This window comes from Panthera tigris, chromosome A1 (genome assembly GCF_018350195.1).
Source record: "Panthera tigris isolate Pti1 chromosome A1, P.tigris_Pti1_mat1.1, whole genome shotgun sequence".
Classification (NCBI taxonomy): domain Eukaryota; kingdom Metazoa; phylum Chordata; class Mammalia; order Carnivora; family Felidae; genus Panthera; species Panthera tigris.
In genome coordinates, this window is record NC_056660.1 from 228675064 (window position 1) to 229776500 (window position 1101437).

At 41.8% G+C, this 1101437-nt stretch overlaps 1 protein-coding gene and 3 long non-coding RNA genes across 7 annotated transcripts; all 4 read left to right on the forward strand.

Annotated features, from left to right (window-relative positions):
- The first annotated feature begins 10235 nt into the window (after positions 1 to 10235).
- Positions 10236 to 941995, forward strand: CTNND2 (catenin delta 2). 4 transcript variants are annotated; one of them, XM_042997513.1, is made up of 23 exons: positions 10236 to 10427; positions 175657 to 175793; positions 366639 to 366751; positions 522109 to 522143; positions 522534 to 522650; positions 537947 to 538119; positions 552523 to 553096; positions 575358 to 575552; positions 586824 to 587079; positions 695170 to 695302; positions 728977 to 729190; positions 776929 to 777112; positions 811046 to 811163; positions 816762 to 816947; positions 831911 to 832084; positions 845067 to 845141; positions 846405 to 846555; positions 891976 to 892186; positions 897358 to 897442; positions 922839 to 922965; positions 927137 to 927268; positions 933161 to 933234; positions 940823 to 941995. In XM_042997513.1, exons 1-23 carry the CDS (start codon positions 10391 to 10393, stop codon positions 941081 to 941083), a joined length of 3762 nt encoding a protein of 1253 aa, XP_042853447.1. In that variant the 5' UTR covers positions 10236 to 10390; the 3' UTR covers positions 941084 to 941995. The 4 variants fall into 4 exon arrangements, with proteins under 4 accessions (XP_042853447.1, XP_042853437.1, XP_042853454.1 ...); XM_042997503.1 differs by lacking the exon at positions 10236 to 10427 and having other exon boundaries at positions 175561 to 175793; XM_042997520.1 differs by lacking the exons at positions 10236 to 10427; positions 845067 to 845141 and having other exon boundaries at positions 175561 to 175793.
- LOC122241429 lies at positions 335389 to 338925 on the forward strand. Its single transcript, XR_006221568.1, has 2 exons — positions 335389 to 335709; positions 337901 to 338925. It is a non-coding gene; the product is annotated as an uncharacterized LOC122241429 (long non-coding RNA).
- A 24396-nt stretch (positions 941996 to 966391) lies between the features above and the next one.
- On the forward strand, positions 966392 to 986944 carry LOC122231896. The gene is made up of 5 exons (XR_006209183.1): positions 966392 to 966491; positions 969349 to 969404; positions 978612 to 978686; positions 981783 to 981890; positions 986816 to 986944. It is a non-coding gene; the product is annotated as an uncharacterized LOC122231896 (long non-coding RNA).
- Positions 986945 to 1015047: 28103 nt separating this feature from the next.
- Positions 1015048 to 1017669, forward strand: LOC122231897. The gene is made up of 3 exons (XR_006209184.1): positions 1015048 to 1015125; positions 1017002 to 1017076; positions 1017545 to 1017669. It is a non-coding gene; the product is annotated as an uncharacterized LOC122231897 (long non-coding RNA).
- The last annotated feature ends 83768 nt before the right edge of the window (positions 1017670 to 1101437 follow it).

The following is a 1101437-nucleotide window of genomic DNA, read 5'->3' on the forward strand; positions in this document are numbered from 1 at the left end:
ACCACATCCCAGAAAACGTTCCCAGGGAAAAAGCCTACATAAAAGTAGATACCCTTTGTATGCCTCCTCTCTCTCACGGATAGTGGCCTTACATTAGCTGCTGTCCAATGGCTGCAACTTGTTGTGTTTCATATATTTTGTACATGGCATCATAGATTTTATACATATTTTAAAAGCTAGTTTAGTTGCATGGCACAGGTTTTGGTATATATGTTGTTTACCATTTATGTGAAAATAATTCAACCCTCTTGAGTAGATTTATTTTGAAATAGCATTGATTAAGTTCCTAACAGGATGAACTTTCTATTTGCTATTTTTTTTTTTTAGTTATTGATTTCTGTTTTAATTCCACTGCTGTCTGAGAATATACTCTGAAGTGCTCAAATCATTTCAAACTTGCTATGGCTTGCTTTCTAACCCAGCATATGGTTGGTTTTGTCAAGTGTTACCTGCGCACTCAATATTTTGTGTATAATGGGTTACATGGAACTTACTACAAAAATTAATTTCATTTATATTTTTAAATTCTATAATTCCCAGTGGATTCTTTCCATTAGATTCTAATTCTCAGGTGAATTTCTCCATCCTCTCTAGTCTTTTTTTTTCTATCTCTTCCTACATCCTTATACTCTTTTGAACATATTATTATTACTTTGAATATGTTCAATATATGCTAATTCCCATATCTGGATTCCCTGTGGGTCTATTTCTATTATATATTTGTTGGTTGGCTATTGGTCATTTGGTCCTATCCCTGCATAACGACTTCTGTGTTGGAACCCGCACATTAAAGCATTGAGGAAGTTTTCCTGAAAGGGTTCACTTTTTCCTGGTAGGTACCTAGACGTTCTGCTCACCTCTGATCCAATCAAGGGCTGAGCTGAATTGAGCTGAGGCCACAGTATTGACAAGTGGCCATCTCCCTCTGTTTTCCCCGGATCTCAGGGAGCAGGCTTCTAGGAATTTTCACTGAGAACCTGATGGGTCTCCTAAGGTCACTACTCAGGAAGGTCCTGAATGCAAATGCTTTTTTTTCCCTCCTCTGGACAGCAAGACTGTTAAAACTATATTATGATCTTCAAGGACTTTTTGCTTAGCTTTTTAGCTTTGTGAGGCTTCAGAAGTTGCAAAATTTTGAAGGGAACACCAGCCATGTGTTGGGGTCAGTTCTCTGCTCCTCCCTTCCCACTGGGACCTTGCTCAAGTGTCAATATGAAGCCCTATGACACCAACAAAACCTCTACTCGTATCTGTGTGTCAAACAGTGGCCCCCTGCCCAGCTAGACTCAAAACTCAGCCTCTTTCACTGTATCCAAAATTGGCGAAGGTTCCATGGAAAGAGGAGATACACAGCATCAGTTCAGGCTCCGCATCATCTTCTGTCTGGAATCTTGGCTCCTCCAGTCCTTGCTTTAGAGAAATATTTTTGTTTTTATTCAAGAATTCTAATTATTTTCAGCAGAAGCATTGGGCTGCCACAAGCTATTCCATTCTGTCCAGAAATAGAAGTCTGGTCTATTTTTTAATTGGGATGTTTGTAATGTCAAATGATTTGAGAAAAACAATCTTCATTCAACCTCCATGTACCATGGGAGAGATTATGTAATAACAGCCAAAATGTATAAAATGGAAACTTGGCTGTATAAAGAATGATCTAACCTTAGAATAGGAAAGTGTGGTCATGAAAAACAGAATGGGGAAGTTACAGAAATATAATTTTAATTAAGAGGATGTATATTTGTGGATTATAATAAAAAACCAAACTGTTTTCATTCTGGGTGATGAGACTATAATTTTTTTTTCATAATTTTCATAATTTTCTAATTTATTTGTGATTCAGAATTTGTTACTTTTACAATAAGCAAAACTAAATGCTCACAAAAATATTTACACAAATATAATGTTCAATTATTCAGAAAATTCCTTCAGAAGTCCTCGTTCCTGACATTATTGAAAAAGATGAAAATAAAATAAATGTGAGGGGCACCTGGGTGGCTCAGTCGGTTGAGTGTCCGACTTCGGCTCAGGCCATGATCTCACAGCTCGTGAGTTGGAGCCCCGCGTTAGGCTCTGTGCTGACAGCTCAGAGCCTGGAGCCTGCTTCAGATTCTGTGTCTCCCTCTCTTTCTACCTCACCCCTGCTCACACTCTGTCTCTCTCTCTCTCTCTCTCTCTCAAAAATAAATAAACATTTAAAAAAATAACAATAGGGGCGCCTGGGTGGCTCAGTCGGTTAAGCGTCTGACTTCAGCTCCGGTCATGATCTCGCGGTTCGTGGGTTCGAGCCCCGCGTCGGGCTCTGTGCTGACAGCTCAGAGCCTGGAGCCCGCTTTGGATCCTGTGTCTCCCTCTCTCTCTGCCCCTCCCCTGCTCATGCTCTGTCTCTCTCTGTGTCAAAAATAAGTAAACATTAAAAATAATTAAAAAAAAATAACAATAAATAAATAAATAAATGTGATTGCTGGAAATACAAAATATAGCTAGTCATGTACATATTCCATGTATATGGAAAAAATATTAGAGAATATAGGAAATATTTGATAACATTATTATCAACAGATAAACCAAATGGGTAAATTGTATGGAACAGCCGTACAAGTTAAACAGCATACTTTATAGCAGGACACTTTACAAAGCCCATAAAGGAATATACCATCATGAAATACAAAAATAGGAAAGTCACTTGACCTGGTGTACATGCCATGCATCTGTGAATTCCTCGAAACTCAGTGAAAACAATAATCACAGCCAGTGTACAAAATGAAGATCAGTATAAACTCTCATCGTTAGCCTATAAGATATAATTATTTGCATATGAAAGTAATTTGTTGATGCTCATTAGGAAAAGAATGAATATGAAAAGTATCCATTGGCAATGTGGTGTTGCCTCTGTGTCTTGATGACAGAACAAGGTACGTGCAATCAGATAATACGTGTGCTTCGAGGTAGCAAGAAGCTAACACCGCAGAAGGAAGAGGGCGTTTTAATGTCATCACTAGTATTAACCGTTAAGTTGGGAACTGGTCACTAGGTGCCAGGGCAAGTTGCTATTTGTTTACTACGGATTGATTCACTATTTCTCCCAACAATCTGAGGGGAGGGTTTTGCTTATTTTATAGGTAAGAAGATGAGAGTTTTAAGAATTTTAATGAGTAGGGGGCGCCTGGATGGCTCAGTCGGTTAAGTGTCTGATTCTTGGTTTCTGCTCAGATTGTGATTTCACAGTTCATGAGTTGGAGCCCCCTGTCGAGCTCTGCGCTGACAGGGCAGAGCCTGCAAGGGATTCTCTGCCTTCCTCTCTCTCTCTCTCTCTCTCTCTCTCTCTCTCTCTGCCCCTCCCATACTCACACTGTCTCTCTCAAAAATAAATAACTATTTTTTTTTAAATTTTAGATAATTTTAATGAGCAAATTGATTTCAGAGTGTGCACTCTCTACAACCTTCAGAGTCAACATTAAAGTGAGTGGAAATGAGTTATTCCCTTTTGGAAACAGTGTAAAATCAGTTAGTTACATAGGGTGGACTCGAAGCTTGGAACTGACTTCATTTATGGCTCAAGGGAGATACAAATCTCATCTTACATCATTCCCTGATTTCTCTTCCAGTATATGTGATTTAGAGCACATTCATATACTCATTTCAATATATTTTTTAAAATTTTCATAGAATATATATTGGGAGGGAAATAAAGTGTCACAGCTGTAGGAAGCAGAGGGGGATGATTACAGACAACATAAGCATCAGAGATTGTGTTTGGCTGCACGTAATAGAATCGAGCTACCAAGGCTTGACCAAATAAAGGTTAATTTTTATCCGATAAGCTCAGGGAGCAGCAGTCTCAAGCTGTTGCAACGGCTTCAGGAAACTCTTAGTATCCTGGGCTTCATCTGTCTTAGGCTGGTCTTGGCCTGTGGCTCTCATTCTCAGGAACAATTCACAGGTCCAAGTGGCAAGGTCCACATCCAGCCTGCAGTCTGCATTTCAGAGTATAGGAAGGAGACAGGAACAGGCAGTACTGGAGAGCCTCCGTTTCACAAAAGCCAACCATTCTCTGAACACTTCATCAGCCGCTCCGGTTTGTCTGCCAGAATACACCTAGCAGCAAGAGAGGCCAGGAAGTGTTTTCTAGCTGGTCACGTGCTGCTTTGGACCAAATTCGGATCTTGTCCAAAAGGAAGATAGGGAGGATAGACATCAGACTGGCAATCAGCGGTGATTTGGGCTTTCATCAAAATGTTTCAGCTTAATCAGAAGAATGAATTGAGAAAGTAGCACATAAATGAATCTAAAAAGCCAAATCAAAGCTCTAAAGAGAAACAACACAATAAGACGGTGATGTGGACAAATATATTTTTTTAACGTTTGTTTATTTTTGAGAGAGAGAGAGAACGAGACAGCAAGCACGAGTGGGGGACGGGCAGAGAGAGAGGGAGACACAGAATCGCCAGGCTCTGAAACCCGAGGCAGGGCTTGAACCCACAAACCACGAGATCATGACCTGAGCTGAAGCCAGGCACTTAACTGACTGAGCTACTCAGGTGCCCCAGTGATGGGGACAAATATTAAGAATTAAGGGAAGAAGCTCAAGCTGAGTTTGTACGACTGAGCAAAAATCAGCATTAATTTTTGAATTCACCCTATGCGTGCAGATTTTGAGACCTGCCTATGTGACTAATTATTATTTTTTACAGACTACCCGACAATCAAGGATTGGTGATAGGATCCAAACTTTTGTTAATAAACCCAGTGTTTCTTCTTGGAGCTACAATACAAATGATCATAATATATGCCATTGACTTTTCTGAATCGAATCATTTAGGTTCTTCATTCTCAAGCCTATTGAAAGCCAATGCTCTACTTTTACAACAAGTGTTCTGAGATGCCCACTCAGCCATCCTGAGAAGAAGAGATCTTAACTGGTTTTTAAGGGCTTATAGTATGCCCAACAAAAATATAAAGATGAAATAATTATTTAAAATAGAAGATTATGTTCCTCTTTGTGTAAACGCTTGGTCACAACCAGGCCAGAAGAGCTAACCTTACCCCTGTACGTAGCATCACTGTGATAGTGATAACTACACAAATTGACTGATGCAGGGGCGTCTGGGTTGCTCAGACGGTTAAGTGTCTGACTCTTGATCTCAGCTCAGGTCTTGATCTCAGGGTCATGAGTTCAAGCCCCACATTGGGCTCCGTGCTGGGCATAGAGCCTACTTAAAAGAAAAAAAAAAAAGACGGATACAGGAGTGTTCTTTTGGTGAGTTGTTGTTCTTAATTTTGTGAACCAGCCTTGGTCAATTTCTGATCAAAACAAGGTTGAATCTTTCGGTAATTTATATCACCGTGGTTTTTCCAGGCAAAAATGCTTCTTGTCTACATGTCAAATGGAGCACTGTTACCAGCTTACATACTTCTGAACAGGTTCTTAACACCTGCGGATGACGGTGGCACCCTCGAAAGCCATGAAGGATACTGGCAATTCTTCCTCCTGTAGGATTGTCTCATATACCGCAGAATGTTTAGAATGTGTGGCTTGTGACCGCTGAATGTTAATGACAATAAAAAAAAAAAAAAACCTTTCACACATTTCTAAACTACCTCCTGAGGAGGCAGTAATGATTCCATTAAGAATCCTTAACCTAGATGTTTGGTCTAAGAACTGAAATTTTGTTGATGAAATTCAATACTAAATCAGTCTGCCTTAAAATTCATCTAGGAGGACTGCATACATTTGATAAGAATGCCCCCGTTCCATTCTTTGGGTCTTAATTTGCCATTGCTGCTTCCTGTTCCTGTCAATAGGCCCCAAGCCGGTCAATCTGGGGAGTCAATTTCTTCATTCAGTGGAAGAAGCTCATTAAATCTATAAGCATCGCTGACACGTTAAATCATAGCACAAAGTTTATTTCTCCTTGCTGCTAATATTTGTTATGAAGATTCTGTGCCCAGCTCTATAATTTGATGTCTTCTTCCTGTATATGCAATCCGTCAATTCCTGTCCACTTAGACTTCTGACCCACGGTCCAATTCTGATCAATGATGCTTGACCTTCTCTATGCCTGAGCAGCCTACATTGAATTTCGATGTTTTGGTACCAGGTTGTGACTTTTGATAATGTAGGGCTGCCACTGGACACCTCATTGGTCTCTGATGCCTTCATTTGGTCTGACTCCATTCAGAGTGAATGTATTCCACTCCACTGTAAATCCAAGAACCCAGGCTCTCTCCAAATACACCCTCTCTATCTCTCTCCTTCCTCTGCCTCAGCATTTAGGGCCTATCCCCTCACCATGCCACCTATGTCCTGGCATTAAAAAACAAAAACAAAACCAAAACAGATTCTCTTGAAGAGGCAAAAACAATGAGAAAACGTTGAAGAAAAGGATTGAATAAAGAATCGTCAATGCCCTAAACCATATAGACAGTCAGAAAGAAATGAAAATATTTGAGCGTTAAGTACCTCCTCTGTGTGTTTCCTCTTCTTCTCTCATCCCATAACCACAGATTATAAACTCTCTGAGGATCGGGATCTGTCATTTTGTCTATTGTTTGCTACTGATACCACAAATTTTGCTAGTGTCTGAACCACAGTAGACACTCAAACATCTGATAAATGAATGAATGAATGAATGAGCGAAAGCATCATATGAGGGACAGCAGTAGTCAAAAGAAGTCTGTGTGAAAGTGTGAAGTTGCCCATCAAATTCTGAAATGGCCCACACATTGATCTTAACTAAAATGGTTAATTCAAAACAGTTATAACTACTTTGAAAGTCTTTGAAAACAGAATAATGTTGCCCAGTAACAAATGCATATCTTTTATGGTCAACAACAAGCAGTGTTTACTATTCTCCTGAATGTGTGTATATAATATATATAATGATAGGACTTCTAAATTTAAATTGTAAATTGTGAATTTTAAAAGAGTGTCATTATTTCCCCATTTAAATGCTGGGCAGCAACAACAATCACTCACATAGTTTAATTTTACAACTTGAGAAATTTCCACTTGTTTATCAATGGGTAAATCATTTTAAAAAATACAAGAATATTATCTTTCTAGTTGAACCTCAACCAGAATCTATAGTGCTAGATTTAAATTGCTTTGAACCAAGCATTTCAGTCTCCTAAAATTGGCATATTTTGAACTATAAAATACATGCATTTGCAAAAATATTTTGAATTGTTGGGGTTTATGTCTAAAATGAAGTAAAAGTGGCATATAAAAACATACTTGTATCAAATTTTGAAAACTGATTGAAAAAATCAAGAGATACAGCATTTAGTATTTAGATGATTTCTGCACCTTAGAACTCTTTTGATACAGAAACAGAACGAACAACAAAAATTTTTATTTCGTGTCAAGTGCAGTAATTTGAAAACAATAAGCCAGTAATTTCCTGGTCTCCCAGTGAAATCAGGGAATTCAGAACATTCCTTTGTACAGGAACTTTCAGACGCAGGAGGCAAAAGATGGCAGCAGTGAGTTGTTCCAAGACCTACACTACATATGATCATTGGACTTCATTTTTCAATATTATCTAATTGTGCATTTAATAATATCTTAAATTATAAGTGATTTTAGATGAAGAGAAATCACAATTTACCAATGAAATTGGGCACAGAGCAAATCAAAACTGTTCAGGGCATCACTGCCCTTCTTAAATACCCACCTCACCTACCCTCTACATAAGTTTATAGGGACTGCCTCCGGGTCATTTCCAAGGATTACAATTAGCGAATAGGTTTTGCCACGGCTCAGTTAAAAAAATAACTCTAAAACACTTATAAAAAATTATTTTCTTAACTTAGATCTACATAGGCATAGAAGACACATGTTTCCCATGGATAATATTTATGCATGTACTTTAAATTTAATCCAAAGTGTAACTAACCTTTTCTTAACACCTCCCTCTCCACCCCACCATGACTTCCTGAATTAAAAGATGTGAAATACAGGTTAAAAAAAGTTTTTTCCCCTCCAAAATCCGACCAAAGCTAAGGTGAGAACAGAGCATCCTTTAAAATATAATGCAGCCTAATGGATACACTACTGCTAATTTGTCTTGTACCAAGTTCTCTGCAGTAATTGAATGCCTTTCTGAGGACTAAAACAAAAAATACAGTTCAACATGTGCTGAAATATGGCCCTGCAGTGTCCTCTCTCACAGGGATCGGGAGTATTTTAATATGGAGCTGGCTTTAAAACTTGAAGCCAGGCCAGGGCACTAATTTTGGAGGCGAGACCAAGCTTGTGTGGGCACCTGTAACCCTGGGTTGAGAGGATTAAAACCAAACATTTGCACTGTCGCCCGAAGTCCTTGTCTTAATACACTGCTCCTTGCGTTTATTTCTACCTATTTAACCTGTCTAAAACTTTTTTTTTTTCTCTTTGCATTTACTTCAAATGATAGTTTAGCATGCTCCAAAGTACAACAGAGAATAGCCCCGGATAAGTATTCAAGTCATTTAACTTTCTTGGATTATCTCTTTTGACACAAAAGAGAAGCACTTTGCCAGGCAGAATCATAAGCCCCCCAAATCCTTCTGATGACAATTTCCTGTATTCTTCCCTGCTTATCTGTGTCTCAGAAACCAGCTCTGGGGAGGGGAGGAATAGAGAAGATCACAGCCTCAGACAGTCTGGGATCTACAGGGTCAGGGACGGCGAGCTGTGGCATGATTAGGAGAAACGTTTGCCTCTGGCCCAGGGTGGGCTGCGGTCTGCGGTCTGCCCGCCCAAGTCCTTTGCAGGAGGGGCAAGCCCCGTCATGACACCTGAAACAGGGACACAGGTGAAGGCCCAGAGGACTTTCTTGGCACATAACTTGGGGCTTGTTTTCTAACAGTCCTTTCATCGTTCACGACGTTGATTGTACTTGCTGTATTTCACAGTAAGAGAGGCACAGAGAAGTCTCAATGGAGTCAATGAGTCAAACCATGGGGAGATACGGAAAACCAATCTCAAAGTGAAGAGAGCAATGCGGGATCCATTGGAAAACTATGCAGAAGGGACAGGTGGGGGGGGTTCCAGTTGAGCTTGGGGAAGGGGCGGAGGGGGGGGGTGGAGGGAGGAGGACGAGAAGAGAAGGTGCCGAGGTGTGGAAGTAGGAAGGCACAAGAGGGGGCTCAAGAGGAGGCGAACTCGTCATCGCGGTCTATTCAAGTTCCAGACTGGACAAAGGTCTTTCTCGCAGTTAAGTTCACATACGTTCCAGATTCAAAACCAGAGGGATTCTGTCGAGAAGAAAGTCTCTCCCATGTGCGGAAAACATGTTTTAATCTAAGTGCCGGGGGTGCCAAAAACAGGACTGGCGCTGTGGTGCGGCTCGCAGATGGATGTCCTGCGTTCTCTGCTCTAGAACAACAGGATTTCAGAACACCCACTTGCACCCAGTGGCTTGCACCTTCAGCCTGCCCCCTGCCCCCAAGGCGCACACCAGCTGCTCTAGACCCCCCTCCCGCCCCTGCCCCTTTGTTTGCAGGCCGGCATCTGCCCCGCCACAATAAAACTGTCGGCTTCTTGCACGTGAACCAAGGAACCGGCCCAACCCGGGGTTCCAGGCCTTCCCCGGGCCCCTTCCGGCTTTCGCCAGGTTGCGAACAGCCACCCGTCTCGAGGCCCGGCAGCGCGTTCGCCAAGGATGCTCGGCCCTCTCCCAACCCGCGGCCTCCTCCCCTCTCCCCTGCTGCTGCTGCTGCTGCTGCTGCTGCTGCTGCTGCCGCGAAAACCAGGAGAAGTGGAATGCGCGCGGCGAAGCGCCGCGCGGTCGCGGCGGCACTGGGCATGCTCGGCGCCCAGGGCAGGTTTGGGCGGCGGGGCGGACGCTTCCTCACTAGCCGGGCGCCCGAGCCGGCCGCCGAGGCATAGGTGGAGGCTGAGGCTGCCGCGCGCCGCGGGAGGAGCCTCGCCCTCGGCGGCGGCGGCGGCGGCGGCGGCGGCGGCGGCACAGGTGGCGCGGGCCGCGCGCGGGGCGCAGCACGGGAGCGCTCGGCGCCGGGCGCCGCGGCGGCCCCAGGCTCGCGCCCGCGGCGGCAGCCGGCCGAGCGGAGCGCCGGGCGCGGCGGCGGCGGCGCCCGGAGCCCCGAGGAGCCTGGAGGAGCCCGGAGCCCGCGCAGCCCGCGCAGCCCGCGGAGCCGGGCAGGGGGCGCTGCGCTCGCCGCGCTCGGAGGGGCCGCCGGGCCGGGCGCCGCGCACTCGCGTCGGGAGCCGCCTCTCCCCCGCGGCGCTCGCCCCTGCTCCCCGCCAGCCTCGCCTGTCCCGCGGCCGCGCTCAGACAACAAAAGCGGAAGATGCTGCACTTGGGCAAGGTCAGGACCTTGCCCTGAAGCCGGGCGGCGGCGCGCACGCCTTTTCCCGGACTGAGGAGCTGTCGCTGGTGGCGGGTGCATGTTCTCCAGGAAGCAGTCGGGCGCCGCGCCGTTCGGTGAGTTGCTTTCGCTGGGCTGCCGGGGCCAGGCGCATCCTCCTCCTGGGCGCCGTCCTCCTCCTCAACCTCCTCCTCCTCCTCCTCCTCCTCCTCCTCCTCCTCCTCCTCCTCCTCCTCGCCGCCGGTGGGGGGTTGGTCCTCTGCTCCCGGCCGGCTGGCGGCGGCGACTGCTGCGCGGTCCTGCCAGCCGGGGGAGGACCGCGATCGCGCCCGGTCCCCTCTCGGAAGACGGCTCTGCCTGGAATGGGGACCAGGGTTAGTGCCTTTCTCGGAGCGGTTAGCAAGTGGCTTCTTGCGTGCTCCCCCTCCCTGCCGCCCCTCTCCCCCGGAGGAGGCGTATATAGGGCAACATCAACAATACTGCTCCCCGCCACCCTCAAGAACATACCCGTTGCCTTCATGACGTCCCTAATATACGGAGAAGACGGGGTGGGGGTGGGGAGGACTTCCCTCTAGTCTTTTGCCCTTATGTTCAATGTCATTACGATGTTTGGCTAGAACAAAATGGAAATACTTAGTCATATGCGTCCATGGCCGTTTCTTCAGTCTCCCGCTGCTTGCCAGACCCAGAGCCCCTTTGGTCTATATTTAGCGGTTTCAGAGGAAGCCTTTTCAGCTCGATTCACAGGTTTCGGGGGCTTCTGCGTCCTGACAATAGATAGCGAGGCTCTGGAAAGCGCCGCCTGAAACCCAGGTTTGGAACGCTGTGCATGTGTGTGGGGAGACTGCGATGCGATATTTGGGGGATCGGTAATTAATGGCTGAAAAGCAACGCTGCTTTTCTTTTCGCCGACCTTCCTCTTATTCTGGTGTGTAATGTGTTCTCACCGATTGCTGCTCAGCTGGTTCGAGCCACTACGTTCAGAATTAAGTCACCGGAGAGGTGGTGCAGCCTCCCCGGTCGTGTGGTAGGAAAGCAGTCTTGGGGATTTTTGGGGTGTGTGTGTGTGTGTGTGTGTGTGTGTGTGTGTGTGTGAGATTCCAACAAAGGACAGCTACTTCCCAGATGCCTAAAGTTGTGTTTCCTTGTACGTGCAGGGGTAGGGAAGGGTGTGGAAATAAAGAAAAAGAAGGGCAGGTTGTGGTTCCAAGATGTTTGGTTCCCCTTGTGTGCTTGGGTTGAACTGATCTGATTTGCTTTGGCCCTGAAAGGTGTTGTTAACATGCATGCCTAATGTTATCGAGCAAATGTGTTGGTTTAGAAAAGGGATAGGGTACAAGCAGACTGTCGGGCCTGACATGCATAGATTTTCACTTTTCGGAACTATGTGACCAGTGTTTAAGATGCTTGCAATTTTCTGCAACGACTTCCATGAAAATAGGGAGGTGGTCCAACTACCCAAGAGTTCTCTCATTGTGCATCTTTCCATCAGTAGCTCAGGGTCCGGTGGTAGTCCTGTTCAGCTCTTTGCAGTTAGTAATTCACCTACAGGATTAAAAGGCTTTCAAGCCGCAGCACTTCTAAAATCCCATGGAGAAGTGTTTGATATGACTCATGTAGAATTACAAGGATGAACCTGTGCATGATTTTGGGGGCTCGTTCTGTGAGAAGCATGACACATAGGGGTGGGCATCCTCAGATGAGGACTGGGTGCTTTACACTGCCCTAAATTCTCTTTGCCACACGCAGAATCCATGTTTAATGCTTTTGGGGGAAAGGTTAAGTGGCATCCTTCCTGCTCTGTGGGCCACAGGATCTCAGGACTTGAATGAAGATGCTTGTATCGGGAGTTAGACGGTGAAATTTGGGAGGCCTGTAATTATACAGCTAGGAGGTGTCAGCGTTGTAGGAAGCCCTCTACGGCTTGAGTTAACTGAACGGTGTGATTAGCTTTACCTGTATCCTGTTAGTTTCACCTTCTACATGTTTAGAAAACTTTCCAAAAGCACTTTGAACACACCATTGTGTTCGTTGCATTGTTTTAATACAAGATTTCTTTCAAGAAGAAGCAGAAAGTGAGGGAGACAGATTTTTTTTTGTTTCCTTTGGAGTCTGCTGTTCAGTTTTAAACGTGATTCTTAAAGGACTAGTGGGTACTGTTCTGTGCTTATGTGTGTACGCAGACAGGTGCCGGTGAGCAGGAGTAAAACTACGTGTGTTGTACATGTGAGTTTCATGTTATATTGTAGATTGAAAACAATAGTACCTGATTGAATGGCAATTGTAGTACGTACATGAGGTTGTTGCTCTAATAAAATTGTCATAGTCTTGTGGAAAGGAGTTATTTAATTTCGCGAATGTTTGTGTAGTTGTACAACCTAATCATTATAGATGTCACTAATGTTTTCATTGTTTGTAATAAAAGTCATGCACTGTCGAATTACAATATTTCCATCAACTTCACATCTTCCACAGTAGAACACAAGCCAAGTCTTTCTCCCAGTGAAATGGTTCATTGGCGAGAAAATGAATTTCAAATGAAATTAGTTGGAAAATGCAATTTATAGTTTGTTAAATAATTTCTGAGGATAATATCACTTTCATAATGACCTTTAAAATTAAAAATGAAGATATCATATTCTCAAATATAACATTACTTTTGACATATAATTGAGAATGCAGTGCTCTCCTGAAAATATTGTAGAACGTGCTCCTTTCCACGGTGCTTAATCAGAATTCTCTTTTATACAGTACGCATTTATGTAGTACCGTTGGAGAGTTCTCTAGAGGGATTTCATCAGGCTTTCCTTATGTAAGAAAACAGCAAAACTGCATTTAAGCTAATTTATTGTAATTTGCTTGTCCATAAAGTCAGGTGTGCTTGGTATGGACTAGTGTATCTGGTTAATAAGACAGTTGAACCAAAATTAGAACTGTTGCGTTTTGGACATCCAAAAATGTTTTTCTTCCTTCTTTTTCTCATGACTGTCCACAGAAGATTTGAACATCCATTTATGATTGTTTCTCTATGTGAACATTATTTTTACTTCTGTAATGGGGAATGGGTGCTGTGAGTATTACTCTTCCTGAAAGTTTCTGCTTAATAAAGATTGTTATTTTTGAAAGATGCCATATAGTTGAGAGTATTTAAACCGGAACATCACATTCGGGGAATGAATTACCTCTGAATTACCATTCAGGGCACGAAATACCAAGAGAAGTCAGGCATATATTCTTAAACCCAGTAGTTCCGTTGAAGGCGTGGTACAGTGGGTCCTGGTGGGCGGATTCACAAGTCAGAAGTACATTTTCAAGCCAGATTCTTCAGTTGGCTTCCATGATGGTTTTCATCATCCATATTCCAAAGGTGTTCTCAGTACTCTGAAGGCTCTGTGAGAGGTGTTATGTGGGTGTGGGTGAAAAGTTAATTTGAGGGGGAGCAGTTCACGATATTTGTTGCTGGCTTCTGATTTTTTTTTTGTATTAATGTAAAATATTAAACATGTCATAAGTAAATCATTTCTATCACATTGTCTGCCAGTCTAGCCTACTGATTAATACACTGCCTGGTTGGGTTTAATGAATCTAATTATCTTCACAAACAGTACCTCTAACAGAGGAAACTCACAGAAATATTTGATCGTACTGTGCTTTTAGTCCATTAAAAATGTTAAAACTCATAGCAAAAATGTGTAGTTTTGACACTTCTCGTTGTTTGTCTTTTGGTCATGTAGCTGTTAAGTATGCTCTCAAGCTCTTTATCATGGTAATTGATTTGTAAGAAATGTCTTAGCTATATTAGGATATTGAAGCTATACTCTATATCAATTAGTTTTTGACAAATTGGAAATAATGACTAAATAAATGAAATAGTACTTCCTGGAAGCTTTCCATCTTAGACACATATTCACATGTGTCCCTTGGTGAGATTCCTCAAAAGTTATCTGTAAACTGAATTACATCTATTGAAACTTCTTATTCCCTTAATTGTCATTTCATATCAGAAATACATTTCTAGAGGAAAAAGTTGGGCTCTGACCTACAATGAATATTGTGTGTGTGTGTGTGTGTGTGTGTGTTTTATCTATTGTATGTATATATTATATATAAAATACATGTGTAAAATAATGAAATGTATTTATGTTATAGTGTAATGAATGCTATTTGGGATTCTGTTTTGTGCGGGTGCAGAGATGTGGAGAGAGTGTTGGCTTTGGGTGCGTCCCAGTCTGTCTCTTCTCAGCTGTGTCCTTGGCCATTTATGTGATACTCAGACTTTAGCTCAGTTTTTTTCCACTGTAAAATGGGCACAACAGGACAGAATATCTGAAAAGATTGATTTCAGGATCAAGTAAGTAAGAGCACAGGTGGCTTAGACATTATGAGCATTTGCATAAACATATGAGATATATATCTGCATATTAAGGTGGATAGTTGTGCTTCATTTATGTATTATTAAATATGTCCTATAGGCTACCACCCTCTCTAACAAAAGTGTTCAATGGATATATTCTCTCCCTACTCTTATTGTAATATTACTTTATTATGTAGCTTGGCATATAAAGTATATCAAGTTTTCTAGTCTACAGCATACCAGTCCTTTGAGTATTAAAATATATATTAGTTAAGCTAAAAGAGAAGTAAATTGTATCTACCAGCACTATTATTAATAAAAAATATTCTAATCAGAGTCAGAAATTATAAAACTTTGATACTCTCTATTAATGTTTATATTATTCACCTGATTAAGATCAAATTTTCTACAACGATTCACATTATACAAAGAATATCATAGACAGTTTAGGAAATACAACCTCACTTTCTGTGAAGTCAGATACTAAACACATGCTCTGTTTGGAACCACAGGGCATGAATCCCATAATAATGTCACTGTAACAAAGATAAAGAAACATTAAACAGCTAAATTTATTATGTAAATAAAAGACTCACTCACCCCCACCTCCTCATTCAAAGCAAGTTTTTTTTTTGAAGTTTATTTATTTATTTTGAGGGAGAGAGAGAGAGCGAGAGCGAGCATGCATGAGTGGGGGAGTGGGGCAGAGGGAGAGAGAGAGAGAATCCCAAGTAGCTTCCAAGTTTGGCACTGAGCCCTATTTGGGGCTCAATCTCATGACCATCAGATCACAACCTGAGCAGAAATTAAGAGTCAGTTGCTCAACCCACTGAACCACCCAGGCACCACTAAAATCAAATTTTTGAAAGTAAAATGTGTGTTGTGGTATCTTTTTGACACTAAAGGATAATTTTCACTTGCCATCTAATTCAGTAACTTTAGTAAAGTGTCCTACTCCTTTGGGTTTGGTTATAGGAGCTCCTGCAAGGGAGAACTGTGATCTTTAGCAACCTAATTTTACCATACTAAAGCTTGGATGTATCTTAGGATTTGTTACAGAATGTGACCTGTTTAACAGGAGACTAATTTATCTGAAGTCAGAAAAACATTTTGACAATAAATATAGTTATTTATATTCAAATTTATGTGTTATTGTGGGAACTGCCAATTATGTTACCAGAGTAAAATACACGTTATAATAACAGACCTTTCTGGTTTTTGGCTCAAAGTGAGTGGTAAGCCAATTATGTTTGGTTAAATAGATTTAAGTGTCAAGATGTCTACAAATTTCACATGATACAGAATGTACTATTAAAGGGTATATTTAATTTGTAGCATTAGATGATGAAGAAGAGATAGAATTTAATTCCACCGTGGAAATTAGCTAATACATTTATCCCGCATAGGTAAGGGCTAGAGTTTTCTCATTAAGAACATTTTGTGTGTGTGTAATAGATGTGATTATCACTACTGTCATTAGAAAGTTGATCCAATAGGTGTATATTAAGAAAAATGCATTTTGTATGCACGTTTTATTTAGTTTATTCTTTGGGTTTTTGTGGTTTTAAGTAATCTTACAATGTTTATTTTAATCTTTTTTCATTTAAATGTTCAACATCACAAATCACAAAAAGCTATACATTTACCTTAAATTATAACATGTGCCAAAATGTGGATTGTTGGGGGTCTTTAAGAAACCCAATAAATATCATCCCAGCACCCTTATAGTTTCTGAAAAAGTCGATATTTTGAAAGAAAAAGAAGTAAAGGAGTAGCCACCGTGGACGAAATAATCAGGTTTGATTAGAGGTAGTTTGATGTGATGCCAGATGACATCCCAGGGCCTTGGCCTTCTCCCCTCCTCCCTTCCCACAGGGACGGAGCTGTCTCTGAGCCCTGGAGCGTAGCCTTGACTCTCTGCAGGCAGGGGGTTCTTTAGAGGAAGAAGGAAGGAACTAGCCAAGCTGCTTCCTTTATTTTTCAGAAACAGAGGAAGTGAAGGTATGGAGAGAGGCCATAGTGTCACATGAATTAAGTTCCCTTTACCTGGAAGGAAATATCAGAAGTAGGAAAGAAGTGTTCCTCATTGACATGCTTTATAAAGAATTCTGGTTGTAGAATTCTGGATATAATAGCTTCCACAGTATTTTGCTTAGAAGTTGAGCTCTTTAAATATTTTATGGTATTTTGACACTATATCAGGAATTATCTAATGCCCTGGCTGATTTATAGAGAGTATGGTCCATGAAATTCAGCTGATTTATGTATTGCCAACTTTAAAATAACTCATTCTCAGTGTTTCTTCCCTACTCTCCATGTTAGACTTTGACTGCCAATACTTGGGTGGCCTTGTAAGTGGTGAGAATTGGGCATAAAAGGGACAGTGTCAAAATGTGACTTCCCAAACCATATATAAATGATGATCCATGCCAGCTGTTATCGACAGCACTTTCTACCTCAGTGTAGATAATTAGAATTTGGCTGGCATTTAATGTTTTAACTTTTAATAGAAGCAATAATGGACACCGTCAAGAAGAAAAAAGTGAATTTCTAAGGAAATGTGATGTTTTATTTGACTCCGAGCATGACTACTCAACCTTAAGAAAGCTCACTTCTTAAAATAAATTTTATTCTTCTCTCTCAAATAGTTTGTTTGGACTTTCAAACATTAGAGTAACCTAGCAGTCATTACCTTCAGCAATGCAATAATTTAATTCTCAGAAGAATAACTTCTTTGGCAGCAATCCAAGTCTCCCAAATACAAAAAAGCCAAGATTCAGTCTCTTGTCTCTAACACGGTCCTCACTGGTGGCTCTGGTGTTTGTTTGTTTGTTTGTTTGTTTGTTTGTTTTTTTGGGTTACTAGATAAGGAGGTGGGACGAAGATTTCCAGAAAGGCAGAAAGGTGAAATGGGCATCATCTGAAAAGTCTCAGAGACAGTAGAAATCATGTCATATGTACCCAGGTCATAGAAGGTGATGCAAGAAGCCTGGTGCTTGTAGTGTGTGGGTCAGACTGTTTGGCTTGAATTGGGTTGGAGAAAAGTAATAATGTTAAATCCACTGTAGATGCATAAATATATTATGGCACCTCTACCCAAAGGAACATTATACAGTTGAGAGTTATCTCTTCTAAGACAGCGGAGAGTGTCCATGACATTGAAGGTTAAGAAGAAGGTTAAGGTTAAGAAGCAAAGCAGAAACCTATATTGAATATGATACCCAGCACACATACCCATATACACACCCATACAAACACAAGAACATCGTGTTTATGACAGGTTTCAAGAGCTTTGTTCATTGTATATTGTCTTTCCACCAAAAATATAATAGTTTATTATGTATTACATCATTACACAGAACAAAAGTATGCCTTTAAATTTGAAAAGGATATTGTATTTTTGCTTTGGGATAAATTTCGTTAATTAGCTGAATGCCTGACTGAAATTAACAAGGCGCATCCTTCATTCAGTGTATATTACATATATTCTGTTCAGTTCTACACCTACATTTTCTGTTTTTAAAGTTAAGAGATGTTTTGAGTAGGTTTAGCAAGTTGGTGTCTTCTTGAGAGCTGTGCAGCGTATTAGTGAAATATTTTCTGTTTTTCGAATAATGTTTTATTATTTTTTTCTGTTTTCAAAAGTAATGTGGATTAATTAAAAATTTGAAAATATGGTAGTGATGAAACAAAGCTAAAGTTCATGCAAATATCTCAAGCTACAGAAATGACTATTTTTAGCAGAATGCAAATCCATGTACATTTTTAAATTTAGAAGATCCCTCATATTCTGTTTTGTTACTTTTTAACACATAAAGCTGCTTTTTTTCATATGATTTGTATTCATTTTTAGTGTCTGTTTTCCATACCTTTATGTAACATCATTTACTTAAATAACTTCCTATTTTTGGAGATTGATGGCATTTTTGTTTTTTGGTGGTTTGTGTAATGCTGTGATTAAAGCTACATAGTTTTCATCAGGCTATTTTCTGTAGATTACTTCCTAGAACTGGATGTTTTCAAGGCTGTTGATAGATGTTGTCAATTTGTCCTCCAGAAAGGTTATATAATTTACATTTCCTTCAGCGAGGCAGGAGTGTGCCAATTTCTCCATGATTTCAACAACTGGGTATTTTAATTAAAAAAAAAACAAAACGAAAACAAATTCCAATTAGGAGGAAAATTGTGTTTTTCCTGTGATTTAATTTGCCTCTCTGTGACTATGGCTGAGGTTAAATATTACATAAGTTGATGACGCCGTCCTAATTCTTTTGTAAATTGTCTTTTTGTATGTTTTGCGCATTTCTGAGTTGGTTTATCTGCCTCATTTCTCATTGTTTTATATTATTTGTCTATAATAGTTATATTACCTTTGCCAGGTTTTATCAATTTATTAACCATTTTATTTTATTTTTAAAGCATAATTCTAAAGCTTGTAGTTAAATGTATTCCTTTTTCCTGGGGGGAGGGAGTCCCTCTTTAAGGGAGCATTCTACCTTCCCTGATTTTGTTTGTCCCAGTAGTAAATATGGTAATGGAGCAGATGGTGGAGGGAGTATTTAATAGTTGTATTCTGACTTGACTGAGTTCATATCTCAACTGTTCCATTTTTCTATTAGCAAGTGGTAAGTTACTACTGAGTGCCACTGTTGATAGAGGGCAGGTAACTCCTGTGTCTTCAGGCTGTTGTGAAGGCAGATTAAGAGACTATGGACCTCACATACATAGCAGAGAGGCTAGTATATTTGTGAATCTCAAACACCTTAGTTATTTCTACTCTTCCTTTTTTTATTAAAAATTTTTTTAAGCTGATTTGTTTATTTTGAGAGAGAGAGAGCGAGCATGAGCAGGGTAGGGGCAGAGAGAGAAGGAGAGAGAGAATCCCAAGCAGGCTCCCCATTGTCAGTGCAGAGCCTGATGCGGGGCTCGAACTCATGAACTGGGAGAGCATGACCTGAGCTGAAATCAAGAGTCGGATGCTTCACTGACTGAGCCACGCAGGCGCCCCTCAACTGTTAAATAATAAAGATGACACATCTTTTTCTCTAATTCTGCCTTTTGCTTGCTCCACAGGAAGCATAATTAGGCACCTGCACAGGCTTAGGGACCTGTGTATGACGGGCCAGGTGTTTGCCACGGTCTGGGGCTCACAGGTGGAAGGTCTGTGTGTGTGCTCTTGTCATCCCCACTGTGGCCTCACTGAAATAGTGTTTCACGTTCTTCCGGAAGAGTAAGGGTGACATTCTTAGGCAAATATATGATTTTCTATTTCACAGATAATATAGATCCATATGTATATTTCCCTATCAAATCATATGTGTACCCTTTAGTACATGCACCTTTCTCTCTGGTCACATAGGACCTTGCTTCTTTCCACCCCCACTGCACACTGGTAATCTGTCTTTTTATCATTGATTCTCAAATCTTCGGATGATAATTGGCACATAGTAAACACTATGTGTTAATCATTGTGGGCTCTACATACATTTGTTTTCATTGTCAAAACTGGTTCATCAACTAGGGTCTGTTTGGTTTCTTTCAGTGCATTTTGGGCACTGGAATTCTGGAGGGAACGCTGAATTAGGATTCTGAGTTTGGGATCCAAATCATGAAATCATTTTTGTTCTGTCTTCTGACCTTGCATCTGAGACTATTTTGTCATTCGCTTATTAGGGTCAACACTTACCGTATTTTTGTGAATGTGATATTCTAATAAATGTGAAAATGCTTTGGGAAATGCTATCATAATAAGCATTTAAGTATAAAATACATTCCCTGAAATTGTTGATCTGCTTCAGGGTTTTTGATTTGTTTTGTTTTGTTTTGTTTTGTTTTGTTTTGTTTTTTTGATGAATTGGACCGGACCAAAAGATTTTCTTGTCTGTAAAACTAAATCTCTGACCTCCATTATGAACATGGTTATGAAATGGTCAGTCCCCTAATAGTTGTCAAGATGCTGTGACATTCCAAGCTTAGGCCTCACTTAGAGGAAGAATTCTCCTTTATCCACCACTGGAAATAATTCCTGTTGTTTCTTTATAGCACTTCAAAAATTATGTCACACCAAATTGGCTCAAAAAAAAAGTTCTATTTTTTTTCTCTCTGCACAGATATGTCCTGCTTAAAAGAGGAGGAGTGAAAATGAAGCCCTATTGTTCCTCAGGGATTGAAGTCTGTAGAAATGTCCCCAGAATATTATTTTCTCTCCTGGTGGGCTGCTGAGTCTGGCGCCTGGAAGGCTTTATCAGGACAGTTTTAGAGGTGTGAACTGAAGCTGGCTTCCATTTTTCTTTTTTTTTGAGCAGATTTCCTTAAATCCTTGGAACAAAATTTCAGAGGATTCTTATCACTCTAACTGTAGGTTGCCAATAGGAAGAAATCGTGTGTAAACTTATGAGAACAACAACAACAACAACGAAACTTTAATTTGTTCCCTGTTCTCAAAACTTGAAGGAAGTAAAGAAGGGAAGTTTATATCCCTTCAGTGAGTATGTTACTTAGTAGTAAAGGTTTAGGTACTCGAGGGGAGATGCTGGTCAATCATGGTTTTGCTTGTGCTTCTAGCAGTTTCAGAGACGGTTCTATTTTTTGTTTTTGTTTTTGTTTTGTTTTTTTTTAATTTAGCTTCGGGTAGGTTGTGTGATGAATTGTACAGTGATCCCGTACTTCTGGCTGTAGCAGTTGAGAGGTTCATGGTGCGCTCTTAGCTTGTACATGTGAACCCCAGAAAGAAACAGGGTGTAAGAAGATATGGGACAAGGGGACAGCTCGGGGAACCTGACCCTTGGGTGATATCCCTCCTTCATCTGCAAATACAGACTGTGGAGACAGAAGACTATGTTCTGGTGGCTTCTGATAGAGGGGTGGAGGGTTAGTAACACCTGAGAAGAAGTGTGGACATTTTAAGAAGTGAGAGGGAGCAGGAAGCTTCAACTAGTTTTTGGTAACAATGTTTTTCGATGGGCTGGTCAGTTGTTCGTGGACTAATCCATTCAGTCAACACACCTGGCCAAGTATAAGGTTCGAAGAAGCGATCTGATATGTTATACTTATATGTTACCCAGAGTAGCAAGTGACATACGTACACGTTAAACAGAGCAGCAAATGACCTGCTGCTCCAGGGTCAGATAACCTGCCGCCCGCCCCCCCAGTGGTTTAGCCTATTTCTCTAGTTGAAAAGTGACTGTATCTCTATCCTCTTCAGACTTGGACTTCAAGCTGAGCATGCCATCCCCGAGCACACCTTATTTCCTGTTACTTCTCTGAAATCCTTCCCTGCCTTCTGAGTGCCAGGTCTGCGAAAACGCATTATATAATTGCTCCCAGGACTCGCGATCTTTCCGTATGAAACATAAATGCTTTGCATTTGCACAGTGTAATAATCCGAGTTTTATGTGGCTTCCCGGCGGCTTGTCAAAGTACACATTTTATACCAGTGGTTGTATTCTCTCCAGGTTGGCAAGTGGGAGAGCGGGGTGATAACCTGATACAGTGCTGTCTCAGCCGAACAGGGTGTGGGAGGAAATACAAGCAAAGTTACTCCTTTGGCTTGTGTGGCTTGTTCGTCCCGGCAAAGTGCTCCCCTGTGTTTCAACTTTTGAACGCGAGGCTGAGAATTTTGAACACAATGTAACAGATTTTTGAACCAGTAGTAGGTTTTGTCATTTTTGCTTATTCTCAGAAGCTGCTTGGGTGATATTACGTCTGAGTTTGAATATACATGCTGTTCCTTGCAGTCAGTTCTCATTGGAGCTAATTGAGATGTAATGGATTCAGGATTTGGTGGCCAGATGAGTTTTGTGTTTCTTTGTTTTCATCTCTGACCCAAAGAAGCTGCTTTTGAACTTTGAGTTATTTTCAGTTTCTCTCACTGTCCTTTATGCTTACACAGAGGCATTGGGGGTCCTTGCTTTTTCTTCTTCTTACTTTTTCGAACGAATTGCTTTGTGGACTTTGAGGGATGATTCTGTTTCCTGTTTGTTGCACCTTATTAGTTTTCAATATGTATGCCCGTGACTTACATTAAGACGCTGCCTGTGTACCGTAGGAGTAATTTCAGATTTTCTGCTTCATAGTTTTCATGTAAGTAGAGCTTTGCTACCTGTGTGTTTGCTACTCATGCATCTTTGAAGACAGGTATCGTTAGGCATTTGGGACGAGGTAGGGCTGCTTCCACATCCACTGTAAGGCACTGAGAAGGACAGTGAAGGCAGGTGGGTCGTCCTGGTGTATGCGTGTGGTGCCCAACGCTTTGCGGTGACTCTGGAGGCACGTGGAAATGTTTGCCATCGTCACATTCAGAAGCTAGGCTGCACGTGCATATTAGGCTAGAAAGTATAGATGCAGGGTGAGAGGTCAAGTGTTGTGATATGCAGATGTACGCGATTATAGAGAATACTGTGATGTCAGAATTTGTGAAGCTGGTGTGTGTGGCTCACCAGAAGAAGACGGTAGAACATTTTGACAGTGGGTCTGTAGGCAGCTCTGTAGCACTGAGTAGATGCTGGGTGGCATCAATATCACTAAACCCAAAGGTAAGGACACACCATGTTTCCCTCAGCTGCAGAAGTTCAGGAAAATGTCCAGGGGCTTGTCTTTTGTGGTGGTGGAAGGACTTCACTAAATGAAAACATTATACCAGATAGTCTTAGCTCAGGCTGCCATAACCAAATACTGTGGACTGGGGGGCGTCAACAACAGACCTGTATTTCTCACAGCTCTGGAGGCTGGGGAGTCTGAGTTCGAGGTGCCTGCTGATTCGGTTCCTGGTGAGAGCTCTCTTCCTGGCTTGTAGATGACCGCCATCTTTCTGTGCCTTCACATGGCATTTCCTTGGTTCATGTATCTTTCTCTCTTCCTCTTCTTATAAGATCCTTTATCCCTTTATGAGGACCTCAGCTCATGACCTAAGCTAGCCCTAATTATCTCCAAAGCCCCAACTGTAAATACCATCACATTAGAGTAAGGCTTCGATATACACGTTTTGTGGGGATACAAGCTTCCTATCCGTGACAGAGAGCATAGCGAGGTCTCAATGCCCAGGAAGGCCCACATCTGATGGCAGATTTGGGGTGTTTGATATTGAATTGATCCCTAAATGAATGAGAATCACTGATTGATAATCTGGGTCATTACTCAAGGTATTTTTAATGATTTTTTAGTTCACTTTAAGTCTTTGGCTTTGATTTCTAAATTATAGAATGTGACACACAGAACAATTAGCTAGGTAGAATTCCTAGACATACATTTCTTTTCTTTTCTTTTCTTTTCTTTTCTTTTCTTTTCTTTTCTTTTCTTTTCTTTTCTTTTCTTTTCTTTTCAAGTTTGTTTAGGGACGCCTGGGTGGCTCAGTCGGTTAAGCCTCTCACTTCGGCTCATGTCATGATCTCGTGGTGTGTGGGTTCGAGCCCTATGTCAGGGACAGCTGACAGCTGACAACTCAGAGCCTGGAGCCTGCTTTGGATTCTGTGTCTCCCTCTCTCTCTCTGCCCCTCCCCTGCTCTCACTCTGTCAAAAATGAATGAATGGTAAAAAATGTAAAACAAATAAAGTTTGTGTATTTATTTTGAGAGAGAGAGACAGAGGGAGAGAGAGAATCCCACGCAGGCTCCGCGCCATCAGCACAGAGCCCAACGCAGGGCTCAGACTCACGAACCTTGAGATCGTGACCTGAGCCAAAATCAAGAGTCAGATGCTTCAACACCTGAGCCACCCAGGCGCCCCCTAGATACACATTTTTATATTTATTAACATATGCTATTCCGTAGTTTTTTAATAATATTTTTAAAAATTGCATGGATGCTCCTCGTCTTGGTTGACCCTTCCATCTCTTACCACCTTTACTCTTAAAGATGCGGATCCAAGCTCTCGTCACTTCTTACCAGGATTTGTGTAGCAAGCTGGCCCCCCTGCCTTTCCTGTGCTCCCTTGAAGGTTCCCTCCACAGTAGCCGGGCGTCTCCTTTTAAGTCTTCTCATATCTTGCCTTTGTTTAGAAGCCTCACAATGATGCCAAGGAAAAGGTTCAACTTCTTCCTGTCTTGTCTCACCTACATCTTCTCCCAGTGGTTTATTAGGCTGCAGTCCAGCCAATTTGGCCACCTCTCTGTCTCCCCTACTCATTTCCCTAAAGCTGATCCTCTCCTGGTTTCTCACCTAACACTTACCATTTTATTTTCTTCACGACATGTAAGAGAATTGGAAACCATCTCCTTTGTTTATTGGTTTGCAAGTTTATTTTCACGTCTTCTCCCATTAGAATACAACCTTTTGGAAGGTTGGTCATTAAAAGGACTTTAAAATTTGGGCACCTGGGTGGCTCAGTTGGTTAAGTGTCCAACTCTTGATCTTGGCTCAGGTCATGATCTCATGGTTTGTGGGTCTGAGCCCCGTGTCCAGATGTGTGCTGATGGCACGGGATTCTGTCTCTCCTTCTCTCTTTCCCTCGCCTGCTTGTGCTCTCTCTCTCTATCTCAAAATAAATAAACTTAAAAAAAAAAAAACTTTAAAATTCATCCTATACTGATGTAGTAGCAGGAGGAACTCACAAGGATTAATGTCTGCCTGGCTTCGAGTAGCGATCTTATGTAGGATAAATTTTTAATACGCAGTAATCATTGAATCATATCACAGATGTATGTTGAAATGGAAGACAAGATAGAAGACAGATCACCTATCACTGAATGAATGTCAGAGACCAATACGATGATTAGTTAGTAAGAGCTGATGCGTTTCCATGTGTGGATCTAATATAATGCTTTTGCCTAACAGGTCAGCTGTCATATGATTTCCTGGCATCCTCAAGCATGGTAGGCTGTTTTTCAAAGGCAGATTAGCTCATAGTAAATAGGATATAAATATGCCAGGAATTTTGCTGCAGGAGGACATTAAACTTACTTTTAGAACAAAAAAATAGAACTGTACAAAGTTTACTTTTTCATGGAACAGTATTCATCATCTTAAAGCAGTGGAGTATGAAATATGGAAATGTTGATTTAGATGAGAACTTCCAGGATATTCTTTTGTCAAGACATTATCTTAAAGTATTGATGAATGTAGGCAAAAATGGGAAAAATGATCATGTAGGATTATCAGAAGTAGATTTATTTTCGTAAGGTGAATTTATTTAATATTCCCTGTTATATTTAAATTGAAGATACTGTCTATGATTTGGAATATTGTCAACCGAAAGAAAAGTAAATTATTTTGAATTACTACAGCCTTATCTAAATGTTACTCTTGGCATAAGCCCTTGAATGATATATGTTGATAATTTTGTGACTTGTTTAATCAAGAATAAATGGCAATGTTTCAGGGATGTGGATTTTTTTAACTGCTACCTATTAAAATATCACAGGCCAATTTATGTGACTTCAAGACTGATATTTCATAATTGCGTATTTGCTTCTATTTCCTCTCATACAGGAAATGTCTACAACTTGGAGTTAATATTAACAGAAAAATAAGTATTTGCTTTTACACACTTTCATGTCTCATGTTAGGACTCTGCTGTCACAAAATCCCCTTTCTATTTAAATTAGCTATGCTTTTAGTCAGATTATTTGTCTTTGAAAAACAAAACCTCCACATAGCAAATTTGATTGAAGTTATTGAATTAGTGTCATTAGGTTGAGGAAGTTCCTTTTAAGTAACAGGAGTATTTTAGGGTGGTTTTCTTTTCTTTTTTTTTTTTTTTTTAAGTTTAAAGTTATTGCTACCCACTCGAGCAAAAATATGGATTAAATTGTTTCCTGTTGTCTTGGCTACATATTTCTGCACCTTTAGCTTATGAATTTCTCTGTAGATGATGTCTTAAAATAATTGACAGGTTAGTCATGGAGAGCAGTTTGGGAGTTTGTAACAGGAAAGGAAGGTGTCATCTGTGACCTTGTCTAGATGCTGGTCACCTCAGGAGCTCAGCGCAAGGTGGCAGGCTCCTTGCAGTGTTTACCTGTTGACATTCAGCATGCGAATAGTTTCAGCTTTTGGCATGGAGCCTTATTCAAAGAGAAGTGGGGCCCTCACCTGATTGTTTACCAAGGGCAGTACATGTCTTGAGAAGGTTTTTACTGAAGTCATCCTGGGAAATGCAGGCCTAGGCCTACATTGCTATATCATTGAGAGTATTAGGTACATCCATGTGAAATTGCTGACATGAAACTTTCTTTGACCTACAAAAATGGCAATTGAAGCCAAATCATTGATCTCATTAATCGAGGAGTTAATTAATAATTGCAAAATAACATCTATACTTTTTTCCTCTTCAGTTCACCATTTAGTAGGTTAATAACAAATAAGGGATTCAAATTCTCTTGTGTTTATGAGTACTGAGGGAGATGTGCCAACTTGTGGCTCGTGGGGGAAACCACTGATTGGATTAAGGTTGGCAGGACTGGAAAGAATTAACTTTAATCCCGGAGAAATTTAAGGAACTGTCAGCTGGTATGTTTGGCCCCAGGGAGTGGGATGCAGGCTGTCACTTTCTGCCCTAGATACTTACTCTTATCTTCATCAATGATTTTACTGGTGTGTGTGTGCGTGTGCATGCGTGCGTGTGTGTGTGTGTGTGTGTGTGTGTGTGTGTTTAGCCTAGCTATAAGCTTGTAATTTTGGTTTTTAAGCTACATAGGATTTATTTACTTATTTAAAGGACAAAAGAAATTAATGTTCTCATATTTTCATGAGACTCTTTTCTAAGTTTCAATGATTTTTGGTTCTTGCACTTTAAAATGTCATACGGTCATTCTAAATGATGTTCGAAGTCGTATAAAAATGCCATTGATTTATACAATTGAAGCTCCTCAGTCTTGTCCAAATGTTTACTTCAAACTGGATATGCTGGTAATACTAAATTGAGGACATTAAAATATACTTTAGTTCCCAAGAACACAAGTAAGCAATTTATAAAAATTATTATTTAAAAAAGTCCAGCTTAAAGCCTTGGTCTGATGGGTTGAAAATGGCACGTGACTTTTGTGGCTTCCTCCCTGAAACCTATAGGCCTCATCCAGTCATGAGAAAAACATCAGGCCAGTCCCAAATGAGGGACATTGTACAAAATATCTAGTTCAGTATTCCTTAGAACTTTCAAGGTCATCAAAAACAAGAACAACCTGAGACATGGTTAGAGCCAAGAGGAGCCCAAGTAGACATTAAGACTTAAAGTGCTATAGTGTCCTGGATGGGATCCTGGAATAGTAAAAGGACATTAAGAAAAAATTAAGTAAATCTGAATGAAGTATGGACTTTAGTTAATAATAATGTGTCAAAACTGGTTCATTAATCGTAACAAGTATACCAATGTAAGATGTTTATAATAGGGGAAGTTGGGTGCAGAGTACATGGGAATTCTGTCTACCGTCTTTGCAATTTTTCTATAAACCTAAAGTGGTCCTAAAACATAAAGTTATTTATCTTTTATATCTAATTTTTAACACTGTAAGTTTTTAAAATGCCCGCTAAAGGATTTCAGTAAAGGAAAGGATGTTTCTGTCTGATTTTAATAGGCTTGGATGTTGTCCTAATATTTTTAAATTGTTATTCAAATTGATTTATTAGCTACTTGTTAAATAGTAAATCAGCATAAAATATTTTTTATCATCTATGTTGTGGATTTATGGTTAAGGTGAGAGAAAGGACAGAATTTCTCAAAATTATAGAAAAAATAATGAAAAAGAAAATTTTTGTTTGATGATGTTTACAGTCATTAGATATGGATAACTCATAAGTGGCAAAATATCTCCCTTAATGTATTTTGTGTAGTGGCTTTTATAGAAGCAAAGGACATTGTCATCTTTTGTTTTGAAAATATTTTAACAAACAAAATATATACATACATGTTTTTTAAGTAGGCTCCACTCCTAGCATGGAGCCCAATGTGGGGCTTGAACTCACGATCCTGAGATCAAGACCTGAGCTGCCCTCAAGAGTTGGATGCTTAACTGACTGAGCCACCCAGGCAGCCCCAAATGAAAATATTTTAACAAATATTTTTATAGGGACTCTTTTCCTCCTCCCATTTACAAAACCAGAAACAAATATAGTTAGTTTTCATTTTATCATTTGTCTTACTGAAAACTTTGATGCCTTGTCTCTGACCTTCTTAGGCAACCTGCACAGTCCCCAGGATGTACCTAGAGTTAGAGTTACCAGATTTAGCAATGAAAATACAGGATCCCTAGTAAAGTACGAATTGCAGATAATCAATAGTTTTGCTTGTTTTGTTTTTTTTTTTTCCCCAGTGTAAGTATGTCCCGTAAATGTTGCATGGGGCACACTTACACTAAAAAATTGTTTTTCTGTAGTTCAGATTTAACTGGATGTCCCCATGTAGAATCTTATGGACATGATAAGATCTGAAATTCTGTTGCTTTAATAATATTAACAATAATAATTACAATAGTTGTTGAGCCTTTAGTGTATGTTTAAGACTCCAACACTTTCCTTGTAATAAGAGACTTTCTTTTGGGTTTATTAATTCTTCAACATCACTATCTTAAATGCCACTTTCTTATGCCAAACCTTTTAGTCTTAACCTTGGCCCAAAGTGGACTCTTACAGAGCTTTTGTTTTTCATTTACTGTGGAGTATTTCATATTTTCGCCTTTTATAGCAATCATCTGCTAACTTGCCAGACCGTGACTTTGAAGAGACAATCTGTGATGATCCTGTGGACACCTCAGACAAAGGAGTATAATATATTAAAATTAAAAAAAAAATTTTTATTGTTGATTTTTGAGAGAGAGAGAGTGAACAGGGGAGGGGCAGAGAGAGAGGGAGACACAGATTCAGAAGCAGGCTCCAGGCCCCAAGCTGTCAGCACAGAGCCTGATGTGGGGCTAGAACTCACAAACAGCGAGATCATGACCTGAGCCGAAGTCGGATGCTCAACTGACTGAGCCATCCAGGTGCCCTTGATATATTAAAATTTTTATGATTGAATGAGAAGATTGTGTATTCATTAGGATAAGCTCAGTTAAGTTGGTTTAACAAATGGCACCCAAATTTCAGCAGCTTAAAAGAGTAAAAGTTGGTACATCTTCAGCATGGTTGGTGAAAGGTGGGAATGGAGGCTTGGATAATCCTAGGCACCCCGGGCCCCAGGCCAGTGGATCTGGCTTCTTAGTGAATTTTTCCATGATCATTGAAGTAGGGAAAGGGGAGTGGAAAATTGAGTCATCTGTCACTCGGTCCTGTATCATCAGGTAGAGTGAGTTGTGTGGCCATGCTCAACCTTAAATGGTGAGAGAAGCCAGTCCTACCATATACCCTGGGTGGGGAGAATCTGGACACTGGTGAACAGCCCTAAATACAGCATGGACACAAATGTTGGTGGAGCCTTTGAATGAGAGTTGGACAGCTTAGAAATACTTTAACTGTAGGAGTTATTTGTGAGCCTACAGCTTTTATTGGTAAAACAAATATTGCTTTGGAATTCTTGTACATAAAATAAAAACTGAGGATTTTGTATAAAAATGAGAAAAAAGTAAATGTCAAAGTCTCATTGATGGCACAGAATAGGGCGTGAATCATGATTGGGAATAAATATTATGATAATGTGCTCAAATGAAATGGTAGCACACTCCAAAGTAGTCTTGCTGTTTTTCAATATTTCCATGAAAATTAACTTGTCTAGAAATACTGTTCCCAGATGTTAAGAGAAGGCAGATCAAACTTTTCCTGTATACACACACACACACACACACACACACACACACACACACAGTTTTTTAAAAATAAACTTGAAGACCTGATTTTTACATTTTATTTTGGTGGAAACAGTGCATCGTATCCAGAGACACTTGCCAGTTTTAAATGTCTCTCTTTGTCATATCCATTTGTTTTCTGTTCTATACTGACTCCCTGTCATTTCTCCCTGGCCCTCCTGTCCTTGCTTATGTGTCTGTCCCGAGGACCCCAGGGGTCGGTGATGCTTGGGTCAGGTTCTGCTGCTCCCCTTGGCATCCTTCTTGCGCTCCCTTCCATGCGGCCCTGTCTCCATGGAAACCACAGGCTACTGGGCGGGCAGCTCCTCGGTGCCCGGTGGCTGGAGCTGGCAGAGGCAATCAAAGAGAGAGGAGGCCTCGAAGAGCCCTGGAAAAAGCTTCCAGTGTAATTGCAGAGACAGGACCGAAAAATGTTATTAATTTGAGACATCCAGGCTTGTGGCGAAACTCCCGGGGGCCCCCATCTCTGCTCACGCCTTGCAGAAGTGTGCTTCTGCATCCACTGGCTTCCTGCTCCCGTGGGCCAGTGTTCTCCTTTGGGGTCTGAGGAAATTTGGGGAGGACCGAGGGAGTGTCAGTGCTGCGTAGCTGGTCACAAGCAGCAGACTGCCATGGCTCTTAAAATAATTTAGATGTAGACACTGAATTTCCTGGTCACTGGATCTCAAGGCTACAAGCTTCAGTTCAGGGTTTGGCCATAAGTTGTCACTTTTGCAGGTGTACAAGCATTAGAGGAGTTTTCTGATGGAATTGTACTATTTGAGATCTGGATGGCTGAACAATGACAAACATTTGCTTCTGCTTTCTTCTCTAAGCATTGATCTCTCCTGAAGGTGGGAGGTAAACAGAAGTACAGATTCCTTCTGTTTCTTGGGTTGCAGTGAATCCTGCCCTATTTGGACCTGATCTTTTCTCTGGGGATCTCATCCCAGAGACAAGTGAGCAACCTTTTACAAGAAATACACATACTGCTGAGGAGAGAGAGCAAAGAAGACAGAGAAGAAATTCTTTAGGGAACAGACCTGAGGAAAATATGTAATATTTATAACAGTTTTTTTTTTTATAACTCTGTTACACCATGCTTGTTAGTACACGCTGATGTAGTTTTTCAGGTATAAAATGAAAAACAATTCAGAAAGAATGGAATCACATTTTTGAGAGTCTCTTATTACTTCCAAAATTTCAGTTCCTTTGTGTATGCCCCTGTGTGTGTGTGTGTGTGTGTGTGTGTAACATTGTTAAGCTATTCTATAAAACAGTTTTAAAAAAGAGAGCATGAATAGAAGATAATTTTCTTCTGTGTTTCTTTTCTTATATGCAGGATTCATTTATTTGATTCCACTGCACGGAAGGTCTCAAGTTTGCATGCTACTCTTTGGTGCTTACATATTTTTAGATATTGGGTGGATTTATATGTAGTTTTATTCCAATTTGATGTCTTTAATTTGAAATTGTATTTTTTCTTGCCTTTTACTATAGCGCATTTTCCCAAATGCAATAGTGTTAGTCCTTCTCATTTGATTCTCTTATTATATCTTTGTCTCAAAGATCAGTGATACTCTCAAAAGAGAATATGATGACAAACGATGCAGATCATAATTATTATTATTGAAAATGAGGATTTTTCCCCCTAAACCTCTTATTTTCCAGCTGTGGATTGGGGGTTGATACGAAGCAAGAGCTTCTCAATAATAGATCCTTTAAATATTGGAGATGATCTACAAACATATTCAAATATTGGTGATCTGGTTTAAAAACTATTTCCTTATCTTTTGAAATCTGCTTCTTTTACAAATTAAAGATGGTTTATTTCTTAGATTCTCAGTTTATAATGATCATTCCAAATTATTTTGAAAAGTTAACTTTTGAGACATAATAATTAAATTTTAGAAAATTAACTGAATGCCAATTAAAACAGCAAATAGCAAAATTTGAAGAGTGTATCTAGGGTAGTACATAGAAACCAACTTTTAGCATTTAATGCATATATTTGAAAAGAAGAATAATTGATAATGAATTAGCTAAGTGTTCATGTTAAGATATTAGGGAGAAAAAGGAGATGGAGTAAAATGAAAGAAAGCAGTTAAAAGACAACTATTACAAAGATGCATACTACAGTCATTCCTAAGTATGATTTAGTAATAGGAATATGTTTTATCGGTCACAGACCACTTCAGTATTTACAACAGAGGGGATTTAATAGAGGAGATTGGTTACATAGTTGAGAGAAAAGCTGAGAAGTCAAACAAGGAGGCAGAGAAGTAACTCACAGACTTGCCTCAAAGCATGACTCCCATTAGCCTAGAGCAGTGTTTGTTGTTGTTCTTTTAAGTTTATTTATTTATTTTGAGAGAGAGAGAGAGAGACAGAGAGAGAGAAGAAAGGGGGGAGGGCAGAGAGAGAGAGAGAGAGAGAGACAGACAGACAGACAGACAGAATCCCAATTCCAAGAAAGCTCCTCACTGCCAGCGCAGAGCCCTGTGCGGGGCTCTAACTCACGAGCCATGAGATCATGACCTGAGCTGAAGTCAGATGCTTCACTGACTGCATCACCCAGGTGCCCCTAGATCAGTGTTTTCCAACCAGGCCCTGTGTGGTCCCTCTCCTCCACCAGAGGACGCTTCGCAATCTTTGGAGACATTTTGACGGTCATCACTGGGTGGGAGGTGCTGGTGGTATCTAGTGTATAGAGGCCAGGGATTCTACATGCACAGGACAGCCCCCTCTAACAAAGAATTATCTGGCCCCCAAATGTCAGTAGTACCGAGACTGAGAAACAATGACCCTGAGAGATAGGAAGAGGCAGTGCCACCAGTATCCTATGCCTGGATTTCCCAGGAGAGGACCATCCAGTGGGACATAGAGCCACGAAGGGGATGCGGTAGCTCTGAGAGGCTGCTGGACAAAAGGAAGGGAGAGTGATGTTCTGTCTCCTGCTCTCTTCCTTGCATCCAGCCTCTCATCAGGGCCTCCCATTGGCTAACCTCAGCTGGAAGCGTGCTGTTACTTATGCACAGAACACTGCCTGCAGGGTAACTCATGATGCTGGACGAGTCAGGAAGGTGGAGGGCTGGATCTGAGGGCACAAGGGAGGCACCAGCCAGCAACTACTGTAATTGCCAACATTAACAGATGGAGGAGAGACCAGTGATGATTTCAGTCAGTGTTTCAAAACTGATACATTTCAATAGTAGGTCGTAATTAATAATTCGTGGTAAACTAAGAATTGGAGAATACTCTTAACCTAAATAATACTGAAATCCTAGTTTTATAGTATCATTTTAATAAAAAACAATAATATCTGCCCCTACCACTTGTCAGCCCTCAGATGTCACAATAAGAAAAGACAAAAGCAAGGGATGCGAAAAAAGGAGGAAACATTTAAAAATTATTTGCAGATAATATGATTGTTTATATACACATCCCAAAGGAATCTGAAGGTAAACTATCAAAAACTACAATCTGTGTGTCTGTTTTTGTGCCAGTACCATACTGCCTTGATGACTACAGCTCTGTAATATAGCTTGAAATCTGGAATTGCCAGTTTTGTTTCTGTTTTTCAGTGTTGCTTTGGCTATTTGGTGTCTTTGGTGGTTCCACACAAATTGTAGGATTGTTTGTTGTAGGTCTGCAAAAAGTGCTGGTGGTATAGACAGATTTCAGCAAGTTTTCTGGGTTAAGTATCAGCATCTGAAATACAGCATATTTCTTTCAGGCTTGATTTATAATGATAATTCAGATTACTTTTGAAAGCAAACAGTGAAACATCATAATAAACTTTAGAAAACGTTTGTAACCCGATGCCAATTAAAATGGCAAAAGTGCGGAGTAAAATAATGCTGGCTTTGGTCACTTCTTCAATCCATAACATTGTTAAATGCATATGAATTTGCAGTATGTTTTTAAGATAACCTTTTATCCAAATCAGGCTTTTTGACTGTTTCTCAGCTTTACTCTCTATGAAAATTATCTTTCTACTTTGTTTAAATACGTATATGCATTTTAATATGTACCCATGTATATGTACATGCACATGTGTATGTGCACACATGGTTTGTTGAATGAATGTGATTATATTTGATATTAGCTCTGTGATTAAGTGTTAACCTTTTAGACTTTTAAATGGGATTCTTCCCTGTGAAATGCATTTGTAATCTGATTTACCAAGCTGAAATGTTATGTATGCTATCTATAAACTCATAAATCCATATATTTATAAATATATAATTAGACACATGACACAGACTTTCTGTTTTTTAAGGGAATAGAAATAGGAAACAGTTCTTGCCTGTTTCATCTTATGTTTCTTTGTATGAGGAGCAGCAAGTTAAATATTTTATATAATGTCATTCATGATATGGCTGTTAATAGAAATGGAGAATTTATATACCTTAAGATTTAGTCTACTGAATTTTTAATCAAATATCCTCCCTTAAGACTGCTGTGCAAGTAAAATCATACCCGATGGAGAGCCAACATTTGGCTTTGATGATCTTGATTGCTTTCTTGCTAATGTTCACAGATTGAAAACTCTACGTGCTGGTGATTCTAGTAAAATCCGGAGTCTGCTCAGTTCACTAATCCGAAGTGCCGAGATGCTTTGGCAGCACTTTTCCTTGCCAACATATTGAAGATTTTTGATTGAGTTATGTATTCTCAGAGTAACAACCATAAGAAGCAGTGCTCTTGCACGAGTTTAATAGTGAATGTGGGACTTCAAGTGAACATTGAGGCTTCAGGGTGAAGGGGATATTTGTGAAGCTGGAGAACTGGATACAACAATAGGTTAACACTCGTGTCTATCGAGTGTTTGAAACTCAGTAGAACATAGGTTTCTACCAGCATGATTTAGCAGTGCGGAGACCGTTGTTCCTAAATGGGTAAGAACTTAGCGGTTCTATAGGAAAATTATTTCCAAATTACTCACAAAAATGAAAGATACAGCCATGAAGAGTGTAAGAGGTTCAAAATATTTGTTTTCCACTTGTGCAAACCACTTTGGGATTAGGTCATTTATATATTTTTAAAAATTGTTTGAAAGCATCTACTTAATCATATATATATATAATATCCAACTTAATATATGTATAATATATATATAATGTATATAACATATGTATAAATATATATAATATATATAATATATATAATAATATATATATATAATCTAACTTATATATATATATAATCTAACTTAAAAGGTGTCTGGGTTATACTTTCCTTTGAAAATTAATGATGAGACTTACTTTGACTTATAGGTTATCTGGGTGAGGGATTGTGGTGCTAATTCCCTAAAATAAATGTTATTGTACTTTACCGGCTCAGTGACATTTGATATTAATACCATGTTTTTGTGTAGTGTGGAGGTTATGATAAGTTTTTCACAAGGAGGTCATAAGAATGAGATAATTTTATCATTAAAGGTTGCTGTTTTAACTTAGAAATAGGATAGGGCTTCAGTATGTGGTTAATAAATGGTAAAGTTTGTTTTTTCCTGCCATTTCTCCTTAAAGCAAGTCTATAAAAGTGCTCAACAGTCTATTCACCACTGACTAGTAGCACTTGAAGTCTGTGTCGGCCATCATATGGCTGTCATGAAAATGGAGAACTTATATATTTGTATGCAAACATGACAGTTTAACCAAACTTGTGATACTTTTCCCACAAGTAGGAAAACCAATACTAAAGTTGTTCTTTTTCAGACCCAGATATCTTCAGCAAAATGAAAATGCAAGAAGCATATTTTTTATATTTAGAAGAAAATAGCACTGTCAAATGAAATGAGAAATGTGTGATCTTCTATGTAGTTCTTACACATTGACTATGAAAAGTGTTTCCCCGCAAAGAGAAGAATCTTTACGTGGAAAACCGAAAAGACTCCACCAAAAAACTGCTAGAATTGGTACATGAATTCAGGAAAGTCAGAGGATATGAAATCAATGTACACAAATTGGTTGCATTTCTTATATGTCAATAATGAGGCAGCAGAAAGAGAAATCAAGGAATTGATCCCATTTATAGTTGCATCAAAAACCATAAAGTACCTAGGAATAAACCTAACCAAAGAGGTGAAAGATCTATACACTTAAAACTATAGATCACTTGTGAAAGAAATTGAAGAAGACACAAAGAAATAGAAAAACATTGCATGCTCATGGATTGGAAGAACAAATATTGTTAACATGTTGATAGTATCCAAAGCAGTCTACATATTCGATGCAGTCCTTACCAAGTTAACACCAGCATTCTTCACAGAGCAAGAACAAAAAATTCTAAATTTATGTGGAACCACAAAAGATCCTGAATGGCCAAAGTCCAAAGGTGGAGGCATCACAATTCCAGACTTCAAGGTGTATTACAGAGCTGTAATCATCATGGCAGTATGGTACTGGCACAAAAACAGACACTCCGATCAATGGAACAGAATAGAGAACCCAGAAATCGACCCACAAACATATGGGCAACTAATATTTGACAAAGCAAGAATTTTTTCCAACGGAAAACAATGGAGTCTCTTCAGCAAATGCTGCTGGGAAAACTGGACAGCAACATGCAGAAGAATGAACCTGGACCACTTTCTTACACCATACACAAAAATCAACTCAAAATGGATGAAAGACCTAAATGTAAGACAGGAAGCCATCAAAATCCTAGAGGAGAAAACAGGAAACAACCTCTTTGACCTCAGCTGCAGCAACTTCTTACTTGACATGTCTTCAGAGGCAAGGGAAACAAAAGCAAAAATGAACTATTGACACCACATCAAGATAAAGAGCTTCTGCACAGTGAAGTAAATAATCAGCAAAACTAAAAGGCAACGGACAAAATGGGAGAAGATATTTGCAAATAACATATCAGATAAAGGGTTAGTATCCAAAATCTATAAAGAACTTATCAAACTAAATACCCAAAAACAAATAATCCAGTGAAGAAATCTGTAAAAGACATGAAGAGACATTTTTCTAAGGAAGACATCTAGATGGCTAACAGACACATGAAAAGATGCTCAACATCACTCATCATCAGGAAAATACAAATCAAAACCACAATGAGATACCACCTCACACCTGTCAGAATGGCTAAAATTAACAACTCAGAAAACAACAGATGTTGGAGAGGATGTGGAGAAAGGGGGGGGACCCTTTGGAACTGCTGCTGGTAATGCAAATTGGTACAGCCACTCTGGAAAACAGTATGGAGGTTCCTCAATAAATAAAAAAAAAATTTCCCTACTACCCAGAAATTGCACTGCTAGTTATTTATCCAAAGGATACAAAAATGCTGATTCAAAAGGGCACATGCACCCCAGTGTTGATAGCAGCACTATTGACAATAGCCAAAGTATGAAAAGATCCCAAATATGTACTTACTGACTAATGGATAAAGAAGATGTGGGGTGTGTGTGTGTGTGTGTGTGTGTGTGTATGTGTATGTATGTATATAATGGAATATTACTTGGCAATCAAAAAGAATGAAATCTTGCCATTTGCAACAACATGGATGGAACTAGACTGTATTATGCTAAGTAAAATAAGTCAGACTTATGAAACACTGTATGATTTCACTCATACGTGGAATTTCAAAAACAAAACAGAAGGACATAGGGGAAGGGAAGCAAAAAGATGACAAAAACAGAGAGGGAGATAAACCATAAGAGACTCTTAAATACAGAGAAAAAAACTGAGGGTTGCTGGTGGGGTGTTGGGTGGGGGGGTGGGCTAAATGGGCGGTGATTCACTAACTTCTATTCCTGAAATCATTATTACACTATATGTTAACTAACTTGGATTTAAATTTTAAAAATGGTGGGGGGGGGGGCAGAGAAGACTGCCCAAAATAATGTCGTCACAAAATAATTGAGAGTGCAGAGGGAAGGGAAGATGTAAAATAACCAATCTGGATAACAGTATGAACCTTGGATGCGTAGTAAAAGTGAATCTAATAGCTTATAAAAAACAATTGAGATCTAGAAAATAAAATAATTTTCATGTACATCATAATTTAAAACAATGCAATCTGAATAACAAATTTCAGACTAGTTATCAAATTTAAGACTGTCAAATGAGACTAATTACTATTACCTGAATATCAAATTTAAGACCAGTTACTGTTACCATAGTTTTTTCCCCATATACAATACACACACATTATTAAAAATAGTAAAACACTTCCATATTCTTAAATCTAAATTATTTCTCTAGAAATCTTCCAAAAGAGTAGCTTTTAAAAAGAAAGGATTAGTTTAAGTCTACGTTAGTTTTCCCATCTCCTACACCTCTGTGGAGGTGTTACTAGTAGATGGTCTCATATGGACTCTGTTACGTATACTTCTTCTTGCTACGGGGCGGGGGGGTGGGGGGCGGGTCTCACCTGCTGGTGGATCTATGAGTGGAACCAGCATGTTAATCCTAAGTATTCCACACAAAGCTCCTGTCAAACTGCTCATGTCCTCCTTCTCTTCACCTTCTTCTTGAGCAGGTGTCCCACAGGGAGTCTTTGTTCCAGATCCTTGCCCAGTTGCTGGAAGGTGTGGAGTGGCTGGCTTTGGCCTTCAGTTCAACTCTGCCAGCAGTAAAGCAGGGGCTTTATTTCTCATTCCATCCAGTCTTTCTTCATTGGTTCAGAATGGAGAGGTGACTTATATGCAACATGTTTATATTGATTTGAACTTTTTGATAAAGTGGGAAATTCATAGATAGTCAATAAAATCTTCTGTGACTCAGTTTGCCTTGAAAGATAAATATATAGGGGTTAGAGAGGAAGCCTCAACCTTCCCAGGATACATCTCTTGTCTGTGCCTTGGTGGTGGGAGCAAACACACTGTAGATCACCTCCTGCTGGCTGCTGGATCATTTTGTTTGGAGAAGATGGCCACTTTGTACAGTAATTGTCTCCATCTTAAAGTGTCAATTCAGGGCATTTCAGGTGGTTATCGTGATATTGATTAGCTTTAAATAGTTGTGGTGAGTGTCCTCAGCTTTAAACACTGTAAACATCTTGGAGCTACTTTTTGCTTTTTTTGTTATTGCCTAGGAGTTTTGGACAGGTATGTGAGACTGTTGAATAACTATGTAAGAATGAATAGGTTTCTGCAGGAAATAGAAATGATCAAATCAGACCGTGCTGTTTCTTTACCCACCCTCCCCCAAAAGTGTTTAATCATTTCTCCTTCCTAATTAAAGAATGGGAAATTTGCCAGAGAAAATTCTTACTTAGCATAATTGAGTCTTATTTTTATCTAATCTTTTTTGCTCAAAATGAATGGTGAAGAGTTGCTTCGTTTTAAATTACTACAGTGTTAACAACATCACAAGGAGCAGCAACATATTCCATGGAGATCATGTGGAGACAGGAGTAAAGCCTCTAGAAGGTACCAGAAAGATAAACTGTCAGTGAAATTTCTGATAATGTCACCATCTTTTTCTTTTTCTTTTTCTTTTTCTTTTTCTTTTTCTTTTTCTTTTTCTTTTTCTTTTTCTTTTTCTTTTTCTTTTTCTTTTTCTTTTTCTTTTTCTTTTTAAATACAGGTTGTTATAAATCTGATAGTTCTGGAGGAAGTGAAACAGTGAAGAGAAAGAAGGGACTCCGTGAAATGAGCCATGTTGAATGCGTTTTGTAGGTTCTCTTCAAAGTGATAAAGGGAATGAGCTACTTGGAGGTTTTGGATATAAATGTCACAGTCATGAAACCAACACTACAATCCAAGGACTAACATAGTCTAGTCCTATTACTTTATTGTGTCACATCCACTTTAGTGTGGAGTTGAGAATAAAGACTCTTCTCTGGCCGTAAAACTTCAGAGACCTTTGTTTCACATTGACAAGTTTAGTTAATTATTTCAAATTACCGTGGGCTTAACTCTGCTTTTAATTACGTGTGATATTAATATAAAGTGAAGAACATTTTTAATGTTAAAATATCCGCCCCCCCCCCCCCCCCCGCCAAGTTTTCAAGTATTCTTTTTCTTCTTGGCAAGAACACTTTGATTGTGGTATTGAATGTTCAGTTTCTGGCTACCCAACATTTTCATTTTAATATTGGCTACAAATAATCTGTGGGAACTTGGGCATCACATTCAATTTTGGGGGGGCCTCAGATTCCTTCTCTCTAAAACGTGCAGTTGGCTGCCTCTAACATTAAGCGCTATTTACAGTCTTTATTAACACAAACATGGCACTTTTGATGTGCCAGGCATTATTCTGAGTCATTTATGTAATTAACTCCTTGACTCCATCTAACAACCTATGGGGTAGGTACCATTTTTATCCATTTTGCAGATGAGGAAACTGAGGCACAGAGCGATGCCTGCCTCTGTGTGATGTCTTCTACAGAAGAGCAATATAAACATGAGAGGTGGTGTCTTAGTTTGAGCTACTATAACCAACCACCATGGACAGGGTGGCCTCGCAGTTCTGGAGGCTGGGAAGTTTAAGATCAAGGTGCCAGTGCATCCCGCGTGTGATGAGAGCCAGTTTCCTGGCTCATAGATGGCTGTCTTTTAGCTGTGTCCTCATATGGCAGAAGGGACGAGAAAGATCTCTTGGGGTTTCTTTATCCATGAGGGTTCCGTTGTTTTGGCCTAATCACTTGTCCAAAGGCGCTACTTCCAAACACCATCATATTGAGAAACAGCGTTTCAACCTATGCATTTTGGGGGGGGGGACACAAACATTCAGTGCATTGTCAGTGATGTAGATAGAAATCTCATTCGTGAGTCTCCCCTGAAGGTTAATTTTCCACTAATTGATGTCCCAACGCTTTGTCTTGATCAGTCGGTCAATAGTAAGTTCAACCTCTATGCCTGACTCTGAACTTGGTTCCCCTCCTGGCACTGACTTCCGTGTTCCCACCAGTCCTTGCGGGAGCGTGCCCTGGGACTGGTTCTCCATGACTGGATTGGGTCAGCGCGGGGGTAGATGGCAACAGGCCGGAAGAACGTCCTCTGCGCCTCACAGAGATGTGGAGATGATGACAGATTTTCTTGCTCTGCCTGTAGAAAGCAAGCTTAGCACTTCATGCGCTTTTAGCACTTCCTTTTTACAAGGGATTGAGCTGAGGGAACTTTTTGTTTATCATCAGGTGTTTTTAAGTTAGGGACCTTTGCCAGAGCATTTCCGTGGTGAGCAGCTTTGGGTCTCCGTATGTCTGCCCGCATAGCTGGGTCAGGAGTGTGCCTGTGGCTCTGAAAGGAGAGACACGACTGCTGACGAGGGTCAGCTTTCACGTGGAGCAGGGTGTCTCCACCTCGGCACTGTTGTCATCGTGAGCCGGCTAACTTTCCATTGTGGTGACTGTCCTGTGTACTGTAGGGTTCTCAGCGGCAGTCCTGGCCTCTACCCGCTAGATGCCAGGAGTGCCCCACCTTCCATTTGTGACAGATAGCAATAGCTCTAGAGATTGTGGAATGTGTCCGGGGGTGGAGGCCACACCCATGGATGAGAACCAAGCTGTAGATTGAAAGAGGCTTCTGGTAGACCCAGTCCCCTTGGCAGCCCCCTGCTGTCCCGCTAGCCCTCTCCATGAGGGGTTACGGTGGGTGCCACAGATTCCAACGTGACCAGTGTTCTTATTACAGTCACCCTACATGTATTCGCCAGGTGGTTATCATGGCCCATCAAGGTCTGTCTCCCCAGTGTTCTTAAAGTGCAAGCATCTTGAGATTTTCACCCTGATGATGATTAGCTGCTCCGTTCAGGCTTTAGAAAAGGGAATATGCTTGTATTTGGCCCAGATTGCTTTGTCTCTGGTGCACGTCTTGGGCAAAATGCTTTTTAAAAATACTTTTTTATTATGGCAAAATATATGTAACATTTTAAACTATTTTTAAGTGTACAAAGTGGCATCATGTATATTCACGATGTTGTTACGATTACCATAACTATCCATTTCCAGAACTTTCCATCATTCCACATAGAAGTTATGTACCCATTAAACAATAACGCCACCTCCTTCCCTCTCCCTGCCAGGCATGGGCAACTATCATTCAACTTTCTGTCTCTATGAATTTGTTTATTCTAGATACATCATATAAGTGGAATCATACGGTGTTTGACCTATTGTGTCTGACTTATTTCATTTCACATGATGTTTCCAGAATCATCCATGCTGTGACATGCATCAGAAATCCATTTCTTTTTACAGGTGAATAATATTCCATTGCATATAGAGACCGTATTCGGTTTATACATTCATCTCTTGATGGAAACTTGTGTTCTTTGCACCTTTTGGCTGTTGGGAATAATGCTGCTGTGAACATGGGTGTATCTTTCTGTGTGCCTGCTTTCGGCTATTTTGTTATATGGTTCTTTGTTTTTGTTTGCTTTTCTTTTTTTTATATTTGGAGTGGAAATGGTGGATCACGTGGCATTTTTTTTTTAATTTTGAGGAACTGCTGTACTGTTTAACATAGTAGCTGTAGCACTTTACATTGCCATCAGCATTGCATGAGAGTCATAATTCTCATCAACACTGATATCCCATTTTTTAAAATTATAGCCATCCTAATGGATAGGAGAATATATTATGCTGTGTAAAATAAGTCGGTCAGAGAAAGACAAATACCATAGGATTTCACTCATATGTGGAATTTAAGACACAAAACATGAGCATAGGGGAAGGAAAGAAAAAGTAAAGTGACATAAAACCAGGAGACAAACCATAAGAGACTCTTAACTCTAGAGAACAAACTGAGGGTTGCTGGAGGCGGGGGGGGGGTTGGGGGGATGGGCTAAATGGCTGATGCACATTAAGGAGGGCCCTTGTTGGGATGAGGATGTGATGAATCACTGACTTCTCCTGAAACCAATATTATGCTATATGTCAACTTGAATTTCAAGAAAACTTGGAAAGGAAAACCAAACCAACCAAACAAAAAACAAAAACAAATGAAGTTGTATCTCATTTTGGTTGTGATTTGCATTTCCCTAATAACTAATGATGTCGACCATCTTTTCCGGTGCTTATTGGCCATTTGTCTGTCTTCTTTTGGTGAAATGTTTATTCAAGTCTGTGCCCATGTTTGATTTTGTTGTGTTATTATTATTAGATTGGATACTTTTAAAGAACAGATAAATTCCACGATCTGCTTGATTCTGAATATCCATCCAGTTGTTTAACATTAGAGGCCATTACTTCGCTTCATTTAGTTTGTATGGATTTCATCTCGTGTTTGAGGGCATCGTGACACTGAGACCAGTAGTTCTGTCCTGTCATTAGTGTTTCCCACGGGACTGCTCGAGGTGGGAATTTCCACCAAAACCAGATCACGGTGGAACATGGAGGGTCTGAGAGATGACAGTCCAGCTTCAGGTCTTAGTGGTGGCCAGTGTGGTCATAAACAGCACCGCAGAGACTGTGGCTGCAGTCCAGGAACACCTGCTGCCCATACTTCCCTTCTTTCTGTGGCTGTGACTGCAGTTGGCATCTGGCCTTTGTTCAGACCGGAGGGCTTATACTCCCCTCTTCACATGAACCCAGCTGTCCACGATGGTGTGCACGACAGCATGGCAAGTCTTGACACGAATCACACTTCCCATTTTGTGGCGAAGACCGTACTAAAATAGGAGTCATGCTAATCATTTCCCATAAATTAAGGGTGGCAGGGTTTCCCAATGTAATAACCCAGTAGAGCTGAGAATCATGGGAGAATGGAGGCACCCTTTATAATTCTGACGAGAAAAAAAGGATAAGAATGGTGAGAGAGGTCACATGTGATCATGAATGTCAGAGCCTGTCCCCACCTCGGGACTGTCTTCATGCGACTCCTTCTGCACAGCTGGGTTTTCTGGGTTGATTAAAGATGGCACGGACACCCTGCATGTGGCACCGGTTCCATGATGGTTGGGGAAGAGAATCTGATTGGGGTATGTCATGAAACAATACATTTTAGATGTCCAGCACTGCTTGGATTCAACCCCTGTTTTTAATACAGTCCTACAGTTTATGAAGAATAGATTATCTTCTGTAGTCACACCAGTTGGCATTTTAATAGGTATATTGGTTGATCTGTGAAAGTTCCTGTCTTAGGATCATAGCTCTGCCACTGATTTACTGTGTGATCCGGGGGTCCGTGTCTGATTCTTTGAGACCTGCACGGGCCTCATAGGGCACAGGTACTAATTGTTGAATGAGTGAATACGTGAAGAGTCTTTCTGTCTGTCACTAAGGGCAAAAGTGGTCTTTCAAATCAGTCTCAGCTCTGATACACAATAATTCTAAAGGGATCATTGTTCATCTCTGACAAAAGAACCTGTAGGTTTCTGCCAGCGTGCCAGAGCATCTTGTTAATGGACCAGAATTGCCATCTCCACAGAGGAGAGGGAGAAAATCTTCCACAACTCATTACAGTTCTGATTGGCTGATTATAATGATCTGAGATGTCCCTCTTCCTCTGCAATGCTGTCTGTGATTTTGTATTTTCTTTCCCCAAATAAAAACAAAAACAGCAATTATTGCTTGCCTCAAATAATTATTGGACTTTTTTCTGAAATCGGTACAAAGTCTGAGCAAAGGGCGATTTCCCTGGCTAGAATCAACATGATATAAAATTAGCACTGCAGCCTTGAGCAAGTTCGTTCTTCTCTGGAAGAACTCAACTTGTTGAAACTATCTCTGGCTTCACCATGTATTTTGCATGAGCCAGCCAGTATTCTAGGCGAGGTCATTAAGCCTTGGCACTCCAGCAGGCATTAAAAGGAAAGCTTGAATCAGAATCATGTGGTATTACATACAGACTTGGGATATTAAAAACGAAGCTGGGTGGAGAAAATATAATGCCACATCATGCATTTGTCACAATGATAGATGCGCTCATGGATATCCAGAAAAATTGTTACAGCTTATCTGCTGCTCCTGATAAGGTGTCAGGGAGGCGAGACTCAGAATGAGTTCATGATGACTGGAATCATGTATTGATCGGGACCACACAGAATAGCACACAGGTATTGATCATTCTAAAGATTCTAAGAGAGGCCTAAAGGCACGTGATTTCTCTCTCCCTGTGCATTTTTCATGAGTGGTAGTATAACTTGTCATTAGGCCAACCCGGGAAACACTATTCCACTGTGGCAAAAGTTTTTCTATTTGCCCACAGGGAAAATGCAGCAGCACATCCACAATAAACATGTGTTTAGCACTTAGGATGTGCCAAGTACTGTGCTGGGCACTTATATCAACATCTCCTTAAATTCTCCCAGTGGGTCTCTGAGATGATTTGGGTTTTAATTTCCTATGTCAGAGAGGTCAGCTCGGGCCTCCTGATTTTCATGTATGGTTGACTTTGTCCCATATCGCCATTTATATGGCCATTGAGATATGGGCATCTTCCACTGTAGGGTTTCTGTAAATTCCTAATAGGTCACTTGCTCAGGCTTCCCTGGAAGCCAAGCCCTGCGTCCTCCTGTGCTGTATCAGTTATAGCTGACCGAAGTTGCTGTAGCAATTTAGCATAACTTCAGTGGCTTAAAACAGCACAGATCTATTCTGTTACAGTCCTGGAGGTTGGACGTCCAACGTGGATCTCATGGGGCTAAAATGAAGGTATCAGCAGAACGTGGTTCCTTTCTGGAAGCTCTAGGGGAGAATCTGTTTCTTCCTGTTTTCGAGGCTGCCCGCCATCCGTGTCTCGTGGCCCCTTCCTCTGGCTTCGAAGCCAGTGACAGCAGGCTGAGCCATCCCATCCCATCCCATCCCATCCCATCCCATCCCATCCCATCCCATCCCATCCCATCCCATCACATCCCTCAGACTTCCTCTCCTGCTTCTTTGTTCACGTTTCAAGACCCTTCTGATCACACTTGGATCACAGCTGGAGATGATCCAGGATACTTTCCCTATTTCAAGATCACCTGGTTAGCAACCTTCATTCTGTCTTCACCCTAACTCCTTTGACATGTAACATAAAGTATTCACAGGTTCCAGCATTGAGGATGTAGACATCTCTGAGGGATATTGTTCTGTCTCCTACAGTGCTTTAACCTGGAAGTAAAAAATCTAACTCCTTTGCTGATCTTTAGTAATAAGCCGTGTATCTTAATCATATCAGCACTTTATTCAGTTTGATGAAGGCTAAAGAAGCTGACGATTATACCACTTTTCTTCTTCTTTCCTCTCTTTTCCCTTTCTCTGTGGTTTTATTGGTAAATGACCTTCCTTATTCAAACCAGATGGTTCTTCCTATCTCAGCCCCTGGAAGTCTCTTTCTCTCAGTAGCAGATGAGTCACTAATAAATAAATAAGTAAAAGGAATTTCAGAACAATGGAGTATCCATTTCCTGACAGAAATGTTATGATTATGCTTTTTTCCATCTCACATTAACCCATTTTACACATTAACAACAACAACTGACTAGGCAGGTGAGTGATGTCCCATAGGGCGTTGGTTCTCATCTGGGCTGATTTTGCCCCCCGGAGGATACTCGGCACTGATGGAGACATTTTGCTTGTCGCAACCAGGAGGGGAGGGGTAACGGTGCTACTGACACCTGGCTTGAAGAGTCACGGGGCTGCTAGATCCTTTCTCACACAGGAGAGCCCCTAAAACAAAGAGGCACCTGACCCATGGTGGTAGCAGTCCCGAGGTTGAGCAAGTCTGCTGGAGAATATACAGCCACCTGGTGGATGAGGGGCGGGGCCGGGGGAAGGCCCCCTGAGTGCCAGTCTCCGGTCGACCAGCCGTCTCTTCCAGAGAAGAAAGAGGACACTTTGGATAAACTTTTAACTTTTCTTAGTTGTAAGGTTATTGTATTTGTCGGAAATGAATCATGTTCAGGGGGTTTGTAAACATCGAGAATGTGGTGGGTTGCCTGTGTTTGGTGTGGTTTCCACATTTCTGGGTAGTACAGTGATGATTTCCAGCGAATAACTACAATAGACATTTCTTAGAAGAGCAGTGTCATTCGTCCGCCTTCAGAACTGAATGACTCTTTGCCTCTCTGAATTACACCTCTTTTCCTTGAATTAGAGGCCAGCGAAGGCCCTCGCTGGTGGTGTCCCTGGGTCAGGTCAGCTCATGGAGCCATGCCTCTCATCTGGGAGGAGTGTTTTTCTGTGAATGCTGAAGACACATGAAGTCAAGGAAGAATCAGGAAGCAGCAATGCTGGCCTGAGCAATGCAAAAAAAAAGTAGGCAGTATTCGTGATCCATTTGCACTGAACCTAGAGAGAAGGCCCAAGCCATTGAAAGAACTGAGAATCGTTTTAGGTGGACCGTAAATTAAACCTTAGATAAGTGGATGCTAGCCTCAGGTGTACTTCTGCTGATTTCAGACACCTTTCATTCTGATTTCGTAGAGAATGTTGAAGGGAATTCTAGAATTCAGAGGTGTAAAACCATCCATTTGTCTCAGACAACCATAAATCTGACCATCTCTGATTGTGTGTTATTTTTTATATACTCTGCTGCCTTCAAAGAGTGCGATGATAATATTCTCAGGTTTAGTTTGGACAGAAGAGGTGCTTTGATAGAAGCAGCAAAGTATGGGGGGGGGGCACCTGGGTAGCTCAGTTGGTTGAGCGTCCCACTTCAGCTCAGGTCATGATCTCATGGTCTGTGAGTTCGGCCCCCGTGTCGGGCTCTGGGCTGACAGCTCAGAGCCCGGAGCCTGTTTCTGATTCTGTGTCTCTCTCTCTCTGCGCCTCCTCCGCTCATGCTCTGTCTCTCTCTCAAAAATGAATAAATGTTAAAAAAAATTTAAAAAAAAGTATGGATGTTGATTTAGTTTTGTGCTGATTATGTACTTACAGCACGTTAGTATTTACCTAGAAATTGCTATGTTGAGCTTCCAGTGCTCAGGTTTTATTATTTTCCTACAAATCAGCACTAAACAGAAAGAACCTCTCTCCCCTCCTGCTTTGCCCATGTGACACATACACGAACACCTTTTGTCCTAATAATTGAATTACTGCTGGAAGTTATTAATAATTTCATTGTCCTCATAGCTTCCTTCCATGTAATGTTCTTACCAATCAAAAATAATTGGTTTGGAAGCTAGGGAAGCTATTGTGTGTGGGATCCCGTTGTGACATATCTGGCCCCATAATTTGATTTATTCCTATTGAGTAAAATCCTTTGAGATCTATAGCCCTCAAGTTGGGAAAGAGAATAATTTTCAAAGATATATCATTTATGCTAAGAAACACCGATTGTTTGGTGATCCAAGGTTTTATTGAGTATCTCTTTGCATAACAGTGTGTGGGGTTCTCTGGAGAATGTGCACATCAATATATGATTTGTTCTCTTTAAGAGAAAGCTTTCAACTTTATTAGGAAGACATGATTTAAACGTGTATGTTTTTGTAGAAGTTTATGGGTTCAATGAAATATGAGAAAATAGATGTGATCAGGAGGAGTGCTGGGCACTGTGGAGTCTTGTCATCAGAGCTGACCTGTCCCACTGAGCCTCAAGTCTCACTGGTCTTTAGACTGTATTTTAGCCCTGATCTTACTTTTTAAAAACATGTTTTTAATGTTTGTTTATTTTTGAGAGAGAGAGACAGACAGAGTATGAGTGGGAGAGGGTAAGAGAGAGGAGGAGACACAGAATCCGAAGCAGGCTCTAGGCTCTGAGCTGTCAGCACAGAGCCCGACGTGGGGCTCGAACCCACAAATTTTGAGATCATGACCTGAGTTGAAGTCGAATACTTAACTGACTGATCCACCAAGCCCTTATCTTTCTATTGATTGGATACAGAAGACTTTTATTTTTATATTATGCATATTCACTCTGTGTCATTCATATTTGATTTTGATATTTCATTTAATACCACCTTCATTAATAAATGTCACCTTATATTTATTCCAAAACGGATCAACGATAATTAGAAAGGAATTTGAGAATAGTCAGGAAGTGAAGAAGGGAAGAGTTGGCCATGTGTCAAAGGAAATAGTTGAAGTATAGCCAAGAAGCTGTGTTCCAATGGTCCTGTTAAAACAAAGTCTCCTTTTTAAGGGAAGCCTGGTGAGTGAGGAAGCAGGTGAAGTGGCAGCAAAATGATTATTCTTTTAGTGGCTCTTCAAAATGTCAACTTTTTAGGATTATGAGGTAGCACACTAAAACTTGTCTTTTGTACTAACGTTGAGAAACGTCTTCAGTTTCCTAATGCCCTACTCACCAATGCGCTTTCAGGGTGAGCTCTTTGAAGAGGTGGAATACAAGTTTCTTTCAAAACCATAGTGCCTTAGGGGCGCCTGGTGGCTCCGACTTCGACTCGGGTCATGATCTCACAGTTCGTGGGTTCGCGTCCCACATCGGGCTCTGTGCTGACAGCTCGGGGGGCTGGAGCCTGCTTCGGATTCTGTGTCTCCCTCTCTCTCTGCCTGTCCCCTGCTCATGCTCTGTCTCTCAAAAATAATAAATAAACATTAAAAAAATTAAAACAAACAAAAAAACAAAACCATAGTGCCTTCAAAGTAGGGAAAGGTCATGTTAGTGAATACTTGGACAAATTCCATCATTTGAAAGGAGACCTCTTCAAAATATAACTGACTGTCCTTAAAAGACCATAGCAAAAATGAATTACTGTAGCAAATACTGTCATATTTACTAGTTTATATTGGCTAGAATAGAGCATTCTTTGAGAAAGGTCTTATTAACAATTGGTTCATTGTTTTATGATATAAATGTGGATATTTGGTTCCATCAGTGGTTGGAAGAAGCCTTAATTGTTAGTTAACATTTAATCCCATTTCACCTAATTACAGAAGGTGATTAATGCTATTAAAAAAACATAGAACAGGGTTAAAGGGTTTGGGTATTAAAAGATAGGGTGCAGGGGCACCTGGGGGGCTCAGTCGGATAAGCATCTGATTCTTGGTTTCAGCTCAGGTTATGATCACACAGTTCATGAATTCAAGACCTATGTGTGGCTCTGTGCTGACAGCTCATAGTCTGCTTGGGATTCTCTCTTTCTCTCTCTCTCTGCCCCTCTCCCTCAGAATAAATAAATAAACTTAAAAAAAGGTAGGGTGCATTGTTTGAAATTCTGAATAGTGTGGTCAGGGTAGACTGCGTTGAGAGGTGTCATTTGACCTGAAGGTTCAGGAAGGTGGGGGCGTGTGGATCTTAGGGGGAATGAAAATCAAGGGGACAGCTGATGAGGTCCCTAGGTGTGAGAATACCTAATACTGTCAGAGAATAACAAGGAGGCCAGTTGTGGCTGCAGACAGGAAGGGTAGGTCATAGGAATTGTAGTCCTGACATCAGACTGGCTGTGAGAGGACAAACCCAACGATTTTATAGACCACCATGAGGGATCTTTGGCTTCCACTCTGCCGAGTTTTGAGAAGAGAACTGACACGATTTGATTCACATTTTAGAAGAATTCTCTGCTGACCTGCAACATTGTTGGGGGCGAGGGGCAGAGTGGAAGCAGGGAGCTCAGTTAGGAGGCTCTCGGTGGGATCCAGGTGAGATGTTGGTCAGGACAGTGGTGTGGAGATGGTGAGAGAAGTGATCATATTTTGGATATGTTCTGAGGGTCAGAGGATTTGCTGGCCAATTGGGAAGGGGTGTCAGAAACGGGGATAAAAGGTGACTCCAGGTTTTTTTGACACAGCAGTTGGAAGGACAGGTAAAATTGCCATCCAGTGAGAGGGGAGACAGTGAAACTGGCGGGGGGAGGGGCGGGGCGAGGTCAGTGGTTATTGTGTTATGTTATGTTATTATGTTACATTATGTTATTATGTTATGTTATGTTATGTTATGTTATGTTATGTTATGTTATGCTACGTTATGTGGCAGCAGTTTCTCAGACATCTAGGTGGAGGGGTCCAGTAGGCAGGAGATTATAGGAGTCTGGAGTGGAGCATAGAGGTCTCAGGTCACAGTGGGAACGTAAAGCATGAAAGCATAGAGTTGGCGATCGTATTCTGTAGACATAAAAGTGGACTGTGTATGTGTTGAGAATGGGTGTGTGTGTGTGTGTGTGTTTCTGTTCAAGTTATTTTCTATGGTTTGCAGCATAGAGGGCAGTACCAGTAAGAACGTTCCAGTACCTTTTAGCATACTGTAATAATGCTATTTAGATTGTGATTCGCAATGGAGAGGTTTCTGAAGGATTTTATTCTTTGGGCACAAAAAGAAACCTCATGGTTTTTTGGGAGAAAAATTCTGCTGTAGTAGTGAAATATAAGTGACAATATAGGCAGACTCTTTGCCATGCTCTATACAGTAGTACTTATTGAGAGGTCATGTTTTATGGTAGATCTTGGATTGGTGGGGGTTTGCCAGTTTTCTTCAAGAGCCATGTTTGTTTGTTTACTTATTTTTGAGAGAGGGGGAGAGAGAGAGAGAGAGAGAGAGAGAGAGAGAGAGAGGGAGAGAGAGAATCCCAAGAAGGTTCCACAGTGTCAGCACAGAGCCCAGCGCGGGACTGAAACTCACAAAGTGTGAGATCATGACCTGAGCTGAAATCAAGAGTCGGACGCTTACCCGACTGAGCCACCCAGGCGCCCCAAGAGAGCCGTGTATTTAAATGTTACGTCATAGTAGCTGAGGTCACTGCTCGAACTAAAATAAATTAAACGTTATAAGAGGTATCTAAATTACTTGGTTTAGCCTCTTTGTAAATGTGTAGTATAATAAATTATAGCACTTGTTAAAAAACAAACAAAAAACCAAGCAACCTCTGGCTTCCATAGGATGTAATTGTTATAAGCAGTAAAGTTATGTGTATGTTCTTTTGCCTTTTCCTATTTTGTAACTGTAACGCATCTTATGTGCATTATGGAATTTTTAGATGCAGTTATCAAATCCAATTAAGATGCTAGAACAGTAAAATTTACAGATGAGCTTAAAAGTCCTTAGCTCTAATAGGGAATTAGTTATAAACCTCTGTGTAAAACATTACTGATCATGTATCTTTTGAAATGTTACCAACTATAATATTAAAACCATAGCATTCACAATTGAGCTCTAAAATTTACTAAAAAAGGGATTACAGAATGGACTGGCAGTTGAAATGTTAGTATATCTGCAAAGAGTGGTTTCACAGCAGGAAGTGTGAGTGCTGTTTTGTTTAAAATATGTAACACTTCTTACCAGAAGAATCAAACATGAGAGTAAACTATTTGTGTAGCCAGTAAGTCTTGGTTACAAACCATTCTTAAAAAAAAAAAAAAAAACATGGGGCGCCTGGGTGGCTCAGTCGGTTGAGCGGCCGACTTCAGCTCAGGTCATGATCTCATGGTCCGTGAGTTCGAGCCCCGCGTCGGGCTCTGGGCTGACAGCTCAGAGCCTGGAGCCTGCTTCAGATTCTGTGTGTCCCTCTCTCTGACCCTCCCCCGTTCATGCTCTGTCTCTCTCTGTCTCAAAAATAAATAAACGTTAAAAAAAAATTAAAAAAAAAAACAAAAAGAAACTTTGTGTGTTATTACGAATACACCATGTATATGTTCCAAAACATCACATGCTCTAGGATACTTAATGAAATCACTCCTAGCTAACTCCACTGTGAGTGAGCAAGTATAATAAAGAACACTGCTTTAAAAAAAAAGTAGCTTGAGAGCCAGAATTGGAGGCGAGAAGTAGTAATTTTTTCATTCTCGGTACTGCAGTTTCTATTTTCATGGGAGATTGAAGTGGAAATACTGATACTGATTATACTGATAGAGTTAATGCTCCTCTGGCATTTCCTGGCAGATTAGACACCCAGGACGTACACAGCACAGTCCAGTTTTTGAACTTCAAATTTGTCACTAATACAACTGGTGAGGTTTTACAAAGTCTTTCATTGTAGTATCATCTGATTGAACCATAAGTATCTTTAGAGGTTTAACCTGGTTGTGATTTACATGGTGAACCAATGTATGGTTGACATTTGTGTAAAAATGGGGCAACAATTTACCCAGGTTGTTTTTTTCTTTATTGTGATAGTTCCTGGCATATATGGCAAATAAAGAACTCGGGGAAAATCTATTTGTCTGTTTCCGGTAGTCTGCGTGCTTCTACTGTGGTAAGAGGAGGTATTGAGGACAGAGGGCTTCATACAAAATACAGACCCTGCCTGGCCTCATGGTGCTTGGTCGTATGGGGAGGAAGATGTGCTGCTGAGAAGAAGTCTAAGTGGGAAAAAGGCAGGATGAAGATAATCATCAAGGGTGAGAGTCAGGGATGGAGAGTTCTGGACAGAGCATGTGCAAAGACCCTGAGACAAGAGAAAGCTCGGACCCTTCCCTGATTGGAAGCAGGCCAGTAAGAAAAGGGAAGGTGACCGACAGAGCCCTCCAGGGCCATGTAGAGGCTCCAGAGAGCCAGGTCATGCCGGACTTTGTTTTTCCCTAAGAACTGGGAATTTACTCTTCCTGCAGTATCTTCATGGTGATGGAAGGAAGGATGTTGTCATTATTATTGGCATTGCTGCTGTTGAGTGCTTGGTTTGTTCTGTGTTTCCAGCCTTCTTGCCCTATGAAGGTCTTCATCTGGAACTTGGCTGGTGTGGAGTAAGTGTGAATTGCAGCTCTAGGCACCGTGTTTTAAATATGACAGCTGTGGCACAGAAACGAACTGTGTCAGTCATTCCTGGAAAAGAGAAGGCAGCATTAAAGGAGAACGAAGATTCCATACAGGAAGGGAGCTGGGGCTGTGTCTTAGCAGACAGTCCTGAAGGAGATGTTATGGCAGTCGATTCACAGTCTGAGTCTAAGATCAGGTTGTATTCCTAACCTGTTAGCTTTGCAGCCTTGGAGGCACTCTTCACTGTGAAACGTCGCAGAGCCGAATTCATTAGGTTTTCCTAATAAATGAGGTAATACGTGTAAAGCACTTAACCCGGGGTGGCATACCTGAGTTTACTGAAATTATTAGCTATCATTGTTGCTCCTACTACTTTTATTATTTGATTAAGTTGGTAACAAGAAGGGTGGACAAGTAGAGAATAATTAATGCCTTGGAGCTAAGAATATACATCCATGATAAATAGATCCGTAAGCGGGGATGCAGGGTTCCTGTAGAGCAATGTTAGTAGATAAGATTAGAAAAAACAGGATGCATACTGATATTTTATTGCTTATGTCCTAACCTGCCGCTTGCAGACAGCAGTTCTGGGCTTATTCACTCAACAAACGCTTCATGTTCTCCATGTCACTCAACCTTCTGCCCCCTTACCCTACTCCTATCACCTGGGCATTTAACCACCTGTAAAATTGTAGGGGTTTCTTTGTGTGTGTCTGTAATGACATCCTTATCAGGCAGTATTTCATAAAAGCAGCTATGCCACTTGTTTATGTTGTTTCGAGAGTTGAGAGTTGTTCTGGAAAATGTCTGAGAAGGCTTTTGAGAAGTGTGTATTGGTCACCAGAAGATCGAATTAAACGTGGAAACAAGCATGAGAAACAACCATGAGCAATTCTAGTATAAAGCTGAATTTGAGCTACAGTGTCTGTGATTTTGTTCTACACAGTCATTTGGAGGGAGAAAGTCCAGCCACCAAGTACATGCTGTAAGAAGTCCCAGACGTGCTATGGGCCCCTAAAACAAGGGTTCCTGAAGAACCCGCAATGCGCGTGGCTCCAGCAGAAAAGCTCTCTCTGCCTTTCAGCATTGTGCTGACCATGAACAACAGGTCTTGTCAGCCTTTTGTGGAATCCTGGTTGGAAGGTTTGTGTTGAAATTGTAGTATGTTATGATGTGTATTCTTCCTTTTCCTGGATGCTCATGTAGGATCTCAAAACACATAAGAGAGCAGACAGGCATCATTTCTGTTATATGGAAATGATATTTTTTTTTCTTTAATAATACAGGTGGTGATTAAATATGCACATTTGTAGCTCAGCTCAAATTTATGAAATATGACACTAAGTAAGTTAACCCATACTTAATGTATATTAGCTCTCCTGCTTATTGACCCCAAAGATCAAAGATACCCTCATGAGTCAAGAGTTTTTTACATTATTCCAAGTCTAGATGACATGATTTGCATTACTCAGTAGAATATAAGTAGAAACTTGTGGGCAGAGGGTAGTCAGTCATATTATTCTCCTGCTTACCACCCTCTCTGCAAATCCTGTGTACCTGGGAAGAGTGTTTTTACCATGGTCTACAAGGACATGACCCCGTTGACAGCCGTATCCCAGCCACACTTGGAATTTCCTTGTTTCTCACAGACCGGGTGTGTTTCTGCCACAGTGCCTTTGCACCTGCCATAGGTTCCCCCCAAACATCTTTGACAGAACTCTACGTCTTGACCTGACTGGCTCGTCCTTATCATCTTGGGCTCTATTCCATTGGAGGGCTCATTTCTGTGTCTGTTTTATTGCACAAGATGTAATCATATGAGAGTAGAGGTCATTGACCTATGAAAACTGATGTTTTTAATATTTAAGATGCACTTTAGTATTTAGAAATTTAGCCCTGATGTCAGGAATGTTTTTAAAGTACAAATATCTAATGAAGGATGTGAAAATTTAAAAGTGCACGTTCTCCAATCAACTAATTTGGACATCGATGTTATCTTTACTCACTGATTTCCACTCTCTAAGCAGATTGTTTGAGAATTTGATAAATTTGAGAATAGTCTTATATAATATTAAGGGGATTTCTGTAATCAGTTTCCATTTTGGTTTGACCCTCTGAAGCGCTGTAATTCTGGTTTGGTTCCTTGTGCCAGTAACTTACGTCATAACGGTCGAGCGTATTGCCGTCCAGACGTAGCGTTCTGAACAGGTTCTGTAGCCCAGCGTCAGCCACGTTATCACTAAGTGTAGTATGTCCCATGCCACATACGTGTGAAAGGGAGATGTACTTTGGGGTGTACTTCCTTAAACCTGGGTCTATATTTGACTCCCCCTATATTTGACCCCCAGTCATTCATTCTGCAGATCTAACCATCGTTCTATCCTGACTGTGCTTTGCCATTTTCACTAACGTTTCCTGCGCCTCCCCTCTCTTTTCTGTACAGTTTGCTTGTTTTCTGAGACTCGGATTGCTGCTTACTGTCATCTAGACTCAGGTTTGGTGGATAGAGAGAAACATGGCCTTTCTCAAAACCTCATTCACTTTGTGCTGCGAACGTAATAAAGGCCACTTCCTCAGGGTGACACTCAAGTCCCAATTACATGTCCAGCCTCCTCTCCAGCAACATCGCTCGTTACCTCCTTTCCTCCTGCCGTGCCTGACCGACTGCTGCTATCATCCCTTGTTTGCTTATCTTCCTGGACACTTGTTCCTTATTTGTGACAGCGGGAGCTGCATTCGGCTTTGTATTCTTCTTAGTCTTTCTGGGTCTGAATACCTCATGATATTACAGACTCCCAAGGGCTGAGGTCCATGTTTCATCATCTCCGTGCCTCCTGGTTCATAGCATGCTGGCTGACACATAGTTATCGCTCGGTGGATCCTTGTGAGTTGAAGATTTTGTGTGCTGCCGAACCAAATACCGTTTCCAACTGAATATCGTCTTCAGTCTGTGTTTTCTAAATGTGTTTTCTTCAACCATATACTATCAATTCATCACTTAGATAAAGCATTTGAAGAGTCAAGGTCAGTTCTCCAGCAATATCTTTTCTCTCTCGGGAGTTGATGGCTGAAGGCAATGGTTCTCCGATTGGCTCATGCCCCCATCGTCTGGCTTGTTAGAATTGAGATTGCTGGGTTCCAGACCCATAGTTTCTGATCTGGTTGGTCTGGGCTGGGGCCCAAGAATGTGCATGTCTAACACGTTACCAGGTGATGTGGCCGCTGCTCTCCCAGAATCCCACTGAGAGAGCCTGTTTTAGGGTCACCTGGGATCACTGTGTATCTCTGTGCTAAAGCAGCTGAGTCAGAGAGTGCTAAGTCTGTGGAAAAATCTTCCCATCAGGGTTAAACATTAGCACTGAGTTGGGCATGTCTCATTCACCCCTTTGCGTGACGGTTTTGTTCCTCCACCTAATGAGAGAAGATGCTTTCCTACCTCCTCTCCACTGGCCTTCCCTTAACTGGCAGGGAAGATGCTTTCACCTGCGGGATGCGTATGTTGAACTCTGTTTAGTTTGTTGGCCCACGCTTGCTTTCCCTAAAGAATTCCTGGTGAACACGGGTTGTCTCGGTGCCCCCCAGGTAGCAGTTCACGTAATCCTCCCAGGAAGCCCGGGGATTGTCTTTGTTTTTCCCATGCGAGGAGGTTAGGCGCTTAGTGTGAGGCCATATGCACAGTAAAGGTGGGTGAACCAGGGGTTGAGCCCAGGAAGTCTGGCTCTGAGTCTGGACACCTCACCACTGTCGGCTGGTCTCTCTCTAGGTGGGAAAAACAAAACAAAACAAAACAAACAAAAAAACCAAAAAACAAAAAACTGCTGTTGTCCTCGTTGTGGCTTGATGGCTTCTCCACAAATCCTTTTGGCATCTCCAGTTAGTATCTGGTCTAAGACTGCCTTCTGGGCCTCAGAGGATTTTTACGCTTCAATGGGAAAACCTTAGTGACCATCACTCTTTAAGGGACTGTGTCTTAATCAGATTTATTTTGGTCAGTGAGTGCAGCTGCACGTTACGATTTCAGCGTATTTTCATCGCTTGCTTTATACAAAATGACAGCACAGGGAAAATGACCCAGTTCAGAGGGAAACAGGGGGTCCTCTTGTCGTATGATCTTGCACTTCTGATTTCATAGTTTTACATGCACCATCATAGTTGGCCTTACGCATAAAAGCAACAGCAAAAAAGCATGAAGCATTATCTGATTTCACAGAGAAGGAGCTGAGTCTTGGGGAGGCTGAAGAAGTTCTCCTTTACCAAACTGCAAGGATGGGATTCGGGCTCAGCTCCGGGTTTTCAATTCAGAGTTTGATATTGGTTTCACGACATATTAGGAATTTATATTCAATCGAGTTTCCATTAAAATTTGTAAATTTCCGGTGGGGCTTTGCAGATATTGAGTGCAATATTTAAATTAGATTTCTGAGTATTCGTTTATTCAACAGGTGTTTACTGAGCCTCTCCTTTGAGCTAGGCATTCTTCTAGGTGTGTAGAATATATTAGCAAACAAAACACTGAGACAGCTGTTACAACACCGTGCTGGTAGGAAAGGACAATGAGCAGTGAGCACAAATGAGTAAATTATATTGTATGTTGGAACCTGACAAGTGCTATGGAAAACAAAAGAAGAGTAGAGCAAGGCAGGGTAGAAAGAGCAGGAAGAGGATGTCGTTGAAATTTTCTGGGTAGTTAGGCAGAGGGACGGTTAAGCAAGACGTAGAGAAGGTGAGGGAGTTAACCGTGGACCTGGCCGGGAGAAGACCAGTCCAGGTGCAGAGAGCATTGCTGGCAGGGAAGGGCCACATATGGGAGCGGACTTCAGGAATGGCAGGTGGGACAATGTGGCCATGGAGAGAACAGCAGGGGACTAATTTAACAAAATGATGCTTACCCAGATTTTCTAGGGCCTTGTATGGCATCGAAAGTGTTGACCTAAGGTGTGGCCTGATCTGACATAGACCTAGGCTGGTGCTCTAGTAAGAATAGACTGTAGGGAAGCTATGGTGGAGACTGTAGACTTTTGACTTTTCCAAGACTTTTGACTTTTCCAAGACTTTTGACCTGAACAACTGAGAAGGATGGAGTGGGCACCGACCGAGAGGCAGAAGAAGGTGGGTGGAACAGGTTTGGGAGGTGGATAAGCTTAAGAGAGGAGTTGTGAGTTCCACAGCGTCTTGGCATCTAGATGTCGGTGCTGTGAAGACAGGGGAGAAGGGGGTGTGGTCCAGGCTGGATATAGTGACTTGAAGTTCATCAGCATCTGCCAGCAGGATGAGATCCCCCAGGAAGGGAGTGTAATACAGAAGATGAGAAAGACTGCTGAGCCCTGGTGCGGGTGTCTTTAGGGGGTCAGAGAGGAGGTAATGAATGCCAATGAAGTGGGAGGAAAACCAGCCGAGTATGATGTTTATGAAGCCAGGCAAGAAGATTAGTCAAGGCTTTGGAGATAAAGAATCCTGAAAATGCTGTAGGTAGCTAAAGAAGGCAGGCCTGAGAATTGCCATGAGTCACTGGGAATCCTACCAAAGCTGTTTTAGTGGGGTGACAGGAGCAGGAGCTGCATGGGGTACCTCCCGTAAAATGGGGAGACTCTGGAAGAGGTTGGGGACAAATGGATCCTTCGAGAAGTGTACTCCCTTCTCAGTTTTAAGATGCTTTGATTAGGTTTCCTAGGTTGGAATATTATTCAATCATGTTCAATAGAAAAAAAAGGTTCAAAAAGGAAAAGGTTCAAAAAGAAAAAAAAAAGGCATTGAGAGCAAGACACAGAAGCAGGCCAGACAAAGACACTCAGAGGAAAAAGACACGACAGTGGCTCCCAGAGAGATCACGGGAACTTTCATCTGTGAACGTGCACAAGGGAAGACACATTATCAAATCAGTTTCCTGTTGTTCTTTTCCAGCTGCCTCTTTTCTTATGAGTAATTAATTGGGTTTTCTGTGAACGAGTAATCGTAACATATGTCTTTTAGCTCTCTGTTAAATTTCTTACCTGCCTGTGTTTCAGAGGTAAACCATGAGCTATTTCCACAAAGGGTCAGTGTAATTCCAAGATCTAGGAAAGACTGGTTTCAAACTCCGTTGAAGCAAGAATGTTGAGGTTTTAAATTTTAAATATATAGGATCTTTTCACTAAGTGTGTATTTTTGAACTTGATACTGTTTGTGTCATCCCAGGATATGTAGAGGTTTTCCTGTAGCTTCTGTGACCTGTGATACTGATGCAGCCTCCTTTAGGACAGGGAGCTCTCTGCCATTACCTCTGCATGATGCTGTATACATGGAAATTGGAAATGCCCCATGTGAACTCAGATAAGTTTCTCTCACTGTCTTCCTCAGTTCTCTGCTGATTGATTTTTTTTAAGTTTTTTTTTGAGAGAGACAGAAAGAGTAAGTATAGGGGAGGGACAAAGAGAGAGGGAGAGAGAGAATCCCAAGCAGGTTCCGTGCTGACAACAGAGAGCCCAATCTGGGGCTCAAACTCACGAAACCATGAGATCATGACCAGAGCTGAGATCAAGAGTTGGTCGCTTAACTGACTGAGACACCCAAGTGCCCCGAATTCTCTCTTGATCCTTGTTATTGTTCTCTGTTGCTGTTAGACCATCGCTTAGTGTCAAGGGAGGAAAATAATGGTCCAGAATTGTACGGATCAAGTTTTGTGTATTACTGTGAAACAGGGATTCTGTTATTATTTTTTTCTAACTTGAAGAATGCGCTTTTCTTTTTAATCCTTTTGGACCTTCAGGAAATTTTTTTGTTGTTTTCGCATTTTTGAGAGTGAGAGAGACAGAGTGTGAGCGGGCGAGGGGTAGAGAGAAAGAGAGAGACACAGAATCTGAAGCAGGCTCCAGGCTCTGAGTTGTCAGCACAGAGCCCCACAAGGGGCTCAAACTCACAAACCACAAGATTGTGACCTTAGCTGAAGTCGGATGTTTAACTGACTGAGCCACCCAAGTAACCCCCCCCCCCCTTTTGGACTCTCATAATCATAATCACCTTTGATGATAATGAGTAGCTTTACAGGTAGCATATTGAGGTTAGTTGCTGGGTGACATTCTTGGGCTAAGCCCGGGGTAGTTGTCCGTGGTGGGCACTGCAAAATATGAAGCTAATAACTGAAAGCTAATGAATCAAAAAGGTAAAGGAAAGAGGGAGCAAACAATGGATAACATTGGATACAGTTAAGGAGGGAGCAAGGTCAAGGTTTGTAAGCTAATTCTTAATGTAGAGAGCGAGAACAGACAGAGAGGGGGAGGGAAAGAAAGCGTAGGGCTGACTTGAGGTGGGAGAAAGCATACTATGACTGTCTGACTAGAAACCATACTCAAAATATTTACTTGTCCTTTCTGGAAATCGTGGAATGGATTCAACTGCCCTCTGTCCTAACCAATTATATACCACTGATTAGAATATAAATAGCTTTTTCTGGCTAGGCTCTTGAGTATTAAGACTGAGATTTTTGAGATTACTTTTATGATCAGCACCCTATGAAACATACTGTGTTTACCAAAATCACAAATGGAATTGTCCATTGCCAAAATGAACACTTGGCATCAACACGTAGGCCAAGCAAACTCCCAGAAATATAAACACTATTGCTGGTTGAGTCAGTACTATAAGCCGAATACAGCGCTTCTGTGGGAAGGTCCTGGTTAGACTCTGTTGAATGACTTTAAAAGTGGGATCACCACACAGGCTCTGTGTTGATTAACAAGGAAGCAGAAAGCCAACTGGTCCTGTTGACTGTGGATGGATGAAACCAATTACCATCAGGCCCCCAGAGTCTAGTTAGGAAATTCCTTTAAGAAATAACTGGAACTGAGAAAACACAGCACCATTTCTCTCAATCACGCAAAGACTTCTTCTCCTGAAAGGTAGAGTTTAAGCCAAGATCTTGTTGATGGCATTTGAATATTCTAGCAAATCTGCTCCATGATAGACCATGTGTACAGATATTCATTATATATTACCTTAAAGAGGTACATTGTCATTGGTGAATGTATTAGTCAGGGTTCTCCTGAGAAACAGCGCGCGCATGTGCGCGCGCGCACACACACACACACACACACACACACACACACACATTGTCGACCCTTGAACAACATGGGGGTTAGGGGTGTTGACTCCCTTGCAGTCAAAAATTCACATAGTGTGATGGCATGGGTGGTAATTTATTTTGCTAAATAGAATCATGAAATTCACTGCATTGGTGCTATTAATTTGAATTTCGTTTATTTTATTACGCTTTATTTTATAATTTTAAAATTTATATTTGTATTTGCTGTAAATTGCTATAAATATAAACACTCTTAGGCTAGTTGTATATTCTCTGTGCTTAGGGAAGTTTACAATAAATGTACTTAAAAACTGGATGTCCTTTTTTTTTCTCTTAAAGTTGTATCATTTTAGACCACGGTGTGTGTTTACTCCTGTTGAACCTAACAGTGTTTGGACTCAGGGAAGCAATTTGGTGAATATTTTAGCATTCATTTTTGACCAAAGGAAATTAAAAGTAGAAAGAACAGAAGGGCAAGTTTGCCTTGCACAGGATGAAATCTGTGAAAATTATGTGTACAAGTATGAAAAAGTTCTCATCACCAAACGAATCTTGGATTCTCTTTGGTATCTTAAAATGTGTTAAAGGTAAGCCTTAAATAATGTTTCTACAGGGGCGCCTGAGTGGCTCAGTCGGTTGAGTGTCTGACTTCGGCTCAGGTCATGATCTCACGGTTCATGAATTGGAGCCCTGCGTTGGGCTCTGTGCTGACAGCTCGGAGCCTGGAGCCTCCTTCAGATTCTGTGTCTCCCTCTCTCTCTGCCCCTAACCCACTCGCATTCTGTCTCTGTCTTTCTCAAAAATAAATAAACATTAAAAAAAAATAATGTTTTTACAGAATTCTTAACAATGGCCCACTTGTAATATAATTAATATTGTTATTGAAAGTTTTTAAAAAAAATATACCCCTGGACAGTATAATGCGTAATTCATTAAGGAAGGTATCTATGGACATATTGGCATAGTTATGGTTTTCATTTAAAAACTTCAGTAACTATTTCCACATTGTTTATTTCTAATCACCCCTTAAAGACAGAGCAGCTTTGCCTTCTGTACAGCATGAGGCAAAAACTTGATAAATAGTTCTTTGAAATGTTAAAAATGTCATTGTACTTGTATTTTTCTCAAGCTGACAACATATGGCATATTTCTAATTTTTCTACTAGGATTTCCTTTTTAGTGACTGACATATACGTGATTTAAAAAGAAATCACAAAATTCTTCAAGTAGAAATTGTAAAGGAACAGTTGCTTTGTATATAAACCTATTTCCAGTTTCATTTTTTAGTTTTTAACATTTTATTAAGCATGATCACCTATTTGCTACTATATTTTGAGTTATAATTCTCTGTATTAGACATTCATTCATTCATTCAACAAATCATTATGGTTTATGGCCATAATGTTGCTAGGCTGTATTTTAGGTACTGAGGAATGTGTCAGTGTACAAACGAAGTTTCTTTTTTCGGAAGGCTTTATGTTTCAGATGTTCTGATTTAATTTAGTTGATCATCTGCTTATGCTTATCTAAATGTAGACTAGGTGTAATTTTGGGGGATCTAAACATTAAATATGGTGAAAAACAACCCTTGAAAATTTTTTCTTAGCTTTCATATTCTGTTTATTTTATTCACAATTAAATTTCCCATGTTTATTTATAAGTATCACGTCATAGGTTGGTTCCTGTATTCGTTTGTGTTAGTATTATAGGGCTGCTATAAGAAACTTACACAGATTGGGTGGCTTAAGTAACCAATTTATTTTTCTTATTTATTTTAAATTTTTTAATGTTTATTTTTGATACAGAGAGAAAGAGACAGAGTGCGAGTGGGGGAGGGGCAGGGAGAGGGAGACACAGAAGCCGAAGCAGGCTCCAGGCTCTGAGCTGTCAGCACAGAGCCCAATGAAGGGCTTGAACCCACAGACTGTGAGATCATGACCCGAGCCGAAGTCAGATGCTGAACCGCCTGAGCCACCCAGGTGCCCCGAAATAACAAATTTATTATCTCATATTTCTGGAAACTAGAAGTCCGAGATCAAGGTGTCCAGAGGGCTGTGAGGGAAAATCTATTCCACACTTCTCCTGTGGTTGTTGGCAGTCTTTGGTTTTCCTTTGCTTCTACTGCATCACCCCCATATCTGCCTTCACCATCATGTGACGGTCCCCCTATATGAATGCTTTTTCTAATGGCATTCCTTTTTGAAGGACAGCAGTCATATTGCATTAGAGGCCTACCCTACTTCAGTATGATTTTGTCTTAACTAATTACATCTGCAATGGCCGTATTTCCATATAAGGTCACATTCTGAGATACCAAAGGTTAGGATATCAACATGGGAATTTTGGGGCGAGATGCAATTCAGTCCCTAATAGCTACCATGGAGTGAATGAGAGCTTTTTACTTATTGAACAAATATTTATTATATACCTACTAAATTGTAGCATTGTGCTAAGGATAAGTGATACAGAAGGGTTTTGTTTTGTTTTGTTTTGTTTTGTTTTTTAAGACACGTTAAGGTCCTGATTTTGTAACGCTGACTGGCAGGTAGGTCATCCATATAATGTTGGTAAGACCAGTGTCAATGTCCCTGGTTGTTCCACGTACTAAATATTGGGACAGAAAACTGGTTTCCATCTTGGATATGCTCTCCTACCATAGCAGTGATTTCTCCGTCAATCCTTAGCCATTAAACCACTGGAGAGTCGGGTTTTAGCCATGTCACATTAGGTGACCCAGTTCTAGGTACATTCCAGCTCTTGTTTGCCAAGGCAACAGCTCCCTGGGCACTCAGTCATGTACAGGATAGTTCCCTCATTTTACCTTCCTGCTCTTACTTACAGGAAGCTTTGTGATAAGCAAATTTGACTCAGATACTTCCCGTGCAGCTTGAGTGAGACACTAGTAAGACTTACCATACATGAGGCTTAGGAGTGAAAAAGTAATCCCCAGAGGAATATAATGGTTAATAAGAAGACAAATTTAGTTCTTGAGGTTTTTTTTAATAAAAATCATCAAGCCATCAACAAACTGGAAACTGAATAAACATGGGATCTCTAAAATGGCTGAGATTAAAGTAAACAACAGGTGCTCTATGAATCCATCAGTTCCACAATTAAAAACAAAGTGATATAGACATTCTGGGTTATGCTACTTTACGCTAAAACAGATTTCCCAATTTTCAGGATGCGTGAAATAATTATAGCTGGGAGATTGCTTTCATTTTAATGGGAATTTGCAAATGCAAATCCCAGTTTGCTTTAGGAGTTGCATTATTAGATTTCAAAATCTGGCACGGAATGGTCTGTGTGTGTGTGTGTGTGTGTGTGTGTGTGTGTGTGTGTATTTCAATCTATCCATTCCTAACTTAGGAGGATTCATAATGCATTCAAGTTAGATGGCTTTATAAATTTTAAAAAGTCTTTGAGGAAATGTTGCACACCCTTAGAAATATGTATTAAAATATTTCTATAAAGATGTTCTTAAATATCACCTAGGTTTTCTTTGGATAAATGTGGGTTTTCTTTGGTTAAATAGGAAGTCTTGTTTTTTCCGTTCCATTTACTTAGAACATTGGAAAGTTGGAGCCAGGAGGAGAATGGTAGTACAACAACTAGTGTCTTCACTGAGCTCTGAGCAAGTGAAGATCTTAATAATTTGACTAGGACCCAAATGAGTTATCTTGATTCTAAGTCTAAATGAGATAGCAGTGCTTGAACCACTTTAGGTTACTGATATTTCATAATTTAAAGATACATCAAACTACTCTTCAGATTCTCTGTGTCATATCAGATGTCATATTCTTTGATTTTTCCTTTAAAACCCCGGTTCTCTTAAACCCAAACAAACAGCCCTTAAGAAAAATTTACTTTTTGAGATTTCATTGATCCACATTGGGTCAGAGTTCATCTCTTAGGAATGTAAATAATCGTCTGTGTTCTTTAGTGGGCATCACAAAGTGAACTACTTAGAACTAGTGAAATGTGAGCCCAAATTTTGTAGCTTTAGATTGGACTCAAGATCAGATCATTGTAGGGTTTTTTTTTTTTTGCTGTTATCCTCAATATCATAGTGATGAGACAGATGTATTTTTGGGGGCTAAAGTCTGTTGGCAGTCTTGATTATATGTTGCTGGGATCAGCATTATGGAAACAGAAGCTTGACTTATTTATTTTTTTCCTTCTGCAATACTGAAGCAGTCTGGCTGGATAGCTTAACAGTGTCAGTGTGGCAATATTCGTTCTAATAGATGATGTGTAATTTGTTCAGGAGGACATTTAACAAGGGTAAGTGGCATCTTCAGGAAAGTGTTCGTCTGCCATCAAGGATGTCACTTCCTCTGTTCATGTTATTGCCTGCCTAGACTTCCACCAATCATCCTCTAAAGCGAAAATGAAATGAATTGCTGTAATTTTTCTCTGGAGAAAAAGAGAGAGTGTGTTGGGAACTGCTCACGAGGCAACGTTTTTTGAGACGTAGTTAGGTTTTCTGGTTTCTTTTTCATGGCTGTATTTTCAGATTATTTTGTAAGACAAGAAATGCAACCTTTTCATGACTCTCTGGTTCCGTGATGAATCTGTGGGAGGACTGACATTCCCTACCGGGCATTTTGGAAAACGAGCAGATTCGTTGCCTGCCCTCGGTCATATAACAACATTAAGGCCTGGTTGTAATCCTTGGTTTCAGACTGAGCCAAGTTAATATTTCTTGCATATAGTGGTGCTCCACATGTTGGAAAAGAACTACCTACCTACTCTGGTTGTCTCTAAAAGCAGTACTGTCCCGTAGAAATAAAACGGGAGCCACACAGGCAATTTAAAAGTTTCTAGGGCCGCCTGGGTGGCTCAGTCGGTTAGGCGGCCGACTGCAGCTCAGGTCACGATCTCGCAGTCTGTGAGTTCGAGCCCCGCGTCAGGCTCTGGGCTGATGGCTCAGAGCCTGGAGCCTGCTTCTGATTCTGTGTCTCCCTCTCTCTCTGCCCCTCCCCCGTTCATGCTCTGTCTCTCTGTCTCAAAAATAAATAAAAACGTTAAAAAAAAAAGTTTCTAGTCGCCCTGTTAGAAAATGCAAATAGAAACAGCTGAAATTAAAGTTGAATTAAACCACCGCAGCCAACATATGATTGCAACATAGTCAATATAAATCACTATTAAAGAGATACTTCACATTGTTTTTTTTATGAAATTTTTGCCCTCGAGGTGTATTTTATACTTACAGAACATTTTAATTTAGAGTCACTTCATGTTAAGCGCTGAATCCTTACACGTCGCTGGCTAGTGGCTGCTGTGTACTGGCGAGCACATTCTGAGCTAAACATCCCCAGTGCCTTGGAAGAAGATCGATAGTTTTAGAGGTTTGAGCCTGTCCCCTGTCATGGCCTAACTGACCTACGTCTTATTAATGGTACTCTTACATTGCAGCTATAGTCTCTCTGAGCTAGAGGAGAGATTCACTTGGTCTGACCTGGTAAAGGGACTGGGGTGGTACATGCAGTCACCTGGGAATCTTTCTAACCTCCCGTCTGATTGTATACATCTGGAGTGGATTCCAAGATTCTGATTTCTAACCAGCAGCCAGGGGATACTGATACAGCTGGTCCAGAGAACACACCTGGGGCGATTGTTTGGAGGAACCTGTTATTATTGGTGATTCCAACTTCTACTTACTATAACTGCTAAAATTTCTAAGGAGATTTTCTTTATATATATTGCTGCAAGCCTCTTTATTGCCATTCTTGTTCGCCTGGTTTGCTAATCCTTCATATAGAATTTTGCATTTGTACCGGTCCATTTGTACTGGTGCATTTGATTCCGCCCATCAAACTGGGCTTAAGAGGTCCCTGAAGACCCTGCTCCTCAATTGTCACATTCAGAATCACCTCCTCCCTTTATGTAATTCCTGCCCCTGCTACCATTTACTCAATAGCATCCTTCTTGTCACACACACACACACACACACACACACACACACAACACACACAAGTCAGGGTTTTTGCATGAAATTGATTTCTTTGGTGTCTTTTTCAGGTTATGAGAACTTGGACAGTAAATATTTTACCAAATTAGATATCTCTGGTCAACAATATAAACCAATGTGGAATCCTGAAAATTCCTTAGTGTTGTTTGGAAATATTATGTCTATGGTATTATTTCAATAAATGGTGCTGGGAAAACTGGATAGTCACATGCAAAAGAATGAAACTAGACCGCTATCCTACACCATGCACAAAAATTATCTCAAAATGGATTGAAGACTAGAATGTAAGGGCAGAAAGAAGAAAACTCTTAGAGGAAAACACAGGTGGTAAGCTCCTTCATATCAGTCTTGACAATGATTGTTTGGATCCGACTCCAAAAGCAAAGGCAACAAAAACAGAAATAAACAAGTGGGACTATATCAAACTAAAAAGCTTCTACACAGGAAAGGAAATGGTGAACAAAATGAAAAAGGCAACCTACTGAATGGGAGAAAATATTTGCAAATTATATATCTGATAAGGGGTTAATATCCAAACTCTATAAGAACTCCTACAACTGTGGACAGAAGGTCTGAATAGACATTTTTCCAAATTAGAATACAAATGGCCAGCAGGTACGTGAAAGGATGCTCAGCATCACTAATCATCAGGGAAATGCAAATCAAAACTACACTGAGATATTGTCTCACACCTATTAGAATGGCTGTTATCAAGAAGACAAGAAATAACAAGTGTTCCTGAGGATGTGGAAAGAAGGGAATCCTGTGTACTGTGGGTGGGAATTTAAATTGGCTCAGCCACTGTCGAAAATATTGTGGAAGTTTTAATAGAACTACTATATGATCCAGTAATTCCACTTCTGGGTATTTGTCCAAATAAAACGAAAACACTAATTTGGAAAGAAAACTGCACCCCTGTGTTTATCACAACATTATTTACAATAGCCAAGATAGAAGCAACCTAAATGTCTGTTGATGGATGAATGGATAAAAAAGATGTATTTATACGTCTAGATATCTAAATATATAATGGAATATTATTGAGCCATAAAAATTTAAAAAAATGATATTTGTGACAATGTGGTTGGGCCTTGAAGGCATTATGCTAAGGGAAGTAAGTCAAACAGAGAAAGACAAATACTGTATGATCTCCTTGTAGTTGGACTCTGAAAAAAACAAAAACAAACCCCAAACCAAGTTTGGAGATCCAGAGAACAGATTGGTGGTTGTCAGAAGTAGGGCATAGGGCATAGGGCATAGTTAGAATAAGTGAAGGGGGTCAAAAGGTATAAACTTCCATTTATAAGATAAGTAGGTCATGGGATGTAAAAAAAGAAGTATTGTGTCTATTGTCTAGCAAATAGTTACTATTTAAACACCGTTTTTAGATTAAAAAGAAGAAAGCAGGCCTTGCCCGTAGAGGGGAAAGATTCATAAGGAAATGCAAGATGGTGATGGCTCAGTATCTTGGTTCCACTGGAATCAGAAGGTCTTCAGGTTGGCTGGTGGAGTCGCCTCTTCACTGTCAGGCTTTCCTCTGAATAGAAGGTCTCAGAGCCCTAGAACTTCAGAGTTTGGAGGTCCATTAAATGCCATTCTAGTCCAATCTAGTTTTACAGACCAGGAAACTTGGACATAAAAAGCTAATATGATTTGTCCAGGGAAAGCAGATAGTTTCACGTCAAGCTGTAATGTATAACGTCACGTCGGCTGAAATGTCACCACCCCCAAAGAGGCCTTTCCTGACAGGGTCACTCTTTCCACACCTTGCCCTGCTTCCTTTTCCTTTTGTAACCACTGCGACTTGACTTAGCTATTCCATCTACCTCCACCTCTAGAATGGAAGCTCCAAGAGAACAGGCATTTGTTGCTTTAGCTGTTTTGTCCTGGAGTCTGGTACACAGTGTGTGGTCAGTAAATATTGTTACCGATTTACTCAATTTGCGTCTTGACTTTGGTGATCCGTATTGCAAATTTAATTAGTTCTTTCACTGCAGTGAAATGGGGCTGGTGGCGATGGGTGTGCAATGATGTCTCATTACTTTGTTGTTGTTGTTGCTATTTTGTCTGGGATTGATTAATGCTGGTCTGGGGGTTAGATGTCTTCTAAGGCTGATGGCAATGCTGAGATTTGATAAAGAACTGGCACGAGAAAATAGGTTTCTAAAAAGACTAGCAAGAAATCAGTGGGTGAAGGTTGCATGTTGACAGGGGTTTTTTTTCTTTGCCTTTTCTTCATTGTTGTTTGTTCTAAGGAGCTGAAATGATTCTGTGAGAATTTGTAGAGAATTGGGTGATTTGCGGAGTGGGTTTCTCAAATCTGAAATGGAGAGGGTGTCATTGGCCTGATATGGATGTAGTGAGGGTTCAATGAAATCGTGTATTTCAGGCACTCAGGATGGTGCTTAAAATAAGGCTAGTAATAGGGGCGCCTGGGTGGCTCAGTCGGTTGAGCGTCCGACTTCAGCTCAGGTCATGATCTCCCGGATCGTGAATTGGAGCCCCGCGTTGGGCTCTGTGCTGACAGCTCAGAGCCTGGAGCCTGTTTCAGATTCTGTGTCTCCCTCTCTCTCTGCCCCATCCCCACTCATGCTCTGTCTCTCTCTGTCTTAAAAATAAATAAAACATTAAAAAAATAAGGTTAGTTATATTAATACCATTAATATAAAACTATCTTAATGTAAATATTTCTCCACTCCGGTGAAAGCATATTTTTAAAGTTTATCAGTGGCTGCCTGTTGGGATACATATGTACATTAAAATGTAAAGCTTCTAAATCACTTTAATCAATAGCACATGGACAAATAGATTTTGGGTGTTCCTTGTTTTAAAGGTGAAAACAGTTTTTACTGACATTACCTCCTGTGAATCCAGTCACTTCCCCTTGTGCCCACTTCCTATTGAAAATCAGGCTCACGGTACTGCTTCTGAAGACTCTTTACCCCAAACAGCATGGCCTCCCATGCACAGGCATCCATGAGTCTTTACTTTTCGCTTTTAATGTTTTATTTATTCTTGAGAGAGAGAGGGAGACAGAGCATGAGTGAGGGAGGGGCAGAGCGAGAAAGGGATACAGAATCCGAAGCAGGCTCCAGGCTCTGAGCCATCAGCACAGAGCCCGACGCGGGGCTCGAACTCACAAGCCATGAGATCATGACCGGACCCGAAGTCGGATGCTCAACCGACTGAGCCACCCAGGTCCCCCTTCGTGAGTCACCCAGGCCCCCCTTCGTGAGTCACCCAGGCCCCCCTTCGTGAGTCTTAAGTAACATGAAGTAACAGAGAATTATCGTGATGGATCCAGTGTGCAGTGTAGTTGAGTCCAAATCAGAGAATCATCTGCCCATTTAATGTTTGTTTCTTTGAAAAATGCCAAGCATGTAGGGCGTATTTATTGTTTTGATGATATTCAAGTTAAGCCTCATGTTTCTCAGGATGCAGTGCATAGATAAAACCATGCAGTAACTTGAGATAGTTAATTTTGAGGGATACACAGTCTTCCATAATGCATTTTAAAAATGTTTTTTGACACATGGTAGTAAACAATGAATATTTCATAAATACTGGTATTTTTTATGTTTATTTTTGAGAGAGAGAGATAGAGCATGAGTGGGGGAGGGGTATAGAGAGAGGTAGATTCAGAATTCGAAGCAGGCTCTAGGCTGTTAGCTGTCAGCACAGAGCCCGACCCTGGGCTCAAACACATGAGCCACGAGATCATGACCTGAGCCTAAGTCAGACGCTTAACCGACTGAGCCACCCAGGTGCCCCAACAATGAATATTTCATAAAAAAAACATTATTTATGACATTTTAAGCAACTTTATGGAGAGATTTTTGTATTGATCCAGTTTTTATTTAGGAAAGACATGCATTGTATATCCTTGGGTTGTTGGGTTTTATTTACTTTTTTTTTTAAGGTTGTTTAGAGTTCTGTTTGTTTCAGCAGAATACTTACATGTAGTTGTGATTTTTTCTACTTATCAAAAATATTGCAGTAACTCTTACAACTTTTTTTATGAAATACCAGATTTTTCAGTGATTAATTTTCCCAGTAGAGATTATTTAAAATAGAAGAGTTGACTTTAGTATTCAGAGAATGATAACATTTAAAAAATTCCTCTCTTTGTGGCAGTTTTAAAACATATCCACAAATTTAGTTATCTTCCTTTGAATGGAGACTGGCTTTAGGGACTCAGTTCTAACAAATATGTTGCCACAGACTCGTCAGTGCCTAGGTTAGGTCTTAAAGAGCTTAGTAGTTTCCGTAGGCTCTGTCTGTCTCTTTCTTTAACTTTCTCTCTCTGGAGACACCCACCTTTGGAGCCCTGAGCTTGCATGTGAGAAATCTGACTACCCTGTAGCATCTTGAGAGACCCCCTCCCAGCTGTCTGTGTCTTCCAGATTTGTGAGGGGGCTCTAGACACAGTCTAGACTCAAGATTTTACTGAAGATCTTTTATACTTCTAGGTGTAATATTCCAGACTGAATTAAGTCAATCATTGTAATATTGTACCATTCTACTACTTTATTTCTATAATATTAATTGACTTGTAACTTTTAACTTTGAGTTAGAGTAGGATTTTCTTACTTTTGAATTTTAATTGAAAGATACACTATTGTTACACAGTGCTGACCAGTGTTTTTAAGATGCAGATTTTAAGGCCTAATCCCATATCAAAGGCATTCAGATGTGGAAAAGTCTATCTCATAAATGGATGCAATATAATATTTAATATTGCTACTCTCATATTCTAGCAAAGAATCTTGAGAATAAACAAAATTTCAAAATAGGCTCAGCAAGTGGGGCATGAGTTGGGTCAGTTTGTTCTAGGGCCTGACTTTTATTCTACAACATAGAACTTAAGTCGTCATTTACGCAAAACTTTCTGAGGCAGCTGAATCATAGTACCCCATATCCATAGCGGTCTTTTTCAGACGTCCACATGTATCAGAATCTTTGCTGGGAGAGCTCCTAAGTCATAACGAAAGGCAGGTGTTCATTTAGGAGGCCTGGGCCTCTGTATTTTTACCAAATCTCCCCACAGACTTCACTACACACCTGTTTGGGAACTGTTACTCTTGAACATGCTTTCCTTCACATCTGGCAGAGAAAACGTAAAATAAATGTGCCTGCTGCTTTCAGAGTCCTTAAAGGACAGCTAGGGGAATCTAAAAATGTGGAGATGGCAGAAAAGGAATCCCAAGAAGCGTAAGTGAGTCCCAGGAATTGGGACTTTGGTGGAAGTGAAGGCCTGACTTGTGGAGAATTATGAAGCTTCTCCGTGGGGAGAGGAAAATATGTGAGATCTGAGGCTCCATCTGGCATGGTGGGAAGTGCAGTTTCTCTGAGAAGGGAACATGAGGATACAAGGGAGGGAAAGCATGAAGAATGGGAGTGGTGCTTTCGGAACAGAAGCTGTGTGTAAAATTGATTGTCCCCTCTTGGTGAGGGGGCCAGAGTCAGGAGGACAGTAACCGGGAGGTAGCCTGAGCTCAAGGCAGTGAGAGCTGATCATAGACAGCGGCTCTTGTGATGAACAAGAGGAAGGGGCCTGGAAATGTTAATAAAAGCGAAAGTGTTATACACTTGACGGTTTTCAGAATTGATTATGTCCCAAAACGTGACCCGAAATTCCAATAACTGGTTGGACTTTGACGATATCCATGAGCAGAAATTGTATACATTATTTTCTCACTCTAGAACATGTTGAGCCTTTGAGACAAAAAAGATTGAAGGAAAGATTAAGCATCCTTCAAGAAAAGCAGAAGCAAAAACCTCCTACTTCTCGTCCAAGGGATCTGATTGGTTCCGAAAGATCCCCATACTAAAAGAAGCCAAGGCAACACGGACGGAACCGGTTACTTAAAATCCAGCAGCTAGGCCAGTGGCATGACCATTCGGTTATGAATTGAGATTTCGCATTGCCACATGTCACAGTGACTAGTCTTTCCTGCCTTCTCCTATGCTGATTAAAACAAAAAATAAATAACCTAATTTGCTGAAGATTCCATAAAAGCACTAAGGTCAGGGGATGTTACCAGCTTTGTTCCTCAAATATTGATCACTGGAACTAATGTTCTAACTACATACTTACAATTTAAAAAGCATGTTAGACAGAAGCCAGTTTTAAAAGTTTAGCTCTTATTTCTTATTTGGCCCCATCTATGCGGTCTTTATGGGAGGGTAATGACTGCAAGTGACAGACAGCAGGTCATTGGGCGCCAGTGGTTAGGGTGAGAGGAGGGCGCCCAACAAAGGGAGGAGGGCATTTATTGGTGGAGGATCTGTTCTGTGTCTTTGTGGTGAAGGGTGGTGGCTATCTAAACTTATACATGTGTTACAGTTTATAGAACTGTACACAAAAAGTTAACGTTACTGCCTGTTAATAAATACATTTTTAAAAACATGAGACCTAAAAGTAAGGGAGAAGATGGTGTCCTGATAACAGTTATACGAAGGCTTATTCTACAGAGAGGCTGTGGATGCTTTGGGGGAAACCCACAACAGTGAATTTCCAAACTTCTCTGGGCTTGCAGAAACGTATCATATACGTGTGTATGTGTAGGATATGTACATATAGATATATGCATGTACGTATATACACAGATGTGTATATGTATTTCCAGTTGAATGACAGTCGATAAAAATGGTATGTGACTTCTGAAAGTGAGCATTTTACAGTCGGTATCAGCTAAAGAAACATCTCATGATCTTTCTGACATGGTCACGTGCTCCATGAATAGCTACGGTTTGCATGTTGTTTTCTAAGAATGAACATGTGGCATGACATCCACTGGATTCTATGATGAATAATCTTACGGAGATCCTTTACTAATTCGAGGGACAATACAAGGAGTGAGTGCTGCAGAAATTCTAGCATCTGGTTTCGATTTTACTTCTATGGAGGTACATAGGCTCTTTACTGGTTTCTATCTTAAATATTAGATTAACTTAATTTAATTTAAATGAGCTCCTATTAGATATTGTGTCAGAACAATTGGCTGGAAATGAATTCTTTTAAACAGGTAAATTAATTTATCTTCCAAAGGTGGTGTTGTCTTTTTATTATTATCAATTACTGATATTAAATTGCCATTTATCGTGTTTAGAGCCCACTACGTATTGAGTGGATTCCGGGAGTGTTACAGTCTCACTTGAGAGGGAGGAGGCCCAGTGCTGGGGGCCGTTAAGGTTGAGCGGACACCGTGCACAGGGCAGGATAAGCCCAGAGCCCAGCGCAGAGAAAGTGCTCAGCGCATTCTTCTTCTCTTCCCCTCCGTGTCCATCTATGTTCAAATGCTCTGTAGTTCTCCGTTTCCGACAAGGAATGTAGTGTGAAGAGGGGAGAAGCGGAAAGACCTGTGAAATGAGATTTGGAAGGTCTTGTCACCTGTGTTTGTACTTCGGGTTTGTTTGTTTGTTTTTATGTTTACTTTTAGAGAGAGAGAGAGAGAGAGAAGTGTGAGGAAGGGAGGGACAGAGAGAGAGGGAGACACAGAATCTGAAGCAGGCTCCAGGCTCCGAGCTGTCAGCACAGAGCCCGAAGCGGGGCTCGAACTCACAAACCATGACATCGTGACCTGAGCTGAAGTCGGGCGCTTAACCGACTGAGCCACCCAGGTGCCCCTGTCCTTCTGGTTTCCGGTGTGGGAATCAGAATTTATTTCTCTGTGATTTGATAAAAGACCACACACACTGGATCCAACTCAAGGCCCTGTAGGACACACGGGTATTCATGTATTCTGATTTAACTGAGGCCTTTCCGATTACTTTTTATCCTATTTTGGGAAACCAACCCTGGACGCTTTCTTGTTTGGGCTTCTCATGGTATCCAGGGAAGAAAAATTGGAATGCATAGGAAAAAGCTGTCGATTCCAGTGCTTGTGGGTGTCGTAGGTAAAAGTAAACATGGATGACCCGGGGGAGAGAGAAGCAGAGGGAGAGATCATGATGTTATTTTGTAAAGTATTTATTTTCAAATGCATAGGTTTACTAAGGGCCTGTCTTAATAGTTTTGCAAGGATTTTGATGGTGCAAATATTAAGATTGTTAGTTTTTCATCATTGTGCCTTATTTTATTCCCCAAGGTCCTCTTTTTCTTAGATTTTACCTCGGGCTGCTCCCTAGCTGCTCGGAGAGAGCAGACTACTCTCGTCCCTCCTTTTGGGCTTCTGTGCCTCTCCCACAAATGTTTAGTTTGTGCTGCCACGGTCCTGTAGATCTGCCGTGTGATTAATGTGTATTTTTAACTCAGGATTGTTTCCGGATACATTGAAGATTTGGTGTATAACATACATACAATAAAACTCATATTTTAAGTTGAAATCTAATGAGTTTTGGCAAACGTGTAGTGTTATAGTTGCCACCCAAAGTAAGATACGAAACAGTTATTGTTGCACAGAGCTTTGTCTTACCGCATCCCTGCTTTCTGTCCCCAGCCCTTGGCAACCCCATCTGATTTCTGTCCCGGTAATCTTGCCTTTTTCAGGGTCTCATGTGAGAGGTTCATATTATGTGTACATAACCCTTAATGTCTGGCTTCCTTTGCTCGGCAGAATGCATACGATTTTGTATCTTGCATCAATAGTGCAATAATAAATTGCTATTTGGTATCCTGTTTGGATGTATTCAGAATCTGTTTATTCATTCACTAGTTAAATGGACTTGTACACTGTTTCCGGTTATTAACTATTGTGAATAAATTTGCTATACGTTTTTGCATGCAGATACCAGACATATGTTCTCATTTCTCGAGTAGGTAGATGCCGGGGGTGTGTGGAGGGGTTGGTGGGTCATACGCGTAAGTGTGTTTTTTAATTTTTCAAAAATCACCAAACTCTTATAAAATTGCTGTGCACTTTTCCATTCCCACCATCAATGTTTAAGACTTCCCATTTCTTCACATCCTCGTCAGCACTTTCTTGTTTCAGTAGATTTCTACTTTATCCGTATCAGCGGGTAGGTAGTGGGGTTTCATTGTGCATTTGTTTTGCCTTTCCCTAATAGCTGCAGATGTTGCCCTTAGTATATCGATTGCTTTTTCGGCCAAGTGTCCGTTCAAAACTTTCGCCAGTTGTTTTAGCTGTGTTGTTCTACTTTCCAGAGCAGTAAGAGTTTTTTCTATCTGCTGGATACAAGTCTTTTATCAGTTACATACTTTGGAAATATCTTCTCCCAATCTATGGCCTGTCTTTTCACTTTCTGGATAGTATATCGCTCTCAAAGACTGGAACATTTATATTTTAATGAAATTCTATTTAAAATTTTTCTCTTTGATGACTCACATCTTTTGGGTCATTTGTTTGAAATCTTTGCCTAACTCAGGACTATAAAGACTTTCTCTTGCATTTTCTACTAGAGTTTTTAACACATTAAATTTTACATTAGGTTTGTGATCCTTTTAGTTCGGTATTTTATATATGGTGTGAGGCTCTTGTTATGCTTAAAAATACGTCGAGTTTCTGTTGTTAAGAGGATGATTTTCCTATCTCCAGTGAGTAACGTTGGCACATTTGTGAAAAAGCAGTTGACCCACGTATATGAGTGGGCGTATTTCTGAATTCTCTTCTATTCACTCCTTCTCTGTTTCCATTCTTATGTCAAAGAGACACATGGCCCTAATTATTGTAGCTTCCTATTAGGTCTTGAATGAGGTACTAGAAGTTCTTCAACTTTGCTCTTCTTTTAAAAAAATTTTTTTTAAGTTTTTTTAAAGTTTATTTATTTATTTTGAGAAAGAAAGAAAGAGAGTGAGTGAGCCAGCAGGGGAGGGGCAGAGAGCGAGAATCCCAAGAAGGCTTCTCACTGTCAGTGCATACCCCAACACAGGGCTCGAACTCGTGAACCTTGAGATCATGATGGGAGACAAAGTCAAGAGTCGGATGCTCAATGTACTGAGCCACTGAGGCACTCTTCAAAATATTTTTTTTTATTAATCTTGGTCCTTTCCTTCACCATGTAAAATTTAGTGTCACCCTGTCAATTTCTACAGCCAAGACTGCTGAAATTTTGATTAGGATTGCATTGAATTTAAAGATTAATTTGGAGACATATGATATTGTGTCTTCCAATCCATGAAAAAAATAACATTTAAAAAATTTCCTACTTCGTTGCTTTATAATTTTCACTGCATAAGTCTTGAAATTATCTTATGACTTTTACCCCTACATATTTCATAATGCTTTGATGCTATGAGTAGAATTTTTAATTTCAATTTCCAATTGTTCATTTTTTTTTTCTGTAGTAAGCAGAGTCCTGCAGTCTTGCTAAGGCAACTTACTCTGGGAACTTTTTTTAAAGTTTATTTATCTTGAGAGAGAGAGAGAGAGAGAGAGAGAGAGAGAGAGAGAGAGAGAATGCATGTGCAAGCATGAGCAGGGGAGGGGCAGAGAGAGAGGGAGAGAGAGAATCCCAAGCAGGCATGCTATCACCACAGAGCCCGACGTGCAGCTTGATTTCCAAACTGTGAGATCATGACCTGAGCCAAAATCAAGAGTCAGATGCTTTGCTGACTGAGCCACCCAGGCATCCCTAGTTCCAGTAACTTGTATGTAGTTTCTTTGGAAATCAGTGCATAGCCAGTTATGTTGTCTATGAGTATTTACTATTTCATTTCTGGCTTTGGAAACAATGTATCCTGTATTTATTTTTCTTATTTTATATCACTAGCTAGACTTTCAGTATAATGTTAAATAAAAGTGGTGGCTGTACATTCTTACTGTGCCTTCACTCTTAGGGGAAATCATCAAGTCTTTGATCATAAAGTGATTTTAGCTGTAAGTTTTTTTCTAGATCTTCTTTATCAAATTGAGATTGTTCCCCTCTCTGCTTAATGGGCAGCAGGTTTTTATTATGATGTGGAATTTGGTCTAGTGCTTTTTCTTCATCTGCTTCCTGCAGATGGTACGATGGAGGGTTACCTCTTCTCCTCCTCAAGGGAGACACATTTTTTCCCCCTACCGCTGCCAGCACCTCCCCTTCTGTCCACCCCGGAGTGAAAGCATTTGCTGACCTCCCTGCAATGCGTTTACTTCCTACGTGAACAGAGTGTGGCATGAGGGCTGTGTTGTATGCCTGTCGACTGAATTTGTGACTGTGGTACTAAGGACGCTTATGGAGTGACTTCCCATTGGCAGAAACAGCCATTTCTGTATAACTCATTTCTGTTCAAGTCTGGATGGATCCTGAGGGACCTGGCGACAAGGTGACATTATAATTGTGACATTATACATATTTCCTAAGACTGTTAGAACTCAGAGTGCAATGGTATCTATCGGCGGAGCACCCCTCTGTGCCTGTGTATCAGGATACGGGCGCTGTAACCACTTCCTTGCAATTACACTGCTTCTATCCCTTCTTTGTCTGTTCCAAACCTTCCGTCAAGCTCACCTGACATATTTTATACTTCTCAGATGTAGCAGCTTTAAACACCTTTCGTGTACTTCTCTATCAGTATAAGCACTGTTTTAAAAAGTTATCATTTTAAGAATTATTTAAGCCATGTAGTCCTACTTGCTGTACTTAGAGATAATAATTGTAACTCATCAGTTGACTGTCCAAAACAGGCCAACAGGCAAATGATACAAACAGACAAAACACTCACTAGTGCCTTTCTGTCCATGTGTCAGGTAGAGGGATGCTACGTTTGGCTTGTTTTGCTGAGTATCCAGGTTGCATACTGACGAGTGAGTATACATCAGGAATGCTTGATGGCTTAGTGATTTTCTTTCTGATGATATCAATTTTTTTTTAATATTGCCAGTACCGTTTTGTTAGTTTGCTATTGATGTTATTGTGAAAAGTGCTTAAGAGAGCAAAACTTTGTTTAACTTTATGCTCGTGTGTATCCATTTTAATGAAGAGATCTGTGATGAGGATGCTGGTGACAGAGCGTAGCTATATAATCTTTGGAACTTAGTGTTTAGAAATGCCTCAGATTGTGTATGACACTTCTCATGTAAGCGTTTCCCTGGATGTCATTCATAATTGCCACCAAGATACAATTTTAAAAATACTATAGTATAATATGGCACTGAAGAAGTACCAAATAGCCTAGAAACATTTATAGTTTATCATGAGTTATGCCTTCATCCAAACTTCTCACTGATATGAGTATATCCTTCTACCTTATGAAATTTTTATTTTGTATATATAACTTTAATTTGCTTAATGAAAATAAGCCATGTAGCAGCTAAAAAAATTGTTTTGTTTTGTTTTTTACTGGCTGACAGTTACACTTCGGTTTTTATTCTCTTCAGATATGAAAATATCCTCAGTGATTAATAAATTGGGTAGGCTACTAGTGTATTTCAGTAACCATGGCTGTAATGCTTTTAGAAATAAGCTAAAAAATAAATAATGAGATATTTTCTTTGCAAATATTTGAGAATAAAATTGAGTCAACAAATTGCTGATTGACTCTAATAATCTAATGTAACCCAGCCCAAACTCAAAAAGCGCAGTAATTGGGGAAAATTGCATGCTTCATTTGTGGTTTTCCTTAATTTGATCTTTTCATCTTCCTTTTGGAGGGCACTAAGCATCAAAGTTTGAAATATTCACCATGTGTAGCTCTTTAATTTATCTCCTATTAATCAGTGTTCTACTTTTGAATATAATCCTCATTAATTTAGTTCAATATACATGTCAATTGTTGATACAAGTATTAAAATTATGCACAAGATATGGATTGAAGGAAATTAGAATTTAATATAATCATCAGTAGTTAGAATAATTGAATTATTTCAACGGCGATATTGTATCTATCATTGCATTGTAATAAAAATGCAAATTTTACCAGTTATGGAAACGCACTGATCATCTTACAATTTCTGTGAGTAAGGAACTGGGCATGGACTGGATGGACCTCCTGTTTCATCGTCTTTCACAAGGACTGAATCATGATCTGTAGTCTTATCTGAAGGGTTGACTGGGGAAAGATACACATCCATTTTCAATCAGTAGTTCTTAGTAGACTCTGAGTTCCTGGCAGGTGCCAGCCTGAGGTCTTCGTATTCTCATTGGTTTTTAGCCAGTGACTTCCCTCAGCTCCTTGCCAGGTTGGTCTCTCCAGTATGACAGCTTGCTTCATCACTGTGTGCAAGCAAAGAAGCTATAGAGAGTCTACTAGAAGTACAAAGTCACAACCTTTAACCTATTCATGGAAATGACATTGTATCAGTGTCTCCTGTTGTTGGTTAGAGGGAAGTTATTCATGGAGAAGGGATTACACCGGCCATGAATACTAGGCTGTGGGGCCTATCAGAGAGGCTGCTTGCTATCCTGAAATAATCATTTGTGACACAAACCAGGTACCGTTTGAATCTTTGCTTAGACTGTGATTCTTTATCCTAGAATTCAGTTGCTTTGGCGAATTTGAAAGTCATACACCGTTCATCATTTTTTAATCGTGTCACCAGAATGTCTTCTCGGCTATATTTCTTCTCGATTCAAATTGTACCATAATTTATGACAACCTTCCAAAACATAGTGTTGGAAATACAGACCAAGACAGTTATTAAGGAACTGAATGGAAGACGTATAACATAGAGGGCAGGGTATGATTTAATACAAATTCTCTTTCTGCTACTTACTACACGTTGCTGAGGCCCATTTCTTCTCTTTCAAATGGAGATAACAGTGCAATCATATTGATAGTTTTTAAAGTTTACATAAGGTAATAAATGTAAAATACTTCTACAGCTACAGATTAGGTGCTACATAAATGGGCTTTATCAGTATTATATATCATTACTGGACAAATGAGGAATCTTCTCCTAATGAGGAAAAACTTTCAACACACCGTTACTAAGCTCAATTTTTTGTTTTCTTATTTTGGGTCACTTGGTTAATTTAAAGGTGTATTTCAATGAAAATAGAATTTAAATGGCTGACGGTTAATCAGTTACTGAATTGTGGTTTACAAAGGAGCCATGTTTTATCCGGAAGCTTCCATAGATCAATCACTGTGGTCATATATTTCAGTTTAATACTGTTAAAAAGTCCATACTGTCCAAAGTGCAGTTTCAGTGCAATCCCTATGAAAATTCCCAATGGCAAGGGAACCTGGGTGGTTCAGTCAGTTGAGTGTCTGACTTAGGCTCAGGTCATGATCTCACGGTTTGTGGGTTTGAGTCTCACATCAGATTCCCTGCTGTCAGTATGAAGCAAGCTTTGGATCCTCTGTCCCCCTCGCCCTGCCCCTTGCCCATGTGCGCTCTCTCCCTCTCTCTCTCTCTCTCTCAAAAGTAAACATTAAAAAAAAAAAAAAAGAATTGCCAATAGCATTTTTTGCAAACACAGAAAAAAAAATCCTGAAATTTGTGGGACCACAAAAGACTCTGAACAGCCAAAGCAATCTTGAGAAAGAGGAAAAAATGAGGGAGGCATCACAACACCTGATTTCAAACTATATTACAAAGCTATAATAAACAGAATAGTATGATACTGGCATAGAAACAGACAAATAGACCAAATGGCACAAAATAGCCCAGAAATAAAACTGCACTTATAAAGTCTCAACTCATCTTCAACAAAAGTGTCAAGAATACACAATGGGGAAAGGATAGTCTCTTCAATAAAAAGTCCATGGGGCGCCTGGGTGGCTCAGTTGGTTAAGTGGCCGACTTTGGCTCAGGTCATGATCTCACAGTCCGTGACTTCAAGCCCCACGTCGGGCTCTGTGCTGACAGCTCAGGGCCTGGAGCCTGTTTCGGATTCTGTGTCTCCCTCTCTCTGACCCTCCTTGGTTCATGCTCTGTCTCTCTCTGTCTCAAAAATAAATAAACGTTAAAATAAATAAATAAATAAAAAGTCTTGGGAAAACTGGATATCTAGATGCAAAAGAATGAAATTGGACCTTGTCTTATACCCAATGCAAAGACGAACTCAAAATGGATTAAAGATTTGAATTTAAGACCTGAAACTGTAAAACTCCTAGAAGAAAACATAGGGGAGATGTTTTTTGACATTGGCTTGATAACGAATTTTTTATGTGACACCAAAAACACAGGCAACAAAAGCAAAAGTAAATTAATGGGACTATTTCAGTCTAAAAACTTGGTGCACAGCAAAAGAGACCAGTGACAAAATGAAAACACAACCAAATATCTGATAGGGAGCTAAGAGCCAAAATATATAAGAAGCTCATCAACTCAATAGAAAATAAACCAACAAACACACACAAAAAAACCCAAACCTGATTAAAAAGTGGTAAAGGACCTGAATATAGATTATTGCCCCAGGTACTTGAAAAGATGCTTGATATACCGAATTATTGGGGGAATGCAAATCAAAGCCACAATGAGATATAACCTCACGTCTGTTCAGATTATATCTGCTAAGTTATCAGAAAGTCAAAAGAAAGCAAGTGTTGGTGAGAATATGGAGAAGGGGAACCTTTGTTCACAGTTGGTGGGATTATAATTTGGCATAGCCTGTATGGGAGCAGAATGAAGAGTTCCCGAGAAACTAAAAACAGAACCACCCTATGATCTGGCCGCTCTTCTGATTACATATGCAAAGGAAATGAAATGAGTACCTTGAAGAGATATCTTCACTCTCAGGTTCATTGCAACATTATTCAGTAACTAAGATGGAAATAATAAGCGTCCATCAACAGGTGAATCAAGAAAATGTGGATAAATGTATATACACACATAATTAGATATTATTAAATCTTGAAAGAAATAGGGAAATCTTGCCATTTGTAGCGATAGGGGTGAACCTTATAGAGGTACATTATGTTGCGTGAAAGAATCCAGGCACAGAAAGCCAAATACTGCACGATCTCACTTATATGTGGAATCTAAAAAAGTTGAACTCAAACTGAGAGTAGACATGGGGTTACCAGAGGCTGGATGGCAGGGAGAAATGGAGGGATATCGGTCAGAGGCTACCAACTTTTAGTTACAAGATGAGTAAGTGCTGGAGATGTGTGTGTATAGCATGGTGACCATAGTTAGTAAAAAATGTTGCTTGAAATTTGCAAGTGGATCATCTTATGTGCTTTTACCACACACACAAAAAGAGGCATATATGGAAAAAAGAGACAGTTTTAGAAAAAGGTTTATTTGTCCAAGGAGAGAGAGAGCAAGCAGGGAGGGGCAGAAAGGCAGGGATAGAGAGAATCTCTGTGCTGTTAGTGCGGAACCTGCCACGGGGCTCGATCTCACAAACTGTGAGGTCATTACCAGGGGCCGAAATCAAGAGCGGGACGCTTAACCAACTGAGCCCCCCGGGCACCCCAGAAGCAAGAGACAGTTTAATTTAGACATATTCTTTTCTTAAATTGTTGCTGTGAATGGAGACAAAGTGAAATAATAGGGTAACTTACAATAAAGAGAAGGTAAGTTGTGGGTGTTAAGTACTCTATATTCACTATATATTTAAATACTTATCAACTTATGAACACTATATATTTAAATACTTATCAATACTTTAATGCTGGTTGCATATCACCAAGTAGGACTTAGTATTTCTTTCTTAGGTAAAAGTTATGTAAAATGGCTCAAATAAACTTAAGTGTACCATTTAATAAGTTCTTTTTTAAAATTTTATGTTTAATCACTGCATCCAGTGTGGGGCTCGAACCCACAACTCCTGGTACAAGAGTCTTAAATGCTCCATTGGCTGAGCCAGACAAGCACCACTGCCCCGCGCCACCCCCCCCCCCCCGCTTAAATACCAAATTCTGACAAGTGAGTTTTAGGCCTTTAGTTTATATGTTACATATGTTTAAAAAAATCAATATGAAAATAACAGAGAACAGTGTTTTGACAACTGATCAAAGTTATATTATCCACAAAAAAATTCATATGAATTAAAGGTATACATAGATATTTTATTTTTATAATAACATTGTCAGAATATCATAGACATTAGTATTTTGCCCAATAAATGGTGGCTAATTTGTGAATTGTACAGCCCTCTGAAAGCTTAATTTACCATGGAGGACGATTTCTGTTGCCATGGTAATCCTGGGGCCGTCAGACTATTGCCAAATAGCCCATAAATGAACTGAACCTGGCATTTAGTGCAAGTATAGAGAGTGAGTATCCTTTAAAACCCACCTCATACAATGCCTGAAGTTTTGAGTGATTTACTCAAACTTGTTTTTTTTTTTAATTATTTTTTTTTTTATTTTTTATTTTTTATTTTTTAATATATGAAATTTACTGTCAAATTGGTTTCCATACAACACCCAGTGCTCATCCCAAAAGGTGCCCTCCTCAATACCCATCACCCACCCTGCCCTCCCTCCCACCCTGCCCTCCCTCCCACCCCCCATCAACCCTCAGTTTGTTCTCAGTTTTTAACAGTCTCTTATGCTTTGGCTCTCTCCCACTCTAACCTCTTTTTTTTTTTTTTTTTTCCCTCCCCCATGGGTTTCTGTTATGTTTCTCAGGATCCATTCACTTAGCATCACACTCTCCAGTTCCATCCATGTTGCTACAAAAGGCCATATTTCATTTTTTCTCATTGCCACGTAGTATTCCATTGTGTATATACACCACAATTTCTTTATCCATTCATCAGTTGATGGCCATTTAGGCTCTTTCCATAATTTGGCTATTGTTGAGAGTGCCGCTATAAACATTGGGGTACAGGTGCCCCTATGCATCAGTACTCCTGTATCCCTTGGATAAATTCCTAGCAGTGCTATTGCTGGGTCATAGGGTAGGTCTATTTTTAATTTTCTGAGGAACCTCCACACTGCTTTCCAGAGCGGCTGCACCAATTTGCATTCCCACCAACAGTGCAAGAGGGTTCCTGTTTCTCCACATCCTCTCCAGCATCTATAGTCTCCTGATTTCTTCATTTTGGCCACTCTGACTGGCGTGAGGTGGTATCTGAGTGTGGTTTTGATTTGTATTTCCCTGATAAGGAGCGACGTTGAACATCTTTTCATGTGCCTGTTGGCCATCCGGATGTCTTCTTTAGAGAAGTGTCTATTCATGTTTTCTGCCCATTTCTTCACTGGGTTATTTGTTTTTCGGGTGTGGAGTTTGATGAGCTCTTTATAGATTTTGGATACTAGCCCTTTGTCCGATGTGTCATTTGCAAATATCTTTTCCCATTCCGTTGGCTGCCTTTTAGTTTTGTTGGTTGTTTCCTTTGCTGTGCAGAAGCTTTTTATCTTCATAAGGTCCCAGTAATTCACTTTTGCTTTTAATTCCCTTGCCTTTGGGGATGTGCCGAGTAAGAGATTGCTACGGCTGAGGTCAGAGAGGTCTTTTCCTGCTTTCTCCTCTAAGGTTTTGATGGTTTCCTGTCTCACATTCAGGTCCTTTATCCATTTTGAGTTTATTTTTGTGAATGGTGTGAGAAAGTGGTCTAGTTTCAACCTTCTGCATGTTGCTGTCCAGTTCTCCCAGCACCATTTGTTAAAGAGACTGTCTTTTTTCCATTGTATGTTCTTTCCTGCTTTGTCAAAGATGAGTTGGCCATACGTTTGTGGGTCTAGTTCCGGGGTTTCTATTCTATTCCATTGGTCTATGTGTCTGTTTTTATGCCAATACCATGCTGTCTTGATGATGACAGCTTTGTAGTAGAGGCTAAAGTCTGGGATTGTGATGCCTCCTGCTTTGGTCTTCTTCTTCAAAATTACTTTGGCTATTCGGGGCCTTTTGTGGTTCCATATGAATTTTAGGATTGCTTGTTCTAGTTTCGAGAAGAATGCTGGTGCAATTTTGATTGGGATTGCATTGAATGTGTAGATAGCTTTGGGTAGTATTGACATTTTGACAATATTTATTCTTCCAATCCATGAGCAGGGAATGTCTTTCCATTTCTTTATATCTTCTTCAATTACCTGCATAAGCTTTCTATAGTTTTCAGCATACAGATCTTTTACATCTTTGGTTAGATTTATTCCTAGGTATTTTATGCTTCTTGGTGCAATTGTGAATGGGATCAGTTTCTTCATTTGTCTTTCTGTTGCTTCATTGTTAGTGTATAAGAATGCAACTGATTTCTGCACATTGATTTTGTATCCTGCAACTTTGCTGAATTCATGTATCAGTTCTAGCAGACTTTTGGTGGAGTCTATCGGATTTTCCATGTATAATATCATGTCATCTGCAAAAAGCGAAAGCTTGACTTCATCTTTGCCAATTTTGATGCCTTTGATTTCCTTTTGTTGTCTGATTGCTGATGCTAGAACTTCCAGCACTATATTGAACAACAGCGGTGACAGTGGGCATCCCTGTCGTGTTCCTGATCTCAGGGAAAAAGCTCTCAGTTTTTCCCAGTTGAGGATGATGTTAGCTGTGGGCTTTTCATAAATGGCCTTTATGATCTTTAAGTATGTTCCTTCTATCCCGACTTTCTCAAGGGATTTTATTAAGAAAGGGTGCTGGATTTTGTCAAAGGCCTTTTCTGCATCGATTGACAGGATCATATGGTTCTTCTCTTTTTTTTTGTTAATGTGATGTATCACGTTGATCGATTTGCGAATGTTGAACCAGCCCTGCATCCCAGGAATGAATCCCACTTGATCATGGTGAATAATTCTTTTTATATGCTGTTGAATTCGATTTGCTAGTATCTTATTAAGAATTTTTGCATCCATATTCATCAGGGATATTGGCCTGTAGTTCTCTTTTTTTACTGGGTCTCTGTCTGGTTTAGGAATCAAAGTAATACTGGCTTCATAGAATGAGTCTGGAAGTTTTCCTTCCCTTTCTATTTCTTGGAATAGCTTGAGAAGGATAGGTATGATCTCTGCTTTAAATGTCTGGTAGAACTCCCCTGGGAAGCCATCTGGTCCTGGACTCTTATTTGTTGGGAGATTTTTGATAACCGATTCAATTTCTTCGCTGGTTATGGGTCTGTTCAAGCTTTCTATTTCCTCCTGATTGAGTTTTGGAAGAGTGTGGGTGTTTAGAAATTTGTCCATTTCTTCCAGGTTGTCCAATTTGCTGGCATATAATTTTTCATAGTATTCCCTGATAATTGTTTGTATCTCTGAGGGATTGGTTGTAATCATTCCATTTTCATTCATGATTTTATCTATTTGGGTCATCTCCCTTTTCTTTTTGAGAAGCCTGGCTAGAGGTTTGTCAATTTTGTTTATTTTTTCAAAAAACCAACTCTTGGTTTCGTTGATCTGCTCTACAGTTTTTTTAGATTCTATATTGTTTATTTCTGCTCTGATCTTTATTATTTCTCTTCTTCTGCTGGGTTTAGGCTGCCTTTGCTGTTCTGCTTCTATTTCCTTTAGGTGTGCTGTTAGATTTTGTATTTGGGATTTTTCTTGTTTCTTGAGATAGGCCTGGATTGCAATGTATTTTCCTCTCAGGACTGCCTTCGCTGCATCCCAAAGCGTTTGGATTGTTGTATTTTCATTTTCGTTTGTTTCCATATATATTTTAATTTCTTCTCTAATTGCCTGGTTGACCCACTCATTCGTTAGTAGGGTGTTCTTTAACCTCCATGCTTTTGGAGGTTTTCCAGACTTTTTCCTGTGGTTGATTTCAAGCTTCATAGCATTGTGGTCTGAAAGTATGCATGGTATAATTTCAATTCTTGTAAACTTATGAAGGGCTGTTTTGTGACCCAGTATATGATCTATCTTGGAGAATGTTCCATGTGCACTCGAGAAGAAAGTATATTCTGTTGCTTTGGGGTGCAGAGTTCTAAATATATCTGTCAAGTCCATCTGATCCAATGTATCATTCAGGGCCCTTGTTTCTTTATTGACTGTGTGTCTAGATGATCTATGCATTTCTGTAAGTGGGGTGTTAAAGTCCCCTGCAATGACCACATTCTTATCAATAAGGTTGCTTATGTTTATGAGTAATTGTTTTATATATCTGGGGGCTCGGGTATTTGGCGCATAGACATTTATAATAGTTAGCTCTTCCTGGTGGATAGACCCTGTGATTATTATATAATGCCCTTCTTCATCTCTTGTTACAGCCTTTAATTTAAAGTCTAGTTTGTCTGATATAAGTATGGCTACTCCAGCTTTCTTTTGGCTTCCAGGAGCATGATAAATAGTTCTCCATCCCCTCACTCTCAATCTAAAGGTGTCCTCAGATCTAAAATGAGTCTCTTGTAGACAGCAAATAGATGGGTCTTGTTTTTTTATCCATTCTGATACCCTATGTCTTTTAGTTGGCGCATTTAATCCATTTACATTCAGTGTTATTATAGAAAGATATGGGTTTAGAGTCATTGTGATGTCTGTATGTTTTATGCTTGTAGTGATGTCTCTGGTACTTTGTCTCACAGGATCCCCCTTAGGATCTCTTGTAGGGCTGGTTTCGTGGTGACAAATTCCTTCAGTTTTTGTTTGTTTGGGAAGACCTTTATCTCTCCTTCTATTCTAAATGACAGACTTGCTGGATAAAGGATTCTCGGCTGCATATTTTTTCTGTTTAGCACATTGTAGATATCGTGCCAAGCCTTTCTGGCCTGCCAAGTTTCAAAGGAGAGATCAGTCACGAGTCTTATAGGTCTCCCTTTATATGTGAGGGCACGTTTATCCCTTGCTGCTTTCAGAATTCTCTCTTTATCCTTGTATTTTGCCAGTTTCACTATGATATGTCGTGCAGAAGATCGATTCAAGTTACGTCTGAAGGGAGTTCTCTGTGCCTCTTGGATTTCAATGCCTTTTTCCTTCCCCAGTTCAGGGAAGTTCTCAGCTATAATTTGTTCAAGTACCCCTTCAGCACCCTTCCCTCTCTCTTCCTCCTCTGGGATACCAATTATGCGTATATTATTTTTTTTTAGTGTATCACTTAGTTCTCTAATTTTCCCCTCATACTCCTGGATTTTTTTATCTCTCTTTCTTTCAGCTTCCTCTTTCTCCATAACTTTATCTTCTAGTTCACCTATTCTCTCCTCTGCCTCTTCAAGCCGAGCCATCGTGGATTCCATTTTGTTTTGCAATTCGTTTAAAGCGTTTTTCAACTCCTCGTGACTGTTCCTTAGTCCCTCGATCTTTGTGGCAAGAGATTCTCTGCTGTCCTGTATACTGTTTTCAAGCCCAGCGATTAATTTTATGACTATTATTCTAAATTCACTTTCTGTTATATTATTTAAATCCTTTTTGATCAGTTCATTAGCTGTTGTTATTTCCTGGAGATTCTTCTGAGGGGAATTCTTCCGTTTGGTCATTTTGGAGAGTCCCTGGCGTGGTGAGGACCTGCAGTGCACTTCCCCTGTGCTGTGGTGTATAACTGGAGTTAGTGGGCGGGGCCGCAGTCCGACCCGATGTCTGCCCCCAGCCCACCGCTGGGGCCACAGTCAGACTGGTGTGTGCCTTCTCTTCCCCTCTCCTAGGGGCGGGATTCACTGTGGGGTGGCGTGTCCCGTCTGGGCTACTTGCACACTGCCAGGCTTGTGTTGCTGGGGATCTGGCGTATTAGCTGGGGTGGGTAGGCAAGGTGCACGGGGGGTGGAGGGGCAGGCTTAGCTCGCTTCTCCTTAGGCGATCCACTTCAGGAGGGGCCCTGTGGCAGTGGGAGGGAGTCAGATCCGCTGCCGGAGGTTTGGCTCCGCAGAAGCGCAGAGTTGGGTGTTTGCGCGGAGCGAGCAAGTTCCCTGGCGGGAACCGGTTCCCTTTGGGATTTTGGCTGGGGGATGGGCGGGGGAGATGGAGCTGGCGAGCGCCTTTGTTCCCCGCCAAGCTGAGCTCTGCCGTCCGGGGGCTCAGCAGCTCTCCCTCCCTTTGTCCTCCAGCCTTCCCGCTTTCCGCGCAGAGCTGTTAACTTATGACCTCCCAGACGCTAAGTCGCGCTTGCTGTCGGAACACAGTCCGTCCGGCCCCTCCGCTTTTGCCAGCCCGACTCGGGGGCTCCGCTTGGCCGGCGAGCCGCCCCTCCGCCCCGGCTCCCTCCCGCCGGTCCGTGGAGCGCGCACCGCCTCGCCGCCCTTCCTACCCTCTTCCGTGGGCCTCTAGTCTGCGCTTGACTCTGGAGACTCCCTTCTGCTAATCCTCTGGCGGTTTTCTGGGTTCTTTAGGCAGGTGTAGGTGGAATCTAAGTGATCGGCAGGACGAGCTGTGAGCCCCGCGTCCTCCTACGCCGCCATCTTCCGGAACCTACTCAAACTTGTTTAGCAGAAAAACAACAACTGTCTTAGTGCCACATTCACAGAAGACTTTATATCAGAGTAAGCACATTAATTTACAGACCAAATAGGAAGAATCTAAATTGAAACAATTCTGTAAACCAAGAAAGTAAATCCTGTATGTAGGGTAGATGGCCAAGAGAATTTCATCTGAAAATCTGAAACCCTTCACGAGCACATCCTAGAGAGTTGGGACTGTTGTCACAATACGAATTTACCATGACATTTTGTAAATACAGGCAGTGCTATTAATTTCGGGACAGAAACTAATATCATATGGGTAATATTTTGCAAATATAAAGGTGATGCATTTTAACTTCCACCTGCAGACTTGTTCCATTCCACTATCTTCCTTCTGTTTGGGCTTTAAGGTTTCTAGTTCCAGGGAAGGAGATATTAGATACACCCAGCGTGGAGAATCAGCTTTGGCCCTCAAGTAGACTTTCTTCATCTTTTAGCATGACAGAATCATGAATGCCATGGGATGGATAGACATGAAAGGATTTTCCTTGTCTGTAATCCCCTGTACCATACTGATAACAAGGATGGGCAGATTAGACTGTAGAGTTTCATATCTGAGTCTGGATCGGATGAGAGGTTGGGAGCTCACATCTTCTGCATCGGTCAGTGTGGGAAAGGGGCCCTGTGTCCCCTCTTCCATCCAGAAGTTCTGAAGGGAGGCGCCATGTTAGATAAATATAAGAAAGAGAAAGAGAAAGCCAGTGGCTGAGGGCTATTGAGGGCTCTTTATTTAGCAGTAAGAGAAGAGCTGGCTTTGCTGTGAGAGACTGTAAGAACAGTCTCATCAAAGTAAATTGTGAAGAGTGAAGGCTTGTGTATAGCTCTCCCATGCCACCTTGAGATCCCCTTAGGGCGTGAAGTCATGAGCTGCCATGACAGGGCCCAGGAGTCTGCTGAGACTCTTCCTGGACAGTTTGCCGAAGGTGTCGCCAAAGCCGGGTAGAGGGGCCCTGAAATCCAGAATGCAGCAAAGATTGCTTTGGTCTGGATTCATCCAGCCCTCAAGAGGATTGAGAATACCTGTTGATTCATCTGAGTTGCAAGGAAGATAATCGAGCCTTCCTAACCAGAGACTGAGAAGAGATTGTGAAGTTTCCCCAGCCTCCAGCTTCTGTAGCAAAGCCTGACAGAATGCTGAGGGAGAGCACCAACAACCCTCAGCTCTCCAGCTGGTGAACAACACCCCAACAGGGGCTGTCAGAGTGTTCAGAGTCCATGTCCCCTAGCCTTGCACCCAGCTCATGTACCAACTGGGCACCATCTTGGGAAGGAAGAGGGGTAGGTCAGACTCTGAAATACCAAGTACTGATGATAGACATACAGGCAAAGACTTCATTCGACTATTTAAATTGTTTAATCTGGCCAGAGTCACCTCATCATAGTAAAATTCAATTTTCCGGCAACTGATCGACCAATGGCTTCAGCTCAGGAAAATAAAAATAGTTATGGGGAAAGAGGATATATATATATATATATATATATATATATATATATACACACACATACACACACATACACATATGTGTGTATATATAAATAGTCACTCTAGTATTTTTGTTATTCCTGTAGTTTGATTATTCAAAGTATATTTATTGTATTGTGATAAAAACTGTAGCCAGTAGGTTACATGGATACACCCATAGTCTGTGAGAAACAGGGCAAATCCTTTTGAAGTCTTTGCTTCACCTGCCTCCACTCCTCAGTGTGTCTCCAGTCAGGCCCAAATGGAGAAGAAAGTCGTAAAAAACTTACCAGTTGCTGCCTCATAGCTGCAGAGACTGGATCCGCTAGAATTCAGACAGTTCCCCACAAGTTATCAGGAGAGAAAACTACTTGAGGTTGTGCAGTTATTTTTCTCCCATTAAGAAGATAAAGACAGGCACTTGTTTCTTTTAGGTTCTGTATTCCTTCTTTTCTCTCACATTCACAAAGCCTAGCGTAATACTATTAATTTTTTTTAAATTTAAATTTCAGTTAACATGCAGTGCAATACTGGCTTCTGGAGTAGAATTCTGTGATTCCTCACTCACATAAACACCCAGTGCTCATCATAAGTGCCCTCCTGAGTGCCCATCACCCATCTAGGCCATCCCCCACCCACCTCCCTCCGTCAACCTTCCATTTGTCTCTCTTTGTGGGGGCACCTGGATACCTCAGTTGGTTAAGTGTCCAGCTTCAGCTCAGGTCGTGATCTCGCGGTCCGTAAGTTCAAGCCCCGCGTCGCGCTCTGTGCTGACAGCTCAGAGCCTGGAGCCTGCCTCATATTCTGTGTCTTCCTCTCTCTCTACTCCTCCCCCACATGTGCTCACTCCTCTCTCTCTCTCTCTCTCTCTCTCTCTCTCTCTCAAAAATAAAAAATAAACATAAGAAAGAGTCTCGTGGTTTGTTTGCCTCTCTCCTCTTTTTCTCCCACTTCTCATTTGTTCATCTGTTTTATTTCTTAAATTCCACAAATGAGTGAAATCATACGGTGTTTGTCTTTCTCCAACTGACTTATTTTGCTTAGCATAATACATTCCAGCTCCATCCAAGTCATTGTAAGTGGAAGATTTCATTCTTTTTGATGGCTGAATAATATTCCATCATATATATTTACCACATCTTATTTAGTTAACTATTTATTGAACTCCAACTCTACAGACATTGTTTGAAGTAGGGAGTCAGTAATGCACGTCCTTGCCCAACATTCTTGGAATAAGTCTTGGAAACAAATCCTATCTCCTGCCCTGTGCTCATTACCTCCTCATCTACAGTTACCTGCTAAGGAGAGAAAACATGCTATAACTAAATACCTGGCATTTTCATTTTTAAGTTGACCACGTATGTACTCAAGGCTTTGTTTTAGCTGACATATGAGGTTTCCCTTTTGGATGTGTGTATATCACACACACACACACACACACACACACACACACACACACACACATTCTTTGGTACACTCATTTTTTTTTTTTTTAACGTTTATTTGTTTTTGAGACAGAGAGAGACAGAGCATGAACCGGGGAGGGGCAGAGAGAGAGGGAGACACAGAATCGGAAGCAGGCTCCAGGCTCTGAGCTATCAGCCCAGAGCCCGATGCGGGGCTCGAACTCACATACTGTGCGATCGTGACCTGAGCTGAAGTCGGAGGCTTAACTGACTGAGCCACCCAGGCGCCCCTGGTACACTCATTTTATTGAACTTGCTTATTCTAGTATTTCCTTGCCACTTCAAACCAACAGAGCTTAGAGGTGAAGACTGTAGGTACTTTAGCCATTTGGCCTAGTTCAAATGAGATGCCCCCTCTCTTTCTAGCTGTGGGAACTAAACACTGGCTCATGGGGCTCATACACAGTTGGTGGAATTAATACTCTTAGCGAATTAATGAATTCATGGGCATCACTATGTTAATGCTAAAGCCCTCGCAATAATGTCTAGACACATCATAATCAGTACATTTCCTTATCTCCATCTATCTGTCCGTCCCTCCCTCCTACTTTTTCATTATCGTTAATAGATTTCCATGTTGTTTAATGAGTTGGCACGTGTTTAAGAACCATGATAACCTGCCAAATTTATGATGCTTCTGTCTTCTGAAACATAATATGCTTTGATAATGGATGGAGAAGTGCAAAAAAAGAAAGTCCTATAATATATATATTTCCTTAGTCAAATTTTGAAACTCTCCAGAGACTTTTTCTTTTTTGAGTGCAGTTATAGTTTAGTCTGTGTCCTCAATTTCTGTTTTCAGCTTATGTGCTTCTTCCCAAGCATTAATTTTCTTATTTTATAATAGTGGGGTTTTTTTAGGCGTAAAGAACGTGTCTATACTGCTGGTCTACATAATGCCCTAGACCTGCTTGAGCTGCATCATGGTACCCAACATAGTAAACGGGCCCAAATCCCCAAGGTCAGAGCCTGTGCCTCTCTGTAGCCTCTGCCTTCCAGCATGCCCCATGGAATCCCCTGACCTCTCTGTGGAGACATGGCGTGGAGACTCCCGGTCTTTTCAAAGAGAGAAGCTGTCTGATTTTAATAACCACACACAATTTTCATGTGTTCAGTCCAGCTTGATTCTGAATTTCCATCATAGATACCCGGCAAAGCGCTCTGCCCCCGACCAGTGGGATGGAGTTGTGCCGGTGAATCACCAGCCTAGCTGGCTGTCTGCTGTCTCCTCCCTTCTCACTTTTTGCTGCCCTCGGCTTCTGCAGTGCTGGGCCCCTGGGAGAAGGCCTTAGAGGCAGAGCAGTTGTACTGATGTCAGCCAGCTGCAGGCCTCCCGTAGGAGAGGCATCCCAGATGCTAGTTCTGCCTGAACCCCTGGTCCCGGTTCTTTTCATGTGTGACACATTCACGAACTGCTGGGATTCTCTCCCCTAAACTCTCCTGTGCACAAAAGACCCCCGAGCACATCTTATTTCTGTAGTCTCCTTGCCCCAGCATGCAGGCCTTTGGAGCAAGATCCCTCTGAAAGGCCCGGGCAACTTGTGTTTTCCCCAGGTAGCTGATGGGAAGTTCACACCTTTCTCACCAAAGAAAGGATGAACAGACTTCATCTATTCTTACCCGGCCCATGGTGAGTCTCCCACACTGTATATGTTTTCAGATTTCTCCAGGCATGAGACATGTGCCAGCCCCCAGGTGCATGTGCGGCCCCAGGCCCAGGGACACCTGCCAGGCCTTTGCAAGGGCACTCTGTGCACGCTCTATGTGGATACCAGGGTGGGCTCTTGGGCTCATGTGCTCAGCTGGCCAGCAGGGGGCAATGAGAAGCTGTGTCTCCTCCTTGCAGGTACCCCCTTATATCTCAGTGGGTACCTTGGAGATCTCATCAGTCACACGAGGGGTGGGAGGGAGACTTCCCCTCTGCTTTCCCGAAGTTAGGACCCCACCTCTTAACAAGTCTTGGAGGAGGCTGATGGCAGCTATTCAGCACTATTCAGCTGCTCTCATTAGAACCCCTGTTCTGGGCTTTTGCTGAAATGCTCAGAGGGCGTGAAGAGCTCCATACCTTGTCCCGTCGTATTAACAAATTGCTGGCACAAGTCTCGTTACCTGAATGGCATACTTGATTTGGTTTTAATTAGCATTTAATGTTAATTTTAATTCATTGGTACAGAAGCTTCATATTTTTCTATGGTTTTCAGTTAACTTAAATTTCTTTTTCATTTTCATTTCACTCATAGCAATGTTCACGTCATTTCCACATCTGGCTGTATATCACTCCTTAGTGATATCTGTCCTCTCTTTATGAACGTACATTTTGGAGGGATTTGGGTTCTTATATATAACTTGCAGGCATAATTCCTGCAGGTATAATTTCGCAAGTAGGATCCTGGCATCCACAAAATTCTCATTAACGAGAATCCTACAAAATGAGAGAAGGGCTTAAAAATAAGTTCATAAATAATGTTTACCTTTTACAGTAGAAGTCTGTACAATCCGCCCTGGTCAATCATAGCTTAGTGCCAGTTGATTATAAGAATGGAAACATCAACTCATTTATCTTGTTTAGAAATCTTAAATATAAGTCTACACTGTAATCTCACAACCAGAATTATAGTCTTACTGCTGCTATACTTTCATTTGATATTTTATTTTGATCAAAGGCAAAAACCTTGTTTGGGCTGCATTGCAGAGTCCTTTTTAGAATGAGATCTGAGAATTTCTAGCAAAATCCTTGACATTTGCCCATTAAAACTGCAGCTTGGATATGATTCAAAGTAGCTTAGCCTCACCCAACAGTAGCTCATCATTTCCTGTGTAGCGTTTCCTCTTTTCACCTGGCCGAGTGCCATTCACTTTCCTTTTCCACACATACTATGCTCCTCTCCATCCCATGAGCCTACCATGCTGTCACTACTGCTTGCAAACTTTAAATTTGAGACAGATTTGCCTTCCTGTCATAGAACTATTTAAATTAGCAGCCCATGATAGTGTGAGTACATCCAGCGGTGATATCCCACATACACGGACTAGAACTTCTGTCATCTACCACGTCTTTTAATTAAATGCAAGTCCACTGGGGACTCTGTTCTGCAAAGTCAAGATGTCTCTATGCTTATATGTGAGATTTCTAGTTGTGTAGGTACGCAAAAATGCATTCTGATTTAAAAATGCATTTAACACACATCTTAAAATCTGCATTGGCATGATTTTAAATGTTTTAGGCAGCAGCTAATTGAAGTTGGAAATGTTTCACTTTCATCAGTATTAAAAATGACATATGCTAGGGGGCACCTAGGTAGCTCAGTCGGTTGAGCGTCCGACTTGGTCTCAGGTCATGATCTCATGGTTCATGGGTTCGAGCCCCGTATCGGGCTCTGTGCTGACCGCTCAGAGCCTGGAGCCTGCTTTGGGATTCTGTGTCCCCCCCCGCCTCTCTGTCCCTCTCCTGCTCGTGCTCTATCTCTCTCTCTCTCTCAAAAATAAATAAACATTAAAAAAAGACTTTTTCAATGACATATGCTGGTAATCATAGATGTAGAAAATAAATACACAGATGATGAAAATACGTGTCAGATACATAAGCAAGCATAAACTAAAAAATCAAAAAAATTATAACAAAAGCATAATTCCATTAGCAATTTTATGGTAACTAATAGATTATACTTCTCAAATAATTATTGAGAGTATTAACAGCATTTACCTGGAGCAGTGAGTAAGTGTGCTTACAGTGACTTGTGGGAAAGCATGAAAATCATAGCCTCATTGTAAAGCCTTGTTAACATTTTGATTAAAACACTTATTTAAATGTTTGTTCTAAAACAGATGTGGACTCTTCTGGAAATTGGGTGCTGACATAAAATGAGGTATAGGTACCACCAAAAATATCAGTCGCTCGGGAAGTATTTGGATATGCGTGTCAGTGCATACAAGACCCAATTAACAGCAGAAATAGTTGAATATACTTCTGTAGTAAGTGGTGGAGGACGAGAGTTATTGCGGCTATTAAAATGATAAATTGAAGAGAATACTTCATGTTGTGAAGACGTTCCAGGGTGGCTAAAGCAGAAGTATGTTATTTCATCTTATTCTGGAAGACCGTAGTACTAATGAGATTTTTAAAAAGCCCAATTATGCGGCTTCATTAAGGTGTACATCTGCATATGTGTGTACTTTTTTGTGTGTGTTTGCACATGGCAGTTCATATTGCTTTGACCCTATAAAGCAGGGAAAAACTCACCCAGAATTAAATAATCATAGGAATTTATTGTTTAACATATCTGAAAAATCTACTGGGATTGTAGGTTTCAAGCATGGTTTGATCAGGGCTCCATAACATGCCTATGTAATTCACTTCTCCTCTCCTAAGAGGAAGCTTGATTCCAGGCTCTCTTCCATTATCAATAAAACAAAGGCTACAACAGTTCTGAATGTCGCATTGCCAAATACATCTGCTGGAGAAAGGAATCTTCCTTTTTCCCTTTTGTTTCTCACCAAAGGTACTCCACTTTGCTTTTATTTTCCTATCTTAGGTTTTGCCCACATCTGAGTTGTTCAGTGAGGTCAGTGAAATGACCTGTTTGGGTCTGGTTAGACCTGGGTTACAGACCAGTTACTATGCCAGGTTTTGTTACAGTGTGGTGATCAAGTCAATTCCACACGCAAGCCTTGGCCTCTGAAAAATGGACTAGGGAAGGGAACACGTGTTCGAGAGAACCCAACAGAGTCTGCTCTTGGGGAGAATATGAACAGGAGACTGGAAAGATACATAGGGGCCAGGATAGTTTCCAGGCTTGCAGTTAGAGAAGGACAGAAGGACTTTGGTATATTTCCAAAGTGACCTCTTTTCTAAAGAATATGTTTCCACAGAATTAAAAAAATGTTCAAATAGAGGGGCACCTGGGTGGCTCAGTCACTAAGCGTCCAACTTAAGCTCAGGTCATGATCTCGCAGTCTGTGGGTTTGAGCCTTTGTCAGGCTCTGTACTGACAGCTTGGAGCCTGGAGCCTGCTTTGGATTCTGTGTCTCCCTCTCTCTCTGCCCCTCCCCACTCACGTTCTGTCTCTCTCACTCTCAAAATGAATAAATGTTAAAAAAAAATGTTCAAATAGAATCTAAGAATAGAAATAGGGCTGCAATAGTAAGGATTGCAAACACAGAGTGATGATAATGACATGCAGTTCTAATTAATGTAATTAACTTGATTCCTGCCCTCAGGTGCCTTCTCATCTTCATTCAGATGTCAGTGATCTTAGGGAGGACATGTTGATCCACTCCATTTAAGAGAGCGATATCTCACCCCACAATTTCAATTCACTTTCTCTGCTTGGTTTCTCCTACTCAGGTGGACATCTGTATGGTACTAGCTCATTTCAGTATTTAGTGTTTATTTCTCCCTGGTAGAAGATATGCTCCACAAGGGCAGGGATATTGGACTTTTTGAACATTTGATTGTAACGGGGCTTCCATTGAATAGTGTCTAATAAATACTTGATAGATACATTACCCTGTGTGCTTTTATTATGTTTTAGTTAGCACTTCAAGTGTATGAGGATGGCCATTTCACTAAAGAATTTTTTTAAGTTTATTTTGTGTGTATGTGAGAGAGAGAGAACAGGAGTAGGGGAGGTGCAGAAAGAGAGGTAGAGAGAGAGTGTGGAGAGAGAGAGAAAGTGGGAGAGAGAGAGAGAATGAAAATCCTAAGCACTCCATGCTGTCAGCACAGACCCCAATGCAGGACTCAGTCTTACAAAACTGTGAGATCATGACCTGAGCTGAAATCAAGAGTCGAATGCTTAACCCACTGAGCCCCCCAGGTGCCCCCTTCTGAAGATTTTTAAAGAAGCTAATGGAACAGGAAATCAACCCACATAACTTTCTCAGGATGCCATGTTTGAGGCTGTTGCTAACCTAATACATTGCCAGCTTCTGCTGTTCATCCAAGAACAGTAAGTTAGTTGATTCTGGCTGCTGTAACAAAATACCACAGACTGGGTGGCTTAAACAACAGGAATTTATTTTGTCACAGTTCTGGAGGCTGGAAGTCCAAGACCAGGGTTCTGGTCGATTCAGTTCCTGGTGAGGACTCTTCCTGATGTGCAGATGGCCACCTTCTTGCTGTGTTGTCACATGGTCTTTCCTCCGTGCATGGGCACGGAGAGAGGAAGCAAGCACGTGTAAGCTAGTTGTCTGATGTCTCTTTCATTAAGGACACCGATCCTATCAGGTCAGGTCCTATGACTTCATTTAACCTTAATTACCTCTTCCTTCCCTCCAAATACAGCCACCCTGGGTTAGGGATCAACATCCAAATTTGGGGGAGGGGGAGGGAGGCACAAACAGCCCATAACAGCTTACTTGTGGATCCAGTGTCTACAAAGAAGCAGGGTTATTGAGCCTTAAATTATATGTGATTTTACTGATCTGATCTTCTCATCATTGAAATGGGGGGAATTCATGAATAGTTATTTCCCTTCATTTTTAAATGCCACAATGAAAATAGATCAGAAGCTTTGTTGACTTCTTAGCACTTAAGCAATGCATAATATAAAACCAGGACTCAATCAGACCCTGTGTAATATAAACTGAAATTTGGTCGATCTAGCTTTTAATGTTTATTTATTTTTGAGAAAGAGAGTGAGAGACAGAGCACAAGTGAGGAGGGGCAGAGAGAGAGAGAGGGAGATGCAGAATCTGAAGCAGGCTCCAGGCTTTGAGCTGTCAGCACAGAGCCTGATGTGGGGCTTGAACTCATGAACCTCGAGATCATGACCTGAGCTGAAGTTGGACTCTCAGCCAACCGCCTGAGCCATCCAAGTGACCCTGGATCTAGCTTTTAGATGCATGTGCCACCTTACATGTTGACTTATGCAAAGAGAACTTCTGGTAGCCCATTACATTTATTTGTGTTCATACATCATCTTATTTCACGACAGTCTTTAAAAGAAAAGTCTAGTCTAGAATCAGTCAGTTGTGCTACCTATGTGCACTCAGTCAGGAGACTCACGATGGCAATGAAATAGCCAAATCTTATCAGCAGTTGTACCGACCCATTAAACTGAGCACTGGAGATGGTAGTTTAAGTTCCCCAGGCAGTATTTAACTCCCTTCTCTGTAGTTAATACAAAGTAGTCAGTTCTCAATTAAGCAGACTCGTTGTGTGGTGGTGAGAGCATGGCATTTGCAGTTGGAAGGCCAAGGTCAGATTTCAGCTCAGCTGCAAACTGTGTGAGGAAGTCTGTTCCTGTGGTTCCATTTCCTCCCTGTCTCAGACCCCAAGAGTGGCTGGTTCCTACGGAATCCAAGTATTTGTTGGCTGAATGTAAAATCCTCATTTTTCTAGTAATGTTTTTTTTTTTTAAATGCAGACTTTTCATTTTTAAGGTGATTTCTTATGGCTTAAAGATTATAGTGAGTACATCTAACAACACGAACTATAGCAAAGCTCAGACGATCCATACAAAATATAGTAACATATGTAATATAATAATATAAAAACCATTTCACCACTGCATGTCACAGAGTATGTCTGTCTGTAAAAAAATAGGTCCTTGGGGCACCTGCGTGGCTCAGTCAGTTAAGTGTCTGACTTCAGCACAGGTCATGATCTCACGGCTGGTGAGTTCAAGCCCCACGTAGGGCTCTGTGCTGACAGCTCAGAGCCTGGAGCCTGCTTCGGATTCTGTGTCTGCCTCTCTCTCTGCCCCTCCCCAACTCACACTCTGTCTCTCTCTCCCTCAAGAGTAAACATTAGAGAAAAAAAAAAAAAAAAAAAGACTGGGTCCTTAAGTATGGACTCCAGGTGTTGGCTAATTTACCCGAGGATTTTAGAATCACATTGAAAGTGACATGACAGTACTTAATTAACTGATTTAAGAGGTTCATTGCTTTTCATTTTAATCAATAGCATACCTGTATATACTCATACACCCACATACACGAGTAATTTTGTTGCTCTCCAAATTACAATCATGCCTTATAATAAGCACTAGAAACAAAGTTTTTCACATTAATGATTTTCCTGATGCAACACAATTGATGTAATTGCAAATTATATTTTATAGTAAATGAAAAAAGTGCCCATTTTTAATTTAGAAATCAACATTTGTTAAAAGTAGTAATCCACATTTAAAAATTTAATGCAATGCACATTTTCAAAACATTGCTCTAGGCAGTGGTTTGACATTTCTTATGATTTACCAGATTGCTTTTTAAAATTAAGCTAAAAATTAATTTACTCTAGTAAATCCTTGAAAAAATTATGAATATTATCCCAAACTCCACAACCATCCTTAATGAAGGCCTTTCTTCTTTTCCATCATCAGTGTCATAGTTATTCTTAATTGCTTTTTAGCTTATGTCATAATCTTGGCAGTTTAACTCAAATTAACATGATGGCTCAGATGGCAACTTTAGCAAACGCTCAGGAAATGTACATAACACCATTTAAAACTACTGTGCTAGATACTAGATATGGATTTTCTGCGTAAAGCAGAACATATTACATACAAATATTTCATATGGTAAAGAATACGAAGTTCCACTTGGGGACATGTGGTGTTGCATTTAGTTCTTATATTTAGGATTCTGAGTATCTCTGGGCACTTGATTGTCCCAATATTTATAAAGTAGGGTACTGTCAGGTTCAGAGACTGATACTTTCTTTGTTTTTGTTTGTTTGTTTGTTTTTGCTTCAGAGACTGATACTTTGTTTGTTTGTTTGCTTCAGAGACTGATACTTTGTTTGTTTTTTTGCTTCAGCGACTGGTACTTTCTTTGATTCATTTGCTGCATCCTTAGTGCCAGTGTTTGTAGACCATACTGTTCCTTGAGTTCCACTCTTCCATTGGGAACTCGTACACGTTCTCCCCCCTGATGATAGTGACTTCTCTTATACCCTGTGCTCTTCAACCATCATCGATTGCTCCGTGCATTTGAAACAAAGACGCCTTTAATTGGTTCCAGTTGTTTCTGGTTGTCAGCCACTAAACTGTGAGCCTTCCGTGAACCATGACCTGTTCCTGTATGTTGGTATAGCACAGAACTTTTCTTTATCCTTGTGTACACATGGTGATAAATCAACATTTGGTGATGCTGAGGAAATATCATTTGAGCGTGGAGACCTGAGTCTACCCTGCCTCAGTTATGTGTGCCTCCTTTCCCTGGCATAAGGTACGCATTTCTACCATGGCTCACCCTTCATCATTTGTGAGATTCATGCTTGAAGGGTATCCAAAGGAGTTGACTAAATTCAATTGGGTAATGAAATTAGGAGCATTTTCTTGATTTTTGAAGTAACCTTGTCAATATAGAGTCTAAGAAAGATGACTCAGTTTGAATCCCACCAGTTTACTGTGACACACATATACTTTTAGAATTTAGAATGTCCTGAAAATTCATCTTTTTATGTTTTATTGTGTGATGTATGGCTTTACAACACTTTGAAAGTGATGTATTTCCAAAGAATGCTAGAATAAATGGATAGCCCATTTAGAAGAATTCACTTGTGTGAAGAGGCTTAAAATAAGGTTGCCGTAGTTAAAATCCTGATCATGAAAACATCCAGATTTCCCATCTTATCACAGAAAAGCTTGTGCTTTTACAGTTTGCTTAAGCATTTAGAAATTAGCTCCATGCTCAACCTGCATCATTTCCAGGGAGTTAAATTCCAGGAATCCGCCTTCCGTGATGACCACAGAGTGAAGTGTTCCTAAGTGGTCTCAGAGGTGATCATTCCGACCACTTTCTCCTCTTATTGGACTCGGGTCATTATTGGGCTCAAGTTAATTTCCTTTGTATCTTTTCAGATGTTTTAGTGGTAGTTGTCAATACTCTCATTTCCACTTTCGACATCTTTTGTAATAATGCATATGATGCAGTTTATAACCACTGAGCTTCTGGTCACGGACATGTTGTGATGAACGTGAACTTTGCATTTCAGTAAAATCAGTTCTGAAATGTTTGTCAACCGTGTTCCGATGGATACATGTTCTAATGGATTGGAATAAATAACTGAAGGAGGATGAAACCATTTTAAAGAAATCTCAGTATCAGATCTGGCATGTGTGGGTGATTGTTAAAGAGCCAAATAGACTTGATGAGTGCAAGTCCTCAATGACTTACCTGTAATTTGGAGATGCAAAATGCTCCAAAAACCAAAGTTTCTTTCAGGCGTTCATGGAAAAGTCGTTGGGGAACAACATCTAACCTGGACTGAGGCACAGTTATATGTAATCATCGTTTCTCTCACTTAATGTGAATATGCCTATCTTGGCTCAGAAATATCAGTAAGTATTGAAATTTCTCAGTACATTGCTTGGAGTTTTCTATAGAAACGGTAGATGCATCTTTCTAAATCCAAAAGAAATTGAATGTGGAAGCACATATAACTCCAAGGATACAGATAACCAACTGGGAAGCCTCTAAAAGGTGAAAGTTAATAATTGGTTCTGCTAAGAAAATGATGGGGTCATAATCAGGCATAGGAAACGGTGCTGTGGGTAGGGACATGCACAGATGTTGGTTCGTGTTGCTAACTCCACAGTGAATGGCTTTGATTTCTATTTTCCACAGTGTTAGTGCCTGTAATAGAGAGATGAAAGAAACCAGTGCAGGTGAATCCACGGGGGTGGACAGACCAGCTAGGAGGGGAAAACATTAAGGAAGAAATCAACTTCTGGTAGCTCTGAAAAGCTCCACAGAGCAGTTGGCATGAAACTGCCTGAAAGCCCAGAGCTGCAGAAAAGTCCTAAGAGGATCCAATTCTAAATGAAAGAATTCCCTGTGAAAGTTAGGGTTAGTTTAAGCAGTGATTGATCTCAGTACTTATTGGTCTGCATTGTTAGTGCCTGTTTATATCTCTGTGCCCCACTAGACCGCAGGCTCCGAGCGCGTAGCACTTTTCATCTCTGTTGTTGAGGGAGGGGTTCTCAGCTCCTGGCACATGGCCCGCCGGGTGGTGGGTGTTCAGTAGATACTTGGAAGTAAGTCAGTGAAATATGTTTAGCTGTGCTCCAATAGCTGTAAGTCTGCACCTTTTATTTGAAATCTATGATGTGTAATGTGGTACATTGGAGTAGGGCAAGGGAGAAAAGTGGCCACGTGTTTCTAGAATCCCTTCCTTTGGACAGAGACATGGGGCATATTTTCAGACTGCAGCACATATACTATCCCATCTGAATTCTAGGGCACCCCACATCTGATGAGAATTTCTATTGTAAGGAGCCTTTCTTACTAATGGAATATTTCCTGGTTTTCTTTTGTACTGAAGTGAAACATAAGGGTGAGAACCACCATAGAAAGCAGCATATAACCCACTCAAACACAACCATGAATAATATAAGTTAATTCATAGGCTTAACAGTTCTAATAATAATGGCTGTGTTAATATATATTTGATAGAAAAAACGTGGCACGCGTCTCCTTTTGGTTAAGCAAGCCCATGGGAATATGCAGACACTACTTACTGGTATGCTTGTGTTCATGGGTCTTGGTGCATGCAAATTGCAGACTGAGTCCCAAAGGGAAACATAACATGGTTTTCATTTGGCTTTTGCACACGCAAATCTATAACGATCACACGGTTAACAATTCTAAAGTTATATTAGAGATGAAGTCTGCGTTTTCCCGGATTTCCAGTCAATTCTATCGTGTAGATCACAACTCTGAGCTGTATGTTATATATCCTCATTCCTCTGGCTATGGTGGCCTCGGTGCCATATTTGTTGAAAGTAATACTGGGACAATTAATGGCAGTCAAGTTTTTGACACCTTCTTTATTTTCTGGCACCACAAGATTCTCCAGGTTCATCTCGTACAGTCCCAGCCATAGTCCTTAGACTCCACGTGTCTAAGTGTCTAAGTCTAAGTGTCCTTAGACTCCACGTGTCTAAGTCCTTAGACTCCTCCGTGTCTCCACGGAGCCCTGGTTTCTTTTATTGGAGAACAGTGTGTGTGCTCTTCACTACTGGGATACCCTTGTTTTAGGCCCTTTCTGCTGACTGGGAAAGGAAGCACATGTGTGTATACTGAACATATATACCTATCTATAAGTGTTTCTGTATGTGACAGTCTGTATCTACATGAAACTATACATGCGTTCCCTTTTTGTCTCCTTCCTTACAACATGGGTCATTCTACTTATTTCCTTGCTTGTGTATAACGGCCTCCTCCACATAAGAGAAATCCTTCAAACCATCTGCCATCCATTTACTTAATTACAGTTTACATTTAGAGCAGGAGCAGAATTGTTAACCTGTAGTCCTGTGGAAAATTACAACTGGATTGCAATGCTTCAGGACAACTGATCTTCCCTGTAGTCCTATAGCAGCAATGCTCTTCCACACTTGCTTAGGTCACCATGTCTTTACCCGACCGCCCACAGTGACATTACTCCACATTTGTGATGCCTGTAGGTTGCTTTCTCATATTCTGCATTCCACTCCAAGATGCCCTGATCTCCTCAGTGAGCTTTAAACTTTGTATACATTAAGCATCAGACTTGTGCTGTAATACTGCATTGAAAGATGCATATTGAAAATGAATTGAAAAATTAATATTATCATGTCTCCACCATTATAGTTTCATAGAGAATATTTTCACTGCCTTAAAATATCCCCTGTGCTATACTGTTCATTCCTCTTTTCCTCTCAAAACCCTTGGCAACCACCAGTCTTTTTTTTTTTTTTTTTTTTTTTACCATCCCTATAGTTTTGCCTTTTTCTGAATATCAGATCTTCCTCAACTTATGATAGGGTCACATCCTGATAAATGCATTGTAAGTTCAAAATATACTGAGTTGAAAATGCATTTAATATGCCTAATCTACCAAACACCATAGCTTAGCCTCGCCTACCTTAAATGTGCTCAGAATAGTTACCTTACCCTACAGTTGGACAACAGGTAGAACACAGAGCCTATTTTGTAACAAAGTTTTGGCGATCTCATGTAATTGACTGAATCCTGAAAGTGAAAAGGACAATGGTTGGTTGGGTACAGATGGCCATCAGTGTATCACTTGTTGGCCCTTGTGACCACCTGGCTGGCTCACTGCCACAGCCCAGCATCATGTTAGCTTGCAAAAAGATCAAAATTCCAAAGTATGGTTTCTATTGACCCCATGTTGCTGTTGTACCATTAAGTTGAACCGTAATGAGTCTGGACTGTCTGTGCTTAGAACATATAGTACGTAGCCTTTTCAAACTGGCATTTTTCCCTTGTAACAGTAGGCATTTAAGATTCATCCATGTCTTTTCATGGCTCGATAGCTCATTTCTTATTGCTGAATAATATTGCATTCTTCGGATACACCACAGTTTGTTTATTCACTCACCTACTGAGGGAGATCTTGGTTGCTTCTAGTTTAGGTAACAATGAATGAAGCTACTATACACATTCACATGCAGGTCCCCCCGCCCCCTGCTAATTTTACTGAGATATAGTTGACATACAACATCATATAAATTTGATGTCTACCATGTGAGGACTGGACACATTTTTAAATAATTTGTGTATGTAACTAGGAGTGTAATTGCTGGATAGCATAGTAAGACTGTATTTAGCTGCCAAATGGTCTTCCAGAACGGCTGAACTATTTTACAGTCACGTCAGTGATGAATGAGAGTTAGGTTGTTCTGTATCTTCAACATCAATTGGAATTGTCAGTGTTATTTATTTTTTAGTCAATTCTAATAACAGCATAGTCATCTCTCTCTTTTAAAAAATTTTTTTAAGTTATGAGAGAGAGAGAGAGAGAGAGAGAGCGAGCAAGCATGAGTGGGGGAGGGGCAGAGAAAGAAGGAGACACAGAATCCGAAGCAGGCTTCAGGCTCCAAGCTGTCAGCACAGAGCCCGACATGGGGCTCGAACCCACAAACCCCGAGATCATGACCTGAGCCGAAGTCAGACGCCTAACTGACTGAGCCACCCAGGCACCCCTCTCATTTTTGTTTTAATTTGTAACGTATCTGAAAAAAGGAACCATGGCTTTTATTTGAAATCGCGTCTACCTAGAAGTCCCTGAATCAGAGTCTTTGCCAAACTTACTCCAGAAAGTATGAAGACTTTGAAAAAGTGGAGAACTCCTATGAATCCTCAGAATAAAAGTTAGCAGTTAAAATTTAGTAAAACTGTTTTTACAGATTAGACTGGAGCAGAAAAAAAAAATGTGTGAGAGAAGAAAAAAACCAACAGCAATATAGCAGGACCAGATGGGGAAAGGTGGATACTGGCCAGAAAACATTGAATTCTAGGAGGGCTGGTATAAAATTGTATAAGTGCTGAGATCTCCCTTTGAAACAGTAACAGAAACAGGTTGTAGAATAAAAAATAAACTCATCTCATGTTGGAAGGACACTAGACAATGACAGCCAACAATGCCCTGAAAAATGGGCTGTGGGAGTCAGATGTGGCAGAAAAGGGTTGTTCTCTTCATGTTTCACTTGCCTTCAGTTGGGTGGCTCTTTCTCTCACCCCCTCAATCTCTGAGTCACCAAGGTGTCTGTTGGGCCCACCTCTGAAAGATCACTCAACACCAAGTCAGTAACTGGGTGATGGCTACAGACTGTTCCACTCAGTCTTGGACTTTTCAGGTCTGTTTTCCTGCTGGAACTGGAAATAAAATGGTCTTTCAAAAACACAAAGTTAAGTTGCTCAGTGGCTCTTTGTTCTGCGAATGTTAGAATGTCTTAATTGGGTTGAAAGCCTTGTGTGAACTCACAGCCTTCTTAATAAACCTTTTGTGTATCAGAATTCTGTCTTCCTTCTCTCTGTGTTCTCGGTATCTTGAAATGTGTCAAGGTCCCTGGTTTTTGGTGCTCCAGGGCAAATCTAGGCCACTACACTATAAGTTTTTGAGAACAAAGATTGTATTTATTGTGAAATTGCCCATACCAAGGACTCAAATGTTGCTAATTGAATGAATACATATTTGACAAAATGGTCTTCATTATAATGCAGTTAATAGTAAAAAAGTAATATTATCCAAATAATCACAGAAAGTTGTTAAATGCATTAGGATAGAGCTATATACTGGACTATTATGTAATATTAAAATCATATTTTGCTTGTACCCAACTTGGTAAAGTATGTGCACTTAAACAAACAATAAATAAAGGTGTTTTTACAGTATTTCAGCACCAGACACATAGGGACATAGAGATGAGTTTGGGAAAAAAGTGTTAAAACATCAACACATTAACATCTCATGAGTGTCGAGTATTTTCCTTTTTGTGCTTTTTCTGTCTTTTCCGAATATTCTATAATTACAGAAGGACATATTTTTCCAAAATTTGTTATAAAATATATTTTGTTATTTAGATCACAATGTTCAGCTCAGAATAACTGATTATTGTTTACTGATTTGATATTGTAGGATTGCTTTGACAATAGGAAAGTCCTAGTTTTATACTGACACACTTTAGGATAAAAGTTTCACTGCTAAATATATAATATAGTTAAGGGTATATAAGCAGATGTGAAAATTAAAAAAAAGCCCAAAACAATTGCTGCCTATGGAGATTCCCCAATTATATACCTGGCATGTGCCAGCCATTCTCATTTCAAACGCTTTTAGATACAATGTCCCCCCAGAAGCCTTGCAAAAATGGAAACTGTAATTGCCCGATTATCATAGGTGAGAAACAGCTAGCACTGAATTTAGACATCTCTGTACCTGCTCAAATTAGGCTGCTCATAAGTGAGCAAAAGCCCAGGTTTTGTTATTAAACACAGAGCCAAAAACAGATTTGAGATTTAAAAGAGATCCAAAAGCAACTGTATCACCGATTCAATGCTTTGTAGCTAGTCAATGCAGTTATCGCTGTTCCTCACCCTAGGTGTGTAAGAGTTTGCTCATTATTACATCTGTTCTGTACTGGCTCAGAAAATAAAACCACTGTGCAAACTTAGACAAAAGCTCTGTGCTTAACTGGAACCCGTCAGCTACCAAGACATTTTGCCAGTGTGCTGTTTAACTTGGGCAACAACAACAATGAAAGAATGTGTTCATTCTGGAAGATAAAATAGTAAAAGATAATTATGGAAGGACACCCTTGAAAGTGTCCAAACCATTTATTATGCCTGTAGGAAATTAGCTTCTTAAATACCTTCTTTCTTTTAGTTCTGGTAGATACAAAGAACACCCTCATGAAAAGCAGTCATGAAACACTGTATGTACTTCCTCATTAGGTAATTAGTGGGCTGATTACTAGTCAACAACTGAATTTTCTGAACGTCACGTAAGGACAAGAAGGGAATTCCAAAATGTATTTCATGCCAAGTGTCAGGGCACTGGGTGGCTCAGTCAGTTGAGTGTCTGACTTTTGATTTCGGCTCAGGTCATGATCCCAGGGTTGTGGGCACGAGCTCCATGTTGGGCTCTGCACTGAGCTTGGAGTCTGCTTGGGATTCTCTCTCTCTCCCTCTGCCCTTCCCCTGCCTATTGCTCTCTCTCTCTCTCTCTCTCTCTCTCTCTCTCTAAGAAAAAGTAAAACAAAACAAAACAAAACTAATAAAAAAATGCAAAGTGTCTGCCAGTTTATATTTGAACTTTAAATATAATACTAAATTTTGATTAATTATTTCTTCCAGGATTTTATTTAAATTCTAGTTAACATACGGTGTAGTATTGGTTTCAGGCATAGAATTTAGTGATTCATCCCTCACTTACAACACCCAGTGCTCATCCCCTCCTTAATGCTCTTCCCACACTTAGCCCATCGCCCACCCCCTGCCCCTCCAGCAGCCCTCACTTTATTCTTTCTGTTTTCCTTTTATTAAGTAAACTCCATGCTCAACATGGGGCTTCTACTCGTGACCCCACGATCAAGAGTCACATGCTCTACCAACTTAGCCAGCCAGGCACCCCATAATATTTAATTTTAAATGAGAATGATTGGGCTTCCTGTTAGCTGAAGGTATGCGGACAGTGTTATTCTGCTAAAATAAATTGTTTCTGCCTGATTATCTCAGTTTATTCCATTTTTAGCAATTGTTTCATATACTGAAGATGAGTCAAATTAAAATACTGTTCTAAAAGCTTCTTCGGTTGGCTGAAGAATATACCATTTTTTCCACTGTAACTCAGATGCCCAGCCGAGTGTCTGGCACACAGTAGGACCGCAGTAAGTGTCCGATGCATGGATGAATAAATTAAGGAATTTATGTTGGTCAGTTTCTTATTCTGCTAAATAAGGCTCAGTAATTTCCTTAATATGTACTGTGTGATTCCATGACTGCTTAGTATGTCCTATCTAGATGGAATTTTGAAATGTATATCCCCAGGTGCTTTATGTCATTAAGATTTTGAATCGCAGAGAGAGTTTCCGGTATTAGGAGCCCAGAGGCCATAACATATTGAATCATCTTTGCTTTCAGCTCCTCCCAAAAGTTCTATATTTGCTAACAGGTGGCTACGTAGGGAAAGCCCAGACTGATATGCTATAATGTGAGTAATTATTTGATGACTTAAATTCCATTTAACAACATTTACTCAACACCTAATATGTATCATGCTTTTTTTAGTGTTTATTTATTTTTGAGAGAGTGTGAGTGGGGGAGGGGCACAGAGAGAGGGGGACAGAGGATCAGAACTGGGCTGCGTGCTGACAGCAGTGAGCCTGATGTGGGGCTCGAACTCACCAACCACAAGATCATGACCTGAGCTGAAGTCAGATGCTCACTTACCTGAGACACCCAGGCGCCTCCCAGGCTTTTCTCATACATTTTATATCATTAAGTCACCTCAGAAGCCCATGAGGTTTATTTTATCATTCAGATGTGGGGGAAACATATTACTGAGGCCAAGAGACATTAATTCATTTGACTTACTAGGTAGCTGAATGGACAGCCAGTCCAAGATTCTGTTGTATCAAACTCTACCACGCTGGTCTGTCCCTCTTGGAAATGATTTAGTATGGAGTTTGTTGTAGTAAAAAATGTTTGCAGTGTTTGGACATGAGTCTGAATCCCTACTTTGCTGTTCATTCTATGACTTCGAGTAAATTACATAAACTTTTTCAGCCTCATTTTCTTTACCTTGACTGGCACAATTTAAGTGTCACGTAAATAGCATCTGTTACTATCTGTACTGTTAGGACCTTGTTTCATCATAAAGGATGGCTAACACATAAACAACATTGAAAAGCCTCCTCTCTATCCAAGTAGAGATTTGGACAGAGAGGGGGGATATTTCATAGTAGAGGTGTAATATAGCACCTTGTATCTTCTCCCATTAAATTCTGCATAAAAGTCTATAATTTGCCTGAAAGAAAGTAAGTGCATTGAAAATAATGTAAGTTAGCAGCACCGGAGTGGCTCAGTCAGTTAAGCAACTCATTTCAGCTCATGTCATGATCCTGCAGTCTGTGAGCCGTGTTGGGCTCCGTGCTGATGGCTCGGGGCCTGTAGCCTGCTTCTGATTCTGTGTCTCCCTCTCTCTCTCTGCCCCTCCACTGCTCATGCTCTCTCTCTCTCTCAAAAATAAATAAACATTAATTTTTTTAAAAAAGAAAATAATGTAACTTAAAATAGGGAGAAGTTCATAAAAATTAGTAGTTGATGATTTTATGTTCTGAAAACACGTACACGCTTCAAAGGGGGGAAAACAGTAAAAATGTACAGATTAAGTTATGAAATTCTACCACAAAACAAAGACATAGAAGCCAGCAAAGAATCTAGACCTTTACTCTAAGAGATAAAAACAAAAAAAAACAAACAAAAACAAAGAGGGGCATCTGGCTGGGTTAGCTGGAGGAACATATGATTCTTGATCTAGGGGTTGTGAGTTCTAGGCCCACATTGGGCATAGAGGTTACTTAAATAAATAAACTTAAAACAAAATGAAACAAAAGAAAATTAGCAAAGCAGGTGGTAAACAAAACCAATATGGGATTAAAAACATCACCAGTGAGATAAAACTGTAGAAATTAAAGGTAGAACCACAGAATGGGAAATTAAATCAAAGAAGTAGAAGATAAAGTCATGGCACACCTGAGAAATGTGAGCAAACATTAAAAAGATAGGACATATGATGCATGATGTAGGACGTAAAGGAAAAAGCACAGAAGTCTAAACTGGATATACTCGTTTCCAAAGCGACAGAATGTATGTCACATACTAAGTCGCTAAATACTTCCAAAGTGAAAAGAGGGATTGAGTTTCCAATTGGAGAGACATTATAGAGTGCCAATTTAAAAAATAATAATAATAAAAGCACAAACCAATACAAAGAGAATTATTCATAAAATTTACAAACATTAGGGGAATATTAGTATATGGCATATATTGACAAGTGTGCAGTGTATAGAAATCAACTATTTTAATTGTTTGCCCTATAGAATATAGTGTGAAATATATCACTAAGTAATATACACATATGTAAGTAATAGTATATATAAGATAAATATGTATACATATATGTGTATATATACATATTTACATACGCATACCCACACCAATATATTACTGAAATAAAATGATGTTATAGAAATGAAAAGTTCGCCTAAGTGTTTCTCCACAGATTCAGGACCACTTTCATTATTGAGTGGAAGGCTGCAGTATTGGTATGGAAACATGGAAATGATTACAATTAGTGATCTGGACTGCTTTTATAAACATGCCATTCATTATATAAGCACCTAGGGGAACAAGTGAAATACTTAACAAAGAAAAAGAAACTATAAATTAGGAATATCTTAAATATTAATGTTCAACAGGTCTGTGTCATCATAGGGAAAAGAAAGGTGAACATTCAACACACTACCCTTATGGACTGAATGTTTGTGTCTTCCCCAAATTCATGTGTTGGACCCCTGTTTCCCCAGAGCGATGGAATTAGGAGTTGGAACCTTGGGGGGTGGTTGGGATTAAATGGGATTGGTGCCTTTGTTAGGGTCAAGAGGGATCTTATTTTCTTTGTTCTCTGCCATGTGAAGAGATAGGGAGAAGATGGCCATCTGCATGCAAACGAGGAAGCAGGCTTTCTCCAGACACTGGATGTGCTGGCACCTGGTTCTGGGACTTGCAGCTTCCAGAACTGTGAGAAATAAATGTTTGTTTAAGCCACTCCATCTGTGGTATTTTGTTATAGCAGCCCACACTGACCGAGACAGCCACCAGAAGGAATCAGATACTGGCATCAAACAAGCCCACAACTTCTTCTGCCTGATCAACTATGAAGTCATGTAGTGACTTAGTAGAGGTGTTATCTGTGAAAGAAGAAAGACAACTCGTTTATAGTGACTAGAACATGAAGTAATTGGTAGCAACCTTTAATCCAGTGGGTCATGTGATCTACTTAAAGAAAACTAAGAAATTTTGAGTTTTGCTGGTGATCACACCATTTGTATTTATTTCTACCCAGATCTACTGTGCTTCTATCATATGCCTTGGAGAAAAGTTACAATGTCGTGCTTAGGAAATATTTTCTTGACTGCGTGAATGAAGGCTCCGAAGCAAGACCCATCTCTCCTGTGGATAACATTTCTGTTCCAAACTACATATGTTCATTCATCTTTGAATTCCTTGGAACACATTTACTTCTAGCACACGGTTAATTCAAGATCTAGTTATTGTAGTTGCATTGAAGTAGCCTCCTTAATAATAATGATATAATTATAAGTACCTTGTTTAGGAAAATGAAACAAAATGGAGATCTCACATATTTGAATTTTACAACATGAATTGTGTTGAAATCTAGGCTTGCTTCTTAGGGAAGAATTCCTTCTTTACTGTTAACGTAATCAACTTGAAATGTACAATAGTAGTTTCAACGTGTGTAGTGCTAAGTTCCTCAGGGAACAATGATAAAAATACAATACATGAGGGGAAGCTAACAAACTTAGATTTGAATGCTGCTATTAATATTTTAGGAGAAATTTTGTTTTCAATGGTTTAATAGCATATCAGTTTAAAAAAAAAACATTTTTGAGTTTAAGCTTATTTTTCTGTGGCAATGTGTTTCCAAAATATAAGCAAGTTTGAAAATATGTTGTCCCATTTTTCCAGAATATCTTTCATAAATTGAGGACTACTCCTGTTGGAAATATTGGATTTGAAGCATAATTTCCCACTTAATTGGATATTTTAGGATAATATATTTCATAATTTATATTACCTAGAAATGCTCCCTTAAATCTTATATTATTATTATTCAAGTTTACAAGTAAATGGTAGTACACTGAAGATTTTACAAATGAGTAAATTGAGGTTTGTCGAAGTTAACTTACTCAACACTCTTTAAGAATCAGCCTCAAAAATCCCAAAATTTGTGCAGAATCACAAGAGACCCTGGAATAGCCAAGGCAGTCTTGAAAAAGATGAGGAAAACGGAGGTGTTAGAATTCAGGACTCCAAGTTATATCACAAAAATGTAGTAATCGAGACAGTATGGAACTGCGAAAAATAGACACAAATTAATGGAACAGAATGGAAGGTAGAGATAAACTCACAGTTATATGGTCAATTAATCTTCAACGCAGGAGGCAAGAATATACAGTGGGACAAAGTCTTCAGCAAATGATGTTGGGTAAACTGGACAGCAACATACAGAAGAATCAGTAAATTGAGGCTTAACCTTCAACGTCGCTCCTTATCAGGGAAATATAAATCAAAACCACACTCAGATATCACCTCACACCAGTCAGAGTGGCCAAAATGAACAAATCAGGAGACTATAGATGCTGGAGAGGATGTGGAGAAACGGGAACCCTCTTGCACTGTTGGTGGGAATGCAAATTGGTGCAGCCGCTCTGGAAGACAGTGTGGAGGTTCCTCAAAAAATTAAAAATAGATCTACCCTATGACCCAGCAATAGCACTGCTAGGAATTTACCCAAGGGATGCAGGAGTTCTGATGCACAGGGTCACTTGTACCCCAATGTTTATAGCAGCACTCTCAACAATAGCCAAATTATGGAAAGAGCCTAAATGTCCATCAACTGACGAATGGATAAAGAAATTGTGGTTTATATACACAATGGAGTACTACATGGCAATGAGAAAGAATGAAATACAGCCCTTTGTAGCAACGTGGATGGAACTGGAGAGTGTGATGCTAAGTGAAATAAGCCATACTGAGAAAGACAGATACCATATGGTTTCACTCTTATGTGGATCCTGAGAAACGTAACAGAAACCCATGGGGTAGGGGAAGGAAGAAAAAAAAAAAGAGGTTAGAGTGGGAGAGAGCCAAAGCATAAGAGACTCTTAAAAACTGAGAACAGGGGCGCCTGGGTGGCTCAGTCGGTTGAGCATCCGGCTTCGGCTCAGGTCATGATCTCATGGTTTGTGAGTTCGAGCCCCGCGTCGGGCTCTGTGCTGACAGCTCAGAGCCTGGAGCCTGTTTCAGATTCTGTGTCTCCTTCTCTCTCTGCTCCTCCCCTGCTCGTGCTCTGTCTCTCTCTCTCTCAAAAATAGATAAACATTAAAAAAAAATTAAAAAAAAAAAAAACAAAAAAAAACTGAGAACAAACTGAGGGTTGATGGGGGGTGGGAGGGAGGAGAGGGTGGGTGATGGGTATTGAGGAGGGCACCTTTTGGGATGAGCACTGGGTGTTGTATGGAAACCAATTTGACAGTAAATTTCATATATTGAAAAAAACCTTGAGGCTTAACCAGGTTAACTTACTCAACTTTCAGCAGGGAAAAAATAATGGAAAAGCAGGAACCATTGTCAGATATTTCAGATTTTTGAGGTAGCATTCTCTTCTATGAATGAAAATGCTTGTTACCTTCTTTAAATTCTGCAGATTAAAATAATGATTATTTACACTGTAACATATATATATTTATGCTATTATATATACAGGTATGAACATTTTCTATGATTTATACTGTGTTTTATATGCTTCATTGAATGTATTCAGTATGTTTTAATGCAAAACCTCTTATTTCTGCTGAATACTTATTGGCCAAAGATGTTTACAACCATATAATTCCACCATATTTTTAGAAAATGTAATTAAAATATGTAATGTAAGCTTATACACACACACACACACGAACACACACTGGTTTTTACAGGAACAAAAGAATTCTAACACACAAGAAAATAGTTCCCAGTAAAAGAAAATAACATTTAAAATATTTAAAGAAGTATATTAATATCTGCATTATTTTCTGGAAGCTCTAGTGGGGAATGTGGTTCCTTGCTTTTTCCAGCTCCTAGATGCTGCCCACATTTTCAGTGGCTTCTCAATGCTCATAGGACAAAAATTTCATCTCTTTAAAGCCTGGTAAATCTTGTTTCTAGAATTTCATTCCTTCTGTGTGGTTTGTATCCTGACCTGTTAGTTTGGTGACTCCGTTGTTCTTTTCAGTGCTCAGCTTTAATGTCACTTCTTCTAGAGACCTTGTGTGACCTTCTAAATAAAGATGACCTTGGCATTTGTAACCTCTGTCTACTTTTCCAGAATGGCAGGCATCAAGTTTACTTGGCCTCCACAGGATCATAGCCTATAGGGCATTGTCTAGCACAGTAGGATCACTCTGTATTTGTTTCAAAACTGGGTGAGTTAATGAAAGAATAAGTGAACATTTATTCTCCTTCAAGAGTATTTTTTTTCACCGAGTTGAATAAGTTTGTCAAAAGAGAGAAGTCACAAATGCGTGAGAAAATATGAGACTGCTAAGTAGAAATACAATGTTTGGAAAGAGAATAATAGTGAGTTTCTTTCCTATGGGGCTAATGACATAAGTTTTCCTGTGTTGAGCCTCCTAATAATGAATACAGACGTTTAAACCATTATGGATGCCAAAGGGCACCCAACTAGATATTGCTTACCCAGAGAGCCTTGGGCCATGCAAATGGGGAAAATGGAAAACCCACCTGCTTGGGTCCTAACATTATATCCTTTCCTTTCAATCATGCATACACTGGAGAAAGATGGTATTAAAATCTCATTTTGTAAATGACTGGTATTTATAATTCTTGCTTTCCTTGCTGGTTTACAATTTATCATCTTCCCATCCTGTTGAAAAATCAGCATTTCGTGTGGACAAAGATGTTTAAGTATGCTTCCATGTTGTAAATTAATTCTAAATACTTGTAAGATATCCTGAACAGAGATGAGTCTACAGATGACAAAGCAAACCAAAGAGAGAAATGCATCCTCACACAGCAAGACTCCAGTCCTCTGACACACTCTCATTGATCTAAGCCTCCTCTGATCTATTTTAGCAAGTAACATCTGTGTGCACAATTTAGCACCTAATTACTCAGTGACTTGTATCTGTAGCTGTTGCGTTTCCGGTTCATAAACTATTTTTTTCCAAATTCAGCTCTGTTACTAAAATTTCAACAGACTGATTAAAAAAATACAAACCCAATGGATGTATTAAAAGACAGTGAGAAATGATAGTGCTTAATAACTTTGAGGACTTTATTTGACTTGCTTGATGATTCCTGTTTGAGAAGGAAAACTCTTTGGGGAACAATTAATATTGAAAACTTGGCTGTGAATAAAGAGGGCTAGAATCTCGGAGAGACTCAGGAAAGCACAGCCTTCTGAAGGTGTGATCACCTGGTATGTTGTCATGCAGCAGGTGGACAGGCTTCCCTGTGGTCCACCAGCAAGGATGGAGGAAACAAAACAACAAACTCACATCTTTTATTATATTTCTTATCAGTCAATTTAAAAGAAGTACTGGAGGGGCACCCGGTTGGCTCAGTTGGTTAAGCACTTGACTCTCGGTTCCGGCTCGGGTCATGATCTCATGGTTCATGGGGTAGAGCCCTGCATCCGGCTCTGCGCTGACAATGCGGAGCCTGCTTGGGATTCTCTCTTCATCTCTCTCTGCCCTTCCCTTGTTTACTCTCTCTCTCTCTCTCTTTCTCAAATAAATAATCTTTTAAATAAGCAGAGTCAAGGTAAAACTAACACTATTTCGTTGAAAACTTCCTCAAGGGAAGTAAAATCTAGGAATAACCCTAGTGTTTGAAGAAAAACATTTGCAAGTAATTTTATGGGTATGCGGAGCCAGTAGGTTTGGCTGATGGATTGACTATTCTTAGTTTGCCAGGCCACTGCCATAGAGTACTGCATACTAGGTGACTTCAAACACCAGAAACTTAATTTCTCATGGTTTTGGAAACTAGAAGTCTGAGATCAAGGTGTCGGTGGGGCTGTGCTCCCTCTGAAGTGCCAGGGAAGGATGTCTTCCAGGCCTCTTTTCCCAGCTGCTGGTAGTTCCTTGGCTGGCGGCAGAACGATTCCAGTGTTCACATGGCATTGTCCCCGTGTGTGTGTGTGTGTGTGTGTGTGTGTGTGTGTGTGTATGCCCAATTTCCCCTTTTTGTAAGGGTCCCAGTCATATTGCATTGGAGGCTCACCCTACTTCAGTATGACTTCATCTTAACTAATGACACCTCACTCGATTCTATTTTCAGAGAAGGCCGTATTCTGAGATATTGACGGGGACACAGTTTAACCCATAACCAATCCTGTGTGTGAAATAAGAGTCAAGAATGAGTCCAGAGTTTTCAGACTGGGCAAATAGAAGAACGGAATTGCCATTCATGGGAAATAGGTGACAGAGAGGAGCTGGTGTATGGGGAAAATCAGATATGGCGCCCCGGAAGGATGGATTTCGATGGGTCCTTGTGAAGGGTGTATGTTTAGAGTGAGGATCAAGGGTGTATGTTTAAAGTGAGGATCACCAATAAAACAAGAAATCACAAAATAGTTATCTAATTCTCCAGCTTTCAAAATTTATATCAATAGCTCAGCATGTGGAAAAATATATATTGATTGCATAAGATAATTTTTAACTACCCAAAGCATTTGTAGTTTTTCTTAAAATGCATCATGGGTTCATCACTGTATGTATTAAAGAGTCCTGCAAATGTGGACTTCTTTCCCCCTAAATAAATGTAGCTTAGGCATTTTATCCGAGTTAGTTTATCATTTCAAGTCTTTGTTGGCAAGAGTTTGCTGGCTGTGAATGGGATCTGGCCAGGAAGCTTTCCTTAGGGAATGAGGAAATGGAAGCACAATAGAAGCATTGTGCACTGCTAGAATATTCTTCTTTTAAGAGGACATTGCTGTTTTATTGGTGGAAGTAACCATGGAATTTGATAATTAAAAGAAAGAATAAGCAAAATTCCAGGCGACAAGAAGTGAGAATTTTATAAAAAGCCATGTCAAGCATGAATAATATCTTGAATACTCAATTCATTGGCCTTGATATGCTTCCTCTTAGACCCCTGCTGTAATTATATTTAAATTTATGAAAGCTTTCACGCTTGTACAAAAATATACAGGGAAGAAGTGTCTATGGACTTTTTCTTATAGTCGCATACCGTGTGATAATAAAATATTCATGTTTCCATTGAGTTAACCAATATTTTTGAATTGTTTAAAAATGGAAAGAAAAACACATGTCAGAACTAATTTGATAGTAACAAGTTTGTGCTAATAATCATTAATGATGGATTTTAATGGATACACATTTAGATAGTTAAAAAATATCTGCATATATGTTTTAAAGAAAATTGAATCTTGGTATTTAAACCAATCAGCATTGCCCTACAATTTTTGAGGGTAGAACTTGCAATAATTATCATCAGTCCTTCCTAACTATGCGATTAGAGCATTGAGGTTGGCAGGAGTCCTGTCATTTAAATTGATTATCATTGGAGAATAAAAACTTTGAGACCGCATGGTCTGGAGAAGAGAAAACTGATGGTGAGAAATTCTGGTTTCATTCCCAGATTTAGAATTGCTTCATCATATGACTTGGAGAGTAAGTCAATTAATTCTATTTGTAGAATGTTAAATGCAGCCACCCACTTCTTATCATTGCTGTTCACATCTTTGATCCCGTTTGACCAGAGTGAAACCAGCATGACTACATTTTGCTCATCTGGAGTTTCTGATCAGGGATAATCATGATCAGTTTAGCTCTTGTCATCAATTATAAAATAGAGAGTGATGAGGAAGATGCAGTTGTGAAAGTTGACACTGACACTATTAAGAAATTACATCTAAGAAAGTTTGGCAGTAATGAATGGATGAGACAAATGGGAGTTACAAGGCAAGGGAGTCCCAGTGCCCAGGATGCTTTTTCATGAACTGTTTTTGTGACAAAGGTAATTGGAGATTATGAACTGTTCGGGGTTACTATGCCCCAAGAAGTTGTGTTTCTTTGGCAACATTTGTTAAACCCATTATCAAATATATTCTAGCAGTTAAAATGGTACCCGTTACCTAGTGAGTTAATGAGCATCTGATAGAATTGTAGTTACTCTTGACCACGGTTCACCATTATGGCACAAATGGTTGTATTCTCTGCTCTCTTCTAGTTTTATTCTGCTGGATGCACAGTTCAGTTCATGTTCCTATTTTTGTCCCAGCTCAGATAGCATCCAACTTAAAAATCAACACTTTCTTCTTGCTGGCTCTGTGCCATCTTTCTCTTGGTTTATTCCATTGACAGCCTGAACCTCCAAGCCATTCCCTGCTTCTGATGCCCAGGGGGACCATTACAAAGTAACAGCAACTAGGTGGCTTAAACAGTGGAAATTTATTATCTTAGAGTTCCACAGGCTAGAAGTCTGTAATCAAGCTTTTGGCAAAGGCTCCTTCTGAAGTTCTGAAGAGAATCCTTTCTTATTTCTTCCAGCTTCTGGTAGCCCCAGGTGTTCCTTGGCTTGTAGATGCATCACTCTAGTCTCTGCCTCTGTCATCATGTGGTGTTCTCCCTGTGTGCCAGTGTGTTCACATCATCTTTCCTCTTTTTATAAGGACACTAGTCATATTGGATTAAGAGCCCCTGCTTACTCCAGTGTGACCTCATCTGAGCTAATTATATCTGAAAAGATCCTATTTTTAAATAAGGCCACATTCACAAGTACTGGAAGGAATAGGTTCCCAACATATTTTCAGTTGGGGGGGCACAACTCAACCCAGAACAATCACCTACTTGGGCTGTGGGCCCTACCACATGGTTTTCATTTCCTCCACTGCCTTAGGATCTGTATCTATTTTCTGACACCAATCTATTCTTATACGTCTACCAGTAAGCTTTCTTTTATGAATGATATTTGTGCATATCCTATGTCAACCCTAGGTATCACTCGACATGCAAAGATCAAGGCTGACATATTCCAAGAAAAATGTTCATGTTTACATTCATCAAAAAATCACGACCTTTGTTATTTATAGAAAACCTTGTATATATCAGATACTCTGTGAACATTAACTTATTCTTGTAACTGCATGCAGAATAGCTATATCCATCCACTTTACAGAGAAGAACATGGATCTCAGTTCACACAGTACTGGACCACATGGGGTCTGACTCATTCTGCAGTTGTGTGGCATTCCCACCCAAACCAGGGGGCTTCAGGACTGCACAGTAAAATGTTCTTTGAACAGGCAGTGATAAGCATATGGTTGGTACCAAGTGGGTGAAATGTAACCTGGGTGGGGGAGGATAGAAAGGCCGACAAGCCAGCAACAATGTAATTTGAGTTGCTTAACCAAAGAAAGATTATGTTAAAGAAATTTAATTTTATATAAACAATACGGGACCCCACTGCCTACGCCAGAAATGAAAGTATAGCTCAGCTTCACTTTTAAGCACTGGAGCAAAAATCATATGTCAAATTCAATCAGCTAAGTATAAAATAATCACAGAAAAGTGAGTTTTGTTTCAGATATGCAAGGATGGCTTAATGTTAAAAAACTTGTTAATGAAATCTGGTATATTAATATTAATCAGAAGAAAAGCCTATGGCCATCTCCACAGATGTCCAACATCTACTTGAAAAAGTACCCTATCATAATTAAAGGAGAATTCTCTTATAGCTTCCAATCATGGAATGAATAAGTTACAGGCGTAAAAGGCACAGCGTAGGGCATATAGTCAGTGGTATTGTAAAAGGGTTCTGTGATGTCGGACGGTAGCTACACTGAGATAAGCACAGCGTAACACATAGGCAAGTTGAATTACTATGTTGCACACCTGAAACCAACGTAGCATGGGGTGTCAACTATGCTCAAATTAAAAAAAAATAAAAATAAATAAATACAAGTTAAAAAATCTCTTAACAGAACACAGAAGGGGTGTTCTTCAATTTCTCAGGGAGTTACCAGTCAGGTATATCATATTTAGAAGCTTTATAAATATTAAAAACATTTCCAAAAAAAATGGAATTTTATGCATCATGTCATCTATAATATTTAAAATTATACTTGGGATACTAAGCAATGCTAAGCATCATAAAAGCGAAGGGAAAAGCAAGAGACATGCCATTATTTGTGGACTTCACAATTATATACCCAAAATACACAGGAGAATAACATCAAGCTGTTATAACTCATAAAATGAGTCCGTTATCCAGATATAATCTCAAAACACAAAATCCCATAGCTTTCCTTTATACCAGCCATAAATAACTAGAAAATGTAAAAAGAAATGCAATCCAACCTATAAAAACAATAAAATGATAAGATACATAGGGTAAAATCCTCACAGAAATATGCAAAATGTTTTGGGAGAAAAATACTAAATTTTATATAAGCTCAAAATGACCAGAGGAAAAAGAGACACGTGTCAAGCTCATGAATGAGAAGGTTCACTATAGAAGCCTTGAATTTGAAGGAGAGGACTCCTCCCAATAGGCTCATTTAATGATCTTGCATTCAAAGATTCCAATGAGATTTTTCAGGAGTGGCAAAAAATTGATTCAGTAAATCACATGTAAATGTAAATGACCAACACAGCACAAGACAATTAACAGGAAGATTACAAGAACAATAAGACAAAGCATGCACAGGCACTATGTTCTTTTTTAAATGCTGATTTAATTATTTTGAGAGAGAGGGAGAGTGGACACGCAGGGGAGGAGCAGAGAGAGAGGGAAAGAGAGAAGCCCAAGCAGGCTCCACTCCACACTCAGCACAGAGCCCGATGCAGGGCTTGATCCCCCATGACCGTGAGATCATGACATGGACCAAAATAAAGAGTTGGATGCTTAACTGACTGGGCTACCCAGATGTCCCTATGCTGTTTGGTTTTTTTTAAACATGAATTACCTTAAGTTCTTAAGACAATAATATAAGGACTAGAAGTAGACTCCTACTTGGATAAGAATTTCATATGTGGGAGGGATATATAGAACTTTTCAGTTCTAACTTTTCAGTCCGTGCAATTGTCTGAATGTTATATCCTTGGCTGTCTATATGGAAAATGAAGTAAAATTCGATTTCTGTCTATACACCACAAACAAATTCTGTGTTGAATAAGGGTCTACATGCTTTAAGAGTATAAAAATTAGGTAAAGTTATGGGAATGTTTATTCATGTTGCATATTTAATGTCTTTATGGACAACAAAATAAAGTATTGAGAAATTTGCCCATATTAATCCTTAAATCTTATGGAGAAAAAAAGTCTTCATAGCTAAGGTTAAAAGTCAAGGGATATGCAAAATAAAGTAACAGTGAGGTAGTACTGTACATCTATTAGAATGGCCAAAATCCAGAATATTGTAACACCAAATCGTGGTGAAGATGTAAAACTGGAAATCTTTTTTTATTGCCCATGGGAATGCAACACGGTACAGCCACTTTGGAAGACAGGTCGGTGGTTTCTTCCAAAAGTCAGCACTCTCTTACCCTGTGAACCAACAGCTGTTCTCCTTCACGCTCACACAAAGGAGTTGAAAATTTATCTCCACGGAAAAACCTGCACACAGTTGTTTGTAGCAATTTTGTTTATAATTGCCCAAACTTGGAAGCAACCAAGGTATCCACAGTAGGTGGATGCATAAACTATGGTCCATCCAGACAATGGAACAATATTCAGCACTAAACAGGAATGAGCTATCGAGCCATGAAAAGAGATGGGGTAAACGTAAAAGCACATTGCTAAGTGAAAGAAGCCAATCTGAGAAGGCAACGTGCTGAATGATTCCAGCTATATGAGAAGGCAAAAACTATGGGGACAGTAGAAAGATCAGGGATTGTCAGGGGCTTAACTGGGGGAGTAGGAATGAATCAGTGGAGCATTGAAGACTCAAAGGGCAGTGAAAATAGTCTGTATGAGATCATAATAATGGGTACATATAATTAAGTATTTGTCCAAACCCAGTGAATATACAACACCAAGGGTGAACTGTAAGGTTATCTGTGGACTTTGGGTGATTTTGATATGTTGATCTAGATTCAATCATTGTCACAAATGTACTACTTCGGTGGGGGATATGGATAAAGGGAGAATGTACTTGTGTAGAGCAGGGAGTATATGGGAAATCTCAATACCTTTCCCTCATTTTTACTGCAAATCTAATAAAACTGCTCTAAAAAAGTAAATTTTTAATTAAAAAAAAAAAGCTAAGGACGGATGGGAACACACACCTATAGAAGCAAACAGTAAATACCATGAATATGTAAAGAAGTCACATGAGTGAATTTTCAAAAGTCATATATACTAACATCCCAAATTTTGAAGAGGAAAGAAAACGGAAATGGACGATATATGTAAGACGAGATGTTCAACCTTGCTGACATTCATAAAGTACAAATTAGAAAGACATACTGTTTTCAGGCATCAGATTGGCAATAATTAATGTTGGATAATATAAGGATTAGCTGTACGTGTGGGAACCTTGGGATTCAAAGTGGAGAATAGCCATCTGGGAGGGCACTTTGGCAATATTATTTGAAATTTGACATCAGCATTACTCATCCTCCAGCAATTTCCTAGAGCAGATCAGTGATTCTAATAGTGCATCTCTATTCTGGTAGCATCATCATCACCTGGGACTATGTTAAAAATGCAAAGCAGGTCTCCCAGGTGATCCAAATGCCAAAATTTGACAATCACCATTATGACCATTGTTAGGTAACTAAGGGATGACAGAACCATGCGATGAAACACTGTGCTACAATTAAGAAAATATGGGATAGATCCATATGCCTCGCCACACCAAAATATATTGTCAATAAAGCAAGCTACAGAACAGGACGTGATAGAATAGCCATTTATGTAAGTGGTTCAGATAAGACTTGAGTCTTACCTGAAATGACTCCAGTTGTTACAAAGGAGAAAGTATTACATGCCATATGTACACATTGAAATGAACGATAACGAAAGGTCTTGCTAGAATGACCTGCAAGTGTAGACCAAATGGAGCCATCATTGCCAGGCGGGCCATGTCTGGTATGGTTTCCAAACTGGGGTATGCCTATGCCATTGAGTGCATGTTGGGCTCTCGGAGAATATATTAGCTCTACTATACTGCTTGTGTGTGCAGTTTTTACACCCCCAAACCAGAAAAAATAGAACTTTATTAGTTTTAGTTATGGATTGACATAGGAGCCTTCACTGTTTCTATACATCTGATGGCCATATGAGATTCATAGTGAGCATATAAACTGAAGAAGTTGGGATTCTGTAATGCAACCATGTGCCTCGGTCGTTGTCCATTGTCAGTCCATTGTCTTCAATGTATTCAGTTTAAATGGTGTCATAGAACATGTTCCTTTAACATTACTGAAACTTAATGATACTTTGTAATGGTGACTGAGATTAAAAAATTATATCTGATAAATGTGAACAGCTTAAACTATCACTAGTGGAAAAAAATGCACAACTTATGGACTAAAAAGGTTTCAAATTTTCCTCATTTTTTTCTGTGATGACAGGTGGCTCTCCACAATATGCTACATATTTGAAAATATATTTGAAACGAAAACACATTTTAAAAGGCGGATATTTAAAGGTGGCCTTTAAAAATCAAGAGTAAGTTAATTGCTTTTATAAATGAATTATGCGCTAGAAAGAACATTTTGAATGTTTGAAAGAGCTTGGAATATGTGATTAGTCATTATGTGACGTTGTTGCTAAAATCATGTAAGCCATTGTGTATTTTTTCATATTTGCTTACTTAACAAGTCCTGAAAAATCAATGTTGTAAACATTTTTGATTACTCGCACAGTTTCTTTCTTTCTTTCTTTTTTTTTAATTTGGGCCCGGTTTGCTCCAAAATATTAACATGAAACAACTGGACAATTGCACGACTGGAGTGGAAATAAAAATTACTACCTCAAGTTCAACAAAATATTCCTTAATAATAATTAACTTTGGTCAATTACAAATGTAATTTGTCAAGCATGTGCAAAAAGGAGCACCCCATCTGTGACTGTGGCATGGTTTCCTCCTTTGCTGTTCAGCTCTGTATCTGCTACCTATGAAATTCATCCCTATGATTCTCTATTTAGTTTTCCAAAAGCTGCCTTTTGCCTTCCTTGCCTGTCCTGCTCATGCTTCTCTCATTCTGGCTGACTTTGTGGAAGTTGTAAAAAGGGGATTGCTGTCCTGTGCATAAATCCAGTCCAAGGAGTTGTTTCACAGTGACCATGGTCACCTGTTAGGGCTTCTCAAGTGCTTGTTTCATGTGCATTTGTTACAGGGTGCAGTCATCATTTTTCACAAAGCTTATTTCATTCAGGTTTTCAACAAACACAAATACCTAAGGTGAACAAAATATAATTCCTCAAAGAACTGGTGAATTAGGGAGAAAACAGGTAAAACAAGTGATGCGGAGAGTCTCGGACCATATGGCTTATCTGAGCAGCCAGAAGGATAAAGGAATTAAAGAAAGGTTTCAGCAGGGGTAGTATTGGCCAGGAGGAGACAGAGGACATTCTAGGAACAAGTAAAGGCAGGAAAATGTAGAACAATATAGTTTTGAGGTAAAATTACTACAGTTTGCTTTGCTTTGGTAGAAAGCCTGTCAGCAGCTGATGGAATCTCTCCTAGGAAAATTTTTTATTACTAAATTATAGATTTATGGTTCTTAGCGTGGGCTATGCATCAAAGTTGTCTGGGACCTAACCCAAGACTACTGAAACAGGACTTCACGTTGGGACCTCAAGCACTGTATGTTTTTTTGTTTTTTTTTACAAGATCAGTTAATTTTGAGGGGCTGAGAAATTTGTGTACAACGTGTCAGTATTTAATATTCTTTTGATGTTGCAAGACCTTGCAACAGTGATGTTTATCTATTTCATTAGGTATCTGCTGCATCGAAAGCAATACTCTCATAGATTTAAGCAGAGTCCTTAGGGTTCTTAGCACTGCCTCAAACATAAAGTTATAAAGTAAGGGAATAACTTTAATAACAGATTGTGAAAATTCTGAATACCGTGCTAAATTATTTAACATTTTAATTGGTTAAAAAGGTGGATAATCATCGAGCAGAACTAACTACACGTAAAAATTAGTTGTGGCCAATGGAACATTCTCCATGATAGATCACGTTAGCTCACAAAACAAGCCTCAGTTCAAAAAGGTTGAAATCCTATCAAGCATGTTTTCTAATAACCACAATGTTTTGAAACTAGAAATCAATTACATGAAGAGAACTGGAAAAACCACAAATGCATGGACATTAAACAGCATGCTACTGAACAACAGTTCAGTAGGGTTGTTGAAAAACAGTTCAGCTGGGTTATTGAAAAAATCAAAAGGAAAAAACATACTTGGAAACAAAGTGGAAACAGAAAGCCAATGGTGGAATCTGTGGGATGCAGCAAAGGTGGTTCTGAGAGGGACATTCTTAGCAATACAAGCCTACCTCCAGAATGAAGAAGCATCTCAAAAACGCTAACTTTACACTTAAAGGAACTAAAAAAGAAGATCATAAACAAAGCTTAAAGTTAGTAGAAGGAAGGAAATAAGAAAGATCAGAATGGAAAGAAATGAAATAAAGACTAAAAACACAATAGAAAAGATCGATGAGACTAAGAGGTAGTTTCTTGAAAAGATAAACAAAATTGACACACTTTTAGCTAGACTCACCAAAGAAAAAGAAGTTTCAAAAGAATAAAATCCAAAATGAAGCTACAACTGATACCACAGAAATACAAAGGATTATAAGAGACTAGTGTCAACAATTGTATACTAACAGTTGGACAATTCTCGAAGAAATGGGTATATTCCTAAAAAATGGACTATCTATGTAAGACTGAATCATGAAGAAATAGGAAGTCTGAAAGGACTGATTACTACTAAGGAGATTGAATCAGCAATCAAAAGCCTCCCAACAAACAGAAGCCCAAGACCAGATGGCTTCATTGGTAAATTCTACCAAACATTCAAAAAAGATTTAACACCCATACTCAAATTATTCCAAAAAGTTGAAAAGGAAGGAATGCTTTTAAACTCATTTTACAAGTCCAGTCTTTATCCTGAAACCAAAAGCAGACAAAAACACCACACAAAAAGAAAGAAAATTATAAACAGTATCCTCGATTAGCATTGATATAAAAATGCACAATAAAATATTAGCAAACTGAATTCAACAATATATTAAAAGGATCATATGCCACCTTCAAGTGGGATTTATATCAGGGATGGAAGGATAGTTTATTTCTACAAATCAGTGTGATACACCACTTTAACAGAATGAAGGATTAAAGTCATATAATCATCTCAATAGATGCAGAAAAAGCATATGACAAAATTCAAAATCCATTTATCATAATAACTCTCAACAAAATAGGTATAGAGGGAATGTACCCTTAATATAATAAAAACCACATATGGCAAACCCACAGCTAAAACATACTCAAGGGTGAAAATCTGAAAGCTTTTTCTCTGAGATCAGAATAAGACAAGGATGCCCACTCTCTTCACTTTCTTACTGATGGGAATCCTAGGTACTGCAATTAGGCAAGGAAAGGAAATAAAAGGCACTCACATTGGAAAGAAAGAGGTGAAACTGTCACTGTTTACAGATGACATGTTACTGTATACAGAAAACCCTAAAGACCACCCAAAAACTGTTAGAGCTAATAAATGAATTCAATAAAGTGGCAGGATACAGAGTTAATATACAAAAAGCTGTTGTGTTCCTCTACACCAATAACAAAATATGACAAAGAGAAATCAAGGGAATAACAGCACATACAGTTGCATCAGAAAGAGTAAAATATCTAGAATAAATTTAACCAAGAAGGTGAAAGATTTGTACACTGAAAACTGTGAGACATTGATGAAAGGAACTGAAGAAGACACAAATAAGTGGAAAGATATTCCCTGTTCATGGACTGGAAAAATTAATATTGTGAAGATGTCGATACTACCCAAAGGAGTGTACAGATTCAAAGGAATCCTCATCCAACTTCCAATGGCATTTTTTTTGCAGAATAGAACAAATGATTCTAAAATTAGCATGAAACCACAAAGACACCAAATAGATAAAGCACTCTTGAGAAAGAGGGACAAAGTTAGAGGAACCACGCTCTCAGATTTCATACTATACTACAAAGATGTATTAATCAAAACAGTATGGTGTTGGTATAACAACAGACCCATAGATCAATGGAACAGAATAAAAGGCCAGAAATAAACCCATACATAGGTGCTCAATTAGTTATGATAAGGAAGCCAAGAATATGCAATGTGGAAGAGAAAATTTCTTCAATAAATGGTGTTGAGAAAACTGGGAAGCTACAAGGAAAATAATGAAATTGCACCAGGATCTTATACCACTCTGGATAACAGAATGGAGTTCCCCAGAAAGTTAAAAATAGAACTACCCTACAGTCCAGCATTGCACTACTCGGTATTTACCCAAAGAATGCAAAAATACTAATTCAGAGGGCTACATGCACCCCAATGTTTACAGCAACATTATCTATAATAGCCAAAATATGGGAACAGCCCAAGTGCCTGTCAACTGATGACTAGATAAGGAAGATGTGGTCTAGACATACAATGGAATTTTACTCAGCCATAAAATGAATGAAGTCTTGCCATTTACCAAGATGTGGATGGAGCTAGAGGGTATTATGCTAAGTGAAGTCAGAAAAAGCCAAATACCTTATGATTTCACTCATATGTGGAGTTTAAGAAACAAACAAGCAAAGGGATAAAAAAATAGAAATGGAGGCAAACCAAGGACAGACTCTTAACTATAGAGAGCAAACTGATGGTTACCGGGGGGGGGGGGGGTCGGGGGGAAGGGATAGGGTAAAATAGGGAATGGAGATTAAGTATTGCAATTGCTGTGATAAACTCTGGGTGTTGTATAGAAGTGTTGAATCACTGTATTGTACACCTGAAACTAATATTACACTGTATGTTAAGTAACTGGAATTTAAATAAAAACTTAAAACAAAAGGCAACTTACTGAATGGGAGAAGGTATTGGTAGGTCATATATCAATAGGGGGTTAATACTGAACATATATATGGAACACATACAACTCAATAAGAAAAACAACAAATAATTTGATTTAAAAATGGGCAGAGGATCTGAATAGGTGTTTTTCCAAAGAACACATACAGATAGCCAATATGCACATGAAAAGGTGCTCAACATCCTTAACCATAATTAGAGAAATGCAAGTCAAAACTACAAACGGATATCATCTTATACCTGTCCCAGTGGCTATTATCAGAAAGACAAGATATAACAAGTGTTACAACAAGTGATGAGGAGGTGGAGAAAAGGGAATCCTCATGTTCCATTGGTTAAGAATACAAGTTGGTGTAGCCACTAGTGAAAACAGTATGGAGGCTTCTCAGTCACTAAATTCTACATCTGAAACTAATATTATACTGTGTGTTAACTAACTGGCATTTAAATAAAAATGTAAAGAAAAATGAACAAAATGCCCCCTCAAAATAGAAGTATTATCTGATCAAGCAATTTCATTCCTGGATATCTATCAAGAAAAGGAAAATGCTAATTTAAAAAGACATATGCATGGCATTCATTCATTGCATTCATTCATTGCATTCATTGCAACATTATTTATTAGGCAAGATATGGAAACAATGTAAGTGTTCATGGATGGATATACACAATGGAATATTACTCAACCAAAAAAAGAATGAAATTTTGCCATTTGCAACAACATGGATGGATCTAGAGGGTATTATGTTAAGTGAAATAAGTCAGAGAAAGACAAATACTGCATGATTTCACTTGTATGTGGAATCTAAAAAATTAAAACAATTAAAACCCAGACATAGAGATAAAGAAAGCAAATTGTTAATAGCCAGAACAGAGGTGAACAGGGAAAGGGTGGGTAGTGGGTAAAGGAGATAAAAAAAATACAGACTTTCACTGGGCACCTGGGTGGCTCAGTCTCTTAAGCCTCTGACTTCAGTACAGGTCATGATCCCACGGTTTGTGGGTTTAAACCCCGTATTGGGCTCTGTGCTGACAGCTCAGAGCCTAGAGCCTGCTTCAGATTCTGTGTCTCCCTCTCTTTCTGTCCCTCCCCCATTCACACTCTGTTTCTCTCTCTCACTCTTCTCTCAAAAATAAATAAACAGCAAAGAAAAAAAATTTTAAAGTACAGACTTACACTTATATATTAAATAAGGCATAGGATGTAATGTATAGCATGGGGACTATAATCAATAATATTAATCTCGTGTGATGAGAGATGGTAATTAGACTTATACAAAGGTCAAATCACTGTTGTACCCCTAGAACTAATGTAATATTGTATCTCAACCATACTTCAATTAAAAAAAAAAAACTAGATGTGAGCGTCAGCTAATGATGACCTCAGCTTCGAAATCTTCTGAAAAATACTTTTAAATATGGTTTGAATAAGAGAAATATTAGATTTTCCGCATATCTTCTTCAAAAGCAGTAAACTTGAAGTTCTACAGATGAATATCTACTGTGTATTTGTTGGGAAATCAGTCATTAATTGATAGAATTCTTTGCAGTTTAGTGTAAAAGTACATTAAAGATGATTAAACACATTCTCAATAGGAATTGGAAGTAAAAATATTCCCCCAACAAAACTCAACTGTGTTTTAGGATTTGCTTTCACTTTTCTAATGGCAAGTCACAAGATATCTGCATAAAATAATCTTCCTATAAATAATCTTCCTGACTCATCTTAAAACTAGAGTCTATATTGTGTGGGCATGTGCACACATGCTTGCACACACACTTGCGCACACACACTGAGAGCCCTTTATTAAGTGATGGAAATTTGTGCTAAAATCCAATGATTTCTAATATAAACAGTCAAAAATGTTAAGTGGGGTTTCAATAATCCTTTATGTTAATTAAAAATCTTAAGACGCTCCAAATCCAGCCTCATAAGAAGGAAAAAGTAAACCTCACAAATACTCTGCATAATTAGATCGATTACAGATGAGATTAGAAATGTCATCACTGGGGAGCCTATTTCTTAGTGCGACTGTGGTGGCTAAGTAGTGGCATATAAACGAGTCCCTAGAAAAGTGGCTGAATTAAATGAATAAATAATGTGTAATAAGTCATGAGTTACTGGTTATTAGTATTGTTGCACTTATCTTACTTATGGTTTATGTTCATTCTCAAATCTTTTTCTGAGTTGGTATTACAGTTGGAAACGTTTAGCATGTCTAAACTCTCAACAGACTTTTTAAGCTAGGTGTACATACGCATAACAATTTTGCTTAGCTCTGTTTAACCAGAACAGTGTGTAAAGATATCATTGTCTAATTTAAGAAACATTATTAGTATTAATAAAGACTTGCATTTTGTTAAAAAAAAATCAAGGTCTTTAATAACTTGCCTACTGTTGCATAGTCCAAAAGTCCTATATAGGATCATGGGATCATTCCATCCATCACATTCCACAAATTGATATCTGATTTCACCTCTGGAGGATAACTATGTTATTGTTCTGATGTGACTTTATTGTTTTAGCTATTTTGCATCTCTGTGGTGGCTAAGCATTAGGAGGGTGAAAATTCTCTTCCTCTGGCATTTTCATGATCTGACTTCTGGCTCCTGATTTTATTCTGATACTTAGAGAGAATGAAATTATTGTGCAATAATAAATTAAATATGGGGATACACCCTAAAAATATCACTGAGAGTCTCAAGCTCATTATATTAGCACACTGTTAGAAAGTTGAACAATTGAAGATAAATGTTTATGCACAGAAGTTATTTAGGAAAATATACCCAACTTAGAAGGAGAGAGATTTTGAGGAATTCTTCATTTTTACTTTAGTGTAAACTACTTTTCCTTAATGGCCCCAGGATAGTATTATTTCATTTATTAAGCACTTAAAAATTATTTTCAGGGTGCCTGCGTGGCTCCCCTGGTAGAGAGACCAACTCTTGATTTTGGCTCAGGTCATGATCCCAGGATCGTGAGCTCGAGTCCCAGGTTGGGCTCTGCTTTGAACATGGAGCCTACTTAAGATATTCTCTCTCTCTCTCTCTCTCTCTCTCTCTCTCTCTGTCTCTCTCTCCTTCTGCCCTGTCCCCCCACCCACATGCTCTTTCTCTCTCTCCCAAATTAAAAAAAAAAATCACATTGTTTATTACGAAAATTTTTATTAGTGCACATTTTCCATTTCTCTGTTATTTTTCAATTGTCTCTGACTTCCATGAACATTTGTTTAATGTTCTGTATGTTTTCAGGTGTGTCAACTCTTTTTTTTTAATGTTTATTTCTAGTTAGTTAATAGTGTGATATTAGTTTCAGGTGTACAATATAGTAATTCAGGACTTCCATACATCACCCTGTGCTCATCTCAACAAGGACACTCCTTAATCCCCATCACCTATTTCACCCATCCCCCCCCCCACCTCGTCTGTGGTAACCATCAGTTTGTTCTCTGTATTTAAGAGTCTGTTTCTTTCTTTTTTTTAAGTGTATTTATTTTGAGAGAGTGTGCATAGGGGAGGGACAGAGCAAAAGGGACAGAGAGAATTTCAAGCAGGCTCCGTGCTGTCAGCACAGAGCCCAACATGGGGCTCCATCACCCGAATCATGAGATCACGACCTGAGCCAACATCAAGAATTGGATGCTTACCCTAGTGAGCCACCCAGGTGCCCCAAAAGTCTGTTTCATCACTTGTCTCTCTCTTATTTTTTTCCCTTTGCTCATTTGTTTTGTTTCTTAAATTCCACATGAGTGAAATAATACGGTATTTGTCTTTTCTCTGACTTGTCTCACTTAGCATTATCGTCTCTAGCTCTATCCATGTCATTGAAAATGGTGAGATTTCATTCTTTTTATGGTTGAATAATATTCCTTTGTATATTTATATACCACATCGTCTATGTCAACTGATGGACACTTGAGCTGTTTTCATATCTTGGCTATTGTAAATAATTCTTCTGTAAACATTGGGGTGCACGTCTCCCTTTGAATTAGTATTTTTGTATCCTGTGGGTAAATACCTAGTAGTGCAATCACTGGATCATAAGGTAGTTCTATTTTTAATTTTCTGAGGAGCTTCCATACTGTTCTCCAGAGTGGCTGCCTCGGTTTGCATTCCCGCCAACAGTGCACAAGAGTTCCTTTTCCTCCACATCCTCGCTGACACCTGTTATCTCTTGGGTTGTTGATTTTAGCCATTCCGATGGGTGCGAGGTGATAGCTCATTGTAGTTTTGATTTGTATTTCCCTGATGATAAGACATCTTGTGTCTGTGGGCCATCTGGCTGTCTTCTTTGGAGTAATGTCTGTTCATATCTTCTGCTCATTGTCGGCTCTTATCGTCATTTTGCCATAGGTTATGTCATTTTCAACAAGGCAACAATAAATGTTATAGTATCAACTCTGTATGTATCCACTGATCCCAAAAAGAAAGTCTACAGGATCCCCAGGGTTTTCTGTAAGCCATTGTCTTTTCTGTTCTGCTTGAAAGCAGCAGGTTTGTGGAAGTGGTATGCAGTCTGTCTACGGAACATGCCTGTGGCGCCCTGCTGAGGGGCTTCGCAAATCTCCTGTCTTACTCTTCCAGCTTCTCTGAGAGTTCCCTGTCTTGGGGGGGTGGGCAGGGAGAGCCATCACACAGGAAGTCCTGGTACCGGGACGGTAACACTGGCGTTCAGGGTCTTCCCTGTCTGTGGTGGCCCTGGGAAGGAAACGAAGAATCCTCTGAGCAATAGGGCAGGACAGTCATTTGTTAGAAATAGAACAGAAGACATAATTGAAGGTGGCAAATGAGAAGAGCCACCAAGACGAAATAATAGTGCATATTTGCCAGTTCCTAGTGGAGGTCATGACCGGATCTGCAGTATACTTGCTGTGTGCCTGTGGTGAGGGAGAAACTTCTTTCCCTGGACCTCTCTTGCCACAGGAAGGCACACCAACTAGAGAAATCTTGACTTCTCTCAGCTACCTCTCTCATGTCCCCTTGGGTGATTGGGGAGCCTAGGGAAGGGACTTGGCATGTGTTGATCCCCTTCTCCCTCCTCTTTGGGGTCTGCCTCTGTATTGCTCTGCTTTATAATACATTAAGGTGGCTAAAGCAGCCTCAGTTGGTCTGGCTGTGTATGTACTTCAGTATCCGCGTTCCTTCTGGCCCACAGCTATAAGCCACATTCTCCAAAGTCCACGAGACTAGCACTAAGAGTGAATTTTTTATGTCCATTTTTTCAGTCTTGCATCAGTCTCTTCCTTGGTTCTAAACTTAGGCTTTAAGCAGAGGTGTGATTTACTCAACTCCCTAAAATATTAACATCATAGATATTGGTGAATTGGGTGTAATCAGAAGAAAGATCAGCACATATATGGGAAATACATTCCTAATATCATAATGGAATATGGTAATGAAACGTGAAGATACTGAAGTTTTCATAGTAAACTTGGATAGTTCGTAAATGAGGGTTAAATTAGGCCCAAGCAAATGATTCTTTTTGAAATGTTGCTGTGGTATGTAAACACTTTTAAAATAGTCCAGCAGTATATAACAAAGCATGAAACTTTATATGAAAAACACACACATGTTTACACTTGATTTTATAGACATTGGATGTGCTTGATAGAGAGTTTAGATGACTACCAAAATCATTTTATTGTCCTGATGAGTGGTTAATTTAGGGTTGGTCTTCAGTCTTATTTCTTATAAAGGAAATTCTAAATATCATAAGGTTACACTTTTTTTTCTTATTTAGTTGAGCAGTTTTCTTTTTTTTTTTTTTTTAAAGTTTACCCATTTATGTTGTGAGAGAGCATGCATGTACCTGTGCATGTGGTAGAGGGGAAGAGAGAGGGAGAGGGAGGGAGGGAGGGAGAGAGAGAGAGAAAGAGAGGGAGAAGAGAGAATCCTAAGCAGGCTCCTTACTGTTAGCACGGAACCCTCCAACCCATAAGCCCTGGGATCATAACCTGAGCTGAAACCAAGAGTCAGATACTTAGCTGTCTAAGCCACACAGGCATCCCAGCAGTAGTTTTATGCTACATTGAAAATTGCTACGTTGCTACACTTTAAAATTACCATCCCCCAATCCAGTCCACGCTCCGGCCTAGTTTCTTCAGAATTTTCTGGGGACAGGAGCCCAGGTACAATAAGGTATTTGGAGAGAGAGAGACAGACAGAGACAGAGAAGAGAAGAGAGAGACCACATTCGCACAACTTGTATTACAGTATGTTATTATAATTGTTCTATTTTATTATTAGTTCTTTTGTTAATGTCACAGCTGTGCCTAATTTATAAATTCAGCTTTATTGTAAGTTCATATGTAGAGGAAAAAACATAGCGTGTGTAGGGTTCAGTACTGTTGTGGTTTCAGGCATGGAGGTCTTCAAACATATACCCCTCAAAGCGGGACTACAGTAGTACATTCTTTTTTTTTAATTTTTTTTAACATTTATTTATTATTGAGAGACAGAGCATGAGCAGGGGAGGGGCAGAGAGAGGAGGAGACAGAATCCGAAGCAGCCTCCAGGCTCTGAGCTGTCAGCACAGAGCCCGATGCGGGGCTCAAACCCACAAACCGCGAGGTCACGACCTGAGCCGCAGTCGGAGGCTTAACTGACAGGCGCCCCGTACAGTAATACATTCTTTAGGACAATAATCAGTTAGAAAGTAGAGAGAGATGTGAGTACCAGTTATATGCCCTGTGATCAAATGTGATCGTTGTGGCGCATTGTGAGTGTCATTCAGTGTGGACAAATTCAAAGGGAAAAAAAGCAAATAAAACTTTAAGTATAGATGATAAATCAGTTGTAAAGCTGATTTACAGGTGTTTACACAATTATCCCTTGTGTAAATTATCTGTTAAATAGATTTCAGAGAAAAGCAGATGTTTGCTCTTGTATGCTACTGTTTATTTCGGAACCCATCTTAATATAGGTTATAGTCAGAAAGTACCTTGTGCTTTTATCAGATAGTCCTCATATTGTAATATTTGCTGCAAAAAGATGAAGTGAAATAAAAAGCAAAAGTGAAACGGTGGGGATGAGAGGTTCTCAGCATTGGATTGTAGGCTGCCTGACTGCAGGGCCGGGTGTAGTTCATTTCTCCACATTCCTCGGGATCCTCAGGACTTGGTTGTGGCTTTGGTTAAATTGTCAGCGTTTGGTGAGTGATCACATTAGGGAATTTGTAGATTAGAATGACAGTGGAAAAGCCAGCCAGAAACTGGAAAGGCACGGACTTTAAAAATTTTTTTTTTTTAACGTTTATTTATTTTTGAGACAGAGAGAGACAGAGCATGAACGGGGGAGGGGCAGAGAGAGAGGGAGACCCAGAATCGGAAGCAGGCTCCAGGCTCTGAGCCATCAGCCCAGAGCCCGATGCGGGGCTCGAACTCACGGACCGCGAGATCGTGACCTGAGCTGAAGTCGGACGCTTAACCGACTGAGCCACCCAGGCGCCCCAAGGCACGGACTTTTTAAATTCAGCTGGGCTGGAGTTCAACAGTGTTTCTACTTAGTTCCCTCCCCTGTAAATGAGATTAGTGTTCTCTCTCTTACCTACTTGCTGGCAAAGTTGAAATGATGTTTGTAAAACACCTGGTGACTGTAATAACTGGTATGTGTTGAGGTACTTGTCCTCTTCTACACCTGTAGTGAAAACAGTTAATATGAGAGTTAATACAAGAAGTTGCTGCGGGCAAGATCAAAGAGGTTTTTGGCTGCTTTCTCCTCGAGGATTTTGATGGCTTCCTGTCTTACATTGAGGTCTTTCATCCGTTTTGAGTTTATTTTTGTGTATGGTGTAAGAAAGTGGTCCAGGTTCATTCTTATGTATGTCGCTGTCCAGTTTTCCCAGCACCACTTGCTGAAGAGACTGTCTTTATTCCATTGGATATTCTTTCCTGCTTTGTCAAAGATGAGTTGGCCATATGTGTGTGGGTCAATTTCTGGGTTCTCTATTCTGTTCCATTGATCTGAATGTTTGTTCTTGTGCCAGTCCCATACTGTCTTGATGATTACAACTTTATAGTATAGCTTGAAGTCCGGGATTGTGATGCTTCCTGCTTTGGTTTTCTTTTTCAAGATCGCTTTGGCTATTCGGGGTCTTTTCTGGTTCCATACAAATTTTAGGATTATTTGTTCTAGCTCTGTGAAGAATGCTGGTGTTACTTTGATAGGGATTGCATTGAATATGTAGATTGCTTTGGGTAGTATCGACATTTTAACAATATTTGTTCTTCCTATCCAGGAGCATGGAATTTTTTCCCATTTTTTTGTGTCTTCTTCAATTTCTTTCATAACCTTTTTATAGTTTCCAGTGTATAGATTTTTCACCTCTTTGGTTAGATTTATTCCTATGTATTTTATGGTTTTTTGTGCAACTGTAAATGGAATTGATTCCTTGATTTCTCTTTCTGTCGCTTCATTGTTGGTATATAGGAATGCAACCGATTTCTGTGCCTTGATTTTATATACTACAACTTTGCTGAATTCATGAATCAATTCTAGTAGTTTTCTGGTGGAATCTTTTGGGTTTTCCATATAGAGTATCATGTCACCTGTGAAGAGTGAAAGTTTGACCTCTCCCTGGCCAATTTGAATGTCTTTTATTTCTTTGTGTTGTCTGATTGCAGAGGCTGAGACTTCCAATACTATGTTGAGTAACAGTCGCGAGAGTGGACATACCTGTCTTGTTCCTGACCTTAGGAGGAAAGCTTTCAGTTTTTCCCCATTGAGGATGATATTGGTGTTGCACTATCAACAATAGCCAAAGTATGGAAAGAGCCCAAATGTCCATCGATGGATGACTGGATAAAGAAAATGTCGTATATATATATACAATGGAGTATTACTCAGCAATTAAAAAGAATGAAATCTTGCCATTAGCAACTACGTGGTTGGAACTGGAGGGTATTATGCTAAGTGAAATCAGTCAGTCAGAAAAAGACAAAAATCATATGACTTCACTCATATGAGGACTTTAAGAGACAAAAAAGATGAACATAAGGGAAGGTAAACAAAAATAAAAACGGAGGGGGACAAAACAGAAGAGACTCATAAATATGGAGAACAAACTGAGGGTTGCTGGAGGGGTTGTGGGAGGCGCGATGGGCTAAATGGGTAAGGGGCATTAAGGAATCTACAACTGAAATCACTGTTTCACTATATGCTAGCTAATTTGGATGTAAATTTTAAAAAATTAAAAATAAAATTAAAAAATATATGAGATACTATAAGTATAATTGGGAAAAAAAAGAAAATGGAGTAGTTGGTTTGCAACAAGATTAAGGAGGTTATAACATTTAAGTTTGAAGGAAATAGTGAGCCCCTTATTGGTTAAAGAAATTCTCATGGAAATCCATGGACCTTACTGTCCTTGTTCTCCACCTACTCAGAAATGACTGGTTAGTTTTGGGTGGGCTCCTTGGGCCATTGGTGACATCATTGGCCTGTCTTTTTGAAGGCCTGGCCCTGGTGAAGTCATAGAGAAGGAAGGCACCATCTATATTAAACATCTCTTGCGTCAGCTTTTTGTGCCAGTGTCATCGCTCCGTGGAAAAGCCTTTGCCAACCTCTCCCAACCTCCTCCTTCCTCTCCTTGTTGGATACCTTGAGATAATGTGTAACCAGGGGTGGGTGTGCTAGGTGGGGACTTTTCCGGACTTGGGGACGGGGATCTGTGGATTCAACGACATTCTACCATCACAGGTTTGCTGGCTGTGGGCTCTCACTTAGGGGAGACGAGAGGTGCCGTTTCATTGAGTGGTCACCATAGACTCAGCACTCCCCAGTGAGAGGGCAGATGGAGGATGCATGGTGGCTTTGGGGGCAGTGCAGTATGAGCAGAGGCAAACTCCCCCCTGCCTGAGTGAAGACTGGAGGCTGTTCCCTTCCTGCCAGTCACTGGCAGAGTTGGGGAATGCTAAGCAAAGAGTGAAGGACCACATCTCCTTCCCTGGGCTTACTGAACTTGACTATGAGAAAGAAGTACGGTGGCTGGCTGGCATTGTGTTGAATTTCTGGTTTCTGGGAAGTATGAGAGATGGGTCCAGCCTGTGCCTGGGAGCTCAGAATTGTGCAGCAGGGGCAGATGAGGGTGGCTTTCAACTTCCCAGGGGCCCTATGGTGTGGTGTTCCTAAACAAGTGACTTGGAAGTCCAGAGGGGATCATCTGGAGGACTTGGCCCTGGCTCCAAGGGTCTATTGATGCCCAAGGCAGATGCTGTGATCTGAGCAGCTCTCACAGGTGCTTTCCAGGAGCTTAATGAGTGGGAGCCCCTTACAGGAAGGAGACCTCACACTCAACAGGGAAAGTCACTTGAAGCCCCCCCCCCCCACCCTTTCCTTATCCTTCTTTTGTCCTCTCCCAAATCCTCAAAGTGGAAGAGAGAGGAGATAGGTTACAGGGTATGGCCTCCACCCTCCTTAATACTAAAGAAAGGGAGATTGACTTTAGAACGATGTTAGAGTCTTAAAATCCACAAGTATTAACTCCTCTTAACTGAAATTAGACGGTTTAAGTAGCCAAAAATCACTGAAAATTTAATGAATTTAGACAAAACTATTTTTAAGGAAACCAGCCACCCGGCAGGAAAGGGAAGGTTGACAAATCATCGCAGGTAGAAGTAACTGGGAAAAAATAAGACCATTTGATATTGAAACCTCAAAAAGTAGTGATTCCTCACATAGCTAAGGTAGATATTTGAATTCCAAGAGAAGCCGTGATAATAGCTGACCTCCATCTAAGTGACTTATTAAGACTGCCAACTCATAACTGATATAACCTATATTTTATGTGGACGGAGGCCAGCAGCTTCCCGGGTGCTGGCTCTCCACGAGGCTACCTATGGATTCTTCCCCAAGGGCTTGTTTGTGCCTGTTGTGTTCCCATGAATAGGTCATTTAGCTGAACAATACATAAAGCAATGGGATGGGAGGGCAAGGAGAAACCTATTGTTTCAGTGGGAGCCACCGTACATGCTGGAAGGTGAGAAGGAAAAAGCTGTTGTATCCTTTGGATAAATACCTGGTAATGCAATTGCTGGGCTGTGGACTAGTTCTATTTTTAATTTTTTGAGGAACCTCCATACTGGTTTCCAGAGTGGCTTGCTGATTCGAATGGGCACATGCCCCCAATGTTTATATCAGTGCTGTCAACAATAGCCAAATTATGAAAAGAGCCCAAATGGCCATTGACTGATGGATGGATGAAGAAGATGTGATGTAATATATACACAATGGAATACTAATTGGTGATGAAAAGGAATGTAATTTTGCCATCCACAACAACATGGCTGGAAGTGGAGGGTACTGTGCTAAGTGAAAGAAATCAGTCAGAGAAAGACAGATATTATATGATTTCACTCATAGGTGGAATTTGAGAAACACAACAGATGAACATAGGGGAAGGGGAGGAAAAATAAGATAAAAACAGAGAGGGAGGGAAACCGTAAGAGACTTTTAAATACAGAGAACAAACCGAGGGTTGCTGGAGGGGTGGTGGATGGGGGGATAGGTTAAATGGGTGATGGGCGTCAAAGGGGACACTTTTGGGGATGAACATTGGGTGTCATATGTAAGAGATGGATCACTGGGTTCCATTCCTGAAGCCAAGACTACACTGTATGTTAACTAACTTGAATTTAAATTAAAAAAAAAAAAAGATTCTGGGGAAGGTGCAGGTATCTGCTCATCCTGCAGCCACCTAAGACAAGCCACCAAGCCCCTTGTATAGGTTTCCTTGCTTATAAAAAGACCACATACAAAAAAAAAAAAAATAGCTGTTGGATTAGGGTGTGTTATGAAGGCAATAAAAAGTATGGTAAAAAAAATCATAAAAAGTCCAAAATTGGTCTGCACTCACTCTGTTTCACAGTTTTGACATTGAATTCCCCACACCTCTGATAATTAACTAAAATGTGTGCTTATAGAAGATGCAGCATGTATCACAGGTCACACGTGAAGATGTTGTTGCCTTCTGATCCGAGGTCCAGACCCCAAAGGGACCTGTCTTTCTATGGAAAGATGGGAGAGCGAGTGTACATCATGTTGTAAGTTTAAAAAAAAAATTAAAGGATTCTATCAAAATTTGTCAGTTTTTTTGCTTTAACTGGTTTTCTCGCTTTTTTTTTAAGTAAACTTTCTTATTTTAGAACACTTTTAGATTTACAGAGCTGTGAGAAAATAGTTCAGAGAGTTTCCATATGCTTCACACTCAGTTTTCCCTATTATCAACATCTAACATTCCTGTGTTTCATTTGTCACAATTAATGAAGCAATATTGGTACATGATTACTAACTGAAGTTCATAGTTTATTCAGATTTCTTCAGTTTTTTTCCTAATTTTTTGTTGTTGTTGTTGTTGTTCTGGGATCTCATTCAGGATACCATGTTACATATAGTAGCTATGTCTTCTAGTCTCCTCTTGGCAGGGCGGTTTTCCTGACCTTCCTTATTTTTGACGACCTTTGATGGCCGTGGCAGTTTTGAGGAGGGCTGGTCAGGTATTTTTTAGAATATCCCCCCACTGGCATTTATCTGAAGTTCTGATCATGATTCAACTGAGGTTATGGGGTTTGAAAGGAAGACCACAGATAAAGTACCATTCCTGTGAAGGTTACTTCCTGTCAACATGACTTCTCTCTATTGATGTTGACTTTGATCCCTGGCTGGGGTTGCTGCTCAAAGTCACCTGGAGAATCCACTGACGTTCGCATTTTTGGGCCTGGAGATTTTGATTCCAAAATTAAAAGATACATTTGGCAACTGGTTGGTTAAAATAGTGCAAGGAATGTCATAGGTAATAAACACCATCAGGATCTTTGAGCTCTGAAATTCTTTTATTCTGGGGCAACCTTAAAACCAAGTATCAGGTGCTGACACTTACACTGGTATGGACTAGCAGTTCTCAACTACTTAGGTATATCAGAATCAAAATCAATCAGAATTGTAGAGCTAAAATAGAAATACACGAAGGCCAAGGGTCATCGAGAGAGTCAGGGCCTGGGTGTTTGTGTTTACCAAATTTTTCAGGTGAATTCTGACATGACAGACATTTGAACACTAAAAATGAAAATGTTGGCTGCAGGACACTTTGGGGCAGGGGGAGAGGGGGAGAAATCTGTTGTGTTTTCTTGTCTTACATCCGGTTCTCTACTTTAGGTATAGATCCTAATGCTTGTTAGTGAAGCCCTTTCTCATTTGTATGGTTGCCTCTGTCTAAGACTCAGCAGTGAAGCCTTGACTCAAGCTTGGTCAATGAACCAAGTCCATTTTCCTGATTTCAGAACTTGATCAGGGCTGGAAACATGAACCAAGTTGACCATGTTAACTGAAGTGAAGCAAATGAATGGGAAATATGAGTATGAACATTGCATCTAACAAATTCAGTGTTTTGAACATTGATGTACGAAATGCCAAGGTAAACTTGACTCAAGAAGTGTTTTGTAATCAATAGTCAATGAACTGATTATCTAGTTATGGGCAGAATGCCATCTTTGAATTAATGATAGATGGCTATTGTTAAAGTAATTGTGCACAAAGGCCCTGTTTGTTGAAGAGAAAGGTGATTCATTTGTAGCTGAGAGACAAATTCACATGCCAAGAGATGTTTCCTGACATTTTGTTCATGTGAAGGTCAATTATGGTAATTTATTTAAGCAATTCATTGAGTATATTAAAACAAAGTGATTGAAAGTGAGGATGTGCTTATACAATTAAGTTTTTGGAACAAAAGGATGCCACACCTATGTATGTCATGAGTGTTACATATTTATTGAGACTTACTTAATGAAGATACTTTTTAACAAGCAGTCATCCCTAGATTATCCTTTTTGACAATCTAGATTTTATATACTGTTTTTATTGGAAGCACCGATAGCTAGTAATATAACTTACCTAATTTTTTTATTATGGGATGCCTCATAGTTCTCAATTATTCAGTTATTTTGATCATTATCATTAAGGACTTGTAACTGAAGAATGTTTAAAAATAAAATATTTCTATCCTCTGCTATTCAAGATTATGCCCCACTCCCTTTATGAATAAGGAACAGGCAATTTTTATTTGCTACATGATTAACTTGGGGACATCTCCCTGGGATAAAGCATCCTATCGTAGCTAAAGTCAGATATATTTTGTGGGGAAATCCCAGATTAGTCGCTCCTTAGCCATTTGTGAAGTTGAGTATGTTCATCAATCTAAGTCATAGTTTTCTCATCTATGAAATAATTGGGATATTTGGTATCCCATTTCTGATTCTGCAGATTAAAAACAACATAGCAATAAGCCTATCACATAGTACATGTTCACATTATCGTGGCTGTTTTAGAGTCCATATACTGCATCTGTTGCTTCTTTGTGTCTCTGTTCCTATAGAAACACTTGCATGTCCGGCAGAGAAGGCACATGATTAGGAATTAAATTAATAGAAACTATTATTGACAATACATTGTTGGTAGAATGGGAGGTGACCATTTCGAACCCCAGTGTTTTCAACACGTCTTGCTAACCGGCTGAAGAAGGGGAGGTCTTTCCTCCGTGCTCTGCCCTGCTTTTTCATGACCACAGCAAAACCAAGATTTGGGTGTCTTTCCCACTCCCCGGGTGTATTTGTTCCCTAAGGTTGCTGTAAAAAATGACCACAAACTGAGTGGCTTAAAGCAATAGAAATCTGTTCTCTCTCAGTTCCGTGGGTAGAAGTCCTAAGTGAACGTGTCAGGAGGGCCAGCCATTCCCCTTCTGAAGACTCTAGGGGAGACTCCTTCCTTGTCTCTTCTAGCTTCAGTTGGTTGCTGGTAATTGTTGACATTCCTTGCCTTGTGGCGGCATACTCCAATCTCTGCCTCCATCATCATGTCGTTTTCTTCTCTGTATGTATGTCTGTGTCCAAATTTTCCTCTTATTAAGGACACCAGGCATTGGATTAGCTCACACCCTAATCCACTATGACCTCATCTAAACTTGATTATGTACGCAAAGGCCTTATTTCCAAATATCACATTCACAGGTTCCAGGTTGACAACTTTTGGGGGATACTACTCAAAACAGTGCACCAAGGCTTCCGACACATGCTCCATCCCTTGTCCCTTCTGGAAACCCTGGCTTCTCACACACTTTGCCCCTCTGAGTCCCCTGCAAGCAACAGCAGCCCCCTGAGAACAACCTGTAGCCCTCCCTGAGGTTCTACGGGAATGGAAAAGGCCAAATTCTATTTGTGATATTACCTGCATTGACTTATTAGTTGTAAATATCCCAAGTTGTAAATTTTCCATGGGGAAATATTCTCCATGGGAGAGTGATATCAAATAGCAAGAGAATTGGGGAAAATGCAATGGAGGGACACTCGTAACGGGTACTGAGCGTCCAATGGTATGAAGGTCTAAACCCGCCTGAGCTCATCTCATGTGAGGATAGTGCTCAGCATTCTCTCAGTTTTACAGGTGAGGAAATGGATGTTTCAGTTACATGACTTCTCCAAGGTCCTACAGCTAATACATGGCAGAGAGAATTGTATGTCCAGTTTTCTCCAATGCAAATGTTCAAGTCCCCTCCTCTTCTCCAAGAATTTAGGATATGTGTATATATATATATGTATACAGATATATATATATTATATATATATATGTATACAGATATATATATATAATATGTATATATATATCTGTATATATATAATATGTATATATATCTGTATATATATATAAGCATATATATAATATGTATATATATATCTGTATATGTATATATCTGTATATGTATATATGTGTGTATATATATATCTCTACATATCTATGTATTTACATATATACGTATATATATACATATATATACACACATACATACACACACACACACACAAACTTTTTTCTCTTTTAACTGCCCACTGAATTTCTATGATATTTTCTTATGATGGAATAATTCCTGAAAAGACATTGTGATGAAAACAGTGTTTTCCCCTACCCTTGTAAGTGCTATTTGTCACACACATATATCACACATACACTCTTCATCCTCTTTATTTTGCTGCCTTTGATACCAATGCTTTCTGACCACTACTTGCAACTTAGTCAAATGAGATGTGCGTCCTGAGGGGATTCCAGGAGGCAAGCTAGGATGGATGTGGATGGAAGAAGCGAGGGGCTGGTGACTGCATTTCCAGCTAAGGAGTATTATAGTCAGAACACTGCAGCAGTTGAAATTAGTTGTTAGGGATGGTCTCCTCGATATGCAGAAAAAGACTGTCGGGTAACACAAAGTAGAGTAGTGTGATAACAGTTGGAAAAACACATCCCTTCAGTCAAGACGGAGGTATATTTTATTTCCAGTTTGCAAATGACAATTTAAGTGACTGCTCATCAACATGGCTAGCGTGTAACCGGTGATTCTGACAAAAGCCGGCATTATTTTGTTCTCTGTCTAGAAATAAGCAAATTGACTTGACTTGAAATATATTCCAATGAACTATGCTGTGTGTTTATCGAATAATAAAAGACACAGTAACGTTAAGGCTTATTCAGTTGTTGTTGTTGCTGTTGTTGTTGTTTTGTTTTAAGCTAATACTTGAATTGCCTTCTGCTCAATAGTTTTCCTGACCACATTCAGTCCTACAGATTCATGTACTGTCTCTTCTTGCTTGACAACATATTCAGTATTTTATCTCCTCTAACAAATTGTTTAGAATAGCAAGTACAAAAAAAAAGAGAAAACAACCCTATTGTGCATTCTCTTAGTATTAAAAGAAAGAATTTAATGGCTTCTACATAATGACTTTCTTTTAATATTGATTGGGTATAAATTTCCATGTTTTTCATATGGTTCTTTATTTGGTCCTGATTTGTGGAAACTAGTTGTAAAAGAAAACAACATTGTCAGAGCTCTGTCCTAAAACAGCACCTGGAGTGAAGGCTGAGTTTGGCATAACTGATTCTGCATTGCAATAGCTTTTAAATCAATTGGCAATATTATGTATTAACTAAAAATGAACTGTTTGGGGCAATATTATTACTATTGCCCAAAGTAGGAAACCTAAAAAGAACTGAATTTTACTGCTTGAAAAAAAATCATTATATTTGCGTGGGCTTACAAACATATTTAAATTCACATGTGGATGCAATCTTTTTTTCTTGTTACATTCTACAATGGGTACGTGAACTCGCAGATTAAGTGGGTCGTGTCCAGTGGCCTCCTCTGCTATTTGAGGTTGATTTCATGGTGGGCAGACACTGTTCAGCACAAAAGCTCCCTCCGTGACACTGTCAATCCAACTTGGCACTGACGCCACAGGGTCTCGTATAGGATGATGACTTGGGTCATCTTATAGTCAGTTCTTTGAGGCAAGGGTGCATCTTCCTTAACTGGTCCACTACATGATTTATTTCAGTTTCTGTAACCATGGCAAATTTGAGTTATGATAAATCATTCCGAGAACTTCAAATAAATGGTAGAAGATGAATTTCATGACACATATTTTGCTCCCTTGAACCATATTCTAATAAGATATTATAAAATTCTGCTGCAGATTTCGAGGCTCTCCAATGCCTGACTTAATAGAAACTTTGCTATTATCTGTTGGGCTTTGTGTGACATTTCACTTAAACAAAGGTTTCAGTGGCCAAAAGATCAGGCAACTATGTCTGCTCTTCTGAAATTAAAAGGAGTTTACCACCTTTTTAAAGAAAAGGACCACTGTATGTTTCATCTGTATTTAACTCTTTAAAGCAAAATTCTTCACCATTTAGAGTTTATATACCTATTTGAGAATTTTATATTAAGTTTGAAGCTTAGATAAATTTACAAATGCATAGGCATGCAGTTTTTCAGAGATAATTTAAAATATTCAAAGTTTACTGTAAGCCCTTGAATGCCAAGTTAACTCTTATCTAAATTTTATGTGATTATTAATTTTACCACCAGAAAACCTGAGACAAAATGCCTGCTACTGGCCTTTATATTGTTTATAAAAATGAATTCAACAGAGATATAACTTTAATTCTAAAAATAAAACTTTAGAAATAGTTAAGAGAGTGTATGTATAGAATATTGGAAAATCAAAGGCAGACATAATAAAGAGTCAACGATTGAATAAAGATTAAAACATTGAATTTCTAAATAACAAAATCATTGTAAAATGAACTTTTGATGACTAATAGGAAAAAAGTAACTTGATACATACATATGCTAGTTAGATAGTTCATCTTTTTCCTATATAATGAAAAATATATAAGAAAAGACTGTCATGATGGTAGAAAAATGGAGAAAGGCCCTGAATGTGCAAACCTTAATAAGAAATAAAAATGTTCAATGAAATGTTCATTTTCCCTAGTAATTAAAGCCTAATGTAGCTGTTTGTTCTTCAGATCAGCAGACTTAATACAAAAAAAAAAAATCCCGGTACCCAGCATGGCATTCTGATGTGCCTACTGAGCCCATAAATCGAACAACCTCCCTGGAGTGAAATTTTTCAGTGTGTTTCCAAAGCCCTAAAATGGTACATGGCTTGAGGCAGTAATCCCATTTCAAATAATGTATTTAAGAAAACGGACAAGAAAGCAAAGGTTTCTGTTGCAACCTCTTTTAATAGTGGGAAATGGGGGACAACTTAAATATTCTAAAAAGCAGATGGAGTAGGTAATTATAATACATCAGCTAATTAGATATGATTGAGTCATTAAAATGACATTGCATAAAATGATTACTGATATAGAAGAGTGTCAGAAGAAAATATTAATTGAAGACTGCATATTACGAAGTAACTATAGAATTTTGTTTGTATGTGTTATGAAATATATATATATATATGTATGTATATATATACATACATACATATATATATATAAACATACTGTTTTTTTTAATGGTAGTATTTTAAGTATTTTAACTGTGCTCTTTTCAAATTACATTGCTTATTGGTATTTTCTATTTTCTGCTGTCCTGCACGGATGGAATCTGTTCCAAATTTAAATTTTAAATGTATTTCGAAATCTAAAAAACAATGCTGAAGGCGTGGATGTATGAAACATGTAGTTATTTCCAAGATGATAAGAAGTTCAGATTCCTTTCCTTTTTTATATTTTAAAGCTTTTAATTACATATGTGTATATATGTGATTTCATATATATTTACATCATGTATATATAGTGATTTTATGAGGAGATTAGGGATATTTGGTTCTGACAGAATCCAGCTCGTACATGTTTAAGAAAAGAACAGGTTCTTGTTTTATGAGGAGACAGCTTGGGTCTCTGTTACCCAGGAGGACGAATGTGACTTTCTCAGGAAACCAATGATACTAGTCACCTCTCTGCTCCTTTTTGGGTACTTGCTGTGCTCTCTCCCTGTCTCTTTCTCATTCTTTCTCTCTCCCCTCATCTTTCTCTCCATCTTTCTGCTTCTCTGGTCTACATGATGGGAAGTGCAAGCACTCAGTATTCTCAGACCATACAGTGGTAGAGCCGTAGTCATCGGAGAGAGATTGGGTAACCCCAGTGGACCCCAAATCCACAGTCCCAGGTCAGACTGTGTCTGTGGTAGCATGGGTCAGATGCCCGTGGCCAGAAAGTTGGATCTGGGGGAGGGGTCCAGCAGGGTATAAGAACATGTCAGCTCTCTCCTGTTCCCTGTGGGTCACAGCACACAAGTTCCTTGATTATTGGGAAAAATTCAACCGAATTAAAAATGTGTATCTGCCATCTTGAGCAGTCTTTTTATTATTTGTTTAGTTTTCTGCAGAACACCTGACAAACTGAATGTGAATCTTCACTAGGATTTCAAGATCCTGATGTTTTATAATTATGCGTTGTTTTGTGTAGTATTAGTTCAGTACCAAGCACTCAGATTAAGATTAGAATATAAAATTGCAATCAAATTCCACGGATGCTCGTTCTGTGTTTTGGAAAGTACAGAGACCAGGTGTCAGTGCATGTGTGTGTCCCTCAGTCTGGCTGCTGGGGAGGGTCTCCTGATAAGCTTCAGGCAGTCTCTGTTTCGTCTTGTCCAACACATGACTGTGGCTTCTCTCCAAAGACTTCGCCAACCGCAGAAGTGTAGGGTGTTTGGAACAATTTAACCCACGGTGTTAGTTTACTTGAACTATTCTCGCAGGCTGATGACGTCCTTTAAAATTTTTAGCTACTTAGAATTTTATCGTTTTCCCCAGAGTTCTAGCAGAATCCAGTCCTAAAAATATACAGAAAGTTATTAGACCTGGAATTAGGCTGCCAACATATTTTCAAATCGAATGTTTAATTTCATAATTGGGAAATGATACATCTGCCTGGAGAAAATCAGTGGGGTTGGAAAACAAATTATGTGTCGACAGTGTTGGTGCAGAGAAATTATACATATTTATGAATGGCCAAATCATCTTATTACTGGAATTTGAAAATATAATTATCAATCATTTATGAGGTAATGATTTCAACTGAATGCCTTCTCCCGGGGCATGTATTTTATGTGTGTGTGAATTGACACATGTATACTACTCATGCACAGTCTCCCTGGGTACTATCTCATTTAATCTTTACATTTTTATTAATAGAATTCAGAATCTACAGAATTACGTGTCCACTTCACTGCTACTGCAAATAGGTACTGTGTGAAATGATTAGTAAAGTAAATTTCCATTTTAAGTTTTAGGAGAATGCTAAGCGTCACAGTATTTTAATATTTATGTGTCACATACACCTTAAGTACGTTGTGTGATTCGTTCAAAGACCGTATTAAACTGAGATCCTTTAAGGATTTTAGTTTTGTACTCATAAATGTGAAAGGACAGTGTCTTCTATTGATGTGTGGTTATTGTAGTTCGCTATAAATATAAGTGTGTTTTCCATGTCACTTTATTTTAATACTGTGGGGATTGGATGACATCAGTCTGCAGGAAGATACTCTGGAGGTACCATCACCGCCCCCCACAAAGTTGCCGTGGAGACAACCTCGCCACGGTTTCTGTGTCTGGGTTTTCAAGATGAGGTATGGGACAGGCGGTTCCTTCAGTGACCGAGGCCTGGATCCCGGAAGGAATTCCAGAATTTGTAAATCTGATTTTCTGGTGTGCTGCTTAGAATTCTACATTTTTACCAAGGTCCCCTGTGATCTGCTGCATATGGACGAGTGAGACCCACTGACTTTATTCAGAGGGGGAAATACATCCGTTATATAACGTGTGAAAGTCAAAGCATCGAAAATGCTCTTTCCTCCCCTTTAAGAGAAATCGACTTTATTATGTTAGCTGGATGAGTTCTTTCCTGCAGAAACCTAAATCTGGGGAGAATAACTCCATGCAACATTCTATTGCTGAGTTCTGGAAAGGCAGAGAAAGGACCCAGGATCCTACACATAAAGGAATCGGGGCCTTTAGGGCTAGTATGTTTCTCGTGGGAGGATCTCGTGATTCATCTCTGACACTGGTTTGTCCTCAGAAATGACTGCAGAGAGTTCTTGTCAATCATTTGGAGATAGTGTGCTGTTGAGAACTCTAAATGCCTAGTCGGGCAACCTGGATTCTGGGTCTAGCTTAGTCATTCGTTGGTTATATGAACTTTGGAAATTCTTAGGACCCCAGATTCTTGGCTCTTTAGCAATATCCTGATTGAGAAGGAGGCTCTTTGAGTTGTGGGTGGCCCTCACTGCCCATGACTTAGTATATTACATCCATAATATAGTTCTAGTTGTTGTTAGAAAGACTAATTAAGAGACCACAGAAAACCAGGTTCATTTAGTTTTGTAGAGCTTCATGCAAGAGTTTTCTCATGCTTCATACTGTAATTAGGGAAAAAAATTGGTATGACAAGTCACGTCAACCTCTATCTTGGATTATTAGTAGAAATGAAGGAATCTGCAATTTCAACCTAGAATTTTTATATTTCAGTTAAGAATTTCGTGAAACATTATTGGAATGTTCTCTCTTTTTTTAACGTTTATTTAAACATTAATGAGAGAGAGGGAGAGAGAGCACAAGCCTGGGAGGAGCAGAGAGGAAGACAGCGGATGCAAAGAGGGCTCAGTGTTGACAGCAGCGAGCCCAATGCGGGGCTCAAATTCATGAGCTGTGACATCATGACCTGAGCCAAAGTCGAACACTCAAACAACTGAGCCACTCAGGTGCCCCTTGGAATGTTCTTTTAATTGACCGATAAAACTATGGACTGTTATGTGTCATATCTGTATCTGTCATATGGTTTTCCCTTTACTTAAATTGGCAAATACTGTCCAAAGAATGTACAGTGGAGTAGATGGGGTACAGCCACGGAGACTGTCAACAGAACACACAGTGTTGATCAGATGTTTGCCAAATAAGCTTGCTTCACTCTGCCTTTGGCACTCCTACCAAAGTGATCGTCAGCGTCTGGTCAGTGGGAAACTTGTGCAGACTCAGGGAGAATCATTCTTCATGGCAGGTTGCCTCGATTTGCGTCCTCTAGGAATCCATTGTCAGTATTACGTAAAAGAGAGGCTAAAATCATCCTGGAGGTTTACCAAAAGACAGTAAGATAAAAACGGGCATTCATCTGACTCACTCAGCGGCAGGGATAGAATTCTTGTTTGTGGCTCCCTTCTAAATCGGCTCCTGAGTGTAGCGTATACTCAGTAGTCCTTTGTCCTAGAGACAGGTGCTCAGGCACAAGCTGTGCATTTTTGGAACTGGGGTTGGAGACATTCGTTGGGTGTATATGAACAGACAGAGACACGGACACAGCACACACACACTCTCACACCTGCAGTACTATGGCATCTTCGTAATTAACATTGTGCGGCCACTGGTTTTCCTGCCATCAAAGTATTTTGAAACAGTGGCAGTATTGGCCTGTCATGTACAGCTGCACAGGATGCACTCTGCACAACTCTAAGGGATGCTTTCATCTACCTCGGTGCGTCCTGTTACAATGCTGATTCCATTCAGCTTCGCGTGACAGCCAGTGCTGCAGGAGTAGTGACTACATTGAGGAGTGTGCCCCCAGACAACGATGTGGATGGTACCCTCCAGAGTTGCATGATGGGGCAGCCCTAGGTTGGAGCCAGGCTCGCACAACTGCCTGCCACAGAGAACCGTCAGTTTCTTGGTTCTTCTCATAGCTGGTACGTATCACCATGAATATTTCAGACTCACAAATCTTCCCCTAAAATACAGGGTAGGTTTGAGATTTTATGTTACCGTATTTTAAAAAGCAAGGAGAGGAGAGGAGAAGTAGGATTTATAGCACATCAGTCCACAGGTGACAGGCTTTCCTCCATGACTTGTAGGGGGCTCCCCAAATCCTCGTGGGCTGAACCTCTGAGGGACAATTAAATGGCCCCAGACTTCCCACTGTGAACATGAGGTGGCTCTGAGCCACTAATACTAATGTCATTGTGACTTGCCTTATTATCCCTATGTAATGCTTCCCAGCATTTCTTCCTATGGGATGGGCATTCGTTCAGCCAGCCAATGGCATATTGAATCCACAAATATCTGTAAACAATTTATTACAGGAAATGTGGTTCAGTTATTCAAAGTAAGTGTAATGGGAAGATAAAAATCATGTATAAGTCGAATTCTCATTATAGGAGTGACATAGTTAAAATGCCCCATATATGTGCCACGGGATTTCCCCAAATTGAGTATTATAGCCTGGCGTCATTGTGTGTCTTTTTGAAAATCCAAGCCTTTGTTTCTGTCTTCTGTGATGATTCTAGTCACTAAGAAATCATGCAAAATCCACAGTGTATACTCGATCTATTCTGATAAAATGAATAGATAACACTCACTATTTGAATATTTGTTTTTGATTGAAATATATTTTTTATTTTATTTTTTTAATTTTTTTTTAATGTTTATTTATGTTTGAGACAGAGAGAGACAGAGCATGAACGGGGCAGGGTCAGAGAGAGAGGGAGACACAGAATCCAAAACAGGCTCCAGGCTCTGAGCCGTCAGCACAGAGCCCAACGCGGGGCTTGAACTCACGGACTGCGAGATCATGTCCTGAGCCGAAGTCGGCCGCTTAACCGACTGAGCCACCCAGGCGCCCCGAAATATATTTTTTAAATGTTTATTATTTACTTTTGAGAGAGAGAGAGAGAGAGAGAGAGAGAGAGAGAGAGAGAGAAAACACAAGTGGGACGGGGACAGAGAGAGAGGGAGACACAGAATCTGAAGCAGGCTCCAGGCTCTGAGCTGTCAGCACAGAGCCCAACGCAGGGCTTGACTCACAAACTGTAAGATCATGATGTCAGTCAAAGTCAGATGCTTAACCGACTGAGCCGCCCAGGCGCCCTTGATTGAAATAGTTTAATAACTTATTATTAATAAATTATTTAAATCATTATCTGACCCAAAGTAGTTTTGACTCGTTTTGAAAAACCCACATCCATCAAATGGACTTCTAGATGTTTATCCTGGCATCTCCAATCTTTCCTCTTCTCTCCATCTCATTTGAACCCATCATACACACAGATGACTGCAAGAGTCTTTATAACGGGGCTCTGCTGCAATTCCTACACAGATAATTTTCAGACAGTTCTCAAAATTAAAATCTGACCTCGAAGGTCATTACCCCATGTATAAGATCCTCGAATTTATTGCCAGATTCTTTAGGATAAAGAGGACAAGCTCAAAAGTGTGGACCGCAGGCCTTCTGTGGCCTGGACTTCCCTTTCTTTCCAGTCATATCTTGTAAGGTTCTTTTCTGTGGGACTTCACTCCACTTTTCCGATCGCTGTGGCCACCTGGAGACTTGCTGTATGTGTGACTGCCTCAGACAGAGGAGCACACATGCTCCCCGAGACTGGCACTCCCTCCCCTCCGCGCTCCCTCAGCCCCACTTCTGCTCGTCCTGTAGGGCTCCGTGTCCTGTTCCCCAGGCATGCTCCTGGCCTTGCCATCCTGCCTCACCCTGTCAGAACATTTGTCTCATTGCAGAGATGATCTCTTTAGTCAGCTGCCCCCACTGAGGACCACAGAACGCCAATATCTTTTGACTTTGTTTCTCTGCCTGGTATTCCCTGTGCTTAGTGCATAACATAGAGGCTTCATGAACACCTGCTATATAAGTAAATCGAAGGAAAGAAGAAAGAAGGAAGACGGAAGGAAGGAAGGAAGGAAGGAAGGAAGGAAGGAAGGAAGGAAGGAAGGAAAGAGGAAAGGAAGGAGACGAGATAGGGAAGAAGGAAGAGTGGGCCCTACCTGAAGAGAGATTTAGTGACTCATTTTGTGTGTGTGTGCGTTATTATTTTTATTTTATTTTACTTTAATTTTTAGAAAGAGGGCACATGAGCAGGGGAGAGGGGCAGAGGGAGAGAGGGAAAGTTCTTAAGCAGGCTCCACATGCAGCATGGAGCCCAATGCGGGGCTCGATCCCATGACCCTGGGATTATAACCTGAACCCAAATCAAGAGTTGGACGCTCAACTGACTGAGCCATCCAGGCTCTCCTGGTGACCCACTTCTTGAGGATGGATCTTACAATATTCACCGTGACCGTGACCGTGACCAAAAGAATCTTGACAAGTTTACAGTTACAGTTTGTGCCAGTTAGATGATACTCCTTGGTTTTTAGCAGGATATCTTCTTCTTTGTATGAATGTAGCTTTTATTTATGTGAATTGTATCTATAATATTGGCAGCTAGAATGTAAGCACTTTGTAGTAGAAACTGCTTTTCTTGTTGACTTCTTGACCCTCAGTGCCTAGCATAGAGTCTGGCCCTTGGAAAATAAATTTTAATAGCACAGTCAACCAATGGTGTTGCTACAAACAGACTAGGTAGCTGACTGAATGAAATATACCAGGATCACTGATTGCAAGTCTAAGAAGCACTGGTTTGCTTTGAGGAGGAAGAGGCATTTGTTGGAACCATGTGAGATGCTCGTAAAAGAAAAAGAAATGTCCAAAAGCCAGGGTTTGTAAAGGGCAGGACCCAGGAGAACTCCAGGGGTATAAGAACGAGGGACTAGTAGACAGGGGCTTTGGAGTGCTCCCAGGGACAGAATAAAATTCACTGTTTTTTATTCTTGTTTCAGATCCCAAGAGGAACCCATTAGATTAGAGACATTCCCACAATTGGCCAGGAAAGCATGGGGTATTAGTTTCCTATGGTTGCTGGAACAAATTACCACAAATTTCATGGCTGCAAACAGCACAGATATAATATGTTATAATTCTGGAGGTCAGGAGTCTAAAATGGACATGTTAATAGGGCTGCATTGCTTCTGGAGGCTCTAGAGGAAAATCCATTTCTTTGACTTTTCTACTTCGAGAGGTTGCCCACATCCCATAGCTTGCTTCTGTCTCAAAGCCAGCAATCACATCATTTCATCTGCTTCTATTGTCACATCTCACCTTCTTTTCTCTTCCACTAATAAGGATCCTCTGAATTACACTTGGCTCACAAAGGTAACACAGGATAATCTGCCCAATCAAGAGCAGCTAAGTAGCAACCTGACATCCATCTGTACAAACTCCCTCTTGCCCTGTAATGTAACGTCCTCACAAGTTCTAGGCATTGGAATGTGGACTACTTTGGGGGCCATTATTCCACCTCTCGTGGATTGGAACCCTTGATTGTGAACCCAAGCAATGTCATGCAATCTAAGGTGGGTAACTCCCTCCAGGAAAATCAAGGTTCAGTTAACAAAAGCAGAGAGAAGGACTATAGGTGAGACAAAAGCAGGTTTTCACTGCACAGGTTGCAGATCATTTTGTTAATTTTTAGCACTGAAAATTACATTCTAAAGATGTTTCTCCTTGCAGTGAAGATGTTTGAAGTTAGGTGAGTGGATTTGCCATATGAGATGTTTGAAATAGCGTTGGAGTGAGCCATTCCCCTCTTCTTTATTACTTACTTTGGAAGCTTTTGTAATGTCAGTTGACCAAGTGTGGCACACAGTTAAAGCTAAATCAGTGTTTCTTCTGTTTCTCCTACAAAACCAGTTGCCCTAGTCATTTGACCCATAGGTTGTTGGGACATTAATAAGCCAAATGACCAGTACCGTACGGGTCACTATCCTACAATGAAATGGTCTAAAGGACTTTTAATCAGTTTACTTGTTTTCATAGGCTTGGGTAATTGGGCAGAACATAACAGCTCCGAGGAAAAGTGTGTTTCTCTTATTTCTGTTGGCTTTTATGAGCCTTTACTAACAGCCAGTGGAAAGGGCTTCCGTATCCTAGACAAAGAACAATTGTCCAGGCATGATTCAGTTGGTGAATTCTCTTCTCTTTGCAAATTCAAATGTGTTATCTCAGATTCACAGATAAGCAGGGTAAAACAGGACACAGGACAATGTTTGGAGTTGACTGGCCCGACAGAGGATGTACTTCTTATATGGAAATGTTCCTGTGCATTCTAGGTGCATTCTAAGGCAGCTGAACTTGTAATTTAAGATACCCTACATTAAACTCTCAAGGTCATTACAAAGTACATGATAAAAGCAAGCAAAGGAGAAATATTTTGAACACTGTCATTTATCTTAAAGCAAGCTGCCACTTGGGAATAGCATGCACCTTTATTAAGTCTTTCATTTACTTTTGGAAACAATTCTTTTTTGAATCATTTCGTGTCTTGGATAAGCCAGTGTTTCCTATTACACACGTGAGGGTTGTACAGTGCCAGTAACTTCCTTTTGGTTCATTGTTCAAGAGCATAAGATTGGGAGCTTACTCTAGACATTACGGTATGTATTTAATAGCCAAAACTTATGGTTTCGTTCTCTGCTCTGTTAAAGACTCCGGGTCTGACCTTGAAAATGTAACTTAATTCCTATGTGCCTCATTACTCTCCCATTTATAAAATACATCTGCAGAGAGTCCTCACTGTCCCTTGGGCTACTTCCTCAAGGGCTGTTCATGTGCTTCTGTACTGTTGGCTCTGTGCCAAGAAGGAACGTGTAGAATGGATGTTGTTATTGTAGTGGCTTCTGGAAATGATAACGTGAAATGGAGATTTCGGCTAGTCATACCAACAAATACTAGTACACTATTTTCATTTTTTTTAAAGGTGCAATTTATCTTCCACGTAAGAAATAATTAAACATATTCAAAGTCACGTATGCATGCGGCTAACAGAGTTTTTCCTGTTACTGAGTTGACCAGCACCACCTGTCTCTTTGTGACTCAGTCCCCGGACTTTTCAATTCTCACATTTTTCTAATCATGGTAGAGTTCACTGTTCCAAATTTGCCTATTATGTTAAGTAATGGGGTCAATTTAAATTTTAAATTGGAGGATTTCTTGGTGACCGATATAAGCTACATTTTTTTTTGTGTGTGTGTACAATTGTGTATGTGGAAGACCTTGGTTTTATATCCTATAAATGCTTAGATGGCAACTTGATAAGGTCTTATCCAGGCTAAGCAGCTTGTTGTATTCGTACTAGGCTCATCATCTATTCTGAGGTTGTTTGTTCCTAAATCATTATATCATAACTCTAATAACTTGAATTTAATGATGAATCTGTGCAGTATGGTACATACTTAAATATATAAAATTGAAATTCAATACATTATTATTCAGTTTTCTCTAGTTACCTATGCAGTGATTAAAACATGACTAGGTATTGTATAATCTTGAAAATGAAATCTACAAATTAATTTTTGATTAATGTTCTTCACCCTATTTTGTTCAATTCATTCAATATATCAATAGAACTTTAATCCCGTGTTCAAATTTCAAAGAGATTTTATTTTTCAAACAGTTAATTGAGAGACAGTTTTTTTCTCAATTGTTAAAATTATATATGTGGTACACAGAAATTCGATAATGGTTTTCCAATCAGATGACATGTAGATTTATTATTCCAAATTGAAATTCAGTCACTTGTGTAATTTACATTTAGCATCATTCTTAGAGTACTTACTGTTTCATAAAAGCAGCCTATCGGACTGCATTGCCTCATATGGATGCCATGAACAGACATAAAGTCACAAGGGAACAGAGGCAGAATCCATGGAAACAAAAGGTTCTTTCAAAACCCAGCATCGTTTTCTTTGGTGGAATTACTGACATCAACAAGTAGCACTAGCCACTTGTTTCTTAATTAAGTTAATAAATGACTAATTGATCCAGTAAGTAAATGATTCCAGGCAAAAGAAATGCTATACAAAATGAAGACCACTAAATAATCGCTTAACAGACAGAATAGGTTAAGAATGATCAGTTTACTTACTGTTCATTCCTTCATTCAATCACTCATTCATTCATTCACTCACTCACTCAGCAAATAAATACGGATACACTGGTTGCTTAAAAAACTCTTTTAATCAAGAGATTGAACCAGTCAGTAAAGAGGTCATTTAAAATAGGGAATCATTTTTTAAAACTATTTAAAGCTGTATTCTTTTGGTTTCAATTTAATTGTACTGCTGTTCAGTCACCTTATAGAACCTGGGTCATTTATTTAAGTATGGCGCTGCTCGTAAGAGTGCTAACTAAATATTCTTGCAGAGCCCTCCCCAGCCCTACTCTCTCCTCTTTGCATCTTCTATGATTTCCCATTCCATCTCTTTAAGGCAAGTAAGGAATCTAAGACATTTTTGAAGCATTTTGAAGAAGGAGTTTCTCTATGTGTTTATAATTTTTTCCTTAAACTCTTTATAATCATCTCATCTATAATTCATTCCATAGCTTTTTAAAATGGGTTACCTTCAAGGAGTTTCACCAAATCATTCATAAAGAAATAAAAACTTACTCTTGATGCAATTAGATCTCCTTGGTTTACGTATGTTTAATAGAATTACAAGTTAAGCTGGAGAATGAGTGGATTTGGAGGCAACATAGCTAGCTTCCGGGAAGCTGCTCCTTGAGCAGTGAGGGCAGGAGGACCCCAGTCGGCTGTGGAGTGGACAAGTGACCTCAGGTCCAGTGGGAGTCAGGTAAGGTTACAAAATGGAGCCAGGTAAAAAAGCTTCTTGAGTGCATGCTGGTCATTGTGCTAGACACTGGGACACCAAAATAAGCTTTCTGAAGGCATTCCCATTTATAAACTTTCCCTCTTCACAACAAAGATCCACATTTTATTTATTTTTGTGTTTTTTTTTTTTATTGAGGTATGATTAACGTATGGTGTTTCAGGCAGACAACATAATTGTTCATCCATTCTATACATTACCCAGTGCTTACCACTGTAATAGTCACATCTGTTACCAGACAAGGTTATTACAGTCATACTGAGTGTATTCTCTGTGCGGTACTTTTCATCTCTGTGACTTATTTTGTAGCTGCAAGTTTATACCTCTTAATCCCCTTGATCTATCTCACCCATCCCCCATCTAACTCCCCTCTGGCAGCCACCAGTTTATTCTCTGTATTTAAGACTCTGGGTTTCTTTTTCTCTTTTAACTTTGTTTGTTAATTTGTTTTCTTAAATCTCACGTGTGAGTGAAATTATATGGTATTTGTGTTTCTCAGACTGACTTATTTTACTTGGTGTTACACCCGCTCGGTCCATCCGTGTTGTTGCCAATGGCAAGATCTCACTCTTTTTTTATGGCTGAATAACATTCCATTGTATATATTTGCCACATAGAGATCTATACTTTATATCCGATTTCTGTATTCATTATTTCCGCCCCATGACTTCTCTTCCCCTTCCTAGTTTTCTTTTACATCCAATGTTCAATGCCTTGTGCTGAGCCTGGCACATGCTGTGGTCAGTGAATTATTTTAAAGTAATGAATTATTTGCTAAATTAGTATCAGTATTAAAAGATGTTGTTTACATTAGCAACACATAGTGATTGAGAACCATAGGTTGTATGGCTTCAAACAATAGCTCTTCCCATGTTGCTTTGGGGAGGTTAACCTCTCTGGACCTGAGTTTCTTTTTGGGGAAAATGGGTATAATAATAAAAGTACAGCACAGGGTTGTTGTATTAATTGTGTCAATAATGGTGAAGAGCTTAGAAGAGTGTCAAGTACATAGTAAGCATACAATTAATATTATTATATTATCTTATAAAAATATTCAATTGTACCTTAAATTTTTAAATATACCGCCATATAATTAGGTAATATTCTTTTGTATACCTGTGAGGACTGGTATGATACTGATACTCATTGTTTATTGTTTTTTCATCTATGAAATACTGTAATTAATTGAAAAGAAACCTGATTGTAGGAAAGGTCAATGTAAGAGAATATTTATGATTTTTCTACCCAAGAGCTATATGCTTAAACAGTATTTATATAATTGGGATTTTTAAGAAATCTGTTGATTCATCTTTGAGTATTATTTTCTTAAGACCCTTGAACTTTGTAAAAGACAAACAAAAGCTTCAATCTCAGGTGCTTTTTACTGTGCTTCTAGTAATCCCTGCACGTTGCTGAGGTTTTTACATTAGATAGATCTTTAAACCTTTTTCCCCTTTAAAAAATATCATCTTTCATTAATTGGGATTTCATCTTTTGGAGATCATGAAACTTTGTCAACAAAATAGAGGCATAAAAAAGTAGATTATAATCCAGTTTATTTACTTTTGGATCTCTCCCTCCAGAAGGATCACGAACTGCACCAAAATACTGCCACATAAAAAGTACAAGCTTCCTACTTAATTGGCAGAAATGTTATTTTTCTGCTGGACACAAAGCCACAGTTTATTTTTATAGAGGTTATGCGTATTTGCTTTAAATTTATTAATATATTGGGGCGCCTGGGTGGCTCAGTCAGTTGAGTGCCTGACTCTTGATTTCAGCTCAGGTCATGATCCCAGGGTCGTGGGATTGAGCCCTTTGTCAGGCTCCATGCTTAAGATTCTCTCTCTCTCTCCCTCTGCCCCTCTACCCCGCTTGCACGCATTCTCTCTCTCTCTCTCTCTCTCTCTCTCTCTCTCTCTCTCAAATAAAACCAGAAAATTATATATTCTAACTCTTATAATTGACTGATTTTATAACTAAATACTAAAAAATTTTACCTCATTTGGGAACAATTTGTGTATTAAAGAGTGGTGCCTGCTGATCATGGGAGATGTTGAAAGTATTCAGAAACAGGAGAGAGAAGAAAGTAGGAGGTGGGAAGCCTAATGCTGGAAAGAGACTTTTTCTCAAACGTAGAATAATTTAATTCTGAAAAAAATTGTTTTAAAACATAAAGTAGAAACATGATACAAATGAACTATAAAATGTTAAACATTATTTTTAGATCAGGAATATGATATCATTATAAACAAACCTATTTACATATGTCCGAGATTTAAAATACAGTATGATTGCATACAGTAAATGGAAACATAGAGAATTTTATTTCAAACAGCTTTGCTAAAATTTGCCTTTGGAGATCTGAACAAGCTTGGTCTGGTAGAGAATAACGGGCTTCACAACCCATTAAAGATGTTGGCATCATGATGCTTTCAAAAGAAGGCACCCTCTCTTCAAGATCTCCATAGTAATTAGTGTCTTAGTGTCAAAACCTAAGGATTTATCTAGAATTATCAAAACAAAAATCTTTCCCGAAACCAATGAGTGTTGTCTGTAATCAGATTTCCAATGTAAAAGAACTGTTGCATTTGAGTATCAAATGTCAGCTATTTGGGTGAAAATCCTTAACCACTGTTGTCTTCTGCCTTCTGAGACTGGACTTGCTTTTTGTTTTTTTCAAGCCTCGTTGTTCTCCATTTGTAAAATGAAATTACTTTTTATATTTTATATTATTTTATATTTCTATATTATTTTATATTATTACTTTGTATCTTTTTATATTTTTATATTACAGTAAAATGGATTAGGTGTGATAAGGGCAACATAACACTTATGTGACAACTCACAGAGTGAAAGATGACCTGTGTTTCTCCCTGGTTGGAATCAGCTTTTTGTCTGATAGATTCTATAGTTTAAATGTTGTTTTATGGACGGAAGAACTGAGTAGACGTTTTTCCAAAAAAAGATACAAATGGCCAACAAGTGCAGGAAAAGATGCCAGTGTCACTGGTCATCAGGAAAGTGCAGATCAAAACCACAATGAGATATTACTTCACACCTGTTGGAACGGCCACCATCCAAAAGACAAGAGACAACGAGTGTTGGCAAAAATGTGGAGGAAAGGGAACCCTGGTGCGTTATCGGTGGGAATGTAAATTGGTTCAGCCACTATGGAACACATTAGGAAGTTTTTAAAAAAATTAAAAACAGAATTGCCATATGACCCAGTGGTCCCACTTCTGAGTATATATTGAAAGGAGATGAAAATAGGATCTTTAAGAGGTAGCGCCCCATGTTCATTGCACAGCATGACTTACAGGAGCCAAGATACGGACACTTGGGTGAATGGATAAAGTGTGTGTGTGTGTGTGTGTGTGTGTGTGTGTGTGTGTGTGTGTGTGTAAAATATTATTCAGCCATGAGAAAGGAAATCCTGCCATTTGTGACAACATGGATACGACTTGAGGGCATTATGTTAAGTGAAATAGGTCCGACAGAGAAAGACAAAATATGATATCACTTATGTGTGGAATGTAAAAATGATTACTCATAGGAACAGTCTAGTAAACAGAAAACAAATTGACAAAAAAAAAAAAGTAGGGTTATGGATTGATAGTCACCTTTTTGTAATATCCAGTCATTCATCCATTTAAAATTACTTATTGATCACATGCCAGGATATTTGAACTCCCAGTGTGTATTTAATGAATATATATTCCAAAAAATAAGAGAGATTCTTTGCTATGTAACCTTCACAAGTAAAATGAAACCTCTACACACATGATTTAGATTTACTCTCTATGCAAAGTGTTACCTCTTCCGTGAAATGTGTGTTATAGTAAGGTAATTATATCATTTAAAATTACACAATTTCTTATATGTGCGTAAATATTCAACATAATTTGGTAACTATCAAAAATCATCATGACTATTCTGATTTTGTCTTATGTAATTGTTTTTCTTTTAAGGCTAGTTGATTTGTTGAAAAGATTTCTAAGTCAGTAGTAGCAACTAAAGTTGTGAAGGAGTAGTTGAAACTCTGTTCTAGAATTAAATTTAAAACACTGATTGACAGTTTCCCTGCTTTGATGAGTTAAACATGTTTTCTAAATTGGGATGCTACAGATGCTTACTTGCAGTGCAAGACTGTCTTTGGTTGTCCATTGATAGTAATTCTGGAAAAAAACAAACGTGTGGTTGTTCTTTAGTATCTTGAGAAATTGTCGAGTGGCAGATACGTATTTGGAATCAATATGAAGGGCAAATTGCCGTAATTTGAATGGACACTTTCAAGTACTATGAAGTGAGAGCATGTTGCAGGCCAGTGTGTGGCTGGCATTTGGGGACTTTCTGTTTCATAGATCGTGACAATCAGAGTTGGTAGTTCACAGTAGTGAAACTGTTGCGGAGTGGCTTTGTGACTTGATTTTTTTTTTTTTTCTTTTTCTTTTGGTACCAGATTTCATCATGTCAATCGGTGATTAAGTAGAAGACCTCAAAATGGAAAACTGCGTATTTGTTGAAAACGCCGTTAGAGAGAGTGTTTGAGAAAGCACACTGGTTTTCACTTGCAGGCTTAGAGGCTATTGTTCAGCATCTTGCAAAGACACAATGTAGGGGATGGTGGTGAGTCCAGTGCCTGGGGCATTTGGCAGTGACAGCGTGTTCTGGGCAGTCGCTGTGTGTGAGCAGTACTGTATTGGGAGCTGTGCTAAGCATGCTTCTTTGAAGTTTCAGCCAGAAGAATAGTCAGTCTACCGCTGAGCCTCTTTATTATAGCATGTTTTAGAACTTTTCCTCCTATTCAGGGAGAGCCAAAATTTCAGGTATTGTGCCTGTTTCAATTCCTCCTCAGCTTACAGTTACTGTGATGGATCTGTAATTATAGAATCTCAGACTTTATTTCTCTGGTGTGAAGGGAAATGTCCCTCTAGCTTAGCAAACCCATGAAATTGGCTGGTGAAACATCCCTTGTAGTGTCTGAGGGAGCTAGGATGGTTATTGATTTCAGAAGTGGGTCACTGACTTTTCAGGGAAGATCAGCCCTGAAACTTTATTTTGTTTTTATCACAAGCATTAGTTTCATCAGATACATTCCTGCTGTAAAAGGAGACAAAGGTGGAATTAGAAACATACATGGGTGGGCTACTTTTGTATGTTACGCAAGGTCGTTAATTTGAATGTTTCTATTTTCATGGTCCCACGCGTCCATTTCTTCTTCTCTGCAGTCTTTCTAAACAGTTCGACAATGCAAATCCCTTCCTCCTCCCTGTCACCTTCGTAACGCGAACCTTCCTCAAGCAGTGCATTTATCATGATGAGCTGTAATGATCATATGTCTTCCAGGATTGAAAAAATCTTTTAATGTTTTTGAAATTGGGATGCTTCTTAATGTGACTGTTGCTCCCTTTTTCCTTGAAGCCATTTGGGATGGATTTTCTGTCACTTGCAAATGAAAGCATTATTAAGTCCCAACAGCATGGCAGCTACCTCCAGTTTCCTCCCTCTCAGTGTTTCTGGTCTCGCCCTCGATGCTCCCTGATTGCCAGCCCCGGTGCTTCCTGCCTTTCCTGCCCTTCTTACCTCACTTTATAGATCCATTCTGATCCTTTTCTCTCTGCCAGCAACCTCTGCCTTTCCAGTGTCCACCAGTCAAGCCACTGTCTTCTCTCTGCTTGTCCCTTCACTCAGGTTTGGGCACCCCGATCATGGTTGAGGAATCTGTGAGATCCCACTCTTAGCTTCTTGCCTGTCGGGATCCGGCCTTATCTCTAGGTGGCTGAAGCGCCTGCCCTCGTTTCCCCTCCAGATTATAAGCGTGGCTGGGACAGGAGGGACAAGTACTCACTGTCATCTGCAGGCCCCTTTTCCAGAAGCACTGCCTTTTCAGTACTTCTTAAAATGTTTTATTTATTTATTTTGAGAGAGAGAGAGAGAGAGTGTGCACATGAATGGGGGAGGGGCAGAGCGAGCAGGGGAGAGAGAATCCAAGCAGGGTCCGCGCTGTCAGGGCAGAGCCCTGAACTCATGAACCGTGAGACCATGACCTGAGCGGAAATCCAGAGTCAGACGCTTGACCGACTGACCCAACCAGGCACCCCACCAAAACTTTTTAAAGAAAGATAAATTGCTGACATAATGTCATTTACAATGTCATAATATCATAGGTGAAAATGCCTGAGATCATGCTTTAGGAAACAGGACCGTGAGACACCCAGGGAAGACCCTCTCCTGTCCTCACTGACCTCATTTTGGTAGAGCTCGGCTGATTGTACGACTGTCCCAAGCATGAGCCCTGCCATTCCTCCTTGCTCTCCAGTCTCTACAGAAGCCTTCTTTCTAACTTCAGACACAATTTATGTCACCAAGAATACTATTCAGGTGGGCTCTAAGTCTGTGGCGCTGTTTAGGTTGGTCCCATCCTCCTCAACGAAGTGGACTTTTGACTCTCTCTGTTGTTATGTCCAGCTTCCTACCGTTCCCACTTGTCTGCACACACAGGTAGGACACGCATCCCCTTGTGTTCGACACGTGACTCTAACACTCAGATCCCATGTCTCTCCGCCCTGCCGTCCTATCTTCCACTGTAGGGACGAGGGACCTCATGCCTCTTATTCCGTGAGCAGCGTCTTATTCTTCACCCCAAACTATCAGATAGAATAGGACATTTCCCTACCTCCTGGTTTTGCCTGGTAGTTGCATATTCTGTTTATGGCTCACTACTCCTTCTTCCTTGCTTGGTGCTTTCCATAAATATTGCCAGATTCCATTTGCAAGTTGGGAGTTGTAGCATCAAGTCCCGGAAGCTCCAGATCCCGCTTAATTGACGGTTCTGCCTAAGAAGCCAGCAACCCTGGGTGTATGTTCCCTGGCATTTGACTGAGGAAAGGCATGCACTCGTCCTAATAAGGTTGAGAAAAAGCAGCTTTCTTGAGTCAAAATTAAAAAGTGTCATTTCAGGGACATCGCAGTGGCTCAGTCGGTTAAGTGTCTGCTCAGTTCATGATCTCACGGTTCCTGAGATCGAGCCCCATGTCAGGCTCTGCACTATCTATGCAGAGCCTGCTTGGGATTCTCTCTCTCCCTCTCTCTCTCCCTCATTCTTTCCCTCTCTGCCCTTTCCCCACTCGCACTCTCTCTCTCAAAATAAACATAAATAGACTTAAAATAAAATAAAATGTGTCATTTCAAACACCATTCAGAGAAGTGTTCCTTATACAAAGCCCATTTTACTTATGTTATGTTCTCTGCTAAGCAACCATTATTGATTTTGCACTAATAGTTCATACATTACCTCAACAAATATTTATTGACTGGCTGCTATATATTAGATACTGAGCCAGATACAGGGAATTGAAATAGACCAAGACGGATTGAGTTTCTGCTCTAATTGTGTTGAGTTTTGACAGCTATTTGTTATATTGTGTATGTTATTAGGACAGGCTGTGATTTTTAAAAAAAAATTTTTAATGTTTATTTTTGAGAGAGAGAGAGCATGAGCAGCGGAGGGGCAGAGAGAAGGAGACGTAGAATCCGAAGCAGGCTCCATGCTCTGAGCTGTCAGCACAGAGCCCGACGCAGGGCTTCATCTCACAGACCGCGAGATCATGACCAGAGCCGAAGTCGGACGCTTGACTGACTGAGCCACCCAGGTGCTCCAGGATGAGCTGTATTTCAAAACTTCTCTTTAAAAGGAAGAAACAGGGATGGATATATTTTTATGCGTGCAGAGTGCACCTGAGAACAATGCTGTGCCTATTTCTCTGGGCCGTGACCTATCAGTTGCAAATACAGAATTGTGGTCTTGGTGACCAGAGTGATTACACAAATGAGGTGTTCGGTATTGTTTTTCATGTCACTAGTTTGTACGAATCGACACATTCTCTGCAACCTAATGTTAATAATATGCTTATGCCGATTCTTCGGTTTTACATGATCTCTTACATGTCACCTGTGGAGTGGAAGGTTATAAAAATCGCATATATATTCAATTTAAAATATCACATGGGGGTGGGGTCCGAATGAGTGGTTCAGTCGGTTAAGCATCTGACTTGGCTTGGGTCATGATCTCATGGTTCGTGGGTGGGAGCCATGCGTCAGGCTCCGTGCTGATGGTGCAGAGCCTGCTTGGGATTCTTTCTCCCTTTCTGTCTGCCCCTCCCCTGCTCTGTCTCTCTCTGTCAAAAATAAATAAATATTTAAAACATCAAATTGGATACATAAATGCGTATGTATTTGTTTATATATACATATATATATTTAAATTTGTGTATGTATGTATATACATATGTATTTATTTTAAGAGGTCATCAAGAAGTTAAGCAGTTCTTATATAAGCAGTTCTTAAGCAGTTTATATATATGTGTGTGTGTGTGTGTGTGTGTGTGAGAGAGAGAGAGAGAGAGAGAGAGAGAGGGAAAGAGAGAGAGTGTGACAATTTTTGGAGAGAGAGAGAGAGAGAGGGAAAGAGAGAGAGTGTGACAATTTTTTGGCGTATTGTAATGGCCAGTTTCCTTCCTCACTGGGCTGCAACCATAATGGAGAATTATGAAAGTGAGGCCTAAGGATAGGCAAAGCTACAAGTCAGTCTATTTTGTTTTGTACTTTAGAAGATAGGATCAAGAACAGGGTGGGGCACTGTCTTGAAGAGGGTGGGACATGTGAGGGAAGGAAATAACTTTAGGTGTGGCCGCATATGCATGGGATGCATTTGTTAGTTTGGTGTGAGGGTCAAGGAAGTTAAAGTCTAAAAGTCTTAAGTTGAAGCCATTGACTAAAGCCAAAGGAAGATGAGGAGAATTCTAGAAATTTCTAGCAATTCTAAAAAAAGGGACCTGCCTGAAGAAAAGGAAAAGGGGAGAAAATGATTTGATAAGCAATGTTTAGAAATCATCAATCTCTACATTACCCAATACATATCAAAGTGTAGTTTCTGGCTTGAGCTGGTCTCAGCTACCCAGATGTTAACAGCAAAGAAAAATCATTGATAGATGCATTTTGGGTTGTAAGTTTATATGCCAGGTCACCTTCCATTTTCTCAAATATGTTTTACTCACAGTGTCAGCATTTTGGCTAATGGCCAGTCACTCAGACCAAACCCTGGAATCATCTAGACTCTTGTCTCTTTGCCTCACTATTGCATGCAACCTGTCAATAATCCTGACAGTTCTCCCTTCAAAATATGTTTATAAGCTGATCCTTTTTCATCACCTGTTCCCAAGGACTGAAGCTACAGATAAAAGATTACATCAAGGCATTGACTGTTGGGTATAGATCAAGGCCATCAATAGAACTTTCTGCAGTGATGGAAATCTACACTTTTACTATCCACTACAGTAGCCACTGGCCACATGTGGCTATTGAGCACTAGAAATGTGAACACTGCAACTAGTAAACTGGCTTCTTAATGTTGTTGAGACTTAAATAGCTATATGTTGGTAGAGGCTACCATATTGGACAGTGCAAGTCTAGCTAATGAAATAAGTTTTGAGTCCCACAGTATGCAAGGGATTTGGAGATTCTGGAATTTGAAGTAGGTGGGACCTGCAGCCTGGGAGAAGAAAGAAACAGGTCTCTATGACAACACAGTGTGAGGGCCTGGGTAGTGACAGAATGAGAGGGCACTTGAAAGGATGAGAGGTCATGGGTTATAGACAGAGGGTAGCCAGTTCAAGAGGAGCAATGACCTCATCGTGGCCAAAGGGGCTTATTGCTGAATCAGAGAGGAGGAATCAGGTAACAGTGGCATGAGAAGACTAGGTGGCTCATTGAATTAGATGATGGTGTGACACCAGAATCCATCAGTTAATTTTTTGAAGGTGGCAATATCTGATGTCAAAGTCTGTTGGTTTGCAAACTGGAGCTCATACTTAAGGGCAGGGAGGGACTGAAGAAGGCAACAGACCACTCTAGACTGGAAGGTGGCCGGTTTAATAAACAAGAGAACTTATTTACAAGGCTCACCTTGGGTGGCTATGGGACAAGTAGATTTCTGTACTGCCCACTGGCCAGAATCTTAAAAGTTTCTATAGGCCTTAACTGGGTTCAGTCACATACCTTAACACCACATTTCTACCACCGGGCTATATTCTTAGAGAAGCTTCTGGGAGTGGGGAAGGTGAGCAGACACGCATTCATTCCAAGGACAGGGGAGGGAGTATGGAGCCTGTAGTTGGCCGGATCCAGCTTAAGGGTTAACTGGTTTTCAAGAACTATTTAAGTTCTTGATGACCTCCTCCAGTAAAGTCATCGGTTGCTGGGCAGCAGTGACTAAAGAAGGAACGAGTTTGAATACTTACAAAATGTAAAATAAGAATTTTATTTTCTTTTTGTGTGATGGAGGTCAATAAAAGATAGCGTTGAATGTGGTCCTTGAATTGAAAGCAGGAGAATTTGGCCTTCTAAAGTGCACATAAGATTACAACATGTACGTTCATATCCCAAACTCATGTTTGGGAAATGAAAGTTTAGAATATTTATTTGGACCTCATGAAATCTTATTACTTATGGTCATAAGAGTTCATATTGGGAAGGATGCTCTGTATATGAGGGCTGCCTGCTTTTGGTATTTTTCTCATCCCAGCCAACTTTGCTGAATTTCTTGTTGCATCATCTGTGAAAGTCCCATGGAGGTTCTTAAGATAGTGTTTTGTTCCATAGGCTTACTTCACACCAGTGGGGCACAGCCCTCTTACAAGCTTTGGTTTATCCAGGTTGCTGATTTGAAGCAGCACATGCCTTTTCCTGACATCTGTAGTTCATCTTGGACGTAGGTGTCCGCAGAGAGGACGTATCAATAATACGTGATATTACTGGCCTGCTAACATCGGTTCCCCAGTGCCCCCATACTCGCCTCCCGGGGGAGGTAAGAGAAAGAAGCTGAGAACATCCAACCCCAGGCTGCCTTAATAAGATGCCACAGACAGAGGGGCTTCAGCAGCAGAAATATATTTTCTTACAGTTCTAGAGGCCAGAAGTCCAAGATTGAAGTTGTTGGCTTATGTTTTTGCTGAGAATGCTCTTTTTGGCTGCTCGCTTCTCTCTGTGTCCTCACAAGGTGGAAAGAGCTCTGGTCTTTTCCTCTTTTTTGTAAGGGCAACAGTTCCACCCTTAGAAGCCCCACCCTCGTAACTGCATTTAACCTAAATTACCTCCCTGAAGGCCCCATGTCCAAATATGGTCACCTTGGGCATTAGGTCTTCAGCATATGGATTTGGGGCAGAGGTGGGGCCAGGGATGGGGGTATGAGTCAACACAGTTGAGTCCGTAACACTCATGCATGCGCAGGTATAGCACAGCACGACTTGTGGTTTTGTATTTTCTGGACATAGAACTTGTTAGTACCAAGTTCTGCTAGAGAACAAACCCACTAACATGTGACAGTATCTGTCCCTCATTATTGTCCCTTTTTCTCATGTCGAAGATGCTTCCGTCTAAAATGTAGTTTAGATATTTGCCGATTAGCATGTGACTAGCGGTAGAAAGACTTCCTACACAGTCGTTGTATAAAGAGAATAAGAGGTGTTGTACGTAGGATCAATAAATCTGTAGGAAAATGTGCACTGTACTTGTTGCCAAAGAGAAAACAAATCAAAGGGATGCATTTTTCTATATCAAATTGGTAAAAGCAGGAGAAGATAATAGAGGCCAGTCTTGTTCACATTGTTGGGGGGGGGGGGGACATTCTCATGGGCAGATATGTTGAACCAGCCTGGCGGCAGGGAAACTCGTTCTGGCTCTCCAAAGTCTGAAACCTGCACTGGTTCCTCATTCCATCAACACCACTTTATCTATTGAAAATGTCACAGACATAACAGTAGGGTAAAAGTTACAAATAAGAGATAGTAAATTATGATGCCTTACGAATACTAAGTATTCGTGACGTTTTAAAACTGTAGAATCATTTTTGTTGACATAAGACACAGTTCATGCTATGATGGTGAACAAAGTTTAAAAACACATCGAGAATATTACATTAGGACTCCATTATGTAACACTCATTACATAGAATGTGTTCAATCAGAAAAAAACATTCTGTCAGAGAAGCCTAAACCAATACACCAACGTAAATATACTTATCTCGGGTGGCAGAATTACTGAGGATGCCTCTTCCTTGGTGTTGGGTTTTTTTTTTTTTTTTCCTTTCTTATTGTCTCTCTACATTTTCCAGATTTCCTGGATTTAACACAGAATATCTCCTCATTTTGGTGGATTAGTTCTAATTAAAACTAAAGCACTTGGCGATTTACTGCCAAGTCAGAAGGCTTAAAGCTTTTTACACTTACCATTAGGCAGTCCACAGCTTGGTTGCCTTAGCCTTCACGTGGCCCTGCCTCTCTTCTTGTGCTGTGAGCTAAAAGGATTAGGAGTGGAGGTCGGGCAGTCTTACTCATACACAGAGATGGCCAACGGTCGAATTAAATCTGGGTGTGAAAAATCACGAGCCATGGAAATGATTCCCAGTCATTTCCATTCAGGCACAATGGCTAGCCGTGACTCTGGATGGTGGGCCTTGAAGGCCTTGAAGCATTCACTTTTTTTCTGTCGTTGCTGTAAGGAGAAAGGGGGGAAGTAAACAGACTTAATTATTCCTTACAGTGTGTGGGTCAGAGTTGTCCGGTGCCTGAGGATTTACCTTGATTCAATGCCTATTAAATCCCACATTTTATTATGACAGGTTACCCTCCTACTTTTAAGAGTAACATTTTAGAGAAATTGGTGTGTAGACTAGCATTTATGAGGCAGCACCACAGGTAATGGGAAATAGGCCAATGCATCACAGGACTCTAGGAATAAAGAGGGAGAAAACCCGGGTTCTAGGCCCAATTATATAAATAACTTAGAGACTTTAGACAATTTCTTTGTCAAAAAATATATCGATAATAATGCTGGTCCAAAACCTAGATTCACATGGACCTGACAAAATTTGGAAAACATGAAAGTTAAAATAATTTAAAATATGTAAGACTCATCCTTTCCCATCTTGAGGGCGTCCCCTTTGGAAGAGGTAGAGTCCCCTTTGGAAGCCAGTGACATGGATACAGGCGGAGATGCAAGGCCGGGGAGGGGGGTGACTTTGCATGTAAGAACTGCCATTTTCCTTTCTTCTTGCTTTCTGCCTTCCCCCCCTTCCCCCCATTCTCACACTTTTCCTAATTAGAAGGGCTTGGCTTCCAGGCTCTGTTACCTGGGGACAACATTTGTTGATCTGTTTATCTAAATCCTTATAATTATGAGGCTTGATCAAACAGGATACTACGTGTGAAAGCAAGTGGAATATAAAACTGTGCTTTATTATTATCTTCTCAACCCCACCACCATAATTATTTAAATCACTTTCTTTCATCTTGTTAGTATCCATCACCTAAAATACCTTCTGGTTTTTAGCCATGGTTACGTTTTGCCAAACTATGTTTAACTTGATCTTTACTCTTTGCTCGAATCTTGCTTGCAAATATTATTTTCCCGAAACCTCCTATAAATTCTGTTTGTAACCGATTTATCTTTTCAGTGCTATTCTAATCGTCGTTGATATTATTATTACAATTTTTACTTAAAAAATGACAACAAATCAAAACTAATTTGGAAAGTCCAGTGAAAAAATTAGATGACCACCTTTTTCATACATTTTAAGGAACATTCTATAATAGAACCTGTTTCAGATAGCATAGCCCTAGTTAATAACTGCTAGCAAATATAGGTAATATCACAGTGCAAGGGTTCCTATGAAAATGATGTTGTTGACTGGAAAACCCAGGCTGCTCAGATACAGTAGAACAGGAAATACTCTAACATTCACATAGCACTGGTTCCCGGAGGGGCATGTGATATGATAGTTGGAGGCAAGAAAACCACCTTTATGTACTCCCAGACTTTTATTTGAATAGTGGTTTTGTAGTGCTCTGGTAAAAATTGTTATTGGTTAATTATTATTTCCCCTGCTGATGAGCACTGCTAGATTATATATATAATGAGTACTTTAGTCTTATTTATTTGTTAGGGAAAGATAACGGGAAAAAATAACTTTCGGGATGCTGTTTTTAACCTGTACAATGGTGTCCATTTATGAATTGAGCTGATGTTATTTGAGTTTCTTCTTTCTTTTATAAACTCAGAAAAAAATAAACTGTGGCAAATGAGCCTTGGCAGCTTTAAAAAGCTTTCATCTGCCGTAGGTCACAGAGAGGGAACTTGGTAAATATTTGTGGAGTGGGCTAGGTATTTAGTATTCACAGTACTAATCTTCTTATGTTAATTCATGAATTCCCTTAATTATTTCTAAGTTATTGATCATTTATTTTTGTGATTTCCTTATAAAGGGGAATATTGAATAGATTTTCTTTGAGATGGAAATACACCAATACACAAGTAATAAAATTATGCAAAACAGAAATAAAATAGTAGATCAGCTGGCTTTTTTTTTAAAAAAAGACTCTACTTCATTTCTTTTCTCTTTTTTTTCTTTCTTCTTTTTTTTTTTGCTTCTTATTATTTCTTCTTCCACTTACTTCAAATACAAAACAGAAAATTGTGAGTGTATCTTAGAATTTGGTTGGGGTGAGAAAGGAGAAACGATTCTGTTTACTTGTATTGTTTCCTATTCTATAATGATGTCGTGTGCCTTCTCTGTAGTCCATAATTTTCATTTTTCCCAAGGGGAGTGCTTAAGGTTCCTGACAGTTGTATCTGTTTGCCATGGCGACATCTCACATCGCATTCAACATGTCCCTCTGCATTGCAGGAGCTATGCCTGTCCCAGACCAGCCTTCGTCCACCTCAGAGAAGACCAGCTCCCTGAGCCCTGGCCTGACCACCTCCAATGGGGATGGCTCAGAAACGGAAACCACCTCCTCCATCCTCGCCTCGGTCAAAGAGCAGGTAGAAACATTCCACTTTTGTGACCTACTTATGGGCGCACTTTAGAACTTGTTCTTTCAGGTGAACCCGTGATGACTCAGCTGCGTTGGAAGAAACTTACAATTTTCTGGCCAAATGTTGGTTTTTAGCATAAAAATATTAAAATTGGGTTATAATTGCCATTGGAGAGTGGATTCATATGTTTTATGTTTTCATTCATGATTTAGGCACTTTTCGTTGAGAAATATTCCACAGGGGGTAAAAAACAAACAAACAAACAAACAAACAAAAACACTTTACAGTCAAAATTCCCTATATGGGTGAAGTTTTGGAAGATTTGGTGATGGACCTTTTATTTAATACTGCTAAATGCTGAGGCCAAATAATTGGTCTTTAGAAAAGATAAAGTCTAATCAACAATCAAAATATATCCACAAGTCTAAAAAATTAGTATGTGTGACAGCAGATGAATTCTGTGTTGGGTCAAGACGAATTGGTCTTTCCAGTATCTCTGAGATAGATCTGGAAGAATTGTGTTTTAGAACTTTCCCTATAAAACTAATTAAAATCTGAATGCTTCTTCCCCCGACATTACTTTGCCTTAAAATGAATAAGTAAATAAAGTCTGAAGTCTTAGATCAAAAAAACAACAACAACAAAAAAACCGTTTCAGAAAAGTTACGTTTCTTGTAAATAAAGGGTGGCAAATAATCAAAGAAAGCTGGAAAACCAAGATTTTTTTCTCACTTCTTTTAGCATGTGCTAGAATATAAATCATAATTTTTTAAAGAAATTGAAAAAGCATCCTGTGTTTGGTTTATATGATTCAGGGATGCTGAATAAGCAGCAGAAGTGGCCAGGCTATCAATAGAGTAGCTGAGGAAAGATCCATTGACAGAAGGGATCGATGATGCTCTCAGTCAAAGTGTGCCCTCGGGTCAGGAAGTGTATGACTAAGTGGGTACACAAAGCAAGTTGAATAGAGTAATTGGATAATCTGGTTTTTGAAAATGGTCTGTAAGCAGGAAATTGAGGCACAGGCCGTATTCCTTGATGAGTTTGCTACCAGAAGCACACTCATGAGCGTGCTGACTCTTTTTAAGGAGTAATTGAAGAAAGGAACGAAGGTTCATGCCAGTTCCCATACTCAAGATAGTGCTTTGTTAAAGTTGGTCTATGCCACGGTTTCTTACTCAGGTATGATCTGGAAGTCTTTCGGCCAGTAACATTGGACTAGTGACAAAATATAAAACAGGAGGAATAAACTGAACAAGAAAATGACAAGACCTGTCTGATGAAAAGTATAGCATTTCATCAGAAGACATAAAGTAATTAGGAATAAATGGCAAGGTATGCTATGATCCATAATAATATCACTTTCTCCCAAATAAAGGTATAAACTTTAGGCTATGGTAATAAGGATCTTACGGCTGATTGTCTCTTTGACAAACTGGAATAAACTATTGTAAAAATTACATGGGAAGGATAAGTATATGAGAGTTACAAGGAAATTTTTGGTAGAGAGATTTTACCTTACCAAACATACTCATCACTATAGTGTCCAGTGGGTCCAAAATGTTCTCTCTGTAGGACATAACTGAGGGTTCAGAAACACAAGGACACATTCAACATAAAATCGTAGAAAAAATAGGCCAAGAGAAAATATGTGCCAAAAATATGAAGTGTTGATACAGTTAGTATATTAATGCTTCCTAATGTTGATGAGAGAAAAAGAAATACAGAATAGAAAAGTAGGCAAAAAATACGAACAGCAATTCACAGAAGAAAAATGCAAAAGACCAATGAATACATGCAAATGTTTTATACTCTACTGATCAGGGATATAAAATTCAAGATAGAAATGATTTTCTTTAATCTACCAAACAGACAAACATTAAAAAACAGTATATATTGTAATCTACCTAAGGGTTAAGGTTTGAGGAAATTCACATTCTTTGTCACTTTATATGGAAACGTGTATTGCTGTAACCTTTGTTTAAAATGAAATGTTGCTATGAATTGGCATTTATAGTGTTCAGTAGCCTTTGATTTGTTGTGCCTAGACATAGATAGTATAGAAATGGGTGACCTAGATCATAAGGTTTTATGTATATGGGTGTTTATTGAAAAATTATCTAGGATAGAAAAAATAGAACAATAATGATAAGTTGAAAAACAAGGTGTATCTTTTTTAATGTTTATTTTTGAGAGAGTGAGAGAGCATGAGTGACTGGAGGAGGGGCAGAGAGAGAGAGAGACACACACAGAATCCGAAGCAGGTTCCACGCTCTGAGCTATCAGTACAGAGCCCGATGCGCGGCTCAAACTCATGAACCGCGAGATCATGACCTGAGCCGAAGTCAGATGCTTAACCAACTAAGCCACCCAGTTTCCCCAAGGTGTATCTTTTATATAAAAGCTATATCCTTTTTATGTAGTTATTAATAAAATGAGTTGGAGCTATATATTATATCTTTGAAAAATTCCGTGAGGACTTTAAAAAACAACATAATAAATATTTTTGTTTATGTTTATGAACATCTAGAAAAGTGTAGGAGGAAATAAATCAAACTATCAACATTGGTTACCATATGTGTTTCCGATTAGATGGAGGTAGAGTATAGGGAAGACAATCACAAATGAGAGAAAGAATTGGGAGATTGGAATAGATATTAGTTGGATACTAGGAGATGCTACTTCTGCTGAGATAGTGATGTTTGTAGTCGAGAGAGTGGATAAGCTGCTTGAAGCAAAAATACATTGCTATAAATAACATGGCCTCTCCAAATCCTTGATGAGGATTTAATAAAAACTTACTGTGAAGAGTTTTTTCAAATAATTAAAATAAGTCCAGCATTCATTTTTGGATGGCAAAGGTTAGATTCTTTGTGGCAGGAAACTAATGTGAACAGGTGTGACAGTCTGTCCTGGAAACTGAGTAGAGGATCTGGAAGCCTCCGCATCAGAGGCTCAGGCATCATCAGGTCCTGTGGGCAGCGTGTGCCCATGTTAAGGCCAGATCCACCAGCAGCCAGGTCCATGGACTTCCTTGGGTGGCCTGGTGCAAACAAGCAATTTTTTTCTTCACTGAAGATTTTCGTCCTAAATTATTTTTAAGGTTTGCATCATTTCTTTTCCTGAGGTCTAGGCTACTATCTATGGAGCCAAAGCTAAGTTAAATATATCTGAAAAAAAAATTAGCTGAGATGAAAGAAAACTGACTTTGGCCATTAAATGTCTTTTATGATTTTAATAATTATGTACATAACATATTTATAAATATGTTCATTTGCTTATTGCTTGCCTGGTCCTCTTTGGTGCTAATGGGAAATAGCTTTCTTGACTAAAAGTCCTATTTGTTAAGTTAGAAAGTTTGAAGGAAGAAATTTTATGGCATCACTCTTATGTGCTACCCCAGTGCTGTCTCCTTGGACATCAGTTCTGCAGGAGAGAAGTCGTTCTTTATCACAGCAGGCATATATTCTGAGCTAACTGCCAAGTGATAGGTTGCATAATTTATTTACTCATTCATTAAACGTATTGAGCACTTTATATATGCAAAGTACAATAACGATGAAAGAAATACATGTATAAAGAACACTCAGTTTGACAGTTTATTGGAATAAGTTGTTATGGAGAGTAATAATGTAAGTTTTTAGACAGGCAGTTAACATTGCATAGAAACAAATTCTGGTTTATAACCACAGAATGAGCTTAAGTCATGCCAAGCCCTGTGTCATGAAATGTGTCCACATGACATGTATGGCATGACTAAGATATTTGTAATCTGAGTCCTAGAGACCTTGCACCCAAGCAGTCATGGGTTACTCCATGAAAAGGTGTTCATTGATTTATTTCTTTGTTCTAATTTCCCATCTTGATTGCTTTTAGCTGGTAAATTTTACACTTTCATATTAACATAAATAGAACCATGATTTATGTTATACTCTATGGGTAATTTTCTGTATTTCAGACACATCTGTCTCATTTCCAAGTTATCAAGTTTCTCTATGGGGCATTAAGAGAGAGGGACCTAATTCCTATTTCCTCTCCTGTAAACAAGCGTCCTTCATCAGAAGAGGAGGGGGGTGGGTGGAGGACAAGCATGTGATGACTTCGTTCATGTGATTTGGATATATAACTTAGAGCGGGTGACTGATAGCCGTTCATTATATATAGCAGCCCCAAACGTGGGGTGTCTTAAAGGGGTGAGAACAATGAAGGGATTCTTTTTTAAGGATGGTAGGTATCCCTATGATGATGGCAGTGACTTATAGAAAGTGAAATTTATGACGCTTGAAAGGGGGGAAATAACAGGGAGAAAAGTTACTGGGTAGATGAGAGTGAATGGATCTAGTGCATCAGAGAAAAGAATGGCTTTTGGAACAAAGACAGTTCATCCATGAGAATGGAAAAGAGGCAAAGTGCATGGTCTCAGGTCACCCGATGGCTTGGTGTTGGAAACTGTGGTATTTCTTCCCCTCTCTTCAGATGAGCACAGTCATCTTGTTTGAGTTGGACTTGTTTGGAGTGAGCTGGGCTAAGCAGAGGTGGGGAGGGGAGGCATTGGAGATGAGGGATGCGAGACAGCCATTATAACGATGGATCTTGGAAGTGACATAGAGTGGAAGCAGGGAAAGAGAAATTGTTAGTGACAATGCATTCGCAGTGAGTGTGCGCAGATGGTGATAGCTTGAGAGCTGTGTGCTCAAAATCAAGAATTAGAAAGTCATGATTGTTAATGTTTAGACCTAGGTTGTGACTCTTTGAGATGAGATCAAAATGAGAAAAGAAAGCAAAATTTTTTTGACTCTGGGAAAGGTGGTGGGGAGTCATGACAATGCCAGGACAGTGGTCTCCAGGAGAAGGGACAGTGCTCGCGTCGCCCATGTGGAGGGGTGTGACTGTGAGAAGCACACTAATGTTCGCTTGTGGTTGCCTAAGAGTAGTAGTCCTGGTGTTCGCCCGTGTGTTTTCATTGCTTTTAATTGTCACAGTGCTGGTCTACACAATTAGATAAGAATTTATATTCGTTTACACTATGTAACCTTGTCTTTGTATTTTGCCTTAAATCAACATGGTACCCCTTTGCTCTTAAGAAAACCATGACTTTCCTAAAAATATATTCATTTCGAAAGAATATTTCTTTTCCTTCAGGTAACTATTGTTTCATTTGATCATCACACAATTCCAACGCTGGCATCCAAATAGTATAAGCTAGAAAATTACGGGACATTTTAAAGAGCTTTAGAACTCAGATAGTTCATTGATCTTTGTAAATTATGACTCAGATAAGTGTGTTTTTTGTAATAATTCAACCAGTGAAGTACATTTAAAAATGAATAGGTTACATAGAAATTGTAGGTATATAACAGTATATGCCAGTGTCTCATTTCATTGTATTTTTCAGTAGTGTTTATCAAATGCCAACACTGTGCTTAGAACTAACCTTCCCTGGGTGATGCACAAATCTGAACTCTGACCTCTACTATTTAGCAGTGAAGTTAGAAGACAAACCTATATAGAAATGTATAAAGCATTTAAAAACTTACAGACAAAATTTTAAGGAAACTCTCTAGTCTATTTACTTAAAAACTCCAAGTCATTTATACTAATAAGAACATTCCTTAACTTGACAGTATTTATAACCCTAGACACTATTGCTACAGTAATTTCTCTTGTTTTTTTTTGTTTTGCTTTGTTTTTTGTTTTTACTTTGCACAAGGATTGCAATCATGTTCTTGATTTTAGAGGAAATTTTTGGTACCATTATTTCAAATACTGATTATTTTCTAGGTGGTAAAACAGAAGATTTCTTGCTTTTAATCACTTTTGTTATTATTTTTAATAGAGGGGAAAGTAGGAGTGAAGACATTTCTGACCTCCCACTATGGGCAAAGCTACTGCACAGAGTACTTTATACATGGTATGTCCTGTGAAGGCACGAAACAAGCATTTTAAAACATTCTTCTTACACGGAATCTAAAGAAATCTTGATATTTTACATTGACTCATGGTGAGGATAGCATGCCTTTATTTTTATTTTGTTTCTTTTATTTATAATTAAAAAAATTTTTTTTAATGTGTATTTATTTTTGAAAGAGAGCGAGAGAGTGGGGGACGGGTAGTGAGAGAGGGAGACACAGAATCGGAAGCAGGCTCCAGGCTCCGAGCTGTCAGCACAGCGCCCAACACGGGGCTCGAACTCACGAACTGCGAGGTCATGACCTGAGCTGAAGTCGGACGATCAACTGACTGAGCCACCCAGGCACCTCTATTTATAATTTTTAAATTCCATTAGCTCTGTATAAAAAGCATATGATTGGGAAAGAGCACATTATAAAATCCTCCTTTAATTAGTCTTTGTCCTGTGCCACATGTCATTGCCAAGTCTTTCAGCATTGGTAGTGTTACTGTAATGTGGAACACTAGTTTCTGATAACATGATGTGAAAAATGACCTGTGATGATTAATCACTTTCCAAACTATGTCTTGGGAAAGCATCTTATGAAAGTAATGACACAATTATCATCCATGAAAAAGAGGAAATTAAAACACCTTTGGGAAAGGTCAAGAAGATAGGGAAGGATTATCTGCAAAGACTAGTGAACTTTATATTCATGTAGTCAGAGAAAAAAGAATTCTATGTATCAAAGTGCCACAAGTGGAACTCTTTCCATATATTAAAATTAAAATGAGAATTGCTCGATGATTTTGAATTTATTTCTTGTTTCAAGCCAGATGTAGATTGAAAATGGGGGGAGAAAGCATATTTTCCCCCTTGCTTTCATTGTTAGAACATAAACCATGGTAGGAACAGTCATGACCTTTTTCGAGATGTGAACTGAGCTATGAAGTTGCAAGCCAGGAGTCTGCGGATCTGGGTCCTGGTAGAGGGTGTGGTTTGGAAGAAGGAAGGGCAGATCCTGGAGTGGGCAAGGATCAGAAAGCCTTGTGGATGGATATCGCATGCACAGACATGGTGCAGACAGGCTGACCAGACTAGGTGTTTAGATTCGCAGCAAGCTAAAGAAGGAAATTAAGTGGTGTATGTAGCAGTGTGGAGCTCCAGGTAGGAAGGAAGGGGACTGGTCAGGTGGCAGCGGGTTGATGGAACTTGCTGGGTATGAAACAGTCTATTTCTTTGTGGATCCTGGATCTGTTACATCGCAAAAATGATGACCGAAGCTTGAGAGAGCGGAGCAACGAGTGTCCTAAACTGCTTGTCTAAGGTCTTGGGAATTGGTGCTAGGAGTTCTAGTCACTGGTGAATATTCTGGAAGTGTGGATGGGTCATCTCCCTCCCTTCCTCCTCCTGCCTGCCATGCTCTTTTGTGTATATTCTGTTCTTGCCTGTAAGTTATTTTGAATTTTTCCCTTAAAATTTGACTTTGTAACGCTTCTCAAGACACACATATACTTATCTACCTTTTTAATCACCCCAAATTCTAAGAATTAATTCGTTTGGATGCTGTCTGTTCTGTTCCCTTTGAAGCTATTAGGAGTTGGGTTTTTCAGGCACTGGAGGCTATGATGGGAAAAGTAAAAATGGACTAAGCTTTTATATGCTAAATTAGAAGATAAGCTCTTAGGGGCGCCTGGGTGGCTCAGTCGGTAAGGTGTCCGACTTCAGCTCAGGTCATGATCTCACAGTCTGTGAGTTCGAGCCCCACGTTGGGCTCTGTGCTGACAGCTCAGAGCCTGGAGCCTGCTTCAGATTCTGTGTCTCCCTCTCTCTCTGCCCCTCCCCTGCTCATGCTCTGTCTCTCTCTCTGTCTCAAAAATAAATAAAAACATTAAGAAAAATTTAAAAAAAGAAGGCAAGCTTTTAATATGTGGGGTTTTGTAACATGACATTATAGTGCCTTTCTAATGCCTCTTTTATATTTATCATTAGAATTCATTGCTAAATATTCATATGTGAAATCACATTGACCATTTTAATATGATATTTTAGAAAGTTTCTATGAATTTTCCATTATAAAGTAATTCATACACATTGTAAAAAAGTTTAAAAACTCAGAAAGGAATGAAGATAAAAATTTTATTTGGGAGTCATATTGCAGCTAGAGATTGGTGTAAATATTTGGGAAGGGCCCTTCTAAGATTTTTATATGAATATGTAATTATTTATACAACATTTTTATTTTCCTTTATAAATTTTTTATACTTCCTCGTATACTTAATATTATAGTAAGACTATTTTTCATATCACTATTGTATTAAAACCTAAACAGATACACTGTGAGTTAACATTATAATTTTATTGAACCTTTCCATCTTTGTTGATCTCCTAGGTTGATTCAATTTTCTCAGAATGAAACAAAAATGCCATGTCACACTTCCTTGTACATAAATCATTGGGTCTACTTTGACAGAACCTGCCTGGAGCAAAGTTTTGAGAAAGACTTTAAAGACCCTTACAAACTCACTGGGAAAATATGTCATAATTAGTTACTGATAAGAGCCACAGGCAGGACTTACAAAGCAGGAGCTCCAGGGGTATTAGTCAGTGCCCTTGTACAGGGTTTGCAAAGTAGGAAATTAACAAGCAGAATATTCTAGAGGGAATAAATGGGGGAAACATGTTCAGTATTCAGAACAACTGAACCAAATATGGTGGAAACAGTAAAGATAAACATATAAAATACGATAGGACAAGAAAACATTGTTAAATAGTATCTCAAAATCACAAAAATGTTTTTAATATAGACACTACATTTCATTAAAATGTACATATTTTTATAAAATATAAATGACATACTTCTGTTAACTCTTTATGTAAAACTTATTTCATGAGATCTGTAAGTAATGACTGTTACTCTAGTAATTATTTCATCCAGTGTCTTCTGTTGATGACCAAAGAAACTCATTTTAAAATGGTATTTAATTTGCTTACCTCAAGCCATATAAGAAATTGCCATAGAACTGAAATGAGAAAATTAGCTTGTTTTATTCTGAATCCAGTGCTCTTTTCACTGTACTGCATTCTCTCTCAATTCAGGTATAATAATGGGGCTTCAATATATTGTCTAATATTTCTCCCAAAAAAACATTTCTCTATGGCCAAAGTTTGCTGAGGTCAGGTTAAATGATGCCCCTGCCTGCCTTGCTCTCATTTAACTAGGAAAAGAGAGGCAGACAACTTCATATCAATTTGATCTGCAATATATTTTTGCAATCTGAAGGAATCATGAATGAGATTCTAAACAAAAGGAATTCACACGCCTAGGTGGCTCAGTTGGTTAAGCGTCCGACTTGGGCTCAGGTCATAATCTCACGGTTCGTGGATTCGAACCCCTTGATAGGCTCTGTGCTGACAGCTCAGAGCCTGGAGCCTGCTTCGGATTCTGTGTCTCTCCCTCTCTCTCTGTTCCTCTCCCCATTCACGCTCTGTCTCTCTCAGTCTCCCAAAAATAAATGTTAAAAAAAAATTCAAGGAATTTACGCACCTCATTGTTAATGTGTGTAGAGAAAATGTGGTATGAAACAAGAACTGTGAGCTCAATACCACGGCTTTCTTTTCATTGAACATTCCTGTTTCCAAGAATCAGTGGTGTGGACGGAAGTTTTCTCTAGCATGCATCAGTGACACAGGTAAACACGCCCGCGGCAGCCCATCGATCATGTTCAAGTTGCTGTCATTCAGCTGCAGTCATTAAAGGAAAATGTGCAGGTTCATGCCCCAGGCTCTAAATGAGCTGGCTCCATGGCCTGCTGCCATAAAAAAAACCTGAAGATCAGCATCCTCCTCCTTGATAATGACAAGTTCTGATTTTCACATTCTTCACAGCGTCTCCAGAAGTAGCTGGACCACTTGCCTAATTACTAGGAGACAGAAGGACTCAACAAGACCAAAACAAACAAAAGTCGCTTAGGACAGGTAATCCTCAGCATTTAGTAGCCAGTTCTAAAGAGCTGCATTCAGCAGGCAATAGATGTTACCTGGGGGTGCATTTTACAGCTTAGACGGGTATCCTGGAGGGTCTGCTAGGTGCAGGAGTTATGTTCAGAATTAAAAATTAGAATTACATTGGGGTGCCTGGGTGGCTCAGTCGGTTAAGCATCTGACTTCAGCTCAGGTCACGATCTCGTGGTCCGTGAGTTCGAGCCCCACATCGGGCTCTGGGCTGATGGCTCATAGCCCGGAGCCTGTTTCCGATTCTGTGTCTCCCTCTCTCTCTGCCCCTCCCCCGTTCATGCTCTGTCTCTCTCTGTCTCAAAAATAAACGTTAAAAAAAAATTAAAAAAAAATTAGGATTACATTGAATTCAATCTAAGATCGTGTCATAGTTGTAGGCAAAGACGAGCAATCCCGCGTGCAGTTTGGTGCTGCTGTCTGCCCTGTTTTGGGAAGCAGAACTCCGAGGTGTCAACCAAGGGCATTTCAATCTTTGAGTTGTTGTGAAACTTTTAAAGTGCAGTTGTGGTCCTGTAGGTCAGCACCGGTACTCTCACCTCTGCCCAGACAAGAGATCGGCTGTGTCCGGAGCCACCCGTTGGTGAACACAGACACTTCGAATAAATGATACCCCAGGCTTCAAATACTTGTCAGCCACCTGCCTACCTTCTGTAGACCTCCTGTCAAAACGAGAGACTGTTTATGCTGAAAATTAATAATCTAGAGTGTAAATTCTTTCTATTTGGGGAGCCCTCACGTATCACGAATGGCATCTCAGCCCTCTTTGGGCATGCCTTCTAAAAACATGGCTTTAATAATACTGCAGGAATAGGGTCTCTTTTTGGAGACCCAAGATAAGAAATTACCATGCCGAGGATTGCCTGGGTGGCTCAGTCGTTGAGCTTCCGACTTCGGCTCAGGTCGTGATCTCTTGGTTCATGGGTTCCAGCCCTGCATCGGGCTCTGTGCTGACAGCTTGGAGCCTGGAGCCTGCAGCCTGCTTCAGGTTCTGTCGCTTTCTCTCTGCCCCTCACCCACTCATACTCGCTCTATTTCTCTCAGAAATGAATAAACATTAAAAAAAAAAAAAAGAAATTATCATCCTGAGAGCTTTTCAACCCTTCTCACGCTGTTGTCACTTGATTTAATGTCAGTGAAATATTTTAGTATTACATGCATATTGCTACTAAAATAATGATAATAGTAATAATAAAAATTGTGATTCTTTTTCTGAGAACTGACTAATCAATTAATTTCTGGAATAGGTTTGTGGCTGGGTCTCCCCCCGCCCCTTACTGTTGCGTTGCTGCCCAAGAACAGTAGTGCCTGCCCGACACAGAGAATGAATCCAGTGTCTTTGTGTGGAGGGTATGCGTTCATTAATTGACTTATTATTTTGGTTTTTTTCTGTTCCATTTTAGCTGAAAACTGAGTGCTTTGCTTACTTGTAATAAAATACCTGTTAGGGTTTCAGTTTCTTCAATCAGTGTTTTTATTTTTTTATTTAAAAAAAAACCTTGGAGAGAGATAGAGAGAGACAGAGAGACAGAGAGAGAGAGTACATGTGAGTGGAGGAGGGGTAGAGGGAGTGAGAGGGAGAATCCCAAGCAAGCTCCATGCTGAGTTTGGAGCCTGATGTGGGGCTCAGTCCCACAACCCCAGGGTCATGACCTGAGCCAATATCAAGAGTCAGAAGCTTAATTTACTGAGCTGCCCACACAAGGCGCCCCCACATCCTTGTTCTTGTATGTCTTTTTTTTTTTTTTTTATAGTTATCCCTGTGGGCAGAGGTCACTCTTTGAAATGAAGTGCTAGCCCAGAGCCTAGTGACACATGGCAAACCATTCTATAGCATATGTTATTCTATATTCTACAGGATCATAGATTTTAAAATATTTAAATAATACATTTAAAAATATTTGCAGTATGTTTATAGAGTAGACGCAATAAGCTCCTAAACATGAGTTGTTGTAAGCCCCAGCATTCCCCGGGGCAGCACCAAGGCCTGTGAAGAGTCTAGAAGGCAAGTGATGTGGGGTGTCAGATGGGAGAAACACTGATGAACCGTCTTGGAGTGGGAAGGAGGTTGGTATGAGCTGCCTCTAAATATTTGGTATGGGGAACGAGAAAACTTTTATTAGACAGATGTTACCCAACTGAGAAGAGAATTAGGATAAAGGATCAAAACTGGCAGATAGCAGGTTCAGTTTTGTACCAGACATGATCCTTAGTTGCAAACTTAAGCAACTTGAAGCTGAAAAGGAATAATTCAGTGACAGGTAACTCTTGAACTATTTGGAAGGCCCAAATAAAATGGTCAGGCTTGGGGGTTCGTGTTGCTAGTGTTAATGACCAATTTTATTGCAAGTCTACCCTGAGAATGGGTTCAAAAGGTGGAGACTTTCAAACATGGAAGAAATCTCCTCAATGATGCTGGCAAATGACAAATTTAGGGAAGTACCAAGGAGTACAACTAATCACTTTTCTGTCTCTTCGGGAAATGCGCTAACGAACAATGATCAGTGGCAGACCTTTGACCAGTGGGTGGCAGCACAGAAATGTACCATGGCTGCTTGTAAATGTGCTATTATTTGACGCCTGTAGCCTTGGGTGGCTCTGGGTGGGCCTTTTGCTGCCAACTTCATTCATTGCCTTTCCATAGGATGCCCAAAATATATTATTGTTTTTCTTTTTTCTTCTTGTCTTTTCTTTTTGGTTTTCTCTTCTCTTTCCTTCTCTTCTTTCCTCTCCTCTCTTCTCCGCACCAGTGCATAGCCCAACATGGGCTTGAACTCATGACCCTGATTTCAAGACCTGAGCTGAGATCAATAGTCAGACACTTAACCAACTAAGCCACTCAGGCACCCCTATTTTATTCTTTTTCTGACCAGGATATGAAACTAAGATATGGCAATCCTAGGAAACAAGGATATGAAAAAAGTTGGAAAGACTATGTGCTGTAATATTACCTAAAATAACAATTAAAATAAAATCAGAACTGCCCAGAAATTCAAAGAAAGAAATAGTGAATCCTTTAGTTATTAGAATTAAGGAGAATCTGAATGAATATCTGTCAGGGACTCACGTTTGATACAAAGTTTAACTAAATGAACTCAAGTTGCCTCCACATGTTAAATGTTTTTGAGGTCTGGTATTCACTTGTTAGTAAATAAAATTGTTAATTAGTATTCCATGACTAAAGATAAATATTGCAAATTATTTTTTAAATATTGGCATAGTTTAAATATATGCAGATTTTTTGTATCTGCTAAGAGTCTTTTCTCAGTTGTCTAAGGTATTCATAACTTCTAAATAATTTGGTGTCTACCAACAGACTGATTATTAATATGTAGCATTAGAAACTATTGCCTTTGTCGTGAGTCCAGTTAAAAACTTGAGCTAAGACATTTGATGAACCTTTGATAACCTGGCGAAAGGGCAGTAGGCATCACTGGGCTAAAAACGTTTCTTCCAGTTTCAAAGACAAGTTAAATTTTCAGAGCTTCTGCCATGGCACAGAGTAAACTGGTAGTGGCTCCTGAAGTAAAGTGGGTCATCTTGTTTTGAGGATTTATTCGTAAGTGGATATGGGATTTAGGCCAATATTTGATATGGTGGGAGAAGTGATATACTTGGCATCAGTACATTTGATTCAAATTCCTCTAGCATTTTCTTACTACATACCCTTTTAAGGCATGTAACATCTCTCCAAAATTAAGTTTAATTATCTACTGAAATGAAGAGTCTTATATGAGAGTTATGATGGAATGTGTGCAAATTATAACACAAATTGTACAAACATGTTAGTTAATAAATTTACTATGACCCCATGGAAATCTGTGCTCCCTAATTAGTTTATATCTGCTTAATGAATTTCTCTTCACCAGTCTTTGTTTGACAATTAAACATATATGCAATCTCAAACTTTGGATGAATTCATGAAACCCAAAGGTAAATCTGGGGGTTTCTTTGGTCCCTTAGCAGTTTGTGAGAGAGGAAGAGGATACTTGGCTGAGGATAAACCATAATAAATAAGCCTTTAGAGTTTTACTTATGGTCAGAATATCACATGCGACGTAATGCTGAAGAGACAGTATAAGAGGTATTTTGAAGCTCCTGATTACACTTAATTATATTAACTTTCTAGAAGAATATATAGATCATTTTTCCTGTCGCTTTTCTTTTTCTTTTCTTAGAGAGAGAGTGTGCGTGAGTAGGGGAGAGGAGCGGGGGGGGGGGGAGAGAGAGAGAGAGAGAGAGAGAGAGAGAGAGAGAGAGAGAGGGAGAATCTTCAACAGGCTCCATGCTCAGTAGGCAGCTCAACAGCAGGGGGCCTCTATCCCACAACCCTGGGATCATTACCTGAGCCACCAGGTGCCCCCCCCCCCCCCCCCCCCGTCACTTGTCTTAATTAAACTCTTTATAAAACAATAAAGAAACAAATGGGTCTAGAACTCTTGATAATCAGGTCATTTATATTGCTGTGATTTAAAAGTCGTCTGAAACCACAGGCATGGACACATGCCCCAGCACGGGTGAATGCCTGATGTCAAGAAGTATGGATAAATCAGAGAAAGCAAGATGTGTGTCTCATCCTGGTGTGCTCCTGGGTCTGTTGTAATTGAGAGAAGGGAGAGGTCTTTCCTACAGAAGCAGGAGCTCAGAGCCAAAGAGGACTGGAAGAATGTTAGGTCCCAGGGTTTACATAAATCTTAGGCCAGTTAGGATTCTCACAAAATGAGATAGGAGATTCCAGGTAGTCCTAATTATTAATTCAAGGATATTAGCCACTGCTTGAATTATATTATGGAAAGTGATTCTGTGCCCCTCTGATGTATATCCCCCTTCTTTTTTATACTGGAGAAAGGGACTTCCACAATTCCTGGACTGTAGAAACTATTCCTTGTGCAGTGGTTACACTTTTAAAAATGACATTATTTTGTCAATTAATAATATGAGTAACAATAGTAATAAATTTTCATTCTTAGCCACCAAAGTTGAATTAATTATGTAAAATCCATTCCAGGAGTTCTGATGTTTCACTGCTATTGGGCTATTTTCTGTAAGTGAAAGGAATGCACCCATTTTATTCAGATTTGAGGAGTATTTAAGAAAGTGTTAATGGTAAGTTTGGTGAAGGCTACTTTCTGCCTTTTCCAAAACTCTCTATTTGATAACAGAATTTCTACTATCGAGACTCTAGTACTTTCTAACTTAATAACTGATGGTGATTCAATTTTAGGTTGAATGAATGAATGGGTAGTAAAATAAATAACAATGGTTAGGAATTGTACGTGGAGAGAGAAATTAGATGAAATTTGATGTGTTTAGATAGATCAAGAGTTGCAAGCTCGTGATGTGAATATTTCAGTAGCAATAATCCTCACATTTAATTATGAAAGACTTTAACCCAAGTAAATTATCTTCTTTATTCACAATAATGTGAGATGTCTGGGTGTTTGCTTGATTTTTACCTTTTTATACTGTGTACATAAAGGAATGAGTGAGAAATTGCATTTTCACCTTGTTAACTTCCCTCATTTGTGATTTCATTATTTAAAGTAATTAGCTATGTGCATGACTAAATTGCAATTCTTTTTGTTGCTAGGATTTTCATTTTTTTTAGGCATTATGACTTTATAATGATGCAGTGTCACTTTAGGCCTCGTAGAAAGGAATCTACAGTACACTTGTAAGAGATAAGACACATTGGCGGTGGCTGCCAGGCTCACCCGAGGCCCCTGCTCTGAGGACAGTCCCAGACACCCCGGGTTTGTGCCATCCGCAGGGGATTGATGGCCCCCGAGTGGTGACTTGGATACGGACACATCAGCACGTGTCTCTGGGTCTTTTTGTCCCAGCGCTGCATGTTGAGTAGAGGCTGATGGTCTAACAGATGAAATTTGGGTAATTGGTGACCTTGTTTTCTGACCTGTGAAGAAAGCCAGAGTGCTTGGTTCAACTTTTTGAAAAATCTAATGAAACATCCCAGCATCATTCCAATATATTACTTTTTTTTTTTTTTTTTTTTTGGTCATTGTTTCTTGCGTAAACTCGTTCAAATTGAGCTTCAGGTCACTTAAAACCAGATGAATCCTGGCTAAATCATGTATTTGGGAATTGATGGGTAAATTTTTAAAGTCAGGCCCATGACTTTTTTCCCTGTATCTTCTGACACATTTAAGATGCTTTAAAAAAAAAGAAAGAAAAGAAAAAAACCACCGTGAGTCAAAGCATTGCAGACTATTGACTCCTGGCAAGACCTCTCAAGAACTGAATTCCTGGTAAAGAACAGCGTAGAGAAGTCTGCTCTCCACGTGCAGCTGTAATTTGGACAATCTTCTGTGGTTGGTTAGGGGAGATGTTCCTTAGGTGAAGAGACATGATCAGCTAACAGGAGAGTTCTGGAATTAGCTATTAAGTCAGTTATTTGCGAATATTTGTACCAAAATCATCACAAGGAGCCAGTCAGGGTTTACTCACAGGGAACCATTACAGTCTTTCTTGATGTTTCTTTCTTTCTTTCTTTCTTTCTTTCTTTCTTTCTTTCTTTCTTTCTTTCTTTCTTTCTTTCTTTTTAAAGCAGATTACTATACAGATAAGAGCAGTGACAGTCTGAAGATGTAACGCTTCATGATGTCACTAAAGCCTTTGGCAGTCTCTTGTGATATTCTTGGGTACAATGAGTCTGTGAATGACAGTACAGTTCACATCTGCACTGTCCGTGGTTAATAAACTGTTGCCCAGAGACTATTGGATATTAAATTGGGCTTTTTCGTAAAGAAAAAAAAAAAATCAGTCTGCCTGGACTTAGGGCAGTAGAGGGAAATTCAATCTAAGACTGAAATTCTGTCTCCAAAAAGCTTAAGATATTTCATTTTTGCATGGCTTTTGATAGTGATAATTGTAATAATAATAGCTAAGACTTACATGCCATTATTAATGCTAGTGAGGTTTTATTCTTTATCTTCCTGGATCCTTACAATTTGCATGTGAGGAAGGTTATGTTAATCCGCATGTTAAAGTGAAGATGAGACCATGAGCGATTTTGCACCTTGCTGGGGCTCTGTGGTGTCGCAGGGAGGGATTTGAATTAAATTGCCTCCCTTTAAAGCAGGCTCCCTTCCACACTCCCCTATAAATGTGCATACATGAAGGAAGTGATCAAGGCCACAAATGTTATGCTCTGTGACTTGCCTGAGTAAGGTATTAGAGAAGAGAGAGAGAAGTACCGGCAAGGATCTTTAGAAGAATTCAAAGATCTTGGGGGGCACCTGGGTGACTCAGTCAGCTAAGTGTTTGGCAGTGCGGAGCCTGCTTGGGATTCTCTGTCTCCCTCTCTTTCTCTGCCCCTTCCCCGCTCTCTTTGAAAAATAAGCAGACATTAAAAAAAAAAAAATTCAGAGATTTTCATTTAAAAACGTCATTATTCCCAGGAAGATAAAAACATTTAAAGATTTATTGATGCATTTCTTTCTCTGTCTGGAAGGTTGATTCTAGACAGTTTTTGCTGGGGTTTCCTTTTTTCTTTTTCTACCAATTTTAGCTCCACAAAGAACGCCCCTTCAGTCAGATCCATTCACTTTGTTTTCAGATACAATCACAAGAAAAACCTTTCAAGTTCTCCTTAAAAATAAATTAAGCCATCACTCACAGCAAACATGACCTCCCCGCGTACGGAAATTAAATATAGAGGGTAATTTACAATTAAGCTAATATTTAACTTGCTGTCAGAGCCACAGCCTTGTTACAGACTGATGTGTTTGAGTGGGTGGAACTCGGAATCCCATGGTGCCCCTGTGTCCCCTCTGCCTTGCCTCCAGGAAAGCAGGTCAAGACAGCCAGCTTCAACGTTAATGATTGAGTTTATCAAACCACTTATTTCAGTCTTAAAATCCATCCAAATTTTCTTGTCCTTTGTACCCTTAGAAAGATGCGGAGTCGTACCTCTTAATATTAAATTGTATTTCTCCCTATTGGAATGGAGCTGATTTTTAAACCCTCTAATGATACTGAGGTTGTTGGTAAAGAAATCTCGTCTTCCTAAGGAAAGTGGGAGACGAACTGCTCTGAGTGTCTGCACGTTTGCATTTCTTATGCATCGAGATGTGAAATATCTCCCCAAAGAATAAATAATTTGTAAGCCAGCCTTTCTAATAAACAGTAGTAATAACAACAACAACAAATGGTGTTGATGAAATTGCTCAGTCTGGCTCATTTCTCTCCTCCTAAAATAAGAAAATAAAATACTAACTAAGTTTACTATTTCTGTCTGGCCATAGCCAATATTATTTTTAATAGAAAGATCTAAATATCCGAAGTTCTCGTTTCTCTCTTCTATCCAATTAGCAACACTATGTACACACCATTTTTGTAACAATGGGACGATAACTTTATTTTATTTGTCTTCACCATGATCCCTAGGCTCATATAGAAGAATTGATTATCCAGAAATAACCTTATTTTCATATGCTTCTGTTCCCTACCATTTGCCCATTTCCCCTTATATGATTTTTTTTATTATTTAAAAGTTTGTTTATTTATTTTGAGGGGGAGGAAGGGCAGAGAGAGAGGGAGAGAGACAAACCCACTGCACTCATGGTGCAGAGGGTGACACAGGGCCTCATCTCATGACCGTGAGGTCATGACCTGAGCCAAAAGCAAGAGATGGATTTTTTTAAAAATTTTTCAATGTTTATTTATTCTTGAGACAGAGACAGACCGTGTACAGGGGAGGAGCAGAGAGAGAGGGAGACACAGAATCTGAAACAGGCTCCAGACTCTGAGCTGTCAGCAGAGCCCAACGTGGGGCTCAAACCCACAAGCTGTGAGATCATGACCTGAGCCGAAGTCGGACGCTTAACCGACTGAGCCGCCCAAGAGCCCCAAGAGATGGATGTTTAAATAAATGACTGACTCACACAGGTGCTTCTAAAAAAAAAAAAAAATTGATCTTAGGAGCGCCTGGGTGGCTCAGTCGGATAAGTGACCGACTCTTGGTTTTGGTTCAGCTCATGATCTCATGGTTCGTGGGTTCGAGCCCCAAATCAAGCTTGGGATTTTCTCTCTCCCTCTCTCTCTGCCCCTCCCCTGCTCGTGCTCTCTCTCTGCCTCTTAAAATAATTAAACTTAAAAAAAAATGATCTTATTCAAACTTTCCTTCTGAAACTAGTATTTTTGTTTTTTTCTGAAAGCCTATTTTAAGCCATTGAAAATTTCAGCCATGTCCACATTGAAAATTGTGGAAAGTTTCTAAATTCCAGTTTCCAGAATGAATAGCTGTTTAGTGGTACTTTATTCTGTTTGCTGTATGCAAAAGCAATCCTTATATCCCAAATTTATAAAAGTATTATTTAAATTATACCCATTTACTCAGCATCATTGGAAAGTGAGTTTCAAATAAATAAGAGAATTTACATTTAATTTGGGTTTGACCTTTGTGCACACTATAACAATTTTATTTAAATTATCTTTATAAAGTTATTTTTATCTTAACATTGCTCCATCGTTCAGCAAATTAAGGACAAACACTGAAAACATTTCAAAGTTTCCTTGATGTGTTGGTGTTGTTACTAGGAGCACTAAATTTATTGTGTTTCATCTGTAATTATAGAAGCAGGGCTATGAAACTTTGGAGAGACAGGCCTGTATCTCAAGAAAATCTCTGAGAGTTGCTTTGTTGAAGAATTCCTGAAAGCCTATTTTTTAAAAATTATCTACCATTTTGCCATTAAACACATATAATATATATACATATATAAAGTAAAAATGTATTTATATTTATATGTGTGTATATATATGTATATATATACATATATACATACATATATACATATACACACACATACATGTACATACACACACATATATACATATGTATAAGGTAAAAACATTTAGCCATGTGATCTCCAGGGCCCTGAAACTTTCTGAAGTGGTAATTACAGAATAAAAGGTCAAAGCAATTTCCTCCCAGGTGATTTAATGAAAATGATAGTTTGTATGTGTGTAGTTCTTTCCAGTTTACTGACTGCTCTGCAAACATTAATTTGATCTTGCACTGCATGATCTGATTGGCAGGGGACATTTAGCTAATCTCATCTACAGGCAAAAAAACGGAGAAACTCAGGGCTTTCAGGTCTTCTCCAACAGTACACGAAATATAAGCTTCAGGTCCAAGACGAGAAGTCATTGTTTGAATTCCTACCAATAATAATATTAACTAAAAATCATGGATGGCTTACCCTGAGCCAGGTACCTGTGCCACACACATGATCTTAATCCTTTCCACGAGGAACCACCTGCAGTCGTAATGCCCATCTGACACATGAGTAAACTGAGGTTTAATAAGATAAATTAACTGGCCTGATGCCATGTGGCTAGCATGTGGCAAAGCATGAATGCTTAAGAGGTAAAGGTTATCCATAAATAAAAGTATTGTAAAATACATTTTATTACGTTATTCAACCTCTCTATGCTTCCATTTCCTTATGTGTTAAATTAGGGTTAATAATACTGTCCACCTCGTAGAGTTGTGAGGATTTCAAAGTGAGTATATGAAGGGAGCTTAAAAACAGTGCATGATATGTAATAAACACAAAATAAATATTAGCTACTATTCTATGTTATAGTAGCCTAGGAATATATGTTTTTTTAATTATTATTTAAAAGGCAATAGCGAAGCCTGGACATTTATGTAATATAGCTTGGAATTAAACTAGTTGGAACTGACAGATATGTTTCCATATGTAAGTTGTACATAATGAACGTGTCTTACAAGTTAAAACTAGGTCTTGCCAGTGAAACCAAAACCAGTGTCATCAAAATAGTCAGTCATTGGTAAGAGGAATGTGAATCTCAATGATACATGTTTAAGATCTAAGTTCATAAGAAAGATATTTGAATAGAGTAATGTCTGTGCAGTTAATGTGGAATAACAGGTGATTAAAACTTGTTTTCCTTCATAGGTTTGTTTAAAGTTAATAGGCAAGGAATCAGATTGCATTGGATTTTGTTTTGCCATGACCAACAGTAATTTAGCAAAGGGGTGTGTAGGTGACTCAGTCGATTAAGCATCCGACTTCGACTCGAGTCATGATCTCATAGTTTGTGGGTTTGAGCCCTGCATCGGGCTCTGTGCTGATAGCTCAGAGCCTGAAGCCTGCTTCAGATTCTGTGTCTTCCTCTTTCTCTGCCTCTCCCCTGCTTGTGCTGTGTCTCTGTCTCTCTCAAAAATTAATAAACATTAAAAAAATTTTTTTTAAAGAAGAGTAATTTAGCAAAACTTTAATGCTAGTACTTAGCTCAATCCTAACCTTCTTCTATCCACTGATGCAGCTATGAGGTGGTCCTGTCCTGAACTTCATCTGTAGCTGCTGAAGGAAGGAGCAGGCTAAGGCATTTGGTGAAAAGACGAGGTGCATAGAGTTAAAGTTTATGATTGATCTTCATCAGTTCCTTTTAACCAGATCAACCCTCTAGGAATTCCATACATAAGTCAATGAAGGAGAAAGTGTAGACACCTTTCATGTTGTCTTTGCTGTATGTGAGATCACTTCACAGAAACTGATTTAGGCTTTTTCACAACTACTTACCCATCAACTCCATTTTTAAAATAGGTTCCAAGAAGTATTTAGCTTTTCACATAGACACAGTCCTGGATTCCTATCTCAAAGCTAGGGAATAAATTCTTTAGAACTATTGAAGGCTCTACCCAGTTAATATTAGACGTAATCCCTATAATCTCTTCAGATTTATTGGTTTAGGATTTTAAGAACATCTACTGGGAAGCTTTGTAAGAAACATGCTAAATGAGATCTTACAGTAAAGGGATAGCAAGTTAGGTATACAATAGGGTCTTGAGAAAATTTATTTATTTTTTGCATTCAACTGTATATAGATTCACCCAATCAACAAACATGTATTGAGCTATCCTATGCCAGAACTGGAAAGATTAATGAAAAATTGTGCGTCTTTCAAGAAGTTTAAATAGTAGAGCAGGAAAGAATGTAGTGAATGACAACAGCATGGGATAAAAACAGAAATGTGTTATAGGACAGCATAGAAAGGAAAATGGTGAAGCCAAGCCTTGGACGGGTAGGAGAGAGTGCTGTCATGGAATATGGGTCTTGAAGACTTAGTAGGAGCAAAAAGTAGATGTAGAACAGGAACTAAGCAGCCCAGGTACATCCCTAAATTGTTTCCCCTCTAGTCACCATACAGGTCACATAGATTGGGATTTCTTTTGTATAGGTTTGCTGAAATCAAAGAAATAATCCTAACAATACTATCTGAAAGAATGTTTATTACCTTTACCTGTAAGTGAACCTGCTACAACAATAAAGCCATACATGTCTCCACGGATAATATCCCCTTGAAGTAGAATCAGTTGACTATGAATGCTTCCCCAAATAATCCTCTCTTCTTGTTATTGTCTAGTCATTAGTGTTACAGTGTCTGATCACCAGGATAGAGGCAGTGAAATGAACTCACAGACTGGCAATCTAAGGGTGAAGTCTATAGTCCCCAGAGAGCCAGCAATCCCTCTGAAGTTCCCAGCAGGAATGGTGGGGAGTTTTCTCTGGGCATCAGGAGTGTTCTAGGACAGGCAGTGCCACTCTGTAACTGCATGGTGTCACATCGGGCATGGTGTCACAGTGGGCATGATGTCATAGCGGGCATTGGAATGAGGGAGATACAATGGCCCAGGAAGAGAGGACTTAGGATCACTACTTATCCAGTTTTGGATCTTAGTTTTCTAGATCACTGTGTCTATCATTTCATATTGAAAATGGGGCCACTTTTGGAGCTCCTGGGTGGCTTAGTCAGTTAAGCGGCTGACTTTGGCTCAGGTCATGATCTCACGGTTCCTGAGTTCAAGCCCTGTGTAGGGCTCTGTGCTGACAGTTCACTGCTGTGCTGACAGCTTTAGATTCTGTGTCTCCCTCTCTCTCTGCCCCTCCCCACCCCACTCATGCTCTGTATCTCTCTCTGTCTCTGTCTCTCTGAAAAATATACATTAAAAATTCTTTAAAGAAAATTGGTCCACTTCCCTAGTAATAGTGAAAGAAAGTGACTTCAAACACAAGGAGTTTTGATTTTGTTTTGTAGACAGTGAAATATCACATCTAGAAGTGGTGATGCTTTGGTTTTAAAGCAGGGGGATGCTATAATCAGATTATTCTTGGGGCGCCTGGGTGGCTCAGTCGGTTAAGCATCTGACTTCGGCTCAGGTCGTAATCTTGTAGTTCATGAGTTCGAGCCTCATGTTGGGCTCTCTGCTGACAGCTCAGAGCCTGGAACCTGCTTCAGATTCTGTGTCTCCCTCTCTCTCTGTCCCTCTGCTCGCTCTCTCTCTCTCTCTCTCTCTCTCAAATATAAATAAACATTAAAAAAATTTTAAATGTTTATAATCAGATTATTCTTTAGGAAAAAAAAAATGACCCCAGCAGCTTTGTTGAGAATCAGATCAAGGAGCTAAGAGCTTTCACAAGACTCCAGGGGAGAGGAGATGGTAACCTAACCCAAGGAGGTGGTCTGGGGAATGGACAGGGACATGGGAGAGCTGAAGGCATTGGGATTTGGTCACTGGGTAGATGTGCACAGTCACAGGCAGGAAGTAGGGCATCCTTCTAGATCGAACCTTCATGTGATTTAGGAAATAGAAATGAAGCACAGCAGTTCAAGATCCAAATGAATTGTTCTTGGATCTGTAAAGTTTCCTTAAGGAGTTAATCATCACTCCTTTGCCTACACCTCTCTTGGGACCCTTACTATTTTCTAACTGGTATTACAATTATCTGTGTTTGTCTCCCCCTCCTAACTAAAGTGAAAGATCCCTATGGGTTCAGCTTAACCCCTAAAATGAAAATGTTTTTGTATTCCATGTATCACAGAATACGTAGCACTCAAGGACTTTGAGTGAAACACTGTAGGCATTTTCATAAATAACCTCTTGGTCATAATCTACCAATACGATTTTGGGGGTATCTCCACTTGTTTTTATTTAAATGAGTATATTTTCTATTTTTAAAATATACTTAGATAACAGTTTCATTATAGGATGCTTTAACTAATAAAACATGGGTGCAAATATTAAAATGTTGTTCTTTACAAAATCTTACTATGTTAAAAAGAGCCCATCTTCTTCTTAAAACATTATCTGCATTCTTTTTGCATAATCTAAATACTTTGTCTACCATTTCAAACATGATGGAAGGAACTGTGTGCTGGGCTTTTTGCCTTCTGCATAACTTTTAACTTCGTACATTGTTTCTGTAGCTCACCATATGATCTTAGGAAGCAGGAAAAAAGAAATTAAAATCACACAGAAAGTGTTCCACATTATTGTGTACAATTTTAGAATACAGTATTAGTTCATCATCTTATTTTATCTGACATTTTGACAAGTGTCTTAGCAGATCAGAGAAAAGAGAGGCTTTTACATGATTAAATTATACTAAGAAACACACACAGCATGTCACAAAATAGTTAAGAATTTTCGCAGAATCAGTAATCACTGGATAAGAGGTAATTCACATCTCTATATGACTAGGCCTGGGAGTTATCTCTAACTGCTAATGTCCTTAAGGAATAATTACCATAAAAGCACTTTGGACTTGTGAAGTGTCTTCCAGGCACTGTAGATTGGCCAAGTTCAACCATCTTCCGCCATAAAAACAGAAAAGCTGAATTTTATCGTCCAGTCTTTTTTTGTAGCCAGGTGTGTCTGAGGCACAGAGCTGACAAATAAAAGCAGACACCGACTATGCCTTTTGAGACAGCTCTTGCTTTCCTGAAAATGGCTGCTGTGCTGCCCTTGCCCATTATCCCTGCCTTAAATGTGCACAATGCTGTGAACTATAATAGTGGCTTATAGTTGTGAGTTGGCCGGTGACACGCACAGGATGTGAAAGCATCAAGAATTATGGAATCTGGGTCTTCAGCCTCTTTGAGCCACACCACAGAATTCCTGGACTAAACACCTGCAGACTCATCATGCAAGAAAAATAAACCTCCAGTTTTTAGACATCATTACTCAGATTGTACAGAAGGGCACATCCTAGCAAATACAATAGTATGTAAATAAGTCATGTGAGTATTGTAATTATTAGAAATACTCAAATCTCTGTAATGTCTAAAGAGAGCCACAATTAAACCCTTGCAGCAGGATGTAATCTTTTCTTAAAGCCTTTCACTGTGGGAGACTTTTCTACCTCCTTTGGTAATGTTTAATGGCTTTCTTTCCTTAATAAGCTGAGGCACATTTTATATTATTCTAAAAATGAAATAAAGCTGATTATGTTCCACTCGCTGTTTTCACATTTTACCACTCATGGAAAATACGCAGCTATTCCTTAGGTTAAATGAAAAATCATCTTTTAAAACATTTTTAATCATGTTAAATGTATTTCTTCTGGACATATATGAGTTATTATTTAGTGTCATAATTAATGTCCTAGAACCAGCAGAATACAGAAGTTAAGAGTTAGAAAGTTCTTAGAAATATTTATTTCTGTATCTTTACTTTTTTTCTGCTTACTAGTTTATTTACCTTAAGGTACATACAGTTATCTACTTCTTTTTTCCTGGGGAGTCACGGCCAAAGTGGTCATAGGTGAATTTTTTTTTTAATGTTTATTTGTTTTTGAGAGAGACAGACAGCATGAGTGGGGAAGGGGCAGAGAGAAAGGGAGACATAGAACAAGAAGCAGGCTCCAGACTCTGAGCTGTCAGCACAGATCCCTATGCGGGGCTCAAACTCACGACTTGTGAGATCATGACCTAAGCCAAAGTCAGACGCTCAACCGACTGAGCCACTCAGGCACCCTGATCATAGGTGAATTATTTAATCACAAGATGACTCATTTTCAATAAGACATTAATTCATATTATGGAGATGTTGAGGATCCAAGAGTCCTAGCTCTGAATTTAGAAATATTAAATTAAAACTCTAACTCACTTTTATTCATATAGATCTGTTAATATAAAATATAAATAAATTGTGATGTTGTAAAAAGGGGGAAAATTATTTTCCTTAATTATTTTGTACCAGCATTCACAATTTTCCCACTTAGCAAAAGCAGTAGGTAAGCTTTGTAATAAGCTTTGAAGTTTGCAGAGTTCTTTCACATAAATGGACTCATCATGTCCTTATGTTAGCCTTGTATCAGTTCTACAAATTAGAAAGTATGACTCAGTAATGTTCAATGATTGGCCCAAAAATATATCACAGAAATCCTGACAGACTGAAATTCAAATTCTAATGTCTGTCTTTTTTTTAACACCATTACCAACTTTGCTGTGTTCTGTGTTAGATCTTAGGCATTCTATATCTTATACCTGAAAGTAGTGTTGTTTCACCAACCTGTGTTTCCCCCACCGCCACACCACTGGGAACAAGTTTTCTACTGTCTGTTTCTATGAGTTTGAAGTTTGTTTTTTTTGTTGTTTGTTTTTTAATTCCATATACAATTGATAGCATGCAGTATCTGTCTTTCTTTGTCTGGCTTATTTCCTGTGGCATGATGCCCTGAAAGTCCATGTGGTTCCAAGTGGCAGGATTTCCTTCTTTCTCAAGACTGAGCAATATTCCATTGTGTGCACACCCACTGGTGGCCACCGTTAACCCCGTAATTCTACCTGTTAGCATATGCCTTCAACAGAGATGAGCCTCCAGTTGTTTTCCAACAATGGAGATGAACTTGCTGATCTGGCCAGTTCTCTTGCCAAGGCTCCCTGGTGAACAATAGCTTCTATCAGAGCACGGTAGCTACCACAACGATGAGGCCCTGGGGCTCCTCTCACAAATGGATATAGAAATGTTGAGAACAGGGATGCCTGGGTGGCTCAGTCGGTTGAGCTCCAATGCTTGGTTTCAACTCAGGTCAAGATCTCATGGTTCATGAGTTGGAGCCCTGCTGAGGGCTCTGTACTGACAGGGCAGAGTCGGCTTGGGATTCTCTCTCTCTCTCTCTCTCTCTCTCTCTCTCTCTCTCTCTCTCTCTCTTTCTCTCTGCCCCTCCCCTGTCCACTCTTTTTCAAAATAAATAAATACCTTTAAAAAAATGTTGAGAACGTCTGCTACAAGCTGTGCTGTGGGTCCACTGCCACCTGCTGACACTTGCAGGACCTCTAGTACCACGTCCGGAGCACCAGCTCCCCTGACGTGAGGGCGGTGCCACTTCCTTTTTCCAGTCCCTGTCCTGCACAGGCCCGGGACTTTGTAGCTCCGGCCAGCTGGCCGGGTGGGGACAGTCAGCACCAGAGACAGCTCCGACAAGGTGGGTGCACAAATATCACGGCCCCTGGCCTCTCACTGTTTGGAGAGATGGCCTTTCATTGAGCCTCCGGAAGCCAAACCTGGAAGCTGTCTCTTTATTTTGAAGATGTAGAAGTGGAGGCTCCAAGAGGTTAGTGAAAGTTGCCCACAGTGGTGGTGTTCGAAGACCTTCTTGGCTTTTATGAAGCTTTCCTTCTATGTCTGGTTTTCATTATTATTTTTAGGGAGGCCCCTTTTCAGTTTATAGACTTTGTCTTTGTAAATTGTTGCTAGTCTCAAATCTCGGCTTATAAAATGAGATTTCCATAATAGAATGAGGGGGAAGAGAGCATTAAAACTTCTATTTATATTTAGGTTGAATCTTAAAAATAATGGAACATCTACCATTTAGTATATATGGTGGCAGTCACCTGTACCTCTGTTCCCAGTTTGAGGCAGTGGCCCACATTTCAGGTGGACAGAAAGAAAGGATAGAGGGATATCCTGCTGGACTACAGAGACAGGAAAGGTAAAAATAAATTTTCCAGAGTCCTTTTCATTTAGACATTGAATTTGTTAGAGGTTTTTGCCAGTTGGATTGCTTACTTGAGATTAAGAAGGCAGCACTGAGATGGGTGCCGTCCTTCTGGCTGTGTGTGGGGATGGGGAGATTTTCCGAGGGACGTCATTAGGTTTGTGCACATCAAGAGGAAGACGGGTCTAGCAGGACTGCTCTGTTCCTGAAGTCATCAGTTGTCACAGGGGATAGCCATGGGATGCCTGCTTTTCACCTTCTTATCAGAGTGGCATCCCTGGTGAGCAAGTTCAGAAATAAATAGAAGCTAGTTATCAACCCATGCAACAACTGGATGAATCTCATAAGCATTATGTCACATGAAAGAAGACAAACGTGCAAAGCCACGTAATATATGATTCTACTTATAAGGAATTCACAAAAAGACAAAACTGTGGACAAAAATCATATTGGATATCTGGGGGTTGGGGGAGGGGGCAGATGACAAAGAGGCAGGAAGATACTCTTTGGGGGGAATAAAAGTATTCTATATCCTGATTGTGGTGGTGCTTGTACGAGTCTAGACATTTGTCATTTTTTTATGCCTAAGTAGAGTGAATTTTATTGAATGTGAAGGTTACTTCAATAAGTGTGATTTTCAAAAAATGTTGGGAGAACACAGGTCTTGAGAAAATCTTCTCATCCCTATTCCCTGGCTCGCCCATGTTTTATCACCATGAATCTGATCACGCTAATGGAAATGGTTTTAGGGTTTTGTTTTTATTTTGTTTTCGATCACACACAAGATTTCCTGGTTTCTACGGGTCAGAAGTCCAGATACAGTTTAGTTGGGTCCTCTGGATATTCCACATGGTTGCAACCAAGGTATGGGCTGAGTTGGGGTTTCATCTGAAGGCTCAACTGAAGAAGAACCTTCTTTTATATTCACTCAGGTTATTAGCAGCATTCATTTCCTTGTACCTGTGAGGCTGAGAGCCACGCTATTTACTGGTTAGAGACTGGAGGTCGCACTCAGCTCTTAGAGCCCACCTGTGGTTCCTTGAGATTGCCCACAGTCCCTGGCCATGTTGGCTGTCTCGCTGTGGCTGCTTATCTCATGAAGCCAGCCAGGAGTCTCTCAAGTGAATCTGTTAGCAAGATAGAACCTTAAATAATACAGTATAAGCACAGTGAGACATGCCTTTACTTTGCCATATTCTGTTGGTTAGAAACAAGTCACAGGTCCTGCCCATGCTCAACAGGAGAGGATTGTGCAAAAGTGTAAACACTAGAAGACAGACATCATGGTGGAGGCACCCTAGAGTCTGTTCATTAAGGTCAGGAGAAGGATATAGAGGGATTCACCGGTTATAGTAGAGGATCAGTTCTGGGCATGGTGGAATTGGTTGGGAAATGGGGGGAAGTTGGGTCAGGAGTGGGTTCAGGAGCAGGGAAGTGCTGAGCCTGTGAGGATGAGGGTTTGTCAAGGGGCCGATAAGGTAGAGGGTCACGTTTGACACCACACTGAAGTATTTTCCTAGAGAGAGGTCTACTCTCTCCAGAGACAAACCAAACTCAAATTTTTCAAAGATGGTATTTTAAGAGAATCAAAATGTATCTCTATGAATAAAGTAAAGAGTAGAATTTCATACTTCTTCTGGCTCATAACTCAGACATGTACCGGTTAGATTTTTAGATGTCTCACCCCAGATATTATTGTATTTATCTGACTACATATACGTCTATTTTTACACAAACGGGACCTGGCTCTCTATGGTTTTGTACTTTATTGCATTGTTTCTCCCATCTGCCTTTTGCTTTTTCCACTTTATATTATTTCATCTTTTCTTTTTCTAATAATGCTTCTTTTTCTTCTCCGATTAGAGGTCTGGCTCATGATTTGCTCAGGATGGCATTGGGCAATAGGAGTAGTATTGGCTAGCACACTGCACAGGTACATTCTGTCTCTCCAGACATCGTCTGTAGCATCCTTAGTTGGGGGGCAAAGGAACTGACCATCCTGGCAGAATGGCAGTATGGCGATTGTTTGCTTCTCATAGGCATTGATTAGCTATTTGGGGATGATTTATCCCTATACCATTGACAAAAGCCAGCTCTTCAAAAGCTCACAGCTATTTTCTCTTTTTTCCCCTCTGGCTTCATCTCCAGACAATTTCTCTAGTTTAATTGCAGAAAATGGATCATTCAGTGATATACTGAGGATTCTCTCACTTAATTCCAGAGAAATCTACCTTTTGCTTAAGCTCTGGAGAGAAACGTATTGGCTTTGTGTATCCTCCATAGAGGTTCGTTGGGTTTGCATTTTTATGAAATTTTCCAGTTTTATTATGCATGATTATAATAATGGTGTTCCTTCATTTCAGCAGGTTTCAACAGAAAGGGGCCAAGTAAATAAATACACTTTTCTTAGGCAGCTTTTCCCCTTTTCCTAACTCTGAGCCATAACCAAGCTGCAGCAGCTATATCATCGTTAGGCTGGACATAAGGTCGCCAGAGGAACAAGCTGGAAGTGTATTCATTTAGATGTGAGCTTAAGTGCATTTGGGTTAAAAGTTAGGATGCATCCATTAGAGCTGATGTAAATGGACTCCACCAACACATTCCGTTCCAAACCTAAGTGTCCTTCACTGGTGTTTGCTGTCACCTGGAAACCGACTTTGAGCTGCACCTCTGATGCTCAGGGCCTGGTCCAGGGTCCCTCTGTGTGGCTGAGGTGCCTTTAGCTCTCTACCAGGTGAAAAATCAGAGGTACTCACTCATGTTTTCCTCAGGCCTATGTTAAAGTTAACCAGCATCTACTCTCTGTCATCTGTCTCTTGACCTAAGTGAAAAATGGTATGTGTCACTTCAGTCCTCATTATGTAGGCACCTGCACTCCAAGAAGACTTATTAATTAATCTTCATGAAGTGAATGTCAGCCAAGGCCATGTATGGAATTGTTCTGAAGTGTGAGCTGTCTTCACACCTTTGTAGGTGGTCCTCTGAGGTCAAGTCCGAACAAGATTGATAGGAGAGTGCTGTTGAGGCTTCTTAGATAATTAATTTCAAAGGAGTTTGACTACATCTGGTCTTCTGGTCATTGCTATTAAAACAGCATGTTCACATTTCTGATTCAAAAGCCATTTCCTTTCTTCTTTTATACCCTCCTCATGAAAGATGCAGAAATTGTAGGATTGTGGCCTAGGCCTGACTCGAAATGAAGAGTCCAGTACAGGTACTGGGACACTATATACTATGTTTTAAGATTCCATGACAACCAGTCAGGCAAGATAAAATTCTTTTACTTTTCTCCCTTGAGGATAATATTCCTTTGCTGCTTCTTAACTATTTTAGTTACTAATTGGTTCTGATCAAAGACACTTGGTTCTGATCAACATATATTTTGCATACTTATTCCAAATTCCAATTTTTTGGCAAATATACAAGAAATCCAGATAAATAATTAAATCCAATTTAATTAAATCCAACTGAAAGCCTTATTTATTTATTTATTTATTTATTTATTTATTTATTTATTTATTTACTTCACCTATGAAATTACCCATCTGCTCCCTGAAAACAGAGATGATGTTGTATTCCACTCTAAATCCTTGAGACAACTAGAGTAATCCCTTGAGTATAACATTTGCTCAAACATTAGAATGGGAGTTACTGTATTATTTCAACACATACTTGACGTTGGTAGGAGATGTAACTCTACGGCAACGACACAGATTTACCTGTGTAGCTTGTGAGTGCCTCTGTGTTACACTGTGACCCTATAAAACCTATCTAAGGGCAAGATGGGAGTGTGTTGCCCTCAATAAATAGCATCGTTCAGATACCTCACAGATTTCGTGATTGTAAAGACACGTGATTGTAAAGACATTTTTCCTGCGGAAAAATGCACCAAATAAATCAGACCCTTATGGTTGCCATCCCCTGATTCAAAGTTAGCAAAACTGTAGCCTAGATATATAGATACAGATGTAGATATAGATAGATATAGATACAGATACAGATACAGATACAGATATAGATATAGATATAGATATAGATATAGATATAGATATAGATAGGTATAGGTATAGATATAGTTATAGATAGATATTGATGTAGATGTAGATGTAGATTGTTTGGATCATGTTAAGAGTTTTTTAAAAAAGGATTAGTTGCCAACTACATTCCTTTTTTATTTCTTTTGAAAATTTGGAAGATTGAAACTACATTCTCCTTGGGTAGCATTGGCTAGAAATTTGTAGAGTTTCTGTAAATCTAGCTTCAGCCTAGCCCGCTCTGCTCATGTACATTACCTACCTGATCCTGTTGGAATTTGCTGTTGTGGTTCCTGAAGGCTTTATCCTAGAATTCCCCTGTGCAGGTTTCTCCTATAGCCATGTTTTGGGGATAACATTGAAGCATCCGGGTGTCAGGGAAGCTGGTTACTGAAGTCGACATGATCAGGTACCTAGGCTCTTCTCCAAGTTAAGTAGGGAACCTGGCTCTCTGGCCCAGTGTGGGGTCCTGAAGTCAGGGCTGGTTTGTATCTGTGAAGATTAGAGCAAGAATAAATGGAAGAAACATCCCAGGCAAAGAGTGACTCAATACTTCTTTTTTTTTTTTTTGAAAAAAAAATTTTTATGTTTATTTCTGAGTGACAGAAACAGAGCATGAGCAGGGAAGGGGCAGAGAGAGAGGGAAACACAGAATCCGAATCAGGCTCCAGGCTCTGAGCTGTCAGCATAGAGCCCGATGTGGGGCTCGAACCCATGAACTGTGAGATCATGACCTGAACCGAAGTCAGATGCCCAACAGACTGAGCGACGCAGGCGCCCCATGGTGACTCCATACTTCTGGATAGAGAGAAGGAAGCTGTTAACTTCATTGATTTACAAGAGTGCTCAATGGAACGTCCCTCATATAAAAAGATTGTATTCACAGCTAGACAGAAGAGTTAGACAAGGCCTTTGCCTTGGATTTCCACCTGCAGGATCCAATGTAATACTCTCTGACCTTTGGAAACTGTCGGAAGATGGTGACCTAGTATTGTCTTTGCAATTGTATGTGGAAGGAGGAAGAGAAGGGCAATGTGGGTGGGTAGGTAGCACTAGATGATGTGGAAGAAGCAGAACTGGGTCAAGGAGAATGATTGGTCTTAACAATGTGGCATTTTGTTGGCAGGAAACAGTGAAACACGCACTCTCTCAATACTTCCTTCATGCATTCTCTGTAACTCCTGGGCTGTGGATTGAGGAAATTGGCATGTGTATGCATGTTGAAACTGATTTTAGGTAATGTCCATCAAAACAGGGAAATAAACTAGAAACTAAAGTCAGACCCCAGGGGACCGATAGCTGTATAAGTCATCCCTTACCACAGTAACCCCGTGGACCAATGACCACTAAGCTTCAGTGAGAAACAATAAGCATTTATTGTCTGCAGCACTGAGGTGGTTAACTCAGTTCTGCTGACTTTGTGCTCATGTGTCTGGATGCAGCTGGATGTCACCTGGGCCACATGAGTACCCGGGTTCTGCTCACTGTGTTTTATTATCTCATAGGCTAGTCATTGTGTATATGCATAGCAGTGTTGAGGCTCGAGATAGAGGGCAAACCCAAGAGTAGAAGAGTCGTTCAGGCCTTTCCTTGTGTCATGTTCATCATGACTAGCAACATGACCAAGCCCAGAGATACAGTGGGAGGGCGCTGTAAAACTAATCCTCATTGATCTCTTGTGGAGTTAAGCTACTAAAATTTCCAGGGTGTTTTTACTGCAGCATAACCCAGCCTACCTTGACTGATAAAATCATTAAATATCTTCTCAGCGTAATTTTTGCATCACAGGTGAAAAATTATACAGATGACAAATACTTGCGGTCATATATTTTTCAAGGATCTATAACAGAAATTCCGTACTTACACTATAGAGGGCTTATATACTTTATAAGGGGTCATACTATTCCCTTGTTTGTTATACGTTCATTCTTATATGCATGTATATTTTTGGTAAGTTTTAATACCGCAGTTATATTATAGTAAATGAAGTTGGTAGAATTGTGTCCTCATACATTGTCATTGCATATACAATCATGTATAAACTTATCAATAGCAATTCTGTGTTTCCTAGTAGCATTTCAGCAGTTGAGTTGAAAGTAAAATAAACATAAATATCAAATATATAGAAATTCTTTGAGATGTTTATGTAATCACTTTGTGCCAGATGTTTGTTGACTGATTTTGATATTAAGTTCAGTTTGGACTTATCTATACTGTGTTCACAGACTTCTGAACATTAAGCTGTCAGTCCCATGTGTCTGTCCAGCAGACTGGTTGAAATGTAGCTGTCATCTCTGATACCCAGTGATGAAATTCTCTATGTGGGAGGCTCCTAGCTGGTGTCGTAGTCCTGGGGGGCTCCTCTTAGGATGTTTCCTCACGGGAACTTAGGTCTTATTAAAGGAATGGACACTCATAAGGCCTGCTGTGCCTTCAAATAAAGAGGAGAAATCTTTACCTGTGGCCCACAGTTATCTTAAAAGCCCTTGGACGATTCCGTTAGAAATGCAAGATTATTCAATGCAGCATGGTCTCAGCTGATCACAGAATATTTAACCAAAATGAACATCTGTTGACTAAAACAACTGCCATTTGGTAATGTCTGACATCAGTGAAACAGAGATCTTTTTAGAGTAATGCTGAATTTACACAGATTCTATTTCCACTGACTTCAGTATTCTCTAAGCAGAATAAGTTGACAGTGCAGTCCCGACGTTCTAATTTCAAGTAGATCGCTTGTTTTAAAAAGGCCTTTCTCTCTCTTTCGTCACTTGTTCAACTGGACTCTTGTGTCGGGGTTTCTTTTCTCTTCTTCACCTTTCTGACACTTTTGCGCTGCCTAGAAATTCCTGAGATTTGAGAATAATCTTCAACTCAACCAGTACCTCTGTTGACCTTTGGCCCCAGTGAGTGGATAGGTAACAGAAAAAAGGATGCCCACCTAAGAGGATGCCACAAAATGCAACCCTTAGAGCGCATACGAAAAGCTCACAAATGTGTGTCACCGTGTGGCAGATTTCCACCATGGGTTGTCTTCCCGTCACACTTAAGAAACCAATTAGAGGTTTAGCTCTTTAAGTCATTCACCCCTCAGTAAACAGTAATCTCCTAAAAGTCAGGGGACTTCCTATTAATAATTAAATCTTTTTAAATCAAAGATTAACTTTCAGTACATACTGATATGTTAAGCGCGCGTGCGTGTGCGCGCGCGCGCGCACACACACACACACACACACACACACACACACACACACACACATTTAAAAACCCAACATATAAGTGATTTGGATTTGGACAAAGCCTCCAAGGTGAGTGAAATGGAGTTTCTACAAAGCACTCAACTTCTTCTGCTGTAAAAGAATGAAGCTGTACCAAAAAGGGAAACCACTCTGTAGGAATTTGATTAAATTTACAGTCTGGTGTATTGTGCTCATTACAGGCTTACCTTTATAATTTCTAAGTTTGTAAAGAACTAGTTAAAATTTTGCTTAAGCAAATATTTTTATTTTGGAAAGAAGCTCATGGACTATACATATGTGCACGTGGTAAGAATTTAACGAGAGAGAAAAATAAGAGGAAGAGGAAATGGTCCAAAGTATTTTTTTGGACACTCCTCTTTCTCATCTTGTTCTTTAAATATTCCTTCCATCTTGGCCCTTTTCTGTCCCTCTCACTGTGTCTTCGAGGAATGTTACCCTTCTCCCTGTTTTCACTTACATTTCTGAAGTTTTGCAAAAGTTTGGCTCAGTACTCCCTTCAGTGATTTAGACTTTTTCACTCAACTGCTCATGCCCTAAGAACATTCTACACTTAGCACACACATAATATATCTAATTTCTCCTTTGCCCCCAACCTTCTCTTGTTGTTCTCACTGTAAGTCCTTGGATGACTCAGACACCCTTCCAGTTCTCAAGCAAAAGGCTTAGGACCATGCCACACTTGTTTGTTTACTGCACACAGCCAGTTAGTTACTAATTCTTCCTTCTTCCTTCTTTAACATCTGCTCCCCTCTATCCCTATCTCCACTTCATACTTCTATGACTCCTTCCTCTCCACTTTGTTTTTCAGTGGGCTCTTGGCTACGCCTCTGATTTGTTCCAGCCCTTATCTGTACAATCACAGTGAAGTCTCTGACTGTATTGTCCCAGTGCTTCTTATCGTGATTGACCATAACAAACTATTCCACAGATGCTCATTTGAAAGGTATTGATGTAATTAGTGTCAACTTTAAAAAGGTTTCTCTCTTTCTAAAAGAATAATTATATAGTTCTAAATATTACATGGGTCAAAGAAGAAATCCCAAGAGAAATTTTAAAATATTTTTAACTATGTGAAAATGAAAACAATGTATCTCGTACTTTATGGGATAGAGTGAAAGCAGTGCTTAGAGGGAACTTATAGCATTGAATACATATATTATGCATATAGGTATATTACGCATCTAATGATCTAAAGTCAATAATATAAGTTTCCAGCTTAGGCAAATATCAAAAGAAGAGCAAAATAAATCAAAGTAAGCTGAAGAAAAAAGAAATAGTAAGAATTAGAACAGAAATCAATGAAATTAAAACAGGAAATAAATAGAGAAAATCAATGAAACCAAAAACTAGTTCTTTGAAAGGTCGATAAAATTGATAAGCCTCTAGTCGGGCTAAGAAAAAAAGTGAGAGGACACAAATTCTAAAACATAAATGGAAGAGGGGACTTCACTGTAGATCCCATAGAAATTGAAAGGATTATAAAGGAATACCATGAACAACTTGATGACCACAAATTTGATAGTGTGGATGAAATGGCACACTATATGCCAAAACTCACACAAGAACTCACACACAAGAAGAGAAAGATCTAATAAAAATGAAGAATTTAATCAATAGTTAAGAATATTCCAAAACAGAAAGTTCCAGGCCCATATGGTTTCACTGGTGAATTCCACCAAATACTTACGGAACAAATTATAGTAATTGTCTACAATCTCTTCCAAGGATAGAAGCAGATGGGATACTTTGTAATTCATTCCATTAGGCCAGCACCATTACCCATATGCCATAATCAGACAAAGACATTACAAGAAAACGACGACCAGTATCTCTGATGAATATAGATGCAACATTCAACAAAATATTGCCAAATTGCATCCAAAAAAGTATATGAAGAATTATAAACCATGACCAAGTATGCAAAGCTGGTTCAACACTTAAAAATCAATTAATGTGATCTGTCATATCGACAGGCTGAAAAAGAAAAGTTGCATGATAATATCAATATATGCAGAAAATATACAGAAAAGTGTCTGACAAAATCCAAATCTTCATGGTAAGAACTATCATTAAACTAGAAATATAAGAGAATTTTTTTCCAATTGATAAAGACTATGTACAAAAAAACTCTATACCTCACATTGTACTTATTCGTGAGAAACTTGAAACTTCCCCTGGGAAACTTTAAGTTTCCTTGTTCCTCATGGAAGGTATGTCCCTGTCACCATTCCTTTTCAGCATCATCCTGGAAGTTCTTGCTAATGCGACAAAACAAGAAAAGGAAATGAAAGGAATATAGATTGGGAAGGTAAAGATGAAACTGTCTTTGTTCAGGGATGACATGATCATCTCTATAGAAAATCCAAAACAGTCCACAAAAACCTTTTGGAACTAATAAGTGATTACTGCATGGCTTCCAGGTACAAAATTTAATATACAAAAATCAGTTGCTTTCCTGTGTATTAACAATAAGCAAGTGGAGTTTGTTACTGAAAACACAGTACCATTTACATTAGCATCTGGAAAAAATAAAATATTTAGGTGTAAATCTAAGAAAATATTGGGGGCGCCTGGGTGGCTCAGTTAGTTAAGCATCTGACTTCGGCTCATGTCATGATCTCATGGTTTGTGAGTTCGAGCCCTGCATCGGGATCTGTGCTGACAGCTTGGAGCCTGAAGCCTGCTTTGGATTCTGTGTCTCCCTCTCTCTGTTCCTCCCCCACTCGTACTCTGTCTCTGTCTCTGTCTCTCTCTCTCAAAAATAAAGATTAAAAAATTATTTTTAATAAAAAAAGAAAATATGTACAAGATACATATGAGGAAGACTATGGGCTGGTGAGTGAAATCAAAGAACTAAATAAATGGAGAGATATTCAATGTTTATGGATAGGAAAACTCAGTATCTTTAAGATGTCAATTCTTCCCAAATTGGTGTATAGATTAAGTACAATCCCAATCAAAATCCCAACAAATTACTTTGTAGGTATCAACAAAGTGATTTTGAAGTTTATATGGAGAGGCAAAAAAACATAAGAGTAGCCAACACAATATTAAAAGAGAACAAAATTAGACTGGTTCTACTTGACTTTTCGACTTACAAAACTGCAGTAATCAAGACAGTGTGCTATTGGTGAAAAAATAGACAAATAGATCAATAGAACAGAATAGAGATCCAGAAACAGACCTTCATAAATATAGTCAGTTGATCTTTGTCAAAGAAGCAAAGGCATCGCTGTGGAGCAAGGACAGTCTCTTCAACAAATTGTGCTGGAACATCTGGACATTCACGTGCAAAAACATGAATCTAGACACAAACCTTACACCTTTCACAAAAAGTAACTCAAAATTGATTGTAGACCCAAATATAATATATGAAAAACTATAAAAGTCCTAGAAGAGTACATAGGAGGAAGCCTACATGACGTTGGGTATACGATGGCTTTCTAGATGCAAAACCAAAGCAATGATCTGTGAAAGAAAGAATTGGTAAGAGGGACTTCATTAAAACTTAAAACTTCGGCTCTGCAAAAGGCAATTTATCAGGAGAATTTGAAGACAAGCCACAGACTAGAAGAAAATATTTGCAAAAGACACATCTGATAAAGGACTGTTATCCAAAAATACATCAAGAACTCTTAAAACTCAACAAGAAGAAAATGGATAATGCAATTAAAAATGGGCCAAAGAAGATGTGTAGATGGAAAATAAGCATATGAAAAGATGCTCCACATCATATGTCATCAGGGATATACAAATTAAAATAACGAGATACCGGGGGCTATGCAAATTAAAATAACGAGATAAATGCTCCCCATTTAGAATGCACCATTCCGCAACTCTGACAACACCCGATGTTTACAAGGATGTGAAACTATAGGAATTCTCAGGCATTGTTGGTGGGCATCACAAAATGGTACTACCACTTCGGAACACATTTTGGTGGTTTCTTACAAACCTAAACATACTCTTACCATAGGATCCAGCAGTCACACTCCCTGGTGTTTATCCAAAGTAGTTGGAAACAAGTCCTCACAAAAAAACTGCACGTGGATGTTTATGGCAGCTTAGACATAATTGCCAGAACTAAGAAGCAACCAAGCTCTCCTTCCGTAGGAGAATGGACAAATGAACTATGGTCCATCCAGACAATGGAATATCATTCAACACTGAAAAAGAACTGAGCTATTAAGCCTCGAAAAGATATGGGAGAAACTTAATACTGCTGAGTGAAAGGCTACATACCATATGATTGAATTGTATGACATTCTGGAAAAAGTAAAACTGTGCACAATAAAAAGATCAGTAGTTGTCTGGGGCAGAGGTCAGAGAGAGTTAACTAGTCAGTGCACAGAGGCTGTTTAGGGGAGTGAAAATACTCTGTATGGTAATATTACAATGAATATTGTAACTTTTTCTAAACCTATAGAATACACACCACTATAGCGTGAACTATAATGTAAACTGGAGTTTTACACTATAGTGTAAACTGGAGTTTGGGTGATTATGATATGTTAATGTAGGTCCATCTTTGGCAAAAAAAAAAAAACCCGAAATGTTTCATTTTATTAAAAAATGAATAAGTTAAAATTTTTTTTAGTAAAAATTTAAAAAAAATGTTCTGGTGGTTTTTTTCTTCTCCCCAGTGTTTATCCTGCTTTAAACCACTCTTGTTTCTGACCTTCTTTTTTTTTTTTTTTTTTTTTTTTTAAATTTTTTTTTTTCAACTTTTTTTTTATTTATTTTTGGGACAGAGAGAGACAGAGCATGAACGGGGGAGGGGCAGAGAGAGAGGTAGACACAGAATCGGAAACAAGCTCCAGGCTCCGAGCCATCAGCCCAGAGCCTGACGCGGGGCTCGAACTCACAGACCGCGAGATCGTGACCTGGCTGAAGTCGGACGCTTAACCGACTGCGCCACCCAGGCGCCCCTGTTTCTGACCTTCAACACCTCACTCATCTCACCTTTTATACTCTCGTCCCCCAACCCTCATTATCAATTTCTGCATAGCAACCAAAGGCATTTAAAAATAAGATCTGACCTGTGCCTCCCCTACTTTCAACCCTGCAGCGGCTTTCTGTTGGCTTAGAATAAATGCCAAGCTCCTATCCCTTGGCTTCCCATGTTCCAGGCATATCCGCTTCCCTTCTGTTCCAGGAAATCTCCTTCCAGACTTAGGATGTCAGACATGCTCCGTTTGGGATGCTTGCCTTTTTTTCATGGATGATTCCTTCCCACTTGTCAGGCTTCAATTTAAATTACCCCTGCTCGGGCAGGTCTTCCCTGGCAGTGCATGGAGTAACCCCCACCCCGACCCCAGAATTACTCCACCACAGTCGGAAGTGCAGAGATTAAGACCACAGACTCTGGCTTCAAATGACCTGTGTTAAAACCCCAAACCAGCACTTTAAAGTTGTATCATGTCAAGAGATTCTGTAATTCCTCTGTCCCCCAGTTTCCTCATTTGAAAGGAGGGGATAATATCAGAGTTAACTTATCTGATAAGGTTGAGGTTTTGAATGGGTTGATACACATCATGCACTCACTGAGGACAGTACCTGGCACATAGAAATCCTTATGTTAGTGATTAGTACAGTACGTCGTTGTGGTCTTATAAAAGAGAAAAGAATTTCAATGCATTTTAATTGCTTATTTTTTATTCCCTCTTCTCTAATAACAAGGCAGGGACTATATCTGCCATTTCCCCCCACTACTATGTACCCAGCTATTCCTGGCACATAGGAGAACATCAGCAATTATTTATTGAAGAATTGTGAATTGGGATCAGACTTTGCCAAATTAAATTAAACCATATTGCTGAGGCTCAGCTTTTTTTTTTTTTTAATTTTTTAATGGTAGGCAGTGGAGTGGCACCTGCTAATGCTTAGAATTGGGTGAGACTTAGCCACTTCCCGACAACCTGTATCTAACTGCCTTTTTTGCCATGCCTGCAAGCATTTATAAAGCAAGCATTGATCCTCAAACAGGCACGAAAGAGGATCCAACTGTCTGTGAAATCAGATAGAATCCTTTGAGGCAGGGCTGATCTTTAGCTATTAGGCACTGATACGACCATATTGGTTGTTGACTACTAGCGCTTATGTTGCTTGGCGTGTAATTCCTGTCCAGATTCCTAGAGTGCCTCTGACCTTCTTAAGCATCTTCAGGAGCTCAAACTGAATGCCCAAAAAAGGGTTAAAAGCTGTCTCTGAATACCACTAATTTCACCCATGAAAACTCATTCTGATTCAAATTATTGAAAATAGCTCTTGCTGATCAGATGTAGAAATAGATCAAACTCTGGTAGTAGCTTCCCTCTGGAGGAAGGGGCTTCTTACTGGAAAGGGAGTTGACCAGTCCTGGAGCATGAAATCCTTATTAGAGCATTTGACTAAATTTGCAGTGTGGCTTATACTAGAAATCTGCAAACTGTAGCTCTAAGCCAGACCCAGCTGCTGCCTGTTTTCCTACGGCCTGTGGGCTGAGAAAATTTTTTTACATTTTTAAGTGGTGGGGAAGAAAAAAAAAAGAAGAAGAATATTGTGGTGTAAAAATTTTATACGATTCAAATTTTAGCACCTAATAAAGTATTTTTGGAACAGAGAATGCTCATGTTTATGCTCTGTGTATCACAGCTTTGGCCTTTCCACGGTGGAGGTGAGTAGTTGGGTTGGAGACCTTGTGACACAGAAATCCAAAAATACTCACTGTTGTCCCTTGACAGAGGGACAATCCTGGCTTACCCTACCAATGAGCTATCCGTGCTCAACAGTTTAACATAAACTATACATATCTATAAAAAGTGTAAAAATACTTATAATAAATGTGGCAAAAGGTTAAATGGTTCAGCTAATATGGATAATGTGAACTGTTTCTGGAAGACTGTTAAGTGACACTGGACAGTACTCATGTATTAAAAGGAATGAATCAGGCAGAGAAAGACAGATGTCATCGTATGTTTTCACTCATATGTGGAACTTGAGAAACTTAACAGAGGACCATGGGGGAAGGGAAGGGGGAAAATAGTTTCAAACAGAGAGGGAGGCAAACATTAGAGACTCTTAAATACAGAGAACAAACTGAGGGTTGATGGGGGGGCGGGGGAGAGGGGAAAATGGGGGATGGGCATTGAGGAGGGCACCTGTTGGGATGAGCACTGGGTGTCCTATGGCAGCAATGAATCATGGGAATCTACCCCCAAAACCAAGAGTGCACTGTATACACTGTGTGTTAGCCAACTTGACAATAAATTATATTAAAAACAGAGTAATAAAATGGGGAAAAAATCTAAAACTATATGATTGCAATTTTAATATTTGATATATATATATATGTAATATTACACTGGTTTATAATGAGAAAGAAATGGAGCAGATTAATGGGTAACAGCTTACTTTTCTGTATTTATTGCCTAAATAAACCTATTTATTCTAAATAAGCTTGCATCAGTTTTATCAGTTTTCAAATAACAAGACTAAATGGCAATGCAGAACATCAAACTCATGGTAAAGCTAAGTAAAAGGAAGTTTGCATAGTCTTCTTCATTAGTGAAATAAACATAAATGTGCCATAGTTCCAGAATAAAAATATTCCAGTTATTCTCAAGAGATAGGAAAGTGTTTTATAAATGGCAAAATGTCTCTTAATCACTTGTTATCGCTCCATTCCATTATAAAATACGAGAAGAGAAGTGGTGCTCTTTCCCTAGTTCTTAATGATTCATAGAGAATTGTATTCTTTTTTTTAAGTTTATTTATTTATTTTGAGAGAAAGAGAGAGGGAGAGCAGGAATGGGGGAAAGGGCCTGGAGAGAGGGAGGGAGAGAATCCCAAGCAGGCTCTGCGCTGTCGGCACAGAGCCTGACTTGGGCCTTGATTCCACGAACCATGAGATCATGACCTGAGTCGAAATCAAGAGTCAGCTGACCACCACTGAGCCACCAGGGCATGCTCAGAAAATAATTCTATTCTTGAGCATGAAAAGAAGGAGAAGTTTTAAACCAATACACAGGGCATAGGGCTATCCAGACAAAAAAAAATCTATTCCCCTCATTGCTTGCCACTGAACAATAGCTTAGGTAGGTTATGATAGGGTATTAATTTCTTCTAAGGCCAGTTGCTAGACATTTGTCATGGACCATAAGTGATGTGACAGGATATAACAGAATCGGCATCTTTCATAACATACTACTTCAGTCAACTGTGTGCAATCCTTCTTCTTCTGGGCTGCCTCTTCCTGATCGGACCTTTTTATGATTATAACTTCCTATAGTCCCTGATTGAAGCTAGTTATTTTCTATCAACTTTCTATTTCCTCAGCCTCATCTAACATAGTTCAGTTTCTTCTAACTGTTCCCCAGCCCAGTAATGTTCATTTAAGGCCATACCTTTGTAAGCGACATCTTTCAGAATGATGTGCTGTATATAGTATCTTTTGGATGACCACTCTACCAAATATATTTAAGATAGTAAGACAAGTTGTGAGGTTCTTAGTCCTGTTGCGTAGTTTCCACTGGACTAAAAATCCCCCAGACGTGCTCATTTTCCTATTCAGCAATCAGTGATGGGGAAAATCTGTATTTAAGATACTGTTGTACAAAGGGAGAGGGGAAAAGGTGCTGATACACAAAATTAGAAAGGATGATCCTTATCAGAATATCGTATATTTCCTGTTAGATATACAGTCAATCCTCACTATTTTCAGATTCCATATTCATGAATTTGTCTACTTGCTAAACTTTGTTCGTACTCCCAAGTCAGAACGCATGTGTCTTTTGTAGTCATTCATGGGATTTGCACAGAGTGGCAGATGATTTTAGTTGCCGGACATGCACATTCCCAGCTGAGATCAAACAAGGCGGCATACCACCTTCTTGTTTTAGCTCTCCTACTGTAAGGAAGGGTTTATTTAGTGCCTTTTTTTTTCCTTCACTTTTCTGCTTTTTTGCTCTGTGTGATTTTGCTGTTTAAAATAGCCCCCGGGCACAGTGCTGAAGTGCTGTGTGATGCTCCTCAGTGCAAGAAGGCTGTGATGTACCTTATGAAGAGAATACGTGTTAGACAAGCTTCAGTCAGGCATGAGTTATGGTGCTGTTGGCCATGGGTTCGATGTTAGTGAATTGACAATACGTATTAAATAAGGTGCCTATTAAATGAGCTATATATTGACAGGTTGATGAAAATCTGTGGCCAGAGGCTTACAGGAACCTCACCCTTCATGTCCCTAGGAGTAATGCTTCATCTTTCACTAATTTAGTGTTTGGGTTGATTTTGTAGAACGTAGCTAATAACGAGCATCTACTGATTCTGTTTGGGCTGGTACTTAAGTTTAGAGAAAAGTCTTGGGGTAATTATTAAAATAACGATGGGTATTCATTCAGCATTTACTGAGAATTTCTGTGTATAAAATGCACAGCAATGATCAAAAGACACAAATATCCCTGCCCTCAAACTTCCATTATAGTTAAATTTCTTGGCTTCTGAAGGCCTGTGCCACACACTTCATGTGCATCATGTAACACTACTGCGAAGTGGGTCTTTTAAGGCCCATCACAAAGGAAGCTGTAATTCAAATAATTTTAAATAAGTAGCCCAAGATAAAACAGAGTGTCCCCTCCAACAAGGTTTCAAACCCAAGCTGACTTGATCTAAACCTCTACTCTTAACTACTATGCTGTTGTCATGATTTACTTTTAAACTACCTAAAATGGTACACTGAGACTTGGTCATAGAAAATCCACATGCCTAATGAATATTTCCATTTTATGAATTCAATGCTACAGGATAGCACTTCTTCAGATTCAGTAATTTAGGCGAATATTACATCGTGGGTCTAATCTCGTTTTGCCTTTGGTAGATTCTTCATCATCTTGTTCTTCTTTGGAAATTGGAGTTAACTTTGAAAAATGCTCTTGGTCTCTGGACACTGCGAGTTTACATGTAGCATTTGGTGAAAATGGACATGGCAGACATTGTTAGGATTAAACTTTGAAGAGAGAGGGGGATTTTCTATTAACGTTTTAGGGCGATAAGAAGAAAGCATTTTATTAAACATCGCATAGTGACATTCTAAAAATCTTGTTTCACCATCTGCCTAGTTTTCCAGATTTCACTAATGGCACTTATCATTCTCAGCTTCATTATCTTTTGTCCCTCACACTCTCCCAGCCTCCTCTTGAGCCATTCCACCTCCTGGAGACCCTCCTCAGCCCTCATGACTTTTGCCAACATTTGGTTTGTCAGCTACCTGATAAGACAGTCTAGACAAGGAGATTTCAGCAGAGCTCATGAGTGTGGCAACAATCTCATCGCGCCTCTGGCTGGTTTCATTTTAACATACTATCCTTCAATATTCTTCCAGTTTGGGTTTTACATTTTTAAGGTGGCTTAAGAATTTTACTTCTTTATTTGAAAAATACTTTACCTTTTATTCTAAAATTTCCACCAAAATTGTTAAGAGAGAGCAAATTAAAATGTCTGGCAATTACATGTTCAACATGAGCCAAGATTAAAATTCAGAATTCAAAATTCAAAATAAAATGCAGCCATGTTCCCGAATTATTAAATATTCATCTGCTAAAACATGGTGAGGCAGAAAAATTATTTACTGGTGTTTTTGAGATACTAGGTAGAGTGAACTTGTTTTTAATCAAAGTTTCACCTTATACTTTTTTTTTTTTTTGGTACATAAACTTTAGATTGTACAGAACCCCTTTAAAGAAAATGTTAATGTAGAGTATGCGGAAAAAGCACTAAGCACATTTTAAAAATACAGTTGTATGATTGGAAACCAAAGGATTCCTTACCTTTTTTTATTACATACTTAAAGTTTCCTTCAAATACAATAAAACTTGTGTCTGGACTATGCATCTTTAAGATAAAAGCCACTTTTCAAAACAGAAATGCTTCCATTGAGGGTTCATGTGTTTGGGGAAACCTATTTTTCAAAACTCACACTAAAGGCTGCATTCTGTGATGTGTTAGCCAAACACATAATTTCGTTCCTGTTACTAACTTTATTCACATTCCTTTTTCCTTATCTCGTGGAGACCCGCTGTCCTGTGGGTTATTAAAAAAAAATGCCAAAACAATGCAGCTGTTGCCATGGTCAGAAACATTACATTCTGTTAACTGAGGGTTTCCTTTTTCTTTCCACCATTTTTCAGGTTAGTAAACTCGGATTCCTCTATGTGAAGTTGTTAATTTCTTATTAGCCCATCGTACATACAGCAGTGATTTCTGTCACAGTTAGACATAATGAAGCTTAGTGTTTTGGAAAGGCAGTATAGAATTGAGGGCATAGATTTCTTAAGTCAGAGCCCGGCCTCTTGAGTGAGTTATCTAGGCTTTCGTACTTGATTTTCACTTCTCCCTGTGACTAGAGGACCATGCAATTTTCAATGGACGTGCTTCCTTATTCGTTTATAACATTGTTTGACAGATTTTTTTTTAATGTTTAGTTGTACATTAAAAACTGCTGTGCTGCTGCTTAAATATTTGTCAGCCGTTACACGATCTGGAAGTCCTGTGTATGCCAGCGGGCTGACACATTAGATTCCATTCTCTTCCAGCTCAGTCCTGGCGCTGGTTTTTATTTCCCCATCAAAGTGCAATTTTCTTTGACTTAGTCATTTTCACTTAAGTCATTTTACAATTGCAGCAATTTGGAAATTGCCAAGCTTGGAATGATAATCTTTTAAAATTTAAACTCAGGTTATAAGTTTCCCCCTGACGTGTGAGTGGTGCTAAATATTTTCACAATTTTGTGTAGGAAGGAAGAAAAACGGCGATTCATTCACATCGTTCATTGCTATCCTAGAGTCAAGCCAGGGATGGTGACACTGTTCTGACAAATTAACTTCGCTATATTATACTAGACACTGTTGAAAAGAGATGATAGGATCAGTCATCCTCATGGTAAGGCGGACGAAATAAATTTCCTTCCTTTAGCTTGCTAGGCAATTTGATGTAACTGTTCCCTTACCTCTTTCTGATCACAAACTCTTACAGCTTCTCCTCGTCAAATATTAAAGTAGCGCTATAATAAAATGTAGACATTGCATTGCTGAATAATACACCTATTAGACTATTTTGGTAATACGGTGATTATTAGCTACATGAAACTGTGACACAATGTATGTGGGGGGAAAAGCAAGTCCCACCGTGTTCTCCAGTGGCATTCCCAAATTGACATATTTACTCAAAGGAAACACTAAGATATGAATGGTGGGTGCCTGGGTGACTCAGTCAGATGGGCGTCCAACTTCAGCTCAGGTCATGATCTCATGGTTCATGGGTTCGAGCCCCGTGTCAGGCTCTGTGCTGACAGCTTGGAGCCTGGAGCCTGGAGGCCGCTTCAGATTCTGGGTCTCCCTGCCTCTCTGCCCCTCCCCCACCTGTCTCTCAAAAAAATAAATAAACTTTAAAAAAAGATATGAATGGGAGTGGAGTATGATTCTGGATTCTGGTTTTAGGTGTCGGTAGTTATTTAGATGGTAGAAAAGATTCTTGAATATGTATTTTATAAGAAACCCAAAGCTTAGTAAATTATCATGTAATTTTAAGACAACACAATCCCCAATATACAGGGAGCGAGATTTATATTATCTCTCACCTTCATAGAACACTTCATCATTTTTAATATTCTACCATATTCATCCTGCAACAAGCCTCTTACAAAGACACGGTCTCCCCCACTTTGCAGATTAAAACCCTGGGCCCCAGGACCGAGATAAGTAGCACGTCCGCGATCTCACGTGCAGGAAATGCAGTCTCTCCCGGATCTGAGCACAGTGCTCTTTAGTCTTTGGTGGATGTGGTGCGGCTGCTCTCCATCACGTAGCACACGGCCCTGCTGCGTAAGCGTAGAAGTTCATGAAGATACAACATAATAAAGCAGTGATTTGGCGAATCGACACCGCTGGTAGCAACTTCGGTGTAAATACTGCCTGTTTGAGTCATCTTGACAGCTCCCCTTGTTTTGTGGTCCTCACCGCCTCATCCATCCAAAGGATGGCTCCATCCGCCATTAGTGCGTACAGGATGGGCTTCTTTCCCGGTGAGGGTCTCCCCGCTCACGACGAGTCTTGCTTCATCATCCGGGTCTGTTGTTAATGGTGTTTCTGCCCCCCTCAGCTCGCCGTGCTGTGGCCGTTCTGATGGGATCCTCTGCTCGCTCTCTGGGCTTAAGCGGCTGCTCCGTTCCATGCAAGCAGCGGGGCCCTCCTCACAGGACATGGGTTCCCGGGTTCGGGGACTGAGCCTGCCATTTGCTGCTTCTTTGGGGAACGAGGCTCAATTTTCTTATCTGGAAAATAAGAGATACTTACCCGGGAAAAGCACAGGGTTGTTTTTGAGACAGATGTAAACAATGCATGTAAAAATTTTGCAAATTATAAAACAATGATTTTATTTTTTTATAAATGTTTTTCAAGTTTATTTTTGAGAGAGAGACAGAGCAAGTGAGAGGGGGAGGGGCAGAGAGAGAGAGAGAGGGAGAGAGAGAATCTCAAGCAGGCTCCACACTGCCAGCGTGGAGCCCATTGTGGGGCTCGAACTCACAGGCCACGAGATCGTGACCTGAGCCGAAACAAAGAGGTGCTTAACCGACTGAGCCACCCAGGCACCCCTAAAACAGAATAATTTTAGCGAAGTAGCCTAGTGTCTCTGAACCCCATTGCTGGAATTGTTGAAAATTCAAACACGATGACGGTGGAGGACATATGCTTACTTTCCATGTCTGTCTGCAGGATCTTATATGGTAGGCTCGCCCCACTGTGGCGTCGACCCTTTTCATTGGTCTTCTGAAAGTGTGTTGCTTGTTTTTCATTTTCATGTTCATTTGAAAATGCGGTCACTCTTTACTGAACGGTCCCTGCACGCTTGTCAGCCCCCGCAAACCGCTGCAGATGCTGAGATGAGTGACTGGGCCTGGGGAGTTGCGGGGCTGGGGGGCTGCTTTACCAAGAGGCTTGGTGGAGGTGCCAGAGGCCCCATGGCAGCAGAGACAACGGGCTTTGCTCCCAGCCCGGAAGATTGGGGTAACATTTCCCAGGAATATCAAGCGGTAGAGGGAAACCAGCATCCTTAACGTGGCCCGCGAACCACCGCACAACATGGCCACAGCCCTTGTCCCTGATTTCAGTCCGACGCTCACCCAGGCATGCCGGCCTTCAGCCTGGCTTCTGTGCCCTCTAGTCCCGAAACTCACCTGCCGCGTCCCACCTCACAGTCCTTGCTTTGCTCCCTTCTCTGCCTGAATGTGCTTCCCCAGACGCCCGTGGGGCTCACCTTCTCGTCTCCTTCATGTCTTTGATCAAAGGCCACTTGGTCCGTAAGGTCTTCTCCCTCCTGCCCTGTTTAAAATAACACTCCACGCTAGCCCTGCTTTAACTTTCTTCGCAAGAGTTTTTTACTTCCAGCACACTAAGTATTTATCAATATTTTAAATTACCTGTCTTCACTGGAATGTGTGCTCTGTGGCTCCCCCCACCCTTGTTAGGAGTTAAGTATAAAGCATTCTTAGCTGGGGGCGCCTGGGTGGCGCAGTCGGTTAAGCGTCCGACTTCAGCCAGGTCACGATCTCGCGGTCTGTGAGTTCGAGCCCCGCGTCGGGCTCTGGGCTGATGGCTCGGAGCCTGGAGCCTGTTTCCGATTCTGTGTCTCCCTCTCTCTCTGCCCCTCCCCCGTTCATGCTCTGTCTCTCTCTGTCCCAAAAATAAATAAACGTTAAAAAAAAAAAAAAAAAAAGGCATTCTTAGCTGTCAGAATAGGGGCCCGAGAGTATTACTGGGGAATGAGCCACACCCTGCGTGGCCAGCTTTACGTGCGTTATCTCATTCGATCCTTACAGCTGAGCTGTGAGTTAGGTCTAATTGCCTCCTTCGTATTGCAGCAGAGACCGTGGCTCTCAGAGCCACAGAAGCTTGCCCACGCCTCAGCTACTGGGTGATAGAAGTAGGCTTTGAATCGTGGTAGAGAGCCCGTACGCTGAGTCTTGACCCTCGAATCTAGACAGGAAAGAGAACCCGGCATATTTGGGGCACTGCTTCATCTACCTGTGACTTGGGAAGTGGCTGGGGATGTGGTGCCAGGAATTGAGGCTGGGAAGGCAGCAGGAGATCCTTTGTTGGCTTTGTGACAGTCTGGTATTTCCATGTGACGGTTATTGAAGGATGCCGAGCAGGGAGTAGGGTGACCAGACTGCTGTTCTAGGAAGATCACTCCAGCTACGGAGTGATGAATATACATTAGAAGGAATCGGTGTTGGGCTTGGGAAGCCAGCTGGGAGGTTATCAGAGTAGCCCAGGCCAAGAAAAAAAAAAAAAAAAGACAAAAAACTGAACCAAGTGAATGACAGTGGAAATGGAGAGGTTGGAAGGCAAAATGGGCTGATGTGTGTAAAAGTAGATATGGAAGCAGGTGAAGGAGAGTCTTGGATGGTACATTTCTGGGACAGATGGGAGATGGGTGGTGCCGCTCTCTTACCTTCTTGGATGAGTTTTCTACTTTCTTTATATTAAGAAAATAAAATATATATTACTATATTATATATAGCTATTATATATATACATTTTATTGAATAATATTACAATTATATATATTACTTCCAATAATAAACCATGTTGTGAAATACACAAACGTGCTAACATTTAGGAGTATATAACGCTCACACAGTTCATTAACTATCATTATCTCTTGAGGAGGAACCAGAGATACGAGCCCTGGGAATTCTATCTGGAGCTCACAAACACTCCAGAGAGAGCCCTTTGATTTTGGCACAAATAAAAATAAATATAGTAATATTAAGTAATTCATAATAAGTAATTATGTTCATAATTCATAATAAGTAATAGTATCATCATCATTGTTACACATTTAATAGCACATCCTCCTCTTCGGCCACCTGTCAATGAGCAGCTCACTCCTGCCCCCAAAGACTGTTTTCCTAACTCTGCCTGCAAAAGAGAGATTACTGAATGTGAAAGTAGGCTGTTGACAATAACCAGTGCAGTGGCCTGCTCTTGGCAGGTTTTTTGCTTTGCCTGGCAAAGTTACCCACAGTATCTTATTAGGTACTTTATATTTAAATCACAGTAGAATTTTCCACAGTGCCATCCTTCATATAACTAAAAAAAAATTGTTAAGCTTGTTTACATAATGGATGTAAATGTTAAGAAGACTTCTTTTCAGGGAGCATGAGGATTTAAGATAAACACCTCTGATTTTCATTGCCTCATCTTTAAACTAGGGAAAATAACCCCAACGAAGGTTTGATGTGTGGGAATTACATGAGATAATGTTTATAGAGTTTCTCGGAACAGAGATCAATAATATTCCAAGTGTTCTTCAAAAAGCAGTTAGTAGTAATGGGATTGGTATCATCATTAAAATGATTACTGTATTATGTATTGATGTAATTTAGCCTAGGAAAACCTTTTAGGGTCTGCATGCAAAGTGTGCTGTCTTTAGAATTTCGATATTGGGAAGTAAACGGTTGAGTTTAAGAATGATCTCAGTTGGGACACCTGGGTGGCTCAGTCAGTTAAGCGTCCAACTGTGGCTCAGGTCGTGATCTTGTGGTTTGTAGGTTTGAGCCCCGCGTTGGGCTCTGTACTGACAGCTCAGAGCTTGGAGCCTGCTTCAGGTTCTGTGTGTGTGTCTCTCTCTGCCACCCCCCCCCCCCCCCCCGCCACTCGTGCTCTGTCTCTTAAAAATGAATAAATGTTAAAGAAAAAAAGAATATGATCTTGGTTTGGTAAATGAAGCCATAGTTAGATGAATTTATTTGAACAATCTAAAATTCAAAGTCTATGTCACGGCAACTAGTGGGCCAGTATAATCCTTGTTTGATAGTTTATGCACAATCAAATATGGCCTGGCACTCAAGTAACCAGAAGCTCAAGTAATTCTAAGCCCATTGTAAGAAAGTAACAAGGGATGAGATTGTGAGCTGTCCATGTGTTTGGTATGATAGCTGCCATTTTTATTTCATTTTTTATGAAATTGAACCAACTTGGGCCGACCATGTATTCCTCGGGTCACTTTGGTCCCCATGCTCACGGACTTCACACGTGCACTTAATCTGTTGCTCCTTCTTTGAATGAGTGACTCCAACTTTAGTGAAGAAAATTAACTTAAGGGTCAGCATAGTATTGATATTCCTATATACTATGCTCTGGTGTTTGTAATAACCTGCTTTTCCAAAAACAAGAATCCACTATGCTAAACCATATGGAATTGCTGAACTAGACTGTTCTAGATCCACAGGATGGCACTTTTATTAGGTTCCATCACTAATAAGACGAAGGCAGTGAGTTAGTTCCTAACAGTAAGTTAGTCTACCGAAGTGTTCATGAGAGTAATCCGTAGGCCATCAGTTAACAGGGAATAGGGAGGGAGTGGATCATTCTCTGCTCCTACTTGTTGAACTGTAGGTAGTAGGAAGCATTTTGAGGAAGGAAGTTCAAGTGATTTCAGAAAGGTGGAAAATCTTCCTGTCTTTAAGGCCGTTGAATAAAGAGATGATTCACATAGAAGTCTTGAAAAGCATGGATAAGGTGAGTTACCAAAGTGATATTCTGAGCACACAGTAATTAGAGGAACAACTGGTAGATCGTGTTAAGACTATCGTGGTAAAAAAGCACTCCAGTACTGTCACACTCCGCAACATCAAGCCTTTTTATAGCCCACCTTGATTGTGTTTTAACTTGACATTTGGGATAAGCCTCTAACACGTTCTCCTTCTTTTTCATCTTTATGTGATTCGCGCTTCCTTGCTGTGGCTTCTTCTCCAGTCTTCCTTCTGTCTTTTTGTTCCAGTGTCCCACTTAGCAAAATCAAAACCGTGAATGCATAAAAAAGTTGTTAGTCAATCCTCCCAGTATCCTTGGTCAGTATAGTAATCAAAACTGTGGTTTTGAAAGCCACCTTGGCATTTATAAATAGAGAGGATCTTTCTGGCGCGAAGATACTTCCATCTGTCTAAACATTAAAGTTCTGTTGACATCATACACCAACTCTAAGATAACTTCTCTCTGAAAGCGGGATTGCCGTGAAAAGCCCATCATGCCCTGGGACGTACTCTTTAGTGTGTTGAACACAGGTCAGTGTGAAATAGTAAGAAACAAACCCACACAAAAAGGCACTATTCCTTTGCTTGTTCTTTTTCCCAGAGGTGGCACAGCTGAAGAGACCCTTTAACAGCGTGTCTTTGTCTTCCCTGAAATCACGCAATCCCAGCACTTTGACTGTCATAACGTGTTAGACCCTTCGAGAGCTCAGAGTTCATTTCCTCCAAACGCTTCATGTTACACCCGAGGAAATGGAGGCATACACAGAAAGTAGTGATTGGGGCTTTGACCTAGAGTCACTGTGAGTCTGTCGCTCAGTCATGATGATGGAAATACACCGTCATGCTGCCGGGAGCCCTGCTTGTTGTTTCTCCAGGGGGTCTCAATAGAGATTTCTAGTTTACCCTCTGTGATTTTAAGTTTTTTGAAGCAGAGAGATGGGAAACTCACTTCAGCTGGGTGATCTGTCTCCAGGAGCCTTTTGCCATGACATTTCCACCTCCTGGCATGTATTTAGCCACAGTGGGAAACTCAGGAGGATATACATTCATTCTGTCTTTGAGCACTCTGTAAGAGCAGTCTTGTAGAAGAGAAAAGAAGAATACTGATTATTGGCAAAGTATCGTGTAAATGCAAAGACAGCCTTCAATAATTGGAGGACCACTGACTTAAATTGTGCGATGAACCATTAAAAAGATAAACGTGGGTTTTGGTAAAAAAACATCATTGTCTTTTACTGGATTGTAGATATTCTATTGATGACTTCATGGCGCGTTATAAATCACAGTTTAAATAAGTGATGAAGGAGAAAGTAAATCTCGGGAGTAAATGAAGCCTGCTCATTTTCTGCTGCTTGATAAATAGTGTGTACAGTGCTCATAATACTTAAAATGGTTTCAGTGAAATTGTTATTGTCTCTTTAGAGTTTACATTTTGACACGAAAACTTGATATTCTGTTTAATGCACTGCATATAAAAGACTTTTTCAGTGCCATGTGTCTCCACTGTGGGCCCATAGATTTCTGAATGACACACAGAGAACGTTAAGTACGAAATGGTAGAAACTAGTTAGGTAACCCATAAGCACATGACACGTTAGCACTGCAAACTGAACCGTAAGAAAATCCAGGTGATATTATAAATCAAAGCACGATCGACTGGGAAATAAATGACGTGGGAATGTGTTGTAAATCATGTTATGGGGCTACATATTCTGTTTCGAGAAATTTAATAGTACCCCTTATTTAATTATTATGTGTTCTGCACACTTACTTTGTAAATTTCACTTCCCCCTCCCTTTCTTTTCTTCCTCATTTATAGGTGTTTATTTCTGGGATGTTTCAAGTTGGCAGGGTTGTTTCGGTGGTTATTTTTAGATCCCATTCTGCACATCACACTATCTGCCAACATATTTAGCATCTTAGTCTGGTTATTTGTTGCATTTCTATCCAAGAACAAGGACCCTTTGTATTACCTGCACTTCACACAGTTCCTGGTGCATTTTAGCTGTTCAACAATGTCACTGGTGCCATTGAATACAGTAACTGTCTCCTTATACTGTTCACCTTCTGTTGATTGTAAAACGTGTTAGGATTTACATAACACCAAATTTGTTGACCTTTATAAACATAGTGAAAGGATTAGTGAGAAAGAAGGTAAGGGAGGACCCTTATTTTTTCTCTGAATTTCACACACACACACACACACACACACACACACACACACACACCCTTCCACTGTATATTCCATGGGTTCTTTTCATTTTGAACATATTCACCATCCAGAATAGACATTCTCTTATTTTTATGGGTATGTCCAGATGCCATTAGTGTCATATGCAAATGGTTCTGAGTAAATCGTGTTGGGATCATCCGTGGAATATTGCACATCAGGGCGCAAGGGTGCCCTCGACACCTGGGCCTGTCTCTGTCATCTTTCTTCCATCTGTTGGTTCTAATAAATATTGTCCCCAGCCCAGTGGAGGAGTCCAGGGCTTCCGACGCAAAGGCTAACTTTAATATAAAGAGCCGAGTGTCTAGGAAGGGGATACGAAACTGCCACATGCTAAGCCAGAGTGCACCTGTGCATGTCTTCTCCACAGAAACCAGAGAGAATTCAGATGCGACATGACTTTGTGCTGTGACTCAGTGGCAGGAAGTCCCAGCTAGGTCCGTGTGCTGTTCCCAGGTACCTGGGGGTGAACAGGCAGCACACTTACCTACACAGAAGGACAGCAAGCTGTTTCACTCATTTCCTGTGTAGACAGCTTGTCTGCTTCCTACTAAATTGTGATAATTACTTCAAATGGTGGCCATGGGAATGCTGCTGAGAAAAATTAACCCCTTCCTGATGGGTCAGTAGATTTTCATAATAGGTAATTAGTACCCTTGCAGGTAGCTGGCAAGAGCAGCCTTTCTGATGAGTCTAAGCTGCCTTGTTTTAAGGAATTAGGCATCAGATTTGACATCAAATGTATCTACGTGGAGTGGTCAGCGGTAATTACCTGGTGATAAATGACTGTGTAATTATGATTACTGTGTAGTAGTGAAAAGTGTTGGCTTGTACTTATACGACAAGACTATAAGTTAGTCTTATACTTTGTGTTGCATTAATTCTTCCTTCATTAACTTTCGCTGTTGGAAATGGAAGGAGAATGTTTTGTCTCCTAAAGAACCAGACTTGCTTAGAGTCCTTTAGCGGGTACATAGCAGAAGCACTGTGGAGCAGGTTGGAAGATCAGGTTTGTGTAAGAGGCCAGACCGATACGGTATTATCTGACTTGTATATGGAATCTTCAAAAGCCAAACACAGAAACAGAGGCTATAGTGGTGATTTCCAGGGGCTGTGGGTGGGGGAGAATGGGCGACGTGGTCCCAAGGCACAGACTTCCAACTGTAAGATGAATGAGTTCCGAGGATCTGTTATACATCATAGTAATTATAGTTAACACTGCTCTACTATGTACTCGAAAGGTGTTAGGAGAGTAAGTCTTAAGTGTTCTCACCCCAAGAGAGAAATGGTAATTATGTGATGTGGTGCAGATGTTAGCTGAAGCTATGGTGGTAATCATTTTGCCATATATAAGTGAGTCAAGTCAACACATTGTACGCCTTAAACTTACACAGTGTTATATAAGTCAATTACATCTCAATAAAGTTAGGGGGAGGGGGAGAGAAGCTAAGCCCAGAAAGGAAAAGGTAACCTGAAAAAGCAGGACTCATATGTCAGTATTATTGACACAAGGTTTTGATTTAAAAAAAAAAGTAAAATTTTTATTGAGTTCTGAAGTCTTAATCTACAATCACTTAGATTCATTCATTTGAATATATATTTTTAAGTTTATTCATTTATTTTGAGAGAGAGAGAGAGAAAGAGAGAGCATATTTGTGGCGTACCAGTGCAGGAGGGGCAGAGAGAGAGAGAGGGAAAGAGAGAATCCTAAGCAGGCTCCATATTGTCAGTGCAGAGCCCAATGTGGGGCTCAGACTTACGCACCGTGAGATCATGACCTGAGCTAAAGTCAAGAGTTGGATGCTTAACCGACTGAGCCACCCAGGAGTCCCTTTTTGAATATTTCTTGAGTGTCACCTGTGGACATGGTAGCATTTTCATTTTACTTCATCTGTAGATTCTATTCTATACTATTAAACAGTCCATCCTTCTGGAAACACTTTCCTTGTTAAGTACAAATAATTACTTGTTTTTGGGTTTCCTCTTACCCTTCTGGTTTTTCTTTCCGTTTTCTTTGCTGGCTTCTTCTTCCCTACCCAACTTTAAATGTGGAATGAAGGCATAGCTGGAGCCTTGCCTTGCCTTGCCTTGCCGTGCCTTGCCTTGCCGTGCCTTGCCTTTCCATTCCTTCCCTTCCCTTCCCTTCCCTTCCCTTCCCTTCCCTTCCCTTCCCTTCCCTTCCCTTCCCTTCCCTTCCATTTTAAATGTTTATTTTTTTATTTTGAGAGAGAGAGAGAGAGAGAGAGAGAGAGAGAGCAAGCAGGGAGGGGCAGAGAGAGAGGGAGAGAGAGAAACCCAAGCAGGTTCTGTGCTGTTAGCACAGAGTCCAACCCTATGAACCATGAGATCATTACCTGAGCCGAGATCAGGAGTTGGACACTTAACCGACTGAGCCACCAGGGGCTCTTAGCTAGAGCCTTTCTTTGTATCTCATTCTGCCCTTCCCAGATGGCTGAGTTCATGTCCATCACTGAGAGCTTTAATTTGCATCACTTTCCTTACTTCCAGCCTTAACTACTTCCTTTAAATCTTTACTGATTCACAGGCCCCTCAACCTCAACATGTCCAAATCTGAATGTGTGGTTTTCTCTCCAAAACTTGGTCCTCCTCGAGCATTGGCCTTGTTAGTGAATGGTATCTCTGCCTCCCCAACTGCAAAAGCTAAAAGGATAGGAGTCATTCTTGGAACCTTCCGTTTTCTTGTCCTCCATGGCCAATCATGGGCAAGGCTATTGGGTTTTTCTCCATGGCATCTCTTGAATATGCCCACTCTTACCACCTCCAAAGCCACCACACTCATCTGTGCCATCATTTTGTCCTGTCCTCCTGGACTTGGACGTCCCTCTCTTTGGACATCCCCACATCCCATCTTGCTCTCTGACTCATTTTCCTTGTAGGAGCTTCAGTACTTTGGTTGTTTGAGGTGCATGTGGTGCATATATTAGCCTGCTCTTCTCATTATTTTAAGACTGTTTTTTTTAACATCCACACCATTGACATTCAAGCCAGACAACTCTATTGTGGTGCTGTCCTGTAAATTTTAAGATGTTAGCATCATCCCTGGTCTCTACCCACTAGATGTCAGTAGTACCCCATCCCTACAGTTGTGACAACCCAAATGTCTTCTTTCCATACCAATGCCCTGGGGCTGCGAGGGATGGGGTAGGAGGAATTGGGGTAAAATCACTCTAGCTAAAACCACTGTTCTAGGGATAAAGAGCAAAAATCCTAAGCACAGCCCTAGGTTCTGGCATTTTGTAATTCCTGGTTTGGTGCCTCAAGCTTATTTCATGCTCTTTTCTCACTTTTCCACTCTGGCCCCCTCACTGTGGTATGGCACCCCATAGGCTTTACATCTCAGGAAGTTTTCCTAGACTGTTCCCTTTGTCTGGACCCTTCTCCCACACTCTCCCACCCCCGTTCCCTTTGCCCTTGTAATGTCCATGTTTCCTTCACATCGCACTTCAAACACTGCTTCTCCCCTCAAAAGTAAATTTCCTCTAACCTCCAGAATAAGTAATGCACGTGTGTACCTTGTTTTGTTGCACTTCCTTTCATTGTGCTTCACAGATAATTGCGTCTTCTACCAATTCCAGGGTTGGGACAGCCCTGTGTCTGGCAAGTCTGTTGGCACCATTTTCCCAATGGCATTTGCTCACCTCTTGTCTCCTTGTCCCATTTTGGTAATTCTGGTGATATTTCAAACCTTTTCATTATTATTGGATTGGTTATGGTGATCTGTGATCAGCAATTAGAACTTACTGAAAGCTCAAATGATGGTTAGTGCTTTTTAGCAATAAATTATTATTTATACAAGGTCTATACATTTTTTTTTTTTTTTGCGAGAGCATGAATACAGGAGAGGAGCAGAGGGAGACAGAGAATCTTAAGCAAGCTTTATGCCCAGTGTGGAGCCTGATGCAGAGCTCAATCTGATGACTGTGAGATCATGACCTGAGCAGAAATCAAGGGTTAGACACTTAACGGACTAAGCCACCCAGGAGCCCCAGGTATATATGTCCATTGAAGCCATAATGGTATTGAACACTTAATAGACTACAGTGTAGTATAAATATAGCTTTTATGGGAAACCAAAAAATCCATTGGAGTTGCCTTATTTCCATATTTGCTTTTATGGAGGTGGTTTGGAAGTGAGGCATGATATCTCCAAGGTATGTCCGTACTCAGATTATACTCTTTTATGAACCCTGTAATTGTACTTAAGAACATTTATCACAATTTAATTAAATTGTTAATCTTCAGCTGTTTAATTTCTACCTCCGTCACTGGAATGCAAGATCTATGAGGGCAGGACCTGTTCTTTCCTGTTTCACCAGTGCCCAGAACACCATGAGTTGTAAATATTATTAGGTAGAGTTCAACAAGTCATTATCAAGTGTGGTAGACTAAATAGCTACCCATCCCAAGATAGCCACATCCTCATCTTCAGAACCATAAATATTACTTTAAAGAGACTTTACAGGTGTGATTAAGGATCTTGAGATAGGAGATTATCCTAGATGATCTGGGTTATCACAGAATGGTTTTATAAGAGGGAAGCAGGGGAGATCTGACTACAGAAGAAGGCAGGGTGGTGGTGGAAGGAACTCACTATCCTGCTGGCCGTAGAGACGGAGGAAGGACTGTGAGCCCAGGAATGCAGGGGACCTTTATAAAAAAGAAAGGCAAAGAGATAGAGCCTCCTCTAGAGCCTTGAAGTCCCAGCACTGCTGGTGCTTTGACATTAGCTCATTGAAGCTGATTTTGGGCTTACAACCTCCAGCTCATACAGTGTATTAAGCCACTGTGGTAATTTATTACAGCAGCAATAGCAACTAATACATCAAGCAAAGCAAAATTTCGAGCTGTTACAGTGTCTATAGAGAGAAGATGGTTTTTGGCATCAAAGACTTCATAATCTAGAAGTAAAAAATATGCATAATTATAGGACAAGATAAATTGGTCATAATTGAGGTACAAAGAATGTGCTGTTCTGGTGCAAAGGAAGGAATAGCAATATCCTGTTAGAAAGATCAAAAAAGCCTATTAGAATGTTTACAATTTAAAGGAGGCATTGAAGGACACATGGTGTTTGGATGCACAGAGATGAGTTGAGGGAAATTCAGGCAATAGAAACAGCTTGCATGAGAGAAAGACGACAGAGAATATGAAGTGCATTTGGAAAAGACTTGTTTATCCTGAATGTTGAATGCAGTGAAATTAATCGAAATGAACTCAGTGATACAAGTTTGGTAAAGTAGACTGGCCCAGATGACAAAGGATTGTGACTGACAGCCATCTAGTGATTCCCACGGCTCAGGAGCCCATAAAACATCGCTGAAGTTTTTGACCAGGCACTGAGGAGATAGAGCTCTTTCTTTGCTTTAGAAAGCAAACCTCGGTGTATCATATGGTATGTACTTGGTTAGAGAGCAGTTGGGTTGGAGGCAGGAAAACAAAGCAGGTGTTTTGTCAGTCTAGGTTCGAGAGAGCTAGAGCATGAAGAAGGCTGGTAGCAGAGGAAATAAAAACCAAAGGAACATCTTAGAGACGTTTTGGAAGTAGGAGTCACAGCAGTGTAATGGAAGGCCAGAGTTTAAAGGGTTGGTGTGTGAGAGTCTAGAACAGATCGGGTGCAGGAAGTAGAAAGGCTGCTAAGAGTGTGGAAAGAAAGGGATCACTGGATTAGCCCATTTGACTGCAGCCACCAGAACAACTATTTCAAAGTCCAGACCTAAAGCTTTGGGTTGTGGCTAAAGTTATTAGCACCTGAGAGAGTGAGGTTCTACCTGGATGAAACGTCCCTGACTTCATTACAGACTTTTTTTACAGAGATTCCTGCTACTAATATAATCCAGCATAATTGACCTAAAGGTGGTATGTATATGAGACTACAGTTAATTGCTTTTCTTTAATTATGACAAAAATGGGAAGTGTCATTAGTTTGAATTCCCATGTTTTGGGCTTCATAGTGCTTAGCAGAAGGCCTGGCCCATAGTAGATACTCAACAAATACTATCTAAATTGATAGAAAAGTAATTTGTCTGTAGTAGAAATATGGTGTTTGTACAGCCTTTTAGTGTGGTTCTGTTGGGATGGTTGATTCATCTTCAAGGGTACGGAGGTGACTCATGAGTAGCCAATCGAGGGCCTCATCTCCCTGACCACAGGGTTTAGTTCCTGGATGGGCATCATTCCAGGAAAGGCCAATCAGAGTCCCTCCATGGAATGTGATGTAAGGATACTGAGCAGCCAGAGGCATAGACCAAACGTTTGTATGCTCTGCAAAATTTATATGTTCAAACCTAATCCTTGATGTAATAGTATTTGGAGGTGGAGCCTTTGGGAGGTGAGTAGGCCATGACATAGAGCCCTCACGAATGGGATTAGTACCCCTATAAAAGTATCCACACAGATCCCTCACCCGTTCCATCATGGGAGGACCCAGTGAGAAGGTACCAGCCGCGAAACAGGAAGAGGGCTCTCACCGTAGCCTGACCTTGCCGGCACCTTGATCTTGGGCATCCCAGACATCAGAACTTTGAGAAATGAGTTTATATTTGTTTTTAAACCACCCAGTCTCTTCCTCTGGGAACTCAAACTTTTAGAATGAGGTAATCCCAGAACCATCGGTGAACATCTTGCCTCTGTGTGGAAGATACCTGGAATGGATGTATCTGTCAGTGTGACCAAGCCCAGAAGAGGAGTGGTAGTGAGGGATTGTGGGGAAGGAGGAGCACACCCACATTGCTCCTTTGCTCCTGGAGGCAGCTGTGCCTGTAACTCATGTACTCTGGACTTCGCATTTACATGAGCCAGTAAACTTTACTTTCTTCCTTACATTAAGCTATAACTTGCCACAGTCTTACCCACAGTACGTTAAAAGAGTGTTCGTTACTTTAAACTAAAGAAAGAATAGCCTTAGCTCTTCTCATGATCCACATGGTTTGCATTATTTTAGCCAGATTAATTTGTGGGGCAGTTGCAAAGGACACAGTAATCAGGTCAAATGTAATCCACTTGCTCATATCAGAAGTCAGTAGTGCTAGAGGGCTTTGTCTTAATAATATTTAATTTCCTAACTGAGGCTGATGATTGTTATAGCATTAACAATACTCCTTATTTTGTTTGAAATCTTTCAAAGCCTCTGCCATGCACACTGTGGCCTCCTGAGCTGTCCAGATGAAGGATTGCTAGTTGGGGAATTTTCTTTTAACTCAGCTCGGCAGAGCCCCATAGCTCTAGCCAATTGTATTATTGTAAAATACAGTCGTGAGGTTCTGAAGTCACCTCTCAGAAAACCCAATGTCTTCTTGACAGATAATGGGTTTGTTAAACTGCAGCTGTTTGATTAGTAAGTGAATGAGCATTCCTGCCAGAGTAGGAGGTAACTCCGGGTCAGCCTATAGAGGATTGATCTGATATGTTAGTTTTCTAAAATATCTATCCAGATTATTCTCCTGACAGTGAAGGGAAATCTGACGTTACAGATTTGCTCAAGTAATGTACGAATGTTTATTGTCAAAGTTCTGATCTGATATTTGTTAATTCTCCAATGGTCTGCCATAGAGTGGATGTTTTTCCTGCTATGATAAGGAAATCTTTCCCCTCTTTTTAGTTTACTACCTATTCTTGGATGTCGTACCAGAGTAGTATGTTGAAAGTGTAGAAAATAAGGACAAAGACACATTTTGAAAATCAGTAAGATCCGTACAGCCTCCTGCTCAAAACTTCCTGGTTCAGATTAACTTGACCTTTGCCCCATATCTGGACTTCTTGGAAAGGCCAATAACGTCATTGGATAATTTCGGTGTTTTGTGAGGAAACTACACGCATGATCAAATAGAATTACTTATATGTTCTTCTTTAACATTAAAAAATTTAAGTTTATTTATTTATTTTGAGAGACAGAGAGAGAGAGAGCGCACAAGCAGAGGAGAGGCAGAGAGAAGAGACAGAATCCCAAGCAGGCTGTGTGCCATAAGCACAGAGCCCGACGTGGGGCTCAAACTCACAAACTGTGAGATCATGACCTGAGCCCAGATCAACAATCAGACGCCCAATTGACTGCATCATCCAGGCGTCCCTCTTTTTCATATTTTTGATATTTTTTTTCATATTTTCATTTTTTGAACAATAGCAACAAAAGGAAAAAAACAAAAAACAAAAAAACCAAACTTGAATATGTATATTTGCATAAGACTGCATGTACACTTTTTAATTGCCCACATTTCTTTTTTTTTTTTTTTAATTTTTTTTAACGTTTTTATTTTTATTTTTGAGACAGAGAGAGACAGAGCATGAACAGGGGAGGGGCAGAGAGAGAGGGAGACACAGAATCGGAAGCAGGCTCCAGGCTCTGAGCCATCAGCCCAGAGCCCGACGCAGGGCTCGAACTCACGGACCACGAGATCGTGACCTGAGCTGAAGTCGGACGCTTAACCGACTGAGCCACCCAGGTGCCCCTGCCCACATTTCTTAAATACATTATTAGACATCAGAGGTTTAAATATTTCTACTCAAAAACATTTCCTTTTTTGCCTCTTAATGTGTGTTCATCTTAACCTCTGCCTCAAGGGAATGGCAATCACAGTATAGTCTGTCTGACGTTGCTCTACTGGAAAAACCACTACAAACCAAAGAAGCAGACATAGAATCAGTTAGTCAAATCAGTAGAGAAATGAAATGGAGATTGGCTTACAACGGAAGCAACTAATTGAGCACCAAGTTTTTTTTTTTTTATTTTTTTTTAATTTTTTTTTTTCAACATTTTTTATTTATTTTTGGGACAGAGAGAGACAGAGCATGAACGGGGGAGGGTCAGAGAGAGAGGGAGACACAGAATCGGAAACAGGCTCCAGGCTCCGAGCCATCAGCCCAGAGCCTGATGCGGGGCTCGAACTCACGGACCGCGAGATCGTGACCTGGCTGAAGTCGGACGCTTAACCGACTGCGCCACCCAGGCGCCCCGAGCACCAAGTTTTGAATTACCTTTTAGAGCGAAAGAGATAGTTTTGAGAAAGTGAAATGTTGGTGAAATTAATACTATTTCCTGATTGTATATTAATTCACACAAAAGGAAAACAAATTCAGTATTAATCAGAGTTGTACCTTTCATAAGAAATGCTCTGGGATTAAGAATCAGAAGTCAAGAATAGTAGAAAATCAGCAGAGAACCATTAATAGAAAACATTAAGAGAACATAAAATACAATTTATCTGTATTAAAGAGGAATGGCTCCAGAGCCTTCTAACGCTGACAGGAAAGCTCTGTGAAGGAGTGATAAAATATGGCACAGACTCATCTGGGATTGAATGTTTTTGCGTGTAGTAAAAAGCACAGCTTGGAGAGACTTGAAAGATGTACATCTTGTTTTCTTTCACTTTTGGGGAGCATCGCAGGTGAGCCTCCCAGGACTGTTTGGACAGTTTAGTATTCTAACTGTTGTTCTAAAACTTCAGAGACTTACATTACTCGTAAATACTCATCCATTCTCAGGGTGTGAGCCCCTCACTGCTGTTTTGAATCACAGCATTTCTTCTCACTCTTCTGAACTCTGGTCCCCTATCATCTGGGGCTCTAAACCCTCAGGATTGAAGTCGCTGAGGACGTGGGAACCATTTAATTTGCCACCATATTTTATGACTTTCCAAGAATTTCCCACCTCTTCTCAGTAACTGTGACCCACTTGAGAGGAACACAGCAATGGTGACAATATTAAGCCATGAAGTACACTTCTTGCCACACCTAATAAAGCCTGTCTCTTTAGAAAGCATGCCACTGTATAAAGCTGTCTTTATACCTGAAAGGCAATAGAGAAAAAAGGGAAATTATACAGAAACAATTGAAAAATGTTATATATACATGGGACTTCCATTCTTTTTTTAAAAAAAATTATATTTGATGGATTTATGAGTATTTCATTCACAGGGAAAAGTTTTGGTTGTGGCTACATCAACAGTCTCTTAGAAATCAATCTCATTAAAAAAATCTCTTCAGGGTCAGAACGCCTGGGTGGCTCAGTCAGTTAAGCATCCAACTTCGGCCCAGGTCATGATCTGGCAGTCCATGAGTTCCAGCCCTGCATCAGGCTCTATGCTAATAGCTTGGAGCCTGGAGCCTGCTTCAGATTCTGTGACTCCCTCTCATGTTTGCGCACATGTTCTCTCCCTCTCTCTCTCCTTAAACATTAAAAAAATTAAAAAAACAAACAAACAAACCTCTTCAGGGTCACCTCTGGTTTGGACTGACAAATGCAAAATGCAGGTGAAGAAGGAATTTAAAACCAGAGAGATAAAAATTGGAGGGGGCATGGTTATGCAGAGGGGTGAGAGGAAGGTGGGGCTCTGGAACAATGAGAACTGACTTCCCCAGTAGTTCTTGTACCACTGGTTTCCCTCCCTTCTGTCCGTCCCACGCCCTTGGACCCAAAATGTCTGTTCTCGCCTGAAACACAGGCTCTATTTAGATAAGTCTCTCCTGTCCATGCCAGTGGATGCTTCAAAACTGGGATAACAAAATTAAAACAGGGGCTGGGGTGGGTACTGTGAAAAGTTTCTATCCTGCTACACTTCATTTTACCTGATTGGTTAATTTCCCGTTTCAAGTAGGAGTATAGAAGATCAAGTGCTCCTCCTCCTCCTTCTTTTTTTAGTAAATGCTATATTTCCTCCCGTTCTCTGTCTTACAGAATAGTTCCATCTGTAGTCTTTGAATATTTGAATCAACTCAAACATTCTGCTTTCTTTAGGAGGAACTTAATGAAACTTGACCCATGTTGTATCAAATAGACTCTTTCTAAACACGCACTATAATTTTGAAGGCTAATGGATTGTTTCATTAAGAAAAAAAAAAGCTCGAGATATTATTTCACTTTAAAATCTACTGGTGTACCTTATCTTATGTCTGGTATTCAAAAGATGCTCAGAATCAACACCTAGACTAACCAACTTGTATAGTCGTTTGGGACTTGAAGAGACATTTACTCATTTCAATTCACAGATGACTTTTTCTGCTAATTAGATACATCTATTTCCCAAACATCTGTGAATAAACATGAATTCATTTTTTGTTTATTTTTTTAACGTTTATTTATTTTTGAGACAGAGAGAGACAGAGCATGAACGGGGGAGGGGCAGAGAGAGAGGGAGACACAGAATCGGAAGCAGGCTCCAGGCTCTGAGCCATCGGCCCAGAGCCCGACGCGGGGCTCGAACTCACGGACGGCGAGATGGTGACCTGAGTCGAAGTCGGACGCTTAACTGACTGAGCCACCCAGGTGCCCCTGAATTCATTTTTTTTTTAATGGAAATGAATGTGCTCAGATCTGGTCGATACAGTTCAACTTGAGTTGTTCATCCCCAGATCTGGAACTTACTCGGTCATAATTATGGTCTGTGGAGACACACAAAACAAAAACCTTGCCCCTGAGCCAGCACCTGGGACACTTCTGTGGTTCTGATTTAGGAATTGTGTTGATCAACAATAGAGCCTCTACCTAACATCAAATTGTGTGTGTGTGTGTGTGTGTGTGTGTGTGTGTGTGTGTGTGTGTTTTATATCCCATTATCTTTCTATCTGAAGTTATGAAAACTGCCCTGCATAAAGTGTCACCGCACTTTTAATGTAAACATCAGCTAAATTCCTAGTATTGAATAAGTAAATCAGCATGCTAAATATCCACCCAAATTCTTGATGCTTCTGGCTGGAGGCCATTACAAAACTTCCAAAACAATAAAAACACAGCCTTCAGAATAAGATTTTAAAATACGAGAAAGAGAAGATTGGACTGAATTCCCAAATGTGAAGCAGCAGCATCCCAAGTTAATTTTAACTCATAAAAATGAAAGCATCTGCATAATTATTTACTGCAATTTGAAATAAGTCTTTGCTCAACGTTTGCAATAGCTTTTCAAAAAAAAAAAAAGACTGCAAAAGCCACAAACGTGCATTTGTAAACAGTGACATTTATATCTGTATCTTTCTCTATATATAGTGAGGACTCTATCTATAAACAGAGAGATAAATATATAGAGAGAGATAACTACAGACAGTAAAAATCAACAGCAAGAAGCTTCTGTACTCCTTCCTACTCTGGTGGGAAAATCAGATTGATCCTGTATACTGTGGACTGCATCAAAATTCCAGACTTCTTGGAAAATTTGGAAAGGGTAACGTGTTCCCAGGACGAAAGTCCTAGATTTCCCGATTGCATAACCTGAGAGTCTTGAGGTAATCAGGTAAAACATTAGAAGAGATTCAGCTTTATTTGCATCCCAGATTTGGGGACTTGGTGTCAGTTTCAGAGAAATCAGATTCTCTGAGTTTGCAAGGAAGAATTCATTCGCTTTACATTACAAAAGAGTGCTTAAGACTCTTAAGTGTTTGCCTTCTTTGGTAACAGCCAGAGCAGGCCTTGCAGTGTCTCTGGCTCTGCTGCTCAGATGCAGAAGAAAACAATTCCAAAAACGAAGCACAATTAGCTGCATTTTGTGATTGAATCACAGTGCACTTTTATTTTTTTCCCAAACCTATTCCTCCAACTTAATCTGGGGAAAACTTAAACTTTGTTTATTTTGTAGTCTCTATTGGAATAATTCCATCTATGAAAATTGTTTCTCAAACTTCCCCTCCAAAGGGTATAGCGATTTTTCTAGGCAAAAGCTGTTCTTTCCTTCGTCTTTGTCCTTGTCTTAAAGTACTTGTCCTGTTCTGGTCGTCTAGCCTTTGTCTTCCCTTCTGGGCTGATAAAAGCCTGTGGATGCGGGATGTTCCTTCTAGAAAGACATAGCCCTAGACCAGGGTGCATAGCTTAGCCAGTGTAGTGAGGGTCAGATCTCAGTCTCTTATTACCTCTTCTTTCATTTGCTTTTTTGGCAGTGTGCAAACTGTGCAGCTGGACCTGGAGGCTATGATTTTATCTCAAGTTGCAATTTGTGCACATGCCTTTATCTCCCTAAACTTTAGGTTTGGGACTTACCTCGCCTCTTTCATCACCATCCTTCTATAGTACAAATTCAGTGTTTGAAGTAAATTTAATAATCATGGTCACTGCATACAGGTATGGTAAAGAGCTCAGATCTTTGAAAACATGTTTATATTTCTTTGCTCATAATACGTGTGATTTCTAAGTGGTGATTATCTAGGAAAATATGCTTCATTTTGTTTTCTTCTGACCTATTTCAGCTGTTACATCTTAAGCTTGACACTGTATTTGTGAGGCATGAGGGTAACTGGTCCATTTGGGAAGACAAAGCAAAGGGATTTAGCCAGAGTTAGGCAGTGAGGTTGAGGGAATTGGCTGGCGAGAGTCCTCTTGTCACTTAGCTGGTCCCTGAATCCACTTTTTCCTCAGTTCTCAATTTCGCATAAATATTAAGATAGAGAAAAGAAATAGTGGATACTTTTTATTTAACATATGGGCAATTATGTAAATTTTCCCTTGTGGAATGTTAAAACTATCCAGGAAATAGCCATGTAATATCACATATAGCATTAAAATATAAAACCAAATTACAACTCTTGAAAAGAAAGAAAGTCTTTACATCACTTAGTCTATTTCCCTCTCAAGTGAAATAACTGAAGACAGCAACATTCTGTTTGTGGAAATGTATTAAGAATGACACATGGTCTTGGGAGTTCTATGTGTATTAAGTGACTGGCTGCATGCTATACAGAGAAATCTAGATCAACCTGTATGAGAATTCTTTCATGTAGCTATCATTATGCTAACTCTAGCAATGAAGCAACTCGGAATAGCTTGCTCACCATCTTGTAGCTGCTAAGTAGTGAAGCTGAGATTCACAGGCTAAGATCACAGCCAGCCCATGTTCTCATTATCATATTTGTAAGCTATATAATTTCACTAGTGAGCCCTAGACTAAGGTACCATATGCACAATAAGAAATACAAACTCAACAATGGCAGGGGAACTTGTTTGGCTCTGTGGGTTGAGCACCCAACTCTTGATTTCAGCTGGGATTATGATCCCAGGGTCATGGGATCAAGCCCTGTGTCAGGCTCCATGCAGGGTCTGGAGCCTGCTTAGGATTATTTCTCCATCTCCCACTGCCCCCCCCCCCCAATTTTGCATGTTCTCTCTCTCTCTCTCTCTCAAAATAAATAAATAAATAAAAATTAAAAAAAAATTTAAGGGGCATCTGGATGGCTCAGTCTGTTAAGCCTCTGGATTTCAGCTCAGGTGATCTCATGGCTCATGAGTTTGAGCCCCACATTGGGTTCTGTGCTGGCAGTGTAGAGATTGCTTGGGATTCTCTCTCTCTCCCTCTCTCTTTCCCTCCCCAGCTCTCTCTTTCTGCCTCTTTCAAAGTAAATACATGAACTTAAAAACAAAACAAAACAAAACAAAAAACCTCAATGATGACATTAGTTATTAAGAGGCAATCTGGTTAGATTAATTTCCAATTCACCCTCATATTCCTCATCTAAAGTGGGCCAACCCTTGCATATTAGAAAACCAGGTGACATCAAATATAAACACTTTAGTGATTTTTCATCCATACGAGCCATTCCTTTAATTGGGGTTTTTCCTTCAAAGCAATGATTTCACCATGCAATTAATTTGCTTTCAGTCTACAATTACACATTTAATCCTGCAATGAAGAACGACTTCATACTTCATTCCCTGAACAAGATCTTTTGGAGCAGTTCATTCTGTGGAGAATGGGAAACTAAGTTGTCAGTTCCAGTTTTGCCCGATAAGTATCCATGGGGGGAAATAGCAAGTCAAATGAATTAGAGGTGATAATTTTGTTGAAAATGATCTCAGCCATCTGAGACTCAGAAAATGAGCAAATGTTTTTCAGTGATAATTTTTTTAAATTCATTCATGAGTTTATGTTATGAAACTTAAGGGAATGTATCTATTTTTATTTTTCAAACATCTCCTTAATACAATCAGTCCTGAAAATTGTTTTTTAATTTTTCTCAAAGTATGAGAAAGAAATAATCTTTCTTTTCAAACACTGTTTTGACAATGATATGTGCAGAAGTATTTGATAGACATATGACATTTTGAATAAAGATATTAATGTTAGCAACCAATTTCTATTATTAAGGAACAGCATTTTCTTTAGTAACTTCAACTGAGGCATTCAGATCTGAATGAATTTCAAGACTAAACCTTTTTAATTAACTACTCTGTCGCTTTGAGATATGTTGGCAGCTAATGGTATTTGAAGAAAGAACAGCATCTGGTCTTGAGATGGTTTCTACCTTCTTGGCTCACTAAGAAATGTTTCTTTGGAATGCTGCCAATCAAATTTTCTGTACCATCATTAAAATTAATTCCACAAGCTAGTATAATTCAAGGACACAACAATTTAAGTTATTTAATGTTACTAGCAATGAATATAGTGGTAAAATAAAGAGTATTTTAAAATATTATTATTCTACATATGCAATATGTTAGAATTATTTTCTTATTTTTTCCAGGTTAAATTCTGACTCCTTTTTGGTTTATTTCATTAGAAATAATATTTGTTTGGGGGTACCTGGGTGGCTCAGTTGGTTAAGTATCTGACTCTTGATTTCAGCCCAGTTCATGATCTCACAGTTCATAGGATCAAGCCCTGCATTAGGCTCTGTGTTGACAGTGTGGAACTTGCCTGGGATTCTCTGTCTCCCTTGCTCTCTTCCCTCCCTTGCTCGCTCTCTCTCTCTCTCTCTCAAAATATTAAAAATGCCACATAATCTTTGATTTATACAGAGTCTTTGAATTAAATACACATGTTTTAAGACTTTGTGCAAATTTAAAATTTGGCTTTATTCTCTCATTTCTAAATATGGTACTAGAATATAATATTTTAGAATAGTAATTAATTAAGAATAATTTTTATCTGTGCTAAGTGAAAATACATGTTACACATAAACACATACAATATGAATTCATGGTATTAGGAGTACATCATATTTCAGTTGTTTTTCTGATTGTTATTATAAAGAAATAGACCATTATATTTTCCAGAAATAGATATCTTTCTTCCAGTAATATCTTTGCTGTACCTGTTAAGCAACTTAGTTGTTTGACAGGTTGTGTGTATTAAAGTATCAGTGGCAAATAGGAATAGAAACTCAGGTTCATAGTTGGATATTTTCTCTTTAATAGGAAAATGTGATTCTCTTTGTATTATAACCTATAGACAGAGAACATTAGGATAGTGGAGAACATTAGGATAATCTGATTGTTTTAAAGTTCATATTTCAAATCAATTATGTAGACATATTTTCTACAATGACGTTACCACTTCATTTCCAGAAAGTCCAAATGCATGGGAGGCCATCTGCAATGAGTTGGGTGTGTGTGTGATGTGTTTGAGTCTTGCCTTAATTAAGAACCAGATTTGAGACATTTCTTTAAAATGAAAATGTTAAAACCAGCTAGGTATAATTTGGTGCCTTTGTCACTGCTATAATTCCCTTTAACTCATGCCTTAATCAAATCCTGGTCTTGACATAATGCCCCAGCGTTTTCCTTCTCAAGTAAGTCCAGATTGGAAATATTTGGGCTAATTTATTTGTTTGGTGATGGCTTTTATCTAAGCAATTGTCTAGTAATCATGTTTAGGCTTGTAGAATGAATTAAAATAAAAGCCTTAATTTGCTTTTCTTATTATCCACATCAATTAGGACTTAACTCTTCACTCTGAACTTATTTTTTGCCTCCAAAAGGTAATAAGAAGAAAAGAAAAGTATGGTTTTTGTATCTCTGAACTAGAAATCTAAAATTCTTTCTTATTTGGTCTTTCTAATCAGAAGGAAGTAATTGCTTTCTAAAGAGGAGGGAAGCAGCTTTCTTTCCATTTTTAGTATCCATAATGAGTGACTTTCTTAATGGCCTGGCAAAGAAAAGTTTGCTGGCAAATTTAGATATGTACTTTCATAAAAACTCTCCTGTTTGCATATATTGAACAACACATAAAAATAATTTTGAAATGGGGGGTGATTCAAGGTGGCAACACAGGAAGACCATGAACTCCCCTCCACCCAGCGACACACCAGATCCATAGCTATATATGGAATGGTTCCCACTGGAAAAATAGCTAAAACTAGCTGAACAGCTTCCACAACAAAGGATAAAAAGACATGCAGACAGGTAGGAGAGACAAAGATGTGGTCTTACCAAACCCCCACCCCTGTACAGCAACACACAACATGAGGATCTCATGGATCCCAGGCTTCTCCCTAGGGAGTGCAGCGTTCATGCCTACATTAGGCATCCCAGCCCTTGAGATCTGCATGGGACAGAGGAGTCTCCCAAATGTCTGGCTTTGGAAACCAGTGGGCCTTACCTCCAGAGGACCTGGGGGGCTGTGGGGATCTGAGATACTCTTTTTTAGTGGCATTCATATGGGCTTACTTATCCCAGAACCCAGCACAAAGGCAGTTTGATAGGTGACTGGATTATATGAGAAGGAGATTCATTTCCTAATGTTAAAGCATCTATGGGAGGGGCAAGGACCAGCTGAGACTTTCTTCAGCGACAGAGATGCTGGTGAGTGCCATTTTTGCACTCTCCTTTACCTTGCTAGCACAGGTGGTTAAGCATGGACACAGACATACTAAAGCAATGGGTGTGCCCCTCCCCCAACAGTCTTCTAAACGGCCAAAGCTGAGGGAATACCCCCCTCTAGTGTGCAAGACAGCCTTCAGGCTTACCACACATCTAGATGCTACTCTAAGGAAACTTAGGCAGGGAGGTGCCGTCTTTGTGCTCTACCTCGGCCTTGCCACAACTTGCTGGTACCTCCCAGAGAGGAGCGAATACACTTGTCCAAATCCCTGATTCTTGCTACTGTCTTCCAGGTGACAGAGACATCCATGTCTGATATGGAGGTCAGCAGGGTCTACAGTCGTGGTTCCACAGGACTCTGTGTGTGTGTGTGTGTGTGTGTGTGTGTGTGTGTGTGTGTGTGTGTGTGTCTGTGTGTGTGTGTGTGTGTGAATATATATTTGTATATATTATTTACTTATATTAAAAGCTGCTGCTTGAGGTTCTGGCTTCCGGTCAGCCTGAAACTAGGTGCTGTCTGAGATGACTCCCTTTAGAACACTGACAGGTCCTGGCACATCCTCAACAACTGGGACCTCAACAATTGGGAGAATAAATCAGCTACTTAAACTATCACAAAAGTTTGAGAGACAACCGAAAGCTAGGGCAAGGGTGAATAATAAGGTTCATTTCCTACACAAGGCCATTTCTTGAAGACTGGGAGAGGTAGCTGTTTCACTAATACATAGAAGTAAACACACAGAGTCAGGCAAAATGAGGAAACAAAGGAATATGTTCCAAATGAAAGAATAAGAGAAAACCTCATTAAACAAAACAAAACAAAACAAAACCTTAATGAAACAGAGATAAGTATCTACCTGATATGGAGTTCAAAGTAATAGTCAAAAGATGCTCACTGAACTCAAGAGAAGAATGGATGAACATTGGGATAACTTCAACAAAGAGATAAAGACTATACGAGAATACCAAACAAGAAGGCACAGAGGTGAAGAGTACGACAGCCACACTGAAAAATACACGAGAGGGGTTTAACAGCAGACTAGATAAAGCAGAACACATCAGTGACCTGGAAGACTAGGCAGTGGAACTCACTCAAACAGAACAGCAAAAAGAAAAAAAAAATCATAATAATTGTGAAAAGTGAAGATAGTTTAAGAGACATGGGAGACCAGACCAGCAGAATAGCATTTTCATTATAGGGGTCCCAGAAGGAAAACAAAACAGAGGAGACAGGCAACTTATTTGAGGAAACAATGGTTGAAAACTTGTTTAACCTGGGGAAGGAAACAGACATCTAGGCCCAGGAAGTGCAAGACAGTTCCAAATAAAATAAACCCCAAGAGATCCAAGCTAAGATACATTATAATTAAAATGTCAAAATTTACAGATGAGAGAATCTTGAATAAAGCAGCAAGAGAAAAACAACTTGTTATGTACAAGGTAACTCCCATAAGACTGGCAGCTGATTTTTCAGTAGAAACTTTGCAGGCCAAAAAGGAGTGGTATAATATAGTCAACATTCTGAAAGAAAAACAAAAACAAAAACAAACTTCCAAACAAGAATACTTTAACTGGCAAGGTTATTACTCAGAATTGAAGGAGATGTAAAGAGTTTACCAAACAAGCAAAATCAAAAGAAGTTCATCACCACTAAACTGGCCTTACAGGAAGTGTTAAAGGGACTTCTTTAGGCAGAAAAGAGAAGACACTAGCTAATAATAAGTTAATATATAAAAATAAAAATCTTACTGGTAAAGGTAGAGGTAGTGGATCAACCACTTTTAAACTAGTGTAAATGTTAAAAGGCAAAAGTAGAAAATTAGTTATAATAATTAAGTGATACACAAAAATAAAAAGCTGTAAAATAAGATATTAGAAACATTACACATGGGAGAAGGGAGTAAAAAAAGTAGAGGTTTTAGAAATTTTTCAAGTTTAAGTTGTTATCAGCTTAAACTATACTGTTTTATATGCATATATATAGGTTATTCTATGTAAACTTCATAGTAGTCACAAAGCAAAAACTTACAGGACATACACAAAAGATAATGAGAGATGAAGCTAAGCGTAACATTAAAGAAAGTCATTAACCACAAAATAATAGAGAGGAACTACAAAATTAGTCATAAAACAATGAACAAAAGGGCAATAATTACATACCTATCAATAACTACTTTAAGTGTAAATGGACCATATTCTCCAATCAAAAGACATAGAATGGCTTAATAGGAAAAAAAAGAAGAAGAAGAAGAAGAAGAAGACTCATCTATATAAATTGCCAATAAGAGATTCAATGCAGATCTAAGGACACACACAGACTGAAAGTGAAGGGATGGAAAAAGTTATTCCATGCAAATGGAAACATAAGGGAAGCTGGTATAGACATGCTTATGTCAAATAAAATAGACTTTTAAACAAAATCTGTAATAAAAGACAAAGAATGACATTACATAATGGTAAAGGCATCAACCCAACAAGAGGCTATGACATTTGTAAATGTGTATATACACAACATACGAGTACCTAAATGTATAAAGCAAATATTAACAGACTTAAAGGGAGAAATAGACAGCAATACTATAAATTGTAGGTGAATTTAACACCCCTTTTGCATCAATGGATAAATCAGGAAGAAAATCAATAGGAAATACCTGCCTTAAGTGACACATTAAACCAGATAGACTTAGTGGATATATACAGAGCATTCCATCCCCAGGTAGCAGAATATACATTCTTCTCAAATGTACATAAAACACTCCAGGATAGATCACATGTTGGGCCACAAAACAAGCCTCAATACACTTAAGAAGGTTAAAATCCTATCAAGTATCTTTTTTTTAACACAGCAGTATGAAGCTACAAGTCAATTACTAGAAGAAAACTGGAAAAAAATCATAAATATGTGGAGATTAAATAATATGCCATTGAACAAGCATTGGGTCAGTGTGGGAATCATGGAGAAATAAAAAAACCTTAAGAAAAAGGAAAATGGAAATACATTCATCCAAAACTTTTATACTAATCCACTAATAGACTTTCACAGTTATTACCATCCTTGTGTTAAATTTCTTACTACCTCCATCCTCATTTATGGCCTTACTGCCTCAAGTAGCAGCATCTTGCCTGGTCTCTATATGTGAATGTCATCCCATTTCCAGTCACCTGCTAAAGCTCAGCTAGATTAAAATTTTCAACACACACTGTTGATAGCATCACATCATCTCCAGATTCTTCAGAAGCTTCCCCTTTGCCAATCTAATAAAGACTTCATTGGCAGCCAAAGAAGTCCAAAATCTAATTTCATCTATCTTTTCATTACTTTAGTACAAGTACCCAGTATTTTAATCTGTTTAGTTTTTACTGTTCACCTCAAAGTGTTCATTAATATTAGTTAAAGACTGTTACTATGGTAGTAGCAATTATTCTTAACACGTGTTTGACTGGAAGTCTGCTTCTGGTCATAAAGAAGTAATTGGTAGAAGAGGGCCTCTTAACGGCATGAGTGGCTGTAACGCCGAACAAGTATATGAGGCACTAGTTTCCAAGACTGCACAGCAGGTGGTGCAGGACTTGATTCTTGAGAGAAAAGAAACAGAAGAGAGGAGACTCCAATTTATCCCAGCTTTCATTCTAGAAGTGGTTTCCTAACACTGACACAAAGGAGAGAACGTGGATGTCTCTCTCTGAGTTAAGGAGCAGATACCAGAGTTTGAAACTTCTAGAATTTGAACAGCTGGGTATCAGAGAAGAGGAAAATGTACAATTTTCATGTGATGACCCCTCATGCAGAGGATGAGACCCCAAAAGGCTGTAAATAGAACAGCTTCTTTGGAAGGCAGAGCTGAATGGAGATATCAGAGGTTATGTGGTCCTGAGTGATGCTGGAGTCCTGGTCCATCCAGAAGAAAATAGGCCTACTGAGCACCTAAGACATTCCATTGAGACCCTACAAAAAGCCACATTTGGAAACAAGAACCACAGCCGAGAGTAAAACTGATCACCTAGTCCTAAGGAGAGAAACAGAATACATTGGTACTATCAAATCATAAGATCAGGTCTGAGTCTGGGGTGTTTTCTACCCCCAACTGCTAATTCTCTGAATCTCTGGATACCAACTGGGTGTTCAGTAATTCAGTTCTGACACTAACAACCCAGAGTTAATGGAGACCCCACAAGTTAAATACTCATTTCAGCAAGTTTGCACCTTGCTTCACATGTGAATCACACGCCCCAGGAGCCACCTGTACTGCTGACCAACCAGCTGTAAACTAGGGATTCCCACAACCCCCTCCTCAGGTCTTATAATTTGCTAGAATGACTCACGGAAATCAGGAAAATGATTTACTTACTGTTACTGGTTTAATATTAAGGATATAACTCAGGAACAGTGAAACAGAAGAGATGCATAGGGCAAGAAATGAGAGGAAGGGGGGAGGGGTTTCATGCCCTCTCAGCCTGCCTCACCTTCCCAGCACCTTAATGTGTTTCCCAACCCCAAAGCTGTCTTGAACCCCATCATTTAGGGTTTCAGAGGGTTTTGTTGAAGTTTCGTTATATAGGCATCATTGACTAAATCATTGACTGCTGTTGATTGACTCAGTCTCCAGCATCTCTCCACTGCTGCCCTCTTCCTCCATGTTGGGAGCTGGGGCTAAAATTCCAAACTTCTGATCAAGGCTTAGTCTTTCTTGTAACCAGTCACCATCCTGAAGGTATCTAAGAACTGTCAATAGTTTGCTTCATTAGAAGAGTAGACACTCCTATTACCCTTATATGGAAGTTCCAAGGGTTTTAGGTGATCTGTGCCAGGAACTCAGGACAAAAACCATACACACACACACACACACACACACACACACACACACCACACTGAGAGAATCAAGATACTCTGATTGTAATTCAGCTATCTGTTAGAGAAAAAATTAACACACTTTATTGGGGAACATAATAACTCGCAGTTCCTACAATGAATCATCACAAAAGAGAAAAATACAGAAATATGGAAGATTAAACCCAACCTTATTAAAAATTATATTAAGTGTAAATGGGCTAAACATTCCATTTCAAGGGTAGAAATTGTCATATTGTGTAAAAACAATACTAAACTATATGCTGTCTACAAGACTGTGCTTGAAATATAATGTCATAGATAATTTTGAAAATAAACAGAAAAAAAGTTATTTAATACAAATAGTAAGCATAAAAAAGCTGGTGTCAGATCATTAATTTAAATAATTGATTAATCACTGACAAAGTAGACTTTGAGGAAATAGAAATTAATAGAGATAAAAGATGTCTTTACCTAGAGGCAGAAAGCTATAACAATCCTAATGTGTATACGCATAAAAACAGAATTTCAAAATATATGAAACCAAAACTGATGGAACTAAAAGGAGAAATAGAAAATGCAGTTGGAGATTTTAGCAAGTAATACAAGTAAATGAAAAATCAGTATGTATCTTGAAGGTTTGAACAATGTGTGCGGTTTTGTTGTAAAGGCAGTTTATCAGTGAAACACAATGAAATTGAGAAATCCACTCTTATCTTCAGAGTCAACTGATTTTGGTTGAAAAGACACCAAGGTATTTTGATGAGAACAGGAAAATCTGCAATAGATAGAGGAGGAAAAATTGGATATTTGTGTAGGGAAAAATTGACTTGACCATACCTCACGTGATACACAAAAATTAACGGAAGATAAATAATAGATTGAATTTTAAAAGCTAAAAGTATAAGGTTTCTGTATCTTTTCTACTGATTTTCCTAACAGTGTCTTTTACTATGCATATTTAAAAACATTAAAAAATCCAAATTGACTTTTTAAAATCTATATCTTAGAACTTTCCTGTTCTCTGTAAGAAATCTTTTCCTATGACAAGATTATTCTCTTATGGCAAGGAAAATACAGCATGTGGACTTTTCATAGATTACAGGTAGGAGTCTAACTGGTGTAACCATTTTGTAGAAAATTCTGATAGTTAAAAAAAAAAAAAAAACTTAACCATCTACCTACCACATTCCCCAGTGATTCTACTCTTAGAAAAATAGAAACATATGTTTAAAAAATAGTGACACCAGGATTTCATAGCTTTATAATAATAGCCTCTGACAGAAAACAATGAAAATACCCATGATAGATAAGCACATTATGGTACAGCCATGGAATGGAGTATCGCCCATCAATTAAAAGGTATGCATTCTTCTGAAACATACAACTATATGAGTGAACCTCAAAAAATCATTTTGCTGAGCAGAAGATGCTGTGCAAAATTAATTTATGATTCTATTATATACAGTTCAAAATCAAGCACAACTATACTACAGTGACAAATTAGACAGTGGTTGTGGGTTGTGGGCAAAGGGGCATGAGGATACTTTAAGAGGTGAGAGAAATGTTCTCCATCTTGATTCAGGTGTGAATTACCTGGTTGTATGTATTTAAGAACTTATCAAATTGTATAATTAAGATATGTGCATTTCACTTTAGGGAAATTTTATCTCAATTAAAAAAAAACTACTTCAGTAAATTCAGTTTGACCTGGAAGAAACAAATAGGTGAGAAAAATACCTTTGAACTCCCCCTGTCTGCATTTTTATCTTATTCTTTTTAATTTATTTTCTTCCATTTAAATTTTTCCAGCCTTCTAAGCCCATGCAGATGGCTTCTCTGGGAATTACCCTCCATCTAGTTGTATGTGTTCATATAGCAGCTATCAGATATTATTATGCATTACAGCTGTTAACATAAATGATATATATGCAAATGCAAAAAGTACACTACTTAAGGCAAATAATATACCTGTTTGTTCAAGAAAAAATAATTAATCCAGGCATTGGGCTCAGAGTTACAGAATCTAAAGAAAACATAGTATATTGGTCTTTAAGGCTGTTTTTGTTTTGAATGAATGTGTTCGGTGAATGAAACTATTATTAGAATTTAATCTTCAGCATTTAAATTATGGTTTATATACAGAATGGAATACTACATGGCAATGAGAAAGAATGAAATATGGCCTTTTGTAGCAACGTGGATGGAACTGGAGAGTGTTATGCTAAGTGAAATAAGTCATACAGAGAAAGACAGATACCATATGTTTTCACTCTTACGTGGATCCTGAGAAACTTAACAGAAGACCATGGGGGAGGGGAAAGGAAAAAAAAAAAGAGGTTAGAGAGGGAGGGAGCCAAAACATAAGAGACTCTTAAAAACTGAAAACAGGGGCGCCTGGGTGGGTCAGTCGGTTAAGCGTCCGACTTCGGCTCAGGTCATGATCCCGCGGTCCGTGAGTTCGAGCCCTGCGTCGGGCTTTGTGCTGACAGCTCAGAGCCTGGAGCCTGTTTCAGATTCTGTGTCTCCCTCTGTCTCTGACCCTCCCCCGTTCATGCTCTGTCTCTCCCTGTCTCAAAAATAAATAAACGTTAAAAAAAATTAAAAGAAAACCAAAAAACTGAAAACAAACAGAGTTGATGGGGGGTAGGTGATGGGCATTGAGGAGGGCACCTGTTAGAATGAGCACTGGGTGTTGTATGGAAACCAATTTGACAATAAATTTAATATTAAAAAAATTAAAATATTAGATCATCAAAGAAAAAAATAATTTAATCTTCAGCATTCATACTCAGTAATATGTTTCCAGACATTAAGAATAACAAAGAACTTATACAACTCAACACACACACACACACACACACACACACACACACACACACAACAATGTGATTAAAAACTGGGTAGAAGGCTTGAATAGACATTTTTCCAAAGAAGACACACAGATGGCCAACAGACATTTTTCCAAAGAAGACACACAGATGGCCAACAGACACAGGACAAGATGCTCAACATCACTCATCATCAGGGAAATGCAAATTAAAACCACAATGAGACATCACCTGACACTTGTCAGCATGGCTAAAATCAAAGACAAGAACCAGCAAGTGTTGGCAAGCATGTGGAGAAAAAGGAACCCTTGTGCACTGTTTTGTGAGAATGTAAATTGGTGCAGCCACTGTGGAAGACAGTATGGAGGTTCCTCAAAAAATTAAAAATAGAAATATCATATGATCCAATAATTCCACTACTGGGCATTTACCTGAAGAAAAAAACACTAATTCAAAAAGATCTATGCATCTTTATGTGTGTTGCAGTATATTTACAGTAGTTAAGATATGGAAGCAACTTAGGTGTAGATATATATATCACGTCCATATCCATTCATCTACTGATGAATTATAATGGAGGATTATGCAGCCAAAAAAAAAAAAGGGTAAAATCTTGTCATTTGTGACAACATGGATGGAAGCTGTTAATGCTAAGTGAATACGCTAAGAGGTATTATGCTAAGTGAAATAAGTCAAATAGCAAAAGACAAATGCCATATGATTTCACTTGTATGTGGAATCTAAGAAAGAAAACAGAGGTGCCTAAGTGGTTCATTTGGTTAAGCATCTGACCCTTGACTTGGGCTCGGGTCATGATCTTGCAGTTTGTGAGTTCAGGCCACATGTCAGGCTCTACGCTGACAATGCAGAGCCTGCTTGGGATTCTGTCTCTCTCTCTCTCTCTGCCCCTCCTCTGCTTCCTCACTATCTCTCTCTCATAATAAATAAAAATAAACTTGAAAAAAAACCCAAAAGAACAAATGAACAAAAAGCAGAATCAGACCTCTAAATACCAGGGAACACTGATGGTTGCCAGAGGGGTAGGAGGTTGGGGATGTGTAAAATGGGTGAAGGAGATACAGGCTTCCACTTATAGAATGAGTAAGTCACGGGAATAAAATATACATTATAGACAGTATAGTCAGTGCCATTATAATAGTGTTGTATGGTGACAGATGGTAGCTACCCTTGTGGTGAACATAGTATAGAGATGTTGAATCACTCTGTTGTATACCTGAAATGAGTGTAACGTTGTGTGTTAGCTATACTCAAATAAAAAATTTCAGAAAAAGAATAACAGTGATGGCTTATAAAATATGGCTCCCGACTTTAAGGATCTCCCAGCCAATATTCAAGTCAAACAACTGAGTAAGAAACTTACAAAAATTTAGAAAGGTATCAAATGCTACATAAGATCAAAAGAAGCAGAATGAAGGAAGTTTCTGGTTGGCATGCCCAGGTGAGGAGCTTTAAGTTGAGACCTTATAATCTTAACAGCTTTGGAGTATTGCTGAGATTACATTAGTTTTGATGTGTAGAAACAGTAATTATATATTGTTCAAGCTAGTACCTGGTTGGGAAGTGTTTCTGGCAAGAGGGGGTATGGAAGGACCCCAAGGAAAACAAAGTGTGTTGCATTCAAAGAATGGAAAATTTAGTTCAGTTCCAGTAAGGCTGAACTGTGGGGTGAGAGCTGAAACTGGAACGGCACACAGGGTCAGAATTGTAGAATCAGTCCACCATTTTTTTTCCAGATGGGTAAGGAGAACAAGCAGACATTAGAGAAAGAGGGAGAAAGAAAAGCCCTAAAACTTCAAGCCCCGACACAAGAAACGATGACCACAACCAAAGCTTCATTTGGCCTTCACATGTCTTACGTTTGATATTTTGGAGGGGCCACCACCCATCTGGGGATAATCAACTGAACAGGCATCATGAGACCTCGTTCCAATGTCCCCTGTTCCCATTCCTGTTCCAGTCAAGGAGCTGTTTACTGGGTGGTGCTCTTGCATTAACGTATGCACTAAGACTTGAAAGCTCTAATGCATTTAGCAAATGTGGGAATTGTGTCTGGATATGTATAGTCCACACCTAAGCTTCTTCTGCAGGAGTTAGGGATCCATTTTAATAGTGTGTACTCTATTAAGAATATTTGCAAAATATATATATATACACACACACACACACACACACACACACACACACACACATATATACATATATATTGCGTACGATTTGTGCACATTTTACTGAAATGAATTTTTAAAACTTTTTATTACAATGTTAAATCTTAAATGCTATCCTATTATACTCACCAATATCTAATTCATTATAGATCCCTAAATTCTTTTTGCTCATCCTTTGTATACTAAATAAAAATGTGACTCGTTTTTATTACACAAAACCTCGGCTTATAAAATTTCAAATTTTGTACCTGTTTTTGAAACACTTAGCATCCAAAAATGCCACATGGTCAGGAAATGTGTTCATATAGTGCCGTGTAAATTTTTAATTCACTAATTTGTCACTTCCTCCCGTTAGCAATCAGCCGTCATTTATGAAGAGCTTACAAGCTAAGTGCCTGGAGAGAGAGGGCTTAAGTGACTTTAAGACATTGACTTTAATTTTTTTAGGACCTGGACCAAGATGAGGGATGTCAGGGCTTTTCAGTTTAGTGAGCTTCCCACTGAATACAGCAATACAGAATAGAAGACGAAAGATGGACTTTCCAGTAATGGATTCTGTTCATTTGTTAGTTGTCAGTAATTTGACTTGCCTCCTTCTGGTCCAGTCTAGAATGGCAGATGACCTCAGAATGTACCATCACCATCAAGCTTCTGTAATATCCGTGATGTTCAGACAAGCTTGACGTAATGCATACTTACTTATGTCTTATTTTTGCTGTTGGTCGTGATCTCCACTTCTAGAGATTGTATTCTTTGTCATCTGTGGAAGGTTAGCGACACCAACTTCATGTAGTGAAGACATGTGTCAGTGTGAACACACATACATATACGTGCAAGGTGTGTTCAGTACATATGTGTTACACATACTTGGTAAAGAATCTTCAGTTTTACAATCTTTAGAATAGGTAATATTTACAACCCTTATAAAATTTGAAGGGGGAATTTACTATAATTTGTGGATGTAGAGATTCAGAGAATAAATGTTGCAGAATGGATAAATGAAAGATGGATGATAATTGTTTGAAAAATAAAAAAATTTACTTTTGATCATAAAAATAAATGACATTCTTCTGGATGGTGATTTTAAGAAGATGATTTTCAACTACTTTAAAGATAATTATAAACATCTATATGACAAAAGTCATAGAGTTAATAGGAAACAACCCAGATTTTTATGTCATGTCAAATACAAAGCATTGAATTTATGAGTATTTGAATTTTATGTGCAAGAGACTTATCAAAATGATTTTGAAAAATATTTTGACTAGCATGGCAATGAAAAAAGGCATTTAAAACGTACTTGTGAAAAAAGATATTAATCTGAAAAATGGCTTTTTGTATTGTCAGTCTTTAGACTAATTGTCACTAATTGTCACTACCTGTAACTGTGTGACTAAATGTCAGAATCACAAACACTATTTGAATTATTGCCAAAATTTGAGACACATTAAAATGAAGACACACCATTATTTTATGTACCACTAAGAGATAAAGGACAAAAGGAAGGAAGAAGAAAAGAGGCAAAGGAAGGAAGGGAAAGAGGGAGGAGGAATAGGAGGGAGAGGAAGGGAGGGAGGAAAGAGAGAGGAAGGAAGGAAGGAAGAGAGAGAGGGAGGGATGGAGGGAGGGAGGGAGGAAGAGAGAGACAGGTAAGAAGGAGGAAGGAAGGAAGGAAGGAAGGAAGGAAGGAAGGAAGGAAGGAAGGAAGGAAGGAAAGACGGAAAGAAGGCAGGCCAGCCAGGGCATGAAGCTTTCTTGGTACTTAATTTTTTTAAATTTTATATATATTGGAAAAGCTCTTTTAGATTCATCTAGGTATACAGTTTTCATTATGTGGTACACACTTTTATTTTTAAGTTTATTTATTTGAGAGAGAGAGAGAAAGAGGGAGCAAGAGAGAGTGAGAGCATGAGCTAGCCACAGGGGGTTTGGGGGGCAGGCAGACAGACTGGGAGAGAGAGAATCCCAAGAGGTTCCGCACTGTCAGTACAGAGCCCAGTGTGGGACTCGATCCCATGAACCGTGAGATCATGACCTGAGCCAAAATCAAGAATCATACGCTTAACCAACTGAGCCACCCAGGCGCCTCACATGCTCTACGTTCTTAAAAATGGAAGGGATTATTGTACATTCTTAAAAAATGAAAATCTAAGCTCGGCAAGTTGTTTAAGTATTCCCAAAACTTCTCCAGAGTCTTTCTCTTCTGACTCACTTTTGATGTTTTGTCATCAGCATCTCTGTTTTCCACATGCCACCATCCATCCCCAGCAGCACCGAAGCGGTGAGGGCACAGAATCCTTTTAAGAAGTGTTTCCCAGTTGCCTCTGTGATTGTCCTTTGAGCTGCTGTGACATATTCTGCAAGTTTTCTTTTCTTGATCTCCCCAGAATGTCACTGGAGGGTTTACAGACAACAGCTAGAACTGATAGTCCTTCCTCAATGTCCTTCAAGAGTGTTTTGAGGGACACACAGGGGCCACTTTCCCCTGGGTGCAGGACTTGAGAAGAGCACCATGACCACCATCTACCTACAAGGGATCGTAAGAAGCTACTGGCTTTACATCTGGCTACTCCTTTGTCATTCTCCTTTTTGTTTGTGGTCGTATGCTTAAATTCAGGGATGTTAATAGTTTATCTTATGAAGCTCTGCTTTAAAGCTTACCTGGACAGGAGAGAGAGATGGAAAAGATCTTTCCCTCTGTAGGTTTCCACGGTTCACGGGTCAGGAGGAGCAAACGTTCTCTCTTGAGATGGAGGGCTGGTGGCTTCACTGGCCATGGGAGCGTGATGTAGGTTTGGAAAAGCCTCTGTGGTGGCTGAGACAGGGAATCTAGAAAAGAGAGAGCCTTCAACAAATAGGCTGAAAATCAAAAATGGGGTTGTGTAGTGGTTCTAGTCCACAGGAGCATGGAATTTTTCTCTGGCTCAGCAGTGAGTGCAGAGGCAGAGATGGTGTGGGGCTGGCTAATCAAAAGTGGAGGTTTCATCATACAGCAAGTGGCAAAGGAAAGTCGGAAGTCCCCTACCACTCTTACTTTCTTGAATGGCGTGTAGTATTAGTTATTGCAAAGGGTGACACTGCAAACAGAATCATGGAAAGAGCAGAGACGTTAAACCGCTTCTGGATTGTACTTCTGCGTAACATGCCTGTGGACGAAAACTGAACAAGCATACGTGAACGTAAATTAAAAAGATCCAGTTCATCTTGCTTGGGACGTTGTTCTTCTTTGACTGCAATACTCCTGGGCCAATTGATAGGTACTTGTCTTTTCTGTAATTCTGCCCACATTCTAAAACCCTGAAAACGATTTCAAATGGAATGGCTTGGTGGCACTTTAAAGCTAAAATGATTTGTTGTTGTTGTTGTTGTTGTTGTTGTTGTTGTTTTTAGCTAAATCAAAGAGGAACCTGCTACAAGTACAGCCTTCACCATGTTGCTACAAAACTAAGTCAAAGATCGGTGACTCAGTACCTCCCATATTAAAAAACAAATGAATGTGTGTCATCATTGAAAGAAAAAAAAATAACAGAAACTCAGAAACCTTGGAGCCACGTGAGCAGCCATTTCAGTAACTGAAACCACAAGTGTGTGTAATACTTACTTCCTGGGCAACCATACATGGGCTGCTTAGGGCTGCTTCTCGTGCATTGGGATTGATCTCGTTTGCTTCCTCAGCCCTGAATGAAAATAATCAATGGATATAGCAAAGCTTTCTGCCATTTGAGTTGTGAGTTATCTCAGGAAAAAAAATACGTGACCCTGAGCTGAACACTGAATGTCTTTCTTAAACATTACCTATTAGTGTAATTTATTATGGAATGCTTTTAAGTGAAGTTGGAAGGATTAATCATGACAGAGAGAAGAGGCATAAACCCGTCCTCACACTTCTCCTTTCATTTACAAATATGAGTTGTACATCCGTAGTGTGGCAAACAGAGCCCCATTGGGTGATATGTGCCTGTCTTCTCAATTGAATGGATCGTCTCATTTTGCAGGATGTGGGGGAGCTATGGTGCTCTTTCATAATAAAAGATCCAGGGAATGATAAGCAGTAGCTGACTGAATGTAAGACTGTCGGTGCCTGGTGTTTCCTTAACAGATTAGACAGTACCCACCTGAAAAAAAACAAAAACAAAAAACAAAATAGCAGAAGCTCTCTTACTAGAAGCATTCCCACTGGTGTGGGATATAAGACAGGTATGTCTGATGCAGAGTCTGTTGAAAATTGTTCAGGAAAAAATATGGTTCAGGAAGGGCTAACCCAAACTTTTCTTTTTTTTGAGAAGAATATAAAATGATGAATTTTGGATACTGAGAAACAAAACCTAGATTTTTTTTTTGATGAACTTCCTAAATAACCTAGGATGATCAACTGATAAATGATTGGGATTTATCACTTTTCAACAGGGTAGCAAGATAATCTGCAAAAACCAGTGCTTTCCTGTATGCTAGCAATAACAACATAAAAACGAATGAGAGAAGTTCCCAGTCACAGATATCAATGTATATGAAGAGGTAGAAATATACTTTATCCATGATTTGAACAGTAGTTGAGAGCTTAGTGTTCAAAAGTCATGGGTTCTGGAACTAAGGGAGTATAATAAAAATACCAGCTTTGTTCCTCTTTGGCTGTGTGATATGAAATCACTTAATTTAAAGAGACATCTCTGTGCCATCATTCCAAACCTGTGAAATGAAAATGATAATAATGATGCCAATGCCATCGGGTCATGGTGAGAATTAAACTAATTAGTATTTATAAGGCATTCAAATAGGTGCCTACAATGTGGTAAGTACTCTATAAATATTAGTTGTATTAACAGTATAAAACTTTAATGAAGAACGAATAATTTGGTAAAGGATGATCATGATACTGAACAGGAAGACTTACTATTCAACACTGTCAATTCTCCCCAACTAAATAATGTAGATTGAATCTCAATCTGAACCCAGTCTCTGCAAGAGTCTGTACAACAGAAGGGATGCACTGTAGTCATATGGGGTACACAGTTTAGAATCAGGTGACCTGGGTTCCTTATTTCATGATTCCCGTTTTCATTCTCCTGATTTGTGAAGCAAATGTAATAAAAAAGTATACCTCATATGATTAGAGTATCTGTGTCGATAAAGCCTTTATCACAGTGCCTGACCCATACAAAACAAACTATGAGTAATAGTGAGTTGTTGTTACTAATATGTTTGGGGGAAAAAAAGAGATTTTACTAGAAAAAATAATTGAAAAGATTAGCAAAGTGATTTTTTTTAATAAGAGGAAGTGAGGAGAAGTTTGATGATTCAGGGAGATTATTCTTCTAGACCTGAAAATGTGTTAGCCTTCTACAGCGATTAGAACTGAAGGGGCGCCTGGGTGGCTCAGTCGGTTGGGTGTCCGACTCCAGTTCAGGTCATGATCTCGCAGTTTGTGAGTTTGAGACCCATGTCGGGCTCTGTGCTGACAGCTCAGAGCCTGGAGCCTGCTTCGGATTCTGTGTCTCCCTCTCTCTCTGACCCTTGCCCGCTCATGGTCTATCCCTCTCTGTCTCTCAAAAAAAAAAAAAAAAAAAAAAAGAACTGTGTGGCATAGTTTCAACAATGAAAAGGTGAATGAAGCTGAAGACAGTGACGAGTACACAGTAGCCCTGTTTTGTGTCCCTCCTTGAAGCATTTTACATGTAGTGACTGCTGTTACCCCTGAGTTACAGGCGTATGGGGAGGTGAAGTGACCTGCCCAAGGCGTATTGAGTATCATAGTGACATTGGATCTGGGCATCTGGTTCTGGAATCCATACTCTCCTCTGAGGCCCTAGGAGATATTACTATTTGGTGGAGTTGAAATTTTCGATCATTGGAGAGTATTTGAAGAGTTCAGTAAATAGTGGCAGGATAGCCAACCAATTGGGATGACACACATCCGTATAGAATGTAATTCTATATATGTAGAGTATAACTATAACTATATATATATATATATATATATAGAGAGAGAGAGAGAGAGAGAGAGAGAGAGAGAATGTAGCTATATATCTATATCTGTGTATCTATCTATGTATCTATGTATCTCTCTGTATGTATATAGAGATACATATATACAGTTATATTCTAGGAATCCAAATTCCTGATCAATAAATGATTTAACATGCTAAGTACATCTAAATAAACTTGGGGGCGTGATAATCGTGGGGAAGACTTTTCAAAGTATGGTAAGGTGTCAAGGGGAACCCAGATGGGGCTGTACATTCCGCTACTCTGAAAAATGGGCGGGTCATTGGCTTCATTGGCATTAATTAGCAAGAGCTGATAACCTTGGAGAGGGTGGCTTTTGAGGAAGATGTCTGAGCAATCATCCCTAAAAAGTGACAGCTGAGACATGGAGATTAACAGGGCAGGACCAAACGACCTAGCTTTGGCGGCCTGTGTGCATAGAGAGAACCCAGGTAGAAGTTAATTTCATTCCGTTCAGTTCATCCCAGCAATAGGCACACCTGCCATGTGCACTGTGCAGTGTTGTAAATACAGTAGTGGGAAAAATTAGTGTTTTCTCTGTCCTCATGGGGCTGGTTTATAGTCACCTGAGAGAGAATGAAAATCATATACGGAAGTATCATACAGTGTGCTAAGTGCTGGGAGAGAAGTCCAGGGTGCTGTAGGATAAAAAGGGCACTTAATCTAGATTTTGTGCCTGTAGAAGTCTTCCTAGAGAAAACAATATCTCGGCTAAGATCTGAAGGTAAAGTAAGATACGGCCACGCACATCAGCTCCTTTTCCTCTGATTGTGAACACAGCTGTGTTTTATCCAAGTGGTGAAGCCAGAGACCTGGATTTCTAAGGATATAAGCAAATGAACCATAAGATACATAGGCTGAGAATCGGGAGCAAGATCTTGGCTGGGTGTGGAACCGAGGTGTCATTAAGCGAGCAGCTAGTGATGGACAGCATGACAAAGATTGTCAAGGGCCAGAGTGCAGAGTTAGCACAGTTCCTACTGCGGTGCTCTGAGGATCATCAACAGTTACGAGTGTTGAAACATAAAATTCAACTGAGAACATTTTAAAGATCTTATTGGCCCTATTCAGCAATTCATGAATTGGGCAGCATCCTGTCTGCAAGATAGGAAAGAGCCCTGATGAGCCGTACAAAATGGAGTCTAGGCAGTACAGGGGACAAAGAAGTTCCGAGCACAGAGTGGATTGATTCAAGAAGAGTCACCTTGCTTCGGGTGACACGGGGGTCTGTCAGGCAGATTACCTCACTGGTGCTGACCAGGACATTCCAGACTGACTAATTAAGATTATATTCCTGGGAGAGGCTGAAACCTCAGTTAAGATATTAAGTCTCCGTTTGGTGACCTGGGCTTTGCAAAGCGACTCCCTTTTGAGACTGCTGTTTCCTTTTTGATCTGGGACAGAGAATCCCAGAGAGTATTGTGAGAAAGGGGTATAATCAAATGAGGAGCACACTGGGAGAGCGGGTGTCATGGAAACCGGTGGAAGGAGGCTTTCACTTGTACGGGGCAGGTGACACGGGAGCATCACGGACAGACGGAGGATGTGAAGGCTCCGTCAGCAGACTGGTTCACAAAGGAGCCAGACCGCGGCCAGTGTGATTGGTGATTGGTGGGCTGGGCGAGGAGAGGATGTAGTGGGACGGTAGGTGGAACTGGGGACTCCACACAGCCTGCCTTCTCAGAACCGTGGTCTGTTCAGTTGGGCGTTTTTCCAGCAGTAATCATGTTGCTGGAACTCATACATGAAGCAGGCAGATGGCCTAATTGGATTTGTTGCCAGACAAGTAATGGAAGGAAAGTGGGCAAAGGAGTCGGGGGTACTTGAGAAAAGCCAGCTAAGTGTTTTAATACGGCGTGGTGTCTAGCTAAGGAAGGACAAGTGTGATCAGCACTAGAGTTTGCTGGGTGAGCGGAAATGTTGATACAGGACGGGACGATGGTTGTGGATCAAATGCCGCGTGAGTACAAGAACGGTTTTACTAGGCATAATGTTCTGGCAGTGTTAGAAGAACAGAAGGCTGAAAGGAAACAGAAGACAAAAAAGGAGAAGGCCTTTTGTTAAGAATCCTGTTGGGGCGCCTGGGTGGCTCACTCGGTTGAACGTCTGACTTCCGCTCGGGTCTTGACCTAGCAGTTTGTGAGTTTGAGCCCCACATTGGGCTCTGTGCTGACAGCTCAGAGCTTGCTTTGGATCCTCTGCCCCCCTCTCTCTGCCCCTCCCCCACTTGCACACACACTCTCTCTCGAAAAATAAATAAACATTAAAGAAAAAAAGGATCTTGGGGCACCTGGGTGGCCCAGTCGGTTGAGCGTCCGACTTCGGCTCAGGTCATGATCTCACAGTCTGTGAGTTCGAGCCTCGCATCGGGCTCTGTGCTGATGGCTCAGAGCCTGGAGCCTGCTTCCGATTCTGTGTCTCCCTCTCTCTCTGCCCCTTCCCTGCTCATGCTCTGTCTCTCTCTGTCTCAAAAATAAATAAAAACATTAAGAAAAAAAATTTAAAAAAAAGAAAAGAAAAAAAGGATCTTATGACTTTGTGGCCTGCATGTACTCTGCTGCTTTCTTGTCCTGGAGGCTTATCCGTAGAGAGAAGGAAGAGAGAGCCCGGTGTATGTGAGGACTGAAGACTCCCCAAGGGTCAACAGCTTTGTGAGCCCTAAGGGACAGCACCCTGAACCAGTTTGCACCTTTTGCAGTTGGGGGTTGTGACTACAGTAAGAGGCCATGCAGCTTCAGAGGACTCACCGTCCTTAGACATTCTCAAGATGGCTCGGGCAGAAGGCTTGGTCCTCCGACATGCCCAGGAATTATGAGGCAGGGAAGAGGAATTTTCCTTAGCAGATAAGAACAAAAAGACAAACTGAACAAAAATATTTTAAAATATTGAATAGGGGTGCCTGGGTGGCTCAGTTGGGTAAGCATCTGACTCTTGGTTTCAGCTCAGGTCATGAGCTTTGTGCTGACAGTGTGGAGCCTGCTTGGGATTCTGTCTCTCTCCTCTCTCTCTTTTAAAATAAATAAATAAACTTTAAAAAATAATTAAAAATAAAATAGAATATTGAGTAAATAACATTGGGTACTAAGAAGTGGAAAGCTAGGGACTTGCATGCATTTTTGGTAGAATGTTAATTGAAGACAATTTGTAAGTATGAATCAAAAGTTATGTGTATCTATATCTATCTATCTATCTATCTATCTATCTATCTATCTATCTATCTATCTATATCTTTTCTCCCCTCAGAGAATCCCCCATAAAACTTCTTGCAGGGCTGGTTTAGTGGTCACAAACTCCTTTAATTTTTGTTTGTCTGGGAAACTTTATCTCTCCTTCTATTTTGAATGACAGCCTTGCTGGATAAAGAATTCTTGGCTGCATATTTTTCTGATTCAGCACATTGAATATATCTGCCCCCTCCTTTCTGGCCTGCCGAGTTTCTGTGGATAGGTCTGCTGCAAACCTGATCTGTCTTCCCTTATAGGTTAGGGACTTTGTTTCCCCTTGCTGCTTTCATGATTCTCTCCTTGCCTGAGTATTTTGTGAATTTGACTATGATATGCCTTGTTGACGGTCGGTTTTTGTTGAATCTAATGGGGGCCCTCTGTGCTTCCTGGATTTTGATGTCTGTGTCTTTCCCCAGGTTAGGAAAAGTTTTCTGCTATGATTTGCTCACACAACCCTTCCACCCCTATTTCTCTCTCTTCATCTTCTGGGACCCCTATGATTCTGATGTTGTTCCTTTTTTTTTTTTTTTTAATTTTTTTTTTAGTGCTTTTATTTATTTTTGAAGGAGAGAGAGAGACAGAGCATGAGCAGGGGAGGAGCAGAGAGAGAGGGAGACACAGAATTCAAAGCAGACTCTAGGCTCTGAGCTGTCAGCACAGAGCCCAACGTGGGGCTCGAACTCACAAACTGGGAGATCATGACCTGAGCCGAAGCCAGACGTTCAACCAACTGAGCCACCCAGGCACCCCTGATGTTGTTCCTTTTTAATGATGCACTGATTTCTCTTATGCTCAAATCATGCTCTTTTGCCTTAATCTCCCTCTTTTTTTCTCCTTTGTTATTCTCTATAGGTTTGTCCTCTATGTTGCTGATTCTCTGTTCTGCCTCATCCATCCTTGCCGCCGCTGCATCCATCCGTGATTGCAGCTCAGTTATAGCATTTTTAATTTTATTCTGGCTATTTTTTACTTCTTTTTATCTCTGCAGAAAGGGATTCTAATCTATTTTCAACTCCAGCTAGTATTCTTATTATCGTGATTCTAAATTCTGGTTCAGACATCTTGCTTGTATCTTTGTTGGTTAAATCCCTGGCTGTCGTTTCTTCGTGCTCTTTCTTTTGGGGTGAATTCCTGTTGATTTCTGTGGTTCAGATTGTGCAGATTGTTGTGTTAATCCTCCAATCTGTTTTCTAGGTGTGTAAGATGGTTTATTATTGGTCTGGCTGTATTTCATGGACGCGAGACACACAAAAAACTTCCGTGCTGTCCCGCCATCTTGGTTCCTCCCCTGAATCAAAAGTTTTAAATTAACATGGCTAGAACCATTGACAGGAATTCATTCTAAGGAAATTTTCAGACAAGGATACAATGCCACACACTTAAAATGTATGTGTAAGAATCTATCACAGTGAGACGGTCAAGGGCTCTACTCTAGAAATTGACCCTCTTTTTATTTTTTTAATTTTTTAATGTTTATTATTTATTTTTGAGAGAAAGAGAGAGAGAGGGAGAGAGCAAGCAGGGGAGGGGCAGAGAGAGAGGAAGACCAAGAATCCGAAGCAGGCTCCAGGCTCTGAGCTGTCAGCACAGAGCCCGATGTGGGGCTCGAACTCACGAGCCATGAGATCATGACCTGAGCTGAAGTCTGATGCTCAACCAAGTGAGCCACCCAGGTGCCACTAGCAACTGACCCTTCTGAATTTGGATCTCAGCTTTGCTATCTATTTTTCCTTGATGACCTTGGGAAATTCTTTAATCTCCTTAAACCTCATTTCAATGATCTGTAGAAAGGGTGCATTGATAATGACTACCTAGAAAGTTGTGATTGGGGCTGTGATGCTACATGTGAAACTGAACACAGAAGCTGGACATAACATGGGAAATGCTCATTCCATTTTAATTATGCTAAAAAAGGTGAGAGGGAGGGGATAGGAAGTGAGAAAAAGGAAGATAAGGAGGGGAGGAGGGTAGATTAATCACAGCCACCTGGTGAAATAAAATACAGTACATCTCTAAAATGGAAAACTTTGCAGCCATTAGAGTTGCATTCTGTATTTATGCATAGTGACAAGAACACCTGTAGAAGACAGGTTACTTTCCCCATGATTTCAGTTTATTTATCACATAAACACTGCTATTATTTTGAAATTGCAGTCCAGCAGCACTAATTATTTTTCTTTTTAAATCAGTTTATCGATGTATAGTTTACTCACAGTAAAATGATACGTTTTTTGTGTTATTTGCTTTACTTTTTTAAATTGAGGTATAATTGACTTGTAGCATTATATTAGTTTCAAGCGTGCAGTGTAATGATTTGACATTTGTGTATATTGCAAAAGGATCACCTCAGTAGGCCTAGTTAATATCCATCACCATGTATAGTTATGATTTTTTCTTGTGATGAGAACCTTTAAGATCTGCTTTCTTAGCAACTTGCAAATGTACAGTATAGCTATATGAACTATAGTCAGTCAACATCACTCATCATCAGGGATATACAAATCAAAACCACTATGAGTTACAACCTCACACCTGTAAAAATGGCTAAAATTAACAACACAGGAAACAACAGATACTGGCGAGGATGCAGAGGAAGGTAAACCTTCTTGCACTGTTGCTGTGAATGCAACCTGGTGCAGCCACTGTGGAAACAGTACGGAGGTTCTTCAAAAAGTTAAAAATAGAACTACCCTATGACCCAGCAATTGTACGACTAGGTATTTACACAAATGATACAAAAATACTGATCCAAAAAGGCGCATGCACCCTGCTGTTTACAGCAGTATATCAACAGTAGCCAAGTTACAGAAAGAGCCCAAATATCCATCAACTAATGAATGGTAAAGAAGAAGTGGTATACACACACACACACACACACACACACACACACACACACACACAATGGATTATTACTCAGCTGTCAAAAAGAATCAAGTCTTGCCATTTGCTATGACGTGGATGGAGCTAGAGTGTATTATGCTAAGCAAAATAAATCAGTCACAGAAAGACAAATATGATTTCACTCATATGTGGAATTTAGGGAACAAAATAGATTAATCTAGGAGAGGGGGGATAATAGGGAGGGAAGCAAACCATAAGGTACTCATAACTATAGAGAACAAACTGAGGTTTGCAGGAGGGAGGAGACAGAGATGGGCTAAATGGGTGATGGGCATTAAGGAAGGCTCTTGTCATGAGGACTGGGTGTTATATGTAAGTGATGAATCACTAAATTCTACACCGTAAACCAATTTTGCCATATGTTTTAACTAATGAGCATTTAAATAAAAACTTGAAATAAAATAACAACTGTAGTCACCATACTGTACATTATATCCCATGCCTTATTTATTTTATAATGTTGAAATTTGTACCTTTTGACTCCCATTTTGCCCACTCTCCCCAGCCCCACCTCTGGTAAGAACCAATCTGTCTTTTTTTAGATTCTATATATAAGTGAGATCACACTGTTACTGACTTTCTCTGACTTGTTTTACCTTCAAGTTCCACCCATGTTGTTGCAAATGGCAACATTTCATTCTATTTTTATAGTTGAATCATATTTCATTGTGTTTATGTGTGTGTTCGAATATGAATATTCTAATGTGTATGGAAGGTTGTATATATTCCATTATATATATTTACATTATATGTGTACACATGTACGATATGTGATATATATGATGTGGCACAGATATGATGTGTTATAGGTGTAGATACACATTCACACACATATACACACACATATGTACACACATAATCACATTTTCTTTATCCATTCATCCACCAGTAGACGTTTAGGTTGTTTCCATGTCTTGGCTCTTGTAAATAATGCTGCAGGGAACACATGGGGTGCATTTATTTTTTCTACTTAGTGTTTTCATTGTCTTTGGATAAATATCTAGAAGTGGGTTTGCTGGATCATATGGTAGTTCTAATTTTATTATTATTATTTTTATTAGAGAGAGAGAGAGAGAAGGGAAGGAGAGAGAATGAGCAGGCAAGCAGGGGTAGGAGGAAGAGGGAGAGAGGGAGAGAATCTTAAGCAGACTCCACACTTGGATGTATCCCATCGTGGGACTGGATGGCATGACCCTGGGATCATGACATGAGCCAAAATCAAGAGTCAGATGCTCAATTGACTGAGCCACCTAGGTACCCCCCCCACTTTTAATTTTTTGAGCCATCTCCATACTGTTTTCTATAGTAGTCGCACCAATTTATATGCCAACCAATAGCATAAAAACATTCCCTTTTCTCTACATCCTTGACAACACTTGTTATCTCTTGTCCTGATATTAGCCATTCGGAAGGGTATGAGGGGATAGTTCACTGTGATTTTGATTTACATTTCCCTGGTGATTGGGGAGCATCTTTTTCTTTAGTTGAACATCTTTTCCTGTGCCTGTTGTTTGAATATATCTTCTTTGGAAATGTCTAGTCAGATCTCCTGCCCATTTTTAAATCAGATTGTTTGTGTTTTTCTATTCTATTGGATGAGTTCTTTATTTTGGATGTTAATCTCTTATTAGATATATGGTTTGCAGGTAGTTTCTCCCATTCGGGAGGATGCTTTTTCAGTTCCTTTGCTGGATGGCTTCCTTTCCTGTGCAGAAGCTCCTGGGTTTGATGTAACTCTGCTTTTTTTGTTTTTGCTTTTGTTGCCTTTGCTTTTGGTGTAAAACCCCCCAAAATCATCACCAAGATTGGTGTTAGGAGCTCACCTTTTTACAAAAAAAAAATCTTCTAAAACAATTTTACAAAATCAGAGTATAAAACCAAGTAAATAGCGTGATATAATTTTTTAAGTTTTTATCTAAATTGCAGTTAGTTCACATACAGTGTTAACATTACTTTCAGGTGTACAGTATAGTGATTCAACACTTGCATACATCACCCGTTGCTCTCTTCCGTCACAGGTGCACTCCTTCATCGCTATCACTTTTTTCACCCATCCCCCACCCCACCTCCCCTCTGGTAACCATCAATCTGATCTCTGTAGTTAAGAGTCTGTTTCTTCCTTTGTCTTTCTCTTCCTTTCTCTTGTTTTCTCCCCTTTGCTAGTTTGTTTTGCTTCTTACATTCCACATACGAGTGAAATCATATGGTGTTTGTCTTTCTCTGACTCGTACCATTTTTTATTTTGAAAATTATTACAAGATATTAAATATAAATACAAATGAAGTTGTCTACTGTATTTTTCAGGTGATGTACTGCTGATTCTCTTTTTAATATTGTTTATTTTCAGAATATTTTACAGTAAGAAAGTAATATTTAGATGCTCAGTACACTCAAGAAACTTTTATTTTACTTTTTAAAAAAAAACACCTGCACGTGCACAAATAATACAGAAAATGTGTCTGAAAGTGCTATTAACTCTTAATTATTGCACCAAAAGAGAATCCGCTCCCTTTTGCTTAAAAGCTATAATGATAATTGGGAGATATTGAGATATCTCAAAAAATAATTATTAACATATGTATTAATTTATCATAAATAACTACAGAAAATGATCATAATGTCTCTTTTTTAAAAAAGTGCTTTGACAGTGAGCAGAATTTCTGGTATGTAGTTTTGTGTTACATAGCCTATTTTGTATTCTGTTGGGTCATGATATAATAAATATGTGGAAGGAATCATTATAGCTTAAAGTTTGTATATCAGGAAAAAAAGAATAGTTTGCTACTTGATGGTTTGAAAATACATCCATTAGTTTTCTGCCATCAAGTACAATGACTTCTCTCATGTCTGTATTCATAAAAACTATCTGTTCAAATGTGTGTATTTTGAGGTTGATTCTCAGTGTGGTTCATAGGTGACGAGCTTCAGCTGTCTACTTTTATGCCTGAAGGGACAAGTTCAATGATCGTGTGATGGACAGTCATGACTGATGTCCTCTCTCATTATGCTTTTGTAAAACCAGGATTTAAAAAAAAATTACATTGCTGGGTATCACTCACATGATTTAATTGTTACTGTAGTTAGAAATAACAATTACGGTTGTTTGTCTGAAACATGTTCTAACTACCCACAGCAAGGAGACAGATCAGTTTATCACCGTAAATATAGATCAGGTAACACTGGTCCTCGTGTCCTGCATCTGGCACGAACACTCCTATTGGTCTTCCCCCTTCTGTTATCTACACTGTTTTCATTTTTTCTTATTGATCCATTTATTGATTCGGCCATTAATGAAACTTTCCCACTGTGGCCAAAAGTAATGAAGTTGGCCTCCAGACTAAGTGATTTTATTGTACTTCATGCACTGAATATTTAGGAAACAAAATCAAGGGCTTGCTTCCAGTCACTGGCCTATTTGACAAGTGGAATGAATCATTTCTTTTAAAATTCCCTTCTCTGCAAAAAGTTATTTTTTTTAGTATTTATTTACTTTTGAGAGAGAGAGAGAGAGAGACAGAGTGTGAGTGGGGGAGGAGTAGAATGAGAGGGAGACACAGAATCCGAAGCAGGCTCCAGGCTCTGACCTGTCAACAGAGCCCGACAAAGGCTGGAACCTAAGAGCCGTGAGATCATGACCTGAGCCGGCGTTGGATGCTTAACCGACTGAGCCACCCAGGCGCCCCTAAATGTTCAAGTTTTAAAAAAGTTTTTTTAATGTTTATTTATTTTTGACAGAAAGAGAGAGAGACAGGCTCCAGGCTCTGAGCTGGCAGCACAGAGCCCAACACGGGGCTCGAACTCAGGGACCTTGAGATCATGACTTGAGCCCAAGTCAGATGCCTAACCGACTGAGCCACCCAAGAGCCCCACAAAAAGTTATTTTCAATAATAATTATGAAATCAAATGAATATAATGACCTAAAGAAGAAAAGAAAATGAAATTTTCTTTGTACTTTGTATATTCAGGCAGATAAAAATAAATATTACAGTAGAAAAAAGGAAATAAGTAATAGCTCAATATTTCTTTATACATTAGAACAGTTATTGGAAAAAAACATTACTTTTTGGTGTCTCGCAGTAATGAGTAGTATTACTGTTTAGCAGTAAGTTACAATTATATAAGAATAACAATTCAAACATATTTTCTATTGTAAAGTTGTTATTGAAAATAACAAGTAAAACATTACATGTGTGAACTAAAATTTGCACCCCTCCACCCCCCCCCCCCCACACACAATATTACACCTTGTGTTTTGCAATCTACTTTACTGGTTTAAATTTGAATTACGAGCAAAATGCAAAATGCTTCCGTGGAATAGAGTTTCTGATCAGTGTCTTTGCTGTCACGGTAACTGTACTACCCTGACTGGATCTGAAGGCAGGACTCTCCAGTACCATGAAGTATTGGACACAGACTGTACCCAAAGCAAGTTCAGACAGTCGGGACTGTTAGAAAATTCCTCTGGAAATGAACGCATGTAGCTGAGTCTGCAGGTTTTTGGGGTTGACTGTATAGCAAGAGGTACATATATTACATATAATTAAATTTTTACGGTAACCACAGCAATTATTTAGAACTTAGACCCACAGAAAATGTAGGGGCTGTGTATTTGACCTGTGATGTTGCCTAGAGTTGCTGGCACATGGTGTAAAAGAAAAGCAGACTGAATTCCAGTTATCTTATCATTAAATTCTCCGCAGACAAAACACACCCTTATTGCCTGTGCCCAAGTGCTGTCCCCAGTGGCCCAACCACAGGTATCCTGCTTCCTCCCTCCTCTTCCTCCTCTGTTAAGACCTGGCAGGTGGCAACTGTTCTCCTGTCACCTCTTGGCCGTTACCTCTCAGCCCTCCTCCTTGCTCACTGTGCCTAATTCTACCACCTACTTTTTACACCCAGGTGCATACCAGTTTCGTTCTACCTCAGGGCCTTTGTACTGCTCCTTCCATTTCCTGGAAAGTGTAACCCTCAGAAGCCCACATAGATGGCTTCCTCACCTCCTCCAACTCTTTGCTCAGTGTCACCTCCTTAAGGACACCGACTTTGACTACCCTGGTTGCTCTTGTAGCCTCCCTCTCTCTCATGTTCTACTATTCTTGCTTAAAATACATGATTAGCAGCTTCTAAGAGGACATAGTCTGTTGATTTGTCAGAATAATAATTATTTATTTTCTGCCTCCTGCTACTAGAATCTGAGTTCCATGAGGGCGGGGGGGGGTTTGTATGTTTTCATCACTGATGTAGTCCAAACCCCTGGGCAGTATGTGACACGTGATAAGTGCTCAGTCAATATTTGTTGAATAGCTACACCTAGATTTTTTTATTGTGTGGAATTGGGAAACAAAGTTGCTTCCAAAACTTTGTGTCTTTTTTTCACTTCTAAGAAACAATTTCCTTGCTTTTACATGTCAAGCCCATACAATTGAATATTCACCGAGAACAACAAACAATTACCCTAAGCCTTATGGGACAATGATGTGATTATGTTATGCAGCACAAAGAAAAGGCTTTGGGGACTGTGATGGAATCAATGAACAATATTATCATTTTTAAACATATAAATTGTTTTATATTACCTAAATGTACAATGTATAATACCTGAATATACAAGGTATTTTAATAACCTTGTGAACAAGGCAGAATAAGGATTTCCTTTTGCTCTTGTTCGGACAAGGAGACAGACGCTGGAAGAGATTAAGTGACTTTCTGATGGGGGTGCCGTGGGCACTCACAGCAGAACGGACATTGCAGTGCTATTTTCCTTGTTCCTAGACCAGCGAAGTTTCCGGTGTGTGCATTTAACTCTTGCATTACAAACATTAGAGCAAAATGTCTGAGAGAATTAAAATGCATCTATCTGATGATTCAATGCCAGTAGGGAAACAAAACTATTCTACAGTTTCACGTGGAATCCCAAGAGGCGCAAGGAACTCACCTTTGCCGAAATCCTGTACTCAGGGTAGTCCTGAAGACGTGCATGGCAGCATTCAGAAAAGCGTCTCCCCAACACCTTGAACTCACCTTGTGTCTCATGGTAAACCCTTGGATTTTTTTTTTTAATTTAAATTCAAGTTAGTTAACATACAGTGTAGTCTTGGCTTCAGGAATAGAACCCAGGGATTCATCTCTTACATATGACACCCATTCTCATCCTGAAAAATGCCCTCCTTAATGCCCATCACCCATCTAGCCCATCCTACCCCACCACTCCAGCAACCCTCAGTTTGCTCTCCTATTTAAGTGTCTCTTATGGCTTGCCTCCCTCTCTGTTTTTATCTTATTTTTCCTTCACTTCCCCTATGTTCACCTGTTGAGTTTCTCAAATTCCACATATGAGTGAAATCGTATGATATTTGTCTTTCTCTGATTTATTTCACTTAGCATAATACACTCTAGTTCTGTCCATGTTGTTGCAAGTGGCAAGCTTTCATTCTTTTTCATCACCAAGTACTATTCCATTGTGTGTATGTATATATATATATACGTATATATATATATACATATATATATATATGTATATATATATATACACACACACCACGTCTTCTTTATCCATGCATCAGATAATGGACATTTGGGCTCTTTCTATAATTTGGCGATTATTGGTAGCACTGATATAAACATTGGGGTGCATGTGCCCCTTTGAATCAGCACACCAGTATCCTTTGGATAAATTCCTAGTAGCACAATTTCTGGGTCATAGGGTAGTTCTATTTTTACTTTTTTTTTAGGAACCTCCATAGTGTTTTCCAGAGCGGCTACACCAGTTTGCATTCCCACCAACAGTGCAAAAGGGTTCCCATTTCTCCTCATCCTCGCCAACATCTGTTGTTTCCTGAGTTGTTAATTATAGCCTTTCTGACAGCTATGAGCATTTGACAAAATACAGCATCTTAATAAAAACACTCAATAATGTAGGTATAGAAGGAACATGACTTAACACCATAAAAGCAATATATGAAACAGCCACAGCTAATATATCCTCACTGGGGAAAAACCGAGAGCTTTCCCCCTGAGGTCAGGAACATGATAGGGATGTCCAGCCTCACCACTGTTGTTCAACATAATACTGGGAGTCCTAGCCTCAGCAATCAGACAATGAAAAGAAATAAAAGACATCCAAAGTGGCAAGGAATAAGTCCGTCCTCTTTCCAGATGACATGATACTCTACATGGAAAACCCAAAAGACTCCTCCCCAAAACTGCTGGAGTTAATACGTGAATTCAGCAAAGTCTCAGGACGATGAAATCAATGCACAGATAATGGTTGCATTTCTATACACCAATAATGAAGCAGCAGAGATACCAAGGAATCGATCCCATTTACATTTGCACCAAAACCCATAAAATACCTAGAGATAAACCTGAGAGGTAAAAGATCTGTACACTGGAAACTATAGAAGGCTTATGAAAGAAATTGAATAAAATCCTTGCATTTTTTTTTTATTTTTGTTTTGTGTTGGGGGTGTTGCTCTTGAATGAACGCTACATTCGGTAAAATGTGGGTCTGGCATTTCTCCCTCCATCGATCAGCAGAATTGATTGGGTCCGTCATTCCTTTATCACAGCATTCATGGACAGAGGGATCGGGCTCATTATTGCTTCATAATAATGTCCATGAAAATGACTTAGACAAACTGAAATGATGGTCTCTCAGCGAATGACATCGGAGTTAACTAGACAGCCTTAAAAATGTAAATATTAAATATAACGGTAGTAACTGCTGACAGAGTGATGCCTTATTGTGCACAAGCCCCTGTGCTCTGTTTTTCACGTGTCACATACCTGGTGTCATATTCCGTACGGGCGTTTGAAGAGGAAGGCACAGCCCTTTCCTTCATGGGCCCAGCAATGTGAGGCATGGGGAATTTGCAGGCCTTAATAAGGAGGACTGTTGAGGTTTGAACCCAGATATGTATGACTCCAGATCCTGTCTCTTCACTACTAATCACAGTTAGAAAAGTACTTGATTTCCTTGATAATGTGATGCTGTGTCTATTTCTAGGTATCTATGTATCAACATTAAATGCAAGGGATTTGAACTCAGTCTGTGTTGCAACCCCAAGGATTGCTAATTTCTAAGGAAATGTTTGTGGTTTTTTCAAAGCTGTCCACACCATGGCGATTCTATTCCGTGAGTGAATCTTAAATAACCTTTAATATAATTAGTGAGGAAAAGAGACAGTTTGTGACTCCATATAATTTATGTGCATAATAAAGTCACCATTGACATTGAATTCCTTATGTTTTTTTCCTTTCTATTTTGCAGTTCCCAAAAATTGCTTGTTGAAGATTTTTTTCTTGTTGCATATTACAGAAAATATTGCATCACTAACGCAATCAGATAATGTGGGGAAGGCGCATATCTTTTTAATACGATTTCTGAATGAGGGGAATTGATCTTTGGGCCTAAACTTTGTCCTTTCAGTAGACAGCAGTGTGCAGAGATTTTTCTAGATTTTTCCGAATTTTTCTGGAATGTAAGAAATTCTCTCTGCCAGATTCTACTCAGGTGTGGCCTTGATAACGTTTTTCTCTTGCTGAGGGTCTCTGGGATTGTAGTCAGACTCTCATTGTCAAAGCCAGTTGTGGGCTCTGCCTTTTGTCGAAGCCACATGTGTCTCAGGTGATAACTAATTCAAGACTCTGTTGAGAGAGGTCTGGACTTTAATTAGTTCCTCCTTAGTTCCTATGCTGAGAAAAGGAAAATGTGTTCTGTGAACACTTAGGACTGTTAAATGCTCTGAGGAAAAATAGATCCCAAAGGTAAATAATCTGGAGAAATGGTACATATGGTAGCCCTTTCCGGAAGATTCTTAAGGTGCTTTATCCTATTAGAGGTCTCGGTGCATTTGAGTGTGTCCTACATAGAGTTTTCCATATTATTGAGCAATGGATGTTTTTGTATGCAAGCGATGTAATATCCAGCAGAGCTACTGGTTATAAGAGTAATATTGAAGTAGAAACGGGAGGCTGTGCTAGTGAGCCTGTTCTTAAGAGTATTCTTTTGGGCTATAAGACAGATGATACTGTAGTCAGTTAAGGATTGTCTAAGAGTTATGTCACCCATGCTTCTCAAATGTGATGGTCTAACGTGATGAATCATCTGGCCACCTTGCTATAGATGGATACCGTAGGTCTGCGGTGGGGCTCAGGTTTCTTTTTTTTTTTTAATTTTTTTTTAATGTTTATTTATTTTTGAGACAGAGAGAGACAGAGCATGAATGGGGGAGGGTCAGAGAGAGAGAGGGAGACACAGAATCTGAAGCAGGCTCCAGGCTCTGAGCGGTCAGCACAGAGCCCGACGCGGGGCTCGAACTCATGGACCGTGAGATCATGACTTGAGCCGAAGTCAGATGCTTAACCGACTGAGCCACCCAGGCGCCCCAGGGGCTCAGGTTTCTAAGAAGCTCTTAGAGGAGGCCAGACTGCCATAGACAACAGTCTGAAGGGCAAGAATATTTGTTTGTTTGGTTGTTTATTTATTTGGAGAGCAAGAATGGGGGGGGGGGAGAGAGAGAGAGAGAGAGAGAGAGAGAGAGAGAGAGAGAGAGAGAGAGAGAGAGGGAGAGAGAATGAATATATCTTAAGCAGGCTCCACGTCCAGCACAGAACCTGACTCGGGGCTCAATCTCATGACCCTAGGATCATGACCTGAACCAAAGTCAAGAGTCAGGCACTTAAATGACTGAGCCACCCAGGTGGGCCTGAATAGCAAGAATTTAGACTGAGGCTCTCACCCTTAGCACCATTGGTATTTTGGACTGGATAATTCTTGGCTGTGCCTGATGGCCTGTGCATCCTAAGATGTCCAGTAACATCACTGGCTTCTAACCACTTGGTGACTGCATGGCCAGGTAGCACCTCCTCACTCTAGTTTTGGCAACCAAAAATATCTCTAGACATTGCAAATGTCCCTTGCAGGCAGAATCACATTTTTTGAAAACCAGTGATTAAAGTGGTTTATATTGAGACATTTTGTCTCTTTGGTTTCTCAAGTATTCCTTCTCAGTTGTCATAGGTCAGGGAAAGACACTTTTTCTTTTTCTTATAAAGCAATAGGAGACTAGCCTTCCTTCAAAGTTGAGGCAGGGGGACGCCACGGTTCTGTTCAGTTACAGGGATAGCTGGTGTGCACTTGTCGGCTTTTTCCAGGGAGTATATTTATAATTTGACGGAACTCTCAAGAACCGGAGAATGTAATGAGCTCCAGACAACTTAGGGGCTTGTGCAGAGCTAAGAAGGAGAATTAAGGCACCCATTTTATTACTGGAATAGCAGTGATTTCTGAAACTAATGCTTGTGCTTCCGGCTAATTTTTTTTTTAAATGAAACCAAAATTAAGGCATAAAAACAATGAGCAAACATAAAGTAAAATACCTAAAACAAGTGTGGCTAGTTTTCTGAGGAGCTGAATTTTCTAGTGAGATAGCCACGGGCAGAATGTTTGGGAATGGATCACTCCCAGCATGTGCATTATAGCTCCACAGAGAAGAACGTTCTCTAGACAGGGCTGGACAAAGGCCATTAATCTCCCAGAGGGGCAGCTGGGAACAAGAAAACTGCACGCCCTCCTCTGGCTCAACTAATCTAAAGGTCTGAGAATGTTTTAACACAACTTCATAAATCTGAAACTAACTCATTTGACCAAAAGAGAAAGAGAGAGTCTATTATCTTTTCTCATTAAAATCAAAGACTTTGGAGACCACTTCTTCACATTAGATTTTACATTTGTCTTGTTATAAGTTATTACTTTTCTTAAGCAGATGAAACCTATATCCAAGTTACGTTACCCTCTCTGGGCCCCCATGGTCCTATCTGTAAACTGGGGCTGTAGATTAGATATTTGTAGGTCTCCCTCAGTTTCAAGGTAATGCATTGCGGTGATTCTGTAATAGGTCTTGAGTAGAGGAAGCAGAAACCAAAGTGGGTCTGAAAACTGACTCATCGATAATAATTTTAAGAACCATAAATATGTATGTATTACAAACAGTTATTATTTGGTGACTAGATTGCCTGGGTAGTTTGTAAGATAGATCATTTTTTTATGTTGTTAAAATATAAAAGGCATGATAATTTTCAAATTGAGGACTGGGATTCAGTGAGTTAGAAATAGATATTGCAGAATATTGTGTACGTATTAGCGCTCTGTTCAGTAACACTGTTCTAAGGCTAAAGAGGGAATTCTAGACCAAGATATTTTAATAAACAAATAAGCAATTCAAATAGGATTGACTTGTCACATAAAATTCTGCAGGAAAGGTAATTGGTAGTAAATTAAGTGCAAGATATTGATTTGCATATTCTCAAGATGAAAATATTTCTAGAGTTTGAGCAAAAGACAACATCTCCATTACTTTGGGGCATCTATAGTCTTGTTTTTTCAAACGGGCTGTTAGCAAGATGTTCTTTTGATACATCTCTTTACTCAGGAATTATATGTTCTATTAAAATGGTTTATTGACAAGAATTCTGTTTGTTTAATACACTTTCTGTCTATTAGTTATTTAAATCTAACTCAGTGAGCATTGAGAAATAGAAAAAATTAACTAAATATTTTCCAAGGTCATGATTGCATTTCGACAGTGTTATTTCTCCTTTAAAAACTATAGAGCCACTGAATGAAATGGCCATCTCACTATTCTGAAATTGCCACTTATTTAAATTTTTTTTTAACATTTATTTATTTTTAAGACAGAGAGAGACAGAGCATGAACAGGGGAGGGTCAGAGAGAGAGGGAGACATAGAATCCGAAACAGGGTCCAGGCTCTGAGCAGTCAACACAGAGCCCGATGCGGGGCTCGAACTCACATACCGCGAGATCGTGACCTGAGCCGAAGTCGGACGCTTAACCGACTGAGCCACCCAGGCGCCCCAAATTGCCACTTATTTAAGGTAGTAACTCCTTTTTTCTGCTGGTTGCCCCTTTTCCCCCCATGGCTTTCGGGATCATGATATTATTTACTCCTGGTACAATCCACCGGTACCTTGGAACCCAGAGAAATAAATTCTAAATCCAGAGAAGCCCATGTGAAGAATTGCCTCCACCTTCCAAATGGAAGGTCATTGCTTGATATTTATGTGGTCTCCGGTGCTCTTTCTTTCTGCTCCGTTCAACACCAGCGTGCAACACCAGCGTCTTAAGCTTACTCTCTGCGCATATTGAGAAATAGATCTGTTCCAAATGCTTGCACTTCAGCTGGTTGCCGAGATGACACATGTTATAATGTTTCAGAAGTGTCTTCCAGACTCGGCCATTGGACCTGATTTTCTTTGGTTAACAGTGTTCCACTTTTTCGGGCAGTCGAGGTAGTTTGCCAAGTTGTACCCAAAGGTGGGAAATAATCAAGAGGGAGTAGAAATACTCACTGAAGTTGACCACATGATCATAACAGCCTGATTTGGGTGCCTATCTGTCATTGGTACAACTTTTTCCCACCCCAAGCCTATATTCTTTCTTTAGTGAAATGCTTATTTCTATGATTACTGAGGACTTCATGTCTCTACTATAACCAGGATCTGGATTGATAGAGCAGAGAATCATACCCCTTGACAAAATTTATCCCAGAGTAGGAGGAAGAGGAAGACAAAGCTGGTGTTTTCTGTAGAGGGATTCTGGGGCAAGAATAGGTTTGAGATTAGTAGTAGTTACAGCTATGAAATCTTTTGTTTACGTCGGCTCCATGCCCAGCTTTGGACTTGAAATCGTGACCCTGAGATTAAGAGTTGCATGCTAGCCAGGGGCCCCAGCTGTAAAATATTCTATAGCTAGCTGATAAACAGTTTAATTGTATATGTGTGTGTGTGTGTGTGTGTGTGTGTGTGTGCGTGTGCGTGTGTGCGTGCGCGTGCTATTTAATTTCTATTGGAAGTATAATATACACGCTAAATAGACTATTTTCAAAGGTTTATATGTGGTGTCCATTTAAGAGGCAGGCTTTTCTCATTTTTCTCCCATCCTGTCTAAAACTCCAGTAAAGTGACAGCAGAGTCACGAATGAAGGGAATTCAGCTCCTAATGCTGGGAGGGCTCAGAACATGAGGCATTGAGCCCATTCCCAGAAGACCATGACTTGGTGTGAGAACTTTGATCTATGACATGAAGAACAGGAAAGAGAAACCCAGAGTCCATGCACAGGGGAGGTGGCTTGAGGAGCAGGGTGGGGTGGGGGCTGATCTTCTGGCAGCACCCAGAGGACCTTCAGTCCCAGGCAGCGTGTCCACGAGGCCAGACTGACAGCGGTCTTGAAAACAAGTGGGTTACAAAAATAGCTGGTCTACATTATGAGATCCTATGAGGAGTGCACGGGACTGATGTCCTACAGTACAGTCATAAAGACAAAACAATGATGATTACAAGTAAGATGTGCATGTCAAGTGTTGAAATGTGGCCAGAAAGTTGTGGCAGTTCTGAGAAAGAATCTGCAGCAATTTGGAATGCCCTGGAAGTTAATAATAGAAATGTCTCGTCCCTAACATGCCTTCAGAAATCGTGAATTTCTCTCCTTTCCAATCACATCTGATCGCATAATGCTCCCATGAAGTGAGTTCTGGAAATAATAAACAAAATTCCTGGTGAGATTTATTTCTCTTCTCCATATCCTACCTCCCTCAAGCGTCCCATTCCCTAGCTCCCCTTACTCTTAAGAGATGACCCTGCAACCCCAATTCCTCACCCTTCTGTCTAGTCATTACCCTCTCAGCCATGGGGCCTTCTTTCTAAAGATACCATTTAACCACTTTACTCCCCGACACACACCTTTGTTCTATATTCTTATGAATCTTGCTTCATAACCTATTTTCCTTCTCAAAGTTTTAATTATGGTCTATGCTCTTCACATTCTTTGCCTAAAAACATTCCCAAATCATTCCCTCCATTTTCAGTTTACAAAGGATAAAAAACCTTTGTGTATATATTTTTTTCCTTTTCAAACTATCCTCTCCTCACTATCATCACTGAATGTCTTGAAAGGATGCTGTGTACTCTTTGCCTTTAATTCCTCATTCCCCATTGATCTTTTCACCTATTGGCTCTATCTCCTGCCCACAGATGACATTAAAATTGCTCATAAGGCACATGATCACCAGGCTGCCAAAATAATAGCCTCTTTTTGTTTCTTAACTGTGGACCTATTGAAAGCACCTGATACCATGGGTTTCACACTTAGAAAACTGCCTTTCACCCTGCATGTTCCAGCGCCACTGTTCTTCTCTCTTTTTCCCAAGATTCTTCTCATTTCCATCAATGGCTCATTTTCTTCCAGTTTTCCCGTAAATATTAAAATCCCCTATAATTCCACCCTGAACCCTCTTGTGACTTACCACATGCTTTCTGGGCCATTTCATCTTATGTTCAACTACCACCTACTTAAACAGTAAAATATTCAACTTTCCTGATCTGTGTTTCAAAATCTAGTGTGAGATTGCATAGAAACAGCATCCTGTTGAGAATGCAGATTCTCTTACATGGCTTATCATCTCTCCTCCCTCCAGAAAAAGAGTTTGATAATGAACCACACACATAGTGCCTAGAATTGGGGCAGAGAAGAAACACAGGAGCTTATCTATGCCCTTTACATCACTTTGGACCTAAAGGGAAAGGTGGCTTCTGCTCTCCAAAGTCCTGAAGTGGGAACTCACAAGAGAACTCGCTCTCCCTCTCACTCTCCCTCTCTTTCTCTTCCTCTCGAAAGGAAGTTTATTGTGAAGTTTATTAAGTGCTTTCAAGAAGAGGAGGCAGCCACCCTGCTCTATGGCGCTGTGTGTGTGTAATCCCATGGTCTCCGTGGCCTCCGTGGCTGTGTGTGTGTAACCCCGTGGTCTCCGTGGCTGTGTGTGTGTGTAACCCTGTGGTCTCCGTGGCTGTGTGTGTGTGTAAGCCCGTGGTCTCCGTGGCTGTGTGTGTGTGTAAGCCCGTGGTCTCCATGGCTGTGTGTGTGTAAATCTGTGGTCCTGCTCCAGTTCCACTGAGGCTGAGAAAGCGTACTGGAAAAATATGATGCTACGTAACCCCAGATGTTTTTTTTTTAAGAAAAGGTAAAATTGTCTCCTGGTGAGTGTACAGTTTCTTGAAGGTAGAGAAGAATGATCTTTTGATCCCAAGAATGGAAGCTGTGTGGCAGAAAGGTGAGCCTGATTCTGTCAGCCGGACAGTAGACTGAGAATGTAACCAGATTTCACAAGGCACTCGAAACGCCTGGCACCATGTCACTTCGGAGCTCTCGGCATCTGCCAACTTGCACAAAAACGTTTCTCAAGCTGTTGGATGTGCCATGATGACCAGCACAAGGGGGGTGGCCATATCTCCACTCCCATGGTGAAATTGTTCATGTGGCTTACAAACAATTACCCACTTTCAATGACAGCCTCATAAAGAAACATCTTTCTCTTCCCCTGTGCCTACCCAAGGAGAAAGATCAGATGTAAGAAGATGCAGTACAGCCCGATCTTCTCAAAATCACAGAGCCTAACATCCAGCCCTCATTAAAAGCAGGAAATTATTTGATTCCAAAGGAAGATTTTTTAAAAATGTACAGAACAAAGTCTTAAGCTGCAAGATACTGTTTTTAATAAAAACTTGGCATAACTAGGAAGTTATGCAAGCCGACTCAACTTCTTTAAGAAAGCCTGTACCTAACAGATAAGGGTTTTATAAAGAATTTCAGTGCTAACCATAAATGCACAGGTTTGTTTCTGGACTTCTAATTCTGTTCTGCTGGACTGTATTTCTACCAAGATAGTCTGTCCATTAGTGTAAGTGGGATATTGAAGTCTTCAACTAATATTGCTGAGTTTTCAATGTCTACCATCAATTCTGTGTTTTTGCTTTATGTCTTTTGGGGCTTGGTAGTTAGCTACATTTATTTTTGGAAACTTTATATCTGCCACATGCACCGACCCTTTGGTCATTAAAAACATCCCTCATATCGCTAGTAAACGTGTTGGTTGGGAGTCTGTTTTGTGTGATATTATGATTGCCACTCTAGGTTCTCTTTTTTTGACCGTTTGCACAGTATACCTTTTCCAATCTACTTGCTTTCTATCTATTTATACCTTTCAGTCAAATGGGTGTCTCTCTAGGTAGCATATAGTTGGATCTGTTTTTCCTTTCTCCAGCACGAAAATCTTCATCCTGTGATTGGATTATAATTCACATATATTCAGTTTGTTATAGTTGGATTTATGTCTGCCATGGTTTTTGGTCTGGTTTGGTTTCTGTGTGTCTCGTGTCTCTCTCTCTGTCTCTCTCTCTCTCTCTCTCTCTCTCTCTCTCTTTTTTTTTTTGTCCCTCTGTTCATCCTTCCTGCTTTCTCTTGCATTAAGTGAATATTTTCTAGTGTGACATTTTAATTCCTTTAATGGCTTTTTACTACTTTTTAAAAGTTATTTTCTGGGGTGCCTGGGTGGCTCAGTTGGTTAAGCGTCCAACTTTGGCTCAGGTCATGATCTCACAGTTTGTGGGTTCGACCCCACATCGGGGTCTGTGCTGGCAGCTCAGAGCCTGGAGCCTGCTTCAGATTCCGTGTCTCCCTCTCTCTCTGCCCTGTTCACACTCTGTCTCTCTCTGTCTCTCAAAAATAAATAAAACAAAAAAAATTTTTTTAAATAAAAGTTATTTTCTTAGTGGTTGTTTTGGAGCCTAAATATACATATTGACTTATCAGATTTATACTAACTTAATTCTGGTGATTTATAGAAAAGCTATTCTTAGGTAGCCCACTTTTCTCTTCCCATTTTTTGTGCTGATGTTGTTAATGTCTATCTATGTTCCACTACAAAACCAACAATATAGTGTTGTAATTATATTTCATACAATTTATGTCTTTAGAAGAAAGGGAGAATGAATATGCTTACAGAATTTGTCTTTTTTCCTTTGTTCACCATTTCTGCTTGTCTTCATTTGTTTCTGAGTATTCAGTATACCATCTGGTGTCACTTCTTAGTCTAATAATCCTTTTCTCCCATCTTCTTCCTTTGTGCTGTCAAATATACTATATTTATATATTCTGTAATAGCACTATTGCAGTGATATACATATTGTTTTATGTAGTTGCTTTTAAAATCAGTTAAAAGAAGAAGGGGAAGAATTAAGCATTTGTACCTTTATAAGTACATTATTACCTTGACTGGTACTCTTTGTTTTCTTATTTTTATTTTTATTTTTTTGGTTTTAATGTTTTATTATTTGCTTTTGAGAGACAGATGGACAGACAGAGCGTGAGTTGGGGAGGGGCAGAGAGGGAGACACAGAATCCAAAACAGGCTCCAGGCTCTGAGCTGTCAGCACAGAGCCCGAGGCGGGGCTCGAACTCACGAGCAGTGAGATCATGACCCTAGCCAAAGTGGGATCTTAACCGACTGAGCCACCCAGGTGCCCCTGTTTTCTCTATTTTGATTTAAAATAATGTCCAGCATCACATGCTCTCATCCTGAGGACCTTTCCTTAGTATTTCTTGCAAGGAGGTTGTGCTGGCAACAAATCTCTCAGTTTTTGTTTACCTGAGAATGTATTTATTTCACTTTTAGTTTTGAAAGATGATTTTGCTGAATATAAGATATTTGGTTGTGAGGTTATTTTTCTTTCCATACTTGGAATATTTCATCTCACTGTTTTTTTTGCCTCCATTGTTTCAGGTAAAAAGTCAACTGTTCATTTTATTGGTATTTCCTTGTAAATAAGGAGTCATTTTTCTCTTGCTGTTTTCAAGATTTCTCACTGTCTTCCTCTTCTAACATAACCATCATGCGTCTGGGTGTGATTCTCTTCGGATTTACCCTCCTTGCTTATTGAGCTTCTTGGACTGTGGATTAGTGTTTTCCATTGAATTTGAGAAGTTTATAATAATTATTTATTTGACTATTTTTCTGTTTCTTTCTATCTCTCCTGTCTTTCTTGTAGTCCCTTTACATGCATAATGTATAGCAATGTATAATGGTGTTCCCCATTTCTCTGAGGCTCTGCTCAAGTTTCTTCATTGTTTCCTCTCTGATCTTCAGGTTGTGTAATTTCCATTGGTCTGTCTTCAAGTTTACAGCATCTTACTTCTGCCAGCTCTGGTTTACTGCGGATCCCCTCTTGTGAATTTTTCGTGTCAGTGGTTCTGCTTTTCAGTGGAAGAATTTACATTTGGCTCTTTGTGATGATTTCGATCTATAGATATTCTGTGTTTGATTAGTCGTCAGTCATGCAATCCTTTTATTCTGTAAGCACGGTTTCCTTTAGTTCTTTGGACGTATTTGTACCAGCTGCTTTGAAATCTTTGTCTGTGAAGTGTACCATCTGGTACACTTCAGCTGTAGTTTCCAAATTTTTTTTGGTCCTTTCTATAGGTCCCTGTTTCTTCGTATGTCTCCTGACTTTTCTGTTGAAACCTTGCCATTTTAGGCAATATATGTCAGCTGTTCTAGATGCCGCTCCCCACCCCTCACCCATACACACCACACCTAGGTTTCTTCTTTGTTTTGTTTGCTTGTTTAGTTCTTTAGTAACTTGGCTGGACTGATTTGGTGAAGTTCGTTTTCCCCGTTTAGCATCTGGTGTTGCTTCTCAGAAGCTGCATCCTTAGGCACGTGCTCCGTTCACCCTTGCTTCGCGGCTGGCTTTGGTTTAGATGGGCTCTTTCACTGTTTTTTGTTCTTTTTCCTTTGACCTCCCTAGTCCTTGAGATTTGCTTCATCTCCAGGAAGTGTCTTCATAGTTGCCTCTGTCCTGGATTCTCTCTCAGTCTAGCTGGTCTGCCTCCTCATCTACTGCTGTCATGGAATGGCCAGCCTTCTGTCGATTGTTCCCTACCAAGATTGTCATTGTTTTCAGTAAACCCTTAGGCTTCAAATTCTCCATGTTCTGCTTCAAATAAAGTCAATTCCTTTAGGGAGAACACTGGAGTTCTCTGGTCTTACATGTGCCTCTCCCTTTGTTCAGATCATTGGCATCAGTGCTCTGGAGGTGGGGATCAGGACAGTGGACCACTTCTGGAGGGCTACATCTGCTCTGTGAGAGGGGCACCAAGATGGGACGGTGATTCTTGGTCGTCTCAGCTCGCCCCTCCCAGTATGGTGCCTCCTTCTTATAAGCAAGCTGGACCAAGGCCAGTCAGGGCCAACCATTGTCAGCTTGCCGGCTGGGACAGGGCGTCCACCCTACAAATTGGGCTGGATGAAGGAAGACTGCTCCAGATACCTCAGTCGCGTTTGCCTGACATAGAACTTCCGCATGACAGAGGTCCTGACATAAGTAACACCGATGTTTTTCTCTGCCTGAGAAGAAACTACAGCCTTGGACTTGGAAGTGGTGGGAGAGGAAGCCCTGTCTTTTTGCCCCAGGCATTCAGAGTAGAGCTTCTATGACATTCATCCACAGGAAGGGGAGTGTGCTATGGTTCAGACGCCACAGATTCTCTTTTTACTGGGACTTAGTCAATGCCTTGAATAAACGTTTCTGTCCATTTGTTATATGCCTTTAAGACAATTTCCAGAGGCTTTAAATGGTCGTTGATGTTTAAAAATCATTTGTGCCAGTTCTGTTTGTTTCACTGGGGAACCTGAGTTTTAGGGAATCACTAAGCTGCTTTCTGCCTCTATACCTTTACCCTTCCCAAACAGCTCATACAAATGGCATTACACCATATGTAATCTTTTGCCCCTGGCTTCTTTTGTGTGTCAAAATGCTCTTGAGCGTCATCCATGTTTTAGCATGGATCAGTGGTGCATTCCTTTTAGTTGCTGACTAGTATTCCATTGTACAGATAATCCACATTTTGTTTACCCATTTGCCAGTTAATGAACATTTATATTGTTTCCAGTTTGGGTTTATGATGAATAATTCTTCTATGAACATTTGCATGCACATCTTTGTGTGGACATAAATTTTCATTTTTCATGGATATATTCATAGAAGTGTAATTTCTGTGTATGGTGAGTTTCTGTTTAAATTTTAAGAAACTGCCAAACCGCTTTCCCAAATGACGGTATCATTTTAAATTCACACCCGCAATGTACGAATGTTAACAGTTTTTCCACATCCCAGACAACATTTGTTATTATCTGTCTTTATTGCAGCCATTCTCAGGAGTGTGTAATGTTACCTCATTTTTATTTTATTTTATTTATTTATTTTTTATGTTTATTTATTTTTGAGAGAGAGGGAGAGACAGAGCATGAACAGGGGAGGGACAGAGAGAGAGGGAGACACAGAATCTGAAGCAGGCTCCAGGCTCTGAGCTTTCAGCACAGAGCCCAATGCAGGGCTTGAACTCACAAACCACGAGATCATGACCTGAGCCAAAGTCGGGCGCTCAGCCGACTGAGCCACCCAGGGCCCCATGTTACCTCATTTTTAAATTGTGATAATGAAGTGGTTACTTGAATGCCCCAAAGTAAAATCTTTTACGTGTTTGAAAACTGTAATAGATATCCTCTAAAATATATGAAGAAACAAAATTTGGTCAAAGGGGGAAATTGGCCTAATTATAAGTTACCAGTATGATCTTAAGTGATATTATATATGATATTATTTAACAGTACGTACTAAAAATGATATACCTTTCTCCTCAAGATCACACAAAGAAACATTTCTCTTTTTTTTAAGTTTATTTATTTTGAGAGTGGCGCAGGGACGAAGAGAGAGGGAGAGAGAATCCCAAGCAGGCCCCGCACTGTCAGCACAGAGCCCAAGAAGGGCTGGATCCCACAAACCTTGAGATCATGACCTGCATTGAAAGCAAGGGTCAGACGCTCCACCGACTGAGCCACCCAGGAGCCCCCACACAAAGAAATATTTAATGTTCTAGAATGTTTAGGCATAGGAGAGTACCTTTTTATCCTTACATAAAACTGATTCACAGGGACATATCTGTGTGAAATACCAATTTTAGAAATACCAATTTTGTTTGACGAGGTGTGTCTAATCCTTTTAGCTCGTATTTTGTTAAAATGCCCTTCTTCAGCTCCGAAGCATGTTGCCTTGGTCAGTATTAATTTAACGTAAGATTGCGTTGTCCTGCGTTGGTTTTACTTCTGTTACTTTTCAAGTAACCTATTTTGAAGTGAAGGATGTGTCTATGTCTTCAGTTGATCGACACGGGAGCGATCTTGTGTTTGAGACAAGGCATGAAGGTGAATGCATGAAGAAAGCCTACCTTCTAGGAAATTTGTCTAGAAATAGAGACATGGAAATTACCTTTTTTCACTGAAATTTCTATTTGGGTGATTTTTATAGGCTCATAAAAATTTTAGGGTTTAAACAGACCTTCAACATGTTCGTCTCCATTCCTTTTATTTTAGAAGTGAGAAAACGGGCTTGGCATCAGACTTTAGTTGTAAGAAGCCTGGAACTTTATAAAACTTCCTCCTATAATAAAAAATAAGTGTTTATACTTCAGAGTAAACATGGTGACAGACTCTTTATCCATGGCAATATGTGATGTCTTTGTGGTAACTTAACAATGTATTCCTTAATCTTGTTAGAATATTGTCAAGAACTGAGTATTTCCATTTGACATTGTAAAATATAGACTGGAATGTTTTAAAATTAAGTATCATATAAATGAAATAGTAAGGAATCTCTTTACCATATAGTAAGATCAATTTCATAGTAATAAAACCCATGTATACTTGTTCAGCAAAATACAAACAGATCACTGCTGCACAGGAGTCCAGAAAGATCTCCATGAGTATATGTGCCTTTGATATGTGATCAAAGTAATAGAACTTGCAAGCAAATTTGGTTTACTGTGGATAGAACATGTAAAACTTCTGATGTATTAAAGACTAATTATGAGAGATAATCCTATAAAGTGTATAGAATAAAATGTTGGGGAATATTTTAATGATAACAAGATAGGAAATGCGTTCTTGAACAAACCTGTTTTTTTTTCTAAAAAGCAAAAATCATAAGAGAAATCAGAAGTTGACATTATAAGATTGCATCAGAATTAATATTTCTAGGGGCGCCTGGTTGGCTTAGTCGGTTGAGCATCCAACTCTTGATTTTGGCTCAGGTGGTGATGCCAGCCAGGGTGATGGGATTGAGCCCCACGTCGGGCTCTGTGCAGAGCTGGGATTCTCTCTCTCTCCCACTCTGCCGCTCTCTTTCACTTCTGCCCTCCCCCCCTTCTAAAAAAGTAAAAAGAAAATCAAAGAATTAATAGAGCGTATTCTATTAGAAAAATGCACAAAGCAAGTCACCAGACAAGTTTCAGAGGTAGAAACTGGAAGCCCTTCTTAGTAGTTGTGCATGTAATTTAAGAAAAAAATGACCAATTTTGCAGAAGCCGGATGACAGCAAGTGCTGTCAGGAATTTGGGACACACCATCCCACCTGCAGTCTTGACTGCATCCCACCACACGTGCTGGTCAGTCCTCCGGAAGCAGGGGTCTGAACTGGATGAAATGCACTCTGTGTCACCAGCATTCTGCACTCCCCCCTCGAGTACATTACTGGGCCACTCTCCCAGCTCACGAGGCATGCAGCAGGCCCCCACCACAGCAGTGTTTGGAGAGATCCCGGGGGGATGGATAAGCCAGGTGTGATGCATGGGGAGCTCTGCACAAGCCCAGACTGATGAATTCAATCTCTAAGCAGGCACAGGGTCTCAGAAGCTTGGTGTTAGGTGAAATAAAGGGAAACAATTAGAATTAAAATATATCTTCTTTTAAGGAGACACATATGATTAGGTAACCACATGGAGAATGGATTAGAAGAACATATATTAAATACCCTTCTGTGAGTTACTGTGAGGGAAGGGAGGAGGATTGAATTAAGATGAAGGGCAGGATGACCAGAACAAACACACACACACAAAAGCAAACACGAAAAAGAGCAGCCTTTCATAGACCAACAGAGTGTAACTGGGGTTACATCACAAAGATGCGTTTTCATTTTTGCGTCTATTAAAAAATGAGGTTGAAACACCGAGGTGGCTGAGACCGTTAGGCGTCTGACTTTGGCTCAAGTCATGATCTCGCGGTTCATGGGATCGAGCCTGGCATCGGGCTCCACACTGACAGTGCAGAGCCTGCGTGGAATTCTCTCTCTCTGTCCCTCTCTCTTTGCCCTTCCCCACTAGTGCGTGCTCATATGGGCACTCTCTCTCTCTCTCTGACCCAGCAATAGCACTACAAGGAATTTATGCAAAGGATACAGGAGTGCTGATGCATAGGGGCACATGTTCTCCAATGTTTATAGCAGCACTGTCAACAACAGCCAAATTATGGAAAGAGCCTAAATGTCCAGCGACTGATGAATGGATAAAGAAGATGTGGTTTATATATATAATGGAATACTACTTGGCAATGAGAAAGAATGAAATGTAGCCATTTGCAGCAACGTGGATGGAACTGGAGGGTATTATGCTAAGTGAAATAAGTCAGTCAGAGAAAGACAGATACCATATGTTTTCACTCATATGTGAAACTCGAGAAACTTAACAGAAGACCATGGGGGAGGGGAAGAGGAAAAAACAGTTACAGAGAGGGAGGGAGGCAAACCATAAGAGACCCGTAAGTACAGAGAACAAACTGGGGGTTGATGGGGGAGGGGGTGAGGGAGAGAGGAAAATGGGTGATGGGCATTGAGGAGGGCACTAGTTGGGATGAGCACTGGGTGTTGTATGTAAGTGATGAATCATGGGAATCTACCCCCCAAAACCAAGAGCACACTGTATACAATGTGTGTTAGCCAAGTTGACAATAAATTATATTAATATATAAATAAATAAACTACTTTTTTTTAAAATGAAGTTAACCTTAATTTTAATTTGCTTTTTCAACATTTAAATTAAGGCATTATGTATTGTAGCCTGTTTGAGTTGGGGTCCAGCTATATTTAAAACACATATTATAGGCTATATTTTATAAGGGCTCCTAGGTGTCCCAGTTGGTTAAGCATCCGACTTCAGTTCAGGTCATGATCTCACGGTTCGTGGGTTCAAGCCCCGCATGGTGCTCTGTGCAGACAGCTCAGAGCCTGGAGCCCGCTTCTGTCTCTTTCACTTTCTGCCCTTCCCGGCTTGTACTCTGTCTCTCTCTCTCAAAAACAAAATAAAAAATAAAAATAAGCATTAAAAAATTTAAACATAGGGGCGCCTGAGTGACTCAGTCAGTTAAGTGTCCGACTTCGGCTCAGGTCATGATCTCGTGGTTTGTGGGTTCAAGCCCCACGTTGGGCTCTGTGCTGACAGCTCAGAGCCTGGAGCCTCCTTCAAATTCTGTGTCTCCCTCTCTCTCTGCCCCTCCTCTGCTTGCTGTCTCTCTCTCAAAAGTAAATAAACATTATTTTTTTCATCTTATATACATTATAAACTATATATTAAAAGTTGAATGAGTGTTCAGATACACACAATGTATGCCTACAAATACAACAGAAAATGGAAAACACTAAATGAGCAGAAACAGTCAGTAGTTCTTTGGTGCTTGGTCACTGTGTTCATGGTCTCTCCTAATGGCTGGTAGTTTTTATTTGATACATCAAACTGTTCTCTTTTAGAGGTGGAAATGCTCATATCATTTCTAAGCAAATGCCATTATCGCTTTTAGTGATACGAGCACCCTGGAGAACAAGATGGGGGAGGTTTCTGAGCCACCTGTGGAGAACAGTTGTTACACTGTCCACCCAACAGACCTGTCCTGTCTCTTCTGTGTCTTTATTGGCTTCAGTCTTAGGCGATACACATTTTTCAGAAATGTTGACATTGGCTTTACCAATCATGGTTTTAACATTTCCATTTGTTCTGCAAACTAGCTCATCGATAGCTATAGAATTGTAGATGGGAAAGGAACTTTGGAGTCACCTGTCAAATCTTCCAGCCTGGTACAGCCCCCCTGAACTTGCATCATCCACCCTCCAAATAAACACTCTGCCGTGTAGAGGAATTTCCCATCGGTCTGTTTTGGGACACTCGCCACTGCTAAATAGTTGTTTTTTTTTTTTCCCCATCGCCACTTGTTTCTTCTTCTGGACCTACGCAGAAAAGTAAAAGTCCAATTTGCAAATAACAGTTCTCTGGACATTTCAAGATGGTGGTTGTGTCCTTTTAAGTCTTCTCAAAAGTTATAATCACTCTTTTTTTGGGGGCCCTTTCCCACCCTGAAGATGGCTGTAATTTGAAAAGCCACAATTTTATAAAAAGCACAAACAGCAATGAAGAATAACCATCCTCCTTAGCCTGGATATAACACATCTGTTAATGGCAGCATAAGGTGTTATTAATATGTGGGGGGGCCTCGTCCCACCTAGTGTATTTGAGAATCAGCATAGCGTGTTGGTCCAGAGCAGGGCTTTATGCCCAGAGAACCAAGGATCTTACACTGTGTTGTGTCACATATTAATTGTGTTACCTTGGGCAGGTTAGTTAAGCCCTCCCCGTGTCAACTGCCTCATCTTTTATTTGCTACATTAGGCTCTGTTATGAGGATTGAGCTAAGTATGCTTGTACTGCTTAGCCCTTCAACTGATGAAGATGAAGTGCTCACTATTGTGGTCTTCTCTTCATGTTATGCTATAAGCTTCAGTGTCTTGATCCTGGACTGTGAAACATTTGTATCTAAAACTAGGCTTATTTATTTATCCTGATTAAATTTCATCTTTTAGGACTTCACTCATTGTTACAGCATGGTGCAAAGTCCTTGAATTTCCTGTGTCATCCAAATAATGCCTACCCCTATCCAAGTCTGAAATTACATAGGGAAGTCATTTGGATGCTCTAAGTTAACTCCCTGTCTTTTGAAATGAAATACCATTTCCATGTTGTTATGAAGTATCTACTTATATCTACTATTACCCACAGTCAATTTTCTTCATTTTGTCTGCAGGACTTCACCTACGGCTCTCCTCGAGTATTTATTGATACCTTAGCGCAGGCCAAACATTGTGCCACCTTACGGATCACGTTCTAGGAGAAGAGGCCGGTGTCCAAACTAATTGTTAAAAGCCCTGTGATTCACACCTAATAAAAGGGCACAGTAGAGAACATCTGTTCCAAGGCACCACAGAGCAGCTGCTGGTGACTCTCCCTGAATGAACCAGGGGTGTGCTTTGCAGAGTTGGTGATATCTGGATAGGTCTTGAAGAATGGTTAGAAATGATAAGAGTTGGCAGAGCATCCAGGACCCCACAAACGGTCTCCTCAGATGCTTGACTAACGGCCAGAAGCCTCATTTTCACACACTTCCAGTTCTAAGCGTTCTTCCAGGGCTAATAAATCTATCAAAAAAGACAAAAGATCTGCCTTAACGGGACTTGCTCTTCATGACTCGGGTTTGGAGCCTAACGATCACCAGTAATTTTTCAGATGCTTTCCAAACACCTCTGCAAATTAACCCAAATTTTACTCACCATCTCGCCTCCACCTGGCAGTTAAAAATAGATGAAACAGGTTCCTAGCTTGGCAGAAATAGTGAAAGAGCCTGCGGCATGCTGAATAAGGAGAAAGAACAATTTGGCACAGTGTGTATTATTTATTTATTTGTCTGTTTGTTTGTTTGCTTGTTTGTTCATTCATAGGAGAGAGAATGAGTGGGGGAGAGGGGCAGAAGGAGAAAGGGAGAGAATCTCCAGCAGGCTCCACATTCAGCACAGAGCCCGACACGGGGCTGGATCCCACGACCCTGGGGTTATGACCTGAGCTGAAATCAAGAGTGGGACCCTCAACTGACTGAGCCACCCAGGTGCCCTGGCATAGTTTTTAAAGCTTAGATTAAAGCACCAATGGGTTCTTGAGTGGTGTGTGTGAGTGTGTGTGTGAATCTTCTCAGACTTCCACTTTCCTATCTGCATGAAATGCAGAATGCATAGTCTGGGGCAAGTATTTCATTTCATAAAAAGCGTGCACCAGTGTATTTTTGTGGGCTGGATATGTGATGCCATAGCCTCCTATATCTGAGGTAGTGTTAATCTTGCTGCCTTTGCTGCTCTAAAGAGAGAACATTAATTACACGGTGGCAGTCACCAGAGACGAAGTCAGAGAGTCTAGCGAAACTGAAAGCGCATTCCAAGACCCAGCCACTTAACAACGTGTTAAGTGACTTAAACACCCTGAGTCTTCAATTTGTGTTGGTTGATGGAATATAATTTTGTAATTAGCAATGTGTACATTCCTAATATGATGGTGTTTTTATATAATCTCAATGAATTATGTAAATGACTTACCTCTACGCTTACATTTTAGTTTTTACCTCATCACTAAATACCACACATGCTATAGTGTTCACTTTTAAAGACAATGCAATTAAAACCTTTAAATAAGGTAATCAGGGGTCCACAGCAAGCAATCAGCCTGAAATATGCAGTCAAATGGAATAAGAGGCAAACACTGCTCAGTGTTTGGGGGAAGGTAGACAAGTTGTTATTGCCTTATTACGCAAGATGTGGGCGCAAGTGTCCCTTTGCTGTACTTGAAATGGGAAGCTCCATAGCCCTTCTCAGATTTTGGTTAGGTTCATTTCCATTGTGGTCTCAAGGTTGATTTCATGGTAGGTATCTGTTATACTAGCACTTTGTCTCAGTCTTTAATCGTTAATGATGATATCATTCTATACTAGTTAGCAGAATATTTTTTAAAAATACAGTATGCGGTCATCTTTTGGGTTCATATTGTTCTGTATGACTAGATTTTGGCTTTGCACTGATTTTTATTTCTGACTTCGATACCTGTGACCCTGCCTGCACGTGAGTCTAGCTGATTCCTAGGTCATCAGCATAGTCGTATTCATCTCCTTCTGTGCTATCCCTGGACCATAAATCTAGGGCTGATGACTTCCAGGGGACTGATGGCTAAATCCTAGCCGACTAGCATTTGTGCTTTTGCCTCGTATTCTCCTTGCTGAAGGAAGCTGCATTGACTTTCCTATTGGCCCCCCCTTTCTTTGGTAGTAGCAGAATTTAGATGAGCATGTCCGTGTTCACACAAATGACTGTTTTACTCAGGATGTATTCAGCTGCATTCCTTGTACTCCTCTGGAATGTGTATCTGGAGTGAAAAGAGTATGTTTGTAATTTTAGCTAAAGTTTAAAAATTAATTTATAGTCTGTATCTAAACTCTTAGCAAACACACTATTAGAATTTTTTGTTGGCTTTATTGAGGTGTAATTTACAACTCATAAAACTGTCCAATTTTAAGAGCATAATTCCACGAGTTTTAACTAATATATTTAGTCATGTGACCACCACCACCATCTGGATAGGAAACCTTGCCGTCACCCTGAAAAGTTCCCTTGTGCCACTTGAAAAATCAGTCCCCTCCACCATGACCCCTTCCCCCCACCAACCATTGATCTCTTTTCTGTCATTCTACTTGTGTCTTTCCTAGAATTTCATATACATGGACTCAAAGAGTATTGCATCCTTTATATCTGATTTCTTTTAGTTAGCATAATACTTTGAGATTCATCTAGGTTATTGAGTGCATTAGTGTTGTATTAGTTTTCTTTTTTTGTTTGCATAGTATTTTATTGTATTTGTAATCCAATCCTCAGTTATTTCCGTTTTTCATGAAGTATGAATAAAGCTGTAAGTATCATTCAAGTACAGGTTTTAGTGCAGACATGTATTCATTCTTTTGGGCAGACACAGGAGGCAGAATGGCTGAGCCATATGCTAAGGGTATTTTCTTTTTAGGGAACTGCTGAACTGTTTTCTAAAATGCCTTGCCCATTTTGTTTTCCCTCTGGCAGTCTGCGAGCTTCAGTTCGCCAACACTTGGTATTATCAGTCTTTTCCGTTTATAACAATTCTAGGAATTTGTTATGGTATCTCATTGAAGTTTGAATTTGCAATTCTCCAGTGATTAAATATGTTGTGCATCTTTTAACATGCATATTTATCATTTGTACATTTTATTTTTTATTTTGATTTTTAATTTTCATTTTTTTATTATAGAGAGAGGGAGCAAGAATGCAAGTGGGGGAAAGGGCTGGGGGGGGGTGGAGAGAGAATCTTAAGCAGGCTTCACACTCACCTGACTGGCCCACCCAGGCACCCCTGTATATTTTGGGTTTTTTTTAAGTGTTCATTGAAGTCATTTGCTCATCTTTTTCATCAAGTTGTCTGTCTTACTATTATTGAGTTGTAAAAATTCTTTATGTATTTTGGAAATAAGTCCTATGTTAGATGTGTGTCCTGCAAATATTTCTTCCAGTGTGTGGCTCCCTTTTTCATTTTATAGCAGTGGTTTTTTTTTTTTTTTTGAATGTACTTATTGAGAGAGAGAGAGAACTCATATGCAAGTGGGAGAGGGGCAGAGAGAGAGAGAGAGAGAGAGAGAGAGAGAGAGAGAGAGAATCCCAAGCAGGCTCCACACCATCAGCACAGAGCCCAACACAAGGCAGGATCTCACAAAGCTTGAGATCATGACCTGAGCAGAAATCAAGAGTTGGACACTCAACCATCTGAGCCATCCAGGTGTTTTTTGAAGAGGAAGAGTTGGTGATTTTGAGCAATTTTAATATATGCATATTTTTATCGTGTACTTCATGTGTATGTGTCATTTTAAAGAAATCTTTGTGTAACCCATGATCACAAAGATTTTCTCATATTTTCCTGCAGACGTTTTGTAAGTTTTGGTTTTACATTGAGTCTGATTCATTTCAAATTAACATTTTTTAAGTGGTGTGAAGTAACGTAGAGATTTGTTATTTTCCCTTTTTTGAATTTTTGAATATGGTTACACCATTTGTGGAAAACCGTATCCTTTCCCTGTTGAACGGGATTTACCCCTTGGTTGAGAATCAATTCACTGTGTGAATGTGGTCTTCTGCTCTAAGTTTTAGAATACAAGTGTTCCTCAGTCATTCTAACAAGAAGGTTGGTAGAGTGGACTTTTGAGGACAGAATCCCTTCCCCAGGAAGGGAAAAGGCAATAAAGGACATACTGATTCATAGCTGTTTTGTGAAGTGTCACTGACATTCATGTTTTAATCATTTCAGCCATGTGGTCATTTCTCTGCGTGCTACTGACAATCCATTTTGAAGTCGATTGTAATTTGTGTATTTTTGTTGTTGTTTGCTGTTGTTACTGCTGGATTTTTTTTTTTGTTTTTGTTTTACAGATGGATGCTTCTAAAATATAAACCTTAAATTATAGTATTACATGAAGCTTCAAGTATAGCACCTGGCATATAGTAATAGACTCTAAATAAATATCTGTTGAATGAATGCACATTTAATAGATACAGTTTTAGTTCCGTCATTGCATTTCCCCTTGGAACTATTTTTGGTACAGATTTGGGACACCCAAAATTAGGGGTGGAGGCAAAAGAATTGTCATGAAATTCTTATCATTAATTTTCCTTAACTGAAGAAGAATCATTTTGCTTTGTTTCCTTTTTTTAACACCTTATAAATCAAAATCACCAAAAATACCATACGTTTAAAAAACATTCATAATAAATAATTTTTTCTAAATATTTCTATTCCATTCAAGTCTCCTTTTAGTTTGGTATTTGAAATGAAATCTGTTTAAGAAATCATACCTGAAATTAAATCTCTTTAATAAAATACAACCTACTACACAGTGTATTTTGACTAATTATTGTCAGTGAATAAAATGATACCATTGTCACCAATATTAAAATGAATTCCACGTCTCTTATGTAAATGAAAACAGTAGGATTATTCAGTATTTTTACTCTAACCTAGAAAGTCATTTCACATTTGTGCCTTTTTCTTCTCAATAAGCAGTTGATATGATCTGGTTTTTTAGAATAAAGTAGATAACTGGAAACTCCTATATTGCTGAATATTCTGTCTCAGTAAAGACAATCTTTTTTCTTATTTTAAGAATTGTTAACAGTGGGGGCGCCTGGGTGGCTCAGTTGGTTAAGTGTCCAACTTCAGCTCAGGTCATGATCTCATGGCTCCTGAGTTCGAGCCCCGCATCGGGCTCTGTGCTGACAGCTCAGAGCCTGGAGGCTGCTTCAGATTCTGTGCCTCCCTCTCGTCAGCCCCTCCTCTGCTCGTGCTCACTCTTCCTCTCTCTCTCTCTCTCTCTCTCTCTCTCTCTCAAAAATAAATAAACATTAAGAAATTTTTAAATTAAAAAAAAAGAATTGCTAACAATGTATTCTTCCATACCATTCCTGCCTAATTTGTCACATTATATTCCAAATATCTGCACTTTTCCTTATTATATTTTCTTTCAGTCTCCTGAGCTCCAAGGTTTTTTGTCTTGTTTTGTGGTTTCTTTTTGGTTTTGGTATTTTTGGCATTCATCCCTAATTCCAATTCCTATTATAAATCTCACTGATATTATTCCTGTGTGCACCTGAGCGCACACACATATGAGTATACAGCATTTTGCAGCAAGAGAGAACCAACTCATCTAGTTCTAAACCGGTGCACCCTCTCCTCCTTCAAATATCAGCTTTAATGCTAACTCCTCAAAAAACTTTGCTAGAATAAATCCTCCGGTTATTCTGGATCACAGTGACTTAATGACTTTCTCTCTGAAGTTATTCAAATGTGTAATTTTAAAACTGTATGTAATTGTTAATCTATCTCTTCTAATAAAATAAAAGATCCTCGGGCGCCCGGGTGTCTCTGTCTGTTCTGCCTCCAACTTCAGCTAGGGTCCTGATCTCTCAGGTTGTGAGTTTGAGCCTTGCGTTGGGCTCTCTGCTGTTAGTGTGGAGCTTGCTTTGGATCCTCTGTCTCCCTCTCTCTGCCCCTCCTCTGCTTCACATGAATGCTCTTTCTCTCTCTCTCAAAAATAAATAAACGTTAAAAAAATATAAGTTCCTGAAGGCAGGGACCATTTGTCTTTCCTGCTTTGTGTCCCCATCACATAGAATTGGGCCAAACACATTTAGAGGTGTGTTAAGCATTAATGAAATTAAATTGAAAACAAAGACGTGTAAACTTTCTAAACTTTAGTGTTTTTGTCTAAAAAAAAGAAAGAACAATAGACTCCTCTGAGGATCCAAAGAGATCTCACCTAGAGGCCCTTGGCACCCTAAGACATAGTAAATCTTCCATGTATGAAAGGTCACATACCCTTTTCACTTCTTTACTTCTCTAAGGAAGTAAAAATAATCCAGTGCAAATTCATGAACGTGTGCTTCTCCTAATTTGACATTTTCCTCTATAAAATGAAGAGCAGTCTGCCTGGAGGTCAAAAGTCTCATTCCTTGTATGGAGGAAGGAGTATTTCCACTGGAAAATTCTCAAAGACCAACAGGGTGATTTAAGTTTTTTATTCGTGTTCAGTGGGGACAGTTTGCCAGTAACTATTCTGATGATGCCAAAAATAAACTTGTCATTTTGTTAATGTTACTTTGAAGGACATAATTGTAGTAGACTAAAAATATTAACAATGAAAGAAAAGGTTTTAAGAGGTGGAAATCTTACATGTTTTGGAGTAGAATACCTGTTTTAATCATTCTGAAGTTAATGTGAAAGGTATCAGTGTTATTTGCTAGTTTGCTTTTCTCCCTTAAGGGTTTTTTTTCCTCCCTTGATATAACTATCTCAACTCTGTTTTGAAGTAGATGAAATATAAATAAATGCTTAAGAAGATGCCATTGTATGAATGTGGGAAACCTTTCGGAGCCATGCTTTTGTGGGGAGAGTTTTGCCTCTGTCAAGGCCATGTTTTTCTAGAAAGCACTGAAAAGAGCCATAAGCAATATTATCATTTTAGCCATTTTAACTGTGGGGTCAGTTCAAGCAATTGTGCCATTTAGAATGATTGGAATAAATCCTTATCAACAAAAACTGTTCTGTTTACGAGCTGTCATGAATACAACCGACAACTCTATTTTAGAAAAGGACTCATCAGGTCTTTCTTAGGTCATCACAGTATTAACTACAAAACTTGTTAGGTGTATTTGCTTTCTATTGATGTTTTATATTAGGCTGGCTAGTCTCTTATCCCCAATCAATGACACAGCCGTCATGTTTTATGTTGGTAAGAAAATAAGTTCATTTAATTTTCGATAAATCTTTGCTTGGGAAACATACATTCAATATAAATTCCAATATAAAAAGAGACATAATTTTAAAGCTTATTTAGAGCTTGGGGAACAAGTCACATTATTCCTTACCAGGATTTTATGTTAGGTAACATTTGGCAAATCCGTAAGAAGGCACAGGTGTTTTGTTCTCTTTTCCCTAAGTGAGCATGATGATATAAATGCAGCATTTAAGGCCACGTTATTCCTATTTAAAGACTATTGGATTTTAAAGTCTCCCTTTGACAAATTTGTTTTTAGTTTTATTTTGAAATGAGGATGAATATTTCATTTTAAAAGGAGTATATTTTGTTTGTAGATTATATGTGTGACCCACAAAGGCTTTGGAATAAGGGATGGGAAGGTGCTTAAAGGTGGTTATGGAACAAGCCAACTATAGCAGGCTTCATACACATGAAATAAACCCCAAATTTGTAATATAATTTCAATACATTAATATATTTACTATCTTTATTATTAATGTGTTATATAAATTAATGTAATCTAAGTACAATTTAAAATATAATTACCAGTAATTATCCATTAATGTGTGTGTATACGTGTGTGTCTATATCACAAAATTATTTCCTAAGAAGTGCAAATATGGTAGTCTGAAATTTGATATTTATTTTTACATAATCTCCTTAATACTGATTTTACGTGTTTACCTATGGCAGAATTAGTTTAGAAAGATAAATGTGACTGTATATACGAATGTGTGTATGTACACAAGCATGCACACATTCATCCATGGGGACTTGAGTGCATGACAGTGAACCAGGCCATCGAACTGGACTTGACCCTCTGGCAGGAGGCAAGGTCAAGTGGACCAGATATTGGCTAACAGTCATGTTTTCTGTAGCCATAAACAGTTGCCCTGGGGCCACATCGGGACTACTACAGCTCGAGCCCCAAATGCAGGCTTTGGCATCGGGAAATGCTAGGAGTTGGGTGTCAGAGCCACCGGGCTGCGTGTCACCTGCAACTAGAGCATCTTCAGGATCCGGATACAGAGGGGCTGTGATGTCACAGGAACAAACATGGGATGCAGTCAGCCGCAGGTATTAAGATATGGACCCAGTGACCTATAGTTTTAAAATATAGGTTTTATTATTATCCAGGTGTGATGAGTTCAACAGATCAGGGGTTGCATGTCAAGGAAAAGATACTTATAATTCAGAGTTTCGAAGGAACTGTTCCACACAGTGCGGGGCCTTACAGGTAGAGGCCAGGATTTGTCAGGAGGCACACAGAGCAGCAGGTAAATGTGGGCAAGAACCTTTGTTGTGGTTTCTGTGGGAAGGAGCAGGGGAGGCAGGGGAAGCAGGTGTAGGATTGGCTACCTTCTAGAATAATGTCAGTGGGCTTTGTGGTGCAGGAACTGCCCTAGGTTGTCTGGTTCACGGCTCTGGGGTGATTGAGGCAAGAGAGTGAGACAGCCTAATAGACGGCAGGCTGTGTGGACCCAGGACTAGTTAATTTTCGCATGAAAGGCACACTCCAGGGAGAGGCACTGTCTCCAGGAATTGGCTAGTCCTGGGAGCAGTGGTCTCTCTAGGGTCTGAAAGTCCCCAAGATGTCAAAGCATCAGAATTACAGAAAATAAAAAGAACCGATCAATACACCTGTGATACATAATACTCTTGGAAAGACTAACAATAATAATGATAGAAGCTACTATTTTCAAAGATTTTGAGATTTATATTTATTTCTGTATATTTTTTAATTGTTTAATATAATTTTTGTCAAGTTAGCTAACATACACTGTATATGGTGTGCTCTTTGTTTCAGTAGTTTCCCATGATTCATCGCTTGCATACAATACCCAGTGCTCATCCCAACAAGTGCCCTCCTCAGTGCCCATCTCCCATTTTCCCCTCTCCCTCTCCATCAACCCTCAGTTTGTTCTCTGTATTTAAGAGTTTCTTATGGTTTGCCTCCCTCTCTGAGATGTAAAATACCATTGATTAAACTTTAAAATTTTTTTTTAACATTTATTTATTTTTGAGAGACAGAGAGAAACAGAGCACAAATGGAGGAAGGATAGAGAGAGACACACAGAATCCAAGTAGGCTTCAGGCTCTGGGCTATTAGCTCAGAGCCTGACACGGGGCTCAAACCCACAAACTGTGAGATCATGACCTGAGCTGAAGTCGGACGTTTAACAGACTAAGCCACCCAGGCACCCCATTGATTAAACTTTTTGTTGTTGTTGACATTAAAATGCATTTGGGGGGCGCCTGGGTGGCTCAGTCGGTTGAGCGTCCGACTTCAGCTCAGGTCACGGTCTCACGGTCTGTGAGTTCGAGCCCCGCGTCGGGCTCTGGGCTGATGATGGCCCAGAGCCTGGAGCCTGCTTCCAAATCTGTGTCTCCCTCTCTCTCTGACCCTCCCCCGTTCATGCTCTGCCTCTCTCTGTCTCAAAAATAAATAAACGTTAAAAAAATATTTTAAAAAAATGCATTTGGTACATTATTTTTTAAACATTTCTTGAAAATGTACTTAAATATAAAGTATGTTTGGCCTCAAATTCCAATGATTATAAACTGAAAATGAGCTATGCCACCAAATAAAGTGCACCAGCAAGAAGTGAGTCCTGCTTTGTAAGACAGTGTAGAAATGTAAGACGTTGAGAAGGGTACTATGGTGGTAACTTCAAAGTTCAAACAAGAAGATGAGTCATGTGAATTCTTTCTTATGTGAAATTTCCAAATGGCCACCAATTTGGATGCCCATTCCTTGAGAACCAACAGATGGCACCAGTAGTTAGTGGAGAAGGGTTATGACTCTAGCTAAGTGAAAAAATTGGAGGTTCCCAGATCCTTGTGCAGCTTGAAGAAACTGGGATGTTCTGAATAGTGTCATTTTTATATACCTACTTAAGCCAAAATGCTTCTACCTTCTGTTTGGAATGTTTATCTAAGTTCCTCTGCCATCATGGAAACAAGTTCAGAAATTTAAAATCTGTTAATTATGACCCACGTTGAGAGTGCAGACAGGCTCTGATCGGCAGAGACCCTTGGGCATGAGATTTAAAAAGCTAAATAATGAAAACAGAGAGGGAAGCAAACCATAAGAAACTCTTAAATACAGAGAACAAACTGAGGGTTGATGGGGCTGGGGATGGGGAAAATGGGTGAGTGGCATTAAGGAAAGCACTTGTTGGAATGAGCACTGGGTGTTTTATGTAAGTGATGAATTCTACTAGGAGGATTCTACTTCTAAAGGAAGATGACACTGTAAATTAACTAACTTGAGAATTAAAAAAAAAAAAAAGCTAATAATGAATAACGCACCAGGACCACAAATCAGCTGTACTTTCAGACTATGGCTAGGACAAGGCAAGGGAAGGGTTGTACATTGACAATATATTTTGAATGGTTTTCATTTTTAAGATTCTTAAGTTGTAGTGCTTATAAATACAAGCCGTACACCAGAAAACTCCAGAAAGAAGATACTGGTTTTTTAAAACAATGACTCTCTTATTAATTTTGCAGAATTCTAACTTGGATTCAAACATCTCCTAAAGCTATGCATATTTACTAACAAGAAGCTGGAGAGAAGCATAATGTAGTTTTCAGTTAATCAATAATAACTTTACTGAATTTATTTTATTTTTAGCAAAAAAATAACTCTTAATTGATAAAATAATGTACTGATAAAATGAGGGTGCAAATGATGTGAAATGTATGTGGGAGGCTCATCCAATTACTAAAGTTCTGCCTGGGTCATAGTTGCAATGTTTCTTTTAACTAGAACAGGCTAGAATGATTTGATTATTAAGAAAACTGATGTGCATTGTGCCACTGATAAAGATTTTTTTTTGTTAACAACTCAGATGGTCAGAACATGGAAAGAATGAAAGGCTTCAGTAGTATTTCTACCAAATTACATACATTATCACTGAACTCCACAGTCTATGAGTGTATGTGTGTATATGTATACATACATATGTATATGTATGTGTATGTACATATGTATATGTATATATGTATATATGTGTGTATGCATATGTATATATGTGTGTATATACATACGCATATACAAATGTGTATATGTATATATACACATATACACGTATATACATATACACACATATATATGTGTATGGTGAATGTGATATTGTGATGAGGTTTCCTAAAAACAATAAGCAGCATAATGTCAGCGAGGTGTTAAAAAGAGAAGTGACTAAAAACTTCTTCCTTTTTGAATCTAACCATGACCCAAACTAACGTGAGGCTATGTATCACGTTATTAATCCTGGTAAACACGAGTGATGGCACATACTTTTGTGGAAACTTCAGTGTGCTGATTCTGGGTGCTTCTCCTTGACTCCATTATATACATATAGTAATATCTTTGTAGTCAAAAACTCTTAATTCAGAAATACATCTAGTCCCAAGGGTTTTGTATAAGGGACTTGCCGAGCTGTAATTGATGGAGAGGATGCTTTAACGTTTTTCAAATGATGTGAAATGAACATCAAAACCCAAGTACCTGGTGTGGTCAGATATAAATGGGATAAAGAAAACCTGACAGGTTTAGGTAGAGAAGGACAGAGAAAAAGATAAGGGTACGAGGTAGGTGGTAAAATGGCTAAATATGTGCAAAGCAAAGGAGCAAATCTTTTAGCAGACTTAGGAGATAGATTAGCCATCATTTTGTAGTCTGTTACTGTAATTACTTAAGTTCCACTGACATCTGTTTTCCCATCCATAAAATGGGGGCAGTGACGTCCCCTCTGTCAGTCTGTGTTGTTTGCATGTGCCCAGGGATAGAAACCTTTGTCTGGGATAATAAATTAGTGATTCTGTGCTCCACCTCCATTTTCTGGGTGCTTCTCCTTGACCCCATTATATATGTATAGTACTATCTTTCTAGTCAAAAATTCGTAATTCAGAAATACATGTAGTCCCGATTTACGATGTCCATCAGCATACTCATGATTCTGAGAATCCCATAATGAAGACTCTTGTTCACCTGTGACCCAGTATGTACCAGAATTATTTCCCCAGAACCCTTGTGGAAGTACTGCTCCCTGGCTGCCATTTTGGGAAATGGCTCACAATCTGCAGGACACCCAGGAACTAAGGTCGAGTCATATTTTATTCATATTCATATTCATGTGCTCCTGATCTAAAAAAAAAAAAGGAACCTAGCATAATAGCTGTGCAATAAATGTTTCTTGCGTGATCACTTGAAAATTATTCTTAACAAAGCATGCATTTCGGTAAACATACTCCATAAATGCTGAATGAATGATGGATGAGCTAAGAAATGGCAGCATAGATGGCAAAAGATGAATCACATTTAGGGGCTGTGATATCAAGCACCCTGTGGGCGTTAGATGGGATGAGAATAAATTGCCACTAGGGATCCAGCTACTGAGAAATGCCCTGGAATGTCTCTGCAGGAGTGAGAAATAATGAAGATGGTGTCACTAGAGGTAAATGAAGGGTCATATTTGATAGACCCTCTTGAACTTGGAAATAAATGTTGGAAGCAAATAAGAGAGAAGAATCAAAGCTAACATCACAGTTTTTAGCCTGGGTGACAAGAAGAATGTAATGCTATAAGCCAGGATAGGGAAGCTAGAAATAGGAGCATTTGTGTTATGAACATGATTTTTAGTAACCCTTTGGTTATCCATGGAGGTAGTAGATGATTGGAAATGTATTTCTGGGATTTTATAGAAAATTTGGGAAAAGAGGATCAGAAGGCTGATACACATAGATATGCTTGATGATGCTTTGGGGATCGACAAAATTAATGGAAGAAAACGTGTGAAGGAGAATCGGTCCTTGTCGGCAAAACCCAGAAGAATGCCTGTATTTAAAGGGAAGCAAGCAGGGATAAGAAGATTGGCATAAAGAAATAGCACAGAGGCAGAAATTAGGATAGTATTAACGTCAAGGCCAAGGTATGTGAACTGTGTCAAGAAGGACGAGTCATCAACAGTCATATACTGCAGATATGAAATTACGAGTCTCAGGAAGACAGCCACACTTGGGAATTAGGAAACCATTAGTCATGTTCAACAAAGCGGCACTGTAGAGTGGCAGTGATAGAAACTTTTTGCGGTGGACTAAGATAGGGATGGATGAAAGGAATAGAGGGACCACTTTGATATGCTTGGCAAAAGTCATAGTGGAATTATTTTGACAACACACACACACACACACACACACACACAACCCCCTGTTCCCACCACCTCCCAAAATGATGAAACACAGATTCAGATACTAATGTGTGGTGTCCAGCTGTAGTTCATTGAATTCATTGTAAAAAGTGAGCATTTTTGTAGGGAGAAAAGTGTCCAATGGAGAGAACGAGATTGGAAATGAAAGGCAAGGTAAGGCTGACTCGGGAAGCGAGGCCCTAGAGGAAGCCATCTGAAATGTGAGCACGAACCCAGGGAGAGGGAGGAAAAAGTCTTGACTGTAGGAGGAAAGAATGGAGGCTGAAGACTCAGACGGATTTTGAAGTATAGGGAAGTAAGAAATTGCTGCTGTGAGTTGATCATCATCTGTTGAAAGCAGAGGTGAGTTTGGAGAGGGTAGAGGTTGGGGAGGTGGTTAGGCCTGCTCCTCAAGCCCGTCAGAAAGAGTCCCTCCTCAGGGTCTTCGGTAGGCTGGACTTGGCACCTAGGAAGTTCCTCCTGGAGATACCCGCAAAGCTGTCTCCCTCCTCCAGGATCTTGACCCATCAACCACGTGACCCTAGTTCATAGGACAGGAGGTCAGTTGTCTCATTATTAACTTGCACAGCTATTGTATTATCAGATATATTTATTTACAATTTTTTTAATGTTTTTTATTCATTTTTGAGAGGGAGAGAGACAGAGCGCCGGCAGGGGAGGGGCAGAGAGAGAGGGGGAAACAGAATCTGAAGCAGGCTCCAGGCTCTGAGCTGTCAGCACAGAGCCCGACGCGAGGCTCGAACTCACGAACCATGAGATTGCAACCTGAGCTGGAGTCGGATGCATAACCAATTGTGTCACCCGGGCGCCCCCCAGATATACTTATTTAAAATGAGTTTATATGACCTACTAAACAGAAGAACAACTAGCAATCAGAACATAATGTTTTGCAGTTACTGTCCTTTCCCCAGCTCATGTGATAGTTTGTGTTATTTGTTAATTTCTCCATGTCTCATTTTTCCTCATTTGGAAAATCAGGGTTTTGAGTAGATTACTTCAAAGATTTACTCCAGTTTGGAATTTTTCATATATATATCTGAGCAATATCTCAGCATTTCTAATTTTGGTATTTAATTTAAAAATTTATAGTCATGCCAAAGTGTCTATTTGATAAGTAACCTTACATTATTTTTAAAAATAATTTAAATATTAATCCAATTAGGACTAGAAAATTCTTTATATTCATAGAGTGTCTAATTGTTTGGTAAGGGACTTAGATCACATAATAATAAATATTATCCTTCAGTGTTTAATAGCTGCTGTTATTGTTCCAGTTAAATAAATATATATCTAAACTAGTCTGTTGAATATAACACATATAGTTATGCTGTAAGAAGTAGATTCGATCTCTTCTACATTTGTTTAATGCATATGTACATTAAATATACTTGAAATTTTGTTCAGATTCTACTATACGTTCTAGCAAAATGGTGTCAGTAGTGAGAGAAACACATATGTAGTGTCATTGCCCATTCAAATAGCTTGTGAATAGTTCTATTCATGAGTTCTTACAAAGACTCTCTGAGCCAGGTATCATTACCCTCACTCTAGAGATGAGGAAACTGAGGACAGAGAGGTTACAGAATTTTCCAAGATCACACTGCTATTAGTGCCAGGCCTGGTCTGGCTCCCCGATCTGGACTTTCAACCCCCTGTTACCACCACCCCACAAAACGATGAAACACAGATTTAGATACTTATGTGCTGTATCCAGCCATAGTTCATTGAATTCACTGCTCTTAGAGTATTCAATGTTGTAATAATACCACTATTCATCCATTTTTCCTCGATGGGCATTTGGGTTATTTCTGAGTTTTTGCTATTTTGAACAGTGCTGCCATGAACAGTCCTGTATATATCTCTGGCTTTACGTTTTTCCAAGAGTTTTTCTTCATTATATGTTCAGGAATCAAATTTCATCTTAATAAGATTAATGCCTAATTGTTTTCCAAAATGGCTATCTACATTGTATTCCTGTCAGCCAACAGAAGAGAGTCACATGAACTGTATCGCTTGGGTTTCTTAATCTTGGTAGACAGAAGTGGAAATAATTCATTAGGAGAAAAGGAAGCGGTATTTGGTACAGAGGAAAAGTAGACCTTTAGAACAGAACTTTTCTGTGTTTGAAGTTGTGGTCCTATAAACTCGCCAGAAGTCATAGCTCACACGCAATTTTTAACCCTTCCAGACATCATGATATAGTTTTGTAAATTAAAGGTAGTTTATTTAATCTGTTGAACATAGTCACTACATAATAGACAGTGTAAATTCACTAAAAAATGTGAGTGGCATGCAAATAATCAGAACTGAAATTGTACACACAGTGTGAAGGAGTTTAACGTCAATGTAATTACAGTGTCCTTTACAACAAATGTATGGGAAAAAGGTACTTCATCAAGCAAGACATTTTCTAAGCTTATCGACACAGTCAAACCTTTTCAACTGGCACGCATCTTGTTTTGGTCTTCATAAATGCATGTGTGTTTCAAGTACAACCTGGCGAGCCGCTGTAGATGCCAAGATGAACAAGACTTTCAAAGGATTGATAAATGTACTGAGGTAGAGATGGGGTCTTTTTGGTAGAGAAAGAGATGGGGCAGCTAAACTGATGAGACCCTGTGTAGTTGACATTAAGCTACAGATAGGCGCTGACTATTATGGACACGCAGATTAAGGTCTAACCTAATGCTCGTCGTCCCCAGGCTGGGCAGGATAGGGATGCTGGTGGGAACGAGGTGACGTGACCTAAGACTTCAGAGCCCGGCTCCTTGGGCTGTTTACATATAGTTATCTCTGGGAAATGTGTGCATGCTAGTATCTAATTCAGTTCTGAAGCAGTACATTGCCAGAAGGAGAAATATCAAATTAGTACATAAAAATTAAATACAGAACATGTCAGGTGTGGTATTTTTGCATGCCCAGATTGGACCTCAGGTTCCTCTAGAGACTTAGCTCCTAGCAGTACTTTAACGCCATGATTCTGTGTACCATGGTCGTCTTGATATTTTCTTATCATTAGGAAGGAAGCACCGGGGTTTGCTTACATTTTTCACAAATGTCATTGAGAAATTTTAATGAGATGGTCTTTAAAAAGATTATTTTAGTTTAAGCTTCGACAAATGGCATATAGATAGGCACACACATGCATATATGTTTACATAATTGTAGGAAGGGAGGAGGGGATCCACACAGGCTACTTCAAACAGGGTAATTGCTATATGAATGCCATGTTGACAAAATAAAAACAATTCCGAAGCAAAATGGGTTTTGATTAAGAAAACTTGACATTGGCAAAAATTTATTAGCAAATGTCACAAAGAAGCAGATTGGTACCACCCTCCACGTGTATTTCATTCATAGCATCACTGAATTCAGAGGGGAAGAGGATGTGTTCAGGAAACAGGCCATACCCAGGACGGAAATTCGGTGACTCTATTAAATATGGCAGTTAACGTAAGTGATTGTCAATTGACCCTTAGAGAAAGCTGAAAATTGTTTGTGTTTGGTTTTGTTTTAAGAAATAGGAAGGACTTTAGTCTTATTAAGTAACAGGACCTTTTTAAAGCCATGCTTTCTATGAATAGTTTCCCTTCACATTCACATTTACTGTATAACGTGTACCTTGAAGGAATCGAAATGTGGATAGCTGAGACTCAGTGTGCCTTGGCATAAATCTGCTTATTTGGGTCATTAGCAGTTTAAATATATTTCAGAGATACTGAATTGTTTAATACTATTTTTAAAAGATAATTATTTCTTCTGAAAATTTTGGTTTCTATAAAGACAAAATTTCTGATTCAGAAGGCATGAGTAATAATATAACGAAAGATAAGATTCATATTCAAACAAAAAGTTCTTTCAAGTGCTCATTTTGTAAAATCACATCTCTTAATGCCCGAAGTCAAGACCATTAAATGCTAGAACAGAGTGCCCCTTCTCTGGGATTTCGAATTTCCTATCGTGAGTTCTCACATGTATACGCTGTTAGGTCAAAAGCTCTGTATCTCCACCTTTTGTGACTTTCCCTTACAATCTAGGCTTAAAGAATACCTAGTACTGGGATGTCAATCCAAATAAAAAGGATTTTTTTTTCTTTTAATGTCTGATATTCCTTGATCACTTATTTCTATTGGGAACACAGTGAAGAATATGATACAGTCTTTGCCCTCAAAGAGCTCAGAGTTTGGAGAGGGCTGGCAGTTAGAGATAAATGTCTATCAGACAGTGGAGGGAGAGTCACAGTGGGACATCTGCCTGAGGCACTTGAGCCTGAGGTGATCCCTTTCTTTGAGAGGAGCAAGGAAAGCTCCTTATTGCAACTGACCCTTGAACTAGACAAGAGCCAGGGTTTGCCAGACTGGCAAGGGGAGTGGTGCTTGTTAAGGGGGTCCGGTGGAAGAAACTGAACCTGTAGAGGATTACAGAGCAGAACTGGGTGTTCTTGTGAGTGATGTGTCATTGAGATGCACTAGATAACTGGGGTCTGTGCGCTGGATAGGGCACAGGAAGACGAACTGGTCGAGGTGTCCACCTCCTCTGTTCCGGGTTTGAGAAAACCTTATCATTGTATCCTGATACTCATTGTATGAAATAGAAGTGTTTTGGGATCGTTGGTCATGACAGTCTAGAAAGAAGCCTGGAGACATTTTACGGTGTTACTTAATGAGTTTATTTCAGTAGCATGGCGACAGGCCCATGTGCACAAAGAGATGCACTTTTGCCGTATGAAGCTGGTGTTTATATGATTAGTGCTAAAGCAGGAGGGGATGTGCAAGGAGTATTAGACCATAAACATTTTCTTCAAATTTCTACTTTTGCGTGGTTTCCACTTTTCTTCAAATTTCTACTTTCACAAGGTTTCTCTGAAACTTATCATTCAGTTTGATATTAACCATTGGTGAGATGTACAGGCAGTCATGAGACCCTTTAAGAATGAAGCACCAAGCACATATTTGATCCTTATGGAAACCATGCAGGCTGTAGGTCAGCCTTCTGGGCTTCAGGTGAAGATCTTTCTGCTTCTGTCCCTCATCTTGAAATACATAGACTCCATGACTAAGTGCAGGCTAACAATGATAGTCCTAAATCTTGCTTAAAATGAAACTTTGAAGGTGGTAGAATTGACCAATTTTGCTGTTGGAGAGAATTTTTCTACCAACTGAGACCCTACATTTGTATCCTAACTCTTGGCTTCCAATTCCAATCTACCTCTACTCTATTTGCCTTAAGTGTCTTCTTGTTTCAGCAGACAAAGGAGCTTCCTTTGATAGCTTCTTAAGAGTGTTTTACGTAACCACATATGCAGCCAAAGCTCACAAGGCAACAGCATAGCCAAACCTATACTGTGTCATTCATAATGAAAAGTTGAATTTATCATGCTTCTTTGAGATACATAGAACTCTGGATGACCAACGTATCTTTTGCTCCAATTGATTCAGGCATCATTTATGGTGGTAATATTCTATTGCTCAATTGTTATGGAACATCAGTTAGAACCCAAAGGGTGTGCTTTAATAAGCAGAGGAAGGAAAGTGCCTTATTGGGAGACAGGTGCCCTGGGCTGAGAGTCAAAATCATGATAGCCCTCCAACATTAAGATTTAGTGACTTATAAATCCAGGAAACTCACTTAACTTCTCTAGGCATGTTTTTCTTCGCTGATATGGGAACGCTATCGGTCTCCCCAGTGCCTTACGGGGTTATGGCAAATATCACATCTGATTATCACCAGCTTATCTTTTAAGGTATTTTGGAACATTCAGCTATTCCTATAAATAAAATTTTCAACATCGTTTCAACTAAACAGTTTGAAATCTTTAGTATTTTGAATCATTTTGAATGTCATTTCCTTAAGATGTTTGTCCTTCCCAACCTAAACAAGGCACTGGGTTTTTGCTTAGGATCTGCATATGAAGGCCATTACTCTCCTTGGGCTGGCTGGGCATTACTCCAGCTCCCCTCCAGTGGAATGGCCTACCGATTTCAGTGTGTGCATTTAGGGAGAACTCAGTGTCTAGGAAGCTAATGTTGAACATTGTGTCCAGAACTCACCATAAAACTCTTTGTCATCAGCCCTTCTATTGTTATCATAAATCAACATAACAAATACTAGGACTAAAACCAAATTGCTGTCACATAAATCAGTTCTAAATTTCTCCTCATGTTTAAAGGAGGTCATTGTGGAGGTTAAAAGATTCTCAAAGTGATTTTGTTAGGAAGAAATTGTAATGGTAAAAGGTTAACAGAGTCTGGCCAAGTGTAAGAAGTTTACTATGAGTAGGTGGTGAGGTCAAGATCCCAACCCTGAGGGTGAGGGTGGGGGTTTCTCAGGTTCAAGCCTCCCCTTGGAGGTTGTCTTCAAACTTCAGGACACCTGTGTCCAGGCCAGGTTTTGTCTAGACACATCTTCCTGGACTTTTGAAACAGTCATACCTACGACAAGGCATTCCTTCCTCTTATTTCACTGGCCAGTGTTGGGCATTATCAGTGTGTATTAGATCAAAAAATAAGTTTTGAAATTTTGTCCATTATCAGTATGATAAAAGAGACCATTGTTCCCCCAAAAGTTCAAGAAAAGTCATTCTCTTATTAGGATATCAGTGGGTGGTTAATAATTCTCACTCAGTTAAAACTGTCATCGTAACAGAGGGTCAACTGAGATCTACTAATTTGGAAAGAAATTCATGCTCTTAAAGAGCACACGTTTTCCCTGTCCTTTAGGAAAAAAAAATAGCTGTAACCTTAGGTCAGCTATTCATAATATTCATCAAAAAGGATCAACCCTTCATATTTTGTGAAAAGTAAATAAAAACTAAACCAGAGTGACTTACTGGGGGAGATAGGCAAAAGCAAAACAAAAACAAAAACAAAAAACAAGATAAAATATAAATAAGCAATACATATAATTTCAGATCATGATCCATGGTATGAAGAAAATAAAACACATGGGGCAATGGCAGGAAGAATGAGCAGGGGACAGCTGGTCAAGAGTAGCTGAGGAGATTTGGGGCACCTGGGTGGCTCAGGCGGTTAAGCATCCAACTCTGGCTCAGGTCATGATCTCAGGGTTCTTGACTTTGAGCACCATGTTGGACTCTGTGCTGGCAGCTCGGAGCCTGGAGCCTGCTTCAGACTCTATGTCTCCCTCTCTCTCTGACCCTCCCTCACTCGCACTCTATCTCTGTCTGTCTCTCAAAAATTAAACAAAATCATTAAAAAAACTAAAAAAGAAAATAAGACTAGCTGAGGAGAGCCTTCTCTGGATAAGCATCATTTGTGCTAAGGCTCAGAGGAAGAGTGGGAGGCAGCCGGGTGAGGGTCTGGGAAAAGAATGGTCCAAGCTACTGGAATGGTTTCAGGGGTCTGAGGAAGAAAAATGCCATATGTTTGGAGCCTAGTGAAAAAGAGGGAATAGTGAAAGCAGACCAAGTCAGGGAAGTAGACAGGTGCTCTGTGACTGAGATGATGATGATGATGATGATGGTGATGACGACAACTTCATGGGAAGACCATTGGAACATTCTAAGCAAAGGTTTGAAATGATGTGATTAAAAATTGGAAAAACCCCGACTGCTGTGGAAAATAACATTCTGGAGGCAGTGGGGGATGGGGCAAGAAGGGAAGGCGGGAAACCAAGAAAGATGCTGTTGCAGAAATGCAAGCTAGAGATGATGGATTAGGTGGCATAAGGGGGGATGACGAGAAGTGGAAGAGTTCAAGATATAGATTGCAGGAGAATAGAACCAATGCTCACTGATGTATGCTCATGGGTCATAGGAAAAAGAGACTGGTCCAGAATGTCTCCTACGTTTTTGTCCTCAAGGACTAGATTGGTGATGGTCCCATTTACAGAGATGAGGAAAGGTTGGGAGTGATGGAATGGGGATAATGGGAGAAATAAAAAAAAAACAACAACAAAAGCTCTCTTCTGGATGTGTGAACTTAGAGAGAAGTCTGGTGAATGAACACCCAGTAGAAATGGGAAGTAGGTAGTTGACTAGATACGTCTAGAGCTCAGTGGGAAGAGCAGAGCTGGAGATGAAAGCATTGGGAATCATCAGCATATAGATGATGTTTAATGCCTTGGGCCTGGGTGCGATAACACTGTATTAATTTTCTCTTTCCAGTCATGTTGTTTTCTGGCTTTTTATGAATCATAGCTTTTCAGACTTGAACGGGACTCTTCATAGCTTCCATTGCTCTGGGTAGGTTCACATTTTATTTAGCATAATACATTAAGCTGGAAGCTTCTATTTCTAGGTTTGTTGCAAATTGTTGATAAAATTCACAAGTGCTAAGTTTTATAAGAGTATTTTTTCCTTGGGTTCTTTTTTATAGTTGTTAATGAGCTTGAGAATTTCTTATAATGCATAGTGTCAACTTTAAGCACATTTCTTGCATGGGACCTCATTATGTATAAATTTCTGCTTATAACAGAAGGCATGCTCCTTTTAAAATTGGAGGGGGTTTGATACCTGCTGTGTTCATAGACATGCAGCCCAAGTTTTAAATTTCTTCCACTGGAGACGTTGACAGTTTGACGTTTTTAACAGGTCTAAGTTAAATAAAACAGTATTCAAATAAATACAAAGAATATCTTGGAGAAGTGGGTTCATAGCTAAGACTGTTGAGCATCCTTCTTTCCATAATTTTTCATGGAGGATGAACATTCAAATACTCATAATTTGTGTCAATTGAATGGCAATCAATTTTAGTATCTAATAAAAGAAACTTTAACTCCAAAGTGAATTTATATGTATCTGTTGGTTCTTAAAAAATGGTTAATTAAAATTGTATGATGACTGTTGCAATTATTAGAATGGATCATTTTTCCTTGCCACACTTTCATCTATTTTATTTATTTTGAAATGAGTGGTAATATTATATATGCCAAAGATGGAAACCATACTGCTCGAGACACGTCTGTATAGCTGTCTCAGGTCAATTTCACAATATTATGTGTGTGAATTAGTTAGGGCTGCTCTAATAAAGGACCACAAACTGGGTGGCTTAAACACCAAAATTTATTGTCGCTCAGTTCTGGAGGCTAAAAGTTGAAAATCAAGGTACTGGTTCCTTCTGAGGCTGCGAGAGAGAACCCGTTCTGTGCTCTCCCTTGGCTTCTGGTGGTTTTCCAGCAATCTTTGGTGTCCCTGGCTTGCTCAAGCATGACACGGATTCTTCAGTGATGTTCTCCTGCTGTGCACGTCTCTGTCCAAATTTTACTTTTAATAAGGACAGCAGTCATTTTGGATGAGGGAACACCCTAATGGATTCATTTTAACTTCTTTATGTCTCTAAAGATCCTATCCTCAGTTATGGTCACATTCACATGTTCTGGGGATATAATTCAACCCATAAAAGTATGTAACCCTCTTTCCTTACTAACATTCTTAATTTTCCTTACATGTTGTTAATGTTAATCCTGTAGACGTTCTGACTGTATGTATCCTTCTAGCGCTCGTGCGTAGCCCCATTTATATGCTCATGACACATTCACAAAGCCAGTTTAGATCTTTGATCCTGGCCACTTCTCCAAACTTCAAATTTCGATTTTTACCTGCCTTGTTACCTCCAACTGGATGAATGAGAGATGTCACAGGCTTAAGATGTTCAAAACCAAAGTTTTGTTTTCTATCCCTCTCTTCAAATGCCCTTATGTCATTCTTTCCCATCTCAGTAAATGATCCCTCCATTCCCCTTCTCTGTCCGAAGAGCTGAGTCATCCTGCCATGTCTCTTTTCTTTATTCCCATCTAATATCTGTTCCATTGCCGTATTAGTTTCGTATTGCTGCTGTGACCAATTGCAACCTAATAGCTTAAAACAATGCTATTTATCTTGTGTCTCAGAAGTCCAACATAAGGCTCACTGGGCTAAAATCAAGAGAGCCTCACTCCTTTCTGAAGGTCCTGGGGGAGACTGTGCTTCCCAGTTTAAGTTGTTGGCTACATTCAGCTCCATGCAGTCGTAGAATTGCGGTTTCCATTTCTTTCCCAGCTGGTGACCACCAGCCATTCGTAGCATCTGGGTCCACTTGTATTCTTTGGCTCAGGCTCTCTTCCTCCATCCTTGAAGCCAGCAAAGGTGCCTTTGAATCTCTCTGACCTCCTTTTCTGCCTCATCTCTTGCTTTTTCTGCCAGACTCCATGCAGAGAAAATTCTGGCCTTTTAAAAGTTCATGTGATTAAATTGAGCCAATCTGGTTAATCCAGGATAGTCTGTATATTCTTGGGTCAACTCTTGTATAACCTTAACTCCACCTTCAAAGCCCAAGTCCCTTGACAGTAGGACTTAGTTAAATGTTTTACTGAGTAATCAGGGCACAGGAAGTAGGGGAGGGGGGAATTTTTTTTAGAATTCTTCCTGTCACTACAACCTTGTCTTGTTAGCTCCATTTCAGGACACTTCTGCTTTTCTTCCTCCACCACTACCACTGTATTCCAGGCAGCGATTGCTGTTTCTAGATGTTACCATATATACCTCACTTGTTACTCCACATGTTTTGTATGGATCATCGTTTATCAGATCCAAACAGAATTATTTCTTCATAACTTGTGTTGTTCAAGACACTTTTGCCTTAAATTTAGCATAATACATTAAATTGATCTTTTTAAAAATAATATCTGTCAGAAAATGTTACTCACGTCCCTCCAGTGGCTTTTTTTAGAATCAAATCCAAACCTTGAAATGGCCTGCAAGTCCCTATTTATTCCTATGAAGGCGAGATCACTTCATCAGACAATTTTATTTCCTGCATAGCACTTATCACCATGAGAAGCCATCTTTTTCATTTATTGTGGATGCTAATAGTCTGTGACTGTCCCCCCTTGTCTATTATCTTCATCTCTTAGAACACATTGACATTGTGGTCATTCTAAATGCTTCTATCTCTGTATGATTTATTTATTTTCTTTTTTTTAATATTTATTTTCATTCTAGTTATTTAACATACCCTGCAATATTGGTTTCAGCAGTAGAATTCAGTGATCCGTCACTTATATACAACACCCAGTGCTCATCATGACAAATGCCCTCCTTAATGCCCATCACCCGTTTAGCCCATCCCCCACCAGCCTCCTTCCATCAACCCTCAGTTTGTTCTCTATCATGAAAAGTCTCTTATGGTTTGTTTCTCTCTTTTTCCCCACTCCCCATTGTGAAACTCCATGTATGAGTGAAATCTTGTGGTATTTGACTTTCTCTGATTGACTTATTTCACTTAGCATAATACATTCTACCTCCATCCATGTCTTTGCAAATGGCAAGATTTCATTCTTTTTTTTTTTTAATTTTTTTTAACGTTTTTATTTAGTTTTGAGACAGGGAGAGACAGAGCATGAACAGGGGAGGGTCAGAGAGAGGGAGACACAGAATCTGAAACAGGCTCCAGGCTCTGAGCTGTCAACACAGAGCCCGACACGGGGCTTGAACCCACGGACCGCGAGATCATGACCTAAGCCAAAGTCGGCTGCTTAACCGACTGAGCCACCCAGGCGCCCCAAGATTTCATTCTTTTGATGGCTGAGTAATATTCCATTGTGTATATATACCACATCTTTGGACATTTGGCTTTTTCCAGAGTTTGGCTATTATTGAAAATGCTGCTATAACATGGAGGCTCATGTACCCCTTTGAATCTAGTTTTGTATCCTTTTGTATCCCTTTCTGTCTGTTCTGAGGGTGTCACTGTGCTTGGTACCCTCTACTCTGAACAGTGAAAAGAACTTTTCCTCATGAGATTTTCCCCTAGACACTGTGAGGAATATATTAGGCAAGCCCTCAACCCCCCAAAACTTGTAGCTTTAATTTCATATAGTTCTATAACCTTTCATTGAACTAGGGTAAATAAATCTTATTCCAATTTTATAAATAAAGAACCTTCATTCAAGACCAATTAAGTAGCTTCCCCAAGAAAACCTGGTGCTATAACTCACACTCTGAGCACATGTTCCGGATTCCTTTCTGAATCATACCAGCATTGGCATTTATCCCACAGGTATGCAAATTAATTATTCAACCACTTTTTTCCAAAAGTGGATATATATCATTTTTGTGTTACTGTCTAATGTTTCTCTTTGGCACTTTTATTGCCATCAAATATTAAATTATATGGAGGAGCCTGAAAACGACTGGCAATGTGTGGCAACAAAACTTTTCCAGGGAAACAAAGAAGGGAGGTTGGAAAGAGGAGATGATGCGGAGGCTTCAGGGTTGGCACCTAAGGCTGTTCATTCCTTTTTCTACTTCACTCAGGAGCCTAAGAGGAAGCAGGGATTCATTTCTTTACTACTTGAGACCCAAACCTGATTGTGGTTTCTACACTTCCCATTATACATTTCCTAATCCCTGGGGGAACGAACGAACATAGGACTCCAAACTAAAAACAAGGGCTGAATGAAACGGTCATGCAAATCTCCCTGGCGTCCTTCCAATGGTATATTGAGATTATGCATGCCTTGCTTCATTTCCCATTCAGTGTGATAATACTAATGTGACTGTTTTAATGAGATAGTTTCTAGGATTTGGGACCTGGGTGTTTAAATGGATCCAGGTAATATTAGACCATTGGACATGTCTAGAGGTTACCCCCAAGCTTTCTAGGGGAGAGAGGAGGAACTAAGATTTGAAAAGCCAGAGAATGTCAGAGCAGGGGGCAGGAGAATAAACACTGCATACAGAAGAGGGGAGGAAACTTACAAAATTGGGGCTAACAATCTGCAAGGAAAGATTCAAGGCTTGAGAGCAGACTTGTGCTCCGGCCCACACTCCACCATATACCGGCCTGGGGCCTGCCATGGTCATTCCCATTCTGGAATCTCTCTCACCACAAAGAGGGGACAGTAGCAGTTAGTTGCAGTGCTGAAAATTGTTGTTGATGTAAGTATTTTGCATGATGTCTAGGTTATGGTTACCGTCCAACTCATGTTAACAATCAGAACCTTTGTAAATTTCCCAGGCCAACCGCATGGCTGTTGAGACCTGGGGCATGAGTTGCTGCAGCTGAATGCTATATAAATGAAATACTGCCTTTCTTCCAAAATCTGACCCACCGTAAGCCACATTTTAGCAACTGACTTCAATGGTAAAAGAAGAACCAGCCTATGAATCTGAATGCTCACCAAACATGCAATAGGAAATTTCTGTGTTCTTATTTGTGCCCTCGATGTGAAAGAGTAAATTAGCAAATAACTTTTAAGTTTCAGAATACGATTTAATACTATACATTTATCAATTATAAAGGAAACTGCTAATCAGTCTGTGTGCATCACTATAGGAATGAGTAAATTGATTTGTTTAAAAAAAATAAAATTGCAGCGTGCCTGGATAGCTCAGTTGGTTGAGCATCTGACTCTTGGTTGCGAGCTTAGGTCATGATCTCATGGTTGGTGAGTTCGAGCCCCATGTCTGCCTCTGTGCTGACAGAGCATAGCCTGCTTGGGATCCTCTCTCTGTGCCCCTCCCCCTTTCTCTCTCTCTCAAAATAAATAAAATTTAAAAAATCAATAAATAAAATTGCTTTTCTAGAAGGAGGAATAAGTACCAGATATTGAGTGTTTCCAAATAATAGCAGAGAGCAACTATGTGAGGGCGGAGCTATGTCTATCTACTTAACTGCCTTTCAGAATAGTGCTCAGAACAAAATAGCCATTTAATAACCATTCCTTGAATGAATGAAGAATGCATGAATGCTAAAAAAAAAAAAAAAAAAAAAAAAGGACTGCTCAAAGTACTAATTTGTTGGACTATGTAATAGACTTCTCTGCAGTATTTGCCTTTCGTAAAGTCAGCCTCTGTCTATTTACATTGCCTTTTACTTTTAGGGAAACCCATCTTCCTAGGTTTTACATTTTACATGAGCGTAACATGATAATCCAGACAAATGTGGGACCTCTGTAATTAGCCATTTACTCTGGACTCCTTTGGGGCCTCCAGTCTGTTTTACTTTTGCTCCCGGTGTGTGGCAGGATAATCTTGGTTTCTCAGGACCGCACTGAGTTTTTTAGGAGTCCCAGTGCTGCACGTGAAATCCTGACAATAACACCAACAAGGGATAGTAAAATTGAAACCTGTCAGTTACTATGACTATAATATCTAATGTAGACGGCGTTTGTTCCCCGGTGTGGTTCTTGTTAAATGCATGTACTTAGACTGTGTTTTGGAAACTAGAATTGACGACTTGCGTATTGCAAAAGTAGGCAGCCACCTTCTTAATATGCTAAATGCAGGTGAAAGTTTGTTCAATGGGTTTATGAAACTATGGCACTTACACTTCTTTGCTCATGGTTAGTTCGTGTTATGTTTTGGAGGTAAAGGCGTACAGGGTCAACAGTCTATTTGGTAGTTGTTAAGACGCCTCTTGTGAAGTACCCTCTTCCAGATCTTCTTTACTCTGTTATAGGTTCAAGAATAACCCAGGGAGGCATCTTTCCTTTTAACAAATGGGTAATTTCTATTGCATTTACCAAAATATTTTAATAAGTCACCTCACTGTGTCCTAAGGTACTGGATGTACCCCCTCGTTGATTGTAGGCTGCCACTGGCACAGGATAATTCTAGAACTATTGCTTCCTTCTAGTATTATACATTAATGTTATTAGCTTGAAAAAGGAAAAGCAGCATGCTAAATTGTTGATTTTGTTGTTGCTGTTGTTGTCGTCGTTAGTATTTAAGGAGAATGTGAAACTGTCTCTTGGCTTCTTTTTCAAACCTGAATGTTGTAAGATCATTCTGTAAGTGCCCACACTGGCGCAGTGTGTCAGTCTTCCATCTGGACAGACACTGGGTGAGATGCTCTGGACTCCATGGCCAAAGGGCAATGCCCTGGCTTCTTGCTGCTCGACTGCCAAGGAGGTGTTTGAATAGTGCTATCGAATGTCATCATGTTTATTATGCATTCTGACACATGTCCGTGGGGAACTTGCCTGAAAAGAAATACTCATTTGCGTTGCTTTGGATTCTCAAATCTTCCTGGATGACAAAAATCATGGAGATATTCCTAGTGCCAACGATGAAAAAAATATCTCTAATAGATCTCTACCTATAATTTCCTAATTATGATAATATTAATATAGAAGTGGCAATGCTTAGGTATTGTTATGAACCACTTGCATTGTTAAAATTAAATTATGATGGCATATTTTACAAAAATAGATTTTTAAAAAGAGAAATTATATCATTAATTTCCAGAGGAAGAGAAATTGAATCTCATGGTGCTTTGCATGCCTTTATTATTAAGGGAACTTAATTATCATACCCTTGGAGGAAATCCCTTGCCTGCCAAAGTCTTGGGAACAAAAGAGGGGATGGAAGGGGTCACTTGTTGCCACTTGGCTCAAAACCTTCCAGAGAGTCGGGGGTTGGGGAGAAGGGAGTTGAAGGGGTTCAGGTGAATGTTTTGAAACATAGCACTAAGTACTTCCTTTAATGAACACTACCAAAGTGTATTTTAAGAAGTGCCTGAGCACTTTTTTGTAATTAGCTTGGTAACTTAACTTCCCAAATAAGAACTTTGATATAAATTGGCTGTCTGTTATTAAGTTCACAATATCATTCTGGTTTTAGATACTGCTGTCTAATTGAAAGATTGTTAAGATCAAAAGTGATAATTTATGTAAAACCATTTTGTAAACTATAAGGCAGTAGATGTTTATGTGGTTATCATTATGGCATATTTTAGGAAAGTATGAGTTATTAAAATCTTAATGAGTCGTGAGACGTGAACAAACAAATATTAACAATTAAATCTAATAAAGTGATTTAAATAAATTTACAATGACTAAGGTTTTTCAGATAGACCGAATTAGAATTTGGAGACCTAAATTTTATTTTTTAAGGAGCTGAATTAAATCCGTTCCAATTCTGTATGGCTTATTATGATGCCTCGTCCTGTCGGGGAAATTTTCTGCAGAAGAAAATAAAATTCATATATAGCAATATGCCCTTTTCCATAGTACTGTAAGAAAGACACTGTGCAAAAAGTTGAGTAGAATCTGATAATGCCAATTAGGTCACAAACAGCAAAAAAATGGTGAAAATTATGGTATGGTAAAAAGCAATGGGTGTGCCTGGGTGGCTCAGTCAGTTAAGCCTCCAACTCTTGGTTTCGGCTCCGGTCACGATCTCATGGTTTTGCGAGTTTGAGCCCCACGTCAGGCTCTCTGCTGACAGTGCTGAGCCTACTTGGGATTCTCTCTCTCTCCCTCTCTGCCCTTCCTGTGCTCTCTCTCTCTCTCTCTCTCTCTCTCCCTCTCTCTCTCTCTCTCTCTCAAAATAGATAAGTAAACATTAAAAGAAAAGAAGCACATTATTTGTGATTCTAGCGTCTCCTGTACTTCTCAGATAATGTGTTGTCTCATAGTATGTGCATGTGAAAAGTATGTACTCATGTTCTTGTTCGTACATAACATCGATACAGATACATATTCACATGTGCCTCTGTCAGTCTTGCGTTTCAGAGATGAGATATTCTACAATACTTCTGCATAGTGTATTACTCTAGAGAAATGTCCTTGCCAAGCACTTTATACAAGTCGAATGGTAGTATTTTTTAGATTCAGAACTCTTAATGTTCTTTTCATTTACTTCAGCTATTTATCTGCAAGCTTTCAATCTCACCAGGAGACAGGCGTTCATGGATGCCTTCACAGTGTTGTTCCTGTTGCATTTTTATCACCAATACTCTCATTACCTTCGACTTCTGTGCTATTACTGCTGAGTTAATTGCTGACATTTCCTTCCAGATCAAACCTTTCATTACCAACATCATTGTCTGGAAATGTTCTGCCCAATAATTTTTAAACACAATTTCCTGTGCCAGTATTCATTTTAAAAGATATGCCCGTGTATTGGTTCAACTGATGCATATTTTGTTTCAAGTTGGGAAAATAAAATACATAGTGTATTTAATATATCTGTAGAAGATATTCAGTACTTTTATACATCGGCAGATTTTTTTTTATATATAGTTTCAGGGTTTCTCAAACATTGCTTAGAATTTAGGTGACAGCAAATGTTTTTTACATGCTGATTAAAAACACACACATACACATACACATACACACACAACAACAACAGCAACAACAACAACAACGTGCCCACATACTGATATTTTAATGTAGGTAGTAATCCTCTAAGTAGGTAAGTATTTCAGTGATTATTTTGGACATCCAGCAATTCCAGATGAGGAAGACGTAGATGGTAGATAGAGAATTGGAAGTTGGAGTAACATATTTCAATGACAGGTCATTTTCTCCAGATTTGTATTTACATCTGTGCTTCAGAATTGGATAACCAACATTTATGGTCCCAGGTTTTGAGATTTCCGGAAAGTGGGTACATCGATGCACTTTTGAGCGACCTTGAAACTTTGGAGTTCCTTAGCATGCACTTGAGGTATCAGTTTGATGGTAAAAGAATGTCATCAGAATATCAGGAGAAACTTGTACCTTTGAGATCCCCAGGTGTACAGTGAGTCTCAATTAATTGGAGAGCCATGTCTGGGTGCCATTTGTCAACACGAAAATAATAAACCCTTTGCCCTAAGAACCCTAGTGGAAAGGCTAAACAATATTTCATTTGTCCCTTTTCCATTGCCCGGATTCATCACTGAATTGTACTCCCAGGCATAAATCTCACCTTTGATACACATTGACCTCATAGATAAGTAGAACTTATAGTCATTTTGGATTTTAGAAACTAGTGGAAATAAAACAAAAAACCAAAAAAAAAATCCTTTTTCTTTCTACATACATACGACCTTTTGGGGAAAAAGGTTTATTTGGCAAAAACTACTGCTTCCAAGTTCAAGATTTCATATGCAGGGGAGAATGAAAAATCCAAAAGTTAGTACACTTAAAATCTGTTGATACCTACAAAAAAGTTCTAGAAGACACAAACTTCCCAAAAGATGAATTAGAAATAAAATGCTTCTGAGATAAAATTCTCTCTGATAGTTAACTTTTCTTTTTTAAAACTATTTCTTTCAGTTTTCTAGGAAATGGCACTGTGTCCTCATGATCTACCAAATCAGCTTGCCCCATACATTTTGTGGCTACAGGCACTATACTTACTTTGGATGTTTATGAGCCAGTCCTTAATGATTATTAACTTGCAGTTACTGGTAAAATGTTTTGGTTATGTCTTGTACTTTTCGTAAATTATCATGGTGACTTAAAACATGTTTCTTCACCTCTTGGTCTTCAATTCATGTGTTAAAAGGCTGTAGGTAAAAGATAATTCCTCTCTCTCCTCAACTGGTAAACCTGCCTGTCGGAGTCCTATTAAAGGGAGAAGTGATATGTGTTTCCTGTTATTTAAGGAAGTACAACTAAATCCTTCAAATGTTAGCAGATAAAGAACTTTTAAATGTCTATATACAATATCAACCTTAATGACCTTTACAATGATAGACAAAACCATAGTTGACAAAGGATTACTTAGTAGGTGGACTAGATTGGGGACAGTTCTGGGATGCTGGCTCCCTTAGGAACCTGGCTGATTTGGGGGGGACTGGGATTTCTCATTAGAACTTCCTTCCTTCGTGAGGAGTAAGGTGTGGATAATCTGATCCTTCATTGCTCTACAAACCCCTTAAGAACATGATGGCACTGTGGCTTTTAAGCGTGACACCAGAAGACAAACTTAAAACCTTGTAAATGATTATAGGGATCTCCAGTGGGTAAGAACATGAGTTCTGAAGTTAAACTGCTCCCGTGGAAATACAGGTTCTATTACGTAAAATCTCTGTGATTTGGGGCACATTACTTAATCTCTCTGAATCTTTTTCCTCATCTTTAAGATGAGGTAGTAACTTGCTCCATTCGACTGGATGCAGAAACCATGTACAGTTCCACTCCTACTTGAGCTGCTTTTTTGTTAACAAAAAAGCGAGCTATTCCTTACCACGTGAGGATATGGACAAAGGCAGTTTCAGGGGTGTGGGAAGTGAGTTCTTGTTATCCTGTGGTGAGTTCCTTACCCAGTAAAATGCCAGCTCTTCTTATTCTCATTGTTATTTGTTTAATATTCCACAGTCCAGAGTGCTCGGTTGCAAATTAAGGGAAACTTATTATCAGAGGCCAAATTTTGAACCTAGGGCAAGAACGAGAGAACATAGCATAAACCTACGGAGGTAAATGAGCCTCAGTGTTTCATCCAGTCCATCTGATGACCTGAGAGGCTTTGAAAATGCCAAGCAATCGCTTCACTGCAGATGGGCCGTACTTATAAAGGAGCAACCTCGGGATTTAGGAGCTTTAGAGAACTGTAAACAAAGCTTCTAGACGTCCTAACAAACGCTTATTTCAAAAATGTGGATTCAATTCGAGAACCAGCTGCAGTTGCATCATTCGGCCGGGGCCTCCGTCTGTTGGATACCAGCCTTTGGGCAATGTCCACAAATAGAGACATGTTCAAAACATATTGTAGAAAAGTCTTCAAAATTCTCAAAAGAGAGTGTATTATTTCAGGAGATGATACGGTACTTGATGCGGGAAACAAAGGCAGGAGGAAGTGTAGATAAAATTAAATTTGCTTATAACCTGCAGCCAAAAATACTTGAGGGCAGGAGAGTAGAACATTTCTCCAGGAGCTCAGCACAATCTTAATGTGCATGTTTTGCTAGAGGGAAAAACAACCTTAGCTGGACCGTAGCCAGGCCTCCACTATCCCGGGAGTCTTCTTCAGCATATGATATTGCTTTTGGAAACCTCCCCTTGCCGTTACCTCCCCCAACTCCCAAGTGTATAATCAGTCACTGTTCCCAATCCAGGGGCAGCTCTTTCTGCCCAGGGGTCCTGGCCCCATGCTTCGGTAAAATCACCTTTTTGCACCGAAGACATCCCAAGAATTCTTTCTTGGCCTTCGGCTCCGGACCCCACCGCCTCCAAACCCCATCGGCACCGATCCTATTGTGATTCACATCTGTTTAATATACACATCTGTTTAGTAATATCTGTTACCATATCTGCAGGCAAAGCCCTTTCAGGAAAGATCAGTTTGGACTTGGCTTTGGCCAGCTTCCTACACTACTCCATCCACATCCAGCCCCACCATAGGACAAAGAACAAGTTTAGAGATTGTTCTTAGGCAGTCATGATGAAATGGAACAGAAAGCATACTACAATGCATGAAAGATTGCTGACCAAATAATTTTTAAATTTTTTTTGTGTTTATTTATTTTTGAGAGAGAAAGAGCACGAGAAGGGGGAGGAGCAGAGAGAGAGAGAGGGAGACACAGAATCCAAAGCAGGCTCCAGGCTCTGAGTATCAGCACAGAGCCCAACACGGGGCTCAGACCTACCAACCGTGAGATCATGACCTGAGCGGAAGTCAGATGCTCAACCCACTGAACCACCCAGGCGCCTCTATTCTTAAGTAATCTTCACACCCAGTGTGGGGCTCAAACCTACAACCCTGAGATCAAGAGTCACATGCTTTACCAGCTGAGCCACCCAGGTGCCCCTACCCAAATATTTAAATGCTACTCTCAGTTTAAAAAATGCTGACAAGCAAGCAAAAGTACAAAGAGGGCACTAGCATCCGAGAATTACAGGGATGCTCATCATCTTGAGCCTTTTGGTCCTTGTTTAATCCCCATCACCATGAGAGTGCACCGCTGGCCTTTGTATCTTAGTTTTCCAAGATACAAGTTAAATCTTAAGTTAGAGGACGGAATGTTCCAGGCTAAATGTAAGAAAGTGTGCCAATACCCTGGGAGAATATATCCTGTGGAGGAAATTATACCAGAATATTATGTAATTCTGATGTGATATATTGACATGTATAGTTTCAAGTATTTACTTGTTTGTTTTAAACGTGCCCCTCCAATTTCTTTGAAACTTAGTATTTTTTTTTTTGTAAAGAATTATTTTTAAAGTAGTCTCTTTGGGTAATGTTGTAGCCAAACACATTGTGGGAAGAACTTAAAATGCTTAGTCATGCGCGTTTTCTTGTTGGTATTCCTTAGGCACCTCAGCCTAGGGCAATGACGTAATACCCAAGTCGGCCCAAGAAACAGGGGCCACTCTGTTTTGACAGAGTATTATTCATGACCACCACTTTACATAAATGTTAAAGAATATCAGATAAAGACGGAAGCTAATTACGCAAAAAAATTGAAACAAATGCTACTCTTAATACTGGGAGATGAAGATAGGATACTCTTAGTAGTCAGATACATTGAATTATTTGTTAGAAGATAATGTCTGAAATATGTGCTTCAGATATGGTAAAGGATAAAATATGGTAGACATTGTCCATTCAACCATAAAGAAATTCTACCTTGTCATTTAAAATGTTGCATTCTGCAGAGGCGTGTGTGTGTGTGTGTGTGTGTGTGTGTGTGTGTGTGTCAGAGAAAGAGACAGACTGCTTTAAAAATAGGAACTCTGCATTTAAAAATGAGAATTCTGTGTTATTATTAATATTACTTGGAAAATGCATATATTCATGATAAAACTGGTACACTGTGGCATTTTAGAAGTATTCCATAGAACAGATGTGTTTCTACCTCTTATTAATTAATGCATTAAAAAAAATCATGTTCTAAATTCACTCTCTTGGAGTCATTGCAGTCATGCATTCGGTAACTGGGGATTCCTGACTTCCAGCCTTGTTTATGCCCAAAACATTAATTCATATGAACTTCATGGATTGATAATTGACAGCATTAGGAATGCCAAGGGGTTTGCTGAACCTTTACCGGATGGTCAACTGCACATCCTATTTGAGAAACCAAGAGTGCTTTGAATACAGTGAAATTAATTTCATGCCAGGGTAGAGCGCTGTCCCTGCAATCCTCTGGTCTTAATCTCTCATTCCATGAGCTTTAACTTAAAGCGGACAGTGAAGGAAGGCATGTGATTTGCCCAGTATAAAAGGTCCCAAATAAGAGGTTTATATCCCGCTAGGGCAAATAATCACCAAAATGTATTTTATTAATGGGATTTAGTATATGTAGCCTACATTTCTAGTTACAGAGTTCAGGTTTACACTGATTGGCGGTCAAGAGCTAGTGTGTGATCTCATGCATTTCCAGCCTCTTAATACTGAGTGTCCTATTTCTGAGTGTGCCTGACACCAGGTAGTGACATTTGAGCAGCAGCAGGCAGCACGGGGTTCAGTTTTATCCAAGTAGCTGTCACTACCAGGGCCCTAGGCAAAAGTCCAGCATTGTTTGTGTCACTCGCTTCCTCTTTTCTCTTCTTCTTTCCCCCAACGCTAACATGTCCTGCAATCCATCCTGGCCATGGGCAGCAGAGATAACCACAGACTACAAATGAAAAGCTGAGCTGGCCCCAAAAATATTACTCCTTGCAACTATTTAATTGCAAAAGAATCTTTGTGCTAAAGTTTCACCATGCCCTTTGAAAGGCAGACTCAGTAATTTGGCTGTCATTCATTTGTAATTTTATACCTTAGAGTCTGGAGGGATAGTAAATAGAATTACAGAGTTTTATCCTGGAATGCTGGTTCTGAGGGAAAAAAAAAAAAAAAAAAAGCCAAAATTTCAGGAAAGAACCAAGTTAAAAAAAAAAAAAAAACTCGTTTAAAGATTGTTCTACTAAAAGTATACAACTATTCATATTACACTTACTTGGAAATCACTACAAAGTCTTCACTTGTTTGTAATGTGAAAGCTTTCCTGTATTAATTAGTGCTGCTTATTCCTTTATCGTGCTGTCAGAGTTAGTGGGTAAAAGTGGCCAGAACATTAAAATGCAGTTTCTTTCTTTTGTCAGATCATTTGTCCAGTAGAACACAACATAGGGAATTATTTTTAAATTGATGATACCACACCACATAGTGATCCCTTCATTCTTTAGTTCTACTTCTAAGACTTAAAAGCCTTTTATTTTCATTTAAAATAACTTGGTAAGCTGAATTTAAAATGGTTTTTTTCTCATTTTTTTTTCTTTTTTTTTTAGAAAATCAGGAACATTCGTAGCTACATAATGTACACGTTTTCATTCATGCCTGATATCTAGGATTGGAAATCATTTAGGACTTTATTTTTTTTTTAAGAATAGTATACATACAGAAAAGTGGATACACCATGGAATACAGCTTGGTCAAGATCATGTGTGTAAGACTCAGCCATACACTGCGTTTGGTTATCTGTTTGTTTGTTTGTTTATTTATTTATTTATTTATTTTGCTGAAAAGAATTTCATTGTGCACAGATGTCATACTACATTTCTTCTTGTTCCTGGGCATGTCCGTAGTGTCCAGGTGGGGCTGATATGAATATTGCTGGGAGGAGCATCTTGATAGATGTTTCTGGTGTACAAAAATGCAATAAATTAGTAATACAGTTCCATTTACAGTAACACTCAGAAGAGAATTGGCCACAAACTCCTAAAAAGAAGGTACACAGAATGTAGATATCACTTTTAAGATACCATACATTGAACCAATCTTATTTAAAAAAAGTAAAGAGGGGTGCCTGTGTGGCTCAATGTGTTGAGTATCCGACTCTTGATTTTGGCCCAGGTCATAATCTCATGGTTTGTGGGATTAAGCCCTGTGCTGGGCTCCATGCTGACAGTGCGGGGCCAGCTTGAGATTCATTCTCTCTCTCTCTCTCTCTCTCTCTCTCTCTCTCTCTCTCTCTCTCTCCCCTTCCTCTCCCTGCCCCTACCCCACTCTCACTGTCTTTGTCTCTCTTAAAATAAATAAACATGAAAGAAGAGAAAGAAAGAAAGAAAGAAAGAAAGAAAGAAAGAAAGAAAGAAAGAAAGAAAGGGAAAGAAAGAGAAAAAGGACTGAATTATGGAAGAGAGGGAGGGAAAAAGGGAAGGAAGGAAGGAAGAAGCAATGGCCATGATTCAGTGTCCTTCACTGGAACACTGAGCTCTGCAGACAAGAGGAGACACAGAGAAACAGGAAGCCCTGTGGAGGACAAACTCCCATAAGAGAGAATATTGTTGAAATGGGGGATGTTACAAGAACTGCATGTTTAACCTGTTGTTTTATTCATTTATATTTAGCCCCCCCTCTTCTCCTCAATCTGATGAAGCAAAAGCCAAGCCCAGGTGAAGTTGCTGGAATTATCAAGGAAATAATAAATTGAAGGGTTTAAATATAAGACAGTGGATTGACATTATCACACACACACAAAAGATAAACAAAGAAATCAGAAAGAGAAGAAAGTAACATAACAGTAATATACAAAATGAAAAGAGTATAACTCCAGAAAAATTAAATTACCTACAAGTAATGTAAAAGAACATTAGCCATATTCTTTTTTATAGTCTAAAGGAGGTTAGAATCATAAAATATATATATATGGAATCGAAGAAATGACAAGACTAAGAAGTCATGAAAGGAATGATGAGAGTAGGCAGCGCTCATGGAAAAACCAGAAAATGTAAAGCCATTGTGTAAATGAAACCACATTTAAATCATTAGGAGGCATAAATAGTGCAGAAATAAAGAGGACTGCTATGAGGAAATAAAACAGAGAGGAAAAAAGGCAATGAAAGCAGCAAAAAAGGTGATAGATACGGAAGAGAGAAAACTGGGAACTAACATGTGGGTGGAAGTTGTTCTCTCCCAGGAGAACTCTTTTCTTAAAAGAGAGTACTGTTAGCCTGCTCTTTAATTCTCTAGTTTTCAGTGTGAGGTTATCTGAATGATGTATTCACAAAATTTGTATAGCCGTCTAAATAGGGCCATGAGTTGTGCGACTCAGGAGGCATCCTCATGGAAAATGAAGGTGAACTGTGCTTCTGGAGGCACCAGGAACACCCAGTTCTGGGAGATCTATGCCCCCAGGAGATATATTTGCCTATGTTGCAGGCAACAGAAAATCTTACCAAATATGCTCTGACAGAAAACACTAGCATCCATGAGTCAATCTTGCAAATTGTCTTAAAGACAACGCAGAGTCAATCAAGACTTAGATCAAGATGCATGATTTAGGTCTTAGACATACACTATATTAAAGGAGAGTGGTGTGGGGTGGGTGGGGGATAAGAATGGCCCTTTATAAAGTAGGTACTGGGGCACCTGAGTGTCTCAATTGGTTGAGTGTCCAACTTCAGCTCAGGTCATGATCATGTGGTTCATGAGTTCAAGCCCCTCATTGGGTTCTGTGCCGACAGCTCAGAGGCTGCTTGGTATTCTCTGTCTCTTCCTCTCTCTCTGCTAGTCGCCAACACATGCACACATTCTCTCTCTCTCAAAATAAATAAATAAACTAAAAAAATAAAAATAAAAGTAGGTTCTGTTTGAATTTTCATCTAAAAAGCTTGTACTATTTTAAAAATAATCAAGACCTAGTTTTTAAAAGTCACCTTGTTTAGCTCTATTTGAGCTAACACTAAATATGATACTTTCTTTCCAACATCAAGTATTATCCTAACAATTATAGTCGTATATTGTTTTAGAATTGAAGAAAGTATTTCCTCAATAAGATAACATCTTATTAATATGGTAACCTCATTACATCGGGGTGCTATCTCTGTTGTACATAACTTGCCCTAGGTCATCTAATTACAACATGTGGACGTGGGGTCCCTTGGCCACACAGTTGATAAAAAGTACTTAAAATACTTGGAAGTCACACCCAAACTAGAATCAAGTAAGACTCAGAACTGAGTTTTCTGAGGTACTACGATGGCTGGGAATGGGTAGGGGTGGATATAAGCATATAAAATTTAGCGTTAAAGTCAAGCATCTAGACAGGTTCTCTTTTCTGTAAGTCTTCGGGTTTGTTAGAGTTTCCCATATTTTATATTTCTTTTGAATTACAGTCTCATTTCAAAAATAAAATAATTTGAATAAACTTATGTTTTTTCAAAGTGTCCATTTCTAAATCAAAACTAGACCCCAGCTTTGAATATGAACTCTAAGCAATCTTGAATCTACCTCTTGCCTTTGAATTCACCAAGGAAACAAAGTCTAGATTCAGTCTGAGACTAATTTTATGATTCTGTGGGTTTTTCTTTCTTTTTTTTTTCTTTTTTTGTCAAAATGTTGAGATACAGATCGCTAAGGATCCAGATACAGATTTAGGGTAAAGAAATGGAAGATCCGAAAACTAGAATTTGCTAGGCAGGCTAGTGGGAGGGTCCTTTTGTGATGAAATGTTGCATAAATAATGCCGATGGGGGTCTAAATTCACTGTTGCCATGGAGACCTTTGTGCCTGGCTGAACTCAATTCTTTTCTCTTTTAAGACTGCTACCACAAGGCTTGTGGTGTCTCTGATGCCTCTTTGCTTTGCTTTCTCTTAAACTGTTGGCGAGTGAAAGAAGAAATTAAACTATGATAATTTGGCATCCTGACTTTTGCGAGACTGTTCTTCCACTCCATTCGTGATTTTTGATCTCCTCTGGGGTTCCTTTTAGCCCTGGCTCGGGGAGGGAGGAGCAGGTGCAGAAACGGCTGAAACCCCCGAACGCTGCCTGGAAAGAGGGAAAAGTAACCCCTCATCTTTGTGACTAGTCGACTTGTTGGCCTCGACTACAGTTTTGAAGTATTTAAGGACCATTTGTTTCCAAAGGTAAAAGAGAAGAAAAAGTGAAAATGGAACGTATTTGTTTTTTAAATGCTTTCATTATTAATGTTGTTTGTGTGATGATTTTTAGCTAAAGTTGTAAAACTGCAGGTTGAGAGTTACATGTAGAGAACACAGGTACAATTTACCTCCGGCCTCACAGTTGTCAGTTTATTCAGAGTATTAATGTTGAAATTGTAAATGCCAAATAACCGAATTAAACAGAACGCAGTTGTAAGGACCCATGTGCCATTTTTCTATCTGTGAACCATTATAACTGCTTCATGACTGCATTTGGTAAAACTTGGTATGTTGTAAATACATCCTTTAGATTTCATGAAAGTTATGATTATCCGTGTAAATGCCGGTTTAAGTAATTAAAAGTTGGCTTGGAAATTGTGGGCTGTCGACCCCCCCCCCCCCACTTTGGCACACAGTTAAATAAAGAGCCTCACTCAGAAAGAAATTAATCATTGAGAGTAAGGGCATAAAAATCGCACAACCAGTGCCAGTGTGTCAAGTAACTAAAAATTCAACGTATTGGACAGCTAACTTGTTGCATTGCATTGCCTTTCTCAACAGAGCTTGTTCAGTTCTCAGTGATGAGCTTTGCGTTAGAACTAGAATGCAATAATTGCATGTTTTGATCATTCTAAATGGTGTAAACAGGATGCGCAAATCCCATAATTATAGAAAACCTTTACCGTACAAGTATTTCCAGATTGCTTTCATCCACACAACTCAGTGAGAGAATCATTGACCAAAATTTACAGTGACTTCGTAGGTTTCACGTATGTAGCCACCAGAGTTTAGAATATATTTGTATACTCAACAGGTTAAAGAGACAAATCAATTTAGGAAAGCTGGGGATTTAACAGTGGGGTGTCACTGGGGTGACAGTCTGTGAGAATTATATGTTCAGTTGCTATATATTTATGAGATAGGTGCTCGCTGGAGAATTCTAAGTGAAATACCATGGTGACTCAAAGTCTTTAGGTTTTTATCTTTAGTGTTTTCAGCTGGATGGTAATAGCAAAAGAGAAGAACGAGTTCCAACTTAATTGTGACAATCACAAGATAGAATTTCTACTTGATTAATATTTTTGAAATTTGAGTGACTTTGTAACTCAGATACTGAGGGCGAATAATAACCAAGTTGATAAAAAGAAAATTACTTCTTTTTAATCAGGAGCATGTTAGGGCACATGTTTTAGTATGTTAATTGACTAGCATGGGTATGTTTTATTTTAAAGAAGCTAACAAAGGAAGGCTTGAATATACTCTGGGGATACCTCTCAGTAAATATTTCATTTCGATTCATTAAAGTTAAAAGTTATTTGGATCATATGAAAGCTGAGAAACCTTTTTCACTTTGGGGGAATGGGTGTAAACCTATTAATGGTTTCAAAGGTATCCGCTGGGAATTGCTACTTAAAACTTTGACCTTTGAAAAGAGTTTTCCATGCATTGACCATTATTTAGTAACACAGCCTAAATGTAAACTCAAATGATCAAGCCTAAATATAAAGCTTCACTTCGGGAATGTAGTGTCTAGGCACTCACACTTTGTGGAACACCAATGTCATGGGTTCAAGTGGCATTAAGTCTTCAAGCTGCAGGGCACAGTATAGGCATGTGACCCAACTTAACTAACTACATGGTATAATTGCCTATTACCTCACACTGATGAATATAAATATTGTATATGGGAAGAAAATTTAAACTCTTTTTAAATTTGTTTTTTTTAATCCAGCTATTTAAATGTTGTGAATGCATCAGACAACATACTAAATAGGGTCCTTCAGATTTTGAAGATCCTCAAATGCCAAGTTGCACAATCTTTCCTGGAGTATTTTACTGTGAAGTTTTATGCAAACAGTGAAGAATAGTTTTAATTGTTAAATATTTATAATTATATACATATACATATATATATATATATATATATATATATATATATATTTTTTTTTTTTTTTTTTTTTTTTTTTTTACCCAGACAATTCCAGATTTGGCCCACATCATTGACATTATATTGATAGGTTACAAACTCATAGCTAATACATTTGACCGAAAGTTCCCGTTGAAATGGTTTAGGAACAAAGAGTTGTGTTTGTATTTCTGTAAGAAGCTTATTAACATGTGACTCCTGATTTAGAGTTCTGTTTTATAGCTCTTTTGTAATTCTTATCTCTTACAGTACCTTATATTCAGCAAATCGATGTTGAGTTCCTCCCTGGTACTAAACATTGTATGCCATGAACAAAAAGGAAAGAGGAAGTTCCCAGAGTCCATGAACTAAAAAATCTGGTGCAGATGAAGATATGAGAACTCGTAACTGTAATGCAGTAAAATTACTGCTGTAATGGACCCTGGCCAAAGAGAGCCAGAAACACTGCTGAACTTGATATAGTACATTAAAATATGATTATTTGATCTTCCCAAACCAAAATGAGGAAAGAATCAGTGACGTGCACAATATAATTGTTAAAGCATGACTGTAAAGATAGTTTTTAAATAGTAGCCAGAGAAATCCTCTGGAAACGTAAATCCTAAAATTTAAAAAGTTTCGACTCTTTTTAGTCTAAAATTTTACTATATGCAGAGTCAAAGTCAAAGACCATGCAGTCACCCAAGCCCCTCCATCGTGTGTCTCCTACCACCCCTGGCTCTCCCACCTTTCCTAAGTCGTAACCTCTTGCCCACTTTGCTCCAGCAGAGAACCTCCTTGCCTTTTGGAGAACCATCACGTGGCCCTGGCACTTGCCATTCTTCTCTGCTGAAAACAGAAAACAGCAGCCCCCAACCAGAATCCAGTCCAGATACACACGTGCCCCCTTCCCCTCGTGTCTCTCAGGTCTCTGATCAGAGGTCACCTTATCGATGAGTCAGGTCTTGATAACCATACTTACATTGCCTCCCTATCTCCTTTTCCTGCATTATTTTTCTCCTCCGCCCTTACCACAGATGGTACTCTAAGTAACCCATTGGTCCATCTTGTTCCACGTCCATTTGTTTCTACCAGAACGTAAACTCCATAAGGACAGGGATTTTTGTCTAACATTTTTATTGATGCATTCCCAGCACCTAGACCCTCGCGTGCCTTATTTATTGAACAAATGATGAACTAAATATAAATTTCCTGGCACCAAAGATACGGTGTTCTACTTTGGTAGTGGTGTTGTTTTTCGATTTTTTCAAATAAAGTAGAAATTTTCAAATTTATCACTGGCCACTCATTATTCTAGCATAAGTGTGAGAGAAAGTGGTCAAATACCGGCAGTAGATTTATGATTGTTTATGCGCCGACACTCAGCCAAGTCATCTGTATCACAGAATAGGGGTTGAGAATTTCCCTCCTAACGCATGGTCAAGGCATCAGATGGACTCTTAGTGAGAAGACCAGTGTGTCCTCCCCTCTTCCCAGCCTCTAGTGGTGGAAACTTGACCACTACCCTCAGCTTCTGAAGTCATCTGTTGCTTCCATCATAAACGGTGTGGCTGTTATTGTAATACTCCAGCTGTCTCTAAGGTTCTGTAATTTATCCGCATATTCTCCAAACTAGTGCATAAGGAACACACAAAGAATTATACATAGTCTCTAAAATCTCACATCATCTCTTTCTTCATATTTCTAATATTCATTGACAGGAGAAAAAAGATCCAATGGCCTGGATCATTTATGTGATCATATTCAGTCAGCGGTTCTGTTAAATAAAGTTCTACTCAAAAATCAAAACCCGTTTTCAGGATCCTAAGAATTACCAATCAGCATTAATTATGTCAATAGTGGCATCTCATATAGTGGCCATAACTAATGCTGGCTCATCTGGAAAGCATAATCAGAGTGAGAATATTTTTGTCATTTGTGCACCCAATCACCTGCTTCTATCACATCAAGTTTTTCCTACATTTGACAAGTTTAATTAAACTTAGCACTGCTGGTTTTAAAAATAAACTTTGCAAGCTCTAAGAATTTAATGAATGCTGCAGTGTGGCTAAATTACATAGTGACCTTCTCCAGTGTATAAATATTTTTCAAGGATGTGAAGGTTACTTCCTCTAGGAATAAAAATGTTGAGCTAGTCTGTGGCTTCCAAAAGTACCGGCTCATTTTTAAAGAGGAAAGACTGATTTTAGGTGTTGGTCAACTGGTCAACTGTCTCCTTGTTTCGGTATGAGTCTAATCAATTGTTAGAACCTTTTTGTTTCCCTTAAGCCTCAGCTGCTGTTTGTGTGGGGTGGGGTATGTGACATTTGGATACGTAGCCAATGAGAGTAATTCCCAATAGGATTATTTGTCGCATGGCTTTCCCATTATTCACACACACCTTCTTTATGAATTTCAGCTGCTTCTGGTTAGTTTAAAGCCCTCCTGCTCTTCTGAACCAACTTCTGGTAATTTTCATCAGCATTAGTAGAGTTTCTACTATCTTCAACCTCGAAATGGTAAAGGTAGTTAAATATCGGTGTTAAGGCTGAGGATTAACTGCACCCACATTATCATGCAGCAGTTCTGCCGGAGATTGGAAACCATAAACACGGAGGTGAAGACGACAAAGACTTGCAGAGGGTCACTCTGAGTGTGTGGGCCCGTGGGTTGTTGGGTCATTTGGTTGTCGGGCCTAGTGCTGCTGTGGACCTGATGTTAGTCTGTGGACTGTGGCATATTCCGGCATATATTTTGCAAATGGGGTGCACAAATATTGGCCAAATGTCACACATTTCCCTTTTAGGGACTTTTCTAATCTCCAGGTATATGGAATTAAACAGGAACTTTGCATGCCTTCATTTCAGCATTTATGAACCTAACCCTGCCTTTTATTTGTTACTGTGAATGATAACTAACACACTCGTTGAGCGTATCTAGTGTTTGCTTATGGCACCTCGCTAAATCCTCACAGAGGCCCGTATATGTTAGCTATTGTCCCTGTGCTATAGATGAGAATCGTTAAGCAGAGTAATTATTTCATTATGTGGGATGTCTGAGATTACAGAAAAAAAAAAAAAGTGTGCAAGATTTTGAACCCAAGTCTACTTGATTATGCACCTCCCTCCCCTTCAGCCTTCCCACCAAGGGCACTGCTCAGTTTAACCATCTCACTTAGATTTTGGAGAACCTTTGTAGATCTTTGCCTATTCATAGAAACTCCCCTCCACGCATTGCATAGCTCTCCCTGTTTTTCTTTACTGGTCACCTCCGGCCACATGCTCCAGGCTCTTCTCCCTTGTACTGTGAATTGACCCACTGATCGACATGTTCCTGTTTAGAATCCTGCAGGGCCTGGGAGCCTTGGTGGCTCAGTCACTTAAGTGTCCGACTTCAGCTCACTTCATGATCTTGTGGTTCAGGAGTTTGAGCACAGAGCCTGGAGCCTGCTTCGGATTTTGTGTCTCCCTCTCTTTCTGCCCCTCCCCTGCTAGTACTCTGTTTCTCCGTGACTCCCTTTCTCTCAAAAATAAAACATTAAACAAATTTTTTAAAAAAGAATCCTGCAGGGCCTGGAGCTCAGGGATTGATAATGGGGTGCCGCATCAGAATCCGCTTGAGTATGTATTGTAAATACAGCTCCCTGACTCAGCATCTCAAAGTCTGGGCTGGACATCTGCATTTCTAAGAGGTTCCCTAGGGGATTCCAGGAGCAGTTGAGAACCACCTCTCTGCTTTTATGGATGCAGAAACTGGCTGTGAATGAGGTGGGTGAGAGAACAAGTTTAAGGTTGATTTGAAATTTTTCTGCAGAGAGTTAGGGGTAGCCTATAGATCGGGGCAGTCTCATCTGCCACAGTGGAGGCTCCTGCAGGTTCAAGGTGAGAAGAGATCGGAGGGCTCAGTGGTATCTGGTTTATCCTAGTCTTGTATTTTTCCAGGCTCTTTATTTCCAGGCTCTCTGCCATGCTGTATTTGTGCATGCACATGTAAGGTAGAGAGAGGGAGATATGCAGCAGGAGGGGAGAACACGGTAGCCTGATCTTGTGGTGGCCTCCCCATTCCTCAGTCTCCTCCTTTCCTTCTCTCCTCACTGCTTTCACCTGCAGCCATTGTGTGGCTTGGTTTACAGTACGGCCTTGTGTGTCAATTCAATACGTCTGTGGATGCGGATATTTCCAAAGCATCTCCTAAGACTGGTTTCAATGAAATGGCATGGTCTAGGGATTATTACAGCACGATGTACTGAGCTGCTCTTTGCCAGTCCCTGTTCTAAATCTAGGAGTAGGGAGCTGCACAGCCATTGCCTTCATGGAGCTCTCTTTCTTGCAGGGACCGGAAGATAAATCAATGACTATGATTGCTATCACTCCTCCTCCTCTCAAAAGAACAACAGTCTAGGAGTCGAGTCCCTGTGATGACCCAGAGGCTTAGGATGTGTGCCCATCCTAAGGAGTTTATCCCTGCAAGTGTATCCCTGTCAGTGCTCTGGGAGCCCTTTCTCTTTCCTCTCATTTTCAAAAGGAAGCCAGGCCAACTGGCTTCTCATCCTTGTCTGCAAGTGACAGTGACGATTTGGGGTAACTTTGAGAATCTGTGCTTTGTGTGGAGACAAAATTCTTAGTGTTTTTAACCAGGTATGAAATAGGCCTTTTAGCTTTGGGGTCGTGGGAAAAAATATGGGCCTAGAGGCCAGAGGCTTAGCTCTATGCGCTAAGAAAACACGGGCATACTCGTGCCTCACTTTCTCTCCATCGGAATAGTGACATTCTCATCCCTGTGGCACAGGTGCAGTGTGATGTCCTGTATAAGCATAACTTCATACGGTAACTTCCTCTTTCATCTGTAGAACATTTTACCGGATCTAGATTACAAGTGGATATTCCCGTGCTGTAAGCATTTATTTATTTTGGGGAAATGCGTTATTCATCCTAGAACAATGTGGACGTTCACAACTTCTGAAGGCAGAATTCTAAAGGGGCTTCAAGTTAGAAGGTGGCTGTGTCACCCTGAGCGATCGGCCGACGTTCAGAACGTTCACTGCCAATGCTTCTGCACTGTGCTTGGTGCATTCCCCAGAAAATCGGTCAGCCTAAGTACGGCGCCTAAGGCTGTGTAAGGCTGTATTCGGTGACTGTCACCCTCCCATCCCTTCTTCTTCTCTTCCTCAGTTGTGGCTTTTGGCTTTGAGTTTGTATGTTTACTACTTTATCGGGATATATTTTGAGAAAAAGCGATGGAATGAACTCAGTTCCAGCTCTGGTATTAATTTTCTTTCATTTCGTGTTCTTTTTCCCTCGAATGTCCCCCAAGGGCTTTGAAGCTGCACCATCTACTCACTTAATCCCTCTGCACCTGAGTTTCCTTACCTGCAAAATTAAAGGCTTCAATTCTGTGATCCCTTCCAAATGAATAGGATTTTAGTATTTCTCCTCTAGGGGCTCCCTGGTGCCGAGTTAGGGGTACAACTTTTAGCTGTGGAGCACAGAAGATTGGCCAAGGTGGGCTCTCAACAGGGTCGCTGGCCTAACCTGTGTGCGTCTCTTACCCTGGGGTCTCCAGCCCTTACTATTTTCACTCCTCCGATCCGGAAGTCTTTTGAGCAAGAACATTCATAAAGTGCCCATTGATTTGTACGTGATATAAATGTACTACTGTACTAAGATGCATATGTTAGAAAATAAGATAAAAAGCTCATGTTAAGAGGTGAGAACAGTAATTTAAACCGTAAGTTCTTTCTTCCCCTACCCCAGGCGATTGTCTTATGCGCCCTACTTCAGAGGAGTGTCACCACCACAGAGCTGCACAACTCAACGGGGTCGGGAAGTTAACGGTCACATTCCAATTCAAAAGCTGCAGTATGAGAAATAGGAACATTTGTTAAGCTCAGCCGTCTGTCCTTGTGAGACACCCCCCCATCTGGCTTATCTCCAGATTTAGGGTCAAGGATGAAGAAGATCATACAGCCATGAATGATTGTTCCTAATTTGTAAATGAACACGTAGTTACTTCCAGGCATTCTGCAGACAGGGGGCCAAGAAGACAATGTTGGAATCACAGCGCACTGCATCTAGGTACTGGAAAACAGTCCCAGGCTTATGTTGATTTTTGTATCCTGATGACATGTACTAGGCATGTCTTTATATATCTCTTTAGATGGTTGTCTACAGGAAAGGAGATTGGGGTGGAAAAGCGTTGAGCTATGTACTTACTTTTCAAAACAAAACTAATCAAACAATTGGCCTAATGTCTTCAAAGCAAGCTTATAGAATATGCAGGTTTTCTTTTTTTTTCTTTTTTTAAAGTTTTTATTCATTTTTTGAGTGACAGAGAGAGAGTGAGAGAGAGAGAGAGCGAGCATGAGCGGGGGATGGTCAGAGAGAGAGGGAAACAGGCTCCAGGCTCTGAGCTGTCAGCACAGAGCCTGACGCAGGGCTCGAACTCATAAACCATGAGATCATGACCTGAGCTGAAGTCAGACACTCAACCAACTGAGCCACCCAGGTGCCTCCCCCCTTTTGTTTTCTTTTAAATTTTTTAAAACTTTTTAGAATATGCAGGTTTTCAAGGCTAGTAAAATACACATACATTTTGGAGCTCCTGGCTGGCTCAGTCAGTAGAGCAGGGGACTCTTGATCCCAGGGTTGTAAGTTTGAGCCTCACATTGGGTATAGTGGGTGTAGAGATTACTTAAAAATAAAATCTTAAAAAAGTATGCATACATTTGGTATAAAATTAGATTTCAAGAAAAATCTAAAATCCCGAAGAAAATATGAGATAAAACAAAAAGTTGAAAATTTGGAATCCATGTCTGTGGGCTCATAGGGATCAACTATAGAGATATATTGTGTATGGAAGTCTGGTTCTTGGCAGTTTAGAACACAAGTACTAAAGGTTTAGTTGAATTCAAATTTCCTATAAGGCAACTATTTGACAAAGTTAAGAAAGCTAATGTAATGTTAGGTTCTATTAATGGAAGTTCAATATCAGTGCTATGAGTGATGCTTCTGAAGTACTTGATAGTTTTCAGATTATATTTGAAATAGTGCATGGAATGTTGGTTATTAAGGGAAAGGGAGATCAACAAACAAAAGAGACCATGTAGAGGTCTGGCCACAATGATGAAAGCCCAAATAAGCAGGGGTAGGACCTCTGAACTGCTCCTGTTTAAATCAGAAGAGAAGGGACGTCTGGGTGGCCCAGTTGGTTAAACGTCTTACTTTTGAGTTTGACTCAGGTCATGATCTCACGGTTCGTGGGAACCAGCCCTGTGTTGGGCTCTGCACTAACAGCGTGGAGCCTGCTTGATATCCTCCCTCCCTCCCTCCCTCCCTCCCTCTCTCTCCCTCCCTCTCCTTCTCTTCTCTGCCCCTTCCCTGCTTGCTCTCTCTCTTTCTCTCAAAATAAATAAACTTAAAAAAAATAAATAGGAAGAGAAGATGTGGTTTTCAAATAATAGGGTCTATTGTATCAATGAAAACGTCAGAGTATTGCTTTAGTGAATCAGGAGACAGAACTAGAACAGAGGTCAGAATCAGAAGCAATTATTAGATTTTCATGAGTAGGCATGTTATGCTTTTGATGACCTGGGCCGCCTTCAGTGGGTGTGCGTCTGACTTTGAACCACCGTCCCCAGTAGTTTCCAGGTGGGAACTGTCTACGAAGCTGACTGTCCAAGACCGACAGATGATGAACTTCAATGACCTTGTAGATCCCCTCCACTTATGAAATTCTCTGAGACTTTTCAGACATGACATCTTGATCAATTAGAACTAGTTTGGGTTTGTAAAGATCTAGAAAACCCCTAATTGTACTTGCAGCGTCTGTTTTCCTGTGTGCTAAGGTTTCTGGAGGTAGGAGGAAGAACGTGAATTTGGAAAACATCACCCAAGAGATTCATGTACACCCGCTGTCTAAGATAGAATGAGAATAAAGGAGTTAGATTATTCACATAAGTACTTATTCATCCTATACATAAAACTCTATGGAAATACCTAGCTATATATCGAATGCCTGTTCCCTTAATGTAGCAACTGGCTAACTATGGGTTATCCGTTTCCTCATCTATAAAATAGCAATGATAGTCTTTATAATAGTGATATTATTATTAACAGCAGTTAATAGTAGTAGTTCCTACATACCGAAAGGGTATTCACTCTACTGTGGGGAGAGAAGGAGGGCATTGCTTTTCTAGGGAAAACGGTGGCCTAAGTTAATTATACTAGGAAGGTTCTCCATGCTGAGTTGGGTAGGATATGGTTCAAGTCATTTTTCTTAACTAAGTACAAGTTCTACAGTATTTATCAAATACACGTGTCTTGCTGATTATTTAATTTCTGACTAGACTATTGCTTTCCCTGCTTGAATAGCAAGGGAAAAGCGTTTGGTGGAAAATTGGCCTAATATGTGCGAAACAGCTGCTGGAATCCTGGCAGCTTGCTGTCCGGCTCGGCAGCCAGGGAGCTGGTGTTCATTAGCTCTGCCCTCCCTATCAGGTAAACACTGCAGCTGATGGAAATTACAGTCCCCCGTTTCAGGGGACACAAGGATAATTTGGCTGTTCCTAAAAAGGCATAAACAAAATATTGGCTAAGCACAGACAGATGTTAAGGTTACACTCTGTACATGAATTCATGTACTTGAATTCACTTTAATGGAGTTGAGCTTATGGTGTAAGATCTTGCAGCTCATTATAACTAAGTTGTTATGGGCTGCTAATTTGCTAGAAGCTGCTGTATCATGAGCTAGCCCAACTGCCTTGATGGGTCTCCTGGTAGTTAATGTGGATTAAATGTGAATCTTTTATTTTTTCCCCTGTGGTCTCCCATAATGATATTAGCTTGTCTACAGTGTGACAAATTCAGTGTACCAGGAGCATCTGGTACCCTATTCTTTATGACTGAAAATAAGCCTGCAAACTCGATACTGCACGTCCATTAAGACATTTCCCCAAATTGGGGAGAGGTGGAAGGGTGGCGACCATGGAAGGGATTTATTGGTCACAGTTCATTTTGCTCCAGTGTATGTAAACTATCTCAACAGTGGTACATTCATCAATGCTGCATTCCTACAAGTTCTCGCTGCATTCTCAGGATGCAAATATGGATATATTCCTTGTTAGACTGAGCTTAATTTATTCCCAGAAGAGGAATTTCAAAAAGAAAAAGATAAAATAAAAGGAAAAGAAACTGAATTTTCACAGCTTGAAGATAGGTTTATATTCATCTTTTGAAGTTGTTCTGGGAATGGATCACCCTGAAACGTTCAAGTCATGAAGCTACTTTAGTAAGGAGGGTATTTTTTTTAATTGAATGCCTAGTCTTGTAAAAAATGAAAAGTAGAATCAGATCCCGTGGTGCCATTTGGATTTAAACAAGTTAATGTAAGAATGTTCATGTTTTGTTGTCACTACCTAAGCAGTGAGGAAATGTAAAATGAAAGACTTGACTTGTCGTTTATATATAGCTTGTCTACAGTATGTAAATGCATATTGCATACCTTATCAAGAATAGGGAAGACCATTGGGCTAGATGTCACTGTGTTATCATCTCTGCTATACCATTAGCTGAGTAATCTTGAATTATTCACTTAATCTCTTTGATTGCTAGTTCCCTCCTCTCTATACCAAAGAATTATATTTCATATCCTATATTCTTCTCTGGGGCATTTGAAGATAAAATAATCAGAGTAATAATACAGCTGTTATTATTCAAAGACTAAAACCATTATACTATTACATTAGAGTACAGTTATAATAATAACTCCCTCTTACCTGATGTCAGCGCTGTGGTGACCTCAAGCCCCTCAGTCAATGGTAGATGTGACATTGGCAATTAAAAACCACTCTGGAGGCAATGAGGTGAGCTCTGAAAGGCACACCAAAAAAAAAAATAAATAAATAAGAAAGAAAAAAGGAAAAAAAACACACACAGGAAAGAAATGTCAACAATATAAATGAAGCAGAAGAGAAATGAAACTATTTCTTTGGGTGTAGGACCCCATAAGTGTGTCCAGAATGCCAGAGGACTTTACTGTGTCCACCTAATTGTGAAAAAGCTCCGGAGGAGACAGGAACGTTTAGGGACAGGCAAACTAACATCCTAGCAGGACAATGTGCTTGTGATGTAACACGAGATCCACGTCACCACTGAAGACCTTCACATGTCAAAAGCCAGTTCAATGCTTTTATTTCCTTATCAAATGGGTTCAATAAAATTTCAAAGGATTTCTTAGTTGGAGTATGGAAACAGATGAAGTGGTGCATCACATTTAATGGATGAGGAAAATCGGGATCGTTGTTGAATATTAACCTGTTATTTAAGTCACAACTTCCAACCTAATTTGCCTGATATTCTCTCCAGTCCTGCACACCAGTCAAACCGCACTCTAATTACTCCCTGAAACACTTACATACACCTTCAATATTTGTCTAATTCTATGCCTTCATTGATGCTGTTCCTTCCACTCATAATGCTTTTCCTCAACCTTTTCACACAGTCAACCACTAACCTCTCATCGTCCACCTCGGGTGCCACCTTCTGTATGTGCCATTATCCTTGATGTTCTTCTCCCCACCCTCTCCCATCTTCCCTAACTGGATGTTGCCTTTGAAATTAATTTGTATCCATCTCATCACAATTTAGCATTTTACTTTATATTCTGTTTAATTATATACAGATTTCAACTCTTTTGCTAGACTTAAAACTATCAACAAAATCTCTGTTAGGGTTCCCCACAGAGAGAGAGAGAGAGAGAGAGAGAGAGAGAAGCAATTGAATATATGGAGATACATAGAAAGTTTTATTATGAGGTCAGGATGAGATGATTGTAGAAGCTGAGAAGTCCCACAATCTGCCAAGTGCAAGCTAGAGGCCCACGAAACCTGATGGTATAGTTGCAGTCCAAACTCAGAGAACTGAGAATGAGGGGAGTCCATGATGTAAGTTGGTGTGCTCTGAGTCCAAAGGTCTAGACAACCAGGAGTGCCAGAGTCTAAGGGCAAAAGAAGATGGATGTCCTAGCTCCCATGGAGAGACCAGACTTGCTTTTCTTCTACCTTTTGTTCTATTGAGCCTCTCAACTGATTGGATGATTGATGCCCACCAGAATTGGTAAGAGTGATCTTCTTAGTCTACTAAGATTCAAATTCCAGAAACACCATCATAGACAATGTAAGAAAGAATGTTTCTCAGCGATTTGGGCATTCCTTAGCTGAGTCAAGTTACGTAAAATTAACCATCGTAGGATCCATACCTGAGCTAATTTTGTACCCATGTCTTTGTCATCCAACACCTTATAGAACGCTTTGCCCCTAAATATTTGTTGCCCTACTGCTACTTTATTCATTCATTCAATTAATGTGTATTTGGCACCTACTGTGTGGTTGGTATTAGAGATCTGGATTAGAAAGGTATCAGTATTTTTCTGCCTGGGAATTTAGCATTATAAACATAGGAACTCCAAAATAATGGGTTCTTGTGGTATGCTGGCAGTCAAGAAAGTGTTGATGGCTTAATCCCCATCTATGGTTGCTTTTAGTGAGAAGACAGTATTCCTTTTGCATTTCATCTGTGTACCAGAGAAATCTGATATCGTAGCACTGAAGAGATACTAAGCAGCAATGTCCGCCATACTACTGGAGATAAACTTTGATTTCTAGGGATCTAATGACAGAACTCCTCGGAACTTTGGAGCCAGTGAAGATACTTAAGTCATCTCCTCATCCTGAAAAACTGATAGGCACTCAGCTCAAAGAACTACCAGTAAAATTCATTAGGGATTTTTATGTTAGGAAGATGGTAAATCATGGGAAAATTGATTATTTTGCCATACAAGTGTTACAGCATGAAAGTATATGAAGATGCTGATTTTATAATTGAGGAGTCTTTTTTAATGTAGATTTTACAGTTTGTCAAGAGAACTTTGGAGGCTAGGTCAATAGAAAACAAATATTTCCTGGGGCACCTGGGTGGCTCAGTAGGTTAAGCGTCTGACTTTGGCTCAGGTCATGATCCCACAGTTTGTGAGTACGAGCCCTGCATCTGGCTCTCTGCTGTCAGCACAGAGCCCGCTTTGGATCCTCTGTCTCCTTCTCTTTCTGGCCCACCCCTGCTTGCGTGCTCTCTCTCTCAAAAATAAATGAAAACATTTATAAAGCAAGTATCTCCTGAAGCTTTTCTCAGAATCAGAAAAGTGTTCTTTCTTACTCTGTAAAGTATTATATTCTTTCTTTTCTTGGTGGCCCAGCAAAGGGATAATATCTTTTGAACTTGGGAGTAACTAGTTTACTAGTGACTAGTAACTAGTATGCTAATTTGTATGTAATTAGTATACAGAGTATTTAATTGTAATTAAACTATAGTAAAGTGTGGAAGAAAATGTGAGAGGATTAAGTTTTAACTATTTTAGGTTATGTCTGTAATTTCAAATTAATAATACTATATTAACTTGCAAAAGCCTATGTTCTGTGTCAACAAAAAAAGTATGAATAGAGACCGCCAGTCAGATTCTCAACATATTCAGTTCCTCAAGTTGATATCAAGACTTAGTAGAGATATCGTGATGCGTGTGATAATAAATATTTCTCTTAATGTTACAGAGTATTGAGCTATTGAAGGGTTAAATGTTAAGAATTATTAATTTTCATTTTTAGTAAGTAAGGAGTCACTGAAAGGTTCTAAGTAGATGAATAACAGAATCACATTCATTAATATTTTAAGGATAATTTTTTACTATATTGTGGAGAGCAGACTGAAGGCAGGTATGAACAGGGGCATACACTCTAAAAATGAGTTTAGTTTTGCAGGCGTGTGTACACGACTGTCCACTGACACCCAGTGTGGGGTAGAATTGGAGTGGTGGCAATGGAGACAGTGGACAGATTGGAGAGGTAGAATTGGGAGCTACAAGTCTGTTCTCATATCCAATGTGGGTTTTCCCCCCACACCAAGCAATTACCTAATACCACCTGGGTGTCCTACAATTCTGCCACTCTCTACCTGGAGATAGCATCAGATCCCACAAGTTAAGATTCAGTCCTACAGCCCCTCCCCCGGCCACACATACACTTCACAAGCCAGTGGCAAATCCAGGTTGTCACCTGTCCTTCCAGCCAACCAATCAGCTGTAGATTGGGTTCCATTAATTTCCTAGAGCTGCTCTTAGAACCCAGAGAAGCATTTTACTTACTAGATTATCGGTTTATTGTAAAAGGATATAACTCATGAGCAGCCAGCTGGAAGCGATGCATAGGGCATGGCATGGGGGGAGGAGCTCAGTGCTTCCATGTTCTCTCTGAGTGCACCCCTCTCCCCAGATCTTCATGTGTTCACCAACCTGGAAGCTCTTTGAACCTCATGATTTTGGGTTTTTTATGGAGGCTCCATTATGTAGGCACAAATGATTAAATCATCAACCATTGATGACTAAACTCAATCTTTAGTCCCTCTCCCCTTTCTGGACACCCTGGCGTATGGGACTGAAAGCCCAACACTCAAATTACATTGTTGGTTCTCCTGACCACCAACTCCCCATCTTTTGGTGTGGTCCAGAATTTCATTAACATAACAAAAGACACCTTTGTCATTCTTAGCACCTAGGTTAATTTCAAGGGTTTTAGGAACTATGTGACAGAAATGGGACCGAAGAACAAACATATTTCTTATTATAAATCACAGTATCACAGTGGTATTTAATGATCTATTGTGCATATCTGGGGAGAATAAAGTCCAGAATCATAAACAAATTTGGGGACTAGGTAACTTGGGTAAATGATGGTACCATGGACTAAGATAGGAAAACAACAGAATGAGAACAGGTTTGTAGGTTGTCTGTGATGTCAGTTTTGGACATGAACCTGTGGATTTTCTAGAGTGGGTGCCGGGGACAGTTGTGTACCCACCATTATTGGTTACTGAAGCTGTGAGGATTGGTGAAATTATTTAGACAAAAATCTAAGAAAATAGAAATTTAAAAGAATCCCAATGAGAAGAGTAGCTTGAGAGAGTAGGAGGCATCCACAGAGAAGAAGAGCAGCCAGAGAGGTGGGAAGGAAGGCAGGGAGGGGTGTATTGAAAACCATAAGAAGAATTTGTTTCAGGAAGAAAGGAGAAGCCAACAAAGTAAAAAGCTAACGATAGGTTACAATACTGGTGGCATATGGTAATGAGAGCATATATAATTATTCCATTGATACGAATATTTAGCTATTCAAATTTCAACAAAGCATTGAGTGAGAAAGGATAAATATTGGCCTTTGTCACTCAAACATTTCTATTCTATATAGAATTATTACTATAATTCTTATTCGGTAATTCAAGTTAGTTATACAAAAGACATACAGTATGGGGGGAAGAGCAAGCACAATTCATGGAAAAATATCATAGAAATTTTGCATTGGAAATGCCACAAAAGTATCTTTTATCTTTTATATTTTATATTCCTTCTTTTATATTCCTTCAGATCCCTTAATCAGTTTGCTTTAGGCATGCACACTGTTGCACACTTTCTCATATTGACCCAAACATTATTTTTTGAGGTCAGACATTAAGTCATCCATCCATCCACCCATCCACCCATCCATCCATCCATCCATCCATCCATCCATTCATCATTTATTGAGAGTGCTATATATTACGTGAGAAGAAGATGATAATGTAAAGGCATGACCCCTGCCACCAAGACATGTATGTGCTAAGACAGAAGGCAAGTATGTAATTAAGTTAATTCAATAAAACATTGTTGTACTATGAGAGTGGTGGTCATTTCTTGTCATGTGTAGGGGGTGAGGGTGAGGCCAGGAATGTACTCATACAGAACAGATGAGAATTAAATGAATCAATGTTGGGATTCAACACCATAAAACTGAAAGGCAAAAGCATATTTCCTAAACATAAGGAACAGAGGAACGGTGGGGAAGAGGAACTGGATATTTGGAGCAATGGTCGTAGAGTCAGCACATGCAAAATCCATTGGAGGAGATGCAAGTCATTGATCTTGTCAGAGCCTAGTATTTTGGTACTTCCTCTTTTACTCTTTAAATATTGGAAGGCTGCTCTCTCCACTCTCCACTGTGGTGTAAACATAGACAAAGCTGTTGGAGCATAACTTCTTATCGTCGCCCTTGCCCTCACAGGGTGTATATGAGTTTCACAGTGGCACTCTTACAAGTTAAGGATCATTATTAGAAGGAAATATTTCAGTTGTACTGTGAACTTGAACACAACAGTAAGTATAATTCTTCCAGTGGTTGGACGTACTCATCCCAGTATTTTATTTCTAGAAAGGCAAGGAGAACTAAGAAGAGAGCATGAAATGGTAAGCTGTAGTCATTCCTCAATGAGGAAGTTTGTATTGTTATTTTGGCTGGATTGCTCCTGATTCTATAGCCTCCATTAAAATGGTGGGAACAAATAATCCTAGATTTTTGAGGCAGTGGGGTTCTGAACAGTTAGAGCTGGCCTTTGAGTTCTACTCCCGCCTGATCTTTGGGGAAGCTCCTAACATTTTTAAGTTTGAAATGTCTCAGACAATAAAATGCCTTATTGGATCAGTGTGAGGAATGAATAATTAATGCATGTAAAGCACTTAACAGAGTATGATACATGGTAAGCAAATACTTACAATCTTGATTGCCATTATTATGTGCTACTATAATAAATAGAGTAGTCATTCCTAAACAGATATGGGCATAAAAATCACTAGTAGAAGCTTTTCAAAATGTACATGGTAGGGCCCCATTACCTTTAATTTTTTATTCTGTAGTTATGGGTTATGTATTAGGTATTTTCAAAGTTCTATAAATAAAAATGAAAAAAAAAAAAAAAAAGAGGGGCACCAGGGCGGCTCAGTTGATTGAGCGTCCAGCTCTTGATTTTGGCTCAGGTCATGATCCCAGGGTCGTGGGTTCAAGCCCTGCATCAGGCTTTATGCTGAGCATGGAGGCTGCTTGAGATTGTCTCTCTGTCTCGCCTGCTCACGTGCTCTCTCTTAGCTAAATAATATGGAAAAAAGTTCTAGAAATTATCATGATATCGTTAAGAGTCACCAATATAATACCATCACTAATTTTTTGAATGAAACTTAGTGGATTTTTACATCATTTTAAACTACCAAGAACTATGGCCTTCTTTAGTTCATGGAGTCTTGTCATTTAGGTGATTTAAGTAAACTGTGGTAAACCTGCTTTATTCGGATAACAAAGCATTTGGTAAAATGTCAGAACAAAGCAGATAGAATTCTACAGCTTGAAGGAGTTGGTCAGAAAGAGGCATTTCTTCATGTTTTTATTTTATTGAAGCCGTTCTGGAAAGATGCCTATGATTTTGCTTCAGGGTGCTGATTCCTGTCATCTGCTGTCTTGCTAGGTGACCCAGAATGACACTGTGGTTGTTTAAAACATTAATCTGTCAGTTTTGTAAACTTCCATGGACAGCTCTTTGCCATAGTTTTTGACTCATCAGTGAGGTCTACACAACGTTATAGTTGACATTGATTTGTTCCATTCCATCCTGACATCATGGCTTTGTTCTTTCCAGATTTGTTGGACACTTTGCTGTAGGCTTCCTATCATTACCCTGTCATGTGTGCCACCGTCCCTTTGATTTGGCTTCAGAACATGTCTCAGTGGGATGAAATTGACATTGCCAGGAGTTTGTGGCTATGAAATCAACTCATTCATGTGAAACAGGAATTAAAAGTGATGTGGGGGGAAAAGGTCACCTAAGATTATCTGATGGTATAAATCCTTGATGGACACAGGGATGGGGGGCACTGGGAAGCAAAACCTCATCTGCACAGTGGTTGGACACGAGCTAGAATACAGTCCTGGAAATCACTGCATCCTAGGGCCTGAAGAGAGATGCAGTGATCTTCCATTCTGTCATTTTATATAGAACTGGCAAGGTTGCATTAGCATTGATGCTTCTGAGAATGAGGCCTTAGAACCTGGTGTGGGATGTGGTTAGGCTTGGGTAAGGAGTAGGAGGACCGACCAGTGTAACTTACAATAATCTTGCTGAGAACGCCCCTCAGATGGTAGGTACGAAGGCCAAGGACATTTGAGGTTCACTCATACTGTGGTTTGTACTCCTTGGCTCTGAAGTTTCTGATTTCTTTTAGAAAAGGAACTGACCTCCAAGTAAAGAAGGTAAATGGAACTCTTGCGTTAATATGTGCTCCCTCGCCAAAGTGGACTTTTTAAAAGGGATAACCCCATAAACATCTCACCAAGTTTGAGCGGCCATCAACTCAAAATTATTTCACATGCCATGAAGAAGGCCACAGTGCTTCTGATCAAACTAGAATACACTATGAAATATAAGTCATCCCAATTCAAGAGCGAATAAACCCAGAAGCATTAAAAGGTGAAGTCTTAGAACTGATTAAACATGGTTCATAGACAAAGTGGTAAATAACTTATCATATCTAAGAAAATGAGTTCTAAACAGAAGAAGTAAAAACATAGGCTAATTTATAAGGAAAGTCTTGGAAAGGTTTGTAAGAGTGGGGACATGGGGTATGAAGTATAGTTCTACAAACAGGAGATTGCTTGCAAATCTGTTTAAGTATCAATTGACCCCCAAGTCCCTGACCCTACCATACACCAGATGACTGTTCCTCTCCCACACTGGCGAACACTAGAGGTATAACATCTGGAGGGGATGAAATTAGAGTCTCTTAACTCAGGGGCATGAGGAAGAGTGAGTGATAAAGTCCGTATTGAAAGTTGACAGTGGGAGTAAGTGAAATATTACTTACTAAATTTTGAGCAACCCCCGTCACCCTGCCGCCAGCCTCTGCCCCTAGACAGTTTTCAGAACAGGACAGCCACATGTGTATACTCAAAGATGGAGCTTGAGAGAGCCATCTTTGGGAGTTCTGCACGGACACACCCACGGATCCTCCTGGAAGAGCACAGATAACCAGCTCGTTTCACCAAAGGTCTGATCAGCTCTCTGAACGCCCTCTCAAATAGAAGAAGCCTGCCAGGGAATTTGATATGTTCAAAAGCCTAGAACATGAAAGAAAGACTCTAAAACAAATGGAAAATCATTATAAAATAGGAAGTATGCAAAGAGAAGAAAACATAATATTAACATCATGGAGAGAGGAAAAAAAGATTTCACATAAAATAAATATTGGCTGATAATTAAAAGAAAGATTCAGAGAACAAAAATGAGAAATTTAAAAATTTAAATTTCTGAGAAATTTAAAGTATAATAACATATTGGCGCTGATGATGATTAAATTGAGGAAACTTCCCAGAAAGTAAAAGCAAAACATAAAAGAGATGGGAAACTAGAAAAGAAATAGATTTAAATAAGAAACTTAGTCAACTGATGTATATAACATCTGAAGAGTTAAAAACACAAAAACAGCAACAAGAAAATCTTTTTCTATTTTTTTTTTTAATGATGTTTTTTAATTTTTGACAGAGAGTGCAAACGGGGGAGGGGCAGAGAAAGGGAGACACAGAAACCAAAACAGGCTCTAGGCTCCAAACTGTCAGCACAGAGCCCGACGCGGGGCGTGAACTCACGAGACATGAGCTCATGACCTGAGCTGCAGCACAGAGCCCGACGCGGGGCGTGAACTCACGAGACATGAGCTCATGACCTGAGCTGAAGTCGGATGTTTACCTGACTGAGCCACCCAGGCACCCCAAGAAAAATTTTTTTTCAAGGGAGAAAAGCATGAAGAAATTTCGAATAGAGTTATAGAATTGCCTAGAACTGAACAATGTAAGTTTCTGGGTTGAAAGGTCCCACTAAAGGTCCTGAAAATGTCTCACATTTCAGGACTAAAGGTCCTGAAAATAGACATATCACAACAGAATTTTAGAACACTAGGGACCAAGAAAAGATACAAGTTTTCTGGGAAGAAGTAAAAGCAGATTTCACGCAAAAAATAATAAAAATTTATAATGTTTCACACTTTTCAACAGCCACACTGGAAGGCAGGAGATAATGAAGTGCTAGCTGAAAATTCTAAGGGAAAATTATTTCCGACCTAGAATTCTCTACTTCTGTAACTAGTTTTAGAACTAAGTTTGAGAGTAGAATAAAAACATATCAGATATGCAAGATCTCAAAAAACTGCCTCCCACTCTCTCTTTCTCTCTGGAGAGACATTTTCTACCAGAAAAGGAAACAAAGTAGGAAAACGAAATAGCAGGTCTAGAAAGAGGGAACCCACATAAGAGAAGGCCAGAGGAGATCCCCAGCTTGAAGGTGAAGGGAGGGTCCAGGATGACCACTGTGTAAAGAGGCCAGATTAGAACAGGTTGGAAGACACCAGAAGAGAGTTTTTTTTCAATGGATAGAACTGATATGTTCTTTCCTGTGTTGGATTTATTGAGAGAAGTTGATATCAAGCAAGGGAAGTTTTTGGTTGGATTCATGGTAAGTACATAGACAGCTGAACAAGTGAACAGTAGTAACAAAAAAGACAAGCCATTCATTTGGAGAAAACAAAATGTTTGATATTGGTGTGAAGAAAGCCATGGTATGAAGCATGTGCGTTTTGATATTGTTCTACTGAACGTCAAAGTTTAAAATATGTAGAGAACATGGGGGAAGATGGGCAAAGTGTCAATGCATGATGGCAGATGGGGAAATGGAGCTAAATCCTTGTCTTCTACTGTGGGAAATCAATTGATGATGCCTATAACCAAAAATTTCAGGAATAGTAATGTTTGAAAGTTAATGGAGATTTGGAAATAGAAATCAGTAAAGGAGTTAAAAGTGCTTGACTCTGAAGAAGAGAAAATGACAAGGTGGAATTGCTGCTAGTTTTCAAACAAACTTGATCAAATCTTTTACCCGCTTCAATTTGTACATATTTAGATGGATTGAACAGTGACAAGTATTTTCCCTTATACAGTTAGAAAGATAGATGACAATTAGATTATCTTTTTATATATAATTTTATATATTTATATTTTATGTGTGTTATTATATATTTATTATATATAAGGCATGTATAATTATGTAATATGCAAATAAGTGTATTTTTATATATGCATAAAATCAAAGAGGCACTGATTAGAAGGAAAAAAAGCAAAACAAAGAAAATTTAAACAAAAGAAACATCACCTAGATAAACCTTTAACAGCTCTTTTAAGTAAGGATCGCACAAGTTTATTACAATTGATGAGCTGACTGAATTCTGAGAATAGCACTATGAGGAAATCATTTCATAGAGCTGCTGATATTTTTTAAGTCCTGTGGAAGTTTTCTCACCTTCACTTGTGACCAGGAAATGCCTTCTTTGAAAAAAAAATACTTTGTAACAAACCATTTAGCAATTTCATTCCAGGGAACTTGATACCAGGATCTTGTGTCATTTATTCACCCACATGCACCTAGTTCCAGTTACATATCCAGAGTTTTACTCACAAGATAAAATGATCACTTAGGACCTAGTCCCTTCCTTTAGAAGTAATCATAATATTAAAGAAATAATCATAATAAAGTACATAAAGTATGAGAACAAAAGTATAAACTGATTATCATTGGATCCCAAATTATAGCATTATAGACTCTTGACAAGTGGACATTAGAACAGCTGGCCATTAAAGGAAAGTAGACCTGTTGCCCATTAATAGGTTTTCCATTCCCATCTACGTTGACCTAACAGGCCTCACTTAGGAGACCCTGGGAGCCTTCACTACCATGGTCAAAACGATCAAATACCATCCCCTTTCTGCTTGTCACCTTCATGCCTACCACTGTTCTGTTGCAACATAAGACTGTGCAGGACCGCCATTTTGTGTCTTGGTAGGTGCCGGTCCTCATTCTACCTTACTCTTATAGGAGAAAGGTTGACGAAGAAGTCTTGATGCCTTACGATGTGAAGTCCACACAAACAGTCTCAGAATATGTTCTGAGTCCATCTTCCCACTTCATGTGGTTGGCATGGTCAGTTTGAATCTTAAGTCATTGGCTTCTAGCAATCAGATCTACTCTGTAGAAAATGTCTTCCGCTGCCTAGAAGCTCATCCATCTTGCCCATTCTCCACTTCTGTCTAATCTCTTTTCTGTCTTCTCATATTAGAAAAATCATGGCAGGGGCGCCTGGGTGGCTCAATTAGTTGGGTGACCAACTTCGGCTCAGGTCATGATCTCACAGTTTGTGAGTTCGAGCCCCACATGTCTGTGCTGACAGCTCAGTGCCCGGAGCCTATTTCGGATTCTATGTCTCCCCCTCTCTCTGCCCCTCCCCTGCTCACGCACTGTGTCTCTGTCTCTCAATAATAAATAATCATTTAAAAAAAAATTTTTAAAGAAAAATCATGGCAAATCTATATTTACTGAATTCACTATGCAGTCTAAAGTTTTCTACTTCCTTAAAGTTTATTTATTTTTGAGGGAGAGAAAACACAAGTGGGGCAAGGGCAGAGAGAGAGAGGGAGACACAGAATCTGAAGGAGGCTCCAGGTTCTGAGCTGTCAGCTCAAGTCAGGGCTCAAACCCACAACTGTGAGATTATGGCCTGAGCCTAAGTTCGACGCTTAACCAACTGAGCCACCCAGGCACCCTTAAGGTTTTCCACTTCCTTAAATCTAGTTAGTATAGTCCCAATTTATGCTATGGTATATTGTTAAGTAAATTATTTATTGAAGGAATTAATAAAACTGTAAGTATGTGTTTTCTGATTTCATTTTTCACGTTGAGTTAGCTAAGCCCCTTCAAGAGGCTTTCTATGCTTTTATCCTCTTAAAAACATTTAATAAACTGTATTTAATTAAGTGGAATTAATTATTAATTAATTATTAATGTAGACTCTTTAGGAAAAAGTTATAAACTATACGACAATTTTTCTTATAATACTAATGTGTTATGTGACCTAATGATGTGCTATTCTAAGAGTGAGTATCATTTAGATCTGGCTCTTAGTAAATTTTAATGAACTCTGGTATCATATATCTGCTACTTTTATAAAATTTTATCTCTAAAATAAGATAATTTCCACAGAGTGGGGAGATTTAGGTTTTCTAACACTACTTAGCTTTTTCTTCAAACTTCTTTTATCAAAGAATGCCTTCTTTAATCCACATCCCAATGTTAATTCCCATGAAATACAGTACAGTTTTATTTAAGCATTATTGATATTAAAAACTGGCTATATTTAATACACACAATTTGGTGAGTTTGGACATATGCCTATACCCACAATACCAGCACCACAATGAAGGTAATAAAAATATCCATCACCTCCAAAAGTTTTTGCCCCATTTATTTCTTATTTGTTTATTTATTTATTGGTGATAAGAACACTTAATATGAGATATACAATCTTAACAAATTTTTAAGTGCACAACATTGTGTTGTTAACTATAGGCACTATGTTGCATAGCACATGGCTAGAACTTGTTCATCTTGTATAACTGAAACTTTGTACCTATTGAACAACTCCCTATTTCCCCCACTCCCTAGCCTCTGGCAACCATCATCCTATCCTATTTTCTGATCCTATTAAGTTTGACTGTTTCACACATCTCATATAAGTGGAGTCAGGTGCCTTTTGTCCTCTGTCACTGACTTACTTCACTTAGTATCCTGTCTTCTAGGTCCATCCATGTTGTTGCAGATGGTGCTAATTCATTCTTTTCTAAGGCTGAATGATGTTCCATTGTAGGTGTCTACCATAGTTTCTTTATCCTGCTGTCTGTTGTCCATTTAAGTGGTTTGCACACATTGGCTCTCGTGAATAGTGCTACAATGAACATGAGAGTGCAGAGATGTCTCGACTGTAGTTCTTTGGCCATATACCCAGGAGTGCAATTGCTAGATCATATGACAGTTCTATCTTTAATATTTTATGGAACCTCCATACTATTTTACATCATGGCTGCAACAATTTACATCCCCACCAAGAACATCTAAGCATTCCGATTTCTCTACATCCTTGTCCAACTTGTTATCTTTTGTTTGCTTTGATAATAGTCATTCTAACAGGTACGAGGTGGTATCTCATTATAGTTTTGATTTGTATTTTCTTGATTAGTCATATTGAGCACCTTTTTATATACTTGTTGGCCATTTGTAGGTCTTATTTGGAGAAATGTTTATTCAAGTACTTTGTCCAATTTTTTTCCCTACTGGGTTGAGCTCCTTCTGTATTTTGGAAATTAACTCCTTTAAATATTTTCTCCCATTCTATAGGTTACCTTCTCACTCTGTTGGCTATTTCCTCTGCTAAAAGGAAAGGAAGCATTTTAGTTCGGTGTAGTCCTGCTTGCCTAGTTCTGCTTTTGTTTCCTCTGCCTTTGGTGTCAATCACTTTTTCAAGCCTGATTTACATCATCACTTCTGCAGTGAAACTGCCGAGAAGGTGGCCATGCTAGCAGTCTTTGTCCTGTAATTCTTCCTCTATTTATTTTGCTGGCTTCTCTTGTTCCTTCTACCCTCCAAATCCCAAACCTTCAAAGATCTTTCTTTGCTCTTCTTATCTGTTCTTACAGTCTCCCCTTCACTGAACTAATTTAGTCCCACATATTCACTTTCAGCCAGCATTACAAATTTCACTGAATATATCCACATTCTTTTATTTTTTCCAGTTGATTTCTTGGCTACCCACCTGGCCTTGTCAACAACATTCCTGTCATGAATGCTCTTCTATCTATCTCAAAGTCTTTCAGAAACCCAGGGGGTTATTCATTCCTAAGAGGCCTGTTGTCCCTCCAAGCATGAAATCTAGTTAGAATTGGAGACTGTAATGTTTGCACCTACACTACAGTTCAAGTATCCCCAGTGGAGTGGAAGCTCACTCATTTTTGTGACAATGCCCTAGGTGATACCATGGAGGCTGTAAGGCCACACGAGTCTCTGAGTTTGAGAACAGGCCCAGCTCTTCTAGTTCCCAATTCTAAAGTCAGTTTTCAATTCCAGGCATAAAAACCACACTAAACTCTGCGTAGGTCCTGAGAGCTCCCAACCCCAGTGATGTGCTGTGGCAAGAACAGCCCCCCTTCCTCATGAGCTTGAGGCCCTTTGGTTTGGGGTAAAGTAGGAAATGACTGTAATATGAGCGCTAGGCTGGAGGACATTTCAGAACCTGGTCTCTAGAGTTCAGAGAAATAAAAACTATTTAAATGACGAGTCTTAATATGAATGAGTGAAATTCATAGTTTATATTGGCATCACATGCCCACCATGTTAATGGACTGCTATGGCCTCTAAAACAAAAGAATTGACAATAAGAGGAAGATGTCATCTACCCAATATTAGGTAGCTTCTTCAATTAATTACCCCTTGTCTATGTCCAGATCTCCTAAACACCATTCTTTAGCTCACTCTCTTTGCTCCTTTTGAAAGAAGAATTTTTTTTTTCCTGGCCAAGGCTAATAAGCCTTTCACCTTAATGAACATTTTTGTAAAATGAGAGAAAAAAACCCCAGAATCTAGGAAATAGCGGTGTGATGATGTTTACACAAGGTAATACATGTAAAGCATTTAGCTCAGTGCAGATACATATATCTAACAGGTGTTTATTGAGTAACTTCTATGTGCCAGGACTGCTCTAGACACCAGATGCATTGGCAACACAGCACAAAAAAATTTCTGGTTTATACGTGGTCCTAGAAATAAAGTACTCAATAGTGAGCACTTGATAAAAAATTGTTTCCAATTTTATTCTTGTGTTTTGTGCTGTTACGTTGATAAAACATAGGATTGTAGATGAAGAAGAGAAACTTCCTTGCTCCTTGAGGACCTTAACATTTACTATGTACTCCTTAGCAAAGCACAGGGGAAAATTCACTTAATTACTTCCTTGGTTCATATACACGATGACAAAGTAAACATTTATTGAATGGACCTTTTAAAAAGGCAACATATTGATACCGTTGCCTTAATAAAGAAAATGTCAGTTCAGTTAAGAAGTCATCAGGTAAATAAAACAAACAAGTAACCCAAAGTAGCCATCTATTTTTAATAATAGTGAACAACATTGAAGAGAATGTGCAAACGCATAAGTATTTGCTTGGTTAGTAGCTCATTGACTGGGAGTTTTAAAATACGGCAGAAAATACACATTTACAAATCAAGCATAGAGGAAACTTGTTAATTCTTAAAACCTTGCGGCTTTCAGGTAAGATAGACTAACAGGGCCCGGCAGTACCTTCCCACATGAAACAACACATCACAGAGAATATGAAACACCAACTTTCAGGACTCTGAACTTTAGGCAGTGAAGAAAGGTGGTTCGTAAGAGACACGGAACAAATACACTGGGTGCACAATTTCCCCAGCTACAACAGTGTAGAAAGGGGAACCCATGGGGCGCCCGGGGGGCTCACTAGCGTGAGCATCTGACTTGACTTCAGCTCAGGTCGTGATCCCACATTTCATGAGTTCAAGTGCCATGTCAGTCTCTGTGCTGACACTGCACAGCCTGCTTGGGATTCCCTCTCCCTCTCTCTCTGCCCCTCCCCTGATTGTGCTCTCTCTCTCTCTCTCTCTCTCTCTCTCTCTCAAAAAGAAAAAAAAAAAAGGTGGGGGGTACCCAGGCAGAGCCCAGAGAACTCCCTGCACTGGGGAGACAGTGCAGACAGTCCACGGAGGTAAAGGTAACTAGAATTTGTGGAGCAAAGTAGGAGGGCGATCACCGCTCAGACCAAGAACCCTGGAGATCTGCAGAGGGTCCACTTGTGCTATTCAGCTGAGACCTGAGAGCCTGCATATGTAAAAGGAAACCACCAGGGGGCAGGGAAGGAACCATCTGAGAGGATGGGAAGAAACAGTACCTGGGGGCTCACCTGGGGCCAGGAATATGTGTCCACACTGACCAGCCGAACTGGGAAACCCACCATCCATTGGATGTTGAGTACTTGGAAGGATCCGCCCAGGTAAAGGAGTACTTAGCCCTAGACCAAATGCTGCTCTGTCTCCCCTAACAAAGCTGAGCTGCAAGACTCAAGTGTATCCAATTGCTTCCAAGTAGTTGTGCCCCCAAACAGGCTTAAAATACCTGTAAGGAATATGAAGATATGCAGCACACAAGGGGGAAATTCAAAATGTGTTATGTTTTATGAAAGATCACCATACCATACAGACATCACCCAGTGCTCATCCCAAGAAGTGCCCCCCTCAATGCCCATCACCCATTTTCCCCTCCCCCCGACCCAGCGATGAATCACCAGAATCTACCCCCGATACTCTATGTTAGCCAACTTGACAATACATTGCATTTATGAATTTTTAAAGATAAAAAAAAGTGAAAATTGAGATAAAAAATGTAAAACAAACAAAAAAAAGATCACCATACCTGACAAGGAGCAGAAATAGGGCCTGTACTCAGGAGAAAAGTCAAGCAGTTGGAATTGACACAGGTGTGAGAATTAGCTAATCAAGACATTAAAACAGGTTTTATATGCGTATTCCCTAGATTTCTAAGTTAAAGAGACATGGAAAATCTACAAGAGACCCGAGGGAAACTTCTAGGGATGTTTGATTCATCAATGTTGGAGATAAAAATATACTCTACAGGATTAATGGTGGATTAGACATTGCAGAGGAAAAGATTGATTAACTCGACAACCAAAGGACACTGTTCAAAATGAAACACAGAGTGAGGGGAAAAAAGGATTTTAAAAATGAAACAAGAATCCATGAGCTGTGGGGCAATTCCACATGATCTAATGTATACTTAGTTATTGTCACTGAAGGAGGGGTGTTACTGGGGAAAAGAGAAAAGAAATCAAGGAATTAATGACTAAAATTTTCCCAGATTTGATGGAAATGATAAATCCACAGATTTATCCAGGAAGCCCAGCGAATCCCAAGCGTAAGAAACATGAGGGAAACTACATCAAGGAGCATTATGATCACGTTTTGTTCAGAACCAGTGATAAAGAGAAAATCATAAAAGGCAGAGAAGAAAGACACTGGATACACTAAGAACCAAATACGCAAATAACAGAGGTGTTTTGTTGTTTTTTTTTTTTGTTTTTTTTTTTTGTCAGAAACAATGTGAGAGGACAGATGCCTTACAAAAAAACGAGGGGAAAATAACAACTCTTGTTAGGCACATAAAGCTGAGAGAATCCACCAAAAGAACTTCATTCCAAGAAACACTGAAGGAAGTCTTTCAGACAGAAGGAGAATAATGCCACATGGAAATAAAGATCTACACAGAGATGAGAAGCTCTAGAAATATGTGATTCTATGTTTGCAAGGCAGCTGACATAACGAATTTCCACGTAGAGGCACCAGGGTGTCTCAGTCGGGTTAAGCATCTGACTCTCAGTTTCGGCTCAGATCATGATCTCACGGTTTTGTGGGTTTGAGCCCCACAACGGGCTGTACTTTGGCAGCATGGATCCTGCTTGGGATTCTCTCTCTTTCCCTCTCTCTCTGCCCCTCCCCTGCTCACGCTCTATCTGTCTCTCTCAAAATAAACTTAAAAAAAAAAACAATACTGAATCTCCATGTGCCTATGAAGAATGCTACATGATCTTTAAATACTGTTTTTCACGTGTTATCAATCCAAAGGTATAACTTGGTTTTCTGTTACACAGACAGATGCAGGATAAAATATAAAGCCTGGAAATGAAAATCTTCTGGAATCTGTGTATTTCTGTGGAAAGGAACTGCCAAAAAAAATTAAAATTAAAAAAATAAATAAATAAAAGCAGTAAAACTTGCTGGAAGAAGCGGTGGAGGTTAGGTCCACAAAAATGCATTTTGGTAGAGGTCTTGGTTTTCCGTCCTTACGAATAATCTTTGCCATCCTTCAGAACATGTAAGAAGAAAGATTTGAGCTCCCATAACATGCTTCCTCAGTTTTAGCACCTTAAAGGAAAAGTTGAGCTCTCATTTGTAAAGTGTCTCTTGGTTCCCCCAAATAATGTTGTTAACAGAAAAGAAATCTCCTGTGGAAAAGGCCAAGGGAATTTTTAATATGTATGGAGGACACGCCAGATCCTGCTTTTTACAGGTATCCCCCAAGAATGTCCCAGGGCAACAAAGAAAACAAATGCAACTTTTATGGGAAGACACATCTCTGCGATGTGGCGAGTTACAATTCTTCCAAACTAACCTGTATTTTTAGTATTCTCCAGCATTTTTGTTTTCCCCTACCCAAAACATAACTGTGCAGATAACTTACATTTTACAGAAATTAAATGTGACATTGTAAAAACTTTTCCTGAAAATTTTAGTGAAAATATATGCTTTGCTATAATTATGTTTAGTAAAAAACTTAAGTGTATGGGAAAATATAATGCAAGATGAAAATGTGGTACAAAAGTCCTATAATTGGAACAGCTAAGATCCTTGATACACTGATTGAATCATTTTTCGTTAATGTTGACCCTTTAACAGTGGATTTCAGGCATTCTTCAAAGCATTCTTCATTGGTTTAATTGGTTTTTTTTAAGGTGATACAGCAAATATCTCAAAAGATATTCATTTAGTAATTAGGTTGTATAGGATCAGTATCATTGCCTTTCTCCTGGAGTTTAAAGCCTACAGAAGTATAAGCATTATTTTTCTTCAGTCTACAATATATGTAAGTAATATTACGATCAAGTTAGTAGAGAGGCAGCTAGAACCCAACAGGGAATAAACACAGTACTCCAAATGATAGAAAAATTGTTTCTTTTAACATTTCATGGGATGTTACAACTTTAATGGAGGAAGTATTAATATCCATTGGGTGCTGGCCGCCAGCCAAAGAATAGTTTTTCATGGGCGGGCTCATTTAATCCTCACCCCGACTTTACGGAATAAGTATTGTAAGCCCATTTTACAGGTGATGAAATCGATATAAGAAAGATTAAATAACTTACTCAAGGCCCCACAGCCAGCAGGTGCCAGGACTGAGATCTGAACTCAGCTCTGTCCGAACTGCCAACCCTTCTTGGGTTTCCCAACAGCATCCTCTGCTTCTCCTGTTTGACATCTTGATAAATTGCATTTTTCCCCTTGACCATCATGTCACTTTGATAGGAATTCCCCTTTGCAAATAGATGATAGAACTCATCTCTTTGGTGGTTTTATTTCAGGAATTACAGTTTGAGAGACTGACCCGAGAGCTGGAGGCAGAACGCCAAATCGTAGCCAGCCAACTGGAGCGATGCAAGCTTGGATCAGAGACGGGCAGCGTGAGCAGTATCAGGTACTGGGCACGCTGCCTCCTTACAGTTCTGGGCTGTGAGCTGCCAGTGCAAGTAAATTGTGGTGTTTGTCTTCTCCTCACAAACCTGGCAGTGGAACGGAACAGTCAGTCAGATGTGGGGAGGGAATTGTAACCGATCTGATTTAAGATGTTCAAAAGGTGTCTGAAATGGCCTGATTTGTACTTGAAACTCCTTTAACAGAATTAACACCTGCCCCGGATGCAAATGGCGCATAATTGTCCATAAAGGAAGGCTCTGCATGCAGTCAGCTTGCTGGAAATCAGATTCCACAGCGCAGTCTCTCAGTCTGGTTCTCTTTTCCTAGATGATCCAGAGTTGCAGGTTCCTGAAGGGAAAGGGAGAACATTTTGATGTAACCTGTATTGTTTGCTAATATATGATGCTAAAGTGTGAAATCGCACCTCGGTTATCAACCACACAGGCAATTCTCCTGGGTAGAACAATTTCAAATTCATAAGATAGAAGAGTTACTCAGTTAGGGGCTGGTTTGAGGTTCCAGAATGTCTCAAAACAAGACTTAGTCACTTGCCCACAAAATAAATGATCCACCCTAGGACCATGTTTTCACATTTAAAAAGTGCGTGTGTGTGTGTGTGTGTGTGTGTGTGTGTGTGTGTGTGTGTAATGTGAGTATGTGTGAAAGAATCATGAAGCTCTCTATAAGACAGCTTTTATTTCTCAGTAATGCATAGTACTTTTCTGTCGTCCTGTTCTACATTGTGTTTTTGACCTTCTACATTTTTAGGGAGGAGTCTTAGTTCAGGAAACAGTAGTTGCTGTGGCAAATCAACTCCAACATTGCAGTGACTTAATGCAATAGCAGTTTGCTTCTCATTTATGCAACAGATGGAGGTAGTGGATGGTAACCAGGGGCTGCCCCTCTGCTTTCCCTCCTACAATGGTGAAGGATCCAGCATCTCTCTTGAGAGCTCTGTCATCCCTATACCTCATTGTCAATTGCATTGCCAGTTGCATCACCGCACCTACAAACCATTGGTGAAAACCAGTCACATGGCCTTTCGTAGATGAAGAAGGGTGGGGATCCCTAGACCTGGGGTCTACAGCCACTCTGCTCAGGAGCATGAATTTGATGGTCTCTTAGCCACCTGCTCTGACAAAAGAATTAAAAAGGTCCTTGTCTCCATTGCTCTAAAATATTTTATCATTGTGGTCAGAATGTTTCCCACTAGAGTCATTTGCCATCGGTCTTTTAACATTATTCTTTTTTTTTTGTTTAACAATGATGAATTTTTGCAAGGAAATCATTGCACTCTTGTTAGACTAGCTTCCTTGGGTGCAATATCATTTTCCATCCCAAAACTTTATTTTGGGCATGTGGAAGTGTATCCACCTCTGCATCCAAGTACCTAGGTTGTCAGTAGCTGTAAATGGGTACACAGGGACCCCTTAAACTCATCACAGACTTGTTGAACACCCAGATTAACCAAAGCAGAATGGACAAGAAAAAAATGCGAATTGTGCCTACCTGAAATTGTTTACAGAAGGTTGACTGGTTGAAGATGGTGAGACTAAGTCAGGGAGAAAAATGTTTGTAAATATGTATTCGAACCAGTTCCTACGGTTATACGTATTTGAAGAGCTTTTTGTTAAAGATGTTTTTTTTTTCTTTTTCCCTACTTCCTGAGAAGCTAAGACTGTCAGGTTTTTAGGTCTATACACACCACTGACTTCATGTTTATTTCGCTTTGAAACCCGTTGTGTCATTATTGGTCAGTTTATATATCCAGTCTTTCTGTGTGCTATGTTTGCATACTGTACATCTTTTATTTTATTAAATCCACCCCCAGCCCCTGGTAGAAATAGGTCTAGGGGACCATGTTGTATCCTGTGCCTGAATGCCCAACCTCTGATTGGATTAGAGATAGATATCTGATCTAATGGTGATTCATCCAGTGACCAACCTGTAAGAAATTGGTCTTACTCTTGAAAACGCAAAATAAGTGATCCACAGGTGCCCGGGTAGCTCAGTCAGTTAAGTGTCTGACTTCGGCTCAGGTCACGATCTCACAGTTTGTCAGTTTGAGTCCCACATCGGGCTCTGTGCTGACAGCTCGGAGCCTGGAGGCTGCTTCAGATTTGTGTCTCCCTCTCTCTGTGTGCCTTCCCTGCTTGTGCTCTGTCTCTGTCTCTCTCAAAAAATAAATAAATATTGAAAAACATTTTTTTAAGTAAGTGATCCAAAGTCTGTGATATCTAATGGTAAGCGGTAGAGGACGGTGGCCCTGTGGATTCGTGCCAGTGGAGGCATCTGTAATGACAAAAAGTGGTCCAACAGAGAGACTGTATTGTTCCTGAAAGTCAAACAGGCCAGTTTGCTTATCATTAGGACCAGCTGAATTTTTAAATTCTTAAAAACTTCCCTTCTCCCTCATTTGATTTGCCTGAATTGATTTCTTTTCCTTGGGTCCAAGGTATCTGGAATAGAACCCATCAGTGAACCACCAAAGTTGACAGAAAAATTATCCCATGACAACTTTTGATTCTTAATCTTATATTCTTAGCTCTCAGCCATGATACACAATCAATAGTTCTGTGTAAAATATATATTGAATGGTAATGTTAAGTGCAGATGACACTACCTAATTATTTCTCCTTGCCAGATAGCTATATAATGTCAGTTTTCATTAAGCTTAATTATTTTGTATATTGGAAATCTCCAGTGTATGAATCTGCACTTGAATAATACAAGCAATTTACTGATAATTCATTGGGGGAAAGTCTAATACATAGCTTCCACTGTTCTTTTTTTGTCATAACCTAGTTGTTTGCTCAGCTTCAGAAATCACCTTTGGAAATTCAGGTCTTTATTAAGTGTGATAGACTAACCTAGTTAGCACATCAAAAGGAATATTCAAAAAACATTTAAAAATAGAATACAAACATTTTTTAAAAGGAGAATAGGTAAAGAAGTCTTTGATAATTTAGATGTTGTTTCGTACTTCTTAGGGATGCGAAGGAGGGATAAGAGAGTTTCTTAGAGGAAATGAAACAAATCAAATATTTTTTAGACTTTTAGTGGAAGTGGTAAAAATGACTCATAAATCTAGTTTGGTTTTCCTCTGCCTTTTATCAGTGATAGGAAACTCTCCATTTGGTTTCTAAGACCCTTTCCCTGGTAGTCACATTGACAGTTGAAACTTTCAAGAGAACTTTTGTTGATATGCATTTATAACAGTCAACTTTGTAATCATCAGATCATGAGCGTGAACACTGGGAACTTGGAGAAGGAAAAGCTGGAGCTCCCTGTTGTTGAAGCACATCAGCGACTGTGTCCAAACAGCCAGACCTTATGTAGCTGCAGATAGGAACGTTGTGATCTCCTAACATCTTCACAGACTTTTTTTGAATGTTTATTTATTTTTGAGAGAGAGAGACAGAGCGCGAGCACGGGAGGGGCGGAGAGAGACAGGGAGACACAGAATCCGAAGCAGCCTCCAGGCTCTGAGCTGTCAGCACAGAGCCTGACAGAGGCTCAAACCCACTAACCAGGACATCATGACCTGAACCGAAGTCAGACATTTAACTGACTGAGCCACCAGGGCGCCCCGCTTCACAGACTTGTCTAAACATCCGTGTTGGTATTGAAGCTTCCCGAGTTCAGATGCATTAGTGATGAAGTGTTGGGATTCTTCTACACAGGAATTATTGGTGCTTCTTACTGCAACTACACATCCACCATTCACCTTATCTCCTTCCTGACTTGGCTTTGCTCACTCTTTCCAGCCCAGTCCTTTCCAAGGTGTTAGATTCTGCTCCCTTCCCATGAGAGTGTTTGGTTTCACATCTTCTCCTTGATTGCTCAGAACCATCCAGATCCGAGTCAGGAACTTTACTTACACAGATGTTGCCCTTTATTCAGGGTCATGATCAAATCCCCCTTGCTCGTGGCTCACTCCCACACTCTGGCCAGTTGTGATTGCTTGGCTAATGCCTGTCCCTCGGGCCAAGGCCTGTCAGTGATCATGGTCTGACAGCCCTGTGAGCCATTCATTCCCTCCCAGGCTGGGGGCCATACATTACTCTTTTAAGTCTCCTGGTCTGAGGACCTGCTTATACCTGTACCCATGTCATTCTCTCCACAGACTCTAATAACAGCTTTCTAGCTCATCCTTCTGCCTGTGGTATGCCCAAATCTATCCCCCATACAGGGTGAGATTGAGCTACATACTACATAAATCAGAACCGTGTTCGTGAAGCATTCTTTCCCACTTCTATAAACACACCTGTCTTTCCCATTTCAGTGCCTATGACCATGTGATCCCTTCTATCTAGAATGTCTCCCTTCTTTCACCAGGGCACCCCCTCCGGTGAATCCAGTTACCCAGCTGAGGGCTCATATCCTTCCGAACCTTTCCTTGATTAGTCCAAATTGGATCAGGTGTCCCTTCCTTGAGGGTCATTAGAACTTAAAGCATTAGAGATGAAACACCATTGACACTTTGAGGGGTTACCTGCCACAGAATGTCTAACCTTCACTCAAAGGATGTGTGGGGATTTTCTCGAGTGCTACTGAAAATTTAAGGACATCAAAATAGATGACTAATCATATCCCTGATTCCCAAGAACACAATGGGAGAAACACTGAATGCAAACCAGAGTTGAACCTATCTTATGGACTCTTCTTAAAGGACACCTGACTCTTGGAAACAATGATGATGATGATGATGATGATGATGATGATGATGATGATGATTTATAACAATGGTCTAGAGCTCAGAGACAAAGGAAGTCAAAAATTCAAAGCTACAGAGATTTGACACATAAATTCTCTATTGCTGGCTTTAAAGATGGAGAGGCTATGTGACTAGCAATGCACATGGCTTCTAGAAACTGAGAGTGATCCTTGACTGACGGCAGCAAGAAGAGGGTCTCAGTACTAAAACCAAAAGGAATTGAATTCCACTCACATCCTGAATAAACTTGAAACAGATTATTTTCTAGAGCATCAACAAAGGAATCTAGCCCAGCAGAAACTCTGATGCTAACCTTTAATGACCTTGAACAGAGAACCCAACCATACCACATCTGAATTTTACAAAACTTATGAAACTGTTAGCGTAAAAAATGGGACATTGTTTTAAGCTGCTCAGTTAGTGGTAACTTGTTACACAGTAATAGGAAATATCTACAGTGCTTTCCAGTTGGTCGTTAGAGATTATAATAAGCTGAATTATTGAAAGTTTTCCAAGAAAATAAATCTTTTCTGTGACCATCTATATTTCATTCCAAAGGTGAATGTCTATAGCCCATTTTATTTTTCATGCATGTATATATGCATTTGGATTCACATATAAAAATAATCTGTAGCCTTTATTCTAAGAAGTGGAGGTATTTGAATATGGAGTAGCGGCATTATTTATTGTGGAATAAGGGCTATTAAATAAAGCAATCATACTTAGGCTCACCATTTTTTTTAATAATATAGACACCCAAGATTCTAATTGGAGTTATATATGTTTAAAAAGATGAAATGTTAAGGGCACCTGGGTGACTCAGTCAGTTAGGTATCCAACTTCGGTTCAGGTTATGACCTCAGGGTTCATGGGTTCGAGCCCCACCTTGGGCTCTGTGCTTACAGCTCAGAGCCTGGAGTGCTCTGGATTCTGTGTCTCCCCTTCTCTCTGCCCTTTCTCTTCTTGTGCTCTGTCTCTCTGTTTTTCAAAAATAAATGTTAAAAAAAATTTTTAAATACAAAATGTAATATATATATTCACACACACACACACACACACAGACACACACACATATATATGAATTGCTTGCTCCATGTAAGAAGCTGCTCTTTCTTCCCTGCAGATGAACTATTGAATTTCTTGCAAACAAGTGTCCACAAAAGTTTGCCATATCTTAGAGACTGGATGCAAAAGGAATTAATGTTATACGTGTTACCAAAGGTCATTCTCTTTATTAGCTAACTTCTGTGAGCTGAAATGCCAACAATTCTATTAATGGAGTCTAAAAATCTTGTCCACAGTTAACAAAGAAGTCAGGCTTATTTTAGGAAATATGCTGATTTCTGGTTAAAGTAGTTAGAGGTGAAGAAACATTAGTCAAGTAGACACATACTTTTTGTCACAATGAAATGTATTTATTTAAAAGCATGATCACTGAACTTTTTAAGGAAATAAACCATATATGAATATAATTGTAAGTAAAACATGTGCATTTTTTCATTATCCTGTAGGATATGATATTTAAAAAAGTAGATAGTTATATTTATTGTTTCAAGATAAAGAAGGAGTAAATTTGCCAAAAAATTTCATTTTGAAAAGAACACAGCTTGGATAATTAAATAATTACTTTTATTTTTTTCACATGAATTTTTTTACTATGAAGATATTTCTACACATTTGCATGTTCCCAAATGACATCATTTAGCCAAAGGAAAAAATCACTCAATGCCATAGGATTCTAGGTTCTTATCAGTGGTGAATACAGGCTTGCTCACAGGGGAAAAAAAATAATAGCAATAATAATATTGCTATAATATTATAAAAAGTAGTTTTTACTTGAAAATTAGAGAATAGCTGTTAGTTTCCACACTAGGCAGTATTTCTCATGTGGCTGAAGTATTACTCTTCCAACAAAGTCTAGTGATTTATTTGAACAGGACATTTAATTGATTGAATTGGTAATAAGAATTAACATTGCAGTGGTATTTTCTAAGTCTTTCAGAATGGCTTCTTTGTATGAAAACAAATAAAAACAAAAATATAGAGACTATAGACCTATTTTAGAGGTTTTCCTTTTTCATTGCCAATTAAAAAAAATTGTTTCGATCTACTTTTCTCCAGTGACCTAGTCTCTCATAGCTTGCCTTTTAATGCTACCGTTATTCCTTTAGAATTTCCTAGTGTAGTCTTGTCTTTTTCCGACATAAATTAAGAATATTCTAGACCACTTTCTGGGCCCTCAAGAAGCACCATCACATTTCTGCTCAGGTCTCCACTCCAGAAAGAGCGAGAACATTCATAGTCTTTGTTGGTTTCACGGGGACATACTTAACTCCTCTCGACCCCTTTTCTCTCAGTCTTCAGTCCCCTGAGCCCTTCCCACCTTGCCTAAAGTCCAAGGTCCCTGTGCTGAGCTACCTCTAGATAGTACCCTAGTGTCCTTTGGATTACTAGGCGTGCAAGAAAGCTTACACCCCAGGTTGAAGCCACCACCTCGTCCTCACCTGCATGGAGACTTTGCTGAGCCTTCTCAGCCACTGGAAGTAGTGGCTGTCCCTCCTGCCTGTCCTCCGTTGGCCTCTAAGTAATTCCTGAAGGGCAAGGGCCAGGGGCGTATGCCAAAGCCGTGGCCAGCACGTGCTAACTGTGCAGTCAGTGCTGAGTGAAGCAATGAGTGAATGGATATATAGTATTTCTATGACTGTTCTTATTTTTGTCACTCTTGTTCTGGTAGAAATCACTAGTCGTGCTAATTTATAAGGATTTCTGTCTCTATGTATTCCAGAATATATATACATATAATATATATTACATATCAAAGGGTTTACATTATTCTGAACTTACCAGATCGGAATATCACTTTTCAGTACTCATTCTAGTTACTTTTCACGTTAAAATAGCACACTGGATTCCAGAGCCAGTTGATTTGAGGTACTCTGTGCATGGAGTTATGGTTGACCTAGTCTCATACTTTCACTCTGACCTTAGGAAGATGATGATACTGGTGGTAACTTTAATAATGTTAATGACAGGGCACCTGGGTGGCTCAGGCGGTTGAACATCTGTTTCAGCTCAGGTCATAATCTCCCTGTTTGTGAGTTCAAGCCCCCCATCTGGTTCTGTGCTTATAGCACAGAGCCTGCTTCGAATTTTCTCTCTCCTCTCTCCCTGCCCCTCCCCTGCTCTCTCTCTCCCTCTCTCTGTCTCTCAAAATAAATAAACATTAAAAAGTTAAAAAATATTAATGATAATATTTGTTGAGCAATTTTCATAGACCAGGCATGGATATGGTTTACATAGATCATGCTGTTCACTTCGAGTTAACCCTATGAGTTAAATCTGATTTCATTTTGTAGATAACAACACAGATTCAGAGAGGGAAATTTGTTTTCCCAACATCCAGCAGCTAGGACCAGACATTGATTGTTGAGCCCAGGTATCTTTACTCCCCAAGTACACATGTTAATATGCCTTACCACGATGCTGTTATTCAGTCTTAAATGGTGTCTTAAATTATGTTGGAAATTATGCATGTTGTAAATAACTATCTAAATGTCTCCAGTCCGTTTTCTTCCTAGGGATATAAACACTTTGGACTGATTTTGTGCTTATTTTTTCTCTACCCCCCACCCCAGTAATTATAGCTATTTTGAATTCCTTTATCTGAATATATTTCTGAGATTCATTCTTACACAAATGAGGTAATGAGTGCTAATAGTATATGTTATTATTGCTTTTAATTACATCCGGACTGTTAGGCATTCTCTTGCAAATTGCAGTGGACAAATTATACTAATATTTATGTGTATAAAATGCTACTTGTATTGTCTTAGGCTGTTCAGGCTGCTATAGCAGAATAACGTAGATTGAGCAGCTTATAAACAACATGAATTTATTTCTCATACTTCTGAAGACTGGGAAATCCAAGATGGAGGCACTAGCCAATTTGGTATCTGATGAGTGCCTGCTTCTCGGTTCGTAGACCGTTTTCTTTGTGCTGTGTCTTCACATGGCAGAAGGGCTGAGGGAGCTCTCTGAGGCCTCCTTTATAAAGGCACTAATTCCATTCATAAAGGCTCCACCCTCATAACCTAATCATATCCAAGAGGCCCCCACCTCCAAATACCATCACAGAGTAGAGTAGATTAGGAGGGGCACAAGCATTCAGTCTATGTCACATATTAAACACATTTTTCTAGATTTCTTCTGTGGGATAACAAATAGTCACCTGTCCTGAGGATTTGATGTAGGTCCTAAAAAAGGGTCAAATACTTATAATGATTCAATGTTTGTTTAATGTTTATTTATTTTTGAGAGAGAGAGAGACAGAGTGCAAGCGGGGGAAGGACAGAGAGAGCGGGGGGACACAGAATCTGAAGCAGGCTCCAAGGTCTGAGCCGTCAGCACAGAGCCCAATGTGAGGCTCCAACCCATGAACACAGATCATGACCTGAGCCAAAGTCGAATGCTTAACTGACTGAACCACCTGGGAGCCCCTTATGTATTTCTTATAGCAGCTACCATAGTCAACACTTTTGTATCAATTTTGAAGCCTGGGGTCTTTCCAAAATGATATATCAAAAAACTAATATTAACTTTATATTTAAAAACAATATACCAAATCTTATTTAGAGATTTTACATTGTAAAATAGATATTTCAGGAATATTAACTCTAGTTAATTTTAAATTTAATATTCTGATTGGTATAGAACTGAAAATCTTTAAAAATTTAGTCTAGAATATTTTCCATATTTTCTGTCATCCTTAGCATTTTTTAACTCATGGATCTGAAAAGTGAAATTGGTAGTTGCATAGTTTAGAGCTAAATTTCTTCATTGTGTTTTTAGATATTGCCTACGCTCACTAATTTCCCTGAATTTCACTTTTTAAAAAAATCTGTAATAGTATAATGCTTTTCTGTAATTTTGCAAAGGTTGAATGAAAAATGTAAGTAAAGCACATATCACCTCGTACATTGTTCCTGGTGAATCATATATATTTTTCCTTTTTGATGAATAGAACACATAATCTTTTTGTTGAAGTCTCTTTCCTAATTTTTCTACAAAAGATGATAAAATAGTTTTTCTCACTATGGGCTAAAACGACATATGAGGGTAGCACCACATTTGTCTCCTTCATTTTATAGACTAGACAACCACACAGAAATTGACATGATGAATGGAAGAAACTTTTCACATGGTGCATCTTAATATGTCTCTGCACCTACTGCTCAAGCTGGAGATGAGATTCTTGATATTGTGTGGTTGTGAAATGAAGAGCAGTAATGCAGTGGTAACATGTTGACAGGAAATGTTCAGTAAATTAAGATCTAGAAGCCAGTGGCTCTTTGCATGGGTATTTTTCAGACAGGGAGCAGCAAGAGATTAATGCATGGACCAAAATATGCATGCTCATTATTTTCTCTGCTTGTGTAAATACAGTGAGAAGTAGAAGTGCCTCTTGATGAAGGCATTTGTGTGTCCTTCTGCCTTTGCTTAGACACTGAGGGTTCAAGAGCTTTTACCAGCTTTTTTGTATTTATATTTGTGTATGCTCCTTTCAGAGGATTAAAAACCAGTGATATTTCAGCTGACGAAATAACAATGAACATTCGATTCGCTTAAAAAGAAAGAACTTCAGTGGTCATCACTGGGATGACAGCAGCTCGCTCAACACCATGGCCATTGTGTGTTCAAATTATTAGGATGGAAAGACAGTGGGAGCGAGCAGGAAGAATGTGGTAGTGTGTGTGAGGAGATCGTGGTCTGGGCACCAACACACTCAAGAAGTGACTCAGGGCAAGTCATTTGGGTTTTCTGGGCCTCCATTTCTACACCTGTAAAATAGGAATAGTACCTAGGTTTGTTTCAAGTCTTCACTCCTGTGTTCTTCATCTCATTGGCACCTTTCATTTTAGGCAGTAAGTTGCGTGGGAATATTTTAAGATGGCGACATTATGTGAACTTGAGTAACAAATCAAATTGAGAAATGAGGATAGCAAGATGTTCCCAGATAGATTTGGTGCTTCAGAGGAAGGCAGCTAGATGTCTGTACATTCATATAAATAGTTTTTTCCAATATAAGAATCTCCAGTTAGGTCAAGGCTTGGATTTTATATTTGGGAAAACACAGTCTAAAAGAAATTGTGTACATATGTATGTTATAAACTACCTCAGATGTTCTCCATGTTTTCTAGTTTGGCTAAAACTAGGGCAAAGATATGGAACTAGAACACAGTTTCACACTGAGAGACCAGGGAGATTGGGCTTTTTTTAAGAAAAAAAAAGTTTATTTATTTAGAGAGAGAGAAAGCTTGAGTGGCGAAAGAGCAGAGAGAGAGAGAGAGAGAGAATCCCATGCAGGCTCTGTGTTCAATGTGGAGCCTGACGCAGGGCAGGGTCTCACAAATGTGAGATCAAGACCTGAGCCAAAATCAAGAATTGGACACGTAACCTACTGAGCTACTCAGGTACCCCAGGGAGTGGGCTTTTTAAGAAATAACCATTGGTTCCATGAAAAAAAAAATGCTCACGAGGTAATTCTAAGGACCTAATAGGTTAGGAAGCTCTCCTGTACTTCAAATATGAAGACTCCTGGACTCCAGGGGTTTCCTATCAAATACAAAGAGAGATTTATAAGCAGATGAAGCATGATGAAATTTGTCGGTGCTCTAAAGAGAGTAAGTCGTGGCTCTGGGGATAGTTTTACGGAGGGATATTTGTGTGTGAAGGATAGGAACCACTGGTGGGAGACAAAACGGGATAAAGGCATTGCTCAGAGGTAAAGTTCAAAGTCAGAAATACAGGGGTCAACTTGAAATCACTGTGGTTGGAATAGCCAATGCGTGGTGCAGACTGGTGTTGGAGAAGGGTGCAGGCAGACGTAACCATTCTGTGAGCGGTCCCGCAAGTCAGTGTAGTGATTTGGGGTTTGTTGAGTTGTCAGTAGAACGTGGAAGACAGCTTTATCCAAGGAAGTGATGTCATCATCCTTGGTTCTGCCAGCCGCTCGGAGAATGGAGTGAAGCCCGTGGAGGCTGGTGACAGCCCCACATGTTAGAAATGGCAGCATTTGTCCAACGGAGAAGTCAAAAGATTTAAACCAAGGTCATGAGCACCTATAGCGATTTCAGAGTTGGGAGGCTCTGCGGACTCACTTATGTCAAAGGAGACAGAGTAGGTTTGTGAAATTATTATTTATTTTTCTTAAAAAATGTAAACATTTGTTAGGCTAAGCCAACACTGAGCTTAGCTTCTATTGCAAGCATTGCCCGTTTTCAACAAGGAAATCTCTGATGTTTTTATTTCATGGAATGTGAATGTATTCTAATTCCCCTTTATCCAGGAGAAACTATCATAGAATTTTAAATTTAAGAGATTGCTGTGTTAGCAGCAGGCAGCAAAGATGTTGCCTGATTTGTTGACAGTAAAGCTGTATTCATAAGCCTGTCTTCTCAAACATCTGTGTGTTTAGTACCTCAAGAGCTGAGGAAGTTTAAAAATTGTCACACGTTGTTGCTTAGTCTTCTGCACATATTTGAGAATGTACCTCTCAGCAAGATTTTATTGAAAAGCTATGTCTAAAGAATTGACTGCCAACTTTATTCAAAATTTAGCAATTAACCTTTTCTCTCTAATGTGGGAATGACGGTATCCACCTGTTAGGACTCTGTCATTTTGACACTCTTCATTTAAGGTAAACAGTTTCATTCCGTCTCTTGAAACTCATGCATTCCTGTCATATCATAAATGCCCAACAAACATTGCAGCTCTAATTTAAGCAGGTGGTTTAGGGTTGTGGATCACACCACGGAGTTTTGAACTAGTCAGCTTTGGGTTTGATTCTCAGCTCCACGTATCGCTAACTGTGTGACATTTGGAGAGGTCTTCTAGAAGCTCCATTGATCTATATGTAAATTGTGGAGAATAATACTTACCTTAGAAGTTTGTTGTAAGGATTAAATTTGAAAATGTGTTTAAAGCAATTAGCGTAGTGTTTGTCACTGAGGAAATATTCAATATGTGAGGCCTGGTTCTCTCCTTAGTAATTGATGAATTAATTTATATAAATATTGCAATTATGACTCACATGTCACATACACAAATGGGAAAGGCCCTCCTTTTCACAGAGAAATGTTGTTTATTTATATTTTCTCTTCTTTATCTTTTATTTAGGAGGTGATTAGGATATCAAATTAACTGAAAGCAGTATTCTCACTATTGTCATTCTCCGCCATCACAGTAAAGTGATGTTCTTAAATTTATGTGTGAGTGATATGTATGTGAGGTATGACCATGATGCCTGAAATATCACACTGGTCAGGATACAGTCTCATCACCACTGAAGAGTGTATTTGCCCTCAAGTGGACAGTTGCTCAAGGTCACTGTAATTTGGAGCACCTGTGTTCCCCTATCAATAAACTTTGCATAATGCCTTTGTAACATGGTACAAGAAGAGATAAAGGTGAGAATAGAGAAGATGCTCGATGTTGCCTAAACACTGGAGTTGCTAGCATTTTATTAAAGCATTGGGGGGGTCTTTAAGGAATTGTGGAAGCTAATGGTGTCCACTGACACCTGTGTCTAAAAACTGAAGTCTGCTTATCTGGTTGCTGATTCACAGAAGAATTGCCCATGGCCACATGGCTAGGTTGCTAGGGTCAACAAAATAAGGACAAATGTGTAGAGGCATGGATTTGTGAAGTTGTCTGTTAATAAGGAAGGAGCGCACGGTCTCATAACATCCATCCATCCATCCATCCTTCCATCCATCCATCCATCCATCCATCCTTCCATCCATCCTTCCATCCATCCATCCATCCATCCATCCTTCCATCCGTCCATCCATCCATCCATCCATCTATCCATCCATCCATCCATCCATCCATCCATCCTTCCATCTTTCCATCCATCCTTCCATCCAGCACATAAAAATCATTGACCCTAATATATGTCACACAATATAATAGACACTGGGAGTATAGCTCTGGATGAAGAAGGCAAATTGCCTGTTGTCAAATAACCTACAGTCTTCATGCTCCCTTGAGGATGTGACTTTACTTAGTAAGGATGATAACCAGATCATTCCCTGGTTAAAATTGCTCTCCTTAGTGTCTATAACAAAACATATGTCAGACTAACCTTTATATGTATGATAGACTATTTAATACTAAGTTAACACAGCAAATGCAAGATCCAGATTTAAGAGAGAGAATTAAATTAGCTCGATTCTATTTAAATTACTCTTTGGGTTGGGGATGCAGAGGTGTATTTTAAGCATAAATCTGCCCATTTTCAACACTTATTATATTTGGATAATGAACTAGCATTCCAGAGGGAGAAAATTAATCAGAACTTAGTTTCATGTGCAACTCATGGAATCATAATAAAGTAATAAACTAATGAAGAAATAAGGCTCCATAGGATATTTGAAAGTTTTTAAATAAATATTAAAAACTTCAAAAGAGAGAATTTTAAGAAATAATATTTAAAAGAACTCGTGGTGTTTCTGTCAGGGGATTTGATTCGTCATTTTTCACAGAAGACTTAACTTGCTTTACTATTTCCAGAGAGAATTCTTTCATTTTCAGTGAGAAAAGTAAAACACACACACACACACACACACACACACACACACACACACACACGCACACACACACACACACGAAATAAAACTCTGAGATGCTAATTGAGCACAAGGATAAAATAAGATACTTTTCCAAATAAAAGTATTAAAATGGATTGATGGCCTATTTTTAAAGTTATCATTTATTAATAGGACTTTAGTTAAGAAATGAAGTTTATTTTGTGAGATTGTTATACAAATATAACTTTCAGAAACCAAGCTCATATTTTAAGATAGTGGCATATATGGGCATAATGAAATATATGACATATGCAATGGAGAACATGTGGGTTTTTTATGTGCATGATTTAAAGAATGCCACAACTCTGCCGAGGAAATAGAAATTGACTAATAGTTAATGGAGACTCTACTATTATTCTCTCTCTCACTATCTCAGAGAGAAACGCTTGACTGCATTTTGTGTTTATTCATTCCCTTGGATTTCTTTATATTTTCCCACATGTATCATCCAGATATGCAAAATATTATTTGGTTTGCCTGTTTTTGTATCTTATATGATTATGTTACACATTTTTTGCAACTTGCCTTTTTGTTAACCAACTGTTTTTCAGATTTATCCATGTTGATGTGAGCGCTTGTGATTTATACACTGTTTTCACTGATGCCTCCTAATTCATCATGTGAATATGCCATAATCCATTTATCCTTTCTCTTGAGGAGAACATTTGCAGATGTTGCAGGTTTTACTTTTAGAAACATATGGCTTGGGACACAATTATATGAACTTCTAGTGTAGGTGTGCAAGGGTTTCTCTTGGATGTGCACAGACGTCCTGTGCACCCATCCTGGGTGGCCTTGAGGATTTGAACATCTTCAGGCTCCTCTGTAATGCAGAACTTTCAGAAGTAGCGGTACCAATTTACATTCCCTTCAGCAAGGAATGATGCATTACTCCATTTACTCAGCAAAACTCGCTATTTCCCAAGTTTTTGTTGGTGCTGTTGTTGCAGCTCTGGTGGGTTTGCTTCTCCTTGACTTCTGCATTGAGAGAACTTTTTATACATTTATTAGATATTCACGTTTATTCTTCCATTTAAATCTTTTGCACATTGTTCTATTGGTGGTTTGCCTTTTTTTAGTTATTTTAATTCTCAATATACTTAGATCGTAATATTTTGTTGGTTGAATGCATTATAACCATGTGTCATAACTCTCAGATTGTATGTTTTTCCGTCTTTATGGTGTCCTCTGGTGAACACAAGTGCTTACTTATAGTGTTGCTAGGTTGATCACTGTGTTTTCTTTAGCATCTATGCTTTTTGGAATCTTGTTTAAGGAATTTTACCCAGTAAAACAACATTAAAGCCATTTCCTGTTTTTTATTTTAATAACTGTAAAGTGATGCCTTTAATTCATTTGTAGTTGATTTTTTTTGACATGACAGAAGGTAGAAATTCAATTTTCTTTTTTTCCATGTAAATAATCAATTGTCTCAGTACCTGCTATTGAGTAGAATGCCATTTGTCCCAAAACCTATAGTTCCATCTTTCTCATGTGTCAAATTTTCATATATGTATAATCTAATTCTGGGAAATTGGGGGAGAATTATAGATTTATTATTTTGAGTCTTCCTGTCCATGAACTTGATGTCAGTCCATTTTATGTGCCATCTTTCAATGAAGTTTACGCGTTTCGTCTTAAAGGGCTCGCACTGTTTTTTTGTCTCATTCATTCTAAGGCTCTTTAGAGTTTTGTTGCACTTGGAAATGTTATCTTTTTTATAGGATGCATCTGCTAAGAGTTTCTTTTTTATATGGAAGTGCAGTTGATTTTTATATCCTGATCTAATACCAAGAAAACTCACTAAACTCTTTTCACTACTTCTGGAAATTGTTGGTAGATTCCTTGAGGGTTTTTATATGAGTAATCTGTGAAGATTACTTTATCATGTCTTCTTTTAAAATCTTTTAAGTTTCATTTTGTTTTGTTTTCTTTTTTGTGCTGGTGAGAAGAGACGGAGAGTGGGCAACTTTTTTTTTTTTTTTTTTTTATTTAATGGAATTCCTTTCATTTCTATCGCCAAGAACTGCTGCGGGGTTTCTTTTAATTCCAACTCTACTGACATATAATCCATGTTTCATTCACTTCACTCATTTGAAGTGTCCGATTTAATGAATTTTAGTGTATTGCAGCCATTGCCACAATCAACTTTAGAACGTTTGCATCACCCCCCAAAACTCCGCATCTCCATACATTTGCCTTTCCTGGACATTTCATACAAATGGAATCATGCAGTATGAAATCTTTGATGATTGGCGCTCTTGGTTAGCATCATATCGTCAGCATGATTTTAGTTAGCATCATATGGTTCACCCATTCTGTACATGTATCAGTATTCATTTTTTTTATTGTCCAATAATAGTTGTATGGCTGTAACATACTTTATTTATTAATTAATCTGTCACTGGACTTTTAGATTGCTTTCTATTTGGGGGATATTATAAATGGTGCTGTTATGAACATTCCTTAAATTTTTTTAATGTTTATTTACTGTTGAGAGAGAGAGAGAGAGACAGAGCACAAGTGTGGGAGTGGCAGAGAGAGAGGGAGACACAATATCTGAAGCAGGCTCCAGGCTCCAAGATGTCAGCACAGAACCCCGACATGGGGCTCAAACTCATGAACTGTGAAATCGTGATCTGAGCTGAAGTCAGATGCTTAATTGACTGAGCCACCCAGGCACCCCTTATGTAAAAGTTTTTATGTGCACACGTTTGTTTTTTATTTCTCTTGGTTTTTTAGCTACAAATGAAATTTCTGTGTCCTTCTATGTTTAATGTATTTTTTAATAGATTCATTTCATCTCTCTAAGGTCATTCCTTTTAGTTCCTAATTTGCTAAATGTTACATCATAAAGAACTATTAAATTTTACTTGTTGGTTATCAGTAGTGCATTCCGTTTTGTTGCTGCATGTTATCCTTCTGTATGAATATGTCACCATCTGTGTATTCATTCACCTGTTGATGGGCATTTGGATTGTTTACAGATATTTTGCTATTTACAAATGAAGCTGCTGTGAACAAGTATACAAGTCTTTGTATGACATATACTTTCTTTTCATGCGGGTAAATACATGTGGAATGGCTAGGTCATACTTTTCAAGAGAACGCCAAACTATTTCCAAAGTAGTTGTGCTATCTCTAATCCTATCAACCTGAGAGTTCTATTAAACTATTTTTAATATGCTAATCTAAAGTATATAATCACTTCTCTAAGTTCAGTTTGTTCTTACTCAAATTTTTTGTGGAATATTGGATGATCTCCTCTAACTTTTAATTCCAAAGTCCGCTTTATGTCTTTAACATATTAAACAGACTTGTTTTTATTTTCTGAATCTGACAATGCCACCAACTTCATTCTTTGCGAATTTTATTCTGCTGCTTAATGTTTCCAAAGATTCTGGCTCACAGGGACTTATTTTTTCTTGTGTTTGAGACTTCTGATTGTGGGTTTATGTTCCTAGGAGCTCATGCGTGGGAATTATATAAAGGCTGAGTGTAACATGTGGTCTTCCAAGGAAGGTGCGTCATTTTCTTCTGCCAAGTGTGGGAAGCCCTACTTACTTAAGGCCACCTCAAACTGAATTATTGCCCTGGGTTTACAGAGAGCATCATATGTAATAGAAACATGGCCTTAAACACATACGAGTAAGGATGCTTCTCTTCTGTCATGTTCACGATTCTCTTTTATGTTTAGATTGAGCTGAGAAAGCATGCATGCCGTATTTGTTTGGATCGCTCCATTCCAGCTTGTGGCTTTAAATGGCAGTTGTTGACATCATTTTATCAGCGAATGAGTAAAACATAACAAAATAAAACAAGGCAGGATGAGACGATGCTAAATCCTCAAACTAGTTATTATAAACATGACTTATGCAAGGAATAGAGGGCTGGATTTTATTTTTAAGTATTCAGTTAAAAGAAGTATCTTCTGCCCCAAACCCCATGGTCTCCTTTGTCTTGTTTACATCATAGAATGTATGGAGAACACTTACCTTGAGTGGAAAGCACAGCTCACCCCCTTTCTCATTGACTCCTATTACATTTCCAATGAAGAAACATTTTTACAAGTCTGGAATGTTTGCAGACTTAATCTACAGGGAAAACAAAAAGAGGACCCTGCCCATCTGAAGAGTTTTCAAAGTCAGACCTGAAGAGAACTCCGTGATTCTGACTACAGGGACCATACAGTCTCATCTGTAAAAGCAGATTCCACCTACTTACAATACCTACTCGTAGCCACAGAGCACAGAGGAGGTATCTGTGTTTTTATTGAGTCCTGCAGATGCCTGACAATTATATGTCTTGCTTATCCTGAATTTTTATGTGAAAACCCAGGGTTAAGAAGCGAGAGTACTAGAACTCAGAAATGAAGCCAAGGGAGAGCCCGTGCCCCACCCCAAATGTTTCACCTCTCTTTCCCGTTGCTGTTGGTCTTGTAGGACCCACATAAATCAGAGGTGGGATGACGCTTTATTATATTCCTGTATCTAAGATTTTGTGAGTAAAAATGGAAAGTATGTCTTTTGTAAGTTTACTGATAAATTGCCTGAGTTCAGACTTGTATAGCGACCTTTTCATTTCTTTTAAAGGCATAATTATAAAAACTTGACTGGATTATATGCCTTCTGAAGTTTATTATGAAATACGTAACCATTTCGCTACCTTCCCATTATTTAAATAAGCTGATGCATGCAACGGCATTTTTAAATGGCAAAGCACAATGTAAATAAATGAAAGGGATTTCATTTATTGTTAGGGATAGCAGTGAAACATTTCGCATTGTTAGTGGCTACCTATTACCAACTTACGTTAGCAGCTCTAGCAATCAAATCATTTATCTTAAAACTAAACAAAGTGAAGGCTCAGAATGAGAATGAGAATAGAATTCTTATTTGAGCATTTACTCAGAAAACAAGCAGAGAAATCTGGATTGTTAGTTAAAAGGACCCTTGAAATAATGAATAGGTAGAACATTCTTTACTGTTATCTATATTTACCTATCCCTCAATAGAAAGTTGTGTTCACCAGGCAGTGGGTCTCTGCAGCGTGATACAGGGCGAAGACTTAGAATTTGATACAATTCATTATTGATTGGATTTACTGATTCTGAGACATGAGAGTGTCCTCTTGGGTTTCCTCTGAAGCAGCTTCTAACAGCTCATGCTCTTGGCTGACAGAACCACTGAACCTACAGCATACATTTTTTAAATTAAAAAAAATAATGTTTATTTGCATTTGAGAGAAAGAGAGAGACAGGCAGACAGAGTGTGAGCAGGGGAGGGGCAGATAGAGGGAGACACAGAATCTGAAGCAGGTTCCAGGCTCTGAGCTGCCAGCCCAGAGCCCGATGCGGGCTCGAACTCCCAAACCGCCAGATCACGACCTGAGCTGATGTTGGAGGCTTAACTGACTGAGCCCCCCGGGCGCCCCTACAGCATGCTCTCTTTTTATTTTTTTTTATTTTTTTTTTAACGTTTATTTATTTTTGAGACAGAGACAGAGCATGAACAGGGGAGGGTCAGAGACAGAGGGAGACACAGAATCCGAAACAGGCTCCAGGCTCTGAGCTGTCAGCACAGAGCCCGACGCGGGGCTCAAACTCACGGACCGTGAGATCGTGACCTGAATCGAAGTCAGAAGCTTAACCGACTGAGCCACCCAGGCGCCCCATGCTCTCATTTTAACAGAGAGCAACAATTGTTTTTTGTTGGGGAGGGCCAACAAAAGTTAGATATTATAGTGGCTTGCTGTCCTCCAAAGACCACAGAACATAAACAGATATATGGCATATCTATGGTCTTAAAATTACAGGGGCGGGTTGGAGGGATGCTTGGTGGAAAAGTCCAGAAAGACTTCTTAGGGAGTTGATACTGAACAAAATGGACAGATGTTGGCATATGAGGATCTGGAGATTCGTCTCATGCAGAACTCAGCTGCGGGGGCAGGGGCTGATAAGCATTTTGGTTCATATACCCTAAGAAAGGTTTCACCGTAGTCAAATAATAGAATCCATTGAGTGTAGGTGGCACCTGCAAACGTTCCCTCATCCAAGGTAAGAGGCATTTCCTGCCCGTTCTTTAGAGCTCTGTATAGAAAAGTATAAGCATATTTGCAATTCTCTAAAGGCTAGAAGCTTACTTACACTTCTTTCCTAACCCCTAAACTCTGGCCATTAAGTTTTGGTCACCAAGTTTAATATGGCAGATGTGTTCTATTTTGGTGGTGGCCACGGTTTGAGGAAATAAAAGAAACAGGAATGATACTTTCCCGATGAGGTGTGACAACCTTGGGAAAGAACTTTTACTTTGAATAACTTTTCTTTATGGTTGTTTACCATTATTTCACAAATGAGTACCAGACTACTACAGGTAATAGTGAAGTGTGGCCCGGGAGTGTTTTATGTTAGTGGTTCTTGGGCCTGGCTGTGCTGTTAGAATCATCTGGGCAGCTTTTTAAAATGCTGATGCCTGGGCCCCAACCTCAGGGAGTCTGATTTCATTCTTCTAGAAAGGCGCCCAGGGATCCATAGCTTTTGAGGTGCCCCAGCTGAATCGACGTGCAGCCAGCGACACGGGCCCATGCGCTTGCTCTGAAGCAGCCTTCCCCGCTTCGTGGATAGCAGCTTCCTGTTTCACAGTCTAGCCCTCAGTTTTCCTGTGAAAGGGCTGGCCTCTGAGTCTGCAAGAGGCTGGTTTACAGCACTTGTCATTTTGAAATAATAATAATAACAACAACAACAGCAACAAGAACAAACACAATAAAAGCTGGTATCCATTCAACCCGTGGTGAGCACTGACTGTGACCTTACTTAATTCCCATACCAAACTACGAGGCGAGTGTAAGCTATTATCATTGCCATTTGCACACAGGGATAAACCGGTAGGAAAGGATTACATTGGAATTTGAACATGGGCATCATGACTGCAGGTTTGGGTCATAGTGGTTTTTCTTCTCTTCTGAGATTCTCGATGACTCTTGCAAATAATGACAAGCATTCACAGGAGCAAGGGGTCTGGAAGATACAAGGGTGAAGGAAGGGGAACGGGTACAGCCCTACCGAGGACCTATACTCCACAACCTAATGGCAAGGTATGCATCCTAAAGAGCTATTCTAGCAACTTAGAAGTTCTCCACAGAGGGACTTTGGTCTAGGGAGAAATTTCTTATAGCTAAAGTAAGCAGCACCGCTGCAGGCATGGAAAGCAGTTCATTGTAAACCGGGGCCGTGTCATATAGGGAGTAGATTTGTAGACGTATTAGGTCAAACAGATGAAATTGCTAATGACCATCCACTTGACCTACAGCCATAGCAATTTCAGAGTTCGATCTACGAGAGACAGTGATCTTGGTAGAGAGACGAGCGAGTCACCGTGCCGCAAGAGTCACTGCAGATGCTGACAGGTTAGGTCTGGCCATTGGCCTCATCCATGGCTTGCTAATTGCTTCAACATTACACGGAGGCAATTTTTGCAAGACTGAATGACTTTGCTTGTCCAGACCATGTGTCTACACTGCTGGTCCCGCAGACAGCAACAGCAGAGTGACTACGACATCGCTAAGCCACTTGTAAATGATAAGTTAAAAAGGGGCTTAAGACGAAGATGGAGACAATGCTTCCTTAGGGCTGAGCGCCCACAGCTTCCAGAAGTGTGGCAAGGACTTAGAGAACTGGGACGCGAGCTGGACGCGAGGCAGGGCCCTGGGCCTCAGCGGCGGGCGAGCCCTCTCCCAAGGCAGCAGTCGGCAGGAAGGGGTGAGAACTCAACTGTGGAGACGCTCTACAGTCAGCCAGAGCAACATCCAAGTCAAAGAACAATCCTCACGCGTCCACAATGTGGACGAATCGAGCATCTCATATCTGCCTTGATGCAGGGTTATGGGCATGGGCATCCATCTGACCTGATGTATGCATCTAGGAAGCAACAGTTAATGTTAATGACAATAATTTTAATTAATCTTAATAATAACTTTGGGGTTTAAAAAACTGAGTGTAGGGGCGCCTGGGTGGCTCAGTCGGTGAAGCGTCTGACTTCGGCTCAGGTCATGATCTCACTGTTCATGAGTTCAAACCCCACATCGGGTTCTGTGCTGACAGATCGGAGCCTGGAGGCTGCTTCGGATTCTGTGTCTCCCTCTCTGTGTGCCCGGCCCCTGCTCACACTCTCTCTCTCACACACAAAAATAAACAAACATAAAACAAAATTGAGTGTAGGTGCTACACATCATTTCTATAAAAATTTTCATGACTTTTGCTTTAGTTTATTTATTTTGAGAGAGAGAGAGAGAGAGAGAGAGAGAGAGAGAGAGAGAGAGAGAAGCATGAGTGCGGGAGGGGCAGACAGGGAGAGAGAATTTCAGGCAGGCTCCACACTGTCAGTGCAGGGAGCCCGAGGCAGGGCTCTATCCCACAGACCATGAGGTCATGACCTGAGCCCAAATCAAGTCAGACTCTTAACCAGCTGAGCCACCCAGGGGCCCCTGTTTATGACTTTTTGATTCCATTCACGTGACATTATAGACAGCCAGCTGAAAATCATCTTGGTGTACTGGAAAACTATTGAGGATTATTTCTGAGAACTTTATCGTTGAAGATACATAAACACCCTGTGAATTTTTTGGAGAGCACTATAGAACAGAGTGCACAGGCCCAAGTTTCCCAGCCAGTGTGATTAGGAAAGACTCTTCACAAAAAGTAACTAAGAAGACACCAAGAAATAGATTACTTCTATTTCTCTTCATTAAGTGTCTACATCTCAGGTAGAATGTCACAGAGTAAAGATAGAATATATAATGTTGTTCAGTTGCCGCGTTACTGGTCTTCTCAGCATCCAGAAAGTGTTAGGGAAATAGCAGAAACAGCACCATTAATGGCAACAATTAATCTTTGAAATTAAGACCAGGAAAAAAAATATTATAATGAATCTCTTTGCCCTGTTTATACAACATTCCTTACTTTGATATGCTAAGAATACTAATAAGGATAGTGGCCCTTGGTTAAATGAGCAGACTATTAGGTTGATAGAAGTGTTGAAAGGAGTTTAAGTTGGATGAGCATTGCCTGTCGATGGCAGATTATTACACAATAGGCATAATTTGTATGCTTTGCCGAAAAGATCCATGCATTTTTCTTCCTTTCCCTTACTCTTCCATTAGATTAAAAACCTGACTTCTAAAGATTCTAACAAAATTGGAGACTAATTCTAATTCTTGGTGAATTCAAGGCTGTGGTGAGTCGGCAAATTCCAGGGATGGAATTAATGTCTGGACACACTGCTACTTTGCTACTTGGAAGAAACCAGAACGAGAATGGATAATCGGCTCCAAAATGGTGCTCACACAGGAAGAGTTTCTTTGGATTCAGTCCAAGTGGTAGATGGGCTCTTGAGTTGCTTCAGAATATTCTAGGAACATTATGGATGCATATAGAGAATCTTAAATTGGCAATTAATGAGCGCAAAAGTAGCACTTATGATTCCACACTCTATAATATTATTTCCAGGAGAATGTACTGAAGAAATAGTTATAAAAGCTAATGAATATGTATTTTGAACAGTTTTCTTTTTATTTTTATATAGGATATTAAGATATATTTTCCATGATCTTGTTTACTAAAGCTAATACCGTATTTTAAGTATATATCTCACCCTTAGTCTTGCTTTTGGGAAGAGCACCTCCTTCTGAATCCCACCCTATGACAGAATCTACATTCCCCCGACCTAAGTGTAAATATCTTTATCACTTGGTCGTTACTTTACTTTTCCATGTCAAAACAGAATAAAAAGGATAACTATTTTAAGGGTAAACTAATTTAAAGGGTAACTATTTAAGGGTAAACTATTGAAAGGGTAAACTATTTTAACTATTTACTCTGTGTCTGTAGAATAGTAATGCCCAACTCAAAAGAATCATAGCTGAGACAGAATGGATTTTCAACAGAATGAATTGTACAATGTATATAAGTTCTCTTCAAGCCCATAATGTTTTTTGATTAAAATAAAATTGTTAGTGCCAGTATTTGCTCTTAATTTTGTTTGGGTTATACCAAAAGGATAATTGTAGCATTATTTTTTAGATATTTATTACTTTCAGGACAGATTTTATTTTATAGTGCATAAGCATTATAAAAATGATGAACTAGTATTAAAGAAAGATACTTGGGTCATTCCTAAGTTGAGCTTTATAGCTGTTTACCAACCTTTCCTCATCACCTCAAACTAATTAATGCCTAAAACAAAGCCAGAAAACCATTGGAAATTCGTATCAATTAGAAGGGCCAATAATATATTCTACCTTTATCCCAGTGGATTGCAAACTTGAGACTTCCCCGAATGATCTGGAGAGCTTATCAAAGACTGACTCCTGTGTCCGCCTTTCCGGTTTCTGATTCACTGGGTCTGAGATCGATTGGGTCCAAGAATTTGTATTTCTGAGTTCCCAGGTGATGTAGATACTGTGCATCTGAGAACCACATTTTGAGAACCACTCCCTTAAATTATTAAATGTGTTTTGAAATAATAAGAGCTAATGTTTATTATAAGAGTGCTTCCTGTGGATCAAGGGTTCCTTCAGCATTTTACATATAGAATAGGCATTTAATTCTTATAGTCAGACCACGAAGATGGTTCTGGTCTTAGCCCCATTTTACATAAAGATGGGGAAATGGAAGGTCACAGAATGCAGGATGCTTTTCTAGGTCACCTAACCAGTAAGTAGCAGACCTGGAATTTGAACCCAGTAATGGAGGTCCAGGGCTCATGCTTGTACTACCAGGAGAAAAATGTCTTCTTTAGTCAACGCTTTTATGTATTTTACTATTTGTGTAATTTTCCCACTCCACATTTTTCATATTTCACCAGCTCCATTTTACTGAGATGTATCAAACATGTAAATACCATTTTTATAATATTCTGTGAGGGTACAGACACAGCAATGCCTTTAGTTTTCTTTCAATCTATAAATACTCAAGGAATGAACCAGAGGAAGAGCTGCCTCTCACAAGATTACACATGTAGAAAATTTTCATGTTATAATGGAGAACAAAGAATGCAGGACAAGAAATTTCACACTCAGCGTGGTGCCACCTATGGGGAAAAAATTTGTATAGGAAACAAACATATTTGAGAAGAAAACATATCATAATGCTGACATACACACAAGACAATGTTATACATTATTTGGAACACTTTGAAGCACATTTTAGACCATATTGCAAACCATTTCTTGGACAAGGCAGTATAGTTTAGTAAATCATTTTATATTAGAATTCCTTTTAGCATTTAAAATTAGTACAAATTAATGTTCCATAATAAGTAAACGTCATTTATTATTATTGTTGTTGTTTAAGAGTTTCTAAAATAGAAGACCAGAAAGAACAGGTTGTCACAGAAGTCTTTGAGGAAAAACTAGTTTGTGAGTTTCTTAGAATATTTAGCTCACAACCAGGTCCCCATACTTCGATTCATTTTATTCTGAGAACAACCTTCTAAAAAGGGAGGTGTCACTCCAGCTTTTAAGTGGATGTTGTTAGAACCCATAGCAGAGAACTGTCCTATCCTATGAGATATACTCTTCCCCAAATTTCCGTGGAGGTCCATAGTTCTACCCAAAAAAACTTGGGATTTTCAGTTTTTCCAAAGATGTTCAATACTCATTGAATTAATTAAGGAGGTTGAAATGGTTTGCAAACTAGAAACAATAGGAAAATGGAGGGAAAGGCTGTTTTGTATAACATTTAAGAAAAAAAGGTGGATGTTGATTTGGAGCAGGGTGCTTAAGGGAGAGGACCTTTTGGGTAAAATGATCCTGTAAAATTCAGGGCTGTCCTGAAGCCAGCATGCTGGGAATGTATTCATTCTTTCTAGCAGTGGGAATTCATGAAGTTATCTGTAATGGTGTGCAAACTTATCCTTCTCTCTATAGTCTAGATTACTAAATCATGGCCTCTCAAAGTGAGGTGCCATGTCCGTGAATATAACCCCCCACCACCACCTCCAGAGCTTATTAGATTCATAGAATCTCAAATCTGGGGTAATTTGAATACACATCAGAGTTTAAGAGAAGCTGCCATTGATAACACTAATGTCTCCATGAAGCCAAATTAGCAGACCTGTCTTGGGTGAGGAGGTTGATGTTGGAAGGGGAGACCTTTGCCCGTAGAGGAAGTTCACGGCCACCAGGAAGAGGGGAGTTGTGTGGGATGTCAGTGCTTAGCTGGGGCTGTGCTACCTCCTTGCCTCCTGGCTCCCACTGGACCTCTGTGGTGGGGTCAAGACCAAAGAGTGGGCACTGTCTTAGGTCCCAGTGGCGTTTGCTCATGATTCCCAACGAATCTGCTGGGAAGACATGTTCTCCCTGGGGCAGCTATGGGCTACCAATTCCTACCCCAGGTGGAAGGAGTCAGTGAGGCCAAATTCCCATTGGGACCTATCCTGAGTATGATTGACTTTATCAGTCCACGCACTGATGACTCAGAATTCTGAGCACACCCTATCATGTGTTTCCTGTTAAAGATGCTTATCTATGTAGGCATCACAAGCCTTACATTTGATGCAAGAATATAAATTTAATATTTTTAGAGAAGATGGGTGACCTCTTATGCATGTAAATGTGAGCTCTTTTTGACTCCTCTTAGCCCCAAGTGTCTTTGTGAACTTGGATTTCCGCCTTTCCTCTTCTCGGGCCCCCTGGGGCTGCCACTTCTTGTAAACACTAGTGTCTGGTGTTAAAGTTTCTACTAATTGCCTTATCATTTCATAAAGAGGCATTAATTGCTAGCATAATTTCCTCTTTTCCTCTGAATTGCATACTCCTTTTATGCAAAATGACTACTTCAAATGCTTTTCCATCCCCCTTCTTTTTTTTTCCTATCAGTGGAGAAAACAGCAAACCTTGGGTGCTTGTAGGAAAGCTTTTGCTTCAGCATTCGACTCTTTGTTCATAAATTTGTTTTGTGAAATGTTACTTGAAGTTTATTTCTTGAGCTAGATATCCATTTCTTCAAGCCCCTTCTGAATTGTTTTGTTATTTTGAGCCCATAGAAATTCTTTGAAATGATGGAATGAAATATTTTTATATGCAATTTGTTTTCTTACTTTCCATTAATTTCTCTAATTTCATACTGTATTTTAATTGGTTCTCTTCTCTGTAGACTGCTCGCCTGAACTCACACATGCACATACAACACGCATGTTGCTGATATGCCAGACATACCACACACACACACACACACACACACACACACACACACACACCGCATCAGTAATCTCCATAGAATCTACAGATCAAGGTCTATGCCTATATATTTTCAGTAGCTGGCAAGGTGGATTCTCTACAGTAGGTGCTCAATAGCTTAATAAAAGTTTGGTTTATCATTGAAAGGTATTTAAATCCTTTTGATTAAAAGAGTATTTTAAATTTTGAAATTGAAATTGTCTGGTCGAATGCTACCTCGAAACCAGTTGGAGATTCAAAATCTTATTTTTCTAATAAATGCTAATCTTCCAGGTCAGGTCCCCTGGGAAGCCTACTCCAATATGAAGGGGTAACATGCAGGAGGTATGCTAAGGGTGCTGTTGGGGTCAACACTGCAAAAGGAAAGGGAAGGGGAAGGAAAAGGGGGGGAGGGGACTGGGCAGAGGGAGAAGTTGGCTGTGGTACAGGCACAACAAAGGCCCTGGTTGACTTAGGGAGGGGTTGTAGGGCTTACCTGGTTCAGGGGGTTGAACCCTAGATCTCCCATGGTCAGCCAGTCAGGGGACGCAAGCTGGTCCAGAAAAGGAGCTGAACTTGTCAGCAGAGCCTCCCCACTGGGGGGCTGACAGCTGAGGGCCGTCTGGCAACTGCATTCCCAGCACTTGGGAGGGATAGAAGAGGTCCTTCCTTAGAGGATCACAGTACCCACTACAGTTAGTTATGTTTTATAGTAATGTTACTGGACTTTATTTAGCAGACAAGCCAAATCAGTGATCAAAATCACCGTTAAGCAATATTAATTGCAATCTTTGGTGAAAGCAACAGAATATAAATTTCCACATGCAGTATATCAACTGTGTAAAATACTCATAGGAAAGAAGACTGGAAAAGCTCGTTTCAAAATGATGAGTGTTGGGGTGCCTGGCTGGCTCAATCAATAGAGCATGGGAATCTTGTTCTGGGGGTCTTGAGTTGGAGCCCCACGTTGGGTGTTAAGATTACTTCAAAAAAATTGTTAAACAAAATGATGAGTGGTGTCTTTGGGTGGTTTTTATTTTATTCTTTGTTCTTTCCTGAGTTATCCCATTTTAATAATTAATATTCACTATTTTATGCCTAAAAAATGCACCATGGCAGTTCACCCTGGGGGGTGCAGTCCACTATCATTCTCCACTTCCTCATCCCTACCTACGTAGATTTGATTCATTGATTTAGTCCCCTCTTGTTGCCTTTGTTCATCCACTTGATGTCTTGCCATGGCCCTCTTCCCATTTTCTGTGGCCGGCCTTGCTATTTCGAAGACAATTGCACCATCCACTCTAGCCTGACCCCGCTGGATTGGACCCGTTTTGTAAATGCAGACTGTGCAGTTCCAACAAAGTATCAACATTTTCCCTCACTTCTCCGGCCACTGGAGTAATAAGCCAGGAATGATAGCTCTGGCTACAGGATGTTATTTCCATTGCTTGCAGGAGAGAAAACCTTGTGTTACATTTTCTGTAGATGAATCTCTTTTAAAGATACTTCGTGTAAGCAGGGTGCTGTATGTGTGTGTTTGCAAGTTAACTTTATTTTTCACCCCAGGTTTGGGTAATCGGTGGTTGAGAACCCCAGTCAGAAGTGCCTAATCTTGGAATGGTCACTGGGCCCTTCAAAAATGGGTACCAAGACCCTCACTAGTGGATTTTGCCATTGGAAAAAAGGGTGCTAGAGTCATGGAGTCATGGTTAAGATGTGCAATGTCAAGATATACCTATCACCCCTTTGTGACCGGAGCGTCAGATTCTGGAAAATCTTTCACTAGAGAGCTACAGTGCTCAGGGCTTGAGGTCTGACGTGTTGTGGGCCCCACGGCTCCCCAGCTCCTGAAGATTCGGTCTCTTGGGCACACTTGAAGAATGACCTTCCCTGCCACAGAATGCTGCTGTGTCTGTCTTGCAGTGAACTTCTCTCTCCTGGAAAGTGCTGGCCCTGGGCCTGAAAGCAAAGAAGGGGAGTCCCACAAGCCACAAACACAGGCTGTGTAACTTTTGTGTCTGCTGGGTAATTTGGATATGAGGCCAAATTGGGTCTAAAACTGGATGATTTTAAACCACGTGATGTTTGTAGGGACAAGATTATTTATGTCCCACGTTTATTTTTGAGAGAGAGCGAGAGAGAGTGTGAGCACACACACACACACACCAGTGGAGAGGGGCAGAGAGAGGGGGACAGAGGATCTAACTTGGGACTTGGGCTCCGCGCTGACAGTATAGACCCAGATGCGTGGCTCAAACTCACTAACCGTGAGATCATGATTTGGGCTGAAGTCCGACTGAGGCACCCAGGCACCACTCTCCCACTCATTTTTTTTTAACGTTTATTTATTTTTGAGATAGGGGGAGACAGCATGAACTGGGGAGGGTCAGAGAGAGAGGGAGACACAGAATCTGAAACAGGCTCCAGGCTCTGAGCTGTCAGCACAGAGCCCGACGCGGGGCTCGAACTCACGGACCGTGAGATCATGACCTGAGCCGAAGTCAGATGCTCAACTGACTGAGCCACCCAGGCACCCGTCTCCCACTCATTTCTAAAGATAGGAGGATATTGATATTTATCAAAATAATCTTTCAGCCTTTAAATTGGTATATTCAGTGTATAGACATTATGAGCCATTCTGGAATTCTCATCTCACACTTCCTTCCAAGCAAGAATTGTACCCACTATTTTCATAAAGAAAACTTTGTGGTGGACACTTAGAAAGTTAAAACCCAAAGAACTGTTGTGTTCTAGGAGAATCTAGGATGCCCATTTAATAGAAACATCTTGGTATCTGAAACTAAGCTAACTACAGGGTGCAGTGTAGCTTAAAGTACAGCTTAAAAAAGGAAAATTACGGCATATAGTATGTAATTTTCAAGATAAATTACTATTTCTAAATAATATAGGAATGAAGGAGTTATCAGAACAAAAGGATTTTGATAATTATGTTCTAGATACCTAAGTGCATATTGTTGAGTAATTTGAAAGACAATAAACCAAAGCAAGATCTTTCAAATCCATGATTTTAGATTGTTTGAAAATACCATTAATCTCTTTACAACCTTTTTTTATGAAAATATTTCTAAATCTATTTGAAATTTTGCTCTGAATAAAGCTTAAGCTATCTGCATAATCTTGGGTTAACTCACAAGTCCCCATTCATATTCATGTTCTTGCTAAAGATCTAGCAAATCCATTGCTTGCTTAGTATTTAGGAGACTACAAAACCAGCTTCCAAACTAAGCTTTATTTGATTATTCTCCCATGAGGATATTGCTTTTTATTGAATCATTTTTTTCTCCATAAGTTTCTCTTGAGCACCAAGGCAGAGTTAAAAATAGATCTGAGTTGGCTGGAATTATGTAGAACTGTAGTGTATATTTCTTATTTATGAACTATAGAAGAATTTCCCTTCTTTTTGGTCTCCCTTTTTGAATATCTACAAATAAAATGTACTTCACTGAAAGAAGACTTTGGTGTTACGGAGCATTTGATTTTTTTTTAACAGAAATTAGATAGTTTACTAGCATTCTCAAGCATTACAATGTCTCCTATTAAAAAATCTGCTTTCACACACCTGATAGAACATTCACGCGAAGCATCGTTCCCTCATTTGGTGTTTTGGGCCTAATGAACAGTCCCGTTTTCACTTGGGAAGGCCCAAGAATGAAAATGAATGGAAACAAGTCAAGCTTTGATTTCCATGTCCTTCAGGATGGGGCGAAGCAGCCCTTACTTCTCCAAATCTCACAGCCAGTGACTGCATTTGTGGCCAGGCATCCTTGTTGTCTGCATTGCCATGTGCTGCAAACACCCATCTGCCCAGATTAGCACAGTGCAAACCTGGCGTTTCTCTCCTCAAATATTTTCATCACCTCCATGATGTCAACACAGGCCTGCTGCCTCCTGTCCGAAAACCAGAGACCCAGTTGTGTCCCCTGAAGCCAAAGACAACAGCTTTGTTTGGCCCTAGCAGCCGCTGAGGCCACCTCACTGCTGGTGATGAGAAGCTTCCTAATGTCCCCACCAATCTCAGGGCAGATCAAGATTAGTTCAAAGAAATGCCTGCCACACCTGAGTTCATCCTATTCAGCAGGTGTGTCCATGCTTATTTCCTGTGTGGCCCACATTCCAGGCGGAAATGGCCCTCTTGCCTAATGTAGGTTCAGGATGGGGTGACAGGGTTTGGCATCAGTGTGTAGCTGGACATTTGGGACAGACTCCTCTGGGGACCCTGGCCCTTGTCACAAGTCCCTATCACCCGCCCTAGATCCTTCACCTCCTTTTTGGTGATTTTTGAGGGACTGTGATTCCCACTATAGTCTGGCTGTCCCTCTTCCTCCAATTACTTTGACTTTCTAAAATCTCCAAGCATGGGGGGATAACTCCTGAATGTATTTAATAAGAAACTTCATTTTTTTAAGTCAACTACTGTGAATAACAGCTCTTCATATCATTGGTTGCTGTGTTTCACTTGATAAACCCAAAGTGAGTATATAGATGAAAAGCTGGCAAATCAGTCTTCAAGAGCGTGGCTTTGAGGTGCTGAGAATAATCTGCATGTTCCAGAAAGCCTCTGTGCATACAGCCCAAGGCAGGCTTGGCTTAATTTTACCACGATGTCTCCTTGATGGATGACGTTGTCATTTGACACCTAGTACATTTGCAGGAGTAACAATACATCCATTCTTTCTGAACCCTGGACGAGACGCCTCAGCTTAGAGACCAATTGTGAAAATGATATTGATTGATAAGTCCCCTGGGAGCTATTACATGTGATTCTCTTTGCTCTCTGTATGTATTCCCATACGGAATGGTTTTTTTTTAACTGATTCTGTTAATATTATTGTATTATCATGGTATTATTCTAGTTTATTTACTTTTCTAGAGAAATCTGTTTACCTCTACTTAGAAAAATGCATCTTGGTATCCAAGTCATAAACTGTTGCCATCATGACACCCTGGGGTACCTGTGAGGAGGACATTCATTATGCAAATGTTTATTGTGCATTTCTGTGTCCGCTGTTCTCCAAGTGCCAAGGGAAATATAAAGCATGAGGTCACCCTCTCTCCTTTAAGAGAATACGGTAACATTTAGAAGACAAATTTATATGAGATGTTAAATACAGTGACATTGTAGTTAGAAGAGTATCATCCAGTGACAGAGTTCTTGGTGAGAAACTGTAACGAATGGAACAAATAAAAATGTCCCGCAGCTGCCTACTGAAGTGTTGTAGGAAGAGATGTTGGGGGAAAGGCCATTAACTCCATCGGTGCTGCTTTTGATCTTAAGTGAAACATGCAAGAAATAAGAAAGGTGATCTTTAGAACCCAGAGGTTTAGGGGATTAGCTGAAGTAAGGCAAGTTCAGAGAGACTTGGAGGTGGGTGGGAGGGAGGGCGAGAGCCAAGGGCATACTTGCAGGTGTCCTTGTCAAGGTCTCGTCAAGGCTGGGCAGGCGAGCCAGTGTAATTGTGATCAGCCACACTGTGCCTCGTGCAAGTCTCTGTTCATTCCTACAGCCTGCACTGATGGCGGACGTGGTGGGTCTGTGTGAGTCCTACAGGTTCATAGCTAAGAACGTGGCCTCTGGCCCCTGACTGTCTGAGCTCTAGACCACGCTCTGCCATTCACAGGATCAGTGGTTTGGAGCCTAAGTTCCACTTCTTGGCACCTTGGTTTTCTGCTTTCTTTTATTTTGGTAAAATAGACATAACATAGGGGAGCCTAAGTGGCTCAGTCAGTTGAGCATCCAACTTCGGCTCAGGTCCTGATGTTGCAGTTGGTGAGTTCGAGCCCTGCCTCGTGCTTACTGCTATAAGGGTGAAGCCCGTTTCAGATCCCCTGTCCCCCTCTCTCTCAGCACCTCCCCGCTGGTGCTCTCTCTCCAAAATAAATAAACATTAAATATATATAAAACATAAAATTTGCCATCTTAATCATGCTTAAGCCTACAATTCAGTTTCAGTAAGTATATTCACACTGTTGTGCAGCCATCACCACTGTCTATTTCTAGAACATCTTCATCTTCTAAAACTGCAGCTCTGTGCCCATTAAATAATAACTCCCCATGTCCTTCACCCCCAGCCCCAGGTATTCTCTATCCTACCTTCTATCTCTATGAATTGGACTCCTCTGGGTACCTCATGTAAATGGAATCATACAATATTTGTCCTTCCGTGTCTGACTTATTTCACCTTGCACAATGTCTTCAAGATTCATCCATGGACCACATTTGTTTACCCATCCACCTGTTGGTGGATGTTTGGGTTGTTTCTACCTTATTAGAATAACCCTTATTGGGTTGTTTCCACCATTATTGTGAATAATGTCACTGTGAACATGGAGGTACAAGTAAGAGCCCTTGGTTTTGTTGTTGTTGTTGTTGTTGTTGTTGTTGTTGTTGTTGTTTTGGTGTACCTGGAATGGAAATTTCTGGTTCAAATGGTACTTCTGTGTTTAACTTTGTACCTTCATTTTCTTATGTATGAAACAGGGACAGTGATGGTTCCTGATGAGCAGGGCTGTTTTAAAGATTGAAGGCTAGTGTATTTGAAATCTTCAGACCTGTTTCAGAGCGTATGGAATATGAAGAGTTGTGGATAAGCGCTGGCTGCTTGATTTTACCTGAAGGCACAGCCCTGTGCAGGCTGCATGGTGGCATGAGGGGGTGCGGTCTGAACACCGGCACCTCTCCCAACAAGGCCAATGCAGCCGTGAGTAGCATTGGACACGTCTTCGGATTCACACGAAGCTCATGACAGTACCGTTCTCCCTCTAGCTTTTGAGGTTTCTGGTACCTCACGGGTAGGCGATAGAATTCTGGGTCTCCTTTTCTACAAAGCCCGGGATCTTAAGTCAGAACTTTTGAGTTGCGCCTCCTCCTGAATTCTTTGGGAAAATCAAATACGAGCATATGTTTTTAATTTGAAAATGTTATTCGTAGTGCATAAAGACAGTGTGTCCTTTTGTGCAGTCTGTAAACTTAGCTCTGAAATATCACATGTGTTGCCAGGGGCCACCTCGTGAAGTTGGGTCTCCAGAGAGGCACTTTCTAGTCGATAACTCAGCAATTACTGAGAACTGATAATCCAGTAACCAGTTCGTACTGGTAATTGTGCTCTAAGTGCTCCGAGTTGGCTGAGTTGAAAAATCTCCTTTGATACAAAATTCTATCTTGGATGTGTGACTGTAACTAAAAAGCACTGAAGCCCTCACTAACGTTATCTCTCATGAGGAGGGTAGGACCATAGATATGTTCCTTGGTTTCACTGGGAAAAGGTCATTTTATGATAAACATAAAAACCACTTTCAGGGGCTCCTGGGTGGCTCAGTTGGTTTAGCATCCAACTTCGGCTCAAGTCATGATCTCGTGGTTGACGGGTTCAAACCCCGTGTCGGGCCTGGAGCCTGCTTCGGATTCTGTGTCCTCCCCTACCCCCCGCCCCTGCTTCTCCCCTGCTCACGCTCTGTCTCCCTCTGTCTCTCAATAATAAATAAATGTTAAAAAATGTAAAAAAAAAAACCACACACTTTCAGGGGGGCCCAGGTGTCTCAGTCAGTTAAGCCAACTTCAGCTCAGGTCATGACCTCAAGGGGTTAGTGAGTTCGAGCCCTGCGTCAGGCTCTGTGCTGACAGCTCAGAGCCTGGAGCCTGCTTCACATTCTGTGTCTCCTCTCTCTCTGCCATTCCCCTGCTCGTACTCTTTCTCTCAAAAACTAAATAAACATTAAAAAAAAAAAACACTTTCAACTTCTTTAGACACCCTGCTTTCCTAACTTAGGTAACCTTAAATATTCTGTTTAAATTCCGTGTCCGATAATATCATTCAAAGAATTCTGAGAATTGTGAGCCATGGATCAATGAACACAGCATAGAAAGGATTCAGGTGAAAGGACACCACTGTAGTCTTGTTTGTTTGCTTCCTTCACAGGATGGGAAACAGAGATAGGTTTGCAAAGTGAATTCATTCTACATTTACAATTTGCTGTACGATACAGGTGCTGGTGAGTATCACCAGCATAAAGCATCTATACGACATTTATTATGTTATGGGCAGTACTTTTGTCGAAGCGTGTGGGTTACTTTATTGAGGAAACAAAAGGTGGCCTTTTTAGGGAGAGAAATTTGTTGAGAAAGCTGCCCCCCCCCCACCTTGGTCGTCTCTAGTACCCATCTGCGAATTGCCTCAAATCCTCTGGAGAGGGCTTTGTCGGGGAAAGACCCTTGTGCACAGGGTTCTCCGTGCATGCCAGGTCACCGTTCGCTCCCTCCCGTGAAAACAGCCAGAACTGGAGTCTCCTTTCAGCTGGTCCTTCTAGACCCAGAACAACAATAAAAATCCTGTGTTTGCTGATGCTTGAAATTCTGTGAGCCAAAGAACAAAAGCTTTTCATTCCACAACTTGCAACCAGAATACATTTGGTTTAATGCTTTAGTGTGATTATGTCGAACTCAGAGGGGTCATAAGTCAAGAAAACCATTCAAATGAGCGGGTTTTGTTAGGAGGTCAAAGGGCAGGCGTTGTGACCAAGTGCCTGAAATGGAGGGGGGTCAGGCAGAGGGAGCGTGAGAAGATGGAGACCAGGAGTGGGGTACGGGAGGGGTGGGGGTTTGGGGCAGGGGAAGGGTTAGAGATTCCAGCGGGGGCTTTCCAGCTTCCCTGTCTGCAATCCTACCTTTATCTGAGGTATTTACGAAAGAAGCTGGCCCTTCAGGGATTTAAAATTTCTGCCCATCATGATTTATGAGGATCACTTTTTAAACATGGTTGAACTTGTAGAACCAGGGGATTAATTCGCTGAAGAATCACTGTGACAGTAACATAGATAAAGCACCAGGACCCAGGGCCAGAGGTGCGGGTAGAGGCCTGGCCTGCGCTTACATGGTGCCAGGTGAAAAGCAGGCAAGGAGAGGTCAGTGCGTGCTGGCCTTGTCCGAGGAGGGTGGGTCTGGAGCCCAGGTCAGTAGGCTATCTGTGAAACAAGGGTGGACAGAGTTGGGAAATGTGAAGAGGAAGCATTCCAGCCAGACACTTCAGAGACATGGAGGGGGAGAGACACTGGCAGGTAGACAGGAGAAAGAGAGGGAGAAAGGACAGACACACACACACACACACACACACACACACACACACACACACACAGAAGTCGCAGATGCAGGACACCTTCCCTGCACTGGATCTTTTCAGACACCAGTGAAGGGACCAGTCCATTATCTCATTGTATCCACTTGCTGATGACCTGGGATTGTCACGGGTTCCTCTCTTAAGAGATGTGGACTCCAGCCTGTGGTCCTCTGCACCTGAACCTCTAACCCTGTGGGTACCTGAGCAATACCACTTGGTATAAAGTGCTAAAACATAAATAGAGGATTGAAGTGTCCTGTTCTGGGTGCTGACACTCGGGACCATTGATTGTTGAGGGATCGGTGGTTCTGGAATTGCACCTCCATTACTTATCCTCTGTACCTTTATGTCTCCTGGGAAGTTATTCTTCCAAGGCATAGAAACCATAAATAAGCACCTTAAAAATTAATCTTATGTGATTTGAAAATAACACTTCAGCTACTGTGGAATGATTTGCTTTAGGGCTGGCACACGTCTTGGAGAAAACGTAGTTGTTATCCTTCATAATTGCTTTATGTATTTAGTTTTGAACAGAGCCACTATTTGTGGATTTGGTGTGAAATTAGTATCAGCTGTGGAATTTTTTTAATCTCAATATTCAGTAGCAAGTAACATGGGGAAGCAAGGTCAACGCATACCATCATGCCACATAGAGCCACTGTCACTCTTCGATATCAGAAGGATTGGACAGTATGCATTGAAAATGTCCTAATTTTCCCACAGAACGTCGATTTTTAAAAGTATTAAAAATGTATGTGTGTTTCTCTACAAAACTATATGTGTGTAAGTAGTTTATAGAGACAGGATTTATCGTATTGAATTTTTCTGATGTCCAGAAATTTCCGTCTGCACCTTTATCATCAGAATGCTGCCTGTGTCTGTGGACTAACAGGATTTAATTAGTCCTGAATAATGCAATGTGATATCCTGCTCTGGCCCCGTCTGCCATCTTGTCATGAGTAGGTGATGATGAGAATGAGTGGGAAATACTGGTTTATGGTGTCTTTGGACATTAGAGTCTCATTCACATGGAGAAGGAACTGGCTGGCTGCAGCAAATCCTCATTGTGAGTGCTGATTTGATATTATCTCCCCGCAGATAGAGTCTGGGTAGAATGGTGAATTCTAAGATGGAAAATACAGTCGACTGTAGTCTGTGACAGTGCTTCCAGAGGGGTGACACTGACAAAACACCAGATTGTAATGATGGGATTATTATTGGCAACTTGGAGTTTTACAACTGGAAGGTAACCCTACAGGTCTCAGAAGAAAACAAATAAATTCCTGTATATATGAGGTTTGTCCAAAATCATGAAGTCAAGACTGTGCAGCTGGATTCTAGGACTCCCAGGGCCCCTTTCCCTCAAACCACATAGTTCGGAGATTGAGGAATAAACTATAGCTCCATCAATCTGTCATGCAAATTTTACTTTCTCTCCTCCAACACACACAGAATCAAAAACCTGTTTGAGTGACAATATTAAAGAGATTACTCTTTCTGTAACATTTACCCATCTATTTAATGTTTAATTTTTTTTTTCATTTTCACACTCTTGTTGCCGGAATTACTAGCCATCCGTCACTCAGCGTGCCTGCTTGATTTGAGATGGAGGGCTTCTTCGCTGTGCTTTAACGTTGCCGGATGAAGCTCATCTCAAACACTCAAACACGGACTACGGGTTACAGCAGCGTTCTTTGTAAATGTAATCAGTTATCAGTAAAGGGCAAGAAAGGACACCTTATAAATTATTCTTATTGGGGGTGTGTCCAGTGTCACTTGTCGTTGTAATGGAATATGTAGCTTTCTGCATCATTTCCTAATGGATGTTTTACATCGAGATCCATTGTGTTTGCTGCCCTTGACACTATGCCCAGCCTCAGAAGGGCTGCAACATGACCGTCTCCACAGTGGAACTGCACAAGAGGATAAAATCATGACTACCGCTCTTTATACATTTACTAGATACCTAATTTCTGCCGTATACTGTCTTAGGACTAGAAGACTAATAATGTGTGGCAGACTATTTTGAAGAATGCTAAGGAAGTTCACAGTAATGTTGATTAAGTATGTGTTGAACGGTAATGGTAGTGGGTTTGATGATGACAGACATGTATTGAATATTTACTATGATTTAAGCATTGTGCTAATTATCTTACCTGGGTTATAGAGCAACCCTTATTCCTCTGTAAGAATGACAAGGAAGAAACAGAGGCTTAGACAGATTAAATAAATTGCTCAAGAATAATCAAGGAAGGCTCACTTAGAAGAGTCCTCTGATATGCACCTTGATGTTAAGATAGAATTTATTTGACATTGCAGTTGCTGGGGGAGGAAGTAAAATTAAAAGGTAACTAACACTAGAAAATGCATGGCCGGGGCACCTGGGTGGCTCAGTCGGTTAAGCGTCTGACTTCGGCTCAGGTCACGATCTCACTGTCCGTGAGTTCGAGCCCCGCGTCGGGCTCTGTGCTGACTGCTCAGAGCCTGGAGCCTGTTTCAGATTCTGTGTCTCCCTCTCTCTCTGACCCTCCCCCCTTCATGCTCTGTCTCTCTCTGTCTCAAAAATAAATAAACGTTAAAAAAATTTTTTTTTTAAATAAAAAAATAAAATGCATGGCCATATTAGGTTTGAAAAAAACCTTTGGCTGTGTCATTTTTCTGGTATGCCCAATTTTCCTTTGGTATAAATATTTATTGTATTTCAAAGTGGTAATAAGTACATCATCTGCTTGCACGTCCAAAGGAGAATACCTCTACTTCTCCCTAAATTGAAATAGAACATACAGAAAATAGGAAAATGCTGAAAATTACATTAAGCAAACTATAAACCAAGTAGCACAAAGCTATAGTTCCTTTTCATTTATTTCTTCGGGTTTATAGAATCACAGAGTTCCATGGTGAAACATACATCATTGTCATCATTAGCAACTCACCATGGTTGATGAGTTGGCATTGGATGAAGCCAGTCAAAAGTAGAGGGGCCACAATTTCAGGTCAGGCTAGATGGCATCAGTCAGAACCCAAAGGAAATTACATAAGGCCTTGGAGAGACTTCTGGGTGACAAGTTGCTGTGACTGAAATCAAGGCCCAATGCTATGCTGTAGGCTGCTCAGAAACACCTGTAAAAGGGATCCTGCTACTATACCCTTGCTTGCGGCCTAGTGAACACTTCACTCTGCCTCTGTGAATTTTGGCATCCCTGCTTCATGAGTGGTTCAGTCCAGCATGATTTAGTTCTCCTGTGGAGGATTTATACTCATAGCAAACATCACAGAGTAACCTGGTTCTTCTGTTTAATTTAGGTTAATCCTGGGATCCAGTAGGGGCAGGGCCATGGTAATACGAGGGAGTCAACAATGCTGATGCAGATGGGCCTACCTAGTAGAATGCAGTGAAATGCTAAGTGTAGAGAGCGACCCAAGCTTTGTCAGAAAAGGGAGCCCTGAAGTGGAGGTAGTCCAAGGTCAGTCCTTCCCCTGTCAGGTCACAGTTTTCCTAGGAAGAGAGGATTAAAGTTTATGCCTGAACTACACTCTCTTCCTTCCTTTTTTCCTCCCTGCCTTCCATTCATCCTTTCATCCACCCATCCATCCATCCAGAAAACACTTATTCGATACTTTCTTTGTGACTCATGGTGCTTATGTACTGGTGTGGGGAGACGATAAGCCAGTAAACAAGGAAATAAAATCCAGATAACTTCAAACAGTGTCTTGTGTCTACCCCTGAAAGTGAGGATAGGCCCAGGGCCAATGGTCAAGGACTGTAGCCCTCTATTACTTAGCAGTTGAGCAGAAGGAAGGAGCCCACAAAAGAGAATGAAAAGTAAACCATAAGAGCCTTTAAGTCACAACTGCCAAGAAGAAAGGATTCCAAGAAGGAAGCTGTCCGGTGTGTTCAATACGGCTTTGAAGATGTGTAAGATAAATCAAGACTAGTAACTGTTGGATATGCTAACGTGGAAGTCATTAGTGACCTGGGCAAGACCAATGTCAATGAAATGGGGAGCTTGAAAGTCCAAGAATGGTACTCAAAATAGTGGAGCCCTTTTGAAAAGTTTTGCTGTAAAAAGGAGCAGTAAATGGTTGCTGTTAAGAATGGACTAATCGTGTGTGGTCTATAAAATTATGCTGAGCTGAATTCTGGCTCCACTGTTTGCCAGCTATATTGTAATGGGCTGGTGCCTAGCCCTACCAAGCCTCAGTTACTTCATCCATACAGTGATTTTATTTTTTAAATGCTTATTTATTTTGAGAGAGAGAGAGAGAGAGAGAGTGAGTGAGTGAGTGTTGGGGGGCAACAGGGAGAGAAGGAGAAAGAATCCCAAGCAGGATCCACACTGTCAGTGTGGAGCCCCATATGGAGCTTGATCTCTTGACTGAAAGATCATGTCCTGAGCCAGTATCAAGAGTCGGATGCTCAGCCATTTGAAGCACCCATGTGTCCCCATACAATGATTTTTATAGGGCCTATTAAGGAAGGATGCATAGGGCTAAATGTTTTCTCTCTCTATCTCTCTTTTTTTTTTTAATTACCCTTGTATGTGTGTTTGGAGGTAGAGAAAGGGCCCAGAAAAAAAAAAAGAAAGAAAGAAAACAAAGCAAGAAGCAAAACCATAGACAATTTGGGGGTGAAATTATATTATCTTAAAATTATTTAAGTAACACATAATTAGTGTTACCCTGTCATAGAGAGAAGACTTTAGACATCTTGAGAATTACCTTAACTTGATTTTATATGCAAGTATTTTCATTCAGTAAGGATGATGTAAAGGCGTGACTTGTTTATATTCTTCTTAGATTTGTTAGTTACATATATATCTTAGTTAAAGTAGATGTAAAATTGCCGAAGATCAAATTAAGCCAGTGATTTAAGGGATAAGAGAATAATTACATGATTTAAGCATATTTTGTGTTGGGTACTTAGCAGTGTTCATTTTGCAGATCTCATCTGGAACTTACACATATTGTAAAACGTAAAATGAAACTAGACCTTGCTGCTACTTGGAATATTGAAATTCTTTTTGCTATTGGAAAGTAATTACGGTAATATACTTGCCCAAGAAATACATATTTCATGTGGAAGATTAATTCTAGGTAGTAGGAACAATGTAAACATGGACCACTGCATAGTTACTATCATTAATAACCAAAGTTACTATGTTGATGTAGGAATGCCATGCCAATTGGGGCACCTGGGTGGCTCAGTCGGTTAAGTGTCCGACTTCGGCTCAGGTCATGATCTCGCGGTTTGTGAGTTCGAGCCCCGCGTCAGGCTCTGTGCTGACAGCTCAGAGCCTGGAGCCTGCTTGGGATTCTGTGTCTCCCTCTCTCTCTGCCCCTCACCCACTCACACTCTGTCTCCCTCTCCTTCAAAAATAAGTAAACATTTTTTAAAAGATCAAATAAATACATAAATAAATAAATAAATAAATAAATAAATAAATAAATAGATAGATAGATAGATAGATAGATAAAAGGGTGCCATGCCAATAAGTAGATCTTGTTTTAAATTCATACCATCTCTTTGAGGTAGGAAGGGTAAAAGAAAATCTCCACTTTTCACATGGCAAGATTAGGTTACTTAATGTGATCGTTTGGTAGTAGGTATGATTAAAAGCAAGACGCTTTGACGATCATCATGGTACTTTCGTCTCTAGTGAGGCATCAGCATAATTAGATTGATACTTTGCAAGCAAGAAAATGTCAAACACAGCTCACAACTTGTGCAAGTAGTTAGTTTTCATTCTAAATGCTTTCTAATGGCAGCCAAAACATCTCTGGCTCAATTTATAGTTTTTCAGTGAACACAAAATGAGTATTCTAGTTGTAGCCATTACTCCATGCCGAAGACAAAGTGGCTGTGAAGATGATTTTGTAATAACAGCTTTGTTGAGGTTAAGCTCATATGCCATAAAATCCACGCTTTAAAATGTACGTTTCAGTGAGCTTTAGTATATTCACACAGTTGTGTAATTATCACCACTAATATTGGAACATTTTCATCAATCCCCAAAGAAATCCTGTACCTGTTCCCTATCACTCCTCATTCTCTTTTCTTCCCACCCTTGGCACCCACTGACCTGTTTGTCTATGTATTTGCCTCTTCTGGACCTTTCATACAAATAGAACGTACAATATGTGATCTTTTGTAACTGGCCTCTTAAGTTAGCATAATGTTTTCAAAGTTGATTTATTTTGTACACATCTGGGTACTTTATTCCTGTTGCTGGCTGAATAATATTCCATGGTGTGGCTATACCACATATTTTTATTCGTTCATGAGTTGACGGCCATTGGGTTTGTTTCCACTTTTTGACTATTATTATTATGAGTAATGCAATTGAACATTCATGTGCAAGTGTTTATGTGGAGGTATGCTTTCATTTATCATGGACTAAGCTTAGGAGTGGAATTGTCGGGTCCTGTGGTAACTCTATACCTAATCATTTGAGGAACCGCAAGCAATTTTTTAAAGTGCGAGCACCATTTCTATGGCAAGCAGCAATGTGGGAGGGTTCTGATTTCTCAACATTCTTGCCGACACTTGTTAGTGTCTATCTTTTTTATTTGATTTCAGCATTTTAGTAGGTGTGAAGTGGTATCTTATTGTGGTTTTGATTTGCATTTCCTGAATGACTAACAGCGTGGAGAACCTTTTCATTTGCGTATTGGCCATTTGTGTATCTTTTCTGTAGAAATGCCTACTCAGATCCTATGTCCAATTTTTAATTGGTTTATCTTTATATTGTTGAGTTGCAAGTGTTTCCTTCCACTCTGTGGTTTGTTATTTTGCATTCTTAATGGAATCATTTGAGGCACAAATATTTTTAATTTTGGTGAAGTCCAGTTTATTGAATTTAGTTTTTGTTGCTCATGTGTTTGATGTCATATCTAAGAAACCATTTCCTAGCCCAAGGTAATGAAGATTTATCCCTGCAGTTTCTTCTAAAAGTTATATCGTTTTAGCTGGCACAGGTAGGTGTATGATTTATTGAGAGCTAATTTTTGTGTGGTGTGAGGTTAGAGGTTCAACTTCATTCTTTTGCATGTGGCTATCCAGTTGTCCAAAGACTCTTATTTTCCCATTTATTGACACATCTACCCTTTTATCAGTATGTCATTGTTATGATTACTGCGGCTTTTTAGAAATTTAGAAATTGGAAAATGTGAATCCCCCACATTTTCTTTTTCATGGCTATTTGACTATTCTGTGTCCTTGCTTTTTCATTGTGAATTTTAGGATCAGCTTATGGATTTCTGCCAAAAAGAAAAAAAAACCAGCTGAGATTTTGATAGAAATTGTGTTATATCTGCCGAGGAATTTTGGGAGTATTGCCATCCTCACAATATTAAACATTCCAATCTGTAAACACGGAGTATCTTTGCATTTATTTATATCTTTTTTGATTTCCTCCAACAATGTTTTTTTCATTTTCAGTTTTGCATTTCTTTTGCTATCTTCATTTGTAAATATTTTATTTTTTGAAGCTATTATAAGTGGGATTTTGTCCTTAACTTCATTTTCAAATGGTCCATTGCTAGTGTGTAGAAATGCAAATGATTTTTTGTATATTAGTCATGTGTCCTGCAACCTTGCTGGACTTGATTATCAGTTCTAAAAGTTGTTTTGCAGATTCTTAGGATTTCCTTTATGCAAGACCATATCATCTGTGAACAGCGATAGTCTTGTTTCCTTCCTTTCTCATCTAGATGCCTTTTATTTCTTTCCTTGTCTAATTTCCCTAGCCATGACCTTCATTACCATGATGAGTAGAAGCGGCAATAGTGGACATCCTTGTCCATCATCCCTATTTTTGATTTTAGGGACGATTTAAGATGTGATTACTTATAATGAAATATATCGGTGGAGACTCTGAAAATTCAGTTCTCTTGCCCACTTTCTTGTTTAATAATAATGAGATTATTGTACTTAAAAAGTTAAGTAAATATTTTTGACTTGAACTATTAACAAATTTTCTGGAAAATATAATAAAAGAGTCCGTTATAGATTCTATAACTATTTTACAGCCTTTTAACTGAAAATTTTATCTTTGTTTAGATTTTCCATGTAATTAACACATACACTTCTGCTGAAATTCAAACATTGAGTGTTTTTTGAAAGCCTAATGGGGTGCTGTGTTCATAAAAAGACATATTTTGTAGTGTTGTAAAAATTATGTAATTACGTATTTGTGTTTTGCTTTTATGTCCAGGATTACAAGATCAAAGAAAATCAAAGCTATGTTATGGTTATAGAATATAGTAGAACTCCACTTAGTTTGTCCGTTGATAATCTTGAAACTTCTTAGCCAGCAACTAAATAACTCCGTATCCTTCTGTGTGCCTACCTAGTGAAGTGGGGACCCTGCTGGTTAAAATGCATCATAAACTGAATTTCCATCTCAGACTCTTTCTTCCTCTCTCTTCTAATTTTTCGAATCGCGTTACTATGGTTGTGTCAGCAGAAAGAGGATAGGAGCTTCATGTTGTCTGCAAGGTTTCACGTCATTAACCTTCCGGTGTCACTTTTATTATACGAGGAAAATTAATGGACTAATATTTGAGGGAAAGCGTTGCAGTGAGAAAAACACACTTTCAGAGCGTGATGGCCGTGATCCTTCTGCACAGAAAAGCAGCCCCCTTTCATTAGGGCATTGATGCTGTGGGTGTGAATTAATGAGATGCACAATTTTGTTTCTATGTTTGTTTCCCTGCTTTTAAGGAAAGTTGACTGATTTCTTTTCATATTCTTATCATATGGCACAGACATTAGAAAACATTCTTCTCCACACTGCAATGCAAAAAGTATTTGAATGAATTCTGTAGAAATATCATTGCCTGTAATTTTCTGAGGCGTGTGTGCGTACACATTTGCATCTCATGCGGAAGGAAGGTCAGAGTCTAAGCAAATGGGTACTTTAGAGGTTTGTCTTAATATTTCCTGTGCATATGCCTAAAATGCCAACTTCTGTGTGTAGCTGTCACTGCACATTCATGCAGCATTGCTTTTTGAGGTCACACTGTGACATTTAAAGATGAGGAAATTTTTATATTGTAGACAGTTGAAAGGACACAGTAAAATAAGCTTGACAGCTGATCATCCCCAAAATGTGTTATGAAGTTACATAGAGAGAAGACGATTTTTAAATATTTGTATTGTATTCATACTCTTAAACATGTTAGTAACTCAAAATCCCTCACGTGACTACAGCCAGCTGTCTGGGAGAGAACATAGCTAACTTCTTTTCAGAAAAAGATATATTTATGTGACATCATTTTTAAAGGCTGAATTATCTTGCATGGATAGCCGTGTGGTAGGCTATATTTCAAGTCTTTTCAAATGTATCAATCAAAACTGTTGCAGTTAAATACTGTTTCATTCCTCGAGTTATTTCTTCATTATCAGTACATGGCAAATGGAATTACTGGGTCAACATGTTTGTCTTTAGTACGTTTGATACCTAGACATACTTTCTTTTTTTTTTCTTGAGTTTATTTATTTATTTTTGAGAGAGAGACAGAGAGAGTGAGCAGGGAAGGGGCAGAGTGGGAGGGGAAGAGAGAGAATCCCAAGCAGGCTCTGCACTGTCCGCACAGAGCCTGACGCAGGGCTCGAACTCACAAACCGTGAGGTCATGACCTGAGCCGAAACCAAGAGGCAGACGCTTAACCGACTGAGCCACGCAGGTGCCTCAAGACTTTCTATTGTCTTACCATGTATTTGTGAATACATCTCTCCCCTTTTTAGATTATTGAGTTATGTGTCTCAGGACCAGGCCAAAGAGTACGGACTTAACAAGTGTCTGTCCAATGAATGCTTCAAATTAGGCACATTCAGAAATGAAGATGTGCCCGAAAAGATTTTAAAAACTATAGAACTGAACTGCTGAAAGATCAAAGTCAAAAAGATATTTGCCTATTTGATGCTGTTCAATTACACATTTTTACCGATCTGCTATATTTTCTCTAATAGAGATGGTGTCTGGTTTAATTGTGAAAATTGTCATTGTTGAAGTGAAATGGTGAGATGCAGAAAAGTTGAGCGCAGTTAAGTATCTTCGCCAGGAACACAAGGATGTAGGCAAATGCTAATCCTTTCTGTATCACACCGCCGAAACATCATGCAGCCTATCTTCCGAAATAGACGTGAGAAGATTCAGAAATAGCGGACACAGCCCCTGTTGTCAAGGATTTCAGTTTGTTATTAGTTGGGACTAGTTTGTAGAACAAACATGGTGACAGGCCATGAATTCAGCTGTGTGTGTTCAGGTGCCTGGATCCTTACAGAGAGAAAGAGAAAAGAAGGAGAGGGCATTTTTGTGGACTGTTCAGACCTGCAGCCGTGGAAGGGAGGAGGTGGGTCAAGCACACAGCGGGAGCGTAATCTAGTGCACTAGAGTCTCCTGACACGGGTTTGCACGTGTCTTGTCTGCCCACCCGTGGATGCATCGCGGTCGGGGTTCCTGTGTAGACCAGCAGCTTTGTGAAGAAAAGCAGCCATGAAAATGAAGTGGACCATGCTTAGAAGTGCATGAGTTAGTGCAGCCTTCAGAGGGATCTGGAAAGAAGTATGCACGAGTTTTATGGTGCAGCGAAGGCATGAAGTCAATAAGGCAAAGACTTGGGAGCTATATGAAAAGACTAACTTTTTGCACTTGAGGGAACATGTGGTTTGGGAAGCGTATCTCTTTTTTTCTTCTGCTGCTTTGGGCGAAAGCCAGCGTTGTTAATGAGCCGAACGCCCCTGTCGTCTCACACGTTCTCGTCATCCTGCTGCCAGAAGAAACCAAGGACCGGAGAGACTTGTACTCCATCCCCCTGGGCCTTCTGTAGATTGGCTAATGGTCACTTTCCATGCCAATACCGTTAACCCAGATGCGGGTTATGAGGGTGATGAAAGGCAAAGAAGGGCCATGCACCACAGCAGTAACACTGAATCTTGAAGCATGAGTGAAGTGTGTCACATACAGAAAGGAAGTGACTCCAAGTCCCTGTGATACTGACCCAAACGCATGAAAGGCAGGGTGTCTAGAGGTAGAGATGCATGGGAATTTACGCTGGTGAATTAATGGCAGTCAAGGCCCAAAGACACTTCTTTCACCTGTACTCTTTGGGAAAGTGATAGCAGAATTTTAGATTTGTAAAAAAAATAATAAAGGAGATACTAACTGCATGTATTTATTTGATTTAGGGAAATAATTCCAGCTGACATATGTAAGGACAGATTACAGAGAAACAGAGCTAATATAACTCACAGGGTCCAATTCACAATGAAAATGTGGTTCCTGTTGTTAAAAAATTATTAAGACTTTTCAGATGGCAACAGCAGAGCATTAAACCAAGCATAAGATTCTTCTAGGTGCAATATCCTATGCAACTGCATGGGTCATGGGCCCTTGAAGCCAGCCTTGGCTGGGGAATAAGTGAGAGGTGAGAGAAATCCAGGATTCTTCTGTGTTTAGGTTTGAATGTAGGAAGGTGGCATTGTTCCATTAAAAGAGAGTTGAATTCAGGAAGAAAATTTGCTTCATGGGGATGTAAACTATATTTGCCTTGACGATTTTGAGCTGACTTCAGGAACATTCCTTGGTAATGTCCAGGGGCATTCAGAAGTGGGAGTCTGGAGCTCAGAAGTGAGATAAAAATTTTAAAATAAAGACCTGAGCGTTAGCCATACAGAAGTGATCCCTGATACCCTCATGAAAATGACAGGGACCAAGAATACATTGTGACCAAGGGCAGAAGCTTATGGGACACCGGAGGTCAAAATGGGGGGAAACGGGAGAGGATTGTTTGAGATGTCTTTTTTTCCCCCCGTATTCCAGCCTCAAGCTCACTTCTTAGTATGTAAGGGGGAAATTAATGGACAGGAAAAAAATGAAAGCTGAAATCATTCTTTGGGTCAAGATTCAGGTGTCCACTGCATTTCTAGAAATTAGATGATCCGTCCATTAAATGCCCCCAAATGGGCTTGTTCATCACCCCCTAAATTTGGAGGAAATTTAATTAAATGGGAAATCCTTGAAGCTGGGATTTTATCTTGCTCTGCACTCACATCCATCACTCACCTTTGCCAGCCTACACTTCCTCCTAAGACGACTTTCCTCTAATCTTCTCCCCAGACGTGGCTCTGGCTCAATTATTCTAATTTCCTGACACATCCTGGGTTAAAACTTTGGTTTTGATCTTTGCCTACTACAGATAGAAACCAAATAGAATGATATGTCTGTGACTCATTAAATGTTAGATATTTTTTTCTTAAGAAAGTGAAATGACCTTTAACATTTTCTGAGAAAACATGACAGAAAAGCTGAGAGTAATGACTCCTTTAAAGTATAACTCCAATCAGCTCTCAGCAAGACAACGTGAAATGCCACAGGGCTTTCACTGTGCAAGGCCTTGTTACCATAAAGTTCAGATTCTTGGACATAGCACCACATTATCAAAGTTTCCTGTGTTCTCATGTAGAGACTCTGCTACGTGTTCCTCTTTCATGATATGATGATGAAAGCTGGAGACAGAATTTCTATTCAAATGCATTTTAATGTGAGTCTATTTACTGTTTCATTCCTTTGAATTCTGTTTCTTACATAGCTCTTAATGCCTGTCACAAGTGTGTACAATATAGAGAGTCCTAGTAATAATTCATGAAAGAAAAGTACAAATGAAGGTTATCCAATTACATAAACATAACCACAAGTAAAGTTGTCATAACCGATACCTAAACAAATACCGTTCATCTCTTAGAACAGTGATTTAGACTAGTGCTTTGTAAAGTCATGATCGTAGGAACCGAGGATCTTGCTATATGCAGATCCGGACTGACTGGTTTAGGGATGGAACCTGAGATTCAGCATTTTTAACAAGCTCTTTGGTGATTCCAGTGTTTGCATCAAAGACTGCACTGAAGTAGCAAAGATTCCAGTCTTAAGGCAAAATGCAGGGCTTTTTTTTTTTTTAATTCTCTTTTGTGTAACTTGTGAAGCTTTGATTCTGTTCCTAAAAATTACAATAAGCATTTCTGCTTTGGTAGGAAGGGGAATCCTCTCTAGAGAAGGTGAAAAATTTAAACACACTCCCCAGTAATGCCTCTTTGGAAGGATAGCTGTGTCTCTGCTAAAATTTAAATGGGTCTTTGCCGAAACAAGAGTGAAGGGATTATTAGATCTACTTTGATTTTTCCTGCTTCAGAGATTCTATATGTGTTGTACATTAAAAAAAATAAACAGAACACTGATTTCTTTTTTAATTTTTTTTTTTTTTACATTTATTTATTTTTGAGAGACAGAGACAGACAGAGCACAAGCGGGGGAGGGGCAGAGAGAGAGGGAGACACAGAATCCGAAGTAGGCTCCAGGCTCAGAGCTGTCAGCACAGAGCCAGACACGGGGCTCAAACCCAGGAACCATGAGATCATGACCTGAGCTGAAGTCAGACGCCTAACCGACTGAGCCACCGAGATGCCCCAGAGCACTGATTTCTTATGTTAGAAGATAAAGTGAGGCTTATTAAAAATTAAGGGTTTATTTGAGCAAAAATCCATTCAAATAGGGCAGCACAAAACCAGAAGTGGTTAGTTAGTAACACTCCTCTGACAGGAACCAGTGGAAAATTAAGGGGGAAAAAGGAAATTATTGCTTGGCTGTAGCTTAAAGCCTGGGTGGCCATTTGTGATTGGTTGTCACTAGCGTTTTGATTTCATAATCTTGAGGCATTTACAGGCTTAGGTTTTGGTTGACTTATATAAGCCACTATGGCATTCAAGCCACCTCAGTCTAATGACCTCCTTGCTTCATTAATTTAACACTTATTTACCTTTTGTTTTACTTGGATATCTTTGCTTTTCCTTGTCTCTACTGCTCAATTTCTGCACCCTGTAATTATAAATATCCTCTTGCTTTCAAGCTCCTCTTACACGATTCATTCTTTAACCCTCACATTTTTCTTCCTTTTTTCCATTATTTACTTTCTTTTCTTTCTTTTCCCCAAAGTCAAATCTTAGATGGGAGAAACAGGGGAAAAAATAAAGCTGTTTTGAGCTAGATAAATGTTATAAAATATCCTATGGGATGGCTTTTTAAATAGTTTTGTTGTTGTGTTTTTTTTATAGTTCCACAATGTGTGTAATTTCTGGCATCCTCTGTCTGTTTTATAAGCACCTTTTATAAGTCTAAATGCCTGTATTTACAGAGAATTGTTCCCTTTAGCCAATAAAACTGAAATCTGTTCACCGATGCAATGCCTTAGGGAAACCAACTGAATTCTGGCCTTTTGGAGTTACTGGAAATGTGGTCTTTCTTATTAACACTTAGTTACTTGATCTCCATAGTACTCTTTTGTGTTTTAAATCAGCCAATTGGTTTTTGTCCTTTTTTTAACTTTTTAAAAATGTTTATTTATTTTGAGAGAGAGCACAAGCTGGCGGGGAGGGGAGGGAAAAAGAGAGAGGGAGAGAGAGAATCCCAAGCAGGCTCCACACTGTTAGCTTAGAACCCCATGGAGGGCTCAAACCCACGAACCATGAGATCATGATCTAAGCCAAAATCAAGAGTCATATGCTTAATCGATGAGCCATCCAGGCACCCCAGTTTTTGGCTTTAAAAGAAGTCAAAGGTATCAAAAAGTTACCTATGTCAAAGGCCAAGGCCAATCATGTTAATGTCATGTTAAGGTCACCCCCAAAAATGGTATTTCTAGTGATTCTCTTCAAATCTAATAACATTACCTGTTCTGTAGTTTTGATTACAAGTTGGAAACTGTGCTGCATCCTGGGGAAATTTTTTTGTGTACATTTATTTATTTATTTATTTATTTATTTATTTATTTTTGTAACACAGTGGTTTTTGTTTTGTTTTGTTTTTTTCTGTATGAATATTAAAACTTTTTCAAAGTGCAACGTAAAAGACATTATTTCACTTGACAATGTGTTGATATATGGTGTTTGGGGCCATGTTAAAGAAAACCAGTGTTTTCTTCTGCGTTGTCATAGCAGAAGCAGGAGGGAAACACCTTCCTTTCCGGCTCTCTATCTGTGGTTTCAACCTGAAGTCCCAGGAACATGGGGATTGTTTGCTTACCAGACCATCAACAGAAGTGCAAGGAAAAAGTCAGAGCCTAAAGCTTTGCATTGAAACGCATATGTGGAAAAGAGAACCTTAACTACAAAACAGATGCCTAGTTTTGTCCCTAAGAAAAGAAAATGTTCACAAGCATAGTTTTTCTGGTCACAGAATCCAGCTGTTTCCAGTGGCTGAATTATTTCCCTAGAATAACTCCTCAGAGATAGCAGAATATTATTTCATATACTTAAAATAATTCTAAATCCTGACAGCCATGATATAAAATCGAGTACCTCAAGACAAAGCGATAGAGAAAAGAGTGTCACTGTCCTCAGTAGCTACTACCGACAGAGTGCAATTCCACTGTGTCATTTGTCCAAAGTGTCCAGGCGTAAGACTTACCTCTCCTTACTTGCTGGAGGTCAGCCCGCTCAGTGACCCTCGTGCTCCTGAGAATCGCACCTGGGACCTCCATGCCTGGGCTGTGCAATGTGTCCTCCAGTGCTGGTCCTTAGACTCCTCTTGGCCCCAGGCCTCTGTTGCTGCTGAAATGCCCAAGCGTGTGCCATCCGGGCTACTCCATGTTGTGGGCAGAACCCCTGCTCTCAAGCTCCCGCAGCACTGATGGTTGTCAAGTCTTGGGGAACCCCATGAGGAAAGGGTGTATGGTTGCTCTCAGACCAGGCTTCTCGGCAGCCTCATAGGGTGGGGGAGGGCGGAATGCACCATATGCCGCTTTGCCACACCCCTGAACCCATGTGGCACTGCCCTTGTGCCAACAAGGAAGGAGGAATCCCTTCCCCACTCAAAAACTCAGTTCCTTTTCTGCCTGTGATGGATGGAGGTAGGACATTCACTTCTCTGAGTGAATCCCCTGCCTACTCTGCAAGGTACACTCTGGAGCCTGTAGCCTGAAGGAGAGTGTCTCAGTCCATTTGGGGCTGCTTCAGCAAAGCCACACAGTCTGTGTGACTTATCCAGAACAGAGATTCATTTTTCACAGTTCTGAAGGCTCAGAGTCCAAGAGCAGAGAGCCATCATGGTTGGGTTTTGGTGAGAGACCTCTTCCTGCTTCTTAGCTGGCCAACTTCTTGTTTCATTTGCGTGGCAAAGAGAGGGGGAATGAGCACCTTGGGGTCTCTTTATAAGAGACCTAATCCCGTTTAGGATGGCTCCACCCTCATGGTTTAATTCGCCTCTCAAAGGCCCCACCTCCTACTACCATCACACTGGGGATTGAGATTTCAACATATGAATCTGGGAGAGACATAAATATCCAGTCCTTGCAAAGACCATCGCAATACACAGAAGTATTTTCCATTTGGCTTATCTTTGGCTTAACCTCATGAAGCTCCTACCATCTAATGTAGGTTATGTGGACCAAACTCAGTCCAATTTCTAGCCATCATTTAATTAGAGTTCAGGAGAGGGCCAGCCCCCCCCCGGTACCTAATCACTGCCTACCCCAACCCAGATTTTTTGAGAACTGTTCAGAGCAATTGCGGACATCTCTTAAACACAGGCATAGAACATTTTCATCCTGTGCATAGGCATCATCCAACTAAAAACGCATCCAATTCATGTTACTAGACAACATTTAAAGTCTTGGGCTGGAGCACCTGCAGAGTTCCTACCTGCCTACCACCTGCATGACTGAAAGGGCTCCCTGCGGTGATGTCCCCTTCAAAAAGGGACACCCACCACAAGGTCAAATTCCATGCGTCAGTCAGTATAAAATGCAGGACCCACTTAAAACAGTGCCATTTTAGGTTCACATATCTGGAGACCCTTTCCCCAACAGAACCCCCGTGATGATCAGCTCGGGAGATTAGTCAGTCACAGAAGGAAAATGTCTGCAATTTCCAAAGGTGTTCCATGTGTGTCACTACATGAATCAGATGTTTGGGGGTTCTGGAACGATTGCCAGGGTACAAAATAAGCAGCTCTATTCCAGCTCGAAATGCAGCTGTTTAGATGGAATCAAGCTCTTCATTTTTCAGGTAGTCGTTCCACAAACATTGGAGTGCTGACGAGTCTGTGCTGGGGATTTTAATAACAGGAAAAGATAATGCGTAATGAGGTGAAGAATATTGAAATAATGGTGTGCAACAAAGCATAGTGAGAGGAGCAGGAGGGTAGGAGAGTAGGAGAGCAGGAGGGTAGGGAGATGGCTTTAGAAGACTGTTGTGTGAAGTGAGTGTTGCAAAGTCACATTTCTCTGGCAGCACTAAGCGGACTTGATGGTATGTTGGTATCCAGAAAGAGAATGGCTAGACATGGAGAGTCTACACGTTATATACACATATGTGTGTATCCATCTACTTTCATCGTGTTGAATGTTTTCTGAACCCTAGACACAAATGATAGACCCTTCTTCTGCAAGGATCTCTTTTTAATGAGACTTTTGACACCACTTTTCTTCATGGCTTTTGGTAAACAAATAATCTAAGCATTGCTTTTTTTTTTTCTTTTTTTTCTTTTTTCTTCTCAGAGTGGCTTTCTAACCTGATTGTCCTTGGTTGTATATGAAAAAGGGAGACTGTTCCCAGTCTCCAACACCAGGCTATTGATTTTCTCACCAGAGACTTCTATCAGGTTAACAGACTCCAGGCATCTGTTAGGGAAAGAATACCAAGTTCTGGGAGAGAATTTGGTCTCTGGAAACTTAGTCTGACATAGTTTGCTTGTTCTGTGAATGTGGAGGCAAAAGCGGCTACATCCAAAGGAAGAGTCAAATGAAACTGCCAGGTGCGCCATTTCTAGACTACGTACCCAAAGGGCTTACACGGAGAGAAAGAAACTATCACAAACCCGGTAGGACTGAGAGTCATAAGACAGCGGATGCTCCAAATAGAGAAATGGAGGGACGTGGAATAATTCTCTAGTTGGCGCTGCTACAGGACGTTTGCCCATAACAGGAAAACATGAGTAATCTAGCACAAAGTGAGCCTAAGTCGAACGCATTGGAAGTGTGATCTTGATTTTTCAACAAAAGGTTTATTTAAATTATAATAAGTGTATAATACATAATAAATGAGCCAGTGTTGGCTAACAACCCTGGGGAGTATCTCCTGCCACACGTTTTACAACACATTTCAAAATACCATTCCTCATAATCACATTAATGTAGAGTAGAATACAGTCATCCATTTGTTCATTTATTTTTTGAACCCATCCACCACTGTGTTAAGTAAAATCAAGATAAGTATAATCTGCAATGAGCATGCAGTTTATTAGAAGATATAGATATATTTGTATAGCTATGTATGTCTTCATATAGATATTTTTATATATGAAGCAAAACATGCTTATTAAACATGGAAAAATACATGTTTTATGATAATTTTGAGGAAATGTCATGCATGGAAAGATGGAGAACAAAGCTCTTAATTCCAAAAAGGTTCTTAGGGAGAACATCAGGAATGTGATGCATCTTGAAATACAGGTAGGACTTTCATGGTCAGAAATGGAAGCAAAATCTATTCTGCACCAAGGGAATGCCATGACTGGAGTACCCGAAATGTAGGAAGGTGCCACATGCAGGGCCTCAAAGGTGCCTGTCTGCACCTGGGTGAGGTCAGATCTTTCAGCGCTCAGAAGCCTGGATGTGATTCCTCAGTGAGTAAAGAGCCACTGAAACTTTCTGAGCCATTTAAAGACATTATTATATAAGAACATAATTGGCAACCATTAAGGGTGTTTTAGAAGCAAAGGGAAACTATTACAGGCCAGTAGTCTACGAGGCAGTCCTTGTACAATATCCCAGTGAGGGGTCAACCACAGAGGTACAGATGAAAGATGGTGAAGGGCCAAAGTAGGTCGGTGACTATGTGAAAATAAGGAACACAGCTTAGGTTTAAGATTTAGTTTTTAGATATTGGGCAGGAAGGTGGGAAGGATTTGGCAACTGATTGGAGGTGAGGATTGTTAAGGAAGTGGAAAATGACTCAGGAATTGATTGCTGGTCTCAGTAACTAAAGTGGTAATAATTTTGTTACTGAAGTAGGGTACAAAAGAGGAGAAATACTTTTTGAATTTAAGGTAATGGATTAAGTTGTGGACAAATTTGAAGTGACATCAGTAAGGTGGGATCTAACAAGCAGTTAAACAGAGCTACCATTTATGGAGGATGTACTTTTGTCCTGGGCATTTTGCTAAGCCCTTGACATGCATCGTATTATTTATAACCTATTGTTTTTCATTTTTTCCCATCTCTGATATTTTATTATCACTTCTGGATCCTAGATAATGGAAAAGGGTCTTAGTTGACTCTTGCCCTGAGCCATACAACTTGCTAACGTTGGAGCCACTCTATTGGCCACTGCCCTATGCTAGCCCCAAGTATGTGGATTTGGAGCCTAGGGAGAAGTCAGGGCTAACAGCGTAGAATTGGAAGTTAACCATTTACTCACAGCCTTTGTTGAACCCCTACAAGTGGCCATCTGTGGTGCTCTGAGCTGGGCACACCCAGATACCACTGGGGCAGCCCTAGAAGTGTGAGTTGAAGTAACAGGCATGAATCAAAGACTTGTGAGCAAGAGGAAGAGAAGAGGATAAAGCAAAGGATCCTAGTAAGTTGGGCAATGAAGACATCACTGAAGAAGAGGGAAAATATATAGTAAAGAAAATAAGAGGAAAACACAATACAGAAAGCACAGGCAGCAAGGGAAACTGGTGGGTGTCTGTTAGTACTCCAGAAAATAATCTGATGAAAGAAGATTGTGAGAAGCTGTTGAGTGTTAATTTTGGGGGTGTTCATGCTCATGGACTCCAGCCTAGAGTGACTTTTTTGAGGGGCTGTGAAGTGCAAATGTGGAGACGTAGTAGACTAATATACTTAAGAATTTGAGGCTTGAACAACAAGAAAACAGGTACAGGAGGATGGCTAAAGGAAGAAATCAAATTGAGAAGAGGATTTTGTTTTGTTTTCTGCCTCAGGCTTTTGTTTTGTTTTGTTTTGCTTTTGTTTTCCGACTCTGCAACCTGAGGGAAGGAGACAGTAGGGCAAGGGAAGCACTCTATTCTTACAAAGTCAGTGATGGGGGGTAGATGGTCAGGCAATTGAAAAAGCTAGTTCACACAGAAAATCCTAAAGATGACACATGCAAACGTTAAACATTTTATTTTAACTAAACCATGTAAATGTTGATTTCTTGGCCAACTTTTTGCTGAGAAACTGGACCTTCACTTCACATGTGGGCCTGCTTTGCATTTCTTCACCACGCATCCTGTAGAAATTGCACCTCTAATACAGCATCTGCCCCTCCAGTTCTGCTTTCTTTAAAGAGAAGGAGACTTAGAGTTATTACTTGAACACAGAGACTTTCTTGATTGTTTGTTGTTTTTTTTTTTTTAATTATTTCCACCTGCCATTTTCTTTCTCATAAGTAATTCAACAGATTTTGGTAAGACTCTTCCAGAGCATTAGACCCAGTTTTTACTAAAACATTAACTCCCCTGCAGAAGAGTTAATGCTTATTCTTCTCAAGATATTCCAAAAAATAGAAGAGGAATAAAAACACCCAAATTCATTCTATGAGACCAGTACCACCCTGATACCAAAACCAGATAAAGACACCACAAAAAAAGAGAAGTATCACTATCTCTGATAAACTAGATGCAAAAATCCTCAACAAAATACTAGCAAACTGAATCCAGCAATACATTTGAAAAAGTCAATTACCGCAATCAAGTGGGATTTATTCCCAGAGTTGTTCAGTATTCCCAAATCAGTCGAAGTGATACATCACATCCATAAGAGAAAGGATAAAAACTATATGATCATTTCAATAGATGTGGGAAAAGCACTTGACAAAGTAAAACATCATGATAAACATCATTGATAATGATGATAAAATATCATTCATGATAAAAACCTTGACAAAGTAGATTTGGAGGAAACATACCCTAACATAATAAAAGACATATGAAAACCATACAATGAACGTCATACTGAATGGTGAAAAACTGAGAGCTTTTCCCCTAAGGTCAGGAATGAGACAAGGATGTCCACTCTCACCACTTCTATTCAACATAATATTGGAAGTCATAGTCACAGCAGTCAGACAACAAAAAAGAAATACAAGGCATCCAGATTGGTAAAGAAGAAGTAAAACTTTCATTATTTGCAGGTGACATGATACTATATATAGAAAACTCGGAAGATTCCACCAAAAAACTGCTAGAACCGATATGTGGATTCAATTAAGTCTCGACACAGAATCAGTGCACACAGGAATATGTTTCACTTCTACACACTAATTATCAAGCAGCAGAAAGAAAACTTCAGGAAACAATTCCATTTATGACTGCACCAAAAACGATAGTGTACCTAGAAATAAAATTAACCTAAGAGGTGAAAGACCTGTACTCTGAAAACTACAAAATGTTGATGGAAGAAATTGAAGGAAAACAAACAAACAAACAAACAAATTGGTAGTAAAATATCTATACTACCAGGGTGCCTAGGGGATCAATTAGTTAAGCATCTAGTTCTTGATTTTAGCTCGGGTCAGGATCTCATCATTTCTGAGTTTGAGCCCCATATCAAGCTCTGTTGACAGCATGGAGCCTGCTTGGACTTCTCTCTCCTCCTGTCTCTCTGTCTCTTTGTCTCTGTCTCTCAAAAACAAATAAACTTTAGAAATAAATAAATAAATAAAATGTCTCTACTACCAAAAGCAATCTACACATTTAATGCAATTTCTATCAAAATACCAACAGCATTTTTCACAGAACTATAACAAACAATCCTAAAATGTGTATGGAACTACAAAAGGCCCCAAATAGCCAAAGCAATTTTGAAAAACAAAACTGGAGGTATCACAATTCCAGACTTCAAGTTATACTACAAAGCTGTAGTAATCAAAACAGTATGGTTTGGGCACAAAAATAGACACATAGATCAATAGAACAGAATAGAAAACCTAGAAATAAACCTACAGTTATATGGCCAATTAATTCTTGACAAAGTAGGTAAAAATATACAACGGGAAAAAGTCTTGTCAATGAATGATGTTGGGAAAACTGGACAGCAGCATACAGAAGAGTGAAAGTGGACCACTTTCTTACACCATCCATAAAAATAAGTTCAAAATGAATTAAAGAACTAAATGTGATACCTGAAACCACAAAACTCCTAGAAGAGAGCACAGGCAGTGGTGTTCCTGACACCAACCATAGCAACATTTTTCTAGATATTGGGACTACATCAAAATAAAAACCTATCCATGGTGAAAGAAACAATCAACAAAGCTAAAAGGACCCTGGGACCGGGGAGAAGATATTTGCAAATGACCTATTCAATAAAGGGTCAGTATCCAAAATACAGAAAGAACTAATGCAACTCAACACCCAAAAACCAAATAATCCAAATAAAAAATGGGCAGAAGACTTGAACAGACATTTTTCCAAAGAAGACATCCAGATGGCCAACCATTAAAAGATATCCAACATCCCTCATCATTAGGGAAAAATCAAAACTAGAATGAGATATCACCTCACACTGCTTAGAATGGCTAAAATAAAACACACAAGAAACAGGAAGTATTGGTGAGGATGTAGAGAAATAGCAACCTCACACACTGTTGGTGGGAATGCAAACTGGTGCAGCCACTGTGGAAAATGGTATGGAGTTTTCCTCAAAAAGTTAAAAATAGAACTATCCTATGATCCAGTAATTATACTACTGGGTATTTTCCCAAAAATAATACAAAAACACTAATTCAGAGGGATACATGCAACCCTATGTTTATTGCAGCATTGGTTACAATAGCCAAATTATGAAAGCAGCCCAAATATCCATCAATAAATAAATGGATAAAGAAGATGTGGTATTTATATTCAATGGAATATCACTCAGCCATAAAAAATAACGAAATCTTGCCATTTGCAATGCCATGGATGGAGTTAGTGAGCATAATGTTAAACAAAACAAGTCAGTCAGAGAAAGATAAATACCGTATGATTTCACTCATATGTGAAATTTAAGAAACAAAACAAATGAGCAAAGGGAAAAAAAAAAACAAAACAGAGAGGAAAGTAAACCAAGAAACAGACTCTTAAGTATAGAGGACAAACTGATGGTTACTAGAGGGGCCAAGGGTCAGGGGTGGGGTGGGGAACGGGTGAAATGGGTGATGGAGATTAAGAGTACACTTATCATGATGAGCGCTGAGTAATGTATAGAATTGTTGTATTACTATGTTGTACACCTAAAACTAATAGAACACTGTATGTTAACCAGGCAAAATTAAAAAATGAATTAAAAAATAAATAACATGTAAAGGGAAAAAATGGCTATATTTGACTCTGTTATGAGGACAGTGAGAGAGTCCACAGGATAGAAGTAGCAGTCTGGTACTGGAAAGGTATCCAGAGCTCCTGTCTGGAAAATTCGTAAGAAATTACCTTCTTGCAAGTCAGTGGGGGATGAACAATGTAGGGGAGGAGGGTCTGCAGCAACAACAAAGACAACAGAGAAAGCACAGTGCTTCCTGATGAAGTTCCAGGACCAGAACCTTGACCAAAGTACTCCAGAGCAAGGGCAATCGGGAGAAAATAACGCCTGATGATTTCAGGAGAAGAGAGCTACCAGGTCACCAGTATGTAAAAACAAGGGTGGGCACATTGATGGGCACGACAAAGATGACAAAGAGGCTGAGGACATGGGCCAGGAGGGTGATGATGGGAACTGATCTCATGGCGGCCTCAGAAGGAGCAGTCACAAATAGGTACAATGTCACCCAACTTGCCAGTCACCATCTTTGGCCCCATCAGACCCAACAATACCAAAAGGGAGTTCAGTAGTCAGAAACAGTTGATAAATGACACATTCAGGAAAATCCGTTATGAATCATAGTTCCTAGTGATTTTCAAAGTTCAACCCAAACTGTGATGACGATATTTCGAATAACATCATTGCACAAGGTCTCCTCTTCTATCAAAAATAGAGTTTAATGTGGATGAAAGCTGATATTGGGGTGGCGAACTTAAAGGTTTTTTGGGTTGTTTTTTTAAGTTATCTGAATTATGCAGAGCAAACAAATCAGTCATGGATGACACTGGTAGTTGTCTCTCTTCTTGTTGACAAATCTAGATTTTCTTCAGATGTTTACCCATCCAGATGCTCATGGAAAGTAGTAAACCCCAATGGGTTTATGGGTTTAATACAATTATAGTAGTTCTATTTCTCCTTAACATGTGACCCGATCCTCATCTCTGGGGTGGGAAGGAGTTTTGGAAAGAGTGTTCTTGTTAATACCAAGAAGATCACTAGAGGACAGTCTCTTCATTGTCCAAACATTGTGTATCTACATAAAGATGCCTGCCACTGAGGCAGCCATCTGGTAAACAAGAGAATAGAGGCCTAAAAACCAAGTTTATAGACGCAACATAACATGCTAAAATCCCATCTTTTAGAGCCTGGACCCTGAATGATGGTATTTGTGAGATGGAGAATCCTTCTGGAACTGTCTCAGCTTTAATAATATTAATAACACAATTATATTCTTATTGTCTTGGTCATCATTATAATTGTCTCAGGTAATAAAAGAGCAAAACACTGAAAAAAACTCAACTCCCTTTACTAAGAAATATTCCACCAGTTTATAGGATGACTCAAGCCTGAGGCAGGAAACAGGCTAAGGAGCTCATGGTGGCAGAGTGGAGGGAGATGGGAGAGAAGGTGTTCTTTGGACTACAGGGTGAAAAGAAGATGTGGACCCTGAGGAGGAGAGCTGGGTCATTTTGAAAGGACTCGAGAGACCTGCCAGGAGCTGGACACCTCAGTGAAGATGGCTTCAGGGACACTGTCAGATGCTAATGCTGGGCTCGGGGTGGATCTTAGTGGGGGAACAGCAGGGAGATGTTGCCCAGGTCCTGCGTCCAGGCAGTGGCCATCCGATGTCCCTGGGGAACACCTCTCCCTCACTCAGAGTCAGCTGCCAACAGCCATCCCCCTAGGAGAGCATCAAGAAGGAGTGTCATACTACTCCTCAAGTCGGAGCCTCCCCTCTGCAGCTCACCCCCTTCCCACCCTCATGGACCCCGAAGGGCTGGGAAGGCCCCAGTTTGAGGTGTGGAAGGAAAGAGATGCAAGGCAAAGACATCAAAGAGAAGTCAAATACAGCTCAGTTTACCGGAGTCTTCTCCCCAGCTGAAGCCGGGACTTGATGACGTTTGATATATATGCGGGAATTTAGGCTCTTTAAAGAGACAGGACATTTTAACTAGTGAAATTATCTTGCCTTTATGATTAATAGTAACCAAAGGACTTCCAAAGTCATGATCTGTGTAATCAATGTAAGAATAATTAGAAGAGGAAGACGACAGAGGAGGAGGGATAAGGGGAAGAGGAGGAAGGGGAGGGGAAGGGGTGGGTGGGGGAAAGAGGTGTCCTGCCAAGGATTTCATCCAAGAAGTAGATAAGAGGGTAGGGGCGCAATGTGAAAGTCAAATGCTCCATTTGAACTCTTTGTAGTTATCTGACTCGCATGTAAAAGTTACAAATAGTACCGAAAATTTTAGCCCAGCTTCCAGAGACTATTATAAATATAATGGTTCTTTTGCATTGTCATTCATAGCTATTGTGCTTTGATAATTATCTTTTAGGATGAGGTAATAGTAAAGTCATTTAAATGGAAATACTGATGTAATTCAGGCAGTTTTTTTTTTCTTTTTCTTTTTTTTTCCCCCTCAGTGAGTGATTTCCATGTTGCACTACTCTCAGTGGTAACTGCTTCCAAGATCAGAGACTGGAATAGGAGCTAAAGAGAGAATTACTTAGGTTTACATATTTTGTCTTCGCTCCTGTTCATTAGAACATCCTTATTTATCCCAAAACAGTCATGAAAAGACATGTACGAGGCATAGTGGAGGGTGCAAGCATTATTTCTCTTTCTGCTATTTTCTTTTCTGTTATTTTTCTTTCTGTAAACTGGCTTATCCACGCTTGCACCCTCCAGAAAGGAAAAATAATGCCCAATCCAACTGCAGAATCCATTGTTTGAGATCTTCAACTGTCTCTGGCTTGCCTAGAGTTTGGGTGAATGCTTTGTGTGTTTTCACCCTCATGACTACAACAGTCTTTGTGTGAGGCCAATAAATCTGCACAAACCTGTTGCTTTTGAATGCAAACAATATCATAAGTTGTAGGTATCTCCTTCTGCCATTTGAATCCCTAACAGAGATGTATTTTTATTTTCTTATTTTTGAAAGCATATTACCACATGGTTGATGACTTATGAAATTCACCAAAAATAAAAGCTGAGAGCAAAAATTTAAAGTAATAATATGAAAACCTCAAAGAAGTCACCCACGACGTTTGGGGCCACCTAGACAATTAATTGATCTTTCAATTGAGGCAGTATTCCCAAGCTAAGTGGAATAATAGCCCAAAAGAAGTAAAGAGCTTATACTCACCTTTTATCAGAGTGGTAGATACCAAGAAACTGAGACCTGCAAGTCTTATTAAACAGGAAAATATGGTCTTACCTTGTTCAGACACTTGATAGCACAGGAGTTATGATAAATTATACCCATATGCATATGCAGGCTGTCTTTGTCTGATTGCTGGAGGGACAGACGGCAGTCTGAAGATGCTGAGGGGACAGATGCAAACCGACCCCCATGAAGTCATCAGTACTGCCTCGCTGCAATTTTAGCCGTATTTCTGTCGCTGTATACAGTTTCGTTCATTGATACTGGTTCTAATGTGAACAGAATAATCTAGCTGACAGATTTTCATACGGTGACAATGGACATTATGAAAGCTTCCAATAGAACTCAGATTTGATGTCAGAGTACAAAGCATACATTTAGGCCTTTGCATTTCAGTAGTCTCTTCATTTTATTTCCATGGTGTGAAATGCCCTTCGCCTCCATTTCTGACCATAAAATTTCTACCTGTATTTCAAGGTTCTCTCTTTCATGATGTTTTCTTTATCACACTTTTTTGGGGATTGGAGCTTTCTTCATTTTTCCATGAATATAGGGTGGAGGAGAACACAGTGGGAGGGTTTCAGGAGTTGGCAAGAGTGGAAGGCAGATTTAGTCAAGAGGTTGTACGAAGCCCTCCCTATGAGGATAAGGGTCTATTTGCTGATGGGGGCTCAGAGTTCCTGGGCTTTTTGTGCTGAATAATGTCAACGGGGAGGTTGTCCTAAAGGGTTTTCGGGACAGATAGTGGTGGGGAGGCAGGCGGTGCTGGTGGGGAGGGTGTGGAAAGCAAGGATGGAAGTTCTTGTGTGTGGGTGTGTGTCTGTCTTATTGTATACACACATAACTTATTTATACATTATGTCTCTTATTTATAAGTAATTCTCAGACACACATGGTTTTTGGCACTTAGCATGGAGCTAAGCAATTAGCCTAGTCATTGCTTAGACTTCACAACCAGCACAGCTGATATTAAGTCCCCACACCTGTCTTCCATCTCCCAACTCAAAGCAACCATCAGCTAGAGCTAATTGTGCATTATAGGTTTTATAGGATTCCGTTCCTTAGTTCCTTTGAAGAAAAATATCAGTTGGTTCAGCACCGAGGAGAGGGGAGGGGAGGGGAGGGGAGGGGAGGGGAAGGGAGGGGAGGGGAGGGGACGGGAGGGGAGAAAAAAAAAAAAAAAAAAGAAAAGAAAAGTAACAAAAATGGCCAGTACCTAAAAGCCTGGCTCATGGTAGCTACATAAAATTTGTTGAATTGGATTAAACTTAATGAGTATAATAGTGACTTTCAAATTATGTTATAAGGCCCTCTCAGTGCTTAGAGACAGGGCTTCAGTAACTTCCGGTTTTGGCAAGTGGGTAGTCCTTGGTCAGATAAGAGACTTAGCTGTCACTCTTCATTGGCCCCAGGTGGGAGCTCTCGCCAGGAGCACACAGAGCTCTGAAGTGTCATTCTCATTCTGGGCCAGTAGGGGTTCTATCTGGAGAGAATCCATCCTGGAGGCTTCCACCGTGTCCTTGGAGCACCTGAAGCTCTGGGGCTTCCCCTCAGCTCTCAGGAATGGGTTGAAGAAGGGTTCTAAGAAGCAAGTGTGTTGAGGACAAGAGCTTTACCTTTTCGTTCTTTTCTCTAGGGTTGGCTGAGCTTGTAGCCATAGGGATTTCACAACTTTTTAATGGAAGAATGAATGATAAGGTAACCCCTGTCTTCCTTGAGTGACCGCTAGAGCAGTCTCCTCTTTCTAGGAGTATCAAAATAGGCTTGAGAGGCACACAAAGTTAAGGGGAAAAAAAAAGAAAGAAAAAGAGAATTCAATAAAAAAAAATGCTACAGGGCAGTTGTTGATTAATTACAAATCATGAGGCACTGATGGTGGACATGCCTATGTTCTGACTAGTGTGATTCTCACATCAGGGTTCATTGGGTTTTGTCTGCATAAGTAACAATAATCATCTTTAGTTGTCTCCCAGTAGCTAATTTGGATTCGAGCTGAGAGAGTACCAAAAAAATTAATTCTGTTTATGTTCTTCTGATAAAATCATCATCCACTCCGAGATTCGTAACATCACATACTTCATAGCCTGGTGTTCAGTACAAATTTTCGAATGTGTACCTATTAGAGTAACAACCTCTGGTCAATATGTACAGTGACAGACTGGTGATAATTACACGGCATATTCATTTTCCCTCCAACCATATGATGTGAAATTGAGATTCTTATGTCACCTTCCTAAGCTATTATATTTTGAGTGTTCAGCTTTTTGACTGGCTTTTTTTTTTTGTTATTGTTGTTTGTTTGTTTTTGAGTAACAGTGTTTGAGTACCAGATAAGACCAAAATTCCCTAGAAGATGAAATTGCCTGTGACAATGAATAGGAAAAAGAATTTTCATTCCATTGCCAATATAGAGAATATCTTGGTTTATGTTGTGATGGGTTGTAGAGCGTTTGTATACCATAATCCAGAAATTGATTATATATTTTAATGACTGATGTACTGTTATTTTGAGTGATAAATTGAGATTTATTTCAATTCAGCTTCAACCAATATTTAGGACTTTGCCATTTGTTAGGGATTGTGCCAGATGCTTCCATGCATATTGTCTAGGTGCAGGATTTAGAATATACTGTATAACAGCCTACCTACTATTTAGAAAAGGAACAAATGCTGGAAAATCAAAGTCTCTTTATCAAAACAGTCTTGCTCCTTAGAAGAGAAATAAATCAGTGAAATAATGGAACAGCTCATATTACAGAAGAGACGAGGGCAGGTTGGATTGAAAGATAAAAATATGCCTTCCATTGATCCCACTCTCCATGGAATGAGGGGATTTTCACAGATTCTTACTCTCTTTTTAAGACATATTCTTAAAGATCACCTATCTGGGATATTCTGATTTTAGGGCATCATAAGACAGAGGCTCAAATTATCAAATTCATTGATAGTATAAGGGAATTACTGTCCAAACCCAGAATGCGAAAAATTTTTTTCTTTAAGAAAAAAAATTAAAAAAAAAAAACTCCTTTTAGAAACAAATCAATAAAAGGAGAATTCAGGAAGGGACTGTTAAATAGAAGAACTTTAGAGATATAGCAAGCAAATTAAATATGTGGGTTTTTTTTGGGGGGGGGGTTCCTGATTTGAATAAATGAACTGTAAAAAACAATCTTCAAGGTAAGAGAAATTTTCATGAATTTGGAAGATGAAATGAAGGATTTTTACTAATTGCCCTGGGAGTATCTACTAATTAGGATAATGGCATATCCTTATCACGTAGGGTGCATTGAAATTTTCATGGATGAAATAGTAGGGCACCTTGGATTTATTTTAAAAGACTTCAGCCAAAAAACTGAGGGAGGGGGGAATAGATGAAACAAGGTGGCCAAAATGTTGACAGTGATCGAGAGCACCATGATGCATCTGTTGAAGCCCGGTAAACTTCTCTGTAAAAGCTTTTGAAAGTTTGAAACAAACCAGAAGCAAGTTGATAAACAGTAACCCTGCAGTGGCCTGGTCCCTCACCGTGCTTTCTGCCAACACTGAGCCTTCAGGGCGATGGGCAATTTGATGGATAAGACAGGGAAAACAATTCTCTTCTGGAATGAGGACAAGAGCGGAGCTGTTATTCTGGACAGATGGGTTCTGTTATTCTGGATGAAACCCACGGGCGAGTTTCAGAATGATCTGCCCTCCCTGTATGTATATCCCAAGGTTGGATTAGAATTATTTCCTGGGGAGACATTTCGTAGATTTCACTAGATCCTCAAAGGGATTCATGACCCACGAAATTTGAGATAGACTAGATTATAGGAGTTCTGAAGCCTGTGTCAGCTGTAAATTTTATAAACCCATCTAAGAACACGATGTTTAATTGTGCTATTTTAAGAACTCCCTGCACATTGTAAAGGGCTCTAGGTTTCAGGAAGTCTGCATTTTAATATATTTAATTTTTTAGGATATGGGAATGTTTAAGAGCTATCAGATGCATTGAAAAAAAAATCACATCTGGGTCTTACACTGGTTCAGCCATTAACACAATGGCCAAATGTATCAATGCAATTTTCTCTCTTTTAGATACCTTTCAATGTCATCCTGGAGTCTATGTAGTAAAACCTCACTGTTAAAAGATCTGCTTAAAAAAAAAAGTTAAGAATTGGGAAGCATTATAGTAACATAAAAATCCCTCAGCTATACACAAGGGAGCAATGTAATCGCTCTAAGTGCCAGCATCTTACTGGCTATAAAGAAAGAAACGTGCCAGTAAAGTCTGAGATCTCCCCAGGCTGGAAACTGAGATCATGCTAGCTGCTCATGGCATTTCTTTTATGCCATTGCAGTTAATTGGTATTCTACCTTTTTTTTTGAATAAAATATATTTGCAGTAAAATAACAGCTTTATAATGAAGCATAGAGCGGTGCGGTCAGTAACAGGAGGCTGCTTTAATTCAGTTACAAAGTGGGGGCCCAACTAGCCATCATCCAGTATTGTCAGAGTTCAGACTATAGTTCATGCACCAGGTGGGCTTCTGGCCGTGACACTGTTTGCCTGTTTCTTCTTGCTGTCGTCAAGCCTGGTGATGAGCCAGAGCAGAACGAACTTGTGCATGCCCGTGTGCCCATCTGTGTGTGTTTGTGAGGGCACACGTGCATGTTTGTTGGGGGGGGGTGGGAGTAAAGAGAGCAATTTTTAGTATTAAAACTTTGTATTCAGTAGAACTGCAACAAAATTACATGCTAAACCACCTTAAAAATCAGTAGCCTGTAACACCAAGCATTTATTTGCATAGTCAAGACTTGTGCACATCTCTCATGAATGAGGGTTTGTCTGTTCCTGGCTGGGTGGCCCTGATTCATGCAGTTTTCTGGCTGAGCTTCTCTTCAGGCTTCAGATGCGGCTCAGATCAGTTTGCTGCCCAGCGATTCTGGGCTGAGGAAGGGGCATGGGCCTCTCACGATGGGCAGCCAGAACCTCTGATGCTCACATCATATACATCCCCTTCCTACTGGCTGTATCCAGTCACCTGGCCAGGTCCCAAGTCGGTAAAGCATAGAAGTCTACTCCACCACAGTGGAAAGGGAAGAAGTACAGATTAGCTGAAAGATAATCCAATGTATCACGAAGCCATTTCCTTACAATATTACACAAGTGTGTTATTAATTTTCTTGCTCAATTTGTGGCTAATTTCTGGCTTAGAAACACTAGACTTATGGGTGAGTCATGCACACAAATCAGTGTCCAATCAGTGAAGCCCCTGGATCCAAATGTGGGTCACCTACCTTTTATTTCCTAAAATTTTTCTTCCCTTTCAGCATACTTGTTATCTCAACCCTGCTTTTCGTTTTTGTTTTTGTTTTGTTTTTTGTTTTGTTTTGTTTTGTTTTGTTTTGTTTGCAAACTCTCCCCGTTACTCTTCCTTCACTCTTCACCTCCCAGTGGGTCTTTCGGTTCCCCAAAATGCATCACGATTTTGGTGCCTCAGGGCCTTTGCTTATACTATCCCCACCACTCTACCCATGATTCTTTGCCTCGTGGAAGTCTATTCATCTTTCCTATATCATCTTAAGCATTACTCCCAAAGCCATCTTCACTGACCACCCAGCCTCATATGCCCCCATTATGCTCAGAATACTCTACCCCTTCCTTTGAAGCCCGTGATAATTTCTGTTTACATAGTTCTTTTGTGATCACATCCACCTTTCCCATTAGACCTAAAGTGTCACTGATACAGAAGTGATATCTTTGTTCCCCATTGCATTCAAAGCACCCAGCCTGGAACTCAGAGAGTTGTTGAATGAATGATTGAGAACAGAACCCTGGAGGGTGGGAGATTCCTCTTGTCAAACGTACTGCGTTTCTAAGCTTGGAGACATGGAGACAGACCAGCATGAGTGTGAACACCAGCTCCAGTGGTCACTTCGGCTCCCATCCTTCCCAATGTGACCTGAGTTCTTTGTGCGTGTGAGCATATGCCTCACTCTGACCCCAGGTTTGAAGAGTAGTGGGGTTGTGGATGCAAAGCTCCTGGCCCGGTGCGAGAGGCGGTCAAATCCAGGAACCCAGGAGGGGGTGCTGTCTTTCTCTCTCCCTGAGTGTAGGGTCTGGACCACTATCCTTCCCAGGCACCAGCATTGGGGAGCGCTTGTCCCACATCCTGCTTAGTGTTAGTCCTACAGTGAGTTCACGTAGCTGCCAGAGTAAAGCAATATTCTGAGTGGAGTGTGGGGCTGGTGGTCGTATATAACACCGTTGCTATGGGAAAGTGAGTTTGGGCTTCAAAACAACTGGCTGAGTAAAGGGCTTTTGAAAAATAACACACAACCAGAGGCTTCTATTCGTGGTGCATTCCCTCTTTTGACAATAATGAGGGAACTCTCTGTCCTCCCCAGTGACACAGTCCTCTCCCCGGTTTATCAAGTGGATGTGCAGTATTTCATCTGAGTTCCTCACTCGGGGTCGGGAGGGGTGATCCCTGGAAAGACTGACTGCATCTTCTGATGGGACACAGCAGAACCAGCAACCCCTTCCTGGGGACAGCCCTGCTCCATGAACCACATGCCAAAAGAACAGCTGCAGTTGTATTGGCCCCAGGAAGAAATCTTACAATAGAACATTGACTTGAATCACTCCTGTGCTAAAAACCAATGTGTTCTCAATGTGACCGTTCTGACCATGAACTCTTTGATGACAGAGGTGGAGGTTAGGGGTTGGGTTGAGGGGTGTACCTGACAAAGAAATAAGACCACTGCCTCTGGCCTGGTTGTTCTGAGATCTATTCATTCATTCCCCATGGTCCTGAGGTTAGCACACATACTTGCATGGTCCTTGCTACTTTTTCATTCCTTACAGCAACAATAGATAAATCAATTTAAAAAATAGCCTTGGCAGAATATCCATGATGCTTATATCCAGGTGTAAATGGGGTGTAAATGGTGAGGCATTCTGGGGATTGTTTAAGGAGTCACTCTCATTTCAGAATAATCATGATAAAGCATGCTGGGGAAGTGAATGGATGAGGCAGAGCCACTGAGACAGGCTATGGGTGAGGCCAGGAGAGGAATTATCATAGCATCATAGGACATGACTTAAGACACTACAGGCTTTGTGGTGCCCTTTGGGGGAAAGCTTCTTTGGGACCACTGGGCTGTGAGAACCATGAAATAGGGTGGGGAATGGGCTCTGTGTGTCCCCACCTCCTCAGTCCTCTGTAAGGGAGGCTGGAGTCAGAAGTTGGGTGAGTTCCCGTCGCAAACAGGACTTAAGTGTCAGTTTCCTTCTGTCCTTTGGAATTAGTCCGTGGCTCACATGGCCGGTCACTCTTCCTCTAAACTACAGGTGCATTTTGGAAACCCTTTAATTTAAATCTTCGGCATGTGAACTGATTGATTTGAATAAATAATTATTTTAAAGAGGTGGAAATACTGTAGATATCAACGATGCTATTGAATATTCCTTAAGACAGCTTCCCAGTTTTTAAAGTAAAACGCTTGGCATTTAGTATACCACGATTAATATTTCAATTTGTTAAAATATTTTGATAAATAAAAGATCATCATTTGACTCAAAAAAAGATTTCCAATTTCAAGTCAGAGTCAGTTAAATTGTTACAAAGTCATGGGGCCTACTCTTATTATAATTATTGATCAGACCGCGACTGCAGTTACTATAGTGGGTAGTATAGTTCTTAAGTTCTTAAGAACTATAGTTCTTAAGGGTAACTGTTCCTTCAACCTGAAAGAAAATTAATTTTGGATAATGAAAGAAATTGTAAAGAACTATAAGAAAAGTGGAGAAGAGAAACTTGGCCCCTACTACATTTAGAGAGTGAAACTGGTAAAAAGATACTCACAAATATAGAAATAATCAATGATGAAATGAGACTTGAGTCTAAATAGAGTGCTGAGAACAGAAAGTGTAAGACATCTTTTCTGTCCCTTTGTTCAATACGATAAAAAATTACTTTTTATTGCCTCTGTTGGTATCATAGTATTAATTGACTGTAGTAAAACATGGAAAAATCTCTATTTCTGAAATGGATCGTTTCTACTGTTATATTAATAATTGGAAAAATTATTTCTTACCCTTGAGTCTTCCTGAAACCTACCAAAGATAGTGGGAGCCATCCAAATAAGACATACTGACATAATGGAGTTACTTGTGGTCTCAGTATGTTCAGCCTTTCATGAAGCGTTTCTTATGACTGCAAGCTCTCAGGAATGAGTGTGTGCTTCTTGGAAGAACAACCAGAAGGGGGCAGCACGTCTTTGAAAATTATATTTATTTTATTTTTTTAATGTTTATTTTATTTTTGAGAGAGAGAGAGAGACTGAGAGTGAGCATGGGAGGTGCAGATACAGAGAGAAACACAGATCTGAAGCAGGCTATAGACTCTGAGCTGTCAGCACAGAGCCTAATGCGGGGCTCGAACCCACGAACAGTGAGATCATGACCTGAGCTAAAGTCAGACGCTTAACCGACTGAGCCACCCAGGCGTCCCCAAGAGTTATTTATATTTATTTCACGTCAGCATTGTTTTCAAGTGCCCCTCATACATAGTTGATGTGTGCTATAATATGCATTTATAGGTCAGAAAACTCCCTTTCTTTGCAAAGAAAAAGATGATGCAGTAACAGCTATTGATAAAATGGAGCTTCAAAAAATGTTTGTTTCCAATGAAGACTTGTCCTTCTCTTTAGTCACATGGCTCATTATTTGTGAATTATATGGCAACATACCCATTCCTTCTTCAGTCAGAAAACCTTCATGGAGTCACCTAATCGTTAGCAATAACTGTGTTAATTAACCAATGGAAGGTTTAGAATCTTCCTTATGAGAATATTATGAAAACTAATATATTCTCAAGAAGCACAGATAGGTCTTTTTTTTTCCTGAGGAGATGGATGCTGAATTAACAATTCTTTAAATAGTTTTCCTTCAGCACAAATTCTACCAGACTTTTCCATAAAAATGTTTTTAATCATGTGATATTGGCACCCCTTCAATGTCAAACTTAAAATTGTTTTTTAGAATAATTCAGACATTCATAATTCTAAATTAACCCGGCTACAAATCTGTGTTTATCCTAGATTAACCTTTTTTCAGATCCTTAACCTTTCTCGTATATTAAATACTTCGAGAGAAAATTAGCAAAGTCAAATACTAAATTTTTCTTAAAACAATAGTTTGCTTTTCTGTAATAACACATTATGTAAAACCTCATTGATTCACATAAAATAAAGTCTGAGGATTAGCATTCTGTTTATTGGACTTTAATTATTCTCGCGTGCTTATAGTTAACCTAAATTAAGCTAAGCAAGGAAACAGCCCCTGTCAAAGTCTTGCTTTGATATATAAATTATCGGTGGATGTAACTGACTTTTAGACAGTTGGATTCTTGGTTCCATTAGAGCAGCAACATTATACTTTTCTGTGTTGTGCACAGATGTATAGAGTCAAGATGCCATTCTTTAGAAGATCGCAATAAATTCTAACATCAGTGTGTCACTTTAGGAATTAAATGACAGAAATGTATAACTCCAAGGGGCTTTGAAGATCAGAAGTTTTCCCCTCTGTGTAAAGATTAGAGATTTTCACATATGTGTCCAAATTTCTAGTGAAATCTTTTTCAGAAGTCCAGTCTAAAACTCAGCCCAGGGAGGCGAAGTTCTAGTTCTTTGCTGGGTGGGGAGCCTGTTGTCTCTCCCCCTCCCTCTGCAGCCCGCTCACCCTGAGACATGAAACCAGGGACCCTGCAGACCTCAGGCCCAACAGCGCTGACTTCACTATCCCTTTGTTTTCCGAATGCCAAGTGAGGATGCCGTCATCTAAGCACATGGTTCAAAGCGATGGAGGTCATTAATTAAAACCAAGTAATTGTAAGAATAACTGCGTGAATAAAAGTATATATTTCATTTCATCTCATTGTACCATATTTTATGTTATTCTGTTACTTCTTTTCAACGACAAAGAAGGGTTGGTAAACGAAGGTCTAGATATAGCTATCTGAGAGTCAGTTCACAGAAAGTGTGCATAGAAGCAAACTTCCGTATACGTTATGTACATTTTCGGGTATTTGCACATACTTCAAGTATGCATAAAGCACGCTCACACCATCGGATGAAACGTTCTTGCACCGAGACAGCAGGAAGTGCACAATGGACCGCGCTCTCCAAAGGGAAGAATACTAGTGTAGAAGCTGGTTTGAGGTAAATAGCCAAGCGGGACGCCCCGCTTCCGTTTCACACATAGAGACACTCAACAGCTTACTTCATGATTCCTCACATTGCAAAGGTTATGATCATTTTTGACAGCTGTCCTTGTTCTTTTTGAAAATATTTTTGCTAAGCAAGTTCTCATGCATGAAATAGCAGTGTTGTGGTGACAGCAGAATGTCTAGAGAGAACCAAATGTTCAATGGTAATTAGAAAGAGTGCATCGCAAGTGCTTGCCGGATTGCTGGATTCTGTCTAAAATATGTTATTTAAAACACTGGGTATTTGCGTGGAAATCAGACTCGTCGCTTTAGCGTCTTCCCATTTTGGCAACGGCAACTGCTCCAAGGGTCCCCCACTCTGTCAGGGAGCCAGAGCACTTGTAAAGAGGAGGGTGTTGATGTGAGGAAGGCTGGAGAGAGCCTTCCGTCTTTCCAGAGGACCCGTGGAGGAACAGCATCTGTTATTTCTAGAAGGATGTTCTGCATTTCTGTCTTGCTGGGAGGCAGTGCGGGGTGACGATTGTGGACTCTACGGTCATCTGCCTGGGTCGGAATCCCAGCCCTGCCCCTTCCTAGTTCGGTGAACCCGGAAGTTCTGTTCGACCTCTCTGTGTCTTAGCTTACTTTGAGGTTGGTCTTCACAGTGGTGCCCACGTCCTAGTGTGTTTGAGAGGATTGAGCGATATTGTATACGGAAAACACTCGGGAAAGTGCCTGCTGCACGTGTGTGCTATTTAACTGCTTGCACTCTTTATAATAAATGCTCTGCTGCATTGCAAATGTTCCAAATCCTGCCATTTACAAGAAAAGGGAGTCCTTGTGGGATCAGAGCAGGTGGGTCCTAGGTGGAAATCATCATCATAATTGCGTCGTTCTGTGGCATTGAAAAAGCTTCAGGCTTTTAAAACATTCACTTTTTCCACGTTTTCAAAAACCAAGAGATTAATAGTCATTCGTCTCACATTTTGATTTCTTGATGGTTATGGTCTCCATCATAAGCAGTGACTCTTTTTTTATGTGTTCTTTTGCCAATTTTATTTGAAGGAGGGAATTTACTAGAGATTATTCAAGACTTGTGACCAACGGTGGTCATGTCTCCTGATACGTTTATTAACATTTAAGAATGTGAGGTTGCAGGTTATCTAAGGGATGAAAAATAAAACTTTAAGCCGTGTGTGTGTGTCCGTATGTATATATGTTCTATTTTGTTTGGTTCTTAAAGCTAACATTATTGTCAGGCCCAAGAATTATAATGTAAAATTCAAAATGAAAAGGCTTCAGCTATTTAAATGTTCTTCATTGAATTTGTCTGGCATTTTGTGGCTCTTTGAGATCTTTTGGTTAGTATCTAGTTCATACTTTCCCCAAAATAAGTGTGTGATAAATGTGCATTTAATTTCAGGGTGCCTGGGTGGCTCAGTCTGTTAAACGTCAAACTCTTGATTTTGGCTTAGGTCATGATCCCATGATTCATGGGTTCGAGGCCCATATCTGGCTCGGCGCTGACAGCATGGAGCCTGCTTGTGATTCTTTCCCTCTCTCTCTGTCCCTCTCCCACTCTCTCCCTCTCCCCCACTCGTTCTCTCTCTCTCTCTTTCTCAATAAATAAACTTTTTTAAAATGCACATTTAATTTTAAAAGCAAAGAAAGAAATGGAAGTAATGGATGCTAAATCTGTATCTTGTTTTGATGTTTCTGTTTTGTAAAGAGCACATCAAGGATGAAAGTCAACATATTTCTCAAAATGTATTACCATTTTTAATAGGTAAGGCACAATTGCGCACCATTTCCCCCCTTCTTCGACTGTGAATATCTGGCCTCAAAAACGCATGCATCATTATTTTTTTCATATGGGAGTTTTGAAACTCTCATAGACTAGGTTTTTTTTAAAAAATGCTGTCGCAAGCTCTATGCAGCAAAAAGTCGAATATTAGCAGAATAAAGATCTAAAGAGGGACTCTAACCAGAGCTATAGGCTTCGCTTTATATCTTGAGCTTCTCTGAACCACCACCAGCATGAATTCACATCAGGGATTTTATGCACCTTCAGTGTGGGCTGGGGTTGATACGCGGCTGGCTGGGGAGCACTTTCTAGAAAATGAATATGAGCCATTACTAGAGCAGGTGGAGCCAGAAGGCATTGGGATAAACACAATAAACTTAGTGCGGAATTTGCAGAGACTGTCTTGTGTGCATTCACGAGGTTGTCGTTTCATACACAGCTGGACGTGCAGATGATAAAAATGCTTTCCTAACAACAAATCCAGTATTGAAAAAACCATAAGTACAGTGAATAACAATTGAATGTATGTTAGGACACCTCAGTGAGCAAGCACAGAGAATATGTTCACGCGGATGTACAAGTTGTGTGGGCAGCTGTGTGCCAATCTGCATTCTTACTCACCGACTTCGTTCTTCTTTGCATATTTGGTTACATTATCCAGAAGGCATCTCCCAACTCGTTCTGTTTTCATTTCACCCAAAGAAGGAAAACTGTGTGTTGAAAAGCTCCTCTCTTCACATGTTTCTCTCTATTCAGTGATTTTCAGGGCACATTTATTGAATTTATAAAAGGCAGATGAGTCGACAGCATAAGAAAATCAAACAGATTGCCTAATCCAGCCATATTTTTATAGCCTATACATTTTATCTAGAAAAGTGATGACAAAGAAATATCTCTCAAATTTAAAGTAAAAAGGTACAAGGAGGACTGGAACAGGTACTTTATCCAAGAGGACATGAGGGTGACATAAAAGCACAGGGAAGAACATCCAACATCATTAACCACTGGGCAGGGGACGCAATTGAAAACTGTAATGAGACACCATTCACACTCGCCAGAAGAATGACTAAAATTTAATAACAAATTTTTAAAGCTTTTTTGGGTACTGTTTATTTTGAGAGAAAGAGAGCATGAGCTTGGGAGGGGCAGAGAGGGAGTGAGAAAGAGAATCCCAGACAGGCTCTGTGCTGTCAGCTCAGAGCCTGATGCGGGGCTCAGTGTCAAGAACCATGAGATCATGACCTGAGTCGAAATCAAGAGTCAGACGCTTAACCGACTGAGCCACCCACACGCCCCTAATAATGAATTTTCCAAACACCTGGCAATACTAGGTTCTGGAAAGAATGCAGAAGATCCAGAACTCTTAGACACTGCAGAAGGGTATATAAAATGCTACAGACTCTGGAAAATGGTTTAGCAGTTTCTTATAAGGTTAAACATATTTTCCATATCATCCATTACCAAACTTCTGGGTGTTTACCCTAGAGAAATGAAAGTTTGTGTTTATACCAGAACTGCGTATGAGTATGCATACTAACTTTATTTGTGAAACTCATGAGCTGGGAACAATCCAAATGCCTTTAAGCGGGTAAATACTTAAACTTCAACTGTGATACAGCCAAGCCACAGAATGCTCTTCAGCAGTAAAGAAAGAACTCTTGATACATGGAGCAACTTCAATGAATCCAAAGACATTTGGTGAGTTAGAAAAGCCATCTGAATGGGACACCTGTGTGGCTCAGTCGGCTAAGCGTCCTACTTCGGCTCAGGTCATGATCTCGCGGTGTGTGAGTTCGAGCCCCGCGTCGGGCTCTGTGCTGACAGCTCAGAGCCTGGAGCCTGCTTCCGATTCTGTGTCTCCCTCTCTCTCTGCCCTACCCCCACTCATGCTCCGCCTCTCTCAAAAATAAATAAGCATTAAGAAAAAAAAACAGAAAAACCAATTGGAAAAGTTTACAAATATATGACTATCTGCATGACACTCTCCAAAGACAAACTCATGAAGATGGAAAACAGATCAGTGATTACCAGGGGTTGTGGGTAAAGGGCAAGTGTGGCTAAAGAGATTTCATGAGGTAGTTTTTTACGATGATAGAACTGTTCTGTATCCTGATGAGACTATATATCTGTTCAAATTCACAAAACTATACAAGAAAAATATCCCAACTTTATTATATAGTAATTAAAAAAAATTTTTTTTAAGTAAACTCTACCCCTAACATAGGGCTCAAACTCACAATCTGGAGATCAAAAGTCACATATTCTACTGACTGAGCCAGCCAGGTGTCCCTTTCTTTTTTCTTTTTTCTCGTTCTTTCTTTCTTTCTTTCTTCCTTCCTTCCTTTCTTTCTTTCTTTCTTTCTTTCTTTCTTTCTTTCTTTCTTTCTTTCTTTTCTTTCTTTCTTTCTTTCTTTCTTTCTTTCTTTCTTTCTTTCTTTCTTTCTTTCTTTCTTTTAACTAAGCTCTATACCCAACTCAGGGCTTGAACTGATGACCCCGAGATCATGAGTCACATGCTCTAATGTCTGAGCCAGCCAGGCACACCCTTAAAGATACTTTTAAAAATCATGGCTAGCATATTTCTCTCTAAGCCGCTTGAGAAGCTGAGGTCACATATGAAAAAGGTCAAATCAAGTACAGTTTCACAAACTTTAAAATATTTAATGAATTTATATTTTTGGTTAATATCTGCATCTCACACAGTGCTCTCTAAGTGGCAGAGGTAAGGTGGTACCATATGGGATGGTTGCACGTGGCTCATGGTTGAGCACTTTTCATTTTAACAGTTATATATTTATTTCAATAGGTAAAGAGGTAAATAACATGTCAGATCCATAATTTCATGGGTAGTGTTGCTCAAGAGTGGCTGAATGTAAAAATGGTAAAATAACTTAAAAGCCACTCTGTGTGTATGTGTCTGCGCACACGCATGTATGTGTGTGTTGAGAAATAGCCAAGAAAGTTGATTGAGATCTAAGAAATACTAAGCAAGTCATTTTTTTGAGATAGCTAGCTTTTTAGACCATATGTAGTAGGAAAGAAAAAGTTATAAGGAAATGACCATATAGTCAGATTTTAAAGACTTAAAGCAAAATCGTACTTTGTTTCTGAAAAAAGAAGAAAATGTTATACGGAGAATTTCCATTGTTTAAAAATAATCGCTTGTGTCTGTGTCTCCGTGTTATCAAGGCAAATGCTAAAGTGCCAAACAGGCAAGAGAAACCTACAGGTATATTTCACAAAATAAAAACTAATTGTACAGGTAAGGAGGAATTCAAATACATGTTTTGTCTCGGTTTATCTATTTGAAATTCTTCCTGACATAACCATTTATATCCTGTATTCCGTGTTCAGTCATGGGTGTTCCAATAAAGAAAATAAACTCTTATTAACATACAAGTGAATAAAAACATTTAACCGGTTTCATATTTTCACTGAACCAAGAAAAGAATTAATTTTATGGAAACTAAGTATAGACATGAAAATAATCGAGCAGTTTTACATATTATCCAGAGCTTCAGGTTATTAATATGTGTTTCAGCTTCTTCCAAATAACTTAGGAATATTATAAACTATATTTAGAATTACTAATAAGCAACACATAGGAAAAAATAGCTAACAACTAGTTGATTGTTTATATTCAATTTTAAATCATTTGGTACATAGCTTTGGTAAGATTTTCTCAGATTAGAGATGAAAACAGGGAGTTTCACAGGGCAGTCATACTAGGAGACCATTTAGGTTGTTACTGGGGAAGAACTGATGACGGTTGCTGATGATGGTTGTTGAATTGCTCTTTTCTCCATCATTCTCTCCTGTATCCCCTGCCCATCTTCCTCCTTCTTCCTCCTCGCTTCCTTTCCTCCTCATTTTCTCTCCCTTCCACCATCCTTCCTGCCTTCCTTTCTTTGTTTCCTATACAAAGAATTTCTGGGTCAGAAAATATATGCACTTTTTTTCTTCGCTGTTTACTGACATGTTGATTTCCTGAAAGGTTCTGCCAACTTGACCCAGTATTGTGTGAGACTGCCTGCCCTCTGCCAGGAAAGGGGAATGCTGGATGGGATCAATCAAGGATACCTTGTTCTTATATAAACTTACCTTTCCCTGGTCGCTACTGACACTGAGCATGTTTCCTTCCATCTGCAAGAGATTTCTAATTCTTTTTTTTTTTTCTGCAGACTGTTCCAATTTAAAAAAAAACATTATTTTACATTTATTTATTTTTGAGAGACACAGTGAGACAGAGCACAAGGGGGGAGGGACAGAAAGAGAAGGGGACACAGTATCTGGAGCAGGCTCCAGGTTCTGAGCTGTCAGCACAGAGCCCGATGCGGGGCTCGAACTCATGGACCGCGAGATCATGACCTGAGCCGGAGTCGGACGCTTAACCGACTGAGCCACCCAGGCACCCCTCTAATTCTTCTTTAGTGAATTGCCTGCCTATGTGTTTTGACCCTCTTTCTACGCCCTTTATCTTTTGCTTCTTGCTTGGGCTTCTTTCTACACTATTTTTTATTAACAATTACATACTTTGCAAAACATTTTCATAGTCTTTTGTATGTTCAATTGTTTATGGAATCATTGGACTTAACAAAATCATAATTTGACTTACTCTTAACTGGATTATAAATCTTAATTTGATAGTAAAATAGAAATAACGGGCTCCTATTTCTTCAACTACTTTTGTACTTATTTATTTTCTTGTTTGGGGTTCTGTTTGTTTCAAATGTCAGCCTAGCCGGGATATATTTTCAATATCATATGAGACAAGTTCAGCAAACTTGAATTCTTTCAGATTAATTTAGACTTGACTTTTCAAGTTAAGAAAGGATCTAAATAGGTTTTTAGGAAATTGCATTGAATATATATATTCTGGTAAGAAGTGGCATTTAAAAATATTATCTCTTGCCATATAGGAATATAATCTGTTTTCAAATTGCATGAAATGTTTCCTTTTTTGTTTTTTCTCCTTTCAAATTTAAAAAAAATTTTTTTTACATTTATTTATTTTTAAGAGAAAGAGACGAGCATGAGCAGGGGAGGGGCAGAGAGAAAGAAGGAGACAGAATCTGAAGCAGGCTGCAGGCTCTGAGCAAGCTGTCAGAACAGAGCCTGATGTGGGGCTCGAACCCACAAAACTGTGAGATCATGACCTGAGCTGAAGTCAGATGCTCAACCAACTGAGCCACCCAGGCGCCCCAACCTTCTTTCAAATTTAAGAGTTAAACTATATATATTTTTTTCTTATACCTTTTCTGTTACATCTATTTCTAGACATTTTATAACTTGATATTATGGTACCCCCCCCACACACACACACCTAGTAATGTGCATTATGTTGTCTTTTCACCAACATACAGATAATGTATTGATTTTAGTATATGTCATATAACCTACTGTTAAACCGATTCTTTTTTTTTTTGAGATAGTTATTAAAGTTTGTTTGTTATCACTTGATACTTTCATCTCTCCTAGGTAATCAACAAAAGTGAGGGTTTTGTATTGTTTTTCTTTTTTAATTGGAATTCCAATATAGTTAACATAGGGTGTTATAGTTGTATTTTTCATATAACACCTCTTTTAGAAAGTATTGGTAGACCTTCTAGGAGAGAGTTAGATACCCCTGGTGAAGGTCAAGGTTGCTGACTTTATGTGCACACTTTTAGTTTATATTGTGCATTTCATTTCCTTCTGGTTTGCTGTCATTTTAACTAGAATCTTTGCTCTTCATAAATAATTTTTGGCTAGTTTTTAGGAGTTCACACTTGCTCCATATAGTACTTAAGGATCTTCTCTGTCATTCTTTATGCTCTAGAATAGTTAAAACAACAATATGTATTATGTAGAATTATTGTGGCTAAAAAGCATCTGGGATATGAAATTTCTCTGTAAACTGGAAGGTAATGGTTAGGAGCAAGTGCACAGTCTGGAGGAAAATCAGGGTTTAAATTTCTGGTCTGCCATCGACTCCGTTTTGACTTTGTAGAGTTCACCTACTTACTCTCTGAGTGTAAGTCTCTGAAGTGCAGATAACAATAATATATAATTTCTTGAACTGCTCTCATGTATCTCTTTGGTAACACATCCTCTAACACATGAATAGCCTGACCTGCTATTCCACATCCATCAATTTTAATGTTCTGAATTAGATTATAAGATCCTTGAGCATTCTATATTTATTTTGAATCCCCTGAAACTTGTAACCTACAGAGGAGGCAGGCAGTACATTGTCTGATTAATTGAATTTCAGAACTGTCTTACTCATTTTTTCCTCATGTAGTTCTCAGGTTATGATTCTTAATTTTGCTGGTAGAGTACATTTTATTCATTTTCCAAACTTCAGTCGACTCTGGGGAACTCTACTTACTATATTAACCAAAACTAGGAAGTTCATTTTTAAACCATAGTTAAAATGCCTTAAATGCTTTCTAGAAATGGTATATTTGTCACCAAATATTTATTCTCCATCAAAGGTGATCATTTTACAGTGTCATGTAAGAAAAATTAAATTAATAATCAAAAGATTGCTCTGTGAAGTTCAAAAACAAAGCCAAATCAAACATGGAGACAGGAAATCGTTGGTCTCAGGTGACATATCATCTTGGCATGTTAGGGGTCCATGGGCTACTCTCCCCCAAGGAATAGATTCTGGCTTTCACAGTGAGTAAATGCGGGTTCCCTTAAGTTATAGCACATTCCCATGGGAGACTGAGCCTTTCTTATTTGCCAGCTCTCGGTTTTCTAGATTCTGTGCTACACATTTACTAGTTCCTCATAGGCCCTGTGCTCCTATCGCTCCAAACCGCCAATCCGGACCCAGTATCAACGCTGCACAACACCATATGACAGATTCTGTAGTTTGTCAGGAGTTGGGGGGATGGGGGAGATGTTGCCACAGAGACACAACTCTTGGTGGCAGCTTCGAATACTGAGTGAGAGTTCACAGGCTGAACAGTAGAGGAAGTGAAGGGACAAGAGTACAGTCAAAGCCAAGGATGTGCAAAAGAACTTAGAGCACTTGGGAATGTGGAGTGGGGCTCAGTTGGCTACTAGAACATGGAGAATGTGGTTGAGATGCAACCAGAAGGAATGTCTAGGGAGAGCCAGTTGGTGATATCACCGTGTTGACCCAGACTGATTCTGATCTCTAGTTCTGTGCCTGTGTTTAACTACCATTCTCAGTTCCTCTGTGTTGAGTCGCTTGTATGAACAATCCAGTTTTCCTTCCCCTGGATCAGACTGGCAGTGAAAAGTCCATTCTGGGACATTGTTTTTCCTGAATCTGTTTCCTGCCTCTCTTTCTAATCTTCCAGTGTACTCCTAGGAGTTGACTTTCCTTTAACCTTTGTTGAACACTTTCCACTTTCTGTGCGAGAAATCATTCATTTGCCAGGCTTCCCTGAGAATTAATTCCATGCCAAGAACATGCATCCCTGAACCATAGAGAGCAAGGATCCCTACTCTTGGGGAGCTTATGGGGAACCACAGGCATGGTGCATGAGTGAAGTGTGACAGGTTATAAAGCAAAAGCGTGATGTCGAACATGGTAAATCAAGAGTTACATGCTCCATCTAACGGCGCACAAATTCTCTTTTTAAAACACCAAACAGCACAATGAGCCACGTCTTCCAGTTGGGTCCACTCCAACTTTAAATGCCATCTGTTCTCTGCCAACTGCCAAATATCTATCTCCAGCTCCTTCTCTCCATTGAACTCCAAACAGCTCAGAGTTTCCTTTTGAATTCCTCATTCCCTAGACTCCAAGGTGCGAACTCTCATGGCCCCTTAGACGTCTCCTAGGCCCACACTCACCACACCCGGAAGTGACCTTTCCATCTCACCCAGCCCAAACCTGTACTTTCTGCACCTGCTTCTCCCAGCCAGAAAACAGAAATTCCGTTTCTCCAGCTGCTCAGATACAAAAACTCAGGTGTCATCTTTGACTCTCACTTTTTCTCACGTTAAGTATTTAACTTATTAGACCCATCAGCTCTAACTTCAAAAATTATCCAGAATTCACACCATTCTTTCTGCTTATCTTCTGCCACCTTTGTGACAGCACCACCGTCCTCCACCTGTTTTCATCTTTGTCCCCGAGCAAACTCATTTTCCTAACAGCCAGAGGAGCCTAGAAACAGGAGGCCAACTATTTCACTCCTCTGACCAACATGTCTCCACGGTTTCTCATCTCAGAGAAAAGTCCATGTCCTTACAATGGCCTAAAGGACCCTCATACACAATTCTGCTTCCCCCTCTGTCCATTCCCATCTTCTGACCTCCTTCTTCTCTCCTCCCTGACCCTACCTCCATCCCTCTTGCCCTCATCCACCCCATCTTATTTTGTTACAGCACCTGGCTCTCCTTCAGATGATCAGTCTTCCAGCCAGGTCCCAGCATCAGGACTTCGCGTTTGCTGGAGCTTTCTCCCCTACCCCTAGTCATCCACTTACTCTCTCACCTTCTTCAAGTCCTTGTTCAAATGTCACCTTCCCAGTGAGACTTTTTTTTTTAATGACCTACCAACCTAAAATGACATTGGCCCACCCCAGGCCATCTCTGCCTCCTTCCCGTGCCTGTTTCATCTTCCTCTCTGGCCCTTCTCTGTCTGACTCACTTACGTGAGTCTGCTCTACTTACGTGCCTTTATTGTACAGCCTTTTCCCACTGCAGTGTAACACCTTGAGGATAGGGGATTTTGATCCTTTTATTCATTGCTTCATTCCCAGGACCTAGATTTGTGTCTGACACATAAAAGGCACTCAGTTATTTTATGTTTAATGAATGAATAAATGAAGGCACATGGGAAAATTCCTCTTCATTGAATCTTAAACATTCCTTGTGTCAGTGCTCAGAATGCTTTATCATTCAAATATTGTGTGTAGGGGGGTTGCATTTCACCAGGGGGCCTTGCTTCCTATACTCCTATCCATAGAGATGTAATGTATTGGGGATAAAACCCTAGACCGAGAAGCTGTGGTGTGCAGACGAAGGGTGCTGGGAAACCACATGATGCTGATTCCTGCTGTATTGAGGACAGTGCCATAGAGGCCAGAACATAACGAAGTTCATGTAGAAGTCTGGGCTTCGGGCATGGGAGAGAGCTTGACTTTATAATACCTTTTGAGGGGCGCCTGGGTGGCTCAGTCGGTTAAGCGTCTGACTTCAGCTCAGGTCATGATCTCACGGTCTGTGGGTTCGAGCCCCGCATCGGGCTCTGGGCTGATGGCTCAGAGCCTGGAGCCTGCTTCCGATTCTGTGTCTCCTTCTCTCTCTGCCCCTCCCCCATTCATGCTCTGTCTCTCTCTGTCTCAAAAATAAATAAAAATGTTAAAAAAAATTAATATATAATACCTTTTGAGCTGGCACAAAGTCGTGTTCCTCAGACCCAGGGAACCGGTAGCAGGGATCAGGCACTTCCCCCACCCCTTGAGGCTGTGTGCTGTTCTTTACCCCTTCTTGTAGTCAAAAGACAATGCAAAGGAATTCACAAAGAAATGGCATAATTAAAATCTTTCCAAACAGTGCATTCTGAGGCTTGCACAGGCTGCTTTTTGTGTCGGTGATTCCAGTGTCTGATTTTGGTCTCCCTCAGCCAGTGACTTTGCAACTTGTCTATGACAGCAGAAAGTAATACATCTCATAACCCAATGTGTCCACACAAATGTGGCTGTTAAACACAGAGAAGAGTTAGTCTTCTTAGGTTTGCAGCACCCAGATGATTTCTGTTTTGTTCTCTTCTATTTTATTATTACTATATTCTTAATTCTGACGGACAATCAGCATTAAGGTACGGCAGGTGAGAAACTACCTAAAGGCATGATACTTAAGGGGTGCGGGGCAAAAGTCACTATTAAGACAAATACTATTTTAAGGCAATATTTCAAAAAATCTAAATTAAGGCAAACTACCCACAATCAATGACTTGTGGAGATTTTAAATACAAAAAGGCAGTTACATGTTTTACGACCCTGGTGTAGGGTGCACCTCTACGTTATTGTGCCCTTGACAGCCAGCCATGCGTGTCACCGCTGGTGGGTTTACAAAGGTTGACAACGGCATGCAAATTAGGCAGCATGGGGCTTTCTAGGCATGCTTTTTGATTGTAGAACTTTTATTAACTTTTGCCACCTGGTTCAGAATATGAGAGTGTATCTCGATGAGTGGACAAGGGCGCATTTCTCCTTTTGCCTCAGACTCCAACATGACTCAGCCCAACACTGCCGGTTGACTTGTCTCTACCTCTATGTCTCATACTATTGGTTGGAAAGAAGACAGCCCTAGTCTGTCACCGACCTTCCTAGGATGCGTGGCTTGTGCCGGTGTGGGGAGTTCACCTGCCATCAACAGCTTCCCCTCCCACTGGTCTCCTAGACAGGCCATCCCGCACACCTGCACGGGGCTCTGTGTAATCCTTCTCTTCCAAGTTATTTTTTTATATGATTTTTCTATAATATATACTACTATGTCTTATGTATATATATATATATGCACCTATAAACACACACACACACACACACACACACACACACATACACACACCTATTTTGTAACTATATATACCTATAAACTATATATACTAATTATATACACCTATAAACACATGCACACATATACACCTACTTTTGACTCATAGAGAAGGCATGTTTTAGGTTAACAGAAACCTAAGTAGTTCCATCAGAATGAAGAGCTACCACTGAATCAGCATTAGACATAAGATACTAGGAGCCTAAAGGGAGCGATCTGAGCACCTGACTCACATCATGGGAGTAGCAGGTGGGAGAAGAAAGTTTAATAATCAGCCCCTTGAAATGATAGCACAGGAGACACAAACTTAATGTGGTCTTTACTTTGCCGGTGGAAATCTTAAACCGTGAGGAGTTGATTGCCCTGCCCAATTTTGCTCAGAGCTGCGTTGGTGAATTAAAATTCCAAGTTTGCTTCCTGTTCCGGTATTCAGTGTAAGAGAAGATCCCCCGGTGTTCTTTAAATGCCATCACTATTTAAGCTTGTGATGACAACGGTGAGATTCTAAGTGAGAGAGACATGGAGAATGGCGTTTCCATCCAGCGTCTCCTGGCCCTGGAATTCACCATGTATGCATTTCTTTATGTTCAGATTTCAGCTTAGCAGAAATCTAACACACACAGTGGTGTGTTAAGCAGTTCCACGTTCAGAATTCACCTCAATGGTGATAAGTGCCAGAGCACTCGAAGCCCAGTGCTAAGTTCACAGGACCGTGGAACAAAATGCATAATTATCATAGGCCGATGGTAAGTTGAGCCTGTGAAGGGGAACACAGGCATAGACCTTTGGGAAGTCATCAAGCAGCAGCAATGTGCCTGATTTAAGAAGATCTTAAAAGAAAAGCTGTTTTCTCTGGTTCGAATAAAGGAACAGATGTGGCTGGTATGATGTGTTTTGACAAAGTGCTCCAAAGACACGGTGCTTAAAAGGCTGAAAAGCCACTGCTCCAGCAATTCCCATCTTCTAAGTGCCACACTGCCGGATTTCACAGCTCTTACACAGGGAGGGAACGCAGTTCACGAAAGTGCAGGGGGCATGAGCAAGTCCAGAGCCGTGGGTGAAATGCAAGATGTTACATTCAATCAGCTGTGTTCTGATAACCGCTTTTGGTAAAATAGAGATCAAATTCAGAGGTCCCCAAGCACCGCAAAGGCAGAAGGACCCATGATAAAATGGATACAAATGGATAAAACAGGGTGGAAGAAATTTAAATGAAATCTCAGTCTACTATGAAGGAGAAGAAAATGAAATCATGCACATGCACATTTGTATATTCCTCCTTCCCCCCGTCCATAGGTGTGAGAGAGAGAGTCTAATGTGAGGGTCTAGGATGGGCAGGTAATGAAAAATAATTCTAGTAGACTTATTAATAACAAGTTAATTTCTACCAAAATCATATTTTTTTGTCAGGTGAGTTAATCTGAGTTAATTATGTCACCCCAAACTGAATGATTGAAGATAATGTCTCACTACTTGACATCCGTCATATTTATTTGCTTGATTTAAATCCCTAAAAATCAAGACAGCACAAGAGTACAAGTTAATTTGCCAGTGGTTCCTCATCTTACCAATGTTTTCTTTTTTTTCCCATCCACATGTTCTAAGGAAAAGTGAAAGTCATAACCTAATGAGAAGAAATTTCTCATACACCGTTGTAACCACAGTGGAAAGATAAACTTGGTATTAAGAGAGGTAATGTGTATTCAAACCATCATCACTTTCCCTTGGGTTGAGTCTACCCTCCAAATAGGTGTATGTCTACTCTACGATTACCCTCTCATAATAGTCAAATTTTTACACAGACAACAATACTTGCCTTTCAGAGAAAACATCCTACAGAATTGAGAGTGCACAATGGTCAATTATCGTGATAATTATGGTATAAATCATGACTGGCAAATAAAACAATGAAATATAAAAGATCTGCTTGTAAAGCCGTGAGAACAAATTCACACAAAAGTCATTCAGCACAGTCTCATTCTTCTTGCCTTTCAACTGACTCCAGTCAAGTCAGAAAAAAACATCACTGAAGGCCAATTATTTCCTTAGTCAGCTCTTCTTAAATGTGAATCTCCCAATGGTCTTTGTTAAACTACCCTTATACAAAAGGGGCAAGTTTCATTTCAGGCCAGGCAGAGTTAACTAAGACCCATTCCATTCCATTCCATCCCATTCCATTCCTGTGCAATGTTATAATTTAGCTGGCAGGAAAAGGCAAACATAGAAATCACTGTAACAACACAACTATTACTTCAACAGTACAGGTCTCTACTGTTTTTTTTTATTATTTTTTATGTATTTTTTACTATAAAGAGTGTTAAAACCTTACATTTATATAGCATTTTCCATTTCTGAGGTAAACTGGGCAATACAGTAATTTAATTCTAACAGTGACCACCACGTGAGTTTAGTATATACCTCTTGTTCTACCCAGAAATAACACCCCCTGGGCATGTTCCCTATACTGGCTAGGAAACGGATTATTATTCACAGAGAAAGAAACTTGGGAGAAACCATGACTGGAAGGCTTGTTGGGTGTGTGGAAGAATGGGGTTTTGGATATGTGAAGGTGGTATGGAATCAGCCAGGTTTGTGTTTGTTTTTGCCTCCGTCTGGCAATGGGATCTCTCTAAACCTTCCTTACCCATGTGGACCTTCTATGCCTCGCCTGAGAAACCTTGATACCTGCCTTGCATTATTATTGAAAAGTTTGCGTGCAGTCATGCTTGTCACTCACACGACATGTTGTCTGGCACCCAGTAAATTTTCCAAGTAATAGCTCTTAATGGCAATTATATCTGAGCATGGAATGGTCAAGTGGGAATTTAAAGATATCCTGGAACTCTGCAAAGTCATTAATAATGCAAGACTGTTGATAGAGTTACAAGTCCTTAAGTGAATTTTCCAAGTTAATTAGTTTCCTGAATCATCCGGTTTGAGTCCATCCAGGTTGAGCAACGTAAAGCCATCTATTTCTTTCCTTTATGTGAATATAGGGCATAAGGTGCTGAAAGCAATCCTGCATTTAAATATAGAAAGTGGAAGATGGTAAAGCCTCCACTTCCCATGCCAGCCTCTACTTCCTCATAGCAGTTGACTCTGTGTGCTATATTGCAAATTCCACTGCTCAGACTTCTGTGTCTCAGGCTCTCAGTTTGCCTTGCTGGCATTGGGAAATCTTAGCACATCAAAGTTTGGATGTCCCTTCTGCCTTGATTGGAGTTCACTCTTTATACAAAGTGTGTTTCCCCTAAATTTCTGAAAGCAAGAGACTAACCAAGCATCCTCACACCCAAATGAGGCACATAAATACTATTGAACCCAAATTGGGCATTTTTATGACATTAATTGTTCACTTTTAGGTTCTAGAGTGGATAGAAGGCAGTAAGAATTAGGCATTCAGCTCCTTGAGTAAATTTAATTTCTGGCGATACAGTTTCTTGAGCAAGCTTTGATAGGTCGTTTCGCCCCTTGGTCTTATAGGACCAAAAAAAAAAAAAAACAAAAAAAAAAAACAAAAAACAACTGTTGTGAATCCTAAGTTCTCACTTTCTGCCAGTATCCAGGCTACCGAAACCTCATGAGGTATATTGGCTTCTTTGCAGTGTGAAGGGAGAATGGTGGTAATACCTGAGACGTGTGTCATTTATAAACTCTACCTTAAAGACTTTCCATAGAAGTCTGCTTGGTGATTCAGAAAATTCTCCCTGTGGAGGCAGCATAACTTTGTTAATCACAGCTCAGCTTTGCTGGGCAAATGCAAAAATGGGTGGCAGCAAGTTGGCACAGAAGTATACTTCTATATACTTCTATATACTTCTATATACTATATGCTCTAGCATGCGGAGCTGGGGAGAGGCAGGTGTGCACATCCAGAAGTTGAGGACGCTTCAAGGGCACCATGGAAGGTAATTTGTAATAATGAGAACAAGACCTGGGAAACAGCCATAGGCCACTTGTTGAACTAGCAGGACTCAATCTAAAGGGCTCAGTTTGAATACTTTAAGACTGAGAAATTGCAGTTATCATGGTCTTCAGAGATATTTCATAAGAAAAAAAATATTTTTTCCATCCAATATTCATAGCGGTGCTTCAAGCCAACCATAACTTTTGAGCAGACATATGCCAGGGCACCTTCTATGTTGGTGCCCTCTCTCAGGTTCGCCCTCCAGGAAAAGCTCTAACCTGTCTTTTGAAAGCTATCCAGTGTCCAAGGCCAAGGTCAACTACTGCCTACTCCAAGGTGCTTTTTGGATTCTCACGTCTCCACCAATTTCTGTCTTACTCTGTTTGGGTTGCAATAACGAAACATCATAGACTCGGTGTGGCTTATAAACAACAGAAATTTCTTTCCCACAGCTCTGGAGGCTCCAAGTCCAAGATCAGGTGTCAGGATGGTCGGATTCTGGTGAGAGCCCTCTTTGGGGTTGCAGGAAGGAGGTTCAATATGATTTGGGGGATGGACACAAGCATTCAGTGTGTAACATCCAAGCAGCTCTCTTCCTACTGGGCTCTCCTAGTATCATTTTTGAAACTTGATTCTCATCGTTATAAAATTTTTGAATTACAATATGTAAGTCCTTTTATGTTCTTCCTAATAGATTGGAACATCTTGATAAATCTAGCTCGTTTGGGGGAGTTGGGAGAGGAAGACCCAATACTTTGCCCAGTGCATGGAGTAGAAGCTAATAATTAATTGAATTATTAAATAAATAATAATTGTATAAACAACTCATTGAAATCTTAACCTTACAAACCATGCTGGATTGTTGTTGTTGTTCTACTTCCACCTGGCCAGAAAGGTTACAAATGTTCAGAGTTTTTCTATAGACAAATCTCAGTGTAAACCGGATGGTCATGTATGCATACCTCATTTATGTTCCCTCTGTTCCACCAGCATCCAGCATGGATGCTATTCTTAGCACTCCTATTTGCGGCTCACCAAGGAAGAAAGGGCTCTTTAGCTGCAGTCAGACTTGGTCACAGGTGCATGCAGGAGCTTAAAACTCTATGTGGGATCAGGGGTTTGTTCAAACTTGTCACTACGAGGACCAACACAACTACTTTGCACTGGCACAACTACTGGAATGCAGTAGGTCCCACAGAGACTCTTCTGAAATACTCTGGTCTCAGACCTTGTCCTTTTATTCACAATTGTCCCTGCAAACTTTGTCTTCAGTTCTTGATTCAGTCATGGGTCTTCTCACAGTATATGGACTGTGCAAATGCCTCCTGTGTCCTCTCCATTGTGTTCCAGGACAGGTTTTTTACTGTCCCTCAATATGAATGTCATCCCTGGGAGTGCTGATGAAGCCATCCGCAGCCCCTCCACCCCACATCCCCCTCCAATACCCCCACCACTTGTGGTTGAGGGTACCAGTGAATTCTTCTGAAGGCAGTGAGAGCAAACTTCCTTGGGCTCTCTCGTTTGCTATGGAAGCCACAGGCACTGCACCCCATCCAGAACTCAGTATCCCCTTCCCCTTCTCAAATGATAGGATGCCCTTGGGATGCCAGGCGTTGCTTATATCTTTATTACTTGGTCTAGGGAAAGCTTATTACTTACAATAAACCATGTGGACATTCAATGCCAGAGTGAGCTAGAAAATGCTACAAGTCACATTTGCTTCTTATTGATTTTGCATTTGCTCTCCTCCCCACCTCCCCTGCCATTGGCTTGCTTCTGTTGAATGCCATAAAATCTTTGAGAATGTGGTTGTCTTCCCTTCTTCTTAAGCCCTATACTCCAAAGATCTGGCTATAAAGTGAATCTTTTTACTTTATCTCTTGAGTTCTGGCAATCCGTTTTGTATTTTCTGCTGAAGATTTTGACTTGCTACTAAATTTTGAGTATAGACAAAAGTACTAAAATTTAATCAGTAACGATCTCTTGTCTTCACGTCTTCACTGAGACTAGGAAACATTTGGTCTTATCCATTCCACTCTGTACTGAACTTGATGTCAGCATAATTGCTGGTCAGTCTAACATTTTGACACTGTACATGTTTCCAAATCAGAAAATAGACTATAATATAAAAATCAATAGCAGCCCTAACTATCTGTAAGAACCTGTTAGAAAATTTAACAGTATAAGATCTCAAATTCAATAGCTGCAAACCTGTAACATTCTTGGAAGTTACTTCAACCAAACATGCTTGGAATCTAAATGCAGAAATTTATAAAAGTAATATATACGAACACTGAAAAGACATAAGTTCTTCCAAAATATACTTAGAAAGTAATATGATTCTCCCAGTTAAACAATTCATTAGGGATGAGTCAAGAAAATAGGAAAGGAAAATTAATCCAAGGTTTTTCTGGAAAAATGAATGCATGAGTAGCAAGTAGTTCTTGCTACTGCCAAGAACATTCCACAAAGCAATGGCAAAGCATGAGATAATTCTATTGAAAGATACTGCTTGACTATCCCATCTATTGTAAAGTAAGAATTAACATGTTAGTTAGTAAGGGTTCTGTTACGTTCAATGTTTTCCAACAATCATAAGGATTAAATGAGAATCTACCCTAAAAAACTGAGGATGAATAAGTACTTATGTAAAAGGAGAGCCTCACACGGTGACACTTTTTGCTTCTTCTGCACTTAGTTTTAAAGGCAAGAAATTAAACAGATTTTAGGGATATCCTTTGGATATTATAATGTCTGCCTCTGAAAATAAATTGAAGGCTGAACTGTCCTACATATGCTGACAAGAATACAAGTGCCTTTGCCAGCCTGTATTATGGACAAAATGGAACCAGGCATATAGACTTACCTTAACAATTTTAATATTTAAATAGTACCAAATTCCAGTATCTTGTGGCTTTACTTTGGAACTAATTCTATATTAAACCTAATTCCTATTCTTCTTGACAGTGATATTTCTTATTTCTGGCATTGGTAACTCCTACTTGGAAATTAAGTCTTTACAATGACAGGAAGTTCCCATATCAATTTTTCTCAGAATGATTTTGGCACGATATTTAATGGACCATTTTTTGGCCTTTATAGAATGAACTGTCTGAGCTTTTAAAAGTCACAGTCAGTATGTGTCTGTCAGATAGAGAGGGACACGCTAATTAGTAGCACATGCTCTCAATTTGTTTAGCATTTACTGCCGGTAAATACCTTTATCAAAAGCAATATTCTCTTCCTGGAATGTGTTATTTACAGACGTTGATAACATCACTAAACATGTTTTAAAGACAGTGGGAACTGATGCAATCTGAGTATAATCAGTTTCTCCCTAAAGAAAAAAAATGAAAGAAACTTTTTAATGCAGAAAAACATTCTGATGTATTTAATTTCCTTTCTTAGACTAGAAAATATATAGTAAAATGTTATAAAAAAAGATAGAAAACTAAATTAAATGTTTAAAAAAATGCATTGAGATCATTAAAAAAAATATTGACCCAATTCTGGGTCGAAGCATGGTTCTGTCCTGCTAATTGAGCAATTGGGGGAATTTTTTTGACCCAATCTAATCTTAATTATTAGGAAAAATAAGTATCTGTCACATCTGAATGACATGAGCATTAAGTGAACTAAAGCAGCCAAGTGCTTAGGATAGGGCTTTGCAAAAAATTTCGACCCTCACTGCCAAGGAACTATTATTGTTTTTATGCTTTCTTTCAGATAAAGAGTGGATTTCTTATCCTCCCCCCCCCTCCCCCGTGGAGTGTTCCATCTATGCTAACTGTCAAACAGCCACTAGGGCAAGCCGAGGCTGTGAGATACATTATTTTCTAGTCCATAGTTCAGGAGTTGGGCAAATAATAATTACTGATCATTGAAGTAGACACCTCATAGGCTTGCCTTCTTTCTCCCCATAGTCCTAACAAGAGAATATAGCATAATAGTAGGAGCATGGGTTTCATGGTTAGACACCCTGGGATCAAATTCCTACCCTCCCAACTTCTTAGCTACGCACATTTGGACAAGCTTCCAACTTGGTCTATAAAATGAAGATAATAATCTTGTCTACTTCCTAATGCTACATGGAAGGTAGCCATAAATATTAGGTAATTCTGTTGTTTTATTTTGCCCTACAAGCGAAGGAAACTGTAACTCTGATAGGTGATGTAACCTGCCGGTAGTCATGCAGTGAGTCCCTGGTAAAGATCTAACTCAGATGTCTGAGGTCAGAATCCTTTCTTGCCTTTTCCTCTCTGCTCCTCAAGCTTTCCTGGGTTTGGTGTTGCTGGGGAGACAGGGTGCTTGAATTTGCAATGAATTCAACAATTAAATTAAAAGATTTAACTGGGAAGAATCCACAGAGAGGTTGATCTTGAGAGACCAGTGAAGTGTGGATATAAGGATAAGAGAAAAACATGAGCCCATTTAGCTATAACTTAGATAATGATGGTTTTTTATTAGGACCTGCACTGACTATGATGAATATTCATGAGTGACGAGACAGATAATCCAACAAAGAAACTAGTATTTGATATCAGACCTGGATTCTTAAGGGAATTATGTGTTTGGTGATCTCAGCATTACAAGTCACAGGCTAGAAAGTAAGTAGTGCATCGTGTTGAAAATTGGCTCACTGCATGGAGAAAAATTAGTCATCTCAATATCAAATCCTATAATTTCATAATCTAGAATACTATGTTGGTGACTGTGAAGAAGATAAGTATTTCTTTAATGTTTATTTATTTATTTTTTTTTGAGACAGAGAGAGAGAGAGAGAGAGAGAGAGAGAGAGAGAGAGAGAGACAGAGCATGAGGGGGGGAGGGGCAGAGAGAGAGGGAGACACAGAATCTGAAGCAGGCTCCAGGCTCTGAGCTGTCAGCACAGAGCTCGACTCGGGACTCAAACCCATGAACTATGAGATCATGACCTGAGCCGAAGTTGGACACTTACCAACGAAGCCACCCAGGTGCCCCAGAAGATAAGTATTTCTTAAACAAAATGCCCAAAGGCCAAAGGGTAAATAGAGAATTTGATGTATTTGACTACATCAAAATAAAAGATTACTGGTTTAAGAAAGGACTTCATAAACAAAGGTGAAAGCTGGGATAAGGTAATTGCAACGTACAAAGCAGACAGGAAGACTCAAGTCCAGAGTACACAAAGAGGTTTTGTACATCCACTAGAAGGGCAAAACACCTACACACACACACAAAACAAAATAAATAAAAAAGGGCAAAGGATGTGATTAGACTGTTCACGGTAGGAGTAAAATATATGCTAAGACCTGTAAAATAAGTTAGATCCTACTAATTGTTGTGCTTGATTTTATGTGTCACCTTGACTGGCCATGGGGTAAGAGAACTCTAAGACACTGATAATCAAAAATGCAAAGTAAAGCAAGAAGGATATACCGCTTTATAACTATCAATCTGGGGATGATTCAAAAGTCAAATAATATTAAATATTAAATATTATATTTAATAATATTTAAATAAATAATATTTAAGTCAAATAATATTTAATATTAAATATTAAATATTAAAATAAAATTAAAGGATGTGGGCAAAGAGGTAGTCACAGCCCATGAAAACAGGGGCAGCCACTCTCAAAACATGATTTTTTTTCTAAAAAAGCTTTTTTAAAGGGCATTATAGCATGCATGTGTTCTTAAAATTGTACATGCAAAAATACCACCTTTTATCTAATAAAAGAAGATGAATAGATGGTTACATGTTTAATGTATTAGAGAGTGTGTGTGGGGGGGGGTTAGTTGTGGCAGGGATGTGTGTAGAAATAGAGGAGGAAGGAAAAAAGTAATAAAATAAGGGCCGCCTGGGTGGCGCAGTCGGTTAAGCATCTGACTTCAGCCAGGTCACGATCTCGCGGTCCGTGAGTTCAAGCCCCGCGTCAGGCTCTGGGCTGATGGCTCGGAGCCTGGAGCCTGTTCCTGATTCTGTGTCTCCCTCTCTCTCTGCCCCTCCCCCGTTCATGCTCTGTCTCTCTCTGTCCCAAAAATAAATAAAAAACGTTGAAAAAAAAATTAAAAAAAAAAAAAGTAATAAAATAAAATTGAACAGAAGAGGTACCTTGCAGAAAGCCTTCTTAAGTGTGTGCTGGGAACCAACGTGTAGCTATATGTCAGTGCACCATGAGTCCTGAAAAGGAAAAAAAAGAAAAGAAAAAACAAAAACAAATAAACACTGCCTTGGCCAGGTTGTCAAGGTCTACGTCAACAGTGACAAGTCACATGGGCACCGTCTGATGTGATGAACTTGCCTCTTTATCTCTGTGGTCTTTCTCCCCAAACCCACCATCTCTGTCTTAGGATGAGAGAAAAGTGAGACAAATCCTAATAATGGGACATTCTATAAAATATCTGACTACCACTCATGAAAACTGTCAAGGTCATCAAAGACAAAAAAAAAAAAAAAGTCTGAGAAACTGTCATGTACCAATATTGGTTTAAGAATTGTGATAAATCTGCCACACTACTATAAAATGTCTATAAAGCGGGGAAAACTCAACGTGGGGTATATGGGCATTCTCTGTACTGTTTTCCTAATTTTTTTCTGTAAAGCTAAAACCATTTTAAAATATGTAGTCTAATAAATTAGTGGGAGCAAGATTGGAGTGGGACATAGAATTATTACATGCTGGACTAAGCAAGTCAGAATATATTTTGATCTTGGAATGTATTTGAGTTGGGGGGCCTCTAAAGGATTGAGTCGTAAAATATGAATTCTAGAAGGCCTCTGAAGGCTCACATGCAGAAGGAGCAGTAGATCAGGGCGGTGACTTTAGAAAGCGAGTCGAGATAAGGCTGAGTCCCGAACCAGGCAACAGCACTGAGAATGAGTAGGAAGCAGAAGGTAAAACGATAAAGCATTGGAATTAAAGCAGTTAATCTCTGAGTAAATGGGGTGGATTGGAGGAAGGAGGGAAAAGTCTGTCCGCGGGGTTTTTAAGTTGAAAATGGAATGTTGCAAAAAGTTTACAAAAGGAAAGAAAATGGCCTAAGGAAGTGTTCACAATACCAAGAAACAATCTGGCGAGGGAGTCATGCCTGGAATTTTGTAACGTTAGAGAAAATTCCGTGGAACTGGACTTCCCCGTGTGGCTGTGGGTTTTCTGGTCTCAACCAGACAATACTTGGAAGCTGACTTTTGTCAGCCTCTGTGATGTGATAATTTCTGTTTGTAACGAGCAGTGTCAGTTGATTGACTGACTTCTCTGAAAATGCATCCAGGTTTTCAGTACCCTATTGCTTCAATAAATGCGGCGGCTTTACACATTTCCGTGCTGAAAGCGAATTAAGAGGGTCCTGGGTTTAGTGTGCTTGCTTCCATATCGATTTATCCAGCTCCCAACAACATGGCTGACTGAGCTGATGTCTACTGGACTTCTTTCTGCATACTAGAAACTCTTAGAAATCATCAATAAAATATGACCAAAATATTTAATCCGTAGCTAATCTCCAAGGAAAGCAAGGGGTATCTCCAGGCACCAGAAATTGAGAAATCAAAGCCAGTGGAACGTGAAAGCAAGGCTCTGAGTTTAAGATCCAGATATAAACTGAGAGGAAAGAGAACCAGATGCTAAAAGCCCGTTGCTCAAGGCTGAATGTGCGCCGCCCCCCCCCCCCCCCCCGCTCCAAATTCATATGTTGAAACCTAATCCCCAGTGTAATGGTATCTGGAGGTGGGGTCTCTGGGAGGTGACTAGGTCATGAGAGTGGGGCCTTATGAATGGGATCAGTGCCCCTATAAAAGAGACCCCACAGAGCTCCCTCATGCGGATACAATGAGCAGGTGGCAATCTGCAAGCCAAGAAGAGGGTTCTCGCTAGAATCCAGCCATGCTGACATCCTTATCTCAGACTTCCCAGTGTCCAGAACTGTGAGAAATATTTTTTATAGGCCATCCAGTCTATAACACTTTGTTATAAAAGTCCGAACAGATGAAGATACCCACCCAGAGAGAAGGATGCAATTTTAGGCTGGATGAAGAGGGAGCTGAGCCATCTCTACACAATGCCTAGAGACTCAAAGTCCAGCCCCATCTGTGGAAAAAGCTAGAAACTCTCTGACCACTGGTTTGGGATCAACAGGGCAGCCGGTCCACTCAGGGCACTTGGATGGGGAAAACCCTCTTCCTTGAGAAACCCAAATTCTAGACCCATTTGAAGGTAGCATCTAAATTTGCACCCTGCGTGCCGTGCAGAAACTCTAGCTCGAAAGGTTAAGCTGAAGAGATTGTCCAGAAGCCCTTCAGCGCCAGCATGGGCAAAGGTAACACTTCTCTGAAGGGCCCTTCCACAAAGCAAAAATCCCACAGGAAAAAAAGAGAAAACGCGGCTGAACGTGAGCTCAGAGTTAAAAATGTCAAGTGACAAGACAAGTGAGTCACCATGAAGGAGTCAAGGTTTTCAACAAACAGAATGATTAGCAATCCAGGGATTTGAGCAGAGCAAACTGAAAGAAACAAAAGAAGAAAGCATAAAAATTGAAAAAGGATGAAATAGAATTTCTAGAAATGAACTAGTATAGTCACTAAAATTAAAGCCTCGTGGGAATATTTGAGTAACCCCAGTATTGACGATACGCTCATTAGACATTTCAGAATAGTGGTCAAGGGCCTGATAAACACCTTGGAAACAGTGTCCACACACCTATCTGAAAGCTCGCTATTATTTTGGCGAGTCACTGCTTCCTGTGGTTTACGCCATGGAACTATTGAGATGGTTTCATTCTTTCCCCAGATTTTTATCCTGAGTTTTTTTGATTGATAAGTACCTCCTAATCCCCTTATTCATTTATTTTTTGTTGAATAAATTTGACATGTAACATTGTATAAGTTTAAAATGTACAGCCTGTTACTTTGGTACGTTGATATGTTGTAACATGATTGCCCGTGTAGGGATATTTGTCACATTATGCAATTATAGTGCAATATTATTGTCTATATTCACTATACAGTGCATTAGATCTCCATGGATTATTTACTACTTGTTACAAGTTTGTACCCTTAAACACCATCACTCTTACCCCCTGCTTCCCATCCCCCGGTAAAATCACCATTTTACTCTCTGTTTTTTACAGGTTTGCCTTTTATAGATTCCGCATATTCTCTGCCCTACTTTTCTCGCTTAGCACAGTGTGCTTAAGGTCCATGCATGTTGTCCTGATTGGAAGGATATCCTCCTTTCTCATAACTGACTAATATTCCATTCTACATATGTACCACATCTTCTTTATCCGTTCATCCATTGATGGGCATTTGGGCTGTTTCCATATCTTGGTTAATATGAAGCAATGTTATGGTAAACATAGGAAGGCAGAGATCTTGTCAGAATCCTGTTTTCATTTCTCTGGGTATTTACCCAGGAGTGGGATTGCTGGATCATATGGTAGTTCTGTTTTGAATTTTGTGAGAAACCTCCATACTGTTTTCCGTAGTGGTTGGACCAACTTACTTTCCCACCAACAATGTATAAGGGTTCCCTTTTCACCATCCCTTTTCATGCTTGCCAGCACCTGTGAAATCCCCCTTTATAGACCTGAAGTGTCATAAGTGGACTGTTTGTTTTAATGAGTTTCCATGTTATGATCACACAGTGAAAAATCACTTTTCTTCTCTCACCTTTATCTCCATTGGCTGGCAGACCTGAGAGATACTTAGGGACTCTGATTCCAAAGGATCACGTAACCTCTCAGGTTGCCACGATTCCCTCTTTTGCGGGCTGGGGACCACTTTTATCCCAGGACACCTGGTACCCTGGAAATACCACAGGACTACAGTTTTCTTTTATTGTTAACTCTGCCACGAGTCTCACTCTCCCTGCTGACTTTGCCATTTCTTGGTGTTGATTAGAATGACGATTCCAGCTTTGCACTTTACACTAAGACATTTTTAACTCTCTAATTTGAATTAATAAAAGAAGAAGAAACTGACATATCTTAGTTAAAAGAGGAAGAATAGCACAGTATCACTAAAAGCGAACACGTACTTTTTATCCTATTCTTTTTACAAACTAAATTTAAAGGCAGACAGTACTTCCTCACCTTTATGCCCCGTAAAGGTACTATGTATGTGTTAGATGTCTGTTTAAAGACACTTGCTAAAAGTTCTGAATACTTCCGAATGTCTAAAAAAAATGAAATGTTAGTTGCACCATAAAGCTGATTGGTCAGAATTCATTTTAGGGATTTCTGCCCTTACTGCTAAGATTAAATCCCCAATAATTACTGCTCAAATAATGTTAATAATTCTGTCAGTAAAAAGATATTACCCGGAGCCCAAACACATCTTTTTAAAAAAACAATCTAGTAAAAAGTGTTTGTTCATTTAGTCTACTTACTTATTTTAAATATGTGTATAACACAGAGAGAAAACAAATTAAATTTCAAAAGCCAGAACCTGTTAAGACATCTTTTTCCACGCATGAATATTCTGGGCAGGGCCAGGCCTGACAAAATCGCCAGGCTGACAGAATAGCTACTCACCCCAGAGACATCACAGATGTCAGGACCTTGGACATGTACTAAGACGAGCACAACGTGTAGGATGGAGAGAGGCATCTTGGGGCCAGCTCATTCCAAATAAAGCCAAGCCAGGCAGAAACCATCCAAAAAGAGGAAGGTGGGGGATGACGGGGTCACACGGTAGAGCAGGGGCAAGCCTGGGAGAACCTAAGCTCTCTTCACTCTCTTGATGGAGTTCACAGCCCGTGCTGGCCCCATGGACACTTCCTGCACATCTTGGACACATTGCAGCTCTCCTGCGGGCCATGTTGTGGACACCAGCCTCATGGATCAGCTTCCACCTGTGCTCCTTGCATGCGTCCATGAGTATCCTTGTGAGCAATACCCACTCTTCGGTCTGGGCAGCAGGACCCAGCCCTGGGTTCTGTACTTCTACTGTGTCCAGCTCCTGCTTCGAGACCACACTCAGGATACCCGGTTCCCTGGAAACATTGACATAGCACAGTTCTCCTTCCTTGTAAATTCTACCCGTATAACATTGCTGCTGCTGTACCTGCACGTGTGGAAACTTGAACCCGCAGAAGATCATTCGCCCCAGAATGAGCGTGTCACAAAGAATCGATTGGGTGGTATGAGAGAGGGCAAGTGGATAAGAAGGCATCGGTAACTTTCATGTAAGATGGTCTTACAGAACCACTGCTAACGGGGGCCTTGGAGATGCTGTCATCTCCTCAGTATCTCAGGAGTCTGCGGACAGTATGCTCGTCAGCAAGTAATTTTTTATTGTCATTTTTAGAGGCGTGATTTTTTTTTGAAGTACTTCAAGTCAGAATGGAGGGGGGTAGCTCACAATACTCAAAACTTTGGAAAAGGAAGAGAAAGAGGAGTAAATTTTTTATTGTCCTTAGTAAGTCTTTACACTCGACTCTGTAGACTTTCCTCTACATGTGATGTGTCATAACCTAGTGTTGATTTGAGCGTAGAATTTGGGAGACACCAGCTAGTATGTTTTGCCATATTTTCTTCAATTTTTTTCCCCTAAAGACAATAGATCTGGAGGAACTCGTTAATAAACTGGCAGATGAGTTTCAAGATCCTGATGAAAAGGTCCGGAACCCAGTGGTAATCGGTAACTCCTCTGAATGAACTACCTTCCAGATGAATGGCTATAGGAGAGAACAGTCTCCTTTTAAAAGTTCCGTAAAGTCCATTTTTAGTTGCACCCCTCATCTGTTCCCACAAAGGCTGCCATTCGAGAAGCTTTTCCAAAGATGGCCGTCTGCACCTGCGGATTCAAGTGGAACACCGTGTTCAGCAGCACCCTGCACAGGTAGCCACCATGGACTGTAGCAGCACCCATAGTTCGATAATGAAATTCCAAGGAGTAATAAAAAAACAAAAAACCTCCAGATGGATGTGGTCATCTCCTTGCCAGTATTTTTGGAGAGGCTAAACTGGACCAGCCTGCTAAATTTACTTAATCACCTCAATTGGTTTTAATATTTTTAGGGCCTGGACCATTTTGGGAGGAGAAACAGATGTTGTATGATAGCTGTGAGTTTTTCAGGACCTGCTGCTGAAATAATTACAGATCAGGAACCGCACAGTCAAAAGTGATCTTCATTCGAGTCAGTTTGGCAAAAATAAAGGTGACGGGAAGGCTGTCTCCCTTTTGTTTGTCCGCTTAGTCCTTCCGTTTCAAAATTGGGACACGGCTCTTGTGAGAATGCCCAGGTGCACAGCTGTTGCATTTATTATGTTTCCGAGTTTTACCATTTGCTAAAACATGCATATTCATCAACAGTAATTGAGAGCAACCCATTAACTGTGAAAGTAAGAGGATGTAAAAAAAAAAAAAAAAAAAGAACAGTCTAGTTTCTAGTTTGGGATATTTTGTATTATTTCAAGAAAAACTCTGATTGAGTAGACATAGTGAAAGACGGAGGGTTTTTGGAAAATATTTTAATACACTTACTTGGAAAAGTTGTGCATATTAATAACAATGTGAACAGTAATTTTGTGAAAATATAAAATGTTTCCAGTCATTTTTACCAAAATTATTTAAGAAAAATGTATCTTCCAAAACACAAAAACAGTTACAATGATCATGAAGTCTAAAGAAAAAAGTGGGGTAGGGGAAGAAGAGAGAAATATCCTTTCCATTAGGAGAAACGAGGCACACGAGGAGAAATCATTTGGGGGTCTCTACCTGTACTCAAGGTAACTGACTAAACAAGGTGTTAACTCTTTCATGTTGTTAGGTATTTATAGTAAATATAAATATAGCCACAATGACTGAACACCTGTATCAAAACCATGGCTGAATATTTGTAGAATTTTAGTTAACAAAGTATATGACTCAATCTCGGCTCTTTTTATCTCTTAAACCCCATACCCCACCCAGCAATCAATCCTGTTACCTTACCTTCATAATCTAGCCAGGATCACTCAGTCCTCATCAGCTTCTTACCTAACGGGGCCTCTGCTCTATCACACCTGAAGAGTTGCCTTTGCCCCATGACTGGCCTCCCAGCTTCAGCTCCTCAAGAGTCTATTCTCAAGAGTCTGTTCTCAGCACAAGAGTCAGTGTCATCTTTAAAAGCTTATGTCAGTTATTTTCACTCTCTAGTTCAAGTACTTCCTGCCTCTCAGGATACTCAGATAAACGTCAAAGTATCTGTTACAACTGAGTTGATCTTCTGATGTTCACCGCTCCCTGGGCTGGTGACATACAGCCCTTCGGGTGCTGTGTTCCCTGGAGGACATTGAAAACATTCTTTCCTCTGCCTGGAACTCTCCTCCCATACCTTATCACCTGCTCCCCCTTTTCACCAGCTTGGTGAAGACCTCCCAATACTTCATTTAGAACTTAACACTTCACCTTATGTATCCCTGTTTCCTTTTGTCACCTTCCAACATACTATACATTTATTTACTTACTAATCCCATCTAATATCTTCCTCTCTCAACAACAGAATTAAGAACATTTGTCTGTTTGGTTAACTACTGAATTTCCCTAAATGTACCCAGAGAGTCCTAGGCACTTGTAGAGAATCAATAAATATCTGGTGAATGAAATATCCAGTGTGTTTGCCGTATAGTTTTTTAATCATGTCATTTAGATATAATCTCCAAAGTGAATCTTAGGTCCTAGTCACCACTAGCTGACAAAAGTTAACTCAACATAACTAATTAAAACTGCTTCTAAGCGAACACATTTTTCCAGTCTCTATAGAGCCTGCCTCACTGATCAGTTGAGAATGGAACTCTGTCTCATTTATAAATAAAATTACTTTCCCAGCTGCCAAAGCTTAGCAGCCAAACCTCTAGTTCATAAACATCTTCCTCTTCTGCTTTCTAATTCATTAATAATAGTAATAGTACAAGAAATTGAGTCAGGGTTTGCTTTTTACATGACAAAGAAAAAAAGGTATAGCTCTGTATAGATATAGATATATATCATTTTATATATATTTATACCTGGTGCAACTATGGCAAGGGGGTTGTACTCGAACTGAATTCTGGCAGAGTCAGTCAAAAGTTGAGAAAGTAGGAAATGATGCCAGGAAATGGTTTGTACCTCTCACCCTGCTAGGCTGGAGTCACCAGAAGTGATTCCTCAAAATACGTAACTGGGAACCACGTTTCCCTTATGCATAGGTTTATATGCCTGAGAACTCCGGCGTAAATTGTTTTTTTTATCAAAAACACAAGTGAAAGATGGAAAAATGGTTTAACAAAAAGCCAAAACACCCAAAGAAAAAAGTAATTAGTCCTCCTTATGGATGTATGGGTATTACTGCACAATTTAAGAGATGGATGGATGGATGGATGGATGGATGGATGGATGGATGGATAGAGGGATAGACAGATAGATAGTAGACAAACAGAATGTCTTACTTCAGTAGACACTTATAAGTACGTTCTCAAGTTTTGTGCATAATTGTCATGAGAAATAGCCTTAACAGTGTACCATATACCAAAAATAGGATTATTATTTGAATACACTTTCTAACTTGGCCAGAAGCGATACAATATAATTACAGTACACTTGAAATGAAACGTTGGAGCGGGAGCACTTAAATTGGAAAAGCTATTATGTTGGACTTGTGTGATTAATCTCTGAGAAGAATGGCAAACAGGTTTTTAATGAGTTTTAAATGTAGGACTAAGATTGATGGATCGTCCACACTGGGTACCAAGGCTGAGGAGTAAACCAATGAGGGGAAGGAGGGCATCCATGCAAAGTCCACATGGGACGGAGGCAGTTCCTGGTGTCAGTGTTGTCCTTTTGTTTGTTTCTTTACACCATGGCCATTTCTTTGCTGTAGACCAGAGTGAAGAAACCTATAGACTGGAATTGTAGCAACTCATTTCTTTGTTGACATCTTTAATCATTTAAACAACACACCGTATAGCATAAAAGTCACTTACTTCCCAAGACCAGAAATAGAGTTTATTTCCCATTTATATTTGTAACTTCACTTTAAAAAAAATTCTGCTTCAGTTTTCGTGCTGAAATTTTTTCTCATTATAACCTATTTCAATCCAGCTTATTATTTTGAAGGGAAAAAAAAGTAAGTAGAATATTCCTTCCGTAAGTGCGCCTAGAATATCCTAAGACTGAAGTCCGAGGTCACAAATGGTGAACAATCATCCACTGCCACATCAGGAAATGTGCAGTGAGGAACAGGTATGCCAGGAGAGACCAAGGCCAGGACTCAAGTTGAGAAACAATGTGTGGCAGATATCAGTGCTTTTCAGTAGATCAAGTCCAAAGTGAATGCCAAGGAGCCAAGCCTTTCCTGAAAGATCACCTGTGTCTTCTGCCTGTGAGGTCATTGAGAGTGAGGTGTAAATAACCTTGACTTTAAAATTGCAAATGGGATCTCTCTCATCCTCAGCTCTTTGCTCTGGGCCAGGAATTATGCTTTCTAGTTTGAGTGGACACACACAACTTGCAGAAGTGAGTTTAGATATCCCTGGATTATAGTGAAAAAGAGAGGCATTTGTTCGTCAGCAAGGCTAAATCTCAGTGATCTTCTGTGGAGGTCTTGAAATCCCGTGCTGTGATCTGAATGCTTGTGTCCCTCCTCCCCCAAATTCTTATATTGAAATTTTAGCTCCCAACGTGATGGCATATGGAGGTGAGACACTTGGAAAGGGATTATTTCAGGCAGGTGGAGGCTTCGTGGTGGCAATAGGGTTCTTACAAGAGACTCAGAGAGGTCCTTCACCCTCACCGCCATGTGAGGACACAATGAGAAGTCTGTGACCTGGAAAAGATTCCCCACCCAACCGCGCAGGCACTGGGATCTCAGACGTCCAGCCTCCAGAACTGTGAGAAATAAGTCTGTTGTTTATAAGATGCCCAGTTCAATGCACTGGTACAGCAGCCCAGACAGACTGAGACACCACCAGGACCTGGGTGCCACCTGCAGTGTCTGTTAGCTCCTACCCTTGTTTTCCTTTGTCACCTTCGGTTAGTTCAGTTCAGACCACAGGGTTCACTATAACCTGGATATCAAATAACAATGAAACAGTGATCCTAATATCACCTTTGAAAATTTTTTAATGTTTATTTATTCTTGAGAGAGAGACAGAGCATGAGTGAGGGAGGGGCAGAGAGAGAGAGGGAGACACAGAATCTGAAACAGGCTCCAGGCTCTGAATTGTCAGCACAGAGCCCAACGCGGGGCTGGAACTCACCAGCCATGAGATCATGACCTGAGCCGAAGTCGGATGCGTAACCGACTGAGCCACCCAGGCACCCCACTAATATCACCTTTTAATGATAAAACATTTCATTGTTAAATTTTTAAACTTTACCCAGAATGTACATGGGTGCTACACAGTATCTTTTAGAAGCAATGTCTTGGTCCCTATTTCTTTCAAATCTAAAATTATTTCTTGAAGACTAATTTTCCCAATCCTTGAGTGCAAATAGTTGAATTTTTCAAAATGTCACTCTATTATTTCCTTGTTTATGAGGAGCGTTGTTGGCTCAGTGATCCATTCCAGCTTTGAAATTTAGTGATTTTATACTGCTTGTCCATCGAAGCTAGAACATGTTGCAAATGGTTTGCGTCAATCATCCTGAGGGTAACAGAGTCCCCAGTGACCTTGACCTGTTGTCTCTGGGCTTAGTCCACCCCACAGTAAATCAGAGTTCTTGAAGCTAGACCAGCCAGAGCTACACCTGGTTCTTAGAGCTGAGAGGTTCATAAGCAATCTCTTACTCTGGGTCGTATTGGATCTCCTCCCTACCTGGCCTGTTTCTCATTCTTTGGGTTTATTTTTACATTTAGTCTCAGGTTCTTGCAAAATGGTGGGGTTTTGGGCTGAGGTTGGGATTTTTGTACCTTCTGCCCTGTCTATACATATCCAAGTACATGTGCAGATGAGACCTGAAAATGCTTCACTTATTTATTCATGTTTATCCACTCAACAGATACTTATTTGGTGACACTTTTGTTCCACACACTTCTAGAGGCATGAGATTCAACAGTAAACAAGACAAGCAAAGGGAACCATAAAGAATAATAAAGCAGAACAAGGGTGAAAAGAGTAAAGGGATAGATGGTATTTTATATATAAAATAGCCAGTTAAGGTAAAATGATATTTGAACAGAGCTCTCAGGAAGAAGAGAGGGAATGAGCTGTGTCTGAGGGAAAAGTAGTAGCAAGTGCAAAGGTCCTGAGGCACTTGAAGGAGAGCACCTGCTGGGATGGCCTGAAGGAGGAGGCAGGTCCAGGAATAGGTGGAAAAATGCAGAGGGGCCACCTTTAGGGGTAACACCGTAATCAACTAATGGGGAAAAAAAGCAAGTGGGAAGCAAGTGGGGGGAAAAAAAGAAAGTGTATGTTTGGGATTATTATACACAAACACGCTTCTCAGTACTAAAATATGAGTGAAATCTCATGTGTCAACATTTAGGTTTTCCAATGTATATCAAAATCAGAAACGGGTTGGACAGTTATTAAAGAAACAGATGATAAGTATTAGCCATAATTCAAAGCTTTATTCTCTGCATATTTTCCACTGAATTTCTTCATTAGGTAGTCTATTTTCTATTTCTTCTTGGGTTATTGTTTCCTGGGGTCGCCCTGTGCTGTGAGGTGGGAAAACTTTAGCACACGGTGTGTGAGGAATGCCATGGTCCCACCTATGTTGGAGGCTTCCTCTGACTGCATTTATATAATGGACTGTTGGAGGCAGAATGTACCAGGAGCGAGATCATTAAATCTGTTGTCAAGGGGGCCCAAGAGCTCTGTCCATTCCAGTTGGGTGATCTTGTCAGAATGATGGGTAAACATTGTTTGAGAACAGTTCTGCTTCATCAGAATTCTAAGCATGAATTCTGCAGTGTGAGAATAGCCACCTTGTCAGATTGCTTGGGGTGTAGACCACTGGACCTTTTATCAGTACACAGACCACAAGGTCTGTGCGAGGCAAGGAAAGAATGCAGGTTCTGAATTCGTTTGCAGGTACTGGCAACATGATACTGGCCTGAATGTAGATGTAAAATCATAAAACATTGAACAGAGGCTGCAGCATTGGCTAAATGCACTCTGGCAAATGTACACATAATGTCCTCCAGGTAAGTTAGAAATTATGGTCGCAAGGTTTTATTCGCATTCGTTTTGAAGTTTTAAATGAGCTCTCCTTTAACATCTTCCTGCAAATTTGGGGATTTGTGATATGTGGAGAAGAGGCGCTTTTTGTGGAGGAATAAAAGAACTATGTGGAAACATTTTCCTTTCCGAGAGCAAAGGCAGTTAGCTGTATATGCTGACAAAGCACATGAAAGGTGGGCAGTATTAAATCTATCACCTTATTCGTTGTTGCTCTTTTAAGAAGTGCAAAAAGGAAGAGTATCTTTATCTTTAATATATTGTGGTGGGTAAGAGGAACCCCTGCTGTTCCACTGACTGCTGCCAAGTGGAACTTTCCATGGTGCGGTTTCAGTGCTTAAGGCGCTGTTTATCTTCCTACATGAAGTGGAAAACGTAAGACTGACACACTGTTGATGGCGATAAGATGCAAATGACAATCTAGGATTCTGCTTGAGACAGAATTCTTTGTCTCGCCAGCAGCACTGTTTCACTAAATATTAGTTTAAACTTGGTAACTCCTGGGCGCCTGGGTGGCTCGGTCGGTTGAGCGGCCGACTTCAGCCCAGGTCATGATCTCGCGGTCCCTGAGTTCGAGCCCCGCGTTGGGCTCTGTGCTGACAGCTCAGAGCCTGGAGCCTGTTTCGGGTTCTGTGTCTCCCTCTCTCTCTGACCCTCCCCTGTTCATGCTCTGTCTCTCTCTGTCTCAAAAATAAATAAACATGAAATTTAAAAAAAATAAATAAATAAATAAACTCGGTAACTCCGTCAGCTGTGTGGTAAAACAGAAATAACGGAAACGGAACTTGTAATAGCCACGTGGTCTGTGCCAAGCCCTCTGCTGAGCACGTTCTATGTACTTTCATTGACTGTTCCCCTTGTTTGCTTCCTCCTTATAACACACCTTTGAGCCAGACTAGCGCCATAATCTGTACGTTATAGAGGAATACAGTGAGGTGGGGCAGTTAGGGAGCTTCATCGGCTGGCCATTCGGGTGAAGAGCTGGTGTTAGGGATCAGGACACCCAGAGTTTTTCCATTACACACGTGAATCACTCGATCCAAATGATCTCTCTGAAGATCTGAAGTGTCTAGAATTGTGCACTCTGGTAAATGTTTTTACATGGTCTTATATCTCACCCTTTACTTTATCTTGTCCATGGTCAAGATCTCAAGTCTGATCGCAGAGATTTGGGCGAAGATAAGACAAAACTAAGATCAGTAAAAGTTAGGAAGAGGAGAATCAGCGGGAAACAGTTGAACCCACTGCTTTACAGCAGGACTTCTAAGAAATTTCCGTATGTTAATGTGCTTTATGGATCTGCAAGAGGAAAGTAGAAACTATGGTGTTTTCCAAACGCACATGGCCACGTCAGGGAGCACACATTGCTGTCCTGTGGTGCACTGTTTTTCTCCTGGTCCCTGTCAGAGAACTAATGAACTAGAGAGGAAGGATGTGCTCTCTCTCTGGTTCCCCTCCCCAGTCTGTTCACCTGTTTCTGCTTAGAGACTGAAGTTTTCACTTAGGGGATTTCACATTCACAGATCTGCCTGGGAATCCCACAGCCAGGATGCTCGTGTGGAAACGCACTTTAGGACAACTCCTCCTTGCTAATATTTTCTGGGATCACAGTGTTCCCAGTTTTCCTATAGAAGTCAGAGTCCAACAGCTGTTTGGGACTTTGCTCCCATCCCCGTGTGTGAAAACTCCATCTACACTTCTCTCCACGCATCCACGTTGGATTATGGACCAGCTTGCACAGGAGCTACCGGAAAGGTCTCCACAGAGATGCCCTACCATTCTCTCAGAAGTCCACAGTCACATTCTTGAGCTTGGAAGTAAGCAGATTCTCAGGGATGTCCTCAAGTTATTCACATCAGTGAAGCCTGGAGAGAATAAAGGTCAAAACTGGAAGGACTTAATAAGATGCTCTTTATTAAGCCCTAAGTGAATGTCAGACTGTTTGGCTTTTTACATGCATTAACTCATTTAATCTGAATAGCTCTTTTAGGACCATACTCTTCCTATGATATGAAAATTTGCCCCACTAGTAAATTACAGGACTGGAACTGGGCTGTAGTCCAGGGTCCAGATTCTGGAGCCCATGCAAGTAACACTGTAATGTTTTGTCTCTCGTCAGTTAATATGATGGTTAAGTTTCTAAGAGAGTTGGGAACCTAAAGGGTCACAATCAGAGAGATAACAGTGGACTCCAGGAGGCAGCCAAAAAGGAATGGAAGCAGACGTCCCAGCGGTGAAGACAGGCAAGGAGCCATATTTTTGGGTCTTGGAATCATTCAGTGTGATGACAAGAATCTGGTAAATGACAGCATCTTTATAGATGTGCCCTAATAGAAAGGCAGTCAAAACTGCCTGCAGTTTGGGAACGATCAATCATCACCCTTGGGAGGTGCACATACCTGACCTCTTCTTCATCAATGAGGAGTCAATGAGCATTCCATTTCTTAAGAAGACAATGAGGGAATAATGCCAACTTGTGGAGTCAACAGTCCTGGCACCACCACTATCTCTGTGACCTTTAACAAATGCTGTCACCTCTTTCGATCTTAAAAACGTGGATTATCCTACAGAGGGTGTCATATGAATTAATGCGGTGACATGTCAATTGTCATGCAAATATAATGTGGTGAATTAATATTGTTTCTCCATTGTGCAGCTGATATATATAGCCATTCTGCTTCTAGAAAATTTTAAGTTTTGAGATCATCTGTACAAAATTGTTCCTAGACCTTGAACTCTGGATAATATTTTTGGAAAAGATAAATTGCAATAACATTTTTAAATAACAGAACGTATTTGGGGCTGCCTTCCCAGGTCTTGGGGCTGAAACGCAGAAGCGTGTACAGCTAAGTGCGTGAGAAGCATTTCTCAGGGCCCACATGTGATACAGCTCTCTGCTGTGTCACAGCACCTGTGTCTAGCCGCTGATGTGAGACTATCATCAGTGCAGAGCTTCCTGTTGCTATGAATAGAATACTCATAACAGCTGGAGGGGTTCGCTAAAAGGAGTCTCTGTTATCCCCTCACCACACCCTATTTTGCACAGCAAACGTACTGGGCAAGCATACTTTTACATATGGGTAAAACCAGCGCTGTCTCCTTGATGCAGAAAGGAAAAAACCAAATACAATCCTTCCCTTGGGGCACATCAAGGAGTTTCAGAACCCATTAAAATCTATTGCCCAGATGATTGAATTAGATTCTAGATGAGTGATGGTAATAAGTGTGCATTTGCCCAAGTGGGTAAAGACTGAAATGTGATTTGCAATCTTGTAGATGCTGTGCTGGGCAAAGACGAATTCGTAAGAGTAGCTTAAAAGTTCCATTGTCTTTAATTGTATTAATTAAAGTATTATTCATTCTCTTGGAATATGAAAGATTCCGTAATAATAAATAAATAAATAAATAAATAAATAAATAAATAAATAATCTTCTCATTGCCAGTGGGGAAGATTTATGCAGAGATAGAGTGTAAGTAATCTTGTATTGTTTCTCAGAGGTGCCTGAAGGAGCAGTGTTGGGTTACAGGAAAAGCAAAATCTTAGCTTCCTATTATATGTGATCACTTTAATTCTGAGCAGAACAAACCTTCCTTGATAAGCATTAGTTGCCATTAGTTCAAGTAAAAAAAGTCATCCTTTTTCATGCCCTTATTTTCTCTCCTGCTAGAAATGTGTGATCCCTTTTTGAATGACAAAATGATTGATTTTAAACCAACACATCAAAAACTGAAAGGCAAAAGAGAGGAAGGGGGAGGGAACGAGTCCCACAGAACTTTCTAAGCTGCCTCAGAAAAGAGACTTTAAAGGTCACCTCCTGCCATTTAATTTGAAATTCCCAGCCAATGCTTGGAAATCTAAATCAAGATCAAGCTCATCGTGAGAGGTAGCGGTGTGCCGGCTCTGGGTGAGGCATTGCACTGGGCTTCACACAAATATACGGGGTTCAGGTAAACTGTTTCCACTAACAGCGGGAGGACCGTGATTATGACGTGTGTACCCTGCGATAAGGTGAACTAGAAAAAACTAGAACGGGGTCCAAAAAACTGTTATTATCACTCTATCTGGCAAAACAAATAAGGTTCTTTGCATGATTCTTCACCCTGGAAGCAAACAGAAAATAATACTGATTTTATCTTCCTTCTCTTCTTCCTCTCAGTAGCAGCATTTAAAATCCACTCAATTCCATATTTTAGTCCCATACTTGGCCCTTTTTGCTACCAGTGTTTGAGTAGTTCCTATCCACCCCGTTTAGCTTAGACCCAGAACAAGTTCAGTAGTTCCGACTTCGGTGCCGTGATGCAAAATGGGAGGTAAATGATGTGCCAGCATTCGGTTTCCTAATGCAGCTGGTGCCCAACTTACGATGGTTCAACTTAGAATTTTTTGACAAAGCAATGCACATTCAAATTTTTATTTTGGATCTTTCCTTGGGTCCATGCTCTGTGGTCTGGCCCTCTCTCTGGCTGCTGGGTTAGCAACAGCCCCCAGTCAGCCCCGTGATCACAGGATCCACAACCCAGACACTGACCACCTTCTGTCTCCACACAACCGTCCTGGTTTTTCACTTTCAATAGTTGACATGAAAGAGTCAACACTTCATTATAAAACGGGCTTCCGGTTCGCTGATTTGGCCCACCTGTAGACTACTGTAAGTGTTCTGAGGACGCTTGAGGTGGGACAGGCTAAGCTATGGCGTGCAGTAGGTTAAGTGTATTAAAATGCATTTTCCACTTCTATTTTCAACTTATGATGGGTTTATCAGGATGTAACCCCGTTGCAAATTGAGTTAGATCTGTATTCAGAAAATTTCCATTTGTAAGAAAGAATTCGAAAGAGTACCCCTCTCAAAAAAAATAAATAAATAAACTTTCTGTTCTAAATATTCTGTTAACTTGTGTCTTAAGAATGCATAACATGGAGAAATCAGAAGATTTTTGTAAACCAAGATTACCTCTGATTTGAACATAGAGAAAATTAACTTAGGGCATCTGAAAGCAAAACAAATATTATGCTAATCATATTTTATAAGTAAAACCCTAAGGTCATCTAAAAAGTGTTACAGAGAATATGGGACAACCTATATGGAGAAGAACCAAGTAAATAATTTGCTACTAAATAGTTACTTCGGCCTGTGGCTCCTTTTCTGCGTGTTAAAGCCTATAAAGTGTTCATGTCGGTAAGGTAAATTTTTGTTTATAGCAGTGCTCCAGAAGCGAATGAGCCTTGATTCTCCATAAAACAATCTTTTTCTGTTTATTAAAGGAAGTTATGTGTCATCCTATAGAAAATGATTTTCAAGCAGAGTAACATAAATCTAACAGAAACCAATACAGTGGTCTTCAAAAGGAAGAGTATAAATATGCATGGAAGAATATAAAAGAGAATCGTGTTATATCTTTACCTAATGAAAAGCAAAAGTCTTAACTTACATCAGTGTAATTTTGAATTTGTTTTTAATGAGGTGTTCCTTTTTGAGGGGAGGAGTAAGTATACCATGGCTGGTAATACTGGGTTATATGTTCTTTCAGTGCTATAATCCAGCCAGAAGAGAGCCTTGCCCAGATGGAAAACTCATCTACTTGTCAGAAATAAGTCTTGTGCTCCGATATTCTGAGCCTCCTCTCTTTGGTTCATACTCCATATAATTGACAATAAGCAAGGACAAATTGGCCAGAGATGAGAGCATCGCAGGACAATGGGAAAGAATCTGCAGTCAGGTCTCCGTAAACTAGAAAGGACACTGTTCCACCTTCTGCCAGTGTCCTTTCTGCTGAGAGAGCTCAAATGTTTTGCAAAACAATCAGGGCCTGCGTGTAGTGCTATGGATGCTGGTGTCAGCCTTGATGAGACAATTTTTTAGTGTTAGGAATCAGCCTCTGATACCCACTGTCACAGACACCAGGGTTATGATGGTGTCAAAGACGTGTTGGTAGAGCAGTTATGTCTGTTGTAAGTAAGAAGTGGCCTTTTAGGGAAAGGCACGGTGTGGAGGGCACATGTTTTGACCTCCCTGGCCTTTGGGTTTTTTTTTTTTTAATTTTTTTTAAATGTTTATTTATTTTTGGAGAGAGAGCGTGAGTTAGGGAAGGGACAGAAAGAGAGAAAGAGACAAAGACAGACAGAATCCAGAGCAAACTTCAGGCTCTGAGTTGTCAACACAGAGCCTGACGCGGGGCTCGAACCCGCAAACCATGAGATCATGACTCGAGCCAAAGTCTGACACTTAACCGACTGAGCCACCCAGGTGCCCCCGGACTCTCGTTTTTTCTACAGCTTCCTTTGTCACTTTCTAGCTCTCTGGTCTTTGGCAAGTCTTTTCAGTTCCCTAACCTGTGAAATGAAGATGATGTCACTTGCTTTTCAGGGTAGTTGACAGAGTCCCAGTTGCATATGTAAAAGCACCTGAAACAGGCAGGGGACTCATCACTGGTGGCTGTTGATGAGTAGGGTACGCTCATGCAGATTTTTCTCCAGGAATTTTTCTTCAACCCAAGTTGATCAGTGTAATATACATATATTATGATGGAGTTCAAACACGTGCAGCTCAAACAAATATATGCGCATTTGTCTGTGTGTTTCAAAGGACAAGATTCTTCAAATTTTCATTTAAATGAGCTATTTCAAAACAAGTTTGGGTTTCTTGTCTGAGCTTTTTTCCTCCTTCTTGAAACCAACTGATATTGGATGCGTTACTGGATACAGGTCAACGTGATTGTTGGTGTAACAGGCTACAGAGAATGAAAAGATAGAATGAGTAGATCTTTGAAGAATCTCATGTCACTAAGCATCTAGATACATGATGCTTTAAAAAAAAAAGATATTGTTAGATCATGGTATTCATTGCTAAAACCCAAAACAAAGCCTTGAAGTTTCCATAGAGTTGAGCTGTAGAAAGTGAATTTCCTGGAGGAAGGAGCCACTTTACAATCTTCCAGCTTCTCCCTAAACAGCAGTGTCACCAGTCATATATATATATATATACGTATATATATATATATACGTATATATATATATGGGGTGGGGGGGTGGATTCTGGAGTAAAATTGTTAAAATTATATGACCCGAAATAATTACATTTCTGAAAAACTTGAGACTTCCTGGCCTTTTGTAAAGGTTAAGTCATGTTAGTTTTTTGTTTAGGGGATTTTTTTTTTTAAGTTTGGGGTATATTTTTCTATAGCAACTCAATTTCCCTTTGTAGAGCATGAAATGCCTTTCTATTTACCAATACATTCCCTTCATTAATTCATAGACTTGCAATAAAACTGTATCAGCCATAATAGTTGAAAGACCAGCAAATATTGAATTCCATTTGCTCTTTTTTATTGATGTTCTACAGCCTGGCCTTTCATCCTGTCTATGCCAGCACTGGGTGCTTAGCCCGGAGGCACACAGTAGTTCTTATCCACGCAAACATGTAACATCACTAAAATAAGCTAATCCATTATTTTTAAAGTTTCCTCCTGAAGCATGCTTAGCTTTAGAATTTACAGTTATGCCTGAAATTATCCTTGTAATCGCCATGGAAAGTATCACTATTGGGACAAACGAGAGGAAAGCAATCTTTGGCATGCTATGGTTGCTTGTTGTATTTAGTTGATGAAAATAACTAAAGGAAAATGCTGAATGGAAGGAGATGCCATTACGCTTACTTTTTTTTTAATGAAAGAGTGTGTGATTCACATGTATTATTTAATCTGAATAAGTCTTAATTGATTTTCTGTTTCCAATTTAAAATAAGCATATTATGGGATTTAGGCAAACAGATTGCTAACGTGAGAAGTATATAAAAATGAGTTAAAAATGTCTTCCATAAAAAATGATCACCATTAGACGTTAGTATTTTAGTCTGATCCTACAGTAAGATTACCACCCCTAAGATAATTGTGGTGGGAATTTTTCATAGAATCCAAGGTTTGCATATGTGTTTGGCAATGCACAGTTCGGGGAGAAGGATTACACTCTACTTGGCATGTTTCTAAAGCCCTTGAGTCTAGCTATGGTTCTATAGCAAAGTAGGGTGATGTTGAGGAAATATAATGCCTCTAGCCTTCAATTCTTATATTAAATGTGGCTTTTGTATTAGCTGAGCTACAAAGCCTTTTTTTAAATCAGGTTAAAAGCTTATATAATTTAAAGCTATGATTATTATACTTAAGGTATACTTCTAATCCAGAAATGGATAGGTATCATATGCATAAACATAATATGTATCGTACAAGAGACTCTGGTTCTAAAGTTAATAGTTAATATTTTTCTCCCTTTTTTTTCCAGTTTCTATAAACCCCAGAATTTTTGCGACAACAAAGTACTCCTTGTATTAAAGACTACTCTTATATTTCCTTCTTAGGTCTACCATGTATGATAACTTGTGGCAATGAGAATAGTCTATTAAGAGATGTTAGAGGGGTCCCTGGGTGGCTCAGTTGGTTGCACATCAACTTTGGCTCAAGTCATGATCTCATGGTTTGTGAGTTTGAGCCCTGCATCAGGCTCTCTGCTGTCAGGGGGTAGCCTGCTTCGGATACTCTGTTCCCCTCCCTCTCTGCACCTCCCCCCGCTCACTCTCTTTCTCTAAAAAATAAATAACCATTTCATTTTATTTTTATAATGTTTACTTATATTTGAGAGAGAGAGAGAGAGAGAGTGAACGAGAGAGTGAACAGGGTGGTGGGAGGAAGGGGCAGAGAGAGAGGGAGACACAGAATCCGAAGCAGGCTCCAGGCTCTGAGCTGTCAGCACAGAGCCCGATGTGGGGCTCCAACTCATGAACTGCGAGATCATGACCTGAGCTGAAGTCAGAGGCTTGACCGATTAAGCCACCCCGGTGCCCCTAAGAATGAAATGCGCATTTTAAAAAAGAAGAGAGATGTTAGACATTTTGCAAACAGAATAAAGGATTATCGGTATGTTTAGTAAAGAAAAAATACTTACAAATAAGAGCAGAAAAATACAAAAATCCTAATGTAGTGTGCAAAGGACATGAACATGTAATTACCAAGAGTAGATATTTACAAGATAAATAAAAATGGGGTCAAGTTCTTAAAAATTGAAGAAGCCAAAATCAAAAGAAGTGTTATGAACTCAATGTGTATGTCCCTCCAAACTCACAGATTGAAATTCTAACTCCAGTGTGACAGCTCTGGGAGGTAGAGCCTTTGGGAGGTGATTAGGTCTTGAAGGGCCAGCCCTTACGGATGGGATTAGTACCCTTATAAAAGGGATCCCACAGAGGGGCACCTGGGTGGCTGAGCGTCTGGCTCTTGGTTTGAGCTCACGTCGTGACCTTGCTCACGGATTCATGAGCTCCAGCCTCTCATAGGGCTCTGCGCTTACAGTGCGGAGACTGCTTGGGATTCTCTTTCCCCCTCCGTGTCTCTGCCTCCCACTCTGCTCCTCACCTGCTGGTACATGGGCGTGTGTTTGTATGCATTCTCTCTCTCTGTCTCTCTGAAGATAGACTTAAAAAAATAAAGTGTTTCACCTTTTTCAAAAAAGGAGGATCCCACAGAACTCTCCCTTCTCTCAAGTAAGACGATGAGAGATCCCTCTGCAATCGGGAGGAGGGTCCTCACCAGAACCAGATCATGCTGGCACCCAATGTTTCATTTCCAGCCTCCAGAACTGTGAAAAAGAAATTTCTGTTGTCCATACGCCATCCAGCTCTTACGTTCCGTTTTAGCAGTCCGCAGTGAGACAGGAAGATATACCACTCTTACCTACAAAATTGAGCAATATATACTTTGAAATACTCTGTGCTAGCTTGGGCACGGTGACCCCCATAACATTCATAAACTACAGACAAGGGGAGAAAATTGTCTCTATTCTTCTTTGAAAAAAGTGACAATATGCACAGTCCCCTTAAAAATGGTTACAACTACTGACCATTTACTTCAGTTTGCAGAACTCGATCTAAAATTGATTTACATTTTAAAATACATAAACTTGGGGTACCTGGGTGGCTCAGTCGGTTAAGCGTCTAACTTCGGCTCAGGTCGTGATCTCATGGTTCATGAGTTCGAGCCCCGCGTCAGGCTCTGTGCTGACAGCTCAGAGCCTGGGGCCTGTTTCAGATTCTGTGTCTCCCTCTCTCTCTCTGCCTCTCCCCTACTCACGCTCTGTCTCTCTCTCTCTCAAAAATAAATAAACATTAAAACAATTTTTTTTTTACTATCTAAAGAATCCCTCCAATACAAGGTAGATGGTTAAATAATTCCAATGCATCTATTGGCTAGTGAACACATTTTTTTTGCCCCCAAATATGCAAGAATGTATCCATGAAATGGCTGCTTTAGTTTTAAGTTTTGTCTTGAAGATTTAATAAACAAGACTGTGTAAAGAAGCCCACTGTGCACTGGGCATTAGTGGAGCAAACCAGGCGGTCTGCTGGCTTCACTTCCCTAGAGTAACATATTGGATGAATAGATGTGATAATTAATGATACGCCTCTCTCCAGCACTGTTAGTTGTTTTTAAGAGCTTTAAGCTTTGCCCATTGGCACCATCACTGGAAGCATGACGGTTCTGTTGCAGAGCATGGCAAGACAGCCCAACGCTTTAGTCCTTGGATTTTTTAAGGCAATATGCAGAATAACGTCCTCTGTACATTTGATGATAGAACTTACCAGTAGCATCCCAAAGACATGTATAGTGACCCAAAGAAAGAATCCTGCTGGTGAAATTTATACTACATGTCACAGAAACGTGAGAAGCAACTCATTTTGTAAACCTGGTATGTAGGTTGAAGCCCAGATCTGCAGAAGGCAGGGAATGTGGGCCTGATGCAAAGTCGAGTTCAGTGTAGACCAACCAGCCTTGTGTGAAGTCTGAGAATGGATTATTCTCTATCACTCAGTTTATGCTACTTCTATGAAAGGAAGGGCTCTTTCCAAATCTCATGAACTACAACTTTATATCATTACTGTCTAGCAACTGTAAAGATAATGAGTACCTCGGAATGACATTATGTTCAGTGGATCCAACAAAAGTATCTTATATTCAGTCAACATTTACTGAGTGTCTCTGTGCCAGATGGGGTGGTAGATATTGGGGGTACAGCAGTGAACAAAATAGAAACTATCTTCACTCTCTTCGTCAAAATAAAAAGCTTCTGCACAGCAAGGAAATAAGCAACAAAACCAAAGTCAACCTATGGAATTGGAGAAGATATTTGCAAATGACATATCTGATAAAGGATTAGTATCCAAAATATATAAAGAACTTACCAAACTCAACACCACCCAAAATGAATAATCCATTTAAAAAATGGGCAGATGGCATGAACAGACATTTTTCCAAAGAAGACCTACAGATGTCCAGCAGACACATGAAAAGATGCTCAACATCACCGATCATCGGGTAAATACGAATCAAAACTACAATGAGATATCACCTCACACCTGTCAAAATGGCTAAAATCAACAACACAATAAGCAACAGGTGTTGGTGAGGATGTGGAGACGGGGGAACCCTCTTGCACTGTTGATGGGGATGGAAACTAATTCAACCACTCTGGAAAACAGTGTGGATTTTCCTCAATAGGTTAAAAATGAAACTACTCTACTCTCCAGCAATTGCACTACTAGGTATCTACCCAAAGAATACAAAAACACTAATTCAAAGGGATACATGCACCCCAACGTGTATAGCAGCAATTTCTACAATAGCCAAATTATGGAAGTGGTCCAAGTGTCCATTGATTGATGAATGGATAATGGAGATGTGAGATACACACACACACACACACACACACACACACACACACACACACACACTGGAATATTACTCAACCATAAAAAAGAATGAGATCTTGCCATTTGCAATGACATGGAGGGAGCTGAAAAGTATTTTGCTAAGTAAAATAGTCAGAGAGACAAATAACATGTGATTTCACTCATGTATAGAGTCTGAGAAACAAAACAAATGAGCAAAAAGAGAAGCAAACTGATAAACAAGCTCTTAACTCTAGAAAACAAACTGATGGTTACCAGAGGGGAGGTAGGTGAGAGGATAGGTTAAATAGGTGATGGGGATGAAGGAATGCTCTGGTTGTGATGAACACTGGGTGTTGTATGGAAGTGTGGAATCCCTATATTGTACACATGAAACTAATATAACACTGTATGTTAACTAACTGGAATGTAAATAAAAACTTTTAAAAAAGGAAAATACCGGGGCACCTAGGTGCCTCAGTAGATTAAGCGTCCGACTTGGGTTCAGGTCATGATCTCTTGGCTCGTGAGTTCAAGGCCCGCATGGGGCTCTGTGCTGACAGCTCAAAGCCTGGAGGCTGCTTCAGATTCTGTGTCTTCTTCTCTCTCTGCCCCTCCCCCTCTCGTTCTCTCTTTCTCTCTCTCAAAAATAAACGTTAAAATTTTTTTTGAAAAATTAAAAAAAAGAAACCGCCTTCACTCTTGAGCAAAGTATATTCTAGTAAGGGTTAGAGATAATAGGTAACTGAGCAATAAATAATGTAATTTATTACATATATAATGTTATTAATGAAATAATATTTCTTATAGAACTAAAGGACATCTAAAAAAAGAAGAGTAACAACACCACATTACTTAGGATGCTTTCAGCTACAAGTAACAGAGAAACCAACGCAACAAACGAATGTAGTATCTCACTTCTCTTGAACCACATCACAGCTGGTTGTGACTCAGTGGAGTCATTCGGGACCCAGTGATTTGAGGTCTGCTCTTCTGTGTTCCCCAATGCCTTTACTCATTCAATGCACAGCCCCCACCTCCACCCTGGAGTACTCAGATGGCTTCTGGCTTCTATAAGGCCACCTGCTATTTGCTATGGTTAAGAGAGTGGAGCTTTCTGATGATGGCTGATCCAAATCTTGTTGGCATCACAATGGCCAATAACAATGTGGTTTTTGGCTGGAATGCTATGGCCACATGTGCTCATTGACAAAGCCTAAAGATGCTGAATTCTTCTGTGAATTCACTATTCATCTGAAACAGTTGATCAATTAATTTGCTTTCATATACAGGGACAATGAAATGCTCAGGAGACAAAAGCTTAGGATTCTCTCATAAGCAATCATATTATATCTGTAAATAACCTTAAAATAAACAAATTTATTTAAATAACAGCATAGAAAACATGTATTTGACCTCGCAATAAGCAATAACAATGAATTGTTTGTGTTTTGATTAGAATTAACTTTCAATGAAAAGTTTAGATACCTAGACAATTGGGTTTTTCTTTTTCATTCTTTGGGATTTATTAGCATCAGAACCCAAGTTCTAGGATTAAAAATTATGTTTTATGCAGGATAAGGGTGGGTGGATGATATGTTAGTATGTGAAATAAGAACTTAAAAATTAAATTAGGTTCTTTTACTTGCATTTTTATAGTAGTACTTGTAGCAGAACCTAATTCTTTTACTTAAGAAAATGAAAACAAAACAAAATTAAATACACTAATGAACTACTAACAAAGCAATAAATCTCACCTCTCTGAAGGGATTGAAATGTTAAGGTAATATTTTTTTACTTTTTTCTGCTTTGGCTCATGGTGAAGGATGGGCATAGCCCATCTGTTGCCTACTGTTTTTTTTTTTTAATATTATTAACTAAAGTTTAAAAGAATTTTAACTAATCATTTAATAAACTTTAGCACATAAATCCATAAACCAAGTAGTCAAACTGATGATATTCTGTATCCCATATCAATCGTTATTACACTTATCCATTATTGTTGGATGTTATAAATCATTTGGTAGAAACAATTTTAACAGCAGTAACAATTGAACAGCATAGCTAATCTTTAAAATGCACTCTTAGGATAAGATTACTGTTTTGTGATTCCAAAAAAATAACTAAATAATTTTGTGATTCCACACGGGGGCTAATCCATCACCATTTATACCACCATTAAGATTTTGTCCTTCCTCCCTAGCTACATCTTCAGGCAACTTGAAGATGGTACAGTTGTATATATCAGGCTCTGTCTAAGCAGCTTACTTAGTTAATGTAAGTAACTAGTGCATCAGTCAAGATTCATGCAATGCAGTCACAAACAATCTTATTTTGTTCTCACTGTCCCTTTAATATGTATTCAGAGAACTCTTTCCTTGGCCAGTCTTTCAGGCCTCCCTTCTCAAACAAGTGGCTGGTTAAAATATCAATGCACTTCAGTTTGGGTTGCTAACAGCCCTCTGCCTCAAGTACGCCTCACCCAGCCACCAGCCAGTGACCGGCCACCCTGACACCTCCCCTGTCACCTCCCCCACCTGCAACGACAAGGCACAACATAGGGCTTCGGGGCTCTGCTCCAACGTTGCTGGTGCCTGTTCTCAGCAATCAGTACCCAAGCCATACTGGATCTTCACGTTTGAATATTTGGGTAACAGATGTTTTTAGAAGTTACCTTGATTTTTTAAATTTTTTGATGTTTATTTATTTTTGAGAGAGAGAGAGAGAGCATGAGCAGGAGGGGGGCGGAGAGAGAGAGGGAGACCGAGAATCCAAAGCAGGCTCCAGGCTCTGAGCTGTCAGCACAGAGCCCAACGCCAGGCTTGAACTCATGAGCCATGAGATCAGGCCCTGAGCCAAAGTCAGACGCTTAACTGACTGAGCCACCCAGGTGCCCCTGATTTTTCAAACGTAGTCTCATTTGATACTTATAATACCTACTCTCATAATAGTCGAAACTTCTAGCTTCATTCAAAGTTAGAGCTATGCACCCTCCTTTGAGGTTAGGTGTCCTGTAGGAATGAAGGGTTTTCTCTTGGCTACCTGGGAAGGGAGTTATGGAGCCCTACAGAGGTGTGTGTGCACACGCACACGTGTGTGTGTGTGTGCACATGTGTGCATGTGCATGTGATTAAGGTGGGAGAACAGGGAGGAAAGGATACCAGGGAGTTGAGAAATACAGGAAGGTTCTCGAAAAGCTGGCTCCCCAACATTAGCACCCCAGCACCAACGTCTCCCCTGCGATTCCCCTGAGGCAAGCAGGTGATGCTCTCCTGCAGCCTTTCCCCTCTGTGGAGGTCTGCCTGTCAAATGCCTCTCGACCCTGACTCACTGTCTTGTAGCCCAAGGAATCCACATCTTTTTCCCCACTGGCCCTGGAGTGTAGCTCGACTCCTATGCAGTCACCTCTCCTTCAGACTATCAGTCGGCAGCCAGCCAGCCTGTCTCTTGCCCTTTTCAGCTTTTCCAGTTCAGACAGAATATGAGTCCCTTGATTACCCTCAAATAGTCTCCTCAGGCTTGAGGCATGCAGAAGCATCTTCCAGAAGAACTCTGAGCATAGCAAATCGTATACTGGCTCTTAAAGCTTCTTCCTGTGGCAAACAACACCCCTGCCCCATGTCATTGGCCAAAGGATGTTATTATCGTAACCCTGTCGGGTTGGAAATCCCAGTCCTCCCATGTGCCTCGGAGGAGGACTGGAATACTTGTGAGTATCATCACTGATTGCAAGTTACAGAACTGGGTTCGTTCAAAATTTGCATTTAAGTTTGTACCTCACTTTGATATCCACCCCATGCCATCTTATGCCTGTGCCCAAATTTCCATTTAAATACTGTTACATTTACATTTAATTGTTGACCGCTGCATTTCAAACTGATATTTTATTTTTAACAATTGGCTTTCTTATTTTTATTTCTAGAATTTACTGCCTAACAAATAATCTACATGTATTGTAGAATACTCACTTTCTTGTTTTTGTTTTTGCTTTTCTGTTTTTTGTTTTGTTTTGAGAGAGACACAGTGAGTGAGTTAGCTGGGGAGGCACAGAGGAGAGAAAGAATCTTAAGCAGGCTCTGTGCCCAGCATGGAGCTCCGTCTCACGACTGTGAGATTATGACCGGAGCTGAAATGGAGAGTTGGGTGCTCAACCAGCTGAGCCACAAAGGCACCCCTCCCTTTCTTGTGTTCAGCTGTCTTCCATACCTTCCACCCCACCAGCCCTGTTCAATTACTTCGCCAAAATCCCCTTGTCTGACCTCCAGGACTCTGTAAGTGGGCCTTTATTAATACTGTGTTTTTTCTGTTAGTTCACTGGGGTTCAAATCTGTTGTTTGGTTATCATCAGTGTGGGGATCCTAGGAATGGATGAAGAAAAGCAAATAGAGCCTGTGTGGCAAAGCCAGTCTCTCTGTCCCCACTTAGGCACCTAGAAGATGCCGCTTTGGGACCCCAGTACTCTCAGAGATGTAAGAGAAGAGGAGTTAGCCTGCCATTTAGTTCCTTTACAGATTCAGTTGTGTCCCCCCAAAAGATATGTTGAAGTCCTAACCCCGACCTTATTTGGAAATAGGATCTTTGTAGATGGAATCAAGTTAGGATGAGGTCATACCCCACTGGGACAGGCCATAATCCAACATGACTGATGTACTTATGAGAAGAGGAACATTTGGACCTACAGACACACAGAAGACAATGCTGTGTGTTGACAGGAGGCAGAGATTGGAGTGATGTCTCTATAAGCCAAAAAATGCCAAGGACCACCAGCAACCACCAGAAACCAGAGGGGAAACGAACAATAGGATCACCCTCTAGTCTTTAGAGAAGATGGTCCTTGTGACACCTTGACTTAAGACTTTTAGCCTCCAGAACTCTGAGAAAATGTATTTCTATTGTTATAAGCCACCCAGTTTGTGATATGTCAGCTCTAGGCAGCAGTTTCCCCCTTACTTTCTGGGGCAAACAGACCCTCGCACTCACTCAGGGTTGAAAGTGTCTCTTGACCCTGAGCACATCCACTCTGGGCAGTTCTTCACATGGTTCACACACTGTGGTCCCTGCCTCTGAGTCCCAGCTCTGTCCACGGGACCTCAGCGCAGCTCATGGCTTTGCCCATGCGTTGTTGTCCACAGGTCCCAGTGTCTACGCCAATTAGGAGAGGACAAGAGCAAGGGCCTTACAAGCCACTACATTCCCAAAACTGGTCAATTACTTGTACTTGCTGTTTCAGGTACATGGACTGGCCCATCTGCACTTCCTTATTTCCCCATTGCTCTTGGCACAGACACTTGGTGCCTTAGCACAACTGAATTTAGTATGTGCTGAGCATTTCATTTGACCAGTGATTTAGAGAATCACATTGTCTATATGAGGATCCCCAGTTCCCTCCCGTTTTTTACTTGAGTCATCTTAGGCAATTGTGGGAAAAATCATATTTTTGTGAACATTTTTTCAGTATCTACCGTTCCGAAGGAGACAAAAATGCTTTGTGTATTCTCCACGTCAATCCCAAAAGTGATCAGGCGATACTAGTTTTCCTGTAGCCCAGTAATTTATTTAGGACCCATATCATTTCCACAGTGCATTAGGTCAGGTGTTAGTGGTCTGTTATTTACTTGGAAATGTCTTAATTCTCCTGAAGTCTGGCATTAAGTCAATTCCAGGGTAGACCAGTTAGCTTTTTGTAGTTACTATTTCTGAGCTGAGTTAAACAAAGCCAATATTCTGTGCAGCAGTGATGGAGGGTAATTAATCACTTTATTTATCCATATGTGTAAATGAAATCATGCCATTGTTAAGCAGCCAATAAACATTTGGTGTCAGCATGGAATAAATGGATTAAGTGGAAGGAAACTAATGTTTATCCAATGCAGCTTTTTATTATGGCCACCCAATAAGGTTCATATTTATAATTCTGTCTCACAAAAGAAATCTAAAACTCACAGGGCATTTAAAAATCTTACTCAAAGGGCACCTGGGTGGCTTAGTGGGTTGAGTGTCCAACTTGGGCTCAGGTCATGATCTCATGGTTTGTGAGTTTGAGCCCGGCATTGGGCTCTCTGTCCCCCTCTCTCTTTGCCCCTTCCCCATTTTTGTGCTCTTTCTCTCTCTCTCTCAAAAATAAATGAACATTATAAACAGTCTTACTCAAGTTATTTCTTATGCTGTTGAGAAATAACAGATCGAATTTGAACCTGATTTTATGTGATTTCAAATGAAAAATGTTTCCTCTGGAGTAAAGTTTTCTCATTGTATAGAGTGTCGGTAAATGTCTTGTTTGGTTTAGTTTGTCTTGGAGTTAACACTATATAATTTAAGTGCAAATGTCAAGACAAGTAACAAAATACAGAGACAAATAGAAAAGAAAATAAAGATATAAATTTGGAAGATCATTTTTAACTAGAAAATTTTGATTAACTCTATATGTTCTTATATTAGGAAACACATATACATATATTTGGAGACCAGAGTCAAAGTCTGAATTTGTTTCATTTATTTATTTTTTTAATGTCTATTTTTGAGAGAGAGAGCGAGCATAGTGTTTATTTTTTATTTACTTTTTTAGTGTTTATTTTTGAGAGAGAGAGCGAGAGAGAGAGCGAGCATGAGTGGGGGAGGGGCAGAGAGAGAGGGAGACACAGAATCCGAAGCAGGCTCCGGGCTCCGAGCTGTCAGCACAGAGCTCGATGCTGGACTCGAACCCACAAACCACGAGATCATGACCTCAACTGACGTTGGACGCTTAACCAGCTGAGCCACCCAGGCGCCCCTGAATTTGTTTTAAAACAAAAGTGGCCTTCTTTGTCACATCAATGACTTTTCCTCAAGTGCACTTGTGGTAAAATGTGGATATAAGCCAATTTACTCTTTGGGTGTATATGTCAGGTGTATATTGTGATTGCAGCCCCATAAGATTGAATGTATTACCCCCTCACTATCATACTGATTCTTCTTTTAAGCTTCATAAACAATTTAAGTTCAAAGCCCGAACACAGCACATCTGAATTTACTCTTTATTTGCCTCTTGGGCACTGAGAAAGCCTGCCGCAGAGAAAACACATTTCCCAAAACCTCTTAGTGTACCCACAGTAAGGAAATCTTTGAGTTTCTTCAAACTCACTCTTCCTTCTTGTACAGAGGCTGAATGAATAATTTTTTTAGCTGTTGCATCACATTTCCAGTCAGTGTATTAGCACAGCTGATTTTCTGTGCTTATTTGTCCCATGTTAAGTTAGTTGTGTTTTCATGGTATTGAACCACTAAGCCAAATCTTCAGCAAACTAATTAGATAACTCTTTTCTGCATGCACAAGGAATTCTAATTTGTCAATCCATCTGGTATATACCTATATCCATATCTATATGCTTTTTACAAAAAAATGAATTAGAGAAAAAATATCAACACCTAGACTTTTTAATAACATATACACGTTCTGTTTGTACCTTGTAAGTAACAGAAGGACTGGTGCCTGAATGAAATGCATCTGTTGGGTAGATATGTAGTAGTACCTTTTTCATGGTGTTTTTCTTGGAAGATCTAGTGGAGTATTGCATGGATGTTTTTTCATTAAAATAAAGAAAAATTAAGCTATTGTCAAATGAAAGAGGAGATTGATGGAGTTTTTACATTCTCGTAAAATCTGGATTCAAATTTGAGCTACTTGTATGTAATTGTAAAACCATAAAAAATTAAACGGTGAATAGTTCTGTGTCAAATGTTCACCTATAAGCATTATTATAAAGAAGGGAACAGTAAGCTGTGGAAAAATCTAGTTACTCTCTTGGTAAATTAAGCTGAATTTGATCAGAACAAAACAAAATAAGCCAATTACATATAAACATGCAGAGTTTTAATATTTGGGAGAATTGCTTTTGTAGTTCTCTTGAGGAAAATAGGGATAGCAAAAAATAGATTTATTGTGTACTGTATAAAGGGCAGAGTATTTTTTTCAACATTCTAATCTCTTTGAACTTAATGTATATATAATTTATTGTTCCTATATATTCATATATCTATGAAATTAGGAAGTTGATTTATTGAGAATGTCCAGCTTGTATTTAACCTGTAATTAAATCTTAATGTTGAATTCAGATTTTTTTTAAAAAGCCCTGTAGGAGTGATACTTGAACTATTGTCAAACTAACTATAAACACTGACTTTTGGAAAGTAATTGATAAAATTAATCAAGAACATGAAAATAGTTTTATTGTTTGTCTCCACAATGCCACTTCTAGAAATCTGTTCAAACAATCAAAATTTTATAAAGATATTTATTAACATAATACATGTATATCCATTCACACATGTACAATGATAATATCTGTAACACTTATTAAAATAAATATATAACCAAAATAAATTGGAAATCAACTAAATGATCAATAATAAGGTATATATGCAAAGTACATCATATGGCTTAGTGTGTACCCATTATAAATTATTTCTTCAGGGAATAAAGACTGTAAGAAATGCTGACAAATCAGTGGCAAGTAAAAAAAGTAGTATGATTTTAATTTTTAAAAATATAAAATAAAAAGTAAATAGACGTTAATAGAAAATAGTGGAAGGAAACGCAGTGAAATGTTCCCAGTGATTGTCTCCGACTTACAGGATTAAAAGTGATTTGATTTGGGGGCACCTGGGTGGCTCAGTCAGTTGAGCGTCCAACTCTTGATTTCAGGTCAGGTCATGATCTCGCAGTTCGTGAGATTGAGCCCCGCGTCGGGCTCTGTGCTGACAGTGCAGAGCCTGCTTGGGATTCTCTCTCTCCTCCCTCTGCCTCTCCCCTGCTTGCTCACTCTCTCTCTCTCTCAAAATAAATAAGTAAGCTTTTTTTAAAAAGTGATTTTATTTTATTTTTTTGACCTTTACTGAATGTCTAAATTTTTACCATACATATGTAGTACTTTTATTAAAAAAAAAAAGAAAAAATCTTAAGAAGTAATCCAAAAAACCTGGATTAGGAGACACATAAAAGAATGTCATCCCTGACAAGTTTGGGAAGAAACTAGATTAGAAATCCGCATGGGCCTATTTGCTGCTGCAATTTTTATGTCAGATATTTAAAGATTAAAAAAAGCGTAAGGTAATTAGGGCCAAGAATTATGCTAATGGAAGCACATATTGGATAAAATATCTTGTTAATATTCACATTAACTGATGATTAAGGGAGAAGACAGTTTGACTAATATACTTTCCTCCAGACATGGTAATGGAGCTGAGATATTGCCCAAAACATCCCCCAGTTCAGTTAGCAACGACTCCCATCCCTCGTTGGAGATTTGAACAATTTTCCTTTTTTTTTCCCACTGTGCATATAATGAGTTCACTAATAAAATGGCTTGATCTGTGGTTTTTACATACGTATCAACTCTGCTCTATGCAACTGAAAGTATACATTGCAAGATTATGCATAGTTGTAAGAAAAATTCATAAATGTTTCTAGTTTATTCGTTATTAATGCTGTGACAGATTTCAGTAACAAAATTAATTACCAGACATGATCCTAATGTATTATTATTTTAAATTTGCCTCAGAGCAAAACAATTATCCTTTAAAAAAAAAAACTCAGTGTAATTATAATACATTATGTTTTCAGCTCTTTAGATGAATAAAAACATGTTCTTCTGAATCCAATGTCAGTGTTTCTGACAACTGTAGATATTTTGTGTAAAATTTGTATATTTTCATGTACGGCAACCATTGACAAATATATATTCTCCTTTACATGATTATACTCACATATTTGTTTGCATATGAATTTGCTCAGCATATAAATCTAAAATATAGCTTGGCAAGTTTGTAGATAATAGAGCTTCAAGAATAACTTTATCCATACTATCTGGAAGTTAAATTTTAATTTCTGGAGGGAATTTGTGCATATTTTCCTAAGATGTACTTACTTTATCATAAATATGTAAAAGTATACGTATTGACCCTCTTACATCATTCTAGCACTGTTTAATACATTTTATAATACTGGTATTGTGAGCATTTCCAAATAGTAGTTGCAAATCAAAATACACTTTAGTGTTTGCAATTTCTGATTATAAGGCTAGATTATTTCTCAGTATTTCTCATTTAGGAATCCCCAACAGTAAACATGTTCTTATCCTATAATTGTGCATAAGAATTTGGAAGAACGTTTTATTTGCCCAGAGCTTTTCATAGGAATCCCAACATTCTGAAGGTAAATTGCCTGCCTTATCAAATAGTTTTTAAAACCTATACACTAGGATCATAACATGCCAGATGACTAAGAAAGTAGAAATTGAGCATGAGGAGAATAAAAATCCACATAATTTCTTTTTAAGTTTTAGATAAGATGCAACATTGTTTGCAGAGAATTTTGATGCAGTGAACAAAGCTTCTCCACCCCTAGAATAGTTGCAAAGTCACTATTAGTATGCGTTAAATTAACGAGAGAGTGGGGAGCATCAGTGGCTCAGTCGGTTGAGTGACCGACTTTGGCTCAGGTCATGATCTCACCGTTTGTGGGTTCGAGCCCCACGTCGGGCTTTGTGCTCATAGCTCAGAGCATGGAGCCTGCTTCAGATTCTGTGTTTCTCTCTCTCTCTGCCCCTCCACTGCTCATGCTCTCTCTCTGTCTGAAGAATAAATAAACATTAAAAAATAACACTAACGGGGCGCCTGGGTGGCTTGGTCGGTTAAGCGTCCGACTTCGGCTCAGGTGATGATCTCATGGTCCGTGAGTTCGAGCCCCGTGTCAGGCTCTGTGCTGACAGCTCAGAGCCTGGAGCCTGTTTCGGATTCTGTGTCTCCCTCTCTCTCTGCTCCTCCCCTGTTCATGCTCTGTCTCTCTCTGTCTCAAAAAAATAAATAAAAGTTAAAAAAATTAAAAAAAATAAATAACACTAACAACAGTAAGTAAAATCAATGAGAGAATATGTAGAAATGCAGGGGGGTATATTAGATTGAGCAAATAATCATCTAAGTAATATTTTTACCTGAATATTAACAGGGGAGTCTTTGAATTTATGGTTTACCAAGAACAGTATGGTTTCTGACAGTGGTCCCGGCATAACCGTTGGTAGATTTTCCCTCTCAAAAAAACTGTCCCAGTTTGGACTAGAAGTCAAACTATTCATGGGAAGTTATTCACTTTCATTTATCCCCTCTTCTCCCATGGAGCCTACTAACAAGAGCTTAAAGAAATAAAAGAGAACGAGTATTTGATTTCTTTTTGGCTAGGGAGGGTGCCACAGAGCTTCTGGCTAACTCACGGACAGAAGACCCTCTTTGCAGCTATCATAGTCTATGGAGACCCTACCACCGCCATCCCCAAGGGGTCAGTCCTCTGTGCAGTGATTTGATACCCGTTGAAGTCTACTGAACGGTGACCAGGATCAACATTGTAGGGCTTCACTTGGAGGTTCCACAGCAAGAAAATATGGGGCCGCTCACAGAAACCTGAAGACTCTGTGCCTTGCTTCTCGGACTTGGCTGGCGCAGGCATTGAGACCTAATACGGAGCCCATTGCTTTTCCCGCCAGGTCAGTTCCGTGTGTGGAAAAGGCCTGTCCGCCGCTAGCTGTAGAGACATGCTGATCATGGTGGTGTGATGAACATCTCAAAATCAACACTAGATATTCCACTTGAAGCTCTTCTAAGTCATTGGCCATGTGTAACTTTTAGGTGTAATCACTTTTCAGCAGCTAGGTTCATTTCCTCTGGGGAAAGGAATAAAGAATAAAGAGAAGAATTACATGTCGATTAGACTTTCATAAAAGAGCCATATCCCTTAAGCAGGACCATGTGCCGTATCTCTTATCCAGTTAAAATTGAAGCATGTCTTTTGGAAAGAACTAAATCATGTTTTACTAGACATTGATTAGATCATCAGATCTCAACTGGGCTGTGTAGGAAGGACGTCATGATAATGCAAAGAAATCATTCATCTTGTATATGAGACTATCCAAACATTCTCCCTTTGCAAACTATAGATCACTAAGATTAACTATTGTGTTCATTCTTGGAAGTTTCCTTCTTACATTCTTTCAACCATATAACTGAGAATCCTTTATCAAGTGTGATTGTGAAATTAGGTACACATTTTTAACATAAGACCACATGTTTTTCTCAACACCATGTGTAGGTTCATATATGAGAACTTGGAAACTCCCTAACTCCTCCTGGAACCTTTCCCAGGCGGCACACCCTATCCACCCATGTCGATTTTGTATTCCCACTGACGCCTCCTTGTATGTTCCCCCCTGAATAGCCAGTCTCCAAAAGAGTACCTGGTATGTTGTGGACATTCATACATTTTATTGACTGACTGAATGAATGAATGAAATGAAAACAAAAATATAATTACAACTATTGTTGTAGTGGTATATTCTCGATGTGATTGCCTTTACCAGACCAAGAGAACCATCTCTGAAGATGAAGACTCCATTCTCCCAGTTGTGCATATTCCCTACAGTCTACCTGTAGGCAGCTGGCTATTTTTGTGTGCCTTTGAGATCCTCTTAATGTTCTTCATTTGCATCAGTTATGGCGGGACTATGCGGTCTTCCCCGTGTTGTCACACACACGGCACACACACGCACACCCTGAGATCGTGGGATTGAGACACTGCAGAAGAGCCTGTACTGAACCTGCAGGGAGCCTCACAGGTGCTGTGTTGGAGATCTGGTACCTCTGACAAGGCTAAGCCTGACATACCTGTGTGAAGGTGTTTGTGGGACATTCTTCCCACCATCTTCTTTAATCAGGCCATCCTATTACTCAGAAACCTCCAATGGCGCCCAAGTTTTTCCAGAAAAAAAAAAAGCCAAATATTAGCCCTTGGGGTCATTCACAAACTGGCTCCAGCTTATCACCCGGGACCATCTCCTACTACACCCCCTCTTTTCCTTCTCGAAGGTACCTCCTTTGCTCCTGACTTAACAGGATATTGCCTTTGCTCCATAACCACCCTTTGGGTTCGCACTCATGTCTTTATTTACTGTCAGTCTCTCTCTTCCCACACTGCGCCCAACCCAGCCGTGATCACCCTCCCTCTATTTGTTTATCAGAGATCCTCCTCAGCCCGTGCACTGTGGCTCCCACACCACCTCTCCTTTGGTATTTCCATGGTTTCCTCCTTCACATGCAATGGTGCCCAATTCTGTGCTTCTGATGCCCCATGTCTTAGACCGGGTGCCCACCGCAAGCCTGTCCTCACCACTGAATCCAGTGCACCTTGAGGGCAGGACCGCTGGCTGTCCACTCCTCTCCCAGTGCCTCGCACAGTGGTGGGTGTGGATTGGGTACGTTGAGATGGGGCCAGATGATCATGCATCTGTTGAGTCCGCTTGATTTCTTCCACAGAAAATGAGAATTGCTGTCGTGTGTACACAGGTCTCCTGAAACTCAGAGTTCAATAAAACAAACAGAAGGAAGCAGTTTAATTGGCTCAGTCTTAGAATGGCTCAAATACATAACAGTTGAGTAAATTTTGCTCTTTCACACACTGGCAAGTGCATCGTTGGGTTTCTGGAGTGCTTCGGTGTTTCCAGTTGGTACTCCAGAACATTTCTTACAAAGTGATGGGTTTGTTTCAAGATATAAGGAAGATATATGGCTCAGGTGGGATGTAGTTGCTAGCCCATATTTCTAGATATCCATCATTTCCATCTGTGGGTTGACATTTGAAGGCATGACTAATGAAGTAAAATAAAATGTTATGTCAATTAATTGAGGCGTTATAGTTACTTAACTTCTATTGCTTTTATCGTTCAATGTTTAAGGGACTCGACACCAGGATACTAAAAGAGCTTAAAAGCAATCTGTGTCATTTGTGTCATTTGGAAAGTGTCCACAAAAAATAATGGGTGAGATTTTGCTAAATTCCATTTTCTTTTTTTTTTTTTAATTTTTTTTTTTAACGTTTATTTTTGAGACAGAGAGAGACAAAGCATGAATGGGGGAGGGTCAGAGAGAGGGAGATACAGAATCTGAAACAGGCTCCAGGCTCTGAACTGTCAGCACAGAGCCCGACACGGGGCTCGAACTCACGGACCGCGAGATCATGACCTGAGTGAGCCGAAGTCGGCCGCTTAACCGACTGAGCCACCCAGGCGCCCCAAATTCCATTTTCTAAATAAAATAGCTTACATTTTAACCTTTGATCTGAGGTAAAGAGACAGATGGTTTACAAATGTTTCATTCCTTTTTATAAACTAATCTAACCTAAGGAAAATTGAATGAACACTTTTGGCGACAGACTGACCATTGCAGTCTGCTGAATTCTAGATAAAGAAAAAGTAGATGGGGCACCTGGGTGTGGCTCAGTCAGTTAGCCATCCGACTTTAGCTCAGGTCGTGATCTCGCGGTTCATGAGTTCGAGCCCCACATCGGGCTCTGTGCTGACAGCTCAGAGCCTGGAGCCTGCCTCAGATTCTGGGTCTCCCTCTCTCTCTGCCCCTCCCCTGCTCGCACTCTGTCTCCCTCTTTCTAAAATAAATAAGTGTTAAAAAATTTAAAAAAAGAAAAAGTAGATATAAGTAAAAATATTTTAAAATGTTGTGCCTAATGAGTCACAAGGCCCTGTTACTAAGTATCATCTGTATAATCTGATATTTTCTCTCTCCCAGTAACAAACTGTGTTTGTGAATTGTGACATTTTACACCAGATTCTGGGTTTGCTCCTTCTGGTTGAGGCGTTGCTCTAATAAACATGCCTGACTGGAGGTTATTTGCTTTTTCTTGATTACTTCCAGGGATGATGAGCTGCCTCTGTCTCTGGGAATAAAATTCAACCCCGATAGCTCTACTTACAGAGGGGTCTTCATAATGAGTGAATTTTTCTCCCGTTCACCTGTTGCCTGTTGGTCCCATGACTACAAAATCACCAGCACTGTAAGTTCCTGGAGGGCAGGAAGTATGTATCAGAAGTGGTTGGCCCTCCTACCTTGCCGGCACCCACGTGGAGCTCAGGAAAGAGCGAGCGAGTCTTTTCTCTCCTGCTTGGATCTGCCCTTAGGCAGATAAAGGCATTTACCTTTATCCTGCAGTCTGCTTTCTCCTACCCCAATTCTCTCAACACTCCTTCTAGTTACACTCATAACTGCTATTTCATCCCCAATCATTATGCAGGGATACCAAACTCCCCTGTAGTAAGCACTCAGGGAGCCAGGAAATGTGAACATTTCACTCCCAGTGAATTTTGAGAACAAGATCTACTCTCCACAGCAATCCTGGATCAAAAAAAGGCCCCGTAGGGGCACCTGGGTGGCTCATCAGTTAAGTGTCCAACTTCGGCTCAGGTCATGACCTCGCAGTTTGTGGGTTCAAGCCCCGCGTTGGGCTCTGTGCTGACAGCTCGGAGCCTGGAGCCTCCTTCGGATTCTGTGTCTCCCTCCCTCTCTGCCCCTCCCCATTCACCCTTTCTCTCTCTCAATCTCTCTCTCTCTCTCAAAAATAAATAAACATTAAAATTTTTTTAAAGTCCTGTAAAAACCTTTACAGCTTATAGAACTGTCCCTGAAGATATCTGAATTACAAGACTTGAAAAAATAAGGTTGACCTACTAGCTGATCTGAAACTAATGTTCATACTCTAAATACTGTAAAATCTGTGGTGTGGGGTTGCCCACAAATTCAATTATGGTGACTCTTCAAATAGATCAGGAGTTGGCAAACTACATCCTGAGGGCCAAATCCAGCCCGCTACCTGTTTTTGTAAATGAAGTTTTATGGGAACCTAGCCAGGCCTCCTGGTTTAGGTGTTGTGTACAACTGCTCCTGCACTATACCACAGGCAAGTAACTGCCAGAGAGACCTTATTGCCCACAGAGTCTAAAACGCCTGCCCTTTCCAGGTGTTTGAAAAAACTTTGCCAACACCTAAATAGAAGATCAACCAAAATAGACATTCTTCCCATGGCACTGAAAAGCTCAGATATTTCTGCAGCAAGATAAATATTTGATTTTAGATTAGAATTGGATAAAGGCAATCTCAAACATGTTGCCATTTATTGATTGTGTATATGTTGCCCTTGAACATGCTGTATTTTCTATACAGGTGTCCAGTTAGAGTGGGTTATATACTCTCCTTATTTGGGAGAATGTGCTTTTTCCTTCTGCGTGTATAGACGACAATTCTGAGCGAGGAATACGAAATGCATTCTTTTCCCAATTGCTAATGTTCTGGGTAATTCTTTTCTAGCATTTAATGATGAAAAAAAAAAAAGGAGAAAAGTTGAAAGAATTTTACAGTGACTACCCATATGCCCACCACCTGCCTCCTACCACTAACAGTTTAATATACTTGATTAATCACATATGTATTCATCTATGTGTCATCCAGTCGAATGCGATTTGTTATATAACAAATACTGTTTGTTACGTAACTAATGTTATTTGTTGGTGCATTTCAAAGAAAAATCGCAAACTTCAGTACACCATGCTCCCAAATACTTCAGCGTGCGTATCAATAACTAGAGTCTAGTGTTTAATTCCAGTTCCTGTTTTTCTCTTTGAAGTGCAGCTTACGTACCAGGAAATGCACAAATCTTAAGTGCACCATTCAACTAGCTTTAGTAAATGAACAAAAGGAAGTAACACAAACCTCCATCGACATATATGCATTTCCAGTCGCCCCAGTAAACTAAGCCATTACCCTTCCCAGCAAACTTCAATCCCACTCTCTGACAGGCAACCACCACCATTTCCTACCATAAACTGGTTTTGCCTGCTTGAGAATTCCATATGAAATGGAACCAAGAGTATGTGTTATTTGCTGTCTTTTTTCATTGAACAAGAAGCTTTTGAATTCATCACACTGATGACACAAATAGTGCTTTTTATTCACTGCGTAGCACGATTACAACACAGATTACAAACCCATTCCATTGGTGCGCATTTGGGGCTATTATAAATTAAGCGGCTGAGAACATTCTTGTACAAGTGTTTTAGTAAATGTATGTTTTGTATTTGTGGGAAAGATACCTAGGATTAAATTCACTGGATCATTGAGTAGGTGTACGTTTTGTTTTGTAAGAAGCTGTCTGACCTTTCCTTATCGTGGTTGTACAATTTGACACTTCTACAGCAACATATCGGGGTTTCTGTTGCTTCACAGCCTTGCTGATATTGGGTAGTGTCATTATTTTTAAAATAGCCATTCAAGTGGCTATGAAGCAGTGTCTCATTTTGGTTTTAATTTGCATTTCCCTGATGAGCAATGATATTGAGCATTTTTTTGTTGTTTTACTGTAGTTAATTTTAACATAGTCTTAAAATAAAACTCCCATGAAAAACCTGATGTGGAAAAAATGCACACTTTCCATTTGTTTTGTAGCAGTTTCTTCCCCATAAAATTTCATGACAAGACTGATGTCAACCCCCTTCTTTCAGAGTCACCAAAGGTATCAAGATATCCGCTGTTGCAAAACACACACATATGCACACAATTACAGTAATAAGTCCAAAGCAAGGTGCCCCTGCAGTAATTGCTGATTTCTTTGTTTGTTTGTTGATTGGTTTCTGGCTTAGGGGTTTTGTTGTTGTTGTTGTTGTTTGCCTATCATTTTATTTAGCTTATTCTCTCATGCTGTCTCCTGGGGATAGATCCCAAATATCACGGTTCCGCTTAAATTGCACTCCCCACCCACATCCCTCCATTTCACCACCTCCACAGCAAGGGAAGAATTATTTCTCAGGCTGAATTACATTCTGTGGAGCTTAGCTATAGTATTGTCTAGAAATGTTTAACTGACTTAAATAAGTTATTGATTTTTATTTTTCTTTCATCTTTAGCACCTATTAGAAACCTGTCATGTCAGTATGCCCATGGGATTCTCCTCCATACTCCCATTCAGTTTTCTCCTATCATTTCTTGCAAGATCAAGATCATACCACGTTTCCACCCAGATATCTTCCTTGGTGAAGTTCACTTCATTTTTTTTTTACAAAGTCTATGCTATCATATGCCCAGTTTATGCTAACTTGCCATACTTTCTTTGTTACCTACTATTAATTCATAGTTTTATATGTCATTTCCATTGCAAACTGTACTTTTTTTCCTGAAGGTAACAGGCCCTAAACATTTTACTTCTTTTTAAATCTCAACTCCAGAAACTCATTGGTTGGAGTAAAGCTGGTGTGTATTCATTTTAATTCATTGAAGAATTCAATAAAATAGAAGATTAATTCCCTCAGGATACAACAAAGCAAGTAGTTAAATGTTTAACCTTGTGTTTAAGTATCTCTGTGTTCAAAACAAAATGCAGAAATACATTATGCCTTGTAAATTTAAGAGTTAATCATTAGATTCATTTCCTTTACTACCGTCGACTGCCAAGGAGTTTTCTGTGCTATGAGCATTGTTTGGGTTATCCAGAACCTTTCTCAAACCAGCCTAACACTCAGTGGCTTTAACATTAAGTACCATTTTACTTGCTACAGATCAAGAATGGAGGCAGGGTTCATGTGGTTCTTCATTGCGTGCAGGGGTTATCCCCTCTACCAGCTAGGCTCAGAAGGAAGGTTCAAGAAGTCTTCACCCCTGTGTCTGGCACCTCCGTGCTCCTCCGTGTGGCCCCCATTCTCTGCACGTGACTAGCTTTGGCTTCCACATAGCAGGGTTGTGACCAGGTAGTCAAACTTCTTATACAGAGGCTGGCCTCCAGAAGGAATATTCTATCATGCAGGAATGGAGAGGTCTTAAGACCCAGCCTCGAGAAGTTTCAAAGTCACAGAGCATCACTTTTGCTGCATTTTAATGATCTAAGCAGGTCATGGCGAGTCCAGAATCAAGGGAAGGGATGGAAAGAGACCTCCCTTCTCAGTGAATGAAGTGGTGGGAATTTGTGGCTAACTGTGATCTATCACATGCATTCCTGACATAAGTCTATCTAGTTTAACTTGCTAGGCTTGTTTAATGAGGACTAGCAGCCGCGTTGCAGGGTATTAGTCCCAGAGCTAGGGGCTCGCCCTCGCTGTGGATTTACAGTGGTTTTAGGCGAGTTCCCTTCCAGAAGCTCTTTGTCGTTTTTAACCTCTGCTTGCAAAGCACAGACTTGGAGGAGGCGAGCATCACAGCACCTTCCAATGAAAGAGGGCTTAAGAAAAGAAGAAACACCATAAAAATCCTCTCCTAAATGCCATAACCTCTGGGAAGAAAAACTGCTAATACTATTTCATGTTATCTAAAGGCGTTTCTACTGACCAATCCTCAATAGGTAGTGTATTTGTATTATTATTTTTTCAAGTAGTGACGATACCTGTCAAGGACACTGGCACGTCAGACTGCTCAGTCCCAGCCAACTACAGACCAGATGTGATAACATGACAAAATAGAGTTCTTCACTGAATCTCTGACAAGGAGAAAAAAGTATGACCCCTATGCTTGCTTTTATTTTATTTTATTTTATTTTATTTTATTTTATTTTATTTTATCTTATCTTATCTCATCTCATCTCATTTCATTTTATTCTCTTCTATTTTATTTCTCTCATTTAATTTTTTAATTTTTTTATTTGAATTTCAGTTCGTTAACATACGGTGCTAGATTAGTTTCAGGCATATAACTTAGTGATTCGGGACTTCCATACTTCACCCAGTGCTCATCCAGACAAATACCCGCCTTCATTCCCATCACCTGTTTAAGCCAACCCCTCCCCCACCTCCCCACTGGTAACCATCAATTTGTCCTCTGTAATTAAGAGTCTGTTTCTTGATTTGTCTCTAAAAATTTGTTCCCCTTGGCTTGTTTGTTTTGTTTCTTAAATTCCACATCTGAGTGAAATCATACATCCCTTGTCTTTCTCTGACTGACTTATTTCACTTAGCATAATATTCTCTAGCTCCATCCACGTCGTTGCAAACGCCAGGATTTCATTCTAAAATTCACATTTTCCTGTGTTATCCATAAGGTAAAATACTGGCATTTCTGTTGTCTACTCTCTGACACAAAATACTGTCTTAACTTCCAAATTAGGACAAAAAGAAGGTTGTTGCTGTCAGTGGTGATGGGGCGTGGGAGGTGTGTGTGTTTGTCCAGTGACTCTGGGTAAAGCGACATTTTAGGCAACAATCAAGTCATTTCTCAGGATAGTGCATTAATTACATACAATTCTAATTTTGAGAGAATTTGATTTTTTGGTATTTTCTTATATTTTGAGGGTCAAAAAAGAAGAAAGGGAGTGTGATTTGTATTCTCGTTTTGACTTTCAGCCTGTTTGAAAAAAAAATTAAACCACCCTTACTTACATTATACTATTATTTTTTAACTATTTATACAATAAAACAGGAGAATATGTCTTCCCTGACTCTAGCAGAATCAGTTTATTATATTTTATACTGTGTTCCAACATTTTACTTCTTTTTGTATTTTCTTATATTAACTCATAATAGAAAAAAAAAAAAGTCACTTTACATTCCAGTAGTGAAAATACCAACTACAAATAAAAGAAAACAAAACTAACTATAAATAAAAGAAACTACAAATAAAAGAAAACAAAAATTACATTCGTTTCTCTGGTTATTTCATTCTGGATAGCAGGGGTAAGTGGAGAGAATCTCTAGTCCTGTTAGGGTATCATTTTCCCCTATGCTGATAATGACCTGCACTTTGAAGGGGGTGATAACCCATTTTCTGGATTCCTATCATTTCACTTCTGTAATGCTCTTGGAATCCATACAAAATGTCAAGGTCTAGTTTCTGTGTTTCCTATGAAAAGGGCTCATTAGAGTAATTCATCAGGGGCTTGTATGACTTAGAAATGGGTCCAATAAGGACTAAACCAACACCACCAACTGATTTCATTTAGACCATTAAGCACATTAGGTGATGAAGATTTTGTCAGTTCCTCTCTAGCCAGATTAAACCAACAAATTAAAAATGAAGGATGTCCTCACTGCCTGTGAATTTCCTGAGCTTCTTCATCAAGGCTCCCTCTGGAGTCCTCATATGCCCTATTGCCTTAAACCAACATGTAGGCATCAGAAGTCGAACAGGGACATGCTAATGACAACTGCCCCTGATGAGTTCTGATTTATCTGTGTATAATTGTCCCAATTAGAAATCACTAGGAGCACATCATAGAACATTTATAAGTGAAAACAGTGTTTCATTTCATAGGAAGCTTGAGTGAGTGAAATATGATAATGGGATTAATTAAGAAGAGGAAAATTAGTTCAAATCTATAGGATGAACAGAATTTAACAATTAAAAAAAAGAGATTATTATATAGTGGCCTAAGATGTAGTGCTACTTGAAAAGGATAGATTTTCCATAGGGATGTCAACATCGCCCTCACTCCTACCCCCACAGAGAAATAATCTTGCCCACTCTGGACTTCTCTTGAATCAAGATATATACTGAGCTTAAGGAAAAAAAAATGGTAGTTTCTAAAATTTTGGTGTATAAAAACATAAAGCTTCGTTGTTTTTATAAAAAGATTTGTCATGGTGCACGATAAAAAAATATGTGCTTTGATCATTTCATCTATAGGGTAACTGATAGCTTAGCAGCAGATTAGTGAACGTTCTTATTCCAATTGGGGTTGTACAAATCAAAACACTCACTCAGTGGGTGACTGACTTACTCCACTGATGTTTTATGATAGAAGTATAGTAAAAGAGTGTAGTCCCTTTTCGTCACGATGCAACTCTGAAGAAGAGAAAATTCAGTGAAAACAAGAGGACACTCCGAATATGAAGTTGAAGGTCCTGACTTGTACTAACTGTGCTGATCTTCATTCATGAACAAATGTGTAGTGAATACCAGGCAAAGAGCTTTATACTGAGGAATACAGAGATGAATACTGTTTGGTTTCTTGTCCTCAAAGAGGTCATCATCTAGCAAAGTATTAAAGACAAGTCATTGTGGTGTGTTTTGACAAGTGATAAGGCTGCTCTGGGCTCTCAGATGATGCAGAGCCTCAATCAGCCGGGACATCTAAAGCGGGTGGCTGAGGTTGGGTCCTCAAAGTGGGTTAAGGAGGTCCTTATAGACCAAGAAGATTCTGGAGAGGGACCTAGGTGTGATCTCACAGGCAGTGGGAAACCACTGAAAGCTTTTGAACTACTGGTTTCCATGATCAGCTTTCTGCTTTAGGATGTTGACTTTAGTGACATAGTGGGTAATTGATAGGAAGAAGAAAAGACTGCAGGCAGAGGAGAGAAGCAGTTGGGTGGAGTGAATTGGAGGAGAGACAGGGAAGGATTGGTTGATATTCTGTGCCTAGGACCTTAATGTCTATTTTCATTTAATCTCCACAATCTCAATTTGTGGTAACTCATGTTTACAGCCGGTTATATAATCTGCAACACTCAAGTTCAAAATGAAAATACGGAGTTTGTTGTTTAAAAACCAGGGAGTGGAATGCCATTAAAGTTACTAAAAAGATACTAAAGCTTTTTCCTAACACATACACTCACGAGCGCGCGCGCTCTCTCTCTCTCTCTCTCTCCTTGTCATGATGTTTTTGTATTTACTATTTAATGTTCTTCTAAATAAAGAAATTAAAATTTTAAACTATTAGCATGAATTTTACCATTTATCTTTGTACTGTGCTTGCCAGATTTAAATGCAAATATAGGAGCGCTTAATTTATATGTTAAATTACTGAAATGATACAATTCATATTTCATAGCCCATACATGCATACATATTTTGTTCTTGGAAGATCAGAGGAAACACTGTGCAATTTACCTCAACCATTTTTGTTTCACTTCTCAATATGCACATATTCTACCAACATTCTCTTACTAAAGAGTAAGGAAGGACTGAATGGAAATAGGACTGGGGGCCCCTGGGTGGTTCAGCCATTAAGCATCCAACACTTGATTTCAGCTCAAGTCATGATCAGTTCGTGAGATCGAGCCCCATGTCGGGCTCTGAGCTGATAATGCAGAGCCTGCTCGGGATTCTCTCTCTATCTCTCCCTCTCTCTCTGCCCACCACCCCCCCCCCCGACATGCTTGCTCTCTCTCTCTCTCAAAATAAAGAAATAACATTTAAAAAAAAAGGAAATAGAACAGTGGATTGTCATATCTTTTCCTTTCCTTCTAGGTCATCATGTTCATCATAAGTAGTTGGCAGACACAGGAGAGTAACATGAGTAAGAAAGAATATGATAGGGTGTCTTGATTGCTCGTGGTTCGTAGAACATCATTGCCTTCTTCTTTCAAAGCAAGTTCTGGTTCGGAGGGTAAGCATGGCCTTTTGGGGGCAGTCAGCAAGCACTCCTGCTTACTCAGTCATAAACATAACATGTTTACCTGGTACTCGCCTTGAGTCTTGCTCAGCTCCCACAACACATCATGGCTCCAACAGGGCACTGCACGCATTCTGTGAATGAGGCAGGACAGAACAGAATTACACATACATTGTGCATATCCACATCCTCATGCCTATGCTCCACCGTCTTGTTGGATTCCACTTGCAAAACACAAGTTCAAAGATGGGGGGCCCTCTGAGTGTGACACAGTTGTAGTTTGAGACAACTGCAAGGTTTCTAGCCCATGGAGCCCACCCTGGTAGTATTATCTCAGTACCCAGGAGGAGACTGAGGTTCCAGAAGGATGCAACTTTGCATGTTCCCCTCGGGCTGTGGGGCATTGGTGGTGGGAACTAAAAAGAACGGTGTGGCAGGCTTTATTCAAGGGTGGGGCTTGAATACAGTGGGGTTTTTCAGTGAGGGAGAAAGATTGGGCCCAACTCTAAATATTACAAGGAAAAACGGGAATTTAAAGCCAAGGACCAGGGTGGGGGTCAATGGATAGGAAGTTACTCAGAGGAACCATCAAGAGTAAGGATGGGGGGTGCACCTAGGTGGCTCAGTGGATTGAGCATCTGACTCTTGACTGCAGCTCAGATCATGATCTCATGTTCATGAGATCAAGCCCGGCGTCAGCCTCTGCCCTGACAGCACAGAACCTGCTTGAGATTCTCTTTCTGCCTCTCTCTCCCTCTCTCTCTCTCAAATTAAATAAATAAACTTAAAAAAAAAAAAGGAGTAAGGAGGGGTGGTGGGATTCTGGCTAAACTGACCTACCAAGATTCATGCTAAAGACAGGGCAGGTGAGCAGACATCATCAGAGGATGAAGAACCAATGAGATATGCAGGGTCCTCAGACATCAAGTGGGGGGAATTCTAGCTATCCTGGCTCAGAAGGATCCTTGTTAGAACTAGACTCTGCCAGGAAGGTCATGAGAGCCCAAGATTGGGCCTCGTCAAAAAAAGAGCTCGCAAGAGCCTAGCCAAAGTTTGATCAAGGAGAGAACCTTGTGGATGGGAAGTTAACACCTACCCTTCAGTCACTGAGCTCTTTATAGCACCAGGGAAGAGAGCACAAAAAGATCCAACAAGGCAATGGCAGGGAGTGGTTTTCAAGGCACATTTCCAGTGCAGAAATGATGGGTAGATGCTAAGGATCCCAAACAATGATTCTGGGAAAGATAAGCTTTCATATCTTAAGAATATTAATAGATATTTCAATTCATGGATTTTAAAATGGTTTTATACATCTGGCAGGCAGTACAATTGTTTAGTGAGATCTCACATTCAAATCCTCATTCTTTCTTCAAAAGAGGACTCGAGACAAATAAAGGCACCCTGTGATGGTAAGATAGGGAGACGATGGAAAGGCTGATCCAGCTTTTCAGTTTCAAACACCAGATATTAAGGGCTGGCTGGAAAGGAGGCAATTTTTAATGTGTGAATTTTCCCCCACCACAATAAATACGGAAAGCCACAGACAGATGTAACCAAGGAAACCAATTTCCAGGAGTCGGGATAGTGGGTAGGGGGTTGTGGAAGCAGATTGGCACCAGGGTGGCTCCCCTGTGACTTGGCGGGAGGAGCGGGAGTGCGTCTGCCAGGTGTGAGCCTAACTTGAATAAATATGCTTCCAGAGAGCCAATGAATTGTATCATGTGAGGTCTCTTGGACTCACCTAGAATGCATTAAGACTTGTATTTTGCTCTAGGACTGTAAGCCAAAATACCATTTTTAATTTTCCCCAAAAACATATGGCAATGGAAGTTAATACAGGGGCCTGATGAGCAGGGAGCTTAGATATAATGGATGAATTTTCATTTGGAAGCAGCACTATTCCTTGCATCTGAATGACAGTGGGCAGTATGATTGGTATATTATGCTCCAGGGATAATGCCTTCATTCACAGAACAAAGGAGAAGAGAGCCCAGGGCAGAGTCACTTGAGTTCTACTGAATAAAGAACAAAAAAGATAATCAGAAGTTAGCAGTGGTTTCTTTTTTTATTTCTTCCCTCTCTCTTTGTTCCTTCCTTCCTTTGTCTTTACTCCACTCTTCTCAATGCCTTTTTAATTGTTCTTTAATTATATAGAAATAATTAAATAGTATATTGCATATAGAGAAAACAGTTCAGGGGAGAAAGAAAAGAAGGCATACCAAACCATACCCCACTGTTTTTTAAGCTTTTTTTTAAAGTCTATTTGTTTTGAAAGAGAGAGAGAGTGCATGCTTGCAGGGGAGGGGCAGAGAGAGAGGGAGAGAGAGAATCCCAAGCAGGCTCTGTGCTGTCCGTGTAGAGCCTGATGTGAGACTCAGTCTCACTGAGTGTGAGATCATGACCTGAGCCAAAATTAAAAGTCGGACGTTCAACCAACTGAGCCACGAAGCACTCCTATATTTTAACCTTTTTATTTTGAAATGGTTATAGATTAGTGGGAAGTTACAAAATAAAATACACACAGGCATATCCTATAACTTCTCCCAGTTCCCATCAATGGCAACATCAGTGGTGTCGCCACGTGGTACAGAATCACAACCAGGAAACTGACGTTGGTACAACGTCGGCGCTGGCTTTCCCCAGTTGTACATGCACTCCTGTGTGTGTGTGTGTGTGTGTGTGTGTGTGTGTGTGTGTGTGTGTGTGTTTAGTTCAGCTCAGTCTTATCAGATAAGTAGCTTTGTGTAACCACCACCACAAGGACATGCAGGATGCCTTCAGCACCATAAGGCCTCGTGTTACCCCTTTATAGTCACACACACACTCACCCTCCATCCGGAAGCCCTGGAAACCGCTGATCTATCCTCCAGTTCTATAATTTCGTTATTTCAAGAAGGTTATTTATCTTTTTTTACTCAGCATAATTCCCTTAAGATCCCTCCAAAACGTCATTTGGGACATATTATCAATAATCCATTTCTTTTTATTGCCACATACCTCCCTTTGGCGTGGATGTATTAGCGTGTTGAATCATTCACCTGTTGCAGAACATTTGGTCGTTTCTAGTTGGGGGCATTTATGAATGAACTATCAACATTTGTGCACCCATTAAACATTTGAACTGAACCTTCAAATGGTTTTTAAAACCACTACTGATCATAAGGAAGTAAAGACCTATAATGCCATGAGAGTTGTTCATGAACATGACATGATTTCTGCTCCATAAGGACACTGAAATTGAAATTTATTTTTACAAATCATCTGTTGCTACTGAAAGACAGAAAAACAAAAGATTCAGACTTCTCTTTTCTGTGAAACAGGTAATGGTTATTCGCATAAATTTCCATTAAATATCTAAGAAGTGTTAGCTTCACTTATATTAATGAAATCATTTCACTCTCAGTCAAGTTCAGTACTCAGGGTTTGACATATCTGTAATAGACACAAAGTTATGAAGCAAGAACAGATGAAAGCAAAGCAAAGCAGGGAGTTTCAGAGGAACAGAAGAGTGAGGGACACCCCTGAACACGATCTCACACATGAGCCCAAGAAGCTAGGAAAATATAACCTTGACCCCTCCTTTTGTCCAGAGATGTCTCCAAGGTTAAAGTGCTCCCTTCACTGAGCAGACGCTAACAACAGGAATAATTCTGGCAGAATGACTGCAAAAGACTGATACTTGGAACACCTGAGAACCTTCAGATAGGTACCACCTCTGTCAGCAGACAAACCTACTACTCTTCTCTTGCCTGAGAAATCACTTACGAATGATCAGACTGCAAAACGCAGTGAGCTCTCTATTCACCCTCAATATTCATGAGTGAAGCCGTCAGGCTCACCAAAGATCTAACCCTGAGTTGCAAGGGACCCCAAAGGAGATTATGAACATCATGATGTATAATGCAGGAGTCTCCACTTAGCACAGAAATGGCATAAACCACTCAGTTTCTGGTGGTTTGGAAGGCATTTCAAAATATTACAAGATCTCAGAATTAATTCATTAACAGTATCCCTGGTCATCTTCAATTGCAATTTACTACATTCTGATTTATGGAGTGCTCACTGACAAAAATATTATGATAACTTTATTGTCTAATGTGGCTGGCATTCAGAAATTTTGCTTCAACAACTGTAAAATTCTGATGCATTCGCATAAGCATTTAAAAAAATACCCAGCTCATGCATGAGAAATCTCTCAGAAAACTACAAAGGGAGCTATAACGTGAGAATTTTCTAGTTTATAATTTACCATTTGTTCCTCCTTCTGATATTGAATTTTATGCACAATGTGCCTCTTGTAATATAACTACAACCAATGGCAAAACTAGAAAAGCATTTGAAGAAGAGAAACTTGAAAATATGTGTTTCCCATGGTAAGACCTTGACTTTGTGTAGATAGTGCCTTTAAGGTATTGAGCCAAGGGCTAATTCTTTGTCGTTGCTAGAAACTGGAGTCCGTATTTTGAAGGAATTAAAACAAACCAGAATTCATGTTCATTTCCTGTTGTTCAGCTCTGGCTGGCCAGCGCACAACCCGGACATTGTTGTGGTACTCCGAGATAAACATTGCAGCCGTGTGTATCCAGGCTACGGCATGGGAGCCATTTTGCGGTATCAGTTTCTTAGATAGTTTGTCAGTCAAGAGCTCCATCCAGATTAATTTAGGAATATGAATTTCCCTTGCCTCAAAATAAAAGAAATTAATAATAGCAATTTGGGTCTGATTTATTTTCTTCCAAGGCTTTGAAAATAAGTTTTTTACTACGGGAAGAACAGTAGTGGTTACCAGCAGGGGCATTTTGTGCTGGACCGATGGGAAAACTTACAGCTTAAAAGTGAGTCCTCTTTCTTTGGAAATCACAGACTGCCTCTTTTTCTCCACAGCTTTAGTGTAGAAAAAAAGAAAAGATGGACAATGTAAATTCTACAAAGGCTATATGTAACGTATTGGTGAGATGGTATTTATTGGCCCCCAGCGTGGACAACTTGAATCGCATATGTGGACCTATGGAACTTTCAATTCTATTAGTTGGCTGTGCTCTCTCAGCCTTCTGTTTTGCATGTGATAATGAGAGCTTACTTTTAAAAAAAAAAAATAATGCCTTCTGTGTTCCCCCACTGTTTTGTGGGTTTTACATACATTGGTTTTCTAAAGATCCCTCTGGGAAATTCTAGTAAATCTCCATTTTATAAATGGGGAAACTGATGTTTAGAGAGATTAAGTGGTTTGGTAAAGGCCCTACGGTCCTATGTGCAGTAGTGCCTTGAACACATCTTCTCGTGCAATGACTCTCTGAGCTTTGCACGCTTGCTTCCCACACCTCTAGCGACTGCAACGTCCTGGTGAGCCGCACTGCGTCTCTCTGTTCTGTATGCCCGAAGCCACCATGAGCGCTCACCATGGGTTTGTGCTGACTTTGTTTCCATTTTCTCCAGGACTGGCAGTCACCAACAGGCTAGGCACGACACCACCGTGCCTGGGTATTTTCTTAATGTCCATTGTTCTCATGTCCCCACGTCTGTCCCCATTTTAACCCTCCCACAACAGACCACAGCGGGCTCCAAAGGATGAAAGAGAGTAGGTCATAACCTACAGGCCATGTAAACCATTTTAGCCATGTGTAATAGAATAAGAAGCAATTCCGTCCTTGCTCAGGTAGTGCCAGGCGCCGATCTACTGAAAATACATCACTTGATATAAACTAATTTATTTCACCCACAAAATGTCTGCGCTTCTGCCCACAGAGTTTAAGTCACTTGCCCAAAGTGTCCTAGACTGAAAGCAGCGAAGCTGGGCTCCAGTCTCAGGGAGTCTGTCTTGTGAGTCCACACCCTTGGCCACTACACACGGCCCCCTGGTTCGGGAGCTTTGCGGTCCTCCAGCTAGGTGGTGTAGCCCTGCGAACATTTTTATGATAGCTGTAAAATTATATTTCTAATGAGAAGAGGTAGAGCGGGAAGAGGATGTATGATCGAAGGAAGAAAGAAACATGCCAGTTGCATGGCGGAGAGATCAAGACACTCATTTGGGAATATATCGCAGATGCACGTAGAGACCACAAGGCAGTAGAAGGACGGAAAAACAGCTCCACAGGAAGTTCTGGGGGGAGCAGGGTTCCTCGCATATCCAAACAAATATGGTCTGGGTACAGTGCACTAAACAGCTGCCTACCTCTCAGCTCCACGGGCTGCCGCTTCTCACCATCTTTAGTGAATATGTCACATTTGCACATATTTGGGACTTTTGACCCAGGTCATTTTATCTTGCAACCAATACGCATTCTTGTGAGGTGGCTGCATGCAAGACCATATACTAAGAAGTATTTTATGGTAGAGTACAATTTTAGGTCATACTGACATCATAAATATGAGGGCCTTTGTTCCCGTAGGCAAAGATCCAACATCAGTTCTGCAAACCTTTATTTCACAACAGTTTCTCTAGCTTATGTTTTAGGTACATTGCTTAACTTGAAAGCAAACTAACAAAAAGAAAAAAAGGGAAAAAAAACCCTCATAGTTCCTTGCCTTTATTTCATTTTGAGTCATATTGTGAGCAATAACGCATCACACGATACAGTGTAGGGATTGATGCTCTGGGCATCAGAAAGCTGAAAAAGAAAATAAGGAAATATATTTGTGCAGCTTCATGACAGACAGAGTAGCTATAGTAATGGCTTGCTTTGTGTCTTTTCCTGACATTAAGCAAACTCTCTGAACTTTCATATTATATATATTAGAAGTGGCCTGGAGGTGGGTAAGGATCCTATCATGCTGGAAATGATGAGGGTGAAAATCACTTCTCTAGGAGCTCAAAGGTTATTCTTTGGTTTCAACTAGTTTTTCCCCAACATCATGCCCGCAGAACTTGAAAGTTGTTGGTTACTTACTTGAAATGTTTAAGCTTATATCAAGACATAGCCGAAGTGATCCTGTCATTTTTATCACATAGAAAATAGAGACAAATAGTAATTACATCTCTAAAACCATTCTTTTCCTCTATTATTTGGACTTACATATTTCATATTTTTTTTGCATTATTTGAATTTCAACTACGAGTGATGTATCAACAATGAGAATATTATGTAGAACTGGGTCACCAAGATTTATCTAAGCGGTAAAGGAGACATTTCTAGATGTAAGAATCATGATGTTTTCCTAGTCCAAGTAACAAAGGCATTCCTAAGTTAATGTTAAGATTTTCCCTCATTTTTCATGAAATAAAACATTAAGAATAAAAGAGAAATTCCCTTTTAACCCACCTCAGACATTTCTCTCTGTTCCTCAGAGGCTACCACCGTCATGAAATTCAGTGTATGAGGCCACCTGGGTGGCTCAGTCGGTTAAGGAACTGACTTTTGATTTCAGCTCACAGTCATGAGATCAAGCCCCGTGTCATGCTCCATGCTGAGCATGGGGTCTGCTTGGAATTCTGTCTCTCTCCCTTTGACACTTCCCTGCTTACACACATTCTGTGTGTATCAGAAAAAAAGAAAAATTCGGTGTATCTTTTTAATCTATGTTTATATAATTTCACTCAATAGATAGACATATAGTTGAAAAACTAGCTTAAACCAAAGAATAGCCTTTGTGTATATACGTGTGTGTATACATATATGTATATGTATTTATACACAATATCATTTAATCAATGTTTTTAAAATTCACATAATTGGGATCATGTAATACATATGTGAAATTTGCATTTCCCACTCTATATTTTACATTTGAGAACTACCTAGGTTGCTTCATTGTGTATTTGGCTAATTTATTTTAACTGCTGAGTAGTGTTGATTCCATATATACGTTCTCTGTGTATGCAATCATATTATTTACATTTGTCCATTCCTTATTACTGATCCCTTAGGTTATTTCCATTGTTTTGGTACTGCTGACCTCTAGGCGTGAACAGTCTTGTAGAGGTGTTCCGGGAATAGGTGCTCAGATTTCCCTGGAAGTTCTACCTAAAAGCAGACTTACTGAGTGATTAGGCATCTGCATATAGGACATGACCAAGTATTGCCTCATTGCTCACCGAGGTGACTGGTTTATTCTCACGTGCAACGTATGCGAGTTCTTGTTCCCATCTTCTGTCCAGCACATAATATTGTCAGACTGTCTAATTGTTTGACAGCCTGTGGAGTGTAAAGAATTGCCTGTGTTTGGTTTTTATTCTTTCAATTGCTAATAGGCTTGAGTATCTTTTAATATGGTCAGTAACCATACATTCTAGATTTTTTTCTACTGTGCATCAGCTATATGTATACATACTGACCTTGCTTTTGTTTGACCTTTTTCACCTTTATCTTAAAATGATTTGTAGGAGTCATTTTAATATTTGTAAGTTATCTGCGCTGCCAATATCTTCTCCCAGGACATGGCTTGTTTTTTCAACTTAGTTTCCGGTTTTATGTTTATGTTTTTGCTTTTATCACATAGGGGTGTAATTTTGATGCCGCTAAATGTGCGAATAGAATGGTAGTTCAGAATGTGGCCTCTAGAAGCAAGAGACCCAGGGTCGTAATTCTCCCTCCACTGCTTGCTGGATGTGGGACCACCAGCAAGTTCCTGAACATCTTTTTACCTCAGTTTCATTATCTGTAAAGTGGGAAAATAGTACCTGTCTCAAAACTGTTGTCTTGGAAATTAACTGTAAATTAACCAGAATATTGCCTGGTAGAAAGCTAGAGGTATGTAAGTGTTAGCTATTAGGAGTTGTGCTTTTAATATATTGTTTTTAAACTCTTTCCTAGCACTACTGATTTATGGATGTATTTCTGTATACATTTAAAGGTTAAATGTTAGGTCATCTTTGTTACAAATATGTATTTTTCTCACAATAATTGGGTTCTGGAACTTGTACATAGTTTTATGTTTAAATACATACTGGCTAATCTAAATTATGTCTATATCTTTATTAAATTTAGTTCTTTACAGATTACTTCTATTTGAAAAAAGAGCATTTTGGTAGTGAAAGCAAACTTTAGTTTCTACAATTGAACATGCATGGAAGTTACAAGTGTTTCAGAAATAACTTTTATATTATACTAAATTGAATGCTATAATTGGGAGAAAGTTCACCATGAATAATATCCAAACACTTGAAGTAAGAATGTGTGAGACACAGGCATAATCTGTGTTTATCGGATGAATAAATAGTTTGTTTGCTTTTTTAAAAAAGCATCCACCTAAAAGCAGCTTTTAGGAGAAGAAATCAAGTATATAAGATATACAATTGCATAGAATCCCCTAACAGAGAGTCAAGTGAGCACTTAATGGAAATAAAATCCAAACCAGGTCTCTCTTGGGACTTCTATTTTCTGTGATCAGTCATACTTTTAATGCATTTTAACTGTGCTAAAGGAATCAGGATTTTAAATGATTGATGCTCTTTATCTGGCGAAAAGGAAGCTTCCTCTGCTTTGAGAGGAATAGTTTCATATTCACTGCGAACGGCATTCTTTCAAATGTAAGGGGAAAAAATGTCTCATCTTGTTTCTGTTGCATCATCAAATTGAAACACTTCTGAAAGAGATGAGCAAAAAGTAAATATTATAGGAAACTCTGATGTGTGGTCTGACACATAAAATCACCCGTTATTGTACATGAGCAGATACATCTCACAGGATGAGTAAAAGCTGTCACACCACCTTATTTGTGGTAGAGTGACCCAAGACATTTTCTCCCAGCGCTCCACGGCGGAAATGTAAGATAGAGAAGCAAGAAACACCTTACAAACTCAAACACTGCCACATTTCTCTATTACTCAGTGTGACATTTATTCAACAGAAACAAACCCCCCTCCGGCTCCAGTGTTTTCACACAACAGTGGTTTATTTCTCACTCGTGCTGTGTCTTCTCTGGGTTGGCAGCAATCTTCCTCCCTCCTACTCAGGGACCCATCTCAGTGGGGGATTAGGAGAGAGAGAGAGAGAGAGAGCATGAAAATCTCGTGCCTGGCCTTCTGTGCTTGGGGCAGGAAGTGGCACTTGTTCCTTCCTCTCACGTGGCGCCATCTATGTGCAAGGGCGCATAAAGTGCGCTCTTCGCTGCGCCTGCCCTGCGAGGAGAGGAGTGGTGAATGCAATGACTTCTGTTGACTTATTCGTGTTGTTTCCGGTGGGAAGCCCCTTGAGTGTGTGTTTCCCTCCACAACGTTTTATTGTGAGTTAGAAATATGAGCTTTGGAGTTTGGCGGATTAATTTAAATCCTTGTTGAGTTCCTTATGATCCGTGTGGTCAAGTTATCTAACGCCAAATAAGCCCGTTTTCGCCATCTCCCAAAAAGACCATTGTGGTTGACAGGAATCAGAGGAGCCAAGGTATACAGTAAGCACTTAGTAAAGGGTGATACTGACAAAAGAAACATAGCAGCATAGAGATAGTAGTAAATCCTAGAGGGTTAACATGAGACCATCTTTATTGTACGAGAAAAATATTGTTACCGGTTTCCTGGGGCCGCCGTAACAAGTGACCACAGCTGAGTGGCTTAAAACAAAAGAAATGTATTCTCTCAAACTCTTTGGAGGCTGTAAGTTCAAAATCAAGGTGTCAGCAGGGCTGTGGTCTCTATAAAGGCTCGGGAGGAGGATCCTTCCTTATTTCTTCTAGGCTCGGATGGCTCCAGGCATTCCTTGGCTTGTAGATGCCTAATTCCAGTCTCTTCATCCTTTTTCATATAACCTTGTCTTCTGTGTGTCTCTTGTAAGGACAGTTATCATGGGATTTGGGATGATCTCATCTGAAGACCTTTCCCTTAATTTAAACATCTACTAAAACACTTTTTTCCCGGGCGCCTGGGTGGCTCAGTTGGTTAAGGGTCCAACTTCGGCTCAGGTCATGATCTCACGATTCGTGAGTTCGAGCCCGGCGTTGGGCTCTGTGCTGACAAGTCAGAGCCTGGAGCCTGCTTCAGATTCTGTGTCTCCCTCTCTCTCTCTGCCCCTCCCCCACTCACATTCTGTCTGTGTGTGTGTCTCTCTCTCTCTCTTAAAAATAAATAAGCATTAAAAAATATTTTTTCAAAAGCGCTTTTTCCATTAGTAGTCATATACAGTTTCTAGAGATTTAATGTGGACATATCTCCTGGGGGTGAGGGGCACCATTCAACTTACTACAACTATGAAAGCATTTTTTTTATTCCTATTTAAAATCGCACTTACTGGGGCACCTGGATACCTCAGTTGGTTAAGCCTCTCACTCTTGGTTTTGGCTCAGGTCCTGATCTCACAGTTCATGAGTTCAAGCCCACATCAGGCTCCATGCTGTCAGTGCAGAGCCTGCTTGAGATTCTGTCTGTCTGTCTCTCTCTCTCTCTGCCCCTCCTCTCTCTCTGTCTTCTCAAAAATAAATAAATACATACATACATACATACACTTAAATTTATTAAAACAATAAAATAAAATGCTACTAACTGAACCAGTGCATGCAACTTTTAAAATATTGACCTTAGGATTACTTTTCTGTTTTAAGTGTGGAACTTTATAGATAACATATTACCACTATATGGCACATACCTTTTTGAAATAAGAAAAAGTTGCTTTGGATTGAATTTGTAAAGTTATCATTTCATGTATCAGTTGTGTGTATGGTTTTCACCATTGTGCAGCTGTTTTCCAGTTTGATAAAATGGATTGGTCAGGGAGAAAGATGCCCAGGAAACAGTCACATGTCCATTAAGATACTATTCTTGTGTTCATGTATACCGATCACAGCTTTTCTGAACACTGATTCATACCAGAATTCCCTTTCCTTTTCCCTCTGTAAATATATCCAGAAGCCCCCTCTAAGGTACAGATTAAAGGTCTAAAATCCACTTGCTGTTGTGCAACTGATGAGCTATTCATAGAAGCTGCTGGATCAGAGTAAAAGATTTAGTGAAATAAGTGTAGAAAATCATTCTCAAAATGATACCTGTCTGTAATTGGCATCTAGATTTCTTACCAATCATTGACATATAAAAAGGGGCATGTAGAAAGTATTTGCATGTGTAATGAAAGAGTTATGCACGTGTAGACATTTTAAATTTATTTATATATTTAATAAATCATTCAAAATTAACCTATGTCGCCTTCATAGATGAACTCTGCCCATTGTCTTTGGCACGTCGTGTATATGAACAACCCTTCCTCCCTAGGTCGTCTTATAAGATGTATTTGTAAAGCGAGGAATCGGGACTGTATATTCAATTGGTGGTAAAGTGTTATAATTTGTAAATGACTTAATTTGAACTAATAATCAGCTGAAAGGAACTGCTCATGTGATATGTCTAGAAGAAGGAATAAATTTATCGAGCCTTCTTTATAATGCAAAAGGAGGTTATTTCTTTCCTAGACAATCTCACGAAGTCTATATGAAACTAGTCAGACTCGTATTTTAAAATAACTAAAATTGGGTAGGACTGCATCTATGTAAAAGCTGTTGCAAGAGAGGAGTATAATAGGTTGGGCTTTGTAAAAAAAAAAAAAAAAGAGCTGTTCTCTGAAAATTACTGAACAGTGTCCATTTATAACACACTAGTTAGTGCCTGTGAATCAAAAGAGACCTACATCAAATGGATTACAGTTAAGATTGTATCAAAATGGGATCTTTTTTCTCAGTAAAAATCTAAAGGACACACCATGGAGCCACCATTGCTACTCCAATGCATCTTTGTGTCTTCTAGTCTAGGGTTCTTGGTTTCTAACCAGTGCATTATATCTGTGTATTCTCTTTTTTACAGTTCAGCAGAAGAGCAGTTTCACTGGCAATCACAAGGTAAAGTACAGCTTCTTGATGAAACTTACATCCATTTCTACATGTATGTCTACTGATTAATACCCTTGTGAACTTTAGAAAAAAGACTGATAAAAATGAGTATGAGAACACCATGACACTAAAATTAAATGTTCCTGTGATAGCTCGTGATTCCCTGAGAGTTAAGTTCTCTCAATTCCCTAGAAACCTTTGGGTTTTTCATGGATACCTGGAATTGGCTGGCCTTGGCTTTTGATACTGGTTGACCAAGGATTACAATGCGAAATCTAATGAGAACCTCATGAGAGAATGTCTTTGGTTAGGATACTTTCCATTATTAAATAGTAACCTGAAGCTTTAGTAATAAGAGCATCATGTGTTTGTTCATCACTTTAAAATGTTGTGTTTCAGATGGTCAAAAAGACATCGAAGATGAACTTACAACAGGTCTTGAGCTGGTGGACTCCTGTATTAGATCCTTGCAGGAATCAGGAATACTTGACCCACAGGATTATTCCACAAGTGAAAGTAAGTCAAATGACAATGATGCTTGAAGACAATTTTAAAATATAAGAGTATACTTTATTCTAATATAATTAACATCAAAAGCTATATCTAAGAGGACTTCAACCTGTGTTTGTACATGTTTTATCCATTTCAGTCCACTCTCATCTAATTCCTTCCCACATCACCCATCCCAACTCACGTTAGATTATAGTCTCTCTTAAGTCAGCAATTGAATCTAGATTCCTCACAAATTACTGACAGAGTGGGGATTCTCACCAATTTTCTGATATCCTTTTTGGCACCTAGCCAGACTATCACATTGAATGAACTCACCATATATTTGTTTAACCAGTACAGTGTCTGCTTTGAAATTTACTGTGAATGCTTTACATACCCAGATCATTGTCGGTAGAGATCATAAACAGTACAACAGCTATGCAACAAAATAGAAAGAATCGATGTAATATATGCAGTACTAACTACTTAGTATTATGCTATAGTACTCTGCAGTAGCCCCTTGTATTTCTATATGTAGCCACCTTGAATTTGCATATTAACCTCGACAGAATATTTTAAAATTTCTTCATCTCCTCCTAATTATATATATTTTCAACCATAGTGGTTGAGGCTTAGGAATAAAAGTGCTGTGAATCGAAATGAGGTTCACTTTAATAAATCATAAAATTCTCTTGACTTAGTTTAATAAAATCCCACAAAAAGCTAAAAATGAAATCATTAAAACATATATCACACTGGTAATTTCCGTATCAGAAATCAGTGGAGCATTTCATTTCTTAATTAAAAAAAATAAAATCTCCTTGAATACCCATCAAGGTTTGCTATTTAAAAGGAAGATATAAGAATAAGATAGCATACTTATCTTGAAACCATTAAATTTACACATTAGTTCACTTTCTCTACATTTTTTATAATACCACTACTCCTAGGATAACATCATCATGAATATCCAGATTTATTTAAACCCATTTGAATCCCCTCAATAAAACTTCTAAAATAAGATGCATGATTTATAGTATCCTTGTTATCTGTATTTTATATTTTAGAATGTAGCCTCATTACTTATCTCTCAGTCAACAAATGTATTTCTCTTATAGGGGTAGTTGTAGTCTGACTTATATTTAATTAATATTTGAGGCACATGTACTCACTTTGTTAGAGTAAGGAAAATAGAGATAAAATAGTGTGTCTTGTGAGAGAGTTGATATTTGATATCATATTTTTCATATGATAATAGAGGAACATCCTCTTATGAGCTTAGGAGAAGGAATAACCTTCAATACACAGAAGGTACAGAAAAAAAGAAGGAAGAGAAGTAAAATAAGAGGCAAACAAGTTGAAACAGGAGGGATGAATCAAGTGTATTAGTCTCGCCCTACAGGTGAGCACACTGAATTCTTTGAAAAGAATAAAAAGTTTGTAATAAAGATAAGATAGTTATGTGATGTTGATAAGGGACATATTTATATTAATGAAACAAATGTTGAAGTTCAAGGAACAGAGTAGTAACAGCAATTATAATCAATATAAACTAGGATTGGGAAGAATTTGTGAGATGAAGTGGAATTTAATGCAGGAACATTAGGCCAGGTCAAAGAGGAATTATCTAGTGAAAATGTTTTTGCTTATAAGGATGTGATAAACTCATACTAACATCTAGTGAACGTGATGTACCAAACAGAATAATACCTGAATATTAAAATAAAAATTATTAAGAATGAACAGAGAAATTGATGAAAAATACCGTTGTGAACATTTCAATGCGCAGAATCAGACAGAATCCAGGAAGAGAAAGACAAGTAAAATTGGAATACATAATCAACAAACCAATGTAATAACTATATCTAAAAAGTTAGATCCATTGAATGATAGTATACATTTGTTATATATGTCCACGAAAACTTAGAAGACTTGATCAGCTATAGGGCAGTAAAGACAATCCTAAAAATTAGAAAGTACAGAGGGGTGCCCGGGTGGATCAGTCAGTTAAGCATCTGATTCTTGATTTCATCTCAGGTCATGATCTCATGGTTCATGAGATCGAGCCCCACATTGGGCTCTGCACTGAAAGCATGGAGCCTGCTTGGGATTCTCAATCTCTCCCCTCTCTTTGCTCCCCCACCCCACCCCAGTCATGCTTTCTCCCTCTCTCTCTCTCTCTCTCAAAAAAAAAAAAAAAAAAAAAGTCATCTTAAAAAAAAAGTATAGAAAGGCCACCTTCTTTGGTAATAATCTAGTAAAATTAAAAGTAAATAAAATGATAAAATATATCCACGGTAAAATTAAGAAAATGCATTTGAATCTACAAATAAAAATAGAAATAAAAAGAAAGTTACATACTATTTAAAAAGCAAGTAAAATAGCAGGGCGCCTGGGTGGCTCAGTCGATTAAGTGTCCAACTCTCGCTTTTTGGCTCAGGACATAATCTCACAGCTCATGGGTTCGAGCCCTGCATCAGGTACCATGCTGATGGAGCAGAGCCTGCCTGGGATTCTCTCTCTCCCTCTCTGTCCCTCCCTTTCTCTATCCTTCTCAGAAATAAACTTAAAAAATAAATAAACAGAAACAAATAGAATAGTGATATTTTATAATGAAATTACAGGGGTAAGGGGGAGAAACTGTACTCAGTAAATCTTAACTTTAGGGGGGCCTGGGTGGCTCAGTCGGTTGAGCAACCGACTGTGGCTCAGGCCATGATCTAGCGGTTTGGGAGTTTGAGCCCTGCGTCGGGCTCTGTGATGACAGCTCGGAGCCTGGAGCCTGCTTCTGATTCTGTGTCTCCCTCTCTCTCTGCCCCTCCCCAACTCACACTCTGTCTCTCTCTGTCTCAGAAATAAATAAATATAAGAAAAAATTGTTAACATCAGATCAAAGAATGTAGTACTCATTTGGGGGAAACCTTAAAAAGAGCTAAATAAACCAAAGAAATTAGAAAGATGGGAATAATAAAAGTAATGCAGAGATAAAGTAATATAAAATAGTAGAAGAGATAAATAAAGTGATAAAAGGAGTAAATATAGGAACTTACAAAAATTTTTAATCAACTGATAATCCTGAGTTTTCCTAATTGAAACACTCTCTACACATGAGAAAAATGGAATGAATTTTTAGTGTTCACTTTTCGTTTCCTGTAATATGTGTTCAAAAATTATCTACAAAAGATGTATCTTTGTTCCAGGAAAGTTAAATACTCCAGTAGGGTTTTTTGGAATGTATTTGGTAACTGCTGGATTTTTGTCTTTTGGAAAGATTAGTTATGTCCTGTTACTACGTACTGGGTTACCTTTTGAAGACTCCTAGGATTTTAGTTGTTTGTTTTTCCTGCAAGGCCCTGCTTTGTTGTTTGAGATAGAAAAGTAACAAGGCAAAATAAACCAAAAACAAAAACAAAAAAACTCAAATAACCCAGGTGATAAAATCACCATCCAAAACTTTTATGCCAAAGGATCAAAAACCACGATGAAGAGTATTGTTACTCTTTTTTTTTTTTAATGTTTCTTTATTTATGAGAGAGAAAGAGAGACAGCCGGGGAGGAGCAGAGAGAGAGAGAGAGACAGAATCTGACGCAGGCTCCAGCTTCTGAGCTCCAAGCTGTCAGCCCAGAGCTGGACACAGGGCTCGAACTCAACAACGTGAGATCATCTGAGCTGAAGTCGGACACTTATCCGACTGAGCCACCCAGGTGCCCCTATTGTAATTCTTCAGATACATTTGTTCTTAATATTTTCAGAGTAACTTTCAGACAGAACTAATTAAGTAAAATTGGGGAAATTAATTTTAATTTTTTTAATGATTTATTTGTTTTTGAGAGAGAGAGAGAGAGAGAGAGAGAGCAGGGGAGGGGCAGAGAGAGACACACACACAGAATCCGAAGCAGGCTCCAGGCTCTGAGCTGTCAGCACAGAGCCTGACGCGGGGCTCGAGCACATGCACCGTGAGATCATGACCTGAGCTGCAGTGGGACACTTATCCAACAGGGCCACCCAGGCATCCCAGGAGACTAATTTTAAAATATTGGGTAGGTAACTATCATTTCAGGGATCAATTACGGCTAATTTTAAGTGTTTAGAAGGCCATAAAATAAAAGTCTCTCTGTTGCTCTTGTATTTGTATCAGGGTCCAGCTGGGAAATAGATTCTCCTCAAGAGTTTCACCGAAGAGAAGTTCATTAAGGGACTATTTGCAAAGGAGTGGGCAAGATCGAGGGCATAAAAGGTGTCTGTTGAGGTGCTCAGGTAGCAGCAAGAGAGGGCAGCCCTTCCCACGGTGGACATGAAGGAAAAGTCTAGGGAACAGGACCAGCAGTCAAGAGGTGTGGCAGGAGCAGAAGGATGAACACCCTAACTTCCCTCCTCCTGCTTTCTGATGTCCCCATGCCTACTATTGGCCAAATCTGATCACAAACCAAAGAGCAAGGGGCCCTCGTGAGACTCTACATGGCAAAAAGGGCAGAGAATGACTACGGGAGTGAAGAAGCAATCTGCACGACATCCCATTAAGTAGTAGAACAACATACCATGTTTATGTTCTTGTTTTGTAAACAACACATTGATATCCGGTGACTTTTTGACACATTTCATATAGTTAGTGCAACTCTAACAAATATGTTTCACAGAGTCATTAGGAGAATTGCTGTTGTTTACTGGGGAAGAAAAAAAGTTCTAGAACCTCAGCGATAGAACCTTAGCTTCTCACATAATGTACAGCTTGAGCCAAACTGCTGTGGACTAAATACCTTATTTAATCCGTGTATCTTTGGAGATATAAACTCAGAGAGAAGTGTGATTAGATCTTATCCAAAAATTAATAAAACTATTTGCCAGTCAAAATCAGAAATGGAATGGACAACTTTGGAGAAAATGACTTACATGTTTATAGACAATGTTAATTTGTTTAAATATTGTATTTTGAAACCGTAATTATTTTTATCTGGAGCATATTGACAAATTTAAATTCCACCACATTCTAGAAAACCCCAGCATTCGGGAGGATGAAAACCTTAGGAGCTTATTATATTCTGAATGTTATGGCAAAGAAAGGACTGTTATTCTGAGATTTCAAATCAGAACATATTCAAAAAAATCAAGAATCAATCATGCAACCAACCATTCTGAGCAGATAGAATCCAAATTGAATAATCATATATACTTGGACAGAGGTGGATATGTTATTTACTGTTGATTTACAGTCTGTCATTTTTATTTAATTACTGTGATTATTCTTAATTGTTATGCAGCAAGAGAATTGTTGAGGGATCAAGTTAGTGAGATACTGTAAAATATAACTCCATCAAGTCTTATGCGGTAATAACAATAAAGGTGAGGGACATCCTTATAAAGTGAATCTTTTCATAATTCCTAGTAAGCATGGCACCAAAGGATGCAGAACACTTTTAGGAGTAAAGGTTTTTATAATAACTAAAATGATCAAAAAATAAATGTATAGACCACGGCTCACAATATTGATATCACGCTCAGGGAAAGAGAACTGGTTCGTTTCATTTTCTTTTATGGTGGAAACCAGTCCTTAGGTAGACCCAATGAAGAGCCTCTGAGAAGGGGTACAAGGCAGCCCATCCCACCCTTGGAGTCAGAAAACCTGGATTTAAAAGTCCTCCTGCTCCCACTGCTGCACCAGTGGTTGAGAATTATCACCCGGAATCTGGAGATCCCAAGTCTTTTCCTGGAAATGCATTTATTCAAGTTAGTTGAGTTGCTCCTTGGGTTGTTCATTTCCTGTAAAATCACTTCATCTTATGCCTTTGGTTTTTGAAATGCAAATGACAGTCTTCTTTCCAGAAGTTTGTCATGGTTCCAAGTCTAAAATTATCTTTCAATACTACATGCATCTATTTGTTTCCTTTCAAAATTCACTCACATCCATTTCCCTTACTGCCTTTGGTGTCACGGGGCCAGTAGGAAGTTAACAGTGGCAGAAATGGTAAGTACGAGCAAAAGTCAAGGGAAAACACCCAGGTGACACACAGGACATAGGAATATCCACCTAGAAGCTGTAGTTCATTTCCCTTCCAGATGCTCCCTCTGTCAGGTTTGCAACAATTTCTTTTTCTCTGATTTCCTTCTATCACATGGGTATTCAAGGGTCATGTTCTACCTTTTCCAAAGAGGCAAACATGGGAATCGAAGGGATAAAGAAAGGCATGAAGTACCAATGCTTCCTTCCCATTTCCAAAGCAAGGGAGGACATGATGCAAATTTCTCGTTAAAAACATCATTCTCACCCGTGTTAGTAGGGTGTCCTGAGATCAAGCACAGAGTTTAAAGCCCGATGGGAATTTTTAATAAAAATAAAATTGGGGTTTGGAATTGTCAAAGTGTCCAAAACACGGGTGTGCAAAACATAAATATGAGTATCGAACAAAAGCTGGTGAAAGGAAGGAAAGGATCAGAACTGGCACGAGTATAAGAAAAGTTACAGAGGCGAACGCCCCGGTGTGAAAGTCAGAACAAGCAAACTCTTACTCAGGAGACAGTGAAAGGAGGGGCGTTCTGGTAGTACCTTGTGGAGACATCCTGTGGGATTCCCCCAGAACTTAAAACACTCAAACTGCCCCTGGTCAAACAATAAGCCACTGCAACAGCAACTGATACAATCAAAGCATAATACGCTGGGTTTTTATTGCATCAGTATGGGCACAGGTGGTGTTACAGTCATTCATTTTTTTTAACATATATATTAAATACTTATTAAAGGAAGCACAGAGAGTCTCTGCCCTTGTGGCATTTACATGCTAGTCAGCAAAGGCTGAAATCAAGTAATCTGAATACTATAAGGTCAAGTAGATAATGGCTACAAGCAAAAAAAAAAAAAAAAAGTAAGACGTGGAGTAGAATAGGGTTCTCAAAGTGTACTTGGGCATCATGGAGGGTCCCGAGACCCTTTCAGGGGGGCTGCAAAGGCATGAGTTTTCACAAAAATCCTACGATGTTATTTGCTTTTGCATGCTCATTCTCGCCCAGTGAGGGTGAAGGCGTCTCACCGGAGCCACGTCACAGGGGTTTTCCAGAGGCTACATGGTGCGTGATGGCATCACTGTCATCCGTTTCAAAGATCTTTCGGTTTTAATACAGTGAATAACATTCTCTATCACCCATATAAATAAAAGCTCTTTGCAGTCCTCAGTGATTTTTTTAGAAGCATGAAAGTGTTATGAGAACTGCTCTAGTTTTGAAAGAATGATCAAAGGCCCAGGAAGACCTCCTTTGGGAGAAGATGTTGGATTAGGGACCTGAACGGAATGCACAGCCAAGCCCTGCAGATTTCTAAGGGAAAAGTCTGTGATTTGTGGCAAATCACACACTGGTTCTTTAAGTTAGTATACTCCATAAATAAATTAGTTTTCAGCATTTAGCTTTTAAATTTTGTTTCCTGCTAAACTGGTTTCTATTAATTTTCTATTTCTTTTCATAATTCTTGATAATAAGAAATATGGATGTACTATCTTTAGGCAATTAATTTATGAAGAAATATATATAATGCTTTTCCTCTGTGTGCTACATTAAGTTTTTTAAATGGTAAATAATCTGAAGATAAAACTTTACAAGGAAATAGTTGGGAATTGTAATGAGCTATAAAAAAAATACTGTTCTGTGATTATAACATCATGTAAAATCCCATGCATAATAAAATTCTTGAGCGATACATTTTAAACTAAAGTTATACATTTGAAGTTCATTTTGTGGTAAATGTCATTTTGTTAATTCCCCTCTATTGGTTACAGCTGTAAAGAAACTGAGTTGTTGCATAAGTGTGAGTACATTACCGACCTTCTATTTATCCATATACAATAGGAAAACTTGAAAAAGCCCACTGATTAGGACAATAGCATTGGTCGAATCTAAATCAGTTTAAAAACTAAATGAGTACTTTTCTAATCCTGGGACCACTAGAGCTGTAATTTTCACCTAAAGCATTGCACACTGCAAGCAGCTGCCCAGACAAACTTGACATTCTGCGGACAGACTTAAAAATCAAGTGTAGAAACACACCTGTCCTCGGAATAATTCCACATCACTCGGAGCTTCCTTGCATAACAACCTTCTCGAGCTTTTTTCTTTGGTTAATTCTAGGAATAGTGGATGGGCCTAACTACCATTTTCAGGGAAATTCCTCAGTGAAACGCCTACAGTTGAGCTTTGAGAGTTACTAGTGAAGATTAGAAGAAAATAACTAGTTTAACACCACGAGCCACCTGTATTCCAAGTAAGCTTAAGCTGACAAGTTTTCCAGAATTCACAAAGAGGAAATGGCCACTCTAAATGAAACTGATTAGTAGTTCGATTTAAATAAAAGTCAATATTTGTACTCTATAAAGTTAACTTGCAGTTAGATATGACCAAAATGCTATGAGCTTATTAAAATCAATTTGATAATCTTACAAATAATTGACAACTTCTCATTGATTTTGTGATTTATAACAGCCCATTTGTATATGTCTATATAATTTCCACCAACTATTTCCTCTATTCTTGGTCAACATTTTTTTTATAAAGAAAGATGTTCTCTTTCTCTTCAGTTGATGTGGCTCTGAGAGTTTACGCTCATTTAAAGCACAGTAACACTTAACCTTCAAATCATTCTTAACCTCCCAGAAAGACTGGAGAATGAGAGGGTAGAAATGAATGCAGATTCTGTCAGTTATAGATGTATGTGAATCTAGGTGGCGTTATCCTTCATGGTCTATGTAAAGATAAGTTTTTATATCATTTTGACAGACTCAATTTAGCCTAAGAATAAATGTTTCTAAACTTCCTGACAAACGTAAATCTAAACAAAGCTGCCAAAGTCAGGTGTCCAGTCCTGAAAGGGTCTGTCTCAGTTTGCGTTTTTATTATTCCTTTGATAATCCTGAATTAACAGCCTCAACAGAACATTCATGGAGTGCCTGTCTGAGGCATTGCCTAATTCTAATGGTTTATTTTAGTGCATTCTTGTTAGTAACGCTTTGTTTTTAATGGTAAAAATGACCCTTTGGAGTTAAATTGATAATCACCCCTTAGAAACCTTATCTTTTTCCCCCCTAAGTGTATTTATTTATTTTGAGAGAGAGAGAGCGAGAGTGAGCAGAGAAGGGGCAGAGAGAGAGGGAGAGAGAGAATCCCAAGTAGACTCCATGCTGTCAGCACAGGGCCCACCATGGGGCTCGATCTCAGGAACGATGAGATCACGACCTGAGCTGAAATCAAGAGTCAGATGCCTAACCAACTGGGCCACCCAGGTGCTCCCAGAAACTGTCATTCTTGTGGCTTCAACTTCCACTATTGATGACTTTGGTAGCTCCGTCTCTGTCCTCAAGTCTCACCCACGTGCAATCAAACTTTGATCTTGGAAATTGCCAGGTTATATTTGAGCCGGTACTAAAATCAAGCTCAGAGTCCCTTTCTAACTACATAAATCCTCACCATCTCCTTCTGCTCTGTAATTTAAAAATTAAGCCCATCCTTCCGTAAAACACACCCACTAGTTTCTCTGCTTGGGAATGCCACATCGTTGGGAGTTTCGGCTTTCCCGCCCTCACCTGTGAGCGTGTGTTGTATTGTGGGACAGGTGCTCAAGGTACGTGCATGATTACACCAGTGCATTACTGTCTGCTCGCTTTTCTGGAAAGACTTACTCTGCACTGTGCGAACCTCCCAGGCTCCCACTGCAGTGCTCGCAGTCAGCTACACGGTGGAGTCATTTTGTCTCGGCTTCACTCCTGCCCTCTTCGTCACTAAGTCCCCGTGAGCTTTTCTTTTAAAACGTCTCCCAGCTGTGCACCTCTCTCTCCCTTCCTCAATTACAGCGGGTTTTCTTTCTCTACACTGCAGGAAATTCCCGGTCCTAGTCTCTCCAGTGTCTAAGCAGTGTCCTGCTGCCTTCATTGTAAATGTTCAGAATTCTGGGGCGCCTGAGTGGCTCAGGCCATGAAGCGTGCACCTCTTGGTTTCGGCTCATTTCATGATCCTGCAGTTCACGGGACTGAGCCCTGCTCTAGACTGTGTGCTGACAACGTGGGGCCTGCTTGGGATCCTCTCTCTCCCTCTCTCCGCCCCTCCCCTGCTCATGCTATCTCTCTCTCTCTCTCTCTCAAAATACATAACTAAACTTAAAAAAAAGAAAGTTCAGAATTCTGCTTCCATCGTATTACCCTCCATCTGGAGAACCCATTGCTGTGTGATACTGTACAAATCTCCCTGTCAAATGCTTAAAATTTCTCAAGAGTCTGGGCTGCTCAGAGGGTTAAAGCAACCCGGTGGGGGTAGGATGAATTCTCTCTGAGCCATCAGGCATCAAGGCAGGCTGCAAGGAGGAGGTGACATTTAAACATCACTTTAAGGATGAGTTTTGATATTGACAGAGAAATGAATTTTAAGCTGAGGGGACAGAGAGAACCTTTGCTTTCTCATCTCTTGGCTCTGACGACTAGGTGTTGTTTGGGTTTGTTTTCAATTTTAAGCAGGCCACTTTAATGATCTATGCCTTGAATGTCTCATTTGTAAAATGAAAGCTCACGAGGTGTTGAAGGGAAACATTAAGTGATACCTGGGATAGTACTAGAATAAGGTTTTCGGGACAAACAAATCCCAATCAAGGTTTTGTTATTATCAGACCACGTGGCTCTGCGATTAGATCTAGTGACTAACTAAAAACAGACATCCGTAAAGGAGTTTATGCTTTTGCGAACATTTTTCCATCCATTGTCTCCTTAGGTGCTCAAATTTGCCAAGATTAACATTTGTAGAGACACAGTGATGGAGTGTGGTTAAGAACACACGCTCTGAAGCCAGATGCCTCACCTGCAGGCAGCCCTGGGTGTCCTCAGTTAGTGCCCCTCTCAGTCCTGTTGACACAAACGGGATGGTTGGAGGTGCCTTCCCACTGGCTCCTTGTGAAGATTCGGTGAGCTAAGCGATGTCAGCTCTTCTGGACGGTCCCCAGAACCTAGAAAGTACTCAGTGAAGGTTAGCTTCTATTACTGACACATCAGTATCCTCATCATCTCTGCTTTTATAAACATGGAGGTCTACTGAGTTCTAGTTCTGGATTCTATTCAACCCACCCCATTGGCATGACTGTGACCTACATAATGACTTAGGAAAAACGCACTGCAGGTCTCTGGCCTTTTCTGTGTTATTGCAAAGTATGTAGCTGAATTAAGGGTTACTGTTTTCTGAGATCGATATTTAGCTACAGAAGGCAAGAATGAACAATTCCAGAAGTCTCTTTAAACCTGTGCAGAATAAGTGCATATAATCATGAAAACTCTAGAATTTCTAGCTCAGTTAGGAAAAAGCAGACTATATATTACAGTATATGTGCTAATACGACCTGTGAGTCTGAATTTTTATGCACAAAATTAGCCTTTCAAGCTTTCTACCTGCCTAGGCTGATCTCTGCCCCACTGACGGTGCATAGCAAGCTTCCCCAGCCAATACCGGAGTCTCGAAGGAGAGGTTCTTTGGGGGCGTACCACAGTCCGAGGCATAGAGCTTTCTCCTGCAAACAAATTGGCTTCTCTTTAGGGAAGAATTTTTCAACCTTAAAGTATCAGTTTGTGTATAGGACTTAATACTGCTTGGATACTAAACAGCACCTACCCCTAGACTTGGGGATAGAAGATGAGGATCTGAGTCCCATCTTCGTTTTACCACGGGCATGACACTGGCTGACCAACCCTTCAGCCTCTCCACACCTCTGTTTGCGTTTCTGAGAATAATCAAAAAGATTCAAGGACGGTTGTTTTCACAGATTGCTATGTGGTCTCTAGTCAATTCATGTATGTGAAAGCACACAGAGATATTATTGAGATACTGGTATTATACTCAAGATTCATTGCTTCAGGTACCTTTCTAGGTTCAATGGAAGGTTTTATGTCCCTCTATTCTGCAGTTCCCTTGGAATTTCTCCCCTGTGTCCAGTTGGATTATTGTGTCTTGATCAGATCAAGGACGCATATAATCTTGAATTTTAACTATTTACCAGGTCATCGTTTCACCTCCTCTTCCCAGTCCCCCAGAACTGAGTCAGATTGAGCAGACCCCTGGGCTCAGCTTTGAGGACTATTCCACCCTGGGGAAGGTCCAGAATGGTCAAAGAAGTCACAGTCAATGCCCTGGAAATATGCTTCCCATACCAGAGGGTAGCTGTTGCTTTCTGTGACCTACTAAGACTTGGAGATCCGCTGTTGCTCATAGTTTTGGTTTCTTCTGGAAGAGTTAATTGCCCTAAAGGCAACATTCCATTTCCCTAGGTGGAATTTTAAAGCCCAGTCTCTCCCCACCCCCCACCCTAAGAAATCCTCTCACATGGTCCTTATCCCCCAGCAGAATGCTTCATATCCTCAGGACTGTGGTCTAATACTACCTCTAGCCTGAGCCTCTAGGCAAGACTTGATGAAGGAAAAAGTTCTGTAGAAAAAAAAAATCATAATTTAAAATCCAGAACCATGAATGCTTCCGAAATCCCTGGAAATTTTGTATTTTCTACCTCAATGCACAGTAATGTTAATAAGCAAATCAATAGTTAGTTATATGTAAATTTTACTTCCATTATAAAGTAATTAAGGATTATCCTATAATTTTAACCTTTTTCATCTTCTCATACAGCTTTGCTGTTTAAAATTAGAATGAATAAATGCTGTTCATTTGAAACCTAGTGAGCAATGGAAAATCATTCTAAAAGGCACACAGTGTTTCAGCTCTTGTCCTGTTTCGTCCTTGCCAGGTGATATGTCAGTGCTGTAATATTATGATACATTGCTCATTGTTGCAATTACCTTTGTCAGAGTGCATCTAGGTTTCATGCTTGAGATGTGTGAACAAAGTCGTGAGATGGAGAATCTCGGTTTGTTTTCGTTGAGTATTGATCAAATACAACACTGATTCTATAAAAGATGAGCAGATCTGATTATTACGTGATATGTATTTCAGGAGCACATAAATCACATTTTTAATTGAAATTTCTTTGCAAAGGGACTTTAAATTGCTACCTTTAATATCCTGCCTGGAAGGCGTTTGTAGGTTTCTGGTGATGATTTTATGAATCTCTTCAGAATTGACAGAATTGTTTCACTTGCTAACTTCATAGGCAAGAAAGTTCATCAGAGCAAAGTCATTCAGTCTCCCTCAAAGGCAAATAACCGGGACTCACAGTTCTCTTGCTTTATAGATTGTTTCACTGTGTACATGAAATTAAAGATTTTATTTTGTTTTGTTTCACTTTTACTGAAGTTTCCAAAGGTCTGGACACTGTGGTGTTTCAACTTTCACTGCCCCGGAGATGCACTGTCATGGGGGAGGGGGCATGGCCAGGACAAGCCATTACCTTGGGGCAGAGAGAAGTAACCAAGGGAGGTCTCTGTGGGAAGCCCCCCAGTGGCAAGTAGAATGGTGACCACTGATCTTAAAGGGCCTTCCCTCTCTCATGGTGGCTCACTCTCCTCCGCTGAGCGGTGATCTTCAGTAGGGTAGCGACCAAGGGGAGCACCTTTGGCTACGGTTTGTAACTGTCCCCCTCCCCACCATGCCTCCCTCTTCTTCCTTCTCCTTGCATTTAGTCCCATCTGCCTCTGCCCCCATCACCCTGGCTCTTCTTGCTTCCGAGGGTTCTTTCGTATCTCAGTCTGCCCCTCACCTGGGCCTCTTGACTCTGTCGGCGCCTTGAAGTTGCCACAGCAGCAGTGGGGACAGTATGTTCCTGGCATCCACAATGAAACTCACTCTGACTGCACTCCCCATAGACACATCGTATTTCTGGTGATTAGGCCTGTAATACCATCAGTATGGATTAAACGATTTTTTTGCAGGCTATTGCAATCTTCACCATCTGGTATATACTGTTTGCTTGGGACTCTATTTTCTAAATTACAAGAAAAAGGATTACGATTGTACTTTTGTTATGCCCTTCATGATGAAATTGGGACTGGATGGGAGCATTTTTATATCCTTGCTTGACTTTTTTCCAGATTTCAAAATACCCAGTCTTACCTGTGTCCGTGAATTGGCTTATTATTCAATATCCAATGATGAGAAGGTATATTTGCATTGTTTAGAGTTCTCACCAAAGAATTAGAGGGAAGGAAGGCGGAAGAAGTTCTTAAATGGCAAACATTATAGGAACTGATGCTTTTTTGAGAAATATACATCACTTTTATACTATCGCAGGTCAAATCTGTGGTTTCATTCGAAACATGAAGCCATGTTATATTCTTGAAAAGAAAGAAGTGGGGAACTTGAAATATGCCCACATTTATCAGGAATGATACTATTGTCTAAAATAGCCAAAGAGGGCGATTAAGGATGGATGATGATTACAGCGTAGTCTGTGTGTATATAATTATGCTCTATCAAAAGAGGGAGAGACTTTGTGCTGTGGTTCAGATAGCATGAGAAAGCTTGCATTGCCAAGTCCTTCCCACCCAACTCCCCCTCCTCACCCCAAGCTCCTCTCAGACACGCACAAGTGTGCTTGGGCTCTTTTAACCCCCAAGACGAGTCGGTAAAACATTCGATTAAAGACATTTGCTTAAAGAGAAAGTGGGCAAACTCTCACAAGGAGCCCATTGAAATAGAAAGGAATACAATAAAACGCAGTTTCTCATACAAAGTATAATTAAATAGGACGGCCAGGAACTGAGTCTCATATCTCCATCACTTGTAACATCAGCCACATTAGCAACACCAATTTGAGCACTGTATCTTCTCATTGTTCTGCACACGGCTGCGATGGCAAAGATAACCAGCCAGTGGCTGCTTATTCTGTGAGATCAGGGTGAATTCTGCATTGTTTGAAGACCTATTAATATTTTAAACACTGTCTACCCTTCAGGCATTGAGGTATTACATCACTATTTATACAGCGCAATTTGCCACTGCTTGGAAGGTTTCGAGCACTTCAGCATCCTGATAATTAAGTAGGAGATAGAATTATATTAACACAATTAACATGAGCCAAAAGGTAGACTTTTAAATTATTTCAAATGTTTCTGATATTGTGTAATCCAAAAATAACTCCTTGATTAACTAATTTGTCTCATAAGAAATGTCTCTATGTAGGTCAGGATGAGATCACTTGAAAAAACTCTACTCTTTTGAGAACTTTTAAACCGCCAAAAAAGAAAAATCTCATTTAAGAGCTGGAGTCAAATTATATGGTCATTTTAGTTCTCAGAATTCAAAGCATAGATGGCTGGAATCATGCGCGTGTGATAATTCTAGGCTACTCTCAATAAATAATACATGTCATTTCTGCTTCACTGAGGCTGTCACTTACTGCTCTAAATGACTTTCAATGCAGGGCCCAGCCTGCTCTCCCAGAGTGCACTTCAGCTCAATTCCAAACCTGAAGGGTCCTTCCAGTATCCGGCCAGCTACCATAGCAACCAGACCCTGGCCCTGGGTGACACGGCCCCTTCGCAGCTCCCTGCCCGAGGCGCGCAAGCCCGAGGTGCGGCCCACGGCTTCAGCCAGGTACGTGTGGGAATGGGGGTTCCACGGGAGCAGGTGGGGAGCAGGGCTGCGAGCTGGCCACCGCGTTCCCTCCTCCCCTCTTCAGGCATGCCCGGTAACTTGGGAAAGTTAGGAAAGATGCCTTCAGGGCTGTGAGTGAAGGAAATGAATGATCAAATACCATTCTCAAGTAACACCGAATTGTAGATATTTTCTTGAGGAATGTCTGTGGATCACTCCTGCTGTCTGCTTTGTACAGGCTCATCTATGTGAATGTGTGCCTCGTTACTATTTCTGTGTCTATATGGGATATAAATATGACAGACACTCCGAGTTTGTGAGTGCACCTGGAACCAATTTTTTCTCCTAAAAAAAAAAAAAAAAAAGCACGAAATTATTCCTTGGGCATAATCGTATCAAGGAACATAGTATTAATGCATAATCAAGTACACCGAACTCTTCTGTAGATAACTGTGATTAGTTTAGGAGTGGTTACACGTTGTCAGGTTTGATTTTGAAATGTGCCTATAATTGTTTCTTTAAAGCTGCGCACTTTCTCCTGTCGTTTCACAGCACAAATTCATCAGGTGCAGTTGAGATCAGCTCTTGGTAAAGAGAACTAGCTCCTCACCTGAATTTGTTTTTCACGCGAGATGTAAGCGTTATTTACATGTTAATTTGGGGGTGCAGGCTTTAGTTGGTCAGCCCACCAGAATTAATGTATTGATTGGAGGGCTCTCTTCTCTTCAGCGACTTTAAACTTACTGTAATCTCTGCATGTTTGGTCCTGGAATGAAGAACCGGCCACCTTCAAAGTAGCCCTTTAAGCTGATGAGCTTCATTTCATCCTTTCTGCACTAACGCTCGGGACCTCCATACCCCATTACCTCCGCCAGGAACAGTTCCCCAGCTGCACTGCCCATCTGGGGGCTTCCACCGACCAAACCCATCCATCTCTGTTATCAGTTTATCGTTACTACACATCTGTGGATCTTTCCACCTAAAAACTGAAAGCAACCTGAGGGCAGGGCCATTTTCCTCTTTTATCAGCAGCCCCTAGCCATCCCGGTGGCCCTCTGGAAATGTCTGCAGACAGGTAGGAGGTAAGGCGAGCCAGAATGGCATATGGTATAGTCACCGAGAGATGCTGATTTTCAGTGACATGGACACAGAGAAGCATGAACTGAAAAGTCTCAGTGCATTTCAATTATTAAATTATTGCCCTGGCAATATGTTAAAAATACGATTACCTCCTGCAGGCAACACCCTTGTCCGTCAGTGGCTTTGTGACTTTTACCTTCTTGGGGATGCCAAGCACAGGGTATGTGAATAAAAGGGAGGGGTAAATAAAACATTCCACTGAGAAGATTGGCCGGCTCCCCTGTTATGGTGCAGTGTGTGACCCTTGCGGTGCTTGATTTTTTTTAATGTTTATTTATTTTTGAGAGAGTGAGAACGTGAGCGGGGAAGGAGCAGAGAGAGAGAGAGAGAGAGAGAGACAGAATCTGAAGTAGGCTCCAGGCTCTGAGCTGCCAGCACAGAGCCCAACACGGGACTCAAACTCACAGACCGTGAGATCATGACCTCAGCCGAGGTCGGACCCTTAACCCACCGAGCCACCCAGACACCCCAGGATCACTGTTCTTTAAATGTACTGGTCTGTTCTATTTCCCTGAAAGAAAGATGCAAGGATATGCTAGGGACTATCTAAAAATGGTTTTTAATTTATTAGAAAAAAATCATACACACATGCATTTATCACATATACATAATACTGCGTAGTTTTTCATTACCTAAGAACATTCATTATGTGATGTTTGAAACACTGGGTGTTGTCAGCATAGGAAATATTGTTAGATTTTTTTTAATCCAATTTTATTTTATTAAAAGATAAAATGGAAGCTGTGATTTCACTATGTAGATGTAGATTTTTTTTTTTCTCAAAAGCATCCCATTCTTGAAAGGAACTATTTTTCTCCTTCTCATCTGTCTTCTCTTTGACCATGATACAGTGATTGTGGTAGAATGCACTCAATTTTGAATTCTTTGGAAGCAAGCAACTGTATTACACACCCTCTATTATCCTTGTATCTAACCATACTTCTAGGTCCAAGAGGCCACATTCAGAAATGAGGAATATTTTATACTCAAATTAACCTGCGAAGGTTATGAATTTAGCTTTTGCCAGCCTCCTAGAACTTCTAAGACACACAGGTAGTAAAACAATAAAGTTCTGTCTTTTTAAAAAAATATCTTGAACTCATATTACTCCTGTTTGGCTTTTTTTTTTTCATAAATACCTAAGACCTCTGTAATTTGAGCTGAAACACTGAATCAGTTTCTTTTTTTAAATCTGTATTACCATAGCTGAGCATCATGGAAAATAGAAATGTCAATAGAAAATGAAAAATCAGTTAACTTCTCAACTCATCTGTGAGCATCTTCTAAGTTCAATTCACGCATAGCTGTATAATGACTAGCTGTTAAAGCAAAGCTTTCTTATAAAATTAATAGCTACCATTTTTTTTAATTTTTTTTTAATGTTTATTTATTTTTGAGACAGAGAGAGACAGAGCATGAATGAGGGAGGGTCAGAGAGAGAGGGAGACACAGAATCGGAAGCAGGCTCCAAGCTCTGAGCTGTCAGCACAGAGCCTGACGCGGGGCTTGAACTCATGGACTGTGAGATCATGACCTGAGCTGAAGTCGGTCGCTTAACCGACTGAGCCACCCAGGCGCCCCAGTAGCTACCATTTATTAAGCATGCAGAAGTAATCTGTTTTACGTGCATCATCTTATTTCATGCCCACCACGGGGCTGTATTAGTATCTACACTTTAAAGACGGGAAAATTCAAGCTCATCACATTTAGAGACGTTGTCACACACCATTTTAAGGAAGCAGTGGTAAAACAGGGCACAAAATCTGGACTGAGTTGAAGCCTAGTGATTCCAGCACTGTTTCATAGGTTTCCTTTTATTATTGACCATGTCAACAGCTTGGATCTAGTCAGAGGTCTATAAATGTGGACAAGCAGTATGGCGGTTTATCTACTTCCGTGTTATAGAAGTTCTGTTTGGAGCTAATTCTTTCATTCAGTACTTAACATGGGAGTATAACAGTGGAAACTCAGAATGACAGGACTGGGCCTCACATTAAAAGTCTGCTTTAAAATTTAATCAGAAAATGTAACAAAGTTATAAAGATATCAAAGCTATGTATTTGAAGTCATCAGAGTTATAGTTTGAAGACGTCTATAAATGTGCATGTTCAAAGTGATAACTTAAGTTTGAGCCAAAAGTGACTGGCATACTCATTTACTCTGGCAGGTGGGTGGATGGAAAGTCTGAACATTCAAAGCAGGGGGTTGTTCTAATCCACTTGATTAACAGGATTGAGGCTGTTGGCAAACACCTAAATCTTATTTATTTTACTAAGTGGTAGATCTTGGTACCATGAGTTACTTTTAGCTTTTCTGTGCTGCAGTAGGAAAGTCATGTTTTATTGAATACCCAATAGGACCTCTGACTTCAAAATAATGTCAGAGAAGCTTTGAACAAGTAAACAGTATTTTTAGTTGGCTTTAGCATTATACCTAGAAAGTAGGGGCACCATTTCCCATTCCAATAGCATCCCTTTTGTTTAGATTATCTCGAGAATCCCTCTATTCCAGTGGTTTTTCAGAGCCCAGTGACACATTCTTTTCAATATTCTGACTGGTGCGAAAGCTCATGTCTTCAAGGCTGGATTAATTTTTAGAATACCTTGCAGTTTGAAAGTGCCAACGGGGCTAGGGAAATTCAAATTATTGCCAACGGATGCCAGACCAAGTTAATAAGGTCAATAATCAATCAACACAAAAACATTTCTTTTTTTTTTTTTTTTTTGGTTTTTTGTGTGTGTGTGTGTGTGGGTCTTAAAAAATATGTGTAATTCTAAAGTAAAGCAAATGGTTTTGTGTCTGGCTCATAAATCATGTCACCATGCAATGTCAAAGGAGTATCATGTGTGTTCAAAGATTCTAATTTCAATTAAAAAGAAACAACTCTGACTTATTCAGCGGAATAAATGTTGGTGGAGTGACCATCACCCGCTCTACACCAGACCCCGGCAATACATGCCTCACCTACATTGCCCCATCGTATCAGTCTGCAGATAAAACTATGAGTCACAAAAGGTGCAATAGAATATTGATTCTCTGGTGTTGCCCTAACTACAATCCTTGAAAGTCCTTCCCCTCAGACACTAGGTTGAGTTTAGGAGACTGGGAGGCATAGAAGGTAAGACCCTACCTATCAGCCCCCAGGGCCTTTCTGGGAAGTAACATGAGCCAATTTATGGTTATTCTTTACCCCACCTTGCAGTCTCCATGCCCCAGACTCTAATCAGCTGTGTAGATAACCTCTCCCTCCCTCCCTCCGTCCCTTCCTCCTCCAAGTCAACCTTGTCCTTTATGTAACTCTCCTGAGGTGCCCCAGTTACATTTGTGTATCTATGGGCTATTCTTTTTTTTTTTTTTTTAATGCTTATTTATTTTTGAGAGAGAGAGAGAGGGTGCAAGCAGGGGAGGGGCAGAGAGAGAGGGAGACACAAATACCAAAGCAGGCTTCAGGCTCGGAGGTGTCAGCACAGAGCCCAATGCAGGGCTCGAACCCACAAACCGTGAGATGATCGTGACCTGAGCCAAAGTCAGAGGCTTAACCGACCGAGCCACCCAGTCTCCCCATCCGTGGGTTATTCTTTAATGCATCTGAGACGCTTCGTGTGCCTGTTGTAAGCCGTGTGCTGTTGTGTGTGCTTGGGAGACAGCAGGAAAGAAAATAGACACAATCCCCGCCCTCAAGGAACCTACATTCCAGCAGCAGCAATGAGAACGCAGAATATCGACACAGGGAATAAGTACATTACATAGTTTGTTAGACAGCGATGATTTCTATGAGGAGGAAATGACGCAGAACAGGATAAGCGGGATCCAAAGTGTGGGACCGGGTGTGGTATATGGGGCCTTGTGCAGAAGGTAAGGATTGGGAAAGACCTGAAGATGGGGAGAGAGGTAGCTGTATGTAGGGGTGTCTTGGGGACACCAAATACGGTGAATGGCTCCCGGATGAGGTGGCCTGGCATCTTGATGGAGCAGCAGGGAAGCTAAAGCGGGTGCAGGACTTTTCAAAGGGGCTGGAAACCCAGCCCGTTATTGTGAGGACCTTGTGTTTTACTCTCAGAGGCACTGCATGGCCTGACGTAGGCCTTGAAAGCATCATTCTACCGTATCACGTATAACGCCTGTAGTTAGTCACGTAAGAGTCTGTTTCTTCGATCAGACTGCCTTTGCTGCCAGAGTAAGAACCACACACAGTTGACCTCCATATCCCAAGTGACCGGCCCAGGGTTCACCAGGTGTCCATCCGGCTCCTCAAACCCCAGCCTCCCTCTTAACAGTCGTACCACAGAGGTTGTGGGTAGAGAGCTGATAGAGAAGCTGGATCTCCTCCAGGCTTGTCTGCTTCCGCTCACATCAGATTCCCTGTGGATTATATGAAATGCATCAAGGAGTCGCTCTAAAAATGTCGGTGTCTCCCCATGTGCAAACATGAAGTAGTCTCGCCGAGCATTTCTTCCCTCAAAGAAACAAAATGTGCAAGAGAGAAAGTATATCCCTGTATAAGGGGCACTAGCAGAGTAGCATTGGACCCTCGAGGTTTTAACACCGCTCTCATGTTCTTCCGCAGAACTGATGTAAGTGGGTGCGTATTTATAATTCTAGAAAAATGCCTGCTTGCTGTAGGAAAGTCAGAATCGTATGCTGGTTCGGTGGAATAAAACTGGGCAATAGTGGATCTATCCTAGAAAAGCAGTAAGCTTTCTCAGAAGCAAAGTTGCCATTTCTTTTTGATGCGGGCCGCTTATTTAATGTGGCACTGACTTTTATGTCTTAAAAGTGCTCATGTAGGCTATATCGTAATTATAAATATGCCATCTGCCCACTTGGGCCAGCGCCCTGGTGTTTGTTGAATTTGGAGCATCTCTTACAGGTGGTGCAGTCTCACATCAGGACGATGTGAAGGTCAAGGGGGTGGAGAGCTCGGGGGATGGTGGCTCAGTGGACAGAGACCCACGTGGTGTAGAGGAGGAGCAAGTCCCCAGTAAACACCTATTTATTGACCGCTGAATGAAAAGGGTCATACAGACAACTGGGGTGACATCACTCCGATTTGCTTCATTATGAGCAAAGTCGTTGTCTGGTAACATTGATGAAGAGAAAAGTCACCCATGACCTTGGGAAACACAAAATCACATGGATGCATTTAGCATATATACAGTGCATAGCATTTAGAGGAGAAATCATGCCATTTTGTCTATTTTCCTTGACTTGTCTGTGGCAAACTAGTGGTTCTTTTAAGATAGTTTTCAGACGACCACCTATTGGAAATCTTTCCTCATTGCGCTGCTTTAAAATCTTCCCCCTCCATTTTCTGTTTCCAGTATAAATCTATTTAATCTGGCTTCAGTAGGTGAAACATCTCTCCTTGCAGGGAGGGTGTGTGTGTGTTGCACTATAACATTTCCTCTCCTAAGTAAACATTTGATGTGGCTTCTTGAAGTAAATACTGAATGAACCTCTTGCCGAAATAAACCGTTTTTCTTGGTAGTATATTTTTCCCAAGGCCCGTTTAGTTTTTTTGAAAAAGTTGCCATCCAGAAGCCCTCCTTATATATTCGTTAAGACAAATTTATGTAAGTCACTGTTTTCTTTCTCTCTCTTTTCTTTCCATTCATAGAGACTTTTAATGGCCATAGGAAATACTTGTCTGAATATTTATTGATAATGGCCCTAATCATACTTTTATTAAGTGGAGGTCAGAGGGTAGGAAAATCCATCACCCGGGATGCAAAAGCCTGCACCACCCTGTTTTTATAGTGTCTGGGAAACCTTGGAAAAGGGCTCACTTAGTGCCTCCTTCTCACTTGAGTGACAGACATGATTTGCAAGAGCAGTGCTCTCTCCCTTTCTCTCACACTCGCTCTCGCTTTCTCTCATAATTTTGAGACCCTCCTGCAAAAAGAAAGCAGTGAGTGCGGTCTCCATTATTATCTCAGAGATTATAGCTCTTAGGGTCCTTTAAATTAAATTGTCCTCCTCTGAAGAAGGAATTTCTTCCCAACTCCTTGGTTGTTACAATTACCTAAGTTTACTTTGCTCTGGGTACCACCTTTTGCTGTTAGGACAAGGTCACCGCCAGGTAAACCCTGTGCTTCCGTTCTCATCTGGCAGTGATGACTCCAGGGATAGTGTGAACTGTGACCAGAAGCTCCCTTTATGTTTCCTGTTAGTTTTTACCAAAACCAGTGCTCCTCAAGGGAATTGCTGGACAAAGGTCTTCATGATTCTATTTGGCTATTTCCAAAATCAAACCTTTGTCACAGCACCAGACTTTTCTACCTTGGGGATTATTTTAAAGAGTGACATTCCTTCTAAAGTTAATTTCAAAAGAGAGGTTATCAAAATTGGGGGGCGGGGGGCAATGGTAGTAGTGCTCAGGAAGATGTATTTCATCCCAGGGAGTAAGTTAGTTCCAGGGCACAAAACTTTTGGGGAATGTCGATTCATTTTAATTATTTTGTACTGTAGGAACATTTCTGATAATACCTCAATGCGACTGCTTTCTGGAGGTGTGATTTCTTCTCTTTTCCAAGTTGTGAGGGTCGACGGCTTTGTCATCCTGAGCACCTGAGTGTGCTGACCTAAAGCCCCATGCAGACTTACTCTAGGAAAGTTCTCTGTGCTCTCAGATATTTTAATCAATAGCATGTAGCTAATATTTCTAAATCGTGTTACCAGATTGTGATGGTTTAGAAATGTATTTCTTCAGAGACTTCATCTTATGGGACACCTGGGTGGCTCAGCCGGTTAAGTGTCCAACTTTGGCTCAGGTCATGATCTCACGGTCCGTGGGTTCAAGACCCGCATCGGGCTGTGTCCTGACAGCTTGGAGCCTGGAGCCTGCTTCTGATTCTGTCTCCCTCTCTGTCAGCCCCTCCCTGGCTCTCTCTCTCTCTCTCACTCTCTCTCTCTCTCTCAAAAATAAATAAACATAAAACATTTTTAAAAGATGTCCTCTTAAAGCCATGTCCTATTTACTTAGTATTTAAACACTATTCAAGCTTCTTAACTCATCAAACAAATATTATTCAGTCATTGCTTTTATTCTCTTATTTGCCTCAACTGGCTGCCCACCCCTTGCTCACTGAGTCAGTGTTGTCTCTGTGTGTGTGTGTTCTTTGGCACCCTGGCCCTGTGGTGTCTCCCTTGCTTTGAAAGGTGCTCACCGGCTTCGCCTCGCATGCCAGTGTTTTTGCCCAGGACTTCCGTAGTCACCACAACCAGGACTGTCTGCACCATGAATTATTAGGTTCACCAGTCTGATGGTAATCCCAGGAAAGTGAAGGTGATGAATGTGGCCCGAGGGGAAAACAGACAGCTGATCGACGGCTCCCTCTGGGAAGCCATGAAACAAGGACTCCTGTTCCCCATTCCTGACAGTGTCGGCCTGGCTGCCCAGCTTTCCGGGCAAATACTCCTCCTGACCCAGAGTTAGGGGTCTCGCTGACAATTCCAGGAAACTTGGCAGGTCTGAATGCGTCTTCACGGGGACTTCCCATAAATCATGGGCCTGCTTTATAGAACGTTGTGTTGCTCGGTGACACTGCTTACTTGTGGTTTGAAGTCAAGATTCCTTAGACAGTCCAGGCTGTCAAGTTTCTTTTTTAACTGGCTGGAAGCATGGCTGGGTTTTGTTTTGCTTTCCTGGCACTGCCCGATCCCCAGACAATGAGGATTAAATAAGTTTCCAAGTTTGGAGAACTTCTACCCCACGTCACCCCTATGCCCAGCCTCACCCTGTTTATGCAAGGTAAAATGTAAAGGACGAGGAAGTGACTCTGCTCTCTGTTGAGGCCAGTGCCACATTCTGGTCCAAGAGTGCCATATTTTCAGAGATTCAGGCTTCCCGAAAAGAACGATGTCATAATTGTTAACCTGGCATTATTCTGTATAAATGACGATAGGTCTCCACAATAATGTCATGGTAAAATACGATCGCAGAGAGGCCTTCAAGAACAAAGTCCTCATTTGTATGTGGAACATAGCAGGTGCTAGTTTATGGTTTACTGAGTTAGGGAGTGAATTAAAGCATGGATCTTGAATACTGTTGGCTAATGGGTGGTGGGAATAATGTATACATTGCCTAAATTCCCATTTTAGTACTCTTTTTACTACACTTTGAAAATCCATTCTCCCCTTAAACACTTTCATAAAGTAGATATAAAGGTACTCCACAATTACACAAGAGGCCTTGGTGTATAAGTGTATACACACAAACATAAATGTATAAATCACAATGAGTATTTGCTAAATCTGACCCATCTGAAACTTATATGTAAACTATTATGCAGACGAAATACTTAATCTATAAGAACTTTCATAAATTTTATATATTGCTCATGTGTCATTAAAAAACAAATCCCGACTTTTTTTAAATTTGAGATATAATGTACTTAAAGTAGCCATGGGAACTGGAATAATGTTTCACTTTTCTCTTGATGAATTTCCATAATGGGAAGCAAGAAAGGAAAGACATTTAGTGTGTACCAAACTCAGCCTATTGGAAACTATTTAATCAGAGTGTCTATTTGGCAATGTTCTACTTCCTTGTTAATTTCACATGGGTGGGTCTCCTATTTCAGAGGGGTAGGAAAAACAAAGTAACCCTTTGGGTGGAGTCTGTTCCCAAGAGCTGAAAATGAAGACCCGGACAGAAATCGTCCTTCTCCAAAGGACTGTCTTAGAAGACAGTATTAGGGCACAGTCTGCCCCAAGTATGTAAAAAAAGTTTTATATCATCCTAAGGGTCTCATCATCAATAAGAAGGTTATATCAATTCTTACTGCATTTCCAAATATCCTTAGGGAAGAAGGTGTCATAGTCATTAGTTTTTTGTTGATATTGTTGTTCGGGATTTTTTTTTTAATGTTTATTTTTGAGAGAGACAGAGCACAAGCAGGGGAGGGGCAGAGAGAGAGGGAGACACAGAATCCAAAGCAGATTCCAGGCTCTGAGCTATCAGCGAACCATGAGATCATGACCTGAGCTGAAGTCGGATGCTTAACCAGCTGAGCCACCCAGGCATCCCTGGTTTTATTTTGTTTGTTTAAGTGAAGTTTTGGAATGCTTAAAACTGGCTTCACAGTTTTATAGTGTTAACACACTTTTAAGGTGGAATTGAGCTTCTGTGACAGTCAAGTGGGTAACATTCATTCTATGTGTGTTGAAATCTGCCTATCTTATTTTAACCCAATGACCTAGGTAGTAATAAGCCTAGATCTGAGGCACAGATACTGTATCCTTAACTGGCTAAGAGTTGCTAGACAAATTATATAATGGAACAAAACATAAACACAAGAGTGGAAACAAGCTTCCAAAACATTACTGCTTTTGTCTAATTGATGCTCAAAAACAGATTTCTTTGTGTAGCCAAAGAATCATTCTTAGGCCCTGATTACTCCACAGCCTTCAGAACGGAGTCTAACATCCAAGGGTTATTTATTGAAAACTGCAAAGGGACATACGCAATAGTCAGTCCAGTGAGGTAGGCCACCACCTACAGTTGCCTGTTGGAATTCAAATTAATTAAAATTAAATATGTGTTAAAATCCAATGCCGATGTTAAGTACCCAATAGACTCCTGTGTCTAGTGGCTACCATATTGGACAGTGCTGATAACAGAACATTAACAACGCGAGCAATACCAATCTTAAAAAGCATATAAATTTTTTTTTATGTTTTAATTATTTTCATGTAAAAAAAATGGCCAAATTTCACCAAGATCCTACGCTAATTTAAAAGATTTTGGAATGGGGCACCTGGGTGGCTCAGTCAGTTAAGGGTCCAGTTACTGATTTCAGCTCTGGCCACGATCTCACAGTTCGTGAGTTCAAGCCCCCTGTCAGGCTCTGTGCTGGCAGCGTGGAGCCTGCTTGGGATGCTCTCTCTCTGCTCCTCCCCCCTCTCAAAATAAATAAATAAACTTAAAAAAGAGAGAGAGAGAGATTGTCGAATGGGCTGCTATAGCCTGTCAAAATATCTGGAGGTGATAGGCCAGTTCTCAAAACTTCTACGGACTCGGGGGCCATTTAAGGAATCTTTTGAGACAGTAATATTTAGCAGCCAGCACTCCTGAGACTAGAAGTGTCAACGGATTAAAAGGAAAATTAAATGTGTGCAAAGTGTGTTCAGGGTTTTCCTGGTAGCCACATCAGTCTAACATTTAAATCCTAGAGTTCTACATAGCATTGTTTTCATTTATATTTGTATACTTTAGTATTTATTAAAAATTGTGCCACTTGGTGATAGCATTGCTGATGTCACATAGGGTTATTAATGTTACATATCCAAGACATAACTCAAAGTATCTGTTCTGTTATAAGCAGGGAACTCTCTTGTGAGCCTCTGGGGTTCTCTCTCCTCTTTGTGCTCCTGTGGGAAGGGGTTGAAGAAAATTCCTGTTGTAGGCTTTTCTGCCACTTGTCAGCTGAGTTCTGCACAAACGAATGTAGCTCAGGCCCCAGGAGAGCTCCAGAAGAAAAGTGAAGGAAGGAGGTCCCTGTCTGCAGCTTAATGGTGGTTCTCACATCAGCAGCATCTGTCTTCCCCGGGAGACTGCTGGAAATTGAGGCTCACAGGCTCACTCCAGACCCCTGAATCAGAATCTCTTCTAGATCTGTGGCTTGTAAACTCTAGCGAGCACCATAATCACCTTTGGAACTTGTTAAAACAGCTCCCTGGGCCCCTATCCCAGAAGTTCTGATTCAGTTAGGGTATACCGATTCTGACCGCAGGCAAGGGCACACTTGGGAAACCACTGCTCTGGGATAACTGGTTCTCTTGTTTGCTTGCACACTGGAGTCACCTAGAGAGCTCCCCAATAGCCTGATGCTTGAGTCCCACCTCCAGAGATTCTGAGTGCATGGATACGGAGATTTTTTTACAGAGATTTTTTTTTTTTTAAATCTCCTTTGCCCATGATAATATGAAGCCAGGTTTGAGAAGCCCAGCCTGTATAAATTTCATGCTCAGAACTTGTACCTGGATGGAAGCAACACTGGAAGTGAGCAGCACCCTTAGGACCCTGGATGATGCTGGGATGAATCTCTGGGCTTCAGGATGAACACACCAGTTTTACAGAGCTTCTCCACCATCCTCCACATATAACCCCCCTCTGCACCCCCAGTGTCAACGTCTTGGGACCAGCTTTATTAACTATCCCTTTTTTCTGCAAATATCTGTGATATCTGGGCTATGGATCAGGCCTTGTTCCAGTTGCTGGAGACACATTATTGAACAAAGTTATGGAGTTTATTTTACATTCTACTTCCACTCCTACCGTTAAATTCAAAATAATTGCTCAGTGATGTTAAAGGAAAACTAGAGCTGGGCAGTAAAGTGGTAAATAGAGATTTTATTCAGGAAAAAAGGAAAACAACTGTAGTAGAGGAAAAGAGACCTTGGTAATGAACTAGGCTCAGTCCATTCAACAAGGAAAAGTGGGATTTATGGCCAAGGAGCAGGGTGGAGTCACAGAGCAGAAAAGAGGAAACATTAGGGGGAAGGGGATTCTGACTTAAATTCACCTCGACAGGTACTTGCTGAAGGCAAGCCTGGTGCTCAAAAGGCACCTGAAAGGTGGTGGGGCCTGAGGAAGGAGGTCCGATCTGCAGGGTGGCCGGGCATGGAGCATGGGGGCTTCCGGCTAAAGTGACTCAGCAGGGTTCTTGCTAAAAATGAACAAAGCAGAGGTGAGCAAGGAAGGGCCCCCAGCCAGGGTCTAACTGAGAAAAGAGCTCAGAGGAGCCTCACCAGAGTTTGGTCAAGGAGAGAATCTTTGTCAGCGGACTGATCTAAAAGATACACAGGTATGTCAAATACATACATCGTATATAAATGCACACACAATCGTACACACACAGTGTCTCCACCAACTGCTGTCTCCTCTCATCCCACTGCCGTTAATAGAGAATTTTGATTTTACTCAGTTTAGTCTCTGGGATCTTCCCATGAACCTGACAACCAGATAAATTTTGGAATGGAATGGAATGGTGTGTGTGTGTGTGTGTGTGTGTGTGTGTGTGTGCGCGCACGCACACACACGAGGATGGAAGTGCCCAGCCTGTTATTTGCCAGTTGCCATCCCAAAACGGGTGGAGGGGCAGCATCGAAACTTTTAATGGATGGCATCTGTTCAGGCTCTCGCCCCCCCTTCCCTCCACCTTACCCGCTTCCTCCTTCCCACTCAGTTCCCCCCCCTAATTTCAAAACCTTCCTTCCCCAGCTTCTCTCTCTGTGCACAGTCCTACCCCGTTTTCACACCAGCCGGCTCTCAAAAACCTTTCTGCTCCTCCGGGAAAGCCTGGAAGATCCCAGACCTCCTGCCCAGAAGTGGTTGACAATGTAGTGTTTTCATTCGAATGCAAATTTGTCTCTGGACAAGATTCAAGGAAACTGCTTTCCCCTCCAACCGTCTCTCCAGCTCCACCCCAGCTCTTGTTGTCTTTTGTGTTCTTGTAAATAAATGAGAGGCAACTGGCTTTCAGTTTGAAGACACAGCTGCAGGGGGCTCTTCAAAGACAGCTAGAGAGAGACAGATGCTGAAAGATTTGTCTCCCAGCGTTAAAATCTAGAAAAGGGAGGCTTTTTTAGTCTTTCATTTGCAATGGCTCTGATTCCTCCAGATACCCCCCCCCTTTTTTTTTTAAACTACTGAAAGACTAAGGGTACTTCTTTTGACTTAATAGTTTGCCCTCCTTCTAACTTTTCTGGTCCCCAAAGAAGAATCCACACGGCAATAGCAACAGAATAAACTCTGAGAAGTATGTTTGCTCTTGATGTTCTCCAGATAAGTATGCAACTGAGCCCATTTTGGAGGCAGAAACTGTATCCAGTGACATGACGGTGCGGGTGGGGGATTCAGTGCCTCGATTTCTCGTTTGACCACGAACGGATCGTGATTGCATTCAGGTGCATCCCGGTGGCCCCGCCGGGTGGCCTTTGAAAATCTGCGCCTAATGCGATGCCTCTGCTATTCCAGAAACATCTTAGATATGTAAGCAGAACAGTGTGCCCCGCTCGCCAGACGCGATCCCCATCCCGTTGTCGGCCGGCCCTTGCCGGCCGGTTGTCCCTCGTGTCCGAAAAGACGCTGCCCGAGAAGATCGGGGGCCTCTGCGTCCCGACCCCGCGCGCAGGGCAGCTCGGCGGGCCTGCCGCGCGCGCGAGTTTCGCTCCGTCGCCGGGGCGCGGGGGGCGCGGGGGGCGCGGGGGGCGGGCTTCCCGCCGGCTAAGCGCGCGTGTTCTCTGCTCTCCCGCGCACAGGGCACCACGAGCCGCGCGGCGCACCTGGCGGGGCCCGAGCCCGCGCCGCCGCCGCCGCCGCCGCCGCGGGAGCCGTTCGCGCCCAGCCTGAGCAGCGCCTTCCACCTGCCCGACGCGCCGCCCGCCGCCGCCGCCGCCGCCGCCGCCGCGCTCTACTACTCGAGTTCCACGCTGCCCGCGCCGCCGCGCGGGGGCTCCCCGCTGGCCGCGCCGCAGGGCGGCTCGCCCACCAAGCTGCAGCGCGGCGGCTCGGCCCCCGAGGGCGCCGCCTACGCCGCGCCGCGCGGCTCCTCGCCCAAGCAGTCGCCCAGCCGCCTGGCCAAGTCCTACAGCACCAGCTCGCCCATCAACATCGTCGTGTCCTCGGCCGGCCTGTCCCCGATCCGCGTGACCTCGCCCCCCACCGTGCAGTCCACCATCTCCTCCTCGCCCATCCACCAGCTGAGCTCCACCATCGGCACGTACGCCACCCTGTCGCCCACCAAGCGCCTGGTCCACGCGTCCGAGCAGTACAGCAAGCACTCGCAGGAGCTGTATGCCACGGCCACCCTCCAGAGGCCGGGCAGCCTGGCAGGTAACCGGCTCGCCGGCCCGCCTTCCGCGGCTCCGCCCCGGGGTGGGGGGCGGGGGACACCTGGGCGCGCGGTAGGGGCGCGTGCGGGACCCGAGCGCCCCGCCCGGGGTGGGGGTGGGGGTGGGGGGGGGCGGCTTGAGCGCAACTCGAGCCGGGCGTGTCTGGGCCAGCGTGCAGCGTGCGGGGTGGAGAGGGAGCCAGGGCGTCCCTAGGCTTTGCTAGTATCCCAACTATGATGCGCCAGCTACTTCTTTGAGAAGTAATGCTGTGTCTCAAACTGATTTCTCCAGCTCTCACTCCCTCGCTCTCTCCCTCTCAATCTCTCTCTCCCTCCCTCCCTCCCCCCAATCTGAAGACTTAGACATCCATACAATTCAGTCGTATTGAATAAAGAATCACACAGACCTGTTGATTAATGTCCAGAAAAAGAGCCAAGCAAATAAAAATCGCAGAATCCAAGTGATCGCCTATAGTCACCTACAGTTGGTGGTTATATATATATATATATATATATATATATATATATAAGCTTATATATATATATATATATATATATATAAGGTTATATATATATATATATATATATATATATATATATATATATATAAGATTTTTCCCAAAGCAGCCTTTCAGTTTACATAGATTTCAATAGTAGTGAGAAAGTAACCAAGGATTAATTGCTTTGAATTGTTACTACTTTGTTATGGCTCTCATTTCTTCAAACTTATTCTATTTAGTCTAAATTTAGTTACTGGGAAAAGTGAAAGATTCCTCCAGACCTGTCATTGCATACACATAGATTCCAACAGTGGGCATAGAGTAAACCAGTGATGAAGTCCCTTGAATTCGTTACCTGCTTATGGTAGGCACAGAGGGGTTGGTGCTAGGAAACCTTTTCTCTGCCAGTTCAGAGGAGGTGACTTTTCTGTGGTTGTTGTGCCTGTCAAAGACCAGGCTGAGCTGGTGATTCTCTGCTAGTAGCACCATATGTTCAGCTTAGACGGGACACTGTGATTGAAAGACTGTTTTGTCTCCTAAAGCACCTGACGACTCACCCGGATTTATTGTTGATTTTTTTTCCCTCTTATGAAAGTATTTGGTAATTGTGTCACTCTAGTAACAGATGCTATGATCATATGTTTCCTTTCTTGACATAAATAGATGACTGCAAGATAAATAGGATTAAAAAAAGAAAAAAGGAACTTGTTGCATGCAGAAGGCAGGTGTCCGAGGGCTTCTTTAATTCAGCACAGTAATTGCTGGTGTGGACTGGCCTGGGGTAACAGGATGCAGGCTGGAATTCAGCTGCCCCCGATTTATGTTAGCTGTGCTTACTGAGATGAAAATATTTCCTCTCACACACTCCACTGTCTTTAATAGAATTGTGGAGGTAGATGATCATTAATGCCAACCCAGTAGCAGGACCAAAATCTCTAAATGTAAGGACTCAGGTTTGGCACTTTGGATGGCAAAGGTGGCCAGGAGACATGTATGGCAACTTTGTGTTTATAAGCTTGGAAACTTTGTTTTATGAATTTGTACAATAAGTTACTAGATTTGTCAAGGAGGGGGAACCAGCTGCAGAACTTGTAGAAGACGGAAGCCCTGTGTGGTCCTCCTTGGCCACAGGGCAGGGACCCTGAGTCCCTGAGAGCCCTGCGATTGCTAATGGCCATTTCATTCCCTGTGCAAACCTGGGGAAAGAAAACAAGAGCTTAGCCCTTTCTCCTACTGAGTGTATGTGTGTGTGTGTGTGTGTGTGTGTGTATATGTATATATATATATATACACATATGTATATATACATATACATATATATATATATATGGATATATATATATATCCATCCTAAACGTGTGATTGTTCCACTGGATCGTCGTAGTTAAAACGGGGAGTATGGGTCTGTTGGAGAGTTTGCGGGAGTGTGAACGGGGCAGACGGAAAGTCTGACTGCTCGGTATGTCCCTGAAGTTAGGAGTAAATATGTTGTGAAAATCGCTTGCTCTCTATAAAAGCTTGAATGAGTGTTTCTAGGATCTGATGTGGGATGTGTGTATGTGTGTTGGGGGGGTGGGGGGTGGAGGTAGGGAGGTGCTGGCCAGAAAGAGGGAAACCGTCCCTGGGATCAACAATCCCACGTGCCTTTGCTGCCTCTGCATTTCCATCTGCCCCTCAGATGTTCTGACCATATTTCATTTTTGCTACCTGGCGGTGGGGGCGGGGGTAGGGGGAATATCAATGTGCCATTGATGATTCTTAATTTTAGAGCTACAATGAACATGTTTAATGTTCGAATTATTTTGTTTAAAATGCATGCTTTTAAATATCCATTTAAAGATTTTCTCATGCAAATTACTGCTGGTGGTGTTTGAGTTTAAAATTACTCCATAACTCTGCATAAATACTTGAGTGGCATAAGATCATAGTCCCCATTTAGGAATTAGAAAACTGTGGCCCAGAAAAGATATGGGGAGAGACTCTAACATTTGCAAGAGGTCAGGCAGGACACTTGGAGCGCTGACCAAGTGGGACCCCATACCTTAATCTGTGTGCTTCGTACCATACCTGACTGGCATGGTAAAGTTTGGATCCACCTGGTTTGCTAGTTGAAAGCACCATGAAAGTCAAGACTGACAAATACCTTTTAGATTTTCAGGGTTGTGATTTTGAAGATTTGTCACTGATAACTAGGAAGTACAAATTACGGGATAGGTAGTGATTTTCACTACTGAATGACTTAATTCATTCAATAATTATTAAGTACCTCTTACCTACCGGCACTGATTAAGACCCTGGGGATCCAGCAGTGATCAATATCAACCAAAATCCCCGGCCTCCTTTCAAATGGAGGAGACAGAAAATCAGCAGATAAATAGTTTTGGTAGAGTGGCCAGGGAACGCTCTAATTAAAAGGTGACTTTTGAGTTCCTCCCGAAGGAGGTGAGGGAGCTGGCCCTATTGATGTCTGGGGAAACTGCATTCTGAAAAGAAAGAGTGGCAAGTCCCAACGCTGGTAAATGGGGGTGTGTCTGGTATGTTTGAAGAACAGCAGGAAGTCGAATGGGGGTGGATCAAAGAGAAGGAGGGCAAAGAAATGACCTGAGGTCAGCAGAGTGAGCAGCCGGGTCAGGGTGAAAGCTGAGGTTAGGGAGAGACTGGTAAGCCTTGAGGACTTGAGGATGCCAGCTGTGGCCAATCCATGGGAGCCATCGAGGATTTGAGCCGAGGAGTGACACAAGCTGCCTTAGTTTGTAACAGGGTCTCTCTGGCTGCTGTGTGGCGAGTACGTTGTAAGGGATCAAGGACAAAAGCCGGAATGCCAGTCAGCAGGGTTATTGCAGTAATCTAAGCAAAAGAGGATGGCTTGAGCCAGGATGGCAGCAATGGAGGTTATGAAAAGTAGGGTAATCTGGATGCATATGTATGGTGGAGCTGAGCAGATTATCTCACACAGTAGGTTGTGATGGTAGGAGAGAGAAGATTCAGGGAGCCCCAACAGCCAGAAGAATGGAGTCCCCATGGACTGAGGTGGAGCCAGGTACAGAGAGGTCTAGTTGGGATTGAGGCAGTGCTAGTGAACGTTAAGGTCTTGGTTTTGAACATGTGATGTCTGTGTGTCAGCATCAAAATGCACATGTAACTCAGACTGTTGGATCTGTAGGTCAGTTCAGAGAAGAAGCCCCTGAATGAGGGAGTCATAAGCAGGTGGATGATATTAAGACCATGAATCTAGAAGACATTAATTACCTGGGAAGTCAGTGTAGAGAGAAGAGGTCCAAGGACTGAATTCTGACCGCCCCCGCCAGATGTAAAGGTCTGGGAGTTGAGAAGAAGCCAGCAAAAGAAAGAGATAACCAGAAGTGTAGGTCAGTGTCGTTTCTTAGAAGCCAAGAGAAGAGCATGTCTCAAGGTTAGAAGATCAATAAACTATGTCTAGTGCAATTAAGAGGTCAAGACAAAGGAAGACTGTTCGATGATACTGGTGGAATGATTTCAGTGCAGGATGGTGGTGAGATCTTACTGAAGGCAGGAGGTGGCCCAAGAAACAACGGGAGGAGGAAAGCTGGAGACGAAAAACGTGCAGAACCTTTCCGGGGAGTTTTCCTTGCTTAGCTACAATCACTTCCAGAGATTCAAAGTCTGTCTGAGGATTTCAAGTCCTCAGTGGTAGTGGGCGCTTGGTAAAGAACACAGCTTCCACATGTTCCTCTGGATCTTACCAACAGCCAAACTTTATAAAAGTCTGGCCAGAAATCTCAGAGTTCCAGCTCTCTGGGGAAACACCCCAATTCAGATCAAACCTAGAAAAGTACGATTTCTCAGGTGTTAGGTCATTAGGATCCAAAGACCTCTTAGAACGTTTCATCCCCCTCCCCCCACCCCCGCCTCCTCCTCCTTCTTGCAATTCTTTGCATCATAGAACAGTGCCTGAGTGAAAACCTAGCTCTGCCTTGTGGGAGGTCCCTAAGGTTAGGTATATTACACCTTGACATTGTTCTCTCATCCAGGGGATCACAACAGTGTCTATTTCTATAATCTCAGGCATAAATAAGATAACGTGTATAAAGTTCTAGCCCCTTTCCTGGCTCAGTAAAAGTTAACTCGTATTATTTAATAATACCTACCGTATAAACTTGGATTCGTAAGGAAGAAGCCATTCGTTTTTGTTTCAGACAAAAGCAGGTCTTTTGAGTCCCCAAAACATGCCAGTTTCTGTGTTGGACACACAAAGAGGAGTGAGAGATACTCTTTGCCCTCCAGAGACCCAGCCTCGGAACGGATAAACGAATGGACAGTTTTAGCCCTCATGCTGGAATAAGACAGATTTCGGTTACTGTGGGAACATACTGCAGGGGCATCTTATGCTGGGTGTTCGATGTCTGCCACTGATGCTTCCTTGACGTCGTGGCTCCAGAGCTAAGTGGTGTAAGCGGAACCACTGAGGAATGGTAGCCGGAACAAAGTCCAAGAAGAGAGAAGGTAGGGAGCGTAAGGGTGGAGACTTCCAGCAGATCAGGGTTTCTGGGGGGAGAAATGGATGGTTCAGGTGGTGAGAGAAGGGGAGCAGGAGAGGAGGAGCAAAAGCTGTGTTATTTCATCCTTGCGGCGGACAGCCGACATGATCATATTTGCACATTAAAAACTCCATTCCAGGGACTGAGTGAAGGAAGGATTTCTTTTTACAAGAAAAAAGAGGCAGGGGTGCCTGGGTGGCTAAGTCAGTTAAGCGTCCTACTTTTGATTTCAGCTCAGGTCATGATCTCCCGGTTTGTGAGTTCAAGCCCCGAGTCAGGCTCTGTGCTGACAGTGTGGAGCCTGCTTGGGATCTCTCTCTCTCTCCCTCTCTCTGCTCCTCCCCCACTCGTGCTCACGAGCTTTCTCTGTCTCTCTCTCTGTCTCTCAAAATAAATAAATAAACATTAAAAAAAGAAAGAAAGAAAAGACAAAACAGGCAGAGAGACACAGGAAGGCATTGGAATAACCCTTCCATTGGAATAACCCTCCCAGCTCTAGTAGTCTAAACTGCCCCCCACACACATACATACTTGAGGGGAAGAAGGCTAAATAAATAGCATAACTAGTTCTTACATTTTTCTCTTGACAGATAGGTGGCTTAATTTTCTTTTTTATAGTTTAAAAAATGTATCCATTTTGTGCATGATGAATAAAATTATGTTAAAAAAAACCCATACTGCAATATAAAGCATTTGCGAGATGCCAGGCACTTTGCAAACTGTATCTCATGTAGTTTCCAACAACTTAAGGAGGTAGGTGTGATTTTTGCCACATTCTACAGATTTGGAAACTGAGGTTTCTCAATGATAAGTTTCTTGCCCAGGGTTACTTGGCTGGAAGTGACAGGGATAGGATTTGAACCTAGATCGCTTTGAGTGTGGCTTCTCTATACCTTTAAATATACAGGATAAGGCAGAGAGGCAGTATATTTTTTGTTGTTGAAGAAAAATACCAGGAATATAGAGATACAGTGTAAGTTTTTTTAGCTTTTTTAAATAACTAGTAATTTTGAAGAAAGCAAAAGTATCTCAGAAATGTGTCAATATCTTACTGAATATGACTCTACCAGTACCCATTTTTGTTCCCTTTTGTAAAGAAGACAGCATGATCCTCTCATTTTCTGTGTTAGAGGAAAATCAATCCTATTAAAAGTAGGAATCTGAGTTGTAAATAGGTATTAAAGTTAAGCCAAACATTAGAAGCTTATTTTGAGGTAAAAACGAAATGAATTAAATGTAGGTTCTTAACCAATGATTACAATACAGATTGGCCTAATATGGACAGGATTTTGGTCACGACGTGTTCATCTTTTACCTCTGCCTAGCGGACATAAAACCCAGTGTTTAGAGTGTATCACATGCCATGCCTCTCAAATTCGCGTACTTGATGATTTCAGTTCCATTCTGTGACATGCTGATTCTTCCAGGTGTACCTGCTATAAGAAAGAAAGAAAGAAAGAAAGAAAGAAAAAAAAAAAGCCTAATCCCACATAAAAGCTTTGCAATTTTCACTGTCAGGTTCTCAAAGGAAACATGAACTCTACTCAAGTAAGGAGTGAGTTTGTTTAACACCCAATGCTTGGGATGCGGTCACAATGCAGCACGAGATCTTGGTGCCTGCTGTCCTTTAAATCACATTTCCCGAAGGTGATCCTCTAACAGTTTTTGCGAACCTTCCTCTCACCCTTAAATAAGACAAAAATTTCTAGTTTACATTTACTAATTAGAATGTGATCAGCCTGTGATATCAACCAACACGTTAATCTTCTCTCCAAGGCGGTTAAGGCCAGTTCTCAGCCAAAACTTCCAGGGCGTTCCGGAACCAGACCTCCCTCGGGTCTCCTCCGCAGCCACAGAAAGCCTGTGGCATTCCCTGCCGGCCATGCCTCTCAGGCCCAGAATCTTCCTCAGAAGTTCCTGCTCTCAGAGCTCAGTCCCCATCCAGGCTGTTTTCTAGTTCTGCATTTAATCTAGTCTCTCTCCTGCAGGCTGCCTTCTGGTATCCCGCACCCCAGTGGACACTGAGAGTGCAGGCCAGGTCCCACACGCTGACCCTCTCCTGCTTCCACCAACAAAGTGATTGTTTTGTCACCCACTTGCCCTCCAGAGTTCTGGAACCTCATTTTCCAGCAGGGAACTCACATCCAAGTGGTCCCACGGAAGCCCACTGTCTTCAGGCTTTCCCTCCGAGGGGATGGTTACTGAAATCTCATCAGCAAACCCCCTCTGGACTTGCTGACTGCTGTCTCACAGCCCCCCGTCTTCCTAGAGCGCAGGGCACACAGAAATGGCAATCGGACATCCTTTGCGAAGTCACTCCATGCAGCGTCTCATCATACTCATATTGGTATCTGATTTCTGTCCAGTTTATGTCCACGGCAAACTTGCATCAGGGAGACTGCCATTTGAACATCCCGTTACAGTAAGTTAGTGGCTGAACCTGGAACTAAATGTTTGGGATGCTAGGTGGCCACAAAAGGCCTACCTGACTTTTATTGATTCGCAGAAATTAATACCTTCCCTTCCCTTCCTACCACATTGGCAACCATGCTAGTTGAAATGGGGCAGACAGGTCTTTTTTGTACTTTTGTAGGAAAGTGGCATCTTTACCTACAGTTCTATAAAAAGCTTTTCCAGTGTCTCTGACGCTTTGATGATTTTGATCATGCTTTATCTCAGACAGTGGTTCCAGATGTCATTCTCTGTCCATGCATCTGCCTCCCCTGTGTCCAGATCCTCTGAAAAATACAGAATTTCAGTGGGTAAGCCACCAAAGACACAAGAACACAGAGGCCAGTGGTTGTGGCTCATCGAAAGCAAGCCGTGATAGGAATTTTCTAGAAAGCAAAACACACAGGAGTGATGAGCACTTAAAATGTTGAAAGTTTCTCCCAAGAATCTGCTGTGTCAGTATGACAGAGGTGGGCTGATGATTTTCAGTAAAGCCTTGGACAGGCTCAATTGTCACAGTGAAGCTGGGGAGATACGTGGGGCTAAAGATGGAGGGATTCGCTGGAAGTCAGGGCTTGATACAGTTTTAAGTCTGCTGCTCGCTCCCACTTACATATTCTCTCTCCTGCCAAGATGACGAGCCTGTAGCCATGGCTTACTCCAAAGTGAAGAATGGGGGTGGTCTCATGAAACTGGACAGGCTGTCTGAGAAAGTTCGACTCCGATTTGGCGGCCGGTGGCTTAGATAAAGTTTATTTCAAACAGTCATGCGGGTGGTGGGCTGGAAGGGGGCTCAGGCTGTTCTTTACCCTCTTTCTCTCATCCCCAAGGAGGAATGCCAGGCCGTATGCCCCTCCTACCTTACTCAGGGGCATTTAGTGGGAGATACTTCCATTTAGGCTGTAGTTGAAGAAGCTGCCAGCAGGTTTTTCTTTCTCAAATATGATAAATTAGTAAGGATTACTGAGGAATTGGAGAGAATTAGTGACATGAAAAAAAATAGCAAAAATGAACTGTCTCTCAGAAAAAACAGATAATTTACAGAATAAAAGAGATTAAAGGAAACAAGGAAGAACTTTTGGATCCATACTGAGAAGGGTTTAAGAAGATCTTGTGTTTATTAAATAAGAACTGGGTGATACATGAGAGGATCAAAGAACAAGAAGATCTTTATAGGCTGTAAAAATAGCACCACCCAAACAAAAAAAAAGTGATAGAATAAGTGGGAAATAGTCGAGGAAATCGCTCAGAAGGTTGCCATACAGGGAAGGAGACAGAAAATACAAGAATGATGCAATAATAGTGCATGGAAGACACATCCAAGACTTAGGAAAATCCCAGAAAGAATAGAGGGAAGCAAGCTACCAAGGAAGTAATACAGAGCAATTCCTCAGAGTCGAGGGACCTATACCTTCATAGGAAATGCCCCATGTTTGCAACAGGGCATTTCCGCATTCTGCATCGTGCAATTTCAAAGCACCAACATAAAAGACCCTAAAGCCCCTGGAGAGGAAGAACATGTATGCCACCAGATTGAGGCAGTGATACTGGGTGGCAAAGAACAATCAGGTGATGTGCTCAGAGTTCTGGGGGCAAGTTATTTTTTTAACGTTTATTTATTTCTCTTGAGAGAGAGAGAGAGAAAGAGGAAGAAAAAGGGAGAGAGAGAATCCCAAGCAGACTCTGTGCCTTCAGTGGAGAGCCCAGTGAAGGGCTCGAACCCACGAACCATGAGATCATGACCTGAGCTGAAACCAAGAGTCTGACGCTTAACTGACTGAGCCACCCAGATGCCCCTGGGGGAAACTTATTTTTAACCTAAACTCTATACCTAGCCAAATTTTCCACATAAAGGCAGAATCAAATATTTTCAGTCCTGCAAGTATTGATAAAATTGATCTCCATATAGGCCCCCTTGCCTGGAGATTTACAACACTCAGTGGGTGTGTCTCAGCTGAATGAGGGCATAAAACAGGAAAACGTGGTACCCAAGAACAGTGTATATTGACCGTCAGGACGGTGCAGAGATGTCCCCAGGGTTGGGGGGGGGGGACATCTGGGCAGTAAGCTAGCAAACTAGGAAAGGTAGGACTCAACACATAAATGTTGACAGTCGTGAATGTTGGCCTAAGTCCCAAAGAGTCTGGGTAATTTTAATATCTAAGGGCTGAACAAGTACAAGAACAAGTTAAGAATAATGAGTTTAATTGCAGTTTGACAAAAAAGAATAGTTCCTGCATTGCATTGAGTTCCACAAATACAGGAGGCGATGGTTAAGAGGGAGAATGGATTGAGGCCAGACATGGGTACATCAGTTACTAGCTTGGGTCCATCATTTACTTGTTCTGTTCACCTTTTTTATCCTACTTTTTTTTTTTAATATAATTTGTTGTCAAGTTAGTTAACATACAGCATATACAGTGTGCTTTTGGTTTCAGGAGTAGAATCCCATGATTCATCGCTTACATACAACACCCAGTGCTCACCCCAACAAGTCCCTCCTCAATGCCAATCTCCTCTGCCACCCCCCCACCCCTCCAACCCTCAGTTTGTTCTCTGTATTTAAGAGACTCTTATGGTTTGCCTCCCTCTCTGTTTGAAACTGTTTTTCCCCCTTCCCTTCTCCCATGGTCTTCTGTTAAGTTTCTCAAATTCCACATAATGCGTGAAAACATATGATATCTGCCTTTCTCTGACTTATTTCACTTAGCATAACACCCTCCCGTTCCATCCACATTGCTGCAAATGGCAGGATTTCATTCTTTCTCATTGCCAAGTAGTTTTCCATTGTATGTATAAACCACGTCTTCTTTATCCACTCATCAGTTGATGGACACTTGGACTCTTTCCATAATTTGGCTATTGATGAAAGCACTGCTATAAACATCAGGGGTACATGTGCCTGGGGATTAAGGATCCCGGGAGCATGCACATGATCTTCGAGACATGAGGGATTGAAGGCAGGGTGACGGTGTGCGTGAAGTTTGAAGAGAAGTGGATTAAAACGGGACCACTTTGGGGGCTTCCGGAAATGAACCAACTCACACGCAGTTCCCTTTTCCTCTTCGAGAAACAGGCCAGGTCATGTGCAGTCAGGTGTTTTGCAGGTGCTGAACCCTGAACACCCGTCTTACTTCCCAGCGCTGCGGGTCAGATCGGTGGAAGCTAGAAATAGGAGTTCCGCGGGAAACTGCTCTTAGGTATAATACCGCATCAGGGAAGGAAATGACAGAATGCGAGGAGAGATGTGGAGACACACATAGTAATTAGGTCTGGAAGCCAGGCTGCAGATGCACTGTTCGCTCTTGTGCTGCCGGGGTATCAGCCGCCCTGACTGTGGACCATTTTCTTGGCTGGGTCCCCGGCACTCAGCAATGGGGGCAGCCTGGCTGATGTCTGACACGTGGTGTGGGTTTCTCCTGCTCTTCGGGCTCTGTGCTGCTGAACTTCAAGTCAGCAGGGCATTGAAGGTAAAATATTCCTGGGTCTGTTTTCACTGATCGCTCCTTGCGGGTCACAGGTGTCAGTTAATCTGAGCAAAGGGGCATCTGTGCTTTGCCACTCACCTCACACGTGAGCATCAGTTCGGTTGTTGCCTGGTCGCTCCACCTTAATAAATACGATGCTGTTAAATATTTATTTTCTTTCTACCTAAGCCACAGGGGTGATGTGGAGACCAGCTATCTTAGTAGACGCACAAATACTCTTCAATAATTAAAAACCTAAAATCTCTCAAAATGGAGTCGATTTGCAACCAAGGCTGCATCAAAATCCCACCTGCCACTGTATCTCACCAAGGTGCATTTTGTAATTTTTAAAAATCTCTCTGTATGTTTACTTTATATGTGTATATATATATGTGTATATATATATATATGTATATATGTATATATATATGAAGTGTGTATATATATTAAGTATGTATACATAAAACCTACAGTTTTTTCTTATTATTTATATATATTGTAAATATGACAAAAATTACCGTAGATACATTTATTTATACATATACATACACATATATGCGTATGTATTTTATATATACCTATAAAAGTTTGCATCTCCTGTGGATAACTAACGTGAAATATCTGAAATCTCTAAAGGCTAATCCCACATGGGTCTACATGTATTTGTTGTGGTGCCCTGTATTGCCAAAGAACTTATTTACATTACAAAGCAGAAAGTATCTTGAAGTATCTTGTAATCCTGGCAGAGCATTTGAATAGTGGGAGTTGTGGGCTCCCAGAGGGCAGCTAATGGGACTTTCAGAGTTCAGAGTTTTCCAGAACTCCTCACCAAGCCTCTTCTAGTAGGTATTCAACAACTTTTTTTTTTCCTTAAGATTTTATTTTTAGGTAATCTCTACACCCAATGTGGGTCTCGAATTTACAACCCCAAGATCAAGAGTCACATAGCGGCATAGCCAGCCAGGAGCCCGTTCAACAAATATTTTTGAGTGACTATTGTAAAAGTATTTATGGGTGCAAATGGTATATCCCATTGGTAACCGGAAGTCATGCTTAGCACGGAGAGAATACAGAGAAATACCAGGTTCTACCCAGAATGAGTGAACCATTAAAAACTTAACCAGTAGCTACCAGAAAGACTTGGTTCAATGCATATTGAGAATCTGTAAGATAAAGTGTCTGCGTCCTCACCTCTGAGTTTCCTAATTCTTTGGAAAGTGGCTTCCTGTACTTTCCACGTTCCTGTTGCAGCGTGAACAGAGGCACGGACAGCATTCCAAGGAATGTCGCAGGCTCACCTCGAGAGCTAGCAGTTCTTTGTGTGTGTAGCTGTAGAGACGAAATCATAAAAACAGATAATTCCTATTCTGTGGTGTCTGTATTCTGAGCATGTGCCCAGGATCCTGCAGGTAGAAACTTGGCAGCAAAGAGAACCCAAGGAAAACCATTAATTATTTTGGTTCAGTAGACTCTAGTGGCCCCTCCTATTTCTGCTTGCTATGCTAATATCTTCAAATAGACGTGATCGCATTGATTTTTCCTGTTGGGCTTCCTAGATGGTGCCTGGGCCCGCATGTGCTCTGCTGTTACAGACGGTGCCTGGGCACACAGGTGCTGTGCCATTACAGAGGTGCTATGCCCATACCGTACCCCAAATGATATCTGCATTTCCCGATGTTTCTGGCTTCAACCTTAGAGCTCCCCTAGAATGGACTGGCAATGTGATAAAGTCAAAACTCCCCTTACAAGATAATCTTCATTTTAATAATTGATGTAGAAAAGGGAAGTCTGTATACATTTCTCTTTAGAATGAAGAAAATACACACACACACACACACACACATGCACACAGGTACTGTCAGGTCTTAAGCTCAGCTGGTTAGAAGCTTATAATACTCCAGTCCCCTCCATGGCGGAGCCAATTAGTTGGTTATAGTTGACATGACCCCAAAGAGCCCCCTACACCTTGACAGCCTTCTTGCAAATATGTAGTATTTGTTTTGCACTTAAAGAGTCAACACAGATTGATTTCTGGACTGGAAAACCATCACTGTGCCTACTGTGCCACACCAATTGGTGGTTTAGTAGTAACTTCTTTGGATAAAGAAAACAGTTAAAAATAAGGTGGGGGAATTATAACTACACATCGGTCTCATCCGGGTGCTTTGTATTAGGGATTTAATGTTTAAATAAATGTAACTGGTATCCAAATAATAAGTATACATATATAATACATTACTAATTGGATTCTAAAACCCACAGATACAATCATTAAAGCCCTTTAACCAGAACAGAATCAAGGGAAAATTTTAATCCTCCTCAGAACTGTTTATTACACAGCATACTCTCTCTTCTCAAACCCTTTTTTTATATGCCAAATATTATGTTGAGTAAAATAAGGAAAATGTAATAAAGTGTTGATACGAAGAATTTATAAAATGTAAATATAGAGAATGAGTAATCTATGAAGCAATTTGTTTGCCATTTCTCCCCCCATAAATTATGTTGAAAGTTCATGGTATCATCTTCTTCTGGAATTAACACCAGGGCCTCCCTGTGGGTGTTAGTAAGATATATAAAGGAATGGAAAAATGATAACAGGAGAATATATCTGAACTTTGCATTATAAAAGCTAAGTAATTTTTGAAAAGGAATTTGCACACCCTGTCTATGGTATATTTAATACAGTCTGATCAAAAAGGCCTGTGTTTGACAAAACATCTTAGCTCATGTATATTTCAAAATATTTAAACCAATTAATGAAGAAAACAACTTAAGCCTACTTTTGTCTGATAAAACTTTTCTCCTTGCCTTTACACTGAGAATTTCATCGGTGCCCTTTGAGGGGCACATACACAAAAAATGAAAATTCAGCTTCAATTCTGAAGAGCTCCGGTCCCTTGCAGCCGAAGCTGGTCTATCTGTCCTGCTTTGCATCTCAACAACAACAACAACAACAACAAAAGATGGGTCAGGAGCGCCCTGTTCGGGCTTCTTTCCATGGAAATATCCATAATTATCCATAGTAATTAGGTCCTGAAACCAGACTCCAGATGTACTGTTCGCGTATTGCACTGATGGGGTATTGAGAAGCAGCTGTCAAGAAATAAAATGACACTCATCGAATTTTGTCTGCCTTGTTGATAGAGAAGAGTATCTGTGTGAATATGAGACTGGCCATTAAAAACTCTGGTAAGTGACTAATTAATAAAGCACCGAGTCGTAGATCACTCTGCATCAGTAGTTAATTAGGACAATAAGATAGTGGTGAGCCTGGCTCCTGGTCCCTTTCACCCTGAACGTGGCTGCCCAAAGCTTCTCTCCAGGCGGAGATGGGGTTCGAAGCAAATTTTAAACAGGAGACCCCTCCTGGGTAAAAATTAACATTCACAGATCACACTTGTTTACAAGTTAATGTCAGAAGACTTTAATTACAAGTCCGAGGTCACATTATGTTGCCCTTCTGCACAAAGATACTACAATTCACGATTCACCCCTGCCAATTTTTTATCTGCCAGGTGTCAACTGAAAAGGATTTAGGGTGTCTTGATGGACTGTTTGGGGGAGTCATTCTGTCAGCTTCACTGGGACGTTTATCTGAATAGTTGTGATTACACGCGAGTTATTTTTAGAAAGATTCCTACGTGTTCACAGGATCCATGATTGTCACGGCAAGGACCCCACCCTCACCTGATGTAAAAAATCAGGCACCTTCCAGCCTAAATGCCCCTTTTCCCAAAACCACGCTGTGTCCAACCCGAAGACATTTTCTGGAGACCTACAGAAGTGAGGGGATGGGAGGGGCAGGAAATGTCCTGCGGGCCGTACGTGTCTACGGTCTGTGAACTTGGGGGACTTCCCAGCAGGAAGTCAATTGCAGCACAGTGAATAGCACAGGTGGACAGAAAGCATTCCGTACCCTTTTTACTCTCAGAGGCGTTGCTGCCTTCCTGCAAAGCTCAGAACCTGCACCTCCCTCCAAGGGGGGTGACTCCTTTCCCCCCACCACCCATTCAAGAACAGAAATTTCTGTATTTTATTTATTTTTTTAAATTTTTTTACATTTATTTATTTTTGAGAGACAGAGTGAGACAAAGTGAGAGTGGGAGAGGGGCAGAGAGAGAGGGAGACACAGGATCGGAAGCAGGCTCCAGGCTCTGAGCCGTCAGCACAGAGCCCCACGCGGGGCTCAAACCCACAGATTGTGAGATGATGACCTGAGCCGAAGTTGGACGCTCAACCAGCCGACCCCCCCAGGCGCCCCATGAGATTTCTGTATTTTAAATCTGCAGTCTTAAGGGCTCTGCTGAGGACCAAACCTTGGCATGCACTCCTCAAGACCCTACATTGGCCCCAAATCTACCAGGCCTGCCCCTAACCATCCAGTGCTAGATCTTGTCTTAGAAACGTCTGGGGAGTGTTTGAACTCTTCTGTTCCCTGGGCCCATCCCCTCAGGTCCCAGTTCAGTAGTCTGGAGGGGGCCCCAAAAATCAATACTGTTAAAAAGGCTTCCAGGTGAACGCCATGTGTGTCCTCCCAAGGTTGGGAAGCACCGAACCAAACTCTTACATAGGTGTGCACTGAAGCAGTGAAGGGAACCTAGACTTGCTTCCCCAGAATCCTCCTAGAAGCATAGCAAAAGCAGCAAAAGCATTCCTGGCCACCCATATGTAAAAAGTCTGCCCTCTGTAGGAAAGATGGGCTTTTATATGCCCCTTGGTGTCTGAGCGTTGGCCACCTAGAGCTGAGATCAGTCACTCTGCAGCAGCCCACAGGTGGAAGCCTGACCTATAGGCCCAGGCAACCCGTGGCAGCCAGTACGATGCCCGCGTGCGGTGGCCGGCACAGCCACCTGCTGGACCCAGCTGCCGATGTTCCTGCTGAGGCCCCATCAGCATGGTCAGCATCTGGCTGCACCCTCGGCCTGCACCTTTGTTGTTGCAATCGTGTTTGCTTAGTAAGGCAGGGAGAGATAAGGAATCCATAGTTCGGTCCCCAGGGCTTCAGTATGGTGCCTAAGTTGAAGCCCCCTGGCAACCAAGATACGTGTCCGTGGCTCAACCAGTACGTGTGTGGACCATCCGCACCAACGTTGCCAGAGAACTTGTTAAAAATGCAGAACTTCGGGGCCTCCCCCACACCTGAGCCAGGACCTAGATTTTAATCAGAAGATGCGTGCCAGTGGTGTTTGGAGAAACACTGAAATCCATGGCTGGTTCGTTTGGAGCAGCTCTTTACCTAGCCTGAGATAAACTGAAAGCAGATGATGAGGACACTCTCCAGGCCACCACTAAGTTTACCTGGTGTGTTTCACTAGTATGTGTACCATCTTAGACAAGTGTGTTTTCGCTCAGAGTTCTGAGTTTTGCCATAGGACGCCGTCCACTCTGGTGCAGACGCAGAAGCATGCACCGGTCACTGCAAAGAAAACATAGAAGTGGTCCGTCCTATGAACGTGAAGATAGCAGACTTCTCATTGCCCGTTACTCCCCGTTACTGCTGTCTCGTTACTTTGCTCGTGCCTGCCTGTCACAAAAGGAAATGAACAAAAGAAGCCTGGCTTTCTAACAGCTTGAGAAGAAATGCTCGTGGTAAGAGAGAAAATACTAGAAAGAATGAGGGACACCTGCTATTCTAAGGGACACAATCACATAGGCACCGTAAATGCTACTTCCTGACTTGTGATTTTTCACTTTTAAGATACGCTTGGTGGAAAGTATTTGAGCCCAAACAGAATACAGTATCCATTTGGTAAAAGGTGTGGTGCGGTCTCACAATTAAGTTGCATTGGAAAATGCGTCATCAAGTTGCAGGAATAAATCCTGTGTTTTGTACCTGGTCAGAGACTGTATGAGCATTCACGTTATTTGTGATAGCAAAGTTACCGTAACGGATGAAAATCTAGGATTCATGGAATACATGAAACAGAAGGGCATTTTCTAAAGGTTTCCAAAACAGACTTTTTGTAGAATCACTTTATATCATCAGATGGCCTGTTGCATTGAACTTATTAGGCTCCAATGCAGATTTTGTCATTGAATATACATGAATAGTCTCCTTCCAAATGTCAGTCTGAAATATGGCTGGTAGCCTGTCTAGGAAGTGTGTTCATATATCTTAACATTTACAACAACGTGGGATAAGATGTCTAACTAATTCAATGAATTGATGATCATTTGCAAATGAAATTTAGTGCAGGGACTTGACTCAAGATACATAGGAAATATTTTGGGGTCTCTTAAATACTGAAATTAACTAGTGAATTAGCATAGGAGTGGGGAGGAGATTTTGGAATTTTGAGTTGAGTCCAAAGCAAAAACCAAGAATTAAACAAGTCTTTATTATGGTAAAGTATTCCTTAGATCTGAGATGCTATATTTGCATCTTTGAGCAATTTACTTAGCACACATGTATGAAATAATATTAGCCAAAGTGGCTTTTTGTATTCCTAAAAGTGCTTTTATGTTGATACCATTTTTCCCTCTTGAGATTAATAATGACAGATATCAAGGGCTAGAAGTTTTAAGAGGTTCAAAGTCTACAGAATAACTGTTCCGGGGCCATAAACTGTCACAGAGCACAGGCTACCTACCTGCATGGGCCGTGCTGCCTGGCCACGTTGCTTAGTGACGCCAATGTATCAGCAGGGATCAAACCGCTGATATCGGAATATTCAGCGGGAGGAGTTCAGTGGGAATTTGCGAGGGGAAAATCTGCTACTATTCCAAAAACCACAGTTCTCTTTGGAAGTTCTGTTTTGGGGTGCTTGGGTAGCTCAGTTGGTTAAGCGTCTGACTCTTGATTGCATCTCAGGTCACGATCTCACAATTTGTGAGTTGGAGCCCCGTGTCGGACTCTGTGCTGTCAGCATGGAGCCTGCTTGGGATTCTCTTTTCCCCCGACCCCTCTCTCTGCCCCTACCCTGCCCTCTCTCTCTCTCCCTCCCTCCCTCTCTCTTTCTTTCTCAAAATAAATAAACTTTAAAAAAAGTTCTATTTTGCACTTCAAAGATACAGTTTTACTAATAAACATCGATGTTGAACTGGATTCACAATTTTCAAGAAACCTGAATTCCTAGATTTTACTTTGGCCTTTTCTTCCTCTGAATACCGTTGTTTAGATCAGGAATGAAACTGCCTGTCTCTGCCACCTGTTCACAAATACTGAGTCAGCTTGCTCTGGCCAACGGACTGCTGTATCATTTGGGTCCTTATTTTTGCCTGTGAGCATTTGAAAAAAATTTTATTTTATTTTATTTTAATTTTTTTAATGTTTATTTCTGAGACAGAGCATGAGTGGGGGAGGGGCAGAGAGAGAGGGAGACACAGAATCCGAAGCAGGCTCTAGGCTCTGAACTCTCAGCACAGAGCCCGACTCGGGGCTCGAACTCACAAACTGTGAGATCGTGACCTGAGCCCAAGTCGGTAGCTCAACCGACTGAGCCACCTAGGCGCCCCTGAAAAAAATTTTTAAATGTTTATTTATTTTTGAGAGACAGAGAGAGTGCATGCACTAGAGGGGGGAGGGGCAGAGAGAGAGGGAGACACAGAATCCGACCGAAGCAGGCTCCAGGCTCTGAGCTGTCAGCACAGAGCCCGACGCAGGGCTCGAACTCATGTGAGATCATGACCTAAGCTGAAGTCAGACGCCTAACCGACTGAGCCACCCAGGTGCCCCCTTTGCCAGTGAGCATTTGAAACTGGCTCCCAGATTTGGAAAGAACAGATAATGGCAGGCAGTATGTCCTTCAGAACCTAATATTAATATTTCCAGATGAAAACATGCAAACACTTATTTCTTTGCAAAAGCGAGTGAATTCATGCTAAATTAGAGGGTCATAACTTACATATTATAGAACTAAAAGAATGTAAACGGGTCCCAATTAAAACCAGAATGTATTTGTTTCATTCTGTCCGGTAAAGTAATTGGTATAATGTGGTAGTAAATTATATTATTAGAAGAAAGCAAGAAATGATAAATTGAATGTTAACAACTTATTAGGCATTTATTTCTTTCTTTTGAATATGCCTGTCTCCTCTCTCTCTCTTTATCTAAAACAGGGGGGCTCTCACTGTCATCTCTGCAGTAGAATCATGAGGTGAGAGGGTACCCATTAAGAGAGGCACACAGCCTCTCCTTGCTCAATAGACCAAGTCCTAATCTTTCGGGGCTGTGTCCAGGAATCAGCCTTCCAGAGAGTTCCCTGGATGATTGTTGGGAAAGTAAATGAAGATTTGAGAATTAATCATGTTCTAAGGAACAAAAATTCAAAGGCTGTATGTGTGTGCGTGTGTGTGTGTTACACATGTATATACATATATATGTATGTATTACATGTACATGTATACATACATACATATATATATGTAAATTTGAACCGAATCTCAATCAGAGATTGTGCTGCTCTCATGAGCTCATTAAGTGTGATCTTCCACTGAATATTCCAAATCCCTTTGATATAAATGTGGCTATTGTGATTGTGAAATTTTGAGTTAAAAAGGAAATCTGTTCAGTTCTTACAACCGATTGTAGTCTGAACTCATGAAGAGTCCATACGCAAAGACAATATGGATTAAATAGGTACTGATAAAATCACTTCTCTAAATACCGTGAAATGAATTTCTTACAGAGGGGCCTTTGCTCTTGCGGCCGGTTCCCTCTGTCTGGGAACCACGTGGATCTCCCTCCATCATGGCTTTCTCTGGCCTTCGGAAGTTTTCCGCTGAAATGGCAAATAAGCAAAAAGAACTTTCTTGACCACCTTATCAAAACAGTATGCACCACACTTTGTCTGCTGTCCCCTTACCCTGCTTTACTTTTCTTGAGTACCTTTATCCCTATGTTGAATGAATCAATCTGTTGGTTAATAGGGACTAACCTGCTACATGTAAACGACGGATATAAAACTTAACATGTAGACATTTATTTGCACATCAGTCTAAAAACGATAACTGTTTCATATTGCTGGTCAAATGAAAACAGTGCCTGCTGGACTCTGACCCAATGAAACTGTGGCGTGGAGGAACGTGACAAGCCCTTTCTGCTCCGTGATTATTTCCCCGTGCTGCTGGCTTCCTCCTGGACTAGCAGAGTGTTGTTATCTGTAAATTTGCAGATTTAATTGATGCTATATCTCTTTCTAAAAAGTATTGCGCATTTCCTTGGTCATTTCAGTCCTTCCCTTTTTGACTTCATTCATCCCTGCAATCTTTGCAAGGATTAAAAGCCGTGCTAAGGGTAGGCTTTAAGATTCTTGCTCCTTGCCTAGGACCCTTGGTCATTAATGTCTGAATCGTGGTTCTATAAAAATTTCCTCATGCCCAGTAAATGCTGGCCCTCACATCCTGTCCCCACTCAGATCATCAGGACTTTTTGTGGTTCCCTTGTTGGGTGTTTTTAGAGACTTAGAATCAAGAACATGATTAAGTTATAACTCTAAATCTACGAGTGATGGATGGCTTTCATTTAACTATATAACATTTGGATATAATGACTGTTTCCTTGATTTTTACACTTGTAAGTCTTTGGCAATATTAAGAAAGCCTCCAGAAGAAGGAAGAATTGACAGCAGGAACTCAAGGCGTATCATACTTAAATATATTCCTGGAAAATATGAACATGAGATAATATTCAGTGTGATGTTGGCATTTGATAAATCAGATGCAATGAAGCTAATTATGCAAAACAGTTATTTTGAACCTATCATTCATCTGAACGCTATCTAAATCAGAGTTGATTTAATTACTAGCAAAGGGAAAGGTAAGGAACTAACTTGCTCTATTCCTTCCCTTTCCTCAAAACATTCAGTAATTTTTATTAACACTGAATTCATAGAATTCTGAGCACTGCCTCAATCATTCAGAAATGCTCTGTTTTGTTTACGTAAATTTAAAACAGCCCTGTGTACAATATACTAATAAAGCGTGTATTTATCTGCCAGCAATTTCGAAACTTTGGAATGGGCTTTTTCTCAAATATACTCGGTGAGAATATTAAAATCCTGCGGGTTACATGATCCTGAAGAAGCAGTGCAGAGTCATTGAGCATTGAAGATCTTGTCTCTAAAGTGGCCACCGGTGACTGCCTTGGACGGCCACACAGAGATAGAGCTGCCCGCAGACACTGCTGAAATCAAGGAATTCCAAAATCCCGTTGCTTAGAATGGAGTGGAGAGCTCCCAAGTTCGGGCTGTCCAGAGGCCACTGACAGTTAAATCCCAGCATGGCGTGTGGGTATCGGCTTTGAAGGTTTAGCCGAAGGGTCTTGCCAAAAGTCCGCTCTCCGCCTCATTCGGTTCTTGTGTGTGTTCTCTGCTCACCGCCATGAGATAACCGTCTCTCCTTGCTGCCCTGCATCCTTCATTGTCCCCCGGTGTCCTCCACCCCATCTGCCCCAGTGGAGATGATGCTTCTGGGATTCTGACCGTACCTCAGGTGCAATGTTGGCTCTCGGTCAACATCGTCTTTTCCGTGTGTCAGCTGAACCTCTTAGCCCTCGCAGAATGCACTGTCCTCGGGTCCGCAAAGGTTCCCTGGTCCACAGCACTGTTTCAAAGCGACACCTCCTCCCATACAGTGCGAGGAAATGACACAAATAAGGATTTACAAATACTACAAGGCGAGCGATGCGCAGACTCAGTTTACAAATTCAACCAGTTAGTGACAGCCACAGCCACTTGTACCGTTTTTTAGAGGAAGGTAGACTAAATGAGGTGCTTCAGTTTGGAGGGTAAGAGTAAAAGGAAATGTGACTTGAAAACCTGTTTCTTTACAATCTGCTTCTCTTAGAGATGTAGGCTGTTGTAAGTCCAGACATTTCCGTTCATTCATTGTCCGGGAAGAAACTGCTGATGAGAACGAATTCTGGCTCACTTTTCAGGAACAACATCAGGATGGCTTGCCATCATGGTTTATTTGTTTGCTCATCATTTTACATAATAATTTCTGTTGCAGAATTTAAGGTGCAAGGACTATGGGATAAGAAGAGGTTTTGAGGTTCGACTTGTCTGCCTGATTCCTTTAGTAAGGAAGCCAGCCACATTCGTTAGGCTGAGAAAAATGATGTTTCGCTGGCCCTGTTCAGGGTGGATTTATCTCAGAATCATTATCATCCTTATAGGGAGATCAGGTTTGGGAGCAAAGCAAGGCAGCTGGGTGATGCCGATAAGCTGATTAGCTTGACATATTGCTGCCATTTCATGCTATTCATTTGATTTTCTGCAGATTTCACCATTTCTGTGCAAAAAACAAATTCAAATATGTCTTTGATAAAACAAGTTCTGTCTGAATGTTGGTTGGGTCCTAATGTCTCCTGTTCGCTTATTTCAGCTGGGTCCCGGGCCTCGTACAGCAGCCAGCACGGCCACCTGGGCCCGGAACTGCGGGCCCTGCAGTCCCCAGAGCACCACATAGACCCCATCTATGAGGACCGTGTCTATCAGAAGCCCCCTATGAGGAGTCTCAGCCAGAGCCAGGGGGACCCTCTGCCATCAGCACACACGGGCACGTACCGCACGAGCACAGGTGTGTATTCAGGCCCCCCTGGGTGGTCTGTGCGTAATAGGCGGTGGGGGGGGGGGTTCCTGCTCGGGAGCTCATCAAAGGTGTGTGTGTGTGTGTGTGTGTGTGTGCGCGCGTGCACACCTTCTCATCCTCTCTCCCCACCAGCATTATGACCTGCTTCTACCATTAATGTCTGTGATGATAATGAGAGAAACCAAATACGATTCATTTAGCTACCTGAGTCTCTTTTAAATGAAAGAAGTTTAATGGGGGGTTGTAAGCTTATTTTGTCCAATAGGCGATCTGAAAGAAAACTAATTTTTTGTGTGCCATCGTTAACATATTTGATGAATTTAAGTACTCCAAGAAAGCATAGTCATTATGCAGGACAGAAAAGGCATATACCTAATGCTGGTAAGTGTTCTTTAATGATACAGGCTACCTATCTGGCAAGCTGGGAGGAAACCTATTTAGGAAAATGTCGCATTATTTTGTAAGGCAAACTGAGACTTTGCTTCATAAGCACTATCAGGTTCAGTCATGTGAAATTATCGTGTAAAGGTCAGATATTGACAATTGCATATGAGTCAATCAACCCTAGAGCTCTCCTGGACTAAATACATATTTTGAATTGAACACGACCACAGGCTGCGCAAAGAAAGGCAAGCATTTTCCAGAGCATGTAGCCATTTGCAAAATAACTGGCTAAATGCCATGCTTCAATGTGCTGGAGAGCATTCATCTAACAATAAAATTGATACAATTAAGATACTGAGAACTGCCCTTGTTACAAAGCTTCACATTGCTAAGGAAACTTAGAAAATAGTATGCCACTGGTTTGCGTACAGCCACTGATACACGCTGCACTTGAACCAAGGCTGAGGCGTGGGAAAACCGAAGCTCTGGTCCAGAACTTGGCACACAGGGGCCTGCACCTTCAGACTATTGTAACTTCCAGTTACCCTGAAGTAGAGCATAGCAATTTTGTTAACTGCATTATGATACTAAATTATACGTTTTGAAATCCAGGCAAGTTAAGTTGCTTTTATGGTTGATTACTGATATTTACATTTCAGTATTTCACTGCACCGTAAGAAGAATGGCACAAAATACTCTTTCTTTTATTTTTGACATCGTAAATGCCATCCACCGTTAATAATTCATATCTTGGTTCAGATGAAAAGGAATACCCATTTATTCTTCTGTCGGAGTTCTTCATTGTCAGCCTGCTAGAACCACTCCTGTGTGAGGCTGGGCTCTTTTAACCATTAGTTGGTTGCATAATAGTAACTAAGGCAATTTTATTTCCATGCACCCCTTACAAAAGGCAAGGATTACCACCGCAGTGATGTTCAATATGTAATTTGCATAAAAACTGACAACAAAGGGGATTATATGCCGATTCTCTGTCCTGCATTCCTGTGCTCTTCGAATTATCTTTTGTTAATAAACTTCTGGGGGCTTCATAAAAATTTACCTACAATAAGAAAACAATACTTCATTCTACTGTGTCGGATCAAAGACAGGGGAAGATGTTCACACTTAAAACAAAACTAGTATTTTCTCTAAACTAGGGGTCTGAAAACTCTCGCTCATGGGCCACATTCAGCTGGCCACCCATTTGATTAGTGCTCCTGAGCTAAAAATCATTATTACATTTTAAATGGTTTATGGTCAAATGATGGATAATATTTTCTGATACGTGGCAGTTCTATGAAATCCAAATTTCAGTGTCTATAAATAAAGTTACTGGAACACAGCCATGCCTATATGTTCCCGTATCATTTCTAGCTGCTTCCACGCTGTAGCAGCTGACTTGAGTAGTTGTGGTGGAGACCATCTGGTTGGTAAAGCTGACAATATTTACCTTCTGGCCCTTAGTAGAAAAGTTGGCTGACCCCTGCTCTAAGCCATCAGTGGAGCACTGTGCCGAATGAACGAACAAGGGTGTCATCCTCCTTAGGAGGGAAGCCAGCAGTGTCCTCTAAATGCATCAAGGAGAAAAACCTGTTTGCCTGGGTGTTCTCAGTAGCAGTAATCTCTGCCCTGGCAGAGAGCTGCTGAGGTTGTGACGTCCAGATGTCCGAGACCCCAACCCAGCCCTTTTGAGCTTGAGGCACTTTTGAGGAAATCTGCTGATTTATGCAACAATATTGACATTTCCAGGAGTGCATGGATGGTCTCTTGGGGTGACAGGTGGGGAGAAGCCACCTCTCTCCAGCTCCTAAGTAGAAAGCCACAGGCTCTATCTCCTCTGCACCTGCTCGGGTCACTCCCTGTTTCTACACTTAATTCATTTCATTTCAAATCCTTATACTTTCTTAGCTAACCCTGCAACCCCAGGAACTGTCTCTATTAGAACCCACATGTTTGGGAAAATGCCTTTAATATGGGTGTATGCCCTTTACTTATAAATTGTATACATAGTATACAATATCATTAAATAATATCTAGTAAAAGTCAGGATTACAAATTAATATAAAGAAACATTCTAAGATTGTTTTTTCATATCCAGGAGGTTATTTTTTTTTGAAAGTTTATTTATTTTGAGGGAGAGGGAGAGAGAAAAATCCCAAGCAGGCTCCGCTCTGTCAGCTCAGAGCCCGACGCAGGGCTGGATCCCATGAACCTTGAGATCATGATCTGAGCTGAGATCAAGAGTCCGGACATTCAACCTAGTGAGCCACCCAGGCACCCCCAGGAGGTCGTTTTTCACATCCTGTGTTGCACACACCCCATACTGGAGACTTCTGATGCAGAACTTTGAGAGGTTTCCAGGGCCAGAGCAAATACCCCAATTTCTTGGGACGGTCTTCTAGGGCCTTTTAGACCCGAAGTATTCAGGGGCCACTGACTTTTGGCTCCCATTGTGGCTAAGGTGGTTTGAGCAACCTATCTTGGGTCTCAGCCCTTGGGTAGCAGGGCACTGACTGGTGTTCCTTCAGTTTGACCCCTAAAGCATTTCCAGAGGACACATCAAGGAGGTGGGTCACGGGAATTGAGGGGCACCTGTTCTAGTCAACACTTAGGAATGAAGACAAATGTACTTGCCTAAAAAACCAGGGAATTACTAGATGGCGCTATAGTAAGAGCAGGTGAGTCCGAATGACAGAAGCATGTAGCAGGTCACTGCTTTCAGAGATCATTCTAAATTCTCTGAACATATTCACAAATCCTCAGAACCACCGCATGAAGGAGGTACTGTTACGATGCTCATTTTACAGAATACTGAGGCACAGAGATGTTGAATAACCTTCCCAAGGTCCCACAGGTTGTATCGAGCCAGTCTTTAAACCTTTGCGCCCAGGCAGTCTTGCTCTGGAACCTGGCTCTTAACGTTCATCTTGGTTGAAACTGTATTTGTAGGGGCTCCGTTGGTTAAGCGCCCAACTCTTGATTTCGGCCCAGGGCATGATCTCAGGGTTCGTGAGTTCAGGCTCCACGTGGAGCTCTCTGCTGTCAGCACAGAGCCGTTTTGGATCCTCTGTCCCCCCTCTTTCTGCCCCTCCCTCGCTTTCTCTCTGTCTCTCTGTCTCTCTGTCTCTCTCAAAAATAAATAAACATTAAAAGAATAAAAAAGAAACTCCATCCTTCTCTCTGCGTGCCTTCTCCAGGTCTCTTTGACTGCCATAATAACCACTCACCCCTGTTATTTACTCTGAAGACTGATTTATTTCTCTATTTTTAATGTTTATTTTTGAGAGACAGAGAGAGAGAGAGTGCAATCGAGGGAGTGGCGGGGTGGGGGGCACAGAATCCAAAGCAGGCTGTAGTCTCCAGGCTCTGAGCTGTCAGCACAGACCCCAATGCGGCACCCAAAACCACAAACTATGAGATCATGATCTGAGCCAAAGTCAGACGCTTAACCGACTGGGCCACCCAGGCCACCCCCTTTTTTTGTAACGTTTGAAGGCTGATTTAAATCTCCACTGGAGACACCAACTCCGATGGGGACCTCTCTCTACCTTTGGGTAGGCAAAGAGGTCCTCAAGGCCTTCCCAAACCACAAAGCTACCTAACCCTTCTGTGAGAGAGCCTACACACATGTATTTGTGTACATTTATGAACAGGTTAGGGGGTCAGGGTGCTAACGTCCTACTTCTCACCTCCCTTCTGCTCCAGACTGTGGAAGGTGAAACTTATACAAACAAGGTTCACTACTCAACACTGGAAATCAGTGGGATGTTACTCAGCTGGTGGATACTCTTGTCAGGGCTGTGCCAGGAAGCACGGTGTGAAGAGGGTCTTGTGCCCCTGTCCCCGCACGCTCATGCGCCCCGGCCATTGTAAGACAAGAACCGCAGACCTTTGCCCCACCCGGTTCCGGCATAAGGGAGCAGGTTCTGAGGACGGCCCGCTGGCCTCCCGGGCCCCAGACGTGCTCTTGGTAGGAAGGCAGACAGAAAGTAGAGCAGCACGCCCTCATGCCTGAGGACGGGATTGAGATAGAAGCCAGCAGTGTGGCCCCAGAGATCTCGCCGCCTAAGAGAAGGCAAAGAAAGGGTCACTTCCTGAATCAGCACTGGTGTCTGCTGAACGGAAAGCATCCTCTTGCCAGACGTGACAGCCACTCATTCCTTGTAGAGCCAGGAAATGAGAGGGGCCACCATCGATGTTCTCTCCCTGTGCAGGGAGGCGGAATGGTGTGATCTGCGGCCGAAAAGGCAGGCCAGTGAGTCTGATGGCAGCGCGAATATCCCCACCTGCTTTTACAGGACATCAGCCCAGTGTCTGAAGCTTTACTTCTTGCGTGATGAAAATTTAAAGAGGCACACTTTTAACTTGGATGTCTGTTTAAATAAAACATACCTTTCATCTGGGATAAGGCTTGTCAAAACCAGAGCTTATATAATAAGAAGTACAGCCAGGCAGGGACGATGCGATCTTCTTGGATTTGCTTATGATAAAGTCTATTAAGCAGAAACTAAGTAGCACGAATTTTTATTTCAAACTCAAACATACCAGTAACTGTCAACTTAGGAGTCATTTGATTAACACAAATGCTTGACTCTGACACTCCCCCCTATCCCGGCCCTCCAAATGCATCTTTCTAAACTAATGAAAATGGCCAATGTCTGCCGTGATGAATGTCACATGAATTTACTTTGGGATAAATGCGTTTCTCAGTGAGTGGAGAAAACAAGCTTTCTGTGATGAATGTGTCAGCTTGTAATAAAAAATGAGTTATCATAGGTATGTTGCGAGGAGAAAAATCTGCTAACTATCTCTATGAGGTTGACAAATCCTAAAACATAAAAAGAAAAAAAGAACAGGATGAAAATATTTGCACGTGTGGAGAAAGTACTTTGAAAGAACTTAAAATTCTCCACAATAATGGCCACTGCTCAGTAAAGGTTAGAGGCATTTCGCAGCACCTTCATATTCATACAACTTTATTACTATTATTCACTAACAGGTAAATAACATCTTCAACTAAAATCATCATTGGAGTCCACAAAAACGTGGCATATTAGCAGTTTATTACTTCTTAAATGCTGTTACTTCAAACTGTAAAAGTGATTGCTTTCCATTAGAGCAAGTCAAATTAGATCCTTCATAACATCTTGGTTATTTTTTTTTTAAGTCTAGGAAGTCAGGGGCACGTTATTACCCTATTGGAAAATTTTAATGAACCTGGTGATGAATATCCTCTAAAAATGGAGAAGGGCTTCCAGAAGCTTACCTATATCAAACCACCTAAAGAGATGTGAATAAAAAGTGTAACTGAGCTCAGCTGAGGGAAGGCAGAGTGTTGGCTAGTAGGAACAGTTTTTTGGTAAAATCCAGAAACATCAACATCCGCACCATAATAATGATTCTATTACTAGCAAAACCCCTGCATTAATGCCCCTCCCCAGAAAGGTAGTAATACCTGAAGTTAAAAGATTATGTTCATGATGAGCCCTGAGTAATGTAGAGCATCGTTGAATCGCTGTTTTGTACACCTGAAACCAACATAACATTCAGTGCGAACTGTACTGGAATTAAAATGGGGGTGGGGGGGAAGATTACATTAAATTTACCCAGGAATATTTTCCCATTGAGTTTAGCACGGATCAGCCTGTGTAGAGTGCAGAAAATGGGAAGGCCTTTACAGTTGAGTTCTAGATAATAATACTGCTGGGAATATAGCAGATTGAGTGCTAAAAGCTCTTTGTCCCTAAAATAACAGAGTCGAATTCTCTTTAAGAGAGTTCATGGCCACGTTCTTGGACCTGATGGCACCTAAGCTATCTTTATTTTCTGAGATTGCACGGGGAATAGTATTTAATTATTGTGTTCCTATTTTGTATTTAATAAGGGTAGGTGTAGTTTATGTTTTCATATTTCTGTAAATGCAAATATACAGAAAAGCAAAGAGAATTAAAAAAAACAAAAATAAAGGTTTTTCTTCTTTTGTTGAACCGCACTTTTTATTCCCCCTGCAACCAAATCTCTTCATGTGCCAGATTCTTATATTTTATTCTGGTTTTTTTTTTTTTTTTTTTTTTTTTTTTTTTTTTTTTTTTTTTTTTTTTTTTTTTTATGGTCAGTAAATAACGGATGTCACCATCTATCATCATCCAAGTAGAATGTCTGGCTGATGAAAAAGGATCCCTCCTCCCCCATTTCGAGCAAATATTACACATAAAACATCTCTCCCCCTTTTGTACAGTAGACCTTTATTTGTGTAGCTCTGAAGAAAACAGGTAATTTCGTGAACAGTGTAGAAGTCGGGTGAAGTATCAAGTCAGCTGCTGAAGAGGCTGCTTTTAAAATCTCCCCAAAGGTACCAGCGACATGGCTCACTGAGCTCTGAGAGCTCATTGAGGGGAGAAGGGGCCGTTTGCGGAGCAGGTGAGGAGAGAGGGGAGTGTTGGACACGCTGACGGGGAGCCTTCCACTTCAGATGTTTGCCCTGGAAGGTTCCATTGAATAGAGCCCTCCTGCAAGGCGGGTGACGTGGTCCACCGAGCTCTAAAGCTCAAATAAGAGAAAATGTGTGATGGGACAGAAATGCAGGCAACGTGTTAAAGGAAAGTCTTTAAGGGTGTGACCAGTGTCCGCTGATCCACGCTAATGGGGGGCCATGGTTTGCATGTGCCACGCTGAGGTCTGAACAGGTAGGGCACAAAGGGGGAATTTAATTTGTGATGCCGAAGTCATTTTTCCATGTCGTGCTTAAAGAAATACAAGGCATCGCGTTGTTACACTACTGATGGCTAGTTTGAGATCTATTTGAGTCTCACACGTTTTCTTCAAGACAGACGGTTGCATGACCCACACTTTCAGAGAGTGTATTTTTCTCCCCGTCTGTATTCCATGTTGCATTATTTTCTTTGCACTGATTAGTCTCTTTTTTTTCTCATTTAGGCAGTACCAACTTGAATTCTCATTTTATACTTTGAAATTCCCATCAGGCATCCTATTTATTCTGACCTAAAAGTTTAAACTGTGGATTCAGGAAACTTCTGAAATGTCATTTATCAAATGCCACACATGCAATTATGATTTTCTAATAAGATCTCTCTGGAAGTTGTTCACCCATCTTAGATTTCAGAGTCTACCCTCTTTTTTTCGAATTATAGTGGTATTAGTGATTAAACTAAGACTCAAAACACTTTGAGTGGTGCCTGGGTGATTCAGTCGGTTAAGTGTCCAACTTCAGCTCAGGTCATGATCTCATGGTTTGTGAGTTCGAGTCCCGCATCGAGCTCTACGCTGCCAGTGCAGAAGCCTGTTTCCGATTCTGTGTCTCCCTCTCTCTTTGCCCCTTCCCTGCTCACACTCTATCTTCAAAAGAAATAAACATTAAAAAAAAAAACTTTGAAATAAAATTAAGGTAACTATGAGTATCCCTATTCTTTGATTTTTATAGACATGAACAAAGTTAGGTTTTTTTTCTATGTGAAGAATTTTTCCCTATATTTTTCTGCATATCTCAATAAATTCAATTTTAGGGGAAATGATCTAAATTAACACGCGAACTTTTACCAATTTTTACTATAATATTCATGTTAATTCCTATTGTAAACCTGTCTATCCTCTATGCCTTTAGTAGACATTTCCCTTCATTTTAAGCCTCTCATAAATTGTCTTACCATGAAGCTAATTCAGTAACACACATTTTGAAGTTTAAAATCTGGTCCAGTTGCAGCGGTGGTTGTAAGAATAAACTCTGGAGGCGGGGTGCAAGGACTTGATCCCTTCACTGCTAGATACCAGGCAGATTCAGGCAAGTTACATAATCTCTCTGTGCCTCAGTTTCCCATCTGTAACGTGAGAGTGATGTGTTCAGTCTCTTATAGGGTCTTAGCAGAGAGAAAGCCCTTGCGGGAGCTCTGGAGCCTGATACCCAGTGGCAAGTGTCTCCCCCACCCCACCCCCCCAGTGCAGTGGGTACAATTTCCTTGTCGAGTATCAGTTGATTTCAACATTGTTAATGGTAGACATAGCAATAACTCACTTGTTTCACAGTTCCTACATATGGGATGTTTAATACCCTTCATGTCTTTAAAGCAAATAATGATCCCATGAGGCCATCTTGTTTTCTTCATGCCACAGTCGGGAAGGTGGAGCTTAACAAGCTCAGTAACTCACTTGTCTCATACCCAGAATTGGCCAGAAGGCCTGGATAGGAACCCACTTGTCTAACTTCAGAAGCCAGGCTCTGAATGAATTCCCTGCCCCTGACCCCAAACAGGCCAAAGTGAAGCACAAATACGAGCCTGATGATATTCCTACATCTGCCTCTGCCTTCTCTTCCTCCTGGAACACTGGAGCTATTCCTGTTTCTGCTTAATTAACTGCATTTCACACCCTGTTTTCACCTTTGAAGCCAGTGTCCTTACAGTCTTTGCTGCTGCAAGTGTTTTTTTTTGTTTTGTTTTGTTTTGTTTTGTTTTGTTTTTAAAAAAAACCCTCTCATGATATTGTCTTTCAATTTAAAGTCCCTGGAGAGTTTTTGGCATGGTTAGGTCGCTCACCTTACTGTTACTGCTTTTTTAACAAGTATGTTTTTGTTTTTGTTTTTTTAGATTTCTGTATGATTTCCTGATCTGTGCCATGTTGTCCTTCTTTCTTGTTAATCATTGTACTTACTCCATTAGTTATTAACACTTTGGAATAGAAAAGGATATATTTTCTGCTATTAGTAACCATTTTCAGCAAGCTTGAATGTAGATACTACTTTCCTGAAGGGGGAAAAAATGAATTTATCTGAAAAATGTCAGGTGTATTTAGTTTTCTGCTTTGGCCCTGGATTTGCTGGCTGTCCTGTCACAACTCTTCTAGAAAATGAAATTTTGTTTGCCTCTATGCATCTGTTCTTCTAAAAGCAAGGTTAGGCCTGGCCTAAATCTTAAACCCCTGCCATCGTGATATAAAACACATTGTTCATACGTTATTAAAACATGAATTCTAACTACACATGTTTGTAAGTTTGCGAGAAAATAGAACTCTTCCAGAAATTGCGTAAAGACATAAGACAGATTTCCTGGTTCTGAACTTAATGTTCATTAGTCTAAACTGGTCATTTTGAAACAAGCCATCAGGACGGTCTTCATCATTGCAAAGACCGCTCCTCAGAGTATACACACATTTTTTTGTTTAGGAAGTTTTTCTTAAATGTGTTTCTACTTTTCACCATGCCTCAGTGGCTGTTCTCCTAATTTTGATTATTGTAAGATGAAATATTATAATTCATTGGAAATGAGAAGCCCTGAACTCTTTTTTAATGTTTCTTCTTTAAGATTATTTATTTACTTTGAGAAAGAGAGCACAAATGGGGAGGGGGGAGGAGAGAGAGGGAGAGAGAATTCCAAGCACACTCCATGTTGTCAGCACAAACCTAATGCGAGACTCAAACCCAGGAACTGTGAGATCATGACCTGAGCTGAAGTAGGATGCTTAACTGACTGAGCCACCCAGGTGCCCTGAGAAGCCCTGAACTCTTCATTAAAACTCAGTTCTCAGCATTAGAGTGTTTTTCTCCAGTTCACTTTATAACTTTTTTGTCATTTGGCACAATTTCCTTAACTTCTTTTCATAATTGTTTGCTCAATGTGACATAATTTTTTGGGTGTTTGATTTGGCATATATCCTGTAATGCGAAAGAGGACAAAATAAACTCTCTGTCACCCACTAATAAGCACTCAGTAGTCAGAGTTGAGGGGTATCGTTTATAATTGAAATCCTACTCCTTAGAGCCTGGATACTCCTGGATACAAATGGTTGTATCCAGACACTGGCTGTTTTTTGGATATCTTCTGATCTGCAATGCCAGTAAAGAAATTGTACTGTCTACGGCTGATCATGGCTAACAACTGTTGCAACAGTTAATGACTGGTCCCATTCTGTTAACATGAAAGATGCTGTTTGCATTGTATTTGGTCATTAAACCTTAGACGTCAAATATTTTTGAGGACCAGATAAAAACAATGCCATGCAATGGACTGACAAGAATCCACGAAGGAAGCATAATTGAAATTCAGTTTGGGACTAGTCAAACTGACATTAATAACTGGTGGAGACTCTTCCCGGAACAATGTAGACGTTTCGAAAAGATGCACGTGCTTCTGGAGAAGCCAGGTCGGCTCGTTATTTTGTCTGGGTTGCAGTTGGGCCCCTCCTCCCACCTGCCTACCCTTCCCCGAATTTACTTGCTACTGTGACAGCTTTAGTTGAAGAAGAGGCATATGGAAATCTTTGGGGAATTGCTTTCCAGGAGCTAGAGCAGTCCTGTGTTTACTGCTCTAGGACTAATTGTGGAAATAGGAGCCCTGCCCCACCCTACCTCCCCACCCCCAGGCCCGCAGTTTCTTTCTTTTATTCAGGAAAATTCGCGACATTACTAAGTTTGCCTTATACTCTTAATAAAATTAATGTGACATCACCTGAACACTTCTGAATTTTCTCAACTTGAACAATAAAGAACTACTCATCCATGATGCCTTATAAATGGTCCCTATGCAGCCTCTGGGTTTGGGTTCTGCACAGACTTTATTTTCCTTTGAGATGAACAAAACTTCTCTTGGGGATTGGGAAGCCATCAACACACAACTGATGCATTTCCCACCCACCCCCATCGCCGAAAGGTTTATTTCGGAGATAGCATGCTAATGATCATTTTAGTGGATAACATTGAATGTATTGGTTCAAATATGACAGATTATTTTTTTTATTCTTCCAAACCCCCCCCTTTTTTTTTTTCTTATGTGTGTAATTTCCCCCCACCCCCTGCCTTAGACCTGGTTAACCGTTTCTGTGAGCAGGTCCTCAATTTTTTACTTTGTCCCTACTTTCCTGTCCTAGCCCCATCTTCCCCCGGTGTCGACTCCGTCCCCTTGCAGCGCACAGGCAGCCAGCATGGCCCGCAGAACGCCGCCGCGGCCACCTTCCAGAGGGCCAGCTACGCCGCGGGCCCAGCCTCCAATTACGCAGACCCCTACCGACAGCTGCAGTACTGTCCCTCTGTGGAGTCTCCGTACAGCAAATCCGGCCCCGCCCTCCCGCCCGAAGGCACCTTGGCCAGGTCCCCATCCATCGATAGCATTCAGAAAGATCCCAGGTGGGTACAAATCCTTTTCTTTTCCCGACCGCGATGTCTAAAGAGGTTTTCCAAGCAGGCGTCCTTAAGACATCGTTCCATGCATGTCCCACCATCGCGTTCGTGTTCCTGGCTGAGTATGAACGGGTTGGCTTGGGGCTGGGTTTTAGAATCTTGCGTTTGATTTGGAATACGGGTATTGATCATGTGTCTCTGTCTAGTATCTTTTGTGGTTCAACAGCAAATAATAACCTCTCCAATAAGATACGAAACAGCTCTCTTTCGTGCAACAGAAATTGAGGAGTTGGGGATTCAGTGGTTCGACTTCAGGTATCCCGGTCTAAGCGCCTTCTTGTCTCAGTGGAACCGTGTTTGGTCACTGCGTAGCCATGTTTCTGTATTCATGCCTTCCGGGTTATACCCAGAATTGAAAATTTAGAAAATCCAATTACCTTTATTTTTCTGTGTCCAAAAATAAACATTAGGTTGGCATTGTTTGGGCGTCGATAAAAACTTGGGTGTGATATCAAAGAAATTCTTATTACTGAGTGGTGTTTCTTTTTTGCTTCCTTTTTTCCAGCAGTGGTGAGATATTTAGTGGTGCTCTACTTCTGAAGTTTAGAATTGGTTTAGTGATGTTTTATTCATAGCCATTTGATTTATGCTGATAGAGTCCCATAAATATATATCTGCATCTGTGAATACTATAGATATGTCAGATTTCTGGTATTTCTTTATAGCAGGGCATATCACTTGGCTCTGGTAAGTGTACTTAAAATTCGTCTCAAGGAATTTTCTCTGATAGAGCACACAAGTGCATATGTACTGTATTGAGGAGTTCCATAGATTCTTTTGTGGAAAAGAAATCGCTTCTACAAACATAAAAGGAATAATGGGACCATTTCATAGTATTTTTTGAGACAGCTCCTTTCGCCCAATTCAGACTGGCTTTGAGGGTCCATGTTGAATATTATATTTGATGGAGGCTCCATGATAAAAATAAATTGTAATAAGTGCTCACTGTTAACTACTAGAAATAAGAAGTATGCTTACATTACATTGTACAGTGTCTACTTATCCAGATCTTCAGTTTCAAAGGTCCTGAAATCTGCCCCAAGTCCTTAAGTACTTTCGCTGGCGTGGGTAAAATGTTCTTCAGATAACACCTCAGCACTCTCTTAAGTATTTGTTCTTGACGTGCTACTGAAAGCATACAGAAATAGAAGAGTAGTAAACTCTTAGGAAACGGTAAATAGAAAAATACATCATCGAATTGGCATTGGTTTATTTAGCACCATATATTTAAATGAGGGTAAACATTTTATCTCCAGTGGAAAGGTTTTAAATTTTCATATTAGGAAAAGTTGGCTTAGCAAGAAACCAAATGTGCTTGTTTCTCTAGCCACAGCCTAGCCTCTTTATTTTATGCTGTATATTAAATGTATTTGATTTTATTAAATGGTGTATCCTTTCTATTTTTTATTACTGTCATTTTTACGACCTTTTTTTTCTTCTTTCAGTGTATTGCCATGGCTCTCTTACCTTTTTAAGTTATGGATTGTGTCACCAATATTTACTGCATGCCCACTGTAAACCAAAAAAGGGAAATACCAATAAGAAGTGTTAATCATAAATAAGACAGTATTGGCTATTAATTTTGTGTATGTGTAAAATTTATGTGTAAGCCATTGTGTCATATGAATTACAAATTCGCCGTTACTTTCAAGAATGCCAGTCGTTAGCCCTTCACTATGTGTTCAATCTGAAAAAAAAAAAAAAAAAAAAAAAAGCATTCCACCATCCTCAGCTCGGATATACAACAAAACAGAACCATATCTAGAACCAGAATTAGATTGTCATGGCTTAGTTAAATACAAAAGGAGCTAATAATCTGGCATCATCCAAAAATGGATAGAGCTTACAATACAGTAATGCCTTTCTTGTAGAGTTTTCTTTAAAAAAAGGAACATGTCACAGTGTTCAGATTTAACTGACAGACATCTCAAATCTAAAATTCAAGTCCAAATTACAATGATTCTCCTATGATGAGATTTTTGCATCTTCCTTTGAATAATAAATTTTGATTGTTACCAGGTGGATTTTACTCGAACCAATAGGTTTAACTTCCAGGGTTCAGAATTGTTTATTTTGGCACTGTGACCCATGATTTAAAGCTTTTCGGTCCTTAGACTTTTTTGAAGCTTTTATACATACATTTTTAAAGAGAATTTCTTTAACATTTTATTTATCATTAAAATACCAGACCATGTAAGCCTCTGCTGTTCCCAACATGTTTATAGCACGTTACAATTCTCAAAGCACTTTTACTTACATCTTTGATGTAATTCTCCTTTGTGGAAGGAAACTGATAGGTTTAGTGCCTTGAATAAATGGAGAATTAGAGTGTTAAATGACATTGCAGATCACATTGCTGGCAGGTGGGTACATGGGCTAGAAAAATCCATACTTTTAGGACTCGGAAGCACGTGTTGGCATGAACATCTTAATTTTTTCATAAAAAAAGGAAAAGGAAAGAATATACTCCCGTCTCTTATGATTATTTTCAGAGGGTGATTGAATGGTAGTACCTGGTGCTTGGGTGTAGGAGTTTGGAATGATGAAAGAAATGATAGAAATTACTGAGATCGGTCTCCTTGCTCTGCTGATTGCTAACTGGATGTGTGGTCTTTGTTTTATTTTTTTATTTTTTTGGCTTTCTTTTCTTTTCTAATACCTGCCTTATGTATCTTACTGCAGACCAGGGTATTTTTCTGTGGAAGAGTTTTAGTATTATTTATTTATTTATTTTCTGAGAAAGAGCAAGTAGGGGAGGGTCAGAGAGAGAGAGAGAGAGAGAGAGAGAGAGAGGACCCCAAGCTGGTTCTATGCTGTCAGAGCAGAGCCCTATGTGGGGCTCTATTCCACAAACCAATGAGATCATGACTTGAGCCAAAATCAAGGGTCAGACGCTTAACGGACTAAGCCACCCATGTGCTCCTGAGTTTCAGGATTATTCAGTGAGAAGCTTTCCAGAAAATAGTGTACCTTAAAATAAGAATTTGAAATCAAGATAGCTCCAATTCAGTCATTAGACTTGAAACCAAAGATTCAGCTCTTAATTCCTCTGAACCACAGCATGCAAAAAATTGGTTTTGAAGGCTTGCATTTTTCTCACATGCTGGCTCCGTCGTATATGGAGGCAAAACTTTGGTCTTTTTACTTTTGACTGCCCCCGTGATGTACTCCAACAAAGAATGCACAGAAACCTTTTTTATACAGAGAGATGATAAAATCTAATTTTCCTTTTTAGAGTCAGCAACCCCTGAGAAAATTTACATCCACGTGTTTTTGTTTTCCAAGAAGTTTTTATTTTTTAATTGCATGTGTGAATCTCTTAAGGATTGTTAACATGGCTAATATATTTTCAGTGCCCTCCAAATTCTGAATTTTATACACTGTTGTTTTCAAACACATAGGTCAAATATAAATCTTAACATCAAGTAATATGAAAGAGGTTTTAGTGATGTTGGGAGTGATAAGTCATAGCATCCTTATTTTAAAAATCTGGTTGATGAAATAACCAGAACAACATAACGTAAGACTGGCGTACCTGTGTGTACTAAATTTACTATAAATGTTCTTATCCATAAAAGGAAACTTATGGCTTAGCCATTTCCTGTCATAACTTAGCGTGTAGGTTGTAGTAGGAATAACATCTTTTAATCTTGTTGATGAATCCCTTTTCAAGATGTTGTAATTCGTGATGTGCACAATCTCCAGCAATTTTTCAAACGTGTTAAAAGAATCTCACTTAGGGGCGCCTGGGTGGCTCAGTCGGTTAAGCGGCCGACTTCAGCTCAGGTCATGATCTCGCGGTCTGTGAGTTCAAGCCCCGCGTCGGGCTCTGTGCTGATAGCTCAGAGCCTGGAGCCTGTTTCAGATTCTGTGTCTCCCTCTCTCTGACCCTCCCCCATTCATGCCTCTGTCTCTCTCTGTCTCAAAAATAAATAAACGTTAAAAAAAAAAGAATCTCACTTATTATAAACCTGGTTTAAACTTAAACGCTGTCTTCTTTTTGTTACTCAACATAACAGAAACAAATACAATGGCACATCTTTAATGCTGACTTTGGGCCCAGATTTGCACCTGCCTTCTAGTTGGTTCTATGAGACTTCTATTCCATAGAATATTTGAACACAATATTTGAACAATAATAAAAAGATATTCATTTTTCTAAGGAATCCTAAGGAATTGCCTAGTGATTTCTACTATGTTTTAACTATTTTAGGAATCGATTAAAGTTATTTTACTATTGGATGTTGTATTAGCAAATATTATTTAGTAATGCTGCTTGTAAACATCTTATCAGTAGGTAAACCTAGGTTAAGAATGTTTTCCAAAGGCTGTTTCTTCATTGCCCACTACAAAACCACACGTACGGCATACAGTGAATGAGTGAATACTCAGGAATCAAAATATACTACAACAATGCTTTTTAAAAGGTGAAGATTTGAAAAATAATTTTCAATTCTTTAGTAACGTTTAAGACACTATTATGTAACTTACGTGACATGGCTGAAGTGTTTATAGTGAACACAGTTACATGGTATTCTTCATTGTCCTGTTCTCTTAGATGGGGGGATCTCTGGGGAGCTTGGTTTTCACTTCAGATGCTCAATAATCATTTATTTAACTGCGGCAAAATACAGCGTTCACAATTTACAGACCATCCGAGTGTGAAGAGCATTTGGAAGTCACTTATTCAGTTAGGCTAAAAGCAAGCCTAACAGTTGGCGTTCAGTCTCTACTTGAATGCCTCTAGGCCACGGGCCACTCACCATCTCCTGAAAGCATTTTATTAATTCTTCGAGTAATTCAAGCCTATAAACTAATTTATAGTGCTACAAAACCTGCACCTCTTGTAAGTTCATCCCCTGACCTTGTTCCTGACCTTTGAAATCACATGAGATCATGCCTACCCTCCCTCCCAAGGCCAGCCCTCGAAGACAGTTACACCACCTCCCCAGTGCGCGGGGCTCCTGTCTCTGTGCTGGCTGCGTCCCTTCCCTGAGCCGTGGTTTCCCAGCCCTCCTCTGGGAGCCCTGCAGTGTCCTTCCCGGTCGTCTCCTGCGTCACCAGAAGCGCGGGAAGGGAGCGAGCGTTACCTTCGGGCAACCTGGGGTCACAGTAGGTTTTCTTGCGAGTAAGATGAGAATGTTTGTGACAGTGATGATGATAACGATGGTAATTTAAAAGATGAATTGAAGTAATATATTTTGTACTCGGCGGTAAACTTTTTTGGGATTTTTATTTTATTTTTATCTTATTTCCATTTACTTGTTCAAGCTTTCATTTGAATTTCAGTACAGTTAACATGTAGACTGTAGAATTAGTTTCAGGTGTCGATATAGTGATTCAGCACTTACGTACGTTGCCCAGTGCTCATCACAGCAAGTGCCCTCCTTCGTCCCCATCACCCATTTCACCCATCCCCTGACCCCCTCCCCACTGGGAGCCAACACTTTGTTCTCTATAGTTAAGAGTCTGTTTCTTGGTTTGTCTTTCTCTCTCTCTCTCTTTTTGCCCTTTGCTCATTTGGTTTGTTCCTTAAGTTCCACACATGAGTGAACTAACAGGGTATTTGTCTTTCCCTGACTTATTCACTTAGCATAACGCTCTCTAGCTCTATCCGTGTCACCACTAAAGGCAAAAATTTCATTCTTTTTCATGGCTGAGTAATATTCCGTTGTATATATGTACCACATCTTCTTTATCCAGTCATTAATCGATGGACACTTGGGCTATTTCCATAATTTGGCTATCGTAGATAATGCTGCAATAAACATCGGGGTGCATGTATCCCTTTGAATTAGTATTTTTGTATTCTTTAGATAAATACCTAGGAGTGTGATTACTGGATCATAGGGTAGTTCTATTTTTAACTTTTTAGGAACTGCCGTACTGTTTTCCGGAGTGGCTGCACCAGTTTGCATTCCCACCAACAATGCAAGATGGTTTCCCTTTCTCCACATCCTTGCCGACACCTGTCATTTCCTGAGTTGTTAATTTTAGCCATTCTGACAGATGTGAGGTGGTATCTTATGGTTTTCATTTGTCTTTCCCTGATGGTGAGTGATGTTGAACATCTTTTCACGTGTCTTTTGGCCATCTGGATGTCTTCTTTGGAGAAACGTCTGTTCATGTCTTCCGCCCATTTTATAATTGGATTATTCGGTTTTAGGGAGTTGAGTTTTATAAGTTCTTTATAGATTTCGGGTACTAACCCTTTATCAGATATGCCGTTTGCAAATATCTTCTCTAATGCAGTAGGTTGCCTTTTATTTTCGCTGATTATTTCCTTCACTGTGCAGAAGCTTTTTATTTTGATGTAGTCCCAATAGTTTACTTTTGCTTTTGTTTCCCGTGCCTCAGGAGACATACCTAGAAAGAAGTTGTCATGGCTGATGTCATAGAAGTTACTGCTTTTATTCTCTTCTAGGATTTTTATGGTTTCAGGTCTCAAATTTAGACCTTTCGTCCATTTTGCATTGATTTTTGTGTCTGGTGTAAGAAAGTGGCCCAATTTCTTTCTTTTGCATGTAGCTGTCCAGTTTTCCCAGCACCATTTGTCGAAGAAACTTCTTCCTGTTGCCTTTTCTTTCCTGCTTTGCTGAAGACTGATTGATCATACGACAGCATGAAACTTTTTAAATATGCATTATTTAATTTAATCCTCCCCTAAATCCCTATGGCACAACTCTTCGTAGTGCCCATTTTACGTATGGGTAAACTGAGGCCTGGAGCGCTAGAAACTGGATCCATACCTGTCCAAATTCTTATCTCGTGTTCATAACTACTATGAATATTGATCCCAATATTAATGTTACAATCAAATAAAATGCAGTCTTTCCACATGTGACTTCTGTAAGGCTATAAATTAATGATTCTTACCTTGAATTTTTAATTTTCTCTTTAACATAAGTGAGGGGCTTCAAGTTCACTTCTTGTTCGCAGTCATTCCAGTATCCAATGCTTCAGAAATCTCCGGATCCCAGTTTTGTCGTCCAGCATAATTGCTGAACACACTGCTCCGTGTTCCTTGGAAACATGAAAGACACACATGCATGTCCTCAGTGAGATTTTATCAGGAGTGGCCAGAGCTGGCCCAAAGGCAGAGCCTTGCGTGTATTCCCCAGTCTTTGGGCTCCTCCCTCCAGGTCCGTCTGAAGGCACCTGTGTTCTATGTGGCTTTCCGGTGGAATATTCTAGGGTGAGCTCTGTGGGTGTGATGACAGCGTGAAAACAGATTCATTTTTCAAGGAGCTTTCAAAGTTATGTGAGAGAGAAAGTGACTGCGGGGCCCTGTGTGAACAAGACAGACATGATCAGAGAAGCAGAGAAGAGCAACTGAGTGATTTTTGCAGTGTTTTCACTGTATTTTCAGTGTTCTTCTTATGCTCTAAATGTGTTACTTTAGTAATACAGAAGGGAATGTTAGCTTATACCCCATGTGAGGATCTGTTTCTTATGAAGTATAGATATAATGTATTACTGTCCCGTGGCTGCCATAACACCGTACCACAAACTGAGTAGCTTACACCAACAGGATTCACTCTGTCACAGTTCTGGAGGCCAGAAGTCCAAAATCAAGGGGTTGGTGCAGGGCCACGTTCCCTCTCAGGCTCCAGGGGAGGATCCAGCTTCTTGTGGGCCCGGCTGTTCCGTGGATTGTGGCAGCATCCCTCCTGCCTCTACCCCAGGCTTCACTTACGAGCTTCTCTCTCTCCCTGCCCCCTCTCCTCCTATAAGGACGCACCAGTCGTTGTATTTAGGGTCCGCGCGAACCCAGTGTGGCCTCACCTTAATTACATCTGCCAAACCCTGTTCTCAGATAAAGTCACGTTCTGAGCTTCCGAATGGATGTGAACTCTGGGAGGACACTCTTCAGCCAACCACACAAGCTTTAGTGTACATTTACACTATTTACACTATTTGCACTATGAAATAGTTGTACACAGGGCTCCTGGGTGGCCCAGTGGGTTAAACGTCTGACTGAAGCTCAGGTCATGGTCTCGCGGTTCATGGGTTCAAGTCCTGCATCGGGCTCTCTGCTGACAGCACAGAGCCTGCTTTGGAGCCTCTGTCTCCCTCTCTCTGCCCCTTCCCACCCCCCAAAATAAATAAATAAACATTTTTTTAAAATTTAAATAAAAAATAAAATAGTTGTACACCAAAGGTAGGACTTGAGATAGGGTATGTTAAAGATAAAACAACAAAATTGAAAGTTTTTAGATCGCTTTGTATTTTTAATTATGAAGACATTTCTTCAGGAAGAGTGACATGGTTGAACATGTAAGGTCTGAGCACAGTATCTCTGTTGTTACTGGTTCACATGGCTGGTGGTCTTTGCTCCGGCTGGAGAGAGATGGGTGAACTCAGCTCTTTTCTTGGCCTTTGGGCATGCTTGAATGATTAGTGCTGCCTTGCTCATATTGTGAAGGTTGGTTTCAAGCTAGATAAGATCTAGAACTTCACATGGGCTAACACCCACCGACAGCAACAAGGGGCCGTGGGGGACGTGCTGGAAGAAGCAGGGGGGGTCATAGTCAGCCCTGCCATGGGTAGCTTCCAACGAAGATGCACCATCATCTGACTGGGAGAACCAGTGAGCGGACCAATCCATAGAGTAAATATGATAGTTATTCATTCCTTTATTTCGTTTCATTAAATAATCGAGTAGAAATTCCAGGGTTCTCCCCTCTCAGCCCGACGGATGATCTTGCACAGCCCTGCAGTGTAGACTCACCTCAAACGGGAGAGTGGAGGGGGTCACCTGGGGAAAGGGATTCGCAGCCAATCGCGATCCTGTAAGTGACGCTCTGCCCTTAGCGTCCGTGTACGCGAAACAGTGATGTATCATCATCTTCCTCATAAAGTTGTGAGATGAGAGTTGTTAAGACTCCGACATCTTTGGGATATTTCCTTGCACGGGGAAAGGCCCATCATAGGCTGTGTCAGGACTGCTGTCCCACCCCCTGGGACTGCAGCCACCCGTCCCTTACCCCCTACACCCCCCTCCCCCCGCCATCAAGACACCCCCTGGGATGGAGTCAGAGCCATGGGAAACATGGCTGAAGGCAGAGAGGCCAGAGCTGTCTAGTTGGAAGGACAGAGAGCCCAGGAGCTGGGAGGCCAGCGTGGGAGGGGATCTGGGGAGCCCAGTGCAAGGAGGTGGGGTAATTGAGAGCCCAGCCCTCGTGGCAGGAGAAACAGAAGTGCAAGATGGAAGGGAAGACTTCACTGCAAAAGGATTTTTTTTTTTTTTGGTTTGTTTTACAAAAGCCTCCTTTCCGGAATTCCTTTTATCGGTTTAAAGGAAAGCAGTGTTCTCACACAGTACTTGTCTGTGCCAGTATTGATTTTTCCCACAGCCAAGGATACTCGTTTTGCCTCCTGTCTTAAAAATCACTCGTAAAGAGTAAACAAGTGCACTTTTAAAACAGCAACTCATTTCTAAAACGACACCCCCACCTCATTGATACCAAAGCAGACTCAGGCCAGGGAGCGCCACGACATTCCACGGTAAAGAGCCACGAAACGGAGTCACGACTGACAAGCAACTGCGCGCAGGGTACTAATGAGCTCATGGTTAACGGCCACTCCGTCACTTGTGCTGGAAGTCTCCCTGTTGTGCTTTCCTGGCAAACAGACTTTTCTCTTGAGAACCGACCTCTTCTTTGCCTTCAGTCCACGTGCTCTGACTAAACCAGACGCTGCCCCAAGTTCGAAGGGGAGCGTGCAGTCCACACCCGCTCCAAGAGCTCACGCCTTGCAGGCCCCACAGACTAGCCAGGCCTCCAGGTGTGTGGATGAGTCTGAGGAACCCATCTGTCTCGAGCGGGCTACACGCATTCTGGACTTTTCCACCTCATTTAGGTCAAAAAGCCAAATCCAGGTCAGGTAGAGCCGACGCACGCCCTCTTGTCTGTAAAGTTTCCTGTCCCCTGCCCAGTCTCTCCAGAGCTGGCTGTGATGGTCTTTGGTTTGGTTCCATTATGCGGCCAAGAACATTCGTCTTCGGTCACTCTAGTTGTATGTCTAATGATTTAACAGTGTAAATTGAGTGTATACACTCTTCCCGGAACTTTCCTTTAACCTTCTGCCTAAAGCCAGCTGCACTCTGTGTCCCAGAAATCGAGATTTTTGTCCTTCCCCCAATTCAAAACAACTGAGAGGTTCTATTCAGTAATTAAATTATCATGAAATCTTTCCCAAATAATGGGAGAGACTAACTCCAGTGACACCTTCCAGCATCAGGGTAACTTGGATCCCTAGAAGTCAAAACTCTGTGGAGTATCAAGCATTTCAGTCTTAATTTAGGGCCCCCAACAATGGTAAGTACAATGATAACTCATAATAAAAATAAAAGTAATTGGTGGTTCGAAGGAATGGCATATTGACTTCCTAAGTAAAACAAACAATTATTTTTCAGGGTTACTCTTACGCTTTGAATGTGTTACTTTAACTAGTAACTTACGTTCCTTCCTGCTTCTCAGTTATTCTCTGTTTTTTCACTGATAATCAGATTCATGTGTGTGATGTGTGTCTTACCTGTTGGATTTAGATGTTTTCATACTGAAAAGAATAGGATCTTGCAGGTGAAGTCATGCCTTGTACCCATCACTGAGGATAAACAGAGCTCTGAGACAGGAAGCTGCAAACGAGACGGAGGAAGTCCATCTCTTCATCTTTAGTGTGAAAGAACTTATCAGACTATTTCAGAGCACAGAAGGGATGTAAATATTAAACATGATGCCCCTTGGGGGCGCCTGGGTGGCTCAGTTGGTTAAGGGTCTGACTTCTGCTCAGGTCATGATCTCGCAGTTCGTGGGTTCGAGCCCCGTGTCGGGCTCTGTGCCGACAGCTCAGAGCCTGGAGCTCGCTTCGGATTCTGTGTCTCCCCCTCTCTCTCTGTCCCTCCCCCGCTCGCACTCTGTCTCACTCTCAAAAATAAACATTAATTTTTTTTTTAAAAAATGGTGCCCCTTGGAAACAAGTTGAGAACCGAAAGTAAGGGGCCCCCTTTCCCTGAAATCTCATGGAGAATTTGAGACCTGTAGATCCACAGGAAGCTCCAAGACCCAAATGCTCCATTTGGGTGCACTGCCTTTATTTCATGTCCAAATACTCCCTGTTTACTTCCCACTTGATACTGTTTAGGGTTCTTGGAGGGAGTTTGAAGGAATCAGAGGACGATTTTGTGCTTCAAAGGGAATCAAAGGAATGTTGTTTGGGTCCATTATTGAATGAGCTTATAAAAGTGCTGACAACATCTCCCCCACCGTTGTCAGTTCCTGTGGGTGGGGAGCCCTCACCAGGAAAGAGAACCCAAGAAAACTCAGGGTGACAGAATTAGCTACGTTGGTCAGTCATTCCTCAGGGACTGTCATTTTCCAGGGGGATCTTGACAATCCCAGGTACACATACACATACCTATATGGGAGTATACATGCATACGTGTGTGTGTGCTGCATAGATTATGTGTCTTTGCATACATAGATTGTGTGTATATATATATATATATATAGATAGATACAAACAGACATAGTTTATGTGTGTATGTGTCTGTATACATGTGTAGATTTTTACACAAGTTATCTGTTTATTGGCTCTGCACACATTTATCTGGAGATACGACTTTGCAAAACTTACAACAGCACAATATTATTCACGTGACAAAAAGACACAATAACAAGGTACTGATGTTCCTCCTTGTCTACTTATCTGCCGGCCTGCTCTCTCACACCATGCTTTGCTTTTATTTTGCTTTTCCACTTTTTTTTAACTCATTCTAAAAATAATCCGTTCTTTAAATCAATGTTGATAGAGTGTTAAAAATGAAAAATAGAAATTCACAAAACCGGAGAAACTCAAGATTTGTTTCCCCTGCAGAAATATGGATCCTTCACAGTAGCTATCAGAACATTGAAAAACACATTCTGGTTGTTTGTCGACGCATTTAATAGGCATCCACATGGTTCCGCTCAACCTTTTGCAATTACGTGCCATTTTAAAGTACGCTATCCTTCTCAGAGAACTTGACTAGTTCTTAATTTAAAAGAACTTCCCTTCTTTATCTTCGACTTCTACTGTGGAACTATTCAAGGCCTATTGCATTATAAGCATATCTCAATTAACTAATCCTCAGAGCCTTCTGTGTAGATTCCCCTGCAATCAAAATCTGAAATCTCCTTTGTGATTTCATGTACAAACCAGCTTTAATATTTCTCACGATGTCGTAAGTCGCCTTTCTTCACCATCTGACTTTAAACATTTGGTTGAGGCCAAAAGGGGAGCTTTCAAAACTTTCATTGTCCTACAAGGAAGGTGGTAGTTGCCTGTCAGTTTGTAACTAATGGGAATTAATTTTTGTTGCTTCTTGAGGTATTTTGCAGCTAATAGCGCTCATTAATTTGGAGGCACTGACATCTATGGAGATAAAATTAGCATTTGATAGTAAGAAATACTGTACATTTTGAACTGAAATTTCCATTGCCATGATAAATTACGGTTTGACAAATCCAGTAACCTAAATTCTTTCATCTACTGAAAACCACATTCAGCTGTCTTAACTGGACTGCTGAACCACGCGTGGTCTAGAGTCCAAATCATTGTATTACGAAGAGTAGGAGGAAAAGGAGGAGGAAGAACAGGAAGGGAAGGAGGAGGAGAAAGATATGGAGTGGGAAATTTAGAAGGAAAGCCTCTTGCCATACAGAATGTTTTATGTGCTAAAATGCCTCTCATTGAGTGAGATGAAACGTGTATCCTCACTTAGAATTTCATACCAAAACGTGGCCCATGGGCCATAAGTTGTGGGGTCCTCTTCAGAGATGAACCCACTACACCAAGAAAACTCTGTTTGATATCTGGACCATTTGCAGAGAAGCCCCTAAAGCGAGGGACCCCGCCCACCGTCAGCCGCTCTATACTGAAGGAGGCCGCAGTGAGACCCCAGGTGTTTCCTGCAGACTCTGAAACCTGGGACAGTAAATTCCCCACAGTTTTGGAATTCATATGCTGGTTACATTGGGGTGCCGCCAGAAGGTGCCCAGTCTTTTATTCTGTAATATCCTCCAACCGCATACTCTCTCTCAAAAGAAATAAGTTAACATTAAAAAAAAAAGTCTCCATGATTGCTTCCAAAACAGTGCCTTCTGCTGCTTTATGGGCTCTCAAGCCCATTTTTAAGGGAGATGCACACACAGCATCCTGTCCCATTTATCGCTTGCCAAATATGTTACCTAAGTAAGGTATTTAACCTCTTGCCCACATTTTCTTATGATTAAATAAAAATAAGTAATATATTACCTAATATACGAGCTATAAGACTAGTTAAAATAATGAATGTGAAGTAACTTTTTCAATGAGCTGACACAATATTATTCTACAGAAAAAAAAAAATTGTTCATATTAGTTGAGAAATAGTGCCTTATGGTGATCAGTTTTAAATAGTTTATTTATTTTTCCATTCAACAAATACTCATTGAGTACCAACAGCCAGCCATTCTGGATACTGGAAACTTTTGGATAGGAGATGATACGGGAATATTAACTAGGAAATAAGTAAGAATTATCTCGTTTAAAATCATATAAGCTTAAAACTAAATCAAATTTAAGTGAAAACTATCTGCTACATTTTTATTAAAAATTGCCTTTAGAAACGGATTATATGAGCTACCACATAATTCTAGTGTAATAACTCAGGCATTCTACTTGTGCTTTTTGCTTTCAGAGCCCAGGTTCTATTTCATGACTCGTACTGGGGTTAATTTCCCCTCGCACTGGAAATGAAGGCAGTAACTCCTACCTCAAAGGCCCTAAATCAGAAAGCTTTCAACCAACATAAAGAAAACAGGCAGGGAAAAAGCATCCCGTTTCTCCCAGGAACCAATAGTATTCCTGTCCCTATCTCTCCTTGACAAAGAAGTCTGCTATATTTCAAGCCAGGCTATTTTATATTAGAAAAGAACTCATTAAGATAAGTGGCAATTAACATCTACACTGCAATAAAAGTGCTTCTGACATTAAAGAGGAAATATAAAACATGGGCTCTTTTAGATAAACTGAAATGTTTCTGCAGGGGGCCTTACAATGTGTTTGCTGTGCTTTGTTTTGAAGGTTACTAAAACATTAACAGATTGAAATTTGCTATAAATCAGTTTGAAAGGAACAGGCGATATTGTTAATATTGTAGAAGTGACCATCAGGAACACAAACGCAGGGCGTGTCTGCTGAGCAGTGTTGGTACATACACACGCAACCACACGCGCGCACACACACACACACACACACACACACACACACACCCCGGCTGGACCTGCTCTGTGTAACTGCCAACCCTTAATGACTATAAATTTTCACTTTTGTCCATTAGAAAGGAGAGGATTTCCTGTTTGATGATCCCATGCTGTTGCTTTAATAAAAAAAGGCAAAGCTTGCAACATATAACAGGACCCTTACGTACATCAGTGTGGAACGTTCCTATCATTCAAGCCCATACTGTCTCCTGAAGCGCTTGTATGTAATATGCAACATTAGCTCCTTCCCTGCGATGAGAACTTACAAATTGCAACGAATAAAAATGCACTCCTGGTTATCTCAGTCAATAGGAGCTTGTTGTAAGTTTCCAGAGGGGTATGGAAGAGACAGGAAGCTGTTTCAGCAGCCCCAGCCAGGCAGGTCTCATTGAAAAACAGATCACGGCCATGGATACAGAAGCTGCTTTGGGGCCATGGCAGGAACTCTGAACAGGGCGCTGAGAAGTCTGCTGGGCCCTCGTGCAGAGCTTTGCGGTGTGGGGTCTTTTCTTCCCTGTCCCCGCTTCCCCCCGACCTCTTTTCTCTTCTCCTTCTTGTCTCTTAGCACTGACTGCCAGGGCTGCTAATGGCCCGGCTTCTGCCTGTCTTCTGTCTGCATCTGTCTCCAATTGTATGTCACGGTGCAGTGCCTTGAATTCAAACTTGCTCAAGAAAGTTGTTTGGGGCTGAAGTGGGTGTCCCCCGAAATTCAAATGTTGAAATCCCAACCCCGCAGTATCTCTGAATATAACCATACTGGAGAGAGAGGCATATTAAAGAGGTGGTTAAGTTAAAACGAGGCCATCATGGTAGGGCCCTAATCCAGTAAGACTGGTGTCCTTATAAGAGAAAGGACCATGTGAGGACAGAGTGAGAAGGTAGCCGTCTGCAAGCCAAGACGAGGGAAGCCTTGGGAGAAACGAAACCTGCTGACACCTTATCCAGAACTGGAGAAGATAAATTCTGTTAGGACAGTCCAAGTGGACTAATGCAAAAAGCTGTGTTTGGAGCCACAAGTGAGTGTTCAAGATAAAACTTGCTGGACAGAGCTCAGCGGCAGATGACGTCGCCCTTCTAGGCAGGGCTGCCTGTGGGTCAGTGGGAATTCCAGTGGCATTAGCTGTGGTGGGATTCTACAATCATCTACACATGTATGTCCTCAAAGGAGGGCCTAGGGGGTGTGATAGCTGCTCTGGGCCCAAAGTCCAGCTGGCCAATCATTTTCCCCATAGAGGTGTACCTTTAATGAAGACGAATTTTGTATAGTGTTTATTTTTTTTAATTTTTTTTAACGTTTATTTATTTTTGGGACAGAGAGATACAGAGTATAACGGGGGAGGGGCAGAGAGAGAGGGAGACACAGAATCGGAAGCAGGCTCCAGGCTCCGAGCCATCAGCCCAGAGCCCGACGCGGGGCTCGAACTCACGGACCGCGAGATCGTGACCTGAGCTGAAGTCGGATGCTTAACCGACTGAGCCACCCAGGTGCCCCTTGTATAGTGTTTAAAGTGTAACTTGAAAGTCAACAAATGTGTATTTATCTTCTGTAAATTTGAAAAGGTTTGTGTAGGTTATAGAGAATGGGATTCAAAAGAGTAGTTTTACTAGTTTTACACATAAATCATGAAAAGTATGAATAAATCCTCGTAATGTAATAAATCACTAGTGCTTTGATAAATTGGACATACCCGCTTGTGGAAATGGGAGTCATTGCTACAAATTAAGAATCACTGTCTTTTCTGTTTCATGCCTTCAGTTTTCAAATCATTGAAATGTTCAGTCTACCCCATTTGGAATTTTATATTAAAATATATCTTCGTATTTAAAACATTACAAACACTAGAATAACCAGAACTTAAACTTTCTAGCACCTTCTCTAGAGCCTTGCTGTCCAAAGTGTGTTCCAGGACATGGGTGATGGTTAGAAGTGCATGTACTGAAGGGGACTCTGCATTTTAATAAGGCACCAAGATGATTTCTGTGCACGTTAAGGTCTGCATCACTAATATGTAGTGAGAAACTTCTCACAAATACCGCATCCAGTTTATTGCGGAAGTTAGAAACCAAGCTGTGAATTAATATGCCAATCATATTTGACCTTGCAAATGTGCTTTTTATTATCTTGTGGCATTGGTGGCATAATAAGGCACTAGGATCATTTGACTTTTGCAGGCTTAGCAGGCTTTATCTAATCAAAAGTCTGAATTTAGGTCTACAGTTGATAATGTGATCAGGAAAATGTAAACTCGCTTTTCAAAATGTTGCAGTATAGATTTATGAAGATACCATTTTCTTCTTACAGTTCCCCCACAGTATCAGTTCCCTTTATTTTTTATTTTTACAGTAATTGCATTACACCTGTGTTATTCTGCAACTTTCTTTTATTCACATAATGTGTCTTGATGAGGCTTTCTGTCAAAATATATAGACTGACTTTATTCATGTAACCACCACATCCAAAGTACGAGATGTGACATGACTCTTACATCACATTGTCTCATGGATTGTTTTCACCTGCTCGTCTTAGAGAGACAGTTTTTTCGTTGTTTATTATCTGAGTATTGGAGTTTATGAGATGATGCCGTTCCCTCTAAAATGCTAAAAACGAAAATCTCAGTTTGTCTTTCAAGGGTAACCAACATTCCTTCTCCTTCACGAACCGTAGCCACACCCCCATGTCTCTTTTTTCTCCTACTGAGCCTGTCTCAGCTAGCTGAGGTCTTCTGAATGGATCGTGCCAAAATTACTCAGACTTGCTTGGAGATTTATTCTTTCCCCTGTCTTTGCCCGTGGCCTCCATTTGATCTAACGCACTACTCAGCCACATCTAGTCTCCCTAACTTCAGTAGATAGCATCATCCCTTTCTCTAGCCTGTGACCCCTCAACAAGGACATAGTCCCTTCATGCTCTGTCGTGAGCCAGTAACAGCCCGGATGGTGCCTTGTGAGTGCTCCTTACAAACCCAGTGGGCACACCCTCAGTCCACTGGGTGCTGCACACCTCTCCAGCGTGGGGACTGACGTAAGACCATTCTCTTCAGCCAAAGCGCCTGCCCCTCGGTATCACATTGCGGTGTGCAGCTCTTAGAAATGCAGAACCCCAGACCTTTTGGCCAGAATCTTCACGTTAACAAGATGCCTCAGTGACGCACGTCACAGTAATGTTTCAGGAGCCCTGATCTGAAGCTCCGTGTTGTCCAACCACTTTCATTATGTCTCATTAAGAAAAGGCCTTCGTATTTCTTATGCAGAGGTCGCACCCCCAATGGAGAATCTGGGGCTAAGCTGTGAGAGAGCGTGGGGGTCCGGAGAGTGGGGCCACACAGCAAATTGGAGCCCTTGGGATGGAGGAGAAAGGGAGACTCACCTGGAAGGCAGTAGTAGTTTCTTCTCTCTTGTCATGATGCTTTCTGAGCTTTGGAATGGGAGTTGTTTCCCCAAAGTCTGGGTCCCTGGCTTTTGAGCTGAGGTGGACTGTCCTTGGGGTGAGGGTCACTGAGCATTCCAACCCATTTCAAGACGCTCACCTTTGCCAACACCTATCTGCTCTTCACCCATTCTCCTTTCCACCCTCCCTCTCATGGTTTCTCATCACCTTCTTTACAAATAAAGGCCAGCCCCCCACTCATTCAGAGCCTTGCTGCTTATTTACATGAACAAAGTTTCTCCATACTTGTATCTCTAAAAGCCAAAAATAGAAAGATTGGTACTGACCGGTCTCGTTCTAGCAAAAAATATTCATTTCTTGGGGTACCTGGGTGGCTCAGTTGGTTGAGCGTCTGACACCTGGTTTAGGCTCAGGTCATGATGTCAAGGTTCATGAGTTCGAGCCCCAGTGCTCGTCGGACTCGGTGCTGACAGCACAGAGCCTGCTTGTGATTCTCTCTCTCTCTCTCTCTCTCTCTCTCTCTCTCTGCCCCTCCCTGCTCATGCTCTCTCTTTCTCTAAAATAAATAAATAAATAAACAAACAAACATAAAACAAATACTCATTTGTGGATTCATAAACTAGTTTTTAAAACTCCACATCCATTTCATTAAGGGATGTGTTTCCAATAAAATTGCATTTTATGTTTAATAACAGTCTGTCACATTTTATATGCATTAATAATCCTAGGTTTTGAACAGTTTGTGTACGACCAACAGCCAAAATAACTCCAAACAAAAGAAACAATTAATAGATCTCTATGGTCAGAGGAAATAAAGCATGCCAGGATGTATGTGTAGTGTGGATGTGTTTATGTGTTGTTTCAATGAAATCTCAAGGCACCGTCTTTTAATCTCTGATAGATGGTTACTTTAAAGGGAAAAACCACAGAGGCTCATTCAACAACTGAGGCTACTTCACAATCTAAATTTTATTGGGTCAGACTCTGAGGCTTTCATTAAGCCTGCAAAGGAAAATAAAACTTCTGAAGACTTCCATTAGGCTTGACCTTTGAACCAGTTTGTCAGAAGAAAGGAAATGCATAGTGGCGGCTCTTGTTAAACACCAGTTCAGGCAAAGGGGGTTAGTTCTTGTGCTTCAGACTTTGATTTCCATTTAAGGCTTTCACTCCTTAGAAAAAAAGGATCATGTGTTAGGTTGAAAGCTGGAAAAATTAAAGTTGGCCTTGAGTTTTCTGAGAAATCAGCACCCGTTTCTTAGCAAATTTCAGAAGCAAACTTATTTTAGCCTCAAAACAAATGGTTTCTTTCAGTTAATACACAGCAAATGAGGGTGTCTGGAGTTCTTTTTAAACAATGGACCAACTATACTGTGCCTGTCCTGTTACCCTCTCTGCGGGCACAGCAGTGACAGACTGCCGTCAGGCTGAGAAGCCGAGGGCATTTCATCTTTTCAAGAAAGCCAGAATTCTCCCCTGCCAGTAACCTGATGTGCCCCCAGCCCTGTTAGGATAGGCTCCATTTGAGTTTTCTCATCATTATGCGAAAAAAGAGAAGCATAGGGAAATATCCTCAAATACTTCCTAGATCGTTAATGCCAATAGAGAAAACGCTTTCATTGCAATTGATGGGAAAAGTCTCTTTGGTAAGTTTCAGCAACAGAACAGAGCACGTGATGACTTTTTAATATATATATATTTAATATATGCCCTTCAAAGTTTTCCCTACTCAGTTTCAAGTGGTAGAGAATGACAAGCAGGCTGTGACTTGGCAAAGTTCTGCCTCGAGCAGGTAGTATTACCTGCACATATTAGTATATGTGAGCTTGTTAGTGTTACCCTGTAGGATTTCAGCCTAATGGGGAAGGTTACCTATAAAATGGGTCAGGCATTAGTCTTTATTGTTCTCTTGGATCACTCTTGTATTCAGCACATCAGCATACAAAAAGAGTCCCCTGGGCTTGTCCAGAGCCCCAGGGGCCCATACCAAGAAGGTTTAGTTTTCTACCAGTGCTGTAGTCAATCTAGACCAAAGTCAGAAAATGACTAAGACAACACTGCTCACTTTCCAAGGACCCGGCATCCTGCTGGCCCACCTGTCACCTAGGACCTGGCCTTTTCTGCATTGCTAATTCCCATCTTATCCCCTACTTCTAATAACCAGATGATGGCATGCTTCCCTGGGCCTTAGCCACACCTTGAAAACACAACACCACAGCTCAACACTCCTAAGACAAGGTGCTCACTCTGCTGGGGTGGTTCCCATTCCTTCCTTAGAACCCCATCCTTGGTGAGGATCTTGTTTCTTGCTAGTCAGGATTCTGTGTTGCCATGTGCTTACCTGCCCGTGGCCCATCTGCCAGCTTATATCCCCAATGCCAGACTCCTCTCCTGATGGCCATGTTTGCACTTATTGGATAATTGTTGCAGGCACCTTGAAAGCATCTTATTTTATCTCTAAAGATGCTAAATCTGTTCTGCTTCCTTGAGTCTGCACCCTAGGTAGCCTTCCAATTCCTAAGCTTAAAAACCTCGGTGTCGTCTTCCGCCGCATCCTCCTCACAAATGACCATGTTGGCCATCAGTTTTATCTCTGAAATATCTTAGAATTCCTGGTCCACCCCCACTGCCTTTCCCTTAAAGTAGACCCTTGTCATCATTTACCTGGTCCCACTCAACCCATCTCACTCAGTTTGAGGCGTCTTCCCCCCTGCTGCCAAAAACACCATCTTCAAAATTAACTTGACCATGGCATTCCCCTTCTTGGTAGCTTCTGCTCGTGCTCTGTCACTTACAGAATTAATCCCCACTCCAAAATAAAACTATGCACACCAAGTGTCTAACCCTGTCCCCCACCCTGCTCCTGTATCCTGTCTGCCATGCGGACCAATGTAGTGCCATCATGTGAGATGTCATGTGCCCTTTATAGAGTGGCTTTTCTACATGCTCTTCTCTCAGCCAAAATGTTCCTTCCTTTTTTTACTTCTGGAAGATTCAAATCATCCTTCCAATTTCAAGTATAATCTCGTTTGCCTCTCTCTGTGCTCCCCCTGGAGGGTCTGCCTACATCTGCAATGTGTCTAATGGAAGGAAGGCAAAGGAAAGAGAAAAACCCAGGGCCTACAGAATTTGAGAAATCTTGAAGAAGTGTGAAAGGTGTTCCAGTTGAGTAGAGACTTGGCAAATGCTGTTTTTAGACACACACACACACACACACACACACACACACACACACACACAGTTCGATAGTTTGATTCCAGAGATGAGAGACCAACATGCTTGAGATTTATCTTTTAGGGACAAAAAATCAGGAACATATTTTAAGAATGTTGGCCAGCACATTAAAAATAGGGACCAATAAAAACCATCGTATTTTTACTGAGATTGAGTGATGACAAACTAATGTAATTTAGGTTTTTAATGAAGCTATTTGATTCAAACATTAAGGGGTATTCATAAAGATGCCATACATTTCTTTCCAAAAAAGCCCTTGAAAAAGTTTTTTATGTTAGGATAAAGAAGGCATGAAACTAGTGATTACCTAGTTTAGGTGTTCAAGACTCTATTAAACTACCACTGTCTCCTCTAAGAACCTATTTCCTGCCACTGTCTGAGTCCATTTACTAATCGTACAGGTGACTTTATAGCATCTTTTTTTACATCACTTTCATTAACCTTCTAATTGACAACGTTTATACTTTTAACAATAGAACAGTGCACAGAAACTCCGATTCTCTTCTTGAAACTCACCGTGGTTTTCCAGGCATGGAAAGTTTGAGAGGACCTTAAAAAATCACATCCTTCGCATCGGAGCTGACAAGAGAGACCTTTGTGAAACAGTTATCTCTAGTACAGAAGAGACACTGAGTGGTTGTTTTAAAATATTTGAATCTAAAGAGAATTTTCTTTATTATCTAACATCTTTTAAAACTATCTTAAAGATAAGGAAAAAGTAAACATACAGCATGAAGTATTTGGATGAAACACATGATATGAAGGTGTCAACCATGAGCCTTATTGGTGGCTGTTAGTAAGTTGCCAGGATGTTTTCTTTCTGTAGAGTAAGTTCAAACGCAGGGAGGGCAGATTCAGTCTAAATCCTTTCAGGGGGTGCCTGGGTGGCTCAGCTGGTTGAGCATCCACCTCTTGATTTTGGCTCACGTCAGGATGTCACGGTTTGTGAGATGGAGCCCCAAGTCGGGCTCTGCACTGACAGCACAGATTCTCTCTCTCCTCTCTCCTCTGCCCCTTCCCAGCTCCCTGCACCTCTGCTCTCTCTCTTTCAAAAGAAATACAGTGTTAGAAAAAAATAGCTTTCAGAATGGTGCCACGTGGCAGAAGGGGTAAGCATAGTGAGCTACCTGTTGCCTGCTTCTTTCTGATGGCACAGTCATCTGTTGCCTGTCTTACTACTTTGTCTTCATGGTTCATATGACTTATTGACTTTCTCGATGCTTTGAATTTAAGAGAGTGTGTGAAAAAAGAAATCAGAAATAAATCACACGTGCTAAAACGGTGTCTCACATATCCGTGAAGTTAACTACACCAGGGACACAAATTGTTGACGCATGAAGACTGTGTAACTTTTTTCCTTTAATTTCTAACTGCAAGTATTTCAGCAGGATACTCTGTAGCCTTTTCTTAATGCAGGTATCTCCCTACTCAGAGTAGGTACACAATTGAACCTGTTTGAAAGTATTTAACTCACTTAAAAAAGTACATACATATGCTTTACTACCCGCCAAAGAAGAACACTCATACTTTGATAGAAATTTATTTTGACTTGGAATATAAATTTTGTGGGGTTTTTTTTTTTACCATACACACTTTTAAGTCTCCTGCTTATCATAAAATACCTTTTTATCCTATAGCTGTCAAAATGAAAAGAGCTCACATAGTAAATACATTCAAGAGGCCACTCAAAGTACATATCGTTGAGCAGTTGCATAAAATATTGAAAACGTTAATCACCCCAGTGTAACTTTGCTGCTTTTATACATACACAAATGCCACTTCAATGAAACTCTCATGTGGGATGACGCATTTATGTCTGTCACAGATCTTTTTGGAGGCAATTCACAAGTGCTTATTATATAATATTATTATGCAACTCTGCCTTCATTATGTCAAGAGATTCTCTGCAGCGAATACGGAGACAACATTAAAATTACAGAGATAAGTAAGATGTAGCCACATCTTCAAGAAACTTTGGGATGTCTGTGGGAAGTGAGAGATCCACGGTTTCGGTCCTGTAATACATATGCTCTGAGAACACTAAGCACGGATTCCATGGGAGTCTGAGCAAGAGCTTTAATGAGAACAGGAAGTGGGGAAGACCCCCTAGAGCTAACTGCGTGAGGAAGGGCATTTCCTAGGTCAGGTTCACGATGAGTTTCGTGCGAAAAGAAAAGATACAGGTAGAGAGCAAAAGTTATCCAGTGTGGGAGATGCAGGTGTGTGGAGGGGAGGGGCAGGACAGGACGCCACCAGGGGGCGCAGCGTGTGAGCCTGAGCTCAGAAGGGCTTGGAGCTGGATGCAAGATTTGATTTCTTGTATCTCAAACCAAGGCCACAGGGGGTGCACCGGAAAAGTGGCGGTGGACAGAGGAAGCCGGCTTCTGCTTTGGGATCACTTGTGGGAGGACAGTGCCATGAGCCAACCTTCCATGTTTGGAATCTCTTGATCAGTGACCACATACTGGCCAGTGCTGTGTGTGTGTGTGTGTGTGTGTGTGTGTGTGTGTGTGTGTGGTCTGGATTTGTGTACCATCTTTGAAATAAGGCAGTCTGACACCTCATGTTTCCCATCATTTCTCTTTCAACTGTATTCCTTTCCAGGTTTTAGGAACTTCTCACAATGCCAACTTTACATTTTTATTACATTATTATCAAAATGTCTTGTGTTGATAAAGCCCTAATTTTGGATGTCTTTTGTGCAGTGATTACAGGATTTTCTTAAATGGAAGCAGGTGTGGGCATGACAGAAGAGGTTGTAATGTTAGCAGTAACTCGCAGATGCTTGTCTCCGGCTTGACCGCTGTTGCTTGAGCCTCCAAAGCCGTGTCCGGTCGCCGCTGGGCCCTGGGCAAAGCACAGAGGTGAACCCAGATGACAGGCCAACCAGCATCCAGGGTGTAGAAGAAAGTGGACCTCGTGTAGAGTGTAATCCTGATCTGACAAAAGTTTTTTTTTTTTTTTAATCAGACGTGGTGCCTGCAAGTGACAAACAGGGAGGAGTAAATACATTTTTAATGCGGCAACATAACATTGTAGAAAATCACAATTTTAAAAATATTACCCAATTTTAACATCAACTTTTCTGGCAGCTCAGACTGTTTTAATTCTCCTTTTCTTGGTGGTGGGTCCGTTATCATTTATTTTTATGTTACATGTATTAGAACGGTAATAAAACTGACGTTTGGGACGCATTGCTGATCCCTGCATTTATTGGCGAAAAAAAAGGGATACTATATGGGAATTTTCACATAGAAGGTACAATTTACTGCGTAGGATTTAGGAGCTATCTTCATTTTATCAGGCTGAAAAATAGATTACATAAAACTATGTTAAATTCTGTTTCTTTCATCCTCAGAACAGAACTGATGTCACTTTTCAGAATTTGGGGGATCCGAGAGTGCCTTTTTTAGTTTCGCTTTGAGATACTTTTCCGTCTCAGTCCTTGGGCTGATTAAACGTTCAGTGTTATGTACGATTTTTCGCCCACAAAGGTTTCTTAAAGTCATAACGCAGTCACCGGTTTATCCGAGGGCAACAATATTTAAATAAAAAAAAATAGCGAAAAGCAAACCAACAGAAACTGAAGAGACTCTTCCTCTGTGACCAAACGTGAAATATATGATTATTCCCCCAAAACTCTTTTCCTGCCAAAACCTGTCAACTTGGCTTCCCAGAACTGAAGACAAAAGAGTTACAGAAAATGTCATATGTGAACGTTAATTTGGCTTCCTCTGGAAATTTGCTTCTCTTGCAAGTGGACGATGCCCTGTGACCCGGGGGCTTGAATGGAGAGCCCACGTGGAACCGTGCATGTCTTTTCAAGTGTGGCTAGTGGTCTGGTATCAGGTCAGTGTGTGGGCGTGTGTGGCTTCTGGTTGTGAGCCTGACGGTGTAGTGGACACGCTGTCCGTGTTGGAGTAAACCGCGATCTCCCAAAACAGCGCCATCGCCCATCGAAGAAAATCCAAACAACGAAAAATCAAATGGAGCCGCGGACACACTCTGTGCTGCACATAGAAATAACTGGCAGATGATTTCACGGCACTGCTTTTACATAGCACGTCCGTCGAAAACACATTTTAATTTACGAAGATCTATTCTGCGCGTTCTTAGAACTGTGATTTGTGAAGTCACGGTGCAGGTATGTCACTTTCTTTATCGGAAGGATGCTTATCAAGCGTCAACCGTGGACCGGGCATGGCTCCAGGTATGGAAAATGGACAGTTTCTGTTGTGTGGGAGCTTACGTAGCGCCAGGGGAAAATGACGTTGAACAGAGAAATACCGGTAGATAGAATGTTCTGAAGGAACTAAACCGCAATAAGGAGACTGAGAATGAAGAGGAAGGCTGCTTTACACAAGGTGGTAGGGGAAAGCGTTCCTTTGCACATTTGAATAGAGGCCCAAATACCAGGTGGAGGTGATGTCTGAGGTGCCTGGGTGGCTTAGTCAGTTAAGTATCTGATTTGATTTCGGCTCAGGTCATGGTCTTATGCTTCATGAGTTCAAGTCCCGCATTGTATTCCTTGCTGTCAGCTTAGGATTCTCTCTCTCTCTCTCTCTCTCTCTCTCTCTCTCTGCCTGTCTCTGCCCCTCCCCTGCTTGCTCTCTGTCTCTCTCAAAATAAATAAATTAACTTAAAAAAATAGGAGGTGGTGTCATCTGGCAGGTATCTGGGAGAAGAGTCTTTGAGCTGGAGGGACTGGAGGTACAAGAGTCCTGGGGCACAAACCTGGTTGGTGTACGTGAAATGAAGTGTTTTGAGGGTGGAACCCATAGCATTTGGCGATGAATTGCCTTTGGGGAGGAGGCAAGGACAACTGGAGTGGATTTTGTCTTGAGTGACCAAGAAGAAAAAAAGCTCTGTTGGCTGAGATGGGAAATCCCAGGAGAGAATGCAGATTGGGAGGCAGGGGGAAAGGATAGCGGAAGCAGGCCTCGTCCATTTTGAGATACTACTTTTCATCCAAGTAGAGATGGGGAGTTGGAGGTCAGGGGTTGGACCGGGAGAGAAAACTCTGGGCATCATCAGCATGTAAATCCCAAGAGACCAGACTTTCCTGGCAAGCAAGAGAACACGCACAGGAGCCCTCACAGCTTGTGGAGGCTTTGAGGAAGAGAGAATCCAACCAAGGAAACTGAGGAGGTGCCCAGAGTGAAGTCAGGAGACCCTGGAGAGTGCTGGGTTCTGGAAGGCAAGAGAAGAAAGTAGAGAGGAAGTAATACAGGTGGCCGGAGATGCTAAAACTCTGCTTTCCTGGATTCACCAAAATATAGATGAGGAACACAGATATCAAGTAAAGATACAATTCAGGGAGGCGGTACTGTGTTCAGTGAGAGGATGTGAGCTATCTTGGTGCAGACCTCAGGTCCTCTGGGTCCTGCTGGCGTGACCTTCACCTCTTTGTGGTTCAGTTTGGTCAAATATAAAATGAGGATAATCACAGCCTTTACTTTATTATTATGAATTCTAGGATTTCTGCATGGAATAATTAATATACACAAAACACTTAAAACAGTGCCTGGCATTATGTAGGTGTTTGCTGTAATTATTGACCTTATTATTTTTGTAGGGATTTTGCTCTAAATGAGGGCAAAGAAAGGAAAGTGGGACAGTATCTGGAGGGAGGTGTGGGGTCAAGAGGATGTTTGTGTGTCTGGGTGTGTGTGTTTTCTTGCTGTGTTTTATGACAGATAAGAGATTTCACAGCATGTTTTAACATTGGTGAAGGATTAAACATTAGCGGTGCAGGAGAAAGAGAGAGGGTAATTGTAGGTATGGTCCTTGCATATGGGAGAAAGGATGGATCCAGTGGAATCAAAGGAAAGTGGGACACTTTATTCATTTTAATAGAAGAAAAGGCAGAGTAGATGGGTGCAGACGGAGGAGGGTTGGAAAATCTGTTGAACAGAGAGACTGCCTTTGTTCTCTCACTGGGAAGAAAAGCCAGGTTCCCAGTTGAGCGTGGGAAGGGGGCCCAGGAAGCTGGGTGATCAAGGAGCATGGGGGTGCACAGACTGGAGAACAATGTGGAAAAAGGAAAAGTCAAAAAGCTGTGTATTTGCCATTGCTCAGCTACAAGAATCTATTCCTCCCTGAATTTTCTGTTTCATATAAGTATGTATCTTCATATATTTGTATGTTAAAAATACTTTTCTTTATTTTTGGGAAAGAGAGAGAGAGAGATGGTGAGGGCAGGGGAGGGGCAGAGAGAGAGAGAGAGAGAGAGAGAGAGGGAGAGAATCCCAAGCAGACTGTGCTGTCTGATGCGGGGCTCGAACTCAGGAACCGTGAGATCATGACCTGAACCAAACCCGCGAGTCAGGCGCCTACGTGACTGAGCCACCCAGGTTGCCCCTTTTATATTAAAAAAATACTTTTAAATGAAAATAGCATTAATTGTAATTTCTCAGTTACTCTTCTAGGCTGTGCTAACAATGAGAATTCTAAAGTAAAAACTTCCTCGATAGCAAATTTTGCTATGAAAGCTAGCATAATGTATGTGATTATTTATAAATTAATATTTTAGAATAATGGAGTATAAAATAATGTAAGGTCTCCACTAATCTCTAAATTGTATCTTTAAGCTAGTAAAATGATAGCAAAAAGCTGTACTCCTCTATTAAAGAGATTGCTATCTGGGATCATCCCTTTATCTTCTCTACTTTTTATAGTTCAGCGTGGTATCTAAGAGGACCGTAATTTTGGAAACATTAAACTGACGTATTTCATTCCTGGTGAATATTCAGCTACTGGGGATGCCTGTTTTTACTTTGGGTGCTCGTTATGACTGCAACCAACCTGAAAAACTGGGAAATTAGAATTAATAATTATTTGTATTAGTACATTAAAATACATGACATCTAGGTAAATTCAAATTTCAGATACACAATCAATTGTATTAAGTACCGTGTGATCCATACAATATGTGGGGGATGCTTACACTAAAACTTGATCCATTGTTTGTCTGAAATGCACATTTAAGTGGACATCACATCCTGCACTTTGTCTGGCCACCCTGTCAGCCACGCGGGTTTGCCTCCTCCCACATTACAGCCAAGACATTTGTTCCTTCGGGGAGAAGGAACCCAGACCCAGGAGATCATTGCTTGGCCTTAAGTTTCAAACCGACATTTAAACGTCGTTAGTGGATTTGGGTATGCCAGCAAGATTCTTTGCTTTTAGAAAGCCAGGCTGCGATGCAGGGGAGCAAAGAAGATGTAGGGGGTCCCCAAACCACAGCTGGAAGGCAGATCCGAGACGGCAGGCAAGAAATCCAGAGAGAACCCAAGGACAGATTTCCTGAATTTTCAAAAGAAGTTTAAAAGGTCAAGCAGGAATCAGCCAGTTGAAAAATTCAGAGAGGACGAGTCTGGGGTTTGTTGGAAACCCATGAAAGTGCCCGGGAGGCCCCACCCCGGAGTTTCATCCAAGGTGGGGAGGAGTTGAGACTTGAAAACCCCAGAGAGGGGTTGGTGGCTGCTCCCATGTGGAATTCTGGGAAGACCCAAGCCGTTGAGTAGGAAAGCAGCATGGCACCAGGGAGCCTCCACTTCCCTTCGGCCTGCGGGAATTCCAGATGTTTCCACAGGATGCCTGCAGAAGGGCCCAGAGTATCGGCGGCCTGGACGAGGGTCTCAGGACCAGGAAGGCCAAGGGCGGTGTGAACATTGTTGCTAGCGCCTTCTACTGCCCTTGACCTGAACACCGTGGAGTTCACTGAGGCCAGCGAGACGCTAGCCCTGCTTCCTGCCAGTGACCCGCGACCTGCCCAGGGTGAAGATGCTCTGAACAGCATGAGGATTTTCCTCTTGGGGACAGAATTGCCTCTGACAAGAGAAGCACTGGACTCTGAACAGGATGGAAAAAAAGTTTCAGGCCCAGCCAGGAGAAGCTCAGGGACAAATGGGAGTTTGTTTGGAGACAAAAAGCAGTCACATTTCTGCACCAGCGATCAACAGTGTGTAGACGTCAGCCTGCGGCCGTAGGGACGTGATAAGGACGACCGAGCTGTAGACCTCAGACGCTGTCAGGGCCCTCCACTGTCCGCTGCGGAGGTGGGGGTGAAGTTGAATGTCGCGGTGTCTTGAAATGGAGATGAAGTTGGTCTGGAAGGATAAAATGCCAGGCAGAAATTCACTTAGAAAATGCTCCAAGTATGTGAAAAAGGCAAGTTCTCCAAGGTAGTGTAGCGTGGGAGGACTTGAGTGTGTGTGTGTGTGTGTGTGTGTGTGTGTGTGTGTGTGTGTGTGTGTATGTGTGTGTCTCACAGGGTATGAGCGGCATGCTGGGACCAGTCACAGGGGAAAGTCAGACGGAGAGGACAGGGAAGTGTGGGCCCCATGGATGAATTCCACATCGCAGAGCATCGGACTTTGTCTTTGAGACTAAAGGCTGACTCCCCAGGTGTTCTGAGCGAGGACTGACAGAATCAGAACTGAGTTGTAGGAAGATTACAGTGATTATAACATGTAGGATGGAGTGAAGGGTTGGATCCATGAGCTGTCACAAAAGATGACTTTGGGGTTTTAAACCTCAGAAAACAATGTTATAAATAGAAGCAATGAAGGCAGAGGAGAAATTAAGTTTGAGGGGAAGATAAGGATTCACATTAGATGTGTCAAACGTGGTGTGGCAGTTCAGTCAATCAGCAAAGATTCTTTGAACACCTACTAGGCACCAGGCCCGGCTTAGTGCTGGTGTTGCAGTGAGCAGAGAACTGAAAGCATTTGGACTCCACGAGAGTAGGAACCCCATTGGGAGTTAGTTTGATTTATTTTGATCCAGCCACTCCCCACCACGGGACCTAGCCCATTGGAAGGGCTCAAATGTTGGTCAATGAAGAGAGATCCGAACAGACTGGTACCTCCAAATGGAAAGGTCTGAGCGATTACAAATGCTGCCAGGATTCTCATCCGTGTTAATTACTTCCGATTACTTTCGTCTTGAATGAAGCTACACCTGTTTCCCAAGTAAAAGCCAGACCAACACAACACACGCTTTCAAAAAGTAACATAGATTTCACATTGCATGCAGTCATTCACTGATTTTAAGTTTGTAATTAATGGATCCTGGGGAGAAGAGAACACACATGCCCTATATCAGGTTTGGCAAACTATAGTTCCAGCCCACAACCTGTTTTTTAAATAAAGTTTTATTGTAACACAGGCCGCGCTCATTTGTTTACTATTGTCCCTGGCTTCTGCTGCACTACAACAGAGGAAGGAGTAATTGTGAGAGACGATCTTGCAAAACCTAAGATATTTACTGCCTGGCACTGTAAAGCACCTTTGCTGACCCCTGCTTCTAAACCAAGATGTGATAAGTTACGAGCAGGTTTGCAAATGAAATCGATTGACAGCTTTCTTAAAAAAAGAAAATGTGATTGTAATCTAAACAGAAGGTAATGTTGCTTAGGCATACAATTTAAAACACGAATTACACATCTGTACAGTAATTAAAGCAAGGCTTTTAATAGGCAGCACTATGAATCCAGTGTAATGAATGTACTTAAAAGGAATACGTTTTCTTTATTCTGAAAAATCTCCTCTAATTCACACATTATATAAGCAAACCAAACCACTGATGTCTTCTATGGAATCATGATTTTTTTCCCCCAGAAAATTGTTTGGTGAGCTCTAGTTAAAATGAGCATAAAATGGTTTCATTAAACAATGAATTAATATTATGCGATTTTTATCAGTGAGAACGTATTTGAAACTATAGGCAGTACTTAACTAGTTGAGCTCCTTTTGGCCCCTTGTGCCCTCCTCTTTCTTTCTTTTTTCTTATTCTTTTTCTTCTCTTTTTCTTTTTCTTTTTTTCTTTCTTTTTTTTTTTTTTGACAACACATCAGTCAAAGAAGTGGGTCTCATGTGGTCTGTCTCATGCTGGGAGTAAGAGGGTTTTCCTTCCAGCAGGGCACCTCCAGCAGTGATTCCCTTTGCTTTGTGTTCCATGGCCACGAACACACACATGCATGCCAAATACACACACACACAGCCACATGCACACACACACAGGCACACGTACACACACACACCCATTTGTGGTTTGGGTATGATCAAGGGCCTAGGCCTCTGATCTCTCACTTCGTTACCAACTCAAAAGCAGAGAAAAGAGGCAGAAAAACACTTCTGAGTGTAGGATGTGGAAAGAATTACTATAACTGTAAAGACTAATTTGACCTTGGGGACTGATGAATGACTATGGAGGTAGTTCAGAAAAGAAGCTTTGTGGGGCACCTGGGTGGCTCAGTCGGTCAAGCATCTGACTCTTGATTTGGGCTCAGGTCATGATCTCACGGATGTGAGATCAAGCCCCTCGTTGGGCTCTGCGCTGAGCAAGGAGCCTGCTTAAGTTTCATTCCCTCTCTCTCTCTCTCTCTCTCTCTCTCTGTGCCTCTTTCCCTCATGCGCACATGTGCGCTCGGAAGGAAAGGAAGGAAGGAAGGAAGGAAGGAAGGAAGGAAGGAAGGAAGGGAAAAGCAGTTTCAAGATCACACTGAGCAGAGTAGCCTCGTTTAACTAGCCAGGGGTCTCCTCTGGGGAGAACAGTCACATCAGTCCCAGAACATTGGCCAAAACTCTGCTTCCAGGCTGCACAGGAGAGCTGCACGCTCAGACCATGAGCCTTCTCCTTGAGTGACATACAAAAGGGAAGCTCTGTCCCCAGTGAAGGTCGCAGTCTTCTGTTTCCAGGCAGAATGTGGAAGTTGTCACTATGGACAGAAGATTGGATAGTATGAATGTAAAATCTGACTTGGTTCTCTGTGCCTTTCATTTGGCACAATGTAAGCCAAAACCTTTGAGGTATTTTGGCATTTTGACTCAGCAACATGGTAAAAGATCAGAGCACCAAGCAGTCCTATGCCTACATGTGGATATGAAAGCACACCCATCCTTTTTAAAGATCTCTGCACCTTGCCTCATGGGGCCCAAGGTGAGCCTGTGCATTCTGAAAAGATAGCAGATCAAGAAAGCTAAATTCTTTCTGTTTCCAAGGCAACTGAATGGCAAATAGCTTGATTCTTAATCCAATAGATGATATGATGGTGCTGGTACATTTTCAATTAGAAAATGGCTATAGGAAAACAGACAGCCCTGAATCCGCTCCATGCTTGCCCAAGGAGCCTATTTCCCTAATAGTCTTCCTGAAAGATGCCCTAACAACATTTGGTGGAACATAGATTCAGCCTCTGATCTGTTGCAGAAAACGAGGCCAGAAACAAATATAGAGATAATATGATAACTATATGCGTTGTGTTCCCACACTAATTCTATGGGGCTGGTTCCAACGTCCCAGTGCCTTACTTAATCAGTTTATATACTCCTGAGAAAATATTCTGATGGAGGAAAGAGGAGACTGGGGGATCAGAATGGCTACCGAACTGACATTTCCACCAAGCCTGGAAGGGTGAGTAGACTTTGAAGGATAAGAGGGGGGGGTACAGCCCCAGACATGGAGCGAGAAAGATGGCGTGACTTTCAGCACTGCTACTTAACTAACTGTGGCATGGCCGTGACAGAGAAGGACAGGGAAGTTGGAAGACATTGCTGCGGTTTGAGAGATTATCCTTCTGGGAAATTTGGGTGTTATCTTGCAGGCAGGGTGAGATCAGCCACATATTAGAAGCAGAAATCGAGCAGGGTGGATAGAAGAAGTAGGAGATGAAGCAGAGGCCATTCTTTAATTTACATGCACCTATTAAGAATCATCATTTGCTCACGTCTCCCCTCCATGCTTCCGTCCATGGTCAACAGCAGCTCCACGCCAGCTGGCATCACCCCTGCCTGTCCCACCACGAGTCTCCTAGCTGCGAGCACTTCTGGGCTCATCTCATTCTTCTCACAACAGAGTACAGTAAGACCCGTGTTTGAGAGCACAGTTTGTTCTGGAAACATGCTTGTAATCCACAGCACTTGTAAATCAAAGCGAATTTCAAGAACCATTGGCTCAGTTGTGCCCATGTGACACGGCGTCACGTACTACTCGTATTTTTAAGATCTCGCTCGTTCATCAAGTTAAAATTTATTAGAAAATTTTGCTCATCTTTCAGAACACTCACGGAGCAAGGTGCTTGCAATCCAAGGTTTTACTTGGATTTACTTTTCAGGTGTGGAAGTCAGCATGTCCCTCCCCCATGCAGACCATCATTGTCTTCCCATTACATCTAAGATCAGGTCTGACGTCTTCACAAAAATACCCTATCAGATGGCATCTTACCTAGCCTTCCTGGCTCTCCTGTCACCCCCGTGTCATTTACTCCTACTACTTCTGCTTTGTGGGCCAGCCCTGGGGACCTTCTGATGGGACCAACATGTGTGCACCTGAAGGCCTTCCCACGGGCACAGTCCTCTGCCTTAGATTTTCTTAGGATTCCCTCTGCCTCACTTGGCCAACCCTACTGGTCTCTCAGGCGTGTGCGGGAGAACCATGTTCCTGACCCTCACCACCACCCGCCCATCTAAACTGGATTCTTTGTTAAAAGACACCTGGCATCCTTAACCTTTCTTTCTTGACACTTACCATAGTTTGTCACTGTGCACAAGGTGTATGTGCTTTTCGTTGATGTGGGACGGTCTGCAGTATCTCTATCCCAAAAGTCTGTACCCAGCTCGTGGCAGATAGGAACCTTTGTGGAAGAAGGGAGGGTAGAAGAGAGGCCACTGAGCATGAGAGAGAGGCATAAATCACAAGTAATTCAATAGGGTGAGATAAACGAGTGGCCTAGTCCTTGAGGGCACATGGGACCTTCCCTGAGGGAGTATGTGCAGGTAGGTGACACAGGGGACATACAGGAGAAGCTACTACAGTATTAGCCTGAGAGCTGGAGCTACCAGCCTCCATTCTGGAAGGAAGGAGGGAGCCAAGGAGGGAGCCAAGGAGGGAGGAGGGGCCAAGCACAGGTGCCAGAATGCACGAAGGGGAAATAGATCCTGTGATCGCATCCTGGCTCTGTTCCTCCCTTGCTGCATGATCCCGGGGCATCCACTTACATGTTGGGTGTGCTGGGTTCCTAATCTGTCAGGTCGGGATGGTAATGGTGGTACCTGCCCCACTGGGCGGTTTCGAAGATGAAGGAAGTTAGTGTTTGAAAGGTGCTCAGAATGTCTTGTCTGTATTGTAAGAGCTACATCCCTGTGTCAAAACACCAGCTCTGAAAGGGAGCAAAGATGTGAGGGAGGGAGGCGATCAGGGAAAGCAAACACGGGGACCAGAGATGCTGGCAGGACTTCTGACTGCTGACTGGTGGCTGAGAGCACGGGATGCTGAGCCACATTCATTCATTCATTCATTCATTCGCTTGGCAAACACAGCCTCTGCGTGCGGCAAGGAACTGGGGATACAGGGGTTCCTGACCTCAGCTCTTATCCTCACTGAGTTTGCGCTGGTGGGAAATGCACAGAGGAGACATCCAGCAGATGGAGGGAATGGCTGGATGTGCAAAACATGTGGGAAAAGAGGGAAAGGCTCTGATTTCTGACCTCAGTGGACAGGAAGAGACAAATTCACCTGCCAAGAGCAGAACTGATGGGGGCAGGGGTTGGAAAAAACGGGGATACATACCTATTGACAAGGGATGAAGGGTAGTTTTAGAGTTGAAACTCCAGCCCCTGTCTTGTGAGGAATGCCCTCCCCCACCACTGCTCCTTGCCACGGTTCTCATTGTACATAAATATCCCTTTCTAAAGCCTAATTTTGTGTTTGCAGGCTTACGTTTTTTATAGAGGGGCCCAAAATTATTATATATGTTTAGATCCCCCAAATCCGAGATTTATCTGGGGATGAAAATGCACTGCTGAGCAACCTGGAGGGAATAGAGAGGCCAGACAAGCCTGCTGTGGCCAGGAGGTGGTGGTGTGCAGGGGGCATCTGTGTGTGTACACACACGTGCACGTGGGAGGAAGGCCAGTACGCACAAAACCTAAAATTCCTTGTTCAGCATTTCACAGTGTCTTCATAAAGCATTAATCCTCAACAATCAGAAGGTCAGGTCCCGTTATCCCCATTTTATTTATTTATTCATTTAAGTTTCTTTATTTAGAGAGAGAGAGTGTAGAAGGGGTTAGAGAGAGGGAGAGAATCCCAAGCAGACTCTGCTCTGTCACTGCAGAGCCCGATGAGGGGCTCGAACACGAACCTTGAGATCATGACCTGAGCCGAAGTCAGGCGCCCAACCGACTGAGCCACCCAGGCACTCCATCCCTATTTTATTTTATTTTATTTTATTTTATTTTATTTTATTTTATTTTATTTTATTTTATTTTATTTTATTTTTTTATATTTTACTTTACTTTATATTTTATTTTATTTTACTTTATTTTATTTTATTTTATTTTACTTTATTTTACTTTATATTTTATTTTACTTTATTTTATTTTTTATTTTATTTCATTTTATTTTTTAAAGGTTATTTATAGTGAGAGGAGAGTGTGTGCGTGCGCATGTAGGAGAGGCAGAGAGAGAGAAGAGAAAGAGAATCCCAAGCAGTGAAGGAGGAGCCTGATGCAGGGCTCTGTGCCACCAATGGTGAGATCGTGACCTAAGCCACAATCGAGTTAGACACTTAACTGACTGAGCCACTCAGGTGCCCCCCCTATTATCCCCATTCTAGAAAGAACAGTGAGATGCAAGAACCCCTGAGTAACCGGACATTTCTGTGCCAGTTAGAAAGAGAATGTGAAGCCAGATTGGTCCCATTGCCACCTATGCCCTCTTGATGGAAACTAAGAGACATCAGGACAAAAGCTTTGCCTTGGAGCGTGTTCCTAAGTGAGGACTGGCAGTCACTGTATTGCGGCCAGCAGGTACACACTAATGGCTAGCATCCATTGAAGGCTCACTCGCCCCGGCATCCCTTTCAGCAGTTTGCCTCTATTATATCACCCGGTCCTCCCACTAGCCCATCAACAGGAGTAATTTTATCATCCATGTTTTCTAGAAGGAGGAAACTGAGGATCCAGCCGATGAGTGACTTTCCCAGGGCCACGAAGCTAGTGGGATGAGTTCTGGAACTCACTGAGGCCATCTGCTTCCCGAGCTCACACCCATAGCCACCATGCTGGGCTGACCCTCCTGGGTTTCCAGAGCAAATTGTACCCACAAGAAGGAATCATTAGGAATTAACTATATCCTGAGGTCAGGAAGAATACAGACCATCCCCAACTTACAGGGGTTTGACTCACGTGTTTTTGACTTCATGATGATATGAAAGCATTACCCCATTCAGAAGTACAATACTTCAGATTTTGAATTTGGATCATTTCCTGGGTTTGCACCGTGCAGGACGATCCTGTCTCATGATGCTGGGCCATGGAGAAAACCATAGCCTCTGGTCAGCCACGAGATCACGAAGTGTCAGCGGCCCATGCACTGACCTTCCCTCCCCATTCCACCGCTCTGTTGTTCGGGTCCAGTTCAGCATCCAATAAATGACATGAGATAGCCAACGCTTTATTGTAAAATCGGCTTTCTGCTAGAGGACTTTTGCCCAACTAATATAAGGTTGATGTAAGTGTCCTGAGAATGTTTAAGGTAGGCTGGGCTAGTCTATGGCGGCCGGTACGGTGGGTGTATTAAACTTATTTTCAACTTACAGTGTTTTCACTTTATGATGCATTTATCAGGACGTAACTCCATCATAAGAATATCTGTAGTCTTTGTACCCATGCCAGTCCCAATTTATACCTCTAATACCAAACTGAAGTTAAGTTCAGGTCGGCTATATTTTTGAAAACCTGCTAACCGCTAGGAACTATCCCAAGCATTGCATGGGAGAGAAAGGAAGTTTCTGGAGCATCCCCATGGCTTCAAGATGTTCCCAGTCTTGAAGAGAAAAGACACACATGAAACCTAGAAACATAGTAACATGCACCACCCGCTAAAGATTGAGGGATTCAGACAGCACATTCAAAGTGGCTCTGCCCGCAGGTGTCCACACGTAAGGAGGACTCCTTTGGGCACATGGGCAGAGAGGAGGAAGGACGGGGGTTTCTGGAGAGAAAGGGCATCTGGAATGGCCTTCCTGACTCCTTTCTACACTGTTGAAACTTGCCAGCTGACGCCTCATGAAGCAGGTGACATAAGCTGGGCATTTTTACCTCCTCCATTTGCCCAGGAAAATCATTTTCCCTGATTTTCCACCCTGCTGCTAGCAACAGCTCGAGGCAGCTTCCCACAGCTGGGATGCAGAGGGCACAGTTGTGCTGGCGTGGTGACCCTTTAGCCTGATCTTTCTCTCCGTCAGTAGAGAGCAGCTGGAGAATCACTGGGGACACCTGGGGAGTCTTTTTCTTCCCTCTGCTGCCCCTCCTGGGTATCCTGAAGCTGGTGAGCTTCTTGTTCCCACATTTAGCATTGACAGATTTACTGTGCGCGTCCAGTGCTGCCCCAAGAAGGCTGTGCACCGTCCCTGTCTCTCCTGTGGCCCCATTTCAGTAAGCAGCAGAAGGGGTGGATTGTGGGGTGTACGAAAACAGCCCCTTTCATTGACATAAGCACACATACATCAGGATGTCAGCCAAGGGGAGCCCCAGGGTGAGAACAACCATCTCCAGGTAGTAGGGGAAGGCTCTGTGGGAACAACACGTCGATCTTTCCCTGTGCCTGTGGTTTTCCCTCTGATTAGGGGTGACAGTCATACCCGGCCGCTAGGAGTGCATCACTTACCCTGAGAAGTACAGCCCCCCCCCCTTCACTCCCTCAGGACAGAGGAGACCGGCCAGCCTTTGGGAAATGTTTTTTTTTTTTCCCCAAAACCAGGAAAAATAGATGCCCAACTAATTACAAAGCAAAAAGCCAGACACACAAACCTAGGAAAGCAAATTTAGTGTGGATTTCAGATTCAACAACGATCAGATTCCCACGCAGCTCCCCGCACCAAGTGCTCTGAGGATCCAGCTCCCACATCCCTACTGAGGACATTCCCTGCCCTCCTCCGTTGTGACCAGTTTGCCCGAGGACACGTTCAGTCGTTCGAGTTGAAACCAAGGCAGAAGAGAACACAACAGGTCAGTTACGGGTCAACGTGTTCCAGGAGAAGTGTCGTTCCCATAGAGAGATGATGAGAAAATCTAGGACAGCTGAATTTCCAAAGAAGGGAATCCTTTTTTCCCCTGGGCTGTGGGGGGCAAAAAATGGCAGGGCTTCCAGTGGACATGTATGTGGTTTTAATATTTAAAAATGTACATTTTAGACAATTTTTGTAAAAAATTTCACATTTTAATATAAAAAATGTACCGTCTGCCTGCACACTGTCCTTTATTGTAGTGCTGAGCAAAGAGTAAGGGTTTGCGATTTCCTTTGTCTAAATGATTCTTCAGAAAACAAACAGTGCGTTATTCTTTTTGAGGTGTTGAAGAAGAACAAAAAGAAGGAACAATCATAACGTTGGAGAAATTCCTTTAAAACCAAGCCATTCATGGTTGTTTGCGCTAAGTTACTTGAAGATATGAACCGTTCGTGGCCCACGGTCCCCATGTAGGCTTGGAACCACACAATGAGGAATCCGTTGTGTTTTTCTCCCAGTTCATTTTGGCTCCTCCAGCCTCAGCTGGACCAAAGCTGCTTCTGTTCACCGGACGCTAGACAAAGGAGCAGGTGTGGGAGGCCCACGTACTGAGATGTGAGGTCCTGTTCGTTGTTTTTTTCTTCGTGCCCCACCAGCATCTTTTATGCTCTCTCACCTCAAGGGAAGAATGTGCTACAGACCAGACCCCCTCCCTCCCTGCTCTCCAGCTTCAAGTCTGACCCCTTGGGCGGGTGGGGCAGGAGGTGGAAAGGAGAGGCAGAGCAGAGAGTGGGGCAGGGCTGAGACTGCCAGGTAAAAGTCGAGACATCCACTCAAAATTGAATGTCAGATGCACAGTGGACACAACACGCTTCCTTGGCTTCTGTGGAATTGGGAGTAAAAACACTCACGTTCTGTCTCAGCTCGGCTACTTAAAGCTTTGTGACTTCACCGTGCTGAGCCTCGTTTCCTTCAACTGCAAAATGGGGGTGACAGTATGGAGGCCTTAGCTCGTTGAAAGCAAATCTATGAAAAGAGCTTGGGATGTGCTTGCAAATGATACATACACTTTGGGGAGTGAAGCTTTCCCAAGTTGAACATTGAAATGGTACATTTAGACAAAACAGTGCAGAAAAGTTCAACCCCTAGCAACTGGTAATTAAACAAAATACATGCTGGCCTTTGAACCACGTGGGCTAGAACTGTGCGGGTCCATTGATAGGCAGACTTGTTTTTCGATAAACACAGTAAGTGTTTACTGTAAGGACTGTAAGTGAATTCTCCTTTTGATTTTTCTCAATAACATTTTCTCTAGCTTACTTTATTGTAAGAATATAGTGTATGATACATATAACATACAAAACATGTGTTAATTGATTGTTTATGTGATCGGTAAGGCTTCCAGTCAACAGTAGGCTGTTAGTAACTAAGTAAATCTCTGCATGAATTTTCAACTGTGGAGAGGTTGGCACCTCTATCCCCAACATTGTTCAAGATTCAACTATAGATGCTAAAGTTAAGAAAAGAGACAAGTAGAAAGACAATCTAAAGAGTTGACTGGGAGCTGGCTTACATGCATCGCTATGATTTTGTTCACTGATAAAACAATTCGTGGAGAGACTCCCCAGCTCACATCCAGGGTGAGCTTTTTGCATTTGTACCACAAGAGTTTCTGTGCGCTGGTAATGGGAAGATGACCCAAGAAAATACATTTACCAAGTATTTTATAGTGAGTGATCAAACACTGTTCTAGAGTGTTCACCAAATACAGCTTGTTTTAATTCTAGCAAAACACAGTACAATAGACCATTAGCCCCATTGCACAGCTAAGAAACCTGGGGCACAGATGCATCTGTAATGCATATTATAGTGGACTTTGGGTTCCAGGTTGTCGACCACGCCCTGAAGCCCATCTTCACTGACTGTGCCAATAATGCATAAGCAGTTGGAAAGTTCCTGTTCAGGAACATGTTTGTGGATATGATTGCCAGAAACCAGGATCATAGAATTAATAGGACTAGCTTGATGAGAGACATAACTAAATGAGAGGTAATCCAATTATTTAGACACTTTTTAAAGCCAAGCACGAAGACTTCAGGAGAAAAGGAATTTTACGTTCCAGACTTACACATTAATTTCCAAGCTTTAGCATCTAATTGTGAAACAAAAGACAGCCATCCATTTCCTGAGGATTTCATTATAATTTACAAATTGTCATGCCTGTGGTAACGCATGAAGTTTTGCTGTCTGGGTGCAGTTACAGTAGTAAAGAGTCCCTTGTGTAAAATTTGCTACCTTGGAAATGCGGTGTCATCTGGAGAAAGTAAAGAAAGGGGACATTACAGGGCCGTGTTCACTGCTGTTGTGTTTTCTTAGTTAACCTGCCCGGTGTGTAAGGTGCTAATTGGCATTTCAACATTAGGACAATGGAATGTTCATTTCTTCTCAATTATCAATGTGAATTTTGAGGTGAGAATAACAAAGAATCCTTGGGAAGGATCCTTGGGAAGTTTGCTAGACAATGGAAGGTGGAATAAATTTGTGTCCTGGGATAAAATCCAAACTCATGGCCCCTCTGGCCCATCATTTCCTCATCCCCACCCGTCCCACTCAAATCCTCGGAGGCAGTGGTTCTCAGACTTGTTGGTTTCCTACCCTCCCTTCACATGCTTATCTGTTACAGAAGGACTCAGAGCTTCTGACTGTGAGTTACATCTATTTATATTTATTGTATCAGAGATTAAAATTGAAATGTGCTTCAATATTTAATTTAATATATTCATTAAGAATTACTTTTAAAGTCATGGAGCGCCTGGGTGGCTCAGTTGGTTAAGCATCCAACTGTTGATACCGGCTCGGGTCATGAGATCAAGCCCTGTGTCAGGCTTTGCACTGATCGCAAGGAGCCTGTTTGGGATATTCTCTCTCTCTCTCTCTCTCTCTCTCTCTCTCTCTCTCTCTCTCTTTCTCTCTCTCTCTCTCTCTGCCCCTCCCCTGCTCATGTGCACACACACTCTCTCTCTCTTTCTCTCTCCCTCCCTCCCTCCCTCAATGAATAAATAAACTTAAAAAGAATTACTTTTAAAGTCATAATAAACCCATTACATATTGATATAAATCTTTCATTTAAGGTAATTGTTTTGGGGGTGCTTGGGTGGCTCAGTGGGTTAAGCGTCCAACTCTTAGTTTCAGGTCAGGATCTCACAGTATTGTGGGTTCAAGCCCCACCTCGGGCTCCATGCTGACAGTGTGGAGCCTGCTTGGGATTCTGTCTCCCTCTCTCTCTGCCCCTCCTTCACTCGTGCTATCTCTGTCTCTCTCAAAATAAATAAGCTTCAAAAAATAATAATAAATAATAATAACTATTTTGATGGTAGCTACACTTGTGAGCATAGCATTGAATGAAGTATCAACTTATCCGATCCCTAAGTCACACAACTGAAACTAACGAAATATTGTATGTCAAATATATTTCAATTACAATAATAAAAATAAAATGACTAGCTTTCCAAATACAGCATTCTTTTATAATTTGCAAATCTCAAATGTCTAGCTTAATGGAAGACAACTACATTCCCATATCTGCTTCTTTGTTCAGCTTGTAAAATATTTTGTTTGATGTATATGAAGGAAATCTGGCCTCACACAGATACATAGTCGGAAAATGAGTATTTTCATAGCTCTTTAGATAATTGTGGATATTATTTTAAACCACACAAAACCCTGTAAGTTGTAGTTTCTTAAAGTTTAGTTGAGGGGCACCTGGATGGCTCAGTCAGTTAAGCGTCTGACTTCGGCTCAGGTCATGATCTCGCATTTGTGAGTTCAAGCCTCACGTCGGGCTCTGTGCTGACAGCTAGGAGCCTGGAGCCTGCTTCAGATTCTGTATCTCCCTCTCTCTCTGTCCCTCCCTTGCTCTCTCTCTCTCTCTCTCTGTCTCTCAAAAGTAAATAAACATTAAAAAAACAAGTCCACTTGAAATAAACAACATAAATTTTAGCAGTGAACTTTTTGTAACGGGTTGCTGAAAATCCCTTGCTCTGTCTTGGATAAATTTTGAGTGCTTTGAAAGGTCTTTTACCCTCGTGTGCCGTTGGCCTATACTGTGGAGAATTATGCAGATATTCTAAACGTGGATATATCTCATGTAGGATACATTTTTATATTCATTTTATAGTCCTATTTGTTGGGGCTACCAACAATCCCATCAGAAAGTCTTCAAGTACCAAGAGATTTTTAAATTCAAATTTTCCCATCCTCTCATTTTTCATGCAAGTTGAAACTTTCTCACTGGCATCGCATACTGCCAGTCATTTCACTGAAAGTGAGAAGCTCCCTGTGTTTCTTGTTGTCCATAGGAGAATGCCTGCCGATACCCAAGACTCAATATGACTGTAGTTTGTCAGTCTTTCACGTGAAATTAGTGCCCCGTGAAAAAGGAGGCTAGTTCATTTCACAACTCAACACACACGAAAGTGCTTTTCCAGGACAGACCATGGCAGGTGGAAGTGCCTTATGTGTGTTTTCCATTTTATCACCCAGAATATTAAAAAGATGTGCAATCGAGGATCAAGATTTAATAAAATTAATAATTTTGACTGCTGTGTCAAGGACATTCTTAATTGGAACTGGCCCTTTCTTCTTTCTTCTTTTTTTTTTTTTCAACTGTGAGCGTGTGACAATGAAGAATGTCATGGCTACGAGAACAGTGTGGTATCACTCTCCTGATTCCTGCTAAGACACCAGCAGTTTTACCCCCACTGATTCCATAGCCTCGATGCCAATGTCAACAAAACTGAAAGGGCGAACAACATTTTAGTGTCACTATGGAAATAGTCTTAACCGTGCAGATGCCAGAAGGAGTCCCCGGGTTCCTGGACCAAACTTTAAGAACCATGGCTTTGGATTAGCCCTGGTCTGTGCTGGATCAGTGACCGCTTTGGGTACAAGGATGATTTTATAGCACAGCTCACAATGCTGCCCTGGGAAATACTCTTTTTTCTTTTTAGAAAGAGCACACACTTCTTTGAATAGTGTTTACCTATGCTAAACGCTTCAAGAAAGCTGCAGTTACGTTCTGTGCTCAGTTTACATAATTCCTCTCTTTGAATAGCAAGGAAATGTTTAAGCTGTTGGTTGCTTTTTCACTCAGTTGCACACTTATTAAGAATAAATACAAACTTTGAAATGTTTTCAGGATTTAATTTTTATTTGTGCGCTGTGCAATGCTACAATTTTAATTCCTTTGAGCAATAGTAATACTTTGTTTGCATTATAAAATAAATACCACAAAATGTGCAGCCAGGCATGTTAGATTGGTTTATGAGTCATTTTATTTTAAATAACACATCTGATAAATTAGATAAAAATAAGGTCCTCTGGGACTTTTTGTAAACATAGTCTTGTCTAAAATACAATGAATTATTTTATTCAAGTTTCTCTTTCCATGGAGTGTGTTAATGAATATCTTAAACTCTACAGCATAGCACACTGGTGTCACGTGAGGGCCACCTGTGTAACCTTGTCCCAGCCTGGAAAGGTGTCAGGACAGCCCCTCCAGACGACAGAAAGAGAGTGGTTATGAACTTGGGTTTTGAAATCACAGCCATTTTGGTTTGTGCCGTTTATTATCTGAGTGACCTCACACTACGTACTTAATTTTTTAAGGCTTTGTTTCCACAGCTTTAAAATGGGGTAATATCTGGGTCCCCTGGGTGGCTCAGTCGGTTAAGTGTCCGACTTCAGCTCAAGTCATGATCTCACAGTTGTGAGTTCGAGCCCCGTGTCGGGCTCTGTGCTGACCGCATGGAGCCTGGTGCCGTTTTCGGATTCTGTGTCTCCCTCTCTCTCTGTTCCTCTTCCTTTACACTCTGTCTCTCTCTCTGTCTCTCAAAAATAAGAAAACATAAAAAAAAATTTTAAGTCAATAAAAATAAAATGGGGTAATATCTGTATGAATAACTCTAGATGACTCCGTGGCTACCGCAAGCGGTCAATCAGTATAGGTCTGAAAAGGGTGTTAGCCCCTTGGCCGGTACTTAATGTATTAGTTCACTGGAGCTTCCAGAGCCAAGCTGAGGATCACAAACTGAGTGGCCTTGTCCAATAGAAATATAATGTCTCACAGTTCTGGGGGCTAGAAGTCTGCAGTCAAGGAGTCAACTGAACGTACTCGGGGAGGATCTGCCACAGGTGTCTCGGGTAGCTTCTGGTAGCCCCTTGGCTTGTGGCAGCAAAACCCCAGGCATTCTCCCCACACGTATATCTGTGCGTAACCACGCCATTATGTTCTTTTAGGCTCTACTTCCTTTATTAATGGCCAACATGCCTCACAGGTGATTTACAGACATACGAACTCGACTTAGCACATCCCTTGAGTTTCTCCTATATGTCTTAGAAGTTATTTAAGGAAATTACAGACATGATGTCTCTTTACTTCTGTAGAAAGGAATAACTGCCCCATTATTATAGGGACCCCAGCCAGTCACACTGGGTGAGGGGCCCGTCCTGCTCCAGGATGACCTCATCTTAACTATTTTTTGCAGAGTCTCTGTTTCTGATAAGGGCACAATCTGAAGTATTAGGGGTTAGGACTTAAACATATGCATTTGGGAATGATCCAGCTCAGCCCATAACATTTAGCAAACCCTCCATAAATGTGAGATCTTGCTATTGTTGTTTTGTTGGCATATTGCAATGCAGATAACTCTTAAATGGTGCGTACGAGAAGTTGGAACGAACTCCCAGGTTTCTGGTTTTGTCGACTGCTGCCGTGAACTGAACTGAGATGGAAACTGAAAAGGGGGGGCAGGGTCTGTGCTGGGGGTGTCGGGGAGCAGGAGTCAGGGTATGACTGTTTTTTTTTTTTTAACTTAGGGAAATTTTGTATATCTGGGTGGCATATCATGTAACGATTGTAAACTCAGACCTGGGGAGAAACGTGGGCTTAAGATACAGTTTTGCCAAAATCATCAGAAAATAAACTGTTTTGTCTGTATGTTACATACACATGCTCTCATTCATCCCACAGACATTTATCAACTGACTATCGTGTACCAGGTTTTCAGGTCATTTTTGTTCCAAGTTATCGGTGTTCAGGAGGTTTGGCAAGCTGACAAGTCATAAAACTAGAGATGCTTTTGGAGCAAAGTGAATACTCTGGTTTCACAGCAGCCGCAAGGGAACTGCAGAGATTCATCTGGAGAGACAGGTTGGAACCAGGTGGAGGAGAACCAGGCTTTTTTCAAGTTGAATATTTGTTTTTCCTGAAAGCAGTGGGAAGTTACTGGGGCTTTGAGCTGAAAACCGGCAGGTGCTAGGCTGTGCTTTAGGGAGACGAATCTGGAAATACTTGGGGAACAGAGTGGTGGGCACCTTCACAGGGAACGCACAGGATGACGAACTTCACCCGCAAGGAGGCTAAAACTTGGGGCCAGGGAATAGGAGAAAAACCCCATGGAGGAAATCGGGACGGTATGTGGAAACAACACAAACAATTTACGACAAAATGTGTAGCCTAGGACAATGGGAAAGTGTGGTATTACTGAGAAAATAAATAAAGGGGGATTCAGAGGGGAAATGATTTGTGGAAAGAAGTGGCTCTCGGGGTTAGACGGCTCGTCTCAGTTGGCAGAGGGTGTCCGTGGCGGAATCCCGAGGTGAAGGTGGCTCAGGAGCAGTGACATAGTGGCAGGAGAGCACTTGACATCCGCCAGGAAACATCGCCATTCCCCGCGGGTGGTTAATACCAGATACTTTCTCTTCGCTTCTCTGCAAGTGTCCTGCTTCTCTCTCCCCAGTATCTTAATCTGTCAAGACTCGACTGTAGGTGAGATGTTAATTCCCTAAGATTCTGCTAAAAATCAACAGTTTAATTAAACTTCACGAAACCAGCTGCCGCCCCATGTCCCTTGTTAGGGGCCCAGTGTATCCTGCTTTGCTATATTAAGTTAAAGAAACAACCACTGTTACCTTCTGTGGAAACCACAAGGATCTTTTTAAAAGGTCTCAGATTTTGATTGCTCTTAATGTAAAAGAGGGATCTGAGCATGAGACTCAGACCAAAGCACGAGGTTAACTTCAGAAATGATGTAGAAGGGCTGACAATGGGTAAAACAGATGTTCTCAGTGAAATAGATCCCTTTATGTAATCCTTTTATAGTGTTTTAAGAGCCCTACCCGAAGTTAATGATGGTTGCATTCAGGATTATTTCTTCATCTGACACCATGACATTAGGGGTATTTATTCATACGAGGTCATTCGCATATAGATCAAACATTCTCAGTATAAAAGTGATAGTTATTTAAAGGAATCAAAACATGGTGGAAATAGGAATGGTGAAAGGCAAGCAATTATTTTTATTGTTGAAGTGGAGGGCGAGTGCAGAATGCACTGTCAACGTGTGAGCCACACATCGAAAGTGCCGAGAAGAAACAATCACGTGTGTCTTCTTGCGAAGGGTGTGGTTCTTCTTGTGAAACGAGCTCCCCGTTACGTAGCTTATACATAGCTCTACACTAAATTAAAAACCTACTTTGTTCTCATATAGCTTAAAATATAGTTTAAGAGGCAGGGGGCACCCAGCCAGCTCCGTGGGTAGAGCGTGCAGTTCTTGATCTCTGGGTTGAGATTGTGAGTTCAAGTCCCACACTGGGTATAGAACTTCCTTTAAAAAAATAAAAGATAAAATATATATACGGTAAAACTTTGCTTTGTGAGCATAATCCGTTCCGGAAATGTGCTCGTAATCCAAAGCACTTGTATATCAAAGCAAATTTCCCCATGAGAAATAATGGAAACTCAGATCATTTGTTCCACAACCCAAAAATATTCATATAAAAGTGATTACAGTACTGCGATATAATACAAAATAATAAATGAAATATAAAATATAAAGAAAAATAAATTAACCTGCACTTACCTTTGAAGACCTTTGTGGCTATTGTGAGGGAGACAAGAGAGAGGAGAGTTATTGCGTGGGACCTACTTTCACTATCACTAACAGAATCGCTGCTATCTACTGGCTCAATGGAATCTTTTTCTTTTCGCGAACTTGAACAAGGAACCTATCCAATGGCCTAGAATGAAGCAAAGCATTCCTGAGCTCACTCTTGTCTGGAAAAGCAAAGGACTGTCCATAGGTGCTCTGAAGTGACAAAACATCCACCACTGCCAGTGTTGGGCACCTTCCAACGTTCTGAAAAATCACGCTTTCTGTCCAATACTGCAGCCTGAGACCAAGCACCTGAGGATGGGAGATGATCACCTATAAGCCTGCAGCGAGGGAGAGAGAGGGAGAGAGACAGAGAGAGACAGAGAGAGAGACAGACAGAAACCGAGAGAGAGAAAAGAACCATTGGCTTAGCTTAGAAATGTTTGCTCCTCTTGTGGAATACTTATGGAACAAGTTACTTGCAATCCAAGATTTTACTGTGTGTGTGTGTGTGTGTGTGTGTGTGTGTGTGTGTGTGTCTGTGTGTATTTTAAGAAACAGGATGCAAATTTAAATTACTTAAAGCTACTTACGCAGTGGCAATGAAACATTGCTCCTGAGTGGGGGAAAATTGCTACAAGTTAATATTATGAAACCACGTGTAAATGGAGATATTCTCTAGGAGCTTACAGGAGACATCCCCCAGTTTATGTGTCCAAAGTAGTAGCTCCTTTCCTTGTGGAAAATAACATTTCTCCATACTGTCTCCATGCAGTTTACTTATTTATTTTTAGATTTATTTCTTTTTTGAGAGAGAAAGAGAGAGAGAGAGAATGAACAGGGGAGGGGCAGAGAGAGAGGGAGACACAGAATCTGAAGCAGGCTTCAGCCTCCGAGCTGTCAGCACAGAGCCCGATGCGGGACTTGAACCCATGAACCGCGAGATCATGACCTGAGCCGAAGTCGGCCGCTTAACTGACTGAGCCACCCAGGTACCCCTATCCCCAAGCCCTTTAAATGAGAGTGGCCATTTTCTGAGGCCACGTGGTTCTGGTGATTTTCCAGAGGTGACCGAACATAGTATCCCACGCTCCGGGAACAGTGACTGCATCAGGATTTGGCACCTGCCCCAGGTGGAGCCCCTGAGAGCCCTTCCCTGGCTTGGAACCCAAGAGAATGGTCCTCATTTATCTCTGGTGGTAAAGGATGAGGAGCGGGAGCCAAGCGTGGCCTTGGGAGAGATGAGAGAAGCAGAGACAGGCCCAGGAGAGAGGAACCCCGGGGCTCCTTCCTGCTCCTCTGTTACGGACGCTCACGTGCTGTGATGGAGCCGCTGTTGCTGTTTGCTTGTTGCCTTTTCCTCTTGTATTGTTGTCACTTACATCCAAAGGGTTTTGACTGATACAGGAGAATGCCTGAGGATTTGATCTGTGGGAGAATTCATCCCTGCTCGTGCAGAACACTGCACTGATGGTGAGGAATTGCTCTATTGTGAGTAGACTATGGATCACTTCCCCAGTTCTCCACTGTTCCTCTTTGGCCAAATTTAATTTGATAAGGCGAGATACCATATGCAGCCTCGTTACGACATGTGTCCTGTTTTCCTTTGTGCTACTAAACAGTGGCTCTTTCATTGGGAAACAGCATCAGAGCCTGAGGTCAGGGTATGGGCACCCACAACCATCGGAGTAAATATAAAGAAGGCAATATATTTTGTACCTGTCATGGACATTTGATGGTCTCTTGCAGGATTGTGTCAGGTACTGTGTTAGGTGCTCTGGATGCTAAGAAGAATGAAACAGGTTTCATCTTGAGGCATCAGAGCCTCATAAAGAAATGACCGCTTAAGGATCTACTGAGGCCCGTGCCGGTGACATGTGGTGGGGACATGGCCCCGGGGGGGGGGGGGGTGGGCAGCCTACGAAAGCTTGCGGTCAAGGGGAACAGACTGGAACTGGGACTGGTGGCTTGTCCTTAACTCTACAAGGGGACCATTAAGTACGAAGACATGTGGTTCCTTTCAGGGCAATAGAGCAAGAAGAATGTGTTGGCAGAAGCAGGACTGATGATTTGAAGGGGGACAAAAAGCCTCGAGTATGTAAGAGATCAAGAAATGGAACGAAAGCTATGTCTTCCCAACTATTTTATGACTTTTAATTTGTATTCTAATTCTGAATACGAAAGCGTAACGTTACTAAAAGGGTACACAACATCTTAGTAAACATTTTCTGAAAAAAATAACACGACACACAATTTTTTATTTATATTGCGTCTTCCGTTAGCTACTAAGAGTAATGGGCTATGGAGTCTGTGATCTGACATTTGATCATGAATTTGACACAGAATCGTAAAAGTCTCTGGGAGGCAGGAGAACTTCCACGTCATTCATTCATGTCCACTCCATTATTGTACCGAGAAAGGGAGCCACAGAGAGGAGGTAGGAGTTCTTCAAATTCCCGTAAAGACTCATTGAGACTAGTATAATTTTCAAACTGCAGATTGCAACCTACTAAGTAAGGGTTGTGAAATCAGTTTTGTAAAACATAGTGTTGCGAGAGAGAGCATATGGCAGAATGGTGATGTCACATTGCATCACATGTAGGAAGAATGAAGTTTTATGGTCTTTTTCTTCATTTACGTGTCCAATCAGCATCTAGTAAATACTGATATACATATGTAGATGCATACACGCGAGTGTTCTCCAGCTGCCAAGTCAAATGTACTTTTTACCATAGGTTGCAAAATAAAAGTGGTGGGGAAAAAAATGGTGGTCAGGTGCTGTGGCCAGAGTCCCGGTGGACTTTTGGTCAGCCGACCACTCAGCTGCTTGGGAAACATCAGGGTTCTCAGGAGTCCAGGTTGAAGCCAGGCCGCGGTGAATCCTGACCACCTTCAGGCTGGCATCTTCTTCCCTCACGGGCCCTTGTTCTTCTCCAGCACCCTCCTCACCCTGCTTCCTTGGCCAGGCCTGTTCTTTCTTCTCTGCGACCACCCTGCCTTCACCAAGCAGCCTTACAAATCCTTTGGTGTTCTCCCTTCTCTGGCTCTGCCCAGCGTTTGGACCCCTAAAAACAGAACCTGAGACAAGGATTTGGGCGTGAATTTCGGAGGTGATTCCAGAAAGCAGGGAGAGAGACAAGAAAGGAGGAGAGAATAGTCTAAGGTCCCCCATCAAGGTCATTGCTGACGGTGTGGAGTAAGGGCTTGATGTGCTAATCCTTCTCAGTAGCATGAGCAGCGCCTGCCCCAGTGGTCCGGGGTTGGGGAGGGCAGGGGGCGGGGAGTGGCTGCTACCTGTTAACGACCAGCTTCCAGCGGCTGAAGGGTGCCTGGGGAGCATTAAGTTCCTGCACTTCTGGACTGTGTGTCCTTGTAGCCAGGTGGACTGGCATGGCTTTGGTGCCCTAGGCAGAAAGCTACAAGATCATGGCAGCTACTCAAGAGTTCATCTGAGCTCACAGGGAAACGTCCCCTGGAGCAGAGGCTGAAATCAGAGGGAGCCACGCGGCACCAGGAAGCTTCTGCTCCGCCCCCTGTGGCACCCATCATGTCTGTCACACAACTGGGACTTGGGTGCTGTCCACCTCATGAAGTAATAGCAGCCAGAGTGGAATCAGGGTCCTGAGTCCTAACACAAGCCTGTTCCTTCCACCACCCCAGACTGCCGCCATCACAGCTTTTAGCTTTAAAATTTTTTGGCGTGTTCTTCTTTTGTTAGACTAATTTATCTGATATTCCCTTGAGGGCCCTTGTTTTGCAGTATAGAAAACTGTATTTACAAGTGGGAATGATTTGTTTTCTACACAGAAAAGCCATTCTTTCTATCTCCTTTGAATTATTTAGTTTTTCTTTGAAGAATGCTGAACATAAAGGTTCATTTACATCCCCAGCTTCTCCTAACTGATCGCTTCAGGAATCCGGTGGCTGGCGAAGGCAGCCTGGAAATTAAGTATGCTGCTGGCAGGCAGGATAAAGCACCGGGAGCCCCAGTCGCTCATACAGAAGAGGCCCCCATTCGGGTGGGTTCTCCAGAGCACACATATATCAGGCTTATCTCCTCCTGAAGTGAGGGCTCAAACACAAGTGATTTCATACATGTAGGAAGATTTAGTGCCTTAGAACCTGCTAGGTTTTAATGTTTTCTTCTTCGCTTGGTGGAATTCAGAGGTGCGAAATCCTAATGATAGACTTTTCAGATTTATAAGCAAATAGGTGCCATGTGGACTTTTTCCAGAGCTCGCTTTTCTCGGCGTAGATTGGTTCACTGATCGTATGTGTATGATGGGAAGGCAGGGGACTTTTGTTACCCCAGTTAACCTCTGTTTTCCTGGGACTCATGACAAGCTGATGTCTCCTTGCACTGATTTCTGTTGTGGGTGTACAAAGAAGCACTTTGCCATCCATCTGGACACCCGATCATCGAAATAAGGGTTCTCTTTCTGAGGGCCCATTTCTTCTTCACGTTCTGTTTTCTTCCTGCACCGTGAAGATGACAGGTTAGGAGCCCGAAGCCAGGTGTTAACGTCTCTGCTACCCGAGGGCCATCCCTGCCTTGCTGTCTCCGCCAGGCAGCACCCTGCTGGAAGGAAGGGTCTATGTCTTATTTCGCGGTGCCCCCAGACCCCGGCTCAGGGCCAGGCAAGTAATAGGGACTTTGCCACTTTGAGCAGCGGCTCAAATCACGGCATCCTTGATGTCCCCCAAGTAACCCTTCTAAGCTTACAGCGTAGATGCTGCTGAAGTTTTATGTTTGTTTTCATTGTGCAAGCACGTGTAATCAACCTGAAATACGATAGTGTCCAAAACTGCCCATCCTCTGTTCCCTGTTCCCTTTAAACAAGTTAGTTCTCAACCTTCAGTCCCATTCTGCCCTCCAGGCTGTTTCATTTCCATAATGAACATCAATCAGCTTACCCCTGTGGTACCTTAAATACTAGTCTACCTCCATTAATTTGTCCAGAGCTTATGGCAGGCAGAACTAGGTGTGTCAAAAGATCTGTACACAACCAAGCCCACTGCATAGGTTCGCCATAAAGTGAAATAAGGATCTGATGGCTGCTAGCCTATGTAATAACTAACACACGTACACTCTCACAACACACAAAGAAAGACTGATTTACATCACAAGGATTTTAATTAGAATTTTATTAACATAATTGACATGGTGTTAAAATTAATTAGCAATTGTTTTTCCCAAGTCATCTTTAAAGAAATTACTTGAAGGCACTCTAGAAGATATTTTATGAGCTGTTTCTGTACAAAAAGAAGAATGTGAATGTAGGTGATTTGCAATATATCAGTGTCATTTGGTGTTTGTGTTTCTTTTGGAATCCCGATCTCATAGGACTTTAAATATAGAACAGGCAGCCCCCGTGCCACATCACCTTAAAATATTGGTGTGATATTTTATGCAAAAAGAGAAATCACCTGCAGCCATGGATCTGCCTACAGTCGCATAATAACTTAGAATGCATTGAATTATTTGTCATACCTGAATGATGTCTGACACGGTCCAGAAACCAGTACAGCATATTTTTCTCTAATTCATAATGAAAAAACACATTGTAAATTTTAATACACATCAGAATATAAATTATTTTCTGTTACAAAATAAAAATAAAAGAAATGACAGCCTGGGGAAAATAGGTAATTTGCATTTATTGTATCAACTGACTGATGTGGAGTTTTTATTCTAATATAACACTTTTATATAGTCTTCAGAACTGGTCCAGTGATTCAAATTATAATTGAGGAAGATCGACTCCTCTTGTGCTAGAAGATGAAGCATATTCACTTTCTTAAAAAATGAAACTCACTTTAAAGGTAGCTCTCAGAATTGTCCACGTCTGTCCCCCAGCACTTTTTTCATCTTAATATGACTTTTTTAAAAACCATTCCGTACAGCGCTGTCTTTATGCACACTCATGGTTAAGCAGGACACCGTCAAATGCAGATCGATGTGTGTCATTCACACGTGTGTGTGCCCATGTACTGCCTCGTGCGTTTTATACATCTACATCTTCAGCGACAAGACCAAAATGTGCAGGGTCGGCCTGGGGATTTTGTAGGTTGGAGACCCAGGAGAGAGCTGCACTTTGAGTCTGAAGGCCATCTGTGGACAGAATTCCCTCTTCTTCCCAAAAAGTCAGTCTTTTTAATTCAGGCCTTCTACTGATTAGATGAGCCCCACCCACATTATGAAGAACGATCTGCTTTACTCAGTGTCTACTGACTTAAACGTTAATCTCACCTAAAAGAATACTTTCACAGAAATATCTAGAATAATGTTTGACCAAATCTTTGAATATCCTGGCTTAGCCAAGTTGACCCATAAAATTAACCATAACAGCACCATGTTACATCGAAATGGATATGGTTGTAGATATAGATCCACCTGAAACTTACTTTTTTGATTCAACAGTGTTCCTGAGCTTTATCCACATGGATGTGTGTGTGCGTATTTCATGCATCCTTCTGCTTTGTAGTATCCCATTGCATACATAGACCACAGAGCATTTCTCTGTTCTTTGATAGATGTTCAGATGGTTTCCATGCTCTTCTTAGTGGATATTTAGCAAGCAGTGACTGCTCTCTGTGTGTGTCCTTGGATGGATGTGGGACATTATAATTGCTGGACCAGAGGGCTGGTCATCTTCCAATTTAAGAGTTACCTTTTATTTGTTGTCTAAAATGGTTGTGCCAATTTTCACTCCTGCTCTCAGTTTACGGCCAGCTCTTGCTGTTGTCAGTCTTTTAAATCTTTGCCACCTTGATGGGTCTGTTGTTTCACTTTATCCCTGAAGTTCAGCATGTGTTCAGATGTTGCCTGTGAACTACCTGTTTATAGCCCCTTCCCTTTTACGGTTGGATTACTTGTGAGGACTCTGGAATCAGGCTACCTGGAGAAGATCCCACATGTCCTAGTCATATGAAATTGCTCAAATTTAATCTTTATTATCAGTAGCTTCATTGAATCTTCAAAATAAGACTAATACAGTTACCTACTTTGTTAGAGGTGTTGTATTTTCTTAATTAATTAATATATTTAAAGTACTCAAATGGGGTTGGCTCAAAAAATGAAAGCTGTTATTAATATACAGAGAAGATACTTATGCATTCTTGATGTTATCTAGATTGTGACCTATTCTGCCAATCTGTGATGCATCTCTTTATGTTATTTTTTAACTTTTAAATTTCAGTGTATTCAAATTTTGTCCTTTATATATTCTTTTAAAGGAATGATACCCTACGCTCGATTCATACTGTCATTCTCCTTTATTATTGGAATAGTTAAGATTTAACCCTTCAGATTTGTTCTCTAATGTATTGCGCACTTACTATTGGGTATAGTGTGAGGTAGGGATCTAACTTTATTATTATTTTCTTCATATGAATATCACTTGCTAGAAAAGCACTTCTTTTTTTCAGTATCTTTGCCTCCTTTATTTGTAATATTACTTTTGCCTTCAGGATGTGGCATCCTCATTTATCAACATCCACCTATGCTGTCTTATACACGCTTACATTAAGGTGCGTATCCTTAATGATTTTTGTTTTGTTTCATTTTTTAGTGTTTATTCATTTTTGAGAGACAAAGAGAGACAGGGTGTGAGTGGGGGAGGGGCAGAGAGAGAGAGGGAGACACAGACTCCAAAGCAGGTTCCAGGCTCTGAGCTGTCAGCACAGAGCCCAACACAGGGCTCCAAGTCACAAACCGCGAGATTGTGACCTAAGCTGAAGTCGGACACTCAAGCGACTGAGCCACCCAGGCTCCCCTATCCTTAATGATTTTTAAAATCACCTTGTGTTTAACACATATGTGCAGGTCTCCCCTGCCCCACTCCGAGAAATACACCCCTGCTTTCAGTCCTCAACTACCTTCTTTACTCCTGTGGGAGCACGTAAGGCTTCAAGTCTCACAGGAGCTAAAGAGGACTCAGGTTGGAAGGGGAGGAAGAAGATGGCTCGGGGGTGGGGGCTCTCTCTGGTTCAGCTCTCCTGCTGTCAGGCCAGCTTGTGGCAGAATGGCCACCTGCCCGCTCTGAAGGGACGAGGGGAAAACCACCCACTTTTTAGGTCCCTAAACTTAAGGGGGCAGAAAGAATAGACGGGCACCTCACACTAGCATCCATGGGACTCTCCCCAGGTTTTTGCCCAGAACGCTTCTCCCCGGTCGAGAGGGAATTACATCTGGCGTTGCTTCCACATCTAAGGCTCTTGGTAACTTCTCTAAGCCACGCTTATGTTCGATTTGCAAAGCCAAGTTTTTCTTTATCATTCCAAAAGCCTTCCCCCCCCCCCCCGCCCCCGTCAGAGCTTTTCTTCCAACAAGTACACTTTGGCTGTCAGACTCGTGTCTTCACTTCAAAAAACTCTTGGAAACGCAAAGCAGGTTGTTGAGCATACATTGCACAAAGGATGTGAAGTGTGTTCTTCCTTAATGCTCTTAAGTACCTGCCTTGCACTGTTTCCTAAAAGTCAGGGATGGTCAACACAAAATGCCCTAAAATTAAATAATAACGACACTCATAAGAAAATAATTCAAGGGGAAAAAGCATGCTAGAAGAGTGTTCAAGACGATGCAGATTTCACTTAATAAAAGAATCAGACTAAAAAAATGATTACACATTATCGGGCTTTCCGATTGTGATTCTTACAAGCTACTTCTCAAATAACATCTTCTGATTTAATCCATGCATACCAACAGCCACATTACACCTCAGTAGTTGTGTTTAGGCCCAATCTGATTTTTTTTCTCCCAGCCACATGTGTCACACACAAAAGGAAACAGCAGTGTGAGTAGTAAAAACTTCCTTTTTTATTTAAAAAATTTTTTAAACAGGTATTCATTTTTGAGCAGCAGAGAGACCAAGCACAAGTGGGGGTGGGTCAGGGAGAGAGAGGGAGACACAGAATCGGAAGCAGGCTGCAGGCTCCGAGCTGCCAGCACAGAGCCGGATGTGGGGCTCAAACCCACAGACCGTGAGATCATGACCTGAGCCGAAGTCAGATGCTTAACTGACTGAGCCACCCAGGTGCCCCAAAAATTCCTTGTTGAAAGTAATATTGTGAAGTTCAGAGGAGACAGTCAGCGAGGTCTGGAACTGCAGGACCACCCGCCAGGGAGAAGGCGTCCGTCCCTGATGGGGTGGGTGGCCTAAGGAGGATGTACCTGTGAGGGTGTTTAATGAGCATATGGTGAGAGCCAGAGGTACCCTGAACTTTGGCCTGCCTCCACCCTTTTCCAGGATGACTTTTAGACTGGGGTCTGTCAGAGAGAACCAGAGTTGGAGTGCAGTTCAAACCATAAAAGCAGATCTTATCCAGAAACGATTGCAGTAGGGGAAGAGAGGCCTGGGTGTGGAACCGGGCTCAGTTTTGAGCACAGCCCAGACTGGTGGGGATCGGGGCTGAGGAGGCCAGTGGATGGCAGATCGCTAGAGGCCGCACCTGGGGCAGGGGCTCTTGCTGCCAAACTGACTCGGCAGGATTCTTGCTCCGGGCAGCCAGCGTGCTCCCGTCTCACCTGGGAGCCAGTGGGGATGAAGAATTTGACGAGGTACGATCCGAGGGTGGGGCGTTCCCTCCAAAGCGGCAGCAGGCTTCTTGCCCAAAGTGGAGGCGGCCAGGACACTCTGCTGTGTGATGGGAGCCTGCAGGGCTTTCTCTGCAAAGTGACCACCTCCACGTTAGAGTGTCGTAGACTCTGGGTCTGGAGTTGTTTCTTGTCCGGCAAGAGAGTGGATGCAGGATTGAAATGCAAGAGAGGCTAATGCCCGGGAGGAGACAAAAGCCCCGAGTCCGGGTCCTTGCTTCATTTTTATTAGGATCACGAGGCTTACAAGCATGACGGGCGTGCACAGAGAGACAAACCCTGAACGTTAACTCATGGGTGTGGGGGAAAGGGGGTTTTGAAGATATGCGGTGTTAGGGGTGTGGGTCAGTACAAGACAGAATCCTGGCACCTGGCAGATGGTTGCTTACAGCAGGCACGAGGTGCCATGTCTGTTTTCTTAGCCAGCCTAGGGGATAAGACAGATAGAACGTGCTACCTCAGGGTCAACAAGCCTTTCTTTTGCTAATTAACTCCATTTGGGGCAACTTGGGCCTGCTGTGGTCTAAAGTCCTATTTACGTGTTTACTTCTTTTGGTCCTTCCTTCCTGTGAAAGCAGCTTTCTACTATTGTGCTAAGTTTGGGGGCGTTGCCACCCTTAATACCTAATATTGTTTACCTCATTTTTGATGCTTTCATCCTGAAGCTCTTCTATTCCTATATATTTGTCCTATACTGGGGCCTTTGCCCTGTTTACCTAATCTGTTTTACCTAATCTTGGATGCCTACATCCTGTGGCTTTCTATTTCTTTGTGCCTTGTTAACCCATTGGTACAAGCTCAGGGAAATCCTAAGCTTATTCCCCACATCAGAGGAACAGTTTTATGGTGAAGTGTCCTAATACCCAACATTTCCAAAATTTCACTGCAAGGGAATCGGACAAGGAACACAGTTCCACACTAATTGGAGGAGGTGAACAAATGCATCAGGCCAGTGTTGTGGAACCGCCAGTTTAGTTGGGATTCATTTTCCTTAGTTTTATATAATTCGAGTCAGTACTGGGGCGCCTGGGCGGTTCAGTCGGTTGAGCATCCGACTCTTGATTTCGGCTGAGGTCATGATCCTAGGGTCATGGGATCAAGCCCCGCATAGGGCTCCACATTAAGTGTGGAGCCTGCTTGGGTTTCTCTCATGAGATTCTCTCTCTCTTCCTCTGCCCCTCCCCAAATTTTGATCTTTGGAAATGAAGGAAGGAAGGAAGAAAGGAAGGGAGAGAGGGAGAAAAGAAGAAAGAAAGGGAAGGAGGGAGGAAGGAAGGAATCAAGTCAGCACTGAATTTTTTATATGTGATTGAATTATTTTCTATTTTTTGTAGAAATTACTCAATAACCTAAGATGTATTTCTTTAAATCGGTCTCCTTATTTTAAATTCCAAATTTATTGATTCCCTTCTTCTGTTTTTTGTCCTGGATTTACAACGGCAGGAAGCAGGTACTACTCTTTGGTTGACTTTCACTCTTCACATCAAAGGCAATGCCAAGACTTTCTTTATTTGTATGCTGGGCATGGACAAGCTATTACAGCTCCAGTACAGGAGGGGACAAAATCCATACTGTATCTTACTTAAAAGACAGGATTCATCTACAAGTTAACTACTGGATTAAGCAGTGTGGTTAAAAATTGCTCACTGGGGGGCCTGGGGGGCTCAGTCACTTAAGCATCTGACTTCAGCTCAGGTCGTGATCTCACGGTTTGTGGGCCCCTGCACTGGGCCCTGTGCTGACAGCCCAGAGCCTGGAACCGGCTTTGGATTCTGTGTCTCCCTCTCTCTCTGCCCCTCCCCTGCTCATGCTCTGTCTCTCTCTCTGTCTCTCAAAAATAAATAAATGTAAAAAAAAATTGCTCAGAATTTCTCAAGTGAATATGGTTAAAAATAAGGGCATGGTAAAAAAGCAAATAACAGTTGTGAAGGGGACAGCATTTGGGGAAGATTTTAAGGCTAGCTTTTGAGGATTTAATCAGGCACGCTTTTTGGGTCATCTCTAGGGTGTTAATTGGTCACTCTTTGATCTTGAAAAGATGTGAGGAAAAGGAAGTACTATACTGGGGCAAGATTTAACATGGTTTTCCGAGTTATGAGTAAAAGGTTTCTGCAAAGATGTATTTGACATACAGATGACACAGTAGCAGGGACATTGATCGTTGTTAGTTAAGGTTGTAGGTAAACCTGTGTAACAAAGATGAAAAAGTAATAATTTGGAAGTATGAGATTTAGTCCTGATTCATTATTCTACAAATATTCAACGCAAGATTAAATTTACTCGTGAAAGCCTGATTCTTATCACAGTTAATTGATTCGAAGAAGAGATGTAAATCCTATCCACTTGGGTGACCTAAGTCAATGTTGATTCCTAACACCTAGGAAACACGCGACAGTCACACCTTAGCAGTGTGCATGTCTGAGTGCTGACCACAAGTGGCTGTCCTTGGTGCCCTGTAAACCGAGGCCACAGCATTCATCTCGGAGCCAGTCAGGTCCACTTTTTAAAAGGGTGCTTTGCGAAGGGATACGTGATTCTCTGGACCGTACCAACCCTAAAATCTCTTTGTAGTGGGAGGATGTGTCAATGCTCAACCCTTTTAAGTCCCCTTATTAAGTATACCTTCTTTGGTCCTTTATGAACCAGTATTTTTAGGGCAGTGAAACTACTTTGTTAAACACTATAATGGTGAATGCATGTAATTATACATTTGTCCAAACCCACGGATTGTACATAAGCAAGAGTGAACCCCAACGTAAACTTGTGGACTTTGGGCAGTGATGGTGTCTCGATGTGGGTTTGTCATTTGCAGCAAATGAATCACTCTGGTGGGAGAGTTCGTAGCGGCTGTACATGTGTGACGGCAGGGGGAATAGAAACTTCTGCACCTTCTACTCAATCTTGCTACGAACCTATAACTGCTGTAAAGAATAAAGTCTAACCATTTGCAACAACATGGATGGAACTAGAGTGTATTATGTGAAGCGAAAGAAGTCAGTCAGAGAAAGACAAATATAATGATTTCACTCGTATGTGGAATTTAAGAAACAAACCAGATGAACATAGGGGAAGGGAAGGACAAATAAGATAAAAACAGAGAGAGAGAGAGAGGGAAACCATAAATACAGAGAGCAAACCGCGGGTTGCTGGAGGGGAGGTGGGTGGATGGATGTGCTAAAGGGTGATGGGCTTTAAAGAAGGCACTTGTTGGGATGAGCACTGGGTATCGTACGTAAGTGATGAATCACTAGGTTCTACTCCTGAAACCAATATGCACTGTATGTTAACTAACCCATTAGGCGAGTCCTAATCCAATATGACTAGCACCCTTTTAAAAGGATATTTGAAAACAAGAGAGACAACAGGGATGTGCATGCACAGAAGGACGATGTGAGCACGCAGCAGGAAGTCGACCATCCACAAGCCAAGGAGAGAGGTCTCAGAAGACACCAACCTTGCTGACACCTTGATCTCGGACTTCCAGTCTCCAAAACCGTGACAAAACAAGTATCTGTTGGTTAAGCCACCCAGTCCGTGGTATTTTGTTCTGGCAGCCCTCGCAAACTAATCTACACGTTAGGAAAACAGATCCAGTCTCCAAGAGTTGACTTTATTCTTACAATCCTTCAAGTTTTTGCTATTGGCCATTATTTCCTGTTGCTTCATAGAATACCGTGTCCTACGATTGTCTGGTTTCACTAGCAGTAACATCTTTCATGGGGTAACAGTGTCAGGCATTAAAAGAACATTTAATAAAAGCTTCTCCTGAAACATGGCCTCTTTCAGTCTGAAGTGTAAACATGCATGACCTTTCGTCTTACCCACTGAGCTTATATCCTTTGGAATTTACTAAGCGTCTGTAATTATGTCTGAAACGTGAAGGAAACATTTCCCCCAAGGAGCAAAGAGCCACTATTACAAGGCCAGAAAGATAAAATGTTTGATACGGTTTGGTTTTTTCATTTGTTTGGTTTTTGTTTTCTTGAAGGGTTCTTTTTTGGTTTTGGTTTTTGGGTGGTTTTTTTTTTTTTTTAATAATTGACTAGCTACAAGTCCACTAATTCTGATTTATCTTCATGATTTTGTGTGGAGTGAACACATTACCTACTATTTCAAAGAAGATAAATCCTGACACGTATATATTTTTTTGCTTCTGCTTTCTTTCTTCTTTTGCAATGGCTTTTTCGCCAACGCCAAGCTGTTGCACCTGTTTTCACCTTGGTAGAGAGTGAGGCTTTCTCCACCCACTGCTGTCCACATCCCTTCCCTGTCTGCTCACTGTTGTGTCCAGGGAGTTGAAGATACACAATTGAGGGGGCTGGGGGATGGGAGGAGGACACTGGGCCGGTTAATCGTCTCCAGAGCAGGACAGGGTAAAATCTTCAGGGAAGAACTGGGCGAAGGAGGAGCCCTGAAGGCCACAACTGAAAGCATTTGGTGATTGCAGTGGGGAGCATAAGAAGAATGTGCAAGTAGACACTTTAATCTGTTGCTATGAACTGAATTGTACCTCCCCCAAATTCATATGTTGAAGCCCTAACCCCCTCCACATAGTCCAAGTGACTATTTGGAGATAGAGCCTTTAAACAGATTAGGTTTAAGGAGGTCATTAGGGTGAAGTCCCAGTCTGGTAGAACAGGTGCTCTTTCGAAGAGGAAGAGACACCAGAGTGCGCTCTCTCTCTCCCTTTCTCTGCCACGTGAGGTCACGGCAGGAAGGCGGCTGTCTGTAAGCCAGGAAGAGAGCTCTCACCAAAACTCAATTAGGACTCAAGTCCTAATCTTGGACTTCCCAGCCTTCGGAACTGGGACAGATTATGTCTGTGTTTGAGTCACCAAGACTGAGGTACTTTTTACGGCAGCTGGAGTACACTAATTGATATCTGGCCTGCTTGGGGATTAATCACTATTAATCCTTGCTGGCCTGTGTTCCTTTTGATTTACAGTAAGATACAGCTGGAATGTAAGTATTCTGAAATCCACAGTGAGTGCTGCTTGTACGGATGAGAAAGAGAAAAGCAGAAATTAATTACCTCCTTGGAAGCATCAGACTTTAAATTGAGTGGACTCTTCATCCATGCGCGATGGGGAAGCATCAGAGAGGTTGGGCACAGGAGCGACAGAATCTTACTTAGCTCTGAGGTGGATTGTTCAGCTGCTTGCTTGCTTGCTTGCTTGCTTGCTTTAAAAAATTTTTTTTAATGTTTATTCAGTTTTGAAAGACAGAGAGAGACAGAGCACAATCAGGGGTGGGGCGGAGAGAAAGAGAGGGAGACACAGAATCTGGAGCAGGCTGCAAGCTCTGAGGGGTCAGCACAGAGCCCGACGCGGGGCTCAAACTCACGAACCGCGAGACCATGACCTGAGCCCAAGTCGGATGCTCAACCGACTGAGCCACCCAGGTGCCCCGTTTCTTTCTTTTTTTTTTTTTTTAAGTTTATTTATTTTTGAGAGAGAGAGAGAGAGATTGAGCTCACACTAGTGAGAGAAGGGTGGAGAGAGAGGGAGAGAGAGAGAATCCCAAGCAGGCTCCGCATTATCATTTGATTCGGGGCTCAGACTCAGAAACTGTAAGATGATGACTTGAGCCGAAGTCGGACGCTTAACTGACTCAGCCACCCAGGCGCCCCTAGCTGCTTTCTTGAAGGGAGATTCAAGGAGCAAGATCCAACGCAGGGAGACCAGTAGGAAGGCTGTCGCAGTATCTGGGATAGCGATGACGGTGGCCCGGGCCAGTGTAGTAGGGGTGGAAGTAATGGGTGGTCAGACTGCAGATGTATTTTGCAGGTGGAGGCGGAAGCCTTCGTTGACGGGTCCGTGTAGGCTCTAGGCCCCGGCCACTGCCTGACTGGAGTGGTCATGGGTGGAGATACTGACAGTAAGAGGAACAGTTCTGGAGGAGACGTCACAGCCACAGTTTGCCTGGGAACGTCACATGGGGTGGAGAAGCACAGAGGCCCAGGCAGCCAACTCGGGAAGAGGAGGAGGAGCTCTGCACGACACTATGGAACCAACAGGCGTTTGTACGTAGAGTCGAGCGACCGCACGTTCTCTTGTGCCCAAGACAAGTCCACTGTATCATCTCCGTCCCCCCGATCCAGGCTCAGAGGTGTCCCCGTTTTGACAACAAATTATATCCGTCACCTTAGTCTGCACCCTACTGTGACTGAAGTCATGGACGGGATGGGAGGGCCGTCGAGTGGGTGAAGATGAGGACGGGAGAGACAGGATGAGCCCCTGGGCTGCTGTTATTTATGTGACGAGGAGTGAGAGAAAATCAGTGCAGGAAACAGAAGGGGCCTTTGAGCAGGAACCCCCCCCTCCCGAATCCACATGGAGACACCTATGGAGAAGGGAGACGATGTCGGGACGCCCCAGGCACAGTCCTCGGCCTCCTCGCTGTCATCTGCACCCATTTCCCTGTGTGCCCGCCTGCCCTGTAACCACGTCTGTATCGCAGTGACTGAAGAGTGCGGATCCCGGGCTTCAGCTCTGTCCCTGCCCCCGTCTCCCCCATGACAGCAACCATGACGTCTCTCCCATGTCACCTCCCTGTCAAAGTCCCCCTGGACACTAGCTTCTACTCCTGTTCCATGTCATTTCCCTGCTCTTCTCCCCTTTAGCACTTAGGATAACCCAATGTACTTTTACCCTTCCTACCCCTCGCCTCCCCATAGAATGCAAGCCCCGTGGGGGAAGGACTTCTTTGTCCACTCCCTGCCCGGCACATCTAGGCCCTCGAATGAATGAGTGAATGAATGAATGAACGAGTGACCGGAAAGGAGACCGGCCCTTGAAGGAGGCGCAGTGAGCACTCAGAGGCAGGAGGGAGATAAGAATAGTTTGGGGGCAGACACTGGAGAGTAGGGGGAGCAGCTCGTCAGTGCTGCCGAGGGGTTGAGTAGAAGGACACCCGAGGACAAGCGCCGGCTCGCACGTCGCCTGCAACCGCTGGTGGACGCGTCCGGGGGCTGTGGCACAGAGACCCCTGAGCTCACCGGGAGCACCGAGTGGGATGCGGGGCCTCCCGGAGAAGATGCTGGCACAGCACAGAGGTGTTGGAGTGGAGGTGAAGCCGGTGACAAAAGACGCGGACAGAGACGTGAGGACAGTGGCTTCACAGCACAAAGGAGAACGTGGGGCTTTGCTGAGAGCGAGGAGAGTTTTGGGGGGTTGGGTGTCTCAGAAAGAGGATGTGCCTGGGAGCCGGGGTCCCCCAAGTGGGCAGCCTCACCGCATCTCTGGCAGTGCCTGGAAGCTTCCCCCTGTGGTTTTGGGGACGAAAGCTCTTCTTTAGTTCTTTCATGTTGTTGTTGTTGTTGTTAATTAACAAGTGGGTTGACAATGTTTTCTTTTCTAAGTCAAATATTTACTGTTCCTTAAAGAAGGAAATTATAAAACCTAAAAAGAAAAAAAAAAACAGTCATGTTTGTTCTTGATAAACTGGATAGTTGGCTTACGTTTTCGTAAATAATGCTTGTAGAACCCAAACTTCCTTTGAGTTGTGCTCAGATTGCGCTTTCAGCATTAGTTTTTAAGTCTTTTCTCTCACTGGTCTGGAAAAGAAAACACGAGGCAGGGGGCACTTTGAAGCTGTTCTGTACGTGGAAGAGGATTTGGGTCCTTGCTTTTCTCTTTCTCTTCAAAAACACAGTGTATTTGGGGCGCCTGGGTGGCGCAGTCGGTTAAGCGTCCGACTTCGGCCAGGTCACGATCTCGCGGTCCGTGAGTTCGAGCCCCGCGTCAGGCTCTGGGCTGATGGCTCAGAGCCTGGAGCCTGTTTCCGGTTCTGTGTCTCCCTCTCTCTGCCCCTCCCCTGTTCATGCTCTGTCTGTCTCTCTCTGTCCCAAAAAAAAAATAAATAAAACACGTTAAAAAAAAAAAAAAACAAAAAAACAAAAAACACAGTGTATTAATTCCCTAGATCCGCCAGAACAAATTACCATGAAATCTGTGGCTTAGAGTCACACGTTTTTTTCTCTCACGTTCTGGAGGCCAGAGATCTGAAAACAAGGTGTCACTGGGGCCTCCCTCCCACCAAGGCTCTCCGGGAAGATCCTTCCCGCCTCTTCCGGCTCCTGCTGGCCTCAGGCATTCCTTGTTTTGTGGCTATACCATCCCGAGTTCTCCCTTCATCTTTATGCGCCTTCTCCCCTGCTTTTCAGAGACACAGGGGAGAAGAGACACATGAAGACACATGATGTCCTTATAAGAACAACAGTCCTTGGAACGAGGTCCTAAGATGATTCAAGGTGATTTCATCTTGAGACCCTTAGTTTAATTACAAGTGCAAAGACCCTGTTTCAAATAAAGTCGCATTCACAGGTACTGGAGGTGAGGACTTAGAAAGATATGTTAGGGGCCCCTTTGCACCTCCCTACATGTAGTTTTCTAATTTGAGACGTGATTCGTTTGGGGGTTCATCACTCTTTCGCGTCCTGGAAAGCCACTTAAAATAATTATAGAAATAAAGTCGCTTTGCGTTTCAGAGAAACAATGGAGACCGTTCTCTAATTGTATTTTTTAGATCATGTGCAAGTAATGGATGACTTGGGAATTAAAATCAGATATCCAGCAGTCTACAAATTGTATGTTTCTCTTGCTGACATTAAATCGACTAGAAAACACAATTAGTAAAACGTCTTTTGAAGAAATACATTTTGTTCAGTGCATTCCCCCATGGATTGGCACAAAATAGAATCATGATTAATTTGAAGTCATGGCAAACTTTAATTCGAGTTGTTTCACATTATTGTTTCCCATGAATATAGAGCTATAGGAATTTATGAATAAGCAGGGAACAGAGAAAAGTTTAAGATACGCGGTGTAAGGCAGGGAAAGGATGTTCGTGAAGCATCTAACTTGATTAAAACCCTGGACCCTTTGTTGGAATCAATGGAATTCCTTCGTTTGTAGAACAACCCAGGCAGGTGGATGGATTGGATCTTACCTGCCTTATAGTTGAAGGGACCGAGAAGCAAGACAAGTATATAAGAAAGCCCACCACCCAGCTAAGAATCAGTGGAGGCAGGATTTGAACCCAGGGCTTCTGTCCCATCGCTGCCTCCATACGCTCATCTCACTCACTTGCAGAGTGAAAATAGAGCAGGGGTCAGAAGCCTGGCTCTTGTTCTCGCTTTACCGCCAAACCTCTGTGGATCCTGAACACTGGTCAGGAGGGGGTGCTACATTAAGAGCCAGCGTCTGGGGGCACCTGGCTGGCTCAATTGATGGAGCATGTGGCAGTTGATCTCAGGGTCATGAGTTCAAGCCCCACATTGGGCGGAGAAGTTACATAAGAATAAAAATAAGAGCCAGGGTTTGAATCGTACCTCTGCTGCTTGCCAGCTGCGTGACCTTGGATCACTTACTCGTGCTCTTGGGCCTTGGTTTACCCATCTGTAAAATGGGGATGATGTTAGCACCTCATAGAGTCGTGTGAGGAGTAAGTGGAGGGATTTAATACCTAAAGCACTTGCAGCGGCGCTTATGGAGCCGAGCTGGGGAGACCTGCTCCTCCTCTTGTCTCCCCCTGTGCACATTTATTTGCATAGCTGGACTCCTCTGCTCTCCTGCAGCCCTGCGCCATGAGGTTGCTAATGGTGGTGAAACGCCCTGCAAGGACCAATGCCGGTTAAGCCCAAAATGTACGTTTTTGTCCCATCATAGAAGCATTTTTGAAGTGTGCATTAGCTGTTGGCAAAGAAATATTTATTTATTTATTTATTTATTTATCTATTTATTTATTTATTTATTTTAGATTTTCTTGTACATCTGTGGTTCTAGCTTTGCCTCATTCTTTGTCCTTGAAATGCAGCTCTTTGTTAGACAAAAATCATCGTTGCTTGAAAAAAAAAATATTTCCATCAGAGGCTTAAGAGCAAAACTGAGCCAAAACATTTACTGAAGGAGAAAATAATCATCACTATTAGACTTGATTATTTGAGTTTGTAATCTGTTTCCAGATGGATCATATATTATTTAATCTATGTGGCAAAACCAGGTTAAATAAACCTTGGATAAATCTTATCTCAGGGGAATTCTTAACATACTATATTCCTGTTGGTTTTTTGTCAGTTTTTTTGTGTGGAAATTGTTTTATTTCCTTCCACGTATTTGTTTTCTAATCACTCTCCAAAATACATTTGCAATTTGATATTGAACATGTTTTTTTTTTTCCTACCTTGGGCTTGTCTAACATTTTAACTGATGGATGTTATTTATTTCACTACGTGTTCACCTGAAATGGGGATTTAATAAGGTGGTGGTTTTGCAAGAAAATATTATTTATAGCTAAAGCTGACATATAGTGAACAAAAATTTTAATAAGGGCCCAAACCAGTCATACAAATTGCCACACGTTAACCTAAAGGCTTTATGAACAAGGCTTTGATTAATACATGTCCTGTAAAAAGTAAAGATGACTTCCATAAATGTGTAACCTGTTGTCTAGAGGATAAGTAAAACCATCACAAATATACCAGGAAGGTAACCTTGGCTCATCCCCTAGTTAGCATGAGAGCCAGTGAGGAACACTGGTGGGAATTGTTGTTCAAGGGTTGCTAAGTATGTTCTAGAGAGAAGTATTCATGTCAGCAGGGAAAGGAGGGTGGATGAGCGGGAGCGGTCAAGGTAAGACATGGCAGAAATGAAAAGCAGGAAACATGAATATTCCCCAGAAACATCTATGTATTCATTCACATTGTGTTTTTTCCCATGCTAAAATTTAAAGTCTTTGTACGCAAAAGGGCAAAACATCGTTTTAGGGGCACTCACTGTGTATCATCAGGATGGAGCAGAACTTCTTTTTCTAGTGGAAAATATACACAGAGAGCTAAACCATGCTTCGTGTCGACGTAAAAACAAATGAGAACTTGTTAAATGTTGTAGACGCTTGATGGTGTGATAGGCCGTTTATCTGTGCCCGAAAGCGCGGTTCCCCAGAATGGAATAGCTAGGAACTACTTCCTTTCCTGAGATGCTCACTAAGTCGAAGTCTCTTGCCATAGCTCTGTGCACCTTCCCATCCCACCGCAGGAATTAGGTGAAAAGCATTTGCATCAAGAAAAGCCCATTTTTTCCACTGAACTTAAGGCATCTAATGAAATCAAAAGCCAAGTTATTTTTAACAAAGACATCTGAGTTTCCTTGGCTAAAGAGAGGGACTTCTCTTCAGGGGAATGGCCCCCCTGGAATCAGGGGGACAAAATTTTTCACGTGGAGCAAGGAGGGAGGCTCCCGTAGGTGGTCAGGCATACACCTGCTGTGTATATCAGCTGTGTGCTCACCTGCGTCACCTGTGTGGTTAGGTTGCAGCCAGGTCACTATCTGAGTTGACAGGTGTGCGTATTAATAATTACAGCAATTTAAAAATGATGCTTTCATGAATGCATGGGTTGGCAAGCCTTCTGCAAAGGGGTATGTGGTCAATGTTTTAGGCTCTGCGGGCCAAAAGGCAAATTGTGAATATTATGTAGCTACTGCAAAATAATTAATGAAATCCAAAATATAACAATAAAATGTTAATAATGTTTTGTAATACAGGTTTTCTTTTAAAAAAAAATTTTTTAACATTCATTTTTGAGAGACGTAGTGTGAGCAGGGGAGGGGCAGAGAGAGAGAGGGAGACACAGAATCCGAGGCAGGCTCCAGCCTCCAAGCGGTCAGCACAGAGCCCGATGTGGGAGCTTGAACCCACGAGCTGTGATATCACGACCTGAACTGAAGTCAAATGCTTAACCAAGTGAGCCACTCAGGTGCCCCGTAATATAGGTCTTTCAATAAGAATGAGGCTATTTAGGAAAGATAACATTTTGCCTAATTTGGGTTCAAAGTTAGTGTTCTCTACCATCAAATCTATTGTAAATGTCCATTTTTAGAAACCATTTGTTACCTCACAAGCCATACAAAAGCAGGAGGTAGCCCAGATTTGGTCCAGGAACTGACCCTGCTCTAACTAACACTGTTGATTTTATGTGTTCATGAGTATCATTCTAGTATGTTTCTCTAAAATATAAAAGTAGATTCTTTGCTTACGTATGTTTTAGTAAGCTAGCCCTTTCAGTCTGAGTGATTAAAATGAATTTCTATGATATTTTTATGAGATGCATTCTGTCTAACATGTAGATAGAATTGAGAAGCCCATGGCCTGATTGGATTAGCCCAATTTTGTTTTCCATCTGGGGACCACCCATGAGTGTGTAGTAAAATCAATTTAGAGCATTTTGACCAGCGTTGAAAAGAATGAGTAGGGCAGCATAGCATAGCATACCATGAATAATAACAATTACCATAGTAAGGAAGGTTTGGTTTCCTGTTTTGGGAAAGGGGTGCCAGACTTGGGTATGTGTGTGTGTGCATGTGTGAGCCTAAGATATATTTTTATGATATATTTTAAGATATATGCAGGGGCTCCTGGGTGGCTCAGTCATTTAAGGTCCGACTTCGGCTCAGGTCATGATCTCATGGTTTGTGGGTTCAAGCCCCACATCGGGCCTTGTGCTGACAGCTCAGAGCCTGGAACCTGCTTCAGATTCTGTGTCTCCCTCTCTCTGTGTCCCTCCCCTGCTCGTTCTCTGTTTCTGTCTTTCTCAAGAATAAATAAATAATCATTAAAAAAAATTGAAAGATATATGCAAAACACTGAGAACTATTTACCTTTCCCAAAGTAACATATTAAAAAAAAACAAAATAGAATCTCCTAGATGCTGGCAGAGAAACAACATTATCAAACACATCCAGCTTTTGGCAAATAAATTATGTCATTATTGATGCCTATAAAATATTTTGAGTGTCTGTGGAGTGGTGTTTTCCACTGTAGATGGTGAGAGATCAGATGAATAAATGACATATTTCTGTCTGGAAAATAATCTCAGGTTGCTGTAACTGTTTTTCTGAATTAATGCACAAATTTGAGTGCAGAAATGATATAAATTCTCCCTCTCTGGATTTGTCAGGAATTGGTATTTTAAAAATTATAACCACTTATCTTTATTAGCAAACGGAAATTATAGCTGTGAAGGAAATTATTTTTGTAATATTTTAGGTTTCATTCTGCAAACAGCTTAGGCATTTGTATTTACACAGTTTGTCTCCTTCCCAGTAAGTCCTTTTCTCCTTATGTTGAGTGGGATGGGCCATATCTTAGAATGAAGTCTTTGTACTCCATCTCTATATTTCTGCCTTTTATTCACTTCTCATTGCCCTTGGTAGGGACACAACTGGTAATTGGACCCAGATTTGCAGATGACACGAGATGCTCAGACGGACAACATGACCCTTCCCCATGGATAATCTAAGTCAACTGTCCCCTCTTCATTTGAATATAAAATATGGACCTGCCTGAAAACAGACATGAGTGTCCAGATGGAAGTAGACAATATTATCAATATCACTGTTATCCTCATCATCTTCATGTGTCTCTGAAAAGTAGATTGTAAGTGTGGAGAAAGGAAAAAGGGTAATGTTGAGTAACGCAGGAATTTAAATAAAATGAAAACAATAAAAAAAAACTTTTTCCCCCAGCCTAATTTTAACCTTTAAACCTAATTATTAGTGAAATTGTCAAACAATTCATATTCTATATATGATATTTTATATTTGATAAGTGGGTATTCATGATTATCTAGCTTTCCTATAATAATATATACAGTTATACTTGTATATACATATGTGTATGCATAATTGTACATATATGTATAAATATGTAAATTTATTATTACATATAAAATTGTTTAAACTGCAGATTGTGGTGCCTTAGTGGATAGTAAAATACTTTTGTTGGTCAAGAACAGTGTTCTGGGGCACCTAGGTGGCTCAGTCAGTTAAGCATTCAACTCTTCGTTTTGGCTCAGGTCATGATCCCATAACTCAGGGGTTTGAGGCCCCCATCGGGCTCTGTACTGACAGTGTGGAGCCTGCTTGGGATTCTCTCCCTCTCTCTGCCTCTTCCCTGCTCTCTCTCTCTTTATAGAAAGAAAAGAAAGAAAGAAAGAAAGAAAGAAAGAAAGAAAGAAAGAAAGAAAGAAAGAAAGAAAGAGAGGAGAGAAAGAAGGAAAGAAAGAAAGAAAGGAAAACAGTATTCTGAAAATAATTTAATGGAATAAAACAGAGTAAAGTAGAACAAAAAAGAAAGTAACCTATCAAAAGGCAGCTACCTTGGGGCACCTGGGTGGCTTAGTCAGTTAAGCATCTGACTTCGGCTCAGGTCATGATCATGATCTCATGGTTCATGGGTTCAAGCCCATGTGCTGACCCCTCAGAGCCTGGAGCCTGCTTCAGATTCTGTGTCTCCCTCTTTCTCTGCCCCTCCCTTGCGCTCTGTGTCTCTCTCTCAAAAATAAACATTAAAAAATTTTAAATATAAAAGGGCATCTACCTTAGTGAGAACAACTTTCTTTCCCCCTTAATTATACATTCATTTATGTCTGCTCTTGGATCTGTATGAACTGAATTGCAGTGTAAATATTTCGTGTTGTGGCTCATTGCTAAAAAGTTTTGAAAAATGTTGCTAAGGTCATAGTGACAGCAGTGATTCACGTGTCCCTCTTATTGTTGTAGATATTCATTTTTTTAAGTTTATTTTTGAGAGAGAAAATACACGCACAAGCACAGGAGGGGCAGAGAGAGAGGGAGAGAGAGAATCCCAAGCAGGCCCCACACTGTCAGCACAGGGCCCGAGATGCGGCTCGAACCCATGAAACGTGAGATCATGACCTGAGCCGAAATCAAGACTCAGACGCTTACCTGACTGAGCCACCCAGGCGCCCCTACATACTTTTTATTTTATTGCCAAGTATCAGAGCATTATAATTAGTAGATTATTTCCTGGAAATGCATCCTGCAATTTAATGGAGATAAATATTTTTATGTTTGGTTCCACATGGCATTCACTCAGACTATTATTTGGTTAGCTTGTTCTATCTGCTGGTTATTGTAGGTTTCTTATCTGCTATTTTAAGCTTTCTTGCAATAACAAGGCTGAAGATTGGATTGCAATAATCCAATAATGCCACCCAAGGAAAGTCTAGAAGTATAATGTTGAACACCGATTCAGAGAGAAAAGAGCTTGATCCCTCTCTGATACTGTTTCAAATGGCACCCTGTGTTGAAGTAAGGATCCTGTATTTTTTTTTTTTAATGTTTATTTATTTTTGACAGAGACAGACTGTGAGTGGTTTAGGGCAGAGAGAGAAGGAGACACAGAAGCAGAAGCAGGCTCTAGGCTCTGAGCTGTCAGCACAGAGCCCGACGTGGGGCTCGAACTCACAAGCTGTGAGATCATGACCTGAGCCAAAATCGGACGCTCACCTGACTGAGCCACCCAGGCACCCCGAGGATCCTGTATTTTTTATGAGCATTACATAATCTGTTGTCTCCCTGTTGAGTAAAATTCCAACCAGCCAGAAATCTGACACTGCAAAAACATGAGAATTCTCACAGTTCAAAATTACAGTGGCTGGAATTTTTTTTTTTACCATATTGTTTTCCTTTGTACACAAAGAGAGGACTTAATAAAAATACGGTAATATATCTGACAAGTTGCATTGTTGTTCTGTGTAGTATGTCAACAGTTGTTATTAGCTGATGTATATTAACTACATAGAAATGCATTATTTACTGTGTGGGTCTCTGGGTATATAAATTAGTAGCTGCTTGCTAGAACTTTAGAAATAATGTAGTGGCAAAAATCCTACCATAATTGTACTTTTTGTTTGTGAGCAAAATAGAAAGAGCCCCATATTAGGGAAGTTGTGCTAGTGGGAACAAATTCTAGTAAGTTCCAACATGAATCGAAGATGGACTCGAAACTGAGGGCTTAGATACAAATTTTATTCAAGATCATCATGAGGAATTTGTAACTAGGAATTGAGAAGTGGTGAAATATAATGTGTGTGAATGTCCGTGTTTTACAAATTTGGCAGCTTTTGAAAAATAATTGTTATGAGATTAACATTCCCAAGATTAACCTAATCACGCGATCCAAGGCTCCACGTTCTACAATTTACAACGACTAGTAGAATTTCTGTATTCTGTAGTTCATAAGTAGACTTCCCTTTGAACATTTCTGCCTTTTGGCTTATGTTATGCGTCTGTAAATATTGATGATGTCCTGCGTTTTCTGAGGGGGAGGGCTTACTCCTGTAAAAATCATTCTGCGGGGTTCCAAACTGCAAGTCTAGAGAGGAACTCTGGCAGCAATTTCAAAAAGAGACCCCTTTTTTGTAAGTATTTACATTTATGCCAAACGTATGTTGTGACCTTCGTGTACATGTAGTATTTGTTGAGATCAGAACACCGGTTTCTTTGTATTAAACATACAAATCCAGATCCATTTTTTCGACCCTCTTACAGTACTATGTGCTGTGGGCCAGTTGAGTATGTGGTATGGACAAAACACAAATTTAGGTTGAAATTCTTAAGTGAGGAAACAGTGTACGATCTATTTTGGTCAAGATCAATAAGTAGGAGAAAATATTTTTCCAGCATTCCCCTTGTAGCACGGACTAGATTTCACATTTTTCAGATTTAAGGGCCCCCAAAGTGTTGTAAAGTTGCTTTCTTATATGTCTCAAGTCTTGGGAACAGGGGAAGGTGAGTGAATCCACATCACTTGCTGGGATGGGCATTGTTCTAAGCCCTTTCCCTCCCATACCTCCCTCACTCCTCTGCGTGTCTGTAGGCTAGATGCTGGTGTGTCCCCATTTTGCAGGTGAGCAAACTAAGTCCCTATCCCTTGCCCAGGGTCTCGCAGCCATTAAGTTAGAGGACCTGAGCTCAACCCAAGGCAGGCTGCCTTCAAAGGCCGCATTCTTAGCTATGGTGCATTTTTTTAATGAAACGGTTTTGATAGAAGAAAGAAAAGGAACACAGGGAGCATGAGTGCCATGACTGAAGTGAAGACAGGTCTGTCTTGTTAACTAACATCCCAGACCTCTTCAGACACCTGTGAGAATACTGTCAGAAAAGCTTGGCCACAGCACCACAGCGCGAAAGGGTCGGGGTGCACATTGTTCACCGTTATGGAAACCCTATTTCGGAAGAAAAGACCTCATAATTTTGAAGAAATAAGTACAAACCTAAGTAACTATTCACAAAACTCATGAGCTCTAAATGGTTGAAGACTGATGGTATGCAACAAATACATATTGTGACAATATAAATGAGCCTTCATTATGTATTTTGTATTCCATGTGGTGTAAATAGTGTGATGATGCTTTACATACATTCATTGTTATTGTTAAGTTGTCCCTTCAGTGATTGAGAGAATTAATTAGGTACCTTACTGAAACGACTCTAAGCTCAGTCTTTCTTCCTTCCTTCCTTCCTTCCTTCCTTCCTTCCTTCCTTCCTCCTTCCTTCCTCCTCCCTTCCTTCTTTCCTTCCTTCCTTCTTCCTTCCTTCTTCCTTCCTTCCTTCCTTCCTTCCTTCCTTCCTTCCTTCCTCCTTCCTTCTTCCTTCCTTCCTTCCTTCCTTCCTTCCTTCCTTCCTTCCTCCTTCCTTCCTCCTCCCTTCCTTCTTTCCTTCCTTCCTTCTTCCTTCCTTCTTCCTTCCTTCCTTCCTTCCTTCCTTCCTTCCTTCCTTCCTTCTTCCTTCCTTCTTCCTTCCTTCCTTCCTCTCTCTCTCTCTCTCTCTCTTTCTTTGCTTTAAGTTTCTGTTATACCTCGGGAAAAGGAAATACAGAAATGTTTGAGGTAAGAGACACGTCCTGTGTCTCATGGAATACCTGGGCTTTCCAGAAAGACTCTGATGTCAGGCATGTGTAAAACCCCCCACTTCAGACAGTTTCTCTGAATCCCACCTCCTGCCATTGGCGTGAGCACATCGGAAGCAGTGTTTTCTTGGGTTTCACCACCACCGGTTTGATGCACCTGTTTCCTTTATGGTTACTTCTTTTACATTTTTCTGCACAACAGCAGGCATTTCTCACTTTCCTCAAGGCTCATCTTCTTTTTTTTTAAATATAATTTATTGTCAAATTGGTTTCCTTACCACACCCAGTGCCCATCCCAACAAGTGCCCTCCTCCTTGCGTATCACCCATTTCCCCTCTTCCCCACCCCCCATCTACCCTTAGTTTGTTCTCAGTCCTTAAGAGTCTCTTATGGTTTGCCTCCCTCCCTCTCTGTAACTTTTTTTCCCCTTCCCCTCCTCCATGGTCTTCTGTTACATTTCTCAAGATACACAGGAGTGAAAACATATGATATCTTTCTCTGACTGACTTATTTCACTTAGCATAATACCCTCCCGTTCCATCCATGTTGCTGCAGATGGCCAGATTTCATTCTTTCTCATTGTCAAGGCTCATTGTCTTGTCCCTTGTATGATGCTGTCACTTCCCTTTATTTTTTAAATTTTTTAAAAATATAATTTATTGTCAAATTGGATAACATAGACTGTGTATAGCGTGCTCTTGGGGTAGATTCCCGTGGTTCATTGCTTCCATACCACACCCAGTGCTCATCCCAACAAGTGCCCTCCTCAGTGCCCATCACCCATTTTCTTCTCTCCCCCACCCCCATCCATCCTCAGTATGTTCTCTGTATTTAAGAGTCTCTTATGGTTTGCCTCCCTCCCTCTATGTTGTACCTTTAAAAGTTTCCAACTCAGAGTGAGCAGAATTCCTCATTCTTCTGAATAACAAATAGAAACAATGAAGGGCTTGGTTAAAATGTTAAAACAAAAACATTGGCAAACCCTTTTTCGTAAATTCATCGCAATAGTGAAATGTTTATGCAAAATATAATGGGCCACTAGAACTGAAGATTTTCCTTTGAATCAGATGATTTTTGTTATTAGGACAGATTTGCAATACTTGCAAAATGTGTTTAGTGCCATTAAATCACACTAAGTATTTGTCATTTCATTGCCAGACATGTAGGATGGCTTTCTCTCATTGTTAATTGGTCTCCCACAAGGGAGCATTGGAGGAGGAACCAAGTAGCTTAGGGTCTTTCAAGTTAATAAAAATCTCTGAAAGCTCTCATTTATTGTGTGCAGCAGTTAATAACTGATGGCATCTAGTAGCGGCTGGATTTGAGGCACTCAAATGGCCATCCCTTGAGGATACAGATCCCAAGTAAACTGTGGAGATGTTTTCACACCTCAGACTAATTTATAGACTAATGCCAAACCCCGGCACCACGTGGCACAACTGACCCATCGCCTGGTCCTCGGTGATTACGGAGGCTGAGTGCCCTGCTGCTCATGCCCTCAATGGGCGATGGTGGTGTGGAAGCTTCCATGAGATCTCCTCCTTGGGAGGCGTGCCCTTCCCAACATCCTCATTCATGGAAAGTAGACTTCAGATCTTCTGGGTGCATTCGTGGTGATTCCTGAGCAGGAGACATTTGTCTCTCCTTGCCATGTTCCCGGGAAGAGTTTCGACACGGGAAGCCAACCCATAATGGCAGCTTCTTTATTAAAATATGTGCAGTGGAAATTATGCTAATTAAGCTGGAGTGTAATTATAGACTAGAAAGATTCTTCGCAGTCTGAATTGAATTGTTGTAGATAAATGCGCATTAACTTAATAGTGTGCAGCTAATTATGAAAAGTAAAGGAGAGGAAGAGAAGCGATCAGTTACGCGATGTTTTAGAGATGCCGCTGTCCCAGTCCAACTCTCCCATTAAAGCCCAGGTAACCCTGTGATGAGAATTCTTCTCTCGTCTGTCTCGGAGTTTCAATACCACAATTAAAATGGCCACTGGTGACTAATTAACCCATTTAACTCTGTTTGTCTGTGGCATTTATTACAGCAGAGAGTTAATGCAGTAACACTCGGCAGCTTTATGCCCTCGTCCAAGTATATCTGTGGAGTTAATTCTTCATTCTTTATTTATGCTTTTGTGTGCATTTATGATAATTATAAAAATGAGGCGAAGCTCCATCGTCCCAGTGTGATTTGCCACACTCAACTAAAACTGTATTCTGGGAAATAAATTCTTTTTACTTAGAATTAAAATAAGCTCAAGTGGTAGTCATATGCCTTCTGTTCCAAAGCTATCAGCTCTAACAACCTGAGAGATATGGTCATGATGCTGTGCTTATGCGAAGGAAAAGTCAGTCATTGAATCCTCTCAGCTACCGACTTCTAAAGTCTATCAGTAAGGTGGGTTTCCCGTGTCCATTGATCCGTGCCACCTGGACCAGCTAAATGACAGGTGCTGTTTGTAAGCATAGAGAAGATGTGGAGCGACCTTTCAATGAATTTTCGAGAACGTAGTGTTCACGAGTCCTCTGAGCAGAATGGCTCGACACCCGCTTGCACACTCCCAGAGAGTCTGGAAAATGAAAGACCCAGCAAAGCACTGAGAATTCAAAGGTCCTTTATAGAGGGCATGACTGTCCAGTAAAAGGAGGGGGCCTGTGTTGTGGGACATCACACCTCACTGGTTTCTTCCGTGTTTCCAAGAAACATCAAAAAAATCCCTTTAATTGCTTTTTATAGCTAGAAAATGAATGAAAATGTGGGGATGTGCATCAGGTCTTTTCCAATTCCTTCAATTTCCATCTTTTTTCTTTTCTCATTTACATTATGGTTGTGTTCTTGCACGTGGTTTGTTCGAGACGCTAACAATCAATAACCCTGAATTTTCATCGGAACTTCCTAAATCTTTTCTAACCTATCTGCAATGTTCTTTAGAACATGTATAGCTACTTCTTTTTTGACTTAATGAAATGTTGCTTCTAGTATGTTGTGACATTTGTTTAGCCAAGATAGTATTGGTATCAGAAAGTTTCTTAAAGCTCGTTATTTAATTCATACACTTTCGAGGAAAGCATGAAGTTGTTCTTGCCTGTGGGATGAGACGGTATTACTGAGTGATCGTAACCCTGGTTTCTGGAGATTTGGTGCCAGGCCAGAACCCTAGAGCTACCTGATATCAACTGTGTGACTTTGCACAAGATGTTAAACCTCCAGCCTCTGCCCCCCCCGCCACCTGTGCACTAAGTGAAACCATCATTATTTCCTCAAAGGGGGATAGCAGCAGTCAGCAAAACCACAGTCCATGAGCCAAAACCTGGCCCACCAAATGCTTTTGCAAATAAAATTTTATTGGGACATAGCCACGCCCATTTTTAATGTTCACTCTATGGCTGATTTTGAGCTACAGTGGCAGAATTAAGTAGTTGCAACAGAGACTATATAGCCCGCAAAGCCTAAAATATTTATCTTCTGTCCCTTGAGAGAAAAGGTTTGCTGATCCCTAGATTTGAATATTAAATTTGTGTTTGTATGTAAAACGTATATAAAACACACGTGTATATAACATAGGCCTATAAATGTGTGTGCATATACAAACGTAGTATGTAGATAAAGCTCCCAGCATAATGCTCGACACATTGCAAGCATTCAATATCTGCGGACAGTTTTAAATATTATTATGATTTTATTAAAACCAGTGTTACTTTGTTGTTAGAAAATTAGTTGTAAAGGGGATATTAGATGGGGTAGCATAAGCCTTCGCATTAATCACAACTAAAATATTTTCTTTAAAAGTATTTTCTAAAGACAAGACTACGTTTATAATTTAAGCAGAGGCTGATTTTAAGATTAGATATCATGACACTTTTTAAAATGCATTAGTTTCCTAGAGCTGCCATAAAAAAATGACCATCCATTTAGTGGCTTAAAACAACAAGTTTGTTTTCCCACAGTTCCAAAGGCAAGAAAGCCAAGGTCAAGGTCACAACAGAGCCAAGCTTTCTCCAAGGGCTCTGGGGGAAGATCCTTCCTTGCTGCTTCTTAGCGTCTAGTGGTTACAGTCTTTGGCATTTCTTGGCTTGTAGACAGATCACTCTATTTTCCCTGCCTCTGTGGTCACAGTGTCTCCCTGGGTCCATCTTCACACGGTCTTCTCTCTGTGAGTATCTCTGAGTCTAAATTTCGCCTTGTTTTAAGGACACTGGTCACTGGATTAGAGCTCAGCCTAATCCAGCATGACCTCATAATTGTAGGACATCTGAAAAGACCTTATTTCCAAATAAGGTCACATTCATAGGTTCTGGGGGTTAAGACGTCAATGTATGGTAGCAACATATCTTGTCAAAAAATATATTTTGGGGGGGAACCCCAAATATTGTAATGTCAAGTATTATCAACCTGTAATGTCAGGTAACTATCCTTTGGAAAATTGACACTTATCCTAGTATTTTAGAATATATCTTAGATGAAAACAAATGATTACAACAAGTATTTCACTCCATCATTTTAATGGCTGAAACTAAGAATCAAAAGACTGATCAAGGGGCGCCCGGGTGGCTCAGTTGGTTAAGCGTCCAACTTCAGCTCAGGTCAGGATCTCGCGGTCCGTGAGTTGGAGCCCCGTGTCGGGCTCTGGGCTGACGGCTCAGAGCCTGGAGCCTGCTTCCCATTCTGTGTCTCCCTCTCTCTCTGCCCCTCCCCCGTTCATGCTCTGTCTCTCTCTGTCTCAAAAATAAATAAACGTTAAAAAAAAAAAAGTCTGATCAAAATGCTATCAGCAACACATTTTTCAAAGGGACGTGTATGTGTATTGTGTCGAAGTGAACTTGACGCTTCAGGTGACATGCCACCATTGGGAATGGGATTCAAGCAGATGGATAGACAGACCCTGTCCAGGGCAAGGGGGACCTTACCCAGCCCACCTGAGCTAGTCCCACCCCACCTGGGACGCTGTGTCCAGAGGCTGGCAGTCCCTGAAAGAGGCAGGTGCACACACCGAAGTGTGTTCCGAGAAAAGATAAAATACATACGAGGAGTGTGGAGGGGTTGAAGACAGAGGCACGCAATAATTATAAAGATCTGGATCCAAGGCTCATATTGGAAAGTACAAGAATATTTTAGAGACAACTCGTGATGCCGTCATCGGTAATACTCTTGACACGTTCATTTATTTTCTTGGTCTTTTAAATTCTTGTTTCCTTGTCCATTCTTTTTCTCTCTTGTCTCTCATCGCGCCTACCCTCCTTCACACACAATGCACGTACATGCACATTGTGGTCATATTTCCTGTAGAGATTTGTATCTCGGGTTTTATTTTTCAGTGAGTATCATTTTATGAGTGCCTTTCCATGTTATTACATATATTGTTTAAACATAATTTTTAATAACTGTAAATACTCTGTTTTCTGGCCATAGTATTCTGTAACCATTTTTTTTTTGATCAGTTTTATTTTTTTTTAACATTTATTTATTTTTGAGACAGAGAGAGACAGAGCATGAACGGGGGCGGGGCAGAGAGAGAGGGAGACACAGAATCGGAAGCAGGCTCCAGGCTCTGAGCCGTCAGCCCAGAGCCCGACGTGGGGCTCGAACTCACGGACCGCGAGATGGTGACCTGAGCTGAAGTTGGACACTCAACCGACTGAGCCACCCAGGCGCCCCTTGATTGTTCAGTTTTAGATACTAACTCGGACATCATAGAAAAGTGATTTTAGATATCGTGTAAGGTTTCAGAAGCCAGGGACAAAGCCAGATGGGTTGAGATGCAGATGTGGGGCCAGTGTTCAAAAGAAAATTCACAGTGGTCATCCTGAAGCGGAAGGGGGCCTCTCTGGTCATGCGCACATACTTAAATTATTCTACAATCTGGGTTCCCGTAGCAGGTGACAGTTGGACTGCATGGCTGTACCCACGTTTCTTTCGCCTCTGAAATGTTAGGTCACAAATTCCTTCTAGAGCACGGCAGGCCTTATGCACATGGATTAAATGACTCTGACGGGAAGGTCTGTTTTCAAGGAACAGTTTTTCTAAAATCTGTGTTGTTGAAAGGAATAGAGGAGGAATCGAGAAACCCAGCCCATGAATGTCAAATGTACCTGTGAACCTGGGTGCCTTTCGCAGATGCAATTGATCAGAGTAGCTTACACATGGGATCCATTCGAACACCTAATTTCTTGGTTAATTTAGGCCTTGGACCTAGTTTTTTTTTTTTTTTTATTTTAAGTAGTTGTCTACAATGACTGGGTAGTCACTGAGTTGCTTTACGGCATGTAATCCTAGTATTTGAATTTCAAGTTGACTTTCAGGAAGGAACATTGTGGGTCCATTCGCTTGCCCATAAAGCTACAAAACCCAGGGGATACCAGGCTTTCCCTTTCTTTCTCCCTTACCAGTGCTAGTGGTGGGTTGGAAAGGCCAAAGCCCGTGGCAGGTTCCCACCTCTCTACATCTGCCTCAGGGCCCAAGGAGCCCAGAGGATTTGCCCCCAGGGAGTCCTGCTGTCCAGAGATGGGGGAACACATGGTCCGTGGTTTGTTCCCCGGGACCCTAAGAGGCGGCTTTAATGTCTGAGATGGGAAGCCAAATAAAAATGCTAAGTGATTCTGTCCTTGGGAGAGTTCTTGGATTTTATAACGAGGTATTTGTCAGTCTCCATTTCAAACCACCCGGGAGGACACAGGTAGCTGACCAGCGCAGTGTCAGCGTGCGACAGATCACAGAGTTTTCTGTCAGCGGGTTCTGGTGGAAGGAGGTGCCAGAATGCAAAGAAGCTCAAGCCCATCCCTCTTCCTACTTCAGGACAAAGCCAAGAGAGCCGGCCTGGATATGTACATAAAAGGCCAGGAGAGACCCCCACACCCGTGACCCTATTTCTAATGTGCAATGCGTCATTTTGCCTCTATATTTGGAGCCCTAATTTTATTTAAAAAAATTTTTTAATGTTTATTTATTATTGAGAGAGAGACACACACACAGAATCCGAAGCAGGCTCCAGGCTCTGAGCCATCAGCACAGAGCCCGACGCGGGTCTCGAGCTCAGGAGCTGTGAGATCATGACCTGAGCCAAAGTCGGACGCTCAACCGACTGAGCCACCCATTTTAATTAATTTTAAAATTTTTCATCAGAGAGAAGGAAGCCACCTTGAGTCCCTTCTGGGCCCAGGTGAAGTTTGAGTACATACATGCATGACTGTGGCTGGTGTCATAGTGGAAATGTCCACCCCTCCTCCCGTCAACTTGCATACAGAGCAAGACCCGACCCTCCAGATACGTGAGCCAATGACAGTTAAAATATTCAGAGTCCTGGTCTTGGGCCGGTTTCAGTGAGAAAAACGTCAGAATTAATTTAATAACTTTTACACAGATAAAGGCCTGCTAACTCATCTGTTACACTTTCTAATAACACCAAATTTCATGTTACTACCCTAACAGTCACCTGTAACATAATAATCCTTAGTTGTCACCTTTGTCTTTTTCAGATTTTTGACTGTCCCCTTTTTACATAGTAAAAATCCACATTACATGGTATTTGAAAATATTTTTCTATTTCAAAGAAATTATGGTATTGATTCTTCTGGGGTTTTCGCTTAAGACCTTGTCTTTTTTAAGCCTCTTTTCTTATATTAGGTATATTATATTTCTTAGATATATATATGTATTTATATTTATATATATTTATATTCATATATAATATATATAAATATATTTCTTGGATATATATAAATATATTTTCTTATTTTTCTTATATTAGGTGTTAAATTAGATCCATTAGAAGAAATAACAGTTTTAAAACACGTGTCATTATTTTATACGTTACAGCGGTAGCTTGTCATTTAATAATAGCATCTTACGGACCACACCTTCCAAAGATATCTAACTACCGGGAAGTATCACTTTGTACTTGTAGCCTCTGCTGGAGGGAGCCGGTTGAAAACACATTGGCATACCTGCTCTGTATCTTCTGATTCGGGTCTTTGTTGTCTACTCTTCACTCCTAGCTGCATCACTGCAGGCAGCAAATATTAGACGCATCTCTCAAGGAAGGGCCACGTCAACTTCCACGAGCCAGCCCAGTGCAGCAAAGTGCCTTTGAGCGACACGTATGAGCGAGGCAGTATTTGCGATGTCTCTGTTTTAGGACAGTTTCTGACTGGCTTAAAACAGTGTGTGTTTTTGCATTCTTTAATGAGATATCAGTCAGACGTGGCTACAAGAGGAGACAGAGCTGAGGCTCAGGAAAACAACGTTTATTTTGCTCACAGGTCCTGGGGACAAGAGGCCCCAGCTCACCGTGCAAGGCCACGAGGGAGAAAGCAGAGCGGCCGGGAGGCAGAAGCCGGGAGGAGGGTAGCACTTAGCCATGGCCTTTGTTAGGAAATGAAATGTAACTGACTGAATTCAAAGATTCAATTGGCTTTATTAAACAATTCATGACTTGGGCAGACCCCCCCCCCAACACCCCAGCAAATGGAAAGGAGCTCCCAGGAGCTGTACAGATGGGAGGATTTTATAGGCAGAAACGGGGTAAGACAGTAAGCCAAAGAGAAGAAAAGATTGCTTTAGGCAAGGTCAACTTCCCTGTGGGGCAGTTCGGGGTGGGGGTGGGGCTCTTATTAAAGGGTGGATGACCTCATCTTCCCTTGGAGGATAGAGGGGGCCCATGTGACCCGTGACCTCATTGGTGCTGGCCAGAAATTCCTCCTACCGGTTAAGACCACATTTCTGGGGGAGGTCGAAACTACACTTAGGTTAAGTATTCAGCTCCATTTTGGAGCTGTGGGGTTTTTTTTGTGACACCGTTATTATGGTTTATGTGAGAAAGTTATAAGCACGACTGGGTGAGCAGGTTAGGGCTGGCTGGTTTGAACAATTCCAGGGGCTCTAAGCCTCTAGCTGCCTGGTACCTGGCCCTGGGATGATGAAGTAAAGGAATACTGGCTTGAAATTAATATCCTGGGGTGGACAGCCCAGCTAGAGGAGGTTTGACCCTGGGATGGTTGGCTTGCATATCCAAGACATGCTGCAGTATTGGCCCTTTTCTCTCTCTCTCTTTCTCTCTCTCTCTCTCTCTCTCTCTCTCTTTCTCTCTCTCTCTCTCTCTTTAATGTTTATTTCTTTTTGAGAGAGAGACCGAGAGAGCCCAAGCAAGGCAGGGGCAGAGAGAGAGGAAGAGAGAATCCCCCAAGCAGACGTCACGCTGTCAGCACACAGCCCGATGTGGGACTTGAACCCATGAACCATGAGCTCATGACCTGAACCAAAATCAAGAGTTGGACACCTCCCTGACTGAGCCACCCAGGCTCCCCGCCCTTTGCTTTCTATAAGAAATATCTAGCCCCCACCCACCCGTGAAGGAGCAGTCTCTCTCCAACCAGAAAGGTGGTTTGAGATGTTAGAGCATCATAATATACAGACAAATTCTTAAATATGCAGTACGATGTGCTGCCCCTTTTAAAATATTGGTGAAGAAGCATCTGAGATGAGCTCCCCACTAGGCCCACAGTCTTGACACAGATGGGCTGCAGCCATTCAGCACTGTCTTGGGGGTTCCTAACAACAGACTGTCTCAGCAGGGTTCCTCTGAGACCTTTTCCCGTCTGCTGGGAAAGAATTTAACAAAATCACTGCATCATTTGGACACATTGGTTTCTCTCAATAGTTCCAAAATTCTTGGGCCAGTGTTTTCAATAATTAGTGTGAAAAGTATCCTTGGTTGAAACAAAGGCAGGGGCCCGAGAACGATGTAACAGAAGCGGTTCCCACATGCCGGAGTTAGGTAACCTGTTCCCGCACAATGCCCAGTGATCGCCTCGAAAAGTAGTGGCTTCCAACCGTAATGCATCCTAGTGTCTTGGTCCTCGGGTAAACTGGGCTTAGCTGGGTAGTCCTCATCTGGGTGCCCTCATGGGATGTATAATGGCCACACAGAACTGGACGTCGTAGGGGAGAAAAAATAATGTCCCCTTTGTCCTTCTGAGTTATTGGCTGCCACACCCCTCCCACCCTGTAATAAAAGATAGACTTTTTTAAGTTTATTTATTTTGAGAGAGAGAGAGAGAGAGAGAGAGGGAATGAGTGGGGGAGGGACAGAGAGGAAGGGAGACCCAGAATCCAAAGCAGGCTCCGTGCTGTCTGCGCAGAATCCCTCACGGGGTTCGAACTCATAAACTGCGAGATCAAGACCTCAAGAGTCGGATGCTTGACTGACTGAGCCACCCAGGTGCCCCAAAATATAGATTCACAAGAGAAGAACAAGTTTGTTAACACGTAGATTCCATGCTCGCTTCCGCAGTACATGTACGAAAATTAACACGCATACTCATGCACACATGGGAGAGACCCAGGGAAACTAACTCCCCGAGATGACCCACGCCCCCAGCCTCGCGTACCACCTTCAGCTGAAGACAAGGAGAGATGATGGGTGTGGGGAGCAGAGCTTGGCAGGTGTCGGGGGGGGGGGCGGTCATCAGGAAAGACATGCTGAATAAGGATGAGGTCTGTGATGCAGGTTAAGTCCCGGTCTTCTCCATCGATAAATTCCTGGTGACAGAGTCCTCCTGTCTTCCCGGTCCAGAGAGGGAGACTTACAAATAGAAACGGCCCTTAGAAATGTACGTTTCCCTTAGGAAAGGGTGACTGCTGCTCTGTTTTCAGAGCTTCTCCTGTGTCTGCAGTTCCTCAAAAATGAGCAGCTCAAAAAATCCCGATGCCAAGGAGGCCCGTTGTGAGGTGGTGTGTGCAGCTGGCCTTCGGCCCCCGCGGTGGCACACTCTCACGCACGCCGTTGATGCTGGCCGCCATCTGGAAGCTCAGCTGGGTGCCTGACCAGGACGCCCACGCTGCGCGGCTTGGGCGTCTCTCGGCGCGGGGGCCGGGATCCGAGAGGGACCAGCTAAGAGCGAACATCCCACAAGACCAAGCTGGAAGCCGCGAGGCTTCTTACGACCTGGCCTCAGAGCCCTGTTGTGTTAGTGCAGACAAATCACTTAGCCCAGCCCGATTCGTGGAGAGGGACCCCTCCTCTCGGTGTGAGAAGTAGAGGTGAGGACAGGGCGGGGAAGGAACTGGCAACCTCTTTGCCTTGCTGCTGTATCAAATACAGCCACCGTTCGAGAGCCTAGATAGAGGATTCTTAGTTTCTCGTTTCTTTCTGTTCTATCATAAATATACACTTTATATACATAACATACACTATACGTACATTACATTTGTATATGTCAGTTTGCGTGTAGGTGTATGTGTGTGTATATATGTGCCTCTACATATACATATATATATGTGCGCACTAAGAAGAGAGATTTTCAGAAATTGTCTCGTGATTGTGGGGATTAGCAAGTCTTAAATCTGTAGGACAGGCTTGTAGGCTAGAATTTCAGGCAGGGGTTGACACGGCTGCTCTGAGAATTTCTTTTGGAAACCTCCGATTTCTTCTTATGGGCTTTCGTCTGATCGCATGAGGCCCACCTCCTATGAAAGGTAATCTTAAATTGACTTAAGGTCAACCAGTTGTCCACGTCCACGACATCGACACAGTACCTTCAAAGCAGTGCTTAGGTTAGTGTTTGATTCAATAACTGGGTACTGTCGCCAAGCCAGGTTGACATCACGGTCAGTAAAAAGGACACGGTCCATAAAAAGGACACACCGGTTCATATAGTGGTGATACATGAAGGACAGGAGAGAGACGCAAGAATCTTCTCCTTGGCAGATCTTCTGTACGCAGAGGGAAATCAGAAGCAAAACAACAACAACAACAAAACGAATGAAAAGATTGCAGAGAATGCACAGAATGTTTCTGTTTATGTACACCTTGGGAAAAACTTTATGAAATATAAAAATAGGAAGGCTTTTGGGGCACCTGGGTGGCACAGTGGGTCGAGCGTCTGACTTTGGCTCAGGTCATGGTTTCATGGTTCGTGGGTTCGAGCCCCATGTTGGGCTCTGTGCTGACAGTTAGCTCAGAGCCTGGGTCCTGCTTCTGATTCTGTGTCTCCCTCTCTCTCTGCCCCTCCCCTGCTTGTGCCCTGTCTCTCTCTCTCTCTAAGATAAATAAACATTTAAAAATTTAAAAAAAAATATGAAGACTTTTAAATATGACCTAAAACTCTTGGGTTTTTTTAATGTTTTTATTTACCAAACTTTAGAAGCATGACTGCTCTTTGTCATGATCATAATGCACACTTTCCTCCTTATTCTACTACATTCCGTATTTCAGAGGCAGTGACCTGCTCCAAAGCTGAGGAAACAGCTTAATGGTTTTTGTAAAGTCTTCAACTGAAAACAACAACAACAACAACAACAACACACACATCGTGTGTGTGCACGCGAAAGTGAAAAGAGCAGACAAAGTGAAACTTACCACGGTTGGGTCATTTTATTTACATAAGGAATTAGCAGTGAACAGATTCCCTTGCCTGGGAGGAGGGATTGGAACATGCAGGTCATTTTCAGCTTCTTGAAGAATTTCCTGTGTGACCTTGAATAATGTGCCTACCCAACTGGTGCCTGAGTATTCGCTTGTTGTGCGCAAGTTAATGTTGTGAAGGGTTTTTGGGCGACCAGATGGAAGCCAGTGTGTTTCTGGGGAGAAGGAAGAGGAGAGCGGGGTCCACATGCTCTCAGCTTTGCCAGCTCTCCAGCCCCCGTGCCTGTCGCCCGTGGACCTCGTTACACTGAAGCATACGCCGGATTCCCTGATGGGAAGGGTTTTGCGCTGCTCTGATGTCTGGGGTTTATTAGAGGAAATCTATTAAGCCTGAGGTATGAGGCTGGCTTCCTGCCGTCACGGGGCTCGTGGAAACAGCTCCGGAAGCATCTTTCAGTGAAATCTAAGTTTGATTGAGACACCAGATCAGTGGAAAAGCATTACTCACCCCAGGAATATAACGACTGAAAATACTACCCCAGCTCCCTTCCTTGACAGAAGAGCGTCTGGCAGGGTAATAGGAGAATGACGAAGATGTTAAAATACGTGCGAAGAGTTATTTAGTACAGGGATTCCCAGATACCTCTCCTTGCAAATATGTGCTCAGACTGCAGAGCTACGTGTAAGGAACCAGCATCAAATAGTCATCCGTTCTCGCTACAGTTTTATGGAGCACTAAGGAGGCGTGACGTGCCACAGAGGGCCTGTCAGCCAGCAGGCTCCCACCAGGGTGGCTAACGAACTCCCGGAATGTCCCCACTCTGCCCACCGACTGGTCACATGTGGTCCTCCGTGCCTCAGGCTGGGCTGACAGCTGTTCATTCGCTTAGGTGAACCAACTTACGGGAATCTTACCAAGAGGTGACCACTACGCGTCCTCTCCACTCTTTCCTTCATGCTCACCGTTCCAGACCAGAACTCACTAGCATCCAGTACAGGAAGTCTGCTCTGCCTTTTGACGGCATCAGCAGCAGGAACAGAGTCGACAGAGGCCTCTATGATACGAGCAAAGACGCTTCATTGCCTGTGATCTTTGTCGGGCACCGTCAGCAATATTCCGTAAACCGGTAGTTCTCAACAGGGGTGTGATTTGGCCCCCTACCCCCCTGGGGTTACTTAGCAACATCTGGCACATTTTGGGTCGGCACAACTGGAAGGGGATGCTATTACTGTCTAGTCGTTAGAGGTTGGAGATGTCACTAAACATCTTACAATTTTAGGAAACCCACCCCCCTTTTTCCAACCAAGCATTATCCAGAATATCCACAGTCCCAAGGTTCAAAAACTCCGCCTTGCTCATGTGTCTTCTTCCCCTTAGCTTCACCCTCAGCCTCCCAGATGGAAGCTTGTAGGGCCAGGGATCGTACGTGATTCACCATACTTCACTGACTTTCAAGAAAAACTCAGGGAACAAATGAGCGAATGAATGAGGTCAGGGAGGCATTCTAGGAGAGCGAGTAGGTAACCATTAAGTTAGCACTTACATGATATTTGCGTATACGGTACTGCATCCTATCGTCGGTATTGTTTTTGTCTCCGAGGTGTTTTTATCCTGGCCTAATTTCATTCGTTCACTGTGCACCTGACTGTATATAAGCCAGTGTGGTAGCCACCAGGGGCAATACAGTGAGTTCAACATGACGTGACCCCTGCTCCCTGGAGTTTCCTTCCCCAGTGGAGAAAAGCGGCATGAACCAATCAAGAAGACAAGTGTCAAATTGCAGTGGGACAAGCGCCACAGATTCTGCGTGCCTGCCACAAAAGAAGCCTGAGAAAGGTCCGTAGTGTCAAGGACTAGGCAGCGTCGTCTCCAGAGTGCTGTGACCCACAGATGATACCTTAAGTATCGGTGTTAACGTACCAGTATCACCTGTGGATATTTTGTCATCAGGAAAGAGCTTTTGCAGGTCTTAATTCTCGAGCAGATTAGCATTTCCCAGCAGAAGGGAAACGGCCCACGTTAGTAATGGAGGAAGGGAGACTGCCAGGCCCATGCAGGGACCTGCACACGGTGCAGCGGGGAAGAGGCAGGCAGGGGCCGACGTACGGGGCCCTTCTGGAGCACAGGGCCCTGAGTGACAGAGTGCAGCTGGAGAGTTTCCAGGAGGTCAGTAAGATGTTCTGGTTTGCTTGAGAAGCCTCGCAGCAGTGTTGGTGTGCGGGATAAACTGGGGGTGGGGATTTTTCCAGGCTGCAGAGAGCCCATTAGGAAATACCATAGTTTTCATAGCAAGAGATAATGAGTCTGATCCCCATGGCTCCAGCCACGGGACTGCTTTGGAAAATGAATTTACAGTTCTCTTGTCTGATGGCATGCGGCGTGGAGAGAGACGGGGAGGAGCTTAGATATCATTCTTTTCTTTGCAGGGTTATTTTTTCCCAATAGCTCTTGAAGGAGCAATCCCTCATAAATATTTGTGTTCCTCCAAGGTGACAACGCCTGCCCTTCCTTTCATCAGCATCCTGCTAGATTGGGTAATCTCGATGTTCACGGCAACTCTGTGGATTTTGCATTTCAGAGAAAATGAGACAAGATTGAATTTTCTTACGTGAGAATAGGGTGATTTTAGTTCTAAGAGTCTTTTGCCAAAAATACTTGATACATCCCCAACTGCTAAACAAACATGAAAAATGCCGGGATCCAAAGATGATTCTTTGTCACACACTTCCTGCCTAAAGTTCTGGCTGGGTTGTGTGTGAAACCTGCAAATACAAATTCTCCTTTCTGGGAAAGATGTTCTAAAATAAGAAGAGGAGACCCAGATGTAGCAGGAAGGAGGCTGGGAGTCCTCGCTGCAGTTGGGATGGCTCATTCTCCATAAAGTGAAGTTTCCTTTCGTCCCTTCCCCCCTCTTTGCTAATTCAGGACTCTCCCCCTTCTGTTTAACCATCAAGGATGTATTAAATCACGCAATAGGCAGTAAACCTGAAACCTCAGATACTTCAGAGACTCAGAACATAAATCGGTCAAGGCATATTGAGAAAAACTCAGTGAGTTTTTCGACACATGTAGAATAAGGGACGAAGAAAAGGTGTTTAAAACTTATCCACAAACGTGTAGCCCTGGCATCGTCCAGAATACAAATTTTAAGCAACAACACTACCTAAGCCACTTTACTCTGGGAAATGAAGATACTCAGCTGAATTGACGTTTCTCACCTAAACTTAGTGCCTTCTGCAGTTTATGTCCGGACTATCAAAATGTGTGTCCTATTTCAACCAATCAGGATTACTTCTCAAACCTGCAAAGGGGGATGATACCTGCTTTTCCTAACTCGGGAAATATTTTACACGTCTTACACACTTCTACTTGAAGTTAAAAAAAAACCTAGACCAAGTCTTCTGCTTTCTCATTTTTGTATCCACCTACATAGAATGAATCTGAATGTTCTCATAACTTGAGGAAATACACACTTCCCGTGACCCTAGTGGATAAGAACCTTCCTGGAGATTCTGCCTCTGAGCACAGTCCAGACCTCTGATGCTTGTTCAAATGGAAGTCAAACAGTCCCTGAAGAGCATGAGAAAATTCGAGCGTGCTTGGTTCTGTTATGCCAAAGAGGACAGTGTCCTTTCCACTATGTCCTTGTTCCTCCCTTGTGCCCATACACATTCCACCCCCCGTAACCAGCCCTGAGGACCACAGCTCTAAATGGGGCGGGCCCTGCTTCATGCAGCAAGCACAGGCTATCGGCTCACCGAAGCCCAAGGTGGTTCTCAGGCTTCCTTTCAACAAATTGAGAGGGTGCCCGGGTGGTTCGGTCAGTTAAGGGTCTGATTCTTGATATTGGCTCAGGTCATGATCTCATGGTTCATGAGCTCAAGGCCCAAGTCAGACTCTGCACTAACAGCACAGAGCCTGCTTGGGGTTCTGTCTCTCCCTCTCTCTCTGCCCCTCCTTGCTTGCGTTCCCTCTCTTTCTCTCCAAATAAATAAATTAATTTAATAAAAAAAAAGGGCAAGTCTCTCAAGCTCTCTGAACCTCAGTCTCCTTATCTATAAAGTAGAGCTAATGATAAGCCCTGCCTCCCAGAGTCATGGGGAAGGAGACTTAATCGACCACTAATGTTTATTGAGCAACTACTAAGGTTTATCACTCTGTGTATTAAAGTTGGATGATTTATGTAAATTTTCAAAACGCAGTCAAGATTTTAGCTTACTAGGTTTATACATGCGTCATTTTCTGAATCCACTAATTGGAGGGCATTTTATTGGTCATTTTAGGGGATTTTGGTGGAAAATACTAAATTGTTTTGGGACAAGATAATATGCCAGTAAATACAAATAAATGAATATACTGAAGATACAGAAAGATAAGTATTTTATATCAGACCTTGTTTAAAGAAAATATCTGTCTTGAATTCCAACCAGCAGATTTTGATTGGCATGACCAATCCCTATGGAAAACTTAAAACAGGAAAACACAAAGGGTAGTAGAATAATACAAATTAGGAAATGTTTTATGCCTGGAAAGTCTTATTCATTATACCTCAAATAGCATAAATCTTTATGGACATAAACCTCCAGACAGCTCATTGTATTTGACATCGTAGTCATTAAATGAATGAATCCCATGTGACTTGCAAAAGCCAGAGAAATGCAGAACATAACTAATTTGGAAGGAATTTGGAGGAATGGGCCCAGGGTGGGACCAAGTACAATTTAGAGACCAGGTCATGAAAGAAAAGAAAGGGATTGTGTTTAAGAATTGTTGAGGGGAGCCTGGGTGGTTCAGTCAGTGGGCCATTGGACTCTTGATTTTGGGCTCTGATCTTGTGGTTTATGGGATCGAGCCCCACCCAGGGCTCTGTGCTGCTGACCAAGTGGAGACTGCTTGGGATTCTCTCTCTCGGCCCCTTCCCTGCTTCCACATGCAGCCTCATGCACGTTCTCTCTCTCTCTCTTTCAAAATAAATAAATAAACATTAAAAAACATGGTCGAGAGCATTTATCTTTCTCTGGGTTAGACCTTTCCTTTTCTGTTCCACCACCTGACTCTGGGTCCTGGAACCCTTACAGTGAGGTTGCCTGAAGTTGTAAATGGACTTTGCTTAAACATAAAATGTTTTGCTTTACAAAAGTCAATGGCATAAAATGTCTATGTGTGTGTTACTGATAATTTAAAAATTATACAAGTCTTGATATAAAAACAGAAAGCAGTTGCCATTGAAAAATACATAACGGACGTGGCGGTAGTCCTGAATTAAATGAATTTTACCTTTTTCTAATGTCTGTGTACCGAGAGACAGACATGCATTCCAACTTCTGGTTGTTTGTAAAAATGAAAATGAAAACTGTTTGGTTAGTGCGGCATCTTGGTTAGGAGGGTGGGGCCACCTAAGTTGTAATTCTGGCTCTGTGGCTTGGTCGTCTCTGGGATCTCAGGCAAGTTGCTAAAGCTTTTCTGTGCCACCGCTGCTGCGTGTATAAAATCGGGGTTCTGATGGTGCCAATCTGATGGGAACGTGGTGTGGAGTGGGTAAGGTGCCCACAGCAGTTGCTAGCACACAGGACTCACTCAGTAAACGGGAGCTCTCAGTACGTTGACTTCTTGTGCAAACAAAAGTCACGTCAGGGCTTATAGTCAAGTCCTACTGTGTAAGGAGATATTCTCCCTGATTAAGAAATCTATAATTGCCTCTAGAGGTAGTGGATGAAGTATTACCTCCATACAATCTCTGATCACTCCAATGCAATTAAATCTAGAAAGAGTGCCTAGAAAGATGACCTGTTTATCTGAGAACGGTCTTCAGTTCGCTGAGCTCATTTGCTTTCTGTGGCGCTCGTGTTTTCTCACGTGACCTCCTTTTCTGCAATCTGAGTCCATAGAGCCCAACAAAGCCCTGGAGAAAAGACTAGAAATGGGTGTGAAGGAGGTCTCTCAAAATCAACTTCAAGAATGAAAACTTCAACGATAATTTCAGACAGTGAAGGGCAGGCTGAATATAAATGTTCTCAGTAACATCAATGCCACCAAAGCAGTATTTTTTTTCATGAGCATTTTATCCTGTTGTACTATACTCTTGTTAAGGTATAAAATAGAAAGACAGATGACAAATTTAAATGTTGGTATCTTCCCCAAATTCTGTTGTAAGCATTTTTTTAAATACATAGCAAACCATTAAGGAATTCTGTGATTTGTGTCTTTAAAAGTCTTTAAATAATGCATTTGAAAACATTTACAAAAGGAAAAACTGTTACAAAAGAGTAAAAACATTTTCCCAAATGACAAGTGTTTATGCTCATTGAACGTAACTACTGCGTCACTTCATTGAAATTCTAAATTTAAATCTTGCAAGATAAACTTTCTATTCCAATACGTATCATCTCCCCTTCCCCCAATAATTGTTCATTATGCAAAAATTCTTTATTGAGGTTTAGGTCACAGCGATGGGAAGGACCGTTCCTTTACCGCTGTTCCCCAACCATGTTCCAAGGTGCCCCAGGACGACGCAGCAAACTCAGAGGGGCTCCTCAGGATAGTTTAAGTTTTCAAGGGAAACAAAACATCCGTCAGACACCAGGAGAAGCATGAACTTGAGTTGGTTCAGTTTCAGAGTTCGGTTGTCACATTCCTTTTGACGACGTCATAAACTTGCAGATGTGGATGTTCAGAAATTTCTGTCACGGGAAGCAAGCACCATGTGAAAATCAGCGCGAGAGGAACAGGAGGCAGCAGTGTCTGAGTCCGAGGTTGGAGAAGCAGAGCCGCACCCCAAAGGTGCGAGCTTCTTAGGACATAGACAACTCTGAAGTTATTCGCACCGGGTGCCTTAATAAATGGAGGTGTCGGGCAATTCTTTTGGCCCAGGGACACCATGAAGAACTGACAGAGGACCCCGTGTGCCAATAAAATTGGAAACCTCTGCAGTTATATAAAGTCGGGCTCTGCCCAGTCACTTCCCACAAAGAAAAAACAAATGGGTTCAAACAATTAGATATTAGCATTCTTCAAGATCCAAGTGATTTGTTTCCTTGTGGCTTCATTTCACAGCTGTGCATGGAACTTAAACCGTTCTTCTAGTGAATAAAGAAATGCTTAATGAAGAAATCATAATTCTTAATTAGTGAAAAAGATAAAAGAAATGTGTGCTTTTATTATTTGCATAAATAAAACTGTACTTATCTGCCATTTGCTCTTTTCTCTGGTAATCAAATGTATTCCATGAGCCCTGTCGGCCATCCTGCCCGTTTTAAATTTGAAAGGTCTATGGCAACAATAACAGAAAATATCTTTAAACTCATTGCAAACTCTTCAATTAATTTTCAAATTAATCACAGCCATTCTGAGAGTTAGGCGGACCTAGAGGTAATAAAAGCCGAGTCTAAGTCTTTATCAATGGGTAGAAATTAAAGGTAATGGGACACTGTTATCTGGAAATGAATACCTTCTTTTTTTTATGATGGCACTTTAAAAAGAAGCTTACTAATACATTCAGTTGTACGGATATGGAATCTTCCAGGATAATGGTATACAGCTGGCCTGTCTGTACCCCTTTCACTGATGATCTGCAGGGATTACAGGGATTACTAATAAATATCCATTGTTGGTTACCTTACTCAAAATGAGGGATATATGTATCGTTTTATATATATATATATTATCGTTATATATATATTATCGTTATATATATATTATCATTATATATATAATTGTATAATTATAATATATAATGATATGATATATATATCAATAATATATATATTATATATACACACATATGTATCTTCCACATTTTATATTTAGAAAAATCCAGACCAACAAGTAATGTGAAGTAGGATAAAAGAAAATGTCTTCACATGGAATTCTTTTGCATTTAATGTCTAGTAATGAGAAATAATTGTGAACGGCCACTTGGACACTGTAGTTCTCTTTTTCTAGTATTAAGGCTTGGCTCAAGTATTCATAGTTTCTTTATACTTCCTTTAAGGGCAAATGGAAACAAACCTAGCTAGGTGTGTTTGGGCTGTTTTCTGATGTAGGCACTAACAACTGTTTATAGTTCTTTGCTTGTTTTTTTTTCCTTTTCTAGCAGCTAAAGAGCAACAACACCCAAAAGCTTTCCTCCCATTCCTGATACGTTTCAGTAAGAACAACAGCAGAAAAATGCAGGAAGATGTAAACCCCGAAGTCATTCATCACTACTTACATTCGAGGGTCAGATTGGCTGTCTCTGAGATTTTAAAATAACCAGCCAAAAGTATACAAAAAAACAAAGAGCTAGACAGAATGTGGCTTCATGGGGACAAAGCATCTTCTCTTCTCTTCTCTTCTCTTCTCTTCTCTTCTCTTCTCACTCATGGTTCTGATATCATGTTGACAGAGCTTAACAACACCACTTAAACCCCCCAGCGAGCCACTTCTCCAGACACAGAATGGAACATTGATCTCTGGCACCTACCCTTCCCTTTCTGGTATCCCCTGGATCTCCCCTAATGGGGCAGCCTCAGCCCCGGGGGCCAAGAAAGACAAGAGGAGAGCCTGGTGTTCTTTTGAGCATAAGCAATGTCACAGACCATCAGCATCACACAAGGCCACCCTGACGATGATGGATCAAGACAAAATCAAGACCCCTCCGTAGTCATGTCTGAAAACTGACAAATCACAAAACTGATGGAAACAGCCACCTGTCCAAGCTGATTTGATGACTGCTCTTTCTTTACCAATCAAAGTTTGAGCCTTGCTATAGTCTTCCCTCCTTCTAGCTCTTTAAGAATCTTTAAGATACCGAGTTACATCCCGGCAGCAGCCAATCCAGAGCCAGACCCTGCCTCCAAAGCCCCTGACACAAACCCAGATGCTGTAAGTCTGCTTTAACACCATCTTATTGAACTACCCTGCAATCCTGCGGTGGGGGTTCTTTGGTTAGAGCCAATAAGAGCCAACCACAGATGCGATCCTGATAGGCTTGGTTGGATTACATTGACATGTCTAGCAACATGCTTTTTAAAGTTTACCCTTCCTGGGGCACCTGGCTGGCTCAGTTTGTAGATCATGTGACTCTTGATCTTGGGACTGTGAGTTTGAGCCCCACATTTGCATGTAGATTGCTTAAAAAATAATATTTTTAATTAAGAAAAGTTTACCCTCCCTGAATACCACCTTCTTATAGCACATGGCCCCATGCTTATCAGGAAATTAATCTGTAACACAGAATAAGTGTTTTTTTTTTTTCCTTCTTACACAACATGCTTTTTCAATTAGGTAATTCTGCTCCAACATTATTGCGTACTACAGTTCAGAGGCACAAACCAAGGTTTGGAACTAGAGTGTGTGTGCATTGCAGAACAGACTTAGGGAGGAGATATCTTGGCCGAATGTAACTTTGAATAAGCTTTGAACCTTAACAATTGACCACCAGGTTCCATGCACTAACTTACCTGTGACCTTGGTCAGGTCACTAAACAATCTGACCTGGGTTTCTCAGTCTACACAATAAACATGGGAAATGCTAGCTGAAGTGCCCTCCCATCCTAAAATATGAAGAAAAGCCATCAAAATGCATATATACAAATTCTGGAAATACTAAGTCACTATTTTGATTTTTCACGATGGTATAATTATTTCATAATGTTAACAATAATTATTTCTGCTGTCCTTTGGATGGATTTGAATCCAGCATTACTGAAAAGGGAAGAGGCAACTAGATGGTCTTTAAATGCAGGTCTGGCATTTCTTTAATATCTTTTCTTCAACGTACAGTCATTGCTTATTTTTTTTTCAATATATGAAATTTATTGTCAAATTGGTTTCCATACAACACCCAGTGCTCATCCCAAAAGGTGCCCTCCTCAATACCCATCACCCACCCTCCCCTCCCTCCCACCCCCCATCAACCCTCAGTTTGTTCTCAGTTTTTAAGAGGCTCTTATGCTTTGGCTCTCTCCCACTCTAACCTCTTTTTTTTCCTTCCCCTCCCCCATGGGTTTCTGTTAAGTTTCTCAGGATCCACGTAAGAGTGAAAACATATGGTATCTGTCTTTCTCTGTATGGCTTATTTCACTTAGCATCACACTCTCCAGTTCCATCCACGTTGCTACAAAGGGCCATATTTCGTTCTTTCTCATTGCCAAGTCATTGCTTATTTATAGTTGTCTTCTCTGCTAAAGTATAAGTGGTTTGAGGTCAAGACTCAATATGCATATCCGCAGGACCTAGAACTTCTCCTGGTTCATAAAAAGGCCTCTCAAATACTCCTGGAAGGAGACCATGCGTGGGTGCTATTTTCAGAGGATTTGTTACTCATTTTAAAGAATGCCCTCAAACATCTTTCTCACTTGGTGCCTCTTCTAGACTAAATTTCGTTTCGATTCTGTAAGATTTTCCTTAAAGGGAGTCTCTCTGTTCGGTGTTGTCTGAAATACACTGAGTTGTCATTCTTTGGAGAACTAAAATGAGGTGACAGACATGGAATCGTATGTGCGAAACATGCTAGCAACATTCCCAGGACCAAGGTCAACAGTGGATATCACTAGATGCCCACCGTGGACTCTGCGTAGCAATCAACCCTCGAGCCTGTACTCACAACTTACATTCTAAAGACAACGTGACAGGTGCCGTGGGACAGGTTCTTGCTTCCAGAAACATGGAGTCCAGCACGCAATCTTTGGAGATGGGTTCTTCTAGAATGCATTTACCCGTGTCATTTTGGTTTTCGGAGAGGTTCGGAAGTTTTCAGAAACAGAATCATTAAAAGCTCTTTTTTAAAGATTCTTTTCACAGAGAACTGTCAGATGATATCGTTATTTAGTTTATAAGAAAGCACTCTCCATTCTATAATTTACATGCAGTATATTGCTAGGCCATTTTTAATAGTATTTAATATTAAGTTTCCTTTAATACACATATAGTAAAACTTTCTGAGGGTGAGCAAGACCTTTGTGGCTTTTTCTCCAATACCTAATCTAAACGGGAGGCAGAGGGCACCTGGGTGGCTCAGTCGGTTAAGGGTCGGACTTCGGCTCAGGTCATGATCTCGCAGTCCGTGGGCTCGAGCCTCGTGTCGGGCTCTGCGCTGATAGCTCGGAGCCTGGAGCCTGTTTTAGATTCTGTGACTCCCTCTGTCTCTGACCCTCCCCTGTTCATGCTCTGTCTCTCTCTGTCTCAAAAAACAATAAATAAACGTTAAAAAAATTTTTAAAAATAAATAAATAAACTTGAGGCAGAACCCTGATCTCTGCCGATACTGACAGAGTAAAAACTATTGCTCTAACATCCTACAATCATGCCCTCCTCTCATGGGTCTTGGGTGTCAGATCCTTCCTTCTGTTCCCACTGGAGGTGCACAGGTCCAGATTTTTCTAGGAAGCATCACGGACTGTTAATTTTAAAATGGGTACATAGTCATAGAATATAAACATTTTCCATAAAGTCATTATGGCTTACACGGAAAAGTTTATGGGTACTATTTGTCCTTTGTTCCCTTGGGCTATTACCACCAAAGACAGCCTGTTAGAATTTCCAGGGCAACTAAACGCTTATGTGTATGAAGTTGATTTTTCCTTGTGGAACCTATTTTATTGAAAATGTCTAGTTGTATTAATAGATAAAAGCGAGCATTCTACATTTTATTGAGACCGAATAGGTATTACCATATAATTGATAATATTATTTGCAATCTAATGGACTTTTAGGATATTTAAGCCCTTGGTAGAAGCAGAAATTCACTGGTACTTAAAATACATGAGATTAAAAATGGTAAATAACAGCATGAACTTTTGCCAATCATTTTACATTATCCCCCCACCCCCCACCCCTGCCTTGATTCCCAATAAGTTGGACTCCAAGAAAAAGCCCTTTGCTTGGCTAAGATTTACTTAAGGCACCCAGCACCTGTAATAGTTGGGAAATGAGCAGTTTTCTCATGATTTTGCTGTTTCTGATTCTGCGCTTCAGCAGCCAGTAGAAAACTCGCTAGTCGAAAATGTCCCTCCTTGTTCTGGAGTAATAGATGCCAGTCCCCAAAAGTGGGTCCTAGCCTGGCCAGTCCGCCCTGTGGTCCCTGGGCAGGGCGTGACGGACGAGGCCACAGGAGTCACCGGTTCACGTGAGCAGCGGGTGGGAGAAGGGCCGGCTCTTGCCTGCACACTCTGCGTGCACCCGTCCCCGTCCCCAGCGTGTATCCCCGCCCCCCGACTGCCCAGCACCAGCAGCCTCGCCAGGGTCCCCCACACGAGCCACTGAACTCTCTCCTGCTTCATCCGCACCCTATAGAGTCTGTTCTCAGCCCTGCATCCAGAGGGACCTTTCGTAAACACAGCTCCATCAAAGTGTAATTTATATACAATAAATGCACTGTTTTAGGCTGCAGTTTCTGAGTGTTGACAGATGTATACACCCATGTAACCACTGTCAAAGCGATTCTCCAAAAACGCGAATCGGACCACAACATGCCAGTGCCTCTGGTCTCTCTCAGAGCAGAAGCCAGAGACCTGCCAGGACTGACGAATCCTGTGTGATCTGGGGCCTTACTGCCTCTCTCCACATGGCCCCAGGACCCACGCCACTTCCCTTCCTGGCCTTTTCCCCTCTTGTCTGACGTGCTAATTAAGCACATTCCTCTTCAGGGTCTTAGCGCAATCTATAATCTATAATTGCCTCTAGAGGTGGTGGATAAAGTATTACCTCCCACAGAGTTTACAATAACAACCCCTGTACAGCACGTGTGTGTGCATGTACACACACACACACACACACACACACACACACTCGTGTTGCCTATGTCTGTTTTATTTTCCCATTACACCTGTATTCGTTTCCTGGGGCTGCTGTAACAAAATACAACAAACGAGGTGGCTTAAAACAACAGGAATTTATTCTCTAACAGTTCAGGAGATCGGAAGTCAAGTGAAGGTGTCAGCAGAGTGGGTTCCTTCCAGAAGCTCTAAAGGAGAAACCGTCCATGCCTCTCTCCCTGCCTCTGGTAGTTGCCGGCCATCCTTGGCATCCCCTGGCTTGTAGCCACATCACTCCAACCTCTGCCTCTGTCTGGACAGCGTTTTCTCCTCCCTGTGTCTCTCTGTGTCCTTTTGTGTGTCTTATGAGGACACGGCCATAGGATTTAGGGCCTGTCCTCATCCAGGAAGATGAGGATCTCATCTTGGTCCTTAATTATATCCTATAAAGACCATATTTCAAATAAGGTTATGTTCTGAGGTCCCAAGTGGACATGAGTTTTTGAGGGGACACCATTCAACCCAGCACACGCTTAACGCTGGCAAATAATGCATTTTGCTCTCCTGATAACGAATTGCCAACCACCGTTGGGAAGCAACTCCCTGCGACAGGAACTTTTGCTGCGTTCAGTACTGAATTTCCAGTGGCTAGAGGCACAGTGGTCACCCCGTGAACATTGGCTGGGGGGGGTGAGTGGTTTACAGCTGAATCTGCCAAAGCAGGAAGTCAGGCGGCCTGCAGGCATGCAGTGAGAGGCGAAGGCCGCAGGTTAGAGAGGTGGGTGTTTCAAATAGACCAACGAGCCGGTTGGTAAGTCGGAGTAAATCGCTAGAGGAGTCGACCTCGTGACCAGCGATCACAGGGTGGATTCTCAGAGGCATGAGTTGGAGGTGGTGACTCTTAGGATAGTCCAAGCAGCTCCCTCCACCTCCTCGGAGTCTCGCCAGTGGGATGGTCTTCTGTCAGCTTAAAAAGGCCGTATGTGCATTTGTTTCCTGCGGCTGTTATAACAAATGGACACAAAGTTGATGACCTTCAATAACACAGATTTACTCTCCTGTAGTTCTGAAGGCCAGAAGTCTGCAGTCAGGTTCACTGGGCTATCATCGACGTGTCAGTACGGCCATGCTGCCCCCAGAAGTTTCAGGAGAAAATCCTTGTACTTGTCTGTTCCAGCTTCTAGAGCTGCATTCCTTACATTTCTTGGCCCATGGCCCCTTCCTTCATTTTCAAAGACAACAGTATAGCATCTTGTTTCAGTGGTATGTCTCCTTCTTCTTATATACAAAGTCCATTTTCGCCAACTAAGGTAACATTTACAGGTTGGAGGGATACCTTTGGGGACATTATTCAGCCCACCAGAGGGATCCTAGCTAGAGACCAGCCATGGATCTTGGGGCAAGGATAGAGAGTTCCAGATTCTTCCTTCCTGATTTCCCAGTGCAGGAAGTGGTGGGATTCTGTGCTTTCATTTAACTAACAGGAATGACTCATTTTCTACCCTAATTAGTGTCTCTGCTGAGGGCAGGGCTACTTGTAAGGAAAGGGTCCGATTTGAAACAAGCAAGTACGTCGACCTTACGCTCATAACATTTGAAACCCCCCTCTTTTTCGTACTTGGTTTTTCATTTATCGTATCGTCACAGATGATCTGTCTGTGCGAGTTGCCTCAGTATTTTGCGAAAAGAGAGGGTGTAATTAATAATGCAGATTTAAGATAAGATGAGGATCGTCCCCAGGAGGGAAGAGCTGGCTGGTGGTCCTTGACAGCATTGAGTCCCTGTGAGCTGAACACCATCGACGAGGAGCACAGTGGCTGCTCCATCAGAAGACAGGTCAAGAAATCATGGGTCAGTGAGTTAATGCTACTGATGCAGTTTGGGTAATTACGTTTTCCCAAAATGTAAAGCTTGAAGAGAGCCATTCCTTTCTACAGATGAAAACAGTTGAACTTGTTTTCTAGACAGTCATAATTCCAATGCTGCTGTTTCTCTGAAAGCAAAGATTTGTTTTCTAAATGTGATAAGCCATGTAGGGCAGCTTCTGGTTTGGGCTACAAAATATCCAGGAATGAGGACCAAGACACGCATGCTTCCATATGTTTCTCACTGGATAAGATCTCGTTCGTCAACAAGAATTAAAATACTTCCGTTTCGTCATAAAAATATCCACCTATCTAACGTTCTTATGACCACCACGTCTGCACCGCCAACCTTATTAACAAGACCACATCAGAAACAAAACAGCTCACCTATGGCTCTAGATGCCAAAGTTAAAGCCGATGTGCTCTTTAAAACCTTTAGTTAGGGGGCGCCTGCGTGGCTCAGTCGGTTAAGCGGCCAACTTCGGCTCTGATCTCACTGTCCGTGGGTTCAATCCCCGCGTCGAGCTCTGTGCTGACAGCTCAGAGCCTGGCGCCTGCTTCCGATTCTGTGTCTCCCTCTCTCTCTGCCCCTCACCTGCTTGCACTCGGTCTCTCTCTCTCTCAAAAATAAATAAACATTAAAAAATACAACTTCTGGTTACAGTTCAGAAGTTTAAAGAGGTGGAGATTTTCACGTTTTTAAGTAATGTCCATGTAGCCCTGCCCCACTGAAACCACCGAGGCTGCCAAGTGGGCAGTGTCCCTCCAACACAAAGAATGAAAGTGAGCAAGGTGTCTCTGACGTCAAGCTTTGCTGAAAGTCAAATTTTGAGTTCCCAGAGACTCTGGCCCTGAGGCCCGTTACAACACAGAAGTAAACGTGATAAAATCTTGTGACGGCACATCAACTCTCCAGTTTCTGTGCCAGCATAACATAGTAACGGATTTCAAACTGTTTTGCTATTTAGCTCTGAGCTGAGCGCTTATAATTTTAGCAACTCAGATAGTCCATATAAGAGTGAGAATTTTGTCACAATATTGTCGGTCTATGTGACAAGTTTTAATGGAGAAAAGGTTACATTTGCATATTCTCCAGTTCCATTAACATTTCTAAAATGAAGCCCAGTAACAAATGAGAGTTATGAGTTCGCTCCGGTAGAAAACTGTAGATGGTTCTTATTTCTGAGTCTTTACTCCGTCGTCTAGTTATATACGACAGCTGGCATGTCTCAAGGGTCCACGCTGCGTGCCAGACTGTGCTCCAAGGGGTTCGTATATATTATTTCCGATCATCCCACCAATACTCCCAGGTAGGAATTATTATCTCATTATGAAAGATGGACTCAAAGCAAAGAGCACGCCAGCCAGTGGAAATTCAGCAGGAAACCAGATGCAGACAGAAGGAGCCCAAGGCTGCAGAAAGTGTTCATGGTGGGTGGAGTAGGATTCGAACCAACTCTGACTGCATCCAAAGAACTTTTGCCCACCATGGCACTCTGCCTCTGGAGGGGGTAGGGGGCAAAACAAATCATTTCAAAGTGGCACATTTTCAGGCAGAATTTTTACTATAAGCTAAAGCAGTGTCTCTCTTTACACTTAATGTTCTTTCGTGTCGGTATCAGCTCTAATGTCAATAAACCCATCAGTAACAGGTTATTTTTAAAAAATTAAATGGCATTATATAAATATTTTAAATATGTACATATGTCCTTTAGAGCAATCTTAGGGTAACAGTCGCTCGTATATATCTATCTATAGCTCTTAATACCTTGCCAACCACTTCCACATTCATTATCTCATGTGTCATTTCAAAAGATATCCCATGAAATAGGTGGTATTATTTGCCATATTAGATCCATGGAAACCAAGCCCAGCAAACAGTGAGGGACTTGAAGAGAGAAAGCCAGATGTTCAAGTTTGGAACGCTTTCCTAGTTACTCTCCTACCAAATCCTGTGTCCATTCTACTAAAATAATCCAGGAGTAAAAGACTTTAAAACATGCTTGCTCAACACAAGTGATCAGACACACTTCATGTTTGGACCAGAGTTTCTCAGCCCTGGTTCTAATGACAGTTCGGGGATGGAGAATTTTTTCTTGTGCACTGTAGGATGTCGACCCGCATTCCTGGCCTCTCCCCACTGGATGCCAGGAACGTCTTCCAGTTGTGACAACCAAAAATGTCTTCGGTCATTGCCAAAAGTCTGCTGTGGACACTGTTTTAAACATATTTTTTTAATGTTTTAAATGTTTATTTATTTGAGAGAGAGAAGAAAGACCGAGCACAAGCGGGGGAGGGGCAGAGAGAGAGGGAGACAACAGAATCTGGGCTCCAGGCTTTGAGCTGTCAGCCCAGAGCCCGACGCGGGGCTTGAACTCAGGAACGGCAAGATCATGACCTGAGCTAAAGTTGGACGCTTAACTGACTGAACCACCCAGGCGGCCCTAAACATATTTATTTTTGAGACATTGTCTAAAGAAAAAATCCTTCTTCTAGACATTATTGCAAGGCAGTGATTACAGCAGCCAACACAGTTATATGGTTAAATTTATCTATCTGAAAGCAGACAGCCGAGTTTTATTCTGGCTCCACCACTTAAGTTGGTACCATCTGTAAGTCAAATTTCCTCCTCTGTAAAATGAAAATAAACCACAGAAGGCTACTTAAGGAGTAAAGAGTTAAGGCGTGTGAACAGGGAACCATGGCAACTGACTTTTAGTGCACTCATGTTGTTTCTTAAGGTTATTTTTCTGGCTGTTCTGTAAACCTAAACAAATCTGAATGTTCTTAGATTTCTTCTCCACCATAGTCACCGCAGACCAGAAACAGCATTTTTGCATTTGTATGAAAGGCCCTTCGTGATCTCATCCCGAACTTGCTTTCTAGCCCTGCCTCTACTATCCGGCCTCCCGGGCAGGCTTCCTCCACACAGCCTGTTTCTTAGCCATTCCCCAGCTAGTCTGAGAATGTACCTTTTCCAAATCCACCAACCCCTCCGCAGCCCCGAACCTCTCCGTGTGCTGATCCTTTATTGGCGTGTGTCTTTTCCGGAACATCTTTGTCTTGTGAGCCGCTCCTTGTCCTTGAGGATTAAGACCCTTATGCAAGGCCGTATCATATGCCAAATTCTGGTCCAAATGAGATGACATTTTACTTCCTCTGGGCCTCCAGTTCTTTCTCTGGAGTCTATCTCCATGGACAACAAAAAATCCGAGCGATCTAATTTAAGTGAAACAAAACCATTCTGGAAAAAGAGACTTGGATATAAATCATTCCCCCCCCCAACTTATTGTTGAGGGGGTACACCTTTAGCATCACTCTTGTGAAATTGAGGAAGGCGTTTGAAAACACTAGTAGTATCCTCTTAGACAGGACCTGCTGCTGTGGCTAAGGCTGGGGGATGCCAGTTAGAATAAACTGGAAGCGAACTGCCCGGACGCACAATCCACTCCGGCATGATTCCTGGAAAGCTGGTTTAGGCTAAGAGACATCAAGTCATTTTGGGCACTAATTTACCGTTGTCGTAAGTCTTACCCGGCTTTGTGATCTCCCTTGCCCCCTTTCACTCTGTCCCAGAGTCCCCCCCAGGAACCCCACTTTCACATGTTGTCATTGCACCAGAGGAGGATTGGAGCATGGCAGCCGAGGAAATTTCTTCATGCTGTGGGAAAAACCCTTATCCCCGTGAAGCTTACAGCAGAGAAAGGGCGGAGTGATGAATCATCGTAACAAAAATGATGAAGGGGAATTTCAGCCAGTTATAAGTGTGGTGGATGAAATATGGCGGTAGTAAGATGATATGAAGGGTCAGGCTTGTTTGCCTGGAAGCTTCTAGGAGATGCCCTCCGAGACATACGAACTAAGACCTGGTCAAGACAAGAGAGCACCATGCAGAGACCTGAGGGAAGAGCCTCCCCCAAAGTACCAGGATCTTGAGATGGGAACAGAAGAACTGTTTTCAATAGGAAGGAAGCAATTCAGGAAACTTGGTGCAGGAAGCTCAGGAACAGGGAGGAGTCCTCTGTGTGGGAGGTGGCTGTTGTCCTTCATGCAGTGGGAAGCCACTGGAAGGTTTCAGTGACAGAATTACTGATGCATGGTAAAGACTGCACAGTTTGGCAGTATGGAGTGTGTGTGTGTGTGTGTGTGTGTGTGTATGTGTGTGTATATGTGTCTGTGTGTGTGTGTGTGTGTCTATCTGCCTAGGTGTGTCAGGGGAGGGGGGAGCATTCCAGAATGACCAATTGGCCAGAGAAAAGATGTCATTAGAACTGAGGAAACACTCCCTGCCCAGATACTTCCTTCACTCTTTCCTTCATGCCTTCACTCTCCCAAAGCACATTTATGGAACGTTCATCAGGTACCGGGGATATTGTATGCTCTAGTGAGCAAACATGACCAAAAGGGCTGCGGTCCTGGCCTCAGGGAACTTACCACAGTGTGGAGACGGAGGCAGCGATGGGACTCAGTCCACAACAAAATGGAGGCACTACCGCTAGGCGTTGCATGGATGGACTCAAGGAAGGCCTCCCTGAGGGAATCACAGGGAGCCCGGGGTCCTGAGTTTGAGTGAGAAACCGCTGGGCCAGAGCTGTTCCAGAACAGAGGTGGGCGAGAGCACCGTCCAAATGTCTGCCAGTGCAGGGAGCCCAGGGAGGCAGTGGGACGCAAGGGGAGATGGCAAGCCAAGCAAAGGCCTCATGAGCCATGGGAATATCCTGGTCTTTATCCCGAAGACAGTGGGAACCACTGAAGGGCTTTAAGCAGGGAAGCAGCCCGATCAGTTTTGTGTTTGTGCCCAGTCCGATGCCTTAGGTAGGAAGAAGGGTACGTGGGAGGTGACTGGCTTGGTCAGCGAGGTGAAAGGTGAGAAACAGGTCTGGGAAAAGAGTAGTGGGGCAGAGGGGATGTCTGGGAGTTTTCAGGGGAAGCTGAATAGCCTTTTTCCCCCTAGGCTCATGATTCCTTAGAAAGTGCATCTGCTCTGAGTTTGGGCTGTGTGTGTGTACATGTGCGTGTGTATATACATGCATCCACACAAACGAACCCGTGTGTGTGCATGTGTGCAGAGGGTCCCTCAGACTGTTCCCCTAGAGATCTTGTTCCAAAGATGTTACTGATGTATGCCATATAGAGCAGTTACCATCCGGTTAATAAAATAAGCTCAAATGAATTCTTTACTAATCACTTTCCAATAGCACAGGCTCACCCGAATTCATCTTAGCCATCCAGTACCTATAGGACACTGCCAATCTTAATGTATAGGGTATTCTGTAGATTTTTATTTCATTTGAACAAAGAACACAATTTTACTTGGCTGCTATTCTGAGCAGAGGGGCTGTGGGTGCTATCTCGATGTTGCAGAAGTGGTTTAGAATCATGCGAGAGAAGGACATTAAACTTAAAGTAACACAAGCTTCCTGTGTTTTTAATCTGTAATTTCTGCTTTGATCACATAGCCAAAAAAAATGTAATAATTTGTCTGTTACCAGCAATCACTTATGGGTAGTTTGTAGCAGATGTATTACTGTACTACCTGTTCTTTTGAAAATATGTGTGGCTACCTAAAATTGTATGTCAAATTTATTAACTACTTAATGCACATTAAATCAAATGCTTGATCTTGCCAAGAAAAACTAAGCTAACTCAAAAGGAATCCCATTGACGATTGTCTTCAGAGCCGTGAAGGGAGTGCTAACACGTTTCAAGGTTTGCTTGACAGCCTCTATGGGCTGTGATAAAGGAAAGATAAAGAGAACAGGTTAGAATCTACGAGGACGCTTTTAACCTTTGTCTGTTCCTTCTCTGCCCCATTTTTTTGTGACTCCTCTTCTCCAACGACAGCACTGACCCAGCATCAACAGGATGGATGCTCTTGAGCTGTTTCTCTGGGAGTAGAGTGGTTATTGCCAAGCTATCTCGTTTGTCTTTCACCCTATCCTTTGGATAAATAGTACCCTTTTGTGGCACGTGGGGTCACCTTTTTATCTGCGGTCTCAGAGGTTGCTTTTTTATTTCTCTGTTAAAAATGGGTTCCCTGATACAGGAATAGAATCCATACCATTGGTCCTGTTAGCCCCATGTCCTAGCTGGTTGAGCCGATTGACTTCATAAAACAATATTCATTTGCATGGTACAGTCAGTCTTGTGTTTTAGGGTGGACTTAAATGTCTCAGAGCATGTTTCTTAAAATTAAATAAACAACCATCTTCTTGGAGTAGCTCAGATGTGAAAAGAAGAATGGAGGAGAAAAATGTACAGTGAAAAAATATATATTAACATTGTATGAATAAACCCAACTCTTGAACTTCCTTTTATAAATTCTTCTTGTTCCTCCACTTTTCCCTCTGGAGAATCGTTTAAAGAAGAGATGATGGTAACAGTAACAGTAATAATAGTCAGAAAATAATAAAGAAGGCATCAGGTTCTATCACAACATTTTGGATTTTGGATTGGACCCCATCCAGTTATATTTTCTCTTGTCTGATAATTTAGCTAAATGCTGTCCTTGAATCAGACTGTTGAGACAATATATTAGAAAACCAATGTGACCTTGTAAATTCTCCATTTAAGCCCAAATTAAAAATGTGTATATTAATAAAATCATGTGACACTTTAAGTCATTTTTTTCACAATCTTCATAAACATGTAACTTCAGTTGATACATTTAAGGTTTTATATGTATAGGGTGTGTGTGTTCAGCATACATACGTACGTGTATACATACACGCACCTCCAAGCCATCAACTTAAGGACGTCTTTTCAGAGTCTTTTAAGTGAATGTGCGTGTATGAAAACCAGACCGGCTATTTGTGAAATAGTTCCGTGTAAACTCAAGTACGTTTCGTAAATGGGTTAAGCGCGTGTTAACACTGTGGTAGGATTTCTCTCTCATGTTCTCCTGCCTTCTCCTTGTTCAGAGAATTTGGATGGAGAGACCCAGAGCTACCGGAAGTGATCCAGATGTTACAACACCAGTTTCCTTCAGTCCAGTCTAATGCTGCAGCCTACCTACAGCACCTCTGTTTCGGAGACAATAAAATTAAAGCCGAGGTAAGCGCTGCTTGGATTCTTAAGCGACTGGTGGTAAATTCGTCAGCACCGAGGTCGATAGGGTAGTGTTGAAAGGGGAAAGGAATAGGAAAACCAAAGTGAGGTTTCCAAAATTTAGATCCATATGTAAGACCGAAATGGCACCTTCTGATTAACTGGCATGTGTATGCATAGTCTTCTTTTTTAATATTTGGATACTGAGAAGTAGATGACCAAAGATACCTTCTAGTATTAACACAGGCAAAATGGTCAAACGCTGGACTTTTCATGAGATTTGCCTTCCTCTTCCCAATATCATCCCTGGAGTTATCTCTGCCTCTAAATCTTCAAGAAATAAAAAGCATTGTACGTTGTCTCCTCAACTTACAAGATTACTGCAGTCACCTATGACATCATCTCTCCTTTCTGGAAAACTCACTTACAGGATGAGAACTCTAGGCAATAGATAAGCTTTGTGTTACAATCAAGGATTTTGAGCCATTTACAGAATTACTAGGGAATATAACACGGGTGGATGTGGTCCAGGAAAGAATATATTGTCTGCACCCATTATGTAAACAATTGTCAACATGCTTTGTGTTCTTGGACTACTTTGTATATACACTGTGCTGCGTGATATTTCTAGAAAATCACAGTGGTCGGTGTAGCTCACTCTGATTTTTTAGACAAGGGACAAGTATTTGGATTAAGCTGCTGAGTAATCAAATGTTTTAAAACAATTTGGTAAGCTATAAAGAGCCATCTCCCTAGCATGGGAGCAGTTCTGGGGATCAGTCAAAATTGGTTTCAGAGTGGAAACAAGAAATTTAGAGATATAATTGCAATTTATTGTAGATTTTGCTTGCTTGCATTAGGATGGATATAGCCTAATGGCTTTTCATCATTTCTTTCTATCTTCCACTGGGACTTAGAGGACTTAGCAGAAAGGTCACGTGTCTTTGTGGATTGAAAAAAGGGCAGTGGTTCTCAGCCAGGTGTGATTTTTGCCTCCCAAGAGATAGTTGACAACATCTGGAGACACTTGTGGTTGTCACAATTGGAGAGGACCGTGGCGGTGCTAACAGCATGTTATGGGTAGGGTTAGGGATGCTGCAGAACTTCCTAAAATGCACATGCACCGGGCAGCAACCACAGCAAAGAGTTATCCAGTCCCAAATGTCAACAATGGTGTCAACAGTCACATAAAGAAAAATATTGTTCATCCAGATAAGTTTAAAAATGCCAAAAATACTATTAAAATTATATAAAATGATCTACAAATAAAGCAAAGTTAAATTTGAGTTCTGTCCCCGATGGAAATTCTCTCAATCCTTCTATGCCTTTAATAGAAAACCAAAGAGTCACTCAAAATGAAGGACAGATTTCTGATTAGGGGATTACAGCCCATCATTTGTTTCAAGGTCACCACTTTGAGGGCTTCTTTAAAGGCCAGGGAAGCATTTTATTCCGTTGTTCACGTAAGGTTGGATCAGGGGTGTTGTGATGCACGCCCCCAAAAGCAGGAGTGTGGTTCCGATCTCAGGATTGATGACGCCCTGTGATACACCTGGAGGGTACGGAAAGTTGGGTGACTCACATAACGAGGCTTATTGGGATGGTCGGCATGGCTCCTAAGTGGGACTGAAAACGTCTTGAGAGTAGGAAAGGGGGTTGGCTTGAGTTTTTGTGGTGATTATGGGGTGGAGCCAGTGTGAGGGTTCTCAGGTGTGGACAGGGGCTGGCGTGATTTGAACTTCCTGCTGATGCCAAAAGAGGAGGCATCCAAGCTTTCATATCACCTTGCTCAGAGGTGGGCAGAGCAGGAGAGGGAGGCTTGAAAGCAGTCAGAAGCCAGACATCCAAAAGCGGAGTCTGAACCTTTATTATAAAGGGTCGTGTGGTCAGTACAGACAGCATGGCCTGGGGAAGTGTGAAGTCGCTGGTCCCACTGGCTCTGTCTGAGAGCTCCTTGGACTGGCCAAAGCCTCTCAACAGCAGTGACTGCTGGCAGCTGGCCACAGACTTGGGTGTGGCCCCATCAGACGCACCTCTCGGCCCCGCGGTGGATCCGAGGTGGCACGATGTTGGGGGCGTGGGGGGCGGGGGACCGGGACACGCGTCGGCGTCCAATAGACACATCCACCTCCCAGTGCTGCTTCCCTGCTCACCAGCTGTGCCTCCTGGAACAAGCCGATTGTCCTTCAGCCCTTAAAATAGAGACGCCGTACTCTGGAGTCTCTGTGGGGCTAAGTGACTTAATGTATGCTGGCCGCTTAGTGGTAACATATTCATTCATTCATATTCTTTTTTGGCCAGGAACAGTTAGAACATTCAAGTTACTTTATTTTATCTTTTCGATGTTCATTTTAAGTTATTTTACTCTATTTAAAATACAAGTTATTTTATCGTATGTATATATATATGTCTGCATGTGTACGTGTGCTTATTTTCCTAATTTGCCGTGGGTGCCTGTGTCCCCTCTCACTGCCTGGAGATCTTCCAGCAACTGGCTCTCGGAGGAGGGGCTCATCTGGTGGGTGTCAGTGCTCCACTGCACCCCCAAAGATTCCAGATGTGGCCAGGACCTCAGGGTAACGTTGGCCAGGTCCCCGGGAGCCTGGGATGAGGAGGAAGGGAAGAGTGGTGTAGGACCGAGGGCACAGTCTGCCACCACGGTGGACAGGGACAGTGCACGTGCCTAAATAAAACCCAGAGTGAGCCATCTGAGTTTCCCTGTCTCGCTCCTTCACTCACGTGGGGAGCACACATACGTACACACACACGCACACACACACACACACACACAACCTCTGGAAGGGATTTTGCACAGTTCTGTTTTGCTCCCTCATCCTAACTCAGGGCCCAAGCCAATAGTAATGGTTCTCCCTTCGTGACGGATGGCTGCCTGTCATGTTCTCGTACACAAGTATTGATTTTTGTAATTACCTGTTGTTCAAATACTAATCCTGCAGGCACTCGCCTTTCCAACGTACTCAGTCCCCCAGTCTTTCTATTGCATTTTATTGAATTGATTTAGCCCTTCAGTCTGCATTTCATTATTAGTATTGACTTTGCTCACACAATGGATAGACCATTGAGCAAAAGGCAGAATTAAATCTCCTATATGGGGAGGGTCATAAATCATGCCTTTCTCATTCTTCATTCCAGTGCTTGGTACAGTTTTGGTGTAATGAAGCCAAGAAGCTCAGTGCTGTTCAAAATGATGCCGGATATTATAGGCACAAAGTTGAGAATTTGCTTCCATAAATCAGCAGATGAAAGCCCCGTTTCTAACTTTTCCTCCTGGTCTGGTGACCGGTGGATTTGCTGGATTGGTGGCAGCCTCCCAGGAGGGGGTGGCGCCCCGGGGAAGGAGCTGGGGAGGGCGGCTGGCAACCACCAGGGACCGAGCTGGAGTCTGCGGGCCAGTGGGGTACCCGGCTTAGAGCGTTCAGTTACAAATGAGACAGGAGGGTGCTCCACAAACAAGACCTCAGATCAGAAGTGGTTGAGGAACAACTAAAGAGACCTGGGAAGGAAAAAGGGTAAGAATAGATAGGGTCTGGGCTGTTGCCACAAACACACTGAGTTTGCGCAGCTCGTTTTCACAGACCGATGAACATCTGATACGTCGCTGCCCTCCTGCTTCAGGGCAGGGGTATCAGTGGCACCGACGGGTGTCAGTACTATTTGAACTGTGTCTGGTGTACATTGTCTCCTAGATTGTTGGGACTGTCACAGTAAATTGAGCTGTACATAATCTCTGGAGTTGTTTGACGTGAAAACTTGCTCATGTGTGTGTATCACCGGCATCTTTTAGGAGGTACCCGGGTGATAATCTTTTAGTATTTTTCATAAATACTTTCTTCATTCCTTCTGGGCGCTCCCCAGTTAAGAATATTAAGATTATCCATCGACTCGGGGATAATACTAGGTGCCTCTCATGGATTCTAATGATTCGAGTTTTTTTTATGTTGCCCCTCCTGCTTTGTCCCCCTGTTTCTGCCCATGCACACGTTAGGACAGGTAGGTGCCCACGTAGGCACCCCATACTTGCACGTGGACAATCATGCACCAAAAATGAGCATAATATGTATGATGTAGGGCAGCGTTCAAGATAATATGTCTCCTAGAAATTAAAAAAAATCTATTTTCACAGTTTCAAGTGAGAAGGACTCTTCTTAAAATTAAAAAACATTAGCTGTTTTAATTTATGATGAACTAAGGAATTAAATTTAGTGGAAGTTTAAAATTAATAAGTATTTAAGTGTTAAAATAATTTTAAGATGTATTTTCTTCTAAACATGGGACCATTCCTTTAAACAACATACCTTTTAAACAAAACTGGAGCTGTATTAGTAGAACTTTGTTATTAACTGACCGTATTCATTTCTTTGTGATGGAAATGGCCGCTGACCACTGCTAATGAAGATTTTTAGGGTTTTGACCTGGTCACCTCTTTTTTTAAATTTTTTTTTTTAATTTTAGTTATTTTTGAGAAAGAGAGACAGAGTGTGAGCAGGGGAGGGGCAGAGAGAGAGAGAGAGACAGAGACAGAGACAGAGACAGAAAGAGAGAGACAGAGAATCTGAAGCAGGCTCCAGGCTCTGAGCTGTCAGCACAGAGCCCAACATGGGGCTTGAACCCACAAACCGTGAGATCATGACCTGAACTGAAGTCAGATGCTTAACTGACTAAGCCACCCAGGCGCCCCTGGTCACCTCTTTTTATATGAGAATTTAGCTTCAGCTATCAAATCTGCACCCCAAGTATTTGAAGATCTTGCATATTAAACACACATTTTGATAATAAACATGATTGCTCTAGGAAAACAGTGCTGATTTTACTTTCCTAATTCCCAACACACCTCTGGGAAGTTGCCTTAGCATCCTGGCTCCAATCAAGTATTTTTTGGTGTTGTTTTTAAAGAAATGGCATTTTCAGTTCTAGTGGGAAAAAAAAAGTTTATCAAAGCCTATTTTAGGTTGGTAGGGGAATTGAATATTAATAATATATAGATCCTATTTTTAAGGAACCCACAACCTACCAGACAAACAGCATACAAACCAGGTAATATGGCACCGTGTGTTAAGCACAGTGGTGACACAAATCCCCAGCCTGTGAGCGTGTTTACCAAATGCTCAAAAGCCAGCCTGTGGAGTCAGAGAAAACTGCCTGCTTCCTAAAGTGATTACACTGAATTTTAAATTAGAAGTTGCAAGAAGAATATAGCCTAAGCCATACCCACTTAGAATTAATGGGAAGACGGCTTGGATTTGGGGATATCAGTCCTTTGGAGTGTGTGTGTGTGTGTGTGTGTGTGTGTGTGTATGCATGTGTGTGCACACACACATGCATACACATATCCATGTAGTTTCAATGTGTTTGTATCATTTACACTAACCTGTTTTTCCAAATTGGCACCATCTTTCTTGAGTGATGATAACATAGAAATTGGTTTCAAAAAAAGAAAGAAAGAAATTGGTTTCTGTGTATACCCATACCATCCCCCTCCCCCGTAATTTTTATTTTATTTAGAGTGATTTAGAACATTCCATATGTTAAAAAAATTGACTTGTTCCTGTCTACTACACTTAAAGACCTTCATCATTTCTATTTTATCCTGGTTCTTTCTACCTCATATAGTTCGAGAGGAGGTGCAATCCATCTTTTCAGTTGATTACCTTTGAGCCATTTCTTGTCTCCTTCATCATAAATTGTTCTGCATTTTTAAAAAAAGAGCCTCTATGAGTTGCTAGATGTGAGTCGAGAGTGTACCACTGAGTTACAAACACAGGCTCTGGAGCCAGGCTGCCTGCCCTTGAGCCCTGACTCTCCTGCTTTCTAGCTCTGGGATCTTGGGCAAGTTTCTGTACCTCTCTGAGCATCAGACTCCCAGACCATCAAATGGCACGGAGAATCCACATCACTGCAGCGAGGAGGCACATAGACCGCCAGCCAGCATAAGTGCTTAAGGAAAGTGGGTTATTGTTAGTATATGTTGAAAATATAAACTAAGGAAGTCTCTTCCAAACTGTTAAATGTAAAACCAGTCTCCTCGTGTTAGAGACAGAATGGTTTATATATTCTGCTTTACTTGTATTTTTACCATTCACATTTTGAAATCTACTGTTGTCAACTAAAGAAATGGAAAGCACATGTTGTGTGTGGCTGTATGCCAAGCCACTGTTGAAACGGGTGGATTCAACCACGGGGCCTTTAGGAAGTTAGAATCAAAGAACCATTTTCGCGTGGCAACATAAAACAACACACAAACGGGTCCAAATGCTTCACACACTGATATTGTGTGGAGGTGGAACTCAGGAGTACGTGCGTTCGGCAGATATTCCCCGATCAGCTGTAAAGTTCCAGGCTCTGTTCTTGGCCCTGACATCCCAGCAGTGAACACACTAGACTCAGGTGAGCCACTGGGAGGCAAGAGTGAACAAAGATGGAAATCTAGGACGTGTGAGATGGTGTCATGAAGAAAACACAGCATAGGAACTAGGGTAAGGGGTGAGGGCATGTGGAGGCAGGGATCACTGCAGTCTTACAGAAGGTGATCGGGAAGGTCATCTCTGAGAAGCGGTGCTGGAGCAGTGCCCGAAGGCTGAGAGAGAGAGAGAGAGAGAGAGAGAGAGAACCATGGAGTCAGCTCTCTGAGCAGGAGTGTTCCATGCAGAAACCAGATAAGCCCAAGACAGGAGTGTGCTTGTTTGTGGACTTTCTTGTGGCTGCTGTAACAAAGTACCACAAACAGGGTGACTTAAAACAACAGAAGTCCAAGATCAAGGTGTCGGCAGGGCCAGGCTTCCTCTGAGACTCTGGGTAGAATGAAGAACCTTGGCTCTTCCAGCTCCTGGTGCTGGCCCTCAATCCTTGCAATTCCTCGGCTTCTGGCTACATCCCTACAGTCTGTGCCTTTGACATCCCAGGGCCTTCTCTGTATGTGAATCTGTGTGTTTCTTCCCCTCTCTTATAAGGGTAGCAGTCATATTAGATTAGGGCCCACCCTGATGATCTCATCTCAACTTGATTACATCTGCAAAGACCCTGTTTCCCGCTAAGTCACATTAGTTAGGATTAACCTATCTTTTGGCTGGCACAATCCAACTTATAATGAGGAGCAGCCAGAAGTGTGCTTGGAACCTAGAGAGAGGGCTAGAAGATGAGATCAGAGAGGTAACTCAGTCCAGGGCTGCGTCACATAGGTCTGGCAAGCTGAAGGTCTTACCGTCGATGAAGAGAAATCCGGGGCCTGCTTTTTGGCAGAGTGGTTGAGAAAGTAGTGCATTTCAAGAAAGAATGCTTGGAGATTTTTGGAATCCATTAAATGGCCACAGGAGAGGGTAGCTGGTGATAGGAAAGATCGGGAGAAGGTGAGTGCATAAATGAGGTGGGTAGGATTGCCCCGGCACATGTAAAAGGGTGTGCTTGTAAGAGGCAGTCAGAAAAGGAGGAAGGTAACCTCAGGTGGCCTCTTGGAGTGACCGCAAAGTGGTTAAGAAAGTGTGATAAAAACAGAGTGACTTACTAGATCTGAAAGAAGTCTGGGTAGCTTCTGAGAGGACTCTAGTGTCAAGGACAAAGACTTAGAATCGCAGTGAGTGGGAGGGGTGGAGGGGGCGGACGGTGACCTTCCAGGACAACAGTATGAGAAGTGGCCCGGAGGCAGAAGGGGGAGCATGAGGAGTGGGTGACTGGGAAAGTAGTAGTGTCCTATGCACGCAGCCGGCAGGAAACAGCTGAGTGACAGGTGGTGGGTCTGCATAAAGAAGAAGGGAGAGACAGTGACCCTAACACACGGAGCTGTAAGACCTGTTTCCAGAGTGATCCATGATCTCGTTGCATTTAAATACCACCATGGCGGAAGGAGAGAGTACAGAGTGTGATAAGGGCTGGGCGCACTGGTCAGAAGACGGAGATTGGCTCTGGGTCATGGGGAGGAGTTGGCTCCGTGGAGAAGTTCAGGCTTCCCAGGGATTTCAGCTCTTGTGGACACAGGAGAGGCGGTATAGGACCCATGCCGAGCACTGCTGCGCCCGGAAGCTGGGACTGAATGAATGAAGACAGCCCAACATACATGTTTTTCGTTTTCACGAAGGCTTGGTCTTTCACACATGACAAGGCATAGAAGAGGGGGAATCGTGAGTTTTTGGACCAGTGCTTCCAGCAGAAAGGCCCATGGGTCATCCTCAGTGGCATAGATGGCAAGTAGACAGTATTGCTAACAGGCTGGGACAGAACTACAGCTAAGAAGGACAGATACGATCGCACAGACGTTTGCATCCAGCTGGTGGCCATGCCCCCGTGCTAGGGGCACTGAGTCAGAATCGCGGCCTTTTGGAAAGTGTGGGGAGAAGCAGAGACAAAGTCATCCAGAGGCACCAAATAGTGGCGGTGCAGTGGCCTTCCATACTTAAGGGCAAATAGGACCTGAGGAAATGGCCAGGATGTCTGGGGCTCGATGGCCCTCTGTCCGTCCCTGCCACATATCTTCCATCCACGTCCTGTGCTTCTGCCTCTCTGCCCTGCTGGTTCCATCTCTTGCCCCTTTGAGCTCTTCTCACTCCTCCTAAATTTGCGCCTGTCACAGCCCCCATCACCCATCCAGAGGTTTGTCCTGGCCTTGGTGACTTTTTCCAAGTGCTGAGGAGACCGAGGCCTTCTCTGGCCCAAGGTCTCTCCTCCCCGGTGTCAAGGGATCAGACATCAGTGTGACAGTTCTGTGTGACTCACCTGATAAGTGCCTTCTGCTGGCCCCAGGGGTCACCGAATAGACACAGCAGCAGGGATGGTCCCCCATTAGGAAGTAAGTCGATCTTTACCAGAATCCAGGTCAAAGAGGGCCCAGTTCTTGACAGGAAACTCCCGCAGTAGACACAAAACTGGTTTGATGGCCTCTTCCATTAAGAAATTGAACAAAAGGGGTACCTGGGTGGCTCAGTCAGTGGAGCATCCCACTTTGGCTCAGGTCATGATCTCATGGTTTGTGGGTTCGAGCCCCGCATCGGGCTCTGTGCTGACAGCTCAGAGCCTGGAGCCTGCTTCGGATTCTGTGTGTGTATCTCCCTCTCTCTCTGCCCCTCCCCCCCACACACTCTGTCTCTCTCTGCCTCTCAAAAATAAATAAAACTAATAAAAAAAATTTTTTTCAGTTTAACAAGAGACCTGGGAAAGAGAAGCAAAGCATGTTGGGAAAAGACTGGACATAGGACGGGAACAGCCCATAGTTTATAGGTGGCAGTGAAAACTGAAGACTCACGTCTCATTTCCAGACTGGCTGTCAGCTTGGCTTCCAAGCTGGTGACTTATCCGGTACCACCAGAGCACAGGGTGGGAGAGAGCACAGAGGGTCAGTCAGATCTAAGGAGCAAGGATTGTGTTTCCTCTAGTTTAAGGTTGCTTCGAGGAAGGCCAACTATGGCAGGAGAGAAGAGACAGCACGCAGTGAAGGAAGTCATGGGCATCAGAGGTGCAGTGGGGGACAGAGCCACCTGCTACACACCGTCTATAGCTGTGGGCCACACAGACGGAGACCAACGTTCAGAGACAGCCTTGGGCACCTGGGTGGCTCAGTCCGTTAAGTATCCAACTTAGGCTCAGGTCATGATCTCATGGTTCAGTTCGTGAGTTCGAGCCCTGCATCGGGCTCCACGCTGGCAGTACGGAGCCTGCTTGGGATTCCCCTTCTCTCCTCTCTCTCTGCCCCTCCCCCACTCACGCTTTTTCTCTCTCAGAATAAGTAAATAAAACTTAAAAAAAAAGATGGCCTTGGGGTCTGCCTTTATGTGAAGAAACCTCTCTTCTCCCCCTCTTCCCCGCCAACAAAACTGGAAGAAAAAGGTGGCAGGTGGCAGGTGGGAAGCTTGCTCCCCGCACCCGGGGAAGCTGGTAACTTGTCCAGTCCTCAGGGAGGGTGGGATATCGGAGGAGGGGGAGGGAGCCAAGACCGAAGTTGTAAGTTGGATAGACTTCATTCTTTGAAACTGGAATGAGACTATTTTCATAACCAAAAGTGAATGAAAGTTAAGGAATCAGACTGATGAGTTGAAATGTAACCAGCCTACAGTGAGAGTCCTAATTAAAACCACCAGGTACAGAAGGTTCTCTTTTCAAGACAGTGATGAGTCAGAGAGCTGTCTGCAAAGCTGGGTCATGACTCGGGAACAGTGATGCAGCAGGTATTTTTTTTTCTAATCTCTGACAGTTCCTTGCAGCGTTTGCTAAAATTTGCTCTAGGTTATTTTAACTTTGTTTCTTCTTTGGGCCATGCTCTTCTTCTATTTTAATGGGTTGTCTTTGTACCTGCCCCCCCCCGGGGAATGGTTTGTATCCTTCCCAGTAATTAACAAAAGAAACAAATGACCCATCCGAATGTCAGTCGATTCCTGTATGTATCACAGGTAGGAGCCAGGCTCTAACCAGAGGCCTCTCGCCAATGATTTTTCTCTCGGCAAATGTCTGAATGGGATCTCCTGCATCATAAGTTAGAAAAGAAGATCTGTAACTAAAGAACCAATCCTTCCTTCAGGGGCATAGACCAGCTTTATGTCCAACATCAACCTCAGCTGACCTTTATGGTAGCGTCCTTTTCTTCACTCCTGGGAGAGGTCACAGAAGAACCTTGACCTCTGTCCCCCTGCTGACACTTGGCTCCTGAGGGCTGCCGACTTGCCAACATTGGCTTTGTTTCCTATTGAGCAATCTCTCAACTGTTGAACCAAGGAGGAGGCGTTTTGTTGGCCTGTCATCCTTTTGATCTTTCCCTTCCAGTCTCCAGGTTTTCCTGGCACACAGACTAGAGAGAACGTTTTGTCAGGATGCTGATACAAACCACACGAGAACCCTCCACGCCAGGTCTCTGCACACGTGGCTTAGAGCGTGCACTCCTTCTCCCTCCCCAGATTCCATTGCAGTTCGGTGCTTTCCTTTATTTCAGCAACCTCTGTTCTGTTAATCCACTGTAAGTAAACGATCTTGCACGTGCCCTTTTTTGAGCCTCTGACTACTTCTCCAGCTTCACCAAGGCTATTTCTCCATTTCATTCTGAATCCAGAGTTTGGATCTCCTCATACCGATGGTGCTTGCGAATGCGTTAGCGACCTGCTCTCTGCACACTTGGATGCACCATCTTGGAAACCTTTAACATGGCGGGAGTCAGATCCCATGGAGGACAAGAGCCCCCCCCTGACTTCAACTGTTGCCTCAGTTGACGAGAGTGTATGCAAATTTCTAATCCCCCATATTTCAGCCACTCAAAATCAGATTCTTATTGGAAGAAATGTGTCTTTATACCACAACTATCCCATAGATGTTTTGTTACGTCTCTTCCCTATTGGGTGCACTTCATCATTGCAAATTTTTTTTTAATGTTTCAAGAAAAGCTGTAGGTGATCATTGTGGATGACTATTCTTTCTTGGTAGTTCCAGTGCACTTTTTAACCAAACCTCTAATATAAGTGAAAGAAAAAAAAAAAAACATCTATTTTGTTAAGAGCCCTTCAAAATTCAAATTGCTCTCCTGTATTTACAATCCTTTTTAATTAATTTGCCTCTTGAATAAAAAGTAAAACACTGAGTAGGCATTAGGTCTTTTGTTATTTGTATTTAACTTTACGTATGCAAAGAATTCTGCATTTCCTTCGAATCTATAAGGGCGGCCTTCAGTTTCCAAAGATTGCTTGAAAGAAAGTCTTACAATTGACAAAGGATTTCCCCTGGAAACGTGGTATATAAGAAGACCAGCCTCCCCAGGACAGCTCACAAATGCCTCATTAACCCAAAATACATGAACTATAACAGTGGGTGAATAATACTGTATAATATCCAGTCTCTTTGTATTCGTGGGGGAAAGCAAAAAAAAGTGTTCTGAAGGCTAGGAATTCATCTCTGGCATTCTACTGCTTAGCACCCAGTGCTCCCCACACAGTCCCTGTGGATTCTGGGGGGAGAATGGAGACCATCCTTACTGCAGAGCATAAGTGATGGAATCTGCTGTCTGGACCGGGGGCCCAAGGAAGGCAGAGGCAGATGAGAGGGAGCAGGGAGACAATGGCAGAGCCATTTCTGGAAGGGGTGCATAAGCTTTCAGAGACCCTCGTGTGTGGACAGAATGAAGGGGATCCGAGGATGAAGGACAGAAACTGGAGACTGGAAAATAGAGGTGAGGAGTGGACACTCGTAGCCGCACTACGTGCAAATCCCAGTGACATCCCCCAGACCTGATTGGACTCTCCCTGCCACTCCCTTCATTTAATTCCACTTTTCCTACTGTCCTTTTCTGTTGCTACCTCCTGTAGCCTGTTTCTCTTTTTTCTGGTCCGCAAGGGAAGAAGATCATCTTCCCAGCTGCCCCCTGTTCTTTTACGTATAATGCAAATACACTTGATCCTGACATTTGACTAGATCCCTCCTACCCTCACAGGCGATAAGCGTACCAGGAATGAAAGGTTTCCCTCATAAACCCTCACAAAATAAAAATTATTGTGAGGACACAAATAATGTCACATTGGTAAATGGTAAAATGGTGGCGTGTACATTTGGGCAGAAAGCTTTCCTAAGATTCTCTCATAGATGGAGCTGTCTGGGGACTCCCCAGGGAGCAGCCAGGTGGTGCTGGGGAAGTGGGGTGAGAACTGGGCCCCCTATTTGCAGGCTGAAATAGCCCCACCCTATTCCAAGAGATCCTGAAATCCGATCACTGGGAAAAGCACTCTATCAACAGAGACTCTGAAATTTCGTCAAAGTTCTTTCAGTAAAGGGTGTTTCCTGAATTCATGTTACACTGGCTATTTCTTCTTTCTGCTGACGACGATAACCCAGAGTCACCCTGTCCATACCACACGTACAACTAGTTATTTCCAGTGGTCCCCTGGAAGGTATCTCTGTTCGGAAGCACACCTATCAGCTCTGGCATGGAAGGCACCATTTCTTTCCTCTCTTGCTGTTCCTGACAGAGAAGGTGCCTCATGCCCATGGAGGCAATGACGGCACCCACAAGCAAGCCACCGTTTTCCGGTTGCTGCCTCCTGTATCGGCCTGCCAAGCACACCTGACGCTATCACTGTGTTTCACCCAACTCTGTCACTCTTCCCAGGCACTGTTGCCCCTTCTAATGACTACCATCATCCCCTGGCATCAACCATCGCTTTTATGGCACACGTGATAGATCTTTCAAAGGCTAAAAATGTCAAAAGCAGTGAGAATATCTCTATACCACTCCTGATTGGGGGTTTCTGATTTTTTCTCATGGCTAAAAATAAGTAAAGTAGAGACCACTTACTTATTTTACTTACAGCCTCCAGATTTTGTGTGGTCCATGTAGGACTCTGAGGGAGACTGATCCAAGAGTTAAAAATCACGATCTGTCTAGAACTGTCCCTCTTCCTAACCATTAAGGCTTTGCTACTGGATCCAGCTGCCTGGTCCTCCCTTCTCTCAGTTCCACCTACAAACACATTTCTGGAATCTAGCCCCTAGACCTTGTTGGACATGCCCCAAAAGGTCTAAAGAATAGCAGGTGCACCATTTAGGCTCAACCCCCTTGCCATGTACTTGAGTTTACAGAGAAACTCAGCCATACAAAGCAGAAGAATGTGTCTTATCTCCAGCAGGTAGTGATTAAGCTCCCCAGCCTCCCAGATTCTATGGGGTACACACAGCACTATTAATATCAACCATGCAGGTAAGTGTCAAAAGTGATATTGATACATAGACTCTTAAGACCATTTGGGGCAAGCATGGAAACTGAAGGAAAGGAGATGATTCTATAATGCCATCTTGGTGGCCAGATGATTCTTAGTAGGAGACCATACAACCTTATATATGTAAAGGAAAAGAACTATTTCAGTGGAACGTGTCCACAATCCCCTTGATTATAGGTGATCTGCAACATTATGTTGTATAAAAATTAGAATCCAAAGGAAAAAGGTTGCTTCCATTGGCTCTTACCAAAAAAGCAGGGATATCTGAGGCTTTTAACAAGGAAATAAAATCTAACCTATAAAAAAAATATGAAAACTGAACTTGGCATGCCAGTATCTCCGTTGCAGACAGGTGTGTCAGAGATGTGATGAGTGAACTTACCTCTTGGTAGAATGTTCTCTTTAAAAGAGTAATATGCCTTCCTTTATTCTCGTCTGTCATTATTAGGCATGTCCAGAGGGCCATGGAAGTGGGACTCTAGAAGTTTGGGGGCAAAGGAGCAAGGCAGTTTTTCCAAGGAATATAGGCAAGTATTCAGGTAAAAATTATTGCCAGGGATACGGACACAGAGTGAGCCAAAGACTAGTAGTCTCCAATGAATATTAGTGATATCAGAGTTTAAAGAGAATAAGACTTAATCACAGGTGGTGGCTTGCAGCCAAATCCAAGACCATGTCCCTCTGGCCTGGGAAAAAACTGTGATGTTGGAGACTTACCGCAAGGGCAGAGTTATCTGTATTTTCTCCAACCCCATCATTGCCCCTCGTAAAAGGCAATATCGAGAACTGGAAGCCAACTTGATTGATCTGTGACCATGCCCCAAATCAAATGGGAGGAAATATCTTTATGACTCAAACAATGGATGGTAGGGTGATTTGAGGAGCCCTCTCTAAGAAAATCGTCATATTTCTTAATGTTATAATAAGTGGAAGGTGTCCAAGAGAAAGTTAAGGCGCTGTAGCCTGACTTCGCATAAAGGGGGCATTTGGATCCTGTGGTTAAACTGGCATAAATAGTCATGAGAAAATGAGGACTCATAAGCTATGGGAAAGCTGGGCAAAAATGGAGCAGGGCAGCCTAAGACAAATTAGATTTAGGAGGTGTTTGTATGGTCATTAATAAAAGGAGGAAACCAAATACAGGTTATATTCGCTTTTTCTTGCCACTGTAACAAATTAGTACAGACTTAGTGGCTTAATACAGCAGAACTGTATTAAGGGAGGTCAGAAATCTGAAATCAGTTTCACTGGGCTGAAGTCCAGGTATGAGCAGGGCTATGCTACACAGCCCTATATGGAGAACCAGCTTCCTTGCTCTCCCAGCTTCTGGAAGCTACCAGTACTCCTTGGCTGTGTGGCTTCTTCCTCCACTTTTCAAGGTTATTCCGACCTCTGCTTCCATCATTACATCTCTCTCCTCTGACTCTGACCCTCCTGCCTCCATCTTATAAGGACTCTTAGGATTACCTTGGGCCCACCCCGATACTCCAGAATAATCTTCAATCTCAAATTCCTTAATTTAATTACAGCAACCAAGGCCCTTCTGCTCTGTGGGGTCTTTATATGTAATATATTCACAGGTTTCAGGGATTTTCCCATCTTTGTGTGAGGGAAATTATTTAGCCTGCCACATAAGTCCTTGTTCACTGATAGATAAACTTAAATGTCTTTCAAGAAAAAAAAAAATCCGAATAGGTGTTCTTCCCTTTTCCACAAAGTTCTAGAAAATTTCTGGTATTTGTGCTTAACTTCACTGATCTGCAAAAGACCCTAATGGAGGCTAAGAAAGACATGAAACACAATAATCCTGGGAAAAGATTTGAATTCAACTCTTGTAATGGCGGAAGGAACAGATATGAGTGGAAGGAATTATAGCGTAAAGAGGGGTGAGGAGGACCTAGTGACCAGGTAGCCCTCTGCAGGAGGGTGGCGGGAGGTTACTCTTGTCACATTCTGATCGGGAGAGTTGGGGCTGCATGCTGAGGCCGGTTGGATTGGCAAAAGGCTGGGAAGCCCTATTTTCTGAGCTTCATCAATGAAATTTTGCCTGGCCATTGTACTAAAGAATTGGAGGTTGTTTGAAGGGAACATGGAAAGGTAGCTGTTCAAAAACAAAAGGTGACTGTTCATACCACTGGCCCAGACATAGCACATGTGCAGACCACAGTGAGTTTATGCTCTATAACACATGAGAGGAGCAGCTGTGGTAAAATGATGCTGGAAGCCAGTTGTGAGTGTATAAAGTCTTGAGAGTCCCTTGGCCAGCCAAGAGCCAACATTCTCAAAAATAAACCAAGAAAGATTTCTTGGAGAGGTTCTGGCAATTTCCGCATTAACATGGGGACAGTAGAGACTGGTACCCTGGCTCACAACACCTCCTTATATGAAAGACTTACTTGACCGAAGGAGTCAACTTTTCCAGATTAGCTTTATAGATTATCAGGTTCTAAATAGAATGGCTCTCCCATTCTATTGGGAGAATACTATTCATACTGTCAATGGCTTTGACAGTATCCAATATAGTTCAATTTAATAAGGAAGCTCGATAGGCACTAGAGAGTTCAGTGCTGTCATTGATCTGGAAATTTTTTTTTTCCCAATCCCAGTTTCTGAGGAAAAAAAAAAATCTCGATTTGCCTTTACCTGAAAGACCAGAGATTCTATTTTACCAGTTCTTGCACAATGATACGTTAATTCCCTCACCAGTAACCAGAATTCCTATGAAGGGACTCAAACTTACTGATATACTGTAGATTAGATATTCTAATCTACAGCTTTGATGATTAATGATAATTGGGCTTACAGAAGAACAGGCTGACAAATGGAACTGGCATAACTCATGACAAAGTGAGACTAGCTTGTAAATTCTGCAGATTTGTAATGGGGTAAACTAACAGAAAATTTGAAGAATCAGGGATCTTTCCCAAATGATGAAAAATATTCCCCAGATGCACCCCTAAAATGAATAAGAAATGTAATACTTGTAGAACTCCTTGGGTCCTGGAGAAGTCATATATTTGGGGATATTATAAAATGACCCCAAAGAGCAGAAGCTTCTTTAGGTATTCAGTGGATAAGAGTACTGAGTGTAACCGTGAATGCCTAAGGTGTACAAGGTGCTTTCCCCAAACAGTGACAAATACTCAAAGAGGTTGGAACATCATGCCCAAAGCCAGTAGGGGCAACAGAAAAACAGCCTGAAGGCTGACCATGCTGACTTAGTCTCCACCATTAGATATTCACTTTTTGAAATGGCAAGTGGCTTGCTAATAGAGATTGCTTGCATCCCTGAAAGACATTTGAGACCTAGAATCCCTGTTAGACGTTGGAGAACCTCAGAAAACACTGACAACATGGAGTCTGTTCCAACACTCTGATTAAATGCAGGGTTTTGCTGAAACACTCTTAAGTGGGGTTATACCAGAGGCATCCACCAGATGCATGAACGGGATCCCTCATAACTGAGATTCTCCTGCTTTATCTCCTCTGGTGTTTCACCCTTGGTGGAAGAAATCACGGGACCGACCTGCGATTCCTTGTCAGAGCAAGTCCAGCAGTAACAGGACTTGGAGGCAAGAACACTAAACAGTGGAGAAGGAACACCTTTGGGAGGCTGCCTCCTCCCAATCTCTTTTGTAGGAGAGTTAACTCGAATAGAACAAAAATCAAAACCACAGCGCCAGAGCGTGTCTTCCTAGTTGGCCAGGTTGTATTCTTTTGAATGACCTTTTGAAAAGGTGCCAGTGACAGTGAGTCATTCATCACTCATGTAGACAGGGTCAACCATCCAGTGTGCAACCCGCCACATTAAGAAGACTTTTTCCTTCGACTAAGTTTGTTGGCTTTATCATACAATTCCATTTCGTCTTGACCACTTGGTCTCAAAAGCAAGCGCGCTGATCATATGCTGGGAAAGCGCCAACTCTCATGAAAATCTCCTTTCAACATTTTCAAAGTAAATCGTGATTTCCTTAATTTTCTCATTCAGATTTGCCATTTCCCCACCCCTGCAAAGATGGGCATCTATATTAATAAATACCACACAATTTCTCATATTTTCTTTAAAAGTTTCCAAAGCTGATGTTTTCCCCTTTTTTGCTAAGTCTACAAGATCTAGATTTAATTTTTCTGCCATAAGAGAGGAATCAATAGATGATAATTTGTTTTGCAATTTAGATTTGTTCATTTTAGTGTCCTAAACCCTGAAAAGTGTCAGCAGAATGTGAAGATTTTGAATTACGAATAATCTTCCTTATTGTTCTGACTTTTATCTGTCTCTCTACCATTGAGCCCAAGTTCATCTAATGGAAATTGGATATTCAGCCATGGGCATGAGTACTACACGATTTCGCATGATTTTATATCTTTTTTGCATTAAGGAAAACAAGCCATCTGCGTATCTATAATTAGCTAATATATTCAGCATTGGCTCCTGTAAACAAGATGCAGGTGTAAGTAGTGCTGAGGCATTTTGTGCCCAGTGTTGGCTTTTGCTTGTGGGAAAAATTACTCTCACTTGTGAAATAAAAAGATAAGAGTTATAAGAAAAACCTTTTTAATTGTATAAAATGTTTGCTGCACTAGTGGCCTATTTATAGCTGTATGACATTCTAAGATCTCATCTTAGGCAGCAGAAATCTTTGTTCTTAAGTACTAATTCGCTTGGCGTAGGACATTTGTGCCGACAGGTGGACTGTAAAAATTGGCTTTGTTTCAAAATTGTGAAGTTTAGGGTAAAAAAATGCGTTCTTTAAAAAAATAACACGGTATGGGGCGCCTGGGTGGTTCAGTCAGTTAAGCATCCGACTTGATCTCGGCTCAGGTCATGATCTCACGGTTCAGGGGATCAAGCCCTGCATTGGGCTCTGAGCTGACAGCATGGAGCCTGCTTGGGATTCACTCTTCCTTTCTCTCTTCCCCACCTCCCCCCCAACTTGTGCTCACTCACGCTCTCACTCTCTCTCTCAAACTAAATAAGTAAACATTAAAATAATAATAACAATAATAGTAGTCCATTCCTGCTATGTGCCAAGTACTCCTCTTGGCCCTGGACATTCAGCATTCAGCAAATTAGGCAAGATCTTTGCTCTCACAGTGCTTATATCCCTCTAGGTGGGGGTAGGGCAGAACTCAACAGGTAAGTATATGAAATGTATCCGGTGGTGAATGGGAGCAAAGGAGGAATACCAAGAAGGAGAGGTAGACCAACAGCAGAGAGGGGGCTGCACAGGGTAGATGGGCTACTTTTGAGGGTTAATCGGGTTGAGTGGACACCTGAGTGATGGAAAGGAAGCCATTCTGTGGAGTCTGGGAGAACTCCTCCAGCCACTCAGGAACTTCCAGAAACCCAGAAGAACAGAAACCAAAAGTAGAGAGGAGAGAATGCCGATGAGTGGAAGCAGAGGGAAGACAGGGACTGGTCGCATAGGACCAAAGGCCAAGGTTAAGGATCTTCTGAATGTGATGAGATCATTAGAAGGTTTTGAGCAGGAGTGACGTGGTCTGACTATGTATGTTTTAAAACAATGATTCTTCTGTGGGTGCAGAATTTTAAAACAAAACAGTATTCTTCCCTAAGTCCTTGGCCTCGACCAGCCTATTAAAAGCTGGAAGTACAGGGGCACCTGGGTGGCTCAGTCGGTTAAGTGTCCGACTTCAGCCCGGGTCACGATCTCGCGGTCCGTGAGGTCGAGCCCCGCGTCGGGCTCTGGGCTGATGGCTCAGAGCCTGGAGCCTGCTTCTGATTCTGTGTCTCCCTCTCTCTCTGCCCCTCCCCCGTTCATGCTCTGTCTTTCTCTGTCTCAAAAATAAATAAACGTTAAAAAAAAATTAAAAAAAAAAGCTGGAAGTATAACTGTCACCTTCCTTTTGGTCTAGAAAAAAATTGTATGCAAAAATACACATAATTCATTTGAAAATTATTAAATAATTAAAATTGCAAACCAAAATAATTAAAATTAAAAGCGTGCATGTATTCAGTACTCTTTTAAATGCATTATTAGAAAATGATAACACAAAAAATACAGAAACCTGATTTTTTTTAAAATCTAGGATTTCATATGTTGAAGATTTTTTTTTAAAAGAGTTTAAGTAAGGGGGGCCTGTGTGGCTCAGTCAGTTGGGCCTCCAAATTTCGCTCAGGTCATGATCTCGCAGTTCTTGGGTTCTAGCCCCGCATCCAGCTCTGTGCTAACAGTTTGGAGCCTGAAGCTGGATTGGGATTCTGTGTCTCCCTCTTCTCTGCCCCTCCCCCACTCACACTCTGTTTCTCTCTCTCTCTCTCTCTCTCTCTCAAAAATAAATAAACGTAAAAAACTTAAAGAAAAAGAGTTTAAGTAAGAAATTCTGCTGAGAGCTGAAGCCTGAGATAGAGTAAAGCTGGAGTATTTTATTATTTATAATTGGGGTTCCGGCCATTTAATCTGGTGCACTCCAGGACTAAAGATCCTTCAACAAGAGTGATTAAGTTAAAGAAATAACAATCACCTCAATCCCTGTGGCTATTTATATTGGAAGGTGGACAGTCAGCAGGGTAGGTTCTTAGAGCCCACAACTCTCGGTGAGTTATAAGAAAAAGCCATTTATTGCTAAAAAATTTAAATTGGAAGGAAATAATTGAAAGAACTGAATGCATCACAGTCTTGTGGGAGAAGGAAGAAGAGACGTTTCGAATTGCTCTCTTTTAGATATATACATTTGCAGCATACTTATTGATACATGCATATCATTATACATACACTCATTATATATTGTACAGTATGTCAAATATTATAACACCTGTATATAAAATAATAGACATGTGTGATTTAGTACTACCCACTTCCTAAAATCACCAGGAGAGGACTTCTGAGATAACCACCCACGTGATGCCTAGAATAAAGTCTCCTCCGTTAAGGATGACACATAGGTTTAGGATGTACTGCATTGCCCTTGAGGGGATTTCTTAGAACGTAATTTTTTTTTTAATGCAAAAGCTCACAGATGCGCCAAACAAGTGTATTTTCTTATTATACCAAGATCCAAGTGTCATATGGATGTTCTGCTTGGGCTGATGGACAAAATGAAGGGCGAATAACATTGAATCAGCTGAGCAGCATCATTGAATAACTCCTCTTTCACGATGCCGTGTAGCAGACGGTTTTCCCTGGTAACAGCTTTCTTTGTGTTCCGTAGAAACGTGTGAGAAAATAAGGTTGACATGTTCCAGTGTGTGGATTCTCAAAAGAACTGGTCACAATGGATGCATCTGACAGACGTCTGGCAGGGGTGGGGTGGGGGGAGCTCCAGGGAGCTGAGTGGTGGAACTTATGTTTTTTCTCTTTTGCTCAGCTTGTGGGATCCCCTGCAGCCTCCACCCACTGATTCTGTGGGGAGAGCTAAATGCAGAATCACAAGAAGGACTTTACCAGTCACCTTGCTGGGGCTCGGTCAGAGCACAGAGCAGCAGGAATAAGCAAAGCAAAGTAAATTTAAGCAAATGGTTGAGAGTTGTAGAAAAATTCATATGCATGTTAAACTACTTACAAATTCCCCAATGCCAGGAAAACGGTTGAGGATGTTTCATATCGAAGATACCCTTCTACGCTACCCACAGTGTCTTCCTTTGTACCGTCTCTCCGATTGATTCTCTTGCCCCGTTGCCGCAACTCCCCGCGTCATTCTTCTGCTCAGGAACTATGAGTGGATCCTCATGTCCTGTCCCCTCAAATATTTCCTTGTTATGTGGTTTTCTGGTCTCATCTTGGCATCCCACAGCACTCCCTGGGCCCCGCCTCCGGGAGACGTTCTGTGCAGGTGGACACCCTTCTCCGCATGCCTCCTGTCTTCTCCAGCCCCCCCTGCCCATCCGTCTTCAGAGCCCTCCTCCACGTGGGCTGCAGGAATTGCAGACTGTTGGCCACAGAAGCTTCTGCAAACTCTCCCTTAGATTCTGTGCTTTTTCTTTAAACTCCCATACATTTTATATTCTACTCCATAAGGTATCTAAGACCGATAATAATAATAATAATAATAATAATAATAACAACAATAACAATAATAATAATGCCCCCAGCCACACACCATCAGTCCATCAGTCTTTGGGTAAATTTAAGGGCAAAGGAGATACCTCGCTATCTAATGCACTGATGACTACACTTTTACCCCAACCCTCCCATACATGTGCCCTACTTTAAAAAGTACAGACCTACTGCATCCCAAACATTTTAGAGTTTAATCCTGTTCAAATTGTATGGCTCACTAGTTTTCAAACTTCTTTTTTCAAAGTCTTTTTATTTTATTCTCTCTCTTGAGAGAGAGCACCCATGCACATGAGCGGGGAAGGGTCAGAGAGGGAGGCCAGAGGATCAGAGGTGGGCTCTGTGCTGACAGCAGAGAGCCCGATGCAGGGCTCGAACCCACCAGCCTTGAGATCATGACCTGAGCCAAAGTCAGATGCCCAACTGGGCCCTTCAGGGCGCACCTTCCCCGCCCCCCCCGCCCAGTTTTCAAACTTCTTAAAATCAGTTCAACTCTTCTGTCTTCCAGAACTAACTAACCCACTCCACTTCCCAAGGAGGCTGGTTTCATGAACTTCCTGTGGGCTCCTCAGCACCTTGTATGTTCCTGTGAGTTTCTCCTTTATTAGTCCACGAGATCCTCAAGGGACATACAACAGTGCGTATTACTAAATATCGGTTGAGCCGAACAAGATGGAAATTCCTTCCCCAACCAGTTTTGAGGCCAGTAAATATTGGCCGTTACTACCACCGAAGAGTGGATGAGCAGGTAGATCTTCGGAACATATAGGTGACTTGATAACCTAGAACAGAAAAGACATATGCGTGACGAGAAAAGTCTTAAGCGAATTTTATATTCTGTACAATTTTATAGGTATAATAGAATAAGTCTTACTTGACACAGTTTATTTTTTTAACATATATCATTGTTTATTTTCAGTCTTATTATTTATTTATTTAGTTATTTAATATGAAATTTATTGTCAAATTGGTTTCCATACAACACCCAGTGCTCATCCCAACAGGTGCCCTCCTCAATGCCCATCACCCACCCTCCCCTCCTTCCACCCCCCCCATCAACCCTCAGATTGTTCTCAGTCTTTAAGAGTCTCTTACGGTTTGGCTCCCTCCCTCTCTAACTTTTTTTCTTCCTTCCCCTCCCCCCATGGTCTTCTGTTAAGTTTCTCAGGATCCACATAAGAGTGAAAACATATGGTATCTGTCTTTCTCTGGATGACTTATTTCACTTAGCATCACACTCTCCAGTTCCATCCACGTTGCTACAAAAGGCCAGACTTCATTCTTTCTCATTGCCACGTAGTATTCCATTGTGTATATAAACCACAATTTCTTTATCCGTTCATCAGTTGATGGCCATTTAGGCTCTTTCCATAATTTGGCTATTGTTGAGAGTGCTGCTATAAACATTGGGGTACAAGTGCCCCTATGCATCAGTACTCCTGTATCCCTTTGGTAAATTCCTAGCAGTGCTATTGCTGGGTCACAGTGTGGAGGTTCCTCAAAAAAAATTACTTGATACAGTTCAAATTGTCAAAAATTTAAATGTTTAACTTAAAAATAAAATAAATGCATAGGAGAGTTTTCTCTAGACATCCATCGTAACTCCTTTGCAGGGAATATATTACATTTATTTTAATGCTCATTATTTGTTATAACCATGGGCTATCTAAGGTACAAAATAATTTTTCTATTGTGTCTATGTATTTAGCATAATTTTATATTTTAGAAACATATTATTTTCTGTTTGCAGTAACAAAAGAACAGCAATTTTTAAAATGTGTGCTTTTATAATGCCAGTGAAACAAATTTAAACGAGGGGCCGTGTCTCTCATAAATGCTTTGCCATCTGTCAGTCAACCAAAATCTACTGTGTGCTGATTACCCACATACCTGTTTATTATAGTTAAAGGCCAAAAATCTTAGTAGGTCATGATGCTTTCAGTGATATTTTTTGCTCTACCTGCAAAATTTGATCTAGAATTTGACCATTTCTTAGCACTTGGGCTCTCATTACTCCTATCCAAAGCTACCGTGTCTCTTGCATCTGGACCATCTCGGTGACCCCTACCTGGTGTCCCTGCTTCTGCCTTTGGGACAGTGTGCTCTCTACATGTCACATACAGGTGTGTTCAGTCACGCTCTCGGTCTCATGTTCCTCAAGGTCAACCCAATGCTCTTACAGCGGCTAACGCCTCCCAGACCTAACCCTGCCCTGCCTGGCAATCACTCTCATCCTCTCGCCTTCACTGTACTCCAGCCACCCTGGTCTCCTTGCTCTTCCTTGGGACCTGTTGTCACCGTCTCATGGCCTTTGGTCCCTGCTCGAGTGTCGCCTGACCACAGCACTCAGACTGCACACTCCCATCTTTTTCTCCTGCTATTTCTTCTTTATGATTCTTATCCCTGGAGAGGATCCCAGTTTTTGAGGGGCTTAAACCTTATACATGTTGGTGGATCATCTTTAAGGATCCAGATTATTACTAGAAAATTGCTACATCCTCCTTCAAATAAAGCTATCTCTGTTCTTCACTATTGAAATGGTCCCATTCGCTGGTTTCTTTACTCAACTTCCAATTCTCGTACAGGTATGTGAGCTCCTTTGAGGGAGGGGCTTCGTTCAACTCATCCACCCCCGGCCCCAACTCCCAACAGTCCACTCCGTAAGTGTTCTTTAATGAGGGACTGTCTAATCAGTACAACAGTGAAAGTTTGGGGGGTAATTTTTGTGGGCTTCCTCTAGTCACATTCTAAGATAGTTTCATAATTTCCAAATAGCCAAGTTGAATCTCTGCCTTGCGGGGTTTGTGTTTTCAGAATTTATATGTGCTCATCTAAAATACTCTTTGACATGCTGAACACTGCGTGAACGTAGCGTTGTGGTTCACGAAATTATGTTGATTGAGTTCAGTTTGGAGCACAGTAAGGGAGATTTTTATTTCAGGCATCCTTTGTGATTCCCGCTACTTTGTGAGGTTGTATTCCATATCTACAAGGGCAAGCACAAACATCATGCCAGATAATAGAAGCCATTAGACTTATTTGGAACATGGTGAGTGTGCCTGAGTGGGGTCTTCAGGAAAGGAATTTGTGGAATCGCTTGAAATTCTTCCTTGTTAAAAAAAAAAGAAAAAGAAAAGTAAGGGCCTTTCCTGGGCGCTCTTAGAAAGGAATGTGGAGGCCCGCCTTTTGCACACACCAGTTCTCAGAACCGAGTTCAGTTTGTGCAGAATGTCAGCGTCGGCTTCCAGATGGACAGTTCCGAGGCCCCTTTGGCCTCCGCACTGGCTTCCTTGGTGGGCAGCAAGATTTTCAATACAGGATCCTGATGTCCTTCCGCTTCGACTGACTGCATTTCATTCTGAGACAGGGAAATGGCTAGAGAAGTTCAGTGTTCGTGATCAGTTAGCAAAAAAAAAGGGATGGGAAGGGCCAAGGACTGTGATAATGTAATGTTTGTGGTGTCTTGTGATTTTTTAAAGTGTCCTGTAAAATGCGTCACTGTGTGCAATCATGATTCCCATTCAGACTAAAATAAAGGTCTTTTCCCCCTCTTTCTTTTATCTCTTTAAATAACAGGATCATGAGCGTGATGAGGAGTCAGAATGTTGAATTGCTACAAAATAGGTCATTTCAGAGATTTTCATGAGAAATGGTTTTCTTTAACCAGAGTTACGGACAGGAACCGATTACCAGTCCATAACTGAGACAATATCAGCGACTTCTCTAGAATTGAGGATAGCAAAAAAATGGAAAAATGTTCAGAATCACCCTTCGGAAATGTGCATTTTGTTATAGGGATAGGCGGTTGCCTCAGTGATGGTCCTCAGTACCTGCTGAGGACACACTGAATAGGGTGGGAGCTGGGTTTGGAAATCTGTACGGGGGACAAAGATTCTCGAAATGTGTGGAGGCTTTACAATGGGAAGCATAAGGGAATTCAAGTCACAGTGATAATGTATTTGTAGACTTCTTTATATTTTCCATATGATTTTCAAAAACCACATAGTTTCCTGCTAGACACAGTTGGAGTCAAAACCAAAACCACTGCACGCCCTGTACCACGGCAGGGGAGTAGCACTCGGGAAATCTACATGCGACTAGAACCTTCTCAGTCATTTCTCTTGCTACTGGTTGGATCTTTTGTTACTGGTTGCATCATTGTTTTTAATCTGTTCATTAGAAATTGATTTCTTAAATCAAAAGATGGTCTTTCTCTCTTTGTGCTTAATAATTCTCTCTGTATTTCAGAAAAATACCTTCTTTTTCCCAGTGACTAGTATCACCTCATAATTATTTTTAAATGCCTTTTTTTTGGTCAGTTAATTTACCATAACAAGACAAACCATTGCACTTCTCTTCTTTTTCAAATATAGATTAATTCCTGTACTTACCTTGAAAATGTACCTAGCAAGATATGTCATATGTATGGTAATGATGCAGCACCCTGTGGTATTTTTTTAAATGACTACAGAATAGAGTTTCAGAGTAAATATATTTCTTTTTAAATCTCATTAGTTATACACCAGGTTGGATTAATGATCTGGTAGATAATAAACAGTCTGCACACTAAATAAAATTTATGAAGCTATCACTCTGAATTGTATACCTTTCACTGATTCTATCATATGTTATGTCATTATATTATTACGTTAATTCATATATTGACCAGGTAATAAGTCCATTAAGAATATCCTTTAACAAGGTAATACAGTGGGTGGTTCCTTGACAGATAATATTTGTTGAACTCTTTGTTAAATAATTCACACTTGAAGTTTCATTTACTCCTGAAAACAACCCCATGAGACAGGTTCACATTTTGTTCGCGTTTTACAGACATTTAAGGAACTTGCCTCAGGGGACACAGGTGGAAGAGAAGTAGAATGATTCGAACCTTATTGCTTCCGCCTCGAAGCCAGCACCCCCTCCAAACACTGCAATACACTTGCTCCCTAAAACATAACTTAAAAAGAAACATAATCCATCTTGGTTCAGCTACTGAATGGAAAAACCAGATCATTTTGCACGACTGCAGAGATGTATCTTCTCTCAAAATTCTCAAAAATAATTTCTACCATAACACCAAAAAAGATTTTAGCCTTTATCAGTTGTACTTCTGTCTTGCTCAGAATCAACTACACGTACACACATCAGTTCAACTCTGTGGAAACATTGATCGGTTACCTGACTTTGCTATGCAGGTTAGGGGTGGAATTCGGTGAGGTAAAATATGTATTTTACAAACTGATAACTTTGCAGTTCCTATATTAAAATTGAAAAGTGAATTTCAGGTACCTCTGGTTAAGCTTCTGGTTTTAGATCCACAAACTTTGTATCTTCCAGTAGCTTTTTTATGTTTTACTTTTTTTTTTACTTTAGGGAGAGAGAGCCAGTGAGTGAGAGTGAAGGAGAGGGGGCGGGAGGGAGGAAGGGAGGAATGGAAAGAGAAAGAGAGAGAGAGGAAGAGAATGAATGAATCCCAAGCAGTCTCCATACTCAGGGCAGAGCCCGACATTGGGCTTGATTCCAGGACCCTTGGACCATTACCTGAGCCAAAATCAAGAGTCAAACGCTCAACCAACTGGGCCACCCAGGTGTCCCTCTTCCAGTAGCTTTTTAAGCAGAGAAAATTATTTAATTTTTAAACATTAATAGGGAATATAAAACAACTATATCCATTTTTATTGTTTAAATGAACACCACTGAAAAATAACAGTTAATTAAAAATTTACTAAAATCACCAAGCCCGAGGTTCCTCTTTGGTAAACCAGCTTTTGGTAAACCATTTCTCAGATGTGGTGAGTTGATTGCTTATAAGTATCTGAAGCGAGAGGAGGTACTATATATTATAATTCTGCAGTCCATTATTTAAATTTACTTTGTGTTTCAGGTCCAGCTTAGTTTCTCTTAGAACTAAACCAGAAGCCCAAAGATATATCTACTTTGCTTAAAACCAAGCAGATCCTTGAGCGGTATGGAAATGTCTACCCAGGTCCTCAGCTGTTTGAGGATCTTACCACCAATGGGTTAAAAAAAAAAAGGCTACTTACTCCAACCTCTTCCTCCTTCTCCCAGCTAATTCCAAATTCCTTCCATTTCATTTGCAGAGTCAGTGAGCAATCTCTTATTGCCAAGAACAACTATAACCCATCCTTGAGGGTCTTGCTATCCTCAAAGCAACTTTTCATAGTATTTCTCTGAATGAAGATAGGAACCCCCAAGAAAAATTCTATTCTCTGTTAAAGTACTATTTAACCCACTATACATCATCATCATTATCATTCTACAAAAACTGTCATGAGCTTGCAAACACTGCTGTAATTGGATATGTTCTAAATTATTCATTGATGTTGATGTCATTTTAATGATAATAGCTGATTCCTTGGTAAATATAGTTTATTCTCAATAAATGCAGAGAATATCAAGAGTAACAAATTCATTAAGTGGCAAGGCCCCATTTTTTTACAATGGGTGATATTGCATTACCTGCGTTTTTCTTTTCTTTAATTTAATTGCTCATCCATTTGCTTCCTGATTTAAAAGGCTTATATATGGTCTGCCTTGTAATGAGAGGACAAGGAAGAAAACCATTGCATCCTACTCTTTATGATTTTTAGATACTTTTAGTTCTAGAGTTTAAATTGTAAAAACACTTTAAAACAGTGGGTTATTGTATGGCAGAGGTGTGGAGGCTGTCTTCACTCTCCCTGATACACACTGGGTGGGCTTCACTGATTCTGTGCAAACACATCCCAACTTTCATCCTCAAGAGACTGTCTGTGTCAGGCTGAAGAATGCCGCTCTCTAAACAACCTGAAAGGACAGGCAGAGGGCATAGTTTTGCTTTGTTTGATGAGGTGATCTTTTTATTTCTCCTGCTGTGGGGTTCATCGGCATCCATCTTCCTTACTTCTTGTAGACTGATCTCTCAGTCTAGATCCCTGAAGTTTACAGCAAAGCATAAAAATAAATAAGAGCTATTATCATAGGAACAGTTGACCAATGTGGACCATCTAGCAGAGAATCATTTAAGAAACGAATTTAAGATTGTCTACTCAGGTTATGTATCAAAAGGCCTTTCCGGTCATTCTTTGAATCTATTAAGTCCAGGAAAGTAGCAGATAGGAAATTTATTCCAGGTCTAACTTGAGCTATTGCTTTCCCTTTATGTATTTCAACATTGTTGGTTTTTATTCAGTTATTTGTATTAATGTAAGTAAATCTGAATCACGGGTCAGCCTTGCTAGAGAAGGAAACACAATGAAATACCACCACAGTCTATTAGAATGGCCAAAGGCCAAGAAACTGACAATACCAAATGCTGACAAGGATGTGGAACAAGAATTCTCATTCGTTTCTAGTAGGATGCAAAATGGTACGGCCACTTTGGAAGACAGTTTATCAGTTTCTTACAAAACTAAACATACTCCTAGTAGATGACCCAGCAATTTTGCTCCCTGGTATTCACCCAAAGGATTTGAAAAGTTATGTCTACACAATAACATGCAAATGATTGTGTATATCAGCTTCGTTCATAATTGCCAACACTTGGAAGCAACCATATGTCCTTTAGCAGGTGAGTGGATATATAAAGTGTGGTACATCCACACAATGGGGTATTATTCAACACTGAAAAGAAAGGAGCTGTCAAGCCATGAAAAGACATGAGAACAATCTTAAATGTGTATTACTGGCTGTAAGAAGCCAATCTGTAAAGGCTAGATACCAAACGATACTAAAGCTGTGATATTTTAGAAAAGGCCAAACCATGGAGAAAATTAAAAAACAATCAGTGGTTTGGGGGGTTAGGGTAAGGAAGGAAGGAATTGGTGGAGCACAGAGCACTTTAGGGCAGTGAAATCATTCTGGATGATACTGTAATGGTGGTTACATGTCATTATACATTTGTCAAGACCCACAGAATGTACAGCACCTACAACACCGAGAGTGAACTGTGATATAAACCATTGGCTTCAGGTGATTGTGATGTGTCGGTGTAGGGTCATCATTGCTACTCAGTAAGTTTTACAATGGGGAAGCCTGTGTATGTGTGGGGGCAGGTGGCACATGGGAACTCTCTGTACTTTACTGCTCAGTTTTACTCTGAGTGCAAAACTGCTCTAAAAATAATGTCTATTCTATATTAGCAAAAATAAGAGGGAGAAGGAAGCTACCATGTGACGACCTAGCGCACTATTCTTCCATTCGCCTGATAAATAGTTCCTAACTTCCTTCCATGTGGCAGATGTTCTTCTTGTGCATTTTATTTTATTCTATTTTACATATATCAGATACATATGATATGGTATGACATTTTATGAGCCCTATTTTAGTAAATATTAAATGTAGACTTTGGAAGAATTCTCCATGAGGATGATGGAGTGAGAAAGGGGAGACAGTGAACTGGCCTGGAATGACAGTGGGGGGGCCAGAACAAAGGCCTCTGCCTACTGGGTGTGGAGTGCCCAGTGGGGAGCATACCTGGAAAAGAGATTGCTGGCCATTTAGTGGGAGAGAAAATACAAGTGTCATTTCGAAGAGGAGAGTTCCCCCGATCGTTTTTTCAAAGGGAACTTGTACTTTATTAGTGTTTAACATAGGTTTATCTGGAGTCTTATAAGAATTTAAGGTTGGGTACAAGCAGAAACAAGAAGAATCGGGTGCCAGGAGAAATTGATGGGAGGCAGGATACAGGGGAAAGACAAAGCAGGGGGGAAGTGCAGAGAACAGCACCCGGACCATCCACAGCAATCCACAGCACCCAGAAGTCCTGCCATGGATAGAGACCCTTCAAGAGAACTCAAAGTCCACCTCTCGCTTCCTTCCTGGTCCTTTAGGGATGTGGGAGACAACAAGAGGAGGCAGAACCAAGGGCCTGACCATCACATTTCATGTGTGTGAACTCAGTTCTGACTAATGTTTGACTTCAGGATTCCAAAATTCTTAGATAAAATTCAACACAAGAAAACAAGAGCTTTTTATGTGTACCATCTGGTGACCGCCCCCCCCAGCCCCCCGCCAAAAAAAAATAAGAGCAAAAGAAAAAGCTTATCATCTCATTTGTGTTTCTCTAAGTAGATTAAAATAAAACTTAAGACTTCATTTTAAATTTAGAACTATGGCATTAATTAGGGCCACACCGAAAACATTGTGTTCGCATGAAACCATTAAGCATTGATATTGCATTTGTTTTGAATCCTTTTTCCTTTTTAATGCTTTGGAATAATATTTTAATAGCTTAATTCACTAAGTTGTATGAATGGGAAATATGTTAAAAATTAAATACTAATTATACAATATAGCTAAAATATAGAGATAGATAGATTTGCTACACCAACTGCTTTTAATTATAACCAGTCAATTGTAGAAATGGCTTTATTAACTCTTTTTTAATGGTTTCATCATTATTAAGATCATTAAACCCAAATAATTTTAAAGTAAAGCACACACATGCAAATAAACACACATAGAGAAAACAATACTTATAGCTTAAACTTTTGTACAAATGGAATATCCTTTCTGAAATATTATGATACAGTGGGTGTGGCTGTAACCCAGATGCATCTACGGGACATGGTCACAGTGATTACAAACTTTATCTCTCTTGAGTGGGCACCAAGCAAGCACTGGTAAAACTGTACATCAGGGGAAAGTTGTTTGCTGCTTCCTTCTCGAATTTTTAGTGGACCCACTGACATGCTTGGCCACTTTCCCTGGGTTGTACCTGCTACCACCAGCTGTGCAGGAACGTCACAGACGCTAATGCCCTCCCTAACAGCCCTGTCCCATGTCCTTCCCTCTTCTGTCCCTGGTCCTGCTCTGCCGAGACATGACATGTGAAACACCATATTCGTTTCCCAGATTAGGGACTTTGAGGCCAGGAGTTCTGGGGGAATTGCAGCTTTTTCTGTTTTCGTTTTGTTGGTGGATGGAAGTAATTCCTACAGCATATTCGGATTTATCTGATGGCCCACTTCCTGTGAATGATGCATACCCTCATTTTATCTCTAAGCTGGTATAAAGAGTTGCGGTAGCCACTGGAGACATTTGTACACAGAAAGCGTTTTGTATTTATCCCCCCCCCCTCAAATGAGGGATATTACTCAGTTTCGAAAAGTCAAGTTTCAACAAATCTGAGAAACACTGCTGTCACAGGTAATAGAGTCTCCCTCCTCATTCACTCGACAAATATTTGTTGAACATCTGCTATGTGCCTGGCACTGCACTTGGGGTAGGGTAAGAGATCCCTCAGTGAACAAAAACAGACTTGCCCTGGGGCACCTGAGTGGCTCAGTTGGTTAAGTGTCCAACTCTTGATCTCAGCTCAGGTCATGATCTTGCAGATAATGAGATCGAGTCCCACATCAGGGTCTGCGCTGGCAGCATGGAACCTGCTTGGGATTCTCTCTCTTCCTCTCTGTCTGTCCCTCCCTCTCCCCCACTCACACTCTATCTCTCTCTCTTTCTCTCAAAATAAATAAATCAATATTGGGGTGCTTGGGTGGCTCAGTCGGTTGACCTTCCGACTTCGGCTCAGGTCATGATCTCGCGGTTCCTCACTTCAAGCCCCATGTTGGGCTCTGGGCTGACAGCTCAGCACCTGGAGTCTGCTTCGGATTCTGTGTCTCCCCCTCTTCTGTCTGCCCTTCACCAGCTAATGCTCTGTCTCTCTCTGTCTTTCAAAAATAACAAATAAACATTTTTTTAAAAAAACCTTCATAAATAAATACTGAGAAAGAAAAGAAAAAAAAAGCAGACTGGCCCTCCAAGAACCAAGATTCTAGCAGATAGTCCCCGACAAGATACATAATAAAGAAGTTAGAACGTGACAAGGGATATGAAGAATTCTGTAACGGATTAAGGGAAAATAAGAACTGTATCAGGGAGGGGTACGGATCAGGGTGCAGTTTTAAATAGTGTGGGTGGAGTAGCTTCACAAAGAAAGTCACATTTTCACACCTTTGAAAGGGTGGGGGTTTAGCCATGTGCTCGGCACATCTGTGGGATGAATGAGTTTTCTGTGATAAGACAACTGAATAGGGAAGGTGCCAAATTATAATGGTTCGTGCCAAACCGTAATTTTTCAATCCCTGAGGGATGTTGAATTCAAAAAAAGAAGACAGTATTACTGAAGGAGCTGTGTTCTTTTTTCCATATAAATGCAGAAATATTCAAATCCAGCTTTGCTAATGAAAACTCCATGAAACAGTCTGTCTGTTAACAAACCCATTTGTTTCCGTTTTAATTTAAAAATCGGACTAAAAGGACAGCGAGAAGACTCATCTAGAAACATATTGCAAGGAGTTTTTTTTTTTCTCCATGTACTTATTTTAAAAAAATCAAAACTATTTTGGCTAACAAGAACATCAGAATTTAATGTGACTTTGTTAATTAATCTAATACCTGAGTTAAGCATGACATGCGTTGGTCTTAGTGTTCCGACCGGCTCTAATTGTGACTTTCTTACTTTCCCGAGCTTCTTAGATGAGAGTCCTTGTGTCCGTCCTGGTTTCTCATTTACTTCTGGTTCCTTTGAAATGCTGAGAGAATTTTCCAATTAAGCCTAATTTTAACATTTTGCACATCAGTCCCACAGCCCGTTAAGACAGAGGTTAAATGTAATTAAGTCTCAGGAGTGAGAAACATCTTTCGTCCTCCTATCTACTTCATGCAATGAGTATGTGCCATATTTTTATAGAGAAATGTCCACCCATTATGAAGTTACAATCACCTTTCTTAAAATCTAGAACTCGAAAGGAAGTATGTTTGACGTTTTACCGCTGGGGTATTCATCAAAGTGAGGCGATCACATCTAAGGAGAACACGGGTTTGCTTGCTTTTTCCTTTGTGGGCTCTAATGCAGTTCAGTGAAATGCATTGTAGCGACAGCTTCACAGGGAAAAAACCTGTTTTAGTTTACGTGGCGACAGCTTCTGACTCTCTAAGGCAAAAGTTGTTCCCTGTGCTCTTGCAGATAAGGAGACAAGGAGGCATCCAGCTCCTGGTGGACCTGCTGGATCATCGGATGACGGAGGTCCACCGTAGTGCCTGTGGGGCCTTGAGAAACTTGGTGTATGGGAAGGCCAATGACGATAACAAAATTGCCCTGAAAAACTGCGGCGGCATCCCAGCACTGGTGAGGTTACTCCGCAAGACCACCGACCTGGAGATCCGGGAGCTGGTCACAGGTGAGCATCCTTGTTAACAGCACGCCTGCCTCTCAAGATGAAATCACCATCATCCAGCATGGCAGCAAAAGTGCTAACCAAGTATGGTGGAGCAGGGCCTCTCAGAGGGCTCACGCCGTGGGCAGGTCCCAGTACGCATGTGCGGAACAAGGGGCTCCATGGATCATCTAATTTCACACACATGGAGTAGCCAAATTAGAGCATTAGAATCCAGGAACCATTACCCTCCTAAAATCCTATGACCATATTTCAGTTCTGTCCCTTGATTTGGAAGTGGTTCAGCGTCTTACAATACCTATAGGTCATCATTAAAATGGCATTTAACAAAAATTGATGAAAGGACAAAATACGTGAGTGACCGTTAGGAAGGTGGATATTCTTGTTTATAACGTGGCTAGGAAGAGAGGTCTTCGTGTACTTAACAAGAGAGGTCTTAGTGTACTTAACGGTTATTTTCTTGAAAAAAAAAATGTATGCCTAGTCCAGGTTCCCAGGTGATAGGATTACATGTTAGGGAATTTTTCGAATGTGAACATGAGAGAAAGCCTTTCTGTGAACGTAGAACTTTGGAGCTTTGTAAAGTGGAGTTCACTAGCGTAGCGCCTCAGAGAGCCACGAGGATTTGAAGAGTGAGAACTTGTAAGCATTTAGCAGTACCTTTCTTGGAATACGTGTGAATGCAGTAAAATCCGTGTGAATGCCATCACTCTCATCCCTCACCTCCGAAATGTGCAGTTATACTTGTTGGAATGCTAACAACAGAAGGGGCCTCAAGATGGGATTTCGGATTACTCCTCTTGGTGACCCATATTGTTGGCGATATTCGGGTTTGGGTTCATCAAAGTTCCCCTGCAAGCGTTTGGCAAACGGATTGCAAAGTTGACTCAAGAAAGGGGTCTCTAATCCTCCGTGATGCTACTGATCTTCCTTCTGTCTTGATTCTAAAACTTCCTTGTAGCTATGCTCATGAGGTATATGTGATCTTGTTTATTTAAGAAAATACTTTACCCAAGCTGAGAGGCATCAATTTTGGCTCAATGTGAGGTCAAGACTCTCAGCCTCAGCGTATTTTCTTAAAGGTACACCCTTCAAGATTATTGTCACATTTCTTTTGCACTCTTAGCTAAATTAGAACTAGACCCCAGTTCCTTTTGTTTTGTTTTGTTTTCATTTCTCTAAGTGGAGAATTGTCCTCATGGAAGAATATCGTCATTAAGTTTACAGTGCTATTAAAATGATGTTTCACACCAAACTAATATGGGCCATTAAAGGTAAAACTATTATCATCAGATATTATGATGTGTAGGACCGTTTTGGGGTAAGTTAAATAATTGAAAATGTGCCTTGCCATTATGGTTATGAACCCCCATCCCTACTTTCATATTGAGAGAAAGGACTCAATACGTGTGATGGAAAACATCATGGCGCTTCTGGGCATGAAGGCCGTGCCAATGGGAGCACGAGGCCAACAGAACTAAAGCAGCACCTTGTGCTGTGCACATTATGCGTCCATTTCATGATTTCAAAATTTTACCGAAATTTGGATTTGCCCCAACACAAACCCTCTTTGGTGGCTTATCTCATTGCCAAGGAAATTCGGCCACATGCAAAAGGCTGAGGTGATTGATGGCTTAAACCAGAAAGAAAACGGCAGCATACCTCTGTCCCATGACATCGTCCACTGCAACATGCTCCTGCCTCTTCTGACATTGGAAGCCACTCCAAAACACTGCTTCTGACAGATGCCGGATGTCTCCCATTTTATGCATCTGGGCAACATGGAAAATTTCTATGTGAGCCTCGTGTGTAAACATCAGAGGCAGGTAACCTCTTCAGAATGTCAAGAAGTTTCCTTTCTTGGCAAAGCTTTGTACCCATTGTCATGTCACGACTCAGTGTTTCTTCATAAGCATGTGCTGGGGGCTGAAACTCAATTCCACTTCCCCTCCTGAAAGAAATGCTGTCTTCTGTCATGAGTCCATCCAAGCCACGGGGGCTGAACAGTTCCGGAAAGACAGTGCTTGCTACTTCAGTAGATACTTTCTGCCGTTCCGGAGTCACGGACTTATCATGCATGGCTGAACTTCATGCATGAGTTTTACTTTTCCCAAAGAAAAACATGTTGTTAAAACATTTTGATGGGTTGAAGCCCATGGCTTCTGAGGTTTCCCCGGTAGATACTCTTGAAAAACAATAAGCATCTTGGCAAAGCTACTGCTCCAGAAAGAGAAGTTAGAAGCAAGCATGTGCAAGAACATTCCAGCATGGAAGGAATTGCTGCTGCGGGCCAGTCTGTAATAACAAAGGCTTCTGAACCCCCATGCTGGCAGAAATCTGAGGGTGCCTGGAAACCGGCAAGGTTCTGCTGACTTCTGTTTAGACATAGCATCAGTGATGCAGATCCAGCGAGAGCTGATTCTACTGCCTGAACCAAAGTAAAAGGATTCAAATGAATATCCCTCAAAGAGCTTTAGAGGGTCATTTTCGTCTTCAGCACCATCCCAGCACTCATCTGCCAAGGTGAGCTATGAAAGCTTGGATTCCGTTGGCTCCTGGGGAACTTTGGGAATCCAGTATTTTAGTACAGCTAACTGATTTAACCTCGAGGACATCAAATCGTCCATTTTTCTTATCTTTCTCTTTCCACGCCTCCTCTGAGACTCTTGTCTCCCCGCAAGCCTGGCAAATGCTTTGCTACACTAAGCCCACGGTCTCCGTTCATCCTTATTGTTCATTTCTCAGGTGCTTTGGAATTTCTGCGGCCATCAGGCGTGTGCTAACCCTTGGACATCTGCACATGCGGGGCTGTGGCTGCACATGTGGCTTCAGCAGACCCACACCGGCACTGCCATGCTTACGACAAAGCCCACTGTGATGGTTGGAGGCTCTGTTGGGAACTCTCCCACCCATGTAATGCCGGCTGCTAGATATTGAAAGGGAAGTTTCTGACAAATGTGTCCACATTTTAGAAACTTAATTAGATGAGCACCAAGGCTCATGATGGCCCTGGAGGATGGAGTCATAAACGCTGCTCTTCACTGCTGCTGTCACATTGTCACAAGGACCCTCCTGTTTTTTCTAATATGAAATTTATTGTCAAATTGGTTTCCATACAATACCCAGTGCTCATCCCAACAGGTGCCCTCCTCAATGCCCATCACCCACCCTCCCCTCCTTCCACCCCCCATCAACCCTCAGATTGTTCTCAGTCTTTAAGAGTCTCTTACGGTTTGGCTCCCTCCCTCTCTAACGTTTTTTCTTCCTTCCCCTCCCCCCATGGTCTTCTGTTAACTTTCTCAGGATCCACATAAGAGTGAAACCATATGGTATCTGTCTTTCTCTGGATGACTTATTTCACTTAGCATCACACTCTCTAGTTCCATCCACGTTGCTACAAAAGGCCAGACTTCATTCTTTCTCATTGCCACATAGTATTCCATCGTGTATATAAACCACAATTTCTTTATCCGTTCGTCAGTTGATGGCCATTTAGGCTCTTTCCATAATTTGGCTATTGTTGAGAGTGCTGTTATAAACATTGGGGTACAAGTGCCCCTATGCATCAGCACTCCTGTATCCCTTGGGTAAATTCCTAGCAATGCTATTGCTGGGTCATAGGGTAGATCTATTTTTAATTTTTGAGGAACCTCCACACTGTTTTCCAGAGTGGCTGCACCAGTTTGCATTCCCACCAACAGTGCAAGAGGGTTCCCGTTTCTCCACATCCTTGCCAACATCTATAGTCTCCTGATTTGTTCCTTTTAGCCACTCTGACCGGCGTGAGGTGGTATCTCAGTGTGGTTTTGATTTGTGTTTCCCTGATGAGGAGTGACATTGAGCATCTTTTCGTGTGCCTGTTGGCCATCTGGATGTCTTCTTTAGAGAAATGTCTATTCATGTTTTCTGCCCATTTCTCCACTGGATTATTTGTTTTTCGGCTGTGGAGTTTCCTTAAAGTCTTTTTGGAATTAGGTTAGATGTGCATACATGAATTAATAAAATAGTGATTTAAGTAGTGAAGCAACTATGCCCTTTACTTCCGTTGTAATTCTTCAGCAGGCCTAATTCCGAGTCTAGCAAGGAGTAACAACATGGTACATGATGGAGCCCTGCCAGTACAAGGGAGCTTTTTCTCTTGCATTCCTCTCCCTGAATATTAGCAAATGCATGAAAACCAGTGCGTGTTAGAATACACTGGAAGGGTGAAGTTGCCTTTGAATTCCTCTTTAGATATTTACAAGCTGGGATGTTTTATAAACAAATATTGGAAAGAACAGTGTTGGTGATTTTTTTTAAAAAAATAATAAAGCATGTTTCTAAACGAGATTTTTAGATTAGATAGAGCCAAGCCCTATAACCAGAAGGATCTAGAGTGCCAAATTATAACCAATAAAAAACTAGAAGAAAGAAATGTTCTTGGAGAGCTTTAAATTATTTACTGAATATTCCTTGGCAAACTGTTTGAACAATAATAAAATGTTAAAATTGAGCTATTTACATGCATTCACATTGAACACATAGACATACATACTTTAAAAAAAAGCTGCCTGTTTGCACTGCGGTGTCTATCCACAGCAGAATATATTCTGCCTCTGCCTATTAGGCCTTGCAATAAATAATTTTCTTCCTATGCAATAATTGCTATGAGATGATCAGAATTGTATTTAAATCCAGTTGAAGCTATTATATGCTAGCAATTACTGGAAATATCCAAATAAACTTTGGTTACAAATTCTGCATGTCCTTTGGGCTTGACTAATATAATTTTTCTCTCTCCAAATATGGATATAATCAACCTAAATTTTGAAATGCCCAACTAAAGATTTCAGAATGCTTTACAAATCACGATAAGCCACTTTTTATTAAACCATAAAACCTAATAAATAACTTTTATTTCTGTTGAAAGCAAGTGTCCTGAAGAGTTCTGCTTCTCCAAGAGCTGTGTTTTCTTCCATCTTATGTTTCAGATACTCGAATAGTCTATCCTGACTTAACTAATGAAAGAGATAAGCCTCAGTTTATTTTACTGACTAGCATTAGGTCCGTTGATTTCAAGCCGCGTCGGTTAGAAGCTGAATTATGTACACCCCACCCCCAAATTCATACGTGGAAGCCCTAACCGGTAGCCCTTCAAAATGTGACTCAGATGTAATTAGTTAAATTAGGATACTAGATTAGGGTGGTTCCTTAATCTCATATAGCTGGTGTCCTTACGAAGAGAAGAAATTTGGACACGGACACACACAGGGAGGGGCCACGTGACCATAAAGGCAGAGATGGGGTAATGCTTTTGCGAGGCAAGGAGCGCCACACAGATGGCCCGAAAACACCAGAACCCAGGAGGGGGGCCCAGAGCAGATTCTCCTCACAGCCTCGGAAGGAACCAATGCCGGTGACATCTTCACCATTGACTTCCAGCCTCCAGAACTCTGACCATGTAAGTTTCGGTTGTTTAGTTCACTCGATCTGCGGTGGCAGCCCTAGGAATCTATTACAGACCCAGATCGAGGGAGTTTTTCATCTTTTCCCAGATGTGAGCAAACACATGTGTTGGCCCAGGAAAGAAGACAATGCAAATAAATGCAGAACCATGAGGGCGTAATAGTGTTGCCGGGTTTAAAATAAAGAAGACCCTGTTGGCCTCATTCCATAATGCATCTTTTTTTTAATGTTTATTTATTTTTGAGAGAGAGAGAGAGAGAGAGACAGAGAGAGAGGGAGACAGAGAATCCCAAGCAGGCTCTGCAGCTGTCAGTGCAGAGCCCGATGCGGGGCTTGAACCCATGAGCCATGAGATCATGACCTGAGCTGAAACCAAGAGTCAGTCACTTGACCGACTGAGTCGCCCAGGCACCCATAATGCATCTTTTTAAAGCAATTACTTGTGAAGGATCTGAAGTGGCAAAGATGATAATTTAATGCACTTTAGTATTTTTAATCAAAGTAATGGATCTATATGGTCAAAAAATGAAATTGCATAAAAATGCTTATAATGAAAACAAGAGTCCCCAGCTGCCTCATCTGTCCTCTGGTTTTGGACACTCGCAGCCTCTCAGAGGCTTTCAGCCTTAGCCTCTGCTTTGTCTTTTAGTTTTCTCCTGTTTATTCCATGTCTTTAAATAATATGCTTATTTCACTCTATGTAATTCAATGATCATAGTCTTTTCATACTGACTTTCTAGTATGGTGGAGAAGGATTTTTCACATTTTCACCACTCATGCCTTTTCCTTTCCCATTATTTTTGGTTCCTCAGTACATTCAGTCAGTAACTTCAAGGTTGAGCCTCTATTTCTTCTGTATAATAAAGACGTGGTCTCATCACCCATATTATAAGATAAAAATAATAGTACTCTTCTGTCCTCACCCTTCTTCACAATCTCTGTCGCCGTACTTGACTTTGACATTGTCAAGGTTGGATGTATTTGCAGTCTATTCTGTCACCATAGTCAGTCTTCCAGGTTTGTCTATAGCTTGATTCAAAAGTTGAAAGCCAGAGATTAGCCTTTGCATTATGACAGAAGAGCAGATCCATGTGGTACCCAGGCATCACATTTCTTTCCCAATGGGTCCAAAGTAATGATCCTTGTCAAAGGAGTACACTTCTGGCATCATATCTAACATCCTTCATCATCTATAATGCCCACCAACTTAACTTTGTCCGTGATTTCTATCATCATTAATTCCCTGGTTTTCCAGAGAGCTCATGAACAGAACCCTCTATTTTGAGGGCAGAATTAGATGACTGCTCTCTAGAACTGCTGTATTGCTCGCCAGGTTTGGAATGTCTGTCTCCTAGATCCCAGGCCCTCCTCTTTCTTGGTTTATTCTTTTATAACTTCCAAATATTAATTAATTAAGGTGCTTAGGTGATGAAATTCTGAAAATGTCGCTAAATCCTCATACATGATTGACATTCATTAGACATGGAGGGATAGAAATTATTTTTCTCAGGAATATCTTCTATGATACAATTTTATCCTTGAGACATAAAAGTCTGTGGTGATATATCTAGGTATTTGCCTTTTTAAAAATTCACTGATGTTAGACATTTTCAGTTTAAAGAGTCATGATCTACAGTGCCAGAAAACTATATTTTTATTTTTTTTAATGTATTCATTTTCTCTATCCTCTCTTTTTAGGATTATTGATAGTCAGATTTTGGACCTCTTGGACTTTTCCTCTCTCTTCTATTTGCTTACATAATTTGGAGCCCTTTTTCTTTTTATCATACATGGTGAGAGATCTCTTCAGTATCCCACATTACTCTCAACCTACCCATGAGGGAGTTTTTTGCAGGGATATACTGAGATACTATTAGTGGTATTAACAGTGTTCTTATTTCAATCTTAAGAACTCCCCTTTGTGTTTTTTATAACCTCTGTACTTACTCTATGAATGTAAACAATTCTGGAATTTTAATCAGGATATTATTTTGAACTAAGGTTTGTTTTCTGTTCATCATGAATCATCTGACTTTTCTCTGTTGTCATTTCTTTCTATTTGTTTATATGGGGGTCTTCTCATTGATTTTGCACACTTACTTTAAATGCATAGAGACCAGTTGTCTACCCATTTTTTTTTTTTGATGAAAGAAGATGTCACTTTAATAAAGGTTTATACACAGTGTAGTTTCAAGCAATTGAGGACACGGCTATTTCCATATGCTTCTACACATAAATTTATAAAACCATGTATTTTAAGGAAAGATGCTACCTGAATGACTGTTTATACACAGTGAACTTTCAAATTATGTAAATAGTCCAAGTGCCAATCAGCTGATGAACAGGTAAAGATTTGGTATACACACACACACACACACACACACACACAGACACACACACACACACACACACACACAATGGAATATTACTCAACCATAGAAAAACGATGAATTCTTTGTTCATTTTTTTTTTTTTGGAGTTGTGAAATTCAAAGCAAAGATCGTATTTATTTTTTCATTAGAGGGTTGGGAGTAAAAAAAATCACCAAGTTCAAAACACTAACAAAAGTTGTATTCAAGGAGGGTAGTCATGTCTGTTACAGACTTTGAAATAACGGATGAAGAAATATCCTTAAATTACCGCACTGAGAAGGAGAAAACTATAAGACATATTGGTTATTTCTCTTCATCATACTCTGTGGAAAAAATTCGGGTTAGAATCTGTTTGTTTCTGGTGGAGCTGTGTGAGAGGTTCATTTTCTTTGAAGTCGTCTGCAATATGATCCCCTTTTGCACTGTCAAGCTTGGCTACCTCAATTACCAGGCAGCCATTTTGAACTTGTGTTTTATTGGAACTTCAATACTTACCCCTGTGTTTGTGGGATGGCTTGCTGATGTCCGTCTAAGAAGAAACAAACTGGTATATGTTTGCTTATGTCTACATTTTCTAGGTGAGTGTCCTCTTCTGACTGGATTGTTTTGCAACTTAATTGAATAGCTTTTTGGTAGAGTTTTCACTTTCTATCATCCTTATCTTGCTGTTAGCCTAAAATGTGATAAATGAAGAGTATTGTTTCAATTTATACTATTCTTTGTATTATTTGAGGGATGCTAGTAAACATCTGTGCGTATGTGTGTGTGGATGTGTGGATGCTTTGATACCTATATCGTTGCACTGATTATCTTTTATAATAATTACCTCTTTACGTGTCTGTCTTCTGTGCTTCATTTTTTTAAATTTTTTTTTATTTTTTATTTTTTAATATATGAAATTTACTGTCAAATTGGTTTCCATACAACACCCAGTGCTCATCCCAAAAGGTGCCCTCCTCAATACCCATCACCGACCCTGCCCTCCCTCCCACCCCCCATCAACCCTCAGTTTGTTCTCAGTTTTTAACAGTCTCTTATGCTTTGGCTCTCTCCCACTCTAACCTCTTTTTTTTTTTTTCCTTCCCCTCCCCCATGGGTTTCTGTTACGTTTCTCAGGATCCACATAAGAGTGAAACCATATGGTATCTGTCTTTCTCTGTATGGCTTATTTCACTTAGCATCACACTCTCCAGTTCCATCCACGTTGCTACAAAGGGCCATATTTCATTTTTTCTCATTGCCACGTAGTATTCCATTGTGTATATAAACCACAATTTCTTTACCCATTCATCAGTTGATGGACATTTAGGCTCTTTCCATAATTTGGCTATTGTTGAGAGCGCTGCTATAAACATTGGGGTACAAGTGCCCCTGTGCATCAGTACTCCTGTATCCCTTGGATAAATTCCTAGCAGTGCTATTGCTGGGTCATAGGGTAGGTCTATTTTTAATTTTCTGAGGAACCTCCACACTGCTTTCCAGAGCGGCTGCACCAATTTGCATTCCCACCAACAGTGCAAGAGGGTTCCCGTTTCTCCACATCCTCTCCAGCATCTATAGTCTCCTGATTTCTTCATTTTGGCCACTCTGACTGGCGTGAGGTAATATCTGAGTGTGGTTTTGATTTGTATTTCCCTGATAAGGAGCGACGTTGAACATCTTTTCATGTGCCTGTTGGCCATCCGGATGTCTTCTTTAGAGAAGTGTCTATTCATGTTTTCTGCCCATTTCTTCACTGGGTTATTTGTTTTTCGGGTGTGGAGTTTGAGGAGCTCTTTATAGATTTTGGATACTAGCCCTTTGTCTGATATGTCATTTGCAAATATCTTTTCCCATTCCGTTGGTTGCCTCTTTGTTCATTTTTAAGACAGAAAGAGTAGAGAGTTTGAGCTCTGTGCTTACCCATGAAGCTTGTTAACTGTGAACTTGACTTCAGGTGAGCAGGTAAGCATAAGCTGTTGTGATGGGGAATCCTTCAAGGATCTTGATGAGGAGAGCTTTTCTCTAAGGCTCAGATATCCACACTAGCTTTTCCATTCTCCTCCTGTGCAGTCAATCTCTTTGGAGAATATTCTTCTGAGTTGTTTATTTGTCTGCCCTTTAGGGAGGGGCCAGCAATTTTCTGGCTGCCGGGTATTTTTTCCACCTGGGTAGGAGTGGACAGTGTGGGGGCGAGGTGTCCTCTGCACCCAGGCAGGAATGGATAATGAGAGGGTGGGCAGCTGCTTCCTTTGAAGCAGTCACCCTTGGGTACCCTCCCTTCTCATTTCTACATTCCCTGGGCCTGCCTTCTCTGAACATGAATCTTCCCTAGGTTCCACCAGGACAGGCAGTCACCACATTGGATCATTGGCATGGAGTCCCCTCTGTGTTCATCCTGGGCTGTGCTGGCTTCCATTGCAACTTCATCAGCCAACTCCCCTCCATCTGGTTTGCATCTTACAGAAACATGATAAAATGTCTCATCTGCTAGGTTACTCCTTCCATTCTCTTCTTTATTCCATTATGTCCCTATTGATAATCTCTTGCCTGCATGAATTCTGAACAGTTCCATAGATAAGACAAAGTGTAAATATTACTAAGTATTGTCTCTATTGCTGATAGAAGCCAACGTGGAAGCATTTCTTTAGGTCTGTTAGCCAAGAGGGTTTACTCTTGCAGCATAAGTCTAGGGTGTAACATTAACTAAATACCCTTCATGGAAAGAGACACTGGAATAGAGGGGAAGCATTTTCCTGACTAGCATCCTCCAATCTGTTTTTTTCTAATCCTATTGGCTGTGATCACCAAGAGGCATGGCTCATCTCTCCAAAGCAGGAGCTAAGCATTTTTCAAGGTAGCCTATCCTCTATCTTCCTGGGTTTTTTTGGTGATAACCTGGGACTCCTGGTGGGCATTTTATATATTATATTAAAAGGCACTGAAATGAATGAGGGTAGCACATCATTTAAATCAAATCCAGGGTCACTGTGTTCCCAAAGTGTAAAATTAAATCCCACACTTATTTCTTATCCCAAATAATGTCCACCATGTTGTCTAACATAGCATATCAGAGGTTCTTCCATAAGATTAAACAGCATCACAAAGATAAAAATGAATAGAGACGTTCCAATAATGAAATGCCAGCAATGCAGAGATGCTTCGAATTTTAATATAAACCCCTCCAAATATCAAATTCCCAAGGATAAATTAAAAATCAAAGTTTCAATCCACTTTTATGTTGGAGTCTAAAGACATTAAAGTTCAAAGGAATTAAAGCCTAAAAATCAATATCTCTTGCCATTGTGTGTTAAAGTTCAAAGTCTACAATTCTTAAGCTAACTAAAGTATAAAAATCATCCTCCCCAACCTTTCAATTCCTCGCAGCCTCTGCCAGAAGTCTTCACTGTCCCTCCATCCCTCTTTAGGTGGCTCAGAGCTACCTCACGCAGGAATTGTTGATATACTTTAAGGGCCTCAAAGATGCATTGTCCCAGTGTGAAATCCTACCCATGACTCTCCAGGGGTGTGAACGCTGGCCCATGATGCGTCATCTTTAGAAAAGGAGCCATGCTAAGCCCTGAGAGCAGTTATCCCAACACAGGTGTGTACCCCAACAGCAGCCCCAGACAAGGCCATGACAGGTACCCAGTGAAGTCTGTATCTGTTACATTTTGCTGCTACAACATATTTCCAGAAGTCTAGCCACTGAAAACAATGCAGTTTATTATCTTCCAGTTCTGGAGGTTAGAAGTCCAACATAAGTCTCACCGTGCTAAAATCAGGATGTCAACAGGGCTGTGTTCCTTTCTGGAAACTTTAGGGTAGGTTGTTGCCTTTTCTGGCTACTGGAGCTGCCCACATTCCTGGACTGGATACCCACTTCCCCTGTTGGCTGGAAACCCACTTCCCTTGTTGACTGGAGACCCACTTCCCCTGTTGACTGAGACCCACTTCCCCTGTTGACTAAATACCCACTTCCCCTGTTGGCTAGAGACCCACTTCCCCTGTTGGCTGGAGACCCACTTCCCTTGTTGACTGGAGACCCACTTCCCCTGTCGTCAGAGCCAGCAGCATCACATCTCTGAGAAGTCTTCTGTAGGCACATTTCCCTCTGACTGCCACCAGGAGTGAATCTCTAAGATAATCTGCCCATCTTAAATTAATCACATTTTCAATAAAAGGTAACATACTCAGAGCTTATGGGGATTAGGGCATGGAAATTTTTGGAGGACCATTATTCTGCCAACCACAGTATTTGAGGGAAGATGAGTAATTAGAGATCTTTTTGGATGTAGTCAGTCAGGAGAAGCCCGTCTGGTGGTGCCTGACTTCCAGGGTCCACCATCGGTGAGCTTAAATTGAATCAGGGGACAAAATCCAAGCAAAAGGTAGATTTTGGTGTCACGCATTTACTGGTTGAAGGGAAGATTAATCCTTCCATGAAATTGGAAACATTGCTGCCCTCTTGCAACATTTAGATATTGGCAGTGGAAGCCACCCCAACACTAGGCATCTCAGCTGTGATTTGACCGGAAAAGCATGAGCAGTGTAGGTGATACAGTAAAGGGATTTATTATCTGGGTGAGACTTGGTACAACGTAGGAGCTAGTGAAGACGTCTGAGGAGGGCTGTGTTTGGTGCTGAATGTGAAGTTGACGTGGGTCAGGAGGTAGAGATCAGGATGACAAGCTCGATATGAAGAAGGGAAGCTCAGGAAGACCAGCTGGCACCTGTGAGGGTAGAGAGGCACCCTCTTCTGCCTCCCGTTGGCTGAATATTGGCCTCATGAGGAAAACACAAAACCTGGCTCCTTTGGCCACGGCGTTCCACGCGTGCCTGCTGCAGGACATGGAGAGCTGAAGAAGGGGAAGTAGTGAGAACAGCAGCTTTGCCGCTGGCCGTGGCCCCACACCCAGAAGGCGAGGCCATGAAAGTGCACACAGGCCACGGCAAAGCTTGGTGCCCTGGGCCTACAGCCGTCAGAGTTCAGCACCTGCTGCTTCCCTGGCACCTGCCAGGTTGCCTGCAGATTTCTCCTGTGGACATCATTGCCCTGGAAACGAGGAGGAAAGGGAATTCTGGGAGGCATCGTTCCAGCTCAGCTAGGCTGACACAGCACAACCGCCCCCTCTCGCCCCCCACCGCCCCACGCCACACCGGGTCTTACTGAAGTGACTTCATTCCCTTCCTGCAGATCTGACACCTTTGATTTTTAATTTCCTCTTTGGAGGTTGGGTTTCTTGGCTGTGCAGTGCCACACAGAGTGTGATCACTGTGTGGCACACCTCCACTGCCACATGTCAGTCCTCTGCCACCAGGGCTATTTCCCCGAGCTGCCCTGTGGACCCCTGACATTGTCTATCCCTACAAAGCCTGCAGAGTCTCCCTCAACAGAAACTCGGGCATCCGGGGGCACCTCCGCTCTGTGCCTGCTTGTCCCTGTTCCAGGCCCCGGGATCCAGGCCTGCCGTCACCTCTTTCGGCTGCTCTCACTGGATGCCTCTCCTCCTCTGCTGCAGTTTCCAGGAAGGTTCAGTTAAGTTTCCATCTGTTGAACTTGCTTCTGCATTTGGACTCTCTTTTTAGCGTGTTAGGGACAGCAGTGTTGGCTGGAAATGAGTCCTGCCTTCCTCTACTTTTCCTTTGCTTTCAAACATGAAAGCATGGCTCTGGCAGCAGCGTGCCTTTCTAGCATTCCTCTAGATCCCAGAACAGGAATTGGCAAACCTTATCTGTAAAAGGCCAGATGATAACTATTTTAGCTCGTCGGCTATAACATCTCTGTTACAACTACTCAATTCTACCTATGTTGGGTGAAAACAGCTATAGACAGTACATAAAAAATCGGATGTAGCTATGTTTCAATAAAACTTTATGTATAAAGGCAAATAGCTAGCCCTCAGGCCATAGTTTATACAACCCTCTACTACACCCGCTTTTACCCTCTTTTCCACACCAAGCTCTGAACAAAATGAAGAAGGAAGCCACATTATCAAATCATTACTCTTAGAAGTCAGATTGGAAGCCAGGTTCTAGGCCTGTTTACCAAGCGGGGTTGCTAATAATGAAGGCCAGAATTAGGCAGACGTATCCACTATTGCACAGGCAGCAGTTGGGTCGGGGAAGCCTTCCTATTCCTCTGACAGCCCCCCGGGACATATCCTGCGGAGACTAGAGGAACCAGAGTTTCCTCTGGCCACTCATTCCCAGGAGGAGGAAGGACAGACAGAGCTGAGCCAAACGATGCATGCCGCTGATTGTTTGGACAAGTCCCTCCTCCTACCAGGGGAAGAGTGAGTGAGGGTCTGTGCTCCAGTAATTGTGCTCCATCCACAGGAAGGAAACAGCAGGCCTGAAGAATTCCGCAGCACTCCATCGAAGGGAAGAGGAGACAGGTGTTTGTGGTTGGTCTGCCACTCGCCCCCAACTCATTTCCTAATACGCTACATAGCTCACGCATTCTTTAGAGAGATGTCTGCTCTCGCCTCCTCTAAATTGTCATTTTCACCATATTAGGCTTATCTCTCTATAGCAGATAGCCCGATGATAACCAAATGGGAACAGCAAAACTTACAACCCTCCACACAGGACTAGTTCTGATTCCTAATTTCCTCCCCAGCCAGGCCACGTCTAACCGAGTTAGAAAATTCACACCATTACCTTCCTGCTCACCCCATTCTTAATTCTAGAGATTGAAGCCAGTCTGTAGGCTATGAGTCTAATTCATTCATTCGTTAGACACATGTTTGTTGAGCATGTACTGGGTGGCAGTGAGGCGTAGGTCCTCTGGATACAGGTGTTTGGTGAATACCCAGGTATGTTCTAGCCACAGGCCGTCCCTGGGGCATGGCCCTCTTCCTAATGGCCAAGATGGCGATGCTTGTGTTCAGGGAGCTAGGTGGAGGAAGGCAGAAATAAAAGGCATAGCTGGAGGGGGTCTTGGGTTTCCGTTCATTTACATGTAAAGAAGTAGAAAAAATCAAAACTTTGAGTGAGATTTTAATAGCCATTAACAGAACTGCTGTGGAATGTTGCAGACTTAAAATTCAGAGCCCTGCTCTCAGAGGGCTTGTGTTGTGGTGGACAAGACAGACAATAAACCTGTCATTTCAAGAAGCGCTATGATGAAAAATGGAGCAGGCTAAGGAGATTAGAAAGTAATGGAAATTTATTACTTAGAATGAAGCTTCGCTTCAAGAAATGAAAAGCTCCAAATGATGGTGTATGTTAGCTTTAGATGGAAGTGTTCCAGTGAGCAAGTCGTTTTGATAGAAAGTGTTTGTTAAGGAGTTCTAGTTTATGTTATGGTAAAATATAGACTTGTTGACTATAGAAATCAGTATTAGAACCCTTCTTTATTACATAAGCCACAGGGGAGGATACTGGTAGGTGTTTCCGGAGCTGAGATGTTACATTATTTCCTGTGTTTTACATTCTCATTGCTCCCCGATGTGCCTAACCTGAAAAGCCCGGTATTCTTTGCATTCTTATGTTTCAAGACAGAATAAACATTCCTGAACACCCGCCACTTACTAGTCATCATGCTGGGTGCCTTAAATATGCCCAGGGGTCCCCAGAGGACAGGCTTAAAGGAGCTTGCTCAATGTCCCAGCTGGCACGCAATACATTCCCTAACCCTCTGTTCCCGAAGCCTGTTCTCTTTATACTCTACCCATGATCTCCCAATTCCCCCAATCAAATGAAGATTTCTGGGCCCCAGATCTCTATGGTAATAGCCTGGGAATCCGTATTTTCACAAGACCCTCTGGCAGTTGTCATGATCGTGCACGTTTGAGGAACATCACTTTCTGCTCTCTCCAGGCCAGCAGTTACCACAGTGAGCAGCAGAGGGATGGGGGCGTGGGAGGCACAGGTATGTCTTGAGAGATGCCAAAACAATCTGTTGCAAGGAGTAATAACTCAATTATCCAAAGAAAATGCTCGGCCCGTTTCTCGTTTCTGCAAATTAGGATGAATTTGAAGTTACCTCTTATTTCAGTGTGCCTGCTCACGTGAGAGAGAAGAAAGTGAGGGCACTTCTAACAAAGGCAGCAGCGGTCCCCTGTGACAGTCCGTCCCCTAACTGACAGCCAGCGGTAGGGAAGCAGCTGTCACCGAGGGTGCTGTTGACCGGGACGGGGCTTGCAACTCCCACGGTCTCCGTTTCCCTACAGAACCCGTGAGGGTTTCGTTAGAACCTCTGCACACCCATCCGAGCGCACCGTTCGGCACGCTCTCGAGGTGCATGTTGGATGTCCCCAGACTGCGTGGGGTTGCCTTCATGGCTCACCCCTAGGATCGCCGGTGCCGATGGTATGAAACACACCTGTGCTTACCTACAATTACGTTCCAGAGCAATGCTGAGACGTTGTAAAGGTTCACGGGAAAGGATTGCCAAGGGCGTTTCGTTTTGTTTTGTTTATTTGCCCGGATGGAAATGTACAGCGTATTTTACTTGTTCGGTGTGACAATGCATAACTGATTTGTGGCTCTAGTTTGTGACTCACGAGTTACAAGTTAATTAGAAACACTTTTCCCTAATTATATTTGAGAGTTTGCTCTATTTGCTCTACAATTATCACAAAAATTACATTAACTAGTGTTAATGAACACAACGTCGAAATCCCCACCGGATCCTGGAGGAAAGGGGAGAATTAAAGAAGGTGCACATCTCCTGCCCAACACCTGGTTTCCTTTTCAACAGATGTTTTTATTTGTTATTCCCAATGAAATGTGCAAAATCAGCCTCCTTCCTGGTTGTCCCTCGGAGGATGAGACTCCACCTGGCAGGGGAGGAGCCACCGCTTTGTCTGCATGCGCCCAACCGTGTTCCCGTAGTGACTCACTCTCCCGGTGGGCTGCCCGTCAGGATGGGTGGCGTATTTGCCTTCACGGAAGCTGTGTGCCATCACCGCGGCACCCTCCCGAGGGACGGCCCCGAAGAAGAAGCTCTTTGGAATGATTTCCCAACTCGGGGACCTGCACCATAGAGCCTCGTAATCCCAGAGAAATAGGGAAGTTGTCCTCGGCAGCTGGCCTTCCTGTCCACCTTTCTTTCCTGCGTGTGCCAGGTTACGTCCGAGCCCCAAGGAGCTGTCGATCAAGTGTGAGAGAGGGTACATCCACGTGGATAACTGTTCTACAACGTAAGCACCGAGACAGGGCTGGAAAAGCTTCAGGGAAGAAAGGGAATTCTCACTCTAGGGGATCAGGAAAGGCTTAATGAAGAAATTAATGTTTGTCGTGGGTTTGAAAGATGGACGGGAGTTTGGTTTTCAGATAATGAGAGCAAGAGAAGAAAACACACCCAGTACTTACAGAAGGGCTCCTCCTTTCCCAAGAATAAATTCAATTGTGTCACTCCTGTGCGTGTGTGGGCATCCCACATGCCACCCCTTAGAGGGTAGGTGCCGTCTGGATATCTGCTGCGGCTACCTTCCTTGAATGCTGCCTGCTTCAGACAGTTCTGGTCTTCTGTCTCCATGCATATTTGCCTTTTAATCTAACACCCTCCAAGAAGCCAGGCGCCTCTTCTGGGGAAGGGGAGGAAGCAGTCGTGGGTGTCCCGCTTTATACTTCTTACATAACCTGAGACGCCTGGGTGGCTCAGCCAGTTAAGCCTCCAACTTGAGCTCGGGTCGTGATGTCGCGGTTTGTGGGTTCAAGCCCCGCAGTGGGCTCTGTGCTGACCGCTCAGAGCCTGGAGCCTGCTTCGGATTCTGTCTCCCTGACTCTGTCCGTACCCTACTCGAGCCCTGTCTCTCTCTCTGGCTCTCAAAACTAAATAAATCAATGAATACACGCTGAAACATGTTTAAAAAAATAATTCCCTATGTGACTTGAGTTGCCTCACACAATATTTCTAGAAGTGCTCCCGGGGTCACACGGTATTCATTCACCATAGTGAGCAAGAATTCATTTGGGGCACAAATGACAGCTGTCCGACTGAAAAGTTTGGAAATTTCTTGCAGACCCTTTGGAAGTGTAGAAACTCAGGCATAACGGTATTCAGCACCTCACGTGAAGCCGTCCCATAACAAACACATTTAGTACTTAAACTAAAGATACACATTAGGAAAAAGAGCCATTTGCTCTACACTCGGTGTGGCTTTCATGCATGTTGGATTTTTGGTTTTTTTGAGAAAATGGATTTTCATTCATCAACTCAACTCCATTGTCAAGTGGCGTACCTGGTCTGTTCACAAATAGAGTTTCTGAAGCCCATCTTTGTGGTTACTTCATTGAAAAATGAATACGTACTCTCATCTGCTTTCCAGATAGATTTCATAGTTAACCACATTTTACGTTCGTAAGTGTCAGCAGTAAGAAGGCTACTTCCATTCCTCACGTTTTATGTTAAAAGATTTGTTTTCAGATGAGGAGACGTTGTCTTCCGTGTTTTACTCTTCACTCAAAATTCTTTCCATCGAGAGTTAGCGAGAGGCAGGAATATGCTCAGAAGTCTAAGACTGAGAAATACGGATTCCAAAGCGGTCAGAAAACACTTTTATTAACAATAAGAAGCCTTAGATATTGGCTGTAGTGGTATTTGTTTTGTTTCAGTTTTGTTTGCCCTTTAAGTGATTTTATAGTCCAGGTGGAGCAGACGTTTAATATTTTGTTTTAGTTTTGTTAGTTTTTACTGATGTATAATTAACATGAAGTGTTCTATTAGTTTCAAGTGTACAACGTTTCTCAGCTTTACTTAGTGCTGCTCAGAATAAGTGTACTTTTGACCTCCTTCTCCTAGTTCATCCATCCCTCCCCCCCCCCCACCTCCCCTCTGATAACCATCAATTCTCTGTATTTAAGAGCCTGGGGTTCTGTCTCTTTCTTTGTTTTCTTAAATTCCGCATATGAGGGAAATCATCTTGTATTTGTCTTTCTCTGACATCTTTCTTTTTTTTTTTTTAATTTTTTTCAATGTCTATTTTTGAGAGACAGAGAAAGAGACAGAGCGTGAGCAGGGGAGGGGCAGAGAGAGAGGGAGACACAGAATCCAAAGCAGGCTCCAGGCTCTGAGCCATCAGCACAGAGCCTGATGTGGGACTTCAACTCACAGACCATGAGATCATGACCCAAGCCAAAGTCGGACGCCCAACCAACTGAGCGACCCAGGCACCCCTCTGACTTACTTCATTTAGCATTACGCCATCTGGGTCCGTCCATGTTGTTGCAAATGTCAAGGTTTCATTCTTTTTTATGACCAAGTAATATTCCATTTTGTGTATGTTGTATGTACACACTCACACACCTACACACCCACATACACAAACACACACATATCACGTCTTTACCCATCCACCCATGGATGGACACTTGGGTTGCTTCCATATCTTGGATATTGTAAATAATGATATAGTAAACATAGAAGTGTATATATCTTTTTGAATTAGGGTTTTTGTATTCTTTGGGTAAATTCCCAATAGTGGAATTATTGGATTGTGTGGTAATTCTGTTTTTAATTCTTTTTAAGAAACGTCCGTACTGTTTTCCATAGTGGCTGCACCAACTTGCATTCCCACAGACAGCACGTGAGGGTCCCTTTGTCTCCACATCCTTGCCAACACTTATTATTTCTTGTAGTTTTAATTCTAGCCATTTCGGTAGGTCTGAGCTAGTATCTCATTGTGGTTTTGATTTGCATTTCCCTGATGATGAGTGATGTTGAGCATCTTTTTACTGGTTGGCCATTTGTATATCTTCTTGGGAAAAAATGTCTATTCAAGTCTTCTGCACATTTTAAAAAATCAGATTGTTTTTTGGGCGTTGAGCTGTATAAGTTCTTTATATGTTTTGGATATTAACCTCTTATTGGATATGTCGTTGCACATATCTTCTCCCATTCAGTGAGTTTCCTTGCTGTCCTGTTGATGATTTCCATTGCTATGTGAAACCTTATATTTGGTGTAGTCCCAATAGTTTATTTTTGCTTTTGTTTCCTTTGCCTGAGGAGACATATCTAGAAAAGTGTTTCTATGGCCGATGTCCGAGAAATTACTACGTATGTTTTCTTCTAGGAGTTTTATGCTTTGATCACTACAGCTTTGTAGCATATCTTGAAATCTAGTATTGCAATACCTTTGGCTTCATTCTTCTTTCCTAAGATTGCCTTGCGATTCAGGATCTTTTGTGGTTTCATACAACTTTTAGGGTTATTTGTTCTAGTTCTGTGAAAACTGCTATTGGTACTTTGCTAAGGATTACATTAAATATGTAGATTGCTTGAGGGTAGTGTAGACATTTTAACAATATTGGTTCTTCAGTCCAGGAGCATGGAATATCTGCCCACTTGTTTGTGTCACCTTCAATTTTTTATAGTTGTTGGAGTACAGGCCTTCTACCTCTTTGGTTACATTTCTTCCAGGTATTTTATTCTTTTTGGTGCAACTGTAAACAGAATTATTTTCTTACTGTTCTCTTTCTGCTACTTTATTATTAGCGTGTAGAAATGCAACAGATTTCCGTGTATTGATTTTGTGCCCTGGGACCTTACTGAATTCATTTATCCATTCTACTAAGTAGTTTTTTGGTGGAGTCTTTAGGGTTTTCCATATATGGTATCATGTAGTCTGCAAATAGTGAAAGGTTTACTTCTTTACCAACTTGGATGCCTTTTTTCTCTTTTTCTTGTTTGATTGTTGCAGCTACGACTTCCAGTACTCTGTAGAATAAAACTGATGAGAGTGAACACCCTTGTCTTGTTCCTGATCCTGAGGGACAAGCTCTCAGTTCTTCACCATTGAGTGTGGTGTTCCTATATGTGGGGTTTTCATACATGTTCTTTATTATGCTGAGGTGTGCTCTCTCTAGGCCTACTTTATTGAGAGTTTTTATCATGAATGGATAGCATACTTTGTCAAATGCGTTTTCGGCCCCTATCGAGATGATACGTGGCTTTTGTCCTTTCTCTTATTGATGTGATGTATCACATTGATGGATTTGTGATTATTGACCCACCCTTGTGTCCCTGGAATAAATCACACTTGATCACGGTGAATGATTTTTATAATGTATTCTTAGATTCAGTTTGCTAATATTTTGTTGAGGATTTATGCATCTATCTTTTTAAGTGATTTCCTAGTCTGGATGGAGCAGGTGTCTAATTTTGTACGAGTTCCAAGCTCGCTCACAGCAATGAGAGAAAAGAGAGTTCAAAGAGAGAGAAGAAAACTAAATACATTTCCTTTTCTTTGGCAGTGGAGCCTCAACTTTGGGGTATCTTTCTCAGACAGAACGAGTGTAGAAGCTTTCCTTTTTGTTTCTGACCCTGGAGGCATTTTCCGATACATGTAACCACTTAGAATGCCCGATCACATGTACCTTTCATGAAGAACATTTATAGGCAGGACAGTGGTAAGTCACTTTACCTTCCATGGCGCTTTCAGTAGACTCCCTAATGTTTTGTTAAATTAGCAGGAAAGAGAAATTTGTATTTAACACACAGTTACAATGATAAGATGAACATGGGTCATTTAGGATTTTCAAGCAGTTTATCAATTTAATAATTTTCTGCAAAACTGCCCTTGCTATTAACTTAGCTATCGGAGTGTGCAAACACAGACGTGAAATTTTATTGTCATGTATAAACTTCACATTGAGCACAACTAAGTATTTATAACTTGAATCTAATGAAAATGGGATTGAAGAGAAAGAAATGATCATGTGACCCCAGGATGGGAACTCTCCCATAAGCAAGCAAGTCTGATTAACTTAGCCACACTAAAGGAAGGAAGGAAAGGAATTGCTCTCTCCAGTTAGCTGATGAACCTCCAAACACCAGGGTCTTATTAAAAGTCCTTTTACCTCCAGGGAGCCGTCTCACCATCTCTCGGTAGCTTTGCTAAATGTAACCCTATCTGGGTTGCTATGGAAACAGCTATATCTATGCAAATTACTTTTTAAAAAATCATTAGGCTGCAGAAAGTCCATCTGACATATGAAATTTGCAAGGACCCCAGCCCATAGCTTCTCTTGGCATTGTATCTCCGCTCTAACTGTCCCCAGGTTTCCTTTGCTGTGCCTGTTGTAAACAAATACTCCCAAATCCTTGAGAAAGATCTCTAACAGTAAGAGTTGAACAGTGGTAAGGTGAGGGCAGTGGCCTGCAGTCAGAATCTGGAGGGTTGTGGGCTGTGGAAGAATCGAGTTGCCTAGACACAGGTGAGGGAAGAGAAAGGTTGCAGGCAAATCTATTGAAATACCAACTGTCTCCCATTCATCTCTGTCCTCCGGTGTGGCGCTGGCACACACACGTGTGGGCATCCGTGTGCAGTGCAAGCGTGTGCACACGTTGACACACGCTGGTGTGCTTACGCACCCACGTCACGCAAGTAGCCCCTGCGTTTGTCACACATTTACATCCCTCTCACAGCCTGGCCGCTGCTCCGCCAGGCACAGACCCGCGTTGGAAAGACTGCGGTCCCCAGCTTCCCTTGTGTATCTGTTTCCTACACGATGCTTGGCTTGAACATCCTTGGGGCTCCCGGAGGGCTGTGCAGTTCCCCGCCCCTCCCCCCCCCCCGTTGCCGCTGCTCCCTGAGCGTGGCGTGTAGCACTCTGCCTGCTGTCACAGTGTCACCTGCTGCTCCCTGGGCAAAGTGGCCCCACATCTGCCCTGAGCCCCCAGGAGGCCAGAGCTAAGAGGCGGCGTGCGACCCAGACGTAGAAGCACGGCCCCGCTGCCCTTGGCTTTCCAGTTTGTTCTGGAATCCCTCAACAGAGCTTCCCATGCTCCAGGCACTACAAAAACAGCCTCCTTCATCTTTCCCTCTGTGCCTTCCTAGTCACTGGGCCGGGGACAAGTTCAAGTAATGGCTCTCGTTCTGGTCGTCGAGTCCTCACTCGCCATCACTGAACTCTGCTCATGGTGCCTGGTCTCCACTCAAACCAGTTCTCTCCTAGGAGGCTTCCCCGCCCTGCCTGTCAGTAGCTGCCGGGCTCACCCCACCTGCCCAGGCCCGTCCCAGTCCCCAACCTGCACAGAGCTTGAGTTCTTCTCCAGATCCTCCTGGGCCCGCCTACTGACTCTGCCCGCCCCAGGCCTCCAGGCTGCCTGGAGTGGTCAGTCCTGCCGGACCCCAGCCGTGAGCAAGAGGGATCAGCTCGGATTCGAGCTCGGATTCGGATTCCTGCTGCACAGGGATCCTTCATGGCAGTGGCCAGTTCACGCCGTCACACATCTCAGTACACATCGTGTGCACATCTCACTTTGGTTCCCCGAGGAGCCGACTCCCGTTTCCGTGTTTACTCCAGAGAAGGGGGACCAAGAGGGTCTCGCTCAGCTGAGCTCTTGGGACGGACAAGGGACCGGTGGGCGCCGCAGGAGTCAGCCCGCCTTCTTGCAGGCACCGCGGTGCAGACCCGACGATACAGAGGGCGCACAAGCATCATTTCTGCTTTCGGTATGTGAAGTTTGTAAGCGAGTTCTCAACCAATCACAGTTATCTCTTTTTCTCTGAATGCTTTAACAATTAACCTAGAATTCTACCTTCAAAGTAAATGTGTTCCATTTTGAGCCCATGCTTCCTACTTCCTTTGCTCGTTACAGAATTGGTGTCCCAGGCTCAGCCTTCCTTGCATGCAGGTCAGTGTTCTAAGTTTTCTCCTCAAAGAGCAGAGTCATGATTCCCAGCAAGTGAGAAGCATGTCATTGCCATTATCTCCACGTGGGGATGAGAAGGAAACATTAAAAGACTAACATCATAGGTCCCAAACCAAAAGTTCTCCCTTGTACTTTGTTTAAACAGAATCAGGTTAGAGTAAAAATACGTTTTCTCGTGTATAAAGTGTGTGTGTGTGTGTGTGTGTGTGTGTGTGTGTGTGTGTGAAGTTAGATATTATCCAGGCTTAATTATTCTAGGAATAGTTTAAGCTTTTAATGCAAGGGTGTAAATTAGATGAAATGTCCCTAGACCTCAAATTTACTTTTAGGAGTAAAGGGGAGAGTGTGGTTTTAAACAACCACGTCTCCTCTTACAAAAAAATCTCTTTTTGAAAAGAATTGGAGGTATCATAGATTGTCAGTGTTATATATGTAAATACATATGTTTAAAGGCATAATTTATATTTAAAATGGTAGTCTTATCTTAGGAAATATAGTGCAGTGCTCTGCTTTTCTCTCTAAAAATAAATATTTATGTGATTTATCTTGAAATGTTTATATCCAAAAAAAATGTGGGCGTGTGAAACTGAGAAAATCTACTCAAGCCAAGAAAAATTGCTTATTACCAAATATACCAGCTCCATAATTAATAAATTATTATAAAATATATGCTGTCTCTATGAGAAAAATTATAAATAAGAATTTTTGATCTATGAACTATTGTAGTTGTGTATTCTCAGAGACCAGTAAAGCATAGGTTTTTCCTTTTTAAAGAAATATGTCTTTCTAATAGATGAATATAAGATCAACAGGGGTGCCTGGGTGGCTCAGTAGCTTAAGCGTCTGACTCTTGGTTTCAGCTCAGGTCATGATCTCACGGTTCATGAGATCGAGCCCCAAATCAGGCAGTATCAGTGCAGAACCTGCTTGGGATTCTCCGTCTCCCTGTCTCTACTGCCTCTCTTCCGCTCACATGCGCATGCATGCACACACACTCTGTCTCTGTTTCTCAAAATAAACAAACTGTTAAAATAATAAATAAATAAATAAATAAATAAATAAATAAATAAATGATCTCCAATATATTGTATTTATCACCTTGTACACCAGATTGATAATCATTATATTCTTTTCCAGGTGAAAGTTTTTAAATAGGATTCCTCTGGGTATAATTAATTTTAATGGCAAAAGTTTATATACTATACATTTCTAATGTTACGTATGATTTTTAAAATGATAAAATTCTACCAGGCTCTACTGACTTCTCTCATCTCAAATACTCTAGGCTTCCTCATTTGCGCTTCCCTTCATTTGCTGGTGCCGTCTTTCATATTGAGGCGTATTCATCATACACCCATCTCCATGTCGTTATGAGAGATTTTCCTTTCATGCCGTATGACAGATATTCAGTATCAACTCCTCCTATTAGGAATATTAACCCATAAGCTCCTCAAGGGCAGGAACGGTGTCATAGTCATCTTCGTATCCATGATGCTCAACCCAGTATATGGATGGAGTTTGGTAAATTTTCCCTGGGTGACGTTGTTGGAAACTCTATTCCGGTTTCTCTCTTGTTTATTGAGCTGCATATCTACTATCTACGTCTCAAACGTATTCAGACAGACAGCTAGCAACCACTGTTGTGTCCCCCTCTTCTGCTTCCAGAGAGAGGGGGTTACCACAGTGGCAGACTTGCCTCTTCACTGACTGTTCATCCGCCTCTCCTTTCCTGGTGAGAGCACGTAGGAGATGTCCTGGGTGGCAGTATGTTAACGCTTCTGTAGAGAGTACCAGCCGCTCTTGCAAGGATAAGAAGGGCAATGAAAGAGAGCTTTTCCATCTCAAACAGGACAAACCCGGCTTGGATTCTAGGCCAACTTATTGTCTCTTTCAACTCTGCCTGTTCACCTTTATTGCCTTCAACTCTACAGCCATCATCACACCGCCCCCTCACTGTCACCACCACCTCCACTGTTCTCTCCACCACCACCTCCACCTCCACTCCCACCACCACCACCACCAGCACCTCCACTTCTACCACCACCACCACCTCCACCTCCACCAACTCGACCAACCACCTCCACCACCACCACCACCACCTTCACTTCTGCCACCACCACCACCAGCACCTCCGCTTCTACCACCACCACCACCTCCACCTCCACCAACTCGACCAACCACCTCCACCACCACCACCACCACCTTCACTTCTGCCACCACCACCACCAGCACCTCCGCTTCTACCACCACCACCACCTCCACCACCACCTTCACTCCCACCACCACCACCACCTCCACCTCCACCAACTCGACCAACCACCTCCACCACCTCCACTCCCACCACCACCACCACCTCCACCTCCACCAACTCGACCAACCACCTCCACCACCTCCACTCCCACCACCACCACCACCTCCACCTCCACCAACTCGACCAACCACCTCCACCACCACCACCACCACCTCCACTTCTGCCACCACCACCTTCACCAACTCCACCACCACCACCACCGTCTCCAACACCATCCCTGTCTCCACCACCACCATCTTCACCATCATCCTTATCTCCACCACCACCACTACTACCTCTACCACCGTCCCCCTCCCCACCCCCACCATCTCCACCACCATCTCTATTACCACCTCCACCATCACCACCTCCACCATCACCACCACCATACCAGTAGCTACCAGGAATTGATGAGTTACCTCATATACACAATTATCTGATAGAAACAACATATTTTGTTAATTAATTGGTGCATGTGTTCTTATCATAGAATTGAGGATACTTTTCATCTAATGATAGGCTTTCAGCATCACAAATCATAAGTCAGCAGAAGAAATAATTGGCAATGCTGTCTAACTATTGCCATAAAGAACAGCTTAATGTCAAAGATCACAAAGGTTGTTTCGCAAGATCTGTTTTAGAATATTAATGGATGATACAAGCATTTCTGTCTAATAATTAATTGTATGTCATTTAATGAGGACATATCGTAGATCTAATAGCTCTAAGCAAGAACCAAAGAAATGATGTCCCTCAAACTCTCGCTTCAACTAAATATTTTTTTTTTACTCTCTAGGAGTTGATAGGTAAAAGCTGTCATTAATCATTTGCAGTGCATGTATTTTGTACATAAATTTGTACATATGTTTTGACTAATTTTCTATTAAAAAAGTTTGGAGTCTCAAATAAGTAGTGCCTTTGTGTTCTCGAGTAGACCAAGAATTTTTTTGTCTTTTTTTTAAAAAATAACAGTATTGAGGCGCCTGGGTGGCTCAGTCGGTTAAGCGGCCGACTTCAGCTCAGGTCATGATCTCACAGTCCGTGAGTTCGAGCCCCGCGTCAGGCTCTGTGCTGATAGCTCAGAGCCTGGAGCCTGTTTCGGATTCTGTGTCTCCCTCTCTCTGACCCTCCCCCATTCATGCTCTGTCTCTCTCTGTCTCAAAAATAAATAAACGTTAAAAAAAATTTAAAAAAAATAACAACAGTATGAGTACTGACTACACATAGTTTGTTAGATATAGAGTTGGTAGGAAACTGAAAATAAAATACCTTGAACTATTTTTAACTTATTTATTGTGAGAGAGAGAGCACGTGCACAGGGGATGAGCAGAGAGACTGTGAAGGAAGGGCAGAGAGAGAAGGAGAGAGAGAATCGCAAGCAGGCTCCATGGGCTATCAGCACAGAGCCAGATGAGGGGCTCACCATGAACCAAGAGACCATGATCTGAGCCAAAATCAAGAGTGGGATGCTCAACCAACTGAGCCACCCAGGCACCCCCAGACGCCTTGAATTTTTTAAAATTTATTTGTCTATTTTTTTTTACATTTATTTATTTTTGAGAGACAGAGAGGGACAGAGCACAAGTCGGGGAGTGGCAGAGAGAGAGAGGGAGACACAGAATCCAAAGCAGGCTCCAGGCTCTGAGCCATCAGCAGAGAGCCCAATGCAGGGCTTGAACTCATGAACCGTGAGATCATGACCTGAGCTGAAGTCGGACGCTCAACTGACTGAGCCACCCAGGCGCCCCTAGATGCCTTGAATTTTTCATTGAACATCAGTTTTCCTATCTAGACACTTAGAAACAAAAGCACAAGGATTTCCCTTGAGTCTTAGGAACAGAATATCTACAACTCACTTTCTACTTGGAACCCAAACTTTAACTTATATAAGTTCTCACTGAAAATCCAAGTGTTTGGGGATTTGTTGAAGTTTGCTAAGAAATATAATACTGATCCATCTTTACAGGTGTTATAAACTCCATCTGCTTATAACATTCAGTCCAGGATTGCATACCTGGACCTCATTAGCTCGGACCCCAGAAGAGAGGTTATGTTTTAATGTTATTGTCCTTACTCTTATTAGTAAGAGTTTATGTAACAAATTTACTTAAAAACATGTCAGCAAATCCTACCACCTTGGTCTTTAATTATGTCATTTGCCCTTGGTGGTGTCATTTGTTCTTAAATCTGTTGGTTATGGGGACAAACAGATGGTTGTTGAGTAGGACATGAATCCCTACTGTGGAGTGGGAGCATTAATCTGACAGCAGTGACATGATGAATTGGAATAAGTAGCCTAGTTTGGGATAAACAGAGGTGGTGAGAACGGTTAGCTTATTGTGATATTTCAAGCTACAAATAATGCATCAGAATCATGACCACAGAGTCCAGTTAAGATTACACGAATCCTGAGTCCCCATTGTTGCAAGCTGAGGTAAGGAAACTGGGCTTTCCCAGTAGTGTGGTTGGAGAAGAGGGTGGAGATTACTAGATAGATCAGTAGGAACTCATTCCTCGAGTGAGTTTATCCTACTCTTCAACCCTATCCGTGTTACTACCCTCAACCAACAAATGCAATATACTTACTGAAGTGGATGGATAGAACTTTATGCTCTCAGACTCCACCAACAGAGAATAGAGTTTGCCCTTGAAACTGTGTAAATGGTCATATCCATTGTCAACAACGTATATGTCTGTTGGCAACAGGTTTCAAAGCCTTTTTACACAATCTCTTTATAATTGTTGAAGCTTGCCCCTACCAAGAGACAAGATAAAGGTGGGAAATAGCAAAGACAAATGTCACCTGGATTTTAAAAGGAAAGGTGAGTCTTAGGAAACAAAAGAATTAAAAGATGCTGTGCTGTTAAAAGTGAACCGTAGGTGTCGGCAGATGAAGAGTCACAAAAGAATGAAGATTAGCAATAGGAAAAATAAATAGCGATTGTGGGCATCAATACTGGTGCTGATAGCTTCTCAATTCTTCAGGGTCTTCACAAGTTTGCAGCTTTTAGTGGCTTTATTTATGTGTTTATTCCCATGCATGACCCAATTGGGAAATAAAATAACAAAAAAAACATGAACTGGCATTTCAGAAAACCACATGCAAGCAGCTAATACGCTCGTAAAAAGAAGTTTAATTAAAAGGAATGCCGATGGGAAGGAGGCACCATGTTTGGCATTAAATCTCCAAAGATGAAAATGGTTGCTGGCGTGCAGCGTTAGCGAGGGACCACCGAACAGTCCTGTCGGTGAAAGTGTCGTGAGTACGGTCTTTCCAGAGAACATTTTGACAATATGCCTCAGTATTAAAACGTGCAGACTCTTTACCCAGCAATTCAAGTTTTAGGAATATATCCCGAGAAACTATTTTAAAAAGACCTTCAGAGCAAACGAATTAATATAGGGAAAGCATTTAAAACACTCTCTGGCATCCAGTAAGAGCTAATGTCAGCAACACAAATTAGAAACAATGCCTGTCAATGCACATTTGGATAAAAAGAGTCCATCAAATAGAACACTACCACACATTAAAAATTACGGTGTGGCTAGATATTTGTCGATATCAAAATATATCCATGGCATATGTTGAGGTGCAAAAAGCAAATTAAACAGCATGTGTGCTGTGGTTCTGTTTCTGTAAAGTAACACACATGAGTGATCAGCATAGAAAGGTGTACAAAAGTGTACTCTTTGGGTGGATTTCTTTTCTTCCTTTTAAAAAAAATTTTTTGTCCTTTTTAAATAAATTGAAGATTTTAAGGTTATCGTGTCAATTTTATAATCAGAAGAAAATAATGCTCTTAGTATCTTAGATTTTTTAAAGTTTATTTATTTGTTTTAAGAGAGAGAGAGATTGAGGGAGCACAAGCAAGGAAGGGACAGAGGGAAGGAGAGACAGAATCCCAAGTAGGCTCCTCTCCTTCCATTCAGAGCCCAAGACGGGGCTCAGACCCATGAACCATGAGATCATGGCCTGAGCAGAGATCAAGAGTTGGACGCTTAGCCGACTGAGCCACCCAGGTGCCCAGTATCTTATTCAAAAATGTTTAAGTATATACCAGAACATGCACTTTTGGGGAACTTAAAATTTTATTTAAAAAAATAACTGTAATATAAAAGGGAGTTTATCTTATATTCTGTATCCACACAGAGAAATTGTTAATGTCAAAAAATGGACGCATTGTAAAATTTGGTTGGAAATAGAGGCGCCTGAGTGGCTCAGTCAGTTAAGCGTCCAACTCTTGGTTTCGGCTCAGATCATTGCTCACGGTTTGTGAGATCGAGCCCCACAGTGACAGTGCGGAGCCTGCTTCAGATTCTCTCTCTTCTTCTCTCTCTGTACCTGCCCTGCTCACGCTCTCTATCTCTCCCTCTCAAAATAAATAAACATTTTTTTTTTAAAAAAGTTGGTTTGAAATAAAACATAGAAATTCCACACGTTTGCATAATGACTCAGTCAGAGTCACCTTCAGTTCTCAGGAAACAATGTAGTTTTTATACTCACCTAAGGGTTAGTCAACAGATAAATGCATTACATGTGTTCCACATATTCAACAATATCTCTAAAAGTCATTTTATCAATTTTGTAATTTTACCTGAAGGAGCAATGCCGAATGTCACATGGCATTTAAATAAGCAAGATTGTCGCTTTTCCTAAATTGTTTTCTGAAAATCCTATTACGCTTTACATCGCAGTCATAATAGGGGCTCTGCCATTATGCAAGCTTCGCCACGCTCTGCTTATGTTGCTACTGCTTTGATTCGGGAAATACCTAAAATAAGTGATTTTATCCCCTCCTGTCATTTGTTCTGCTTACGGTCACTGAATACATGCTGTCATGATCAGCTGGCCAGCTCGTTTTCATTTGTCCTCAATCAACCCATCGGTGGGCCTAAAACAGACGCCTTTAAATGAGAAAGGCTGTGAGGCATTTCAGGAACGTGCGTAAGAAAAGGAGAACTTGACCTTTCAGATCACCTGTGATATAAAAAAATAATAATCATAAATATACTTCAACTAACAGGAAAGTGTCCGCTCGTAGACTCAAAAGGAGCAATGTTTCCCCAAGGTTAACAGTTTGTGTAGCTAAATTTTTTATGGTGCTCTTCTCCTTTGTGACAACCAGCCTTCACCAGCAGACTTCAAATGTAGGTATGCTTAGGATCATTACCTTGAACTCTGTTTCTGTGACCACATCCCATCCGGCAGCTCCAAACACCATCCAAATGCAGAGGGCTTTAAATTTCTACCTCCCCACGGTGCTCTAGATGCCGGCATCCAGCTGCCTCTGGATATCGCCCCTGGCTGTCTAACTGGCATCTCAAAGTCAACGCATCCCAAACAGCAATCCCCAAGTTCTCTCCCGACTTCTTGTTCCTCCAGGCCTCCTCGCCTCTGTTGTTCAACTTCTCATTTCCCCCCAACCCCTCCATCCAGCCCACCCGCCAGGCCAGACGTTCTATGTCACGCATGACGACTTCCATCGCTGTGGACCTGATCGTCTCTCCCCTGGAATTCCCAAGTGGCCTCCTCACCGGTCAGCTCACTTCTTCCCTCATTTCAGCCTGTTCTCTGCCAAAAAGCCTCCGGAATGGTGTCTTTAAAGACCAGTTGCCCTTTTTGGGGTGACGGAAATATTTTGGAGCTAAAGGAGATGATTGCACATTCCAGCGAATGTACTCATTGCCACTGATTTGTACACTTTAAAACGCGTTATTGTATGTTATTAGAAAAAGATTTCCTTAAAGCTACCCTTGTAGCTGGGTGACTAGTTGGGAATGCATCTTATATTTGGTTTTTAGTGCTGTGGATGCCCCAGGAAGGAATGAAACATAATAAAACATATTATGACAGTTACCTGCTTACTGTTACCCCACTGCACTTATGGGTAAAACAGAAATGTCTGACTATGGCGTCCGAGGCCCTTTTTAGTCTGTGTTCCCTGCTTACTCACTTTAATCAAGGATCTGGCCAGACACGTAAGGCACCCTCAGCGAGGATTCTGGAGAGAATTTAGTGAAGGGCCTTTTTTCCAAGGTATGGGCAGAGTAAAGGGACTGATCCAGGGGTGGTCAGGAGGCTACTGACTGTCACCCGTGGAAGCAGTGAGAGAAAACAGTATTCCAGAGATCAGGAGCTGTGGGGATGGGCTGGTCTAGCCACAAAGTGTCTTGGCCCTGTGGGCAGAGCTGAGGACGGGGAGCGTGTGTAGCAGAAAGAGCTCAGCACTCTCTCCTCATGCTCTCTCACCAATTCTGCCATTGCCTGAACCCAGCTGCCCGCGGAAGGGCCTGGTTGCCTGGGAAATTCAGCCCAAGGGCATGGTTGGGTTTGGGGGGTTTTGTTTTATCTTTTAATGTTTATTTATTTTAGAGAGAGACAATGCGTGAGCAGGAGAGGGGCAGAGAGAGAGGGAGATGCAGATCCGAAGCAGGCTCCAGGCTCTGAGCTGTCAGCACAGAGCCTGACACGGGGCTTGAACTGACAAACTGTGAGATCATGACCTGAGCCGAAGTCGGACGCTTCACCGACTGAGCCACCCAGAAGCCCGATGTTTTGTTTTGTTTTGTTTTGTTTTGTTTTGTTTTGTTTTGTTTTGTTTAAGAGCAATGTGAGTTGGTAGGAACCTGGAAGAATCAAATGCCTTGAATTCATAATTGAACATCAGTTTTCTTAAGACAGTAACACAACAGCACAAGGGGTTCCCTTGAGTCTAGAGCATGGAGTATCTACAACCCACCCTCGAAGTCTTAACTTCAACCTTGCTGAAAATCCAGGTAAACACAGAGGGAGCACGTGGATGGCCCATTCCACTGCCCCACACACTATCTGGCCATGCAGACCCTCTTTGTGTTCCCTGAGTAGAATGTTCGCTCTGCCTGACTTGACTTTTACGAGAGCTTTTGCCATCCTGGTCTCAGCAGCCCCATGAAACGCCTTGAGGCCTGAAATCCCTGCTGCCCCATTTCCCTCACTGTCTCCCAGCTCTGCAGGGGAGCCACACCCACATTGCCCAGTGTTTGTGGAACTGAATTCGGGGGTGGCTTACTCACTCGAAGGCTTGAAGTTGTTCTGCTAGACAAAGAATGTTCTGTTGACTGAGCGGATGAATAATCAAATAAATGAACAAATAAAAGGATTGAGTGAAGCAGTCGGGTCTTGATGACGTGAAAGTACAAAGATCTCAAATGTGGAAGCTCACTAATCACTTTCCTTTTGTCAAAACAGGTAGTTTTTCTGTGTTCTTCAGAAAGAAGTCACAGCGGAAGCTGACAGTGATGAACTCAGTTAAATTCTCCATAGCTTAGATGTAATAACTTCCACTGGCTTGCTAGTCTTCCAAAACAAACAAACAAACAAACAAACAAAGCTGGTGGCAGGACCCACTGAGACCACTTAAAAAAAATTTTTTTTTTAAGTGTATTTATTTATTTTGAGAGAGAGCACAGGGGAGGGGCAGAGAGAGAGAGAATCCCAAGCAGGCTCTGCACTGTCAGCACAGAGCCCGAGGCAGGGGTCGAACTCACAAACCGTGAGATCGTGGCCTGAGCCGAAACCAAGAGTCGGATTCTTAACTGATTGAGCCACCCAAGCGCCCCTCACTAAGATCACTTCTATCAGAATCTCCAGAGATGGAGCCTGCACATAAGCATTTTTCTTAATTTCCCCATGGTGGATAGAAAAACTGCCATTTTGGTAGTTAGACTATGATTGTCCTAATGTCGTTCCCTTTGGATTGTTGTGAAATGTATTTTTTTATTCAAATAAGTTTTGGACAGGCATCTACACAACTGATCTCATGGACATAAGACTGTCTTCATATCTGCAAGCTTTTGCTTTTTCTGGATACCTGGATGCCTCACTCCCACTCCTTGGCTAATTGTTCTTATCCCTCAAGGGCCAACCAAAGACCCTCTTCTCTCTCTCCCAGATAGCCTTCTGTGATCTCTCCTTTGGTGATCTTTTATTCCCTGAATTCTCATGGCACAGCATCTCTGATAGTTGGTGGATTTTATCATCTACAGCCCAATCATTTTCTCTCCCCAGGTAAACTCTGCCTCATTCACAGTATGTTACCCAGGGTGCTTAGCAGTCCTTTGTTTTCTGGGGCATTCGTAAAATATCTGCTGAAAGATTAAAAGCATAGAAATGGCACAAGGAAATGGAAGTTTCCCCAAATCTCTGATTTGGGTAGTAGATTAGCTTGGAGAATATGAGGGGGAAGGAAGTATGTTTGGAGAAAAATACACAGCAACAAAGTTCAAATTTGGAGTCATAGAAATGAAACTCAGCAATACAAATTTGAGAATGATCAGAGATAATACTTGAGTCTTAATGTTCTTATCCACTGTTGTCATTTTTTCCATAAAAAATAACCTCTGAATGGAGTGTCTCTAAAAAGCAAGATAATTTGGACTATGGGAGCCTATATTTATATCCCAGCTCTTTATCTCTTGTTACCTGTCCTTGGGAGATTTCTGTAACCTCTTAAATCTTTAGTTATGAATCTGTAAAATGAAATCAATAGCAGTACCTCTCTCTCAGGGTTGGGATAAAGAATTAATAAAACAGTGCATGTGACATGGTAATGATTCAATAAATGAGGGCTTGTGTTTACCGTTGGTATCATCACGATGGAGCGGCAATATGAAGCAATTTTGATTTAATGGAAAATAAGACCCAGTTTTAATATTAGTGTGATGGATAGGGACAGGATTTGTTTTAAAATTACCCTTCATCTCAATCTGGTTTTTGTTCAGTGTTTTCTCCATGGAAGACTGTAGCTGCATGTTTTCATAGAGGTCAACAGAATTAAGGTTTGCAAGAAAAGTATATTTGTAAAAGTTGTTTCAAAATGGAACACTCTTCATTCTATGAACTCAAATGACTTCTTGAAATTTCTCAAGTTACATGACCTGAGGCTAAAACGAAACTGGGCAAAGATGAAAAGCAGAGCATTCTCTTGTGTTCATGTGTATTCTGCTTCAAAGAACTGCAAGCCGTATCACCTGTCTCCAATTTCAAGTAGCAGATGTACGTGCCTGACAATTGTCTGATTGTTCATAATGCATCATGGTCAGACTACTGACCTTCATTTTTACTTACATGTACAGTGCCATTCGCTGGGTCTCAGTCTCATCATCTGTAAAATGGAATTTGTCAAAGGATTACATGAGTTAATACATGCAAGATGATAGTAAAACTCCTAGTGTATGACAATAATGCAAAAATATTAGGTATATTTGGCTAGTTTTCTTTTTTTCAGTGTGATCTTATTTTGAATGCCTAGCTTCGTCACGATCTGAAAATGTGAGACCCTTGTACTTGAACATCATCATGACTCAACAATGTCATTCATTCCACGTTCTTTCATTCAGTAGGCACCTATCGATAGCCCACTGGAAACTAAACTCTTTTTAATAGTTGATTATGTGAGAGCTGAACTAAACTTTGAGTCCGATTCCCAACTTCCACTCTTTGTTCACTCCACCACCATGTGGTCATCAAGGCAGCTTTTTTGTGTGAGAACCCTAGGAACCAAGGTTGCACTTTAAGATGGCCCCGGTATAGGAGAGTGTCCCCAGCTATCTTATTTCCAGGGATTCTTAGCCAAGGATGCTCCCACAAACTCAGTTTGAGTCCTTATGTTGATTCTTGGCAGGAGTAAGGAGGATGTGCTACCTGTAATATTAAAAAGAAATCCTCAAGGAGCTAGCCATCCCTATCTTTGTGCAAGGCTATATAATTTCACCTTTGCCTACTCACTCTAAGCCTAGAGAGTTTGGAATGGCAGCCTCGGGCCCTACCAAGAAGTGTATGGGGCCTTGTCACTTCTGGGTTATGGTACCTAATAGAAATGCAAACAGCTTAACGCCCATTGTCATCCACACAGATAAAGGCATGACGTTATGGTTAGTGAATGCCCTGCGGTTCCAAGAATTTTCCAGACTCTGTGTTTACCAAAGATGAAATTAGCTATCTACTCGTTTTCAGTAATTCACATGGTTTGCCAACTGTCAGCTCCTCTACCAGAAAAACCTGTAGACTAAGCAAAGCTAAGTTTACTAGATTTACTATGGTAAGGGAGAACACGACCTTGCAGAAGTCCAAAGGGAAATTGGGCCTGGTATTTATAAGGCCTTAGATCCTTGGCTGAGTTTGTTTAAGGTGGGTGTTCCAAGATGCAAAACAACTGGCACTGGGCAGAGTTTATAATGTAATAGCTCTGGACTGGTGGTACATAGAGGCAAGGGTCATGAAATGAGTTTTGATAAGCAAACTATTACTTTTGATAAGCAAGCTGCTCAGCTCACAGTCTGAACTTCCAGAAGCAGGTATTTTCTGAAGCAAGCAGTTGGATTAGTCTGTCCTCACATCATTTAACCCAGGGCCAGAAATTATGATGATACCACTTCCCACCTAAAAAATCATTATATGATGGGGCTGAATGTCTTCAAATCTCTCTCTCATTCTCCCTTCCTCTCTCAGTCTCTTCTTCTGCCTCTCCCTGCCCCCTCTTTTTCTCCGTTCTTTCCTCCCTTCCTCAATAATTTATGAAAGAGGCAAACTTAAGTTACTTTATGTAATGCATGTAATTTGGGGTACAAACAGCTACCAAGAAACACAACCAAAGTATAAGAAATCATCTTTATTACTACACAGAAGAATATGACAGTTGTTAGCTGAAATGACATAATCTTAACTACAGTCACTTTTAGGAAAAGAGGCCCAGGGCCAGTTTCCAGAGATTATAAAACAGCTTGTGTGCTTTTTTTTTCAAGGTCTGACTTATCCAAGGTCATTGAGGAAGGCTATAGTTTCAAGCAAGCCCAATTTTATATTCCTAACTCTTGATCTCTCGGGAATTGAAAAATAAAGTATTCTATGGCTCATTTACAAAATGCTGTGCTCAAACATGCACCCATGACTTTCACAGATGGTTACTATCAGACATTGACATCATATAGGGGAGGAAAAAATATTTTTCCTCTACCTACCTTAGGCTCTCCAGCTGGGGTCTTGTAACTGAGATAGGCAAAAGACAAATTAATGAGAGAAAAACAGAAGTTTATTAACTTGCATATGGCACATACACGTGGGAGCACCCAGTGATGGGTAGCTCAAAGAGGTGGTTAGAACTTATGCTTAAATATCATCTTAGGCTAAACAAAGGAAAAGGGATTGGGGGCTTCTGGGAGGGGGAGACAAGTAGTTATGGGAAGGTGACTAAGAAAAGTACGGTTAAATAGGGTTCCATGCTAAGGTTTGTTTTGCATATTTAAGTTGATGCTGTAAGAGTTGCTAAGGGTCCTCCTCCTCTTCCTGGTACAGAAGAGGGAGACATCTTGACAAAGGGAAATTGCCTTTATAAATGTAAATTTCCATTACAAAATGACAAGCTGTGCTGACTAGAGAAATTTTTTCCACTTCTGTTGGTGCCCAGTGGCCTTTTTCCCAAAATGACCCATATGCCAAAGGGACGTGGTTGGGGATGGCATGTTTTGGTTTCGTTCACATCCAAATTCTTTTCAACTACAATTTACTTTAAAAAGATACCATGGGAAGAGCTTCTTACTTCTTAGATAGGAGCTGCACTGCTTGGCCCCAGTTGGAGATAAGCCTCGTTTCTGACGACTGGAATCTAGCTTGTTATTCCCTTACTGTAAGCATTTAATGTAATTTGAAAAATTGCAGATCTACAGAATCCAACTGGAAATGGAATGAGATATCATAGACACACCTGAGTTTTGATTCTTCCTTTCAAAAAAAAGTCATCCTCTTTTGCCTGTGAAATTACCTCGTTTTCAATTAAATTAGTCCCAGCTTTGAAAACAGAGAGGATCATTTCTTAAATTACTAATGAAAACTTTTTTTTTTAACACTTATTTATTTTTGAGACAGAGAGAGACAGAGCATGAACGGGGGAGGGGCAGAGAGAGAGGGAGACACAGAATCGGAAGCAGGCTCCAGGCTCCGAGCCATCAGCCCAGAGCCTGACGCGGGGCTCAAACTCACGGACCACGAGATCGTGACCTGAGCCGAAGTCGGACGCTCAACCGACTGAGCCACCCAGGCCGCCCCACTAATGAAAACTTTAAGCGAGTTTGGGCCTCTTGCTTAAACTAATCTATACCAGCTTGTTCTACACGTGTTAGGTGCACTACTGGTACTAAAATTTGAATATCAGAGTGTTCCTGGGATCAGTTTTGGCTTTGAAACAAGACAGCACCTCAACATGGATGGCTGTATCAATAACAGAGCTGTTGCAGAACTTCAGGAGTTAAGACGTCTCAAGGGGGAGCCCTCATAGATTTAATCAGCTTAAACCAGAATTTGCCTCATTTGTGAAAGTGAAGATCTGATTTTCTTGCTAATGTGAAAACCATCTCACTCCTCTGGAGTTAACCAAATTTTGTACCTATTTTGAAAATAAGCAAGAAAAATTCTGCTTGATTCTCAGCATGTAACGTGTGTGCGATGCTTTCAAAAAAGAATTCCATGTCTGGGCTAGAAGCTGTTAGTGGCATTAGTAGGGTGACAGTTTTTGGTTATTGAGGCTGACAGTACAGTTCTTCTGCCTGCTCTCCCCACACATTTATCAGCCCCCACAGCCCTCTCTCTCATCGTCACCACCTCGGTGAGACTCTTAACTCAGAATGATTGGGTGAGTCCAATTCTAAAAGGATTAACCTTCACCTAAGCCCCGGTGGTCACTGCAGTTTCCTCTCCTGAAATATTAAAGAAGAGAACTCAAGAGATCGTGTGTTCTGGTCAGCCCTCCCCTGGGATTCCTGGAAGCTTGAGGAGTCTTGGCCTAAGGAACTACCCTTTTTTCAATATTTTAAAATTATTTTAAAGTAGTTATTTGTTATAAATTGGGTGGTGGGAATCACTTATCATCAAAAAATGGATTGCTCTTAAGGGAAGGTTTATAAAAGAAAGATGAAGATTCAAATCTTAACAGAGAATTTTTATATCCCGGAAATACTGATATTCCGTTGATAAAATTCACTAAGGCTCTGTCACTATATCCAGCATCCAATCTGACTTTTCTGAAAAAAGAATATATACAATTACTTTTAAAATTTCCTATGATGGAGGGGCGCCTAGGTGGCTCAGTCGGTTGAGTGTCCGACTTCGGCTCAGGTCATGATCTCGTGGTTCGTGGGTTCGCGCCCCATGTCAGGCTCGCTGCTGTCTGTGTGGAGCCTGCTTCAGATCCTCTGTCCACCTCTCTGTGCCCCTGTCCCACTGGTGTTCGCTCGCTCTGTCTCAAAACTAAGTTTTAAAAATCATTTAAAAAATGATAAAATAAAGTAAAATTTCCTATGATGCATAACACTACATGTTAAAGTTAAATTCTTCTATTTCACACTCTTATAACCATCTTTGTTCCATGTGTTTTAAAACACTCTTCTGCATGCACTACAGAATGACTGTCGCATCCATTTCCTGTAATTATTCTTCTCAAAGTAACATTCACATCGCATATTAAAAAAAAATTTTTTTATTGTTTTCGAGATACAGTTGACATAAAGTATTGTGGAAGTTTACGGTCTACAAGGTGTTGATTTGACACATTTATATATCACAGTATGTTACTGCCTTGGTATTAGCTAACACATCTCTCATGTCATATAATTATCATTTCTTTTTGTGGTGGGAACAGTTGAAATCTAGTCCCTTAGCAGTTGTAAATTGCATGATACAGTATTATTGTTCATGACCACCAAGCTGTGCGTCAGATCTCCAGAACTTATTTATCTACCAGTTGCGTTTCTGTACCCTTAAACAACACTGCCCTAATTCTCCCACCTCCCAAACCCTGGTGATTACCATTCTGCTCTCTGTTTTTATTAGTTTGGCTTTTTAGATTCCACCTGTAAGTGATATCATACAGTATTTGTCTTTCTCTGGCTCATCTCACTTGGCATAATGTCCTCAAAGTCCATCCATGTTATTGCAAATGGCAGGATTTCCTTCTTTCTTGTGGCCAAGTGATATTCTAAGAATATATATACCACATCTTCTTTATCCATTCATCCACTGACAGATGGTTAGGTCGTTTCTAGATCTTGACTATTGTGAATAATGCTGCAATAAACACCAAATACAGATATCTTTTCTGTAACCTATTTTCATTTCTTTCAGATATGTACCCAGAATTGGAATGCTAAATACTATGGTATTTCTATTTTTAATTTTTTGAGGTCCCTCCATACTGTCTTTCATAACAACTGTACCAATTTACATTCCCCCAGTGGTTCCTAAGGGTTTCCTTTTCTCCACATCTTTACCAACACTTATCTCTTGTCTTTTTGATAATATCCATTCTAACAGATGTGAAGTGATATCTCAGCGGTAGTTTTGATTTGATTAGTGATGTTGAGTATCTTTTCATGTACCTGCTGGCCATTTGGGTGTCTTTTTTAGAAAAATATCTGTTCTGTTCCTCTGCCAATATTTATTCAAATTGTTTACTTATTTTTTGCTACTGAGTTGTATGAGTTCCTTACATACTTTGGATATAACCCCTGGTTCGATATATGGTTTGCAAATATTTTCGCCCATTCCTAGGTAGCCTTTATTTTTTCTTTCTTTTCTTTTTTTTTTTTTGCTGTGCAGAAGCTTTTTAGTTTGATGTAGTCCCATGAGTTGCTTTTTACTTTCAAGTACCCATTATTGTCGCAACATTGTGGTAGACTTTATCTTTGAGGTCAGTACTTTTCTTTTTTAAAAGCATTAAATGAGGCTGTGTGCAAATCTTGTTGAAGCTATGCCGCATACCATCTAGAAGAACTTTCAACACAATCCTAATTCACAACCACACCTTGAGGGTCATGACTTCTCAGGGACAGTTGAAAGTTTCTGTATCACGCACCCAAATACTCAGATACATGCACACACACACACAGATGCACAGGCACTCATGCATACACACACACACACGTGCACACAGCATAAATCGAGTACAGCGTGTCACGGGCCTCCAGATTTTGATCAGTCCCCTTCCACCCACCCATGACTCACGGTGTGAATGGTGTGGATGGAGGAAGTAGATACACTCGTTTGCTCCCATTCTTTTCTCTTCTCTCCCTTCCCCAGATGTACACATTTTCACTCACAGAATAAGATGAGTAATAGATTCATTTAAAAGTAAATCTTCATATATATTATGTTAATTTTTAATTAGCTGGTGAATTTAAAATAAATTTTGAAGCGTTTATTTAAAATGAATTCAGCGTAACTTTCTTTGGTTTGAGCCTCACTGATGCTCAGAGGTTATGTTTTAGGTCTAAAGATTAAAAGCAAATGAGGGGGTCATAGGAAAGGCCTGCACAGACAGAGGCAATGTTTGATTTTATTATGATTTAAGACTTAAGGTTATTAAAATGTATTTTTTGTCAATCTGAGTTTCTTTTTCTAAGATATCCCTTACCTCTTTTAGGGAAAAAAAACCCACACAATTACCCTCTATTAAAATAAAGGATCCAATGAAAGTAATTAAGATTTTATTAAAGAAATTTTAATAAACCAATTACTGCTTATGAATATGGATAATCTCAGGGAAAAGAGCCACCCTGTGCCTGAAATAAAAATAAGCTATATTTTAAATATATTTAGTATACATAATTAGTTATTTAAATGTCTTCTCAACTAAACCTACTGTCAAAATTATATTTGGAACAGCAATAATTTTATACTTAAAGGAAAGCTTTTGAATCCATATAATTAAAGGAAAGATGCTACAAAAATTTTATTAGAGATTTTAACCTCAAAGAAATTAGCATATTTTCAACAGGTAAATTGAAATTTGCTAGTGACCATCAACCAAAATACTAAAACATTTTTATGTTACTTTCAGATACGAATAAATGAGGTAGCTCATATAGATACCAAATATCACTGTGAATTCAGTTTATTCCACAGGTTTTTTTCACAAATTGAAATTTTAGCACTACGTTAGCTAATTTAGAATTATCAAGGAGTTAATACAAGATAATTACTCAGATACAACATTGGAGATGAGCCTTCTAATGCTAAATTGACTAATGTCTTTGAGCAGCATAAATTGTTCTCTACTAGCTAAAAGTGGAATTTCTGTAGAGTTATATTATCTGTATTTCTGTGGAGGTTATAGTGTTGTTGAAATAACATTTTGTATTCTCACTTGGACTTATTACTTATAATATCTGCTATTTTATTTTTTTACGTCATGGCTTCATTTGCCTGGAGCACATGTCATCTTACAAAGGTCTATCATCCAGCTATTAATTCTTGTATTTATTCAGCACCTGAATGGTGAGCACCTGATATGTGTCAACGCATATTCTGTGTGTTGTATGTGTTCTGTATGCTATGAACACTCAGGCCTCCTGGTTTCATGTCGTGTCTGGGACCTTGTTGGGGAGGAACAGTGAGGAAATGGCAGAAGTTCAAATAATGGGAAATAGGAGTTAGTGATGAGGTCTCTGCTAAAAATTAAAATACTCTCATAGCAGGTGTCTGGGAAGCTAGTTTAGAGTGATCCAGAAAACTTTCGCTGAGTTTTTGCACCTTTAAGGTACCATGTGAGCAGAAAGAAAGATCAGCCTTGGAAAGCTCTAGAGAAGAATATTCCAGGCTAAGAGAGCCGTAGGTCTAAGAGATCGGAATTTCAAAGGAGCTTGTGTGTTCAAGGAGAAGAAATATGGCCATGATGCCCGCAGCAAAATGACTACAGTTACAGCAATGGAAGGGCCCTGAGGGCAGGGACGTTTTGTTTTCTTCAGTAATGTATCCACAGTATCCCACACGGAACCTGGCACCTAGGTCCTTAATGTGCATGGAGTGACTAAGTGAATGAATGATTCAAGATGAATTTAGAGATTTAGGGAAATGTCTGATCATGAAGCTGTAATAAGAGATTTAACTTTGTTTTAAGCATAGCAATATTTTAAGGGGATGTGTAAGGGCGCCTGAGTGGCTCAGTCGGTTAAGCGTCCGACTTCAGCTCAGGTCACGATCTCACAGTCTGTGAGTTCGAGCCCCACGTCGGGCTCTGTGCTGACAGCTCAGAGCCTGGGGGCTGCTTCAGATTCTGCGTCTCCCTCTCTCTCTGCCCCTTCCCCGCTCATGCTCTGTCTCTCTCTGTCTCAAAAATAAATAAAAACATTAAAAAAATTTTAAAAAAGGGGGACGTGTAGTAGATTGAATGTTGGCCCTCCAAAGAAGTCCATATCCTAAATCTTAGAGCCTGTGAATGTTATCTTAGGTAGTAAAGGGGCTTTACAGATGGGATTAAGTTAAGAATCTTGAGATGGGGAGATTATCCCGGATTACCCAGGTGGGCTCAGGGAGATCACAAGTATCATTATAACAGGGAGGCAGGGAGGTTCAGAATCCCAGAAGGGGATGTGATAATGGATGCTGAGGACGGAGTGATGCAAGCCTCAGGCCAAGGAGCACAGGCAGCCTTTAGAAGTTGAAAAAGACAAGGGAATTCTCCCTTAGAACCTCCAGAAGGAGCGCCGCCCTGCTCATGCATTTTATTTAGCCTTCAGATCTGCAGAATTGTAAGATAATAAATATGCATCATTTTGAGCACCATGTCTGTGGTAACTTGTTACAGCATGAATGGGAAGCTAAGACACTATTATTCCAAATTAAAGCAAGTGGTCATTTAATAAGTTGCAAACATGACGATGGTTACATTCTTAAAAGTCAATCACTTATCAGGCTCACTTCGGCGGCAGCACGTGTACTAAAAAAAAAATCAGCGTTTGTAATCTAAATTAAAATGCACTTTGTATTTAGTTGCAGTATTTAGGTGGATCCTCCTTCCTGTATCTTCTGTTCTCTCACAGCAGATGAAGAGGGTAAGAGAACCAGGGGCTCTAAGTTACGAGAGGGGGAACCAGGAAAAAAGTGTGGTAGAAGGGAAAAAACTGAGCCCAGAGACCGAGACAAAGGAGGGGGAAGAGAAGGGATCCCATGCAGCGTCTGAGTGTCAGGACTCCAGGGATGGCAAGTCTGGGTGGTTCTGGCTCAGGGTCCCACGTGAGACTGTGTCATCTGAAGCCTTACCTGGACCCGGAGGTTCTGCGCCCGAGGCAGTCTCCACGTGGCTGTTGGCTGGAGACCTTGGTTCTTTGCCCCATAGGCCTCTTCAGAGCAGCACTGGAAGATCTTCCCAGCGGGACAGCTGGCTTCCCCTCCAACCAGCAGAAGCCGAGACAGAACTTGGAGGGAGCAGCGGTACCTTTTCTGTGACTGAGTCTCCAAAGCCACCTCCGCCATATTACGTCAGTTAGGGCAAGTCTCTAAGTCCAGTGCTCACTCCCAGCGAGAAGGATTGGGCTCCGGCATTAGAAGGGGATGTCAAAAAAGAGAATAACAAAAATGTTAAGCCAGCACAGAAGGAAGAGGACGGAGTGAAGAGAAATTTAAGCAGAACAATGACTTCTCGTTTCTTTATAGAGAATGCCTAGATATGCCCATTTTTCTCAAGTAATCTCTCTCCCGTCTGCCAGGACTATGGATGTGTGTGTGTAGAGGTGTGTGTGTGTGTGTGTATGTGTGAGTGTGTGTGTGTCTGTCTGTAACAAGACAGCTTTAGAGTTCTGGCTGTTTCCCGCTTTTGACTCCTGTCAGACATGTCAACCTTTATCTCAAATAACCCCCAGAGACCTCTGGTTCTACACTCGAGCGGGTCTATACGTCCAGATAACGTAACCAAAACTCTCTGAATTCCCCTCAAAAGAAATTCTGCCGCATTACGTCCATCTGGCCAAGCCCTCATCGAAACAGAGGAGATAAAAGCTGCCCCCAGTCACAGGTCCAGTGCACCCCTCCCGGGTCAGGAAGCACTTGGGGGTTGCAGATGGGAATTAGTACAGGAAGTTCAGAGGCGGGATCTAGTGCAATGATAAGCTGTCTGGAACATGAAACAAGGATGGAGCCAGTCTGGAAGGTGGGATGAATGGGAACAAGGAAACTTCTGTCCGTGCTAAATGCTGAATCAGGTTACACTAATTAATGAATTAATGAGGAAGGTAATGAAGAGAAGAGCCCAATAAAGAGTTATCTGGGACCATCTCCTGTCCCATCATTCACTTCTTGTCAGATACTAGATTAGGCCTTCACACTTCCTTTGATTTTCCCCTCTTTAGACCTTTTTCCTGGTTGTTAGAAAACAGTAAAGATTGTTTTATTTTTGCAGAATGCCTTTAGATTCTTTTAAATCCATTGCATGTAAAAATGCAGAAGACTTTCTTTTACTAATTAGGTTTTAGAGGAAATGTATTTTAGAGCAAAACATACCACCCATAACAGGAAAAAAATAGTTACAAACAGGGAGGGAGGGAGGCAAACCATAAGAGACTCTTAAATACAGAGAACAAACCGAGGGTTGATGGGGGGCTGGGGGAAGGGCAAAATCGGGGGGGGGGGCATTGAGGAAGACACTTGTTGAGATGAGCAATGGGTATGTTATGTAAGCGATGAATCACGGGAATCTACCCCCCAAACCAAGAGCACACTATATATGCTGTATGTTAGCCAACTTGACAATAAATTATATTTTAAAAAAATACCATCCATATTTTAAAACATATATGCCTCAATTTTCATGTATTGGTATTTTCAAATCGGGATTTAAGAATGAAAAAAATTATATTTTCTGGCTCTATGTGTGTGCATCGTATCCTTAGAAGAACAGACAGAATCCTTGTAATGTGATATTTTTTAAAGTTTTCTTCAGATACTTGGGTAGATATTAATTTCATTGTAATGTGCTTTTTTAAATCTGAACACCTAATTGTTTTATGAGAAAAGAAAATTTTCACAAGACTGCAAATGAATCTATTTTGATTTTCTTTAAAAAAATTTTTTTAATGTTTTATTTATTTTTGAGACAGAGAGAGACAGAGCATGAGCAGGGGAGGGGCAGAGAGTGAGGGAGACACAGAATCCAAAGCAGGCTCGAGGCTCCAAGCTGTCAGCCCAGAGCCCGACGCAAGGCTCGAACTCATGAACCACGAGATCATGACCTGAGCCTAAGCTGGACACTTAACCGACTGAGCCACCCAGGCCCCCCTGTATTTTGATTTTCTAAAATTTGGTAAAATCTCTCTTAATGGACTGAATAAGCAGCTTTATATATTATTTAAAGCAAGATAAATGTATGTGATAATATTGCTAGCATTTCAAATCCGTCCGAATCAGAATGTATTTTTGAGCACCTTCTGTGTACCACTGAGCATTTTTTTGTGTGTACCCAGTCTGCAATTCTAATGGTAATGCAAACATGTGCATAGAAGTTTATAGAAAATGGTCTATATACTAAAGCAGGGTGGGCGAAATCTTTCCATAAAGGGCCACATAATAAATGATTTTGGCTTTATGGGCCATGCAGTCTGTCACAAATATTCAACTCTTCCCTTGTAGGCCACAGACAGTATGTAAATAAACAGGCAGAGCTATGTTCCAATAAAACTTGATTTACCAAAACAAGCCGGCAGGATTTGCCCTTGAGCCAACCCCCTGTGCTAAAGGATTAGTTTATATATACGGGATGGCAAAAACATTTTGTTTCCTTTGCATTTACTTCAGTAAAATTCCCAGCAAATGTTATTTTGAAAGACAACTGAGAGGATTTGTCTCTATAGTCACATTTTTATAGAACTGATTTAAAACTGTTCCTTCAGTTGTTAACAATCAAACATTGTCAACTTTCAGATGAGTATTATTAATGCCCTTGGTAAGTTCAACATGTGCCATGAAAAACTAACAAATTTCAGAAGTACCTGTGTCCTGTTTGTTCTATTCATAACACAGTAGATAAAACGCAATCTCATGTTAAACGTTTATTGAAAGCTTATTAAACAAGTAAGTTGGAAGTTGTGTTTCTAAAAATAAATATTTTATTCTCCATGTCTGCAATGATGATGCATATTTAGATTAGTCTTGAGAAGAAAATACAGTCTTTCATAAAAAATTAGAATATAATTCTGTTTATTTTACCTTCATGTGTTCTGTTTTGAACAACAAAAAAATACTTTAAGAGCATTTTCAGATGTTATAACTTATACGTAGTACGTAGGAACATTTCTAAACTTAATCCTATTTTTAAGATTTCCTTTAAAAATACGTAAGGGGCACCTGGTGGCTCAGTCGGTGAAGCGACCGACTTCAGCTGAGGTCATGATGTTGTAGTTCGTGAGTTCGAGCCCCACGTCAGGCTCTGTGCTACCAGCTCGGAGCCTGGAGCCTGCTTCAGATTCTGTGTCTCCCTCTCTCTCTGCCCCTCCCTTGCTCACACTCTGTCTTTCTCTTTCTCTCTCAGAAATAAACATCAAGAATTGTTAATAAAAATATTTGAAACCCTAAAACATTCCATCTGTCCTAAAACTTTAGCTTTTTCTCTGCCTACATTACTTTCTGTTCTAGTCTGTCCTCTGCGGACATGCCCTCTGCTCTCTACTGCTCCCTGTTCTCTGCGTCCTCCACGAGCATTGCCTTCTGAGAAAAACTGACAAAGCTGTCACAAGTGACAGTGAATTTAAATTCCTTGTTGAGCATCAGACCTGATGCTGGACTCTCATAAGGTCCTGCGTGTTGGTGGCCGTTTCTAAATGGAGGCCGCATCAATCAAACTGTCCATATGTGCGTATTGAGGTCTTGGATAAAACAAGGATGTCCTGCTAGTTCGTAGCTCAGATAACTTTCACAATTCTTTTGTCTTGGTTCGATTTTTGGATACGTAGGCCTGCTGTATTAAAAGTGAACAGAAGCCTGGTTGGTATCCATAGTTCAAATCAGACCTCACCCTCTTCGAGATGGAACGAAGACGATGGTGTCACAAGTCTTATGCCCGCTTGTCAGATTTTCACAGCAGCCCTTTAATGGGTTCTCAGAGATGTTCTAAAATCAAGGGTGCGCTCTAGGTCGTGCGTTCACACTCTCTAAGTCCGCCTTGCCCTTGACTTTAACTTGATTAGGGAAAACGGTTTTGAGATGAGAAAAAAGAGTGGCCATCCAAAAGCTCTGTTTGTGTGTATCTTGCAGGAGTCCTTTGGAACCTCTCGTCTTGTGACGCCCTCAAGATGCCAATCATCCAGGACACCCTGGCAGTGTTGACCAATGCCGTGATTATCCCCCATTCGGGCTGGGAAAATTCACCACTCCAGGATGATCGGAAAATACAGCTGCATTCCTCACAGGTGCTGCGAAATGCGACCGGATGCCTAAGGTGAGTGGCACCCTTGCTGCCTCCCGCTGCTGCCATATGCTTTCTGCTTCTGCAGTTTTCATTGCTGCTTTACTGAGGATCAGAGCGTCCCAGAAAGATGAATGTTGACATGGTGAAGAAGGGTAAGAGGCTAGCAAAAATCATTTCTAATGAGGTACTGACGAGGTGTAGGCATCTTCTTCTATAAGTCTTTTATTTAACATGTTTTCTTGAGTCTTGGGCAAAAAATAAACATTTTCATTCCAACCAAAAGTAATTAGTTTTCTTTGATTAAAAACAATAGTTCACAGTAGTTTCTTTCCCATGTTATAGTATACCATGCGTATAGAATAACCAGGCAGGCCAGTTGGTGGGGGGAGAGTCTATGACATATACGTAGGGAGCTAATTAAGTGGCATCACTAATTTTGGTTTTCATTTTTAAAAGTTTGTCTGTGTGACTACCGGAGCCCATAATGCTTAGAGATAACTTTTTAACAAAGCCTATTGTATGAAATGTTTTTTTTTTTAAATAATGAAAGCAGCAAATACATTCTAGTTCTCTCTCAGTGCCTTTTTACAAAAATCATCCCCCAGAAATCTCTTGAGATGTCTTACAATCACCTTAATTTTTGTTTAACTTTTGCTCTTAGAAAAGAATGTAATAATCAGGATACAGTTTTTCCAAACTCGGGCAACTGTGCCCCCAAGGATGCTGTCTTTGGTACCAAAGTTGCAAATCTCTGCTAGATAAACTTAATGATGACGTGGGAGTACCAGAGCAACCCACGGTACCCAGTCAAATGATCTGTATTTCAGACATAAAATGTACAGGTTTGTTTTAGCTGAGCTGCCTCAAAGCTGTCATCTTGCCTGCAATGGATTGGTTTCCAGGGGCAAAAACTGGTCTCTACTGAGAAGGAACAAAATCACCTTGGTGACATTAATAATAATTATCTCATGAATATGTATAGCAATGCTCTGGGCCTCCAGTCTTGAGAGGGGTGGTGCGTTGGTGTAAATGTGTGTGTGTAGAGGGAGATAAAGCGAGTCTACCTCCATAAATATCGACATACATTCGCAGACAGGAATAGGAAATCCTCTAACGATCTTGCTGTTCCTCAAGGTCACGAAATAATGATCTTTTGACATGATTTCTCTGGCTAAGCTTTACCATAAGCCAAATTTACAGTTCTCCAAAACTCCCTGTTGAGACATTCATTCTATAACCTCTTACATTCTGTTATCCTTCAGAAAACTCCTGCCCCACCGGAAGAAATATAACTCCTTCCCAAAGCTAAAGCTGTAAGCCACTTCCAACTTTTTATACCTGATTTTTCTAGTCCAGTTATTTTCAACTATTGTGGGTCGTTTTTTCCCTTCTTAGCATCTTTGACTTAAAGAGTGTCATTGTTCCTAATAAGGATCATGGAAGAAGTGCCTCGGAATCAATTGTAGACGTATGGTCAGTAAAGACTTGGTGAACTCCGTCAGGTAAAATTCTCTCTGAATGATACAGTAACACAATTCTACATTCAAGATGTTAGACTTATGGATGTGGGCCACCTCCATTAAGAGCATACCTTCAGCACCATTTGATCAAAAGTCAGATGAGGAAGCTAGACCATGTAGGTTCACGGGGCTGCTTCGTAAGTCATCTGGCTGAGTTGAGCATCTGGGATGTGACGCAGAGTGAAGATAGGTCAGATCGGGATCAGATCAGAGAAACTATCCATCCCTCTCGGTTCACACATACAGCGGGTTGGCCGTGTGCTGCTTACACTGAATATGGCCGGGAGCAAACACATCATAGGAAGCAAAAAGGGGGACATCTGATTTAGAAAGAATTTCCTGTAGTCAAATTGGGTTTCCTTAGTCAAGATGCAACCAGGTTTAAGGGTTTTCCCACTTTTCTGAGTTTATCATGTAATTGGCAAAGCAAAACGCGACAATATATGGTAAATACTTAATTTCCCCCTTATTTCATCAAACCCCTGCCTTTCTACAGGAAAATAATAATTTGTCCTCTCTTATTTAAATGTGTTTGTGAATCATTCCACATGGATGAGCAGGTTGAGCTGAGAGAGGAAGAAAATAGCCTTGGGAAGGGGCGAAAATGAATTTACCAAAGGCTCAGTGGACAAAGTTCAAGAAATTCCAACTAACATTTGACACGTAACTTACAACCAGTGTTGGCACACCAGAACAGTCACGAATGTTTTTAGCATGATGGAAGATTCTAGATTTTAATTGTTGAGGTTATATGCATTCTTGATTTTTCCAAGAAAGCCTGGCTTTTTATTTATGTTAAAGAAATTACTTTGTACGCTATTCCTGCCTTTCAGCAGTGTCAACCATGAGCATTTACTGAGTGTCTGCTGTTTGCCAGAGAGGGATCAGGGAGGCAGAAATAAACAAGGCTCAGCAAAAGCCCCCTGGGAACTGCAGAAATGATTCGAATATACTCCTTAAAATGTATATGAACAACCAGATTGTCTCAGTTTATAAATCATATCTGGACTTGTACCTTTGCAAAGAACATTTTCTTCTATCAAAATATTTAGAAAGAATTTGATGCTTTGGTGCTTCTAAAAGCAAAAAAAGGAAAAACTCAGCAATTGTTGTTGTCATTTTCATGGACTAAATTTATATTGCATATAAAAACGATACAGTGAATTTTCACAGCAAAAAAGATATAGGAAGTTTGTGTAACATTTGCATAATTTGATCTGGTGTATTAATTTATAGCTTTGGTTTTGAAAGTTGCCTGAATTGTATAAAAATGCCAAATTTACATGTTAGAATTATTTTGCAATGTGTCATGACCACTGCTATCATATTCCATGAAATCTGGCTAGAACGTTCAGTATATGTTTCAGGAACTTGTTTAGTTGGTAAGAAAGAGCCAGCTGCATTTGGCCAACAAAATGCACCTGTCCGCACGTGGGTGCATAAGGAATTCGATGTAAGTGGGGTCTAAGTTGGCATACACCACGTTAAGTGTCACAACGGGCAGATAATACTTCAGTTCATTTCATGTGATTTATGGATATTTCACTGCAAAGGCAAAGAAAATTAGTAACCTTAAAAAATAATGTAAAATATGCACAAAAGATTTCTTACTGTCTTCCTGTTTTAGATCTTATTCTTTGTTAGGGAATCATTTTTAAAACTAAGCCATTGTTGGGGCGCCTGGGTGGCTCAGTCGGTTAGGCGGCCGACTTCGGCTCAGGTCATGATCTCACGGTCTGTGAGTTCGAGCCCTGCGTCAGGCTCTGTGCTGACAGCTCAGAGCCTGGAGCCTGTTTCAGATTCTGTGTCTCCCTCTCTGTCTGCCCCTCCCCTGTTCACACTCTGTCTCTCTCTGTCTCAAAAATAAATAAACGTTAAAAAAAAAAATTTTTAAACTAAGGCATTGTTGAGGACCATCCGATTATATTAAGATTTTTTTCAGTTATTTGCCTTTATAGAGTTCAACTTCTAGAAACCCTCCACAACCTTTTAAGGATCAGGAGTTCCATATAATTCAGTCCTTTTCATAATTATACATTTTATAAACTTATTTTGAGAGTGTGATTTTCCCATTACCATTCATTATCAAACAACACTTGGAATTAAAAAAAAAAATTACAAGTAGCAAGGCACATGACTCACTGTTTAAGTATTTTTGATATGTGGGATGTCAGTTAAATTTAATTCAGCTATCTGCCCTCGGGTGATATTTTCCCTGATACTGAGTTGGAATGGAAACTCTCCTTTCTCATGAATTCTTGAGAAATTGAAGAATGGAGCTGTGTGAGTGCGTGTGCGTGTGCGTTCGTTCATTCCGAGGTTTGACCTGGCAACATGTTTATCGGATAATTTTATACATTGTCGATAGAGATAAGGTTTTGACTTTGAAAATGAACATTTTGATTCATAAAATCCCCATCTTCCAGGGACCAGAAACTTCTACTTCGAATACATTGTTTATTCTCGTATTTATTATAAGTTCAATAGCCTATGGTCAATTGGTCGGGAAGCCAGTACCTGCACTCACATCCTGACTCCCGGGCCAGCCTGCTCCCGCTGTGCCACACAGAGAGGAAATACAATGTCCTGTGAAGTGCCAGGAGCACATCTGTGCTCAGAGCCTCACAACCCACTGAGCACCCAGTTGGCGGATGGACTCGCTCTCCTTTGTGTTGGCTCCTTTAATTTGCTTCTGGACATCCACTGAATGGCATCATCTCAGCCAACACCCATCCAAATTACCAACTGTCTTCCTCCTCCTTCTCCTTTCCTACTTCCCATTCTTCCCTCCCAAGGCTGCCAGTATGGAGTGGGAAGCAACATGGACAGTTAGTCATGGAGCCTCACGTCAGCCCCTTCCCGCCACCTCCACCTTAAATCTTAATTTAGGCAATTAGTCAGAGCAATGGATGCCTTTTTTAAAAACATAAGACTGTATTTTAAGACATACCCTAGAAAACAAGGTTGACATTATTTTCCCAGTACTCAGGCTCCTTCATTCTTTTACTGATGGCTTGATTCTCTTTTACTGATGGCCCCACTCTTTTTCCAGGATAGTATTTCCTAACCTGGGTGGCCTTTGACCCCAGTAGGAGCTTTGATGGTGGGTAAAAGTACATTTATCGGGTCACTGATGGAGAGCAGTGTTCTTAATTTTTGTTCCTAGCAGGATTCAAATTTGTTTGTGTCATTTCGGAGTGGGAAGCCGAGGTTAGGCATTTAAGTAATTGCTATTCTAAAAGACATCATCTTTTCATTTTTCAGAAAGAAAAAAATATATTATAAATGCAAATTGTACCACTCTTAAATGTTCCAAAGCCTATCAGAGTGAAATTTAAGGTGGGGAGGAGGGGCGGGGAAAGCCTATGCCTTCCTAAGCTAAAATCTGGACCGCTAACACTGTTCAAACGTTAGATAATTGTATACATTCTTAATAAACTCTGTCCAGCTTCTCAAGACTTCTCTTTGGCGGCAGATGTACCGATACCTAGTGGTATCCACACGCCCCACCAGCCTGCAGCAGGGGCCATACTCATGGGGAGTGTTCTAAAGAGAAGAGACTCTTGCCTTTGCCTTCTCTCAAAAGGTACGGTAAATCTTCACAGAAAGATGTCATATCATGTTGACATAGCAAAAATTTAAGCACATATGACATATAAAATGAAAAGTTAATGCCCTTAGTCCTTTTCCATTTAAAATTCATTTTGGGGTAGGAAATGGAATTTTTCAAAAGCAGATCTCTATTTGTTCCTGAAGTATCCATCTGTCACTGAGGAAAGAGGATAGAAATGGAAAAAAAAAATCTCTTAAATTTTGTTGAAGGAGCGAGTTGATAAGAATGATGGCGGCTAGATTGTGGGGCTCATGGCGGCCGGTGATTAGTGGGGGTCGGACTGCGTCTCTGCCAGCATCCTTCTTCCAGCCCCCACCCTGGACACACACTAACGCTCCCCCTCTTCCTTGCTCCTTCCTCTTTTATGATGTTTGTCTTTTGCTCCAATACTGCCCAATTTAAGCTTTACTGTTTGATAAAAACCATTTTCAAATATGGCCTAAAGTGAATGCGGTAAAACGTTAGGTATGGCTTAGGTCGTAAGTATGCATGAAGCTGTTGGATTAGCTTTTTCTTCACTTGATGATGAAGGAGTCCTCCAGGAAATGGCTTTCCTTTGGCCTAAGTTAGGCAAGTCGGACCTTGAAAGAGATTCAGTTCTGCGTGAGGATTGTTTCATTGTACCGCATATAATCAAATACTTTTCCTAACTTGGGCCGAAATGATCAGCTTCAACTATAACGTGTATTGCCCAACCACAGCCTGGTTGCTGAAAAGTGAAGGTCAGACTGGCCCCACCCGAGGACAAGCTCGTTGTAGCTGAGATCGTTGTAATGGGTTAAATAAGTGTGTCCCCCCCCGCCACCAAAAGCTATGTCTACCAGGAACCTCAGAATGTGACCCTATTTGGAAATAGGGTCTTTGCAGGTAAAACTATTTAAATTAAGATGAGGTCATACTGAATTAGGGTGGGCCTGAATCCAATGGATGGTGTTTGTTTGTTTGTTTGTTTGTTTTATTTAATTTGAAGTTGAGAGAGAGAGCACGCGTGCTGGGGAGGGGCAGAGAGAGAGGGACAGAGAGAATCCCAAACCAGCTCCACACTGTCAGCACAGAGCCTGACAAGGGGCTTGAACTCATGAACTGCAAGGTCATGACCTGAGCTGAAATCAAGAGTCGGGCACTTAACTGACTGAGCCACCCACGTGCCCCGATGGTGTCTTCATAAGAGGACATAGACACAGAGGAGGAGGCCACGTGAAGACAGAGGCAGAGATTGAGGCGATACAGGGAAAAGCCAAGGACTTTCGAGCATGGCTGAAAGCCATGAGAAATGAGAAAAACGCAAAGAAGGGTTCTTCCCCAGAGTCTTCAAGAGGGAGCATGGCCCTGCTGACGCCTTGATTTTGGACTTCTAACCTCTCAAACTGTGATAGAAAAAGTTTCTGTTGTGTTAAGCCCCACGCCCCATGCCCAGTGTGGGTGGTACCTTATTCTGGCACCATCAGAACCTCTACAGTCACACTAGTAAGTAACCAGAGGGGGCCTACAAATCCAGGGAGCCACCAGAGAACACAGCCAAGGGAGGGGGAAATGATAGCTGACTCCCAGACACTGCCTGTCCCCACACAGTGTTCAGGCACAAGAACAAACTCCCCAGATAGGGAGCTGTTTGTTCTCTAGCCCATCTTCCTCCATAGCTCAGGTGCAAGGCCAGACATCCCTGGGACGGGACTGGGCTCTGCCCAGCCTCAGCCAAAGAAGGATCGCATGCACCCTCTGGACTGGGTAGACGCGAAACACGTGGATCTGGTTTTTGTGTTTTCTGCTCCTATTTATGGACCAACTTCCCGTTTCCTCCAACCTTTAAACTACCTTCTGAAAGTTGTGTGGGTTATTCTAGGAGCCAGGAGCCATTCTAGGTTTTTCAGGCAGGGCACATGACATTTAGGGATCGTTTAAGGAAGTTGGCTCCAGCAGCTGGGGACAGGATGAATGCTTTCTGCATCTCGCGTGAAACATGACTGTATTTCCCATTTAAAATACCAGAGATCAATATCCTAAAGATCCCTGTCATGGCCATTATCATCATTTCAGAGTGAACTGTAGGTGAGGCCTCGCCAAGCGTCCTTTTTTACCATTTAATCTGCCGGCTCAATAAGACAACTCCGTTCCAATACTGTTTGGCTGTGTTACGTTTTGTCATGCATAGTTAGGACTTTATCTCCAGCCGAAGTATTCGCATAAGGCTAGCTTTGCTAACTTCCACAGCTCATTTCCTAGAGCCGCTGAGTCATTTATTTATTTTTACTATTCTGTTCCCACTTCAACATCTTGTCCTGAAGGACAACAATATGCAACCCTAATTTTTCCATCTATCTTTGTGCACACGAGAATGTTATTAAGCCCATCAAAGGAGCTGCACTGAGCCTTTGCTTATGAGTATAATTAAACTCAGACCCTCGATTGGTCACTTTAACCCATCTAATGGATGAGCACTTGGTCCCATGGGTCCACTCATTCTGGAGTGACCTTGAGAAAACCCGTTCACCAAGTAACACTACTGATAACCACACTCTGGCTGGAAAGCTCCAAGGACATTTATTTTATTTGGTTTACCCCTGGCATTAGCCATAGGTAAGAGGAGGAATTATTATGACTTTTAAGCTAGGTTCAGTTGGTTGCCAATATTATTCAACCATTAAAAAGAATGGTTTTGTCGCCGTGACTTGCTCATTCCGTAACTGAAAGCAGGTACCTCCCACGCCCCTTCACCCATTTTGCCCATCCCCCCACACCCACCCTTCTCACAACCATCAGTTTGTTCTCTGTATTTACGAGCTGGTTTCTGGTGTTCTTGACTTGTTTGTTTAGATTCCACACGTAAGTGCAATCATACGGCATTTGTTTTTCACTGTCTGACTTACTTCAGCATAGTGTATGTAGTAAAAAAAATTTTTAAAAATCTGTTTTAAAAAGTGTTTCTTTTATTTTTTTAAGTTTATTTATTTATTTTGAGAAAGACAGAGCAAGCAGGGGAGGAGCAGAGAGGAGAGAGAGAATCCCAAGCAGGTTCTGCACTGTCAGTGTAGAGCCTGATGAGGGGCTCGAACCCACGAACTGCAAGATCATGACTTGAGCCGAAACCAAGAGTCAGACACTCAACCAACTGAGCCACCCAGGTGCCCCAGTTTTTTTTTTTAAGTCTTGTATAATGAGTTCTAGATTAATCTTGTGTTGCAGCTGAACTGAGCACTCTTTATCCAGGGACTTAAAACAGGAATGACGTAGACTGTATGGATGCTATGAAGAGAGGAGAGCCACTCACCCACTCACGCCTGGTGTTCCCATACCTGGCCCCAAAGCAGAGGCTATTCCTCACCTGAGCAGCTCTCCACTTCCGATCCCTGGGTCTATCACGGATGCAAAGTGAATGGTTTTGTTGAGTCATGACTCAGCAATGAAGGTCTTCTTTGAAGGAAGGGAACAAGTTGGGTGGCCGAAAAGGTTTGGAGTATTAGGGCCCCATCAGAGAGGACAATTGGGCTACCCACCTCAGCAGCTCCCTTGGTGACGAGGGCTCCCACCTCCCATGGAGCACCCCAGCTTTCTAGCTCACTCCGTGTCACCCAATCAGGGAAGTTCATACTTTATTACTTTATAATAATAGATCTATATGCTATTAATAGGTTTTAACAAGTTTATACAGTATTACCTTGCTGGGGCTTTTGTAACAAAATGCCACAGACTGGGCGGCTTAAACAACAGAAATGTGTTTTCTCACCATCCTGGAAGTTAGAAGTCTGAGATCAAGATGTCATCAGGTCTGGTGGTTCTCAAGCCTTCTCTCCTTGGTTTGTTGATGGCCGTCTTCTTGCCCTGTCCTCACATGGTCTTCCCTACATGCCTCTGTGTCCTGATCTCCTCTTCTTATAAATCTCCAAGTTGGGATCTCCAAATGAGGCTTCCCCAAGTGGGGCATCACTATTGAATGCCACAGACTCCAGGGCCTGGCCTTTGACCTTGCCTGGCCAGAAACTGGACCTTAAAGCTCCAATAATATCAGAAGGAAATTAGCTTTGGCTTAACATCTGTTAAAAGCCCATTGTGATTTTATGTGTCTTTAATATGCACACTGTCTGATACAGTTGTCCCAATAATCTAGTGAGGTAGGATCCCCTATCCCATTTTACAGATCAAGAAGTTAATGCTCATGAGGATAAGAGTAGCTTGCCCCAAGTCGTACAGTTAGTAAGAGAGGGAAAGGTGAGATAAATCCCGGGTTGTATGATGCCTCAGCTGGGTTCCTCCCACATCACCATGTTCCATTAGGCAGAGGCAAGGAGCAGCCCCAAAACACATTTGTTTGTTTACACTGGGGCTAGGATGCTGGCTCAGCCCACATCCTAAGAGAAGCAGACACCAAGACAGAATTAGCAGTCCATGCAAGATATTTAATTAGGGGTAACACCGGAGAGGAAAATGAGAGGGAACCAGAGAAACTTAACAGAGTCTTCAAACCACGCATGATGCAGCAGGTCTGACCCCAAGTGAAGGAGAGCAGAAAAGAAGGAAGGAATGTTGGTTGCATGGGTGAAAATGTCTTAGACTTTCGGGGATGTCGACCAGACCACTGGAGCGTTCTTAATCCCAGTTCATTGTTCCAAGGAGCCTCACATCTCCCAAGACAAGCCTTACCCTATCACTGCTGCAGAGCTGGGTCACTGGCTGGAAGCACCCATGGGGAGTGAGGCTTTAGTATGAAGGCAACCACAGTACGAGTCTCAGGGCACAGCAGCTGGACCATCAGTCAGTGATGCTCCTGCAGTGAGAGATTTTGAGTGGGTGTAATTTTATGGTCGGTACGTAAGCCTAATTCTTTACCAGTGCTTTCGTTCTCTATAGACTAGCTACTAAGAAGTCACATTAAACCAGAAAATTGCTTGGTAATATGGAATCCAAACAAGAGGAGCTAGTTACATTGACTGAAAGCTTCATTGTCTCAAAATCTGTTCTTTTGAGTCCTTACTATGTGCTTGGCCCTTATGGTAGGCATGGGTGTTGCAAGGGAGAGCAGATAGGCACGGTCTGTGGAGTTTGCTATTGAAAGCGATTCATAATGTCATTAAGACAACCTGATTGCCTCCAAGTTCCATTAGGCTGCCCCAGAACTGGAAAAGCTGGAGCGTGTCTCTCCTAAAGAATACCTCAGAAGGCCATATTCTTTTTTTTTTTTTTCAATGTTTTCATGGGCAACCTACCTCTCTTACTAATCCATTCTTTCTTTACATTTAAGAAACTGTTTATTTTTAACTGACTCGCTGTTAAATCCTGTAGTCTTAAAGCTTTCTCTCTCTTCAGGATTTTGCATTCTCTTATCTTTTCTATTAGGAAAAGTCTAGAAAAGAATTCATTTTTTAATTCTTTCAGAAGACATTGCTATCCCCCAGAGGACTAACCATAATTTTGCAAAGTTCTTTCTGGCATTTATGTTCCATGAAATAGTAATAGGGATCATTTCGCCCCAAACATTGTTTTCTTTTCCCAAGCTAGAAGAAGTGAGAGCATAATGATTTCACCATAAATAGAAAATTTTAATATAAGATATCCCATCATGCTATTCCTTCTTAAAGTTTCCACAACTTATTTCTGCAAAATTTGATCTACTTAATTATGAAAATTTCCAGGATCTAACTAAAACTTGCTTTGAATTATTTATCTTATAATCTGGTTGCAAGTGTGGGCTTCTTTTAAAAGGACAAACAAATGTTAAATTTTATCTTTTCGATATGAGTAATCATCCTTCCTATTAGAATATGAATATTCAAACCTTTCCATTAGTATGAACAAATTACTTCCTTTGAAAAATGATTAAATAAAAAAAGCTTAGTTAATCTCCAATTGGTAGACAACGGTGTTTAAAATTTATCCCTATAAAACATTGGGTTGTAGGGTGTTAACTCCCTGATAAATAAAAAGCAAGTCGTCAGAGCTGGATCGTTCTTCAAATCCTTCATAACTTCTTGATATTAAAAATATAATTTTTCCTCCTGCTGCCTCCCAAATTATATTACATCGCATCAGAAGTGGCTTCCCTGGAGGAGAAGCAAAGAAACAAGTCTATTATCCATGAATTGAAGAAGAAAGAGTTCACTAAACAGTTTCACTTACATGCTAATCCTCTCCAGTATTTTAACACATCTATTTTCATACCATTTCTCCTTTCCCTTTTCCAAGTGGCACTTATTTTAAACTAAATAAAGTCAGCATCTGCCAGAGTTGTGACAAAACAACCAGAGAGATGGGGACAGATCCAGGAGGACAAGCAGAGCACGTGTGGAAGCTAGCCCACACCCAGTGGCGTTAGTGAAGACCTCCAGCTTCCAGTTCCCATTCCTCTTGGAGAAGAGAAACATAACCAGTGAGAGCATGAATAGCGGTTCCAAAGCACCGGCTCGGAGATCACGCCTCCCACCCACCATCCTGTAGAATTCCAGAGTGCAGAGCTGAACGCACAACTCTACTCTGCACAACCTGGCTCTAAACTCTGTTGCCCTCGTCGTTCTCCTCTTCTTGAGTCTGGGTGTTCTTTAATTGACCAAGAATATTTGAAGTAAGTTCCACTTGTCCCTTAGTTGACCAAAGGACCCTTTGAAATAAAAAAATGGGAAGTGTTTGAATTTCCATCCTGTTCTCACTGTCCCCCTTTACTGGGTTAATGACTTTCTCTGGTCACGGAGCCATCACTGTTTGCTTCAGGGCATTTGATGGACAGCTGCGGGTCAAGGCTGACTGGGATGGCCCATTCTGTGGGTTCTTCTCCATCGCCCTTTGGAGCTGTGATGGGGAGAGGTGACAAGTGGGGTCTCTGACTCAGAGAGCTATGGCAGGGTGGGGATCACAGGAAGCAGAGGTGCAGGTGGGGGTGAATAGAATAACTACTCGGTTCCCTGCCCTGCGTCGTAGAGCTCCTGGTCACCTCTCTGGCAAGATTTTAACCATCTCATAAGAAGTTACGTGTTCTGGAAACAGAGAATTGGGAAAGCTACTAGATACAAAAACCTTTATCTCTTCATTCTCATTGGAAAGTTCTTGTTCTGAGCTGGCAGAAGATTCTGGAAGTACTACCTCAAATGCTTTCCTTAGGCAGAGAAGAACAGCCCTACCTAGATTTCATGCTGGGTCTACAGTTTCTTGCCTCCAGAATATTTAAGCACAAGAAGCAGTAGGTAGTAACAACATGGGCCAGCAGATTGACAACCTTCAGCATTCGATTTTTAGACTACTGTCCTTTTTTTTTTTTTTTTTTTTTTTTTTTGGCCTGTGTCATAAATTCTTTTTCAGTTTTTCAGTCTGCTAAGTAAAAGGACAGGCATGCCAGGACTTCGGATCAACCCTCCCTCCGTCCTTCACTATTATCCTGTAGAGGTACAAATACATCATTATTCCCCATTAACAAGCACTCAACCAGCAAGGAAGATGCTGTGCCCTGAATGCTCTGACTGGAGCTAATGAATCCCAACAACTAATTACATTTCTCTTAAGGTAACTTATGACCAGAAAGTAGCTGTGTTAGCACAAAGGTTTTATGTGAGAGTGGCAATACTCAGGAAGAGGCCAGCTGATTAGTCATCCCCCATAATTCTCTGTAATGGTCCTGTCTGGACTTTTTGTGTCCAGACCATTGTTCTTTCCAGGGTTACATTTTCCCTGACCTTATTTTGGACCAACAATGTAATTGGTAATTGTGGGCTAATTTATATAAACAAACGAGGGTCCTGCTAAATGAAAGCATTGTCACTGTGATGGGTACTTACGGCTCTAAGAGCTCTCTATTTTGTACAAGTTTGGGTCAAGTGGTTGGAGCCAATGGGGCTTATTGCAAAAAAAATAATTATTTTGAATAAGAAAAAAACCCTCCTGTCCTGTTAAGGCCTGTCGGGAAGCATGGTTTATGGTCTCTTGCATGGAATGAGTGCTTACATGGTTTGCAGAAAACTGGTTTCGTCCTTTGCTTAGACTCCTAATAGGGCCTGAAGGGTCCTTCTCCTTACCATGTGTGAAAGCAGCACTGATAAGTTTCTTCCTAGAACATAAAGGAACCTTACTTATTTCTCCTCTGCACACAGCACTGTCATCCTGGCTAGGAAACGTGATTAGATGTCATCTGTCCTTGACCCCTGTCACTCCTAAGCAGCTGAAATAGATTAAGAGGCTGGTGCTTCCCAAATCAGATGAAGCCAAGTGTCTTCAGGCAGTACCTTCAGTAATAGGCTCACAAAGGAATTGGTGCCTGGGTTTATTACCATGTTTCAGGGCCCATGCCTATTTGAGGGGAGATAAATGAAACAGATTATCCTGTTGTTTCCTTTTAAGTACCTAGCCAGGATCCCCTGCAAGCTTAGAAGGACACCTTCAGAAAAGGCCCGGGAGGGACAGCAGCTCAGAAAGGCAGAGCTGAGGGTCCACGCGCTCATGTGGCCAGTGGGACCAGGATGCTGTGGGAGAAAGGGAACCCCTTACCTCGCACCTCTTAGGGCCTATGAGCTTCCTCCTCTTTCTTTGGAAACCTTTTATACTCTGAAGGCTTTAATTCAGGTGAAGCCAGAGAAGCACAATAAACCGTGGAGATCGGATTAACCTGACCTGTGGATCAATCTGACCGGCACAAATGTGTCCCTCCACCCAAGGGGCACCTTCTGTTTGATTCTAGCATGAGCCCCTCACATCTCCAGCATTTTCTTCCCTATTTTTTTTATCTGTCATTTAAAATTTTTTTCAGGCAAAATTCAATAACATGTAATTAAGCATTTAAAAGTGAACAGTTCATGGGGTGCCTGGGTGGCTCAGTCGGTTGGGCGTCTGACTTTGGCTCAGGTATGATCTCGCAGTCCGTGAGTTCGAGCCCCGCGTCGGGCTCTGTGCTGACAGCTCAGAGCCTGGAGCCTGCTTCAGATTCTGTGTCTCCCCCTCTCTCTGCCCCTCCCCTGCTCATGCTCTGTCTCTCTCTCTCTCAAAAATAAATTAAAAAACATAAAAAAAATTTTTTTTTTACAGTGAACAATTCAGTGGCATTTAGTACATTCACAACTTGGTGCAACCACTTCTATCTAGTTCCAAAATATTTTCATTTCCCCCAAAGGAAATTCTGTACCTATTAGGCAGTCACTCCACATTCTCCCTCCTGCGGGCCCTGGCAGCCACCAATTTGCATTCTGTCTTTATGAATTTACCTCTTCTGGATATTACATTGGAAAGGAATCGTGCACTAACAGTCTTTTGCGAATGGCTTCTTTCACTTAGCATAACGCTTTCAAGGTTCATCTGTGATGTAGATTCCTTTTTAGAGCAGAGTAATATTCCCTTGTATGGATATACCACATTGTGGTATAGACCGTCGATAAACATTTGGGCTGTGGCCACCCTTTGTCTCCTGTGACTAATGCTGCTGTTAACGTGCATGCACAGGTATTGGTTTGAGTACCTGTGTTCAGTTCTCTGGGGTATGCACTGAGGAACAGCAGGGACTGCTGAATCATGTGGTACTTGTATATATAACTTTTTAAGGAGCAAAGGGTTTTCCATAGCCCTACTCATTTCATGTGCATTTCTCTGCATTGCATTTTCTGCCCCAGATTGTTTTCTTTTTCTCAGATTATTTGCCTTTTCTTGCGTCCTTTTTTTCCAGAGAAGTTTTCTCTCTGCCTGCTAGGTTATTAAGGCCATTTGTCTTTATATCACTCTGCATGAGTCCTTAGAAGGAAGGTACTGTGTGAATGTTATGCTTTTGCTTTAAAACTCTGAGGACTGATATCAACTCACTGCAGCAATGTGGGCAAAGTTGGACAGATCCCCTGAGTCTCCAGCCCTGAGCTGGGCCCCTCTGCCCTCACTGTGTTTGCAGTACTGGCCGCCTTTCTATTGCTTTATACACCGTGGTCTTTGTGACCTCGGGACCTTTGCATGTGACTTCCAGCACCTGAAAGACTTTATCCTCTCCCTTCAGATCTCAGCTTAAAAGTGTCCTCCTATCCAGAGAGACTTTCCCCAGCACTTTCTCTTGCCATATAAATCAGGGCTTCCCTGATGCCTTTACAAAGCATTCTGAGCTTTTAATCTGACCTTCTGACTATTTGAAGTGACATCTCTGCCCATGTGCTTGTGTATTTAAGGCCAGAGAGCTACATTCTCATCCACATGAAGATAATGTCATTGTCATCCTGGATTACTCAGCCCTAGGGCCATAGCTGGCACCTGGTAGATCCCTGATAACTAGTGAGTGAATGAGACAACCAGTGAGTGGCCCTTCCCTGGCTGCTTTTCTGTGTGACCCAGAACTGTCCTGTATGAATTTTCACCAAAGCAAGGAACCTTTCAATTCTCCTGGTGACTAATAAAATCTTCCCGGTCACAGAGACAATGTTCCTTTGCATGATCACCAGTTTCCACATGAGATTAGCCTCCTGGTTACAGCCACATACATACTTGTCTTTCAGTGTGGGGTTTTTGTGATATTTCTGCTAAATAAAACCACCACATCAGTTAGTCTCACCATCATACCTTTTCTTACAGTCTGCAGGTTTTGTCTTTGCAGTTTGCTTATATTGGTTCCTCATGATACTGATTTCGTCACCCACCTCATTTGAAGGAAGCCGTTGGACTATTGATTGATCAGCACGGTGGAATAATAAATGTGGACAAAACTCCTTAATACTGCCAATCACCACTTAAATCTCATGACAGCTTTATAAAGGAGAGGTTATTATGGGGTTCTCCCCCCCCCCCAGTTTTAAACAAGAAGAACCTGAAACTCAGGAAGGTTGAGCAGTTGGTTCTAGAGCCCATGTTGGGAAGCCATGAACCCAGATGCAGGCCTGGGCTTTCAGAATCCAGGTGGAGCACTGCCCAGTGACGTCATTGCCTCAGGGTTGGCCTGTTAGCATGAAACACCGCAGCCCGTCTGCCCCACTTGTAAATAATGAGAATGGCCATAGCCATCTCATCATCGGCTGCTTGGTCCGGTGCTAAGTCAACACCTTGGCAGATCAACGTCTTGGCAAATCAACACCTTGGTAAAATGGATGACGTCTCTCATTCCACACAAACGTACAGTGAATTTCTATTACATTCCCAGGACTCTGCTAGGTACCCGAGAAGCAAACATGAATAAGACATGATACTTACAGCCTAAAAGGATAGAAGGAAATCTGAACCATGGTGCATAATGCTCATACTTAGTGTTTTCACTTCTTTAGCTCAAAAGGATGAGCCCCAGGTTTTCCACATCTCCTGCAGTAACCCTTACCCTCACTTGCTCAACCCCTCCTGCCCCAGGACACAAGGAAGGTTAACAGGTGGATCCTGAGAGGAAGCAGCAGCTGACACATCTGAGTGGGAAGAGCTAGGCTCCCGTGACTAGGCAAGCCTTGACTTGGGCAAGAGGTGTTGGAACCTTTGGCAACTTCCCAAACCTTCTCGACCCTTCACAAGCCTCCATGAGCCTCCGATGCCTCACGGACGCCTCCTTAAGGGCTTATGTTAGGACGTGAGGGCCCAACAAACATAACCCTTTTTTGTCCTAAGTTAAGAACTAAATGATAAATAAGACAAAGAAAACTGGTGAATGGAAGCCAGACAGTCTGTTTCCCTCTGAGAATGCTGAGCAGAGATCATGCCTTCTTACCTACAGCTAAGAAGCAGGCTAAGGATCTACTGATGGCACTGCCTTGCCAGTGTAGACCTTGAGACTGGCCCCAGGGAAAAGTTGAGATCTGAAGAGCTGACAGACATACCCAACATCACTGCCTCCCAGTCCTGGGATGTTCTGTTGGTGGATCAGCTCCACGAAACGAGAAATCTCAACAAAAGGATGGCAGAGCTTTGCCCGCCCTCCCCCCAGTCAGATAATTCACTCTTTCTGCTGGGGGCTGTTATGGATTAAGTGTTGTACTCCCCAAATCCGTATTTTAAAGTCCTAACTCCCAGTTTACTTCAGAATGCGACCTTATTTGAAAATAGGTGGCTGCTGGTGTACAGAATGTGCATTAGATGCACATTAGCTAAGAACATCACGGTGGGCTCTCATCCAAGATGACTGACTGGTGTCCGTACTGAAAGGACGAGTTTGAACACAGAGACACATACGGCAGGACACCATGTGTAGGTGAAGGCAGAGATCAGGGCGATGCTTTTCCAAGCCAAGAAACACCAAAGATAGCCAACCACAGGAAGCTCGGGGTGGCGAGGAGTGGGGAATAGAGACTTCCTCACAACCTCAGAAGAAACCAACCCTGTGGACACCTCTGCCGTCCAGAATTATGAGAGCACAAAGTTCTATTGCTCAAGCCTCTCGGTTTGCGGTGCTTTGTTACTAACGCAGCCAGCTCAGAGTAGTACACGGGAGAGAGCCTGGTGAAAGGGGAGAGGAAATGCTGGAGAGTGTCTCAGAAAAACGAAGCCGGGAGAAGAGGTTCCCTTCTTCCAGAAACTAATATGATAATCTTCTGTACGCCTCCCTAGGATCTTCCCGTGTTTTGTTCTTAAACAGAGAACAGGTCTTAAAACAGGTCTCTCTGTCCTTTGCTCAGGCACCTGTGCCTGCGTGAGATGTCTGGGAAGAAAGGGCGGTGGGTGATGATAGGTCTGCCTCCTACGTGCTGCACACTGTGCCTCATCTCATCCTTCCAAAACGTTAGCCCGCTTTACAGATGGAGAAACTGAGGGTCAGAAAGGTTAATGTGTCGCCCAAGGCCAGGCAGATAATAACAGAGTTGAAGTCTGACACCAAAAGCTTCTCTACTCCCCTAGACTGTCTTTTGGAGTATCAAATACTTCCATCCTTTACAAGTGAATGCCAATATTCATAAACATCATGTTACACGAATCAGGACCTGCTGAGGTTGGGGTGTGACAGTACCTCTGGTATGTTCTTCTCCCTGTTCATAACCCTCTCCCCAGGCTCTTCAACAATCCCCGTTGCTTTCAACTGCAGAGTCTCTTGCTTGAAATTCCTTTAACATGCTTGAGATGAGAATGTCGTCTGATCTGCCTATAAACTCTCTGTGGAGTAGGGCTGGAAAAGGAGCAAGCAGTAGGAGGCTGTTCTGTTGCTGGCTTTGAATTTTATTTCCTTCCGTGATGGGAGTCCATAAGTGTTGGTGTCATTCAGTCCTTCTGTCTCCTTGCATCCTGGCAAGTTATCATCTATCTGACAAGCAAAGAAATCAATCACAGGCAGCCATGCATATTTATTTGGTCACAGACGAAGATCGGCCCTGGATGAAGACGCGGAGCCATTGAGGGCTGCCTGCTGCCTGCAGACTCAGCTGGCCTCGGGCGTCTATCTGTCTGGGTTTTCCTTCCCCTAATTTGAGTTTGCTCTCGCTTTGTCAGCTTGCTTGGCTGCCCGTTCACCCCGCAGCTGGCCTTCTTGCCGGCCAGCTGCCCACCTCTGACTCCCCAAAGCATGTGATGCTCTGCAAGCTGAGCACAGAACGCCAGCGGGCGGCAGGCAAGGAATACAGGTCGGGGAGAATGTGCAGGTGCACCTCGAATGAGCACAGAACACAGGGATTTCACCTGCTCGGGGGGACAGGGGAAGCCTCCCTGAAGGAAAGATGAGTAGAAGTTGGCCAAGTGAAAACGGGGAAGCTTGTCCTGGGCATGTGCCGTGCTGGGGACTTGGAGTTTGAGTGAAATGGACAGTCTTGGGGTGGGGGGCTGATACGCTGAGGCACATTTTAGAAGAACCACAGGAACTTCCCTGGGAGGTGGGGGATGAGGGCAGAAGCGCAAGGACTCGATTAAGAGACAAGACATGGCAGTAATGGACCTGTCGGTAGCTACGGAGGACGATTCTGGAGATGCTTTGCGGTCAGAGCTGCCTGGGTGTGCCGACTGAGTGGATGTAGGTGTATGAGAAAGACTGAGTCCAGGGTGAGCAACGCTGTGTTTGTCCAGTGAGTCGATCAAAGTGTCTTGGCACACAACAAAATAGCTTTTAACGGAAACCCCCAAAGCAGGTTCTGATTAGCGATACTTTTCTTTTCCTCCATTTTGCTCTTATCTCCTTTTCACCTTTGAAATTTCCTCCTTCTTTGCTTCTCTTGGTCACTGTGACCACAGATATACTTTGTGAAGGTCGCTAGTCGCCCTGATTGTCATTCTCATCCCGTCCATCCCTAGTAGACTTCAGGGTCTCCCTAGTGAGGAAAACCCAGCACAGAAACCAAATCAAAAAAGCTAACCGACACCCATTTTGGGGTGTCGTCTCCACCTGCCCTCTGTGACGCAGCTCCGATGGGGAGCAGGGGTGAAGCTGAGGCTGGCTGGCCGGGACTGCCTGTAAGACCCACAGCCCACCGTGTCTCATGTCACAATGCTGGGGCCGACGGGAGAGTGCCAGGCACCAGCACATGGTCCTGCAGGTGTGTCCGCATGGAGAAGGTGAGAAGAACATTCTAAGACTGCAGCAGTTCAGAGTTTCTCTGGCACCGCAGTGAGCTAACACGGCACGTTTGATTTTTAGTACATTCTGCAAAAAGTACTCCATGGTGAGTATTTGTGATTAAACTTAAAACAGTACGTTGTATTCCTGGGGAGCATTTTGGCAAAATAGTGGATTGTTGGAAATATCGGGTTTGATCACCGGATCTACTGGTCTGGTAGCAGTTTATCTAACGTAGAAGGATCCTCTTTCTGCCTCTGTCTTGTGCAAAAACCAACTAATTCTACTCCGTCTTTTCCAAAACTATTTTTTCTTCACTGATGAACAGACCTCCAAAGCTTTCCATATTCGCACATAAAAAAGTATTGATAATAAGAGTAACTGTATTAGGGTGAGCTTCAGAAAAACCTGGAGTTGCTAGACTATGCATTCCAGATTATTTTCATGGTGCACTGATGCCTTGACATTTCGCCCGAGAAATCATTTTATGTAGTCTCTTCCGGAGCTTCAAGAACTGCCATCATTCACAAAGAGCAGTGAAGCCAGCACGCCGGGTGCTCCCTGGGCCGATGGTGGGAGACACGACTCTTCCTTTTTGTTTTCTACTTATTCTCGGGGTATCCACCGCGCTGGTTAAGTGCATGGCGTTTAAACCTTAACACTTGCCTGACATCAAAGAGAGTAACCCCAGTCCCATAACCGGGGAGAACGCTTTGATTCCAGTGCATATTTAGGGTGACAAGGATCAACAATGAAACTAAACTCTTCGCGGCCAACTTGTGCCCTGGTTTTAATGATGCTCTGAGGCTCCTCAAAGTGTCTTTGTTAGGTGACCTTCCAACGCAGCATTATAATTCTTGGAGTTTTGAAACATTACTCCCTTCACGGCTAAAGCAGTAAAAGAAAGTGGTACACCCAGCGGTGCCGTTATCCGACGCTCGTGTTAAGCACAAGCCATCTGGTAGTAGTAAACCAAGAACGGTCACTCTCAGGCTACCTAGAGTTGGGGAGGATCTCATTCCGCCTACCATACCTGCAACGAGAGGCAGCTAAAAGTCCTAACGACCACATTTTGTCTTGTCACTCAGAGCATCTAAAAACACCTTCATTTGAAAGATGCAAACACTTTATCTGAAAGTTTTGAAATACTTCAGCAGAAAAATTAAAAATGAGCGTTAATGGAAAAAGATCACAGGGAGGCCGTAATTGTCTTACGTGAATGTACAAATGTAGTTTCTCCACTGCCGCCATAGCAGTTACCACAAACGTAGTGTTAGCACGGCTTGAATGTGGTTTCCGTCGGAAGTGCAGGGGGCATGGCTGGTTTCTCTGCTCAGGGTCTCGCTAGTTCGAAATCAAGGTCTCTGCCAGCAGGCTTTTCTCAGGAAATTCTGGGAATAAGCTGCTTCCTGGGTCAATCGGACGGTTGGCCAAATTCAGTTTCTTACAGTTGTAGACGGAGGACGGTACTTCTTTGTTGGCTGTTGCCTAGGAGATGTTCTCGGCTTCTCGTGGCCACCTCACTCCCCGGTTCATGGCCCCTTCTGTCATCCTGCGAAGCCAGTAATGTCCGAGAATCAGGATCTCTTCCCTCATCTCTCTGTTCTCTCTTCAGCCACATCTTTAGACCGACCCTTCTGCTTTTAAGGACCCATGTGATGACATAGGACCCAGCAGCATAATCCAGGATCATTTCCTTTATCCTAAGGTCACTGATCAGCACCTTAATGCCACCTGCAAAACTCCTTCACTGCAGTGCCTCGATTAGTGTTCGGCTGAACAACTCCAGACCAGGAATCTTGAAGGGACATCTTTCAAATTCTCCCTTCCACCACAAAGAAAAAGTCCAGTCATGACAACAATGGAGGCAGACAATTAAACTATAGATTCATAGGCACTAAGGAGCCTTGGTTTTAAAATGCAAAGACTCTTCAAACAGCTTTGACTTTTCCAATTTTTCCTAAATTGCGATTAAGGCCAATGCCTAAGCGGCTTCTTTTTCCAGAAGCTGGCACCCACTTTTTCGGTAAGTCTTCCAGGAATTTCCTTCAAAATGTAAAAACATATTTCAATAATTAAGAATAAGTATATGCTCTTCTCCTTTTCAGAAAATAAACAGGCCAGATGATCTTAGTTTACTGAGCTCTCTGTATATTTTTTTCTCATAGAAGTTTATGTGTATTCCTATCGTTTTTTGCTCTGGTCACTCATCACCCCCACACTAGATCCTTTCCTTTCAAAACAAGGAGAGAAGAGAGCTGTCCGCAGACACCCTCTGCCGTTTTAATTCATCTTTGGCCAAGCACAGATTGGCTGTTTGTTTGTTTCACCTAGCTAGAACTACACAAGCATCTCTGGCCGAAGTAATTGGAGTCTGCGTTTTGTTTTGTTTTCATTTTTTTTTTTTTATCATTTATCATGTTCTTTGGCCCAAGTAGAAAACTACTCAGTGAGTCGTCAAAAGTTCTAAGTTCTTCGGACAGCAGTTAGGAGAGATGGGAGCATTTTTAAGAGATTAAAAGAAAGGTGCTTGTTTATTTTTTAATCCCTTCCTTTCCCTTTGCACACAAGGAGCCTGGAGCTGTTTTGATCCAGGGACTATTCTTATTAGCAATTTGGCCATAAACTTAAGGAGACTTTTCCCAAAGAAAAATTTAAGAAGACACACACACACACACACACACACACGCGTGGAGAGGGATGGTTACCATAGGCAGACAGCCTGGAGCAGTGGGGTAACAGGAACGGACGCTTCTCTCTTCCTTACCCTGTGGCTGCCCGTTCTGATCACTCACCCTAACTTGCTGGGCAAGGGTCGTGAACAGTCAACTCAGAGAAATGCTGCTGGTCCCAACCCAACAGTGAATACCCAGAATAAAACACCGGGTGCGGGGGGCAGGGAATTACAAGAACATGATGGGGGTGGAAACGGGGAGGGGATGAGACGCAAGAATAAATGCAGTTCTTTCCCCTGGAGATACTTTCAGATTTTCGGTTGTTATTATTGGAACCCAATAAGGTATCAGGGAGTGATCAAAGCAACCATGAAAACAGAAAATGCACCTCGAGGACAACTCTTCATCTAGATAAGTGAACTTTTAGAAATCACGTTCATTCCCAGCTTTAATAAATCTTTGAAGTACGATTTGTTAAAATTTTCCCGCAAGTAAGTAAATTGAAAGATTACATGAGTGCATATAAGGAATTAGGTGATGAATTGAAACGAAGGTTTAAAGGGCTAATTTAATAATAGCTATTAATAGTCCGGAACATAATGCCAAATCTTGAAAGTCTTCAAACCCACAATCTGACATTTAAAAGGCAAGTAACCCATTACCTATAATCCCTTATCCATCAGATTTGTTCTCCTACTTCTGAGAAGACAGAGATCTCAAAATACAAGGAATTGGATGGCCTTGGCCTGGCTCCTCATTTATGTAGCCACGGTGCTCACTTGCCTGAAAGCCACCTGTTGGTGAAGTGAATATTGCATTTCCAGTTTGCAGGCTTTCCCAGCATATTAATATATTGTATGTATTTTTATTTTTTATTTTTTAAATTTTTTTTTAATTTTTAATTTATTTTTTTTATAGTGTATGTATTTTTAAAGCTCAGGTTTTGTGACTTACACTCAGTTGTGCCTGGTCGATAAGGAGTAATTTGGGCTAGTAAAAAAAAAAAAAAAGAAAAAGAAGAAAACACTGGTTTTGAATTCGTTTTGTAACTTAGTTTGCATTCTGAGCGGATATTTTCCTTTTCGCCGTTGGCTTTGTCGTGGGGCCGTGGCTGGCGGCCGGTTTTGTTCCGTGGGTGTGTCTGCGTGGCCGCTGGTGGTGCCAGTGGGTACGCTCCACGGAAGGCCCCCTCCGTGGCAAGCAGAGGAACCAGGACCGAGGTCGGGCGTGGGGCTCGCAACGTCGTGAGATGCTCCCTGGTCCTGAGTCCGCACAGAGAGCCTGCCACAGACGTGCCAGAGTGACATGTTTCAGGCGTTCGTGGAACACGGCGGAGCTGGGCCTCGGCCCAGGAGGTGGGGCCACGTGGCGGTGCTCCAAGCTAGCCGTGTGGCTCGGTAGCTACAAAGTCAGGGCACAGTGAAGTGAGCGCCGCTCACGCCCGCGTGCAAGTGACAGAACGACCACGGGATGTGCGTGGACCACAAAGGACCGCAGGCGCGATTAGGTTCACGGTTAACGGTTTTAGCCGCTCGCCTTTTTTCCCTGGGATTTCCTCGTCATTCCGCCCAACAGGACCCTGGCGGCAGACGTTTCCTAGAGCAGTTAACTCTGTGGCGTCCATCAATTTTAATTGGAATCACGAAGCTAAAACCCTGGGTAGTACTTGCCAGCCATAGGTGTCTTTCAACTCAGGTACTTCTGGTTCTGCCGTGGGCTTCTTTGCAACAGTGCGCCCTGGTGCATGGCCAACTCCGGAAGGCGGGGATCTGGGCATTCTTAACAGGGACGGTGTTCAGTCGTCGACAGAAGAGGAGCCTGTCCGTCTCTCTCTGCTGGCTTACGTTCATGAGGGTGGCTGGGGTGTCAATGCGGAGGGACCACCGCCCTGAGGACAGCTCAGCCTCAGTGTTCGCTGCCAGCCCGGTAGGTAGTTGGTCTTTAGGCCACTGAAGCATTCTGTCCCTGCAGCTCTACAAAGCAATTACCGAGCCCTCACTGTCCTGATTTATAAAGAGATTGCCTTCCTTGCGAGAAGACAGTAAGGTGCATAGGAGGAATCCAAAAGCAAGACTTGTGCTAATCTTAAAAAAAAGAAGAAGAAGAAGAAGAAAAGACAAAAACTAAAAAGGGAAATTTATTTCTCTGGAAATCGTTCTGACTTGGCTGTAATGAAGGTGCCACCTTAAGAAACAAGAAAGCCTAGGGGCGCCGGGGTGGCTCAGTCATTTAAACGTCAGACTCGTGATTTCGGCTCAGGCTGTGGGATCCCAGCGTTGTGGGATCAAGCCCTGCCTCAGGTTCCACACTGAGTGTGGCACCTGCTTGAGATTCTCTCTCTTTCCCTCTGCCCCTCTCCCCCCACTTGTGCTCTCTCTCTTAAAAAAAAATCAATCAAATTAAAAAGAAACTTAAAAAGAGAAACACATATGTGTAAAGAGAAGTCAAGAGCTTTTCAAATAAATTCAGCCTTCTGTTACTTGTACCAAATAAAAATGAACAGAGGTGTGGCTAATCTTAATACAGGTGTCCCTCAGTTGTCAAAAGTTTGAATCATGCCACTTTGCTTTTGCAAAAAACCTACACGAGTAGCCGTTTTCACAAACTGAAGGAAATCCAAGAGGACTTTTGCTTTTATGGGGAAAAGGGTGAGAAGCAAAACCTGTGTCCCACGCTGGTTTTGCAGAAAGCTGGGACCGAGGCAGGGATCCAGAGCAGCAAGAACGGCCCCACCCAGCTCCTTCCCTGCGAACCACGGCCAGCGTCCTGGCATCCAGCGCCCAGAACTTCGAACCGTGTCTGTGAGCATCTGGGCTCTGTCTTCATGTATTTTGTGCATCTGTTAGCGATGTGCCCTCGGGTATCAGAAAAGCCTAAGAGAGGAGATTTCAGGGTCTGGGAATCCTCAGAATTGTTTTCCTGTAAATTAACGATAATTGCTTCTTTGCTTTACACACTTCAGCGTGTGAAAGGTTTCCTAGGAACACCCTACTTGGGCCCAGCACAGGAAACTTGACCATTCATACCATTTGGCACTTAAGGTTGGCGTTGCAGATAAGGTTCCAGAAATTCACTTAAGACCCCACTACAGACTTCACTCAAACAGAGCCAGGACATTGCCCATTTCTCTCCCTTAGGATCCCCCTCACTATCCCCCCAGGAAAGAATACCAACCACTCCACTCTCTGTTCACTGGAAGCTGTGAGACTGAGGTTTTCAGGAGCCTCTTCCGCAGTAAGAGACCAGCTGAAGTAAAAGGTATATGAGGCGCCTGGGTGGCTCAGTCGGTTGAACATCTGACTCTTGATTTCAGCTCAGGTCATGATCTCACGGTTCGCGGGTTTGAGCCCCGTATCTGGCTCTATGCTGACGGGCACGGGTCCTGCTTGGGATTCTCTCCCTCTCCCTCTGCCCCTCCCCCACTTGCGCTCTCTCTGTCTCAAAAAATGACTTAAAAAAACAAAAAGAAGAAGAAGTAAAAGGTATCAACCAAGCACGAGAGCCGTCTGGACCAAGCTGATGCCCACGTGTCTGGTAGCTTATCTCGTGGCTGATCAGATCAGGGATAGGGCAAAACAAGTACTTTTGTCCCAAAAAGTGCGTCATCACTTCAAAAAGTGCGTCACATCAGTGCTTCTTTCGCAGAGGGCTTTTGTCTGCTCCGAGGTAGATAAAACATCTCCTGGCCTTGCATAGTTGAGGGCACGTGCCTTATATGTCACCCCCTCGCCCCCTCCCCTACACGCATGCCCCAAGGAAGAATTTTTATTTTCTTTTGTGTGTGCATTTTCACGTCTATTTATTTTTGACAGACAGAGCATGAGCGAAGGAGGAGCAGAGAGAGAGGGAGACACAGAATCCAAAGCAGGCTCCAGGCTCTGAGCTGTCAGCACAGAGCCCGATGCGAGGCGTGAACTCAGGAAGCGTGAGATCATGACCTGAGCCAAAGTCAGATGCTTAACCAACGGAGCCACCCAGGAGCCCCTGATTTCCATATATAGGTGAAATTTTGGTCTTGGTCAAGACAATACAATTATTTGATCATTGAGAAATATCTTCTTGAAACTTGCGTGAACCCACTACAGAGAAGCAGTTTTCCAGGAAAAGGGTTGGGTGGGAAATATATATGGTTGGTGTTGAGAAGAATTTCATTTACCCTTGAGTAAAACAAACTAATGCCCTTTCTTGGTTTTCTATGCTGCTGTAACAAGTTACCACAAACTTAGGGACTGAGGACAACGCCAATTTATTATCCTCCCGTTTCTGTGAGCTAGAAGTCTGACACTATCCTTACCAGTTCAAAACCACAGTGTTGTGCTCCTTATTAATGGCTCTTGGGAGAAGATTTTTCCAAGCTTCTTCAGGCTGTGTCCAGGATCGAATTCCTTGTGGCTGTGGGACCGAGGTCCCCGTTTCCTTGCTGGCTATCAGCTGAGAGCTGACAGCCTCTCTCACAACTTAGCATGTGGCCCCCTCTGTCAGAACCAGCAATGGGGACTTGAAGCCTCATGCTTGAGACCTCTCTGACTCTTGCTTCTGTGCCGCTCCGCTGACACCAGCCAGGGAATCCTCCCTGCTCTTCATGCTCATTGGGTCCACAGGGATCATTTGGGATATTATAAAGTCCCTAACCATAATTCCATCTGCAAAGTCCCTTTTTCCATGTAAAGTAACCTAGTCACAGGTTCCAGGCATTAGGACATAAACATCTTGGGGGGGACATTATTTGGCCTACCATAGTCCTCCCTCTGGGCCCCAAAGATTCACATCCATCCCACATACGTTCATCCCATCCTAGGGTCTCATCCCAGGACAGCATCATCTCCAAGTCCTAAAGGTCGACCCAAAGGTCTAAAATCAGCAGCATCTAAATCAGGTGTCATCCATGAAGTACAGCTCCTGGGGAACGATTCTCCTCCCCTTGTGGTCCTGCGATATCAAAGACATAGGTCATCTTCTCCCAACAAACACCGGTGTGACAGGCATAGGATAATAGTGAGAGAGATGCCAGCTCAGGAAGGGGAGAAATAGAAAATGAAATAGACTACTGGATCACAGCAGCTTGGAAATCCCGCCCAGCAATCCCCATTAGATTTCAAGGCAAGGGATTTATCTTCTGTCATCCTTGGCTCTGCTCTCTGGGTAAGACGTCCCAGAAAGTCAACACTGGAAACGCCCCTTGAATGAATTCACCAGGCAGGTCAGGGGAGGCTTGCTTTGGTTCCCTCTTGGTTATTGGCCAAGTGTCACAAATGGTTTTAAATTTTTTTTAACACTTATGTATTTTTGAGAGAGAGAGAGAGAGAGAGAGAGAGAGAGAGAGGAGACGGGCCACAAAGCAGGCTCCGCACTGTGAGCACAGAGCCTGATGCACGGCTAGAACCCATGAACCCTGAGATCATGACCTGAGCCAAAATCAAGAGCCGGATGCTTAACTGATGGAGCCCCCCCCGCCCCAGGCACCCCCAGATGTCACAAACGGCACATTTCTGCAGAGCCACAACAGGTAGGAGAGCCACTGGTGGTACACTAGCCGGCGTTCAGAGCAGCCTGGCTGGGCTACTGGGCAGCTAGGTGTCAATCAAACAGGACTTAGCACAGGTAATGTGGTTTAGCAAAAGAGCATCAGCATGATTCACCTTGGTGAACCATGAGCCCCCCGTGGTTTTATTGAACACAAGGGGCTGGCATAGCATACCAGGCTTAGTAAAAATGGAGACGTATACACCAGAATTGGCATTTGCCACAGACTGCTACCTGTCCCTACAGGTCCTATCCTCTGTTAATGCCAGGAGTGGTGGCCTGGAGACCCCACCTCTGCGTGGTTGTGCTTGGTTAGCATTTCCGCAGTCTGGTCACCTGGAGCCACCCCTAAGCCTGTTATGTGTAGGTTAAGCCTTGCCCTTCAAATTTGAAGGTACATTCCATGAAATATGCATAAAATGCTTTCTTGATGACACACGTTTATCATACTCCGGCCTCTTATTTCTTAAGAACCTATGACTTGCAGCAGCAAATGTTAAGGAAAACAATTGATGTCCACATTTATAGAATTACAACCTCAGCGGGGTGCCTGGGTGGCTCAGCCGGTTAAGTGTCCGACTTCGGCTCAGGTCATGATTTTGCAGTTTGTGAGTTTGAGTCCCCCATCGGGCTCTGTGCTGATGGCTCAGAGCCTGGAACCTGCTTTGGATTCTGTGTCTCCTTCTCTCTCTTCCCCTCCCCTACTCGTGCTCTCTCTCTCTCTCTCTCTAAAATAAATAAACATCGAAAAATTAAAAGAAAAGAATTACAACCTCAGCAAAGATTTTAATTACAACTTAAAGGTGAGTAGTAAAACCTCCATCCAACTCAGCCTATGTTTCTTTTCCAGACACATCTAGGCATTACTTCCAAGGGAGATAGGTTCCCAAATCCTTCATACCTCTGTTTTCATACCGATGATATCAGATCTAGGCACATCAGATATGTTTCTGCTTGCCTGCTAGACAGAGCTCCCAAGGTCAAGGGCCAGGTGTTCTTTTTATTCCAAGACATGGCATTAGGTGTGGAGCAGAGTCGATACCCAGTCAAGGTGGGTTAGTTCGTTGCTTTGAACTGATCTATCTGTTAGCCTTTCTTCTAGTTCCATAGACTGTATCTCACAAAACCCATAACTCCTCCAAATTTCAGTTCAATGTTACTTATTGCTGTAAAAAATTAAAAATAACTTGTATGTGCATTAATAGGGTAATAACTTTTTAGGTTATAAATCATCATATAATTATCCACGGAATGCCCAAAGTTGTTCCATGAATAGGGTGCATAGGTAGGTATTACCGTGAAAAGAGGCTATGGTAGGCTTTTAATGCATAAAAGCAAGCAAGGTGCTTTACAAACCACTATGGTGAAAAGCAAAAGCATATCTACACAGTTTATTGGTATGAGTAGAAAATAACCTTGAACGATAAATGTCAAATGGTGACAGTGATTTCCTTGGACAGAAGGATGAGGGGGAGAAGAGAGAGTAAGGATGTTCGCTTTTACTGATGTATTTCCCCCAGGGTTTGAATACCTTTACAATAGTTTCAGATTTTTAAAAAAGCAGTAATGAAAATTTTCAAAATGAGGGTGTCATTGTTGCCAGGAAACCTTCCATTCTACCCTCTGCACACCCCTCATCCTCTCTGCAGGCTTGCAGTACATGTTCCAGGTGCTTCCTGCAGCTCCCCGCCTAGCGTCTCTCTCCCTCTTGGATGGGGGTCTCTGGGCGACAAGCAGCTAGAACACTTAACATTTCCTTCGTAGACTCCATACCAGGCCCTGAGCATTTGGCCGTATCACCACACGGTCGGGTGATGCCAGATGCTCCCATCGGCGCACTATGGATGAGCAGACCAAGGCAAGGCACGTGCCTGCCTCCACACCTAGGTAGCCCCAGCTACGAGGCCATGCCAGGTGCACGAGAGGGTCCGCCTTTGTTGAAGTTATCAAATGAGAAGAAGGCAACAAGCTGGTCCCTTGTTTTGCTAAAAGTTTGTGAAGGGGCACCTAGGTGGCTCATTCAGTTAAGCGTCCGACTCTTGATTTCAGTTCTCACGGTTCATGGGATCAATGCCAAACTCTTCCTGCAAGCTGGGGGTGAAGAGAGCTAAGGCTCGGGGATACCTGATTGTCTCCAGGCGGCAAAATTGTGCCGTTCTCTCCAGCACTCCGTGTGTCTGATCAGTATTGTCAACAGTCATAAGAAAGCTCATATCTCAAACTTGTTTAGTTATGTTCAGCTGTTGTTGTCTTTTTCTTCCTTCCCAAATTGAGCCTGCTCTGAATAATCCAGGATGGGGGTTGTAGTGGCAGGGCACAAGCCACAGTGTAAGAAGCCTGTTTTCTTGACGAAGCAGACGTCCAATATTGTCCAGTGAGTACGGCGCACGGAGGTAAATCAGTCACACGAGGGACTGTCCGATGGGAGGGCTGAATGCACGAGTAATAGCCACCTTGCTCTGAGCACCTAGGTTGTGTTGGGCACTCAGCTGTATGCTGAGCATACAAATGACAGCAACATGCCTTCTACCCTCCAGAAGGTTCCGACGCAGCAGTAAGGTCACAGCCTAAATAATTCTAATACAAAGTCAGTGGTGATGGTTAAGAGAGATTCAAAGAGCAAAGAGAGTGTAGAGAAGAGAGGGCTCGTTTCAAACAGACTAATTGCTGAAAATCTCATCCATTGGTTTTCTCTGCAGTTTCCCTGTTCATATCCTGACCATCTTGAAGTGGAGGCACATAAAATGAAGCCTTTCATGTGAAATGCTGGTTGCGTTCCTTTGAACGTGCATTACAAGTGCCTCTTTGGATCCTATGAGGGCTCTGTATATTGAATTTGTTTTACATAAGCTCAGTGAGTGATGGAAACTAAGAGAAACAGCATGTCAAACAGCACTGAAGAGAGGGGAAATAAAGCAGCTTAACTCGTTACAGTTGAATAACAGAGATTGTACGAGATTTTGTACCTTTTCATTGTAAGAAATAAAAAGTTTCATTTTTATCAATTAGATAAAAAGATTATAGAACCTACTTTAAGCAGAAATCTCCAAATGACATGTCAACTGACAGTTCAATCAAGATTATAAAGATTATTTCTAAGGCATAGCTGTCATGCGATCTTTGTGCTTGTTTTACAAATAATCCATCAGTATTTGTTTGAATGTCATGTTTATGCATAGAAATTTGCTGTACCGGTTTCCCATCAGACGTGAAAATCACCTCGGTCAAGATGGGCAGAAGGTGGTTTCAAGTGCAACAGGAGGGTGGAACTTTGTAGGTTGGACACGGGCTCATTGTCCCTTCCTTAGGACCATGATTAGTTAATTGCTACACACACAAAATGTTGTTGGTTTTTTAAAAATTTTTAAATAGTGAAGCATGCACGATATAGTAGATCTTGTTTTGTGGGGGGAAAGGAGAAACAGGAAACTCTACTCTCCTCCAGAGTGAAAAGCCAGGGGTGCTTTTCTGATGTGTTTCCCTCATTTAGGAGTAGTGGCTTAAAAGCCAACTCACCCCCCAGAGGGTTGTAGGACACTGTTCCCCATTGATTAAGAGACATGTGCACACCTCATTCTGTTCAAAAATATGTATTGAGCATCATCATACCTGAAGACACTGTGGTAACTCCCTCTTCCCCTCCGTATCATAGAGGTGTGTTTGTATGTGTGTGTTTACATGTGTGTTTATATGTGTGTGATTATATGTGTGTGTGTGTGTGTGCGTGTGTGTGTGTGTGTGTGTGTGTGTGTCCCATTCATTTCCCCTTCTCTACAGGGACCCAACTTATTAGTCATCTCATTTCTCAATATCTTACACATTTTTTAAAGATTTTATTTGTAAGTAATCTCTACACCCAACGTGGGGTTCAAACTCACAACCCCAAGATCAAGAGTGGCATACTTTACTGACTGAGCCAGCCAGGCACCCCACAATATCCTATACATTCTAATATAGCAGCCAGTTAGTAAGTTGTTGTTTTTTTAATTTTGGAGGAGAGTGGACTAGAATCAAAGAAAAACGAGAATAAAGGATACTGCTTAGATTAATATTCACAACTATAATGTTGACCGATTGATAATTCATGATCTTTCCCAGGTTGCCCTGTCCATTGATTACCACTGAAAATAGGCTGATCATTATGAAGTGTATTTGTGAATGAGGAGGCAGTCTGCCCTCACCATAAAGCTACTCAAGGGCAAGACTGAGCATTCATTGGAAGAGGGCAGAAGACTTCAGACTAGGGTGTACAGAGCTACCCTCAGGCACTTTCAAGACTACATTCCATCGTTCTCTCTTTGGAAAAACAACCTCTTCAGAGTATAGGTGCAAGATTTAAAACACACAGGCACACTGCCATCCAGCATTCTTCTGACCAAAGAGGTCTGATTGGGATTTTTGACAAGCCTATTACTCTAACAGCCTCAAAGCCTGACCTGGTGAAAACCATTTCAAGGAGGAGTGGTCTAAAACTGCTCTGTCACAAAGGCCGTCTTTCTCGTTTAGAGTAATACCAGCAAAGCTCTCACCACTTCTTCCTGCAGAAATTTTGGCTCTTCCTCCCTCTCCGAGATCCAGAAGTGAGGGTTGGCCACCCCAAGAGGGAGTCCTGACACTTTTCCTAAAAATGCTGTCACTATTTGCCTAGTTATATTATCTGAGGAACTGAGAAATTTTGTTTATATTTTAAGATGAGCAAATGCCAAAAATACTAATTTGAATTGAATAACCTTTCCCAGTCTTAGATTAAAATGCGGAGAGATCCTCCGCATTTAAACACATTAAACACATCCTCCAGAACCTTCTAGATATCGAAGAAAACATTTATGTTCAATAGCATTTTAGCCGTTAGCATTTTAGTGTCGGCCCTATTTTATTTTCGTTCCTAAAAAAAAAGTAGTATATCCATGTTGTGCATCAAGCCTGAAGGCCTTGCCTTCCTCTCCTCATAGACTGGGTTCAATCCCAGCCCCTCCACTAACTCCTCCCTCTGTGGCCTTGGGCAGCTCTCTCAGGGTTCTCATCTGTAAAACAGAATGAAAAGTAACCTCGAAGGACATTTTGAAAATGAAATGGGAATGCCTCCGCCAGTTACAACGTGGGCGTGAGATTCATCCTGTTCGGTGCCTCCTGCGGGCTCTGTCCGGGGCCACAGATCCTTGGGATCTGCCATGTGGCAGCCATCAGCAGTCAGCAGAGAGGGTGCCCTTCCCGACCAGACCCTCTCCCTAGAGCCAGAGTCAGCGCGGTGGTTCTCCGCTTTGGCGTCACCAAATAGGAAGTTATCTGATGCCACCCAAGACTCCAGAGTGGGGCCCAACAGTCTCCGCCGGGTGATTCTGATATTAGCCGAGTTTGAGAGCCACTGGCCTACTGGGATCACTCTCGAGAGATCACTCTTCCCGTGGTCGCTAAATTCCCTCAGTTCCTTTATACCTTCCCTTCACTCACCTCCAGCATCCCTCCAACAGGCTGTGTTGTCCACGACTTGCCACAGAAATTCTCCGCCTGAACCAAATCCTAACCAGGGGTAGGAGAGGAAGAATGTACTCTCAGGTGGTGCAGTCACTAAAAGCACCCCAAAGACTCACCCTTGACTGAGCTTTTCTCATGTCTTTTGTAGAAGTGGAAGATCTCACTGCTTCCCAGCCGCCTGTTCCCTGACTGTCCGCCCCTTCTGTTGGCTTAAGCTCAGCTTGTGCTGGTCCAGGAAGGAACTTGGGCCACGCCTGCCCATAAAAGGTGCCCATGGGCATCCCGGTGATTAAATTTCCACAGAACCCCCTGCCTATGCGCCTAGAATAAATTTCTAGAAGTTTACTTCTGGTAGGGCCAACGTAGGTATATTTTTGAAGCAGGCGAAATTAGATCTCTAAAATATTTCAGTAAGTCAGAAGCTCCGTCTTTGAAAAACGCTCTCGCAAATTTCTCCAAGAAGAGGCCTTTGAATCACAGAGCTTGATTCCCTTGTCAGCTGTCAGTGAAGTAAACCTTAAAGACTTTCCAAGAGCCCCCATTCTCCGCAGCCACGGGACCCTCACAGATGACATGTTCAGAACTCTGAGTCTCCTTTGCACAAGTTACGATGCAGATACCTATGACTTACCCAGTTCTACGATGTATTTGTGGAAACCGTCCCTACTATTTAAAACCGTGTTCTCGGTAAACATTCTGGAGTTGCGCGTGGGAGAAAGGTTCTTTTGGGGACCACAGGGAGGTAGCTGACGTGCCCTTTTGCTTTTGCAGGAATGTCAGTTCAGCCGGAGAGGAGGCCCGCAGGAGGATGCGGGAATGCGACGGGCTCACAGATGCGCTGCTCTACGTGATCCAGTCTGCACTAGGGAGCAGTGAGATCGACAGCAAGGTTTGTTGTGTTTGCATAGATTAAACATCTTAGTCAATAAAGATGCCCAAGGGACTAAGCAACGGCTAACAACGACGGAGAGCTAATGCTGTGCCTAATACCTTCACTCTGAAATCTATCGTGGTCTCCCCGTAGGAATCCTACATTTTCTTGATGGCTTCTAATAATCCTAGCCTAGAACTAGACACCTAAGTCTCAACAACGAATAAATAAAAAACGTGGATTGTTTTAAGTTACTCAGATGGGATGAGTGTATCAACTTTTCCATGCTACATTACCCACAAGCTTCCAGTTTTATTTTTTTGAAATCTGCTTTTAAAAGAAAGAGACCTATTAAAACTACCTGAGCTTCGAATAACTCTATATTCTTACCAGTTAGCTTTTTACAAATGTTAGTTGTTCAAATGCCATTTTAAAAGTACCTGATGAAGGGGCACCTGGGTGGCTCAGTTGGTTAAGCGTCAGACTGTGGCTCAGGTCCTGATCCCCTGGTTTGTGGGTTCGAGCCCCGTGTCAGGCTCTGTGCTGATGGCTCAGAGCCTGGAGCCTGCTTCAGATTCTGTGTCTCCCTCTCTTTTTGCCCCGCCCCCTCCCCGCACCCACTCTATCTCTCTCAAACATAAACATTAAAAATTTTTTTAATTTTTTAAAAAAGTGCCCAATGAAGGTAAGTAACTGCTTTAAAAATGCTAAATAAACGAAGCTGGTGATATGTTAATCATCAGAGTCTCTTCAGTGTTTGAGTTCACAAACCAAAATAGAGTCGGGTGGGCTTTTCCAGTGTTGGAGGTATTTTGTTTCGCCTCAGTTTGTCTTTTGATTAGTTTCGATTCATTCTGAATGTAAAACTGTAAAGTAATAATGTCCTGATGTAAACACAGACTCTAACGATGCTTTTAAAGTAGTCCGTGTGACAAATGTAAACACAGACTCTACTGATGAGTCCACGTGACAAATGCGAGACCGTAACGAGAACTTCTCTAGAGCCACACCATGGACATTTGGGGCTGGATAATTCAGTGTTTGGGGGCCACCCCGTGCATTGTAGGATGTTGAGCAGCATTCCTGGGCTCTACCCCCTAGATGCCAGCAGCTTCATAGCTGGGACAAACCAAAATGTCCCCAAGATATTGCCAGATGTCCCACAGAGGGAGCAAAATTGGTCCTGGTCCTGGTCCTTAATCCCATGGCTTTTAATGCCAGCTCTTCGTTAGAATTAGGACTGCTTAGTAAATACACGTGCCTAGACCCCATCACAGACCTCTGACTCTGAACGTCTACCTCTGATCTCAGATTTTTGTTCCTTAGAAGTTCATCAGGTGATTCAACGTGTGGCCTGGACTGAGAGCCCACCTTAGTAGATACAGCTTTGACAAGGACTCTCATCAGAAACACGATGTAATGTAATTTAGTTGTAAAGTCCCATAAAGAACAGGTACGAGTGGTTTGATCCCTTTGGTTACCGGCTGGCATGGGGAATGACCTAGCGAGGGGTTCTCAACCTTGACTGCACAGTGGAGCCACTGAGAAATGTAGGAAATTGCTGATACCTGAGACCTACTCCCTGTGGTGGAGGCATGATCCGCCTTCTGGGATTCCCATCCTTTGAGTACTAGTTTACCACAGTTGTGAACACAGTTTGTCACCTGATCGCCGCCACTGACTTACGCTTGCATCCATCAGCTTACCGTGAAGTGCTCCTCAGTTTCGAAATGGAGTATGATGGACTCTAGATGTAATCGTCCCCTTTTGTAAACACTGTTAATGGCCATTTTAGAACTTTTAATATCATTGATAGGAAAACGAAGTCCCTAAAAACGTGACCAGTCAAGATGTCTTGAGGATTTACAGATGTCCGTTAACACAATAGGCGATTTTTAAAAGAGCTGCCAAAGGAAATTTCACTAAGGCTTCAGTGCGGCGGGTCTTAACGTTCAGAGCAAGAAAGGCTACAGCATCGGGACGCTGAGCCTCTTACTGTAACGGATGCCAAAAGAGCTTAATATTGTCTCGGCCTTGCAGTTGAAAATAAGGGTCAACAGCCCCTTGCTTTGGCCAACCGCCCATGCCCACACTGGTGGGGAGGTAGTCTCTAGCAGCACGGCCCCAAAACGAAGTGCTGTGAGGCCCCACCCCTTTCTCCTGACGTGTCAGACTCCTGGGAGACACTGGAGATCACCTCTTTTAATGTCCACATTCTCTTCAAAAGAGGACCCTAGAATCCCTGGGAGTATTAAAGGCGGGAATCATAAGACACGGCTATTTCTGATGCAGCAGCTAGAGCACCAGGCTTGGGTAGATTTGCCCCCACCCTCCTGCTGATTATGGAATTGGACCCGGGGACCCCGACTTCGTGACAAGGAAGATCGCCATAGCTTCTGAAAGGATCAGACTCCACAAGTTACTTAGCAGTGTTTTGCCAGCCAGAACGTGCCAGAGAGTCCTAACGTATTATGGTCCCGCAGTGTGCCACTCAGCCCTCTGTCTGCTCACCTCTGAGCTTTCACAGTGACAGGATAGAGGAGGGAGGTGAGTGCACATTCTCTTTACGGCCAGCAAAGCTAATGGAATCCTAGAGACTGGAATCCACACAGGCTCTCAGCTCGGCTCCTGTGACTGGGACAGTTTGTTGAATGGGTAACATATGGTTCAGCAGTCTATGGACAACTTCCAAATTAGCCCTTTGCCATAGAAAATAAGGCGTCAAAATGACCCTGGTGACCACGAGGAGCCGCCAGAAGCTCTGTTGACAGCAGTGCATGTCAAGAGCAGCGCCACCAGCTGCCACATGCCTTCTGCTGGCGTCCCAAAGAAGGACGGTGGCTGCCTGTTTTTCTGTCCCCTGTCCCCCTGCTTTCGAGGAAAGAGCTTGAATGGGTGGCCCTCCCACACCAAGCTGAGCTAGAGGGATGAGTTCAGCCTCTGTGTCTCCCTCGCCCCATCTTTTCCTCTGCACCCCCACCCCTCCGTCAACCCCACTTTCTCCCCCACTCCGGCTTCTCCCAGACCATCCCCCAGCCACAGGTAGATCATAAAGCATTTCTCAAAACTGTGGCTGTGTTCCCCAGTAGTCATTTGTTAAACAGAGGCACGGAGATGCCCCCAGGGAACATGAGCAGCAGGATGAGAAAGAAGTTGATTCTCCCAAGTCTTTGATGTAAGGGAAAAAATCAGTTTGAGCTGATTTAAAAATCGTTCTGACTTATGCCATAACATTTCCCTTTCAGGGAGAGACTTTTCTTTCTTTCATGCATCGTCCTGTGTTTACCTGCTTTCATGCCGGTTCCTTTTTTTGATGCTGAGAGGATGCTTGAAATAGAAAATCAAGTTGGCTTAAAGCCTGTGGGATTAGCAGCCGTGAAACCTTGAAAAGCTGACAAGAAAGGTCTAGAATGGAGCAAAGGCTCCCGAGATACATTCTGAAAACCAGTTTTCCTGGTTGATTGTCACACGCCCAGTAGTCAAGTCAAAGATGTATGCTTCCTTTAACCAGATCCCTGTCGTGGGAGGGGAGCACTTAGCCCCATCCCTTCCAGGCTGGGCCCAGGACTAGGAAGAAGTGGCCCTATCTGCTGTGAGTCCCCGACGACTACGGGTCTCGTCCCTCTCGTCTGTGAAATGGAACCACGTTCCCTGCCTTGAATGCTGGTGCACACAGCAGGTGCCTGAGAAACCATAGCCAAATTGGCATGCTTTTAAAAATAAAACTTAGCTCAGTTCAGTTTTTTTCCCCACTATTATTTTTTGAATTGGGTGCATTTTTCTTCTTCCCACTGTTCGTCAAATTCGGAACAAAGGTCAAAAGGTCCGTGCAGTGGCCTGAGTGTATGTGTCCTCCCAAATTCATGTGTGAAACCTGTTCTCCAAGGTGATGATCTTTGGCAGGAAGGGTCTTTGGGAGGAAATGGAAGCACAGAGAGATTAAGCACTTTGCCCAAGGTCACACAGCCCATGAAATGGCAGAGCCAGAGCTCACACCTAGACTGGCGGCTCTGGGCCCCATGCTCTGGACTCCCAAGCGTGCTGTGTGCACCATTGTTCACGGTACGAACTCTCATACAGCATTCTCCGTGGGCAGGCACTGTCTTCAGTACGTACACACTAGGTTGGTTTCCCACTGTTGCTGGAATAGATCGCCACAAACACGGTGGCTGGAAACAACGCATATTTATTATCTCACCGTTTCACAGGCCAGGAGTCCCACGTGGGTCTTGTTGGGCTAAAATAAAAGTGTCGCCAGGGCCGCATTCCTTCTGGAGGCGCCGGGGAGAGTCCGTTTCCTCGTCTTTTCCAGCTTCTACAGGTGCCCACAGTTCCCTGGCTTGTGGCCCCTTCCTCCGTTTTCACAGGCAGCAGTGAGAGGTCACGCCTTTTCACACCTGTTCTGCACCCTCTCTCGCTTCTAAGACCCTCATGGTTACATGGGCCCCCCAGGATAATCCGGGACAATCTCCCTAACAGAAGGTCAGCTGATTAATTCTGTCTGCCACCTCCATTCCCCTTGGCCTCGGAACCTAACATATTCAGAGCTTCCAGAGATTAATGCGGACATCTTGGCAGGGGAGGCATTCAGCCTACAGCACACACATACTCTAGCTCACCTGATCCTCACAGCAAGCTAAGACGTGGGTACCATTCCGAGCATCTGACAGAGGAGGGAATTGACTCAGAGAGATGTTGAGTGTATTGTCCCAAGTCACAAGGCAGCAGAGACCAAGGGCCTTAAGGTGTTCAGCTGCACCTTTGTCCTTAAGGACCGTCGAATGCCTATGCTAAGAAAACAGGAGCACCAGCCACCTCAAAACAAATCGGTAGCATGGAAACATTTATGCCCCCAGCTGATCCCAGCACATGGCTTGTCTAGGACCCCCCCCAGCTTTATATCTCCTACCTCATTTTACTACCAGAGAGGGCCCTGGTGGATGGCAGATAGTAGTGTCTCCCTCCCAGAGCTGATGGAAACGTGAGTATCCATATTCTCGGTGATGCTGAGCCCTGGTCCCCAGAGGGGAGTGGCCTGTGAGCCGGCCACCATCCGAGACCTCTGGCGACTGTGGATTCTTCCCCACTCATTAGTGAACTTCAACCAACAATGGCAGCTGCTTATATAACCATAAGAGACTCTTAAATACAGAGAACAAACTGAGAGTTGATGGGGGCAGGGGAAATGGGTGATGGGCATTGAGGAGGACACTTGTTGGGATGAGCACTGGGTTGCATGTAAGTGTTGAATCACGGGAATCTACTCCTGAAGCCAAGACTACACTGTATGTTAGCCAACTTGCCAATTTAAAAAAACAAAAACAAAAACAACCACAAAGACAACTGCTTATAAAAGGAGCTACTTTGGATAAGGAAAGGTTTCAAGAACCTTCTCGGGCTTCTCTGAATTCTTTCCACTGCGACCATCAAGGGCGCCTTTAGGAGCCGACAGCTAAATGTATCCAGAAAGGATCAGGAATGTGGAAATGACTCGCTTTCCTGGGTGCAGGAGGGATGCTGGTTAGTTTTTATTCATTCCTCCTTTGTTTCTTTTCCTTTCTTTCTTTTTTTTTTTTTTTTTTGTTGTTGTTTGTTTGTTTGTTTTGGGTTCTCCAGACCGTTGAAAACTGTGTGTGCATCTTAAGGAACCTGTCATACCGGCTAGCAGCAGAAACGTCTCAGGGACAGCACATGGGCACAGATGAGCTGGACGGGCTTCTCTGTGGTGAGGCCAACGGCAAAGATGCAGAGAGTTCCGGGTGCTGGGGCAAGAAGAAGAAGAAAAAGAAATCCCAGGATCAGGTAATGCGGGCGACTCTGCAGCTCCACACAATTATCCCCTCCCCTAATTACAACATTAATATTTCTTCTGCGTATACACGTATGGGGCTCTGTACTTTCAATGCAGGCTAAAATCATTAACACATCTGCACAGTGTTCCCGTGGGGGGTGGGGTCTGACAGGGGGACGTCGAATAACTTCGCCCACATCCTGCAGCCCACTCAACATAGGAACTTTGCCAAAGAGAGTCACGTCAGTCCCAGGCAGGCTCTGAGGTACCAGCTTGGAGAGTCCAACCCGGGCACCGATTCTTCTGTGTGTTGATTCGTACCTCGATGGAGGTCCCGGCCAGGGACAGGAGGGTGCTTTGCAGGTGTTCCACAGGTACACTGTAGGTGTGATCTAGGAAGAGAAGCTAAGCAGCCAACACATATTTTACTGCATGTTTTGAAACGTTTTGATATGTGCTCTTGCATTTATTGTTAGAAATGGGGGCTCAGATTCCCAGTTCTCCAACAGAATGGCATTGGAAGCTTGGCCTTGGGGGACAATTCTGATAAATTCAGAAAGCTGAGCAGCTGGAGAGGTGTCTCCAAAATGATGGACTTTACCTTGGGCGGCTGTAAGTAGGCTGCCTGCACTGAGGTAATGGCCAATAGGAAGCCACTCTTGGCCTTGATGGAATCAAGATAGTCTCCAGTCTTTTCTCCCGGAGCCTCTGGAAGACGGAACCCTCACCCATCGGCCCCCCACCAGCTGAGGGAGTAGTGTGAGTCATAGCTGCGGCCAGAAACCCCTACTACTGAGGTTTCTTCATCTCTCCTGGACAGTGATCATGAGTCCAGCCTTCCCCTGGACACTGTGGTCATATCCCAGCTGCTAACGGTCATACAGACCCAAGATCTGACTGTCTTCCAGAGTGAACAACTAAGAAAGCAGGACAGAACTCCCAACACTGTCTCTTAGCAGGTTTTAATTCAAAATAAATATGCAAAAGTATCTGTTTAGATCAGAGCCCATCATTTTTTAAAGTGTTCTCAAAATCATTTTGCTTTGAGTAAGGGTTATAGGCACTATTTTGTTTGGAGGAAGGATTCACGGGAATGCATTCTTAAACATCATTCATAAATTTAACTTGAATGCATCAGTGTTCACATTTTTTAGGTTCTAGTTCTCTTGCTCTTTGTGGCCCCTGGGGGCCACTCCAGACACATCTACAGCCTCTAGATCTGTACATTCCAGCATAAACACACCTGTAACCTAAAAATACGTGCTGCTGGCCTTTTCGATGGTGATCTGCTGCTCTGAGACGCTCCCAACCCTGCTTTCTCTCCTGTGCTCTGTGTCCACCTTCTCCCTGAATTGCAGGAGCCTTTTAAGAGGATTGAGCCATACTTCTTAAAATCTCCCCTCAGGGGAATGCAGTGGTTAGCTAGCAGGTGTTTATTGAACTGTGCCAGGAATTATGCCAAACAGTATTGGATACCTCAGTTTTCCAACCCAGTACTTAAGGGGGCCAGACCATAAGCTTCTGACCCTTTCCATTATCGTACAAGCGAAACATGGCCTAACAAAGGTATAATGGGTCCTTCTCATGCTTTCCTTCTGCAATACTGTATACCATGGGGCCCCGTCCCTTTACTGCTTTATCCTGGAAAGTGAATGAGCATAATAAAGGTTGAAAAGAAGAATGGCATATGGGCAGGAATGTGGTGCTTGCCAATCTGTCAGGTGATCGTAATCCCCCAGGTCTTACCCACCACCTGCAGACTCAGAACCTCCTGGATGGGCCCAGGCAACTTCGGAAGGCAGATCTGGGAAATTGTACTAATGCATGAGCCTTGGTGTAAAAAACAAAAACAAAAAACTTTGAACTGAGATTGAATTCACTCTGATTTCAAGGTTTTGTCTTCAGTCCTTTTTTGGATTCTGAACCATCCTTCTGATGGTCCCTGCATCTGCCACTGGTGTCCCGTTAGTAAGAGTCGGCCTCAGACCCTGAACCCTTTTTCTAATGCTGCCAATGTGTGCTCACGTGGCTTGAAGCCTTTCAAGTGACAGGTGACATTAGGCATTGATTGGGTCCAGAGAGTTCAGAAGTCAGAAGAAAATATTCATGGACTTCACCCCCAACCACATCCCTCCTTTCACACTGTGAGCTGCGTCACGGAACCTTATGATGAGCAATTTCCCACCTTAGAATGTTGTACTTCGAACCATATTTTACAACATCAATGAGCCATTTTCTAAGTTGAGTAAGATGAAGAGATTAAAGCACTTTTATCATTTTTGCCAAAAGTCTAAGTGAAAATTTATAAGGGTCATTTGTCCCATCTTTTTCTCACAATATTTTCAAGGAGACAAAAAGGATTTCGTTAAGAAAGTTTTGCTGAAACAGCCATGTTAGAATACAGAACATTGTTGCTTATGAAGAAACATCAAAGCCATGGTTTCAGTCAAGTGATAGTTACGTAAAAGACTTTGAACTGTGCTCTCACATAATAAAAGTATCTTATGAAACATTTTAGTGAGGGTGTAAACAGATAATAATTATGGTTGTTTGAAAGTCATTTAGGATGTTTTGTCAAGTTCAGTCAAAAGTAGAAAAAACAGCCAAAAGTAGAAGCCATCTTCCATTTAAAACGGATGGAAGGGAGGCACAGCTGAAAGGTCTGGAGATGGGGAGGAGAGCACCAGCATCTGGCGTGAAGAAGAGGGATAGGAAGACGCCCTCACATCCAGTTGGCCCCCAGCCTGGTGACTGGTCCCCAGGAGAGAACTGAGTCTAGATGGCGCCACCTGCTGGGAAGGATGGGCATATGCACCAGTCTGGGTCTCAACAGGGAAACCTTGCTTCTTGAGGAATGTGCTTTGCACTTGGGGAAACCAGGCAGCCATTCCAAGTCGTCTAAAGGAATTAAATGCCAGCTCCCTCCAGTGAGAGGGGGAACCAAGGCCCTAATTCATCACTGTTAACTGGTTGCCGCAAGGTGAGAAATGGAAATGTCCTCGAGTCTGTCTAGGACAAAGGATCCCCATCCTTGCTAACACCAGAACACAAGGTTACCTTCAGAGCCTGCAGACTGGCGTAACTCATCTAGAAGCTTCCAGAAAGTTGTAGGTTTACAGCTTTAATGATTGTCAGATATCCAGTGTCTGGAATCTGTTGCTCATGAAGTCGGGTTTTCAAAGACTATGTAGTGACAAGAGAGCATATGGAATACAAAGTGGAGGAAAATGATATAAAAATGGGAGTGTATATAGAGATACGTATGATGTTGATAAACCTGGCCAGGTTTGCAAAAGGTGTATCACATGCAAATATAAAATACATATGTATATATTTTTATTATTTATATATAATACATTCATTATTATATATTTATATATATTTGTATTTGTATATATACATGTATGTATTTCTAGGGAAAGTACAGTAACATCAAAGACAAAGGCTACTGATTGTTTCATACTTTTGTATTTACAAATTTTCGAACAGGCATTACATTTATAATCTTTTCAAATGCCATCTAGAAAATAATATTTTGAAAAGCACGAAGTGATTAAGTCAGTGTTTGCTTATAAGAATGTATTTGTTTTCCTTCTTCCATTTGAGACGCCAGAGAAAGGTACAAGGAAAGTTTGTCTAATCTGCAACAGATACTGCCCAGGACAGAGAAACCAGAGATTTTACGAGGAAGCCAAAGTGATAAAAATCATAATTGGTTTAATGATTGCCTCTGGGGCTTTGCTATATCCCAGAATTTTATGTTGATCTTACTTCTAACATTGTTATTCTATACCTTAGGAAAATTCTCTGACACTATGAAGGTCAGATTTAGTTATAATAAAAAATCTCAGAAACTTTATCCTTCGGATACTTAATTGAAATAATTCAAGAAGATGTAGGGTACAAAGATATGCTTCATTCATGCTCTTCTTTCAAGAAATGGCTGCTGTTGAATCATACTGAAACCATCACACCATGAGCTCCTGAGGGTAGAAGTAGTTAACATTTCTGGGCATCATCTTCTGGTCCAAAAGGGCTTTGCAAATTTATTAATTTCTGACTCTGGGTTCAGTGCGTGTTGCCAGATTATAAGAAATTGCTGGTCTCTCTAGCCCTTTTCGGGCAGAACCCTAACCCCCGCCCCACCAAACAATGTACACATCACGTGCCCAAAGGCACATGTCACCTGGCAGGGGCTCCACCTTCTCCAGCAGGGCTCTGTGCCAGCAGCTGGGCACGGTGGGGCAGGACGGGCAATCCAGAGATTGGGATCCAGGGAAATGCAAGTAGACAAAATCGGTGTATTTACTTTCCCACCTTTTGTAGAAATAAGCATCTTTTGTTTTCCAATTTGGGAGATGGCCAAACTTCCCGGGATGATGTCCTGGGGTTAGTGGTACTCGAAAATGGACTTGAAGTCACAGGATACCACTGGCTGCTGGCCAGAGCAGACCTGAGGCTTCAAGACCCCACTCAGTGTGAACTTGACACTGCAGAGAAACCGCTGAGGGGGAAAAAAACAAAACCAGAAACAAAAAAACAAGACAAGCAAGATGACCTAGAAGTCAAAACTTCTCCCTTCTGTTGGAATATCCCTTGTGAATGTTTTATTCACGTGGATATAGATGTATCCATGTGGGTGAGGACATAGACCTCTGACAATTCAAAGATGATTCTGAGCCTCTTCTCACGTGCTCATGTTCCCTCTCCCGGTCATCTTTGTTTCACGGTCTAGTGCGCTGTGGTCAATTTAAGCTCCTGTTCACTTCTTTCTTACGCTGTAGATGTCAAATGCATGGGCCAGCGGGAAGTTTCACTCATGATACCACCATGCTGTTTTGTATGCCAAAGCGATAGTAACGGGATTCCGTGTAAAATCTTGAATGCCTTCTTTTGTTCCCCATGACGATGGGCATGTCTTGGAGGAACCTCCAGGGGCTCCCACCTGCCCATCCTTTGTCCCACAGGCCAGCCTGTAACCTTTCGCTCGTGCTCCTCCTCTGCGGTCTTCCCCTCCCCTCCGTCCACTGCTTGGACGACTATCCTTTAAGGTCAAATAAAAACATCTCTTCCGCTCTTTCAGGACTTCTTCCAAGTAAAAAGTTACCCATCTTCTAATCTACTTGCACATGGCTTTATTTAAACTACCCCCCACCTCGTGCCAGTCACATTGTGAGTTATGTACAGTTGTTGACGCCCATGGAGAGTGGATCTGCTGAGGCGGGGGACTGGGCGCGTCCGGTTTCTGTCCATTTCTAGCCCAACACCCAGAACCAGCTGTGCTGAGTGATGCTCGGTCTGGGGTCCGCAGCAGCCTCTACCCCTCGTGTCAAGTAGACATTGAAACCTGTGACTTGTCCCAGTCACATCCATTTCTTTCCCGGTGACACTTGGGCTCCAGGAGCCGCTGCGAGCCAAGGGTATTCCATGGACCTTCTCTCTCCACTTTTGGTCCAAACTGCTCTCTGGCTTCTCGTGGTAGTGCTGTATTTTATGACGTTAGTCAACGTTCTGAATCTGTAGGGACCACCAAACCTAACAAACATTGTGCATCGTGATGATCATCTAAAACCTGAGGATTTGTGTCAACAAATGGATATGGGTGCGTCTCAAAGTACCCCTGGAGAAGCAACACTTTTGATCATGCCAGACTCAACGATGCTTTGTTCTGAGGGTGTTCACGCATGACATACGTAAATGGCGTGAGACGTCATGAAACCCCATCACCTGAAAGGTTTGCTGGGATTTTCAGGACTTGCTATCTGGTATCACTTCTCCGTGAGCGTGACACATTGCCCACTGCATCACACAGATGTGACAGATGCACAGGAATGAGACTGTGACGCTAAATAGTGGTCAGTATCCCAAAGCACACAAACGAATTTCACTGCTAAGTTAGATCACGTTGGAGATTTGAATTTTAAATAAGTTTCTCCTTATCTTGGCCAAAACGGATGTTAATTATAAACAAACATAAATATACCGGTATATACGTGCATGCATAACATGTAAATTATACAGAAATAAAATAGTAATAAGCCACGAGATGAAAGTAACACAGACACCCCGCCCCCACCATCCCCCTCCTAGACAGAGCTGTGATTGGAATTTATACCAGGCATATATCCTTTCAAAACTTCTTCTATCCATATTTATGCACAGCTTTGTTTAACCCTTCAAAAGACAATTTTAAGTACACTGCTGTGCGTATGAGTCAGGCCACATGTCAGACAGCCAAACCCGTAGACTTTATAGGCGTCCTTAGGGTTTATAAGTGTCCTGAGAATAGATAAGTGTCCTTCCCAGTAATGTGGAGGTCGATGCTGCTGGCTGCCGTCATCTGCAGTCTTCGGAGGCTCTTAGATCTGTCATGTTCTTCTCTTTCGGATAATTCCTCCTCCTCGTGGTCCAAGGTGGCTCTTCCTGTCCGCCGTCCAGGAGCAGAAATGGCACAAAGTCGACAGGATAGAGCAGAGTGCCCTATTGAAAGTCACGTACATCACTGCCACTCACCCCCTCTTTGGTCTGCATTGAGTCACCTTAGCCCCTGAAGTGCACGGTAGGGGGGATGTGTGATGTGTTTGTGGGGAAGCCATGACCCTCGGGCATTCCCTTCGCTCAGGAAAAGGGGGTGTAGTGGCATGCTTAAGGGGGCCAGCAAGAGCTTTCTGTCCCCGGGAGGAGGAATATTGTGTAGAGTTACCTGCGCATGGTAAGAAAAGTTCACTTTTTATTCGTTTCTCGGTTCGCGATTCCTCGGCAAATGGTGCAGCCCCTGGTTACCTGCACTCGGGGCCGCGCCCACTGCCCACCTGGGCACGCCACGGAGGACAGGGGTGAGTGCAGCACCCACTCTGTCTCCAGCTGCACACTGTTGTGCACTCATTTATCCCTGGCCTCAGCGTGATCTCTGTCCTGGCCAGCAGTCACCAGCGGAACGTGGAAAGGCTGCCAAGAATCACGCGGTAGGAACACACCTACAGCCACGTGTGCTGCGTGAACCCACGTGCTCGTGGTGTGGGAACCAATCCCTGATGAGCAGCAAATCTGGCGGCTTCCGAATTTTAGCTAGTGCAAACTGTGACAAACTTGTGTAGTGAAGTCTCGCCTACACCCTTCATCGCTTTTCAGGGATTAATCCTTAAAAGGGAAATGTGGAGACCAAGTTCATGTGTTCAAGGCTTGGGATACATAAGCCGGAATTTGTCCTAATCGCTCTGGATGGCAGCGACAGTCGAGGCACACTTGGATTTGGTTTATTATCACTGATGGATCTGCCCCTCGTGACATTCCTGATGCTTTTAAGTTCTCATTTCAGAATAGCACGGGTCGCCTTTCTTTCTTCCAGTTTTCATTTTATTAGTGAGCCATACTTTTTCTTTTGCTGCTTAATACCATTTCTTTTCCAGCCATCGGCTTATTTCGGTGGCTGCTTGCTCCTCCCGGCTGGCTCCCGCTCGGTCTCACTGTAGCTTCACGTCACCGTATGCCAGGAGCTTGGTGACCCAAGACACGGTATTTCATGTCCTGCAAGCAATAAGTCACATGAGCCTGCAAAATCACGGCCGTGCCTTTCTGTGCAGTGACTCTCCTTTGTCACTACGCATGAGTGAATGAGATTCTCTTCCTACTTCTGTGCCTCTCATATGAACTATATCCCATCAACAAAAAAAGTGCTGGTTTTCTGCTTTTAGTGAGTTTGCAGACTTAAAACTCTGAATTAGGCTTCCCCTTTACTTTCCTTGTTGACATTTGACCATTCAGTACTCCATGCCATTAATAAATACTCTGTTATATACTACTAGATCAGGGTTCCTCAGCCTGGCCACTCTTGACATTTTGAGCCAGATAATTCTCTGTTGTGGGGGCTGTCCTGTGCCTTGTAGGACGTTATCAGCATTCCTGTCCTCTACCCAGTAGATGCCAGCAGTACCCCTTCCCCCCGGTTGTGACCACCAACAATGTCTTCAGACATTGCCAGTCGTTCCCTTGGATGATAAAATCCCTTCAGTCAAGAACCACTGTATGAGACTGGCTTTCAGGGGTGTATCAGCAAAGATATTAACAAACAAGACTATGGGATTCTCTGAGGCAGGTTGGCATGTCAAGGACAGAGTGCCTTTAAAAGGAAGGTAATGGGAAAAGTAAAAAGGAAGTAATGGAGAGGTTCCTGGCCCAGGTTTTCCTAGATGTGGATGAGAAGTTAGGAGCAGAGAGAATTCTAGAGGGGTCTTAGCGGTGTTCTGGTTGGTTCCGTCACAATGGCTGGGAGAAAGGGCGCATAAGCCTGGTGATGTGGCCCAGCCTCGATAACTCTGTGGGGCACAGCACAGTGGTGTCATCGTGTAGGTCTCTGGAACAGGGCAGTATCGCCGGCCTCCCTCCCACCTCTTCCTAAGGGGCGGGTGGTTCTGAGCAAACGATTGTGGGTGCCCGTCACCCTCACACAATGCCCCTTGGCTCCACACTGACAGAGAATCAGCAAGGCTATCTATCCCTGAATCTCTTTATTCTGATACTTGATTCAGAAAAGAATCCTGCCACTTGAGCATAGGTTTCTAACCTCTCAAATGCAAAACGCTTTGTGTCTTCAAGGAGAGCCGAGAGACCGTGTGTGCCGCATAAATACGGCTCCTTGGCCACCACCTCTGTCCCGTTTTTGCACGGATTCCGCCCTCCCTGTAATCTACGTCTTCCGAACAGCGACCAGGGGAGTTCACACACCTGAGCCACTCTCTTCTTCAAAATTCCCAAGAGTCAACATAAGAATCATCTCTCTCCTGGCTCTTTAGCATCGCTCCGAGTTTCTTCATAACCAGAACTTCTATCCCCTGCCTCCTTTTCCCTTAATCCCCCCAAAAGCTGGAAGTGCTAAGGAAACCCTGTCGAGGGAAGATCTGTTAGCAACTCGGCTGTTCAAACCAAGCCAAGCAAAACTGGCAGACAGAGGATGGACTTGTGTTTATGTTGTTGCTTTTTAAAGTATGTGCACAGGCTGACGCCTGATTAAATGGAGCCCGGTGTAAGAGGACATGCCTGCCAGTTCACATCTCTGAGCTATCTTCTCTTCTGACACACGAGGTGTGCCTTCAGCTCGGAGGGAAGAGTGGGATTTTAAGGTCAATGTTCCCCTGCTGCTGAAGATCCACGCAGTTTCCTTGGCCTGTTGTATATTTCACCCAGATCCCTTCGGAACAAAACTTGGCCTGCACAAGGGTAGTGACGGTGATGCCCTCTCAATGGTGGAGAAATATGGGCAACAGAGATGCGTCGCAATGGCGAAGGAGGCTTTTCTGTTTGTGAAGACACAGCCGAGCAGGAGAAGCTCTTCTCCTTACGTGGCCTTGCACGGCTGCGACATGGAGAGAGGAGCGGGGTATCTCTGCACCTCTGGACTGTAGACGCTTCCCCCAGCCTCGGGGAGCTCTCCTCTGCATCTCTGTGGAAGCCAGCCCAGTGTGACAGAACGGAGGCTGGGCAGTTGTAAACTTGGCAGAAGGGGAAGAGCTGAAAGGCTCTCGTTAATTTTTCTCACTAGTAGGGGCTTTTATGAATGCAATAGAGCGCTCTGTGAGCCACCATCCCTGAGAGAAGCCCATGTTTACAAAGTCTTGGTTTAAAGGGGCGCCTGGGTGGCTCAGTCGGGTAAGCATCTGACTTGAGCTCAGGTCATGATCTCAAGGTTCATGAGATCGAGCCCCGCATCGGGCTCTGTGCTGACAGCTGGGAGCCTGGAGCCTGCTTCAGATTCTGTGTCCCCCTCTCTCTCTGCCCCTCCCCCGCTCATGCTCTGTGTGTCTCTCTCTCTGTCAAAAATAAATAAGCATTAAAAAAAATTAAAAACAAAAACAAAAAAAAACACAAAGTCTTGGTTTATGGACATCTTTGCTTTCTGGTTTGGGAACGTTCGGATTTTTATCCCCAACTTACACCATTCTCTTCATACAAGGAGAAAGTGGCTTCTACTCTCTTCCATACTGCAGCCAACTAAGAAACCTTTTAAATAGAATTTAAGCTGCGTGGGGAAGCAAAAGTATGGAAACCAAGTCCAAAGAAAGGCTTTCACCTTGTTTTTTGTTGGTCCTTTTGTTTGTTTAAGCCACACATTGGACACAGTCCCGCACCTGTGTAACTTTCTTCCCAAACGGACATTTCTTAACTGTGGCCAGTATATCTCTCCTCCCCTGACTATGACCATAGCAGAAACATCATGTCCAAAAGTCAGCAGCTCCTTGGCTTGTAGCACAGAGGCTTGTTATTCTCTTCCTTTCCAAAAAGATTTAAGCATTACCTTCTTGAACAGGAGAATACCTTATTTTCAATTCTATGCAGTTTTAGAAAATGAATGATAGAGACTGTTGATTGATTTGCTTTATTGATGTCAGTCATACAGTTACACATTTAAGATCAGTAGAGAAAAGCGCTGATGGTATGTTATTGAGTGTGGCACTATTTGGGGCGATAAAACCAATTGATTTGCTCTGTGATTTACTGTCAACATAATCCTGCCACGCACTCTCCTTGCTTTGCTGACAGCTTGTCCCCGAGAGAGCTCCATGGCGGAAAGGTCATGGGGAAGCCAGAAGGATCAGAAGGATCCTACTACACCAAATGTACTTAATCCTTACTGTGATTATGGCTTAGTCTGCTCAGGCTGCCGTAACAAAATACCAAAAACAGTGGGCGGGGGGGGGGGGGGGCGGGGGAGGGAGGACTTAAACAACAGAATTTTATCTGGAAGTCCCAGATGAAGGTACCAATAGATTTGGTGTCTGCTGAGAGCCTCTTCCTGGTTCACAGATGACCCCTTCTTGCCACACCCTTACAAGATGGAAAAGAGAGAAACTCTGGGTCACTTCATTTCTTTATAGGGACACTAATCCCAACATGGGGGTTCCATTCTCATGACCTCATCTAGACCCAATCACTTTTCAAAGGCCCTGCATCCAAGCACCATCAGATTGGGTGTTGAGGCTTTTAACATAAGAAATTGGAGGAAGGGGGCCACAAACATTCATTCCAAAGCATTATCCTTTAAAAAAAATCTGAAAGACTCTGGTGTAATGCACTCAGTTCTTAGCTTCTTGAGCTCTAACTGTATATGTAAAATTCTAAATTACTACAAACCAGACAATTGAGTGAGGGCAGTGTTAATGCCAGAAATAAATTCTCTGGCATTTTCTTCCTGTGTAACAACACGTGAATCACCTGTACAAAGTGTAGTTTGAACATTTAAGTAATAACTCTAAGAATCGAGGGCTTCTAGAACTTTTGCAAGTTTTGTTAAAATATAACCGATGAAAAGAAAACTGTGCACAAAACTGAGGAACGTTAACTCTCGAGCATAAAAGTAAAATTTACTACCAAGAATAAGGGAGGGTTTCACTGAAAACTTCCCCCAAGCCAGATTTTTTTTTAAACCGCATAGGCCTTTCTCCTTTTTCTTTTGCTTTCCCTTTAGCTACTCTCTGCTTGATTTTTAATCTTCAGCCTGATAAATGAAGATACGTAAATACGGAAATATATGTATATACATAGAAGTGTGTGTATGTCATAATTTGGCAGTAATGCAGATAGTAAATCAAAAATATTCTGCTACCTTTGCTCCTGTTAGTTTCCTGGAAATATTTTGTCTTCTTGATTGTGACCCGTCTTTGTCACAAAGAAAGTTCTCTGTCCTGACTTGATGACATTTTGCATCTTTATTTTTCTCATATTTCAAGCTCTTAGACAATGTTTGGTAATGTGCCCTCAAGATATAGTCCAAAACAATTTGCTTAAGGCTTACAAATTCAGTCCTGTGTTCGTAGGACTACATAGCTGGATGATCAGTGGGTTGATTATATGAAAGATGTAGCCACAACTTGCCTTCTGTCCACGTGCTAGTCTTATAGCAAGTTTAGGATGGATGCATCTGGTGTTTCAATTTATAAATGATGTATTTCCACTTTGGTGATAAAATTGCATATCCCATGACTTGTCACAGACCCTCACTCCAGAAGAAGCTTAGCCCTAAAAGTTTGCATGGGCAGAGTGTTCATGACCGAAGTCAGATCCTGATGTCACTGTCACCCTAGGGTCCTGTTGGAGTTGATTTTCCAGGCAGCATAATGTCAAGTACGTTGGCACACTCTTAGAGAAGACTTCAGGTCTTTTTATAGGTGGTAAAAGTCTATTTTTAATAGACAATTGATAAATCTTTCCCTGTTAACTCAGTAAAAGTTTGAAATAATGTACCCAGATAAAAGCCACACACATTGAGTGGCTTTGAAATAACTCTTTTTCTTTGGTATTGACACACCAGGGTGCCATCAATGTTCCGAAATAGCAGAGAATCCCCTTTGAACTTCATTTCTAGTTGCCACCAAAGATTATCCGTATTCACATCAGTTTTCCTTTTATTTCCTTCAGATTCTCTTTGTAGCCATTAAGAAAGGATTGTAATAAAAGATATTTAAGAGCTACATAGATCACATGTCAGAGCAGAAGAAAATTGTCTACTGATTTAGCCATTTATCCTATTTTATTTTGAAGAAGTTAGGAAAGGAGAACAAGATGAGCCCAGCAAATGATAACATAGCTCCCTTTTGTTCTTAGAGTTTGGCTATCGCATTTTGTAACCAGCGTGCAAATACTACTCCTGGGCACCTCCAGCTGTTACATTAGTTCTTCGTACATGACAGGGAAATGCCATTCCTATTGAGTTTCAAATTGCATAATATGATTGTTCTGAATATTATCAAATCTTTATTTGAAGACAATAGCTTAAAGGTTTGAAGGGGGCACCTGGGTGACTCAGTAGGTTAAGCTTCTGACTCTTGATTTCAGCTCAGGTCATGATCTCACGGTTCATGCGTTTGAACCCTGCATGGGGCTCTGTACTGATGGTGCAGAGTCTGCTTGGGATTCTCTGTCTTCCTCTCTCTCTGCCCCTCTCCTGTTCTCTCTCTCTCTCTCTCTCTCTGTCTCTCTCTCTCTCAAAATAAAGAAATAAACTTCAAAAAAAATTTTAAGGAGATGACCAAATAAACCATGAAAAAAAATCTTATATAAAGTAATTTTCCATTTCCTGTTGCACCAGCAGAGACATTCAGTTCCCCAAACTGGTTTCTCTGGACGAGTCAGTATTACCCCTGCTTCATCATGGAAGTCAGCAAACCTGCAGAATGACTGGTCTCTTTCCCTGGCACTACCTTTCTACCCAGTGTAGCGAGCCCTTCTCAAATAACGAACCAGGCGTAATGTGACAAGGCTGGTTCACTTCCAATGTTGTTACTTTTTGTACTTACAAGAAATGTACTGGTTTCATTAGTAGGCTTGCACAGGCGCAAAGTCATTTCGGAATGGTTTAGAAGTGGCTTTGGTTAAAAGCATAAGCAGATTCCCCCACGTTGAGTGCCCTTGTTACAACGTTGAAACTGAGTGACACTCTCATTGAAGATGACCTTTTGTGGGATGTCCAACGTCCATCCTTGGGATATTCATCTCTGAGCTTTGGCCTTCGCTTAAACTAAGCTGTGGCATAGTTGAGAAAAAGAAGACATGAGTTTTTAATTTTTCTTGTAGAAAATAATGCAATTCTTAAAATGATTTGTGACAGTTAAATAACTTTACACTTTCCCTATCAACACTTCCATCTTTATGTTCCAAGGATATGAAGTAAGCTTGTGCTCCAGTAAAATTTTTAGAACTAAGAAACACAGGTTTTGAAATACAGTTATGATTGTGTATTTATACATAGATGTGTACACACATACATGTACAGATATGGGCCCAAATATGTGCAGGGAAGTTTAGTATATGTCATTTAGACTATATGTTAAGCAGCCATTAATAAACACAAATAAGGAGTAAAATAAATTAGTGTCCCTACCCTGAAATTGTGAAGGATGATTTTGTTTTCCTGGGACTTTTCTCAGAAGTAAATATGCGAGTATTTTTTCTAAACATAGGGTTTACTTCATTTCTACTCTCATTGTATTTATTGCCTTTATCTTTCCCAAAAGACAAAGGTTGTTTGTGATCAAAGATCAGAATCACTATTATAATTTTTCATATTTTTAAAATCCTAAGAGGAACAGAAAACTTAAACTGTGGAAAAAATGAAAGACATGAACACTTTGTTAATGAGTTTTTATTACCATGCGTGTTTCTGTGGCACATTTTACTTGCTGTAAAGCACAAACCACATACCGCTTTGCATCCTGCTTTGTTCATTTTACTTTTATTATTTGTCCAGACACATTGCTACACGGTCATCATAACTACCATTTTTAATGGGCTGCTGATATTCCCTTGTGCAGTAAGTGGTAGTTTTGAAATTATTTGTTTTAATTTTTAATTACACATTCTCTTATTATTCATTAGATCCAATTCAAAGCCAACTGAACGATCAGAATCGCCATAAAATCTAGATTTGCCGTTAGCTAGGTCAATGCATCTGATACGTGATAGCAATTGTCTCTTTTTGTGATGTCTATAATGCAGTGATGGAATTCAAAGTCCGACAAATATGTATTTTAGGAGTTATATAAGAATTTATCAGCTGGCACTTAGGCATAAGAATTGAAGGCATTTGAGTGTTGCTATGTACTCTGTTATGCTAGTAGTATGCTAACTGTAAGGCATGCCACCTTGATCTTTGGCTTTCATCCACTCTGCCCACCAAAATTAATTTATTTCCTCTTCCTTTTAACAGCAATGTGCTGGCACCGTTCTTACAGAGCTTATGCGTTCTCCTGCCAATTACATTCACTTATGTTCATGCTCTACAGCCTTTCACTTTCCATCCTAAGCTCTTGGTGGACAGGAGTGGCTCTCTCATTTTTGGCTTACGAAGGCACTACCCTGCGCGCAATCGATGTTCACCAAACGTCGTGTGTGTTTTTGTTTCTGTGTGTCACGTTTACAGAAGGCAAAGTTGGGAAGCGTAACGATGTTAAAAATGTTTACTCTCTTATTTTTTTTCCACCAGTGGGATGGAGTAGGACCTCTTCCAGACTGTGCAGAACCACCAAAAGGGATCCAGATGCTGTGGCACCCATCAATAGTCAAACCCTACCTCACACTGCTCTCTGAGTGCTCAAACGCAGACACGCTGGAAGGGGCGGCAGGTGCCCTGCAGAACTTGGCTGCAGGGAGCTGGAAGGTATGACTAGTTCATTATCATAAAGAGGAAATCTGGAATTATGAGCACGTCCTTAGAAAGGAATAGAAATCCAGTTGTGAGATATGCAGTTCCAATACAGTCTTTGAGGATGTTAGAGAAAGACCAGTTCCATTGAACTGTTGGACATAGAAAGGTATTCCTTTTAAAAAGTCTCAAGGGCTCGGGAGTCCTTGAAGATCACTACAAAGTATAGATGAATAGATGTAAGTATGGTCATTGAAAATGCTGTGATATGCTTTCCATTCTATCTGTGTAGCTGAGCTATTTTGTTTTCAGGGGAGATTGTGACATGTGGATGCTTTCCCAAGCTCTGTTGTTTCCTGTTAAGGGAGCTAATACCCAAGCACCTTGTTTCAAAACCCATGCAAACCCCTATAATGTTGTAGTTGGTCCAGTCCCCAAAGGAAAAGAACCTCTTTCATTTTTAACCTACGGGCTTACAGAGTAGAATAGTATTGCTGGGTCTCTTTGGCCAGAAGGGACAATGGGGAAGGAGATTAGGAGATTAGGAGGGGCTTTTTCTCTGAATTCTTGAAAATACACACTGTTCCTGATTGGTTTTCATGGAAAATTTCCACGACCCTCATTTTGGGTAGAAAAGGATTCACCATAGCAAAGAATTCTTGAGTTTAGTCACTAACCATTACATGAGCTAACTTGTCTTATTGCATAGAAGAGTGTAGTCAAATGGGAGAATGAGGGCATATGGGGAAAATATCAAGAGAGGAAGTTTGAACCTCTGCCATCCATTTTTCATTTCATTTAATATAAAAGCCTGGGGCTTGGAAGACACATAAATCACTGTCTCACATTCACTTTCTTTAAAACGATGTTAATAAGACACAGAGAATTCTCAGAAGCTCAGTATCACAAGCACTGCACATACTGTCCTCAGCATTGTCACACAACTACATCCTCCCTTCTTGCTCTAGCTTCCAATATCTGCCTTCTTGTGTCTTCTCTGTCGTTCTTTATTTCCACTGCTGCAGCAATGCCTTCTTTCTCAGGTGGGACATCCCAGCCCTTGGGGACAAGCCCTGACAACACCTCCCAGGAGCTGGCTGCTGACATATGGGCAGACCCATCCCTTCTTTTGAGAGTCTTAGGAATGAACATCACTGTCTCTTTCCTCCCCATCCATAGGTGTCCCCAATGTTGCTCAGAAGGAATTCAGGCTGGACTAGACTTGAAGTGAAGTTACCTTTTGCTTTCAACCAGAGAAAAGTTTCAAAAGTTGAGTCACGTCAGGAGGAGTCTCAGAGTAGGGCCTTGCATGACTGGAGAAAAAATAATAATGGAAATCACTTCCTTGAGTGAACCCTTCGTTCGATCTTATCTCCCTCTAAATTTAAGAGGCTTTGATTCAAGTTACAACTCAAACTTAGTCTCTGCCTTTTCTGAGCTTTGTGACCCTGAACAAATGATAGTGCCTGATTGCTCGATGTGTCAGTTTCAGACAGAGAATACTGTGGCTGCTTCATGTCACAGCTTGCAGATCAATCCTGACACTAGATGCAAAGATGGTGGCAGGATGCCACAGGCCAATGGGCTGTCATTACATGTGGCCCAAAGTTTGGTCAACGTTACTTATCAGAAGCATTTGCCATCCTAATAACTCTAGAAAAATGGCGTAGTCCTCAGGCAGAGCAAGGGACTGCTAAGGAATATTTGTGTGTAGTTATAAATATATAAATATATGTATATTTATTTACTAAGAGTTTTCTTATCAAAATACAAATGCACAAGCATGCATAATAGTCAATCACATTATCTTCATTTACTGTATAATGTATTAACACACCATATTAAATGATAAGGAAATATGTGGGAAGGGAAAGTAGACAATCCATAGTGATGATTTAAGGTCATCATTAAGCCAAATACTGATAAATTGTTATAATTTTTAAAAGATCAAAAATAACTTGTACAAAAACCAAACAGAGAAATCCTTCCTTTTCAAAATAAAAAAAAATATTTTTTTAAGAAAGAGTCTTCACTGATTAACAGATTGATTAAAGACTCACAATGGGATCAAGTTTCATGCAGACAGTGCTACCATCTGAAACCTAGAGTACTAAGAATGTATTTTTATAGCAACTGTTGAAATTTAGTGGCATTTTTTTAGTGTCCTTAACTTTTTATGACCCAAACAAAAGCAGAAATGTAAAGTGTAAAGCACCAGAATTCTGTATAGAGACAGCTTTTATAGACCTCATCATGCGAAACAATAACTTCTCTTTATAGGAAGATCACGCCCACTCTTTTTCTGTAACAAATTGACTAGCAAACTAGATCTTCAGAATGGTCTTAAATACTTTTTAAACTTTAAGAGACTCATTACTTGGTTTATGAGCATCAGAGAAAGCATAATGGTATTATGGCAGAAGCAGAGTGATACATTTTTTTCATAGTCAGCATGGACTTTGGTTACTTTTTTTTTTTCCACTTACAGCACAATTATTTTGTTTGTCACAGAATATCAAAACAATTGGATATAGTACTTTGGAGATTTCCAAAATGTGAATGAATGCTCTTTCAACTCGCATTTATGGGTTATTTCCGTTGTAATTGAACTTTATGCAAACCTAGGGTTTGAACTATAGAAATACATTCTGCACTTATTATTAAGTCGGATACTTTAGATATTTTTGTAGAGTCCATTTCCCCCTAAAATGTGACCATTTTCAAAGAATCTATTATTTATTTTATTTACTTTCTAAAAAAAGAGAGAGTAAAGAGATACTTGGATATTAAGCCGTTAATATTTAATGAGGTAACATGATAGCAACATAGATGTAGTGAAGAAAGAAACAGAATCTCTGGCCATGTGGCCAAAATGAATAAAAAATAAGAGAACTGGGAAATTTGAGACTTGTCCCTAGAGTCAGGGGCAACAGCCTTGACAAGGACAGTGAATTAAGTGGAGCTTAGCAGTTGGAGTATCATGTAAACGTGAACCCAGGCATCAGTGGAGTACAGCAAATAAAAGTAGAAACCATGGTTTGACAGTTGTCTTATTCTAGTTAATGGTGTGATGTGAAGCATAAAGTTTAAATAAAAAGAAACAAAGTTTTGAAAATGGTGCATGAAGCATGATGCCTAGGAGGTAGGAATTGGATCAGAATAAACACAGAGGTTATCTGAAGATCCTGCCCAATCAACAGGCTCCTAGAGACAACACATTCAGTTGGACATGATGACCAGCCTGAGGCAGGACAAGGATGGGCCCAACCTAAGGAGGAGGAGATGGAGAGGATCTAGGTCATTACCAAGTCACTGGCTTAATCACACATGACTTAGTGATTTCTTCCCCACAAGACCCCAGTAGCTAGTCCTGATAGCAAGGACTGCACTTGTCTTGTAAGTGCCATATACACCCAAATCCACTATAGAGTAAACCTGGCGCTTGGGAGTTTGGCATTACTTTCGACATCGTCTTTGAATGATCTGATTTCCAAAGCCGTAAGTTATAGAAACAGCTAAACCTGGGGGGACTTCCAGCCAAGATGCCAAGATGAAGTGACAAGGTCCAGGTTTACCTACCTTTAAGGAAGAACAACAACAACAACAAATAATCTAGAGATATATAACAAACAATGGTTTTTAAGACACCAAGCATTAGTCAGTGAAGGACAGTGATCTAGGAGAGACAGAAGACAAGCAAGGTGAGCCCTCCGATTGCTCCAGAACACTGCCTTGAGAGTCTACAGACCATGGCCCAAGCCCTGGAAACTCCAGAGGAGCTCAGCAGACACTGAGCCTAGGAGAGGGAGCTGGGAATCTGGGGAGACAGGGCGCCTGGAGTTCGTAGGACAGAGTTCCAGAGAGGGAAAGCCACACACAGAGGATTCCCCTCAAATATTCAGCAGGGAATTATCAGTGAATGCATGTGAGGTAAATGCCCAAAGCAGAGGAAAGAAGCTCGTGCAATTAGGGAGAATTAAACTCGGCTCACACAGGGATGGGTATAGTGTGCCTAACGAAGAGCCAGACAGGAAAACCTCGTACTTCATGGGCCACTGGGTATGTGCTCAGGAGGGTCTTGTCTCCTGATACTAAGCATATAATTAGCCCTGGACTAAATATGAGCTGGTCTCTCCTATAAAATCTTAAAAGTAAGATCCAAAAGTAGCAATAGTTTCCACATTAACTGAATCCTAGAACAATGCTTAAAAATATCTGTAGGAATGCAAAAAGCATGCAGCATCCAGCAGATTAAAATGAAGAATGTCTGGCATCTTAGTTGAAAATAAGCTTACAACCAAATAAAGAGGAAAATGTAGTTCATAATAAGGAGAAACAATCATTCAAAAGCAACTCAGAACGGACACAGAAGTTAACATTAGCAGACAAGCAGTTGCTATCAACTGTGTTCTCCATGTTCAAGAAGTTAATTAGAACATGGAAAGTAAGTAAGACTCAAATAAAACCTCTAGAGTTGTAAATACAATTCATGAAATAAAAAACACATGGGATGGGATGGGATAATAGGAAGGTTAGCTATTGCAGAAGAAAAAGATTTACAAACTGAACAGAAACTACCCAAAATGAAACACAAAGAAAAAAAAAACCCATAAATTATCAGTGAGCCTCAAGTGGCCTGATACACATGTAATTAGAGTCCTCAAAGGTGGGGTGCCTGGGTGACTTAGTTGGTTAAGCATCTGACTCCTGATTTCCGCTCAGGTCATGGTCTCACAGTTTGTGAAATCGAGCCCCTTGTCAGGTCTTGCGGTGAGAGCACATAGCCTGCTTGGAATTCTCTCTCAATCCCTCTCTGCCCACACTCTCAGTCTCTCAGATAAAGTTAAAAAAAAAAAATTCTTAAAAAAAATCCCAAAGGAAAGGAGAGAGAAAGGAGAAAGATAAGAAAACAAAAATATTTGGAGGAATAATACCTGAAAATTTCCCAAATGTAATGAAAACCCTAAACTCCCAGATCCAAGCAGTTCAAGAAAACCCAGGCAGAAGCATGAAGGAACCGTACTAAGGTGCATCAGTCAAATTGCTCAAAATCAGTAGTAAAGAGAACATCTTAAAATCAGCTAGAGAGTAACATTGTGTGTCAACTGCATGCAAAAAAAAAATTATGACTCATTAAAAAAAAAGGCAAGTAGAAGAAAAAAAGACTTGTCCTTACAAAGAGAAGAGTGACAGCTGATTTCTCATCAGCAACAATGACAATGAGAAGACAGTGAAGCAACATTCTGAATCTGCCGGGGCCAATTACATATAAAACTGATTCTGGTTCGGTATCTACCAGGCACAACCTGCTTTTAAAGGAACCCCAGGGGCACAGATTATACCTAGGACAGTTGTAATACGATCAGGAACCTAATTCCCATTTGAGCACAGTTTAAGACATGGGCTAACCTGGGAACTGGCGTTATTAATTATCTGAGCAGGTGGGTCAGTGGGAATTCAAACAAAAACTTCAGGTTAACTGTTCTTGCATCATCAGAGCTGTGGGGCTCAGGTCTTGCCACTCGGTATTCTGTTCTTCCAGTCCAGAGGATAAGCAAGTATTCATCGGCCCCGTGTCAGGGTCTAACCCCACACGCAGGGACCACAGGATTAAGGGATTAGTTTGGCTTTAGAAAAGACCAGTAAAGGAGCATGTGAGCACTTTAAGCCCTAACAGTGTTTCTGTGGAAGTGGCTACAACTTGCTGGCCCTTTCAAAAATTGTGGTAGCTTTGATCCTTTTTATTAGTTCCTTTCAGTGGAGAGTGCTATTCTTAAATAATAACCACTAGAGTCTGAAAATTAACCTAATATGATCTTTCATCAGGTAAACACTTTTTTACTCTCCGATTGTGAGCTGTTAGTTGGAAGACACTTGAAACAGGAAGCTGAATTTGACTTGGTACCTTCCCCCTGGTACCTTCCAGTATAATAAACATGTAAACGAGAAGTTCAAAAGCCATTATGGATGCTATGGTAGGAATGTATACACAAAGGTGTATGTCTACACTAGGCACAAGAGTGTTCCTGGAGTCGGTTTTACAAGGAAGAGGTCAGGAATGAGGAAGTACACTGCCAACGTCACTAGCTAACACCTTAGGGCTAGGAGTCCGTGATTAGAGTTCACTGTAATACGCTAGCAGATCTCCTTTAAGAAGGATGCTAGCGGCCATAGCAAAGATGTCCCAAATACGCAAGGGCTAATTCAAGATAGAAGACAGAAGTTATCTTCTCTGATGTAACAGGTATGGGCAGGTGTGTGAAGAGGGAAGCTCCCTTCCATGAATTAATTCACCCCGGCTCACAACAGCCGTTCTGCCATCTTCAACACGTGACTTCCAAGGCTACTCTTGTGGTCACCATCTACCAGCAAGAAGCGGAAAAAAAACACAAATCCACAACCAGGAATGTTCCCTTACGAGAGTCAAGATCTTACGTGTGTGTCCCTCTCGCATAATCTGGGCTCAACTCCTAGCCTCCAGTAGACAAATGCTTTCTCTACATTCATAGGCCCCTGACAGTGAAAACCAATTCCCAGTTGTAAAGTAATCTGAATCCAGATTCAGAAAGAGGAAAATTCTTCATTCTGAAGGGACAGAGATTTGGTAATATATTCAATTTATGTTACAAAATAAAACTGTTAACATCTTTGTAAAAACCAATGGCACTTTAGGTACCTCACTAGCCAGGTCTTCAACCAAAGGTGTGCCTTGTATTTGCAAGACGGAGAGGGTTTGTATCAGCACAGTCCCTCCAGACTGTGCTTCGTGTCCCCCGAAAAATATGTTTTCTGGATCCAAGAGAAAAATATGAGATGTAACTCCCTCTCCCCATGAATCACCATGTTTATAAAGAAAAAAAAGAAGGATGCGATAAAAGAAAAGCTTTCTGATTTAGCATCTAATAAGTGAGGATGAGGAACAATTAAATTACTTTTATTTTGTTATATTGAACAAAGAATCCCTGAGTTCTTCCTGCCTACACTTCCCAGTCACCATCTTTGCTGTCAAAAAAGCAGGGGAGGAAGCAGATTCATTTGAACACTCATTCTTGTCCCTATCCCCTTCCCAATGGGATGTTTACACAGCCCTGTCACTAGAGAATGTGCCAGACTCTTAGAATAAGATCTGTGGCATCCTTCCTCTCAGACACACCACGCCTGTGATCTAACAGCGTCACATTTTGTTGCCCAGAAGGCATTTCTAAATACCATTTGCACACAGTGAAGACATATTTGATAACAGTCACCAAAAAAGACTCTGTGTTCAGAAAGGCCCATTGGTAAAGGTATGTTTTCTCATTGAGAATTGCTGATCCTTGAGACGGCCTGAGAGGTAGGGGGACAGGTGTACTTGTTACTGTCAGTTGAGTGAATGCGTCTTCTCCATGGCTTTTATGTGAGCTTGACCTTGTTTATTTGTTCTTACCACAAAAGCATATCTAAATGCTTCCTCCCCCCGCCAGGAAATTCTCTTGCTTGCACTTCAATTTTCAGCATCACATAAACACTTGTAGTAAAATAAAATTCAGTCTTTGCACTAACCTGACTTACGTTTTAAAAATACAAACAAACGCTTTACGTATGCAATAGCTGCCATTACCTTAATTAAACATTTTATTTATCAAACTGATTTATTGGTTTAACGACACAAGGGAGTTCCTCACTAGCCCTCTTCATTACAGATACAACTTTTTAAAATGGACTTTGAAAACAAAAACATGTAATCCTGCAACAAGATCTGAATTTAAACAGGGGACACCTATGTCCTGTCTCCACCACAGCCGAACCCCAGCATTTGAGGGCCTTGTGGTTAAGGTTCCCAGCTGCTTCATAAATCCTGTTGTGATCACCAGCCACCGTCCTGTATGAACATGGTAATTCAGTAGAAATCCACACTAGAGAGAATAATGTGATGCATGCAACAAAAGCCACACCGTTTCTGAGTATTTTGAACATTCTTTTTATAGTAAACTGACAGAATGAGACGGAAGAAGGAAAATTTTTTTGATACTTTCTGCCCTCATATCGTGAGAATGAAGGACTGCGGTAAATAACATAGCATCATAAGGGAATTCAGAAACAAATTTCGAAGTCTCGTGGAATCTGTGCAAAATTCGTTGCAACTTATTCAATTTACAGCTGTCAGATTTTAGCACGTTGTGGTCCTGTGACACTGGAGGATGCCAAAATGCATCTGAAAGGTGAAATTATGTTTGGAAGGATTTGGTTTGAAATGTGACTTTTCTTTACCATATCAAAAGGAAACGTAGGGAATTTGATAAAGGAATTCAATGGGAAAACAGTCACGCAACAGAAAACCATTTAATCGCCGACTATGCTTCTAAACCAGGAGAACTTGTAAGGTATTCATCAAAAATATTAATATTTAATGCGAATAGAGATATTAATCAACAAAGTCAGAAGTTTAGCACCATCATGGGTTCAGCCTCTTAATAGAATATTTAGTACCAAAAAGAGAACACTATCTCCACTTATGTAGCAAACTATTAGGATTTCAAGAGGGAAAAGCTAGTTAAATTACGGTGTTGATCTTTTAGGAACATAAGTCAGCCTTAACCAGGGCTTAAGCAGGGGAGAAGTTTTTGGAAAAATTGTAGCCATCAATCCTGTTTATGGCTGGGCTGAGAATTTGAAAAGTGAAGCTTCTGAGAATCCACATCAGATTGAGGTAGCCTGAGTGGAAAGGGTTAAAAAGCATTGCCCTCGCTTTATTTTTTAAATATTTTTATTTATTTTTGAGAGAGAGACAGAGCACGAGCTGGGGAGGGGCAGAGAGAAAGGGAGACACAGATTGGGAAGCAGGCTCCAGGCTGAAGCTGCCAGCACAAAGCCTGATGCAGGGCTCGAACTCAGGAACCATGAGATCATGACCTGAGCCGAAGTCCGACGCTTAACCCACTGAGCCACCGAGACGCTCTTATCTTCACTTTATTACCAAATCCTCCATGAGGATAGTGAGGAACATTATTGAACAAAAACTCATGTAATTTTCTTTATTTTGTGTAGTTCAATTTGGTTTCATCTCTGCACTTGCATTGTGTCCAATGCAAAATGGGAAGAAAAGAAAATAAACAATCTAGACATTTCTAGGTAAACTCAATAAAATACAGCTATTTTTCAGTCCCTTCAGGCTTAACACTTGGCCATATTTATGTTTGTCAGCCTTCATCCTCTCCTGCCCCCTGCAGTTGATGCTAAACTTGGGGGGGTGGGGTTCTTACAGAAATATCCCTGCAGGGGACAGGGATTGGGTGTCTGTTTTCAGTGTGGCATCATCTCTGTCCTAAGCTGCCTCTTGCCCAGGACAAACTTCCTTGTCCTGTTGGGCTCTCAGACGGGATAAGATAGTTGGTGATAGGACTCTCTCCGGTCCAAGGTTCTCTCCTGGCCCACACCTGCCCCCCCCATAACTATTAAGCTCCCCTGAGATACAGCCACAACCTGTAAGCTCCCCTGAGACGCAGCCACATCCACTCCTTAACCCAGGCAAGCGCTGTCCACACCTGCTGTTCTGATGTGTCCTTTCCTCCTGGCCGACTAACCCCCCTCTGCAGCCCTGGGTCCTTAGCCTCTCCTCCTCAGCTGACTTACATGGCCCACACACTGGAGACAACAGAAATGCTCAGAGGCTACTCTGTGCCACACTGGAGCCACAGGAGCCCTTTCCTGCCCCCCAAGTCTGTTGCCAGTGGCTCTGTGGCCACTGCTCCATGATGATGCAAGGACTTCGCTGGTTCTTGAACAGACACTGCTGTGAGCAGGGTAGGCAGCAGAGCCTCGGTCTTCTCAGCTCTCATCTTCCAGGGATCTTTGTCAGCCCCTCAGGGCACGACTTGTCTGGGGGGGGCATCCGGTGGCAGCCCCCACGATGCTCTCACACCTCCTGCTTCCTCTCCAACCCGGACCCTTTCTCTCCATGACTCGGAGGCTCCGTGTTGCCTGAGGAGAGGCCAAATTGTCTTCTGCCTATTCTCATCCCCTTCCAGATATGTCCCAACCTTTTACCTACATCTGTGCCTTCCACCCTTAAAGTCAACATTCACGGCTTTATGCTCTGTCCCATCCTGAAAACACCTGGGTCAAATAATGGCGGACCTTTCTTCGGGGAGAGCCGTAAGCAGGGAGGAGAAGGAAGAGCATTCGGTGGTTTGAATTGCTGTCACATCACATGCACGGAAGCATCCTTTCCTGGCACAAACGAGGCCTTTCTCTTTGCCATTCCAACCATACGCAACTTCTTGTATCAGATCTGCTAAGTCTGGACAAGCTGCTCTCAAGACAGGGTTGAAATGCCCAGTAGTTCCATTGATAGCACTTGAAGGGTCTTTAACTCAGGAGTTTCGAGGAGTGCCAGATGGGCTATTTATTGCAAGTCCTAAGTAATAACATCCCCTATTAAACCAAGATTAATTGGTGCATTTGTAAGGATTATATCAACCATGAGTGCAGACGTCTTTCTGAGAGGCAGATGAGAACGGAGGCCAAGCCCACCAACTCTGGGACAGCGCTCCCTGGGTTCAAGACCTGCCCAAGCGTCTGCAGGCTGAGAAGCCTTGCTGTGGCTCCCTTGCCTCATCTGTAAAGTGGAAGTTACCATAGTGGCTACTGCATAGGGTGGAGATGGGGATTAAATGAGTTAATATGTATAAAGACATTAGAGCAGTGCCTGACAGTTGATTGAAGTGTTAAGGTTGTTTTTGAGGACTCGTGGCTCTCCTGGGATCATCACTGGGAAAGCATCTCACCAAGAAGAGTTTGAAGCATATCTGTGCTCTTTTCTCCTGGACCAGATCCTTCTCCTCGTCATTCTCCCCCCTCCCCTTCCTCCTCCCCTTCCTTCCTTCCCCTCTTCCTTCTTCTCTCTTTGAATCATCAAACATTGTCTCTTCAGTTCACGGACCACTTTTCTTAAAGGCATCCTGGTCCATGCCCTTCCCTCTACACTGACGTGCTCTGTGCACAGTGCTCTCGTATTCCGTTTACGGGAAGTTAAGCTTCCACCCAAAGAGCCACTCAGCCACAGTGAGTTATGAGGCATTTTTCTCTCTTGTTGAGCTGTTTTTATGCCAGCAATACTCCTACTTTGTTCCTATCACCAAACTTTGGGCAACCCGCACACCTTTCTAAACACCACAGAGGCTGCCATGCTTTTCAAGGCAACTCCCTTCTTTTCCAGAAAACCTCTAAACGAGCTTCGTGTTTCTGTGTTGAGTGCACCTGTGAAACATTCCCCAGTTACTGAATTCCTTTCCCTCTTTCCACCCCTGCACTCTTTTACTCCTTCTGCTGGGTTTCATACAGGTTACACGCATGGCTTACACGTGATCTACTCCAAGACTGATTACTACGTAGAAACCATCACTGTCCTGTCACTTTGCATGTCAGTAAAACTTGTGGAAACTTGCAACATCTCTTGAATGGAATGTAAATAACGTATTCTGAGTCGTCTTGTATGGAACTAATATTGGGAATTTTTCCTATACAGTTGACTCTTGAACAATATGAGTTTGGACTATGCACCTCCACTTAATCATGGACTTTTTTCAATAAATACATCAGTACTATAAATGTATTTTCTCTGCCTTATGATTTTCTGAATAATATCCTTTCTTAAGCTTACGTTCTTATAAAAAAAAATACAGTATAAATACATGTTACATACAACCTGTGTGTTAATCTACTGTTTGTCTTGTTGGTAAGGCTTTAGGTCAGCAGCAGCCTGTTACGTTTTGGGCGAGTCAAAAGCTTTATGCAGATTTTTGACCACATAGGGGGTCAGTGCCCCAAATCCCGTGTTGTTCAAGGGTCAACTGTATGTGCAAGCACACAGAACTAAAAGTGTCAAAATAAAAGTTCTTTTCTGTGTATCAATAATGTAAGATCAAATCCATTATCTGATTATCTCTTTTCACTTAGGGAGAACATACCACTGTTGTTGACCATTTTCCCATGCCAAAGAGGCATATCTGTAACTCAGACACGTTTGGGGCTATCTACAGCCATTTTTTGTTACTCCAAAATCACTTCCCAGGAAGGCTTAAGGATTGCCATTATTTTCCAAACACCAGATCATCTTTCCATCCAACATGGGAGGGATGTAATAGCTGAACTTCTAAGAAGAAAAAACAAAGTCCAAGCCTTCCTTTCTTGGCTCATTTCAGATATGGCCAGGTTCCCCTCTGTCTCCGTTTGGAAGGATGAAGGAGAGGGCGAGGCAGCGTCTAGGAGTCAGTAATGTACGAGCCAGCATCCTGGGCCTAGAAAGAGGTGCCAAAAAGGTCATCTTTAGGGCTTATGCTTCAGCCTGCTCAAGTGACTGAGAACGCTCCCTGTGGTGTCTTAAAAGGTCCAGAATATCACCCCAGCAGTAAAGTTTATCGTTGACGTTCGTCTTACAATACGTAGACATTGACCCTACATCTGATTTCCGTTTTCTTCTTTTTTCTAGCTTCTCTTCTTAGTTTTAGGGAAGAAAGCCAACAATGAGTGGGCTGCATAAGCTCAGGTTTCTAGTCTTTTCCGGGCACTGGAGACAAGAAGGTTCACAGGTAGTGGAGGAAGTGGATGAAAAGCATATCTCAGCATGTCACGTTGCAAGTGAAATTTCTGATGCCACAAAGTGGTTTTGTACTGTCTTCACGAGGGGCCTCCCTCCCTCAGAAGGGATATCCCATCCAGACACCCAAATTTCAATGAGAAGTTTCCAAACCTTGCGATTTTTGTATGTCTAAGGATTTCTGACTGTTGCTCCCTGAGAGTGGGGCTGTGGAATAGTCCATTGCAATCAAGAGATGCTTTAGTGAATTCAGTCTGTTTCCCCAAGCCCCTCAGGCTTCCTAGAGCTTGAAGGACAGAGTGGGGGCAGGAGAAGAACCATACAGTGTGAGTTGATGGTGATAAGAAACTATGTGAATGTGACTTCTGACGTAGGACAGGATGAAGTTGTGTGTGTTTTTTAATCTCATATTTCATGCAGGGCTGGGCTGAGGATGTGGCAGGCATGGCGTATGCCCTACGTTCACTGCCAGAGGGGGCTCCCTGCCTGCCACAGGTGAGAGCCAGCTCTGGGGTGCCTGCCCTAATGGGAATGGGGGATGGAAGGGCCCGGTGGGGGAGGGGTGGGGACTCGGCCCCACCTTCGGTGGTTCCCTGAAGGACTCTGCCACAGAATCCAGAACTTCATGTCGTGAATGCCATTTTCTTAAACCCTTACATTGCTTGGTTTTTATCGTGCACACTCTTCTCTGGAGTACTGTACAACAATATGAAGTATATATGTGAATGTCCGGAAAACGTGGACCTCCCTGCATTCCGTTAAATGAACCTGAATGCTTTATCATCCTGAAGTTGCAAATACGTTTCAGATAAAAAGTAGGTGTGTTCCATTAAAGCCGACAACCACCAGTCCAAAACAAATTGTATGTCTTACTTTATAAAATGGACATTGAATAATGGCCCCAGACATAATACATTTTGATCCAAATGTTTTCTTAAAAACCTTTGACGGTTTTTACTCTTGACTTTAAGTGTCATGTTTACCTCTCCTCACCCTTACCTTTTTCTGACTCATTGACTTTTTATTATTCAGCCAACAACTTAGTGACCGTATGTTCACCAACTCACCTGCGTGCCCCACCTCCAAATGCAAGTCTCTTAAAAAAATGACCTGTCCTCAACTTTTTATCATTTTCTACCTTTTCCGGAGTTCTTTTTTATTCCTCCTAACACCAAAAAACCAGCCCACCCTTCCTGTCCTAGCATTTCCTGTCCTGGCCCTTCCTGTCCTAGCCCTTCCTGTCCTGGCCCTTCCTGTCCTGGCCCTTCCTGTCCTGGCCCTTCCTGTCCTGGCCCTTCCTGTCCTGGCTCTTCCTGTCCTAGCCCTTCCTGTCCTGGCCCTTCCTGTCCTGGCCCTTCCTGTCCTGGCCCTTCCTATCCTGGCCCTTCCTGTCCTAGCTCTTCCTGTCCTAGCCCTTCCTGTCCTAGCCCTTCCTGTCCTAGCCCTCCGCATCTTAAAGCATCAAGTGTACACATCACACAAATGGCTTGCCCAAGTCAAGGACTGCAAATGCCAGCATCAGAGAAATAAGCGTGGCTAACTGATCAACCCCAAAGCCTCTTGCATATACTGAAGGCAGAAAATAAAGTTAAGACATTTCAGTACATGCCTACCGCGTTCAGCCCATTCTACAACCAGGTCTTGATAATTCATCCTCTTGGCTCCTATAAAACAGCCGTCTGAAAGCCTGCACGTGCTGTTAGCTTCTAGGGTTTTCCACCTCCGCTTCTAACGCCTTGGCCTTCCTTCTCATTGCAGTGGTCAGTATATATCCGAGCTGCTGTCCGAAAAGAGAAAGGCCTGCCTATCCTCGTGGAGCTGCTCCGAATAGATAACGACCGTGTGGTGTGTGCGGTGGCCACGGCACTCCGGAACATGGCCTTGGACGTCAGAAACAAGGAGCTCATTGGTACGTTCTCTGCAATTCACAGTGTCTCAGAATCTAAATGAAAACATTTCCCGGCAGGTGCATGTGGCCGAATCCATAGGCAAGACAACCGCACGTGCAAAACACAGTGCATTTATTAGAGGTCACGTTTTGTCAGCTGGCCGCCTTCTTTAAATCCAGTGCGCTGATTTTAGAATTTACAGGAAAATGCAATGTGTGTTGACATTCCTAATCCTTGCAACTTAAAAACGACCACAGTGCTCAGCACTGGATACCACTGTCCTGAGCCTCTATGTCTCTGTCTGGTTGTTTGTTTGCTTTCCACGTGGTGACCTGGGATTCTAATGGCTGCACGCCACATCTCTTCCCCTATCTGTTTGAAGATCTATTTTGGATTAGAGCATACTGGCCCTTTAATCCTATTTGTGAAAGACTCCTCTTCCTCTAATTCGGTACTCAAGAAATAGGGGAGATCTTTTATTAATGAAGCATTAAGGAGATCGTATATTCATCTATTTATTCGACAGATGTTTATCCCTGACCTGCTTTGTTCCAGGCCTGTTCTAGGCTCGGAGATTTTATCAGTGAGCACAACAGACAGGAAGGCTCGCCCTTGTGGGGTTTATATTTGGGAGAAGGGAGAGATGCATCAAATAAAATATACATTCGCGTGAACTTGCCGGTATGTTAGAAACCCTACATGGGGTAAGGGAAACCATCATTGTGAGGCGGCGGGTTTTTTCATCGAGGTGAGATTCACATAACATTGTGTTAACCCCTTCAGAGTTCACCGTTACCGTGGCATTTAGTATTTTCATAACGTCGTACAACTACCATATCTGTCAAATTCCAAAGCCTTTTCACCACCCTAAAGAAAACCCCGTAGCCGTTAAATAGGCACCGGCGTTTTCCGTCCTCCAAGACCCTGGCAGCCACAGTCTCCTTTCTGTCTCTGCAGACGTCCCAGTTCTGCATATTTCATGTAAATGGAGTCATATCGTATGTGAGCTTTTGCGTCTGGCTTCTTCCACTCAGCATAAGGGGTTGTGATTTTAAGTGGAAGGTCAAAGTCAAGGTAGTCGTGGGAAGGTTACATTTGAGCAAAAACTTGAAGGAGGTGAGAGTAGGTCTTGTGGACATTTAGGGGGAAGGGCAAACGGTGGGGGAGCTGGGAGCTGGGTGGTGAGTTCAGGGTCTTCAAGGGGCCGCTTGTGTCTGGGGCAGAGTGTGGTAGGAGCCCAAGTGGGAGAGGCCTCCTGGTTCCTCCCCTCTGTAGGTAGGAAGATCCCAGGCCAAGGCCGATGGATGCCTGGAGGAGTGGTGAACCAGGAGACCTCCCTCCCCCAGAAGAGACGCAAGCCTCCGCACAGACAATGTACTCCTGCTAGAGCATCTGAGATTAAAGAGGGGATTCCAGTAGGGTCTTTGGTCAATGCCTCATGAAGCCTGGCAAGCCTCCGTGCAGGTAACAGGTGTCAGTGGAGTTTGGGTAGCAGGGAGCTGGACCAGCCACCATGCCAAAGATTCATATGGTACCGACTCTGGGCCGGGGGAAAGGGAGAAAGTGAGTGAGCGTGGGCAGAGGGTCGAGTTCCTGGGACATTTGGGGTCCCAGGTGTGGGTCTAAATGTCATACACAAATTTCACATAGAGACTTGGGTCTATTTGTGCTGTCCTCATTCCTGAGCATGGCGTTCCAAGCCCTTTGTGATCGGGAAACCAGATACTTTTTTCCTGCCGTTTCGTAATACCCATCATATCCTCCAATAAAATCAAAAGTATTTGTGGACCTTTGTCCATTATTTATTTACAGGGAAAACAGACTTCAAATCTTTGCCTAATAAATGCAAGTATCTTTTTAAGCTCGCACTTTGTTATAAATCATGAAAATTAGACTTACAATTTGATATTTATAGTTAGTTTGAAAAGAACTTAAGTGTCGCTGTGGATTTTGTATATTTAAATTAGGCCATTAACTCAGAAGGTTACCCGCTGCATATCTGCTCTTCCTTTCCTTATGGAGTTGTTTCAGATGGGACAGAGCTGGGGCTTCTGATAAGATCTTGTCGCTCCTGTGTAAAATGGAGGAAAAATCAATAGGTAATCAGTCCGCTGCCTGGATACTAACTACTAGGTATTGTATGTCTGCGTGTTTTATTTCTTTTGCTGGATTAAAATATAACAAAATAGGGAACTATTGATTGGTTTTCTAGCTTCCAGACACCTCTTCTTTCTCAGAAGCCCGTTATTCGGGACTCTCTCTGAGGCAGGAACATTTGGAGCTCCATATTGCCCATGTTAAATTAAGCCTTTACTATCAAATGTCACCAGCCAGGAAAGGGAGCCAGTCACTTAAAAATAGAAGTGAAAATATCCAAGTCACTGGCTTTATGGAATCAATAACTTTTTTTCTCGAATGAGAAAAGCAGAATTTAACAACAACAACAACAAAAAGAAAAGAAAAAAAAAAAACCAACACACCTGTCTATTCCATCTAGAAGAAAGGAAATGTGACCTCTGCCAGCTCTTTGACTTTAAATACTGTATCACAGTAGTGATTTTTATAGGAAATGCTATACAGAATTTTGTGCATTGAAAAGAAAGTTGCAGTGACTTTGAACAAAGAACAGCAACAAAGGGCAAGAGTTGAACTTGGACTTCTCTTTTCTGTCACTTCTCAGTCAACGCTTTGGTGGTTTTGTGGTTTCATGGTGTCAAAGATCTATATTCCGATGACGCTCAGATGGGTATCTCTGGTGTGAGTCCCACATCTCTGAGTCTAGCTGTCTGTCCCCCATCTTCCACTGGCTGTCCAACAGGCATGCAGATACATCTGCAGACCTGAGCTCCTTACCTTTCCCCCAACCACAGTCCCTCCTCAGTCATTCCCAACAGCAAACGTCAGTTTGTCCTTGCCGAGGTCCAGGAGAGGCACCTGGCGGTGCCCTTTGACTCTTCAGTCCCCATGCCTGGTCCATCAGCAAATCTGATCATTCTTCTACTTCTTCCAGGACCTGACACTTCTCACCCTCATTGCTCTTTTCCCCAAACTCCCACCATAGGTCACCTACCTGGTTATTACCATGGCACCTGCCTCTGCCGTCGCCCCCTACCATCCACTCTTGACACAGCAGCCAAAGTGGCCCTGTTAAAACCTTAACCAGAGCTTGTCACCTGTCCTGTCCTCCTCAGTGGAGGTGAAATCTTCATCAGGCACGTATAGCTGTACGTAAGCCAGCTCTCTGGTTCCCCTCCACCCTCACCTTTTCCCCTCTCGCTGTTACTAACGTGCTGTGGTCACTGGTTCACATGTGGTTCCCATGAGCCATGATCCTGCCTTAGGACCTTTGAACATGCTGCTCCCTCTGCCTGCAGTCCTCTTTCTCCAAGTGCCCATGTGCTTCTTCCCTCATCCCAATCAGGCATTCCTTTCCAGTAGGACCTTTTCTGGCCACTCTTCTCAAGTCTCACCCCCTTCCCCACTTTGCTTCTCTCCACAGCACGGGTCACCTTCTAATATATAGCATAACACTTCTTCATCTTGTTTTTCATCCATCTCCCTGCCACTGGAACATTTGCCCACTAAGGGCAAGAAGCTCTGTCTTATTGGTTCCCTGGGGTGGCCCATGAGGCTAGAAGGGCACCTGGATCCATCGTAGGACTTGATAAAATTTTGCTAAATAAATGACAAAAGTAAAATTTTTCCTGTCCGGCCATCATCTTTTTTTTTTTTTTAGCTTCTTTAAAATTTTTATTCTTTATGAGAGAGAGAGAGAGCACATGAGTGGGGGAGAGGGGCAGAGGGAGAAAGAGAGAGAATCTTACGCAGCCTTCACACTAAGCGTGGAACCCGATACAGAGCTTGATCCCACGATCCCGGGATCATGACCTGAGCCAAAGTCAAGAGTCGGACGCTCAACCAAGATTAAGCCACCCAGGCACCCGTGTCTGGCCATCGTCTTAAAATGAACCCCAAATCAGCAAAACCTTAAGTACGCAAATTAAACTTTAAAGAAAACCATTTTATATTAATAAAGAAAATCATTTTAAAAATCTAGTTCATTTTCCTCCTGAAACTTACTAGATGTATGCAGATGTTCAGAATTCCCGAAGAAACACTGTTTTTCCCATCGCTGGTTCTGGGGTTTCAGTTTAGCTCTTTGTTGATGGTTCTTTTAGTTAGAGTGGGGGGAGGAGCTGCTACGGCATTTCGGTTGAGGAATGCTTCGCCTTCAGGGACTCCCATTTCTGGGAAAACACCCAACAAACTATTGGATGATGGTCCTCCTACCCCCTCAGCTCTAATGAGGATCATCTAAAAGGAATGGCCTCTTCCCGTTTTTGGGTTTTTGTGATTCTGAGTCTGTCTCTGACACTGGGCATTAGGTATATCTACTTAGCTCTCTCTGTCTATAGATAGACCTTCATGTCCTTCTGAATGATGTGATGGGGCAGTAGTCCAAATTAGTAGACACGCATACATTTCTTGGCCGCCTTCCAAAAATGGTAATTATCCTTCTGAGTCAAGTGTTATTTCATCATTCAGAAAGGTTTTGGGTTTTTTTTTTTAAAGAATGGTAATAGTTACCTTCAGTGAAAAGAGCAAACAATATTGTGTCCCTTTAACAAATATAACAAAATGCCATCCATTTCAGCACATTGTCAGGTCCTGATAAAGATGGCCGATATTTATTTTAGCCACATCCCTACCTTCTCTGCCAACAAACAGACGAAACTCAAAAAAATTAAAAAAATAAAAAAAAATTTTAAGCCTACATAAACACTAGACAAGAGAGCTATCTGTCACCTGGCAAACATTGGTCATTAAGCCACTGCTATCCATCCATGGAAAATAATCCCAAAGAGAGTAATTTCATCCTATGTGCTGTTCTGTTTTGCTACATCTGCAGACAGCACAGAAACTCAAGACTGCATCAAAACCATTACTTAGTATAACAGGGACACTGCAAGTAAGTTTTCCAACAGGCAAGATTGTCTCGTCTGTGCATGTCTTGGTGTCCCATACAAGGCCACGCCCATGCAAACTGCCTCGTATTTCTAATGGCTTTTTCACGAACTCTTCCGCCATACCAGTTCCTGTACCATTATTCCCACTTACGCGCCTACAGACTTCCCGCTCACCGTTCAAAGCTCAGCTCGGGGTGACCTTCCCAGTGAAGGCCACTCTTTGAATTCAGAGCACAGGTGGGCACTACCTACCTGATTTCTTAGATTCCCATCGTGCAGTTTTACGTTCGCGGTATCTGGTGGGTTTTTGTGTGTATGTGCCCTGCATCATCCCCCAGTGAGACGATAAGCAGGGATCGGGTACTATGTTTATTTTTATGCCCTGCAGTGCCCAGCACTTTGCTCGGCCCATACCAGGCACTCAGTACATATGTGCTGAAATAAGGCACTGAGGGGGGAAACACACTGGTATTTATTCTGAAGAATGATCTGGAGAATGTTTGGGGAATCCCAAGGAGAGAGAGAAAGGGTGGGGGAAATGTCTGTTTCAGCTTCTTCCCACAGCTTTCGGGAATAGGAAGAGAGACAGCTCAGCTGCCCCCTGAAATCCAGCACTCTTGTCAAACTCAGACTCATCCTGCTGCCTCCTTGGAAGAGGCTTACGATTGGGTGGGAAATAGTAACATCTTCCTTGTGTGCCTTGATCACTGCCAGAAGATCGTGTTGGCAGACTGTCTCCACCCCTGTGGGTGGGATTGGCAAAGCTGGCAGAGCACCCTCCCTTGGCTTCCCAGGCAGTGGCTTCTTGTCACACTTTCCGGCAGGCGAGCCGGGGCTGGGGTCCGGAAGCATCCTCCCGGTCCTCTTCATCCCTCCTTCCACTGCCTCATGAACGTGGCTCTTCCCTAGTTTGCCTCGGCCCTTCACCTCATCCTCTCTGGTTTGCACAGCTGTTTCCCTCTATTATCGTTTGGATGGTTGGGGCACCACGTCTGGAATGATCTATAAGAATGTTCCTTTGACTGGTGGCCCTGCGCATTCGTATTACAAGATCCATTCTTCTAATTCAACTAACCTTCTACTCACTTCATCAGCTAGCTGAGCCTCTGTCTCAGCAATACGTTCTCGATCGGTTCCAAGCTCCAAGGAGCACAGACAAAATTTGATTCTCTCTGGGGTCGGGAAGGGACCATTTCTCAAAGGAGTCTGCCGGCTCCACACACAGGTAACCCCCAGGAGAGATGGATGAGAAGGGAGCCCCAAATCTCCAGATGTACCTAGTGGTGGACATCACGTGCTTTCTAACACTAGTGAAATCATGAACAAAATAAGGGTGATTTCTTGTCTAGGGGTTGATTATTCTTTAAGCAGTAAATCCATTGTTGTTTCTCTGCCCTTTTGAGGGTTTTCAGATTATCCTTTTCATTCATTGCAGGAAGCGGGGGTCAAGGGCCTGGAGTCATTCCCTTCCTATCTTTTTTCTTTCTTGCCACAATGTTGAAATATTCAGGTGAAAGATTTTATCTGACCACCGTAGGCTGTTTATAGACAGCGGTTGCTGGTCATATTTAAAGGACAACATAAAAAGTTTCATTTAAGTGGAAATAAAGACTGAATGAAAGAAAAGTTAGTGAATTCTGTCAATAGAATGACCTCTTACATGCCACATTTTTACCTAGGGAGAAGTGTATTTTCTTTTGGAAAACTGTAGGGGTGGGGTGGGGGGTGGGAGTCTTGGTTGTGTCTGTACTGTCCTGAATGCTGCATAGCTTTGTAAACATTTCCTTTCATTTAGTGATCTCACAGCTGAATTTTTTGAGATGTGCATCCGTGGAATTACAGAGCTGGCAGTACCAATCTTCATCCAAACTTCGGGATGCATTTTTATTCAATTCTCGAATCATGAGCACATGCTCAGGGGAATAAAGAGACACCTAAATCAGGGTCTCCATCTCCAAGAAGCATTCCACATATTCCTCAGGAGGTCATTACTCAAAGTTTATCGAAATTCTTTGGCTCAGGATTGAAACACATCTTGGTCATCATCCTGTGTTACTGAGAATATCACTTGGTACCCACAGGACAAAACTAGAGAACAGAGAGCTCTAAAACTGTAGGGTCAGTTTGTGTGTGTGTGTGTGTGTGTATGCTTATGTGCGTGTGCCTGTGTGTGTTTTATTTTCTCATCTCATGTAGATGGCTTGCATATGGCAGAACGTTCTGGGATATGGGCATCCCATTGCAGAGGGCAGCGTTCTCACAGGTCAGTCATTGCACAGCACTGAGGGCTCCTTCTTTACCCGTGTTCTTGACCCTGGGTGATCCCACCTGTGCCTAGGAAAAGACCAAAAAGCTCTAGAGACCGCCATGCAACCGGAAGGCCGTGCGTTATTTTCATCCCTGGAAATGTGTGCGCTTCACTTTGTTGAGTAGGTTTGAGGACGTTTTAGAGACCTACCTTCTCTGCTTTTCAGACGTGTTTCTTCAGACCCTGGCAGATGTTGTTTTAATTAAAACACATGCAATTTCAATTAGTATTTTAAAAGGAAGCCTGGTTTCCCAGACAAGGTGATTTATTGGAGCACCCTTTGCCGGCTCTTTAATAACTTGATTTCACAAAGCCAAATTCTAGGCAGCAGGAAAGCTGTGTGCTTTGGCCAAAACTTGGTATCTTCAGATTAGGTGCCTGTGTTAGAGCCCCCAAACTCAAGAGCCTAATCTCATGAATGCTACCCTCCTTTCCAGTGGAGCCATAGAATCTTCGTTAATTAACTTTGGACACCTGTTGGGGAATTTTGGTGTCTGCGCCTGGCAGATAAGAATTGCTTAGAAGGGGAGTTGTAAATAAATCGAAGAGCCAATAATTATTTTATTAAACAAGACTTAATGATTCACCCCTTGGAAATACTCCATGTGGGGAAAAGGCAAAACTGACTGAAATTTGTGGTTGATCCAAATTTCAGAACCTCTACTTAAAGACCTCGAAGAAAAGAGGGAAAAAACCCCACCTAACTTTACTCTGACTAGTTAGATATTCATGTTATGCCTAGCCAAACAGTTTCAGGAGAAAATGATTTTAAGAAGAGAATACATGAGAAATGAAACAGATCTCTTGACAACCCCGAATCTTGAGAATCTAAAAATAGAAAAGAAGGTTTTAGCAGAGTCGTGTTTTTAAGTTGTATTCCTTGTGCACGTAGACTACCATCTTTCCCCCTTGCCTGCTTCAAAAAAGATTTTTTTGATCCTGTGGAAAGAATTGATATTTTTACTCTCTGATACTAAAAATAGTGGATTAGAAAATAGCTGAAGAGTTCAAAGACGAATATCGTTTTGGCATCCGGGCTTATGTTTCGTTGTATTTATCGTGCTGGATTTGAGGAATTACAGAGCAGGCAAGGACAGCCATTACCTGGGGCTTCCGGTTTCAAAACAAAGTGTGTAGGCTGGTACCACACTTTGAGTGTACCAGTCAGTGGTTCTGCCCTGGAGGACATCTGAGGCAATACAGGAGGAGAAGGCAGACGGTGTAGAGATGGGGCAGCCATCCCAGGAAGGAGGACACAGGGAGCCTCAGGCAAGAGAGGCTGGGGACCCAGGAGGCAGGTGGCCGGTGGTGGTGCAGGCTGCGGCCAGGACCTGCGCCGCTGGTGTGTGAAATAGCATAAGCAGAAAGAGCAGAGTTTGCTCCTTGAGAAGAAGCAAGCTTGAGAAGACAGAGTTCATCCATTCAGCCTATCAGACTAGAATCAAAGAGATACTCGCTTCCGAGGAGAGAGGAAGCAAAGAATCATTCCCAGCCGTGATTCACTGAAATATTCTGAGTCGTTTCAAGAAACTTAGGTGAAATTCAGAGATTTCTTCTCGTCTAACTAAGAAAGTTCATGAAAGTTCATTTACTGTCTAGCAAAAAAAGCCTAGCCTTTTTCCCCAAATGTATTTCTTTTTTAAAAGGCGAGGTACTTTTTTTTCTTTTGGTCCAGATTTTTTTCCTTTCTTTTTTTTTTTTTTAATTTAAATTCAAGTTAGTTAACATATGGTGTAGTATTGGTTTCAGGAGTAGAATTTGGTGATTTATCGCTTACATGTAGCATCCAGTGCTCCTCCCAACAAGTGCCCCGTTTAATGCCCATCATCCATTTAGCCCAATAATGAAGCAGCAGAAAAAGAAATCAAGGGGTTTTTTTTCAAATTTCAAATGAAATTTCCCTATTCAGTTTTGTGCCTTATAGTGTCTTTGAACAATGTCAGGTAAAATAAATGGCTTTGGAGAGGAACGATAAAGGACAAGTGACTTGTTTCCTAAAGCACATAATATCCTTTGAGCCAAATTTTATCATCCTTATTAGTGAATATAGGCAGCTGAACTTGACACGGTACCAGCCAGGCTGGTGCAGGCATATAGTAATGTGCAATATGTTGCTTTTAATTAGGAGTCACGAGTATTCCGACACCGACATGAGGTGGCATTCAATGTGCAAGAGAGATCAAAAGATTTTTTTAAAAATCCCCATGGTCCTCACTTTGAGACTTGAACAGTCTCATTCAAGGAAATGAAACTTGAACAGTTTCATTTCCTCATCCGAAAGGAAAATTGTAGCCATGACATGGACAGTGGTGGGGTTAAAGGTTTTAACTGAATATTAATTAGCTCCAGAAACGGATACCTAGCCTCTGCGGGAGAGTCTGGTCCATTTTAGGAAATGGACTTTAAAATTTTTTTTTTTTTTCAACGTTTTTTATTTATTTTTGGGACAGAGAGAGACAGAGCATGAACGGGGGAGGGGCAGAGAGAGAGGGAGACACAGAATCGGAAACAGGCTCCAGGCTCCGAGCCATCAGCCCAGAGCCTGACGCGGGGCTCGAACTCACGGACCGCGAGATCGTGACCTGGCTGAAGTCGGACGCTTAACCGACTGCGCCACCCAGGCGCCCCGTTTTCCTTTACTCTTTAAACATGTGACCGTTCCTCATTCCTTAACAATTTTACCCTGATTGATGTATTTTATGCTTAAAAGTCTCACTGATCATTCTTTCAGCAAACAAGACGTACACATATTAAAAAGTGTTTTGTTTGTATTTTTATGGTATTCGGTTTTAAATTAAAATTGCCGTATGGATTAAGTTATTATTCTAGTTAGTAGCAGGGTACAATTGATCAAAATAAATAATTAATCAAGTAAATCTTGATTAAAAATTTTAACTATAACAAGTAAAATTGTATTGGAAATTTATTCCTTAGATGAATGAGCCCTTTTATCCCAATCAATTCATAGAATCAAAAATGAATATTACTTATTTCTTGAATACACAGGGTTCAGTATCAATCATTTCTCAATTCTTTATAGATTTAAATACTGAGAAACATCATTCATATATAAGGCAGAGGGAATAGAAGATATTATATATTTCAAAAATCTCATTGGGATCCATCATCAGTAGTTTTTAATGTTTATTTGTTTTTGAGTGAGAGAGCACGCGTGAGCAGGGGAGGGGCAGAGAGAGAGAAGACAGGATCTGAAGCAGGCTCTGCACTGACGGCAGAGGGCCCAGTGTGGGGCTCTGACTCACAAACTGTGAGATCATGACTGAGCCAAAAATCAAGAGGCAGACACTTAGCTGACTGAGGTACCCAGGTGCCCCTGTTTTTAATCATCTATCAAATGACAACTTGATTAGGTTCTCCTTTAATGTGGGAGACAGTAAGGAATTGGAAAAAAGATGAACTGCCCATCATTATTCTTGTTTCCTTCTCAACTCAGACACTGACACTTTGCTGAGACCCTTGATTTGGACTCCGGAAATGTTGGCCATTCTGGCAGAGGGAGGAACTAGACTTAGTTTTGTTCATTGAGAGAAAGGAGGCTATGAACGTGTGCATGGGTGTGCTTTCAAGCAGATTGGTTTTGTAAGAGGGCATAAGGAAGCCAGGGAGCTGAAAATGAGTTCCCTGAAAACTCCAAATGATGCATCCCCTTGAAAACTCTTCATGAAACCACAGGGCACATGAGGGCCCGGTTTGGAGACCAGTGCCCCTGACGGAACTCTAGCTCTGACCTTCACATTGTTCTCGCATGACCAAGGGTTGATGTTAGAAGGATGCGCTTCGTGTTGGGTGAGCTGTGTTTCCACAGGCCATTTCTACACGGGCCAGTTTTGAGCTGAAGTTCCCCAGAGGGAGCTTACCACATTGAGAAGAGCAGCCAACTGTGTGCTGAGAAACACCAGCCAAGATTTAAGGATTGCATTTGAAGCTAATTAACTACAGTACAAATTTTATGCTAGACCATAATTTCTTTTCTACATATAAAGTATCATTATTGGGACAATGAGTAGAGTATTTAAAACTTCCTGGGGACTAATTAATGTAAAGAAGTCCAGCTTTCAGACCGGAAGCTTCACAATTCAGTTCCCATACCATAAAAAGCTAATGTGATTGTTTAATACAGTTTCCAAGATATTGAAATAAGAAATAGCTGGGTATTTCAAGAGGCAAGCATAATTTTCTCCTTGTGTATTGACTTCCAAGTGTAGAATTAATTTATCTCCGTATCCATTCATTTGACCAATGAACGAATGCCTTCTTGAATGCCTACTGTGTGCCAAACCATCAAAGTTCCTGCTTCATGGCTCTTGTGGTCTAGGGGTGGAAACAGTTTCAAAAAGAAGCTAACAATATTTGCTTTCTTCTCTGCAATGTGAATAAACTAGTCTAAGGGATTGGAGTGTGAGGTAGGAAGGAGAATGTTGAATGTGGTAGTCAGGATGGTCCCTACCAGAGGGTCACATCTGAGCAACTCCTGCTCCTGCGTGGTGGACAAAAGCCAGCCATTAAGCCATTTGGAGAAAGAGCTTTCTGGGCAAAAGGACCACCAACAGCAAAACCCCTGGTGCAGGAGGGGAGCTTGGAATACGGTAGAAACAATGGTAAGGTCAATGTTGTTGCAACCAGTCTGGAAAGGAGATCCTGCTGTACTGCACCAGAGCATAGCAGAGGGGTAGGAAAAGAATTTTCAAGGCAGAGCCAGTAGGAATTGTTGATGGATGGAGCACAAAATAGGAATAATAATAAATAGGAAAGGGACAGAGATCAGCTGGTAGAATTAGGAGTTTGGTTTTGGACCGAAAGTTTGAAATGTCTCTTAGACATGAGAGGGAGATGCCTCATAGGGAGTTGGAAATACATGTTTGAAGCTCAGGACTGGTAACATTAATTGGTGCATCATCAGTGAAAAAAAAATATGTTTAAAGTCATGGTCCAATTATTTTCATTCTCTAAATACAGAAACAGCTACAGGAAGCCTCATCTTAAAATAAAATGCCTAGCCACAGGTAGACAAGCATTTCTTGGCTCATTAACCAAAGATAGGTTTCTTACATAATTTTCTTCTTTTTTCTTCTCTTTGAATAAAGCAGACAAGAGATAATGTTCTTTCTTTGCATGAGTGCAACTGGAAAATATAAAACCACATATGTTCAAATGATTTTAGAATTATCTGTAGATCATATTGTGAAGCACTTTTAGGTTTGTGTTACTTGTTGAAGCACTGTGAATAGCCGCTTATTCCTATACTACAGTGGACGCAATCATGCCTTTTAATCTACCCCAGGGAAAGATATCGGAGTGGGGGTGGGGAGAGGGCCAACCAGTTCTGACTGATGAGCACTGCATTTCCATCCACTGGTCTAGACTCTCTTATTGGGTATTATTTGTTTTACTTTTATCTCCTAAGGCTCATTATTCCACATGGTCATATTTTACTACTGACATTTTCATCTTTCTAGTAATTTGTGTGTGTGTGGAGTCATCCCTTGTTATAGTGCTTCTGGGAATTGATGAATCCCTGTGAACAGGACAGCATACCCAGCCATTCTGTCTTGTTCGGGGTTCCTTGTGGCAGAAATTGTTTCAGAGGGCCTGTAAGCTATTTTTCTGAGGAATATATTATAACTGAAATGCTGCTAGTATGTTTATAAATTCAGCAGGGGTAGCTATGTCCCCTTGACACCACTCGTACAAATGCCGTGGTAGTCAACTTATCTTCCATTTTTCAGCTGTGTGCAGGTCTTGGCAGGAAACTTTGTCAAACATTTACAAGTGACAATAGCCTGTGGTGAGGCGAATGTTTCCAGGAGATACAAATCTAATTGATAGAGGACCATTAGAGACACCTTGTACTCAAACGCGCCTTATTTTGCAGGAGAAAATAGTTTGCTTCCTTCTTCTTTTTCAATTTTAGGTAAGCCTCCACAAAATTACCATTTCATTTCTATTGCTGTATGTGGATATAGATACACACAGGTGTAGATACAGATATTGGGTGCAGACAGTTTCTGTGATACTCTTTCTTATAACTTGAATGCTTTTTTTCATGTATTTGAATTCCGGTTGGCTATGGGTGAATGATTTTCTTAATCTCATATGTAACTGGATCTTTGTACGCGACCAGAGTTGTTATAAGCAAATGTGACTTTTGGCCCAAGACGTTTTTAGAGATGGATGTGACTCATGTGAACTGGAAAATCGTGGTGGTTCTGACTTCATATTCCCAGCAGATTGTTCATGTTTTTTCAGTCACGACCGAGACCCAGGTTCGTAGTGTTGATGATCCATACAATCCAGCCCATTAAACAATCAGTACTCCCCCTGCACGCGTCCTGCTTCCTCTAGTTTTCTGGATGCTTCATCGGTGAAGACTCTTTTTGGTTCTGGTAGCCCAGGATGTCAGCTTTGGAGCAGCTATCCTCTACATAGAGGCGTGAGCTGGAAGAAGAATGTGGGCAGTGGCACACAATTTTTTAGAATGCAGATTAAAAGACAGGCATTGTTATATAAATAGACCTATGTCACAGCAATATAACACAAGGCAGGGATTCCACACGTAGAGAGATTAAGTGGAAAATGCTCAGCATGAAATTACCTTCAGAAAATTCAGAATGATACATGTCCTGACCTGACCTCAAAGCCCCTGGGTCTGAGTCTCCAGCATGGAGCCTGAACATCTTTCTCTGTGTTTTCCTTGCTCCACAGGCAGTGCTGATACCCAGTCGAGGTTGACCATCGTATATGTTGTGTTGTGCTAATTCTTACTAGGTCAGCCATTTCTCCTTATGAGCGTGCACTGCCCTTTTCGCTCTTACTGGGTTACTTCTTACTGAGCTCTGAATTATTATTTACAGAGAGTATTAGCACCTTAAAAAGACTCAAGTCACGTACCATTAAGGTTGTGCAATGAACCCATGAATTTAAAATACACACACATGGGATGCCCGGGAGGCTCAGTCAGTTGAGCATCTGACTTCAGCTGAGGTCATGTTCTCACAGTTTGTGGGTTTAAGCCCCGCTTCCTGCTCTGTGCTGTCAGGGAGGAGCCCACTTTGGATCTTCTCTCCCCTGTTCTCTCTGCCCTTCCTCTGCTTATGGTCTCTCTCCCTCTCCCTCTCTCTCAAAAATAAATAAATATTAAAAAGCAATAATAATAGGAGCACCTGGGTGGCTCAGCCAGTTAAATGTCTGACTCTTAACCTCAGCTCAGGTCGTGATGTCATGGTTCTTGAGTTTGAGCCCTGCATGGGGCTTTGTGCTGATTTGTGGCGCCTGCTCAGGATTCTTACTCTCCCTCTCTCTGCCCCTCCCCCATGCTCTCTCTCTCAAAATAAATAAATAAACTTAAATAATAACAATAATGATGATGATGATGATGACGATGATAAAATACACACACAATTTGGAGGGGAAATGATGTCATTTTGAAATAAGTTAGGTGAACTGTACCAGGTTGCATTATACATTAACATAGGAGTAAAGCTAAAATTTGGCCTGGATGTATTTAAATGTATTTATTCGATCTCATTTGTCAGTATTTCTTTAGCAATACTCTCAGCTAATTCGCTCTGTGAACATTAACCGAGTGATCGCCATATTCAAGGCTAGGGGCTGTGATTCTGTGACAGGTGTTTATTCACATTCTCAAAAGGAGACTCGCTAATGGTATTGAGATGTGACGGTCTTGTTCTCAGAAATGAAAGCCATCGTTCGCACGTCTCCTTTGAATTCAGACGTAGCGGGAGGCCCCCGTGGCTCACCTCCATTGCCCAGGGTCCCGGCATGAAACTTGGTCCTTCTGGGTGTGGCCATCTAAGATCCCACACCCCCGTGTGGCTCTGACCACAGAGCCTGCTTCTGTCTGCAGCCAGGAAACCTGCCCAAACTGATGCGGCACTCCATGTTGACTCCCCCGTCTGCACCCCACGCGGATATTCCGCCACGAGCAAGCCTGTCTAGCCACGTGGCTTGTGGCCCACCCCACCCCCCACGCCCAGTGCACTTCCTGCCACACATCGCTGTCCAGCACAAGCTCACGTGGAGGCCAACCACGGCAGGCCAGTTTCTCCTCTGCTCTTCCCTCCATGTGGTTTCTCTCCCTAAAGCCAAAGACCACCTGCTGTGGGACCACCAAGCACGGCTTACCTCTACAACCACCCAGTGCCAGCTACTTGGAGCCATGCAGGCCCAGCTTCTGGCTTCAGATGGTCAAGAGGAAACCTTTGTCAGCCGACTAAGGCCCCTACAGTGATGGGGGCGGGGGGCAGGCAGGAGTGGTGGCGAGTTCATTGACCATAGACAAGCTAACAGGAGAAAAGACAAAAGTTTATTCACACGCATGTGAGAGACTCAGTACTCTGAGTACGTCACTGAACAGCTGGGAGTTATGGTTTGTGGGGAGAGTGGAGGAGGACAGGACTTCTAGGGGACACAAATGGAGGGTACGGTGGCTTCCATAAAGTTTATTTATGCAATTCCTCATCCCAGTGCTAAAAGTCAGGCGCCTTCGTGGCTGGAAGCTTCCCAGAAAGAGGATTTATGGCGTCTTCCTTCTCAGAAAGCTCTGCCTTTAGTCAGATAAGAGAAGCTCAGAAAAGGCTTCTTTCTATATCCACCGTATTTCAGATGTCTCCAGCTTAAAGTAATCTTTATGTCATTCTGTTGGGTCCCTTCAAGATCTCGCGAGTATCTGTTCAGCCTTACTTATGGCTACCGTTCCAATGTCCTTAACCTCATTTTCCCAGACCTTTTTACACTTTTCATTCCATGGTGTAAAAGAAATGGTGTGAAAGAAATGATTTAGGTCTTGCCAGACCTCAAGCTAGCATTCACGCGACAGGTAGAAAATAGGACCCTTCGCGCTGCTGGGCCTTGGCCAGGCAAATAGCTGTCTCGGAGCCCTTGCATCGTTCTGAGGAAGCCTGTCGAGGCTCTCGGTCTGCTGTTTAACCTTAGAGAGTATACTAAACGTAAGGATCTAGAACCAAACAGGCGATGTTGGAGGATGAAAATGTAGCGACTCTTCCTATTCACGTAAACAGAGAAGTGTCTGGGACAGCTTCGTGTGGGGCAAACAGCCCTCCATAAGAACATGATTGTAAAGCAGAAAAGCAAAAGACGCCCCCAACAGAAACCATGAGTCATCGAGAAAGTGTTAGATTATGTTAACCATACCATCCAGCAAGCCTTCCACTTTCGCACAGAAGGTTCTCTAAAGCTTCACTGAAAGCAGTGCCAGGCAAAAGGCAAGTGCGTTTTTTGAGGACAGGCTGGAGGTGATGTGTGGAGTGACAGGCAAGGATTGGGACAGGCTGCAGGGTTGGGGGCTGAGGGTCGGCGCAGGGAGGTCCCAGTCACGAGGTGGGGTTCGTGGGCACTCGAGGGAAGTAATAAGAAGCATGTCTCTTACCCCCTCCCTTGTTACCTCTGATATTCCTTTTAAAAGGCGTCTTTTTCGGGGCGCCTGGGTGGTTCGGTCGGTTAAGCGTCGGACTTCAGCTCAGGTCACGATCTCACAGTTCGTGGGTTCTAGCCCCGTGTCCGGCTATGTGCTGACAGCCCGGCGCCTGCTTCAGATTCTGTGTCTCCCTCCCCCTCTGCCCCTCCCCCAGTCATGCTCTGTCTCCGTCTCTCAAAAAAAATGAATAAACGTTGAAAAAAAAATTTTAATAAATAAAATAAAAGGTGTCTTTTTCCTGTGCTTATCTTTTATTTCTGGCTCAGGGACGAGTGGTGGTGCACATTTTCTAGCTTGAATCCCACGGGCAGATTGTGTGCCCGTGCCTTTGTTTCTTCATGTTTGGAATGGAGATAATAATAGTGTTGACCTCTTCGGGCTGTCCTGACAAACAAATGAAGACATACGGAGTGCTTAGAACAATGCTGGGAACATGGTGGCCCTCACTGCCTGGGCCTCGCTTCAATCTTAGGAACACTAAGTAGTTCTAGAAGTAGTTACTCACTTGGTTATGCGCCTTCATTGCTTTCTCTTGGTTCGGTGCAGGCTCCCAAGGAAAGGTTGTTCAGGGCCTCTGTTCTGTGAGAAAGAGAAGAAAAACTTGCAGTGGGATGTTATCACACGGCTTACGGTGATGAGGCCTTTTTTCCAAAGCACGTTTTTCATTTTGTTGTAGCACAAATCTTTGTTTACACAGATGTTTAATTTTTCCCAGTAAGAAATATACTCCTTTCACCAAGATTTTAGATCTGGGCATCATATCTCTATCATTCCAAGGAGCCCCCTGGTAAATTATGGAATAGTGAGAGAAAGCGTTGACGATAACGAGCTCTCTGCGAATCACACAAGGAGCTGGCATCCCAAGTACCTATAATTATATTTTCCTACACGTGGGCAGACTTTGATTTAAAAAAAAAAAAATATGGGGGGGGGGACTGCTCTGTTACTCCTTAATTTTAAGAGGAAGAAACTGCCAAGAACACTAGGCTTTAATTGCCCAAACAAGCTTGCTTGAAACAAATCCAGAAACGTGAACCCAAAATAGAAGATCGAATACGTGACCTGGTACCTGTACACTTGTCAAGAGGCTCTGTATTTCCAGGTGACCGTGTCTGTCTTTGATACATCATTAATGCCACACTGTCTAAATGGCACACGAGAAAAGAGCCATCTTACGGCATCTTCAGTGAACCATGAAACATCTCAGGTAAAAAGTACATTTTTAGGCAAATCCTTTGAGATGAGGAATCTGAGGAAGGATTTGAGTGCATTATCCAGTGTAGTTGAATTCTTTCTTTCGTATTAAATATGCTTTGCTTTATACCAAAGAGCTCAGCCTCTCCTTCCAGACATTGAAATTCATCTGTCTCACTCATGGCACCATTTAAGTTGGGTTTTTTTTTTATTTTTTATTTTTTTCACTCTGGAACTTCTCTGATAAGCTTGTCTCCACTTACAAAACCATCAAAGCCTGGAAAGAAATTATTAGAAAAGAAGAAAGAAAAGCACCTTTAGTTTAAGCTTCAAATGAGACCAAATTGATTAGTCATCTAAGATCAGGTGGCCCGGCGGTAAGCTTACAGCAAATCATGTCTATCACCTTCTTCTTGGTCTGATTTCTCTTTTGAAACTTTGAGTAAACTGCCTGCATGCAATCATATCTTTAAGAGAGGCTGATTAAATCTAAAACTGAACTATCTGGTGCCCTATGTGAATCTTGTTTATTCTAAATAAGAAGATAAAAATCAACACAAGGGAAAAGGCAGCATAGGCACAGAACAAAAATAAGGCCCCCTTAATTAAAATATACAAACCTTATGTGTTACACGATAATTTTTCTGGCATATCTAATGAATGGCGGGCACAAAAGTCTTGTTGCCTCAAAGGCCCTTACCTACTCGTCTTTCTGGATAGAAAAAGTTGTCCTCAAACATGTGTGATGCTGGCTCCCCAGGTATCAGCCACACAGCCTGTTGCTAAAACAAAGCTGAGTTTCCTGCACACCATGGTGAGAGGCGCCATCACTCAGTGGAGCTTTGCCAGTGCCTCAGAGGGGTAAGGTGACATCAGATCTTGTTAAGAATCTAAAGTTTGGGGTAAGGTGCCAAGATTCTCTGACTGGTAGAACCAGGAATTCGGAGTGGTGACAAGAAGGCCTCTGTTGATGCTTTCAGTTGAAGACTTGATGGTTCTTTCCACAAGTCTTTGTGTTGAGCAGCCAAGTTATTTACCTGGACAAGAACTTCTTAGAATGAATGGTAAGTGCGGTTCATGAGGACAGTGAGATAGTTAAGTGGTGTTAATGAAGACAGTAGGCTGCTCTTGTCTCCTCCTTGTCCAATCCATGTGTAGGTGGGGGCGGTGAGGGAAGAGCTGGAGGGAGAGGATTTCAGTTTTCCGTGGCCTGAAAAGAGACCTGTGTCTTGAGAATTGCTCTGTTTCGTAATGGATAGACAGCCAGATGCTGGGAACAAATAAAGTCATGGGTAATGCAAAGCTATGATGGTCCAAATTCATTTGCATTTAACTTTAACAGCATTTAGGCTTCGGGGTCCCCACCTCTTGACCCACAACTACCGTCTCTCAAATTGCCATGACGAGTATGACAGGGGATCTCTGTTCTCAGGGAGTGGGCCATTCAGCTGGAGACCCATTTCAGCCTATTTCAAACCACACACATATCCATAGGCTTTTCAGATAACAGTGCACACTTTGGTGCTGTTGGAGTTCACAGAAGATAAACATAATGCAGTGACATTGCTTAGTCAATTAACAGCTTTACGTTCTGAAGAAACAATAGTGAAAGTGGAGTATTTTTAAGTGAAATTTATTTTGAAGTTTATTCTTCATTTTGGAGGGACATAGTCTCCTCATGTCATTCCTGTTTGCCTTTTGAAGAAGTCCAAGATCAACAAAATCTCAGGCTATCAATCAATATCTGTTGAATGAACAAACAGTTGGTATTTAAGCTTTAAATTCATAGAGAAGAGACATTACAAGATCTGTAGCTTTAAAAATCTATTTCTTCAATGTTTATTTCTTTTTGAGAGAGAGAGCGCGCATGAGCGAGGGAGGGATAAAGAGAGAGGGAGACAGAGGGTCCGAAGTGGGCTCTTGGCTGAGAGTGCAGAGCCTGACGTGGGGCTTGAACTCATGAACCACCAGATCATGACTTGAGCAGAAGTTGAATGCTCAACCAGCTGAGCCACTCAGGTGCCCATAAATCTGTTTCTAAAAAAAACAGAGGGAAACGTCTCAGTTCTCATAAAGAGAATCTTTAGCAATTCTGATTTTCCAGTTATTAGAACATTTTCATATATTCTCCAAGCTTATTTATTAGTGTCAAATGTCTATATTTTTCTCTCTCTCCCTTCCTTTCTACTAGAATTAGGCATGCCAAAAGAAGTTCCGAATGCACAGATTGAATAAGTGGCTCAGAATGTGGTTAAAGCTCCTGTCTGTCTGGGTTCTTGTCGATTCATCTTCCCTCTCTCCCAATGTTTGTAAGATTAACTAGGGAATCCTCCATTTTTCACATGCTTGTGGCTCTGGCCAAACTGCAGTATGGCTGAGTCCTTGCCCCTCATCCAGAATTCTCTTAAATTTCAATTAGCTTTTCTATCTCTCTTCATGTTCTACTCTTCATGGGTGCCCACCGGTGCTCTTAGCCACTGGGCAGACATTGTGCTCTATCCTAGAGATGGCAACATTTTTATTAAAGAGCCTCCTTGGGACCCTTGGGAAGGAAAGCAAGCGGCCAATCTAGACAATGTATGTAAGAATTCACACATTCCCATGCTGGTGGTGACGGGGGGAAGTGGGAGGCGTGGAAATAAACAAAGAGCAAGCAAATGGAAATAGCAAAGGCTATCTATTCTGAGCTTCCTATAGCAAGGGACGCCACCATCCCTCACTTGTATTTGGCTGAGACTCAAAGGCAGGCAGCAGAAAGGAAAGCTTCAGAGTAGAGAAAAGGGAAGGATTCAGATGTGCCCTGATTGGTGGTTGGCATGGGGAAGTGGGAGGACCATTGAGAATTAGGGCATCCTATGTGTTAGGGGTGTGTATTTGGCTTTCTCTGATTGGTCCAAAGTTGATCCCCAAGTCAAGGGTGCTGCTAGTTGTTAATCAGGTACTTGCCATTGGGGCCAATTGTGACAGAAGTTATTGTTCAGCTTCCTAGAATGTCGCTAGGGATAGCAGTCTGGCTCCCTGCAAGTCTGACTTTCAGCAGGCTGGCTTCTTGGGTTTACTGAAGATAAGGGGCCGGCTTCCTGGACAGGCTGCTGCAGGTTGTGTATCCAAGTTCTTTTTGTACATGGCCTGGCCATTGTCAGTTCATACATTCAGTCTCTTCCTGGGAATGTATGTGAAAGTTATAATGTAACAGAGCACTGACTCCGAAATACACTTTATTGTAAATTAGTTTTTAGGTAGAGTTGTAATAAAATTAAACACAGGTTATTTAGAATCACTTTTCTCTTCTAGGTTTTTCTCCATCAGATACGAAGTATATAGGCCAGTCCGTAGCAACGGGTATGAATTGTAAAGGAAAGCCCTGTGGAAATACAGGAACCAGGGAGTGAGCGAATGGGAGAGATGAACATAACTCAGTGTCTCCCCGGATCTGTTTTGCCTTGGGGCCTGGGTTGGTGGATACCTCCGAATGTGTTCCCTGGGGGGGAGTGTTTGTGAGCTCTTGGTTTAAAGGTCTAGGGACCAGCAGACGTGGGTGGATAAAGAACAGGACCTCACAGAAGAAGGAAATATATCAGAGGTTGATAGGGAGGGACAAGGAAAGAGCATTGAGTTAAAATTCCACAGGCTAGGTAATATAGACAGAATTCTATCATCTAAACCATTTAAACTTAAATAACAAGTTGCTAAGAAGAGCTCATTGAAATGCCGCTTTGTTCGACTTGATAGACTCTTCCCCTGAAGACTTGTTGGTCCCTATGATGAGCCTGGCACTAGAAGTATCTGCATTATTATCTGTTAATAGTTGTTTGTAACCACACAAGAAAAACAGTATGTATCTTCACTAAGACGGTAACATTGCTTGTGCCTTATAAATTTAGCATTTAATTGGAATGACTGACTACTAGAAGATATCAGTGGTGAGCTATTTCGTCCTTAAAGAAAAAAACACTTTTTTATGTTACTTTGATACGCATAGTATTGAAACCAGTTGTTTATTGAATACATACCAGGCACAAGGGACTGGGTTGGGTGCCTGGAAGATGGAAACTATTTCTGGACTTGAAAGAATTTTGGGAAGCCTCATACATAGGGGATAGACACCTATATCTGCAATGCCTTGGTAGATGGTTAAATATGTCTTACGAGTGATATAAAGTCATGGGCTCCCCAGGGTCTTTTTGGGGAGGGTGCTATTTCCTTTGCTCTGGTGAGCAAGGGAGTTATCATAACACTTTTGTCAACTCCTACATTTTCATTTGTCAGGTTGAAAGTTAATACACCATCCATGCCAATGCATGTTTAGACATTTATTTTTCTCTGCGTGCGTGTTCCCACCATTGCGCTCTGCAGACAAGTGAGAGAGGAAATTTGACAAGCAATTTGTATTATGTCAGTTACACCAAATCACATCCCTTGTCTGCCCCCCTAATCACACAAAAGCCTCCCAAAGCCCATGAGGCGTGAAGTTCCAGGGGCTTATGACGTTATTGAGGCAAAGTGAGAAGCACAGAATAGACATGAGGAGACTTTAGCAAAAAGAATCTTCCTTTCAGCCACTTAATACAACTATCCCATGACTTTCAGGAAGTGACTCACCTCCACTTATTTCCAGCAGTTACCTCATGTAAATGTTTGTGTCCCCCCAAAACTCATATGGAGAAGTCCTAGCCCCCAGTATGTATTTGGAGTTGGAACCTTTGGGAGGTGATTATGTTTAGAGGAAGTCACGAGGTTGAGATCATTATGATGGGATTAGTGCCCTTTTATAGGGGGACACACATGCACTGAGAAATAGCCATATAAGCACACCCAGAGAAAATGCTATCCAATAAGCCTGGAACACCAGGAACCTAATCTGCTGGCATCTTGATCTTGAACTTTCCATCATCCGACCTATGAGAGGCAAATGTCTATTGTCTGTTGTTTGAGCCACCCAGTCTATGGGGCTTTGTTTGAACAGCCCAAGATGACTAAGTCACCTTGTTGTGAATCTCTAGAGCAATGGCTTTCCATGAGGTGCAACTTTGCCCAACCCCCAGGGGGCATATTTGGCAATATCTGGAGAGAGTTTTACCTTGGTAGAGAGGGTTTGCCAGCAGCATCTACGAGCAGAGGCTAGGGATGCTCTCAACCATCCTACAACATACAGGAGAGCCCAACAGCCCCCATAGCAAAGCAGGATGCACACCAAATAGCAATGGTGCCCAAGTTGAGGAGAACTGTTCCAGATCCTGTACAGCCATCTCCCTAGAATCCCTGGAAACCTGAAAATTCCCCTCTCTCCCCAATAGCATTAGCCTTTCCTACCTTTCTGCGATAATTCTTAAAACCACCCCAACTAGGAAACCCATCAAAGCGCAACTCTTGGTGGACCAGGTGACATTAGCTGGAAATCGCACAGGTGGACCCCTACAAATGATCATGCTGTGTCCCCTCATACATGCTTGAGTCTCCCTCCACCTCTTCCTCTCCCTGTTGGCTCACCACAGAAACTGAGCAGGGTCGGGGGGTTCTAGCAGCTCACACACATAAGATGTGCATCCTGAGATGCATGATTGCACCGTGACAGCATGGCCCAGAAACATTCTGTGGCCAGTTCTTTCCAAACTCTTTATCTCACTCTGCAAAGACCCTTTTGGTTTCCCAGGCAACTAAATGCATTACTGACAAATACATGCATGCAAGATCTTTATGGTGAAAATAAAACAAGCAACTGCCTTCCCTTGGGGAACAGCTTATGCTTCCGTTTTAAGTACTGTGTTGAGGTGACTGACTGTTGTCCGTGGTGCTTTGGGCCCGAGGTTGGGTGGGGTTCTGGTTTGTTTGTTCATGGCTGCTTTTCAAACGTAGAGATCGGATTATGCGTTGTTTACGGTAGTGTTTGTGGAAGCCTACGTTGATCCAGGCCAATCCCAGGTGCTAGGAGCACCCGTGATACGCACCCTTATCCCTTGCCTCAAGGAGGTTACTTAGGTCCACAGACCCTTTTACCCTGCGAGAGATAGGTGTGCATCTAGGGTGGGCAGGGGCACTAAAGCAGCTTCGGAGAAGGGGAAACAGGAATTCTTTCTTAAATGACACGGAGAAGTCAGAGTTAACCAGACAAAGGAGTGAACGACACAGGAAGCAAAAACAAAGGGAGTTAAACCCCGACGAACTCCTGTACAATATTCATAAAATTATAAGCAGGGACGCCTGGTCGGAGGAGAGAGGCTCCCAAGACCTGCAGGGGCCCCAAAGAGCATATGTTTTGTCTGCTAAATGAGAGGAGCTCGCTAAGACGCGGTCAGCAGAAGAGTTACACACACAGGCATGTGCTGTCAGTTTACTTTGGCTGGGATGAAAACATGATTGGTTTGCATATTTTAAGGCACATTCAGACCCATAACACAGTATCACACAACGAAATCAGCTGATTTTTCTGTTTTTATTGACCTCCCAAGGAACAAAGTCAAGGTATTTATGTACGCTTTCCAATTTTTCCCTACACCTAAATCTACATGTAGTCTGTCCCTCCTTCAGGCAGAGAAGAAACCCCTCGGTGGATCATTGCTTTTGCCTTATTATAAATCTGGAGCCCAGCGCAATGGAAAAAACTGGACGAAAACAAAAACCATTGTTCTTTTTTTGTTTTGTTTTGTTTTGTCGGCCATTGCTGTTGGTGGAAGACTGTGCATGACAGGACTTATTTCCTGTGTTCCTTCAGAACCAACGTCCCAGCCCCTTTCCTGTGACTTCTTCTTTCTAGACTTCCTAGACTTCCTACTTCCTAGGTAGAGGTGCGCCCTGGCTTCTCAGAAGCGTGCGGCGCTCTGATTGCAAGTAATCTTTGATTTCCGAGATAGAGATCCTGTGCAGTCACTCACTTCCCTGAGAGAATCACTGCAGAGGTATTAGCAGTAATGAAACCTGTCTAATTAACCCTCCTAAAATTCATGAGGAGACTGTTAAAAGGAGTAACTTCTTGTGACAGAATTTTACACTTTATTTTCTGTTCCCGGTAGTGTTGGAGATTATCCCCATGAAAGCATCAGAGCTTTATGTTGCTGTTCAGAACTTTCTAGAGAAATTAGTCTTGAGCTTGCCAACACATCAGTGCTGGGTCTGTGTGTGTAGTTGACTCTGGGGAACGCAAAGTGAGTTTGCTTTTTAATGGGTTACGATGAAGCAGAATCCAGGGGTGTGACAACAATGATTACAGCCGATGTTACGGGGCTGATACATCCTCATTTTTATTTAAATAGTGTTGATTTCCTTTTGTTATCTTGTCTTAGACACTAATCTTAGAGACCTCGAAACTGGGGATGTCACTCAAGGAGGTTCCCGAACTTGCTAAAAGCAGAATGCCAAATTACATGGAATTGCCTGAGACTGATGACACGTGAATATCTGTCAAATAAAACAAAAGACAGTTAACTGTTATGTGTGGTCTCTCCAAAGTAGCTGTCCTAAACCGGACCAAACACCAATGTTGAGCTACCTAGGGCTGCCATAACAAAGTACCACTAACCGGGTGGATTAAACGATGTATACGTCTTGTCTTTCTGGAGGCTAAGGGATTTGGGCAGGTTTCTTCTGGATCTGTGTGGGAGAACCTGCTCCCTGCTCTCCTCCGGATTCTGGTGGTTTGCCGGGAATCTAGGCCATTCCTTGGCTTGTAGAAGCATCACCTCGTCTCTACCTTCGTCTTCACGTGGGAATCTCTGTATGTGTCCAAGTTCTCCTTTGCATAAGGACACCAGTTATACTGGATAATAGAACTTGCTCCAGTGTGACCTCACCTTACCTGATGACACCTGCAACCACCCCATTGCCAAATAAGGCCACTTTCTGAGGCAGTGGAACCCGGGACTTCGACGTATGAATGGGGGTGGTGCACAATTTCACCCATAAGTAGCCACCTCCCTGGTTCCACTCCCATTCCACACCAAAGTGAACCACCAACTGCTAAGCAGGCAGCCACCGTGCTCTTCACCACAGGATGGGGTGAGCCGCTGAGTTGTTTGGGTTAAAACCAGTGAGGATGACAGTCCTGAGTCTCTGACTAAAGAGAAGAAGGAAAGGAGAGAACACAGAAAAGAGAAAAGAACATTCATTAAGAAAAACAAAGGTGGGGGCGCCTGGGTGGCTCAGTCGGTTAAGCGGCCGACTTCGGCTCAGGTCATGATCTCGCGGTCCGTGAGTTCGAGCCCCGCGTCGGGCTCTGTGCTGACAGCTCGGAGCCCGGAGCCTGTTTCCCATTCTGTGTCTCCCTCTCTCTGACCCTCCCCTGTTCATGCTCTGTCTCTCCCTGTCTCAAAATTAAATAAAAAACGTTAAAAAAAAAATTTTTTTTGAAAAAAAAAAAAAAGAAAAAGAAAGAAAAACAAAGGGGGCGGGGGGAGGAAGGTGCAGTGAGGTGAATGGTGGCCCCCAAAACAGATGTCCACATTCAAGTCCCTGGAATGTGTGAATGTGACCTCATTTGGTAAAAAGGTCTCTGCAGATGTCATTAAGTTCAGGACTTTGAGATAAGATCCTCCTGGATTACCCAGCTGGGCCCTAAATCCAAGGGTAAATGTCCTTTTAAGAGACAGAACTGGGCACAACACAGACCCATGGAGAAGATGGAGACAGAGACCAGAGTAGTGCAGCCACAAGCCAGTAAAATGCCGGAAGCCACCAGAAGCTTCAGGAGGCCAGAAGGATCGTCTCCTGCTGACACCTTGATTTCAGACTACCATCCCCACGAACTGTGAGAAAATTTTCTTTTTTAAAGATTTTTTTAAATATTTATTTTTGAGACAGAGAGAGAGCGTGAGCGAGGGAGAGGCAGGGAGAGAGAGAGACACAGAATCTAAACAGGCTCTAGGCTCTGAGCTGTCAGCAAAGAACCCTATGCAGGGCTCAGACCCACAAACAGCAAGATCATGACCTGAGCTGAAGTCAGACGCTCAATCGACTGAGCCACTCAGGCGCCCCAGAAAATTAATTTCTGATTTTTAACACCACCCCATTTGTGGGAATTTGTTAGAGCCATCACAGGAAACTACTGGAGAAGGAAAGAAAAAAAGCACTATTTCCAGGGAGCCCAGATGTCAGGGAGCCTATGGGGGCACCACCCTGAAGTCCTGAAACCCTTTGCAGCTTTGCTCTGGCCTGCTTCCTTGAGGAAGAACAGAACCACCAGAGGATTCTGAGCGCCATGAGAACGTGGTTTCCCTTCCTTGAACATGGCTATTTATTCCAGCCCCTCCCATCACTCAGCTCCTGTGCGTGACCTTTGCGACCAGTCACTGGTGGGAGGGTAATCGCCTTGAGAACTACGTGCAGCTTAATGGAATTATGTCAGGCCCAACAGACACCACTGATCCTCATGCTTTCAGACAAGCTAACAGCCCATACGTGCTTGAAAGCCTACTTGAAATTTCTATCGGCTTGCAAAGAAGGTAGAGGAGACTGCTCTTGGTGGATTACAAGATGTACATAAAAATATGCATTTCTATAATGGGAAGACTCCTCATTGTTTTTGCTTGATGCTTGGTTTAGATTTGCGTGGTTTGGATTGTTTCGGTTTGATTTGATGGTGCTAACAATAATCAATAATAACAGAGAAACTGTCGGTAGGCCGTTATGTAGGCTCTTGAGTCATCCTTTTAGATCATGCTGAATCAGGCTCAACAGAGTTCCTGGGCCGAGCCTGCAGGACATACTTCGTGTCTCCGTTTTAGAAGGTGACACTGCGAAGAATTCATCCTTACCAAGTGAATGGACCCCCCTCACCAAACCTCACTATAGGGAGAGCAGATGGCCGGGAAAATCAGATTCCTGCCAGGCGACGGCTGCCATCCCGCTGTGCAACCTGCGAGACGATGCCGGGTGGGTGTCTGTGAGCCCGTCACTCTAGACAAACGTGCCTGACAGCCTCTCTCCCCTGCCTGGGCTCCATGGTGCACGACACAAATAGGCAATTAGGGTTCCCCCAAACTGTGACGGTTTAGATAAGAAAACTCAAACACCAGCCCCTTAGCTTGGCTTTAGGGCAACTGACCTGCCTGAGCATTGTGTCTAATAGTTTCCTACTTTTTTAAACCTTCGTGCAATCCCTTCTGTTTGCCATATCTTTCTCCTTGGCTACAAATGAAATCCCACGACAATAAATTGCCGAAGGAGTATCCAGATTTTTTTTCTTTTCCTAGAATTTGCAGTATTAAATGTCGCTTGTTGTAAAGATGCCATCAGTTGGGTTCAGATGTAATATTGAGTTCTTTTTGATTGAATGGGATTCACAGAAACAAATTGGTCCGTTTTTAGTTTTCTAGACTCATTATTTGCTTCTATCTTTACATCTAGTGTTTTTAAATTTTTTATCTTCATACCTCCTTCTTTTCCTATTTCTTGTTTTTCTAGTATAGCACACACCCACCAAAGTTTTCAACTCATTTGATGTATAAATCCTTTAAGTTTTAGTTTTACACACACAACATAAGCCTACAATATGAACACTGGAGTTGTGAACTCATCAGAAATGCCAACAATTCCATATGAAACGTTCACTGTGGTTAATTAATAAAAGAAAACAGGGTATATTATATAGCCCAAGATAATTTTACAGTTCATCCGAGAAATGTTTTGCCTACCTAGGGAATTTAGAGAGATAGCTAAAACACAAACCAATTTTTATTAAAATAATTTGTCAATATCTTTGGGTTCTGGTGTTCTTTCTTTTGAAATTGGAATTCTGTGCACTATAAAAATACAAAATAGGCCACATTTGTTTACTCTGAAAAACAAAATCCACAGGCAGAAAGTAAGACATGCTCTGATGTAGACATCAAGTTTTATAAATTAACACTATTAAAAATCAATCTCAAAGTGATGAGAAGTTTTTTGTTGTTTTTTTTTTTTAAAGAAAAAGTTTTAAAAAAATGTTCTTACTTTTGTTAGTAGGGACTGCTCTGAATCTTCTTGTGTCTAGTGAAGGAGATTGTCTCCTAAGCATAAGGGAGGCAGGAATTTTATAAGATTTGGATAAGTTCAGGCCCTGGCATATAATTTAGGGCCCATGATGTGCGTCAGAGGGACAGACTGATTGATGATCCAGACAGCCCCAAGCTGCCTTGAGTTACCTGTCATCTGAGGTTTATTTCAGCTATGAAGGTAGATTACCCATAGCCAGGTTTTATGTAAGCAAAGTCAGACCCTGAGGAACCCATCACCCAAAGCCAAATAAGATCCATTCGCATCCAAAGCTCAGTTCAGTAATTTAAATTAGAACTAGAATTGCCTAGTGGAAATCAGTACGCTGTTCGGTACTAGGAAGGAAAGCAACTTGGGAAAGAAAATTAAGTGAATTTCAATCAGTGAACTTCCTCCGAGAACCTATACTAGGAATTACTCTTCCATAAGCAGCTCATTGGTCAACAAAGAAAGGGAATCGTAGCCAAAGAATTTATATCCTCCTTCTGTGACATTTATGTCTCTGATTTATGAAGTCTGCTGTGAACCAAGTATGAGGGTAAGGGGTGTATGAAATCAGAACAAGGCTGTCGCATTTAGGAATAAGGTACACTCTGGGAGAGGCACTCCTGTCAGCCCATACTTAGAATACACTGCCGTCCGTTGTCTCTGGCCATGTCTTTTGTATAGTTAGAGCAATTCTTTTAGTTCTGATTTTCTCGACATTGCATCAAGTTGTTATGAAATTAGGATTTCTTTGGTGCTGAAGATCTGTGAGTCCTCGGTGATACGCAGGCATAGTAACAGGAACAGGAACGTGGCTGCCCTCATTCAGCAGGGCCACCCAGGGTGAGTCCCTCAGAATCCCAGTTCTTTGGGACAGGAATGGGTGGCATGCACAACAAGATTTCCTTATTCGGATACAATATTCAGATATCTGGGAAAGTCTAGATTAAACGAAGTTCACCAAGTGGTTTCATTTTGTCTCACTGAAGGACTGACGGGGCCCTTCCTTTGCTCCTATGCATGGCAAATTTCTGAGGGTCAGGCGCAGCATTTCCCACACTTAGGCTACAGAGAAACCTTTTCGAGAACACAGCATCCTAAAGCACTGGTATTCCTGGGATCTGTCATAGAGGAGAGAAAGCAGCGGGGTGGGTGTGAGCCCAGTTCTCAGCCAAGCACTGTTGTTGCGTCTTCTTAACGTTGTGTAGTCAAAGAGCCCGTGTAAATTGTTTATTGATTTATCAGCAAACACGTCATTAGATGTCACCCTGTCCTCAGTGTGTATTATCATTGGGAAGGTCTGTTACACGTGTAAGCTAACGAGACACAGCTCCTACGATGTGACTGTAGAACGACTGATCGGATAGATGAATTACATGGCAGGTGTCACACAGGAGGTGAAATTACACCTGTGATTTTACCTGTGTAGCATGCATGAATAACATCTAGAGCTGATGAGTCTCTATGTTGGGCACCTGAAACTAATGTAGTTTGTGTGTAATCTGTACTCAAAAAACCTTTTTAGAAGGGAAGATTATACCTGTGGAAAGAGCTCAGAGGCAAGAGAGAGGAGGGCTGGTCGGAGAGGGGAGCTTCAAGCTAGGAGACTCACAGAAAGGGACCAAAGCCAAGAGACAGTTAGCTCTGCAACCTTACACACATCATCTAGTCTCTTTGGGCCTCATTTGTCATTGTGAATTGCACCTGCTGTTCTTATGCCCCCACAGAAATGCTAAGTAGAAATTGAAACAATAGATGTGACTTTTCTTGAAAAAGTTAAGCTACTCTATAATGTAATCGATGAGTAGTGGCATATGAAGAAAACCTGTAGCTGATTCCCTGTCTTTGTGACCTTTGTTGAGACTAATTTTTATTTTGGCAGAGGGGTAGATGGATTTGAGAAAGCAATACAAGGGACTGCAGTGTTGTGATTCATCATTATTTACATTAATCATTGTGTTACTGTTATCCCAAAGTGCCAATGTCAGGTCAGAGGACTACCTTCAGGTTCTCTTCCTGAAAACCAACTTAGCTTATGAAAATGCCAGTCTCATCGTGTCTCATGCTATTGTCTGCTGAAATTTTCATCCTGGGAGAGTTCTTAGGTCTTTGCTGGATAACAATCTTGACCTAAAAATAAAGAGCTTTCCTAGGTTTCTCCCCTGAGGCTAGAGTCAGTGAGTTTAAGTTTTCACCTTTACCTCCTTTCTGCTAAAATTAGACAATGAATTAGCACAATTTTTTTTGGCTATCATGCTTAATATTTAACCAAATTATTTAAAACCTGTTATAATGTGTCATATCAGTTGCTTGACTCATTTTCAGTATTTCCCAAAAATCATCTTATTTCCAGTTCAAAAGGTGCTTCAGCAAGCTTCCTGCCATTTTTTAATTAACTGCCATTTTTATTTTTAGAGCAATTCTTATACAAATTAAATATGCTTATCTTAGCCACCTCCTTGTCCATATTTCTACTCATTACCTTACTTCTCAACAAGTATGACAATTTTTCAAAATCTAACACAGTGAAATCCTCTGGATAAGAGCTCAAGGTGCTAAAAGGTACAATTCCTTTTGTCTTCTAAACAGGTGGAAGGGGTTATTTATTTGGCGGTAATAATTCTTGAGAGAACTGTGCACCATCCACTAGAAACCTATACAATTCTGCATTGTTTAATATTATTTCCATTCAGAGGGCTGAGTTCTTGTTTGAATCATTTTTGCAGACCAATTGCTTATCAATCCTGGCATGTGAAATAGGTCCTTATATGTGTTATAAGGCTGCACTTGTTTTCTAAAATCATAGTTTTGAGACAAAAAGCATAAGGAATTTTTGGGTTTCTTCCAGAATTTGTCTCAACTTTTGCCCACAGCAACCACTGATACCTTGGCTCCAGCTTATCCCATTCTACTATGCCTTTCTCTCTCTCTCTCTCTCTCTCTGGATAAATCTTTAATCAATTAAAGCAACTGGCAGATCCATAAAAGAAGGTTCATTTTTTGGAAAAATCAATGCATCTCATTTAAATATTTATTCGAACCCAGCAGGAGCGAAGATGTGGAGATGAATAGGTCTCATTCTGGGAAAAAGGGACTGGCATGATTAGATCAGAGGTCTGGTGTTGCCACAATTATTTTCCAGTCTGTGAAAGGGAAATGTAGAGACAGAAGCATCAAGAGAAAGGAATTTTTACTTATGAAATGTTGCAAGGCATCCAGACTTCATAAGAACCAGCCTTCCACATTTAAAATACAGAAGTACAGGGATGCCTGGGTGGCTCCGTCCGTTGAGCATCTGACTCTTGATTTTGGCTAAGGTCATGATCTCAGGGTTGTGGGATCAAGCCCCACCTCAGGCTTCATGTTGAGCATGGAGCCTGCTTAAGATTCTCTCTCTCTCTCTCTCTCTCTCTCTCATGCTCTCCCCACCCCCCGACCCCTCTTCTCCACTCTCTCTGTATCTATAAAATAAAAACAGTAAGAATAACAAAATTAAAAAGTACAATCTTCCCAAGTTTGTAAGCTTATTGGTTGGTCACTTCATGCTGGACAGTGGTGTTCTCATGAGATAATCATGGCATCTGTCGCAGGTCGGTCCTGTGAATGTCAGAGAGAAAGTTGATCCGGGAAGTCAGCAACTGCTAACAAATGATCCAAAGATTCATTCTGGGGGACTAGGATTAGAAGGACAATTCCGTATTACTTTTTCTTTTTTTGATTTGTTTCCCTGGGTTGATTTTCTGGTTTTGTCTTGTTTTCCTGATTCTCCTCTGTGATAAGCTCGTGATATGCACACGGTCATGACGGAGACGGAACGTGGTACCGGTGCTCCTTCACAGCCCCTCCTGATGCAGAAGTTCCGCTCCTATGATGAAGATGTCAGCTTAGCAGTTTTGTTATTTGTGACCATCCATCACTTCGATGGTTTGCTTTATCTGACCAGTACACAGACGTAGGTATAGCAAGCAGCGTGGATTCATTCACAAAGACTTCTTTGTATGGTTATCAAAGCTAGACCTATATGATAATAAATCTTGAAAGTTAACTTTTGTTTTGTTGGTATATAGCTCCTGGGTTTGTAATTTTGGCCACGTTATTCAGCAGAAATATTGCATTTCCTTTCAGCTCATCTACAGGGACCAGTAACCCAGAACTCTCAGAGTCAACCTCTGCCAGTCTTCACCCTCTCCCCCTGTATCTCTCTGAGCTGTAACTTTTCAGTGCCCTGGCCATGCTGCCTGAGGATGGGGCTCTTGGGTCATACAGCAGTAGCCAAGCCTGGGAGGAGGTTGTAGGCATTAATTCCAAATGAAAAGTGCTTGTCTTTTAATGGGCTTGTCATGCCTAATTATATTATATTTCCCTTAAATGTGACATCTATGGATACAGATTTGATTTTTTCAATTATGCTCTACTAGAAAGGAAGAGAGATTCCAGTTCTTTCCATGAAAAACTAGGGTCAAAGAAAGTAAATAAATTGGTCAAGGCAATTTTTTATATTATTAAACTACTGTTTTAACTTGTGTAGACAAGACCCATCAACATGTCATTATATTTACAGAATTATTAGTAACTCTCCCTGGTAATTTATTATCTGACCTATTTTAAGAAATTTTTAGTATATTTTTCTGAATTCTGAATGATTAATTACAACAAAATCCTATTTGAAGATTGTTTTATCAAGTTTTTAGAAGCATAACCTGTGAAATCAAGCGTTAATAAAGACAGAAGAAGTAGAAATAAGGAAGCTTCTAACATGCCCAATTCAAAGTAGAACATTAACGACAATTAAATTTGTTTCACTTAGTCTAAGTAATTAATCCTTGTTCTCTTGATCTTGGGTTAGTTAGCAGTCTTTCAAAGTGAATGAGTTCCGGAAAGCCTGACTGAATCTCTTAGCGGTCTGAGAGATGTTCATTTGGTTGACGATATCACTTCTGCAGGGGCACCTGTAGCCAAGAGCCTATTTTCTATTTTATCAAGTGTTAAGAGGATGTGTTGGAGCCCTTTAATCAGGCTATTTTGATGTTTCTTCCAACTGACCCAATTACAGACCTGTGGCTCCTGCAGGGGTCTTTAGGCAAGCATGAGAGAAAACCAGAACCCACCCATTGATGATAGGGCTGAACGGCTCTGATTACTCATCACAACCAATAATAACAAAATTGAGAAAATTTTAGCTTTATAAGGTGTTAGGGACTAGCATGAAAGTCAGTATACATTATGGACAGGGAGGGCACTGAAAACCTCCAGGACCTCATCATTTATCCCATAAAGATTACGTTAGGATCTTTGAAACCTAGAAATTGAACCTTTCTTTTAAAAACTTGTTGACATCCCTGTGCCATTCTTTAACACAAAAGGAATCATGCTTTAACCAAAGTGGAAGGTTCATAAGTGCTGAGGCAGAATAATACTACTTGTCGTGATTAAGTGGAGGTCAAGTTTCTCTGATTTTTATTTGCTAGGTCTTTTTGTCTTGGAAGCCTGATGAAAGTACATCTCCCACACTGGTATTAAACCAAATAAAAACCTGCAAAAGTCCAAATATCCCTCATTATTTCCAGCATCTTTATTTTACAAAATCAGGAAGAAAACTCCTTGATATTACCCAGCAACAGTCCGGGAACCCTAAGATGATTTTAGATGTAAAAGACATTGTTTAAAGTTTTATTAATTTGACGATGGGGTGTAGACTTGGGGAAGACAATTTCAAAAAGGGTTCTCAGGGGACAGAAGATACGAGTATAAGTCTTTAGTGTGTAAAGACAAGAAATAACTGCAGCTTGATTCAGAACTTTCCCATGTGAACAAGAATTCAAACGTTTTCAATAGCCAAGAAATGCCATCTTGAATGCTTCACCTCTTTGGTCTGTAAGCCACAGAAGCCAGTTTTATAATACAGATTTTTTTGGCATGTTTTTTTTTTGGCATGTTTTTTGGCATGTTTTCTCCTCTTTTATAATAAACTGTTTATATAGATACCCTTATAATGTATACAGTGACAGATTTTATGATACATGAGGGCCAGTCATTCCCCAAGGAGAAAGAAAAGGTCCTGGTCACATTATATAAAGAGTTATGGCTATTGACAGAGCATTGTAAAAGGCTAGCACTCACTCTTTGGCAAAGGGGGCAAAGGCTCTTTTCACGTTTACCTACAGACACACAGTCACGTTGAAATCAGCACCTCACTTTCATATCTTCAACCACTGATCGAAAGTAACTTCAGAGTGGAGAGAGGATTCTGGCAAGGTGGCAGAGTAGGAAGCACCAGGAATCTGGCTACCCACATTGGCAGAATCTATCTGATGTGTTTTGGAACTCTGGAGTCTAATGAAAGCTGGAAACTTGCAAGGGAAACTTGGAGGGTAAATAGTGATATTAATTTCAGTCAATGTCAGCTCTTAGCACAGTATCAAGTACATATCCCTCACCCCAAACCCCTTGGCAGGCAGCTATGTATGTGTTCCTGAGCAACTTGTGTGCAGCTGGTGGGAACCAGGGTGGGCATTGAGGACTCTGCCCTCCAAGTATAAGGTATCTACAATCTGATCACTGCTGCTTCTGATAATGGAGGTGCTGACACAGAGATGGGCAGCCATTTTTGCACACCTCACAGAGATGGGCAGCCATTTTTGCACACCTCACACATTTTGCAAGCCCCTTCCCCTCTGGCCGAGGTGACTTCCAGGGGATTTCAAGTGTTGGAACCCTCCCTTCCCCTTCAATTCATTTTTCTTCCCTTTTGGGAGCAAGAGTTTAAGGACTAGGAGATTCATAAGCAAATGCATATGCAGAGGAAATTAACAGCCCCCCACATTTCTGGAGAAAGGCACAAATTCAGAAAACACCTGAGAGGACTTTCAGGTTTATACCTCAGGCTGATCCTCTGGATGCCTATAACAATCAAAACAAAAACAAAAACTAAAAAAACAGCAAACTTGGAGAAGGGGAAGAATCTAATTTCCAGGGTTACATAAGGTGTCGTAGACTCTGGGTCTGGAGTTCTGTCTTATCCAGCAAGAGAACAGATGCAGGATTGAAATGTGAGAGAGGCTAATGTCCAGGAGGAGATAAGAGCCCCAAGTCAGGGTCCTTGCTCCATTTTTATTAGGATCAGAAGGCTTACAAGCATGATAGGCGTGCACAAAGGGACAATGAAACTGTGAACACTAATTCATGGGAATGAGGGGAAAAAGGGTTGTTGAAGATATGCAATGTTTGGAGTTTGGGTCAATGCAAAACAAAATCCTGACACCAGGACCGAGGTGCCACCTCTGTTTACCTAAACTGCCTAGGGGAAAAGAAAGACAGGGCATGCTACCTCAGGGTCAACAAGGCACTCTTCTTTTGCTAATTAGCTGCACTTTGGGCAATTTGCCTTGCTGCAGTCTATAGCCCTGTTTACATGTTTACCTATTTTGGTCCTTCCGTCCTGTGAAAGCAGCTTTCTGCTATTGTACTAAGTTGGGGGACATTTCCACCCTGAATACCTAATCTTGTTTACCTCATTTTGGATGTTTCCATCCTGAGATTTCCTATTCCTATGCCTTTGTCCTATACTGGGGGCCTTTGCCCTGTTTACCTAATCTTGTTTTACCGAATCTTTGATGCATACATCCTGTGGCTTTCTATTTCTTTATGCCTTGTTAACCTCCATCGGTGCAAGCTCAGGGCATTCCTGTGCTTATTCCCCACAATAAGATTCCAGTGTCTACTTGTACACATGTCCACACACACACACACACACACACACACACACACACACACACACACAAACCCATAAGGCATATAAAGAAAGTATGGCTCGCTCAAAGGAAAAAAATAAGCCGACAAACCTATCCCTGAAAAAGACCAGATGGCAGACCTACTAGACAAAGACTTTAAAGCAACTATGTTAAAGATGCTCAAAGAACTAAAAACTGATGTGGAGAAAGCCAAGCAAATGATGTAGGGATAACATTGAAATATTATTAAAGAGATACAAAATCTAAAAGGAAATTTAAGAAAGGAATTCTGGAGCTGAAAATTACAATAACTGAAATGAAAACTTCACTAGAGGGATTCAGAGGTAGCTCTGAGTAGGCGGAAGAATCCATGAACTTGAAGACAGGACAGCTGAAATCATCAAATCCTAGGGATGGAAAGAAAAAGAAATGAAGAAAAGTGAAAATGTTGCAGAGCAACATACACATTGTGGAAGTCTCAGAAGGAGGAGAGAAAGAGAAAGCGTCAGAGAGATTATTTGAAGAAATAATGCCTGAATACTTCTCAAATTTGATGAAAGATGTGAATATAAACATCCAAGAAGCTCAACCAGCTCTAAGTAAGATAAACCAAAGGGACCCATACAGGCACACATAATCGAATTGTCCGAAGACTAGGACAGAGAGTATCTTGAAATTGGCAAAAGAGAAGTGACTCATCACGTAAAAAAAAAAAGGTCCCCATTAAGATTATAAGCAGATTTCTCATCAGATTCTTTGGAGGTCAGAAGGTAATAGGCTATATTTTCAAAGTGCTGAAAAAAAACTATCAATCAAGAATCCTGTATTTCGAAAGTGAAGAAGAAAGACATTCCCAAGTAAATAAAAGCTGAGGGAGTTTGTCACTAGAACTTTCCTACAAGGAAAGGTAATCCTGAAATTTGGAATAAAGTGACTCAAAGCCATATGAAGAAATACAGATCTTAGTAAAGTTAAATACAGGGGGTAATGATAAAAGCTAGTACTATTATGACAGTTTGTAACTCCTGTTTTTCATGTTTTCTACATGATTTAAGAGACTGATGCATTAAGAAAAACATTCATTTTTTTATTTTTTAAAACTGTTTTGTAAATATTTATTTATTTGAGAGAGAGAGAGAGAGGGTGCACACAAGCAGGTGAGGGGCAGAGAGAAAGGGAGAGAGACAATCCTAAGCAGGCTCCACACTGTCAGCACAGAGCCTGATGTGGGGCTCAGTTCCACAAACCATGAGATCGTGACCTGAGCCAGAATCAAGAGTCAGACACTTAACCAACTGAGCCACCCAGGCACCCCCCCCCCAAAACAATTATTTTATGTTTTTGGACATACAACATACAAAGGTGGAATTTTGTGATGTCCATCACTGAAAAGGGTGGGGGTAGAACTATATATGAGCAAGTTTTTATATGTTATTGAAGTAAGATGGTATAAATTTAGAGTTTTATAATTTCAGGGCATTAAATGTAATCCCCATGGTAACCACAACAAAAATAGTTATAGAATATATACAAAAATAAATAAGGGAATTAAAACATTTCTCTATAAAAATAATCAAATAAACACAAAAGAGACAGTAATGCAGGAAATGAGGGACAAAAAAAGCCATAATCTATATACAAGACAAATAGCAAAGTAACACAAGTAAGGCCTTCCTTATCACTAATTATTTTAAATATAAATTGATTACACTCTCTAGTCAAAAAACAGAATGGCAGAATGGATTTAAAAACATGATCCAACTATAGGCTGTCTATAAGGAGACTCACTTTAGATCCAAATGTTGCGGGTGAGAGAGAGTCTGTGTCATGTAGATGGAAATCTCGATCCTTGGAGTCCCCACAAGATTTACATGGGCGTCTCCACTCAGAATAATGACAGCTAGAAGGAAATTAGCACCAACCAGTTTATTAACATGAAAGTACACTCTCAAGGTGGGAGAGCTGGGCATGAGGTGGAAATGGCCTCTAGGGTGTTTTGGGATTGGGTGTTACTGGGTCTCTCTGGACTGGGAGGAGACCTACAGTGGGGTGGTCTCTAACGGGGACTGTTTCCAGTGATTTGGGAGATTCCTTCCACAGGTTGGGAGGGGGAATTTTTGACCCTACAAGGTTTGTAGAGGAGCTGTCATGGAAGACTTCCTCCATTGGTTGGGGCTGTTAGCACAATGCAAATGCATTACAATGAGTCTAGGGATTACCCTGGGACAGAGGTGGAAGAGAAGAGCATGTGCTCTGCACCTGTTCTGGCTCTTTGGTCTGGCAGCCCCAAGGTCTTGGAAGCCACAAGGTCAGGATGTCATGCCCCAGGACTTCTGCTGTGTAGCTTATTTGTCACCATCCTTGCCTCCAACTCGTGTCTCTGTCATTCCCCTTCAAGGACTTGGGACTCTGCCCCAGGGTGTTCCTCCCACCACTCATGTCTAGCTTCTACCTAACACAAAGACATAAACAGATGGCAAGTGAAACAAGAGTTGTACACCCATGTTCACAGCAGCATTGGTCACTCTAGTTAAAATGAGGGAACAACTCAAGTATCTGTCAACAGATGAATGGAGAAGCAAAATGTGGTATATGCATATATGGAACAGTATTCAGCCTTAAATAGGAAGGGCATGTTGACATATGCTACGATATGGATGAAGCTTAAGGATACCATGCTAAGTGAAATAAGTCAGTCACATAAAGATGTATACTAGGGGCATCTGGGTGGCTCAGTGGGCTAAGCGTCCAGCTTCAGCTCAGGTCATGATCTCATGGTTCGTGAGTTCAAGCCCCACACCAGGCTCTGTGCTGACAGCATGGAGCCTGCTTCAGATCCTCTGTCTCCCTCTCTCTGTGTCTCTGCCTCACTTATGCTCTCGCTATCTCTCTCTCAAAAATATTTTTTAAAAAAGACATATGCTGTATGCTTCCACTTGTATGAGGTACTTAGAGTAGTCAAAATCATAGCAATAGAAAGTAGAATGTTAGGGTATTATTGTTTAATGATAGAGAGTTTCAGTTTTGCAAGATGAAAACAGTTCTGGAGATGGACAGTGGTGATAGTTGCCCAATAGAGACTTACTTAATATCACTGAATTGTATACTTAAAAGTGGACAAGATGCTACATTTTATGATATGTGTATTCTGCCACAGTACAAAAAAAAAAGAAGAAGAAGAAGGAGAAAAATTGGAAAAGAAAAGAGTAAATTTAGAGCATCTTGGCAAAAACTCATAGGGCCAGGCTTAGCAGCCCCAGAAACATAGAAGTCAAAGAGGTGTTAAGGCCTCAGTGGAAGGGGTCATGATGTTCCTGACCCAGCACTGCTCTGCATTCCAGCCGTTGTTAAAATTATCTTTTCTCTAACATTGCTTTGAGAGAGATTTAAGTTTAGAAAGACATGTGAGTCGTCAGAAAGACCAGCTATCCAGCGGACTCTATGAATGATCAAAAGAGATACATAATCAATGTAGGAAGGGACTCCAGTGACTTCTGTGATGTCGGCCACCTTACAGCGGCTAGACCACAAAGCACTGCTCAATATTGCTGCCACCGACGGGGAACCGAGTAGTGGTGCACAAATCAATACCACAAATAAACGTAGTCCTGAAATGGAAATAGAAGCAGAATCATAAGCAGACAGACAACCCAGGAGCAGAAGCAGCCAGCAGGAACGGAGCCCTGTGGCGCCGTCACGAAATCTCCACCAGCCCTCGTCTGCACTTGCTCTGCAGAGAGTGCCCTTCTTGGACAGCATAGTTGCTCAGGTCCCCAATTCCTTCTGCGCCTTTGTGGGCCCAACACTCTAAACGGATGACTCCAGAAAGAAGCATTCTAAAGAAATATTTTTATTTTTCAATTTTTTAGAGATTCTGAATTTAGAAAACTAGCTCAACAAATCTTTTTTTTTAAGAGAGAGGAGAGAGAGAGAAAGAGAGAGCACAAGCAGGAGAAGGAGAGAGAGAGAGAGAGAGAGAGAGAGAGAGAGAGAGAGAGAGAGAATATGAATCTCAAGTAGGCTCCATGCTGTCCGCGCAGAACCTGACTCAGGGCTCCATCTCACAAACTGTGAGATCATGACCTGGGCCAAAATCGGGAGTGGGATGCTTAACTGACTGAGCCACGCAGGCACCTCACAGCAGATCTTAAACACTTAAGTGTTTAAAGGGAACACACAGAGACACAGGTAGGCACACAGGTGCATGGAGGAAAGGGTATCAAAGTTACAAAGGTTACAGTTAGTCTGTCACTGATGGAAACTCGGGGTATTTCTTACACACTCATAATATCTCCGCTGGTCATTTCATACCAGAATTGCACACCAGAAGTAATGTTATTTTCACCAGAGACTAGGTGACTTAGAAGAAATGACCCAAGTATGCGTCTCTACCAGGAACTTGAGCAAAACAGAGCAATCTGTTCATTGGCAGTGGTGGTGGTGGTGGCGGAGTTGTGTTTTGTTTTGTTTCAACCTGAGGGAGCAGCGTGCTTTTCTTTTCTTTTTCTCACATGCGATTCTACGACAGTGGCTACTGGGGAGCACAGTTCTTGCAAATGGAGGCAGGCCAAGGCATCCACTTTGCTTTCACAAATCTGGGCGTCTTTGGAACCTGATGACCAGTGGGGTCTCCCTGATGGAACCTTGCTGTGTTGTTCCCCCGTATCACATATCAGGTTAACTAATTCTGCATGTTTTTGTTTGTGCGAAGAAAGTACGATAGACTCTAACTTGTCCACTATTATTAAAAGTTTTAAATTCACTTGGTTTTCACGACCCACCTCGTTGTTCCAGCGAGAGACTTCTGAACCCTTTTTCCTCCACTTCTCCACCACCACCAGTGTTTCACGTGTCAGTTTCATCCTGGGATTCTCCATGATGGCTGGCTGCTGTCCTGTCCCTGACCCACAGCCACCTTTTTGTGGTCACAAGTCCTTGTTTTCGTTCCAAAATATTACAGTTGCCTGTTAATTGAATCATTCTATGAATGAATCATTCTGTGACTTTCAGTCTGGGCCGTCCCATTCACTTGTTTTTAAACCAATCAAATCCAGAGAAAGGGGGAGTGGCTCCCTCTGCAGTGGTTGCTGATGCCACTGGCCTTTCCGTGGCCTCAGCGATTCATTCTAAGACGGAGGCTCCCGTGCCTCCTGCCAGACTCAATGCCAAGGTGACACCTGTCTGCTTATGATCTCCTTTGCACCCACATGCATCCCAATGCACCACAAGGGCGCTGCTGGGCTCCAGGTGTCCTTGACATTCCAGACCCATGAAGAACCTCCAGTATTCCTCCTCCAGGTTCCTAAGGAGATGCCATCCATCTGGGCATCCAGCCACGCTCCTCCTTAGCCTGTGAAGAACCTTCCCTCTGTCCATCTCTGTCTCTGAAACCAAACTGAGACAAAACAAAAACCGACCTGATCCCCTTCATGGTGCTAGACTGAAAAACTTGCAGTTTGGCTCACCTGCCTCACAACTTTTTCTCATTGCCTCTGTGGCACAAAAATTAGTTCCTAAAGAAGGTTAACTCCTTTTTTCCTAATGTTTATTGATTTAGAGAGAGGGAGTGAGAGTGCAGGCAGGGGAGGGGCAGAGAGAGAGGGAAAGAGAGAATCTCAAGAACTCCTTTTTTTCTAATGTTTGTTTGTTTGTTTGTTTGTTTAGCACAAACTGGGGGGGGGGGGGCAGAAAGCGAGGGAGAAAGAGAATCCCAAACTGACTCCATGCTGTCAGCTCAGATCCTACTGATGCAGGGCTCCATCTCATGAACCTGAGTCAAAATCAAGAGTCGGATGCGTAACCAACTGAGCCACCCAGGCGCCTGAGGATTAACTCCTTTTACCTCCAAAGAAACCTCAGACCTCAGAGACCCAAAAGCTTGACTGGGGGGCACAAGAGGGAGTACCTCTTATTTATTGGTGGCAGCAAAGGCTTCTTAGCTCTTTCTAATGTTTAGAAACTTAGGGAACAAAAAAAATATGTGACATTGAATAATTATAGGCAAAAGCCACCTTGTGCTGTAATGCTCAGAATTTCAGCAGAAGTTCAGAGAAACAGAGTTTTATTGTCAAGAGAAAGACTACATGTTTCTCCAAACTTCAGTCTTTCTATTCTGAAACCTTCCTTCTTGCGGTACCAGAATTCTCTTTGTAAGATATCAACTTGGTCTTGGAGTTCCCCTAACCTATAGAACAAAATCTGAATGCTGACTTGCCATGTCAGTCCCTCCATGGTAACCCCAGTGCAGTCTCCCTTCCCTGGACTTCTGTTATTAGCCTGCCACACAAGGTCACTTATGGCTGTAATTATTCTATGCTCCTGTTTTCTCTTTTCCCCACCCAATTAGCCTCCAAGTTTCTGAACACACGCACATGCACACACACATACACACAGCTATTCTTGCTACGCAAATTTCACATGATGATAGGATTCAAGTTCTAGTATGAGAAGACATCTTTTCTCAGAAGCATAATCGAAGGCTAAAACAATTGTATGCCCTTTAGAGGATTAACAAACTTTGTCCAGAGGTTTTCCCCTCTATGGAATGATTTTACTTGATTTGTTTCTTCACTTGGATGGTCAAAAATTTAGACGAAAATGTATCCCTCCACATAGACTAATAAATAGATATATGAAAAATCTCCAATTGTCCAGTGAAATGTCAGTGAACTGTATTGGAAATACTAGAAATAAAATCATTCCAATGGGTTTCCTTGACAGGTGGTGGTAGGTAATATATGGCGGTGACTCCTATCATTCTCCATGGAATGGAAAACAGTGTTTATACAGCGTCGTGGGGCAAGCGGGGAAGGCTGCTCTGGGAGGAAGCAGTTGCCTGTGTCACCTGAATGTTATGGGGACACCTTGTATTTCATTCACGGCTCTTGGATTTGGAAAGCATGCAAAATGAAACACACCTTCAAATTTATCTGAGATAACTTTTTAACTGACAGTGACAACAAAAACTGGAAAATGCTGCAGCCGAATCTTCTCTCTCTTTTCATTTTTGCTTTCAACCTCAGTGATGTTCAAGGTCACAAACAGTCTTCCATACTCCATCAGGAGCGTGAATGCCCCTGTATGCCCAGTGATTGAAATAGCTTTCTGTTCCCTTCCTCTATCACTTCCCTTAGGAAGAAAAATTTTAATCCATCCCCCCATTCATCCATCTTCTCACATCTGTGGAACTCAGATTTGCCTTACGATATAATCTCTGGGGGTTAATGACCTGATGAAGCCCCGGCATGCTGAGCTCAGCAAAAGGAAAATCTTAGCCAGAGCCGAGTGTGATTTAATGATAAATACATACAGCAAGTTGCTCAGAGAACTGCCCATGCACAAAGGATCTTCTCCTAGCTATTTTAGATATTGTCTTTAGAAAATAAATATGCTATGCTTGGGGGTTTTCAGGCAAACCATTTTTGTCAGATACTTCTCAGCTACCATCAAGTGAACGAAGACATTTTCCTATTTCAGTAATTTAGACATCAGCATTTTTTTTTGGCCCAGGCTAAAATAAGCCACCTAAACATAGGATAAGAGCAGATACCAAAATGACATGGGCCTATGTTTTATTTATTAATGCCTGGAATGGAGATGTCATTGCCTTCTCCCATGAGTTCCCTTTCCTTACCCCAGGCACCTCGCACTGGAGGATTAAACAGCAGAAGAGGCTATCCTTTAGGGACATGTATGGAGGAAAAGTATTTCAAATGGCTTTCAGGAGCTAGCTAAATATGTCTAATTGGGGGATAGGAGACAAGGAAGGGATTTTAATTTGGACACGTGCCAATTCCATCTGAAAAATTTAAGAACAGCCAACTTTGCTACAGGCACTCATTTACTTAGTTCCAGAAGTAAATTAATGGAACAGAATTGGAAGCTGCAGGTGGGATGAATTAATGTCTTGCAGGGTTATTGGAATGCCTAAAATGCTTTGTAAACTAAAAGTACTCCATAAAGATGTCATTATAAGTACCTCTATCATTGAGAGCAGCAAGATTAATAATGATGAAGCAAATTAAGGAAGCAAAGTTGGATTTTATTTTCTTTGTTTTTCACACAAAGGGGAATGTGTCAAATTAGTAAGTGTTATATGGTAGAACCAGACAATAAATCCCATCAGAGAGACAGGTGGATCATTGGGTTACCAGAGTTCCAAGGACACCTAGTTATACATCATTTGTAAAGCCTCTCTCCCTTGCTTTGAGTGTTTCTCTTTGTTTTATAAGGGCCAGAACTCGGAAGTTACGTATATGATCATGCTGTCCATATGTTTGTGGTTTGACTCTGACTTGTTAAATAGTTCAGGCCCCAACGTAGTTCCCATCAAGGTATTTTTGATGTGATGTTCGAATACCATATGTTTTCTTGACTTCAAGAACCACTGACAGCTCACACCTACAGAGTCCCACATCCTCAGTACTCCTCGTGTTTTACATACTTTACACACTTTTACTCATTTAATCTTTGCAACAGTGTTGTGAGATAGGTACCGTTAGTGTTCTTGCTGTACAGGTTTAAAAAGCCTAGGTTTACAGTCATGGACTAACTTGCCCAGAAATTCTATCCCACATCCATCAGAAAGTCCATGCACTCACCATGAGGGAAAAACTGTTCTCTGTATGGGTTCAGTGGCCCATGCCCAACAGAGCAGTGACCCAACAGAGAATTTTCAGTGATGAGAAACAGACAATAATGCATTAACGTGGCCTCTTGTGTTCTCGGTTTTTCTCCCCTGTTCCTACCATCGCCTCTCCCCTCGTCTTCCATTCTGGCCTCATTTCAATTCTTCCCTTGACTTTTTTCTCCCAAAGGCAAATATGCCATGCGAGACCTCGTCCACAGGCTTCCAGGTGGGAACAACAGCAACAACACAGCGAGCAAGGCCATGTCAGATGACACGGTGACAGCCGTCTGCTGCACCCTGCACGAAGTGATCACCAAGAACATGGAGAACGCCAAGGCCTTACGGGATGCGGGCGGCATCGAGAAGTTGGTTGGCATCTCCAAAAGCAAAGGAGATAAGTAAGTCGGACGGTGACTTCATATCACTGTGGAATGGGTATTGGTAGAATTGGTTCTAAGTGTACGCGGCATCCATTGGTTACGGGTAACACTGTTGAATGTCATTGGATATTCAAGAGGAGGCAAGGAGCAAATGGTTTCCAGGCTTCCCACCCGTGGTGAAAGCTGATTTTAGCTGGTAGTCTTGGTGACTGCCGTGATACTGGAGAGAGACATTTGACAATCCAGCATGCATACACTAGAAAAGACAACCCGCGTAACCTGAGTATGTGAAAGTGTTTTGTGGTTGCTGTTCCTTTGTGGTTGCAGGCCCGGGTGTTCATGATGGATCCACACCCTTGTGCCCTTTCCCTCGTCGGCTGTACAGAGCAAGCCATGCAAGGAGGGTGAGGGAGCACACAGTGGGGAGCCCAAGAACTCATTGCTGACCTGCCATCCTTCCATGCTAGCCACGCGTTTGAGGCAAATAGTTTAATTTAACAAGTCACTATGCCTGTCCTTTCCAGTCTAAAACTGAGGAAGGGGCTGCCCTAGTATCCAAGACGTGATAATCAAGTCTTAAAGCATGAATAGAAATTTTGCAGAGGGGATGGTGGTAAGGAAGGACTTCTACACTAGTGGAATAAAGAAAGATAAGGCTCTGTGTCTGACCAGCCGCACTTCCAGGAAATGGAAATGTCCCCCATTTGATTTAAGAATCAATGGTATCTTGCTGCATGCAACCAAAACATATCTTCAGAAGCCAGGGTGTCAGTCTATCAGCAAGCTGTCAATGTTACAGAAACATTCACAAACCTTAATTAAATTTTGCCTCCTAGAAATCCCTCGATGTAATCAATGAGATGAAGAGGGTAAACCTTTTGTTACCCAAGGTCTACTTCTTGACTTTCCACTCCCTGCCTCCCCCCATTTCTTCACAACTAAACGCTAAATAATTTTTCTTCCATTATTAAGGGCTGTAAAGGATGTACTTTGAGACTATTTGGAAATTCTCTCTCATTATTTCATTTGATTCAGGATATTACCATTGTATAATAAAAGAAGTCTCTGGTTTCTGGTTAAGACCTTCAAATAGGTTCAATCAACAACTTAGGATTCAAATACTTTTTTATATCAGGTAGAGAAGCCCCACTGGACTCATGCAGTAATGGTGTCATATAGATAGTTGGCTTGAATTGTATGTTATTATGTTGTACTTAAAATAGATTGCTATTCTACATAAACACGAAACCACATGGTTTTCTTCTTCATAGAGCTTCTGTAGAACTTTGGAATCTCTAAGTGAAATGCTTACCCGTTTTGAACATTAAGAGCTTAATATGTCAGTGCTTTTTTAAGCAAACACACACACACACACACGCACACACACACACACACACGCACACACAATAAAACCATAGTCCACAAAACATTCTGACCTATTTGTGCATATTCATGAGATGTTCAAAGATTTTTTTTTCTCTGAAATGTAAGAACAGAGAGTTTGAGGGTGGTCTGGCGTGTGTTAATTTCTTCCAATTGTGTGAACATCCTTACTGTAGCATACATCACTAAATGGGCCTTAAAGAGAAGAGGTGTTTTTATCAGTCCTATGGTCAAAGAAAACTACTTGGTGAAACTAACTTAAAAATCATTTCAGGAAACCATCCATGAAAGAGTGTGTATCCACAATGCCAATCCAGAAAATGGTCCTGATAGGTCTTGTCCAATCTTGATTATTGTTAATGGGAAGTTTCTTTCACTATAGATGATCTCATAACCGTCCTTTGAGTTGACTGAAAATTTCTTTTAAGAAAGTCATGTGTTTCATTTCATTAGCCCTTGCCCTTTTTTTCCAAAGTTAATAGTCGAGATCTACACACGAGTTGAATAAGCAGCACTGAACTGGGTTGAGTCAGGCATCTTCCCTACTTTCCTGCTTATCTCAGCCGTCCTTCCATGTGATTTACCTCTTTTTTATATAATGACTAATTTGGGGATCAAAACAAGGTTTTTATAACTGCAGATAGCCTCATCTCCCACCTACACTTGAATTTGGTTACTGCTTTTCACCGCCCTTAAAAGGAATCCAGAAGAACTGTTCTGAATCTTAACACTAAACTCACCACTTATCACTCGATTCTGTTATGACATTAGGCGCTGCGATTCCCAAGGCCTTCGACAAGTTTTAACAAAATAGAAATTCTTTATTGAAAGGAGAGTTTTTAAAATTGGGGATTAATCATTGAAAAATGGAGGGAGAGCAGTTTGCTCTGGTTAATTTGTACAGATCTGCCCTCCCTAAAATGTCCTTAAAAATTATTAACAGAAATCAGTTTAATTCAAACCTGATTTGTAAATTCCAGATAGCATAAGGCACAGGTGGAAAAACATGCCTCTCTACGACTCTCCATTTTTATGTATTTATGTGTTTTATTTCTAAATATACAGAAATTTAAATATGCCATGCCATTAATGAGTCGGACTGGTGAGTTGCCAGTCATAGTCTGTTTGAACTGTACAACTTATTGTTTTTGCTAATACAACCACCAACACTGGGGTTCTGGGGTCCTGCGGCTTTGAGTAGCTGTGCTCAACACCCACGATGAATTGCACCAATGGACATCCTCAGTCACCCCTCATTTGACAATGTTGGTGAAGATCAGGTGTGGTATAATCATCAATGACTCTTATAGGAATCTTATACTTACTATTTTCAAGTCTGGATAACTTAAATTATTCTTTTCACGTCATTTTAAACACCATTATGGACATCCTGTCACATCTATCTCTTTCAAAAGTACATTTGGGTTTTTTTTTCTAAATTTAACAATTATATAGGAAATAGGGTTGACTGTGTCACTGCATTTTGTCATGAGACAGAAAAGCCATTAACAGTCTCAACCGTTACTTGTCAGTAAGGAACTGTGTATTGCAGCTTAGGTTATAATCACTTGTCACATTAGAAACACTCAATTGTTCAGTCCTTCAATCAATAGTTATAGTCTTTCAAGTAGAAGTTGCTATGGTATCAGTCTAGTGATGGGTCAAAATTAAAGTATAAAAAAAAAAAAGCAATATGTCTTTGACCTTTGCATGTTATGACCCTGTGATGTGTTGGCATTTTAATTGAAAGGTTAAGACCTGCTATTCATTACACATTTGTAGTCTTTTTCTATTTTGTACCCAAGCAAGAAGGAGAAACAAAAAAATTACACTGTTTCTGAAGAATTTTTGCATGCTATGTCTCGACCAGCTTACCACTATCTGAATATTAATGCATGTTCCTCAAGAGTTGCTTAACTGTTGTCGTCGACAAATATCTAGCTAACAATGATAAAATACAGCAACACATAGCATTTAACCTTTGATCTGCATTGATTATATAAGGTTAACACACACCTGTACCTGTATCCATGAAAAGCTCTAAATTCTCTGTCTTTAAATCAAAGGAACCTAATATTAAATGTAGCACATGATACTAACAAAAATTCTGAAATCATTTAGCAACCATGCATTTAGTAAAGGAAAATATGTGTGTTACATATATACGTTTCATCTTTCATAGTGAAAAAAAATTGAATTTATGAGAACTCTACTTTTTTTTCTTTTGAAAACGCATGATATAACTAGTGTTTTCAAACACAGCCAAAATTGTATTTCATCTCAGCGATAAAAATAGTAAGCATGACTGTTACTGTCACCAGTAAGCAAGTGGATGAAGGAACCTTCAACTTACTTGGTCTAAATCGCAAACTTTAAGACCCAGGAAAATAGCAGACATTTAATTGACCATGTATTAACATCCCATAATTCCATCACAAAATGCATGTCCTCACAACCTCCACTTACTCTGGCTCTCCTAGCCAACCTCAACCTCATCCCATCTAACCATCTGCTCACTTTCTATTTATTTCAAAAGCCATTTTATTTCAAAGGCATTTTTGGTCCCAACTCAGATTTTCTCTTCTGGGAATCTTTGGGCCACTGCCCCACTGGTCAGCTTCAGGTGGGTTCACCTTGGAGTCCTCATGAATGGTTATGTCCTGCCCGACTCCAGGAGTCACCATACACATAGACCAGGGGTCAGCAATCTACAGGCCAGGGGCCACATCCCACCTGCTTTTGCACTGCCTGCTTTTGTAAATAACATTTTATTGGAACGCAGCCACATCCACTCGCTGATGTATTATTTATGACTCCTCTAGCGGTACAGTCACAGGGCTCAGTAGCTGTGATCGAGACCATATGGCCCTCCGAGTGGCGTATATTTATTATCTGACCCTTTACGGAAAAATGCGCCAGCCCCTGAGACAGGCCACAGTGGCACTAACAGCCACTAGAGGGTGCAACTGTTTATGGAATTGGCCATTAGAATAAAGAATCTACAGGTAATTAATTAATAGCTTCCGCCACCACCAGCCAAAATAACTTCCAAGAATGTGATCACATTAAAGCAACACAGATTTATTGACCTCGTGTCTGTTTGGAGACACAGGTTGGCACCGACCCAAAGTCGAAATATTTAGCTGTTGTGTGTTTCCTAACGATTTTAAAGCCATGACTCAAAAAAAAATGGTCCGCAGGATGGAACTTTAATTGTACACAGGGCTTTACTTCTAGATACTTATGCCTTCCTGTATATACATGTGAGAGAGCACGCACACACATCTTCCTTCGCTGCCGGTGTCTCGTGCGTGGTACCATCGGCAAATGGAGAGCAGCTCCCCGTAATCACGTAGGCCTGCGGAACCAACACTATACATGCTCTCAAGCTTCAGCTGAGAAAATGAAAATATTTTTTTTTCTTCTTGCTGCTACACAGATATTACACAACACTGCCATTAAAACTCCCAAATCTGGCCCTTCCCGATCGGTGTGTTTCTCTTCCTTCTTTTCCACTTTATAGTCAAACACTAAATTTGCATTCGGACCCAAGGCTCTGCTCTTCCTTTTGCGCTTTGAAAATTCTTTGCCAAACTGACTGTGTTCCTATCTCTTGCCCTCATGGGTGTGCCGATGAGAGGAAGGCTGGAGACTGGTGGACCATCCCTTGCACTCCCAGGGGTGGGAGGGAAAGAGCCGGGAAGCCATACGGATGTGGGTTTTTTTCTGTAAACGCTGATGAGTCAGTGTCAGTCTCAAACCCAGCTTCCCCACTTTTACCATCTTACGTGTCTTCTCTCTATCAGACACTCTCCGAAAGTGGTCAAGGCCGCATCTCAGGTCCTAAACAGCATGTGGCAGTACCGAGATCTGAGGAGTCTCTACAAAAAGGTAAGATTTGCTTGACCTTCTTGGTCCCTGGTTCACACAGACCCTGAGCCCAAAGACAAAATATCTGGTCACAACCACGTACATTATACATATGGAAAGTGCTTGTCCAACAGTCCGAGTGACGGAAACGCAACTAAAAAGCAGGACAGTCAATGAGGAAGCAGGAGAGAAGGGTCAGCAAGTGTCCCCGAATATACACTAAGATCCAAGAACCTCCTGGATTAGACAGACCCATATGCATAGGGTCTTACCCTAGATTGTCTCACGGAAATGAAAGTAACTTTGTTTTCCCGAGCTTCCATATTGTACAATAGACTAAAAATTAATGAACTGAGCGATTTTGCCAAAAAAAAAAAAAAAAAAGAAAGAAAGAAAAAAGAAAAAACAGGCATCAACAATAATGGTGGAGAGAAGACAGAAAAAAAAAATGTAAAAAGCAATTCAGGAAGCCAAGAAGTGTCACGGCCCAAGAGCAACGAGGAGAAGACCCTACAGCCTGCCCTGTGTGCCTCACCCAACCGTCCCTGAGTTACCGCCCAGCAGGAAAGGCCTGATGTTCCTGATGATGGGTGCACATCAGGAGGCAGAGGCTAGGCATTTGTCCTACACACTCTCAGGAGGCAGGAGGGAGTTTGTATCATACATGTTGCAAGGGTGTTCATCCCCAAAATGGTTTCAAGTGTAAAATCATAAGGGAAAAATGTCACATCAAGAAATTTTGCTCTCTACCTCATTTCCAAGTGATGGTAAATAAAGGGTGTATAACTTTTCCTTTTAGGGTTAGAAGGGGAGAATTTTTTAACAATGTGTCTCAGAAGTTGTTTCTGTTGTTCCTGGACCAGCAAATGTGGATAGCTTAAAGGATTGATGATCCCATGATAGATTTGAGTGGATGGACCGGGGAAGAGACCATCGTTAATCCGCAGGGAGAATAGTGTAGGCATTGATCTCCGTAGGGATTCAGAAAGCTTAAACAGGACTGAGGTGGGGGGCCTGGGCCTCCTCAACAACTGCTGAGAGTACCTCCTTACACCCTCTGGCCACCGGCATGAGAAGAAGGAGGAGCCAACGTCACTGCTGCCTTCATCCCCTAGCCTGCCATTCTTGGGTTGGGAATGTGGGGCTGCGGCAAGAGGTCACATCACAGAGAGCAAGACCTATCTTGCCAGAGGGAAATTTTTCTAAGCCAGTGGGAAAAGAGTAAATATTTAATAACTGGTTCTACTAAGTTGGAGCCTGTGTGTAGACTTACCCCAAGGTCTTTCTCTCTATCTCCCTTATGCTCTCATTACTTTGCACTTCGAGTTTACAAAGTTTAGCCTATATATTTCTCTTTCAAGATTTTCCTATTTGCTAAGAGCAAGTGTGTTTAAGTTGAAACCGAGATGGCAAAACGCAGTGTTAGGGGAGTGTTGTAGATTAATTATATTCTTTTCTAAATATTTGGCATGTTAGCATAAGCCCTTCTCTCAAATGTTTTGGGTTACATTTTGTTTCGCTTGAAATTCACATCCCAGAATCCCTACTTCGTTCCTTCCTGGACTCCTCCAGGAGCCAAATGAATTCTCTCCCGGGGCAGGATCCTCAGCTGAACAGGCAGCTTGGCATGAAGAACACGCTATCAATTAGAAGGGAGCTGGTCGTTCTGAATCGGTGGCTCCGGAAGCTCGATGAAATATGACTGCCTCAAATAAACTCCACTTTCCCTTGGATCCTGAACATTTGTTTGCTGAAATACACCTTCCCCTACTTATGTGCATCGAAGGGGAACTGCTTTTAGAGACTCTACAAGTTATTTGTTGAATACTAGTATAAGTTTGCCATCATAGTTTCTTTCTGTGTCGGTAGTACAGTCCAGAAAGTGTAATTGTCTTTTAATTTTCATGAAGGAGAAAAATGTGTTGACAGGAATTTAATGGAGCTAAAAATCAAGAGCTAAAGATGATTCAAAATGTGTTTCGTGTGAGGACATTCAAGGAGGATGAGCTGGGGAAACGGATGCCAGTGTTTTCAGTTGACCCGTGGTGATGTTTTCAGTTGACCCATGATTTAAAAAGGTGGAGAAAGAGCCGTTCTTAATAATTTCCAAATTAGGCGGTTGTGAAATGAAATGAGGACCTTTATGCTCAATATCATCATAGCAAAGCTCACCGTTCACAAAAGCTTTTCTTTTTGAAAACTCCTTTGGTGAGACGACCAGATTCATTCATGCTTGTGAATTGTTTTTAATCAGTGGGGAAATAGATTTCCTTTTTGTTCTTCCTTGACAATTTGCATATCATTGAAAAAATGTCTGATCCGTATCTTTTAATTCTCCACGCTTCAAATCTGTTTATTAAACATCTATCGTAGGCTTAAAGGAAAAAGAGTTTCAGAGAAAAAATAAGACATGGGAAGTAGCTAATGTGGGTAAAAATGAAATATGGAATGGGGCACCTGGGTGGCTCAGTCGGTTGAGCGTCCGACTTCGGCTCAGGTCATGATCTCACAGTTTGTGGGTTCGAGCCCCACATCGGGCTCTGTGCTGATGGCTCAGAGCCTGGAGCCTGCTTCGGATTCTGTGTCTCCCTCTCTCTCTGCCCCTCCCCCGCTCATGTTCTATCTCTGTCTCTCAAAAGTAAATATTAAAAAAAAATGTAATGAAATATGGAATAATTACTAGTAACTTCAATAGTTTCAGAGATATGTACTACAAATTTACTGGATGAACTAGGGCTAAGAAAAGTACAGAGCAAAATCTTGAAGAATTCATGGAGTTTGCATAAATTAGGAGGTAAGACGTAGAGGCATTATGCGTAAGAGGAAAACATGAGTAGAAAGAGAGAAACGGAAATGGAAATGGCATATCTATCAGACAGAATTAAAGGTCCATCTGTCACTGGCTAATTTCCTCCCAGGGCTCAGACACAGAGGCCAGGGTCTCATTTCATTAGCTCAATGACTTTATTTTACATAGAGAGACACATTTAATACATCAGAATATTCTTGTGGCTGGGTGTCTTGACCAATACAAAATTATGTTTGGTCCCTGACACATTGTGAGCCAAAACATATTTGTATTATCTGAACCTTCAACTTTAGTGAGGCCTGGACTTTTTTTCCCTAAAGGAACATCAACAATTGCAGAAGAATTTTATCACATGCCTCATACACCATCTTTTTTCTTTTCTTTTTTTTTTTTTTTAACCAGTCCTTAAGTTTGGATAACCACAAACAGAACTTTAAAACTTCTTTATCCACTGTATCATCACAGAGGCTGTTTGGTATTGGAAAAGAAAATGAACCCTTGATATAGGCATGAAGGACAAACTGGAGGTCAATGATTCTGGACTTCTTCAAACCTCGGTACTTTAGGAAATTGAGGTCACTGACATAATGGGGTGCTTATGTTTGACCCTGGTAAGGACCATCGGGACAGCTGGTTTTAGAAGAAAGGAGACAAAATTGGGGTGGTGAGGAGACATAGAGTTATACGATTACAGAAATCATTGTTTACAGACCCTTATATAATGCCTTAATGGTCTGTATGGCATCTCCCAGACCTAGTTATACCGGTTGGGATGCAGGCTATGCTGTTCTAACAAAAAGACTTTAAAGTGTTCAGAAGCTCACCTGAACAGGTATCTACTTCCCACTCATGGAACCGTAGGCAGGTGGCCCAGGGCCAGCAGGTGATTCCAGGAGCCATCTTGTTGCTGTACTTTGCCTTGTTGTCCTTGCCTTTGTAGGCAAAGTTCCCTAGCTCGGCCGTCTCTCATTCCAGCACACAGGAAGAGAGAGAGGGGAAGTGAGGACCAGTGAGGTCCTTGTAAGCAAGGATACAAAAAGTGCTGAACTCCTGCTCACATCCCCGCACCAAGAACTCAGTCGCATGGCCGCACCCAGCTACGAGGCAGGATGGGAAAAGCGAGCAGCCGTGATCCTCGCTAAACTTTATGGCGGGAGGAAGGTGGTTATTTTACTAGAAGAAGAAAGGCAGTAAAAGCTCCAGTAGTCATTTCCCTGTGTTCAAATACATTTAATATCAATTGCATTCACTGTCTAATGAGGCATATTATTCCATTTTAGGGTAGCTGTGGTTATTCAGAACTTCTTACTTGCATTAAGTAAGAATCTCTTGATCAGCAACTTCTGCCCTCCAGTGCCATTCTGAAAAGTCTAATTTTTCTTCTCTACGATAGCCTTCCTGTTTTTGAAGCTAGTCATTCCATCTCCACGAGATCATGCCTTCCCAGGCCAGACATGCTCAGTTCTAATATATCAGCATTTCCATGACCTTTGCATGACTCTCTTTTTTCTACATGCGTGCAAGTTTGTCAGGATCCTTTCTGTAAGGGGGCACCCCCAAATGAGAATATTCCTCCAAATTTAGTTAAAATGGAAGAAAGAGAGTGAGACTGGGCTTCCCTGGTGCTGGCACTCACCTGCCCATAAGGTTCAAGAGCAAGTGAGTGCTGGGGAGGCTCATCCTTCTACCTGGTGAAGTACAAAGAGCACAGGGCTTAGAATCACATGGCCAGAGATCCAAGGAGCGGCTTGCCCCTCACCAGCAGCGTGACATGGCAAGTGCCTTGAGACCTCCCTGCCTATTAGGTAGGAATTGACTTTGGGCAGCCCTGTGGTGCCTTCCTGCAGACGGACAGCGCACAGACCTTCAGTTCACCAGGTCTCACTGTCAATGCTCACAGGTGTGCTGGTGTTGTCTCATAGCCTTTATCTGAAACTCGTCACCAGCCATTACTAATGCGGAGTCTCCAGAGAAGTGAATAACCTCTTAAAATGGTCTGTGGCAATTCTACCTGGTGGAATGCTCTCTCTAGGCATCCGGACATGTCCTCAGGGCCCTACAGGTTTGGGAGGCCTGGGCCTCCTTGATACTTGCCTTCTGCTTTGTGTTCCAGTCTGGCGTCAAAAGACCCATCACATCCTTTGATGGAGACAGCGGGCATCTCTCTGTCAGTCCCACCCCGCCCCTTGGTTTTCTCAACCGTGCAGTAAACACAGATACACATGCCTGGTAGGATCGCTGATTGTGCCCAATGGGACAGTAATCATCAAAGAGCTTTGTAAACTGGAAAGTCATATGCCCATGGGAGTTCTAAAATTGTTCGTTGTTCATGCCATTTGGCTGACAAATGCTCTCTGCCATTCTGTTCACAGGCAGCTGGATGTTTGGATCCAAGGGTTTCATTTGGCCATCACCATCATCATCATGATCATTATTGGCTTCTACATTTTCATAGCTCTCTTCCTCCTTGGTTTCCCTACCCTCTCTCCTCCTGGCCCCTAGATGCCTCTCTGGTGCCCCAGCTTGCACTCTAAGGGTATAAGTAAACCAGGTTACACGGGGCTTTACAGGGAGGCCATTAATGACAATGTAAGTTGCCATGGTTTTAGAAGGGAAGTGAAGGCTGTTATTTTATTTAGTGCCAACCCGTGTGTGTGCAGGTCACATGTACTGAAGACTAACATTACATAGAGGATGGTGGAATCTAGGACGGCAAAAGAAGACATGAGCTCAAGCCCTGACTTAGTAAATAGCATGCCACGTTTCCCTGACAAGGGGCCCTGCTGTGATCCTGTGTGTTTTCCAGTCTGAAAATGATGTCGTAAAACAGCATCACTCACAGAAATATTCTTCTGGTGACTCCTATGACATCACTGTCCCCTAAGTCACCTCAAGTTGTCTGATTGCTGCTTCTTCATCATTCTTGGGCTCATCTTCTTGTTCATGCTTGAATGTGATGTCCCCTGGGTGTGTGTCTAGACCTTTCTTTCTTTTTTTTAATTTATTTGAAACAAATTTTTTCAGTGTTTATTTATTTTTGAGAGACAGAGGGAGACAGAGCATGAGCAGGGGAGGGGCAGAGAGAGAGGGAGACACAGAATCCGAAGCCGGCTCCAGGCTCTGAGCCATCAGCACAGAGCCTGACGCGGGCCTTGAACTCATGAACAGCGAGATCATGGCCTGAGCCGAAGTCGGACACTTAAGCGCTGAGCCACCCAGGCACCCCTGTGTCTAGATCTTTCTTATCTCATGCACAGCCTCTTCCTGGTGTCTGGACTCTTTCCTGGGCTTCAGTTACCGCCCACATGTAGGGCTCTTCCGAGTCTGTCTGTCTGTCTGTACATCTGGCCACCTGCCAGATAACCTACTCAGATGCCTCAAACAAAACTGGATCTCAAACTGACCTACCCTCCTGGGTTTGACTCCTCGTCCTACATCCTCCCTCACCTAAGCCCATACCCAGGAACCATCGCTGGCTCTCTCGTCTCCTTCACGTGTCTGCATCCATCCCACCAGAAAGCCCCACGCTTCTGCTTCCGTCTGCTTCTTCCTATGGTCATGACCGTGAGACAGCTGGCTTCTTTCTTCTGGATGATTGCCACAGACCTGTAACTGGGTTCTCCACCCTCGGGCTGCCTCCTCTCCAGGCCATTCTCCAAAGGGCGAGCAGGGAAGACTTTCTAGAAAGCAACTTTGACTAAGTGACTCTTGGGAGCCATACCTTCCAGTGGCTCCCATTGCCTCGGGATGGAGTCCAAACATCTTAGTTCAGGCGTCGAGACCTTTTAGGAGCAGCCTCAGCCTAGCTCCCCAGCTCACCCCTGGCCTTCTGCCTACATGTAGCCACCAGCTATACTGAACTCCTGTGTCCCCAGGTCACTTTCCCTCCTTGTCTCCCCGCCCTCCAAAGCCCTTCCACAGTCCATGCCCCACCACCCCACTTGCCCACCTAATCTTCTTCATTTGTCCTACATTTTCTATATCACCTACCCTGAAAGTCATCCTTCTGACCTCTTCTCCAGGGCTGAATTAAGGCCATTCCTTATAATTTCAAATAACTGGAAGGTATTTCCATTTGAATGAATAAAAATTTTTTAATTCAAACTTCTAAGCATTATGAATAGTTTGAGCTTACAGCTAAAAAGGTTGCAGCAGAAGGTGCCATAATATTTAATATCTAAAAAGATTTTTTGTACTTTTAAAAAAAAATGTTTATTTTGAGAGAGAGAAAGAGAGAGAGAAAGCACGAGTGGGGAAGGGGAGAGGGAGAGGGAGGAGGAGAATCCCAAGCAGGCTCCACACTGTCAGTGCAGAGCCCAGCACAGGGCTCAGTCCCACAAACCATGAGATCATGACCTGAGCTGAAACCAAGAGTTGGATGTTTAACCAACTGAGCCACCCAGGTGCCCCAGATTTATTTGTACTTTTATAGAAAACAATTTTCTTGCTTGGTTCAAATATTAATTGTGGGAGGATTTGCATTGTGAACTTATATCACAAGTCATTTCTTAAGAGAAATGGCAATGAAACTTGCCTCTGACTCTAGTACAATTAAAATATCAACCCCTGGGGCGCCTGGGTGGCTCAGTTGATTAAGCGTCCGACTTCGGCTCAGGTCATGATCTCACGGTTCATGGGTTTGAGCCCCGCATCAGGCTCTGTGCTGACAGCTCAGAGCCTGGAGCTTGCTTCGGATTCCGTGTCTCCTTCTCTCTCCCTGCCCCTCCTCGGCTCATGCTCTATCTCTCTCTCTCTCTCTCTCTCTCTCTCTCTCTCTCTCTCTCTCTCAAAAATAAATAAACATTAAAAAAATACCAACTCCTAAAGAGCAAAATCCTGAATTACATGCAAAATGAGCAAACACTGCCTGAAAGAGGCTGCACTACTATGTGCTAGAAAATCGGAAGGAAGAAAATGAATACATCCAGTCTATCCCTCGGGCAAAAATAAAGCAGATGGCTCCACTTTTTTTAAACTTGAGGTTCTTAGTTTACTTGAACTACTTTGATTACTCTGTTCTCCAGACTTCTAGATTTCCCCTCTTGGCTGCCAGTGTCTGAAGGCTCTGTATGCAACCCTCGGCTTAATGACATGGAAAATTGGCATTTATCTCCTTCCTAGCCGGTACAGATCATTGTTTTATTGGTCTTCATGAGCACAAATTCCTGAACACAAATTCAGTAACAGGATTGGGTTTTAAAATGTCCGTGGCCTGTTTTGCCTTAAAGTGTTCTGTACCCAGCAGTCACTGAAAATGTAGGCTTGCTTATCGCTGGGACTCAGATGTGAACCAGATTTAGCACATTGTTTTTAGGCTTTGGATCCAAATCTTTCTTCCATCATAGTTAAACGGTTCTACGTTAGTATTCAGTCAGTAAAAGTGCAAACGAGGTCATCGATGCTCGCGCTCATGTTAGGGCAAAATGACCTCTTAATAAGGGATTCCAAGGAGCAAGCCTGAAGGTTTCACTGGCTGGTGTTCCCCCCCCCCCCTTCGTTGCGGTTGGCCCCTCGGTCAGGTTGCCGGCCAGGAGGTTCCCTGCCACCTGCCACGGCATCTGTCTTGCGTGGGACTCGTTCCTAGATCTCCAGCTCAGCACCGCAGCTCTTTGTAATTTCTGTCTCTCTGTACCTCCAGGCCACGTGCTGGTCTCTGGGTCTCAGTGGCACTCAGCTGGTAAGGCCACTGTGCCCCACAAAGACGACCCCAGAGGGTCCCAAGAAAAGCTTCACTGGCAACCTGCAGTCACCCCAGGCCATCGTGTGATGCCAGGGGGACCCTCCTCGGGTGATCACTCAATGAGAAATCATGGCCCTCCAGGCACAGTGGGCCCGCTCCGTCTTCTGAGGCACAGATATATCCCGAGATGGAGCAGGCAGGCTCAGGGCACCACAGCGAAAATGCCTCTGAGTATCGGTTGCAGAAAGAAAAGGATCAGGAATGAGGGAAACGTACCTTTGTTCTTGCATCGCTTTGCTTCTGCCTGGACTTCCTGCTTAGAAAACACGCTGGGCTCTTAAAACAGACTGTGGAAAGGGAGAGAACAGTCCCTATTGTCAAGGAGGGGGTCACAGTGTTTAGCTTATGATACCGAGCCTTATTAGTTTGCTCTAAGAAATTCGAAGGGCTCCAGAGAGAACAGCGTCCACTCAACCTGTCCAAGAGTGAATTAAAATCCCTGGTCCATAAATGCAGGAGTCAAATCAAAGCCAGATCAGATGTCAGAATCGCCCTCGTGTTGACAATCATCTGGGTTAGAAACCAGACTGATTCTTTCCACTAATATTCACTGCCCAGTGTTCTCGCAGCTGTACTCCTATCGTGGCCCCCACCCAGAAACATCAGTTATCTTTCACAATGAGCTGGTGTCTCCCAGAATGCCAAATTGTTTGTGCTTGAAACCGAGTAAAGTCGTGTTTCTTTGGATAGAGATATTGTATTCATTCTTGCCGTTGGGATGAGAGAAGCAGAACATAAAACGACTCTTTAAATGTCCTTCCTTTTATTGTCGGGAAGATAGACTCTCAGGTTGTGCGCACCATTCAGCCAGTGACTAATGAGCTTAGGGAGGATTGGCGTCATGCCCTTCACGGCCCGTCTCACACGGGGGCTCCCTTTTCTTACTGCTGCCGTGTTCATTTCATTGGCTCTTGCCATCACTGCACTCACAAAACAAGAAATCAATAAGTAATTATAGATGGGTGAGGGATGCCTGCAGATTTCCTCCAATGTCCAGACCATAGAGGATGAGAGAGTGGACACAGCCCTTGTGTGGTTTTTCACTGCTTTGGGGAGGCCACAATGCACAGACGAGCCCATGGTCCCTCTGCCACAAACGGGAGTCATGGACTCGTCATCCTCACCTGCTAGACATTGAAAAAATCAGTACTGGAGGGGCACGTGGGTGGCTCAGTCGGTTAAGTGTCCAACTTCGGCCAGGTCTTGAACTCGCGGTTCATGAGTTCGAGCCCCACATCAGGCTCTGCGCTGACAGCTCAGAGCCCGGAGCCCGCTTTGGATTCTGTGTCTCCCTCTCTCTCTGCCCCTCCCCACCTCACACTCTCTCTCTCTCTCTCTCTCTCTCTCTCAAAATAAAGAAACATGAAAAAAAAATTTATTTTTTTTTTAATTTTTTTTTTAACGTTTATTTATTTTTCAGACAGAGAGAGACAGAGCATGAACAGGGGAGGGGCAGAGAGAGAGGGGAAACACAGAATCGGAAACAGGCTCCAGGCTCTGAGCCATCAGCCCAGAGCCCAACGCGGGGCTCGAACCCGCTGACCGCGAGATCGTGACCTGAGCCGAAGTCGGACGCTTAACCGACTGAGCCACCCAGGCGCCCCAGAATTTTACAATCAGTACTGGATCCCAGTGAGAACTGGAAAGCGGTTTTGAAATATTGTCAAGAAAAAAACACAACAGTGTCAAAATTTCAAAATTTTGATCTTTAAGCTTTACGGTAAGAAGGGCCTTCACATGTTGCCATTTTGAAAATTAGTAGATTTTTGCTTTGCGAGTATCTGAGATGTTGATGGGAAAGCAGTAAATCCTTTATAGACATAAATTAAACTACTGAATGTAGAGCTGTCATTTTATCAAGGAATTTATTAATCTTTCTAATGTGCTGGAAAAATTCTTCAAGAGATGATTGGAAGGACATAAGGACTTCGGCCAGTTTCTAGAACAACCCAAGCCCAGTATCCTCAAGACTTATAATCGCAACTCCTCAGGTTCTTTCTTTTCTAAATCACTTGATGTCAAATTGGGGTAAGAAACAAACAGGCGGAGGTTAAACTCAGCTATGATACTGTCTCCTCCATAAATCCGGGTGTTTGCTTGTTGACGTTTATATCGACAAATAAGGTCTTTCTTCATGAGGTCCCCTGACCTCTCTGAGACACTTCTCAGACACTCATCATATGATATCTGTCCAAAAACAAAGGCACAAATGGGAAGAGAAGCAAAAATCAATTGTGCAAAAGTGGAAATCGATGCACATGGCAGTTGCTAAACAAGAAGTGACTAAGTTATAGCTATTGCTGGGATGGATGTCCACGTCGGGAAATCCTGCAGAGCGGCGCCCAAACTGAACGTTTCCTCTGTGCCTCCACTCTTCCACGAGGCTTTACCCATAACATTTTAAATCAAAACCCACAAAAATACCCCAGAGACCAAAGGCAGGGAAAAAGGATTGAATCAGGAACAAGAAAATTCCCTAAGTTTAATGTGAGTCTACAACCATTCTTGTTTCTTACTTTAAGCAATTAGCTGAACCTTATCTGCTGTTTTTTAGTGGATGACAGCAGTTGGGATGATGTTATTTATGTCTCTGAGAGCCTTAATTGCTTGAGCAGAAAGAGTGTGATCAGTTTCTTCCCCGTTCCTATCTCTCCCTCACCTAAGCTGTTCCTTCCCCTGTCCCGACCCCATCCACCCACCAGGCTCTGGAAGGGAAGGAAGAAGAGAGGCGAGCATAGCCCAGCCTGGCCAGTGAGGTTTTAGCCTGTCGTTGGTCCTTCTCTCATGGGAGCAGTGATGTGGTTTGCTCAGAAGAACCACCTGGCAACTGAGAACCCTGGCCTGGGCCTAGCCTCCCCCAGCTAACTCTTCTGATTTCTCCATCAGCCTCAGGATTCCCCTGCTCTACTGCACATAAGTCAGGGTGGGTGCAGGTTTTCTGCCTCTGTAGCATAGGTAGTTTTGGAAGTCTGGATTCAGAAGAAGCGTAGGCTTTGCGAATATACATTTCTGGACAGGTCTTGGAAGGGGCTCAGGCAGTGGATAGGCCTGGGATCTAAGCTGTTGGAGCTCCATGATCAGTCCATCTTTGCCGCTGAGTCTGTGTATCTGCTGAAGACACCAGTCCCTGCAAACCCCGTCCTCCAGAGAGTCCACGGTCATGCTGAATGGGTAGTTCGCTCCCCAGGCTTCAGGAGAGAGAAAGTGGGGAATGCCCAGCCCATCAACCATCTCCAAGGAAGCTCTCCCCACTTGCAAGCTCTGTGCCCTCTAGTGAATTCTCAGCCTGATCTTGTAGATTCTGCACCTGAGACATGCTAACCCTGAAGACCGTGTTTTGTCTTTTGTCTCGCATAAGAGTGTAACAGTCCTGGTCTGACACCACACCTCCCAGACCAGAGCTTCTGGTTCCTTCTATCAGTATTCACTGTCTCTGTTCATTCTCCACCATTGGCTGGCACTGTGTCCACATTCCAAGCAGCTGGAGAGGAAGAGAGAAGAGGAGGGCATAGCTTCAGTATTCCCAGGTCTTAGTCACATGGCCATACCTCCCTGCAGGGGAGCTGAGAACGAGGCTAACCAAAAAACAGAGTTTCTATTGCAAAGTGGGAAAATGAAAGAGAAGGCTACTGAGATGCTTACGCCCACCACGTTCACATGAGGTGGGCTAACACCAATGGCCTTTTGGTATTGGTGGCCAGTATTGACAAAAACCACATTCTTCAGAAGATCCCCCAGTGCTTTCATTAAATTGAAAATCCTCCTACAATAATTTCCAGTTGGCTTCAATTATGAAGACTGTCTCGTGTCCATGAATCCTTGGTCCATGCAGAGAGACCAGTTCAGTGGGGAATGAGGAAGGACAGTAACTTTTCAGACACTTCTTGTCACTTGAGCAGTGCAAGGTATATTGGCTGCACCCCAGGGAAGAAGTGAGGAGGTCATGGGGTGTGGATACACCTCAGACATTTCCTGTTGTTGCTCCTTGCTCTGTTGTAGCACGGTGCCCCTGACAGGCTGTCAGCAGCCCCCTGTGATGAAGCTGAAATAGACAACATCAAAAATATAAAATACACATCAATTGCTTTTTTCTCGGCACCAGTCTGTACTGTAACACCCCCATCATCTCTCCCTTCTTGTTTAACGACATGTGATTCTCTTGGAGCCATCGTCATACTCCTATTAGCAAATGGCCATCCTTAGTTACTTCATTCATTCATCCAACACATGCTTATTGAGTCCCTACTCTAGCCCAAGCTCTGTTGTACGTAGTGGAAATACAGAAGTAAATATCTACCTATTGGATTAACTTTTCCAAATACACCATGGCACTTCAGCCGTGATTTCTTGCTTGCTTTATTTTATGCTTCTCTTTCTTGAGTCCTATTCCAAAATATGTTTTTCTTACTTAATATCCATGCTTCCTATTACATCTTCTTTGAGTGAGAACCTTACTCTGTTGATTTTCCTCTTGTTTCTTCCGCCTCTCCCAATCATCATTCCTCCTCTGTGGGGACACATTCTCTCTGTACTTCTGTCTTAAAAACAAGAAATGTCCTCTCCTGCCCATCCTCCTCCATCTTCTGCCTCATCACTTCCTGTCCTCACATTTCCCACCCTCGCAGTCACGTTTCTAGAAGGTTTGGAGTTCATGTATCGTGCCTGCTTTCTCACTTTCTGTGTTAGGCTCTCACCCCCAAAATCTGACATGACGTCTGTCCTCATGCCTCTCTTGAAATTGCTCCTGATCACAGTGTTCAACCAGTTCCACTGTCCATGTTCATCAGGGAAGGCTTCCAGCTGAGCCAAGCAAACCTAAACGTCCAATGATACAACTTGATAGAAGTTTATTTTCCTGTTCCTGCAACCATTCTGGACAGGTGTTCATGTGGGCAGATCAGCTCTTCTCTTTGTGGACGTTCAGGAGCCCGGAGCCCAGAGTCCTACCATGTGTAAGGCTGTAAGACCTGCCACCAAACTAGCAATGGCACATCCCCATCCCTCCGCCCTCAATGGGCTAGATCCCCATCACACAGCCATAGGAAGCTGCAAGGCAAGCTGGAACATGGGGGTTCGGTGTGTGTCCAGGAACAAAAGGAAATGGATTTGGATGAGCGATTAGTAGTCCTGACCATCTCCTCCTTCTTTGCATGATCTCCTCTGGGCTTCTCTGCCCCCACTCCTTCCTGCCTGGTTTTTCTCTGACCTCCCAAGGCACTCCCACTCAGTCTTTTGTGCGGGCCCCTGGTCTTCCCTGAGGCATCTTTGCTTTTCTCCCTATTCCTTCCATTATAGATGAGCTCATCTGCTCCCTTGTGTTAAAAATACATTTGAATGCCAATGGCATCTACATTTATTTCTCTACATGGTCTTCACTCCTAAACTCAAGCCTATATACACAATGACCATGTGACATCTCGACTTCAGTAGATCACAAGCTCTAACAGTCCACACATCCAACAAGCCGCTCTCCATATCTCCCCCAAATCTGTTCTTCCGCCCATCTCAGTAAAGAGCACCCACTTGGTTGTTCTTTTCAGAAGTCCGGGAGTTATCTCAGTGTACCTCTTTCTTCCTTATCTCCACTGTACTTTCCACCAAGCCCTACAGGGTCTATTTTCTAAATATCTCTCAAGTCCAGCTACCTCTCCCATCGTTACCTCCATCACCATCATGGTGGACTGCTAGTCCTGGTCCAGTTGCTGCCTGATTGGTTTTGTGGAATCTACTTTACCATCTTCAGCCTGTTGTCCATTAAGCATTCAGAATACACTTTTATAAATCCAGTTCTAGCCTTTTCAGTGTCCTGATTTAAAACTCATCAGTAGCTTCCAGTATCTCTCAAGAGAAAGCCTTACTCGTCTCTCCAAGCTCACCTCCCTCTACCTTTTCTCAGTCACTTGCAGCTACTCTGGCCTCCTAGTTCCTGTCTGTGCTCTTCCTTACAGGCACAAAGCTGTGCCCACCTCAGGGCTTTTGCACTGCATGGGCATAGGTTCATTCCTCAGCAAAACATGCCTTTTCTCCTCTCCCACCAAGCCTATCTATTTCCATCTCATTTTAATGGTCACTTCCTCAAGGAAATCTCCCTGACTCTCTCCAACCCTCCAAGGCTAGTAAAGAACCCTTATAATTACTTGTACTTTTTCTTCATGGCTCTTACCAGAAAAGTAATGTGATGTGATCATATCTTAAATGTCCATCTCCCCTCTATCTCCCCCTCAGGAGCCATTGCTACCTCCCTCTGTTCTAGCCCCTGTGCCCAGAACAGTGCCAGGCACTTATTAATGTTTACTAAATAAACCCAGCAATGTCCCCACTCTAGAGCTGAAGCTTAGCAGAGGACGCGTTCAGTGACCCTGCTTCCATGTCCACGGTCTGTAGCACGTTTCAGTAGGGGGGGGATGGGAAGACATCAAGGTTGGGACCCGGACTGAGCTTTGAACTTGCTGATCACTGATGAGTACAGATGTAAAAGACTTGACTTTTCAGATGTCAGAATGGGGCACACTAGAAATGAGACATTTGAATTTGTCAAACACTGGACTTTCTTCAGTTCACCCCGAATTTAATTTTGCAGCACGATCTGGAACACAGAGGGCATTGTTAAAGATCATCCACCTCAGGTCTTTGTTTTAAGGCCTCAGAAGGGACACCAGGGAAACAAAAGAACTGAACTGGTCTTATTTCAATTTTCTGAGCGTTTTTCCTGCATTCTGTTGGTACCAGTTAACTACTGGTCGTTAACAATGGCACACTTTCTTTGACCAAATTCTATAAATTTCTTTCCAGCCTGTTGAGTCTTCTCAGTCATCTTGATTCTTCAGAATTAGACCCATGGCAGTAAATTGAATTCCTGAAATAGATTTGCTTGGTATTTGCTTTGAAAAAAGATGGTATGGGTTTCCCCCACTATCCAAAAGTAGAGTGCTCCTATAAAACCTTTTGTAAACTGAAATCATGTAAAGTGAAGCAGCAATTTCCATTTCATAAAAGCAGAAATCCTCTCTGGATTTCTTCCATTTAGTGAAAACAGGTTCTAAGGTAAGTCCTTCATAAGGGAAAAATGGCGTCAAGTGAACTTTTGGATAGAGGGGGAAATCTGTACTACAGAAGAAGCTTCTCCGTGTTTACTGTACCTTTAAGTATCCAAATCAATTTAATTAAATTCCATTAGAAGCACCAGAGCTGAAACAAACTAATGAAAGCAACTGGTATGTCAGGTGGTATTTATTTCTGTATTAAACTGCAAATACTCCCTTTTGGCCCTTAAGATTTAGTTTAAATATTTAACTCTACTAGGTTTTGTTGTCGAATTGTTGATGGAATTAGTTTTAATGAATCTTTAACAAACACTTTACCTTAAAAAGAGATGGGAGCTTGTTTTATTACAGCAAAGGGAGGCTGAGATTTCATTGACATGCAGACTCTGGCCTGGGCTTCAATCATGCCCGCCGCGCGAATACCCTACTTCCCTTTTTTTCTACATAATACCTTTTATTGAAATAGGAAGTACGTTTGCATAACTACCACTAATTTGGAACCTCTTCTCTCTCTGCTTCATGTGATTACATTAATGGGTTTATTCCACTTAAAAATGACTGGAAAACTGGCACAATGTTGAGCAATCAAGTTTTTCCTCAGTGAGCCATAATATCTTAGCTGGTTGCCTTTTTCAAAGGATGTCAACAATTCATGTTTTGACTTTCATCTGAAAAATAGGTTCCTGATGAAGAAGGCCTGTTAGTGCGTGCAAGAAACAAGCTGTAAGCGTTCCAGTTTGAATGAGCGACTGCGCTTGGGTTGCTAAAAGCCCAAAGGGTTTCTACCACACTTCCTTTCTATCTCAGGTCACTCAAAGCAAATTAGAATTGACAAGCTTTATGGACTGAGAGCCTTCAAGGACAGCTAACGCAAAAAACTTGTATTTGTTACTTCAGAATCAAATAGTCTGTGTGTGCCTACTGAGAAATCCTTGTTTAGAGGCCAAGAAAATCTCATCAGATTAAGGACGTTCCAGAGCTGTTTTCAAAAGGGAGGAAAAACACCAATGACCGAAGATGGGCTAACAGTGTCCTAGTATGTATCTTGGGTTCCCACTGCCATCTATCTCAGTGGAAATAACAACTGTTCTCCATTTTCAGGTTAGTTGTTGATTGAAGCTTTTGTCCAAGTCAGAGATGTCACTTAGCATTAGAAAAGATTTGTTAAATCTAAATTCTAAGTATAGAAGAGAAGACTTCCAAAAGTCACCTTGAAAATGGAGCTGTAAATGGGAACATCGCCATTTAACTTACCATTCGATGGGTGTTCACTCACTCCATCATCCTCCACCTGTTGCTGTCTAGTTTCCAAAGGGTTCCTTCTTCCAGAGGTCAGAGACTTCTAGGGAATTCAGGTGAAATTCCATGTCCTTTAATCACATCTCCTGAACTATGTAACTGAGGATTTGGTATCTAACCACTTTTGCTCTCTCTCTCTTTTTTAATTTTTTTGAAAGTTTATTCATTTCTGACAGGCAGAGTGTGAGCAGGGGAGGGGCAGGGAGAGAGAGGGAGAGGGAGACACAGAAACCGAAGCAGGCTCCAGGCTCTGAGCTGTCAGTGCAGAGCCAGACACAGGGCTCGAACTCACGAACCATGAGATCATGACCTGAGCCGAAGTCGGATGCTTAACCAACTGGGCCACCCAGGCGCCCCAGCCCTTTTTCTCTCTCTAATCACCAGATCCTCTCAACAGCCCCTGAGATATTTACCCTTCCACCATCTCTTTAAACTCTGTAGTATATACATGGGGTAACCTCTCTCCCTCATCCTTTTCCTCCCCCTCCATCTAACAGTGTCTTTCTGTCCTTCTGCATCACTTCTCTGATTCAGCATGGAGGCCAGGGGGTTGGGGGCTCAGCTGGGTGACAGGATGTTTCCTGGAAGTTGGGGGGTCGGGGGATAAATCTTCAAACACTCCCCCATGGTTCAGCTTCACTCCATCTTACCAAACTGCTCTCCACACCTCCTGTCGGAGTGCCCTGCATCCCACTTTCTGGGGCAGTGACGCTGGGCACCAGTGTTCCCCGCCCAGGAATGTTCCCACAGGAGACCCATTCAAAAACCATCCCTTCAGTCTGGGGAAGCACAGTCCGGGAATAGGTATGGGCTCCTGGACCCAACCTTAAAGGAAATTGGAGCAAAGCTAACAGAAAACATGACACGTCCTCCCTTCTCCCCTTCCTTCCTGGCTCTCCTGAGCATTTGTGTTTGCGGAGAACTGAGTGTCTGTGCCGTGGACAGGTGCTGGTGTTTTCTGTGCTGCAGGGAGTGGTAGAGATGGGGGTGGGCTCAGTACGTGCTCTGAGAGCCACGAATGGAATCAGCACCCATCTGGGGCCAGATGTGGCAGGTATAATGGTGCCTCAAATTATCTACAAGATGGTTAAAGAGGAGGCTGTTTTATATACCTCACACTGAAACAGTGGCAGCTGAGGAAGAAATTACCATCTAAAATGGAGCAGGCAAGCCGTAGGCCTTTTTTTTTTTTTTTTAAGTGCCGTTTTACCTAAATAAACTAACACAGCCTGCAGCCCAGCGGTAAGCATGTCATAAAAGACAGCTATACCGACGGCAGAAGATGATACTGATGAGGTTGCCCTAAGCTAGAATAAAAACATCATAAATATCTGATAACCTTCATTTGTTACAGGACAATGGAGTATAAGAACTATAGAGGCTGGCTATAAAGCCTATGACATTGATTATCATTTTGTTGTACAATAATCAGTGCAGTCCTCTTAAATCACTGGGTCCAACTACTATTTCTTAAGCTTCTCTGTGTTGCAGGTACTATGCCCAGGGACCTGGGCTTCAGAAATAAGCAAGGCCCGACCCTACCTCGCAGCTGGGGAGACGGGACCGCGGCGGTCCGTAGCGGGATCGCAAAGTAGTTTGTTCATAGTGAAGCAAAAAAATCTAGAATAGCAATGCTAAAGGCCCCCCCACCAAATCTGGGAGGCATAATCCATTTAGCAATAGTGATTTAATGAACAGGTACTGCCTGCCTCCTCTTTACCTCGCACCAAAGTGTGCAGGATACGTAAGATCTGTCAGGAAGAGGCAGGGAAGGGGCTGTGCCAGGTTGTGGAACTGCCTGATCCGAGGTGCAGACATGCGAAATTGAATCACGTGGCCGGTGGGTGCTGGGTAATCGGGTGTGATTGGGGTTCCGTGTGTGTGTGTGGCACCTCTCGGCTCTGAGGTTGGGACCTATTTTTGTTCCCGTAGACGTCAACCTTGAGAAGGCCTTTTCTGACATTCCCCAGGGAAGTCAGACATTCAGGGCCTCCTAGGATTCAACACTTGAAGACGTATTCTGAATCCCTATTAGTCACCACGGCCTGTGCACAGAAACTTCAACAAACCAGCAGGTCACTGTCCCTACATCACCCAGGGGGCTTTTGAAAATACCAATGCCCGGGCCCTACTCAGAACAATTTAAATGGGAATCTCAGGGCCTGAGACCCAGGCATTACTATTTTGAAACCTCCCCAAGCTGATTGAGTTATTTTTGCCCTTAATTTATGGAAAAGAAATGGAGGCAGAGCTTACCAGGAATTGTGATACTCACGTAGACCAGGGGAGAAGGGCTGATTCCTGGCGACCTTCTCATTTCAGCTCTCGGGCGACAGAGAGGCCCCAGGTGAAAGCAGTTTTCAGCCTTGACGAAGAGCTCTAGCTAGCCTTTGTGCGCAGACCTAACAGATTCAGATGCTGACCTGTGCTGCACACTTTCCAGAGTAAGAAAATGGGGGCAGGTGTGTGTTACACTACCCTCATGTAGACCAATCTGGAAGCCACTTTGTCCCTTCATCTGAAATCTGTTAGTGGAAGTCTCTCCCATCAGTCTTCTTGGAGGTATCTACAAGATGGTCCTAAACTTAATATTCCTATACATTGGAGACCTCCAAATACTTAAGGGGAAGATGCATAAGAACTAAATGGAGTGACCACCAGATGCACATATGATGAAGACCAGTTTCGAGCCCATGAAGAAGAACGTTGCCCGGATTCTCACGAGCTCTGAACCATTGAAAGTACCGATACGGGTGATAGTAGCTTTGGGGAATAATACAGTTTCATAAAGAAACAGGCTGGGAACTTTAACACAGAGACTGAAATTGGTAGAAGGACAGTAAAAGGAGAAGATAAAGAAAATCAGATTATTCCTGGCGGCAATTTAAAGTTCAATGACTTTGAACTCCTCTTTCAGGTTTCTATCTCTATCTACCTGGAACAATTGAACAACCTCTATTTTAAGTTTAATGTGTTAAAAATAAAAACCAATCTGAGGCACAGATATCATATCACCTTTTTGACAGCTTGGCTGGGTCTTGAGCTGAAGGGCACAACTTCTCGGTCATTCTCCTGGAGGCGAAAGACAGACGTTGAAAGAGTCCTTTATCGTCAATATTAAGGATTAACGGCCCTTTCCTATTTGCTGTGGCTGTCCTCCATTCTGTTTTTCTTCCTTGAGGTTTCTTATCGAACACCTAGAAGGCAAAGGGGTGATGTGAATGGGGACTGTGGTCGAGCACCTGGTAGACTAAAATTCAGGAAAAAGCGTCTGGTCTACAGGGAGTTAAAATTTTAAGAAGAAAAAATAGTAATCTAAGAGGCAAGTGATGTAAAAGATATGTGCCCAAGTTGTGTGTGTTTATGTAAACCACTTCAAGCCTTCCTGAGTGGCCCTGGGAAGTAAATGAATAATGAATTGATTGCAAGCTGGCTAGATAACAAATACACACATGGCTATTTGGATAAAAGGAATGTCAGCTTAGCAATAACTTCCCAAAGAAAATATGGCTTCATTTCCCTTCTTCTTTGGAAAGCAAAAAAAAAAAAAAAAAAAAATTTTTCAGAAAAAAATGTTCAATTTTGCAATTTCAAAAAAAATCATACACTAAAAGATCTGGAGGGTCATGAGATTTCTTCTCAAGGTAATTAATCATTCCACATAACTTACTGATTGATCTGTACCGTCATCTGTAGCATCTGATACACTGTTTTCCATGACATTGGGAAGTTCCTACCAGTTTAACCAGAGTTAAAACTGTGGGGTCCCTTCTAGGCATGGTTGCATGTAGCAATGTGAGAGTTCCATGTTTTAGTCACGGCACCTTCGCTCTGGATCGGTGAATGAGAGAGAAGGTGGACATGAGCTGTAACCAGATCACCCCTCCTTGCTCCTGCAGTGGCTCAGGAAACTTCTCTAATCAAGAGCCTTAACTGGGTTTCCACTGTGCCCTGTTCCCTAGGCTCCCTCCTCCGACCTCCCTTCAAAGTTTCTGTGTTCACATGCATACAAGTCGTGGGCTATGCGCAGAAGTGTCAGAAGCAGGGTGGCCTTCTCGGAGCCTCTAAACATCCTCCTCAAGTGTGTGCTAATCCCCTCACCCACAGACAGCTTCCCTGCAAGGCCACATCTCTGTCATGCCTTTGCATTCCCAGAATCGGGTCTTACGAGGGATTGGAAAGGTTTTGTTTGGTGCATCCTTACAAGAGTTTCTTCCTGAGTGAGCAGTTTCAGTATGCGCTTTCCTGGTATTTCCTGAGATGTAAGTACTTCCATGGTCCCATTGTCATCTAAGCATCATGGAATCTGAAATGCTGAGCAAAAAGATGCTTTGTTGTAAGAGACGTTGTAAGAGACGTTGAGCAATCCATTGCCGTCTCACCAAGTAAAACCAAACCAGATCAAGAACTGTGCCACATTTCTCTCTAGCGCCTCCTTTGGTCTTAAAACATACAAAATGTTAGCTGATAGACTTATTGGGAAATATTTTATTTACCTTAAATGACATGTGGAGCATCGTGACTTCTTCATGACCGAAGAAGCCAAGGTTTTGATTAAAGCTATTTCCTGAACCACTATGTGGAACCCCGAAGTATATCTTCTAAATTGTGAAACAAACACAACATGATCTGCCTCTGTTGATCATATTCAAGGATTTTTGTGGTCAACAGAGCTTTACCTCCAAAAGAAAGGAATATATTTTTTAAACAATTTTTCAAATTGTTCCCATACATGAATACACTTTTTCGGATGCATACGCTTTTGAAATAGCTCCCATCCTGCACGTGCTCTTGTAAGACTGCCCCTTCCCTATCCTTGCCAACACCTGACAGAGGATTTAAGGGAAATGCACAAATTCCCATGGAGACATTTTCTCCTTCTACCCTGACACCTACCCCTTACCTACCATGCCATACTCCCACCTTTCTCTGAGGAGGATTTATGCCTTCCACCCCTGATCACCTCAGTCACCACAATTGCATCGCTCAAGACTCTTGGGCCATCTGTTGTTACTGGACCATTAGCATTTAAAGATTCAGGATAGCCAGTAATCTGCCCCAGTAACCCACCTTTCTTTCACCTGCTTCCCATTCCTTTCCCCCTTTAGCCCATGGTCTGCTATCAGCAAAATCCCCTGTATGCTTTGCCCACCCCTTCTTCTTGCTCTGACGCTGGGATATCCCTGAACACACGCTCCCCACACCCGCCACCCTGCTGCCCTCTCAAGTGGTGGCTGTTTGATTTGCCACGCCCCTCCCCAAGGGAAAAACCAGCATCTGTGAAGTACCCTCACCCCAGCAGCCTGTGACCCTTTTAGGATCTGCAGCCACCAACTAGTTTTTATTCTCCATCTCCTCAACATTTACACTTTCCTTTGTCCCAGGCGTAGATTCCATGGGCTTCCATGACATTCTGTTTGCACTCCCTGTCTCCTTCCAGGTTGCCTTCCTGACCACCCCCATCCAATTCAATCAACTCCACACCTGCCACAGGGCAGCTGAATTTGGCTGGAGAAAATAAGCAACGATGCGAACCTGTGGTCTCATTGTAAATTCATTGCCACGTGCCTCAAGTCGCCTCTCAGCATTCTGGCCTCCAGACCGCCTGGCCGTGGTCAGCTTGCCCCCCACTTACCTTAAGAACCATTTCACACACCTTCCCTCCTTCCTCTCTTTTGTCCCCCTCCTCCCTTTTGTTCTCTAACCTCCAGCTCTTCCTCACGCTCCACTGATGACCTCACTTCTCACCCCACCCAGAGAACATGCAAGAAAACATGAGAGAATGTCCTTAGCCTCCCGCCACCAAATCTACAGCCTCCTTGCTGCATCTGTGACCACACTACCTGGCTGTCCTCCTCCTATTCCATGGCACACGAGCCCATTGTTCCCAAATCCTCTCCACGCTCCTCCCTGAAATTCCCTGCAACTTCTCGCTTCCTCTGTGGTATCACCGGCTCTTTCCTCCTCTCTGTTGAGTCACTCCCAAGGAAAGAATGAAATGCTCAGTATCTCCCAGGTGATCTATGAAAATACCTCTTGTCACTCAAGTCTCTCCAAGCCCCATTTCTCCACTCCCCTTAATAATAAAACTTTGTCAAAAGTGGTCTGTGCTCACCCTTCTCCTTCATCAATTCTCATTATCTGTGGAGCCCACTCCAGTTAGATGTTTGCCAACCTGACCAGAGAAAGTACTTTTGCCCCAGTCATAATGGCTTCCATGTTCCCCAGGCCAGTGGCCAGTTGCTGGTCCTGCCTCTCATCCGGTTGGTCTTCTCCTTTACCCATCAGCTTTCCTAATCTTGCCTGATCTCATACCTTCTTGGTCCTCCTCCCAGCTCTTTCTGTCCCTTCTCAGGCTCCTCACACCCTCTAAATACTAGAGTATCCCAGAACTCATTCCTGTGTCCCCTGTTTTCTTCCTTTATCTGCATTCACATTTCTGTCCATTCTCCTTGTTTCAAATAACATCTCTATGCTCAACTCCAAAATTTTATCTCCAGCCCTGAAATCACTCTTGAAACCCTGATTTGCACATTCTGCTTTATTCTGTATCTTCTTTTTCATGTCCAACAGGCATCTCTACCCAACTTGTCCCAAATGGCAGTTGGTTTCAACACCTAAAGCTACTTCTCTCCCAGTATTCCTTGTCTCAGTAAATAGCACTTCCAGTACCCTATTGTTCATACCAGGAACACTGGGGTAAAGCTTGACTCCTCTCGCCTACACCCAACAGCCAGGTCATCAGCAAACCCTCCAACACAGATGCCATATCTGCCCATTGCCCATCATCTGCTGCTATCCAAGCCAGGGTTGTGTCTCCCTCGTCCAACGGATAGTTTCTTCCTTGGTCTCCCCGCTTCTGTTCTACTCTCCCCAAACTGTTCTAGTCACTCCGAAGGCTTCTTATCTTTCTGGAGCCTCTTGATGGCTCCTCAGCCACAGGGACTTCTGGTGGCTCTCACATGTGCTTAGCCCACGTCCACCCGCGTTCCCATCTATTCTTCCCGTGGCCTGGAAGCGCCAGCCTGCGTCTTCGGTACCTGGCACCTTATCATCCTCCAGGTCCCTGCTGCAATGCTAAGTGGTCCCAGAGCAACACACATTCCATAACCATATCCCATAAACTAGCCACACCAGCATCTCCACACTCCACGCTCCTCGATCCCCTAACCTTGCTTTATTCTCCCTTCAAATACTTACAAGTGTGCCACATTTCAGTGTTAATATTTCTTGACTTGCTTCGTGTTTGACTTAGGTGTCCCATTAACTGTCTAAGGCTGACTAAAATGGGATAATAATAGTATCCAGCCTATGAGATTGTTGAGAAAGTTTTGCCTTGTGGTAAAGGTAGTGCTAGGTAAGCGCTAGATAATAGCTTTTAAAATAGCATACTTCTCACCTTGGCTTTTTCCTACCAGCCAAACAGAATAGGAACAAGAATTAGATAAACAAAGACAGAAATACTGAAATGAGTATGAATTTTATTCTTCATTAACTTCCATCTATTTACGCTTGCAACAATTCTTTATAGAACATTGAGTCCCTTAAAAATCTAAATATAATCAGAAACAGAAAAAGCCAGAAGAGTTGAAGTGGTTGCCTCTATGAAGCAGGAGTGGGGGTGAAGCAGGTGTCTGCTTTTCTTTGTTGTAGTTTTAGGTCCCTTTGACATATGACTTCGATGCAAATGAAGTTGAATTAAAAAAGAGAAAACACTGGGAGGATATACATGAACATGAGTTCTTGCCGGGGTGAAGGGAGGGTGGAACTCCTGGCAATTTTTTTTCTTCTTTATGCTTTCTAAATTCACAAAATATGATGTACAATGTGTTTATTTGGCTTTTATAATGAAAAAATGGTACATGTGCATTTTTGTATATTAACTGAAGGCTTAATGGAAGACTTAATTGGTAGGACACATTTCGAATATGCTCTAAAGTGAACAATATAGTTCTGGGTTAAACCAGAGAACATACCCATCTGGGCGTGAAGACACAGTGACGGTCACGCTAAAGGCCTTGAGCAGGTGGGGCCGGGGCGTTGGCGGCCAAGGAGGTTGGAAGCAAAAATGGGGGATCACCTGGCAGGGAAGATGCTGCTTGGCATTGTGATCGCAAACTGATTGGTCCTCGGGGATAAAAAGCGTAAATACTTTTGGAAGACTTCAAGGCAGTTGAAAAGAGGGCCAGACAGAGCTGGAAGCAGGTAGGTAAAGATGAGACAGTTTCAGTGAGGTCATCTAACATTTTTAGCATCATGTTTTCGTTCAAATCTTCTGGGCATTTATTCAACGTTTGGGAAGGAAAGCAGGCCCGCCCCATGTCAGGCTGTCTGGAGGGAGCAAGGTGGGTCTCTGTTCACACTTGTCTCTGTGAACCTTGATGATCGATCGAGCAGGGCTCAGTGATCTCTTTTGACAGACTGCAGAAATGCTTTGCAAAATCTAGCGTTTGGAACGTCGCAATGTCAGGTGATGAAGAATCACTCCACCTTCCCCACTTAATGGGAGCGTGCTGTCTGTTGCAGGACGGATGGTCACAGTATCACTTTGTAGCCTCATCCTCAACCATCGAGAGGGATCGGCAAAGGCCCTACTCTTCCTCCCGCACGCCTTCCATCTCCCCTGTGCGTGTGTCTCCCAACAACCGCTCAGGTAAGCGACGCCTGTAGCCAGCCAGGCCTGCTGTCCCTTGGCCCCAGAGCCCTCCTTCCCACCCCTTAGGCGACTCCCGCAGAAGGAGAGCTGTCCGACTTGGACATTTGCTAGAAGTCTCAAATGAGTCTGTTTTCTTTCGTAGCGGTGGTGACTTTGTGTTATGTTTACACAGACTCGGAGCAAATCTCTCAAACAGATTTCAAAAAATCTCTAACAGGTATTAGATCTGCATTTAGTCAGCGACAAGAATAAAGACAGCTGTCAGATGTTTGCAAATCAGGGTTTTCTGTGCACCTTTTTCCAACTTGGAATAGTTTGAGTAACATTGTATTGATTATCACTGGAATAACAGAGTAGTGGAGAAAGGGCATGCTATTTCTTGCTCTAGAATGACATACATTTGAATATCCCATTGAGGGTCTCATTACCACCCCATATCTGATTAGCCTGTTGTTATTACCTTTAAACCAGCTGATAAATGATAAAGTCTTGTTACGAAGCGAAACCGTAACTTTTAAGTCACTCAGTTTAATTTTCTTTCTGGTTTTGTCACATTTCTGTGACATTTCACATTGGGAGCATTTCACATTGCTTACATTTTGAACTAACTGTTCTTATTTACTTATAAAGACACTTTATACCCTTTTACAATCACATTATATACTGCTCAAGATTAAGGAAAAAATTAAAGGCAAAATATGAGCACATCATTTACTATATAAGTGACATAGTGTTTATTGTTTTTATTCACAGCATAAGTTTGAATTTTTTATCTCTGCGTTTTGGGTTTTGTTGTAAGAAGGAAGCATGGATAAATAATCATATCTATATGTGTGCGTGCACGCACACACACACACACACACACACACACACACACACACAGCTATATAGGCTTTTATTTAAGAGTGTCTCCTTGCTCTTTGCTGCCCTGGCCCTGGTGAGGAGCTATGAGACCTGCATCTCGGAGGGCATGGTAGAAGGGCACTCCTCTGCCCTTGAGATCACTTGCCATAAAACTTTACACCGCACTTTACTGTCAAAATGATGAAGAAAATCAGACATGAATGGGGAATATTTGACTGAAATAAATCACTCTCTCCCAGCCCCATGAAAGCTTCTATTTTTAGTGTGATGTTACTGCTGCTAACGTTTAGTCCCCCACTAGATGAGAATCAGAAACCTCCATGTAACTGGAGAAACCTCCACCTGCCTCAGAAGCACAGGGGTGGCCTTTTACATGTCCTACCTCCATACGTCCTTGTTTTTATGTTTTGTTTATTTTTTGAGAGAGAGAGAGAGTGGGGGACGGGTAGAAAGAGAGGGGGACAGAGGATCCAAAGTGGGCTCTGCGCTGACAGCAGAAAGCCCGACACGGAGCTCGAACCCATGAGCCCTGAGATCAAGACCTGAGCCTAAGTCAGATGCTCAACCGACTGAGCCACCCAGGCACCCCTTACCTCCATATGTCTTAGAAAGATAAAGACCAGTGAGTCTGAGAAGCACGAGGATGGGTTCTTTCTAAAGCCCTAACTGTGAAGAGCCCCTCATTGTTAGGAAGATGCGAAATGGCATAATGGATTGGAAGATGCCTGGAAGGAGAAGCGGTGGCTTATCAAGACGCTATCCCAGCCATTCAGCTAGGCCGCCACCCGGTATTTCCTCGTGAGGCACATTGAAGACATCTAGCAAACACTTGTTGGCGTGATTGGATTTTTCCAGGAGTATGATCTTAGTTTCCTAGCGACTCAGACTAGTGTGTGAGGTCTTGAGAGATAATTACACACTTGACATAGCTTAATAAACCCACCATCTGCACACTATTAGGTGCTAATATTGAGAACTTTGGTCAAGAGGCTCCAAAATATTGTCCCTTCGTGGTTTCCTGGCAGTGACTCATAAAAGGCTAGCCTTTATGCAGGAAGACCTAGAAACGAAGAAGCAAGGGCAGGGAAAGGACTTTCCCAGGAGAGGACAACAGAGAACTGAAGATAAGAGAGGGGCAGAGGTGGAGGAGGTGAGGGAGACACAGTGGCCCATGTTCTGAGAACACCCGGGAACTGGATACACACAGCCCAGCCACGTTATGTAGAGCAAACACCATTTTCTTCCCTGTCTCCCCAATAGACTTAACACCCAGAGATCCAGAGATTCCGATCCAACAGGTTCTGGGTGGGGTTCAAGTGTCACTATATTTTTATAGTTTATTTATTTTGAGAGAGAGAGAGAATGAGAACACGAGCGGGGAAGAGGCAGAGCCAGAGGGAGAGAGAGAATCCCAAGCAGGCTCCACACCATCAGCGCAGAGCCCAGTGTAGGGCTCGGTCTCACGAACCCTGAGATCACGACCTGAGCCGAAATCAAGAGTCAGGTGCGTAACCAACCGAGCCAGCCACCCAGGCGCCCCTCAAGTATCAGTATTTTTGAAAGTATTCCAAAGATTTAGTTGTAATGGGAAGCCAGGATTGAGAACCTCTCGGGGTTTTGAGAGCTGAGAAGGGAGCCTCGATTTTGTTTGGATAGGTTTGAGAAGCAGGCAGGGTGCCTCTCGGGAAAGGATGGGGGCAAAGGCCCCGTCTGTTTCTCTCCTCAGCCTTTGGCTGTGATGTCTGCTAAGCACTCTGCCTCTGACACCGGTTTATTTGCATGTCTGTTTCCTGACCTCCTCGAGTTCAGAAAGTGACATGATTCGTGTTTCTGTTCCCAGTGTCTAGCGTAGGGATTTGCCCATAGGAGATACTAAGCTTGATGAAATGCACCAAGCGGCTCAGACACAGAAAAGAAAAGGACATTGAGGGAACAGGCAGGCCCGGTGGGCTGGAGCTGAGGGATCCTGCAGACGGTGTGAATGATAAGCTGAAAGACATACTGAGGATTGACTGGAAGGGGCTTGGATACTACTGGCAAAGAGGGCTTTATCCAAAAAAATCGAGAGTTCCCCAGAGTTCCCCTAGCCTTAATGATTACCAGGTATGCTCGTTAAGTATGGACTCCTAGACCCACCCCCTGAAAATTCATATTCAGAAGGTCTGGGGTGGGGTCCTGGAATCCCTGGATTCTAGATGAGTCTTAAGGTGAAACAAGTTTAAGAAGCACTGTCCTCGGGCATGGAGGCTGGGGACAGATCTGGGACAGAAGAGTACCACACCCGAGCTCTACTGAGATAGGGGCAATTGTCTAAGCTCTAGACGCCAAGCGGTGTCACTGAGGAGCGCAGACCGCGGCTGCCTCACTGCCACCCACACACTCAGACCTGCACTCCTTCCGACCCATCTCGGCACCGGTAGGGCTGTTCACCTGCTGCCGACCGATCCATTCTATCTTCTAAGAAATCTAAACCTCTTTCTGTTTGCTTCCCTACCTCCAAGGTTAGTCTCTCCTCTATTCTGAGGGCACTTTAAAAACTCGAGGACTTCCCAGGGGGATCCTCTAATTACAACCCATTGTTTTAGATATGGAGACACGAAGAGATGACAGGGCTCACTCCCTGGGTCCGGGGTGCAAGGCGTAGGTAGGAGATTGCTCGGGGCATTCATCAAGGATGTCTTTGCGCACCCCTGCCCCAGCCCCCTCCACAGGCTGATCTGTGCAAGTCGGGTCACGCCAGCCCCACAGAACATCCTAGCTGCTTCCTCTGGCTTCCTTTAGGGGAGTCTCTGAGTCACGCGGCGTTTAAGTAAAACCGCATTTATTTTAATCAGAGATTCTTCAACATCAGTACCAGCGCCTCTGAAACACCTGATTTTTAAAAAGGAAGAAAGGAAGAAAAGAAGGAAGAGGGGAAGGGAAGGAGAGAGGGAGGGAGGGGTAGGGAAGGAAAAGAGAAGAGAGGAGACAGAGAAAACAAGCCTGATCTCATTCTGAAAACTGTCCTGTACACCTTGGGTGGGTCATGTCCCCATCAGGATGTCTTTTAAGAAAGATGGCCTCAGGAGATCGCCTTTAATTTCCTGCCCCCAAGCTGCATGCTCCCATAACTATAAAGCACCGAATGACAAGGACAAGGGGAAGGGGTGAGACAAGAGCCAAAAGAACACAAATCAGCAGGTCCACGCACACATATTGCTTCAGGTTGAGTCACGTGTCTTCAGGACCTTAGCTGTTGGTGTGAAAAGCTATCCGGGCTGCAGAATGAGACCCACAAAGTCTTCCTTTTGATTTCTTTATGTAGCAAGTGCCCCAGCTTCACCTCGGGAAATGATCAGCCTCAAGGAAAGGAAAACAGACTATGAATCCACTGGGAGCAATGCCACTTACCACGGGACTAAAGGAGAACACACTTCCAGGAAAGACACCATGACAGGTGAGCTCGGCTTCTTGCGTATTCTCCTCAGAGCTTATGGCTTGATCCGGGACGGGGCCAGGCCGGGAGACTTCAAACCATGCTTGACAGCTCAGCAGGACTTAGCAGCTAGAGGGTCACTTGAGAGCTTGACAGCAAGGATTCTCAGGAAGTGGGGACGAGATTAAGCCAGAGGAATATAACTGAGCCTCTTATACCTGAAAATAACTTATACCTGAAAATAGCTAAGAGAAAATGTTCTCTGTGGACATTGTATTCTCATTCTTCACCTACCCCTTTCCTTCTCATCTGCTCATCTCGTAACATTCCCTCAAATGAGAGAGAGGAGTCACCATAGGTTTTCTTCTTGACTGACATAATCCAGAGTGGAGAGGACCCAGGATGGTGGGTGCACTATGGCCAAGCTTTGCTCTTCTCAACAGAAGGAAGGGAAAGTGGATGAGAAAAGAGGGGGAAGGGAGTGGGGGCGGTAAAGAAAGAGATTTCAATGAAACCCTCAGAACTCCTGTGGAGGCATTTTCTCTTCTTGACATGAAACCAATCTCTTATCGTGACAAACTCCTAAGAAGATTCATTAAAACCAATCATCACACTTTCTATACGGAGGCATTGATCTTTTCTGCTCTTTATCCCTCACTACCCCAATCATACCCATTGCCTTTCCTTTCTCATCAGCTGGGACCCCATCAAGGCAAAAATTGGTGCCCAGCACCACCCATCCAGCATGTGCTGCTTGGCCTTTCTCATGACCAGCCTTGACCTTAACTCCCTTTCTGCTCTGAACAACTCTCCTTGGGGCAGTGTTACTGTTCCCATTCCTCATCCCCTCCAGGCTCTCCACATACTCCTCCCTGTGCTGGTTTTCCCCTCCTCCAAGAGACAGGACTTGGAGGTTCTGCTGTAGAGGAGGTTGTGCCTGGAAAGCAGAGCTTCCAGAGCCATCGGGACCTCTAACAGGGATTCCACACCCTTTTTTTGCCACGTGGACATAGAGATGGATCCCTCTTGAAAATAGGCTGTGAGGAACACGGCCGGATGAGGCCATTCACAAAACTGGGGTATAAAGGGAAGAATCCTAAACAGACATTGAGAACTTATCAAGAGGATCTCCAAAGTGTGAGTTTCTCAGATATTATTTAGGTGTAGACCTGCAGGGAAGCAGAAGAGACAAATTGGATGATTTATTAAGGTGTCTTCCAGACCCAGGCCATCTAAGATAAATCTTTCTAATGGTAAGTGCACTTACCCCAGAGGCAGTGTTTTCCATGGTAACCGTGCATGACTGCAAAAAAGAAAAGCACAGTAAACAGATGCTCCCGATGCAAACTCCCAGGTCAGCACTCTGCCTCCACGTACAGTCCCTACCAGGGAACGTCTCAGCCTAATGCCTGAACTCGTTATGCAGGATGTACCTTCTTATTCTTACGTGCTGCTTTCCCCCCTTAAATGTTGGCCCAGTTGTAGACGAGCATGAACAAAGAAAGCTATGAATCTGAATGCCGAGTCCCTAGAGCCAACGCATTCAGCAGAGAGTCTTATTTGTACCAATTACTCCAGAGTAGTGACACCAAATCCACCTGCCCCATTCGTTTTGTGGTTCTTATTGCCCTAGGTGGCCACATCACTGGCTGTCTGAGATGACCCATTGAGATTATAATTACAAGAATAATTGTGAAACTGTATTGTTATTTAATTTTTCTTTCTTGCCCAGTAGAATTATTCAAAAGGCTTTTTTTTTAATGTTCATTTATTTATTTTGAGAGAGAAAGGGAGAGCTTATGAGCAGGGAAAGAGCAGAGGGAGAGGGAGAGAGCAAGAATCCCAAGCAGACTCCGTGCTGTCAGTTCAGAGCCCGATGTAGGGCTCCACCTCGTGACCTGTGAGATCATGACCTGAGCCGAAATCAAGAGTCAGACACTCAACCAAGTGAGCCACTCAGGCACCCCTCACACAGCTTTTAAATGTGGGTGTTTTTATGTTGAAATATTTCCAATGGTACATAATCATGCCCTGCACACATAGTAAAATAAACAATAAAATCTAACATGTCTCCAGATGTTTAATCTTCCTAGAAAATGGCAGGGAGCTTGGTAATTCCAGTATTGAGGTATATGTAATTTTTCAAACCTGTTTAAAAGGCTTAACCATCTTTGCTCTAATGTACTTTAAACAATTCAAAAATACGCTATCACTCATCTAGCACGCCTAGAAGAGCAGAGGTCTTTATTGAACAATACATTTATACAGGATGGTTGCCTTTAAGCCGAGTTCTATGTAAAAGTTAGTTGCTGTTACCTACAGTGATGGTAGTGGTGGTGGAGTTGCTAGTGGAGGTGATGATGGGGGTGGAGGTGATGACGGTGGTAGAGGAGGTAGAGGTGAAGTTGATGGTAGTGGAAATATGGTGGTGATGGTGGAGGCGGTGATGGTGACGGTGGAGGTGGTGATGGAGGAGGCGGTGACGGTGGTGATGGTGGGATGGAGGTGTTGATGATAGAGGCGGTGATGGTGGTAACACAGGAGATGGTAATCAGCAGGTGGAGGTGGAGGAGGTGATGGTGGAGGTGATAATGGTGGAGCTGGAGGAGGTGATGGTGGAAGGATGGAAAAGGCGGTGATGGAGGGTGCAATGATGGTGATGGTGGAGGGGGTGATGATAGAGGCGGTGATGGTAGTGACAAAGGAGATGGTGAGGGTAGAGGAGGTGATGGTGGAGGCGGTGATGTTGGAGATGGAGGGGGTGATGACAGAGGCAGTGACGGTGACGACACAGGAGATGGCGATGGCAGAGACGGTGATGGTGATGGAGGAGGTGGAAGAGGTGATGGTGAAGGTGGTGACGGAGGAGGTGGCAGAAGGAGGAGGCATTTACTTACCACCTTCCACAGTGGCAGGAGTGAGTCCCCAGCCAGGCCAGGTGGGAGCCAAGGTTTCATATAGGAATGGAGAGGACGAATGGCCAGCCCCTGCTCTACAGCACTTTTGCTTGTGCCCATCATTTCAGTGTTCACCTGCAGGTCACACCTCTTGTGACCGCCACATCAAGAGCAATACCTTTTCTCATTCACAAATATCCAGGGGACACTTACAGTATAGTACCTTGAAAAATATCTGAAAAACTGCCATCTCCCTTGTTTCTAAGACATCAGAGCATGTCCTACCGTTTCCCCCAAAGAGAACACTCCCTCCACCTTGGGAAAACCATGGGAAGTTTCACGCTCAAAATGCAGCATGGGACAGCTTAAAGTGAAGCAGGCCCTTGCCTGGGTTCAAAATCTCCTCTGCTGAGCCCTTAGAAATGAAGATCCTTCGAGGTTTTTGTGCCAGCCTCCCCCCACCCACCTCTTCTGGATTCATTATCGAGCTGAGATGGAGTCTTTTGAAATGTCTCCTCCCTTAGTGTTCTTTTGCCACCGAGGAGCCTGCAGAAAGCCAATGTCAGCTCTTCATTCAGGCATGCAGAACGGTTATAGCTATTTCTTGAGGTCATGATTCCCTAGGAACGTTACGTGTTCAGAAGCATGCATTAGAGGAGGGCTGTGTGATCCCAGCAGCTGCATGGCCTGACTTTAAAATTCACCCAGGGATTTTGCCCTCCCATCTGAGCTTCCCAAATGCCTTTACATCAAACGGTCCAGCCCGTTTTTGTCAGTGTCTCTCTTACGCCCTTTTAAAGCCATTCTAATCTTCAATATGTTGATTCAGTTGGAAATCGGGGCCCATACAGAAGAAGAAAGGCATTTCCTCATGAGTGTGCTCTTGGGTCAGACATACAAGGGCAGAGCATCCATGAAGACATCTGCTTCATGTGTCTGCAGAAGCTTCAAGTTCAATCTCAGCTACACAGCCTCCTATAAACAGGTGAAGTGGACCAAAGAGCAGGAGGAAAGAACTTCCAGTAGGAACATCTTTAGCCCAGAAGCCACAACCATGACAGGAAGGGGGAGCAAGTCAAGTACGAGTGCATGATCCCCCCCCCCCCACTAATTAAAAAATGCATTTTGTTCTGAGTCCCAGAAAAACAAAATTTCACCTTGATGTGACATTTTCCATCAGCAAACCATAGCTCTGAGGGCCTCTTTTCTCAGGGTTACTCATTCATTCGTTCACTCCGCGAATAATGCTCGCTCCAGGAGCATCCGCTGAGTTCAAGCACTGTCCCAGACGTGGGGATACTGATTTCTGGCCTCATGGAGCAGTGAAGGGAGGTGATACACAAGGAAGACACCAGAGCAAGCTCACCCACAAGCTAGGACCACATGGTGTTGAGTGTGATGAAGAAAATTAACAGGTTCAGAAGCCACAGGGTGCCGGGGAGGGGGGCAGAGTTGTTTCACAGGGTTGAGATGGGAGACTAAACTAAACTCCCCACCACCACCACCGCCAAGGGGAGGCAGTCCAGAGGGCGGGGTGGGGGGGTAATGGGGGGGGAGTGAGTTCCAGGGAGAGGGATCAGCCAGCACAACATCCCGGAAGCTAAACAAACAAACTCTGCGCGCTCGACCGAGGAAAGAGGGCCAGCATAGCTTGGGCTTCCTTGACGAGAGAAGAATGGAGGGAGACACTGTGGAAAATCGGACAGGGCCCCGATCGTGCAGCTTTTGCCACAATCACCTTGGCAAAGCCTTGCAGTGACATGATCCAGTGTGCCAAGCAAGGTGGCGCTGCTTTGGGGAACAGGAAGGATGGAGGAGCAGCGTTGGGGAGGGCGGAAGCTGGTTGTCAAGGAAGATTCGACAGCAAGGGTCTAGGCAACAGTCCAGAGAGAGGAGCGTCGTACGCCCAGCCAGAGAATATGCCAGGGTGGTCTTTAAAATCTCGAACGGGCTCTCAGCTCTCACTTCCTAAGCTGAATTTCCTGAGAGGACTTTTACTGCACAGCTATTTTGTGCTTTTAGTAAGAGTCATGGGTGGGGTGATAGGTATGACTGGCCTTGTGTCTCGAGTTAACTGTGTCTGTGAGAGAACAGCTGTGGTGTGTCATATCCTATTTTATTATTCCACGGACACAGGAAACTAAAGAAACGCTTTTCTTTATTTCTAGAGTATTTTAGTATAGGTGCTGCCGAAGCGAGCACATCTTTATTTCTAGAGTATACCCCAGTGACGCTTGATAATTTTTTCCAGAGCTCCCTTAAATCATGACCTTTTAAGGGCTATGAGGGGAGTGGTGCCCTGGGGCCTTCCTCTGGGCCTGAGGCATGAGCGCCGAGGGTTCTAGGAGGGTTCTAAGTGAGGAGGTGGGCAAACCCTGCCCGTGTCTTTGGAGGCTGCTGTGGTCTTCCTTTCGGCTAGACCACAGGCCGCTCACAAGACGGGGGGAGGGGCTCCTGGCCCTGTGTCTATTGGGTCCCAAAGCTGCAGCCTTCCAGAAGCACAGGGCAGAGGCAGATGATGCTTCCCGCCCATCCTTGGGGCCTTTGAGACACGAACTGTCTACATGATGATGAAGCACTCTGTGAGCCCAAGTTAGAAACTGCATTCCTGTCGTTCTCCGGCTCAAACCTAAGCTGCTCTTGCGGATTGCTGCATGCTTCGATGTGGGAGACAGACCTTTATTACCCGCCAGTTCTCACCAGAGAAGGAGGCAGTCACCCTGGCAAGATAGCCGTCTGTTTGCTGCCCCTGCCCTGACCCTGTGGACAGTCTGAATGTTATTGCAAGAAACCCGCATGCTGTGGGGGTTGTATAGAATCCCTGTTCATCTTTCTTAATATCTGCATGTAAAATGAAGAGTCCAGGGCCAACGAATTCTTCCCCTTGGCAATGGACCTTGGATGGTCCCAGAGAAACCAAGCTTTGTCAGGGCAAGAACTCACCTTGATAACCATCATTCCTCACTTGAAATCTTGCTCTCTTTGCTAATACTTTTTGTTTCCTTCTCGCTTTCAGCTCAAAACACTGGAATTTCAACTTTGTACAGGAATTCATATGGTGCGCCCACCGAAGACATCAAACATAACCAGGTAAAGGAGATGCCCGCATTTGTATTCATTTTCCCCTTCGACTTATGTGAAAGAGCCTGGAATTGTAAAATGATAAATTAGCTTCTGCGTAACAGACATAAAGGACCGGAAAAAGAAAATCGCCTTTTCCTCCACTCACATTTCACATACCATACGTGGGGTGACCGCGGTCACCAGAACAGCCTCAAATTTGAAAACAAACTTTGATTTCACTACAGCCACCTGCTCGGGGTAGAAAGCAAGTTCTCGGCTATGACCCACAACCAAAAGGCTCAAATACACAAGTGGACACAGTGTGTAATTACTAGACAGGGATTAGGTGGCTCCTGTAACCCAGCCAGTTCTCACATACAGCTCGTGATACATGATGGTTTCCAATAAAATAAAGACAACAAGTGCAATAATGGACAATGAAATAACATGCGTCGAGGAATGCCCCGCTATTCGGTCTAGTTGGGGAACCAGCAGCCTCAGCACGGCCCGGGAGCTTGTCAGAAACGCAGAAGAGATTCTTGTCTGACCCCTGCCCCTAATCCATCCAGTGCAACAAATGCATCAGAGCTGCCTTTTTTCGAGGCGTTTAGGTGATGCGTGTGCATGTCCAAGTTTGCGGAATGCTGGCCGTAGCTCCGTCCAGAAGCGCTCTTAAGTTTGTGAGTGTTTGTCTTATTTGGCAAATATTCACTGAAGGCTCGTGTTCCCTGTGCTTCTGTGGGAGCTATCAAAGCAGGAGGCACAGCCTTCGCCCCTCCATTGACTGACAGCTTCATACATTTGGCCCCTGGAGTGGTCATGACAGAAAGACGGCTGTTCCTCATCGCCGTTGGCCACCGATAACCACTGCCAGAGCTGGCTTCTGCTGACGCTCGGGATTCCTGCCACAGGTCAGGGAAGCTGGGCTGAAAGATAAATCTGAAAGCTGTTTGTTTGATCGCAATAACCAGATGACATGGAAGTTCGATGTGCTGTGTTAAAGCATTTCTCAACACCCTGTGGGGCAGCATCTTTGAAAAGGAAAGGGACTCCCTTCTAGCAGATAGAATATGTTGTGCAGGGCCGTTTCCAAAAGAAGGAGGAGGACACGAAAAGTATCTCCTCGACCTTAAATTACCTTTTCCTCTAATCACCCATCAGCAGGAGAAATGGTCGTGGGTAGAGGAGTTATCCCTTTGCCCTCGATGTTCCAGTCCGTGCGGAGCCGTTCTGGAAGACAGCTGGTGTGGTTCACAAACCCCCGGTGAATGCCCAGCCCCACGGCCCGCCTGACACGTTGGTAACATCTACTTGGCCTCCCTCAGCTCCGGTCTTTGCTAAAAGCAAAGAGGTCAATGAATAAATAAATAGGTGCATGAGCACTAGACAAGAGAGCAGCGGGGGTGGCCACCAGCCGTCCACGTGTCAACGTGCCTACGGGAACACAAAGGAAAATGGAAGCAAAATGTATTGGAAATGCCAACTTCAGTCACGGAAAACAACTTTTATATTTTCGCAGATATCAGGTACAGTGAGAGAATTGGCTGTAGCTCTTAATGATACTTGTCAGGATGTGATAGGACCCTGACTTTGCATCCAAGAGTATAGGAATTGTCTTTAGTTTCCTCAGGTTAGGAGAAGCTCATCACAAGAATGGAACGTATTCTACACCAGTATTTCTTTCCATGGGATTCCACTAGCGCTGGCAGCGAAGAAATGTCCCGGTGTGGCCCAGAGGTCCTTGGCATCTTACAATGTGGCTGCAGAAGTTTCCTAGCACTGCTTGCAACCTAGATATGCAGGAAAGTCCACAGTGGCTCTATGGGCAATTCTTTTCTCCAGAGCCTATTCTGAACAATGAAGCCAATTGGAATTAATGTGCTAGGATGGCATCACTGCCTGGAGGGAGGGCGTGACATAATGTAACCTTTTTCCCAGCATGCCCCAGAACATACTCAGCCTCAGCGCGAATTGTCAAGGCCATGGTGCCCCCCGGCGAATGCTGGGAAACCCAGCCGGGATGGAGTGCGAGCTCTGCACCATTTGGCAACACAGGGGAGATGCTGTAGACAGGCCACTGGTTGAGCTGAGTCCCACAGTTTCACCTGGTGTCATCAGCTCAGTGCCGTCATTAGTCCCTGAGAAGGTCCAGCAAAGGGAAGTAGATGATGAGACTCTTAACCCCATTCTAAGATCAAGCAGCAGTTAAAAATGTCCACCAAAAAGAATTGGTTTTTCCCCCCAAAATTTCCAAGGTAAATCATTATGACACTCCAGGAAACTCCAGTGTTACTGGAATAAACTTGGGCTCTGTTTTGAGGTATGACCACCCTACCCATTCAAAAGAAGAGGGGACTTGGTTCTTTTCCAGTTGAGTAGTTCTAGAGACAACCTTGTACCGAGCCTCCATAATTTGGATTTTCTGGCCATGTGGACATGGCTAGTCATCCCAGATGGATGGAATGCTTTCATTTTTGGAATTTTCCTAAGTTGAGAGTGACCTCACAACCTCACAGCTAATAAAAGACCAGCTTGAACAATTTAACCAGGAGGAATATGGCAGAGTCCGTTCCATTTCAGTACTGACGCTTGTCCTCTGCTGAGCGCTCTAGTCTCCTGGGTGTCTCAGTCCCCCACCGGGCCTCATGAACTTCACAGAGGCTGGACAGTGACTCATCTCCAAGAAGAAGCAATTCACTGAGGGAAACTGGTTTGAGGTAGGTCTCCAAGAGGAGTCAATGACAATGAGAGCTGGGAATGTGGCCCCAGCTCCAAATGCATGGGCAGGCGAGACAGGGTCCGGGGCAATGGCCATAAGCCAGGCTTTCCATGACTCAGTGGAAAGGGAGCCAGGCAGCTGCTCAGCTGTGGCTCTCTCCATGAGACCACCTGGAATTCCAGTCTCATTTTCACTGAGTTCCAAGCCTTACGACTCCTAGAAGAAATAGCCATTAGTCTGAAATAACATCTGTGGTCCTTGGTTTTTATATCTCCAATCAACTGGTTGCAGACATCATTTTAAGAATTAACTACTTAAACTCCCCCAAATTGTTATTGAGCTTCTACTAGTCTATCACATACTGATAAAGAAAAACAGGGGCGCCTGGGTGGCTTGGTCGGTTAAGCGTCCGACTTCGGCTCAGGTCATGATCTCGCAGTCCGTGAGTTCGAGCCCCGCGTCGGGCTCTGTGCTGACAGCTCAGAGCCTGGAGCCTGTTTCAGATTCTGTGCCTCCCTCTCTCTGTGACCCTCCCCTGTTCATGCTCTGTCTCTCTCTGTCTCAAAAATAAATAAAAACGTTTAAAAAAAAAAAAAAAGAAAAATATCACATTCAACTGCATATATCTAGCTAGCAACAGAATTTTTTGTTCCTAAACTAGAGACAAAGGGGTTTGGTGTTTTGATGACCACCATTAAAATGATTACCATTGACATCAAAACAGCATCTTGAGGTCCTGGTTGGTGTCCTCAGTTTCACTGCCAGGTGGGAAGAGCAGGTGAAATTGTCCTCAGAGATTCAAGGAGAATAAAGGTTTGCTTTTGGTCACCCAGCTCAGAAAAGGAAAAGACTCCAACCTGGTTCATCTGCCTTCTTGTCCCATCTGGTCTCCTCTCTACCAGTGGTTCTCAAATTTGAGCATGAGCCAGAATCCCCTGAACAACTTACTAAATACACATCAGTGGCCCCCCACAACCCCATAGTTTCTGACTTGGTGGGTAATCTGCATCTCTAACAAGCTTCCAAGTGATGTTGATGCAGTTGAACCAGACTTTGAGAACCGTGAATCCTTATCACATGACCTCTTTCATTGTATATTATCACCCTGAGTCTTCAGCTTTTGCCATGTGGTCAAGTTTGAAGATCTGTAATGGACAGCTATTTCCCTTGTGTTAGAAAGAAATACAGGTTGTAGGCAAACTCCGTGAGGAATCAGCCAAGTTTTCTTCACTATGCTAACAGAACTGGGGGGTAGAGAACTGGCACTATCCTTCATAATTTAAACTCAACATTCTCCTATTGAGGAAAAGGTTCAACAAAGGTGCCTTTATGGGAGCAGGAGCCACAGGACAGAGCCCAGTCTCCCCATGTGAGCCAGCTGGTTGCACCTCCCCTTCCCAGAAAGGACGCTGCCTTAAGGCAAAAGCAGACACCCTCAGGCTCCTTGGTTGTGCCACGGTCTCACTGAGCCACAACAGACACTCAAGTTCAGAATATGCCACTATTGTATATGAACATCATTCTACTTCCTTCATAAAAGTCTGCTTTATGCAAACAGTACAATGTAAAAAAAAAATGCATTTATTCTTAGTTCCTCTATGGGGAAGGCTTATATTTGGGAGCTCAAAATACGTCCAATTTTGAGCTCTGTCAAATTATCCCTTAGAGTAAGTTATAAAATAGAGCCAACATTCCTCCACTGTGAATGTGCATCCACAGTCAACATCTGCACGACCAGGCCGATGAGCAACTTTAATCCCTCCAAACACAGCAGTGCCACCTGTCACCCATCCTGGATAGTTCATTTACACACACTCTCAGAACCACAGAACTAACTCTTAAAAGGGGTTGACGGGAGACTTTATGACCAATACAGATGAATTAAAGAGGGCAAGTCCTCAAGGTAAGAGACTAAGATAAACGTGCCCGACCTAAAAACGTCCACCAACCAGAGAGAACATGGCAACAGTAAGAAGTTTGAAACGGGTTGTGCAAAAGCCTGAAAGAAGCAGCCACTGTGGAGAGCCATAAGCCTGTGGGTGATTTCCCCTGCAGATCTCCCCATCTCTGGCCGATAAGACTGACACAAAGAAGTGAGACCTCTTCCAAGGTTACTTTTGTCCACTAGCCTCCCTTCTTATTATAGAGCCTTGGGTCAACACAGTGAGGCTGGCCCTCAAGCTTGACCGGTTTGGCTCAACCGAAACTGTGTTTGTGTGGTGGAGAGAATGTGGACTTCTGACTCAGCCAGACATGGATTCACATTCCAATCTCACACCACCACTAGCCATGACATCTTGGAGGAGTTTCTTAATTTCTCTGAGCTTCAGTATCTTCATCTATAAAGTGGGAATTGGATGGATGGATGGGTTGATCCCAATAGGGAAGGAGAGATACATGATGAGATAGATAGAGACATATACATACATATATACTGTTATTAAAGGTTAAACAAAGAGGAATTTGTTAAATGTTGGGCATAGCGCCCACTGACATAAAAGCACAGTAAACTCTAGCCCCCTCCCCGTGTGATTTTTCTAGATCTTCCAGCTCCTACCCTTCATATGCTCGATGCTTAGTAGCAGCACAGTGCTGGAGCACAGAAGTTCAGCCTAGCACACAGCTCTTCAAAGGATAGCAAAGAGCGCCTCAGCCTAGCCACGTAATTTGGTAGACCTGGCCTTGTTTAATTACAGATGATTAATTCCAAACATCCCTCTCATGGCCAGGCTCTTAGGCTAACATGTTTCGCAGGTAGCCCAAAACCTCACTCATCAGCACCACTAACGAGAAGTGTGGGACATAGTGGATGGCAGCTATGATGAAGAACAGGTCAATTACTAGTGTAAATCAATTACATGTAAAAGAGGGAGGTTCACTTACTTGAGAGAAGAATTATGTGCAGGTCATTAGAAGCATTCATTTACACACAACGTGCTAATTACAAGTCATTATTAACTAGGACCAATTTCTATAGGATGTTTCCATTCTGAGCTTTAGTTAAATTAATAGGGAATTACTGAATCTGCTTGGAGGTGATCATACTGTGTTTCTTTAGAAGTGTTCTATCATTCACACCAGACCTTCTTCCCAGTGACTGCACATGAGCAGAGCTTCACAGGTGACTGTGTGCCCTAGCTGCGGGGAGGTTCCACTCATTTCGGGTGCATAGTACTAGAAAAGGGACCCCAGAGGCAGTCAGAAGGGAAGAGGAGAGCCAGACCTCCACATACAGGTGTTAATTACCAGCCCATGAACAGTCTTGGTCTTACTGTCCTTAAAACTAAACAGGTGGAACTAGTTCTTGACTTTACATATCTCAGAGGCTCATGTGACCCCTCTAAATTTTCAAAGCCTCCTACATCAGACAGTAACTTGCAAAGGACAAGAGGGCAAAGAGCACGGAGGTGGGCTGAAGGGATACGAGACAGTACTGAAACCCCTCCTCCTCAACTAAAAGCTTCGTAACCCCACATCATTCTCGAGTTCAATAAATTCTTATGGAAACCAAGTTGGGGAACATTTTCATCCTCCTGAATATGTTATATTTGGAGTGGATTTCCGGTTTTCAGTACATGCTTGTCTGTGCAACCTTCTGATCACTTAGGCAGGTGTGATGGAATGACCCTACCAGTGGGAAGCCTCCGTCCTCCAGAGAGGTATTGATCACAGCCCACTGCACGGGTGGAAAGATACCCAAGTGACCATTAGACCTCATACATCTTCACCGTCTCTTTCTCTGGGATTGCAACAACCTAGGCGTAATGGAAAAAAAATGCAGAAGAGAGGAAGATCAACTAGTTGTGTTCTATAGCGTCTAGTCTATGCGTCTTTAATTTAAAAGGTCATCTACTAAAATGTTCAGCTGTTGTGGCAGTTTGGCAATTCCTTGAAGAGTTACACCTCAAATTATCAAAAGATCCAGCAATGCCACTTCTAGGTCCATACCCCGAACATTGAAAGCAGGGACTCAAACAGGTACTGGTGCGCCCACATTCATTATAGCATTATTCACAATAGCCAAAAGGAGCAAACAACCCAAGTGGCCATCAACAGATGAATGGATAAACAAAAAAAATACGCATACAATAGCATATTGTTCATCCTTAAAAAGGAAATCCTGTCCCATGCTACGATATGGATGGCCTTTGAGGACATTACGCTAGGTGAAAGAAGCCAGACAGAAAAGGACAAATATAATACGATTAGACTTACATGAGGCGTCTAGAATAGTGAAATTCAGAGAGACAGAAAGTAGAGTGGGCTGCCGTGGGCTGGGGCAAGGAGGAAAATGGTGAGTTATGCTCAACGGGTCCAGAATTTCTGTTTGAGATGATGAAAAAATTCTGGAAATGGGGTACCTGGTTGGCTCAATCGGTTACGTGTCCGACTCTTGATTTTGGCTCAAGTTGTGATCTCACAGTTCGTGAGTTCAAGCCTTGATGACAGTGTGGTGCCTGCTTAGGATCCTGTCTCTCCCTCTCTCTCTGCCCCCCTGCATTCTTTCTGTTTCTGAAAATAAATAAATAAACTTTTAAAAAACGCTCTGGAAATGGATAGTGGTGATGGCCGCACAATGCCATGAATATACTTAATGCCACTGAAGTATACATTTACAAGTGGTTAAGATGGCAAATTGTATGTTAACGTATGTTTTACTACAATCATAATCTTTTAAAAAGATTATGTAGAATGCTAGTGCATGGATCCAGGCACCAGCTTATAAAAGGAAGGGCGATCAGAAGTTGGCAGTGTCTGGAGAAGCGCCATGGTGGTCGATCGGGGGGGTGGGGGGCACGGCCCAGCCCTTAACATGGAAGGCTTGAGCGCCTGGCCGTGGGGGGGTTGCATCAAGGGAAAGCGAACCAGCCCAGGTGGATCTTCTTTTCTGTGCAGGTTCCAGCACAGCCAGTCCCACAGGAGCCCAGCAGGAAAGACTACGAGACCTACCAGCCGTTTCAGAATTCCACGAGAAACTACGACGAGTCCTTCTTCGAGGACCAGGTCCACCATCGCCCTCCCGCCAGTGAGTACACCATGCACCTGGGACTCAAGTCCACCGGCAACTATGTCGACTTCTACTCAGCTGCCCGTCCCTACAGTGAACTGAACTATGAAACTAGCCACTACCCGGCCTCCCCCGACTCCTGGGTGTGAGGAGCGGGCGGCACGAGGCGCTCCGGGAACAGTGCATGTGCATGCATACCACAAGACATTGCTTTTTTTTTTCCCCCTGCAAATTTAGTTTGTTCAAGCCTGTTCCGTAGGAAGGCTGTGATAACCAGTAAGGAAATATTAAGAGCTATTTTAGAAAGCTAAATGAATCGAAAGTTAACTCGGAAGTCAATAGGAAGCTAAAACGATCCTAAATATGACATCGTGCAACACCTTTCTAGTTTGAGCTGTAGAGTATAAAAAGTGCTTTATATTGAACGTGGCTGAAGGCAGCAGAGGAGACGGTTGGGGTGGTGGGGCGTGAAGGTTGCAGTTAAGCACAAGGGACAGTGTAGTTCACACACTTTAGAGGGACGGCTTCTCACGCTTTGTTTACTCTCTTCATCCGTTGTGATTCTAGGCTTCAAGTTGCATTGGGGTTCCTCTGTACAGCAAGATGTTTCTTGCCTTTTGTTAATGCATTGTTGTAAAGTATTTGATGTACATTACAGATTAAAGAAGAGAAGCGCATTGTGTATATTACACCATGCCGTGTTTCCTCATCTATGGTTCTAAATATTGCTTCAATTTCAAACTTTTGAAAGATGTATGGATTTCCAGTTTTTCTTTTCTTTTCTTTCTCCCAGTATGTTTTAACAAAAAAAAAATGGGGAAAAAAAGGAATATTTAGCAGTATTGTTCGTTCTGATATGTGAATTTGTTTGTGGCAAGTAAGCAAGGCATTCAGCAGTTTCTGACAATTAACATACATCATTCCACACTCCTTGTCAACAAAGTGCTTTTTCACTGCCTAAAATTTTAGATGTAGATATTTGAAATAGATTTTTTCATTTATACCAGTTTTCTTTATGATGATACAGTGTTAAAAGAAAATAAATTACAATTGATCTGTCATCCATATTTGCTAAGAATGTCTATTTCCAAGGACCCTATCTTACAAAATACACATTCTTGCCTGTGTGTCTGTGCGTGTGTGGGTGTGTGTATGTCCACGTATGTATAAAAATGACCTGTGTGAGATTTTATTTTGATAGAAGCTACTTCATTCGCTGTTCATCTTGTACAAGCTTTGTTTCTGGTTTTCGGTATAAATGTACATCACTTTGTTCTTCTCGTACTCCATCTATTCTTCTGACCATCTAGTGACTCAGGATATTAGGCCAGTTGAAGTGAAGTTATAGGATTTTCACACATTCACACATTCTTGGACACCACCTCTTTCTACAGGTCCATTTCCTTCCACGTTTTATGCCCTGGGAACACAATAAACCATGGCCAACTCAATAATTTCACTTTGGGGCCAATTACTTGAAGTATCAAGAAATGTAAACTGCTCGCCTTATTACCCCCAAACTTTCTGTTCATGTGGCAGGGAGCAGTGGACCATTATGGATTAGATTATTAAAATTGAACTTGAAGCCAATGTTAGAATAGTGGTTAACAGAGCTAAGAAATAAGGCTAACCATTTACAAGAACACGGGCTGTGGGTAAATCAGCTTTGCTCTTAGATGCAAGTGACTGAGGCCAGTAGGTGCCTAGTAAATGTTAACTGTTCTTGGAAAAAATAAAAATTAAATAACAAAAGAAATTGGCTGACCATCTTCCTTTAAAACTTGCTCCCCTTCACTCTACATAGTTGAATTCAGCGCAAAGCCCAAGATCAGTGGTTCCTTCTCCAAATTTAGCAACAATCAAAAAACTTTTTTTGTTCAGGTGTATTTTTGCAAATGAAAAGCTGATTTCCAAAATAGAGCAGGAGACACAAATTTGCTTTTGAACTGTCCTGTAAATTACCTGCAAGTTGGACCCTGTTGCACTGTTTATTCTAGGACTGGATTCGGCATTGGTGGGTTCCCTCACAGGAATGCTCTAGCCCCCGTGGAGAGAGAGAAAATTAGCACTGAGCACAACGTGTCCTCCTCATCCGTGAACTAGTGAAGTTCGTCGAGGCAGAGGTTATGGCATAGACATGACTTATCCATAACCTAGTAGCTGGTTTGACTTTTCCAAAAGTGAATGATAGGACTCATTCCTGGCTTGAGTTGTGCATGGAGAAATGACTGCATGTGCTGAAAAGCCCTCCTAGTGGGAACTGTATATTTTCCTTTATACTCTTTGAGTCCGAGAATTCCCTGCATTTGCGACCTGGGAAGACTAAAGATGCCTCTGCTGCCCGTGATTCTTTGACAGCATGTGGTGCCAGGCTGAAATGAACCAATTCAGCCAGGAGCCTCTGGCTTCAGAGGTAGAGGTAGGAAAAAGAAAATTAGAAGTGTTGTAGTTACTCAAACCAATCCTGTTCTCCTTTTCATACACACACACACACACACACACACAGAAGTAAATAAGGAGACAGTAAGAAATGATTGATAGATAAATAGAAGATGATGTAGATAGGTGGTGATGATTGATACATAATAGATAGATGATAGATAGATAGATAGATAGACGATGGATACTAGATAGATAGGTAGATGAGTAGGTAGATAATAGATAGGTGAGATTTTGCATAAACTGTGAAATAACCTAAAGTTCCCACAGGCTCCCTTGGCAACAAACATTGATCAGCTGGTAATTTATTATTAAATTGGATAATATTGGATAAAAGCCCCAAATGGCAAGAAACTTTAGTTTGTTTTTGCTTTCATTGTACTGAAGTGACCAAGTGTGATACTAACCCCCACCCAAGTCCCCGCAGATAGTTGCCTCTTGGGTCTATAAGAACCTCCAGATGTCAGATTATTTACTGAGACGGGAATGGTGTTTTTCAGAGCAAAGGAGGGAGGAAAGGAAACTAGAATTTTTTTTCCTCTCAGTCCTTGTAGTGGACCATACATACGCCCAGTACATTTAACAGTTTGTAAAATCTGGACATTATGTATGAGAAAGAGACCTGGTTTTTCTTCACCTGAGAGTTTTGATCACCAAGGACTGATTAAAGGGACACTTAAAACTATACCCCCTTCAATGATATTAATATTTTAAAATAAGATCTTTCATATTGACTCAGGTTTCATAGCACACATTTATGTTTTAATCCAAATGATCAGTTGTGAGTTAGATGAGAAAATACCTAAGAGGTTCATAAGAATTAGGGTGACACAGATATCACATCACACTTGGTGCAGACTAGGTGAAGGTTAACCACTGATGACCCATTTCATATAAGCAAGACACACATTATGAAAACCTGCTGTTAAAAAAAAATAAGCAGTGTTTAAATTCAGTAGCAAAACCAATCTCAATTTATTTGCTTTGCTCATTTCTCTGACTTCAGCTCTGCTGGAGGGCCTGATACTGTCCCCCCATCCTTGAGAACTGTGCCCTTGGAAAGTGAGGTTTGCCTGTCTGAAGACACAATTTTGTCCACCTTCGAGAACCAATTTCCTTCTTGCCTGGTGATTCTGTCCCTCCAGAGAGAAAGTGGCACCTCTCAGGTCAGGATCTTCATGAAAGTGCACTGGCCTCCATTCCTTGGAGAGAGCTTGTTGGAAGAACTTAAACACATCACCTCCTCTCTGGGCGAAATGTTGTTTTGTAACCCACAGAGTTAAATAAAAAGAAGGATCTGGGAGTGGGGGGACAATCCTTGGCCACACAAAGTTGAGAGACAAAGACCTCCAGTTCCTTACAAATGACAACACTCCCAAGCCATGAGCCTGTGTTCTTCAAACCAGAGAACTGGTACGAGTACCCAGTTCAGGACTTGCAAGGCAGGCATGTGACCTCCGTGTCTTCACCATTTCAATAGTAAACAACCGGGCTGCACCTATGGTCTCCTCAAACACAAAGAATGAAGTAGTTTAAAAAAAAAAAACAAGCAAGCAAGCCAACCAACCAACATTTCTGAGCGCACTAGATAATGGTGATACTGGGGTTTTGAGTCAAGGGTTTGATCCTCAGTTAAGACAATGGCATTCTTGGCATGAACTTCAGCAGTGGCTACATTAGCATCGCACATTTAAAATTGTTCACAATATTTCATTGCTTGGTTCCTCAATAAAATGAAGACAAAAGCTTTGATGAATCAGCACCTGATACTCTGTACTACAATGTGCATGCAAAACTGAGACATCATCTCAGGTGGTGCTGACACCCATCATGAGAGATGACAGAACATACACATAATACTCTAGAGTGTCTTCACTAATGCACCATTGATGTTTGGGGCTGAATAATTCTTTGGAGAAATAGGGGAGATGCAGCATAGGGTACTTAACAGTGTCTCTGGCCTTTACCCACTGGAAACTCACTGGATGCACCACCACCTGCAGTTGTGACCATCATAACAGCCTCCAGATATTTCCAAATCTCCCCTGGGGCGGGGCTACATCAGCCCCAGTCAGAACCACTGCTCTGGTGCAATGCACAACGTCCTAACTACACCTGAGCATAAGGAAGGAAAAAGATGCACTCCCAGGTGGGCGATCTGAGAACACAATGCAGAGGAGATGGTATTGGGCTGGAACTTAAAGGACGGATAGGCTTCTGATGAGCAATATTGGAGATGTTTCTGGAAAAAATGCGAGTGAAGATGTGGAAAGTATGGGGAATGGACAGGGAACAGAATGCAACAAAATTAATTCTAAAATGAGGAACAGGAAGAGCAGGGAGAGAGAGACAAGGCAGGCTGGTGAACAAACTTGAGGCTCCTGAAAGCCATTTTATAGAACACTAAAGATTTTTCATAGCATGTTACAAAAATTCGGGGGTGGTGGTGGTGGTTGTACAGGTAAGGTATAGATCAGTGGTTCTCCAACCATGCATCAGAATCACCTGGAGCACATCACCTGAACAATTTGTTCAGACATTGAGTTTATGGTTGCATAGGGCTGGGACTGGCAGAGAACTTTCATTTCTAACAAGTTCCCAAGTGATGTTGGTGTTGCTTGTCCAGGGACTATGCTTTGAGAACCCCTGGTCTCAAGAGAGATCACTTCTGAAACTGTTAGAATAATCTAGAACCTTGTTACTTAAAGTATAATCTGGGGGACTGCAGCCTCAGCATCACCCAGAAGCATATCAGAAGTGGAGAACATCGAGTGCCACTCCATACTTTCTGTGTCCGAATCTGCCTTTTCATAAAATCCCCAGATGTTTCTTAAAAACATTAAACTTTAATAACAATGATCCAGAAAACATAAGACCATGAGCTAGGAGAAAACTAACATGAAATGTTGCAGTTGTAAAATTCACAGTACTTGGTGAGTGCTGGGTGAGTGCTGGAGGAACCCGACGATCCCTCTAAGATGTGAGCTTGGGTGACCGGAAGCCCAGCAGGGGATAATCCACGGGTAATAAGGAAGAAAAATCTTTCTGACAAGGAAAATCCACTCCATGTTGGACATATTACAGATGTTGATGGTAGATCCAGGGAGAACGTTGCAACAGGCAGTTGAAATGCAACCAGGACTCTGAACCAGAGGCGCAAGATTTGGTGCCGAGAGGTGGAAAATGGCCCGGATAGAGCAGTCACGGAAAAGGGGATGTAGAGAGGAGAGCATCACGGGGATGATGAAGGCTCATTGGCAACCAGCATGATACAGGAGTACACAATAGCATATTGGAGGTGGGGTTTGGGGAGAACAAGACCAGTGTACTGTTGTCAAAATCAGGGGGAATTTCATATAAAGAGAGTGGAGAGTATCACTGGTGGGCACTGATACCAGAAGATGACAAGAAGGAAGACAAGAATGAAGAAACGTGTGAGTATTGTCATTCGGAGACCACACAGGGCCTTAGTGGGTAGCTCCAGTGGCAGGTTAAGGAGACCGAATAGCAGGGGAGGGGGCAGAGGACTGGGAAGCTTAGCAATGAGCTGTTGATTGTGACAAGATGCTGGCTTGAGACAATCACAAATGGAATGAAGAATTATTTTAGGGCAGCAAAGCAAACTTGTAAAGCAAGGTTCCATGCTCATACAAATGGTTTAAGAACAACTCCTTCAGTGTGTGCAGCATTTTAGTGCTTTCATGGTGTTTTAAAAATGTTCTGCTTGTCCCACTCACTACCAGGTAAGCTCGTATTATAACCTGCCCTGTTTTGGAGATGAGGGGAGTAAGACTCGGTGATACCACGCAATTGGCAACTTTTGCTGCTGGACATAAAATCGAGGCTTTTTCACCATAGACCATAACACCAGGATGGCTCTTTCTGGGACGGTGATGTTCAAGCAGTGGCTTCAGATAGGATTAGGAGTCATGAAGCAAAGGGGCCATGGGGAGAGGAAAGCCTGATTCCCCAGGGCCCACTCTTTGCTCAACACCATGGAACGAGGCTAACTCTTAGGCAGTGGGACTCCAAGGTCCGAGAGGAGGGTGTCTGTCTGCGGACCCCGGCATCTGTCCACCACACGTCCTATACAACCAGTGCCTTCCACATCAGTTACTGCTGTGGGGTAGTCATCCTCAATACCCCACCCAACTCCCATCTGCTCCAGGCTATTTATTCTCATTTCTCATATGCCCAACCTACCCTAAGCCTGAACTTCATGGAGCCAACACGATGTTTTTGTTCAGAAATTCTAGTTTGGGAGCCTGTCCAGTCCATGACCGCAACTTCCCTTAGTGAACAGCTCAGCAGAGAAGCCTGGTGTCCATCTCCAAATGGCCACAATGTGTCTTCATGCTCTCAAAATTAAGACCAGACAGCTATGAGATAATCACACAGTTAAGTCACAGAACAAAGTGAATTGGCCTTCATTGAAATTAAACCTAAATCACTGGCCATGTGAAAAGTGAATTTGAACTACATGAGCTAAGTTGTCATCGATGGAAAAATTATTACAATACCACTGACTTTTTTCATATACAACTCTTAATTACGGTCAAGGATAGAAATCACACATGTAAAATTTGATCTAGACTCATTCTGTTTACCTATTGCTTTATACAGAACACTCCAAAGTTAGCGTTTTTTTAAAAAGAAAGAAAGGGAGGTGCCTGGGTGGTTCAGTTAGTTGAGCGTCTGACGTTAGCTCAGGCCATGATCTCGGGGCTCGTGAGTTCGAGTCCCACACTGGGTTCTTGGCTGTCAGCGCAGGGCTCACTTTAAATCTTCTATCTCCCTTTCTCTCTGTCCCTCCCCAACTCGCGCTCTTTCTCTCAAAAATAATAAACGTTAAAAAAAATAAAAAGAGAAAGATTTATTTTCTTCAGGAATTTTCAATCTGGATTGGGCTCCATGAAGACAGCTCGGCCCTGCTCCACTCCACTCGGAATCATCCTGGAGGCTGGAAGCCTGGACTGGAACCACTTAAAGGCTCAATCACTTACTATCTGGCTGGGACGACTCAACTAGCTGGGGCAGGGGGAACTTCAGCTCCTCAGGCATCCTGTGAAGTATCTCCACGTGCTTGTCCAGCAGAGATGGTTCAGTGGGCCAGTCTTCTTATATATTATCTCAAGGTTCCCAAAGTCTATGTCCCAAGAGAAAGAACCAGTCTCAAAAGTCAAAATGCATTCCATTAGTCAACGCACTAGCAAAATATTGCTCAGTTCCAGAGGGTAGGGAAGGAAATGGACTGTATCTCTTGGGGTGGGGGGAAGATTCTAGCAGAGCATGCAGGGATGGAAACACAGGCGTTGCCTTTTTCAGACGGTCTCCCACAAAACTAACACTTTGCCTTAATAGGTTCAGCTTCTTTCAAACTTTGGCCAATATTTCTTAACAGCAAAAGCAATGAGTTTTACTATCAGAAGTTACAAACAACTAATACAACTCACGAAAATGGGATAAAAGGCCATGTAATTATGTCAGAAGGAAGAGTTTGGATCTTGGGCTTGTGTTTCCACCAGCTGGATGAGAACAAGGAAGCACTTCATGATTCTTAGTCTTAGCAGCCATCTTGTCACCGTGAGGGGCCCAGAAAAAGTTGAAGTCAAAGCTGACGAAGGCAGAGTAGATAGATAGAAAGAACCTGGCTCTCTTAGAGCACAGGAGAATCACCAAATTCCCCAGAATATTCCACAACAGACAACCATTAAGTACTCGCCCCCACATTCTAGAGACTTTCCCCTGACCTCAGCTGAGAAGTAACAGAAGGCTGGATGGATGAAAGCCATCTCAAGGTAGAGTTAAATATTCACATCATCATTTCCTTAGAGTAAGAGTATATTTTCCTAAAATTCAATAAAATAGAATTAAAAAAAACACAAGTACCAATTTTGGTAAGCATAGAGACATTCCGTGGACACATTTTCTAGCCATTGTCCTAATATACCTTATTTTTTAATCACAAGTAAAATGTGCTGCAAATTCATACGGGTTTGAAACCATACCATTGCCTCAGGACACTAGCAATATCAGCTGATTTGGGGTTTCTAAGCAATTTTGCTCATGCGTCATGATCTATAACCAAAGAGATCAAATGGAATCAAATGGAAGGTGATTAAAGGTTTGGAAAAGTGAGGCGTACAGAACAATGATGCAGCTTTCCTCTGTGTTGGGTTGTCTTTGGGGACGCACAGTTTCAGAATGGGAATGTCTCCAAGTTACATGGCCCTTTATCACTCCCTCTTCTGCTAGCACACCCCCCCCCCTCCACAGACACACACATTATCAATACAGTGGCACCGCCGCCTTCTCTGTTTCCCAAATTCCCAGCCCCACACTTCGGAGGTGAGCTGGCCAACACTGGTCCTTGGGCCCCTGTGAAGATAGAGTGCTCGGCGCATTCGCAGCCAGTGAAACGCTGATACAGGTGAATGGCTTCAGCTTCTAATTGCCAGGTGCCTGCGGACAGGTGCTATAATGGGTCCTCCAGTGATGCCTCTGTGGCCCTGATACATTCATGAGCTCCCTTAGGGAAGAATTCCAACCAGATTTTCTGCTCACTCAAGACCCAAGATTCTGAAGGGCAGCTTTACTTGTTTTCCCAAGAACTTTTAAACCTAAAAAGAAACGGCTGAGAATGACGGAACTGATGTCCGTGCGTGCTGATGGCACCGACAAAGCACCGTCGGGACCCAGGAGAAAGGGTCAGTAAACTGTGTTATGAAATGGACATAGGTGGAAGGAAAACTGTTTTTAGGTGGAGTCAGAAACGAGATTGATGGAAAGTTTGTTGGGAATCCGGTCACTAGCCCAGTTACTAAGTAATCTAAGGAATTTTATGTCATTAATTTTGACCCTAGTAAAGTTGTAAAGATAGAGCTGACCATAGTTAGTAGGAGAGGAGATCAGAGTTTGTAAATCTAATAGGACTATATCAAGAAATATTTCCATCTTCTTAATATGTATACACAGATCTCATTTAATCAAGGTTGCAGGGTCCAGCAAATAAAAATATAGGCGTCCAGTTAAAATGGAATTTCAGTGAAACAGCCAATAATTTTTTCAGTTTAAGTAATGTCCCGTGCAATATTTGGAACATACTTACACTGAACAGTTGAAAGAGAGAAAGAGAAACCCCTTTGACCTATAGAGCACTTGCCAATTTCTGTGCTATAAGTGCACCCGCCATGACCAATTTCAAACTGCCGATTTGATGCTAGTGAATTCAAAACCGGAAGTGGCAACATGTCATTTCCCAGGTACAGATAAAACAGACAAAATAACCTCAAGAGCACAGGTAATAAAAATGTAATCAGGTTGTGCTGGTTACTGATTATTTATTACCTTTATTTTTTATATAACTCTAAATTTAACTCTAAATGTTTATAATGTGATACGTGGTATGGCTGGATTCAACATCCAGCTTACGTATTCCTGAAAAGGTAACAATCTGGTCTCATGAGCTATACAAGACTCCTCTTGCACACCACCACTTGTGACACCATAAGTGGCTGTCCGAATGAACATTAACACTCACTCATTCCGCCAACCTTTACTGAAGTTGCCATGTAAGAGTCACGCTCCTTGGGAGACAGATCTAACAAGGATCACGGTGCTGTGGATAACCACCCGCAGCTCGCCCAGGTGGCAGGTCCTCATGGAGGCGACACCTTCCCGGCAGGTGGAGGGCAGTGCTGCTGTCACCCACGCTAGTGTGGAGCAGCAGGGACGGGGACAGGGTTAAGGGCAGCAGAGGTAGAGCCCTGCTCCGGCAGGAGAAATGCACCTGCGGACGAAGGTTGGGAAGCTCTTGGGGTGGGGACAGAGCTGTCAGCAGGCTTGCAGGACAGAAGAAAGGAAAGCCTGCAGGTGGACACAAATGAAGAAGAACTGAGGAAAGGCACTGTGTTCAAGAGCGATTGGCAAAGCAGAGGACAAGGTGGCACCCTGGCACCCCTCTCTGCCCGGATGCCCCCCACCCCCGGACCAGCAGCAGGTAGCACAAGACAGACCCGTTGCCTGGGCCACTCGTGTTGTAGGGCTCATAAGCCTCGGATTCTGGAACAGCCCAGAGAAGGGAAAGCGGCCATGAAAATGACATATCGCATTTCTTCTTTTAGAAAAGTAAAGGCGTAGAACACTGTTTGCAACCTTTAGTGCTTTGTGGCAACCGTTCCCATCACCAGCAACGATGTCGCGCTGTTCACGCTGCTAGACCAAATTACCACACATTTAGTGGTTTAAAACAAGAGATATGTATTACTTCTGGAGGTCAGAAATCCAAGATGGGTTGGCAGAGTTGTGTTCCTTTCGGGGGCTTTATGGGAAGGAATCCTCTTTTTGCAGCCACTGGAAGCCACCTGTGTTCCTTGGCACCATCTTTAAAGCCGGCGGAATGGCATCTTCGATCAAATCTTTTCTCTGTCTTCCACCTCTCTCTTTTCTCTTATAAGGACTCTTCTGATGACATTAATAGTGTCCCCAACTCAAGCTCTTTAACTTACGTCTGCAAAGTCGTTTTGCCATGCAAGGTGACGTATTCACCAGTTCTAAAGATTAGCACGTGGACATCTTTAGGGAGTCTTTATTCAGTCTACCACATCAGGCTCTTGCTATAATATCATCTTTGAATTCATGTAAAAAAAAAAAAGTCTTAAAATGGCTTCTAACTGTATTAATACCTAGATTCAGAAAATAAAGCCTTAAAACAATCTAGTTTATATTAAATTCTCGGGGAGGGGCATAAACTCATTTGTTTCCTATAGTAGTATACTTCCAAAATCTCTGAACAGGTGGAAATTCTCATACACGTTTCTGGTCAAAAAAAGAAAAGATTTCCTTTGCTAAATTTGTTTATGTTAATCAATATTCATGCATCTTGAGGTGGGGTGGGGGAGGATAGATTAAATGCAAATAAAAGGAACGGGAGGTAGAGGAAAGGGAAACCCTTGCAGAAGTGTAACAAAAGGTCCCAGCGTTTGAATTTTTTGCCCGGGTTATTGAGGTATGATTGCCAAAATTGTTAGATATTTAAAGTGTACAATGTCATGATGTGATATATGTATCCTTTGTGAAAGGATCCCCCCCCCCATAGAGTGATTAACCTGACTTACATTAAATTCTGCTCTGAACTGGAATCATGATTATAACGAGGAGCCTTACATTTTTAAGTCTTATCCAATATACAGTGAAATAGGCTTATTTGCAGACTGGTCTGCTTACTGCAGGGGTGGATGAAAGTTCCCAGCATGGGCAGGAGTCAAGGTATGAATGTCCAAAGGGGATCCCTAAAGCCTGGTTCTCTAAGGGCACATGGCTAGAACGCTCTCGTAGCGCCTGGAGCTAAGCCCCCGCCCCCCATTCCTGCAGGCCCCCGCTTCCTGACCTGAGTCACCATTCTGAGGCCTCACTCTGGCTTTGCCCCATGGCCCTACCATCTCATGTCTAAATGCTTCTTTGGCTCCAGTGAGAGCAAAGTGTCAACAAAGAAGGGCTGCATTTTGCTCTCTCAGCACCAAAATGTGAAAGAGATTGGTTTCCACTGAAATATGCCCCCCCCTTCACATACTCGAGTCATAAACCCCAGTGTCTCAGAATGTATCCTTATTTGGAGATAGGCTTGTTAAAATGGTAAGTAAGCTAAAACGAGGTCGCTGAGGGGGGCCCCGATATACCTTGTTTTTTACGACGGGTGGCCTTACAATGAGATGAAACTTGGACACAGACACGCACAGAAGGCCGAAGAAGCGAGGACCCAGGGAGAAGATCCCCTGCAAGCCAAGAGAGAAGCCGTGGAAGAAAGCCACCCGGCCGACGCCTCCAAATCCCAACCTCCAGAACCTGAGAAAATAGATTTCTGTTGTTTAAGCCTCTGGTCCCGGCTATTTGGCGACGGCAGCCAGAGATGACTGATACAGGGATCAAAGGCTGGCACCCACGAAGCCAATCAGCTTATGGAAAAGTCGAAAAAACGAAACATGCCCTCGAGCAACAAGTCTTCCGTCTTGATGGGTACTCGGTGAGAACTGTATTTGAAAGCAGGCTATCTCGTCCTGAGGCCATTCAGCAGGCCACTGACGAACATCCCAGCTTCGGAAACTGGGCTTCCTGTTGCTTCCCTTCCTGTTGCTTCCCCAAACATCACAGCGTTTCCTGACTCGGCCGGTGTTCCTGCTGAGAAGCCAGGCCCGGAGGGTCCGTGTGCGCCACCCCCAGCTCCAGGGGAGTCCTGGGTGGAAGGCACCCCCCATCTCTCCCTTTTCCCTTCTGCCCGCACTCTGTGCAAACCCTTCCTTTAGCCCCCAGCCCTCTTCAAGGATCATGCCTTCCCTGGGCACCCCAGGAGCCCATGAACCTTCTCTCCAGTCCCATTTAGGGATGCAGAAACTCAACAATCTAAGTGAGAGGAGAATGTGATTTTTTTTAAATTTCATAACAAAGTGCCTTAACTTTGTTTACTGAGTTTAGTGTCCCCCAAAGTCATGTTCTCCTGAAAGCTCAGAATATGAGTTTATTTGGAAATAGGGTCTTTGCAGGTATCATCTAAATGATGGAGATGAGATCATACTGAATTAGGAAGGGCCCCAATTCCAAAGAGCATGTCCTTTTAAAAGACAGGACAGAGAAGAATCCCATGGTCTGGTGCAGGTGGAGACGGGAAGGATGCATCCACGGGCCAAGGAACACCAACAATTGCCAGCAGCCACCGGAAACAAGAGACGTGGAATAAAATAAAGCGACTGGAAGGAACCAACCGTGCCCACACATCAATTTCTTACTTCTAATCTCCAGAAGTGAGAGAGGGTACATTTCTATTGTTTTAAGGCGCTCTGCGGTAATTTGCAATAGCAATCCCAGGAAACCAATGTATTTGTTTAGGTAAGATTACATCTAATTGTAATGGAGAATCTGACCTCATTCTTTAATTTTTTTTAATGTTTAGTTTTTTTTTAATTTTATTTTTTATTTTTTAAAATTAGCATATAGTGCAACAATGATTCCAGGAGTAGATTCCTTAGTGCCCCTCACCCATCTAGCCCAACCCCCCTCCCACAACCCCTCCAGTAACCCTCAGTTTGTTCTCCATGTTTATGAGTCTCTTCTGTTTTGTCCCCCTCCCTGTTTTTATATTATTTTTGTTTCCCTTCCCTTATGTTCATCTGTTTTGTCTCTTAAAGTCCTCATATGAGTGAAGTCATAGGATTTTTGTCTTTCTCGAATTTCACCTAGCATAATTCCCTCCAGTTCCATCCACATAGGTAGTTGCAAATGGCAAGATTTCATTCTTTTTGATTGCTGAGCAATACTCCATTGAATATATATGCCACATCTTCTTTATCCATTCATCCATCGATGGACATTTGGGCTCTTTCCATACTTGGGCTACTGTCGATAGTGCTGCTATAAACATGGGGGGTGCATGTGTCCCTTCGAAACAGCACACCTGTATCCCGTGAATAAATGCCTAGTACTGCAATTGCTGGGTCGTGGGGTAGTTAATGTTTGTTTATTTTTGAGAGACAGAGTGCGAGCAGGGAATGGACAGAGAAAGAGGGAAACACAGAATCCGAAGCAGACTCCAGGCTCTGAGCTGTCATAGCAGAGCCCGATGGGGGGCTCAAACCCACAAACTGAGGGATCATGACCTGAGCTGAAGTGGGAAACTTAACGGACTGAGCCACCCAGGCATCCACAGTTCACTTTGCACTCCCTTTTCTGTCTTACCCTCCCTTCCTCTTTGGCGTTACATCTGGACAGATTGGTAAAAAGACCCTGAGCTCGCATCCTCCTTTGGGACAGTGGGAAACTTAAACCTCCCCTACTTGGGAACTCTCCTGCAGTCCCACCCCTTGGCCACTTACTATAAAGGCCCAAACTCAATGGCTCTGCTCTGCCTGCGTCAACCTGGACCTGCTTGTGCCCACCAGCTCTTCCTAGAAGTCCTTTGAATGAGTAAGAAGCCTCTAAAATTCTCTTGGTTCATGGAAATCATCGACCTCAATATATCCAAACCCAAAATATCCAAACACAGGTGGGGGTCCTGTGTGCATTTGCAGGGGACCAAACAACACTAACAGGGAAGAGGCTCCTCTGGACAAGACACTGACACCGAGTGACTGACAGGCACAGAAGTCAGTAGGACCGTAAAGCTTTCACCAGCACCTGCGCCTCCAACCTTCAAGAGCAAGTCGACCAGCCGACCTACCTGTCTCCTCGGAGTTCGTAAGGAGACTCTTCATTACGCTTACCAGATTGCTGAGTTTCTGCATCAAGCTGGCACCAGAAAGAGCCGAGTGATTCTGACAACCTTGCCCCATGATGGCACCATAGATCTGGTGTCGTATCCATTTTGGCAAGTTTAACTTAATTAGCGAGCAGATGATGGCAGCAATGTAACGAAAGAAAGAAAGAAAGAAAGATTAACTCCTGGGAGTCTACATGGTGACTGAGCAGTTCCAAGTATTTCTGTCTTTGCTCCAACTTTGGCTTGCCACAAGCCCCAGGCTTGGCATTTACCTCTTTGGGCCAGATGCTAAATTAAGTTTGAAGACATTTCAGGGATTCATTATTGATCAGGCTTTTGGCACCTGGAGGAGGAACTAAAGAAGCAGCAGCTGTGGTTTCAAAGGTGCCACCTCGAAGCCAAGAGCCACCAAAAATAACAAGTAAACTTTTCAGGTCTACGCGTCCTTGACGTATCAAAGCCGGGTGCTGCCCTGGGCTCTAAGCGGAGATTAAGGAAAGCAGGGCTCTCCGTGGCCCCTCCAGCTCCCTGCATGGAAGAAAGTGGCTGCCAGGTCGAATCTTCACATTAAGCAATAATAATAAATCTATGAAGATGTGAGAATGTCTCCCTCCAGGCCTGCGTCTGTCACAGATCTTTGCTGCACGCTAGACTGAGAACCTGACCCAGGCTTCAGTAAGCAAAATGGAATTAATTTACTCCTGTAAATGAAAAGCCCAGAAGTCAGCAGACTCCAGGCATGGCTGGATTCAGGGACCAGATAAAGTTACCGTGGGCCTGTTTGTCTGTATGTCTCAATTGTCTCCACCTGTCCTGGCCGCACTATCCAAGTTCAGGTGTAATCAAACCTCCAGGAAGTCTGTCTTCTCAGCTTTAAATCCATGAAGCAAGAATAACTCAAACAAGCCACTGCAAAAATCTTGGGGCATCTCATTAGTCGTTGTGGGGTCACATGCTCATTCCTGAATGAGTTATTAGATATGGGAGAATGGAAAGCTCTAGAGACACAAACTGTTTAAAAATTATCATGTTACCAATCATTAAAATTACCAAGCACCATATTAAGGGCTTTATTGTTTGTGGGGCTCTATTACCCAATGTGGAAGGGCAGGTGCCAAGAGGTTGTCCTGACCAGCTTTGTCCACTGGATAAGTTCTTTTTTTTTTAAATATTTTTTCATGTCTATTTATTTTAAGAGAGAGAGACTGAGAGAGTGTGCACATGCATAAGCAGGGGAGGGGAGGGACAGAGAGAGAGAGAGAATCCCAAACAGGCTCTGCACTGTCAGTGTAAAACCTGATGAGGGGCTCGATCTCACGAACAGTGAGATTATAACCTGAGCCCAAACCAAGAGTCAGATGCTTAACTTACTGAGCCACCCAGGTGCCCCAGCTGGATAAGTTCTTAAATACCATGTCAGTTTATACCTCAAGCCCAGAAAAATACCACACTCTTCTCTGTCACAGGTGATGGAAGTTGGTAGTGGATTTATACTGATTTATACAAACAGCTCATTTTTAAATAAAATGCTTTTACACACACACACACACCAAATAATTAACTTTTTATTAATATTAATATACATTATATAGCATTAATATATTAATATTATTCATTTTAATCACCTATTAATTTGTTTTTTATAAAATTTTGATATTAAAAATGGTTTAAGATATTAACAAATATTTGATCACATTGCCAAGGAATCTCAGAATCTCAGAGAAGTTAAATAACTTGTCTAAGTTCACATGGTTAGTTGTGGGATTTGGAGAGTTATGTCGGCCTTTGGACTCATATACTTGAATTGTAGTGGGGCTTGGGGGCCATCGAGTCCAAAGCAGAGTCAAATTTACAGCCTCCCTGACAGATGTTCACCCAGATGTTGTCACCCTTCCAGGAGAAGGGTGTTAATGTTTATTTATTTTAAGAGATGTTACATCAGCCCGAACTAATACAAAAAGGTGCTAGAAAGTTCCCTCTTGTATTGACCTTGCATCCATTTCACCTATAAATTCTTTTCTCTGGGTGTCTTAGACACTGAGCCCAATTAATTCAGCGTTTTCAGTGTTTTCAATAGTCACATCATGCCCTTGGTGCATCCTAACCTTGAATCAACTAAAACTCCAGGTTGCTTTTATTTTGGGGGGTTTTGCTGGTTTGGGTTTGGCAAGTAGAGTTTCTATGATCAGGACCCTGTCTCCTTGAATTGGACCTATGCATCTGACCTTCTCAATTGCACTTGGATTCCATCTTGTTTGTTTCAACCCTGCCTTTTTGCCTCTTGAGTCGGCATTGAAGCACTTGTCACTGTCATAAACCTGACCTTGTCGGGCTTCACTCGGGTGTGTGTTCGATAGGAGAGAGCCTGTTCAGGGATGTGGAAGCCAAGCCACTTTTCAGAATTGAACAATTTTATCAGCAGAGAATACTGCTCAACTTGCTATTTGCGGGATCCATGCTCTTTAGCTTGTAATTGTCCCCCAGATTTTTATTCATTACAATGGATACATTAGAGAGGTGTCAGTACCTCAATCTTAATGTTGTCACAATGTTCTGTCCTTCAAGTGGCAGCCTTCTAAGCCTGGCACTGTCTCACTAATAAGTGGACTTGGACAGGTCACTTTCTTGTCAGAACCTCAGTTTCCCCCGTTGGCAGAATAAGAGTATTATACTAGATAGACCTCTAAGGCCCCTTCCCATGAATTTATTCTGATACCTACAGTTTTGCTTTTCACACAACAAAAACCTTGACAAAGTGTTCACTGCTTGGTATAATGCCTTGGTTTTGAATTTAGACACGATCTGGAAACACCCTCAATTTCCTGCAAACATAAACAACAGCTAGTTCAATGTCTCACCTATTATGTTCACAGCTCATCCATTTACTTTCTTGTTGATTTTTTCATTCTCTCTCATCCCCTTTCAAAGGTTTGCATAACACACGTAGCTCCTGCTCTGTCCATAAAAATGTCCCCGAGTCTCTCCTGGTGATGAGTGAAGCGGACCATTCAGACGTTTGAATACATACCTCTGCTCTGAGCAGGTCACATCAGAAACTCCAAGTGCTATGCTTTCAATTGCAAGCCAGAAATAAGTCGTTTTCTGTTAAAAAGAGACAAAATCAATGGTACTTTATTAAAACAGCATTTCCCATCTTCCACGACCGCATCTTGTCTAGTTGAGTCCTGGGAGCTGCTTTTCCCACTAGCATCCTGGCTCAGCTGACACCCCTAAGAGTCTGTCAGGATTATAAGCCACCACTGTGCACGCTGCCTTAAAACGATGAGCATTTACCCATAAAAAAAAAAAAAAAAAATGGCCCTCGTCTCTGCACCATGCCAAGGGTGCCCATCTTTCAAAAGAATGAATTACAACGGTAGTGGGTACATGTTCTGAATGTAAGGGAACTAGAAGTTACAAAATTAATGAAACCAGATGCTGTTTCAAATCTCCTGTTAGAGAAAGCCATTTGTCAACCGAATCGGTCCTATAGCTTGATTACAAACGTCCATCTATGGAAATGTTGATGAAGCCGGGAAACTTGTTCAGAAAATATATGATTTGTATAGTGCTGACACAGTCATTAAAATAGCCAATAACAATCACTGACTAACAAGAGGTTTTACTTCAAACCGAAAAATGAATACAGTTGACAAGAGCAAGAGATAAGCTCTGGAATAAGTAACGCCTTCTCTTTTTTCTGGTCTTCGGCATCGGTCCGTGACTTACACAGATGGAATGTAGGTAAGGATTCTGATCTACTCGGAAGAAGCTATCTAAGCTTACCCTTCCTTTATTTGACAAAGCAATATGCAATTTTTCACATACATCTTTGGTGATAATCCACTACTCAATCAAATGATAATACAAGCAAGACAATGAATTTTCCAAATAACTGTAGCTGACTGGCTGATGGAGAAGAAAAAGGAGGCATTTACAGGACTGTTGGGAGGGCTATAGAAACTGAATTGTGGGTGAGGCTCAGGATGCAGTGCCTAAAACCCAGCCTCAGAACTGCCTGAATACGGAGGACACGGCCGTGAAGGCACAGTCCATCCACGTGACTTCTGCACCAGGGAGGGACCTTGCCAGACAGCTGTGGGAGAATGGATTCTGCCCAGAGTCTCCCTCCTTGAGTCACTCCCTCCCCAACTGAAACATCCCATGGCAGAGGTTGTTGGGTTGAACTCAGGTCACACGTCTACACTACTGCCTCGAAGGCCGCTCAGGGTTCAAGTGTTCGGGTCTCTGCCTTGGGAAGCCTTGGACTTAGATTAAGTCCAAGCAAAGCTGTCCTAACAGTGCCACCCTCTAGAAAACCTGACAAATACCCACACCTACCCACGGGCATTCAGCAGTGAACCAGGAGAAGCTCTGAGGAAGACATCCAGCGGTCAGAACTCTGTAGCCAACCAGATCATCCTGCTGCTTCTGTCTACTCCATGTTTCTCCCAAGGACCAACCTCCCTCCCATCCAATGGATCCAATGGATCCCATCCAGTAAATACCCAGGGCCAATATGAAAGAGCAGAGGCTGGATTTACCACTGCCAACCCCCTACCAAAACCTTAAACACCTAGAAGACCAGACCAAATATATGCAAAGGATTTGGACAAAGGTCTGCACGGGATTATGGCTCATGAAAGGAAGGAAACAAGGTGAGCCCGGCGATTACATGAGCACACAGCCAGGGGGCAGAGAGGAAAACAGGACCTGTCTGAGTTGAGGACAGCTCGAAGTTTAGGATGGCCAAAAAGGCCTGAATTTGTAGCACAGATACAGGAGACAAGATAGTTGCAGAGAATTAGGTTGGACAGGGCACCTCTCCCATTGATCCTGAGAAGTTCTGGCCCTTGTCCGCCCTTCCCAGACTCATCCTAGACCAACCCCCTTATCTCCTTATCTTTACGCAATCTTCAGACATGTTAGGGAACAGCTATTAGGCTAGAGATTTCCTCAACTAGCACAGTGTGGTCCAAAAACTGGACACCATTTGACTGGACATGAGTGTTTTCCAAGCATCTTAAGACACACTTTTAAAAAAAAGATTATCCCGGGGTGCCTGGGTGGCTCAGTCGGTTGGGCGTCCGACTTCAGCTCAGGTCACGATCTCACGGTCCATGAGTTTGAGCCCCACGTTGGGCTCTGGGCTGATGGCTCAGAGCCTGGAGCCTGCTTCCCATTCTGTGTCTCCCTCTCTCTCTGTCCCTCCCCCGTTCATGCTCTGTCTCTCTCTGTCTCAAAAATAAAACGTTAAAAAAAAAAAAAAAAAAAAAAAAGATTATCCCTAGGGCACCTGAGAGGCTCAGTTGGTTAAGTTGATTCTGGCTCAGGTCATGATCTCGTGGTCTCTGAGTTCAAGCCCCGTGTCAGGCACCAAGCTGGTGGCGTGGAGCCTGCTTGGGATTCTCTCCCTCTCCCTCTCTCTGTCCCTCACCTGCTTGTGCTCTCTCTCTCTCTCTCAAAATAAATATATAAACTTAAAAAATTTTTTTAAATTATCCTTGAGTTATTTCTTCAAATGTATTCATTAATTAAGTTTACGATGGTCTTCTCACCAGCCCTTCTGCACCAAGCATTACACTAAGTGGAGAGATTGAGTTGACATCCTTAACCCTTACAGAAATCAGCCCAAGAGGAGCATTGCTCTGACTCACACTTTGTGAGGTAAGTTTTGGACAGTCATATTTTCAGAGGGTAAGCTTTGTCCCCTATCCTGGGCACATCTTTCTCTAGCATTTTCTGATACCTGCAGGCATCTTGAATACCCACAGCACCAAGCTGCTAATCTACTCTGGGAATATTCAGTAACCACTTTGTACTGATCTATACAGTTTAATTGCTTTAAATACATGCAAACAAAGACACATGGCAGCTAATGTTTCCCTTTCCAGTGCAGTAGATATTTGTTGAGTTCTGGCCACTACGCACCCGCTCACACTACTTCTGTTAATAATGGCACAATTTTCCTGTGGGGCACCACTTCCCTACCCTCTAATGGTGTGCACTGGGTGGAGTTGGCCTTGCCCCTGGCCCCGGGACTCAGATCTGACCAACCAGAGTATGATACTTCCCTCATCACTGCGAATGGTTCAGAAATGATCACATCATTCAATCAGAACCAGTGAAACGAAGACTTTTCTTTAGTGCTCTTTAGCAATAAGGGAGATAAGAGTCAGTTGCTGGCAAAGATCACCAGAGTCCTGAGAATGAAAACAATGTAACAGAAGTCAGAGCCAGAGATGGAGAGAAACCTAGCTCCTTCTGGTCGTGTTAGAACGCCTTTGCCAAGCCTCACCTTGAGTTTTTTAATAAATGAACCAATAATTCCCCGTTTCTGGCTTACCATTGAGTTGACTTTTTTATCACTTATTATTAAAGAGCCAAGCCCCACCCGAAACAGGTCTACTCCTAAGTTTTTCAAGATATTTATGTCTAATTTCCTTTTTTCTGCCAAAGTTTGGGTTGTGTTTTCCAATACTTGCTATTAAAATCCTCCTGACATACCAAATGAGTAACTTCTCTGCCTCATTTTGTGCTGATTCTCTCCAAAATGTTTTACTGCCTGCTCATCACTGAGGAAGACAGCTCATTTTTAAAGATCTTTTAAGTGTGGTCTCAGGTTGTCCCTGATTCTTTAAACAATATCATGGGAGGTACTGAATGACACTAGACAAGTTATTTGGAGTATTTTGTTTTCACACATGCCAACGCACGTCATGAGTTTCCAAGGTTTATTTGGCAACTAAACATAGCTTTTACATGACAACTATTTCATGCTAGGAAACTTGTACTCTAAAGAATTCTTGTTAAAGTATTCTATTTCTAGTCATTCCAGAAAGACTAATGGAATAAGGTACATTGGCTAGAACTGGGTTATGAAATGTGTGATAACTGGAATCTGATGACATTTCTGCCAAGGTAAGATCTCCAAAGTTTCATGGGCAATGTTGGAGGGGAGTAGAGGGAAAGGGAAAGCCCAGGTGAGGTTCTGCATCAGATGGCTTTGGAGAGTTTGGGAGCTGCATAATAACTTTGGACACTTGATGAAGTGGAAATTAGGGTCAACAGAGAGTCAGAAGGAGCAGGAAAGGGACGGTGGGGAAACACTTCACATGGTGCTTAGAACAATCTTTCGGAATAACAGATGAATGGAGATTTCCTCGTTCTATTGCTATTTATTGGTAATGAGACAAGCATCTCTCATTTTGGACTTAAATCCCCTTAAGTCCAAGTCATTGGACTTAAATGACTTAGAAAAATTTTATTAACAGAGGTCTTTTTCATCCCAATAGAAATGCTCATAAATGAACTGGCACTCTCAAATAACCAGTGTGGGAAGAAATTTCTCCAGCAACAAGCTTTTGTATGATTTTAAGAGTGATTGTCCTTAAATTGGACTAGAGAACTTACGTTGTTTACTGAGAAATGGGAGAAACAGGATGGATAACTGAGAAGCCAACACACTTATAAGTAAACTTACAGATAGTGACACAACTTACTACTTCTTTAAGATATTGTAGGATTTGTTGTGTCTGTTGGAGTTTTAACTGATTTCCATTGTACTTGTAATATTAAATATGCTACTTGAACAGACAAGATTTTTAAACATAAAAATCAATAAATGCTTTTGCTCTGGGACCGCGATGGGGATGTGGTGTCACGCCTGCTGCTGGGTGCACAATGGGGCATTTGTCAGGCTGCCAAGATCCCCGTATCCTCCCCTATCTCGTCTCATTACTCATCCAGATTTGAGAGCTCATGTTATCATGTACAGGCTGTACATTCCCTTGAAATATTAAAGGTATATAATCATGACTCCTGTTTAGGTCCTCTCAAAATGACTAAGAATATGGCACGTGTAGAAGTGGAAGGCAGACGAGAGAGAGATGGAGAATATAGTTGGCTTCTAGAAGCTAGAAAAGGGAAGGAAATGGATTCTAGCCTAAAGCCTCCAGAAAGAATGCAATCCTACTGGTGCATTTTGTCCCTGCAAGGCTCACGACAGGCTTCTAATCTCTAGAACTGTAAGATCAGGGATTTGTGGTGTTTTCACACACTGAGTTTGTAGTATTTATTATAGCAGCAATAGGAAACTAATACAGACCCCATCCAACCTGGGCCCACCAGACTTTCTCTCATGCATGCCTACTGTAAATAATAATTTACCTAGAGAATATTAAAGCACACTGAGTAACAGTGGAAAATATTTTTTTACTTCCATTTTGAATGCTACTTAATTCCTCTATTCAGGTTAAATATGTTGGAATGGGTGCGTTTTCTGAAAATGCCAGAACTGTCTTTTAAAATAAGATAGTTGGTTAGTCCTCTATGTATTCAAAAACAATGAATTTTAAAGATGAAGGTCAACATTACAGGTTTTTAGAAAATATCCTGGGGTGCCTGGCTCAGTTGGCTAAGCAGAGCCTGGAGCCTTCTTCAGATTCTGTGTCTCTCTGTCTCTCTCTCTCTCTCTCTCTGCCCCTCCCCCACTCACACTTTGTCTGTTTCTCTCTCAAAAATAAACATTAAAAAACTTTTTTAATAAAAATATCCAATGAGAGCAAAAACCTTATAACAATTAGTGAAATTTATGTGAGGCTCCTTTCTTATCAGACAGGGATCTCCTTGAGGTGTTCATATAAACCAGCATATCTTAGTATGTGATTTTGTTATTTATTTCTTCTGGGTCTAAAAATGAACCGACTGGCAGCAAAAGAGTGAGAGGGCCAACCACTCATTTCCCTGATAAGTTGTCAGCCAACTCATTGATCAATGTATCCATATATATTCATTCACAATTTCCAGTAGAGAAGGTTAGGGAAGTACAACGAAGTAAAATGCCTGTTCTCAAGGGTTTTGCATATAATGTACTCAGAGTCCCCTTCACACAGTAAAAATGAGGGTGAAAGAAAGGCTATAGGGTGTTGACACCTGGAAAAACCGGTTTAGGGTCTTTCAATAAAAGACAAGTGCTGAGGAATAAAATCATACCAGAGTGAATTAATTAAACTTGTATGAAAATAAGCACCATACTGAGCAGTGATTGACAATAGTTCTACAATTAGATCAGCTGTATTAAAGCACATTAAGATAAACTGTAACTGAGTGTTTTTATTTGTTCAAATTTTCCCTAAACTGTGCACCATTTTTAAAAAATATTTATTGGTGATCAGAAATGTGCCTGCCCAGTTTGTTCCCGTGGAATGTGATTTTAATTATATCCCAAGTATAAGAAGGTGGCCTTTCTTCAGGCATAGAACTAAAGACCCACATTGGGGCACCTGGGTGGCTCAGTCGGTTAAGCGTCCGACTTCGGCTCAGGTCATGATCTCGCGGTCCGTGAGTTCGAGCCCCGCGTCGGGCTCTGTGCTGACCGCTCGGAGCCTGGAGCCTGTTTCAGATTCTGTGTCTCCCTCTCTCTGACCCTCCCCTGTTCATGCTCTGTCTCTCTCTGTCTCAAAAAAATAAATAAACGTTAAAAAAAAAATTAAAAAAAAAAAAAAAAGAACTAAAGACCCACTGATGTATGGCGCTACATATTCGTGAGGTCACTGACAGACAGGACCCATCATTATAGAGAACGTTAACCAAATCTAAGGACTTGTACAGTGAAAGGAAATATTTCCATTGTTCTTGAGTAACTCAGAAGAGGAAAAGAAACAGAGTTGTCAGCAGTGGGGAGAAACATGTCAGCTCCACAGAGATTCATCTGGGATATGAAATGAAAGTTCCGGAGCAATCCCAGTCTTCCCTCTAGCTCCCTGACAAGCCCTTTCCTGGTGTTGCACTGGATTAGGTTCTTCTTCCTCCATTCACTTCCTAAATGTCCATCATCCTCAAACCTCTCCTCTACTTGTCTGTTCCCTCCCTTCATATAAATCAATACTTCCAACCATATGTCCAGTCAAGACCTGTGTCCCAAGGTCCAGCCTCAAGTGTAAGACTACCTTCATAACTTCTCTTCCGAATTTCTTACACGTACATGCTGGTTTACATGCCTCTGACCCCTTGTAAATCTCCCTTTCTCTCCATTCCCCAATTCATAGGATGGCCCCACCACCCAGGCAGCGATGGGAGTCATTCTAAACCCTTTCCCATCACCCCTGCTCACATCAGTTACCCATTCAATTTTCTGGATATTTCTTAGTCCTACACTTTCCTTTTCTTCCACTGTCTCTGCTTTTATCAAGCCCTGATTATTTCTCACTTGGATTACTGAAACAACATCCTCATTGGCTCCCTTTGTCTAAAATGGTTTTCTTCCCAACCTATATCCTATAATTTGGCTAGATCTAGCTTTCTGTAACAGAAGTCCATTCATATTGCTACCCTGCTTCAATTCCTTCCTGAGAGCTTTCAGCATAAATTTTGAACTTCAAGACCCTTCACAATCAGAAATTGCCTCTATAGTAGCTCCTGCAACTTTCTACCATACCTGTTACACCATCCATTCCAATCAATGGCCATTACCCAAAGTCTTCATGACCTTCTGTCCTTTGCATCGGGAATGCATATCACTATTCAACTCCCACTCATCCCTCAAGGCTCAGACTATATCCTGTCACCTTTTGGAATGACTCTCTGATGCAATGATCTGATTTGGATCCCTTTCTTCAGCTCCCATGACACCTACTACACGCCTCTATTATGTCCTACCCACCCTACATCATAATCATTGGTTTGCTTTGCTGTTCTCAACAGATAAGGCAACTTGAGGTCCAACCCGGGCATGTCGATGCCTTGAGCTCCTCGCACGATGCCTGGTGCATAATTGATTCCCAATAACTTTGGTGACACAAAAAGGTGTCGTGAAATTCTCAGGCAGAGAAGCTACTGAGATAATGGACTGGTGACACAAAAATAATGAGGTGGGTCTCTGCTCAGAAATTCTCACACTTGGAAAAGACTTGGACATATCAAAGAAACCAGCCAGGAAAGAATTTTAGTATTGTTTAATTGGAAGTGAAGTTTGTAGGATTCAGGTAACAAGAGCATCATCTGATAGAGAAATTGGCCAGGTAACTGTTCGTGGTCCCCTAAAATAAGAAAGATTTTAACAGAGATAACAGTCTGAAAAAACGGTGATTTATTACTTGGGTTAATTTCTTTTTGCTTACTCTCCATTTTACTCATAGCATCGATCAGAAATCATATGTGGAAGGTAACACCCATAAAAATGACTTCTCTTCTATGAACCAGGTTTTTTTTTCCATAAGACTAAATAAATCTTATGTGACGTCTTCTCAAATAAGCACCAAACACTAGTGCCTCTATTTGAAGGACACAAACCTCTCCTTTGAAAACACGACACGTCTCCTGTTATAAACCTTTGAAAATTTCCAGTTTCTAATTTTTGTTGATTTACAAGGTATTGTCATCCATAAGATCTTTATTTCTTCTGACATAAGCATTTACCCAAGAATACCTCAAGGTACGTAAGTGTGAAGAGACCCAAAAAAACCCCTCATGCGCTGTGGATACTGGTACAGGTTTGGTTCAACTGTTTTTCAATTAGTAAAGAAAAACAAACCTTCTACCCTTCACGGGCATTTTCCGAACTTCGATAACCATCAGGATGTCAAAGCCATTTCTTTTATGTAGTTGGTAACCTCACACATAAGGACAGAAGAGTTCAGACATTAAAACACCATTAAGATCACTTTGGTTGTAAGATTCCCACATTCTCAGCAAATCTGGGCCTCATTACTGCCACCTCAAATGTGAACGGAGGATATTCTGCACTTGCTTACAGGAAGGTCTTGCACAATTCAAAAAATGAAAATCAACAGTGAGACAGTGGACAGCCTTAATTAAAACATAGCTTCTAGTGAAGAAAGTAACAGGTACTCAGGAATGCTGATACAAAAGCACTGAAATACCTGAACGGGTCTGGTAATTAGGCTCAAAGCTCTTTAGCAATCCTGTCTTTTTCCTCTACCATTGCAGGGGAATTATGCTCTTCTCTCAACAAGCAAATAAAGAAGAGAAGAGAGAACATGACCCAGTGAAAATGAGTTTGGGATAGGAGGGGTGGCCAGGAAGTGGACCTATAAGGAAAATGTGTGACCCCTTTCAAGGCAGACCCACAAGAGACCACAGTTATTTCCTCTTAAACCCGTAGCCTTCTTCAGTCCCCTCAACCCCAGAGAGACGCGTCGTCTTTCATTCTTTCCTCTTTCTGATCTGCGCTTTGGTACCCACCGACGCTTTCATTCCTTTCTGGTTCCCTTCCTTCTTCCATCGCTGTTGGTGATACAGATTGCGAGGTCGGGAGGTGGGTGCAGAGCTGAGTAATGTGGAAATCCCCCTATTATTGTTGCCTTGAGAGGAATAGCAAAGTCGGAGTCAACATTCTCATAGAACACATTGTACCTTAGTATATTTCAAGTACATTGCACTTTGACTTGGACTTAAGTTACATGTAGAAAAACAGTTCAGAAGACACTGGAATATTGGGTCAAATCCTCTTGGATCCCCATGTACCAGATTCTTCTGAGTGTCTCTTATTTAGTCAGGTTTAGGGGAACACACAATTCTCCCTAGGCATTTCTAAAGAAGTTCTGATCCTCTCTCTCTCTAGCTCCTGCCTTGAGATCCCCCCCCAACCCCGTCTCCCCTACACGGGGCTCAGAGCTATTGCAAACAGTCATGCAAGAGTCTGTGTTGTAATTCACATAAGGGGCCAACACTTCCTATTGCATTTTCTCTCCTGGAAAATCTAGAACCTAGAAGGTTGCTGGCGGTACATGTCCCATCCCTCCACGGTCTACCAAACTCCCCAAAACCAGCACATCAGATCACCAAGTATATAGAAATGGATGACACGGTCCATATGTGCTCAGGTGCTCAGGAACTGCAACCGTTTTTCTACATCCAAACTGATTCCAATTCAAAGTGCCCCTTGATTCCTTATGGGTGGTGGGGGTGGCCTCAGTCTTCAGGCTATAGAACTTTGCTGCTGTCCGGTCCATTTTGGGGACAGTGGAATGAGAGGCAGGGGTTAGAGTGGGGGAGGAGAGGAGTGCTCCAGATCTAGTCCTGTCTCCCCAGGGGTGAGAACTGCCCGCAGGCTCGGGTCTTACTGGTGGTCAGTGAAGTAAGCAGAGCTGGAAGTATAGGGCTGTGGTCCCTCCAAGAACAGCAGTCTGGTCTGGGCACCAGCTTGAGGGACAGTCCAGGGCAGCTTTGGCCACAGGTGAAGAATGACACCACTAAGGGAAGGTGACAAGTCAGTGCAGAGGAGACCTCTCTAAGCCCGAGAGGGTCTCAGGTGCAGTGAGCTGCAGATCCCCAGCTGGTTGGGGCAGTGTTGGGACCAATTCACCAAGTGCCACGTGTCCCTGATGTCTGGCCGGTCAGCCCCAGCATCGCTGCTGCAGAGGAAGGGCGGCAATGGGGACAGTGGGCTGTGGGTGGGTTGTCGCTCCTGCAACGCCATGAAGAAGGGTCAGGGTGCCCCAGCCAGCACCCCTTCCACTCTAGAGTGGAAGCTAGAGAAGAGAGCTATTCTTTATTTTACTGAGGAAGCAATATTACAACCTTTGTGACAAAAAAGGCTGCTTCATAGAGCGGTTAAGAACAAGAACATTGGAGGCAGAAAGATGCTCATATCCCGCCTTCCACCCATGTGATAGTGACTCAGGTCATTTCCTGCCTTACTTTACATCTTGAAGCCTCAGTTTCTCTATCTACATAATGGGAATGATAATTGTGTTTCCCTCTTAGATGCAGTATGGAGTAATTAATGAAAACCACTTAGCATCCAAGTGATGATAAACACAGTAAGTAAATTATAGGGGTGCCTGGGTGGCTCAGTCAGTTAAATCATCCAACTCTTGATCTCCACTTGGGTCTTGATCTCAGAGTCATGAGTTCAAGCTTTGCATTGGGCTCCATGTTGGACGTGGGGCCTACTTTAAATAAATAAATAAATAAATAAATAAATAAATAAATAAATATTCTTAATAACCATAATAACCAAAAATATTTGAGGCTACTAAAAAGATGAGTACTACAATTTTCATACTCTTCAAAATGAACTCTGGGGTATAATTTATATACAGTACAGTTGTACTCATTTAGGTGAACAGTTGAGTACTTTCAACAAATATATTCACTCATGTAATCATTACTCCAATCAAAATATAAAATATCACCCCCGAGGGCACCTGGGTGGCTCAGTCAGTAAGCGTCAGACATCGGCTCAGGTCACGATCTCACAATTCTTGAGTTTGAGCCCCACATTTGGCTCTGTGCTGTCAGCACGGAGCCGGCTTCAGATCCTCTGTCTGTCTCTCTCTCTCTTTCTGCCCCTCCCCGCTCCCTCTCAAAAATAAATGAACATTTAAACAAATATACACCCCCCCCCACCCCCCCAAGGATCCATCCTGCTCCTTTGCGGTCCAGCCATCTGCCATCAACACTTAACCCCAGGGAACCACGGATCTGCTTTCTGACACTATGGATGAGTTTGGCCCATTCTAGAATTTCAAGAAATAACATTGTACCGTATGTACTCATGTCTTTTGTTCAGCCTCCTGTTTCTGACACAAGTTGTTACATGTGTCAGAAGAAGCTTTATTTGATAGGGGTATTTTGTCGAGTGGGAAACAAGGATTGGCAAATAGGGTGACTTCAAAATGGAAAGTAGTGAAGCTGTCTCTTCCTGGTTACAGCTCAGTTACTAAAGCCTGAATGGGGAAGCACAGCTTTCTGCTGTGACTGGTAACTGGAAACTTACATCCAGGGTCGGGGGGGGGGGGGGGGGGGGGGGGCGGGGAGGGGATGTCGGGGGGGGGGGATGTCGGAGGGGGGGGTGTGCAGTAACGCTCCATAAGCTTACTTGCTTGTAGCCTAACGGCTAGGAAGCCACAAGGCTGTGCCAACATAAAGAAATTAAACTTTGTTGAAGGTCAGAGTCAGCCTTTGGGGGATATCATATAGTTGACGTTTTGGTGATGTGGCTGTGGGTGTTTGGCTTAGGGATACACTGGAACCCTCCACTTGTGGCCTCCACTTTGGTTTTTCTTTAACACATGCCTGGGACTTCATTCGTATTGTCACGGAGTAATATTCCATCGACAGGATCCACCGCTGTGTTTACCCATCATCCACTTGACAGACATTTGGCTTGGTTCCAGTTTGGTGACTTTATGAATCAAACATTTATGAGCATTGTGGGGCGCCTGGGTGGCTTAGTCGGTTAAGTCCCTGACTTCGGCTCAGGTCGTGATCTCTCGGTTTGTGAGTTCGAGCCCCACATCTGTGCTGTCAGCACAGAGCCTGCTTCGGATCCTCTGTCCCCCTCTCTCTCTGCCCCTCCTCTGCTCGTTCTCTCTCTTTCTCTCTTTCAAAATAAGTAAGTAAACTTTAAAAATATATATATTTCTTACCAGCTTGGTAGTATGTCTTTTCATTTTTTAACAGTGCCTTTTGAAGAGCGAACTTTTTTCCGATTTGATAAAATGTATCCGTATTTTAATTTTATGATTCGTGTTTTTTGTGTCCTGAGAAATCTTTGCCTACCACGGGGCTGTGCAGATTTTCTCCTACGCTTCTTCTCTGTGCTTAATGGTTTTAGCCATTATATTCAGGTTTCTGACCATTTCAAGTTGTTGTTTTTGTTTGCTTGCTTGCTTGCTTATTTGCTCATTTGTGTCATGATGGAAGCGAAAGGTTAAAGGCCAGATTTTCCCACAGGGCTATTTCAGGTGCCAGCACCTTATGTTATAAAGCAGACGCTTCTTCACTGAATGCTGACGCTAAGGATTTCTACTTTTAACCCCGATGGAGTCACAGGGAATGAGGTTGCCCTTAACTAACTGGAAACCGGGCAACATTAATGAAACAACAGACAATAGGCGGTTCAGGACAGGGGCCATGGGAGAAGGAAGCTGCAATGGCACTAAACCTTACTGCCTAGAAGGTTTCCAGCCTGCAGGAAGGGGGACCCACAGAAGCCCAGCAGTCTCCCTGAGTTGACAAGACCAGGGTTCCAGACCTGGAAACCAATGCAGACACAATTTACAGAGCAAAATACCTAAGTTGCCGAGAAGTAGAGGTATTTATCCTCAACTCCCATCCATTATCAGCTGAGAGCTGCCTCCTGGCACCTATTCCCAGAATCTCTGACTTGTGCAGGTAAAGAAGAGAAAGGTCTCGGGCTGAAACACAGCCTTCAGGCCCCTTTGGCGGGTTCTGGAATGGTAAGGAAAAAGGCCATACAGGCAAAAAGCTAGCAGTTTCTGCATTGGGGTCTTGGGCCATCTCTGCAGGGAAACCGGCCCAACTGGCATGTCCTGATGAATGAAAATTTTGGGGGAGGTGGTAGCCCTCCTACCCCATCTTGGCAAGGGCTGAATGGTGGGTTCTGAGTGCAGTTTTCCCTAGGAAACTAGGAGGCCATCGCATGGGCAGCGGGCACCTGAGCCATAACAGGAAAGGCAGAAGCAGACAACGATGGGGTGGGAATGGCTGTAGAAAACCTGTGCAGACACATGAGAGGCATTGCAAGGTATTTGCTCCCAGAATAAGTGGATGAATTTGGAGGGAGCGACTGAGGCTTTGCTGCTACCAAGGCCAGCGCCATGGAGACATTTACTAGGGGAGCTCCCGGCGTGGAACCCGAGTTCCCTGGCCCAGCATGTAACCGCCTTTCACCATAGTGATATCACCTGTCTGATATCAAATGCTTCATACTGATTCGTATCTTTGGAGCACTGTCACTTGAATAGGACTTCCAGGGAGGTGGGAACTTGTTCATGTAATTTGCTGCTATGTCCAGAGCTTAGGACAATATCTGGCGTATAATAGACCACAGTAAATATTTGTTGAAGGGATAAATATCGCATGTTCTTGTTCCCTCTGTGATGTATAGTCTTTGTCCCCACCCCACCCCCTGCCCCATCTGTGGAAAGCTCACATCAAAAGTTACTTCCATTTAGCACTTACCTCTTGTTCCAGAGATGATTATAAACCCCATCACCGGTCATGAACCTTGCTTAACGATGACACGTATCCTGGTCGAGGCAAAGAAACTAAACCTTGACTTAATCTTCCTCCAAGATGCACCCTCATTTTATTTTTTTTTTAATTTTTTTAACACTATTTATTGTTGAAAGAGAGAGACAGAGCATGAGCAGGGGAGGGGCAGAGAGAGGAGGAGATGCAGGCTCCAGGCTCCGAGCTCTCAGCACAGAGCCCGACGCAGGGCTCGAACTCACAAACCGTGAGATCATGACCTGAACCGAAGTCGGTCACTCAACCGACTGAGCCACCCAGGCGCCCCGAGATGTGCCCCCGTTTTAAACCCCAACCAAAGTATTCTTTATCACTATGCCAAAAGCCGAAAACTGATGAACGTATGCATCAGCAGAATAACGAAGATGGTGAGTCTCTATTTCCACCCCCTTGTTAGTTCATCATTACCATGGCCTTCACGTTACCGTAAGTAACGACCATCACAGTGCTGTGACTTCACCTGGAAGTAATAGATGGGTGTTTGGCTCCTGGCTCTCAAAAAAGAACATTGAAATAACCCAACATAGTGATTTCAAAGGCTTATTCTCAAAAACCTGACTTCCGTTGGATCCTGTGTTAGGCTGAATAAAAGGCTCGTAGAAAGTGAAAACTTAAGGCTGAAAAATATCTGAGAAGTCAGGAGGCCCATCCTCTTCAGGTCAGACCTGTTGCAGCCTCTGTGCGAAGGAATTGGCTCTGTGTGGTTCTTAGAGACCTTCCAAGGAGAACACGCTTTAAGTGCACTCGCTTGAAGCACTTGCTCTAAGTGCGATTTCAATGAGGACAGTGCTTCTCGTATTCAAGCAAAGCCCCGCCATCTCTTCTTGGGCCGTCCTCTTTGGTTTGGGCACTAGAATCGCTCACAAAAACTCCAAATGCTACCAAACGAGGGACGTTCACGCTCACGGATCAGAGACGGTCACCAGGACTCTTAAAATTTCACTACAGCGTGGTGCAGAATCCGGTACACCGTTGCCCAAGCCTTAGGTTCTGAAAACGAAGCATTCCAGAACAGTCCTAACGTAACACCATTCCAAGCCTCCACTCGTCAGCAGTGTCCCGGGTCTCGGTGAGGATTCAAAACTCGCGGTGGGCCACATCCCAGTCATTGGTTAGCAGGGAGTGAGGGGAAACTCAGCCCGGAGGCTGGTGGCCGACGCACAAACCCCCCGATGCAGGATTAACCGTCACACTTAAAGAATAAATTCACCGAAGACAGAAACAACACAGAGGTCACTTCCTCCTTTTTCCTTCTAGCTTGACTGTCCTAACCACCCCTGATGGGTCTCTGTCAGACACTTCTGTGTAGCTCTAGGGAAGCAGTCTCCTATGCGAAGCCAAATCCACTGTTAAAAAGAAAAAATAAATAAAATACAGAGATTTCTTTAAATTTAGCCGGAAGTCTCCTAACTTCATGTCATGATTTCTTTGTGGCCTGAAATTGAAGAATCAATAACACGTTCAATTGCCCTAATTGGTAGTTACAGATCTTATCTGTGATTCATACAGGCAATCTCCTCCGGCATATTTTAAAGTCAGCTTTTACAGTTCACTAATGCAATTTGCAAAAGATGCTTTAACTAACAATGGTTTTGCCTCGGTTGAGGCCTTTATCGCATCTGCTCTGGATGCTTTCGAATCCCGTCTCCACGATGCTCATTCGGCTCACACGCCTCTTTCTATCTGCCGTATCCTCCCTCCGACAGACCAGCCTGTGTGGCCGCCTCGGGGACGATCCTTCTGTGACGCCACTCAGACTCTGGGAGAAAGTCGAAGCTCCTCATAAGCGTCTTCATCCGTTGTCGGCAGCTCTCCTACCTCTTCTCTTCCCCCTGCCCCTTCCTTCCATCTGGATCAAAGACTGTTGCCTAGACATCACATACCGCTGGTCTCTGATCTCCTCCATAGGCTCCAGCCTCCACCTAGATTTCGTTTCTTGAATTGGAAGCCTCGGATTAGCCATTATCTTCTCCCGGCCTCCGGGCTCCCCACGGTACCTCCCCCCATTCAGGCAGTGACACCCAGATAGGACTGGACTGGCACCAAGCGATGAATGGATTGAGATGAAGTGAGGGGCCACCAAGACCAGACCCTGCCCCCTGGTCCCCCCGTGCCCCGCCCGGTCACTGCAAAGGGGAGGAGATAAGTGTCTTCGTGTCCCTGCAAGCTGGCTTCGACACACCCACTGGGAAACCCCCACTCCACTAGGCGCTTCTCCTGTTCTCCTCTGCTCCTCCCCATCATTAAACGTATCACAAAAGATGAAGCTGTTTCATTATCCATTACAGGCAAGACAAGAGGCCCCCCCGTACACTCCTTCGTGGGCGGCACGGGGACCCCAGCATGGCATCTAGTGCATCGCTGGCTCTCAGTAAGCATGCGTTGGCTGCTTTGCCCACAGAAACAAGTGCGGATGAGGAACTTGGTACCATCCCTTCTCAGCCATGTGCCGTTGCATGTGTCTGTGACAAGAGGGACAGGGACAGCTTAGCCAAGAAAACCGTGTAGCCGTTGCTTTCCTTGCTGGCTACAAACCAGTTATTCCCCGTGCTGGGGTCCTGGAGCAGGAAGAATTCTGAAGGTCCACAGAGAACGCATACGTGGCGTTTCCTTTACATCGTAAATAAGAGTGTTTTCCCCTCCACAAGGGAGTCGGTTTTGTTCCTCCTTTTTTTATTTTCAACAAGACCCAACTTCTCTGAATTTGAAGAGTCTTCTGTAAATTGCCAGAGCTGTTTGGGACGATTTTTCTCGGACTACCAGGCAGCCAAGCAATTCCAAACCCTCCTCGGGATGTCCCCTTCCACCGGGTTCCATCTGGAACCCCACCACCAGCGTCGCGTGCGGATTTCAAAATCGAAATACGGCAGCCTCCTAACGACACAGAAAGAGCATCGCGCTACATCGTCATGGCATGCTCTGTCTCATTCGTATGGCCAAAAAATATTTTTTGAATCCTAGGTACCACTGAAGAGGCATCCTTGTTACACAGCCCGCATTTTCTCACAGATTAATTTTTCCTGAGAGCTTCAATTTAAGAGTTAATACCAAGGACATTTATGTAACTCCATGCAACCTAAACGCATATGAACAACAAAGCTGGGAAGAGTTTGTCAAAAACAGAATGTGTTCAGAAGAGACAGATGCTTTTTTTTTTTTACTTACCTTGAACCGAACACTATTTCAAGAGCTAAAATTACAGACTTGCTTTCCCACAGGCCACGGCAGCAAATCCAAACAAAAGCTCTCCTTGCAGCCCCAAAGCAAACCCATGACCCCAAGTGCCCATCACCTCTGTGGGCTGTCATTATCACTCTTCTCTCCAGAAAGAAGTAAATTTAGGAAGGGACAAAAATAGGCAAGTAAAGCTGTCAGTCACTTTACTTCTTTATTTTTCTGAATAGAATATTTTTCTTGGTCTATTAAAAAATACATGACCGCTCGTTCAGAATCCTTTCATTAATATAAAGCATTAAGTCTAATCCATTTTGCCTTTTTGAAGAACTTGTCTTCCGTTCATTTAAAAGGCTGCTCTCACGATAACGTTAACACCTGCACCTCTCGCTCCTGTTTCATTTTGTGCAAACTCCAGACGTCAGTTACACAAGGCATTCTTATAATGTCACATAATTTATTTTTGAGCAGAGCTCGTATCATATGCAAGAGATTAATACCCGGGACAGCACTTTAAGCTCTAAAGAAGAATACGAGCATTAGCTACCTTTATCTTTATCATCCCTTAAGCACTTAATGAATAGTAAGAACCCAATAAAATGTCTTCTGGCCGAACTTAAGTGTGGACAAATAGAAAAGAAACAAAGGAAACTATTTCATAAGAGTGATAATAAATCCAGGGCGCCTGGGTGGCTCAGTCGGTTGAGCGTCTGACTTCGGCTCAGGTCATGATCTCACGGCTCCTGGGTTTGAGACCCGCATCGGGCTCTGTGCTGACAGCTTGGAGCCTGGAGCCTGCTTTGGATTCTGTGTCACCCTTTCTCTTTCTGCCCCTTCCCGACTCGTGCTCATGCTCTCTCTCTCTCTCTCTCTCAAAAATAAATAAATAAACTTAAAAATTTCTTAAAAAAAGAATGATAATAAATCCAAAATACAGAATCTCCCACGACACCAGCATTGCCAACCCTACATCGTTGGCTGTGGGCTGAAATGGGCTTCTGAGGCTGAGTGTGTGCCCATAGGACCAGAAATGGCTGTTGTCCAACTCAGAGTCATCTGACCTCAAGCAGTATCCAGTGCTCGTTCCTCAAAAAGTATCCGGGCGCCTGGGTGGCTCAGTCGGTTAAGCATCCGACTTCAGTTCAGGCCATGATCTCGTTGCTCGTGAGTTTGAGCCCCACGTCGGGCTCTGTGCCGACAGCTTGAAGCCTGGAGCTTGCTTCCAATTCTGTGTCTCCCTCTCTCCCCCTCTTCCATTCGTGCTCTGTCTCTGTCTCTGTCTCTCTCTGTCAAAAATAAACAAACTTAAAAAGGAAGTTATGGGGAACCTGGGTGGCTCAGTCGGTTGAGCATCCAGCTTTGGCTCAGCCATGATCTCACAGTTTGTGAGTTCAAGCCCCATATCAGGCTCTGTGCTGACAGTGCAGAGCCTGGAGCCTGCTTCCGATTCTGTGTCTCCCTCTCTCTGTGTCCCTCCCCTGCTCATGCTCTGTCTCTCTCTCTCTCTCAAAAATAAAAATAAGCATTACAAAAAATTTAAACAAAAAATAAAATTACCCATGTAAGACATTAGCGAACAATGAGACTTTACTGAAGATTCCACAGGTTCCACAGGGAGTCTCAGGATGTGGCATCGCCCGCTGCCAGCAGCACTCTTCCCCTGCACCGCACCCCCCGCGGTTCCTGCCGGCTTCCTGCTCGCTTCCTGCTCTCAACGCAGCACTGTCATTGGAGAGGTAAAAGGCAGCCACGCTGAAGATGTTTATATAACCAGGATAGAGGAAAAGGTAGAGAGGTACATTAAATTGAAGATAGAGAAAAAGAGGTACATTAAAGAAAACAGGAACAGAAAGGACAAATTCCATCACAGAGTTATCGCACAAGAGACAGACGACATGGTAAACCTCGCCACCACGATAATATTGTAAACGGGCACAGGCTTTTGCAAAGGGATGAGAGGCAGCACACGGCAGGAGCACCGTCAATACCCAGGCCCTTTGCATCACCCAGAGAGCACAGTCCAAGAACGTATCTCCTTAATAGGAGAAAGCATTCCGTGCAGGCTGAAGCATTCTCAACGCTGGGAAGAAAGACAGCTGGGTGGAACGAAAAACACAAAGACATGTTCCTTCTGTTAAGTGATGGTGCATCTGCACAATCAGATATTCTTCTTGTTTTCTGTATTTATCGTTTTGTATTTTGATTCCAGTGTAGTTGACATACAGTGTTAGATTAGTTTCCAGGTGTGCAATATAGTGATTCAACAATTCTAAACATTGTTAGTTAAAAAGAGAACTACCCTACAATCCAGCAATTGCACTACTGGGTAATTACCCCCAAAATACACAAACACTAATTCAAAGGGATATCAGCACACCTATGTTTATTGCAGCATCATCTACAATAGCCAGATTCTGGAAGCAGCCCAAGTGTCCATCATTAGATGAATAAAGATATATATATATATATATATATATACACACACACACACACAATATACAATGAAATATATATGCACAACATATATGCATATATACTACATATATATAATGGAATATTATTCAGCCATAAAGAGATATTTTTCCTGGACTTAAAAATGTGATTAGGACGGCCACCTCAAAATACAGAAAATGTTTATAATCATATTGAGTGACAAAAGAAATAAATAGGCGATGATGACAGCTCCATTAAAAAAATATGTGTTTGGACAAAGGTTTGGAAGTACTTTTAGAATTTTTTAAATGGTGACCATGAAAAGACTTTCAAATTAAGTTTTATTGTGTTTTCTGTTTTAGGAAACGTGTCTAATAGTTACTTCATCAGCATTGGAGTTAAAAAGGAACAAAAATATTTGACCATATGGAAAAAAGGTGGGTTTCTTTTTTCTATTTAGTTATGGGTCCCAAAGTTTTTACATAGCAGTATAACCTGATACTTAGAGGAAAACATTTTCCACGTGCAAGAGTTGTCTCAAACTCAAGGTGACGACATTCAACGAGCAGGCACAGGAAGTAACATAGGGACAAGATGTTCACATATGTTCTAATGACATGCTTTCACATGAAGCCTTTGAAGTTCTAACCACAAATCTATTTGAACTTCCCTGGGAATCAATGAACTCGCCAGTCTAAAAGAAAATAACAGTGAAGACATTTTTGGACTCAGATACCATTTTGCCTCTCAAAAAAATTTATTCTCGAATAAAACCACTTTGCCAGGATATGCGCCTGGCAGTCCAAAAGTGGTCTTAAAGTAGTATCCAATGTGAACCAACGGAAAGTGAGATCTCAGTTATTTTTCAATTTCTCTGAAAGAGGAAGGGGTTACTAGCAGTTATGATTCCCCCGATGAATGGCAGGCACGATGGAAATAGGTTGAAGCAAGATGAAAGTCAAGCCTATTCTTGGCTAAAAGGTGTGAGTAAAAACTGATTTAGAACCGTTAGCTCCTGGCCCACTGTAACCAGACACAACATATGAGAACATGTAATGACTGAAATTGTACTAAAAGGCTGATAATGAATCTTTATCTAAATGGAAATGGAATGGGGAAGAAACACAAAAGGATGAGTCTATATTGTTCCTGGTGTATCTTTAGAAAGACCCACCACAAAAAGAAGTGCACCTACTTCATTGAAGACTTTTGGGAGAAGCATGGAAGGGGGCTCTCTGATTCTAATCTCTTACCAGAGTATCCCTGTTGCCGAGGGTAGCACTGTATGAACACAGCCAGCCCCCCCTTGGCTCTCATAAATAGGCGTGTTTCTCATCAAATCTATAAGGTACCAGTGGTTTTAACATACCGTTTTGGTGACTGCTCAAGGCTTTTGAAGGCAGAAACTCTGGAGCCACCATGAGCACCGTCCAACATGCTGACTCCTGAGTTCTCTCTCATAGTGGTCTTCTAGAAACAAATTTCAACCGAGACTGGGAGAAACTGGCATTGAATGGTTTCTTCTGAATACCAAACAGAACTATTTTTACTGATTCAAACGAACCATGATCGATAACCCCCAGAAAGAAAAAATGTACATGGAAGCCGGTAGTTAAATTTAGATTTCAACAAACATCGTACCTAACATGTGAAATAATGTATTTCCGTGTTGATGGAATCAGAAGCTTGAAATTCCAATGAGCTGCTCAGAAAAGGAAGCTGACGTATTCCTCTGTCAAAACGAATAACCCAATAACCTTGCTTTATATCTTTGTCATGACTTCATGCTCTCCAGGCGAAAGAGTTCAGGGCACCTGTTCAAAACCCTGGTGTGTAGGGAGGAAGCTCCTGCTGAAATATCTGATTTTGAGACCCCTGGCCTCTGCTCCCCTCCAGACCCTTTCTGCTGTAGGCCTGTGCAGAAGAAATGGGTAGGAAAGCATCTTTAGAACTGGCGATGGTTTACTGATACTCCCAGTAAGCAGTTTTCTTGAAGACAAACAGCACTTAGCTCTTTTGGGTCCACCGATGCTTAACCATAGAAAATCTGCCTTTGAACCCGAATAACTAGTACCCCAAAAAAGCCTAATTTGTTAGCATTAGCAATTTTATTTCACTTATGAATATTTTATTATATATAATTTATTTTCTTTATTAATGTATGTTATTGCATTCATTATATTTATTTTATGTTATATTTTATGGCCACGAAACAAGAGGAAGAACACCATTACCCATCTCCTCATCTCCTCTTGCTAAATAAGGTGCAAAGACAATTATATGTTCCCACGAAGCAATGGGGAAAGTGAAATGATGAGGGGTTATGGATGTGATGTCAGCAAGAAAAAGTTTCACCTGGGTCCCAGGTTTCCTGATCCTCAATTTCAGGAGACTTTTTGTTGGTTCTTGGTCCCATTGTTCCAACGGATGTTAGAAATGACACAGTCACCGGAGGTGATGCAGACATCACAGGTCCTGAAATCCAGATGCCAATAAATAACTCCTTAAATGGTGTTTGCAGCCTTTTATTGTATGTGAAAGGACCTACCATATGTGAACATGTCCACATAAAGGCAGGTGGAGCTCTAATTCTAGCACTATATTAACATGTCACAGATAGGTCCCCACTTCCATAACTACTTCTTTTGAATCTCCATGCTGGCTCCCCCACAGCTCTCATCTTTAACTTGCAGGAATAATAGGCAGTGAATTTACTTTGCCTTTTTTTTTTCCTGGAAGCAACTATAAACCACCGCAAGCCTTGCCTAAATCCAATTTACAATAAATAACATAGCAAGATTTGGATTGTTTTACTTACTCACCTCTCTACTGGCAAACCTATCATTGGCAGTAAGAGATATCCTTGCAGTGTTTTTGGAAATTTAATCTATGGCATGAAGTGTGTAAAATTCCCTCATTTCAAAACTGGTGTAATTTGTTAACCTCCAGAACAATAAATGCATCATGAGCCTCGGCAGACATTCTCCCACTTCTTCATTGCTGGGGAGATGAGAAAATCACGTGCTCTGATGACCACTGGCAGAACAGCACCTGACAAATCCCTAGCCTCGTGTCATGTTTATCAGAAAAATAAACCCGAGTGACTGAAAGATGTACAGAGTGGAAAAAAAATCTCTGTCTATATTCATTATTTATATCTGAACACTTATTATTTTGCCATATCATTCTAATGAGAAGAATACTAATGAGAAAATGAGAAAGGTACATGTGATTACTTTCCGAGAGCTGCTACAGCAAAAATATTACAGACTGAGTGGTTTAAACAACATAAATTTGTGTTCATGGTCTTGGAGGCCTGGAGTCCAAGATCAAGATGTCGTCAGGGTTGGTTTCTTGTAAGGCCTCTAAGGAAGAAGCTGTCCACGCCTCTCCCAGAGTTTCTGATGGTTTTCTAATCCTCTTTCATGGTCCTTGACTTGTAGAAGCATCACCGTGATCTCTGGCTTCATTTATCTACATGGTGTTTATTCTCCTCATGTGCATGTTGATCTCCATATTTCTTCTGTTTCTAGGGACACCACTCATACTGGATTAGGGCCCACCCTAATGACTCATTTTGACTTCACTGTTTCTGTAAAGACCCTGTCTCCAAATAAAGTTACATGCTGAGCCACTGGAAGGTAAGTCCTCCACATATGCATTTTGGAGGGACACAATTCAACCCACAACAGGAGGTGTTTCTAAGACATAGGGTGGGAAGTTGAGTTTTGCTATTCAGCCAAGCCTGGGCCTTGCCAGTACATTTACTTCGTCGACGAAATCACTGCTTTATGCAGTAGGTGGTAGAACCGCATCCAGCACTGTGAGGAGCCGCCAGACTTTGCATCAGATGATGCTCAAGAATTTCCTCCAGCCGGTGTGAGGCCAGCCTCGTAGTGAGGCTAAGCGTGGTAAAAAATGTCCGGCACATTTCCTTCCAGAAACTTTCAAGTTGCTGTAGAGTCTAGGGAGCATGTGATTCTTAGGCACGTACCATGTTCTTCCAAATAGCATGGGGTGGCACATTTGTTGACATAGATGTGCTGTTACTTGCTACACTTCCGTGCAAGTGAGTACAGTGGATTAAAGACATATGTTCAGATACCTGTGAATGTGACCTTATTTGGAAATAGGGTCTTTGCAGATGTAATTCAGTTAGGACTCTCGGGATGAGATCATCCTGAATTTATGGTGGGCCCTAAATTCAGTGACTGGAATCTTTATACGAGGAAGAAGGAGATTTGACACACAGGCGTGAGAGACCAAGATCCTGGAACGAAGGACAGTAAAGACAACTGAGCATAATAGTCTGAGCCACTCTCTGAATGTAAGATGAACAGGCCAAACAATTTATGGAAATTGAGATGACAAAAACAAAACAAAACAAAACAAACAAACAAAGAAACAACTTGAAAAGGATAAGAAGTTAAAAACAGCTATTGGCATGGCATTAGAGAAACAAAAATTATGCTTGAATCCTGCCCAAGTAGAGGGGTCCTGGACAATACTGTAGGGTTTCAGTTGGGACCCTTGAGGGAGTAAGAGTAAACTAAAAATAGACTGGATCTTACAAAGACTGAAGAGTAGATGGGCATCAATTCCATCCTCAACTGGATAGAAGATGCTCCTGTCCTTGTTGCATATCAGAAGAAAAAATGTAAAAAAAAAAAAATTATTCAGAGGAAAGTAACATCATCCAGAGCCTCTAATGGTTTCCCATAATGGGTATGAATAGTGAATTTCCAGCACCCAATACAAAATTAGAACAAAGGGACAAAAACACAATAAAAACATACCCACAGGTGCTCCAAGTTAGGGGGAGTTAAGAGACCTGAATTTTGACCATTAGGTTTCAAGAAAACAGATGACCATATGGAGAATCTCACCAGAGGACTAAAATCTATTCAAAAAGTTAAATAGAAATTCTGGAACCAAAAAATATAATAACTGAAATTAACAATAACAGGGATGTTTCAACAACAGACACAGCTAGAAAGGGTCATAGTGATTTTGAAGACATGTCATTTAAAATGTTCATCCTCAGGGTACCTGGGTGGCTTAGTTGATTGGACATCCAACTCTTGATTTCAGCTCAGGTCATGATCTCACGGTTCATGGGATTAAGCCCCACATCAGGCTCTGCACTGACAGCAAGGACCCTGCTTGGGATTCTCTCTCTCTCCTCTCTCTGTCCCTCCCCAACTTGCGCAGGCTCTCTTTCTCTCAAAATAAATAAATAAACTGTATTTTTTTTTAAAAATGTCCATCCTGAAGCCCAGAGAGGAAAAGAGGAAATAAGACAAGAGAATATAAGAACAGAGAGCTGTGCAACCCAGTGAGCAGGCCTGTCATGTGTATACCTGGAATCTCAGAAATGAAGGAGAGAAAGAACTGGAAAGAAGTCACATCTGACAAAGTGAAAGCTGAAAATTTTCTGAAATTGATAAAAGAAATCAAATTCTAAACTTAAAATATCATATAAGCACAGCAATAAAAATACATAGAAAATTATATTTTAGTACACCACAGTTGAAAATCAAAGACAATGAGAAAGTCTTAAAAGCATCCAGAGAAAGAAAAAAAAAATTATCTTCCAAAAAGCAAGATGGATGACTGACTCTTAATAGGATTAACTGAAGCCAAAAAACAAGACAGTGACATGTTTAAAACAATTAAAGGAAGTTGGGGCACCTGCGTGGCTCAGTCAGTTGAGCTTCCGACTTCAGCTCAGGTCATGGTCTCAGTTCTTGAATTCGAGCCCCGCGTCAGGCTCGGTGCTGACAGCTCAAAGCCTGGAGCCTGCTTCAGATTCTTGTCTCTCTCTCTTTCTCTCTCTCTCTCTCTCTCTCTCCCCTTCCCCTGCTTGTGCTCTCTCTCAAAAATAAATAAATAAACTTAAAAAAAAAAATTACTATATACTGCTTATAAGAAATTCATTTGAAATATAGGAACGCACAATAATTGAAAGAAAAGGATGGAAAAAATAGACCATTATACTGACCCCCCAAAAGCTGGTGTAAGTATGCTAATATCAAAGCAGTTTTTAAGGTAAGAAGCATTACTAGAGATAACAACATTTTATGAGGAAGAAAAGGTCACTGTTTGAGGAAGATAAACAAATAGTATGTACTTGATAACATAACTTCAAAGCACATAAAGCAAAAATTGACAAAACTGAAAGGAAAAAATAGACATATGTGTAATCACAGTGAGGGATTTGAACAACTTCTCTCAGTAACTGTTAGCACACGTGGCAGGGGGTGGGGGAGGAATACAAAGATAGAAACAAAGATTAACAAATATGAAGTGTTTGTTATTTAAACAACAACACACTACACTACACTACTCGTTCACTTTTTGGTAAATGCATAAGAAATGTTTACCAAAAATGTTCGTATGCTGTGCTATGAAGAACATTTCAAAAGGGGCACCTGGATGGCTCAGTTGGTTAAGTGTCTGACTTCAGTTCAGGTCATGATCGCACAGTTCCTGAGTTTGAGCCCCACATCAGGCCCTCTGCTGTAGGCACAGAGCCTGCTTCAGATCCTCTGTCTCCTTCTCTTTCTTCCCCAACCTTGCTCGTTCTCTCTCTCTCTCTCAAATAAATAAACCTAAAAACAAAAAAGAACATCTCAACAAAATTCAAGCCATCAAAAGTATATAATATATTGTCTCTGATCTCAGTGACATTTGGCTAAAAATCACTAACAAAAAATAACCGAAAGGTCCCAAGGTTTAAAAAATTAAACAACACGTATAAATAATCCATGGACCTCATTTTGTGTTGTGTATGCTTTCTATCGTGTATTCACCTAAGCTATGGAGCTACCGGCAATTTCTATTTTTTTTTAATGTTTATTTTATTTTTGAGAGAGAGAGAGAGAGAAGAGGAGGAGGAGGGACCGAGAGACAGGGAGGAGGATCCGAAGTGGGCTCCGTGCTGACAGCAGAGAACCCGATGCAGGGCTCCAACTCCCGAATCTCAAGATCATGACCTGAGCCAAAGTTGGAGGCTCAACCGACTGAGCCACCCAGGCGCCCCCTATTTCTAAGAAAACTCATAAAGTCTTTTATTTACATCTTACCAATTACAAATATTTAAAGATCATGTGAGAGCACTGTAATAAAGTTTATTAAACCATACTTGGGGAATCTCTCTTTTCCTTTAGTGAAGTTAAAAGATAAAGATTATAGTACACTCTTTCAGGATTGCAGTGCAATTCTTCTGGAAGTAGATCTTCAATTTTTTAACAAAAATATTCTATACTTTCAAGGACACCCAGAAAGGAATACCAATCACTGGCAGCTAGAAAAGATGACCTCACCTCTAAGATTCTGGTTATTCCTAAATCCTAATTTGGCCTATTTCCATTATTTCGATTAATGATCAAAGGGTAAAATAGTCCTAAGCTCCATGTTAAAACTGTGTGACAACATGAGGTTAAATTTCTTTTTTTTTTTTTTAGTTTTTATTTCAATTCCAGTTAGTTAACATACAGTGTGATATTAGTTTCAGGTGTACAATATAATGATTCAACAGTGCTCATCATAAGGGCCCTCCTTCAACCCCACCGAGGTTAAATTCTTCAAGAGCAAACTTGGAGAGACAAGAGTTGATTCTTCATATTTTAATATAGAAAAGGGATTAGACTTGTTCTAATCTAAATTTCATAGGGCAAAACTAGAAGCAAAAGTGGCAAATAATGGCAAGAAGATTTCAAGTCAAAATTAGTTTCCTTTCATTTTAATGTATATTAAGAAGGGAAAGTGGGTGATGGGCATTGAGGAAGGCACCTGTTGGGATGAGCACTGGGTGTTGTATGGAAACCAATTTAACAATAAATTATATTTAACATAAAATACATATATAATTACATTAATTTAATGTGAAAATAATAACATAATATATTAATATAATTATAATTATATTATAAATGATTAATATTAACATATTATATTGGTATCATTAGCATAATATTAAAATACACAGAGCCTGTGTATTTTGGCAAGCCCTGTGGCCAGACCCCAGTGTTTCTGAATATTTGACAGCCTGAACTGGGAACAAATTGGTATCTGGTTAAAATATCAGAAATGTGTTTCTTTTGCTTCTAAAGGTAAAGATAATTTGTCCATAGGAAGAGTTCCCAATGTAATTTCTATAAATAATTTTAAGGCGAGTACCTATTTGTCATCCTTGTGCTAGCCTTCAACTTTGGGATGTATTCCAAATGCAATGCTTCAAACAGAGATGTTAACTAGTCTGCTTCTTAATGTGAAAAGCTACCTTCACTGCAGACATCATCAAGAGATTCTTATAATGGGAGTGGGGGAAGGGTAACTGTGGCCTCTGGGACTCAGGAAGAAGAGAGATGATGAAGTGGACTTTAAGCAGAAGAGATGGGCCCAGCAAAATGGCAACACATGGGGACTAATGAAAGACCCAGCCAGCAGGGCCCTGAAGAACTATAGGAGTAGTGAGCCATGGGCATCCAATTTTAAATTGTCCTTCCAGCATGCTAATTCTCTTCTGTCATTCTCAAATCCTCAATAATATTTTTAAACACAGCTCTCTTGATGGCACCATGTCTTGGGGATTAAGGAAGGTCAGTGTCCAAATGTGAGATGGAATCCAAGAGAGCTGCAAGCATGGACAGGAGCACCAAGGTGGTACATGGAAAATGGTGGAAGAGGTCAAAAGCAGGTATGTGGAGTAGGAAGTGAGAAGTGAAATGAAAAGAATGTGTATACTCCTGGGGTTCCTCAGAAGTATTTAAGGAAGGGACAGGACTCTGTCCTAGATAAAGTCTTAGATTCTGGGTATTTGGTAATTATATGGATGGATGGTCCTTAGGAGGCTGAAGACCTTGGGAACCCTGGGACCCCTCTTACGCTGAGTATCATGGGCGTTTGGGGGGAAACCCTTCTAACGATAAAATAATGGACAGACTGCCCCAGCAAGAGAAAGGTTCCCACTATGGTAACCAAGAAGAAGCTGATGGCTACAGGGAGAGGTTTCCCAGACAAGCTCTTAGATCCTGTGTGCTCAACATTAATAGAATGGTAAGCTTTTAAACTGAAGCATAGAAAAGCATTTCTGAAATATAAAAAGGAGGTCAACTGCATGCCTTGAGAACTTCTATGAGAGTCTTCTAGCTCTCTCCCTCCCACAACCTGGGGACATCAGTCCAGGACTGCTCCCCAACGGCACTTGGTATGAACCGGCTAATGGGAGGTATATCAAGACAAAGGGCGAGACCCCAGAGTAGCTGTTAATCTCTGAGGAGTCAGATCCAGCATTCATGAGTCCAAGGAATGCTCCACCAGAGATGAGTCATTAAAAGGATATGTCACAGCTTTTGGAAATAGTGGGTCTTGAACATGGAGAAAAGAGAATATTGGTAAGGCCGGGCAGAGCAACCCTATTTCCCCTAATACAGGACCCTATTTACTTTAGGACACATCCTGATTTCAGAGATGGTAATTTAAAAAACAAATAAATACACAAACTATGCATCCTTAAATTACTACTTTCAATGATCTAGCCTATATTTTGGAGAAAATAAATGGATAAAACTAAGAACGAATTGAGTTGATACTAATGGAAAGAAAATTTATCTACAAACAACCACATTATTGAAATAGTCCCGATTTTCTAAAATTTCTCTTCAGGAGAGCAGGACTCATTAGATTTTAGCTTTTTTTCTTGGTGCTGCTTTTGACTGCTCTGCGTGATTTTCCTGCTAGGATCCACAGAGCCCCTCATTCTGACCTAGTGTTACAATGGAGCCCTGTTATATTTTGTGAGAGAAATTGCCAATCTGCCTTGCCTTGAGTTACTCCAGGAATGGTTGATTTAGCTACTCAGAACTGTAAAATTGAGAACTATACTCCAAAAGAGAATTTTATCAGGCCTATATTTTAGGTAAAAAAAAAAAAATTCTTTTTTGCTACTGGACTATGGTACACTAATGATGACTGTTCACTCCCTTGAAAATAAAGAAGATCCTGGGTATTCGTCCCTGTGTGGTACGCCGACAGCTGAACAAATTTTAAGGGTAACTGTTTGCCTATGTCTTTTCAGCCTCCACAATGAATTACATCATCTGACCTCCAAACAGGAAGTACTAAATTCAGCTCCGTCTCTGTATCTTCCAAACCCCCTTCCTATTCCAGCAACTAGTTGGCCCTGGCAAAATTTTAGAATCACTGGATTGTGCTTCCATGGGTCTTTTCTCCCTCCTTTTTCTAATCTTCCTTATTATTGGCCCCGACCTTCACCATCGTCTTCTAGGACCCCTGACATTCCAGAGCCATGGGCATTTTCCCTGCTCACCTTCCTGTTCAATTCTCTTCAACCTCAACTGCCTGTCCTAAGGAGCCCGAGGCTCATCTCCTGCCAGATGCTTCCAGCAAAGGTGTCAACGATTTCGTTGACTTACAGTGACATCATGTGTTTCCTCTGCCAGAAAATGTTTCTGTTTAACAGAAGAGATTAATGGAGTTCTCGGCCATCTCTGCACATGAGATCCACTTGAGGCACTTCAAAACTTATCAAATGCCCATGCCCATCCATAGATATTCCGACTTCATAGTGCCAGGGTGGGACCCAGATATATCATTATTTTTAAAAATTCTTTCCATGTGACTCAAATGTCAAGCCAGGGGTTGGAAATCACTGCCTATCCCAAGAGGGAGAGAGCTGGGATAATTGCACGGCCTGTGGTGAGTCAGGAGGAGATAGGATCAGGAGAAAGCCTCCAACCTCATCATGTTGACAATTGGCTACTTCAGCCAAAACCTAGTTGTATCCTTATTTATTGGTAGAAGGAATTACCTGAAGATCTCATCTCATCTACTGAGGAAAAATCAAACAGCTGTGCAGAGAGATTGTATTTTTCTAACCAACTGCCCCAACCAAGATCTTTGAGTTGGCAAAATATGATCAGTCCCAGGACATGGTGTCTCCTAAGAGTTCTGTTGTTTCTGAGACTGGCCATTCCTTCTCTCATCCTCAGAAGAGCACAGACCTTTCTATCTTCTGAGATCCAAAAGAAGCAATTCACAAATGTTTTTGTTTATCTCTTTCTTTCCAGAAGTGGGTATAGAGACACCTGTTCAGAGTAAGAGAAACCAGTTGGTCTCAACTGGTACCCCTAGAAAGGAGTGTATTAACAACAGGACAAAGAAATGTGGGAGAGGAAAAGGAAGCTTAACCTTCTCAGCTTCTGATTCCAGCAGGCGTCTACAAACACACATAAGTAGACTCCCTGCTTTCAGAGACCTTTGCTAATAACTAGATTATTTCCAGTATAGGAGGTGCCTGTAACATTTTCTCCTCACATGCCTAGATCAGCCCTACTATCACAATATGTGAATGTAAAACATGGTAAAGCTGAATTCTTTTCTGTATGATCTGAAGAAATTTTATGCTCCGGATTTTCCTCCTAATGATGTTATTTATCTCCCATACCGATGCCCTTTTAAATTGAAATTACACACCATCCTGGATCAGCACGAGTTGGCAGTTAGTTACACGGTATACTAGGCTTGAAATGTTTCATGGCAGGTGAACACATTCAATGGCCCCAACTGAGGAAACAAGATGGGTGTTAAGTGATCATGTATTAAGTCCATGTATTCAAGAAGCCTCCACATGTAAATATTAGGAACAGGGATAGTTCCCAGAAAAAAAAAATTAAAGGAAAAACAAACAAACAAAAAACCCAAAGAAGGAGATTTCAAAGAAAAAAAAACAGGATTTCAAAAACAGAAGAAACAAAAGCCAGCCAATGGCTGATTGCTGCTCCTAGCATTCTGCTCAAGCAAGGAGCCAGTCAAGTCCCGAACTAGAACAAAACTTCTGAAGCTACAAATTCCTTGGGAAAAACCATATGGGTCAGACATTTTGGCAAGGGTATTTCAGACATCTTACTGATGTCTTCTCAGACCCAGCCGTATTCTCTGATGCCTACTCTGGATGTGTATTTTGGGGATCCCAAGTAGCCACCTATAAGACCAGGTACCTCCTTGACCAAGAAGAGCCCCTTCACACATGTCTACAAATTCTTTAGGGTCCAGAGGCACCACTGGAAAGGCACTTCCAATCTCTAAGACTTAAGAGTTCTGGGGAAAGAGAGAGGGGATGAAGACTAAGGTAGCTTGTTTCCACATTTTATCACTGCACCCTTTGTACATGGGCTCTAGCTTTAAAAATACGATCTTCAGCATGCAGATTGAAAGGAAATCAGAAATCCAAATAAATACTGAGAACATTCATTATAATAGCTAGCAGACAAGTAAGACAGATGATCAGGAATTTCTGGTCCCCTCATGTAAACCTACCAATTTATGCTGCAATGCATCCTTTTGAGCAATCTTCCACTTTCTCCACAGTATGAAACCTTTTGGCTCATTTTCAAATGTTTTATGAATTTCTGAAAGAGCCATTTTCTAAGGAACCTTTTATATGTTATGGCTCTACTATATCTTATTATGGCCTACTGTTGACTTGGTACTGAGAAACCATCACAAAAATATATGCTTGTATCTTTTCTTAAAATCTGTGAAGTTGAGCTGAGTTTGGGAAACTTAACTGTTAAGAATATTGGCTTTAAAAAATAATACTGATATTAGCAGTAAATTGTCCAACTTGTGAGCCTAATTAAAGTCAACAGAATGAAAAACAAGACCCTTAGAGCGTTTCATAGCTCCAGGCCTACAAAACTTGTCAAAATATGATATGTGCTGTGATGTAGGCATTTGCGTTGTGAGTATATTTATTGTTCAATCTGTCCCACTTTTCTTCCATCCTCCCCGAAGTTAAGGAAAAGGGAGAGACACACTTAAATTATAGCTTTCACAGTTTAGATTGGATATATGCTTTTCTTGTGCTGGCCTCGTGGCCTCTCTGGGTCTCCCTCCCTAGTTAAAGAGAGTAAGGCACAGGGAAGATACTCAATCACTTCATGCCATGTGGACGAACAGAGACTCTGAACAGAAAAACAGGTGAAAGGCCTACGGACAAACCACTTACATGGCTCTGATCATTTTTACGTATTGGCTTTAGTTCTTTGTTTACTTGACCCTAGGACTTATCCCCTTTCGTCCTAGTCCTTTTCTTTGCAAGAACATAGATTGTCAAAGGTTAGTATAGGTGTTTCAGGGAGGTGTTTTGGGGAGGTGTTTCAGTGGGTGGGCAAGACAAATTAATGAGTTTTGGGGAGGAAAAACCAACCATGTGCAAAGGGAAGGGAAAACAGCACCAAGAAGAGAAACACCAAGCTTGGACATTGTCCCAACTACCGACACTCTTCCTCTTTGTTTCAATGAAGTATCATCAGAGAGAGGCTTACCAACTTTCAGATTCCTGGCACTGTAAACTGATTAATCCAAGAGCTTCAGATTGCTCATTCTTATAATTTTTTCTTTCTAATTACCAGTGTCTTCTTTGTCTTCAGTTTGAATTTTCTTCTTTTGTATTACCTGAGCTGAATATGCGATCCATTTAAAATGTTCCTTTGTAAGCTTAAGAGTCAGTCATTGTGAGGGTGTGGGGGCTCTGAATAAGGTAGGTATTTCAAGAGTTTCTAAAGAATAAGCCTTGACATTTGACTAACAGATTGTAGTTGTAAAGTGCTTTTCTTACCCAGTATGTTCTTTGATTTTCACCAAAACTTTATGAAACAGACAAGGGAGCCACTGGAGAAACTGAAGCCCAGGGAGGTTTGTCCAGAGTCATGTGGCTGCTTGATATTACCTGTTCTGGTGTCCTTTCTGCTATGCCAGTCTCCCACATAATAAGGCAAAATTGTCTGGATATTTCTCAGCTGCTGTTTATTAACATCCAGCCGAAGGCCCAGGATCAGTGACAAAGTAAGCCTATAAATTACTACATCAGAGATCTTTATTTTGCTTTCTCTGAACGTAAAAGAACTTTTCATTTTTTGGTAATGGATAAGAATTTTTAATTAAGATAAGAAATTAATTTAAACTTGTATCGAATTTAAAAACACACAAACATGGTTAGAGTCAGTCATCTGTAAAAGAACACATTTCATCAGCGTTTCATCTACAGCCTTCTAAAAGTCATTGTTCTCACAAAAATTCAGGGCGCTCGCTCCACATGTTTTGCCAGCAAGACTTCTAACCATTCCCGTTGCCCCTGGTAGGATGCACAGAATCTGCTTGTACTAAATGTGCTCTAAGTTTGTTCACCAAAGAACAAAGTTTCCTCTAGAAATTTAAAATTTAGGAGAGAGAGAGAAACTCTACTGTGCTTCCTGTTCAGTTCATCGGCTACCTTTCACTAGACCTGCCCAGGGACACAGACGTACAAAGCCTGCCCATCAACCCACAGGGGTGGGCAAATATATTCGTGCCCAAGTCAGGATCCAAAGGGACCACATCAGGATAAGACCACAGACTGGGCCTAAAAGGATGAGCTGTCATATAGATAAATATAAGTTCCAACTCTGCAAAAGAGCAATTGTTCAAATACAGGACAAGAAGACATGAATCCACAGGAGTAAATGGGGGGGAAAAAATCCAGGCTTTCAAGTCAATGGTGAAATCACAGTAAGAGGCAGCCCCCTGTGAGCCAACACAGCATTAGCCTGTCTAGACGGAAGTCATATGTCCTGAACAAGGAAAGCATTCTTTCCCAGTAAGAATTGTCCAAACTATACTTGAGGACTGGGTTCACTTTTAGGTATCTCTCTTAGGAGCAGTATAGACAAGACAGGACGCATTCTGGAAAAGAACCAAGCTAATGAGGCTATTCAGACTGTGCCTGGCATGTTGGAGATTAAATGAGTATTCATTGAATGACCAATGCATGAGGAGTAAACATGAGGAATTCTAGAAGGAACTGAGCCTGCTCACTCTTTGTTTTTTTAATGTGTATTTATTTTTGACAGAGAGAGAAAGAGAGACAGAGCACAAGCAGGGGCGGGGCAGAGAGAGAGAGAGAGAGAGGGAAACACAGAATCCAAAGAGCCTGTTCATTCTTAATACAAGACTTGGGGAAACTCAATAAAGGAATGGTGCATTGGGTCCGCTAAGAAACTGCCGCCAGCCCAGGTGTAACACATAAGGATCTTATTTGACCACTTCGAGGTGTGTTTTTTTCAATACCACCAAGCAGTTCACTCAATCCTGGCATTATCTACCTAAAGACAGAATCAGATCTCACAGCGTAAGGGTTCAGATCTACGAGACTGCCCCACTCCCCCACCTCAAACACCAATCACAAGTCTGTCTATAGTTTGGTTTCCACAACCTCTTCTTGGGTTCAAGTAATTTACTAGAGCAGCTCACACAACCCAGGAAACATGTTTACTTCCTAGATTATTGGTTTATTATGAAAGGATATAACTCAAGAACAGCCAACATAGGAAAGATCCATAGCACAAGGATGGATATGGGGAAGGGCAAAGAATTTCCATGCCCTCTCCAAGTGTGCGACTCTCCTTGAATCTCTGTATGTTCACAAACCCAGAAACTCCCCCAACTACCCTTTTTGGGTTTTCATGGAGACTTCATGACATAGACACGACTGATTAAATCACCAGCCGCTGGTGATTGAACTCAGTCTCCAACCCCTCTTCCCTCTCAGGTCTGGGGTGGGACTGCAAGCTTCAACCTCTAATCACAAGTTTGGATCCCCTGGTAACCGGCCCCTATTGTTAGGTTTCCCCAAAGTCACCTCATTAACATAACAAAACACATTTTACTGCTGTCCTCACTAAGGAAATTCCAAACTTTATAGGAGCTCTTTTCAGGAAGGGGACTTGACCAAATACACATTTCTTATAAATCACAATATCATACCAACATTGGGAAAAGATCCTTCTGCAGCCTTTTCCTTTCTCCCCAGTTTTCCCCTGTGTGGCAGACATCACCTGGATGTCTCCAAGGTCAGAGCAGCACTTTTGAATGCCGCTCCCATTATATCCTCATAGCAGAAGCAGAGTGAATTTATAACCCCTGGTAGTCTGAGTTTGGAACACAAAAAGTCCCAAGTCTAAAATAAAATTTTTTGTAGTCTAGTATTTTATGTTAACATTTCATGCTCCTAAGATATTTGTGACTGTAATAGAATAACAATGTTTTTTTCCCAAACTTTGATCAAAATGAACTCCCCAGAAATGTGTCAGATTTATCTGTAACTTCATATGTCTCTGCACAATGCTAAGGGTTGTGAAAAGCATGGAAATTGGGAAATTCATTTCTCTCTCCTTTTTTTTTTCCCCTCCAGTCCCAATTTCTCTATGACAGTTTTTCCTATTTTATGACTTCAGCTCATCATTGTTTCTTCTCTTTCCAACTCACTTCTGAGCCTCTGCCCCATCCTCCTCATTACTGTCTCTGAACTGTATGTATTCTAAATACTCTCCAACACCGTGATTCTTGGTGAGTCCCATTACTCTACTTCTTCTAGGCAATAGAATTTTCTTTTTAGATTCACTCCGGGTACCAGTACCAGAACAATTATGCTAACACTTGTATTTATTAACCTTGTGTAACAATCAACAGTGACTCCTGGTAACTATTACATAAAGCCAAAGATTTCTGGGCCGGATCCCTTCACTTCAGGTCCAAGATTCCCTTTCAAACTTTACTTTTCTTTACGCTGAAATATTCAGGTTGGTCATCACCATGAACACACGTGTGTGCTAGGGACTACGTGCTATGCACGATACAAAGATGAACGAGACGGAGCTTACAACAGAATAAGTGCCATGAAACGTGCGCACAGATCACTCTCGTTTAAGATAAAAATAGTCCTTGCTTTAAGGGAGGGACAAACTTCAGACCAAAAGGACTCCAAGAGGGAGATCTTATTTCTGGCTCTGAGGATAGTAGTGAGCTCTGTGAGGGGTATCGAATTTTGAATATGCTTTGAAGGGTGACTAAGACGTAGGAAGACAAAGATTTGGAAAGAGGGCCAGTGTGACCAATAACATTACAGTATAAAGACATATAGGCAGAGTAGTGAATTCTACAGTTCTGCTGGGCTAAGTAGAGGACATGAAACACAGTGGTGAGGAACAACTTTAGGGAAGCAGGTTTGGGCCAAAGCCCAAAGACCCCCACATTTGTCTTCCCATGGAAGGAGACTAGCCCAACGGCCCTTTCTCCTTGCCAGCACGGAGGCTTTGTCCAGACCATGCCCAGGATGCCCTCTCCCTCTGCCTGGTCTATTGTTAGAATCTAAACACGTTTGCCAAGTCACTTTGTTCCATGGAGTCTTTGCCACCTGCTCTAATGCACGCACCACATTCAGTGGCATGTGGTCAACCAGCCTGGCCTGTCTGGGCAAGTGACTCAATCTCTGAGCCTCAATTTATCCATCTGTAAAATGTGATAATACCTCCCATCTGAGGTGTGAGCTTTACATGAAATCATTGTGCTCAATTAAAATGAAGAGAGTATTTGTTTCAGGAATGATATAAAAAACATGTGACAACCGGATTAGCACAGGCACCAATCAATCAGAAAAAATACCAGCCATAAATTCCGCTCTAGTGGTACATCCCAGATAAACGTCAGCCTGGGCTGTTAATATCACCGTCTTCACATCATTATAAGTAGGTACCAAGCCATCACTCTCCTTCATTTCTCTAAACTCCCAATAAGAGCTCTTGTAGCCCAGCAGTTAAATTACTATTAGGTAATGAAATTTTGAGGTGTGTGAGGGATAATCATTTCTTACACACTTTTGTGTTTTCTAAAACTGTACTATGATGTTTGGAAATATTTAGCAATTAGCTTGAGCCAAGAGAGATACTATTCCCACAAAGACCTTCAATTTTTCTCTATTTATCCATCTCACGTCCACGGTATTTGCCAAAAAGAAAAAAAGATTAAAAATGAACACACAAATGTTTTTTAAAGTAAAAAACACACATATTTTTGAGCCAGCATCACTTCTTTCGGACATTGTCTGTTAGAAATGAGTCAGTGTACAGGACTGTAGGCAAAGAGGGGACTGTGGCAACTTTGCCTGAAATGGTAAACAGCTGACATATCCCTCCAAACCTGCATGGCTGAGTCCACTGTGGAGCCTCCATCCATGGGCTACTGTGCAAAGAATGAGGTCAACAACATCCATTATTTTCAAGGACGCTGTCTTAGTCTGCTCGAGCCGCTGTGACACAATGCCATAGACCAAGTGACTTAAGGCAACAAACATTAATTCCTCATCATTCTATAAAAAGAATAAAAATAAAAAGAATATACAAACATATGTGTTTGTATAAGCAAAGAAAAGAGTATGGGAGAAAATGTATCTAATTGTTAATTATTACATCAGGGGTAGAGTTAGGAGGAGGGTTGGGGGCATTTTTAGTTTGACTTTAGACTCCTCTGCAGTATTTGAATTTTTACTGGGAGTCTGATTTACTTTTGAAGTTCCAGTAACTAAGAAAAAAACAAACAAACCGTAAACCTGTCATTCACAACACTTATGCTGCTCATGTCTGGATAGTATACAAGTCCAATATATACTACACTGGAGATGTGGCTTCTCAAGAACGTACTTCTTTTTTTTTTTTTTAATTTTTTTAATGTTTATTTATTTTGAAGGAGAGAGAGACAGAGTGTGAGCAGGGGAGAGGCAGAGAGAGAGGGAGACACAGAATCTGAAGCAGGAACCAGGCTCTGAGCTGTCAGCACAGAGCCCGATGCAGGGCTCAAACTATGAACCGCGAGATCGTGACCTGAGCTGAACTCCAACGCTTAACTGACTGAGCCACCCAGGCACCCCTAAAGAATGTACTTCCTAAAGAGCAGTGGCTGAATAATGTCTATACTCCAAGTACTATGATGGGGGGCCAGGGAAGCCTCACCTTCATGTCTTGATGAGAAGGTCATCATGATTCCAGTCTTGAGGGACACACACCCTGCCCATGACGGAATTAGCAAGCAGACCACAGAGCCCGGAGATACGGCTGCACATCTCAAAGAGAAGTATCCTCTAAAAGTTGAAAGAGAGCCAGTGATGAGGGCTGTCAAAGTAATTACAACCTTCCAATAAGAGGAACTTAGGTAATTGCAGTGGGTGAACCATTCTATTTAGATTCACAACTGACTCATGATTGGAAATGGTTGGCCACATAATTACAAAGTTTGGGTTCCTGAATGATTAATTAGATGCAGTGGCTTCATTTTATGTAAGTCCCACTTAAAGCCACATTGCCTGAAATAGAGCCCCTTTGAAATGAATCACATTGTGCACTAGAGACTGGAAAAATAGATTACGTTGAAAATGAATCCAAAAAATCCGTCTTTTTTCTTCTGACTGAACTTGCCAAACTTTTAAAACTTGTATTCAGATGGGGCTTTTGAAGTGTTCTTGGTCTAAACTCAAAATATAGGTTACAAATCATGTTATTAAAAAAAAATCTTTTAATTAATTGAATTCTTTTCAAGAATGAAGAAAGGATTCTAACATTTTACAGATCGTCAAAACTAGAAAGGACCTTCAGAGGATGTCTGTAGAATCCCCTTGTCCCAATGACAACTTGACCTTCCCAGTTCTTCCCAGAGACACAGCTAGCTAACATTGTCCTTCTTCTTCCTACTTCTTTCTTTAGATTTGTAACTGTGGTGGAATACAGACAACATAAAATTTACCTTCTTAACCATTTTTAAGTATACAAACCGGTAGTATTAATTATATTCACATTGTTGGGCAACCAACGTCCAGAACTTTTTCATCCTGGTTAAGCTGAAAGTTTATACCCGTTAAACAACAGTTCCCCATTTACCCCCTTCACCACAAACCCTGGCAAACACCACTCTCCTTTGTTTCTACAAGTTTGCTGCAGGTACGTCATGATTGGAATCATATAATATTTGTCATCTTGTGACTGGCCGATTGCACTTAGCATAATGTCCTCAAGGCTCGTCCATGTTGTAAGAGGAGTCAGCATTTCCTTCTTTTTTAAAGCTGAATAATATTCCATTGTAGGTACAGACCACATTTTATTTATCCATTCATCCATTGATGGACACTTGGTTTGCTCCCATTTTTTGGCCATTGTGAATAATAATGCTACTCCGAACACGGGTTTACAAATATCTCTTTGAGACCCTGCTTCCCAATCTTTTAGATACATACCCAGAAGTGGAATTGCTCGATCATATGGGAATTCTATTTTTCATTTTTTGGAGGAACTGCCATACTGTTTTCCATACCTTCTTCTTTCTTTTTAATAAAAATAGGTTTGTTTGGGTTTTACTCTGGCAATGAAAGTTACATATGCTCACGGAAAAAGCTGTCAAAAGTGGAAAGTGGAGGGCTCAGTTGGTTAAGCATCCAACTCTCGATTTTGGCTCAGGTCATGATCTCACGGTTTGTGGGATCGAGCCCTGCGTCGGTTCTGTGCTGACAGTGTGGAGCCTGCTTAGGATTCTCTCTGTTACTCCTTCTGCCCTTCCCACCCCTCTCAAAATAAATAAACATTTTTTAAGTGGACAGTGACCAGAAATATGACCAGTAATATGACCAGTAATGCTACCCAGCAAAAACTAATGTTAACGTAGTACGTTGCCTTCCAGATTTTATCATTTTTTCCTGGTTTATTCTTATTCTTCTTATATTCTTATTCTTCTTATATTTTTATCCCGGTTTATTCTTATTCTTCATAATAAAATATTTAAAACCAAAGTAAATGCCGTAACTAACAATAACCACAAAAATCAGCGAATGAAACGATCACTTATGAAATTGGTATTCACTGAGCTTCCCTCCCTGATAACACTACCTGTCAACTGAGAATCTTTGCTGGGCAGTCTCTCTCACTGGTTATGGGATACTCAAATAAAACACAAGTTGATTCTAAAGTAGAACTAGAAATATGCCACAGATGCCAAATTTCATTATGTCAATGCTCTAATTTAAATGACCTGAACTGTGACTGGGCGGTGATGTTTTTCAAAGTCCCCCTGCACTTCTGCTGTGCAGTCAGGCTTGAGAAACACAGTAGATGGACTGTCCGTGCTCCCAGCTAAGGCCAGCCCGTGCTAGACCCTGATTCCAGTCCTTCCTTCTGCTCCAGGATGTGGCTGCAGCTGTGTTCTCTCCCAACATCAGCCATTTTCTTCCTTTTACCGGATCATTCCCGTCAGCATGACTCAAACATGCTGCTATTTCTCCCATCTCCCCCCCCCCCGACACACACACAACACCCCCAATACACACACACACAACACCCTTTCCTTGTCTTATCACTCTCATCTCCAGATTCTGTCTTATTTCTTTGTTCCTCTTTATAGGAAAATACTTTAAAAGGATTGTTTGCTCTAATTTCCGCTTCCTCTCTTACTGCAATAAATTCCTTCACCACCTCTCCAGGGAAGCTGGCCTCATCCAGTGACTTCCAAGCTGCCAATACAATGATCTTTCTCAGTCCTTAATTTACTTGATCTCCGGGCACTGGATTCTCTCTTCCTCCTGAGACACTTCCCCCCACTTGGCATCCAGGTGACCATTCTTTTTTGGTTGTCCTCCTTCACAGACCTTTTCTTCTCAGTTTATTATATGCATTCCTCCATGAGTCCCCAGCCCTGGCCCAACCATGGGGCGCCATTGTTGCTCCTGAGACATGTCGGCATCAGTGCCGGCCCCTGGTCTTTGCACTAGCATTTCCCTCTGCCCAGACTTCCCTCCCTTTTGGCCCCCTCCCCACTTTCTGTAGGCCTTGTCTCAACTCCCCCTGATCAGAGTCCTTCCCTTTCCACTCCCCAGGGACTCCTCACCTCAATCAATTCTCCTTCTAGCACTTACCTTCTTGTCTGCTGATTTGCTCCTGTCATCCCCTCCAGAAAGTGAGGTCTAGGTAAGCCTTTGTTTTCTTCACTGTTTGCTATATCCTCTGTGTTTCCAAAGTGCCTACACTTCATGAACACCTAATAGTTGCTGCCCTATACACTTTGCAGGCAAAGTTTTGCCAGTGCAGTCCAGTATTCTTTGTTTTAACAATTACTGCTTAGTTACCCTTACATTTTAAATTTTTTAAAGAATAAACCCTAAAATTTGTCAACAGTTTTAGGTTTAATTGTGAAGATAGTCATAAAATACCTTTCTTTTTTCATTTAAGTCCAAGTTAGTTAACATATAGCACAATAATGATTTCAGGAATAGAATTTACCGATTCATCACTTACGTATAACACCTGGTGTTCATCCCAACAAATGCCCTCCTTAATGCCCATCACCCCTTTAGCTCATCCCCTCACCCCATACCCCACCAGCAACCCTCAGTTTGTTCTCTGTAAAATACCTTTCTTTATTCTCATTTTTTTACTCCAAAATTTTTTACCCATTTAAATAGATTTACGTCAAATGGCTACTCTTTAATATTCATTACCCTGACGTAACAAGACTTTATAAATTTCAGAAATGTATTCATACTACAAATGCTATTTATAAATTGCATTTTCACCTAATAGTATATCTTAGACATCTTCCTGTGTCAGTAAACAGAATTTTGCATCATCATTTGGCGCCTGAAAGGCTGCACAATATGAATCGACCTTAATAGTAATGACAATGACAGTAGCAAACATTTATAGAGCACTTATACTACACCACATATTTTGTTAAGCACTCAACATGCATTGCTTCATTTAATCCTCAGACCGTAAGGTGTGATTAATCACATCTGTTGTGCTCATGAGGAGACCAAAGTTTCGAAAGTTATGGTGCTGGGATTCAAACCCAGGCCCGTGGACTCCCGGGGTGCATTCTCACATGCCCCACTCTGCTGCCCACACATTTACTCCTGTCTTGGTTTCCCTGGTGATGGATTTCTAGAAATAGAATTTCTGTGTCAAAGGCTATACACATTTGGACTTTTGAAACATATCTAAATTTTCCGCAAAAAATCTGTTGTGAGTTTGTATTGCAGATTTCCCATAACTTACCCATCTTTGGGTATCTCATTATTGCTTAATATGTATTTTTTATTATTGAAATTGCTATGGTTCTTCTTTTACACATTGCTTGTTTGGGAACTTGCCTTTTTTTTGGCTTGTTTTTCTGTTGTGGTATATATTTTTCGTTTATCCATAGAAATTCTTTATGTTTAGACTGTTAATCTCTTATTAATATTTTTCCTAGTTGGTTTTCTTTATATGCATAAGTTTTATCATTGAACTAAAGATTCTGATCTTCTCCTTGTTGGTTTCCAGTTTTGAAGCCCTGAAGTTTTTTCCAATCATTTTAGTTTTATTTTTTGCATTAAAATATTTACTTGTTCTGAATTATGTGTGTGTGTGTGCATGTGTAAAAATTGTGAGGTAGGGATCCAAATTTGTTTATTTCTAAATTGTTAGCCAACACTCTCAATTAACATTTATAAAGTACATATTTTTTCCAGTTATTTGAGATGCCATTTTTCATATATACTTGAGTCTTTTTCTAGAGTTAGCATTTCACTGATCAATCTTTTTTTGCATCAGTAATGTAGCAATTTTGCATCTTTTAAATGTGTAGTAAAATAATTTAAAATCTTGTAGAACTAGTTTTACCCCTTCTCACACTTCTTTCCTTTAAAAAACTTATGGCTACTTTCTCATGTGCGTTCTTTTTGTTGTTGTTGTTGTTGTTAATTTGATTAAGTTTTTTATTTTAACTCCAGTTTGGTAAACATACAGTGTTACATTAGTTTCAGGCGTACAATATAGTGATTCAACAGTTCCATACTTTACTCAGTGCTCATCATGATTGGTGTGCTCTTAATATCCCTCACCTATTTCACCCATACCTCCCACCCACCTCCCCTCTGGTAACCTTCAGTTTGTTCTCTAGAGTTAAGAATGTATTTCTTGATTTGTCTCTCTTTTTTGTTTTCCTTCGTTCATCTGTTCTGTTTCTTAAATTCCACAGGTGAGTGAAATCATATGGTATTTGTCTTTCTCTGACTTATTTTGCTTAGCATGATACTCTCTAGCTCTATCCATGTTATTGCAAATGGCAAGATTTCATCCTTCATGGCTGGATAATATTCCATTGTATATATATATACCACAACTTCTTTATCCATTCATCCCAGTAGTGTGATTGTTGGATTGTAGGGCAGTTCTATTTTTAACTTGTTGAGGAATCTCTGTACTGTGTTCCACTGTATATATTCTTTTAAAAAACTTAGGGGGAAATGACTTTAAGTTTTGAATTTACAGAATAATTTAGATTAAAAGTTTATCTTTCCAACTTAGGATCTTTGTAGCTAAGGAAAATATATCTCTCACTATTTACTCAAGTCTTCGTTTACATTCTTTTAAAAAGTGGTTCCGTTTTCGGGGCGCCTGGGTGGCTCAGTTGGTTAAGCATCCAACTTCCTCTCAGGTCATGATCTAGCAGTCTGCGAGTTTAAACCCTTCATCGGGCTCTGTGCCGACAGCTCGGAGCCTGGAGCCTGCCTTGGATTCTGTATCTCCCTCTCTCTCTGCCCCTCCCCCACTCTCACTCAGTCTCTCTCTCTCTCTCTCTCTCTCTCTCTCTCTCAAAAATAAATAATAAAACATTAATAAATAAATAAATAAAATAATAAAAAGTGGTTCCTACAAATCCTGCATGACTCTGGTTGATTTTATTCCCAAGAGTTTTATCCCTATTGTTGTAAATGAGACTTTTTATTTCCATTACATTTTCTACTTATTTCTTGCTGATATAGTAAACAACATGATTGATAAAAAAAAGTGTTTGGGTGAGGATGTGAAACACTGAGAACTTGTATATGCTGCGATTCAAACATGAACTCAGCACAATTGGTCTCTGCCTAGAAAAAGTGAAGATGGGGATCCTTTCCAATTCTTGGTGCATACTCTAGATCCCTGGGGTCCCTGGGAGCACCCACATTTGTAAAAAGAGAACGTGTACATGGGTGTTTAGGACAGCAGGTAGTGGGATATAGAGCTACATTCATTCCCTGGAACAACACATAGCAACGAAATGCGTGTGCTAAAAGCCCATGTACCCACTCACGTGAACCCCATAAATCGGATGCTGACCTGAACAAGCAGGCCAAAAAAGAACCTTTTCAATGGGATGCCATCTTCATGAGGCACCAAACAAACAGTAATGGAATTGAGGAATACGGATCTATTTGACAAACATGTTTAAAGCTGCACAAAAATAATACACATTCAATTCATAATGAAGATTCTGAGGCAAGGATGTGACCTGTGGAGAATACACAGGCAAACTGCATCAGCAATGTTGTATTTTTTTTTACCAGTTTTATATACTTATTTATTTATTTATTTATTTAATGTAATTTCTTGTCAAGTTGGCTAACATACAGTGTATACAGTGTTCTCTTGGTTTTGGGGGTGATTCTTCGCTTACATACAACACTCAGCGCTCATCCTGAATGCCCATCACCCACGTTCCTGTTTCTTAAGCCAGAGTGTGGGCACACAGATGCTTTGTAGTTTTCTTATACCATTCTGTGTGTCTGAACTATTTTATACTAATTTATAAGACAAGATGCCATTGTTTCTGTATCCTCTTTTTTTTTTTTTTTTTACCAGACATCTTATTCAGTTTTCCTCTTGCCTCTAAGAGCTTTTTCACTGGATGCTGTTGGATTTTCCAGGTAGATCATCATATCATCTGAAAAAATAACTGCCTTTGTCTTACCAGGATATGGACCTCTGATTAAATCTCTCCCTAATTTTACTAAATAGCACTCCAGCCCAACATTGATGGTGACAAAAGTGGCCTATTTTAGTGTTTCACCATCAAACGGGATGCTGGCTATTTTCCCGAGGCAGTTGTCGAATTTTTGTGATGTAGAGCTGTGACGTATCATGCATACACACGTGACTGATGTGTGTGTATAATATCATGTGCACGCATGTGGGTGGCACATGAGATACGGTGTGCACATGTGATTGCCACGTGTATAATACGATTGCACGTGGATGTCATTGGCGTGCGAATGATGGGTGTGCTCACGTATGTGATCGGTGTGTTTATAATATGATGTGCATATGCATGGGATTGATGTTTGTTTCGTGCTGTGCACACATCTATGACATGTGTGACACGATATAAAAATACATGGGTTCACACCTGTGTTGTATAAGGTGCTCACACGTATGATGTGCTGTGTGCATGAGTGTGGCTGACATGTTCAATATGCTATACACATGCATGAGACTGGTGTGTGCATGTAACACGTGTGTATTATTTATTGTTTCCTATCTCATGTCTTACAAGAAGGCACCCTGTCATCTATTCTCATGAGAACTGGGGCCTGGTATACATGGTAAATATTATCATTTTTTCACATATAATATAGAGTAATCTATTAAAAGAGTATATGGCATTAATAGATTTTCTCATATGAAACCATACTTCTATTCCTGGACCCTGATCTCTGGGAATTCTTTTTCTGATAACACCGTTGCGCTTTACCTGCCCACATCATATTGAAGCTGTCTGCTTCTACATTTCAGAAGAAGTCAGGTGTGCTCTCCCCATCGGTAACAGGGTTGAGCTGACATCAGGAAAGAAGAGGGAAGCTTTGTTCTTTCTGCTCTAGAACAGTTTATACAGCCCATGAATTGTCAGTTCCTTGAAGGTGTGAAAGTACTCCCCAAGGAAAGCATGCATTTTGAGGTGGGGGGGGGGGTCCTTCTTTGAAAGTTTCTTAATTTTCTCCTTTCTTTGGTTGCCTTTTCATCCTTAGGAATGACATCTAAAGGCGACATCGTCTTACGGTACAGCTGCAGTTATAACACCCCACAGTCATGCTGCAGATAAAATCATTCTTGCAAAAACTGAAGACATATTCAACTACCACCTATACGATGTGTGTTTTATTTCGAAACTGGGTTTTTTTTCAGACTTCCCTTTCATGAAATAACACCACCTTCTTCAGTCTTCCTGTTATGATTACCCAAGTTAAAGATGGCAGAGTGGGGAGAAACTGCCAGCCTTTTATCCGAGTTATGACAACTTCAGTGTGGTTGACCACATATTTTCAGCTGGTCACAGAACCACGGAGTGACTAGCTACTTCTTGCTAAGAAAGGAAAACTAGCCAAGAGGTTTCAGGGGACATATGATAAGGTACAAATAGTCTTCTTCACAGCAGAATTTTAAGAGAGTGATGGTAATGAACCTCATCGTTTTTTTAAAAATAAGTTTCAAATGTACAGCTTTATAATTTGACATCTGTGGGGACTACAGAGTGATCACCAACTTGGGGTACCTGTGTGGCTTGGTCAATTAAGTGCCCAACTCTTGATTTTGGCTCAGGTCATTATCTCATGGTCATAGGATCAAGCCCTATATCAGGCACCATGCTGAGTGTGGCACCTGCTTAAGACCCTCTCTCTCTCCCTCTGCCCTCTCCCCCACGCTCCCTCTCTCTCTCTCTCTCTCTCACACACACACACACACACAACACAGAGTGATCACCACCTCTAGTTACCATCCATCACCATTCAGTTGAACCCCTTCATCCATTTCACCCACCTCCCAACCCTCTTCCTCTCTGGTAACCACTAGTCTGTTCTCTGTACCTGTGAGTTTGTTTTGTTTTATCTTGTTTGTTTGTTTTGTTTTGTTTAGATTCCACATATAAGTGAAATCATTGGTATTTCTCTTTCTCCACCTGACTGATTTCGTTTAGCATAATGCTCTCAAGGCACAAATGGCAAGATTTCATTCTTTTTTATACCTGAGTAGTATTCCATTGTATAAATATACCATATCTTCTTTATCCATTCACATTCCTACTTCTTTCTTAATGTTGACAAGTTCCCACCATGAGGTAGACAGCAGATGTCGACTGAGATCATTGGTTGGAATAGTTTCAGGCAGAGGAGTAAAAAAATCCAAATATCTCAGTCATAGCAACAAAGTGAAAGCTAACCTGTGGAAAATTCTGAATGACCCTCTGTGCCACAGATAAAAAACATTGATGTAAATAATTCTTAACTTTTTAAAGTGGCCTCATATCGTTTTACAACATAGCCTTTGTTAGCAGTAATTACGATGGCTATTATTATTTTGTAAATTCCCCAGTTCATATTCACTAAAAATCTTTATCTTGTTGTTTTAGTAATTCCAAGAAATGATAATAAGACCCAAGCTTCATGTAATTGGAAGTTCATTATCACTTTTCAACATGTATTCTGGAATACTCACTGTGAACCTCTTTAAGCCTGAATGAATATTGGATGTGCTCAGAATCGCATTAAGATAATCAGCTTCTCCTTCTCCCCTTGTTTTAATTCAAACTTGGGAGTTCAGCTTTCCTGGGCCTAGTGATATGGGGTAACACAATGCCTTTCCTGCTAGTAGGCGAAGGCCAAGTATGGCGGGGGAAACAAGTCGGCTGCAGTCTTTAAAACCAGGGTCATCTCTGTTCCACTAGAGGGGTTACTTCTTACGCTGTGCTTTCTGGGGCAGGTACTGGAATGATCGGTGAGAGCAGTGGCTTTGCAGGCCCCTAACCTGGAGATTCTTGGTTCTTCCCCTTCCTTCAGTGAAGTCTGGCAAATTAATCTTCAAACGTCAGTTTGCCCATCATAAAGATTTCCCCGCCATAGGAAAGTTCTGAGGATGAAAAATATATATACCATTTATAAATGGTGTTTGGCATTTTCAATGGTATTTAGACAAGATCTCAAAGGCCTTGACTAATGACGCCACGCAACATTATCTGCTCTTTGCCTGAGTTCCAGGAATAGTGTATTTCAAACAAGGTCTGAGGTCTACAAGAATTTCATGTTCCTGATATATTATCAATGTCGTCATTATGCGGAGGAAGATGATGCTGTAGGACCACACACTCCTAGGCTGTGCATCTGTTCTCATGTTGATGTCTGTGCAAGATGAAGACCGAATTCCCTGGCAGCAGACGACTCAGAGATCTCACCGTAGTTTGAACAAAGAAACATGGGGAGAGACCAAGGTTAGATTCACCTTCTTGGGACAGTTCACTGGCAATGAGCATAGTGGCAAATACGCAGTGATGGCTTTTTTCATTACATGGAATTTTTACTTTTCATCATTATATCGGGGGCCACCTTTTCATCAATTGGCTTACTGAGATCATGCATCACTGATTTAAGATGAGATCATAATTTAAAAAGAACGCTGAAACAATCAAAATTGATACTAACAGTGCATTTGTTTAATACTCTGTACAACATTCTTCTGTGTGCTTTGAATAATGATTTATTTACATACATACTTCACATCCTTTAATCCCTACTGAAACCACAAGAGGTAAGCACTACTATTTCATCCTCGTTTTACAGATGAGGACAGCAGGAACAGAGAAGTTAAGCAACTTGCCCAAGGCACTGAATGGTGACCTCAGGCTTTCACATCCATGATTTTAATTACCATGCAGCTGACCTTCCACAATGACAGTCACTCAACCGATGCTCCATCCTGGGGAAAGTCATCGGACAAGTTGGCAAGAAACAATGATAACCCATTCTTAAGTCCCTTGTAAGCAATTTAGTTTTAGGAAAACGTCACCCATCAAAGTAAATTAAATTAGATGTAAATGTTATTGGTTTCATAGTTTCGTCCATATATAATTCATAAATACGCTACTCTATAATCCTTAAAAATCTGTACTTCGTCTTATGTTTAGATTTAAATAGCTTTATAAAAATAAAGTTTAAGCCAACCCTGGAGGAACAGAATGAAATATTTTATGGGGTCCATCCATCTCAAATTTGAGAACATGGTATATTTCCTTTCTAGCTCACTCATTTAGGCATTTACAATATCCCTCCTGCTCCAAGGCCAACTAAAATTATTTTTCTTCCCATAAACCTTGACTCTAAACTAACATGGAAGAACACACAAGCTTTGTTCCAGAGTGGAAACCCAAAGCTTTGGATTCCAGGTGTCCTTTCTTTGCCTTTTCATTCACTCCCTTGCACAATATGTGTGCCCATCTCCTCAACAAAGTGTTCACCACAGTGAAGACAAGGACAACACTCTTCTCATCTGCTCATTCCCTCTAGGAAGAACACACAGGGTTCAGGAAGTAGCAGGTGCCCGAGGAATGTCTGCTAGTTTAAAAGAAACCCAATCAGGGGCGCCTGGGTGGCTCAGTTGGTTAAGCATCTGATTTCAGCTCAGGCCATGGTCTCACAATTCGTGAACCCACTTCAAGTTATGTGTCTCCCTCTCTTCCCTCCCCCACCCCTGCTCACACTCTGTCTCTGTCTCTGTCTCTCTCTCTCTCTCTCTCAAAAATAAATATTTAAAACATTTTAAAAAATAGATAAAAAATAAAAATAATTTAAAAAAAGAAACCCAATCAAAAGACCAAGACTCTGCATTTTTCATGCATTTGTTTGCATTTTTCACAGCCTCCTGGGGGATTAGGGTAAGTTCTGTAACCTCACTACAGCATCTCCACTAAGACCCAGTGGGTCCGTGCTGGAGAGTCTGCAGGGATGAGAGCTCACCGGCAGGCTGAAGCAGCCTGGGGGGATTAAGCACCCTGGGGGATTAAGAAGTCCCTCCTCAGGCCGTCTTAGAGAATCTGCCATTTTGCCCCATTCAGTCCAGTTCTGCTCTCTGGTGTTGACCAACTCAAACCTGCTTGGCCCAACAGTTCAGGGAAGCACACATCAAAGGTGATTTTTTTAAGGTTTTTTTTTTCTTCTTCTTGAAGTTATCCCTACACCCAATGTGGGGCTGGAACTCACAACTCTGAGATCAAGAGTCTCATGGTCTTCCAACTGAACCAGCTGGCTGCTCCATCACAGGTGTTTTTAATCTCCATTTCACTGAAGAAACTGAGAGGCCCAGACACGTTAGAAGATTGTCCCAAGGTCACACTGCTGATGAGGATGGAAGCCAAGATGGTTTCACATATTTCAATGTGAACTTGGCCATCTGGATCAGAAGCTACTAGAAGACAGGAACTATGTCTCAAATCTTTTGGCACCCTCCATACCACTTGGCCTAGTCCATAGTAGATTTACAATAAGTACTCCTTCGATGAGTGAATACTTGCATAAATTAATTATCCTGGGGCCATAAGTAGAAGCTATATCTCAGATACTGTACCCTACAGTTATTATAGAATGCATCAATTAGCATGTGCTGCTTTGTGGATCAAAGCCACAAGGTGACTCATGAAGCTGTTTGGAGATGATACAGGACTCTGGCAAGAATCTTGCCCAAAGCAGAAGACTACAATATGCTTTGAAAGAGGCAGCAATTGATATGTTGGCTCATGAGGCATACAATATGGGAACAGCCTGAACCACTGCTTGGCTCTGTGCTGGCAATTTTCCTAATTCTCTAAATAGATGTAGCCAGAGCTCTGAAGGGGTGAGATCCTTCCCGCTCAGGCTCAGAGCACAGACACCATTCCCCACCACCCCAGTTCCTGGGAGGTCAAGTGGGCAAACACTAAAATGGCTAATTTTGTAACCTGTGCTGGTGGAAGGAAGGGAAAGCCTGAAAGAGTCGAGATGTCTTGGACTGTGTGAGGGGCAGAGCTGTCCATCCAGCACAGGTGGCGACAGTGGCACAGTGGAAAGGGTGAAAGAGGGACCTGTGCCAGCAGCAACGAAGGCCAAGTGCCCAGGCAAGATCAGGACTCGGCCAAGGCTGATGGCAATGGGTAAGCAACCAAGACTTGGCCATGACCACAAGGGCTGTTAGTCTGAAGGCTCCCCGAGGCAGAACAGAAAGAGGCTCAAGGAAGACTGGGCAACATTTGCTGGAGTGTTGGAGGCTAATGCTGGGGCAGGCAGCACTGTGTGGACTATTCCCTTGTGGACTCCTAGCCCCTTGACCATGAGCCACTAGAGGGCAGCACCTATGACTGAGTCATCTAGAGCAGGGTCCATACGGGATGCATGGGTGGGTGAAGTGGCCTGGGAGTGGCCAAGCACATAAGCCCCTTGGGTTCCATGGCTAGGCAGGCCATGTGCAACCACTGCCAGTCTTTCTAGTTGGAACTCAACTCTTTTTTTTTTTTAATGTTTATTTATTATTTTTGAGACAGAGACAGAGCACAAGCAAGGGAGGGGCAGAGAGAGAGGGAGACATAGGATTCGAAGCAGGCTCCATGCTCCAAGCTGTCGGCACAGAGCCCGACGTGGGGCTCAAACTCACAAACTGCAAGATCGTGGCCTGAGCGGAAGTTGGACTCTTAACTGACTGAGCCACCCAGGAACCCGTGGAAATCAACTCTTTTCTTTTTTTCTAATTTTTTTAATGTTTGTTTATTTTTGAGAGAGAGACAGAGTGCGAGCGGGGGAGGAGCAGAGAGAGAGGGAGACACAGGATCCGAAGCAGGCTCCAGGCTCCGAGCTGTCAGCGCAGAGCCCGACGCGGACTCGAGCTCACCGACCGCGAGATCATGACCTGAGCTGAGGTCGGATGCTTAAGCGACTGAGCCACCCAGGCGCCCCGTCAACTCTTAAGACTCAAATGAGAAGACCGAGAGGCTCCCAACTGGAATGGACTTTTGAAGGAAGGAACCCTTTGTCCCAGGGTGTCCACCCCCAAACAGATCTCTAGGCTGTGCAAACACGGAGCATGTCCCCTTATCATTGCAGAGTCCCCAACCACAGATGCTTCACAAGTAGTCCAAGCGCTCCTTTTGGGTCTGGACATGTTTGTGATGTCAGCTGATGTTCCAGCGGATGTTATTGCTGCTTCGGAAGAGTGCCTTCCTCTGTGTGGATTCAGACTTCTCCGAGGTGGCCGTCGCTGGTCCCGTGGGGCTGTGTGTGCCAGTGAGCACCAGTGTTCCAGCTCAAGGAGTCTCCCCCGGTCATAGAGAAAGAACTACGAGCCCCGAGATGCCGGAATGGACGAACCAGTCCAAGCTTCACCTGAAGCTGAAAGACCATACGGAAAGGAAACACGTGAACTTGGCTGAGAACAATTCGGGCTGACGTCCTACTCGTGGGGTCATTTTAGGTTCATTAGTGCACTGGGGGAAATGCTGATAATGGGTTAGAACACTGAGGTAACATGATTTTAAGGAAACATAAGGCAAAAACACTCTAAGAGCAGTTGGGGGTTTGGCGATACATTGAAGGGAGCAGAAGTTGTCACTGTCGTTGGGGTCTGTGCGTGTGGTGGCCAGGCACTGGCACTTTTAATAAAAACTGGTTAAAGGTCCCAATGGACATGAATGAGAGACCGGGGAAAAGAAGAATGTGTCAGCAGCCAGAGGGAAGCCCTCAGGGCCCAGGAGGCAATTTGCAGCAGAGCCGGTATAGACCGCGGTCAGAGCAGATCACACAGGATCATCACCGATGCTCCTGAGCCAGGTGATAGCTAAGTGACAACCAAGAGAGATGGGGGAAACTTCTAAGAGATTCCTAAGGCCTCTCAGATATTCTTGGGGAGAAGAATGGACTGTCTCATAACTGAGCAGAGTAGGGGTTCAAGTGGTTATAATTTGGAAAATCCATGTGGCCTAGTGAACCCCACACATAGGAAAAAACCTGAATCTGTAACATTCAACAAACTGCTTACTAGACAAGAGACGACTAGTAAGGGTTTGCACCACTGACCCGACCTCACTTCCCGGGCTGGTGACCCCAGGACCAGCCGGTACATAAGCCCTAGACCTTGAGGTCCCCTGAACTGGCTGTATGACTGAGCAAACTTTTGTCATTCCGGCTCCCGCAAGGTGGCCTAATTCAGGATCATCAGAAAGAGAGGCTTTACTCATTTGGTTGGCCTTGTTCAACACAACCTACCCATCTCTCAGGAGTGAGGGCCCGACCCTTAGCTCCTATGTGTAATCATAAAATAAAGAGCATCTAATTTCCTCCCTATCCAGTCTTCTTTCTACCTTTATCTTCAATTCCTTAGCAGCTCACTTCATTTGAAATAGTTTCAGAAATGTCTAAAAGTCATTTTGAGTGAACGTATCTCTCTGTAAGATGAAGGAAAGGACGTTTTCTTTGATTTATCTTTCCACTCTCCCTCAGTTTTCCGGCACACTATCACAGAGATGGCAGAGATTTGCCAACTTATTAACGTGCATCCATGGTACGACAAGTCAAAGGAATGGATGAACAACAACAACAACAAACCCCAGTTAACCAATCGCCTGGTTTTTCTTTTGCCTCGTTTAACTCATCAATTCCTCCTGCCACTACTAACCCACAAGGCCAGCAGTTGTGGCCGGAGTAGCAAGATGGCACAGGAGAAGCCGATGTCTCAAAGAGAAAAGACGCCTTTCGTTGGAATTAATACCTTTTTCTTACCCTGATCTCCTTTTAAAGTGGCTTCTTTCAGGTTTTCTTTGCTTAAGAATAAAACGCGCAATTGAACTAAAACACAGCACCACAAGCAGTCACATCGGAGGATCCCGGACTCCGGTTGAATCCCGGCTGATGGCTGCCTGCTGCTTTTACCTCTTTTCTTCAACGGTAAACCCAACTCTCAAGTTTCGTTCTGCAAAAACTCCTTTTATCTTGCTCTTTAAAAGAATCTCATTAGCACATTTTGTCTTTCTTTAAGAATGTTACTGAGTGTTAACCATAGCAAAAGGAACTCTGTAATCAGTCCCAATCTTTGAATATTCTCCCTTAGTTTGTAGAAGGAATGAGATAATCAAAACAATCCTTGACCCCCAAGAAGAAAACAACAACCAACCTGAGCAGAGCTGGAGAAATGAGTCTGGTGGGGAAGTTTCCCTGAATCATAAACAAATCAATGAAGTTCCATTAAAGAAGAAAAGATCTGACTGTTCTCCAGATTTCATTAGGAAAGAAATCATTACATATGCAGGCATGAGTCCTTTTCTTGCTTTTCAAGGAGCCACTTAAACACAAAGGCAGTGAGGAAATGTTCTTTGCAAATGCATCACTGACATGCAGCAGATATTCCTGGGCCCAAGATAAGGTAGAATTTGGCCACTCTTTGCAAGGTTTCCTACTCCCCCCTCTCCTTCCATACAACCCATTGTCACCCGAAGATTTCTACCATCTGTGGCCTCAGAGACAATCCTCCACATGTTGGGAACATGTTTCAGTACATTTCTGGAATGACCAGATGCCCCTGAACAAGCCCTAGGCTGTGGGCAAGGAGTATGGATTATCTTGGTCTTTTCTTCTCCGGTCATTTCCAATTCACTAGAACTCATCTGTAGTGGCCAATTCGGGAACCAGAAGTCTGATGCAGTAGGGGAATCATTTCTTTCCTTCTTTAAGAATTTATGTGCATGGGGGCACCTGGGTGGCTCAGTCGGTTAAGCATCTGACTTCAGTTCAGGTCATGAGCTTGTGGTTCACCAGTTCAAGCCCTGCATTGGGCTCTCTGTCCTCAGCACAGAGCCCACTTTAGATCCTCTGTCTCCCTCTCTCTCTGCCCCTCTCCTGCTCTCGCTGTCTCTCAAAAATAAAAGAATAAACTTGAAAAAAAAGGATTTATGTGTACGTAAGATGAACATTTAAGTTTTTATAGCAGGTATGCTTTATTTAACATGTGAGGGGAAGCCCAAACTATTGTAACTGAGTATTTAAAACTCTATTCTTGGAGAGCCTGTGTGGCTCAGTTGGTTAGGTTAAGCATCCAACTCTTGACTTCGGCTCAGGTCATGATCTCACTGTTTGTGAGATCAAGCACCGCACTGGGCTCTGTGCTGACAGTGCAGAGCCTACTTGGGATTCTGTCTCTCCCTCTCTTTCCGCCCCTCCACCTCTCTCTCTCTCTAAAATAAATAAGCATTTAAAAATAAATAAATAAATAAATAAATAAATACATACATACATATTCTTTTGTTTATATAAGAAGTAAGTAAATTTGGTTGCTGCAAAACAAAATTGAAAAAAAAAGAAAAGAATTTTATAACATTATAAGTAAAGTTTTCCCCTCAACCATCTCCTCCTAATGTCATGCCCCAGAGATGACCATTGCTAATTAGGTAATGGGCTTTCAATGAAAAGAACGGGATTGCATTAAATTAAGACTGCCCCCCATCCTTGGGTCACTGGGAAACAATGATATCAATATCGATGTGCAGTTATTAATTTGCCACCACTCTTGGCTTGCTTTTGCCTTCATATTCGATGAAAGGATGGCACTTAGCACCACAGGATTGGCTCACATTCCAGGCACCTGGCTCAGCACTGCTTCGTCCAAATCTTATACCCATTCTGAGTGAACTCATTTACCTTCATCCTTTGGTTCCTGTATACTACAATTCCCAGCCCAAGCCTTGCCTGCCGACTGAATAGACAGACAGACAGCCCTCCCTAGAGGAGCCATGGGCTTCTCAGACACATCTTGGGAGTGACCCACTCCTGTTTATGGACCATCATGCCTCTGTCTATCCAAGTTACAGAGCCAGACAATCAGAAACTATCCTAGGCTCTACCCTTCATGACCCACCTCCCATCCCATTCAACAACAAACCCTCTGCATTTTCCTCTCTAAACCCATATCGAATCCACGCCGCCTCCCACTGGAATGACTCACAGCCTCATCTCTTCCCACCCAGATTGGCGAGATTCTGCCAACTTCATCTGCAAAGTACATCTCAAATCAGCTGTCTTCCCCGCATCGCCAATGCCACTGCCTCTTCCTTGCCAGGGACAACCGAACCAGCTTCCTAGCAGATTTCCCTGCCTCCAGTCGTGCTTTGCAGAGTAGCCAGGATGACTTCTACTCCTCCTTTGGTCCCTAAATGAATGTCACTGCCTAAGGAGGCCTTCCTTGGTCACTCATTGAAGTGGACCCCCCCCATACTTGACTATGACATCATAGAATTCCACTCACACCACTTACCGCCATTTGTAAATATAAATTTATTTGGTGTCTAGTTAAACTCGGCTCTCTTATTGTAAGCTGTATTGGTCACTACCATATCCCCAGCACCTAAGCTGTCACCTGACACATGGTAGGCATTCAAAGAATATTTGTTGAATGAATGAATGACTGGTGTTTTCTAACGGGTCTCCCTCTCTTGCCCTGCTGTTATTCTATTCTCAAGCTAGAGAGGTTTTTCTAAGTTGCAAATATGATCTTATCATCTGCTGGTTAGAATTTTAGAATTTTTAGGGAATTAACAAGAATCAATTCAAACTCCTTTATGCTATCTGCCATTTTCCCAGACACAGCTCATATCACACCGGTACTCCCTAAACTTACCCACCCTAAACTCCTGCCGTTTCCCACAAGGGCCACACTCTTGTGATTCCGTCTTCTTTTTTCCTTCCTCAACATCCCACATGCACTGTGTCCTGCCCTGAAAACCCTCCCTTGGTTCTTCAAACACTGATCTTGGTGCCACTTCTACTCCTATCAAGTTTAGGCATTTCAAAACACGTGAAGGAACTACGTTTTCCCCCACTGGTTTGTATGTTTCTTGAGGACAAGCACCACGCCATTCATCTTTATCTTTCCAGTACTTTCCATTGAACTTAGAAAATAGTGGGTGCTCAACAAAATTGCATTAATGGGGCTATACAATAATTAACACCTGGTAAAGCAAAGACGGCAACAGTTAGGACAGACCCGTCAGACAGATATTGGCTACAAACACAGGTGACCCACATGAGCATGTGCTGGCCAGATGTCAGCTGGGTCTGATGAGTCAGTGAATGAATGAATGAATGAATGAATGAATAAGGGCTGAAGATCCTCCTTTCTGTGCCTATCCCTGTGCTTCTTCCAAGGACAAGCAGCAGCAGAGTCCATCTCTCTGTCCAGGTCCCCCACAGTGGCTCTTCTCGAATGCTCTCGCCAGCCCAGAAGTCAGCACCAGGCTCCAGACAGCCCTGTCTGCATGTCTGTTTGAGTTGTGACCACATCACTTGCTGCCATTTGACTGGAGAGAGGTTCCCTTGAAACGCATTCATGCCACACGTTGAGTTAACACAGTTCAGCTGCAGAGTGATGTATTGTTCAGGGAGTAATTATCAGAACTTCTTGTCAACTCTGCTCCATTTCACTGAGGGGGAAAAAGATGTATTTTGAACAAAACAAGCCCAGGACACAGCACTTGTAGGAATTAGCTGATGAATGAGAGATAGAAGGCACGATGCTGGCCCTAGTGGGGGATGTAATCCTCACCAGATGAACTCAAGCCAACCTGCTTCTAAATAAATATGACTCTCCACGCTCGGCCCAGCCCACGTCGGGCTGACTCCACAGTTTTCCATGGTTTCCTTCCCTTAGAAGGCATCATGTAAATGGAGATCTGAGTAGCGTTTTACCCTTTTCCTTCTCAGCCCTTCCCTTTCCTTCCCTTTCCTTGGCTCAGCCAACAGGTCTGCTGTAAATATGCTACCTTATCCCCATCTCCAGGAAAGGGTCGGTTGTAATCTCTAGCCTGACTCCCCTACACCCCAACCCTGGAAATGCCTGGAATAAATGAAGTTTGCAATCCAGAGCAAGCAACAGGTGTGCTGACATAAACTGGCAAACAGCACATAGGTATATGTTGTGCCAGACAGTGACAAGTGATCTATCTGATATTTGATACATGTCACATCAGAGACACCAACATAAATTTGGAACAGTATTCTGTAATAAACTCATGAGATTGCTAATAATCCAGAAAATACAGGGTCCAGTGAGCTGGATGGTGATGCAGTCCAATGAGCTAACATCTCTGTGTCTGATCATCTGCAATCCAATTTGATGCCTGAATTGGATTTGATCCACTTTGCAGGAAGGAAAGAAAGAGAAATCAGAAATTGGGAGGAGAGAAATCATACTTTGTTAGGTCTTCTTAGACCACGGGCATTTTGCATCGAATTCTATCTTCACAGCAATCCAGAGAAATCCACACATAGGCCCGGCAGCTGTGTTCCTGGTTTGCGGACCGACAACACGGGATCCAGAAGGTCAGGATACACACCAAACGCATGAAACATCTGGGCAGGGTGGACGCTTGGGCTACAGATCCCCACTGTGGTGCCCCCAAACTTCTTCCACTGAATCATGTTGCTTCTTAGTAAAATGGGGTGCAGAGTCTCTAAAATGGTAAACATAATAACAGCAACTACCAGTCCTAACATCTCCGTGCTCAGCACTGTTTTGGGACTTGACATGCATCAACTCCCCTGAGCCCCCCAACAAATGTATAGAGTCCACCTTACTCCCATTCTACAGATGAGCAAACTGAGGCACCAAGAGTTAATGCAACTGATAAGCGGGGATAAGTAGTAGGGCTGGACTTTGGAACTAGACAGGTTGCCTTCCAAGCCTGGGCTCTGCCACCAACACTATAGAAACAAACACGATTGGTGCTATGTATCCTATTCCCAAGATGAGCCCTGGAATTGACCTCATCACTGACCTCTGCTTCTCAGGCCGATGTAATTGCCCACCTTGGCCTGAGAGAGAAGAGCTGAGGCCCCAAACATCTTGGCTCTGGACGAGCATGAGGCTGACCTTCAGGAAGAACGCTGTAATCAGATGGAAGAAAAGAGGCCATTCTTTGGAGACAAGCCATTAAAGCTTAGGGATAATATTTTCAATTTATGTTGCTTCTGTCTTGCTGAGGAATCATAGGCTATCTATTCTAATTTTGTTTTTAATGTTTGTGTGATGAGTTCGCTGAGATATTCCTCCCCCAACCTCCCCAGCATGGCATTATTTCTCCCATCCCTTCTATTTCCCTGGGGGAGCCTTGGGTTAAGCTGTCTGCTCGTTATCCACAATGTATTAATAGCCACCTCTGTCCGACAGCGTGCTGTTGTTCCTCCAACGTGCATATGAGGCGAGCAGGGAACACAGTATTCTTTTGGGTTAAAAAAGTAAATAAAAAGACAGTGTGTGGGAAGTGTGGGGAATCGGCTAAGGAAGGGAGAGGGTAGTGTGTGTTATATGGAACAAGAACACGTTGGTCTCCTTGCAAAGCCTGCCTGTCAGAAGAACAAGTGCCTCAGAAACTTCTTTTCTTGCTTTTTTTAAGGTGTTTTATTTTATTTATTTTATTTTTTAATGTTTATTTATTTTTGAGAGAGACAGACAGAGTGCAAGCAGGGGGAGGGGCAGAGAGAGAGAGAGACCCAGAATCCGAAGCAGGATCCAAGCTCTGAGCCATCAGCACAGAGCCCGATGCAGGACTCAAACCCACAAACAGTGAGGTCATGACCTGAACCAAATTCGGTTGCTTAACTGAGCCACCCAGGCGCCCCAAAATTACCTGACTTTTTTAAACATTTTTTTTTACATTTATTTATTATTGAGAGACAGAGAGAGACAGAGCATGAGCATGGGAGGGGCAGAGAGAGAGAGAAACACAGAATCCGAAGCAGGCTCCAGGCTCTGAGCTGTCAGTCCAGAGCCCAATGCAGGGCTTGAACTCACGCACCGTGAGATCATGACCTGAACCAAGATCTGATGCTTAACTGACTGAGCTACCCAGGTGCCCCAGAAACTTCTTTTCAACTACTGATTTCGCGATAGGAGGTGAAGTCTAGAAATATGGATTCTGATCTGTGTAATGCTGTGGTAGTCATGTTTTCTAAAATAGAATCAAGACATAGGGTCGTGGACGATTTCCAGGTGCCAGGAGTAGTCTGAGAGACAGTGGGGATTCTCACCGACTGGGACCCCCCAGACATTTCTGTGGTTTGTGGTTTGTGGGGGGGGAGGGGGCTGTAGGGGTCTGTAGGGCGAGGCCCAGTGTAGGGGCTCTGCTGCCTGAATCAGACACAGTGTGCAAGTGAATGAGTGGACAGTCTCAATGCCAGAACAGAGCATTTCACAATGGCATTTCTGGCATAGTATGAGCCTAGATGGAGAGCCCCTGGCAGTTGGGCAGCCTGCTGGGATCAACAAAATCACACCTCATGACCTCATTGTTGTGCTGGACAGCTGAGCACAAAAGTAAGTAGAAAACACTAAGTTCTTTATTACTATTACTATTACTATTATTGTTAATTATTGTTATTATTCTTACAAATGAGAATTTCCTGTTATTCTTTTTTAAATTATTTATTTTCTTTTTTTTATAATTTTTTTTAACATTTATTCATTTATGAGAGACAGAGCGTGAGCAGGGTAGGGGCAGAGAGAGGGAGACACAGAATCCGAAGCAGGCTCCAGGCTCCGAGCTGTCAGCACAGAGCCCGACACGGGGCTCGAACTCACAAGCTGTGAGATCATGACCTGAGCTGAAGTTGGATGCTTAACTGACCAAGCCACCCAGGCAGCCCCTAAATTATGCTTAAAGGAGACCATCCCAACTCTCATTTTCATCCAAAATGAAGGGACAGCAGCTAAAATGCTACCAACCCTTCATGCCAGTCGACACTCCCAAGATACCAATATTTCCTGAGTTTCCATTTTCTGTTGCTCTGGCCACTGTGGAGGAGGGTGGGGGTGAATATAAACACACAGAGAATTGCATCCAGCAATGACCATGGATGTCCCCGGGACGTCACCGTCTATACCCCACAGATAAGCCACTTAATTGGCATGACTCGAGAAAGCAAAGCTTTTCTAATCTGTCGTGTATGTCCCTCCTGCACTGCACAGAACACAGCAATTGAGATCTCCAACTTACCCTACCCCTGAAGAGCCTCAGAGCTTTTCACTGGCACCAGATTCTGTTTTCTAAGAAGGTTGCTAGTGAGTTAGCTAATGCATCCTCTGAGATTGGTGTACCTGATGAGAGCTCATTATCTCCCCAGTCTGCTGGAGTTGCAATTCCCCAACCTGACTACAAATCACAAGGACCAGAGTGCTGGTTCCACTACAGACTCCTGAGCCCCACCTCCCAGACCTCGTGGGAAGCAGATCCTCATGGGGTGGGGCTCAACCATTGGCGTGTTACGTGAGCTCTCCAGGTGATTCTTTGCGTCATCAGATTGGGAGCCATTGACAAGAGGGGGAAACTTACTCGAAGGGAGAAAGACCCTCCTCAGGTGGGCTAAATGAAAGAACATGCCACAGGTAAGAGTTGGTAGAAGGACCCAGTGGAGATTCCATTAAGTGACAGGACAATTACTGAGGAAGGCATCTAGGCTTTGGGGCACCAAAATAAGGAATATAAGTGGTTCACATTCAGACAACACCTACTTTATGGCCTTGCCCATGAGCAGTATGGCCACTACAGACAGCCTCGCCATGTTGGCGAACGTGGACTGGAATATTCTTCTCCCAGCAACCCTATGCCTGCTGTAGGCCGATCCTAAACCAATGCTGACCCACAACAAGGCATTATGACTCTCCCTTCCTGGATCCCCCTCAATCCCCATCCTCAATGACAAAATGTATTAGTGCAAGTGTTGCCTTAGTGCACAATCATTTGAGAATCCTCTGCTGGGTCAACCTTGTTTTTCACTTCCAGTTGTATAAACAGCTGGGCTCTTGGCCTTCAGTTCCCAGACAAGCCTAATTATCACACAAGAAATAATCCTGACCACAGTGGCCCTGGCAAGGCAAGCCCAGAGTTGCCAGAGACAGCTGCCCCCAGACTCATTGCTGCTTTTCCAGCTCCATGACAAGGCCCTCAGGGAAGGCTCCCCAGGCCTGTGACTTTCCAGCCTGGATGGCTCCAAGGCATTCCTGCATCCTGGAAGAACCCTCTGTCTCATGCTCCTTCAAGACAACAGCAGTAAGCATTTGTTCCAAGTCCTCCATGAGCCAGGCTCTTTGCCCAACCCTTTACATACATTATTGTTCATCTTGATCACAAACCTGCAGTACATGTATTGTTTCCAGCTCAGAAAAGTGAATTTTGGAGAAATTCAGAGTCTCTTATCCTAGATCACACAGCCAATAAGTGGACTTTTTGGTGTTCTGGTATTCCAAGAAGCCATGATATTTTAATAACTGGGATTTGAGTCCATTTGTTGTTATAAAAAAATATTTTCATATTCAAAACATATGAACTCTTTGGGGCTCCTGGGTGGCTCAGTTGGTTGAGCGTGCGACTTCGGTTCAGGTCACGATCTCACGGTCCGTGAGTTCGAGCCCCGCGTCGGGCTCTGTGCTGACAGCTCAGAACCTGGAGCCTGTTTCAGATTCTGTGTCTCCCTCTCTCTCTGACCCTCCCCCTTTCATGCTCTGTCTCTCTCTGTCTCTAAAATAAATAAACGTTAAAAAAAATTTTTTTTAATATGAACTCTGCATCACTTATGTTTTCTGATCAAAATCAATGACTCCATTATTCAATTAAAAAAAAAAAAAAAACAAACCTATATCCAAACTGCAAATCTAAGCAAGTGTTTGCCTGACAGGCCAGAGTGAACAACCATATTGTGTTATTGCAACGTTTCTCTTTCAAGAATAAATCTTACTTGGGGCACCTGGGTAGCTTAGTCAGTTGAACGTCTGACTTCGGCTCAGGTCATGATCTCGTGGTCTGTGAGTTCGAGCCCCACTTCGGGCTCTGTGCTGACAGCTCAGAGCCTGGAGCCTGTTTCAGATTCTGTGTCTCCCTCTCTCTCTGCCCCATCCCCACTCGCACTCTGTCTCTCTCTCTCTCTCTCTCAAAAATAAATAAACATTTTTTAAAAAAGGATAAATCTTACTCTAATTCAAAAATTTTCCAAACAAGTGGGATGCAATGATGATAGTATGAAAGTTGATAAATTACCCGCACTGGATCTGTCGTCTACACCTGAGGAAAACAAAGGCACAAAGACCAAAGAGCATGCTGTTGGAGAACAACAGCACAAACGTGGAGCTCATCCTGTATTAGTGAGCCCAGGCTGCCAGGACAAAGCACCACAGACTGGGTAGGTAACAAACAGTACTTTCTTTCTCACAGTCCTGGAGGCTGGAAGTGCAAGCTCAAAGCGTTGGAAGGTTTGGTTTCTTTGGAGGCTTCTCTCCTCAGCTACAGCTAGACCTCTTAGCACTACGTTTTCACATGGCCTTTTCTCCGTGCACGAGCATCCCCTTCTTCTTCTTCCTCTTCTTCCAAGGCCTTCAGTCATATTGGATTGGGACCTCATCTTATGAGCTCATTTAGCCTTAATTACCTCCCTGAAAACCCTATTCCAAATACAGTCATGTTGGGACTTAGGTCTTCAAGGTACGAATTTTGAGTGTGACATGATTGAGTTCCTAACAGCTCCTTATCAACTAGAGTCCAGTTCATGAAAAGAAAACGTCCCAACACGTCTCTGGTGGCACTTTCTTATGTAACATGGGAACTCATTTCCTGGGTGTCAACCCCGGCTTCATTTTCGTGCCCTTGGCTCCAGATCTGTGCATGTGCGTTTCCATTTTTATACCTTCTTGCAGGCCCCTTCTACTTTACATTATCTTGTAAATATTTCCGCACAAGTTAGTTGCTATGATTTTAATCTCAGTGGTTTCACATTTTGCACACAGTGTGGCACATTAAGCATTGAACGTTCTCAGTGAGAAAGGGAAGAAGCTACCCTGGAGGTGGGGCTGGGAGGGTCTGAAGAGAAAGGCAGCAGCTGGCGGCCCCTCCTCCCTCAGTCCAGCCAGGAAACAAGATGGAGGACTGAGGGTAACTCTGCGGAACACGGGTCTATCCAGAAGAAGGTGGATTTTTGTACGAAGCAGTGTTGCTCATCGGACACACTTGGATTTTGATCTCCTAATCACTCACTTACTAGCAGATGATTCTGGTGAATCACCTTTGCTCTGAGACCTGGATTCCCACCCTGTGAAGGAAGAATGCCTACCTCACGGGTTCAGGATGAAATGTGATAACAGGTAGGGTGTCTAATATACAGTAGGTGCCCCAGAGACCTTAGGTGAATGGCTGAGGAGATAAGGACCATTGGAATCCCCTTCAAACACACTGAACACATGGGCTTTTGGTGAGATAGACCCAAATTCCAGTGTCTACCCCCCACCCACTCACTGAGGGCTCACCCCAGCTCACCAGTTACCTGCTTAGAGACCTTGGGCAAATCATTTCACCCCTCTATACCTCAGTTTGTGATAATACCACCTAATAATGGGTTTCTGGTGAGAATTAATGTACGTATCTAAGGTGCTGGGACATGGTACTTCTTGATATCTGGAAGATAGTAAACGGCATTTAATTTATCCAGAAAAAATACTGAAAACCAGACCTAAGCTTTGCTTTGCCTCTGTGGCATTGAAACAGTTATTTGATATCCCTGAGCCTTGGTTTTCTCACAAATAAAGTGAAGTGACTATAGTAATGAATATAGGGTATATTATAGGCCATATAATAATAATCTTAGATAATGAATGCTTAAATAATGAACTAGAGTATCCAAAATCCTGATAAAGTGCCTGGTACATGGAAAGTTTCCGTAAATCTTTGTAAATGAAAGAGAAATGAAAGAAGACTTGAGGAGTTCCAATCCACTGACGAACATCACGGAAGCAATTGTGTAGACGAGTAACGTGTTATTTTAGGAGTCAACAATTCAAGGATCCCCTTCACCAAAGCAGACTGTTTGTGTTCTCTTTTCTAGTGTTCATCACCAGCTCTCTGACACTCGTGATGTGCTGAGGGCTCTCACGTCTGACATTCGGAGTCCTCAAGTCATTTCCATCGCTCAAGAAAGAAGTCCTCTCCTCAAGAACACAGGCAGAGAAGGAAAGTAATTGCTCTGGAAACCTTTCCATGTGGACAAAAGAGGACCCGGCTCAGATATTAAAACCTCTGTTCCATTTTCAGCCCCTCACATCTCTAATTCCAGCAACACAAACTGGCATCAGATTCATCTTCATAAAGCCCAACCTTAGATAAGGCACGTTCCAGCTTAAACACACAGTTTTCTTATTGTGGGGCAAATTATGTTTGGGGGGAAATAACCCAAAAAACAAAAAACCTCAAACTCAATATTCAGAATGCTCTGCTCTAGAACCTACCCCCTATCTACCTCCCTGGCCTGACCTCCCACAAATCCCCAAAGTTACTGCCATGTGCTGAGCCAGCCCCATTGCTTACTGAGCCTGTATCACTTTCCTGTGAGTTACCCTATTGGTTACTGAGCCTGGATCACTTTCTCCATGAGTTCACACCTCATCAATCTTCCTCTGTTAAAATTCTGTCCAATCTTCATGAGCTATCTACCCTTGGAAGACCTCACTGACTCCTCCCTATCTGTTGTGCTTTCTCATTCATTTTACTCCAATCAACTCTTAATGGCTCCTTTCATCTTATATTTAACCATAACAGTTATTTTTATGTCAACTCTTTTCCCCATGTCCACACCCCTATTGAATTATAACATCCTTTAGGGCCAGGAAGACCATGCCTAGCCTCATACTTTGCAGTGTACACATTTGAATACTTGTTGGATTCAGTTACACTTGCCAGGGTCCAGAAGCCAGTCCAAAGGATTTTTTAAATAGTTTGTATTTTTAAAAATCCAGTTCAAATAGTTATTCAGCAATCATTTTCTGCACACTTGCTGGATGGCAAGATATAGATAGATGATAGATAGATAGATAGATAGATATAGATAGATAGATAGATTTTTTTTTTTTTTTACTGCTCTTGACAAGATTTCAAGCTGACATTAATAAGACCAATGTAGGGACTTGACTGAGGCTAAGGAAGCCAACTGCACAAGTGCAGGGTGCAGGAAGCCCATAATTACTACAGTTCACTGGGGGGCCCTAAGGTAGCAAGACAGCTCACACTACGTGGGACGATGCTCATGGAAATGGTCACCAGATCCAAAGGCATTTTGGGTTGTGACCCTTCAGGAAGCACTGAATAAAAGCCAGAGATGCTGCTAAACATCCTACACCGAACAGGGCATCACCACTCTACACAACAAAGGATTATTCAGGGCCAAATGTCAATAGTGCCTGAGGTTGAGAAATCTTGGTTTACAAAGAAGGATGATGGGTGCAGTGGCCTTGGGCCAGTGGCTTCTCACCCTGGACATAGTTGGCAGAGGGGATTCTGTGCAGACCTTGGGCTCCAGGGCAATGCACCAGTTGCTTAATATAACACTGGACCTCATCTGCAAATCACATTTCAGGTCGGCTAGTTGATCTGCTCTTATCAAAATAAGCCAGATATGAGGAAGGGCTAAAAGCATGAAAAACAAATCCCAGAGACACCAGGGATGGTAAAATAAGAGAGAGAGAGAGAGAGAGAGAGGAGTAAATGTCATTTGCAAAGTCCATAAACTCAGCAGGTACACTGTAGCTGTGCAAGACCATTAGCCCATGAAAATTAATTCTAGTTTTCATTCAGTAGTAACCGGCATTAAAAAAAAAAAAAAAGACAAGTAATTTTGAACAGCGCCATCCCAGCCAATGCCAACTACTTGCCTATCTGGGGTGAGGCACTGTCAATCACTGAGTCCATGAAGCAGAAAAACAGTAATTTCAGAGAGCTTGCAAATCACCCAAACAGCAGCCTGTTTTCACTCCTTTCTTCCATTTAAAAGCATTTGAGAATAAGCTAGATGGAAAGCACTCCTCTGAAAATTTGAAGATAGAAGGTTTATTGGTTCTCTTCCGACCAAAAGAGGGAAAATAAGGTGGTGGCCACAAAGAAAATGAAGTGTGCGTTTCTCCCACATCACATCTAATGAATGAAATAGTCAGACAGTCGACCTCAGTTGAGGAGGGAGAATGAGCTGTACATCACTCGATTTGCAGGCTGTAAGTAATGGGTGCCAGAGTCATAGAAGACGACTCTGACTCTTCAACAAATAAAAATACCTGCCTTTTAGAGAAATGTTGATATCTGTTAATATAGGCTGAAATTGTTGCTGTAAAAATGGGGCCTGTAATTCATAATAACCATGAACATCCAATTCCCACAAGGAGCTTGGAAATTTGTGGGGAAGAAATTCTAGTTCTATTTTGAGGCCAGCCCTTTCTGGTTTGACAAGTGTTAACAGGAGCTGGCGAATGTTTTACGAGGAGCATGGTCATTAATGTGTCACCTTTTGAGATAGAGTGGGAGTCCCTTCCTATAAAGAAAATTTTAGAGCAGAGTCAAAAACTATGTCATGCTCTTTTTATCTCCTCGATGGAACACATCTAAAGAAGAACAATGAATTAAAATGTCCAAACTTTGGGTTGTTTTTTTTTTTTTTTCCCCTGTGTCCAACTGCTTGGTGTCACTTTCTAAAGTTTTTGTCCTCATCCCATCTTACCAGAGACCATTTCCTCTTGAGACTACAAAACAAAGGATACTTGAATATCAGTTTGATGGTGAAATACACATGATTATCTACATCAATAAGGATCCTAAAGCTAAACTCAGTGGATGTGACCAATCACTTCGTTCTCTCGGTACTGGGCTCCACTGCACTTATTCTGGCTGTCCTGTAGGTCAGGAGAAGCAGGACCCAGAATTCCTGGATTCTTAATCCAAAATTCAGACTGAACATTTCCCTCTTTGCTCCCCCTTGGTCAAGAGGGCAAGTAACCAGAGCTGGTACTGCTGAGAGGTTCTACCAATCCAACATAAAATTCAACATGGGATTAAGAGCCCTACTCTTGGTGTCTTTTCTGGAATTGGTTCTCTGCTCTATGGCCTTGGAACAAATGAAATCAATCTGATCTGCATAAAGATCAAATCCAGGTCAGGCACAGAGAGAATTTTGAAGAAATTCTTTCTTCCATGGACGGATGGGAGGCACGTTGGATGAACAGATGCACGGGTAAATGGAAAAGAGGTAAGTGGATGGGCTGATGGCTACATAAAGGAATGGAGAGAAGGCTAATTGGATGGATGGGTAAAGACACAAAGATGAGGCAATTATATGGTTACATTGTCAAGGGAACAGAAAAGAGGGCTTAATTACATCTGGCAGAAGGCAATACAGGCGCAGAAGACTTCAAGACAAAGCCTTTAAATGTTTCCAGAAGGAGATCTCTCAGAAGCAAAAAAAGTTTGAACCAATATGAGAAAAAACAGAGTGTAAGCTGTGGTCACAGTGACGAGTGGCCCAGGGTGACCCAGGGTAAGTGTAACAAGAGGTGAGGTTTTCTACACGAAAGAGTGATCTGCCAGTCACTTGGATCACTACTCGAATGAGTTCTGAGGATTTTTATACCCCAGCACAACCGTATTGTCTTTGTAATGATATCCTATTCGATTTTGCATTTCCTTCGGCTCGGAGGAAAACTTTTCCTTCATCGACTTGTGTTCAAGTAGTCCGGGGCCTGGGAAGTAATTGACAACAGACAGACTACCGGAGAGAAGTTGCTCATAAGCCGTGACTCCATGAACAGCCAGGGGTCAGGGTCTATAGGTCCGCTTGGCAGGGTGTGGGTGTGTATGGGAGGTTCTGATGGACCCTTTTACACGATGTTCTTGAAACGTTACAATGTTAAAGGTCAGTCACCTTCCTGACTGCAGACTCCCTCGAAGACAGGAGCAAGGGGTACTGGCAGCCGAATTCCCAAGAAGCCCTTATTTAGTCAGATAAGGGACGTTGCAATAGGATTTCGTTCTGCATCTGCTATAACCCAAATGTTTTCAGTGTAAAGTAATCTTGATGTCACTCTGGACCCTTTATTTCTCTATCCTTTGTCTGGCTCTGGCTCTCTTATCATCCCAAGGTCACACGAAGGACCTTGGATTTGGTCCAGTGATGAGGAGAGCTTCTGAAGGATTTAAAGCAAGGTGACTCGTGGAGATCTGGAACTGAATTTCCAAAAGCGAACCCCAGCCTCAAGAGCCGTGCAAGCAGCAGAAAGACCAATGGCTCCAGAGAGGAGAGTGAGGCGCGTGTCCGTGCGCGGCACTCGAGACCCACAAGAGCGCCCAAGAGGAGGCAGACCACCATGCTGGGGATGCGGGGCAGGAGCAGGGCCCCCGGTGGGCTCTCTTCTGCCACGTACGGGCGGCAGGGCACCTGGCACAGGGGCTGATGCCTGCAGACTTGGGCTCCTGTCCTGGCCCCATCCCTTCCTGGCCACGCAAGCTAGGAGTCTCAGTCTCCTTAAAGACTGAGCTACTTATCTTCTTCAAGTCTCAGTTTTGCCAATCGGTTAATGGGAATATACTTATTTTATGAGATTACTGTAAAGATTAAGATGAGAAATCAGTTGCAAAGTGTGGGGCCGAGTGCCCATCACATGGTGGACATCTGAGACATTCTTTCCCTGCCCTTCCTCCCCTTACCCCCGTTCCTCCCCTTGGGAGAAACCGTACTGTTCATCAGCACAGGGCACTGCCTTCCTCCCCGTGTCTCATCTGAGACAGGTCCTTCCTCCCTATCTCCACATTTCTTATGTAGCTAAGACCAGATAAACAGCACCTCCCCACTCCCACATTCTAGAAATGTAACCCAAGAGTATGAGAGCTAGAACCATCTGTAGCCCACAGCTTCCCACGTAGGCTGACACGACTTCACCATTCGACACTCTCATTAGGACCTTACATTTCCAGGGAATCCTTGCCCGAGGAGACCAGTCTGTAAGTTACTTCCTCGTTTGTTTCAGGAACTTCGTAAAAATCCACACGCCTGAACGAGAGACTACACAACTAGCCCCCATCAGGGTGGGAAGCCTTTTCTCAGAAACACGCATGACTGTTTTCGGGCTCCTGGAACATCTCCTACCCCCACCCAGCCCGTTCCAAACTCCCGCTTCACTGTGCCCACCGGGCCTGAACGACGATATGGAAACTTTTGCCAATCAGCATCTCCCTTCCTGGCATTGAAAGACCTACCTGGAACTAACTGGAAACTCCTTAGAGACACCTTGCCCTTGGCCTCCCCGCTTCTCGAGACAGCTCCAGCCCTGTCGGTGCACTGGCTACAGGGCTACAGTGACACATGGGGCTTTGCCTCCTCCCCGGGTTGACGTGGGGCTGCTTTCGGGGAGCTGGCACCCTCCACCTGATTAGGACCAGCTGATCAACCTGGCCTTCTCCAGCCCCAAGGGGAGTTACTGAGGGACTGTGCCCCGTCAGGCCTTTCCTTCTCAGCGGGGGTGGCTATCAGAGGCCTCCCATGCTTGGTTTGTAACCAAAGACCACAAGTATCCAGATTTGTCTCAAAATGACCCCTCGCACATTCTGTTAGCACCTCTGCACTGCTTGGGGGAGCTCGTTTTGGGGACGCATGGCATCCGTTGCCTGGGCTGGGACTTGGCCTCTGAGCCAGGCCCAGGAGGGAGCCCCAGGCTCGGGACGTAGTACCTCCCCTTTTCCAGCTTTTAGGGGCAGGCAGCGCCCTCTGAGGTCCCAGCGTTCCTGTTCACGTACCCAGGTACCCACTCCACTTCCAGGAGACCCTGCCCTGAGCAGTCCCCCAGAGTGACACGCCCATCTGGGCAGACGGGAGAGCCACGCACAGCCTGCGATCTCCCTCCGCTCAGAGAACACCGGGAGACTTGAAGTTCAGACCGTTGCGTCCTGAGGGCTTTGTGATCAGACCTGCCTCATGCCCTTGTCACTTAACTCCACTGGTTTCTGTCTGCGACCTAAGAGAGATCCAGGAGGGAATGAGAGTGCCCTGGAACGTTCCCAGAGCCAACAACAAGCCCACCATCGGCAGCAGGTGGGTGACGACGAATGATCCCAGGTGCTCCCCAAAACCAGGCCGGGGGTTTTACTCTACACGGCACGCCTGTTAGAAATCACCAAATAAGAGGAGACTGGGGTGGCGCTATTTATTTTCTCAACTTTTCACGTCTCAGAAAATGTTTTTCCAAAGGGAAACCTGACTACAGGTAGATGGCCTCTTCCATTCCGGCAGAAACCTCGCCGAGTCTAAGCGGGGAACAGCCGTCAAGACCTGGGGACGCAAATCCAAACACATCTGCCAGGAGCAAGTGACACGGGTCCCCGACAACTGGAATGTCTTTCTGTATTTGTCTCACTTGGCCTGCACTCGCCAGCTTTCCCTGCCTGCGCCTTTAATCAGGACATGAGGCCGACTGCGCGTCCCAGGGATCCTGTTGAATGGCTTTTTCGAGGTCGGCCCAGCCAGTAGGTGCGTGGGTTTGTCTCTGCAGAAGGGGCGACTTCGAGCGGCCCAGAGGTGGTGGTGTCGGCCTTGCCCTCATGTACCTGACAGCTTCCCCGGTTGTGGGCTGGCTCTTGGGTGGAAGGAGAATGTCAGCATTGCTGCCATTTTCAGCTAAAACAGAAAAAGGAGTTCTTTTTTTCTTTATATGAAATTTATTGTCAAATTGGTTTCCATACAACACCCAGTGCTCATCCCAAAAGAAGCCCTCCTCAATGCCCATCACCCACCCTCCCCGCCCTCCCACCCCCCATCAACCCTCAGTTTGTTCTCAGTTTAAAAAAAAAAAGAGGTTAGAGTGGGAGAGAGCCAAAGAAAAAGGAGTTCTGAGTGAGAACCGAGTCATTCTCTCGCCGGATCGTGCCCCGCTCTGGCCCGTGCGTGCAAGAGCTGGTGTCTTTCTGATGCAAGCATTTGGAGCCACGAGGCGAGGGTCTGGGGCAGTTCTCAGTCAGCTGACATCAACATTAGAAGCACAGGACAGGGGCGCCTGGGTGGCTCAGTTGGTTGAGGGTCCGACTTCAGCTCAGGTCATGATCTCACAGCTCGTGGGTTCGAGCCCCGTGTCGGGCTCTGTGCTGACAGCTTGGACCCCGGAGTCTGCTTCGGATTCTGTGTCTCCCTCTCTCTCTTCCCGTAACCCACTCGCATTCTGTCTCTGTCTCTCTCAAAAATAAATAAACATTAAAAAAAAGAAGCAGCAGCAGCACAGGACAGCCAGGCGGCCCACATGGGGGGTGATCGTTCCGAATCCCCTGAAAGCAGCAGCCCTCCGGCTTCTCCGCATCCCAAGGCAGGTGGCTCCGGGAGGCCCTGTGCTAGTCTGCCTCCGTGCCCACTCTCCCTTCCATCTGGGATCAAATATTCATCGAGCGATGCTTTGAGTAAGAGAGGGGCTTTGACCTCCCACAGATCTGGGCTTCCAGCGTGAGAGACAAGTGAAACACGTTTGAAATGTTTAGTAACGATACCAAAGGCCAAAACAAGGGATTCAGAAATAATAGCTGCTGTAGAGCTCAGAGGAGAGAAAGATCAATAAGGGCCAGCATGATTAGGAGAGGCTTTCTAGAAGGTATCAGAACTGGGGGATAAGCTTTGTGTAGACCCAATGTGGGGGGGGGGGGCGTCTGCAGTGAAAATGAGCATTCAGGGCTTTGAAGGTGGCTTGGAGAGACACGGATCAGGGGTTCTCTTGAGGCAGGGAGGAATGTGCTGGGGCGTAGCAGCACGAGGAATGCTCTGGAAATAGGCCAACAGCCTCTGAAGGAACCCCCTTATTGAAATAGCCCACCCCTCATCTCTTTCCAAAAGCACATCCCTCATCTCTCTCCAAAAGCACATCCTACCCCAAAGCTGTCACCGGCTTATTCCCTCCTAAGACCTGGAAAGGGGATAGGGAATTACTCCCTCGGCATGTTCCGCCCAAAACAGAGTTATCCTAATGGTACAGATTTGCTCCAAGGCACTTCCATGCAAAAAAGGTCACAAGTCTTTATTTTTGCTAAATCAAATTACATATAGTGAAACGGCATCGAGGGCACAGAACAGACACACAGATCAGCTTGCCCTTGATTTACAACAGGTGACACTACAGAGCAATGCAGAAGAGACGATCCTTTTCATAAACAGTGCTGGGTCTGTCGAATAGTCATATTTTCAAAAAATGAGTCTTATCCCCTCACATCATACACAAAATCAATTCCCGGTGGTTACATGCCTAGACGATCACATAAGAGAACATGCACCTGAATTTGGAATGGGCAAAGATTGCATAAAATAGCAGAAGAGCACACTGACCTCAAGGAAAAAATTTGATTAAACTGGAATAGATTAAAATTAATAATGTGTGTTCATTAAAAACTGCCATTAAGAAAGTGAATAGGAGCCCAAAGAGAGGGAGATAATATTTTCAACTCATGTACCTGATAAAGAAGTTCTTTCCAGCACACTTAAAGTACTCTGAAGATAAATAAGAACAAGACAGGCAAAACCAACGGAACTACAAGAAAAATATGTGACAAGGCAACCCATTCATTCAGAGAATAACCAAATGGCCAATAAACATATGAAGAGTCCCTCAAACTCATTAGTGATCAGGGAAATGTTCATTGAAAGTACAATGAAATCCTTTTACACATGGCTAATATGGAAAAGACACAATGCCATGAGTTGGCAAGAACACAGAACAACTAAATTCTCACACAGTGCTGGTAGGTGAGTAAAGTTATAAGCCACTTGGGAAAACTATTTGACAGAATCTACTGAAGTTGACCATACACAAACCCCACGACCCACCAAGTCCACTCCTTAGTGTTTACCCAAAAGAAGTGAAAACATGTTCACACAAAAATTTATACTCAAATATTTATAGCAGCCTCATTCATAGTAGCTAAAAACTAGAAACAAACAAATGTCTATCAACAGGAAAAAAAGGAGAAAATTGTAGTATATTGATACAATGGAATACCACTCAGCTATAAACAAACTACTGATATTCATAGGGAAAGAAATACACATATGATGATGTCAATTACATTGTAATGGCAAGGAGAAGCCTGGAAATACTCTGAATGTTTATATCTTTAAAAAGGAAAATTCAAACAAATTACGGTATATCCATTCAATGAAATACCACACAATAGTTAAAAGAAAAGATATATAATTGGATGTGTTGATAAGGAAAGAGTGTCAAAGTAAAGTAACTGGAAAGTTCAAGTATGTAAAAACATGTATAGCCTTTTTCTTTGACATTAAAAATGCACATCGCATATGTGGAAACGTTCTGGTAGGACACCCAAGAAATAGGTAACTATGGTTAGCTCTGGGGAAAGGTCTGGGGCTGGAGTAAAGTAACCAACTGGCCACTGAGGTCAACCTAGTCTGAAGTTAAAGGCCCACTCACTTTTCATTGCATACCTTTTGTACAGCTTGGATTTTTTTTTTTAACATAAGCATGTTATTTTCTTAGTTTACAAGACTCAAATAAATAAAATGTAAAGTGCTCCTCACATGTAGAATTTAAGAAACAAAACGGATTAACATAGGGGAAGGGAAGGAAAAATAAATAAGATAAAAACAGAGGAGGAGGCAAACCATAAGAGATTCTTAAATACAGAGAACAAACTGAGGGTTGTTGGAGGGGAGAAGGGGGGTGGATGGTGGATGGGCTAGATGGATGATAACACTGTAACAACTTTGTAGGGTGACAAGCAGTAACTTATTGTGGTGACGATTTTGTAACGTATATAAGTACGGAATCTCTATGCTGTATACCTGAAACTACATTGTATTCAATTATAGTTCAATGAATAAAAACACATGTAAGGTAAAATTTTCAAACGCTAGGAAGCACTCTTTCTAGACAAGAATATGTTGGCAAAGGCTTATCATGTGAACAATCCAAGTATCTGATGTCAAGTAAGCTCGCAAGGCCAGGCTAGGTTGAGATCACACTGCCTGCTTTTCTTCGATGGGAATTTTATTTGTATGGCCCATTACCTTCACCACCGACATTTACTGGACTCTGGGTAGAGTTTTGGAATTCAAATCTTGAACTCTGCTGTTGAATGCAATTTCTCTGCTTGGGAAACAATCTGGCACAGATTCAAAAATCAATACATTCACGCTATGACCCAGGATCAAACTCCAGCCAACGTCTGTAGATCTTTAATAAACGTGGGTCTAAATGAGGCCATTTTTTCATATCAACTAAACTCACCTCTGTATTCAGACTGAGATCTTCTTGCTTTATTACCCTTTTCACTCCGAGTTAATGAAAAATAGGTGGCAAAGTTTTCAAATATGTGTGAATCAAGCTATTGTACATTCCTAAAATTACTTTTAATTTGATAGAATAAGTCAATTTGAGGAGTGCTAAGAATTCTCCAGTTTCTTTTTTTTTTATTTTTTTAATGTTTATTTACTTTTGAGATAGAGAGAGAGAGAGAGAGAGAGAGAGAGCACAAGCCAGGGAGGGGCAGAGAAAGAGGGAGACACAAAATCCGAAGCAGACTCCAGGCTCTGAGACGTCAGCACAGAGCCAACACGGGGCTCGAACTCATGAACCGTGAGATCATGACCTGAGCCTAAGTCAGACCAGAGCCCAAGTAGGACGTTCCACCGACTGAGCCACCCAAGCGCCCTGTCCAGTCTCTGAGACTAGCCTTAATTGCCCATTTCCCCTAAATACAGTTAATCCAGAGATGTGATACCTACACATTTACTGGAAACATTTGCTTATGTGCGATAAGGGGGCTGGGCACGTACATGCTCTAGGATTTCCCTCCCGATTTAGTTTGTAGATTCTCCCTTTAAAGTACCATGTTTTAACCTCTCTTTTTAAAAGATTGAATCTAGAAAAGGGAGAGGCTTAAAAGGCCAGACTTTCCAGTGGCAAATTTTTACTGTTTTCTCTGATTCGTGTTTCAGCCCTCCCATCCCACCCCACCACCTGCTCTTTCTCTCATGGGCACGTTAGTATTTGAAAATGTTCTCCCTGAGGAATGAGGACAGATGAGTTTGCAGAGCATTCCCTTCTGGAAAGGCTCTGATTTTTATAAGAGCGAAGGTATGTGTAAAGTGGGATTAAAGAAGGAGAGATTTGTGGAGAAATTCACTCCACCAATAATACCCTGTGGCACCCACCATGAGGATCAGAACGCGAGTGTGTCAATGGTGTTTGTGCAAGAGTTTTAATTTCAACGCAGCTTCTGCACATGGAACAAAGCTCCTTCTTGAGTATCCTTTCATCTTCCCGGGTCTTTATTGTTCTCACCTCCAACTCAAGACATCAAGACTCACCCTAGATCCCCACACAAGGGCACAAAACATAATCTGCATTTTCAGATGCCAATTTCTGACTGCAGACAAGACAGAAGGAGATCACACAAAGGTTCACACACACACACACACACACACACACACACACACCAACAACAACAACAAAACTTGTATCCTGACCTCGGGCAGACTGTCTGCTTAACATGCTCCAATGGGTACTCCCTGACTCTGTAGTCGACAGGGAGGACTATTTTTCAAATAGTTCCCTAAACTAGAGGTTTATACAAAGAGGGAAGAGGAGGAGAAGGAACTGGACTGGAAGACTGTGTTTAAGAAGAAAAGAGGAACATTGACTCCTACCTTGCGATGCAATTCAGCGGGCATTTCGAGGGGGAATCTCATGTACACTGGGGAGATTTCCCCAACACCCCTGACCAGTAGACTCAGGACGCTTTTTGGCTAGAGGTTGTCAGAATAATCACGGCCCCCTGAGCTGGCAACTCCCGTCAACCCCACCCCTCCGGCCACCTGCCACCCACATCCACATATGCTGATCTCTTCCTACAACAGACTCAGAGAAACCGTCCCAATGCCTCTTTGAAACTATATTATATTAATCCCATTTTCCCCAAAAGATTTCCCTTTCCTTTCCCATTTCAACGCAAACTTCTTTGTTTACACAAGTTTGTCTAATGATGATGCCTATCATTTATTAAGCTTAGTATGTGCTGTTTTCCGTGCTAGAACATTATCTCTTTCCTTTCCACCATCCACTGCGGGAGGCATAATTACATCCCTTTTGCATCTGAGAAAGTGAGATGCATAGGCTTAAATTTACCCAAAGTCAGACAGTAAGTGAAGGGCCAGCATGTGCTTGCTGCTGAAAATCCGAGCCTTGAACACTCTTGCCTCCCAGCAGATAAGCAGTGGCACAGAGCGGCTTTTATTGGAAGAGTTTACAGAGCTGTGGTTCCAATTGATTTTTAAAATTTTTACAAATTTACCGCTGAATTCACACTAAACTTCACACAGATTATAAAGCCAGATTCAAATCCAAGATAGGAAGGAAGGAATGGAGGGAAACAGGGAGGGAGGGAAGAGAGACAGGGAGGAAGGAAGGAAGGAAGGAAGGAAGGAAGGAAGGAAGGAAGGCGGGAGGGAGGAAGAGAAACAGATAGGGAGGGAGGGAAGAAGGAAGGAAGGAAGGAGGGAGGGCGGGAGGGAGGAAGAGAAACAGATAGGGAGGGAGGGAAGAAGGAAGGAAGGAAGGAGGGAGGGCGGGAGGGAGGAAGAGAAACAGATAGGGAGGGAGGGAAGAAGGAAGGAAGGAAGGAGGGAGGGAAGGAGGGGGGGAGGGAGGAAGAGAAACAGATAGGGAGGTAGGGAAGAAGGAAGGAAGGAGGGAGGGAGGGAGAGATAGGTTTGAGAAATTGTTCTTTTAAACCCAAGGAAATTCTATCAATGGCCTGAATTTTACCCACCTTCCCCTATAACGGATCACTAATTTGATGGTTATTTCTCCAAATACACAGAATAAAAGGAAAATCATCCTGTTGTAGTTTTCCCATTGGCTTCACATCTCTGAAGCAGAGGCTGTCAAATTGGCACAGGATCTATTTTTTATGGCTGATTGAGCCTGGGGCAAATGGACTACAGTGAAAGAGAGCATTAAATCAAGCCAATGGCCAGCCTCCAGCCACATTTGATAGCAGCCAAGATGTCACCTAAGTGGCAAAAGACTCCAGAATGAGTAGAGGAGCACTATCTGATTCTGGCCCCTGATCTCCACCGGCCAGAGCCAAAAAGATAAAATAACTATCTAAGATGAAAAGTTCCTGATTTACTGCCTTTTTTTTTTTTTTTTTTCATATTCACAGAATGGAAAAAAAAAAACTGCCTTGGAGAAATTGTTTTTCATTGGCTTTAGAAGGTGGGTATGTAACATATAACTCGGCAACAGTAAGCAAAGTACCAAGATAGGAGCCCCAGAAAAGCTCCAGTGGGCCAAGCAAAAGCTATGAATCAAAGCCGGCAAAGGGGAGATTTGTCATGTAGATTTCAGCAATCTGTTTCTATTTGCCCCGCCCACTCCCTGCTCACTCCAGCCTCAGGGAATGTTATTAAGGGTGCTGACAGGCCGGAGGAGGAGGAAGGGAGCTGAAGAAGCATTCTCAAGGCCTGTATTGAAAGATAGTTACAAATAGAGAACTATAACGTAATTGTTAACAGAGTAAAACACTTTCTGGTTTACAGAGTGTTTTCTCATGCAGTATAAATTCATTTGATCTAGTATTTATGATTTCCGGAACATGCAGCTGCTGCAGCCGTCCCCAGAGTTCCTGCTCTGATATATAAGGCAGGGTTCTCCCAGGACTGCCTGAGCCAAGGATTCAGGCGCGAGTGATTCACTGAGGACGCTGGCAGAAACCCACAACCGCGTAGGTGGAACCAACGCGGGCGGAGACGCCAAACAAAAGATGTAATTGCAGCCAAAGTCCCCAGTTCAGCCTGATTCCAGGGGGTGTTTGAAGTGCACATTGTTGCCTCAGGAATTGTCACACCTTTCAGCAAAGCAGACTGGCTTTTGTACACAGGGGCCCCCTCTTGGGGCATGGGGGGTAGGGTACCGCTTAAGCATCCAGGTACTTCTATCTTTGTTCATGGAGGAAGAAGGACAAGTGTCAGGGCAAAGGGTGATCATCTTAAGGTCTCAGATAAGCCTTAGCCATGAAGTGCAAGGTTGCAGACATTGAGCTCATATTCCTGGAAAGGGGTCCTCCCTACGGAAGAACTCCCACCCATCCTTTCCAACCCTGTTCAGGTTCTGGTGACACATTCTCTGACAATTGGTAACCCAAGTGGGGGACCTTTTCTTTTACACTTTTCCTTCACCTGGAATATCTTCTAGAGTGCCATTTCTCATTACAATTTAATGAGCCTTTCCCCAAGAGCCAACAGGAATCCCTCTTAGTAAATTTGATCCCAGGGAGCAGATACTAATGAATCTCTCCAAGACCCTAATTATCCCCAGGGAGGCAATGAGGAAAAGCTAGCCCACTAGCTGTGATTTATTAATGTAGCGCTAAATGACTCCAGCTATAGGAAGTTTGTTTGCCAAGCCATTCTATGAAGATACAGAAGGAAACCATATAAGCAAGTTCCTAAGAAAACTTGATTTCAGATAGCAAAAAGCATTCAGAGAATAACATTGTGTTTCAAGAATCGCATAGAGTTTCTCAAAAACCTGAGAGTTTCTTATTTTCATGGATAATTATGTAGTGATCATATCCATTAAGGCGACACTCTAGGAATATTGGGGTTTTCTAAAGAACATAAAATACCAAAAATTGAAGCAATACCATGGTCAAGATTTTCTCACGTTGACTCCATATTTACGTGTACAGTCCACAGATGTTCAAACTAGAAACACATTTAGCAAATAATTCGGGTATTTGAAGAAATTCTCTTCTCAGTTTCATCAGGCAAACTCGTGGATATGTTTTACAAGGCACGTAGGAAAAAAAAAAAGATCAATTCTACTGCTGAGAGAATCTGGGTCAATTTTATAGATTCACACCCACATGAAATCCACATAAGTACAAAATTTGGGAGACATTGGTTAAAGGAAAAATCATACCAAGTATCAAAATCAGTTAAATTGCTATATGTTTACAGTTCCATAAATGGCAAATATCCTAGGTCTTTACCCCGATCAATTTCTTGGGCATCTTACAAAAGCTTGCATGAGATTCTAGTACTTTAAAAAAATCTTACACAGCCGTGTTCTTAAGAAAAGGGAGCCAAGGCTGGCAGGCAAAATTTCCATTTTTGCTCATCAAGATTTCAATCAATTTTACTTGAACAAGCTGTTTCACCCAATTCGCACTGATTAACCTTAGCCCGGTCACTGAAAACTTTGTGGTTCTGGGATACAGGTTTTAATTGTCTTCATAATATACTTGGAAGGTCACTGGGGAAATTAAACACAAAAGGTTTTCTGCACAATGCTGATGAAATATGGAATTTGGGCAGGAATCTCCATCTCAAACTGACCTTTTTTTGTGCCTTCTCTTTGCTTGTAGAGTGTATTTCTCCTTTTTTTCTTTTTTTCTTTTCTTCTCTTTTTTGGTCAATATGTATGTGGACGTCGTCTATATCCTTACCTCTCTCTAAGTCTTGCTTTTCCCTCGAGCCCTAATATGAAAACAAAATTTCAGTTAAAACTCTGATACTTTTATCCCCCTTCAGTGTGTCACAAGGATGGGCCTCAGGTGTGAAATTTATAGGGGTACCAAAAAAGTCAGTCATGAAGATAAATCGTATCTTAATGCAATCTTTTTAAAAATAAAAATGCATATTAAAAAAGAGTTCGTGATGAATAAAGTAATACAATTTTAACAACTCAGCCATCTTACTCTACCCTAGTCCCCACCCTGAGAGGGACTCTGGTGATCATAAGTGTGGTCATTCGTGCTCTGGGGACATGGTGGAATTGTCCTTCCTGGGTCCCTTGTGGACATGGGGAGGGCCATGTGACAACTTCCGATCAACAGGTTCTGAACAAAGCGACGATTGCTAGTTTTAGGCAGAAGCATGTGATTGCCCGTCCAAGCCCCTCGTGAGTGTTCTTTTCTCTCACTCACAACCACTGGCAACTTTCCAGACCAGCAACGCTATACTGACCAGGTCCCTGAATGACTATGTTGACCAGAGTGGTTCCCCAAACCCACAACAGATACACAGCATGAGTGAGGAGTAAACATTTGTGATCTCAAGACTCTGAAGAGTGTTTGTTATAGCAGCTAAACAGAGCCTCTCCTAACTGACACAGACTGAAAACAAGGCCCTCACTATGAGAACCCTCAGCTTTTCAGGTGGGAGAAATAAAGTTGTCTTTCACATCCGGTCTTCCAGCTCAAACTCCTTCTTGCCCTGAAAAAGCAAACTGCTTCTTTTCTTCTTTCCAGCTCTCCTGTAGATTTTATTCTTAGGGCTGAGGGCTTTGTAGACAGACAGATATAGATCTGAAAAACTCTTTCTTACAGTCTCATGATTATAAAGTTTAATCGCCAAACCTATCAGATAAGGTTAGAAATAGCTCCCATGCAAAGTAGTTATGGAATTAAATGATACAATGCAAGAACATACCTGGAACACAGTAGATAATTAATGCAGTGTAATCTAAATGTGCTCAAATCATACCTGAGGCGTTTGCTTAAATACAGACCCTCTACATCACCCGAACTCAGGAGATGTAGGACCCAGGAGTCTGCATTTTAGCCATGCCACCTAAGTTTTACAATGGACCTCACTTTGAAAAGGCCTGGGTTCTTCCTTTATGCCATGGTCATTATTTGAGTCATGCCCAGTAGCCTGAGTCTTTGTTACATGTGTAAACTATTTTCTGCTAAAAATGATCCTGGAAGGAGAACTCTAACAACTTAAAAAAGTGGAGAGAAAAAACAATGTGGCTTTGGGAAAAAAAAGAGTTTTGCCAGTCTTTACTCCTTACCGATTATAACACGTCTAAAGTAAAGGTAGATGAAAAATTCCTGAGATCAGGAAAGCGTGTATTTTCACTGGGCAAAAATTCTCATTCTCATTAAGAAATCCATAAAATATGCCCACACAGCTAAGAGATTGGTACTCAACTAGGTAGAGTATTTTGCTGGTATAAAAGTACCACTTTTCCATGTCGCGTCAAGGAGAGAGAACATTCTGGTGAATCTGAGCCACAAAGGGTCATCCCAGGGTCTGTACACTTTTCATAGTATCACTCAAACCTTATTCTAATAGGGGTAAGCAAATTCATGCCTTCATTCAAACAAAAATACCTTGAATATATAAAGAGGACAAGAACTGACATGTACATAGATTTGCCACAATTATCCGTACACAGTGAGGCACAGGGCAGCAAACTGGGAAGGGACAGTATGGGGACAGGAGTCAGTTGGCAATCAGAAATGTGGGGTGGAAGATGCCAACTTAAGTGACAGAGAAGTGCTAATGAAGAGCAGGAGAAAGCCTTATGTCAACAGCTTGGAGCCGTCACATTCACCGGCCATTGCGGTCGAGATTAACTGTTGGAAAGTCCTTTCCCTGACCCTAGATACCCTACTTAGGCTTTCCTTACAACTGATAGCTCAGGACATCCAGGGATTCTCCTCAGGTTTAAGCCTTGGAAGAACTACCCAGTCAAGGGAAAAAGAGATACCAGTGTCTGTACCCACTACCTGAGAGCCTACTATGTGGGTGTCTTGCAATCACTTATGTAGGAAAGCGTGGTCACCTTCTCACTTCTCCTTTCTTGGAGCATCAACATACCAAAGTGTACCCAATCATCTGTTGAGATCCTCCTGGGAGTCTCCAAAGCAAAATAAGAAATAAAAACCTTTGTTCTCAACCTTTGGAAAGTAGACCAGGCTGTTCAGCATCGCATATCCACCTGGGTGTTTGCTATAATATTGTTTGCTTACTCTAAGAGCAACAGTGTATGACTGGGGACCTATTGAGAAGCACAAAAATGAAAAGTTCCTCTCAAGAGGGTCTGCCAAAGAATTAACTCATATTGTTTATGTTGTAGTGGAGACCAGCTTAGCATGGTAACATGTGTTTTCTGTGCAGTTCAAGTGAGCTGAGACACCTCTAGGGTTCAGCTGGGTGGTCCACCAGGAGTCCCCATGCATGAGGGACTGGAAAGCTCCAGAAAAAAAAGAACTCAGATTCATGGAAGACAGGACCAGGGTGCAAAAGCCAGATTTATGGGTCAGTTGTAAAAAGTGTCCATGACTTTGTATGAAAATGGTCGCTGTATCTCCGAGTATCTCTTAACCCAGGTCCCTATGGATTCATGCCTGAGTCATGGTTGGAGGACTGCAGCAAAGGGCAGGTGAAATATAAATGAGCTATTTTGTCAAAATCTCCATACGACAATGCGAGCATAAGGCAGTATCTCTTAAGGATTTCCGCTCAATGAAGGATGCCATAAACAAGGGAAAGAGACAGATGGCCCACTCAAAGAAGATACTTTCAGTGTATAAAACAAGAGATTAATGTCTAGAATAAACAATGTTCTTTAAATTCGAAAAAAAATAGGAGGTACTTTGCCAAAGGGGAGGTGCCAAAAGCCACTGGTACATGCAGAGATGCTCAAGTCACTGGCAACGGAGAAGAAAAGCAAGTGATGATGGAAAACCATCATCAGAAAGGAAAAAAAAAAAAAGGAAAGGAAAAGACAGTCCCTGATGTTGGAGAGGATGGGGGGAGACAGGAATGTTTATGTGTCACCACTGGGCATGTGCAGCTCTTGGGGAACTAGGGCAGCTCCAGGGGAGTAACATGTAAGACTCTGTACAGATAAGGGGCGCCTGGGTGGCTCAGTCGTTAAGCATCTGACCTTGCTCAGATCATGATCTCACAGTTCCTGAGTTCAAGTCCCACATCGGGTGATCATGAGCCCATTTGGGTGAGCCCCACTTCTCTCTTCTCTCTCTCTCTCTCTCTCTCTCTCTCTCTCTCTCTCTCTCTCTCGCTGGCTTTCACTCACTTGTGCCTCTCTCTAAAAAAAAATAAAAATAAACAATACTCCGTAAAGATACGTCTGCAGGTGCCCGGAGCTCAGGATCCATTCCCAATTGTCCATCCAGAGAAATTGTCATGCAAGTCCCAGGGGCTGTGTACAAGGGTGTCCACTGAGGTCATGCCCACAGCCATGGCAAAGAGGCAATCGATCTGTTTCTCACTAGGGAAGTGGCTAGAATGTGGTGGCACACACTGTGGAATACGCATGCAACAGAAAGAAGGTTGTTTCTTTCCTTCTTTTTCTATCTTCATCATATTTAACCTTCACAATGCTCTTGTGAGGTAGGTATTATTGCCCCATCTTACAGATGAGGGAACTGAGGCTCACACAGCCCAGAGGCATAAAGTCAACAGGAAAGTTCTGCAGTCCCAACACTGGGTTCTCTCTTCACCCAACCACACCCCAGCCAGGGTGGTCAGGATTCTCTTACACTGGCAAGAAGACAGCTCCCAGGGGGACATGAGCACACACCCAACAAGCACCCAGAGAAGCTGCCACTGAGTCGCATCTCCGTGTCACTGTAGTTCTGGTTCAAGAGCATTTGGAGGACACTGCTGAATGAATGGATAGCACCAGGGGCGGCTCTTGGACCGAGGGTGCTACCTGAAAACAGAAGGAAAGGGTGTGAGCTGGTAGATCAACACTCTTCACGCCAGCTAAAATACACACACACACACACACACACACACACACACACACCACTACACATTCAGTGTGGACACTGTCTCAATGTGGATCCCTAGATGCAGAACATGAGACAGGATTCAGATGCATGTGATGCTTTGAGGGAGGCTTTCAGGAGAAAGCAGGGAGGGAGCAGGATCCAGCAGGGGAAGGAGCTCAGTGAGGCTATGGAGTTGGGGAACGTCTAGAAAGATCCCCAGGGCCTGCTGGGGCACAAGGCACACCTTGAGACAAGGGGTTGGCCTTTTGTACCGCTTTTCAGACAGTCATTTGGCAGGGGTGGGGGAAACTCTCAGCCCAGACGTTCCCCACCTGAGAGCAGTTACCACCATCCAGGGACACCGCACTCACAGTGGTAGGGGGTCAGGTACTCCACCCCGGAAGGGGTCCCTGTGAGGTGCCATTAGCATCCACTACAGATACAAACATTTAGAATACATTATTCTAATGTTTCTAATTATTCTAATGTCTAAGTCTTATTCTAAGTACCTATGGAAGGACAGGGGGCTGGCAAAGAAAGCCGTTTTTCAGAGTGACGACGAGAATGTGCCGGAAATAGGAATATGATTAACTCAACCTCTGAACCTGAAGCCCCTTCTTTTTGATTTGTAAAAGAGAAGAAGGCACACAGGGATGGACTGCCGCTCGAAGCACCCCCTCGGTCTCTCTTCTAAAAAACCCGAGAAGGATGGACATTCTGCCACCTGCTGGCAAGCGACGTGGAGGCTGCGGAGAGGTGGTGGCTCCGGGCCCAGGTTTTCTGGGAACAAAGAATCAGAAGCGTTCAGATCCCCTCTCTGTGAGGTGCAGGATCGGCAGCCACGAAACAAACGATCAGAGAGGTGAATGGAACAACAAAAGCGGAGAAGATTCAACACTTCCTTCTGTGTAATTGACACGGACAAGGCAGAGCACGATGAAACCCTGGACTTGGCTGGGCGGGAGAGTGAGGTGGGAAGGAGCAAACCCCAAAATGCCAGGACCTGCAAATGAGGATGTGAGGGCTCTCAGACAAAAATAGATTGCTGCACCCAAGGAGGAGTCCGCATGAGAACGGTGTGTGTGTGTGTGTGTGTGTGTGTGTGTGTGTGCGCGCGCGCGCCCGCGCGCCCGCGCGCCCGCGCGCTGCGGTGGGGCTGTGGCTGTCTTGCCCTTTGTGCTGGGAGCTGCTGCTGCCGGTGGTGGCTGTCTTGCCCAGGTGACTCAGAGCACTCAACAAGGCCGCGACCGCATGCTTGTGTCACACACTCGCATGCATACACGCACGTGCACGCTTTTGCGCGTGCGCACACAGATGCACAGGCGCGCCCAGGGATACCCAGCTCCCCTTTTCTAAGTCAAGCTAGTCCCTCTGCCCAACAGAAGTGTTTGGGGGACCCCCTTCACCTCCTCCCGACCCTCCACCCATCGCACAGATTCTTTCCATCCTTTGCCCAGCTTCAAAGCTCTCACATGCACGTTAATTTCCGCAAACCTCTCCCGCCCGGTACACTTGCCCTATCGGGTCTCACCCATCAAGCCACACAGCTTGGGCCACTGGGTCTCAAAGTGTGGTCCTTGAATCAGCAGCGGCAGCAGCCGCAACACCTGGGAGGTTGTTAGAAATGCCGATTCTCGGCTCAGTCCCACACTTCCTGAATCAGAATCTCTGGGGTTAAAGCCAGGAACCTGAGCGCCTCTCCAGGTGCCCCCTGTGCGGGCTACAGCTTGAGAACCACTGCCCGGGGCCATGCCTTACCCAGTGCTGGATATAGTCACCGGGAAGAAAGTCTGCGCCCTCGGGGAGTCCCTACCTGCTGTCTGGGCTCAGCTTCCCCGGAAGCCACGCCCGAAGCAGGGACTGGGCGCAGAAGAGGACTGGAGCTACACCCGAGAGGAGGGAGGAGGGCAGCAGGACCGGGCCAGGGTAGCAAACAGAGCCGCGCTCTGCAGGAGAGCCCCTCGGCCTGACCCCGCGGGAGGTAGGGTGCGGGGGTTCCGGAGCCGGAGTATGAGTAATGAGACCGGAGTCAGTCTCAGTAGAGGCGAGGGGAGCAGCACTGCACCCCACTGCGTCCCGCACCTGGGGACCGTCCTCCCTCCAGCGGTGGCGCAAAGTCTCCAGGCTGAGAGCCGCAGCTGCTGTTCCCAGAGAGCAGGGCAGCTCAGCCTTCAGCAGCCAGCACTCAGAGCGGCTGGGGGAACCAGCGCTCTAAAGGGGATTCAGTTGGAGCTCACTCTCTGGTGAGCCTTCTCTGGATCCCTGCAATGTCACAGCCTTCTGAATGTCTGACCCTGGGAGGGGCGCCTGGGGGGCTGAGCGGTTGAGCGTCTGACTTCAGCTCAGCTCAGGATTTCACGGCTCCTCTCTTGAGTTCCAGCCCGCATCAGGCTCCGTGCTGACGGCTCAGAGCCTGGAGCCTGCTTCTGATGCTGCGTCTCCCTCTCTCTCTGCTCCTCCCCTGATCACACTCTGTTTCTCTCTCAAAAATAAATAAACATTAAAAAAAAAAAAAATCTGACCCTGGGCTGGGGGAGAGGGAAACAAGGCAGGAGGGAGCGTCCTGAGCAAAGCAGCAGAAATCATTGTTTCTGTGTAAACAATAGAAACTTACTCTCTGGCTGTCTGGAGACCAGAAGTCTGAAACCAAGGGGTGCAGGGCCATGCTGCCTCAATGGCTCTAGGGGAGGGTCCTGCCCACCCCTTGCTACTATCTGGTGGCCCAGCCACACTCAGCGCTCCCTGGCTGGTGGACACATCGCTCCAGTCTCTGCCTCCGTTGCCGCGTGGTCTTCTTCTGCTCTGAATGTCTCTTCCCTGTCCCGGAAGGACACCAGTCATTGAATTTAGGGGCCACTCTGAGCTGATGTCATCTCACCTTGATTCTTAACTGCTTAAGCCTGCGAGGACTCCATTTGCAAACACGGCCGCCTTCACAGGTGCCAGGGGCCAGAACTTCCACTAGCATTTGGGGACACAGGTGAATGCACGACCCACTGAGGATGACCTTGAGTGCCACCCGGGGCCACCACACGCCAAGCCGACTCTACAGGAGACTCGGGGTCGATCCTTGAGCAGGAAGCTACTACGATTCTTAGATAGAAAATACTACCTAATAATATTTAGTAGCAGGAAGCTGCTCCTATTATTAATGGAAAATATTAAGGCCAACCTCCAGAGGCTGAAAGAGCAGTGATCATCCAGAGGCCAACTGCCCTACAGAGAAAGCCTGGGAAGTTCCTCCCGCTGGCTGAGTTTCTCAGTACACTCGGTGGAGTTTGGCCTTTGCAAGGGTGTCAAAGTGTTGGCTAAAGTGGCAGCCAGTGAATGCCCCACACCCCGGGGAGCCAGACAGGACGCTGTTGTGGCTGGCAGAACAACCACGGAGCTCACTGAGCGAAATTACACTGTGAAATAGTCCCTGAGTGCTTTTTCCTCCCAGCAGCTCTGCCTTGTGGTCTTCTTTTTCGCCCTGCAGCCCTTCCTCCACTCGATCCAGACTGTGAGGTTCCAGAGAAGAGCCGGTCCCAAGGAGACAGCCAGAACAAGTCATGGGACTCTCCCCTGGGGAGCTCTAAGGGGAACTTCAAGGAATCAAGGGCACGGGCTGGTCTTGGAAACAATAATTTTCTGTTGTAAGAGCCACACCGGTGAGAGAAGAAAGGGTTTTCCTTATTATTCAAGTAATATCAAGAGCCAGCCTGGGGTAAAGAGCGTGACCTCCAGTTCAAGGGGATGACAAAGAGCCCTTCCTGGGTAGGGGCGCAGAGCTCACAGAGGGGCAAGCAAGCCAAGGAAGGGAGGGTGAGGTTCTGTGTCTGCTCTTGAGATCAAGCTACCCCTCACCCCACCCCACAATGGGTTTGCAGCCCCACTGCAGAGCGGGCTCATCCAAGAATTGGGGGAAGCCGACCCCCCCACACGGGTGGTTCTTGGAGCACGGAAATGGGAGCAAAGCTGGCCTACATATCCCCATCCCCAAGCCTCCCTCACTCCTGCAGGATGTGAAGGAGTCAAGGATCCCCGAATGTTGCAGTGGGATGTCGCTGGGAGCTGAGTTGCGAGCTGGCGTGCATGGCAGGGAGGCAACTGTGCTATGAGATCAGGGACCTGTGGGCAGCCCAAGCTGGGGACTGGATGAAGGGCATGGCTGAGTTTCTAGAAACTGAGGTGAGAGCTGGGTGTAGACACAGCCGGCAGCAGTGGCTGCCCGGTCAGCTGGGTCAATCACAAAGGTCTGCACCAGGTCGGAGGTCACTCCCAGACCAGACACTTTGCCTCCTGAACATACTTGCTAGAACATAGACCAGCCCCCAGGGAAAACAGATAGGGGTGAAGGGAATAGGAATCCCGAATTAGCTAGGTATTTCCCCCCCCAAAAGGTACCAAGTTTTATACCAGGATTGACAGAATTGCATGGAATCAGCAAAATTAAGTTCTCCATCATTAGCAGACACGAGGGTTTGTGAGCTAAATTAAGCTCAATTATAAAACAATAAAGAAAGTTATATTTCTGCACACCGGAGTTTTATGGCTGTGAGATTTGTACCCACCGTATGAGAACTGTAATTGCAATTCAAGGCAATATGTGATACACGCTATATCAATTGTAGAAGCAAAGTGTCTTATGATTTCAAAGAAAGGAGAAGGCATACCTACTGGAGTTTCAGAACCTGTTTGTAGCGCAGTCTCCCCAGTTTATAGATTGCCCGACGCCACAACTCAACTTCCAATAACTGTATTAGTTATGATACTTTCTGCTGCAAGTGACAAAAACCCTAACTCAAACCAGCTGAAGAAAAGGAACAGGAAAAGGAATTTATTTGCTCACATAACCAAAAATCCAGAGGGAGCTTCAGGTATGGTTTGATCCAGGTTCAGACGATTTCACTGAGATGGAGCTTCTGTTTGTGGATTTCTCAGTTCTGCTTCCTCGATGTTCAGTCCTCACTTAGGACCCGTGTGCTCACAAGATGGCTGCCACAATTCCAGTCCCATCATCTGTTCACCTAGGCGCCAACAAGAAAAGGAAGTGTGCTTCCCTGATGACAACAAAAGACTGGGAATTGAATCTCCTCAGACATGATGAATGGGATTTGTGTCATGTGACCATGGGAAGCCAGCCATTCTGATCAGAAGGATGGAATGTACTGATTGCCTTACATGTGGAGTCATTATGCAAACTTGACCCCAAATATGGCATTGGAAGATGGTGAGGCAGTGGTTGCTCAGGGCAAGGAGAAGAAGCTGGGAGCCAAAACAACAAACACCCAGTATTCTGTCTCAGATTATGGCACACAGTTTGGTCACTTTTCCTTCTAAAGCACACAGACTGTCCTGAGGCTGAGAAACATTCCATTTGTTTTCCCATCACAGAGTATGAGCTTGATGAGGTCTTTGGATTAATTAATGTCAGATGAAACCAATGTCTACCTGTCCATTTGGGCTGCTATGACAACGTACCATAGACTGGCTGGCTTAGAAACAACAAACATTTATTCCTCACAGTTATGGAGGCTACAAGTCTGAGATCACAGTGCCAGTCGGATGGTTTCTGGTGAGGTCTCCTTCTGTACTCAGTTTGTACAAGGCTTCTTCCCACTGTAACCTCCGTGGCTTTTCCCCTGTGCATGCAGGCACAGAGAAAGACATCTGGTGTCTCCTCCTTTCCTTACAAGGATGTCAGTCCTATCAAATTAATCCCCACCCTTGTGACCTAATTTAACTTTAATTACCTCTGTAAAGGCCCTATCTCCAAATATAGCCAACCTGGGGGTTGAGTCTTCAATATACAAATTTGGGGGGACATAATTCAATCCGTAACATCATTCTAGTAACACACATAGATTGAGGATCTTTTGGTGAAAATCTAAACTCCGGGGAAAAGAATAATCTTATCGGCTCAGCTTGGGTCACGTTTCTAAACCTCATCCATCCAACTGTTGCCAGAAGGTTTGTAATACCGTCATGGGTGTGGGCAGGTCCAGCAGAAGGGAGCACCATGAACCCAGGCGAACATATTCCGTATGCAGTTTATCCCAATGGATCAATGCTTCGTGCCTTTCTGGCCTTTCTTGCTGTAAAGAGTAATTCTACTTGGTTTATATTCTCAGTGGGTCAACGAACCTTGCTACATCGGGAACTAAGAATATAATATATTGGGTTGTGTAAAGACATGTCTTTTTCCGAGCAGGTCCACTAGGAGAGAATAGGACTGTTCTGCTTTGAAGGGTTGCCATGTTTTACTCTGAATCATCAGCATGTTGTCCATTGGCGCCCTTGGCTTTTTTGGCCTCCTTCTCCATGAGGAAGCTTCTCAGCACATGAGGGGATCTTCATTATGTACAACTAAATACTACTAATGGGAAGGCAACTTACATCAGCCTCAGGGACTGTGGAGGAACTGCAGACAGTCTTTCTCCCATCTGCCCCTCCTGGTCCATGTATAGTAGTCAGAGTGTTCTTTCAATTGTCAAATTCCAAAGACACTCAACCATGAATAAACATGTAAATCCTTCAGGAGAAGTCTTTTTAAGTTAACAAGATTTGGTTTTTATCTTGTGTTATGGACTGAATGTTTGTGTACCTGCCCCCAAATTCGTGGTGAACCCCAATGTAATGGTATTTGGAGGTGGGACTTTGGAGGTAATTAGGTATGGATGAAGTCATGAGGATGAGGCTCCCATGATGGCACTGGTGTCCTTATAAGAATAGGCAGAGACCAGAGCCTTCTCTCTGCCCTGTGGGGACACATCAAGAAGCTAGCACTCTACAAGCCAGAAGGACAGCTCTTACTAGGACCCAACCGTGCTGGCACCCTGTTCTTGGACTACCAGCCTCCAGAACTGTGAGAAATAAATATCTATTGTCTAAGCCACCCGGTCTTTGGTATTTTGTTATAGCAGCCTGAGCAGACTAAGACGTCTTGGCCTAAAAAGTTGGGTGAAGGGTCATCCAAGGAATGAAGATAAACAAGCAAGCCTTTTCCTTAATATGGATATTTGCCCGGTCCATTGGGGATAGAAATCTATTCATATACACTTGGGAAAGGCTTCTCAGACACAGCTTGTGTTCCAAGGTTATTTACATCCTCAAAATGTATTCAGATTTTCAACTCAGTGACGACTGCGGCAATACTAATGTAAACAGGGAACAGGTGCAGGAGGCAGTGAGCGATACCAGAGGCAAGTGACTGTGCACATCGAGGGACAAATGGAAGGGGAATAAAAGGAAACCTCCAGCACAAACCGGATCCCATTATGTGTCAGTTTTTGTTTCCTCTAACCTTAACGATACAGGTGTCCCCAGGAAGTCTGGCCCTTTGCTGTGGAGCTAACCGCACACTAGCCCAGAAGGGCAGACACGGGCCCCAGAACAGCCTGTGCCGATGGGCCAACAAACCAGTGACAACACATGTGAGCTACCAACGGCGGTTGTTTCACACACTCCGGCCAAGTCTTCCAGGAGAATCTCTCTTGTGGCTCACCGTCACCGGAAACATACGGGAAAGGGAATTCTGACATGTCGCAAATGACCTCACCATGGCTGTGTGACAAACCACCCTACAACTTACTAGTGGAAAACAACCATTTGTTATGTTCATGTATTCAGTGGATCGGGGTGCAGATGAGGCACAGTAGCTACAACTCATGCCTGCTTCACGATGCCTGAGGTCTCAAAGGCTGGGGGCTGGAGCGATCTGAAGCCCTGTCCGCTCATGTGTCTGGTGGGTGATGTCAGCTGGAGGTGGAGGGCCCAGCTCCTCTCTTCTCCTGGCTCGGCCTTCCTCACAGAACGGTGACTGGCTTCCAAGGGCATCTGGAAGAGGGCCACGTGGAAGCCACAACCTTTTTAGGACTTAGCCTCAGAAGCCACAGAGCATCACTTCTGCCATTTTATCCTGGTTGGAGCAGTCCTGAGCCAACCCTCCCCCAGAGTCACCAGGAAGAAACTCGGAGGCCACGTCTCAGTGGAAAAGCAGAGAGTACATTGTAATAAATAACAGGCTGTGGGGTGACGTATGTAAATACACACAGCTGTTGAAAAACACAACCCGTCACAAGGACGTTGGCAAAGTATGACCGTGGTCATCCCACATTATAAGGAAAACCATCCCACTGACATTTTGATGAATTTGGACATCGATATTATTCTGACAATGTAGGATAAAAACCTGAATCAACTCTTACTGAGGGCTCACCATGCTCCAGAACATTCTAGCACAGAAACAATCCAAGACTTCCAGAGGCCATGAGGGGTCAAAAACTAAAGATTATGCTTTGCAGTTTCATTAAGACACTTGAATTGTCCATGTCAAATACCCAACTCAAAATGGCTCTAAGTACAAAGGAGATGTCGTTGGCTCCTTCCTGTAAGTAGAACGTCAAAAGATTATTTCTGATCAGGGAGAGTTTGATCCAGGGGGTAAGAATTTTCTGACTGAGCCTGTATCTCCTGTCCCAGCCTAGCTCCATAATTTTCAGTGCGGCTTCCATCCATCCCCAAACAGAAGTCTGCACTCACCTTAGGACTTAGAATGCCTGATGAAAAGGGCACGTCTTCTGATCAGGCTGGTGAGTTCCCTGGGAACACACAGATTGGTCTAGCGTGGGTTGCATTCTCATCACTGAAATGAAGAACTCTTATTGGAGCTTCCTGGACTAGCTGGAGCTCACAGCCTCACCCACACGACGTGGGCAGAGCAGGGATTATCCTGTGGCTCAGGAACATTCCCCAGATGAGGAGAGGTGGGGCAGACCAAAAATATTCCAAAATAGAAAGATGTAATCATTGCTAATATTGCACTGATCGGTAGCTAGTCACTTGTGTTCTCTAATTAAATTTTCATGCGGACAGCTACATGATTCCCTTTAAAATAAAACCACCAATCAATTTAACTCTGAAGGAACTCAAGGGAAAGGCTCCTTAAGTAAATATATGGAACACTATTTAGTTCCCCAAAGGAAATTTTACACTACATTAGTAGTAACCTAGTCACTGAGGAAAAATCACACCCCATACCCTCATGCATTTCAGCTCAAGAAATTAGCCTGGGTATCAGTTTCCCAGGGCTGCAGTCACAGGGCCCCGCAAGCTGGGCAGCTTAAACACAGGCATTTACTGTCTCCTAGTTCTGGGGGCTAAAAGTCTGAGACCAAGGCGTTGGTAAGGCTGGTTCCTTCTAAGGGCTGAGGGGGAGAGCATCCATTCAGTGCACCTCTCCGAGCTTCTGGTGGTTTGCTGGCAATCTTTTATACCCCTTGGGTTGTAGAGACATCTCCCTAATCTCTGCCTTATTCTCCACATGGCATTCATTCTCTATGTCTCTCTGTGTCCAAATTTCCTCTTCTTGTAAGGACACCGTTATATTTAATTAGGGTCTGCCCAGATGACCTTATTTTAACTTGATTACCTCTGTAAAAATCTCATTTCTAAAGAAAAAAAATCACATTCTGAGGTCCTGGGGTTTAGTACCTCAATATATCATTTTGCGGGCGGACTCAGTTCAACTGACAGCAGCCTGATTTCATATCAGGTATTTAAAATCTAGTTGGTACTCTCCAAAATTCACGTCTTATGGTAGCATCACATCTATTCCCTTTTGGAACACTGCCACTATTGTTCAGCCCCTCCGTGAAAGCAAAACTAATACTTCCTGCAATATTACCACCATATGATTACCACGGTTGCATATTTCCTGGTTATCTGGATATTCTTGTATAAGATGTTCCATCACATTGTCCTCTATCCACAAGAACTAGGAATAACCAAACACAGTTCCAAACCTGAAACGAAAGAAATAAACATTACCTCTGTCAGAGACCAGCTAATATTAATCATTATTGCAAAAAGTAATTTTAAAAATCCGGTCATCAACAGCAAAAGTGTCAGGCATTTAATCAAGTATCACCAAATACTTGGAGGAAAAGCTAGAATGTTAGACAACTTTACCTGCACAAAAAGTCTTGAAGCACTAATTGGCTTGGAGAAAGTAAATATGAAGCAAAGTTTACACGTTATTTTTTCAAGATTTTTAAAGTTACATTTTTCTGTTGTCAGCAAAAGTAGAGATTTCTTTCATCAATGGAAAAAGAAAGCCATAATCTGTCACTAGCTCACTGATATAATTGGATCTTCACTGGCGCAGTCTTGAAAATGGACGTCGAAGTCCCATGTATTAACGGTTACATTTTGGACCTGTGTGTGGTTTCCTCTTTATTAAACTGTTAAATCTCTTGGTTAGGGATTGCGTCTGTGAATTATTGATTAGCCCTAAATTAAACTGGGCTTTTTGGGAAAAAACCCAGAGTTTGAATCCTTAAGAGGCTGACACTATAATTTTCTGTCTTGATTTTCCCAGCCATACCATAAGCACGTTCCTATTTACCTCAGTAAGGGAGTGAGTTCCAATTTTTAAACTATTAAAAACTACCCTCTCTCCCCATCAAAGTAGCAAGTGCTTTCCAAGTAAAAAGAAAGACTAACTACAATATTTACACATCACCAAAAAATATAGAATACTAGTTTGTTAGAATTCAAATTCAAAATTCTTTTCTCTGTTGCCCTTTTTAAAAGTTTTTTTATTTATTTTTGAGACACACACACACACACATACACACACACACACACACACAAGTGTGCAAGTGGGGGGAGGGGAAGAGAGGGAAAGAGAGAAAATCCCGATGCGGGGCTCAAACTCACAAATCGTGAGATCATAACCTGAGCCAAAATCACGAATTGGTTGCTTAACTGACTGAGCCACCCAGGCATCCCCTCTGTTGCCTTTTTATTAGACAAATAGGGATGGAGAAAACAAACAAAAAAGCCATATTCCATGTTTTTGTTAATTTCCTTAGGTGTGATAACAGCATTGTGGTTATGTAAGATACTGTCCTTATTTTAAGAAGGTGTGTGCTGTAGCCCTTAGGAAGGAAATGCCAAGGTATTAGCAACTTACTTTCAAATGATTCAGCAAAACCTTATACATATATACAGTAAAACCTTGGTTTGCGAGCATAATTCATTCTGGAAACATGCTTGTAATCCAAAGCGCTTGTATATCAAAGCGAATGTCCCAGTAAGAAATGATGGAAACTCAGATGATTCGTTCCCAAACCCCAAAATATTCACATAAAAATGATGACTTCACTCATATGACAACTTTAAGAGACAAAACAGATGAACATAAGGGAAGGGAAACAAAAATAATATAAAAACAGGGAGGGGGACAAAACAGAAGAGACTCATAAACATGGAGAACAAACAGAGAGTTACTGGAGGGGGTGTGGGAGGGGGGATGGGCTCAATGGGTCAGGGGCACTAAGGAATCTACTCCTGAAATCATTGTTGCACTATATGCTAGCTAATTTGGATGTAAATTAAAAAAAATAAAATTAATAATAAAAAAATGAGTGCAATACTGTAACATAATACAAAATGATAAAGAAAACACAAAATATAACAAATTAACCAGCACTGGCCTTTGAAAACCTTCGTGGCTAGTGTCAAGGAGACAAGAGAAGGGAGGGTTATTGTGTGGGACAACTTTCACTATCCCTAACAGAATCACTGCTGTCTATTGGAATCTTCTGCGTGGGGGCCATTGGTTACGCTCACACGGATGTTGACTGCAGTACAGTATTAATAAACTTTTGTCATAGACTGTGTTTAATGTAACTGGCAATAAGGCAGCTGAGGAAAGGGTCTCTATCTGCAGGCAGCCTGACCTAGCATGAAGCAAAGCATTCCTAAGCTTACTCTTGGATGGAAAAGCAAAGGACTGTCCACAGGAGCTTGGAAGTGACAAAAAGGACACCAGTGCCAGTTGTGGGCATCTTCCAACATTCCGAAAAATCACCGATTTCTGCCAAACACCTCAGCTTGAGACCGAGCAGCCGAGCGTGGGAGATGATCACCCACAATCCCGCAGAGAGACAGAGAGGAACCACTGGCTCATTGGTGATCATGTGACATTCGGCAACATCGCATGATGCTGCAAGACATCACTCGCTTATCGAGTCATTTATTTATTTATACTTATTTAACATTTATTAGACATGTTTGCTTGTCTTGTGGAACACTCGCAGAACAAGTTACTCGCAACCCAAGGTTTTACTGTGTATATCTAATTGTATGTTATACGTGCAGAATATTAGCGATCGCTGAGCTTAGAACATAGATCTTGTACGATTCTGCCTACTCTTCTGTATATTTGAATTTTTTTTTAATCGAATGCTGCAAAGGAAAGAGGATGGCAAAGATGGGGAACGTTTTCTTCCTCTGGTGAATTTGTCACTTAGCCCTTGTCCCACGTCTGCCACATCCAAGTTTCAACTCACTGCTCCCCTACCCACCACCCCAAAAGAACATAGTTAAGGCTCAAGGCCCTTTTAAAAATTATTGAAGAGTGAAAAAATGTACACTTACATATTATTGTCTTCTTTTGCTTTTTAAAAAAAATTTTTAATGTTTATTTGTTTTTGAAGGAGAGAGAGACAGAGCATGAGCAGGGGCGAGGCAGAGAGAGAGGGAGACACAGAATCCAAAGCAGGCTCCAGGCTCCGAGCTGTCAGCACAGAGCCCGATGCGGGGCTGGAACTCAAAAACCGTGAGTTCATGACCTGAGCTGGTCGGATGCTCAACCAGCTGAGCCACCCAGGTGCCCCACACATTATTGTCCTCTTAATGGAGTGTTTTGAGGGTTAAGCAAGCTCTTTTGAGTAAGGTGCTGAGAGCACCTGGCACAAATTAAGTAGTCAATACAAGTTTGCTGTGGTGACTGTTATCTAAAAATACAGGGCCTATTGATTACCTGGTGCTGGTGCTTAAGTACCATGAGTACTGTTCTGGTAGGAAACTATAGGCATTGGTAGGAAGAAAAGATCCGCACTGGCTGTGGTGGATAAGGGAGGTACAGGCTGCGTTGTGGCTTCCCCATGCAAGGAGGTTATAATTCAGAGATGTGGAAGGACACACGGTTTCACACACGCACACACACACACACACACACACATGCACACACAATCAGTAATTCAAGAAAGGAAGGGGAAGGAAGGGAAGGGAAGGAAGAAGGGAGAAAAAAGAAAAGAAAAGAAATTTTCTATTAAAATATGAGTCTCTGGGGAGCCTGGGTGGCTCAGTTGGTTAAGTGTCCGACTTGGGCTCCTGTCACGATCATCTCGTGGTTCGTGAGTTCTAGCCCTGCATCAGTGTGTGGAGGCTGCCAGGGATGCTCTCTCTCTCCCTGCCCCTCCCCCCTCAATAAATAAATAAAATGTGAGTCTTTAATGGGCCCTACCTTGACCACAACCTAAAATGACATGAAGTACAGTCACGGTGGTAAGTCACCCTTGTGGTGGCTAAGCAGGGATACTTTGAGCCAGAAAAACTACTCTTTCCAAATGTTGGTTAACTTCTGTCATTCCTAACATCTACCTTTCGTCACAGATGAAACTACAAAATTTCTTTGCAAAACTTCAAGAAGTTAAAAGGGTGTGATACACAAGCCGTGTGATAGCAGTGGGTTAACATCGTATTTCAACAAAACGGGACATTGTTACAATTAATATGCCTGGTATGGTCCGATGTAAAAAGTGATTCCCCAAATATTATCTCTGTTGATCAGACATCTTAGGGGACAGTCAGGCTGTGAACCCACTTGTGTGATTCTGCCTTCTGTACTGTTCTGTGGGGAATTAAGGGAAAGTCAGTGTGTGCCTTTTTGGGACTCCAGTCTCTAAACTTCTAATTTGAACATCTGGAGCATGATTATAATCCAGTCAGGATATGGATTCCATCTGTGAGCTATATTAGCTAAATAACCTTGTGTGAAACTTTTAACATTTCTGAACCTCAATTTTCTCATCTTTATTTACCACCCAGATTATGATGTTGATTGAAAAAGGTACATGAAAGCACTTTATGAATTTTAATGCACTATATGAATGCTATTCGTATTATTCTGAATGACCAACCTAAATGACCATGTTCTAAAGAACTTACAGAGCAAAACTTATTCAAGAGCGATTAAGAATTTCACTCTCCAGCTCAGCGTGTAATACAGTCCACCGCTCTGCAGTGCTATCTAGAGACCAGGTGCTGTGCCCGGCTTTTTCACGTATGATCTCAGTTTAACCTTCAGAAAAGTTCCAGGAGGTGAGTGTTATGATTATTCCCATTCAACGAATAAAGAACCAGGCATCTTGGAGATAGTGAGCCAGGCTTCAAACTCAAGTGTTTGGGAGTCCAGTCCCCTGCTGTGCCTCCTTTAAAGCTTGTATTTATTCCCTGATTATGCACATGGATTTATCATAATACGATGAATCCTACTAAACCTATATCTCACGGAGCTACCTCTCCAGCCACGTCAGACGTGTGGGCAACAAACACTCGCCATCGAACAGCACTGTGGTTGTGTGGTTATTTGCTACACCGCATTACCGTGGCAAGAGAGAAGGGATCAAGCAGGGCATTCCCACGTGCAGCCAAAGGCGAGAATCACTGCCCCGCTCATCCAGAGTATCCTAAACACAGCCTCTCTGCCTCAAACACACCAGCTAATTCATATCCCGCCACCACTGCGTGTGTATCCACTTTCCAAGTTCTTGATCTAAAAATCATGCTATCTGGATGTATCTTCCTGGATGACCTCCATCCCCCGCCTCCCGGAGCAAATTTAATGCTTCTCTCCTGTGCTCCCAAGGCACCAGATTCTTTTCACAATTAGCACTTCTCCCAATTCACTGTGTAGCAGATGGAGAAAGCCTTATTCTCAGGAGGTGGTAGCATTGAGACCCTGGCTTAGTCAGAAAAGAACTCTGCTAAGCCAAGGGGCTGGATTATCAAGAAGGGCAAAAAAACACAAAATAAAACAAACAAACAAACAAAAAACCCCACAAAAGCAGGGTTGGGGGGATGGTATCTGGTGAGAAAATGTTGGAAATGACCACACTCCATGTTTATAATTCTGCAGAAGAAGCATTTAGAAAAGAACATGATGGAGGGAGAGAGGAGGACATATCATAATCACTAATATCTATCCAAAATAGAGCACTTTACAGTTTATGTCATGGCTTCCGTGCACAGATTTCTCGATGAATATTTAAACACGGCTACCTTATTACCTCTGTCCTTCTTGATTAATTGGGGGAAAAGTTCTACATGTTGATAAGTATTCTGTGCTTACATGCTAGCTAGATTTATTACTCTAGGCCAGTGCCACATCTAAATCAGATAATTTAAAATGACAGGATGTAGAATTACTTCTAAAAGAAATTGTCAACAATACTAAAGTACCACCGACTCAGACCCACTAACAAAGCCTATTATTGTAAAGGACATTTCCTGAGATACCTTGCTTTTATTTCTAGATAAGACCTGCTTGCAATTACCTTAGGAGTTATATATTTAAATGTCACTTCTAAAGTAGTTGATGACTAGCTCTTGAGTTTGAAATATATATCTCATACTGAAATATTAATTGACATTACCTGTAAAGAAAATGCTTGATAAATAAAAAAGATGTGGGTTGAGTTCCAGTCTGAATGATTATAAATTGTAAATCGATGAAGTCTAAATAAAGGAAGTATGTTTGCCATCAGAGCTCTTAACTTGCCAGAAATTATGATTTGAATTATTAACATAAAATACATAAATGGAAAATTATACTCTTGATATATTTTTATTTATGCCAGTAGAAGAATGTCGGGGATCCAAACTTTGGATCACATTTACCAAAAAAGCTGTGCAACTATGTTCTTCATAAAACCTATTCTAGAATGTTCAGATGAGAACTATTAATGATAGCCCACATGGGAAAGCACCCAAATGCCCATCACGTGTGGAATGATGAATAAAGCTATTCGAGAATATTTGTCTAGTCTCTTAGTTGGTGGCTCCATCACGAAGTATTATTTTCTGTATAATAATAATAACACTGTAATAAAATACTGAAGTTCACACCAGGGAGTACTATGCAGCACTGAAAACAAATGATCTACAGCTACATCCTACAGCATGGGTGAGCTTCCCAAACATATTATTGATCAAGAGAAGCCAGACACAAGAGATGTCCGTACACAAAAAATGAAAGCAGGCAAAGCTAACATGTGCCCTTAGCGTTCGGGCCAGCGATTACCCTTCGAGGGCACGGTTTCTGAGAGAGAACACAGGACGGTTTCCGACAGGCTAAAAACTTTGTTTCGTGCCCCAACTCCATAGATAGGCCTGTGCTCCACTGTTGACAGTCTATCGTGTGAAATCTTTCTGTATACAGGGTATATTTTAGGAAAAATTTTTCTTTCTTTAGTTGGGGAGAGAAAATAAGACCCAGAGAAGAGGAGTGCAGAGTGTGTCCCAGAAGACGGTGGTTCACAGTCCACTGTCAGTAAAGTTGCATTCGAATTCTGTCCGGTAAAAAACAAATTCAAAATCAAACACGGTAAACAAAGCTAGGAGAACTGGAGGATCCAACACATGTTAAAGCACCGGAGGATGAGAGTCTCCGGGGTGACTCAGGCGGTTAGCATCCGACTCCTGATCTCAGGTCAGGATCTCACAGTTCATGAGTTCTAGCCCCTTGTCAGGCTCTGTGCTGACAGCATGGAGCCTGCTTGGGATTGTCTCCCTCTCTGTCTCTCTCTCTCTCCCTCTCTCCCTGACCCTTCCCTGCTCATGCATTCTCTCTCTCTCTCTCTCTATCTCTCTCTCTCTCTTTGTCTCTCTCTCTCAAAAATAAACAAATATACTTTTTTTAATTCTTTAAGAAAACACTGAAAAATGATAATGAAGACCACTCACATGGCTTTGCAGAGCAAAATGCCCAGATAGACCTGAAAAACCCAAGTGTATGGGGAAACCACTTAGAATTTGGTAATGCACTTGAGGTTCCCGGGAGGAATTCTGCATTTGCAAATTGCATGACCCTGGTCAAATCATAATTTCTCCATTCCTTAATCTGTCAAATGAGGCTAAGAATACCTACCACACAGGCTTATTCTAAAGATCAAATGAGGGGAACCTGAGTGGCTCAGTCGGTTAAGTGTCCGACTTCGGCTCAGGTCATGATCTCACGGTCCGTGAGTTTGAGCCCCGTGTCGGGCTCTGTGCTGACAGCTCAGAGCTTGGAGCCTGCTTCGGATTCTGTGTCTCCCTCTCTCTCTGACCCTCCCCCGTTCATGCTCTGTCTCTCTCTGTCTCAAAAATAAATAAACATTAAAAAAAATTTTTTTAAAGATCAAATGAGAGAAAGTGTGGGAAGATGTTTGGTCCTACACAAATGGAAGATCTCCTTTTGAGTGCTTCCCCCCGCCCCCCTGCCCCGCCAGCATCTTGTACAAACCAGCCACAAAAGTAATGCCACTTGTGGCCACGGTGAGGCTACAGTCTGAATATACGGGTGTGTCTTTACACTTCAGGTCACAATCATCCACCCAGCACAACCGAGGTCAGAAACTGGAACTCTGGTTCATTATTCATTTATTAAACTTTTGTCTAAAGGGCAAGACCCAAGAATTCAAAACAACACCATTTTAATTCAGAATTATCCTTCATAATCCTTCTAAAAAAAAGAGATTGCCTCATTATTTGGCATCATAAGACCAATTTTATCACTTTGTGATCAGCTATCGCTGGCACTTTTCATTTTTATGAGGCCTTTCTTCCAATGCATGTGGCACCTAAGCCTAATTTGGTCTAATTTTGGATCCACAAATATAAACATCACATAGCATTTCACTTATGTCTGAAATAAAATCATCGCTCTAATTTTAAATTCCTTCCTCTTACACATTATTGTTTGTTGAATTATTGATCTTACATGGAAAATTAAAATATTAGCTTTCAAGTCCTTTACATTAAAATGCCATTTGTTAATTTGCATTAAATAGCTGGCATTATGGGCCCACTGAGAATTAACTTTGCTTCTAGCTGTTACTAATTATTAACATTTTTTATCCTTGGCCTTCAAGTATTTGTTTGGATACCCTACTTTCGTAGCTGTTCCAAGTCATAAGTCATCAGGGAGGAAGCAATTAAGCCACCAGATTGCCCTAATGGCATTCATCCTGGGAGATCATTCATATTATGAACTAGAGTTTGTGCTTTAACAACTGGCAAAGATCAATCTGTTTAAATATTGAGAACTAAAATACAGAGACTTCCCGATTTTATGTATAAAAATCCAGATTCTTCTGCTTGACCTTGGACTTCTGGCCATAAGGGGCACTGGACAGGTGAGGGTGTCCGTTTCTTCCTCAAACACAGGGAAATTTGGGGTAAATATTACGAAATATTTTCAAGTGCATTGTCAAGTTCAAACATAAAAGAAATTTTCCCAGGCTGCCAGAAACTAAGCCGGAGCTTGCAGAGACATGATGCTATGTGATGTGGATCATGAACATGAGCCTTAACACCTGAGGGACAAGGTTTTAATGACCGTGTTGGGAGAGCCAGAGAGGTCTTGGGGCCTTGAGGACTAGAGATGACTGGGACTGCCAGCACCTTTGGAGACCTTCTGCCTCCCTCAAAAAGGTATTCTGTTATCAGAAGTGGGGTAGGATTAGTTACGCATGACTGTGTAACAAATTTCCCCAAAAACCTCTTAGCTTAAAACAACAAAAATTTATTATCTCATAGTTTCCGTAGGTTAGGCATCTTGGTGTGGCTTAGCTGGGCCCTCTGACTCAGGCTCCCCTGCAAGGATGCCATCAGGGTGTCAGTTGGGGGTAGATCACCCCCAACTCACCCATGTACCTGTTGGCAAGATCCAGTTCCTCATGTACTGTGGGCTTGAGGGCCTCAGCTTATTGTTGCGTATTGGCCAGAGGCCTCTCTTCACTCCTCATCACTGGGTCTCCCTATGGGACAGCTTGAAACATGGTAGCCCACTTCCAACAGAGCAAGCAAGCAAGAGAGTGAGAGAGGAGAAGCAAGATGGAAGCCAAACTCTCTCTGAACTAATCTCAGTAGTGGCATCTCAACATTTTTGCTGCATTCTGTTTGTTTGTTAGGTCCAGCTCGTGTTCAAGGGGTGGGGATTATACAGGGGCATGAAAACCAGGAGACAAAGATGATTGGGAGCCATCTTAGAAACTGCTTCACATACTTATTGGTCTGGACCCATACGTTCTTGCCCAGAAGTGGGGTTATTAGAACCTAGAACTTTGGAGGGGGGGTTCCTGAAGACCTGAGACCCAGAGCTTGAAGGAAGAAGTGCTGCCCAGCTGATATTGGTATCTTGGGGTGAGACTGGCACCGGTGATATAAAAAAAATCCAGAAACTAGAACCATTGCCATCACTGGGATGATGAGCCATAGCCAAAATGATGCTTCAGGAACAGTGAGCAAACAGGAAATCTTTTCTCTCTCCTTCTGCCTTCCATTCTCTCTGTGAGACCCTTTTGGCAAAAGCTGAAAGACAGCCAGATAGCATAAGGAAAATGTGGCTTGCAGAATCCCATCCCTGGCATCAGAAACAGAGTATAGAAGCAGGGGGTAAAGCTGAGAGCCTCCAGCTGAATAACCAGCACAAATGGCAATAAAGAATATCTTCCTACTGGCCCAAGAAGGTGGCTGAATAAGCAGCTTCTCTCTGCATGAGGGTCTGGGTGAAAAATAATATTCAGTGTGGGTCTAAATTTACACTATCCAAATAATACAGGAATCTCAACAAATAACAAAAATCTCAGACAACGAACCCTGTGGTTACCAGCAAAAGCAAATGCTACAACACTCAGCAGGGACTCTTGTGTAACCCCAGGGCCTCCCACAGAAAGAAGTAAGCCTCCAGTGAAGATGAGCTCATTGTCAAAAATTAAAGAACAGAAGAGGAACTGCTTTACCATAATGGTGACTCAGCAATCACAAAAGCAGAAGCAAGGAAGGAAGGAAGAGAGAGAGAGAGAGGGAGAAGAAAGAAAGAAAGAAAGAAAGAAAGAAAGAAAGAAAGAAAGAAAGAATTGCAAGGGCTTGAGAGATTAGAAAAATCTTGAAGAGCTCATAAAGCCACATCTGTTAAAAAGTGTCAACAAGAAGATAGATGAAAGATAAAGGGAAATAATTGTAATGAAAAACACAAGAAAACATGGAGGGAGAGAGGCAGATTTTTCTAATGGGTGAAAAGGAAAAACATATGGTCATTAAAATTACAAACTTAGTGGTCAGGCTAAATAGATAAAACCAAAGATAGAATTTACCAGTGAAAGCTCTAGATCTGAACAAATTAACCAGAATGCAGCAAGAGAGATAAAGAGGCCTTTTTAAAAAGAAGGGGATGGGGAATCTCTAGTAAAACATGGCAGCTTTAACATAAACATTTATCACACCTCCTTCCTGAAAATTCCATTAACATGATAGTGGTCAAAGAAAGCGGGAACCCAAAAGGACAAACAATGGGAGAGAAGATGCAATAATAAACATTAGTAATAATCACTTAGACTGGAGAAAACTCTGCCAAATCTAAGCCAAAACTGGCAAAACATGAATGCAGTTTGGTTCACACTGTGAAGCCTCTGTTACCTCTGGGAGCAAGAGTGTGTGTAGAAGTCAGAATAGAACTGGCTGGAAGACTGAGTGAGAAGAGGTTGGATCTAGTTCATCCTCATTCCTTAGCAGAAAACTCCCTGGAGAAGTTGAACCCAGCTCAACCTCAGGCAAGGACTATGCTTGAAAACTGAGGGAGTAAATGAAATTCTGCCTACTGCACAATGGGTCCCTTCTCGTCCCTGCCCCACATTTGAGTTTGAAAACATTGGCAGCCAAGAGCTATCAATCAGAAGGGAAAATGCAGGACGTGCCCTTTGAGAAACTGAGCAGCTCCAGAGAAAGCATCTACTCTTTTTTTTTCCTTTCTTTTTCCTTTTTTTATTTTAGAGAGAGAAAAAGAGCATAAGTGGGGGAGATGGGGAGAGGGAGATAAAAAGAGAGAGACAGAGACAGAGAGAGACAGAGAATCCAAAGCAGGCTCGATGCTCAGTGTAGAGCCCAATGCAGGGCTCAATCCCATGCCCTGGGATCATGACCCAAGCTGAAGTCAAGAGTTGGACGCTCAACTAACTGAGTCACTCATGTGCCCCTACATCTACTCTTTGGCTGGGTTTGTATTTAAGACTGAGGATTAAAAAATTAACTGGAAGCTCTGTGTGTCAAAAAGATGAGAGGAGAGGAAGGGAAGGGTAGTGAAGGGAACAGAAAAGGAAACAGAAACAATGAATTGAGGCAAAAAAGTAAAAAAAGAAAAAGGAAAAAACAACTATAACATCCTCAGAGTTATAAGAGAAGACAGCACATACACTAAACAAGAACAGGACACAAACAAAAAGGAAACAGCTGGGGAACAAAATAATTTCTTGGAAAATAAAAATATGACAGTAGAAAGACAACCTTCCATGACAAGTTTGAAAGAGAGTGGAAGGAAGAGGAACACATCAAAGAAGTTATTTTAAAAAAGAGCTAATTCCTCTGATTTGGAAATTTATTATAGCAATACAGAGGCAAATAGAAGAAGAAATGAAAAGAAGAGTTGAAAATGGTTGTTTGAAAGGTGGAACCTACTGTAAAGCAGAGACTCTTCCTTATGTTGTCACAAATCTTGTAGACCTATTTCGCTTTAAATATTTTACATGAGGGGTGCCTGGGTGGCTCTGTCCATTAAGCATCTTAACTCTTGGTTTCGGGTCAGGTCATGATCTCATGGGTTCCTGAGACTGAGCCCCGCATCGGGCTCTGCTCTGACATTGTGGAGCCTGCTTGGGATTCTCTTTCTCCCTCTCTCTCTGCCCCTCCCCTGCTCTCGCTCTCTCAAGATAAGTAAATAAACTTTTAAGAAATGCACTAAATTGCATGTTAAATATTGCACATGTATTACTTTAATAAAAATGAAATTTAAACTGCATATATATACACATATGTGTGTGTGCATGCATATGTGTGTCTATACACACGTATATAAAAACATCATTAGGAATCACATAGAATAAAATGAGAAAGTCCAACACATGTCTAGAAAGTAGTTTCAGAAGAAGAAATAGAGAAAATGGGAGAGATACAACATTTTAAAAGACACTGGCTAAGAACTTGGCATTTTTAGAGAAATACATGACATTCAGATTCAAAAAGCTCTCCAGGTCTCCAGCAAGATAAAGTCAAGTGCATGTATTGTAGTAGATCTCTTTCCCTGTGTTCTGCATTTTACTTAATTGTGATCTTGTCTTCCCTGGGACTCCCACCTTCTCGGGTGGTGGAAATGTCCCTACAGACTGGTTTAGCCTTTGCTTTGCTGGGCGTCCCAAAGTTCCTGTCCTGACATCTGTTTTAAACTAATCTCTTGGCTTCGGATTCCTCACCCACATGAATAGTGTATGTGTGGGTGCTGTAACAGGCCACTTTATGGAAAAGATTTACTTTCTCTCAGGAGGTCTATAATTTTTTTCTACTCCCCACACAGACTCCCGGGCTGTGTTTCAAATATGATGGAGTGAGTAACTGTGGAAAACATCGTTGAAATTTGTGGAAAAGTCAAGTAAGAGGAGTCTTGAGGACAGACCATTGGTTTAGCAGATTTAGATTATTGTTGAACTTGTCCAACAAAAACCTGCACATATAGAAACTTTAACATAATATGATATGATATATAACATAATATACAGAAGGTTTGAAAAAAAGGGATGGAAAAGACACACCAAGCTAAAAATAAGCAAGAGGAAGTTGGCTTGGCAGTGCTAATATCAGAAAGTAGTCTTAAGGTGGACTTCTGTCCCGAAGGCATTGATCGCCCAAGAGCCCCAGGAGATGGGAACGCTCCCCATTTGTAATCGATCCAGCAGGTGTATGCGGTGGCTACAGACAGTGGCTGACCCGTGGGCTGACCAGCCTGCCCCTCACCGGCCCCTGGGTCTCTTGTCCTTCTCGCCTCTGTCCACAGTGCTGACCTGTTTCCGCACGCACCACACCCCCGAAACCCCACACCAGTGCCCCAGTGTTTTTAAATCAAGTAGCCATTCCCCCTTACTCGTCTGGTCGGTACTGGAAGCAGGGTTTGCCCATCACCTTCCTCTGACCTCCATGGGCTTTGGTGCCTCACTCTCTTCCCACTTTTCTCCCTATCTCTCTTCAGTCTACTTCTTTGGATCCTTTTCCTCCACTGGCCTCTTGAAGGTGTTTTTCAGAAACCCTCCCTGGAGCCCTCTGCGCTCGGGGGAGGAATCCCCGAGTACAAACCCGGGGCTTCAGTGCACACTGAATGCTGTTGTCTCCCAAAGTGGTATGTCTGTGGGGGGCTCTTCAGTGAAACCCTCCTCTTGAATGTTTTAGCCAGTATAAAACTGACCGCAATGTTTCTGACCCCAGCCAACCTGCCACACCCTCCTCCCGTGTCCTTTGTGTCCACCCAGCCCCCAAAGAGCTCTCCTTTCTGTTCTTTGTCATATGAAATGTCCTACCTTCCTCCTTGGGACACATAACTGAGTGGCCTGGAGTTCTCTGAACTGCTTCTTTATCCACCCCCATCAAAGCTGTGATCAGATCCTTATAATCTACCTGGTTATAGCTCTTACAAATAAGATATAATATAAATAAATCAGTAATATTAAAAACAGAAAATATGAAAGGGGTGCCTGGGTGGCCAGTTGGTTGAGCATCCAACTCTTGGTTTCCACTCAGGTCATGATCTCACGGTTTGTGAGTTTGAGCCCCACGTTGTGCTTTGCACTGACAGCGTGGAGCCTGCCTGGGATTCTCTCTCTGCCTCTCTCCCCCACTTGTGCTCTCTCTCTCTCTCTCTCTCAAAATAAATAAGTAAATAAACTTTAAAAAAAGAAGATATGAAAGCCCAACACAATGAGAATTATTACTATTTTTAAAGAGGAGGGAGAAAGGTTTTCATTAATAAATATTAAAACATGTTAAAAACTATAATAATTTAAAAGCACGGTATGGTGCCAGAATTAAATAAATGAATGGAAAAGGAGAGATGGACCTCAAACAGATCCTGAAAAAAGACAAAAAGCTATCAATTTTTCAATGAATGGAACTAGAAACAAATCAGGTACAGAAATCCTCACAGCAAAATAGGTTTCTGATGTCTTCAAGCTTTAAATACAAAAGGCACATGAAGCTAAAGAATATTGGAGAAAAATAAGCCTGTGTGAAGAATCAGTTTCTTTTTTTTAATTTCTTTTTTTTTTAATTTTATTTATTTTTTTAAAGGGAGAGAGAGTGCACAAGCAAAGGAGGGAGGGCAGAGAGAGAGGAAGACACAGAATCTGAAACGGGTTCCAGGCTCTTAGCTGTCAGCACAGAGCCTGATGTGGGGCTTGAACTCACAAACCATGAGATCATGACCTGAGTCGAAGTTGGATGCTTAACCCACTGAGCCACCCAGGTGCCCCCTTAAGAATGACTTTCTGATAGACGAAAAAGCAATTGAAGAACTTTCGACAATATGGTCAACAGATTTGACATCATAAGAATGTAAACCCAGCTTGTCAAAACCTCAGTAATATAATTCACACATAAACAGTAAACTGGTTTTTAGTAAGTTAACAGCCAAACTAAATGCATAGGCTGCCCAGTGGAAATCAAGGCTGGAAGAGGAATGGCCTGGACAACCATGAGCCGCATTCCTTGGGGGGTTGTTCCATCGTTTTGGCGCTGAAGTGTTGGAGAACTTTCACACCAGCTTCTGGATAAATGTTGACAACTTCTCAGCTTCAAGTAAAATACAATCAAACTAGGGACACCTGAGTGGCTCAGTCAATTGAGTATCTGGCTCTTGGTTTCAGCTCAGGTCACAGCTGGTGATATTGAGCCCCCCATCAGGCTCTGCACTGGCAGTGCAAAGCCTGCTTGGGATTCTCTCTCTTCCTCTTTCTCCCTCTCTCTGCTCCTCCCGCACTCATGCTCTCTCTGAACGTAAATAAATAAACATTAAAAATACAATCAAAATAGCCAACTGGCATCTTTACTGAAAGCTGGTGGAGTACACTTGAGCCCCCCCCTGTCTCGGGCCACCCATAGTCAGTGGTTCCGGAACAGCTCTGGACTCCCTCCCCCACGCCATGCCTGCTGCCCTTTTCTTGGTGTTTACTCCCCTAGCCTTTCTCCCTGGCTCTGCAAAGCTTTCTCCCTACTCTCCCCACTGCTGACGAGGGCCCCAATAATATGTACTCAGTACCGTCACCAAGTTCAGGAGCAACATAGTGGTTAAGAGCATGGACTCTGGAACAGAATGTGGGAGTTCAAATCCTGGATCTGCCTCTTACCAACTGCCAGTGAAGCCCTGTGCCTCAGCTGGCCCATCTGTGAAACAGGGAAAACACTGATGAAGTTGTTCTGAGGGTTACATGAGCCAATACTTACAAGGTGATCAGAAGGGGCCTGTCACAAAGTGTGCTGTCACTGTGTGATACATGCTAGCACCCGTTAGCTGTCGTTGTTTCTTGCGGTGCACTTGGGACAACATCAACCCTCCGGTCAAGTTTAATCTCTTGGGTATGGCACCCAGGCCTTCACCATCCGTTCTCCCTTCGGGCCCTAACTCCCCAAATTCCCACATGAGTACATATGCAGCCTCAGTGAGATTCCCAGCCAAGGACCTTATCCTTAAAAACAGGTTAGGTTCCCCAAAGCATATATTCCCAAATCCATCTGTCTCCAAGAGCAGGGTGGCCCTGAGCCTATAGCTGCCAGCACTACCTCCTGAAAGCGAGCGGAACAGATGCATGTTTTTCTGGATGCAACGTCACCCACTCTATAGACATTGAAGGGTAGAAAGCTCACACTTGGGCGCCTGAGGCTCCCCGAGAACATCTAGCTCTTTCTCACTCTCAGCCCTTCTTGGGCACCGTGTGCCCATCCCACACCCCCGAACTGCCATTTCCCCTCACTCCGATAATTCACACATCGACAATGTTCCTCTGGTTCATTGTTTGTGTCACCTTAGTGTTTATTATTTAAGTTATGCTACTATTATCCGATTCAAGCAAGAAGCACCTTTCCTAGAAGCTTCCCTAATTCCTCCATTCATTCACTTATTTGCTCACCAGTTAGTGAGATCCTGTGCTAGATCCTGGGGACAGGCAGGGAAAGAGACAATCTTTGTCCTCAAAGCGTTTCCAAGCTGACTGGGCTGCCCCCTCCCTTCAGGGTACTGGAAGCAGAATTTAGGGGTCTGTTTGCCCTACCAAGCTGTCATAACAACGCCTAAAGGCACTGACACAAGCCCTGTTTGATTTTACTGACATTCATCTAGTTATCCTAGTTAACATTTATTTAACACCAACACAGGACAGTCCCTATGTTTTATGTGCAGTGTTCTGTTTAACCCTCGTGACAATCCTATGCAACAGGCACTATTATGATGCCCGTTTTATAGACGAAGCAACGAGAGAAAAGAGAGGTTAATTCACCTACTCAGAAAGATGGAGAATATAGATCCAGATTTTGAATCTAAGTCTTTTCAGTCCCCAAGTTAACAGCTCATCTAGACCAGCGTGTCCCAACCTTAGCACTACTGGCATTTTGAGCTGGATACTGCTTTGTTGTGGGGGCTTCATGGTGCACTGTGGGACGTTTAACAGCATCCCTGTCCTCGAACCACTGGATGCCAGTGGCACCGTTAGCCACCCGATCGTGGCAAAAATGTCTGCAGACATTGCCAGTGTCTGCTGAGGGTAGAGGGGGCAAAAAAGCCCCTTGATTGAGGGCCACTGCCCTGGAGTGTTTTTCTATATCCCCAAACTAAGGGCTACGGCCGTCTCCTGGAATCCCTGGGAGAGCTTTCAGACAATAGAAGCAAGGCTGAGGACCATGGCTCTATGGTCTACACCGGACTCCAAGTCTCTCTACACCTCCATCTTGTAGGCTTTAAACTGAAAGTGGATCAGATATAATCTAATGATTCTATCAACTCTGCAATCCTGTGATGCCCTTACAACACGGAAATACCTTTGGGTGTGGAGATCCATGGAATGTGGCTGCCTACTCCACCGTGCCCCTGATTTGATGGACTCATCAAAATGGCCCCGCAATGGGAACCCCTGGAACAAATGGTCAGTGAAGCAGCTTGTTCATCCTCTCATTTGTAATCCAGAGAATCGGCCAGCTACTTCATAGCACTCTATCAATTTACTCAATATACTGCAACACCCAGAGGAATAGAGAGCAATAAACAGTAGTATAGCACTCAATTATACTCCGAGAAGGCAGGGGATAACTAGAGAATTCTAAAACAGAACCATTCTCCTTTGCTTGAAATGATTGGATGTCTCATTTTTTAAGAACGTGAATTCTTTAAAAAAAAAAAAAAAGCTTCTTTTCTAAAATAAATTCGGTGTTAAATTTAACTGTTTTTCAACAGACCTTTGAGGTTCTCAAAGTATGAAAATGCAGGGTACAGTTATGCAGTATTTACTATTTGCACAGTACTTTTTAATGCATGACCTTGTTTCGTTATCTACATTTTATTTTCACAACTCTGACTTGAACAGAGCTATTTGAGCTGTTATCATTCTTTGATGAAGAGCGTTAGGCCCAGAGAGTGTAAGCTATTTGCCTAAGGTCGCATGATAAAACAGTGCCAAGGTAACAAACCGCCTCGGAGTTCCCACATCCATCACGTGACAAATAGTGTGTGTTGACCTGAGAGGACGTCTTCTCCACGTGATCCGTGGTGCCCAGGTCTGCATTCATTTGATGTCTGAATTTGAGACTGGGCACTCAACAGAGACAGGGTTGGATGGTGGGGAAGTGGTATGTCCCAGCTGAATTTGAAAAATGGAACCTAACAGAACACCTTAGACAAAACAAAGATGGGGAAGATAGGCAGAACACGATTGTTCAGACAAAATCAGAATTAAAAAAAAAAAAATCCAGCTACAACAAATACCCCCCAATTATCAAATTTAGACCAGAATTAAAATATTAAAAACTTGAAAGTTTACAAATAGGGCTACGTTAAATCCCCAGCAGACTATAGATGCAGGGTCCTGGGGAGGATTCGCAGGAAGAAGTAGTTGGTGGTGGGGGGGGTACAGCTGATAATTCATTACCCTTCCCCCTCCCATCCCTGGTAAGCGGCCCGCCCTCTGCACAAAGCTCTGGCGGGGAATGTGGCCCATGGTTTTTATTTTGCCATCATGAATGTTGGAAATGACATATTGCAACGAAAAGAGCACAAGACTGCATATCAAGAGAGCTGCTCCTTGAAGTACAATGCCATTGACCAGCCCGATGACCCTTGGTGAGGCGTTAACCTCTGGGGAACACGTGGTCCTCACTTGTGAAATGACTCTATTGAACTAGCTGACCTTTAAGGTTACCTTTTGCCTTGAACATCAATAAACGAAGACAGATGAAGAGAACACAGCTAGATCCTTGAAGTTGAACTGAGATCCCTACAATCTCTACCTCTTCTTTTCTACCCCTTGCTGTCCAGGCTGTGCCTTTATTGTCCCCCATTAAAACAGGATAGGATCTGATGCCATCATTTGTACCTTGGCATTACGCCTTGTATACCAACCCATTGTGTCCCATTGTATTTATATAACAAGGCTCTCAGTCTACACTGGTCTGGATGAATGAGTGAAGATTTCGGCTGAAGCCATGAGTGGAGATTTGGTGTGCAACGAGAACACCTTTTTAGCGCTTGTGAAGCCATGTCCTTGGAAAACCTGGCTGGAGTCATTTCAGAAAGTCTGTGAGGTGGGGTGGAAAGAGGAAATGGGGACATTTGCCTTCTCTCCCCACCTTCTTGCCCTCCCCTTCTCTTAATCTCCCTTCCTTCTCCAACACGGGCCTAGGAGGGTAGGACATGTGGATAGAGTTCTGGATATGTAAATAATCTTGTTGCCCTTAAACCCTGAGCCTGTAACGTATGTCATCCCTGGGGTCCATCCATCTGGAAGAATCTGTGTGCGTTTCCACACACGCAGGAGCTAGACTTGCATAGAATATTCTCTTGCAGGGGAGTAAATTTGCCGCAAGGTAAGCCTGATGCACTACACCTACCAGAAATTTGGCTTTGCGCTAACTCGGAATAAGCAATAAGAAGTCCATGAGTGTAGTTGTGTTAGTTTTGGTTCGTTTGGGGCTTCTCGCTTTGCCGGCACCCTCGTTTTTCCAGTGGGCATGCACTCCCACACTCACAAACACACTCAGGGAATTACCTCCGCACGGCAGGTGTCTCCTTCTCCTGGAAATCTGCTCTGTGAGATGTCCCGGGTTCTGCCTGCCCGGCAGACGCCATTCTTCAGCTGCCCAGATCTCCAGAACTCTGCCGCTACGTCCTTCCTGTCCATCCCCTGGCCTGGGGGGGTCCCGAATTACCACCTAAGCTGGAGTTTCTGCCCCAGCATCGAGTGTGGGCTTTGACCAGCAGGTGCGTGAGAAGGAAATAATGAGGCTCAAGAGAGAGAAGAGAAAGATCCCAAACATTCAGAGGCACAGAGTGTTTCACCTTCTCTGATCCTTCCAAGACCACTCAACTTCTCGTTTGATTTTATGTCTCTCATTTTTCTTCTCAATACAGTGATTAAAAGTAAACTGAGGGGGCGCCTGGGTGGCTCAGTCGGTTAAGCGTCCAACTTCGGCTCAGGTCATGATCCCGTAGTTTGTGAGTTCGAGCCCCACACTGGGCTCTGTTCTTGACAGCTCAGAGCCTGGAGCCTGCTTCGGATTCTGTGTCTCCCTCTCTATCTGCCCCTCCCCCGCTCACACACACACACACACACACACTCTCTCTCTCTGTCTCTCAAAAATAAATAAACATTAGAAAAAGTTAAAAAAAAAAAAGTAAACCGAGGACAGCTCTAAAAGAAAAACATATGAATAAGGTAACAAAAGCACGAGACTGAGACTCTATCTCTAGAATCCGCTGACTCCCTGGGACACTGTCCCTAACCAGTATTCTTTTCAGATACTGTGGCTCAGCCACAACATGGTATTTAAAGCCCCTCACATTGTGTATGTTTCAAACATCCACCTGCACAAGTAGGAGAGAAGAGGGATACAAGTTCAGGACCCAGAGAAAGGTAGACTGATCTGCAGGAAAACCAGAAAGCCAGAAAAAAAGAGAGAGAGAGAGGGAGAGAGAGAAGCTAAAATTTCAGGAAGAAGTGTTCTTCACCAAAAAGTCAAGTAATTGAGTATAGATTCCCCTGCATCCTTTCAAGAACTGCATGGACATCCATCCGAGATATGTCTATGGATGCTGCAACTGTGCTCACAGAAGTCTCATCAATAAACTGCAAACCAGACTTTCTCTAAACATTGGTTTCTTCCTCCTGCTGGAACTAGAATGCCCATTGGGGCGCCTGGGTGGCTCAGTCGGTTGGGCGTCCTATTTCGGCTGAGGTCATTCTATCACAGTTCATGAGTTCGAGCCCCACGTCAGGGTCTGTGCTGACAGCTCAGAACCTGGAGCCTGCTTCGAATCTGTGTCTCCCTCTCTCTCTCTCTCTCTCTCTGCCCCTCCCCTGTCTGTGCTCTGTCTCTGTCTCTCTCAGAAGTAAATAAACATTAAAAAAAAATTTAGAATGTCCAGTATTCCCACTCTTACAGCAGAAGAGAAGGGAAAAAGAGAGGAGGATAAAGCGAATCTTCAAGAAACACAGCCACCCGCTGGGATGCTGCAAAATACAGCAAAAAATATTGACTCCGTGTATTAATCAAGTGATGGAGCAGCCACATGCAATTTCCCAAATAAGAAGTAGTTATGGTTACTGCACACGGGAAAACAGGACTGGGGGGGGGGGGGGAGTGTCGCTTCAGATAACTGCAATGTAAGGAAAACAGCGGCTTAATAAAGTGACAGCAGCTCCCTCACAGTTTAAAAACAGATGGGCTTTGCTACCCGGGAAGAAAGAATTTTTAGCTGCGCTGCAATTTGGAGAAATCTGTCATCGCCTGTACGGAATTGTTAAAACTCCGAGAAGCTTAAAGAACGATAAAATTTCACTTCGCAAACTGGGGTGCTGAAGATCTCAGGTGGCCAGCAGTATAAAGCCATCATCATGTTCAAATCATGACACAGAGAACAGACAGCTATAGATCTGCAAACTTGGAACAGGATTTTGGCCAAAGTATTTACAACCTTTTTAATTTTTTTGTGATCGAGTATCTAGGATGCTAACAGGCAGGTTCACATTCCAAGCTTAGACCCATGGATCATACGTGCGTGTGCGTGTGCGTGTATTTCCAGTGTGGAATGTAGAGATTTCCCTCCTGCCACAGACACGGTGAGCAACTCGGTCCAGCATGTCCAGAACTTTCCCAGTGTTAGCCCTGGGAAGTTCCGGATTCCTGGGAAATTTCTCGTTCCCAGGCAAAGCAGGACAGATAGTTACCCAAGCCACAAGAGACTTAGGCTCAGCATTTTCAGCATTTCAGCTCAGCATGTTCAATGCTGCTATGAAGTACAAGTAGAATCTCTTTTTCTTTTCTTTTCCCAATCTATTGAGATGTAATCGACCTAAGTATTGATTTGATACATTTATACACCGCATTATGATTACCATGACGATGTTAGCTTTTTCTTTTCTTTTTCCAACTCTACAGATGTAATTGACCTAAGTATTGATTTGATACATTTATACACAGCAATATGACTACCATGGCGGTGTTAGCTCACACCTCTATCATGTCACAGAACTGCCATTTCTTTTTTGTGGTGACACCATTTAAGATCTACTCTCTTAGCCACTTTCAAGTACATTAATACAGTATTGCTGTCTCTAATCACAATGCTGTGCATTAGATCTTCAGAACTTATTCATCTTCTAGCTGAAAGTTTCTATGTTTTGGCCAACATCTCCCCAATTCCCCCACCCCTGGTAACAAGCATTTCTGCTTTTTGTTTCTATAAGCCTGGCTTTTAAAAATTCCACATGTAAGTGGTGTCAGACAGGAATTGTCTTTTTTTTTTAACTTTTTTTAATGTTTTTTAATTTATTTTTGACAGAGAGAGAGAGACAGAGCATGAGTGGGGGAGGGTCAGAGAGAGAGGGAGACACAGAATCTGAAGCAGGCTCCAGGCTCTGAGCCATCAGCACAGAGCCCGATGCGGGGCTCGAACCCACAGACCACGAGGTCATGATCTGAACCGAAGTTGGACGCTCAACCGACTGAGCCACCCAGGCGCCCCCAGGAATTGTCTTTCTCTGGTTTATTTCACCTAGCATAAAGCTTCCAGGATCACCCACGTTGCCCTCAAAAAATTAAAAATAGAACACTGTATGATCCAGCAATCCCACTTCTGGATATATTCTCAAAGGAGGTGAGGACAGGATCTCAAAGAGGTATCTACATCTCCTTGTTTACCACAGCATTATTCACAATAGAGCCTTTTTTCTTGATAGAAATCTCTGGCACCTTAAGAAAACCATTAAAACCCATTTAACCCCCGACCCTAACATAAGAACCTTGTTTATTTTCCATTTGGAACTGGAAACGGAATCATTGAAGACAGAATACATAGTTCCTAAACCTTTCCCATAAAGAAACCTGGAATTAACGAGACTTCTGAGGGTTCTTTCATCACAGGCCCTATACACCATTTAAAAGAAGTGACCATAACATTTTTCTTAAGGTGGAAGCAGCCCTGGGGTAGTTCAGGGGACCGGGGTTCTTGTCCTGGTGCTGCTCTGAGTGGCTGTGTGACCTGAAGTAAGTTCACCTACGTCGTGGACCAGCCAACTGGTTGACCAGCCAATTGGTAGGTTGGGCTGAAGTTCTCTTCCCAAGCGTCCAACTCTTTGTATTATCCTTTCCGAGCTGCATGCTATTAACTCTGCTCCTAACAACCCTCATAGGCTTGTGTGTCTCACATACTGGGCCACATGAGGCAATAATACAGTGCTTCAATCGGACATTTTTCTTCAGGCTACCGAGAGGTTTCCAAAGGGATGATAAAGTTAGTGAACAACACTTTCCTAGAGCATTTACTCCCTGATAGGATTAACATCTCTCCCCAAACTCTGAAACCCTTTAGAATTTCTACCACATCATAGTAAATTACGAAATGACACTACACCTTTGTGTTTAATTACTACTGAAAAGAGAATAATACGGCATCATTTCATCAAACCAATAGAGAAGATGCCTTTATGTGATAGAAGAAACGATGTTACAATTTTAAATAGGAAGATCTCCCGTATTTCTATCAAAATGTTGTGCACTTCTCCCTTTAAAATTTGATTCTCATTTTTTGGTTGTTATTCCCATAACGGCATTTATTTTAAAAGTGAGATCTTTAGGGGAGCCTAGGTGGCTTAGTCAGTTAAGCAGCATCTGACTTCAGCTCAGGTCATGATCTCAGGATTCAGGAGTTTCAACCCCACGTCGGGCTCTGTGCCGACAGCTCGGAGCCTGGAGCCTGCTTTGGATTCTGTGTCTCCCTCTCTCTCTGCCCCTCCCCTGCTCACGCGCTGTCTCTCTCTCTCTCTCTCTCTCTCTCTCTCTCTCTCTCTCAAAAATAAATAAAAATATTAAAAAAAATTTTTTAAGTGAGATCTTTTTATACCAACACAGACACACTAAGATAATAAGACAACGTCGTATCCATTGTGGCTCCTTATGAACATTGCCTCACACCCCGAGGCTTTGTCCCAGACTGAAAAGAACAAACCCGTCTCCCTCGTCTTCCCCTTCCAACTCTGTACGGTCCTATCAACAAGCCCAATTCTTCACACGCTCACACTCTGTGTGTTAAAGGAGGAGTAGGTCAGTAAAAATTAATTAAAAGAGTTGCTTGAGCAGAAAAAAGAAATTTACCGAGCAATTTCCCACTTCTTGGTGAAAACCTCATCCCGGGGAATAGTGTCCCCTGAACAAGTGGCTTTATTTCTGATTTAACAGTAGGATATTTCTAAGCCCCCTCATCCCATCTGCATCCATTTCACAATGACTGAACAAATGCAATTAGCCTGCAGTGAGCCAAGTAATGGTTTTCTTAAAGGACTGGGAACACTTTCTTAGACTAATATGGACGGACGTCTGCTGCAGCTTCTTCCAGACAGGCTCCCCTCGGCAGCAACCACATGTGTGCGTCCAGTGCCCCGAGACAGACGGTTTTTACAAGAAAACAGTACCAAGGCATTGAGGAGCTAGATGGGAGTGGGGATGCGGAGGTGCAGGGCCTCCCTGCCATTTCTGGCTTGGGAACCTTACCTGGAAAGAAAAGAAACGAACACTCCTGGCACGCCTCCCGAATGCTGGGTAGTGCACTCATGCTTCTATGTGCATTACGCAGCATTCTAGAACTTCGGTTCCATCAGAGCAGAGACGTCATCTGTCTTGCTCACCACTATATCCCTAGCACACATGGGAGGCATGCAAAACATATTTGTCTGGGGAAGCCACCGGAAGACCCCTAGGAGTCCTCTCCATCCTTGGATCTAGTGGATTCCAAGGTACTGTCTCACTGCTGGGTGGTCCTGGAAACCGATCAGCTTCTCAGGAGTCATCATATCATGCCTGGGAATCCCCTGAGAGCTTGAAGAAAGGCTTTCAGAGTTCAGGGAACGTGCAAACACATTCATGAGTACCTTTTATTCAATGCAGAGTCTGTAAGTGGGTAGTACGTCAAGGGCCACTTATGGATGCCAGTATTTGAATGAGACTATTCATCTACTCTAGGGATGGCTCTCTTTCTTGCCTGATTAAATTAGCTGCCTCTAATCTCTAGAGTTACTGGTCATCTAGTATTCTTCAGCTATAGTTCTTCAATATTTGTCTTTAATAACAAGTACTTGAGAATCTACCCTGAGTGTATAAGGCTCTGTGCTAGGGACAGTGGGGATTCCAAGCTGAAGCAGCCACAGCCACTTTTGATCAGCCGGTCAGCCTTAAGCCTCCTGCATTCCAGCTCACTGATCACTGCATTTCATCAAATCTAAGAGACATTAACTGTAAGACACATTCTGATTTCAGAGCATTCTTATCTCTCCTGCTCTGTTCTGCCTCCTGTCACTGTACGGCCAGTGACACGCACAGAGGAACAGGTTAGGAAAACTGAGAGTGCCTGATGGTTCCAGGGAGGGCTGGGGCCCTTCTCACTGGAAAGGATCATGCAGTGTGAACCCCGTTAAACTCTTTTCCCCAAGCCTCTGTATCCTTCTATTACCACAATCCACTATATCGCTTGCATTTGAATACACAGTTGCACACACACACACAATTTAATTCAAATGGGAATTGACAGTAAAACTACATTTTTAATGACAAATGAAGTGAAGTGATACGAGAATTGAAGAGAACCAGATTCTTATGCGTGTATACTTTTTGGTAGATCCATATTTGAATTCAATTGCTACACACAAAAATATCTAATTTTTTCCATAATCAGTGCAAATCTATTTGGCAGGCTTAATTTTGCATGCTTCAAATGTATTTCCAAGTAGTCACTATGATATTCATATCTTCCGACTTCTTTCTTTCTTTCTTTCTTTCTTTCTTTCTTTCTTTCTTTTTTTAGAGAGAGAGAGCGGGGAAGGGCAGAAGGAGAGGGAGAGAGAGAATCTTAAGCAGACTCTTCAGTGCAGACCCCAACCTGGGGATCAGTCCCACAACCCTGAAATCATGACCTGAGCTGAAATCAAGACTCGAATGCTCAATGGACTAAGCCTCCCAGGTGCCCCTCTTCAGATTTATTTCAAAACCTAAAACCAATATTGCTCACGTTTTTGTAACCAAGAGAAACTTGCCCAAACAACTTTTTTTTTAAAGAAATTAAAACTCATTGTAAAAATTCATTTCTATATTTTTTAGTTTGGGGGAAGAAGAGCGAAAAGTCGCCATTAGTAAGTAGATTTTTCCTTACTAATAAATCAGAACTTCCTGATCATAATGATTTCTAGTACGGAATCTTGGACAATTTCTGAGGTGTAGAAACTTGATCAGTAAAGAAACCATACTTCCTTGGAAGACTTCCCCTTTTGTAAACTGTTGATACCAAAGACACTCCAATAGGAAAGCAAAAGACATAAGTACGAACCCCCTGAAGCATCAGCCTCCCAAAGGCAAGGGATAGATACCGGGTTTCATAACACTGGACAAGTAATAGGCTTTTAATAAATGTTTATTCACTGAATGGATAGAGGGACGGCTGGATGGATGTGTCCCATAACCACATAAGAAGAAGGTATGATAAAGCAAAGGATCCCAGGACTATAGGACATTAAATAGTGGCTATAAGAAACTGGTGTGGACATCCACTTAATAGGATGCATTATCTGAGAACAAGTTAGATAAGATGGAGATCTTTGTCTCCTGTAGAGGTCATAGATTTATTCTAATCTGTAAAGCCAGAGAGCTGGTGCATGTTCACATAGAGCAGGGAGGCAAACTCGAGCAGAATACAGATGGGCTTTCTAAATTGGGATATTTTAAGAGCTACAGAGCCCAGGTACAGCTCTGCTGGCTTCCCATTACGGACTCTGCAAGACCTAAATAAAGCTCGTGTGGGTTACTCGCAAAATTGAATGACTTCATGAATCATTTCTTAGAGATTGCACATTTAATTTATAGGCAGAATGCAGGAGGGGTAGATCTCAAACCCTTGTGTACTCAGTCTATATCCAGAGCTGGTTCTCTAACGCATAATGCTTTCCTGAGTCCTCCCGCAGGAAGGCCAGGGGCAGGACTGATGGATTCATGTCCTGAAAATAATGGACACAGCGACGGAAGGTAAACCGAACAGTCACTCGACTCAACACTTGCCCAGGCACATCTTCTCACCGAAGCGAGAGGGCAGATTTTGACGTGGGACATTGTTGCCCACTGCGGTACAAGCTCTTGCCCGCCAGCCCAGATTGCTTTGCCTGACGCCGGGCCCCAGCCGGCTCCCTCCGCCACTGCAGAGATGCTGATCTGGTTTTTCCTTGGCCTCGGGTGTCGCTGGCAACATTGTCAGTTGAGCGGGGATTGCTGAATCTCTATTCCTGGCGACCAGGTGAGGAACAGCCAGTGCACAGCTGGATTTTCTGATCTCGGGTTGGGTTTGCAAGGCTCGGGGTTGGAGAGGGAGGGAATCATCTTTTCATGTGCTGAGTAGTCAGGCTGGAAGTCAAAATCCATAAAAGCCAAGAGGAAATCCTATACTTTTGTCTGTTTCCAGTTCTCAGGCGGGGCTTTCTCTCAAAAAAAAAAAAAAAAAAATATATATATATATATACACATAATATATAAAAATATATATAAATATATATTTATATATAATATATATTTATATATTATATATAAATATAATTAAAATATATAAATATATATTATATATATTTATATTTATTTATTATATTTATATAAATATATATAAAAATTATATATATATAATATATAAATATATATTATGTGTATATATATTGCTATATATATAATATATATTTATATATAACATATATTATATATATAGCAATATATATATTGCTATATATATAATATATATATTGCTGCATTGCTATATTATATATATCGCTATATATACATATGTATATATATATACATATATGTATATATATATACATACACACACACACACACACACACACATATATATATATATATATATATATACTATAGCAATTTTCTTTCAGGTGGTTAAATGAAACAAGTAAGAACCTCCCAAAATAAAAATCACTGGATTTAAATAATTTACAGACAAATTCTGTCTTCTCTTTCCAGCTTGTCTATAAACTTCCTGAGAGTCGACACCTTGTCTTCTGCCTCTTTCATTCACCACAGTACAGTTTACACTGCCATACGCTTGACAGGAAGTGAATAAATGCTTTTGGACTGAGTGAAAGAATGCAGACCCAATACAACTTCACTCTCCATCAAGCAGAAATATGCAGGCCTGAAAGGAGGCATAAACGAGACGCGTGGATTAAAAACTTTGCAACCAGTGGGGCGCCTGGGGGGCTCAGCTGGTTAAGTGTCAGACTCTTGATTTCGGCTCAGGCCATGATCTCTCGGTTGGTGAGATCGAGCCCCGCATAGGGCTTTGCACTGATGGGAGCCTGCCTGGGATTTTCTCTCTCCTTCTCTCTCTGCCCCTCCCACCCCCTCTCTCTCTTTCAAAATACAAATAAAAAATATTCTTATAAAAAAAAACTTTGCAACTAACATATTTGGAAGGAAATATTCCCAGTAGATAGAGCAAGGACTTTTGACCAAGAGCAGCCGATTTTAAGTCCTGACTCCAACACCCTCTCTCTGTGCGACCATCAGGAAATTATCGCATTTCTGGAGCCTGAATCACTGACTGCAGGGTCATGACCGCCCTGTGAAAACACATACGTCGGATTACATCACCCGTCCGCTGTAAGACCGCCCTCCAGCAGCTTCTCAACTCCTGCCAAGCAAAAGCCAATGTCCCTATAAGAATATTCTCCCCACTCTGGCCACAACCTTTAACTTCTAGAGGAGCAGGGCGACGATGGGTCTCATATATTTTGTTGACTGATGTCATTTATTTTCTGTCTTCCTCCTACAGTGTAAGCTCAGGGAGGACTGAGAATTCAGACTTTATCCACAGCACGTTGAAGTTTCCTGGAACTCAACGAATATTAGTTGAGTGAATGGATGACCTTCCAGCACAGATTCTGGCACATGGGAGCTGCCCACTAAATGGGGATTTTCACCATTATTCTTATTATCTGGGATCTTCAGGATAAGCTAAGCTACGTACTGTTGGCTTTACATTGAACACAAAAATCAGCCTTTCTAGGAACAAAGCCACAAACACGTATAGTAAGAAGTTTTCATATAATAGTTTCAAGACCTCTTTTCCTGGATCGGATTTCATTTTTTTACTTAGTCCTCATTATTCTCCAGTGTTCTCATCAATGGATAGAAAGGAGAAAATAAAGAAAAATAAAAGCGTAATACCAAAAAAGAGAGAGAAGGAGAACTACAATGAATCAGAGACTGGCCAAACAGTAAAGACTGGCTACAGGAAGAAATCAAAAAGAGCAAAAAGCCGTAAGGGTCTGTGCAGGAAGGACATTCCTGGATGCATGTTAATATATAAGGAAATGGGATAAAGACAGAAGGAAAAGCCTTCAGAGAAAGGAGAGAAAACTAACATTTTCGCAACGCAAAAGCCAACTTTATAACTTGGAGATGCCAGTCTGAACACTCAAAAAGCTGCATTTTCTTTCCTTGCAGACAGTTTTCCTAGTTGCCAACAGTGGTGGAAATTACATAGATTCCATTCACATGGTTCACGAGAGGCGTACTGTCTCAGAGATTCCAATTTCAAACATTTCTTCAGAGCTGCTAATACAAAAAAATGTTTTCACTTCATATTTACGTATCGGGAAAACTGAAAAGAATCAAAGGAAAAGCTACTATGACAATTAGAGACTTTGTAAGGTAGTGATTTTTTTTAATTAACAAAGAAAAATAGATACCCATTATATATCATAAACAAAAACTAGTACAAAGATATAAAAGAAGACCACATTCATGACAGCAAAAAGAAGACAATATTTAGGCACAAATCTTGCAAAAGAACGTCTGAAACCCAGTGAAGAAAACTAGAAAACACTCCTAAATGGCACAAGAACCGTCTCGAACAAACAGGAAGGCACTCCACATTCTCAGATAGGATGATTTGACATCGAAAAGCAATCAATTTTCACTAAACTAATGTATAAGTTTATTGTGATTTAAAGATTAAAAATTATCACAATTTTTTCTCTCTGGGGAGACAGGCTGGTTATAGAGTTGATTTAGAATAATGCACAAGCAGGCACCTGGGTGACTCAGTCGGTGGCTCAGTCCAACTCTTGATTTTGGCTCAGATCATGATCTCACGGTTCGTGAGTTTGAGCCCCGCGTCAGGCTCTGTGCTGACAGCTCAGAGCCTGGAACCTGCTTCGAATCTGTGTCTCCCTCTCTCTCTACCCCTCCTCTCCCTCTCTCTCAAAAATGCATTAAAAACTAAACGTTAAAAAAAGGAATAACAAACAAGCAAGCAGAACCCTGAAAAGAACAGGAATGGGGGAGGGGAGGGGAGGGTGGCTGGACCTATCAGATATTAACACACACTACGAAGCTTCTGTGATCTAAAAAGGTTTCTATTGGTGTTTGAATAAACATACATGACCCGGGACAGAAAATCCTGAAACAGGTGCACGTGGATATGAAAATTTGGCAAACAACAAAGACAACATCTTACTACAGTAGGGAAAAGATGGACTTTTTCACAAGTGGTGTTGAGCTAACTGCATAGCCATAGGGGGGAAGCAAATTCTCTGCTCATGCTGCGTGTACACCAGGATAAATGGCGAATGGTGTTTATTTAAATAGTAAAAAAGATAAAACCACAAAATCCTAGAAGACAATATGACTGAATTTCTCTTTAACTCAAAGTGAATAAAACTTTCTTAATTAAGACTTAAAATCTAGAAGCAATAAGTGAAAAAGATTGATTAGTCTCATTACAAAAGAAAAACTTTTATGGCAAAAAAAAAAAAAAAAGCATAAGCGAAGTGAGAAGACAGGAGACCCACATGAAAATGCATCAGAGAGTCAATGTCTAATGATAAAGAGGTTCTAAAAATAAGAGGAAAAAAAGCCAAGGACTCTACTGAAATGTCATCTATCTACAGATGATAGATAGATAGATAGATAGATAGAAAGATAGATGATAGATAGATATACATACAGACAGATATAGATATAGATTAGATATAGATACAGATAGATATAAGTGGTTTATGGAAAAATAAACGTGACTGATTCTTAGACAAATAAAAAGATGTTCAACCTAGCTCATAATAAGGGAAATCCAAGTTAAAATTATACTGAAATACCACTGGATTGAAACACATCAAATGTGGCTACATCTGTATGTTCATAATGACACATACAGGCACAAAAGTCTTTATTGTTCCTCCCTGGAGGATGCCTGAGAAGCAATTCATTACTGTGAAACTAAGGAAGAGAAGAGAAAGGATCAAACATTTATCCTGCCTTTCCTAAATGGACTGTTGTTTACTATAATCAAAAAGGTGATAAAAGGAGTTTTCTCTTTATGGAACTGTCCCAGCTAATACATGAATGATGGAATTTAAATATCACCATTTGCAACCCTTCATGAATTAATGTATTGGCAAAATCCCCAAATCTGACAATATATGCTTTTCCTTTACCTGTCGCACTTCTAGGATCTAACCCAATGATACACTGGCAAAAATTTGAAAACCTATATTCAAAAGGTTGTTCATTACAGCACTATTTGTGAGATTGCACAAAACTTGGGGCAACCCAATTGTCCATCAGTTAGACTCAAGGTGAATTAACCAGATACATCTACAAAGTTCTAAGGTATGTTGCAGTATTTTTTTTTAATTTTTTTAACATTTATTTATTTTTGAGACAGAGAGAGACAGAGCATGAACGGGGGAGGGGCAGAGAGAGAGGGAGACACAGAATCGGAAGCAGGCTCCAGGCTCTGGGCCATCAGCCCAGAGCCTGACGCGGGGCTCGAACTCATGGACCACAAGATCATGACCTAAGCTGAAGTCGGACGCTCAACCGACTGAGCCACCCAGGCGCCCCTATTTTGCAGTATTAAAAAAAAAAGTGGGGCGCCATGGTGGCTCAGTCGGTTAAGCATCCAACTTCAACTCAGGTCATGATCTCATGGTTTGTGGGTTCGAGCCCTGCATCGGGCTCTGTGCTGACAGCTAAGAGCCTGGAGCCTGTTTTGGATTCTGTGTCTCCCTCTCTCTCTGATTCTCCCCCTCATGCTCTGTCTCTCTGTCGCTCTGTCTCTCTCCCCCACCCCCCGTCAAAAATAAATAAACATTAAAAATTAAAAAAAAAAAAAGAATGAGGAAGATTTCTATTATGAGGTGATCTCTAAGATGTATAATCAAATGGAAAAAGAAAGGCGGAGAATAGTAAATACAATAGGCTAAGAAAAAGGAAAATATGAATATATATGGGAATTTACTTAAAATTTTAAAAACATTAATGGGGGCCTATGGAAAGAAGGAATAGAATAGAGAGGATAGAGATTAAAGCTAGACTCCTTCGAATAAATCTTATTCTGTAGATTTAATCTTAAGAGCATAGCTATAAAACAAAATTAACTTGAAAAACAATCCCTAAGAATCAAAAATAAAGTGAACCAAATGAACTTAAATGATATCGAGGAGATAGCATAACCACACAAAGGAATGTACATCTGCGGTGACAACTCTCTAAGGCAAAAATAACTTCAAACAAATCTTAAATTGTTTTCAGTAAATATATTGCTCCTGCAAATGTTGATATTGTGATTTGAAATTTGTATGTGTGCGCTGTGGGATAATGCAAATGATTAATTGCATTGGTGTCACTGAGATCCTGAATTTTAGCGTAGAAGAAAAAATCCAAATGTAAGATTGATGAGGCTAAGTAAAAACAATGGCCCTAAACTTTGAATTGGAAGTTTAAGCATGAACTCTGGATAGAGCTTATCTTAAACAGCAGATAAATACACAAAAATATTTCCTATCTCTGTCTGCTGCAAGTCCCAGAATCAATGACCAGCCCAATAGCAATGAGAATCCCCAGCACCCAGAGTTTGACTTCAATTTTCCCACTTAAGGGAGTAAGTACTCCTTGGAAAATAGGCTCTTACGGGTCTGGGTCATTAATGTATGAGATGAGTCTGAACATCTTATCACACCAGAAAACAGGGAAGCTATCGAGAATTGCTAGGGTTCTATGAAATAACTTGGGGTCCAAATGGAAACAACCCAAATGTCCATCAATGGAAGGAGGGGTAAATAAAACGTGTATACCCATAGAATAGAATGTTATTATGCAATAAAAGGAAACAAAGTATAGACACCTGTTACAGCATGGATGAACTTTGAAGGCATTTAGCCAAAAGAATCCAGGCACAAAAGATCACATGTTGTATAATTATATTGTATGGGCTCTCCAGAATGGGCTTATCCATGGGGACAGAAAGTCCCCATGGGTTGCCTAGGTCTGGGGGTGTGAAGGAGGAGGAGGCAGGCAGGGGGCGGCTGGGAGTGACAGCTAATGGATACAGGGTTTCTTTTGGGGTGACAAAATGTTCTAAACTTGATCTTGATGATGACTGTGCAACTCCGAATACAGTAAAAACAATATTCTAAAAACAATCCTTTAAATGGGTGAATTGGAATGTGAATTATGCACCTCAATAAAATTATCTTAAAAATTAAGGGGGCGCCTGGGTGGCTCAGTCGGTTAAGTGTCTGACTCTTGATTTTGGCTCAGATCATGACTGTCGTGGGATCGAGCCCCACATCGGGCTCCACATTGGGCATGGAGCCTGCTTAAGATTCTCTCCCTCCCTCTCCGTCTGCCCTTTCCCTGAATATGCTCATGGGCATGCTTGTGCTCTCCTTCTCAAAAAAAAAAAAAAAAAAAAAAAAAAATCAGGGACCAATGTGGTCCAAGGCAGCAAATTTGATTCTCAATAAGGACAATCAATACATTGGATGAGAACATGTGACGTAGGGTTAAATCCATACATTCATGATAATGTTCTTCAAAGTTTTGATTTTCTTTGGGGAAAAGTCTAGGAACTCATTATTATTAAAACCAGTAAGTAAAGAGAAAAAATCCAAGCATTTATTCTGCCCTTCTTAAATGAACTGTCCCTCAGGGTTATCAAATCGGTGATAAGGAGAAACTTCTACTTTATAGAAATAATCCAGCTACTAAATGAAGATTGGAGAGTGAGACCATTTTGCCATCTCTAATAAAGTAATGGATTTAGTCAATTGGAGATTGTTTTGTACAGCCCTCAAGCTAAGAATGGTTTTATATTTTTAGAGAATTATAAAAGAAAAAAAAAAAACAAGAAGAATATGCTCGTCCAGTGTCCAACACCACAGACAGCCAGGTAGGTAATCCTTGATTCTTTCCGGTGGAAGGAAGCTCACCCCACCACACAGGAGCAGCCTTGCCAAATAGATCAAATCTGATTCTGACCCTCCACCCTCCTACCACTTCATAGGAAGGACAGCAGACAGAGGGACAGGTTCAGGGTCCCGAGGACGATGAGTCAGCAAGAGTCAGACTGCTGGAGAATCTACAGGATAAAATCTATTGGCATCAGCCAATAACTGCAGGGGGAAACCCATGTATTAAGACCCTGTAAGAGAGATGTCACCCAGAGCCCTGCCCGAGGCCTTGCTAGCACCCTGATTCCAGCAAACAAACAAGAGGGGCTCCTGGGTGGTTCAGTTGGTGAAGCATCTGACTCTTGATTTCTGCTCAGGTCATGATCTCATGGTGGTGAGATCCAGCCCCACCTCAAGATCTTTCCCTCTGCCCTTTCCCCCCCCCCCCCCACCCCCCAGCTCTCTCTTAAACAAAAAAGAAACACACCCACACAAATGTAACATCTATAAGCCAAGGCCGTGGGCGTGCGGGGAAGGGGGGGCACAACTTGGGAGTTTAATAATAGTAATTCATTCCTGATGTGAAGTCTTTCCTGTTACTTTTGTTTAGATGGAATGATACACAATATACAATGCACACTTACATACTTTACCTATCTTAAACTCCTAGCAAGGAATTGAAGTTGCTCCCAAGCCAGCTCTGTAAAGCCAGAAACACCCCTGCACCACATCACCCACCTCCAGTGGTCTCCAGCTGGCCTTTCCTGCCCTTGTGCCCACAGCCTCCTTTTCACCAAACAGCAACAGAGAAAGGTCCCTGCAAAGGGTGTCTTTTCTCTGCAAGAATCAAACCCCCAAGACTAAAAAGTGTTTTCGATCAGAAATGCTGCTCCTTTTCTTTCTGAAAGAAGAGGGAAGCAGTTTCTCCCCGCTCAGCGTCAAATAAGGAGCTTGTGAAAACCTACTTGTGCCCACTGTGTCCACTGTGCCCAAGGACTCCCCTCCGACCCTCAGAAGTGGCCACGGTTCCAGCCTTTTCCACTTTGTCCTGTGAGAAGCCTGTCAGAGAGCAGGACAGACTTCAAGTGTGGATCTATGAGACCACTGGCAGCATCGGTCATCACCAGCCAGGGGTCTGAGGTTCCGGGACAAGGACAGTAGCCAGAGGGGGGAGCCGAGGGTCACCAGCCAGGGGTCTGAGGTTCCTGGACGAGGACAGTAGCCAGAGGGGGGAGCCGAGGGTCACCAGCCAGGGGTCTGAGGCTCCTGGACGAGGACAGTAGCCAGAGGGGGGAGCCGAGGTGCAGGCAGCAGGTGGAATTCGGGAGCCGGGCAGCTCTACCCACACAGGGAGAAATCTAGTGTCTTGTTACCCTCCTCCGTGTCACTGCTACCGGGGAGCCTTAGTCTTCCACCTTTTCATCTCCGGGATGACACCGTTTCTCCCTAAACCCTAATTTTCATCATCCCTTCCCGTCAGAGCAGGAGACCCCGACTGCTTCCTGACAGCGTGGCTCCCTCACTCCCGAGCTGGCCTGAGGCCACCTGGGGAGCTTGGTCCTGGCTTCTCACCTTAGCCTCCAACCCGTCCCCACCCCCAGTTCCACACGCTGCGTCTTAGTCACACGGTGTCTTTGTGGAGAAAAGTGCTCTTCTGCACCGAACCCGTGTTTAACGGCTCTTAGCGGTTTCCTAGCAGGTGAAAGCAGGGGTCATGACTAAAATGACCCAACTCCAGAGCTCGCTTTTCAGGCTCTGTGTGGAGCGGGCACTGGGGGACCCTGCCCAGCTCCTCCTTACGGGCTGGTGGGGGCACCCATGCCCCCCACTGCTGAGAAGAACGCTGCCTGGTGCTATGGGTTGAATCGTGTTTTTCCTTTCCCCCCCAAACCCCCCCGTTGCACGCCTAACCCCAGTACTTCGTATTGTGACTTTCTTGGAGACGGGTCCTTACAGAGGTGATCAAGTTAAAATGAAGCCATTAGGGTGGGCCTTAACCCCGTATGACTTGCTTCCTCATAGAAAGGAGACACAGACACGGAGAGGGAGGATGAGGCGAGGAGACGCAGGAGAAGGCGGCCGTGGGCAGGCCGCGGAGAAAAGCCTGGAACGGATCCTGCCTCACCACCCTCAGAAGGGACCAGCCCTGCAGACACATTGATTTGGCCTCCAGAACCGGAAGACAGTAAATGTCTGTTGTGGAAGCTTCTGGTCTGCGGCTCTTTGACGACAACCCCATGACACGACTGCGGGGGGTAACTCGCTCCTGTTCCTTCTCCTGAGCATCCCTGCTGTGCTGGCAGATGTCACCCCACCTGGCCACCCCCCACGGCCAGTGATCGGTGGCCATGGAAAGACAAAAGCCTAGCCTTCTTGCCTCAGAAGAAACCAACTGTGGGGCATGACTCATGCTTCAGGGCCTCCCGGGGGTTTGGGCTGAGGCTGGCCTCCAGTGGAGCCCACACCCTCGCTTAGCTGCCCCCACACCCCACTTCGTCCCCGGATGCCTTCCTCCCTTGTCCCGAGAGCACTTCTTCAATCAACCCCCTGCACCAGCCTCCCCGTATCAGGCTCTGCTTCCAGGAGCCGGACTCTAGACGCTTAGCAGCTGAGTGAGAGCGTCTGGGTGGGTGGGGGTCTTTCCGGCACTCACCCCAACGTCACATCATCCCCACCTCCGCGTCTCCAGCTTGACTTCCTTCCTCCCAGAAACCTCATGGCTTTGACAGCCGGGACACTAGAAATCCAACAGAAATCCCCCAGAAGTCCAACACCATCAGGCATGTGCCAGGGACACAGAGCACCCCCACCTCTCCGCTGAGCCACAAAGCAGAGCCCCAGGGACGCCAGCACGTTTTACTCCCCACTGAATTGCCACGTTGCTGCCATGGCTCCTTCCCCCTTTTTTCAGCTTCTCGATGCGTTTTAATGTGCCGCCGTGCGGGGGATGCCTGGGGATCATTAGAGAAGCTATTCAAGTCCTCGCGAGCAAGCCTCGCTAATGGACAGATGAAGGGGAAAAGAAAGAAAAAAGAAAAGAAAAGGGGAGGGGCGAATCTTACTGGTTTAAGATTCACTAGGGGGAGCGTCCACCCATTTTCCCACTAGATTTCACGTGGCTAACAGGTTTATCTCCCAGTTTTCTCTTGCAGTGAGAAGAAAGTGTTCTCTCTCAGTTTGCAGGCGTTTGGGGGGAGAGGTGTGACTTTTGTGTTTTGTTTCCTTATTATTTTTTCTAACCTTTGATTGAGTGCCTCGCTCGAGTCCGGCCCCAAAAGCACATGGGAAGGGAGAGATTATATAAATCACTTTCCCTTTGATTGTGTTCCAGCAGATCCAGGCAAACCCACACTTACGACTTACAAATGGTTTCCACGTGTCCGCAGAGTCGATGGTTTTCAGGGCATAAGCGTGCACTTGGAAGCCTGCTGCTCCCTGCTGAAAACCGCTGTTCACTCTCTACTGAAGCATCGCAAAGGCAAGTCAATCCAGAGTAAAAAGACTTCAGAAGCTCCGCTGTCCAGCCAGCCTTCTAAGGCAAAGCTCCTGGGGAGTTGTCTCCAGAGATCAAATGTTTCCCTTTCAGAAAACATTCTAGAATATTCAGCCAAAGTGCTATCTTGAATAGCCCGGGTTTTAAAATACAGCAGCAATACCAGGGGGAAGTCATTCTGTCTTTCTTCTGTTCAGGTTTCTTCCCGCCAGGATTTCACATCTTCCTCTGGATCATATCAGAACTGACTCCCTTTTAGTCCTTCTTTTGTTTTTCTTATTTTTACGGACACTGTTTTCATTGCTGGGCCCTAGTTTCGATCTAGTTTTCAGTCTGGCCTGTCATTGTAATTCTCCTCATATTTGTGAAAATACACTACGTGTCTAACCATCCTCAATTGAAGATGGAAAGCTGAGCGAGATGTAGAGTCCATGCTCAAGAATCTTACAGAATTAACAGAGGAGGTTAATCGACAACCCACTAAGTACAACGTGGGGCAGAATATGATGTCTATCATGAGAATTTTGCAAAGTGATGGGCGGTGCCTCCCACAGGAGGCATTCAGGCCAGGCTTTAGAAATGGACATAATTTCAACAGTTAGGAATGGGTTGGGGAATGAGGGACATGGTTGGGGAATGCAAACATATTTTCTGGGGGGGGGGGGGGGGGACAATCTGTGCAAAGGTCCAGAGGTAGGGGAACACAGGTCATGGCCACTGCACCGAAGCCAATCTAGTGTGAGCAAAGTATGGAGGGTGGACACACGAGCAGTGAAGACAGCAAAAATAGGTCAGTGCCAGATCATAAGGTCCCTTAAAGGCCTGGGAGAAGAATTTTGCCCTAATGTTAAGAAACTGGAAGCCATTAGGGGTGCCTGGATGGCTCAGTCAGTTGAGCAGCCAAGTCTTGAATTGGGCTCAGATCATTAATGGGTCACATGGGCCACGGGGATGCGGCTATTAGGGGCCGATGCCCCCAGCAGCTCTTCTCCTCCTCGCTCGCCATCAGAATCCCAACTGTGTTCAGCAGTTGGAAGGCCCTGTGCCTGTGAGGACCAGGCTCTCTCTCCAGTCCCAGGATGAATCTTGATTGGTCTAAGCCAGTCACTACCATTTTATACCCCATGTAGGTAGCTGATTCAGGTTTGGAAGGGAGATGCAGTCACGGTCAAGTACGATGGGAGGGGGGGATCTGCTTGGAAACATCTGAGAAACTATTCCCTGCTCGCAAAATAGGACTGTCAACTGTGTGCTGTGCCTGGAGTTGCAGCAGCCATCTTGGAACGGTGAGGGAAGCCAGCCTAGCAGGACAAGCCAGGCCACCAAGGACAGCAGAGGGGACGGGGGGTGGGGGGGGGGGGGTGAGTTGAGTCCCCGCTGATGTTGCTGTTAGCTTGTCTGTTGCCTGCAGCCAAAAGTACCCCAATCCGTGTAACTCTCACTGGTCCACGTGGAAGAGTTTGGCTCCCCCTCCTCTGGTGCATCTGTTGCCTTCACTCAAATTAGGGGCAGCGTCCGGAGGGCCCTCTCTGTACATCAGCCCTCACGCCACAGCAGGTTTCCTATCCCTGAAACGGCTTCGCCTTGGAAGAACCTGGGAAAACAAGTACAAATTCCTGGGAGCCAAAGCGCACACGTTTCCTGCCGACTCCCTCCCAAGTTGGGCCTTCTGTTCTGGAGTGACTCACGTCGCTCTTCCCCTGGACTCTTTCCAATGTTTTCGGCGTCCTGGTGCTCGTGTTTCTAAACCCCAGTGCAGAATCCCAACTGTGGGCTCGTCAGCTTTCTCCAGACTATGCTCTTCGTGTTTGCCGGGCATCTTTTCTGACAGGAGTCACAATGCTTTTCTTCCCAGATCCAAGCTCCCTGCTGGACCTGAAATGGTAGCAATCATAACAGTGCCTCACATACCACTGCAGAGTTCACAATAGTTTGCAAAGCATTTCCACACACGCCACCTAACTGAATCCTTGCAATGAGGTAGGAGATAAGGAGAGCAGACAGAATTATTCCTACTTTACGGGACGAGAAGCACATTTAGAGAGGATGACTGGTCGGGCCCGGGGTCGAATGGCAGCTGGCACGGGTAGGATGGAGACCCAGTTAGACGGGGTGTCTCTCCACCAAATTCAACTCCACCAAGTTCAACTCTGTTCCAGTCTTCCCTTGGTGCTTGGCACTCTTGGGCTTGCCTGGACGAGGATGAGGACTTTGTTCATGCTCCTGCTTAAAAGACACGGAAAGAGGTCCAATTGATGTCAGACACCAGTGATGGGATTCAAGCCACGTTTCACTGTTCATTTGTTATGTAAATTTAACGTGGTGCCAGGAATTTGATACAGTCTGCTCTTTGTTCTACTAGGAAGAAGGTCTTCGGTTTGTGTTTTCTTGAGCTCTGTAGAGGGAAATGGAAAGCGGGGAGTGGACGATGTTCAGTGGCTGTGAGGCACGGGCTTGGCACAGAGAGCAGAGGGAAAGGAGGACTGGAGAGGAAAGTCACACGGAAAGGGGAGGGTCACTGTGGTGCAACCAGGACCTGTTCGGTGAGCTGAATAAAAAATGAAGGTAGTAGCCATATTTACCAAACACTTATTGTGCTTGAAGCGTAACAGTTAGTTATTGATGAGTGACAAAATGTCCCAAAGTTCTGTGCCTTAAAACTACAACTGTTAATCATTTCTGAGTTAGTTGTGTGGTTCCAGTGATCTGGGCCGGGCTGTTCTCGGCTTGGCATGCTCATGAGTCTGTGATCAGTGGGCAGGGTGGCTGGGGACATGCTGCTCTGGGGTGGCCGTGGCTGGGACAGTCATCAAACAGGCTAGCCTAGCCATGTCCTCGTGGCAAAGTAGCCCAGCATGAGAAAGAACAGAAGTACACAAGGTCCCTGCCACACTGTCCCATCTGCCGTCTTGGAGACAATGCAAGTCTCAAGGTGACCTACACACAGGGGTCGGGGAATAGATATCACATCTTGATGAACAGGGCAGCAAAGTCACTTGACGAAGGGCTTGGGAAGTGGGAGGGGTAAGGAATTGAGATCCATTCCACAAGTTGAACTGTGAGGGCTGAGAGAAAACCATGTGTAAGATCATCCTAATCCCACCACGTGGAAAATGGTTACAGGTTGGTCTGGTGACCTGTAAATGCTTGCTGAGTAGGACCACTGGAAAGACATCATTTGAGACCTTGCTGATGATTCCGAGGTCAAGGGGATATTTTTGCGTGAGAGAGGATAGCCGTCCACGCACCTAAAAAATAAAAGAGCAGATCAAGAACAATGGCTTTGGCCAAGGTCAGGGCTACTAGCACCTGGAACAAGGCCGCTCGGGAGGTTTGGAACATTCACCACATCCAATAGCTCATGCTCAACATATGAAGAGGTCTTGGCACACATCATTGTGTGTGACCCCACAACACCTCAAGGTGAGGAACATTCTAAGATTTCTCTCTGAGTTTGATTCAGGAAACTTTTGAGCGCTCTGATGGAGAAAGCAGCTGTCAGGTACATGTGAGATGTGTCGTGTAAGAACACTCCTCCCACCAAAGCAAAGGGAAAAGGAGTACGTTTTATACTTTGCCTCCCACCAAAGAACATCCTTCTTTCCAACCAAGCCCCTCAGAGCTCTAGAATACTTCAAGGCTTGACATTCTTCTGTTCAAAACTGAAACGAGCCATTAGAAACAGATAATATCTGGAATATGTTATTCCCAACACATTTTTGTGATTACCCAAGTACCAATAGTCAAAATTTTTACGGAATGCTGAAGAGCAGCCTCGCTCTGACATCTGTTAACAGTAAGCAAGTGGAACAAAGTGGACGTCTCTCAATGATTCCAATCATGTCGCTGCCTTGTCCACGGTGAACATTTTTATGACTCAGTAGGAAGTGCTGCCTTTAGAACAACGACTTACCGGGAGGAAGATGGGGAATCGGCCTGAAGCCCCTGCTAAAAATCAAAAATTTATGAAATTCATAAACTTGTAAAATGTTAGCATATTCCCTTTTACTAGCAGGCAGTAAAGCGACAGCGATGCTCAGACAGACAAGCGGTTCCAGTTAAGAAAAGGAACAGGGGCGCCTGGGTGGCTCAGTCGGTTAAGCGTCCAACTTTGGCTCAGGTCATAATTTCGTGGGTTTGAGCCCCACGTCGGGCTCTGTGCTGACAGCTGAGTCTGGAACCTGCTTCAGATTCTGTGTCTCCCTCTCTCTCTGCTCCTCCCCCACTCTCTCTCTCTCAAAAGTAAATAAACATTTTAAAAATTCAAAAAAAAGAAAGAAAGAAAGAAAGAAAGAAAGAAAGAAAGAAAGAAAGAAATAAACTGGAGCCAACCCACACCAAGACCCTCACGTTGGCCTGGGAAGGAAGGATTCTGCTGGTTATGCTTGACACACAAAATGGTTTGAAGAGAGGCGTACCTGGTGGCTCAGTCGGTTAAGCACCCGATCTCGGCTCAGGTCATCATCTCACAGTTCATGAGTTCAAGCCCTGCATCGGACTCTGCAAGGAAACTGCCTGAGATTCTCTCTCTCCCTCTCTCTGCTCCCCCCCCCCAGCTCCCTCATGCACGCATGCTCTCTCTCTCCCTCTCTCAGAATAAAAAACAAAAACAAAAAAAGAATATTTTAAAAAATGCGTCAAAGCGAGTCGCTTTAGGGATCTCAGAACCCTGCAAATAAACAGAAAGATTGCTTCTGGCCTCCAGAGAAGACAGAAGTGTGGCTAAGAGTCTGGAAACTTGGCTTCCCTTCCACCCCTGCCTCTGCTACTTGCTGACTGTTAGATTTGGGGCCAGTTGCTTCATGTCTTGGGACCTCAGTTTCCCCCAACACTTAAGTGGGATTATAAAGGACCTACCCCAGTGGATCCCTGTGAGGTTTAGCTAAAGCGGGAGTGATGTGTAAGGATTGTAGAGCAAAGAGGCAAACCATAACAAGGGCACGTAAGGACTGGAACAACACAGCCTCGGGGCACAAAGAGGAGGCCGGGGCTTCTGCCCACATCTCTAACTCTGGGCGATGACTCAGGCCTGAGAGCCTGAACAGTAGCTGCAGTGGCCAGACAACAACCAAGCGCTGGACAAAGGCACAGGGACCTGAGGTCAGTCTTCATTTTCATTGATGAGGAAGAAGAAGCCCAGCTGGAAGGTTCCAGAGAAGCCCCGAGGCTCCGACATACAGCCAGCCCTCAACTCCCACCATTGCCAGGCAAATAGGCAGCACTAACACTCCCTCCTCCTTCATCCTCCACCTGCCTCCCCGTTGGGCACCGTTTCCTCCTTAAAAGTTCCTGAATGTTAAGTTTAACAGACAGGAAGGAGCAGTGGGCAAGAAAAGGGGGACTGACGTGATCAGAGTCGCCCCCGTCCTCATATTCTTCCAGATGGCCATTCCTCACTCCCACAAAGCCGTGCACGGCCCTGAGGCGCTCTTTGCCATGGCTCGTGAACGCCCAGCCCAATCCAAGGGGGGCTGCTGTATGCACTCGCTTTCAGGAGCTTCGGGGCGCATGTACACGCACACACACACGCTCACACACTCGTCACACGTACACACAGACACCTGCATGAATGCACACACACAGGTTCAACCACACAGGCACACACATAGGGGCACACACAGCTTCTCACATACAGATATAGGTTTGCACATACACACACACGCACACACACACATGGGCACAGCGACAGCTTCCAGCTGAGTGACGGCAGCAGTGATGGCAATCATAATGCCCAGCTTACTCACCTGCTTGTAAACCCCCAGACCAGGTTCCCAGACAGTGACTTGCTTTTGTTCATATATTTTTTGAAAATATAACTCGTGTATAATTAGTATCATTTTGATGAAAATATTTCTGAAGAAAGCAAAATATTCCAATCTAAGCCTACAGCAACTAAATTTAAGTAGCGTTCATCTGTATAACAACTTAACAAATATTTTATTTTTTTTGTTTCAAGTTTCTATGTAAATTCTAGTTAGTCAACATGTAGTGTAATATTAGTTTCAGGCACAGAATTTAGTGATTCATCACTTGCATACAGCACCCAGGGCTTATCAATCACAAGGACCCTCCTTAATGCCCATCCCCCATCTAGCCCATTGCCCCGCCCACCTCCCCTCCAGCAACCTTCGGTTTGTCCTCTACAGTTAAGAGTTTGTTTTATGGTTTGCCTCTCTCTTTTTTCCCCTGTGTTCATCTGCTTTGTTTCTTAAATTCCACATATGAGTGAAATCATACGGTATTTGTCTTTCTCTGACTTATTTTGCTTCGCTTAATACACTCCAGCTCCATCCACATCTTTGCAAAATGGCGAGATTTCATTCTTTTCATGACTGAGTAATATTCCATTGTATATCCATAACACATTTTCTTTATCCATTTATCAGTCGATGGATATTTGGGCTCTTTCCATAATACGGCTCTTGTTGACAATGCTGCTATAAACCTCAGGGTGCAGGTACCCCTTCAAATCAGTAGTTTTGTATCCTTTGGGTAAATACCTAGTAGTTCAATTGCTGGGTCATAAGGTAGTTCTATTTTTAAATTTTGAGGAACCTCCATACCGTTTTCCAGAGTGGCTGCACCAGTTTGCATTCCCACCAACAGTGTAAGAGGGTTCCTGTTTCTCTGCATCCTCACCAACACCTGTTGTTTCCTGAGTTATTAATTTTAGCCATTCTGACAGGTGTGAGGTGATAGCTTATTGTGGTTTTGATTTGTATTTCCCTGATGATGAGTGATGTGGAGCATCTTTTCATGTGCCTGATAGCCATCTGGATGTCTTCATTGGAAAAACGTCTGTTCATGCCTTCTGCCCATTTAATTGGATTGTTTGTTTTTGGGGTGTTGAGTTTGGTAAGTTATTTATAGATTTTTGGATACTAACCCTTTATCTTATGTATCATTTGCAAATACCATCTCCCATTCCATTGGTTGCCTTTTAGTTTTGTTGGTTGTTTCCTTCACTGTGCAGACGCTTTTTATCTTGATGAGGTCCCAACCGTTCATGTGTGCTTTTGTTTCCCTTGCCTCCGGAGATGTGTCTAGTAAGAAGTTGTTACGGCCAAGGTCAAAGAGGTTGCTGCCTCTGATTTCCTCTAGGATTTGATGGTTTCCTGTCTCACATTTAACTCTTTCATCCATTTTGAATTTATTTTTATGTATGGCATAAAAAGTGGTCCGGTTTCATTCTTTTGCATGTTGCTATCCAGTTTTCTCAACACCATTTGTTGAAGAGACTACCTTTTTTCCATTGGATATTTTTTCCTGCTTTGTCAAAGATGAGTTGGCCATATAGTTATGGGTCAATTTCTGGGTTTTCTATTGTGTTCCATTGATCTCTGTGTTCGTTTTTGTGCCAGTACCATACAGTCTTGATGACTAAAGCTTTGTAATGTAGCTTTAAGTCCAGAATTGTGATACCTCCCGCTTTGCTTTTCTTTTTCAAGATTGCTTTGGCTATTTGGGGTCTTTTGTGGTTCCATACAAATCTTAAGATTGTTTATTCTAGCTCTGTGAAGAATTCTGGTGTTATTTTGATGGGGATTGCATTAAATGTGTAGAGTCCTTTGGATAATATAGACATTTAAAACATTTTTGTTCTTCCAACCCATGAGCATGGAATTTTTTTCCATTTCTTTGTGTCTTCTTCCGTTTCTCTCACAAGTGTTCTATAGTTTTCAGAGTAGAAATCTTTTACCTCTTTGCTTAGATTTATTTCTAGATATCTTATGGTTTGGGGTGCAATTGTAAATGGGATTGATTCTGATTTTCTGCCGCTTCATTATTGGTGTATAAAAATGCAACCGATTTCTGTACATTGATTTTGTATCCTGTGACTGTACTGAATTTGTGTGTTAGCCGATGCTCCATTAGCATGACACGTGATTCCCCGTCACCTTACTTTCAACCTGCAGGTGTCTCGAGGTCTAAAATGAGACTCATGTAGTCCCAACAGTGACTTTCCGTCCAACACTTATAACGTGTCCTCCACGGTTTGTCACCGAGATCTGACACCATAGGCGCTGGAGGACCATCAGTATTTAACATGGGTTCCCGAGGTGGGAGAGGGGCAGGGAGAAGGCCCTGGCTTGTGGGATTTGTTGAGTTCTGTGGTGTAGAAACTCCCTCAAGGGCAGTTCCAAGCTACCAGCATGACATCACTGAAAGTCAGGTTGGGAGAGACACCAGCAAAGACAGCTCCAGGAGCCCCAGCAATGGTTCAGGGGCCAGAGAGGCACCAGTGTGAACCACAGGAGCAGATGTCTTCCCAGTCAGAGACCATGATGCCAAACCCCGGGAAGAAACAAAACCAAAACACCTTCCCAGCTACAGGCCAAAGTTTATTTGTACAGTTGACAATATTTACTCAAGCAAACTAAAACTATAGAAGAATATTAGGGAAGAGAAAACCTGCCTTTGGACTTTTGGCGAAACCTGTAGTTAACAAATTTAGAACGTTTTTCTCTCCAGAAACCGGCAGAATAAGTGTTACTGGGAAATCTCTGGCAGTCATCATTTCTTATGGAATTTTTTTTTTATCTTTTTGAGTCTGGTTTAAATTAGCTTCAAACAGCTTTATGGCACACAAAGTCAGAAAAGAAGAACTTACTGGAAACACACCCAAATCTAAGCAAGGCCAGTGTGGAAGGATCCTCTGACTAATGTGTGTAGTTTTGCATAAGGGACTAAGGGACATTGGAAGCTTTGGGAATGATTACTTGGGGTGAGCACACACACCTGCCCCCTTTCCCAAGAAACCACCAAGTCCTACTGAGAGGACAGCCCTGGGCCATTATTCTGCAAAATCCTCATCAATTTCTTTTCATTCCTGCTTTAGCTCGGTTGTTTCCTGCTCACATTTTTATTAGGTTTTCTGAATGTAAACCTGAGATGACTCCCAGTGCAAACAGAGAAGCTTCTGTTACAGTCCATTTGAAAAACTGCCCACTGGAATAGAGAAAGAGAAAACACATTTTCGTATTTACCCAAAAGCGATGGAGCCTCAAACAATAAGTTAAGATTATAATATTCTTGAGGGAGGCGAATTCTCTATTCCAATATAAACTCTACAATTGGTTATCTCTATACCATTAAGGAAGTGTCCCAGCCGAATGAGCTAAATACACTCTGGATGGCCGAGATCATTTACAGAATAGCAATCAGAACAAAGGCAAAAGAGAGATAAAAATAGAACACCTCTCGCTGACAGCGACCCCCAAGCAGAAAGCTATAAACCTATTAGGAGTGTGCGTTTAACTTTTCATCCTTCAGGAGTTTATTAATGAAGCCATGTGGCTATGAGAGCTTGGATTTATGAGGCACAGGCTTCAAGACTCATACTTAGACACTGAAACTCAGAAAGGTGAACTTTCAGCGACGTTATCACTGCAGGTATGTCCAGAAGTGAGGATCAAACCCTGGTCCTTCTGTCTTCAAGGTCAATTCTCATTCCAGCAGATCAGAAGGGAGTGGGGAGGCCACAGCACCAAAGCATTCTTTCCATAGCATGCCTTTGAAAACTAAAATTCCGCTTGTGAATTTGTGAGATATGAGCGTTCTATTTTGTGCCACCTCTAGAAACTTGTATGTTGAGTGAACTGAAGTACATCTGCTTTTTGGGGCCACTGGGAGTTGAAGAGGGGTAAAGGAAGATGTAGCCTAACGTTCACCAGAAGGCTAAGGCATGAGGGTCCTGGAGTTGATTCTTTCTTCCAACATTTTGGAGCTGTGCAATCCTGGGCAAGTTACTTAACCTATATGAATCTCAGTTGTCCTCATCTAAGAAATGGGGATAATAATAAGTATCATCATATGTAACAGGCATCTCCCTGTTGAGAGTGTTCAGTGAGATAAACCAGGCACGTGGTAAAGAGTCAGAGATTATCAGCTATCATTTCTGTTCTCCATTGGCCTGAAAATGTGCTTCCCACTTCCCCACATTTTAACATTTCTTCAGTGAAACTGACAGTCTGCAGCATCCTAGCATTGTGTCAAATTTTAATGGCACATCTTACAATCAGTGGAGTCTCGCTTTCATGAAATACGGCGTTATAATTATCAGTACTATTATCGCCAGAGATTTGACCATAAAATAATAATGAGACTGCTTCCACGAGCTGTGGACAATAAGCAGCCTTATTATTTTATAATAGCATGGCAGATTTCCCAGCTAGAAGACTCTCCTGGGGGCCACTGTGCAATGGCTAAGATGGATGAATGTTGCCTTCTGGCAGTAACAGACTTTCAATAGATCTGTCTGACTTTAAGCAAGTGCAAGATACAAAAATCCACATTTTTATTGAAAAACTAATTAGAAGGTAATACTGTAAAATAGAAGAATGCTAAAAGTACCCATTTAGGCACATTTCTCAACTTTATTCTCCACCCCCCATCATGAGCCGTTTAAGACATTTTTGTTCAAATCCCTTCCCCCAATGAAATTTTAATGTTAAAGACACACTATCTATCTATGTATTGGATGCATATCTGTGCTTGACACATAAAAACCTGTATGAACAATGTACAAAGGAGTATGACTTTTATGCTCTCTTGAGGATTCCCCTTTGAGAATGCATGGTTTAGAGACAGATGTTAAAGGTCATTTGAGATACTATTTGACGGGAAACTTTTATTTGCGCGTAGATTTTCCATGATGTGTCAACTGCAGAAAGGAAGAAACACAAGTAGCCTGTTAGATAAAATGTCCACAGTGGGGTCCCTGCTCCACGTTCATTACAGGCCAGTGTCTCTCTGTTTTTTAGACCATGGTACCCAAGCAACATACCAGGAAGGTGGGCGCAAGTATGAGCCAGATTTGACTTTATAATTGAAGAAAACTTGCCTCAAAGTTCAGTAGACTTCTTTTAGTGTGCACGAGGGTCTATCTACCCCATGACAAATAGGCATGAATGACCAGTAGTTCATTCAAATAA

Bases quoted from the DNA above. Each gene is read 5' to 3' on its own strand.
- CTNND2 (XM_042997503.1), top strand. From the start codon at position 175,611: ATGGCGACATCTCACATCGCATTCAACATGTCCCTCTGCATTGCAGGA. The intron at 522,651-537,946 runs GTAAGTCAAATG...CTTTCAATGCAG, and splicing joins GGATTATTCCACAAGTGAAA to GGCCCAGCCTGCTCTCCCAG. The intron at 695,303-728,976 runs GTAAGCGCTGCT...GTGCTCTTGCAG, and splicing joins ACAATAAAATTAAAGCCGAG to ATAAGGAGACAAGGAGGCAT.